We start from the raw sequence: 902870 nt of genomic DNA, 5'->3' as shown, positions 1-902870 counted from the left end.
GAAATAAGTCTGAATTGAGAATAGGGACACCATAGGGGAAGAACTGAAACTGGATTGGAAGAAGTTTTGATGTAGTCCACCTTCCTTTTAATCTAAGGGGAACATCCTTTTCTTAACGAGAAAAGCAGTGTTTTGAATCCAGCTTCACATAAAACAGATAATCTGGGATTGAACTGAACTTTGTTTACTAATGAAAACTATTTAGTACTGTCAGATAACATTCACAAATACGTTTACTGGTTTTACTTCATTAAGGGGTATTTTCTTCCCATTTCTAAGAAACGGATAAAATACAGCAAAATATTGCTCAGTTTTGTTCAAGGATTTCTAAAAAAAATTCCTTTTTTCTGTGCTTTTCCAGGCAATGGAAATAGCTAATCACCACATATTCAGCTACAATAAATTGGCAGAGCTTCTTTGACTTAAACGTAACAATGCTGGTTTAAATCAGCTGAATATCAGGCTATTAACTCCATAACGTATTTCGTGCAGAGTTCACACGCAAACAGTGTTTCCCTTTTTCTTTTTTTAGTGTTCTCCCTCTGCTATGTTGCTGACAGTCAAATGCCTAAAGGGATAATCAGAGGTGTTATTTTGTCTCACCTCTAGTACTTACCACAGTAGGAGAAATCCAGATACCATTTCTCAGTGTTATACAGTCATACAGTCACACATATGCTGTTGCTACCTCTTCTTCAAGTCAGAAATAAATTAAGTCTTCAAATAGGTGGCTGTGTGGGAGCCTAAAAAGCTTCCAAGATCTGGTCACGAAATTTTGCCCTTTCACAAGGTGTAGTCCTTTGATTTTGGGTGAGTTGGAAGACAGTTAAATAATTGTCCTGATAATATCCAAGCTGTTTTATAGTGCTCTTGTCCTTTAAAAATGAGCACATCAGTGAAGAAAAAGAATATTTACAAAATTTACTGCATTCTTCCCAAGAATGAATACGTGTCTCTGGAGTTCAATTGCATTTTCACAATCTTGTACCTTCAAAATGGTTTTCTCTTGTACTGCAAAACTGGAAATCAACCATCACATGGGATTCTGGATCTCATAAACTGAGATCCCTCCGATTTCAAGGAAGGGATGTAGTTAGGAATGACTACGCAGCTGCCTCTGGCAATGAATGTTTGTTTTTCACTGCTTAAATTGGAAAGGAATCTGCGGGTGCTGCCATGATGCGTGTGTGGTATTTGCTTTAATTTGACTTGATTTACACATCACTGTGTTAATCACTTTATTAATATAAAGCTTCTCTTTATTAAAAAGCTAGAAAGAAGGAAGAGATGTGAGACATACGTGTTGTCTGGTTCAGAACTGAACCCATCTAAAGCTGTTTGCCAGGAAGCTATAACCACCATTGGAAAAGGAGGTTTCCATTTTGACATCTGTTCTGACTCCATGGTCCATAGCCCCTTTGGCTCCATTCTCTGCACAGGGGGATCCCATTGTTCTTGTATTATCTTCACTATAAAAAAATGTTTCCTCAGCCCTCCTCATATAACTGTTTTCCTTTCTTTTCTATGCATGCTAGTAATGCTCTTCACCAGGTATAAACCACCCAGAGAACTGCAAGATTGGTGGAGTCAGGCTGGTTTTGCATAGCCTGAGGATCTTGCTGAGGGATATTTTAATGCATCAAAAGTTCCCATCAAACAACAGGCAAATGGACAGTAATGGATTTTTCTTGCTCCTGCACGGCTCATTTTCCAGACACTTGGGAAGTCCCTGCATGCTTCTCTGCAATGAGTACCCCAGAGCTGACATTCAAAAGGTCTTTTTTGATGAGTGACCAAGAGGAACCAGTTACCATTAGCAGAAACCCACCAGCCTCAGCAGCTATCCAGCCTACATGTAAAGGCCAGTGAAGCCATGTTCATGTGAAGATTGATCTGTTGAAAGGGATCACTTAATTGTGCAGGAAGGCAAATGCTCCTTTCCTTCACAGGTTTATAAGATCAAAATCAACAGAAAATAATTTATTTTGTAATTATTTCTTTTTTTTTTTTTTTTTTGTAATACAAAGGCAAGCAGAGAAAAATATCCCCGTTCTTGACTTACATACAAAATATAAAGCTTCTCCTTTTTCAGGTTCATTGAAATAGAGGCTTTTGATGCCTGTTGATATTAATTGGAGTTTTGACCTTGCTTCCCCAAAGATTAAAGCTCAGCCAAAGATGTCTAATGACAATGTGCTGAGGCTAAAGTAGCAGTCAGAATAACTCTTGCAGTGAGTGTGCATGCCTACTCAATAACTGTGGAGAACACTTTCATTAAATTGTCATATAGCTCTGCCGCTTACAGAGTACTGTAAATCCTCAGCCTGGTGAACCTGGAGATTAAAGGCAGCTAGTCATCTCTATGACTAACATGGTCATGATTTCTTTTAGTATCCAAATGACAAGACATAGTTAATCCTTTGACCTACCTAACATTATAGCACTGTATTAAAACATATTTATTTCCCCAAAATATATTAAAATGTATTTAATTGCCAAAAGACAGAGGGAAGGTAAAGTACTTTCAGGGTTCAGGAATGCTGGCACAGCTGCTCATATTTCATGTCAGTGACATTAAACAGTGCCAGATACAGTACTTTTCTTAACTGCTTGTACATTGAGTTTAATGTGGCCTGGTGAAATGCTAAACGCTATTAGCTGGTGAAAAAAAAAACCCTCCAACCAACCTCAGTGCAGTTCCTGCAGGATCAAGTAACCTCCCTACACAGAGGTCTGCATGATACTGCCCAGTGTGATAAAAATACACTGATAAACAGTGACATAGTCGCCTTTTTAAAGCTGACAACCAATCAATTCAATTACTGTATGGTTCTGTTGTGACTGGAATTTGGACCAGACTTGTGAGAAAAGTGCCTGCGATCACATATGCCAAGGACCCATGAAACTTTTGCAACAAGATCTCTTGTTTTAGCATGTCAAGTATTGAAGGGGTGGCCAAGCAAGGGTTGAGGTGGGGACAAGTTATTAAGGTTTAGTTTTTTTCCATTCTCCAGAGCTACAGATAAAAGTCAATTAGCAAGCACCAATTAGCCCTGAGTTAACAAGAAATCATACGGTAGAGGGTGCACTACACTGCCTGCCTTAAAAGGCCTTCATGATGCTCCAGTTTACAGTGAGCAGTGTCACAATGCTAATTTACAAGGTACTCAGGGAAGCAGGCTGGGGAGGAGCCCACTTCAGTGCAATTGCTTCTGTGCTTCAGCTGTTTCACTATTTGTCTGTCTGATAACTACCCTAAACTAACCAAAAGAGCTTCAGAGCACAAGAAGAAATTTGAAGATATGTAACTTGGTAGAGGAATGCATATGTAGCTCTCATCTCTTGCACATCCATTTTAGGAGAAGCTAAAGTTTCACGTTAAAATGTTGCATATAGAAAAGCAGGGTAGTGTGTACATTTCCCTCTGATGCTCTCTTCTCCTGGAGGATTGAGCCTCTGACAAAGGCAAACCTTGTGTTAGAAGCGATAGTTCTCTGATAAATTCTGTAGTCTGAATCTGAAGCCTTTCTCTCTTCCAAAGCCAAAAGTGACGGCTTATAGCTGAAAGATGGAAATACTGATTCAGCAATGCCACTGCAGAGCTTCCTGCTAGTCACAGTTCAAGTATCTCATGCCTGTTTCATCCTCAGGCCAAGTGGCCACGGAACTCCTGTGATATCTCATGTGAATTTGTCATGAGAGCACACTGTTTGCTTAATGGGAAGTGCAATCTAGCCAGAGGAAAATGGGATCATGAAGCACTCACTCTACAAACTATAAATGAGTCACTGGAGCGCTCTTCTTCTGAATTCAGGTTTTCAAGAACAGCATTGTCCAACTGCCTGTACTCCTATCTAGTTGTGCCCGCTCAGTATAACATATCCACTCTACTACATCCTCGGTGCTTTAGGGAATATATTTGATAGGGAACAGCTCAAAATAGAGAAAAGACCTTAGGAATAATCAGGATCGAAGAGAAAACACTGCTTGAGACTTACACTTAGTTACATCTGTGTTGAGAGGAAACTCCAGTATGGTAAGTAAGGCTGATGCATAATCTGCAGCCCTTGTATGCAGCCCAAGCCTCCCCATACCTCTGCAGAACAGCTGTTGCTGTAACAGCAGCAGGCCTGGCAGGAGCTTACATGACCAAACAGAATAGTAGCAGGTATGGGTTGAAAATCAGTATTAACTGACTTAGAGCTGTTGAGTTGTGAGGACCTGCTACTCTCAGTGATGTTAATTTGGTAAGAAATGTTAATTTGTTAACAAGTCTGCATTTATTACTTTTGAAGAGTCTCTCCTGCTTGCTGACTCATTTTGTGTGGTTTTATGAACTTGCCTTCTTCAAATTCTGTCCTAATGGACTGGTTGTCCAATCTCCTTTGCATTTACAATTGTGTTTGTGGAGGTTTAGAGCATGTTTCCAAAGCACTGTACTTCTAACCAAGCAATAGATTCTCCTAAAGCATGAAAACTATTAGAAAACATTAAAGATCTATTTTGTGCCGTAAGCACTGGAGAATTAAAAGCCTAATCCGTTGCCCTTTGAAGGCAATCAAGGGGAATTCGGATTGATTTCAGTGGACTTGGAGTCTGAACCTAAGTCAGCATCATTAATTTTTTTCATGTTTCTGAATATGCCAGGTTGTATCGTTTGCTTATAGACAAACTATCAACATTTTTTATCTCTGGAGATGCTTTAAAATTATTAGACACATTCCAGGTACACAAACCCTCATTTTTTTAACTTCCTATGGGAAAAGCTTTTGTATTTTAATATGCTGTCATACAGAATCCTGGAACAGTTGGGGGTTTTGTTTCTTCAGTAGGGTTAAAAAGTGTATCCTCTCTCTCTTGTCATTGCACTTTAAGTTATAATATGATCTAAAACTTAGGTGCTTCTTAAATGCCCCACAAGGCTTTATACAGTATTTGTGCTCACAGCCATACTATTAGCAATGTTAGTAGGTGATGTTGGTAGAAGACTCATTTACTGAGCTGTGTTTGAAGAAAGGAGAAATCCTAACCTTTTTTGTGAGTAGATAATTGTGAGAAATGTGGACTATTGCCAACCTTAAATACCCAAATAACCAGAATCAGACCCTGAAAGAGTCAGGAGCAGTTTAGAAATTCAGAATAGAGTTCCAAAACAGCATGGTGGAACAGTATACAACGATGAGATTTTAAAGGAAAAGAAGCAGTAGCAAGATTTGTGATAAAGTTGATAGAGCTGGTACATACTTGTCTGTGAAATAAAATGCAGGTCATTGCTGGCTTCCTTGTAGGTCCAGAGTTTGTGGAGCTTGGTTCCCTGGGCTTTAGGGAACTGTTTTTTGGGAGTTTTTTTAGGAATTTGTTGGAAGTGAATTCTGCTGCTGATTTTTTCACTAGCTGGTTGTTGATAGTACTACCTGGGCATTCAATCAACAGCTGAATGCCGGAATCCTGTTGCTGTTACTTGATAAATTGAAATAGATGCTCTTTCACGTTATGCATATGCATTTGAGTGGGTTGGATAGGAACACTTGCAGTGTTGTGAAAATAAGCTTTGTGGTATTGAAAGCTGTCTTAATTGGACTGGTCAAGAGCATTCCCCACCTCTTTCTGCAAATAAAATCAAAGGCAGTTCTTCCAGATCTTCATAGAAGAAGGAGCCAGAAACTAAACTCTTAAGTTAGCATGAAGATCGATCACAGCATTTTTATCGCATGTCGGAATGGTGGAATTTATCATAGCTCTGCTGCCTTCCATAGCTTTTCAGGATATATCCTCATGTGAAGAAGACTGGTTCAGTGTTTGCTGGGCTAACTGAGGGCTATCAGAAAATCTGCATGCCACAGATTTCCTGTTTGTTGTTGAGCAAGTCCCAGTCCCTTCTATTAAGCTGTCTGTATGTAGTTTGGTACTTTCCAATTGGAAGGACAAACTAGAGATTGCAAGCTGACCTGATAGCAGAGGCCATCTCTGTTTAGACAGATGGAATCCATTGTCTGTCTTGCAGAGCCATTGTGTTCATTTAAAAATGCATGTGTTGCAGCATAGCAGAGAAGTTAAATTGTTTTGCAAAGTGAGGACATTCTATTTTTTCCCGTAAAACCAATATGAACAACCGCAGTTTCCCAATCTCCCGCTCCTGAAGCAGAGAGAAGCCTCCCCAAAGGGCTTGTGAAAGACCTCCAGAGATCGTTTGGGTATAAACAGATAATATCTTTATACCTAATGGTTGCTTATGTAAAAAAAACCAGATCACAAACTTTTAGAGTTTGTCCTTTCTGGCAGCAACTGCAAAAAGTTCAGGAAGTTAATCTCGTTTTCTGACTGGGATAGTGACTTCAAGGTTAGGGAGATTAGCTGCAACGTATATTCCCAGGAAGAACTATTGGCAGCACTAGAAGGAGCAGAAAAAAGAAGATGGTTTTTCATGTAAGGTGGAAAAAAGTAAAGAAAGATACAGAGAAAAATCTGTCATATATGCTGCTGCAATTGCTCCTTCTGATAGCTCTGATAGTGATAGACAGCATTAAAGTTGTTGGTGAATGACGACAGCCATGAAAAGGCAGAGAGCAGTGGCAGTAACCGGGTTTCGCACAATGGAGGGATTTCATTTGGGATGCAGGAAAGCCTTAGGCACTCCATGGCTGGTAATCACTGGCATGTGCCTGGTGGTTACCAAGCAGAGGGGTGAAATGACACAGGGGAGGACAGACGTACGGACAGAGTATCAAGCAGGGCTACCTCTGCCACCAGGGCGAGGGGGAACGCAGGGAAAACTGATTGCAAACAGAAGGTCTCCAAATCTTGGAAAATTTACTCAAATAAGCTAGACAATCCTTCAGGATCAGTTCCCTGATCTGGAGGTATGTCTTGATCACTTGGTTAGGAAACTTGCTAGAAGGGTGGACAAGAGGCTTTGCCTTTTGAAAAGCAGAAGGTAGCACTGTGTTCTTTTCCGTATTCCTCACCCTGCAAAGTTTCAAACGAAGGGCCTGATCCCATGCCAAGTGGAGCACATGGAATTACTTCCTTTGCCTTTGATACATTCTCACTCAGCATTTCATTAATAGACTTGATTTTATAAAGAGTTTTTGGTCTTGAACTTTTCACTCCACCTTTCTCAGATAGAAAGATGGGACCCACACTTACGAGTTTCAGATGGTTTTTTTTTGCTTTCAAGGTGTGTGCATGGAGATCTCTGAACTTCCCGGACACAAATGATCATGAAATTTGGCCTACGCTTAAAAGTAGGTCTGAGTGATGCCAAAATGTTTTGAAAGTGAATTTCAGTCTGATTATATTTGTAATGCTCCTATGAATTCCAGGAAATACTGAAATATTTGAACTCGAGAAGAAGGGAAAGCAATGAAAAGTGGCTTGAAATCTTGCACGTTCCGATACAGAATACATTTTAACTGCCCAAGACTTGCTAAGCCTGTCATTCGAGCCTTGCTGATTTGTTACTGAAATCTTCCACAGGGAAAAAAAAAAAAAAAAAAAAAAGAAAGGAAAAAAGAAAGGATTCCATTGGATTTCAGCTAATCCCCAGTTTTGCAGCCTGCTCTCAAACTGAAAAATAAAGAGAAATTGAATTGCATACAGTCATGTCAAACCATACAGTGTAAATGAAAGTCAGCGTGGAACGGCATCAGCTTCCAGAGGAAGAAAACTAGCTGCTCAGACTGTTACCCAGACATCGATGTCAGTAACTCATCTTTCGACCTGCCATGCTGAAATCTTATTTTTTTCAGAAACTGAAATTCTGTGAAAGAGTATTTGGGCTCAGATGTCACTTAGTCTGGATATTACCCTCCGAAAAATGTCCCTGCTTTTACATCTCCAGACTACGCTGCCAATGCAAAGGGTATTTGCTCCAGAGGAGCAGCTGGGTATGGGCACCCCAGCAGTGGATTTGCAGCTTGATTCCTTTAAAAGGAGCCCCAAAACCAAGAATTAAGGCAGAGGTGAGGGGTATTGCTGTTATCCCTCAGCTGCAATGGTTTCCTCCCTTCTCCTGCAAGAAAGGCGGTGATGGGCATTGCAGGAGATATGGGTGCCTGTGCCCATAAAGGGGGGTTAGGAGCCAGCTGGGCTCACGCAGCTTACACCAGACAAGGAAAGAAGTTGGTCTTCAGGGAGGAGTCAATGTGGGGTTAGGCAACCAGATGAAGGAGGGAGGCCTTGTGAGGGATTTGGAAATCAAAAGGTGTTTTGGTCCCTGTTGCTGTATCTTGGAAAGGAAGGCTCTCCTGAAATGCATTCCAATGCAGCTGAGATGCCTTGTAAAGCTATACAGGAGTCAAGGGGTGCTGTGGCGCAGGACAGCTCCTGCTGACTGTTGGACGTATGATTTGGGCCACTCTGTCATGCTGAACCTGCGAGTGCAAGCTGCTCTTACGTATTTTACTCCCAAGCTTGTCAGAAATCCTGTCTTTGGGAAAGTAAAGCCAGCAAAACTTCTAAAGCATTAACAGCACTGCAGGTTTGCAAGTTAAAAAGCCCAAGGTGCAATGATGTGTCTCACCTGAAGCTCATGATCAGAAATTAATGGCAGGTGGTTTGTGTACAAAAGGGTGTCCCCTGAGCTCTCTTTTGACCAGCAGATGAAGGATTTTTCTTGCTTGCCTTTAGTCTCTGGTTTGTGCAGTTGCTTTGCAGTCTCTTTGGACCATGACTGTCTGTTTCTGTGTGTTTGAGCAGCATAATGAGGTACTGATTTTGCTTGGATGTTGTAGTTGTATGACTGACTAGTGTCTTGTTCATCAGCTATAAATTCTGGGAAAACTGGCTAGCTTTCTTGTTGTGCTCTTGGACTATGTCACCAAGAAAGTATCTGATTTCTTCTATCGCTATGGGTTTGGGCTACACTCAAAAGACCTGACTCTTCTTTTATTGCTTTTGTTCCTATTTCAGATGCTTAACCCTTAAAACTGCCTTGCACTTATCTCTTAGATTTCAGACTTTTCCCCCCCCCTTTCTGAATGTTCTTTGTTGTCAGAAGAAGAAATGTGATAATTTGGAAGGTTCACGGAAGGCATGTTTTGTGATTATTGTTCTTGTGATCTGTCCAATGTAAACTGCTTCAGAAAAACTCTGTTCCAGCAACTTTAATTCACTTTTGCAGAATACTGGATTTGCCGTTGGCTGAAGACAAGGGCTTTTCTTTTAATGGGTACTCTGAGAGGAGTGCAGTTTAACTGTTCTGTTTCTGTCCCGGCTTTTAGCTCTGCCTAATGATGCCTGGGGGAGTCCTATGTGGTTAACTTAAGGCTAATCTTCTTTTGCCACTTTTTTATTGCGGATAAGGGGCAAATATGTTCCTTCCAGCGCTTTTGAGCGTGGTGGCCAGTGGCACTGTGCTACTGGGCAGTTTGAGGGTGCCCTAAGACCAGATCCTCATCTCTGATACGGTCTGAAATAGCATCACAGAAACGTGTGTGCCTGCTGCAGCAGGGGAGTGACTCTGCTGCCCATGAAGGCCAGAGAGGGAGATACCCACAGAGCCTCTGCATGCAGTCATGTTGCAATGCCTGCTCAGCCCATAAGGGCCACTGGTACCTGGGAGCACGGCTTCAGTAGGGGAGCTGAAAGCACGAAGCTTGGCTTTCTGTGGTGGGTGGAATGACACCACTTCACACCAGCTGGGAACCCAGCCTGGTTTTGTGTTTTTCTTCACTTTAGAGCCCTTTTACTGGGTGTTTACAAGGTTGCTGATGCCTGCAAAGGCAAAGCTAGGTTCCCACAGCTGACTTTCTCTCCCTGATCCTGCAGAACTGCTGAACAGTCTCTGGGGTGTATGCCAACTTGATAGGAAAGACTTGCCCCGAATCTCTACCTCTTTGTTTACTCTGTTGCTGTGGTCCCCTGGCAGCAATCATTGCAGGAATTAACTTTTCTAAAATAACAGCGCTTTTTCTTTTACTTTTTTTCCCCCTCTAATCCTTTAACTTCTTTAACTCTTGCTAAATCGGAGCAGAGGTGGTGGTGGTGAACTTTACCAAGTTTACCTCTTCAAACTCATCACTCCAGTGACTGGATTTCTGCTTTCCACCTCCTCCACTGGAAACTGCAGAGATCATGCTCACTTAGCACTTCCACTGTGTGGCAGGAACCAGGTGCTTCCATATAGACAGATGATGACTAGAGGGCTGTGGCTAATAGTTGGGTGCGTGTAACGGCAGCACTGACTATAAGGCAGTAATGTCCTGTCTTTTAGTACAGCTTCTTAAATCTTGAAGGATGTAGGCTTAACCTGCCAGTGAAAAACAGGCAGAGGCACGTTGTTTAAGAGCACACTTAGTCTCAAATGCAGTAGAGCCATGAACTGTGGTCTCTCCCACCATCCTTAGCTTTCTGCTGCCATTAGGAAAGTATCCACCCTTGTCAGCATGACAAGGTGGTGTAGCAATTGTGCTACAGTGAAGCTGTCCTATCTCCTTTATTAAAAGAACATGCATTTCTACTTTGAAAAGAGATCCCTGGAAAGTACGTAAAGAGGTGCAGCCATGTCATCTAATGGAGTTAAGTCATGACGCTCTTCCGAGTTTGAATTAGATGACAGAAGCTTTGCCTAAAAAGCAACACCAGTTTTGTTTGGTTGTATACGAGCAAACAGCGATATAACAAGGAGCTCAAACCTTGAAAACCTTTCTAAAAGTTCAGGTTCACGTTACTGTTTCTGATGCATCTGTTAACCTTCAGAAAGCTACGTGAGTGTTTAGAAGAAGAAGGTGCTCTATGTTAAATGCATTCTTTATCTGCTTAAGATAAAGAATGGATTTTTGGCAAGAGCTGCAGAGCAGAGGAAAGTTCTGCAAGCTGAAATAGAGGATTGGTGTTTCCTGATCTTTGCAAAAAGCAGAAGAAAGAGTTGATTTCTTTTTTTCTTTTAAGACTTAATGCATGTGGTGTAGGTCCCTTTTCAAGAAGAAACTAAATCTCTATTTGTGGATTGTGGTGACGCAAAGAAATTCCTTAAAGCAAAATTTAATATCTTGTGGAAAAAGCTGTTTTATAAACGTGTTTCTAAACATGGTATTTTTCTTCTTGTTTTCTTTAGAAAACAGATTCTGATTTGGATGATGTGACTTGATGCAGTCTTTTTTTGTTCTTTATTGTTGTGTTATTAAAACATTCTGGTGCATGCAATTAATCTAGTTCAAGATTAATAATGGAATCTTACTGACTTGAAAATTCTGGAGCACAGGTTGACATTTAAGTTCTCTTCATTGATTGTATAGTAATGTATGAGTAATTAACCCTCAGTTTTTACTCGCATGTGGATTCCATATGTCCATTGATTTTAATTCATGCTTTTTCATGGTCTGTGATGTATCAGATATTCCTTTTATGTAGTATAGGCTTTAGTATTTCCATCAGTAAAAAGCACTGATCAAGGTTCTGCTCCTGTTGCACAGATAACTGACTCCCAGTTCTGTGTGGAACTGAAATATATCTTATGCTAAACTGTGTTTAACTAATATATGTTTGTTTCACTGAAGTGTTCAGAGTATCTGCTTGATTTGTGACTTAGTCTTCTGCCATTAGTGTCCTTGGTGGGATATTTTTATGAAAAAAGGAAAACTTTTGTGGAATAAGGATGCTCTGGGCTGCAAAATGTAAGAGGGAAGTTATGGGCCATACCCAGGCAGTAGATATCTAGAGATCAAGACAGCTTTCTTGTTTCTGCTACAAATAAAAAGCCATTAGGTGAAAACTTAGAGTGCCTGAAGTTGCTGGAGTGCCTGAGGGGTAAGTTAGGTTCTTGCTGTGAATGTATAAAAACCTTATGAATGACTGAATTAATACTTCAAAGCTAGTTCTCTTCCATTTTAATTAAGTAGCACTTAAGCAGCGCTGGTACTTGACATTTAGGTCTTAGTTTGTAACAGCATCTGCTGTTAGCTTTGGGAGCTTCAGAAGTTCTGAGTACTCATCTTGTTACTTTTAGACTGATTCAGAGAGAGAGATATATCTATGCCCACACAAAAATATATACAAAAATGCACATGTGCACACACATACATTTATATGTATTTTTATTTGTGTATTTATATATGTTTCCTATATGTTTATTTTGGTATCTCTAAATATCATCCTTGCTCTAAGTGGCCATCCAGAATTATCAGTTGCTCGCAGGAAAACATGGAGCTGGGTCTGCAGCCCCATCATTCCCTGTCCGCGTGTGCTAGAAACCCCCTGTAAGCAGGCCCCGCAGTTGCTTGTTCTGTCTCCATTTATGCCAGGTATGTAAGCATAAGCCTCATGTTAAGCATGTTTAAGAGATCTTGTTGATTACAATGGGAGTACTCCTACAGCTTATAGCTGTGCAAATGTTTACATACCTGGCTCGGTCTGGGCCTATATAAAGATCTGTCTCTTTTTCCCTTTGAAGCCTTTTCTGTCTGCTGCTTTGAAATTTCCCATGCTTCATGCTTTCCTCTAGCTGGAGGGAGTTTGCCCAGGTCCTTACTAGGAGAAGTCCCAAGGTTTGAAGACAGCAGCTTGCTGGGGGTTTAACGACTGGCTAAAACAACAAGCCATGCCTCAATAAATGAGTGCAGGCTGATAATAAGGTTCATGTTACTGGAGTTTTCACTAGTCTGAAGACTGCCAGGGTGTTCCAGACTTGTTCTTTGTCCCTTGTTTTGCTGCTGTCCTGGACAACAGCTTCACATCGTTACTTAGAAAGTAACTGTTATCCTACGTACCTTAAAAAGAAGAAACAAACTTTGAATGATTGCTCTGGTTCACAGAGAAGACTGGATGTTGGGGCCATGTGTCTTAACAGCCCTACTCTCCATGTAGCTGCATGTGTGTGAAAACAAATACATATTTTATTTATATATGTATAATGTGTATGTGCATGCAAGCAAAGATACCACCTTTTCAAATAGATTTTCCTTCCAGAAGGTAAAATAACAGGAAGACCATAGAAAGAAATAACTCGTTGGTTGTTCCATGCGGTGAATGCATTTACATTGGTGAAAAATAAGCCTGGTTTTCAGTCCTTCACTTTCTCTGTTTGCTTGATGATTACATTGTTGCTCTATAGAAGAAAAAAAAAACTATGAAAGGAGTCTTTTCCGGACTCAAAAGATTTATGCTCTGGTTTGTTGATGTTTTGCACTAGCACTTATGTCAGTCCTGCTCTTAAACCGAGTGTGGTAATGATGCTTTAATATATTTTAAAGGGAATTTTGCTAGCTTAGATTTTTTTTCTTTTAAAAGTAGTACATATGTAATAGTTGTACAGGTTTAAAAACCAACCTGCTGTTTATATGCTGTAATAGAATATACAGTCAGTGTTTACTTTCTATCAGCAAATTCTGTGTGCAATAGACCTTCATAGAACCAAGCCTAATTTTAATGACTGTGAAATTGCCCATGTCTATGATGAAGGCCCTGATTTTGCTAAGTAGTTGGACATATGCTCCCTTTCACCAAAAGGCTCTTTAGTACTTGTCAGGGCTGAAATGCTGGAGTGTGCACTTGGTTATTTTATGCCCCAGAATTAATGGGATGTGGAAGTGGCAGGCGTATCCATGTTTCCAGAGTGCCTCTCAAAATACAGTGTTAAGAATACATCTATTCTGGAAATGCTGGTCATTGTGGCCTGTGATGTGATGGAAAGAAGGTCCTGAGGGAGCTGCCAGATCAGAGCACGCAGCCACAGTGGGCAATCAGGCCTCCCAAAGTGCCGTGGTTACTGTTAAAATGTTTATGGCTTTACCTTGTGCTTAATTAGTGTTCATGTGGTGCTTGTGGGCTTCTTCAAACCCCCAGAGCACTACTGAGGTTCAGTAGCACTGCATTTGCTTAAACAATTCATATCACTGTCAGCTGTCCTAATGGACAGTTTTACCCCTTCTGCTGTATGCAGTAACTACTTTGTGCTCGGAATTTAGCCATGTCTCATCTCATCTTATTGTATTTGTAAAATTACATTGGGTCCATGGATAAAGGAATATTTGTAGGTATTTCTTTAGAGCAATTATTACATTTGCAATGGGAGCTGGGCACCTTGAGTTTAGTAGTAGGAGATTGCTGTGGAGGAGCTACCTTTGAAGCATTACAAATGCTTCTAGCAAATAAGTGTGAGCCAGCTTCACTGGGAGCTTTGAATAGTGCTAACGCTTGGAATAAGCCTGAGGCTGCGCAGAGATAGAGCTGAGAACTGCAAGTCAGCAGGAACATTGCATTGGTGAACCTGCAGTGACAGCCTCAGCTTCTCTTGAGGGCTGTCACCAGTCCTGTTGGTAGACAGCAACAGCAGGATGTGACAGGTCTGAGTTAAAAGTGATATTGCAGCTGTGCTACAGGTGTCCTATGTGACCTTAAGTAAAGCTTCTGAGTCGTTCTGTGACTTAGGTCTGTATTACTATAAGCAAGAAAAATAGTATCTCCTGTATCTCTTCTGTTTATATGGAGAGTGATTTGGGATGGAACGCTCTCACAATACCACTGTGCAGCACATAACACAGGGGAGTCTTAAGCAACTAATATAAATAAGAGATGTTCTTCTTCCAGCTCAAGGGATAAAAGAATGTTTAGAAATCTAGCTTGTTTAAATGAAGCTAAACAGATTGGATTTGGTATGATAACTATTGGTGTTGCAACTGTCACTCTTGCTGCTCAAGCAGTCTTTTATCTGTGTGGAAAGATAAGAAAATAAAGGGTTATTCAGAGTATTGTAAAAGCCTTAGGCTGCTCTTTCAGTATGCTTCTTGTAAACCAGCAGCCATAGCTGTTGCCAGTGTTTGGCCTTCTTGCCCCTTGCATCTGCTAAGGGACAAAGCTTGCTGAGGAACTGAGCCCACTTACAGTAGATCAGACATCCCAGGAATCCTTGGCACCTCCCTTCCCTTCCTGTCTTTGGCTTGCTCCCTGTTAACATTTCTTTCTATTGAGAAAAGGAACAACAATATTGTTTTATGAACTGTTATCAGACATGTAAAAGTACTTTAAAAGTATGGTTTATTTTTCGTGAGCCTGTATTTATCATCTAAGTGCATTTAGTTTCTTTATCATAATGCCTTTTAAAAACAAAAGATGTCATTATAACAAAACATGACTTAGATACATTCTATACAAAACCTGATTATAGAATCATAGAATGGTTTGGCTTAGAAGGGACTGTTAAAGGTCATCTAGTCCAACTCCCTTGCAGTGAGCAGGAACATCTTCAACCGGATCAGGTCGCTCAAAGCCCCATCAAACCTGACCTTTGCTTCCAGGGATGGAGCATCTACCACCTCTCTGGGCAACTCATTCTAGGGTTTCATTGTTCTCATTGCAAGTATTTTTTTTTTTCCCCCTTATATCTAGTCTGAATCTCCCCACCTTTGGTCTAAAACCATCAACCCTTGCCCTATTGCTATAGGGCCTACTAAAAAGTCTGCCTCTATCTTTCTTATAAGCTCCCATGGAGGCCTTCTTTTACAATCTAATGAAGGAAGGATGAGACATATACTCGGACGCAATACAATAGAAAAGCCTAAAATTGATGGCTAATCTTTTATTTTTACTGACCCTAAGGAGATATAAAAGCAAGTAACTATTTCTCCCAGACGGAAATTTATACTTCAAGCCATATTGCAAGTTTCTTTTCCATAAGGTTTCAGTTTGAGGAATAAAGACTTTGCAAGAGATTCTCAGAGTTAATTTATGTTTAGGAAGGATGAATGAAGAAAAGGATACCAATATATAAATTCTAAGTTCTTGCATCTCACAACTTTAATCCTTTGTCATGGTTTTGTGGAAATGGCTCATGCCAGAATGTGAGTTTCCCCATTTTGATGAATATTTATTCAAAGGTTCTTTGGAAGGGAACCGAATGTTCAGATCTGAAGGTGTTTTTGAAATACCCGTTCCCTGAGCGTTTCAAGAATGCTTCAATTCTTGCTGTGGGTGATTGCCAAGTATTTGCCTTGTGTTAGTGAGCGTCTTCAAAGCAACTTCAGCTGCTGCTGGAACAATACAAACAGACATTGATGCGACTGTACTAATGGTTCCACAGATTTACCAAAATCCCAAATACCAAAACAACACCCATACCTAGCTCTGAAAAGCTACAGGGAGCTTTAAATGAAAAAGAAAAAAGTTTGATATGCAGACTGTTTCTGTGGGAAGTTCTTGCAGTGAAGATCATCTCCAGTGGAATAGGGAGTATGAGTTCCATTTTCATCCAAATCTGGAAATTTAACCTTTTCCTGAAAAGTAAAAGTGGAAGCCCACCACATATATTTTTTTATTAGTAAAAGGCTAAATATTCTCAGAACTAGAAATGAAGTTATCTGACCTGAAGGAACATAAACTGGATTCTTTTTAAGAAAGGCATTGTCTTCTATCACTTCAAACCTATTGTCATTAAATTTGTGTTTAAGATTTGTGTTCACTATATTTAAAAATATATGTGTATGAACAGTTGTGCCTAATCACTAAGAGCATATAAAATGTGCCAAACAGTAGTATTTTAGTGCTCATGTTATAACATGGGGAATGTGGCTGCTACCCTCTGTATCCAAACTGCATGCAATGGTTCCGTGTGCTGTGGTGTTGTTAGGAGAGCTACCAGCATGATCTTCTTGCTGGTAGTTTGTTGTTGCTGTTCTCCTGGTTGCTGCTCTTGTAAGTGTTATGTTCATGTGTGTTAGTGGGGCACAAACCACCTTCTAGAGCTGTGGTAATGCAGAGTTCCTGAGAATGTAAGCCCTGCCTGGGATGAGTAGGTGAACCTAGGATGTGAACTTCAAAATGACCTCTACCCATCATGTATTGTTGGTGACTTGGTGATGCAGCAGCAAGCTCTTTTTGATTTCTTGTATAATGGGTTCATGCGTTTCTCTTCTAAGAATAAAAATTGAGGAATTTAATGCTTGCACAACTCTATGATGCATGGGTAAAACATTAAAGAAATGTTGTAAGTGAAAGCTAAATTTACCCTTCAAAGAAGTCCAAGAAAGACAAAACCAAGGCCCATATGATGCCTTTATTTCTACCTTAACCTGATAAAGCAATCTTTGTGCCTTTACACTGTCTATAAATATCTGTTTTGCAGGCCACTGATTGTGCTTTTGGTATCATAGATTTGGGAATGTGAACAAATGAGTGCAAAACCCTGTTTCTAAGCCACTAGAATGTAAGAATACTTCCCAAATATTAAGGAGGGAAAGATGGATTATACTTCTAGGAACTCAACTATATGTGTGAGGATGGTGGAGAGCTTGTACAAAAAATTTGGTGGGGAAACAAGGATTTTGAGCCTGTAAGCCCAGCTTCAGCTGGTGGTATGGTATCAGTTTTTAGGATAATGTGAGGATTGCAGTGTTTGTGAAAGGGAAGGTGCTTCAGGACTTTACAGCTCCTTCTGTTAAGCCTGTACCTGGTAAAATGCAAGGGTAACAAGGGCTTGGTTGTGCCTCTGTATATGTGCATCTGTGGAAATCTTGGGGTGTATGTGCTGCAGAAGCTGTAATGCATAAACTGCTCCCAGGGTAAGTGCCAAAGCAACATATGTGAGTTGAAATTGAGAAAAGGAAAAAGGTAGGCTGCATCAAGTAATGCTGATAAGTATTAACTTACAGTGCCTCATTATTGTGTCTTGTTATCCTGTCTACTGTTAACCTTTTTACCTGGTCTGTTTTCAGAGCCATAGACTGTAAAATAGGCAGGTAGCAGCTGTCCTAATGCCACCTTGTTACCTAATGCATACCATGGTGAACTGCTTAAAGAGCATCTTTAGATGCCACCATAAGGAAAACAACAGTAAGAAGAAACTTCTAGGGGATGCTGTTAATACATTTGTATTCTTAATGCATGTTCTGTAAAGGTTAGTGGCTGAGGATGCTTGGAGTGTCTGTGTTGAAAATGAGACATATTGCACACACGCAAGTGAGTCCCTCTCTGACCTATTAGGGAATTGCAGTGCTGAGGATTGGAATGACCCTTTTCATGCTTAACTAACTGTGCTGCTTCTATGTGTGGCTGAGTCTTGGACTAAACCTTTAAAGTTAACTCTGTCCATCTTATTCTAGCTAGTGATGTGGTGGTGGTGGGACAGTGGTGAAACTGCAGGGAAGCCAAATACCTCCGGTACCTCACTGGTACCCTTGTACAAGATACTAGACAGCTTAATTTAGGATATTGCATACTTTATTTTAAAGTAACTATGTCAAAGTTGAATTAGAGCTAGAACATGTGAAATCTATGGAAAGTCTTGTGGAGGTAGTAAATGTTTGGAAAGCCTATCTTATGGGAAGGGACTGTAAGAGATTGGCTTGTTTAGTTTAGCAAAATAGAGTTGAGAGGGGATTTGACAGCACTCTATAAATACATCCAGGGCTAAATGCCAGAGAGGGGAAAAAACTATTTAAACCCAAGAGCAATATTTGCATAAGAACAAGTGGGCCTAAACTTGGCCCTGAATAGGCTTAAACTGGAAATCAGACGGTTTCTACCCCTCAGTGTAGGGAGATCCTGAAAATGCCTTCCACTAGGAGCAGCTTAGGCACAAAATACTTGCTGTGGGCAATGAGATGGATTATGGTACATAGTTGCCTGTGTGTACAGAGCCCCAGGCTTCATGGCTGCACAGCTTTGTTCTGGCCTGTATTCCTAACTGCATGCATTGGTACAGTGGTGATGGGCATATCCTGCCACTGGTGGTGGCCTTCTGCCATGAAAAGTACCTCTCCTTCTGAAAGTTAAAGTAGTGGTGTTAAATTACAGCTGTATTAATAATGCCCTGTAACGGTCTGGGGAAGTTTCTAGCACCCTTTGTGCCTGTACATGTAACTGTGAATGCCAGAATGCCTACTGGTACCTCTGGGGCTTTCATATTAATAAGGTTCCTCTTGTAAGGAAGAAATGCAGGATTAGGCTTGTAATTGTGTAACCCTAAGGAGGAAAAATAGCTTCCCTGACTGGAAATGGCAGCAGTGTCTCAAAAAAGATGGTACAGAGAAGGACTTTTTCATAATTCTAAGTGAATTTTTTCTTTTGCTGCTAAAAATTCATATGACCTTTAAATTCGATGCTTATGATCAAAACATTTCCTTCTGTACTGCAGTTAGACTAACACTAGGGCATACATTGAACAGGTAAAGGAACCGAAGCGCAGAGTATTTGGGGATGTGCGGGCTAGCATGATGATGCCACAACACTGGTCTGTTTTTCAGCCACATGGTCTGCCTGTTGAACCATCCATCCATGCTGAATGACAGCACCCATGAAACTTTACGGTGTTTGTTTTCACCTGCTGTTTTCTGTTCTTTCTCTCTGAATCTTTGGCCTTTTGAACTGAAACTTTCCAGGCTTGCTTCTTTATTTATCAGTGATATTTTAGGAACCGCTCTCCTCCCTAAAGCTTAAAATGTAAGTGCATGCAAACTTGGTGGTGGTCCTCTCTGTTGCAGAAAGAGCTGAGGAGAAAAAGCTGAAGCAGGCACAGAAATAGCTTCCTGGGAAGCAGATTGACATGTAGTACTTTGGTAGCTTTGATTTGAGTCAGCTGTAACTTGCTGAAATTTGTACTCTGTGTACAAAGGTACTTTCTGTACTGAGAGTTAAACTGGCAAAATGCATAGTTTAAGACAACCTTAAAGATCGTAGTGGTACCCAGTCAGCAGTGTGTCAATTATAGCAATTTCCCCCTGGTTTTGATTGCTTTTTCCTTGCACCTTACATATTCCTTCAAAGTAGGATAGGGAATGTGCCTTACCTTAACATTGTCTGTAGCTTGCTACTGTTTTGTGCCATCAATGGACTGCAGTAAGGAAAAGGTAGTGTGTGTGGCAGTTCTGCTCACACTCTGGAAAACGCTGCCCTGAGAGACTGAAAAGTACCCAGACGTTTCTGGTACTGACCTCCATCATTAACCTCACTTTTCATGCCTTCCTCCACAGCATGGTGTTAAGGAAAAGGGAAGCTGGAGCCAAACATCATGCTCTTGACTGCTCCTTAGGAGACTGGGATGAGGGTTTTCTTATGTATAGAATTGTTTCCCAAAAGTTAGTTTTGGAAGGTTTTAGGACTTCACACACTGGGCTGAATTCCAGTCACGTTTTAATTAAAGGAAGAGAATTAAGTGAGTTTCTTGCAATATGTTTTAAATAAAAAGTGTTACTTGGGAAATGCACAATTCCGTCAAAGTCTTGGAAAAATGTTTTCTGATACTTTGTTTAAAACAAGACTTAAACCCCAAATACACCCCCCAAACCATGGCATACACCTTTGAAATAACCAAAGCAGGTAAATAAATGGAAGCAAGATGAAATTACATTTAGGAGGATGGGTGTCAAACTAATGTGGGAGTTAGTATCAACTGGGGTTTGGGGTAGTTTTGGGTAAGAAAGTCTATTACTCGCCCAGCATCTACTGCTTGATGACTTCAGCTTCTTTCATTTCAGAGCAAACCGTTTTCTTTCTTGAAATAATGCAAAATACATCCATCCTTGCATTTACATTACGGCTGTCACCATGCTTTCTTGGCAGCATCGCATGAAGTGATTTTAGCTACACTGTCTTTGGGTTGGGAGAGGGAGTTTGTTTGTTTACGATTTTAAGTGAAAACTATTTTGGCCTCTGCATTCTCTCTTTTCAGGAAAGAAGTGCCACAAGCCCTTTAATTTCTTTCTGATGATTAAAGACTTGGAAAGCTGTGTCTTGGGAGGGTACAAACATATCTAATACCCCTTTTCATAGTGCCTATGTCTGTTTCACAGTGCATAAATCCTTACAGAATTCTGCTTCCAAGAATAATATTCTATTCATATATATATACATATAAAAATAAAGAGATAAGTTGCAGATTAGCAGATGGCAAATACTTAGCAGCCTGTGTGAACTATTTTTTTTTAATGAGCTCCGTTCCAGGTGGGTAGCTGTCCTCATCCCCAGACCTGCCATAACAAATAGTTGACAAAACTGAGTATGGAATCTTTTCCCACCTACTTTGGGAAGTTGTTCCCAAAGTCAGGGATAAGGTAGATTTTGGAGGGATAGTCTAGGGATGCCCACGTCTTCCTTACTAGTGTTTTCCCTGTCTGTAAGTAAACAGAAGCCTGCAGTCTCCAGGGCTGTCAGTGCAGCACCCTTCACAAGCCTGAAAATTCATCTGGAATAAAAAGCTACTACGTAGGCACACCGAAATTTGCTATAAACGGGTCCTAAGTACATAATTACATGATAGACCCAAATGGCTCCAAAAGAGTTGCTCCAGGCTATTGTGTAAGCAATACTCCTTTGAGAAATGTATAAATACATGTAATTCAGTGCATAATACACATGTTAAAAAACTACCTAATTACATATTTTCCCAGGAGAATGAAAAGGCTCCAAAAGAGCTACTCCAGCCTCTCCAGTACACAATGTGTGTTTTATAACCTTTCATGAATCTCTTCCATTCTTTTTCCTTTAGGAGGGGGAAAAAAACCCAGTAAGGAAATTAAATACAAAACACCTACTGTATATTTAATTTAGAGGACAAAACGCAATGTTGAAATAACATTAAGGGTGTGACGCAAACCAAGGAAAGCCAGGAAATTGAGTGTAAAGGCTGTTACTCCATCCTTAACTCACGTCACTTGTATAAGGTTTCAGGCCACTGTTCTGTAATGGCAGATTTTACATTTCATCACTGAAAGCAGACTTGTGGCCTATATGCACTTACAGGTACTTACAGGGGCTGTACTGCTGGAATACCTGTGTGCTGCTCATGTATTTATTTATATGCCAGAATATACAGTATACACATGTTTTTAGGAATATACACATGCTTTTTTTTTTTTACCATCTTTTGTCTTTCCTAGTGCTGAAATTACCATGGCTTTTTAATTTGCCTGAGAATAGGTTCACATGTATGGACATGATGAAGGGGAAGGAAGAAGCGAGTTTTGCCTTCAGCTCTGATGATGGTGGGATCTGTGGCTGCTCTGAGGCATTTTAGGGGGAGCAGGGGGGATCTACCCTAAAGTCTGGAGCTGTCTCTAGGGGAAATCCTGCTGCCCAGACTTGCTGTGCAGATGCAGAACTGCATGCTGCCTTGGCAAATAGGCAGTCTGATGTGTTCATAGCAACCTGTGTTACTAAGCAGATTATAGTGTTTTCCCTTGCATTTTCCATTTGATGAAAACGTAAGTTGTGCCCTCTCTTTTGCATCATTCCCTGAAAACAAACAAAATGGTGCATACCCTTCATATTATCAGAAGGGCACAGCACATGCAAGTATGTTTCATTGAATTGTATATTAATTTCACCATGGAGCCCAACAGAATATGCTGCCATTTACTTCATCTATGACGGGTTTTGTGAGTGCTGCTTGTAAAAATCATACTGTGGGATAGCTATGTTTATCCCAAATGCTGGCCCAGGCAGAACAACAGGAATACAGAAAGCAGATAACATTTCTGTTCTTATTAGATAGATACAGTCTCTTCACTGGAGTGAACCCAAAACCCCAAAGTCTTTCAAAACTTTTCTTCCTTCCCATCCCCTCTCCCCGAGAACAAGACAGTTCTCCTGCTGTAGGTGTACCAAGGGTGTGAGGTATTCACCTGCAATGCAGGAGACTCGGTGAGTGTTTGATTAGCAAAGCAGAAAGGTTCCCGTAGGAGAAACCCAGACTAGGTAGGAGACCAGAGTAACTACCTTGAGTATGAAGCCTGTCAGTGAGTCTCTGGTCTGAAAGAGGGGAAGCATGGCTTAGGCCAGGTCGCTGGTGTCCTTGTGAGGTGCTGTTTGGGGGCTCTGTAGCGTTAGCTTCTCTTCGAAACCAGGAAGATATCAGCTGAATCCAAAGCTGCCACTTGTTCATGTGTTCTTGCCGATTCAGCAAATCGGCATGGTTGTATCCAGATGCTCCTGAGAAGCTCAACCCTTTACTCAGTTTTTTCTACTGCTACTTGTTTGCTGTGCATGACACCTCACACAGTAAAATAGTTACGGGAAGCCTGGTCTTTCATATTCTTATGGGTTGGGGTTTTTTCTTTAGGGAAAAGTTTTTAAAGTTGCTTGGCTGTGTTTTGTTTTTTTTTTTTTTCCTATTGGATCTGCCAATGGGACTGCCTTTGTGTTCATGACATCCTGTTCCTTTGGATGACAAGGCAAGGTGGTTACAAAAATACAAGGGAAATTTAACTTTCAGGGGTCACCAAATTGGATGGGCTGAGGGGGAGCTGCAGCATTAGACAGGCAAAACAGAAGGTGAGATTAAAGGTCATTAAAATAACCCCCCCTTGCAGAGAGTACTCTTTACATAAGTGTGGCAATCTCAATCTGAAACAAGATTTAACAGTGTTTTCCAGCTGGCTGGTGCTGTTGGTGATTAGCAGCCTTTAGAATTGGAGGTGCCTCTTATATCTAAACAGACCCACAGCATTAACTAGGTTGGTATGTGCTTAATAGCACTACAGATGGCAGCGAGGGAATGACAGATAATGTCTTTACCTTCTGCTTTACCTGACAGATATCTAGTTTTCGTATTGGGTGGTTCTGTTTGATTTGGCATAATACAGGCTTTTAGGTTAGAGGAGCACTTGCTTGCTGTTAGCAGTGGGACTGCCAGTCTTGTACAGGGTCACTTGAAGATGTTTGCAACCAAAGCAGGAGGCTGGAGAATGGTGAAGGCATCTGCTTAATGAAGTGTAGCACACCGGGGGTGTACATTAATGGGGAACTTGCACACTGGGGTGCAAGAAGGTGAGAAGGAGAGAGTCCCATGCCTGGAGAAGAAAGCTGTGTGGAGACCTCATAGCAACCTTACAGTATCTGAAGGGGGCTCCAAGGATGCTGGAGAGGGGCTCTTCATCGGGGCTGTAGCAGTAGGACAAGAGGAAATGTATTTAAACTTAAACAGGAGAGTTTTAGGTTAGATATCAGGAAGGAGTTCTGTGAGGGTAGTGAGGCACTGAAACAGGTTGCGCAAGGAAGCTATGAATGCTTTATCCCTGGCAGTGCTCAATGCCAGGTCAGAGAGAGCCTTGAGCAAACTGGTCTGGGGGAAGGTGTCCCTGCCCATGGCAAGGGGTTGGAACCAGGTGATCTTAAGGTCCTTTCCAACCCAAACCATTCTATGATTTCTGTGATTTTCTTAATATAGACCATAATAACCTAGCACAGGCAGCAGGTATGTTGGCATTGGCTAACTGTGGGTGAATTAGTGGGTGCTGGCTACCCCGCAGCATGCCTCTGCGTAAGGTCTCTTAACCTGCAATACCTTTAACCATTCATTACTGAGCTGCCCTTTGAGTTGCCTCTCATCTGGTGCTGCTGATGAGCAGGGTGAAGACATGCAGTGTGGCCATCCCAGTTCAAGCCTTGCTCCCAACAGGAGGTTTTCTGGTTTGGCATTGAAATGGAGCTGGCCTCAGTTCCTAGATATGTGTACTTTTAAATCTGAATCTAAGCACTGGAGGAACCTGAATCCAAGATACTTACTCTGGCACATATTTTACCTGAGCCAGCAAGGGGACATTAAAGTCTGTTATCATCTACAGCAAACACACTGGGTGATTTTTCATCTTTGGGCTTTGCCTGGCCCTAATTTTAATGATAAATGCATGTGCAAATGAAAACTAGACACTGTGCTGACATCGGGTAATTTATAATTATAGGATTTTACCTTCATTTCCATAGCAACAGCCTGGGATGCAGAAAACAAAATTATGAATTGAATTCTGGTTTCAGTTCTACTTACAGTACTCCAGAATATCCCCATTCATTGGTGCCAGCATCATTATTCTGTTGATAGAATGGCTAACTGGAGCCTTCATCTGGCCTTCCTGCCTTCTTTTGAAAGGCAATAAAGGAAAAGGAGTGCTGTGAGGAAAAAACATCTGGAATTTAGAGCTTAAATGGTACTAGGGAGAGTAGGAAATCAGTTCTTTAGGAAGATTAGCACATAAATAGGTTGTTGTTTGGTGAGTTAGTGCCTTAAATGTATAGCACACTGGTTAATCCTTGATCATTGCTTCTGTGCCTGTTATTTTTGCACAGAAAATTTGAAGTATGTTGCTATTAGTAAAATATGCAGACACCCTTGCAAGGCTCTGTAGGAGAGATGAAATTAGTAAATGGATAAGCAGGAATAATACCTACCTCGCCCTATCTAAAATTATTCTGCCTTTTAGGGTTCCATCAGAAACCTCTGACCCTCTGACTCCTAGGACAGAAGACAGGACTGTATATGCAATCAGGAACATACCTGTTGAATACCAGAATGCTATTTTTACACTCAGAATAAAGCTGCACTTGCAAAGATTGTTTGGCTTTAGGGCTGGAAACCAAATCTGGTGGGACTGCCTTTAATTGAACTCAAGGAGAGGAAGGATGGTTCAATGAATGGGCAGTAGTGACAGAGATTGAAGCTGCCAGACATCAACACAACTCCATGTATGATGGTCCTTGCATTGCTCTTGGACACAAAAATGTTACTAAGTGTGATTTAGGACTACCAGGTTTCTCTGTGCATCGCAGACACAAGGGAATGTGTTCATTATCTAGAAACAAGGTGATATCTGCATTTTTAGGTTCTGTTGTTCATTTGACAAAGAACTGTCTTAGTTTAAGCCGAGCTGGTAACTCAGAATGCTTACAAACATTATAGAAGGTATTTTCATGCAGTCTTTCATGCTCATGCTTTCCTCAGTCTCATTTCTTAGCTTAACCAAATGAAACTCACTTTGCTTGCATTATTCTGAAAGTTAGATGTCTGTGATAAGCATTTCAGTGTCTGTCTACTTGTCCTGTACCCTGAGGGCAATGTTAAGCTTTTTCTTCTGCACACCTTGCCTTTGGATGCCCGGACAGTGTTTGGGGGCTCTCAGAATAGTGCTTTGCTGCTAAGCCTCCCTTTCACTGCTGAACATAGTAGTCTTTTGATTTGTTCTTTGTCCTGCAATCACATACATTGGAAGGTGCTGGATAGTGTTGAACAGGGCTCTGTAGGTGTAGGCCAAGCCCCAGCACGTTGCCATGGATTGTCCCTCTCTAGTATGACCAGGGTGACAACACACCTCATTTAAGTGTTTTACTAGTTTTTCTGGATTCTGCACTTGTTCACTGGTGAAATTCCAAAGCACTGGAGGGGCCCACTGGCCTAGATACTTGCCCATACTGTCCCACACACCCTGCCACTCATGACTGTCCAGCCTCGGGGAAAATCCATCAGTCCTCCTATATCATCGTCTAACCCTAGACAAGTCCCAGACCCGACTCTGCTTAACTTTCGAGATCAGATGAAATGTTCGTGGGTAAAACACCCTGTGTATGCATGCCAACATGCTGATCCCCATCACAATCAGCAGGCAGGTCCCAGGGATACCCAAAGGCCATTCAAAACCTTCAGAACTCTCAAATGGTGCTGTAAATAGTTGGGGTGGGGTGGGGAGTGTAGGGGAATGTCTCCTTCATAGGTTGACCACCCAGGTGGCCTTTGGTAAGTGTGTATCCCAGTGTTTGAAAGTCCCACCACCCATTGCTCTCAATGTAGTTTTTAACAGCCCATTGTACCGTTTGATTTTCCCAGAGGCTGGTGCATGGTATGGGATGTGATATCCCCACTCAATGCCATGCTCTTTGGCCCAAGTGTCTATATGGTTGCTCTGGAAATGAGTCCCATTGCCTGACTCAATTCTCTCTGGGGTGCCGTGTCGCCACAAAATCTGTTTCTCAAGGCCCAGGATAGTGTTCCGGGCAGTGGCGTGGGGCACAGCGTATGTTTCCAGCCATCCGGTGGTTGCTTCCACCATGGTAAGCACATGGTACTTACCTTGGTGGGTTGTGGGACTGTGATGTAGTCAATCTGCCAGGCCTCCCCATATTTATACTTCATCCATCGTCCTCCATACCAAAGAGGCTTTAACCCTTTAGCTTGCTTAATTGCAGCTCCTGTTTCACAGTCATGAATAACCTGGGCAATAGTGTCCATTGTTAAGTCCACCCCTCGGTCACAGGCCCATCTATATGTTGCATCTCTGCCCTCCTGATGGCCTGAAGTGCCATTGGCCCACCGGGCCAAAAATAATTCACCTTTATGTTGCCAATCTAAGTCCATCTGAGCCACTTCAATCTTAGCAGCTTTATCCACTTGTTGGTTGTTCTGGTGTTCCTCAGTGGCCCGACTCTTGGGTACATGTGCATCTACATGGTGTATCTTCACCATCAGGTTCTGCACCTGGGCAGCGATATCTTGCCACAGTGCAGCAGCGCAGATGGGCTTACCTCTGTGTTGCCAGTTGCTCTGCTTCCATTGCTGCAACCACCCCCACAGGGCGTTTGCCACCATCCATGAGTCAGTATAGAGACAGGGTATTTTCAGAGTGGTGTGGCCATAGGCATTAAGCATTAACATGCCACCAAAGAAGTCTTTTGGCTTTTTGGATATTGTCCTCTTGAATCTTACATAGTTCAGAGGATAATGCTGCTATTCTTCCCGAAATAGGAAAATTCGGATCAGTGTTAGAAATAGCTTCCTGAATTTTTGCAAATAAGGATTTCCAGTCTTCCTGAGGATGGTAATAGTCACTAATGTTGGCAGGAGGAGTCGTTTGAGAAGCATCTGATTGCCTAGCATCAATGGACATGTGATTCAATGCAATAGTGGTTCCCAAAAAGCCCTTTATTAAATCTAAATAATGATCCCCCCATGGCACTTGAATGTTTCTTGAGTCATTGTTAGGAAATAGAGTCAAGACAACTTCAACATGTTCAATCGATCGTTCTGTTTCAGGAAAGAAATCATCAGGAAGTTCTTCAATACTAGACAAAGACTGAATAATTACAGGATCCATATGTAAATGAGAAACAATACATATTTCAGTGTCACAGGGTACAGCATATAGCAAGAACAGATACAATCGTAAATATGCCCTGGTTCTGAGCTTGCACAGAGGTGTGAGTAACTTTCTTCACAGTTCTTCAGCATCCCTCTCGCTGGCCCATTTTCATATCACAGTTTAGTTACGGGTGCTAGAAGCTTCAGAAATTACTACCCAGACTCACCCATTTTAAAGATGCTGATGAGTAGCTCCATTAGGGTAGGATCCTTGGAATTGTCCCATCTGGTAGGGGTCTGGCTGGATTGAGCCACTTCTAAAATATCAACTCTGTTCTGTGCAAACATTTGTTCCCTGTCGGCCCCTCCAAATATCCTTTCACCAACTTCATCTTTTTTTCCTGAATTATCACCACCCTTAAATTTTGGCTACAAGAGCTAGAAGTTAAAAGAAAACAGAAAGGTTACTTCCACTCAGGTTGTATTTTGCTTGCTCCTGCTCATCTGCCATGCAGAGGATTCCTCTCTAGGCTACCCCAGTGTGACCCAGCAGGGGAATGGGCCGTGTTCTCAGCTGGAATAGGGTAGTGGTGCTGCATTTGTGTTGGTTACTATAGTGGAGCAGCACTGCTTTATTTCAGCTAAAGATTGAATCCTCCTCAGCACATCAGACTTCACACATCCTTGAATTCAGCTGCATTTTAGCTTTGCCAAATAAATTTTGCTTCGTAAAGTGAGAACACTAATCCCTGCTGTGATAAGAGGAATTTCAGACTCATCCTGCCCTGCACATACTCCTGAGTGAATGTGATATTGTATACGAGATCATACCGAAACTCAGAAGTTTACAACGAATGTTTACTGTGATTTAATTCCCCATTAGTTCTAGTCATGCAATGGCTATTTTTTTGTCCCTTTAGAAACATTCTTCCTCCTGACTGCATTCCAAGGTAGGTGTGAGATAACTCACTAAATCACCATTTAATTTATAACTTTGTCAGTCACTCAGTGAGTCATGACTTTATTATTGCAGGAATGCAACCCACAAACAGATTTTAGGTTGTTTTTTTTTTTTTTTTCCCAGCTTAAAGCTTCAGTTTGTTTGGTCCCAAAGAAAGCTTTGGTGCCACATTGCCCAACAGACATGTACAGAGCATGTTTCTGCCCAGGGCTTCTGCTGATTAACATTATGCCAGATTTCCCCCCCACCCCTCTTGCATCATCTTCCCCTTTTCCCATTGTATGCAAGTAGCTTCTCAGTATTTTTGTGTGTGCTGGTGCTTGCAGGGGCACCTTGGAATTGAACTGGCTCAAACCCACCCCTGAGCTGTGCTTTTTCTTTCAGCCATTGTTTATGAAGTTAGTCAGACAAATAGCATGAGCACTATCAGCTAGAAATTGCTACCTCCTCCTCTCTTCTTACAGTCAAAACCGACAGTATTTGTAACCAGAGACAGCCTTATGCAACACACAAACATCTCAAGTATGGTAAATGATTTCCAATTGTTCCATGTGTCTAAGTAATTCCTGGTCCCCCACTTCTGATATCTTTTGCAATTATTATTTAAACGATTACTTATTCCTGTTGTATTAGTGTCTGGATATTTTGTGTGCACAGTGCCTAGCACACTGCAGATGTTTTCTGTCCTGAAGACTTTGCAGCCTCATTAACTATTTAAAAATAAGAATGCGTGCTAAAATTAGGGATGGGATATATGAAAAGTCACAAAGAAGGAAAGAAATCTACTTGTTCTATACATTTCCAACCAGCAAAACTGAGTGGGGTGTTGTACCGCAACAGGTTTCTGATGGTCATTGTCTTCTGACTAGTGAAAATCTAAAGGGAAGCTCCTCTTCCATTTGGAGCTTTGTTGAGCAATTAGAAATCATGCTGTTGTCATTTCTTTTGAGACATTGGATGAATGTTTTCAGTCTGTCTGGAAGACCTCAGAGCATCTCTGGATGGTCATCTCACTTTATGGGCCAAGATCTGGAGCCAGGTTTTTATAGAACTACCAGGTAATTTTGAAGTCCTTGTTTTGGTCTGTATCTGAGGTACCTGGATTTTGAGTTAAGCATGTATTTTGGGATAGATATTCTTACCTCCCTGTTTAGAAATAAAAATATCAACCAAATAACAAGTAACTACTCCTGCTATTGTTTTTTACAAATTTAATCATATTTCAGTAACACTATTCTTTATCAAAATTAGGTGCATCTTAGCACAATGGCTTCCTCTATTTTTCATCATATCCCCTGTATTGTGGTTTGGTGGGTTTTTTGGCATTGATCACCATAGAAAAGGCCTCTAGGAAAACTAAAAAGGATAGCTTTGGGGTTTTTTTTTTTTTTTCATTTCCTATATAGGATAGTTTCTTGGCGATCTCTTTATTTACTCCTTCAGCTGACTGAAGCTGACTGTTAGGGCTTCTTTTCTGCTAAAACCTGAATTGGGTTTGAATAAATCCTGATGCTTTACACCACAGATGTGATGGCTGTATCACTGTGACATGTTTTGGGATCATGTGCTAATCTCCATGTTTTACTGCTGTGGTTAACCCCGTTGTTCCACACGCAGAACAGTCAATTCATCAATCTTTCTGTCACAGACCACAGGTCTGTTAAAGTTTGGGCTTCAGATGTGTTGCTTAGGATGTTGGTAGGAAAATCTTGCTGGGTCGCTACAGAAAGGCAGGGAAAATAAAAGCCCACTGAGTGTGTGGGTACTGTAATACTTGGAGCCGGTGCGTGTGGAATGAAGGGACCTCTTGCTATGGGAGTACGAATGATAGAGGTATAAGAAAGTTACATACAAATATATGAAGTAAAGCTGCCTGACTGTTTAAAAGTTTTGTTTTCCGAAGCACTGACTGTAGTGCAAGCAAGTGCTGTTTATGACATTATTCTGAAAAAAAACACAATTCTTCAAGCAAAACTTTGCATGGGAGAGTCTGGAAAGCAGAGGATGGAAAATCTTCAGGACAAGGATTATACTTTATGGACCGAATAGGTGTCAGTGATGGATTCCCCAGGCTGCCTCATTGATAAGATACTGAAAAGCCAAGGCATTTTGTGCAGTAATATCAGCATGATGAGTGAAAACACATCACCAAGCCTGCAGATTCTCTGAAATGAGAAAATGCCAAAAGAAACAGAGATTTTTATTTCCTCAGCTGTTATCATGAGATCACAGTCCTGTTGAGCAGTAAAGCAAGGCTGCTTTCTAAAACAAGCCACAAATTAAGTGATCAGAGACAAGACTTCTTCCTTTATTTCGTTCTTTTTTCCCTTTTTCTAAAGCCACTAGCTGACCCTCGGTGCTGTACACTTCTGGTGTTTCTAGTGGGATGTGCATCCACTGAGTCTAGCCCTTTTTCCAGAAGGTGTTGAGCACTTCTGCCCCCTCCTCTGAAAAAATACCTCAGGCTGTGTAAAGGAACAGAAGGTCTGTAGGGATTTCCTCTGAAGCTAATACACAAACAGCAGTCAGAGGGCTTCAGCTCCTTAAAGTATAGAGAACCTTAAATAGATGGGCTGGGATAACTGGGAGGGAGAGAGAGACATCTGTTGAGTTGTTGAAAAGACATATGCTCCTAGCACTTCCTTTGTCATGCGTTGTGGAAATCTTTTCTCTCTGAGTTTATTGCTAATATTTAATTTAGAACCAGATTTGGATTGTTGACAAAATTATAACTTGTAAAAGGACACTTTCCCCCACCTTCCTTCCCAGCCTAATCTGAACAGCTCTTGCTCATCCCAGTTCATGTACCGTGGTTCATACTGGAGAAAGGGGGCCCTCGCCTTGGCCTTACACAAGAGGGCAAAGCTGGCAGGGGAGTGGGGAAGTAATGGTTTGCAGCTCGGTAACACCTCCCTCCTCCTGTCACCCTCCAGGCTAGTAACCACGTCTATATCAGATGGAAAACGTGACTTTATTTGTGTGTGTGTGTTTGTGTATGAGCGCTTAATGACATTTCAAGGCATCCGACAAAAGCCTAATTCCTTGGATAGGTTTCGTCAAATAATAAAATGACTTGACATAAGTATAATTGAAAGCAGATGTGGAAATACGGAATTTTAGCAGTCATTCTGCCCCCCCCCCCCCCCCCCCGCTTTTTCTCTTAACTCTTGGTTCATGCCAGAAATATTTTCATTTTTGTTTCCTACTTCCTCTCCACAGAACAAAGCCTGGGGAGGATGAGTTCTGGGGCAGGGAATCAAAGGGTATTCACTTCACATTTCCATGTCTCCTTGCAAAATTTCCACCTTTTCCCAGTTCATTTTCCATGATGAAGTGAAGCTTTGTGTGCCTGCCCTCCTCTCTCCTGATTCTGAACTCATCCCCTAGATGAACTCTGTTATATAATCGTTCCTGTCCATGATGGCTGTTTGCTGCTGTTGCTTGAGTCTGAAGTTGCAGGTTATGCGCTGGGCTCGGCTGAGCATGCAGCCTATGTTATATCGTTTCGCCTTCCCTGCCTGGCTGGGTTGAGTACGTGTTGGGTGGAAGAAGTTGTAAAGATGCAGAAAAAGAAGCTGTGGAATTTGCATGTATGCAGACACAACTGTGGGCAAAAGGTAGAAAGGTTCTTCCCCGAAGTTTTACACTATAAAATACGTAGGTTTTATGGCTGCTCCTTAGACTGAAAGTAATAGGATAAAAGCGGCAATGATGATAACAAATGTATTATTGGCTACTTAAATGACAACAATGACTTTATGTAACTTACTGTGTCAAACCAAAAAATTGGGGGCTTGGGGCCACAACAGTGGCAGTTTAAAATCAGCACTGATTTTCATGAGTCTTCAGCCTTGCTAGCATCACTGTATCATTGCTCACACTGTTTTGGAAAGAAACAAGACTTATAAAAACTATTACCTGCTTTGATTTTGTTGTCTTTTGAGAAAGATGTTGTGTGCTTCAGGAGAGTCAGATGCTCTGTTCCCATTTCACTGCATAATATCCTGCCAAAATCTAGGTCTGGATTATTAATTGCCGTCCTTTAACCTTGAGATATTTGTGTATGTCAGTCTTCCTTGTGACTTTAGTGCTTTCTGGCCACTGGAAAAAAAAAAAAAAAGGTATAACTGGGAGGGCTGGAAGTCTCTAAGCTGTTTATGGTGACATAAGTTACAGGCACATAGGTGGTCAATTAATGGAAGAAGGAAGGGATGCATTACAGCCGGTACTAATGTAGAGGCTGCCAGTGCACAAGAGGTTGGAGTCTGAACTTGTCCTTTCTTAGAATCCAAAGTCAGCCCCATGTGATCATTGAGTCCATCAGAAATGAGGGTTCAGGCTTTCAGCTGCCTGTGGTGCTGTTGGTTCCCTCCTTCAAAGCTGACATGGCTGGGCTGTGTATGAAGAGGACTCAAGTCTGATTTTTGAATCCTAGACATTAGTCTTAAAGTTTCTTCACCTGGGGTATGGTGGACCTGGTTTCCGAGAGCACTGAGACCGCAGAGCTCAAACTGCAGACACCAGTAACTTAAGGTGTCTTTAGTAATCAGTCTCCATTAACATGATGTGTAGTACTACAATGCCCAGCTTAAAATCAGCAGAGTCTTAAGTAATCTATTCGTTACTGGTAAGATCAGATTTTAATTGTGCAAGGTGAAGCACGCAGGCTGATGTGCTCGAAAAACGCAGGAAGTGCAGGAAACCAGTTGAATATATTCAGAGTTGACAAAAAGAGATGGGGAGTGGAATGCTCTGCAGAGGAGGGCTGGTGAAGCCAGCCAAAATAGGAACTGCATCAGGGGGATAATCTAGTAAAGACAGTTCAGCAGAGGTGTTAGTCCAGCAGAAAAGTGACTAAGAGTCTAAGATAAAGCAGCCTCCTGCTTTGGTGTACACTTGCACCCTGACAGACATACCCACCACTTCCAACAGCATGCTCCTATTTCAGGCAGGACTACAGCGTGGCAGTATTAGACCAACCATACTGAAAGCATTCTTTAGCCCATCTTTTGCTGTCCTGTGAATCTTAGGGCTCCTCCAGGCTGTTAGCCAACCTGAAGTAAGAGTGCTGAGGAGGCATCAGTCTTTCTCTATGTTGGACAGATGTTGTGGTAGGCTTATTGAGCTCAGCCAGGCTAGCGTGCTGCTCCTTGCAACACACTGCGCTGCCAGTGTGATCAGTTTGTACTATGGAGGCAGTGTAGGCTCCACGGTGAGTTGAAATGGAGTATGCTTGGTAAGTGTCATCTGGTACTCAATCTAGTATACTCCTTTTAAGAAAGGAGTTCTTTTAATGAACATTCTGAATATCTTAGAGTATAATGCTATATTAAATGATTGCTTTTTAAAAAATTAGTAAAAGTAACTTCTTAGAAGGTAGAAATCAAAATTTCTGAGCTTGTGACTATTGCTGTCTATTCAGGGTAAGTTTCATACTGCCCTTTCCAACACTGGTAGTGCTAAAGAGGCAGATCTTTCATTTTTTCAGGATAACGTAACAGGATATGTAAATACGTGCAAAGCTAGCAATTATACTTACCTGTATACCACAGTGCATCTTGGGGTTAGCCCAGAGAGAGAAAAGGTTAAAGCCCATGTCTCTGATTCATCTGCCAAACATGTCAGTGAAACCATCCGCTTGTTGTGAAACTGTTGATTGCATGGTTCAGCTTGCACATGCAGTTTCTTCATCTGTGCACACACTTATCAGATTCGTGTGGACAAAACAGAGGCTTGCACAGTATTTATGGAAAGCTCATCTGAGTGTTTGCTTATTGCCATGGTCAAAATGTCGAGATTGTCAGTCAACTTTTCATATGTACAAACTGTTCTAGGGTTTGAAAAACATAATCAGTGAGGGCACGTAGTCATCAGCTCCATCAGGTTGTTTTGTTTTCTGTAGGCTTCTGTGTAGTGTAGACCTTAGGTAAGTTTCCTTCAATGCATCTGTTAAACATGTAGAAGACAAGAATGTGGCTGTGTTTTCTACACTGGGCTAATTTGGCATCCCAGACTAAATGTGCAATGACAAGCTGAATGTTGTCTCCTGTTAGGAGGTAGAACACTGTTGACCACAAGTATCCTTGGTTTGTCTTTGCTGAAGGTGGTATGCTTATGATTGAGAAGAAATTTATTCCGCTGTTGAAGGGGTTCTGCAGCGCCAAAACTTTCTGGATCAGAGCCAAGGCTAAGTGAGTTTTAGCTGGAGTGGCTGTGGGGAAAAAAGCCCCGATGGGGTAGGCCTTCATGTGATGCTCACTTTTTTTTTTTTTAATTAGCATGAAATTATGTGTCCCAAAACTGTTAACACCAGCCCTTGCTTCCAACATTTGAGCGTCAAGTCCCTCAAGCTGTCAGTTTTGACCTGAAGTTCGAAGGAAGCTTTCAGAACGCCTTACAGTGTGTGTTTGGGTCATTTCCATTTGTACCTCCAAGTCAGGAGGCTTCCATCAGAGTCAGTCCTCTCTGCTAATCCTCCATGGTGGGAGGGACACCTTCTGTGTACCTCGTCCTTCTCACTTTCCTTCCCCAGCTTCCCCATCTCATCAGGATCACTAACCATGCTCCCAAAGAGTTACATACTGTGGGTATTTATTCTGCTACCTGTGTCCCACAGCCTCCATTTTCCTGTAAAGGCCTGTATTTGCATCCCTCGCCTTCCCCTTTATTCCTCCCATTATTTGGGAAAATAAGAGATTTGTTGGGAGACAGCACAATAACCCCTATTAGAAAGATGGGATGGGAAGAGATGAGAGAGCGGTACTGTTATTTCAGAAAACATTAATGAATGTTGTCAGCCAAACCTTTGACCGAAAAGGGAGTGGTGGAAGCACAAAGCAGATGATGAAGTCTCTTCGGTTTCCCCATTAATGTTGTGCTCGTTTTCCTTGGCTGTGAGCATCTGGAAGAGTCTCTAAGGTTTTTAATTGAGCAAATGCAGCATTCCCAAGCTGCCATAAGACAGACAGACGTACAAAGAAATGCCATGAATTTGAGTGTGTGGGTTCACAAGCTTAGTCAATTATTCACAACTAGAAAAATAAGGTTATATAATGGTCAAGATTCTTCGAGAGTGACTAACTGTTTTGGATGTCTTCTTCTTTCAATGATCCATTAAAAATACCTTAAAAGGGCTTGTGCTTCAGCATATGGGTTCCCATAACCTTCTGAAAAATTAGGTCTTTACAGATGTTTCATGGTGGACACCAAGAAAACCCAGAAATGATCAAAATCAGGTTTCTTCTGAAAGTGCTAGCTGTAAAGTTATGCTTAGGGGCATTGTTTTCTGGTTTATATCAGTCTGTGAATCCTCCTCACATTTGTATACAGACTCCACAAATGTTAACAGTATGTTTTATAGGTTATGTTGTATGTGGAAGCACTTTGCTAGGAGCAGACACAGTCGTAATGGTCTGAAAGGTTGGGAAGGGAGGCCTAGGAAGAGTTCATCTCTTAGGTCTTGAATATGGAACTGTTTACACAGAGTATTTTAAAAGGGAATGGGGCATTGCAGCGTTGCTCTGCGACATTGCTGGAGTCTGAAGCATGGGAGAAGAACATATAAAAATGTCGTAATATACTGGAAAAGCTGAGTGGTGGCAGGCCCTAGTAGGCCTTCTTAGGGTTGCTATAGAATGAGGGGTTGCTTGAGGTAGGCAGGATTTTGGTGGGCACAGCCACAAACTGATCACTGGGATGAGCCTGGAGAATAGCAGCTGAAAGGTCACACAATCCATCCAACTAAACAGTCCTGGTGGGTGGCAGTCTGAAATAATTCCTGAGCTATTAATTAGGAAGATGCTTCTTCCAGGTTCCGGCCGAAGCCGTAAGACATGCCAAGGCAAGGAGCCAAAAGATCAAAAGGACACTAAATATTTTTCTTAAGCTATTCTGTGGAGAGAGGAAGGACAGAGCTGTCTGGGACTGGTTCACACAAGACATGCTGATGGGGCTTGGCTTCTCTCTGGGATGTGAAGCAGCAGAGTCTGCCTGGACCCACTCTCCTTGGTTTTCATGTAAAGATGACTGTGGGTTCTGTCATTTTAGTTTTACCTTTTGTCTTATCTCCTACAATAAAACTAGTGCTGATGGTATCTTTTGCTGCCAGTGTTAGGGTGGCACAGGATTTTTGTTTGAAAAGGCTGTGTAATGACCTTCTTAACCATTTGATACAAATCCTTGAGAAAGACTATTGCAAGTGTTGATTGCAGGCGAATTTCCTAGTTAACCATAAGTAAGCCCACCACACTGTAGCTTGAGACTCACCTTTAATGGCACATGAAATAATTGAGTTAATCCAAGAAAAGACAAAGAAGTGATACTTAGTACTAAAGAACAGGGGAGAGGGTGTATATCGCTTACATGAAGACAAGGGACAGGTCAAATCCCATGTTTCCTAAAACAAGTAGTTCATGAAGACCACAACCCACAGAGTCCTGTTTCCCACAGACTTCTAGAGAACAGATTTCTCCTCTTGTTCCTGTTGTTTTCATGAGTCTCCTGTTTATATCCTCTGATGTACGGGAAGGGTTTACGCTGCAACCTTTCCCACGTTGGCTCTGCATACCGATTCTCACTCATCCTGCACCCACCATTCTGTCAGACTTGGCTGAAAATGAACAGGGAATTTGAAATTGATTGGGGAGAAACTGGTATGAGAAAATGGCTGGTTGACAGTGTGGTGTCTTAAATCCTTACTTCCAAGGGAACCTGGCTGAGCAGGGTAAGTCTGGGGAACTGAAAGCAGCATGGAGTTGATTATTGCACGAGGAGCCTGATAGGAAGGACACCAAAATATCTAAACTTGCTTTGTGTCCCATGGATTTGTTTCTTTTCTTCCTCACTGCAAAATGCAAGATAGAACTTGAACATTGAAGTTGGTCATTTATAGTGAAAAAGAAAGCCAGAATTTTGCAACCCAAACAGGAAACATGATGGTAGGTCCTGACTGTATAAAATCTTTCTTCTTCTGCCATTCCTCATGTGGTTGCGCAAGGGAAACCCCCTTCTCAGTGGAATGTTTTTGTGGGGTCCTGACTGAGATTCCAGCCTGGACTCTGTTGCAATCTTAAACTTGGAGCAGCTGCCATCCCTCCTTAATGACGTCAGTGACCTTATTTTGATAAAAAAGATCAAGTTCTCACAACTTTGGTGGAACTCACCAAGTCATTTCATGTGAGAATAATCTTTTCTTTAAATGTCATTGCAGAAAGGAGGGGTTAGAACAATAGATCTGCAATATACCACACCTGATTTTTTTGGTGCCTCTTTCTGATTGTGTATGCGTTTCTATGCGTATCTAAAACGACACCCTCTTTGAAAAGATTGTTATTGAAAGGTCCATTATCTCCAGTTCAGTTTTTCTCTCACTTTAAAAGGAAATAGGGAAAAAGACAAACTTACCAATTATTTCATGATGTTTCTGCTAGTGAAAATGCATTTACCTGACACCTGGAAGGAACTAGAGTGTTTACACTTTTCAAAACCACCTGAAGGCCATGGGGAGTGTATGTTGTCTTGTGAATCAGAGTCAGAGAAACAAAATTTGAACTCCTAAATGATTCTGAGACCACCAGTTCATTCTTAAGACAGTTAAGGCAGTTAATTGATAATAGATTCGTATAATGAATGAAATAATTTAAGAATGTGTTAGCTTTCAGTAAACATAAACTTTTACTCAGATTTAAAGGAGTGAGCAGAGTCTTTCCCCTACAGTAAGCAAATGTGTTTAATATTCCCTCTGAACTTACTAGAGCTGTACATGTAAGTGAAGCTGATTATACATCTAATACAGAATTTGTAGAACACCAGAAGTGAAATGTCACAATATCAAGCCATTTATTCTTGTCAGTAATTGACAGATGTGAAGTCACATTTAATCACTGATTTGCAACCACCCGCATCAGAAATATCCTAAAATTCATAAGTTTGTCAATTTAAGATAATCATCGATAAAACTATCTCTGGTGTTTGGTCCAGCCTTTATGCTTTATAACTGTAAGCAACAGTTCTAAGTGATTTCCTTCTGGCTATGATGCTTAGCTGATAATATTTCATTTAGAAAATAATAATGTTCTCATATTGTTGAAGTTTTATTAAAAAAATAAAGAAATTTGTCAAAATCAGACAGGTTTACACCCTTTATTGCACCGAGGGAGAGCATGTTGCTCCTTTTCCATTCTCCATACAAATGCTGCCTTGTAAGATGGTCGAGTGTGAGAAACTTATAGCAGCGCTCTGCATAATGATAAAATTTGGCACTCTACAGGGATTCTGTAGTTCCTGCGATAGCGAAGAGGAGCAGCCCTTCCTTTTCCACTACTCAGACTCCTGAGGGCTGTGCATTTATAACATATTTAAAAAAACAGTTCCCTCCCAAAGCAATAACAAATTGCAGAGTGTCTACCAAAGCTTTAAAGACAGCACTCAAAAAGTGACAAGGAAAAGAAAACACATTCGGAGTGATTCTGTTCCACAGGTGTGGACTCAAGCATATGTTGCCTGCAGTTTCCAGGCACATGTATGGTAGCTTGTTGTAAAGCTTAAACTTGATCCTCATTGACAGCTATAAGACTGAAAAATATGTTGGGGCAGGACGTAAATCCGTGCAAAAAATGGAGATACAGCAATGGAAAAAAGAAATCTTTCCACAGCAGCAATGAGGAGGAAATACATATTTTGAACTAAAAGGTTAACCTTGAGGATAAACTCATTACTTTGTGGTCTTGTTACATAAGGCATTGTCACAAATGAATGCCAACCTGTAATCACTTGGTGATAGATACTATATGGCCTTTGTGGAAACTGCAAATCTAGGTAGCAGAATGAGTAAATGCCAGCCAAAGAGAGTCTGGATAAGTGATGACAACCCAGTACAAACCGAAGCACGCTTGTGACCTAAGGGAAGATTAGGATTCATGAAGGCACAATACAACCTGGAGGGTCAGGTGACTCCTGAAAATCTGTATTCCCATGCACTGGGGCAGATTGTAAGCTTCCAATCTTCTTTAATTTACCTTAAATTGCATCGTGTCCAAAGCACAGTTATGCGAAACTGGGGATCAGCATGGTGCAGGGATTTTCTTGTCACAGTGCTTCTCTTCCAACCTAAGACTGTCATAAAAGTCTTGGGTTGGATCACAGATTACAAGATCAGATCTCTGCCAACTGAGATTCATAACACAGGGCTTGCTCTGCCATGGATTCTTTGCCTGTGTGAATTTTGAAGAACAGTGAAGAACACAATCACCCCATTGGGGTTATATCTATAGCTAAAGGCAACTGTTTTGTTCCTTGTGTTGTCTTCCTCGGCCTGCCATGGGAGGAGGCAGTATTCTTGGGGTTAGGGTAGATTAAGTCACATTACTGCATGATATTTAGCACAGTGACTGATATAGGTGCATTTGAGACTAAATTTTGGTATGCTGTGTGCCAACTTTGCTGCCAAAGCAGTCTGAGCTCTTTAGAGGCTGAGCCTTTGGTGTGAGCTGGGCTGCCCTCTTCCACTGAAGGGGAAGAAAAGCCAGCACAAGATAAAGGGTTACAAAATCACTGGGTCACCTCTTCCAGTTATTTGTAGCCGACTTTTGCACTGTACTCTCCCAGATACAAGAAGGGGAAGAAACCCTGAATATTTAAGGGAGAATGAAAAAAAGTTATTTCCTTGGCACCACTTCTGTCTTTTCCCTTGAACTATAGTTTTTCATATGCCTTGATACCCACCATCTGTTTGCTGGATCTGATTGTGAATCCACACTGGATCTCACATTATGGGTTGTTGTAATCTCTCTGTACATAAATTAGTTCTTACCACTCTGGCTTTGCTGTCAGCTTGTTATGTTGGTGGCCTTTGAGACTTTATTGCACTGTCTGTTGATGAAAGAGAGTTTTGCATTAGAGATTATAACTTCTGGAGCTGGGGGAGGGATGGAGTATGCTTAAACAAGCTATTTCAAGGTCTTTCAAGAGAGAGGACCAGAAGAACAGGTGAACCAGAGCTTCTTCTATCCCGGAGTCCAGTGGCAGTGAGCAGTGTGTATTTTTAAGAGGAGATAAGGAGAGTGCAGTGTTCCTATTACATCCCTCTCGCTTCTGGCAAATTTTAGGAATGAGCTGAAGAATGTTCCCGAACCATTGTGTTTAATAGCTAATGACTTTTGGTTAAAGAAATCTGATCCTCCCTTCGGTCAGTAACATGTACTGAATAATGTCTTCAGATCCCTGCCAGCCATGTTTTCCATGAATCTTTGAAGGTCTGTGGAAATCTGTAGAGCTCATTTTTCAGTTTCTCGTTATTCAGATCAGCAGAACTGCTCCAGCTGAGGCCATCTAAGGATCTGACCTTTGGATTCATGTCTGTGCTAGTGTGCTTTCTGCTGCTGCTATGCTAGCTTTCTGCCACTGTCTTCACTGCAAATAGTTGAGTAACATGAGGATCTGTGTGACTGGTAAAGAGTCTGTCTGACTGGAGAGATTCAAAGAGTAGGAAGAGAAGGCTGTTTCTTCTTTCTGAGCGGCCTTTGGGGTTGAAAAAGCTTTTCGTTAGTTGTTAGGTGTGTATACATATGTCTGTGTATTTGAGGAATAATTTTCCAAAATGTTATGGTCTCATAAACGTGCTGGGTTTCATCTTTTAAAAGCATGGCCCTGGTACATGATAGGAAAAAAGGGCTTTTGTTCTGAAAGAGTTTTCTCAGTCATAAACCATGCATTTTAGCTACTGAACTTGCCCACATTTTGTTACTGTTTTCCCTCCAAGTATACAATACAGTGTCAGATTAGACACTCTACAGTGTATTACAAGTCTTCCTTTCAGTTTCACATAAACAAAACTGATAAATATTGTCAATCAGAGTTGCTATTTTTTAACTGCATATGGTGAAGTTGTGGTCATGAGCGGTGTAAGCCCAGGGAGCTTTTGTAGCTCCCTTTGCTGACACTAAAGGTTTTGTAATTTTCTTTTTAATTTCTTTGAGCTATAAATAGAAGAAATGTACTGCAATGCTTTATTCCCGATGACAGAATATACAACAGTCCATATGCCTGAGTTTTGGCTCAGTATCGGCCAGATAGATGTTTGTAGTTTTTTCATGTGCTATTGATGATTCAAGGGTTAGATAAATTTACTGTAGTGGGAGGTATTGGCAGAAGTAATACTTGAATAAACATGATCCTTTTAGTTATAAAATAAAAACTACCATTAAATCACTCCCAGTTGCACACATCCAGAAGCTCTTTCTCATTCCCTGAGACAAGATTTGGTAAGTCCCTTCTGATCTGAGTGGCTTTCAGAGTATGATTTAAGCTGTAGATAATTCTTTTGCGTTCTGCTAGGAAATGGGTTGGCAAACACAGTACATTTGCATCCTGGTTCTCAGTGTCAAGGAGTGTAATAGAGACCCATTTCGAGGATGTTTGGTTTGGTTTCATACACCAAGGCAGTAAATAGGCCACTTGTTAGTAGCTGATGTGTATGTAGTGTTGTGTATGCCCACGTGCATCCATGCAGAGTTGATAAATCCGTACTTAATAGTTGTCTGCTATTGACACGAAGAATGCTGATTCATTTCCAGATACAGCTTCCTGCCTGGGAGCTTCTAGGCAGTGCAATATACAAGTCTTAATTTCAGTCTCTTTTGGTTGTTTTGTTTTTAATCCACTTGCTCACTGATTTGGAAAATTCCTTCTGTGGCTTGTGCCTACCTGCACTGTTATAGTATCACATTTTCGTGGCAGGGACAGAATCATTGTTTTGGATCTTGAATTCAGATCCAACTGGAACATGAAATGAAAGAAAATCACCTTGTAGGTCACTTGCTGGACTTTCCGACATGCAGTAAGTGCTTGACTTATACCTTCTTTGATGTTATACTGTGAAAACCTTTGTAGGTCCACATGGTAAGGATTCCTCATAGAAGAGGGATGTTCAGTTGACCATTTACATCAGTTTTAAGTCTGTGCATATTTGACAAAAGTAAAAGATTTGGATGTCTGGAATAGGGGATCCTGGGTATTTTGGTGTGCTCACGGTATGTAAATGCGAAGATTTTAATGTGGTTGGTTTGTTTTCTCTGCATTTGAGTAACAAGAAAATGGAGGCATGAAAGATTTCAGGTGCCTCTTGGGTTTTTTTTCCCTTCAAAATTTTAGGGACCTGAGTATTTGGAGCTGTGACAAAACTCAGTCAAAGCTTATTACCTCTTAAAATCAGTCTGTACTTGCTTGAGCTCCTAAATACAGAGCTAGAAGCAAAATTTTAAGAGCTATTTAAAAATATGTATACCTAAATTGTACTTTGTATTATTATAGGTGTCTATGAAGAACATGCAGGCAGTGTTTGTGCGGGTACTTGCATATGTACCGATGTGTATGTATATCCATGTGTATGCATCCATGTACGGTATTTGAAACACAACATGAAGATGCATATAAAATAAGAGAAAATAGCAATGCTTTGATTGAATTCAGGCTACATTTTTATGGTTTCCTGCTGGAAGGCAATAGCATTAGTGAGGCCCTGGGAACATACTTGCTCATTTCTTCAAGGGAGCTTTATCATGCGTCAAATGATTCAACAGATCTGGAGGTCCAACAGTCACAGGATGCATCAGAAGATCTCAGTGTTGAGGTTATGGTTCTTCAGGGTGCTGGTTGCTGTCATCCAAAGCAGCAATTCCAAAGAGTCGGCAGGAATTACTTGGCATTTCACAGCATGGGGTGTTCTGTTCCCGTCGATGTATTTGGGAAAAAGTTCGAGTTGAAAGGCATTGTTTTGTTGGATTGACTTCAAGAAGTATTTATACAGTTACGCGCACAAGCTTTCTCTTTGTGACTCAGGAGTGTGGTTTTTCTAACTATGAAACGTGGTGTTATCTACAGCTCAGAAAGGTTTTTTTTGACAGCTCTGGTAATCCCTTATGAACATCACCAGATTGCAGGTTTGATTTTGCTCTTCATTTCTTTTACCCCCACATCTGGCCACACATACATAGTGTATATGTATACACAATCAAACTGTTCAGTTCTAGTGCTGTGACTTACTAAAGATGACTTTAGGAAGAAACTAAGCAAAGATTATTTGGAGAAGCAGTGGATGGCACTGTTGGATTATAATTATAAGGCAATAAAGCATGCAAATCATAAATTACAATATTTTTTGAAAATACTTAAGATTCATTATACACTCCTAATAGGAATAATTGGGGTTGAGCCTCAGTAGAATGTGATATTCAGATGGGCGTTGTTGCTCTATATGGTATATTATAAAACCCCTTAGAGTTAGATGAAATGGGGCCATAACAGTTTGAGTTCAAACATTTTGTGATGTTTCCCTCATCCCAGAACTGCTCCTTATAAAGGATGTATTTTGCATTGAGGAGTCCAGCTGCTTAGGGGAAAAAAGGGCTGGTGGCAGCATGGAGCTGTGCTGGGATGCTGCAGCAGCAATGCTGCTTCTGCCTCTTCAGGCAGGCTCGCATTTGGTGCCGAGAGGTCCCAGAGGGCACCAGCAGCCTGTAGACGCTTCATGTAAATCAGACTGGTCTTGGCCTATGCTAAGGAAAGTATACATTTTTACATAATTTTGGCTGATTGTGTGTATGGAGGTGAATTTTACACTGCCTTAATGTTCCCCTTTTGGGATGCTTGGTCTTAGCTTTGCTTGGTACAGGCTGTGAAGGGACACTTGGTGGACCTGGCTTTTGCCCTGTGTTATGAACATTTATATTCTTTTTCGCCATGCTGCTTCCATGGATAGATTTGTAGAGGTACAGATTACACAGAACAAACATTTTTAAGTGCTTGTTCCACTGCGATAATAATAATAATAGTAATAACAGTAAATCCCCCAGCCATTATTTATTAGTGACAACAACCAAAGTAAAAAGCTGCAATGGCAACAAGAGATGAACTTGTGTTAAAACACAACCTGGTGAAAAAGCTGCGATCTTTAGCTGCAGAATGTTATGGGATTTTTTTTTCCTCCAGGTCTGGGCTCCTAACTTGGAGCTTGTGCTCTGTCGTGCTTCTACAGACTGTGATGTGTCAGTCTCTGGATGCTGCCTGTTCTCCTCTGTGTCATTCTGTGTGCCTTTCTAGCAGTGAAAATGCCCACTGAGCCTGCTTTGCAATTGCCAGAGGGTGCAGAATGCTGCACAAGGTCTGGGAGCTCAGGGAGATGCCCCTATGGGGGTTTTATCTCTTCTTTTAAGGAGTACCAGGCCACTGCAGTCAGACTTTGCACTTCTGAAGATGACAAAGCAAGCTGAGCTGTGTGGTGGAAGCTGTTTTAACCTGCAACACATAGGCTTCAAGCGTTAAAGGCTTTTATACCAGAGTCAGCCTGTCACGCTTAACTATGTTTTGAAAGGAGGAAGCCAGCTCCTGCTGCCACCTGAGAAAGGGAAAGAAATTAAAGGAGGTTTAGCATTAGATATGGTAGGCTGGAGAAGTACCTCCTGAACCAGCCCTGATGGGAAGCAGCTGCTTCCAGCTAACTGCTCAAGTAGGAGAAAGCATCCTGAAGAGATGGAGGGAGGGAGGGAGAGAGAGGGAGAGAGGGAGAGAGGGAGAGAGGGAGAGAGGGAGAGAGGGAGAGAGGGAGAGGAGAGCAGAGTCTGAGAAGAGGGATGGAGGGTTGTGGGAGCACTGACTGTACCTTCCACTGCATTCCTGCCCTTACTGCAGCTGGGGTGCATCACCTTGGCATTGCTGAAATGGGAACCTGTGCTGTACGGGCATGGGGAGGGGGAGGAGAATAAAACCAGATGTCAGATGGGAGGGGGAAGGGGGAGGTTTATTAGAAATACAAAATACTGTTTGTTTTTTTAAATAAAAAATAGTAGGAAGTGTGATGAAGGAAGCTGAGTGTAGGCAGGGAGGAGTGCAGAAGGAAGAGGAAAGGAAGGGGGGAGGAGAGATCTGAGGAGAGGTGAAAGGGAGATCAGGGCAGTGCTCTCTCCTTTAACTCAGTATACCATTTGAAATGGCTATATATAGTTAAGAAATGCTAACATATGGCACTCATATAGCATATGGCACTCAAAATAGTTAAGAAATACACTTGTCTTGCAGCCAAATGCTGCCTTCAGTTGCATGGGTGTAAGTGAGGATAGGATTTATTTCATGCAAGAATGTTTCTCAGATTGCTCCGACTGTTAAAATAAAGAGATGAAGGGAGCTCCCCTTCTATTTTATCTTGAACCCTCTTTCCTCTGTGTGCAGAAGCTGAATCCTCAGGGCAGTGTGGGATATATGTACCAAAAAGATTCCCCCAACTCTCCCAATCTCCATCTGTCATAAAGGCTCTTGCTGAGGGTTCACAGGAGTCAATGGAGAGACTTAGAGTCATTTCAACAGCCGTTTAGTAGGTTCACAATATCCACATATTTGGGACAGTTTTATAGTTTCCTTTTCATTTTATTAATTGAACTTTGTCAAGAAAACTTTTTTTTTTCCCCATTTGGAGATTAAAGATTATGCATAAACCCATACTGCCAAGGGAGATCTTGCTCCTTTCTTTGGAAAATATATGGATTTGTGGATTAGGCGAGAGTGGAAAATCTTGATTTCTGTTTCTTGTTCTGTCCCTGACTAGCCTTAGTAATCATTTACATCTGCTTAGCAGTTCTTAAACTTCCTGTAGCTTCGTTGCATTTCAAATTGGAGGTGCCATTTGAAATGGGAGACACACTATGAAGGATGTTGCATGCACATGTGGAAAGGAGTAGTCCCTGTTCCATAAGAGTTTATAATATAAATGGACAAGAGACAACGTGGGGGTGAATGGTACAATTATGGTCCCAGGTGAAAAGCTAATTTTTACTGCATGGATGAAACACTTCAATACTTTCCTACTTGAAGAAGTCCCTCCACTGGAACCACAATTTACAGAAGCCATCCAACCCTTTGCACCAGCAAATGAGGAAACTATTTATTCTGTCCAAGGAAGGAGGTGGCTTTTCCTGCTGCTGTTCCTATCTAATGATGGCACCCTGAGAGTCCTCAGCTACTGCTCTCCTATTCAACAGCATGGTCATGATAGGAATTATAGCTCCATGTGCCAGGTCTTCTGATCCCAGGTCCTGAGCTGTGCAGTTTTAAGACCACAGTGGCTTCAGTCAAGCTGATGAACTTTCCTCACTTAGACATGGGGATGAACATCTTTTCCCAGATTCTCAGTCCTGATTTCTGCTGTTCTACGGGGATTGGTTGAAGATATCCTTCAAAACATGCTCATTACTTCCATCCTTCAATAAAAGGAATACTTTAAGTGGGCTTAAAGGTGAAGGAAAAATGCTTATGTGAGTTAGAGACATCATACTTAGTCGTGCTAATTTCATGCTTGGCACAAATCATAGAATCATAGAATAGTTAGGGTTGGAAAGGACCTCAAGATCATTGAGTTCCAACCCCCCTGCCATGGGCAGGGACACCTCACACTAAACCATGTCACCCAAGGCTTCATCCAACCTGGCCTTGAACACCGCCAGGGATGGAGCACTCACAACCTCCCTGGGCAACCGATTCCAGTGCCTCACCACCCTAACAGGAAAGAATTTCCTCCTTAGATCCGATCTAAACTTCCCCTGTTTAAGTTTTAACCCGTTACCCCTTGTCCTGTCACTACAGTCCCTAATGAAGAGTCCCTCCCCAGCACCCCTATAGGCCCCCTTCAGGTACTGGAAGGCTGCTATGAGGTCTCCACGCAGCCTTCTCTTCTCCAGGCTGAACAGCCCCAACTTCCTCAGCCTGTCTTAATTCGGGAGGTGCTCCAGTCCCCTGATCATCCTCGTGGCCTCCTCTGGACTTGTTCCAGCAGTTCCATGTCCTTTTTATGTTGAGGACACCAGAACTGCACACAATACTCCAGGTGAGGTCTCACAAGAGCAGAGTAGAGGGGCAGGATCACCTCTTTCAACCTGCTGGTCACGCTCCTTTTGATGCAGCCCAGGATACGGTTGGCTTTCTGGGCTGTGAGCGCACACTGAAGCTGGCTCATGTTCATTTTCTCATCGACCAGCACCCCCAAGTCCTTCTCTGCAGGGCCGCTCTGAATCTCTTCTTTGCCCAGTCTGTAGCTGTGCCTGGGATTGCTCCGACCCAGGTGTAGGACCTTGCACTTGTCATGGTTGAATGATGAATTCGTGTATTAATAATTGTGGAGGGACAGTGATGATGTATGATAGAATAAGCATAAGTTGCAGGAGGGAACCCACTTTACTCTTTATCCTGAATTTCTCTGGAACTCTCCAGATTCATGACTCGAGTGGCACCTTTGCTACCTCTGCAAGAACTGGAAAGCACGTACCCTCCTCCAACTAGCCAGTGGAATTCTTAAAGTGCTATTCGGAGTGCTGTGTATTGTGGTTTACAAACCGAGGTTCAGGCAATGTTTTGTGCTATTGTGTATCATAAAAGCTAGGTACTGTCCTCTCAAAATAGCTGGGCATATGAAATACAGTTCAAGTAATGGCGATGTCAGGAAAACAATGTCTCCCTTCTAATGCATATTCCTTCACAAAAGTAAGCCAGGAGACAAAGTTGGGAGACTTTTTCTTGTTTCACAGTCAGTCTTGGTTGTAAACACTTGAAATTTTTCATTCCCACGTTCTATATTCTTCACCCCCCTGTTATACTATGTTTAAAGAAATCCTAAACAAAAGGAACCATATGTATTACACATCCCATCAGTAAATACCAGTTTTGGTAAGATGATTGATGAAATGCTGCTAAATTCGTAACTAAAAATATATAGTTTGCTACTGAACTCGTATACATCAGGAGGACAATTTGATTAGTGCAAGATTCACGAATCATGAGCAACAACCTGAAACATGAGCACACCGTGTATTATCTCCCCCAGCTCTGCCATGAGAGAATTCTGAATTTTATTGAAGTTTGCTATCCTTTCAGAGCATGTGAACTTCTTGGCTCACTAGGACAGCAATGTCTCATACAACCCAATTAGAGTTATATCACCATCACTCCCTATCATTCTACTCCTGATCTTTTATTGCTTCCTCCGCCTGCACATCCTTCATTACCTTTGTAGTTTTCGTGGAGGTTTCCGGAGTGGGAGCCTACGCACCACGGGATGACCCAAAAAGCCATGCCACACAAAGTGTTTAGTGATGTGCATGTTAGTCATCTGCCTAACTGAAAGTTACGCTTATGCCAGTGGTTTGCAGATACCCTAGGATGCTCTTTTGCTTACTATAATTTCTCCTTTAGAGCTCTTAGTCACTTCTTAGTCAGACCACCCCCAAGGGAAAAACTCTCCCCCAGACTTCTCATCTTTTTTCTTTTCTTTCTTTTTTTCCTTTTTTTTTCAATGCAACCTCCAGAGTAAGCAGATTTCGTGAATGCACCTTGCAGCTTTGCATTAGTCAGAATGCTGTAATAAAATCACATCATTTTCTCCACTCTCCCCAGCCTTGGAGCAAGTGGGGAGTGTTTCAGCATCTATTTCCAGTGTCGGCTTCTAGACAGTTATTGAATTCTACTGCTATGGAATGAGAAATCAATCTCTTTCCTTTTGTTTATGAAGACTCCGTAGAGAAAGCAGATGAAAATTAATCTGTGATTAACAACTCATTGCTTATTTTGCCATCAAAAACCTACTTTTAAAGCAACTATTTCAATCATATTAACATACCTTCACTTCAAGCCACATAGCTCATCAAGCTCTCAACATCCTTCCCTCTGATCCACAGGCCAGTCCTTTTGCTGCAGGTCACCCTTCCCTTGCTTTGTGTTTAGTGCTCAGGCTTTGTGACTGCTGGCACCCCACTTGCCTCTGGATCTGCCACCAGATTGTTGTGGCCTTATTCCCTGGCTGTCTCAGGAACACTACCACTGCCTCTCTCCTGTTACAGTCCTCCTTGTCTGAGTCTGTTATATCAATCACATTAAAGAAACAGGGAATAAACGTATGTCCACTCTGGAGCCTTAAACCTACAGTCACAGGGAGATTTTTCCTTTCAAGAGGAGGAAAGAATCTGAATAGCCTCTCCCATGAATATCCCACAGTCTTTATGTAACTTTTTCTAAAATTAAATTCATCCATGTTATGTCTATTCCTTTCCAATGTTTTCCTGATTGTACGATGTGATCCTTCTAGTGGAGACAACTGGTTTATATTCCCTTGTGAGCAAAGTGGAAACTTGTTAATGAAAATGTCATCACAGCAAATGCTTTTAATTCTCTCATAACCACAGGCAGCAGTATGTATAACATTCACTTGCCAGCCCCCTGTATGCCTGTCCATTGCAGCTACTTCTTGCTTTGGGGCAACTGTGTGGTTCCCTTTCTACAGATGCTAGTAGAAGTTTTGGTTTTTCAAGGAAATGTTTTAATTTCATTGGAAAAGTTTTGACCTTTGCCAAGTGGTAGCCAGTCAAGTCAGAGCTCCTGGTACTTGGGATTAACTCCTTGCATTTCCACCGGTGCTGTAAAAAATAAATCACCCCTAGCAGTAATGCTTTCCATGCACATATCCTATTAAAATGACTGAAGTATTTGGGTATGTTTCTACCTTTAAGCATTTGGGTCTACTAGAATACTTGCAGATATCAGCATGGCTCATCTCTGAGCCTGAAACCCTGTTCATCAAAACTTAAAACCACACACTTCAAGAAGAAGTTGTGCTTAACTAAGGAGGTGGATTAAAATATAAAGGGTAGACAACAAAGGTGTCACAAGAACAGAATAAATGCATGGTTCCATAGCATGTATAGATGCAATACCTGCCTGGTTTTGTGTGCATGCTTGCTTATTTATGTGTGTAGCCACTTAGTTACTCCTAAGGCAGAAGCCTGCTGGCCAGAAGATGATGCACTGACAAGCTTGGGAAGAGAAAGAAAGTAGAAAGGTTTGAGAGGGTTATTTAGCAAATAAAAGCATCAGGAAGAGCTTCAAGCTGGAAATGGAAATACTATACCAATATTTTTGTGCTCAGTAGGTTGCTGGAGGTGCAGCTACCAGATTTGCACCTCATCATTTAAGTATTCTGCTCAAATCTTTTTCCCAAGGCATGTACCCTGTATTTACCACCAGATTAACCCCTGGCCTCCTGGTATGATATGCTGGCTGTTTTCTGGCAAACACAGTTTGAGTTGCCTTTTTCAGTAGTTCACACCTCATTTTATACCCTCAGATAAATTGGTACCTTTTCAGTCCAGCTACTATTTTTGGTAGAAAATGTTTTCCCTTATGGAGCCAAGGAAATGTGAAACAACAGTATTTACTGAGAAATCCATCTGTCCTTTTTTTCCCTCCTGAATTTTAGGAATTTTTTTCATGTGCCTTAATATGAGCTTCCTAAACGCATACTCCTCCCTCTCAGTGTTCTCTAGTAACTCCTGTATTCAGTGTCTTAGGAGATCTGCTATGGTACACATCATCAGTTCTGTAAAGGTGAGCAAGCAATGCCTTCAATGTGCTTAGGGAAACTGGAGAAGCTACCTTCAGTGGGTGTTGACCAAAGCAAACTGTGCTTTGTATTGCATGGGAGACAGCAACCTGACAGCAGAAGCTGCACAGGATTACAGCGAATTTTATTTTCAGGTAGCTGTGTAGCAGCAGCCCGGTTTAGCACTCTGAGGTATCTCTGTCGTTCACCAAGGACACAAACCTGAAAAGGCTTGTTCCAAAGCAGAAAGTATGTGATGTTTTGAAGTTAAGGATAGACAAGTGCATCAGCACCTCTAAAAGTGCTTTAAATATTCTTAATCATTGTGTTGAAGAAATTCAGTGGCTGAAAAGCTGTGGGGTTTTTTTTGAGACTGTTTTTATTGCGTCAGGTCTAGCTGTTGTTTTGGAAGGAGTTACGTTAACACCAGGTTAAATATTGCTAGCAGTGCTATAACAGGATTTGGGCCAGTAAAGCCTCTATTTACAGATTTTCATGCCTTTCTGACTGGATTAAGATTTAAGGTAAATGTATGTAGTGGTGGTATGTGACAAATAGAAAAGCAAAGATCTACACGCAGTATATGCTACCTATAGACTTCAGTTACTGTGTACATAACCAAGTGCAACCTGAGCACTATGAAAGAGGTTGACTAGGTATGTAGGAAAAGCGCATAAAAGGAGAAATTGTTCTAAATACTTCAAGTGTCTTCAGCTTCCCATTCTTGAGCCAAGCTGCTTGTTTTTGGATCCAGAGAGATCTATTGCTTAGTTTTCCGAGACACAATGTGTTTAGTATGTACATTTACCCTACTTCTCCTCTGGACTTATCTGAGCATCTTCCAGACAATAACAGATTTATCTTGACAATTACTAAGACATTTTTATAAACCTCTTTTTACTGCTTATCACCAGGGATGCTTAAATCCTCATAGCTGCCATGGCTTTAACTATACTTCTGAGTGTGATGAGCTAAAGCCACTAAAGGAATTCTGATTTTTAGGCATCTCGGTACTATAACCTCAACTTTCAGTTAGGCATCAAGGCTGTATGCGCTGTGAGTGGGATGAATCTTCAAAGTGGCATTCACAACAACTATTTCAATGATACAGCATTAAATAAAAAAGGAAGAGATTTATGTGTGTAGTGACTGGAAGTGGGTTGACACTCACATACTTATATGATGGGAGTTGGTAAACTCACTTTGTGTGCATTTGTTCCTAGCTACAAATGCAGCTGGAAACTAACTGGCTGGGGATAACATGGATAAGCATGTGTCCCTCTGCAGACTTAGGGGCTTTAATTCTGGTCTGCAAGAATGTACCCTCTTCCATTGGGTTTGGAGATGTTTGTAGATCTAAGATTACAGCCTCTCATAAAAGGATCTGTTCTCCATTCTTTTATCAAGGTGAAGAGCAAAGTAACTTGGGTCTCCCCTAATGCCAGTAAGTCTCTTATTAGTTTCTGGTGCATAAAAGACAGTATTAGCAGAAAGAGTATTTAAAGATATAAGGGAGTAATCCAAGGCAGGATTCAGGCTTGTAAGGCAAGTACCTATGTCATTTGAAGTCAAACAAGAAACTACTCTTGATCTTTAGCATTTCCCACTGATTAATATGCCAGTGCCTTTTGCTGGCCACAGCACCCCAAAGTGACCAAAGAGCTTTTAAACAAAACCCAAACCAAAATGCAGAAATAAACACAAATTTCATTAAAATCAAAGCCAAGAACTCTTTTTTTTCTTTTTTTTTTTTTTTCAGAGCACTCAAAATCGTGATATCAAACAATAGAAATTTCACAAAGTTAATATACCCACACACACCCCGTATCTTACCAGGTTGGTTGTTGCTTCCAGCCAGCTTGGTGATTTTTTCCCTAGTAGCACCAAGTGTTACCTAGTCACAAGAAGATGCTTCTTCACACTCTGATCCCTGCCTATCTATTTTATCCTAAAGAATCCGATGTCACTTGAGACTTTCTTGCCTGCTACTGGACCTCGAAGGCTCAGTAGCTGTCAAGGTAGGTCTTTATGCTCCCCTTTCTAAAGGCACATACATCATGTAGCTGTTACAGCTGATTTTGGCGGCTTTTCCTTCACCATGTGTGTTATGGTGGAGTCCACTCTGGCATAAATCTCTCCGTCCATGAAACAGGAAATTCAGGCAACTAACCAAGAGCTGCAGTTTGGATTGTGAAGGTCAGATGTCTAAAAATTAGCTGCAGCCATGCTCAGCCCTTGGTTGTGCACTTAGAAATGGGGGGCTAACCTACAGCAGACACAGAACATTACAGTAATTTTTGAGACCAGGAGAGGAGTTTTTCAGCAGTCGGTCTGCCCTCCATTGTGGATTCAGATCAGAATCAAGCATTATTTTTAATGGAGAGGGTTACTAGAAACAGGTGTGCTTTGAAACCAAGTGCATACAAAAATTACAAGCACCAAAAGGTAAGAAAAGTTGCAGATGTTCTACTAAGCCTGCTTTTCTGCAAGAAACAGAGCTGGAGGGAGGCAAGAGAGAAGAGACTATCAGGACCTTTGGATTTTTCTCAGATGTTGGGGGTATAGAGCAGTTTTCCTCCTCAATTCTGATACCACAAGTGCCTCTGATTTTAAAATACAGAAGACTCTGGATTTAGAATAACTCCTTGGAAGCAAAAAATTTAGGTTCTAAAATGTTCAACTACAACAAGGATATTTGATAGACCATGTTTGGACTAGCTGAAAAATACAAGGACTTTCCCATGAGAAGAAACAAACATTTTCTGTCTAATTCAACAATATTTACTGCCTTTTCTTTCCATGTTTCTGGGAACGGAGTTAAAGCAATGATAGAATCATAGAACTATAGAATGATTTGGGTTGGAAGGGACCTTAAAGCTCACACAGTTCCAATCCCCATGGGCAGGGACACCTTCCACTGGAGCAGGTTGCTCCAAGCCTGGTCCAGGGTGGCTTTTGACCACTGCCAGGGATGGAGCATTCACAGCTTCCTTGGGCAGCCAATTCCAGTGCCTCACCACTCTCACAGTAAAGAACTTCCTTATATCTAACTGATGTGTGTGTGTAAGCAGGAGAGGAGGAAGGGCTCCTGCTTCAAAGGGACAGGAAGAATATTTTGGGGTGTGAAGTACAAAAGTGGGTAAAATCCTACTCAACCACTGATGTTGTTATCACACATTTTTCACACTGTGGTTCTGGGGCTACTGCCCTCTTCAAGAGTCAGTGCAAAGGCTGGCATGTGTTGGATTAGAGTTTTGGTGGTCCATGCAGACAAAATGCAAGTAAACGCCCTGGGTTTCCTATGATAATTCTCTAGGTACTTCAACCACCCAGCCACAGCAGATAAATAGGCAGTTAGAGTGTGGGTGTCTAGTTGGCAGCCTAAGGAAGGATTTTAATGAGCAAGAGTGCCCACTCCTCCTCCTCTTCCTCCCATTTCCCCCTGTTTTAGAATGAAATTGCAAACACCTTCATTGGGGGACAGCTGGGGAAAGCAGTTTCTTCATTTATTGGAGTCTTTGCTGCTTCTCCAGTGTTTCCTGTTATCATGTGCTCAAGCTGTGCCCTGGCTTGATTCCCTGCCACAAAGGAGCGCTCCTCTAGGCACGCTGCTGCTGGGACAAGGTGCCTAAGTCCTTCACCTTTCCACCACCAGCCAAACCTTATCTCCCTTTCAGATTACAATACTCCTTTATAACACACAATTGTGTTCTTCCCTCTCCCCACCATGCCTTTCCCATGGAAACATATTCCATAGGTTGGAAAAATCTGCATTAACTGGCCCTCCAGGATCTTGTATCTCCTGTTTCAAGGCAGCATGCTGTAGGAGCTCTGGCCCCACCAAGCATTCCCTTGCGGCAGTAAATGGTACTTTACACTGTAGCTCAGGAAGCTTGCTTTTCCCTGCATAGCTGGGAGTGTTATTGATAAGACTCAGTTCTCTGTTGTCTAAGGACCATCTGTTACTGGAAGAGGCAAATACTTTGCATTTTTGGTGATAATTTGTTCTATGAGAAAAGGCGACTGCTGGAATGAATTGATGGCTTAGTCCTGGAAAAGCGACTTTAATGATCAACTGTGCCACCACATTCGGTATTAAGTGGCATTAAATGCCATTACAGTGAGAGTCACACTGATGAGGTCCAGGACTGAGTAGGCAGGGATCAGGTTTTTTTTAACTGGTTGGTTTTCCCTAGTAGCAAAAGGTCACTGGAGAGCATGCATTTAATGGATTAGAGATGCCTCTTAGGCATCATTCCTGGGTCTTGCCACATTCTTGAGGTGGGTGCCAAAATGATGCCAGTTGACACGCTGCTGTCATTTATTTCTTTATTTTTCTATCCTGCAGTGAGGGCTATGTAGGTCAGAGCTGTAGCACATCTGTGAGGTCTTGTTAGAAAGCTTGTACTACCTGTTCTTGACTTGAACTGGTTTTGGACTCAACTGAGAACTGTGCTTTTCATACAAGCACTGACTTTACCAGGAGCTGTCAAATGGACAGGGAAAAAACTGCCACAGAGTTTAGTAAATATTTAGCTCCAAAGGCAGCTCTTCTTTTTCTATGGGCGCTTGTGCAACATTCAGGCTTGCTGTCAATTCCAGTCATTGATGGAAAAAGCTCACCCTGCAGCCCTGCACAGAGGGAGGGACTGTACCGAGGGAGGAACTGGCAAGTTAAGCAAGTATAGCAAGCGAAGATGACTTGTCTAAGTGAATGTGTCTTTGAACCGAGAGAGGAACTGAGGCTAGGCTCCCAGTCTCTTTAATGTATTTGCTAAACCAGCAATTCCCAAACACAGCCATCAGGGACATTGTGTGCAACCGCCATGTAAAAACTCACTTTTTATTACTCTGTTGTGTGTCTGGCAACTGTGACCACTGTGAGTTTGCTGTGGCTACATGTGCGACCACAGCACAAATTAATCTGAGAGCTCTTGAGTCAAGGGTTGTTTTCCTACTGCTCTCCTTTGGAACTGTTGTGGGCTATCATGTGCAGAAATGATTGCAGGTATTTTAAAATGCTCCTGCTAAACAGCAATATTGTAAAGTTCAGAAATGCATCTAATGATTTCTAATCAGACGATATCATAGCCTGATCCATTGCCCATGGCAGGGGGATTGGAACTAGATGATCTTTAAGGTCCTTTCCAGCCCTAACCATTCTATGATTCTATGTTTAGGATTATACTTTGAAACTGCCTGCAGTAACAGGTGGTTAAAGCTGATATTGTAGGGAGTCATTTTTAGCTGTTGTTCCTAAAGCTTTCTGTTTAGGTAGCTGGCAGTAAAGGTTTTCTGTGAGTAAATGGAGCATTTATACATGCTTTTAGGTTATAGGCTTGAATTTCCATGGCTAGTCCGAAGGAAAATACCAACAGCTGAGCTGTAAGTACTGGAAATATGACATTTATAATAGGCATATTGATGCAGTGTTAGCTGTGGTAAGCAGCAGGGTGGGAGCTGTAATAGCACAGTCTACAGGAATAGGAGCCGATGAGAATTAAACTTTCCTCTTTGCTAATCTTTCAATAAGTGAATTCCTGAAGATTCTATCTTCCGACTTGTATCTAATGCTTGAACAGACGTTCTTTGTGGTAGTGCTGGAAGATAAAACACAGGCATATTCAACATGAAAGGTTCTTTTATTGCTGTGGTCTCCCTTTAAAAGTTAGCTTTTGTGGTAGGTTGAGTATTGTGGTTCAGTGAGGCTTATGGTACATGATAGTTCTCTGGAGGTTCTACAAGTAAGGAGTATTTAAACCTTCTGTTACCATGAACATTTTTTCCTTTTTTGCCAATGGTTTGACCATTTTAGATTTTAACATTTTTAAGAAAAGTGTGATTACTATACAACATGAAGCTGCATCAGCTACATGTCATCTTTGACAGGCACCATGCCCGTGAGAAGATATAAGCCATATAGATAATACCACTTGTAACCAATAAAATAAGGTAGTTTTTGTTAATCCCACCTGAAGTGGGGCCAAGAAGATAATATTCCTGTGTGGAGTGGCTAAAAAGATGGGCTAGGTAGGTGCATACGCACACAAGTATTATTGAATTTCTTTCCACTTGAATCAAAGATGAACTTTTGCTTACTCTAATTTTTTGCTTAACCTCCTATGAAGACAGGCTGAGAGAGTTGGGCTTGTTCAGCCTGGAGAAGAGAAGGCTCCAGGGAGACCTTAGAGCAGCCTTCTAATACCTAAAGGGGGCCTACAAGAAATCTGGAGACGGACTTTCGACAAGGGCATGTAGTGACAGGGTAAGACCATTTCTGCCTGTAGAATGACTGGCATAAAGAGCAGTGCTGTGCCCGCAAGTCGCCGTCTGCAAGTTTACAGCAAGACAAAATGTGGTCTTTCTGACCTGGTAGCACTTTGCCTCATGCTAAATGTAGCAGCAGGCTGGTAGCATGGTTTGATCTGGTGTATGAGCTTTGTGGGGAATCTGCCACTTGTGCTTCTGTCCCTGCTTCCTCCAGTAGGCTTTCAAAAGGTCTTCCACATGCACATGGACAGTGTAGTAGGTCTAAACAAAGGGAACCAACAGCGCTAGAATACCGCTGTCAACATGCTTCTGCTTGTAGATCCCTGCAAGCAGGTCTTGGTGAAGAGCAAAAGGTTTGGCTTTACAAGTGCTGATCACAAGCATTTTACTTTTTTTAGACCTCCTTCTAATGTGTACAGGACATTTGTCAAACTGCGGAGTTCTCCTGTGCAGCATGGACTGGGAGACAATTGCTGATGTAGTCAGGAAGGAGATAAGGCTTGGTATGGGAGAAGGGAGGTCAAGAGGGGCAGGTGTGATGGGAGGTCATGAGAGGAGAGGAGGCCATGAGTGGCTGAGGGAAGATGGTGAGGGGAGAGGAGTGCGGCCATGAGAGGTGAGGGGAGATCATGAGAGGAGAGCAGGGATGGCCGTGGGCTGTGAAGGTTGACCATGATGGGAGATCTTGAGGGGAGATACTGAGAGGAGCGGACTGGTGGTTGTAAGGAATAGGGGTGGGAGCTATACAGAGTAGGCGACTATAGGGGGATAGATGAGGGGTGACTGTGAGTGGAGATCATGAAGGGCAGCCATGAGGGGAGATGTTGGGGGGAGATCAGTTTGCCCTTAGTTATGTGGTTTAGTGGTGGGCTTGGCAGTCCTGGGAGAATGGTTGGACTCGATGATCTTAGAGGCCTTTTCCAACCTAGTTGATTCTATGTTCTGTATAACAAACTGGATTAAAAGTACTGGCAAAGCTTTGAGTAGAAGCAAGCGCAGCATCTGCTTCTACTATGTTGACTTCAGTCAGTGATATCAGATATTTCCCTTCCTCCCTTCCATAAGAACCGAATTTATACACAACACTTAAAATAAAGGTGGTAGGGGAATTTAGAAACATTGTCTCTGGGTATAGCTGGTGTTAATAATCTATAAATTCAACAAGCATCAGATTTAATCCTCTGTCTCCTCGGAAAACAATAAGGGAAAAATTATACGGGAGATTGTCAGCCTACGTTTCAAGTTGGCTTTGAAATGAGTTAGCAGCAGTAGAAAATCCCCCTCATCTCCAAGTGTTTCCAAGAGTTTTGTTATCAAGGATAATAATTTTTTGGGGAAAAATAGAAAAACATATGCCTCATGCAATATGCTCTCAAGATCACTGATCAAAAATACTGTCGCTGTATTATGAAGTCTACTTAATGTATGCTTTACACAATATAGCTACTGTAAACCCCAATGGTATGAATTGGAGAATGTTTTGAGAGTAATCCAGAATATATCATTTGAAATAAAGACTGTAAATGCTTTAATATATTTAATTGCATGCAGTTGACTCCAGTAATAATACTGGGATCTGGCTGAACAATTCCTGGTGAATGATTTATTCAACACGTTTTACTATTACTCCTGCCACAGAGTGGCCCTGACCAAAAGCAAACAAAGCACCTTGTTGGCACTTAGGCAGTGTTTTCCATGCTCAGAGCACTGGAAAAATATTAATTAATTTTCATAACGCTGTTGTTATAGATATGCTACACTAGTACGCACTGGGGCTGGAGGTTTCTTTGTTCCTGGCAACGTACTTTGATGTGCTAAGACCTAGATCAGCTTTTGATCCAAATGAACCAAACAGATAAAGTTCATTGATAAGATTCCTATCACCGCTGGCTTGGAGAACAGCTGCTCTCATCTGCTTTACACAGAGAGTCAAACTAGAGTGAAAAATCAAGTGATTTTCCAGAGGTGGCACAGTCTGTCTAGTGGTAGGTTTATGCTTTGCCACTATCCCTGAATTGGATGAGAGAAAAATGAAGAATTTGGGTGCATAGCTTATTTTTTCAGTAAATTACAATAAGGCATTATTTTACATTTCAGAGAAAATGCTGTTCAGATAATGCATCTGTAATCTGGAAGATGACCTAGCCTGAGAGCAGCCTAATATTTTACATATAGAATATACCTCTTTAGATATGTATGATTTACACAGGCTGTTTCCAGGCTGATATACCACCCAAAAGTAAGATCATTTGGTGCACAGCTAGATAGGATACAGCTCCATGTTGTCAGAAGGAGCTTGAAGGCAGGAACAATGCGTGAAAGTCACCAGAAAGATCTTGGGGATTAATTTTAGGCAAGTGGGCAGGGAACACAAATAAGGGAGAAGAGGGATATAGGCAGAAGTGGAGATTACCATGGAAGCGTGAGAAAATTCCTTTGAGTGCAGAAAAGCCTGCAGAGGGATTTGAGGAGAAGAATGTGATTAGATGGGTGAGGGAGGAGGGTGATTTTTTTAGCAGCATAATTGGTACTATTGAGTGAAAAGGAAGGAAGGCAATAGTAGTTAATCAATTCTAGGCTGGGAAGAACATAATACAAGGAATGGCAGTAGTTTTGAAAGAAAGTCTTTAGAGGAGGTAAGGTTTTTTGGACCTAAACAGTCACCAAAGGAAGAACCCAAAATTTACAGGTGCTCCCACACCTGTAAATTGCTGAGATTTCTTTTAAAACTTACTATACAGAAACAGCAGTTGTAGAAGAGAGTCAGGCTGAAAGTTTTGAGCAGCTTAGTGAACTGTCAGCAGCATCTTTGTGTTCTTTCTCATGGCTGCTGCCATGTATCCAGTGATCAAAATGGGAATTTCGTATGAGTAGTTCAGCTGTCTTTCCTGTGGAAGAATATATTTACCCTTGCTAGTTTCTGAGGACCTCAGAATGATTTGCAGCCAAAATGTTAAGGCTTTGCTAGAAGGAGGTTGTGTTACTCTTGTGTGTTAGACAGCAGCATGTGCAAGAGTCAAACCATGTTATGCTAGTGTATGGGTTCAGCAGTTGCGAACCCAGCTATGCAGCTGGCTCTCCATAACCAGTTAACTTGCCTATGCTTAGAAGGAATGAAAGGGAAACATGGCATTTAAAACATGTAGGCAAAAATACCTGGCAAATTATATTGAGAATATCCATGCTGTGTGTAGATCACTGATCTGCTCCACCTGTACTCGACTGGCGGATGCTGCAGCAATCCAAGTGCAACACAGAGGAACCTTACACCAACACGCACACACCAACATGCACAACTGCGGAACTCTGGTGTCGTGCAGCCTGTAAAGGGATCCCTCAGCAGTCATCACCTGACAGAGGGCTGCAGTTTGAGATTAACAGGGGCACCTGAGTGGGGGGGTTCGAATGGTGCAACAGCCTTGGAACACATTTGTACAGTTAAAACAGCGCCTCGGTGACAATGCACATAAATTTGAATGAGCTCACTTCATCTGGGCAGTGGACAAAGATGATACGCTGGAAGGAGAGTGAGGCAGAGAGGGCAAGGGAGCAAGAGCTCTGTTTGCTGCAATAGATATTGAATTTCAGGTTTTAAGAGGGAAGTGTTGAAACAAAGAAAACATATTCTAAGAAGTCACGGAGGGTATGCCCTGGCAGTAAATCATCCCTAAATGACCAGTGCGCAGGGGGAGGTATTCTTTAATCATGCCTTTAGCAGGTTGGCATCTTCACTAACTCATCTGAGGGTGGGGGGCGGTGGGGGCAGGCCCTGGCTGGTCGCAGCACAGCTGCGTTTTCTCAAGACCTGCGTTGATCCTGAGAACCGGAAAAAGTCCTTTTGAGCCCTGGGCTGATACGCTGTACCATCTTTTGTGCAGCTGTAATTTTGACAGGGGGAGCCAATTTGAACTTCTGTAATCCTCAGCCCCAGACACCTCCAACGCCTGAGACTGTGTGTGTGTTTTTTTTTCCAAAGGTTTTTCAGCTGTGCTCTTGAGAAAGTCACTCCATCCAAAGAAAGGAGGAGGGGGGGAAGAAAAAAACATCTGTCTGACTCCGTCCAGGAGATTGTTTCTATAGCTGTAACATTTTGAAAAGCAGTAAAAAAAAAAAAAAAAAAAAAAAAGAAGTTATTTTTCCAAGCCTGCCTACCCGTATTTTTCATTTTTTATATCCTCTGTGATGGACATCATTTCCTGCCCCTCCTTTCTTTTAACCACTGTTGACAAAAAAGAAAAAGGGAGAAGGGGAAAAATAAACCTAAGAAACTGATTGAAACTTGACTTAGAATTGCACAATGATCTTAAATTTTCCCAAGACTTATATTTTGGGAGGGAGCTGTTTTATGAATGGATATAAGGCTGACACATGAAACGCGTGGGATCTGTCTGAGTGCCTTGTCTGGGTCAGCTGTGACATCTGGCTCTTATGAATCTGGCGTATTGTGACTCACTAATACACAAATAGTAATCCTTGATAGTATCCACTTGTGATGCTTTGAGGGTGTTGTCACAAACAATGTCAAATGCCAGAGAATGGCCTTAATTCTGGCCTGTGCTGCTGTCCCAGGCTGAGGTTGCTAGTGGGGCTCAGCACTGAGTAGGGGTATTGGGGGGTTCTCCCTGCTCCCTCCGCAGCGCAGTGACTCCCCATGGTGCTGCTGGGCACATGACTGATTGCATCTCACCAGTCTGTGGGTTGCTGCTGTTGATGAAGAGGATGCTTTGTGGCATAGGTCCCATCTGATGCTTGTCCCTAAAGCTGTTCATGACAGCAAACCTTTCACCCTCTCAGCTCTCCTCTGCCACCCCGTATCTATGTGCTAGCAAGGTGAGGAGCTTGGTCTGTGGCCCCCATCAGCTGTGATGAAGTTTGATATCAGAGAGAATTTTGTACTGAGACCTTGATACATGGGTAGCATTGGTGCAACAAGTGTCATAGTCATGGTAGGGGAAAGTGCGCAGATAAATGCTACCCTCCTGATACCTGTGATGTTGCCTAGGCTGACTTAAAGAACCTGTTACAGTGTGATAAAGCATCCCATGTTGTGATACAGTCCAGGAAAAAATACAGCTAGAATTACAGGAGGGAGTTAGCAACAGGGGAATTCACCTCATTTAACAGCAGCTTTTCTTCCCTGAAACTCAGGGACTTGTGAATTCAGAGTGGTTCAAAAGGTGAGGCAATAGTATGTATAAAGTCTGGCTTGTGTTTCCTGCACCTCTTCCAGCTGGAGGGGAGGTCTTTAGGATGGCTAGGTGCTAGCCCTTGTCTTACATCTTTGGCTGTTTGGCTGTGGAAAGCTTGATACCTGGCTTTCTGAAGTGCTGCATAATCAGTTAATTACTTTAATCTTTAATTTGCAAACAGACTAACTCCATACAGAGCAGTGACCATGGTGAAGGAAAGGCAATTTGCTGAGGGACTATGCTAACCCTCGCTCATTCTGGATGCCAGGAATTTCATGGGCAAGCTCGTCAGTGTTGAGGCATGACAATTTAAAAACGAGGGTCAGTATTACCTTTACTGTTACACAGGGATGAATTTCAAAAGGTTAAGGTTCAGGAGCAGTAGTGTCAGGTCCTCTCTTCCCGCATCTGCTGTGGCAATAGTATACGCTCTATAAAGGCTGACATCCTAAATTTTGAGAGTATTTTAGTGTTGCTGCTTGTGCCTGCCCATCTGCCACCCTGAACCACCTGAGCTGGTAGAAGATGAGGAATCCTTGCTGGGAACCCACTCTAGAGACTGCATCATTTGGTGGCCACATGTGTAATGACAGATTTGTCGGGGCTCCTCCAGAGTCTGTGTTTTCATTCTGTCCTTGGTGATGGCTTGAACCTGCATAAACACTGAGGCCTGTGGTGTGTGCTGAGCCCCACATAACTGCCTGGAGCCCCCATATCCTCTCCATTCTTCACTCCTCAAGTGCGTGGTAAAGGAGTCAGCTGCATTGCAACAGTGAATATTTTTTTCTGTCTTTTTTTTTATAGCAAGTGAGGATTATTTGGGGATTATGGCTATCTGGGGAAAATTCTGCTCGAAGTCATTCTTGATATGAGCAGGGATAGGCTGTTGTGTTTTTTTGCCTGTGGCTAGAGTTCACACATTGTGTAAAGTTTTAGAGCGGGTGGAAGGCAGTGATTTATTAGTGTTTTTTTATTATAGCAGTACCTAAGATACCTAGTAACAGGTGAAGGCTTCCACTGCCCTGCGTGTTAATTGTGCTAAGCAGCATGCAAACAGATAACAAAACACAGCACTGAAAAACTGACCTTTCAAATGCCAGACAAGAGTCTTGCTGCTTCAAGGGGATGAGTGATAAATTTTGAAACAGGAGAAGAAATGTGTTTCAGAAGTTTTTTTGTTGCTGTTTTGTTTCCTTAAATTTCCCCACACATGAACAAAATCAACCCAGAAGAGCCAAGAAACCTGTAATGGATGAAATGTTTTACACATATGTGATGGAAAACTCTGCTCTGCTAAGTCAAAAAGCAGCTTCTGAAGAACTTAATGTGGCTAGAAAGTCACAGGTGCCTGACCCTTCTGGCCCTGTTACATCACTGCAGCATATGCTTGGACTTCTTTCACCACTTTTTCAAACCTGCCATATGGGGAGATCATATTCTGCTAACCCGAATCTTCCAGAACACTTTGCAGGACCTCGTGCCAGAGAAGATTCCCCACATCTCACCCTTTTATCCTCACACAGGAGCATTAGCAAACTAAATATCTCTCATTTCAACTTCCTCCCAGCCCCACTTTTTTGGCTCGTGGATTATATCTCTTTTCAGCAGCTGTTTTTCAGCTGACATTTAAACTAAGCTCACATCCTTAAGGTTGATTTCTAATGTTTCCTTGGAAAAAAATAAGACACACACACACACACAGGCACAGGCACACACCTTTACCGTATTCCACCAAAAGCCAAGTATTGCTGAGTACAGGGTAAATACCTGCTTTTGGAGACTGATGGTGTCCCAAACTCGCATTTATGGTGGGTTACAGACTATTCACCAGAGAGAGCCATAGCTCAGGGGACCACTAACAGGCTATGCGTAAGGCTTTTGCACCTTACTCAGCTCAGGTCTGTGGTGACTGTAAAAGTTTATTACCATGTGATAGCTATTTGGTGGTCCTTGACCAGCAAACAGGTGTCCGGCTCATAAAAGGGAGCAGAGGAAGAGCGCTGTGGTTAACACACTCGGCTGAAGCACCAGATTTCTTGGTCCCCTTCCCAGGTCTGCCACAGATTGTATAGCCATAGTCAAGTCCTGTGTGAACGGCGATAATATCCATGCTCCTCACGGGAGCGGGGTGAGGATATGTTCATTAATATCTCTGAGATGCTTGAATTCATGGGGAGTGAGGAGCTTGGTAGAACTAGAAAAGCAGCTATTGTGTGTTGGCAACGCCAGGGAGAGGCTGGGAGATGGATGGGTGTAATAAATGGTCTGCAAATGAGCTGTGTGCACATAAATGACCTGTGCACTCTCTGCGCTTGGACTTAACATCTCTAAATGTTGATGAATTACTACCCCTGTGCGACTTGTCCTGTGGATAAACAAATAGGAAACTGATGGTAGAGCTTACGTGCATTTCTTAAAGGGAGGTACAAATGCTTTGAGTTGCCTGGCCAGCTCTAAGCAGAATATATCAGCCTCCAACCCTGTCATTTTGGCATACCTCTGCAAATGATAACAGAGGCTGCTATAAGGAGGAGACTTCAGTGTTGTGGACCATGGGCCATCCTACCCAAAGTGCTGCCTGAGGAAGGTTGTTCTCCATGCTTTGAGGACTAAACCTTTGCTGTCAACTCGGCTCTGGAGAGAGAGAAGCAAGATGGGACCCACCTTCTGGAGTTACATTTCTTCTGCTTCCCACAGGGTGGAGAGAGGGGACAGTATTCACAATTGGCAGAGCACCATTTTCCAGCTGTAAGAGCAGGAGAGGCTAGAAGCTGGTATTGCCTTTCCCTTTACAAACTGGTACTTACCCCTGTGTGTCCAGGCCCCTGTTAGGAGTGCAAGCATGCTGATAGTATAGAGAAGTAAGGAGGGAGGAGGCTCCTGCTGCCCGAGTGCTCTGTAAGTGGAAGAGTTATGCTCCACAGAGGTTGGGGTACTGTGGATGCCCTTACAGCTCAGGGGCTGCAGAAGGTGTTTTTTGAAGCATGAGGTATTTCTGATAGGACTTTAAATCCCAAATTTCTGTTGCTTTGTAATGGCCCATCCCTGCTCACCTCTGAGCACCTGGGCACCAGTCCGTTTGCACTGTTAAAGTTAACAGAGTAAACAGCAAGAGGTAATATGTTTACAGAGTTGGGCTCCAAGTTTGTTCTGCTGCCTCTTGCAGTGGTTTTGAAGCTTTCTTTTATCTTGTTTTATCTTAATCATTTTGCTAAAGCTACATCAAATGGCTGAGAGATATTTTTTTATTGTTGTTCCTGATGGCAACAGAAGCAGAAGAGCAAATGCTGTGGTTTGACATTTGAGAGAGAAAAAAAGAACTAATTATTGTTACCCAAATTAGCTTCGGTCAGGAGTAAACTTAAATCGCGGAGCCACGCGGAGAAGCGTTTCGTTTACATTAGCGAGCAGTTACCCAAGTTGTTCCATTGATTCACCGGGGCGGCTCCAGTGAGTGCCAGCCCATCTGCACCAGCAACCTGATCCTGGAGACTGAAAATCCTCCTGCTATGCCTGCGTTTCAGACAGGCGTGCTGAAGCACTTCTGCTCTCTTCCCAGCTTCTTGGAGTACTTGCTTCACAGTATTTGCAGAGCCTCCAACTGGCACCACTACACCTCTGTAAATAACGTATTTTCCAGTGCGCTGGAGGTCTTGACACCTTGGTGGTTTAAATGAAACAGGTTGGAAAAAAAAGGCATGAAATGGAATATTAATTAATTTTCTGCTACAAAAATAGGTTTTCAATATATTAGGAGAAAACTGATTTTCAGTTAAAAAAAAACCCCAAAACACTGATTTTATAGCTGCCAGGAAAATATTGAAATAGATCTTCAGCCTTCAAGAACTTAAAAAGGGTGGGTTTTTTTAAATGCTTGTGAAAGCGTTTTTAGTAGTGAAACATTTTAATATGGGCAAATCTGCCTTTTTCTCTTGAAAAAGATTTTGCCTGAAGAATGCTGCCTAGCTCTGACTGAATGCAGTCCTCTTATAGCAATGCTTAGTTTCTTTAGGGTGGGGAGTATATTTTGAATTGGAAGTTCAGGACACAGGTTCATGCTCATTGATTAATAGCAAGGTGAAAAGGAAACTGCTGATAGATCCCTAAAAGAAGCAATCTTAGATTAAACCAGTGTGTGATTCAGAGACTCCTGCTTGATCTTTTGGCAAAAGGTTGGACCTGAATGCTCCGTGCTCTTGAGAATATGAGCTCACTATTCCTATTTGACTATTGTGTTGGCTTAACAATGCTTAGTGTCACTGGCGTGAATAAGTAAAAATACTATATGTCATCTTGGATTTCCTTAGCTGTAAAAATTAATCATGGCATTAAGTGTTTTCAGGACTTGAACTTTTAATATTATTTCCAGTGATCAAGCACTTGGGGGGAGGGATGGGAGGAGAGAACTGAAAAATCATATGTTGAAAATTTTATTATTTGGGGGGAAAGTATCAGGTAAAACTGTTGCTAGGAAAGACCTGGTGGAAAAATGTGTTGAGATGTGGGTAAACGCTGCCAACTTCCTGTTCCAAACTCTGCTTCTGCGCTGTGTAGCCTTGGTTTGGCCCTACAAGAGTCTCTGAGATTACACTAGTCTTGCGTTGCATTTCTGGAACAGGGATCTGCCCTTTCACTGTTCACAACCAAGTGTTTCCTTTACCCAATAACCATCATTTTTGTCCCTTTCTGAACTTTGCTGTGTTACAAGATTTGGATTGGGCCATGACAGTCATAAGTGCATATTTCCTGCAAAGTTTGAGATGCTTTGGAAGTAGTCTTTTCATTCAGCCTGTTCACTGAATACAAATTTAGTGTACCTAAAGGACTGGGAATTCTCCTCCTTTCCACAGAAACGTGATAAAATGTTGGTAGAAGGTGGGAGTGATGAAGCAGGAAGGGGGGGGGGGGGGGAAGGGAGGGGGGGGAGGAGGTGAAAGAAAAGCACATTTATTCCTGATGGTTATGGCCTTCACACAGAATTATACTTTAGGGGTTTCAATGATACTGTGTTGTTGTTCCTGATCTGTGTTCTTTCTTGGAATAATTATGTTTATTACTCGACTGCTTCTTTATATAATAAAGCCAATGAAGTCCCTGAGCAGTATCATACAGCCATGACAGTTATGGCTTTGCAGAGTCCCATCCTTTTCTCTTAAACTCAGCTTTGGTCAAGGCGGATCACCCATTGTCCCAAAAGTGACCTCAACACAGTGCCAGCCAGGGAAGGGCTAATACCGCTTGCCCACCATAACGTTATTTATTTTGCTCTATAAAGTTAATGACTTTCCTGGTTCTTTTCTCATCCAAAATATTGAGTATGATCTATGCCAAATATATAGGAAATAAATGAGAGCCAGAAAGCCATCCAAAAGCCATTACTAGACATAACAAAAATCATAGTGGCTCTCCAACTGGCTGGGCTAATGCGGGAAATATATCTGTTTAGAAAGCTGTTTCCATTTATTTTTTTCATCTAAATGGAGGGGATAGCGGGTATGCAGTCATTCTGTGTTATCTTGTCCACTGCCTAATTATAAACTGTTGAAAGCTGTTTATTCACAAAGATAGACTGATTCTGCTCCCAACTTCCACCACTATGGCAAATATACTAGCGGAAGGTAATCACAGTGTGTGTAATGATCATATAATATCTTTGTTGTGGGACCGACTTAAAACTTTGATGACCGATCAGCAAGGTTGCCAGTTCTCCCAGTATTTTAAGTGCTTATTTTTGGCTCATGGGATGATAGGAAACCTCTGAAAAAAAGAACAATATCTCACTTGTAAAGAAAAGGTTGAAAACCTAAATCTTAATCATTAAAATGGCAAATGGTGAAAACTATCAACTCTGTTGTTGATGGAGGTTAGCAAGAGGTTTTTCTGCACCTGCAACATCCAGCAAGGTTGATTGCTTCTCACATGTGGCCATGCTGTTTTCAGGGGTAGAAAATATACAGAAGTAGTGTAGTATTTTTTTAACAGTTTTTCCTCTTAGCCAGGGTATTACAACTACCCTCAGTAACTACTGGCCAAAATCAGAATTCCCCATAAAAAAGATGTAATAGCAGCAGGCGTATATTAGAAAGGTTTCATGATTTTGATGCATGAGGTTGACATTAGTGCTCCTCCCATGCTCAGTTTTGAAGAGTTGAAACATGAAATCAACAGGAAAGTTGCACATGATGATTAATATTAATCTGTGCGCATTGTGAACACTAATTCATTAAGGCTTTAGTTGACTGGTTGACATTTAATTCTGTGAGACAGATAGGAAAACACAGAGTGAAAAATTGAAGTAGAATGTGTGATATTGGGTACAATGAATGTGTGAGAATTAGAATGCAGGAGCTACTTATTACTTTCTTTTCTTTTTTTTCCCCTTTTGTCTGCATGATTCAGTGACCACAAGAATCCCTTCCCAATTTGCCAAAGATCTGGGAGAAATCCTTTGTCTTGAACAGGAATATTGGGCTTGACAAGAGACATTTCTGAAGATGTTTTTAAGTTTTGTTACGTGCAAAATTAGACTGGCTGCTTCTGATTTGAAAATGCACGAATTTTCAGGGGCTCACCAAATGAATACCTTCTTAGAGAATAAGAATAATCTGATTAAAGGAATATTGCTGGCTGAATATGTTTAGAGATACTTGCAATGTTTTCATAAAAGCAGGTCTTGTACAAAAGAAAATGTCCACATATTCTTGGTGGAAGTAATTTTAGTTGTTATGGTGGCCTTATTCAGAACCCGCTGAATTTCTATAGGCGAAAAAAGGGTTCTAAGACAGGTATTTCCGGGAGTTAGAAGCTGTAAATTTGGGTTAATGTTTTCCTCCTTTTATGAGGTTCTTTGAGTAGAAGTACTTTTCTCAGGGAGCTGGTGGTGCAGGTAAGTACTGGAGCAGCAAGGAGACGACGAATGCCTGGTGTTCCTGCCCTGCTCCTACAGGGAACCCTGTGGCCATCCTATATCTCCATTGCCTTTGGCTTTATTAATTTCATCTGGAAACTATTCCAGGCTGTATTTGCCTTCCTGTGCATAATCTGAACGGGCCGTAATCTCAGCTGAGCCTTGTGGATGTTAATACTTTAGCAATTCTGAGGTTTTTGAGGGCAGACAGGTCTATTAGATGGTCTAATCTGACAGTATATTCGCACTGGCCATAGGATTTTGGAATGCCTTCAGGAAATAAACTCTTGGATGCAGAGCAGCTGGCTCAAGTTGAACACAGGCAAGACCAAAGCAACGCTAGTCAGAAAGGCGGAATGCTTTGAAGAGTGGGCCAAGGCACTGTCTCCACCTTCCATTCATTGAAGACATACGGCCTCCATTTATCAAAGTTGTGCAAAGCCTGTGGGTCTTGCCCAGCTTTGATGGAAAGGTAGCATTCTTTCTGAAGATTTCACAGCTAGTTGGGCAATGTCCCTTCCTTTTGCCCAGACAGTGATAACCTAAGGGGAGGAGTACACAGCTCTGGGTTCTTGGAATTCATTTGATCTAGATGTGTTATATCTGGTTGTAAAAATGATGCTCACAGGATGAGGTTGATGCAGCTACCCAATGTGTTATATATCTGTAGATGTTGCTGTTGCCTTTTTCTGTGGTGTATGCTACCCTGGACATAGCAATTCAAGTCCTCTCCTGACGCTTGGTGAGTTTCTGATGTAGCTTTCGGTACTAAGAGTGGTTAGTGAATCAACACCAGCTAATCAAGTCCAAATTTTGATGTGTGAACCACCATGACAATAGTACTCCTACTGACTGAAGGGGAGCAAATCGCCCAGAAGAAAGTATGTGGGAACCGGATACAAGACTTTCTTAATCAGAGAGTGTGGAATTGTCTTGCAGAGATCAGACAAACCCTGAGTCTGACTGATCTTCAGGAAAAAGGCTTTTTTTCCCCCATCTGTCATACTCATGGTTCAAACAGCTTTTTATTACTTAATATTTAACAGTGCTTTATTTGATATTTATTGTGCACCAACTTTTTGCAATTTTACATACAATTTTTCAACAAATATTTTCTTGAAGACCATGAACAATCAAACTGGAATTTGCTACTACTTTAAAACTTTAAATTTTCAAATAATAATGATAGAAATATTAACAACAAAAAGTTATCAAATTATGCTTGATATTAAAAAAATTGTGTATTTTTATTGTTTCAGTGTAGTAAGGGGGAAAATGTCGCTTGTGAAATATCATGACAATTTTAAATGCCTTTGTGAGGGTTGCTGAATACACAAGCAGGTATGAATCTTGGGATTATGCCTTCCCCTAAATCATGGAATCATAGAATAATTTAGGTTGGAAAAGACCTTTAGGATCATCAAGTCCAACTGCAAACCTAACACTGCCAAGTCCACCACTAAGCCATGTCAGTAAGTGCCACATCTACAGGTCTTCGAAATACCTTCAGGGATGATGACTCAACCACTTCCCTGGGCTCAGAGGGCTGGGTACCTGGTATAGTGCTACTACTAAAGACCAAGGCAAAGTAGGCATGAAGTACCTCAGTCTTTTCCTCATCCTGTATCACTTCCCCCCCCCCCCCCCCCCCACATCCAATACAGGATGGGGATTATCCTTAGTTCTCCTTTTGCTGGTAATGTGTTTATAGAATCATCTTTTATTGCCTTTTGCAGCAGCAGCCAGATTAAGTTCTAGCTGGGCTTTGGCCCTTCTAATTTTCTCCCTGCATAACCTCACAACACCCTTGTAGTCCTCCTGAGTGGCCTGCCTCTTCTTCCAAAGATCATAAACTATGTAAAGGAGAATCTGTTTTCCTTCACTTTTAGGCATACATGATGAATTTAAATGAATTGCATTGTATTATGTTAAAAGAGAATATGTGATATATCATAATCAAGATTGTCCAGATTGGAATAGATTTATGAAATTTTTTCATATGCACATTTTTTTCTGTGGGCTGTAGTCATCCTTCACCTATTCTACCTGTTACTCAGATTATTTCTTCAAGGGTCTGTTATGAGAAATCTGGAGTAAGTTGAGTGCAAGTAGAAAGGATTTAGGATTCTTCTGGTGTCTCCAGCATGCCAGGTGGAAAGATGAAAGTGTTAATTCTAAATCTATCTTGATTTCCAAAACTAATTGGAGATGTGGCAGCTGTGAAGTGTTTCAGATTTTACAAGCACGTTGATTATACTCAAGCTAAATTACTCCAAAGCAAATGCAAGACAGAGGCAAGCCTTTCTCCTTTCGTATTTCCTGCAAAAATACCAAGGCGTTATGGCTTTGCCGTATACTTCTTCCAAAGCTACCTTTACTACTTGAGAGAAGACTGTGCAGGTGCTGGAGTAAAGGACATAGCTGGATTAGATCTGAACAACAGTAAGTCTTTCCTCCAACAGCATCCCACAGGGGCAAATGATACAAAGACATACAGAAATTAGACTTATTTTGAATCCTGAATTGGGCAGAGTCATAAATTTCTTCCTCACAGAGAAGGAATAAGTACTCTTTTTTCTGTCTTCATAGCAATCAGAATTATTATTCTGATTGGAATAAAGAATAATTATCTGGGCAGCTATGACAACAGCATTGGAAAGGCATAACAGCAGTGTATAAAAGCCAGCCTTCCTCTTCTGCAACAGTTGTTACTTTGGGCAATTTCCCCAAAGATGCCAAGTATATGGAAGAAAGCTCTGGATGGAGAAGAGCAATCTTACTTCTTTTACCCTAGGAAGCTCTTGAGCTGTGAGAAACAGCTTTTTCTTTAGAAGAAATTTATCCATGAAAGGACAAAATTAAGACTATGTACAAAATAATTGGATCTCCATTGATCTTGGAGTTTCCAGTAGGGTTTAAGGACGTGGAAAGCTGCCTGTCTTCTGGGTGCAGGGACAGCAGGGGGTGCCGTGCTTCTTCAGGACATGGGTGAGGATTTCCTGCCCTAGAGAGAGACGGAAGGGCTTGGTACCTATGGTGAGGCACCACCCTCAGTGACTTGTACTTGTGGGAGAGAATTAATCACCGTAGGCCATGTCCTTAGCTCTTTACTGAGGTTTTGTTCAATCCTCCTCTATCTAAGACAAGGTCCAAGTAAGAAAGTGAGTCAGGGCTGGGTGCTCTGTTGCTCGTATCTGAGTAATACCAGTATGATCGCTCCATTAAAGAGGAGGTGATATTTTGAAAGAGGTATCAGTGAAGTGAAATTATGGGTAGGACCAAATTCCTAGCTTTGCCTCCATCATCAAGGACCAGTCCCCCAGCAAAAGGAGAGGAATTTTGCCTTACACCAGGAAGACAGTCTTTGTGGCTGCATCCCCATGAGACAGGCCTCCATACAGGAGGTGTGTGCGCCAGCATTGGGGACAATACTGCACTTAAGCTGAGGAAATCTCTCCTGTTTTTTAGTGAGGGCACAGAAGTAGAAATAGCCCATGGAGACTGCTTGTTACTCAGGTTATCAAGACCTTGTCAATGTAGCACCACAGCACAAAAAAATAGCCATACAATAACCAGAAAATAATGTACAGTATAGCTATGTAGAATTAGGAAATAATGTATCTTGATTTACAGGTGACCAGAGTAAGGAGCTTGGACTTCATTCAGCTTTGGTGTGGTCACTCACAATACTTGCCCAAGTCCTCCATTTAAGACTCAGTTTACTAAGCTCTGATTAACATGAGGTGCTTCTTAAGGGGGTGAACCAGAGAGTGGTTTAGTGATAGTCCATCCATTGCTGCCTTCCCCTGGCTCACTGCATCCTCTGGAGACTGAGAGGGATGTGGTAATAGATCTGTCAGCCTGCAGCATAGCAGACAGTGCAGCCTCTCAGGTGGTGGAGAAAAACAAGTATGTAAAGGGGTTTTCAGGTTCAGTTGAGTTTCTGGATTGGTGCAGAGGCAATGAAAGCAAGAAAAGTCTATAGCCCACTAAACCAAATTCTCACTTTTGGATTTAGGCATCCAGGGGTACACCTACAAGTTACAGATTCCAGCATCATTTCAGTGTGAGGTAACAGGGCAGGAAGATTTGCTGTGGGAGCAAGGAACAAAGAAAGGAACTTCATGTTGCCATGCAAATCCTGAAGGCCCCCTGAGTATGGAATTTGGCTCATAATGACTCAGCCGCTATACCAAGGGATTAAGAAGTTTCTGTTCTTCCTGAAATCATTACAAATATGAGTGGACATTTGACAAAATAATCTCCTACTAGCTCTCTTAAACATTTGCAGACAAATTTTGCCATAATTGAGAATCCATATTTTGGAACATAAAGGTGCTTTTTCACCAATTTTTCATGTTATGGGTCGCTACATTGTGACTCTCAAGTAGTCCTTGATCTATTCCAAAGTCTAAAAGTGGGAAGGAAAAACATATAAAACATATTGGCTCTTTAAATGAAAAAAAGAAAAAGAGTTCCTATGGTGCAGCTGAGGTCAGGAAGTAGTTGATCATAGCAGGAGACTGGACCTATGCCCTACCATGTCTGAAATAAATCTGGTTAGAGAGAGGGAGAGGATGTTACCTCTGGATTGGACACCTGAACCATATAGGAGGATTTTCATTCTAGTCCAGGGAAGAATATTAGAAAAACAATATCTTCTCAAGAGAGGAACCCAGTGAATTCTTATGCCAAACAGAGCAGTAAAATTTCACACTGAGAGCAGAGCGACAGTTTTGCCAAACTATGGATCTTTGTTCCTGCTATAATACCATTTAGCATGTTCTTCCGCTTAACATATTAAACATAGTGAGAAAAGGAGGAAAAAGCTCAGCAAACTTAACAGATTTCCATTTCCAAGAGACAGAGCAGCCTATGACCTGGCAGGGTGCCATGGTATGATGCAGGGCTTTGTGGAAATCGAGTTGCAACAGTGAACAACTTGAAATGGAGTGCTGAGCTGTCAGATAAGTCACAGTTGGTGAATCTTAACTTCTCTTTGTTATGTTTTGAAGACAAATACCATACCCACGTACCAGACAGGGCAGGGTTAGACTGTGGGGGTGAAGAAGGGAGGAAGGCAGACCAGAGGAAGGAAGATATCTTTTGTAAATAAATAGAAATGTCAGTCTTCCCCGTTTACTTAGGCTGCATTGCTCATGACCCTGTTACACCAGCAGGCAGTGAGGCGAGCTGGTGAAAGACTATTTCTGTCCTCCCAGCTGCCATACAATGTGAGTTGTGTTGAATGAGACTTATATTTTAATGTATTTATTAACAAAACTTAGAGTTACAGTCAATCCCATGCGAAACCCCATGAAAAACCTTTGGCCCTGCCCTGTTGCATGTTCTTTGCAGATATTATGTGTATTTTTAGCTCTGTAAACTGCAATAATTGTGTGTTGCTCTTTTATTGTAGTTATGTTTACATTACAGTGGTGCACAGTGTTTTCAGTCAGAAAACACTCTTTTGTGATTCATACATATAATAAAAAACAGGAACTTTTGGAACGATAATATAGGGTTTCATATATATTTAGGTGCACCAGAAATTCTGTGGTGATTACCATGACATAAATAAAACAAGTATTTGCAGACTTTACACATTTTGTTCAGTACAGCTTGTCAGAGTAATTTTGTCTATCTTTCCAAAGGAAACTAATGTTATTAAGAATGATGTCCGTCCCCCCGCAAACTCTTAAGCACACAAAAGACAAGAGTTTTTAAAATGGTTGAAGAGATGACTAAAAAGAAATAATTAAAAACATATTTGCAGTTAAAAATGAACATTTCTAGGAAAATGCTTCTGTTTTCCTACTTTCACTTTTGTGACTGACTGTGCTAAGGGAAATAGAAGAAAAAGAACAAGTCAGCTCCTCTGTTTTGTTTTTGAAGGTTTTACCTAATAAAGCTTGTATTCCAAATAGGTGTATAATTAAGGCAACACAGGAGTATTTTATAGATGCACTGCTATAGAAGCAAGGCAGAAAGAAACCTTATTTCTAGGCATTGGCTGGCGTAGTCTGTTACAAGCAGTAGCGTACTATAAGCTCTCTGATGCTGTTCCAGAAGGTCCTAATACACCATGTCAGGAACAATGGATACAATTGGGCCAACTGTATTACAGCTCCTTTCTTGTGCCTCTGGCAAGTAACAGGATTTCCTAGGACTTGGATCTGGTTCTAAGCCTTTGCTCTTCCAGCCAACTGACTAAGCAGCTTCTGAACAACTTGAAGCACCTGGCTACAAGTGGGACACTGTGGCATTCAGCAGGACACAGAGCAGTGTCCCCTGCAATTCTGCCAGGTAGAGGTGACCCATCACACGTATGTCAGAGGATCTTCCTGCGTTTTATGCAAGTTAGGTAGACTCAATGTTTCTTGCTCTACCCTGTAACGTATTTTGAGTTCTTCAGCAAAATGGGGTGATTTGTTAGCAAGCAAAATCATATTGCCCTTCCCACCATCGATAGTAGTTGTCTGCCTTACTGTTCCAATCAATAAGCTATGGAAGTGTTTTCACTTCAGGGCTGTATTTGATTATGAGAATGAAAGCTAGCAAATGCATATAAACATGTTACAAAGCATATGTTTATCTTGCCTTGCTCATTCACACTGAGTTGATATTGGATGGTGAAAACTATGGAGGAGTGCACTGGTTTTTGGGCCCTTAAACAGAATCAAGTGCTTCACTTCCAACATCAGCAAACTCTTGCTTGGTACCACTGGGGTCTTTGGTCTTGCGCAGTTAGGACAGCCCTGTGCTCGACTGTATGTTAGAGTATTTGAGTTGTCAGGAGAAGCAAATAGCCTTTCCCTCTTGATTTGACCAGTGTAATGCCTTCCTTCTCTTCCCAAGGGCAGTCACGAACATCTCTTTGCTCACCTCTCCTTTATCCAGCCAACCAAAGGTGGCAGCAACAAGACTTCCTTTTCCCCTTCCCCAGATCCTCCCGTGAGCTATGCTGGTAGTAGGTGTGTATCATTACAATGGTGCTGATAAGGTCTTGTGGGGCGCCTGTTCTAGTTGTTAGTTCTCTGCTCATACACACAGGGCAGTTCACACCTTTCACCACCGCTACTTCAGCCTGTCTGCGGATTTAGTCAGGCGTGTTACAATGGTTACATCTGGTCATGTTTTCAAAGTTTTCTCTTTAATCAGCATAGGCTTGAAGCCCAGGTGCTTTTGTGTGGTTTCATTTGCTCACTTATATTTTTGGTTTTGTTTTAATAGAATTTGAATGTCTGATGTCTTCACATGGCTTTGAGTGTGGGAGCTGTAGGCACACGTTTGGGATTCTTCTATCTCACCCTTATCCTACACATAATTTGACAGTGTGATTTGATGCAATCCATGGTTTCATTTCAGACTGGAGCTGGCAATACAGCATAGAGAGCCATAATCAAAGACAGACTTTGAAGTATCAGAGGGTGTTAAGGTGGCATGGTGCTTTCTACATGTGCTCCATTTACCACCATTCTGTCTGCCACACTTACACCAGCTTAGAGATCACTGTTAATGAATGAACTGCTTGGACATGGTCTACGGTCTCTTGAGCAATTATTTTAGCCTCTGCTGTTGCAGTCTCAATTTGGCTAGAAATAACTATAGCTCTCTGTAAAGTTGGTTCTTGTTCAAGCAGTAGTTGCTCACATAGCCGTGGTATGGCTATTCCCTCCACAGGTTTCGCAAGCATACTCCTATACTGGTATGTATTAAATTCTGTAAGTTAGCATCATTAGCATTGGGTTCTTCCGTTTTCTGAAGATGATGGAATATGTGAAGGAGGAGTTCTTCATATTCAGTTGCAATAACGAGCTAAAAGCAGTAGCAAAAGTCAAAAGCATAGGAAGCGTTCCAACACCAGACTACAATGGGCATTAGTAGACAGATTGGATTCCCTTTAGTAACAGAACTATATTCCTGGTAAATTTAAAATGCACTTTGTAGATAAATCAGTATTTTTAATACTGGCCGTGTTTAGGTTCCTGAATGGTTTCAGAATCCTGTTGTGATAGGGATAGTAGAAATACATGTGAGACACTACATCAAAATGCAAGGCATCAAAAAGGTCCAATTAAGTAGGCTGTAAAAAGAAGATGAAGATACAGAAGCTGTATGAGGTTTTTGCCTAAACAAGCCATGTGCACGATTTATAGGAGTCAGATGGGGTAATTTCTGTAGTCCCACCATTCTCAGCTCACTCAGAGGAAGAAAAGTGAAACAAGTTTTATGGGAGAGAGCCAGCATGTTTGATGGCAAAGACTATGACTGTAATACTGTCTACTTTACTCCAGGGCCTTCTAGATAGCAGCTAAAGATTTATCCCAGAATGCAAAATAAGCATGTTGTGGTGTCAGATAGCAAATGTCCAAGGTAACACTTCACCTAACAGGGTGGGAAGAAACTAGGGACCTTCTGGGAGGGCTGGTTAGAAACAGTGTGCCATGTAGCAGAGACTTTGGAAAAAGTTGTATTAGTGAGTCTCGAATAGTTGATATATTTCAAAAAGGCATCCAGAAATCTGGGTGGTTATCTGAGCTAAACCAAACCTTTAAAGGTTAACCCATCATTAATAAGTTCATTCCCAGGATTAATGGCTATGCAGTACAGTATGTGCGTGTTTAAAGAAGCCACAAATAAATTATGAAGGTTAATAAGTGTTTCTCTGAATGAGGAGAATTATTCCTCAGGGAACCACAAAATATGCTATTAAGACCTTAACAAAATAGGCGGCCTCCACCATTTTGAGATTGTGGCTTGTTTTGTTAAATAAGGCAGTAATTGTTTTTGTTTTAACGGTGTGACTGGCCAGGTATTCCTGCTTGAGCACTCTCTCTGTTTTTCAGGGTGAGAAGGTCAGATCCAACCCTTTAAAATTTGATTTGGAAAATAGAACCTGGGGGTGGGGGTAGAATAGTCAAACAGAATGGGGTTATGTGTGGAGTTACGGGTCTATGGGAACACTTGCTAACCAGAGCCTGTGTGCCCAAGTCAGCAATGATCTTCACCAGGTTGCCAAACTTCTCTGTCCTTCAAATATACTCGAATGCACAAATGATGTGCTGTGGATTTTCCATTTTAATAGATGGGGATGGCCTTTGTGCAGCCACTAGGTACGATGCTGAGCCAGGAGATCTTGTTTGAGATAGCAGAGATGATACTGCAACATGACAGCTTTTGAGCACTATGTCAATGTTATATGAATTGATGAATGGTATCATTGCAATGACAGCACTGTATTTGAGTAGCACTGTGACACAGCGAGAAAGATGGATCAGAGAGAAACACCTGTAAGAAGAGCAGAAATAAGTAGATCCTGCGAGTGACAAGGAAATAAGAAGAACAAGAAATGAGCAAACATTGGTGGTTATTTTGGTGCTTCTGGGAGACTTTGGGCATCAATATTCAGAATATATATCCAGCAGAGAGAAGCTGGCCATCCCAGCCTGGGTTCTGTACCCTCACAGTAAGCTTCACAGTTTCGCTGGTTGTAATTTGAAATGTTTTCTTGAAGGACACATGGGCTCTTTTCCAGCAGACTCTGAAGGGATGGAAATTAAGTGACCACTGATTTTCAGAGATCCAGGAGTCAACATTGACATAAATAATACTCTCTGTCAGTCTGGGCTACAGCTGTCCAGTTAAGAAGAACTTTGTAGAGTTTCTGTTGTCCAATCTCACATGGCATGAAGCTTTTATGACCCCATAGTTTCTTAGAACATGACAGAAAAAACTCAACCCACCAATCTTTGGTTAGTGTAATGAATTTCAGACGAGCTGGTCCAAAAATGGACCCTGTGGTCATCATGTGGAAGTCAGTGCTTTCCAGGGGTGAAGACATTTTGTTATCATAATATTTCCTTAGGGGTTAAAAGAGGAAATAAATGTTCCATCTCAGATACCACTGTATGATAACTGTTGGCATATATTCACCAGTGTAAGTAGTTCCTGATGTTAGCTAATTTGGTCCTGAAACTAGGTGAAAGGAGGTGGCTTTAGCTGAGTTTTGCTGCAAATTTCTGGTTCTAAAGCTAGTAACAAACCTCAAGGCATGAAAATGAAGGCAGAATGACCTCAGCCCGATTCATTTGCCGTGCATGAACATTCTGTGGGCAGAATTTGAAATTTCTCTCTTGATCTGGGTCCAAACGCTGCGGCTAGAATGTACTCCAATCAAACTGAAGAAGAGGCTTGCATAAACGCCTTCAAACAGAACCTGCCAATTTCTGTAGAGCTCTGCTGACAAGCAGTTATTTTTCCTGTGTTAATATCGTTAGAGGAAAGTATTTGAACAAGAAAATAAACAAAAAGGCACATTGACTTGAGGTTGAGTGGAAGAATGAGGATAGCTGAAGTCAGTGGGAGTTTTGCCATGGATCTTACTGGAGCCCAGGACTTCATGCATTCTGTTTCCCTCCAAATGTTTGCAGAGAACTGAGATGCTGAATACTGAAACCAATCTCTGGGTGCCAACTAGTGTCAAGAAAATGTGTATGTGTGTCTGCAAGTGAGTGTGCGTGCACATGCTTGTTATTAAGATATCATTTCATTGTTTCAAGTTTAATTTGGAACTATTTCTTTAACATGGGGACTAGGTCGTGTTAAAGATCCTCACTGACAGGAGCATGGGGCAGACCAATGTGAGCTGCTTCTGAGCTAGTTCCAATGTGCATTCATTCTGACTGGAAACTGCCTTGCCTTCTGCCCCTAGTTTCCTCACAAATATTAGGGGCTGATCATGTCAAATCTCCAGGCATTACTTTGTCTTGTTTGCATGTAGAGATCACCTTCCTGATTTTCCTTCAGTAGAAAAATGTGATGAATTATTTTAGCTAGTGCTGAAAGATTTAATGTCTATATTTACTTCACCCTACAAAGGGAAATTGGCTTGGTTTGGTGTTTTGTTTTTTTTTTTTTTTTAGAGAGGTGATAGCAGCTGTATCAATTTCGACTTCCTTCCTTAGTAAGAAGCAATGAGTGCATGCAATAAGGAGTCAGATACTGCAATGGATAGTAAGTGAAGCTTTTTAAGAAGATAAAAATCAATTGCTCACCCTGTAAAAATTTTTGAGAAAAAAAAAAAAAGGAAGAAGGCACATTGGGGAAAAAGGACAATTTCTGAAAGTGGTGGTTGTTATTAGTGAAAGATCAGAAAAAACGGCTAAAGACTGGTTCTGAAGAGAAGCACTGTGGCATTTCTTAGTGGAGGCCAGCCAAATAGACCAGTGTAATATGAAAAACTTCCAAGGAAGAGTGGGACTCAGTCTTATGAGTTGAGTGAGTAAGGCATGCTGCTTGGTACTTTTCAAGTTTCTACCAATGGGATGAAGTTGCCTATGGGTTGTTATCACACAGTAAGCTGGTAAGGTATATAGGTACTTCCTTTGTAAGGGGAAGAGTGTGGGTATATATCCCAAAGTCAAATTTAAGTGTGGAAGACCGAATTATTTTAGAGAGATGCATGTAATCCTGGTGGGAGGTCCAGGTGATCCTTAGTGCCTAGGAAACATTGTGTAAACTTTTGCAAACATCTTGCAAATTCCTTTCTTGGCTACTGTCAGCTCACCATGCAGCTTCTTGATTTTCCCTCCTCTATCCAAAAGGAATCGCATGCCTGGCTTGGACATCTTAAAACTGTGAGAGTTTCAGTGACTACCAGTGTGTTTCTTCATGCTAACTCGTTGCTTGGTTTGCCTTCAACAAATACCACTGCTTTTGTTTAGAAAAAAGAATGTGGTACTGAACCTATAAACAAACAGTATACATGGGAATAATAGATAATTACTATGTCAAAGTAAACTATGATCTAGTCAGGATGGAAAATCCACTTCTGGCCACTGCTGTAGTGAACGGTGATATTAAGAACAGATAACTCCATAATGGAAACTGCTCAGAATTGCTTTATTTTAAATGGCAAGCACTTGGTTAAACATAACAATGAGCAAACGAAATAATTTGTTGAGACTTGATTCTCTGTTAATTGTATACCATAGAGTAGCAGGTGTCTAAGCGTGTAATGGTTTGTTTAATCTGTATTTCTGAGTTGCTTTGAGGCTGCCAAGAACAAACAGTCAGTACTGGAAATTAAATCTTAAGAGATAATTTGGAAAAAGCAATTAGCTGGTAGGCCAGGCTGACTTATAAAGAGTGATTTGTGAGAATCTTCCTAAGCAAGAAGATACTGGTCTATCAAGAGCTGTGCTGCTGACTTGCTTGTACCTATATACTACAGGCTTGATTTCAGTAAAGCGAAAGAGCTTCATCTTTCCATGGAAAGCAATATATTTTATGAATTTTAAATTTACACCTATTCTTCCATTTTCTCCCAACCCAATGGTTTTAAAAGGTACAAGTGGGGTTTACATAGTCAGAAGGGGAATGTCTAAATTATCTTCCAAGGGAGCTATTCATAACATCATCCAGTGTTCTTATCTGAGAAGGTGTATTTGTGTTTTCTATGAAGTACCTTTTTATTCTCTGCGATACAGCCTTGTAGAGTCTAGGTCACAACTGAATGAAATGTGATAGGAGATAATATAGTTGATAAAGGTGGATTGGTAATGAAGCATTTTCGAAGGTTGCTTTTGTCTCTTGTTTCAGAAAAGGCTTTACTAATGATTTCTAATTCTCCCAGACTTCTTTATTCCTCTGTGATATTCAGTGTCAGTTATTAGTGGGATTGGATAAATATATGAAATCATGTAGATTACCCCAAATGACACAACTTCTGCAGTACACAGAGAAAATGATGAATACATTTAGACTATAATGTTTTCTCTGAGGGATAATTTGCGTAAGTGACATATAAAGCATTTTTAAAGCACTTATTCTAGAAAGATATAATAATAAAAAAAATTACATACCAGTTCAAGAGCACAAAGATCAAATTGTTTTGACGTTGAGTGCAGAAAGTCGCCATCGTTTTCTTTTGGTTGTATTTCAGGTAAACATAAGGGATAATTTTTTGTCAAAAAGTGGAAAATTGAGAGGTTTTTGCATTTGTTATATATTTCAGTTGTATCTTTCTTGAGATGTTTCCTTTCAAATATGCCTTATTGCAGTAGCGATTTGTAAATACATGCTCTTTAGGGAAGATAAAATTATTTCAATAGTGTAGTCAAACCACATCGATCCCAATTTAGCTTTACACAGAGCAGCATCAGAGAAATGAAAGTGCGTCTTATAAATGTAGGAGATAAACCTTTGTCTTCACTTTTGCAAAGCAAGAAGCACATCCTGTGAGGTGCTCAGCATCTGCTGCCCTAATCAATATAGCTGAGAGTTGGCTTTTCTCGATAGGCTTGTTCTTCAAGCCAGCAACTGTCCAGCTATAAGAAAGCATCATTGTTTGGAGTGAGGAGGGAAAAAGAATTATATCTTTTATGGGAAATCTAAATCATCTTGTCATCATATAACTCAAAGATGGCCAAGTATGTTTTCCCTCAAATTTGTTTAAACAAACAAATGTAATTCTTAGGTTTAGGCCTTGGAAGCCAAGTTTCCGTCCAACATGAATTTAGGACATAAAGATTTGTTTGTGATGGAAACAATGCCAGACACTTCTGCATAGCAGCGTAATGGAGCGCCGCTAGAATGTAGCTTATAAAACCGGATTCGGGAAAACAGAGCTACTCTGTCTAATTTGGCCTGCGCCGTGTGATTACAATAGCATAATTGTGCAGCTTGGAAGCCTTTCCCTCTCTGCTGAAACGATGCAGTATTCAAACACGTGTGAGAGCGTTTCTTTCTACAAAAGACCAGGGCTGAAGCCTCTGCATATCCTCCAAGCCCTCCTCCGGGATGGATCTTCTTCGTGCCACCGTGACTTCCCGCGGTGACCGCGTGCTGTCACCTGCACGTGGCTCTCAGGGCATCCCGGTCCCCTGGTACAACCGCACTCTTTTGTAAGGGGAGCATTCTTTTTTCTAGCAGTTTGTAAAGTGAAATTCCCCAGTAGGAGCATTTGCTCTTCTCCTGTGTTAGACAGAGGTGCATTTGTACATTTAACTCGTATTGATACTTGGGAGGTGTACTTACTGAGTGGGAAGCATTTGGATTCTTTTGGAGCCTATGGCAGAGGTTTTTGGAAAGGATTTCTAATATTTGAAAGGAACTGAGGTCTATTTCATAGACAAAGTGTGTGTATGCAGTAATCTTGCTCCAGCAGGAGGTCTATGAAAGAAGGAAAAAGTGTTGCAGTATTTACCCCTTCCTGTTCAGTGCTTCTGAATGTTTCTTCCTTCTGTGATCAGTAGTACAGCATTTTGTGTGCAACAGTCAAAAAAATAAAGGCATACTGCATTTTGGTGGAAAAAAGAGAAATTCAGTGAGTACTTCCTGTAAGAGAGAAGACTACAATATTTCTTCAGCAATATACTACTTGGAACAAAAAGCAATAGTGTTTTTGTTAATAAAGCAAAATTATCTCCTTTATAACACCATATTTTAGGTGTTCAACTTTGAACAAAGCAAGAATATTCATTTGGCTCAAAATATTCCTCTGCTTCATCCCAGAGTAAAGTTTCCTTTCCTTTTTGTTTGGGGAAAATACGAGGAAATTTTATTTATTTATTCTTTAATTAAGGATATGAGAGATGATGGGAAATAAATGTGTTAAAATATATTTGTACATATGGTTATGTGAAAAATGTGCTAGCTGCCACATTTAGAATCCAGCACATAGATATATGCACCTAAACAGAGAAGAGGTAACTTTGGTTTATCTTTGGGCTCTTGGTTTCTGAGGAAACTGAATGAAATGTTGTCAAATGCCTGTGTGGAAGACTTCCCTGAACACTCTTTGAACACTTTTATAACCTCAAGTTGATATTTATACTAAATATATAAAAAGCCAGCAAAAAGAAATTGATGATTTCTATTTTTTTAGAGGAGCTCCATTCCAAGGGCTTGTTCCCTTTTGAAAAACAGAGCTTCCATCTACTTTTAGAATCTTTTGAGAGCAAGCAGTTCAGTAGCTTTTGATCCTGATAGCATCAAGGTCATGGCAGTCAGAGCAAAGGTTTTGGCCTGACTCTGAAATACAGATCTTGCTGCATGTTCAGATATTTTTTTTTTAATTAGAATGATTAATGAAATGTTTAAGCTTTTGCCATTATGGCCTCTGGTCAAGAAAAAAGTCAGAAATACAAAAATTAGGCTAAAATTGGTGGCAACTGGGGAGAGTAGAATTGGTGGCAAAATCTCATTCCCCTTGCCTTGTCAAATTTTGGAGGTCAGAATACAGCTCAATTAGATGAATAGATTTCTGACACCTCATTGACAGACTGCAGTGGGGGCATAAAGTCTGCTCCTCCACTCCAAAGACTCATTCATCATAAAAACAAGAGAAATTTTAACTCTGTGGTATGTAGTTCATTTGTTACTAATGGTGGTGGGAGCTGGAGAGAGACCTTCAAGTTTATTCTCTGTCTTAGTCATTTCTGATCGACCAAATTTAGCATCCATCTCGATGGGAGTTACTTCTGACTCGGTACTGAGTAAGACCTACTGAGCATCCTGCTGATAGACTTGCTCAAGATGTTTTAGAGCCTACATCTTAGATTCTGTACTTGGTAAATCTTTTTGAGCTGCATGGATCATCTTGGCCCTCCCAGCCTGAGGAAAGGCAGACTAAATTTTCCTCTGTGTGTTTGTATTTGTGTCTGTGCACTTGTATTTTCCCATGTCCCATACCTAATGGCACTACTGAGTACTACCGTCAGCAGCAGCAGCTCCTTGCTTTGGGATGGCTTGCACACTGGTGTGATCAATATCACAGTCTGGAAGCTCAGGCATGACTGCAAATCTCTTAGTGATCTGGGCTGTTTTCAAAGACAGAAAGCAGTGAAGGATCAGTTGCTCCAGTGGTGAAGAGCCTTTCTTGTTTAAATGCCTGCATATATTTGTAGTCTAAATTTGTCTCACTTCAGCTTCAACTTTTGGATTGTACTTTCTCCCTTCTTCTCCTGCCTTCTGAATTATTTCTAAAATGAAGTCTGTTGTTATACAAACTATAAAGACAAATTGAGTGATTTTAGGGGAGCAAGGAAAATAAGATCTGAAATAATAGACTAGTCTTGGCATCTCATTTGGCCAGTGCCAAATTAAAATTGGACCACAGGTCTTGGACTATGCTTTTCCTGAAATGAGGTCTGCTCAGATAAACCGTGCTGACTTCAGTGAAGCCAGGGCAGGCGTATGAACCTTCCTGAGCAAAGACCTTTGCAATTTCATAACTGAAGTTAAAACCCACACATTTCAAGGAGTGTCCAAATATGGTAAAATAAGCAGAGAAATGCTTCCTTTTTCATCAACCCAGAGTTGCCATTCACAACACCGACACAAAGCTTTTAGTCAATTCTGGGAAGTTTCTTACTACTTGGAGGAAGGGAAAAATCCAGCACAATAAGGGTTGTATCTGTCTTACGTGGCTGCTGTTTCTACCATGGAGGTAAACAGGAAGAGGATTTGATAAACTTAAAATAACCAAGATGGTTTAAAGGGGGAATGTGTGATCCTTGCTTCCTGTCTGTGAGACAGAGTTAATCACTGCAAGTAGCCTGCAGCATGTGTTTTCTGATGGAGAAACCCCTCTGTGTCATTTCGCAGTATGCACTTCAGTGGCTGTCTTGCTTCAATGACACAAGACGTACTTTCCTTTCTTCATCATCCTAGAATGTTATGGGGTTTTCCTGCCCTCTGAGAAGATTTGTTTGGTTTTCAGTTCCTTTTAGCAAAAATGACTAGGTAATGAGGCCAAACAAGGAGATACCCTGCAGTTACTATGATGACACACCTCCCTGCTGATGACTCACCTGGTGATATAAGACTTTCTGTTGATATTTCTGTCAATGACAAAAATAAACACCTGGCAAGAAAATTACTTCATTGGTTATATGTGATTTATGTGCTGAACTCTGTCAAGAACTCCTAACAGTAGCTAGGAAATAATACACCAGGATTGGAGGTGACCTGCTCTGTGGAGACAGATTACTGTTCACCTGTGGCCTGTGTTAAGTATGAAGATTTTTTGCACTGGGCTAGGTGTGAGCCAGAGTGTTTGAATTCTGCTCTGGATCCATTTCCAGCTCTCAGCAAGCTGGGGAATACATGTTTGCTATACCTAATTCAGCTCTGCCTTGGAAAAGGGTAAAGAAAGAATGCATATCATCAGGAGGGGTAGTTGCTAACAGACCAAAACCTTGGTTTATTGATTTGATTTGTGCTTTAATGCGTCTTCCTAGAGTATCTTTGCCATTATACCTAAGACTCTTGTAAATGAGGGTGGAAACAAGCTTAACAGCACTGTCTTTTAGAGCTCTAATAAAGCAGGCATTAGCTATTGTAAATCAACTGGTAGCATTTGTGTTCTATTTAATGGAAGATACAGTGGAGGAGTGTACATTTGGACTTTTTGAAAATCAGGCCAAGGTAACTGGAAGGATATTATTCTGAATTTGGTAACTTTAAATAAATGTAAATGTAGGTGTTTGCTTGAGAGCCTTTCTTTGTCTTCTCTTCATGTTCTGTTTCGCCAGTGTGCACCACAGTATATCATCTCAGACATCCAGATGACCTAATGTGGCCTTCTCTTTCCCAGGTAACTTCAGTCTCATTATAATTATGAGATAGATGTACCATTGGTAGCTGAGTGTGGAACTGGCCAGTACAGTTGCTGGACATGGGTATTCAGGGGGCAGATTTAGCCACAGATGAAACCAGAGGATATCACTCAGAATTTTCACAGTAAGAATGTGTGCTCCTAAATATGAGTATTACTTAATAAAAATTCTGCTTCCTAGCTGGTGTAAATCTGCCAGTTTGTTTAGCATTGGTCAGTGCTTCTCCACCTGTAGAAATCTTTTCATACTCTTGACTACCTATTGACTCTTTTAACATACTGTACAGAAGGTAACGACAGAGACATACAACATTTGTGTAGACATGATTTGGAAGCTAAGGATGCATGAAAAGGAGCTCCTGTTTCTCCATGTCCTAGGGATTAATGGAATTACATTGCTCTGGACTAAGGATTTATTGGATTTGATGCTCCGCTGAGATGTTAAACATCTGTATAGATTTCTCATGCCATTTCAAGATGCAATAATCTGTTTCTAAATCCAGTAATGGCCAGACTTGTTATTAGGTTGTTGACATTGTGGAAACAGTGAGAACTCATCGCATATCACTTACTGGTGGACTTTGAGATGAGTGAGGCTGGCACACTGGTCAGATGGTACCATGTAGTTGGTATCAGCCAGTGGTGGAACAGATGGCATTGGCTGGCATGTGGGGAAAACCATTGCCAGCCATAAATGGTCAGTTTATCCTCATAATCTATGGACCCTGGTACATGTATGCCTTGCCCACATGCCTAGCTATGCCCATAGTCAACGTAAATGGTCTTGCTATTTAGGCATTATATTCTTGTGACTAGATGGCACATGGTCATGCTCCTTGCTTGTAAGCAGAATGATCAAAATAGTGGAGCAACCTCATAACACTATTGTGCTGACTCTTCTCCATGAGTCTTCTCCAGCACATGGGGCCTGAAGTGTGTATCTCTGCATAAACTGTTCTGGTTTTGTCATTTGGTTGGGAAAAAGTGCTACCAAAATAAAAATCTGCTCTAAATCGTACTTTCACATCTCCAGAGAACTTCTAGATAGCAAACACCAGAGGTTCAATTCCCAACCACATTGTGCTCATAAAGATCAAGGATTTTGAAGGAAAATAAAAAATAAATCACTGACACTCTATCACAGTGTCTGTCATCTGCATGGAAATCCTGGGTTCTCAGATTAAACTCAATAATCAAATTTTCTCCCCCAAAGTAACAGACATGGGATACGGGTGGTCTGTTATTCTTCCATCTCTGCTCCTAGGTCTTGTGATGATTACAGCTAAATTGGCCAGTGTAAGTCTGCAGCTAAGTCTGCAGCTAAGATGTAGATCCATTAACAGAAATGTCAGTTTACTATAAAGAAAGCTCTTGTGAAATTTCCTACTGGATACAGGGAGGTGACAAAAACACAGTGAAACATCCTGAGATTTCCCCTCTATTTTTGCAGTTCCAGGAGGATTGAACAAGCAGCTAGAAACCAAAGCCTTTAACTGAGCCAAAGCAAATAAAACTTTTTGAGGTTCCTCTCATATTAGTTACAAAGACACTTAAAACCTGTGAGAGACAGATGTGCTGCTGCTGGAAAAATAGAAAAGCAAAAGCTGACTTGAAAGTACTGAGTTCTTCTCAGGGTTGGATTCTTTGAGCTACCAGAGTAGGTGGTTTTTCACAAGGTTTAAAAGCGGAAGGTTTGAGATGGGGAATATTAAATTAAGACAAAAGAACAGCAAGTGAATCATGAAAAAGCCAATATTAGCCCAAGATTACAGCCTTGCCTCATTACTTTGTACCGGTCAGCTCCTGTGAGCAAAGCTGCTAACCAAACTCGTAACTAAGAAAGTAAGAAATACTGTTCAGTCATGAGCTGTTATCAAACAGCACATACCAGGATGGTTCACAGTCATGTCACTGGTACTGGACAAAAACACAGGCATGGTAACTTTTCCCGCCTATTGACTATTAGTCCTATCTTGAAATATCTGGAATATTGTTTTAAATATTACAGAAATGTGGTGTTTTGCTCAAATAAGGCAAATCTGTTCCAGCAAAATGTTGTGTTTTGAACATTAAAAAAAGAAAGGAAAAGTTTTCTGGTTTTGAAGAACTCATGTGGACATGGAGATGAGTCAGTTGGTTTGAGTGGTTACTGTATGTGAAGTTATTTTGAATCATGTAAAAATTAAAAATACTTTGAAAGAAATCGCTTTTCTGAAATATTACTTTAATGTTTTTCTTTGCCTTTGTTTTCTTTTTATCATACCATTTTACCAGCCACTCAGCGAGGGAGAAAATAGCAAACTTTTACAACTCAAAGAGATCAGGAGATTACAAATGTAGTCATGTAGTTGTGGGATTCTGAATGGAGAGTACAGATGAAACGTCAGAGGCAACCAAACTCCCCATCGAGTGTTAAGACATGCCAGTTAAAAGTTTAGGTTTTCTGTAAACACTGGGATTATATCTATGACCTTGATAATTTGACAATTCTTCAAATAAGTGGAACTCGGGGGATATTCAAAACCTTATAAAACACAGTATTCCAAGCACTGATATTCCCAAAAGCTGTCTAGAGCAAAAGAGGGGACAACGAAAGCTGAGGGGATATTTAAATCCAAGTTGCTTCTAAGACTTTTGTAAGACTTTCCAGGGAGGTAGGGCTGTATTTATCAATTTGCCTAAACATCTTCACTCCATATGTTTTCACATTTTGCTCCTAAGCTTTTAATGCATTTTACATTAAACAGTCATTGAATTAAAAGAAACTTATCCTGGGGTAATTTCAGGAAGCAGTTTTCCCCTGCCGAGTGGTTTGTGCTGCCCATCAGGCCACAGAGCTGGTGTCTTGCCTGCTGCTGGCCCAGGCAGAGGAGTCCTGTCACCTTGCCCATGCTGCAGCCTACCATTCTGCCTATGGGCAGTGCCCTTCCGGGGGCAGTGTGCTATAGCCCAAGGTTTAGAGCATTCTGGAGCAACAAAAGGGCAAGGGGTTTAGCTGGTTTAGGCTGAGAGAAGGCAATACCTAGGTCTAGGACTTAGAAGAGCTGTACTGGAGCTTTTGGAATCCATGGAGAAGGTGCCTGTCACCGCAGCACAAGCAGAGGAGTCTTAGCATCGTCAGGAGCACATGAAACCTTCAGCTATCCTCAAAGCACAGAGGTTGGATTCACTTTCAGGCACAGCCATCCCTGTACGCTTGAGGTTTCCCTCAGTGTGTATTAGTGTAACTTTATGTGGAGAAACTCTACTTCAACGTCTGTGTTGAAAACAGAAGAATGAAGAATGGTTTTGTGGTTAAAGTTGTGGTGCTCCTGAAGTTACCTGATTGCCTACCCTGGCAGCAAGATCCTCCCTGCCCCTGTAACCTGGGTAAGGTAGTAGTGTAAGAGCATTTCAGAGCACTGAGGTGTTTATCATCAGTGTTATGCTGACTCTGTTATATGTGGGCACCTGTGTTTGCTGAAGGAGCTGGTGCAGTTAACTTTGACGTGCTACAGGAGACAGAAATGTCTTCCTCAGCTGCAAGTGGAAGTTGGAGGAGAAATGTTTGAAGAAGGAAAAAAAAAATCAACCAAAAAACAATGTGCCTGTGCTGTTGATCCCTGCTGCAGTTGTGGATATTCTATGGATCAGAATGGTTGGAACAGTGATCCTCTTGTGGGCTGAAAGTAAAGAAATTAAAATGGAAAAAATGCTCTCTGCCCAGTTCAGATTAATTCTAAAAAGTGTTGGTTTGGCATAAAGCTTACAGACCTCTTCTGGAAACTCAAGTAAGAGGACGCTGCATCTAAGGCCTCTCACAAGGGAACATTCTGACATTAGCCTCTGCCCTCCCTTCACCCCTGGTACCTCCATTGCAGAAAACCTGTTACAAAGCTAAAGTTTTGCCCAGATGCAACAACAATAAAAAAGAGGCCATGTATCCCTGTGGTAGAGAGGAGCAGGAAATGCTGTAGAGAAGCTCCTTATTCCACAGCTGGATGTGAATGCTATCCTCACCTGCACTGGCAATGCTCAAGATTTCTTGCCTGATTTCTCTGCCTGTGTAAAACCAATACGAAAGGCAAAACAACCCCACAATCAAGACAGCTGTGCAGTGGCTGGTGTGAGTATGGTGCTGCTGCAGGTGACTTGATGAGCATCAGCTGGAAAACATGAAAGCCCCTATCAATTGCAGGTTTAGACAATTTAAATGCAGGCAAAAACAGCTGCTGCCTATTACAGCTGATGGCTGGTAGTGCCATTTAGCTTGGGCCCGCTTTGTTTCAGCTCTGGGGTTGTTAGCTGCTTTTTTCAACTGCTCCTGTCTGCACTCTGGGCAGCAGAGAAAGGCAAAACTCAGTGCTAAGCTGGTGAGGCTGAAGTAAGGTATTTTTTTACAGTGTGCTGACTTAAAACTGACCTTCTGAAGTTTTGGAATCTGAAATGTGGTCTGCAGATGTCATGGTAAGATACTGAACACTCTACTTCTGATTAATTCATGAGTACTGTAAAAGTGGTTGGGAAATTCCCTTGTTTAAGAAATGTTGTAAGTTTGAACTGAGAGCTGAAACTTCATGCAAAATGAATAGTCTGAGGGAAAAGTATGCTATCGTTTTCAGAATACTTAAAATATTTTTTTCTAGCATTCAACTTACTCTGTTTTGTGTCTCAAACCTAATTCTGTCTATATATGTAGCATTAACATGAAAGTTAATGCAGCGTTTCCCCTTCAATTTATGGTTTTGGAGTTGATGCAGTCCTATGCAATGGCTTGCTTTAGGTAAAACTGAATTTTTGCTGATGGGGAATAGTTACTAAGGACCCTTTAACCAGCTTTACATAGAGTGCATTTCCTCTTACTGTTTTGATGCTTTTTCTTCTGAAACTGACATAAAACAGAAGCCCCAGAATCACACAAACATGAAAGCAATGCTCAGTTTGTTGATTTGGAAGTACTGTGGTGCTGAAGTCTCACGGTGCCCCTGTTTTATCCTTTTTTCCCTTCTATGGAAGTTGTCGGTGTGCTTGCCTGAAGCGTGATTATGTCATACTGTCATATCCCAGATGATTTTGGGCACCACAGAAAAATCACGGTTAGAGGGAGTATGTGAAATGTCTGGACCTTTGAAAGGTTCAAGCATGCTATGAATGTACTTCATTATCCTAAATGTAGGATGCCTTCTGCATTCATAAAGCAATACTTTTTGCAGTAGATGAGTTATGGAAAAACAGATAATGATTCATGAGAAAAACCCTACTTGCACACAGTTGGATGATCATCTTACTGCTACTTGCTTTTTTTTTTTTCTAAGCACGAGTTTGGGTGTGGGTGCGCAATGGCATGTGGATAGGGGAAGGGGGGACTGTGTGCATGTGAGTTTATATATGGAATTAATATATGGATCGGGATATTCTTTTTAAGCCTGTAAAGTGTGCGTGCTGCTTTTATTCATTAGCACCTACAAAGGACTAATTGCCATCAGGCATGTAGGTGGAATTTTTGGCAGCGAGCAAGAAACGCAATAGGTTTGATGACAACCAATGATCTGCCAAAGCCTTGTCAGAAGAAGAAGCTAGTTTTGCTGTCACTCACCCACCCCTTTAAATTCAAATGCAGATGCTTCCAGGGGGTGTGTGGCACCCGTCCAAGTCAGCGTTTGAAACGGAGGGCTCCTAATACTGTATGTACAGACAGCACTGTGGCTGCTGCCTAATGCTTGAGGTCAGAGGGAAATGGGAAAGCTGAAATGGAGACAGGAGGATACGGGCTGCTCTGCCCTTTCTGCAATGTGACAATAAGGCAACACAGACCCTCCCTAGTGCTGGTGGTGGCTGCCCTGCACTGTCCAGTGGGATGTCTCGCTGGGTAAGCCAAAGAGAATTGGATTTTGGCTTGTACACCCCATGAGAGCTGTCATGGGAAATTTTAGGTTTACAAGGATGACTTTGCTGTGGTATGTCGTGTGACTCTAGCTAGTGTGGTACCCTTGTGGATGAGCAATGGCAGTGTCTCTGGCATTGCTGGTATTAGGTTCGTATCTGCTGCTGAAGGATCTGACACATTAACAACCCAGTAGACCAGAAAGGGCCCATCTGACCTTTGGCCCAGTCTTGAAGGTGGCACTTTTGCCCTCTTCTCCATTAGCTCCTGTTTTTTAGCTGGAAATTAAAGCTCTCGCAGAAATTCTCAGAAAAGGCCATCATAATGAAAGTGCCGTTGCTAGAAACTGCTAGTTCGTTAAGTACTTGTGCTGTTGTGAACAGCATGTCAGCTGTGGCTGAAAACTTGCCTATCTGTGTATCTGTTGTGATATTTGTAGCATGGATATCTGCCATAGAATAAGGTGCTACAGATGTCCATGTAAGGAACATTATGTGAACAATGACGATTTTTATCTTTCCATTGAAATTAAGCAAACTAAACCATTTGAAAGAAAACTAAGAAGAAAATAGTATAATATGTTGCTCTCTGTTGGCCTTTACCTTTGCAGTATTAAGCTCTGTGTCTTTTATTCTGGTGGGAAAATGTGATTATATTCCTTACAATTAGTATGTTTTGATCTGTGGATGAGTTCCAAACTTATGTGATATGTAAGATGGGCCTGCCTTAATGTTGCTTTCAACTTGCATACATCAAAACATCCTCTTATGGCAGGATTCAAAGATATTTGTGTAATGCATGACAAGGAACTGTCTTTACAGCTTTTTAAGGTTATTCTAAGAATAAAAGTAATCCTTTAGCTGGTTTTGTAGAGCAGGTATTAACTGTCTCTGAGAGGGCCTATACTGATGTGACTGAGGCTAATGAGATAGGTCTTTTGAATCAGACTCAAGTTCTCTTTATAACCCGGAGCCAAAGGAATCCTCTGCAGGGCTTCCCGATTGCATACTTCTCTGATTACCTCAGATGACCTCCTTCTTCCCCTTCCCCCCCCCCCCCCCCCCCCCCCCCCCCCCAAAAAAAGAAAGGGAGAGGTGCTAATTCTGCTTGAATATGGCATTTATCACCTGCTGCGTTCCAGGAAGATTAATAGGGTTGCTACTTCATACCTTCTTTGTTTCGATATGGTCTATATTCTTTGATTCATAACCACATCCTTTTGTATAGTTTGGAGTTAGCTATAAGAAATCAGTACAGAAGTATATGAACTCTGCGTAGTTGATCATGTAAAATAAGTAAAAATCCCCCCAAAACAGGGGGTAGGGGGACAGAGGCAGTGAAAAAGACATGACTGCAAGTAGGTTACCTGTTTATAAGAAGTAATTGATATGTTTTACATGAATTCACATATTGGACTAGTTGCTGTAGTGTCAAAGTCTTTCCACAAAATAATATTGTATCTTAAGTGTCTCATGGGGCTGTTATGAGACTAATAAATGCTTGCTAATCGCTTTGACAGCTTCAAAGAAAGTGCTATGAAAGTAATAGTTATTTCTGTTCTGCTTTTTGTATTTTCCACATTACAATTGTGATCAGGAATTGGAACATCTACTTTTATCAAATGGTGGGTGGTATCTACTTCAGTTCTTATGCCTATTTCTCCGAGTCACAAACTGACATTGAAACAACAAATAAAGAAGAAACGTAATTGGGTGTTCCTATGTTTCATTTCTCATAATGTCACAAGAAGAACTCATTCAAATAAAAATAATGTTTCATTTACTGCACATATAATTAGTATGTTTAGGCAGTAAGTTCTACGTATTAGCAAGATGGAGACTTTGGGGCCAAATTCAGTCACACTTTATTACATTGCATGAGACACCTTGCCAAATTATTTAGTACTGACCCTTGTGGTGATAAGTACTACTCATTGTAGCAGAAATTGCATGGTAAATTTATTTATGAAGGGGGAAACCTGTTTTGTTGGGGTCTGATGGTCTGTGGAGCCTACAAAAAGGTACTTCATGCCTTTATATATACCCTTTTCCTTATTTCCATTCTTTGAATTTCATTATAAGACAGCTTTGCAGACACAGAACTGCTTTCTATATATGGCCACTCTGGTATTTCCCACAGAGATTAAATAGTCACTGAAGGGAAAGTGCACTTGTGAATGGGAGAGGAGGTAGCCCATAATCCATTATTATTATTAAGATAAATAGATAAGAAGAACTGAGACTATTTGATTTATAGAAAACTGACAAGAACAGTACCTGAATTTACACTGGCCAAGAAAAAATTAAGCGTGTGATCATCCTTCAAGGATAAGTGCTGATCAGGAGCTGCAGTCAGGAAGAACTTCCTCCCTATGGCAAAGTCATCCCAACTTGGTATACTGTGGGAGTTTTACATCCTCTGGAGAGCTGCATGCTTTCTCATAAGCAAGCTGCTTGTTGAGAGAGGACATGCAGCTAACAGGGACATTGAAGTGCTTTGGTACTGCAGCTTTTCTCCTACTGCTGTACCTAAATACTGCCAGAGTATTTAATGGAACCTGTTTCTTATTTGTTATACAAGTGTTGTGTGTTGTTTTTCAAGTCCAGAGTGACTTCATTATCTTGTGATGCTTCTGAATGTTAAGCCACTGATGCTTGTAGGTGGTATTAAAAGTGCTTTAGTTATAAAGGCAAGGCTTCATCCTGAACATAGTACTGCTCAGAGATGGAGATATGTAACTTTTCCTTTCTTTTGGGGTGGAGTACAGTCCTTCAGACCATATTTTTAATCCATATGTCTATTAATAAATGATCAAATAATGCTTGTAATCAACATATTGGCCAATGATCTTAGGAGTTTGGAACCTTCCATGCAAATGTTCTGTGTTTCCGTGGTAATCTTCTTTTCAGGAACTTGTGTGATGTTGCTGTTGATGAAGTAACCTTGACTACAGCTCCTTTCTCTTGTGTAGTAATTTTGACTAGTGGGTTTGCATGATCAGGCCTTTCCTAGCCCAGTCTTTACTACTTTTTCTCTCTCCAAAGAGAACCTCACTGGAGCAGTAGGATCCATGTAGCTCCTTCTTTAAACTTCAGAAGTTCTTGCCTTTCTCCCCTTTGAGTTGGACATGCAGTAATTAGACCTGAGGTAATCCCTGAAGCTTTCATGATGCATGGTCTGTGGCAGGATATGTTCAACATTAAAAAAAAAAATAGACTATCTCTTGCTTGGTATCAATGTGCCTGGATCATCTTTTAAAACCTTCCAATTAGAGTATTCTACAGTCTCTCCATGTAGCCTTTCCAGTGCTTCATAATGATTATAAATTAGAGGAAAAAAAAATAGCTGTGAATTAAGCCAAATTCTCCCTGAGCTACTCCAAGTGCATGTGGAAAGCATGGATCAGCATTGTCTCCATAACTGCTTCTTACATATTTGAAGGGCTGTCATCACGTCGCTGCTCCCCTGTCTCCTCCACAGTAACCAAGACCAATTTCTTCATCCTTTTTCCATGCTAGATGACTTTCTGGTCTCACAAATTTGCCTTGATTAATCCTATGGCTGAGTGCTGAAAATGCTACTTGGTTCTATGAGTTCTCACCAGAACTGGGCAGAGCAGCACAATTATCTTTAAAAGCCAATATAGTTGAACCATACCTGTTTCTTCAAACATTTTGATGCTGTTGGTTGTATTCCAGTGTAGGCTCAAGTTGACAGTGAGGGCCCATAAAAATATCTTTTTAATTACAGAGGTAACCAAACAATTTAATAGAGGTAATAACATGAATGTTTAATTAAAAGAAATCATGAACCATGGCTACTTTCTGAGGTCAAATGAAACGGGAGGATGGACTGTAATTCTGAAGACAGAATGAGATGTAGGAATGCACTTTCCTGATACGCAAATTTACATTCCTAAAGGAACTGAACTCCAAAAGTTGCTGTGTTCTCTATTTGCCATTTGTTATAAATGGACATTGCAATTTGCCAGACATTGAACATATCTGAGCATACCCACAAGCTAATTTGATGAAACGTCTGTGTGCATATAACAAACCAAGTAGGGGACTTTTACTGTAAAAGATAAGCGCAACCATGTAGATGGCTTTTTATTATCTTTTTTTCAAAGTATTGAAGTGGTTTTGAAAGTAAGAGGCATGTAAGTGAAATGGATGTTTATTTTTTAGGCTGTTTAATTAAAGAGCAAAATTTTCCAGTTGTGCAAAGCACCACTTCATGAAAAGCCTGTCTGTTGATCACCTAATTTAATGTCTGCAGAAAGTCAGCATTAGTTTACAGTATTAGTTAAGAGGAAATGATTTAGAGCCAGGATGTCAGGTTCCTATTCTTTGAAAGTGCAGAGACAACTTTTCAAACTTGAATAACTAAATTTACACTTCTAAATCCAATGTAGAGATATTAAATCTTGAGGGGTGATGGGTTTGGGAGATTTGGGTTTTCAGCTGGATTTTGGTGTGTGTTTGGAGGGGGGGAGGGTGTTGTTTGGGGTTTTGTTTGTGTTGGATTTCTTTGGCAAGCAAAGACTTCCAGTGACTTGAGTGTGGATGTCAGTGGAGGCTGTATGTTCTTTTTATGTTATTACACAAGGCCCCTTTCAAGTGCATGAGAGCGGATTTTGGTCTGCCAGATTTGAAGACTAAGTGCTAAGTTACAAAATAGTAGGGACTATTTATTCATTTGTATTCAATGTATTCATTTAGATGTACAATGTTTGTGCTGGCAAGTTTAGCATCTTCACACTAGCAAAGGGTACAACATAGCATCTCAATCTTAACGTCATCTTAATTCGGGGAAGTGCTGAAGCATGTGCCTACCAGTAGGCAAGTACTTAGACAAGTGTCTCTCCTGGGGAAGCGTGCTGTCCTGAATTCCGGCCTACAAAAATAAGTAAATAAATAACATATGTTTTTGAAAAGAAGTCACCACCATCTTGTATTCTGTTGGTTCTAGTTACATGGAACATAGCACTGCAAGAAGCTGATCCGTTTTACTGGACTTTCTGATAAGTGTGGCGTTAATCAATGTGTGAAGGTGGTCTGATGTTAAAAAGCATCAGTATTTTTGTGACAAGTGGCTTCAGGTGGAACTTGGGGCATTGAAGAAGTGTGTGGGCTTTAGGTTTATTTTCTCACAAGAAAAAAATCTATTTGTGTTACCCACCTTTGCTTCACCTGTTGCTCACTAGTTATCTTAGTGCTTTCATAACTCATGAAGCATTGAGCCCTCATTTTGTGACGGTTGTAAGATTTAAGGGTCTAATGCTGTCACCAGTCTGCGGCCTATCCTGTTCCCCACAGACAGCCAAAAGGGTAGTGTTTGGTACTGATTTCTTCATGTTGAGATCTTTTTGAGGAGCAATGCAGGGTTTCTATTATCTCTTCCCTTCCACCCACCCCAACTTGGAGAAAGAACAGTGAAGCCAAGAGATTTTTGGGATGTTGTGGCTTTATTGAGATTGTGTACGTGCTTCTGATGGAGTGTGACAGGACAAAAAGGGTTTTACTGCTGCATTTATTTTGCAGTCATGGAGAAATCCATATCAGGAATGGAGAAGAGATTTTATGCTTCTCTTGACCTGGTGCAGTTTTAAAAAAGGTGCTACAGAGGTATCAAGCAGATCTCTCTAGTTGCATAAAGAGTCCTGAGAATGAAAAGTATCCTTAGAGAGAAGACCATGGCTGACAGCCCAGTTCTATTCCATACCAAAGAATGTGTATCTGTTGAACAGATTTCTTCTTGTTTTGCATTTGTCCTTAAAAGTTATTATTCCACGTCTCTTTCTATGAATCATTCAGTAATGTTAAACAAATTCCCAAGAATGAGCAAATATTACTTGCCTCTTTCCTGATACAGGTAGCTGTGTGGGTGGACAGGTGGAGGCAGGTTAGACTGTAGACGTTGCAGTATTTTCAGCATATCCTTTTATCTGACGAGGATTTTCCTTCCAATCCCTGGAGCAGATCAACTGCACACAGACTGGGATAGAAGCGTTATCCAGACATTCACCACATGACTCAAAAATAATAATAGGAAGTAAAAAAAACCCAATCAAAATAGGCAACTTTGTTTCTCATTGGGTTGTGCACATTTCACATGGATGACTCGTCTGGGTATAGGCCTGCATGATTACGCTGGATTTCTCGCACCCCACATAATAGGATGAAAGCATCAGAAAGTGAAAAGGCATTTTATTTCCTCCTCTCCCCTCCAAAAGGCAAAGCACACAACCATGCTTGGTTTAGCAAACAATACTAAAATCATTGTGGTTTAGAGGTGTTTATTGTTCAACTAGAAAATATATCATCTTTGACCAAGAAGGAGCCCAGACAGAAATCATTCTTCACTCCTGATGGAACTCTCCTAAAACACAAGACTGCTAATACTTTCATATTATGTCTGTTTTGTCCTCCAGTTGCTCCAGCAAAGTTATTTTCAGCAAACCGAGTCTTGTGGTGTAGGCTTTGTTAGTCAAATTCTCTTCTATACTTAAACTCTTTTTTTGTCCTTTCCTTGCAACTTCTGTTTTGTGTGGTTTTGTGCTATATTTCTCTATTGTAATGCTGGAAAATCTAATTATGATAGCTCAAATAGCTATTTGAATTAAAAGTTTGTGGACTTCTATCATAGAATGGTTTGGGCTGGAAGGAACCATAAAGATCATCTAGTTTGAGCCCCACTGCCGCAAGCCCCACTAGAGCAGGTTGCTCCAAGACACTCAAACCTGGGCTTGAACGCTGCTAGGGATGGGGCAGCCACAGCTTCTCTGGGCACCCTGTGCCAGCGCCTCAGCACCCTCACAGGGAAGAACTTCTTCCTAATGTCTAATCTAAATCTCCCCAACGTCAGTTTAAAGCCATTCCCCTTTGTCCTGTCCCTACAGGGGACAGGAATCCCCTCCCTCAACCCGTGCTCGTGGTCTAGGAATGCAGCCCAGCACGCGGTTGGTTTCTGCGTTCAGGCGCACACTGAATGTGGCTCCTGTTGAGCTTCTCTTCAGCCAATGCCCTCAAGTCCTCCTCAGGGCTGCTCTCAGTCCGGTCTCCTCCCAGTCTGTAATTATCTTTGGGACTGCCCTGACCCAGGTGCAGGGCCTTTCACTTGGCTATTTGCTTTATGAGCCTATCTAACCTAAAGCTAGAATCAGTTTCAACTTGATTGCCTCTTAAGATGTCCTTTCTAGCTTCAGACTTCTTTTTGCACCTAAGATATTAGCAACAAATCTGGTTTTCTGCACTTGCATCAGTTCACACATAACGTGTTAACCCCATATGGGTATAAAGTGTAACTGGCTGAAGGTAATGCAGCCTTCCATTTTAAAATGAATGGGATGATGGTGAAGCTCCGGATTTCTTATAGTTGCACTCCTGATGAGTAAATTGTACATAAAACACATGAGAGTTCTCAGATTATCCGTTTTCACTTCTATAAATGTGTCTGATGTTACATAAATAGTCAGCAATTTATGCTGAATCACTGTGTCAAAACAGTGTCAGCAATGCCAAATTTTGACATATTATTGGAAGACAATGCTTTCTTCCCAAAGGCATTCATATAACTGTCTCTAGAGGAAAGGTTAACTGAGCTGTCCTAAAATTCCTAATTTTTATTGTATTTGAAACTATATATATATGTATGTAAACTACCTTAAATTAATCATAAAGTCATAACTTCAAAATGATTTACAGTTCATTAGGAGATGGGGCAGGGAGAAAAGCATGTAAAAGATGGCTCTTGATTATTCTCCATTTATATACAGCACAGTTCTCAGCAGTAATGAATCTATTAACCAAACAAATGAAACCACGATTACTCTGAAATATTCTGACAGCATACTTCATGAATCCCTCTGTGGGGACAGTAGCCACTCAACCACCAACCAATGGCTAGGTTCAGTTATGTATGAAGATACTGCTAAACCAGTTTTCTTGTGAGGGCTTAGCTTTGTTCTTGTTGCAAGTACATCATTGCTGGTATTAAAATTTAATATCATTTATACAATCTTGTGTAATTATTTTTGAAATGTGGTGCAGCTTCGATTGCTTTTCATGCGGTTTAACATGTTCAGAGAATTATTTTAAGAAGTTTTACCATTTTAATTAAACGCAGACATTTATGACTGTTTCGTGTCTAAAAGTTGCGTTTGGCTGATGCAAGGTCTGAAAAGAAATCAGCCTTTCTATGTCTTATTAATGAACAAAATTTCATATTTATAGAGTTCTGACTTTTTGTGTAAGCTTTTATCACTCAGGGATAGGGAATATGTTCTCGGCAATGCCTGTAGTGACTATAGCTGCCAGCTGTAGCCCACCTCTTCCTGAAGAGTCATGAAATGAGCTGTTGCAGCATGAAAGTTCAGCCTCTCTGCTGGAGAAACCTCCCTGTGAGCTGTTCAGAGTCACTCTCGCTGGCACGTCTGCCTCGGCACTACTGTCTGTGTGGCTCATAGAGGAGCCAGATGGGCTGGCTCTTGCTTTTGGCTGTTAGCCTTATGGAAAGTTGAGGAGAAATCCACAGTTTTTAAGATGTCTTTTATGTACAGCAGAGGCCGGAGGTAGTTTTGCCAGTGTAACCACCACCATGACGCATGAGGAACAGTCTAGAGCGTGTAGAAATAGTGGCAATGGAGGTCACTCCTAGAAGGTTTTGTGATCCTTTGCTGTGAGGTCACTGGAGGATTTTTGTTGTGCTTGCAGTTGGCGGTGAGTTTTAAAACCAGTTCAAGGTTTATTTCCATTCCTGCTCTGGAGGTCTCTGAGTACCCCATGTTGAGATGTGCAGTGTAGACGCTGCTCCAGGGGCACTGCTGTCTTTAAGAGAGGAGGCATCCTGTCTCTCTCTGCTGGTTAGATAAGGAAAAGATGATTTCGTCGCAGCTTAGAGAGGCAGAGTGGTGGTGGGGAAAAGGGTATGCGATGGCTTCTCAGTTTGCCTTTGCAAAGTTCATAACTTTGTAATAGGTAAGTAGAGATATGCCCAAAGCAAGCAGCACTTAGGACCAAGTCCTGAGTTACAACTCCATTAGCTGTTGTTGTTTTGTGGCTTTTCTTGGGTGCCGTGTTGTCCCTAACCCTCCCCAAAGTATTGTCTCATTGACAGTGTTTTCAGTAGTTGATAGGTGATTTTTTTTTTTTCTCTGATTAATTGGGGTAGGGGAACGTTCTGTGAGGAAAACCTTCAGGATTGATTGGAGTTTTCATTGAAAAGGCAGAGAAAACACTTCCACATCCTTTCTTCCCCCCTTTAAATTTTTTATTCTTTCCTGAATGTACTGGGAACTTGCCATGTTTTGGGTCAGGAAAAAGACCACAACCAGTTTATTATTATTTTTCCTTTTAATGAAGCTGATTTCTTTTCCCAGTATGTGCACTTTGCAGTCCACTGGTTTGGACAGGAAAATCTGTCCTTGTTAAGAAAAATACTGAATAAAACAGAGCTGTTAGCCCATATCCAAAAGTATTCTACGTTTTTGTTTTGGGTTCTGCTGGAAATGCTACATTAACTTTGCCTCAGGACAGTAATTAACAAACTGTCCATTAATTGCTGGTAATAAGGAACTTGTCAGCAGTCATTGTTTCCTTAAAGTGCCTAAATTCAAGAGGACAAGCTTAGAAGAAAGTACCTCTCTGCAAAATCCTTGTCTTTCCTCTGGAACAAGAGAAACTCCCACTAAGTGAATGAAAAGGACCTTGAGACTATTTATTGTAGGATACTTTTAGTTTCTGAAGCTACAGGGGTTTGTCTAGAAATGACCAGTAATGTGATGCTAGAATAAGCTGTTTCCTTGATAATGCTTCTTGACTCTGACTGGAAACAAACCTCACTAAAAATAGTCATGAGAGAGACTGATTTCATTCCCAAGGATTGAAGTGGTAGCTATGTATGTGTTTCTTGCCTGTCTTCACTCATCTTGTCCATGTAATAAATGGAATGATGACAGATATGTGTGGTGACATTACAGCCAACAATAACAATTGCTGCCATTTATTCTGCAGGCAAGAACTTGGGCTGAAATTGGAACAGGTATCTTAGGCCCCAGGGCACTTACAGAGAGTGCTCAGAGTTAAGGGTGGAAAAGCATTCCACTAAACAAAGATGATAGTAATGTTCAGGGAATTCACAGACAACTTCTGTCTTCTGTATTCTGGAAAAATATAATGCTTCTATTTTCATAGCTCCTTATTTTCAAAAAGGATGTGGAAAAGGTTACAAACCCAGACAACATTCTTTGATTCAGAAGAGTTAGCAGTGGGCTCTTATGTTTTTTAGGTTATGTGCAGATTTGTTTGTTTTAAAGGGAGAGGTTTTTACTTTAAACGGAAAGAAACCCAGAATTCTGGAGAATCAGAGTGTTGCTCTGCTAGAGTTGTGGTTTTCTTACGCTAAGGAGACCAGTATCTCATTTGATTAACAACCACCCGGATTAGCATTCCTTTTTTTTTTTTTTTTTTGACTCCCTCAGGTTAACCTTTTTTTCTTAGGCTTGTAAAAGATATCTTAAACATCTGCTGTTCAGGGAATTTCATCCTGACAGCCCTGTTAGAAAAGGTAGATTAAGGTGGTCTACTTTAGTATCTTTGTCTTTATAGTAATATTCCATCTTGTTGTGGGAATGTTGAGATTACTGAGATGTATATTGGTGTTTGGATTATAAAACCTTGTAAAGTTAACTGATTATTGCGAAGTGGATCAATGGAGGAATAAGTTTTGCTGCATTTGCATAAATGTGTTGGGAGAGGGGTGTTCCATATCCAAACTGAAAAAGTTTTTTTGGAAATTCACAGATCTTAATTCACAAAATTCGGTCCAAAATTTTTAGTTAGGTGTAACTCCCCTCTTTACTTACCATCTGCTGCTGCACAGCAGTATTTTACCCTTCTTAAATATGTTATTGCAGAGTCACTACCATCACTGATGGCCTTGGCCAGCAGTGGGTCTATCTTATAGCTGGCTGGCGTTTGCTTTATTGGGCATAAGGGAAGCTGTAGCCCCACCTTGCTACTGAAACCTTGCCGTGCAAACCCAATATAATGTGCAATGAGAAACAACAGTCACACATGAAAGCCTGATTCATGTATTTTAGTAACTGCAGCAACAAAGGGAGGATACAGTGACATTTCCCTATGTTATTTGTGAAAATCAAGCCTACCTAATCCAGTAAGATTTTAAGCTTGCTGAGGAGGCGCGGCACAAGATGAAAACGTGGTTGGGTTAAACGCTAAAGAAAAAACTGTCTGGAAAATCATAATTTGAAAGAAACCATGAAGGTTCTCTGTCAAATTTGGTATTTCTATCAGTGATTGGGAGAACACCACAGAATGTGCCTCTTTAAATTTGCAGATGATGCTAAATTGGGAAGGGCGGGGAGCTTATATTGGAGAACTTGATTTCAGAATGATGAAAAGCTGTTGTAGTGATTGTTGTAACTTACAAGCTAAGCACGATTCAAATATACATTGCTGTTGTGGGGGCAGAAGGGAAAGTGTATCTTGGAAGAGGTATCAAGAAATCTTGTACTATGCTGCACATGTTGTGGCAAGACTCAGTCTGGAGGATGGTACTGAGTTTTTGAGTGTACCTTCTCAGAATGGTAGGATCCAGTGGGCAACAGTCAGATGACTTGAGACATTCCCAGTGATGGACTTAATTTAGAGAAGACTGAGTAAGGGCATGATGATAGTCTTCAAACATTTGCAAGACTGCTGCAAAATGCAAAGAAATATTCTGGTTTTAATATGCCCACATGGGGGAATAAGGAGCTTATCCTCCACAGAAAAATATGAAGGTGGGACATTAGGAAAACTTCTCTAACAGCAGGGATGCAGCTGAGTTGCCATAGAATGGTGGAAACTTTATATTGTCCATAGTCACTTTGGATGTGTTTTTACAGCCATGTTGGATGAGCATCTGTCAATAAAGGCATAAGCATTGTTGCCTTCTGGAGTTACTGTGGGTTCATGGATCTACTGTGGACTGCACCAGGGGACTGGGGAAGCTCTTAGGATCTCTTCCAACCCTATGCTGATTCTGTGTAGTTAAACAACTTGCTGAGTTCAGTAAACTGAGAGGAAAATTATTTCTCTGTCAAAATTGGAGCTTTTAAAGCAAAATAAGTGCCTGTTGGCGAGATGAGGAGTCCATGGGCACACACTTCTAAATACAGAAAAGGAAGGTAACTGAGATTTAGTAATAGTGGCATCAGTCATTGTATTATAATAGGGCAGTAACCTGGGGAAGACCAAGTAAGTTTTATGTTGCAGGAGTAATCTTGTGCCCGTTTCTAGAGTTGGGATTCTAGTAGGGATTGTATCAAGATATAGCAAAGGGCTGATTGTGCCTTGAACTTTAAAACCTAGATGAATGACAAGAAGCAACATGTGGATGAAGCAAATTAGTAGAGGTAGATGGTAGAAGGGTGAGCTCATTTACAGAAGAATAGCTGTCACCCAATGCATCTCTTTTTGGCTGCATGTTACTGGCTGGCAGCATTTAGTAGGCCTTGTGACAGAAGCAAGTTTAAGGTGGGATGAAATCCAAATGAAATAGCTATTTATTTTGAGCTAAACATATATTCTTACTAAATGTTCAGGGGAATCTTGTGGAATTTCGGAGGGACAGGTGAGGGAGCGGTGGGTTAAGGCTCAGTAGCTGGATGAGCTACTGCTCCCTTTTCTATTGCAGAAAAGGGAGTAAGAGGTGGGGAGTGAATTCCTCCTTGTGCTTGCAGGAATGGCACCACCTTTGGCATTGGTCAGTAAGTGGCTTAGACGTGCCCATGCAGTGCACATCCTCCTTGAGTGTGCTGTTTGTTTAGAGAGGGAAGCTTGGGTGTTTGCTGGTTAAGGTTAATCCACCTCCCTTCTCATGCACAAGTAAACCAATGACTTGAATGCTGAGATAACCCTCAGCACCCTTTGATTTCAGAGCTTGTTCTTGCTGATTCCAAGTTCAGACTTGGGAAAGTAGTCTGCCTCCTTTTTTTTTAATCTTTATAAAATAGTATTTGTGTACTTTTTAAGGAAGGATTTTGAAGATTGGTTGAATTGTCTGTAGGGTTTTGAAAAGAAATGCTAGTCATTGTTGTCAATGAAACTATGAAAACCTGTACCGAAGTATTATATAAATAACAAACCTTAATTTGATGAAGCATTTCAGGAATATATGGAGGGAACAGTATTTTTCTTTCTACTTTTAGAATTTCCTTTATTTGCATTTCATTTTATTTGTGTTTTTCTTTGGGCTATTTAAAAATCTTTGGGAGTTAAACATGACAGGTTGTACGTGAAAAGAAGAATTGCATTGCAATGCGACTTACCACATTTTTCCCATGCCATGGGTATATGAATTCCTGCTTACATAAGAAAATATTTGAACATAAAAAGCAATACTTTGGAATCAGATTGTGCAGGATGAATCATGAGACAAAATCTCATTAGAGATCCAAAAAAATATTCTGGCTTTCCTGCCAGGGTGTTTTCATAAAACATTTTTTTCTGAAAAGGAATTACTCAGAAGGTAATAATTTTATTTCTTTATTTATTTTAAGAAAGGGCAACCAGCAGTGATAGCTTGTGTACTGTTGCAAGGAAAAGTGCATATATTATATGGAAAAAATAAATGAAAACGCAGTATCTGTTTACCTTTTCTGTGACATAGCTCACTCTTTCAAGGCCCTTTCTATTCCATAATTAAAGAAAAAAATACTATCATGGAGTCCTGCCTTTGTTGTTTACTTGCTATAAATGGAATTAATGCTAGTGGATTCAAGTAATCTGCAGTCTTCATGTTAACTTTTTTTTCCTTTCCTTTAAATCCAAAGCTATCCAAATTCCCGGATCCTTCATGTTTAGTGTGGACATCATAGGGTGCAAATTATCAGCTTGTTTTCTCTCTCTTGTTGTGCTCCTATGCTGAAAGTATCACCCTGTCTTCACCTTCCAGCCATCTCCCGTGGGAAATCTTGCTACTCCTAGGTTACTCTCAGCAGGAGCTCATAGGAGGCAGAGGACAGTGACTCTATCCTGTGCCTCCAGGAAAACACTGCAGAAGAGTCCCCTCATATGTCTCTGACGGAGCTTTTGCTAAAACCGAAGTATGACAAAAATGAATGTGGCAGTTTTTCTGAGAAAAGGTAATATGTTTTTCTTATCCTTTCAGCATGAGAAAAGAAATGTGAGATTTAAAATGTCTGGTATGCAAAACACACAAAAATGGTTGCTGCTTTAGAAACTGCGCAACATAAAAATATAAATTAGTGACTCTGTGGCACTTTTGAGCTGAGTTCTTACTTTAATGTGATAGAAATGACACCTCCAAATCTTCATGGGATTTGCCTTTGAAGTTTTTTAAAAGGGTTGTTCCCTGCAACTGGAAATATCCTAAAGCCCCAGCTTAGCTGTAAGATTTGGCAGATCTTCCAGTTAAAACCAAATATTTTAAAGGAAATTTTCAAAGCATTCAACTTTACGTTTAAAATCAGTTTTGTACAATTGAAGCCATTACCCATGGGGCAACTTTGGACAATTCATTTTTTTTAAAGAAAAAATAATCTCAAAGTTGACTTTTTTAAAAAAAATTATTACATTTTGATAGTCCCAGTTGAACCACATGGGGTGTTTTTTTGTTTGGTTTTTTTTTTTTTATGGGGGAAAGGGCTGATACTTCATTTTTTCAGCACAACTTAGAGATCAGAAGTGTTCTAGAAGCACAGGAAATCTGGTTTCCACTCCTATGTGCAGAGGCACAAACCTGTGGCCATACAACACACAATCCTTTTGAAGAAAGGCACTGCATTAGTATAGTATTGTTTTACCAATGTGTGTACAAAAAGCTAACTGAAATTAGGGATTTAACTGTTAGTATGTTAGAGCTGTGATTTAAGAAGAAAGCTACTGTCCTCTTAGTAAACACCCTGGGTTGTGAACTTAACAGGCAGTATAGTTCACCTTTCTATAGGGGGCCACCTATGGAGAACATTAGGAAGTTGCTAAACCTAAGTACACTTAAAGGTCCTTCCATTTCCTTTTGTGTGGTTGGTTTGTGGGTTGTTTTTTTTTAGGGGGAGCTTGGGGACGAGCTGGTACTGGTGATGCACATGGAGCATATTGATCTTGCTTTTTAATTTTTGTTGCTCTGTGCATGAACATCCCCTAGTGTATTCCCCCAAATAACTTTTGGATCCACTGGCTTACTTCAGACAAGACTAATAGAGGGGTTAAGGCAGTGCGAAGAGCAGAGACCCTTCCTTATCCCTCAGTGTCCCCATGAGGGGTAAGGAAGACGCATGAGGTTTCCCGTACTACGCAGCAGAAAACTTGCAAGGCACAGAAGCCAATCAGAAACACTGAAATTGCAGGGAGAATAAAAAAAGGAATCAGAGTTTACATCTTCCTAAGCAGCTATTTGAACTTTCCACAAGAAAGAAATGAGTAGGAAATGAGGCTTCATTATCTCTTGTGCTCATAAACTACTTGTTTCAACCCTTCACCTCCTCCCCCCAGATCTCCTGTAAGTGTAATAAAACCTGTCTGCAAGCAAGCCAATTCCAAAGCAGAATATTCCAGAGTGACCTGGCAGGAATGGGGATGCAATATAGGGAATATAGTGGCAAGACTGTGGTGTAGCAAGGTGTCTGTGTGATGGGAAGATTCATCCCACACTGCAGACTGCCCCAGGACAGCAAGCTGGCTATGAATGCATTCATGCCAGCAGGCAGCCTAGAGCTGAGTAAGTGGCCTGGGAATGGCTGTATCCGCTTTTATGTAAGTTTTCTTCATCTGAGAGATTGCATTATGAAGCCAGAGGGAGTGCTTCAGGCAGAATATATAAATTAACTGGTTACTGAACTGTGTAGGAGGGACTGAAGCGCTGGATAGAGAAGCTCACAATAAAACCTCTGTCTGTGTGCTGCAGAAAGGCATTTGAGCTGCCCAGATCAAACCTCACGCACTATTTCCAGCAGACGAAGGTGGTGGCCTAGAACAGCTCTGGAGGTTGAACTGCTGAAAATAGAAATCTGGCTCACAACGCTGTTTTTCAACAATTACGTTAATGTAAGATTTCCAGCTGACACGGGTGGAAGATTCGGGACGTGAATCCAAAGATGCTCTCAAACCATCCCACAGTTTGGAAGTGGAGTTTGGTTACAAGTCTGTTATAAAAAAAGGAAGTTTATAGAACTCAAATCCAGTTCAAGCTATCAAGTGTTCTCCGAAATTGAGAGCTATTTGGATCAAGCATTTTGGTTATGGTCCATCTCTAATTTTCACCAAATGTTCTGAACTTCTAAATTGCCTTTTGATCTTACTTTTCTTTCCTGACTTGTCTGTTTCAAAATGTCAGTCAGGGTTTTACCAGGGAGTTTTATTACTTTGGAATACTCTTAGTTTTGTCATCTGCTCCTGTTCCCCTGCCCCAATCTGTTTGACAAATTTATTTTGTTCTACAATTGCTGTTCTAAGCAGTAAGCAGCAGCAGCTTTTAGTCACCTGTACAGTCCATTACACTATCTGCTCAAAACTAGGCACAGTAAAAATACTGTTTGTGCTCTACACTATGGAGTTCTTTGTGGGTTCTTTGATTTCAGAATATCCAGGTGCATTCATGTAGAAGTTGGAGTCGTCTTGGACTGTTTCTCTTGGGAATTTTGTTGCTACAATGACAATGTGGATGGATGATATGAAAACTATTCTGACCAAAATAGTCTGAAGCAGAATCCGTGGCAAGCGGCATTTTCAGCAGTACTTAGTAGCTTGCCTTTGTGTGTGTGAAACGTGTTTATAATGAGCTTAGTTCATCAATTGATAGTTTTATTACATATAAAAGCCATGAATCGCCTCAGATAGAGGGTTAGAAAATGCTAGTCTCTTTAATCCAGTATATAGTTTTTATTAGCAGTTTAAGCACTGTGAAGATACAGGTCACTGTGGTGAAGATAATAGGGATTTCAGATGATGCATTGCTCTAGCTTTTACACAATGGCTCTGAATAAAAAAGCAGTAGAGAAACATGTATATTCTCTCAGACTTTCCTTCAGGAACCAAAAAGGGTGTCTGAACAATTCCGACTTCATGGGCACAACTGGAGATGTTGTGTATTTACTATAGAAGTAAAAATAGGTTGAGTCTGGTTTTATTCAGCTATGCAACAATGTCAAATTGAGCATTAATATATGAGTGTGTATCTGTATATGAAGTGGGCTCTCTCCTGGCACTGGGCAAAACACCTGCAATACTTTTCATCAAGATGTTGTGCTAGACCTTTTATTTATTTTATTTTTAATTTAAGTATACCATTTTAACTGTAGAGGGCAGAAAAAGTTGAAAGCCTGTTCTTTGTCACAAATGAAGTGGTGACTTAAATGTGAAGCAATAAGTTTAAAATGTTAGAAGTGGTGAAGAAGATAAATAGGTATCTTTGTGGTCTTAATATCACTTTTTGCTTATAATAATGCTTATTAGTACAGTGCTTTATTAGTGTAGAGGTTTTGGTTTTTTGCACAGTGCTTAGCATAGTCATCCAAATTTGCTTGGAGTCTTCAAGTTTAGCAGTGTAATGTATGTGCTGAAACCTTTCCTCTGCTTTCAGAGGATATTAAGAAGTTCGTACAGTCAAGTACTCAGATGGTAGGAAGTGCCATTCTGCAAGGCTGTCAGCATGAACTTGGCTCATTCCCTTGTGTATCTGTATTGATAAAGGCTTAATCGCACCATGCTTCTCTTTTTTTTCTGCATAATCTTTGCATTATTCATACTAGAGGACGGATAATATTCTTGCTGTTTCCAGTCAATTGCAATTTTGTTTTGTTTTGGTTTTGTTCAGAGTCATTTCCTGCATTCAGGCTGGTCTTCAAATGTTGAATTGTTAATTTCCTCAAAAGTGTTTTGGGGATTTTTTTCTTAAATCTTATCAGTGCATTTTCAAATTGTTTCAAGAACTCTTTTCTCACCATATGAGTTAAACAAAGGAAGCGTTATCTCTGGTTTGCACCTTGGAAACTGATGTGCAGAGAGATTAAGCTAAATGTATCCATTCATTTTAGGGAAATCTGAGATGCCCAGGACCTGATTTCTTTTCCAAGTACTATGAATTAGTTTGATCTATGCAGCACAGGATAGCTGCAGTCATATGTGACCAGCAGTTACGTAACTCAAAAATCAGCATTCAAGTTAGGCATCCAGAAAATGAGTTAAACAGAACTTTTAACTGTCCCTGACAAGCTCCATGTGAAAGGCTTACCTGATATTTCAAAGGCCATAGTTAGAATGGCTTTTCCTGAGTATTACAAAAGGCATATCCTTGGAGCTATAGCAAGAAAGGCTACTAAACTTGTATCTTTTGTCAAACATGACCTAAACAGCCTTTCTACTTCCCTCCTAAAACTTGCACTCTTAGAAATAGCCAGTCCCATTTTATTGAAACGCGAAATAGTATATCATTCAGCCCACAAAAGAAAATAGTAAACAATTCAAGCAATTGTTAATTCTCAGTCAAAAGCAAAGAAAAACAGGATTGTGCAAGAGGCTGCAGTGAACAGATCTTAATAGAAGGGGATCTGATTGCAATGCCTGCAATAATAATCTTCTAAATTGCCCATCTTAGTAGCAATAATGAGAGTAAAAAGATAGATTATACTGCAAATACAGAGATAGACGTGATGGCTACGCCTCTCTCTGATCCCTGTGTTCAGACAGGAAAGGGTAGATTGACCACTAAGCCAGCTTCTGCATTTTTGTGTAGGCCTGCGAAACCTCTTCACCAGTTGATAATTGATCTGCTCGCAGGGATTAAAGCATTATGCACGGGGCCATTTGGGGATGCCAGGTCAGCAAGTTAATTCCTTGAAGGCTACCAAAACTAAAAATTTGCTTTAAGTCTGGGAGGTTTCCTAGGAGAAAAATAACATGGGAAAATACCACATTTATTTGCTCCCTGTTACTTTCACATCACATAGTCTCCATTCCCAAATATAATTGCATTGAGCTGTGAGTGTTGGCAAATAGAAAGAAACAAAATGCCAAAACCCAAACAAAGCTGGATTGTTTCCTCTTCGTGTCTCACCTGGCATGACAGGAGTCCCCCAGACTGACTTGTACTGAGCCTGTGCTTGAGAGGATGCACAAGTGCATGTCATTGAAATGTGGGAAGCAAATCCAGTTGTGGGCAGTGAGATTGAAATCTGAATTATCCTTCTTCCTGCTTAGAAATTCAGGAAGGCAAAAGCAATGTTAACTCGGGCTTACTTCTTCAACCTCCAGACCCAAAACTCATCTCTGAAGTGGACCTGACGCCGTTTTAATTCTTGGGTTTAAGTCATATAATTGACTATGATAAGAAGCTGGAAGGAGGTATTCCTGTTGCCTTGACTCCTGTTCCAGGGGGGAAGTGGATCTGATTAACTTCTTGGATTCCTCCTTCACATTCCTCTGCAGACATTCAGACAGCAAGCGCACAGTTTTTCTGCTTCAGCAGTGTTCTCTGTGTCTCTTTGTGCATGTAGTTACAAACTTAGCCGAAAACCTCTTGTCAACAGTGTTTTACCATTGAGCACTGGATTTCAACAGGAAGGCAGTTTTGACAGAAAAGACACGTTTTTCTATTGACAAGCTATCCTTTTGGCAGAAGAAGTTAGATTCTAAAAGTCTGAGATTTGAGAACAGTGGCATCTTTAGAAAAGGCTGTCTAGCTACAAGTTAATCTGAGGTCTTAATCCAAAGGGGAAAAAATACGTAATTGAAAAGTTGTTTGAAGAAAATACAGTGTTGGCTTGCTGAGGAGAGGAATCTAAGAATCCAAATTCTTCATTTAAAAGATTTAGCTTGAAGCTAGAATTGCTCTTGTTGTCTAAAGTCCCAAACTAGAAAGCCTTTAACAATATGAAGAACTTCCAACGTGTAATGTCAGGGTTTTGATTCCCTCTTCCAAATCAAGCAAAGTTCACCAGGCAAATAAATAATAAACAAAGCAAGTCCCACAAAATAAAATATTTTTACTCTTTTTGGGGTTTTCTTTTAATTCAGTTATGCTATCGTGACTTTGCTATTGTTTAGGAATTGTAAAAGGAGTTTCCTAGAGGTTTCACAAATCATCAGAGCCTTGGGTGACACAGTCTGTTCTGGGGCACCCTTGCCCATGGCAGAGGAGTTGGAACTAGATGATCTTGACATCCTTTCCAACCCAAACTATTCTATTATCATGCCATAGTATTGTCAGAATTGTCGGGAGCTGCTTAAATTCCTCAGCTCCCTAATTATTTTAAATATATGCTTAATGTAAGATGAGGCACAAGAAGAGCACCCTGTTCAAGGTACTGAAGACAGAACAATAGTCCTCTGCTACAGGTAGCTCATAAGTAGCACCATGTTGTTATGCGGTGACAACTTGAAATAACACACCTGAGAGTTGTGTTACTAAATGGTCTGTTATGTGGCATATTTTCTACATCTTATAGTTACTGAGATGGTCCCTTCAGGCTTGGTGTTACTATCCACAGTTTGGTTTTGTGGTACTCGATGTCAGTTTGTTAGTGCCTTTCAGAAAATGAGGAAGTTATTTGATGCAGTTTAAATTCACAGGGTCATCCTTGGATATTTCTGGGCTTATGCTTTCTGGAGTGTGATGTCTGCCGGGATTTTCTCAACAGCGGCTAACATATCCTCCCACCAAAGTAGGCCAGTATTGCTTTTACCTCCTCCAAAGAGGGCTGGATCTCAGCTTCTATAAAGACCTAAAACTGTTGCTGAGTTGGGATATTTTCACATACCCTGGCCCCCATTTTGTCCAGGTTTGAGGTTCAGCTGCATATCAGGGTGGAGGATGTATGTTGCAAGAGTGTCTCACTTTGGAATGTCTTAATTTGGAATGGACCCCAAGATAACATTTATTTTACTTTAAATGTATATGCTCTTCATACAGAGCAGATGCAACAAGCTATGATTAACGAGCAGCTTTTCACAAGAATTAATATAATTCCAAAGTTCTAACCATTAAGTATAATCATTAAGGAATGTCTGAATACATAAACAAATAAAGCCAGCTTTATTCTGCTTCTGCAACATCTCCGATTCTAAATGCGTGACTCTACATGTTTTCAGTGGATTTTGGCAGGTGTAGGGTTACCTCTGGTCAGGATGCATGGTGATTAAAAGAGCAAAGTAATGCAAAAGAAGTAGGGCATGTGGGCACCTTGTCATCTGTATTTAAAGCTCTTGGGAAAGAGAAAGGTATGGCAAGCTTTTGGGGACTTTGTCAAAGCTCTTGTCAGGTGTGGCATGCAACATAGGAAATCAAATGCAGGGGGGAAACCCACAGTATGGGAGGTTTAAGAGCTATACCACAAAGGCTCAAGCTAAAAATGCGTAGTCAACCTTAACTCTGAAGTTTTCTTCTCAGTGCTTGCTTTTGTGTTAAAGATGTTACTCGTTAGGTATATTCTGCTTCTGCTTTTTAATACACAGTCACAATAAGTGGCTGCTACACACCTCGTCCTTCTATGTGTGCTCCAAAATGTATTTATTTACTAATGTAAGCAAACCCAGTGAAGCTGACAAGGCACTGATTTATGGTAGTGGTCAGCTTGATATTTTCATTCCCCTTGCACATGAGGAGGCACTTCCAGCACATCAGCTGCTTGCAAGTTAATTCCCGCCTGCATCCCTTTGCCAAGGGCAAAACTGCCCCTTCTACCCTACTCCGTCCCAAAACAAGATTTCTTGTAAGGCGGGCTCATGCTGTGATTCACTTTGCGGTGGGATGGCAGTGTGACTCATGCTTTTCCAGTCCCACTGTGGTCATTTCAGACCAGAGAGCGAGGGAACACGTGTGGTTAGAGAAGCCAAGAGGTCAGTCTGCTCTAACAGTGGATGAGCTGTGTGAGCTTCTGGAAAAGTTGTCACCACGCAGTGCTTCACGGAGCTTGAGGGGAGAGTGAATGCGCAACATTTAAAATCCATACGCTGAACCTGGGTTGGGCTGTGTTGGATAAGAAGGTTGTACAGAAGTGGCAAAGTACAGTTATTTTCCCTTTGGAAACCTTTTATACTTGGAATAGAAGGTTGTTGGGCGTATTAGCAAAACCCAAGTTTACACTTACAGGGTGCTGTTCTAGCAGTAGATGCTTGTAATCTCTGACTGGTGGTTTGAGTATAAAAGTTGGTTTAAATGGAAACTCCAGAAGATGTCACTGGCAAAACAGTGCCAGGTTTGCATATGTCCTTAGGGTTGTTGCCTGCTCATTTTGGGATGTATCTGATTCACCACGAGTGCTAGAAGAACATGTAACAAGGGTTCAGGTTTCCTCAATACTCCTGTAAATGGATGATTACTGTGGTGGTCACAGGCTGTATCAAGACATAAGAAGTAGCTCCTCATGACAGAGATAAAGAAGAAAAAAAAACCTAATCAATTCCTCCTATTCATAACTTTTCCCTTGAACTTTTGATGATGCAGTTAAAGTGAGACCCTATATTCAGCAACTCCAAGTTCAAGGTCAGCAAGTAAAGGCACACAGTCTCTTTCACTCATTCTTGGCCTGTTTTGCTGTTCCGTACTTTAAGTCTCTGTAAGAAATGATTTGGTTTCCATTCCTACTCTATCATAACTCACAGTTCAAGGTTTTTAAAAGTAGTTCCCCTGGCCAAGTGCAGATTGCTAGCTCTTACGTAATGCTCCACTGACGTAGTAGTGAGATTTTTCCAGCATTGCTGAATGGGTCATTGTTAACATTTCGGGGAGGATTTGCATTTTGACTGCTGAATGGCTGGGTTATAATATTAGCAGTAGTACCTCAATATGCCATCGTGATATTTCACGAGTTTAACTTTTATTTTTCAAGTTGGATGTCTACTCTAGCTGGGTTATAAGTTTCTCTTTCATAATTTTCATTCCATGAATCACTGAAACGAGCCCCAACTTGGTATGAATGATCTACCCACCGCTTGCTTATAAAGACATCACTGGCACTGTTTCAGCAGTTATGCTCAAGGGTTTAGCTGGAACATTTCACCACACTCCAAAAAACCCTGGCTGCCAGGGGTTTGACACTTGTTAGCCAGTATTTTTGGAAGGCCCTGAGTAACTAAGAACGATCTAGTCTCATTACAGCCTCTAATGATTCCTTGATCTGCCAGCTATGACAGTCTGTATTTCTGGGCTTTCCACAGTTCTCTTTATGAAAATTTTCCTCTTAAGTGGAGGTCTCCTCAGCTTGACTTCATAAAAATCTCTGAGGTTCAAGTAAGCTTTATTCTTCCTGTCATAACCGATCTCTCAGTTTTCAACTTGAAGTCTGCCTCAGAAGATCTTTAACTCATTGTTCTTCTTCTCGTTATTTTCACTTCTCTTTGGTGGGTATTTTTCCAAATGAAGTGTCAGTAAAATTTCTCACTTCAAATCCTGCAAGAGACTTAGCTACCTACAGACTTACCTTTTACACTCAAAGAAATCAAATGTAAGATGAGCGAAAAGCCACACCACTCATAGATGTGAAAATCTCAGCAGCCAAAGTCAAGCCAAATTACTACTTTAACTTGTCTGGACAACCATGGTTTGCCTGCACTTGGCTACTTTTCTTTTTTTTCACTTATTGCCTTCAATTACCTAAATGCTAATTTACTCAAGGCAATTAACACATCTCTAAAGGCTAATCTCGGTAGATTATTTCAGGATGAGGATTTTTGTGTTCCAAGTAAGTGAGGTCCAAGAAAAAGAAGCTTGAATGTCTTGGAATATCTAGTCTAGCTTAAAAATAAAGTAGTTTTTATTTGAGAAAAAAAAAGGAGGTGATTGGCAGTAAGTTTAAACTTGCATGAAGAAAAGTAGGTTAAACCCTCTGCCATTACTCAGCCCCTCTAACATGTCTCATACTAGACAAAGGGTTCATAGTTGGAGCAGGGGGGGTGAGCAAGCTCAAAATTAATGAAAGTCACTGAAAAGTCACTGTAGCTAGATATAAAAACCTGGTTATAGTCAGTATAGCATTGTATAGGCCTACTGGGCTATGATTGGTGCATGCAAAGGTCCTTGACATCAATTCCGTGGTTTAGAGACGCTGTTTGCTGGTGCTAGATGATATCCTGTGCAGTGCAAGCTTAAGACAACGTGTGAAGCAGGGCAAGAGATATTAATACTTTTTATTAAAAGACAAAAACTAGATTTTTCTTTAAATACAGTTGGCAAGACAAGATTATTCTGGAGAGGAGGAACAGTTTCATGTTTAGAGAAGCTGGGGAGCTCTGCTGCTTTTGTGTTAGAAAACTTGAAAATGCTGGTGAGAGCTTGGAAAGCAGAAAGGACCAAGAGGAGAAACAGGCACAAAAATATGGTTAAGAGATCACAAATTATGCCCACTTCACTGACCTTTTGTTTCCCTACAGTTTTCTGAAGTCAAAACAGACTGAGAAAAGTATGTGGGCATCCGTGTGGCTTCAGCTGCATAATCTTCACTGTCAACAGTGGGAGAGAGTAGAAAAAAATGAGCAATAAATCCAAGCCCTAAAGGAGAGGTTGATGATCATATGGTAACTTATGCCAAGTTTATCCTACATTAGCACCCTAAACTGACCATTCCCTTGATGAGACAAGAAGTGAGGGTTCAACTGTTTTGGTTTGGGGTCCATTATTACTATTGGATGTCAAATTTCACAAATGGAAGTGCTTTTTGAGGACTTGAAAACATCATTCGTGTGTCAGGGTCAAGCATTTCATCCTTAGCCACTGAGGTTAGTCCCTAAGTCCCTGATAGGGAGCTAGGTCTTCTAAAGTGCTTGTCAGCCTTCGTTCATGAAGCTGGAACTTGAAGTCCATTTTCTTGTAATAACAAGCATAGGTAATCCGTATTTAAAAATCTGAGTTTTGAAATTAAGCTAAAAACTTTAAAAGCACTGCCTCTGTGCAGTATTAGAATTCTGGGGGAATAATGTCACACTATCTACCCCGAGAAGGCACCCTAAAATATCATTGGCATCTTCAGCCTAAATTTGGGGTGATATTCTGGCACTTCTCGTAACTGCTGTGGGTGGGTATCACAGTCACTTTCCAACCGCAAGATGCTATATCTTCTGGCCAGGCCTCGTTTGCACCAGCAGAGCAGTGTGGTGAGCTTGTTTTGCTCATGTCTGCCCTGTACTTGGCACGTGGGTTATGCAGAGGGCAGCTGCCTCCAAGTCTTCTTACTCCCTTTGTTAACTGACTACTGAATCCAATATAATGCGGAGGATGAGGTGGGATTTGAGTGCTAGCTGAGAGAACTGTGAGAAGCAGCAGCCCTCCAAAACCAATTCTGGTTTCATCATGTTTTTTCATAGTGACGAGGCTGCAGTTTGTCCATTTAGTTTGCATTCAGGGAAGGATATTCAGCAAAGAACCTTTCCTTCTGTTATTGACACCCATGACAATCTAAGGCTGAGCTATGGAACTGAACTTTCCTTTACAAAAACAGATTAAAAACAGCAAACAGCTTAGTCAGCAAACCACAGTTACTTGTTCCACAAAGAGGAGTAGAGTACAATTTGAGCAAGCTAACCGCAGCCTTGGACACCTGATCGTATGAGTCTAGGAAATGTAAAAAAATCAGTGTTCCAAAACAGAAGAATCGAGCTGGAATCAATGGAGCACTGTTCGAACTTTGGCTCATCTAGCCCTGAAAACCCTATCTGAAAAAAAAACTCTTATGTTTTTGAATGGAGAAACTGAAGATGTACTGTAGAAGAGAGGTTTGTGGGCAGTTTCTATGTCCTTTAGAGGAAATATACCTGCAATGGCTTTGCTCTGTATACCAGTTAACACAAACTACAGGTTCCATCCATGTTGTCTGTCTCAGAGGGTTTTTTTGGATTTGGCGTTCTTTGATGGGATTCTTTATGATACATTTGTGTAATTTGTTAGTTTAGGGGGCTTTTTTGAGCTATGGATGTTTTCTTCATATCATTAAATCAAGCAATCAGTAGGTGGGTTTGTCAGAAGGATGTCACAACACTTCCATTAAGCACAGCACGAGGCAGTCCAGACTTCATTAATATCTGTTCTTTGGTCAATTTTGGTATTTAATTCTGGCTTTAGCAAAGTAGATCTTGTGCCAGGTCCCTTGTACCTGTTCTTGTAATGACAGGGGTAGCTTTTCTTGTTGAGCTGTTAGTGAATATCCTGCTCTGAATCTGCAGCATAAAAAAAGGAAGCCAAAGTTGTATTAAAGCTGATTCCTCCTCCCCCCCCCCCCCCATCTTTTTCCCCTTACGGAAAGGAAGCATCCTTCTGTTGCTTGATTGACGTTGCTGTTCTGGAGGGCAGCCCACACTGCTTGAACATGATCCTCGCAGTGCGGGGATGCACGCTAGATTTCTTCCCAGTTATGCAACACACTGGTTATGTGCCAGAGCAGAATAATCATCATTCATAGGGACATAGAGGAAAACTCTGAGTGCTAACCTGGGGAACACAGGGAGGCTAATTCAGACTGGACACTAGGTCTCTTTGGAACATGCAGAAGATGCTCAGGTGGGCTGACAGAGACACCGGCTGAACCCAGCCTTTCTGGTTTCCTTCTCTTTCTCTCCTCCTCTCCTTGAAATGAGTGAAAATGACTTTACAGGTTAGGTGCCAAAGGCCATTTGTCCTGCCTTTTGTTGTATTCTCTACAACCTCTTCAGGCCACTGCAACGTGCTGCTGGTAGGGTGTTTTTGTTTGTTTCTTGGGTTATTTACTAACAGCATTTTAGGTATCAACATTTAAGAACTATAAATACTTCAGTAAAGTGAGCAACACATTTTAGGGCCCCAATCATTGAAATGCAACCTGTGAAAAGATTAAATGATTCCCCACTCTCATCAGTCCTGTGATAATGGAGCCTGATTGAAAGCTCACTGAAGCCAAAAGCAGCTGTCTTCTCAGGGGTTTGGGATAGTCCCTCTGGATCAGGCAGGGCGGTATAAGCAGCAGATTGCTCTTGATCTGAAGAACATACTAGTGGTGGTCATTCAGAAACCACTTAGAGGCATCCTGCTTAGAAATCATTTATACTAATGAGGCTAAAGTTCTACTACAGATCTGGGCCTTTTGCTGTAGCCAACGGAAGAAAAAAGGGGCTGGAAAACAGCTGCAAACAGCAGCCACATCACAGAAAATCTCCCTGCTGGCGCAAGCATGTTCGATCCCAGCACTGCACCTCCTGCCTCCCTTTTCCTACCGCACATCACCAGGGTTGTTTGGGGGTCTGTGGAGGCAGGTGAAGGCCAGGGAATAGACGAGTACTGCTTCACCCATTCAAAATCAGGTGCAGACTCCCATGCCAAGCAAATTATAATTGCATCCCTGCTGCTAACTTCCCTTCTCTGTTCACGGGTCTTCATGCTCATTCTTGTTTTTTTTTCTTTCTTAACTGTTTTTATCCTAGCCCAGGATCCACTGGCTTCAAGGTTGTCCTGATGATTGGAACAAGGGTGAAAGAGATGAAAATCGAGCCTTGCTGGCTCTCTTTGTCATGTTGAGAATTGTGTAAGGTGAAGTCTCCCAGCACTTGCAGTGGCCTGGGAGCATTTTCCTGATGAAAGGGATTTAGAGAAATCAGTCTGTAAGGGAATGAGCAGGTTGCTCTCAGGAAACTCATCAGCTTCCAAGAAGTTTTCTGTTATTTATGTCACAGGTTGGAAAAGTGCTCTAGAAGAATAATAAGGATAAAGGCGTCATAAAACCAGATATTTTTTTACTTTCTATATATGTAACATAGCAAGACAGATAGAAGAATACTTATGGGAAATCCAGAAAAGCCAAAGAAAAACTAACCTTTCGAACAAAGGGTCAAATTAAGTTCTTAAAAGGCTTTTTGTAGCTGGAGAAAATGTTGTGTTTGATCATTCCAGGTGAGATTTTGTGTGGGTCATTTTTTTTTTCTGAAAAAGGAAGAGGTGAAGGAAGGCTCTGTTAATAGCCAAATGTCAAAAAGCCAGGAAGACCTGTTAATAGCCAAATGAAAGGGGCACATTAAATGCTTATGTTATAGTGTTGACTTTCTTATGCCCAGATCGTGTCAGTGATACCACCATTAAGCTTTGCATCTGGTGATTTTATGTTGGGAGGTCTCAAATGTCTGCATTATTTTGTTGTTAAACGCCATGGGATAAGGAAGACTGATGTAAGCTGACAGATTTGAGTCACATTTTTACTGATACTCTCTGATTACAACATGATTTGTGGTGTGTGTTCTCTACCTTCAGACAAAAATCCTTTTAAACACACAGGAAAAAAGGGAACTCCATTTTAATTACAACATTGCAACCAGTACTGTCATGATGAGTAAGGCCCCAGGGTGTTTCTCTATGAAACCAAGGTTAAAAATAGTTACCTCCTTTCCAGTATTCATTTAGGTTAGTCTTCATACTGCCACAGATCCACGCAGCTGAGTTTTCTTGACCTTGATGTGAAAGATAAGCATGGATTTACCTGGGAGAAGCTCACAAAACCCCTACCTACCAGGCCGTTGGCAAGTTTTGTTATCACAACTGCTCTTTTATACTGTAGCTCGCTCTAGCTCCCCTAGTGCCATATAACAACGTCCTGTTGGGGGTTTGTCCTCATCCACACTGGGGATTACATCCCTCAGAAAAGACAAGTATTGTCAGCTCCTTTCTTTTTATGAGAGTGTCTCCGAAGTTTATGCTGTCAGCTTGGTCACTTTTCCTTTTGTGGGGCATGTTCTTTAAAGGGCAGGATGACATAATTCCATTGTAGAAATAAAAATATCTTATGTTTGCGTGGTTTCATGGGGGGGGGGGTGTCTTTTATTTTCATATTTGCTTATTATTGGTTTAGAAATCAGAGTATTTTAAATATCATCATTCCATATCCTACTTGTTGTGCCTTTAATGCTGAGGAGGTGGGAAGCTTTTATTTCCTACTGATCTCTCTTAGGAAAATGTCTTCCTTCATCTTCTGTTTTTCCTAATGAGATGGTGGAAAAAATTAGTTATTTTTGGTCATTGAAGGCTTGGAGATAATAGAAATACACTTTCTGTTTCAGAAATAGAATTCAGTACCTGTATACAGATATACCCTTCTTGCTTATCTAACCTGCCCAAAGATAGATGTTTTGGACTTTCTACTGCTTTTCCAGGATTTGTCATATTGCTAAGGAGGATGAGGCTTACCCAAGGTGGCCTGCAGGATTAGGGAAGTTTACGTTCTTTTCCCACAAAGCTACCAGAGGGAAATCAGACAGGAAGATGGAAACATTCAGACATTTGTGAAACCGCAAACCATTTATTTCCCATAGAAAGGGAAATTTCAGAGCAACTATCCCTGAGTTCTTGCTGCCTGTATTTCTATTCAACTTTGGTCTGAGGCAAAGAGCTTATTTTTGTTCCACTGATGCTATCCAGATATGGATGTTATCAAGCATGATGAAAGCTGTTGATGTACATTTCACGGCAGTTTCTTCCTGAAGATACATTGCTGTTTCTGCTTTGTTAAGAAGGTAGTGCTGCTTTCCCAGCTCTTGCACACTTGCTGGTACAGACTGGACAGTAGCCGAAGGAAAAAATATTTTGCTGTCAATATTCAATACAAGGATATAACCCTGCCTTTTACTCTCATAGTTATTGTCAGGAGTAGAGGGAGGTTGTCATGACCAGTTGAATTCAGCTCATACACAGTGGTCTTCTGTACCCTGACAGCATGAGGGATTCACTGTGCCTTAGCAGTAACCAGTTCCAATAAATGAAAGTTATACTTGCTGGTTTTGTGTCCAACCTTGTCCAATTGTATTCTTTCTCCTGGAACTTCAGTGGTATTGTTCTATCCGTCATCTTTTGCGCATTTGACAGCTTTGTGGAGCTGGAAGATAGCACTGTTCAGATTGGAAGGAGCCATCATTTAATTCCTGCATTTCTAGGGGAAAAGAAAAATAGCCCATTCTGGCAGAGAGGTACAGGGGATTGGCACAGCAAGAGCACATTCAGTCAGTTCCCCAACTCAGCTGGAGGCAACCCCAGTAATACAAACTTTCTGGGATGCACAAACACCCTCCTTGCTCTACAGTAACCCTTCATCTTACATTCCTATCTTTTTACACCATCTGGCTTTCCTACACAACTCCTGAATTCCTAATTTATTTCTTCTGTGTCACTCAGTTTTTAAAATCTTTTTTTTCTTCATGTTCTTTCCTCCTTACTTGTTCTCAGAGTCCCATTTGTGGCAATGGGAGCCTGCACACACTCCATTCTTTTCTCTCTGCTGAACTGCCTGGTGTCTTCTGGTGAGTGAAAGATGAGCTTTGTTTCCTGAGCTTTATGCTGATGGATTGATGCCACAGCACAGAACTGGAATGCCATTTCTGCTGTTTCTGCTCTTTCTTCTAAATTTAGGTAGTATGCATTTATTACTTCACTTTCTAATGGAAAGTCATTTCCTGGCAAAGTGAATGAGGAATTCTTGTTCACGCTCCTTGCTTGCTTCATGCAGGGAGTAGAGAAGCTCTCGCTTTGTTTCTCTCCTCATAACCTCAAGTTGCATTGGAAGATTTTACTTATGGTTCAAGTATCTTCCTTTCTTACTCAGACTGTGATGAAAAACTCCATGTATTGTATGGGTTATGATTGCTTTTGCTTAGGGAAATGAAGTGGCTAAGGATTTGTGATTGATTTCTTTTGAACTCGAATGAAATAAAATGTTGTTTTTTCTTGAACTATAACGAAAACTCTTCCTTAGTTCTTATTTCACATTCCTTTTATGCATAACTCAATGCTCTCTCATTTTTATCAGGAGGCCCACGGCAATTACAAGTACAAGGAGTCCTCCCTACTTTGCTATCTTACTGGTTTTTCTCATGCATGATACAGTTTCTTCTCTGGAAACCCACACCATTTAACAGAAAGTGGAAAGTAGGAATCTTTCTCATAGAACTCGAGGATTCACATCTTCCTCTTCTTACCACTGTTGCCATAAGCATTCACAATAGTTGAAAAGGGTGGGGCTTGTGTTATTTGAGATATCTTACTGTGCATAGTGTTTGCTTTGCCAGGGACACTGTAATATTCCGGTTTTGACATTCAAGTGTCCGTTTGAGCTGCTGTTTCTGATGCTTTAGGTACACGCAGAAAAAACTTGACCATTTAGGTTTGTCTTTGTAGAGCAGCAGCCACTGCAAATGTGGGGTGTGGTGTGGTTGGATTTGTTTTTTTGTTTTGTTTTTGGTTTGAGGTTTTTTAGAGTAGAATTTGCTTATATGGGGAAAAGCAAATTGCCAGTAAGACAGAGAAACACCACTGTGGTCATGTATCTGTACCTAGCTTGGCAGAAACAAGTAATACCTCGTGCAGGTATTGTTGTGACACTGGGACAAGTCTATTCAGAACATAATTTAAATTGTTCTGGGGAGCATTGAAGCAGCTGGCAAAATAGCTGAAGTTCGTCTCTTGCATTATGAAATACCTGCTCTGTTAAACTAAGTCTTTGGATAATGTTAAACATTTTTCATTGGGAAATGAGAGGCTGAATTTCAAAGCAAGTGGGTGAGGAATTAAAAAAACATAATGCCTTTTATTACATTCATCAGTATGTTTATATGAACTACTCAAATGGCAATGGCTGAAACAAATGCTTCTCACTTTTCAAAATCCACTTGGAATTGATTATTGTTCTCTTCCTGAGCAAGGAAATGAAGATTATATTGGAAAAGATAGAGAAAAGCAGATCTCTTTGTTCGTTTTTTCCTGAATCTATTGAAAGTATTAATATTTGCTGACCCAAGCACTTCTTCTCTATCTGTACACATGAATCCTATCAGAGATGATAGTTTCAGTAAAGTGAAAGAGTAAAGTTATTAAAATATACTTGCTTGGTATATTTTCTGTCATGTCAACTTTACATTTATGATGGTATTCCTTTCTTACCAAGCAGTGTTACTAGGTAGATTTGATGATAACTCCCACTTCCTCAGCCTTCTTGAGATAAGTTGCTCCTAAGCTGCTTTGGCCAACTTCCAGTTTTCACATATTTTAAGGACTGGAGTAGAACACCCAGCAGCAATTTAGATTCATATCAGGTTTTATGCAGACTAACCTATTGCTTCAGAGACACTTTGTTATTCTCCACCCAAATACAAAATTCAGGTAAGTCCTGTCTCAACCTCCAACTTTTTTATTTTGATAGAAAGCTAACATTACTGTTCCAGGTAGCTACTCAGCTGTGAAGCAGATCAGATTTTCTATGAGGATTTTGTGGGAGACAGTATCAAAAGCTCTTCTGATGTCAGGGTAGAGAGTATCTACTGCTCTCTTCTCATCTACCAAGCTACACAATTCATTGCAGATTATCAGGTTAGTCAAATATGAATTCTTTGTGAATCCATGCTGACTACTCCCAGTTGCCTTCTTGTCCACGTGCCTGCATCAGTTTCCAGCATCAGTTGTTCCATGACCTTATCAGGGATTAAGGTGAGGCTGAATAGCCTGTAGCTCCTTGAGTCATCCTCCTTATGCTTTTTGAAAACATGAGAAAACTTTGCCTTCCTCCCGTTATCAGGCACTTGTCCCATTGGCTATGATTGTTCAAAGATAATCTAAAGGTCCTTGGAATGACATCTGCCAACTCCCTCAGCACTTGTGGGTGCACCACATTAGGGCCCATGGATTTAAGTCCAATTTGCTTAAGCATTCTCTGACCTGATCCAGCATGAGTGCATCTTTCTTGCTTCAGACTTTCTGTCTAGTCTCTGAGACCTGGCATCCCTGACTATAAAGTCTTTGGCAAAGAAGGCATTCAGTTCGTCAACTTTTTCCAAGTCCTGTGTCTGCAGGGTCACTGCCCTGTTCAGCAGCAGGCCCACATTTCCCCTAGTCTTTCTTTTGCTTCTTGTGACTTACAGAAGTCATGCTTGTTGCCTTTGACATCCCTTGCATTATTCCACTTTAGGTTGGCTTTGGCTTTCCTAACACCATCTCTGCGTTCTTGGACACTGTTTCTATATTCTCAAGGTTGCTTGTCCCCACTTCCACCTTTTGTATGCTTCCTTTTTATGTCCAAGCTTTGCTGAGAACATCTTGTTCATCTGTGTAGGCCTTCTGGCATTTGTCAGGTTTGCTGCTGGTTGGAATGGACCACTTTGAGCTTGGAGAAGGAGATCTCTGAATATCAATAAGTATTCTTGGATCCATCTTCCCAGATCCCATAGGACTCTTTAAAGCAGATCACTGAAGAGGCTGAAATCTACTCTTCTGTTGACCTACCACGTAATCACTAAGCCAGGTTATATGCAAGTGATCAGTCTCAGGGCTGGCTATTTTGTCTGTGTCAGGCTAACGCAGCCTGCCTTGAAGCAAGGATTTAGGACTCCAACATGCTGCTCCACCTTTCTGCCTTGAAACGAAGGACATGATCAATCATAAGGTTGTCACACTTGCTGTCTTTTCTGATGCTGCTCAGGTCACATAGGGACATGGGGTCAAACAGGGACATTAGCTAGAATAGATCCATGCCTCCATGAATTAACCAGTTGTCTGAGCTGACCTGTATGTGCTGGATGAAGGAAAAGGGAAAGGGGGGAAAAATGAATAGTAATCCCTTATGCAGGTATTGGCAATCCCAATGTCAAATGAAATACAACTGATACCTTGAAGTTGGAGACCTTGGCTCTTTTCCACACATGTTCATTTACAAATACCACCTCTTTTTCTGAATCGCATCTTTAATTGCCATAAGGCTGCCTGGACCTCCCTCACGAATTAAAATCAAACCTTTTTTCTTTTCATTTTTTTCCAAGTCTCTTCTGAACCAGAAGTAATGTAAGTCATCCTATGTGGTCTGTTTTCCTGGCAATTTAACAGAGGAACAGAAATACTGGAAATCTGAGAAGAATCTCTTCATAAGTACTTGCTCAGATACAGAGGTACTTACGTAGTTTGTCTGTTAGAAAATATATTAAGCAAAGGTACTAGGATTTCTGCTAACCTTACTCTTTTGCTTTCTAGTAACTACTTTCAATGACGGGATTCATATTTTAGATCTAAAAGTGGAGGTTAGCTCAAAGTGCTAGCTTCAGAGCAAAGAGTACCATTTGAAAATTTCAGAGAGAACTCTGTCTTCTATCTTCATTTGAGATTCAAAAGATTTGGTTGATCTGAATAATATTGCTATTCTCATCCAAATGCTTGTGGGCTCACCTGAGTCTAACATCTGTTCCTTAAAAGTTCATCGTTCATAGCAGAGCTGGGATGTAATGTCTCTTTTTACTGGAAGTCTCTACAATATTATCAACAGCATAAGGTTATGATTAAGAAAATCAATTCAGTATTAAATCTGGATTTCTTGGTTTCAGTGGTTTAAGACGCACACAAAAATTATTTCTGATTCAGACAGACAATTTTCATTGATCTAAATTAAATGACCCAGGGAATTAATTTTCAGAGAAAAGAACAGGGCTTTATTGGTGTGAGACCTTCCAGTGCTTTGAAAATGTGGGTGAAAATTTTATTTCAGCTTGGCACTGTACCTGAAGCTGGATTCTAAGTGCTTTCTGCAGTACATTCAAAGCCATAGGGTAGTGATTAAATGAACTGTAACTGATTTTCTGGGATAGGTACTAAAAACCCAGCTTCCTACTCTATAGAGCGGGAACTGTTCCAGAAAGCTCTGTCGTTAATAGCTAATAGCAGAAAGGCTGGAAGTGCTGAATTCAGGCCTCTTCCAAGACGGCACTGAATTTCAGTTGCTCTGAACCATCTTGCCTTGGCTTGGCCAAATCTAGGCTTTCTGCAACTGAAGACTGCTGCAAGAAAGTAGAGCTGAAGTTTTCTCCTTTGGCCTACTGTCCTTTAACAACCTATGAGAGCAGACACTGTCTAACTCAATTATTTGTGACCTGGGACTGATTTAATTCAATTCCACAATGGCAAAGAACCAAGAGTTGGAGACCAACGAACCATTATTTCCACTGAAAAAATACCCTTGTGTGGTATTATTATTTGAGGAGGGACAGTGCCTGATTTTGTTCCGTGTAGCAAAGAGTCTGGCATGAATTTGGTCTGGATTCATTCAGTCAGTGACGTTGGCAAGCTACAGAAGTTGTTGCCATTTGAGCATTATGAAATGTAAAGGGCAGTTAGTTTCGTATACTAGATTCAAAATCAGGTTAGTTCTCTTTAAAGGATCCATGTGAGTTCTTTCAGGGTAAGAAGGATCTTGTCCTGAGATTGGTACATATACATATGTATATCATGTATTGATTGTGGATAAACAGTAGCAGCTGTAAAAATTGAATGGATGTTGAGTACCCTGTGATCTGGCTGTGGGAGAAATTTTCTACCAAATGTGAATGAAATTGCATTAGAAAGAAGTAACACTGAACATGTTAACCATAATAAGTTTGCCATTGATTATTACAGCATGTTTCACTTTAAATAAGAAGTGGCATGGGAGATGTGAAACAAACCAGCAGGAACACATCTAAGCCATTAAATGTTGTGTTACTTTTTCTTTTTCATCCTGTCAAATTCATACAAAATGCTTGATGATCAAAATTAGGTGGGTTTGCATCATTAAATTAAAAATTCTAGTCGTACTCGTGCAAGTTATTATCACCCACTTAACAAATGAAATTCAATGGATGTTTTTCTGTTTTTTTTAAAGTGTTTGTACTTTACTGTTTTTACGTATTTTTGGTGAAAGAATTTGAACAGCTTCTTGATGCTGTTTGTTTGAAGTTGGGAACTGAAGCAGACTTAAGCAGCAGAGACTGCTAGTCTTGGAGGCTCCTTTAGCTCAGGAGAAAGTGAAAAGTATATGTGAAACATGTCAGGCCTCCCTGGGGGCACATTGTTGTGCACAAGGCTCCCAGTTCTACAGTTTAACAGTCTGAACCCAATCCTAGATCTGTCCATTCAGAAAAGTGTTTTAAGCATGTATTAAATTGTCATTGACTTTATATATGCAACTGGATGCTGTGCCAAGTAGAAGCAGGCTGTTTGAAGAAGAGCTAAGGATTTGAACCTTCTGAATTCATTAGTGCAGAAGATGGTTCTAAAAAACGCATTAACAAGGAAATGGGGTGGTTTTTTCATGCTATTTCTGCAAAGTGCTTCTCCAAGATGAAATTAGCCTTTTTATATGTGAGCTTAAACGAGTGCATACCCTCAATATATGCACACTAAAATGTGAGTTGTAAAGGGCTGATAAATGAGAGTTTCATCATTATTTGCTTTGCACTTTCTCTTTGTGTAACACTTTGAGGGCTTTCTTAACTATCAAATGGCATGTGCTTTGGCTGTGTATGACCACCCAGCTACTGTGATATGGTAGCTGCAATGAGAATTTGGTGGAACTTGTAGAACACCGGTGAAAAGTAGATCAAGTATTAGTGACATCCGCTTAAGAAACAATGCAATTAATTTGTGAATTATTTTCACCATTACAAAGAAATAATAATAATAGTAACAAACTTTAGAAATCTTAGATTCTTAAGTAACCCAATCCCACTGCATTGGGCAGTGTGAGTTAGTGATTATGTGGTTTGACCCTCATATGGTACATCAATCATGGTAATGTTCTTTCCCTTTGCATCCAAGTAAAACCACTACTTCCCACGCAACATGTCATTACCATCACAATAGGATCTGCTTGGTAATAGCATTTGGAAGGGATCCTTCACTTTAAAGCAGTGTTTGAAATCAAAGCTCCCTTCCTGTTGCAACTTAGCTTTAAAACAGACTTCTAGTGATCCTGGCAAATACGATGCTCTTTTTCTTTACCCTCTTCAGTTCTGATTCCATTCACTGCCTTTTGGCTACTTTTTTTTCTTTTCCTTTTTTTTTTTTTAATGGAAAACCAGAAAAGAGGTTTTCCAGATCTTGCAATAATATTAAATTCTAAATTTCAGAGGGGAAAAAAAGAAGTTTCCAATTTGCCTGTGTGATTTTGAAACTTCCATAGCATGTCCTTTAATTGGAACCATCCAACGAACTGCCACAACCTCCAACCTTTGTTCAAATGACTAACTCAAAAAAGGATTACCCCATAAAAAGCTACTTTTATAAAGTAGCATTATAAAGATTTGACAGAAGTAAGCTGAAAAACAGGAAGAATTCAGAAAACACACTAACTCCACCTGTTGTGGTAAACAGTAGCAAATGGTATTCACTTACAGTCTTCACTGTTTGCCAACAAATTGGGCAAGGATTCCATTTCTTTCCTTTAATTTTAAATACTGAGTCATTAATTGCTAAGATTTGTACCCTCTCACATATTCAAAGGCTAACATTGCAAAAGAAGATAGTTTACTCTTATGTTTTGATCTTTTAGTATACATTGCTGCTGGATTATGGCTATTATCTAACCAAGAGTATTAGAAGTGCGCCCAACACTATGTTACGTGGGAGGTCCGCGTAACATAATGGAAATAGTTATCTTTCTTAATTAAAAAGGATAAATATTTCTTTCCTTTCTCATGTGACAGCTGTTCTCCTAAGAAGAATAAAATCCCCATTGGGCTTTTGGGCCAACCTAGCTGGAGGGAATAATTTGTCCATTAGGAGGGAGAGGGCCTGCCTGAGGACGTGCAAGTTGTGTCATTATTTTAAGCTGTGTCAGCCTCATTTCCAGCTGGAGTGGTTGCTGCAGGTCAGGGCCCTCTTCTGGGAACATCCAACCATTGTGCATTCACATGAAGCCTCCCCACCAAATGATCTGCAGGAGCAGAGCGGGGAAAGATGGCTTAAGATAGTAGAAGCCTCTGTTAATTTTCACAGCTATGTTAGAACTGTGTAATCGGCTTATAAATGGAATGTGGATTGGTCTGGTCACCTGTCACTGGCCTGTCTTCTCCACTTAGAGGGTATGACTTTTAATGCTGATTTGTGTGTGTGGGGGGGGTTGTCTTGGACTCCTTCCCAGCATTACCCAGGTTACTGGGTGCTACAGTAGCCTGTTTGGGGTTCGTAAAAGCACGAACCTCTATACCTAGTGCCATAACTGAAAAAGGTTGTGCACCATGACAAGATGTACCTCCAGACTAAAAAGGATTGGAGCACAAAAGATGTATCAGTTTGTGTTTATAGCTGGACAGTCAGTGCTTTTTGCTGCTTATCTCCTTTGTTTCCAAATGAATACATAAATGTGTATTCATGGGCCTGTCTCCATGATGGAATAAGTTGGTTTTCCTTCTATTTTTTCCCCTTATTATTATCGGGTCATTCTGGACAGTAGAACATGTGTCTGCATGTGACAGAAATCAGGAGAAGGCAACAGCACTGTCTTTAGAACTGTTTGTTATAGTTCTGCCAGCTATGCTGATTTCTTTCTTTAGTTCTAAGCTGGTGCTTTCTATAACCAAACAATCCTGAACAGAACTGCTACATTTCTGCATCAAAGAATAACTTTCTATGGTTTCTAATAAGGGAGAGTGCTATACATGCCATGATTATTATCCAGAATTACTTGGACCCTTTGAGGTAATTTAGTTCCTCTAAAGAAGAAAGGAAAAGGGAGCTTAATCAGCAATTTGTTGTTAGCCCTCAGATGAACTGGTGTGAGGGATTACCCCTAAAGAGATTTAGGAGCAAAGCTGTGGCAGGGACATAACACCCAAGAAAAGAGGATGTGCTGTTAGGGGCATGAGTTGAATCTGCCCATTCATTGCAGTCTTGGATATGAAATGGTGAGTTCTGCAGCTGAACAAGGAGCTGTTTCAGTAGTTTTAGTACAGAGGCTATTGCTGGCATGTTCTGGGGAAAAGATAGTATTGCCTATGGGATTGTTTAGGTTTTCCTAATCCATTTCCAAAATGTTTTTCTCCTCTTCCAGTACACTTCTCTTTATTTAAAACCATTTGTTTGACTTAGGGCTTATAAGTGGGGAAGTATGGCTCATTGAGTACCTCGGCAATATAATTTGATTGCCAGACTGCTGGATAATGGCTTGAGTGTTTTATTTTGAACCTTTGAAAACTGTTGCTATTGTCACAGCCCTGCTGCGTGCTAATCAGTGTCTGGCAGAAAGGTTAGGTTTGTGAAAAGACAGTTCAGTAGTGGAGGGTGAGTTGGGTAGGTTGCACCTCTCACCGTGTTTCATGAAAGTTGCCTTGTATGAGCAGATTGGCAGGGAAAAATTAGCTGACCCAGAAATGGGGGTAGAGCAGGGAGGTGATATTCTGCTGATAGTGCTAGGTTAATTGGGATATTCAGGGCAAAGTCATTGCAGGAGGATCCAGCAAGAATGAATGGCTGATCAGTGAATGGCAGATTAAATTCACTATGGACAGAAACAAAGTGATACACAAAGCAGAGAAAAAGTAATCCTATCTTTAATTAAAGGACGCTAGGCTACTCAGACCTTTGGTTCAGCTAGGTCTTGGACATCTTTGTTTCACTTTTCCTGGTGATAGTAGTTCTGCAAAAGCTGTCCCTTTATACTATATAAATCATGGGAATCCACAGCTATTTAAAAGAAAGAAAGAGCTAAAGAAAGAGGAAAAGAGAGAAAGAGAAAGAAATTCTGTCTGCTTCTCGGTCCATAAAAAGTCCTCCAGCTTTCAGTACAACTTCACAGAAAAAGTTGTGCAACTCAATCTCACCTTGCAGAACCCATTCTTGGTCGCTTCTGTGTGAGTATCTTTGTGAGAGAGAAGTGAGACAGGGAGTTGCTTTTCCATGTCATATGTCTCAGCATCTGTCTCTAGGAATTAAACAATTCTTCTTTCCCCTTCATTCTGAGGAGAGGATAGAGAGATTGGTGTTTAAACCAATTGAAACACTGCGGGGTACAAGCTACCTAGCTGTCTTCAGGCCTTTCAAAGCAAGAGTACTTCTATACAACTGAAGTAGGGACAGAGTCATGTCTATATGAAAAGGCAAAGCAAAGGCCAAAAGTCAGTCAACAAGCCATGTAGTCCTCTTCATTTATAAGCTGAGAGTCAGAGTATGTTGGCTAACCCAGAGAGTAGCGTTTACACTGGCTTGTCTGGCCTGCTCAAAGAGCAGTTTGTACAATCCGTGTTCCTCTGTGCTTATGTTTTAGGATTCTCAGTTTAGTCTGGGTTGGAAAGTATGGGCTAGACTCTGCACTCTTAAAAAGAGCACTTCAAACGTTTCTAAAGTCCAATCTTGAGTGCCATTTCCTTTCTCTAGGGAATGTTGTTTTCCAAGATACAAAGGTTAGCACAAGCATCAATGTGGCAGATGACTAAGGTGATCGTATCTTTTGTCTTTTAAATGAATATTTGATAGTGCTCTGAACAGCAGCAGTTATGTCTAGAGGATAGAATGCTTCATGATTTATCTCAGTCAAGGGGTGCACACATACACACATGGGACCAAGTGCACCTTCAGTCAGTTTGCAGATGACACCAAATGTGGAAGGAGCGTTGATCTGCTTGAGGGTGGGATGATTCTACGGAGGGATCTGGATAGGCTGGATTAATGGGATGAGGCCAGTTTTATAAGGTTCAACAAGGCTTAGCGCCAGGTCCTGCACTTGGGCCATAACAACCCCATGCACCATTTCAGGTTTGGGGGAGAGAGGCTGGAAAGATGCCCACCAAGAAAAGGACCTGGTTGTGCTGGGTTTCAGTTGGCTAAACATGAGACAGCTTGTGTCCAGGCGGCTAAGAAGGCCAAGACCATTCCAGCTTTTATCAGACATAGTGTGGTCAGCAGAACCAGGGCAGTAATCATGCCCCTGTACTTGGCACTGGTGAGGCTGCACCTCAAATCCTGTGTTCAGTTCTGGGCCACTCACTGAAAGAGTGAATAATTTGCTGGAGCAGGTCCAGAAGAATCTGATGTATGGCCTGGAGAACAAGTCTTATGAGGAATACCTAAGGGGACAGAGGTGGTTTAGTCTGGAGAAAAGGAAGCTGCAGGGAGATGTTTTGGTCCCTACAATTAGCTGAAAGGAGGTTGTAGCAAGTTCGGTGTTGGTTGCTTTTTCCCAAGTACAAAGTAATAGGACAAGAGGTAACAGCCTCAAGCTCCTCCAGAGGAGGTTTAGACTGCATATTGGGAAACTCAGTTCCACTGAAATGGATGTCAAGCATTGAAACAGGCTGCCCAGGGAAGTGGTGGAGTCACCATCCCACATTTAAAGTTGTGTAGATGTAGTGCTTAGAGACCTGGTTTATTTGATGGGCTTGGCAGTGCTAGGTTAATCGTTGGACTTGATGATCCTAAAGGTCTTTTCCAATCTAAACAATTCTACGACTCTAACCTTATATGTGACAGAATTTTCCAGCCCCTTTGGAGTAGTTGGCTCCTATGTCTTATTATATACATTAGTGGGATATGGCAGATTGCTTCATTGTTCCCTTAAATAGTTACGATTTATTTTTAAGCTCACCTGCTGTTTCTGCTTTGAAGGGAGTGATGGGAATTTCAGTATGTGGTGAACCAACATTAATTTAGCATTTAATCTAAAGTAATAACTGATCCTTTGTAACGTAAGCTTTCATTGATGCCTTCATAATAGATATAATAGATAAGCAATTTGTATCTGATGTAGGCAAACAGAAAAATTGATGACAAGTGGAAATGTGTTTCTAATTGTAGTGAGAGTTTGAATTGGCTTCAAGTTCCAATGTTTATGCAATATAAATTGCTAGAGAGGCTAAGGCATTGCCAGTAGTTGAATTTTCTCTTATTGGATGGATACTTATCTATAGCGCACAGTGAGTTGAATCTTTTCTGTGTCTGTGTGCAAACATACCCACAGAACTACTGGGGTAAAGTAGACTCTTCACTTAGGAAGTTAGTCTAGATACAATTAATGAGATGTTGGAGTAAGAGATGTCTGAGAAGTTCACACTTCTCATGGCTCATTTCCACCTCTTCCAGGGAAGGACTCTCCCTCTCATGTTGCACCAGTACATATGTTTGTAGGACTAGCCTGCATATGGATCACCAAAAGTTTTCAGGTTAAAAGCCATTCTCCCCCATTTCACTGAGCTTTGGATGTAGGACAGGATAAAGTATTAGTCGAGTAAATTACTTTTGTGGTGTATCACAGGCAATTAAACTTTGCACACATTTCTCCTGGATTGAGTACCATGACAACAAGAAAATCCTGGCGCTGAATCACACGTGAATGTTAAACTACATTCCAAGCAATTTGGTACACCATCAAAATGTTTCAGGCAGGGAAAGGACAGTTTTGTAGGCAGAGTGTAAGGGGTCTATGCTCCGAACATCAGTGGGAATTCAGTGTTACCCTGAAGAGTGTGTCTGCTTTCTGCCTGAAAATCAGAGATGGGGATGTTCATCTCAGAGATGTTGTGAGGTCTAGTTGTTATACTCTGCAGAATCCTCTCTTGTTTGTGGCAGAAGATATACTAGGTAGGAAGCTAATTGGTTTTGAAATGTATAACCTCTGCCCCAAGTCACAAATCCAGCTCTTTACAGATATGGGCTTCTCAAAGACTTGAGCCTGATCAAAGAGACAATAAACCAAGATTTTTCTCCAAGGGTTTTCATTGATGGATTTGAAGAATAGTTAGTTTTTTAAAGTTCTAATTAACAGCTGAACAATTTCTATTTGTGCTTACTTGTTCTTATTTTCTATTGTCTTTTTAAGATTGCAACTCTTTGTTACTGCTTCTGAGCAGGCACTGAATTTTGGAAGGGTTTCTCTAGCAAAACAGAGAAATACTGTCTGTATTTAAGCATTGTTTGTTGTAAGGGCTTATAGTTCAGAAGTAATGCTGTTGGTGAAGAATAATTCCAATATAGCAACCTTAACAGAACTTCCTATGCTGGGAGATCTTTTCCCAACACTGTTAAGTGTGTGTGTTTGTGTGTGTGTGTGTGTGTTTGTGTTTGTGTGTGTGTGTGTGTGTGTGTGTGTATAGGTACATATACACCCATATCTGTAATTGCCCAGCTCTGCAGTGCTCACTGTGTACTGCTCAGTTTAACCTGGCTTGCTCTTGTTGTGAGTGGGGGCAATATACTCTTGTATCCAAGTCTGGCTAAACCCTTTCCATTTGAAAGGATCAGAGTTAATCAATTCATTGCTATGCTGAAAGTTTATTAGGAATTCTTCTGTGTTGAGCACAGATAATACCTAAAAACCTAGTTTCTCATACTTGCACATAATCACAAACAAGAATTTTTAACCCTTAATGGTAATTTACTAGCCATAGGAAGTATAGAGGCAATACAAATTTTTTTGTTGCTGTTTCAAAATAAGGAGTGCAGGTAATACAGAATGTGAAAAACAATTAAACCCCTGAAACTACAGCAGTGAATGCTGTTACACTTCCATGTGTGTGTTTAGTGATATCAACAGAGTTGAAAATATACATTTGTGTGAGCTGTTTTAAAGATGGATGCATTGAGAAAGTACTTCTAGGATTGACTATTTGGATTTCAATGCATTTCCCATAAAAATGTGCTTTTGTTTTTACTGCTGCCAATCTAAAATTGGGTAACCATGTGCAAATCAGTATATCGCTTGGAGCCTGAGATCTCCATTTTGCCAATGGAGATAACATTGTCTTATTCCCAGCTTCCTTCTATTTTATTTTGTTTTTTTTTTTTCTTATGCTTTGGTTTTGCTAGGCTCTTATGGGACATAATCTCCTCTTGCAGTGTAACTATGTAGGACTTGCGCAGAGATTATAATGAAGATTGGCACTGCTGGGTATTAATACAGTGTAAAAAATAAGCACTAAGTATTTGGATCTTTCTTACCCCATTTCTACTTCAGTGGATCTTTTCTTTAGTAGGCTTGTTTGCAATTTACAGGGCTAAGTAATGTAACAGAGTTTTCCCTTCTGAAATTTAGTTTGGTTTTCTGTTTCTTGCAGTGGTAGTGTTAAGGGATCTGGTCAAGAGAAGGTACAACACAGCAGTAGTTATTTGTACTTAGATATAAGACTTCCAGGAAGCTATTCAGGCCCCTCTGAATTCAGTAAGGAATCAGTAGCATTGTTGTCTCTGTTTTAGTGAGAACTTAATTCTTCTTCCTGTTTTTACAGAAATTTTCTTGGATTCCAGAAAAAAAGCTTTAAGTGTTTCAGTGGCGTTTCTCTCAATCCAGCAACACTCAAAACCTTGCCTTTTCAGTCTGGTGTGAGGCCAGAAAAGTAAATGCCCAGAAAAGAATCAAAATTTGACCTTCTAGTTCATTTGTGACAAAGCCATTTGAAAAATCATTTGGGAGCAAGGCGGAATCTCTGATTAATCAGAGATGTACTTTTTCTTAGTTTATAGCTACAACTACAAATATCTTTTTAAGAACATTTAGTAAGAACATGTGCAATTTTGGCTGGATGTTCAGAGATAATTCCCTGAGATGACTTCCTGCTGTGTTTTGTAGCAAGATCATTGCTCATAAAACAGAGGATTAATATGAATTATCTAGCCAAAATCAAGCTTTTATATATGGTATTTACTTGTTTGAAGGTGGTGTGGGTGGGAAGCCCTGCCTCTGTAGCATTTCCAGAGTAGTTTGCTTTTCTGTAACAGTTCTTTGACAGTTTCCCTGTTACAGGAGGCAGCAGGAATTATTAACCACATTTAGCCAAAAGCCTACTGGTTCTTCTCGTGTTCTTCACAACTGTGGTAAATATCAGTCATTAAATAGATCTCCAGAGAATAAGAGGATCATCTGAAAAGATCTTGGTTTTGTTTTCTTTTTACTCAGAGTAACCCAAGGATTCTTCTGCCTCCATACTTGATTTGCCACTTACTACAGCCAAGGCATGAACTGGAACCTTTTGTAGGATGTATAAAGAGGTCAGTATGTCCTTTGGGCTAAAAATAGGTGTATTGTTGTCAGAATACCTGACATAGGGTTATATCCTATAGGTACATACGTGTGTATATTAATACATAAATGAAAGATAAATCCCCAGTAGTCATGGATACCTTTGCTATCTCTTTATTGTGTATGCATCTAGTTTTAATAACGCAAACAGTTGATACCAAGTTTTCAAAAGGATAATTTTCTATCAAAGTGGTGAAGGGGGAGTTGTGGGGTGCGGAACTTTGTTCCTAATGGCAAGTTACAGCTAAATTCAGATCTGAATTCAGCTTCAAGCTTAGAAAAACAGTAGAGAAGCAAGGATGTTTTCATGCGTGTCAGACCTTTAAGCTAAGGTCTCCTACACTTGCTTTATGCAAGTACTAAATAACTCTATATTTTATAAATTAAGTAGGTGGACATGATGATAAGAAATTATTAACTTGGCAGGTGTACCTAAAAAAGATGGAGAAGTGCAGTCAATATAAGTCTTCTGCTGAATTTCACAACTCAAGTATGTAGGTGTGCACATGGACAAAATTAGTCATAAAGTAGAAAAGTAGTAAGATAATATAATGTTATAAAATGTGTTGACAATTTAACTTGCTTCCCATTCCTTTTTATTCTGTGTGTTGCAAAGCAAAATTGTGCCTACCCTTTAAGATGCTTATGATCAATGAATGACACAAACGAAAGTGAGACAAGGGCAAAAGTGCAGTTAAGATTTTTCAGTACTTAATCAATTACGTTCTACTTGATGGGATAATTTGTGGTGACAAAACACGAGTAACACTTAAACTTTCAGACAGCTGGAGGACAATGTGAGGTAGTGCCCTTCTTTCAGGGCAACTACCATGGGAATTAAAAGAGATGCGAGAGAAATATGAATGTGTGTGCAGAGTTTTGCCTGCTGTCTTTCTGTCTCTTGTGTGTGTGTTATATGGGAATATTCAGCCATAAAAGTGGTTCTAGATTCTCCAGACATCTATATCCAGGCAAAAAAATGATATTTTTGAATATAAGCTGTAGCGAAGGTATAGTTTTGGTTGAGATTCCCCCCCCCCCCCCCCCCCCGCCCAAATACTTACAGAGTACAGTAAGAAGGAAGTAAGCTTTCTCTTCACATTACTAGCAGGACTTTTTTTGCATTGTATTTGATGCAGTGCTGATTTGGGTTTGTTTGTTTTGTTGTTTGGTTGTTTTTTTTTTTCTGAAGTAGAGAGGTGTTTTCATTCAAATTGACTGGGGTGGATTTGTTGGGTTTTTTTTTTTCTTTTGGTAACCAGGGGGATGGGGAGTAGGGAGCAAGCAAATTTTTTTATTTTCTCAAGCCTTTAAAATCTTTTTAATTGAATGCTGGCAGTTTTATAAACAAAGATGTCACTTCAAAGTGAAAACAGATGAGTTCATTGCAAAAAAAGAAAAAAAAGTTTAAGCTCTTCTAAAATAAAATCCACAATTTTACTGTATTTGCCATAAAACTGGGCTAATAATAAAACTCCCTCTCTTTTATTTTTTCTTAGCCCTTTTAGCACACATATAATAAAGTCCTCAAAAACTGCTCTATTTGTGTTTTAGTTTCAACTCCCGGCTGACACCTTGTCTTTTTTGCTAATCTCAGTGTTGTTTAAGTTCTTTCGCCCTTTCATTTTTCCCTTTTTACCTTCCTCTTTTCTTTTTCCCCATGCTATTCTTATAAATACAAGGTCTCAAAGAGTAATCAATGAAGGTATTGCAGCAGCCACAGAAAGTCTGTCAACACTCCAGAGCAGCACAACAGACATGGTTCTGTGTTAGGTTCCTCTTTCAGTTCGACCTGATAGTGAGCTGCAGTGAGAAGAAGATATAGTGACTCAGAAGGGACTCCTGGAAGGTCACTTGCAGGGTAAATCAAAGGGGCAAGTTAGGGAGCAAGTTAGTGAGCAAGCAATAACTTTCTTGAAGTGGTCTCTATCACGTTGTTTCCATTGTATTCAGCAGAGGACTGGCATCTTTGTCTTCTGTACAATATCACATTGTCCTTTCCCACCATATCAAGTTTACACCCTGCCAGGCAGCACAGAGCTGTCATGCATCCTCTTCCTTCAGAAGCAGAGGAGGGTGGAGGTACATTTTTCTGGTTTCTGTTTGGAAAGGTTTCTATGCGACAGTACATATCTGTTCTTTTGAGAAAATCCAAAGAGCTGGTTCTAAGAGATGACCTCTCATAAAAGTCTGTTTCCCCTATGTTTCCTCTTGAACTGCACTACCCTGTAGCTCAGGACTTTCCTGGACTACGGTCCTAATCCTGGTTAGACCTGAATCTAGCAAAGGATTCCTGTGATATTCCTCATTGTATAAGGCTTGATGTCTGCAAGAAGCAACTTCAGTACAAAGGCAAAGCAGCAGACTTGACTTGACGTTTTCCTCACTCCCTTGGTACAATGTCCTAATTCAGATGGGAACAGGGCTGTAGATAGTTCATAAAGTATAGGAATTGCACCCCTCATTTCCTGTATCTTATGGATTTCCTACAAAGTAGAAAAATTATAACATCACGTCTATGAAAAATATAAAGATGCTTTCAATATTAAAGGAAATATAACAAAAACTCAAGGCAAAATTAAGGATTTTTTTAATGGTAAACATAATATAAAATTGGGATGCAAGATTATTTGTTTCCTTTAAGAATTCAGCATAACCCACTCATCAAGTTCTTTTGAGTTTCTGAATTTCTATTGAATTTTTGAATTTCTATTGAATACTGATGTATTTTTCAGTTTTGAACCTCCTAGCTGTCCAAATGGAGTTTCAGGAGCCTAATGCTTAAGCTTCTGTTTATTAATAGCTTTGTCTTAATTTACAGTAGTATTGGATTGTTGCAGTCAAAAACTCCGTTGTTTTGATTAAGATAGATGTGGGGATCAAAAAGCAGCCTTAGGAGAGAAACTAGAGAGCTTGTTTGGCCTCGTAAAGTGAAGGCTGGAGGGAAATGTGTAAAAGATCTGTATAAATGCGTAGCAGAGATGAATGCTAGGGTCAGAAAAGAGGTGGTTAAGCTAAAGGACACTGCTGGCCCAGAGAAAAGGATATTAACTGACTAAATTTAGGCTGGATAAATGCTTCTCTAATGGGAAGAATATTCTTCTAATAGTGTTCTGGAGTTGCCTTTTAATGTCAGCAGCAAGACTCAAACTAAGTCCAATTCAGAGGTAAAGTCTGAATGACTTTCTGAATGGGTTTATATAATCAACTTCCATTAGCAGAGGTCTGCTTTGGAGGCACTTTCTTTTCCTATGTTTAATTTCTTTTTTTTCTTTTTTTTTTTTTTTTATTCTTTTGTCTGGGTTTTTTGTGTTTTTTTTTTTTTTTTTTTACTAAAAGTAAAAGTTTGGAAATGGGGAACTTGAAACATTTTTCTTTAGGACATATTATTTGGAGATGTATGTATGAATTATGTGAATGAAAAGCTTTGCTGAAAGAGTGCATTATTGTTTGGAGTTTATTTCTGGCATCAGGTAAAATGAGTCCTGATTGTATGATGTGCTGTGCTTTGCTACATTCTTGTGTGATACCTCCAGATATAACTGGTAAGGTAACTGAAGGACATACTTACAGAATACAAAGGACATTTATGTCCCTTCCAATACCTGTGTACTTTATTCAAAAAATAGGCTCTTGTTATGACGCAATCTCCTAGATGTGTTGTAATCATATGTGGTTTGTGGTCATAGTTTAGTAGCTTTGGATTGCTGCCTGAGGTGCAATGAAACAATTCAGGTGTCACAAATACTACCCTGTTTCCAAACAATGATTGGCTTCCTGGGCTTCTTACCTTGAAATGTTTGGAGATGTGACTGTACCTGTTTCAGGTGATGATTTTCCTGGCAAAACACATAATTTAATGTAAGACTTGCTTTTTGCTTTTAAGTAGTGAAGTATATGTATAAATGCTTCATGCATTGCCTAACAGTCCATTATTCCTGAGTCAGACATTTGAGTTTCTCTGGACTTGGCTGCACTGCCTTTTTTTTCCAGCTTCTGATATGTAATGATTCGTGTTCAGAGGTCCTTATTGTATGCAGAACTTGATTAACCTGCACAAGATTTTCATTCTTATTGTCTTTTGCTGCTCCATTAGCTCCACTGAAGTTGCAATGTTTTATGTAAGCTATAAGATGTGGCCTGTAAAAGTCCTTGAATGTATGTTGCAAGTCAGGTTCTCTGAATTTAGAAGAAATAATGAGGATTTGGTACTCTTGACTGCGCAAAGCTGTTAGAAGTGTACGTAGAAATTTATGCCTGGGTCGAGAGAATTTAAACCATGTACAGATGGTAGCTATAGAAACAATATCCGAGTTTGTCTAGATGGTCATGAGGAAGGTAAATAATGAACAAACTGTACCAATAAATGTACAAGCTGTGCTCAATTGAGGTAAACCAAATTCACTAAGATAGATGCAGAACTAGAGGTTTACTGGCAGCTCTGTTCTTGCGTCTGTTCAGTGTATGTACAGTGAATATTATCTTAGCCAAGGGTTGGGTTGTACATCTGCCTTGACCCAAATGCTACTGGCTCCAATATAAATGTTTAAAAAACCCTAAAAAAAAAAATCTATTTCTTGACTTCCAGCATAGCACACAAAGCCCATTGCTCTTTGGTTTTGTAAGTGCAACTGCCCTTGCTTACGATGCTTTTAGCTTTCAGTTTTCCCTGGCTCAGCTTGGCTGTGGCAGTTAGCAGTGATTCTGTATGTGTGAGTTTAGGTAAATGGAGCTGGATTGAAATATTTTAGGCTGTCCCCTCTTTCTCTATTTATCTGCTTCATGCTACCTTCACAAAAAGACATCAGCTGAGAAATGCCATTGCAAACCTTGCCTCATGCTGCCAGCAGAGCTTTATGTGAGGTGTTCAGATTTGATGACTTTCAGGGGCTAAGGCAACACAAGAATAAAGAAAGAGGTGAAATTAACAACTCAGTCTTTAAACTTCTCAGTTTAGCTTTGATGGAAGAAATTAACTCTGTTTCAGTAGTAAGCTTTTTGCTATTTATTTTTTTATCTGCTTTTTCGATTATTGCATATTCAGATGGGGGGAGGAATGATCAATAGGGTTCTGCAAATAATTTCTTTGCCATACCTTACTTGATCAACTATTTGATTGAAATACTTGCTAAACTGCTTCAAAGGCTTTAATTTGGAGTGGGGTAGTATTTGTCTCACTGAGTCAGAAAACTAAGGCAAATGTTTAACTAGTGTTAATAAGAATATGCTGTTTGTAGAAAGAAGCATTTTATTGTCACATCTGTAAAATATTCAAATAAATTGAGATACAGAAAATGCCAATTTCTTTTGATAAAAAAATAGCTTTCTGCTGGGAATTGGGATAAATTACCTAGGAAGCGGCATCATGTGAGCTATTGTGTCTGATTTGGTATTTATTTCATAATTACATATTTCTGCAATGCGCAGAAGAATGAATAAGGAAGATTGAAAGCCCCATGCAACCATTAGGTGTTCCAGGATAGCTGTCCTGGAACCTGAGAGTTCATGTGACCTTCAGCAAACAAAGCCTGTCTGTATTTCGTTGTAGGGGACTGCCTAAAGCTACTTCTGTCCATTTACAAGCCATTGGATTAAAAACAGGTTGTCGTCCATAGTTTTTTTTTGTGTGGCAAGGGTGGATGAGTAGGGTTGACCAGCCAGGAACAGCCATAAAGATGAATTTAAAGCTGTATCTGAACAAATTGCCTTTGCAAGTTTGGATTGAATTTGAGAAAGCTTCAAGCTGAAGCTACATTTCATGGAAATTTTGTGGTTTATGAATAAGTTTTGCCCAGCTCTCTTTTGTGCAGATCAAAGCACACCCTGATGTTCGTTCAGTTGTCATCTCAAACATGTAAGTATAGAGAATTGTCTTTTTATATATGTGGCCAGATCAGACTACTAAAAATGTTCTCTGTGCAGTTATTCTCTAACAGTAATATTTCTTGGGTTATCTCTGACAAAGTAGGCACACGTGAAAAGAAAATTTTATAGTTCACGGTAATCATAATAGCAGAGCTCTTGTTCCAAGAATGGGGGCTAATTACCTTCTGAAATTCCAAAAAATCAGCCTGCTATAGTATATTTTACATCATGTGCTAAAGTTATTTTAAGATATGAGCAATTTCAATCGTTTTTAATAAAAGCTTTTTGCATGGCACTTTAGGAAATCTGTATATAAGTGGGTTCACAGAATCACTTACTTTGTTGGCATTTATTCAGCGGGATGCAAATCCTGTTAACTGGCAGCTATATATAGATGCCAGAAATGCACAGCCATAATTAACTTTATTTTTCTTTTTAGAAACATCGTCAAAGTGAAATAAAATTCTGTGCATCTTCTTTGTGGTAATTTTAAATAAGGTTAACTGAGAAGCCCTGGGCAAAGGCCTCTTATAGCAGTCTTTAAAGTTTCATCCATTTGAAATATTGTTCAAATAATTCAACTATTAAATCAATTTAAAAAACATACATCCTTAATTTTTGTTGTTTTCACTCATAAAAGGATTGAGAAATGATTAACAGAATCCAGTGGTAGTGGTGGAGGCAATTAAAGAAAGTCGTAATAAAGTATTGAATATTGTGACAAGTTTCAGTGCTTTCAGTGCTTCAAAAACAACCAATCTCTCAAGGGTCTGATGCTGGTCCCATTCAAGCTGATGGAAGTTCTTCAATTAATGAAATGAAAACCAGCACAGACACAAGTTAAAATGAACTTGGTAGCTGGAGTGCTGCTTTATGTTCTGCCTCAGCAGAGATTAAACATGTTGCCTACTAAAGGAAATGCTTTTCAGTTGCTTACTAAATTATAATTGCAAAGACTGTGAAAAGGAGTTTTTTTAAGTTCTAGTGAGAAGCATCCCTGTCCTGTGTTTACTTGCATTCAATCTTTGTATGCCTCTGCCACTGTGGGAGGTATACTCACAGGTTTCTTGTATGTAAGTCAATCTCTTAGCTATTTACCTGTGAGTTGTTGGTGATTTCTAAGCCTTGGATGACCAGGCTGTGCTGGCTTGTCTAAGTTCACTGTTTCAGTCATACAATCTAAACTGCATGTTATATGATTACCTTGGCTTTAATACTCTAGTATTCAGTACATCTTTGAAAATCGAGCTATTAAGTGTTTTATGTTATAATGACTAAGTGTTAAAATGGTTTTAAGATGATATTAGGTAATGCAAGTACATAGCACTTTCTCATTGTGATGGGTTGAGCTGAAGAGTCAAGATAAAGACAGGAAGATCACTTACAAAGGGGTGCAGGAGGATGAGGCATGATGGCTTGTGCTCAACCCAGAATTGATTTGTGTCAAAACTGACATGGGAAAACATTGTTTTTTATAGGTATTTGCAATCTGTAAATGGTCCAGAGATTTTTAATAATTCTAACAATTACCGTGAGGACAAGCTAAGCAAATTCTGTCAGTTGGAAAAATAAACCTGTGAGTGAAGTTTGACTTTTGAAGAGTTTAAGGAAGCTGGTTTACCTGCTTCACCTTGGCCTAGGCATTTTGATGGAAATCTGCTGATGCTTCATGAGGTGTGGCATAGGAGTAATATTTTGGGTGGGTGGGGGTGGTGGTGGCACAGGGTGCTAAGGAGCCATAGAAACTTTATGTATTAAAACACCCCCCTGGTACAGAGGCAGGCTAGCAGTGATAAGGATATGGATTTGCAATTAGCTGACGCTTGTTTTGGTGAAGGAAACTTTATATATTTCAGTATTTTTGTGGAATTTACCAAAGGTTTCTGATGGCAGATCTGTGCACATGGTTGTGTACAATGCTGACTACGCTGCAAGGATTGGGGCCCAAAAAATTCAGATGATAAGAAGTTGGACAAAAGCTTTGAAAGTGATCGCTATCATTATATCACTCTTCACGTTTAGAGGGTAAACTAGACTTTCCCATTTCCTTTGCTGTCTGAGGTCAGGAGGAAACTTGCCCATGTTGGGGCAGCTCATCCTATGGGCACCTACTGAGTAGATTTTGCTGCTTCTTTTACTGAATCAGCTGCGCACTGTTGAAGAAAGGGTATCAGGATGTATAAACTATTGGTCTCATCTAGCATGGGAGCTCTTTTTTCCACAAAGTATAAGCCAGGGAGTCTTGAAGTTTGGGGAGCTCAGGTTGAGGTAAGGACAAGGGCTGGAACTGAAGAGGCATTCTTCCATAACATTAAATTTAGCTTCTGGACTGAAAACTTATGCTAACATGTTTGGGTTTCTTCATGTTGTATATGGGAATCAGGCTTTTTTTTTTTTTTCTTTGGTTTTTGTCTGTTTGGAGGGTTTTTTTTCCTGATCTTGTTCTGTATGTTACTGTCTCACTGCTGCATGTCTTTATTTCGTTGTTGTTGTTAATAAACATTTTATTTGTCATTTGCTGAGCCAGCTATAGAACTTTAGTATGCCTTCACGATAAGGCCATGATAATGTCCAATGTAAATCAGATACAGCTGTTTCCTAAATACAGTCATTCTTGCCTTGTTTTCTAGTAATTACCTCATCTACAAGAAATACTGTATTCCTGTATTGTGCCCCTGAGTATACTAACTGTTTCTATTAGTTTGCCTGCTGCTGAGATGTCTTAGATTTTTGTTTTGGTTTAAACATCTTTCTTTCATCTAATTAATTAATATGGGGGTTGGGCTTACTTTACTTTGCGCCATCAATATTCCCACTGGTTTAAGACAGTTTTAGGTATATATACTCGTCTCTCTTGATGTCTGCATATGAAGGTTTGAGATCAGGGATTGCTTGTACACTCCTGCTAGTTACAAGCTGAGGTGCCTGAAGTTAGCTTTCTGGCTGATAGTAATTTTTCCATGTCTTTTCCTTTTGCTTCTGGGGGATGTATATCTGTTTCTGCCATTTAATCCCTGTTTTGTTTTTTTTTTTTTTTTGAGCAATTAGTCAAAGAATTATTGTAACGTCTATAAATTACCGCAAACTCTGTCAGAGGCCTTCTTGTGTCCAACTGCAAAATAGAGGTTCCAGAGGTTGGGGTTTTTTTTGGTTTTGTTTTTTTTCATCTCCTCCATCTCTGAAAAGGTGGGGTATAATTTATATATTTGTTCTGCATCACTTAAGCCTGTTATTATAACATCATTTGTAAGGTCATCATGTCCTATTTCTGGCCCTCATAAAATGAAACACTGAATCACATCTTTATCTTCAGGCAACTAAATATTCCTATTGTCTCTGGTATTATCTTAATATATATATTTTATTATTCTATTTTTATTATTTATTATCTTATATTTTTATTATATAGATTATACTCATGAAAATATATATACTTCCTGGATAAAAGCTGGTTTATTTGGCAGATCTGAGGATATGTGCCTTCCCCTTGCAAATATAGAGGCTCCGTCATGATTTATGGAAAGCACAGAGTAAAATACCTTTTTTAAAATACAAATTCATTTCCACATGGTCTGGTTTCTTCTCTGAGTAGAACAGAAAAGTGAGTCAAATGATGCAAAAATCAGATTGGAAGTCTGATGGGGAAATATATCTGCTTGCAGTAGTAACCTCATGTCCCATCAGCCACTTTGTTCTTTCACACAGGTTGCACTCTATGTCTTCTGTTCATTCAATGTTTTTGGTTTTGTTTGGTTTTGTTTTTTCCTTTTTTTCTTGTAAACCTTTCATTTCAAGGATAACATTGGCATCACACTGAAAGTGAGACATACTGTGCAATTTCAGATGTGTGACCTTCACCGAAGTTTTCCACGGTTCATGTCATAGCTTTCCCTTGAGTTTACTCATATGGTACAGTCTGTCCTATGTAAGAGGTTTTGAACATAAAAGAAATATTTCTGAATGTATTCATCACTCTTTCCTGTGCCTTTTTGGGTGTAATGGTTGCTGCTTTCCATACTGTGGGGATGGGAAAGCAGTTCCTGTGTTCTGTCCTCAACTTTTTCTCCATTGCAAAGATAGACACCCACCCCCCCAAGTATTGTAAGATTAGTTTAAAAAGCTTAATAGCCTCTGTATCACTTACATATTAGCTTTTCACCAAGCATGTCATAGTTCAAAGAAGTTTATGCAATGTCTCTCTATCCTATCTTCCTAAAATGGTAAAGCATGAAACAAATCCATTCTGCATGAAGGTGGATGACGAAATACCATTTGCATTTATAACATAATTATTTTTAGGATTTCCTATTAGCTTATGGGCTTTAATTTACCTTTACAGGCCAGTGAAAGAAACATTACTGCTACATTATTTTTCAGATAAGCAAAGGCATGAAGAGGCATATGCTGAGATTTTTCAAACCTAAGGATGGGATTGCTATGGATGTTTAGAGCAAGGTTGACTTGTACTCCTTAGTATAACTGTGTGTTTAGTTTTGACATTCAACTCTGGCAGCGCTGCAGGTAGCTGTTCCGAAGCTGTAAAAATCTATGGAGAAGGCAAGGGAAGAAGAAACTGGCCACAGAAGGCGAAGAAAAGAATGCATCAATTCTTTTTTTTTTCATGATATTACACTGGTTTGAGTAATGGTGTTACTTCATTGAAGTATTTGAAATTTAGAAGTTCATTACAAGAAATATATGTTTTGATAATAGAGCTTTATATGTCCTGTTGACATAATGATTACTACCAATCACTACTACCAAACTACTAATAAGCAGTGATTTGTTTATAACATGTATTGACACTTTAAAAAACTTTTGAAAGTGGGTAAATGGGATACCAGCTGTATTTGTGAACCTTTCAGAAAAATTGCCATCACCCTACAGTATATGCAGCTGCCACCATGGCACTTGAACACATCTCAGAGGTTCTAGTTATAGATCACAAATAAAAGTCTTCCATACTGATTCATGCATGTTTCTAGAATCTCATTCCAGAACAGTGTCTTGCAGGACAGTGCAAGAATGTTGAGTCACTTGGAATGATGAAGAATGCCAACTGTATTTTCTGAGAGCCCTCCCTGCCAGGCTGCGAGTAATGGGTTGTTGTGCATTCTGCATTTTGTGTTCCAAAGTCCACATTCTGTGTTCATTGTTCCAAGTCATAAAATCTGGACATGATGTGGGCAAAATAAATTTTGCATACTTTTATACCCCTTGGTGATTCTCAGCTAAAAGAACAAGTTAATCTAGATGAAACACACAACCAGTTCAGTACAATTAAAAAGGAAGCTGTGCTTTTCCTCACCTGTGCCACAATTCAAGCTTTTGTTTCTGGTACAGGATGAAGGTGAGCCTTTAACAGCTTTGCATGAGTATTAGTGCAAAGCTTAGCATAAAACCTGTCTGATAAGACATCATCTGGCCTTCAGTAAACATAAAAGTGTGAGTAACAGAAATTAATGTTTGAAATTTTTGAACTAATTTCCTTCATCCTCTTGTTAAATAACTTGGCTGTGGATGGTCCGTCAGTTTAAATGGTAGAACAAAGGGTCATACAGCTACAAAACAAACTATTTTGGCTTGCTTCTTGGGTGGTTGCTTATTGTTTCACAAGACAATGGGAATTGTCATAGTGCTTTGGACTATTTTCATAAATTTATTGAATATTTATTGTCACGATTACTGCAGTTTTGTATTTTGAAGCTTGCTACTACTTAAATTTTAAAGAAATCCTCTGGTACTTATCCAGTTTTCCATGACTTTTCCCAACTGCTCGCTTTCAAAATCCTTTTAATTTTTATTTGTGAACTGAGTAAACAATCTGGAAGTCATTGATAGACAATAAAAATGGCACCCCACGATGCTATTTATAAAAAAAGGGGGGAAGGGAGAGCGACAGACACTATTACCATGTCTACGTTTGACATACTTTCCTAAAATTTCCCACAATTACTGGCTTAATTTCAGCTCTACTGGTGGTAGAAAATGAGAAAATGTAGAAATGCTAGTAGACGCAGGGCACTGATGCGAGCTGGTGTTTCAGATCATCCATTGTTATTTATTGCTATTTATTACTTTTGTATTAGAGCTTTTAGGAGCCAGAGTCACGGACCACTACCCTTTTGAGCTGGGCAGCAGGCCAGCTTTACACAGCAAGACTGTCCCTGCCACACTGAGTTAAAACACAATAGTTCAAATTCTGGTGAGACATCAACATGAAAATAGCTCTTTGGTTAGCAGAAACAGGGAAGGAGAACCAATACAGCTCCCAGAATACTCACATATTCAGACAGTAGGTTGGGCTTTTAAAACAGCTCACCCATCATGGAATCCCAGACTGGTTTGGGTTGGAAGGGATGTTGAAGCTCATACAGTTCCAGCCCCGTGTCATGGGCAAGAACACCTTCCACTAGAGCAGGTTGCTTCAAGCCCTGTCCAACCTGGCCTTGAAAACCGCCAGGGAATCGGGCAGCCGCAACTGCTTCACCACCCTCACAGGGAAGAATTTCGTCTTCATATCTCACCTAAATCTACCCTCTCTCAGTATGTGGCAGTTATGCTTTGATGACTTAAGATCAAGTCACTTATTATGTTTGATTCTACTAACTACTACAATATAACTACTTTAGAAAGAAATATAAAAACTTTTGTGCAGAAAGAAGGAATGGACATTCATCATGCAAGACTTAGCGCAGTATGTAGCCTTTTCTTCCTGCCAGCAGATATAGAAATACCTTGTCCTTCCTTTATCAGCTTGTAGGCTATTGGAGAGCAGGAGAGAATAAGTTGCAAGTAGGTTTTATTTTCTGTGTGAATATTTCTCATATACAAATATATTGCTATGTATATATATATTATTGCCATAATCTAGAATTTGGCAGGGCAACTTCACACCTAAGAAGAGGTGAATAGATGCAGTAGATACATAACAGGTAAGGAACTCTGGAAGTACTTTGTTGAACAGTAAATTTTGTTAGCAGTAGCACAGAATCTGCTATCTCTGGAGGACTGGAAATCTTCTGGTTGATCTGAGATCAAGCTGTAGCCTTAAAACCTATTTGTTGCTCTCATTGGTTTTGACCAGAGGAGGATATCCCAATGTATTTGTTCAACTGAGCCCTTGTTTCAGAAGGTGGTTGGTTGCCCTTTTAGAACAGGCACACATAACAGAAAAAACATGCTTTTACCTCTGGGTTGGTTGGGTTGTTTTGTTTTTTTTCCCATGGAGAAAAGGCAGTGTCTTTCCTGTGTTTTTAAAAATAAATGAGGTTTCAGTAACTGTAAGAAGACAATAACTGGTGGCCATCTTGAAGTACTGGTTTTTCTAAAAGCTTAGCTGGTAAGAAACCAGAGTAGCGTGCTGACTGTAGTTAGTAAAGTATAAAATATTAGCCTAGAGCATCTTTACTGATGCCGAATTGCGTTAGTTCTTGATAATGCTTTGTTTCTTCAGCACCAAATGCAGCATTGCTGGGAAGACCGTGTTGTGTAATAGGATTAACATTTGTTTATGGATCTCATTCATCAGTACTGAAGTAATTTCCTAAAGGCATTTTTTGAATGCTTTATTATTATTGTATCAACTTTCCATTGTATCATTATGATATTTTTGGTAGGGAGGTGGCAAGTATGCAGGCATTTAAAAAGTAAAAAAAGGCATGAACTTGGAGCCCAACGGGTAGGCTTTAATTTGTCTGGTTTTTACATTGCCAGTCTGCCTTAGGTATTAATATTTCTTGGTATCAATTATAAATGGATAAACTGCTTAAATTTAATTTCCAATTGTTACCTAGCAAGTTTAGATAAAAGAGGGGAAAGGCTCTTGCTGGGTGTTTTAAGAGTAGCAAATGACTGGGGTGTTCAAATGATCTTTATAAGAAGTGAGAGCTGGAAATTCTGAGCTGGTAGAGGTTACAAGGAGGTACTTGCCCCTTCTCAAAGTCCTTTGAGGATCTTACAGATTTAGGCAAGCTCCCCGCTGTCTTTTTGTAAGACACATGATCCCCTTTTGTTTTCTCTTGCACCACCCAGAACTTACCCATTTTTCTTTCTTTTCTTTAACGGCTCTGGAGTTTTTATTCTATTACAACATGGTTGCCTGGGACAACACCTATGGAGAGATGAAACTTCTGCTTTCACTTCCTTAGAAAGCCCTTAAATTCCGTATTTCTATTGTGTAGCTTATTTAGCATGTTTCTGGCTGCAGATTTTCTTTGTTACAGCCTTCTGAAAGTATCATGGATAAAACCTCATGCATCATACTGTGAGAAACATTGATTTCATAGTAATCTTACAGAGTCATAGAACAGTTTGAGTTGGAAGGGACTTTCAGAGGTCATCTAGTCCAACCCCTCTGCCATGAGCCTGGCCTTGAATGTGTCCGAGACATCTTAGTGGGATTATATCTGGTTTTGCTAAAAGATCATTGGGTACAGGCTATTGTTATAGATGCTAAAATTAGAACTGAGACCACTAGGAGAAAACCTACTTTGCTCACTATCAAATCCAGCTGGGTGAAGGTGCACTGCTACCTAGTCCTCATGATAATTCTTTCTGCTCACAACTTTGTAGTCGGTAGGTTGTATGGCAGGAAAACAACTGTGCAGCTGCATGCCCCATCTTGTCCACATGATGAATGTAAGAAGAGATGACAGAAATAAACCCTAGCTCAATCAAATGACATTACATTAGGAATTGCAAATAAAAGACTTAAGAGGTTAGTAATCCATTAATGGGAGTGTTCAACATTTCTTGGCTAGAAATGAGGCTTTATTTAGAGCTATGAGGAGGGAGCATTAACTCTACTTTAAAACAGGTATAGGAAAAAAACCTGATATGAAAACTTCTTGAAACAGATCCAGGAAGCCAGGTATCATTATGGTTGTCTTTAGTGATGATGCTTTTTAGAGACAGGTCAAATTCCTTCCTAGAGTAAATTGCATTAGTGGCCACAAAACATCTGGAAAAATATAGTATGTCTAGAAACACTCCAAATAGCCTGTTTTCAGAAGGCTTGTCTGTATGTTTTTCTCTGTGTGTGGCTTTGTTGTTGGTTGGTTGGTTTTCCAAAGGAGAATGTGGGCTAAGAGAGGAAATATAAAAGAGTATTTGAAAGAGTATGTATATGCATAGCATTGATTATCAGTCAAAAAAAAACCAACCCAGTTTTGAATGGAGAAGTGAAGTCTTATGTGATTGCAGGTAATATATAATGACAGGGCATATAGTGTAGATAGGTCAAAGAAAAGGAATTCTGAAGATCTGTATTGTGGTATCTACTTTGATTTACATTTTGCAGATGGACCATAAGTAGATCAATTTGGAAGGGTTTTTTAGTCTGGGAAATTCTTGTTCACAATTCATGAATCAATTTGTTTAGTTTCCCTTAGGGAGAATATGACTGAAGTCTTTTAAAAATTGTAATGGAATACTTGATTTAGTTTTGTTAGAGAAATCAACTCAAAACATTGTTATTTGGGTCAGAAAGAGTGGAACATGTATTATTTTACATAACAACTCCTGTTTTGCATTCTTCTTTTATTAGAATATTGGAGCTAAAGTCCTGCACCTGAAATTACCTTTATTACATTTTTCAGTGAAAATGACTTTATGATGTTGATTTGTCATAGCTAAAGTTGTGCATCAGAAATGCAGCATTTATACTGGCTTACTGTTGTGTTTTCATGGGGCATTTGGTGAGAAAAGGGGCAAGAGTTTGGCTGCTGTAGCAAAACTGTGAGTTGTCCAAGAGTTAGTTAGACACTAGGAAGTCAAAGATTTCCAAGTGCAGCTTTGAAAGAGGGTACCAGCTTTGTGCAAGGATTGACGTGCTTGCATGTTGAACATAATATTCAGTGTGGGCTCACAGTCTCCTCCCCTGCTCGACAGGTTGTCTCAGACTTACTTACTTATTTTTGACATGATACTAAGTGGTAGAAAGAATAGATTTACATTTGTCCCTCTATGCTGCAGCAGTTCCAAGTGGCAAATGCCCAGGGTAGAGTTTAGCATTTAACCAGCTCTTTTCAAACCATTATTCTGAATTGGAGTGCAACTTCCTTTTTCATATTGAGATACAGCCTTTTCCTCTGCTACACTGGGTCAGATAAATGGAATGTTTAAAAAGTGTGCCGAGTGCTGTAGGATCAGTAATGTTTGATTATTGTTGCTTTCAGAGTAACGGAACTGTTAGGAGAAGAGGCTTCAGTTTAAAATGTCCAGATATGTCTCTGGCAAACATGGTCAGGACTCCTGTTAGAACTGTCTGCCTCTTGTTAGATTTGTACCTCTGCAAGTCCAAGGAGAAAGAACAAAAGTGGCATATAAAAATAGTGTCGAAGTGTATGTAGATGAGAAATTATTCGTTCTTGGAAACGGTGCATTTGGATAGCCATTGCACCTTTTAAGGCACTTCAGGGCATAGAGCAGGTACAAGGTCAGAGGCAAGCTGAGGAATGTGTTTTAGCCAATGTAATGCTTAATTTTTGAAGTATTTCTTCACATGTAATGTTTCTGTGTAAGTATGAAATGTTTTAGAAACATGATAGTCTAAAAGAATAGTCATGGATCACATGCTGTAATCAAGAGCCTACTGGTGTCAAATGGTTCCTTTAGCCTGAGTGGATGATTTGTTTGATTTAACTACTATTGAAATGTCTTTGCTTTGCAACTATTAAATAATAGTTTCAAATCCTTAAGGCTATAATCCGAGTCTTACAGGAGCAAGAAATACCTGTCTGTTTTGTGTTGAATTCCCCTTTTGTTGCATTCATTTTGTTGTATTACTTTTATTAGTTTCTTTGCAAATAGGCGTAGCTCAGGATGCATTCTATTGCCACTTGAGATGGAAACAGAAACCACAGCGCCATCCTCACTGTAAGCAAAACTCGTTTCATATCTATCAAGTGTCTGAACAGACAAAAGAGCTTTGATCACTTTCAGTCTCTTTTAACAGGGGACTTGTTTTAATTCTAGAATGCTTTAGCTATTACTACACATTTGCCTGGCACAGTTGGCATATGACATCATTTTGCAAAAGCTTGGGTTTCTTTAGAGCATTCCAGCCTTAGGCTGCTGTTCTTAGAACTAAAGAAGGAGCATTATCTTTCCACCAACTGAAGAAGGTGTCTTTAAATTAGAGCCAATAAAAATAAGATGATAATCCAGAACCATTCCCATGTAATAACCACAAAGCAGCAGTCACCTAATGAAGACTTATTCATATTCACCGCTGCAGTATTTCCGGTGACCTCGTGACAATACCCAGAATTTTCCCATTCCCTCATGCAAGAAAAAATAGGATAGAATTTCTGGTAATCCCCGCACCAGTTTTAGTGTTGTGAAATTGTATTGTTCTTTAGAAAAAAAAAACCTGAGGAGTATTTTTCTTGTGTTGTATATATTGTATGCAGTGTATATTGTAGATGAAATGCCACATAAGGTCAGTATAATGCAAGAAGAAACTGTCAGATCTGTCAGTTAATACTGAAAACAGCATATAATATTTAATGTGAGTTTGACATTGCATATTAATAGAATACTAATACTTGGTGCTGCTGATGTCTGTCAGCATTTTCTTTATTTCTTGAAGTGGAGTAAGGCATGATGAAATAGGTCTTTGTAATTACATTTTAATGATTCTCTGGTAGAGCAGAATAGGAAGACTCTTCTCAAAGTCACTTTTGTAAATTCTGTATCTATCCCAGCATTTGGGCTTGTTTGCTCTTGTCTCCATTCAGCTTTAAGACTTAAGTCAGGATTATTTTTTTCCTCTAATGAGATGTAAACCATTCATTTTTTCACATAGCACAGCATGTTTAAAACTTAGCATAATGTAGGTACAATATTATGACAGTGGCTGTCTGAAGTTAAAGTTTTATAAAAAACCTCTCAAGTTCATTCAATGATGTCTTGAAAATAAAGACTGCTGAAGTAAAATTTTGCAGCTTGTTGCTTGTCCAGTCTCAGTCGTTGCCTGTATTCTGGGGGAGTCAGTTTGGTTTTGGATGTTTCAGCATCGTCAGTGTAGAGTCCTGCTTATAGTCAAAACAAATAAATATACAAGTCCCTCACTGAATCTTGGTATTTCTGCACTCCTGTAGGTCTCAGTTCTGATTTGATTGACTACAGGAGTGCAGGATCAGCCAGGGAGAATTAGTAACAGGCATAGGATTTCTTGAACATAATTTTAGATATATCATATTTTTGTATAAAATCAAATTTCTTACTTTCCCAGTTACACACCTGAAGGAATTTTATTTAGCATTAGTTTGTATTTTCAGCAGTGTAAATCCTAGTTCAGAATGTGATGTCTCGCATGTGTGCATCACTACCCAGCAGTTCTCGGTGATCTGTAAGATAAGCTTATCTTTTTACTAACTTCAGTGTAAGTAGGGCCATATTTGCAATGTGTGGCAAATCCAGTAAGGATTAGTATGCTTGGGGTATATTTATGTATTTTATTTAGAAAGCTTGTCAGTTTACCATCTGGTGATTTTTCTCATGGTAAGTTTCAGCGATTATTTAGCTTAGTAGTTAGTATTACTAAACATTTGACATAAGAAATCTTATTTTCTCAGGACCATTAACAAACACTCTGATCTGACTTTAATAAATTTCTAAAATCTTTATATATCAAGTTAAATATGCTTTATTGTGATGGCTTTTGAGCCAGTCTTTAGCACACGTGACTCTGCTTACTGGAGTAAACAAGTATTTGTGTTACTGTGTTTTTAACGTACATAATTCAAAAAAGCTACAACTTGTTTCCTATACCAAACATGTTACAGAAGTTACATCCTATGCTTTAGAAAATCAGTGCATAGGTTGTGTATTACCACCCCAGGCACTAGAGCTGGCATCAAGAGTCTAAAACCTCATTAAGTTGGATGAGTGTGAATGCTATTCAATACCATTTTACATTTGGCAGTTTTAGCCTTCTGTTTTTACAAGGTTGAATAACATTTTGTTTTCTTAAGCTTTGGATTTGCATGCTTTCAGAAGGAGAACCTCATTTTCTATTTTAGAAAAATTATCTCCCTGCAGTGTCTACAGGGAGCATCTACATGACAGAATTAAACAGTGGAACTGTAGTCATCTTTATCACACTAATCCTTCCCCAGAGATTAGCCTGTATTTATTCTAGTGTCTGAAGTCTTTCAGCATATTTAACATGAGTAGATTCATATTATCTTTAATTACGCTATTTAAACCCTGTTCAGCTTAATGCTCAGATAAGTCATGTTCTCCAGGAGCCATTTATATGTCCAGGGCGAGAAGTTCGGAGGATAACGTCATTGACAGTCATAGTATCTCTGATTTAGCTCTATTAGCGTGACATATTGAAACCTCATTAAATTTCTGTGTTATCCAGGGATGCCAGCCTTGTCAGTTGGTGAAAGTTGCACACTGTAACCAGCTGTGTTTTCAGTTTAGGAGGCCTTAGCCCAGGCAAATGTGAGCCTTCCCTCTTTGTGTTCACATCATAGCACAGAGCAGTTGGTGTAGGGTTAATATGATGACATTTTGGGAGGGCTACCTGCATCTCAGGACACTGCTCCTTGTAATTCTAAGGTGTAGGTTGGTCTTTACTCATGCAGCAAACCTGAAACGGTGCTGGAGCCCAGCTGCTGCGTTTTTCATACAGATAAGCAGCCTTTTAAAATATGTTTGCAAAATATAATTCAGAAAGTAACTGTGCGCTCTAAGTAGCATTATTAATGCATAGGTAGCATTTGTAAACATGAAATATTTGATTACATAGATCAAAAGTAAGCTTTGTGTCCAATATCATTTTATTCTGCTGATTCTGGAATGGCACAGGATCACTGCAAGAATTAGTCCAGTGTTAACCACTTGCCATATTTCCTCTGAGAAGCATTTGTGCAGGCCTAGAGGGGAATGAGAAGGAAGAGAAATTATATGGGGACTTTCTAGGGTAGGTTTGCAGGGGTTCTGGGCTAATCCAAATGGACACTAATTGGCCTGCAATCTTCTGTTGCGTTCTCTTCATGCAGTTTTACAAGCAATAAACTTGGAGGGGAGAGGGCTGGAGAGGGAAGAGAAGACAAGGCAGAAAAACTACAAACCACATTTCTGTGTTTCTCTTGAGTTCCCTGCAGTTCCTTTGGATTGGCACAGGTCCTCTTTCTCTCTCACTCGTTGTAACTGCTCCTCTTCCTGGAGGAAGAGGAGCCAGAGTAGGCTTTGCTGCTTTTCATTAGCACCCGCCCTGGAATGCCTTTGAACACTGTCTGGGCATTTTTACTGGGGGCATTGTAAGGAAGAGGGGCAGCAGGGCTGCCAGTCTGGTCTAGCACTTGAGAAATTCCAAAGCGCACCCTTCTCCCAACTGTTATCTTTATTTTACATGGAAAGGGAACAAAACCGGAGATTTTGTGAAATGTGACAAAACCCTGTCTAGTGCAAGGTGTTCCTGCCCATGGCAGGGGGTTGGAACTGGATGATCTCTAAGGACCTTCCAACCCATACCATTCTGTGATTCATTCTAAATATTTATGTGCAAAACTGACTTAAAAATGCTGGGGTTTTTTTGTTTTTTTTTTTTAAAGCTACTCTTTGTGAGGGCATCACAAGTTTTGATCTGAGAGAAATAGCTAGTTGAATAGAGAGGTAGCTGGTGCAACGTAAGAGGTAAGAGTCTAGAATATGGGAAGTTCATATCTCACCTCTGTGAGATATCAGCCGAGTCCCTGCACTGTTATGCCCTTGGCTTTCCTTGGGTGGAAGTATTCCACTTCACAGAAAAGAAACCCCAACATTTTTTAATGGAAACTTAATTCTGGGTCTGGCACAGGACTTTGCTAGGTCATTCCGTAATTCCAGTACTATTTACTGATGATCTGAAGTTCTACCTGTATAACAAGGTTGAAAAACACTTACCTGGGAATAACAAACCTGATGTTCTTACTTTAGCAGAATTGAGAGTAGAGAGAATCCTGACCCAGCACTGGTTTAGCCTGGTGTACCCACAGAAGTGGTGTGATGCCACTCACAACCACCACCTCAAGTTTCCCTCCTGGTTAGCTGGTGCGATGCAGTCTCTGCAGTGAAAAAACGTGCTTCTCGGCCCAGGGCAACGCAATTGCATGGCTTCTAGTTACAGTTCTCATGTGGTTTGTGGCACAGCCTTTGCACAGTGGTACTTCACACAGTGAAGATCTGCCCTTAAAGAACTGGGTCTCATCAGATGTAGCATGCGCCCCCCTCCTTTTTGGTCTTCCACACTTCCTAAAGATGTTTCCTTACCTCTAATTAGATTTTAGCCTCTGTAATAAGGAAAATGAGGTTTAGAGGGCGACTGTCTTCCTCTCTTTTTCTGCCTGAGGAACTTAGGAGTCTACTTGCATGCACAAGAACCCTGAAAGCATAATAATAGCAGATCTTTCTACTTTCAGGTTGAAGAATGCAAATATGTGTTGAAACTCTTGCTTTTCTTTGCAGTATTATTAAAAAAATTACCGTCTTCATCCAGTGGTAGACCACTGCTTTTTTTATCACTCTCTTTGGCTTGCTGGCAAGCCAGGATGTTCTCAGGTTCTTACTGTGGAATTGTGGGCTTTTTGCTAATAATTATAGAATTTTAGGGTTAAAAGGGAGTGCAAGAGATCATCTAGTTCATCACCCTGCCCCAAGGCAGCATGAGCTAATCCTGACAGATGTTTGTCTAACCTGTTCCAAAAATTTACAGTTATTCTTTAAGGCCCCCAGGCAATCTATTACTGAGCTTCACTGCCCTTACTCTTGGGTATTTTTTGCTAATGTTTAAAACACTTATTTTTTTGCTGGTAAGCCTGTCATTTCTTGTCACTATGGATATGGGAAGCAGATTGCTAGCTTGCCCTTTGCAGTAGTCTTTTTCTTGTAACTTAAAAATCATATCATGTCTCTGTTTTATTTTGCTTGATAAAGCTCCAGCTCCTTCAGTCTTCCCTTGTGGTTTGTGTTTTCTATAGACCCTGGATACTGCTATTCTGTGTACCTGTGAACTCTTTTTAGGCAACTCCTGTGTCTCCTTTTTTGTTAGCTCATACTATATGCTACCAATCAGTTTGATCGTGTTCTTCTGTACTAGAAAATCAGTTCTTCTAAAACTCCTGTTCGTTTGTGGTCTACATTGCAAAGATGGATAGCAACAATACAGAGTAGCTTCTGTTAACTTATTTTGTGAAGCGATTACCACTGGAGGCTGTGAGGGTTATCATACCTACTTAGTTGCCACTCATTTTTCAACATTTGCTGAAGACCGTTGCTGGAGACCAGACACTGAACTAGAAGATGTTACTAAGAATGGCTGTATGCTCTAATAATCCATGTTTCTCAGTGATGTTTTACTGCTGAGTATATGAAACTCCTAGAGTGTTTCTCTAAGGCTTTAAAAATCAGTGCAAGAATTGGGCACATTAAAAGACCTATTGAATGTCCATTTTATACTAAGCTTATAAACAGAAATCTCTACTGTTGGCTGTCTCGCTGATGGTCAAGTATCATTTTCTATGCAGCAGAAGAGCCAGCAAATGCTGTGGGTCAGGGGGAATCCCTGGCAGACAACCTCTGTGGAAATAATTTTGTCCCATATTAAAATGGAGGAATTTGTATCCATTGCATATTCATCCATGGAAGCTAGGCATTTATAGATATCAGAGGGACTGTGAATAACTTGTGATCTTTGGTAAAATCTTTAACAAGCATTAGCCCTAGCCATAGTCTTAAATTTCCATGACTGTCTATCCAAAAAGAAAAAAATCTATCTCTTGGGGAAAATAGTGTTTTGGTTTTGATTCTTAAATTCAGAGTGAAGAGTTCTGTTATTTGTGTAAGGCTGTTATTAAGTCATCATGTTTTAACAGTTAAATGATTTAAAGCACTTTGCTATAGCAGAATTTTTCTTTGCACCAACCCTGTCTTCCTTGAAAACAGAAACATTCAGGGTGGGAATCCAGCTTCTGAGCAAATGTTCCCCAATACAGGAAATGATTATTTTTTTCTATTACTGCACATTAAAAAAAAAAAAAAGTTTTTTGGTTTTCCTGTTTTCTTTTGGAGAATTCAGATTTCACCATATTCAGGTCTCTGTCACCATTCCCACTTATTTCTTGAATGCTGTGTTCGAAGATATGTGCACCTTGTCTAAAAAGCCAGCTGGGATGCCACAAATAGTGTCTGTTCTATTTATGACTGCAAAGTAATTACAATGGAATTTAAAGACTTGGTTTATAGATCCAAGACGAGGATCTTCTGTGTACACTAAAAGGATGAATCCTTTCCAGACCACTTCTTATTTGGCTGAAGATGAACTTGAGGAAGCATTTTGGAGTGTCAGCCAAGGCTGCTTTTAGAAAGACCTGGGTGGGATTCATACTGTTGATATCCAAATAAAAAGAGGCCCTGATTTTAATCTCTGCATGGTTATTTTATTGTAGTTATGAAACCATGAATTAACTTTAAAGCTTTCAGGGATGAAAGGAGACATACAAGCAAGTGCCTGTTATCTTTTTTAGATTCATGGGAAAATATTTTTATCCAGGGTCCTAGTGGCTTTCTCTTGTGGACTTGACTTTTGTTTATTCTGTTTCTGTGTGGTATGCATTTTAGTCTCTTTCCTATGAGAGCAAGAGACTGTGTGTGAGAGAAATGTGTTACGGGAACGGGAAAAGAAGATGGGCACTGGTCTGGGGAGGAGAGAGGGGCTAATATGTTAAATGAAAGTGTAGTAGGCTTTTTCTGCTCAAGGTGAAACTGAATACAGCTTTTCCTAGTAAGCATCACTGAAAGTTGGTGGGTTTTAGCCTTTCTCAGCTGAAGAATTGTGTTCAGAGTACAGTAAGGAACAAAAATATTGAATGATCAAGAACGTAGTTGTGAAGAATATAATCATTATGAGGAGTACAGTTTAGGTTATCTAGAAAACTTTTAGATTTGAAATACTTTTCTCTCCCCAGTTTCTTTAGACATCTCAGCACCTTCCTCACCCACCCATATATTAAATGGATGTTAAAGCATAATTTTTAGGAAAAATATACTTATTCTGCACACAGTTTTAACGTTTAAATGTGAAAGAAGGTATCTTTGGGATAGGAAAGAATACATGTAAAGTGTCTGTGACAGAGAAAAAAAGTGCATTCTCTGAGCACTAATTTAAATTATTTTGAGGTAAAGAGGTCTTTTTGCCTTCAAACTAGGACATATTTGTCATCAAAAGGCATTTGGCTGCATAACTGTGTCCCCAAGGTTAATATTTGGTATCTAAAGAGTAAAATATGCTGATATTCTCAAGCACATAGTGAGAGTCTCTTTCTGGTTTGCTTCTTGTGATAGAGTCAAATGGACTTCACAGGCCTAACTGTAAGGCAAAGCTGGACCCATCTAGTGATAATGGCATTACTTAAGGAGTCATGGCCAATAGTGTACAGGCAGTAAAGAAAAGAGCCATGAGACCACTTTGAATATAGCCCCTGAGTGAATGTGTAGTGAAAACCAGGCTTGCTGCTTCTTACAAGTGTGGAAAATCAGATGCTTCGAAGTCCATTCTGCATTCTTTTCATTACGAAGTTACAATTCTTGAGCAGACCTGCATGGTAATGACGTTATTAAAAATGCCTTCTGCAAATGAAATTCTTTGCTTAATTTAGCTCTCTTCATGGATGAAGCATGAACGACATTTTCTTCTTTCTTCCATCTGCTGTACCCTGTGCTTCGTCTTTCCTTTTTTCCCTACAATGTCATTTTACAGCTGTAATGAATTTGTTAGGGTTCCTATATATAGTTAAACTTGTGCTCTTAGCACAGTCACAGACAGCGGCAAATATGAAATTAAAACAAGGTTGGTGTTCCAAAAAGGTGGACTAAAGGGAGTGATGCTGTTGTCCTTGGCAGTCTGCTGAGCATATACTGTCAGTGTCACTTGGTGGGAGGAGAGAGGGCAGGGATGAACAAAAAAAGACCACCTACTGCATGTTTTGTCGCATTGGGTTTATATAGTTATTCTAGTCTCTGTGCCAAAAGTGACAGACCTTAAACATGTGTGGCTTTTTTAGTGGTTACCTATAGCTGCAGTGCATGTTGGCAAATGGAACCAACACAGTCTTTGCCAGGAAGCAAACAATTGTTCGCATATTTAGTCTAAGTCTAGCAAGTACTTGTGTTCATCCTGACCATCTCTGTGCTCTCAGCTTACACCCTTTTGCCTTGTTCCCCCCTTCTCGAAGAGGAAAAAGAACAACCAGACTCCAGAAACTTTAGTGAGCCTCTACAAATATTATTGCAACTGTGTTGGCAGGAGTGAGAACTGCTCTTTAGGTCAAAGGCTGCTAGTTGAACAAATAGTTATGCCAGTCAGGCTGTCTATCAGTTATTGGAGCACTGTCATTTTTCTCTTTTTTTTTCGGGCAGGGGGTGGGGGGAGAGATGGGAAGGGATAAAGACACAACAAATCTAATAGATCCAAAGACTGGAAGCTATTTCTAAGTTTATAGGACCTAAAAATTTCTGGAATAAAGCCCACTTGTGTATCTGTGCCATGTGAAACTTGTTCCTGTCCACACATTAGCGGGAATTTAAGAGTTTCCAAACTAGCTATACCTTTTCCTCCTCCTAAATCTATATGGCAGGACTCAGCTCCAATATCCTGCTCTTTCAGCATGGGCAAAATGCCTAGTGAAATCAGCAAACTCATAAACTGGACTTTTAAAGTGTAACAAGATCTGAATATAGGAAGTTCAGCCATCATCCCTAGTTGAGAGGAAAAAGAATTTGCCCTTAAAAGCTTAGCTGAGTCTAAATCATCATTCAGTTAATTCAGTTGACATTATTTAATGTTGGCAGCAGCATGTGTGTATGTACCACTGCCGTCCTAGTCAATGGAAGATGTCATAACCGTTCAAGTGATTTATCAGTTTATAATTGTTATGCTCTGTAGTAGCTGGAGGCCAAGAGGAAGATAGTGGAGATTCTGCTTTAGCTCAAATTTTCCCTGTGGAAACATCCTAAAGAATGGTAGTAATGAAATCAGTGCTTTACTATGGAAACCTAATAGGATTATCTCATCCGAAAGCCTATATAATTTACTGGCCATAATTATAATGCTTTGCTCTGTACACTTTAACACAGAATTGCTCTTACTATGGGATGATTGAGAAAAACAGACTACAGTATTTTTAGCTGAGGGTATCATTCTCCATTAAATGCAACAGTATTCTTCCAAAATGATCCAAATAAATATCATCCAAAATTAGCACAAGCGTCAAGACGAGGTTTCACAAAGGCAACTGTCCTGTTGAAATCTGTTTCTACCAAAGAAAAGATTAAGCAAAAGAATAGGACTAATCTAAACCAATCTCTGCTCAATCTGCCAAGCCATGTGCACAAAACCCCAGGATTAGGTGGGTTTACTCCCTGGCCAAGATGTTTCTGCATGCTTTCCTTTTTATTCCTGACTTGCTGCAGAAGGCTGAAAGGCTGCACTAATTTAAATCTCCAAAGTCCACCTGTATTTCCTTGTGTTGTAAATAATACCTTCCAGCTACAACCAGTGTTAAGGGACTGAGGTCTCCTTGAGCCTGAATTAGATCTTGAAGCTGCTTCCTTCCTGACACTTTGGAAAAATGATGATGCACATCATTGTTCCTACTATTAGATATTTCCATAATTGCCCTTTCAGCAATATTGGTTTGCGTATTAAAATTATGGAATCATAGAACGGTTTAGGTTGGAAAGGACCTTAAAGCTCATCCAGTTCCAGTCCCCTGCCATGGACAGGGACACCTTCCACTGTACCAGGTTGATCAAGGCCCCGTCGTCATTACGAGTGCGAAAAGCTCTGCACTGCTGCCATCTGGTCACACATATCCTTAGCCCCCTCAACTTTTGCATGTTCTTAAAACAAAAATCTGCATTGTGCATTTAGATTTTTTTTTTCCCTTTTGAATTTTCTTTAGTAGAAATAGATGTGAAGAATTCTGTTGGAGCAAGTCCAGGGGAGACCACGAGGATGATCAGGGGGCTGGAGCACCTCCCATGTGAAGACAGGCTGAGAAAGTTGGGGCTGTTCAGGAGATGGGAAGCTGTGTGGAGACCTCATAAAAGCCTTCCAGTATCTGAAGGGGGCCTATGAGCATCCTGAAGAGTGACTTTTCACCAGGGACTGCAGTATTAGGACAAGGGAGAGCGGGTTTAACCTTGAACAGGGGAAGTTCAGGTTAGATATAAGGAGGAAGCTCTTTAGTGTGAGGGTGGTGAGGTGCTGGAACAGGTTGCCCAAAGACGTGGTAAATGCTCTATCCCTGGTGGTGTTCGAGTCCAGGTTGGACAGAGCCTTGGGCAGCATGGTCTAGTGTGAGGCATCCCTACCCCTGCAAGGGTTGGAACTGCATGATCCTTTCCAACCCAAGCCTTTCTTTGGTTCTATGCTTATGGTTAATGGAGTTGTCCTTACAAAATTAGTACTGACTGAAAGTTTGACTTGTTTGGAGGTTATTTTAACATTTCCAGGAAACTTGTACAGAATTTAGTGAAGGCTGCATTGTCATAAGAGTATTTTCTGGCTTTTTTTTTTTTTTTTTTCTTAACAAGCCTATGAGGCTGTTTAGAGGGTAAATGTTATAAAAGAAACTGTGGGGACACTGGGGACAAGTTACTTGGAAACTTGAGCCCAGCAGGTAGCAAATTGAGCTTCATGAGGAATAAAATAGAAAAATAATCTGGGTTTTCAAGTAAATGTGTACATGCATATGATTCCAGTAGTTAGAAAAATAATGTTCAGTATTAATATTTGGCTCAGCATTTTTCTGTTTATCATAACATGCTGTATAATTGTCCCTCTCTGGCTCTGAGGCGAATCAGGGTATAGTATGTTGCTTGTACTGTACCTTTTTTTTTTGTACCGGATATACCTTCTGCAAGGTGCATGTGCAACTTCTGCGCTGTTAGGAAATCTGTGTTTTTAACAAAACTAGTAAACTGGTTTCCAAAACACAGCTTGAAATACGGATGGTTCCACTCATGTCTCAGGCTGGAGCTCTGTGGCAGAGGGTTTAATATGGTCTCAGGTCATTTTGTTACACAGTCTGATGCCCTGCTTTAACTCAGCTGTAGTTGGACAGGAAACAGAAGGGACGAGTAGCTCTAAGCTAGTTTTGAACCCCTCTGATGTCTGGAGCTGTCCTCAGATGTACCCAGTTCCCACAGGAAAGCGGAGGAACCTCACGACTATACTGGCCATTGCTGTGAATGGAGTGCATGTCCTGTGTGTGTAGCTTTATACAAATGATCTAAAGTTACCACTGTTACTTTTATGATTTTTTTTTTGTTTTTGTTTTTTTTTTTTGTTTTATTTTTAAGATCTTGAGCAATTCTTTTTGGGCAGACAGGCTATATTTTAAGTTTTCCTTCTGCTGCTCGTGGATTGTAAAAAGGCTAGAACATTCAAACCAACACATAGTGGGACCATTATACATACTTCCATGCATAAGACAGGAGATCCTCCTGACAGTAGAAGTCTAGATTGGAAAGGAATAGATTTCCTTACACATATGCATAGACTATATTTAAACCATGTATCTATTTTTGCTGTATGGATTTGACAGCCTATGTTCCATCACTTTTATTTAAATGCCAGTATAGGAATTGCAATATGGGAGGCCACCAGATTCATGTAAGCAGCAAAGAGTTAAGAAAGTAAGACAGTCAAAACATGGAGGAAGATGTAAAGACATGTTGCAGTCTGATGAAGGTTACCAGACCACCACAAAAAAAGCCCCAAAGCTTCCATCAAACCTCAAGAAAAAGTGCACCAAAAAGTTACTATGGGAACAACCAATTTAAAGAACCAATAAAAACAGAGAGCTATCTGCACCTTAACCAAATTATACAAACAAACAGTAAAAACCAGAATCATAAATCAGCTGAAGTCTGTTACAATTCAGGATGTGGAAAACCTAAAATACTAAACACAGGAATAAAGGGGAGGACACACTCAATAATCCAACACTAACTAAGATGCAAACCGGAAAACAAAAATGCTGTATAGAAAACAAAATTGAACATGCCCAAAAACTTTAATGTAAAGCTAAGTAAATGCTTCTATCTAGATAAATGTTAGCACTTGTTTGGTTGGGTTTTTTTTGTGGTTTCTACTAATTTCTTTACTGTATCATCAGTGGATTTTTCAATGTCATACACGAGCAGCCTGTTTCACCCACTGTACTGAAATCAGTATGTTCTGCTGAGTTCATAAGAACAGCTTTTGTCCAACATACTGGTAATAATAAAGAGTATGTTGGATATTGATACCCAGCCTGCTCTCTGAAAATAGAGAAGATGGAGGTTTTTGATAAAGGGCTGTCAGTCTTTGTCTCCTTAGGCATTCAGGTCCCTTTAGACTCAAATTTCTCCATTATTTGCCTACTTAATATCAAGCTATGAGAAACTGCAAAGTGATATTACAAGGTGATATTTATTTGGCAAAGTATATTTAACTTAAAAGGAATTTGGTATCTGTTACTGCTAGTAAGGCCTAGTTTTTCAGGGGGGGTAGAAAGACCAGTTCATGAGGAGGAAAGGCTCTTAACCTGTACCTGGAGTAATTTTTATGGAGGAATTCAGATGTGATAAAAAGACAGCTGAGACTAGGCCCCCTAATATTAATTTGTACATTGAAAGTATCTTGGAAGAGTTCTGTCTTCCTCAATGAAACATTTTCATTCCTGTAAGGTTTATGAATATGATGTCAATAAAAAATTATACTGTAAAAAAGAAAAAAAAAAAAAAAAACAAAGCACACCCAAAAACTTATCATACTTCAGTGTGTTGGAAGCATTCTTCTTTCTATTTGACTTATGAGATAAAATGTAATTTCTCAAATTACTGGAGTCCATTAAGGAAGAACAGGACTGTGTGGTCCGAAATCTCAAAGGGATTCTGTTTTATGTTCGGGAAGCAGTTTGTTCATGTTCTCCCAGACAAATATTTGTTACTTAGCCATTAAATCAAAGACAGGTCCATGCTGCCAAATAGATTTGAATTCAGACTGTTAGAGAATTTTAAGTTGTTTCCTTCCAGAGCTTTGATTTGTACCCATATCTTAATGTGAGGCTTTTAAACTTCCAATTGCTTTACTAGCATTAGTTAAGAGATGAAACTGTGTGAAGGGGGCAGTGGTGGTTGAAATGGTGCATTTTTGTTTGAAAGTTTCTGTTAATTGTCTTTGGCCAGACCTTGAGTTTGCCTTTTTCCAGTTATTGGCAAAGTCATGATTCTCACAAATATTTGAAAAAGTGGTTGAATTTGCATATGAGAGAACTTATGGAAGTGGGTGTTTTTATGTTCTTTTGACTCAGTGCTAAAGACAAGTAATTAACCACAGCGCACATTGTACACGGTACTAACAGAAGAGAACTGTCTGCACTTGAAAGAGTCAAACACCTCTGTTAAGTGAACCTGAGCAGCTGAACTTGTTCCTTATCATTGCTCTTGCAGAGGACGGAAACATGTTCTTCAGATAAATATTTAATTAAAAATAGGTTTTCATTCTTTTTGATATCTGTCTTGAAAATGGGAAACCACACCCCTTGCTGGTGAAAAGCAAAATCCTTTGCTTGTTTGAAGGCAGTCACTAATTTAAAATCTACCTGGTCAAGTCAGAGAAGTTACTTGCTTCAGACACCAATTAGTGTCTGTGCCACAGTTGCATATCTTGGGACCCCATCCTATGATAACATTCAGAGTTATTCCAAGCAAATCAGGGCCTCCCAGAATATCCATTAAACATAGGAATCTGTGCAAAAGGCTTAGCAGCAAACTGAGTAAATTATAACAATGCTGTAGCTTTAGCAGCTTGAAGCAAATGAATCATGTTTCCATTAGTGACATATTACTATAGAGGTTGATCATAAGATAGAGCATTGATTAAAAAAAAAAAATGCCTCCTTACCCTGACCACTTGAGGTTTTTTGAGATTTCTAGCAGACATAACACATATTTTAAGTGTCTCGGTCATGGTTCCTTGTTTTTGTTATGTGCTCCTTCCCACTGATGCACCGTCTCGGTCTGGAGACTGCCCATGCATGGAGCTCCCAAATTCTGGCACGCTGAGGTGGGCTGCATGCCTGGGTTGCATGCCTAGGTTGCATGTGAGTTAGGGAAGGTCACAGAAGAAGTGTTCTGTGTTTCCAGTCATCTCTTTGTAAAGTGTCTAAGCCAAGTGATTTTATCACTGTTTACTGTATCTCCTTATATAATCAAGCATCATTTTCCTGAGGACAGCCCAAGTTGGTTTCCTTTGAGACAGTTGTTTCTCCATCAAACAAGCCTGATGTTCTAGTGTCTAGTTTGTTGGTTGTCTTTCTACTCTATCTGCCATCAGCTGTAAATCCTACTTCCCATGCCCTTCTTTTACCCCTCTAACATCTGTAACCTACTGATGCAGCACCATGGTGATCCTGGCACATCTTTCAACAGAAATTGAATAGAATCAAATTAAAGGAGAGTTGTCTGGAATTGTGGAAGAGGGTTTTTTCTCATATGCTATGAGGCTACCTCTCTGTGCAAAGTAAGTGGCTTTTTGCCAGGACATAAGTGACTTAGTCTTTCCCAATATGCTGCCGGTATTTCAGTTTAAAATGTGGCATAATCAATAGATAAAAGCATAAGGGTGGTCAGTGAAGATCTGTTTGGTTTACTGCTTACTGCGCAGTTGCTAAGGAATGGCTTGGAAGATGAGGGCCAGGTTTGTGAAATTAAACTTCTTTATCCATTACAGATTTTGTTCCCTGTGTGAGTCTGCGTCAGTAGCACTTAGTGAAACTCAAAGTTATTCTAGTCTCCCTCATTACATGCATGCTGACTGCTACTGAAAAACTTGCATGATTTTAAAAACACATGCTAAACTATAGAATCTCAAAAATTAATGCAATTGTTTGGAGAATCTTTAGTTTTTTGATGGAGAAAAACCCCAAACCAAACAACCCAAGCCAAACACCCTGGATTTGTTCCTTTTTATTTGTTTACAAGGATATGATTGTGAAACGTTACTAATAAACTTTTATTAACAATAATGGACGACAGCTGTGGGTAACATGGACAAAAAGCCTGTTCAAAGATTCATTCCTAGGTTGCATGTCATGTTTAAAGCTATAAAGTATAATGACCTTTTCAGAGATCAAAGTCCCTTTTTTTTTCTCCACTCAAAGAGATGTTTGAGGTTGTGTGTGAACTGAACACATTGAGTGAAGTTTCAGTTTCTACCAGCAGTTAATTAACAGAGAAGCTGAGAAGGACAGTGCCGCTGGGGGATAAGGGACAAGCCAGGTGGATGGGCAGGTGACCACATGAATTTTTCCTCATGCATCATCTAGTAGATTAGCTGGCTTCTACTGCAGCCTGCCCCTTCCGCAAGACTATGTAATGAACCTGCCATAGGTGGATTTCCTTGTGTGTGTTGTGGTGGATGTGTGGCTGACACAGAGCAAGACTGCTGTTAGCCAGCTTGCCGTGCTTTGTCAGAACAGTGTGCTCTCTCATGCCTGCGCAGAAGCATGGTTAATGTGACAGCTTTGATGCTGACTCCATTCAGCTAGTGTAAGCCTGCCAAAGGGATAGCCTCCTCATCATCTGGATGCACATTCCTGTATTTCCATCACTTTTCCCACAGGCCTTGATAATACTCCCTATCAATAAAAAAGTAGTATGTGTCATGCAAAAGGCATGTAGTACTTTGCTTTCCTTTAAACCGGTGGTCATTCAGAAAGTTACTGAAGAATTGACTGGCCTCTCCTTGTCCTCAGATCTGTCTTGAAGTTCCTTAAGTATAAAGTGGCTAACCCATCTGTGAAGGAGAAATGATGTTTGGAATGGGCTACCAGAGCACAAATACAGAAACGTATATTCTATTTGGTTACCTCTGGCATGGTGTCCTGTCTGGAGAGGGTGCGCAGTCTTCCTACAACTCCAGCTTGTGTCCGAAGCTTGCAGGTTGTCTTCTCCTCTGCTGTAACATAGAACAAGTAGCATGGACCATATAACACTATGTTTCTTACCGCTACTTGCTGTTGGAAGAATTGCATCTGATTTTTACAGGGTTTCTTCTGTTGTGTGATAGACTATGGACTCTCTTATGGGTTGTTTTAACCATAAGGTTCCAAATCCCAGATGAACTCATTTTATGAATGTCTGCTGAGAAATAAGTGAAAACTATGATAAAAGCAAAATACTTTTTCTCAGACTTTTACCTGAAAACTATTTCATGTTTCCTGGGGAGATTGCTCTGGTCTTTGCAAAACTTCCTTTTCTGCAGATTCCAAAACTGGTTGAATAGAATCCATAACTGAAGAAAGATCATTCTTGTCAGGTTTTATCAACCTGGTGCAGTAAGATTTCCCCCTCTGCTGCCTTTCTTGAATGTAACAGCATCACTGGTTTTGTCTGTAACTGGAAGCTCATCCTAAGTGAAGATAGGCTTCTCAAGGAATGTATTCAAACCCCATGCTGTTGACAGCTGCGCTGACACTGAGCAGATGTTAAAAAGGCTAGTTCCAGTGCTGACTTGTACTCTCACAGTCTTTGGTCAGTATTTTTGCAATTTATGTTTTTAGCCAGCGTTGTCCTGTCCTACATTGGTTCATAAACAGCCTTTAGCTGAGCAGACAACCAGCGCAAGTGTGGTTCATCATCAAAAGTACCTGGTATTTTACCCCCTGTCTTTCATTCAGCATTATTTGGACTCCCTGGCTAAAACTTTCCATGAGCCAGCATCCCAGCAGTTCATTCTCAGGTTGCTCAACATGATGTCAATGCAATCAACATCCAATTTCTGTTTGTGCTGAAATTGATTGCCCCCCTTATGGCCACAATTCCTGTACTGGCGTTGCTGTATGTATTGAGTCGCTGGTTTGCTTACAAGTGTTGTAGAGAACCACAGAGAGTTTGATCTTCTCTGCTTAGGTTGGCATCATCAAGTGTTTCAGCAGTGATATCTTAGCAGCCATGTTTGGAGGGCTGCAGCTCAGAATGAGGGTAGGAGCTATTTTGAGTGGTATTACTTCATTGCAGACGCAGAGACTGTGGATAAGAACGTACATTAATAAGGGCTGAATTTTGGAAGACACCAGATACTGCAGTGATGAGTGCCATACAAGTACCTTGATAAACTGTTTTCTGGGAGCCTGCCAATATAGCATCAAATGAAGTATGAAGTTAACACCTTGTGTTGCATGGTGGCCATGAACATTTTACCCCAAAGAGGAGAAATTGGTAACATTGTGCTATCAGCAGCTTTAAGTTTTACTGTAGCGTTATGGAAAACCAAGTCAGCATAAGGATGGTATCTGGCTACCAGAAAAATTGAGATGGCATTTAACAGAGTGAGATTAAGAGAGGAGTCAATAATGAGTACAAATTAATCACTCAATAGAGAGAACAGCACACATTTAGATACAGTGATACATTGTCTGTACGGAAGCATCTTTCCATCAATAGCAGTCTTTGCCATTGAGTTTGGATTGGACTAATAAAGCATGGCAGTGCATATATAAGCAAACAGATGGGTACATAAGTAAGTTTTCAGAATCATTAAAGAAATTAAGCTAAGTGGTCTATCTTTGGTACAGAGATAAAATGACAATGCAGCATCATCATCTCTAGGTTTAGTCATGGTATTGTGCATATAGATTTGTGGTTCCTTTCTCTGCATCTTTCTCTTTCTCTCTCTTTGGTAACACTGTCCAGATCTTCTCTCCCGCCTGTGGGGCCTCGCATTAGGGTATCATATTTTTTCCTATCTGGTGGCCTGTGTTTTGTCTGTTCCTCTATCACTTGAGTGTTTCTATTTTGGTGCCAACTTATAACATCCCAGACTTCAGATCAAGGGTTTCTAACAGAGAAATTGTGCTATGGACCTGCTTCCTTCACATTTGTGATCATAAAACCCACCCTTTTTGTTCGCACAAGGACCCTGTGACAACTGTGGTAATTGTTACCTGGAAATTCCCTCAAGGAAACTATTCTAGTGGGTTTCAATTCCTGCAATTAATACAATAAACACTTTATTCCTCACCTGATCTTCTCGCTTCTTCCTATTTCTTATGGCTGAAGATAAGGAGGGCTTAAACCATATGAGTAGTCAATGCTCTGAGGGCACCATAAAATGCTGCACAAACTAGCATGTGATATTTCTTTGAAGTGCTGCAGAAACTAAGTAAAGGCATGGTGAGCCCTGATTCACAGGCCTGAGAACATGTTGCAATACACATCACATGAAGGGTTTCCTGCTGATGGAGGTGTGTGTTACAAAATGAAAACATGAGGTGATGAGGTCCTGGGATGTGGACAAGTAAGTTCAAAAACAATAAGAAGTTAATGTTGCTAGGTGACAATAGACTTAGCATTGTATGTTATAAAAATCAAACTTCAAAGAAAATGGAAGCATAAAGGCAGCATAACCTATGCAATACACATCTCCTGACAAGAGCAAAAGAAACACTGTTCAGAATTCTCTCTATATGCCTGTATAACCTTTTACTTAGTGGCTTGGCTGTTACTGTAATTTTGTTAATGCAGGGAATGGGTGAGAGCAAGAAGAAGGGTGCAAAAATGACGGAGCAGGGTCAGATAGTGTTGTCATACTGGTTTAATTGTTTTTTCTCTGCTGTTCTATGCACCTACTGTGCTTCTGTCAAACAGAGAGTGAGTGCCTCTGCTGTGCAAGCCTGTTGTGAATTTGAATTGTCCCTTGGGGCATTACTGTTATCTGACATGAAAGTGATCACCCAGGGATTAAGGGAAACCTGCAGGGCTTGAGCGCAGTTGTAGAGGGAACAAGGTGGGGGATTTACCTCTGAAATAAAGTTCATGGTGGAGCAGATGAAGACCCCTCTGCACATTGCCAACAGGGACCCATTCTTTTGGTCTGAGATATGCTATGAGCTGGTGATTTGCCCTAGAACCTCCACATTTGCAAGAAGAGAGGAAATGCTGACATGATGGAATATCATTTTCATTTATTAGCCATTTAGCTCTGGCAGGCCTGTTGATTGTGAGAAAATGTAACCGGATTTTCTCTCCTTTTGTCTTGAGGCTGGCATCTATCTTGTCTTTGGCAGCAGTGCCCATACTCACATGCAAGTTCTCCAGCTAAGTGGTGCATACGAATTGCATTCACACTGCTGAAGCTTCAGGAGCCCTGTGGAGTACAGCAGTCACATCCATACTGCCCACAGAAGTATCTGAGCATCATTCTGTGTGCTCAAGTTCCATTGTCATGGGAAGATTTTATTTAACACAACTTACATGCAAAAAAATTTAAAGTTTTAAATAAAGAAAACTAGAATTAAAACTCCAATTTCTCCAGACTCTTGTGAAGAATAACATCTTTTGGTCTGACTATGAAAGATCTGAAATTTATGGTGACCTTAGTTTTTAATTTCTGTGATTTTATGTGTTTGGATTTTGTATTGGATTTTGTAAATGTGACAGGTAACTGTCTAGCAACTCTAACAGGTTTTGGAAACAAACCTTTTCAGTTTTGTGACACATATCCAATTCATCAGAATCCTCTTGAGTAATTTTTGGATAAATATGACACCTACATATTCAGATCTGCATTGTGTGTTGTGGTACTACAAAGAATTGTAAAGTGTTTCATTAGGTACTATTTACCAACTGCAACATGTAGTTTGACTGTCACTGTATGACCATCATGGCTCTAGCTTATTTGGATTGTTCTTGATTATACTATTTACATTGGTGATTGTACCCAGGCATCTACACAGCATTTCTCCATCTCTGTCTTTAGCAGGAGACCTGATCACCCCTCATCATTATGCATGTAGTAAGTGAGGAGGAAAAGCTTACACATATTTCAGATGATCATGTTGGCCGGTGCTGCTGCAGTTCTGGGGTCCAAGGTGAGAATGCAGGAAAGGAGAAGAAAAAAATGCTTCACAGCCCCTCGGGGAAGATACTCACCTCACACTGCTCAGGGAATCAAGGCCTGCCCTAACAAGGCAGCCAGAATTTCTCCTAGTGGAAATGGAATAAATCCAATGGAGTCATCTATATACTCCACACTTTCCTCACCCAGGCGTGTAGGAGTTATGTCTGGGCAGACTGGGTACAGTTTCATTCTGTTCCAGAATTAGGAGAGCAGATGGGTGACTTAGAGTCATATTTCCCTCCCATCCCTGATCCTGTACTGAATCCAGATCAACATCTCTGTTTTCCATCTCATCATCCTCATTCCTTCTTCTAGCCAAGCTAATTCTTTTCTCTCCTTCCCAGCCTCTTCAGGAAGATGTTGTCTTTATTTAGACAAGTTACCCCATATTACCAAAAGTTTCTTCTAGGCATTGTGATAAAGGATGAGTCTTGGTCAAAACATAGGAGGAGGTTTGGAGTATCTCCCCTCCCCCCACCCCCCATTCATACTCCATTCAAGTTGAATGAAAGTAAGCTTGTGCTAAAAGCATAATCTATTTGTTTGTAATCTATTTTAAAGGGTGGAGAGATAGCTTGTTAGAGTAAATTTGTACGCCGGGGGTAACAATTACCTTAACAGGGGAAGAGATGTTCATTTGAGCAGGGGAATTGTGCCTTCTTTGCACCTGCATTATTTTCTTGAGTCCCCTCACAACTGTTGCTAGTGTTGCTTTCCTGAACTCCTCTGAAGTGCGGGCAGGTTTGTGGCTGTAATGGCTTTGATTCCAGATTACTCTTCATGAGTAACCCAAAAATATTTTGGTGTTTATGTGGCTTTCTTTGTCCATTTCCACCTTTCCAGAATACATTTTTCACCTTTTTGATACTAAAGTGCTATAGGGAGAGCTGGGGTTTTTATTCTTGTCTGTAGCTCTTTATTTCATAAAGCACATGGAAAACCTAATGGGAAAAGTAAAAATACAGTGTCTACCAGTTAGCTATGCTTTATCTGTGAAGACTGTTCCATGCATGCTTCTATTGAGCGCTTGTTTTTGTCTAAGTTTACCTGGGTTGTTGTTTTGTTGGTTTGGTTTTTTTTAATGTAAATCACTCTTGTTAATATACTGTCTAATCTCCCATCAAATCTATTTAAATCAGGTGCACTACAGGGCAACTCTTTACTTGGAACGGCTCTAGAAATGAAATCTATTAAGATCTAGGTTAACTTTAATATTATAGTTATGACTAAACAATTTAGCAAGCAAGGAAATGTTAGTGAGACTCCTCATAGGTGCTATAGCATTCACTAACTTCTTTTGCTTGCAATCTCTGCTGTGTAAGAAGCACTCTATAAATACAACTTCAATTTAAGGATAATGCAATGCATAAAAGTGTGTAGTAATACTATCAAAACTGGCTTTTACAGCCTTAATCACTGTCCTTAAAAGTAAGGTTAAGCAAGATAATGCTATCTGTGACATTGATGCTGCTGTTTTCCTCTGGATGCGAAGTAGTATCTTACCACTTAGATTTCATTCCTCTATCAGCCTCACTATGCGATAGTTTATTGTTTCTAAGATGTGTTGTGTCTTACATGCTTTGATGATGCATGACCACTACTCTGAACTTCCCTTTTAAGGATACTAGTGTCAGGAGTGTATCAAACCGTGCCTTGTGTCACAGGGGGATGCCACACTGTATGAAGTAGAGTCAACAGAGTGTAGAAAGGGTCCCACTGACAGAAATCAGGGCTCTTTCTCCGTTCCACACCCCCCTACACACACACTTATTTAGTTGTTCAGAATATAAGAGCATATGCACAGACAAACTGGCGTCCCATTGCATTCCTCCAGGGTAAATAATTTATCAGGACTGATGCTGGTTAAGCATAAATGCTGAGAGTCTCAGGAGTCCAGGTGACACAGTGGTGTGCACTGGGTTTTGCCTCAAAGGAGTGCAGGTCACGTTTCACCCTTTACAGCCACATCCTCTTTTGTGGAATGTTTGTGGTGCCTGTGTGCTTTTGTTTTGGGTTTATTTGGGGTTGTTTTAGAATAAAACAAAATGTATTCACTCAGGCAACAGTGTCACAGCACACATTTAGTCCTAGAGCATGTATTCATTAGGAGATAATTACATTTCGTTGCATCTTCAAACCACTGATTTTATCTAAGCCTCTTAATAAAGCCTTCTGTTTCAGTCCTCCTTCCTGAATCCATTTTATTCCTGAATTTATATGTCTGCTTAAAAAACATTCCAGTTTATTTCTGCTTTAAGCCCATAGGCCTTAAGCAACTTAAAGGTTGTGTACCTGTACCTCTCATCAGATGTCAATCCTTACTGCACTATATAGGTGTAATACAGGCACTGGGGGCAGGCCTGTAGCTCTCAGGACATCCAAACCCCAGATTTTGTAACATCCGAGGTCATGATGTGGATGTAGTCAAAGTATCCAAACTGCTTCTCAAAATGGATCGCAGCCGAATGATTCATTTGGCTTTTGCTCTGCTGAGGTGGGAAATGCCAACTGCTCTTTGCAATTCCAGGCCTAAAGCACTGCGCACTGGTGCAGAACATGCCCGAGCTCTGCTGATAGCAGCTACTTAGGAGAGCTTTGTCAAGTATACAGTTTAATTAGAGTGAAAGTGTATCCCCTACAGAGAGGGCAGAAAGTCAGGGTGGGATGTTGGAGGAGTGCTCTCTACAGGGAGCACAAACTACAACAGCAGAAGCTTGAGCTAGTAGAGGGTGTCCAGAGAGATGAGAGTTTTGACTGCATGTGAATCAGCGGGGACTGCAGCTGGAATGCACAGCTGGGGAGACGGGTGGGAAGAAGGCTAAACCTCTTTTTAGAGCTCTGCTGATCAAGGAGCTTTAACCTAGTGCTGCCAGGCTCACTTCTGAAACGCTTCATGATGTGGCTTGGATCATCCTCCTGTGGGCAGGAAGGAAAGTGTCTCTAATGCACTGGAGTATTCTAGTATTCTCTGCTGTATAGGGGATGGAGGAGAACACAGTGATATTTGATAGGTGTCATGCTAGATGTCATGCAAAAAAATACTTAAAACTCAGAGGACCTGGCCCTTTATAAAAACAAGAAAACTAACCGTAGAAAACACATGAGATCTAGTATGGAACAACTGAAAAGTACATCAAAGAATCCCCCATCACAATATTTTTGTGTCTACCAAAAAATTACTACCTGGGCTCTCAGTTGTAAATTGCATCCCCAGATCAGATATCAAAGCCAGTTCATCATTTTCTTACATAGACATCTCTTTCCTTTTGCTCACAGTCCAGGGAAGCTCAAAATACATGCCTCTTAGAGTCCAAGACAGTTATCGTTTGAGTTACCTTCCTCTGTTTCCCATACAGCTGGTTATAAGTGCATTAGCAAGAAATCCAGTGGAATGTGCAGAAGTACCTTCCAGACTCATGGAAGAGAAGACAAACCATCGTCTTGTGGCATGGAATATCTAGAGGAAGGCAAAACAAAGTCTTTAACTGAATGTCTAACAATTTTTAGTAATAAAAAAAAAAGGGGGGGTAGAAGGGGGGAGAACAAGCCACATTAGCTAGCTAATATACTACTAGTCATTGTAAAATAGAAACATGTGGCTCTTGCACTGGACTGATTGGATTGACTAATATTTTTAATCGGACTGTATCTGGTCTGCTCCATTTTTTTGCTGTGTTAAACTGTGTTGACAGCTATGCTAGGGAAAGTATTCCAATGCACTCAATAGATGGGGAAAGAAATAAAAGCTTCCCAAAGAATAATAGGGAAGAAAACCTTTAAATAAATATAGAAATGAGCTTAAAACCACAAAAATCTGTTGGTGCTAGTATTGACTTTCCCCAAATATTAAGCATGTTTGAATCGAAAGTCCTGATCCTTCTCTGTTTGGCAGAATGGAATTAGGGGGCAGGGAGGGAAACATCCGAGAAGTTTAAAATTTTCAAAATCTTCTGATGAAAACATTTTTGTTTTTCTAGTTTTGTTTTAATTTAACTTTTCCACTCAAATAGAATCTCACTTGGGTTTCTTTAAATCGGAATGCCAAAACAGTATTTTATGTAAACACTTTTGTTTTAAATTTGTGCAGTAAGCATTATTTTTTTGGTCTGGACTTTTCTTCCCCATGAAAAGTGTTGGTGCCATGCAAGCTGTTTTTCCTTTCTGCTGAACAGTCTTATAATGCTAATAATTTTGTCCAGCCTCTGAATTACACAGCTGCTGGGCTTTACTGTCAGTCCCCCTAATTCAGGTTTTTTCGCTTCATGCAATTTGATTAATCCAAATCGTTATTTGAAGTTTATTGTGAAATGTCTATTAAGCCTGGCAAGAACTGTAGCCTAAGTGAAGGGTAACGCTATCTAAACTTAGGATAGAACACCGTAAGAAATAACATCTTCGTGAAGGAAAAAATAGACTCAGAACTTGCTTCTGAAATATTTCTTCATTTTTGTGTTTATATATAGCAGTCATGTTCATCACAGACAATTTAGAGCATGGGGAGAACACTGGCTCCGCTGCACATGTCTTCTTGACAAGGTGAATAAGAGCGTGTCATTTCAGGCTAGTTGCGAAGAGAGTGTGGAGCCCACTTGGAAGTGGTACAAGGAAAGTCTGCATGCTGCACAGGAGTCAGTCTTCTTTGGAGACCTTTTATTAGTACCAAGCAATAAACTAACCAGCGTGTGTTCAACATCATGAGCTTGAGTGTTCCTCCCCCTACTCAGAGTCTTGCCAGTAAGAGTAACAATTTTAAGAAGTAGATGGCTGTGGAGCCGTTTGGGCTTGGTCCGGCAAGGTCTGCTGTTGAACATGGCCTGTTATTCATCTCACCTAACGTACAGTGTAAGTCGCTTCAGGTTGATGCAGCTGACTTACCTAATTTACCCTTTCTGTGAGTGGGAGAAGTGAGCAATGAGAACCTTATGCAGCAACTTTCCTGCATTCCTGAGCATTTAGCTATAGCGTGTAGCTGGCTAAATCAGCCTCTGTCAATAGTCGCCTGACAATGGTATATGCTATTGGCATTCTCTCAGAAGCCAATTCAGAGGCCTGCTCCTTAGGAAAGACTTGTAATGCAAAACCAGAGCTGTGTTGAATTCAGTATTTGAGTGGATTTGGAATGTTTTGGGGGGGGGGTGGGGGGGGGTGGAGAGAAAACCATGACTCATTCTAAGACAGCCACAAAATACAGCAGTGCCAGAATCATACTGTTGTCCATGAATGTATCACCCATCTATTAGAGACAGACTTCTGCCAGCAGCTCTGCCAATAAGAGATAGACTTTTGCCAATAAGTTTTTAAGGTGGAACATGCTGGTATTTATCACAAAAGTAAAGTTTGCCACTGGAAGGACAGCATGCCATTGTTTCAGATTATTTCCTCCAACTTTCTCAGTAACCCTAGATACTGTGCTGTGAAGCAGTAGCCTTATGTGTGCTCAGGAGCAGTAAGGGAAACACAGGCAACAGAAATTCCAAAGCTTCCAGAGGTCAGCACTAAAATAGGACCACTAGCAAAGGTGCAGCATAAAAAATAAAGCCATGCTTCAGAAAATGGCAAATCTTGACATCCCTCATGTGGGAACATGGAATCATAGAATGGTTTGGGCTGGAGGGGACCTTAAAGCTCACCCAATTCCAACCCCCTGCCATGGGTAGGGACACCTTCCACTAGAGCAGCTTGCTCCAAGCCCCGTCCAACCTGGCCTTGAACACTGCCAGGGATGGGGCAGCCACAGCTTCTCTGGGCACCCTGTGCCAGAGCCTCAGCACCCTCATAATGAAGGATTTCTAATATCTCATCTAAATCTCCCTTCTGTCAGTTTAAAGCCATTCCCCCTTGTCCTGTCACTACATGCCTTATCTCTGGATTTCTTGTAGGTCCCCTTTAGGCACTGGAGCTGCTCTAAAGTCTCCCCTTAAGGAGCCTTCTCTTCTCCAGGCTGAACCAGCCCAGCTCTCTCAGCCTGGCTCCAGAGCAGAGCTGCTCCAGCCCTTGCAGCATCATTGTGGCTTCCTCTGGACTCGCTCAGACAGCTCCTCTTGTGTTGGGGGCCCCAGAGCTGAAAGCAGTACTCAACATAAGAGGGACATGGGCCTGCTTGTTGATGGGTGTAGTAGTTGGTGGATGTTCTGATAAACCCAGAAAAATAATCTCATCACTTAGCTCTTCCTGCTACTGCCTGAAAATCAGTCGATTCATAGAACCAGATCGCTAGCTGAATCACCCTAGCTGCAAGCAGCAACCTGTATTTTTCTGAGATGGGTATAAAATATCACCAGTTAAGGACTGAACTGGATAGGTTGTTTTAAGGGGTGTTATGTGTGTTCACACACAAGAAAGGTTAAAAATACCCATCCTCTTCCTTGGGGTGTGCTGGGGAATGAAGACTGTCATCATTTAGAGCCGCTTAAACTCAATCGTATTTTCATAGTGCCTGTGTTGGTTATCATAGGCTTAGAAAATATGGTAATGCTGAGAATAACAAGTGATAACTGTAGGAGGGATGGAAAAGCAAGTCTGGGAGCTGATGTAAAGATTCCCAGCTTCTTAACTTTACAGATGACATAATTGCTGTCACCACAATCCATCGATGCAAAGAGGCTGGAAGCAAGCTGGCAGAAATACAAATTTTTCAGTGACTTGACTGGTGGAGTCATTTATTTAACTGTCCTTTTGAGCAATGTTAGGACTCATATAGGCTTCACATAGAGCACATACTGTATATCCTCCCTATAAAATATGATGAAGCGCAGATCTTTCTGAGCACATTAGCAACCAGATCCAAAACAAGAGGGCTATAATTTTACAGTTACTGAGTGTGATCCATTCCCCCCCCACTTCCTATCCCTTTTTTGGCTGTTACTTTTTAAAGCATGAAATATATCCTATAGTGCAACTCTTCCTGAAAGAATATATTATCAGTGCTTCTGTGTAGTGGATGGAGCTGTCTAAAGATTTCTGTTATGTTTCTTATTTTCCAAGTCTTTTGCAAATTGTTTTGAGAACAAGACAAATCAAAATCACTTGATTTGAGAAATGGAAAAGGAGGAGCCAGAATTGAGAGCGTTGTATAATAAGATTTAAGTGACTATTAGGACTTTCAGTAGCTTAAGAAATTCTAACTGGATGCTGGCTACAGTGCTTTTGATGCAAGGAAATAGAAGACTGTCAATACTTTAGTTGCCAAAGCCAAGCTTCTTCACTGGTGTTGACTGTGATTGAGGACCACCAAAGGAAACTGAAAGTGGAAGTTATGATGACTGGTGTCTCCTCAAGTGCATAATGAGGGAAACACTGAATGAGATGTGGTACTATCTTCTTGTTCTATCACCACTGACATGCCTTAGGAAATTTGCATGCTCTAACACAGGGAGATATTTTTTTACCACATCTGTGGGACTGGCAGGGCAGTGAAACAGACTTCTTTTAAGTTCTTTTTTACACATTTATTTGGGGAGGGGGAAGAGAAAGGGGAAATAAGCTGAAGCAGATAGGCAAGAGAAATATCAAAGGGAAAAGGTTACCTCTCTCTTGCACTGTGTAGGAGCGCGTATGCTCCTGTGAGCAGCCCAAGAAAGCGGGAAGAACTGCTTTGCTGTGGGATCTCCAGAGACTGCCAGTTCCATTTGTACTCCTAACAGACATTTCCAGTGGTCATAAGTGAATCAATGGGTTTTTAAGTAAGCAAGTATTAAAAGAGTTTTGTCTGAAGCTTGCTGCCTTAGACAGAACCTGTCTCCTTTGGCTGGGATTGTGATTCCATTTTCTTGGCAGCACGTATGCAGACTGCGGAGCTTGTGGAACATAGGGAAACTACTGCCTTACTCCAAAACAAGCTGCAGAGATGGTATGGCAAAGCTATAACTTCTCATGTCCCTTAGAGAAGCTGACTGTTGAACAGACCTGACATTGATGCGTCTGGGAAAGGAGTCTGACGGGGGGCCCACATAAAAATATGTAGTATTTGATGTTTGAAATGACAGGCGGCCATCTGACTGAAGCCGCTCCTTGTCACAGGCCATGGGGACAATGTCTTGCACACTTCAGTAGTTAAAATTTCAAAAACAAGCCATGTGGTTCTAGTCAGGAGATACTCCGATCTGTTGAGTGAATTACAAAGAACCATCCAGTAGGAATTGGCCTGAAATTCGCTCATCTATCATTCAATATGTAACATGTTTTTTGCATTATGATTCATGCTGTCATTGCAATTGCTGTAACTATCAACTGATAACTGACAGTAGGAGCCAACATAAACCTCAGGGTAAACAGGGAGGGTAAACATTACTTTCAGAGGAGCTGTGCCTGCTCCACTCCATCAATTAATTTAATTATCTTCGTGAAATGACACACGCCATTCTTTGTTATGTTGCTGAGGGGAGATGGGGTTTTAAAAGGATGTGTCTTTCCTCCTGCTACATTACAAAAGTCAACAAGTCTTGTGCTATGGGGGGGGGGGGAAATGGGCTCCTAGAGTGAAATCATGGTCAGTGCTAGGAGCTCTGCTTCAATAAGGGAAATCTCACTCCCTGACTTTCAGAAATAGCAGCCAAAGTATGAACAAACTTAAAAGTTGACAGGAAGAATAGGCAGTAAAAGATACTGAGTCTTTGCATTTCTGTAGAACAAACTGAGATGATTGCTGTAGTGGAAAAGGTCAGATAACTCTTCTCAAATATCTACTGTTTGAACATCACCACTGTATGATGGTGCTTACTATCTTTTCTTACTGTGCTGCCTTCTTGCACACAAAAGACCCTTTTGCCGTGGGAAGAATTTCTGAAAGCCCAAAGAATGCAGGATCAGGTAGAATTTAGGCATGGACGTACTGGCTGTGTTTTCAGAACTTGATATACCATTCCCTTGCTAGTTTCTTAGAATTCCTGGCTCAGAGAGTACACTTTATTCAGAGAAAGCAGTGTAGCTGGTCTGTGTCGTCGGGACATAGCCCAGATGTGTGTCAGGGACATGCAGCGTGCAGCACTCTGCTATTTGTTTTCTGAGTGCTTGTATGTCATGAAACTGCCCATACATAATTCAGATGTAAGTGAAAGCCACTTTCCTGAGCCCCCTTGTTGATTCATGGAGTCTTTTTAACTTTGTAGAAGCTTGCAGTGACAAAGGGCAAAGGTAGTTAGAAATGCCCTTGTCTTTCCTCCAGGTTGCATTTGTTTAAATTCCAGTTCCTAATCTGACACAGTTTTCTCAGAGCTGTATCTTTTAAAACTTTCCAGTAACATAAAAAACAGGCACTAAGGCTAACCTGTGTTCATTTTACAGAGCAAAGGTTTTTCTTAGCTGAGCTTTCAAGTATATACAGCACCATTTTGTATTACTTATCACTGTAGCGTATCTGTTGTATAAGAAGGATGTCTCTTCATTCCTGCCACTGCTACCTTTCATTCTTCGCCAATCTACGTAATGATTTTGGAGGCTGAATGAAGAAGCTCTCTCTGGGGTCTTAATGAAAGCTTCCTTTTTATCTTATCTTCCACCCTCAAAGTAACTTTTTGATAAGTTTGTTTCTTAGAAAGGGTAAACTGTTTGCTTTAGCTCTGGTTTAATTATAATACTAAACTATAAAAAAATTTTGTGGAAAAGGATGCTTGGTCAGTGCCAGAGCTGGAAAAATATTCCTGCATTTCTACAGTCACTTAAAACTTGCAATTGACTTTGCCCTTTGGGATAGTTTTGTACATAGAATTTAGGAAAAAGTTTATTGGCAGAATAATTTGCAAAAATTGGCAGAATTTGCAAAAGAGCAAAGTCTGGACTTGAAATCATAGAATCATAGAATAGTTAGGGTTGGAAAGGACCTCAAGATCATCTAGTTCCAACCCCCCTGCCATGGGCAGGGACACCTCACACTAAACCATCCCACACAAGGCTTCATCCAACCTGGCCTTGAACACTGCCAGGGATGGAGCATTCACAACCTGCCTGGGCAACCGATTCCAGAAATGATTCCTCTCAGTTCAGGTTTTAAATAGCTAATCTTATTTAGGGTTTTCTGCTTTTGAGGAGTTAGGGCATAAGAAATCAGGTCACAAAAGAGGCGTCTCATGCTTTGCGCATATATGATGGTCCCTGCCACTGCAAGTCTGAATTTAAACCTACCATCTTTCTGAATGTCTCTGTGTACAATCCCGGAAGTCTTGTTGAAATGGGAAGACTATAGATATCTATCCAAGGTGTCTGAATGTCCCATGTGCAATGGGTGTGATCAGTCCATGGGGCATGTGGAGAATGCAGGCAGGTACAGCCTATACAGTAAGCATTTATCCAGTAAACTGGGGCTCAAATCACTGATACAGTGCATCAATTATAGGTATTTAGGAGGTGTTCTGCATGCACCGCTAAGTGCAAAAACAACCATTCCAATCTATGGAGTTGAAGTCTTGGGGCCACAGTTTAAGACACCATGGTAACACCTGATGCACAGTATGATTTGCACCAAGGAGTTCAGAAAGAATCTGCATTTAGCCAAATGGTGAAATTTATTCATGAGCTGAGAGACAGTACAGTGCCAGGAGACTTAGTTGAACCCTATTCAGAGGATTGAAGTGATGCATATGCCTTATGCTGGTCCTCCACAGAGGAATGAAATTCATCCAGTGTGAATAGTTTTGAATAGAGAATGAATATTTAAACCACATGGAGACAACTGATGAATAGAAAAAGAGGATAAATTATCAAATTAATTAATATTAGTAGTGAGTGCTTACAAATACTGCTCATCAAGGACTAGACCTTTTGTTGCTCTGACTGGGTGGGCCCTTGCTGTTTTGAATTATCTTTGCAAGAAAACAATCATCAAAGAAGGCAAAACGTATTTTAAGAAACCCTTTTAATACAGCATAACTCAAAACAAAATATACTATTGTTTAATACAGCTATCATAGGCACAAATCTGAATATATAAAAGTTAGTTTCTTGGCCAGAAAACAGAACAATGTCCTCTTCCAATATATTTCTTCTACTTATTATGAGGATTTTAGTCAAATATAATCTATTTGTTTGTAACAACCTGGAACAGAGCTGGCCCATAAAAGTGGAACACAGAGCAGCAAGCCAAACACTAATGGCTGAATTTTGTGAAGTACTGAATAACATATTTCTTTGGTTTTTATCAGTACTATAAAATATAAAATTAACTCTTAAATGTAAACCAAACAGAAAACACTGTAATCCAGAAGATTTTGGTGCTGCCATGACTACTTTTTTGGGATATTCTGCAACCCACCCAGTTTTTATCACTTTCAACTTTTGATGTATGATAGTCTCACTTTTAAATGTTGAAATTTTGTGTAACACCTGAAGCCAATAAAGAAGAGGATTTAGGGTTTTCTAAAATAATTTCTTAATATTTTCATTTTTTTTAATATAGAAACCTCAGAGCTGTTTGTACTTTAAGAACAGAGCATACATTATTTTTTAGTCATAACCAGGTATGTCTGCAGTGCAGTACCCAGCCATTCACTTTAATGATTTTGATTTCAAGAACTACGTTTCATTGGAATGAATTTTTGCTCTTGCCACTTGTGAATTTTTACATCTTAGCAAAGATTTTTGAATTATTTAAGTGCCCTCAGATCATTAGAACACTGGATAAAAAGGAAGCTTCAATTTTGGTTTTATGAACCGCACCCAAAAAATGATTTCCAGATGGAACTATTATATTTAGTTGACTTAATTTTTTCACCAAATAAGTTATTCACCCCCTGTCCCTGTCTCCTCTCTAGGTTTCCCAGCATTAGTTGTGGTCTGTCTTCCTTAGCTGACACCTTGTAGAGTGTAATTTTATTTCAACACAGTGTTTAACTGATACTTAAATGTTTTGTACTAACATCAGAGTTTTCACTGATGTCTGTTGCTGGCTCAGTTTTATTCCTGTTGAAGTCACTATATTATCCCTTGCCCTTGTCCCCTGAGTTCATAGTAGTAGTTAGGGCATTATCAGATGAGCTCTGACGATTTGATGTCTCTCTTAACTGTACACTGTCAGAATAGTGGTTCTGTCCTTGGTATATCCAAAAGCAGTCATATTTGTGTTTAGGATAAATTAAAACTCTGTGTATCCACTTAGGCTTTCTTCCCAGCCTCAGGCCAGTTGGCTGAGAAGAGATCTTGCTCTAGCCTCTTAATAGCTTTATTTTTCCAAACCAATTTCCTTTCCGCTAGATTTGTGTTTTAATAGAAGCCTTTGGTTTCAATGTACAACAGTGTTGTCATGTTAGCTATTGGCATCGTTAGCACTTAGGGTTTCTTTGTAGCAGCCTTGCAATCTATACAAAACATATCCTTTAAATCGCAGAAGAGACTCTGACCTGTGAACTGGGAAAAAGTCCATGTGCTGTGGTCTAGAGGATAGAGATTACAAATATTGCAAATAAATGGCTCAGAGATAAGAAATGTGCTCTGAAGCAGCTGTAGCCCCTCCAGTGGTCTGGAAGGTGAAGCAAGACTGAAGAGGCTGGAAATGTTTGCAAGAACAAGCGAGCGAGGGAAAGTTGTTTAACCTTCTCAGGGAAGGAAGCATGGGTTCAAGGGGGAATTAATAACTAGTATGTGGATCCAAAAGTCCTGAAGAGACCAGAGTGCATAAGAGCAGGAACAAGAGCCAACAGTGGAAGGAAAGGTTAGAGTACTCCACTTCCCTACCATTGGCTGTCAGGAACCCTACCCCCTCGGCTCACTGCAGCCTCCTGAATCCCAGCTCCAGGCTGTGGCTGCACTTGGGCTCTCTTCGAGGGATAGAATAGGTCCTTCACCTCACATGGCTCTTTTCTTTCACCTGCTCCTGTTTTGTTCTTTTTCATCTTAGTTACTGACTTAATTCTTCAGAAATTATTTGTAATTATTTGTAATTTGTTCCCCATTATATTGCGTTTAACTTCTGCATGTCTTAAGTCACGTGCTTTTCTTGGCTCTTCTTCCTTTTTTGGAAAAGGCAGCATTGCAAAGCAGGTCTCTGATAAGCTGATAGCCGCCTGCCCTGAATCAGCGATGCGATATAAATCAATCTGTGTTATGCAATGATTATGTGTATCAGTACAGCATGAGTCACTCTTCCACAAATCCTGCAGACTTTCACCTAGTTGTTACCTTAGAGCTTTCTGTCGTTTTATTTTCTTGTTTGGGTTTTTGGTTGCTTCTCATTTTGACATTATAATGTGAGACTTCATCGCATATACCTTTTAATTTGCTTCCTAATTACACTGTTCCTTGGGAAAGCAAAAAATAGCAGCTTAAACAGCTGAACTTCCAAATGCCTGTGATGCAAAAGATAAAACTCTCTCAAATAGTTGTAGAATAGCCTTTTCTTGTAAATTGCATCACGACTGCTTTGAAATCCAGTGGAAATAATTAAAAAGTGGTGAGAGCATTTGTTGCAAGCCCATCTTTAACATATTAAAATCACTCCTGAAACAATACTGGCTATGGACAAAAGGTAGTGTTTCAAGAAGAAAATACAGAAGAAAATGAAAGAGTTGGCCTGCCACTCCCAACACATGCATGCACAGGCTGCCAGAACATTTTTGTAGGTTGTCCCATGATGGAATCACCAGAATGCAAAATAGACACTTGTTTTATTTTTAGTGTTTGAAGTTAGCTAGGTGATGTTGGTGACCCCCTTGTTAAAAATGACTCTCTTCTAATGCGAAGTGGGCTCCACAAAAAAGTGAATGCAACTTTGGGCATCACTAATTCATCAACCAATCTACTGCTGATGAATATGGGGAGATACAGTACCCCTAGCTTTTTCTGTGGAGTTTGCAGTTAACATAGGAAAGTGTGTAGGAACGTGTGAGCGGCAAGAAGGCTTTTCTCATGTGTGTAGAGCAGACACACTTTCCCAATGCAGTGTGCTGCAATCCTTGCTCAGAGGTGTAGGACTCCCATAGATAGATTTATCACTGGAAGACAGTCTATGGGCAATGAAATACATAAGAGGAAAAAGAAAAAAAATTCCTTCCAGTGTAACAGCAAATCTGTTCTTAATGATTTTTCTATTGGTATCAGTGGCTAGCGAGGTCTCTTCGTGGCCTGACTTAACTAACTCCTCATGAGGTTCTGGTGAAGTGGGGAAAATATTTGTAGATCTGGAATACTAACTGTGGGCAACAGTTTAAGATCTAATTCTCAACAGCAGAGGTATAAAGGTCTATAACTCACAAGTGGTGAAGTCAGAAGTACTGTAAATTACAAAAATCCTGTTCCTCACATCTGAGTGGGAATGTCATTTATTAGCAGCTCCCATAAATTTCTGGACTTCATCTCTTATTGCTTTAAATACTTGAATTATTTTTTACTCTTCTGTTTGTGGTTTTGTGTACTTGGCTACTGGTGAAGACAATGTAAGGAAAAGAAACTATGCCATGATGAGGCACATCACTCTGTGTGTTAGGGCTTGGCTTTCTGTATGTTTTGCAGAAGAGATTACCTGTTTTCTCCATGTTCTTATCTCATGCTGTGTTGTTGGGGTTTCCTTGTTTGTGGAGTTGTTTTTTTGCTTTTTCACCTCTGGGGACATGAGATCATAGATATCCAATCCACACTAAGGAACTTAACTCCTTACATAAGGAGATTTTTCCACTGACTGCTAACAGGAATCTGCAGATTAAGAAAACCCTTGAGTTACCTGAGGAGAAAGACATTTTTGTCTTAATACAGCCACCTAGTCTCTAACTGGGCCTTTATCTCTTGACACAGCTCTGTTGTGAAGACACGAACAAGATCTGTAATCATTATCCTGCTGTTGCCTTCAGGAGCTATAGAGGCACTTGCAGGCCTGGATGGGGTGGCTGCTCCCCAGAGGTGCAGACTTGGTGTGTTTCCAGAAGTATAATTCAAAGTTAATTTGGTTCCAGGTGTGGGATGAAGTTTGCACTTGTCTTCTCTAACAGTACTTTAACCCATATTTGCATCTGCAGATTCATATAATATGTTTGATGCTTTAAAGCTGGGGTTTTTGTTAGTTAAGATGAAAAAATAAAGGGGGTGGGGGAGACAAAAGATCATGCTGAAGAATTAGGCTTTGTGTTTAAACATCCCTTTCTTTCCCTCTCTTTCCCCCTCTCCTTGGTCAATAGTTTTGGATCCTACATAAGTGAAAGAGAAATGACTGATTTAGACAGGAAAAAATGCGGACTGCTTGCTCTGTAATTTACTTTAAAACAAAAATCAAGTGCCAAAAATAATAGTATAATGCCCAAGATGATTACCTTTTCAAAGGGATATACTTTCACAGTAATTACTGCATGTGTAAATACAAAAGGGATTTTTTACAGAACAAACTGGCTGATAGCTTAACTTATCCCACACATAATGACTCCTCTGAAATCTGAAAGAATACAGTATAAGTCACATTATAGCGCTGAAAACGTGTGTGAACTTTGCTGAGGTAGTTATGGAGAGCCCATCTCATCTCACAGTTTTGAGTTATGTTAGTGATTCTGACTGTAAATGCTCATATATTACTGCAAATACGATTATAATTTGACATGCTGCTCATTGTAACCACACCCAACTGCAAACAAAGTAAGTTACCTGTCAGGTACACAGTGGAATATATTACAGTTTCTAGAATAGATTCCTGTAACTAATGTAAGAGTTCTATAAGTTGCTTATGACTGTCTTTTATATACTGCCATGGTAATCCCCCAGTAATGGGATAAGCACAGATAGGATCTTGTAGCCATGAAATATGGCTCTCCAATAAACATTTAAGGAAAATGAGTCACCTTAGCAGACAGTACCATATTTTATTATCTACTACATGTATTCAGTTGGGTAGAATCTAGATGGAAACTTTAGAATGCTAATAAAACTAACCAGCCAACAACAACCCCCCCCACCAAACCTTAAAAACCAATAAAATCCCCAAAATCATAAAATAGGGTTGGAAAGGACCTTAGGATCATCTAGTTCCAAATTCCAAACAAACAAACCAAATCAAAAGAACAAGGCCCAAAATTAATGCAGGAAGAAATTATACTCACTTCTCAGATCACTACTGACATAAGAGGACTTCACAAGTCCACAAGATGAGATAGACTGTAGCTATCAATAGCTGCATTATAGAAAATCAGGGCTTATTTTCTCTTAGAGGATATAACTTGATTAGAGATTATAATACGTAATGAATACATTAAGATGGACTGAGACAGACTCCATTATTTTTGCTGCCATGCAGAAAAATAAATTCAAATCTGATGGAGACAGGAGAGTGGGATGGAAAACCTGAGCAAGGCAACGCTGTGGAAGGATAGCAAGTTGGGTAAATGGTACCTTCAGTGGAGTACATGTTGACCATTACCTTTCAACCTGAAGGAATTTTATATCAGCAGCAATGATGTCAAAGGATTGTTGTCATTGTGGGCAGTGTTAGATGTAATCCTGTGCTGTGTAAATCAGATGTGGTTCCAGATTTGAGTTTAGATCTGTATCCACATTTTCCTAAAACAGGAGAGGGGGTAACTGAGTTCCAAATGACACCGTCTCAGGGTTTCAGATCTTTCTCACCTGTGGAGGGTTTGTGCCACCATTCTCCATGGGCACTAGCATGCAACCAAAATCAATGCCAATTGTTTTCAGCATTATCTTTTAAAATATTTCATTTTATATGCTAAACATGTGGTACCCTTAGTTTCCTCCAGTAAGGTGACTGGACATCTGCTGCTATTTCAGCCGATTGTACCTCATAATTTCAGGATGAAGCATGTGAGAACCTCAGTGTTATTTTGAACCAAATCAAAAACTTACTAGTTCAGTGTTTTATAGGAATTAAGCTCTAAAGAAAACAGTATTTTTCATTTAGAGTCAAAGTAGGTAAGGTTGTTTTACCATAAAAGCTTTGTTAAAACTAGCGAGACGTAAGAAGTACCTTTCTAATTATCATCAGATCTCCTCTGCCTTGCCTTTCTAAATCCTTTATTTAATAAAGGAAATGTACTTAGTAGATTCATAGATCTGTATTTGTTGTTTTTGTCTTCATTGTCCTCATGTCAGGAAGTAAGTAAAATACTAAAGGTAACTGTTGCTGAGAGCATTGTTAGTGGCAGAACCTGTCTTTGGATGCCCTTTTGTGGGCCTTTTGCATTGCTAAATGTTGGTTCCTGATTAAATGTTCAGCTAAAACAGAGGCACCTTTTTAGATATTTCATACTGTGTGGTTGTTTTGCTTCTTAAAGTATGTGTGAATTAAAGAAAAGGCAAAATCAGTGGTGGTGGCACTAAGCTGCCGTAACCTTCCCCCCAAAAGATGGTGCATATGAGAACTGCAAAATTGGCTTTATTTCATTATTTGTTCTTCTTTATTCTTTAAATTCCATGTTTCTACAAAGTATATCTATTTTTCAAGAAGGCATAAAAATTATACAGTGCAGGTAAATAAACAGAGGCTTGGTTGAACCTCTTTAATTCCCCATGTATTTGACAATTGCTTAATAACTTTCTTATTTGGTTTCCACTGGTGCTTGAGATTTTTGACTGCTGAACAGTATCTGGGAACATTTTTTTCCTCAGGAATAAGCAACTGTCACAAGAATAAATATATTCATAACCTTATTCAAGGAACTGGTGGGCTATTTTCTGTAACTATTTTTACTGTGATATTTTCTTCTATAATAAGTTTGCTGACAAGTTATTTTTCCCCACAGGAGTAGTAGACTCAGGGAAATTAGAGATGGAAAGGACCTATTAGGTCATCTTGTCAATTTTCCTGCCAGCACACGATTGCTCCTTGCAAAGAGCTTTTTCAGTGTTTCTGTCTGCTGAGCCAAATGAAAGGAGTCAGAGTATACATTTTCTGATGTAATAGCAGCAGTGAGCAAGGAGAAGATGAAATTTAAATTATTTTTAGGGGCAAGGGTGGTCAGAACAAGCTGGAAAGAAATCAAGGCAGTTCTTCACAAAGCAAAGAATATTTAATGGTGAGGTGGGAGTAAGGAGAGGGCTTTTATGACTTTATCACAAATTAACCACTTTGGGTAATGATGTTTGATTATTTTTGTTTGCAAAACGTGCTTGTTGCAAGGTTCTGGCTGCACATACAAAATATAAACATTGGGTCCCATTCCTCTGGCCACTGCTCACAAAAACCATCCTTACTTAGGAATGTAGTACCACAGATTGCATAGAGGCTAGTCATTTGAGTAGGAACTGTTTGTACAAGTAATAGTTTTCAGCAGTGATTGTATTAGCTGTGGAAAAAAAAGTAATATTGAGAGCTGGGTAGCAACTGTATTTTCTGTTCTGGGAAACTTTTAATGTAATCAAAAATGTTCCTGTTGCATGGGGTGGGGGACACACACACAACAACTTCAGAAGTTTTCCATCTTGCAAAGAGAGTGTGGGTGTACTCGTGCACGAGCACAAACACGCAGACAAGCCAACACCCCTGGGCTTGGGGCGCATATCCAGCTCTGTGCTATCTTACAGCAGCCTTATGGAGGCTCTTCCAGGGCAGATCTCTCCCTGGCTCCTCTATGCAGCTGTGGGAGCTCTTCCATAGCACTTGATTTGTTTCAATGTGAAAGGGGGCAGCTGCAGTGAGAGTGAGTGCCCCCAGTATGGCCCGATTTTAAGCCTTATACAGGATGTGAGCAGCTATCTGAACAAGAGCTCTGAAGCCAGGTCTCGCATCCCCAGTAAGCACCATAACCACCTGTGATCTGTTGGCTGTCCTAGATGGTCACAGTTTCACACTGAGACTCCAAGGCTGATTTTCCTTAGGAAATCTCAAGATAACTGGTATGTTCCCACAGTGTGTTTTAATGAACTTCCTCCAATTTTTCCATTCCATTTTTCAGTTACACTGAAACTTTTGTCACTAGCTCAATTTCTCCAGACTGCCAACCCATAATGTCTTATGCTAATAGTACCAAAAAAGGGTTTTCTAAACCCAGAAGCAACCTACATAATACTGTCTTGAATACGGAAACACAGAAACTCTGGCCAGTGCAAAAAGGCAAATTCTACAATACTAAGAGACATCAAAAATACCAAGCAGGTCTTTCCTGGCCCTGTCCCTTTCCTCAGGTGGTATTTCTGGGTACTACAGTATGTCACTTTACATGATTTATTAGGAGAAAAAGGAATATTAGCTTTGCAGTGACTAGATGTGCTCTCCTTGCGAGAAATAATGAAACAATCGGTGTGGCTGCTGCAGATATAGTTATCTCTGAATGGAATCCAATAGCAATGTTAGAGCTAAACACAATGTAAGAGACTTTTTTTCCTCATATACTTAATATTATATGATACTTTGGAAACAGACTATGGCAAAACATATATCAGACTGAAATCAATTACTTCACTTCTTCACTATTGTAGCCCCATTCCTGAATGTAAAAGACTCTGGTTACGTCCTGCTTACCACCCGCTGCATAACTGGTGTACTGTTTTAATTTGCTGACTTTATTTACTAAGACCAATGCAATATGACATAATTCACATTATCATTTTTTCAACTCCTTTTAAGAAAATACTCAATTCTTTTTGTGACTGGTTATATTTATTAGTATTAACTTCTATGGCTTGCAGTGGACTTTCCATCATAGTCTACGGTGTGATATTGAAATATGTGTGTCATAATTCCTTTTGTTCGTCAGGAGGTGGCTTAGTTTTGCTTTTATGATTTGTAAGTGTAACACAAGATTTATGATAACATAAAATTCAGAAGGAAGTTGTGTCCAAGTTCCAGATGAATAAGTATCAGAAGGCACAGTATGTGAAAGATGACATAAGCTTCATCTAAAAGTAGTGACTGGCTTGGTATGTAAAAAATTCAGGAAACAGTGCAAATATTTAACATGTTACTTCTTCAGTATAGCATGTCTCAGGGTTGATACCTTATAAAGAAAACTGTTGAAAAGCAAGAATTGCTAATTTTTGCCTGTGACTTTAACAATAAGGTCTGAGTTCAGGGGGTTTCTTTTGGCTTTTATTCAGGGCTTTTAGACACTTGGTATTTTGAAAGAAGTTTAAAATTCTTGTTCTTGTCTTGCAATGCTGCTTTATCAACAGATAAGCATTGTCTGCCCCTGACTGCATATATATTATTCAGTTGCTTTACCTCTGGGATCTCTTAAAAAGCTGTCTGAAGAAATCCAGCCCTAAAAGTAGCCTCTTCGCTTGTTTCAGTGGTTGGTTTTTAATGCTGTTCACCTGCAGGGTCATTTTGAATTCAGTGGGAATTTCTTACGCTTTAATGGAGAAGTAGAAGCTGGTTTCTTCTAAGTATCAGTGCCTGAACACACGGATGCACATACTCTGGATATAACTGCTTTGCCTTCAGCAGCCCAGAGTACTTTTCAGCCAGTCCTCCCTCACTGTGTGTAGGGTTCTGTTTTTTTCTCTTCCCAGATGCAGGACTTCTCAGCATTTTCTCAAAACTGCATAAGATTCCTCTCAGCTCATTTCTCAGCTCGTTGAGGTCCTTTTGAGAATCACAGCACAACCAGTCACCTGCTGCGTCAGCCACTCCTTCCAGTTTTGTATCATCTGTGAATCTGTTGAGGGTGCACTCTGTCCCAGTTGTTACTGAAGATGTTGAGCAGTATCAACCCCATTACCAATGCCTGGGATGCATCACTAGTGACTTACCTCCACGTGGACTTTGTGACACTACTCCTAACCCTCTGGGCCTAACCACTGAGACAGTTTTTAATCCACCTCACTGTCCACTTATCTAACCTGCATTTTATCAGCTTTACTATGGAGAGAGCATCAAAGGCTTAACTGAGTCTTGGTAGACAACATCCACTGCTCCCCACTCACCCACCAAGCTGGGCACCTCATTATAGAAGGCTAAGAGGTTGATCAAGCATGATTTCTCCTTGAAGAAAAAACAACAAAACCAGGCTGTCTACTTCTGATCACTTTCTTGTCTTTTATGTGTTTGGAAATGCTTTCAAGAAGGATGTTCTCCATCACTTTTCCAGGGACTGAGGTGAGGCTGAGCAAGTCTTTCGTTCCCTGAATCTTCCTTGCTCTTCTTGGAGATGAGAGTGACTCTCTTCCAGTCTTCAGGAGCCTCTCCATTATCCAAGACTATTGAAATATATTTGAGTGGTCTTGCAGTGGTATAGGCCAGCTCCCTTAGCACTCATGGGTGCAGCCTTTCAGGCGCCATGGACTGATGTATGCCCAGTTTTAGTGCTCCCTAACCTGATCCTCCTCCACTGAGGGTACATCTTCCTTGCTCCAGGCATTCCCTCTGGTCTCAGAGGCAGAGAAGGGAGAAACATCAATCTTGCAGCACTGTCTCCATCACCTTCGCTGGATTTTGCAGGAGGCCCCCACCAGAGCTGGTACTTACCAGGTGGTGGGGAAAGGTGTGGTACTAAAGCTGGAGCTTGATAAATATATATTTTCCTTTCTTTTCTGTCAAAGAATGTTATTACACCCACTTAAAGCTGATTAAGATGTGTTGTCTTCCCCGTTCACTCAAAGTGGTACCTAGAGTAACAGTGAGAAAAGCAAAGCAGGTGTGGTGATAGTATGTAAAGGATGTGCCTGGGAGGTAGAAAAGATGTACCAGATGGAACATCTGTGCAAGTGGAACAGGCCAGGGGAACTCCATCAAGGGACATTTCAGAGCTACTTGTTAAACATGTATATTACTTCCGGGCTTCACATAAAATCTATCTCTTTCAAATCTGACCCACATATATGTTTATGTAAAATGAAAAGATTATTGGAGCTGTTTTATATTTCAGAACACAGTTTTGGATATTGTATGTGGATGTTGTGATTCTTGATCTTACATTGTTTCAGGCTTGGCAGTGTTATTAGCAGTAGACCTTTACGTGTCTGACAGTCATTTGTCATATTTATGATGTATACCTCAAAGCTCTATACTTAACTTAGTGGGACTCCAATTCAAAGCTTCAATTGGAAAGAAGAAATAAAATAAAGTGGGTTTTTTGCAACAGTTCTGCCCCCAAAAAAGTTCTGAAGCATGTAAAATGTTGTTGTCTAGTTGTGTTGAAAAAGAAGCTGTCTAGTAGTGATATTGCTGCGGTCCAGACATTTCCAAGATGTAGAACAGCCTCTGTTGAAACAACACAGCAGTAGTGCCGAACTTGAATCACACGTAGAATGTAGGTTGTCACGATGGAGTTTAGTTGAGTCATTCAGGACCAAATCCTGCTTCTCCTTCTAATGCAGATGGTTCCTTGTGACTTCATGTGATAGAGGTGAATTTAAAAACTTGTCTTTTGACGAGAATTCTTTCCTCAACAAGCTTCCAAGAGGTACTGTGAAAAAAGAAACTAACAACAAAAACCTGGTAGATGTTAGCCCATCACTTTAGTTATATTTGTGAAGTGCTGTTGACACTGTATTTGTGAAAGTTGCAAACCCGCATGAGCTGGGTTTGATTACTACAATTTGCTTCAAAAGCAGCTCCTTTCTTTTCAGGGGATTGGCAGATTCAGGTCTGGTGACCAAGAGCTTACTTGACTAGTTAACTAAAATACAGGCATGCACTGCAAACGTACAGCATTGTAGTATTTTGCTTTTTAGTGGAAGCGCCTTTCAGCATCACCCATTTCATACTGAGCTCCACAAGAAAGCTTTCCTAAGGTGCTGTTGCAAAGTTGGGTCAAGTATTTACTTTCCAGAAAACCTCTGTCTTCTGAGAGGAAGACCTGCTGATAACTTACCCAAACAGGCTGGATAGGTATTCCCTTACCATTATCCTAGTAAGTGTATTTACAAGGTCAGGTTTCTAGCAGAGAAAAGGAAGTTTATCTGGTGTTGATAGTACAGTAGGTTTTTACAGGGAGGTATTGGATTTCAGTATTCCCCTTTCCACCTGCATTATCTTTTACAGATACCAAATGACAATTGTTTGCTGACATTTTGCTGAAGACTGGGTGAAAGAGTAAACAGTTGAGGGGAAAATCCTTGCCTAGAGCGGCCAAAGTGGAAAGAAAAAAAAAACCCAGCTCCCTTGGAGGGGGGGGAGGTGCTGAAAAACAAACATGAAAATCATTTCTGCAATTGACTGTTTTCCCTGATACTTAAAAAATGCAAACCATTGCCATCTTACCTCATAGCTCATCATCTGACCCCGATCTGCTGTTCTTTCGCTTGTTTTGTTTGGTGTTCTGTTTGCTGTGATTGTTTCTTTAAAACCTGCGATTTGCAGCCTTGTCATATCTCAGGGTCTTATGAGACAGTGTTTTCTTGACTGTGCAGAGGTCTTTCTAGCCTGACAAGGCTGGTTTAAAAGGCCCTGAAATACAAAGGCATTGTCGAGGGTGCAAAATGCTTCCAGAAGATAAACTTTTAAACTCTGGTTTTGTTTTGTAGTGCTACTTTACTTTACCATGGCAAGATGCCTGGGCAATTTTGCTAAATGTGCAAGTAAAGCTAACTTGGCATTTGCAGGCTCGCTTTAGTTTTGGGCTAGACACCTTACCAGGGTCATGCACTGAGAGACAGAGTGGAGCTACAAATGCTGGCTGCAGAGGGGAAGCATTTATCCCATCACAACAGCCCTTCGTTTTCCTGCGTTTGGACCTGTTGTCTGGTTAAATGTCTGGGTGCACTGGCTATGGACACATGACTTTCTCAAGGACAAAGCATGGTGAAATGCAGAGGTGTGTTTAAAGCTCTGGATTGATGCAATAGCAAAGCTTTGGCTGGCTGCTGCTAGTTAAACCTGTGAAATCCATAGACTGTGAATTACTGTCACCCCACAAAGCTGAATCTCAAATCAGCAGAGGCAATGGCAGTGTCCTACTCCCAGCAGATGCTAGTTTTCCACTTCACTTTCCTGGGAAACAATGAGATTTATGTGCAGGAATGTGGAGGGGACGTTATTGCAAGCTGCTGGGTTATGCAGTTAGGCAGTGCTGCGGAGGCAGTGATCCATGATTCTGGGGCTGAGGGGACATGAGTTTCCTGAGCATTGCAGCCTTCAGGCAGGTATTGTACAGCCACGCTAGGCAGTGGAGCCTGCTCCATCCTTTTACATGTGATGCTGTTACAGGGCACAGCATCTCTCTTCTTCTGGGTTTAAGTTTTTGCCTTATCGCTGTCTGCTGTTACTTGAGGTGATGCCCAGGATGGCAGGAAGGAATGCTTCCCTGAACATAATGTCTGCTATTGATTCTGATGTTGTATTATCTTCCTTTCCCACCATTCCTCCTGCTCATATGAAGATGTTTGTTGGGGGACAACAGGGTAAGAGGATAATTTGTTCCATAAACTGTGGCACTAAGGACACCTATGTGTTGCCCTAGCTGCCAACAATGATAACCTGGATCCCTTCGCCTGTGATCCTGATGGGATCTCCCACAGTATATCCTGTTTCCTTTGCACACACCCCAGAGCTGCCCTGTGTATATCCTTTTCTTTTGCCATCTCTTCAGCATCCTTGTGTTGGGTGTGAGGCATCGGGTGCTGTGCTGCAGGGTCCTCTAATTTATGACTCATGGATGCAGAAGGGCATGCAAGAAAGAGCCATTGGGAGCTGCTGTGGGTGTCTCTGCTATGGAGGCATGACCAGACTCTCTTCCTGCTCTTCTGTCATCCTCAGCTTTCTGGACTTTTATGGAAACCTGTGCTCTGGAGCCAGGCTGAGAGCTGGGCTGGTTCAGCCTGAAGAAGAGAAGGCTCCTTAAGGGGAGACCTTAGAGCAGCTCCCGGTGCCTGTCGTGACAGGATAAGAGGGAATGCTTTTAAACTGGCAGAAGGGAAATTGAGAGCAGACATTGCGAAGAAATCCTGGGTGCTGAGGCGCTGGCACAGGGTGCCCAGAGAAGCTGTGGCTGCCCCATCCCTGGCAGTGTTCAAGGCCAGGTTGGACAGGGTTTGGAGCAAGCTGCTCTAGTGGAAGGTGTCCCTGCCCATGTCAGGGGATTGGAACTGGATGAGCTTTAAGGTCCCTTCCAACCCAAACCATTGTGTGATTGCTTGATTCTATGATTTTTGTGAGTTCTACCTTCTTCCACCCCTGTCAAACATACTTCAGACTAAAGGTTCAAAACTGGGGGGAAAGGCAGATGGAGAGAGAGAGCATTATCATTGAAGCTTATTCCTCCACAGAATTTAAGCTTGCAATGCCAAATTAGCAAAGTAGCTGGTGTTAATGTTTGTGGGTAAGGGGTTATGTTAACCATTAACAGGGAAAGGGGGTTCATATTCTTCCACCAGTTATTTTGCTCAGCTGCGCATGTTATTTCTGCCTCTTACGGCCTCTTCTCAGCTGATGGCAGGCAGCAGCACTGTGCAGACCCCTTTGCCCTTGGAAAGAGCATGTGGGGCTGCACTTAGGGTTCCCACTGGCACCTTTCCAGTGTTGTTTCTGCAAAGCTGGGCACCTCTGAAATTTCCATTACATCAATATAGGAGTTGTTGCAGCAAAGCACAGATTATTCAGCAGTGTTACAGAGCTTGTGTTTGCGCTGCCTTCTCTTTCTTTCTTTCCTTTTTTTTTTTTCCCCTTTCGGTTGAAAAAATAAGCAAGCTGCATGGAAAGGGTGAACATATACCCAGGAAATAGTTTGCTGATAACATAGGAGCCTTCATGTCTGCTGGGTGGTGCCCTAAGTTTTCTTAACAAAGAAGTGAGTGTTAGTTCTTCAAATAAAAGTTACTTTTTGCACTCACGTAACTGAGGGTGAGAATTTCCAAGATGAAAAACTTGGCTTTTTATTTATTTTTAGGTTGTTGGGTTTTTTGTTTAAATGGGGCATAATTTGAGTGGGATCTCCTCTCCCTCCCGCAAACCCCTACCCCCCACATTGCCCTCCCCACCTTATGAGGATTACAGTATCCCAAAAACTCTTTAGCACTGTGAGCAAAGGAAACAGAAATGGCTTTGCATTATGAACTGAACAAAGATTAAGTTATTGGCGGCCTTGAAATAGCTCTTTCTCAACTTCCATTCCCATGAGGTTATCCACATAAAGTTGCTGTTTAGTACAGGGTCAGCGTGATGAAATTTATTTGTTGAGTCTCTTTGGTGCCAAAGCTTTTGCCAACAATCTGATCTACCTGATAGTGGTACTATTTCAGAAATGTCCAGTCAGGAAAAGAAATGCAGTGTCTGTGGAGTTTCAGAGACAGCAGTAATAAGCGCGGAGCACAGGAATCAAAACCAAAATGCCTCTCCTTTTTAATAAAATATATACATATCATAACTGCTTAGGCCTTTTTACAAGCTATGGAAAAGTAGACAACGTTACTTTTTCATTTCACATGCCGCCCCTGCCCCTAAGCATGTGCAATCTTTTTTATATGTCTCCATAAGTGTACTGTATTGGATGTGCTTCTGTCAACTGCCATTAAAAAATCAACTGTTTGCTGGCTCTTTCAGATAATAATTGGCAGCCACAGATTAAATTGCAGGGGGGAGGGTACGGGACCAAAGGGTTAAGTGTGGACTATGGATTTTGCACGTGGTGTCCCTTTTGTTTCCTTTTGTTTTACTAGATTTGAAGACCTCTCTGCCCAGCCATTAGCTATACCAAAAAACCCACAGTACACTATATCTACATAAATTATATATGAAATAAAGGCTTAGGAGATGAAGTCTTGCTGGCTTAAGTATATATGTTGTAAAACTATATATGCTTTTACTTTGTCTCCAGACTGCAAGGGAGGGTTGTCTTTCATTTTATTTTTCAAAACCTTTAATTACCAACATCAAATGAAATCATGATAATCTCCTCTTTGTTTAGTCATCTGTGAAATGAGTTTATGGTGATGGTTTCCTCTGTCAGTACCACATCAAAACCCTAGTGTGTATGGGAGTACTGAGGCTGTGTTAACTGCAGGCCATTCCGTTTCCCATTTTGCATTTTCTAAGGAATACTTACACAGGTATAGGGATACCAGGAGAAGCTTTCCGCTCACCCAGCCTGCCTTTATTTTTCTGCAGATTAACATGAAACCTCTGGAAGTGTTCATCATGCATACCTGTGCCCCTTCCTGCATCTTGGCACGGATCACCTCGAGACAACTGAACAACCCCCCTTTGCAGTAGCCTCGCTGCTCTGACCTGCACTCTCCTACAGCAGCTCTAAGGTAAAGCGATTTGACCATCATGCTTGTCATTTTCTTTGCAATGCAAAGGCCTGTTTTCATTTGTTGTATTGCAAAACAAATGTCTGGCAGGAAGCAAAGTTAGCTCTCTGTGGTTTCAAATCCCTACGTGTTGTGTGTGGTACACCTGCTGATAACATTGACAGCTTCTTGGCCCCCTCAGCTGGTCAGTGTGCTCTAACCTATACAAAGGGAGTGTTTTACCCGTTGGACCACCTCTGCACCGTGGGCTGCTTATTCACGGCTGCCTGTTGCAGCCAGGCTGCTGCAGCAATCCCGCAATACAGAGGCAGTGTCCTGTGGGAATCTTGCAGCAGTAGCAGCGAACATAATTGCACTGACTGAAGCTTAGAGTTGCCCTTTGCTTGGCGAGCATGGGTCCTGCCTGGAAGACATGTGTTCCCCTTTTATTCTGTTCCTCTGGCTCTGACTACAGGGGATTTTCTTACATTTGAAGGTCTCAATGGTTTTGGAGGCTTTTTGCTCTGAGATGGTATTCACTAAATGTAACACAAACCACATTCAAGTGCCAGTACTTGATGCCTCAGTTCTTAGAAAGAACAACTACATGGTAGGACTTCAGGCTCAAGCAAGGTAGTCACGAATTTAAGGAAAGCACTCCTGAAGGCAGCAAGAACGTGGTGAGTTGCTTCCTGTCCTTACTGAATGGGGTAGGTCTGTGCAAGAGAGTCAGCCGCCTGCTCTTGGTCTTGGGAAGCCGTGTGTCCCAGCTGCTGCTGACTCCAGGTCTAGCTGGTTCCTTGAGGTATTTCTGCCCTGAGTCTTTCTTCACCCAAAGGATGGCAAAATTTGGTGTTGCCTACATGGCTGTGAAGCTTGCAGCTGCCCTTTTGTAAGGCTACACATGTTCAGGCAGCAGATTTGGAAAATAAGGTGGAGAATGTGTGTTAAGTGCCTGCAAGGTGTACTGTAACTTTGTTTAAGACATGTTAGGTTCAAAGGTGGGCCTCATAGTCATGGTTCATGCCAGGACTGTTTGTCATAATAGCAGTGCAAGGAACAAGTACAGTGTTGTCAGTAGTATTTTAGGAATTTAATCAAGGGCCATATGCTGACTCAGTCACAAGTGGATGATATGGATCGCTCTTCAGTTCTACTCTCACAGGAATTGTTCTCACTCCCTCTCTCCACCTGTTTTACCCTACATTCCTTTTAGGAAAAGCACAGCTATCCACTGTGCTTTTGTGCTTTGATTTACTTCAAATGATTTTTTTTTTTCCCTGTCCTTCCATGATGTCTTCATTGTCCCATTTTTTTTTTATGCTCTTTTGATTGTAGTTAGAAACCAGTAACATTTTATTCAAACTAGTGGTGTCAGAGGGTTTGAAAAATGTGCATGATGAATTAACTCGCATATCCCTTATTAAAAGAAGGAGATATTGAGTGCCAAAAATAAAACAGGATTTCAGGCAATTTCAGGATTTCAGATTTCTGTATTCAGTCAATGTCTGAGTAAGATAGCAATGAATGATTATAAAGCTTCTGTTAGTCTCAGGATGGACACTGGCAGTTCAAATACATGTTGTCCAACACTTCACCCCTTTGTCTAAATGATAGACTGCTTGGTATTTTCTCCTAAAGCTTTATTTAACCTATTGTGTGTTAGGTTTCCTGTGCCAAATCCTCTAGGCCTATTTTCATAATTTACATGATAAGATAAACAGTGTTTTGTATGCTGAGGAAGGTTAAATTGCTGCCATTTGCTTTATCTGTTGCTTCAAATGAGATAGGGGCAGACTCAGCAGATAAATAATATCAGAAATTTATTTTTGTGGAATGCATATTGCTGGAGTTGTAAAACAAATAAACACTAAATAGTTGAGTGAAGGCTATTGACTTTAACTGTATAATTCTCCGACTTGTACCATCCTTCTTGTTAAGGTCTCTGCAAAAGGGAGCACTTGGCCCAGCATTGTGACTGCTCTGGCTTGTTAGATTCCTCCAAGAGCAGCCACAGTCTCGATATAGGGAACGGGGTCTAAGCAGCGCCAGTGTCACCTTAGAGAGCTGGACAGAGAGATGCAGGGTGAACCTGAGAGCCTGAAAAATGGGCTGAGGCTGATGTCAGTCAGATGGATCATTGGTGAATCTGCCTGTGTTCATATTCTGTAGAGGTGGAAAGGCAGAGACAGCGTATACCGCTACATGGATAAACACTAATATTAAACAATAGCTATTACAGCTCGTGTATGTTTCTCAGCAGAGGTATAAACTCTGTGGAGCAGCAGCCCTCCAAGGGGGTGATTTATTTCATACTTGAGTGCACTTTGATGGGCAGCAAACCAGTGTGGAGAACTGTGCCACTAATATGGCAAAAGTGCAAATGAGCTGGAAAACCAGCTGTAGGTAATTCTTAACTGTATGTGCTTTCCCCACCATGCTCATGCACCTCTGCAGAGTGATATTTGATTTTAAAAAGGTTCATTGAATACTTCAAGTCCAGGTATTACAGTGTGGTGATGTTTCTCCTTGGAACAAGCAAAAAAGTTTTGTATCCAGTACAAAACACACATTGAATTTTGTATTCACAGGGCGGTATATAACACTCTTTGGTTTTCTCCATCTTCATAAAACTGGTATACAGGATTAGTTCAGGAGGGTATTGCACGCTTTCCCCATTGAAAGCTTGACATAAGTGCTAGAGGGAAGAGAAAATCGGACAATGGGACAGGTTGAGAACTTGGAAATCTGAAAGTAAAGTGTTTCGGTTGTTCAAGTCGGAACCGAGCAAATGGTGATTACCAGCTCCAAGTCCAGGAATGAAGGGCTAAATTTCATTAAAAACAAAACAAACAAAAGCCACTTCCATGCAGCTGTCTGTTGATAATTGATCATTTCAAGACTGCAGTTTCAAAATATTTAAGCAAGCTTTGCCCTTGTCCTGGCAAAAATCAGGCTTTCACTTTGTTAGTATATATCTCGCACTGATTTGTTACATTATAATTGCTGTAGGTTGGCCTGTATGAAGCGGAAGGCCATGTTTAGAGTTACAGTGTTTAAATGTTTCTGGTTTAATTGATTTTGTGTTAAAATCATTTAGGGTTAGTTGGCCTTGGATGTCTTTGCAAAAGAAGACTTCATTTGTCCGTGTGATATTTCCTGGTAAAAGAATGGTTAGATAGATAAATAAAACAACAACAACAAGGCCAAACCCCAGCCAAGTTTTCATACTGGCGTGCCTAAGTCCTCATCATCTTGAGATGTTCCCTCAGGCCCTGCCATGGTACTGTTGAGCTTGTATTATGAGAACAAGACAAGCACCTGGAGGTGCTGTAGATACTATAGCTTGATTAAGGTACCCTGCAAATTGTGGCGGTAATTCCCATTTAAAGTTTTTTAATTACTACATGGTTCGTGCCAAGAAACTGTTGCAAAATGGGGATAGTTTGATTTGTTGCATGTCTCCAGGGTGTGTTGTAAAATGGGATTCTGGGATTATTGCCTTTAAAAATATGAGTAACTGTTGCAGTTAGTCTAACCCAGGGTATTAGCAGTGTATTCTGCTAAGCCAAGAAAGTGGCTGGTAGGTCTCTTGTATTTTTAGCACATAGAGGGACTTTCTTCTCATGCCAGTTGCCTTCACCTGTAGAAGCCTGTTTGGAATATTTGCTAGCCTGTTTGGAATATTTGCTATAGCAAGATGCAGCCATCTTCCGAGGTGTTCCATGTTTCACTGCCTCCCTTCGTAAGAAAAACATAATACATAACGCTTTAAAGGAGAGGTAGTTTCAACCCTGAACCAAAGACTGAAGAAACATGCATATCAGCAGGGAGGCAGCTGAGATTTCCCGGAAACCAAACCCTGTATATTGTCTCCTCCTCCACTGTATTGTGGTGGGCAAATACAGCTGGAAAGCTGAGGTATTTTCTAAATTGCATCTTTAAAACTTTTATTGTTCAAAACAGGACTTCGTGGAGACATCTGCCTCTCTTTCCATTCAGTGAGTCATGGCTCTGTGTTGCTGGTTGGTTTTGGGTTTGTTTTTTTCAGTGTGAGAATTTTGATTTATCAAGATTTTTGACCCTGTCAGAGAACATTAAAAATGCCAGGGATGTAAATTTAAGTAGTATTTTGTCAGGCTTTTGTCATTTGGCTGTAGGTTGGGTCCTGTTAAAAGGTTTTAAATGGTTCACATCTGCCGTGCCACAGCAGAGGAAAACAGAACCATGTCTGGAGTATAAAGTGCGGTTATGGTCAGAAAAGTGACTATGTGAAAATGGCATGTTCTTAGTCAACAGATCTGTTCCCTATGTGTATTACCACTTTCGTATGCATGTTTCGCTTGCGAGAGTAAGTCTGTCATTACTTTTCAATCTTTTGCCAGTGGAGCACCAGCAGGGCTCTGGGGAGCAAACTGTATGCTGTCCTGTCTCTCACATCGTAAATGGAGTTCTTAGTGAAATCTAACAACTAAATCTTTGTTACCAGTGATGGGGAGGATGCATGAGCCAGCCGAACTTCCAGAGACATGGCTGACAGTGTAGTACTGGTTAACCTTGCTTCCGTCTCCATTCCCCCACCCCCTGCCTAAAACAAAACAAAACAAACCCCAGCCCAAAACCAAGCACACGTACCATCTTTTTGGTTTCAAACCGAATACATTTGATCTGGAAGTCATTGAGAAACAGTAAACATGAAACCCTACTGTGACATATTTACGGAGTGATATATTCGGAGGATGACCGCACTTAAATAAAATAAGTTCAAAGACCAGTAATCAAAAACAAATATGGTCAGTCCATTTTCCAAAAAAAAAAAAAAGAAAGATACTTGAAACTAGTTTTCCTTTGGTTGGATGGGTACTGGTATGTGAATGGTAGCAAACAGATGATAAGCTGGTGTGACTGATTATGAAGTGAAAAAAATAGCATTAGAACAAGAAGCCCGAAGCAAGATTTATCTGTTGGCTTTCAATTGTTCATGTTATTACTGTCCTAGGAAAATTAAGCAGAGAGCTCTCCTCTCTTCTGCTCTTCGGGCTGCTTTAAGAGTTTGCAGCACAGTAGTGGACAAATCATAGTGCCATAATTCAACCCTAGTGCTTTTCCACCGCTGCAAATGGCCAGCCCAGCTGAGGTTGCAAACTCGTTTTTCATAAGGCATTTTTCCCATGCTTCTGAACCGCTCTGTCTCCCTGGGTAGGGTGAGTGGGTACAGATTTCTGCAATCCCAAAGGTAAGTAGATGTGCTCTGTTTTGGGCTGTCTGCAATTATCTGTATCAGGTAAGGATTTAGTCCCTTGCATTCTTGCAGACTATGAGCTGTATCAGAGGTGACGTGTAGGAGGGTGAAAATTATGTCTCAGGAACTTTCCAAGTGAATTTCCATGTGTGGGAAGGCTGGAAGAAGCTGTAAATTGGAGAAACTTACATTCTCTTAAGCCCTTTTAAACTTTCTTCTAAATCCATTTTGAATATCCTATTAGATGATAAAGTTTGAAAGCCTGTTTCCTATGCTGACATGCTGCTAGTTTATCAACCAGTGTATTCTAAAGTGGGTGGGGAAGGAGGAAGAGGCTAACTAGCAATTTTACTTAATAACTTTCATCTTTCTTGCTTTAGAAATTATTACTCTTCAGCTGCCATGTGTTCTTTCCTACAATATTTCACTTGCACTTGTTCTGTTTTCTTCCTGGGATGGGAGTCTCAGTGGAAAGTACTATGTCATGTAAATAATATACACATGGCAGTCTATTATTTTGTGTGGTTATTAATCCCTATGGAGTTGAGAGCTTTCTGGTTTGCCTTAATGTAAAATCCATAAGCATGTTTCCCATACAGAAAAACTTTCAGACTTGTATTTCATAAAGCTTAGGGAAAAAAAAAAAATCTTCCCTGGGATTGTCTGTGAAATTTTAAGAATCTTAAAAACCTGCTGATAAACTTTGGGATGCAGATTAGGATTCACACAGGGTTAACCTTTTAGTTCTGTATACAGTACTCACAGATATTTAACAAATACTTAAACCCCTGCTGTTCTTAAGTTTGCTGTCTGTTAATGAAGGCTTGAAGAAAACAGTTTTAATTGGAGATGGCACCAAAACAGTTGTCCCTCTCAGGAATAGGGAAATATCAAGGTAGGGAATTGGAATCAAGCCATCATGGAGTACAAAAGAGTTGTTCCCAAGGCCTGGTATCTGCACATAAGTAATGCCCAAGTCCTGCCTCCTTTACCATGTATCCCTCCCAAATTCTTCAGAAAGCTGCTAAGTTAGACAGGTACGTGTGTGTGTACAGTCAGGGTTTGTCTGCACGTGGGTTTTTGCAAAGGTCTAAGTCACACCTATTTTACTGTACAAGACAGGATTTTTAAAGCATTGTAACTAGGCAAAATCAAAATAAAATGGCAGTGATGAAAGCACTTTGCTAGGGACTGTTTCCATCCCAGGTTTCTACTTCATAGCTGCTTCCAGAAAATTTTGCTGTTCTAAAATGGAAAAGAGATGCTTTTTTTTTTTTTTTTTTTTTTTTAAACTAGGGTGGAATTTTCCTCTTTCCCTTCTACTTCCTCTCCCTTTATTTCTGTAATGACTTGAACTGTTCAGGCTAAATATAATTATATAAAAATCAAAAGTATTCACCTGCAACCAGAGGCTCAGAAAATGCAGTCCTAAATGATAGCTGTCTGAGGAAATCTATCATTGTCTGAAAGCAAGAGATGTGCTCCTGACTTCTGTTGTCATTCTTGAAGTGGTTCCACTTTTGCAGGATTTATAATTTAAGAATCACAAAGTTTGTAACAACCATTATTAGATAAGCTTGACAGTAGCTCCCTGAAAGAAAGAATTTGGGAGAAGTGAAATAAGAAGTCTTGTAAAGCAGAAAACTAAACCAGCCCACTTAATGGTCACTCAAAACCCCAAAATGACTTGCTAAGGTTGAACAGGGAGAACTAGTAAATATACAGGTTTGAAACATTTTTATCTCAAATACATGTCATGTCCCATGACATCTTAATAGTTCTTTTGCAAGCAAATAGGTGCTTGTCAGGAGGCCTGGGATTCCCCTGTGTTTCTCCTGTCCCATGCAGCCCCAAGCCTTACATTCCCTGCAGCTACGGAGGAGTGGGCAAAGCGGTGCAAAAACTGGGGTGGTCCCTGTGATGCTCAGCAGCCTCATTCCCTTAACCCCAAAGATGCAGCTAATTTAGTGAAATAAGCATCAGAGATTCACAACACCTCTCCTGTTCCCTGCAGGCTACCCCTGAGGTAGTGGCAATATCTCTTGCCGTGTTCTCCTGCGTCCAACTCACAGGTAAACCAGCTCAGGGCTATTGTGGTGTTAAGACTTGACAGGCAGCCCCGAACACATTTAGCAATCTCTTCAATAACAGATCTACACCATACTGAATCCCACTCAAGAAAATAAGCTGGGAAGCTGAGCACCAAACACAGGCATCCCAGAAATAACAGTGAGAAAGCCATGCCCAAGCTGCTGGCAGTGTTCTTTGTGAACACTGGTCTTTGCATCCATGGGTTTCACAAAGATCACACAGTAGCCAACAGCACAGTTAATCTTAAAGGCCAAATTAAATGTGTGGTTTACCTCCCAAGGTCTCTCCCCTAGTCTTATTATCACCAACAATGGGGCCAGTGTTATAAAAAACAGTCAGAGTTGGCTAAGCCACTTGAATGCCATTAAGAAAAATGTCTCCCTCCCTGGATTACAACCTAAAAGGTTTGGAGGATTTGACTATTTATTTATTTTTATTGAAATGGTGGTAAAATTATAAATGGCCCTTACTGTAGCTCCTATGTGATAATGTGTAAGCCATTAGCTGTGAACAAACAAAACCAAGATTAAATAAATTGTAGAAGAGTATGGTCTGTTCTTGTCAGTCAGGATTTTAAATGCTTTGGTGTTTTGGGTTGTTTTTTGCTTTACACTTTAACCTCTGTGACAAGGAGGAAGATGGTGTTGAAAATACTGGCATGCCCTGCCCATGGAGATGTATTCACATTTCTACTGGCAGAAACAGTACGAATTCTGCACTGACCTTCTGGAATTTTTCAATTTTCTTCTTTGCAGCAGCATGAGATCTTCAGGAAAGCCCCGCTGGGGAATGTTTTTCCCTGTTCTCCCCTCCTTCTTCTCCTTCTGACACCATCTGGTAAATTGGATTTTGGTATATTTGAATAGCCACTCCTCTCATACTCACTTCATGCACTCAATTTTTTCATTCCAACATTCCTGTACTTGATGCTCTCTAATGCTCATGCAAGCAGACTGGAATTATTCTTTTTTTATTGGGTTCCTAAGCACACCACTGAGGATGTTTACTAAGGAAGGAAAGCCTGACATGAACCTAATAGATGAATAGAGAACTGGTCCCAGATTTTTTAAGAGAGTCTGGAGGGGTTTATATTCCAGCATTTCATCTCTGGTGAACAATGCACTGAGCTTTAATTGATTCCTGCACAGCGTTTTTAACTGATGAAAGGGACACTTCCCAAAGAGAAGCAGCCATTGAAAGTTTCACATATGTATGTGCAAACGGCCTTGGGACAATTGCAGCGAGAATTCAGATCCTGCCCTAATTCCATGTTGAACTCCAATTAACTGTTTTACCAAATCCCATCTCTCATGTTAATCATGACATCAGTCAGCTACACCCTGATTAATATTTCTTACCTCAAGCTGTATCTGAAACAGGTTTCCAGTAATACAGGGGAAAAACCCAGTCTCATTCTCAAGCAACAGTGAAGCCCTTTATTACTAAGTTAAAACACATTCATGGAAAGCTAACTCCAAGGGTTGCAGTGGATACATTCTTACTGGACTGGATAGAAAGGAATTACCCGTTATTCACACATTTTTTTACATGAAATACAAAGGCTTAATAAATGTGTTTCATTTCTGCTGTGTTACAGCTAGGTACCCATAAGGCTGTAGACTGAGTAACATGTATGACAGCATCTTCTGATCCACCCCCTCAGTGGTTTAGATTTCTAATTTTTATTTTAATTGCTTATCTGTATATGGAGAAAAGGATTAAGTAACTGGTCTGTCCGTACCCGTCATTCTTCAGAGCTCTCTGCTTCCTGCTCTCCCCCATCCTTCGCCCTACCTGCCACGCTTCTGGTTATTTAACTCTTGGCTGTGTCCAGCCAGGCTTACAGGGAAATAAACACCTCAAACATGGGGCTGTTTGTGCAGATGCTCAAGTGTGATCAGCTGAGTTGGGTAGTGAGCCCTGAAGGAAGGTGGAGTGAGGAGAAAGCAAGAGGAGCGGGTGTTGTGGCCTCTGTCTTGGCAAGGCTTTCAGACCCTGGTACCACTCTGTACAAGTGACAGGACTTGTCATGTCTGGTGGTTGACAGACACCATCTAGGGTGGCAGTGACAAAGTGGGAGAGAAATCGGCTAATGCAAGAGGAGAATCTTGAGGGGACAAAAGGGACACGCATCTGAAGGACAGAGTTTCATGTGTGAGAATAACTTCAGAGTGTCCCTCCAATTGACATGGGTCCTAGGTAGTTGGTCCTAGAGATTCAGTTGCTGGTTTTGTCTTTGTACACAGATACATTTCTATTAATTGTTTTTTCTTTATCCATATGAAGATTTTTAGTATGATCAGGTGCTTTTGCTCAGTAGTTCCATCCCAGATGCATGTATTTTGCCGTCTGCGAGGGAAACAGTAGAACTCAAAACAGGTCAAGTTATTTAGTATTACCTTTTTAAAAAGATAAGATGTTTTGATTTGAAGAATGCAACACACATGTCAAAATGTCATTTTAAAAGTAGCTAGTGTAAGGTTTGGGAAACAGGTCAGGTTGATAGCTTGGGAAAATAGCCTAAGCTAGAAACAAGCAGTTTTCACCATCTTGATGTATCAGTGCTTCTCAATGAGTGGAAATCCAGGAGGTAGCACATCCACTGCAATTCATTCAAACCTTTTCCTTTCTAGTAAGATTGCCAAGAAGAAATAAAAACAAATCATGTAACACAGTTAGCCTTGTGATGTCAGGAATGTCGTCTTAGGAACAGTGTGATTGTGTATCTTCATAGCAGCTTGTCAGCAATTACCACTTGGCTGTTACTTTTGGTCACTAAAACTGATCCAAACTCATTCCCAACAGACAGAAGTCTTTACAACAATTTCAGTTAATACTTTGTTAATTTGTCTATGTCTTTATTCTTCAAACCTACAGTAAAATGGAAAGATTTTCATCCAGGACAAATTTTCATGCTGCCATTATAAAGTTAATGATTTTACACCCCAAATGTGAGACAGTTATTGTCAGCTGTGAACCTGTATCTTATACTGAGCGCTTACACACACAGCTTTAGTTGCCAGAAGGTACTGATTTTAAGATTCAGTTCAGACTACACCTAAAAATCATAGTGTTCCAAATGGCTACCAGAAAGCAGCCTATTTTAAAAAGAGACTAGTTATGTAAAGATGGGTCATACTTGGGGTAGCCAATTCAAAGCAGGGTTTTTAGAAGGTATTGTCCCTTAGAAATGTTCTGTCCTCTTCAAATCAAGCATAAGACAGTAGCTGCTTTTGAAAATTAAACCAATGTTTCCAGTTGCAGATAGAAACAGACTTCCCTAAAAGTTGACAAAGAGCTGGTACTTGTAACATTTTTTTTGCTGGTTGCTGCAGGATCAGGATGTTCTATCTCCTTATAAGCGTCTGAATTTGGGGACTTTTTTCCAAAGTAAGTTATGAATTCCAAGGTTTTTAGTTCTTTTTTTAATTATTCTTTAGTTTTTAAATCTTTGTGTAAGGTGATTGAGAGACTATATTCCTTACGATTACTTTGAGTAGGTATGTTACCCTTATTGCTGAAGCCCTATTTTAATGTAGTGGAGCGCTGTTTTATTCCATGCAGCGCGATTGTATGGTGTTTATTCAGTCCCCATGTCCCTGAGTCCACATCAGTTTGACACTAATCAGCTGTAATTGCATAATTTACAGATGATTGCTGAGAAATCCTCTACTGGTCTAGCAAAGACCATTCTGCATTGCTGGGCTCTGTCGTTTCAGGCCATCATTCTTGTGGTCCTCAGACTTACACAATCCCATCAGTTTGGCAAATGCCCAAAACTTATTTAGTCATGAATGCATTACTGATACAACAGGCAACACAGTGCATGAAACACCATGTTGCCCACAGCGTTCCTAAATAATATGTTCTGGAATGCTCATCTTAAATTCCATCTTGTTATTACTTTGGCACATTTAAATAAGTGGACTTGTCAACAAATAACAATCAAATGCAACAGGCAACGTTTCATTCACGTTATGTCACTGCCCTCCGGATTTCATCGTCCATATGTGACAAGCATTCCGTTCTTGGGAAGTAAGAAACATGGGGAAAAAATTAGTGCATTTTTATTATGATTTGACAGCAATTAATGTGTGCCAAAGGAGACAGCGATACCAATCTAAGACAGCAGCATTATTGTAGCCAAGACCAGTAGCTTCTACCCAGTGCATCACCAGTGAGTCACTGCCTGATCTTATCAAAATTGCCGCTTGCCACAAAGAGAATTCTTTGACCCCAATTTGTGTGCAAAACCAGCAAGAAGTGACCATCCAGAACTTCAGAGGCAGAAATTAAGAAGCTGTCATAAAAAGTATGTTTATGATGTCTCTGTAACATCCTTCTGTATCCTTCCATAAAGTATAGGAAACAATCTTTACTTACGTAAGCATTTTGGAACCTGCTTTGTTCATTGCAAGTTACTGAAATTGCATGTCTGTAATAAAGACCAATGTGCTCTTCAGAAATGATGCTAAATGACTACTGAAGGAGGGCTAATTTTCTTTGTGTGTGAAAAGCAGCAGAAATGTATATTGCAAACTGTGATCATGACATTTTTATATGGTTTAGAGATTTAAAGATTTTGGTGAGATTAACGGTCTGAGATGTAAAGCAAGCCTTCACAATATTTCATGCTTTAGGAAGCAGCTATTCTAGTCATAGGATCTCTGTGTGTGGGAAGAATGTGGGAAGGGGTGTGTGCATAACTGAGGGCCTTCTGAAAAGAGCAAGAAGAGCTCTTTCTTGGTTTACACTTGTTTTAGAGAATAGTGTGGTTTTAGTCTTTTGTTTTTAAATCTGTATAAGAATTCCTACCCTGGGCACTGGGAAAGGCACATGGAGGAGTTAAATATGACACTGTACATTGTATGGTGAAAGAGAAGGCATGAGTGAGTAGCAGATAAGGCAGAGGCAATACTGCTGATTGTGTGTGGTACGCAGTGTCATCAGTTATAAGATAAATAAAGTGAAGGGGCACTCTGCGAGCTATCCCTCTTTTTCTGTCACTAGGAGTTATCTCCAAATGCAAAAATATTAGAAGCAGGAGCTATTCTACTTTACCCAAATAGGTGCTGTATCCTGATACATCCAAATACACAAATAGTGTGGTTAAATATTTTATTGTTAGCATGGTGCTTTGCTGATCAAAATGGGCAATCCAATTTTGTCTTGGATTTTAAGTGTTCCTGCATTGCTGTAGTTCCCTTATTTGAGACTTTGCTTCCAAGTGATACCAGTTTTGCTGCACTGAATCTCTATTTATGGCCAGTCCACTGCTGAAAGGAAGATTGACATTTTCAGCTATGCTGGGTATTTCCCATTGTAACAGCCTACTGTTTCCATAGAAATCCTTCAAAGTGTTGTAATAGAATGCGAGTAAAAAAGGAGTTTTGTTGACACATTTATTCTGCCAGGTTTTTAACAATATGATTAATGTCTCCTCAATATTCACTTCTTTAAAAAAAAAAAAAAAAAAAACAAAAACAAAAGTCAGAAAACATACATGCTGTTTCCACAACACTTTCACCGTCCATTTCCAGGACCTTTGAATTCATTTCTCCTTTCTCTTTTCCTTACCACCACCCCTTACCCTACCATCATTCTGTCCCTGAAAGCCCTTTTTTACATAAATTAGCACTAAGCAAATCCACGGTGGTGACAGAAAGCCCTTAAATCAGACACTGAACCTTTTATGATTCATCAGAAACTCTCCATGCCTCTGAATCAAGTTACTTACTAAATGGTGGCTGCGTTACGGGCAGAGCAAGACGTGAGTAACCCGTGCCACGCATTGTCAGAACTTTTGGAGCCCACTGGAGATACCCACGTTGAGCTGAATACATTTTGTTTTAAGGGGGTGTTGATTTAAATGTTGGATGATTCACTGCCTCCTGCTGTCTCTTGCAGTGTGGGCATAGTACTCGTACATTTGAATGCAGTGCTTTTTAATCACTTCCATTTAATGTCCATCCTCCTCCTCTGCCACCGCACGATACCAGTTACCTTGTGAAATGTTCCAGCTACTCTGTTTCATACTCACTCCTTATCAGGCTCTAAAGTTGTACTCCAGCCTTCCTAGGAGTCATAATTCTAGCTTTCAGCATCTTTGTTATTCCTGTAAGATATTATTACATATAGCCGTGTGAATCCTTCTCATGCCTTGCCTGCGTTTGCTCAGTTCACACAGAAAAAGGATCAGTCAGCTTTGTTAAGTACAAACAGAAATAGATAATGTTGGCAATGACACATTTTAACTTGTTTTATGATTTTTTTTTCTGACATCTGGAAATAAGGTTTTGGCGAGTCTGATGATGATCAGTAGGTTCTTTTAAAGCAATTAATCATCTGAGCTATTTGTTCACAACAGCAATAAAACTATTATGAGTGACTTTAAAACGTTTGTTCAAAAGCCTGAAAGATAATTTGAGTTCTTCTAGTACAGTGTGAGTGGGCTCTCATTTTGGGGTCTTTGGGGTGTTTTGTTTTTTTTTTTTTTTTTTGCACCTATTATGTAATTTGAAAGATTTCAAGCTAGTAACCTGCTAACAGAAATGTCTTGATCTGCCAGGCCCTATGCCCCTAGCCAGTAAAGCAGGAGGAGGTTCCTTAACTAAGCATGCATCTGTTTATCATTAAGCAAAATGCTTTTCTCATTTCTGACTGCCTCCAATCATGATCTTGAGGTCCTTTCCAACCCTAATTATTCTATGATTCTATGATTGTGCATTTTACACATCCGAAGATACGTTTCTGGGTGTCTCAGTGTAGGCATTTGGAATCTGTTTAGATGTGATGTCTCCTGCAAGTCCTAGGTCACATCCCCCAGGATTTTGCAATGTCTCATACAACAGATTGCACCTAAAATGACAGTAGATGCCTTATTTAAGCACCTGAGTCCCATGCCTTATTACTTTTTAGCTAATATGATGCTTTCTTCATAGAACACTTTATAAATAGGATAAATACAAGGCTCCTTCGTTGTATCTTCAAATGACTTGTGGTATGAAGCTGCCCCTGGATTCCATTTCCACTGGATTGAATAAGACTCTTTTTATAGCATGCATATCACTGTATCACAAATGCTTTAACTATCCTGTATTATTTTCAATGTTATCAGAATTAATTGGTGTATTTAGAACATAAGCCCTTCTGGCTGCAGAGATTGGCTTCTGCCTATCAGTTGCTAAATTCTGTTTGGTGTATGTCAGAGACCAAAACTGCAGCTGACACCCAGCGATGAGGAGTGCTCTGTGTGTGTCCCTGGATAGACAAGATTTTAATATCATTTGAGCTATTGCCAGGGGACCTCCACAAGAGTAACAAGTCTATGAGACCTAATGTTCCCTGGGAAGGCCCTACACAGTTGTCTAAATATCACTTTCAAGGCACTCATTTGGAGTTTTTTCCATATGGCTTGCTCTAGGGGCTCAGCGGTAGGAGGTAAATGTATGGACTGCTTTTTAGTTGCAGGTAAACTAAAAAGATTTATGGAGAAACTAAGTAAGAAACAGCACAAGGTAGCAAAACCTAAAAAAACTTGGAGGAAAATTGAGAGTATAAAGTCAGCAGAGGAGACTGACAGCAGATGCAGTTCTGGGGAAGGACAACAGTGGCCCTTTAGCAAGCCACTCAGCAAACCAATGCAGCCATTGGGTTGAGAAACCTGGAGAACAAATTAGTAGGTGAAAGATAGATAGTGCATCTCTGTTCCTGTTAAAGTAATTGTTGCCCATTTAAATACTAAACAACTCACGGTCTTGTACATGAACCTAAGCATGCAGGTTTTAAAGCTCCGATACCACAAAAAACGCTCAATGAATAGCAGCAAGTGAATGGTATAGTACAGTATGGGTGGTTATGAGAGCTTTCAGAAACCCATTTAGGGTCTTCTGAGTTCTCTTACAGTTATTCTGCTGCTAAAATTCTTTGCTTAGGGGATAGAAACATCTCATTAAATTAAATGCAGCATCTTCAAGATGTGACAGAACATAATGAAGTTAATAGTGATTTGGATTAAAGAAATTTTGATACTGATATTTTTGCTCTGACTGTTGGCATATATTGAATGACTGGATAATTTCTGTGCAATGAATAATGGATCATTTTGTCTAGCATACTGTAACATTATGCAAATTCATCACGCACAGCAGCAGTACAAACTTTGCTATTCCCTCTTGTTACATCTGGCCTGTGCTGAAATGGGGAATGTTGAATTTAGAGAAGAGGGAAGAGGGCTGTCCACGGTTACAGGTTTTTCTAACAGCTTTGCCATGAAGAGTGTATCCAGACACAGGAGTTGTATGATTTTGGTCAGATTTGCTGCGTTCAGTCAGATCAGCATGGGGTGCAAGTTTTGCCTGCGTTTTGTGGGTTAACCAACACTAAGTTCATGTTTATCATCAATGTGCAAAGATGGTTCAGCTGAACTACAAGCACAATGGTAGTTACACAAGTCTGATGCCTCCTGTGAATTTGGACGTGCCATGAATTTTGTTATGTCTCTGTTCCTATTACCGCGGAACTTATGCTATAAAGCTTACCAGTGGCAGAATTACTGAAAGTGGGTTTATATTCTTAAGCAAAAACACACAATAGCGACATGGAAGATTGCCGAATTGTACAAAAAGACTGGGAGAGGAGAGAGCATATTGATTTATCTGCGTGGCCCGGGGACGTATGATTTTGCACAATTTCAAGTGGTCTATCCAGCAATGAATAGAAAGAAAGAAAGCCTGTCCCCAAAAAGCTTGCAGATGAAAGCTGTAATTTAGAAGCTCTGAGGAATGGCAGTAGTGAGTATACTGTGAAAGTGCAAAATCTTCAGGCCTCTTCTCTCCCATTCACAGTGTGGGAACTCATGCTCAGTGGAAGCTATTCCCCACAGAAAGTGAGAAGAATGGATCCATCTGCTAACTGGGATAATTAGATTCCTACCTACACTATTTGATTGACTTACACATTTGACTGACCACATAAATAAGTTTTGCCAAATAGGAAAAGGTTACTTTGCCTGTGAATTTGATGGTTAGCTAAACCATGCTGGCTTTAAGCCAAAAGCAGCATATATGTTTTCATATATGGAGCATCACTAAGTTCTTTGAGAGTCTTGCATGGAACAACTGCTATCTTGAGTGCACAGCACCTTGCCACGAAAGTCCAGGTATGCACTGGAGGTGCAGCAACTTCAAACAAGTGTATCATTTCTGTATGATTGAGAATGCTGATGCTACAGCTCTTTAAGCTGAGTTCAGGACTCAGCACCTAGGAGGAATACAGGAAAAAAATAGGGAAGGAAGAACAAAAGAGAGAGTAATAAGAATATAGGATCTGGGTGATTGCGCTGTTTTCTGAAGGAAAGGATACATGTGTTTGATCAGAACAGGTAGATAGTTGATTTGCAAATTCGACATTCTCTGGTTTCTTCTCAAACAGCACAGTAAGAGCTCAGTTACATATCAACTACATATTCACAGATGTAAGTTTACTGGAAAAGATGGAGAGAAGTGCAGGAGATTTCTGTTCCTAAGAAACCATAGCTATAAAGAGGTACCCATCCCTGCAGTGCTTTCTGCAGGGAGTGACAAGTACTGCCAGGGGCTTGCTGGATGGTCAGGAACCAAGGCCCAAGGCTCTTGCTGCTAGGAGCTAAGTAGAAGGAAAGAGTTTGGGAACTGGCCAGTAATCTTTGTTCTTGAAATAACACTTAAATGAGAGCTGTTGATTGAAATGCAGGCTCTCCCATCTCTCTGGGAATTATGGGAGTCTCTTCCTACACTGGGCAGTGCTAGAAAGGCTTCTAGGGAGGAGGAGAAAGCTGTCTCTTCAAAGCGTCGTCATACGTTCCCAAAGGGCATTACCTATTCAGAGACGCTACCTGGAAGTATTCCTTAAGAGATTTATTGCTTTCAGATGGTGTTGCTCACACAATGCATTTAACTCCACTCTTCAGCACAGCTCTGCTCCTTGCTAGATAGGATTAAGTCCATATCACGTTTTGTGTACTACAACGGGCCAAGACTATTTTAGGAACCTTTTCCCTTGTGTTGAATCCCAGGCTGTACACAAGCCTCAGTCTAGGCAAAGGAACTGCTTGTCTGTGGCCTTTTCTGACTGCAAGCCAGATTCGTACTCTTAACACTTGTTATTGTCTCTTTTCCCTTCTGAGATCTCTATAACCTAATACTAAACATTGCTGCAAGCAGTTCTATTAAATAGATCTGGCATAAAGAGTAGCACAAGCTAGAGCAAATTATACTCTCCACATTTATCGTATTTTGCTGTATATACATTAGCTTTCCGCTGTTAGTACCAAATACATATATGTGTTACTTGTACCTCCTTTTTTGCTTTGCTTGCCCTGGAGCATCTGATTTATGTGTTTTTAAATAGTTGGTGTAAACAAATGCAGTACATGAGACCTTTTGCAGTACTTGTGAAAACCCTCCCAAGTCCATCTGTCCTAAGCAATTGTTCCAAGCCACAGAAAGGGGTGTGTGCATGTGCTTTTGTGTGTGGATAGAATTATATATATAGCTTAATAATAATAATGCCTAATCTTTTTCCATTAAGTTGTTCTGGAAACATCTCAGTTTTAAATAAGTCACAGTTTCAATACAAGATTTTTATTTTTTTACCACCTTTTCATTAAAAAATAAAAGAAAAAAATGATACCATGCAGAGTTGCGCAGTTTGCTAAGAAATGTGAAGTGTATGTCATAAGGGAATGCCCTGCTTCTTGAACTGAGTTAACTTGTGAGAAGGGTAGGAAAATAAACAAGGACTGAATGGAGCAGCACCTTCTTTTTATTTTGCAGTAACTCATTATGCCAGTATACCACAACAAATTTCTTCTTAATGCCCCAATCTTCACCTCTTCCCCCTCCAGTTATGTGCCTTCCACCCCAGCAATAACATATAAAGGGAAGTTTTTAGGTATGTATAATCCAGCAAGTGAGCAAACCTCTCCATAGTGTGAAAGCTGGACTTGTTTGGGAAATGGGAAGACTTCATTCAGATCTTTCCTGGTTCCTTTCTGAAATTCATAATTTAAATACAATATTTCAAGTATTTGAATCAGAGAGTTGATGAAATGCTTATTGAAAACGTGTGCCTTTTTCCCACTGAAATTTTTCTGCTGATGGAAAGCACTGCCATTTTTTTCATTAGATATAATGCCATTTTTATTTCAAATGAAATAGCAAATTCATGACTACTTGATGGAATGTTAAACATTATGTAGCAGGTTCTCTCAGCTGATTGGGATCTTGAAGGGGCTTTTTTTTCCTTGTGCTTATGCGTGTTTTCAGCACAATGATTATAACCCCCTGTTTAGGCACACTCTAATACAACTAGTGGCATTTTGGGGATAAGATCTGGGCACCATTTAAATTAATACACATTTTGTCATTTCTGTGGATGAGGCAGCGTGCCTAAATAAATTCTTCCACAAGTAAGTTAAACTGTTCCAAAGGTGTTCTATTGTCCCTGTGTGATGCTACAATATTATTGTTTCTTTACCACCTAAGGAGTGCCATTTCAGTACTTCTACATTAATTCATTTACAGTTTTATTTCCTGTATGTTCAAAGATGTGATGTGCAAGGCCTATCTATTAAGCAACTCCAGTGAAAGATTCTAGTGTGATTGTGGAGAGAGTTTCTTGACATTTCTTTCATGTCTAAATAACATACAACGAACTACAGTCACTTTTCCCTCAAGATAAATGATTGAAGTGTAAATAACAATGTCGGGGTTTGTTTTAATCAGGCATTTATATCAATACTCGTTGTTTAGTTTTCCTCACGTAACACTCTATTTAAATGAAGCTTGGAAATGTAAAGGGAGCATTATAAGAATTACATAAATAACTAAAGAGGTGAAGAGAGAAGGAAAGAGCACCTTAAAGTCTCCAAAGGGGGGAAAGAAGTCCATGTTCAGTTTGATTTTTAGGGTGAGGTATTAATCTGTTCTCAATTTACCCACACTGATACAACCTTCCCTATTCAGCTCATCATGGCCTGATGAATAATACATGAATAAATATTGCTACTTATATACTTGGTGAGCATAAAAGGGGGTTTATAATTCCCCAGAAAGGTTGTATTAATAGTACAGTGTTAACCACCTTGGTTTGAGTAATAATTAATTGTTACTGTATGTTTGTGAAACCCAAGGGAATGAAGATAAGAGGAGGCAGAAGACTGGGTTGGGGGGGGGGGGGGAGGGAACAAAACACCCTGGAGTTAATTGCATTAAAAGAATACATTCTTTTTAGTCTGAACGGGAAGCTGGTAATACTTGTTAATGTAGTCATTCTTTAAAATAGTCTTCAGATGATTCAGTCAGAAATCTTCCTTGCGCTCTAGATATTAACAGAAACCACCTGAATTTCTGGATTAAGTCCAGTGGAAAGAGAGTTATAATACTCAGAAGTCTTTGTAATGGCATTCTGAGTTTTCAATTGATTGGTTTCAACCCTCATATTCCCTTTTCATTTTAAAAAATGTAGTATTAAGGAGGGGTTGAGGGGTGGGCAAGTTTGACATCTTAACCCATTTGTTGCTTCACAGCCTATTAAAGAGAAATATATCAGTTTAAAAAGAATAAATCTAATTAGTAAGATGAAGTTGTGTGATACAGACCCCATCAACCTTGTGCTCCTCACTGCTTCCAAAAAAGCTTGCATAGAAAGGTGGCACAGCGGATCACTAGCACAACCAGGAGTGAAACCTGAATATGCAAAACATCACTTGAAGTATCTGTGTTCCTTCATCAGTGTGCAAACTTTATGGATGATAAAATCCAGGGGAGCCCTAGCAGCAAAGCAGAGGGAATTCTCTGAGTCTAAACTGCATGGATTGGGCAGGGGAAAAATCCTGATAAATAGTGGAAAGCACCAGTAAATAAATACAAATGTAATGCTCTGAACTCCTCTGAACTCTGACAGTGGCAAATCATTCCCAAAGAATACCTATTTGTCATTCCACCCACTGCTGTGCTATAGCCGACACTGAAAACATATTAGGAAAGTGTATGTAATGTTCAAGGCATCTTCAGGCTCTTTCAGATGTAGGAAAATCCAGACTGGGTTGCTCAACCACCTTTTCTACCAAAACACCAGCTGGAGAGTTGCTCCTAATTATTTGGAACTCAGTGTGCTAGTATGAGCTTGAACAGATGAAGACTACACTGAGCCAAATTGCCCTTTCACACCACCTTTATGCTGGTATAACATCACTGACTTAAACACCACTAAGTGATGGATAAGTGGGTCTGCATATCCGCATCTAGTGTGCAGGGGGAAATGAAACCTTTCTCTTTAAAGTGATCAGTAGGAACTGTTGTGGGCAGGGGAAGGAAGAGGAAACACAAAACACAAGGTGGTCAAAAAAGCGAAAGCAAGCAGTTCACAGGGGAGGAGGAAGGCGGCTCATGAGGGGGACAGAGCTCCCATGTTGAGAAACCTCTGTGAGTGATGTGCTTTTACTGTCATGCTTGTACTATGGAGCAAACAGAAAAATGCTGTCAGTATTTGTGATTGGTGATTTCTCATTCCTGTACTGTGCTATGTCCAGGTTAAGCTGCATGAGCACTGAACGTGCATAACGTAAGTAATAATCGTTCGGTATTCAGGAAAGCTGCAGAGTTTTTGGCAGCTGCTTCAAAATCAGCACAGATACTTGGAGGTTTAAAGGGTATGGGCTCACTTTGTTTTCTCTGAGAACAACACTCTACCCTGTTATCTCTTGATGTGAACTGATTCTTGTGAGAATTTTAAAGGAATCTATTTCAGGAAATAGGAATTTAGGAAATGAATCTTTCATGAATTGTGATGCTGCTGGTTTCACTTTTCCTTTAGTCCACTCTAGCATGGAACTGACTGGACTGTGCTACTTCACTGTTCAGATTTATATAGCTCTAGGCAGAATCTCAGGCAGAGAATATGTGTATCATCTCCAAAGCCACTGATAATAATGTTGTTAACATGACTTATCAGTCTTTATTTTTTCAGCAAGAAAAGCTAACAGTCAGACCACTTCATTAGCAGAACAGAACTGTGAGCCTCTGAACTGTAATTAAATCTCTCCTTGCTGCTTTTATCTGGCTCTCTAAGCTACAGAGGGAGTGTTATCAAACCGTTTCTTTACACTGCAGAGTAGCATTACCCTTTGGAAGATCTCCAGCAGATGCTGAACTAAGTCCTCTGGGGAGGCTGTCTGCAGCTCTTGCTGCTTTCCTCTTAGTGACATGGAAAGGGGACTGCAAATAGGCAAATTTTGGTTTGCCTCGATGCAAAAACCTTTAAGCTCCCCAAAAAGTCTTCTCTCCTCTAAGATGTCTGAGAATGAAAGCCCTACTTCAGTTAAGCTGCTTGTTAAATTCCTATCCTATCAGTGGGAAGCTAATGGGCAGTGAGCAGTAGACTGTTGTTTTTTTCAGGCACTGTAAACAAGTAAAGAAAAAATCATCAGTCTGTAATGTAGAATATAAACTCAGAGCTATAACCCCACCAACATCATTCAGTATACTTGTTGATTTACATAGATCAGTATAGACATTGCATTGAATACGCTATTCAGGGCTTAAATTTTCACATGTGGAGAGTTTACAGCCCAGTGTATGCCACCCCATGTGCTCTCCTCTTGTGAGTACCCCCCTGCAGTCCTGTGTTCAGCTCTGAGGCCCTCAAAACGAGAGGGGTATGGAGCTGTTGGAGCCAGTCCAGAGGAGGCTATGGAGATGCTGCGAGGGCTGGAGCAGCTCTGCTCTGGAGCCAGGCTGAGAGAGCTGTGCTGGTTCAGCCTGGAGAAGAGAAGGCTCCTTAAGGGGAGACCTTAGAGCAGCTCCAGTGCCTAAAAGGGCTACAAGAAACCTGGAGAGGGGCTTTGGACAAGGGCCTGTAGGGACAGGACAAGGGGAATGGCTTTAACCTGACAGAGGGGAGACTGAGATGAGACATTAGGCAGAAGTTCTTCCCTGTGAGGGTGCTGAGGCGCTGGCACAGGGTGCCCAGAGAAGCTGTGGCTGCCCCATCCCTGGCAGTGTTCAAGGTCAGGCTGCACACAGGGGCTTGGAGCAACCTGGTCTGGTGGAAGGTGTCCCTGCCTATGGCAGGGGGTTGGAACTGGATGAACTTTAAGGTCCCTTCTAACCCCAACCAGTCTGGGATTCTACGATACATATGGCTGATAGGAAGCTTGCATTATCAAATAGGCAATAGCATGCCATGCATTTCAGTTTATAAACCCTGCATTTTTAATAAAAGATGTCAGTTTAATTTAGAACTTAAGCAAAGAACATAGGGAAATATTTTCCAATTCATTAGGCCACAGGCCCAAAGCATGGAAATAAATTCTTTCGATGAGTCCTGTCACCACATTGTAATCCCACTGCCATTTTCTGAAATTAAGCAGACCCATGCCACTCTTCGCTCTACTAATGTAGCTCCAAATGCTTCCCGAGAGTTTCCCAGGGCTGGTTGTTAAGCTGCATCATAGTCAGAGCCATCATGCAGGAGGCATATGGGGAACACAAGGGATGTTTTGCCCCGAGTAGCTGGTTTGAGATAAGTTATGAGCTCATGAATCAGGAAAACAAGCTATTTTCAGTCCAGGCTCTCTGCCAGGTTCTCTTCTTGATGCCCACTCAAACAAACAATTATTCTGCATTTATAGCACTGGAGCAAGAGCATGGTTTGAAAATCTGAAGATAAGGTGCAGAAACTGCCTCAACTGTAAGGATGGGGAAAGAAGAAAGTCACAAAGTAAGTGCTGCAGCTTCTGTGTGTTTAGGAGGGAGGAGCTCTATCGTGCTGCCTTTTGGAGGGGTTTCCCTTCTTTATTGTGCCAACTGGCAAACCTCTGACTGAAACTTCTGTGTCAGTTTTCAATATTACTACCAAAAATCAGTTGGCTGTTGTAATCCCTTTGTTTAGATAATTGCAATCCACTGTAGAACAAAAGATTTGCGTCATCTGCGGAAGGATGCCAGTTTGTGGAAAGTGCATGGAGTTTGATTTTCTTGTTATTGTTGACACTTTCCTTTAGCCATTCATATTTATAAAGGAGCAAAATCTCTTGGTGCAGCTTGCCTGGTGATTGCCTTCAGCTTAGACAGAAATAAATTCTGTCCATCTATAGCACTGTTGCTAATGGTAGATGAAGGTTGTCCTGTGGCATGAACTGGTGACAGGGGTGGGCGTTTTTCCTCTGTTTTCATGAAACAATACATTGTGAATTGGAGAACGCTTTGTTTAGTATAAATTGTGCAACAAATGGCTCGCCTAAGTGAAATGGAGCACACAAAAAAGCCACAAAGATTAAAAATATTTTTTTCTCTCTTCAGATCTGGCTACTAATTACACAGTGAATGGTGTCTTTGTTTTGGCCTCGCATAGGTATAATGTCTGCATGCAGGCATTTGGGAATATACATCTGCTCTCCTGAGCCCCACCTGGAGTACTGCACCCAGCTGTGGGGTCCCCAGCACAAGGCATACATGGACCTTGTAGTATGAGTCCAGAGGAGGGCCATGAAAGTGATCAGAGGGGCTGGGACACCTCTTCTATGAGTAGAGGCCTGGAGAGGTGACGTTGTTCAACCTAGAGAAGAGAATGACCTTAATATGGGGCATTTTCAATATATAAAGAGGGCTTATAAGAGAGACAGAGAATTTTTAGCACGGCTTTTAGTGATAGAAGAAGGGGCAATGGCTTTAAACTGATTGAGGGAAGATTTAGATTAGACATTAGGAAGAAATTCTTTCCTATGAGGGTGATGGGACACTGGCACAGGTTGCCCAGAGAAGCTGTGGCTGCCCCATTCCTGGCAGTGTTCAAGGCCAGGTTGGACAGGGCTTGGAGCAAGCTGCCCTAGTGGGAGGTGTCCCTGCCTGTGACAGGGGCTTGGAACTGGATGAGCTTTAAGGTCCCTTCCAACCCAAACCAGTCTGGGATTTTGTGAAAATTAGACTTTTCTTTCATTTATTTCTGCTGAGGTACTGGGTTCAAAGGGAAAACCATGTGATTTTGGGGCACATTTGGCCTCCCTTCTGCTGCCTTGGCCTTGGTGTGAGCTCAGTCCTTTTCTAGGAATGTTGATAGAAATGGTCTTCATTTCATATTAAGAGAGAACTTTAATAATGTGGAAATGAGAAATTATGATGCAACAATGGAAGTGTCTTGGAGAGTAAATTTGAAATTTATCTTGCACTGGGTTTATACTGTGTCCATAAAAAAACAGCACCATATACACAAGATTTTCAGTTAGTGTGCTTTAGCAACTCATGCTATAAGGAGTTTTTGCAAAAATCGGAAAATCTAGTGTGTGTTTCATGTAGTTCTCTCCTACGCTTAGGAAATGAAAGTAGTAAGCTCATGAGAGCAAGTATTGTTTCCCACTATCTTTTGATGAAAACAATGCGGATCTGGTTGCTGATCAAAATTTTCACCTCAACACTGCAAAGTCCTAAGCTCATACTTACTCATAAAGTGCCAGGAGTTCTTTCTTTATTTCACTTAAGGGAGACTTTTCCCTAAGTGTTTGTCACAACAGTTTTTTAATTTGCTCCATGTTTTCAGTGCCTCAATAATGAAAACATAAGGAACTTGGCTCTGGTTCCAGTAGTTACCAGTGCTATGTTAAATGATACTGTTATCATAGAATCATAGAATAGTTAGGGTTGGAAAGGACCATAAGATCATTTAGCTTCAACCCCCCTGCCATGGGCAGGGACACCTCACACTAAACCATGTCACCCATGGCTTTGTCCAGCCTGGCCTTGGAACACCACCAGGGATGGAGCATTCACAACTTCCTTGGGCAACCCATTCCAGTGCCTCACCACCCTAACAGGAAAGAACTTCCTCCTTATATCCAATCTAAACTTCCCCTGTTGAAGTTTTAACCCGTCATCCTCATTAAGTATTTTAAATTCTCTTCTGGCATAGATTTAGGTGCTATACCCCCAAGTCCTTCAGAAAGCATTAAAAATGCAATAAATAGGATTATGTTAGCTAACCCACAATAGAATAGTTACTGAATTTTACACTACTCAGTCTAATATTATTGTTATTAACCTGTTGATACAGAAGCAATTCAGTATGGCACCTGGTTAGCAGTATTCTCATGTGGATGTCTAATGTTTGTCCATTAAAAAAAAAATTAAAGTATACAAATTCAAAAAGCTCTATAATTTGAAATATTACCCTGAGCCAGACTTACACACCTTAAAGCAGTGGAAGTATTTTCACTGACACTAGTAAGTACTGAATAGGAATACTATTTACAACAGTAACCATATTTTTCCCATAAGTGGTCTGTAGGGGACCCATACTTGTCTTAACCACGTGTATGTGAACTCAGTGTGCCTCTGTTTTTCTTGTTCTATTCAACTCTTTTGAGAAAGAGTTGGTGTAGCTGTGCTAATATATTTTTTGTGGGAACAGTTTCAAGGAAGGAGATCTTCTTTAATTGTTCCCTCTTAGAGCAGTAAATAGGTACTTCCATCTTGGAGTAAGGAATGTCTGGTTTCCTTTGGTTTTATTTTTCTATCCCTCGGCCAACATACAACCTCAAATATGCATATGCATTATGTATACTGATTAGGGTTTACTTAGTAGAAAGCACGAGTTATATATTCAGTTTTGCCACAAAATAGAAGTCCTTTCTTCCCAAAGAATGTCTGCATTTCCGCTGTGCTGATCTGGTTAAAGGGCACATGATTTCCTGTAATTTACGTGTTTGTTGTGTTTTTTTTCTTTCATCTTTTTTGATAGTTTGCAAAGAAGCATTTCTATTTTCTAATTTTAAATACTTCCTGGAATAAGCTAATGGGATGCAAGGAGGAAGTTGGTCTTATTCAGCAGCCAAAAATAAACATAATTGGAAGTTTGTGGAAGGACATCTTACTGGTCTGGGTCTGGATCCAGATTTGTAGTTGTTGATGTGGTGGTGCCTTCAGTAGCGTAAGGCAAGTAGGTGGAATGGGGCAGGTGGTGTAGCTAATTGCCTTAGTGTTTATCATGTCTTGCATGAGGTTTTTTATATCAAGACAGAGGATGAATGGATCATTAGGAGTTTGGCAAGAGTGTTTTGTGGGAAGAGTAGCCTAGAAGGAATACCACTGTAATAAGCACAGCATAAAATCTAAAGATAAGCAGAAGAGAGCTTACAGTGGCAAAACACACTATTTGTATCAGCTTAAACTTCCGAACTCATAGTTTGGAGAACGGAGAGCAATAGTTATTATCTGTCTGGGATCTGCTTGGGCCACTGAAATTTTGTGCCCACAGTCTGTGAGCAGACAGAATTGTCATTGCTTTTCATCTAATAGCCAGCAGAATGGAAATTTTAGGCCACCATCATTTAGCTTGCTTGTGTTAACTGAGGTGATTTCCCAATATGTGAAGTGGTTGGTCATTTCAGATCTTTTTTTAACCTCCTCTCACTCCCGCTAACAATGAAGAGATGATTCGGTCATTTTGAGGACTTTATCTTCAAAACATTTTGCATATTTTGAAGTAATTTCTCAGCCCTATTTTTATCTCTTTAGTTGAGCAGTATAGAGGGACCCAACACAGACGTCTGCTAGAAATCATATATGCATGTTGCAGGCGCATTTGGGAATCCCCAGCACAGCAGGATCTGGCAGAACTCAACTGCAGAGCCTCCCTCCCTTTCTTCTTCCCTCCCTCCCTCCCTCCCTCCTCTAGGTACCATGCGCGTGCATCCCGTCAGCCTTCACTAAACATCTGCTTGTGCCACAGTTTGGCAGCACATATTCATCCCACAATTTCTGCTAGCAATGTACTGTTTAAGCATACTTCTAACGGGTGTCTTCTGGCATTTTTATGTAAGTGGCTGTATGTGATTCTAAAGAAGGGCATTGCTTAGATTGGACTTATTTTTCTCAGAAGAACATTCCTGATAAATTCTGGTTAGAAGCTTCACTAGCAATTCCTTCCTTACTCAGGAAATGTCACATTCTGCTGGCATGAGTGTTGCTTTGTTAGAGTTTGGGGGTTTTGGGAGTGGTTGGGGGGAGTGGGGGAATTAAACTTTGTAGTTACCTATTAGTTATGGTGAGCGTTCTGCTCTGTTACTACACACAGTACTGTTGACAGCAGTGAAGATGACCAGTCCCAATATTTATTAAACTCTGCTTCTCAACTACTTGCTGATTCAGTTTTAAGGTTACATGGGTAGAACATGAAGTATCATACACTTGGTCTGGATAACATAGCCACTGAACTACTGGTTATTCTAAATAGTTAGGAAGTACCTGTCTGTGTGATCTCTACATCTCTCCTCCTTCTCCCTCTTCTCTCTCTCTACAGGCATCAGCTTGCCTCTCGTAGTTTTGTTTTTCATTAATCATTTCTCTAAGACCTAAGTTTGGACTCCCCTATTATACTTTTTTTTTTAATTAATCTTAGCTTTTGTGCTTTTGACACACATATTCTGTTTATAGCCATCTACTTAATTTCATGTTATTTTAATGAATCCCATCTTGCACAACTACAGAGGAGTATCCAGCATTTCTGACAGTTTGACTTACTGAGAGCATGAGCAGTTACAGAGGTAGCAGAAGAATCATGGCCCCAATGAAAACAACTGGAAATAGGAGTGAAAATGTGCAACGAACTGAACAACTGACCGTCCCCCCCATCCCCTGCCCCTGACCTGAGCATCAGGAGATGCAGAGCTGATTCAAAACTGCAGTTGAGCAAATAATCTGTGGAAGATAAAAAGCAGCCCTTTGAAGTTATAAAATGTAACTTATGTTCTCTTGTTTTCCTTTTCTGGCTGTCTTGGAGGCAATTCTCAGTGCATTGGAAATGGCTAGTCTGCATTTTTTGGTATATAAATTATTGGCAACTATGTCTTGCATAGTTTCTTTTCTGTAGAAAAAGGTTAGCTGAGTAATTGAATGTAATAACATTCTCCAATGATAGTAAACACAGTGGTCCTAGGCCCAAGCTAAGAGGAAGAATTGACCTTAGAAAGCAGTTTTACAGTGTGGGCATCAAAGTTTGGTTTAGCAAACTGGCTGGGATCTGCTTCTTAGTTCAGAGGAGGCGAAACAATGAAGCATCGTGTTATCTAGTATGAAAATACTATAATCTAATTTCACTTTGAATATCATGATCCTAGTGAACAGAAGTCAGGTCAGATCAATTTGAGACCAAAATATGTTTCACAAGCCCACCTCAAAATGTTAAAGCTGCCTTTGCCCTCACAAGGGTATTTTGAGGATTAATGTGCTGTCAGCACTTTGAAAATGTAAAGTGCTAAGTATATATTATTATAACCCTTTCCATTTATTACTTTAATTGATGGTCTCGTGGTTTCCATGACGCTATGTTGATTTGCACGGGATTTTCCTGCAGTGTGCATTTCATCTCATGAAGAGTAAAAAAAAACAAATAGTTCTTTTTAGGCCTTGTGCCTTGTTGGATATTCTCCAGTTACTGGGGGACTTGTTTATGACCCACTATCTCTGTGCTGTGAAAGCCTTACTGCAATACATTATGCAGCTGTTTGTTTTCAACTTTGTTTTCTCAACTGTATAAGCCTCTGCTGCTACTGAAACCAGTGCGCTGCTCCTGACTGACTCCTGAGTGGTGCCTGAGTGAAAAGCAGACTCTTACCACCCACTGAACACCCCGTGTTGTGTTTTTTACAGTAGGTGCCTTTTTCCGATAGCTGCTTCAGTTATGTTCAAGGAGAGGGGCTGAAGCCAAGCTTGTCAATCACTGGCAATCAGGGAATATCTTGCTTGCTGAAGCTCAGTCCAGTTTTTTCTGCCTCGTCTGGCACTGGCATTGCAGCCAGACCTCCTGGTGGCCGAGCTTTTCTGAGGAAAATTCCAAACTTTATTTCAAAATTTTAGATTTACAGTTTGGCTCAGTAACATGTCTGTCTAATTCCCAGCCAAGTCCCCAGGCGGCATTTACTTTTGGAGCAGTTTGCCTCCTCAGCTCTGCTTTCCTGCAGACTTCAGGGATCAAGTTAATCCAAGAAAAGCCAAAGGCATATGAAACCACGTGTGCCTTTTGCTTCCTCCTCTGTTGAGAGTCTCAGTAGGGAGGTTGGCCCTGAACTGTCAACAGCGTTCCTTCTGCCGACAGCCTCAGCCAGGTGGGTTTTCCTTGGCCCCCATTTCCCCTTCAGAAAAGACATAAAGAGGGTTGGAAGGGGCAGCCAGCTCCCCTCTTACACAGATGGCCATGTGGCAGGGCATAAGCACAGCAGGTTGTGCCCAAATGCGTGGATGAATTGCCACACAGTGCAGATACCAAATCTATCAAAGTCTGTGGTGCTGTCAGACCTCTGACATCTTTATGGCCTGCATCAGCTGCCATGCCTGTAACTATACTTCTTCCCCGTATTTCACCCCAGGTGTCCAGGGTGCATAGGGATGGACAAATTCAAAATGTGCAAAAAGGGTCTTGGAGCTACCACCTCTTGTAAGCTTTCTTGTCCCTTGCTGAATCATGTTGCAGACTGACACCTCTAGGGAAAACACAGGTTTGCCTTTCTTCTGTGAAATACTGGGGGGTTTGTATCGCCTTGAGCAGCACACTAATGTAGGTTGGAAGGGACATCAAAGGGTCATCTAGCCTTTTCTCTTGCTGAAATCTAAGCTAGGTCTGGTTGTTCAAGGCTGTCACCAGGTGAGTTTTGAATACCCCAAAGGTGGGGAGGATTCTCCTGCCTCTCTGGGTACCTGCTCCTTGCCACACCACCTCATGGTGAAGAATTCTTTTCTTATATCCAGGCCAGATTTCTGTGGTTGGATTGTGCAGCTGTTGTCTCTTCTCCTTTTGCTCTGCATGTCTGAGAAGCATCTGACTGAATCTTCTCTATAACCACCCATTAGTTAGTATGCAGCCCTGAAGAGCATGCAGTAGGGGGTCTTTGCCTAATATCTATCCTCAACATTTTTCCAGAGCATTTTATTAGCTTTGCTTTCTCTCTTATTCAACCTAATGATAGAGTGCAGAAAAAAGAGGGGGGGGGGGGGGGGAAGTTAATGATGCATTCAACAGTATTTTGTTTAGCACCTTTGTGGAATTCTGAAACAGCAAGACTGCAGTAGAATGATTCCTGTAGACAAACAGCTCTCCAGTTCCACCAAAGCAATTCTTTCTCTTCTCTTGGTGGGAGAAAGTCCAGTTGTCCAAACTGGAGTAAAATATTCTAGCTTCATAAAATGCTGATAAAAACATCAAATAGCCAAATACTTGAACTTTATGCATCTCAGCTTAGAAGCCTGTAGCTCTTTGTTCTTTATGGGAAAGAAGAGCAGGGTTTTTCTGACACACCTAAAAGATTAAATTTATCTAGTTTATGTGCTTAGAAGCTGCTGTGTGCCTTCTCATGCTGGTACTCCAGACCACTATGGATTTGTGCCCGCATTATTGGTCCCAGCTTGCTGCCATATCTACTTACAATAACTTGTCCCCCTCCTACTGTGACCACTCTATATGGCTATGATTTGGAGAGGGACAGAAGTTCAGGCACTGGGAAAAAATACAGGCAAAAAGGAGCCTCTCTGGAAGAGCATTTTTGGTATGAATAGGAGAGGAAAGTCAGTAGGGCAGTGACTGCTCAGGACACAATCCATTAAGGTCTTTGGGCACTGCCCCTTCCACAGACATCGAGTGTCTCATTGCAGTGCTCAGAGTCTCTGACATGGTTTTCATCCATGTCAGACAACCACAATCAGCTTTATCTCCAAGAGGAACTGTCCTGCTCCTGATGGAGAATGTGTCCTACCTCTGTGTACACTGTCTGCTGAGAGAGAAGGTAAACACCAAGACATACACAGAAGAGTTGCATGCAGAGGCAGCTTTCTTGCATAGCTTCGTGGGCTGGCAACTGACCTCTTTGGCTACCAGGATAGTTAACAAGAATCATCATGCAACCTGTCTGTACCTTGTGACCTCAGATGTGAGTTATTGAATGATACAAAGTTCAGAAAGTTTCTTGGTCTGTGTGTCCATAATCCATGTTTTCCCTTGATCCTCATAATGCTGAAATAGGAAAGTAACCCAGAAGACGTACTGTTTATGCCATGATGTCTCTGGGGCTGTGACTCTCGGGCAGATTTAAAACTGATGTGTAAATGAAGTAATTATTTCTCTATGGTTCCCAATAGAAAAATTAAAAAAGAAGCAGAAGTTGTGGAGTTAAGGGCTTTTTGTTTTGTTTTGTTTTCTGGATGATTCTAAAGTCATTGTTTAACTAATATATTGGGGAAATCATGCCAGTGGGATGAATTCTCCATGAACAAGTGGCTCAAGTCTCTTTTAAGAAAAGGAAATTATCTACAACTTACATCATTAAAGCTGATATCCTTAGGATATAGTTCATGTGTATTAAATCCTGCAATGTCACAGAAAACAGTATTAAACCTTCCTTACAACCTAGAGTCAGTCTCACAGCAGGTAACACTATGTCATGTACTGTAAGAACACCACCTCTAATAAGACTCTGCCATGTACTTTTAATTTTGGTACCTAACCGTCAGAATTGTTATGGCATTCATTCATAAACCATAGGAGAAATATTTCTTGAACTTACCTAAGTATCCATGTTCATTTTTTTCAGTGTTTCACAGTATCAAGGATTTTGAGACATACGGTACTAAAGCCGTAACCTATGGTACTAAAGCACAACTTGGGATGTGCTAGCTAGTCAGCTAGACATCAACATATTGAATAGTTGTAACACCACAAGATGGTCAAGACCATTTCTCTCTTTTTTTCATTCTTTCTTCCTGGTTTGTTTTTATATTTCTCCCCACCACTCCCCTCCTAGGTTTTCATATAATCTACTTTGCTTGGATATCCACATATAAAAACTCTTTTCCACCCTTCCACATCTTGACATGAGCAAGAATCTGATTATTAAGAATTGTGCATCCTAGCGTGAAGGAGAATAAGGATATTTATCCATGCACATTTTAGCATTTTGTTCTTTTAAGAAATAAGATACTCAGATCTTACTTTTCACTGGAAACAGCTATAATCCTAAACAGAAATGAACATTGATGTCCAAGATTGAAGTTTGTTCTGGAGCAGAAGCAGCTCTTTGTGCTTTTTCCTCATGTTACTGAAGTATAGTTAACATGATTCATGGTCTGGGAAAATACATTTGAGTTAGCCTGACTGTGCAGATTACATCAATTAGAGGGAACGTCAGGAGGCAGGGGATCCTCTGGTGTTAACATCTTAAAAAGGTCAAATTTTGTGCATGTGCATCTATCAGGTTGAAAAAAACCTAACATGGAATGGACTTTTATGTTGTGTTACTTCAGTGCAGTAAGTTTCAGCTGACCAAAGATTAATTTTCCTGTATTCTTGATTTGCAGAAAGGCTGAGGTCTCATTTATGTGCTCCAAATCACTCAGTAATTGTCATTGCTAACCATCTAAACCCTCTGAATTTATTTCTGTAAAATATGGCTTTGTTAATAAAAGTATATGGTCTTTGAAAAAGTTCATCCACGCTTCGGACTTTAAATGAAATATGAGGCTTTGAACAGGCCCAATTTCTGTGTATTCCCAGGTTGTTGCAGTACCAGAGGAATTGCCTGTAGGTTTCTGCCCTACCCTTTAAGCATAGGATAAAACAAAGCAGTAAATGGAAATCAGACCTTCTGCTTTGTGAACTATGTAAAAGCCTTGTATACAGAGAATGAGAACGATGTATGACAAATGTGAGGAAGATTACAAAATCATCATATGCAATGCAACTTAGTTTGCTGTTTCTTTCTCAAGGGAATCCAGGCACTGCAACAAGACTGTCAAATCTGGATTATAAAATAAATGGCATTAAAGAAGAGGGTAACACTTGCCATTATTTCTGCTTTCACAATATTTGTCCAGTCTCTGGAGAATGATCAAATCTCCTTCCAAATAGTAAAATCTTTCAAACAAAATAGCTTCAATATATGAGCCTGTGTATGCCAAGATAGATCAAGAGCTTTATGAAAGAGATGCAGAACTTCAATGTATCTTTCCTTTTGGAACGGCCCCAAGTTACAGGATCATAGAAATGGAAAAGACCTATTAAATTATGTGTTTCCTTGCCAGTGAAAGTGTACTCTCAGTATATAGTATTTTCCATCTCAGGCTATTAGGCATCTATCCCTTCACTTGAGTACTCTATTCCATAGCACAATAAAATCAGTGTTGGGAATTTTCCTTACTGCTTAGCCTAAAAACCCATTTGTTCATTTGTATGCCTTACACCTGTAAACCACCCCTTTCTGCCCTTCCTCCCTGAGAGTTCAACCGCCAAACTCTAGTAAATCGTCACCATATATACTCCGACCTGTGTAAAGTCAACCAAGTTCAAAAGGAAAGTAGGAAATCTGTTTCTACCCTGCTCTTGCAGGGGGGTTGGACTAGATGATCTTTTTAGGTCCCTTCCAACCCTTGGGATTCTGTGATTCTGTGATTCTGTGATTCTAAGCTGAACTTACGGACAAACTTTCACATTTACTATAGGTGAAATATTTTTGCTGTCTTTCCTTCATAAAATTTTCGTTTGTACCAGTTCATAGCTCTTTGGCCCAATTGTCTTTCTCATTGTCCTCCCAAACTCAGAGATGACTCAGAGATGAGAAGGGCAATTTCACCAGTACAGTTCTACATGTGAATTTCTTTTAATAGGATTGCATATTTGACTTTAGAAGTTACTCAAGAGGTGTGTTTCTTTCATGGAAGTGTGCTACCTCATTTAACATCAACTCCACTTCTTCCGTTCATGGAAATGGAAGTCACTTAGCAAGCAGTGATCATGTTCTGTGCTGAGCTGGAAGAATCCCTCCACAACTCCTTACAGCATATGTAGTTCCATGGGCTTTATAGCTTGTCTGTCAAATGGTGCCTTCAATCATTGTCTTATTCTTTTCATACTCAAATGTATCTGAATCTTTCCCTTAGGAAAGGTAGGCAAAATGGGCTGTATTCAAACGGTTAAAAAAGACATTTGAAAGGTGCAGAGAAGATAGAGGCAAACACTCTAAATCACCTTGTTGAAGAAGGGCTGTGCAGTTATTTAAAAAATAGAGGAAGCCACCATTGGTTTGCATGAGAATTTGTGGGATGGCTGCCCATTGCTAAATTAAGTTCATCCATTCATTTCCAAGTATTTTCACCACACTACTTGCTCTACTTTTTGCAGTGGATACCAGCCAGGTTAAGGATTTACAGCCTTCTATCCAACTTCTATCTAACTTTTGCCAACACATAGATCTTGCAATGGTGTTCAGTGTGTATAAAAGAGCTTCAAAATACAGTTTGTTTGCCGTAGGTATTCGCTGCTCTCTGTCTTCTCTCCTTTCTCTGTCTGCCCCTCCACCACCTTAATTTGTCTATGGACTTGGCTACTTTGTTCTTTCATGACTAATATTACCATCTGTGACATTACATATCAAGATAGCAATGCAACATATTAAGCACAGGAAAACCCGGAATGTTTGAGCTCATCCAAGCATTTGTTGCTTAAAGCTCCAGCTTTACTTGTAGCCACCTGAAGCATCCCAAAGTTTCTAAAAACACATCGCAATAAATCAGCAGGTTTCTGTGTTGTTATTGAAATTGAGATATAAGTCCTTACTGGAGCTTCCTTCTGGAAAACTATCTCAGCAATTTACTCACAGGTTTAGTTCTTGCTAAGGGCTCATAAAAAGAGCTTTCACTTTTATGGTATTAACCTAACTACCACCTAGGGCAGTTCACTTTGGGAACTCCCAACTCACTTTTCTTGAGATCTCATATACTACAAGGGAAGCACCACTCCCAGATCAGGCCTGTGACCACAGCATGTGTGAACTCTGCCCTGGTGCAGCAGAGGCCCAGCAACCAGGCAAGACTGTAAACAAGAGCTTACCTCTGCCAACCTCTGCTCTTCCAAGGTTGGGGAAGGGGCAGCAGGTGTGGAAAGAAACGTATCAAGTACAAAATATCTTGAAATGGACACGTCCCAAGATGTAAGATCCAAATCAGAATGGAGGTCTCTCCTCCTTCTGCTTCTTGTATCGTTCTAGACAGATTTAAATCTGATTTACCTAATAGGGATTGCAGTAACCACCAAGATCTGATATTCTGAGAGACAGTTCCTTCCCTGCCCTTGCTGATTCTTCAGACAATGGGTTGCTTCACCGTTTATCTCAAAGCCTGCACTCATCTGCAGACCTCAGCCTATCTAGCTTTTCTCTGCATTAATAATTTTCCTCTTCAGGTTCTAGTTCCCTGCATTTAGAATTGAATATTGAATAATTGTATGCTTGACACTGTATCTTATTTGCTTTATTGCATGCTACTTTTTAAAAGGCTATATCTATAGCACAATAATATTATAACAGTGAATAACTAAGATTTGTGGCAAGGTTAGGAGTGTTTCTGCATGTCCATATTTGAAGTCTGCTACCTTCTTTCTAGTCTGTCCAAATTGCACACTAGCACAGGTGAGGTGGGAGCAAGCTTCCTCCCTTCATCTGCTCCGCGTGTAGCAACCACAGCTCCTGAGGGCTGAGGAGTTTTTGAATCTGCTTCTCACAGTGCTGTGCAGTTGGGTTGAGCTTATGCAGAAGTGGTGGTGGGAGAGGGAACAACCATCACCTATAATTAAGGTGAGTTCAAAGATATACAAAAATGTGTGGGCATGTGTATTATAATGTAATAGTTCTTTAATATTTTTAATTCTCCTATGTCTGGACACTTAGAAGTCTCTCCTGTCTACATGACAAATGTTCTACTAGTTTCCTGTTGAAAAAAAAAAAAGCAAATAAATATACTTTTTGTGTAAGCTGAGAAACAAAAGAAATATTACACAAGACAGATATGAAAAGAACTATGATAGTGGTACTCTTAAGATTCATTAATTTGGTTAGGCATGATGGTAGACTTAGAAAAGCATGTAATAGTTGTATTATTCAGAGGAAGGAAAAGGTGAGCTGGAGAAAGGAGGAAACTGGAAGAAAAGGACAAAAAAGGAAAGAATAAACACCAGGGAAAGGGAAAGCATCTGGTTCAACGGGATTCTCCTCAGCTTTTGCCCTGAACCTGCAGTCAACATTGCAGGGCTAAAATGTTTGCTAGTGGTGATGCCACTGGCCTGTGTTTTGTGTGGTTACTGGGTCATTTATGACCACTGTGTTGACATGTTTTGTGGTACATGATTTATCACTACTGTAAATGATCTTCCTCTAGATAGGAATTAAGGGATGGATAATCCATGTTCACACTAGACAAACATGAGTGCAGGCTCACACGTGTGCTCAGAGTGCCCTCACAACACTACATATGAAAATCTGCCTGTATAGGAATTGACAAGAGGTGTAGGTGTTGACCCAATGTGGGGTTATAGACAACCATTACATGTGGTTGTGTATTGCATGCACATGTATTGAAATATGCATGTACCTTATTGCAGTTCTCTGTAAGAGAGACAGGTTGATATAGAAAGAGTATTGAATTTTCAGTTTGTTTGTTATTCAGATCCTATCTATTTCTTGTAGTTGATGGCTTTAAACATTTGGTGCAATGAAAATACTGATGATTTAGATATGAATGGCTGAAAAAGACACATGGTTAACTCCTGGTGTCCACCTGTGTGACCCAAAGCCGCCTTTGAGCACAGCCTGTGGTGAAAGATTTCTTCAGCTTCTGTTTCTGTGCTGTCTTTTGGGTCGGAGCCCATGGGACCTCAGCAGCCAAGATCTTCCCCGATTACGTGGGGCTGGGCGCTTTGCTCAGTGGGGCCGTAGGAAAACCTGCAGCAATGAACCACTTTGCTGCACCACACCTCAGATGTCTTCCACCCCACTGCTCCCCCTCCCTGTGGACTCGTGAGCAGTACAGATGAGGCACGGGAGGCTTTCCCCTAACTGCGGTCGCTCCTGGCCCCAGGCGCCAGTGGAGCAGCACATCCCCTATGGAGATGGGGCTGGGGAAGGCAGGTGCTGTTCCCACGACCAGAGCATAGCTCCCAGGGGTGGAAAGCGGGGGTCAGGAAGTTAGCAAAGGTTGGCCAAGTCCTGCTGGCTCTTCCTAATCCTCTTTTCCACCCACAGCTCCTTGAAACTCCCCTGGTTCCTCCCAGTGCAGTGTCTGGGGGAGTTGCTCTGCTGCTGCAGGATTGAATTTACTTTGCTCGCTTCCAAAGTATGCTTCTGCAGAGTCTCAAGTCGGCTTTGTTTCAGCTGGTGTCAAGCAACACACAGGAGAGATGCGGCTCTATTACACTGGTTTGTTTTTCTTTTCCTTTCTTTTTTTTTTTTAACCTTTCTTTGTTTTTACTATTTTGACAGGAAATCTCGCTCCTTTTTCTCTTGCATAAGTATGAAGTAACCCTGTGAAAACAAATACGGTAACTTGTTTACATGTGTAAAACTGAAAGGACAGTTTTGCTGATCGAGTTAGTTCTTGCTAATCTGAAGACCAGAGCTGTATAAAGCATTTATTTATTTGTATTTGTACCCTGGCCAAACCAAACAATCAACAACAATAAAAACATTTCTTTTGGTCCACCCAGAATTAAAATTTGTCAGTTTTCTTGCCAAACAGCAACACACAAATCTGAAAGAAATGTCATTTCAGGTCAGGAGGCATTTCATTTAGGCTTATAAACATTCATTAAAACTAAATATAGGTAAATTTCAAAAGAAACCCCTATTCCAAAAGGAGAAGTAGGAAGTTTCTGGTTTGAAAACATCAATATGACCCTTTCTGGCATTTCAGAATGTTTCTTTTGACCCGAGAATTTAATTCTGCCTTACTACAGATTGTTCCACATAATGAAATTAGAACAAGCTTTTTGATACTGATGATGCTTCCTTACAGAAGACTGGAAAGGTTAAAAAGCGGTTAACTAGCAATCTTCTTAGCTATAGCTGGAGGATGTACTTTTTGGGGTTGGCTTTATGCAAAGCATCCAGGCAATAAACCAAATTAAATTGTATAGATTATAGTATCGAGGGAAAGTTTTATCCAAACAAAATTTAAATAAATTCATGCATTTCGCTAGGTTAAAAAAAAAAACTCAAATAAATAATTTTGCACATATGTAATGGTCTCAACATTTTGTCATTTCTCTTCTGCTTTTAAAACAATAAGACCCAAATGTGGATAAAATCATGTTACTCTTCCCACTTGATGTGAACAACTTTTTCCAAGTTCTTATGCTGAAAATATGTGTTTCTTAGGAATTAATGAGTAAAACTATATAGAATAAATGTTTTAGTGCTCTAGTTAAGGAAAAATAAACAACTGCATTAGCTAATCTGAGTTCAAATAAACAGATGCATAAGCTCCGCTATTTCAAAGCAATGCAGAACTGAACAGAGACCATTAACACTCAAAACACTTCATAAGGTTCAGAGATGGTTAACCTCTTCAAACCAAAATGTGCCTAGATCTTGTATGGCTGCACTGAAGGAGTGAGGAATGACACTCCCCTGTAGTAGCAAGCTGTAGCTGCAGATCGGCCGTGCACGTATGCTGGTACAGAAGGCAGCTCACATGAACTTAATTTTAAAGATGAAGAGAACAAAAAATATGGTCTTATTTATTGCTCAGCCCAGCCAGCAAAGCTGACCAGACATAGCAGTGTCCAATGCTCTTTTGAGTCATAGCAAAAAGTCTAAACTGCCAGGAGCTTTAGCTCCCATGTGCCAGAGAAAGCCCATTTCTGATGTTGCCCAATGTTGGGACGTGGTATTGACCCTTGCTTATTTGGTGCTGTGTTTAAATGATTTGTGGCTCCTGATCAAACTTTCATGTTTTGTAGGAAAATCTTGGCTACCTGCGCAGCCTGGTAACGGGTGGGAAGCACAGAATCTGTGCTTTGGTGCATTGTGGATTTTAAAACTGATCTCTCCAGATTGTCCCAAGTCTGTGGACTGTTTCCACAACAAACAGCAGCCACAAAAAATGAGGCTCATACTCCAGTGAATTTGCTTTGAAATGCGTATGTTAAATACAGAACCATCTGAGTGAGCAAAGGACTGAAAGAGTTGTACATTGGAACTAGCAAAGGACTGAAAGAGTTGTATACAGGTCTTGAAACATGCAAGGAATCAAAAGGACTCACTAGGTGCTATAGTGCTAATATGCAGATAGGGAACAGAGGACCTGCCAAAGTCTTCATTCAAGCATTGTTTTGCGAATGTTTTGAACCAGCACGGATTACTATGTGTGAATTTTTGTGTCAATCAGCTTTCTTCATAGCTATAACATAATTCACAATAATTGTCCAACTTTTAAACTTTCATTTACTGAGGGAAAGGGGGAGACATTTAACACCTTCTGTAAAGGAACCGAGCAAGAATTTGTTCCTCAGGACTCCACCCCGGTTTTTACACAGACTTCAGTACATGCCAGGAGAGGATTTTGGTGTGTTTTCCAGCGCTATGTGATTACGCGTAGGAGTGCACACCTGATCAGTAAGGTTTCTAGTTAGAGAGGTCACTATTGAGACCTTTACAATTGCCATTTACACGTGATTAGCATTATCACGTGTTTCCAGGATTCCTCACACTATCAATGCTACTGTAAAGTTCATTAGGTAAAAGTAAGAATTGTAGAGATTTTAATTTGTGTATTCCTTAGTATGGCATCTCAGTGCTGTCATTTAAAGAACTCCCAATAGCTGCAGAAGCAGCAGGTGGCTTTGCATGGGAAGGAAGAATAATAATATTTCTTCTAAGTGCTCCTTAAAACTTTGTCCCACTTACAAAACCCTCTACAGACTGTACTGTTATAGCCTTAACACTCTAGACTAGAACTCCAAATTTACATATTGTAGTTGCTTACTTTTTGCTCTTATAGAAACATCTGTTTCTTCTGTTAGGAGAATTCCACTTGGAAATTTCAATTTCAGGATTCAGTCAAAATAACAGTAAGGATTCCTGATGTTTTTGAGATCAGAGCTTTTCAACAGGTTTTCAGATTTGCCAGGTTTTTACAGCCCATTTTAAAAATATGTGCTAATGTCCGAGAAGCCGAACCACACTGAAAGGATAAACGTGACTAGGGATGCTTCAGACTGTGGATAACCTCTTCAAAACACAGAAGGACTGACTTTTCAGGCAAGGGTAGAGCAGCACTTCTGGCACCCAAGGGACTTCACGCATTGTTCTAGGTAGGTACTCACCTGCTGCCAAAATGTGGGCCGAGGAAATGTCCTCACTATACAAGGAAGCCATGAGCTGCCTCAGCGGAGATGTGGCGTCTCTGCAACACCCCACAGCCTGCAGTGTAGACAAGTCCTGAGTGTGTCTGAGCTGTATAAACATAGCCATAAGCTAAACAGTTCCATTGCTCAATACAGATTTCCATTGTGCTTGCAAACTGAATTATAAATGCCTTTTCATAAAAGCATCCTAAGGGATGATAATGGATGCCTAAAATACATCATCTCTGTTATCAAGGAGTAGGTTATCCCAGCTGAATACACAGTATCAGTTTCCTGATTTGTATATAATCTACATTCTTAATGTTTCCTGGAGTGCTATTAGCTTGGGTTAGTAGGACTTACTGTACTCTCAGTGTGGAAAGATGAATAGGCCTACCAAACAAACAGCCTAATAAATTTGATAGGCTGTGCATGTCATGCTCCACCTCTCCCTCATTCTTCATTGTGTATAACGTAGCCTAATGCACTATGACAGCTGTTAGCAGAAAAATGGTGCAGCAGCCATAAAAAAGTGATTTATGTCTTATTACTGGAGCAGCTAAAATTAAGAAGCTGGTGTCTGGAAGGGCAGCAAACAAGTGAAATGTGAAACACAGCATATATATATATATTATATATATATTCATTCATGAAACATAGGAAGCTGTGAAATGCTTAGACTGACAGTGAAATTCTCCCTGGGCATCCACCACAAGGTCGGACTAATAAAGGGGGTAATTGGTGGTGATGGTTGTGGATGTTCAGAATTGCCTACATGTCACAGCTGCTTATGCTGGAGTATCAGAAGCATGTTAAATGCATCTCCTGACATGAACCCAAAGATCCTTACCACCAAACGACATAAGAAAGCCTAATTTATGGTGGCAGCTGGCAGAAAGAACAACACATCAAGCAGGAAAGTTGTTCTTAGCAGCCACAGTGTAGAGGAAATAGTGGGATGGGAGAAATAATGTGGCCTCATTCCCTGCTTCATTTTGCTGCTGGTGTAAAACTGCCACTTTAAGGCTACAGTCATGGATTAGGGATTTCTCCCTGGATGCTGAAACTATGAGCATCAGAGAAAATTCTGTATTTGGTTTACAACATACCTAATGTGACTAAATGTGATCGTTTAACATCTTGTCAGTTTTGCTACTGAACCATGTAACACATTAATCTAAGACACAGTGAATTGTAACTACCACGTCAGATCACTCCTTGGTGTCTGTTCAACATACACTGTGTATATATGCTATAAACACACATATGTCTATGTACGTATATACTCAGACTGCTGCTAAGTGTGATGTTTTTGGTTCAGTGGGTGGCACTCTTTCTTCTGAGTCAGTACTAAACCAGTTCTTCCCCACATGGTGTTTAATGAATGGTGGAATATGGTCAGGTCAGAGAGGTTAATAGCCCTACTTTTGTGAAAAGTGCCAGGGGATCTTTCTTAGCAAGCAGTGAGAACCTCACATTAAATACCATCTGAAAGGCAGCCTGGGACCTGCTCAGAGTCTCAGACTGGGGTGTTACTGTAATGCAGAAATAGGGGGAACTCTGTGCTATGTATTTAGAGTGACTAAGCTGCCCTGCCCCTATAGATATTTACCAGATGTAATTAAACTTTTCTTATATGGAGTTACAAAATAATAACCATGGGTAGTATGGCTGGCAAATACTAGAGCTTCTCTTTGGCGTTTTGATTGAAATAAGTATCAGAGAAGAAGCTTTCATCTGGTAGTGTGTAGTCAGGTTGTAAATAATTATGGATGGGGATTTCTCAGACTCTTTGCTGTTTTACCGTGGGTGCAATAAGTACTGAATGAGTTGCAGCAAGTGATGGCTGTTGCAAAAATGGCCACATTTTGTGCCATTGCTTGGACAACTACCAATGTTGCTTTGCCTTGAATGACAATTTCAGTTCTTTCAGGGAAGGGCTATGGAAGTCCTGGTATCTATGCGTTAGATGTCCTGACTGACTTTCTAGCTGCTGGGTAACCATGATGGAGATTATCTTAACAGGGTATTTTATGTTTGGATCATATTCATGGCAAAGTGAAACAGCAGTACTCTGTTTTCTGAAGCCCTGTTGAACTTCTGCCATTTGCAACTCAGTGTGGCTAGAAGGTGTACGCTGGCAGCTGTAAGGGCTCCTGTGAGATGGCTTGGGAGTGATACTGTCTCACTGAGGAAAGGGGCTGGAAGTGACGAGAAACTTGTACCTTGCTCAGTGGGAATTCTTAGGAAAAAGATTTAGCAAGGACAGCAGGATTCATCCCACTACCTCAGTGGGAATGAGATGCCTGATAATTGTATCTCTTGGCCATAATTGTTTTCGCAAGCTGCGTGATTGAATTCTATTATGCCATTAGTTTACCATATTATTAAACATAATTCTTTTCATCAGCCTTTCTGCAATCTCGCTGTTACAGGATCCTTTACATCCATACAAGATATCTTTACATTTCTGGTAAAAAATAAACATTCATAAATCCTTCTGTGAGTCAATATTGAAACAATTTAAACCCTGTTTGCACACTAGTTGTCTCCTGATAAGTGTGATTGTTTCAGATGTCCAAACTAGATATTCAGACTAATTCAAAGTACACAGCAGTTTGTCATTTAACAAGTTTTTATATTGGTATGGCCTGTTACCTGAATAGATTCCAGAAACTAAGCAGAAACCATGTTAGAAATCACTGCAGCTGTCACTGCTTAGTGGTATTCAAGGTGAAATGAGGCAACTTTTAAATAGCGCCAAGTAAGATTGTGTAATAATTTAGGTCAAAATGTGAGTAACATGCCACATAACCGAGATGTTCGAGGAGAGGGATATACTGAGTATATGTAGAAAAGCAAATACCATGCATTGTTATCATCCTAGATCCTTTTAGACAAACGGTTTCTTGCAGTTCAAGTAAAGAAAAATGTTAGCTTCTAGAAAGAGTTTCTGCAAAGACAAAGTTTGAAGGCAAAGGATGCTTTGTTTAGAACGTGTTTAGAGATACACGGTACATGGAGTGTACACATATTGGAAAGCTGAAGAACTTACGCTGTCATGAAGTGTAACAGCTTTAATAACTGTGATAGAAAGAACCGATTCCTGCCCATTACAGAAAGATTGTTTTTCCCTGAAAGGGCATGTGATACCAGAAATTGAGGCAGTGCAGACAAATTAAACCTGTCTGTACTTCTTTCTTTGCCTTTCTGTTTTGGAATAACTGTGCAGTACACATGGGTCAAAGCAGAGGGTCGTGTGTATGGCTACGATCTCTACCATTTCTTCCTTTATGCCAAATCACACAAAAGTGTTTCAAAATCAGGCAAATTTTGCCAAATACTCCTAATCCTAAGGAATTATTATTAGGGAAACTTGTTATTCTGTATAATGGTTTTACTGAGCCATCTTTTTTATTATTGTTTTGAGTAATATGTTATATATCAGCTTGGCAAAGTATGTTGCTGAAAGAGAGTATGTTTCCCTGTTTTGTATCTTTCAGTGACAACTTATGCTCTGGTTCCAGCTTTGCTCAAATCAGTAAAGCACCAAATCCTCTACTTTTCAACAACTATGTTAGGAGATGTGAGGTTTCCTTTGAGGGAAGCACCATAACCACCTTGTTTACAAAGCCAAGGCACAGAGCCACATGTAATTTTGCATCTGAACAAATAAATAAGTTTATATGCAACTTCAGTTACAGATCAGAATTTTTATGCTGGTCTTCAAAACCTGTCTTACTCTGCTTGCTAAGTCTAAACAATACTCCTATGACCTCCTGCCTCTTGACTCTCTTGCCTGATCAGCATTACTAGGATGAGCCTGAGAAGAAGGTTTATGTGCTCCTTCTGCCCCTGGGTTTTCTTCAGTAACACCCTGAACATACTTGCAGCAACCAAAATTAGGCAATTTCTTCAACAGACAGAACTGAGTTCTAGTGCTTCTATTCTGTGCTAGCTGAAAATGCCTGTGCTTGGGTCCAGACACCAGAAAGCTTTGTGGGGAGTGCTGTGCCCGTGCTTATACCTTTCTGCTTTATGTATCTTTTTCTTTTGTGACTGTCTTCGAGTGCCCCATAATGCAGGATGTTTCTGCCTTTCTTCATTCCAGAGTTTTCTGGATCCTAATATCAGTTATTCTTACCTACATCAGAAATAATCTTCATGCAGTAACTCCAAATCTTCTCTGGTGTCCCTGAGATCAGGTCTGACTCACTTCTATACCTAGTCTTTAAAATCAAATCTGTTCTTTTTCTCTTTAAAACTGTCATTATGTTCTACTGTAAAGTGTAGTATTACTTTGAAAAAAAAAAAAAGAGCATAAAAATGACATTTCAGGGTTCTATATTTGTCTGACAGTTGTTTCTGTTGCAGAAGTGCTCATTGTATAAGTTAAAAAGCTGTCTTTCCTAGCCCTGCAAAATGCACATCGTGTTATGATTCGAGCTATTGGCACACCATCATCAGATCCTGCAGCCAGGGCAGGCCATCTTATATCATAAAGCCTCTGCTTCTTGTACCACCTTGTGTTCTTCAAGTCCCTTGGTGACACTGCCAGGCCTTTTGCATTCCATGAGCGTGTCACGTGTCTAAAGGATCATGTTATTCAAGGAAAAGGTACTTTGCAGAATAAAATACAGCTCAGGGTTTGTGTTAGAATGGTAGGAATGACAAGTATTAGTAACAGTAAAGCTTCACTTCTCTTACTAGGTACAAATATAGACCCACTTGAGGTCATTTGGGGGCCAGGTTTGAGGAACAGCTCTTTTAGCCCAAAGACGTGGTCACCATTCTGGTAAATGCACTGTGGAAACCTTAATTTGATCTCAAAGGAACATCAAATAAATTTCAAACAGCACCTCTGTGTTTCACAGGGCTGGTGATCTGTTCAGCTGCCTTGGCAGGAAATGTGTTGCTAAGGATGCATAGGCAGCAGCTGGCCAGGGAAGGGGTTAACTGAAAATGGTGGATGTAGCACATTATAGCACCAAGCAAACTTCCACATCTCCTTGAAGTCAAAGGTCTGTCTTTCATTTTCTTTTATAAAATGTATCAAACAATTTGGCATTAAAAGTACAACTTTTGTCATATTGAGAATAACAACGTGTTATAAGACAAAGGAACAAAGGCTGGAAGTTGAGGGAAATTAAAAAAAGGGAAGAAGCAAAGAAAAAATGAAGATGTGAAACACTTGTGTTTAGTTTGGAGAGAAAAAAAAAATCCAATTTTCATCTTTCCCCTCCCTCCTTGCCTTTTTTTTTTTTTTTTTTAATATACTTGAAAATGCAACATTTGGAAAAATCTACATGTGTCTAAATTTAGCGTCTGTGTTACTTTACTCTGCATTTCTTTATCACACTTTAGTCATCCATATATCATTTTGTAGAAAGCGTATGTGGCAGGCTGATGCATGTCTTATTTTATAAATATTTATTACCCACTGGTGTGTTCCTGTCTTTGAAGTTACATCCACTTCTCCTTTGCAATGTATGTTCCCTCCTTTTCCCTATTTGTTTGTGCAGAAATACTATGAAGACTAGTTTAAGTTTGGCTTTAGCCCCATCTTTGATTTAGCTTGCCTTGCTTCCCGCCGTCTCATTTTTGTTTTAGACAGTGTAGTCCAAGGATAATAATAATGTAAATAACCTGTTCTCTTGCTGTTGCATGAATGCAGCAAGGCAAATCTGGCCATTCATAAGCTGGTTTGCCCATTGGCCTGTCTCCCCAGGGATGCATATGGCTTGTGCTATTGAAACGGCTCAGAAGACTTGAACTTGAGCTTAAAGGAAATAGCGACTGGCTTTTGAAGAAAGCTCAGAGATAATCAGCACAGGCTGTAGCTGCTCAACAATGAGGATAATACAGTTTTGTGATTTAACAGGAAAGGATCTTAAAAACATGTATTTGAAAGAAAAAAACGAAACAACTGCCTGCATCAGAAGGATAACCAAGCTGTCTGTTTTGCTGCAGAATAACTGTATTTTTCTCTTGTAGTGTTGAGTGAATTCTGTCTATATACACTGAATCAGTGTCTGCTCATAACCCATCAGGTTGTGAATTAGGAGGAGGTTATCAGATTATGAAGAGGTTATCCTCTGTGTTGTTCTACCAGAGAGAGTGAGGTATTATACTGAGGGAGAGAAAGTGACATAACTAATGGAGAATCAGCAGTGAGCTTCTCCAGTCAGGAACATGACGACATAAAATTATGGGGTTTTTTTCTTCCCTTCATCTGTCCCGCTAAAGAAATTGTATGAGAGGAGTTTGAGTGACCTGCACTTTCTCAGCCTGGTGGAGAGAAAGCAAAAGGGGGTGCTAATTGCCATCTTCAGCTACCTAATGGGAGTTTCTGGTTTACCCTGAAGTCTGTCATTCTCTTTTGTTACCTAAAACCGTGTCTGCATTTTCCAGCTATACAGCCCATCTAATAAGGAAAAAAAAAAAGCAAACCCACATCTTGCCTAGTAATCCCTAATGTTCAGTTTATTTTCTTACTGATGGGGAGCATTTAGCTGACACTGTTTGTTATAATACTCAAGTCCCTTTCCCAAGGGGCAGCTCACTTCTATTCATGTGGAGTCGGGACTGTTTTCTCCAACATGTGTCCTGTGTTATCTCTGTTACTTTACAGTTATTGAGACTGATTTTCAGCTGCTCTTTCATTATTTTGTGAAGTTCTTCTGCAATTCCATCCCACCAGCCAATGCCTTTGCTATTTTGATTAACTTAGTATTGTCAGGAGACTTTGTAATCTGACTTTTCATCCACTTTTCAGATTTTCATGCTCATAGCACAGACCCTAATGCAGAGCCAGACACTAATGACATCTCCCCATTTCTTTAATCTCTTCTAGTTAAAACTATTAGTTATGAGTATGCTGCCTTCTTTATCCGCTGATAGGTTGGTTTCTTTAGGAAAAGTTAGAGGGGGTCTTTATAAATTCCTCCTGGAAAATCCAAGCTGACTATATCAGCATGTTTTCTTTTCCATGAACCTGTTGATTCCTTCAAAGAAATGAAGCAGGTTTTCCACCTGCAGGGCACACACTGACTCTTACTGCATTTATCTTATGTGTTTAACTCATTCTTTAGCTCATTCATTTTTAGTTTCTTGAAGTTTTCATAGTTTTTTTGCAGTTTCTGATAACACACTCTGCTGTAGTGGAGGTATGAGACAGAAAGACAAGTAAGAATTACCTTCTTGCTGTAACAAACCTAAGTTTTGTGGTGTAGTTACCTGTTCCAGAACAATATTTTGATAATAGATCCTTAAGCTAGGTTCTGCATAGCAGTTTACCATTGCTCTTGGGGATTCCCTACCTAGCTTCTCACTAAAGAGGTCATTTGTTGACAGCCAAAAACTTAATCTCTGCATCATGACCTGATGTGACAGTTACTGCAAGGGAGTAATTGAAAACACCTCCCTGCTGCTGCATTCCCTCTGCTCTTCCTCGGATACTGCAGACCCTCTCAGTTGCCTGGGCTGTGTCACTGCAGGGTAGGTCTCATACTGGGCTTCTCCTGTTTGGACATGGAGTTTCTATTTGTAGAGAATGTCTCTCATTTGTTGACATAATTAACTTATTTATCTGATCTCCCTCCTTTCTGCCCAGACATGTGGGGGTGGGATAAAGCTCCTGTGCCTCCTGAGCATTTTCTTAGGCCTTGGACATAGGAATGGAGAAGCAAAGCCTAAACCTAGAGCCAATTTCACCACAACAACTGTGTACAAATGACCATGCTGTCCACTGAAAGCGTGAGAAAGGAGTAGGATTTGCATGAGAAGGTATGCATTTTGAAAGCATGACAAATTTAAACCTGATTCATACTAAGGTAATTTGCTGGTGCTGAGACAGGCCTGAATTGCTTCTGAGGGTTGTGTCATGAGCTAGAAATTTCAAAGAAATTAATAGTGTGATTTGTCACTTATTAACCAATCTGTCTGTCCAGTCTTTAGATAAATCTGTGGCCTCTCTACACAGTTAGGGTGGCAAAACCAGTGAGTGTCTGATGTCTGAAAGTGATGCTGTGTCTTCTTCCTGCATTGCACCATTTCTGAGGCTGGCATGACCCTTGAAAGGGCAATGAAGTATAGCTGAAAACTAAGATTTAGGCCTTTCAATGGGCTTCTTATGTATAAAGACCCTGTGAAACTGCATTCCATAACTGGAGATTTTTCTACCTCTACCCTGATTTCGGCGATCTTCACATTTTTCAAAGGCATTCAACTGATCATTCTCATGTGCGGCTTATTAAAGTGCCCATGTTATCTACCATCTTACTCTTTGCCTTTTTATACTCAGTTATCTTTCTCAAAAAACAGGACTTCATCTTACTTTCAGTTAGGTCATCCAGGTCTGTAATACCCTGCTAAATGTTAAAATCAAGCCCAGGTCTATAAATTGCATCCTAATGCAGCCATAAGAGGCATTTTGTGTGTGCCTAAGTTGTGGAAGAGCAGTCTACTCAAGACCCCCTGTAGGGACCTCTGCTACTATCTCTTGCCAGCTCTCCTCTGAATGTTCTTGTTTGAGCAGAGCTGCAGCGTTGGTTTTGACTGCTGTTAGATGGAATTCTAGAGGCCATAGCTCTGGTGATACACATTTCTATCTCCTTAGAAACTGAGTAACTTTCTCATGCAATAGACTGTATGAGTCAGGTATATTAAATAATTGTTATGCTGATTCCTGATGTGCTGTTGTAATGTGTACACTGAATTTGCCACTGTGTCCATAAGCTGTGGTGTCACTGTTCAAAGACAAAATAAACCCATTCACTCTCATGGCCATTGTAAGACAAAGATACATAAATAGGGTCTCCTCATATGGACCTTTCTCCCAACCCTTCCACTTTCAGTGGCTGATCAAATGGTGACAATGTGTGATACAGCTCTTTTGAAACCATGAAATGCCCACAGGTCATGGAAGCTGGGCAGCAGGTATTTGCAAGCCGTGGACTTGATCAGTGTTGAAGAAGTGTTATGTTTCTATCAGCAGTGTGAGGGAGGTCAGTCACTCTGAGCCCTAGGCAGTACTTGAAATCAGTCTGTGGTTGTATTTCAGGGAGACAGACAAACTTAAGTAAGAAAGGGATCACTGAGGGCATTGAGACTACCAAAACATAGCCTCTGCTAGCCATGGAAGGAATCATGATAGACGCTGAAACTAGTCCAGTGACTCAATAACCCAAGAAGCAGCATGAAGATGTCCCTCCAAGGAAGGAAATCCACACTGGGTAGACACTATCTGTATATCTGTTTCGCAAAATAATTTGGTGTTATCTGCCTTTGTCTATGTATTATTAGCCTGATCTAATTAGTTTAGGACAGGGTTGTTTTTTTTCTTTTACATTTTCAGGAGACCGTTCTGCTCATGCAAAAGGCAGCTATTAGTTATCCACTGTTCTTTTCAGATGGGGCATTTCAACAATCCTGTACAATAGCAACAGTTCTCAGTAGCATTCATAAAATAAAATCAAATGGCTGGAGAAAATGGAAAAAAAATAATCTGGATTATACCATCCAGTACTGCACTTTAGGTCTTGCCAGAGAAAGGATTTACATTTACATCTGAAATGTAAGCTTCATGTATACCAGGTCAATAAAATTGCAGTTGAAATCATATAGCCCTTATGATTTTATTCTCTTAGACCAACTTCTCAATCCAGCTGGATTTATCCTTGCTGGCAAGAATAATCATGGAATCGTAGAATTGTTCAGGTTGGAAAAGACCTTTAAGATCCTTGAGTCCAACTGTCTGAATAGTGATCATAACAAAGAAAAGAAAGCAAATGTTCAATCATGTCTTAAGTATCTGAAACAAAGTCTTTCCCTAGCTCTTATTGCATTGATTTGTTAAAAACTTATCCTCAGTAAGAGGAAAGCAATTCGCTTCTCCAGCCTTTGTATAAAGGCTTCCAGTGCCTGATTATTAAAAGGCCTGCTTATAGCTGCAGTGGCCTAAGCTTGTGCACCGTGCAAATAATCCATTTAAAGATCAACCTCAAAATTCTTGTTCCCTGATTCTCACCCCACTGGAATGTAGCAGGAGTCCATTTATCACAGTAGGAATGCAATGAGTGGTGAAAGACCCTTCATAAGTTCACTTTACTTTCAAATATGAGGGTGTTCAGGTAATTTCTCACCAGACCAGGGATCAGCTGCCTGTAATCAGGCTTCTTTGATCACTTCATCTGACTACTAATCCATTTATAAACCAGTGCATGTGAACTGTCAGTCTTGCAATTTTGTCTTGGTAATACAGATTCTCTTATCTGTGTAAGCATCTAATTCTGGATTGTTCAAGAGAATTGTGGTGATGGTAGCTGAAGACCTAATAGCCTGCAAGCAAAGGGAGGTTGCAGTTGGCTTTAGCTGTTGTACTCTGTGTTTCACAAGCAGAAGTGAACAACCTAAAATTCCATTACATGTAGGGCCATGAATTTCAATGTCCATCTAGCATAGTCACACCAAAGAGAATCACAGTGTTCAACCCAAAGAGGCACCCACATGTTTCACCTCGAAGGTTAATTTGTCTGTTATTTCCCCAGCTCCTGTGAATTTCCCAACCAGGAATGCATATTAAGGGACGATTACACAATGCTTGGTGAAACTCCCTTTATTTATTTCACTTGTGTTGTTGCTGCTGTTGTATAAGAAAGAGCAAAATAATAAAAAGAACAAAGTAAAATAAAATAGTAGCTGACCCAAACATTTTTAACTTTCCAAATGCAAAGACTCTTTCTTTCTTTCTCTCTCTCTTTTCTTTCTGCCTTTTCTTTGCATTGATTTGCAGAAGCATTTTCTCGGTGAGCCAAATACATCTCTGGTATAACTTCACTGAAGTCACTGGACTTACACCAGAGGTGGTTTTGGTCATCTGTCCTGGGTAAATACAGTAGGAATAAATTGGTCACGCAGGCAGAGTGGCTGGCAATAAGTGCACTGAGTGGTCCTGGCAAACCAATAGGAAAGATCTAAAATAAAAATCCCAAACAGGTCTTTTATTTAACATAGGGCCTAAAAATCTTCCGGGAGCTACTGAATACTGCCCACTAACTGTACAAAGTATAGGTAGCATGCCTTCCAAATATCAAAATACCAGACGGAATGCCGTGAAAATAAATAACTTCTAATATAAACAAATGAGAACATATCAAACTGTTACCTCTTTAAACATAATGTAAATAAAAAAAATACCAGTCCTTCTACACAATAAATATTAAGAAACCATTGACATAGTTGAAATGTACTCATATAAATTAACAACTTTAATTACATTAGCCGAACAGACATTGGTTAAAGCACTGCATGTAGTATGCAAAATAATAATAATAACAATAATAATAATAATATCAACAACAAAACACAAAATGATAAAAACAAAATAGGCTTCATAATATCTTGGCTTTCATAATTTATATATATGTATATACATATATATATAGTTGTGTATGTATATATATACTGTAGATATATATATAATATGTATATATACATACATATATATATCTTCAACCCATCGTCAATGTATTGTTTTTGAAAGTATTTAAATACAAAGAAACCCATTGAGAATTAACACAGATTCACTATATCTCAAAAAATAAATAGCTATATAACCCAGAAGTGCTGTTTGTTTCTGCCCATGAAAACGTTGCTTATAGTTGTTCACAAAAGGTCAAATTACAATTTTATTTACTCTTACTGAAAACCCTTTTACTCCACATGTCCTGCAGTGAGAGCAGATGGGGAGTAAAGCTTTTTTCAGTGTAAGGAAAGTGATTAGCATCTGATTCTTATACTGATGCACACTATTGACATGAGGTTTAACTTAAAGAACTTAATCATTTCCATCACATCTCTTCTACCTACACTCCAGAAATAGATTTTGCTCACTTTATTGATGCTGACTGGTAACTTTCTAGGAAAGGAGACCCTCTGAAATCAACAGCATTGCTTGCAGAGTAAGGCACTATTCCGCATGAGTAACTACAGTCCATAAAAATTTTCATTTTGCACATAGACATTTCAGATGCCTGCACTTCTCTACCTCAGAGAAATTGCTGCTGGCCTCTACGTGGCCTTGTGGTGCCGTAGTTAAATGAACTTGATGGCTTAAATCTCAACTAAATATGAAAAAAGGAGATACAAATAACATGGTCTTACTTTGCAATGATTTGGTAGATGAGTTTTTCTATTAGAGTCAATGACAAAACTCCCATTTCATTTAGTTCTACAGTTTGGGGCCCTAGATCAGTATTCTGCTGTGACATATGAGTGCAGAATAATTATAAGCATCTGTAAGCATTTCCTTTTGCTAAACCCCAAGAATACAAATACGTTCAGCCCTCCCAAAAAAACATCTTAACATGCACTTCTGCCAGTTTCTTAGGTCTTATATCCAGTGTGCATCTGACTTGGAGAGGGGGGAAAGAACCAAATGTGGTCAATTGTGAAGCAGGAAGATTGTGGAGGTACTAAACAAATACATTTCTGTGATTAAACATATACTGAAAATACATTTCCAATATAAACAGGAAGTAGGTTATATGGAAAGGAATGTGTTAGTAGTTAAAAGCTTCTTTTATTTTTTAGGTTTTTGGTATCGTCATACCTGAAAGGAGAAGTAATTTTTGAGACTGCATGCCCTTGAACAACTGTTTAAATATGGTAACAATTTCTAATGCTATTTTAGATACATGCAGATTTAATTAAATCAAATTATCAGGGATGGGGTGTTTTGCTGGAATCAGTCAGTCTTGATTAACATCCCGATTTCTTATTTTATTTTATCATATAGTTTTTCATTTCCCTTTCTTTAAATAACTCTGACCACAAATCAAAACCCCATGACTGAATCTAGAGATTGGAGGGATAAACCTTTAAAATTTGTGACTAGCACACACACACAAATGAAAGCTAAAAAGCAGGGCTTAGGAACAGTTACTTCTTGATTTTTCTGGTTTTGGTGTATCTAGTATGAAACATGCTCACCATATCTGAAGTCTTACTTTCTTTCCTCGCTTAGAAGTTGTCTCAGGCTAGTTTCATCTTTTCCCCATTCACCACAGAAAACCTGCTATCAAACTCAGCATCGCACTTATTTTTAAAGAAAACAAGTATGATGCTTTGGCCAGGGAAATTGGGAGCTTAAACTTACTCTGATTGCAGCCAATGGGAGTTTTGCCATTGTTGTTTTAGGGGTAGGTGCTGGGATTTCAGGTCTCTAATGTTCTCTAACTGCTCACACTTGAGAACAGATTTTTACCATTGTAAGCCATCTCACCTGCCCCCCTTGCCACTATGTTCAGAGACCAACCATCATGCAAGCAGCCTGGTTTAAATAATTGAATTAAACAACGTTGGACATGGTGCCATTCATTCAAAATCCTTTCTCTCCCTTCACACTGCCCACAGCAAAAAGAACCTGTGATTCACCCTGGGTTACCTTTACTCATGTAAGTAGTTTTACTACTCTTGTAAGGAGACCAGTAGACATCAAAAAGTTGACATGAGTAAGGGTTTTGGGACAATACGCATCCAATATTAAGGCCAACTCTAACGCCCTAAAGTGAAATAAAAGGTACTCTCCTCAACAACTGTCACAGACTGTCCCTGCTACTGCTGTTCTAGAGCCTGGCTCTACTGCTAGAAAAATCAACAGCAATTCTGCCACTTGCTTCAAATGAAGCAGGGTCAGGAACTTGGTTTAAGTTATAAAGATAAATTAGTTGTGCATCTTTTTTGTCTTTTTTGCTATTTTTTTAGTTTTCCTACCAGCGTTTGGTATCCCTCCCATTCCCCAGGAAGAAAGCACAAAAAACCCCGAGCAAACTTCTGCAAATAATTTAAATCAGAAAGCCTTGATATTTTACAGAATACCTTTAGTGACAAATTTAGTGTTTACCCAATTCTTACCAGTTTTTAATGTGGTTTTTTGTTTGTTTTTTTTTTTTTTTTTTGCAAATTGCAAACAAGTCTGTAAAAAAAAATGCATTGTATAAAAAGTACATAAATGTATAACCCATTAGCTGTACTATGCAAACTAAATACTGTGGAATAAATTAGATAGAAAACTTAGCTATAAGCAGGTATGTTGATATCTATTCAACAGAGGAAAGGGCTTTTTTTTCTTTTTTTTTTTTTTCCTTTTTTTTTTCTTTTTTTTTGTTTTTAAATCTCTATCAATACATACAAATACGGACATGGGCCCATGCACACACGCATATGCACACACAGAGTACACTCACGCACACATGCACACACAAACAGTTTTGGCTGACGAAAAATGAAGGCCCTGATTACACTGTTAAACATGGTTCTCGCCATGAAGGTGCTAACACGCTATCCCTAGCCAATGTGACTGGGTTAAATTGTGCTATCTTTTTTTTCTTTTTCTTTTTTTTTCTTTTATTTGTATTTTTTTATATTTTTTACAGACCGTTTTCTCAACAAGGTGGGGAGCTGTTAGTGCTTCTTTCCATGAGAGGCATTTTGAAGCCTGACCCGTCAGAAGGCAGCCAACAGGGGCTTGGTCCTGCAAACCTGTGAGAGTCTGAAACTTCAGGCTCAGGGTTATCAAACTCAGTGTAAACAGGGCCTAATGGTTTCTCCCATTCCCTCTTATGATCTCCCCCTACCCAAAGACAAATGTAACTTTAACATTCTTTTAAATATGACAACGATAGAATTCTTTTAACAAAACAAAAAAACCTATCTATCTACCTATGCCCTATGGGTTGGACCCTTCAGGTTAGGTGTTGACACTGAAAATTAGGTCTTGCAGGCGACACGCAAACCCATTAAGAATTGTCATGTTAGAGGGTGGTGGTTGAGCCAGCCAGTCTTTCACAGAAGACTGCATTTCAAACAGCAATCCTACCACAACTGCCATTCTCTGTATATTTGCAGGGGCGATGGTGGGCAAGGCCCAAAGCTGCTTGCAATTTCACATCAAGACTTTCTAAGTGTACACCAGCACTTGAGGTTTCTCTCACACGAATGCCATTTTGAACACGTAGCCTCCCATTTGGTAGTAACAAACAATCTTTTAACATACTGTGCTTTGCACACAAACATTCATTGTTTTAAGAACATTAAAGTGAAGCCAGAAGTGCTTATACTTTGTGTATACATACATATATACATACAGAAATATATACATATATATATGTATATCCCTTGTATGAAGTTGTTTCCCAGCAATGCACAGTTGCTGTGCATCAGGGACAAGTCTTAGTGTTGTACATGCAAAAGAGTACAATAATGCTTAGATGGGCCTCGGATCCGAGCACCTTGGATCCAAATCCCAGGGCTTTTCTGGGCTTACTTCAAATGGCAATTTTCTGTTGAGGGTACTATTTGAATTTAAATGGTTAACAGATATTCTAGCCTGAATGTAATCAACCCACTGACCCTTAATTCAAACCCTAACTTGTTACGGGTGAATGGTACCAACCACAAAGAGACTTTTTAGAGGCTTGCACAAATGTCTTTGGTGTATGTGTCTATTCGTTTTAAGGTACAAAATAATAATAATTATTATAATAATAAAAATAGCTATTTTGTGTGCTGTAGCAGTTCTTGTATAGCTCACAATAAGTGCAGCTCTCAACCCCTCCCACACCCAACCACCCTCCCTTGCAAATATTTGTTAAATAAGGATTAGACAGGTCAGACACCATTGTAGTGCAAATAGTAAACGATTAAAAATTTCTTTTTTTACAAAATATAGAAATGTTTGGCTCCAGTAACTGGACAAACATGTTCCTTTCAAGTATCTCTCACTGAAGAATTTTTGTTTTTTAAAACAAGTTACTTCCATTAAAAAAAAAAAAAGTCTCTCTGGTTTGTCTTTTTTTGTTCATTTTTTTTTCTTTTTTTCTTTCTCTCGCAGGTAAACAGTTTCAAACCAACTAGGTTGCATAGTTCTAATGTTGTAAGCACCTTTACAAAATGTAACTTTAATTCTTTCATTCGTTCTCTTTTTTTTTATTCTGTTTTTTCTTCCATTTTTCTTTTTTTCCTTTTTTCTTTCTTTTTTTTTTTTCTTTTCTATAAATGTAGTGCAGAAGATGAAGGTGTGTACACCTGCACAATATTGTCCCTTTACCAATGTTAAGTATATGCATGTGTATAGTGTCTGTACGTATAGAGATATGTATCTAAATACATAGCCATATGTATATACACACAAACACTACACACCTACTCAGTTCCTCGGTAAATTTGGGGGGAAAGTGCCAGTGAATGTAGTGTTCATACACATGGCTTTTCAAGGAATTTAGTTGGACTTAGTCCAAATTGCTGCAGGTTAGATGAGCTGCTACCACGGCTTGAACTGATGGATAACTAAGGGAGGGAACAGAACTCCCTTAGTAATAGCTAATGTTTAGTATACTATGTAATAAGATAAGGAGCATACTGAAAGGAAGGGGAAACCCCCAACCCATACCGCCATTCAGACGTTATCTCATTCAAGCCCAGGTTCATGAAGCTTTCTTCCTTTTTATAGCTGAAGTCTCTTCTGATCCTCCACAAGTCCTTTTTTTTTTTTTCTTTTCTCTCTCTGTTTTTGCTTTTATTTCCAATTATAGTTTCATTCAAAAAAGGTTTCACCATGTCTTTCCTCTTCTTGGGCTTTTGATACATTTTATTCTCAACTTAATGAGAAGGGTCTTGCACACATGCGCATCTATGAGCAGCCACACTCCTCCACGATCATATTCTGTATGTCTTTCTTAATGATGTTCTGACCATCGTCGTAGTAGAGCATGGACATGGGCCGCAGCTTGGTGGGCACACAACATGACTTGAGGTTGGCAAAGGGGCTGTGGCCCCGCATGCGGTAATGGTTGATGACAGTGGAGTGGAAAGATAATGATGAACCAGATGTGCCTGCTATATGGCTGGGGCAATCTCCTTCACAGTAGTTGGCATGATAACCTGTAGGTGCAATGATCCAGTCACTCCATCCTATGTCTTTGAAGCTGACAAAGAACTGCTTCTTGCAGCAGATGTTGACTTTGCCATCACACTCCAGGCCTCGTCTCCGCCTCCTGTGCTGGCGGTCCTCTGAGTGCCGGGCAAGCATCATCAGGAAGGGACGATGTGATTGCTCCTTCTCCTCTTCTCCTGTGAATTCTCCAGCTTCCTTTTCTTTCCCTTCCCCATCATCTTCCTTTTTCTTCTTCTTGCCCAATAGCACCAGGCTGGCTCCAGTCTCTTGGCACAGGTCACAGGCAATCCGCACATCCAAAGAGTTCTTGCCTTGGTCCAGGAGTCTCTGGACACTGCTGGAGACAGGGAAAATGTGCCAAGTGCTCTTACGGGTGTCCACTGCCTTCTCCGAAATCAAAGTCTCACTCTTTTCACCTTTCAGCCCCCCATCCTCCATATCTTCTGCTTCTTCAGGGTTCCCTTTTGGCTGCCGCTGCTGTTGAAACAGGCGGATGGTGACTTTTGTCTTGCTTCGGTTGGCCTTGGAGACCTTCAGGAAGAGCCACACTTCAGCATGTTCCACCACCGATAATTCACTGCCTTCCTTGGAAATCTCAAAGTGCAACATTTTCTTGGCTGAGCCTGATTTGTTAAATGGAAATAGACAGGAAGAACTTGTTAGTATGTCTGCTTTCATGCTGTAAAAGACAATTCTCTTACTTGTCACCACAGGCATGAAGTTCCCGAGGTTTCCTACTTGGCTTGTTAAATTTTTAACACTCTTCTGTTCTAACCTTCCTTCACCTCATCCTCTCCTCATTTTGTCTTTTGTGAAAATGCTCTCTTTAGAAAAGTGTTTATTTGCCTGTTGTTTTCCAGTATCTTATTTTAACCAAATCATATTTTTTATGGTGATGATATAGCCATTTATGTAAAGCATCTCATGGCAAATCAGCATCAGTAGCTACTAAGTGTGCATTTGCCTACGCTGTCTTTGTGATCCCTGTTAGCTGAAAGGTAGCAATGTGTTTATGACAACATGTATCTGTTGGCATGTATAGTCATGGTGCATGACTATATGTACCATGCACACACAAATCTGTGCCTAATAGCTCAAGTTAAGGAGTGAGTTCCAGTCCTGATGATTCTTTGCAAATGATGTAGGAATGGGGTCTGCCCTTTCTCCCTCTGTGAAATGCCATTCTTCATATGCATCTTAAAATGAATTGTAAATCTCAATTGTTTCAAAAGCAAAGAAATACTAAAATATGAGCCTCAGCTTTGAGAGGTTTGCAGAGTTATATTGTAAAGAATTGCAGAATTGCAGCAGGCAGACTCTTCATCCTGTGAGATGTCAGCTGTAGATCCTGTTCTTAATTTAACACACTGTACTCGCTGTGATTATAGTAATGGTGAATACACTGAGAAATGAGCTAAAGAAGTGTATAATTATAGGGATGGTTCTCTGGCATAATTGTATCAACTTGCTGAGATGTCATGATGATGATTATGATGGTGAGGAGGTGTTTCTCTGATACAGAGCTCATATCCCTGGCAGAAGTTGGAATGAATAATGAGGGCTGTTTAATGATTTGATCACTAGAGCATGAAAAAGTTAAGAGAATGAATTAGCTGGCAGGTGGTGGTGGTATTTTATTTTTCTCTCTAAGAGAGGTACTTTTCTATTTTCTTGACAAAAGAAAAAGCCATGTTGGCATCTTTTGTTCTTTCTCAGCATGGAGGCCAGGATGAACTGGGGTCACAGATTTGAAATTTACAGGTATCTGACCCTGGTGAGACAGAAACAGTATTCATAATTATCAATCTGTCATTGATACTATCCATGAGCTACCCACGGTTGTTGATCTGATTCTCTGGCGCAGTGGTTCTGCTTGTCAGGAAACCAGAACTTTGCATGCAAAAAAGGGCAAATGGTGATCAAAAATGAAGTGGCTGGATGTGCACAAGAAAAATGGCTCTCGCGGCAGCAAGGTTCTCCTCCTTGCTTTCCCATTGCCACTAACCACTAGTACAGGCTCCCTGACCATCCTCCTGCTCCCCCACTTTCAGGTGAGACAGAAGTGGGTCAAAATGACAAGAGACATCTGTCCCGTGTTCACTTGCAAATTAAAGAGTTCCTGGTTTCTAAAGGCAGTAGGCAGTGCTGCCCTTGAGCTACCTGTTGCTTTCCTTCTCTGTGAAGTCCTGGCACTGACACTTTCAGCTTTCCCTGGTGGCATTCCCAGGTCAAAGAGACAGACGTCTTTGAATTACAGTGGCCAAAGGGCACAGCGTTTTGTTTTTGTTTTCCCTCTAAGTGAGAGTGTGAAATTGTAGACTGTAACTGTCACTGAGATAGGGGAAACACATGGTTTGTGTTAACTGCTTCTCACAGGCTTTGCTGATGCCAGTCTCCAAAATGAGTTACATTCATTTCTCAGGGAGCTATATGAACCAGTGGGACTGTGCCTTAGAAAATGAAATGGCATATAGGAAAGGAAGTGGCTTATAGAAAAGACAGAGCAAGCTGACCAGTCCTGTGAGGCACAGTGGAGTTACTGGTTTTCTATTATTTTTTAAAATAAGATTAATTCAGTAGTGACTGAAAGTTCATTGGTCAGCTCTTACCAGCTAACATTTCCATTCTGGAAATGAAACCATGGCAAAGCTGCCAGCTGTGTTGGAGCAGAGGGCAGGTAATAAGCATTAATCCCACTCCAGCCCAGGTTTCAGAGCAGGAGCAGATGTACCATGACATCCCTCCGGTCCAAAGGAAGTCTGGTCCAAGAGGCTGGTTGCCCTGTACATACGGGTATTATAAAAAACATACAGATGTTCTCTTTGAGAATGGATACTTCTAAAGGCCTGCAAGGATCATCCATACAGCCAGTGGCTTCATTCCCCCAAACTCTCCGTTCTAAAGCAAGCTTCTAATTTTAGATTATCCCTTTCTTTGGCACAGACCAAATAAACCCTTTCTGAGCGGGACCTAGGCTTCAAGGGAACCTGAAGGCAGGTCACCTGCCAGGACTGGGTTGCTACCTTCAAGACTCTCCATCCAACCCCTTCTGCTTGCTGTCCCTACCTAAGAAAACCTTGAAGAGGGGAGAAAGATGGTTTAGACCAAGCTTCAGAAAGTGTTTTCTAGCACCAGCAGCCTCTTCCCAGCTGCCGTCTTTCCCCAGAGCTCACAGGCTGGTGCAGGGCACAAGCCTATATGGCTGGGAAGTCCAGAACTAACCCTGTGTTCCTGAGGTGCCAAGCTGGGCACAGACAGCAGTTCTGGCACTAGGAAGGATCCTGTGCATGAGCAGTTCCACTGTGCTGGGCATGGACATGGAAAACTGGCCCAGTTGTGCTCAGGAGAAAGCAGGTCAGGTGTGCAGACTTGGGCAAGAAGTTATAAGGCCCATCTTACGGAAAGCAAAGCCAGACAGCTCTGCATTACATAATAACCTAATGCTGTTAAGTGGTAATGCATGAGATACCGTGTTCTGTCATTTCCATGCTAATGGGAGTGGAAAATAGTTACGAAGTGACCTATCTCCAACAGATATGCACTGGACAGGTAGTATAAAGCATGTCCTTATACAGGGATAACAGGTTCCCTGTAGGTTGTTAGCTACAGTAACAGCCTCTCTGGATGTGGTTTAGCTATATCTTCACTCACGAGTGGTTGATTCAGATTCTAAAGAAAAAAAAGATGCAGGAAGCTTATATAAGCCTAATATTTCTGGACACAACAAAAGCCTGAGTCCTCAAACCTGCATAGCTAATAAAAGGGTTTATAGCAATTAAAAAAACCTTTCCCTTTCACAGATCTTTTTAGAAGGAGACTGGAAATGGTGCAAAGTTTGGGATAAAAAGCATGCTTTCACATCAGGAAAAAAACCGAAGCTTTTCTGAATTCTCTCCACATTCACAACTAGTTTGTTACGATCACACAGCACAAATGGTATGAATCCTGCAGTCTTTACGAGGTCACTATGCTCAGACAAGCTTGTTTTGAAATCAGAGCTTGGCCTGTGCTAAAGCTGAATTGAGATCTCTGGATCTGGCTTATTTTGACTACACATTCGCTTTATAACAGGATCTTTATTTCCAAAAGGTTCGGTGCTACAATAAAATAAATTCTTCAAGTGTTCTGAGACAAAAATAAAAAAAAAAAAATTAAAAAATCACTGTATTTAATTTTCTCCAAATATTGCTTAGGAATTTAGCAGTCTTTCCTTTTTGGTCTGAGTTAATGACCAGGTTCAAAGCTTTGGAAATATATACTGTTCATCTAACTGAAAGTAAAGAGGAGACCTTCCTGAAAGTCAGGGATGGTATTGCTTCCATAATTACACTTTGTTTATCCTCTTGTCCTGCCTTTTCATCTGCCACAGCTGATTTGCAAGGGTCTTTTTCCATTTCTAATCATCCTGCTCCTCCTGCCTGACTCCTGTGGAAAGACCCACAGCCCAACAGTGGTAATGCCTTCATCACTTCCATGCTCATATAAACGGCAATGTCAACAGCTTGTATTGTTATCATAGCAGAAAGCAGCTGAAAAAGGAGATGAGGGATTACTTTGGGCCCCCTTTGATTGCTTTTCCTCATCTCCCCTTCCCAAAGCCTTGGAGAGGGCACCTCTCTGCTTTATTGCCGAGCAAAGTCCCTTCCAGCAACAGGGCTGTGACGCCAGGGGAGCAGTCTAGCAGCGCGAGTGACACCAGCAAATGCTGTGAGAAATGGTTAAAAATACAAGCCCTAAGAAGTAATGCATATATGGTAAAAGGTTTAATGGAAGGAGTTACTGAATGGAAAGAAAGTGTAGCATCATATATATAGCATGAGAGTTTGCTCGTATCTGCTTTTCTCTTCAGTGGTGCTCGCACACCTTTTTAGGAGAGAAACCTGAATATGGAAGCAGAGGGGAGCCTGCACAGGTACCTCCTCTCTGCCTCTGGAAGGGGCTGCTCAGGGCTGCCAAGTGGCAGTTGATGATGGGCATGGAGGGACTGGCAGGGCCCTTGCAGAACACTGGGAGCAGCTGGTGTGCAGCAGCTCATGATGGGCTCACATAGCTTGTGCTGGGCTGCAATTTGCAGCAAGATTCAAGATTGAGCCCTGCTAGTTCAAGCTGTATTCATAGAATAGGTAGGGTCTAGACTGTACAATTAAGATCTTTGGGGGGGGGGGGTGTAAAATGCTAAGATACTTAAAATTACTTTTTTTAACCATATGCTGTTAAATGATTAAGGCTGTTTTTTTCATAATGAAAGTGATTATCCTTTCTGACATTATAGCATGACTTATTCTTAATTTCTCTTAATAGACAGTATTTAAATTTTCCTTTGAAAAATGCTCTCTGTGTAAGAAGGTGCTGTTACTTTAAATTTCCATGCTTCACTAGTGCTCAATTTTAAACCGTTTTTACATTATACTGTAAGTGAACTGTTTTTCCATACAAAGCAAGCTTTTTTTTCCCCTTTTTTAGTTGCTAACTTTACTACTGCCTATGTTTAGATTTGGGGGAATTTGTACTGCATGCCAATCTGTAATTACATTCAAAAGCATCCTTCTCTTCACTTCTCATTTCCGTTCCCCAGGAGACAGAAAAAAATAGGTTACTAGAAAGGTTCCTCTAAAGAGAGTGAAGAGAAGAGCATGGTTATTGAGAGATAATTGCTCAAAATGTTTACTAATGAGTGACCACTAGAGTTAGATGAATTGTTCATGGCGTAGAATTTATTCAGTGAATTTAGCACTGTTATCGTCTGGCAATTATCCCCTAGGCAGACTGATTATTACCAATGAGTTATTACCATGATTAGACAGTGGCCATATCTGTGAATGCATTTCAGCCTATGGATAGCTGGCAAGAGATTTCTTCTAACTATTCATCACCCCTCATATGTGACTGGTCATCCAGGTTATGTGCTTTCGTTCCTGCTCCCTGACTGGTGCCTCTTACAATGGGAGGAGCAATTATGACACAAATTCCAAACACCTTATCTTTATATTCACATGGCCTTTGCTGCCAGCAAAAGGAGATTTTTGTTGCAAGAAAAAATAAACCAAAAAAGAAAACCAGGAAAAAGAACTACTCCCCAAGCATTCGCAGGGGGGGAAAGCAGCAACAACCTCATTTAAATACCTCTTCTTGAAAAGTTAACCCAAAGGGGCATTGACAAGGTCATTCAGAATGTGAAATAATTCAGTTCTGGTGAACCTTGACTCTCCTCTGCTATTTTGTTAGGAGGGAAGCACTTTACATCCCCAGCCTTGACTTCTTTCCAAATTGAAAGCCCTTCCCCCACAAGGCTTTAAATATTTAGAAACAGAAAAGGTGTTTGTTTGGTTGAAGTTTTTTGTTACCTGATTTTTGCATTTACATCTAAGATAGCGCAAGCAAAATTTAAGGTCACTTTCACCGATAATATATTTCAAGGTAAAGACAATATCAAGACTTTGTCTTTCATGAAAGACAGCATAATTTTTTCTTGTATATACTTGTAATAATTTGTTGTAAATCCTAAAATTAAGTGGATCAGAAGCTGCCAGTCTGTTTTCATCAAAATATTCAATTTCTGTGCACTAAGGCCCAAATCCCAAGCCCAGTGAAATGAATAACAAAACTTTTAATTGCTTCCAGTAGACTTCAGTTTCAGTACTAAATTAGTCTGACAAAGCTCTGTGGCATTAAATAAGATTGCCTTTTCATACCCATATAGACATATCTAGGTATAAGAACTCCTCAGCAGGAATCATGTACACATAAGCAGTGTAGAGAAATCCTGCACACAGGAGAGCACATGAATGCACACACTTATCTGCAGGAATCTATTCATATTACATTGGTACAGGTACAGCTACATGGGTATACAAGCATGTCTTGGCATAGGTACACTTGTGCTTATCCCTTCCCAAATCTTTGTTCGTGAAGTCAAACCATCATCAACTTGTGCTTATACACACATGCAGGCAAATCCATATTCATATTCCCAACTGCATGTGCATACAAAACTGTGTGCACGACTACACAGAGAGATGGACACATACAGTATTTTCTGTCTCTCAGGTATCTTTTTCTAGACTGGTTCCCATCTTCTCAGACTCCTCTGTGTGCTCTCAAGTTATTCTCAAACCAACCAACCTCCCTCATCACATTTTGGTACAATGAAACAGATTAATACAGATGGCTTTCTTCTTCTGGAAGTAACTTGCTTTCATTTGCTAAACTTAAAATCTTTGATATAGTATGCCAAAGGGGAAAAAAAATCGAGGGGAAATAGGCTTGTTTTCTGAAAGCCAAGGAGACTGCATTAGAAAAAGATGTGAAAAAATCAGCTCAGATGATGATTCACGGTCACATTTCTCAGTATCTTGTAAAAAAATAATAATGATCATTCCTGATCTCTCTAGGTTTCCAGAACTTGTAGCATCTATCAGTTTATCTTTTTCCTTTTTCCCTTTGCCTGTTTGCTTCCTGCGTTGTTTTACTTGCAGTCTCCCACTCTAGTGAATCTTTGCCCTTTAAATAAACTAGAAGAGAGAAACGAGCTCCACTCGGAGAAGCTAGATAAGCATAAGGATCTCTGGGATTCAGGATCTTATTAGGTAAAATAGGAGCTTGCAGGAAGGTTGCCTTGTGTGGAGCAAAAAGCCTTTGGAGTGTGCCCTCTTGTGGCCATTCTTTATTCAGCACGAATACCTGTACCATTACATACGTACATTTTCAGCTGCAAATTGATTAGATTTAAATGGGCATAAGCAAACCATCCTTTTTTTCCTTCCTGAACTGCCATCCTAGAGGAGGTACCTTCCTGGGAAAGGAGTGGGTGTGTGTATGTATCTGAACGTGAAGGTAGGCATCTCATCATCAAGTCAGCTCACCCTGAGTTCGGTATGAAGTGATACAGAAAGGTAGAATCGGACTAAGTAGCAGACTTGTCTTTTTTCTCCCTGACAGTTCTCCTAATGGTAAGCCTTTGGATTTCAGTATTTCCATCCAGTAATTCCTATCACCTTCTCGGGGGCTGATGTTAGCAACCCATTTCATTGGTAGTTTAGTTGCCAGGATCAAATTCACTTGGCAAAATCCCAGGTCTGCCTGATAAGCTATCTATTTAACATAAGGAAAGAGTTAGTAGCCAACCATATTTTATGATCATTTGCTATCTCCGTTATAGAACCTGTTGGATTTGCTTGTCACAAAATTATATTGACCCCTCTTCTCAAAGGACTATTTTTAAGACCTTGAAGTAACCCACAGAGCTCTGGCACAGCTACCCACATAGCAGAACTAATAGAGGTTAGTAATCTTAGTCTGATATGCAAGTAGAAAATAATTCCCATGTTTTACTTGTAAGAGTGCCAAAGGACAGTAGGGTGCCTTTGTAAACTTTTGCCCAATACTCGTGGTCATTAGTTTTGCAAAGATCTGCCCGGATTTGTTAGCTGTGAAAACTACCTGCCAACTCTTTTTCTGGTTTCCTGGATGTAACTACACCTGTGCTTCACTGCAGGTAGTTCACCCTCTAATCGTCTGAAGCCTGTGTTCCTTTGAATTTTGGTCTGTTTTAGAAAACAGCAGTCTCAAGCCAGAGCCACGTGCACAGGGCACTGTTTGTTCATTCACTCAATTTCATTGTATGTCTGAGGATACAGCTGATGAAAGATGGAAATACTACTTTTTTATGAAGGCAAGTAGTAAATGTGGCTTCTGAAGGGTAGGGAGAATGGCTGGTTTATGTCAAATCATACCCAAAGGAACAAAAAGCCTAACGTCTTATTTCTCTTTCCACAGACCTTTATTTGATACAATGTGAGATGTTTCCATTCATTTTCACTGATTTCTTATTGCCCTCTTTCGAGGCAGAGTGAGTTTCACATTAAAAGCAGGAAGAACATTGACCTGACTGGGAGAGGAGCACGTTTATCCTCCTGTTTGGTCTTTTAAACTTATCCATACTCTTCCCAGTTCCCACACAGGAAAAATGGGGACTGTCCATGTGGCTATATTTTATTCCTATCTTCAACTCACACTTCCTATATGTCATGTCACTTTCCTGCTTTTTGCCTCACTTTCCTCAACAGGAAAGTAATACTGCTTTAATATTTTACATGTAATACTGCTAGTGCATGAGTGGGAGAGATCCCAGGTAGAGCATACTTAAGTTGCTGTATTATTGGCACCTGGAAAGCGTGGTAGATCCTCTGATGTTAGCAGGACACTGGATGCAAATGGCTATGGATGAAAAATATGTTTTAGCAGTCCGAAGTTACTCCCGAGAGAGGAGTTATCTTTTCGATCGTAAGCCCAAACCCCAGAGCTCAGTTTCTAGGTGCTAGTTGCTCCTCCCTCCTCTCAGATCAAAGTCTAGCAGGTTTAGGAAAAAGGGCTAGAGCAGCCCTCTTGCCTTGGCTTCCAGAATGGGCTTAGTGAGAAGGTGGAGAACAGCAGCAGGGAAGAAAAGGCATGGGAACACAGCAGATGCCCCTGTCCTTCAACTCCATAGCATCAGTCTCCTTAAATTAACCTGGCAGGCAGTGGCAGGACAACCCTATGTAAATCAAACTAAGTGACGTGTTAGTGTTGGGTAGCTTTTGGCGGGGGGGATCGGCGGATGGACTATTGGCCAGCGTGTGGGCAATGGCACGATTTTCACTGCTCACGTGGTCCTGAGAGCCAATGGCTTCAGGAGCCGCCGTTGGAGGGTGTCGTACTGAGTAGGCATATATCAAATTCCAAATTCCTTTGTGTCAGAGCTCAGGAGAGACAATAATGTGTTTACAAATGATTGGGACTCACACAGGGAAGAGAAACCACTGCTTATGCCATATGTGTTTCACTGTGCTCAGAGCAAGCTGCTGAAAACCAGGTGGGGAATCCGACTCATAGATAGCTTAGAGATTTCCTTGCTTTTAAAATCTCGCTTCTAAACTAACACTGAGCCACCCTTGCTTCTAACGACCTCTGGCATTGACACCTCCTGCCTGCTTTCTGAAGTGGAGGGGATGGAAAAACTGAAAAGCCTGAGCTTTCATACTGAAGGAACTGAAAATGTGTATATTGACAAGGACTCCAAAGGCAAGGGCTCCTTGTACAGCTGGAAATCGGACAGCTAGCAGGAATGTCTGCTCTTAAAAGCATGCACACTTCTTGTGCATGGCTTCCCTGCAAACAGAACATCTGAGTCAACAGGTTTTCAGGACTGGAAACTCTGAGTGTTGTCTTAATTGTTTATACTGCTGCAGCAAACTTTTAAACAAAAATGCTTGGAGTTCCTTTGCATACTTTGCCTACCATATGCTGTACCAAACAAAACAATGACATTCTTTTAAAACCGTCTTGGCAACAGGAAAAATGCTTTGGCTAGACAGCATCATAAAAAGTTGCTGTTAGTTAGATGATAGAGTTATTGCGAGATCCTGCTATTGATGCATGTATAAACATATTCACATATACTAACAGATATATGTGCACATACATATACATTGAATTCAAATGGGTTCTGGTCCTATTCATGTAGGAACAAGACAGTAAAGTACAACTTTAGAGCTGTTTCCTATAGGCAGTTGATGTGAGCCTGAAGCCATTACTTAGTAAATAGCTATATTCTGAGCTCTTACTGTATAAGAGTCAGGGAAAACAGAACTGTGAAAGACTAGAAAATACACCCTACCAAGGTTGCATTTTTTTGGCAGGAGCGTTTTAGGAACAGAATCTTTTTTCCAGTATGCAGAAGTCTGCATTACAAGTTGGATCAGCTACAGCAACTTGTCCGGTTCTATTGAAGTCATCTGACAGTCCCTGCAACTCTTTACTGCCGAAGATGCTGTGTTAAATTACAAAAAAGAAGAAAAAACCCACACAAAAAACCCTCTCACTTCTAAAAGTTAAAGCTGTTTCATCTGATTTTATAATTTCCACTGTATTTTTTACATGAAAGGGTTGTTTCCCAAGTAGTTTGCAGCTCACTTTCTATCTTGATAAACTCCCCAAAAGGCTTCAGCCCTTTTCCTTTCACCATCAGCTCTGCAATCCAGTACTTTGCTGCAAGTACTCTGGTTGCACAGGCACAGTTTGGAGGACCCCGCTGCAGCCTGACTTTCTGCTCAAGATTGGTTAGAGAGCTTCCTCCCTGTGTGGCTGACTATGCTTAGCAAGTGTAATCTGTAGCCAAGACTAAGAAAAATCAAATTCCTTCAGAGTCCTACCCCCCCCCCCCATCCTATTCCTCCTTCTCCCTTCCCCCAAGTCTCATCCTATAACCTTGCAGAAAACATTATTCCTGAGGAGAAGGAAAGAAGTTAATTGCAGTTCTGGCACAAAGGATATTTTACAGTTTTGTTTTTCAAGCACTCACCTGATTCCGCAAAGGTGATGATTTCTGAGGTTTGCTCCACAACTTCATTCATTTCAGCTCTTCTTCCAACATCATCCTCTATTTCCACATAACCATCCTCTCCCACCTTTCCCACATGGAGTTTTTTGATGGCATTTAAAAGTGCTGCCTTGGGCACCGGCTGGGTGATATTAGGTCTGTCCCTCAAGTGCAACATGTTCAGTATGTGCTTCTTTACTGCTTCCACCATCTCAGGCTGTGAGCTGGGCACATCCTTTGAGAGCGTGGCGAGGGCACATGATGGACAGTCAGTGACTGAACTGTGCCCCTCGGATCCTGGGGTTGGGGAACTCCTCACTATAATCCAGCAAAGCACCAACAAAAATCCTCTCTTCCAAAGCAAAGGCATCCTGGCAGCAAAAGTTGTTGTGATTCCCTTTTTAAAAGGCCCTGCTTTTCCTCCCCCTTCACGCACAGTTTTTTTGGGGCTGGTTTGGGTTGTTTGTTTGTTTGTTTGTTTTTCCTTCTCTTCAGCAAATTCTCTGGAACAAGAACCAAAAGTTTTCTGTGAAGTTTTGTTTGCAGGTTCCCTCTCTGAATGCAATAAGTGCTGTAGATGTTTGTGGCTGTCAGGGAGAAGAGTTCTGACTCTGTCTCAGAGTAGGAGAGAGACACAGAGAGAGGGAGAGAGAGAGAGAGGACGGATTGGCCTAAAGTGAGTGAGTGAATGAGAGAGGGAGGGAGTTTTGTCTGTGAGTAAAGGCTATGATTAGGAAGGGGGAGGAACAGGCAGGCTGGCTTCCTTATGCTCATTGCTCCCCTAACACACACCTCTCTTCAAATATCACTACTCGTGGTTTCTGCCCTCCCCCCTTTCTAAAATCTCTTTTCATTCCTGCAAATCTAATCTTTTTTTTTTTCCCCTGGGTTCCCCCCCCCCCCCCCCGGTTGACCCTCCTGGCTCCCCCCTGCCTGTCACACACACACCCCCCACGCACCTCCCCCCCCCCCCCATCCCCTTTTTTTCCCATTCCTTCCCTTTTTCTGTTGTTTAGGTTTGGTTGGTTTGTTTTATTCCTGCAACAGTATCACTGGCTTTAACTAAATAGAGGGAACATGAATGAATGAAAAAAGTGAAACCTTTTATTAAGGAGCACCTTGCTCTTGGTCCTGCCTGGTATAAGCAGGGATGTTAAATAGCTTGTGAATGAGATGGAAATGAGAGCAGGGGCTCTGAATATTTGGGGCAGAATCAGGAGAAGAGAAAAGATCTTTTCTGCTCACTTCTAAATGCTGGAGGTTATCAACACTGGCAAGAGATCTGAGGGGAGCAAAATAACACTGTTTGGAGGGCTATATAATACATGATACACTCTCCAGCTGCAATATGCAGTCAGGCACTGAAAGCCTAAGCAGGAGCTGGTGCAGCACTTTATCTGTGACATGCTAAGGTAGTGCCCGCGGAGCAGAAATATCCCTACTTCTCTGCTAGCCTGTGCCTAGAAATTCTCAGGCAGATATATTTAGGTTTGGGGTTAATCAAGTAATGTCTGAAAAATGCTTTGAAGGTGAAAAGTGTTACATGTCATCTGGCCAAATCATACTTGCTCCTGACTCAGGCAAACCCCTCATCGATGCCAATAATAATTCTCTCTGAGGGAAGGCTGAGTAAGATCTACATTTGGCCCATTGTTATTAGGAGGCACTTTTTTGTTTCATTCATTTAAACCACACGGAGCAATCATAACATTAGAATAAGACATCGGGAATGAAAAGCAAGCTAAAACACTGTGAGGAGCCTGAGTTTCCACCCGTGTTGGTAGACCCTTGCCAGTTCGTGCCCGTGTGGGTCTTGCTGTGCAGTGAAAAGGCATTCCCAGTGTCACTGCCATGACTTAATGTTGCCTGTGCATTCTGTAGCCCCTCTATTCTGTTCCTTACCTAGCAAGGGTGAAGTTAACAAACTCCCTCCCGCTGGAGCTTGGTAATGGAAAATGAGAACACTACAGCTGATAGACTCTAACTTCTGGGGTTCTTTCCCTGCAGACTTTAACTTGTACAGATTTTCTTAGAAGAGCTTCTGCTCTTTTAGTATTTACCCTCTTTCTTGTTTTCTTTTCATTTTCTCACACCTTTGTCTTCTCAGATGTGCTTACTTCCTACCCAGCAAATATTCCGCTTTCTCTATATTACCATCAACCACTGTATTTTAGTGGAAAGGAGTAATTTCTAAATATAAGCATTGTAAGGTCTCTGATTTCCATGAGATGACTACAGGCACATGGGCTGAGAGACAGGTAAGGAATTATAGTTAGAGTAAATGAAACACACAGAAGTAATTGAACAATCAACCAAAGTTTTACAAATGTTATATATTGCGAGTCCTTTTCAATTAAGCTCTTTTATAAGTCTTTCACTGTTATAAGGCATCCACAGTATACCGTCATCTGTGTTTTACTGACCTCAGTTGCTATACTGTTATATACTGTTACACTTATGGGTCTGTCAGCATTATAAACCCTGCAGCCATTCTTATAAACACATCTTTGTAACACAAACCTCGCTATAATACATCTAAATTTCTTGGATCTTGTGAACAGCCCAAAGTCTGTTGTAATTATATGAAGTCTGAAAGTCAGCTTGAAATAGAACTGAAAGTTTAATTGGACGAAAAAATAATTTCAGATGAAAATATGCAGTCATGATTAGATGTACTAACAGATGACATAATTAAAGGGGTTATTTATAGTTCTAATATAGCACCTATCCCAACAGTGTCTGATGAAAAGTAAGGGATAGGCATAAATCAATATAAAACACAGATAAGTATATTTGGGTTCTTGCTGTGGGGTATACATTGCTTGCCATATAGAACAGTTACACTTATCACAGACAATCTCTATTACATATAGGTATAGCATATTTTACTTGCATGCCATGATGATGACAGATTTAACATTAAAGCAGAACTTTCTAAACCCCACTGTTTTCTAAGCGAGTCTGCTGATACCGCTGGTATCTACTGCATTTGTACTTAACATACATAGATATATAGGTACAAAAATACAGAGTGTTCCAATAAATAGAGAAATAGTGGTTCAGACTGTTTCTATAAAATCACCTGAGCTGCAAAGCTCTGTATATGCATTCATTCAATAGACCCCTAACAGCATGCACAGGAATTAAAAGTTTCAATTTTAAAAGAAAAAAAAAACTGATGTAAAGTTTTACCTCTCTAGTCCTGACTCTCAGAAGGAGACTGCTGTATTGTGCATTAAGAACTGCTGAAGTTCCTCTTTGTGGTATTTATAATGCGAAGCTTTATACTGTACTTCTCATGTGTACACTCACATATAATGTCTGTCAAAAGTAAGTGGGCCGGATCACTGTGCTGGATTGGTTAATCCTGTTACATCAGCAATTGACTGTTTTTCCTGTATGAGACATACTTCTGGTAATTATCTAATGGAAACTCCTAATTGTCTAGCATGACAAAATATCGTGGATTCAACTTGTAGTGGTGATCTCTGTATCCATTTAAAGACTAGAACTTAAAATCAGACTGAAAGCAAACACTATGAGTCAGGAAGACACACTCCAACTTGTTTTATTGCATAGCTAGATATAGATATTATTAGATGTAGATATCACTGATTTAGTTCAAATACAGTATTTGCCAGATACTTAATTGCTAGTTTGCAAATTGTTTTCTTCTTCTTTCATACTTAAGAATATACCAGATAATCTATTTGCAAATTTGGATTCGTTTCAACTTCAGAAAAATGCATTTGATTAAGAATCCTTTTGCTGTGGATGAATTCTGTTTTAAATCAATCTTTGTATAAATACGTCCTTCTGTTAACTTAGGGATCCCTTTAAAGCTCTTAAAAATGAATCATATTGCTCTTGTCCAAGTCTCCTGGCTTCTTGACGTGTGGATTGCATCACACTATTAAAAACTGTTTAGATGTCTAAAAATAAGTTACGATGAATGACAGGTCACATTTTTTTGCAAGTGTGATATTAACACATGTGGAATCAAATAAAATGTAATTTTCATTCCAGTTTACATTTCATGAGGATCAGAAATCACTGTGCCAATTAGGCAGTACGAAAGTAATATATATAAGGTCAAAAGTAAATTCAAAATCCATCTCCTTTCTTGAACACACATAATAGCTGGCTTTTTGTGGTACCGTTTATGACAAATGGCATGATCATGCAGTCTTTACTCATTCAAAACACCCACTGATTACCAGAAAATCCCCATCCTTCAGATTTTTTTTTTGGCCTGAATCGTACTTATGATTGTATTTTTATGTCCTGTTGGTAATGTAACTTTAATCTGTCTTGGAATATGGCTGATCTGGATCAGGGAAGGAAGATTTTAAATTGTCAATTTACAGTGATACCAGGGAGCCCTTGTAGCAGTGTGGATTCCAACTGGTGTGTGTGTGTGCTGTGTTCACATGACAGCTTTGGTAGAATGAGCAAAAAATCAGGAGTTAATGGGAAACATATGACCACATAGGTTGTTTTGTTCCCCAGGTTTAATATGCATGTAACAAGTTTCCAGGCTGTAACATGCTGTGGATTGAAGCCTCTTGAAACAGGTTTCAGTAGCTTTCCTGTGATCTGACTTTGGGGGTTCCAGTTATTACAAAGAACAGCTTCTTCCCCCCCCCCATTTCACACACCCCCCCTTCAGGGATAGTGAGAGACAAATAATGGGCATGCACATACCTAGTTATTTGCAGGGCTATATTTTTAATGGGGAGCCTAAACCCCAGTTTTGGCAAAGGACTTTTCCAGCAGGATGGAATCCTGTTTTTCTCAGGACCAGACTGAATTTGGTTTTAACTGGCACCCTGAAACTCTTTGAAATTAGTTACATACTGGTAGTGCAGTGGCTGTTGTAATTTGGCAGCAGACATATGCTCAGCAAGAGATCTTGTATTGCACTGGTTTTACAGAGAATGGAAAAATAGCCCTGAAAGTAACAGAGTTATCTTCTCCGTGGCCTTGGAGTCGTGTGGGACTCCATCCGCAGCAGCTGGGGTGACGGCATCACCCCCCTGCTGATGCAGCACCCAGCCGGTCCATAGCTTCTCCCACAGCGGCAGCGGGTCAGAGAATTCCCGGTGTGAAAGTGTGTGGTCTGTGCCAGGAGAAGCCTACCTAGGGAAGCACGGCAAACGTACGTGATTTATAGTGCAGGATAACTTTTGAAAGGAGATTAGGAGAAGTGAAAAGCATTATTCATTTCGGAGCATGCTCCTTATTGCCTCGGGGAGCTTGTGTATAGCTGTACCAAAGGCCTAATGAAAGCTTTACTCAGTGACTAATTTTTTTTTTCACACCTATTTCTCTCTTTATAAATATTTTTCTCCCCACCCCTCCACTTCTTCTCATTTGGTTGAACACAGCAACACCTGCTGGCAGTGGTCCGGGAGTACTGCTGGAAAGACCCACTGATCTAACTCTTCAGACCAGCTGCCATTAAGCACTGCCAAGCCATATTAATGAGCTGCCTCTATTTTTACCCCTTCCTGCCAGAAAGGGCAATTGCTCTTGGGAAAGACTGTAGCTGTTTTTTTGTTGTTGATTTGTTGGGGTTTTTTTTCTTTCTCTCTTTTTTTTTTTTTTTTTTTTTTTTCTGGCAGCTTCAGAATCCAGATAATCCCTGTTCATTTCGTGAAGTTGGGATTTCTAACTTTCTTGATAGCACTGATTGAGACCACATAAAGCATCAGGGTGATGCTGAGCCTACCTTGCTGGCTCACAGGCATATTTTAGTTCTCTGCTGGATCAGAAATAATTAAAGGAATGGGAATAGAAGAGAGAGGTTATTCCAGCAACCTGTCTCTTTATTTCCTAATTGTGGATTTTCTCTTACCATTAAAAAAAGATGGACCAATGCCACTTCATTATTCACCTAGTGGAGATTGTGTGATTTTTTCTGGCTATTTTGGAATCTCAAATTGCAGACAACAGTATTTGTGCATCTCCGTTCCTGCTTTGAAGAGCAGTCACCAGAAAACACATTGGCAGAGATTTCTGTGCAAATCAGCTGGAATCTCACTCTGTTGTACCTTATTTTACTGTAATAGCAAGAAAAGATATGCCAGAAACTTATATTTAGAAGTTTGATGTTTCTACTTTTATGTAAGTCGGCCAATTAAGACCAGTCTTGCTGTTGCTGCTAACTTTAATGCTCATGTGCTGTTTAGAGGGGCCAGTGATTTCAATCATAATTAGTGTGCTGGTCAAAAAATAAAGTTCATCTGAGGATAAGAACTCGGTCTGGAGGGTTGGGTAAAGAATAGCTTTCAAGTTCTTGCCTTTTTTTTAACATTAATGGAAGACACTTTTTGCAGGGGGGCAGGATAAGTATGAATGTTCTGTTTTAAGAGAATCTTATATAAAAGTCAATCTGACTAACAGAAGGAAGTATGTTAATTTTCTTTCTAAACTATACCTATGTCTTCCCTCATGTCATTCATTGATCTTTTTTCTTGCCAACTCATGGAACAGTGAGCTGTTTCTTAAACAGAGATATTTTTATGTGCACGTTATTTTTATGTGTTGCCATTTTACACTTAAAAATAAAAGCCAGGAGATATGAATACATAAGCCAGGTGACACAGATGATGGTATTAGTGCGATGTGATATGACACAGATGTCTTCTATAATCAGAGCTTGCTCAAAGCTTTGCTTTTGGGGGAAAACCTATTTACAAAGTGGAATTTCTTGAATTTCTAGAGAGTGTGGAGTTAAATTATAAGAGTAAAGGGTAGTCCAAAGACCTGGAGTTCACACAGGTTGTTCACTTGACAGGTGATTTTTCAGTATATTGCTAGAAAGGTCCTTTTTTTACCCTGAGAAACAGCTCTGTAATGTGTAAAATGTCTCGAGTGTTGCTGTCTTCAAAGATATTTCCAGAGGTTATGATTAGAGTCACATCAGTGATTTAAACCGCACAGGGAGGCAGCCCCAGATGACAGATCCTATTTGGTTCCAAGTAGGGTGAAAAATTTACGGCTAAACTTGGAGCAGCATTTAACATCTATAAGTGAATTAAAGCTATTATTGAAAGGTAGATTCCACTAAATTAATTTACATGCTTTTGAAGACTTTGCTACACAAACTAATTCTGTTGTAATTGTACTTCGATCAGAGTTTTATTAAGGATATTATTGGGCCAACTGCAAAATAGTGGGAAATGGTTTTGTTTCCCTGACAAACCATGAATTCTCTGTTCTGTCTTTCTTTTACTACAGTTAGTCAAACACGGTGCACACAACAGTGTAAGTACAGGCTCTTGTTATCTTTTAGCTTTTAGGGCCAATTCTCGATGCCACTGAAGTTAGCGCTGGCTCGGGGAGCAGAAGTCAGTTGAACCAAGCTTTGACTCTGAAGGTTAATATTAACCATTGGTGGCTGGGAAGAGGAACAAGAAATTGGGTCGTAGATAAAAGCTGTTCAGATGATTATTCACTGATGTACTTCCCAAAGTAATACTGCCTGTGGATTTTAGAAAGATTTACAACTCTGTAAGAGGAGGGCTGGACCCTGAGTTAATGTAAATTGAGGGAACACTCCTGACTTCAGAGACTGGGTTATGTCAGTAGAAGATTATTTTATTTTATTTTATTTTATTTTATTTTATTTTATTTTATTTTATTTTATTTTATTATTTTATTTTATTTTTATTTTTATTTTGTTTTAAATTTAACTTCTATGTATTAATATCTGGGGTTTGGTTTTTTCATTTTAAAAACAGATTCCAGCTTTCATATTGTAAGAAAAATAAGAAAGGTCCAATTTCATCTTGGTTTAGCTCCTTCGATGATGGGGATACATTTTGCCTGTTATGTTTTGATTAGTTTAAATCTGCTGATGTGTGGGAGGGAATTGAATGAAGCTCATAATCTTGCCACTTTCGTTGAGCTGAAATCAACAAGAGGTTACGCTGGCAAATCTTCCAAGGTAGTCATCATGCACAGGCCATTGGGAAAAGCTGTGGTGTCACACATGGACAGATATTCCGTCTCTGTGAGAGTGGCTAGCACAGAATTGGCATCCTGAGGACACCAGCAAGTGGCTTTAATAGGGTATGTTGATCATGTGCATCGTTGCTGCTTTGCCTGTTGTGAATCCCCTGTGGAGCAAGTCACTGTGGAAAAGTAAATATATCCTGCAGTGAAAATGGGGAGGGGAAGCCTGACTGCTTACAACTGTTTACTAAGAGAGTATTAAATGGGGACCCAGGAAATCTGGATTCTCTGTCTCTGCTCTTGACTGCTGAAGACAAGCACCTCAACTCCCCATCTGTAAAATGGAATCATGATCTGTTCTGAGATCTGTGTGTCAGAAATGACAAAAAAAGCCCATGCTGCTTTTTGGTTTCTCATGACCCTTTGGGATCTGAATGAAGGATGCCACAAGGGTGTGCAGGTGAGGGCACAGGCACCATCTGAACTTGTCTGACATCAAGCCACGTGTTGGTGCTCCCGTGCTTTCTGCTTTTCTTTGGCACCACCTTTCCTTGGTGACTTTCAGTGCTGCTTTCTGAGGCACCAGAGAGCTTCTAGGAGAAGCAGTTTCTAGCCCTGCATCACACAGGAGGACCTGCTGGGGCCCTCGCAGGAGCAAGCTTGAACAAATATCTGTGTCTTCACTGAAAATCTCAATCCAGCATCTTGCCATTAGCCACCCAATTCAGAAGTTCCTTAACTTGACAGGATGTCCAGTTAAAGCACATAATGTGTGGTGAGCAACGCCATGCTGTATTCTCAGCACTGGTTTTCATGTTGGTTATTTAAAACAACGTTTGGACTCAAGTCCAACACAGATATAGGTTACCTCTAAGGGACGGATTGGGGCTTAGTGATTATTTTCAGGGAAACATGGGAAATTCCTGAGAGCATTTCACATATGGGGAGGTGAGGGGAGTAAAATAAAGTCATCATTTGTCGGTGTGATGGAGCTGCCCCCATTCCCTCCACACACAGACTCACATTTTAACAAGCACGAGAGATGACCTTGAGTTTCCAGGTTCAAATGTGAACCTACCTAAAGTTTTGAGAATTTATCCCCAAATTTTCCTCAAATCTGGGGTTATAACACTTGAGATTTGACTTGGTAGCACTGAGGTTAAACGTTTGGAACGGATATGGGATCCTCAAATCTGGATCTAATTCACTAATCCACTTCCATTAATTTTTCTCATGTGACTTCACATTTTATGGTGGAAATTTTATACTTGCAGTTCAGTGCAGGTGGGAGGTATAACACATAGACAGTTAAATACCTGCTTGCCTGGTGGCTGCCTACAGACTACAATGCTCGTGAACAATAAGGTTTAAGCCTGTTTATCAGTGAGCACAAAATTGTACCTGCCAAGCTTAGTGGTCCTGTAGAAGTGTTTTTAAAGTGAGTTTTATGACACCCAGTAACAGTTGGGGGGACAGAGGGTTGATAGGCAGCAGCGATGGCCAGTTGCCTAGAATATCAGTTCCTCTTCAATAACTTTTGTGTGCCAACTATGAACTTATAAACAGTTATTTTCTTTATTCATTGTCTGCTTATTGGTGTCATGCCCTCATGGTGACTCCTGCTAAAAGGGGTGACATAAGGTAGCTCAGAATAAAGTTTTTGTGTGCAAACAGGGCTCATCTGTGTGTCTATGCACACATTTTTTAATTGCTCCTTTGAAGCTGCCCATTCAGGGACAGTAACCAAGCATCTCGGAAGTATAAAACCAACAAAGAAGTGTTCAGATGTTTCTCAGGAAGCAGATTCCTTTTTCTTTTCTTTTTTTTTTTTTTGGGGGGGGGGTGGGGGTGTTAATTCTGATTCTTTTTTCTCCCCCCTTGAACTGAATTTAGCTCATGTGATCAGAGATGAACGACAGTTCTGAACAACAATGTAATCTGCTTGCTCACAGAAGAGGTGCAGCAGGGACAGCCGTAGCACAACATTCCTCACCCACGTTCTTGAGTTCACACAGGCTAGTTTATGCCCTTGGTCCAGCAAGTTCTTGGGATGCTCAGCTGAGCTGCCTGCTGTAGTGTCTTGCTTTGAGTGGTAGCTGAACTGAAAGAAGTGGACCCTTTCATACAAATCAGCAAATAGCCCATCTGGAAGTGACATTCAGGGAAGTATTCCCAAAGGGTTTCTGCAGCCTAGGGAGAGAGGGGTCTTGGAGGTATCATTTGGAGGTGACCAAACTTATAAATTTAATGAGCAGTGGCAGTCAAAAAAGCCAAGATATGTTGGGTGTTGTGAGGAAGAGTGTGAGAGCAAGACAGAGGGCACCATTTTGTCATGATATTAAGCACTAGAGCACACAGAAGGTGGGTGTTGCATACAGTTCTGGTCTCTGCATCTCAAGAAGGATGTAGTAGAGTTAGAGAAGAGCCACTAAAATGATTAAGGTTGTGGAGCAGCTGCTTCGTAAGAAGAAATTGAAAGGCAGCTGGGAGAAACGAAGGCTGTGAGAAGATGTGCTTGAGATTTAGGAGTGGATTTAGAAAATCATGAAGATGGCAGATAAGGTGAATGCCAAACTGTTATCCACCAAATCCTGCAGTACTAGGGGGAACTCGTTGAAACTAGTAGGAGAAGATTTAAAACAGATACAGTGCTTACACAATGAAGACTGAGCTTCTGGGATTTGTTGCCACAGGAGGCTGTGGAGGCAGACAGTATCAGAAGACTCAGAAAGGTTCATAAAAAACTACCAGAGGGAATAGGCAGGGACGTATCCTTTAACATCCCTAATACAAAAATTGCGATGCTGGGGAGTTTGAAGGGATAGGCCTGCGGAAAGCGGCCAGGCTCACATTCTCTCTCCAAATAACATCTACTGTTGCCACTGTTGGGATGAGAAAATGGGGTTAGATGGACCACCAGCGGGACCGCAGGGAGTTTCTCATGTCCTTACGTGGTTGTGAGGCACTCCTATCTCCGTGCCATGGAAAGAAGAAGAAAGCTCCTGAAGGTGATTCAGAGCGAGACCTAACTGTTCCTGCCCTGAATCACCCTCAGAAAAGCCTCTCTCTTGCCACCAATTTCAAAGGAAATCTACCCTAGACAAAAGTTAGTCTTGTGAATAACCACGTTAACCACAATTGACACAGGTTGGGTTTCAACTTCTGAGCTAGAACTGCAAAAAGGATCATATATGAAAACTCAACCCAGACCCCTCACAGTCATTTTGCTGAGTGTTTTTAAGAGCAAAAACACTGTATCAGATTATTGGTTAACTTTGATCACAGGCAATTGGAAACATTTCCTCAGCCAGTGGTGTTGAAGCAGTGCGTCAAGCTCTGGTTAAGATGAAAAGTTAAGAAAACATCTTTTGTATACGTTAAGACTGCTTTCTCATAGTCTCAAAGCTGAATCACTGGGAAAGACTGCCTCTGCTGTCTAGCTGCAAAGCTGTTCGGAATTGCCCAGGTATGGCCGGATGTCCTAACATTTATGGGAAGCCTGCTGCATGTCACCATCTGGAAGTGGAAACAGGCTGTGAGGCTTCAATTGCAGGACAACATCCGACTCAGAAAGCAGGGAGAAAGTCAGGAGGTGATTCTTTTGTGTACAGCTGCCCCAGCAGCTTCCTTGGAGCACTCCAACTCATAGAAATGAAGTAAATTCTTAAGTGACACTGGTACTTGATTACCTGATCTCTACATACAGCGAGCTATTTAGACATGCAAATATAGATATTTTTGGACATACGTGACTAGAGTTACAGATGTTGGGAGACATTTTTAGGTCTTTGCTGGAAATCTGGTCATTCCAGAAAAAAATAATACAAATTGTTCTCAAGCATATTCTGAAATTCAAGAACAGGTTAAAATAGAGTAAGAACTGCATAGAAACTGAACTTGCCTTTTAAATGTGCTATATAAAGTTAAGTATAAGGGATAAAATAACTGATCACTGATAGCATGAATATTTGGTATTCAGAGAGTATGTAGATCTTTTCAGAAATCAACTGATTAATCACCACTATATCCTTGAAATAGGTATGTGCCTTTTCTAACTCAGAATATTCAAGGTGGGAGCTTGCTCACAGTGCTTAATTCGCTGTCCAGGGCTACCAAAGTTGTCTGTGGTCAGGATGGAAAGGGGAACCTGCCATGGCTCCCAAGCTTTTCTGGCTACTTGCTAAAATACATTGCTACCAACTTATGAACTGTTAGACCATTCTAAGCTGCACAAAGCTGACAACAGAAAATGTTTAGGATACAGTTAACTGGTCTGTGGTTGAACATTTCAGTATCTGTAGTACTCCTCAGCTCATCTTCTGGCTGACTTTCCAGATATTAGCACTGGGACCATTACTCACTGATTCAGTTTAGAAAATTCTTTTTGTTTCCCTCACAAGATGTCTTTGTGAAAATGAGAAGCACAGTGTTATTAGTGTTTGGACAAGTAAATGGTTAGCTTGCACACTCTATCTTTTTTTTAATTAGTGCTCAAAAAGGGCATTCAAATTGTTTCGGCTCAAAGAGGATTTTAGTAATGTAATGTCAAACCTCTGCAATCCCCATTTGGAACTGCTTTCTTAGTCCTTGTGGGACAGAGAAGTCGAGAGTAGTCTCATATGCCCTTTTTATTATCAGTGCAAATGCTGTCCACCTAACTTGAAAAAGTTAACTTGATAGAAAGAGTCCAAAGTATCTGACCTTCTCTTGGGGCACCTCATAGTTATACTCAGGGCCACACAATGCAAGGGCTGTTACTCTACAGGGGTAAGAATTCAATTTACACTGGCAGTGCTTTCACAAGAGCATTTCAGTTCAGTTGGTAAATATTTCCAGGTGGCCAAGTCTAATTTTAGGGAGGGCAAATTTGCAAAGGTTAAATAGCAAGCAGGATTGCTATAAGTCTCTATCAAATTGAAAGAAAGAAAATGTAATTAAACACAGCATTCTTCCAGAGATTAACCAGAGGCTCAGCATTCTATATTCCGTGTCTAACTTTTCTGTGTTGTTGCTGTGAAAATCCATGCCCCAAAGATGCAGAAATTCTTTTTGCAACGATATTCTGGAATTAGCAATGAGGAAAAAAGTTATTATAGTACCAGCAGATAAGGCAGAAAATGGGGATTGTGCAGCTTTGTGTTGGAAAGGCAGTTGGGGTAGGTTTTGATCAGTTTTGGGTTTGCATATGCATGCATTTAACGAATAGAGAAAGTCAAAAGGTTGCTATAGGCCAACTGAAACATCTTGCAACTGTAAAAGGAAGAGTTAAAATGGTGGCTCCTATTCAAAAGTTCCACCAGAAGCGTCCTTCCAATTTCAAGGGCCCTTTGTGCCGTCAGATGCTGTTAGCCCCTTGTTAGTCATTGCTACAGAAAAAAAATCCTCCACAACACACAACTAAGTCTGGTCAGTTTGCTCAGCTGCTGTTGATGTCACCCCTTGCCCACTAAGAGTAAGTTACTGTAATAATCCTTCCCTTTTATTAATCATAACTTTGCAGAAAGCAAGACCTGGGTGACATCACTGTTGAAGGAAGAGGACTGGCAAACTCATGCTCAGCTTTAGTCAGCTTTGCTATAACATCTCTTGCATGTCATATGAAAATAATTACCAGCTCTCACTTTCCATGTCTGACCAATCATCCCCTTTTTTCCACTTTATGAGGCCACAGGCCTTTGCCTATTTCAAACACCTGCTGAAGGTGTAATCTATTTAGAGATGAAAGAGAATATCTTTAACTGGAAGCTGGGGCATTCCAGGGGATCCTCATAGGATGAAGTCACCTGCCATAATAAAACATTAGCAGTATTTATTATAGTGAAAACATTATCTTCCATAGTATAACATGTTAAAGTACTTCAGATATAGGCTGTCATCATGCTCTGAATGTGAGTTCAGTATTAGCACATTCCGCTATGTGTTTTCTGCTCTGCTTTTGTTTTGGATAACAAAAAATATTTGTCTGCTTGTATCTATCTACATAAAAAGGCAAATAAGCCGAATTCCAAGGGCATTTTTTTAATTGTTGATTTTTTTGAAGGATATTTAATTAGTTATTTGCTAAGAAGCCAATGTCTTTCTAGTCTTGCTGACCTATTGCATAAGACCAAGGAAGAGACCTTGTCTTTTAACTCTGTATTTCAGTAATATTGACGTCAAAAGATACCTTCTTAGTTCAAGAGAAGTACAGTTGAGATGAGAAATTTAGACAATAAGTGAGGGTCATTTCATTAAAGCAAGTGACTTATTCACATCAGGGAGGACTTCGAGTTAGACAGCCTTCATCTCTTCAGGGCCTTCGTCTGCTTTGGGGGGGGGGGGGGAAATGGGAGGGGCTCCATGTTATCTGTTAAATGCGTACATTTCTTTTTGTACAGAATAGATTATTGGAGAGATTGGTCACAAATATATACCTTTTTCTCTAAATATCTAATTTCTATTGCGATCAATAGGAAAACTCTCTTTTGACTTCAGCTAAACTGGAGTAAGTCTTGGGTTGTGCTTGCTACAGTCAGTAGTCATTTCTAGCTTTTCAGTTTTGTGGTGTTTAAATAATTGTGATGGTCTCTCTCCCTTTCCAAATAGGCTGGGTAGTTCCTCAAGAAAACATCACAACGTGATGTAACTGCAGAATAATAGATTTAACATCTTATGATCCAACGTCACCTCACCACAAGATAAAAGATGTAGAATTTCACTCACCGATACCTGCATTCACATCTCTCCGATGTGACCAAGTGCTGATATTCACTCTTCATGTGTCCACTCTTGATAACAAAGATCCTAAGGACCAGGTTCAACAGCATTAAAAGTTCCTACATTCTCATCAAAATAATCAGTTGAATCTGAATAAAACAGAAAATGTGATGGATTTCTTGGTAAATTACTTGTGTGAATAACTGCCATTAGTAGTAGGCAAATGCACTTTAGTTCCAGTTTAAATTTAGCTAGTATCAGTTATCCAGCTACTCTACACAGTCATGTGTTTGTATGCTAGTTAGAGATGCTTCTACTGTCTGATACCTTCTGTTACTGTAGGGATTTGGAAACTGTCATTAAAATTACATGTTAACATTCTCTTTGGAAGGTTAACTCTTTGAGCTTCGTAAGTTTATCAACACTCTTCCCAGGTTAACCGTAAGTTGCTACAATATTTAAATATCATTCCTTCTCAAGGCTGTTTCATATTTAATATCATGTTATTTGTCATATATAACATTTTGCCTAATTTTGTACTCCAGCCTACCTTTAAATATGCTATAATCTTTCAAAAGTACTTGTCCATGTCAAGATTAGACAGTGTTATTCGAAGAATGCAAGGAACTTGCACTGCTACTATATGTAATGTACTTTGTTCTGTGCAGAAAGGGGATTTTGGTGTCCAGGCCATTAATCTGGCACCTTTTATGAACCTTAAATTTAAAGCCAAAAATATTTAGCCTAGGAAATAAAGAATTCTGTATCCATTTCAAATCTCAAGGAAAATACAGGCAATCAGAAGTTAATTGCCCAGTTTTGAATTTGGCTGGAATTCCTTAACATGCTTATTCATAAAATTCACTGTGCTTAGATTTGATAACTTGCCCCTGTATGACCACACTGCAGTGTTTGCATTTTTACATGATAATATACTTGAATGTGTATTAGTATCATGCTCCCCATATAATGCACCACCAAGCAACTTTATATATCTTAAGTTGTAAGAAATCTTAATTTCTGCAATATTTGCTTGATTGAGTTTCTGTATGCTCATATATGATTACATCTACGTACATGTATATACTTGAACAGATGAGTATGGGCGGGTTTTGTTGTGTGAAGCCAAGTGCTTTACCAGCCAAAAGTTAGGAAGTAACAGAAAAGAGGTGAACTTCTCAGGCGTGTCTACGTGGATTGTCCTGTGGGTTGGGGATGGCAAGACAATTTATGCGTATTAAACACAGTTTCTTTGGCCCGTATATGTACCACAAAAGCCATATCTCATTCCCTCAGACCAAATAGCAAGGGCAGAGTTAGTGCCCAATAGCAGACTTCCTAATGGTTGTGATAGTAGGGCAGAGCAGTAAAACATATTGCATTATAGCATTCAAGTAGATAAGGCCCACTATTGATTTCTTAATTTCATTTAGTCATCTTATATAGTTACAGATGACTGAGACTGCCTTTTTCATATTAAGGTGTACCAGGCAAGTATGGCAGCCATCAGATGTATGGTGTCTTGCTAAATGTTTTCTCATTACTTTTCTTGTGCAAGCCCCCCTTCTCAAGGGCTTCGCATCATCTTCCACTTTCAGCCTCTGACATTCATTGAAGAGTATTTGTTGAGGGAGTGGCCCTTGTGGATTGCCTTCTCCTGAGATTCTTCTTTGAAAACAGGTGTCTGCTCTTCTTGAAACTAGTCTCTGCACTACAAGTCAGAGATTGCACAGTAAGAAGGTCATGCTTCTTAGAGCTCGCAGGGTGATCCAGGCTGTTACAACTCATGGGACCTCGGGCAGAAAAGTGCACAGACCACTGGAAATACTAAACACTCGTCACCATCCCTCTTGGCAGTCAAGGAAGGGGTCAAGGGTTTATCACAGGCATTGATTCTAAGCATGCCTGTCAGCATGGGTCCATGAGATCCATCAGCTGTGGTCACATACCACTTATTTCCATTTCAGTGGTTGTGTGCTCAGCGCCATCAAATGTGGCATGTTCAGTACTGTATAATAGATAGACAACTCCTCCAACTGCTAAACTGACCATCTCAGTCCATCTCTTTCAAAGCAGAGTTCTTTAACTCTCATGCATTTGCAATGCTTGCCAAGCTGGGTATCATTCCTGACTGTCATCTTTGTTCTTGGATACTTCTTTGTATCTATGATTTAAAGGCTTCTTTGATGACAGCTCAGATTGCCAGTAATATAAATATCATTGTAACCATTATCTCTGGCCTTTTTAGCTGCCTTTCAACATTCAGTTTTGTTTTGGGGTGGTTTTTTGTTTGTTGTTTTGTTGTATTTTTTCTAGCAGTCCTTTGTTTTAATCCTAACTATTCACAGATCCCATTTTCAACATTCATTGCATCATATTATCCTGGAGTTCCTAAAGACTTTAATTAAAATGTCATATCTTCCAGACTTTGTTCCTGAGAAATCACTGGGAAAGAAGTTCTACTCATCATAGAGGGGAAGATTTGGAAGTACGGAAAGTTCTCCATACTCTGTTCTGGGACATGACTGATCTTTAAAACATGATTCCTCTTAAAGTTCCTAGTAATTTCTGTTGTAGCACCGTACCAAATGCTTTACTGAAATACAAACTGTCTTACATTTCTAGGAAATTTCTGTTAATATCAAAGGAAGATATGGATGTTCTGGCACAAAGTAGCTCTAATGAAGCCCTGTCCACTTTTTACCTGTTCATTTCTCACCTGCATGTAGCTGCCTGCTCTCAATTCTTCTTTCCTTTAAAGTACTCCTGAGATCAGGCAAATGCCCTTTTTTGTCTGGATCACACTTCCCTCTGTTATCTCTGGGTGCCACGTTCAAAATTTGCCAGTAATACAGTACTCCTGCAGCTTGACAGCTTTACTAACAGATTGTTACCAGGCTTACTGTTTAACAGGCCAATTTAAAAAATAAAGTAAAAATGGGGTGAGAGTTACCTTGTGATTTCAGCTAAGCAGTTTCAGTTTGGTTTTTGCTTTGTGTGTGCCCATTACAAATTTGCATGTGCATTCGCTCTGTAACCTTGCCCTTTACGCTCAACAGCAACTGAGGCAACATACACAGCTCATTTTTGAAGCTGTATCTTGCGTCCTATCCCACCCTTTCTGCACAACAAATAATTCTTGTTATTTTATTATTGGTATTGAACAAAGGATCTTTTCCTATTTGCTTTGAGAAAAGTCAGGAAATCCATGAAGTTCATGTGACTCAATGCAACTCAATGCAGTAAATGGCAATTTTTGCTCTTCTTAGTCTCCAAACTGCAGTCTTATTCGTGCACACTTAGTTCCTTTTCTATAAAAGTGTCTCTACATAATCCTAGTTTTCTCATGGTATCTTTGTCCACTCAGGTCTGGAGCCTTTGTCGTTTGTCTTTTACAGAATGCAGGTCCATGGTTAACGAAAAGTAAATTTTGTGTCTATTAAAGTCCTCGGGATTGGCAGGGAAGCACAAGGCGTGAAAGCTGTGAGAATTTTTGAAGATTTCCCAAGCTGCAACAGAATAAAAATCAAACTGAAAGTTCAAAAAAAAAAAATGAAGCTGTGGATAAAACAGTCACTTTGTGGCATTTCCTACTTCAACAATTAATTTTTCCCCCAAATGTTCATGCTATTATTATTTGACAATGTCATTTGAAAAGTCTTTCAAACCCCATTTGTCAATTGTTGAATGATTGGCACTTCTTCTAGGACAGAAATTGCAGGTACTTTTCTCATCTTTGTTTCCCAGTACAGATATTCAGGAAAACTGCCCTTTTCTACTAAGCTTCAGTTTAGACAAATCAACATTCTTGTCTGAAAAAACTTGCATATGATCAAAAATTTTCCATCCAAATAATTTCATCTGAGTTTTATTCTCCAGAGCTGCATTACAATGCAGTGTCATATTAAGCCTCTACCTTCTGTCACTTGGCTGTCCTTAATTGACAAGATGCAAGTTCATTATATGCTGTAGTATTCTGACTCTGAGGACTTAATCACACAAGCTAAGGTATAAAAAAGTGTAGCAATTTGCCTCCTGGCAGTCTCCCTGTTCTGTATTGTATTCAGTTAAAGTGATATGGATTATTTATTTTTATATATATTTATATATATTTTATAATTTTATAATATTATGATATTTCATCAGCATTAGATGAAAGGTGTTTGTGTGAATGGAGGAGGCTGATGAATACAGGGTTCTTTATCTTGCCAGAATATGTACCAGTATGTCAGAAGCTGAAAGGATTAATACTGGGGTAGAGATAATGTGTTTGGGAAATAAGCATGACCAAATTTCTGGCCAGATGCTGTTATTAAGGTTCCCAGCTTAAATGTGCTTTCTAAAAATGACCCTCTTTAGTCTTTGACCAGTTCTTACTTGACAGTCGCAACCCACTGATCCAACTTTCAGTCACAGTTCTTACCTGCATGGCATCCTTCCCAAGGCCTTTCTGCAGAGCAAAGGTGTGATGTTTAGAAGTTGTCACCCTTCACTTCTGAGATAATGGTACCCAACTAGTGGGAAAAAGATTGTACCATCAGTGAAGTGCATAATGCTGTCTCATTTGTGATGGTAGAAACATCAGGTGGCTTCAAAACTGTCTGAATAACTTCCACAAGTCTGAATGGTTTACTAACACTTGTCTGCTTAGTTCCACCTTTTCCTCTGTAGACAAAAAGGTATGTGTACCTCCGTGAAATCTAAAATGTGTCCGTTCTTTGCATGTTCCATAGGTAGTGATGAACACAGTGCAGAAGTTCTTGCCTAGTGTAGAATCAGCATGCCTTACTGGTTGTGAACTATGTTGTGCAGTATACAAGGTTCTTCTTCCCAGACCTTCCAGTGGAAGTTGGAAGTCTCCTGAGAACAGCAGCTTAGCAGATAGAGTCCCCTTCTTTTTACTGTTGTTCAACTCCTAAATAAAATTCATTTATAGCTCTTGTTTCTTTCCAAGTAATTTGTATCTTGAAACCTAGGACCGCTAACTCATAATTTGCACATTTCTGGTCAGGAAAGTCTTAAATATGAACTCTCGCAGAGGCTGAATTATCTCTAGCCTCTTGAAAAACAGTCCCCCCCCCACCCTGGTCACTGTTGAGGTCATTATTAGAGTGTTTTCTAAAGGCTTGTTGGTATTTGGAGCTTATTGTTTGCTTATTCTTGGGGGATTTAACCCTGCAAACTGCTGGGCAATTCTGATAGATACTGAGCACCATCAGCTTTCATTTGGATTAAGATAAAATTGAGGACACTACTCAATCTGTCTTGAAAATGTTCAGTATTTTGTAAGATTGAACCTTGACCGCATTTTTTTGTTTCTCCCTCTTTACAGTCCCTGAAGAATCTTGACTTTAATTACAAAAATTCTGCTGAAGTTCAGGCAGAATGAACCCTAGTATATGCCAGTGGTATTTAAAACTGTCCGTCAATGGAGTATTGAATTGCTGAATCTGGGGTTTTAATAGCTCTTTCTAGATCAGTACAAAAATATTATTTAAATCTCATGTAATGTAAATGTAATTAAAATTTACTTCTAATGCAAGACAGTGCACGCAGAAATTGTTGGATATCTCTCCTGTACTTAGAGGGGGGAAAAAAAGACATTGGGCTTAGGAGCTCTTTTTAAAGTCTAGTGAGGGCTTAACATTTCTCTATACACTCCTTGAAATCAGAGATAACCAAATGATGAGATAAGTGGATAGCTCTTTTTTTTTTTGTTGTTTTTAATTCAGTGAAGGCCTCCCAGTGCATATTCCTGTTGGAGTTGATGAATAGCTCCTTTGGGATACTGTAAGCTCCACTCAGTGTATTTATGGAATACCTTCCATTTACACAGACCACATTTTTCTTGATCAGCCCATAAGGATCAGGGGACAGAAAAAGAAGCAGTAGGCTCTTTTTTCCTTTTTCACTTCTAGACAGTTGGTTTATACTCTGTTTTATGATTGTGGCAAAACTGAAGCTGCTGGGATTCATCCTGACCTTAACCCTGAAAGATAACATCCTCCCAAACCCTAAAGCCATCCAGTTAAAGGGTCCATTAGCCATTACTTTTCCTTTTTAGATGAAACAGTCACACTGTGTAAAGAAGACTTACTGGGAATTAATAGAAAGAAAGGCCTTCTTTCACGCAGCTCAAAAAACAGCAGCACAAATTTTGATGCAGTCTTTTTCAGCTACACCTCTAACATAGTCTCAAATGCTTCTCATATTTTCTTTACAAGGCCACCAGCAGCAGATCAGTGTGCTGCAATGACACCCTTTAATCTTTGTAATACATACTGAGGTTGTGTGAGTTGACCTAGGGTTGCACTTCTCTCGCATGAGTTTCTCTAGCTTTTCAGACCTGCTTGATGGCTGAAATAACAGTGGCTGTGGTACTATTGATGAGAGGGGGGAATTACAAGGAGGTGAATTATAGGTAGTAACACATGATTCCATAATGAACTCCTCTCCTGTAAGCAGTGGGAGGTGAATCTGATTCATACACTCAAAGCTAAATAGATTGCAAGTTTTGAGGTAAAGATGAAATCTTCATCTGGGTCACATTAGTGGATGATGGGATTTTTTTTGTTTTGCTTTCTTGCAGCAAAACTCATTCTTTAAGTCTTAAAACTGTTGTACCCTAAAATGATGATTGCCCCCAGGACTCAGATGCTGATGATGCTTGATGCTGTGTTCCATCTATGGCATATTACAGTTCTGGATGCTCATTATTATTCATCATCATTCTTAATGGTATTACATAGGAACTGTTTCATGGCCTGTGACATGTGGAGTAGATGTTCTATGCACTGTTTGCAATTAAACATCTAATTCATAGTAGCCTGCAGTGCAAGGAACGGCTCACAGATGGTTCCAGATGGTCCTTTCCAGTTCTGTATTCTCACGTTTCTATTACAGTGGAAGGGTAGCAGCAGCAAAAGGTAACTGGCAATCTCTGTACCTTCTCTGCCTTGGATTTGCAATGCTTTTTTATCTCCATTTCCTTTGAAAGAAGGAAAATTGTTACTAGAAATCGAATGCAAAAATGAAGATTGAAAATCAGGGTTAAAAGAAATAGTATGAGAAAACATTTTGCCATAGTTGGTGAGAAGGTTCTCACTGCTGTATATATATCATTTTGCTTTGCATAGCACTGCTTTGCTCCAGCTACCAAACCAAGAGCTCACCAAATGTTTTCATTCTTCAAACAGCATGTAAGATTAACGTATTGCTTCTTCTCTGGCACTGGTAGATTTAAATTGCATTGCAGGAAAGTATCAGGATTTTTCCAAAACTGTACACGTGTGTCTGTATCTATGTCTTTATCTGTACCTATACCTTGCTAATAACTTGCATATGAAATGCTCCATATCTTGCAAAACAGACATATGACACTTTAGCTGCTGCGTAAATACTCCACACTGACGTTCCCACATGCTTTACGTAACCTACACACATGCTCTGATGCAGAGGAATGAAGCAACCTGGTAGGGAGAACCCTCAGACCAAAGTGGGGCACTGAAATGCAGAAGTGGGAGAACAACAGAACTGTGACAGGAAAGGTCCCAGACCTTCTCTGCAGCAAGTAACCGGTGCACAATTACCACAGTAATCCATCAGCTGAGTGTACAGCTTGTCCATGTCTGACAGGCACACACAAAATATATCCTAGTTAGCAAGGCCAGGGTAGTACTGAAGAGCTCACTTTCCACGAACTGCATAACATTGAGTTTCATGCTCCTTTAGTCATTAGTTACAGGGATAAGGATCCAATTAAGTCCATCTATGTTTGGAAGCTCCCACTTTGTGAAGTTTTTATGTCTATGTTTCTGGGACTGCGCCTGTAGTTGTGACTCTTTGTATTAGAGCTGGGGCTGAACAAAACTCTAAATCCAGAATTAGGGAGACATGGGGTGGAATCTTGTAGCTCAGGCCCATCTCTGCTGTAAGAGGTTGTATGGCTGTGGATGAATGGTGGTGCTTATTGGTGTCCACACAAGCGATGGTGTACCTAAGATTTTGAAACAAGAGTGATGAGGTGGCAATAGGACCAGTCTTGTGCTTCTGCTGCATCAGAATTCCCTTTTGCTTTAAAGGCTCTACTAGTGTCACTCCAGCATATTTTAAAATGAGAATATCCTGTGTGCCAGTACTTCAAAGGAAAATCTCTAGCCAGGGGGTTAAATGCCAGCCAACCTTGTAATTTACCTGTTTCAACTACGCCAGCATCTCAGAGCTGAGAAAGAGAGGGTTTACTCCTGAGGGTTTACTACTGAGAAAGAGATGAGACAGTTTACTCCAGCAATGAATGGCAAATGAGGGGCTGTAGCAGTACTTTCAAGATTAACTGTTTTTTCCCTGAAGAATGAATATTCTTGACCAAATCAGTGCCCCAGACCTGTTCCTCAAGGCATTTTAGAAAAGGTAAATTTGACTTGCTAATGTATAATCTCATTTTCAGTGTTTCAGCTTGCAGGAGGATTCAGCTGGAGATAAAAACAATCATAATTTTTTCTCAATTTGAATAAGTAATGGAGAAAGAAGCTCTAATCTCACATCTTTTTTCTGTCCTGGATTTCATACACTGGATTTTTTTGTTTTCTCCTGTCTGTCGAGGTCTCAAAAGTAACCTTGACAAGTGATTTCTCTCACTTCTTCCGAGTGTGAATAATCCCAGTTATTTCTGTGCTGATGGTTTGTTTCTATTGTGGATTTCCTTGAGCCTAAGAAACTTGAAATGGCAGCTTTTATCTTAAAGTGTTTAAACTTGATTGAGTCACAATAAGGCTGTAGCTGTCTGGATATATAGATACATATCTGTTCTTGGCACCTATATGGCCTTCGCTGATGCAGTCCTCAAGCATCCTGCAATCCTAGCAGGGTTTTACTCCCACTGCCCCTGCCAGGCAGGGAAGTACTAGCTGTATTTTGCAGACAGGAAGCCAAAGTGTGGCACAGAGTGAGTGGCCTGTCCAGGAACTCCTGCAAAGCCCAAGTGCACAGCAGTACCCACTAGGTCAAGCTTACCCACTCACCATATTATCAGAGCAGTTGCAGGAACAAAGTAAAAGCAACCTTGTTTATTATAAATTAACTGACCTTTGAGTTAAATTTAGCCCTTTATAAAATTGATAATAGTTTTAAAATAAGTTGAAGTGTGGAAAATGTTATTCTTAAAAGTACACCTGTACAATCAAATCAATTTGATAGCTAAGAGCAAGTTCTCTTATCGGGCTGTAATAAAAGCAGGCTGATTAAGCCTCAGGGGCTTCAATAAACCAATTCAGGATTTATGGTAGTGGAACTTAAAGGAGGGAGTGAGTGTGCTGGGAGATGTACACCAGTAAGTAGCTGCAATGACAAAAAGTGACAATCCTTTGCCTGCTCTCACTGAGAGAAACTTATTTCAAATGAAACATTTTACTAGCTGGCCCATCAGTGAATGCCGTATTTTCCTACAGGATAGATATACAGCATCAGTTAAGTTGTTGATGTTTGTATGTACAATGAATCCAGGAGTGTAGCCCCTGTAGAATCTAATGTAACCCATCCTACCTCCTGTTTACAGAGCCTGCAAAAGGAACGTTAACAGGATAGTGAAGGGAGGAAGGCAGTGATTTGCTGGGGCTATCAGTTGACAGGTTCTGTTATAGCTGGCTCTACCTGAAACTTTCCTAGTCCCTGTGTTATGTGGTCAAAATTTACTTATCCACCTATACCTTTTGCTTCTGCAGTGTGAAATAGGAATAAGGATGTTTTATGTGTACTTACCCAGCACTGAGAATCATGGAACCATTTGGTTTGGAAAAGACTTTTGGGGGTCACTGCCCAATCTCCTTTTGAGGTTGGCTTCACAGTTTGACCAGGTGGCCTAAGGATGTCACCACTTCTGGCTGGTGATACATCACGCATCAGGTCATATGTTAGGGGAGGGAGCCCCTGGTAAAGGCATCTGAGGGATGCTTCTGGCATCCTGGGTGCCATAGGAAGCTGGGGCATTACACTGCAGGTGGGATGTGTGCTCTGCACTCAGAAGCCCTTTGGCCGTCTCCTCGCTGTGCAGGGGACAGGAGCCAGCACACCGTTACTCCTGCAGGAACACCTGTGGCTTCCCAGTGTGTCCATCCCCTGCACACTGGGAAAGGGGAAACTCGCAGGGATAAAGCAGGGTGTGAAACAGCCTTATTGCTCCCCTGCCTGCGCCACGTTCTTCAGTTCCTGCCTTGGGGAAGACAGACCTTTCCCTCCGGCAAGGACCGTGGCCTGCAGGAGGAGAAGCTTCTGCAAGCGAGCAGCATCCTCCGCAGCGCGCCGCGCCTGCAAGCTGCGCCCCGGGCACCCCGCTGCTGCCAGAGCCGGCCCCGCCGCCAGCCGTAATTAGCCCGAGTGCTCATTAAGGCCGCTACCGCGCTTGGTTGGTGTCCGAGCGCCCTCTACTGGCGCGGGCCGCCGGTTTGGGCGGAGGGGGGGAACCCGCGGTGGGAGAGCAGGGGAAGGAGGGGGAGAGGAAAAAGAAAGGGAAGGGAAGGGAGGAGAGGAAAAGGAGAGGGAGAGGGGAAAGAAGGGGAATGGAAGTGAGAGGAGAAGGAGAAGTGGGGAAAATGAGAGGGAAGGGAAAGAAGAGGAAGGGGGAAGGGAAAAGACAGGGGGAGGAAAAGGAAGGGGAAAGAAAAGGACAGAGAGCAAAAGGGGGGGGGGGGGGGGGGAAGGAAGGGAGGGAGAAAGGAAGGGAGAGGGAAGGGAAATGGAAGGGAGAAGGAAAGGGAAGGGAAGTGGGACTGCCTTTACCCTACGCATTGGTGTATGTGGGTAGAATCCCGTACTGTGTGTAGGATGTTGCTGAGCACTCAAAACGTGGTCAAGTTTCCAAGAATCCCTCCTACCCCCTTCCCTACTCATTGTAAATCTTCCCTTTTTTTTAGCTATGTTATTTAATGTCCAGGTTGAATTATCTTACATCCTTTCTATTGCCACCTTCTTTGATGGTGCATGGAGACAGGTCTGTCCCTGTGAAGGAAGCAATATTTTGAGCTATCATTTCTCATCTCCCAAGCACCTGATTCTAACAGTGTTGCTGCAGAGATGCCCCAGACCAGTTAATCTGAGGAATTTAATGCTGGTTATATATTGGCATATATGGAGATTCTTCAGGAGCAGCTTTATAATTGCTTTCTTGGCTGAGAAGAAATAATGTATGTGTCACACTGTATTTACACCATGACCATTATTAGAGGATGCATAACTTATAAAGGCCCAGTAGGTAGAGTAATGATCTGGCAGTGAAAGTAATGATGTTGCAGAACAGTCTGAGTATAAGCGTAATTCTTATTCATTTAAATACCTTCTGCTGTGTTCAATGAGCTGTAATCCAGTGAAGGCTTTCTTTTTTCCCCCTTCAACCAGTTCCACAAGGGATTCTACAGCAAGAATTCCAGCAAGAGAGGAACTGGGTGAAGAACCACAGTAATTTGCCGCAGGGACCAGCAAAGACTGAGAGCACCAGGGGAAGGAACAACTTCTACGTAGCTGTGAAAAAGTACCTGGGTGGCCAGAAAAGGGAATTACTCTGCTCTTGGCTGTCACACATGCAGGAGATCCAAGGAAGCTGAGCTGAATGAGGCAGGAGGGTTCTTCAGAGTCAGAGCAGCCTTTGCCCTTGTTCAGCTCTCAGGCCAAACATTTAACATACTGATCGCTACTATGTGGAGTCTGCTCCCAACTTTGTTTCACTCACCCAAAGATCCTGGGAGAAGTCAGTAGTTGTGTAAGGCTGGAGATGCCGTGTGGTATGCAAGGGAGTGGGGAAAAAAGCAAACCTTTGGCTTATGGGCCACAGAGTTGACACAGACTGAGGTTGTGGGCCAGCCACAATTGTCTTGGGACTGCTGTTCTCTTCTGCTGGCACGTCATCTGCCTGCAACAATGTGCTGACTGAGCCTGCTTGTCTATTGTAGCGCCCATCCTACCACTTCTTTGCCCTGTAGAGCATTTCTTTATTTCAGTTGTGGATCATAGCAGCTAGTCTTGTTTCTGTCCCTCTTCCCTCTAGGCAGGAACAGAAGGCAACAGGTTTTTTCACAAGCACAGATACCACCTTAGGGTGTGGAAATGTGCTCTTCAGGATCCTTGCTGCTGAGACCTGTGAGTCTCTCTTTAGTATTCATGGAGTTCATGTCAGCATGTTACTTAAGCTTTGGTTGTGGTATTTAGTAGCACAGAGGAGGCTCATTCAGATAGCCCTCCTCTCCCAACCTCCAGACTACACGGTGTGTGTTGCAGTGCTGTTGTAGTACCCCACATACTGTAGAAACTCGCAAAAGGTAGTAGTATGTCTTCCTAGGAAAGATGGTAGGGAGAAGTTAGAGATGAGTGTGTTTTAGTCAGTGAGCTCTCTGCAAACAGAGACTCGGTAACGATGAAAAAGAAGCTTTCTTTGAGAAGGGTTTCAAAGCACTTGTGGGACTGGCAAGTGCAGCTAGCAACCAAGATGCCTATGGGTAAAAATGTGTATCAAAAGAAAAATAAAAAGAATAGCTTTAAAGAATTAAAGCTTTGGCTTCTCTTCCTGTCCTTCCTTAGGAAAGGATATAAACTAGCAGCAAAATGTTCTCAGCATCAGCAAAAGCTCTGGTGCTGTCAGAAAGATCAGAGATGTGTTAAACTTCTGCAGATGCGAATTGAAGTCGTATCAGATCTGATCACTGAAGGAGCTGCATGCCCTGAAATTCCCTATGAAGCCATGCCCAGCAGCTCCCAGAATGCCCATTGGGATACAAGGTCCTACTTACGGTCCGAAACACGGGGCGACTTGTAAGCATTCATCTTTCAGAAGTAATTTTCTTGCCATTGTTATGAATATGAGCAGTCTTATACTGACAGCATGGGATAAAGAAGCGTAGCAGTGCATGTGGCCCCTTGAAGGACCCTTGGGAATAGCTGGTGCCGCTGCATAACAAAACAGTACCCAAATGCTGGAAATTAGCTGAGAGCTACAATCCCCAGCTGACAGCCCCAAAGGAACCGAGAGGACCAGAGGCACCTCTTTTGGAGGGATAGGCTTTCAGAAGGGCCGAGGGACCAAGAGACTGTTGCTAAGTGAAAGAGTTTTTATTCCCCCCTAGATTAACTTTAAAGGGCATTTCTGTTCAGCTTGTTCAAAAAACGTTTAGCACACAGCTATGGCTTTTGTTGTCCTTGGCTAACAGAAAGCAAAACCAACCTCAGCTGTGTATTCAGAAAGAAAATTGTGCTTAACACACATTTTCCCTCATGATCTCTCTGCTGTTCTTCTAACCTGCTTTGGAGGAGGATTATCTGGGGGCAACCTCAGGTAATGTCATTGTGTACTAGATACTTGCCCTCCCTACCAGGCTTATCAAGATTGATAGTGGTTGCAATGGTGCTTTTTGTGGTGATTTCTGTGCTGCAGGAACAGGACTGCAATAACTGAATTCATTTTACTCAGGTCAGGACACAGAAAGTAAATGGCAACAACTGCAAGTCATTAGTGTAATATTTGACACTGCATATTTTTTTTTTCTAATTCACTGTCATAGCTGTTGCTTATTGCAGCACCTGAGACTGATTTTTCATCAAAGAGAAACTTGGAAGAGTGAACAGATTTTACCTGGAAAAGCCCTAAAAAGAGCTACATCACAGTGAGCGAGCCCGATCCTCCTGGCATTTTGCCACTTCTGCGTGGAGAGCGGAGAATTTAAATCAAAACTTACTGAAATAAATGGCAGTGAGGGTTCTGATCTCAGCATTTCTCTCTCTTTGGTAAAGATGTGAAAGGGACTTATTTGTATGAGCTGTTTCCTCCATTGCTAGTAAAACCCTAGTCTCTTGACAGTTGCCAGCATCTCTTGAGACTCAGCAGGGTGTGAGAGACAGGTATGGGCATGAGAACACAAATGTGTCCATGGTGCCCTTCTCACACCCTCTTACCCGTCAGAGCTGTTATTACCTGTTTTATAACAGCAAATCTAGATCTCAGCAAAGCTCAGTGTTGCATGATGTGTCTGCAAAAATAGGGATGAACGTCTTCCTTCTGAACAGCAAGACCCATATTCATTCAGTGGCATCAATGCTGAAGAAGCCAGTTCTGTTTGGTGGTGCACTGTGAAGATCCAGTTGGATCCAGTCACATGTCTTTGCTGGCCTTGTGCTATGTTTGAGGGAGTGAAGCTGCTAAGGACATTCTCAGCCGTCTCGTTGCCCTGTGAATGTTTTGAGCAACTGATATACCTCACAGGGTGTTCACTCAATAACTTGAACTGCTGATACTCTTTGCCTTGCACATCATGATTTGATATGTATAAACATCGACACTGTACTAATTGTTTATTGGTTTTGGCTTCTCTTTGAATTTTAGACTAGGAATCATAGTCTAAGAAATAGGTTTTTAGGTCAAATTCTCTCTTGCTTTTCCCATAGTATGTCATTTCATGAACTTGAATCAGGGTGTTTTTTCATTTGTGTTCTTTGGAACTATCGTGTCTTTTATCTAAGCATATATCCCATGCTCTAACAAAACTTGTCTTTGCCAGCTGTTTTCAGTACCTGTGATACACTGGCTTCTCTGAACTGCTGAAATCAGCATATTTTTCTTTCTGTCACTGTAAGGTTCTGTTCATTTTTTTCTTCCTAAACGCTGAAAATGTGGGGATTTAAATGCTCTTTGCTATTCTGCCCTTATAAAACAGTGGATTTCAGTTAATGCAAAGCTAGAGGGGAGAAATATCTCTCTGTGATAGTTTTCTGACTCTGTGGAATGAAAAGGAATGTACTTTATTTTTTAGTTGGTGTAGATTGATTTGTTGCCTTACTAAGCATATGAACTGTCCTGAAATCTTATTGTCTTCCTTATCTGTGTTCTAGTTGCAGCTAAAGGCAAAAAAAGTTTGCAAAATACATTTTCAGTTAGCAAGCTGTTAATTTATATAAGTAAAGTATTATGCTCCATCAATAAAACTTGAAACAGCTTGCCAAAATTCTCTGTATCACTACAGACATAGTATTCGTATTCGATTTAGGAGGAAACGGTGGCTGTGGTGTTGTTGGGAGATTTTTGTGTAAATAAATCACTGCCCTTCTTGCCCTAAGTACGTGTTCCTTTGATAGGTACATAAACAGGAAAGTAGCTTGGTCAAAAAATAATACTTTTAAAATAAATGAACAGAATTCTTTGTGACTAAAATGTTTATGTATCTCTGTCCTTCTTACAGGAATATCTTCAGTAAGGCGCAGAACACTGCTGCATAACTTACCTCAGCTGAAGTCACCCACATAGGTTGGTAAGAATTGCTATCATTCTTGAAGTGGTGTATTTGTTTCAGCACTTCTCCTAATCATACCAGAGAGCACTACGTGTTGCAGGGCAAAGAGTACCAGTCAATGACTCGTGAGCATTTCAGGCATGGATTGCATGAGTGACCTCATTCACATGCCAGGATGTGAACACAGGCCAGGGAACAGAGAACTGGCAACTGTGGCTGTGGGAGAAAATACCCCAGCAGCGGCTGTTGAGGCTGGAGTCAGCATACTGTTAGAGGAATGAGCTATGGGCATGCTATGGAGTGTGCTGAAACAAGGAGATGCCTGAACTAGTAAAAAGAATTGCCGCTGTAAATCAACTCTTTCTCCTTGGGTTTGATTCCCGGGTAGGTGGTGTCTATTTAAGTTTAGCGTATGTCTCTCTATTATACAAAGAAATTGTCTTTCAATGTGATCAAACCTCTTTTGTAAACTAAATCGTCAGCCATTATAAATCCATCACTTCCTTAATTCCTCAGGGATCTCTGGTACTGATTTTTGAAAGTGACTTAGGGAAAGATTAATATTGACTTAACTCAGCAGACTTTATTTTAAATGCCTTACAATTTCCTGGAATTTAGATAATTTTTTTTCCTGCAGGAAGTTCATCAATGAGTTTTTAAAATGCATCTGCAGCAGGTCAATCGGTATATACGAATGTTCTGTTTGACGCTGGGCAGATGGCACATGTATGTTCCTCCTCTGCAGTAAGTGCAACAAGTATTGCTCTGTTATCGCCTGGTCTGCAAGAAGAGGTTTATGAATCTGCAAATATTTTTGGTGTTAGGCTTCATCCACATTATCAAACTGATTTTTTATATTAGTGTTTAGCCAATGGAATTTCTTTTGGCAGATGGATCATTAGAATTCTTGATTCATGCCTCTGCGTGGCACTTTTGTTCAGATCACATGGATCCAAGGATTGTGCTGGTTAACCTCTCTGTATCTGATCTATGACATCCATACCCAGAATCTTTTCAACTCTTTTCAAAGCTGAGTGAATATTAATCCTAACATCAGAGATACAGCTGTATTTCTGACCTAGAGGACCATTGTTTCATTTGGTCTGATTAACTACAGCATTATTCCAGTTTTGCTCTGGTGTGGATTTATATCAGAGTGCAACTTCAGTAATGTGATAAATTAAAACCAGTGCGCCAAAACCTGATTCAGCTGAAGTCAGTGGCAGCAGTATTGTTGACCTCACGTAGCAGAATGACCTGTTTGAAAGCAGTTGCAATGTCCTCGTATCTCAACTTCCTCGTGGTTTTTTGTGACTGAAAGTGGAAAAAAGCCAGAATTCTTGTTTCGTTCGATATTTTTATTGTTGTTGTTGATGTTGGTTGGTTGCTTGCCTTTTCCTTTTTTTTTTTTTTTCATTCTAGCTTTCTGTTTGCTCTCAGCATTGTGCTGTTGTGCTGCTTTTCCAAAACACAGTATATATCTGTTACAGTGTCCGGTTCAAAGGATGCAGCTCTGCTGCCAGTGTCTGTTTTGTTATTGTCTGCCTGCATTCTCTAGGCCTGCAAAAAAATCTGATTTACTGCCTTACTGTTGCCCAACCGTGGGACATTCTTGTGGCTTTAACTGTATGACATACCCGTAAGAATGGTTTTAATTTGATTTTTAAAGCATAATTGATCAAAAGAAGGGAAGTTTACTGGCCCATATGCTTGACCCTTGTTTAATGAATAGGAGCTTTTCCTGCTCTGTAAGCCATTTGTTCTTGTTGAGTTTGCTAGCTGGCTTTTCATACTTGAAAGTATTTTTTGAGTGATGTAACATGGACTGTCCCATTTGATAGTGGGGATTTAACACCATTTACCTCAGTGCAGCTCTGACAGTTTTACCAGCTGAGGATTTTGCCCTGATCTCTGCTGCTTTAATTTCACACAGGCACTCTTCCAGCAGCTCTGGTCAAGGTTAAATCAGCTTTTCACAGCAGTCAGAGAAAACATCATTGGTTCATTCTGTATTCTACATATGAGCCTTTATTTTATTACTGTCTGTTTAGAGATGTCTGTGTGAAGTGCCAAGCAGCTATCTAAACACTGAATATCTCCTTGTAATATAGTTACACAGTTCCCTTAAAATCATGTTTGAATTCCATGTTTTAAGGCAGTAAGATGAGCCAGCCATACCACAGTGGCCATGGTGGCAAATGAAAGTGGCAGACATGTGACATAGTTTCTGAGATTACCTCTTATGTGTGTAGCAACCTCACTCATGCAGTCTTTACCCTTTTATTTTGTGAAGGTGCTGTGCATGTACCAGAAGGGCCATCACATGTAGAGGTGTCATTATACACATGTGAGGAGCCTTCTCTGTGTATATAAACTGTCATGGTAAATTATTCATATTTTCCTGCTTTAGTTCTTTCCAGCTGAAGTGGGCTTTTACTAGATTGGTAGCTCCAGCTTTGAAGGATTAAAATATCTGCCCCCTCAAAAAAGTCAGGAGTGCTGTGTCTCAGCACATGTATCCCTTAAATACATCATATGTATTTAGGGAATAAGCAGTCAGCTTAAAGATATTCTGCCTAGCTTCTGGGAATCTGCAGCTTATGCTGCGAACTCTTATTAACTCACTCTGAAACTTCTGTCATTGATTTAATAGCATAGCAATTCCCATTCTAGTATCATGGTACCTATAGTTACAGTGTTCACACCATGTATTATACATCATCTTCAGAGGCATCCACTGAATATGGGAAACTCAGATTAATTCCAGCTGTTGTTATTGCTTTTAACCCAGTGAGCTTTTGGGATTTATTCCCACTGTCTCTTATGTTGTGATAGTGCACTGGATAGTCTTGCATGGCATCTCGATTTTACTAGAATGAATATGGAGTCCGTAATGTAGCAAAAGAAAGTTTGGATCTGACATATGGAAGACTAAGAGAAAGAATAGGAGTGGAGAGAGAATGTTAAAACTTTTAGAGATTTTGAGAGTCTTTGGCAGTGGTGGTTATAGACCTGTTCTACTCAGATCAACCTCGCATGAAAATGAGATTGGCCGTGTGCTTACCCTAGCTTGCCTTGACTGAAATGGATCTCCAGCTAACTCCCATTGGTACATCCACAACAGGGAAATAGTTGGATATCCTGCTAAACCGTTTTTGTGACCACAGCCTGCGCCAAGATCTGGACTTACTTTTCCAGTTTTGCATATGGGAAACTTTATAGTATGTGAAATATAGAGGGGACACCTGCTTCTATACAAGTTATGTTAAAAGTTCTGCTGGGCTTATGTGAAAAACAAAATGTTCACTACTTCTTCCAGGATCAGTTGAGAGGTCGTGCTTTCGTGTCCTATTGCACAGTAGGAGTGATAATCCAAGCACATCATTTTTGATTGCTGTTGCTTCATTTTCCACCTGCCTTAAATCTGCTTTGCTACATACCAGTGTCTCAGCAAATGTCAATTCCCAGGAGCCACATCTGCCAGTTTCCTGCCATAACCACCAAACCACACACGAAGGATTCCTCTCAGTACATGGTGTACTCATTTGGCCTTGGAATCACAGTCCTGTTGCATTTTAGACAGTCACTCAAGTCAGTAAGAGTCAAGGAGAAGTTCGTCATGAAGAAAAGTGTATGGTGTCCCTCTGTTTAAATGTAGACCAGGGATATCATCCCTATGCACAGCAGCAAGGCAAGAAACATTTTCTTTGCTGTTGCAAATGGAGAAATCACAATAACGGAAGGACAAGGGGGGGAAACCCTCAGATAAGACTCTTTTTAAACATCTTTAGCTTGCAGTTTTGGTTTGTTGTTTTTTTTCTTCCCTTACCAACCTGTTATTTTCTACTTTGACAAATTCCATCTCAGACGGATCACAGTGGCTTCCAAACGCTGTATTCGTACCTCTGCACCGGCACCTAGCCTTTAAAGGGGGAAGCTACAGTATATGGCCTCCAGCTTTCCCAGGTTACACGTTTCAGACAGGCTCCGTGAGGCTGAGGAGCCATAGCCGATCCTGAAGGAAGAGAATCATCAGCAGGAAAGATTCTGTATGCCCAGTGTAGAACTGGGCAGTCCATCTACAGGGAGGAACTCTACAGAGTATAGCACAATAGTATGTTGCTATACAGAGTATTAGGGGTATCTGATAGATTAAATATTTTGCACTGACAGTAATTTCCTTCTTTTTGTCCTAATAGCAATGTTCAGCCTGCAACTGTTTCCACTGTAGAATGCCTACATTAAACCCACTTAATCTGGAACAACCACTAGAAATCTGAATAATGAAAATCACTGGGGCCTCTGTAAGGAAAAATAATTTTGGGGTATCTTCACATGTTCGATGTATTTACTGCTTTATGTTTCATTTCCATATCAAATCTCTGTTTGAGATTTCCAAGCAAAGCATGAGGCAGATTTGTTCTGTGAATTCGAATCTGCTCAGTTCACAAATTCTTGAACTTTAGTTGCTAGGAGTGTCAAAGTTTAAGCCAAGCTGAATGGCAGCCCAGTTTTGTCATGGTCAGAGCAAAGCCTTTGATCTCAAACATCTTTATTTATCCAAGATCCAAACCCCGGCCAAAGCTTCACATCTTTAGCCCATGTCTCAGTGACATTGAACATTCTTTTACCTAGAGGGTGCCACCAAGAAACCACATATGTCCTTAATCCCAAGATGTGTTTTTAACTGTAATAGAATTTTAGTGTTGCCAGAGGTAAATAGAAGATATTAGAAGGAATACTGTGGTAGGCTGCATTGTGGTTTTGCTGGACTCATCCTTGAGGCTCAGCTCCAGGCAGAGGTTGTATGGCTGGCCCATAGCAAAGAAGGGATGTGCTGCGCCAGCTTGCTGCTGAGCAAAGAATGTGGTTAACGTTGCCTATGTCTGTACTTCTGTCTCTGTGCAGCCTGCTCGTCGTTGAACTGGACAGCTATCATGGAAAGACCACTGATTTTCTTCCCATGTTCTTTAACTGTAGTCACATGTGGCCAAGCTAAACCCCCGCAGTGCAACTGTTTTTTCCTATTTACACATGTTACTAAGAAACATCAGCTAAGGATATGTTATTACAAGTTTGGGAATGACCCCATTCTTGGCACAGGGCCAAGCCAAACATTTTATTTCATTTAGAAAAGCAAAAAGTGATAGAGTCAGTAGTTGTAATTATGATTGGCAAGCTGAGGTGGAGTGCTACTATGAAACAGGAAGACGGGAAATTCCAATAATCCTAATTAATAAGTATAGTCATTAATTCCATCAGCGGGGTTGTAAAACACAAATGTCATTCTGTCTTAAGAGCAGTTTGGCCAGGAAAGGGCACGGGAGACAAACTGTAAAGAAAAAGGCTGATTCATTGATGTAGGCACCTTGATATGATAAAGTTGTCAACAGTGAGGTTTTTTAAAAGCTTGGTTTTGTTAGATTCATTAAGCTTCATGTCTATAATAAAAATGAAAAGGTAATTAAAAAACAGAAATATGATTTAAGTAGCAATAAAACAGACCTAGAGGGGGGAAAAAAATGATGAGACAGTCTTATGAAATAGGCAAAGAAGAATCTAAAAAACATTTAATTGTCTCTAAGCACAACACAGAATGCTTTCTCTTTGTCACACCAGTACTGTTGTAACCAATTTCTTAGTCCTTCACTTCGCCTCTTTACATATACAAGAGGGAATATGTTGCTTTCTCTTTGACTGTCTCTTGTTAGAACATATGAACCACAACATTCTAGTAACTAAATTGCCATGGGTTTGTGGTTATTTTCTGAAGAGGGACAGTAATTCAGAAATGACTGTTTTCCTCACTTTGTACTGGTTATTTCATTGTGGACTCTGAATGCTGGCATGAAACACACTGACTGCACTAGAGTAGATTTCGGAGGGGATGTTACTGGCGCACCCACTTGCACCGTTCATCTTGAGAGTTTGTCAGTGTTTCAGTTGCAGACCACTCCTTGTAGGGATTTATAACTAGGTCATAAAAGTTCCCTCCCAGCTAAAATTTGCACTTCTTTTAAAGTTTCATGGCACAAGCACAAAATAGAAGTCTGATTTTTTCATGGGATATATTTCCTCATAATGCATAAAGATTTACACACTTATATCCCGTTCTTATTTGGGAATTACACATCAGACTCCATACATATGCATCAGCATAGGGATATAAAAGCAAATCATCACCCGATTGTCCCTAACCTCAGTGAAGGCCACAGAGCAACTCCAATTTACACTAGCCAGTCTGGCTTATAGTCAGTCTCCTTCATTTGCTGGCTGTGGTCAAATTGGTTTTGTCAGCCCTTTGACTGATATTTCAGTATACTTCCTAAACTAAGGGTAGAGAAGAAGGACAATAGATTTCAATGTACCTTATAAAGTTGGAGTCAGAATAGCACATAGCAGTTATTAGAGTCTGAAATACTCTCTTTATTTTTCTCTGTCAAAACTAGCAGCCTGAATCTAAACAGCTGGAAAAGTGTGGAGTCCACAGTATTCGCAGCCCCCTTTCACAGGATGATCCCCACTGTTATGCCATGTACAAGGTTTATTATGCACACTGAGAAATTCACATTTCATTTGTTTAGGAGTCATGCATCATGTCAGACATAAGGATTGATGCACTTTTTGCCTGTCTGTTACTCTTTGTGGATAAAAGCTGGGCTTCAGTTCATGAACACCATTTACAAACGTTGTATTAGGGCTGGCTGTAAGAGAAGCATATGAGCCATTGTGTCAAAGGTCCACTTCCTTCCTAAAGCCTTAGCAGACCCAACAGAGATTTATGTGTCTTTCCAAAGAGTACTGACTGTTCTTCCGCAGTTACCCTGGACTCTTGGAAGATCTTTCCATTCAGCCAGAAGCCAGATCTTCAGGTAGTTGTGGTGAAAGCTGTGGGCTAGACAATTAAAGGATAGTGCAGTTGAAACAGTGCCAAATCCATCCTAAGCGCAGGCTTTTTTGCAAAAACACTACAAAAATACTTAGGCTGCCATTGCACATTACACTTTTTCTAATAACACTGCTATTTTACCAATCCAGTTTTCAGGGATTTAGTCCTCTTTTGTAGCCACAGCCACACTGTATTTCCTTAGCCAATAACTAGGACCATGTGAAATACTCTCTTGTCAAATCCCAAACCACCAAACACCGGCCAGGTTTCAGTTTTCATTATGAACTCAAAATTCAGACCAGGATGGTCTGTTGAGGAAATGGTTTGTTAAGGTTCACAAACCTTGCAAACAAACTTTGGCCCTACTTTGATTAACCTCATTTCTAATGGGTGGAGGCACGTTTGAAAACCAGGTTGAAGATGGTTCCTTCTGATGCATTTCCCAGGTCTTTGGCTAAGTCAGCCAGACAAACCCAGCCTCCCCTTAGCCACTGCTTCTGAACAAAATTTGTAGCAGGGTCTGGCGCTCTTTACCTCTCAGGTGGTTAACCTATGTTTGAGCACAGCACTGAAAGAGCCATTTCAAATGATTTTGAAACATGCCTTATTCTCAGTACATGCATGGAACTAGCTAATCAGAGATGCATGGATATAGTGTTCAGGCTTCTTGGTCTCCATCCAAGGGTACTCAGAGCTCAGGGTTTTAAGTTACTGCTTTGTTAGTTATATATCCAGAACAGAATGACAATTTTAACTTCTGAATGCTTCTAAATAAGCTGATTAGAAAACTCCCCTTGCCTTCAGTTTGACTGCTCTGAAACAACTCTCAGCATTACAGCATTCGGTATGAGGTGGCGGGGGGGGGGGGGGGGGGGAGCAGTAGGGGAGTGTATGCATGATGGAGATACTTTTGCTTTTGTGTTTTGTCTCTCCTGGTGTTGTATTCCTGAGACATTGTTTATCACCAGATGAAAGCCTTGGCAGTGAAATATTGCTGTGTGGCTTACATTAGTGATAGTAACAGTCTGTTCCAGGATTACCCACCCAAGATGCCTTTGAATTTGTTTGATTGAATTGACCCATTGAAGCCTCAGACATGGCTAATCTTTGTTCTCTGGCAGACTGTCTTCATTAGGACATGGCAGGATCCTGCAGAAGCAGCATTTTGCTGGGATAGTGTCGTTTCGCAGTATGCAGAGCTTACAGTCAGTAGGTTTGTTACCTGGCAGCACAGTGCATATTTAGATGCATACTACATGGGAAGCCAAAATAGGCAGACTGGATATGAAGGGAAACTCTTAAGTTAGGAGAGGCACTAAATCCAATATTGGTTGTGGCACTGTTGAAGCAAATTCTGGCTGGCAAATACGAATGAGACTGAGTAATGCTGCAGTCTATCACCTCTCACCCTAGTTATTGTGACAGCACTTGCAAGGCATCCCGTGTAAAAACATACCTTTAAAAGTGTTAGAAACTGGCATGAGATGGCTTATTTGATTTGAAACACCAAGTTATCAAAGAAACCAGGTGTCCTTCAGTTCAGCTATATCCATGCAGCAGGAGTCACTTCTAAGAGTGCTGTGGGTTTGTAAACTGTCCATGCAAAATATTTTCCTCTCTTTCTCTCCCAATACCTTAGTTTATCTATATACTCAGAAGATGTCCAACTTTCTGTTCTTGATGTTCTGTTCAAGTTTATTTCACTGTAATGAGTCACGTAAGAGAAGTTAATTTTTTTCCTGTGTGACTGAGCTGTTTCCATCTTAGTGAAAGGGGGGAGAAAGGATGGGAAAATATACTTTAGAGGGAAGTAGAGGGTTCGATGCACATACATCTACCGCCAAGTATCAGAATATTGTCTGTAGATTAGGACATATACTGAGCATGAAAGAAAACATCTACATTTGATTAAAAGAAATGTTTTGATCCTGAATATATCCATTGATCTGTCATAATCACCACCACAACATGTTCATGAGATTGAGAAGAAAATCTCAAACTGTCTGGGAAAGGGGACAGTGTGTCAGGTGGAGGAATGAGGAGAGAGCAGGAACCACCAGGAGAAAGAAGGGAATTGATAGCGGATGAGAAGAACGCTAGTGCTGGCTGGGAAATGAAAGCACGATTAGAACATAACTGGGCAGGGGGAAGGAAGAGGTGTGCTAAAGAGGAGCCTAGATCGGGAAGCAGGGAAAAACTGGAACTAACTGGGTGGGTAAAGATTCAAAAGCAAACAGCTGATGAGAAGGTAGGTACAGACTGTATAGCCTATGTGTTGGAACATGTGAAAGGGAGATGTGCAAGGAAGGGTAGATGGTCAGGGAATGTTGTCATAGAGTGGCAAGAATGAATACATGAGGAACTACAATGTAAAATGGGAATTGAGGCTGTCCGGACAATAAGACTAGAGCTGGGAGAAGAAAAGGGACTGTGCATAAGCATCTAGAGGACTCAGATTTGTTAAGCAAGGGGAGAGACATGCTGGGAGCAGCGGGTGGAGTCTCATGAGAAAGATGAAACTTGGATCCTGAGGCAGCAGCAAGGAGGAGATTGAAGGCAAAGCTGTGTCAGAGAAGGTGAGACAGGAGGGGCAGTGCTGACAGGGGATAGACAAATAGCTGAGGAACATGGAATAATGCATCCGATGTTTAGGTCCTCTCAGAGTTTCTCTGCTGTCAGCAAAAGTCTGTTTAAATGCTAGCAGAGTGTGTGTCATCCCAGCTTCGGTGTTGCCAATAAAGAGGTCAACCACCTATTGCTATAAGCTACTCCATTGAATTAAATTACTTAGACCTGTGTGGAAAATTCATATGGTTGACAGTGCAGTGCTTACAAGTAGTTACACAATGGAACTTCTGTTTTTTCACTTTGCTTTCAAAAAACATAAAAAACCAAGCCAAATTGCACAGAAAAATACATTTTGGGAGTACTATTAAAGTTTCGTTTAAGCACCTGGAAGTTTTAAAATTTCCAAAGTACTCTGAACTTTGATATCATGATTACATTTCCCTGCCCTACCCCATAGATTTGCTTTCTGATACCATCTTTAATTGCAGGTATACTGAGGGTTTTTTGTTTGGTTTTGGGGTATTTTTTCTCCATAGGCCATTTACTCACTGACCTGCCTTGGAAGTAAATCAAGAATGAGTCCTGGGGCAAGGTATTGTCTTTAGTACTCTTTCTTCATTTGTGACAAAAACCTGTGAGATGTTTGGTGATGGAACAAGGCAGCTGTAGGAAGAAAAAGAACAGGTCATACGGCTGCGATAGTTGAATACTGGCTCACATAGTTGGATTCTCTCCCTTTCCCTTTACCATTCAGTCCCTGTGCCTTGCCAGGCATCACACTTTTCCACAGGTGGTCACTAATTGTGTGTTCCTCATTTCTGGGGTCCTGAACAGGAGACTCTAGGGTCTGGTTTGCAGAAGTGCTGAGCATTCACAGCTGCAACTGAAGTTAGTGGTACTTGTGTTTTAAACACATAAAGGACTATGTAACACTATATACTCTGAAATATCCATATGATAAGTTTTAAGGGAACTGGTTCATGAAGTCAACTGGCATGAAAAATACAGGGATTTGAATGTGGAGGAAGTTTGGAATTTCTCAAGTCAAATGTACAAAACTATCTGTAATCTGGATCCCAACAAGGTGGGTGGAAAAGATTTACCAAAAGGGTCCCAGCCCTAACTGGCTGAATAGCTATCTCAAAAGAGCTATTAAGAGTAAGCAGGGAGTTTTTAAGTGATGGAAAAAAGGGTTGACCCACAAAGAAAGCTATGTCTTGGATGTCAGGAAATATACAGAAAGTAAGAACTGCCAGGAATCAGAATGAGTTGAACCTTGAAAAGAAAATTAAAGCAAGCAGCAAGAAGTTCTTTGGTTATAGAAATAAAAAGAGAACAAGAGAAGAAAGGAGATGAAATTTGAAATGCTACATGAACGAAGGATGTGGCAGGGATTTGATTCTCAAAATATAACCCAAAAAAGTGAGTAAATACTTTACCTCAGTTTTCAAATAAGTTTTCCTGCCTGATGGTGGGCAGGATGACAAACAGGAATGAGGATCTGGAGAAACCAAAATGAGGTGAAGCAAAATTCAAAGCGCTTACTGTGATCAAGTAAGGTGAGTGGATAACTTCCACTTCCGAATACTGAAAGAACTGGCACATGAAATTGCCGGTCAAAGGTAAAGTAATTTAGTAAATCCGTAAAAGTGCTGTTGCCAGGTAGCTAACAAAGGTAAATGACACATTATTATGAAATTATATTTAGTATTTCTAGTAAATTGAAAGCACAAGTTTAGTGCTGCTGAAAGGGAGGAAGTCTGATTTGGGGAATTTACTTGCCTTCTAGGCTCACTTCCCTAATATGCAGCATTTTAGATTATATTTTAGAGGTAAGGAAAATTAGAAATGGTGGGGAAAAATAACTAAATTGCATCTGAGGTGTATCCAACTGTCATGCCAGGACAGCCTGATATTCACGCTTGATATTGTGTGGATTTTGTCTATGTGTACTTCACTGAAAAATTCTTGTAGATTATGTATGGGTAATAAGTTATGAGGCAACAGGCAGGGTTTAACACTAAAGCTTCAAGATGTATAAAAGTGGCTGGTACTCATAGGTGAAGGACAACTGGCAAAAGAACACAAGCAGATGTTTGCAGAAATGTTTTTTTTCCTTAATGACTCAAATATTTTCATTAATGTTGCTGGCTCAGAATTAAAACTGTATGCTAATAAAACTTCAGGATAGGAAGAGAGATCCAAATATCACATACAGAGAATTGACATGTATGACACTGAGGACTGGACTGTTTGTGAGGTCATGCACATAAAGAGCTAAAGCCAGAAGTTTCTGTTCTAGGATGAGAGCTGATTGATTTTCCTATGCATGAGGAGGGGAAAGGCCTAGGGGTTTGGGTTACATTTTGACAACAAATGTTCATGTCATTTGAAGGAGCCCAGAAAGTAGCAAATGAAACCTTTAAACTTTGTCAAAGATAACTTCAGTAAAGATAGGGAAGAATTAATACTATTTTACAAGGCAAAAGTGAGATCTACGTACAGCTCTGGCCCTGTATGGTGAAAAGTGATGAATATAGACTAGAACCTGTGTCTATCTTATGGGATAGCATAAAACCAGCTTTGCCTGCTTTGTCTAGTAGATAAAAAGAGACTGAGGCACGAAATTGTTAATCTCTATAAACACATGTGGAGAGGTAAAGCTGGTTTGAAGGTATGGGGGCAGTGACAAGGGGAATAGTCAATACTGGATTTCAGGAAGAGTTCTCTAATTTAAAGAAAATTAAGGGCAAAAGATTGCACAGATATGCATTACACATCAGCCTATGAACTGGGGTGAGCTTTGTGAGTTTCAGAAGGCTACTGAAAAGCTTCTAGTAGAAGAGAGATGAGCAAAAATGCTGTACCTCAGCTGCAGCTAGCATCCCTTTAGTGCATACTGACTCTCCTTGCTGCTTTCTCTCCCTCTGACCGGCAGCTGCCTGGATTCCTTCCTTCAAGCTCCATGTGGATTGCTACATGTTCCCTTTTAAATATATTTGTTGTTGCCATGTCCTTTGTGCCAGTACTTGCTGATTTTCTAAGGCCAGACATTACAAGCACATAAGTCACAGAAGAGACAAGGAATCCTGTCTTGCCAGCCCATTACAGCCTCATAAGTCTCACAGATGTTCAACTATATTGGTTTGAAATGAAACTCCCACTATGTGGTTGAATTATTGCTGCTAGTGAAGGACCTGCCTCCACCCTATCTGGCTTCCCTTTGTTGTTCGGTAGTGCTTTCATGGTTGTTTGCGTGACTGGCGTATCTTATTTCCAGTGATGGCTGAAGCTCAGTGTTTCCAAATTCGGGGCTTGGTTCCATTTATCATGACACATGGACTTTCTGCACTTATTCCATAGGAATACTCCTGGTTTTCTCTACCTCTGTCTTTCGTTTGCCCACAGTAGTGGGCTGGGTTAAGCTTGAAGGTTCGTCCCTAACCCAGTGTCTCATTTCTGAGGATGGTCAGGGCTAGATGATAGAAGAAGGCTGCGGGAAGGAGGCAAATGTAGTGAGACTTCCTCAAAATACTCTTCAGGCTCCAGGAATTTGTGGCTTGGGTAATTCCTGAGCCAGAGATGGGGCCTTTGTTTATAATAGCTATGATGGATTTTTCTTCTGTGAATTCGTTCATGAATTTTTAAATGCAAGTTAACTTGTGGTATCCCACACATCCTTTGGCAAGGGGTTAGCTGGCTTTACTGTGAGTTAAGGAAGGGAAAAGCTACCTTTTTATTTGATTGAAAAATGCTTCCTGCTTTTCATTTGATGCCCTCTGGCTTGTATACCAGAAGAAATAGTGTGCAGTTGTTTCCTATTTACCACGCTTATACCACTTGTGATTCCACCGACATCTATCATGTTGTTTCTTAGGCTGAAGAGTCTTAGTCTATTTAATCATTCTTTAGATGGAAAGCAGTCCCTAACTTCTATTAGCCTTGGTATCCTGCTCTATAATATTTACCAGATTTACTGACTGGTTGGGTGTAGTGGTCAGTCGTTTCCTCCTGTGGCAGTGTGTACTGGGATTTCATACCCGGCTGTACTGAGATGTGAACTGATAGCACCTTTGAATTCCCAGGAGCTCAGTCAGGTTGTTTTGATTTTGAGCCTTCAGTGTGGCTCTGTCTGGTGCTTGAAGCAGTGCTCTGAGCTTCCAGATCTGCAGACTTCTTTGAGGTGCTTAACATTGTCCCCGTTCCTCCCTTACTTCTTTCTGCCACTCCATTTTCCTTTTCAGTCCCTTTCCCTGTGTGCATACATACTCTCTGGTCTTCTGCAGACCCTTTCACCCCATCTCAAGTGCCCCCCCCCTTCCAAATATAATAAACAGAGCTCTAAAAAATAAATCTCTTCCTAACAGCGAGCCTTACAACTTCAGAAGCTAGCAGTTCAGAGCCTGTCTAATCTACTTCTCCCCCCCATTCCCAGCCTTTGCTTGTCAGGTCCTGGTCCATCATCCTTTCCTACCTGTTTCTCTATGTTTCAAATGTCTGTCAGAGAAGGGGAGAAAGCTTCCACGAAGCAGGAAAAGGAAAGACAAAGTTGCCTCCTTCCCTCCTCTTCCTTGCAATTGTCTTGCGACCACACAAGTGAGATACCCCCATCTGAGAGCAGCTGCCTTCTCTGTCCCACAGATAGAGTCATTTTAGGATACTCTTACCTCTCCCAAGTCCATATGGGACCACCCCTGTGTGGCATCATGCATCATGTCTTAATTTTCTAAGGCAAAGCTAGGAAGAAGTCAAACCCAGAAAACAAAAGGGCCATGCATGTAAATCAGAGGATTTCCCCTTTTTTCTCCTGACCTAGGCATCGCATATGTCTCTCTCCTTCTCAGATCTGACCCAAAGATCAAAAGATGTCTGGCTTCATCTCGTCTGTATTCGGATACATTATACTCTTAGTACTTGCTTGGGAATTGTTTGTGATTGTTATCACCTGATTAACTGGATAGGCTGTTCCTGTTACCTTTGGCTACTGCAACAGTACTGCGGTGAACTTGGCGCTTCTGAGTCCATCTAGATAGTGACAGGTTTAGTTCTTATCAGAAAACTTGGATAGCTAGATTTGTGTCAATAATATTGAGAAAAAATGACAAATGCCAAACATGATGGCAAAGTCAGGTGATGGGCAATAGGTCAAGTACTGCAAGCCACTGCTGACATCAGGAACACTGAGCACTTTTGCCCAAAGCAGTTTTTGTTTTTGGTAGTACCTCCCCACCTTCCTGAGGGGTGGAGGTCTTCTCCACATTCTGCTATGTAGCACCCTTCACCTTGCTTTGAAGGCTTTCTCTTGATTAGTAGACCGCTGGTTTAGTTTGTGCTGGTTTTTGGGTGTAATGGTTACTGTCATTTGTAGACCTACTGTTAGTGACTCTGTCATGGCTAGATTTTGAGCTGCATACAGCAAGTAATTTCTGGTTTCAGCATGTCTTGTAAGTGTCTTCTTGAAATGTGGTTTCATGTACTGGAGAATACTGAACAGATTATTCTTGTTCCTGTCTCATACTGTAGAAAATAATTCCGATTAGTGGCATGATTTGTGCTGACTTGCTCTTAGTAGGTTTGCCTGTCAGTGACACCAAACATTGCACTTTAATACATTTTTTTGTATATTGATGTGTTTTGCACTGAAATTTGCACTAAACAAGAATTAGTGAACTGATAAATTAATCCAGTCTTATATCCCCTGCTTAACAGTGTTGTGTTTCCAGCTGATTGGAAGTAAGCTTGGTAAATTTGTTAATCTAATATATTCACAGATACCTTTTTTGGTGGTAGGTCTATTAAATGTTAAAGGCACTTTAACTTATTGTTTGCTCGCTACCAGTCTAAATCTTTGCTAAGTCCAAAATTGGCATCTGTGCGAACCGTTTGCTACATTATTCCCATGGCCTAGTCATCCCTAACTGCCCTAAACCACAAATCATTTGCTCATTCCTGTTCAAGCCATCAGTCTAGCCCTCTGGGCTTTGCAGAATCCAGTAATAAATCTAGCTCTGATGACCCAGATCTTCTGAACCCTAACCTTAAAATTAAGGTTAATAGTCCAGAGACCCCTAACAGCAAGAGAATTAATCACAAGCCATTTGTCTCTGATAGTCTAGCTTCTAGTCCTACAGGTCATGCAGTACCCAACAATGAAATTATCTCTTTAGTCCTTGCTGTCTTGAAAGTAGCCTGAACCCTAACCGTAACTTTTAACCTAACCTGAAAACCAATATCTTAACCTGAATTAACCACGAATCTTTAGTCTGTGGTACAATGAAGAGATAACATATGTTAGCCTCAGTGCTGATGACATCAGAAACTGAAAAGTAATGGCTTACGGTTACCTGCTTCAAATTCCTGTGTTAGCTCGTGGACTCATGACAGCAAGTCTGAATGAGTAAATATAATTTCTGCTGTTATTACGGTTAAAAATGCAACCGAAACTAGAAATGTTTAGTTTTGTGGCTGTGATTAATTTGGCAGGTTATAATCAGGAATAGTTCTGGGTATAAAAAATGAGGAACTGATATATTAACTTTACAACCGGATCATTTCCTTTTCCATGAGGCAAAAAAACGGTTTGGAGCCAGAATCTTCTAGTGCTGGGAACAAAGAAGCATGGGCAGATGCTGCCATATTCTTCAGATCTGAAAATACTGACTTGGAAAATCTAATCTTAAATACCTAATGCTGACCTGATTGTTATTCCAGCATCTACATAGAAAACAATCTTCTACATAGAAACAATCATCTACATAGAAACAATGTTCTCCACCCTTATAAGCTATAGACACATACAGTTAGTCTTCAAAACCCCAGTCCTGATGTACCTTACCCCCAGGTGGCCAAGGATACTAAAATGCATGCTCTTCCTGAGCTGTCCATCACCCTTTGCTTGGAGGACTTGCAAGGAATAAAGAAAAATAGTGTCCCATAGTGTATCCTGCTAGAAATCTTTCCCTATTCCAAATGCTACTGTTGTCTTAATCCTGGTATAGAGGCCGAGAACAGACAAAGACTCTTCTAAAACCTTCTCTAGTGCTTGGTCTTTGAACATGGCAAACCTTCAGTCCTGTAGGTAATTAGTAGTTATATCCTGTAGTTATTACCTGCTAGGTAATAACAGCCTACAATACTCTGAATGCTAAACCTCACCCAGCAGTTTCCTTATGCTGGCAAGGGGAAAAGGGTGCCTTCTGATTTGTGTTTGAATATGATTTGTTCCAAATATTAGACTTTAGTTCAAGTTTACAGATAGCTTCAGAAAGTGAGAAATTCTGTGTCTTGCTCTCCAGAGAAATCCTGCTTGCCCAAATCACGCAAGCCCCAAAGGATTATTAAGGTTGCAGAGAAACAGCTTATAATTTGTTTAAGCTTGTTATAAGTAGGAGCTCTTTCTTTAGGTTTGGGCAAGGCTTAGGACTGAGGAATCCTAGCTTTAAAGTTCTTACTGAAGCTCACAGTTTCTAGTGATGAAGGATGATGGATGTAGCTAGCAGAAACAAAGGTCTTAAAAGGAGTTTGATTCCTGCGGTGGGTTTCAGGCCTCTCCTTCAGGGTAGGGTTTAGGCAGTGAAAACTGTGAAGCTAGATTTGTTCCTGAATCTTACAGCCGCTGAGAGGGTAAGATGTGGGATGGAGTCAGGAGGGGAAAAGAAGCTATGATTAATTTCTTATCCCTCATCAGACGCGACTAGATTAAAATAGGCTAGGACTAAACAACCTGCAACTCATGGGAACCGTAAAATTAGTCATAAAGTATTTGACTTGCAGGCTACTTACCTCATGTTGGTCATGTTGGCAAGTTCCCAGAATAAGAAAAGTCCCTGAAGTTCTAGACTTCCTCTCCCCCATCTTACCTCTGCCCCAAAAGACAGGTTCTTGAAGTGCTGAAATTACTCATCAGTTATTTTTCCCGCTAGCTGTGTCCTTCATCTTACCTGTTATGACTTGCAAGGTACAAGCATAAAGCTGTTCAGAGACTTCCTCCTCCTCAGCTTCAACCCTGAGAGGGAGGTTTGCCTCTTTAGAGAAACAAAAGCTCAATCATTTCTGTCAAATGAACGCATGACTCTGGCACAACTTGTAAGATTCTTATTTCTTCTTTTCTGAAAGAAGTTTTACCAGTACACCCAGCCATATTCCCAACCATGATCTGATACTGAAATCGCAAACCATTTAAACCAACAAATTGCGAACTAATTCTTCCTGCTAATAACATTGCTCCATCTTTAGCATAGCAAGACTTGCACGGCTCAGAAATAAACCTTATTTTTAATTTCTTTTCTTCCTGACCTACAAACCGTAAGAATCTGAAAGAGATGCTTAGAAGTCAAGAGAAGTTAGGTGGAATTCCAAGTTTTTATAATAGAACTAGCTCTACCTGCTGAAGTTGTCATGGGAGACTCTTTTTACATGCTATGGCAATTTAACTCCTCCAAGGCACATCTCCTTATTCTCTTTACTGTACATAAGATGCCCAAACACATCCATATTTCTGCTGTCCCCTGGTAGCACGAAATGTGGAAACTCAATGGGCACTCCCCAGAGTTCTGACCTTGAGTTCCAGGCCTGTGAAGTACGACATGGCCAAGGGCCAGGAAGGACTTTGTACTGCAGGTCTTGGGGTGGTGTAAGGGGTGCCCAGAGGCTGTCCACACTGGGGTATCCACTGCCACCTCCTCCCAGCTGATCGTGCTGCTGGGAGCCCTGGCAGAAGAAGCATGTCAAGATGTGTGCGGAGCAGTGGGAGTGTTTCCTGTAATGTCCTAGCTATCAAAGTGTGTCCTAAAGTTGTTTATGTAGCTCTAAAGATAAAAATAATCTCTAGAAATTTCTTCTGGAGCTGAAGGCATTGGTGGTATAGGTTCCTCTACATCCCAGTTCTCTTTGTGACCCTTCAAGCTGGATGCATCAGAAATCCTACCTCTCCTGTTTCTGGTTTCTAAACTCCAAACCAAACCCAGGCCAGTCCCAAGAGCAGTCATGAACCACATCTGATTCTGCCCATGCAGACAGACCTTTCAGGCAAAAAAAAAAAAGACAGCTCTTTCAGAACCACCCTTCAAAACCTAGATTTAACCACAGCTTAGCAGCTCCCAGATGCTACAGACGCTGTGTTGAGCCTCATAGGATCTGGCAATACCATGTTACCTTCTTATTCCAAAGTAAACCCAACCTAACTCTTCCTTTCTTTTTGGAAAGCTGCAGAGCTCTAACCTAATTTGATATTGAATATTGGTTTATGGATAAAAATGTAATAGAACTGGGCTATACAAGAGCCATATAAGTTAGGCATTTCTGTTCTAGAAATCAGAACATACAGGGAGAGTGTGGTACAGGTTTATAAAATCTTTGGCAGAATGGACAGGATCAATGGTGATCATTTATTCACTCTCTTTCAATACAATTCTATGGTAATCAAATGAAATCAGAAAGAGGCATGTTTCAAAATGCTGAGGAAGTTGATTCTTTTCAGATCTTATAATAAAGGCACAGAATCCTTTGCTGGGTGACCTGTGGATACATTTTATATGTGCTTGAGGTGGCACTAGAAAAGATCATGACATTCATGGGTGAATGTTGGGGGTGTATTATTAGGCTTACTCATTTTATACTCTAGGCACCTCCCTATGATTGTTCTCACATCTCAGATGCTTTTTTTCATCTCCACTTTTCACATCTCTAATACCAACACTCTCCCAAAGCTATACTGTAACTTTTTCACCCCTTATCTCCCAAGCCATAAGCCTTTTGCCAGTGCAGCAGTGTAAGTGTTCAACTAGCAATGTGAGTGTTGCAGGATCTGGTAATGAAATGGAGCTCTTCCTTTTCAAACCCTAATGCTGTGACCAATCTTAATACTAGTTTCCTTAATCTTTCAATGAATTCTGATACCTCCAGTGCTCTTCCAATCTCTTAATTTGCTGAAAGCTGTCCTTCCTTCTCAGCTGGCTGTATGCTGGGACAGATTTCTTGCACTCTTTGCACTTGTACTCAGTGGCTGAGAATGTTGATTTCTGCCTCTCATGTTCTTCCCACAGTATGTACACTGAGCCATGATTTTCAGTCTGGCAGTGTCCTGAGTCATTGGCTTCTTTATCTTGCATCTATGTACTTGTTCTGCACACTAATGGCTGTCACTGTTTTGATTTTTCCCTTGGACAGCTCCTGCGCTGTTGACATTTGTACGCGTTTCCCCAGGGTTGCAGATATTTCTCTAGATATTTTCTCCTGGAAACTGAAATCACATGCCTCACAAACGATGCTGTTTCTGATTAGAGAATCCTTTTTGTCTCCGGAGTTCCGTATGGATTTCAGAGCTCTCCATTGTGTAACTCATGTATCTAAGTTGCCTTCTTCCTCATTTCAGGTAAAAACAAAATACATTCCCCACCTCCATCCCAGCCCCAATACCTGTCCACAGTATCTTTCTGCCTCAAATCATGTACAATTTTCTATTATTCCTGTATTTCCCAGCCAAAGCATGGGGTATAAGGTAGAGGCAAATCTTTGCCTTATTAATCCTTATGGTCAGTTCTGTATTCTGGATCTATTTTTCCTTTGTACTGTTCCATTGATTATACAATACTGTTTGTCTCGAAATCTGGTTTTCCTGTGGAGCAAGTCATGCTGCTCCTCTCCATAAATGTTGCCATGTTCTCTTCTTGAATACACACCTTTCTTCAGTGTCAGCATCAATCCCCCATCCCTTCTATCCCAGGTAATAAAATGGCAGGATTTCGTTATCCTTTAGTTAAAGAGTCTCTTTATTAAGAGAAGCCTGTTCACAGATGCTGCAAGTCAGCTCCAGCTAGCACTATGACTACATAATGCAAACAGACTGGTGCCTCCTCCAGACTTTCTTCCCCTCTAGCTCACAGTCCATGCTGCATCTCTAAGGAAAGACTGAAGCAATCTAGGTTTGCACCCTTTACAGATGGTTTTAAGACCTCAGACAGGAGAATTTTGCCTACAGATTCCTTGTTTGTTGTTTGGCTTACACATCTATGTTCCCATGGTTAACTCAGCTCAGCAGAAACCATTTTCAGCTAGTTTTTACAGTGACAAGATATCATTCAGCTTGGGGGCAAGGGGGAAGAAAACAAAATAGGGTGGAGGTGGTAGAGAGTTTATTTATAGACTCTAGTCCTGACTCAGATTTCATTTCTGCTGATGTCCATTGATTCAAACACCGCTACACCTAATTTGTACCAGTTCAAGTAGAATTCAGACTGGCAGGCTCCAGCAAATACTCTCTGATAAATGTATTGATTGCATCTTTCAGTTCCTTTGACAGCAGCAATACTGTAATGATGTATTTGGCCTGATGTTTCTCTCAGGGGATTATGCTCAGTTCTGGTCCCTGAGCTTCATTGTTTAAAAGAGAGGGGTTTGTTTCATGCAATCTGTGTGGAGTTCATGCAGTGTGCCCTCTGATCGCTCCTTCCTCCAATCAGTTCCAGTAATTTGGCATTACTAAGAAGAGGTGGACATATTTTGTTTCATTTCAAACCCACTCACACACTTTTGAAATGAGGAACAGAACTCCAAAAGGATTAGATTTGTTTTCCTTTTAAAAGGGGCAAAATGCCAATTTGGGCTGCTGTGAAGAGAAGGAAGTCCTGAATTAACAATGTATGAGTTCCTAGCCGTGGCCACTCTTCCCCCTGGCTGAGTAACAAAGAGGGGAAAAATCCCATATTATCAGTGGATCCCAATTCTTACAGCTGTACCCCACAATTTCTGGAAAGCTCTCCCATTCTTCCCATTCTCCCAGGAAGTATCTCTGCTGTGGGCATAAACTCTAGCCCTTGCATTTATTCAGTTCTGTGTGGGAGAAGTAATGGCAGCTTGAACTCGCTACAGCAAAGCAGTTGCTGCATTTGTCTGCTTTGAGAGGTCTGTTTTCAAGAGTCACTAGCTCCTACTCATTTCCTTCCCAGGCTGGTGGAACCTGAAGCAGAGCAAAGGCAGTGCAAATGGGAGAAGTTGGGTAAAAAGCCCTGTCTGCTACTGCTGCCGCTGGTGCCCGGGAATTTAAGCTGCATAGAGGGTAAATGGAGAACCTTTACAGATGAAAGGAGTATGGGTGCCAAAATGCTCAGCTGCAGCTCCAGGCAAAATGTTTCTGGCCATGCCAGCAGTATGAAACTTTCTTGTTAGGCATTTTGGGAAAGCAGCGTCCTTCAAAAACAGGGCTTAGTTGTGTCGGAGCAAAGCCAGTCTGTGTTTTTTTATGGTAGCATGTAGCTGAAGTTTTTGTCTGTTTACTGTTGCTGGATTTCAGAATGGGTGGCAGTCTTGCATGCAGCAGAGCAAGCCTGGTTTTCTTTCATTTCCTTCTCTCTGAACAGATAAAGAATAAAACATCCACTTGCAGAACCAGGCTGCATTTTATCACAGCAGATGAAGAGATGTTGGAAGGAGGAAGGCCCATGTGACAACTTATGTGACTTAATTTTTGCAGTTGTCCAAATTGCCTCTAAAAATTCTGCATGTTTGCAATAACTGTACACACCATTTGGCCCTCCACTTTGTCTTAAGGTCATTGCCACTGTGCAGTGAAGCTGGGGCAATAGCAGTGGGGTTTGCAGCTGTGGCCCCAGATTAGCAGGGGTGAAGCTAGGAAAACAGTGGGTGAGGGCAAAGCAGCTGGCACAGTGGAGCTCTTTGCTGAGACAGATGGGTATCTGGAGAGCAACTCCCTGCTCCCAGCTGCTGCTGCCAGCACAACTTCTGTGCTTCTGCTCCTGTGCTTTTCCTTTCTCTGCTTGGGGCTCAGAAGGCTGAGCAGCGGCTCAGACACTGCTTTGCTGATGGGTTTATAGGTAGCATCATAGTTTCTTGCGGATGTGTGGCACAATCAGTAATGCAAACCTCTCAAGTGGAGAAGTCACCACTTGTGACAGCTTCTTTCAGAAGTCGTGGCACCTAGATTTTGTTTTAGTTTCTTCATATTTTCTTTTTTTGTCCTAAAAGGATGCAAAGATTCCTAGGTAATAAGCCAGTTGCAGCAGCCAAGACCTTGAGAAAGAAACACCAACTATCTTTATGGGTGCAATAAAAACTCAGAGGCTTGAAAACCTCAGTGTTTGCTGGCCATTCTGCCTGCTCAGATGAGGGAAAAACACTCCCCTCTGAGCTGCTTGGGTGTGTGAGAGGCAGTGTGTTAGCCTCAGTGTGCTGCAAGGGAACCAAGATTTAGAGGTTGGAGAGGGACACCAAAATTTTCCTTCTCCTTCTTGTGGGACCTACATGACCATTGCCATTATTCCAACAGAAGCAGCGGAGTAGGAAAAGAAAAAGGAGAGTTATGGGTTTTCCAACTCTCTCCAGCTTTTTTTTTTTTTTTTTCCTAAGCCTGGGATTTTATAAAACTCTAACTCCAAAACACATTAAAAGCCTGAGCTGCTTACAAAACCTCCAACTCCACAGGGTTTGCTTATCCCTAGTAATTATCACTTAATATTTGGCCCGGCACAGCTATCTTTCAGTCTTATAAGGATAAATGTATTTGTTTCACTGCTATCTGAGCTCTTTTTCACCATCAGACTGAAACCTATAGTTTATTATTCCTGGACAGAGGCCTACACACACTATGTGTTACTTCTGTAGTTCCCCCAGTCAGTGGGAAATGTTTTAGTATTATTATCATTAAATATTTTGCCAGACGCTGTGGTCTTCCAGCTTTCACATAGATAGGGAGGGAAGGGATGTGTGGCTAAAGTGCAGGCTTAAGAGATGGGAGACAGGAGGGTTTTTTCCTTATCTGTGCCAAACTGCTTAGAGAGAAAATTCCTCTGGTAACAAGAAAGGCTACGAGGTCCTTAACTAGCTAGTATCTCCCTGTAATCAGGCTTCTCAACCCAACAAATGAAACGAAGCATTTCATGACTACAGGTGTGTTTAGCAATAAAGCTCAGGCTTAAATAACTTGTACAGTACTTCTTAGCATCATTGGGTTTTGGTACGCGTAGAACGCTATAGACTTAGTTCATATTTTTTAAAGGAGAAATTAAAGGATCCTCATTACAAAGTTCAGGATTACGTGGGTTTAGTACCTTCCCAACCGTTGTGCTTTATTTTTTGTTTATGTGTATTCATTCTAAAGGGTTAATCTGGAGCTGTAGAAAATGGAGTTTAGAAGCAATAAGAGACCAACACCAATTTATTTAAGAATGATGCAAAAATACAAATTAACAAATAAATTTTAAGCTCACATCTCTCAAGGTTTTAAGTCCCTAGTTCAGTGTGGAAATGATAAGCACTGTGTGTTTTAATGCCTATGAAGCCTTTAATTTATGCTACATTTACGATTCTAATTTGTCACAAGACCCTCAAGCTTGTAATACTGTTTATGAAAGTTCCCTTACCCACTGCCTGAAAACAACATGTGCCAGTTATCTCGTTTGGACGGATACATCTGTAGTTTCACTGGGTATTCCCACTGTTCAAAAAGGGAGGCATACAGGCAGCACCAGTGGTGTCATATGGGCAGAAAGGGGAGAGGAAGCATTAGCAAAGAGCTTGCTCCACAGGTAATCAAGGATCCCTAATTCCTATAGCAGTGGTCTTACTGGGAAAGGGGAAGGATTGAACCCATGCACCTCACTCAGAGACTCGCATCTCAGACTTTTTGCTTTCAGTCCCCTGACCTCAGCCAGAGTTGCTCAACTTTGAAAATCAGGCCCCTTTAGGTACAATTGGAGCATATTGATTTCAGAGCTGAACTTGAGGAAATTCCAGCCTACTCTATTACCCGTCCACCTGCACTTTGGGAGATGTAACTGGACCAGGAAAAAACTAGGGCTTGTAGTTTGGCAGAACGACTGGATGCAGGTGGATGTGGAAGCACCACGTTGCCAAATGCAATAGGACGCTGATTCCTTCCACCCACCCCAGGAGCCACTGGCTTTTCCCCCAGCAGCAGAGGCCATAAGGACCAGAAATTCACCCGGTGGCGAGCAAGTTAATAGTTCTCCTAATGGTCTACATGCGCCACATGCATCAAATGAAATGAGTATGAAAATGGTTCATTACCTGCCTGAGATCCAAGGTCAGGTTTTTCAAAGGAATTTGGGTACATAAAGCTGCAGCTGGACAGCTAGTCGTGTTTACAAAAGCACTCCTGTGCCAGATTCCCATGGATTTCAGTATGGGTTAGACGCATGGAGATGGAGTGTCTTTAGGCATCCAAGTCCTTTGAGAGGTGAAGTATTTTGCATTTACTGCAGTGTCCTGCAGGGTGCATAAGGATTATTACTATAGAGCAGCTTGTGTGCTGTCAGTCCAACATACTGGCTTACCCTGCCGTGACTTGTTCATCTTCCCATATCCAGTGGAACAAAATCTGTTGCATACATCCCACATATCCACCAACCAGGGAACAATGCCTATTTGTGTTCTGGAAGCCTTTTCTTTGGTTTACTTTTCTTATTAAGAAGGAAAAATGACTGGGGAGGAGAGGGGGGTGAGAGGGGTTGTGGAGAGAGGGAGAGGCATCAGTGTCCAGCACACAGCGCATTACCAGCTACACTGCCAATTAACGTGCCAGGATTCCCTTGCTCACACATGTTATGTTGTTTTGATGTAGCTAAATGACAGTTGCATTCAGCTGCTTCTTTCTATGGCAAAAACATCTTCAAAAGAGCAGATGAGCGTGACCCCATTTCTCATTTTGTTTCCCATTACTTTAATTGTATATATATTGAATATATCATCTATCGTGGAAAATTGCTTTCGTCTCTGTAACATCTGCAGGACACTACTATGGCAAAGACTAGTGCATCTGCTGACGCAGCTTTTGCTCTCCCCGTTTGTCATTCCATTCCATATCCACAAATTTCAAATCTGTGTTCCTATAGCTAGCCGGCTGAACCCACTGGTTTCACTGAGAAGCGCAGGTGCTCGGCGACACAGCAAGTCAGGCCATTTTTGTTTAGGTGTCTAAATATGCCTTTACTAGCTTAGACATTTGGACTCAGTGTTTTTGCTCTGGGAGCATGAATCTTGCATCTCAAGTGTACACTAAATTCCAGTTTGCTTCCTCCGTCTCAGTCTGTTAAAAATTTGGTTCCATGTTTTTATTAATACCATTCAGCAGAGTGTGTTTTTTTTTTCCTTTGCTTCAATCATACTGTCAACCCACTGCTTGCTCATTGGTGATCCCAGAATGATCTACAAGCTATGTCCTGCATATACATACAGCATTTATTATTAGAAGATGAACATAACCCTGATGCTGAGGCCAGTACTTTGAATGTTTTTGCATGCCATCCTCTACATCCTTGTAAACCATGAGAGACTCTGGTCTGACAGCAGGACTGGAAGGTTTATGTGATTAATACTGAGCCTAATTTGTTCTGTGAGCGGCTCTGCTTAATCTCGTGACTGTCTGTGTGCAGCGCATGCATATCTTCCCCAAATGCCTTGGTACACGTGTTAACAATGGGAAAAGGACTTGGTGGAAGAATGTAACTTTCTAACTCAGCTGCTGCAGTTGGCAGAGGCTGTTCCTCCGTTAGTCCACAATTTGTCTTACTTGATCTTGTGACTGCCTGTGGAAATGCCCCAAATTGTTTTTCTTGTGTTTTCACCTGCATGACTCTAGAGACAGGAAAAGCATTTCAGCAGTACTGAAATATGTTTTGCTAATTGTATGTTTTGCTTTTTCTATCTGCATTTCTCAAGGCATTTGTTTAAAAATCAAAATACACTAGATGGGAAAAAGAAGGGGGTAGGAAATTGCAGAGATCCACATGCTAAGTTCTTTCAAATCCTGTTTTTAGCAAAGTAAAAGACAGTTTGTTTCCCTTCAAACAAGCTGTAAGTTTACTGTCCAAAGCGAGTGGAAGTCTTTCTGAGAGCCATTGAGATCCTGGGATATCTCCCAGGAGCAAAGACATTCATGACAAGGTTCAGTACCTAGTCTTAATTTCTTGTCTTTTTCTTCTTGCTCTTGGTAGCTTCACCACACCACAAAGGGTGAATGCACCTTGTGAACTCAGAGCCAAGATTAATATTTGGGACTGGGTTTTCAAGCCACTTTTACCCACTCCTCCAAGTACAAGCAGTTTTTTCTCAGACCCCATTAGTAACAGAACCTGCCCAATGAAAAAGCCGTGCAAGATTATGCTTTAGAAACATCAGTGTGTGTGTCCTGGGCAAAGCAGGGAGACAATCTGGGGGTTTTGCTTCTCATATTGTGCCACTGCAGAAGGGACCCCAGCTGTCTGTGAGTGCTTTTCAATCAGCTTATGTCAGTTCAACTGCTGAAGACCAGTTTTTTGGGTTAGTATAAGTATTATGTATATATATGTAAAACACATTATACATACTTAACAAAATTAAATGTGATCTATCCCGGTTTGCTTAAATCACAAAAGTCCCTGGGCAAAGCAGAATCCAGGTTAGAGATAGTGAGACCATTTCCAGAAGCACTAAGCACTGTCCTGCAGCTCCCATCCAAAAGATGCGATTGTACCCACCCTCTGAGGCACCATCTCCATCTGTGCGTCTGTAAATCCTGAGAGCATTTTGAATCTCTTCTATATTGTAACTTTGATCAGATTAATTGAGTTCCTTGAAAAAATGAATGCCTTTAACATTTTAATATCTTGGGCAAGTCATAATTATCAGGGAATATATTGAGGACTAAATCAGGTTTTGGAAAGGAGTGAATCTGGGTCATAAGTAAAGCTCATAGCTGATATATTTTTTAAACTGAATAGTTAATTTTGTTCAAATGTCTAAACAATCACATGTAACATAGTCAGAAGACTGAGCCCTTTTCCAAGAGTATGCAAGTTCCTGAGTTTCTGGGACTTTCCATGTGAATTAGGCATGCTACGTATTTTAAGAACAAAAAGTAAAAAACAACCAAAAAATGATGCTTCAAAGTCACTTCTGGTCATTGGAAATGTCACACTGCAGTAACCTCAGCGTCTGTTTTAAGCTCAAAACCTTGTATTTTCAGCAGAAAACTGGTGTTCTGCTCTTTTGGGGAAGTGTAACTAGATTTGCTGGTCTCTTCCTTCCTTAATAGAACTGGCTTCCTTTTCTTTTTTCAGGTTACAAGCAGAATAGCCTTATAGTGGCCAGTAACACACCTCTTGGTAAAATAAACCAACACACAAGTATTGTAAATTCACCACAAGCCACAGATAAGAGGGGAGAGGCTTACATTAGAGCAAACATAAACACGGATTTAGTGTTCGCATGTATTTAAGCCATTTACACATTTACGCCTCGTTCCTGTGTGCAGACTAGGAGAATGATAACATGTGCGGAAAGCTGCGGAAATGGAATTGGAAGAGTCCTTGCAGATTTATTAAAACAACCCCGCCACTTCTCATAAGCTTTTCCATCTCTGGCTCTAATACATCTGCCGGGTCAATCTTCTGTTGAAGTCAATAGGAGTTTGCCACCGATTTCAATGGAAATAGGTTTTGCTTCTCCTGTAAATCCCCTGTTAAGAGAATCCTACTGATCAGTAATGACTCATTCAGAAACGGAACTCGTGAGCTATTTGAAAAGCCCTTTTCTGTATTTAGTACTGCTTAAAATGTATTATTTAAAAAAACATATAACGAATAAGCTTAGAAAAGTTCCCTTTTTACCTTAAACCCAGCCTCTTCCTCTCTCTACTCAGCTCCTCCCTCCTCAGAAAAAGTGAAGTACACAATAATGCCAGTAATTATGTGTTACGTGATTTTTATTGCTTTGCAATTTATTACAAATGTTTTTGTGGGTGGTACAAAGTATTTGAACAGGTTTTCAAACTAGTCAGAAATTTATTAAATATTGGTGATTGTTATTACAGGTTGTGTTTTATGATCTAAGGTTGATTTACGTGTACGAAAACCAAAAGGCAACGCAGTGTAACTCTTTCAGCATTCTTCTTGTGGTAACGCTTCACAGCACATAGGGAGCCTCTCTGAGCTGAAGGGGCTTCACATAAGCTGAAGAACAAGAAGTGACCGTTACTGAAGCAGGAACAAAAGCAAAAGTATTCTGCATGCCCTACTGCTTCCACTGACTCGGGTAGGGTTTGGGGACAGTCAGCATTTCCACGGGTTTTTGTGAACTGCAGGAAACCTGAACTTTAGATGTTGGATTTGGAATGTTTTGCTAAACTGAATATTGAAAATCACTTGAAATGCACGTATAGAATTATCTTCCAAAGGAGGAGTCAAATAATTGCTGTTATGATGGACATCTGATTAAAAATTATAGATTCAAGGAAAGGCACAGGCACATCGTGTAACAGCTAGAGCATAAGGTTACCCCGATTATTTCACGACACACACATTTTAAACTGTGCCATAACAAGTAATAATCAGAAAAGGACACATGGATGTATTTGTCCTGCAGACCCCAGGCTATCTAGCTGATTTCCTCAGAAGTGCTGGTAGACCCTCCATATCCTATCCCATTTCAAATACAGATCATAACATCAACCACACCATGCAAGGATTCACCATACAACTTCTCTCCTCATTTGTTTTATTTGCCCTATTGGTCACCCATCAGAAATTATTCCCATCCTGACTGGTTTGAGAACAGATAATAATGAACAGCAACTAACCACAGAAAATCTTAAATTTGAACAGGATGTTTTCAGATAAATAGGAAACATGCTTCTTCCTGAAAAAAAAAAAAGGAATTTCAGACGCAATGGCATTTATGTGCATATAGATTTTCCTGACCTTTCTTTTTCCTTAGCCGATAGAAAACTGTAGATTGCTGATAAATTTAGACTTGGATATTTGTTCCACCCAACTTTGTAACAGAAAAGCTGGAGGGAAAAGGGCATGGCTGTTGCATGCACTGAGGTGGCATCACCTTTTCTGCACAAGCCTGGCGTGGCTGAGCTTAGAGACAACTAACTTGCTGGCCCGGAGACTGAGCGCTAATTTGTCTTCAGCTGCCAGAGGTAGCGGTGGTTGGGAAGTGAGTCACATCTCCCTCTGCTTCTGTTGTTGAAGCAGAGGGATTACCAAACTAATGAGCTGCAAGACTGTCAAAGTTTCTCAGATTGTAAGGACCCCAAGAAAAAATAAATAAATAAATGCATGGCTTGGGCTTTGGGCCATCTCTATGTACTTGCATTGCAGCCAGCAGCAAAAGGTTTCTGCTTCATTTCAGGCTCCAAAACCCATGGGATTTTCTTCCTTACATCCCCAAAAGCAATGTAAAAAGATTGGTATTCCTAAGGATAGAAGGAAGTGGTCCAAGTGACCCGCTGGACTGACAGGAGAGGGAAAAAATTCCAACAAGACAAATCCATGGTGGGCTGCTGAAGAACGGTCTAGATTTTGATCCAAGTTTCATTCTGGCCTCGGAAGCAAATCTTGTCTAAACTAAGTAAGGATCCTCATGGACATTTTCTCTTCAGCCTTTTCCCTTCACCATGCTGTGCCCATCAGTATAATCCCAAACCTTCCCTAAATTAAAACATGACACTGCACAAGCAGCTCTCCCTCAGGTAGCAAATGAGATATATCCATTATCTTAAGCCACCTTTGGGAAGTCTAAAAGCTTTAGCTTTAGACTGATGAAAAAAGAAGTATCATGCTGAACAACTATCGAGGCTTTTATTTGTTCATGGCTTGTTGAGATTTTGGTTGAAAAATTCTGTAAGCTCTAAATCTTTGGCGCAAGTTTTAAGTCTCTGCTGAATCCATTAAAATGCAAGGCTGTAGCAAAGAGGCACATCACTCCTCCTTTAGGCACTTAACTCCCATTTACATCAATAAGAATCAGATAATTTACACATCTGGTCTTTCGTCTAACATTTCCAACTGTGTCCTTGGAGTGCTGAACTTGAGACACTAAAAAGGGCCTATTTTTAATGCTAAGCAAGACACCTTCGGAAGTCTAGGTGCTGCTACAGTGAATAAAATTTGGCACTCTGAAGTGGAGGCATCTAAAGTTCCTAATTATTTTTAATCTGTCTTGTATCTTCATTTGTCTGTAAATGCAGCCAAAACTGTATGATTGATTGATTGATGGCTTGGCTTCGCGAGCGAAGGTTTGGGAAGGGCTTTAACCACGCTTACTGCAAGCACGATGACCAAGGGCACGTGGGATATGCAAATCTGGTTGGAAAAGGGTGCTTAGGTAATCAGGGAGTGTCCGACCAGGACTGTCATCTCCTGAGTAATCTCGAGCTACCCATGTGCTGGTCCGCCCGCATGCAAGGTTGGATCTGCAGCTTCCCATGTACAGCTTCTCTATCTGTATTTGTATCTTCCATCTTTCATTTCAGATTTAGGGTACATTGATAACTATTCATTTTCTTAACTTTGAGGAAAGGTTGATTTACTCCAGTACTCCTTGATCGATCCTAAATGTCCCTTTTCATCTTTGCTATTTTCGCTTTTTAAATTCATTACTAAAAATGCATGCACACACATGTAAACTCATAATTATTGTTTACGTGATTGCCCAAAAGGAATGGCATTTTGCTTGATATGGTAAAAACACACATGTTAAAATATAGGTTTATTCTGTAGCATTTTTAATGTCCACTTTGGCATCATTATCGTTATGTAATATATGCCTTTTGGTATTTTTAAATTAAACACACCTTAGAAGACAGATGGTTACTTTTCTGTAAGGAACATATTCTTCTGTGGGTAGGTGAGACACTTGCTTTTAATTTATCATAAATTATTCTTTTGAGTCTCTTGCTAGTTTCATTGTTTTTTGTCTAGATCACTTCCAGGCAGTTAAACAGTTTCAGAAGTAAATACAATTTTCAGATGATGTCAAAACCAGCATGAAAATCCACATGCTGATCTTACAAAGCACTAAGAAAACCCATTTATCTGTAGGCACACCCTTGTATCGTTTGTAGCCCGTGATTGAAGCTTTCAAATCAGCAAAATGAAAGTCAGACCTTCCTTTGAGCTCTGTAATGTTAGGGCTTCACCCTGCCAATCTTTAATCAATGCCTTGTGGGCGCATTGCCGTACAGCTTGGAAGAGGGATCCTTATCTACAGTGACTTCCTGCTCTGTGACATGGCAGTGCCACACCAGGAAACCTTCTCCTAGAGCACTAAGTGTGTATTTGGGTAACATGGTATTGCTTTGGTTTGTATCTTCCTGGACATATACCTAGGCATCCCCTAGGTGTCATCTAGGCAGCTTGCTGGGTTGGCTCTGCCTCAGAAATATACTTGGTGTCCTTTCTAGGCACTAACTGTAAGAAGCCACCATGATGCTAAATTAAGACTAAGTATGCTGATCATTTTCTAAGTACTGGTCTTTCCCAGGGCCATCTTGCCTTCTTTATACAGAAAAGTGGAGACAAAAGGGCCTGGTGGGGACACCGCAAAGGACAGCAGCTGAACATGGGCGAGTCCTGTGTGAGAGTGTGTGGAAAGCAAGAACGTGCTCATCCCAGCCCTTGCATTGACAGAAGGGGTGACTGTGCCAGGACTTTGCCCTTTTTCAGAAGTCTCTGATTTTCAATTCCTTTTAAGAGTACCATGTCTGCGGTTTAGACATTCTTCTGCTTAAACTTTGCTCCTCGCCTTCTCATCACGTTGTCCTGGTGAGGATGGAGGAGATTAAACTGGAAGTGTGGAAGTGCTCCCCTGAAGCTCCAAATATGTTTTCCAGAAGTGTGCATGAGCCCTGGGCACCATGGGGGGAGCCTGGCTGCCCTGGAGGGTTTCACCTCTCTGCAAAGGGGTTGGAGGAGTTCTGTGGCCTCAGGGAGTGTAAGGAAAGGACATTTGCCTCCCAAATGACTGGGTTTCAAGCAGGTGGGACCCCATGGATTGAGCCCACTCACAGCAGACTGGTGACCTTACACAATGGGACTGAGCCAGGTTGTGACAGATGGTATCCCTGGATCTGAGACTGGGTCCTGGCTCTAACTGTTTAGTTAATTAATTGGGAGGAGCATACGAATTAGCTTGGTAAATTGTGAATACAGTATAAAACCCTCTGGTTTTGTAGATAGCTTGAATCCTATGCTGGAGTAAAATGACAAGTATAATCTAAGTTGCTGGTAGATATTAGTGGTTTTTTTCCTGGCCCTTGTCTCTTTATTTACAGAAGCAATTCTGGAAGGGCACTGCTGAAAGACCTATGAGCTGGTGAGTTTTGTGGGACAGACAGGAGTGATAGGATAGACATGTTTCTGGCGCAAATATGTACCTCAGTAGTGTTTGTCTTCAGCAAGTTCTCGTAGTAAAACTGACTTGGTGAAGTGTATTTTTCCCCAGAAAACCTAATTACCGAAGTGATGTATCTTACACCAGGTAGACTGGAAGTCCAATTTCTGAGGCTGCTGCATGCGATTTTTACGTAGTCAAGGAAGAAAGAAAGAAAGAGATTCAGAGTGAGAGAAATGGGTGGATTGGGTTCGTTGCTGTGCTTTGGGCTCCAGATTGCCACTTGGGGAAAGGCTGTGCCTACCAGATACAAACCAGCATTTTGTGGATCCACAACAGCACAAGGAACTAGGGATGTCAGGGCAAGGGTGAGCACTGTCCATGAAGCCTTTTCTTCCAGGCTCACCCTCCATGCCAGCAGCTCGCAGGGAGTCAATTGTCCCAGCTGAACCTCCAGAGGAATGTCCTCCTCTTTGGTGAGCTTCCAGATAATACACACACTTTAAAGCATTTTTCTATCCCAGCAGTGGAACAAAAGGAGCTGCCAGTCTCAGGGCAAGAGCCCTATCCTCCTCAGTGAATTCTTTTGAGATGTGGGTGATGCCTCTGTGCCAAGATAGTCCATTTACCTCCAAAGTGGCTTTTTCCAGCAGGTTTCCAGGAATGAGAAGAACAGCTGGAGAAACTGAATGTTATGCTTCACTGGTGGGGGGAAATTCTCTGTACTGCAATATTAGTACTCACTGCCTGTTGTGGTCACCAAGCACTGTCATCAAGAAGGTTTCAAGGGGCTGGTAAGGAAGTGGGATGTACTGAAGCTCTCACGCTTGAGCAATTCAAGTCCTGAAGGGTAATGCAGGGAGTATGTTTATCATGTAAACAGTGAACTGGCTATGAATAGGGAAGTTTTATACAGTGATGGGGATGTGGAGATGAGAAACCACAAATTAATGAGCAACCGAGGTTAAAGTACTTCACTGATTAATTTTGATTTCACTTTGTTTGGTCAGAGTGGAAGGGGGAGGAGACATAGCATTGCATGATAAATCATGGTATGGGTTTGAGATTATTCATAATGGAGACTAAACCACATCACTACCAATACCTTATCCTGTACCATTCTACCAGCCATTTTGGATGTGCCATCTGAACAGTTTTCTCAGACAAATTTTTTGAAAGCTTATTGGAAATCATCTCTTCTCTGTTTACCTGTAAAGCTCCAGTAGTGCTCTCTGGTATTCAGTCTTTAGGGGGTTTTTGGAGAAATTAATACATCACTAAAAATACCAGTGCGGTCATATTCTGACTAGAAGCAACACAACTTTCCAGTCAGACTTCTTGGGACCTTCCAATTATAGTTACAGGGTTGTGTAAAAGAGCAGGAATCTCCCTTTTCTATTTTGGCTGTGCATCGTCCTCAAGGTCATAGAGAAAATTACTTCCCTCCAGTATCAGTATTTAATCTCATTTCTCCTTTTAGCCAAGTCAGTATTTTGGGGGACTATTTCTCCAGTTTGAGGAAATGCTGGGAATGGTGGGATGGCAGAGGATAGCTTCATTTTTAGGAACAGAGATAAGGCACAATTCTCAAAAGTTGATTTGGGTTTGGTTTTTTATTTAGTGAACCTTCTGGAAATGCACAGGTGATTGCAATTTATGACAAAATGCCCATCACTGATTATACAGATATCAGAGTAGCAACTTGTAGCCCAGAACAGTGCCATTTGAGATGAGGAAGAGGTTTTGGGGCTTTTTTACCAGGATAAGAAACTTCTTTTGCAGCAGAGTTCTCAGGTGTTTATTAAACATCTGCCTGTTTGGAAAGTGCGCAGAAGATTAGCTGTGACACTGGTGGTGGCAGAGAGAGCAAAGCTCAGTGCCTCAAAAGCACAGAGGTATACTCGACTCCAAAGCGTATTGCCTTGCCCTCTGCCATATTATACCCCAACATGTGGGAACACTTCCTACATTCCAGAGCTGGCACCAGTTTTCAGATCATTTAAAAAGCAAAAGAAGAACAAAGAAAACCTGACACAAAATTGTTTCCTTTTTACTTCTCAAATGTAAAACTGCAACAAAGGCTATGTTAAAGGCTAGATTAGTTACAAGATGAAGATCCGTGATCTTATGAATCATCTAGCAAGAAATGGGTGCTTTATACCAAGGAAGAGAAACCAGGAACTTCCCCACTGCAGTTTGCAATCAGAAGCAGCATTGCGCTCTAATTCTGGCAGACTGCAGCATGCCAGACTGTCACCATACTAATGCTGTTTGAGCAGCGCTTGAGCAAACTGGCCTTCCTTCGTTGCATTTTATGAAGAAGGGGTTTAGAAAATCACAAGCTTTAATCTTGAATTTGCCAAGAGAAATCAGTTGTTTTTCTAGATACCCTAAGATATTGTATGAACAATTTCAAATATTAGGGACTAGAATCTCATAAGCTGCTGCACCTACATTTGGTACGCAGTTTCATATTAACTTATTTCCGTCTCCTTTACTTGCCATGTTTTCTTATTTCTTTCTCATCCTGCCTGACCCCCTTTCTTACTCACTATAAGAGCAGGATCATTAAGTAAAAGCTTTCTAGGATATCATCTCTATATTTACATAAGCATACAGTATTGAGCACTGTGGCTCTGAAGCATGAACTTCCATGGTCACGGCAGACAACCTGATGCACTAATAAAATTCAAACAGAAGAGAAACTTCTAGCTACAGATGATGAGCTACAGGACAAAGGAAAATTGGGAAAGAAACTTTCTTAGGAGCTTTCTTAGGATAAGGCATCCTGCTTTGGCGAGAGGTAGGAATGTTTTCACATGGAAAACAGGAAAGCGCAAAAACAATCAACAGTCCCAACTCTTCCAGTTTTCTATAGATGAAGAGAGTTAACAACCAGCACTCTAATGTATAAGAAGCATAGAGTCATGAAGACAACATGCGATTTCACACCAGATTTGGCATGCCGCTGGTCATTTTAAGGCCTTCTGACTGCACTGTATTTTAGACACTCCTTATATAATTCTAGAGTATGCTAAGTTGAAACTGAATCTGGCTGCTTCCAAAGGCAAATTCTTTATTTAAATGCATGGCTTTCAAGGTGAGAGCAAGGCTAAATTTTCATATGCGCATGTACATTTATTTGCTCTCTTTATTCTAAAGCTGTCTGGACATGAAGAATTCAGGGCATATTTAGCTCACACATAATTGCTACGCATCCATTGCTTCTAGTGTGCAGCTGGCTTGCGTTTGACCAGCTGAACACATGGGAAAAAGAAAAGTTGCTTGTTGCATGTGTCCCTTTGGACTTGGCTCAGTTGCTTTTGCTTGTAGCAATGTAAGGTAATTTATGCAGTATTACTGTAAAAGCAAGGTTTCAAGAAGTAAGAAAACTTTGGGTTACTTCAGGAATGTTATTCCTGTAGTGTGGTCATGTTGCCCTTCTACTTTATGACAAAACTGTTAATTCCTTGAAGTTACAATATCACTATGATCTGAACGTACAATGTTAATTTATTAATAAGGTAAAAGCATGTGAGAAAGAGACAATGTTCCCCTCCAGATTGCATCATATGAGAAAAAAATAATAGCCATTTTGGAAATAATTCTCTCCTGCACACAAGTAACATTGGGGAATTTTAAAACTGAAGTGTCTACTCAGATAGAAAGCAAAACTTCTAAATTATTCAGAACTCTAGCAGAGGAGAGACGCCTACAATGCTGACAACCCCTACCGAGCTGTAATTCCAAATATGTTTAGCTTTCCAGGTGATACAGATGCATGGCTCTATTTCAGAGCACCAGAGTTCACAGTGTTTCATGTCTAACAGTACACTTCTGACTTTCTGTGTATAAGCCAAGAGAATAATTTCTGGATGTAAATCCAGCTTAGGTCAAGGTCAGGTCTGAGTTCAAAGAAGTCTAAAGTTTCAGTTCAGATTTGTTTACTGTGAAATCTTGCCAGACCTCCATTGTCCGTTGTGTTCTCCATGTCTTTTAACACAGCAGTTCAGTGATGGTGATTAGTTCACAGGAGCCCACAAGGAGCCTCTTGATCACGTTTTACCACCTAATTGAAAATAAAGTTGAGAGACTTCTTCTCATGATGCTGATGGAGAAGTGGTATTCCTGGGACTCATAAAAATATTCCTACCTGCTCTGCATTTCATAACAATAAAACTTTTATGGAGAAAACCCATCTCCACATTCCAGCTCCGCCTGCTAATGATACCTATTATGCAATGCTGTGATTATAGTTACTGGGGTTTATTAACCTAAAAGCTCTGATAATACTCATAATTCCTGGCTGAGGAAAAGATAGATACTTCTCAAGATTTCTGAAAAGAAGCTCAAAAGACATAAGTGAAACATTTGGATCCATGAAAATATAGAAACATTTTTTCATAAGACATGTCTTTTGTAGGCCACTTGGGAAATGACTGGCAGGTCAGCAATGCAATGGCTGCAATACTAAAGCTACGCTTCTAGTGATATTTCTACTGTCAGGTCAAGGTATCTCAATATTTCACCTGATATCAAACGGGAAGCAGACTCCGTTTCCATTAAAGGCTGTCACAGAACTGAAAATTCACAGTGCCTGAATCCAACAGCCCCCCCGACTCACCTACAGCATTTCCCTCATACACAATGCTCGTGGGTTTGTATTCAGTTATCCCCTTGAGATCCAGTGTGCAAAAGCACACTGAGGGGTCCTGTATGGGTGGATGTGTCTTCCGTAGTACCATTCATATAGTAGTTCTCAGCCTGAGCAATCTGTCAGCGTGAGGGTCCTTTGCTCTAGTTCAAACGTTCCTGAAATCCAGACGGGGGTTTGATTTCATGGGTCTGGTAGAGGTTTCTCACAAAAATAGAGGTATTTTCAGGATATCCAGAACCACAAATCAAGCCCCCATTGAATTTCAGTTTCCCTTACAGGTCATTATTGTTTTCACCACTTTATGGCAGTACTGGCCAAAATCAATCTTTCACAACTCCACTTCCTAGTCGTACTAGAAGAAAAAGGTTTGGGCATTTCATTAGAGCTATTTATATTTTCAAAATGAGGAAGACATTCTGAAAAAGAGATTGTTTCTGCAGCCAATTTGGGGACCTTCTGTCTACAAAATCTACTCTAGACACTTTCCCACCACAACTTTCTTTCCATTATTAGGAACTTACACCAAGTTGTATTTAGCTTGGTATTTTGCCAAAAAATGTTCTTTAGGTCTCTATAGTACAAAATCTGACAGAAAGCATAACACAAGGAAAAAAAAAGAAAAGGTATTTTTAAGTCCCTACTTTTTTCCATTTTCCCATCAGAAAAATTTAAAAAAAAAAATTAGTAATATAAATCCCTCTCTGTTCCAGTTTTTGCTCTGGTTATTTATACCCTTTAAATATGATCCATGTAGAGAAGTCCAAAGTTATTAAATCCGTTCAGATAGTCCTTCAATCTATTCAGGAGCTGAGTGTACCTGGCACAACACTGAGTATTTCCTTTTGGTTTCTGAGCTAGAAGCAAGACTTGAAGTAAATTATTTTCTGCTATGATAATGATGATACTACCAGACGTCCTGAGTGGAAAAGACCAGGGAGGTTCCGATCCTGACTCACGTTCTGATATTGTCTCTTTCTTTTTTACCCTAGGAAAACTCAGCTCAGATTCCGTCTGTGGTTTTCAGTAGAATAGTGCTTTTCCCTTCTTCCCGCACAATTTTCCAGCCAGATTGACTGAACTACAGAAAGGTCAAATGACTTACTTGCAGGGTAAGCCATGAGTCAGTAGCACAGCTAGCACTGAATCAAATCCTTTCCTGTCTTCCAGTCCAACCACTAGACAACACACAATTGCTGTCATTGACCAGAGAGCTTTAATGAAGTCAGCATTAGCTGTGGTATATGCTAGCATCAGTCTCTGAACAGTGTTAGTATGCATTAGTATGAGTCTGTGAAAATCAGTCACCTTCTAAGAGCAATTCATTTGGTATGTGGCAGACAACAGACCTTGGGTCCCTCTGTTTGCATGCTTTGTGCCCTCACTGTGCATATTGCTATCTGCACACTTAAGTCACACAGCTGTGCTCCTGTCTGCACGGGGACTTTGTGTGTATAGTTCTATTCAGGGCTGAACTGCAGCCTTCATTCTCAATCTTCAGGTCCTGGGACCTCCAACAGGATTTCAGCTGCCCTTCCTTTATGGTCAAGAAGAGGGGAAAGGGTCCATTATTCTGTTCTGTAGTATATGAGATCATGGTTTGGAAAATGTTCAGAAACACTGGACAAGATAAACTCCACAATCTATTTTGACCTTAGACTCTACCGATGTTTGGATTTGGCTGACCTATATGCATCTGCACATATTTTGGCTGATAGATGTCTGGAAATTTTGCAGAGAGTGATTGAAGGCACTGTAAAAAAACCCCACAAAAAATATGGCTGAAAAAAAGCTTAAACAGGCATCTACTCTGTCTTCATCTAGAGCGGGATGGGCTTTATCTACACCATTTCTAGCAGGCGACAACTTCAGTGCTCTGCCTCCTTGGGCAATCTGAGCTATCACTTCACAACTCAGATTATTAGGTTAGACATTAAGGGAACTTTTATTGGTTGCCTTCCCTTGTTGAAATGAGAGTGTGTCACTTGTGTATATGATGTAAAGCAGTCAAAAAAATAGAGCTCATACAATAGGGAATGGTATGTCTTACAAAGTTAATGGTACTGAAGTAAAATGTGCCTTCAGCATGAATTCCCTTTCTCTTATGGTACCTTTCGCAGTACAAAGAGCCTTTCCCCCCTCACCCCCTCTCTTTACTGAATAATGCCTTTCTCCTAATAAGACTATTTACGAACATTTTCCAAATGTTATTCTACATAACTGCCTGTGTATGTGAAGAAAAGGTAATAGGAAAAATAAATTGTTTTCAAATGACTCTGAAGATTTGACTTTTCAAAGCCAGGAAATTAATATTGAATCATCTGACTGAATTTGCTGTGCTGTGCTGCAGTGTTTTAGCTCATACAGCACACAAGATAACCACTGTTCAGAGACCCTGCAGTAACTCAGCAGAATAGGATGAATGGAGGATGACGTCTCTGCTATAAATCATCAGGTCTATTGTGTATATATGTAATAGACAGGACTTGGGAAGCAGGGAAATACGGGACTGTTATGGAATACCAGAAGGAACTTTTTAGTATGTTTCTGTCACTGATGACTGGTTGGCAGCTCAAAAAAACCCCCTCTAATATAAAGTCAGCATATAAATTAGAAATGGAAAGAGCTACTATTAAATCATCTTTTCCATTCTCCTGTCACTGTGGAATTGTTCCCTACAGTGTGTTCTTGAGTGTTTTGTCCAGTCTTCTCTGAAATAACTTCAGCAACAGGGTTTCCATTGCTTCTCCTTGGAATCCTACCCCACACTAGTAGATTGCATTAATAGGAAATGTTACTCTAAAGCATAAATTTTCCTGCTCTCCGTTTCATATCATTAATTCCACTTATACTCCCTTCTCTGGTCCTAATCAATTCCTTTGCCTCCTAAGTGTTTATATCCTCCTAAGACTTATGGGGAATTATCATATCCCAATTAGATATTTAGCCAAGATATGTGCAAAGCCCATTCCCTTCATTTTCCTTCAGCCCACATCTAAGCCTTGGGTAATTTTTTCCCCTCTCTGAAGTCCCTTCAGTTTGTCATTGAGTTGCCCTTAATTTAAGTGGAAGCCAGTTCTGGTCCCTACACTGCAGCTGGAGATGCAGTGATTCGGTTTCCAGAGCACCAGCAATTCCCAACTCACCACAAAGTCATATGGAGAAGAGTGGCCACGGAGACCACTCAGGGAGAAGAAAATAGAGGAGAGTGGCAGTTTTCTGGGAAAAAGCAGCATAAAATGCCAGCAAAGCAGCATAAGCAGTGGCCCCGGGGGAAGAAGAGCCAGAGCAAACCCTTGCAGGACTGCTGGGAGCTGCGCATGTGGGGTATGGCACCACGCTGGCTAACAGACCCAAGTGCTGCCGGTGGGGTAGAAATGCACCCCCCAGATCACTCTGCACCCACCCCACATCAGTTGTGCCCGTCACCTTTTTGCTGGCATTGCCCACCATTTCTCAGTGTCCCACGCCATGACCTCACGAGCGGCAGCAACCTGGGTGAGCATGTGCTTCTCAGATGGACAAAGCCCGCTCTGTGCAGAGTTTTTTTTCCTTGTGGCTGTAAAATTAAGGAGTGGGAGAGAAACCTGGGCTGTGTATCATGGTGTCCTGGTGGTCCACCCCCTCTGCCGAGCCCTGCAGACTGTCCAAAACGTTGTCATTTTACCCCAAAAGGCAAGCAGGCCTGGGGTCGATCCAGCATGGATTACAACATAATCCAATTCACAGGGAGGGGTGTTTTTGAAAGAGGATTATACTATTATTTTTTTTAATTCTGGCTGGCTGCCAAAAAATAAATAAATGCTGTAAGTATAATGTAATGTTTTTAGAGGGCATGGTGATGGAAAGAGAAGGCTCATTTCCATATCCATGTTAGAGAGCGGGAGGGGGCAATGTGATTTCTGCTCTGGTGTGCAAAGCACTCTCAGGATACGTAAGGTGTAAGTGCTGGTGTTTCACAGTGGAATTTCAAAACCACTATCAGTCTGAAGAAAGCAGTGCTTCATTTCTGATCAGAACAATATAGTATGGGTGTTCGGTCTGCATTTTAGCATCAAAAAACCTCTGCCTGAACCTTTTGTGACCTTCGGAGAGTTTTGCATAATTAGCTTGATTAAAGACACAGCACAATTTTAGCACCAGGGACCAAAACCCACAAATTACTGCAGATCACATGTTTTGCAAAATAATACCATTCATGTGATTATTTGTTTTGCTCTAATCATTTTTGAAATATTACTCCATTGCTTCAACTTGAATTGCTGCTTGTAACAGATAGCCAGTTCCCAAATAAAATGTGAGTCTCTACAAAAATGTTTCCATGGCATGAGAAACTGTTATTGGATTTCTCTAATGCCATAGGGCCAAGTTTGATGTTTGTGTTAGAGATAGGACTGAAAAAGGCCCCTAGTACAAAGACTTTTCAGGTGTGTATGCTGTCGTTTCACTGGGCCTTCCTCAGACTTTGATTCTACCATTTTGATTTCTGTGTGTTAACCTCAAATTTTCAGTGTGGCAAATCCAATAAAAACCAGACCCAGAATGTATGGTAAAACATAGGTAGACTTTCACATCCAGGGAGCATCAGGTCATCTTACAGAGTGCAATCTGGGAACTGCTTTCATCAAGGAATCCAGAAGATCTACGTGGGGACTTGTCACAGAGAGAAGTTCTGCCCTAATGCTCCTTGGACCATTCAGGGTAGAAATTGAGTACACTGTGCACCCCCAAAGCATTGCCAGATTGGAGATACCTGTGGCAAGGCAACCCACCAACCTCCTGCCTGCTAAAATGGATGCTGCTTAGTTGTTTTCTCTCCACTCACACAAGAGGTAGTAATTTCCCACTGCCTGAGGGTGGTGGAAAGAAAAATGCTCAGAATGTCCCAAGCATCCCAGGCCCAGACGGAGAGCTCTTTTATAGGATCCTCATCCTCTGCCAAACACCATTTTTCCTCACCGCTTTGGTGCAGAGTGGCTGTGGATCCCTGCCCATGTGCTTGCTTGCCTGTTAGAAAACAGGTTTCCTGACACACTCGCTGTCCCTCAAACAATGAAATAAAGGAATCAGGCAAGTGCAGTTGGGTCCACACAATCTGTATTCACACGCCTATATAGCTGTATAAGGCCAAGCTTACATCCTGCTCCAGTCTGATTTCCAGTAGCTTCCAGACTGAAGAAAATGGTCAGCTACATTACAGATCTTGAGATCTATTTCAAGTAACCCTGCCCTCATCCACACGGTACCTACAGCCTTCACAGCCCACTGGCCTGCTGCACAGATTTATGCAACCCTCTGCTGTTAGCACACCCTCATTGCTGCAAAAGATCTCAGCTCGAGACCTTCATGTGTTAAAAGAAATTAAGGAAGTTGCAAAATCTGTTGGTACAATAATAACAGTGGGTGTTCTTACAGAAACCAGTATAAGCTGGTTGAGTGGCACATCTGGGATGGTTTTAAGAAGAAACTTGATTAATACCACAGATGACTGCTATTTAAAGCCATCCGTTTTGATGCGTAGTTTGGGGGAGGTTCTGCTTACCCCTAAGGAAAAAGCAGGAGTTAATACAGACAGCGAGCGTCCATGCTCCACTGGATGGTATTGATCACTGGCAGTTTCATTTGATATTTTAAAAATGGGGAACTCGATGAGAATAAATATGAGGAAATTCCAGTGGGGCAAAAAGTGCAAGGAAAACAGTAGCAAACCCCTCTCCTCTTTAGATCAGAAATTTAACCTGATGATTAGGTGATTTGAAAAGTAAAGTGAACGAGAAATAAAAGGTCATTTATGACGTTTAAGGTCCCTTCCAACCCCAACTGTTCTATGATTCTATGTGTAGTTAAAGAGGAATCTGCTGGCAGCTCACTCTGCAAGACAAACAAGCAAACCACTTAAGGAAGGTGAGGTTTAAATGAGAAAGGAACTGGCCCATGACAGTAGATAAAGGTAGGAGAGGATATGAGGATAAGTCCACAATGATAAATGCTGCTTGTTGGGTACCACGTATGACAGTTGAGTGCTAGTGAAAGATGATTTTGAAGCAGATAAATACATTGGTGTGTTGGTCCTTTGTTGTTCAAAGATTCCTGTTTCCAATATTACTTGCAGTGGTGTACGGTATGATCAGGGTTGAAGCCTCTCAGGTTGGGGAACTTGGAAGAAACTCATATTCAGTAAAGTAATGGCATACCAAAGTGCTCATCCAAAGGAAGTGAAGTGTGAAATAATAGATTGGACACTGACAAAGATATACTTTCTAAGTAATTAGATATAGCTGTTATTAACCAGCACTAGATGGTCCACACAGTGACTATCTGTAATAGATCAGAGGAAGAAGCTTGAAAGCTTTTACTTCAAAGGAGTAAGCCTCACATGAATCCTCAGGAGTTAGCAATGGAGTGAAGGACCATGTTTGCAGTGTGCAGTTTAAAAAGGGCCAAGGCCACATAGAATCCACTAAGGAAATTCAGCTCTGCTCTTTGCCAGAGATGTGAGTATCTTGTGTTCAGAACTAGGTGAGGGTGGGTGTGAATCCTCCGTAACACACTGGAACCTTTAAACAGCCCTGGACAATATCTGTCCCTGCAGGTCAGGGGGGAGTTTCTTCTCTTGGTATAAAAGACTTAAGATCAATGCAGCTTTTAGGATGAATAGATTTTAGGCAGCATTCCCTTCAGCATACGGACTAGTTGCAGCACCATATGGAAAGTGATGATATTATAGCAATAAATGTAATGGATCTGATTGTGATCTGGCTTGCACCAGTTCTAGGCAGATGAAACTCCTTCAGTTTTAATGGACTTACCACAGCTTCACACCAAATGAAGTGAAATGAGTTTTGGGTACAATGCATCTACATTAAGCAATAAAAGACTTGTAATTTGTATGATATATCTTTCTTAATTTCTCCTCATTTTTTTTCTTTTTATTCCTTAACTAAAGTGCTAGCATGTTGTGTAGGGAGACATTTTTTATTCTCATTAGCAGTAGGCATTCTGTTTGTTGTAAGCTGTGTGTGGGTTACTGTGCAAGACAAAGGCATGGCACTGCTCTGGCTGGGGAGCTTTGTGCCAGCTCTTCACTGAGGAACTTCACAGCAGTTTTGGACACATTTTTCTTCATTGGGAGTGGAGGGAAGAAAACAGAGCATGTGTGCACAGCAAAGGCAGACTTTCCAAACCTGGTTAATCTCACCATACCCTTGCTGTGCAAACTCTGGCTGCTGTAAATGAAATGGAGCCATGGGAAGCAAAAGCATGAGGAATAGAAGAAAGGAGACAAAGGAGAGAAGCAGTGGAGAAGATGGAGGAGGTAACAAGCTAGGGAGAGAGAAGCACCAAGCGGCAGACAGGCTGTGTAATAGCAGCACTGTTCTTACAAAAGAATAAAGAAGAGGGAAATACTTCTTTGCAGATAAAAAAGACTTAGAGATTTGGAACTGTGCTACCTTTCCTCTGTGTGAGAAATTGCTTCCTGACAATCCATTTCCCAACACTAGTCATCAGCTTCTGCTGAGAATGGGTGGCTGGAGTCAGTGGGAAAATCCTTAGAAGAGCTCCCAGCTTGGTCTAATACATATATGCAATTACCCTTCACTTCCTGATCAGCACTCAGCTCTTCCTGTAGCTGGGTAAATTGATACTGAGCAGCAGGTCCCTTCCCCCCAGGGATCAACCCTGCATTTGGAAGGACATGAAGGACAATGGGGGAAGGTGAACAGGGTAGAGAAGATGGGAAGCAGCATAGAAATCCAGGGCTGAAGAAAACAGCAAGAAACTCATTCCATGGCCCTCCTCCTCTTCTAGCCTCCTGCTTGGCTGTGGCTGGAGCACATCTGATGTGTAGGCAGCACTCAGAGCCCAGGAATTTGTATGGCCCTGACATTCACAAGAATATGCCTTCTACAATTGTTAGAGATGCTTTTGTCTTGTCAACATGGGAAACGGCCTGGTTAAGCCCAGGCCTGGGAGGCAGTTGCAGATTAGGGAAATTATCTTTGGAGTGGTCTGTATTGGCCAATGTGAATTTGAAAAGGACAGTTTGCTCTTATTTTACCTTCTTTTTGGCCCCAGCTAAATAAAGAAAATATGTTGTAAATATTAGAGGTATCTACTTTCAGCTTTGAAGGCTTAAAAATTGATGATTTTTGATGATCTGGATAAAAAAAAAAAATTTGGGATTTCAATTTCGTGTAGGCTCCTTTGATGAAACATGAATAAAAACTGCTTTCTAAATGTTGTCCTTTGTGCAGAAAGACATTCCTGATTCTTTCAGCTGATCTGCATCGTTTGCAATTGCTAGCTGGTTGTCAAATAGAAGTCAGTAGGATGATGCTCTGCAACAGCATGGTGCAGGGGATGCCCTGAGGATGATAGCACACAATACACACCTACCTCCACAGCAGCTCTCTGTTCCGTGATAGTGGTACAGAGCAAGAGTAGTTCCACTGAATCACACTAGTGTAAGGCCAAGGCTTCAGCTGCACAGATAGGAAGTTTGAGGAGAGACGTGATGTGACCGCAGGGAGTGGAGCAAGATGCACTGTGAGAGCAACTGCTCCACCACTCTGGCTCTTCCTTCCATGCACAGTCACTCTGCCAGACTCTGGCCAGCCAGAGGAAATGGCCCTGCGTCATTTCTCTTTCATGAGTATCTGCTGGACCACATGATGTGTCAGAAAAGGCAGAAAAAGAGAAACTTGTTGACAGTGCATCAAAATGGGAATACGGTTGTTGAACCAGTGAAGTGGAAGTGTAGCACAAGGCACATCATGTGAGTGCATTAGCCATACTTGCAGTCATTTGGGCTCCCAAGCAGCTGTGCAATGCCAGGGGCCAGGGCACACACCTCTGCAGAGTTGCAGAAGGGGAAATACAACATTTGTTCTGCTTTTAACTACAGCTGATGTCAATAGAGTCACAATCAACACATGTGAAAGGAAAAGCTTTTTCGGTTTGGTTTTTGAATGTTCTAATCTCTTCCGTAGCTCTTTCACCAATGACCTGCCTTTGAATGTAGCATTCTGCTTACCCCAGAGCAATCCTTAATAATGTAATTTTTTCTATTATGTCAAGTGTTGCTAGAAATCTACTCCTCAGTAAGGACGAGCTGTGTGGAAGGCTTCAGCTCTTAGAGTTCAGCTGGTTTTAATTACCCACACAGATAAGTGTAGCCATTTATTTTCTTTGAACTGGAAAAGGTTGCTTTTCTATATTTAACCCCTAAAGATGGCCAAGTAATTCAAACGAAAGTCCTCACTCCAGAAAGAACCTATGAGGAGCAACCCCAGTTTCTCACGAGACAGGCTTTAACTCATACATACCTACTCAGTTCAGTCTGATTATATTAAGGTCAGGTTTTCATACCTCGGTAATAGCCATAATATCTGAGACTCATCCAGGAGGGCATTGAGCAACATGTCTTGCATTTGTCTTTTAAGATCACAGCAATGCTCGCACAGAGAGACACTAGTTAGTAGAATTCCTCACTGAGTAAGATGCTACTTGACATGTATAAGGGTGACAAGATCTGGTCCAAAACAAACATGTATGACCAATTTTCCGAAAGAGCTCAGCATGTTGCTATTAATGTCACAATGGGGAGAGGCTGCGTGCTAAGCACTTACAAAAATCTGGCCCTTGTTTGGATGTGAATGGGGGCTTAAGCTCTTTAGAAAATGTGGCTGCAATTGCGGGTGCTGAGTACTTAGGAAGCAGTGGTGGTCCTGAACCATGGCTGCCATTACTCTCTGATTTACACCCTTGTCAGCTATTGATTTTCAGCAGTTGCACCCTTCTGGAACTGGAGCAGCACAGTCAGGCTGCCGTCATTGATGAATTGGGTCACATATAGATAACTTTTTTATTTTATTTTAATTTTTTTAAGGAAATGTTTTTGAAATATTACCCTGTTTCCTGAATCCAGGCTGCTCCTGACCTCCTGCCAGCTCCCAGATTAAATGTAAGTCATTACGGAATGTTTTCCTCACATGGGAAAGACTGGAGTGGCTCGGTGTTAGTTTTGCCCTCCAACATTAATTCTAATTACCTCAAAATGCAAACATGTTTGAGTTTCCAGCAGATGACATTATTTTCTCTTTGACATCAGACATCAAAGAAAGAAAAATAAACATGGGACAGTGACAGCATTAGGCCTCTAGTCATTTTTCAGAAGGTTTTTCATGTTCTGTTCCAGACTGGTTCTTCTTTAAGGCTTGTCTCGGATATTAGGGAGGGGAAAGGTTTACAGACTCAGAGACTGATGAAGTCTTTTCCCTTCCAGCTCTCTTTAAATAAGAGGGGGGTGAGGGAAAGGAGTGGGACAGTCTGGTTTAGATCAGGGATGGAGTCTTGGTTTTTAGAGACACACAGACACCCCAATACTTGGGTTATTTTCTTGAAATTGTTTTAGCTTTTCTTGTGGATGTTCATGTCTGATACTGCTGCATTTAAAACTTGCAATAATTCAAAGAGAACAGAAGTTTGACAAATGTAGAATACTTTGCCTGTGCGTAGCAAACACAAGAACCTCAGAATTTTGCAGATATTTAGTATTTTTGAGACATCATTGTTCGGTCAGGTGTCACTGCTGACGAAAAATGATTTTGCCAGATATTCCCTCTACAGAGCACTGACCTTGCAGGTGTTGCAAGTCCATAAGGTTTGAAAATGGACCAACCGAGAGAGCTGCCTCTCCTTTTACTTGTCAGGGTTTGGGATGTGCTAGCCCATGGCTTTTGTGAAGTCCTGGCACTGACAGCTCCAGGTCAACCTTCATGCGTCCTGACACAATGCCAGGATCCTCTTGCCTGCACCCAGGCAAGTGGCCTGCTCCCACTTCTTCCCAGTTTTGTCCATGTTCCTGCGGTGACCCTGGAGCTCATGCTGGAGTTTTTCTCTGCATCTGAAAAATGGAACTAATACCACTGCTCATTCTGACTGAGACGATGGAGACAAGTAAAGGCTCTATGGCTAGAGACGTTGACTATAGAAAAGTCTATATAAGAAATCAAATCATGGGAAAATTACAAAAGTCTCTTCCCAGGGACTGGGATAGCAAGGTTATTGCAGGACATGGCTGAGATGCACTGTGCTGGCAGAGCTGTGCAGGAAAGCTTGGACAACACGTCTGTGCTACTTGCTCCTCACTTTCTTGGGCACTAACACTGACTCCTGAGTTTTAAAAAAAGGTCAGCTTGTGTTGGACACAGCAGCAGGAGCTGGTGCTGTGCAGTGCCCCTGTTCAGCGTGCTCCTTTCTTTCCCCAATGGAAAAATAGCTCCTTCAAATGCACAGGGCAAGGAGTACTTTTTTATAAGGCACACACGCACTTTAAAAGTGTATAAACAGATTCATTTTCAGTTAATAAATAACAATAAATAAATAAATGAGCACTGTGCTCTGCAGTTGTTGCCTGCGGTGTGAGCTCAAGCGTTTTGAAGTGTTCTCATTGGGACCACCACAAATGTTTGTAATAAAGCTGACTGGCAAAATCTTGGGCTGGAGCCTCTGGGATGCTCAGCCAGCTTCACACCCATCCTCCTGACCCATTTTCCCTTGATGCATGCCCAGGGCAGGCAGCAGATCCCCAGGGGCCCTGCAAGGGCTGTTGTTTGGGGTGGCTGGAATGGTGGGTATCAGCCAGCCCACCTCAGGCTGCCCATTCATCCTCACACTGAGACAGAAAGATGCAGTAAAATCATTTTTGCATCTCTCCTCTGTTCTTGCAGTAGTAGCATAGAGCCTGATGCTGTCGGACTGAAAATTTCCCAAGAGATTTTATTAGTCCTTCTGAGCAATACCCGGAAACTTCACTGGGACAATCCTTCTGCCAGAAAGTATTGCAAGAGGGACCATGGATTCCTTCGCAAAAGGTAGAGAGGAAATGACTGAGGAAGATGCTTTACCTTTCCAAAATCACCTACAGTGAGTCTGCTCACAGGAGACAACCTGAAGGGCTCTTTTGAACAAGAGAGCACTGAGAACCTGCCCTACAGAAGTCAGTGTTTCCATTTGGGCACTCAGAAATGAATGTGCTTAAAATCGAGCTTTGTACGGAAATTTGAACCAGCCTGAACGCTAATATTGGCAACAGCTCTGCATGTTAGCAGAGCAAACCAGCCTTCTTTGGGCAGTGCATCATTTGGGGATACGTTTTAAAATTAGATAACACAAATATTCATACAAATGGATTTGATTACTTTCTGTCTGTACAAGACCAGGTTTCTGTAAGGGAATGGACAGCTGCCTGAGGAGAAATGGAGGTGGAGTATGTGAGTATCCTTTTTTGCACACATCAGTGCATATTTGGTATATGAGGTGGTGCTTACACAGTTTTCCCTTGCCTGTTCAGGCAGACAGTTTTTAAAATGTGGCCTGTGGTGTTTCTGTTTCTTTGATGTTTTCAAATGAGATCTAGTTATTTTAACATGTCCATTATATCTAATTCTCTGCTAAGGCCATCTCAAGGCTTCAGAGGAAATATGGATCAGGTTTTGTTTTGTCCAGCCTATTTCACTCATCTCTAATTTAAAAGGGAGCCGTATCCTCTGGTAAAATGGCATTCACAACTTCATGTTTATGATGTGAGAGATCCTCTTGCTTCAGAAATGTACAGTCGTTTCTCTCCAGTTAGCAGAGAGTGTCCTAGCTGCTAGAAACAACATGCCAATGAAGTGTGGATGAGTTGTTCTTGTCTCTTCTGGATGCTGAGTGATGGATAATAGTGTTACATACACGCATTTAGAGTCATCCTGGTGCTTCACCCAAGATCATAAAATGAGACCAGTGGTACTAGAACAGGATTATACCTTCAGTGAAGTCTGAACCAGGCACTGCTGGGAGTCCACCAGTGGGAGCAAGCCTTACCCAAATCAGTTTGTGTTCAAGCTGTTGCTGTAAACAAGCTGCATGTTTTGCAGGATGTAAATCAATGGTGTACAGCACAGACTTGCTCCTAAGAGGTACCAGGCACCCCCAGCTCTTTGCTGGGTTCATTGCATGTACAGAGATTGCTCAATCATTCTTTAGGTCAAGTCCTCACTAAATTGTATCTGTAGCAACAAATTAAATGTACAAGGCTGTACAAAATGACGTACGTGTGTGATAAGTAGCAATGTGCCCATTAATATTGCGTGACTTGGTGGAAGAGAGGTTTTTCTAGTACAACTTCAGAAGTGCTTAGGACAACAAGATATTCTCTGTGGGAGCCGTCTACTTTCCACGTGGAAAATGCATGATGGGGTTTTGGGTAGAATTGGATATATTTTGCTGCTTTGAATTACTGTCTGGATGAGTCAAGCTATTTTTCGTCATGTCTGATCTCTGCGGTGCTGGCGAATGGTTGTTTCTGGGTGGACGGTACATTAAAGTTCCCGTTAACAGTCAGGTTCTCCTCAGCTGCAGATATTCGTCTTTTAGAATGAAAATAAGTATTTTTAAACTAATGCCTCTGTTATCAGTACCTGTTTGGCAGTTTCACTCTTTCTGGAGCATATGTCTGGATGGGAGTCAGAGCTTGTTTTGGAAGAGATGGCCTATTGCCATACCCCCTTGCTGTTTCTTTTAAAGCTGTCTGTAGTGCATCTTTCAGCTTTGTGGAGGGTTTTTTTTTTTTTTCCTCTCTCTGTTTCATGCCTAGCAGTGGTGCTTTATACATTCACTAAGGATATCTAGAAATAAAGATAAGGAATTGGGGAAACTGTAAATATCCTTATCTCTGTTGCTGGTGTAGGTAGAATGGGTACCCTGGAGAAAAATACTGTTTTGTATGAGGTAACAGCTGCCGTTGCTGTAGGTACTGAGTGAGGCTGTGCTGCAGTCATTAATCTTGTACTCCTGTAGCCTTTCACTAATGAGAAATAAAAGCAAGAACGTCCCTGGTCAGGGATTAGAAATGGAGACTGTGCCATTCAGGAGGGAAGATCCAAATCCACTAGTGATAGTAGCTGAGCTTGGTCTTGTCAGCTAACGCCGCTTAACAAGTAGTATCTCTTGCAGAGAAATAGTGTCTAGGTGTTTTCAGTAGTTGTGTTTTGGACAGGAAATGACCTTCACATGCATGTTCATATTAACCTGGGGGGCCGGGGGGAGTGCACTGTACAAAACAACCATCCCTTGCTGAATCTACTAGCACCCGGAACCTTATCTCAACTGTATGAATGCCAGTAGAGAGCTCCCGTCACAAGCTGGTTTATTACCCTGTCCATTATCACAGTGCAGGTAGTACACCAAGGAATGACTGCAATGGGAAAAATATTATTTAGGTATTTTCAAACATGATGTTGTATACTTGCTTGAAAGTTTAAGATCTACTGGAAAGAAAAACATACCTTCAAGCCCAAATATATATGAGACACATGAACGATGTGCTCTGTACTACCAATGTTCATATAGCGGTTGCTTGTTCGTGTCTGCCAAAGATTAAGCTGGCAAGATGTCTACAGGGACACCTAAAGAAGGCCTTCATAGCATGTTCAGTTCAAGATTAGCTCTTTGGGAAATGCCATGTAAGAAAGACAACAGGCAGTTTGGATCCTTGAGGTCCCTTCCAACCCAAAGCATTCTATGATTCTACGTGCAGCCTACTTGGTGACCCTGACATGGTAGTTTATACTCCAGCTTCCTACATTATGGCCAAGAGGAAAGCAGCATGGTTAGCAGTCGTGACAGTTGCTTACTTATTTAAACCTTTAAACTGGTATTCGGAAAAGGAAAGTGAGGCCAAGGTTTGCTAGACTGGATAAATTAAGGCTTCTACAGCTATGCTGTTAGGGGTTTCTAATTCTTTGATTTCAAATGCTTGTGAAAAACAAGAGTCTACTTCCATCTAGTTTTCAAATGTGATGAGCACTAAATAGCCCAGGTGAAACTGAGACCTCTCCTTCAGGCTGTTTATGTAAAACATCAACAGAAAGCTTCCTTGGTACATGTAAGGTTCCTTATGTTTGTCACTCTAGTCCTTCTCATAGCCTTTATTCCCACACATATTCCACATGTTTTTCAGTGCAAAGTGAATGCATGGACTTGATGATCTTAAATGTCTTTTCTAACCTAGTTGATTCTATGATTCTACCTGGTTATTGGGAGAGTGGGCAGCGTTTCATGGGAGAGGCATGTTATAATGAGAAGTTCAAGTGATTCACTGTGATTCAACAGCTGGTTCAATCAAACCAGCTGAAACTGCCTTCAGTACCATCCTGGACCAGATTTTTCAGAAGAATTCAGCAGCTTGGTAGCTAAGCCCTTTTGCAAAACATCTTGCCACTTATTGTCACAATAGAAGCTGCTGGATGCTGACCACTTCAGAGAAGCTGGACCAAACGCGAGATGCCAAGCACTTGAAACTCTGGCATTGAGCTCTGTGGAGAATTTGATCCATTATGTGCTGCTCCACTTCAAAGTGGGTAGCAGCTTGTGACAAGCGTACAGCATCACAGCAAATGTCACTTTTTGTGCAAACATTTAACCAACAGAAAGCAGCTTTTTAGCGTGATAGTAAATTTCACCCAAATTTCAGTTTGCTTTGATTTTTTTTCAAATTTTTTTAGGATTTTCACTGAATGGAAAAGACATACTGGGTTTGGGCCTTTCTGATGAAAATATTTACAAACTTTGACAGGGTAGCTTGGGGTGCGGGAATGGCAGAGGAAAGTGTTTCCTCACCAAGTCTTGTTTACTGTTTTCCTATAAAACAAAAAAGAACGTTATTAGGACAAGTTTAAAACCAGAAAGAGAGACAGATCCTATTTTTCTGAGATTTTTCTGTCGTTTTCTACACAGATTCATGTTTTAACTTTGGGAGAAGAGAATAGACATGCAGCTTCTCAAAGGAGAGAGGAAGAGAGTTTAGCACAGGCTAAGAGCTGCAGTTCAACTCTGCAGTCTGGGTTCAGACCCATCTCCAGCTTTCAGTATAATCTTTCTTTGGATACTCTTTTTTTTCTAAATCAAAACCAGGAATTATACAGCTGTTGAGATAAGAATAATTAAGAACAATGCATTTCCTTTTAAAGCTCCTCAAAGGATAACCTTTAATAAGATGAATTGAGCGTCTCATTCAGGCCACACACAAATGATGGCTCATATTTAGTAACAACATTTTTGGGGGCAAAGATAAGCAAATTTTGCTTAAGAACAGAGGGTGGTCTTTAAGCCTTGCATTTGTCAAAGAAACAAGCACTTTTTTATCTATTGAGTATAATCTTCCACAGCTCAAGAGGAATAATGTAGGAGGAGAGAAATTCAGGCAATGTATTTATGTTGGAGCACAAGCCTGAGCATTTGAACAGAGCATAAAGTTAAAAAGACAAAGGGCTATATTGTGGAAACCTCACTTGCACTTAGACACATGTGTGCTGACGCTCTTCCTTCTGTAGGTACTCAGCCTTGCAAATAAGTGCTGGGTGATCTGGGTGCCACAGAGCTAATCAGGATTCATAAGGAGACAGAAAATCAGTTTCTTACAGCTAACATTTCTGTTGCTTTTCTTGATGCCCTTTTCTTTCACTGCTGATCTGCATGGAGCATCAGCAACATCTCCACAGTGGAACTGAGCCTGCAGGATGCCGGGTGATCCCTGTGGTCTTCTGTTCTACCCCCAAACCTGCTGGGATCTGTGCCCTGTGGGTGCTTAGCACTGGATCCGGAAAGGCACAGTCAGACAAGGAAATAGGACCTACTCCTAGTACGTGGTCCCTCTTTTTGTGAACACCCGCTAAGTGAATAGCTTAGTTTGCTCTCATGCACACTAACTAGTGGGAATCCATAGCAAAGCAGTGAGGCTGCTCCTCAGCAGCCTTTGTGCAGGGTGATGGAGGGCAGAGCACAATCCAGTGCCGGTTCTCCATGCTCATGAAGCCGGCCCCATTTGGAAGAGTTCATGGGGGAAAGCCTTAATATGGAGAAGAGGCAAGACATAGTGCAAAACATGCTATTGACAGGTTCTCCTCCCCTCAAGACGTTTCACCTGAAAAAAGAGAAGTACCAGCTGGAGTTATAAATGATTCCAGCTCCTAATTGCCAAATGCTTCCCCTCTCCCCTTTGTATCTGTTACAGATGCATCATCCACATATGAACGTTTCCTGGAATTTGGTTCCAGAGATTTGAGCCTGTGAAGTTTTGGGGCCAGACTTACTCAAATGGAACTCCCAGGGAGCAGAAATTGCTTCTCTGTTTAAATCAAGAGGCTTATCAGGGAATGCTGAATGGTTTTTTTTACAGCTGAAAGTCAAAAGATCTGACCAGTCTTCTCCTTGCTATTTGCTGCATAGCTTTCGAATTAAAAATATAAAAAAATACCCAAAACCAACAAAAAACCCACTCTTTCCAGTCCCCCAGGAAGAGACAGCCAAGTCTGTTCCTGTCACCACCCTTCTAATTACTGGAAAGACCCCACTTGGCTGGAAAGATCAATGCAGGATTGTTTTACACCAGCCCAGATATTTTGCCTGCTTAAGCAGAATCTAAAAGAGTAATAGAGTGATCCATTAGCCAATCAAAGAACATTCAATCAAGCAGTGCTCTGCATTTATCCAGCATTTTTTTATGAGCAGCAATTAAGCATTCATTGATTACAAGCATTAATTAGGTCTAATCACATGCCTGCAAATGAGGTGTTATGAAAACATGAAAACGAACCCTGTGTTTTAAAATGGGGTTTGGTGGTGAAGAAGGAGATAGGCATCTCATGGGATTCTCAGGAGCCGCTCACGCACAAAATCCATAAAGAGAAGGTACTCATCACCCGGCAAGAATCAGGCACCGCTGCTCCATTCCAGGCAGGGCTGTCAGACATTAAAGCCTCTGAGTTTGTTTTTTTGCTTAATTCCCGACCACTACTCCCTATTACTCCATTATATTGAAAGAGAGCGCAACAGGGGAGAACAGGCAAGTGAGCCGGAGGCCTGGCAGCACTGAGATCAGTGGCGCAGCCGCCCCAGCCAAGGACCACACACTGAACGGGGAAGTGTCGGTCAGGAGTAACTCAAAGCCCTTATAGAGTTTGCCAGGCTCTGTAGGGTTACCTGATGTGATTTTCCTGTCATTTTTAATCCAAGGGTTGGGTTTTTCCCACCTTTTTTTTTTTTTTTCCCCTAAGGTAATTCAATTTACACGTGTGCTTAAATTTATTTAATAGCTTTTAGCTAAAGGCGAGGTCACTGGGTTGTGCCTTAGGATGAGTAGTAGTTTACAAAAGCTCTGCTAGCAATTCTACCTGCCTGTTCTTTCTGTACCTACTGGGTTGGTATTTGATGTAAACGTAGCACAAATATAAGACAATATCAAAACACATAAAAGAGTTTTTCTCTCCCAAGCCTGGTCCGGCTTTTCACAACCTCAACCTTCTTGTTTTTCACACTCCTCCATTACACTCTAATTTCCATTGTTTTATCTTACCCAGCTCTTTCTGTCCCTTCCCTCAGCAGGACACACAGAAAAAAAAAAGCAACAGGCAAAGCCTTCATTTTGCAGTGTTGCAAAATTGGGTGGGTTCATAGGAAAACATCAAAAAAAATAAACCCCAAAAAGGAAACTCAATCCTTTCTCCCAGCACCCGTGGCTTGATTCCAGGGCTGAGAGAAGATTGCAAGATTGCATTCGCAAGGACTAGCATGAACACCTGGCTGCAGGGCTGCAGGGCTGCCAGATTGCTCCCAGGGAAGAGCATCAATCATGAGTGGAGCCTGGATCCTCCACACATCATGCACACACACAGCTTTATGCACTTGGACAGTGTCATTGGTGTCCCTACGCCTATTCTTCCGCTCATTAGAAGGGCGAGCAGGTGGGGATACCCAACGTGGTTGCATGAGTAAAATCAGTAGGCATGTAAACCCAGCAACAGCACAGTACGGATCACATTCCTGTCCCAGTCCAGCCTGCTCCAGCCTCCTTCCATGGATGGGGGTGGAAAGTCGATGGTCCAACTGACACTTGCTCAAAGGCATTCAAAATGGTTTGCGCCCAGCATAATTTACATGCCTCCCTTCCTTTGCATGATACAGCAATCCTTTCGGCACGCAGATGGGAAAGCTCACAGCCCTAATGTCACTGCTTGCTGCATATTCCAAAAGGCCTACTTAAAAGAATATTGCTTTGGCCTTGACTTTTTCCTTGCCAGCATAAATGAGGAGGAAGGTCGGGGGTGTACCACCACTGTAGACCAGAACGTACAGCCCAGTATGCGGTGGGAAGGCAATCCCTCAACAGGGGTGATAATGATTATGATGGGGTATATCGCAATTAGGATACCGGAAACAGAGCCTTTCAGCAGAGACAGTGCTGCATTAGCTCCAGCATTAAAGTGGTTGCAGTATATGACAGTAATTTAAGAGGGAAGGGAAATCTGGGCACCAAATGGTACGGCAAAGGACCTTTTAAAGCCTGTGAGCTGTGATGATGTGCAAATGGCAGAACACAGATGCTGACATCCTTGTAATGTTGCAAGGAGGCTCAGGCCAGAATAGGTCCAGATACACAGCTGACCTCTTACTCCTGGAGGTGGTCCCACCCTGGACTCATGGGTAAGGCGATGGGCAAAGCAGATCACAGAAGACCTTGCCAGTGCTGCTACTATTGCTCAATGGATGAAATGTTTGGGAAATGCATGCTGTTTCTTGGCATGGTAAGTAGGGTGGCAGCATCTGAGTCTCCGCTTTCTTCTGTCAGTGTTTAATGACTCCACAGGTCTCAGTGGAGTTGCCTCCATGTAAAACTGGCACATCAGCAAGCCAAAGCAGGCCTCAACATCTGTAAAGCTGGATAGGTTCACAAGGATTTAATTCCCTCTAAAGTATGTACAAATCACATGGGATGACACTGCCTAATTCCCCACATTTCTACATAGCACGGTATTGTCACTATTCACTGGGAAAGAATTTCATATTTGCATTTTCCCTAGTGCAGTAATACTGACATTGCTCATCTTCTCCTAACACACATTACGCTAACTTTGGCAAAGAAGGCCCAGGTTTTCCTTATAGCATTGTACTTTTTATGAGGCTCCTAGCCCTGGTTCTGTCACCTCAGTGGAGAGTAATTGCACCTAACCATATGCACTTGAAAATCTGAAATAAAAGCAAACAGGGTTTTGCCTATGGAAATCATAAAGCTGCAGGCCAGACTGAAGTTATACATGCAAATGCCTATTGGTAAAATGCCACCAAGTAAAACATGCATTTGAGAGCAGATCAGCATCATGCAGTGGATGCCTGGGTTACTGACTCCACCACCAGCTCCAAAGCCTGGAGTAACTCAGAACCACTGGGGACCAGGACTTCTTGTACTGGGTGCAGTACTGGTAATCTGGCTTTTCTTTCAAGAGTCACACTAGTCTTACCATACTGATCCATGCTGAGCAGAGGTACCCCCTCAGTTGTCTGCACCATGTGCCACTAAGGGCGTTAAGTCTTGCTCTGAGGGTACAAGTCTGGTTTTTCCTGAAGAGACAAGTACATTTTTAGTGTTTAACTTAGGAAGGTGTGTGTCCAGGCAGCCTCAGGAGAGGAGGGGTTGTGCAGGAAGTGGGATAAACTTTGCTTTTTACTTAGGTGACAGATTAGCTCAAACACAAGAGCAGTGTCGCATTTTAAATGCCCCAGGGTGTCCTTCTAAGTGCCAGCAGAGGGCATATCCCAGCCCCGAGGCTGAGGTTCTGCCAGGTACCCCAGAAGTGCCACAAGCCCATGCTAAGGCAGCTAAATCTACTTACATGGATTTCACCCTGCAAAGGCATTACTTAGGTGTTGAAGAAACAAGTGGGTTACGTGTACTACAATCAGGTCATTTCCGGGCAGGTACATCTGTGATTGAAGGACCTGACCCTGCACTATTGGGTCCTTTATCAGTTCTCTATCCCCTAACCAGGCTTCTCCCACCCAGTAGGGCTGGTCTCAGCATTTAACCTGAAGAAGAACTTCAGGTTTCTTCTCAGCACAGAGCCTTCAACCTGTTGGCATGGGCAGTGGCAGAGTCGTCTCCTCCTGTCTGGAAACCCAGTGAGGGGGCATAATGACATGTGGAGGCACAGGATGGCATATGCTATCCTGTCAGATAGCATATGTGCAATGCTATCAACCCAGCCTGTATAAGGGCTACATCTACAGCAAAACATTCTGTACAAACATGCTTGTGTAAGAAACCACACCTCCAGGCCCATGTTTGCCACAGCGACCTGGGGCCATTGTTTCATTTCACTCAGGAGTAAAAGGCTGTTTTGGTCTGGAGCAGGGTCATTCCCAACCATCAAGAGCAGTAGAGGTGGGAAAGTTGACTGCGGTTTCTGCTCTGGGTCTAGCTCCCAGGGGCTGTGCAGATCCTGTACCATTAAACAAAGCTAAGCTTATGAGCTACACTTGTGTTGCTATTGTCTTTGCTGCTGTTTTTGTTGTTAATACCTTGGCTGCTGCTATTATGTCTGGTGTTTTTAGTGTGGGAGCCAAGAAAACAGCATTAACTGAACAACCTCAAGACAGCAGAAGTTGCCAGGTTGAGAAACCCTCTGATGCTGGGAAATAAAGCAAGCGTCTCTCCACACTTCAAGGCTGTGAAACCCACACAGCCCTGTGGCTGAGGGAGGACCACGGTAAGTACAGGTGTTAACAGTGGGTACTCGGGTTGGATTATACCGTTTTGTGAACAGCACCTGCTGAAGGTGAGGGCATAGGCATTGGGCAAGCACACTACTGGAAAATACATAGCCACTGGGACAGGGGGAAAACAGTCAGTGTATTGGGGATTTTGTTCATTGCCCTGAATTATTCGCAGTATCAGTGGTTTCCTGTGACATCAAGCTTCTGAACACTGCCTGATTGCCATCAACTGCGGTCCGTCCAAATTTCCATTCCCGGCTACGCCCAAGCCACAGCTCATCTGAAAAGCTGCTTCTGCAGAAGACATGTACCAGCTGGCAGCCAAGTAACTGATAGATGGGGGTGACACAGAGGCACCTGGTACAGGGCACTCAGCACTGGCATGGATGGGTTCATGTGACTTCTTCCATTGAATTTCAAGAGAAATGATGGTAAAACAGCTAATGAGTCAAAGAGAGGAAGTGAGAGCAGAGGCTAACTAAGAGTGTGTGAAAGAGAGAGCTCTGTGGACTGCTCTGCCTGTGCCAAGAGCTGGGGAGAGTTTCTGTCAGCTGGTTGGGAAAGTCGAGCAGCTGGAGAGTAAACTACTGTCTTCCCTGTGTGCCTGTGTGTCCGCAAGCACCACTGCCCTCTTTTGGGTGGAATTAGACCTGTGCATCTGCTTCATCCACCAGCATACGCTCCTGCATCTCCTGAGTGAGTACATGAAAGAGGGACCACTCCTGCAGGAAGTGATCCTCCAGTGATCCTCCAGTGTGGAGAGGTGACAAGTGTGATGCCAGTGGAGGGAGGCTGTTCTCAGCAGTGGTGCTGGTTAACAGCACTGCAGCCATGGCATTGCAGATGTGGCACGCTCTGTGCCAGCTGTGGCAGGCTCCTCAGACAGGCTCTAGATCCTTGGGTGAGCCGTGCCACTGAAGCCACCATTCCATCAGGCAAAGCTTTTCCTTATCTCTGGCACTGCTCTGTCCCATCATCTGCTGTACAAGAGAAACAGAAGAATAGCTGAGCAGCCTTTGGCTCCAGCATCGCTGCAGGCAGGTAATTATTTCAGGTGTCGCACACCGGTGCCAAGTCCTGCTGAAAACAGTACATCTGAGACCTTCACCATGAAGGTGTTGAAACTTGTTACACTGGGGCAAGGAGCACCTTGAGCTGAGCTTTCCTCCTTTCTCCAAGCGCTTTGCTGGAGGGCTCCTCCGCAGCTGCAGGGGCTGTTGATAGCAGAGGTATAGACTCAGGATATGGGTCGACCTACTGGTTCAACATATTTGGTGGCCTGTGTCCAGCAACAGTCAGATACTGGAGGAAACGTAGTGATGCTGTTTCTCTCAAACAAGAGAACACATCCCTTTGAGAGCCAGCTTATGCCCCCAGACGTATCTGATTACACTTAATTCAGCTTCCACATCTACAGAACTTTATTGTGCCCAGTCACAGTCTGACAAAGTCCTTACAGTGACCTAGCCATAAAATTTGACTTGATGAGTGACACTTTTTATAAGACCAACTGTTTCATTATGAAACTTTTGAGGTTGGAAAAAAAAAGTCCCAAACAAATAAGAACATGCCACTATTAATAAGGCCGTTGGTGCATTTTTATGTATCCTTGTAGCAATTGTGGCTGCGTGTAAAAGGCAAGCATGCCTTGTGATCGTGAGAGAGTGGCTAAAAACCATGAGTCACACAGTCGAACCTTGTGACTTGGTAGAGCTAAGGAGGTCTCCTTAAAGCAATTTGTGGAAGAATTGGAGAGAAATGCAATTTTTCAAGGTCAGCCAAAGGCTAATGAGCGCTCTTTCATAGTGTGATTGTATTGCCTGAATTTCTGTATTTCAAAGCCAGTCTAACTACTTTATTGCTGAAGCACTGTAACTGAAGAGGCTGCAATAATATTGACAAGTAATCCTGCCAGAATCTGAGATGGTATTCAGCATAATGTGAAACATTTTCTCCTTGCCTGGATGAGTACGGAACAAAGAGTTAAACAAATGTGTGGTTCCCCCGAGTACCACTTATCTTTCTTCCCAAAGGGCATGTGTACAGATGCTCTGTAAGTTGGGTTGTCAACAGCTGAGGCTTGTGGCCAGATTCACATGTTCTCCACCTTTTTGCTTGTGAGCTGCAGGAGACTCATCTCCAGAGGGACAGTTTTTCATAACTTAATTAGATTGGCGCCATTTGCACAGCTACAGTTTCAGGTTGGCTCAGCTTTACTTCTGCTCCAGCTCTCCAGTTCAGGGGATTACAGTAGCACTGAAATTGGTTCTGAACTAAATGTTTGGCAACTACCTCGGGTCAAAGAGGCAATTTCTATTACTGCTGTTGCTAAATTAGAAAGAAATAAATAATCAATGTGCGGCCTTTAATGAGGGACTAAGAATGAGAGACAAAATGTTTTTGCAGCTCTCCGCTCGGTGTGTACATAGGAATACACTGCTTTTTTTCCCCCCCCATGAATGAACATTTCTAGTCCAGTAAACCACTTTAGTGGAAGGAGAGCAATCTCCAATTGCAATCTCTTAGCGTGGATTTACACCATGCTTATTTCAGTGTAACTCTAATTGGCTGGGAATCTAGACGGGCTAAGCAAAAATCAGCCAAAGAAGAAGCGTTCCCGCTGGAGTTTTCTCTGGTTTAGCTCAACCAGTATAGAAATGGATCAGAGTGAAATCAGTGAGATTTTAGCATGGAGACAAAGCCCTTCACCTTTAGCTGCATACTTCATACTAGTAAAGTGCAACTCAAGAATAAGGAGATTTACAAGCAGTGAGGGTAGACTAGAGGAAAGGAAAGAGCCGGGCCACCTTTCCAAGCACTACACGTAAAACGGGCGCCTCCTGCCTGCGATGTGCAGGTGTTCATTACAGAAAACAATCTACAACTTGGAGTATCTGGGCTCACTTCCACTCTGTGTGAGCCACAGACGCGCACAACGCACCCCTCTCCAAGCTCCTCAGTGCGGCTCATACTGTATGTGGCCTGCTAACGTTTTCAGGCTTCACCTGGGCAGTCAGTAGCTGGGAAGCTGCCCTCTTGTGACTTCTTCACCAGCCTCAGTGATGGGTTGCAAATCCCTAGCAAGCAGTTTTGAAGACGCCACCTGGTAAATGGCACTTTAACAGGAGGAATAAATTAAAAGGCATCTGGCAAACAATCTGTAAAGGAAGAAATACAGGTGTTTGCAGAGGTGGACAAAAATGACCATTCCTGGTGGAGAGCTAGTAAGAGAAAAAAATAACATGTATTTTTGCATCACTTCTGAAAGCAAAAGAAAACACAGACAAACCCACAGTCCAGATTTTTGACCTGTGTACAAGTACATGCAAGTAGACCTTGCTGTGTTCAACTTGAGGTTTTTGGTGCAAAAATTCTTTCTGCTATGGTGATTACAAGACCTTTACTGTGGGTACTGGTAGCTTTATGACTTTTCACTTTATCCATGACATGAGCCATTCGTGAGCTGTAAGGAAACTCTGGGGGTTGGTTAGTTTTGTTGCCTGTCAGTAATACTGAACAAGTACTTTATAAGTGTATTCAACCCTGTGCTTTTTTGTCACCTGTGTGGGGCAAGTGCTCTATTCAGGGTCTGAATTTTATAGGTCATTGCTGGATCTGCACATATGCATCATTTGCACCAGTGCCCGACTCCTAACCCTAAGAGAGAACCTATTGCACTGATTAGTCCATAGGGGATAGGTAGGACTTTTGCGCTACCCAATCCCTTACCTGCCACACACCTTGTCTCCCCGGAATTCCTCTGTAATGGTGGCAGGGGAAGAGTGGGAGAGATGGGCACTTTCGGAAGGCAATTCAAAGCAGATGCTTAATTTAGGTGCACTGAATCATCCCCTGCAGAAGTTTTTATCTTTGTCCATGGACCAGGGAGAGGTTAAAGAGACTGGCTGAGTGACTCAGCTGACTGCAGTTGGTGGTGAGAAATCTCTCCTCACCCAAGCCAATGAAAACATCAGGAAACAGAACCATCCACGACCTCTCTAAGTGATTTATTCACCCTCACTCTTAACACTTTTTGCCAGCTCTCTCATTCGGTCTGGTTTGAATTCTCCTCCTTGAACTCTTGTGATGGCTTTCTCTGCTAGCTGGAGAAATATTTAGTAGGCTCTGTTTCCGTCCTTCACACAGAAATCAAGGTACCTCTGAATCTCCTTTGTGACGACAGGAATAAACTCCTCTCCAAAAGTTTCTCGCTCAGATGCAGTTTTGCCATTTACTGTGTGGCTTTTTGGCAGATTTTTAACTCTCCTTTGGCAGTCACAGCTTGCAGCCACAGCCAGCGGTCCAGGGCCAGAGATCAAGGCCGCAGTGCCCCGTTTTCCCTCCACTTCCCTTCTCCTCCATCCCACATCCCGCTCCCAGCCAAGGTCAGAGGGATATCACCCTGGGGTTTTCTGCTTACCGACAGGCCAACCATGCATTACAGACCGGTATTGCTCTTTGTAGGATGCCTTGGCACAGCTCTCAGGCAGAAGACGACTGCTGAATTTAAGAAGCTATCTGTTTCCTAATGCACTGGAAGATAGCTTGCCGCCTTATCTAAAATAAGTTTCTTGCCACTCCTCTCCTCCTTGCAGAATTAACAGGTAACTATTTCAGCCTTTTCTGCTTCAACATTACTACCAGCTTTGCAATTTCTGTCTGTCATCGCTGGCATTATTTTTTGCCTTTAATCCATTTTTTTAACTCCTTGTTCTTCCTAAATGTGGGGAGTCTAAATATTTTCCCCACTGAAGGACTGTTTCCATCAAGGCCTTCCTTCTACATTTCTGCATTTCAAAATGCCATCAATATCCTTTGCTTTTTCCTCCTTTCTTTGTTACCTATTTAGTTAGTAATTTCCAGTTGATGCTGAATTTGGATAAGGTTTTAGCTTAAGCTCCAAGCTTGATTGTGGAGGGAGGGGGCTTGACTAACTATTTGTCTTTTATTTTTATCATGCCTACACAATTTGCATTCAAATTTCTTGCATTCAGATTCTGCATCCTAACTAATTTGGCTTGTAGTTTTCAGAAACTTTGGGAAGTTTCTTTGATACAACCATTGGGTTTATTAATTACTACTTGCAAATCTCCTCTCTTGGCCCATACAGCATGTAATCACACCACAATGAACAGCCCCAGTGAAAGCAGCTACTTCCATCTCAAGAATCAATCAGCTGTTATCTGCCTTCTGAGGTCCATAGTAAGGTCGTCTCCTTCTGTGTACAGTTGCTGTGTAAGTATTATCTGCTAGATTTAGAAACTCTAGACTGTTCACCACTGTATTAATGGGACCTCATAAATGTTTCTCTCAAATACAAATCACCTATAACAACCAACACACTTTTTCCTCTTTTCTGTGTAAAATATAACTGCTTAAGGAATAAATCAGCCTTTTCTTTTCCACAGCCAAGTGATCCTGAGAGTTCCCTGTATTTTCTCTTGGGGTTTCTCTGTGAGAGCAGTCACCCAATTCAAGATTCTCTGCTGTCAGTGAGGCCTTGGAAGGCAATGGCTCAGAGAACACATTCGCCTTACTGCTGCTTCTGTTCCTGATGAGACTATCACATCCTGCTGTTGGAGGTTTTTCAGCCAGGCTAATGCCATTTTATAATCTCATTTCCCTTTCCCAGTTGCCCCAACATCAATGTGTGAGCATCTGAAAAAAAATTGTTAATTCTCTGAGTTAGTTCTCAGATCAGCTTAATTCATTTTGTCGTGCCGAATTTGAGCTTTCTCTCTACTTGCCTTTTGTCGCTAATGTAAAATCATCCAGAAAATACAACCAGGAATCTCCAAGCCGCTTGCTCTGAAATACAGGGTACCCCACTGAATCCTTGTGCTGCAACATGTGTTCAGCAACACAATCACCATCAGCTTCATGCCAGCCAACACAGACCCACTATTTTCTGCCACCTTTAGTGTCAAAAATCTCTGTTGCTTGAGTATTTTTCTTCTTCGTCCCCATTATGGCATTCCTGCACACTTCTATGTGAAGAGGGTACCTTTGACATAAGTTTCAATGCTTTGATTATAAAACAAACAAGTAAACACCACAGATTGATTTCACTTTCTCAAGCTTTTGTCCCGATGTTTTAACCTAGTTTCAGACTAGGATTCTTCCTAGCATGGTGATGCACATGCTGCTGCAATACACATGAATAACTAAGCCAGCTGTAGAATTAAGATTTTGCCTTTTAACAAATATTTCTAGCTAAATAAGACTATAACTGAATTGTGTGAGCTTCTGAGTGAAAGAAAAACACAAGTTTTGCTTAAAACTAGCATTACAAAGTGTTCTACTGATTTTTAGATCTACATAGGCATTTCTGTTGTTATTTGTGCTTTACAATCACAACAGAAATTGTTGATTTCTTCTTTTACTAGTTAGCAGTTCCCTGCAGTTGTTTCCATGCAAATGATGCTTGATGTGAAGTGGAAAATCCAACTTTAAAACTGTCTGGAAAGGGGAACAAGAAACTATGTTTTTTGTGGAGTCTGATTCAGTGAAAGTTTCACCAGCCATTTCTCAAAAATGCATATTTCTAGTGAGGCCTTCATTTATTTGTAAGTAATGTTTTCTCATGTCTCCATTTTGTGCACTCGGGTTTGTGTGTGATAAAGAACCTGTTTTTCTGAAGGCAATTAACCATCTAGCTTCTTGCACTTGAGTTGCTTTGAAGTCCCATAGAGCTGAAGCAATCAATAACTATTAGTCATTCCATTGGGTCTTTTGTTTTTAATCAGGCCCTCGTTAGGAGCATGTGAACTTCTTTGTATTTCATTCTCGTTTGAAATGAAGCCAGATATGAAAATCTGGGAGTCCTTTGCAACATAGGGCTTCCACTGTTCTGTAGTTCATAGGGCTTCCACTGCAGTTCTCTGGTTACTTTACTGCAAGTGCCCAAGATGAAGCCATGAAAAGAAGACGAAAGTATAAATGCTGGAAAACAACTTGTGCTTTTTACCATTCTTGTGGTGTTTTAACCATTGAGAAGTTATGCCTATAGGTAGTAGATTTATAGTGATTTACCTTTAGCCTGGCTTTGTCCCCCTTTACCATAGTACCTGGCGATTGCCTGAGCACCTGGGCTCTTGAATGAATCATCTGCACTGGCTTCGGAAGGAAACCTTCTCGGTGCAATAGCAGCAATATCCGGACTGGCCATCAGTTTCTATTCCGTTCAGCCTCAGCTGATATATTTCATATGTTTTTGTAGCTGAAGCTGGGCCAGGACTTCTCTAGCTTTGACAGGAGGGCTAAATGAGAGCAGGGAATTTTATGTTCCTCTTCCCACAGCATTCCAGTAACCATGCAGGAAGTCATTGATCAATGGGATTTAGGCAGCGTGCACAAGAAAGGTACGTGTGTGTGGCCTGGTGGCCTTTGCAGCATGTGCTATGACGACACCACCCTCTGATTCAATAAACGGAGGGATAAGAGACGAGGTGGTAAGCCACACACACCACTATTATATGATGCATCTCTGTAGCCAAGCGAATGCAGTGTGGTCTGCTTTTAAAGCCCGCTCTATAAGGCTGCATGGTTCTTACTAAAGCTATGGTTTAGATGTGGTCGTAGGAAAGAGATTTTCCTGGAAAGTTGCTTAACGTGCCGTCACCGAGGGCAAGTTCTCTGACCCAGTGGCTCATCCTACCCCGGGAGCAAGAAAAGGATCTGACCTTTCACAGGTCACTTAAGTTTGTTTTACTGTCCTGATTTGTGCCATAACCCAGCAGAACATCTCAAAAGCCATGTCATCTCCTCAGGAGGCTGCTATGCATTCAGGCCATGCAGCACAGGGAGGGTGGAAGACCTGGTATGCCTGCACACTTGAGGCAGAGTTGTTAGCAGGAATGGATTTGCTGGGTAGCTCTGCCCTAAATGAAGTCAAACTCATTCCTGGGATGAGTTCACTGACCTTACTGGAGCTGCATGGGAAGAGTATTTGTCATATTTAATACGCTGTGGATATAGAGAGCGAGCCAAAAAGAGAGAAGTATTTATCCAATAAATGTGCATCATTTGTCTGTAGTTGCTTTAGGGCATTAAAATTGCCCTGGAGAGCTCTTCCAGACCTCTACCTGCCTACATTGTACCAGGAGCTGTTACGCTGCAACGAAAACTTCACCTCAGCAGTTCGTGTGCATTATGGAAGGTGTCAGTTTGACTTTTCATCTTTCCTGTGCCCCAGTTTCCCCATTTGGCCACAGGACGAGGCTCGGGGTAGGACGCAGCTGTGGTGAGGCAGACAGGGAAGGGGTTGATGTCAGTTCAGCAGCTCTGTCATTGCATGACTCGAAGCATAAACTAATGAAGTAAATCTGTTTTCCTTCTCTCTCTCTTTCTTATCTGTGATTTTCCACATACAGAGGAAATGGAGAGGGGGAGGCAGCAGGAGGCTGTTATCATGCAGCGATGAGACAGGCTGTGGAGAAAAAGATGCTACTCCTTGAGCACTCCCAAATGTGCTCCCAAATCTCAGAAGAGCTGAATATTTTAGCTGAAAGAGTCAGCCATGAAATAATCTTTTCCCTGGACACCGGAATAGTTATCATTATTGTACAGCATCAACAGTCCATTGAACTGAACAGGGCAGCCTGTGCAGAGCTAGTGTTTCAGTCTGTCCACCTGCAGCACAGTAAATAATGGCGAGGATAGTTTACTGTTACAGAGGGATCGGAATTGCTGGCTGAATGGTCACAATCCAAGAAAATGTGTTTTAATTTAGCTAAATGAAAAGTAATACATCTGGGAACAAAGCGTTCACGCAGTACCTACAGGACAGGAGATTCTGCCTTGGAAAAACAGGATTATGGGGTCATTATGGTAACTACCTCCACAATAGCTGCTGGTTCAATGGGGCTGAGAGGGCTCAGCTGACTCCAGGAACCTAGAAGCAAATAATGAGACTTGGGGGTGGCAGAAGCATGGGCAGGAGCATCCCTGGGCTGCAGCATGAGGTGGTGGTCTCACCGGGTGTCCAGATCTTAGCGAGAACATAGAAATGCTGGGGAGGACCACTGACACGGTGCCTGGGAAAATAAAAGCCTTTTTGTCCTGAAAGGGTTAAAGTGCCACCCAGTCAGCTTTTGAAAGGCAAGGTTGGGTAAGTCTTTGTAACACTGGATCCTCATTGCAGTGAGGAGACACTGAAGTGGATGATCAGGGGACTGCAGCACCTCCCGAATGAAGACAGGCTGAGGAAGTTGGGGCTGTTCAGCCTGGAGAAGAGAAGCTGCGTGGAGACCTCATAGCAGCCTTCCAGTACCTGAAGGGGGCCTATAGGGATGCTGGGGAGGGGCTCTTCATCAGGGACTGTAGTGACAGGACAAGGGGTAACAGGTTAAAACTTAAACAGGGGAAGTTTACATCAGATATACAGAAGAAGTTCTTTACTGTAAGGGTGGTGAAGCACTGGAATGGGTTGCCCAGGGAGGTTGTGAATGCTCCATCCCTGGTGGTGTTCAAGGCCAGACTGGATGAAGCCTTGTGTGGGATGGTTTAGTGTGAGGTGTCCCTGCCCATGGCAGGAGGGTTGGAACTAGATGATCTTGAGGTCCTTTCCAACCCTAACTATTCTGTGATTCTAAGTTATTCTAAGTCAGCAGTATCATGAGACCTTACTTCCTACCGGTGGGTTACGCTGACCAGGCAGGAGATGGTAAAATCACCTCAGGGGGTTACCTTAACAGACATGCCTGAATCCACCATAGGAGAGAAACTGTCCGTCATGAGCATGTAAAGTTTGATTGGGATTATAATCTCTGAATTCTCATTCCTGTGCCTTTCTGGTATGGTGGTGGAAACCAAGAAATCTGCTTTTCCCTCAGTCTGCTCATTGCTGCAGCTCTGCACAGAGACAGTGACAGTGCCCAGCTGTCAGCTTTAAGATTTTGGGCCACGACAGGCCAGAGACTTTTCTTGCCCAATACAAAACAAGCAGTGTGTTGTAGGGTATCACTGTATTTTCTTCACCTTCTTCTGCAAAACTGGAAATAGATGGGGTAAATGCTTTGGAAGGTCTCTGCCCTTTGGACTTGCCTGTGGTTGCCACCTCCTTGAGGGCTTGAATCACCTGCCAGAATTACTTGTGCACATTGCATTAGCCAGTTTGCTGCTTTGGTGTCTTCTGGTCTGTACCCGTGGCACAGAACAGCTTCCCTTTCAGAGGACTGTGCTGCCTTAGTCTAGCTGAAGCCTTCGTGCTCAACACTGGCTCTGCTTGACGGGCCTATGCAGCACAGCAGCTCTGTCAGTTGGTCGTAACAGGCTCGTCTTCAACCCTGGGAGGTCAAAACATGAGTTTGAAGAAAGCATCCGGTCATATCAAACAACAGGCCCAAAAATGTGGTTTTCTCTGCAAGTGAAGGACACGAGACCTTAAAATGCGCAAAGGGATTAAGGCCACCTAGGCAATATCCATAGGACAGAGTCCTATACTACTGCTGTTATCTTTGATCTGAGTTCTCTCATTTACTACTTCTGGAAGGCAAGGCAGCACCTGGCTTTCCCAGCCTTCCTTAATGACTTTCCCATCAAGCGTGAAGAAAGATATTTCATGCTGTGGCAGAATGTAAGCCTTTGCACTTTGCTTCATCCCACCACAACCGCAGACCGGCCTCACCTCCAGAATCTGCACTTCTGCTTACACTTGGACTTCTCCATCTTTGCACCTTGGGTTTTGGATCCGCGCTTTAGCAAGAGGAAGGCCAGCTGAGATGAAGGGGTCTGACTCCCAGCGCAGACCTTCCCAAACCGTGGGAGTGCTCCTCTTGCGCAGCTCTGACCTGGGCCCATCTCTAAATATAACCATAACTCAATAAAATGCAGAAAAGGAACCAAGACATGACTGCAGCCTTCCATCCAACAGTGGTTGAGTTATTACCGCAGTTACATCACAGCTGAAACAGGTGCAAGGAAATAAGCCTCCCAAAAGTTTCTATTCAGGAGGGAAATGACTGAAGAAAGCAGAGGGAAAGGAGGAAGGCGGAGGTAAGGGTAGGAGCCAGGGGACAGAGCGGAAGTTGTTTCTCTTGGGATGTGGCCAACTTAGTAGCTGTCCAAACCCAGGAGATGTCTTGGATGCTCCTTCTGTTACTGTCTTTGCTTTTTCCCATTTTCAGGCTGCCTGCTATCAGAGAGCATGGTAACTTCAGCATCGCGTTGCCCTCTGAATACCCTATTGCCTGGGACCTCTGCAGTCCGCTGAACCACGTTTAGGCCTGATGCAAGCAGACACACATCCTTCCGAGCAGATTTTGTGCAATTTTCAAGGAATCCTTCAAGGACTCATCAGCTCAAGTAATTCTCTCTGCCCCAAAACTATGGGGAAGGGAAGCGATTATGGGAAAGCTCATGTTCCTCCAGCAGCTGCAGTCGCGTTGGGTGGGATTCATCTGACTAAACATAGATGTCTCCATCTGAGCTAGTCACGCTAGGCTCCCTTTATGGAGGAGAATATGGGGAAATATAGGCACAGCTATGAGTCATCCCCTCCCCAGGTCAGTGTGTAAACCAGGTCAGGCAAATCTTGCCCATTTCTCTTCTTTTCTTGTAAAAGGAGGTGCAATGGATAGGCCAAGTATAGGTCTGTAAAGTTATGCGGTGCCCATCCTCTATCTGGTGTCCAAACCAAATGATTTGAGCTGGGACTGAAGGGCCAAACTGTGGTGAGGGCATTGCCAGCAAATGCTGAGTAACCACAGCCCAGTGGGGTAAATTGGCTCAGATGGAGCTTATTTCACTGTGGGATAGGAGGCAAGGAGTGCAATGCGAGAGAGGAAATGGCCTAAGAAAAATGCCTATAAAAGTCACTGTGGGATGTCACCCTAGTGCCAAGACTATGTTTGTTTTGAATCAGAGCAGGTAGCTCTGCTTTTCTGTTTGCAGGCTAGAGTTACTGCCTTCCTGACACCACTTCAATTCACTACGTGACCAGTTACTTCCCCACTCCCGGCCTCTCTTTGCTTTCCACCTCTCCAGACTGCAACACACTGGGCCCATCTTCACATCCCTGCGGAGCATCAGGGTGCTGCTGAGTGCTCACACCCCCAGGCAGGCCTGGAGCAAAGGATGTTTGCCACTGATGGTGGGGCTCTGAGTCCAGTGCACTTCCAAGTGCCACAAACACTTGGGCATCTTCCAGCAGGACGCTGGCTGTCTGCACCCTGCACTGTGGCTCCTGATGCCCAGCTCTGCCTATGTCCCCTTCCCAGCTGCCTGGCCTAGCACTGAACTGGGTGTTGAAACAGAGGAGCATTTCCCATGCTACGTGTACGTCAGGGATGCGTGGGGAAAGGAAGTGCAGCAATTGCCAGAAGCAGCAGTGAAGTTACTGTATGGTGTTATCATCTGATGAGAAAGTAATGAAGCAAAAATGCCTTGAGCGTGCCGTGAGCCAGCTCCTCTGTCAAGGGATTACTGCTGGGGACCCTCAAGACCTTATGTGCACCCATGACTGTAACCCATGAGTAAGAGCATAAAGCATGCACACAAGGTAAATAAATGGTTAGAGGGAGCCGCTCCAAGTCAAATTCCTCCCCCCAGACTTTTTTGTTTTCCTTTCTCACCATTGAGACACAAACAAAAGCTCAAGTGATGTCATGGGGCAATGCATTTGGCAAGTTTCTCTCTGCTGTGTCCTGGTGTGCAACAAGCCCGTTTACGGGCGCTGTCTTTACATTTGCCAGAGGTGGCACATGCAGAAGATACAGCAGAGCCTGGCAGGGTGCAGAGGAGAGATGAGACTTTCCACATCTACTGCAACTGGTTCCGCTCAGTGCTAACCTGGAGCTAAACCATTGGGCCAAGAGCCAAATTCCATCTCCCTGCTGTAGGTCGGTGACTGACAGCGTGGGGGCTGGTGCTGTAGGGGCGTTTCGTTTCCCTCCCAGAAAAGTGAGTTAATTTGCTTAAAACCAGACAAACAACCCCGTGTGTGTGTATGTGTGCGTTTGCACGTGCACATGACGTACTTTGGAAAGACCTGAGGAGTGCAAGTGCTCGGAAGCTGATGTGGGAATTTAGGACCAATCCTGAACTCAAGACTTGGGTTCCTCAGCCTCAGCAGCACACTGATGGACAGTTTTGTGCTGGGACTTTTCAGAGATCCCCTTTATCTAGTTGCTAGGCAGAATGGAGGTTCTGGTGCCTTTAACCCTACCAGAGGATTTGGTATCAAGGCAACTTCTCGCTTTGTGCTTGGATATTTCTGGGAAAGCCAGCTGGGAGGTAAGGAGAGGTATGTTCATTAAGTGCCTTCACTTGGAGTTAAAGGGCCAAGCACGCTCCTGCTTCTTCACCCTGCTACAAGCAGCTCACTGAGATGAACAAAATGGTTAAAGGTGCATAATGAGACATCAGCCTGGTAATTGCATTACCCCCAGGGAGGGGTGGCTGCCGGTCACAGGTATCGAGGTACAGCCCTGGGTGAATGCTGGCTCTTGTTTTCTTGTTCCCTTCCTCCGGCCACGGTTCCTCTCCGGAAAATAACATCTTGCTCCTCATTCATTAATGCCCTGGCTGTGAGATTTGTGTGTTGGAGCCAAGTGGCACAATCTGAGCTGCCCTGTACAATCAAAACAAGCTGTCCCAAATAGTCACCTCCCTGGCTGGAAGTGGAAGCACCTGGGGTGGGATTCCCAGTGACCCCACGTGCCTGTACCCCATGAATGGGTTGGTACCAAAGCCTATTAATAGAAGGAGGGGAAGGGAAGGGGAGGAAATAACAGCTCTTTCCTGACAGTGCCTAGCTGTGCTTGGGCAGAAAGCCTGTCCTGTGCTGCTGGCACACTGCAGTGCATCACCCCAGTCATTGTTCAGCTTTCTGTCATCTATACCTGTATATGGGGGCATACAGAGACCTAATTGTAAACCCCGCACAGCTGAGCCCTCTGTGTCACCCGAGCAGTGTGTTGGCCTCACACCGAGGTGACCAGCCTGTATACAGATTTGCCCCAAGGTGCATCCTCTTTGTCCCTTGCTTTCAGCAGCTTGGCTAAGAAGCCTGAAGCTCCCCTGAAAGTGACAAGGGGCAACAGCTGAAAGCCTGGATCTGCTTCCTCCACTGAGAAATACATCCAGAAACGTTTCGCTATTTCAGCCCACTGGAAGAGAGCCGGCCTGGGCCCCGCACAGCTCTGGGCTTGCAGCACTCCGAGAGCTGAGCAGGCATGGAGGCACTCTCGCTTTAAGAACTGATTTCCTAAGCGAACTGTCAACTCCCGGTGGCTAGAAAAATCTGCAAACAATTTCTAGCCACTGAACAAAGCAAATCTTTGTCCTGTGCTGTAATAGTTCATTATTAAATAAAGGACCCTTTGTTAGGCCATAAGAAACGGCGTGCACTCCACCGCTCTTCGCAGCGCGCCTTGGTGTGGCTTTGCGATGCGCGTAAAATTGTGCGTTTCATGTCCTGTGAAAAGAGACAGAGCAGGTTAGTTTAATTTCTGTAGGAAAAGCGCAGGGTGAAGCAAAGATCACGGCTCGGATGATAGAACTTTACTGCTGATGCATTTGGTTCATGATCCTATGAGGAGACCCTGAGACTGGACTTTCCTTTGTAGCAGGGTGAATCAGGAACAACATGGGTGAAATTATGAGGAGAGAGAGGGGTAACTTTAGCAGCTGGAATTCCTACAAGTTGTGTTGCTTACTGGGCCATCCTTTTGCAGTTCTAGGCTTAAATGAGTCAAAATGGAATCAAAGGGCATCGGTGTTTACCCATCCAGGAAGGCAGATGTGTTTCCAGCTCCCTCCTTCCTTTTGCTCTTCACTCAGCAAGCTGCCAGTCATCTGCCAGTATCTGCCCTACAGCTGCAGAGCCCCAGTACCCGGCTCAGCATCTGCTTGTGTTGACTCTTAGTGTCACAGGCATGGCAGCCATAAACCCTTTGCCTGTGTGAGAGAGGCAAGGGGATCAGACCTTGTTTCACACAGAACTGGATCCACATGGTCCAAAATGCTTCCCCTGCTGCAGCTTCGAGGCATGGGATCCTCCTCTCTCTGCCAGCACACAGGCCCTTAGGCTTGAACTCTGCTAAACTCAGTGTTCAAACACATTCTGCCAGGCTGTGACCTGTCACCAAACCGAATCCCAGACTGGTTTGTGTTGGAAGGGACCTTAAAGCTCATCCAGTTCCAACCCCTGCCACGGGCAGGGACACCTTCCACTAGAGCAGGTTGTGCCAAGCCCCTGTGTGCAACCTGGCCTTGAACAGTGCCAGGGATGGGGCAGCCACAGCTTCTCTGGGCACCCTGTGCCAGCGCCTCAGCACCCTCACAGGAAGAACTTCTGCCTAATGTCTCATCTCAGTCTCCCCTCTGTCAGGTTAAAGCCATTCCCCTTGTCCTGTCCCTACAGGCCCTTGTCCAAAGCCCCTCTCCAGGTTTCCTGTAACCCCTTTAGGCACTGGAGCTGCTCTAAGGTCTCCCCTTAAGGAGCCTTCTCTTCTCCAGGCTGAACCAGCCCAGCTCTCTCAGCCTGGCTCCAGAGCAGAGCTGCTCCAGCCCTCGCAGCATCTCCGTGGCCTCCTCTGAGCTCACTCAGCAGTTCCAGACAGACCATCATACAAGCTTGCATGCCTCATAGTTTCTTCTCTTGTGAAGTTTTGCACAGGGTTGGCAGCGCATGAGCAGGGCTGTAGTTTTTGTGCTCCTTCCTTCCTGCTACTTTACATAAAGCAGTTGCTATCAATTACCTGCTCTGCTGGCCAGCAGCCAGCTCAGGTAGTTGCACTCAGCCCTTCCAGAGCAGAACCATGTTTTTCCTTACTTACCACCTCCAAATGCTGTTTAGAGCATCTGCAAGAAGCTTCTACATATCTTCCAGATTCATCTTGGTGGCAGAGCCACTGCTACTGCAAGGTAGTGGGAGGTTTGCTAAGGATGCCCCGTTCACTTGTTTGGATGCTCCCAGGGACAAAAGGGAGGCTAAAGGCACTCATGTCCCCAGCCAGACCCCAGCACCACTTTCCCCTGTGCTCCTGTTGGTTTTACCCTTGCCGGTGTTTGGCCATCTGTAAAGACAGGCAGGAAGCTGGCAGTGGAGGCTGGAGAGGTCTCACCCCCAGGAACGTGTGGCTGAAGCCTTGCTAGGCGATGGGTCTACATCTTGGGTGCAGCGCAGCAGTGATGCCAGCGAGGGCATGAGAAGCCCATCACTACCGTGCCTTACAGCCGAGTCAGCTAACAGGGGCGCTCACCTCAGAGCCGTCCGCAGCAGAGCCCGTGGGGAGCGGGATGCCTGGTCCCTCAGCCGGGACGGCACTGCACAGTGAGCCGGGTCTCCCACAGCGTGGCAGCACTGAACTGCTCATACACCTCAGGGTCCCCGAGATGGCTCTTTCCCCGCTGCTTCCAGCCCTGCGAGCTTCCCTGTGGCCCGGGGGAACAGCGCAGGTCTAGGGGAGACAGGCTCAGTGCTGAGCCCTCGGAGGCGAATACTGGCACGTTAATTAGGAGCCAGAAAGCCAACGTGTGGTGGAGCTGAAGAGACGTGCGTGACACTGAGCAGCACCGCCACCGTGCAAACCAGGCGCCCGGCCTCGCTCCCGAGTGCAAGGATGAAGACAAGGCAAACCCCTTCCCTCCTGCCATCAGACTCCGGCTGCAAGCAAGGCTGCTCGCACCAAACCCCCTGCACGGGCACCCGGACCACCATGGACTTCAACTGGGGATGGAGGCTGGCCGGGCTGTGCGGGACGTGTGCTCCGTGTCGCTGCCATGTCCCCAGCTCTCCCAGCTTCCCGGCACTCCCGGGGTTGGGATTGCATTGCCACACATCCCACACGGCACCCGGGGGATTTTCCTGGGAGGCAGCTAGCTCATCGTTCCGCTTTTGCTGTTTATTTACCTTTCAGGACGTTTTCGCTTTCGCTCCTCCACTGATGTAAGCTGGAGCTGGGATTTTCCAGCCATGGGAGCAGGGTGGCACGGGTGTCTACTCCCTGCTTTGGCCACCCTACCTAGACCCAAGAGCCAGGAGCCGAGGTCCAGCTCACTGGCAGCAGCAGTAGTAAGGCAGCTGTGGTGCTCACGGCCCAAAGGCCTCAGATGTGCTTTTTGGAGCCCTCCTGCACTGCAAATATCAGGAGAAGGTCCCTGGAGAGACCTTACTTAAAAACGGGGAGACCCAAAACCTGGAATGCATCCCCAGTTTGAAGTTGTTGCTGGCCCCATTGCTGCTGCTTGCATGCGGTGGCTCTACAATGACCAAGTGCTGTCTTTCTGGTTTGTTTTTCTTCCCCCTAAGTCTGATGTTTTCATTGCAGTGGACCAGCACTTACCAGCAGAAAGCCTTTGACCAAATAATCCTGCCCAGCAAACACACCACAGTGGCACCAGCAAATCTGAGCAGTGCCACCATCTAGGGTACACTGGGAACGGTGTTTGGGGTTTTGAGGTACTCTGGTTTGAAGTAAGTTTAGAGCAAGGCCAGCCAGGCATGGGCTGACTTTCCTGTGTCCATTTGGGTCTCTTAAAGCAAGGAAATTTGCATCCAAAACTGATGATGATGTCCTGAAACCCAAAAGTTTTCAGGAGAATATTGACATAAAACTCATCACTTGGTGCAGGGCAGAAGAAAAACAAAGCCTCTGCAGCCTGCTCTCCTGAGGGAAAACACTTCTTTTGAGAACATGCACAAAGAAAGGATGGTCTACATTTAACTGGATGATCTATATTTAACTGGATAAATCAAAGCCTTTATGTTTGCTTCAGGACTGTTCGTGACTGGCAGCTCCCCCACAGTGAAAAATCCAAGGGGATTCTATGATGTCCTGGGCTTTATGCACAATGGGGCCCTTTGCACCAGTGCTTCTAAGTGGAGCTTGGCAGGGGTTTGCACACAAGGGGCTAAAACTATGGGAGCTGCTACAGGCAGAACCGAGCCTGCAGCAGGAGACCCCAGACCCAGCCATAGTTCAAACAGAAGAGGCAAAGATGGCAATCACAGATCCCAGTCAAAGAGGGCATCTCACATCTCAGAAGAGGCCCTGGCTCCAGCACCTGCAGGGAGGTTACTGGGCGAGGAGGATCCCAATCTCATTTTGCTGGCTGATGCTCCAGCCCTTTCTTTCTCTGCTGATGCTCCAGCTAAGCTGGAGCCAGGCACTTTCCGGCTGCTTGTGCCAAGCAGAGCTCAGGTGGAGAGCTGAGTGAAACTCAAGCTGTTTCAGGGCATGATGGCAAGCAAGAAGGGCTATAGTGGTTGAAGACTGCACTCCACAGAGCTGAGAAAGGCATTGCTGCCTCCCTGATTGTGTGGCCAGCTTTTGCACAGCTTCTAGCATTTTCTGTAACTGGGAGAACCCAGCAGCAGCCTCCAAGGGACCAAAGAGAGGAAAAAATAGCATGCAATAGTTATGTTATTTTCCCCTGTGCCACAGCCCAGCCTTGAGAAGAGGAGGAATGGGCAGGGAGAGGCATCCAAGGCAAGGAAAGGTCTGGGCATGGTGCAGCTATAGGAGCTTGTGCTGTGCCAGCCTGCAGCGAGGCCATGTGGTGGGCAGGGGCCGGGACTTCAAAGTGACACCAGTTCCTTGAGTTTAGCCATAAGGGAAATAGGCATGCATGGAATGTCGCCAGGACTGGTGCCCAAGGAGAGCATTTGCCAGCTGGTCAGCAGCGAGCGCTTGCCTGCTCCAAGGGTGATGTGGAGAGAACAGCACTGGGGGACCGGCCATGCTGCTTCTTGTGCGGCTGCAAAGGAGAGTGAGACATTTATGATTTACTGTTGCTGGAAGGGAACCAACCCTGATCCCCACACGTGCTGCAGCACATTTTACCAGGTACTGTGGCCCTGCAGACCTCCAGCCTCTGCCCCAGCCTCACAGTGGGCACTGGGACCTCCTCACGATCACACCCTCATCACTGGGTAGTGGTGAATGCGAGGGACAGGAGGCTTCCGCCTCAGGCAAGCAAGAGCCCGATGTGCAGCCGCATCATCTGGGGAGCTTCCGAGAGGCCCCTGTTTGCCACTGAGCTCAGCTCTGAGGGTTCACTGCCTGACGACTGCTTTCACAGAAGGTATGAGCTGGTCTTTTTAGCCCTTGTTTACCTCTGTAACCCTCAGGTGAGAGCTCAAGTTCAGTTTCTGCAGCAGGACAGTGGATGGGGATGGGGGATGCTGCTGACCATTTGGTTTCCCTTTGAAGCTCCATCCAAAAAGCCATATTATGGCAATGCCATGGTGTGGGGTCCCACAGCCAAAGCTGGAGTTTACTGAAAGCAGTGGACAGGGGACTGAAATAGTCAGCAATGCCAGGAATGAGACACATCTGCCCTTTCCCAGCAAAAGCCTTCTAGGCAGATAAAGAATGTGGCTAGTACAAATATTGCCATGACCCTCTGGCACTACGGGATGTGCTTAGGTCTTCAAAGCCAAACTGCCCCAAGGCAGGCTAGGCAAATGGAGTTTTCACTATGGCTTGGGAGGGCTGGCTGCTCACGTAATCCAAATGGGGTATGTGTCTCCCAGCAGCAAAGGTCCATGCTCAGGGGAGGGAACTACACATTTTCCATGGTCTTCCCTTGGGAGATGCTGCTTGGAGCCACAGCCCTTCCTCTGCCCAGCCCTACACATGGCTCTGCTTTGGGGTTTTCACTAAGGGTTGCTATAGGAACTTCTCTACATCCAGGTGTGAGCAGCTCTCACCCCCCTTTCCTAAAATAGGGCTGGCAGCGCCAGAGCTCTGAGGACAGTGAGGGATGCTCAGGTACAGCAGGAGTGGAGTCGTACAGCTCAGCTAATTAGCACTAGTATTTCTGACTCTGGCCTTTTCTCAGCTCACATCCATCTGGGGCTCTTTTCAGTCATTATAGCGCGTTCCACTCGCTTGTGTTTTGTTTCCTCTCCCCTCCTCTGTCTCCCAGATTTCTGCCACTGTTTCACATCGCAGTCCAAGTTATTTGTCTCTTCTGTCTTGCTCCGGTCGTGGGAACATTAGTAATGTTTTTCTGCGGAGCAGGGTGGCTCAGAGACCGCCTCGCAGACCTGACAGCCACCCTGGTGCTGCTGGCAAAGGCTGGAGCAGCTCAGCCAGCCCCTGCGAAATGATCCTGTTTACTTGGTTCATCACCATCTGATCTACCCACCGCTTCTCGCTCCCGCCTGGGCCCAACTGTGCTGCCACCGGGCCGTGCCGATCCGGTGGGACATGCAGTCAGTCCAGCCTGCGAAGGGAAGTGTGACTCACATGGGCCTCCCACCCATGAGTAACAGTGCTGGTCTATCACGTCTCAGACAGCCGGGGCAGCTTGGAGGCAGGGAGGCTGCTTCCCTGGAGAGGAATGGAATAGGTCACCCAGGACACGAGTGATGAAAGGGACAACGAGCGCGAGGCATGGCAGCTATGAGGAGCCTCACATCAGATGCAGGGGCTGTACCCCGAGGTACAGCCAAGGAGGTACAAGTGCAAGCGGACATGGGGTGCAGGGATTCCCATGTAACACTGCCCAGTTCTGGGCTCCTCAGCACAACAAAGACAAGGAGCTACTGCAGAGGGTCCAGCAGACCCTCTGGAGCATCTCCCTTATGAGGGAGATTGCAGGAGCTGGGCCTGTTTAGCCTACAGAAGACTGAGAAGGGATCTCATTAATACAGATCAGTCTCAAAGGTGGGTGTCAGGAGGATGGTGCCCGATTCTTTAGAGTGGTGCACAGTGACAGGATGAGGAGCAATGGCCACAAACGAAACACAAGAAGTCTCACCTCAGCATGGGGAAGAACTTTACACTGGGGGTGGCAGAGCACTGGAATAGGCTGCCCATGGGGACTGTGGAGTCTCCTTCTCTGCCTGGACACTATCCTGTGCAATCTGCCCTGGGTGGCCCTGCCTTGGCAGAGGGCTGGCCTGGATGATGCCCAGAGGTCCCTTCCAACCCAAGCCATTCCGTGATTCTTCCTTCTTCCTTGCTCAAACCCACTCCTCTTTTCACAGAATCACAGAATCCCAAGGGTTGGAAAGGACCTCAAAAGATCATCTAGTCCAACCCCCCTGCAAGAGCAGGGTAACCTACAGTACATCACACAGGAACTTGTCCAGGCGGGCCTTGAATATCTCCAGTGTAGGAGACTCCACAACAACTTTTCCTGGGAAATGCATGGTCCCAGTCTGAAGCCAAGCAAGGGAAGACAGGCGGAGACAGCGGGAACACGAGAGGTGGAAACACAAAGCAGTTATGTGCTTCTCGGCATGGAAAGAGGCCCAGGTTATTAAATAACAGGCAATTTCAGCATGAGTTATTAATATTAGTTTGTACTGGGAAGTAGTGCCTAGGGGCTCCCATTGCACTAATCACATAACAAAGCCATGTTCCCAACACAAATAGCTTGTGTTTCAGCCTGCAGAGAACAAGTCGTCTCCTTCCCATTATCCTCTCTTTGAAAAAGCAGGATGAAGATTGCACAGTCGAGCCCACAAAAATTGGGAAAGGGAAAAAAAAGACATTGGTCTGCCTTACAGTGCCATCACCTACACCCATCCATCCAGCCCAGTGACTCCATCAGCGCCTTGGGCCCGCACTGCCTCCTCTTCCCCTGCTGCAGCCCTGACCACAGCACATCTGGCTGCAGCAGTACAGGTGACTTTGGTGTTGCCCTTGTGTTCGGTTGCAGAGATGTCCCATAACCTGTTTAAGGTGGTGGAGGGCTGTGGGGTGGGTTTTTTCCTGCCTCACTGATCACTGCTGTGTATCTATCTCTGCTGGGTTTTTCTCAGGCTTTGCAAACTGCAGCTCCCTCATGTACATGCTCTTCCAAAGCAAGAAACCAGTTTAATGAATGCAATTAATTAATTTGCAGCCTTGGCACTAAAGCACAGACTAAAGGTCAACAGCATCCGCTAATTTTGGATGATACAAACCATGGCTGCCCTGCTATTTTTTGTTTTCCTGAGGACTTGGCATTATTTTGAGTTTCACCACATGGAAACAGGTCCTCCTGCCCCCCACCCCCCCCCCCCCCCCCACCCCGGCTGCAGCTTTCTACCTGCAGCTCTTCACTGGCCCAATCCCAAGTCAGGCTGCAGGACCAGATAAATGCCCTGCAGCCCCAGCCCTTCCCCTGGCAGGGCTCACTTCTGCGGATGCTGTGACCCTGGTGTCTTAGCAGTATAGAATCATGGAATGGTTTGGGTTGGACAGGACCTTAAAGCTCATCCAGTTCCAACCCCCTGCCACAGGCAGGGACACCTTCCACTAGAGCAGGTTGCTCCAAGCCCCATCCAACCTGGCCTTGAACACTGCCAGGGATGGGGCAGCCACAGCTTCTCTGCGCACCCTGTGCCAGGCCTTCAACCACCTTCATAGTGAAGAATTTTCTCCCAGTGTCTCATCTCAATCTCCCCTGTCAGGTTAAAGCCATTCCCCTTGTCCTGTCACTACAGGCCCTTGTCAAAAGCCCCTCTCCAGGTTTCTTGTAGTGTGTTTTGCATCTTCATGCACACCCTTGACACTGCAAACAACCATGGTGACAAACAGGGCAGGGATCCCCACAGCATCTCTTGCCCTCTTGACATCTATCCTGAGGCAGCCCCAGCTCTCCACCGTTTTCCTTCCCCATGGCTTTTACAATGTGAATGCAGTGAAGCAACATTCTGGGAAGCAGAAACAGGAAAGCAAGAGACCACGGGTGGAAGCGCTACACGTGCTGATTGCAAGCAGGCTCTGCAGCTGAATTAAGAAGTAACTCCCTCCCCGGAGGAGCTATTTTAAAAGCTGAAAGCTAAGAACTTAAGTACAAAGGCTTTTGTGTTTTTATTGACATTGTAAGAAAGTTTTTTTCTTTGTTACAAAAGAGCTAAGTGGTTCTGAAAGCAGAAGTACATTCGTATGTACACAGTGCTACAGACCCTTCTGATCAACCTAAGGCTCGAGAAACATCAGATCGTAACTGCAGGTTTATCAAATGAAGACCACTAAGGCCCGTTACAGCCGAACACTATTCCTACAGTACGTAAATGTATGTACACTTTTTTTTCTTTCTTTTTTTTAAAAAAAGGATTACAAGTTTTATTAAAAAAAAAATTAAAAAATTGGGGAAAAAAAAAAAAAGAGAACACATTTTTATCTTACACATCTGCAGGACTGACAACAGTAACTGTTCCATAGGAGACATTCCACCAATCCAAGGACAATAACACGTGAATACCAGAGGTTTACAAGACATTTCAGACACTATCAACAGTGGTATGTGCTATCTATCAGCTGAATGGTAAGTACAGCCTCACTGGGAACATTTGGCAACACATCTTGGTCCCTCTCTTTTTACAGGAGCAACACAAAATAAGGCACATACATTGTGAGAACAGGAACACTGCTGCTGGGAAGGATGAGCCATTGCTCGGCAGGCATGGGAGAGCTGACCGGCCACTTCATCAAGGGCTGGGGGAGCAGTGAGGGGAAGCGAGGGCCCAGCCAGCACCATAATGCATGTACCATGGAGGGCTGATCTCCAAGGAGGGAGTAACGTCATCTGCCATGGGGATGTGCGGGGCCAGCACTCACCAGCAAAACCCCTTGGGAAGCCCACTGGCTCTCTGCAGGAACCCCTTTCCTCCACACGGGTGTACCTGATGGATGAAGTCCCATTGGTGATACCACTTCGTAGGAAGTAAAACTGTCTGGAGCAATAGGGGTGCCTGACGCAGGCCCAGCGAGGCAGATGCGCCCAAGGGCAATGGTAACCAATCTGGAAGACTCCCACAGAGCCATTAGGTGATTTAGACACAGGCTGCAATGCTTTAAAAATAGGATATTCACACTACTTTTTGCCTTTCCTAATACTCTAGCATGAGTGGTGGGTTTCCAGCTGCTATGACAATGGCAACTGATGCAACAGATCAGATACATACACAAAAGCAAGCTTTGGCTCTGTAACTGGTAGAGCAGGAATAGAGGGGTGCCAGTAAACATGTGAGCAGTGATGGTGGGACATACCCCAAACTGCCACATATTGAGGAGGTTGACAAGTGAAAGAAAGATGGTGCCCAGCCTAACAGTGCCACGCTCAGAGAGCCCAGTCCACCCTATGAAATCAAAACCCAAACCGAAGACTGCTGGGCTACGAGGTATTGCTACCCTCACAGGCACCAAAACAGGAAGCTTAAGGCCAGGTTGGACGGGGCTTTGAGCAATCTGGTCTAGTGGAAGGTGTTCCTGCCCATGGCAAGGGGTTAGAATAGGATGAGCTTTAAGGTCGCTTCCAACCCAAACCAGTCTGTGAAAAGCACGAGGAGATACTAAAAGCAGGAAAATGACACACGAACCTAAGTGGCACATACGCTTAATGATAGAAAACGATCAACCATTTGCACAAACTCCCTGGGGACATGGTGGAGCCTCTGGTTCTTCAACCTTCGCAAATCAAAGTGGGATGCCTTTCTGGAGAGTGTGGTTTTGGCCAAGACACACTATTGGCCCAAGACAGGGGTGAGTGACAAAGGCTTGCCAAATCCAGGAAGGCAAATTAATGACTCAAACAGTCCTTTTTAGCCTTGAGCAATATGAATGGCTACTTCTAAGCCCTGATGGATCACATCTGTCAATAGCCTCCCAGCTTCAATTGGACCAGCAAATACAATTATGAACTGGAAATAGAGTTGTAAAAAATAGTTTGAGGGTTTGTTTTTTTTTAATGTATTGGGCTTTATGACAATAAAAGGCTTCTCTCCCAGGTCACCTACTCCCAAGATGGTCATAAGTCTCCCTGATGAAACTGTTTATAAACATGTAATTGATGGCTTAATGAAGAGCCAGCAAATAGTTACGGAGAACCATCTGGAAGACGTCCAGCACAGCCTTCCCTCATGCACAGGCTGCTGTTTCTTCACAAGGCTGTGAGCTGTTATCATGGCACTGCAATGTACAGCATGGCCATGGAAGCATCCCTCCTGGCTGGTGGCATCCTTTCATGATAGGACAAGGGGCAAGGGCTGGTACAAGCAGCAAGGTTTCTACAGGGCTGCCTTTCTGCAAGGAGAGCACAAGGAGCAGCACTGCCACGTTCCAAACCAACTGCTGGCCATGTGAGCTGTGCCTAGCTCCCTGTGCAGCCCAGGGTCCACTGAAGGAGGGCTGTGATAACTGGACATGGGAAGGGAGGTCAGGAGGGAAACTGGCAAAAGGCAAAGAGCAGGATGGGGGAATATGCGTGCATGAGACAGAGGAAGGAAGAAATGCTTGCTAAAGATATGGAGAAAGACAGGAGCTGGGTGATCATAAAAGCTGTAGGATATTTACATTTGTCTTGCTTTCTGACATTCCAGCTCACAGTGCAAATCACTTGGTACGTGCTGTGTTAAGCACAAATACGGCCGCAGCACCAGATTCCTATGATGTTTTCCTACTGATTTACAGCTTCTTCCTCTAAAAGCTGTTAATAGATCAATGTTATCTGACAGCTTCACTGAGATTGTATTCCTACACATTTCCTCAAATGCCATGCCCTGAATCAGTTGGTATTCCAGCTTTTTTTCCAGTCAAAAGAATGAATGCTGTGGCCTCCTAGTCTATAGAAATCACCTTCCGCTTGTTTCTTTGCTATTTTTAATGCAGTTTAAATTTCCTGATTTTGTAAAGCCTGGATACAGAGGAAAAATATTTATCAGTTTGCTTGCCATCACTTTGATTTATTTGGTTAGTTCGAGAACTGGGCCGTTCATTTTCTACTTACTTGCTTTACATGCCATGACCATGTAACTGTGTTTCATCAGTGGGCATTTACTTAGTTTAAAACAACCATCCATGAAGCTGTATGTGCTCAAAGGGATGTACAGGACAGTTCTGCTGGCAAAGGAACTGCTACTGGGAATAAAAAGCATTGGCTCAGCAAATTACCTCAACAATTTGCATTAAATTAAAAATCGCCAGTATGGAATATTGCAATTTTGTTATTTCATTGTATGAAATACTCCGTAAGACCCTGATCGTATCTCCACAAATGTGGTATGGAAGTAGGGGATTCCAGACTACCCAAATCATGCCCATTAATTTTACTATCCAATCATTTGAAAAAGAAGACTGAAAAACAGAATACCAAATAGTGCAGAAGATGAGATCTGGACCAAGAACAGCCTTCTGGTCCTCTCCTTCCTCTGAAATGGATTAAACAAGACAGTCTCAGTATCATGATGCAGGGCAGTGACAGCTATCTGTGTGTTTACAAACCCCTTAAACATTTGCTAGGGATCAAAGGGATGATGGTTTTACATTTCCTATTTGCTTGAACCTCCTCATTTCTTGTGCTCCATGACTCTGAAACTACAGCCTAGGGGTACCATGTCAGTGCATTTCTGAAGGGTTGTCCACCTCAGTGCGATCTATCCAGTGCATCCAGAGAGGATTTCATCACTGTAGGCTCACTTTACATTGTGCCTGGTTATTTTGTGCCTATATGTTTTGGGGGAAAAGTTGCAACAAGTTGTACAAGGCTTAGTTTCTTCTGAGTGACAGAAAAATTGCGAAGTTATTTCATCAGACCTTTCTTAAAATAAAAAAATCCCCGAACAAAACAAAAACATGCACTTCACACGTTTACATTGGTTTACAATTAAAAAAAGGCAAAAGGAAGCATACAGACATTCAAAAGGGGGGGGAGAGAGAGAGAGAGAGAAAAGGGGAGGGAGGAATGGGTGTAGCAATACTGATTCAAAACTGAAATGGAAGACAGTTTCTCCCTAGAACACTTTAGGGTTTTCAGAGTCCTTATTCCATAAAAGGAATATACTTGAAACACATCCCATTTAGGTGAGATGAGATTGCTAAAATACATACACAACTAAAAAATATGAGTCTTTTTCATCTGTTATCTCCTAAGGGTTCTTTTTGTTTTGTTTTGTTCTTTATGTCTATTGCATAACAGCAAGAAACTTGCTTTCTTCTGCAAGTGAGGTCAACAAAGAGCTCATGTCCCCAATAGCCATGTTGGTTGTGCTTACGGGCATAGCTGGGAATGTAAGAGACGCTCGGGGAGTGGTGAGGCGTGAGGAATTGCGGGAGAGATTCTGAATGATACTCGGGCTCAGGGCTCCTGAAATTAAGCTGACGTGGTCCCCATCATCTATGATAGCATCGAAATCAATCTGCACGCCCTCTAGACTGGTGCTGTCAATGCTGTCAACTGTGCTTGACACTTGGTTAGCCCCCGGGGAAAGAAGCTCGGATGAGTTTGCAGTTGCAGTCCCCTGCAGCAGGCAGTTAGCTTCCGAACCAAAGAAAGAACCTGTTTTCATAGCTTGGTGGCTAAAGCCCATGGTTTGGTCATATAACTGACCAGAGTAATTCTCTACGTTAGAGCAGAACTCCTGTGATTGACCTTGCATCTCCATCTTAATGGTGTTTACCCTGTACGCCTGGTTGCCATCACTTATGTGTCCTTGCTGTTGTGCCAGGTTGCTTCTCAACACGTTCTGCCGTCTGTTGCTGCTGTAGTTAGCACATGGCTGGTAACTTTTGGACACCAACAAACCTGAAGGCTGGTTACCAGTGGTGTGAGACACTGGTGGACAACCCTGCGGCCCTTGATACAGGCTGCTTTGTGAGGTAGGACTAACCTGCCCTAGCATCATTTGACTGGATTGATCGACTCCCTGGTAATGAACGCCATCCCCAGCTGGTTGGTTTTGCAAATATTCCTGTTCCATCATATTCCTGTTCTGTATCCCATTTGCCATACTGGTGGTTTGATCGCTGGATACCATGGGGTGGCTGAAATTTTGTGGGTTCCCACTCAGTGGCATGTTGCTACTTCTCAGCTTCTGCCCTTGAACTGCCACGCCACATGAATTGTCCATTGCCCCAGACATCATTGCTTGCCTTCCGATGCTTTCGCTGTAAGGCTTATTGGGCTGCATGCTGAAAGAATTGCCAGCTCCGCTGCCAAGAACCATGTTTTGTTGTAAACCATAGGAACCAGTGTTCTCCATCAGGTTCTGATAGCCGTTCTGCTGGACCATGTTGCTTCTCTCCAGACTCTGCTGCTGAACCATCATATTGTTATACAGTCTGAAGGCCCGAGACTGCTGCACTGCTGAGCGCTGGCCGCATTTCAGTTTCGAAGAAGATAAGTCAGAACTTCCTGAGCTTACTTCATTCCACTGAATGGGCAAGTCGCTTTTGTTTGCCTCGGAACCTGTCTGCTGACTGCTTGGTGGAGGGGCTTGGTCAAAGTTGCTGGGGTTGTTGTTTCCTAACACTGAACTGTGATGCATTTTGTTGCCATCTAGGACATTGTTCAACAAGTGGTCATACATGCTCTGGTTCTGGGAATTCAGATACTGAACCACGTCATCTGGCAGGAGATCCTCATCATTCAGACTGCCACCTGCTTCCATTGTAGCAGCCTCCAGGGCAACGTTCTCACTGATGCTCGGAGGACATGGGGAGCTGAAGCCGCGGAAGACGCCACCCTCAGAACGGGTATAGTTCTGAAGAACAAGGTTGCGTTTTTCCGTGGATGGAGGCAAAGCAGGAGGGTTAAAGCTATTGAGACTGTTGAAACGCTGGACTCTAGGGAGAGAGAGGTTGTCGGAGGCCATTCTTACTGGATCACTGGCTCTTCTTGTCCCGTTCCCATCATGAGACAGAAAATGCCTCCTGCTGTAACCATTTGCCCCACCGTCACTACATCTTCGAGGGGCATTCACTGAAGGCAGTGGAGATACTCCAGACTCCCTGCAGTCACCCAAGAGTGCCATCCTTGTTTTGAGGCTCATCCTCTCCATGTTAGGCAGTGGAGTTGGTGGGGGTCCACCAGTAGCTGCTGCGTATTTAGCTTTCAGCCTGTATTGCTGGGCCGGGGTGAGGCTGAGAAGACTTGGCAGGTCATCACACTGGCTCGCTTCGCTGGAGCGCCGGGAGGCATCCGTCGAGATGGGGTCATAGGAGTCTGCAACACTCACGTTGTGCGGTCTCCCCTCTGCCTGGGAGGCATTGCTGGACCTCCGGCTGGAGAAGCAAGGTGAGATTCCAGAGGACCTGCGGCTGCTCAAGTAGGCTGAACTGATTGTGCTAGTATTGCTGTCCCTCCTGTTCAGCATGTTCAACACAGTGATGTCCGTACTCGAAAGTTCGTTCCTGTTCGGCAGAATAGTCATGGATCCTCCTACACTGCAGCTGCTGTTCGACTGGGTACCTGGAGGTAAAACTCACAGTTAAACATGCATCACCCAGAAACTGGAATGGAAAACACCAAGTAAAGGGGAGTACAGAGGAAAAGTCTGCATCATCACAGAAAATCACAGCAGTGCTCTGTCTTGAACGAACTAGGGATAAAAACTGTGTCCTTAGGTTAAAAGCTAATTCAGAGACTCGAGGGTAGCATTTCAGTGTGAATCCCAGCACATAATTTATAGGCCATAGCCACAAACTGTCATCAGCTGGTATAGCACAGTGCAACTACGCTGACTGATGTGCCAGAAGGACACATTTATAAAGGAGCTTTTTATAGGCAAAATATAATTGAAAAGGCATTTGCACGGGATGGCAAAATGTACAAATTGGAGATCATTCAATGCAATTTCTAAGACCTCTTGAAATATTCTTGACATAACAACTAACATAATAACCTAACAACTGCAAAACCTCTTTGCTGGTTTCCTTGTTTTGTTTAATTTTGGGGTAAACAGAATATACTTCTTAACTTTGCATAGCTTCTTTCAATTGAACAGGCTTTAGGAAACCTGGGCTGTCACTGCTGGGTGGACAGCAGAAACCTGTGGGCACACTGCAGGCAATGTAGAGTTAGGAGGGACAGATATTTTGGCAATGAGCAGCTCCTCGTACAAAACCAACTATGGATCTTCAGAGTTCCATCTCGCCTTGCTCCTATCTATGCATATCTGCCCTCCGTAGCAGTAGTATCTGTACATACAATTACTTCCATGAGTGGGAACTGTTTATTTAAAGGGCAGCCCAACACGAACGTGCAAAGGGTGCCGTCCTAAGGCCTCATCTGAAAGAGTTCCATACAATAAACTGGCAAGTATTTCATCTGCCTTGCCCCAAAACAAGACAGGATTATGATAATCTTGGGTCCAAATCTTTAACTGTAGGGAATATTTAAAACCTGAGGCATGGCTTCCTTGTCCTGCTGCCCCCTGTTCTGCAAAATATGGGTCTATCAGACTTCTCTCAGGGTAGGCAGTAGGACTTGTAATGAGGGGATGAATAGAAAGTGATCAATTTATGAACCATTCTCACAGCAAGACTGAGCAAGCAAGCAATGAATTTAAGGGCAAAAAGTGTTACCACTCCTGTTTTGTGTATCTCACCATTTCCTATGAGAGGCGGCAAGGTCGGGGCTTTGGAAGGTGGAAGGGGGTTCAGTCTTGGAAGCATTCCATTAACTTGTTTCAACCTTTCTAATTTCACTTGCTCCATCCATTTGGTCCCTGTCATATTCCTCCTGGCCTGTAAGCCAAGTGCTGTGGTGGCTGTGGAAATGGTAGAGTCCATGATTGGGGTTTCATCGATGACACTGAGGTCTCCTACACTACCACCACCGGTCAGAGTAAGCTCGATCCCATTGTTGGAATAGTTGCTGATGGGGGACTGTTCGCTGCTGCATGTAGACTGACCACCAGGGCTTGGCTGAGATGTCTGTTGAAGTAAGAAACAAAAGCACGTGAGGATTAAGCAAACAAAGCTAAGAAGAACACTTGCAGCAAATGCAGGTCTAACTGGAGCCATAGAAAACCAAATGTAAAGTTTAGCATTAAATGGTAACAGTGATCATTCATTCAGAGTCTTTCTAGGTAATGATTTTCACTGTAGTGAATGGCACTGCAAAACTAGAGATTAAAATTCACTTTATTATCTTGCTGATACTATACATTATACCTACATGAGACATTTATTCAGTTATTTCCTTAATTACTTCTATCACTTCGTGTCATTTATGTCTTGGATACTCTACTTTGGGTATGCACTGTTCCCAGCTGAAGATGCAGCTCAGTAAACCAAATTAGAATTCAGTTACAGACTTTAATTTACACTGCTAGGGTTGCAACAAGCAAACAAACAAGACTCCAACAACACTGGAATTTGGGGGGTTTTAATTAAGACTTGTGGCTAAAGAATGTAAGTATTTTCCAAGCTTAAGGCTCATTGTTAGGAGCAGCGGTTGGCCTGAAATGTTGGCATGTAATAAAACAGGGACAAAATACCAGTGCAAAACATACGTATCATATTATGAGCATCCTGTGACAATAGCAGCACTAGGGTCTAACTCCTACCTCCTCTTATACCACCTTGCCCTGAACAAAGGTGGTGATAATCTACTGAATCAAATCCTTCATTTCATCAGAATTTAAGACTTCGTATTTAAGAATTTAAGTACCCAGTACAGGCTGCTAATCTACAGGAATATAAATCAACTGCAATAGCTTCTTCTTTCTTAATGCTGTGTTCCCTGCTGCTTGAGCAGAATTCTGGCTGTGGGGAAACAGGGACTTGATTTATTTTTCATAAAGTTCTCGTAAAAGAATGGGAAAACTTTTCTGACAAACTGAAACACTCAGGTAGACTGACAAGACAAAACAGATAGCAATAGGGACAGAAGTCTCTCGATGTAATATGTCATTGTAAGTTGTATCAGTGTGATCACAGATCCTTGGGGAATGCAGTACCATTTTGCTCCCAAGAACAGTTTCACGTAAGTATGTCAAGTCTGGGGCTTCTTCTGTGTGTTTTTAATATTTTTTATATATTTGAATACTCTTAACTATTATTTTCTGTGATTTTTATGCACATTTTACTGACAAATGCTAGCTAGAATTTCTGAGGGAGCACTGGGGGCTTTTGCCATCACTGGATGAAGACACAGATTCATAGCGCTATTGTAGCTTCATATGCCCCTGAGGAGTCCATTAAGATGCAGTAACTATTTTATTATTTCTAACTCGAATGATAATACTTAGAATTTATGAGGCCACACTGAGCAAGTTCATTTACAAATCCTGGCCATGCAAATCTGGTGACAAGAACAGAAGGAACAGTTATTATATGGAAGAGCATTTGTGCTTCTGGACAACAGTTCCATAACATATGGAAGAAGAGCAATAAAGGTCAGAAGCCTGTTCTTGTAACCACTTGTCAAGATCACAGTGAGGTAGGTTACAGAAATAAGAACTGCATTATGGAGAACATACATTCTAGATGTGTAATACAGAAAAAAAATGGATGTTTCATCTAACGGGGAAGGTACACAGGCATTTCTGAAGACACTTCACCAATATGAGCCAGATTTTTCACATGTCAAGTGTTGCAAAATGGTCACAGTACATTACAATTGGCAATGTGTTTGATGGACTGCACATTACTAAATGAAGGAATGATTAGACAATAGGCAGAAGGCTAAAATGAAGACATAAATAATGTTGCAATACGGAAAATGGCAGAAAAGTTAAAATGCCCTCACCTTATTACCCACTGTCCTTAGGAAGTTAGAACAAGACATTTAAGAGCATTAGACAGAAAAGACATTGGATTAGTTGAAAAACAGAAAATATATCTTAATTTATACAAGCAATGAAAAGCAGGAAATACAGAATTGTTTTCAGATGATATATTTCAGTGAGAAATAATTAATACTCTTTAGCAATCAGCATTAATACCCCTCTCCTGCAAATGTTATTCCTGTTAAAACTGCCTATGCTCAACATGCCTCAATAATGCTACAGATTTACCTAGCTAAGCAAGAGGCAATAGGTTTTGTTCCTTTGTAACCCAAGGTAGTTGTTATCACCAAAGACAGCAGAAGATCTCCTTCACACTTCAGCAGGAGTTAACAACTCTGGGCTGCTGGAATTTTCCGAATTCACGATTAAAACTCCACAATTTGGGATAAGCCTTAGGCACAACATAGCAGTAACTCATATTTCAATGAGTAATTGCTTTGAATTGCAGCATGATTAACAAAATGAGCAGAATTTGGAGTGCTCGTATTTGTAGTCCCCAAGGGTTGGGTCCAGATGAGCTACAAACCCAGACATGGAAGAAGATGGAGTAACTGCCTTTGCTAGTTTCAGTCCTTGTGGAGAGTATGGATGGCAAATGGAATGCAGGCAAATGAAAGAAGGACTTTCTTTAAGGTAAGATGTCAAATAATGGAGTAAGGTCCTTTCAGCATACAAGGGTTTACTGTTTTAATGCAGTATGTTAAGGTAAACCAAGAAAAAGACTTGCAGACACTCTTTAATTCAACTCAAATTAGTTAAATTGGAATTAGATTAACTTGGTCAAGTAGTTTCAGATGAACACCACACCAGAGATCGAATGTTATCTAAAGATCTCCTGCTGCTTAAGAAAAGTCAATTTATCCTGCCTCAGTTTGATCCATGATCCAACAATGTCAAGCCCCCAGAATCTGGTTATTTCCCCAGGTTCTTAAAAAATTATCATCATCAAAATCATCATTTTAACCTTTCAGATTTGTTTTTTTCTGCATTCCACCATTGAGCCTGCAGGATTCACATTCTCCAACTTTCTTCTGTAAACAGCAGAGTGGGAGAAAAGCACCTTTTCTTAAAATGAAAACTGATTTTCTCCTAATATGCTGATCCCCAAACAGAAACAACTGTTGTGAGAGTTGCTGCATATTGCACAGCCTAGATGTCATCTTTTTATTTGCTATTTATTAGGCTTAAAAACCTCAACTTAAACAAAAAAAGAAAACATCACAAAACCAAACCTTGTGAGCTACAGTTTATGTGCTTGAACATTTAATAGAGAGATCATTAACTGGTTGCAATAAGAAAAAGGACAAAGGGAGTGGCAGGGTGTATTGCATACCATTGGTTTTTCTGACTTGACCGCTTTCACTTGGAGGCATTCTTCACGCTTTGAGGTAGTGTTGCTGAGGTCCTTCTGCTCACCAATTGCACCCTGAGTCTGATGGCCTGGTGACCGGGTCTGGGAGTGGCTGCCTGGGTCTCTCGGTGGCGGAGGCCTTGGATGGATATCTCCCCGCTGTTTCTTGGTGACATGTGCCTCCGGACCATGCACAGTCTTCACATGTTTCCGGAGAGAACTGGGGTCTGTGTAGCGCTTTGTGCAGCCCGGTATCTTGCAAACATATGGTTTCTGCCAAGACAGGAAAAACACTTATATTAGTTTTAATTCCATGTGGGACTCCTGAATAGCTCCTTGGAGCACAGCTGGTGTTACACTTATACACTTTCACAGTGAATTTGTTAGCTGATTTTATGGCCTCTACAGTGACTGAATCATGGAATGGTTTGGGTTAGAAGGGACCGTGAAGCTCATCCAGTTCCAACCCCCTGCCATGGGCAGGGACACCTTCCACTAGAGCAGGTTGCTCCAATCCCCGTCCAACCTGGCCTTGAACACTGCCAGGGATGGGACAGCCATGGATTCTCTGGGCACCCTGTGCCAGTGCCTCAGCACCCTCACAGGGAAGAACTTCTTTCTTGTATGTAATCTATACCTACCCTCATTCAGTTTAAAGCCATTAACCCTTGTCCCATCAAGTTATGTCTGCACCTAATCAAACCTATTAATTCCTTTTGGTTTTGAAGGTACCCATTAATGCCACATAGTTCACAGAGAGCAGAGCCTCTCATGGCATGAACTGGTACAACTTTGACTTAGAAGAGTCACAAAAGAGTCAACAGAGCTATGGCAATTTATGAAGACTGGCCTTATTTCTATCCTGTGCTTTGCTCTCAGCAGTTTGATACTCTGCTTCTAGTTTACCCAGCGTCTTGACATTCAGACACAAACAAACCCCTTCAAAACATTTGGGACATTTGTTCAGGCAGGATTATCTAAAGAAGCATTTTTTTCCCAGCTCCTTCAGATCACCAGTATAATGTCAAAGCACGGGATACAGTCCATAAGCATTTCCATGTTGCAGCAATAAATGTACTAGTACTATTAGTGCTACTTGCATAGCTAATCACTTTAAAAAGAAACAAACCCTGCTTTCTGTGCATTTCTCTAGTTCACTAATCAATGTCAAATAAAGTAAATTTACTGTCTTGTAATTTAACAAAGACTTTGTTCTTGTATTATGAGAACATTAGAAAGAAGAGTTGAGCTCTTCCTAAACATTTTAATTGCCTCAGAAACAAAGGGTCATTTATTCACTTTTATTACTGATTTTTTTTCCCATATAACTACTATTATAAAGTCTTATTTATTCTAGCCCTCAAGAATCAATAAAAAGAGCCTGCCATGTGGAGTTCCTCAAAGGGGTTCTCTATTTAAGCACATATGGCAGCATGGAGCCTTTGACAAATGTACCTTCGCCATGGCTATTTAAGGCCTGAGCCTCCCTCCACTGACATTAAACTCCTACTGACTTAAAAAGGAGCAAAAATGTTGATCATGAGGAATTTTAAAGTTGATGCTGAGCTACGGAGGCAGGCTTTCCTAAGATGCTATGGAAGCACGAGTCACTTACCTCTCGCCTACATGTATAAGGCACATCTGCACCAAGATATGTCACCTACTTTTAAATCTGTCTATAGGATGCCTACTTACAACCAAAATGGTACTGTAAGGAAGTGCTGAACTGGGTCTGCACGTTCCACAGTATTCATAGCACTCCATCGTTGCCTAAGAATATCAGTCTGTTTCATTGTGAAATAATGGTGTAGGAGATTTCTCAGCTGCCCTTGCTGCTGCACCTACCAGAAATGACACACAGCAGCAAACTTTTCTTGGTGACTTACTGTTAGATGAGAAATCCTGATTTTAAAACACAAGCAGTATGGGTCACGTCTTTAAGTCTGAGAGAATCTGACTCATCAGCTAGGCAACAAACAGAGTGGTTAAGATAGTGAGTGAAAGAAAAGCTCAGTCAGCTACTGGCCACACTTGGTGAACTTCCTTCTTCCTCGGTGACAATCCACAGAACTGCTGCTGGGCTTCAGTGCAGTTGTTAATTTGGGCTGCTGAGAGCAAACCCTGCAGGGACAGAGTGGACTCAGAGATGTGCAACGCTCTCTGCTTCCCTTGTGACTCAAGAGATGCTGCAGGGACCATGGCAGGAAGTTGGAACTTCATAGGAAGGGGCAGCACTACCAGGAAAGACACAGTAATAAACAGTTGTTATACTCAGAGTGTGGGAGATGGCTGTGACTGCCACAGCTGGATTGCTTGAGGAAAGATGAAATTCCCTTCACTGCATCCCTACTCTGTGAGGTCTGTTCAGGATGGAAAGAAAGACTGAAATAGCCCAGAGAAGACAGATGGAAAAAGTGTAACTTAGAACTTAACAGGGCAACCCATACTGTAAAAGCACTGAAGGCTTCTCTCTAGCTTTCTGCAGCAGCCAAGAAGGGTGCTGGAAAAGGCTGTGGGAGCTGTGGCTCAGGAATTGCCAGTGTCTCCACTGACCAAGGGGACACGCTCCAGGCGAGTCCTCGGCTCCAGAGGGAAGAATGATCCCAGCTGTTCAGGGACACCACGATCTGTCCTTGTTTAATATATGTGTTCCCATTACGTCCTTCATTCAAACCTCTCATGCTTAATAAAATGACCCACAGCCCCTCAAGGTCCACAGGACACAGGGATGACTGTGCTGGCAAAAGCCATCAAGAACTGTATCCTTTCAGGTTACTGAGGGTTTCTGTGCCTCTGTAACAAATTCCTGTGACCACCTGGTAAGTTTGTTTGACACCACTGGTTTTGATTCGTTTTTGAAGCTGTGCTTGCTTACCTCATTGGAATGAGTCCTATTTTGGTGCTTGGCCCTGTCAGATGCGTTGGAGAAAGCTTTGTTGCAGCCTTCATGTTCACACACATACGGTTTCTCTCCAGTGTGAGATCTCAAGTGCGTTTTCAAGTTTTCTAGTCTGGAGTAGGCCTTTGTACAACCTTCAAACTGCAGAAGAAGTAAGTCTGGATTAAGTTTCATCTTTGGACATGCATGAACAGTAAAAGCTGACCTATAACAGTTCAGAAACTTTCCAAGCCTTCATAACCTTGCCTAACGTAATTTTGGTTTCATTTGTTGGATTTTAATTTTGCCCAGGCAAACCCCATCATAGCTCAAGTTAAAACGCTTCCAGCATTATATAAATCTGCTCTTACAGGAGAGCACTGCACTTGTGCACTTCTGTCTAAGACAGGAATCTATTGCAAACTCAGCAGGACACTGGTGGCCAGCAATAATGCCCAGCTCTGTGAGAGAAAGTGCTTTTCAATACTTAAGCAAACTGTGCCCTGTGTAAAAATGTCTTCTAGGGCTTCTTTGCACTTTAAACTTGAAGGAGTAGGCCCAATTACCCCTTGAATCCCATCTCCTAAAGCTCTCGTCATCTGCCTGAGCTGGATAATGAAGCAGACATGGAAGTTTTCTAGCAGACTAGGTAACTTCTCTAACAAATGTCCAGTGGGCAAGGGATCAGGGAGTGCAGCATCTGTGCTGCTCTTTTCCCTGCATAGCCCCAGATCCTCCACCCAAGCCTGGAGCTCAGCCCCCTTTACTCACAGTGCATTTGTGTGGCTTTTCCCCTGTATGTCTCCGCATGTGGACCACCAGCATATACTGGGCTTTGAATGGTTTCTGCTCCCGGGAACAGTCCAGCCATCGGCACACAAACTCTTTCTTCTCACCATGGATATGGTCATTGTTTATGTGCTGTTTGGGTAGAAGAGAGATTATGGTTTAACAGAAATGTAACATCATCACCAGCTTTACTGTAACTTTGCAGAGGAACAACACCAGAGGCTCAGGTGTGAATTGGGATCCTGTGGTACTGAAAGAGCAAGAAGATTGTCTGTGCTCCAAAGTGATGACTGCGTTCAAATTATAGATCTCACTGAAAGGCCACTAAGGTGCATGAGTTTGTTTCTACTGATGTCAACAAGCTTTGGATCAGGCCTCAGGGACACAGACTCAAATGGAGCCTCGATAATCTCATAGCATCATTCACATAATTCACATTCAGTAATGCTTTCTTGCATCCCTGGAAACATCTCTGCATTGCATTGCTTATGGCTACTGGCCCTGGCTCCATGGGGGATGAGGATGGTAAGCTCTGCAGTGCTCCTCAAAAAGTCATTCTTATAGGCTATCCAGCTGAAAAGGATATGACAGATGAGCTATGAAGCTGATTTCACCAGGAGCTGGCCTTGAAGCAGAGAACCTCCACCAGCTGCTGCTCTTTCTACCTCAGGGTCCTGTAAGTAACTCCAGCAGCTCCACAAGGACTTCCTTTTGGATGCCTTTGGGCTGCCCTGGGCCACCTCTGCCAGGGGACACAGGAGGCTGCTCCCTTTTATCCTGTCCCAGGGCATTCTGAGTGCTGCATTGCTGGATGGTGGTTTGGAATGGAATGGAGGCATGGAATGGAGAGATGTAGAATGGAACAGAATATAACAGAAATGGAACGGAATGGAATAGAGAGGAATAGAATAGACTTCCCCATTGCTGTACTTCCCACCACAGCTTGCTAGCTGTGCCACTAGATGGCTGCATTTCTCAGCAAATGCGATTATTTCCATTAAGATACTAGATGAAATGCTTCCAGAGTTTGTGTTTGATCACAGCACAGGGATGAAATCTGTATCTACTCCGTAAGTAGCTCACAGAAAAAGCCAGTCATACAGAAACTCAGTAGTTCATAATGGAACACAAAGAAGATAATCCACATCTTTTCTCAAGTCCTGAAAACAATCAGAAAACCATATAAAATCACTTATGTTCAGCATTCTGCAGCATCGCCATGGCAAACAGATGTGCAGTGCCTATAAAAGATGACTGCTCTTTTTCTCTTTCTGAAACTTTATTGCCATTTCTTAAAAGTTGTGATGGGGCACAGAGTGTATGAACAGAGCAGATGTGCTGGACAACGTACAACATGTAATCTGCAGGAGTTTAAGTTTCAAGTGCAGTTTCTCTTGCCCATTTGTACTACACATGCCTGTACCAGAAATGTACAGATGCCCTGCGCTCTAATGGCATAAGAAAAGTACAATGAGATCAACGTGCACTCTTCTATCCTGAAAGAAAAAAGTAATGGGACAAAACTCATTGCATGTGAGTAATTCTTGGTCAAATCCTTGTGTAAACATTACAGACTGAGAGTTATTTGTTAAACCTCCACAGCCACGAAGGAAATGACAACTGAATGTGTGACATAGGTGTTCCACTTGATACAGAAACTTCAGGGCTGGTTCCATCAGCTCGCAACAGAACCTTCCTTTTCCTCCTGCTGTGCGGGCACTCAGGCACTATGGATGCTCTTCCAAGGAATTTCTCCATAGGATGCTTTTTCTTTCTGTCCCTGCAAATGAGCTTGCTCCTGCCTTCCAGGCCTCTAGCCTATACCAGCATGAGCATCCTCTAAAACTGGCCTTTCTCATAGGCGTAAAACTCTGTTCCTTCCTCCCGCCCCAGCCCAGACTCCCTGCAAAGGCTTGACAAAGCTTGCCCAGGATGGTGACTTACCATTCCCCTCTCTCCATCATTCCTTTCTCTGGCTCACTTGTCAAGCATCTCATGATCACCCTCAGGTCACTGCACAACTGCATCCCTCCATACTTATCTGCCCTGCACTCTCATCCCGTCACTCCCTTCCTACTCCCTCTGCTCTTTCTACAATCAAACCCCTCTTTGTGCCATTTTCCCTCATTTCTCTGATGCTCCAAGTGGCCTCTGAGAGCTCACCTGCAAAGCCATCTCATTCTCAGTAGACCCCTCTGAGTATCCTCAGCCTTCAGGTAAAAGCTAGAAGAAACAAGCCCATGGCACCATCTGCTGATCTGGGTAACTTCTTTAGCTCTCAGGTGAACTGCTCATTTGGTTTTTGCAGAGGGGTGATATATTATCAGACCTATAAATATGCCCAAATATTGGAAGGCTGCTCTGGCAGAAGACACTTGCTAGACATTAAATCAACACAAATAAGAAGCCAACAGTAGAAACCAGTGCTCTCAGGCAAGGAGATTCACAGCATTTCTAATCCTGACCACATAGGGCCAGATTCAAACACACTCTGCTGCTCAAACTACGATTTGAAAACTGATCAGTCATCTGCTATGGACACACAGAACTACACCAGTACAAAACAGGAACTAAACCTACATCAGGATTTCTTTATCATCATCAAAATGATAGAATAGCATGCAGTACTCGCAACACATTTAAGGGAAGAGGGAGGTCTCATTGTGCAAACAACGGCAATTAGAGAAGTTCAGAAGTTTGTGAACTCTGGCATTCAGGTTCTTTGACTCAGATAATTACCTTTGGATTTTGCACGGTGTTTTTGGCTCCCTGGTCTCTATTGTGAGAGGGAATGAATAGTTCTGAGCTTGTAAAACAAAGAGCAGTCAGGAATAAGAGTATTATGCAAAGCAGAAGCTTTGGTACAGTACAATAAGGATTTATAGGGTTTCAATTTATAATCTGTTTGTAACCTTATTACACCCACGAAATGTCACATTCCAGGGACTAGATCAGAAGGATTTTTTTTTTCCTGGTGAAATTGAATTTTGATACAGTTTCAGGGTGTGAAAAGGCAAACCTGCAAGTTTTACTTACGTTGGTAATCCTTATTACAGTAAATAGGCGCATGAAAGCCAATGATATTACTCCCCAGTGTCAGGTTTGCTAACATAAGGCTCTGAAGCACCAGCTCTGTATTATTAAGTATTTCTGAGCTGAAAAAAAGCCTCCATTAAAAGCTGTAATTCTACTAGCTATCTCCCATTGCACACAGCTCCAAAAAGCTGCTAAACGGGTCATTTGCAGAATACACTTCCATGCCACTCCAATGCTTACTACCAAACCTCAGTCTGTCCTTGCTCATTTTCTTTAAAAATGTTGCTATTATCATTCAGCTCCAAAATACCCTAAAATGAACAGAGGGAGCTGCCCTAAATACTGATTTTGGTCTTAGAATGCTCTGGCTTTCAAGCAGGAAGCTCTGCAATGGATTTCAATTTTAGAGAACAAATAAAAGCCACCAAATTAATTGAAATCAAGGCTGAAGTTGACCTGTCATCTATATTGGAGAAGCTCAAAAACCAGAGGTAACAAGGAGCACAAACTGCAGCTTCCTGGAAGCATAAATGCTTACATGGTAAGAAATACTACTAATACACTAAATTACAATGGTAAGAAGTACTATTAAAGAAGGGAACATCTTAAATCCTACATGTTCTCATATAATCAACACACATCGCACATGCTACTCCAAATTGTAGCACATGATGCGAGGTGACACTGGAGGCAGGATCTGCAATAATCGCAGTGTTCCATTTCCTTCCTCCACGAGTTTTTAAGAAAGGAGTATCTAAGCATACCCTAGCTGACTGCCTGGTACCCAGTAGCTATTCAATACATAACCAAAGGCCAAATATGCTCCCACAGTAGTCAAACAGCAGGAAGAAAGCCTCTTCATACCAGTGGAATGAATTGGGAACAGCAGAAAAAGAATGACTGTCACCTGCAACTGAAATTGCATCTGAAAGCAAAGTGTTATTTGGTGGATAAAGCAGAAAACATCAGGAAAATCTTCTGACCCTCCTTTCTAGACACACTATCCCTAGTGTATGGTAAGAGAAAACTGGGAAGAGACCATGCTGTATTGGTATAAAGTGATAAGTTAGTGGCACAGCGGAAGGCATATCATCACTGCCAAAAATTGGTTTAATTTCTATTACACAATGACAATTCCAGACTTTTATCTTCTCACAGTTATCTCCCTGTATTTTACAGATTTCAAAAGGAGATGCTAAATAACTTCTCACTAAATCTCACAACTGACACCAAGCAAAAGTAGCATTTAAACCATCTTGTAGCATAAATCTCCTCCTGGACTGTACTGCTACAACAAGTCCCTCAAACCAGCAGAGCCACAGCATTTGCTGCATAGGAGAGGAAGCACGAACAGCAGAGGCACCGCAATGGAACGGCTGCTAAACACAGCTCATCTCCCATCTGCACGAGGGAGTCACAGAGCCCGCGGGCTGCAGAGAGGAAACATGCATAGATTGTGTCTGGCCCTAACAGACTGGATAGCTCTGAGGCTGGTTTGGAAGGGGATTAGCTGTCCCTGACCTGTAAGTCCTGCAGGAAACACTCTTATTTATGTGTTTTCCACAGGGGATGTACATTTGTCCTTAAGCCCACATTCAATTAGAAATAGGAGGAGGGTTCTTGGTCATCAGACCCATCCCTTGCTGTGGCGAGCCTCACTACACATAATCCCAGTCATGAACAGAGCAAGCTTTGTCTTCTAAGTACATTGGTGATCTGCTCCCAGTGGAAGGCTCTTCTAGGAACTCACTCCTCTGCTGGTTAGCAACTAATTTCTAGCTTTGATTTATTCTCAGCCAATTTATATTCATTTGTTCTTCTGCCAATATCCTTCAGCTTAAACAGCTCTGTTTCCCTGCATGGTGTTTATTCGTCTCCCTCCCCAACTAACTGACATGTATCACTCTACTCTGCCTTCATTTGCTGGATTAACCAAACTGGTTCATTCTGGTCTTCTCTGGGATGATCAAGTCCTCATTCCCCCTCTTCCCCTGCTTTGACTTGAGGTGTGCAAGTTCCTGTGTCCTGCCTGTCAGTGGCAGGACAGGTGGTCCTCTCAGCCCTCCTCTTTACATGGTCTACACAATAGTGTGAAGTACACCAGAGCTTGCCAGACTTGGCTTAGCAGAATTCAAACTTCTTAAACTTAGGTGTAAGTACAGATCTCTCCTTCACTTTGGACTTGAGAGCACTACCAGAGCATCTCTCAATAGCTTGTACTCTTCCTAACAACAAACCCTGGGAAACAGTATCTACTACTACAGCCACAGTAGAGACTTAAGGCCCCAGAAAGCTAAAGCCCACATGCACAGAGGTATTTACGTCTCCAATTCCCACTAACGTAGTCACTTGTACGTGAATGGTGTGCATACTTTGAGGTTCTTGACCCACACAGCTTCCTGAGATACGAGTGACTGTAAAAACACTATCAGCATTCAGAGAAGTGAGAGAGCAGCACTTAAGCAAGTACCCATGTTTGCCTGCTCCTCAGTGATGCAATTCACTGGCTCGTCACTGCTCCTCACTACCATATTAGGTAGTCAGGCAACTAAGAGATGACATCAGGCAGGCCTCCCTACCATCTCATTAACATCTCGATAAAGATTAACTCCATGATCCACAGCAAGACAGACAGACAAAAGCCTTGAAAAGAAGTCAGGATATAAAGGAGGTCCTGGTGAGGCAGGAAATATCCTGCAACAATAGAAATCCCATTGTGAAGAGGAAAAAAAACCCCTGCATGTCCATGAAGTGAAATCCCCAGCAGGCTTTTCAGACACATTCCAACCGCTGTAATCAAGTCTCTCTCTAACCTTCTATGACTCTCTGTTAGAACAATGCATGCATTTTAATTTCCTCTTATCTACTGGAAAATAGGTATGGATCCCTTCTGCCCTTTCCCTACTAAAGATAATTTGCAGGCACAACCAGGCTAAACAACCACAAGAGACTGATGTCTCCTCCCTGCTGCACAAGTCAACAGTATGCTTTTGACCTCGTGTCCTTAGGGTGGCATAAGTACTTAAGCCATTTTTAGTTCCTGAGATGGAAGAAGCCCTTAAGCTGCTTTAAACCTTTATGGTAGCATAAATGCTTAAGCTGGTTGCAGTTCCTAAACCAAGTCGAAGCTATACGTAAGAACTCTGCACTGCTGCACAGGCACATGCCTGTGGAGAAGCTCAGATAACTATCTCCACTCCTGCTCCCTTGCCTTTGGATGCATTTACTGTTACTCTGTTCAGAGTTCTTGAGGCTGTCTTGCGTATGTTAGGGAAGAAATGCTGTTGTGCCAGATCTCTGCTAACGCTGATTAGCCACATGACAATCCATACAATCTACTGGTCTCTCCCAAAGCAGGTCAGCACCTTGACAGCCTTGACACCTTTGCTGAAAAGGAATACCCACAGCTAAAACCAGCTGGATCTCAAAACCTAACCATTCTGTGATTCTATGAAAAGCACTGCATGGCAATTTCCTCTGTGTATAATGAATGCACTAAACACTCTGTCTGCACACTGCACTCCTCACCTCTCAGTGTCTGATCTTGTCATTCATTCTCAATACTTTAATTCTCAAGGTTTGCCACTATTAGCGAATGAACACCCCACTCCCCTATATCTGGTTATGACTGTAAAGCTAAATGGGACTAGTGGCATACCACATTTCACTGATCAGGTATTTTGGGGTTACATGTGAAAGAGAGGAGCATGATTTTTTTAATTAATAAACTATGTACTGCAAATGTTGGTAACTACAGTGTGACTAAGTTTTACTTATTAAAAGAAGTCAAATCACTAAATACAGTTTCACTCAAAAAGACTGTTATTTCAAAAAGCAGTGAATTACATGGAAATACAACTTATATTATTTTACAAACATAGCATATGAACTCTGTCCATGACTGTTAACTGTAAGGGAAAACCAAACAGATCTCAGTCAGCACTCCAGCTGAATTCATGCCTGAAACTCATTTATTACTGTGCTGTTCTGGATTCCCACCTCTGTCCCTTGAGAACTGGCAATAGCCGTCAATGAAGAAAGGGAGGCATCAAAATTAGAAGCCCAAGTCAACTGAAAAATAATGACAGCTTGTAACTCAAGACAGCCCACAGAAGTAGATGCACGGAGATGACCGGCACAGGAGAAGGGCAGCACGGAAACCAACGGCTGGAAGAGAGGATGGGAACATTAAGAAGGGTAGAAAGCGGCTGGCGGTGGGGGAGGATCACATCACTTTCTGGCTGCACTCAGACACTGAATGGTTCTGCCCCATAAGGGCTCATGACCTTTTCTTAGTAGAGATATTGCTGTATTTCCAATATTGCTGCCTCAATAGCTCATAAACTGCGTCTTCACCTGTCCTAGTCCAAAGGGTTTGGTCTGGCTGTTCTGACTGCAGCATCTGAGGGCGCATTTCCTTAGGAAGGGCAGACCGAGGGAAACCTCAGAGATGTTGCAACAAACAGCTGGGGTCAACAGCTGTCTTGGACTAGCACAGCTGCCACTGGGAGAAGACTGGACTTACGGTCACATTTAAAGATGTATTTAAGATGAGACATAGGGTCAGTGCACACTGGAAGTGTCACATGGGGCATACAAGCTCCAGAGCACACAAAGACGAAAAGCAGTCCAACTAATACTGATTAATGAACAGTTGCATTTTGTGGAATTTATAACCTGGGCAGGAGTCATCTTTTTGCCCCAAATGTTGTTTAACCAAGCCATGGTGAATCAAATGATCTTTTTATGTACGGGCTTGGAGAAGTCTTGTTCTCTAAATGTGAAGCTGTATCATGAACACACAGGAATACACTAATTCAAAGGACACAAACCAGCAGGACTGTTTTCCTCTCGCCTCCCTGTTCCAGCTGAATATATAGGTCTGATTGTTTCTTTTTCATCTCCCTGCACTAACAACAGCAATAAAAGTTGTTTTCTTTCTGCTTCTCCTTTTGTTCTCTTGCAATAATTTCTGTAGTTGCCTTCGTTGCCTATCAATAGGTTAAACATATCCAACTTGTATGTTTAAATGCTAAAGACAGAGTAGTCCCCAAGGATACGTCAATCATTGGCTCTTGTACAAAGAAAATAGTGTATTTTGCTCAGAAGAGCTTGCTGTGGCAATTTAAACACAGTGAGACAGACACAATATCCTGGAGAGAGGAAAACCTGCCTTATTACATTCCTGACCCTGGAGAAAGGATCTGCCCTTAGGACATAAAAAGAATCAGTGGGGGGAAAAGAAGAGAAAAGTTATCTAATCCTAAAAATAAAGACAGTGGTTCATAATACAGAATGACCTTCTTTTAATCTCTGATATAGTAGCTATACAGCATAGATGTGATATAATACCAACAGGGAAAACACAGCTTGCTCGTCAGGTTGCGAACAGACTCCCTCAGCCTGTATCTATGTTTCCAGCTTTTTGGTAGGCTTTGGGATATTCTATAGAGAGAATGGAACTTACGGGATATTGCGAGGATTCTTTCCTAATAAGATCAAATCTTGTTCTTGTTTCATTTAATATAGATATATTCACATACAGAGTACAGCTAAGTCTGTCAGCAGCAAAATGCAGGGCAATGTTTCACAGCTCTCCCTTGATTTCCTGTGTGAGAGCACGCAGCTGGAAAGCGATGGGCAGAAACTGCATCTTTATTTCCTAAACCTGAAAATCTAATAAATGAATTTCTGCCAGAACATCAACATAAATGTTATGGACATTAATCATTCCACTTTTACAGTGGTAGGAAAGATGCTTTGATGGCTCTCAGCTTTGTTTCTCCTCTGAGGTTCTTTTCCATAACTCTGTCTAAAATCACATGTCATCTCTTTCTTTAAGGTTGCATTCCTGTATTACTAGCTGGGATGTTAATAGGTGGAGCTGATATGTTAGAGGAATTCCAGCTTTCCTCACATTTTTTTTCCACATGTACAGAAATAATCTTTCAGAGCATGCTGCTGTGATAACTGGGCTTTGCCAGTTCCTCCAACTCTGATGCTCTGTATTAGATGCATTTGCCTTAGCTCATTGTGATGATACCAAAAAAAAAACCCTCAAAACTTCCACCTCTCTCTTCAACCACCTAAATCGATGACCTGCCCAAGGACAGGGCTAATTGCATTTGTGTGAGGGACCTGCAGCAGAGAAGTGAAGGAACTGAAAGAGGAAACCATGAACCAGATGCTCAAGTCAACTGTTCTCAACAGGGGTGTTCTGGTTATGTCTGCTATGTCCTGTGCTCCTGAGAACTGCTGAAGCAGGGAAAGATGCTCCTGAAAGACCACAACAGGCCATTTACAAGCTGACCACTCCTGGCATTTCTCCCAGCCACCTTCTACCTGCCTGCTGCCTGCATTACCTCTTGCTCTGGCTGCCATCCTGGGTGCCCCACTGCAGCACACTCCTCCTGCAGTTTGCATTACCTGCTCCACACCACTGTGCAGATGCTGGTAAACTCTCCTCCAATTTCCACTCATTCCAGCATCTTTCTTGGTGCTGTGTGTGTTTGGACAGAGGCTGAGAGCTGCACTGAGCATGTAACTGCTATGCTGACAGCAAGAAAGCCTTTCCAGAGAATCACAGAATGGTTTGGGTTAGAAGAGACCTTAAAGCTCATCCAGTTCCAAACCCCTGCCCTGGGCAGGTACACCTTCCACTAGAGCAGGTTGCTGGAGAGTAATCCCTTTTGGAAAAGGCAACCTGACAGGCAGAATCCCATTACAGCTTTCCACTTCACCATGACTTCTGCAATGCATAGGAATTACTTTCAGAAACATAACCTTACATATCCATGTTTGACTGACTTACTTTGTATTTATTTATGCTCTTCACATTTAGGTGCCCAAATTACACCTAAATTTTAACTGTCTTCTGTGTAAAGATCACATGAGAAAAATTTAGGGCGATCTGGTGTCCGCAGTGTAAACCAAGAGACCCAAGAAAAACTAGCAAGGAGAAAAGAGGGGAAAAGAAGCCAACGGTGATTCTCCAGTGATGGAAAATTGTACCTTGGCTCAAAGGCCAGGGCTGGAAGAAGAGCCTGAAGAAAGGCTCCTTGCTGAAGGGTTTAAGACCCACTGCTAAGTGGTGAAACTGGGATGTTGGCCTTTACAATGCGATAGTGACTGAAGGTGGTCTTCTCCCACATGGTATCCCCTAGCCCTGTGCTGACGATCTTCATCCTGTTCTGCCTGCTTTCCTTCCTCTATTCTCCATCACACATGCACACAAGCTTTCTGAAGCTGGCTAAAGGCAGGAGGGCTACAGATTGAGATGCAGGAAGGATTCTTGCCTTCAGGAAACAGCACTATGGCATGACTGCAAGGAGGTGCAATGCCTGTTTCTGCCATAAGCTTACAAGAGGGCAGATCCTCATTGCAAAGGGTTCCACATCCCCCATAAATCTGTTACACATTCCTCTCTCAACCTGGTGAAAGCAGTACTCCAAAAACAAGGGCAGAGCTTTTCCTGCAGTTGGATGTGGAAGAGGGTAAAGACTGGCCTGAAACCAAACATCTGCCCTTCACTAGGTCTAAGATCGCCTCTGAATGCTGCCTAGGAAATGCACTGTCTGATACCTTCTAGGAGTGACTGAGTATGGAAGGGGAGAAAACCACCTGAGGCTCAACTTCAAAATTTTCTGCTTCATGATCTTTGCATTTAGGGATAAAAATTGATTTTACATGCAACTGTTACAGAATTTCCAGGAAAACCAAGTTAAAACTCCATTAAAACTCCCTCGCAGGCAGTACCCAAAGCAAGCAATGGCTGAATTCCTTCTTTACAAATCTGCACTCACATACAGCTGTGTATGTTTAACAAAAACATGCCTGAAAAAGCAGGCCTTACCTTAAAATAAAACCAACAGCCTGGCACTTAACACTGATACAGATGTTAGTGTAATACGCTTTAAAAGCACATATTCTATTTCTGGATTTTTCTCACTGGCAAGAAAAGGCCACAGAAGACTCCTGCCAGCACACCTGAGAAGGAAGTTATCATAAAGAGGCATTACAATAAGGTATTTCACCTCATTTGCAAATAGGATGAAGAATGAAAATACCATCCTGATCCTCTAAGCAGCACACCAGCACTCACAAGGCAGAAGAAGTAAAAACTCCGGATGTTTTCCCCACATTGCTGCAGAAGACAAAAAGCTATAGGCCTCCTTCCTGCCACCATAACTCATCTAACTTCAATGGAAATCAGACCTGCTGTATATATTAAACCTGAAATTAACTGTTCTCCCCCCCATACATCCAGGCTTTGATAAATCCCAGCCACTGCTCGTAGCCAGGATGCACAGCTCTTGGTTCTGCTCACATGGGCTCTTATGGCATCCTGGAGCCCGTTAAATTCGATTGGGTCCAAATGCACTGAGCTCTCTGCAGGAGCGGGGCTTTAGCAGCTCTTCTGGTTTGTTATTGAGCTGTGGGTTCAAATCACACTCAAAGTAATAATATTTTCCTTTAGAACAGGACACGCTCACAAGAAAATAAAACGGGAAGAGATCTCTAATCTTTACATTCCACAGCACAGACTGGTGGAGCTGAGAAATAAATGCTCAACAGTAAAGACGCCTAGAGCAGAACAAAATGCAAGTAAAAAAGTACCCAGCAAAATAACCTAACAACTGTGGTGCACCAGATGAATACTTAAATCCAAGCTGTTTTATGAAAGTTGTGTGGCTGTAATGACAAAAATTTACACTGCCTTTCAGTGCATGGGTTTGGAAATACACTGTGAGCAGGTTACTACCAACAGGCTCTTTGAGTTAAAATGCAACCATATATTACAGCAGCTTTATATCATTTGATAATAGCAGAGACAAACTGCTTAATCCCATGAGCACACTTACAAATCTATTAAAGGATATAGGCAAGACAGGAGAAGGAAAAGCTAAAAGGTATCATTTTAACAAGGTTTTGAAGTCTTCCGAACTCCCAAGACTGGTACAATGGGTCATCTATCTATCTATCTATGCAGAGGATTGGGAAAATACTTGATCCCTTACAAAAGATATGCATTTTACTGAAAATCCTGCACTCCTAATGGGATGAAACAGGAAGGTGAATGTCAGACAATTAAACAGGATCTGCTGTTCAAGGTAAGCACATGGCCACTAACACTAAGCACATAGACAGGACTTGCTGAACAACATGCCCTTCGCTTCGCTCAACCTTGGACCAGATTTTGTGGAACCATGCACTTTCTTCTGCTTTTCACACTGTGTTCATCACTACAGCACAGCTAACACTGATCCACTTGAAAGAAAAGATATTCCTCAGCGGGATCTTCCTGTGTAAATCAATCAGGAAGTTTTCTAATTTTCCCCAAAAAAGTCCCTATACTTACCACATGGACGCATTCGATTGCCTGTCTGACAAAAGTACCAGTGCTTCATCTGCAGAAAGAGACTGCTGAATAAGAAGATAGCAAGGGTTTGGGTTTTTTTTTTTCTGTTGAATAAATGCACTTTTGGTCTCCTTACACATCATCTACAGAAGCTGCAGTTCAGATTAGGAGATAGTGCCTGATCTGCTTTTTACAATGAAATGCACAAAACCCCCTAAGAAAGCTGGGAATGCAGAGACTTAAAAACACACAACACTTTTCAAAGGAACTACAAAGGAAAATGATGGCATTGATAAACATTACCAAAATCTTTACCAGACAATGTACATTTTAACAGCTGTTTCATCCCAGATATTGGTAGCATTAATCAGTGGGTGACAGAGGCAGCAGCGTGTTAAACCCATGACATCATGACTGAACTCTAGAAAGTATTTGGGGTGCTTCCTCCCTAACATCCCTAAGAAACGTGTCTAACAAGCTTCAGCACATCCAACAGTTTACTGCTCCTTGGAGACTTCCCTTCTGGCTTTTTCCAACTGGACATCCGTTTAGGACTTACCTTTCCCATCTGTGCTAGGCTTGGTTGTCCCTGTCACATCCTAGCAAAGTCAGGGTTAGCAAAGGTCTCTGTCGCATCCCTTGATGCTTGAGGGAGCAGCAGCAGAGATACCTTCTTTCATCTCTCTTGCCAGGGGACAACATTTTCTATTCTCTTGTACATAACACAGACAGTTTTGCTAGACTACAGGCATATGTTTTAAACTGTTGGAGTGAAAACTGTGCAGGATCTCTTAGTAGAACACGGGGGTATCACCTAACACACTTAGCAAACAGCCAAGGCTCTTTTTTCTGCCCTGCATTCCACTCTCTAATTGACTTGCAGTGAACTTACAGGTGTTGTGTTTCTGGTAACTAAAAAACAATCCTAAAGAGTCTGGTTTATCTCAAAAAATTCATCTCTTCTCTTATACACCACTGGGGCACCATGTGAACTTGTGCTGTGCTGACAGTCAGCCCCAGAAGTAAACCAAAGGGCAGTTCTGCATTCTGTAACTCTCCCTCATCCAAAAACTGGATCATAGCTGGAGCCAGGTGCCTCCAGAATGTGATGTAAACCTCACTTCTTTGTTCAGGCTTTTCTTACTAACCATAAGCATTGGAATTCCATCAGCAATTAATTTCCTGGCTGGTAATCCCTTGGCTCTGCTCCACAAAGAGAAAGTGGCTGTGCTGGAGGAAGGTGTGCAAGGCACATGCTCTGGATCTGCAAAATGAAGTGGTCTCTTGATTTCAATGATGGTGTTCAAACATGAAAACTTTTTATTTGCCCCACATAATGACTCACAGAACAGTGTGGCTTGGAGGGACCTTCAAGGGTCATCTCATCCAACTCTCCTGAAATAAGCAGGGACATCTTCAACTAGCTTAGGTTGCTCAGAACCACATCCAGCCTGGCCTTGAATATCTCCAGGTACAGCGAATCCACCACCTCTCCAGACAACCTGTGCCATTGTTTTACCACCCTCATTATAAAGAATGTTTTCCTCACGTCTAGCCTGAATCTCCCCTCTTTCAGTTTAAAACCATCAACCCTTGTCCTATTACAACAGGCCCTGCTGAAGAGTCTCTCCTCGCCTTTCTTACAGGCCCCTTCTAAGAACAGGAAGGCCACAATAAGGTCTCACCAGAGCCTTCTCTTCTCCAGGCTGAACAAACCCAATGCTCTCAGCCATTAAGGTCCTTTCCAATCCTAACTATTCTATGACTCTATGATTCCTCATAGGTGATGTGCTCCAGCCCTCGGAGCATTTTTGTGGCCCTTCTCTGGACCCTGTCCAATAGGTCTATGTCTTTGCTATACTGAGGACTCCAGAGCTGGACACAGGACTGCAGGTGGGGGTCTCACTCGAGTAGAGTAGAGAGGGAGAATCACCTCCTTTGACCTGCTGGCCATGCTTTTTTGGATGCAGAAACACACTGTAAACCAAGTGTAATGTGGTATATGATCAAACACTGCGTGTACAGTTTTCTTGGTTATCTGTGGTACTGTTAGGAATAGTTCAGGCACAAGAAAGGTATGCAAAAACTATTGTAATGGTAGTGAGATACAGAAATATACATCATACAATCACTAGCTCTGATAATAAAGGATAAAGCCTTTATTTTACTAACTTTTAGTACACTAACAAACCAAAAAAATCACTGCATACCCATAGTGTGTCAAGCTTCTGTATTTGTACCGAGGTACAAAATTCTTTCAGTAATCCTGCCTGCTGCTGGTAACTGGCAAAACAACCTACAATGAGGTCCAGGGCCACAGGGATGCCTCTCCATAGCAGCCAGGCCAGGTGAGCTTGATCAGTTTTGACATATACATATATATTACATACATATAGATATATATTGCTTAAGGTTTTCTGAGACAAAAGGACAGAGAAGCTGTGTGGGCATAGCTCCTACAGGTGGCCACACTCTGGAAAACATTTTGACTTAGTTTCTTTTTGTTTTAGACAAAGGCTTTCACAGGAGGAAGAAAGTTGGTACCATGCTCACATGTGCTGTGAAGAGTGAGATACTGTCTTTTTAATTAACTCACCCTAAAGTGATTCAGTCTTAACTGAAGAGCTCCAATCCTGGATTCCTCAAATTAGGAAGCACCACAGCTAAATAAAACCAGAAAAGCCACTTGTCCTTCACACTACAGAATGCTACCCCCGTTCCCCCCAAAAAACATACTGGATCTCCCTGGATGCATCTCCTTTTCATATTGTCCTGACACGGAGGGCTTACCCATAAGCGTAACTTAAACTAGATTAACAAATAAAATCAGTGCCAAGGGAATAACAGAAGGAAAAAAGGACAGAGAGCATTTTAGGTGTGGATACTGGTGGAGCAAGCTCTTGCTCTCATTGAAAACACTATGAAAAAGAATTCCAGGGGTGTTGCTCTGCTCTGGCAGAAATCACTGCTGAGGAAAGGTGCTAACTAGAAGCGAAGGACAGACTTAGCTGTGTTGTGCTTCTCTCTGAAAATTTAGTGAGTGCCTACCTGCTGTTGTGCTGCTGCTGCTGTTCTTTCTTTTAGTGCTTTCTTGACACATGTAGGAGAGGATAAAAGCCTAATGGGTGCGAGTGTCAGCACAATATAAATTACTGCAAGGAAAAACTTGATGCATGGCTTGGGATCTGAAAGAGGAATGTCCACCATTGTTTGTGATTATGGATCAACTCACAATCTAATAGCAATTTTTATTTAATCAATAATTTCCATGCTGAACAGACAGCCCTGTTACAGAGAATCGACAAGAAGGTACTGATAGCGACAAGGCTTGTTATTAATCTTTACCCTGCCAACACATCAACCAAACTACTATAAAAAAGCACCACCAAGATGGATTTAAAAGTACGTCTTTCTCTCTCGCTTTCTTTGCTTTTTCTTGCTTGCTTGCTTTCCTTTCTCTCTCTCTCTCATTCTTTCTTTCTCTCTCTCTCTCCTTCTTTCTTTCTCTCTTTGTTTCTGTTTTTGCTTTCTCCTTCCCTTTCTTTTTCTCTTTCTTCCTTTGCCTTTCTTTTCCTTTTAGCTACACAGCCCTATTACCCCTCTCTCTTTCCAGGTATGTAATGTTCATAAAGTTCATATTCGAAATTCATTTGAAAAACCTGGGGCTTGAATTACACAAAAAGGCAATTCATATTAAGCAATTTCACAAATCAGTGGGACCTAGCCCAGTGCTCAGTGTTAGCCATTATAGGCTAATAAATCATACTTTCTCTTTGAGATGTCAATCGCCAAAGTGCTTTGTAAAAATGTTGGCATCTGTAATTCAGCGAAGCCTTTTCATCTTGAAATAAGATGCTCCACACTGATAACAAGAATAATCCTCTCTTGATCAAAAAAAAAATCTGCATTTTACCAATTAAAGCTGCTGCCAGAAGCCAAACGGAGCAGCACTGAGACTCCACTGTAGTTTATCTCTGCTAAACACAAGGAGGGATACAGTTAAAGCTTTGTTTCATTTTCAGCTTGACTACTTTATCTCACAGAGAACTGCAGCATCTCAGCCCTGCGATACACGTAAGAATGGTATGCGCAGACCTCATACCTACAGTGCAAGCCACCAGAGGACCCACTCCTGACAAAACCACCACCCATTCATTTTACAGATTAGGCACCCGACACCTTAAAGAAAAGTCACGCTCACACAAAAGTTTAAGCACTGCAAAACACTAAATTTGTTTCGCCAAGATAAAAGGCTCATCTGCTTTTTTTTCTTTCTATTAAGAGCTTACCCCAACAAATGAGACTGCAAAAGTAAATCCACGCAGCCCAGCCCTCTCGAAACCAAATGCAGAAGCTGTCCTTGCACCTGTATTTAGCTTGCCTGTCCCTGCCTTGGTTTGTGCATGCAGATCTGCCACTTCTGTCTGAGAAAAAGCACTTCCATGTGCAATAGCTGGGCCAGCACAAATAGGTTTCTTCTCTTCCAGGGATCAGGCTTCTACGGGCAAACCTTTTGGGTAGAATATAGGCAGCTACAAGGGAGAATATGGCACTTGTGACAAAGATATGATGATGGGCTGCATTATGGGTAAAATCCTATTAATTGGGAGACCGCAAAATCAGTGCAGAGACACAATACACCGAACAGGGGACCCCAGAAAGTTCAAGGTAGATCTTCCACTGGTTCACTGCAGCAACACAGGCTACATAACAGCAAATCACTTAGCACTACCAAGGCAGGAAAAAACTGCACAGAGACCACAGCTCTGTCCAGGCCAATCTGCTTTGGTAAGGACTGAAAGGAGCCTGGAGTCAATGCATAAGCCCAACCTTCCTTGCAGCTCTGAGGCAAGGCAGGATATCCCTTTTCTCTGCACTCCATGGTATGGCAATAAGAGTTGGGAGCCGAAGAGCAAACTTAGTTTGCAGCTTTACTCTTGCCTATGCTTCTGTTCTTCAGTCAGCACAGGCTCCCCTGGGACTTGACTGGCAGGTTCTTACCCTACACTTCTCAAGTCACCTATGAAACGCCACTAACCTGAAGAGCTCACCAGCAGAACTCTCAGGCAAAGTAAACACTTCAAGTAAGTACGTATATCCACAAACCACCTAAACAGTGCTTTGTGATCAAAAGCACAGACAGAGGTCAAACCCTGCTGCCTGCCATGGCCAGCCCTTTCCTCTGAAGTGCCCACTCGTTACAATTTCAATCTAAATGGCTAGAGTAACTTCTTGGGGCATAGGAGGAGCACTATTCATCCCTACCCACAACTGCGGAAAAGAAGTGCTATTTAAATGACATTTCACAGTTTAGCAACCTCTTTCAGGGACCCCAATTCAAAGACAATGACTTTGGCAACTCCTATGAACAGCAGCCCTAGCAGCAGCACACAAACAAGTTTTCCTAATGCTGTGAAAGAAATGCTAATTAAGAGGAATTAAAAAAAAAAAAAAAAGATTACATTTCTCTCTAAATCCCCTCTTAACACTTCACAGATTAGGGTGGATTTATTTTCGTAAACCTTTCTCTATCAAAACCAGAAATCCCCACTTTATATTTTTCCCCTTCTCCTCTGTGATTGATCAAAAGCCAGACCCTAGGTAGGGGAACTGCCGATGCTGCTCGTGTAGTGGAATGCTTGAGGACCTGAGCCAAAGCACAGCTGGCCTTTGGGTCAAGCCCAGAGTGAGTCAGATCTCTTCACAAGGCAGCAGTGCTGACTCTTAACACTGACTCTTAACTCTGCTATGGCAGAGGCATCGCGGTGGCTGCCGCAGATCACGGATGTGCTGGGAAAGCAAACAGGGGCTGTGCCAGACCCCGAGGGCTGCTAAGGCCAACAGAACAGCACTGAGGTCCGTCTGCCATTACTTAACCTTAAAACCCAACAGCACTTTCTTTTGATGAGGGCTAAAGACTTGCTTCATTTAAACAAGTGTGTGTTATGTACCCAGACGGGAACCAAGAGAGAATGAACATGATCTTAGCAGCGCAGATCTGCTTACTGCCTTTGCTAAGCCATGGAATGACTTGCTGGCCTATAAACAATGCTGCCATTCTGGCACAGCTCAAAACTGCATTCATCAGTCTATAATCCAGCATGGTAAAGTGGTGTCTTAATTATAACTCTGCCTTTAAAGAGGCAGTGAGGAAGACATTTCAAAAAGCAGAAGCTTCTGGGCAGATGTTTCTCATGATTATTTCCTATAACCTCTCCTCCTTCTCTCTCCTTCCATTGTTACCTCGCTGCTACAAAGGTCAAATACACTGAGGGGATGCACAAACTGGAAAAACCCTTTCCATGGCACTAAAACAACTCCCTGCCTTTTCCATGTGGTCCCAACGTTCAGACCAAGCCCTGGGCTTGTCTCATTTCGAGTATGATTTATTTTGTCCACAGCATTGCTTCCCTAAATATGGATCAGGGTTCAGACCCCAGTGAGTGAAAAATAAAATAAGATGAAATAGAATAAAACCACCAGCAAAACCCCCTTTGCTGTGTACGTGAAACATTCTACTTTTGTCAGGAAAAAAATGATTACTGTAATGGATTTCATGTTCTTATCTATTCCTTACTCTTTTCAATTTAAAGGAAACATTTCTGAACCTTTCAGGGCACTAGCTGTCACTGCCATGCACAATGAGCATGAGAACGGGCTGAAGCCTCTCTGTGTTACTGCACTAGAACCAAATAAGACTAGAATAAAAATGCACCAAAAACTGCCTCTGCAAAGAAGAATTAAACATTCAATAAATCCCTGCACATATTCAGAGATGCATGGAATTGGGATGTGTAGTTATGCCCCTCCGGGATTGTGAAGGGTTTGCTTCACATAGCTGGGACTTCAACCAGTTTGCGCACACATCTCTAGCACCCTGAGAGAAGAAATCCCTAATACACAAAGGATAATCTGCCTTTAGGGGCATCTCTAAGTAACTGCCTCCTTCCAGGGGTAGATGCCTACGTGCCCAGCTGTGGGCAGCACCCTGCTGGCTTTGGCAGCTTGGGCTGCTTGATGACAGGGCAGCTTCTCCTCCTACAAGTGGTGGGCAATGTGCAGCTCTCGACAGCATTTACTGCCATTGCAGCTATTAACTCAGGGGAACTGCTTTAATCCGGTTTATTCTCCTACTGCAGTTGGAACTTTTCTTAGAAAAAAGAGGTGAAGCTCTTTCCAGTTCTTACCTACCACTCTGCTACAGGAGAGGAGCTGAGGAAGAAGCCATATGCCAGAGGCAGCAAGGTAACAGCGGGAGCGAGACATTTAAGTTTACTGACTTTTGAGAGTCCTTATTTTTGGACATCCAAAGTGAACAACTCCAAAGAGGTCTAATCTTTTGGAGACTAGTGTGCCATTCACCTCCCAGTCAGGCATGTTAAGTGTTTCAAGGTGTACATCCTTGATTAAGACCCCTTATATCATGATAGATGCTGCAAAACCTTAGCTGAGGCAGGCTGAAGGTCAGAGTTGACCTATATTCTGTAGGAGAGAATGGCAAAAATACTGAGGAAATCAAGTCATGAAACTTCATGCAATGGTTCCGGGTATCCTCAGTGCACCACAATTACCTTGGGAACATGTGGGTACCTGAGAAACACAAGAAACTCTCCTCTGGTGCGATAAGGGAGCCTGATGGAGCATTACAGCAGCTGCCCTGGAGATGGCCGGAGGAGCGCTCCCATCACCAAGGCTTTGCAAACAGGCAGGAAGACCTCAGCAAAAGAAATCCTGACTATAAGCCACTGCTGTCAGTTTAGGGCTTTTTGATCTCATCTAATCAAATGTAACAACAATGAGAGAATTTTATTGCTGTACAATTAAGGAGAAAACAGCGAAAAAAATAGCTGTACTGTTCTTCAAGCATGTTTCTGAATAAAAAATAATTATCATCAAGGCTACACAGCAAGGGGGATGAGAACTAGGCAGCGTTGCATTTTTCTGATTGCCACTGTATTAATATTTAACAATAACTTCAGTCATTTCCTTGAAGGATAATTTTCTTGAACAAACTTTTATCTTTAGTGTCTACCCCTTCTGCAAGATTTTCTTCTTAAACTGATTTCTGGGGGAAAAAAAAAAACAAGACAAACTGCAACAAAAAGCAGATTTATAAAAATATACAATATCTTCTTAGCTTCTGGGCGCTCAAGTGCATTTATCACATATTTAAAACAAACTCGAGCTCAGCTAAGCCCAATTATAATATCTCGCTGGGCAGAGAAATTAATTAAACAGCTGAATGATAAAGACCCCAGCAGCAAACTGAGGTTTTTTTCCCTTTTAAGAAAGGAAAGGAAGAAACCTGTAACACACATGTTCAAACAGTAATGTAAGCAATCTTTTCAGGAGTGCAAATAAGACTACCTGGCAGGCGAACTCGGTGGTGGCTCTAATGTGGCTCTCCAACTTTTTGATTTGCTAATGTGCAGCACACAACAGCCCTTTTGCACCAACTTCAAATAGCCCTGGGATCCCAGCAGTGCAGCTCAGCGACAACCAGAACAAGGGCAGAACTTGTCAGGATTTAAGAGCTTTCAGCAAAACCCTTCAATTGCAGCCAGTACCCTATTCCATAGAAGGATATCAATTATAGATAGTGACTTGCTTTAGCAGGGCAGTCGGCACTGTCAGACGCTAGATAGACAACCATGAAGAATCATGAATCTTTCTATTAACTGTAAGAGAAGGGGGGGAGGGGAGAAAGGATGGATAGGTGCTATAAATAAGGCAGGGTGTCTGAATGCTTTAATACCTTGCCTTTTGGTGTACGTATCATGAAAATTTAACCACGCTGAATTCTAAGCACATATTGCTTGAAAATAAGAACTCTGGCACCAAAATCATTTTGGTGTCAAACCCTTCTGGGTGGGTCAATAACGATTCTTTTATGTAGCTTTTCAGTTATTTATTCATAGCAGCCTTAGTTCTGTTCATAAATTCAGTCAGAAAACACTGTCTCTTGGGGCCTAAGCACATTTTCACAAGCGCCCACATTTACACTAATAACAGGAGGACTTTGCTACCAAAAGTAATGCAGAAAAATGCCATCGCATGTTGACTATTGCGCTCAAGATTGTCATTTCTGCTCTAAAGCTATACCACATATTCAGGCACAGATGATGTTCATATTTACCATTTCATACTGGTGTATCACACATCATTTTGTAATGCAGATATTGCTAGAATCTGATTCACTCTGCTCAACCTGGCACAAATAGAATTCATGCTGAGGTACCTAACACTTTAGGAAACGGAACAGCTAGAAACATACTTTCACCTTTACCCTAAACACTGCAATTCCTCTAAAATCCCAATCCTTTGGGATGCAAGGCTTAGATAAAAGTCTGCTCTGTGCCATTAGATGGTTTGGGTCTGATATTCTACTGTTATTCACAGCTACAAGCAGTAGTTTTATTCCCCTGAAAAACAAAAAAAACCAACCCCACATTCATTAAGAGACTTACTGCTGGTAGCTGTAGATCCTGAAAATTTAGCCTTACCAGGATGTAAAAGGATGCTTTTTAGGTCTTTTTTTCTGAAACTTGGTATTTTACAAATTTCCTCTTCCCAGCTGAAATTCGAAAGCCCAAGGAACTGGTTTAGAGAGCTGTAGAGGCGCAAGAATACTCCAAATACTTCCAAGTCAAATATACATTTTCCTTTCTACAGAGTATATGCTACACACCACATACTTAATTAAGTGCATTACAGGGAAGTAGTTTCTTGCAATACTTTGGGATGGTCTACACAGCCCCTAACTCTTACTTTCACTGTACACCTCACTTTACTGCCCACAGCATGGGCAAGCAGGGATGTGTATACAATATGATGTAGTATCACATGTGTCGTGCTGTAACACCCACCAAAGTTCTGAGCACGTGACTGTAGCTCTCTGCTCACGCTGATCATCCTTTCCGAGTGACAGAGAAAATAGGAAAGTAGGCAGATGTTATCTGGATCAGTCTTGCTAGGGCAATTTAAACCTTTATTGCCTTTATCTATGCAGTCGCCCTTGCCTTGACGATAACTACCCCATGGTAGAATCAACAAAACCAGACAGTTATCTTTACTTTTGATATCCCACATGGCAATCCAGCATCTTACCTCAAAAGCCCCTTCAAGCCTGGCTGGAGCAACTGAGGCTCTGCTGAGTGTGCTTGCAGGCTGGGAATCACCTGAGCAGCAGTGTGCACAGCCAGGACAGGCAACATGGCAGAGCTCTACTGCAAGGCTTGAAGGTTAATAGCGTCCTACCTGTACACAACTGAGCTCAAGTGCCTTCAGACAGTGTTGAAGGGCCTGATGTACATGGCCCCGAAGCTGCAGGGTGAAGACCTCATGCCAATAGCAGGGCCTTTTCTGCCCTGATATGAGCAGCGTCTAGCACCATGGGGCTTTGGGCATGGCAAGGCTTCTAGCTGCTACTGCAGTGTAAATATTACTGAGTAAAGGACGCACTCATGCCACTGAGGCACACACTCTGTGCCTAGTGCAGATGCATGCATGTACACAGCAAGTCAGGAACCCACCCAGTACAATGACACTGAGGTAAGCACAGTTACAGCATTTGCATCTACTTGGATTTACACATCCATATTTGGGTAGGAGGCATACACAAGCCACATCAGTGGGGAGATTTTCAAATACCAAACTGCTGCCTAGGGAATGACTGCTTTCTGCTGGAGTCACACACCTAAGCAAACCCAGAATGCCTTCCTGTGAAGCCCTACCAAGATCTGGGCTTCTTTTCCCTACTTGCTGCAGGTGTACATCAGAGGGCTGTGGCAATCAAGGGCAGACAAAATGTGGGAGAGACACACTGGGGTGAAGGGCCAGACTCTCAAACAGAGTTCGATGTCTAAAGCCCTTTGCAATTCTGGACAGAAATAACTTGCTCAAGTCCCCACAGCAGGGCTCTGTCGGAACAGCAAAAGAAATCACAGACCATGGCCCCATCACCGAGTCACACTGGCTCTTACAGAGTGATTTGTGCTACTTGAATGTGATGGTTGCAATGATGAATTCATTGTCTTCAGGGTATCGAGTCAGAACTTGTACCTTGTAATCTTAAATGCCATCATAACATATCTGAATCCTGAGTCCTGCCAAAAAGAGCTCCTTGGATCACAGAAATATTTTTTATATCCCTTTTTTTATGTCTAGAGAAACCCATTTCAGATGTTGCCGTTGCTCAGAAATATAAGAAATAGACTTTTTTTCAGGAGTCTTGCTGCTGACCCTTATAATAGTCAGATTTGCTATAAAATCACACCAGAAACAACAAAAGCATTTAAAACCCCCTACAACCACCCAAACTATAACACTGTCAATTTAAGTCACTTTAAGCTACAAAACACTAGCTATTAGCTAACAGGCACAGTGGAATTCAATCATATTTTTAATCTGAAACATCACAAAATCCTTTTCCTTTTTCATTACCAAGGACACCATTATTCTGGATTTCTCTTTTACTTCATATATTTTGGTGTAAATTATTTATCATCATCACAGATAATTTCTGAACATTGAGAAAGGTTTGCCAGGCACCATAAAGCTTCAGCCCTACAACTATTAGCAGATACCAAGACTTTGCCTGTGCAGAGCCCCAGATGATGTCAGTTGGTCTGTCTGCATGGAATCAATAGCAGGGCAAACACTTGATCTTGTAAATGTGTCCAAGCCTTTGCAGCAGCCATTCTTACGGCATTTCTTCCCCAAAAGATGTTGTGACACCAAAAGAGTCTCTCCTTACATGTAATTTTCACCTATTAAAATGTTAAGGAATTATTTGTGCAAAATATGTCCAAAGGATTCTTTTAAAATGCCACATTTGTGCCATTACTTTTTTATAGTCTTTCATTTATTATTATTATTGTCGTTACTGTTACTACCATTACCTAATAATAACAAGAAACTAAAAACACATCTTGATGAATAACTGCAACACCAAGCGGCTCTCCCATTCCAGCAAGTGAAAGGTGGCATTGCCTTACTAAAGCCAGCTTTGCAGCATCAGTTTGCCATTTTTCATAGGGTCTGGAAATATACGGTGGGGTTTTTTTAATTTATTTTGTGTGGAAAAGTACATTTTTCAGCAATCCATTTCAGCAGCACTGGCCACATTTTGCAACACGTTTTGCATGATCTCAGGAAATTACTGAACAGTTTTCTACAACAAATATAATTCTGATGCACTGATATTTACTGAAGATGTTCCTCTCTAATCTGTGCTAGTAATTCCTTTTTTTCAGAGTATTTGATATATTCTACAATACCAGTAATTAAAAGAGGTAGCTAAGGAGGTTGGAAATGTGGATGGGATTGTACTTGCCAGGTTATAGTCTAGCTTTTGATTGTTCCTTTTCTAGCTTACAACACTACAAGTCAGTAAAAATAATTTCCTTTAAGAGAGGGGGCAGAAAGGAATAAAAAGCCAGGCAGATACAACTAATATTTGGTTTAGCGTAAAAAAGACCATACAGTTTGCTGTTGCTAAAAACACTGAAATAACTCAGTCTTCATGTATGTAGCCAAATAATCCCCTTCGGTTTACACATAACAGTAAATTGATACCAAACTCTCCCCTTAGGGAAGGGGAAGAATTCCCCTCACCCCATTTCTACTGTTACATTCCCTTTGGGGAGGGAAGAAAAAAATCAAACTTGGCTAAAGGTTAATAATCATTCATGTCCAGCTTACTATTACTCAATAACTATCAAAGTCTCTAACTCAAAATAGCGTTTGCTGGCTTACAGGATCAGAGCCATTACAATCTCTGTTGAAGACTTTATTGAATTTTACACTAAGCTTTAGCTGACTGCACAGGTCAAGCACTGTGGCTCTGGGTTTGCTTTATTCCCAGAAACTCATAAACCCCTCTCCAGTTTGCAGCGCTGTTAGCTAAGAAACTTGACTCAGCACAGGGTCAGAGAACCCGACCCTCATGAAAAAGGTCACGTAGTTTTAAAACCCAGTTCCTGAATACCATTAACTTACATGCACTAGCTGTTCCTGCGTGTCAAACTCCCGGGAACAGCCTTCCCAGTGGCAGTTTGTCTCATAGACCACTTCAGGCTCCTGTTTGCTTTCATCTTTGTCCCCTTCCTCTTTTACCAGGGTCATTCCTTCTGGCTGTTCCTGGAGAGAGTTAAAAAAACAGGGGTGAGGAAAGAGGATATTCTGAAACTGAAAAGGAAGAAAAGTGAATTACTTCAGCATTAGAAGAAAGGTGATGGGGGGTAGGGGGGATTATTTTACTCTGGTTCACAGTTAGTCCATTCTAAGCCCAAAACAGGCCCGATAAGGCAGAAGCTATTTGCAGACTACATGTGTAAAATCAACTTTTGCTCCCCTGAAGTACTCACTGCAGAGAATTTTTTAAAGAAATAATTCCTTTACATTTCAATTAAAATCAAATCATAAAAGCTTGGCTTCCCCCTCCCTATATTTAAACAGCTTGTTACTTGTACACTTGTCCGTTACTATTCAGTGGTGCCACTGATGAAAAAGGCACTATTCATTATAGCTGAATTAATTGGAATTTGACTTTAGTACTAGGGTTGGACACAAACTAGACCACTAGTAATCCACAGCTAATCCAGTGATAGTTTTGCACACTAAAACCTTTCCAAAAGCAGACCAGTAACTTTCAGGCTACTTTTAGTCTGTTCTTGCCCATAATGTGTACATGAAAGGGGTGAGTAGGGAAAGAAAGCACTGAATTTTGGCTTTTGACTTTCCACCGTTAGTTCCTCAAGGTGCCTCATTCTCCCCAGCTTGTTATTTGCTGAGGGCAAGAATCAGATGTTAGCATCAGCGTTTGGTTCAGATTATGCACTCATGCTATTTTTCCATTTCAAACCTGCTGAAGGATTTAGGCAGGCCTCTGCTTTGTTTTCATTTATTCACTCACAAGACCGAGGCTCTGATTCTCATCTCCCCTGGGTCCACCACAAATCAGAAGGCACTCTACTAAAACCAGTGGCATTAACTGGTACAGAAAGTATAGCAAATGAGACCGGAGTCTGACACCAAGGCCTGAGTGCAGCACAGTGCTAAGACCTGGTAAAAGTCAAGGCAGAGTAGGTATTTTTGCTGAACAGAAAATATCCTCAATAAATACCTGAATGTCTCTTTTCCCCGGAAGAGGGTTGAGACTGATCGGAGGCACTTCTCCATCAGCCTCCTTCCTCTCTGCCCTTATTCTGCAACAGACTCTGCACCCCAGCAGCCCTTCACTCCTCACATTTAACCCTTGCTACCCTAAGCTGGGGTGTCTATGTGTGTATGAAGGGCCATACTAATGCAGGAACATGTGCCACAAGAGAGGTGCATTTTCCCCCTGACAGTGAGATGAAAGGCTTCCACCTGTAACGTGATGGCCATACCTGCACGCTTCCTGCTCCTGGGCTGGGGAGGTCCTCGTCGGGCTTTATCTTGGAGCGCTTGTTGTGCATGGGGTCTCCAGTGCTGCTCACTGCAGATTCGCTTGTGGGTTTATTCTGCTGCAGGCAGTTGTTTGGTTGTTTTGGGTTTTTTTTTCCCCAAAAGACAAAATTAGACTGTGATAAATATGTAGCCTCCAACAAAAATATGCAGCATCTGCTCAGCAACTTTATTTGGAAAAGCTACACTGTTAATTATACTGGATATGCAATTACATTGTGCTTCAATTACATAGCATTAACTTGTGGAAGAACTGCATCACTCAACCTTGTAATGGAGCAGGGAGGGAACAGAAAGAGGTGATTCCTTGCTACAAACCAATGCTGGTTTTGTCACGCCAGAGAGGGGTAGGAAGAACTTGATTTTCTACATGATGGCAACTTAAGAAAGGCAGTTCTGAAGAGTAAAATCACTGCGTGCTCAATTCAAATGAACACGATTTATTTTTTCACACTTGGAGGAAAGGTTTTGTACTTAACATCTGCACACAAGAGCTCAGCTCTTTCACTGTGTTTCCCATTATAATGGTGGGATAGGAAACAAATCTGTGAGACTCAGCCAAAAAATCCCAGATGAAGTCCTGGACTCTCCCCAGTCAACAGCAAAACTACTGCTGACAGAAACAGGCCAGAATCTTGTTTTTCTCTTGCTGTGCTAGACTGAACACCATTATCTACACCTGTAAATGGATCTTGTAGGAATCCTGAGATCTTTTAGAGATATCTGAACTTGCACGGACCCCACAAAAAAATCAATACGCTTCCTACAGCAGCATGTTCTGCTTCTACATTTGTAAAAGCTAGCCAGGAGATAAACAGCTCAAAGACTGATAAATAACCTATCCCAAGTCATCTGGAAACAAACAGCACTGGTTAATAACAGGCAAGCCATGAACAGTGATAAACTCCACATTAGGTGCCTGATGCACTGCTTCACATCCCCAGCTTTTGAGAATACATCTTGGTTTACTGAAATTATTAACTCAAAGTCATTAAGTCCAATTTTGCATAAATCAGACAAAAAGCTTTCAAACTTCTGCACTATCTTTGAGTTCCTCCATTGCACCCAGACCGAGTTACTCCAAGTTACTCACATGTGTGTCAGGAGGGCAGAATACAACCCTGTGTCAACCTGATTTGGAGGTGAAGCTGCTAATCTTTAAAATGTTAGTGTTTTGATGTGGTTTCCCCCTTTTTCTTACTCCCCACCTTTATTAAGTTCCTGTGTAAGAGCCATAAGAGACAGTTTTGGAATGAGAAGCTGCTGCATCACACTGCAGTATTTATGAGGACCAAGAACCATGCTACCAATCAGGAACCATGCATACACTTCTGTGATTTATAATTAAGGGACTCCAAATGCTATAGCTGTAAGAAAACTCTTATCAAAGGGTCTCAGTGACAGTGGTGATTAATTGCCATGGAGGCAATGCCATTTATTTCATTTACTTCATTTTTAAGTTAATGGGGTGCAAAGGTTTCTTTTGTTGTCTCTCACCTGTGTGGACTCAGAAGGTCCAGAGCTGACCTGGACAGGGTTCAGGACACTGGGGATGCCAGGGATAGGTCTCTGGGTAGGAAAGGTTGGAGCAGGATGGATGAGTGGAGGGCTGTGTCCAAAGGCTGAACCTAGGGTTTGCTGACGACTTATGATTTGCTGATGCATTTGCTGGAGGGATACCGGTGTAGGAGGGTATGTAAAACTCAAAGCAGGGCTGAATTTGGGAGAAAAAAAAAGGAAGATGGAGGAAAAACATGAGGTTTAGAACAGTACGGAACCATATAGATTAAGCCTTTCAAGTATATTGGATATACTTACATTAACTGAACACAGGTTCCTCCTTCCCTCCCACCTCATACCCTTCTTTGTGCCCCAAAAGATGATAAATCCTTGGTTTAAATCCAGAGTTGGCCTGGATTTACTAGTGAGTGCAAAAATGCTATCATAACAAAACATAACATAGTTTCCTAACATTTACCAGGAAACCACAGAAAGCCAACTGAAATAAAATCCAGAAAAACTGAAATAAAAGGCAAGCAGTTCAATAACAGCTATTTATTGCAATAACAAACTTTATATAAAGAAAAAGAATGGGCGCCTACATGCTTTATAGTACTTTTATTGATAATGCAGTTCCCCTATGTTCGCCTGTAGGAAGCAGTTCCTTTAATCTTGGCTCATGCTATGCTCTTTCATATGTCTCTAGATCTTATTACAAGAGGAGAGAAAATCAATTGGTTAAATGTGTTCTGAACACCATGCTTGTCATATCACTCATTTGTTTGCAAAGATGGAAAGCTCACTTCATCCAGAATGTCACCTAAAGAATTTCCATCAGTGCTGTTTGGTTACAGAAACTGATGGATTAACCTTTCCCCTCTGAAATTGGTGATCAATGAGTTTCAATGTAGAAATATTCCAATGGGAAAGCACTTCTCCTTCTTCCAGTTAAACAACATTAAATGTCTATTAAAGCCCATTATGCATGTTAATACCTGTCATCACTTCATTACTTCACTGTATTTCCCAGACTACAGTGACTTTGGAAGAAATTACACTGCCATCTAAGGACCTATTCTGTGGCTATTGCCAGAGATTTTTTGTGTCACACTTGCGAAATAAATGGTGTGGAACTAAATCTTCACACACAGGAATATGAGGTTCTACTATAAACATTTGCCAATAACTTACAATCATAAAAGAAAAAAAAAAGAAAGAAGAAAAAGTGTATTATTTTTTTTTCTTCAAAAAAAACACCAACCAAACACAGCTGAAAAGAGCCATATGGATTTAAAACATTAGGCCTTAAAAGAAAGGGGTGCGAGCATAATACCTTTTCATAATCAAGGCTTCTTCTGATGTCAAAAGCGTGGATTTAATCCAAATTTACAGTCTGAAGCCTTAATTGCTGTTGCTGTTAAGTGCATTAACTGAAAATACTGTGATAAAAAGAGCTAAAATAATTTCAATCATTTTAAGTAGTAATTCTACAGGAATTCTGTGTTCGTTAATATGACTATACATTTTTGTCTGTTTGACTACAATCCATAAGGAGACAGCTTCAATGTGATTACATTACTATTATTCCTGGTGAGAACTCTGCATGACAACAGTTTGCCCATTTAGGACAGAATATCATTAAGAATACCCTGGGAGAATTTTACTGGTGTTTGAGGAACTCTCTTTTCATTTTGCATTGTATTCTTTTTAATAAAGGGAGGCAGAAACATAGTGAAAACAGTAATTGTTCACAGCAAGAGTTAGGGAGAAATCAGTAATAATATTCAGTTATTGCAGCTCTATAGTCTTTGCTAGTGTTCCTGTAAGCAACCATGAATGATTACAGCACGACTTAGCTAAGGTAGCCACTATGGATGATTAATAGGACATTAATCAAAAGATGCATATCAGGCCCAGAATTTGTTCACAAGCTTTCTTCTAATAGCCGATTTCATGTTCACTGAGCTCTATGCCAGTTTGTTCAATTTATTCTTCAGTGTACAAGCCATTCATCACAGAACATAATGATTTAACATCCCTTTTCCTTTTTAGTGAACAAACATTACTAAGTGTAACTACTGTGGTCTGTTCATTAAAAAACATACAATTACAATGTCATACATGAGGCTGAAACTGCCTCCTTACGATACGCCCACATTTTTTGCCTCTACATATACACTATATACTTCTATATATACACTGTGAGAACATCTCATACGCTTCAAAGTACGGCACCATCCTGAAGATGCTATCAAATCCATAACATGGAAACAATTTGGATGAAGTATTTTATTTCTCTGTGAGTGGTTAATGCCTATGACATCTTCACCCTTCAGCTGAATCAGTTTAATGATAAAATAATGATAAAGATAGAAATAAGGTATCATTGGGTTTTCCAAGCACACAGCACCCTTGCAAATACAGGCTGAGGGTTTTTTTTTCCTTTCTAGTTGTTTCAGCATGCTCAACAAAAGCTAGCTTTGCAAGTCCAGGTTCAAAACTTTGGTAAGGGTCTTCAGATCCTACATGGTAAAACATCAAAATTCAGTCACAAGACATGACTGACTTAAGAGCTTGTCTCAGATCCTGTCCATCACTGCTCTGTGACTACAGTTACATGAGCACCTGCACCTACATTTAATTCTTTAACCTATCCAAAGCAGAAGCACAGGAGATCCCTCCCAGAGAGTTCAGGGGGGAAATGAAGGAATTGCTGTGATTTGCATGCATTTTTATCTCAGCAGGAGGCTGTTACGATGCCACTGACTAGAGACTCTGGAGTTTGGATGCCGAAGAATGCTCAAGAACTTGGATCCTGAAGAAGAAACTTTGGTCCCAAGCAGGAAAGAGACTGTAGGAGCCCCCGGATGTGTATATACAAGCTGCTCTTAATGCAGTGCACTTACATTTACTGCAGTTTGGCAATATTCTCCACTCAGTCCCTCCAAAGACGGGAAAGCACTGCTGTGCCAAAAGGGTACTTTTGGTCAAGAATCCCTCTTCTGAATTCTCTACCACAACACAAGAAGTGATGATGCCTCTTCAATGGCAAAATACCTTTCTAACTAAAGGACAAAAGCAGCTCTGCTTTAACAGATATAGAATCTAGTTTCACTGGCCTGCAGTGACATGCCTTATACCAGTACAGTGTATATCCTTAAACATTAAGTAAGTATACTTGCTATTCCCCTCCTTACATAAATAAAAGCGTCTTCCATCGAAAGGACAGATTTATGTCCTTATCTACATCTGCTTTTACACCATTCTGAGCCTTCAGAAGGAGGATGCTAAGCCAGGCATTGTCAGATTCGGTCCACCTTGCAAGCAACGCAAACTTGTAGGGTATAACAGAGGAGACTGGCATCTTCACTAGGGGATCTTACTGGAAAACAATCTGTCCAGCTGTGCTAAGGAAAGGAGGAATCCGTATTTCTGTAGTATCTTTTGTTTGCCCCATGCTCAGCAGCAAAGGTTGAGTCCGATGTACTTGGATTTTCCTAGGGAGCCTGGCAACCTGCACTTCATTCCCTCTACCTCCAAACTCCAATCATCTCCAACTGCAATGAAAAGGAGATTGTGAGGGAACAGAGGAATAGCCAGGACAGCTATGGGGAGTACTCAGAAATGGTGACAATGATTCAGCCACTAGGGTGTCTTCTTAAATAGCTGATAGCTTCCTTCAAATAATTCTCTCCAACTGTTCCTGGAGAGCTCTTCATAAAGCACAATGACACGGCTGGGTTCAACCCATGCAAGATGCCATCACAGGGCAACCTGGACAATTTTTCTGATCTGAAAAGATCAGAAGGATCTGAAAAGAACAGAAGGTGTCCTCCTCTGCCTTTCAGAAATAATTCAGACTGCTTGACAATGAAGTTGATGTCGTGGGCCAAAAGGAGAAAAAGAAATCAAAGCTCACCACATTGCCAGCACGGTGCGCTCTGTTGGGAAGGGAAGATCTCAATTCCTGCCCTCCTTCCCAAAGTTTTCAATGCATTTTGTTCAGTAAGTAACTCTTGAATACAGGATGTGTGAAGAATCTCTGTAGTATAGTGTCCCCTCAAACCACATGGGATTCTTCTCCCTTGACCAGCAGCCATACTCCCTCTTGCTCGCCCCACCAAGCTCACACTGCTTTCTATCCAGAAGGCCACCACAGAATCAACAAAATGGTTTGGGTTGGAAAGGACCTTAAGATCATCAAGTTCCAACTCCCCTGCCATGGGCAGGGAAGCCTCACTCTAGACCATGTCACCCAAGGTTCTGTCTAACTCAGCCTTGAACACTGCCAGGGATGGAGCATTTACCACTCCACTTCTTCAGGCAACCTCAGCAGCAAGGGTGGGCAGTGGCATCGCCTGGTCTTGCCCAGCTGATACAGCCATGCCTGCTTAGAAAGGTACACCAGGATAGCACCGGTGTTGCTCAGGAACTCTAGAATTCATGCCCAAAGTCTGTAAACAAGATCTGAAAGTAATCATCTGGAGTCCAGAACTACTAAAACCAACCACCAGGTTTTTCAAAAGCCATGAGTTGTTTCAGAGGCCTCAATTAGCAGCATGTTTCTTTCAAGATACCTTAAGGGGGGCTGCATTTCAGACAAGGGGTGCTCAAGACTTCCAATCCAGATGCCAGAAGAACATAAGATGCCTGCTCCAATTGTTCACAATTCCCAAAACACAAGTCACTTCCAAAAAATCTTGGATTCACAGAAGTGTAAGTGAATTATTAATCTTTGTCTTCCATCTACCTACTGAGAAATGAAAATCTACACCACTGGAGGGAATCTGATTTGTATTTCTGTTAGAGACATTTTTTTAAAGACAAAGTAGAAAAGGAAGAAAAAGATGAATGCATGTAAGACCACTAATAAACTACATGCAGGTTATCTTTTTAGTTGTTGAGTTTTATGGGGATAAGGGTTAGAAAAAGCATGTAATACTTCTGCTTAAGCATTCAATAACTCATATACACTGACAGAAAAGCCCATCAGTGGTATCATTTATTTTTCCATACTGTGGGCTTCTGTGTCTGTCAGTCTGTCTCTCTTCTCTTTTTCCCTTCTCCTCCTCTGCGAAGTCTCAAACTCCCATCACCGGAGGTAAAGCAGGGCAGCGAACTACATTGCAATTACATGAGCACATCAAATTTTAAGGAACAGACTTCAAGAAGAAGAAAAACAGACGTTATAATCAAAACCAAACTTTGTGGCTACTTTGTGGCTGTCCTACTAACAAGGTCATCCAGTTTCTGGTCACAGCTGTGGAATTTACCGCAAACCAGCTGCGAATTCAAGTCAGGAAAAATTCCTTCTTTCCTATACATTGCATAGGTGTGCCTGAGGAGACAGGCTGACACAAAACATTGAGAAAAGCACTTTGTTATTCTACACAGCACTCTCCACACACCTTCCCCTTCACGGTAGCTTCCTTTCTTTTCTCTTTTGCATATTCAAAATCATCACCATGCCCTCTCCTCCTGTCCTGTCTTCTCACCTTTAATCTGGACAAAATAGGTCAAGTCTATTTTAACTCATCAATACCATTTTTCAGACCTCTGACTGCTCTCCCTGCTCTTCGCTGTAGTCTCCCCAGCTAACACTTTTCTTGAAATAAAACACACAGGACTGGTTTCAGTACAGGAACATGTCTCACTGTAAGACACATTGGCCCCATCTACACTATAGTGCAGGAGGACCCCTTGGCTTGAAGGGTCTTTGATGTCTGGGTGGTGCACTCACAGCCCAAGTGTTCACTCCAGGAGAAAACCCAGATCACCCTGTAGCCTTCGTCGTTTCCTCTTGGCATCAGCAGCTGACACCAGGCAGACCAAAAGATCCAATTCTCTCCAAAAAGGACCCCAGTTCATGAAGGGAGAGGTGATTTGTAGGTAAACTGGCTTCATGTTCAATAAAGCTGACGATCACATCTTAAGATAACACCATGGCTTCTTGAGCTCATGCTCAAGTAGGTACATGTTACTACTTTGTTTTTCTTACTCTCCCTTAAGAGTTCCATGAAGCTTGTGGGCAAACAAAACTGAGAAATCAGGGTGGAGAAACCCACTAATAAATGTTGGGTGAGTATCTGGACTCACTGCATTCAATGGGGTTTGCATCCTTCCCTTCCAGCAGGCCAGGATTTCACCTTTAGATTTTGACTTGTGTTTCCAAAGTCCTTATTTATTCTTTAGGAATGTGGCTGAGGGGCAACTTTCCCATTTTACAAATGAGAAAGCAACTATTCTTCAGAAAAGCATCCCTAATAACTCTTAAATACTTCTGAAGAGGAACTAACTTCAGCAAGTCCTTACATGCTGTCCTAAAACCTGGGCCCTACAGACACTGCAACCCTACCTGAAGTCATAATACAAGTCATAATTACGTTAACAGTGATCAAACACTGGTTTTCGTATGCTCAGATGCTCTTCTTTTATAAGGAGCAACGTAAGAAACAGCTTAATTCATCCAATGGTAAACTGACATGTAAGAGCCGCTGTCCAAAATGCAGGATGTATGTAAGGGTGGCTGGGAGTTGAGCCATGGGTACTGAGGGGGTCCACATAAGCTGACTCCACACACAGAAGTTTATGCATGTATTTTGACGGAACTATGCACATGTGCAATATGCAGCCATGTCGAAAGCTGTGGACAGTCACCAGGAAAAACTCTTAAGTCTGACCCCAGCAGAGACGTAGAGGAGACAAAACCAATGAGCTCTCCTTGGACTGGACCTGTCTGAGAGGAAGCAGCCAGGAACACCACATAAGAAAACTGTCTCCTGTTGTTCGCGTTGGTGGAACCAGGAATTTGTGTATGTTCTTTGTAAACAATCTGGAGTGAATAAAAGTAAGTTCCCAACTCTGTCATCTTCTTCACCTCCTGATGAAAACAACCTGCAAGAGTGACTGTTGACAAATTGCTCGGGTCACAGGAGTGACTCAGCAGCCTCGCAGCCCTGAAGAGATTTGTGAAATTCTTCCTGCTTCAAGTATTTCAGATGCAAAATGAAAACCAAACGGCGTTACAGGCGTTACCTCACAAATGCACTTCCGTTTGGAGCAAATCATTTTAAGTAATATGAAAGAAGAGTTTTGCTTTAAATCCCATTCTTTTCCCTCTACTTTCCAACCGACAACCCTGAGCTTTGAGTAGACAATGCAGAGAAGTCATCAGCTGCTTTTACAGCTCGTCACTTGTGTACAGGGGAAAACAGTATCAGACTGTGACTGTGAAACCAGACATGTGGCGTGATCTTAAAGACAGGTATGAGACTTGAAATCCTTTGAAATAATTTTTCAGAACTGACTGGGATTCACAAATATCCCTCTGCATTTGCAATGTTGGCACATTGCATTCTAAGTCACTAACTTACGAGACAAGTCATCTAACTATAAAAAGACATAGTATCCTGCATCTACTAAAGAACAGTCTATGTTGTACTGTTTTCCAGTTTTCAGCAGATAACAGTCATCGTCTTACAATTGCCTTTAACTCACATACATCGTTGCCTCTTTCTTGACTTTTCTATTACTGGTTTAAAATTAACAGAGCCTGTGGTCTGTACTTTCTCTTCAGCTTGCCATATTATCTATTCTGTTTTATCTGCTATACTAGGTGAATTTTTTCTTCATGAATACATTGCCATATGCCGGAGTAAAATGGAATAGCTTCACTCAGAGCAACAGAGCCACGCTGATTAACCTTATGCGCTCAGACGGCACTGACAGCTTTGTCCTTCTCACTGGGATATTCCTGTTCAGGAATCCTTAGTATCCTAACTGAGCTTTGTATTAACAGTACCTTGCGTAATTCATCTGTGCTCCCTCCATGCAAGCTCATGACGCTTCTGGCAAACATCATTTTGAATGAAGTTCATGGCTAAGCATTTTTGCATTTCTAAAACTGGTATCATTAATTACATGGAAAGTGCTAATTAATACTTGTTTTTAGGGTCTGAAAATGAAGTGATGAAGTGTTAAACGCCAGCACAGTTCACTTAGCTCCAGATCTTTCCTGGAATTTGCACTGTGCTGTGTCCAATGACTTTAAACTCCTCATATAACACAGAATCAGTCTGAAGCAAATTACTTTAAAGTGACTTTTAATTACAAGACCTGCGACATACACATTCACAGGCATGCATACATAATCACACTTGTATATGTGCATACCTGTACATGTGTATGTGCATGCAACATGTGCCAGCATAGTCTGTATTCTGTGTTGCTTGACTTCTGACATTATACATTTTCTGAAGGCAGAAATCTTGCCATTTGTGTCTATTTGTGATGAAAAATACGCACCACTTTCTAATGCAAGATGCAGGAGATCTCCAAAACAATGAATGTTGCCATCCTATAATCTCTATATGAGCCTTCTATAGGAGGCTAGCTGCAGAATTAAGTTTCGAGAGAGCCTGAATTAGATGCAACTTTCTGTAATACTGATGAATTTCATTTTTATTCACTTTGTAGCACTTCTTTGCCATTCACACTTCTTGAAAGAGGGGTTAAAATGAAGCTATTATGGCATGATAGAGCATTATATTCCCTTCTTTAGATTAACCATGCACAGTAAAAGACCACTGAGAATAAAGCCCTGTGCTGCACATATGTGATGTGTCTTGTTACAATAGGACCTGTTTCATCGGGCTTATACCTGGTCTGTGTCTGAACTGCAACCAAGCTTTCATTTACAACATACTACATACTAGAGACTTTTTAAAGCAAGAAAAGCTTTCATTCAAAGATGTAACTTTGAATCTCAGGCAGATCCCAATAAAAGTAACAATAAATCAGCAAAACACCTGTAACACTCACATAACACACACTTTTTACCCTGTACTTCCTACCATGAGGAGCTTTTTGCAGAATATATGGCGTTCTACTCTAAACACGTTCTTCCTAAGATTCATTTCACTAAGTATTTGGTTGTGTCCTTTTATGCAGATTTAATTACATAAATACACAAACTTAAAACTTGCAGTGTAAAACAGAAACTGAAGATAAGAATTAAGCACTTGGTTTTCAGTAAAAGTTTGATGTTCTAAATGAGCTGAGCCAACTCGCGAGCAGCACTTCCTTGTCTCAATGTAGAATTAAATGGAGGAATGAAAATTTGACCAATGTGAAGCTATGGCGAAACCAAGTTGAGACAAATGGAATGGAAAACCGAACACAGAAAATCAAGGTGCATTGGAATTGCTGATCCTCTTCCAGAATATGATTGCATGTGGTAGAGGGAGACTGTTTCAGACAGTATCGGCAGAAATGACAATGCAAGAACTCTAAAGAGCGGACTGAAAACAACCATTTGCCTCAGAAAGGAGATGAATGAGAGCAGACATAATAAGAATATATTAAATATTGAATAAAGAAAGAAGACTGAGAACATGAGGGCTCCCTGTCTTATAACTATGAGACATTCTGTTAAATTCAAAAACTGGATAATTTAAACCTGATAAAAGGATACTCTTTGCTATGTGCATAATTAGGCTGTTGGGCTCTCTGCTGGAGATACTTTCACTTTTCTCTGTGATAACCGTACACTTTATTTGTATGTCTTAACTGTTTTTATTTTTCTCTTTGCTTTTGCCAAGGGAAATGGGGAAAAAAAATAATACCTGGTCACTTGTCTCTAGATATAAAGCAGTTCAGAGAGGAGGACACTGACTAATTACACAACAGATGTTATATACAAAGAGCTTATATGAGATGAGAAAATAATTGAGTACCCAATACCTGCTTGCAGAAAAGCAGACTCCTGCCTTCCTCGCTGATATTAATCCACTGCTAAGCTCACCCTTCCCAGGGCTCTTTGTGAAAGTACCCTCACTACCGTTTCCTGATGCTCAGCTTCAGATCAGCCCACAGCAAAGTGACAGGAGCCAGAACAGCCAGGATCTGGCTGTAATTAACCACACTATGTTAATTGCTCTTTCCTGTTCTGATGACATCAGGAGAGCAGGGGCAGATCCCGGAGGGTGGAAAAGTGTTGCTGTGCTTTCTCAGTTTCTTTCAAATCTCGGAGGAGATCCCAAAGGGCTCCCGTGCTCACATGAAACTGAATTTTAACAGGCTATAAGGTGGCTACGGTAAATTCACAGTTAAATCTGCCCAGACCCAAAGAATGTCTCTGCTAGTAGCTGGAATTACTCCTGATTTAAACATCTTGTAGCTGACACGGAATTCAGTTCATTCTCTGAAAACTGACTGTAAATTTGGCATTGCAACACTGCTAAGGCAATAGAAAAATACAGAGGTTCCGAGTTTCAGATCATATAGAACATGAAGCCCCAACCTCCTGTGTTTATTACAGACTGGCTAATCTTTTGTAAAGGTTTTGAATCAGTACTCTTAATATTATGGGAAGTGATTACCCCCTTTATATTCACTCTAGGCCATGCTGCCTCTCAAAAAAGAAGTGCTACTGAAGTGCAAAGTCTAATAATTGTCACAGGTAGCAGATACAACATTAAGTACATCCTGACAAAAGATTAATAGCAGGGGTGCTGCACTGCAGGACTGAGGCAGGTAACCAAATGAGTAAATGTCAAATGAAGGATTATCCTCATTTGATGTTATTTCATACACCTCTTTTCTGCATAATCTCTCCCAGCTGAGACCTAAACCAGGTGTTTTCAAATGCATAAAGTAGAAGCTCTACCTGGTGTGCTAAAGGAGATCCACTATTAGCTGTCAGCAGGAGCGACATCTTCTTTTCAAGTACTCAGCCAGTAGTCAGGATACAGCACTACACTGCAGCTGACAATGACAAAGCGCTCGCCAAGTCAAGCTCTATCTGGATTGTGCTAAACTATTGCTATTTATTATTCAAACTGCAGTAGTACCCATGTCAAGGGCCAGAGCCTTTCTGTGCATGCCTCTGTAACAGAGCCCAAAATGTGGCTCCTTTCATTTGATTTCACCCTCAACACAGTGCTCATAAGAGAGTCCTATGCTGAAAAGCCATGTGGCTCACAGTATGTAATCTTTTAGTTAGAGGATGTACCTTTTTCCAGTGCAAACACCAGTGAGGTCCTGGTGATACATATGGGCAGATTTAGTTCTATGTTTGATTTTACAGGCTCAATGCTCTTCTAACCTGTTTTTGCTAAGTTGCTACCTGTTTGTGTACCAGCCCATCAGATTTTAGTTATGTGAGCACACATCCCCTTTCCCCCCTGCAGGATTAGCAACTGCTTCACAAATACCAATGCTTTCAACCTCCCTCTGAGGTGAAGCGGAAGGACTCATTTTGCACAGGAACAGGAGTCACAGAAAGATGAAGGTTAAAAAGTGCCTCTCATTGTGGTTGCCCAATTCCAGACATGAAGACCAGTTCTCCCAGATTAATTAACATGACACAGTCCCTGAAATGTTCAGAACAGGAGTCACAGAATTGCAGAGCAGTTTGGGTTGGAAGGGACCTTAAAGATCACCTGGTTCCAACCTCCCTGCCAGGGATGGGGCAGCTACAACCTCTCTCTGGGCAACCTTTGCCAGTGCCTCACCACCCTCATAGTGAAGTAACTTCAAGCCGTATCTGAGCAACCCAGCAAATCTGACATTAAGAGTAGCCATCCAGACGTTCAGAAGAGAAACTGTATGAGCCTGGTGATCACTTCTAACTAGTTCACTTTGCCCATCATCAGGCTGGGACTGTGTTTCAAGAGCAGGGTCCGTTCTTCAGGCAGCAAACTACCAGGTAAGAGGCTCCCTCCTCTTCTACAGCGAGGCAGGGTCCTGTAGCTCTGACTGATGCAGAGAGGATGGTCAGCCTGAGCACTGAAGCAGGCAGGGGCCATACAAAAAAATTCTGCGCAACCCTGAAATTAAACATGGTATCAAAGCACAATCACAAGAGGGCAGTACCTTCATTCTCCTTAATGACTGGCTTCTGCATGCTTTATTCTGCAGCTTTTTCTCTCTTCTAGTGCAATCCTATGTTGTGTTTTATAAAAGCATTTGGTCCCAGCTTACTTAACCTGGACAGTTCCTGCTCTGACCCCCTGTCTCTCCTGAAGACTGCTTTCTTTTTCACAAGGCTGTTATGGCTGGGCAGGCAGCTTAGCCTCCACATGCATCCCAAAGAGGTACCAGATTAAACAGAGCTGCAGCTGCAAGGAAAGGTCCTCCTTCCTGTTTACGGGCCCTGGACTGGAACATGCTGAATGCTTGGGCTATTTAACACATGCTAATAGAAACCTCCTAAGGGCTTTTATCACTTGGCTGAATGGGACAATTTCTCAAGGACAGCAAAATCATATCTACAACATCAAGGCAACATTCCTGGCAAATTTTAGGTTCTCAGTGAAAAGGTAGCAAGAACTCTTTCAGTCTCTTCTTACCTAACTTTATTCTGATAAATCAGTAACTTTGCTGATGCTTTTTGGAAACAGCATTAGACAGGTATCTGCCATGAAAAGCGCTGCCAAGTGCAAACTATTTGGGCTAGCTTCAAAGTGACTGGACACAAGATCTAAAAGTAGAACTGTGCAATGCTACGTTAATGCTACTGATGTTGCCTAAAATACAAAACTTCCTGTCTCCAATTCCATCTAGTGGGCTGCTGAACTGTACCATTTTCTTGCAGCAACCTCTGTGAGATTTACCTGCAAGCTTCCAGAAGCTGGGATTTTACACTAGGACAAGTGTCTTCTAGACTTTCATCACTGTTGCAGACAAGATATTAAATAGGATGAACCTATGGATTGATGGCAAAGTACAGTACAGCAGTTCTCATGCTGAATGCATTACTTACAGTACAGTGAACTGTAACATACTACGTTTTACTCATAGTCTTGTTGCTATTTAGTCTTGCAATTTATTAAAGCAATGAAATGTGGCTTGGGTTTAATACCTTACGTCACTGTTTATTTTGGTGTAACTCTTTTATAGACAGGTTCACATGGGAGAAGTTACATGGCACCAGAGGCCAGTTGCAAAACTGAAGAAAGAGCTATTGCTCTCTCCCTTTATCTCCTTTCCCCTGGGAAGAATGGAGACGTGCATTTCCAACTCTTCAGGTTGAACACGTATACTCTTATCAAAAAGAAAAAATATTATTAATTCAAAATCGTGTGAAATTTTGGATTATGCATTCCTGGAAAGCATGACCAGGAAGTAATGAAAGCTTCAGCCAGCCACAGGCTCAGGCACACAAGCCTTGCTTTCTTCAGTTCACAAGACTCACTGTTCTACCCCTTAGCATCCTTAATCAGCCTCTTCCTAAAACTCACTCCAGTTCCACAACTACCTTCAACAAACCTATTCATCTAGCTCTGGGTCTACAGGGATGGCTCTTAGGTTTGTGATTCTATGTGTCAAAAACACATACCAACCATTTCCAGCTGAGAGGAAAAGGAGGGAAGACTTACTTCACTGTAGAGATTATGCCAGTTTCCATGCACTGTTTGCTTTACCAAAGTTACAAGCAATGGAAAAGAAGGTTAGCAATTAAAGTGCCATCCCATCTTAATCAAAGGCACAGTACACCTCCACAAAGCACATGTATTTAACAGATGTGGTCCAAAACTGCTGCCAGCTATTGACATAAATCATATTGCACATTATGGAGCTTCATAATTGGGCCTGTGGTTACATAGATTGCAGAGATGTATTGCAGAGCTATGATATCATACCTGTGAAATACTATACAGCTATTCAAGTACATCAGGGCTATGAAGCACTACTATTTAAAAAAAATGCTTAAAAAAACCCAACAGCACTTAAACTAATACCAAATATTTACAGTGCTGTCACTTCCAAAGTTTGGCAGGCTCGTGGTTTCTAACACACCAGTTGTGTGCCCCATTTTCTCCGTAAGTGCAAATCCCCATAGCCGGGTTTTGAAGTTGTGTCATTTTTGCCGGAGAGGTATGTTTGAGCTTGCCAAAAATGGGTCTTTTAGATCTCAAGAAATTGCTGTGGGGACTTGCTCCTTTGCCTCATTGCAAATTGAAGGTGGAGGCTGCTTTTAAGGCAGGGACCAGCAGTACTCTTTGTCTGAGTGCCACAAATGCAAAACCAATATTTTCTGAGACTCTGGGGAGGTGGGGAATTCTTTGTTGAATACCAAAGGAGCTTTTTTCAATTAACATATACACATATGTCACAAATACAAGAATGTTCTGCAGTTGCACTCCTTTCTATTGCTGTTTCTCTTCATTTTCTTTTTTGACATCCTTGCTTTTGTCTTCTCTCCCTGTGCCTTGTTTACTCCCCTTTCCTGTACAACTTCTGCCCAACCTACCCTTGGTATTCTTCTCTTCTACCTCCAGAACAGCCATTTTTAGCTGTTTCCTTGCACATGCAAGTGGAGTGACCAAGTAGAAATCCCAGCATTTCTGATGGTACTGGGTGATAACAGTGCTTCCTTGGTACAGAAAAGAATAGATAATTTAGCCACAGAAAGTCTTATCTTTGGAGATAAATACCCAGAAGGTCTAACCAAACATTTTAACTGAAAAACCACATGTCTGTGCTTTACCCTCTGATGACTGTAATGCAGGAATATTTCACTGTCCATTATGTCTATGGCCATAAGAACCCAAGTGACTCAAGTCACAAAGGCATCCTGGAGAGCTTTCTCTGCAAACAGATCCCTGAGGACACATACACCATTATTGTGATCAGATAGAGCATTACCTGCACTGGACAATAATATGCCCTTGTGGTTACCTTTCTGAGCAAGAAGAAGGAAAGTATTTAGTACTTTAAATTAAGCTACAGTGAACATGTATTATAGAAACTACAAAATACACATACACAAAACACAACAATTGCTTAAAGATGTGAGTATACATTCACCTTTGTGTTTGTGTGTATAATATGTAAATGAGAATATATAACAGAGGTAGAAAATGCTGTTCTTACCTTATTGCACTTGCAGATAAGTGGCCATAAGAACCACTGGCTGAGGAACTGCTACGAGAGTTATTCAGAATCGTGACCAAGGAATTTGGAGATGTCCGTATCATGGTCTGAAGGTCAAAGCTGTGATCAGATAGGGGGGATATGGACAACGTGCGCTTCCGGCTTGGTCTAGCTGACAATCTTGGACTCGGAAACCTGGCGCCTGTTATGTAAACACAAATAATTATCCACCAGGGTACTTAATCGCGTTTATTTGTTATCAGTGATGGGTAAAGGGAATCGCAAGGCACCTACACGCTGTGACAAGCCTACTCTCTCCACTTGTGATATACTGGCTACGATTGAGGAAAATTAGGAAGAAAAATCTGTCTTCCTGTGGCTTACCTCAGGGGAGCTCTGTTTATTAATGTGCAAGCAAAATGATAAATTGCTAAACAAAAGGAAAAGACTTTTATGAGTTATCCCTCTCATTTCTGGTGATTTATGAACCTGATGGCTTCTTAGACATTCACATCATTAATTCAACCATGAGCAATGAGACAGTGGTTCAGATCCGGGCTACCTGCAAACCCAAAGCTGCATCACTTCATACGTACAGCCAAAGCTATAATTGTAAAATACAATGTAGAAATGAAGAGGCAGATTTTCCTCTGCTGACCATAATTCTACCTGGTCAATACTTGATGCATTAGACTGTGAAACAGTAGGCTTTATCTGAATTAGGCCAGGATGCCACTATACTCTTTTGTGTTGGGGTGTACAGGAGCCTACAATTGCCAATTTCTTTAAAACTAGAGATTACACTTTTGAAAGCAGCAAAGAGACGGCAGCCATACAGATTTAAATAAATATATATTGCACTTCTAAATTTTCTGTGCTGCTCCGAGTATCTCCAGCTCTTCTGATCTATTCTACCATGTCACCCCAACTCTCTGCAGTCCTGACGGAAGACACATCACCTTAAATTTCTTCCCTTTATTTAATTATTTTCAATCTCAGTTGAGACCAAGGAGAGAGTTAGCTTCCCCACTGCGTACTGAACCGTTCCCTTCGACTATACTGCTGCTTCTACCCTTTTAATCCCTTCAACCTCTAGTAAAGGACTGAGTCCTAACGCTCCTGACAGCCAGGGTCATTCAGGTCTTGGGTATGATGCTTACTTTACAGTCTCTGACATTCTCTGTAACTTGCTAATAATTTACAGTTGGCCAAAAGCCTCCCATTATAGGTCTGCCTTTCTTAATTCCTGCTCGTATCTTGGTGCCCAGGATGATTTTTTTCAGGAGGGTATTTAAATTTATGTATACCTAATATATTAGCGAGGAGAACAGCCCAAATGACTCTAATTATACTCACTCTGAGGACAGAACTGGATCAGAATCAGCTATTACATTTTCCTTACACACCTGAGTGGGTTGCCCTTCTCTCTGTGCATGTTACCCAAGATTTTCACCTGGTCTTAAAAGCTGCTATTTCATTGCTGCTGTGACTGTGTGATCAGATCTCCATCTACAGCCCTCTTCCTCATCTGTGCTTAGACCGGCCTCAACTAGCCAACATGGGTGTCAAGTCTCTTTTCCATCTGGCTAACACAGGGTTTTTTTTCCCTGTGTGTTCTGTCACTACAATAGGCCTTTGCCCATACTGGTTCAGTCTTTCAATGAATATTCATGCCCTTGATTAATCATTTAAAACTTAGGTGTAGCCATTTATTTCTTCCTAAAAGCTACTACGTGTTATTTTATGTAATCTGTTTTATCTCCTTTTTATGAGCTTGCTATTGTACTGTGTCTGCTTGATATTTTATTAGTGCTGTGCTTTGTCTTTAAAGGCAGAGGCCTTTTAGTTGCACTGAAATAAAAACCAACAACAAAACAGCAGCTCTCAGAAGCTGCAACGTATTTAATAAGGAAATACAAGATACATGTCATGGTAAGAAAATATAGTAATACTTCGCACTTATATCTTTGATCCACAGCTCTCCTCTGCTGACTGTTCAGCCAGCATGAATGAGAACAACACCTCTGAAGTTAGTGGTAATGTAATCTGCCTCGGCTAAGGATACAATTCAAGTGCTTTATAGGTGAATAAACTCAATTATAGTGGTTTTACAAGGGGACAGGCAAGTACCAGTGTTCCTGGTTAAACAGCAAGGGACAGGGAAGACCTGCTAGACATACGCTGACCAGCAAAATGAAGGCACTGCTAGCTATCACAGTACTGTGTGTTGCTACCATCCATCCCAACAGTGTGCTATATACAACAGCACCAGTTTGCAGTCATGTGGACATAATAATGTTTTCCTAAAATGGGTGGGCACAGACCTCATCATGCCAGCGAGAAGCCAGAAGAGATGCTCAGAGAGGACAAGCACAGCACCCTTTCTTTTGATAAGCAAGACCTAGTTAAATATCTGTATTTACAACTGAGACGCCAGGTGCTGCTGATGACCATGTATGAACAGTTTCAAATGTGACTTCCAGCAGAAACGCTTTTGAAAAATTACTTCTTAAGGATCTGAAGTCCATTCCTGAACCTGACACCACAAAGAGATTTCCACTTCTTTCAGAAATCCATTACAAGCCTGCTAAACACGGACTGATGGCTAAGGATGCTAACTAGAGAAAGGGTGCATAGGTTTTATGAAAAGTGGAGCAGTTGTTAAGAATACTAGCACTTGAGTACCTCTCCTTTGAAGCTAGGCTGGGCAATAAAGCTTGAGACAACAGTTGTGTTTTCCTGCTTTTTTGCCATTAGACACCATTTATTTTGCGTGCCAGAACCACCCAAGTAGACTCATCAATACTCCAGCTTGCATCTCAAAGAGGATTGAACAGGCATTACTGATAACTGTTCAAAGCTCTTATGATCCTGGAGAGATGGATCCCTTCCATCTACCTGGGATGGGAACAACATCCTAAGGGCCAAGAGACTCCTGTAAAAAGAGAGTATTTCTGCTTCACAGCAGAAGCCAACACCTGAGGCAGACAGGAGTCTGGCCGCAGGAGAGGGGGACTGGCTTCAAGGGCGGCCACTTTTCAAAACTGAAAATACAATTAAATGGAATTACTGTTTTTTCAGATCTTCATGGTTTAATTAGGTTTCACATGCCTAAAAAGTCTTAAGCACGAGATGACCAGTTGTTACACTGCAGGACATTTGCTAAACCATTAATTTGGCATAATATCAGTCTTACTTAGTATGTTACTATAAAAAGGAATAGGTCATAATTTGTCAGTGCCTCTGAATACCAAACTGAAGTTTTCAGCCTTGCCCAGGCATTTATTTTAAAAACAAACACTTCAGTATTTGTTTAGCAACTTGAGACGTTCATCTGCTCACAGTATTCTCTCACCAAAGCATCACGCTCCCTACTTGATATCGCTTTAAAACCCTCAAAAATGCAGGAGCACTGATTCACTGAAAATCCATTTACCTTTGTGCAAGTGCTGAAAATACACTAAACCATCGGCTTTGGCAAAGCATACGCATGGAAGCCAACAGCGAAGATTTGGTTAAGAATGTCACCTTTCTGGAGTAGATGTTAAAGTAATAGAAAGTCAGCAGTTGATAGCAAAGACCGAGTGTGGCGACAAGAATCCAGCAGGTGACAGAAGAAAAGATCTTACTCCTGGGGTGAAGATCAATTCTAAAATAACAGATATCTATCTCCATCATAAATTTCAAAAATGGAATATGCCATCCAGCAAATTTGCCCATGAATTTGATTTCTGAGTTGAAGTTTTTAGCCTTGCTTAATCATTTATAAGGCAATCTTCAGACACGTATCATTTATCCCATCCTTTCAAATCAAACTTCATCAAACCTTTTTTTATTCCATCCCTTTAAATCAAACTTCTTTGAACCTGTCCCCGGCACTAGTTTTTGTTGAAGGCTATGAACATGGAAAGCTTGATTTTTAAAAGCTTTTCTTTCTTTTTCCTTCTGGTTTCTGCTCACAGATGTGTAAACTTTGTTTTCATTTCATGAAAACACTTCATTTGTCATCAATTTTGCCTTAGCTTTCAAACTGGTAAATCTGTCATCAGTATGAAACGAAAAGGAATGGCTTTGCTACTCCACCCTCATTCTCCAACTGTGCCTGAAAATCAGAAATCAAACCCAGTCCAAAGCTTCTTACATTGGATTAACAATTCAGGCTGGCCAAATTCTTCACATCAACTGGGTTGCTATCAGTGTCTCTAATGCCAAAAGGAGTAGGTCAAGGCTGTTTACCCTTGAAAAAGAAAAAAGCCTCCCATCCTGAGTGAACATAGGCAAAAGTTAATCAGAGTGAGGATGTTAATACTCTCAGGGTGAATCTAGAAACCTCAGGCAACATGCTTACCTTCCACTGAATACAATTTAAAAGCAGAGTAAAAGGTATTCCCGAAGTGAAAATAATGCAGGTATCAAACGCAAAAGGCTGTCATTTTTTTACCATGGTACTGTCCATACCATCCCCATCTACTCCCCTCCTAGTTACTTTAATGTTACACTAAGAGGTATCACATCTGATTCTTTTAGATCAAGCAAGACGATGGAAAGATTGGGTTAGGGATTCTGGTTACCAATACTGTAGAAAAGCTTTATAGCAGCCAAGAAAATTCTGTTCCACTTTTCATGCCACACAGGACAGAATGAGGAAAAATAACAATCAAGCATACACACTATTGGCCTTATTCTTCCACAATATATTAGACAGTTTATGGACAGTGAATTTCACAGCTTCAAGAAGTCTGCTCTTTAGGAAAGATTTTACATTCTGATTAATGCCTGTCCCACTCATCTCCATCTTGAAATCAGTTTCAAGCATCACAGAGCAAAACAAAAGGCCACAAACTGCATGAAACATGCTTTTGAGCCCTGTGCATGCTGCTGTTAGAATTACTATTTGTACTACTAGAGAGGAAAGAGATGCCAAATTACTGTGCTAGATGCTGTATATCCACACAATTAGGAGACAGACTTTCTTCGCACAAGAAGAACAATGTCTTGCTTGTATCTGTTTGGTTGTTGTGTGCAATAAATGAGCAGCAGCCTTTGAGTGAGTTAACTCAACTTGCTGAGAATCTGATAGCAGATAATGAGGGAAACTACCGGTCTCTCTCTTGTTTCCTTTGACAGGACTGGGCAAAGGCAAAAGAGTACTTTAAGATCACTGTACAAACCCATAAGAAGAAAGATGCAACCAAATGGCACTGCTTTGCACTGATCACTGTACTTTGTTGTTAAATGCAAACATGGGCATTGTTTTTTTAGAAGTCTTAATATCAGCTTCCCGCTAATTGTTTTGTTCTTGTTTCTAATCTAGAATTCTGACAAAGAAGAAAGGGGTTTTCTTTAGCATGATGAATGATAGGACATTCAGATTCCTACTTAATGACAATTAATTTACTGTATACCCATGCAAGTTAAGATAGTTTTAATTAGTTTTTACAAAGTAAAAGGGTAACTTCATATTCTATTTAGATAAAAGCAACTATTGCCTGACATTCTCATCAAATACAGAAGGTGAGCTGAGTGACCTTGCTAGGATTCACTCATAGTTTAATTCTCTATTTACTGTTTAAAAATAACCCATTTGCATAATAGTGCTGCACATTTTTTTGTCTTTACCGCTGAAATAAACCCTAATTGAAAAGTTGCTGCTATAATGAATCTCAAATGTGTGATCTCAGTTTTAAAAACCAAACACAAACCAAAGAGCACATCTCAAATATATTGTAGCTAAAGCTGGTGACAGCAAATATCCTTATTAGAGATAGTGTTTAGGTACCTTTTATGAATGGGCTGAAGTTGTGGGCTAAAGTCAAAACATAAGAAGTGATAATGCTCTTGGGATGCGAAAGCTGTAATTCTATGTAGATTACAGCAACACAATCTCTACTAACACATGAAGGTCCTTTGTGCAAATGCCATTAGTTGCATGAGCACTGCAATGTTTCTGTTTTTCTTCAGTTTTCTGGCATACACCTGGGTATTGATCTTCCTATAGACTGAACAGACTCATTCATTCAAGCCTGCATCCAAATACGTGGTTTGGTTCTGCTATTTGTATGCATTCAGAAACTCTTTCCCACCAGGAATCAAAACCACTGAAAGGATGACGTATCCCTGCAGACAGGGGTTGGACTAGATGACCTTTCAAGGTCCCTTCCAACCCAAACTATTATATGATTCTATCATACTTTTACTTCAACGAAGTCATGTCCATTCATACAAGATACGGATTTGTTCTTGCAACTGGAACACTACCCAAACCATGTACAACTTCTGAAAGATCTTATTAACATGCATCAAATGCATTAGCAGTGTACCTCATCTCTCCCTATTCCTCTCGAAATCCACATCAGGAAGTATCATATTCATAAGCTTTCAAGAACTGAAGCCTGCACATTAATTTCTGGTTTAAGTCCAGACTACTTGTGTGGGTTTATCATGTTTCTGAAGCGGGCTCAAGGTATGTCACATTACTGTAAAATCACTGTGCACACTACTAGCGCAGTGAGACTGAAAACAAACTGAATTAGAAAATCCTTCACTATCAAGGTAACAGACTAAAACTACTTTCTCTGCCCAGTTCCACAAATATTTGTCTTGCCTGATTCTCATAAAAATTGTTGGTCAGTCAACTACTTCCCACTCCCAGGCATGTGTTCTGCAGGTGTAGCTACCTATATTCCCATGTATTCCAGAGGTGAACCTCCCAACTCCCACACTCCTTGAGATCAGCAGCTATGGCATGCAGCCAACAGCAAGGGAAGAAGAAAGTAACATGCTAACAAAGGTTTTAAAAAGCTGTGGGACAACAAGGTGGTCTAATGCTATTGTATTGCGTTGTACTACCAAGCAAGAGTCAACAGTCACCACCATTTCTCACCATCTTTTATTTCCCTTTGTTATGATTTAAGCCCAGCTCACTCATTCCCCCCACACACACACACACTACCGGAGGGATGGGGAGGAGAATCGAAAGGATGTAAATCCCACAGGCTGAGATAAGAATTACCAATAATAATAATTATAATTATAATAATAATAATGGGAACAACAAGGGGAGAGAATATAAAACTAAAAGGGGAAAAGGAAAAGAAACCAAGAAACACAAGTGACGCACAATACAATTGCTCACCACCTGCCAATACCCAGCCCAACCCGACCAGCGATCTGGATGCTGCGGTGTGGAATACCCCTTTGGCTGGTTTGGGTCAGGTGTGCTGTCTCTGCTTCCTCCCAGTCACTGCTGAACTCGCCTGGTTTCATCAAAGTTCATACTTTGCTGGGGTGATGATCGAAAGGAAGTCAGGGTCAGTCGATGGTGTCCTGAGGACAGTCCTGCTGCTGCTGCTGGCTTTCCCATGACTTTATTCTCTGCTGATGATCATTACAGTACGTATCTTCTTTTCAAAGCCCAGAGTGGTGGTGAGGGGCATCTAGCTAATGGGCTATAGAAGTGTTACAAAGCAGACAACAGTATATAATAGAGCTAATTGGCTGCTTTCCCCCAAAATTAAATCCCCTTGAGGTACATATCAGACTCTCTCATCTTCCCACATTACCCACCAAGGGCATCCAGGTCCTTGAGCGAAAGCAAACCCATGACTGGGTTTGCCTTTACCTGAAGCAGGAATACCCCAGACTACCTTCACCAGCAATTTCTTTATGTGCACCACAGGAACTTCACCTCTGCATTGCCAGTTGTTCTGCTTCCATTGCTGCAACCACCCCCACAGGGCATTTGCCACCATCCATGAGTCAGTGTAGAGATAAAGTACTGGCCACTGGTCAGCAATGTCCAGGGCCAGCTGGATGGCTTTTACCTCTGCAAACTGACTTGATTCACCCTCTCCTTCAGCAGTTTCTGCAACTTGTCACTGGGGACTCCATATGGCTGCCTTCCATCTCCGATGCTTTCCCACAATATGGCAGGACCCACCAGTAAACAAGGCACACTGCTTTTCACTTTCTGACAGTTTGTTATATGGTGGGGCCTCTTCAGCACGCATCACCTCCTCCTCTGGTGACATTCCAAAATCTTTGCCCTCTGGCCAGTCCATGATGACTTCTAGAATGCCTGGATGACTGGGATTTCCTGTTTGGGCTCGTTGTGTAATTAGTGCAGCCCATTTACTCCATGCAGCATTGGTTGCATGATGTGTAGAGGAGACCCTGCCTTTGAACATCCAGCCCAGCACGGGCAACCGGGATGCCAGGAGGAGCTGTACTTCAGTGCCAATCACCTCTGAAGCAGCTCGAACCCCTTCGCAGGCTGCCAGTATCTATTTCTCAGTCCTGGCCTCAGATCCTTTGTATCCCCGACTCCAAAAGCCGAGGGGTCAACCTCGAGTTTCCCCTGGAGCTTTCTGCCAAAGGCTCCAGGTAGGACCATTCTCCCCAGCTGCGGTGTACAGTACATTTTTTACATCTGGCCTGGTCCGGACTAGTCCAAGGGCTACTGCATGAACTATCTCACGTTTAATTTGCTCAAAGGCTTGTTGCTGCTCAGGGCCCCATTTAAAATCATTCTTCTTCTTGGTCATGTGATAGAGAGGGCTTACAATCGAACTGTAATTTGGGATGTGCATTCTCCAGAACCCCACAGCACCCGAGAAAGCTTGTGTTTCTCTCTTATTAGTTGCTGGAGACATTGCTGTTACCTTGTTGATCACATCTGTAGGGACCTGCCGTTTTATTCCCCAAAATTCAATCTCCTGTGCAGGTCCCTTCACCTTACTGTTTTATGGCAAAACCAGCCTCCAGAAGGATTTGGATTCTTCGCTTTCTCAAAAACTTCTTCCAGTGTATCACGCCCCAAAAAAGGAATCCTTGTCCCTTTGTATTGCTAGGCTACGCTGCAGTGGCTATTCATAGGCACGATCCCGCTACTGACTAGCATGGGAGCTTTGACCAGCTCAGTCTCTGACCTGGGCCTGTTCACACCTCCTTAAACCTTCAACCTCCACATCAATATGGCTCCCCGGGGCTCCCCATATTGATGCCAGCCCTAGAGCAGGCTCAAGCGATCTGGCGGGCTCAGCCTCCAGAGTAGCTGGGACCACAGGCGTGCATCACCACTCTTCTCAGAAGCTTTGGCCACAGAGAATAATACTGGAGGTTATCATTTATGCTCCACCACATCAGTGGAAGGCAACCCACTGGCATCTGCTGAAAGGCTGAACTGCAGATGCTCAGAGAACAGATGGAACAGCACCCATGGACTGCAAAGTATCCCATGGAGAACCATAACCTCAGAGAGGAGAACAAAAACTGGTTTTTGCAGTCAGTTAAGGCTCAAGAAATTGATGCCAAAACAGTAACAGATTTGGAAAAAGCTTTCTCAGAAGCACTGGCCACAGAGAAAAGGAACTGTTACAGCTGAACCCAGGACACCCTTGTTGGAAGGAATGGAGTACATACCCAAAAGCATGTAAGCATCTTACAACTAGAGGGGCGTGCTCTGCATAATCCCTTCTGGCTCATCAAAAGCAGCAGCACTGAGCAGTTTGGAATGGAGTGCTCTCTTTTCCTCCTTCTCCAGAGAAAGGGGGACAGATTAGAGGTTTGAAAGATTTTCATGTAAAGAAGGCACTTAATATTAGGGAAAAATACAGCAGAATCCTTGAGAATTCAGCAAACTGCTTCACCTTGGAAGTGTTCTCGAAGTCTATGATACAAAACTTGCAAGCACGGCTACTGCTATGTAAGAAGGAGGGGAGCATGCTCTCCTAATGGAAACACAGATGTAAACCTTCTATTAACAGAGAGCTCATCAGGGAAATACTCACCCTAACGATGAAAGTGAGTTACTGATTGTGAACAGAAAAGGACATTTTCAAAAGCACTCCAGCCCTGCTGGAAATAAAATTTATAACCTGTTTTCTGGAGCAGTCCAGTTCCTCTCCCTGTTTTCAAAGTTTGCTTTCAGACTTGACATAACCCTTGTATCCTTGGCAATCGATGCTTCGGCCCTCCATCCTCATTACTCTGACTCCCACTTCTCCATCTGCATGGAGGCCTTTTGGGTCAGGCCAGGAACAACCCACGTGGTTCCCTTTGTAGGACTGTCTAGAAAACATCACTTACTATCCATGGCGTGAAGATATTCCATATGAAGAGCACCGGCTCCTGCAGTGGCAGCTGAAGGAATGATGTCTGCGTACGGGCTGCGCTGGCCTGCCAACAGAGCCATCTGATGGTAATATTCAGCTGGGCTGACGCCAGCGTGTGGAGCTAAAAACACAACATAAAAAGCACCGTTAATGACGTAAGATAAACGAGAAGGAAAGTTTTATCACACTGCTGGCTATTAAAACAGCTTGTTTATTTTTTAATGTAATGCAACATCTGCAGTGTGCCACCACCGGTCAATATATTTCAGCCACTGAGACTGCAAAGACACCATTCAAAAAACAGCAAGGCATAAAATATTAATGAGCTTGGTGATCTCATATTTTTATATTTATTATTAAGTGACTTAAAAAGTGACAGGCTGACAGCAATGGAAACCAGCATGATTTATGTAGTGACACAAAAAGGCAGGAGAACCTTCCTAGAGTTCTATTCCCATTTACCTCATCCCTGGCCCAAAGGACTCTGTCTCTAAGGCAACAACGGGCTTGAACTTCCATAAGCACTGAAATTTCTGGAGTCTCTGCTTAGAGGACCAGAAGATTTTTCGCTCACAGTGCCACTTTGTGTATAAGTTGAGGAGAAAACAAGGACAAAGCATGTCTTTAGGACAAATACTACTTGTCCATGAATAACATAGGAGCAGTTTTTTGGGAGGACAGACTAAAGTCAATGAATGTGGGCATCCCATCCTTCAAAGTTCATATATGAAGAGTGCTTGACAAAAGCATGTTTGCAGAGTCAAACAGAGTCTGCAAACATGACCAGATAGGCTCTAAATCCCGTAATTGAGATGATGAGCAATGCAGTCCTCTGATACCGACTTATATTAGCCTTTCTCTCCTTTAAGAATAATATGTGAGCATTCTGTTCCCCTGTAGTTTCCAAGCATGCACTAACTAAGGGACAACTCTGCACAAACACAGATACCCACAAAATTTTAGTATCACCCCATCTCGGCAGGCTTCAAATGCTACAGTAAAGAGAGGGTCATTTCATGAGGTGAGCAGCCCTCCCCTCTGCTCTCTGCTTGTTCCACTTGCAAAACAGTTCAGATTTCCTTATGCTTTGCTCACCAGAAGTTGGTAAGTAAGTTTGCCTAAACCACTTCAAGTGCCTTAGGTTAATGGACTACACCCCAACAGATTATTTCTGTATTCTTTTATGTTATTTAATGAGATTTCTCTTTGATCCCAGGAACTGATTCTTGAATGGAAACAAAATTTCAAGCTGAATTTCTCTGAGCTACCAACTTAACCTCAATATCGTCATTACACAGTATTATTAAAAAAGGTAACTCATGTTAAGGTGACAGAATCGAAGCCTAAATGCAAACATGAGAAGCAAAGAATCAATACTGACATGCAAAGGAGGTAAACATGGCACTGGAGTCTGGAGAAAAGTTTATTCAGCAACAGGTTTCTTAAGTGCACAATAATCTGCCTTTATTTTTACCAAAGAAAATGGCAGAATGCGCTTTTGATGTTACAAGGTTAAACATAACCAATTTCAGGAAAGGTTCAGAAAAATAAAAGCACATCAAAAAGGAATGGGAATGGCTTAAAAAATGAGCTGAGATAAATTAAAGGCTGTTGGCATTTTTTCCACATTACAAATGGATCTCTCAATTAAATATAATCTACTTCAGCCACCACCACTTTCTGTGAAAGGGCAAAAAAAATATTCAGACCGAATTTTAAGAGAGGAGTAACTCACACTGAGTCACTGATGCTAAAAGTTTTATTACAGTAGGTAACCATCGTATCTTTCCAGACACACTGAAAATGCTTCCTGAGCTTTCTGACCTCAGTGTCTGGGTTAACTAACAATAACACTGGCTGCAAACTTTAAAATGAACTGCTGCAGAAAACGCAGCGAGCACATAATTGCATTACTAAGTGTTCCATATGCTGAGAAATGCTCCGGTCCTCTTTAAAGATCATTCCTTACTACCTTCTTCAAACATAAAAAATTAGCCTACTAAATGATGTATTGCATGAAGGGTAAATGAAGGGTAAACGGGAAGGCCCGCAGCCCTGAATTTTTCTCCTGCTTATTCCTGGGTAGCTTCAGCTTTGCCCCTGCTCTTCTTTACAAAAGGGAGGCATTTGCTTCTGCACTGCAGGTGCTGCTGAGCTTCGTTTGAGCACTCTACTCTACATGTACCAACAACGAAATCCTTACCCCTGCCCCATCCCTTTGCGTTACTCGGATGAATCTCCTGCCCCACCGACTCTGCTGGGTAAGGTGAAGTGATGAGACAGAAGACACTCTACCATTAGTGCTGCTGAGGCAGTCATTAATTACAGCTGGCAAGACTTGTAGTGAACATGAAACTGCTCTTCGTTATGTTCCAGATTGTTTTGGCTCCTGGCCATCTCCAGATCTGTGAGTCGACAGACTAAACCCAATAGTACACTGACCTAATTATCTGACTGGCCTAAAGCAGTCAGGGTAGCAAGAGAAATCTTGCTATGAATTTCAGAAGAACAATAACAACTTCCAAGTCTTCACAGTGTGCCTTCACCCCTTTAAATCACAGGGGGATTTATTTGCATTCTCATAGTGCCCAAGCCCTATCTTGGATTATCTGATCCCAGGAACGTACACCTGATAAAAGCATTTAAGTGCACACCTGATGGATCACACAACAAACTATGGATTCCAGAGAACAAATTCATCAGCTTTTCAATGAGCATGTCATTTTACTAAAACATCTCTGATGCCTCAGTGAAGTTACTGTGTTTTCATGAGGTGCTGCACAACACCTGGGCTGTGGTAAGCGATCAAAGGTGAGCTGTGAGCCTGGAGGAAATGTGCAGTAACATGTATTTATTTAAGACACAAAGAAGCTTAAGCTAATATGCTTAACCTGTATTTATGAAAGGCTAAGACTGTGCGTACAGTCTTTGAACAAACAAAGCTCAAGGGATGAGCATTAAGACGGAGCATACTCAACTGTGGTGTCCACACCCCAGTGTTTTGTGCCATCTGAAAGCCCATGGGTACACAAAACACCTACATGAGGCTGGCAGGTAGGAGGCAGACCTTGGAGGAGAGAACTGCCTTTCCAAGGTGGCAGCGGGAGCTGAGACAACGTATTTCACAGACCTAAACACCAAACATTACTATCATAGTTATGATGGAGCTCCAGATCCAGATGTAACATGTGCACTGCCTGCAACTCACTGGACTATAATGGCAAAACAGCACACCAGGATCACAGACAGATTTCTATAGAGACCTAAATTTAGGTGTCAGAATCTGGAACCAAATTCTATCCTGAGACATCTTAGAGCTTCAGAGAGATTACAACTGGTCTGAGGAATAGGGCAAAGCACCTCTAGAAGGTAGCTGCCCTTCTGGAGCGTGACTTGGGTGCTGGGTCAGATACTCCAGCGCATCTCAGAGCACTACATACCTACAAGTGAATTCAGTGTTGTGTACCTGAGACCAAGAATGTACACAGGTTAATGACACATGATTTTGTGATAGGTGGTTTCTTTCCATCCTTTCTTTGTATGTGCAGCTGGAGCATACCTTAAGCATCAACGGAATTCTGCAGGAATGTGATCTGAAGATTATTAAAGGAAAGATAGTGAAGTGTTCTTCATATCAGCTTTTGTGAAAAGCTCAAATGTACGTCACAAAAATCTTCCCAATTTATGCATTACATATAGCTCTATCATGTTTATCCTATATCATAAGCTCCAAAGCTCCACAAGTCAAAACATGTATTTCTGAGATTCAACTTGTTTCTTCAAAATGTAAGTATATGTATTTTTAATACTTTGGCTAAAATAAAAAGGGTAGAATTACCATGGATTCATACAGCACCCCAAGTGCTGCTAGGAAAAGCCCTATGTGCATGCCATATACCTTGACTGACAATAGGTCATTAAAATTTATTCTCATAAGAATATGTGCCCATAACTAATGGATTAACTGTAAAGGTATATGTTCTTACAAGTGAGGATTAATTAGTTATCCATTTGGATAGGGTGCATGGCTCATTTTTCAAATTCAGCTAAAGGCAGTTTAACTCTGTTTGGTAAGTTTCTGCATACACTGGGAAGATCTTTCCCATAGTTCAAATAATAGTTTCGTTATCTTCACTACATATTTGTTTCCAAGTATGTTGTATTTTAGCTCTTCTCAGCAAATGCTACCATTTTGAAATGTCAAACTGCTTGCTCTAGTATTGAAAACCTTACTGCTAACAGATTGAGCCTTTCTGAAACTCTTCATTGCTCACTTCAGCAAAATTCCCATGTAAATGAATAAGCGTGCCAGAGTAACGACAAGAGTGATCACAGGAGTTCACTTCAACCCAAATAACCTGGAAATAGCCATGGTCACACCAAGACACAAAGCATTGATATTTCAAGTCTACTGCCCACCATTTAAGGTGAAGGGGCCAGTCCTGATCATCAATTCTTCTACAACAGCATCATTTCATTTGGCCATATTGTTGGCTGAAATAATTCCACATCATTCTAACAGAACTGTTAACTAAATATAACAAATCAGTGCATGCTTTACATGATAGAAAAATACTACTTTAGTTAATAAGCCTTTTGCACCTCAAGAATTCTATGGCTATACGCTGATGTAACACTTACGAAGAATCTGGCTCAAATCAGTGCAGATACATCAGATTTCTTTGGAGAACAGAATCACAACCCGGGTCAGCCCCACAAACAAAAGATATCACAAGAGATACACCACCCTCCCAGCTTAAATTTTGAATGAGGCAGGGCTTTTTTGTCTTTTCCTTCTCCCTGAACTTTCAACATTTGTGAGATGTACAAATGAGCCATGATCGGCTGATGAAGTATTGAAACATTTATGACATAATGAATATGTCTGACAAATCTGATGAAGCTGCTTTGAACAAGGCGGGGGGGGGAAATGTTGACAAGATTAATATAACTTAAGTTGCTACAATGACAGAAAACAGGAAGCCTGTCTTAACCCACCGTCTGTTGGGCTGAGCCCACGGGCTGCTGAGATCATGGAGAGGGATGGGCTGCTGTGCAGGGACCTGATGTAGTCCATGTAGGGGTTAATGTAAGGGTGAGGGGTGCTGAAGGGAGACTCTGATGTTGCAGCAGGATTTCGGTGAGGGGAAATTCTAAGGAATGGAAGCTCTGAGTATGTTGGGCTACTTGATAAAGCAGAAGGCCTGGAAGAAAAAAGAAAGAAAAACAAACAAAAGACAGCCACATTATTGATACAATAAAGAAGAACACTGCAAAGGTAACACATTCATTTCTTGAAGAACAAGAACTGGGCTGCACATGGAGTAACTTCCACTAGAGTCAACTGCCTAGAAAGAAAAGAGATAGGAAATGAATTCTTCTCTCTACCCATATTAGCAACACTTCTCTAATGAATTTTAACTTGAGTTTATACTTGGTTTAATCTTTACGTCCATCAAAACTCTTTCCCCATGGAGTCCAGCAGAAATTCACTTTAATTAGTGTGAAATACACACTCTGTATACCACATACTAATTCTTACTTTAACATGGAAAACATGCTGAGATGCTGAACCATTTGTACCTTCAAAACCACATAGCTATCGGCATAAGTTTTGAGAGCTACACTGCACCCACTCCCTTCACTTGCCCACTTACTTCTCCTGGAAGTGGAAGATTGCACATTTATATACAAGTAATTTCAGAAAACCCAAATTTTGTAAGCTATTAAGACAGCCGGGTCCTCTGCAGCATGGGATACCCCTTCCCATGAAAGATGCAGAAAACATGGTGGCAAAGGAAGAAAGACTGATGCATATGTTTGGGTTTAGGATGGCACCAGAGACTGATGCCTTTAACAAGACGCCATTAGTTAACCACCTCATTCTTGAGAAGGCAGAGCTCTGGTGGCTTCTCAGGCTACGTTTGTGAAGCTGTGATGAACCAAGGTTGAAAGCTGAGTTCCCACCTGACAAAAGATAACCTGCTGTAACTCTCCCCATCATCCCACCCTGTCAATAGGACAGTGTCCAGGGTCTGTGTGGAGACCTTACTTTTACAGCATCCTGCCTCCAAAGGTCCTGGAAAAAGTCCGAATTTCATCATCTTTGGCAAAAGACAGTGATTAAGCCTGTCATGCATTTGCTGTAGTCCAACTGGTTGACCTGAACTAAATGCCTTTTTGTCCCTGTTTTTCCAATTAAATTAGCATATATACAGCACAGACACAGGCAGCAGCTGTGAGAGCAGTGAGGGCATCCTGTTCCTTTGATGCTGCTGGCTTACAAAGAATAATGAAACAAGAAATACATGTTTTTTTCTTTAACATACACATACTATGATCAATGGAGATAGCTGTCATCACCTAATAGGCCAACAGGACTTAATCTTACATAGGAGCAGATTCTGCCTTCCCATCAGCTTGGAAATGGTAGCATATGAGTGGGACAAAGATCAAAGTTACACATTCCTAAAGTGACACTGGCTTCACTGTCACAAAATCCATGATGGCTCATAAAATCTGGCGAATAAAGATTTTTCCTGTTGGGATTTTCTCCCTCTTTTCCCTTCTCTATTTGACTTTTGTGTGTTTCTTGCCCTCCTACAGCTTTCTTCAAGGTAAGCCTGTTTAGACTTCCCATATGAAATTAATTCCTAGCTCCAAAGTTAGAGTGTGGCATTCGCTGCGTGCTAGCAGCAGGTACTGGCAGTGCAATCACTCCTTTGGCACCCAAGCAAGTGATCCACAGGGAGACCAGACACCCACTGGTACACCTTCACTGTGTTTAAAATGCAGAGAACCCTGAAACCAGAAGCTATTTTCCAGCACTGTGCAAAACGGGCATCTCCCTTCCTCAGAGCACTTTTTCTCCGCATAGCTGAGAAGCACATTTGTTTTACAGTGGAAACGCAGCTCTGCACTTCTTGGTAGTGTTAAACCCCACCAGCCACAAAGCTGTTTCATGGTTCCCCATCAGGCTGAGTGTGGAAGGCAGAAGGCTTAAAACTCACGGTGATGTGAGAAGCAAATATACCACAGCTGGATATCACGTTACAGAGTGAATTCCCCATCCTGGCAGTGAGGAAAACATGGCAGTACAGCAAACTGAACACCTGGGTAACAAAGAAACTAAGTTTGGATGTCATTTTACAAGTCATGTTTTCTAATGTGATCCCATCTCGGAGTTAGGAACCCAAAGAGCACCTGAAGAGCATGCAGGCAGGCAGGAGCCCTGGCCTTATCCAGTGCATATAGAACAGAAAACCATTTAAAAGCTTTTGCAAGATGGCTCAAAGTCTGTATCAGCCTCAGTGATTCACTCTCCCAGCTGGCAAACAGCCAAGCACTGCCGCAAGAGCAAGATTAAGAGACAGGTTGTCAGCTTCTCCCTCTGGATCCAGTGGGAGCCATTCAAGGACACTAGGACTCAACAGCTTTTCCTCAGCCCAGCCTCTTCCTCTCCCTGCTCCTCTGAGCTCCTCAGTTTTCCAAGGATCCTAGAGGAAGGATGCCAAGCTGCGTAACATCAATCGGCAGCAGGCATATAAGCTGTATTCAGAGGCAAAAATAAGGAGTCATCAGATGCCACATAAAATGCCCAGCTCTGGACTCTAGTGTTTACCAATCTCTCTCCAGCATCTGATCTTAACATGCTGCTTACTTCTCCCCTCAATTCCAGTCTGTACTTTTCTCGTTTCTCTGTTTCCGGACCCTCCTTGCCCTACAGTTCAGTTTTCCCTCCTGCCTCCATCTGCTCCCAGTCCCACTGTGTAAGCCCTCCTGATTTACTCCAATAAACATCACATATTCCTCCCTTCACTTCCCTCCACAATTAAACTTCACTATGAACATCTTCCAAAAGCGTTAACTCCCTCTAGCAAGCTAGACCATGACTTTTAGAAAGGGTGCACCCAAACACACTTACTACCAGCTGTTGCTTTGCAACCTCTTTGTGTACCAACGAAGAATGACTTTTGTCCCATAAACAACAAACAGCAGAGCCCAGAAGCAGCCCTTCAGTGACAAGCAACTCAAATCTCCAGATGAGAGTAGCAACCCACTCCCATCATTTTTACTTCACATGCACTGTGTCCCTACCCATAACAAATGGTGTTCTGCCTTGGGTCTGAGGCTGCTTTGTGGGATGCAATGAGGCTTCAGCACAAGAAGAAGGACATTTTCAGTGATGCTGCTTGAGACTTTATGCCTTATCTGTAAACCATGAGAAGGCAGGGGTTTTCCTGTTCCATGACGAACTCAGAGCACTAACGCTTCCTTCAGAGAGAGGGGCGAAGTGGATGCATGTTCTTTTCTGAATCAGGACCTTTGTGTATAGTCCCAAAGACCTGCAAATCTTGAAAGGATCATATGTATTTTAAATCAGCAGAGAGAACGTGGATAGGGGTGCTCACACCATGTACTTCAGGTTGTTTTTCATATCTAGGCATTAGCCAGTCTTACAATGACGAAGATCAGATGTTCTAAATTCAAGTGGAAATCCTACCCCTTTCTGTGACTAGAGGTAAAAGTCCCTAGGCAGGTAAGCAGGCAGAGAGCTTGCTGACTACGCAGCTCTTCAGCCACCCTCTCTTCTCAGTGCCATACTGTCAGCCTTCAGGAGCACAATTTCCAGCCTCTGCCCAGGTCCCTGATGTGGCAGATTGAGGTGCGAGAGGTATCAGAACAGCTCTGCACATTAGGTCAATGAAGGAACAGAGTACTCCCTATGCTGGGTCATTTTCCCCTTCCAACTTTCACCTTTTCTGTGACCTATGTTCCTGAACGGCTCCTATGGCACGAGACAGAAGGAAATCTCAGCTGGGAATATACAACTTCCTTGAATTCTATGCATTCAAAAAAGTAAACTATTTGGTGAATTTGAGCCTCTAAAGAAATGAAGACTGACAGAAATATCAATGGGGTTTTATTTTCCAAGCTAATGGACCTGGAACTGTTGAGAAATTTCATAAGAACAAGAAACTCTAATTTCCCATACTCCTTTTTTCATCCCCTTCCCAACTAAGTCACACAGGTCTAACATTCAAACGACCAGCCTAAAGTACCTTGAAACCACTTTATATGGATTTACGCTTGTAACTGAGTAAGGGAATATCAATGCAGTACTCATTATTCCTGTTGCTGCATCTCTTGCAACTGTGAAAAGTACAGTGGGCCCTGGCGTGCACTGTAACCCCCACTTTGTCAGACAGTGCTCTTCAATAGCAACAATGTAAAGCCACGCAAGGACAGCCAGGAAGGTCTGTAACACAGGAAAACCTGGATGAGAATCTTGAGGTTGGTTTGGTGCTGAAGTGATTTGCCATGAATAGTTTCCAAATAGCTTTAAGATGTGCTTGGGCAAGAACCTCTTTAAAGCACAACCTACCTTAAAAAAATCATAGTGGTTTAATCATTCCCCAATTTTAAAGGAAGCTGTAACTCCAGGACTGGAAATTTTAATGCCAAGTTTTGTCCTGATAAATTTTTAAATGGCTCTTTTATGAATCTGTTGAAAAATACATTTATATTGAAAACAGCAAGTGATCCTTAACTATAACATTGTAAATATGACACTGAGCGGAGGTTACAGATGGAACAATAATCTATCTCACAGAACAAAGCTTGTCAACGAAGTGGGATGAAATATTGTAACATAACCTAATTTATTATTGCCTTTTCATCCATCTTGTTATATTATGAAAGTGTCAAAGTTCAAACCTCGATATTTAATCATTTAACAGGACGTTATTCAATGCTGGAGCAAGCATTGATGGCATAACTCTCATACCAATGATATCCACAGTGTTTCTCTGATACCTGCTCAATTCAACCCTGCCTAGAGAATTGGAAAATGTGAAACTCATTAAACTGCTTCCTGTGATCCTTTTCTTTTTCCCTTTTCTTGGTGAAATAACCTTCTGATGGCTGCCCCCAAAACATTAAACACTTTTGTTTCTAGATCCTGGAAGATGAACAAACAGTAAGGACTTCCTTGTTGCGTAGTGAGAGTCCTGTTTTAAAGCCTTAATTCCTTTGGCAGTATCTCCCATGTTAAATGCATACTGTTTGTTTAATGCCATAGTTGCTTGCACACACCAGCCCTTCAGTCAGCAGTCAACAACTGGCTAGTAAAAGGTTTTTATATTAGGAAAGCTGAGCTCTAAGGCTTGATCCTGAAAATGCAAGTGAGAACAATTCCAATAGTTATGATTAGCCCAAGTGATCAAGTTACTTCTCACTGTTACAAGCACATACATCGTTGTAGGTGATCAATAAATCAGGCTCAGGCAGCTAACTATGCACGTAATTGAGATGAAAAAATTCAGAGTCAAATAATCATCCTGCTTCTCAAAACCTTTACTTGCTATTATAGGGTTCAACCCTATATAAACCGCAAACAATGGGAAACTGTCCACTGATTTAACTGATAAAATCCTTAAGTGATCATAGACATGATCTTTGCAAGCCTGAAGTGCTGACCCAATTCTGCTTTCCTTAAGAGCCACCAGTAAAGCATCCATTGACTTCAGTGCAAGGAAAGTGAGGCCAATGCTGAGTATTTTCAGAATGCAATTCCACTTTCCCTTTTCTTTTTGCATTTCTAATTAAATTTGTAAACAAACTCATATAGTATGGAAAATCGACAATATATTCTTTTAACAGTGATTTTTTTTTTTCCCCCAGAAATGGTATCTTAAAATAGGCAGTCCATTCCCCTACAATCACTCACTGCCTCAAAGCTGCTGTATGGCATTCTGGGACTTAGGAAGCTAAACAAAAGATTTTGAAAATTTAAAGAATTAACTACATACATGGAAATGTCAGAGCACACTTCCTGTAAAAGAGCTCAAGTGTACAAAAAGGTAAGCACTGTTGAATGCATTTTCTTAGTGGTGCAAACAAAATAGAAGGAAAACGAGAACATCCTTTTCTAATTTTTCTAATATGACAAAGAACCTTGACTTCCAATACTCCTTTCCATATTCCAACACCTAGTCAGCATCTTGTTTACTTTCCCTCTAAAATTCACACTGGAACTGCAGTCAGTATGAGGAAGTCAGTCACAGAACCAGATTTGGTAGCAACGTTCCATTCAGTAGACATATGTACAAATAAATCATGAACGGGTCAATGCCTATATAGTTTACATGTAAGGGGAGCCAGATCAGGGTTTAAGGTACACAAGCTCTGGATTGGTTTCCAACACTTATCTGCTGTGCCACCTTGGACAAGGTTTGCCAACTTCCTCATCTGCTGTTTCCCCATCTGTAAAACTGTGCTAAAGCACTCAGAATGTGTTCAGTATCTGCAATGGAAAAGTCATACCAAGAGACGCTGTATTATTAGTGTTTTCTCATCGAGGCACGGACAATGTCTCACAAAATATGCGCAGTTCTGCAATGTAAATTCCTAAAATACACAAATAACCTCACTTTGGGTTAAACAAAATGCTCCTCCATCCACGTTACAAGGTATCATTGCAGAAAAAAAGAAATAAGACACAAATGACTGCACAAGAGATGTTCACGGCATTGGAAATCATGCATGACAATTAGCCAATGCTCCACAGCAAAAGAGTATTCTTCTGATTCCCCTTTCCTTCTTCGGGAAGTGTTAACATCATGTAGTTACAGTTAAAAATTGGCTACATTAATCAAGGCACTAAATCTCTAGTCAGTGACTGTATTCCTATTTTTCAGCTGATGGACTGCCTGAACTCAGATCCAGCTTTTTCGCATACACCCTGTTCTACCTACAACACTTCAAAAATAACCCAACCATATGCTGTAAAAAGCAATGAATATTCAATTCCATTATTTAACATTCTGTTTACATAAGGTCACTTGTAACACTGGTGACTTTCAGCCCCCAGGACACCTGCATTGACTACAGTGAGCTACTGCTGCTTCAGATGCCACTGAGTCAAAGTATGTTCATTTCATTATACAAATCCTGATGCATGTTCCTTAAATACGTACAGATGGAGTTTTGACTGATTTACTTTTCCTTCTTTATGCAAAATGCAAATAAAACCACGTACTGTCTCCCAGTTTTTCTCCAATTCAAGCCCAGGTTTCCTGTTCTCCTCACACAATGGTAACCTCCCCATGACAACCTGCCTCTCCTTTTCCTCTAAAAATAGGAATAATACAGCTAAGATCCCTGGTGACGATCAAGGCCAGGCTGGATGTGGTTCTGAGCAATCTGATCTAGCTGAAGATGTCCCTGCTCATGGCAAGGGGATGGACTAGATGACCTCTGAAGGTCCTTTCCAACCCAAACAATTCTGTGATTCTGTGATTCGTTCCCTCCTGCCACCAACTGCTGTCACAACCTCCTGGTGCTCTTTTGAAACACTGTCCACTTGGCCTTTACACGCAAAGCATCTCAGCTTGCCTCTCCTTCATCCAAATCCTGCTCAGGACAGCTGCAAAGAAACCAGTGACTATAGCAGGATTATGTAGATTTACTTGGAGAGGGACCTTTTACAAGGGCCTGTAGTGACAGGACAAGAGGGAATGGCTTTAACCTGACAGAGGGGAGATTTAGGTTAGAAACAAGAAAGAAATCCTTCCCTATGAGGGTGCTGAGGCGCTGGTACAGGGTACCCAGAGGACCTGTGGCTGCCCCATCCCTGGCAGTGTTCAAGGCCAGGTTGGACGGGGCTTGGAGCAACCTGCTGTAGTGGAAGGTGTCCCTGCCCGTGGCAGGGGTTGGAACTGGATGAGCTTTAAGTTCCCTTCCAACGCAAACCATTCTGTGATGATACTTAGCAATTTCTTTGCTTGTACAAACTAAAGATGCAAACATACAAAAACGTAACTGACCATAACTACTCCCTCCAAACACCACTTGCTTTTTAGGCTTCTAGCACAAGTCCTCTAACATTCTGCAGAAGCTCTGTAAGCTTTCAGTGCCCCCAACTACTCAGCTTCTGCCCCCCCCGAACGGCACTGGCAGCACATCTCTGCCTCTAACCACTTCAATACCCAGTTTCAATAAGCCACAGCCAAGTTTCCAGCCTGCAAATGGGGCAAAAGCTCATGGTCTGACCCTGCTGAGAGACAGAAGGATAATCTTCAGGGCGAGGAAAACAGCTGGGGCTGGTAATCCCTGAGGCCAACTCACCAAAGTTCCTTTGCCAAAGCGGTCCGACCACGAGATCTTTCTGGCAGAGCTCCTTGTATTTGCACAACAGTAGAGCTCTGATCCTGCACAGAGCTGCTGGACATCACAGCAATGTAAACAGTAAATAAAAGTAACGCTCACAAGATTCACTGTGATTTCCATCACTTCTGCTAGAGCCTTTCCAAGGCATTGCCTCTCTTTGCTCAGCTATGCTGACTTCTATGAACTGTAAGTAGGGTAAGTTCCTATTTCAGCACAGCACAGCCCAGTCTCTGTGCCAGTAAGTTTTGCCTCCATCTTCAGCTGATTTCAAGCGTATTGACTTGTGGTCGTTAATATATCGAGGATAATGTATCAATGCCATGTTTGGTGCAGAATTCATCATCACAAATATAAAACATATGCACAGGACAAGCAAATGTTAGTCAAATAAGCCATGGAAAAGTGTTGCTACATATTAGAGGAGGGACTACACCATGGAGCATCACATACCATTTTATCTTCCAACTTCTACAGCACAAAGTGCAGCAGGAAAATATAAAAGATCTACAGCATACTCATTATCTGCTGTTATTAGTAACAGACTGGACAGCAAAATGACCAACTGCATTCCTACAGCAAACTTCTCTGCTCTGCAATTCTCTTTTGATGCTCTAGAGGTGGTCTCATTTGCTATTCAAATTTTAGCCTCCTCTCGGTTACAGGCAGGGCCTGCCATCTCTTGAAGTGTTTAACCACAGCAGCACCATCGTACGACTACGTGGGCACATATAAATCCTGATGGCATTCATGTACCTCTTTCTTCCTTCCCTTTCTCCTTCCTCTCCTCCTCCAAAAGAGTGGGTCAAAGGAGTGTCAAGCAGCTTTCTCACACTTAATGCTGTTAAGTCAGCTAATTGAATAAACATTTGTTTAACATTTGCTCCTATTTCACTAATGCACTGTGAGAATGAGAAGAATTTTATCCCCCTTCTCCCCCATCCTCCCCCTTCCTCAGGAGTGCCACTAGCTGTTATCACAGTGACTAATGTGCTGTATGTGGCCATTATAGTCTTCAACTCTGAAATTACACCCGGGATGAGCGATAGGCTCTGCCTGTATGCTGATTGGAGTTGGATGATGATTGATTAGAAGAAAGTCGGACTACGTAGCCATGCAAAAAGAACTGCACTAAGCCACAAGCTTAAACACGAAAGAGCATTTCACCAGTGGCTTCAGAGCTATGAGATGTTTTCATACAAACATTTCTCACATCCAGGTTTCAGCATTTTATCTTTATTCTTTCAAATCCTGAAATTGCTTGGATAAGAGGGTTTTATATATATATATATTTATACACATTTCTAAGAGTAGCCTGAACTTTTAGGGGAAATTGAAGAGGCTTTGTGTCAAGTACAGCTAAATCCAGCCTTTCTATATCAAACCCCTGCTAGAAAATTACTGTGCAGATGATAAGGCTGAAAGATATAATAAAAAGTGACTCTACTCAATTTACACTGCAATATTGGTATGACTGAATATTTTTCATTCAGGTGACTGATAAAATCACTAAACTGTATTGCAGATAAATAAAGGAGGCTTCTGTCAAGAATAAACACCATTAATCATGAAGTCTCACCCTCTGAGTGGCTGTGCTATGCAACTGCACAAATGCACCATCACAAGTGGCATGTGACCCGGTGCCTCCTTTCTTCCCCCAGCTCCCTGGTGATGCTGTCTTCTTAGGAAACTTTCATGTTTTTCCACTGCCTTTACAACATTTGCAAGTCCTGTAACGCCTTTTCCATTCGAGTTTATGCACAACTGCAACCCAAATCTAAATTTCAGTGATGATACAGTCAGCTGAAAACTGATCCCGTGAGACACAGTGAACCAATGCAGACTGTGGCCGCAGCGCTGTAAATCCAGCATTACAGCGAGAAGTCTGTAATGAAACAGGTGAGGATGAGATCTTTGCAATTCTAAAGCTGAAACAGGCAGGAAAACGTTCTCAGCTCTGCCAAGCCCTCTTCCTCCTTCTTTCTCTCCCAAACCACATTTTCTTACTGGTTTTATTACTTAGATTTGTGATTTCCAAATAGGTGCCGAGTTTCTTTTTGAACCTACAAATGCAAAATTTCTCAGCATTGCAAATCTACCCAAGGAGAATCGATGGGTCACCTTCCAAAAAGCAACTTACATGCTAAACCTAGACATGTGCTGAGAGAAACTGTTATCCAGCAAAAACACAGTCATACAAAACGAAACCCAGACAACTTAGGTAACCTTTTTGTAACCTGTTTTAGTGCAAGTGATGATTCAATAGTGGCCATGCTATTAAGTTGGAATGAAGCAGTGCCCTACACACTAATGAGGTTAAAAAATGTAGTTAGGTCTTCATGTTAAAGGCACTTAGCAAGCAGTTGCTTGGCAAAGACCAACTGTGTGTTGGAGCAGAGGACTAATCACACAGGCAGGAATCAAATCGACTGGAAGAATTAGGAGACTTGCGGCCCCGAGGAATGTAATTCATGCAGAAAAGCAGTTGTCAGAGGCAGGCCAGGGAACTGTGTGGGAAGAAAGCAAAATAAACAGCTCAACAAAGAAAACAAAGACGCTCAAATAGTGGCTTTTCTAATGCTTGAGTACACTAAAACTTCAGTGGGGCACATGACAAAAAGCCCATCAAAGAAGACCTCTATACAAGCAATTCATTGCTGAATGGTGCACCGGTTCAAAAACACTCCCAAAATGCCTGAAGGTCTTTAAAAAATAACCTTGAAGTCATTATGCATGACAGAGAAAGTGCACATACATACAGGTATGTATGACTGGGAGAAGAAGAAAAGCATCCAAATGGGACAAACCCACCAGAGTTTAAATGGTTTCTAGAATTACTTGTGAGTTCGCTCTCTGCTGTTCACAGATCAGCAGGGGATGCAGCCAGCATGCAAAGGGCTCCTGCCTATGTGCAGCAATGCACTCAGTGCAAGAGCACTGCTAATAGGGATCTACTCCTGCAGTACCAGGACCAGATTACTGCATCCATCCAAGGGCATTACCTGACCAGAAAGAAAAGCTTGAGGCTGATCCTGAATCTCAATAATACTCATGTGTATTCAGGGGAAGCTTTTCTTGTGACGGGTATGACTTGTGACAGTAAAATCAAACTTTACCGATACATACATGAATTCCACAAATATCTTCTCTCAAAAACCAGCAATTCCAATTAATGGGGTTTTACTCCCATAATTTAATGGGTTTATATTTTCGGAGAAAGAAGTGTTTGGCACTTTAAGTGCTGAAGTACCCTTCCCATTTCATTCATTCACTGATGGTTTTTCTAAGCTCTCCCTAGCTCTCATTGGAAAACGCCATGCTCACTATTATTTCAGCTGATTTCAGCTTCTCTTCTTTCCTTAACTCCTTCCTCCCACTAAGGCAGGAATTCCTTCTCCCGGCAGAGCAGCCTCAAATGAACATTCTCGTCAACGCCTGTTCTGCGATGCCAAGAAACACTCTTCTAAATCCAAAACCACAGCAAGACAAACCCCCCAGCTTTCATTTCCAGTGCCTACTCTTAAGTCACGTCCCCAATACTACAAAAAGATTTGGGGGAAGAGAGAAAGCTTTTCTAAAGTCATAGGATAACATAAATCTTAGCTGTTAAAAACTAAAGCAAGTTGGCAATAACAGAAGTCAAAATCCAGTGACTGAATGCCTCTCCTATTGTACTTGCTAAATTTGTTTGTGAAGGGACTAAAATTCTCACTTTAAAGGACTACAATTCCGACAGGAACAGTGATGTGAAGGTTCAGCGTTAATCATTTCTGTTGGGGTATGGCTGGATTTCCTTCACATCTCTGCACTAACACTAGCAGAAAGCCCTGATACAAGAATTAGTGACTATTACTCAACAGAGAGAGTAGCAGCTAGAATTTCTCACCTAACACTACTACTTGCAGCAGAAAAAATAAAGCTATACAGATGTATAGAAACTTCTGTATAAAATCGTATGCATATGTATTTCTGCATAAAATACACAGATTATTTTCTGAAATGACACCCCACCTCCCCAGGGCAAACCCATGATTTGGGGAAGAAAAATCTGTTTTTGTAGGTGAGCCACGGATCAGCACCAGCATCCATGAGGGCAGCAGTATTCACAGGTACCTGAAGCACAAGTTATGCCTAAGATAATGCTGCTAAGTTTGGTGAGGGGAAGGAAGTTATTCTGCTAACACCCACTTCTTGTGTTTCCTCTGCCAGCATTGAAGGTCCGCATGTGAGAGCTGGATGGGGGGCAATCAAATCAGAGAGGGAAAACACTCAGTTCTCACGTGGGGCTAAGCCAGGCCACCTTCTTTATTTGACCTTGCAGGCACTGAAAGCCACTGTGGTGCTACTTTATTTGCTCTACAAATTGTTTCTCACAAATGGTGAACATACAATGGCTGTAACACCACACCCGTAAGAAGAAACAAGAGATAAAGGCTTCACATTGTGATTCTTGCTCCATTTGTGCACAAAACTAGTTAAAAATTATTTATTGGGCAAAGCTGTAATTTTAAACAACCTTAAGAGCTAGAAATGAGTGGGGACACCACTCCTAGTGTGACTGTAGGTGAAAACACATGAAAAACATGCACTAAGAATAAAGTGAGTGAATGTTCCAGCTGCACACTTTTTAGAGAAATAGTAAACTCTGGTTTTAAGTCTTTGAGGTAAATGCACTATCCGTAAGCTGCAAGCATTGTTAGTTCTCTCAACAGAGTACGTAGCTAGGCATGCAGATGAAAACCCCAAGAGGAGTAAACTGTCCAACTTGGGACACAACTGCACTACCAGGACAACTTACATATACATTTAATCATGGAGTAACAGGTTGGAAGGGACCTCAAAGATCCTCTGGTCCGACCTTTCTAGGAAAAGCATGACCTAGACTAGACATCCCAGCATCTTGTCCAGCTAAATCTTAAAAGCATCCAAATTTGGTCCCTCAGCACCTCTGCAATTCAGTCTGATCACAAGAGTAGGAACACAGTCCCCAGAAAAGGTGCCAGGGTGGATGTCTGACATCTGAGGAATGCTTATGACAAACCAAGAGAGAGGCAGCTCCGAAAGCTTTCTTGGTACTGGCTTGATGATGTACGGTGACAGTGATCCTCCAGGGTGAAGCAGAGAACACCTGATTGGCCCTGGTCATCCAGCTCCTGCCCTCCCTGCCGAATTTGTCTACAGTGTAGTTAAATGGGGCTATTTCTGTTGGTGGCCTCTATAAAGTGGACTAGACTATCAATCTTTTCTTCCACAGGCCAGTGGAAAAGGCATGATAAATCAAAGCCGACTTCCAACAGGAGATACAGAAAGATGTGTATCTTTAAAGAGACAGCCACTTAAATCTGATATGTTTAGAAATTCTCCCTCATGCCAAATACTCCCTAATTTTCTGCTGATCCTTAACACCCATGGTCACGGCACCTCATAAATAATGCTTTCAGGAGGATAATAGCTCTGTTCCTTCAGAAGCTTTGTATTCCTCGCTCATGGGCTTCAGGATGCTTTGCCTCTGTGTGTAACCTCTGTGGGGTCTCCAGAACATTACCCTATAAAGTTGACTATAAATGTAGTTCTAACCTGCTGTAGGTTCAGACCTACACATTCAGTGCTGGAAGAAACCAAGCACTGTATTCTTGCCTGGTCATTCATGACAACTTCATATGGCCCAGCTTCAGTGAAAAGCTGCTTCTAAAATAAGGTCCTAAGTCCTTCCTTGGTCACATAAAGCACCTAAGAGCAACAAACAGCGTATAATTTTTCTTTACATCATTTCCTCTCCTAATCGATAACATCAGCCACAAATGTTGGCCCAGCCTACCCTGAGGCACACAGATAAAACACCCGTTGAGCACATTCCTTTGGGTGGAATTAGGGCCTTTTTTTTCCTAGCATCATATAATAAAGAATACCCAAGGGACTGCTGGTTAGTATCAGTATCAACATCTCAGCAGCACAGCTGACACCAGCTCAAGACCCTGCTTTTCTGTTACAATAAGCAAACAAATACAGACATATATATATAATACAGTGGGTTGAGTTAGGGGTGACAAAAAGGGACACAAGGCGTTATTTAACTTCTGGGTTTTCTTCCTTTGGGGAAAAAGGTCTGAACTAAATTCAATCCATACTCCAAGATTACAGGACATGATGTTTCTCTTTGGGGGAGGAGAGTCTCTAAGTCAGGGAATGATTGCACGGAAGTATGATGAAGATGCTCTGTGCTCCTACACTGCAGATGTATTCATCGCTCGCATTACTTCCAGTTTATACCTACTCTCACTTTAGGGACCTCCAATTCACAACACAGAAATCTCACCAGTACACTTTTAAAAAAGAAGGCAAAAAAAAAAAAGAAGGCCAAGACTGTAACATTTCAGTTCTCTTTGAAGCAAGACTTAACATGAGTGGAAGAATTGTACTGAAAAGAAAAAGGAGTCTGTCACAGTCCAGTACCTCACAGGCCACTGCAACAAGTTTGACAGCGGCCTCTATAGAGTTGGCTTGCTTCTGGTTCACTGCACGTGAATACCACAGTCAATATCTGCTCACTCGACTAATACTGCTGACTACAGCACAAAGAACACAGGAATTTTGTCCAAGAAACCACAGGCTCAGAGCCTCTGAATGTGCACTATATTTAGAGCCTGCATTCTTTGCAGCTGATAACAGAACGAGATAGTAGAAATTTCAAGCAGCAGAACTCTAGCATTGCAGCTACTCTATGTATTTTTGGTTAGATGTTACATTAAGGTAATAATCCATACATTCTCAATGATTTTGCCCATGAATACTTTTCCTACTTGTTTTGCTCACATCTTCCCCTCTAATTTTCCATCTTTCTCACACTGTGTAGCTCCTTCCATTAGTTTTAACTGTAAAGATCTAGAATGACTCAGTCTGTGACAAATGTAAGCAAAGACAGTCACCCTATTATGTAAAGAGGACGAATGGTCACACAAATACACACACCTGGATGCACATCCGCACACAAGCAGCGTCCTGAAAGCTTGAAGTCATGCTTAGTTACTCCTCAGTCTACAGAAAAGTGTATGTGCAACACGGTGTTCCAAGGCATGACTTTGACGGCCATTCATTTTGCCTCCATCATCTCTTAATGCTGGTGTGAAAGCCCACCTTAAGGAACCGCTTCTGGCAGCCGAAAATTGGCCCAGGCACCACTAACTGCCCAGATGGGGTACACCAGCTAAGTGGCAGTGCTGCTGAATGCTGACAGATACCCCACTGCTGATAAACCTAGAGCTCTTTCTCTGCCACAACATAACCCATACAAACTTCTTCAAGAATCCCTTTCACTGGATTGGGCCCCACAAGACACACCTGTGCCCCTCTGCCTCTTCAGCAGGGCTCAAGAAATCAGTTCCCTTTAGACCAGCAGACAACTGTTCCTGAGGACCACTGAGAGCTTCCTTCTCTTCTTCCTCCCTCCACATCACCCTGGAAAGCTGTCCCATGAGTTGTTGCTCGTACCAAGGGACCGTATCGTGAGAGGTGCAGCTGGTGGAAGCATGCCTTTCTCATTAAGGCTGGGGGGCTGCTGCCTCTCAAGAGCTCTTCTCAACACAAAAAAGAGAGGAAAAATTGGGGGAAGTTTCCACCAAAGGCTTTTTAACAAAACCAACCATTGCATTTTACAAACTTTTCCTTCTGCATTAAAAATCCCACCAAATTTTTCCCCTTACTTCAATCTGCTGTAACTTCCCCAGCCATCCCGAAATCAAGCTGGCTGTCGGAGAAGAACAAAGAGCCTCTGTTAACGCAATATTTATCTGCTGCTATTGTTTCCCCTTTATAAATCTGTAGTTCCTTGGCATTACAATTAGCTACTCCAGAGAAAATGATTATGTCACAAAGTATTATCCGCCACAGAAACAGATGAACGATGTGAACCAAATGTAATCTGGTGCGCTTAGAGGCAAGTCTGTTGACTTTCATATAAATGTGCTTGCTAAATAAAAACGGGCACGATTTTTAGCAGTGAATCCTTATTTGATCTAGAATTTATTTGCCAGCAGAAATGAACTTTCAAATAAGATACTGTTTTCTCAGTATTGCTAGTAAGAAGAGAACAAATCTGTGAGAAATACAGAGGAGCTGAATTGAGCGTGCAGAAATTTCAGACTTCAGCTTACCCAAACAAATCAATGTAATTGAACTCATGTAAAACAGTTGCATTCAAACATAGCTATTTTAATTAACATTTTACCTGTTTTTTCCCCTTTTACATACCTCAAAAAATCTAAGAGATTCACTAAGTTTTCCTCCCCTGCAGTTCAATATATGCCACCCATAATTTGCTTTCTAAAGTTTTCCCAGTTTCAGATAGGTTTAAAAGCAGTCTGTTTCTGAAGCTACTCTACAAGCTGCTTGCAAAGGAGAATTTATGATCTGCAAGTCGCAAGGTAAATATAACTAAACAAGTACCAACAGCTAAACAAAACACTGATTCACTATTTTAAATGATGCAATGCTCTATAGCGAGTGAGTTCTGGTCTAGACTCAGGCTTCCTCTTCCCTGCTCTGTAAAAGGCCTGGCACTGAATGAAAACCATCTGCTGAAGTTTATGTGCAGGCATCTGGCCCTGCTATTTTACTTCTGTGAATTACCATTGCCGCGCTGCTCTGTCGCTAAGAAAGGAGGGATACATGTTGCTTGCAGAGCCTACAACACGCATATCCATGGCATATAACAAACTCTGAATAACCTTAACAAGTCACCAGATCGTGCTGCTCCCTTCTCAGAGACTCGCTATAAAAATCCTCCAAGCTATTAGCAGCTGCTTATTCTGGATATTGCACTTCACTTCCAAGGACAGGTTTCTTGGGGTGCTTCCCATTTTATACAAGATTTCTCCCTGCTTACCTAAAAGGCTTTCATGGATGGTTTTGGAAAGCTGTAGCTAGTCATCTTTTCATGTCCCAGTCTTTCTTCTTCAACGGCTCCTGGCTAAACCATTAAACCCGTTCCAAGTCTTAAAGTAATTAAAGCCAATTCAAGGAGTGATGTTTTTCACACCGGGTGGGGCTCTCCTTCCCACTGTGAAAGGATCAATGAACACTCTGACAAGCCGATGGACTCCTTGCCAAATCTCCAACTTAGAGGTACACTGAGGTAAAGCAGCAGGTAAAAGACTTAGAAGGTTTAAAAAATTCAGGAAAGAGAGCTTAGGAACAGAAGTACAAATGAAAAAGAATCTAAGTACCAGTGATGGGGCTGGGAAAGCCTAAATGTCCTATCGAACGTATGGCAAGCAGTTTCATTATCAAGCAGTTTCATTATTTTGTGGAGCCAAAGCTTTAATCTTCTGGCATTTGGACATGCCTCATTGTACTACATGGTCCAAAATCAGAGGCTGATGAAAGCTGAGAGTCTGGACCTGACTTTCCTTTCCTTTTCACCCTTGTGTAACTGATGACTCCATAAATCAGATATGAAATAACATATCTAAGGATCAGACTCTCTTTTTATCAAGTTGAAGCCAACTGCAAGCAGAACACATGCTTTGCTTTAGGACCCAGTGCATTCACACAGCCCAAAATATCTGTTCAAGGTTTCCATGTTAGGCACATGCACAATTATCTGCACATTCACCATTTCATGATGTAAGACTGCCAAACTCTGATGCCTCTAGCCTCAATCAGGAGTCAGAAAAACGGAGCTTGAAGCAGATTCCTAGGATCAACAATAAAAGACAGCAGCTTTACCTTGCATCCCCTCTGGCCATAAGCATATGGGTAGCATCAGTGCACCTTCTCTTAGATCTACCTGCTCACACTCCATTACTCACAGTCCAGAGGTAACGTAAAATGGGATGGCAACAGAAAGAGAAATGGAGACTAAAAGGATGAATGTTTCAGAACATGCATGCTGTAGCTTCTCATTCAGCCCGAACATTTTAACTTTCTACTAGCTTACATGTGTTAACTGCTTGGAGACATACACAGGCCACCACGCTGGAGTCATTCCTGACATTGCCACCAGTCACCTCTGCAGGAGCATGCTTTCTTCACAGACACATTACTGGTGACTGGAAATATCAGGTTAGATAGCCTCCAAAGGCTGACCAACCCCACTGTGAAATGGAGCAGACTGGGAGCAACCTATTAACACAACTCAGTAAATATGTGGAAGGAACAAAGGAATGTCCACAAATGGTAGCTTTCTAAGTAGTCACAGTTAAATACACCAGCTGGGGAAGGCATCCCACTACTGGACGACCAGCAAATGTCTAGGGTCAAAACATAGTTCAGCTTCAGTTTCTCCTTTAGTAACTTACTTCAGAAATCAATTCTGAAAATTAAGGAAGAGCTAGACAAAAACAACAACAAAGAAGAACAAAGCAAGAAGTGGGATTAGTAAAGCCATGCTTTTGGTATGTTTTAATTGTATGATGTTTAACAAGCAATTTAACTTGCTAGTTCAATCAAAAGTAGCAATAGTTAATTCTAGTTTACTGGGGTTTTTCTTAAAGCTTCATGCCTTAAATTTCTTAAATTAATGCCCTGAATTTGGAAAAGAAAATAATAAAGGAATACACAAGCTCCAGCTCCAATTACACTGTTCATATGTTGCCACCAAAGAATAACTTCAGTTTCATACATCTTCCCTGAAGTATAAACCGAAGATGTGCTGTAGAAATTCAAGGATAACTACACAGTCCTAACAAACAGGTTTTGGTAACACAAAGTGACACATTTCAGTACATATTCATAAGGGTTGGGGGTTATTATTGGGCTGTAATTGCAGTTGTTCTAACACCTAATAAGCCATGGCTGGAAAAACAAAGGCAGGTTAATTTGTGATTTCCTCTACTCATTCAGAGGCAAATTAAGTGTCAAACAGCTAATACAGAACATATTTCATTTTATGAGATTTTAATTTAATTCTGCACCATATCGTTGATGCCTTAATGTAGGGTGGTTTATCTAAGAGGAAGAGCAATTTATAAACCTCTTTCAATTGAAATCTTTAATGATAGGATACGATAGCATAATTACAGCAATGCCTGCTAGTCCTACTATACATAAGGATCTGTCAGCAATTCCATCATAAACATAAACCCTTTTTTAGGGGTTTATAGCTCAAATGACGAAATTTGGCTCCAGGCTGAAACTTGGGATACAACAGTTCTGCCCATCAGCAATTAAAACTACAGGAGATATATACGGAAATATATATACCTCTTTGAGCTGCAAGTATGTAAGAGCCCTGAAACACCTGAAAAATTCCTCCTTTCCCTTTTCTTTTTTACTTGGCCATTGCTCAAAGTTACGTGCACACACTGTGGGTATCACGCGGACAAGGCCCGTTCCATGCTTTTTCTGCACTTGTATTATACCTAAACTAATTCCACTAAGGCTTGACAGGTTCTGGAACACATTTCTAAGAGCCTGGATAACTGGAATGATGTAATTTTTTCCCCCCTTTTTTTTTAATTTATATTACACACACACATTTGAGAGCATCACGAAGCTGAGGAGAAATCCACCATACAACAAAATCATTGATAAAGCTGTGGGTAAACATTCGTATCCCGAGTGGTGTCCTTGCTACTTTATCTCAGAATTCTCAACTAGCTTCCCATACCCAGTTCTTATTCCTTCTTGGATGTTTGTTAGGACAGCAGTTCAAGTAATGGCTCCAAATGATCCCAAATCTAACGCTCCTAAATCATACCCACACCAGGCTCTGTAAAACTTGCAAGAAAACTGCTGGGTGTTTACCTCATACATACACTGAAACATAATCCTGGGAAGTGCAAAAGTGTAACAAAACCAACATCTATGAAGAAGCTGTTGGGAGTCAGTGATCAGCTCCTCATTCCAACGGTGACACAAACCAAACGAGCAGAAGAATCGATGGAAGTTAATGGAAAATTCAATGGCTGGTATCAAGGAAATTTTGACTTTGAAGCTTGGGCTGATATCAGAGTGTATCCTAAAGCAGCTGCCTGCAGTCGTATCACATCACACCAAGATCTCCTCACCTTTAACAAGCCTCTGCAGGACCCGGCTGAATCACGGCTGCCCCGGGGGTATGGCAGGGAGCATGGCGTACAGTGCGTAGCACATTTCCATAGGAGGGGCATTGATTTTGGCATCAGTGGGGACTAACACTGAACACCAAGTGAGGCATTTTCAGCACCTTTTGTGCCTCTCAGGAATTCTGGCACTTTTAGCAGCACAGGCTGCTAGTCCCAGTTTCCCATAAAACGACAGCACAGTTTGGGTTGGAAGGGACCTTCGAAGGTCATCTCGTCCAACCCTCCTGCAATGACACCTTCAACTAGATCAGGTTGCTCAGAACCACATCCAGCCTGGCCCTGAACATTTCCACCATGGGGAGCCTGTGCCAGTGTTTTACCACCCTTGTTGTAAAGAATGTTTTCCTCACATCCAGCCTGAATATCCCCTCTTTTAGTTTAAAACCACCATCCCTCATCCTACCGCAACAAGCCCTGCTAAAATGTCTCTCCTTGCCTTTCTTACAGGCCCCTTCTAAGAACAGAATGGCCACAATAAGGTCTCACCAGAGCCTTCTCCAGGCTGAACAAGCCCAACTTGCTCAGCCTTTCCTCATCCAGCCCTCTGAGCAATTTTGTGGCCCTCCTCTGGACCCTCTCCAACAGGTCCATGTGTTTCCTGTGCTGAAGACTCCAGAGCTGGACACAGGACTGAAGGTGGGGTCTCACCAGAGCAGAGTAGAGGGGTAGAATCCTCTTCCCTGACCTGCTGGCCATGCTCCTTTGGATGCAGCCCAAGATAGGATTCCCTGCTGTCACCCGAAGTGGGGAACAGTGATCTACCCACCCAAAAGCCTTGCCTGCGGGCACAGGGTGCAATGGGATAGGCTGGGTTCATGGGGCTCAGGCTCCAGAGAGGGCTCAAGCACAGCCAAGCCGGGTCCCACATGGCACGGGATCCAGAAGCCTCCATGAAGACTCAGAGGCAGTACCCAGGTTTTGGGGGACAGTCCTTATCTGATGGAGGTTAAAACACCTCCTGGGGCATCCTACCTCATCTGCCTTGCACCAAAGACAAATTCCCCACTAACTTCAGAAGGAAGCAAGATCACCCCCTCCAGCTTCCCAAAGCATCCAGCAGAACATTCACTGCACCACAAAATCTAGGATGGCCATATGCTGACCGTCTGAGCCTGCCACCTTCAGCTTACAACCGCTTTTAGCAGCAAACTGTATTTGAATATATTTTACGATGTGGTTGACTGCGGTGCAAACAGCGATGCATCAGAGGAACTCTTGAGGAATAAATCACAAGTTTCTGTACTCTCTATAAATACCCACTTTTCCTCTAATGCCCGAGAAGACTGCAACACAGATTGATTACTTACCTCAAGGCAAATCTGCTCTGAAATTACAATGCAGTAATAGAAGACTGACCCCAAAAAAATGTGAGTAAAATATTGTGTGTGCACTTGGGCATGTAGTTAGGATTGTTAATATCAATTAATTCTGCTCACAGAGGAGGACTTGTTTTAAAACAACTTCATTTTTCTTCTGCATATATGTAATTACACAGCTGTAACTAATAGCCATAGCAAAGCAATCTGCCATCTAAACAACTAGCATTATTCTTCAAAGTATTACTCGTGCTTTTCTTCTTGTATTTTCTCAGTATGAGAGGTGATTAGTAGATATGATTAAATGTATGTATCAAGCCTTTTAGCAAAGTACCAAGCCCTGCTTTTCGGCTCCATTTTTAACGGTATATAGCAGTTTTCTGGACACAACTGTTTTATTCTGCAATGCTGGTATCCGTCTCCCCACAAAGAATAAGATATTTATTTCTACAGGATTTCACCACTACCACCCTTTTCTAATGCACGTTATCACTGGTATTCATTTCTTTTATCTTTGTGTAAACCATGTGCTCTATCACATTTGCCATTTTGTTTGGGTGACATTCCCATCAATCAACCGATTGCCTGTGTATGCACACAACAGGGACTAGGAAAATTTACCAAAAATTTCATTATGCTTCATAGCAGTCACTGGGAAAACAAAATCGTTGGCATGAGAGGGAATTTTAGCTGTGAAGAATCCCAAGCCTAATACAGACAAAATACATGCTTTGTCTGGCTGTATTTCACAGGGTTCAGCACTTCCTAATTTAGTATTTATACAACAACAGCACACAGAATAAATGTCAGCAAAACACAGAGGTAACACTTGCCAGACACCTATTATAACAGGAATTCCTCAGGAATCCAGCCTGGATTTTGCTTCATGAACAGATAACTTCAATGCTTTCCAGAAGTAAGTCTTGCCCTCCAGGAAGGCTGGCAAAGCACTCCAGGGGAATTGCTCTGAGAACCGCGAAGGCTCATATACTTGCCCGTTCTTCTAGGCTGAAGCAAAGGGAACCACTGAATACTCACACATGCAGAGGAGGAATGGGAGATGGTTCGTAATGGTAGCGTCCCTCATGATGTCTCGCATCAATAGGTACAGGAGGGTGGAATGCTGGGAAGAGGTGAGGCGGATCTGAAAAGACAAGCAAGGTTCCCAGGTCTGAGTATCTCCAACAACTCTTTACAAACAACATTCATAAGGACTACACAGGCATTGAAAAACATGTGTCAGCAGTGCCATGGCTGCCGGGTCGCGTTCTCCTTCCCTGCTGCAGTCAGTCAGATCTGCCCAAGAGGACAGTCTGGCCCACAGTGTTTGCATGGATATGTACTTACTAATTTCAATATTCTCTTTCCATAGCCTAAATGGAAAGGGACATAAAGAAGTCTTCAATAAATAATTATGTGCCCATATGTGAAGTGTCAGATCAAAAGGACCATAAAGCCTTCCATAAGCATTCCTGATTTATTTATTTTTTATTAAAACAAGAAAAAAAGAAATCGTCCCAGGATGAAAAGCCTAAGCAGAGAATACAATACAATAAAAACCCGTTATGTCCTCAGAGATGTACACACAGTCCTGCAACAGAAAAAACTGAAGGGGCATAATGAGGTATTACTATCTGGAGTAAATCAGACAACAGAGTTAAAAGGAAACAGTTGGGAAAGACCTTATTGGAGATGCTTAACTATGTCACACCGATGGCCGCATCCAGAGGAATGTGCCTGAGGACGGGGGGGGGGCATTTCACATACCATTCTTAATGGGAAAGGCGCTTTCTTTATCCCCATCCTGCAGTAAGCTCCCCTGCCCCATCTCCTCCAAGGCTTCCAACAAGACAGTGGGTTTGCAGCTGCCAGGGCTCCTGTTCCCTGCTGTTCTGGGAGAGCCCAAGTAATGAGGATGACAAAAGGGGGAATGTGCCCCTGCTGCCCCACAGGCTCTGCCCCCCCACCCCACAGCAGCCCACCACTTCTGCAGCAAGATTGCCTCCCGGCTTTGGAGGACACAAGGCACATGGACCAGAGCTCTACCTATCAGCACACTGGTGCTACTTGTGTGCCCAAAAGAGGTTAGTGCCTGTTTAGCTGCTCAAAACAAAAGCGATGTTGAGCATCTCCAGGGTCACAAAACAAACTGATCCTGCCCAATTATTACCCAATTGCCACTTTGGATGAAGTCATGTCTTTATCCCACACCAAATATTGAGGCGTACAGATATTAGGTCATGTCACGGATGTATTAAAATGCTTCTAGAAAAAAAGCTTTAGTTATGCCCTAGCAGTAAAACCAAGCTTATTTTGGGTTTTGCCTGCTGAATGCTGATGTTATCTTCTCCGTGTATCTCCTACCTTTTCTATTCAGCAAAAATGCTATCCTCCTTTCAGATTATGTTATCTGCGAAAGCAGCTCCCTCATGCCAGCTAGAGATGATTAAATACAAAAGCATTTTTCCCCTTGATGCTTGTCAAAAGTTGGGTTGGTTGTTTTGAAGTGGGAGAAAGAACAAGAGGAACAAACCTCATGGTCCTGAGGCAGTAAATGGAGGAGATGAAGGTGAAATTGTGTAAATTTTGAGGAAAAATTCCCACTATTTCAGGAAAACCTGGGAACATTTGACACAGCCTGTTCAGTGGCATGGATGGGTTTTGTGAAACATCACCAGCATGTGATCAGCCACAGCACATTTCTGCCATTTACTGACTCAGGGCTTAAGGCTCCGTCAATGAAAAAGAATTGTGGCTTACTGCTAGCTCACAGTAGCTTTAATTCTGGTTCTGCTGCACCAACTGGACCTTGGCATGCAATCTACTGCAAGCTTCTCCAAAAGAAAAGGTGGGTCACAGACGACCAGGTACCCCTGTGAACACACCATCATCATCCGAGCAGAGGATGCTTGCTGCTACCTCCTGAAACACGTCCCTTGCAAGCCACCAAGGAGAAGGAGGGGGAAAAGGGACATGAGAAGTGTGTTTTAGCACACTCCCCTGCCTGCCCTGTTCCATGCTTCACTGGTATGATGAGACCACATATACTGTCACCTCTGTGCATGTCAGACAGTACACACTCCAGCCAGTCAAGGCAAGCAATCCCACTGAGGATGCCAAACCTCCTCACAGGCCCACCCTCACCCAGGCTGAACACCTATCCATTAAAAGCAGTCCCAATACTTATGCAGCAAAACACCATTTAACCCTCCTGAATGTGATTATTTACCTTTCCCTACCTGGGAAATAGAAAATGAGTATTAAAAGGCCCAAAAGGGTATTCCCCTTTGTGGGGCCTATGCAACACAGAGCACTGAAAAGTTGTATTTAACACATGGGATATAAATCTTCAAGAACACCTTTTGGAGTCCTCCCACATTAGGCTCCTTTGTGTATCTTAGCTGCATCTTGTTTGCAGTTTCCATCTGGGAAACAGCCGTACTCCATCACAGCACAGGGAGCTGTCTCTGTCAGCCCTGCACCGACCAGAGCAGAGCTGCATATCAAAACCCAACATAATTATCCATCTCACAGTTTATTATTTACACATGAGCAATACAGCTGGTGAACATCATAACTCAAGTGTATGTGTAATAAGTTACCACACTGTAGCCATCTCCTGTTGCAACCCTTAAGAAAAACCACATGATGACTTTTCCAAAGTCAGGCTAAAACTGCTGAAGCAGAATAAAGTGCCACTAAACCTGGCTACCTCCTATTTATCATATAATTTCCTGACTGATGGTTCCACAAACCAGCTGCTAAGTGCTGTGTACTCCACTGTCAGCAGACTAACATGCTAAATGGGAGACAGGGAGAATAATGTGCAGAACTAGTGGAGTCAATTTTACAGAGGGAATTCAAACTCTGCTGTGTTTGGGTCAGCCCTCAACACAGAGGCAGTAAATTCTACGTGCCTGGGGGTCCAAAACCACTCCACTTTGAAAAACATGGAATATTTATATGGAAAGCCTCTTAGATCAAACAGAGATGTGCCAAAGCAGCCATCAGCCAGGGCTTCACTCGAAACGCTATAAAAATGTAATCGCTTGACATGTATTTATATGGAAATACATAGTAAAAAGTTTGCAAAGCAGTAACTCAGGCTGTAGCTAGTTTCATGCTGCTTGTTCATATCCCACCCAGTAACTATTTCATTAAAGTCACCATCAGAATATTACAGTTACATTCTGCCACTATTATTTATGCTGTAGCAGAGTAAAGAATGAGAGAGAGTGCTCACAGAACAGAATTGAATCTGGACCTACCTGACTCCTGGCTGTGAGAGATGCTCTGTCTATCTAAAAACCCAAGGGGCAAATTAGTGTCAAAGACAGGATACTATATGACATCTTAGGGTTTCTCATTTAAAGTGCAAAGACAAAACTCCCATCCTTAGCAAAGAGGAACTCCATTCACCAAAATGGATCAACAAACTAGCTTCCTATTCTGCTAGAAAAGCTATTTACCACCATTTGTAACTTCTTAAAACTTCTGGCTTAGTTGCAAACCACCACAACGTATGCCAGGCAGTTTTCTTATAGACGTTAAAAGGAAACCATGACTTTCTGGACCAATGCTTCAATTACATCCTTGCGGAGACTCCCTGACCTAAGTACAGGAGTCAAGACAGACAGATGCTGCTTATGTACTTGGAGCCCTCAGTTCCAATTCAGCAGCAGTATCTGATTCTTTGATTAATGTCACTACTTTCAAGAACTTGTAAGGATAAGCCAAGGCACTGGAACTTAAAACACATTCCATGTGCACTGCTGAACTCAGTAGATTGTGCTGCCTTCTGCATTCTCTGCTGCCTACTACTGTAAGCTTCTTTTGGACTCTCTCCTGTCTCCTGCATAGCTAACAGGGCCTCCTCAAAACCAAATGGGAGATGCAACTGCCTGAAATGCTACAAACTCATCAGTTTTAGCACTGTCAGATTTTCTGGGAAATATGACAATTTATGCTGACTTTTTGTTGTGCTAAATGTGCCTCTTTATTTCTTCTTCACAAATCTTTCTTGCCTTCTTAAAGAAAGTGAATAGGATCATCTGTCTCAAATTACAATCATCCCCATACAGGAAGAAAGAAGAGACCTACACTTGTTCCCTGAAAGTCAGCAGCCTAGGGCTCTACTGCAGCATCAAGGGAAAGAAACAGAGAAGTGACAGGTATGGTCCTTGCTGCTGAACAGCAAACCTGAAGTCTGATAAGATGCAGCAGGCAGAAGCAATTCACTGCATGACTTGGTGGAAAGGTAGATGCCAGCAGGCTCAATGGTGCTGTGCAACATGTGGAGACAACAACAAAAGAGGTTGGGCTGCTCCAAAGCTCACTGAAGTTAAGGATAACTTTTCTGTAGTCTCTCAAATAAGCCTTGCTCAGTTAGGGTAAGTCAAATCACTTAGGGGACCACTACATTGGGAAAGTTCACCTGGGAAGGTAAGGCTAGGAAAACACTCTGCCCTCAGCTAACCCACTTGCTCCAGCTCCCTGTGATCCCTGCCAAACCCTTGAGGGAGATGGCTGCTGAAATGACAGGCTGCATTTTTCAGCCATCAAGAAAACATCTGCTACTGCTGAAAATGCCTGCATTGACCTGAACGCGCCTGGTGTGGCCCCAATGCCTGCACCTCTGTCCTGAGAGCAGGGCAGGCAAACACAGGACTCAAGCCCAGCACGGGAAGCCCTTGTCAGATTTGTCCTCAGGACGATCATCTTGCCAATTTCATGTCAGAACTGAGCCAAGAGCAAAACTCTATCTCAGCTGTTACCTCATTTGAGGTGAAATCTCCTTCCCGCCTCAATTCATCGTGGTCTTGATGCCGAACTCGGTGGTACCAAGCTTTCACACCAGATGTAACAATATCAGGCAAAAGATAGCCTCCTGCTAACGTCTTTTCAATACACAGACCAGTTTTGAAGAGTTTGCCAGCAAACTTCTACACTTCCTTTGGTTCGTAAGCTGATCACCAGATGGGAATTTTCTAATATTCAGGTTTGCAGAGTCCCTAAGGGCACCACTGTTTCTTCACATACATTTGCTTCAACTGATCTGAACTTAATGGTATTGAAAGGTTTTATGGCAAGAACCAGGCTCCTTTTTGCCAAGTAAAGATCTTATTTTGGATTCCTCTTTAATTACAGCACGCATTATGGCTCAGTAAGAGCACATGTTGTCTTGGAGGGGGGGTTAGCTCTCTTTCAAAAACGGGTGAGTTATGTTCTCTACGTACGCTCATACAGAGGCTTTAATCAGGAAGAAAAATGACTGAGCCCCAGCCACACATGAATGAATGCACTCAACTTTGTGCGCTTTGAAGAGTCTCCCTATGGTGGCTGGGGTTTTGCTGTTTCAGCGTGGCTGGCTGCCATCTGAAGCACTGCTTATTTGTAAGCTGATCATCCACTGATGTGCTACAGCCAGTTCTTAGGAGGCTTTTTGTGTTTGTGTGTGTCCCCATGTGTCCTTGCATGCACATGCACGCTTCCAATGTGGCAACCGTCGTGTTGACATGGATGTGACTACTCACCACCTGACTTCACAGAGGAGGAGATTTTAAGTAGGATAAAGAAAAAGCGATGTAAAAAAGGAAAAAAAAAAAGGGGGGGGGGGAAGTGAATAAATGGATAAAGCCAAGAAATGGACAGAAGGAGAGAGAGAAAAAGGATTTTTAATTGCAAAGCCCTCTCTGTTTCAGTAACGCTAATGTTGAATGCGATAACATACAGTAGATATAACACTTTCAGACAAAAACACAGTCTTCAATCAGATAACATCCCTTCCATGTGTCTGTGTGCATTAATGACGATCAGACTTCCCCACCCTTTGCTTGTGCTTGCACACAGCCTATATGCTGATCTTAGAAGTGAACCACAGGAGTTCCAGGCCAACCCTCACAAACTAGAGCACAGATCCAGCTCTGTGCCTCTTGTTATGGCTGAAAAATAGTCTCTACCTTTGTAAAACCAAAAATGAAGATTTAGATCCCTGCCATCCATTTTATCACTTTTCAGTTTGTAAACTTAAACACCTTGTGGGAACATGCTTTATTGTTTTTAGTAGTTCCACAACAACCATCGTGCCAAACACATGAAGGAGAAGCAGTTATCAGTGTGCTGGAACAAAAGTGGCTGGAAATGATTTCATCAGCTGGCACTGAGAGGTCTTTAATATGCCAAATTTGCTGCAGGTACTGGCTAAATAACTGCTGGATTGATTTCAGTATGAACGCTCTATTATTCCTCCCAGTCACTGCACCTCTGCTGTCTGAGGAGCAGGACTGCCTTCTGGAATACTAACTCTACTTCCTCAAATCCATTCAACTGACTCCAGAGCTCTCTGTTGTTTGTCCATCCAAAAAAGAGAAACAAAAAAGCTGTAACAGACAGACTCGCAGGGTAATAAATATATTTATTGCATGGACAAAATACCTTGGAGTCTCAGAATCTTTTAAGAACATCATTTGTGATTCATCACAGCCCAGTGACTTAAAAATAACTGTTTCCACTGTGATGGGTTCACTGGTAAGCGAAGAAAGGACTCCTCATGCAGTCATGAACCTGCCCGATGAGTGGGGTGGGCACAGCACTGCCACCCCACATTCCCCCCAGGACACACGCTTTTTAGAGCAGGAAAGCCAAGGCACTCCACCAGCACAGTCTGCACAAGAACAAACAGGAAATTGCTGGAAATGCACCAGGAATATCCCACACCTCAGTAGCTTCTTCCACCCAAACAACACTCACTGCTTCACCCAATAAGCAACCTTAGAAAACCCTCATGGACATGAACAATGGTTGCATACAGCCAGCTCATCAGCCCATGCTTTCAGAAGACAAGACACCTTAACCTCATCCCAGCGTTACTTGGAGGGAAAATTGTTTCCTCTGCCATAGCTGGCTCTTAGTTTGGCACAGCTCCTCTTTTTCATAACCTCTGGACCCCATGCAGCATTTCTTAACAAACTTTATAATGTGGTCTCTGCAAGAAAATGACAAATTGTCCTCTGCCAGGAAGCTGACAAAAGAAATCCCTCCCTCCACTACCTCCAATGGGCTCTGCAGTGAAAAAATAATTCAGCTTCTGCCTTGCAACACACTTGCTATTGCTGTTTTGCTGCTGCTCCCCCTAACTTCTCATGCCACTGCACATCACTGCATCCTCCACTGCTTAAAAAATCCCCCCCTCCAGGAATTATGAAAAACAAAACAAGCATCCATGTGTAACGCTTAACAGCCCCAGACAAGTGGTTTCAACCAGCTGCTGTGGAATGCTTCGGGACTTGATGATTTTAAAGGTCTTTTCCTACCTAGTTGATTCTATGATTCTAACTTTGATTACACATGTGTAAGAAGGATCAAGGCCAGGCTGGATGGGGCTTGGAGCAACCTAATCTAGTGGAAGGTGTCCCTGCCCATGGCAGGGGGTTGGAACTGGATGAGCTTTAAGGTCCCTTCCAACCCTAAATGTTCTATGATTCTATGATCACATCTACAACATCTCCTCCTCTATGAGCAGCAACTAACTGGATCGTAACCACAACATATACACAACTTATCTAAACCTATGTACATGTGCATACCCATTGCTGTAACACACAGCAAATTCCAGGGGCTGGAGGTGAGCTACAAAGTAGAAATTAAATAAATGAAATAATATAAAAGAAAAATCATCCTGATCCATGCTGGAGAGAACTAAAGGAAAAATCTCACAGCAAAGCTCTCCACTCCAAGCTACTCCTTAGCAGAGGTTTAAGGTGGGTTTCCTAACCAGTGGGAACACAGAGCTGCCACACAACAGACTGGTTATTCCCTATGGCTCAGCAGAAGCATTCGAAAGCCCTGCTATCAGCTGCATGCATTAACTCAGCAATGACAAATACCTCTCAGGTGCAGACATAAGTTTGGCTAAGGAGAGGTAACAAAGCTAGAAACTAGAAAAAAAAACCCTAGAAATATCCTTCTATTGATGCTGATTTGATGTAGGAACAAATAAAGACAAATCAGGTCATTCAATGAGCTTTGGTGCTTTGGTGATATTCTTATCAGCACTGTGAGTCAGTCTGCAAACGTTATTTGTTTAAGGGATGCTTTGAAGACTTGTGTACTCTTCTGTTTATCAGAATCATGTTTAAAAGCTATCTGAAAAGTCAAACCTCAGTTAGGTATCAGTACACCATGATGAAGATCACTGTAGCTAAACAGATTTCCAGCAGCTGAAGGTCTGGACGACAGGGTGAAAGACTTGGAAATAGGTTATACTTAGCAGCTTTGATGAGTAATTTATGGCATGATAGGAATTAGAGAGGGAAAAGTATAATTAGATCAATTATGTCTATTTTTAGATATTAAAACAGTTCAGATTCTATGGGATGCCCAATCAGATGAACACTTGGAGAGATTCTTTTTCCCTGCTGTTCAACCTGATTTTTTAAAGTTTCATCCAAATATTTGTAATTATTTAGCTTCTCTCTGCACCATCCTTAGCAATTACTCTCCTTCTGTGGTGTTTACACTCTTCAAGCTCTTGCAGATGAGCAGTTATCACGTGTGCCCTACGGCCACTCAACAGTATACATTTATTGCATCCTTTAATCTCTATGTTCATATTCTAAATTAATCAGTCATTTGCTTTTGCTCCCTGGGTTTCTTCCAGCTTGGGAAAGCTATATCGTTGTCACCCTTGCACTACTGGACATGAGGTTTTCATGTAGGCTGACATGACACTGTTCAGGAAGAGGAAGCCTTAGAAATTTATAATACAAATAACCTATTTCTGCAAATTCCTCTTTCCAGCAGGGGTATGTGTTGCTTACACACAGTCTCAAGTAACAGTACCTTTCATCTTCCCACTACGAGACAGTGCCTTCACCATGTGGCAGTGACCTACCCTACTATTTCTAGTAAATATGGCGCTACTCAAGCCAAGCAAAGGCAACACAAACTGACTCTTGATTATTACTTCTTGACATTGCTCAGTACTTGACTTTAAGATGTTTTCTTCCTCCTTGTTCTCTGATCCTCCCTCAGTTTCTTTGAGAGATTCTTCCCTCAATTTCATTGTTATGCTTTGTGTTTCAGATCATTATGATGATGGAAACTATGATAGGTTCCCTTAATTTGCCCTATTGACATGTGTTCTTAGTGTTCATTCAGCCTATGTTTGAGAATGTCATATTGCCAATATACCGGTCGATCTGAGTTAGCTTGTTCTAGTCACGCTTTGAGGAAAGTATTTCTAACAAAACTTGCCACAGTCAAATTACATTACTTCCCGGTGCCCCAGTGATAACATGGAGATATCCCTGCTGAGACACCAAACCTCTCCAGTGAAAAGTGCCAATAAAGAACTACAACAACAGTATTTTGTCTACTACTTCTTGAAATAGAGTGGTTCAATTGCCTAAAACTGCTCATTCTTTACTCACATCTCCAGGGTTTTGCTTATGACAATTTTTTTTAGGTTTGTTTAGAGAAAACTTCTTTGTTTCCTATTACTCAGAGCATGAGAGCATCAGTTTTAGATACAGCCATGCTTTTTTCAGGTTTTTAGGATTATTGTTAAGATCCCCTCCATTTCCCTTTCCCCACCAAAGGCCTTTTTTCTCTACAGCATATGGGAAGTTCCTCACAAAGTCATACCAACATGTTCACTGTTACCCCCTCTTGTTCTCTGCAGACACAGTTGCAGGATCTGGCCTATCTTTCTCTTGCTCTGGGAACTAAGTGTTGCTTACCAAAAGCAGCCAAGCCCTTACATCACCCACTTACAGCTAGCACCACTGCTATAAGCAGTTGCCCTACTGAAATGGGATGAAGGGCATGCATGTCAGATTACTTGTTTAAAAACACAAGTCAGAAAAATCAGAGTCAACAGCCTCACCTCAATTACTGCTCATGGTCCTTCCGCCCCCTGAAGACAGCCCTGCGTTAGCAGCATGATGTGTCAAAAGCAGACACTACATCAGAGCTGTGGAGTAGGGACACACAACTGCAGAAACGGCATCTCCTGAGCATTCCTGCCCGCACTGCTTCCTGCTTACACAGGACTTGCTGCTGGGACTCTACTGTCACGGACTGATGGGTAGTTCCAGCCTCACCAGGGAGGAAAAACACTCCCATTAATGAGAGAAAAAAAAATGGAAGAACAAGAGTTCTGAACAGGCAGGAGCAGACAAATGCAGTAGCAGACAAAGCAGTCCATGGCATTAGCAAAGATTGGTCTGCATGGCAACAGCACAAAAGCAAACTCTTCAGGGCAGTTTCCATCTTTACCTCAGCTGTCTACAGTGCTTAGCACAATAGGGCCCCAGTCTCGAAGCTTTTTGGCTCTACCATAATTGATTACAACAGCATCACTTTCTCCAGCCTCTGGTCCAGGCAGACCAGAGAAAAGATTACATTACCTGCCTATGCACAGCTATGTTCTTTAGCTTGGTGATTAAGGGATAAAATGGGATAAAACACAGGACTAGGTGGAGCACAACCCCACAAGTATGAGAGAAGAGGGAAAGGTCATCCTTCTGCACCCCTGGGTGGGTGGGGGCAATAAAGAGGAGGTTACTGCTTTTCATTCCTCTCTTTGCATCCTAGAGAAGAAGCCAAGAGTGCTGTGGGGAGACAACAGGAGCCAGAAGAGAGGAAAGATGGCCAAACGAAGATAAGGCACCCACACCACCATTCCCTGCCACACAGAGCTAGACACCAAGAGTTTCAATGGCCTCCAGGGAAAAGTCACAGAAGAGAAATGTAGTAATGATCCAAATGTGTAGAAACCACTTACAGACCAGGAAATTCCTAGACTGAAAGTTTTGGGAAGCTGAGAGACTGCTCGGGGGCAAAAGGAGAGGAGAATCGCTTGCCATGTTCCTACATTAACTCCTGTGCATCTGCTTTTTGTCACTGCTTGGAGAGGATACCAAGCCATACAGACCTGTGCTGTGGGTCAGTGTGGCCCCTCATGCTCTGTGTACTCCTGGCACGTTCCACAAAGCCAAGATATCTGCAAACCCCTTCCCCTGACCTTCAGCCATCACCTCACCACAAGCAGTGCCCAAGCTGCAGAACTTGGGCCCATACAGCTCTGTGGCACAAGCATGAAGACTTTCCAAGCCTGTAAAAGCCTATCTTTCAGCTGTACGCTTGCACAACATGCTGCAAAGGAGACGGTAATAAAAATAACTTAAGGTATCTGTCCCCTGCCTATCAAGACGCAACACTCCCTCCCTTCTGTGTTTTCATGTATAGCTGCAATCTGGCTATAGGAAAATGGGGGACTTCATTTACCCTCTGGCCAAAGAAGAGGAGACAGCTCTCCTCAGTCCCACCCCCGGGCAATCTTGGAGCTTTTCCAACACATTAAGCATCAGTTTCCCACCAGTGAAGTGTTTGATGCTCTACTAAATGCAGTGGCACTCGGAGAGGTATAGTAACCCTCCATATGGAAAAGCCATTCGACACAAAGGTTGGAGGTCAAAAGTTTAAATGCTCAGGACAGAGACGACAGCAGTCCTTTTCTGGTCAATAACATCAAAGGATTTGCCAGCTCTTAATGCTACTATTGTCACTTGTTTGGACCCCATTGAAATTCTAGCATATTTATTGCACTCCAGGAGTATAAGGACTTTTTGTTTGTTTTAATCTCTATGCTGAGCCCAAGGAGTCTCAAGTGTTGCGCCTCTCCTTACTCCCAAGGAGAGGGAGCAAGGAAACAATACCAGAGGATGCAGCACTGTAGTCCTAACCAACTTGGCGCTTCCTTCCCCACCAAAAAATAGAAATGATGGATAGAAACATATGGTCTCTATTGGACAGGGCTGGAAATCTCTGCTTCTGAACTCCCCACATGATGGGTTTTAATTGTCCTATGCTGTGACAGGGGGTGAAAAGCACTCCCTGACATCAAGATCTCCATTTTGCCAGTCATTGTTGAGAAACCCTGTTCCGCAGCTGACTAACGCTCCCATTAGGCACAACAGTGGCGGGGCCGGGAACAGCAGCGAGGTTCTCCAAGACGAATTGTAATGCCATAACCACAAAGAGTATCACTTTGCCCAGCCCTCCTTTGCTCTCTGAACTTCTGCCTGCGGTTAGGCAAAAACTTATTACCAGAGAGCTCTGCAGTGCATGTTCCAAGCATTGTATCAGCCATCGATACCTCGTGCCTTGCCAGGAGCAAGATCCAAGTTCATTTGTTACTACCTTCCTCAGATTCCTGTTCCCCTCTCCACAATAAGGATTAGCAGTTTAAGTTATGTTGCTGACCTCCATCTGGCTAGGCAGAAACAGATGTCTGCGCACTCGGGCACGATCTGATTTCAAAGTGGAGACTCTGGGTTACTAATGACGTTATAAAGGCAAGAGCACATGTTGGCTCTCAACAGTCCATTGTCTAATTGGGATGGTTTTAATCAAATATGAATGTACCCAAGTTTTCACAGTTAATGAATAAATCCCCTTTTTAAATAAGGGCAGTAATTTTGAGCTCTGCATCGAGGCAGCATCCCAAGGAATGCCTACATGAGCAGCAGTCATCACTGAAAGCCCCTAAGAGGCTGCAGCCCAGCTCGTTGTTTAAACAGCTCCTAACTGCCCTTCCCAGAGGTAAGCTGCAGCCAAATTGTTTTCCTTCACTTCACAAACCAGATATGCACGGCTTATGTGAACAGCCCCAGAGTTTACTTTAGTCTCTGTTTAAATACCTTCTACCACATATTTCAAACAAACAGTTCACTTCATTAGAAAGGCAAACAGCGTAGCCGCAGAATACGAGCACTTGAGGAGAATCACTCCGGGCACAGAAATCCTCTGCCCCTGTGTAAACACCGCCTGCTCTGCAGCTCCGGGCAGCATCCGCCTGCCACACCACTTCAAAAGCCCTTCCACAAATACTTCACACGTCTGTTTGTGAGTAAATGATAACCCTGAAGAGATTATCTGCAGAGCTGAGAGCCCCGATGACTATCACTGCGGCTGCACAGGCACAGACAGAAACACCAAAATGTTCACTGCCAGCAGCAGGTGAGTTATAAAACTATAATAAAGTTGGTGGCAATACAGTAACATCAGCTAAACCTGTTAAACTGGACAAGCAGTGCTGTTTGGTAGCCTGCTTTGGCATATTTGGTTCCACAAAGGGAAGTAAGTTCTACCCTTAGCAATTAAAAGGTTTATGCACCTTCATTGTTAACTGATTTGTTAAATTGGCACACAACAGGAAGTTGTACAGAACAGTGAGAAAGCTGCACAGTTGAGACATCATAGAATGGTTTGGGTTGGAAGGGACCTTAAAGCTCATCCAGTTCCAGCCCCCTGCCATGGGCAGGGACACCTTCCCCTAGAGCAGGTTACTCCAAGCCCCATCCAACCTGGCCTTGAACACTGCCAGGGATGGGGCAGCCACAGCTTCTCTGGGCACCCTGTGCCAGTGCCTCAGCACCCTCACAGGGAAGAGCTTCTGCCTAAGAGCTCATCTCAGTCTCCCCTCTGTCAGGTTAAAGCCATTCCCTCTTGTCCTGTCACTACAGGCCCTTGTAAGAAGTCGCTCACCAGTTTTCTTGTAGCCCCTTTAGGTACTGGAAGGCTGCTATCACCAGATAAAGCACTAAGCTCTGTGTTCCTGGACAAATTATACATGCAAATTCAATTGCCTCAGCAGCGCGCGACACTCAAATCCCAGAAACAAGCACGAAAGGAGGAGGAAGACAACTAGACATGGAGAGGAGAGGCAATGGAAGGCACCTAGTGCAGAGAGGCTCCATCCCCTGCTCTCCTCTCCATGTGCCGATGCAGCTCCAGAGAACACTCGCCACCAACCAGGGAACACACCCTTCAAGAGAGAAAAGCACCTCACAGTTTGCTGTCACACCCTGCTGGTTTTACTGCTCTGTGCCAACTGAAAGCTTTAATCAAAATACAGACATTTGCATGCTTGAAGGAAAGGACACTGAGGCAGCTCATTACAAGTAAAGGCAATCTCACCACATCCATCACTACCACTGCCTTTGGAGCTATCACAGGAAGCTGAAGAGACAGCATCTCTTGGCATCAGTCAAAAAGCACAGACCCATGTTATGCCCAGATCTTACCCTTATGATGTATAACCCTAAAAAATAAATTATCAACTATTCATAAGCCCTTAAATCCATTTTCAGGCAAAAATAGAAAAAAAAATAAAAATCTAAAAACCCTTCAGTTTATAAGCAACGACTGACAGCACCCGGCTGTAGGGTGAAGGTTCACAAGCTGTGAGAGTACTGGTGTTATGCCAGCTATCATATAAAGAGGAGAGGAACAGACAACATCTTTATTAGGGGGAACCAAGTATTATCAGTTATGAACCTGAAGGTTAAGACACCTTGGCAACCATAACTTTAAGTCTGCAGTGACTCAAAACATAAGTTTCAGTTATTTTCATTCTTAGGGTGAAATTAAGCCCAGCTAAGTCAACGACTTTTCATCATTCATTTCAGTGGAATCGGTGTAGCCAGCTCTTGGGATTTTATCATGAAACTCGTTTTTCTTTTCAGTGGTATTTTGCTGTTTAACTCCAGTCTTTTCACTTGTGTCATTAAATAAGAATCTCAGCTTTCATCTAAAAAAAAAGTTACAGAAAAAACCCACCAAACAGGACTTCCAAACACCTGCATGTATGACTCCAGTTGTTATGGTTGCAGAGAAAAGCTGGAAAATGAGAAATTCCCAACTTTTATAACCTGTGAGCAAATACAAAGATCCAACAAAACCACACATGAGCAGGTATGTAGGTACATGATCTTTCAATAGTATGTGTTTTGCATGTTCACATACACAAAGTTCCTATTCTGAATACCTTAGGGCATAGCAGGACATCTTTGTTATAAATGGTATCTGCTGGCATTAAAATCTGTAGGGTTTAACGGGGATGATCTTAAAAGTTGCTTAAAGGTTTTGGTCCATACCAGAATTGCACATCACGTATCAATGATTTTTTGACTACTTAATGCTTCCTGGACAATGGGTATTTTTCATCCTCTCTATTAAGAGTTGAGGATTCTTCCACACTCTGCTTTAAGGTCTGTCTGGGTTAATGAAGATTATTTACTAAAACACATGAGGCAGACAGATCCTCTCCAAGCTTTTTAGCAGAAAGACTGAATTTAGGTTTAAAGTGGAAATAAAACCCCTAAATTTCAGCATGAACTAGAGAAAATAACAATCTCAGACAGCTCTTTGAGAGACTACGATAAAACAAGCAATAAATTTACTATTATTATTACAACTGATAACACAAGCTGAGCTAATGGAACTAAAATATCTTCTGAACCAGCTCTTGGAGAGCTGGTAATATTAACCTTTAGGTGCCAGGAGCTGGGGATTTCCCAGCGTACCAAGCTGGTTGACTTACTGACACTAAAAATAGGACTCCAAACCCTGGTGCTCTTGTGGGTTATGCACAAACAATATGATGGGGTTTTTTTTTCCAAGCAACTCTGATCCATTCAGAAGGGCAAAAAAAGAAAAAAAAAAAATCCATTTCTTTCAAGATGCTTCTGGCCCGAGGCTTTTCTAATGCAAAATGGGGAAAAACAATTTATTTTTCATTATGCCATTCACCAATCTTCAACTTGAAACAGACCACTTCTATACAAGCCGTTTTTTACAACATTCCAGTGAATCCTTCGCTGCAGTTTTTTTGTTCCCTAGCACATTCAGCTACCAGCTGGAATGTGCCTGGCCATTGTCCTTAAAGCATCTTTGGTAGGAACAACTGTGAGTAGTACAAGACTTAAGAGACAGCAACTCTGTTTACTCCTTTATTGCACATACTTATTCCATGTATTAACAGCAAAATACAAACGGTTTGCATGTGCACATCCCAGTTGTACCTTCTGTTTGACCACCTGAATGAAAGAGGAGATGCCTGCCTGACCTGGTATTTAAAAGACACCTAAATTTTACTCAGAGTGATCTTGCTCAGCTTCTGCAAGAAGTTATGCTTACCAAACAGCACAGGTGCTGGAGTCAATCTAAGCTCCACCTCAGGCACCAGCCAAGAGACCACAGCTTTCCGTCCAAATGTAGAACACCCTCCTGCCACCAGTGGAAAAGCTCCACAGAATAGCTCAGATATAAGGAAATCGCGCATCCTTTGAGCCACAAACACAGAGAAGAGTCCTAGGAACACAGGACAAGCCACTGTCCCATTTTTTCTCTGCAAGTGTTATTTCTATTCGTTTCTTTACTCAAGCAGTCAGCAATCAGTTTCATTTCATCTACCCATACTGCAGCAGTAAAAACCTCAAGCAAGCTAAAGAGAACAACTTGTGTGAGCATCTTACAGATGTACTTTAAAGAGCAAAAATACATAACACGCATTCACTGAAGAAATGCAGGTCTGTGTTTTAGCTCCACAAGAGATCACCATGGCTTGTCTTTTCCAAGTGTTTAACGTGGGGTGACATCTCTTTGGAAAAAGTGACCTCTCACTTGATGCCCAAGCCCAGGGTCATCCTCAAGAGACTCTCAATCATGCTTGAGCTCAGCAGCCTTCTTGATAGAGGAATGTGAACAAGCGGCATCAACAATAGCCTGGGATCCTAGATTCCTCTTGGTGACATACTCTCATTAGTCAAATATGAGGGGTTTGTCCCTTTCTGATGTGCTTCAAAGCAGCAACAAATACATTTAGCTTTTTCTTCAGTTCACCAAAATGGATCTCCAGAACTGGGTGAAAAATCCCAAATGGCTAGAGCAGGTAGGAGCTTGAGAACTGTTTTTCTTAGGTCTGCAGATTCATTGGTAAGTCGTGGGTAGAATTTGGGGGGAACCAACAACAGAGACAATGAACACAGTGAAGAATCCTGCGATGAGGTACAGTAGTCTGAGACCAAAACAAAGTGCTTCACAACAACTAGCAACTATCCCCTTCTTCAGACACAAAGCTGGTCTGTTCTGGCAGAAACAGAAATGAAGATACTGGGAAAGTCAAAGTAAGGCAGCAACAGCCAGGACCCAACGCAGCTGAGAGCTGGTATTTGAGCACCCAGCCAGCCCTAACAGGTGACTCAGGGAGGGCTGACACATTGTGCCAGGTACATGCAGGGCCTTCTTGGCCAGGTGGGAAAGCAGTTTTCAAGATGAAAAGCTCCCTTTGGCTGCCTTTGCTTCTGGCATTTGTTCCTGTTTGTATCTGATTACAGATCTGGCGTAGAATTTGCTTTTGGGGAAAAAATATTCAAGGGAGAGTCTCTTTTTCAGACACAGGCTTAGGGAGAAAACCAGAGCCTCCTGCTCCCTCCTCTCCCCACTCCCAAGCTGTGCGTAACAGGGTGAGGGTCAGCAGGGCAGCAAACTCTCTGTAAGTAATCCCCAATTAAGTTCATCCTTTAACTGGAACACTTGGCTCACGGGTGGATGCCGTTTCTCCTGCGCACGTGAACCCAGCAGAAAGAAATCCCTGGCTTGAAGCTGTGTGCCTTGAGCAGAAGGAAGCTCCTTGCTCCCTGGCGCTGAGCTAGCAGGTAAGGAGCAGCAAGAAGACCATGCTGAAATGAGACCTATGCTATGGGGACATGAGTAACTCCTGACTGGCACTGATGGCCAGCAGTATGCATGGCAAGACTGAAGTAAGTCTGACTGAGAACCCAGTTCATTCATCTCACACAAACCCTGCGAAGCATGCAGCAGACTCCAAATGTAATGACTTCTGAGGGCCTGACAGGGGGCTAGAAGAAAACTGGACAAGGCTGCTTTGGGCTAGTTAAGTGCTGTGCTGCGTATTCAGCTCTTTAAGAAAAGCATTTCTACCAGGACCAGGGACATTTGGTACACACACACACCCCCCAGCCTGCTGGGGCTTTGCCTGTACGTAAGAGATGCAGCCAGCACATGCAGACAACAGAGTACAGAGCTCTCCCAGAGGCTGGGAGCTGCATCTCCCATGTACGAACCACACAATGATCTGATATACTCCCGCAGAGCCAGTGCCTGAAGTGGGGCATGGCTGTACGAGGCACTCTGACATCTACAGACATATTCACCCTCTTAGAGAGGCTCATACCTTACCAGCCCTTAGCAGACTGGAGGCTAAAACATGCCAGGGAGTTTCCAGCCCATCAAATAAAATATAGAGGTGTCTGCTGGGAAAAGCTTTTCCAGCCAATGTTCTATTTAATATCCCAGTGCCTCGTTGTATGGTGTTAACCGCACCACAGAAAAAGAGGAAAAAAAGGCGGAGGATTAGGGGTGGCAGGACTCTGGACATGCTCCAAAACCCACATTCCCAAAGCAGTTGGGAATCACTATGGGGACAATTCAGTACATACTGGTTTTCATTTGACAGCTTCAGGCTCAAACCCCCAGGCATGTTGAACTGTGTGTTTAAATCCCACCACACTGCTCCAGCCACGCATCTGGAGTGCTTGCAATGGCTGCTGCCTCCGTAACAGGTATCACTTTGCTGCCAAACCAGCTGGCGAAGAGGTATTGGCAAAGTTCTGGCATATGGATGTTTGCAAGTGCTTTTGAACTTCTTCCCCCTGCCCCATCACTTGCTGGCAGGAGCCTATGCCAGTACAGACACTTAGAAACAACAGACAAGAAAAGAGAGAGTTGAAGGAGAAATCAGGAAATAAAGTAACAGCTAAAAAGAAAAGCGTTTCCCAACAAACTGGAGTCCACCATAAACACAGGTTTTCTTCCAGGGAGAAGGATCTGATCATGAGCAATATTAGGGACCTCTGTGAGAAGGCTTCAGAGCTCATTTGTTACTGAAATAGGTACAAATCTGGCAGGCAAAGAGGAGTAAGAGAAGCAGAAAAGAGACCAGAGCTTAGTTCAGGGATGCAGAGAGAGAGGGCAGCTGGCTTCCCGCCAGGGTTTTTGTGAATGGGTGGGTGTGTAGGATCCACTTCCTCCCAGTTCCATGGGGGTAGGGAGAACAAGAGGGTAGGGAAATGCTTCAATTGATCTGTTACTTGGTCATGCTTCAAAAATGTGCAACTACTGTCACATAACTTGATATTTTCCCAGTATTAAGGGGATTTTCTAACAGCCCGACTTCTTAACAAAGGCATTTTTCATTGTGTGCTGAATGTACTCCACTTTTACACACTATGTCTATTCATGAAAAATGCAAACCCTTTAAGTGCAAAAAAACCCTGAATTCGTGAGTATAAGATACTTTAATGTACCTGAACTGTCTTAAATTCTCATGCTGGCTTCTGCTGAGCTAACATTTGCTTCTTCCAGAATAAAGGGACACCAAAGGGCGTTGTTAAAGGTCCAAGAGGCAATTTCACCTTGCAAAAATCATAGTTTCTCCAAAGCACATCTGAAGCATAAATGCTGCACTGCATTGCTGGCAAGACACAGAAGGAAAGAACATCTGATGACAAAAATGAACTAAACACATGAGAAAAATTAGAGCTTTAATATGGTGAGGTTGGGGTGTTGCTGGTTTTTTCTCCCCTGAGCTGTGTGATCAAGTCTTGTCCTTGTCTTTCATTGTTTGGATCTAGTTTTTCATTGCAAATGTAACTTAATTACAAAGCATGTGAATTGTGTGGTAGAGATATTCTAAACTGAAATAATCATGTAATACTGACCAGATTACAGCAATTTGGAAGTCAGCTGCAAAACAAAGGAAGCAAAACTCTTCAGAGTACGTCACAGAACTCAAAGGAGGGACTGAATCCGAGGAAGGAGCATACAGTAATTACAACCAAGACTGGAAGAGCAGGGCCTAAATTTAGGCTTCTCAGCAGAGATTAAAGTACACAAGTCATAGGTTAAGTTATACTTGCCTAAAGTCAACATGCTTAAAGGAGGGGACTAACAGACTTAAAGAAGGGTGAATTTTAACCTTCAACATTCAAATATATATATTACTCTAACACAAATCAAATCCAAACTTCACCATTGTTATTGATCACTAGCTTTCCAAACTTTCTAATACAGGCTTTTAGAACACAAGCTGTTTTCAGTGCCTGGTAAGAACCGTGAAGCTTCCAGTAAGAGATTAAAGAATGGCATTTATCCAAGGTGAACACTGAAATATAACTTAGCCTCGGCCCCCTGATTTGAAGGAGTTTTAGGTTTCCCTTAACCTGCAGGTTGCCCTGTGGGGACCGCAGGAGTTGTTTTACTTTGTACACCACAACTTCATAGCAGAGCTTCTAAATGAACAACCCCTAATAATCACAGGTAAAAGGGAACTCATGATCACCAGCCACAACCCCCAGAGTAAGCCAACCTATTTGAGACTGTTTCTGCGCTACAAAGAGCAAGCAGGGACTAGTGAAAGCAGAAACTAACTCCTCCCCAGCTCAGCTCCACTGTGGGATTTAAGACAGACCTCAAAGCCTGCCTGTAAATAAAGAGCAGGCTCCAGCCTTGCAAACTAGTGCATGCATGAAAAGTGTTTTGAAGATGGAAAGAGGAGGCTGTCACTTAACAGAGCCTAAGTATTAAATAACGATAACCATTTAACATTCCTGCAGAGGCTTTTGAGTCAACAACTTGTCACCCTGCGCTTGGCTGACTGAAGGGTAGAACAGCCACGCAGAGCATGCAAAGTTCTCTTTGTATCTCTTCAATCTCTCTTTCAAGGCTTGAATTTCTTACAATTTATTTTTCTTCCAATATCTCACCTTCAGAACAGGTTATGTATTTTGGTGCTTCTCTGCCACCTTGCCTGAATTCGATTTTCATTCGACTACAGACACAGAAAGGAAAATAGAAGATTATTTAAAAAAAAAAAAATACATATGCAATCCCTGATGGCTACTGGGCATGTTTCTGGCACAGCCTGTTTTGTTTCTTGTGGGGTTTTTTGTTCATATGCATATATTTCTTATCATTACAGATGGATGCGGTAAGCTGTGTACACTTAACTAGGGTACAGTGTATGCGTTGTCCGTCATTCACCAATAAAGAGGTTCTTATTTTCAGCACCACACAAGTCCATTCAAGGAGCAGGATGTGATCACAGAAACACAGATTTTCCATGATGAACAGATATATCGTGGTACATTCTAACAGGTGACATCAATTAGTCTGAGAAGACCCCATGCTTCTAAAGCTAAACGGATACTCTATCGAGATCAGCATCTATAAGGTAGCTAGAACTATGGATACATCTACCACTTTAGGCACATCCCTATAGACTGGTATCTCAGTCAGCGTCCACCAAGCTGTTCCTTACCAAACCAAAAACCTCTGCTCTCAGCTTCAAGTTTAGTGATGGTTTAAAAGGTTTGGGATTGGCTGGGGGGTGGGGTGTGTGTTTTTGTGGGGTGTTTCATTTTGTTGGGTTTTTTTAATACATCTATTTGTTATTCCTCTATAATTTCTATAAATCTTGTCTACCTATATGGACTGGCATGCAATATGCCTTTTACCACATTCTTATCACATCCTCTTAGTCTTCCTTCCTCTTATTCTGTGTTAACGCCTTTAGATAATGTTACCCCTGTGTGGCCGTCTTCATTACTTTGGGAGAATTCATATTACACATCAGCAACACACAAGTAATTTCTTCAGACCTTCCTACAACATGAGGGCCAATTGATGAGCCTTCTGCTTCGAGCTCTTTCTCCTTTATGCCAAGATGTAGTAACAGCCTTCTGCAAAGCTAATTTCCTTTCTGCCTGTTAATAATTACAAACCTATGACTTTTGCATAGGTCATGTCTTGCTACTGCTTACATCAGGTCATTCCTTTTCCTATTGTCTTTTGTTGCTTATTTGTCTTCTGGACACAGACAAGTGTCTAGACACATCAAGAAGTTCTTTTAATTCTCAATATAGAGGACTGGGTTTAACCTTGTTTTTTCACACCTGCTTCTTTGTTCTGTCCATCATTTCTCCCAACACTGTAGCACTGCTACCCTGGAAGCAAAGGTCAGATTCTCCAAGCTAACTTATGGATCATCAACCCTTTCTGCTCTCTATAGAGTTTACTGCGCAGGCTCATTTCCTAAGCGTTGACTAGTAGGCATGCTATAGGCACCAAGACATCTCTCTATGACTGAAATTCACTGTTGCTGGACAGAAGAATTGGGCCTGCTTCACAGCAGACAGTTGCATGAAGAAGTACAAGTATAACCATACTACAGAAACTTAAAGACTACTGAAACCTAAAACTTCTGAGATACATCACTTGTTAAGCTTTCTAAGGGGAAAAGCCTTAAGTAAATTTCTTACTCTTTTGAGACAGATGAGTTAACACACTGGTTTTGAGACCTGTGGATTATTTAATTTGAGATCAGACTACAGCAGGGATCAGAAGCTCTAAAGACACCCTATAATTAATACTTCCAAAAAACAGTGAGAATTTGACATTCTGTCTGCAGACTAGACCAGGCCAGATTTGAATTCAAGTTCTAAAGGGAAAACAAACCAATCACAAAGTACCAAGGGTAACAAGCCTCAGATTTGTTGGGGCGAGCAGAAGCAATCTTCCAAGAAGGAGCTTGCAAAATGCCAGCAGCATAACCTTGCAAGAAGCAGTAGGAATCATGGCTGTATATACAGCAGAAGCAAACACAGCCATAAGAAATGTCCAGCCTGTGGACAGAAACAACAAGGGTTTTAAAAGATACTGGTAAAAACTACAGAGAAAGGACTAAAGAGAGTCTGTGTCCAAATTAACACAGAAAAATGCTTTGTAGAAGCATTTAAACAATACTTAATGAAATGAAGCCCTGAATGTAGATGGATCCCTTTTTACTTACAGGTAAATTAGAAACAAAGTCTCACAAGAAAACTTAGTCAAGTAAAAAGTGAACCATAGACGGGGAGAACAGCTGATATATATATATACACACACACACATATATATACACACACAGTGGGAACCTGACAGTTTGGTGATTTGGTGACAAGATTGCCATCCAGAGTGCTGGCACAATTTCATCCCTAGGATGGCTATTCTGTTTACATGTGTCTCAGGCTAGGCACTTGAATGGGTGACAAGACTAACAGCTAAGTTGTCCTGTCCAAGTTTAGTGCCCAGTCTAGGGTGTTTTTTCTACTCTGCTAGTACCTGCAGGGCCAATTCACTCCATCTTAATGAAGGTGTTCAGAGCAGCCTGTGGCACGTAGGCGTTTCCAGCTCTCATCACCGGCTAATGGAAAATCCAAACCTTCCTCCAGCCACCAAGTTTTACCTCCCTCCCCTCACCATATTCATCCGAGCCCTTAGACTTCACCTTTCAACCATTCAGAAACAACCATAACACAAGCTATGCAATGAAAGCTCTGCAATACAAGGCACATAAATACGTGGAGAGAGCAACAGGAACAGGCAGCAGGGGTACTCCCATAGCAGGAAGCTGGTCCCAACTTCCACATGGAAGTAACTAACCACAGGCAGAGCTACAGAAAGGCATCCTCAGTTCCTTTCACAAAAAGAGGAGGGAGATACCTATGGATTCTGGAGCATGGAAAGTAAAGACAAAACAAAGTGACACATCAAATAAAACCTGTGGGGCACTACAGAGACCCAAGCTGAAAGCAACTGACAACAAAGGAATGTATATTATCAGCTGCATATGCAGCTTTCCCCTATATGGTGGAGTCTGAATATATGAGATTGCTGTTTAAACTTGAATCACCAGAATGAAGTACATGAATTCTTTGCCCTAAATGAGCTGGCTTATTCACCGTTAAAGGAAAGCCTCACTGCAGCCAGGTGTTCTGAGTCAGGGTTCCCATTCATCACTATCTAAGCATGCTGCAGAGACACTGTATGAAAAGAGAGGAAAAAGGTTTGACAGAAAGTACAAAGTGAGCAGAAGCCAAGAAACAATCTGAACAGAAGCAATCCAAGTCAGGAATAGTTGGAAACGAGTGGACATTCCTCACTTCTGCTATCAGAAAGACATTTTCAGCTCTGCTGAAAGAGGCTTTGTATCCTCTTCCCCTGCTTCTAGCTGCTCTGTAACGCAGCTCAGTTACGCAACATGGCATAATTGGTGGGAACCCCTAGCATGCTATAAATCCCAGGTCATGTAGCACCATGGTCCTGCATTTTCTGAGGGTTTTTTCTTTATTACTTAAGAATTCATGCACACAGAGATATTTAATGAATTGATAAGACAAATTCTCCCCTCTCACTTCTTGGACACCTGATCCTGTTTCCAAAAATACAAATCTAGAGAGTTCATCAGAACAGCCCCTGAAGACACACATTAATCCCTGTGCAGATTAATGAGGTTAACCCACACAGATAGGCTGGAAGCCATCAACTGACTGACCTACTGATGGTTTGCAGACCAACACTGACTTCTGTAAAAGACTTCAGTGGGTCATCAGCTCACATGTTGAATCAGGCCATATTTTAAAGGGAAGACAGTTATATTAAACCAGATTTTCTTTCCCTTGCAACTATAATTCTATTTCAGTTTACTAATACTTAATGCTTTCTTCAATGTTAGAAAAAGCACAGAACAAAGGATCTACATTTACATATATTGAGAGATTTAAAAATAGGTATATACATGTATAGGAAAAAAAAATAGAAGAGACTTTGTGATTATTTTTAGCTAACATAAAAGGTTAATTCAGTGCAATAAAGCCTATCAACTTGTGAATGACTACAAAAATCACTTGCATAGTGAAGCTGAAAGAGCCATACTGAATGCATTCCAGTAATTTTTTCCTATCCAGGTATTACTGCCCCACTGCAGTGAGCTCAAGTTAGAGCTCTGAGCTAAGGCAGATCAGACATCACAGCTCACACAACAGAAACTGCATGGAAATGCTGCTTTGTTGCCACGAGATACACAGGTGGCACAAATGGGGTTTTCCTATTTCCTCATCCCTGGGGTTTTCCTATTTCCTCATCCCTATAGGTTAAGATGGACAAGACTGGGTTATGCTGATTGCCCGTTACAGAGGCAAAACAGCATGTCAAGTTTCATCCTCCCCATTCCACCCCAAAACTGAGCAAGTCACCTCTCTTCCTGCTGACAACAAATGGCTGTGACCAAGTCGTTCGCCAGCCCAGCCTCAGTGACGCTTCTGTGATAAACAGCGTGTCATTTTCCATGAGGAAAATAGCACGTCATTTTCCATGAGGAAATGGTTAATTCAAACTAAGCCTTTATATTTATGAGCTTACTTTGGCACCCGGTTTTCATGTCAGCATTATATGAGTATCAATAGGGATGCAAAAGACTATGACAGAATCATCTAGGTGACAGGCAGCTGTAATGTAACAGCATCCATGAACATCAAGCAACTAATGTGCTAGTTTTGAGAAGAAAGCTTCCTTACTGACAAGAAGTCACTCATGCTAATTGAAGTCCCATGCTTGGTTACAGTAAATGACAAATCTCAGGATCTCACACAAGAAAGCTTTCCTTTGATACATCTGCAGGCTTGTCGTGCTTTTCTGACTTATTGCAAAATACACGGGACAGGAGGCTTTTGAGACTCCAAAAACATGAAGAAAAATAATGGAACTCATTACTGAGCAGTTTTGACTTGTTTGAGGTCTGCTTTTGCTAGTGAATGGAACAAATGATGTTACGGGGTGAAAGCTGCCAAGTTTCATTAGAGTACTTCTGTGAAAGTGTATGATCTCAGAGGCTATACATGTCAATTTACAGTAGAGTTTAGATTAAAGTGATGAATGTGTATCTAGTGTACATTTAAATGCAATTTTAAAAGAAAACCAAGCTGGGGCCTTCCTGTTCAACAAGCCACTGCAGATTCTCCAGTGTAAAAGCAGAGTACCTCAAGCTGCTGTTAGTCTCTACTGTGAACAACATTGTATTTAATTAAATGTCCACTATAACTGTAAAGTTCATTTCCTAACCCTGGCTTCAGCTATCAGAATACAAGCCGTTTGAACAGTGTTTCATATCTGCTTGACTGGTAAAAGCTGTCAGAAGGTCCCATCAAACATGAAACAGAGTAAAAGATGAATTTCCCAGTAAACACAGTTGTATTTTTCCTCTCTTTAGCTCAGGATGCTGGTTACCATTTCATTGTTTCCCTTCACTGCGAGCAGCCCAAGCACTCGTTCCTCCTCAAACTATTTCAGTATTTTTCTACTCTTTTTACCCAAAAAGCCATTCACCGAACCAGGCGCATGAAGAAAACAAGATGAGCAAGGGTTCTATACTCTTACCTACGCGTGTGGCAAGTCCATTCTCCACTGAGGATGTATTTAGTTATTTTTATCTCCCCGTTTACAACACACACCCAAACCACAGCTAAACTTACACAACTAGAAACTCCAATTCTGTCATTAATTTAATGGAGTACAGGAGCAAGCTTCCCACTTGCGTCTCACACATTTCCTTTGAAAGGGGTAGGTGGTGCGAGGCCAGCTGTGTGAGGAACTACACATTACTGACAAAGGGTACAATGCTGCAGAGAGCCTCTGGGTCAAAACCTTCCTAACTGATAACTTACCGTCAGTGCAGAGCAGCAGACAGATGATGTTCTGATGCAGAACACCAAGCACACCACAGGCTCAGCTGCTCCCCAGGCTACACTGACACCCTTGGTCTTTAAGCTGGTCCAGGCAGCAGCTGGCTATGTAGTACTCAAGCTGTACTTTATGGCAAGTAGCTGCATGCATTTGGAGGAAACTTCACTTTTTCAAAATCAGGTCACTTTATACTGAAATTGACCACTGTGCTTGTAGAAACAGGACCAACCAGCATCTGCTAGCAGCTGTGCTGATACACGCACAGCTCCTCTTCTGTGTGTGACATAGGAAACCGGGGAAAAGATTCCGCTTTGTTATGTGACTGCAGGTTTGCTGACTTCAGCTCTGGTATCTGGACACAGCAGGCCAAGAACCAGAGGCAGAGATGCAAGCAGACACCAGTCCAAGGAGCAGGAAGGCTGCTTCATGGAAACAGCCTGAAAATCTCTACCTCCCTCCACAAGCTGCAGTAATATCCTTGTGCATTTAGGTGGGAGCAGGACTTTGAACCATCTAATTAGCTGAAGAATGAGGTAATCAGCAGCAAGCTAACGCCTACAAAATAGGTATGTATTTTTAAATGTCGGAGGAGACTTCAGAGGGTAAGACCATAGGTCGTAGATAAGCAGTAAGGCACCAGAATGATACTCAAGTGGTATTCTGTTTTATACTGAGGCCCTTGAGCTAAAAAACAAAGGCCAGCAAAGTAAGTTGTGTTTACTGGGTCCCTAGACTTACCATCTAATACAGCTATTCATCAAAATACTGCATGCTTTTTGCATGACAAGCGTCTTGTTCAATCAATGGAAAACTGCTAAAAATCTCCTAAATATCCTATTCTAAACAACGCTTAGCAGCTACAACCAGAGCCTGATTTTGATTTATTGAATAATTTGACCGGAGAACACCTTAAGTCACAACAACATTAAGTGCAATAACTTTTCATTCCTTTGCTGAACACCATATGAAATTAAACAAAATAAAAATTGACAGCACCAAGTTATCCTGAATCTATTCCAGATGGATTAAGTTCCCTGTACGTATTAAACGGAGGTTTTTAGCTTGGGTTTGACATTGCATTTCACCAGCTCCCAACACCAAATCAAAAATAACCTAGGATGCGTTACCAGTTCCATTTCAAATCCAAATATTTCTGATACTAATTACAGAGCAAGGGGAAAATGTTGAAGACATTTCAACTCGAACAGCCCTGCCATTCTGATTAAAAAATATCAGCTTTACATCTGCAAGAAATTTATAAAGTGGGCTCTTTACAAATTGTTACGGAGCAATTTGTGCACAGTTAGTTCTTTGTTTAATCGAGAAATCTGCCCAAACCCTGATTGTGTGCTTATTTCCCTAAGGCTGGGAGTGAAGGTTATTTCATTATGCCTTTTGGGAGCAGCAATCTATCTAATACGTTTCTGAATTATTCCAGACTGAGCCGAAGCTGAACATGAGAACAAAGCCCTGCTTCCACAGCAGAAAGACCAGCCTAACTCCCAGCTGGGAAGACTTAGGCAGAGATTTATAAGTACAAACACTGAAGAAATTTGTAAGTAATTGCATGTATTTGCTCTCTGTTGTGGTATGCAGTAAACTAATATTTATTAAAACATATCAGCACAGCACTGCTCATTACACCCTTCCCAGTCTCTTCTTGCAAGGTTTTAATGAAGGTTTGGTTTGGGTTTTTTTTTCCTTTATTCTTTCAGAGCAAGAGTGCTAACGAAAGAGGGCAACAGAAATCAGGATCACCGAATGATGCCTGCTTTTTCAGAGGTTAGAATGTACACAAACCCCATCTCTGTAATTACACAGGATATTGTAATTGCTGCCAGTGAGCAGAGAGGAAATACACTACTCCTCCCTGCTCTATTTATCATGAACAAAAATCTTCTGGAGTGTATGTGCCTACACAAACCATCACCTTCGGAAAATAACTGAGATACTCAACTTCACCATCACCTACCTCTTGTGTTTGTTGCTACATATTGAAATACCCATGCATTTCATTAGTGCCTACACACTGTAGGTACACACTCTGCAAGAACATTTAGTTTAGCTGCTGCTGTGGTCTGAAGTGTTGGTTTAGGCAACACTTAGGTAAACCCTTAGTGGTCCCAAGCACTAGTTATGTCAGAGATCACTTCATTCAGTGCCCAGGATATGGCACTAAGGATCACCACATTTAATTGTCATGGTGGGAACCCCATTTAACTGCAGCACAGGTGGGGTTTTTTGAAGAGCAGGGTCTTCTTTCATAGCATTTTCATCTCCAAAAGTTTTGTTCAAGCTTGAGCTAAACTTAAGTCTCTTTAAGTTTAAGCAAATGGAAGCCATTTGCTTTCCAAATGTTTCCTAACAAAGTGGACACCTGGAGAAGTCAGAGCAGTATCTGATACTGGAGAATACCAAGGATACCCAGATTTATTGCATGCAATCATGGTCCAAAACTGCCTATTCCAAATACAATTTGTTTCAAGTCTGTTTAATGTTGCTAGGTGACAGAAGCATACCTAGCTAACACATCACTTCCAAATGCTCAGCAATTTAAAAGTAAAGGAAGAAGTGACTGTGGACATAAATTGGACTCTGTCCTTGTACCCTCACATCAGGTAAGGAAATACATTCCCCTCCTACCAGAACCTTCACTGCAACTTAAACTGGTAAGATTTTACAGTACTATATCACATTAAACTGCTTTAAGAGGGCACAGCCCCTATTTATTTGAAAGCAAATACTCCTCTTTAGCACTTGCAATATCCAAAAAAAGATGTTCCTGCATCATCCTGTACGGAGAGCTCAAAAGGAAACACTGAATAACACAGAGCTTTGGTAAGAATTTAATGTATAGCTAGTCACTTGGAGTTTTTAGGAATGTATCATAAGCACTTAGCATAATACACCAGGTTTATTACTCTTTCATGCAAGATTTGTTCTGGAGTTCTTAGTATTTTGACATTAGAGCTACAAGAGCAGCACTTGGGGTTTTCAAACGTATAGTCAGAATTTAGCCTGCCTCTTTCTACTACAAAGCTAAAATAACTAGTAATTACTTGGAATTGAGTTAATGTAGCTTAAAGCTGGTAAGAATAGTGTGCTTATTTACTATGTGGGCAGTGTACAATTTATGACAACCTTAACTATTAATTTTCACATTTATAAGTGTTGGGATTGTCTAAACTATGAGACAGGTTAACTCCACTGTTTTCACGTAGCAACTGTAACTGGCTATTAAAAGGAGTGTTTTCTTTTCAGAGTTTCCCCATGAGGTCTCTGCACTACTTTCGACATCCAAGTTCCTTTCTTTCTATGAGGATACCTAAAGTTTCAGCCTCGTTGCATGAAGGCACTTTACTGGGGACAACAATTAAGCCGACACTCAACTCTGAGACTTTTCAGTAACAACCTGCAGTTTGTGGAATGCAAGGACACGAGTAAACGCTGCGATATGAAAATGAGCTTAAAGAGTATGGTTTGGTTTTTAAAAAGCCTCTTTCAGTAAGTGTGAAAAAAACCATGAGCCCATCATGCAAAAATGAAGGTGTGAGTAGAGCCGGCCAGACTGATAATTGCTCCCCTGGGACCTACCATGTTCACTGCACACCTGACAACATCTGCACTTTCATTATGAAGCAAAATTAACCAGGTGCATTACAGCACAGCTTATTTTCACCTTGGTTACTGGCAAAATACACACAAGGATGATATCACAGTTCGAAACTAGAAGTTAGGGCCAAGATTTGCAGGAAACCAAGTCAGGCTGTAAGAGTAGGATTCACCTTACTAGGCAATCGGAGTGTAAATCCTATTAATCTGAGACTCCATTAAGTGAAGAGAAAATACTCTCAAAATGACCAAGCACCCAAGAGCTTCCAAAAAAACCCCAAAAACGTTGATGCTCAGTACTTCTGAAAATTCAGCCAGTTATTTTACATTGCTGCCTCAAGCTCTAGTTTAACTCCACATGGTTCCAGAAGCAACTTCACAGCTTAAACAGTAGTTAACTATCTAAATACTGACCCAGCCCCAGTTCTTCAGCTGCTTCCTGTGAAAAAATTCTGGCCAACAAAAACACTTTGAAAGAACAAGTATGAGATGAAGGGTTAAAAAATTACCCATATTGAAAACCAGGCTAGGAGCAAAGATTTGAATCCACTTTGGAAGTCTTTCTAGTTAATTGGTAAGGCATGGGCTTAGCACATTAGACAAAGACTTTTATTTGTGGCTTTGCCACAGACTTCTTTGGAGCTCTCCAACAAATCTCAACCTCTCTGCCTGTCAGTTGCTACAAATGCACAGTGTGTGCATGCTGCTCTGAGAGAAAACTAGCACTCCACACAGAACACACGACATGGGGCCTTTCAATCGAACCCCTGGAATTTTGCTTCATTTTGGGGGAAAAAAACGTATGGGTCGGTAATGAAAACATTCTCCACCGCTAGCTGCTCTATATTGACTTTATTTATGAGCAATCGTGTTTAACAAGTCCCTGACTATCTTAGAAAACTGCTTTCTTGAGCAGATGGAAAGATTTACTTCCCCACATTGCACCTGGTAAAAAAAATAGGGTATGTACCAAGAAACAACAGAACAGACAAGAGACCAAAGTATCAGAGGAATGACTTCTACTCAAGCTGGTTTAGAAGTACTTCACCTGTGTTCTTGCTTTTAGAAGACAAGACCTAACCCTGAACATACTTGCAAGCCTTCAGGTATTTTGGGTGGGGTGGGGAAGGGTTTCATCCCTAACAAGTCGAAAAATGGTTTGTGTGCTTCACAGGATCAGACCCTCTGCTTTGCTGAATGAGCTCTGCCTACCTGCCAAGCCAAGTCTGGACGCCACTGTTCCGTACTGTACCATCCCAGACTTAGGAAAAAACCCATCTGCCACCTTATCAGAGACCTGTATGCTCTTCCAAAGCTGCAGCCAGTGCTCTTATACTGGGCAGTTGAGCTGACACCTACTGAGTGCTCAAAACCTATCGGAGCTGCTTGAATGACATTCTGCTCTGCCACCCAGTATTCAGGTCCTTGCTGGATCTTACAGGCTACACTGATACTGCCTTTCCCAAGACAGAAAGCTTTGCAGCACAAGCAAGCTCAGGACAGGATCTAACAGTACAGAGCCCACAGAAATAACCTATTGGTTTGAAGATTTTAACTTCTTACAGCATGAATGGAAGACGGGTAAGTAAATTCCATGTGGCTCTAGCTTTGGGAGACAGACGCCAGGAAGAAAGTATGCACAGAGGTGAGGAGAATTGATGGTTCTGGGAATATGTTAGCACAGATGAACCTAAGTCTGGAAGGGAGAGTCAAGGTTTCTCCTTGTTTTCCCTGAAAAGTTTGGATGACCTTGATGGAAAGAGAAGACCAAGATGCTGTGCACAAGGAAACACCCTAAAAGGCTCCGAAGAAAGACAATTTGGAAGTCCAGCCAGCTTTTTTGTTTTCCTAATCAAACTCTTTCTTAATGTGATTTGCATCTACAAGAAGTGTTCAACACAACAGCTGGCAACTAAAATCCACTGCAGTAATTTAACTGAGGTGAATTCCTACAGTTCTCACAAATCACATTGTATTTGATAGATTTCTTGAGTAAATGTTACTTCTTGCAGGGCTAGTACCTACAATTTCTGTGGTCACTTCTGAAAGAAATCTGTAATACTGTAATACAGTATTCAGCTGCTCTATGGTATGGATGCAAATACTTCATGCACACACTTCTGTTGAACTGCCTTTTGTTTTCACACTGGGTAATGTTATCTAAATGCCAGTAAAAAGACAATCTGGTGTAAGCATCAGATTTACTTCTAACAAGTCCTTGTCCATTACACACTTGTTAGCCTGAGCGCAGATTGGATTCAACTTTAGTTCCTTCCTAGCAAAAAAAGGTAAGATTCTGCTCCTACTATAAAACACAGAATTTACTACCATAGAAAAAAAAATAGACTAATGAGAGGTATAAAGCCCCAAAGCGGCAATGAAATTTTTAATATATGTAATAGAAATATACACAACCCTATATATTTATACACAGAGAGGTTTGGGTAGCACATGCTGTAGTAGATTTATGTAACAACTTACAAGACCCTATTTTTAGCTGGTAACTTTCTGGAAACTTCTTTTCCAGGAGTTATGTTTTCCATGCTTGTTCTCCTATTGAGCAAACTCAAGTACCTTAGTTTTGTTTTATGTCGCAGCCTAACAGGTTTTCGTTTTCATATATTGTTTTCCTCTCACAATGAAAGAATGGCTGAACTTTACAGTTTGAACTCCCAGGATGGCTGACCCCCACTGATTACAGGGTGCTTTTGTTGATTTAGAAAACACAAATACTAATATTAGTAAATGTTACCATGGTGTATGTACAAACACTGCAATAGCCAGCCACTTCCCTGTCTCCAAGAGACATTATGCCTCACACCCCGGGTAAAGGCAAGCCTAGGAGTCAGCCCAAGGACCCTGAAGGCAACTCTATGCATTGCTTGCCTCGATACAGACTGCACAGCTGAATCACTGGACTACCACATTTGTCAATCACATTCTCATCAAGCTGTCCAAAAGCAGCACTTCCCCTTTGTCCCATCCTGCCCACTTGCCCTTAGGATAGAAAGGGAAGGGAGTCAGGGCTCTTAACAGAACAAGTCCCAATTTGGTTTGGTATAGCCAAGCACATTTTCCACCTTAAACACACTCAACCACTTTGTGCTGAAGCGTTGCTAAACTGCAGCACGGACTTTTGGTTTGAAAAGATGCTTCATAATGGCACCTTACACCCAAATTACACAAACAGCCATTAAATTCAATTAAATACTTAGCACTGGCAGTTATCATGCATTTGTCACGAGGTGGAAAACATCTCACACTCCCTGTATTTTATGAAGTCAGAAATGTAACAGCCACCTTCAAAATAGTTCTATACAAGTCTAAATTGCTGACAATTAGTTCTAATGTGAAATTAAAGATGGGGACATAAATTTAACATCACATTCAAAGTATCTGTATCTTAGAGACAGTATAGATTATTCTGTTTATATATTCAATGTATACAGATCAAGACTGCAGCTACAGCACTTGATTGCATGTGTATAGATAAATCAGGTGTGTCTGTATAAAGTGAGGCTGCCAAGAATTTGCCTCTATTTCTTCAGAAGACAGGTCTTCTTGAAGGCATCTACAACACCTCACATCATGACATATTTTACTACCTTGATTTTAGTTAATCTTTTTTTCCTTAGTTTCCTGCTTCTCCCATTCCCCCCCCCCCCCCCCCCCCACCACTCAGAATTAGCTATGAGGGAAAAAATTTGTATGGGCAAAATTTAACAATCTCCACAAATACGCTAAAAATTGAATATGTGCATTACTCAGACTATGTGCAGTTTGGACATGTGAGAGTGTATGAAGGTCACGGGCATTTTTTATGGTAATAATGGCACCATACAGTTTTATATAGCCACCATTAGCTATAGGGTTTCCTATAATACTTTTTATATATAAAGAAAACTAATCTGCTATATATGCATTACAAGCACTTTTCAACACAGCACGTAACTTCCAAACAGAACACTTGAAAAACATCCCTGAAGGCTTGTGAAGGTGCTGGTTTGCTTGCCTTTTCTTTATAAAGTAAAATCACTACATAACTAATGACCAGGTACCTTGTAGGCAACAACACACAACTCATTATTTCACCCCAAAAGGATCCAACTTACAGCTATTGCTGAGCTTTCTAGGTGGATTTTTTTTCTTTTAAATAAAACACACTATCACCTTCCATAGTTATTTGAATTAAAGCCATCAAGCTGCTTCATACGGGTTCAGAACAGCTGAATTTAAGGACTTCTACTACATGACAGAGATGAGCCCCTTAAGCTGTTTATCACCCTCAGAGCAGTAAAAGTCTACTTTCACCTCACAGGGTCACTGGTGCTGTTTTTACTTAACCAACATGAACCTTTGTCTTACTTTTACCCCAACCACTACCTTAAAGTTACAGCATTAAAATGACTTTGTAACACTTTGTTACAAATACTGAATGACACTGAAGAAAAAATCCAGTTCAGAGTAATGCTCCTTCCTTTGGAATCAAGGCTGCATGCCTGTTTTCCATCTCCAAGATGCAGATCTATGATAGAGTTACACAGAAACAGTACCAGTAACAGAACACACCAAGAAGCTGGAAGGCACTGGCTTCCTACTGCATCGCCTAACGCAGGGTATGATTCCCATGTGCTTCCATGCTGCACTCTGCTTCTATTTCACCAAGAGCAGGCTTTGCCCCTTGAAGAAAGTGGTAAATGTTTTTTCATAAACAAACCCTTTTAAGTTCTTATGCATTTTTTAATAAATTAATGCCGATCATTGACAACATTCCCGTATCCCGAGTGCTCTTCCCTGAGCTGAATGACACAAATGCAAAATCCAGCAGTACAAGAATAAACTACCAATAGGATGACTTCTGACTCTGAAGCCAAACATTATCACTCCCCAGCTTCAAAAAGAAGAAAAAGGGCGGTGGGCACAGGAAAAGAACAGAAAAAGAAGGACTGCCAAACCCAGCAGGCTAAGGAGGGTAACCGGAAGCGTACAATTTACTGCTAATGGTTCAGTGTCTGCAAAGGACTGCTCAAGCTGTGCTCAACAAAAACTCTGTAATAGCCAAAGAGGGGAGCAAAAAAAAGGTAAGATGTTTGGTTTTACTTTCTGTCAAATACTGTTAAATATGAAGCACTTAAAAAATATGAACGAAATAATGCAGTAATGCTTTGTACAGGTGGTACCGAGGTCCCTGGCTGGGCCTTCAGACAAAACCATTCCCATGTAAACCTTAAAGAGGATTAATCCTCAAGGACCACTGTAATGAGACCTTAAAAGGCTGAACAACAGCAGCCTATCACGGAGGGAAGCAGTAGCCTGCTCCCAGAAGTCTTCTCTAGCAGAGTTACATCAAAGCAAACTGGGACCAGATAGCAGGATTCTGCAAGAATCCCTTATCTCGGCTCTAGCGGATGCTTCTCCTCTGATTGTCTTGAACTGCCACCTGTCCCAGGCATCTTTGAAGGCAATGCTAAGCCTGTGATGGATCTGACCTCCTTGAGCTGAGATTCTTTTATGTCTTTCTTCATTTTCTGCTCTGTTACGTTCTTTCCCTGCAACGCACACTACATGAAACAAAGGGAGTTCTCACTCCTTGACTTACTGTCCCCAGCTATTTGAAAGCAAAAAAACCCAACAATGTTAAGGATTATATTCCACCCGCAATATGGAGCTGTCCTCAGGAGACAAGCCTCTTATTTTTGAGAGTTATAACTAGATGGCTTTTACACGAAGGGACTTTACAATGAGGTTCAGCATTGCTGGGAGCCAAGATATGAAAGCTGCATATCGGAGATAGCTTAAAAACCAAAAAGGTTCATAATACACAAGTATATGAAAAAAATCACATTGCAAAAATAACCAGGAAAATAACCAGGAAGCAACAAGCCTCAGAGAAAACAACAAACTACTGCAGGGTATGCATGCATCCCATATTGCACACAAATACCCTAGGATACCAGTGTCCAGCATAGTGTAACAGTGCCGAATACATCCTAGATTAAAACAAAAAGAGTTGGTCAGTTCAAGTAAAATGGCACCAATCGGCTCTCTCTACCTAAGAGACTCTAACAAAGTATGCACCCAGCTCACACAAAGGGTTTTTACCATGGATGTCACATCACGGTGTGTCTGTAAGCAGCAATATGCTGGCAACCATGCTCCCACCATCTTGGTGATACATATTTCTAGTAGACATCAGCCAGAGACAGAGCTGAAGATGGGTTCAAGGGGCTGTCACCAAGTTTTAGTCTGATAGTTACAAGCCACAGTACACAAGTCACCACAGCCCTAAAAAGGCTGGGCTGAGGAGGAATGGTGGTATAGGTCCCACCTCTGGTTTCCCCACTCTAGCACTTACTTCTGGACCAGTTTTTAAGTCCTTGTCTTCTAAGTACATGGCACTGTCAGAAGGACACGAAGCAAAGGCTAGCTAGGCTGAAGAGGACATTGTCTACCAAGAGCACCTCAGTTCCATGCACTGACAAAATATAAGGGTATCATTAGCTGCATTTAGGTGGGACTCATGGAAGTACTATGCTGCAGGACTGGAGCAGGAAAGAGAAAGCACCTTCTGCTTTGGAAGCTGCCCTGGAAGAAACAGCTGGGAGAATTCCATCAGCCATGTAAAAGGCAAGATTCTGCACAAACAGCTGAGCTGGACACTTAAGCTCTCATCATTACACACAGGTAAGGAAAGACTGCAGCAAACCCCCTCTGTACAGACCACCTTTTTGGGTGGCATACACCCAACACTAACATCTATATGAGGACCACCACAGCAGGCTTTGTCCTCAATCTGCCTCTCTGGTTTGTAACATAGAGGATAAAAGCACTACTGAACATAGGATGTGTGTTAATCTGCGATGTACAAGATAACTAACTCCTGTCTTTGAAGATATGTGCATTTCCTCAAAAGAACCCAGAAACACATGCACAGGCCAGCACATTAGATTTCATTCAGTTTTGTGGGTATTTTTTCCATGGGAGCTGACAAAGCCAGATCAGGACTTTGGTCTTCATTTATAAGGGGTTTCCCTCAGCTGGCTTTATCTGCCTACAAGCTTGTTTAAATTTAAATGAAGTTGACAAATCAAGAAAAACTGAAAATCTGAGAGTGAAAATAAGCACAGACCGTGGTCACCGCCAGTCTCAGGCAATGCAGAGGCATACATGAGCAGGCCATACATCAGACCTTCCAAATCAAACACCCCAAGCACTGGGCAGCTCAGTGATTAGCCAGTGATATATGACTAGTGCTGCTCTTCTCCCTTCTAGTTGAAAGAAGAAAAAAATCCCACTCATGTCATAGCAGCAATTTATGTTTTTGATGTCTGGCTCCAATTTATTGTTAAAAGTACTGTAGATCACTGGCCTTGATGCCAACTCAAACACGGTCCAGCATGAAACATGGTTTTGGTGCCAACAGCTTCCTATCACTGTACCATGCTGGTACATCCCGGTAAAGTGAGCAACCACTGTCTATAGAAAACACAGGCCTTGATCCAAAAAACCTTATTCACCCAAGTAACCCAATTTCAGCAACTACACCTAACAGAAGTCACAGCCAAGCTGGAGCCTTTCAGCAGCGATATCAGTAGGCAAGTTGGTGCAAAATCATACAACTCAAATGCAGTACCTTTTCATTCTAAGGAGTTTGACCCACTGGAATGGAACTTATTTCAACACATTCTCCCTCATTAGTTATTTGCTTCAACGCTCGGTATGGTGTTACACCCAGCTGTTATCATAATCAGCCATTTATTGACAAGTATGTCGTATGCCAGTACTTTTGGCTTGCTACCATAAGCTACTTCCACAGGGGACTGTAGATAGAGGAATAACGATGTTCAGCTCTTCATTTGCAAAATGGTAACATGGATCCTTGGGAATTATGATTTACAATTACAACTAGCACAAGGAACAGGTAAGATTAAAGGGTAGAATATAAGGCAGCTGGGGATTATTCCAAAGTTCACTGAAGCCAGCACCTGTTGCTGCACTGAATTCACTGGGTTGTGGATCAGCTCCATTCAGCTGTTGGGAAAAATGATGGCTCAGGGCAGCACTGAAATGTGAAAGGGAAACCAGAATGAGCAGTGGGGCAAGCTCACAGCTCCCTTAGCGTGAAGCTCGCAGCTCCTTCGGTATGAAGCCAAAAACAAGCCTAATTTGGATTAGAAAGTGATTCTGATATCTGAAGAGTTCTGTGCTGAACTCAAAAGTATCAGCAGAACAAATCCTGAAAGACAATACAAAACATTCATTTCCCCTCTCTTACTCATTTTTAAAAGCAAGTACAAAGATAATGTACAAGCTTATGAGCATATGCACTCCCATGCACTTAACTGTCTTTCTGCTGCTGTGTACTGACCACCACCACACATGCCAATGACCACATGTCAATACAACAGTACTCCACAGCTACCAGTACACTGGTGTTTAGCAGTGTACGAGTTACCCACACTGGTGGTTGCTGCCTTAGCTGTAAGTCATACGATCACAGATAGAGGAATCATATGTATGTAACTCCAAAGGGGTGAGTGTTCCTGACATGATCTCCAAACTCAGACATGACCCTCTGGAGCAAGCTCAAGAGCCGAAGTTGCAAGTAATTAGTAAGAGTTTCAAGAGTACTGTGTAAACTGCCCAAAAGCCAGGCTAAGAGGAAGCTAATTGGGTTGCTAGGTGTGAATAAAAGGAAGCAGAGGCTAAGAGGCTCTCCTCCCAAGTACTGCGCTCAATCAGTAGGTATAAAGCTGTATTTGCTAGCGATCCTGAAAATGGTTCAGCAACCAGAGCATTTAAACTGCCTTAAAGGTAAAGGTCTGCTCAATCCTGGACTCCACATGGAGGCTGAAGGTGCTGCTGAGGGACTTCAGTGGGACAATCTTGAAGCTTCACCTTGCCAACAAGAACCATGCTGTCAGTTCAGAACCTCCTTTAGCAAGCCCATGTCATGGGGAGAGCGGGCCCATGGTGCCCCAATGCAGCCATTATCCCCACTACCTGGCCTGAGGCATTCTCTAGGACACAACACGCTCCTTCAGTGTTCACACATTCTGGCTTCCCCCTAGCCCCAAGGGCAGCACAGAGGAAAGGTAGCACACACCTACATCTCAGTGACAGGCACTCAGGATGCAAGGAAATTTACATAAGGGAATCAAAGAACATTTTGGGTTGGAAACGACTTTTAAGCTCATCTAGTTCCAAAACCCCTGCCATGACAGAGGAGCACCCTGTAGACATTACTCACTCTGCAATTCAATTATTGCCACAGATTTCTTCACAAGAGCTGGATGATGGCAGTGGTGATGAGGATAAGAAGAACTGAATTTAAATATTTGTTTTCCACATTTGGACATGGCGATTGAAACATTACAAGACTGAGGAGGATTCAGTCTTATAATGAGAACTTTGATACTTTAGAGGTCTAAGATGGGACTATGTATATCCAAGACGTTCATACAGAGTTGACAGATAGATACAACACAAGATGTACTGAAGACCGGTCTTTCTAGGGTGGCAGACAGACCAGCTAGGATCCTCCCAGGCATGAAAATGGCACTGCTTAGGCAACTGAATTCCTTCTACAGCACTGACCGCATGGAAGGCCACCAGTGCAAGAGAATCATCTCCCTGGTAGTGTAAAGCACTGCCCAAAAGTTAAGTACATGGCTTGTACTCACCATCCCAGGAGAATCTACTTTAATTCTTGACAAAAATCATGATCACTGAACTAGCACCTGGTTCATGTGCTCCCCATACTTGGCCAAAAAGTTGCTGCAGTCACAAAACTCCTTACAGATGGAGGGAGCACATCTGACACCAAAAGCTGCACGAGGCTGAGTTCCGCCTAACCTGTCTCAAAGCCCTAAGCAGCCAAGTCAAAGAGGCTGCTTTTCAAACCCCATCCCTTTGGCCAAGAAATGCTCACAGGGCAAAGCACTCATAAAAAGCTGACTAACAGCAACTTCAGGCATTATGGGTTGCTTCATGATTTGCAACAAATGATGGTTATCTTCCTTTGGCCCCTAGTTCTCTACATACCTGTCATACTTGGCTAACCACTTGCGCTACACAGCCTCAACAGCACAAAGATCACTCTGATAACTAATAAAAAGAAGGAAACTAATGATCTTGCCTGTTGAAATGGTAGTAATGAGCACCACAGTTAAGTCAGGCTGGGGGGTTTTGGTGTACAGCAATGGGAAGTACCACATCTGCATGCCAGCAGATCTCTAGGAGGGAAGAGTAAGTTTATCCAAACTTCTCAACTCAGACTTTTGTGGCTTCTAATTTTATCTTTTTCCCCACCTTCCAGCTGCTGATGCTATGAAAGTTACCATGTAGGGACACAACCATCAATCCAAATCCACTACAGACCTTGTCACAAGGCTCTTAAACACAGAAATGCCCATGTATCAAGGGACACAGCAACTCCTGAAGCAGCTTTTCATTCTCTCCTGATTTAGGGACAGCAGATCTGCCTTGAGGCTAGAAATAGATTACATTATTTCTTGTCTTACCACCTCCACCCTCCCCCCCCCCAAGTTCTTAACTATGATTCTATGGCTCTGAGCAATGTAGTCTGCCTCCTTCCATGAAGGCAGTATTCAACAAACACATACTGTAAAGTATTTAAAGTAGGTTTAAGTGACAAACCAAACCAACATGTGAAAGAGGGGCTTTACATCTATTTTCTCTCTTTTCAGAAATGGGAAAATGAAGATAAAACCTCACCCAACAGCTTACATGCACCTGAACAACCAGAAAAAGCAGAAATTAACAGAATCCATCTGCTTCTCAGAAGGCTCCATACCTGGTAGTACCTGGCAGGTAAATTCTCTTTAGGGGGTTCATTTTCTTTTAATGGGATCCTCAGGACATGGAAATTTTGAAGTCCAGCAGAATTACAGGGCCATAGGAGACATCATAAATACCCTAATTCTGTCCTCCACACAAACACTATCACCTCTTTCCGTATCATTGCCTGTAGTTTCCTGCTGAAATTAATACTACTGATAACAACAAGAAAAAAGTCAATATTCAAAGGTATGTATTCACCTAAACTTAAAACCAAAACAAAATAAAGAACTACTAAAAGATCACCTTTCAGCTTCTCAACCACATCACATATCAAGGCCTTACAGATGCTGGCAGCTCCGCAGCCTGTCTCATACTGACAAAAGAGAAAACCAGGTAGAAGAAAGGTTGTCTCAATGTCCTACTTCTAGGTGTAAATCTATGGGTGCAATTGTTACTTCCAAGTGAGAGATTCACACAGGGGCAGCAACTCCAGGGCTCTCAACAAGACTCTTTATGCCACAGAATTCCTCCAGAGAAACAGGCAGGAATACTCAGAATGAGCAGAACTACCCAAACACAACCCAGGAGGTTTGGGAGGCATCTTGGAGAAGGTTCTGCCATTCATAAGCCGCTAAGCTTACATGGTCTGCAGCACCTTCCTGAATTTCAAACTGAAGTTGCTTCTGAGTCCGATTTTGAGAACAGTAACATCTTTTTGGTTGGAGGCTACTGATACTATTATATTTTAGATTTTTATCCCCAAATCTTTAATGCAAACATGCTGATTTTTCTTCAAGACCACCACTTCAGTTGCTCAGCTGACACCAGTAATCTGACATTCACTTTTATGCTACAGGCTTTTTGATTTTCCTGTGAGCTTTATGAAAAGCTTTAGATTTCCCCTTTTTTCAACTATCCCTCCATGACATTTGGAACCCACCCCATAAATCACTGTCAGTGGAGAGTTTTGTTACTAGAGCACTTAAGCCCTCCCCTGCAAAAGGCTGCGAGAAGAGCTAAGAATTAGGACCCAGATTTTCAGAGGTATTAAGAGGCCAAGCTTGCTTTGAAACAGGAAAGCCCCTAAATGTCTCTAAAGACCCCAGCCTTAAATCTCTACAAGGATTCCTTACTGACACTCTCCTACCGCTCTCCAACAAGGCTGGAGGGAAACCCTCTGCTAAAAGCTGTCCCAGGCTCATGCCGCCCCATGACACTGAGAAGCTATAGGCAAGTTCAATTCCCACTTTGGGACACTCCAGTTGTACCCCCTGGAGTTCCAAAATGTACCAGGGGAGACAAGGAAGGCCACCAGCTCCCCCCTCTACAAAGCAAATGAGGACCCATACCTGTGAGCTCTCACATGGACTGCTCTCATTGTCATAGCTGGCCTTCACAGTTCAAGCGCCACTGCCATGAAAAGCCATTGCTTTCTACTTACTGCATTTTAAGACAGTGTTTCCAGCTACCTGTTTGCTGCCTTAGGAGAACCTAATTTCTCCTGCCTTTCCTCTTCTACGGGGAGATGAAAGAAAGGGGATTCTTGTCGGCAGAAATTAAAGCTCAGTAAATAAACAAGTGCACCTCGTGAACCTGCACTGGATTTTCCTCGCTGTGGTCTTTTGCTCACGTTGCCAATTGATTTTGAGATGACACTAACACTGGGTAATCTAACCCAGGCAGTTACGCGGGGCTTGATCCTTAAAAAGCACAAGTCCAGGGACATTCAGTGGGAAGTGAGGGCAATCAATACCTTAGGAGGGTTAATCCTACGAAACGTGCAATAAGCAGTTCCCACTTCCCAAGACAGAAGCTTCAAAGCCAGCAGAATACCAGCAGCCCTGGTAAGGAGGTAAAAGACAAAAAAGAGGAAAAAAAAGGAGTTCCTGTTTTCAGCTACATTCAGTGCAACCTTCTAGAGATGAAGCAATGTCCCAGAAAGAGAATCCTACCAGGGCCTTTCCCGTATATACAGATTGTTAGATCAGAGCCAACTGAACTGTCACTGCTTTTTACTTAAGATAATTCTTCAGGCTTTACTAATTAGGTACGAACAATTCTTTCAGATGAGCTGTGAAACCCAGGGAAGAATACCAGCAGTATGTTTTAAATCAAAGTGTTTACATCAGGAATGATTCATTTTTTCCATGAGGAATGACTTGCGAGACAGGCAGCCTTAGCACTGCCATAAATCTGCATGAGAATTAAAACTGGGAAAGAGCATAACAAAGAGAAATTGCTATCCCCACCACCCCTGCCTCAGCCCCACCTCTAGAGACAGAATCTACACTAACAAGGGGCTCCAACTACCACTGCAATCAGTGTCTGGGAAACACATGGGTTTAAAGCTATTTAAGAAACACCGTGATTAAGCTCAGTGACCCTGCTCTCTTCAATGAGGAGAAGGCACAACACTTGAAGGCAAACTCCAGCAGTTTTGTCATCTGCCCTAAAGCTTTTAAACAGAAAAAAAGTTTATGAAAAGTTTAAAACAACCCCAAACCCAAGACCTCCACACTTTGTTTAAATGGTGATTAAGAAATATATAACAAAAAAAGACAGAAAACAAAGCTTTCTGGTTCAGGCCTATATGTTTTCCCCTCTTACCCTCGAAGAGAGAGGGCCGTGAGCTGAACACGAGGCCACGCTCTTTTCCTCTGCTGCTAAACGGCTGAGGGGCTCTCTGGCAGTGCAGAAGGGCTGCCAGCTCTATGGCATGTTTCATCCCAGCTGTCTGAAAAGCTGGTCCACTTGAAACACAACCATTATCCCCACCCGCAGCACTCTGCAGGAGAGCAAACTCCCCCTCCATGAGGTATTTATTCCGCATATATGGGAACTATTATTTCCAACTTTTACAACAGTCATTTTAATTAGGGAAGAAAAATGAGAACAAAAAAATCCTGCAATGCACAGAGAGGCACACGTATTTACATGTAGAACTGCAAAGCATTCGGGTTGTTTCTAATAACTGCAGCTCCTGGAGGGGACATGCCTTCCACACACAATTGACTTAAATGCTCTTTTTTGTTTCTTGCCATAAAAATATACAGATGTCTTTCTTCAAAAACATTATTTTCCCTTTTCCTGTCTTACAGGAAGCCTGCCCACACTTTTAAATACAAAGTGGGTATAAATAGAAGCACAAATTAGGCATCTTGAAAAGTCTGTATTTTCCAACCACAGAGAAACTAAGAAGTTACTGTGAGTGTTTACATATCTGACTGTGTTGAATTAAAACAGTGTTTTCGATCCATACGCCCAGCAAAACAGGCAAGAAACTAAGGAAGGGAACAACAGACTTACTGGTTCTTCACCTGTTGCTACAGTGGGACTGGGGTGTGTTTACATTATTCAGCCTTCTTCATATGGACCACTATAACTGTCAGCCTGAATACAGTCACCACTTGGATGAAAGCGTGTCTTACATATATAAATGATACAACCACTATGAAAATTTCAGTGAGCCTGTCTGCTTTCCTATAAATCTAACTAGACATTTATCTCTTTCGTTGTCCTTCCGTACCACATCTATTAAAGGTAAATAAAAGCACGATGGCTCTTTAGATGACATTAATAGCTTGAGGGATTTTTATAAATCACTGAGTAGCAATGTCCAGCTCACAACAGCAGTGGTGAAACAGGTCTGCCCATCTGATGTTTTCTGACTTAGCCTTCTGCTTTAACATCATGTTGCTCATTTAAAATTAACTCATCTCCTGTTTCTCTGCCGTTGTAACCTCTGCTGTTCTCTCAACTTCTGACATCAATGTTTTTCTAGAAGCCCACATATCCCAACCAGCTAGTGTTACTGGTCACTATACAGATGCAGTAGCTTCATTAAATTGAGAACTCTCAAATTCAATGTAACAAAAAAACTAAATGCAAACCACTCAGACTCACTCTGACTGGTCAGCCCTTCTCCAGTCTGAATTTTCAGTAGTATCAATAACATCTTGAGCTAGATTGAAGGGGTGAGCTGGCAGCTGGTCAGATGGTCAAAAGCAGCAGTCGTTACCACTAAATTCAGCATAAGGTTTGCTGCTTATTTGGGAGGTTGTATCTGTCACACATTTCATCTCTCCCCACTTGTACTGCCTACAGAGAAGCTATGTGGCTTCCCTAATAAGGTGTATTTTAAGTCAGATTTGGGGGTTGCATTAACAAACTATAAGCTATAAATGGTGTCTCCGACCCACAAGCTCACACTTCCCTACATGCTGTGGCTCATGAGCGGTCCTTTACTCTACACACCCACTCCTCTCTCTGGCAGAGGAGTCTGCTGCTGGTGCGCTGCAGCACATCCTCCTAGGCAGAGAGATGAGTAACTCCCCCAGAGGGTTTGAGCAGGGCTGTGTGAGAGAGCAGGAGGAGGGTACACAGAAACCAACTGCCTACACTGAAAGAGAGCTCAAAAGCTTAATTGCAAACTTTTCCCCTAAATACTGATCCAAACTACAAAGACAACAAGTGTTCCTTTTCTCATAATACCTCCATCCTTATTAACAATCAGGCTTTTTTTTTTTTTTGTTAAAGGAGGCTGGTGAGACTTAAGGTTGTGCAAGACACACTTTGATCTGCACCCTGATGAGTGAACATTCCCCTTTGCTGCTAGCCCAACTAATGAAGGGATAAAATTAGCTTTTATCCCTGGCACTTTCCTTAGCGAAAAAACATGCACTAATCAGCTGTCCTCACTAATCAGTCATCTGGCTAATGACCTTTTGCCTTAAAACACTCAAATTTCTGAATGATGTGGAAGGCAAAAAAAACCCCAACACAGACTGGCCCCTCTTTGTGGGTCTTAAGCCTATCATCTGGAACTGGAGACTGGGAGGTTAAATGGCAAATCTGTATCCTGACTGGGTGATAAATCTGTAATCAAAAGGCACAAGCCTTGACACCTCAAGATGTACTTCATTACTACACAACTAAATGGGGTGGGTTTGTTTTTTTTTTTCCTTTCTTTTTTTGTAAACTAGAAGCAGATGAAAAAAAAAAATTGCTTAACTCCCTCCTATTTTGCCTGTGGAGAAATCCATTCCACATCTGTGTGCAAGTGTCAGTTAATTTCTTACTTCTTTATTAATGCCTGAGCAGGAATTCAGAAGTTGAAAACATTTGCCTTTTTTCCTGCCCTAAAACTTCGGGGAAGAAAACGGCAAAACCACTCCATGAGCCCACAGAGTCAAACACACACAAATCCCTGAAAAGCCTCTGAAACAAAGCCTCCCAAAACACAGCCACAAGCCTTCCAGTCCCCAACCCCCTGCAACTCCTCATTGCACAAGGCACAGTCCTTCCTCTGAGTACCATACTTGAACATTATTTTAAAAGAGGGATTTTAAGGCCTGTTTCATTTTCCTTCTGTGCTTTCCATAATGAGCCTTCCCCCCCCTCCTCCTTCTTGCATTAAGGAGGTGGGGCAAACGCAACCCTGGATGGCTGAGGAGGATTAGCAACAGATGAGATGTCCCGTGGAAGTTGTTTTGCAGAGGCCTGCGGTGATTTCAAGCTGCAATACTGCACCCTAGTTTCTAACTTCATAGTGAAGACTGTGGTTACCCCAAGCCCGGCCCCCCCAGACAAGGCAGTCCTCCCTGGGGACAATGCAAGGCAACAAACAGAAATCGCATCACATTTGACAGCCTTGAGAGCCTTCCAACTTTGCATCCCCAAATGACCCAGCGCTCGATACTCACGGTAATGAGGGTCCATGTAACCGTTTCGGGGGTCCATGGTAAACAGCGTCCCGCGGTAAGGTACAGAAGGTTCGGGAAGGTGCGATATAGATCCATGGATCTCCTTCTTGATTAATGAGGCCCTTTCCTCACTCGACGTGGAAGGCTCTTCACTGATCTTGCCGAGGCCTTGCCCACCCTGCGGCTGCATTGTGATCGCGTTCCTTCTCTCTCTGTGATAGGTCTGCCCAGGACTTTCATCCTCTGCAAAAAAACGAGGGAGAAGAAAGAAAGAAGGGAAGGGGGAAGAGAGACACGCACTTTTAGCCCATTTATAGCTAACAGAATAAAGAAAAGTTCTTCCCCCTCCCTCCTCCTCATCACCCCCTCCTCACAGTGCAAGTTGGTGACAGTAGGTGCACGTGTGCCTATGAGGGATGCTCCGGAGAAGGCTGCCTGCTCCAAGCGGGAGGCTGCTGGGCAGTAGATCATCGTCACCCATGCACCGATGCTCCTACCGGCAGGGCTATCAATTGTGCGAGGGCAGACACAGGCTTGCTGTTTTCTTGCCTCTGGGACAAGGAGACTGGGAGTCTGGGCTGCCTGATGGGGAGGCACGAAACAATTTGTCACGAAGAGGAGAAGATGAACCCCAACAGCAGAGTCTAAATCAAACCTAGCCACCCACCGCTGCCCTGAGGCCCAGCTCCAGCGCCTGAGGATTGCTCGTGTGAGGGGCTGGAGCCTTGCAGGAAGGTCAGCAGCGATCAGAAGGAAGGTGGGCAACAATAAAATTGCTTAAGATACAGCACCAGCAGCACCAGGCAGGCTCAAGTGAGGCCACCCGCTCTAACAGGGTCACCACATGGACCAGTGTGCCAGCGGGTGGGAGCATGCTCCCCATCCCGCTTTTTCCCCCATATCCACACAAACAAATCCTCAAATTCTTGTTCAAATGAACAAAGGGAAAAGGAGGGGGAATAATCAGCAGGGTCAAACTCAAGCCTGTCTGGAGCAAGCCTATGGTACCACTTGTAGGGGGAATAGGGCCTTGTGAAGACAGTTCTACCAGCCTTCCCTTGCAGACAGCCCCAGGACCAGGAGCTAAACCAACCCTCTGCTCCCCCAGGAATTTTAACGCTGGGGGCCACATGTACCCTTCATAAACCAAGGCAAGCGGTTCTGTTCCTCAAAAGCCAGATGCATGTTCCTGGGTACATTTTACACATGCCAGAGGGGTTTTGTTAGCTCTACTGTAGATGCTCTCCTTAAGTTGCATTATTGCTTTGAAATACAGAGACCTTTCTCTAAACAAAGCATGACTGCTGGCTGTAACCCTTGGCTGATACCACACATGCTCTCACTACAGCCCTGTCCAAGTCAACCATGCCTCACATGTGGGTGCACACCAATACATCTTGAAGTAGTACTGGTACATACGCTCAGCTTCAGAAGTTGCTCGGCAGTTCTAGAAGTACACGAGGAACCTCACGTTATTAAACACCAGGCACAAAAATAGCTAACTAGAAAGGAAATGAAAACACCCTTAGGAAATAAAGCTAAGGTACACCTACTCTACAACACACAGGCAATTCCATCATTGACAGTGGTGCCAAGATTGCACTCAAGTTGTCAGAGATCAGAGGTCAGGGCTAACCTCCCACTTGTACCTTGCCCTGGTGCACTCATTCATGCACCGAAAGCGCCAGCCAGCAATTCACCAGGAGACTACTTTCATCAAGCCTGACACCAGCCTAACTCAACCTATTTGCCTTCATGTGAATTAGATTAGAAGCAGGCTCAGTACTTAGATACCTGGAGCTGAATTTTGGCCATTATATGCATAAACTAGCTACGCCATTCCTTTGAACACAGCGCTCAGTAGGCTTCTCCCTGCCCCCTCTCCTCCCAAGTACCTACAACAAGAAAACCCAGCAGTGTAGCCTATCGAGTGCTTAATTATTTTCCCATCTCCGACTATTACAGCAACCGGGGTCTGCTGACTTATCAGCATCTTCCAGGGACTGAATTCCTTTAACAGCCAGCAGTAATTCTCCACACAGAGCTTTTTCAGGCTTGGGTCTGAGAAGAAAGAGTTAATGGAAATGGACAACACCACCGCAGAGTTTAAACCCTTTGCCCTTTTCTACTTTTTATTAATATGCACAGGCACCGGTCCCTGCTCTGGATTAGCAGGGTTTAAGGTTTCAACTTTTTACACCAAAGCTGGTTTTAGTTAGCGAACTGCAAGAAGGGAGCTTAAAAACTTTTAACAATTATACGAGGTTTTTAGAAAGCTGCTTGTATAACTGAAAAATAAAGAAAATAAAACACCCCAAAGTCGTATTTTCCACCACGTTTCTCCCTAGCCGGAGTCTTTTATGGTAAATTTCAACCTAGAGTGAACTTTCACTGATGAGATGTAAACGCTTGTAAAAATAGGGGATTATACTCCATCTGAAATCCTGACAGACCCTCAAGCAGAGCAAACTAACCTGTGCTACCACAGCACGGAAAGCAGCAAACGCTGGAGTGATCTGTGGGGCTGTATAATCAATCCAAGCATCAGATAGGATTTCAGTTCTTTTACGCTTCCATATAAAGATAATATTTGTTAAAACTGCCATCCTGGGATACAACAAGGAGCTGACGTCTGTCTGCAGGCTCCACTTTTATGCTTTCCTTCTCGAAACATGCATGTGTCATGAATCAAGGTAGCGACTGCTATGGAACAAGCTCATTTTCCAAACTGCCGAATGAAACTCAAAACCTGCTTTCAGTAACTTTGAAACCAAAGGAAAAATGTGGTTTGTTTTAATCAGCTTTTTCTGTTGGTTCCTCCAGGAAAAAAAAAACAAACAAACAAAAACCGAATAAAAAAAGCAGTATTTTTACATCTGCATCACCCAACTCTCTCCCCATTAAGAAATCACCGGTGTGTGATGTTAGAAGTGAAACCGGTTTTGTTTGCCATTTAAAAACTCCCCCAGCAGGCTTTCAGTAAACAGGATTATCTGTGCAATAAGAAGGTGTTTTCAATAGCCAAAACACTTCACTAACTTCATGCTCCGCACCGCTGAGCTGCTTTTGATAGAGAAACTTGACAGCACCCATGCTCTGGGACATGAGCAGGCAAGCGGTTTGCAGGAGCTCCCCAAGTGGGAAACCCCTCCCGCAGTAACTAACGCTGCCGACTCTCCCCAGGGCAGGCGAGCCACTCCAGCGCGCCAAAAGGCACAAGCTGTCTAATCTTGTTCTGTTTCAGCTGAATCACTCAATAGAGTTTTTGGAGTAAGTGAGGGCGAGCCTCGCCAGGCCAAATTATTGACAGAAACATACTGCCCACCATGGCAACAAGTGGGACTCTGCAGCAAAAGCATCAGCAAACAGCCCACTCCTCCAGCAGCATCTGCCAAAAGGGGCTTACAGCCAAATACACAACTGTTACTGCTCTCTGCATGCATTTTAGAAGTGGCCAGCTTTAGGGTCAAAAAGAAACATCCTATTTATTAAAGCCTTGCAGAGAGAAAAATGCCCAAGTTAAAGGGCCTGATCCTCCCTCATATCTCCATTTGCTTCCTGCTGGGGTGATCCCACCAACTCCAGCATAGCTCATTCCACTTCGTGCGGGTGTAAGAGAGGGGTTAAACCAGAAAATAAAAGAATAATCAGGCCCCAAGAGCAATCTGCATAAGCTTCTCTTTCTTCATGTACACCCTATGCTGTGTTAACAAGGCAGTGGCAAGACACACATTACAAGTGCCCAGGCTGGACCGATCGCATTAATCCAAGACGCTCCCGTCCACTAAGAAATACCCAGTTTAGTGCTACTCTTGTGATAAAGAACGCTTCTGATCAGAAGTGCTGAGCACCAAGAAACCCCTCATTTAATCAACACACTTCTTCAGAAAGCTCACACTGGACAGCAAACACTTTTAATTGCTAAGCTAATTTACCTAGAAAATCAAAAGTCGGGACAGACCAAAACCTAACGCAGAAACCCATTAAACTTTCTTTCCTGCTGAATTGGGGTTTGTCTTCTCTTATTGTAGACCAAGACAAAGTAGAAGCTTTTTTACTTTAAACCTTTTAAAGTCAGCAACTGAAAAAGTTGAGATCTATTGATACACCACACAAAACACCCCATCAGTCTCGCCACACTCCAGACAAACCCCGCTTAAGCAAGCCACTGCCTTCCAGTTAAATCTATCCATGTACGAAGTTTCAGCACCGCATTCCTGCGAGCAACTCGGAGAGCATTATTACTGTCTCATGAGCAATCTGCCGATACGCCTCAGCTAGGTAAAAGTCAAGGTACTTACAACTCAGTCCAAGAGACCCTGGCTGATGCTCCCTCCAATCTCTTCTCTCGACCAAGTTTCTCTGGCTACCGGGACGTGGGCATTCCTCCCTCTCCTTCTGGCTGTCTCTCTCCCTTCCCCCCCCAACTCTGAGGCAGTGCTTCTCCCATTAGAGGAATTAAAAGTGGTTGGTGCCATGCTAAATTTAACAAGCTCATTAGTATTCTTCCTGTGTGCTTCCTAGTGAACTCTCCCTATTCAAGCAGCTCTCTCTAGCTGAGGGGTCAGGCGGCTAATCATTAAATCAAACTAATGTCACCCTATCACAATCGGCCTAAGAGAAGGAGGGTTTATTATTTCAGTTTATGCTAAATAAACGGTTTTACAAATGGTCTCCACGCAAGGTCAACAGCAGCTTCAATTACAAGACAAACTTAACAAGAGTTGCTATAAACCAAGTGCTCCATATTGACCTAAGCACAAGCTCGGCTCCACATATTGCCACTAGCAGGATTGTACAGGAATGCATATTGTAAAATAAAGGAAAGGGTAATCTTTTCTTTGCCAGAATTTGTGACTGCACAGAGACTGCTCATTCACCTCTCCCCAACCAGCTTGCTGCTCAGCTCAATTCACCCCACACAAAGGCTGAAGACCAGACCTCAATGGACCGAGTGAAACATGTTCAAAACTAGGCTCTCTATTGTGACTGAATTTCTTAACATCTTTTCAAAAAGCGGAGAATGCCTTGAGGCTAAAGGAAGAAACAGGCTAATGGTGAATTGGGAATACTGAGCAAATTTCAGAGCCCTTTCCTCCTAGCTTTTGAGGTTGAAAGCAAGCTCTTTCCTTTCAAGTTTCAAAGTCCTTTTTCCTCCCGCAGTGTCACAGAAGGATTTGAAAAGAAGGTAATTGTGCTCACAGTCCCCCTGATCAGAGCTTACGTCCTATTTCTGGTATTTCAGAATACTTCTTGCAATAATGGTGCATATAGCTCAATCCCTTCACCGTCCTGCACTCTGCAATTGCTCATTAAATGAACAATTGCTGGTATAAAATGCCTTTTATGTTCAAGGTCTGGATATAAGATAAGCATTCTAGTACTCTAAATTTGGTTTACTAAGGAAACTCTCCATCATTAAATTACAAAACTGAAGTCAGAATATCAGTCTTTCCCAGAAAAGTAGCATTTTAGGTTGCTGTGAGGCAGAAGGAAAGGGGGGAGTGTGTGGAATGTAAAAAAGACTGACTACTTAGATTCTTAATAGAATAGATACCCAAGTAAGAAAGCAATTTCCCTTACTTAGGCTTAAGAAGGTCTAAGTTTGAGACTTGATATTTTCTTCCTCAAAACAACGCAACAGAGCAATTGCCGGGCTCATCTGGACACATGCATCTGTGCCTTCCCTCATACACACACTGATCACTACTCTCTGGCCACCTTAAGAGCAAAGGAGGAGGAAATACATCTGTAGGACTGTGCCTGCCTTTAAAAACAGTGCATCTTGTAACCAAAGGTTTGGTTTGGGTGGGTACAGCAGTTTAAACTGGGCAGTCTTGGTCCCAAGTTTGTTACTTTCCTGCATTTGGAGCAACTGCATATGAAGTACACAGTCTGGGAACACTAAAAGATATGAAGGACAATGCTCGTAACTGGCTTTAAAAATAGACTCCAACCATAGGAGAGGCTACAAAATCTGTTAGATAAGTACAGTACTCACTTTATTTGCAATGCTTAAGCATACCTCATACAAGACTTTTGTGCTTATAAATAGCATACATTATCTGAGCTCACCACTGAAAACATATAGATTTATATTCCCATTTGTAATGGATTTTCAGCTTAGTTATTTTCCCATTACCATATGTATAGTATTTTCCAGGAACTGCTTTGTGACCTTTGGAATATGAATACACAGCTCTTTCCTGGGTTTTTTTGTTTGTTTGAGAAACCTGTTATATTCTTTTGTTTGTCATCTTTAACTTTCACTGGAAGAAAAAGGATTTATCAAGGAGGCAGAAAGCAGACCCAATCCCAACAATACCTACATAATACTCCACACCCGCCCATTATTTTCCACAAATGAGAAGTTCTGTTGCTGCATCTACAGCACAGCTCAATTCAGTCCATTTTTTTTGGAAGTCCAGAGGAAGCCAGAACACAATGCATCAATGCAGCTTCCATGACTTACAAAACAGAGCCTGATCCTGCACTTCTCCAGGTCAATGGCAGAGCTCCCACCGACCTGAAGAAGACAAGATTGGGCCTGTACAGTGCTTGCACTGCTCTAGTGCTAAGTCAGCAATGCATCGCTATCAGCAGAACATGGCTTGCAGCCCTTTCCAGCTGCGCACTTAACTCTTCCAAAACTGCTGGGGAACCTGCTAATGATATGAAGCAGCTTAAAATTCAGGTAGGCTTTTTCAGACACCTACATCAGAGACAGCCTTGTTAGTGGCAATATCTTTACCTCAAATTATTGATCATCCCAATGAATTTACACTGCCTGGTGCCTCCCCAACTGCTCCCAACTAAATGCAAGCGGCTGAATTTGAACGGACTTCAGTGAAGTTCTGTAAAGTAAAACTACCTTTGAAGTCATACCTGCAAAGATCTACTGAACTTAACTGGGAGCCTGCATCTACAAACCCCAGCATCAGCCCTGTAGGTAAATGCTAAAAAACTAACTTAAGGTAAAAAAATAATCCTACTTGGGGAACACAATAGATAACTGAAGACACAGCTACCTACACACAAAGGCACAGGGTGCTGTGGAAACCTCTTTGTCAATTCCAAGACTCTCGTCCTCAGAAGACATAGAAGGAGAGCAGGAGTTAGCACCAGGCTGCCTTGCACCTGATCCTGTATCTCTTTGATCATGCAGGACATGGGGGGAAAGAAACAGCAGTACTATTTGGGTATATGCATGAAGTTACTGACCTGATGCTCCAGCCATCCCACTGACTTCAAGGACAATAGATCAAGCTGTGGAAGCTGCTTGCTGTGAACCAGATTCAATGGTATCCTGTTGGCCAAGTTTGCCTAAAGCTGCCCCGCAGAGCATGAGCCCCGGCAATGCCCAACCCCAGCCCGCAGGGCTGCAGTCCCAGGGAAGCTGATGGAGAGACTGATTTTCAGCAACCACAAGGTCAGGCTCCAAAGAGGTGGGAGCCTCACTTCTGAATGAGCCCTCTCCCAGCCCGTTTCCACACAGGCTTTAAAATAACAAAAACAAACAATTTAAATCAAACCAGCTGAAAGCCCTTTTCTCCCTTCCCAAGTTCACGACTATGTGGTTCTCCCATGGCAGACAGTGGATTACTGCACCGATACTTAACACCGTGCACAAGCGCAGCCCCCAGCACTCTGTTTTAGGTGTTAGTGACGGCATTGACTGCTGCAGGAGAAACACTAAACCCTGCACCTAGGTACCGAGCAGGTCATGACTTTTAAGTTTACCTTCATGGAGCCTGCAAGGCCCAAATCCTGCTTGCTTTACTCATACCATATTCCCAGGGATTCAGAGAAACTACTCCTGAAAGCAGAGCAAGAGGGAGTCGCATCCAGCATCTGAAGCGCTCCAACCCTTGGGCACAAATGGCGTATGCCTGGAAAACGTGCTGGAGCTATTTGTTAGCATGCAGACATGCCGTATCATTAGCTTGATGAGAAAAGGACTCTTAGCACTGGAAGTGCTTTGTAGTTTCAGTGGACAAGAAAAAAAAAAAGCAAGCCTTAATGCAGAGAACATTTGAAGGTAAAATTAATTGGCAAAATGAACATGTAGCATGTGATTTCCCCTTTTAAATTTGCAGAACTACAAGGCAGGCAAAACCATCTCCCTTTCTTGCTACAGTAAATTGTTTTGATTTTGCTACTTGATGATTGGGAAACTCTCAAGAGAAGAAAAATCTCTCTTGCAAGAACAATCTTACTTTCTCACTTCCCCCTTCAAAGTGTTCCACCTTAAAATCCAGCAAAAGACTGCAAGTTACTGCACAACAGCCCCAGCAAACTACAACACTTGAGCCGCATCTGCCGATCAGGGCTAAAACTCAAGCTTCGCACTCTGAGTATCTCCAGCATATTCTCTTCTCCAACATCTAGCCTCTCCAAAGAGCCATGAGGCTCAAACATAACTTAGAAGAAGCCGACTATGGACATCAGGATCCGACTACCAGCAACCATTCCTCAGAAGGGAAAAGCTTCTCAGCCTCTTGCAAAACACTCAAAAGGATCCTGATTTGAAAACATTATGAAGTTCCTTCCATTAGCCAGTTATTAGACTGTTAGTCACTGCTTACTTTGAGCAGGCTAATTAGTTACATCAAAGGCACTACAATAAATTCCCAGGAGGGTTTTGGGGGGGAATGTATTTCTCAACCATCTAATAGTGCATTTATGCCTATCCGAGGGTAACTGCCTCATTTCGCTCAGACACTGGGGGACATATTGTGTGATGCTGCCACTTTCTACCAAGCCAGCAGCAACACTGGGCCTTAGAGCTGTTTTACAAAGCTGTCTGTAGTCTGATATAAATTTGATTAGCCACACTTAGAAGCCACAAGAGCGAAGGAGGTGTTATAAACCCTTCGGTGCACCACATCCCTTTAACATCTACAGCCCGAGCACCTTGGCCTTCACAGAATAAACAAAGTTACTTTAGTGTTGTATGCAGTTTGCATTTCTCCCCTTTTTCTTTCCATATTCAGACTACTAAGCACAATCATTGGCCAATCACTAAGTGGTCTGCAACAACCCAGAGCCATGGCAACCCTTCAGATTAGATGACAGATAATCACCCATTTCACTACAAGATTTATTTATTACCGCATCCTTTTGCACAGTTGCGGCAAGAGTCAGTGTTTCCATCATAGCCCTGTACCTCTGGCCTCCCAAGCATAACAGTTTAAAAATAAGCTATGGGTTACTCTGCCCTGATTTACAGTGGCTGCAATCTCAGCTGTGAACAATGATCTCATCAAGGGCCAAAATCTGAATGGCATATAAAGTTTTTCATCTACAGAGGTATATGTATTTCTCTAAACACAGAAGTATACACGTGGCCACATGCACTCACACATTCAACTCCACCTTACATTCCATGAAATTCAACCAATTGCAAAGGAAGCTCTGTGTGACACACAGATGTCTGTGTGTAAGTGTCCATACAGGGATGCTGGATACCTGAACGCAGAAATGAGACTTTTCACATTCCTCACCTAAATAACTCAGGAGAAGGTGGATGCAAAAAAAATTAGACTTAACAGGAAAGGATGTTTTCAAGCAAAGAAAAACCATCCCCAGAAAACTCTCAAGCCCTATACGCCAAAGGATTTGATGCTCTGAATGAGCTTCTGGACTTAGTGCACTAGTTAGAAACTGCAGAGCCACTAATGCACAGGTATCTTCAAATACTCTGTTTATCAACACTGCTCCTTCAAGAATGTGGTACCCTGAGAACCCCAAACCTGATGCCATCTGTTTAACTACTAAGCAGATGCAGGAAGTGTTGAAGTTCAGAGGCTGTCTTCCCTACCTGGAGACACCTTTAAAAAAAGAGGGAAGTTTCTCCTTAGGCCTCAACGAGTGCCTGACCAACCTAGTTTTAACCCCTCCAACCACTTTCTTCTCAGTTTTTTCCACTAAAGAGGATGCACACGCTCTGGCAGAGATGCACACTGCCCTACCACCTTTGCATTCCCGTCATCAAAAGTACTACTGCCAGCCACAAGCAGTACCTCTCTCCTCCCTTCTTCACTTTCACTGCGCATTTCCGGTCAGGTTTTCCAACCTCTGGCTGAGTCTGTGAGCCTCTCCTGCTGTATTTGAGAAAGGCAAAAAAGCCTGAAGAACATCACCTTTTTCCAGCTTCTCAACACAACCCCACAGCAGAAGGAACTGCACACCAAACACACAGCAGTTTATAGTTCAAACCAAATAATAGCTAATACTTTCTGTTGAGCAAAACTGGCTTTGAGACTTCAATTTGACTACTTCTGCATTTGTCTTTCTAACTTTAATGCTATACAACAGGTTTTAGAAGACACTGGAATACTGCCACAAGCTTTTAACAATCAACCACATGCAGGTACTTAAGTGCTTATAACTGTCTTAAGCAGTATTATAGATTTCCATGGATCATTGCACAATGGGCACCTGAGATAAGACAGACAGCCAAGTTAGAAAAGCACTCACACGTTCAGAAAGAAGGAGTCAGAACAATTTCATTAGAACAGCAGCCTCTCCTCTGCATTACTAGCTGTGGCAGCCCAAAAAGAGCATTCTTACCTTGTTAATCATGTTTTGATGGCTTCGTCCATGCACAGTCTGGCAAAAGGAGATTTCAATGTTTCCTTCTTAGTTTTTCCTTCTTATTTTTGGCTACCTAGATTTTCATGCAGCATTCATTTCATAGGAAAATAAACTAAGCTTCATTCCTCCCCGAACAAAAATGAAATAAGCACAATTTGTATGGGAAGGAGGTTGGGGAAGGAAAAGGGAACCACCTGAAAAGGTCACTTGGCTATATACAAACAAGCAAACTAAAAAAATACATCACTGCACACTGCCCAGGAGTATAATCACTTCTGTGTGCTGAGAAAGAATGCAGAACTGTAGCCAGTAAAGAAGGATCCATTCCAATCCAGAAAGTATTCCAACAACAAAAGAGAATTAGCAAATTTTACTGGAAAAGGAGCCTATTTTTAAAGGCAAAGTAAGGCTCAAACATACTGCTACAAATTCTAAGTGTGCCACAGACTTTTTCCCCATCATGGAAGAACCAAAACTAAAAGCCATTTTCCTCCATTTCTATTAATAAACTGTGTGATAAAAAGGTGCGGCAACACTGCATTGAACAAAAGTGAGGCAAAACCCCCAAAACTGATGTTAGAAAAGGCGCTTCTTGAGAAAGATCTTTTAAAGGAAAGCTCAGCCTCCACGTGCATTACACCCACAACTGTCATGAGGGACTGAACCTCCAAGCTCTTGCACAAATAAAATTGTTACGGGAGAATTCACGGTGGGCTCTGGACTTGAAGATCTTCCTGCTCCTCAGATCTCACCCTGGTCCTCCATAAGCCACTTCTCACAACTTTGTCTTCTTCACTCACTAAGTGGGTAAAATACCAGTAACTGATTTCCTAAAAGCAGCAGCATTTTTATATAGCAAATAAGCACAGCAATGATGGAAGGATTCAAAGTCCATGTGATTTATATACAGAACCATTGTTAGATCTGAAAGCAGAATGTCTTGAACAGCCAACCCAAAGCTGCCCTACAAATCACTCAGTATATTAAATGTTCTAATTCTGCGGAACACAGCGTGCCTGCCATTCTATTACATAAAATAGTTGTCCACAACTTGCACAACTTCTCCACAAATATGCTGACTAATAATAACTGTTTACCTCGTCTCCCAGCAGGGAAGGATAAGGAAAAAACAAAGAAATCAGAAGAAACAAATCAACCTTTACAATGTTACTGCCTCGAATTCATGATGCCCACCCTGTTCTACCCTCCTGCCTATTAGGTCATTAGCAGAGAAATCTCACCCAACACACACTATTTCCTCCTCTTCATCTGTGAAGTACCTTAAGTTCTGAACGATGACTGCCTGAAAAGAACTGAATAATAGCAGTGGATTTGATTTACTAGTGCCCACTGCAGACTGTTAAGTGAAGGAAATAAGCTTCAAGCAGGGGCCATGTTCTTTCTTCCCCAGCGCAGGACAAAAGGTTCATCTCGCACACACCAATAAGAACTCATTTTTTGCCTTTACAGAGAAAGCATAGCCTGAAACTGTAATATAGATCTCTCATCATACTGTCTAAACTTTCATATTAAGAATAATACTTCTGTGCTAATCTCATTTTTTGGACTACCTTTACCATCAGCCTTCTTAAAAACAGCAGAAGATAACCTGTAGCCCAAACACGTTAAGGTACTTCTATAGTTATTCATGACAGTGTTGTCAACTGTGCCACTTGTATTAACATATCCTCCTTACCAGAGAGCATGAGATTTAACACATCTGTTCTATAAAATTCAATTAGCCTTTTTAGATGCACCACAACTGCAACATCAAAACCAGCCAGCTGTAAAGAAGAAATTCCCATCAGAAAATGCTGGAGTTTCATGGCAAAAAGATTGACAGTGCACAGCCTTCTCACAGCAGAATACATATTGGGCTTGCTTGTTGCAACTCCCTTCTAAAGACAAGAAAGGAAATTCTTTCCCAGAGCAGTAAGGTTACCACTGTCAGCTGCACTGAACTACGTACTTCCCTCCTTTTGGGTCTTATCTTCAAAAATCACGGAAACAAAGATGTAAACTTGGACATTAAAGAGTGTTAACATCAAAGTACATGTGCTACTTTTGATATTAACCAAAGCCTGGAACCAGCAATCTAACTGGCACAAATCAAGGGCGTCTATGTAATTTCAGAAACAGCTGAACCAAGCTCTCTGCCATGGCCTGCATTTGCTCATCGACTCTTCAAAGCACAGTGTTGCTGTATGTTTTCACAACTAGCTGCACATCAAGCAAGCAGCAGGAATTCCAAGCTCACTTCTCGGCATCTTCACAATTCATCTCTCCACATTTCTGAACACACGAAGCCTTCTATTTGTTTTTGTTCCTTTAACAATTAGTTTAATTATTAAATGTTAGCATCGCCATCCAGAGCAATTCCCTCACACCGGGGCAAACCATGGCCTGTGTAACATCACTGCCCTTCGGTTTACATGAAAATTACTGCGTACCTCAAGTTAAGTGGAAAAAAGATATATATTATACAAGTGCATGAATAACTTATGTAAACAGATGCATTAATACGCTTGAAGACTATCTCGCCTATGTCCCTCCATCCTCCCCCCATCCCACCACGCATCACCACATGTATCACTCCTGAGTCTGCATGCCCCAACACAGCTTCAGATTTTCCCATCAAAAGCGTCAAGTAAAAAAGAACATTTATTCTCTCCTAACCTTCACCATTTCCAGTTAAAACCTGGGGGTTTGTCAGCATTCCCAGACACCTCCCATTCCTCTTCAAGACAGTTTCAATGCCATCTTCATAACCTGCATTCAGATTTGTCTAGGCCTGAATTTAAAAGTGTGGCTGTACAAAAGGCCAGCTAACATACTCGAGCAAGCATGACTCCTGCAGAAAGGACAGTGCAAAACATGCAGGTAAGTGGCTGGACAACACTTTGATTTTAAAACTTTTCCCTATGCTTTAACTTACCAGCTTAGTTCACAGTGAAGTCTATGCAAGACTCAGAACATGTTGGCTCACAAGATGTTATCCATCTTTAGCCAGGACAACACATTACAGCTTCAACCAGTGTAGCTTATGCACTTTGAGTTATAAATGTAAACTGCAGTGTAAGTGTTTCCAAAGGAAACAAGACTAAATGGCAGCAATCGAGGGAAGGCAAGAAAGTTTGGTATCAACTCTCCACAGCTTTCACACCCACTGATCAGATTAAGCCATTTTTGTCTGAGGCACAAGTTTCTATACCTGTTTCTTACAAACAACAAGCCAAGAAATAAGCAGCCAGGTGGAAGAGATGTTCTATACCAGCCCCTCTAACACCAAGGTTGCAGAATGATTTCTCTTCATCATACACGGAAGTATTTAAGAAGCAAGGTGCAATAAGACCCCACAAGGAGAAAAATCATTCAGAGCCAGCATCTTGTCAGACACCAGAGTCAAGACAAAAAGCTATGCCCTGGTGGGAACTCCCAGGATGGTCCATTCCTGCTCCAAGCAGCTTTGTATTTTGAACAGAGCTGCTGATTAGGGATGTGACTCAGAGCAAGTTTCCAGGCTAAATCTTCTAACTTACAGCTCCAGCATGCAACAGATTCACTGCTGTAGTGTGCAGAACCACAGGTATCTGGGTGATTAAGATGCCCACAGCATTACTGCCCATAGCAAGTTACTGAGTACTCTGAGGACAGCAGGCTGTCTTCCACAGTGCCCCTCAACCACTGAGGAAGAGAATACACAGGAATGTGTCTGTACACCAAACAGGCTTGTCAGCCTCTCCCAAAACTATACAGACATAAAGATGGAGACTGACCACAGAATCTATTTTGCCAGGCTGACCATAAAATCCATCACAAACCATAAACTAAGGGAACTATGCATTCTCTCCTCAACTCCTCCACAAGACAAGACCACTATTCACTTCAGTGGAAGTTACAAGCAGGAAACAATGGCAGGACCAGTCCCAAAGGAAGCTGGAACAAATTGCACCTTAAACCAATAAAATACCTGCAGCCCAGCAAGTTGTCTCATTACTGAGTCACTAATTAAAGTTTTAATGGAACACAAGGAGGTTTCTAAATCATTAGTCAACAGAACATAGTGTCAGCAGTATGGCTGAAGAGAGGGATAGAGAAAAATCAACCAGCACTGCTTAATCACCTAGGACTGTGTCCTACAGCTACTCATCTGAGAAGCACCAACTAGGAAAGTCCATTACATGATTGCTGCTTCCTACTCTGTAGCAGTAGGTCATTAATTTATCCTCCTTCTTCCCAAACTGTAACATTCTACTGGTAAGGACTTGAGAGTAGGCAAACATTTTTGCCACAAGTGTAAAACAAAGCTATCATACACTGTTCATAAAGCATTACATATCTATGCACACATGAAGCTATTACAGTACAAATAATACAAGAGAATAATCTGAGGGTAATGTCAAACCTGTGAATGACAGACATGGGAAAACCAAGACTGCCTGTGCACCAGTCACGGCCTCCCATGTGGACTACTTCAAGACACATACAAGGTCAAGGGAGGGGGTTCCCCCCTCTGCTCTGGTGGGACCCCCCTGCAGTCCTGATCCAGCTTTGGGGGCAACAGCATGTTGTGGTTTAAACACACAGGAGGGACATGGAGCTGTTGGAGCGAGTCCAGAGGAGGCGACAGAGATGGTCCGAGGGCTGGAGCAGCTCTGCTCTGGAGCCAGGCTGAGAGAGCTGGGCTGGGTCAGCCTGGGGAAGAGAAAGCTCCTGAAGGGGAGACCTCAGAGCAGCTCCAGTGCCTAAAGGGGCTACAAGAAACCTGAAAGGAGGTTTGGAGAAGGGCCTGTAGGGACAGGACATGGGGGAATGGCTTTAACCTGACAGAGGGGAGATTTAGGTTAGCTGTAAAGAAGTTCATCCCTATGAGGGTGCTGAGGCACTGGCACAGGGTGCCCAGAGAAGCTGTGGCTGCCCCATCCCTGGCAGTGTTCAAGGCCACATTGGACACAGGGGCTTGGAGCAACCTGGTCTAGCTGAAAGTGTCCCTGCCCATGGCAGGGGGTTGGAACTGGATGAGTTTAAGGTCCCTTCCTACCCAAACCATTCTGTGACTATGACAACACACCACTTCTGCTCTGCCAGACCCCAGCTTCATCCAGTGCACATGGTGTGTTTATTAAGGTGCTTGTCACTACCCGGTTCTCCTCCTGGGAGTTCAGATGTGGCCCCTGTGCTCCATGCAGGGCACTTCAGTGAAGCCCAGCTCTCCAGATAGAGTTATTAATTTCCTCCTGGGCTTTCTGTGGCACTCATCACAGTAACATCCAAACACCTCATTAATACTAACAAAATGTATTTTACAACAGTTCTGCAAGATGAAAAGATAGTTTTATCCACTACCTATGGAGACTACCCATTTAGTGTCCCTTGTTGTAGGTGCCCAGCATAAAGAAGACCCACATTTGGGGGTATTTAGCATCAGATCTACTTTATACAGTTTGCGTTTAAGAGTTATCTATGACTGCATTTGTTGGCATGTACACCTTTTTGAAGACCAGCTGCAAGTCACAAACAAAGAAAACCAGAAACACACCACATATTGGTGGTGGTGGTGACTTGCCCCAAGCAATCAGCATTCTAGGTGTGCTGTAACTAGCGACACCGCAAAAGCTCCCATGTAACTGCATTTTGGCAGTTAATGTGTTCAAAAAGGCAGGAGTTGTGCCTGAAGATATCCTCACTTCTGGAGCGCTTCTACGAAGTCACTCTCCTTAGCAGGTATTTTTTTCCATCTAAAAGGTGATTTAGGCCTGTAACATCTGTTATGGTAGCAGAAGGATACTCTCTTCTACTTGGTTTAAACTCAAACAGGGGAAGTTTAGATTGGATATAAGGAAGAACTTCTTTACTGTGAGGGTGGTGAGGCACCGGAATGGGCTGCCCAGGGAAGCTGTGAATGCTCCATCCCTGGTGGTGTTCAAGGCCAGGTTGGACAGAGCCTTGGGTGGCACGGTTTAGCGTGAGGTGTCCCTGCCTACGGCAGTGGGGTCGGAACTGGATGATCTTAAGGTCTTTTCCTAAAAGACCGTTCTATGATTTTAATGAAAATAACGGGATTTATAGTCAGCAAGACCTCCAGCTCCATGTTAGTGCAGCAACAGTTGGCCAGGGGGGTGATGGGCTATGATAAAAAAAGGATGTGCAGAAAGGGACAGAAATATTACAGTCACATGTCCTGCTTCTTCAGGCCACCACACTAGGAAGGGATAATCGCATATGATCTTCTAATTATAGACTGCATTATAATGCATAGGCAGAGAGAATTCCATGTTGACATTCCTGATATAAACAATATTCCTTGAATTTAATGCCTTGCATGAAGCTTTCATTTAGTACAAAAAAGCAACAAAGAAAAAAGCAGAACGGAAAGCTGAATGCGGCAGCCATAAGAAATGGGTGCTTTTGATTCAACCTGATCCCTCTGAAAAGCTGAGCAAACAGAACACCCTGTAAGCTCTGTAAGTTCTATACCCCCCCTCCCAAGACATCCACAGCTGAACACAACAGACAGCTTGTCAAGGGTCCACAGGCAGTTGGTGTTAACAGCAAGTTCTGCATGTTAAGTCCCACCCCAGGCTTTGAAGAGCAAGGTTGCTGCTGCTTCCACTGAACGGTATGTACTTCTGCTCCATCTTTCACCTTGCTATTTTGAAACGGCTGCATCTTTCCCATTACTACCTCCTTCCAGCCCAATTTGCTAACACCAACCCTGCTCTCCACAGCCCTCTCATCTCCAACCCATTCTCTTCAGCCAATATACAGTAACCATAAAATCTAAGCTCTTCATCCTGTTCCTTGTGGGAAGAATCTCCTTGCTCAGCTGTTCCCATTTTCTCCCTCAGATTTTTTTCTCTTAATCTTCAGTCATGCATGCCAGTCAGTGTGCCCTGCTCCTGATGATTCCCCATCTTTCTCTCCAGTGTTCACATCCAATCTCAGCACACTGTGCTTGGGCTCCTTTCTTCAGCTTCTCTTGATGGACTCTTTTCTCTCTTGCCCCTTTCTCCCTTCTGAGAGGGCTCCCACTCTCCACCACATATTCATTTAAACTTTCCCCCATCATTCTCCGTATCAAATCCTGAACTAGCACAGGAAAAGAGGCAGTGCTGTCTTTCACACGGTATTCAGAACAGTGGGGATCCTGCAGGATCTTCTTCAGTTTCCTCTTGCTTGTCCTTCACATCATTAGCACCGCCTTTTCTTTGGTGCAGCTGGCTCATAACAATGACATAAAGAAACCACATACCCGAGGTCCACCTGCATGCTTTGCAGGAGGAAGGGAGATAATACCCGAGGAGTAATGATCCCTGCAACTTTCACCACCTGCAGTTAAGTCTACGGAAGCTGAGAAATGCCAGTTCATGCCATCAGAGCAATGAAGTCAGATCCATCTCACCTAACTCTAATATAATCTAGTTGCCCAAGCTCTTTATCATTAGCTGAGAAAGACTGAATCACTGTCTGGAGATGTTTAACTCAAAACATTCTTCAGATGGACATCACCATTCAGATGATTAACACCAGTTAGACATCTACTTTTCAGAAAGATAAAGCAGATAAGGTGAATCCACTTCCCAACTTTTAGAAATACAGGGAATGCAAAGAATTCTTTGCCATTCAGTACTAGTATGCGCATCCAATCTTCAATTTACTTCTGCAACTGTCCGGTCCAATTTAATCTTTCCAGAATTAAAGCAGCCAAACTGAAGGTAACAAAAGTCATTCGCTATTTTCCTTACAGCAACCAAATATTGCAGGGAGATTTGAAGAGCAGTGAATAATTATCACTTCAAATGATTCACCTAATCTGTACTGGGAAAACTTAAGTCCCAGTGATATATGCAGTTGCTTGGGACAGACCAGACCGTCTTCTCGCTGGCTAGATAAGGAAGCCAGGCAAACCAATTCCAAAGCTCAAACTGGAACCCTGAAACAGCAACCAAACAGTATCACTCCTCTAAGTGAATAAACAGCCTTATCTCAATTGTTTTAATCAAATATATGGTCTACCATTTTGTAATAAGGTGCCCTCAGCTACAATAAGCTGAAAGGAAAGACAGCACAGCCATATTTTTTTAAAGTCTAAGGAGAACACCAAATATCTTTAACTTTATAATCAGTGAGGCTATAATAGACATTTCAGGACTGGTAGATGCCTCCATTCCCAAAAACATTCCCTGGGTCAGATGTCTTACTTCAGAGACACCTCGCTGTAGACATCTGGGTGCCTGAGATGCAAAGGTATGAATTCAAACAAGACCATTTAGATCAGTGAATCATTCAGAAACTTTCAGTCTCCTCAAACTGGGCATCTGAGAGCCAAGGCCTAAAACAATATGGACTTCAGCATCACTGAGAAATTGCAGCCATGATTTACTGATCCACACTGGCTTTAGCAACTGCATTTCAAACCCCTGTGTGTCCTAGCAAACAACTGACATTAATCTATGCCTGTGCAGAAGACTAGAGACCAAGATCTGAGTGTTGTGCAGCCAGTTACTTACTTCTCTTGACATTTTCTTCATCCATCTGCCTGGTACCAGTTTTGACTGTTCAGGCTATAAGCTCTCCATAGCAGGAACTGCCTGTTATCAGATATACATCCATAACTGAGCAAAGTGATGCCTCCCAGAACAGGTCCTTCAGGGGCACCACAGAAAAATGTTTTTCAGGCTGCACAATTTGAGGCTCTATGAGGTCTACTGGAGAGCTTATATTTAAGCATCAGTTACCCAATGTACGTACAGTCACCTCTGCAAAAAATGGTAAGCTGGCCATTAAGTGTAAACATGGTCAGGTCTCAATCATGGTGGAGTCTCACAAAGGAAATGCAAGAAATTCTCCCTTTCTCATCATGTTTAAAATAATCTCTTGAATGCAACATTCAATATTCACCATTCCCTTCCAATTTTCATTGGATATGCCTTGCCTCACTGCTGCAGAAGCCATCTGCCTGAAAAGCAAAAGGTCGTAGACGTTTAAGTATTTCCCTCTACCTCCATCACTGTTACCTCCAATAGTGAATGCGGAAAATCACTTGAGTTGGGGGTCTGTCTGGTACCACTGGTTTCCTGATTACATGGAGAAGAAAAGCACATGTACCCTATCTGGCTGCAAACTCTTAAATCCAGGATCCACTGAAGACAGATGAACTGTACAATACAATTAACTGTCACTGTTCTCAGTTGAGATACTGAAGCTGTGGAGTAATTAAACCTCATCTCGTCTTTCTTTTTACACAGTTAGAACGATCTCCATGTTAGAGGAACAGAAGTAGAAATAAGAGGTTGGAGAAAAACCCTCTAGAATTCTTTACTTGCAGAGCTTCACTTCAGATGGCTTTGAACAGAGCACACAAAATCATGGAAGCTCTGCTCTACGGGTGGGTGTCTGCAAATAAGACAAAGGGTAACCCTATAATTCATGGAACATTCCCAAGCATTTGTGTGTGTGTATGTAGCTGGTACAGATTTAGATTTCATCTTTTGAATTTTAACTCGCATTGCCAAGACGTTTCCTTTCAAACTTGGAGGAAGCTGTATTTCCCATTGAGGAATAATACATTTTAAAGCAGTTACCATCTCCTAACAGCTAACAAATCTGGAGAGAAAAATCAACCACAGAACAAAATTGGGACAAGGGAATTGTTAAAGAAAAAAATACTTCTCCCTTCAGCTCTACAAAGAGATCACAGAACAGTTCTTTACTCAAACCAGATTGTAGATGCTTCCTTCCGTGCACACTACATATGGCTTGCATCTAGTTTTTCTTTAAAAGAGTTACATTTCTTCCTGTTAGTAAACATATCAAGGCTTCTATGAGAACTAGCAACAACAAAACTTTTCCTGCTTTTAATAACATGGGTATTTCAAATAGGATATAATTTCTCTGACCATATGCATAAACAGAACGGCTTCATAAGAGCTAACAACAGCTAAAAATGCAGCCTTACATAAACTTGTGGAAATCTAGTCATCTTTACATAGCCAGCAGTTGAGGAACTCCATCTAGCACAAAAGTACTTTAACAAAGACTGGCTTTAACTTGACAAGAACACCTGTGTTACCTCTTCACACTTACTTTCCCACCTTTCTCCTTATTCCACTTTTCTCTTTTATTCACCACCCCTTTCTTACTTGCCTTTTTTTCTCCTTATCAAAAAGTCACTGCTGAGTAAAATATAAAAGGCTAGCAAATAATTCCTTCCCACTGCCCTATCACCCCTTCCTCTGCCATCCTGAAGGCAATACAGCCCCTTAGAAAGAAAAGTTGGTAGAGACTTTAAGCAAAGCTAATAAATATGCCAGGTTTTCATGCTTCCGAAGTAATAGGGTACCGTTCACCCGCTCCGACAGCAAGCTCTGAAGGATTTAATTTCCTTCCCAACCTTCTCAGCTTGGTTTTAAATACAACAGTGAATTTGACCTCACATGTAAAAGTCTATGCAAAATTCCAGATTACCAGTAATGCTATTTGTCCATTTTGCACACAGAGGGTGGGGAAAAAAGGCAAGAAATCCGCATAGAAAAATGTGTAAAACTGATTCAGCAGTTACATCTTGCTAATATGAAGGATAAACCCAGCTGGCAGAAACCCAGCAGTGAATGACAGCGTAACAGAGATGTAGACAGATAACAGGATCTGGGGGCAGCTTATGCAAATACAGGCAGAAACATGTTCTGTGCTGTATGAAAACAGCACACTGGGGGTGGGATAACACAGCAGAGAGGAAATCCTCATCATGCCGATATCCAGCTCTGTGCATGGCAGCACTGGCCTTCACCAGCAGCACAAGACAAGGGTGCTGGGGAAGACAAGACGATAAAGAACCTGATATTGAAATGCTCCACAAAAACTATGCACATGAGACAAGTGCCACAGTGATGGCACCCAGGATGATGTTGGTTACAACTGCCTGCAGCACAGTGAGCTTGGAAACAGCCAAGACAACTACAAGTAGTTTTGAACAAAAAGGTCTGATATATCCATCCAACTCTGACAGACAAGTTATTCCATACTGCTAACAGACAGCAAGAGGCTGCACTGTGGGGCTACAGGGAGCAGGCACTTATCTAATCTTAATGTAGACCTTCATTATTGCAGCCTGGCATCAATCCTCTTAAAGCCTCCCACATTCATATTTTCATAGTTGCTACTATATCAATCACAGTGACTGTCTCTGAAGCATCCAATGCACCTAGTAAAAGTCATGTACTAAATAACAAACCTGAAGTGCCCCCATTAACAACCTTTGTCATCTGTCCATTCATCCACCCAAAAATAAAAGCAGGCAGCACGTCGTTCCAACCTTTGCCCATACCTCCTCTTCTTGTGGCCAAGATGCCCAGACATCACTGCACACAAAAGCAACACAACAGCATTGTTTTCACAGGTTCCGTATGACTCTTGGCAGACCTGCAAACCAAATGATGTTCCTTCCCTCTCAGAATAGGTACAAATAAACAAGTTCACTGTCTTACCAGGCTTGTACACAACTGCATACCACAGATGTTAACATCATTGATACTTTACTTCCAGCCTCTAGAGTCAAAGGTCCATATAATAAGTATATTTCTTTCAAAATAGATGACCACCAGCATAATTGACAGTAACAAAAGCAACAGAGCTGTATCCATACATCATCTGGAAGGGCCCTTGTGCTTTTCTTGAACTCCTTTCCAGAAATATCTGGCCAGCTACCCCTGAGGTCTTTAGCAAACGACTGAGCACAAGCAGAGCAGTGACAAAACGCACTGGAATGTCTCACTACAAGAAACTGGGTGAGAGAAGAACTGCCCAAACCAGCACAGAAGGATGGTTACGGCAGCCCATCAAAATAAAGGCATGACCATCCACTAACGGAAAACAGATCTGTGCAGTCCCTAGGCTGCTGGCCTTCATTAGCTCTCAGGATCCAAACCACATTACTGCTTATGAACTTTTATAAGAAGTTGTAACTTAGACAGCAAGAGAAGAGGGAGGCAGGGTTCAACAGAGGACTTCTGTAAAGCCTCTGACAGCTATCCCTCATTAGCAGAAATGAACATTGCTCAGAATCAAAAAGACGAAATTTGAGGCTAAAGGAAGCATACGCTTGGTGTCACAGTATCCATAAGGACACCACTTTGAAGTGTTGCTTCTTTGAAGTATGAGTAGTAGCTGCAGACATGCAAGATTCTTGAGCATCAGGGAAAAAAAATCAAAATCAGAATACTCCTAACATTCCTGAAGCATGCCAATAAGCAAGGAACCACAGCTAGGCTAAATACATTCCCACTTCTGATACTGCAGTATCTGGACCAATATGAGAATGAGACTCAGAGGAAGAGTTTTTACTGGTACTACCCCATAAGCTCCCCCTTTCTACCTTCCCTTCTTTCTCCTTATGTTCTCTCACTACCCAGCATGGAAAGGAAAACAAAACAGCAAGCTAGAGAATATGCTTTTAGTCTGTCTTGTCAGTTTCCAGGACCAGCTTTAAAGGTCAATAAATCACCCACATATGGATACACAAAGTCCACGCACTACTAAAGCTCACTTTAAAGATCCATCCTTTCTACAGCAGTCTCAGCACCAAGAATCCCTCAACCAATAGCACCACATTCGGCCAGACCTCTAGGTTTTCCCAGTAAGTGAGTGATTGTCAGCTCCAGGAATGCCTTTGAAGGACATTAGCAGCATCAGCCTTTCCCCAGAGGCCAGGGTTTGGAGCAGCGCATACCAAGGCAAGCTAAAAAGCCAAAGAAACTTAGGTCCAAGTGCAAAGCCTTTAAAATCAGTGTTTGTGTGACCTCATGTGTTACTCTGACACATACTACCTTGATATACTGGGTCAATATTAGTTCAGAACAATCTACATTTTATACCAACCGCTCTTGCATCAATTTTATAAAGTCAGATGGAGCTGTTGTATCCAAAATCCAAGCATTTTGGTTTTATACCTTTCCTGTACAAATTGTTAAAGGCTTTGCACTGTTAAGCATCTGGCAAAAGTTCATTACGCACCATTAAATCTCTTCTTGCATAGGAGCATAAGTGGGTTCAGGGCAGCTATTAACATATGCCAAGGTAAAACAGCATCATCCAGCAAGATCTCCGTTTGAAAGAGCATCTTAAACATCAGAAAACAGAAAGAAAACACATATCTTTATCTGTTCAATATTATACCTCTTAATTTAACATCTGTGTTGTTACTCTTCCATTTACAGAACTTTCCCACCTTGGGTGAAGACAGAATGTGCAGCCTGATCTTTTAAAAGAGGATGCCTTCAGCAAAGTCCTGTGCTTTGACATAATAAGCACTATCTAGGTGCCAGAGAATGCATATTTGATTTATACAGGCCAAAAGGTTGCCTCAGAGCATTAAAATCCCCACAGAAACACTCCCATCCCCAGAAATAATCCAGGTCAAAAGAAAACACAGCAGCATGACTCAAACTTCTCATGAGGCTGCTCAGAACTTAGCCATTAGATTGGCTTAGGATCCAAGATTCTTAACATAAAATATCCTGACAGCAACTACCAAAGTTACCTATCCAGAAAGAACAACCACATGCATCTTCTAGCTGTGTCTTATGCATTAAAAGGAACTTCAAGCAAGAGAGCAGCTGTCATTATGTGGCCAGTCAGCAGAGCAGTGGTGAGGACACAACCGGTCAGCAGTTGGTGCATCAGTTTTCCCTTGAATAATCCTGTATGGACTAACAAAATATTTCTGGACCTGTCCATTTAAATACAGGATACACTCAAGTTACCACCTACACATAGGTACCGCATTCTCCACACCATTAGACTTTTGTAGAGGACATTGAATAATTCCATATCTTTTACAGACTTCAGCATGGAGAAGTCACCAGCATCTGCATTATAATGAGTACAGACTGACAGCACAGGCAACGCAAACTGCACATAAGATTTTGTCTACATAAGTTAATGAAATGTTATGAAATATTAAGTTAAAGGATTCCAGTGGATTCCACAGAAGTCATGTCTCCAGCTTCCTTGCCTCCCAAAGGCATGCTAACAAGCACAAGTAGCCAAACAGCAAATCCTTACCAGTAAGTCAGTGTTACACAGATGTCATTACTCCCCTTCTTGCAATGAAAGCCAAAGGCTGTCCTTCCCACCCTCACCTCATCCAGGCTGCAAAGGGTAGCAGTGGGAAGAACTTGAAATTTAAAAGGAACTGGTTTCTCCTTCATTTCTGGAATGTATGATCAGTCTCCACAAGCTTGAAAGAGGAAGAACTGTTCTGTCTCTGAAACTGCTCCAAACACTACAGTGCGACCTCTCCAAAAATACTACAATTCCACTCTGGAGAAACTATCTCCATGTTTTGCATGTCAGAGTAAAGGCTGGCCTTCTGCTGTGGACTTGTACCCTTCCTAGACATGTGGGAACACAGAAATCGTAAAGGAGTTTCACTTGCAGCTTTATACCACTGAATAAAACCCATTTAGACTCTTGTACATGTTAGTTAATTATACTGTGTTCATCATCGTGTTCAAGGAATCTGGTGGTAGCAGTTTATGAACCATGACATTTGTTCTGTATCATTTCTGTTTATAAACCACACAGACCCCAACATTGCTACTGGTCCTACACAGAAAGCACTCAGCACCACCAGACCTGTTCCGCAGCATACAGCTCAGTTATTTTAGCTTTCACATAGCTCTTTGCTGTGCCCCTCACCATTGCTATACCTGCAGAAGAGACTGTCACACTAACACATCAATAACTTGAACTCTTCAACAGGTCACATTCCTACCCCAGATCTTCAGAGCTAACAGCTCCCTTGATGACTTAGTCCAAACTAGCCTCTGGGGTAGTGCCAGAATGCGAGGGAAAAGCTGTTCCGCACCTGCATGTGGTCTTAAAGGAAACACTCGTTCCATTTTGGGAATATTTAATATCTCCATTGGCTTTTCCCAATTCCTGTGGGCAAGACACTTTCAGGAAACAAATTAACAACCTCTCTGTCAGTTTCATCTGGAAAATAGCAACGGATTGGCACATCAAAATAAATGACAAGAACAAACAGCAGGCAGAGCATAGGTGAGGGAAATGATGATTACAAAATAATCTTTCATTGTGCCTTTAAATCCATTCTATGCATATGGGAAGTTTTGTAGCATCTTTACTGCATATCCAAGCTCAGCCCCTTCCCAGTTGAGAGCAGTACCTCAGAACTGCTGACCAGTATCTACAGGACTAACCAAAGCCTAACAAGCCCTGGCAGAACTTCATTTAAGAAACCCACTTATCTTAGTAACAACATTTGGCATTGAAGCCAATGTTTATAAAGAGAGAGTTCTATTTGGGCACACACACTATCGATAATCAAACACAAAACACCAACACATACTATTTGCTTATTGCAAACTTCGCAACAATAAAGCCTGTATCGCATCATTTCTTAAGCCAAGTCTGAAGCCACACAATGCCTACAGCTTGTAAACATCACCATCATCTGCCTGTGAAGAACCAGAGTGCCAGTATCTGTAACCATTTATGCAATGTGATTCACAGATTTTGCTGAGTTTTGTGTACATTGGCATATCTTGAGGGCATGCTCAGTCTAGTGTGGTGCCTGGATTTCATTAAATGGGAAGACTTTTTAAAACAATAAATACAGCTTTTCATCAGAGCCCTGAGGCATCCATTCATCACCCTATCTTGTCCCAACCAATTCTGAAACAGAGACATATAATAAAGAAGTTCGCATCTTGCCAGTTGCATAAAGGCTTTATGGATGGTGAATGAACAGAAGGAAAGTCTCATATACATGTTTTCACCTTGTCTTAATGTGCTACCAATGCCACCCATTTTCTTCTCTCTTTCCTGCAAAAGTGACTGGAGTCACTCCATTAATTCAGTGCTCAAGATTCTTACTGAAAAATAAACATCATTATATAAATAGCAGGAAAAGGGAACCTTTAATAGATCTTTTACTGACCTGAAGGAAACTAGAACCGCCATTTCCGTAAGGAAGATTGAGCTGAAAAACAGCTCTAGAAAATAGAAGGTCATAAATTCTGCTCTAACGATATCAAGCAGCAAATAAAGCATCAGATACAGGTACTGCTGAAACCAGCTAGGGTTCTACTGCCAAAGCAGCAACTGGGCTGAGAGATGTAAGGAAAATTGTGCAAGACGACTCCATTGTCCACTGACAGTGGATAGTGGGCAGAGCTGTAGTGAAGATATGAAAGAAGGCAAAGCAGGAATGGGCCTGAAAACTGCAGGGCGGTCTTAAATGGAATAAGCTTAAGAAATGGAAAGAGAAACAAGAGGGAATGGAAAAATGGCAATGAATATATGAGAATACAAAGAAAACCACTAAGAGAGCAAACAACAGTTGGAACCAGGAACCTGCCAAAAAATGCTTAACTAGGAGATCAGGGAGTGATGGACAAAAGTGGCTTGAGAAAACTGAGCAAGGAAGGGATGAAAACTGAAAAGGAGACAAAGACAGGAGGACATAGAAAACGCCAGTCTTCCCACAGCATACACAGAGAACCACAAGTACCAGACCTGATATGAAGGATTACACTGAAATAAGCAGTGAAAGCAGCATGTTTTCTTCAGCATCACATCCACGTTATGCCCCTCAGAAAGTCAGGGCTCCAAATTCTGGCTAATTCAGCAACTCCTCATGCTGTTTATTCCTTCCCTCTCACTTACACAGCCTTATCTCCCCTCCCTGCAGCAGGGCATCGTCCTGCACGAGTAACAGCTCCTGTCATCCTCTGCTGGGCAACTCCACCGGGAACTCTGCCACCAAAAAGCCAACGCCACTTGATTTATACTGTTTTTGCAAGTCTTGCTGTACTTCCATGTTTACCGCTAAGCACTACACCACTCATCACTTGTAGACTTTGGATAATGAGAACCCTAGTGACTCAAAATACTTGCAAACTGAGGTTTCCAGTCATGAGAGTCATCAGTTGGGGCCTGCCTGAAGACTGCCGTAAGAAAAAAGATCCGTGGGAGAAGTTATTCTTGTTTCAGGTTTGTTTGGCTTCCCTAAGGAAAAAAAAATGTACAGGCCACTTCTCATGCATGAGGTTGCTTTAGCAAAGTCTGCATTTCAGCTCAAGCTGTGATCTCACCATCCCCTCCAACTTAACAACACTCAGACAGACTGTTTTTGTAACGCTCACCATCCTAACCAAAACACGTGACATAACTCCTTCTATAGGTGCAAAATGCTGCCTCTTTTCCACACACAGTATTGAATTACTTCATTAATCAGACAAAGAAAGTCTGAGCTTGAGAAGCAGAAAGAGTAGGGCTAGAAGCTGGGATTCAGTATGTTAAACCAAAGGTATATTGTTTTGCCATTACATTGTCTCCCTTCCTCAGACACGGGCCTGCCTCCTGTGTGTTTTTACCTACCTGGGGATTTTCTGTTTCTCTCTAACCTTGGTTCTGTTACTCTGCTTTCATTTCTGTTTTGCTTGTGATTCACCACAGATGTTTTCTCCCCCAAAATGCTCACATGCGCTCATCTTTCTTTTGCTTGTAAGCTTATGTCTGCCTTTCTCCACCCATCTGCTCTCTTTCTCCTGGGTATCTCATCTATCACTTACTTTTAGCTTTCTTTTGCCTGTTTTACCTTCTACCCATCACCATTTAAGAAATTATTTCTCACACCCTTTTTTTTAATGCAGATGTCACTTCCCTCACCCTGGAGGGAAGCCTCCTTATTTCTTCATCTGCCATCTTCCATCACTCCCACTGCATTTTCCAACATCCCACAGCACAGTCCTCCCAGTCCAGGCCTGAACCATGCCTCCACAGACTGCAAAGCACAGGCAGAGGAAGATGCACCAAACTCAGTAGCAAATACAGCCCTGACCCAACCCTCCCAGGTCAGAACCAGGCTGGTGCCATCACCAGCTGGTGGGAGTCCATTCCCTTTCCTAAAACAGGGGAGTAGCTGCCTGGCTGCACAGATACACAAACCTGGGAGCCCTTGATACCTCTGCTTAGAGGAGTGTAGGATCTACCTCCTGCACCACTGTTACTACACAGAAGGTCCTTCCTCATTTTTCTTCCCTTGCCCTAGCAGAAGGAAGATGAGGAAAAGGACTTTGGGGTGCTGGCTGAGAAGCTCAACATGACCCATGTGTGCTTACAGCCCAGAAACCAATAGTGTGCTGGGATGCATCAAAAGGAGCATGAGCAGCAGGTCAGGGAAGGGATTCTCCCACTCTACTCTGGTGAGACCCCCCTGCAGTCCTGATCCAGCTCTAGGGCAACAGGACAAGAGGGACATGGAGCTGTTGGAGCAAGTCCAGAGGAGGCCACGGAGATGCTGCGAGGGCTGGAGCCGCTCTGCTCTGGAGCCAGGCTGAGTCAGCCTGGAGAAGAGAAGGCTCCTTAAGGGGAGACCTTAGAGCAGCTCCAGTGCCTAAAGGGGCTACAGGAAACCTGGAGAGGGGCTTTGGACAAGGGCCTGTAGGGACAGGACAAGGGGAATGGCTTTAACCTGACAGAGGGGAGACTTAGGTTAGATGTAAAGTAGTTCTTCCCTGTGAGGGTGCTGAGGCGCTAGCACAGGGTGCCCAGAGAAGCTGTGGCTGCTCCATCCCTGCCAGTGTTCAAGGCCAGGTTGAACAGGGCTTGGAGCAACCTGCTCTAGTGGAAGGTGTCCCTGCCCGTGGCAGGGGTTGGAACTGGGTGAGCTTTAAGACCCCTTCTAACCTGAACCAGTCTGGGATTCTATGATTCTATGAACATCTACAGTGTCAGCCCTGCCCTGGGCAAGACCAGTTACATCTACACTGCCTCCCTCCTACAGGCAGCTAGTGGAAACCACTACAGATAGTTTTATTGTCCCGACTTCTCTTCTCCTTTTGCCAGGGTAGGTAAGGAAAGCAAGATCTCATTTTTCTAGTGAAGTGAAGCAGTGTGATATCTGCAAAGTCCTCTGGGAAGCAGGACAATGGGCCATAAGTCCCTCAAGGTACCACCTTAAACGTGTATTGTCAAACAATCCTCTGTATTTCAAACTCATCCTAAGCAAAAGGTTGTTAGATACACAGCCCTCTCTTTATAGACAAAAATAACATGCCCAGAAAGAATAAAGACTTGTGTCACATAGCAAGTCAATCACTCAGATTGTAACTGGTTTGGTCCCAGCTCTTGCTCCCTACAGAACAAGGCTGCCTCATTTAAACCGTAAGAGACAGCTTAATATTTAACAGTGATTTCTTAGGAAGATCTGGCTAGTGTAAGAGTTCCTTTTATTGCTCAGAAGCAATTAAGGAACAGCATTAACAGGCTCTGCAAAGCTGTGCTCAATGACTGAAAGGCTGTGTGGAGCTGATTACAGCCAGAGCAAAGCACAATTGCTTCTAAAAAATGCAAGGATCCCACTTCATGCTCAAATAGCCCTGGGGAAGGTCCCAAAGCACTTCCAGTGGGCACACACGCAAAGGTCTATGAGCTAAACACTGAAAACCTGTTTCCACTCTCTAACCCAGTGTAAACCAAGAGGAGCTGTTCATCAAAGCAACACAGATAAACTGACCCAAGGGTCTAAAGGAGCACAGTCCTGGCAGAGTTTTTATGATCAATGAGTGTCATTGTTCTTGTGACTTCAGTGACTCTTATCTCACGAAGCTTCGCAAACAAAAATTACCCTCTATATAACAAAGCCTTCCAAGGGCATGCTATCACTTATACAGGCACCAAGCCAATCCTACCTAGTCTGCCAACACAAGTAGCTCCCTACTGGCATCCAAGCTGACCTTTCCCATGTTCCAGCACAACAGCTCTTACCATACTTTGATGTAACAAGCATTGCCTGCTTAATTTCATCTGCTCTTTGTCTTGTTTTCAGGTCTGAAGTCTGAGACTCCTTGCTATAAAGCTAAGAAAGTATCATTAAAAACGCTTTGTCACTGACAAACAAAGCTGTAGCTGCACTGTAATAAACCAGACAGAAGCTCAGTGCATCATTCCCAGTAAAATCCTCAGTGAAATGGAGCTCCTCACAGAGCTGTGTAGCATGGATTTTTCCAAAACCTCAGTAAGAAATGAAATCTGAAGCAGACAGCAATGGGCTGTTCAGCCTGTTCGTTCCATACAAAAGTGATTCTCTTGGGGGACTTGTTTTTCCTGATGTTCTGGCAATTCCTGCACAACTAGGAGAAACTGGTAAAAAACCCTGAAAATGTTCATACTTGCTTCCTGCTAAATACAAAACTGAAGCACTTGGCGTAACTTTGGTTTTAACTTGCCAGTGCTATACAGCAATACCATGAGATTGACTGAATGTGGCTGGCAGAGTTTTCCAAACTGGAAAACTTTAATACCACCACCCCACAAAAGATACCCTTGAGTGTTTTCGGGCATGTTGCACACAAAGTATAACAATGCAATCTGACTTTCAATTTCACGCGTTCGGCTTGGTTTGCATTTGCACAGTACCATCTGCCTGCAGCAAACAGCTCTGGGCAGCTGGGAAGACAGCACAGCATTTAGGGGAAGAGCCTAACAGGTAAAGTTTGAGAAGGTATCAGTGTTCTTCCCCCCCCCCCCCCCCCGCTGTGTTAAAAAGGAAATAACAATAAACACACGAGTATTTCCAGCGCAGCGGCCAAGTTTGAAGACAAGGCTCATCAGGCTGTGTGCACTGACACAGCTCCGTGCTGTAGAACACTCAGATTTCTGTGGACGCAGAGGTTAGACAACGCAAAGTATAATCCCACACTAAATGCCTGCCAACACACAAACACTGGACAACTTTCCTTGGTTCTCTCACACTCACAGTCCAAATCTGTGCTCTGGACTTGAGTGAAAGGAGAGACTACAACCTTAACGCCACATTGCCATCCTGTGACAGTGACTCCTGGCCTCTTTTATTAGCATGCTCCTTTAAAAACTGAAAAGGATATACAAGAAACACAGCTGAAGTAAAGGCTTACACTGAGGAGGATCATTCCTGTATCATGAAGCCTAAGATTTTGTGGAAATCTTAGTTTAACTGAATCTAATGCTATAATATCCCTATTGTTACGGCTTTTACCAAGTAACACAAAATCCGAGTTGTCAAAATATCCAGAAATATCAAGAAATCAAGGAACATCTGACAAAAGCTAAGAATCATTCACAGAAATCACATTTAATTTCAGGTAACAAGTACGAATCGTGGACCAAACTGACCCACTGCACCAGAAGCAAACAGCTTAGGATCATTATGATGGGACATCAAGAACAAAATTTACTTTCTTACTCAAAAGACACAAACTTGGGAAAAAGAAGTAAATTTAGTAACTAAACCGATTATGTAAGCCTTCAACCTGTGAGCAGTCTATGTATACACTTAGATACCCACTTAAATAACCCAATTCCTAGTGGCAGGCGCATGTGTTTCAGGACACAGGCATTGCCTTGAACGCTACACTATATTGGTTATAGCATTACAAACCAGACCCCAAGGAATCTATGTGACTGTACAATGCAGTTGTATCTACTGGTTGAAAATGATTGTAATCAATGGAAACAGAAGCCCAGATCTCCAATATCACAAGTCTGCTCAGCAAAGACACTTACCTGGAGATAGCCAAAGTTGTTTTCTACTCAGAAACAGGACAAATAGGGAAGGGACCAATCCTGGACATTAACTACATTCAGGCACTCAAGTACTACACTTTGCTACTAGCAGTCTGCTAGAAATGTAACCAAGTCAGGCTATCACTAATGGAAAGCACAGATCAGCTCTTCAAATATTAATTAATATATTTCCTTACACCTCTGATTGTTGGGGGGCAGGGAAGAGGGAAAAGGAGAGAGAAAGAGAGCCTGTGTGTGTGCATAAGGAACGTGGGCTCAATATACAACAGCACTAAATATTTTATCCTCCAACCAAGTAGCTACAAAAGAGTCCTGATTAACATTTCATTGCATAAGATGCTCCACTATCCTAAAGGCCTTAAAAAAAATCTACATTTAAATGGAATACAAAAAGAACATATAAAAAAAGCATTCCCTAAGCATTCCCTTTTAAAAGCAGTAGGTTAAAGGTTTGATTTATACAGACTTTAAAGAGGTTATATATTGCCTTTGTCACATCACAGTTTAACCGGGTAGCTTCACATACATGAAGTGGATGAAGACAACACTATTTCTTAAGTGCAAATCCAGACTTTTTTTTGTATCTTTTTTTTCTCTGGCACATATAAATGCTAACACCCAGCTTTTGAGGTGTTTGTCTTCTTTTTTTACCTATTGCCCTGGAAAACTAACATATTCTACAGGTTTTAATCTTATTTTACAGTGAACAGCACATGAAAGTGCTTGTTGGAATATTTATTAATTCCTCTGTTATCATTGCTTCATGATGTACAAAGAATAAAACGCATTCAATGCTTATGTGAAAGAGAATGCTTGGTGTACCATGGCTGCAATATGGACTGCACCCTATGCTACAAATGAAAAACCCTTGGCTTTCCTACATTTCAGTGTGCTCTTTGCACAAGCAATGTTTGAATTACTTAAACTCTTTGCTGTGTATCACCCATAGTGTAAACTGGAGCATAGGAAGTTCCACGTTAACATCAGGAAGAACTTCTTTACTGTAAGAGTGACAGAGCACTGGAACAGGTTGCCCAGGGGGGTTGTGGAGTCTCCTACACTGGAGATATTCAAGGCCCGCCTGGACAAGTTCCTGTGTGATGTACTGTAGGTTACCCTGCTCTTGCAGGGGGGTTGGACTAGATGATCTTTTGAGGTCCCTTCCAACCCTTGGGATTCTGTGATAGACTAAAAATTCTCACCCCCCTGCAAAATCCACCCAAACTAAATGCAAGCACTGAAAATAAAAAGTCAATACTTCCTAACCAGTTGTTCTACAGCAAAGCCCAGTGTAGAAGGGACTGGTACAGCAGCCAGCCTCCATGGGATACCAAAGCATTCAAACAGGGGGCTCAGCTTCTCATCTAACCCCCAGCTTTTATATAAGGAAGTGCTGAGAGCTACTAAGCAAAGACACCAAGCCACAGGAGAGCAGCCAACACTTAACAAATGCAAAACACATCACAACCTCAGTATGTTAGCCCAAGTGCTAAATGACTCCTAGTTACTTATAAGCTGCAGTCATTAAGAGTCATGCTCTTCTGGATTCCTTCTGTAGAGGAGAAACTAGCGTGAAAAATGGGTTAGCATCCTTTCTGCGGGGCAATTACTGCTGTTCTCCCAGGGACTCAGCCAAAGCCCATTAGAAAGGGACTGACCTCAACAAACTGTGGATCAGACTTCAAACTCCACAGGTATCTCCAGCTTCCAAGAAGGTCACACTCCACATGGCTTTATAGGCAGAAGGAGAAGACTTGGACAGCCTCACACTGCAGCCTCTATCCCAGAAGACTTTCAAGCTTTCCATGAAACAGTCAGAAGTTAAGCATTGCATAACTCCCCACAGGCTCACAAAATGGTGATCACCTTCTACAGAAAGCAAAAAGAGGGAGGAGTAATGCATTTATACATAAACGCAGGGCATCTGTGCCCACTTTGATGTGCCTGCAGCATACATCTGCACCTGCAGATTGCCTGCTCCCACCCTTCGCAGAGAACCTGCCTGCGTAAATGCTGCACAGGTGGGTCCCCTGGGAATGTGATGGTGCTCTCATACCAAAAAAAAGAGCATTTTTACAGTATTCTGTAGCATCCAGACAAAACTGTATTGCAGCCATCTTACACATCCTACCTTCTACCAGACAGACCTTTGTTATCCTCAGTGAAGTCTGCGGCTTTTCTGCTGGAAGGGAGTCCAAATGTAGTCTGTACGTAAAGGTTATTGATTAAAACAGCTCCAGAAGTCATCAACCAAATTCTCTTTCCCATCATCCTCACCCAGCAAAATAACCATGAGTTCAGTGATGCCAACTGACATACACCTTCCTTGAAGGTGCTGAAGATCCGGAAGGAGAAACACTTTACAGGCTGTTTCTGTGAAGCATTAGAGTGCAACGAGTTGTAAATATGTGATCTGAAAAGTTGTACAGGGTGCTGAAAAACACCTTTTGTGTTCCCAGCTACTGACCACAAGCTCCCAACCACAACACTTCTGAAACTCCCAGAATCTGCACCATAGGATACTTGATGACATAGCAAATAACTTCCATGGATGCAGCAGTAGCAGCTTTCAGACACAACTCTGGCATTTACTCCCTGAGAAGTAAATATTGACTTAACAGCAACTCCCAGAGCATATGCAAAAGCCATATGAGCGATTGCTTCCGCCAGTGCAGACTCACGCATTCAGAATGACACCTGCCACTTTATTCTAACTCATTCAACCATGTAAATCGCGCGAGAGAAATCTCCTCTTACAACTGCGCTGAAAAGAAGCCAAGAAATATTCCTCTCATTTCATCCAACCTATAACTCCATTTGTAAACAAGCATTTTACATACAATCCATACAACATCCCAGTCCCGCCAACACACATGATTCCGGCCTGTGTAAGTCACACCCATCAGCATCCAAAGATCACTTTACACTATATGGATCTAAGACATTAAGGTCAGGTTCTTATCTTCAAGCAACCACTGTTTCAGGTTAATTTTACAGTAAAAGGTTGGGTTAGTACCAGCTTGTAAAGTGCTACACAATGAAATGTCCTCCATCCTTAGTGCATTTCAGGCAAGGAACAAAGGGACTTCTCTAGGAAGAGGAACAGACCCCACTGGTTAGGGAGACAAGCAAGGAATTAAGGTGATTGCCATATAACCCACGAGGTGATCTGTGTCACCTCAGCTCAGCGACCACTGTCATTATCTAACCTGCTACCCAGCCCCCTCTTCACGCTGCCCTCAACAGATCTGCTCCACTGCAGGTCTCACTTTGTCAAGAGAGCACCTCTCTGCTCTGCCTGAGAGGACCTTCAAGCTAAATGCCTCTATGGATCATAAATTCCTTAACAGTTTGGGTTTTTTTTACTCTGAAATGTACCATAGCATGTATTATCCCTGTCACTCCAAGCCCCACAGGAGTCCTCAGGGCATTCCAGCTCTCAACAAGCACTGTAAAATGCAAACAACCAGCATCATCCAACTGAGTACCCAATTGCAAGAGTTTATTACGAAGCTGAGAGCAATTCTTGACATAAAATTAGGTCACTTGATAATGAAGCTAGATTGCTACCTACTGGTACAGACTTCTGAGAGCATGACTTCATGGTTCTGCATTAAGTAACCCAAGCAGAAGGGTGCAGTGGTGAACTGAAGCACGTGTAGGTGCACCAAACATGTGCTCATCTGCAGCTTCCGGTAAGGAATTTGAATGAGAGATACAAATTCATAAGAGAAAGGATCTGCCTCCACAAACAGATGCTTTCCAGTGCCCCCACCATGACAATGACAAGAAGATCCAGTTTACAGTGCTTACAGTCATCTCATCTGTCCCAGTGGTGAATTTATAGTGCTGGCCTCAACAGTGTGAAATTCCCAGGTATTTCCTTTTGACATGAACAGCTATCCAGCAGAACTAATGACAAGACCTCAAATCCTATCTCGACTGTGGCACAGCCAAGAGCTGAACATACATCTGTAGAGATTAAACACTGGCACATCAAGAAGCTGGGATGGCTTGTTTCTTGAAAGCCAACAAGGCGGCGGTCTAACAAGGGAGTCACTTACACATCCTTCATTATGCTAGCTCCACAATACACTTAACCATCATCTAGGCAATCCCAAAAACACGGCAATTGAGAAATAATTTATAACTCAACCATTACTACTTACTGAGAGCAATGTAAACTGCACGTTATTTTCAGATGACACCAAAACAGAGAATTGGTTTGGCAAAGGTTCTTAAAGACTGTCTCGCATTAACCCCAGAAAGAGGGGAGAGAGAGGAGACAGCCACCATCCTCATCATCATCATCATCATCACCACCAGCACTTACCTACTTCTGGCATTCCAGAGCTAAAGGGAAGATAGGGATACTCATCTGATACGACACATTACAAAATAGTATTCCCCAGAGGATACAGGCAAGCTTGTATAAGCAGCAGTGAAACTGGGCAGCTTTCCAGTGACTTTATCCAACTGCCTGCAGCCCCCATTCCGACGTAGCTGAAATGCTGAGAGCTGAATAAAGTCATTTGATCCACATCCCATGCATTGTAATAAAGAATGGGAAACAACAGACACCTGTAAGTGTTGGCTAATTTTTACTTCCTAAAACACTGGAATGTAAAACATCCTCCTCCTTTCCCCTTGCCTTCACGGTCTGTTTTAGTTTTAAGTCACTTGCAGGCATCTCCAGCACTGAAACAAGAAGAAGTATGTGCTTATGAACAGAGGCACTCTGAGTGGTTTTCAAACCAAAAATGTTGTACCGGATACTAGCTAAAAAAACAGTATTAAAAAAAAACCCTAAGTGGAATCTCCTTTTCCCTTTCCAGCTCTTTCCAACTCTCCCTTTCAATTCTGTTCCTTGAAATAAACTGGAATCACTGGGACCTCATGGTAGTAACCACAGGAGCCATCTTCACACTCCTTGCTGACCTCTGAAGAGAAAGACTGGACTGGATGGACCTCTCTGGGAGAAGGGAGCAGATGAAGGAGCAACATTACCATGTTGTTTGCAACATCTGTCCACTTTTATGTCTCACTTTTCAGGTTGGAAATTGATTCTGCCTGACCCGCAGCACGAGTGAAAGGGAAGTCTACAGGAGAAAAGGGACAGAAAGCCAGGAAACAGATTTTCAGTGAGATCATTTCATACCTCTTCATGGCTTGCGTTCACTCAGTTAACATCCACCCAACTTCAAGGACCCTCTACATTTTGAAGAAGAATTAACTGCTCCTAAGTTTTGAACACTCTCCCTCTCAACTGCAGCTTGACAGACTGAGATGCACATGCTGCTTCCCTCTGCATCCTCCAGCAGAAACGAGGAAAAGCAATTTCACCGCTCTTTATTGCTAAAACAAGAACATAAGCATGACAAAATGAAGCATTTTCCTTAGATTCCTCTAAATCTCTCATTGCTTAGGTAAGTTCCACATTAAAATAAGTTTAATCCTGCAAGACAGGGGGCTTTCACAATGAGGCTGCCAAGGATTTGGGTTCCACAGAAGCCAAGATTCCTGGAAATCCAGAAGCATGTGTACAAGGCAATACCGCACCAGCTAGACCATGCCAAAGACCTGCAGATACAAGGGATGCCCATCACATCCCTGCTGAGCACATACATGTACAAGAGGCCTGGCCAGTAAGTCTGACTTCTCTGGGACTGCACAAAGCCAGCAGCCAACACTATGCCCACGTCCTTGCGCTGGGCTGAGGCTCTGCCTTCCCTTCCCAAAGGGCCTACAAGTCTCAGAAGGCAAGTGATATAAACCCAGCACAGTATGCCCAGCCAAATACAAAGACAAAAGTAGCAGCCTAAATTACGTTCAGACACTCAAACAAAAAACTCCTGCTGCTTTCCCTCTGTGGCTAACAGTTATGTCTCAAGGCAATGCTGTCCCCCATAATTAAGGAGCCTGATATACAATGTTTTTCTCAGATTCACCTATTATGGACATTCATGTTAAGTTCTGTATCAATGACTCTGCGCCTGCATATAGGCTCTTTCACTTACGCAGGTGAAGTACTGATCCCATGAACAACATCCACCAGTGCTAAAATGCTCATTTTCTGACAGGCTCTCAGTCCAACTATGACAACCAAAAAGTTCACCTGAAATCTGTCTGAAGGAGAGCACCACAGAGCAGCACAGAGCTCGCCCTTTCCACCCTTCCTTCCTGTCTTTTCCTTCCTTTCTTTTCCTTTAGGTCCTGCCTTTCTTCACTTCTTTCACTCTTTTTCTCTCTCTTGTAAATACGTGGTGAAATTTTTGGTATCTTTGATCGAAGTTCTTACTTCATGTCCAGATATAATTATTATTTAACAGTAGGCTTATTTTTAGCATCTATTTTGAGCCTTGAAGATAAATGTAGCAATAAATCACAGTCCCTTGAAATATGTTTATTACTTGAGATGTTTTGGTATCCTTCATACTAAGGTTATTCCTCAGAGAAGAAAAAAAGTAACCCTGTAGTGCCAAAGGAAATGTATGCAAGGCTTTAATCCTGACTTAAGTTAGAAGGCTGAAGAAAAAGGTCTTTGGGACTCTAAACAGCAGAACTCACCTACTTCTCCCTATCCTCTGAACAATCAAAAGGAAGTGTTCAAAGCTGAGAGCAGGACTTTTACATTGTTTCTGCTCTTATATAGGCAACATTAACCTCTATCCTGTCAGCAAACAAAATGGTGTCTTAGAACAAGTATTTTACAGCTGAAGTAGTTCAAACTACAAGGAGTCACTCAAATCATTGTAACTGCACATGAACTAAGACCTTATTCATTTTTCCTTTTTTCTGATCGCACAGAGGAGCCTCCAAATAGAACATTTGTAAATGAAAGCGCATTTCTGGGAGTAGGTCCTGAGATGGCTTGATGAGAACTTACCTCAAGTTTCACAGATGAAGCTTATAATTTAGTGATCAAGGGTGTCAAGATGCCAGATGTCCCACTGAAGAGAACCAATTAAAGGACCATGGCTTGAGTAAGGAGACTGGAAAGCAACATGTAAGATTAAATATTTAAAGCCTGGACTAGTTAAAGTGGCTACAAATCCTTACAGTGTGAGGCCATAAGGATGCTTTGAGGGCTGGAGCAGCTCTGCTCCGGAGCCAGGCTGAGAGAGCTGGGCTGGGTCAGCCTGGAGAAGAGAAGGCTCCTTAAGAGGAGACCTTAGAGCAGCTCCAGTGCCTAAAGGGACTACAGGAAACCTGGAGAGGGGTTTTCGACAAGGGCCTGTAGGGACAGGACAAGGGGAATGGCTTTAACCTGACAGAGGGGAGACTGAGATGAGCTCTTAGGCAGAAGCTCTTCCCTGTGAGGGTGCTGAGGCGCTGGCACAGGGTGCCCAGAGAAGCTGTGGCTGCCCCATCCCTGGCAGTGTTCAAGGCCAGGTTGGACGGGGCTTGGAGCAACCTGCTCTAGTGGCAGGTGTCCCTGCCCACAGCAGGGGGTTGGAACTGGGTGAGTTTAAGGTCCCTTCCTACCCAAACCATTCTGTGACTCTGTGAATGGAGGATGTGCCTGAACAGACGCTTAGAGGCAGATTAGCACTAAGCCCTTTCCAGTCCACTTAAGACACCCCGCAGCCTCCTGGCTGTGAGAAACCGTGCACTTCCAATGGGAAAATCGATGGATTTGAGAGGGAAACACATCACTTGGTGCAGCCACCCCCTGAGCCCACTCCGCTCAGCTACACCTTGCAGTCAGCACTGGAATCAGCCCAGGGTTAAGTGCTTAAACATCAGAGGTGTTGAGCACCCCAGGTGCCTTGAACCACTCACAGGGTCCATCCTCCATCCTCCTCCTCTCCGGCAGAAATACCAGTTTGAAAATGAAAGCAGGAAGGCAGTATATGAGGAGCATTTTATCTGAGTTAAAGTTGGAATGGGCTGTAAACTCCCACGGGACATCCACGTCTGCACACTTCAGATGAAACTGTAACCTGAGTATAAAACACCCATTTTTATCAAATCATGTTTCTCCCAGAGAAGGCTGAGCACCATCTGCTTAATCGGACTCCCTAGGTTTACAAGTGGTAGGAAAGCTGGTTCTATCAGCCGCTCCATCTTTTGAGCTCTACTCAAACGACTCTGGTTTTGTTTTTCTAACACCGCTAAGAAAACCATAGTGCAAACCCCAGTAAATCTGTAATCTGTGGAAAGGCACTCTGAAATCCATCAACCAAGTTGGAGCCATAATTGCTTCCCTGGCTTATCAAAAAAAAGGCTCATTTGCATTATCTGTTATCTTTAGATACCCATCCTGGTCTATAAACAGAGTTATCAATCCCATTCAGAGGCCAGTCCACAAATTGAAGTTTTCTATAAAGGGAATTAGCTATAAACAAGCCGAAGGCAATTTTCTGTGACAGCCAATGGTAAACCATAGGAAGTAACTTCAATAGTGATTTACAGTTCTTCTCTGGTTTCCATCCAACTTTTCCTCCTTGTGCTTCTGTTCCATCCAAACAGGAATTTTTCAGATGTTCTAATTTCCCATTCAAGATGCAATCAATCCCAACTCTAGGTGTGTCTAATCCAATTTTTACGGTATGTTCATGGGCCAGCACCAGAGAAAAAGAACTCTCTTTATTTTCTTTCAATTGCCTCTGCTGCAATCACAAGACTTGTCATCTCCTGGTGTGAAATGCACAACAGCAGAAGAGAGAGTGAAGGAGATCTGAGAGAGAGAGGTGGGGGGGAGAAATGAGCCGACCTACTGAAAAGAAAGGGGGGAAGAGATACATGAAAATACCATTAACATTTGTGAATTATCCTACAGACTGAAAGCTTCCATTTACCACAGTAATTCATTAACTCAAGATTCTTAAAGCCTGTGTTGAGTTTTTAAGTTCCTCACATAAATCACAGTGTGCTGTTAGAAGTGGGTTATTTAGGAATGGATTCCAGCTTCACATACCCTCATCTTCCTCATCTACACCACAGTGAAGTCTGTGCCATTTGTTCACACACACACCACCCTTAAGGACATGAGGAGACCCCACTGCCCAACCTCCCATACCACTAAGAGGACTGCTCCTCCTTTACGAACAGAAGCTCTTTTCTCTTAAAATCTCAACATTCATTCTGAACTTCCAAGAAACATACATTACATATTTAAAGTATTTATTTTTCAGTCCCTAATTATAAAATATCTCTAAGCCACTAACACACACAGTGGATCTTAAAGTGCATCACAAGCACAGAAATAACAAGCAGGAGCATGATTCCTCTCTGGGTGAACTACAGCAAGTGAAGGAAAACCAGCCCAAAATCCACTGATGACACAGACCTATGTGGATCTAAACCAGTGAGAGCAGCTGCAGAAGAACAGAGGACAATTACACCCAAGAGTTTAGCAATTAGTATCACCTGAATCAACACAGACCAATAAAAACTGTTTCTTTTCATGCTAAAGAAAAGTACATTTATAACTCAGACCACGAAGCCTGTACACTTTCCTATTCCCTTTCTCTGTATGCATATACATGAGGGGCTTGTACATATATACGTATATCCGCATATATACACACATGTGCATGGGCTGTTTTCCCCCGATTGAAAGCTACCCTAATGGGAAGGCACTAATGGATTTGAAGTGATAAGGAAAAGGCGGACATGCAAAATGCTCCAGAACTTCTGTTCCTAATCAATCACCAGAGATCAGTGACATCATTGAAGCCTTTGATCAGAGCTCCCCTTTCAAGCTTAAAAAGGGGGACAGATTGACCCACCCCAACAGAGGGACTGAAGGAACACCTAGGATACAATTCACAGTGAAATATGAGAAGTCACCGGCATCCCTCTTCAGAAAAACAATCCCTTCCCACCTTCCTCAAGGAATACAGCACGCATTCCAGAGCAACCAAGCACAAACAACAGATTTATCTCTTTGCCCAATAATTAGAAAGCAGGCAGGGAAACAACACATCACAAAATCCTTTCAGGTTTTATTGTCAAAGCCTGCGCGCACATTTTATCCCGAGCAGGAGGTTTATTACGTTTGCTTGCATTGAGAAATCTTCTCAAGTCCATTACTGTGGAGAAACAACAACCACAAAAAGGGAACTTATTTTTCCAGGGAGCCTGAGCAGCTTTAACAACTAAAGGCTGATGCCCTGCTTTAAAGAAGATTTTCGGGAGAACCAGCATCGCGGCGACGTTCGCTGCACTTAGAGCCAGCCTTTGTCCATGTCGAGGCATTCAGAGAGTTGGGATCACTAATCCCACTTCAGCTAAAATTGAGCTCCATTGTTTCTCAGTTCATCTGAGTTTCCATGGCACTTACTAGGACTTAAGTGTTATTTACTCAGTGCCGTTTGTTAAAAACAAAAAACCACAATAACTAAGCCTTCATGTGAGCATCAGGTTTGCTCTTTCCCCCTCCCTTTTTACTTTCAATACACTCAAGACGCAGTCAGCATTTTACAGACTTCTTCCATCTAAAACATCTTCAAGAAAAGCAAAGTTGAAAATAGACCTTGCCAACGTTCGCTTCATTGTTTTGGCTTGGTTTTCCCCATCTGTATTTTAAAAAAAATCTAATTGAGCTTCCTGAAGAGCAGCAAAACTGTAGTTTATTATCTCCCTCATCAGGTGATCAATGATTTCATTAATAAGACAGATAACAAAACTGTCATATCATCGACACAGTTATGAAAGATGATCCTGGCTTCTTGCTCCATTTTCCAAGGTCTGGGATTCTCTGTGGCAGCTCTGAGTCCATTCAATATTTTCCACAGACAGAGAAAAGTGAAAATCCATTTTGAAACCAATTTCAATTAGGATCCAGAAGCTGTTATCACAGGTGTCGCAGAATGGGCCCGTAAGTGGAAATGTCGCCTATCCATTCTGAAATGAAACCTTATCAGGGGCTACGAAGATGGCTGAGGACAGCCTATCTGTAAATTACTTTTCGTCCTGTGTTAACTCAACCCTAGTTCTGTCATATGGAATTCTTCCCAGCCCCTCGTAATAATCTAATGACTAAGTAGGCACTGCACCAAAACGGCTTTTATTCTGCTCGGGCTTCCCCCGCCGAACAGGGCTACAGATGCAAATAGTGGAGGCGGCCGGGTGAGCCGGCGTATTTAGCAAGATCAGTTAAAGCTCTCATAGTTTATTAAGGGGAAGTAACGGGCTTGCATTCTGAAGCCTGTCTCCACCCATTGCATTCCTGGTGATTTTTCAATTGCAAACTCCAAGGCCCAGTTATTTCATTAATTCAGCACCCAAGTAGTGAGGCTTTTCTCTCACATCTTTCAGTCTCCTTTTAGCAAATTATCCCATGACGGAGGATTTATTCAGTCAAAGACCTCGGACTTTGAGAGGCAACAAAAGAATCAAGAGACTTTCTGGTCCACCTGCCTGGCGAATGATGAGGCAGGGTAAAGCCTCCCCTAGAGAAACCAATCAAACCATTGTGTGGCACAGTCAGACCTTTTCAACTGTCAAGCCAGGAGAGCAGGAAAAGAGATGAAAGAACTCAGGATGAAGCTACCATTTACAGAACCATGTGGGAATGGTCTCCGAAGATTTAATAATTGGGATGGAACTCAACTTTCTGAAAACTAAAAGAAAGAACAAAAAGGGGGGGGGAGGGAAGGAAAGGAAAATAAAAGAAAGAAAAGAGAGGAGACAGAAGGAAAGAAAAGAGAGCAGGAGGAGGGGAAAACACTGCTGGTCAGGCCCAGAAGGAACTTTTCTACAAAATCCTCTGTTGTTACGTATGAGCCACTATGCTGGGAAAGAAGAGAAAAGCAAGCACACAACGGGGACAGAGAGAGCAAGAGAGAGCACACACAGCTCGTAACAATAACTGAAGTTTCAGCGATTTATCATTTCCTCTTAGGAGGATCTCCATCAGTACAAATCTGTTCCATTAAGCAGGAAAAAATATCCCCTTAGCCCTTAGTCTGTGGTATCTGGCTGCATTTTCAAGCTATTGCATGTGTGGGACTTAAGTTTTCACATTTCCACTTGGCTGCATGTGGAACATGCATGCAAAGTCGTGCTAAATGAATGGAAACCAGTGTGGTTTAAGCAGTTGGCATGTGCAAAGAATGCGCACACGCAGCTCCTGTGTAGCAAGACTCCAGCTGACTGCAGGCACAAGATTAGGAACTGCTTTTTGATATAATCTGACCCATAAAGCCTTACAAGCCCAATTTTACAATCATCTGAACAAAACCCAGTATTTCTGTGTGCTTCTCCTTCCCTAAGTGCCTCTGAGCGCCTGAAAGACACATTCATCACTGGGTCCAGATCACACTTACAAGTAAATCAACGTTTTTCTGAACTGCCAGACTTACCAGCAAAAATAGGAGCTGCAAATTAAATAGTGACCACTTGCAAAACGCATCAAAGGCAAAGACTTTTTAATGGGAAATAAGATAATAACACAGCAATAAAACCCAGCTCATTCCCTCTTAGTTTGGATGGCAAAAGAATGTGTCTCCCTCCCCTCCTGACCTCACTCCAAAATAACGAGCTATGGCTTGGAAAGAATACAGAGAGTGTAGTTTTAATACAGTACCTTCTTTACATAATCACAAACCACACCCTAAGCACACTTCTCCCACTTACTGGCATATGTATTTAGTAAGAATTTCTATGTAAGCAGAAGCTGAGGTTTTGTATCTTCTGAGGAAGAGAAAACAAAATAAAGAGGAGAAAAAGCAAACATACAGAGCAGGGATACAACCAAATGCAACACTGATGCCTGATTATTTCCTTTTAACTGGAGACAGATAAGAAATAGAAAACATCTAGAAGAGAAAAGATGAACCCCATCTGAAAACCTGTTAAGTAATTTAATTACTTGAGCTGCCTTGATTTACACAGCTCCAAGAGTAAAGCCCAATGCTGCTCCTGCCAGAGGGCTCGCCTCCTTTTCAGTCCATTAGAAGGACTTTTAAGAATTCCTTTTATTGACTTCAAGAAGAAGATCTACTTCCCACAGCTCCTCCACTTGCAGATTTCCAAGCCCTGTTCTGGAAGGCAAACAGTATCGCTGAAGCTTCAGCTGCCAGCAGCCTTCTTCCTGCTAAAAATCAAACCTCTTGGCTGCTTCCCCCCACCCAGCGCTATGGGCTATAATGCCTGAATTTTCTGAGGTCTGATTGATACTAGACTCCTGCAAAGCACAAGCTACAGAGCATGGTACCATTGCCATACTGCAGAGACCCATTTTAAACCTTGTTATTATTATCACTTCTTACTCCATTTCAGGACCCAGGTACAATTGTAATATGGTTGTTTGGGTGTTTGGGGGATTTTTCGGTTTTGTTTTTCAGGAAAAAAAAAAACCTCCCAAGTGCATAATTCCCTAAATTTCACCTCCACCTTGACCAGGTGGCAAGCTTCTGCTGCTAACTAATGTTTTCTCCTGATTCCACCTTATGTTATCCAGCAGGATGTTAAGTCATTACTTACTGATTACAGTGATTGCAGCGATAAGCCACTCAATCATCTCTTTCTGGAACTTGCAAAGGGATGCAGGAGGATTGACATTTAATATCCCTTATGCTATTAACCACTGCAGGGAGAGGAGAGAAGGGGGAAAAAAGGAGGGAAATCTCAGCAGAATTAATGAAGCAATACCGTATTGCACTTGCAGATCACTGGGTTTAGAGCAGGGTGAGGGTAGGGCTGGCTCGCCCAGGAACACTAGAAAATAGCATCAGGCAGAATGAGTTATTACAGGCTACAATAAATCCTAACTTGACGACTGAAATTTTATTGGCAAGCATAAAAGACCATAGGTGCATTGCTCGGAATGAACATGTATTTAATCAGTTACATCAGATTACAATATCCCAAGACATGCAGTCCCCACTTAACTACAACCTCCAATACTTTTGCTTCCAATACTTCCAAGCATCAGGACAGTCTATCCTCCCCAAGGATGGGTTACCTTCTTGTAGTGTATCCTCTTAGGATCTAACCACAGTTATCAGAAGAGTACACAAAATCTTACACGTTCAGGTCTTTGCCTTTAGTCTTCTGCACTACCAGATGTGACCATTCTACCCTTATTTTTATGCTGCTGTTACAGATAGAGCATTACTTGCTGAAAAACAAAACCCTCAGAAAAACCTATACACTGAAGTCATACCTTCCAATATCTAATACTACACTATGTTGTTTCCTCCTTGACCTGAAAATGAACAGTGAAGAAGGGCCCTCCATTCCCGCTGAATTTAGGAAAGGAGGAGGGCATCTCTTGATCACTTTCTAGAATCAGGTCTCACATAACCAACGCGGCACTCAATTTGCAGGCCACTGAAATAGTACAGGCAGTGTTTCTTGATACCTAACAATCTCTTCAGAACCCTGACGTCTCAATGGGACCCTGAGCACATCACTCCAATGAAGAGGGACAAAAATGGGTATTATGATTAACACCTATTTTATGGTGAGCTTGAAAGCAAGCAGCAGGACAAGCAACCAACTGGAAGTTTAAACAGGAAATGTGATTCTTACGGGCTTGCAGACTGCTGAATACTTCCCTCATGCAACCCTGAGAGAACTAATAGGAAGAAAAAAAACCCAAACAGGAGACCTAGATGAAGCTGGCCCTTCTTCTGAAAGAATCAAAGTAGACGCCTGAACTTCCTCTCATTTATTCATCTATCAAGCTTGGTTTTAAGTTACCTCATTATTAAGATAATAATTTCTGCTTTCTATCGCTTTAAAGTATGTTCCCAATAACTATCTGACCCTGATAAAGTTAGTCAAGTCCACAACCTACATACGTTTATAATTAGCTTATTTTTTTAAGGCAGAGTAATAGGTTAATAAGAAATATCAGATTACACTGGAACAAGCTCCTGAGTCAAAAACTAGACAAAACACATCACACTGAAAATAAGTGCTTGCCTGTCAGGCACTGAAGGAGTCCCTATACAATAACTGCATTGTTTTAGAGCAACATCAAAAACATCAGTTTAGAGCCAAAACGTGCATAAGAGGAAGGCATTTTAGTCACTGACAAAATTCACAAGCCAAACAGTCAATAACCAAGGCTGAACACAGCATTACACTCTCTAATGTTCTCCAAGGAGTGCTGCACAGTGCAGCTTTGCCTTGTAAAAGTATTAATTCAGCCCTCTCAGAAATACCCTGTACTTTCTAGAAAATAAAGCAAAAAATTAATCTATCTATGCTCCACATCCAGTGAAAAAACTAAACTGCCTTTAGCTGAGGGCTGTGTTAGGTTAGCAGGGGGGTTTTGGTCAACACCTCTTAGGAAGTACTCTAACAATAAACTTGATTCACCTATAAAGCAGTGTGGAGTGGAAGCAGGCAGCCTAGTAAAGCATTAAAGTGACTGCCTAATTGTAAGCATGCAAATACCCACATTAGGTGATTCCTGTGCCTACACTGAGGCATTCACTTGAGTACTTGCTGGGCTGGAGTTCAAGGCTCTACTGCAGTGCTGGGACTGGGGAGGTCTGGTGACTCCCGGTGCTGGGGTGCAAGAGGGCAGTGCACCAACAGCAGTCTGGCAGGGCAGGTTTCATGTCCTGCAAAGCCAGGCAAAGGCTCCCCAAGGGGAGCACAGGACTAATTTTAATCAGTTTATCAATGGATTGATGGCAGCCACGGAGAGAAAGGACCTGAGGGTGTCGGTTAAGGAGAAGCTCAACATGAGCCAGATTCAGTGTATGCTTGAGCCCGGAAACCGTGTGCTGGGGTGCATCAAAAGGATTGTGTACAGCAGGTTGAAGGAGGGGATTGTCCTTCTCTGCTCTGCTCTGGGGAGACCCCTCTGCAGTCCTGATCCAGCTCTGGGGCAACAGCACAAGAGGGACATGGAGCTGTGGGAGTGAGTCCAGAGGAGGCCATGGAGATGCTGCGAGGGCTGGAGCAGCTCTGCTCTGGAGCCAGGCTGAGAGAGCTGGGCTGGTTCAGCCTGGGGAAGAGAAGGCTCCTTAAGGGGAGACCATAGAGCAGCTTCCAGAACCTTTGAGCAAGCTGCTCTAGTGGAAGGTGACCCTGGCCACAGCAGAGGGGTTGGAACTGGATGAGCTTTAAGGTCCCTTCCAACCCAAACCAGCCTGGGATTTTATGTTCAATGAATAGATTGGATATAAGGAGGAAATTCTTTCCTGTTAGGGTGGTGAAGCACTGGAATGGGTTGCCCAGGGGGGTTGTGAGTGCTCCATCCCTGGCGGTGTTCAAGGCCAGGTTGGATGAGGCCTTGTGTGGGATGGTTTAGTGTGAGGTGTCCCTGCCTATGACAGGGGTGTTGGAACTAGATGATCTTGAGGTCCTTTCCAACCCTAACTATTCTATGATTCTATTCTATGAATACTTCTGTTCAGAAAGCCATTCCTTGCACAACCTGATAGAAACCTGTGTGCATGCAGCAGCTTTCAGGTTTATCACCTAAACCCACATGCTGACATGGTAGGGAACAGGGTCTTACTGCTTTGATGCAAGAAAACTGGCAGGGATGCATGTGCGAGAAGACAAGAAGACACAGCACCAGGGCAGCAAGGTGGGCTGGGACACTGGCCTCATTACTCCAGTGTCATACCAATAACATGGCCATGATGTAAACACTGTATGTATTTGTAGCCATCTTTACTTTGCCAAAGCAGATCAATCTGAGGCTATCAAATCACACGAGACACAAAAATAAGCTAACTTCATACCTTAGCACAAAATTATTATTCATACAGCCTTTTGTGAGTTAATATATCTGTTAGCAGCTTTCTGTAGCAGCTTTCCCCACCTTGACTATTAGCCTAGCAGTAAATACAGGAGTACAACAGAGGAATAAAAGGAACAATCTGCAGAGAAATGTATCTTAGTGAACTGTGTGCACTTTGGTTGGGATACACAAAACAGAACAAAATCAAAAGTCTGTAAAAATTAACTGAAAACAAAGCCAGAGTGGTCCCAAGTTACAAAGTCCCACTGGGGATCAAACTGCACCAAAGGGTTTTATTACTTACTACAAATCAGGATTCTTCAGTTTGTCTTCCACTTTTTTATCACATGTATTTTAAAACAGGTTTTTATTTGCTCCAGCACCAAGACCTTCCCCACATGTTTCAGCCTGGAGCACGTTTTAAGGGCTTAATTATAAATCCCTGAAATGAGGGGTTTATAATGGAAATGCTGGAGAGAAAACCGTTATCTAACACAGTGCAAGCATCTCAGCAATAGAGTCAGTTTGGTGAGTGCAACAGAAATCTTGTTTGTATGTAAGTAATGGCAGGAACTCGGCAGAACTGCAGCCCATGCTTATTATTTCAGTCTATGGGACAGCTGGTACCTTTCCAAGGGGCACCCTGAAGTCTCGGCCTCATTGACTTGCACTGTGTAGTAAGGGTTAACACACGAGCTGCCCTCCCCAGTCATCTTTCCCACTTTCTTTCCCTTGCACCCACGTTTACATCAGGCTCTTCAATAACCAGCTTGCACATCATATGATTGAAAAGTTTTGCACGCTCAATATTCATCTTAATATAGGTTCTGCTACAGGGTGTGTTTTGGAAGCTGTTGAAACAATGGCAGTTTCTTTGTTTCTTCATGATTAATAGCTTCTCATAGACCCCGTAACTAACAGCTTTCAATCTATTTCTGATCCAAGCTCTGACTCCTCCAGAAGACAGTAGAGCTAACTGAGAAAATACCAGCTTCTACATCACACCTCAGACAGCTGTCACTCAAGCACACATTTCCTGGCAAACTTTGCCAATTAACATGTTGTCCAGATCAAGAGAAGCACTGATATTAGTCATGCTTATGAAGTGACACTGGTATGATAGGCAGATGTTGCTCTGCGATGACAGCAGCCTTCTGACAAAACCAGCAAGGATCATTCTGTCTTTCCGTTATTTTTTAGGGTACCTTACCTTGTTTAACAAGAGCATTCAAATGCAAATCACAACCATTTAACCTTACCGCAGCCCTCAGCACTGAATCAACAAAAGCTGCATGTTTTGTAGGAGTGGTGTCTTGTATCAACTGATGATGCTCCCACAGTAATACTCATTCCAGCATTAAAGAACAAAAGATGCAACTGCCATGAGAGCCCAACTTTCATGCAAATTGGTCCTTGCAACCAAAATTCATTATCATGACAATCACATGGGCAACAGTAAAACTCGGGTTTAAGTTCTGAAGTTTTGGTATTAGTATTTGTTTTGGTACATGCTCCATGGAGGACATTTTTCATATGCAGGAAGGAATGGAATTTTTTAACCCTGTATCTCCAGAAAGTTGGTTGCTTGGTTATACGTGAAGGTAGATTAGAAATACAAACCTTGGTGATCCTGGTGACGTCCCTAAATACAAAGACTAACAAGACCAATCATTACCCACTGAAAACAAAGGTAACTGTCATCACCTTAACCAAAGGAAGCCTCGGGCCCCAGGATGTGTAGTACATTAACATCCTATTCTGTTAATAGAAGACAATTCCAGTGACAAAAACTTCTAGTTATTCATTGCACCTAGTATCATTCCGGTTCTTGGGAGTTTGATGCTTCTAACATACAGTAATACACCACCTAGATGAAGCAGGGCATTAAGAACTAATACTACCATTAAAGCTGATAGGTAGAATAGAGTGAGAAAATTACCTGACCACAGGGTAAATGGACATGTGAATTAACCAAAATACCTTGAAGGCTTTAACTTTAGCCCTATCTAAATATTTAACAATAACGTTAAAACTAGCCCAAGCAGTCAGAGGTATGTGCCAATATCCAGTTTGAGTACACACCCCTCACACATCAAAGAATCCACGTTTATTAAAGCGTGCATCTGTTTGAAAAGTGGGGCCAATGTGGAAAATCCTGTTACCAAAAAAAAAAAATACCATGGGGAGCTCTTCAGCTAATGCAAACCACTGTAATTCTATTGACAGCAACGGATCTGTGCTGACTTACACCAGCTGAGGATCCAGTTTCATATGCCTTAAGAAAACTGATGCAACTTTTTCCATAGCTGCTCAAGAGTTTCTCATGGGGATCAACTCCAACTAGCAGGTCAGCAGGTGCCGAGTTTGCTTTGAATCTGAAGTCCAGTCACACAGAAGGATACTGGGACATGCACCATCTAATTTTTACTGACCCACAGAGATTCCCCTCTAGTATGGCTGAAGGATTCATGTATTTTCTGCTTTAGTCTAGTGGGAGATAAATGTTTCTTCATGAAAGCAGAAACCTCTGTTCAAGATATCAGTGTGAGAACCTGACCTGGACCACAAGCCCAGATGAGTGAGCACGATGGAAGAATAAAGGGTGAGCAGAAAATGTTTTGCCAGGAATACGCTAGGACTCCAAAATATGCATAAAGACATCTTCCATTTTTAGCCACTATTAGATTGCTTTGCAAAAAAACAAGTTTTCTGTTAACAACAGTTATCTGCAGCTATATCCACAATCCACAGGTCTGAACTGCGCCCAACCCTTTTCAAGCAGTTTTCTTTCCTAATGCAAAGGGAATTTCGCATTAGTAGGGACCAGTGCACACAGCCCTCTTACACTGAACAATGAAAGGGCCTGGGCTGGGATTACACACTCTCAAGGAGGCAGAGAATATGTAAAATCATCAAGTGAGGTAATCTCTGGGGAGAATTAAGCAAACTACCCCAGTTTTCAAACCTACAAGCTGTACATTCACAACTTTGAAGTGAATTCACAGGAGGACACACTTTTAGCATGACAGCATGTCCCTGGCCATTAAAGAGCTTGGGGGGGGGGGGGGGGGGGGGGAAGGGAGGGCAGCCCTTTGCAAGGAACAAGTTTATTTGCAAAAGAAGAGAAGAAAAAAACCCCTTGCCATTACTGTTGACAGAGCTACTTCTGTCTCTTTTGTAATAACTAATTATCTAAGTAGTGTAAGAGATTTCAACGGCCAAATGCAAAGCACTCCCAAGCCCTGCCAGGCTAATCAAGACAATTTCCAAAACGCCAAAAACAGGAACTTCCTATAATAAATAACTTAGCACATTTACATCTCAAATTAGAACATCTGGAAGAAAAAGACTATGCCCGATGCCAGAACAGGCCTTATTGTATCCTACCACTTTCCACCACCGCCACCCCCCCTTGTTCATTTTCATCAGCCTTTCCTTAGAACAAACACTGATCCAGGTGCAAATGCTCAATTCACAAGGAATGCAGTGAACATAAAATTACTGTAGGTTTGGCTGCTAGTAAATCCCTGCTGTTACTCACCATTGGAAGTTGTGCTGGAGGCAACAGCTTTCTCACTGACATCTGTTCGACTGGAGCATTTCACGATGGAATTCTCCACTTTTTTCTTCTCCGTTGTGGCAGAGCTATGGGACTGCGCCTCCATGATGACTTCTCATTACTTCAGCTCTCCTTGTACTAATACCTGAATGAAACAAGCGAGTTGTATACTTTAAATACCATCTGAAAGCTTAGCCCAAAAGCCCTCACACCTCTCACCTGCAGAAGAGTCTGCAGCCCAACTGAATTAGCAGTCCACAAACCATTTCTGAATGCCCATCCAATCATGTTTGCATGCATAAATTCCTAATGGATCCAGGGGGAAAAAGCCACTGTTTTGTTCCTATGTCCAGAGCACTTCAGAACAACGCAAAAGGAATCAAGACAGCCCTTCATGTTGACTATAGAAGCCAAATATTTAAATTTCAACATTCACGCTATCTGAACACACTGCAGCAAGAATTATCCTGTCTATCTCTACACCTTGTCCTACTCGTGTAAACATCTCTCTCTTTGTTTGTTCAGAAATCTAACTCAAACAGAAGTGCATTGGAGCAACACCCTGAAAACCACAGGGAAAGGCAAATACTATTGGTAGTGGCAGACAACGAGATCACTTTCTTTTGCATGAAAATGCTGAAAATGGAAAACCCTGCAGAGGTGTGTGCCTGGTTTCTCTGTTTTTCCCTGGCTTTCTCAGTGTCATCTCCAGTGCTCCATTCATTTTATTCCCACAGATCACTTCTCCTTAATCTCAAAGCTTTTACATTCCCAATGTAAGCCCCAGAAGCCCACGAGCTTCCAGACGGGGAACAGTGCATCCACACCAGGCTCCAGGACCGCAGGCTGCAAAGAACAGAGGCATCTCCAAGCACTGGTCTGCAGCTTAACTTGACGCACACCAAGCAAGCGAAGTAAGCTTTACACAAGCCCTAAATATTCAGCACGCACCATGCTTAGGACCAATGTACTTAGGTACTTTGCTAGTTTGAACACGATCCTATGCAACAACATAGGATATTAAATAAATATTCATTTAAGGATATTAAATAAAGAGAATGTTTTCAGCTCCAAGCAGCACTGCAGTCATTAGCTCCAGGGGTCTGGGACGGAAGGAAGTCGCACTGTTTTAGAACAACATTTTAATGAAATAAATAACCAAAGGCTTCAAAACAAGCCACAAAGTAAACTCTACTGAAGCGTAATTACATTAGCAACCTGTTTCCCCAGTTTGGACAGGACGAAACCAAGAAACAACCCAACCAAACAAACCAACCCCAAAACACGCTACAAAGCCAATTCTTCACAAACACAGCTGTCTAGGAAACCTTCCCAATCTCACCTCCCTAGGAAGAGCTCTTTTTAATAGCACAATAAAGCAGTCCAAAGCCTCACTGTTATACAGTAGGGACCAAAGAAGAGCCCAATCACTAGATGAATCACTATTTAACCAGGCGGGTCAGCCACAGAATTGGACTCGATACCAGAGACTCTGCCACTGACCTACCAGTCAGTGAGAGAGGCATTTTTACCTCTCTACCTTTGGAGAGGTATTTTTCTTCCCTTCAGTTTCTTTCTTGCTAAACCCAGCAATAACAAAGCCATGGCAGAGTACTTCTAAGAGTACTTTCAAGACGTGCCTCTGAAAGTGCTACAAACATCACTGTCATCTGTGAAACGACTTCCTAGCAGAACATGAAGGGGAATGTCAGGTGTCTTCAAACAGGAAGCTGGAGAAGTCTAATACTCAGCTTCCTGCAGCACTCATTTGTACCCAGCAATGCACAGACCTCATTGAGAAGTCTCACATGAGCTTTGCAATAAGCAGCACCTTTCCAAATTTCTCAGATGCTCTCTCCCCCTTTTCCCTTGCACGTTGCACGCAAGAGCATCCTCAGTTGTCGCGTGCATCAGGCTTCTCAGCTCCTTGCAACAGCAGAAACTGGGGGGAAGGTGGCACTGCTGCCAAGCTGCTGACCCCATACTGATACCAACATGCTCCGTACAGCCCTGGCCACATAAGCACCAACATCTGCCTCTATCCAGCCTCCAGGCACTGCATGAGTGAGTCCTACAGTGTACTCCTGTGCTCTGATTACCCTCCTTTGAGTTATTTAACATTAAAAGGAGTAACTTTCTGTGCTGTCTCTGAAGGACTTTAAAAAGCTATGCATTTTCAGCTGTGGTTTTTTCTTGTTTTGCCTTCTAAGGCTGCTATACATCAGGCAGCATCTCCACTTACATCAAAGAGTTTGACTTCGAGAGCTTGGAAGAGGAAGCTGCAGAACTTGTCCCCCATCTTCTCCTGCCCTCAGTTCACAAGCCTGTTTCTTCTAGCTGTAAGCCATGAAAAGAAACAATTATGCTCCCTACTCAGCTAGAAATGAAGAAGCCACGTACTCTGTCCCCATTTCACAGGCCACTGGAGTGGCATGAAACTGGATTTCCATGAACTCTGCCATGGATTTGGGCGAAGATCATGCACCTGACAACAGGTATCTACAGCAGCCCCAGGCCTCCTGCCACACAGAGGTCTGTACAGCTATGAGCAAGGACCTCACTTATCTTCACGTCCTTCCCTTTTCCACCGTGGCAGGACACGACCTCCCAGACAATCTGATCCTACCACTGCTCAGAAAAGAAGATAATGAAGGTACTGTAAGGAGCTAACACAGCTTTAATCTGAGATTCAAGAGCTGGCTCAGACTGGCATCCACCCATTCTCTGCTATTTTCTTCTTTCCCCAGCAGGCTACCAATGAGATGTTTCTGGTGCTTTGGGGCTTTTTGTCTTTAATGTAAGGAAAACCAGCAGACATCGTTCCACATTTCCCACCGCTCCCTATCACGTTCCTGGTTTACGCTACCTTGTGTGGACAATGGCACAGACCAGAGACCTAAAGTAGTGCTTAAAGTGAATTTTTGATCATAAAATTGCAGAATTGGCCACGAGCTAATATAAACATCTGCTCTTGGTATCTGCTCTGGTTCATGTCTGCTTAGTTTACACCCAGAAGGCTGCTTTTATTCACAGCAGCATGGAAGAGGGAACACTGCAAGAGTGAACTTTCTTATTCAGCTCTCACCTCACGGCACGAGGCAGCAGCCCTGCAGACGCTTCCTCCTGTGCCTTCCTTCCTCCGCTCCCAACCCACATGCACGTGTGGCAAAGGCGTCTGAGAGAATTCCAGCAGCCCCAGTTACACTCCAGTGCCCTATTTAGACAGATGGTGGTATGCATGGCAAGGAAAGTAAGGAAAGCCAGGAGAGATGGCAGGACTAGTAACCCGAGGTATGTGTTTTGATATGTTTTGCCAAGCATGCTGGATAGGGAAGCAGTCAAATGGTGATCAACATGGTGACCCACAAACGTTTTTCTCTCCTGAAGACAAGTGGAAGCCCAAGTTGAAAACACAAACACAAATCAAACACATCTTCTAGAATCCCAGACTGGTTTCAGTTGGAAGGGACCTTAAAGCTCATCCAATTCCAACCCTGCCACAGGCAGGGACACCTTCCACTGGAGCAGCTTGCTCCAAGCCCCGTCCAACCTGGCCTTGAACACTGCCAGGGATGGAGCAGCCACAGCTTCTCTGGGCACCCTGTGCCAGCGCCTCAGCACCCTCACAGGGAAGAGCTTCTGCCTAATGTCTAATCTCAATCTCCCCTTTGTCAGGTTAAAGCCATTCCCCTTGTCCTGCCACTGCATCCCTTGTAAAAGCCCCTCTCCAGATTTCTTGTATGAAGACTTCTTTCCACCGGCTGCTAATGCCTATCAAAAAGCATTCTGAAAACCAGCCAGCCTGACATCATCTTCACATTAAAACACAAGGTGGTTTGTATTATCGTGTACACGGCTCTGCCCAGCGTGTGGGTCAGTGACTTCCCTGTTCCTGCCCCAGGCCTGAGACAATATGGATCTATTCTGCAGCAGGGAGTTCTGCTTTCAAGAAACCAGAAAGCTAGCTTCTGTTGGCTATCCAGCATCTCCATGTGCGTATGAATGGCAAGAAAATGCTATAACAGTATATGGGCTAAAGCCTGAACCTTCATAGGTAAATAGGGGGATAAACATTCCTTCCTGAAAGCAAACATTCATGGCTTTTTCCCATTCAACCACGCTTGAACCTTTTGTAATTTCCCTAAAGCCTGAACCCACTGCACAATTAATTCCAGATCCCCATTTTAAACCTAATCCCTCTCAAAACAGCAACCTGCCTGCAGGTGTGTCTCTCCTTTTCAAATCATAAATGTAAACTTTTTCCCAATTGCCTATGACATTGGAGGAATTTTAGGAACACGCTACTGGAATGAAGTAGTTAAATGAGGAAAACTGCCTCCTCTGAAAGGAATGTCAACAAATGACAATATGTTAGGGATGTGTTTCAAACAAAAAGAATCTCTCAAGCCATTTTAAATTATGTAATTCCTGGTCCTTATGTATGCTGGTCATAAAATTGTGCTCATGGTAGTAAAAATAATCGTATTCATATACTGAGGAGGGAAAAAAGCCATCTTTTTCTTCATGTACTCACAGTGCCAACTCACTGAGAACAGTGGCGCAACCCTCTCCCTGAAAGAGCAGGAAACGTGACCCTTTCCGTACACTTTGATACCCCAAGAATCTTCAGGTCTGTGCTCCTCCTTTCTGAATTACCAGACTTTTAAAATCAGTGCATTTATATTGCATACATTAGTTTCAAAGACCAGATCACGCAAATCTTTATTCATAGGGAACAGGCTCACTGACTTCAAGAAGACTACTTGCCTAAGTGCTTGGCCAGGAAACACCGCCTCAAACCCTCAATTTGCATGTTAGACTGGTTTATGTTTCCTGCAAACTTGAACCTTTTTCTGCCTTTATTTGGTTTGGTTATTTTGTTGGGTTTGGGGGGTTGGGGTGTGGGGGGGGAGGGTTTGAGGGGATATATTTGAATGTGTTGAATTTAAAAAAAAAACAAACCTAAAAGCCCCTTTCCCTGTTTCATTCGATGCTGCTGTAGTTGTATCCAATTCATTAACAAGTGGTTTGCATCCGCTGAGAAGAGCTGTCTGAAATAGCAGTGTCACAGCATTCATCATCATTACATCAGCAGTAGGGAAGTTCATACTGATTGCTATCAGCAACCAGAGTGCCCCAATCAGCGTGCAAGCAAACATAGCATGTTTAATTTCTCAGAAATTACTCTGGGTAGTTAGGGTGCTCACAGGTACTGCTTTGATCCACACTACTGGAAGCAGTCTTTGGGGATACAATACATCTTGAACAGCACAACTGTATGAAAGTGAAAACCACAAGGGGAGGCATGAAGAACAATCAGGAAATTACAGTCTCTCTCAACCATAAAGGACCCTTTATCAATTTTATCAAAAGCGGTTACACCGTTCCTTGGGATTATTTAAGGATAAAAAAAGGCATCTTGTTCAGATACATTCAAATGCAAAATTTACATGAGACAATCTTACGCTATTATATGGAAGCTATTTCACACTGATTTATACAGACTTGATGCGGGTACATTTAACTTCCAAAACCCACCTAGATTTCAGCATCGCTTCCCATCAAACCTGCTGGCAAAGCCGCACTGACAAAGTTACCCCTGACAGCACACGTTGGAAAATACACATTTTAAGAAGTATCTTCCAGTCGTTACATTAACCTCTTGGTTCATGTCACCAGTTTTAGAACAGTCTAACCTGAACCCTAGACAACTTTTAAGTCGTTCTCTCTTTCCTCAGTTCTTTGTAAGCTAGACCTGATGTCTGCAATCCCCCATTAACAACCCCTGGGCAAATTTTGTTCAGATTCTTCCCTGTTGAGACAGCTGGTCACACTAAGACCCATATAAATAGCACAAATAATCGTCTCATATCCACTATACATAAAACCACAACAAATCACTAATAAGCTGGGGGAAAAAGGTATCTTGTACTTCATGATCCTTCTGTTTAAATTATATGCATGATCTATAAATGCATCAGTGGCTAACTGCATACTTCTTCTAAATCTGTTTTGAAATGCGAAGTAAAATTAGAAAGAAAAGAAGAAACAAAAAATAGCAGCACAAACCCAACAGAATCAGATATGTGGATTTGTTGCTTGAAATTAAAAAATACCCCAAGTTATAGGGCACCACATGTATTAATATAATCTTTCCAAATTCATTACTATCTGCGGTCTTTTCCTGTGTTCCATTCCTTTGATTTCTTCCCCCCACCCCCACAAAGAACGAAAAACAACTAGACCTAAAGCCTGGTTAATGATGATCTGATCTGTTCCTGATAGGTTAAATAGCTTGTGGCAACAATAATGCAGGATCACAAACACAAAGGCAATCAGCTAGGCAAAGCAGTGCTATTAGCATCCTCGTGATTAAGATCCTAAGTGAGAAACTCTTCTATGGCATACACTGAACTACTGATCAAGTGTAACAACCGCGCGGCTCCAGAGGAATTACATTTGCTTACATCTTTCTGCTGCAGATAAATGGGATTACCAAAAGTTCTGAAAATATTTAAAACACACACAGAGAGCAGGATCAGTAAGTGGCACTTGCTACTGAGGCAGCACCTCAGTAGGTTTTAACACACATCACCCACATACTCTTACAAGTAGATTATCTCTACTTTTGTTACGGGATTTAGAAAGCTGTTAAGCATAACCCCAATTAAATGTTTTTACTATTACTTCAACAGATTAAACTCTGTATCTAAATAAAACAGCTTTCCGCCAGGAAAGAAGTGATTCATAGTTCCTTACCCACTAAACAGAGTTTAATGGATAAAAATGCTGAAGGATTCAGGTCAAACCATCCATATCCAACCAGTCCACCCATGACAGAAGTTGGTTGGGTATATGCAACACACTGCTGAGGGATACAAGCCAGAACTTACAACACGTCTTAGTGGCCTTACATTTCAGGTATGATGTCTCCTCTCAGGTAAAAATTCATAATCCATTCATTATCCAAGAGTCTTCACAGAAAGTAATGGAACTTTAAAATAAATTAAGGAGAAAACCCACAACCAACACCAAACAAACAAACCAGGTCATTAACTCTCCTGTCTAAGCATTTGTTATTGTAATCACAGGGGCTTGGGTTTCTTTATTCCTCATTTTGACTCTCTTATAAACTATCTACATACAGACAATGGAAAGAACAAAGATTAGTTCTTAAAAAAAAAAACAGAAAGTGACAAATATTTTTCAAGTCTCCAAATGCTTAAATGTGTTTGGGGAGGGGGGTGGGTTTAAAACCGGTAATGCACTTACCCTTAAGAAATTAGAACTCCTGCCAATTACCCTGCCTAAAATTGCTAGAAAATTCAGAGTAAGCTCTGTTCCTGCTTGTTCTGCAATCCTACATGTCCTTGTGCTTCAAAGTCTGCAGCAGGAAAACTCTAATAATTATGCCAAAGTAAGATTAGCTGTAAAAGCATTAGCATGGGGAGGAGGGAAGGGGGGAATCTCCCATGGACTTTACTGTTTGCAGCACTAGGTTGAAATGAGTGGTGACACTTCAAACTTCCCTACAAGCCTACACTTAGTTTTTGTAACCCGAATTAGTACATTCATACGCTCAAGATCTGAAAGGCCAGGAATACACAGAGAGGACAACCAGCAAGACCTGCTGTGTCGACAACAAAACACTATGACTTCCTCCGTTGACACTCTTATTAGCGCTAGAACACTTCTGGTGATGATACAGGATGTTTTCTTCTTTCCCTCCTTGCCAGTTTGCGGACCAACAGCTTGGTAAAGCAAATTTCAAACACATGGAATGGGTGTGCTTTGCATCACGATTTATTTACTTCATCAAATAAGAAGTCACTACAACCGCCATGGAAAAATGCTGAAATACTCGAATTTAGAGCACCGGAGCTAAACGCGAATTCCAATGGCATGACCACTTTCTGCACACTTTGTGCTTTATCTCATCAGTCCCAAAAGATGAAAGTTTCCTTAGAATCAAAACTACGCCTATATATCAATGTCAATCTATACAGGAACTGAGCTCAAGGAAGAACATCTTTAATATACATCTAGTGCGTAGTGTTTCCAACTTATGATATGCAAATGAAAGAAGAAAAGGCTGTATTCCATTTTTTACAATTAACATTTTAAAACAAGATTAAAGGAATCTAGTAGAATGTTTCTGAAAGTGCCATGTTTTGATCAGCAGTCCCACTCCTGGTTTATCTCCTCAGCATACTCTCAGGTTAAGGGACGCCATCATCCAGAATTTCACGTTCTAACCCAACACAGATGTTTTAACATGTAAAAGAGCTAGGAAAGCTCCATATACCCAGGAAGAATTTCAAGTGTGAAAGGTACTTTATAAAACTTTATCTTCAGCTTTTACAGTTTACTTTAGGTTTTACACCTATCTCGTAGTAGCAGTAAAACTGCATCATGATTCCTTCATGGTTTTGTAACTTGACAAAATACAACAGCACAACCCTGAACTCTGCAGTATAAATTACTTCCCAATCCACTATCCCTGTTCAAACAGGGTAATCACAGAAGTACACAGCTGCCTTCTTTTCCCAGAAAAAAACATCCACAGTGAAGGGAAGAACACCAAACCACGTCCTGTTAGTTAAGAATCGGTAGTGCTAGGATTTCATTTTAATATACACAGTTCAGAGCTGCAGACGTTGTACTGAAGTGACACTAACTTGATCTGTGTTTCTGACTATTCGGTTTCAGGTACTCATACATCTTATCTAATGAAGGCTTCATTCTCTCGGCAGCTGGATGAAGTATTCTTCACACGCAGTTGGTTTTCTTGACATTAACAGATTTGTATGTAAAGAAAACAGAGTATCGCACGAAGCAGCAAATATAGTTGGGGGAGGCTCAGATCTAAAACACCAAAAGGTTAGTTGGGTCTTTCAGGTCTGACCTAAATATCAGGTATCAAAAAATACAGCAACATTTTGAGCATCATTAAAAAAAACCACCCCAGATTGTCTTGGTAATAGGTGCAAAAAATAAGTTGACATTCTTCAGCTAAGGAAATTATTCAAATCAGATCTCTTGGTAGTGGGTTCTGATATTATCAGTTCTGACACCTAGCAACTATTCAGAGACAAACGCATTCTACCCCAATTAGTTTGCCCCTTGTTGCAATCTAAATAATCTTGCAGGCATTTTTAAGATCAATGTATTGTCTTGTTTCTTGTTTTGTTCTTAAAGAGGGAGAAACCAACTCTTCAGATCAGCAGCCAATTTAATACACTTTCAAGGTAATGCAGGTACATTTTATATGTAGAGCGTACACCACAACAAAACCACAGTATGATGCCAGCACAATCTTTTAAGAAAGTTTTTTTCCCCTAAATCTCTGCAGAAAGCAGCCTTGAAAGAAAGCAGGGATTAGAGAGAGCTGGAAGGTAGGGAGGGGACTTACCTCAAACCCAGCCAAGCGGAAATCAGAGCAGTAATTCTACAAGTCGGCAGAGTACACTTTTAGAGCTATAATGGTGTGAAGAAGTGCTGGGCAGCATTGCCTGGAGGCAGCACTAATACACTGCTGACTAATGACTGGGCCATGCAGACAATGAATTTGGGGATTGAAAACTAACAGAAACCTTGCAGTACCTTGACAAATGGGCTTTCAAAATTTCATTCACTGAATAACCTTTAAGCACAAAATTGGCTCAAGTTCTCTCGGGAATACCATGACACATGTTGTTGGACAATAAGCATTTTCCTTTTTAATTAAAACTATTACACCGAATACATAAACACGATTACACTGAATAAACTGTAAGAGTTAACTACTGAGTAGCTAGAAAAGAAGACAGGAGCCAGAATTTGAGGTGCAAACACCACTCCTTCAGAAGGGTCAACAAATCCCAGGGTTAACTACCTGATTCACTGAAATTCACCCTTGGCAGAATAGATTTTCCCTTCTTTGACACTTAAAGGAGAATGAGAACTTCAAAGGTATGTTTAATGAGCTGCTACAAATACAACTGGTTAAAAGAGGCTCAGAAATTATGTACTAAAAGCTGCATTGTGCTTAGAATTACAACTGAAAAAGTCTGGTTTTAAAGAGCCCAGTCAAAGTCAAGCCCCCATAAAACAAATCAAGCCTTGTGTAAACTTTGCAACCTTGTGTACTGACAAACACATTAAAACAACAGAATCCCTCTTTAAAGGAGCTCTTTTTTTTTTTTTTTTTCAATGCACCTCGACTTCCAATTTGAAAATGGCCTTTTTGGCTATTTTTACAGACAGAATGAAATACCTGAAGTGTCTCTAAATTAACAAGTACCACTTGCCATAGACAGCATCGCCTTTAGCAGCTCCTAAAAACTTCAGAAAAGGATCTTAAAACAGGAAGCTTAGTGAGCTCATAAAACTGTTGTTGGAGCCAGGAACACATAGCATATTTAATCTGCAAACTGTGAGAGTCTACAATGATTTCAGCAAGATCTGAGGCATGCCCTCAAGGTTTGCTGGGATCTGGGATTAGGGAGTTGATAAGAACCCTCTACTGCCCATGGACATGTTTTTCTTCTGCAGTTAAACACAAATGCATAGAGACGTTTGACTGCTGCTTGGCGTTACTGCTCAAGTTATATAAAAGCTTTGCAGCTCCTTTTGCTGTCAATATATCAAAGTTTTAAAAAAAATCATCAAAGTGTGAAATTTCATTTAAAGTCTGCCAGTCTACAGCTCTATTTCACAGACCTATCAAATAAAAGTAAAGATGAAAAATGCACTGAAAGAACTTGAGAAGTTTGCAGCAGCACCCATGCCCTATTTTTGTTTATTCTGTCTCATTTTATTTGATTTTAAAGTATAACAAATCAATTCCCTTATAAAAATGACAAAGTCTAAAGGGAGGCCGTCTATAAAACCTACGGTTAAAAGACAACTTGAAATCATTATTACAGCTGAACCTTTTGTTGAATAAAAAGCTTCCTCTGTAGCCATTTTAGCATTTTAATTGCCTAACTGCAAGTTGGCAGAAAATTTCCTGAATCTTCCAAAACAATCGGAATGACTACAGAACGTGAGTGCCAGAAAAACTAAAGCCTTCTTCAAAGTATTCTTCAGCTAGGGATTTACAACAATTGCATAAAGCAGAAAAGCCTGACTTTTAAGGTAATCTACTATAGCCTAAAAGCATTAACATTCCATTACTAAGGTTTTCCTGAGGATTTCATGACTCGTTGATTCACTTTTCCTTCAAGTCTGCTTTTTCTTTGCACATTACTGTCTCCATACAGCTGAGTGCGTGCAACACTGATCATTAAAATGCTTCCTTCCATAACTCCAAATAAATCCTGCTTTAACAACCATCAGATTCCTTATTTATCAGGCAAAGATGAATAACTTTTCACTAACACTCTGCAACACAAAAATACGCAATTCCTTCCCTGGAGCAGGCAGAATGAAATTCAAACATGCTACAGAGTGCAGGTAATGGAACAGCCTTCCCAAAAACGAGGCAGGAAGTGTAACTGGAACTTTTATGGGTCATTATCAAATGCACACATTTATCTCGTTAAAAAATTAAGTCATCTGCAAGATGAACAAATTATGGTATCTCAAAACTTGAGCATTTTGCTTTCTCTAACAGGGATTCCAAAATAAACAGAAATGATTTATAACCATAGATACTTTTAATTTCTTAGTTACAAAATGTTTTTGTCTTTGAAAAGGCACAACACCATCTTTCACAGCTCAAGATTGCTTACAGCAGTAAAGGCTGTCTTGGCCACTGCACGCGTTCTCAAGCCAAAAACGTTACTCCACTCAAGCAGGAAAATGCAGGTGATGTCTTTGTTTCATAGTACTTCCACAGAAATGCTTTGGAAAACAGCATGTCCTACAGAAAACCATGTGCACTTATCAGAATGCAAGAGCGCATTCATTCAGGCACCTTAAGCCATAGTTTTACTACCACTGCTGCTTAAAAGGATATATATACGCTGAGGGAGTCCTCTTCTTACTCATTCTTCTTACTCATTCAAAATCACATAATCCTGCTTTTAAAGAAATAATCCTCCCCCTTAAAATAGCCTTCTCTCATAGTTACTATTATTTATGTTTCTACAATTGGGCTATCCACCAAACGGAAAGTATTTACATACTAGCTAGTTAAACCCAAACCTTCATTATATAAACAAGCTCTCAGGAGGCTGCACACAGTTTACATTGCTGAACTCATTCACCATTACTTTTAATCTATATTTCCTCAGCTGAAACACAGCAGTGCGGACACGGAGCTTTTCACATTTTCATGTTTCTTTACAACACTGCATCCGTCTTCCTTCAAAATAATCATGACATATGTAATTAAGAAACTGTCAGATCATTATTAATTTTTAATAAAGGACCTAAATGAAATAATTATAGGAATCAATCAGTGAGGCACCTTTCCAAATTACAATGCAATCGCACAAATACTCAAACTACTTAAAGCCAGTTCTCGCGGACTTCAATCCCTGATCTCGCTTAACACCACATCAAAAAACAATGTTGCAACACAGCGAAACTTCGTGATTGCTCACTGCCCCACCGACTTAAAACGGTTTCAGAGCGGATCCTTACACCGGGCGCAGAAAGAGGGCCAGGCGCGCCTGCTTAAAAACGCTTGTTGATTCAATCAGCCACGTTATCTCCAGGGCCCTGAAAAATTTCGCTTCCAAGTTTTTCCTGTGGCCCGCACAAAAGGAAAGAAGTCTGCACGCTGGAGCTTAGAAACATCCCATCACGTTTATTGAGCCTTGGAATGAAGCGGGAAGTAGCAGAGGCGCGACGGGGATGGGGGGTTTGCTGGGGGCTGCTACCTAATGCTCCTTTAGTGAAGCAGCCTCTCAAACGTGACCCTGTGTATCAAACGGCCAGCTACCCGTACCTTGGGCTACAAGGCTCTTTGAGATCCGTACAGTCCATCATCCCAAACTGAAGTGGCAGCTGGAAAATGTGGAACAGCTGGCAAGGAGCTGCGAGAAAGCGTTTTACATAAATACATCTGCATACGGACTGGCAGAAGGCCACGGTCACCGTGGCCACAGGACCCGCTCAAAACTAAGCACCACAGGGTTAAAACACACAATTGGGGGGGGTGATGGCGAGGGGGACGGGGCAGGGGGGGCCCCCTTTACCTTTTCTCTCCACGTGGTGCGAGGCTCTGGGAGTGGGCAGCGGCGGAGGGGCGCGGGGCTTGTGTCAGCACCCGGACCTTACGGGGGAACTCAACGGCGGCGGGGCCGCTCCCCTGCGAGCCTTCGAAGTTGCGCGGTGAACGCGGGGCTCCCCCCGGGGGGCCGCCGCCGCCCCCCGCCCCAGCCCGGGCCGGGCTCCGCAGCTTTGAGCCGGTGCCAGCGGCGAGGCGCGGCACACAAAAAGGCGCGGGAAGCCCGCAGCGCAGCCCGGCCGGGACCCGGCTGTGCCCTTCCCCTCCGCGAGCCGCCGCTGCGGCGCGGGGGGCACCACGGCCGCCCCTCAGCCCCGCCACATGTGACAGCGCCTTCTGCCCCGCTCCGCCCGCCTTCCCCCCGGCAAAGTTTGCGGCCGGCCGGCCGCCCCACGGCCGAGCGAGCGCTGCCCGGGACGGGCTGCTCGGAGAACGGGGAACGGTGCGGAGAAGAGCGCGGGCGGCGCGGCCCGGCCCCGGTCCGAGCGCGGGTTGCGCCCGGCGCTGCCCGCACCCTCCGCTCCCGCGCTGCCTGACAGCCATTTTGGGGGTTAGACACCTCGCTCCCCTCACCCCCGCCTCCAAAGTTAGGGAAGCGGGAGGGGGGCCGGGAGCGGGGAAGGAGCGCTCGGGAGAACGACGAGAAAGTGGCCCGGAGCAGAGCCCGGGGAACAAAGAACTTCTCGCCCAAGTGGGTACGTACCTGCCGCCGCTGCCGCCGAGCCCCCGCGCTGCCCATGGGCGACGGCCGCTCCCCCGCCACCGAGGATAGCGGGGCCGGCTCCGGGGAGGGGGCACGGGGAGGGAGGGGGGGTTACGGGACGCACGGTCGGGGCAGGGGCGGCAGACAGGGGGATCGGTGGTGGTTGTTTTCTGCCTGCCCGCGCCTCTGCCTCCGTGTTGGGGGGGTTTGTGTGTGCGAGTGAGTGCGGATCCGACATCAGTTCCAGTGATCTTGTAATCTGATCCCGTCTGACTCACCAGCACTTGACTGACATTTCTGATTTGGTTCCACAAAAAGAGCGGGGGGGAAGGAGGGAAACAACAAGAAGAAGACGGGGAGCAAAGAGAAAAGAACATCCCCAAGTCGCCCGCCTGGCACCGGAGGGAAGGGGGCACCCCTCCGCCCCGTCCCGGCCCCGCCGCCCGGCATTGTTTTGGCTCGGCGCAGGCAGCGAAGGAGGGGAATAAACACATCGCGCCGAGATACTCACGTGTCGGAAAAGTTGTCCCTTCTGCTTCCCTCGCTCCCGCACGCTCCTCTCCGCCGCCTCCTCCAAGTTTTACAGATGTTGCAGGGCTCCTCGTCGCCGCCCCTCCTCCTCCTCCTCCCAGCGCTGCCCTCTGGATCAGAGCAGGGGAAAGGCTCTTTAGGGATAACTCCCGAGTCAAACACCCTCCGCTAAACTTTCCCCCCTCCCTCCCCTTCCTTTAGGCTCCGCTCTCTTTTCCCCACTCCCCCTTCCCTCCGCGCTGTCGGGACGCGGCTGGCTGCTGCGCGGGCCCTGCGGGAAGCGGGGCCGGCTGCCGGGGCAGGGCGGGCTGCGCCCCGGGGTGCGGGTCGGGCCGCGGCCTGGCGGGCTGCGAGGCGCGCTCTCGGCATGACACCCCGCGCCCCCTTCCTCCTCCTCCTCCTCCTCCTCCCCGCCATCCCCCCGGCCCGGCCCGGCCCGAGGGCGGCGACACCCCGCCCACCGCCGGCAGCAGCGCGGGGCCACGGCCGCCCCCCCGGAGCGGCTCGGGGCGCGCTTCCTCCCGCTGCCTCTCCTCCTCCTCCTCCTCCTCGCCCGCTCCATCCTCCAGAGCAGCCCCGCTTTTCCGCGCACCGCTGCGTTGGACCCCGCTTCCCCCCGCCCCCAAAACAAATCGGGGGGGGGGGGGGGGACGGACGTGCCCTCCGAGGGGTTTTCGGTGCGTGCTGCGGCTGCTGCGTTCGCGTTTGCTGTGGCTGACTCCACCGACGGACTTCAAGGAAAGTTTCACCTAAGCCATGTGACGCTGGAAAACAGCGCTTTCGTGGAAAAAAAGGCAAGCACCGGGGCGAGGGGAAGGCTGCCGGCCGTGCCTCCGACGGCTCCTCCCGTCCCAGCCCCCGGACAGCCTCCCCAGCACCCTGCCCGGCTCCTCCGGCCACCACCCTGCACAACCGGGCTCCATCCCTGCTCCTCATCCCCATCCTCCCTTACGAGCGGGGCTCCCGCAGCAGCGCACACCCGTACGGCTCGGAAACAGCAGGAACCAGGATGCCAAAACTTGTTCCAATATGTCCATCCTTCGGGAAGTGATACATCCTGACGAGACACCTTGCCTTTTTTCTAGTCCCGCAGATTGCTCCCCTGATAATAAAAAAGAAGTCTGAGAAACCATAAATGAACGTTACCACAAGCGTTTTCCATCAGGTCAAAATGTGGGGCTGGCTCTTGGGAAAAGGGCAGTATTTAAGTTGTTGCCATCACAATGTCAAGTACTTCACATGCACCTTTGTTCATACCCTGGCTCACCGCAGAACCAAGCAAAGATTTGTTACCCATGTAGATGATTTAGCAAGGTACCTAAGCTCAGGCTACCCTGAGCATTTGAGAAGTCCCACAAAAATCAGTGGTTCTTGAAGAAAGGCATGTCTGCTGATGGAAATGAAAGACTGGCCGTTGATGCTGTGCGTTTTGTAATGCTTCCATTAGTCGTGCCATTGAAAATGTCCATTTTATTACACAACAAAACTGCAGCTGTTTGTGATTTGGGGTAACTCAGTGCGTGAGGGGTTTTAGGCACAAATAGAAGGCAATCTTATCTGACTCAAAGGCCACTTCAACCCAAATTGCCTCAGACTCACTGGTGGTTTTTTTCACCTGGGAATCTTTGAGTGCAAAGTGGTAGCTTTGGAGAGGTGCCTAGACTTTATGGACATCCCAGGCATGCTCTCTCCAAAGCACATTTTACAGCACCAGGTCAGTACACCTTGGCTGTCAGCACAGACACAGTGGTGAGATGCTTTCAAGGTGAGTGACAGGCACACATCATCCAGCATGCCCCGCACACCCTGGCCAGCAGATCCCGGACACCCAACTCTTGTGCCCTGAGGGGAGTTAACGGTGAGTACCGGGATGCAGTGGAAGGGATCACAGCCTGTGACTGATGCCATGGCTCCATAACCAGCAATTTCACTGAGCACGGATGGGCAGATCTGCCCCTGCACAGAATGACTGCCCAACCGATAATGCCAGTGCTACACAGGGAGGAGGCATGTGCAACAGCAGGCTCTGAATAAAGATATCAAGGGCTGATACTCTTTTTCATCTTACATGACTTCTTTTTCCAGTCCCGTTTTCCTAGGACAATGTTAGCTGCTTCATAATATTACGATAATAGTGATGTAGTACCACACACAATTTGGTTTAGATATGCATATGTGCCAGGGGGGTGATGGTGTACAGAATGTTCAGGCAACCTAAACATTCCTTCAGAGGTGCCATCTAAGAGTGATATGATTCCTTCAGAGGTCCCTTCAGAGATGCATTTAAGAGTGATATGACTCCTTCAGCCCACAGCTCCCCTCTCTCCTTTTCTGCCTTTTGCCAATCCCTTCGTATTTTTGCAGTCTTTCTTTCTTAACTTTTCTTTCCTCCTCTTTGCATAAAGCCCTTTAAAGTAACAGGGGAAATGATCCAACACACAAAACATTACTTTCTGAAAGTAATGAATTAATGTGGAAAACCCTGTTTGCCTAACCATTTCTAATTCAGTGTTGCTGATCTTAAGATACTACTTCTAACACCATGTAGAGAAGATGTTCAAATAGGAGCAGGATTTTAAGCTGATTTCAAATCAGAAATTCCTGTTTCCTGAGAGTCTGGACATCTTGCCACATCAGAAAACTGTATTTCATCTTTCTTTCTAATTCTCATTCGCACCAGCTCTGTTCAAGGCACACATTTCTGATTTAAGATAAAAAAGCCACTACACTCAACTCACATCAAAATTAAGACAGACGAGAGATTTTAAAACTGAAGAGCAGATAGAATGCTTTGAGCTCTGCTTATGAGAATGAAAAAAGACTCCTGATGCATTTCTGAGCAGTGAAAGCCTAGAGAGAGGGGACACACAGAAACAACAACCAAGGTTTCTGCCTGTGCCTGTCTGAATGGTGAGGCCGAGCAGAAAATAAAAACCAATGGAGAGTAGGTAACATTTGCCATTTGAAATGTATTGTAAATGTTTCAGCGCCTTGACAATGAAGCACATAACAGAAGCTCGGAGCATCCAAGAACCTTCCGCTAAATGAAATGAAAATGGGCAGCTCTGTTTTGGGAGGTGCCTTTCTTAACATCTTTCATGTCCGCTTCCAAGGAATCGTATCTGAAAGACGCAATAGCAAGACAAAAACTATATATTAATAAAATGTAATGATTTTTCCACACATCTGGATTTCCCTCCAAGAGAAACTGACCTCTGAGACTTGCCTATGACATTTCCCTGCAAATAGGAATTGGCTCTTGCAAAAGACCTGTTGGCCAGTGCCAAAACCCATTTTCCTGACAGAAGATACCACAGCCACAGGACATTTCTGCCGTAAGTTATATCGCACACAATTGTTCTGCATTTCTTCAGCCTACCTTATGTTCCCACTTCTTTTCAGCCTGTGCCTTGAAAATTACAGGCCTCCAGGCTGTGCTTTCCCTCTTTTTTGCTTTTTCCCAGGATATTGCCTTTTTTGCCGCACCCCTTGTTCCAGGAAAGCACAATCAGAAGGAGCAGGCGCCCTGCTGACATCAGCTGCAGTGCAAAAGACCTGATACGAAGTCACACCAAGAGCCAGTCTTCTCACCACTCCCCGTGGCACCACCCTCCACTTTCTCTCCAATCCCAGTGAATACTCCTCTGGATGCAGTCAAGGACCTTAACTGTTGCTGGCTGTCCAGGTGTCACCCACTAGCAGACAAAGCTATCACGATAGCCACATTTTAGCCAACAGGAACCTTACTGGAATAAATTCTACGAAATGGACATATCTGCTGTGCTTTCGCAGGGCAACCTCAGGTGGAGCACTAGAATATGGAGCAATAACACCAATTTCTGGTCATTTATATCTTTTACAAGAGAACTTGGCCAGTGCATCTTGCTCCCACCCATGCATCCCCCTTGTCGCATTGCTGCCAAGTACAACAGAGAGGTCTCAAGAGATAGCTGGTGGAAGAAAAAGAGAGGGATGAGGTGGTACCATGTCAAAATCCTCCAAGTCTGCAGAAGGAGCAGCTGGAGGTACAGAAAGGTGGGATGCAGAACTAGCACGTGGAGGTGACCACATCTGGGAGGGATATCAAGCTCAGGGCAAAGCATTATCTGCAGTACTAACAGGGAATTGATGCAGGGAAGGCAGATACGATGGGGATCAAGTAGGGAAAGAGCTAATTATCTGGAATCATAGAATCATCATAGAACCATAGGATGGTTTGGGTTGGAAGGGACCTTAAAGCTCATCCAGTTTCAAACCCTCTGCCATGGGCAGGACACTTTCCACTAGGCCAGGCTGCTCCACTGCACATTAGTCTAATTTAGGTTTGTAGTGGAAGCCAAATTTCTTTTACTGTCTGTGAGGCAGTGCTGTAGCTGCTGTATTCCTGGAGGAAGACTGGGAGGCAGATTACTGAACTGTAATAAAAACCATTCAATATCACGATTTTTCTTGCAGGCTGCTTGGAATTTTTTACCCTTCTAGATTAATGGCAATATAATGTAACATTGTCATGTTGTGGAGCTTACTTTAACTTACATAAATATCGCAGCCCTGCATTATTAGCCAGGGAAGTTTATTGTTTACTTACTCATAATTCTTTGCATTTCATTTATCTTACACAGTTAAACTCATTTTACGAATTTCACTATCAGCTTCCCTTCCGGAATGTCTCTTGCTGACACAATTCAGTTTCCAGCTCCAGAGAGAATTTTTGTTTTGCTTTAGATTCTTTCATTATTTGGATTTTTGATTGCTGTTAGTGCCATCGGAGGGGAAAAAATGACAGCAAATATAGAGGTTTTTCAAAACAGTAATCCTCACTCAGGAGCCTTTTTTCTAAGGATGCTCACTTAGCCCTTCACAGAGTTTGGCATTCAAATTCTGGTGGTCCTTAGCAAGGACCGTCTGTGTCTTTCTACTTCTAGTAGCATTGGGGGTCTTGCTAGATTTTAGTGGAAGAAGGACTGATCCCTATTGATCAGGATTATTGTTCTACTCCAGCAGATCATCTCTCATCCACCATTCTTCTTCTCTGAATGTCAAATCTAATCTAGCTAACTATTTATACCATACTCATCACTAGGTTTTCTGAATGCTGTACAATAAAATCAAACCGGTCAAGGCCCAGCAATAGGTTTTTTATCTCCTTACATCTTAAATATGCAAGGATTTATTTATCTCTTTCTCTATTAATCTATTTATTTATTTGTTTATTTAAGCTCTGCTCTGATTGCTGAAGGAAAGCTAAGGCAAAGAGCTGGGGTTTACACATGGACAAGAAGAGCATTAGTTTCTGCAGAAACTTCTGTATTTGGGGGCTAGCTAAAATCTGAGCTCTCCACTTTTAAAGATAAACTTTTGTTCAAGATCCTTTTCCCCTTTTTGACTCAGGCGTATGGTTGCATTAAAACACTTCATTTTTAGGAACGTGATTTTCGTAAGAAGGTTTTCTTCTTCCAAGAAATTGAAACTGCTGCTGTTTTGCGTGAGGTATTTTGATACGTGACCATAAACATACCAAACAAGCAAGAGGAGTGAGTTTCCTCTGTTTGCTATTTAAAAGCACCCCATCATGTTAATTGTCACTCTGGGAGCACACAGGGGAAAGCCCGGTCTCTCTAACAGGCTACATTAAATAAAGACGCGAAAATCATCACATTCCACACAGAAGCAGCATAAATAATCTGTTTATCTCCTTTTTGCCATGCTATAATAAGAAATTAAATTGCTAGCAGTGCTGATATTTAGGTTGTTATAATTAGACAGATCATCATTAACATCCCCTTTAAATGATCTGGGATACTTTCAACCTCTCTCTTGGGAATTGTCTCGGCTTTTCTCGTGACTGAGACATCAAACTCCACGTAAAGGGTTCAGCAGTATTTTGCAGGGTGTAGTCACAAGCCCTCCTCCAGGAGATGGAGTTTATATAGACTGTTGTGGCAGAATTTCAACCAGTTCCTTGAACGAAATAATCTTTATCAGAAAAAAGGGTCAGTTTTTCCTAGCATATCCAATCCTACTTTCACATTGCCTAGTACGCTTGAGTCAGTCATGGGTGGGAAATACAACATATGTAAAGGATCCATCAAAATGTCTTTTTTTTCTCTCCAGCTGTTGATGCAGTGAATTGGACACACTTATTCTGAGGTGAAACGTGGCATTCAGACACTCCCTGAAAAATGACCAGGGTTTTCCCTAAGCCTCGAATCTACTAGCCAATATTTTACAGCTCAAGCGTTCTCACATACCATGCAAGGATTGTAGTCTTCCGACTCTTCCTCAGCCTCCTAAATAATTATTTCAACAGCTGGCGGATGCCCATTGTCATAATTCCAATGCACACAGAATCATAGAATCAACCCGGTTGGAAAAGACCTTTAAGCTCATCAAGTCCAACTGTTCCCCAGCACTGCCAAGGCCACCACTAACCCGTGTCACTGAGGGCCTCATCTACACGGATTTTGAACGCTTCCAGGGACGGTTACTCCAGCGCTGCCCTGGGCAGCCTGCTCCAATGCCTGAGCACCCTTTGGGGAAGACATTGTTCCCAGTATCCCATCACACTGACATCTGTAAATTAGGCAGCATCCCATGGGCATTAAGGAGTCCCTGAGGATTGCTAGTTTATCCTCTCGGCCACCTGGGTGCGAACTCCAATGTAGGCAGGAACCCGGCCAGCATCCTGGCCTTCATCTGTCCTTGGTGGATATTTGTCCTTACAGAAAGCTATAGTGCAACAGATATGATGATATCTAGACAGGAGAAATCTGAGATTAGTGAATCTAAAGCATGAATTTCTCATCCCCCAAGACCTCATGTGATATATCTATCTCTATCTACCTCTCTCAATCTTTCAGTCTCACATCTATCTGCCTGTACCAGTTGCCAGCTTAGTCTCGTTTTGAACGGGACACTGAGCTGAGCACACACTAAATGGATCAAATAAGACACCTATAATGCACCAGGTGATCCTTTGAAGAGACTGTCAGTGACTTTGCTCCCACACTTACCCCTGGCATTATGCCCCACTTCAGGCTATGGTTCAGAAAGACACTAAATCTCACTTTATAACTTCTAGCACTGGATCAAAACTTCCACACCAATATAAGCAAGTCTGATGGTAGGAAGTCAGGATATCAGAAAAATACTAATGAGCTTGGGCAGTCAGGATTTATACCAGATGAGGCATTTTCTGTTCCCCTGCAGCCCCAGCATAAAACCAGCACAAACTCTGTCTGGTTACTTTAGGAGAAGGGTGCACAGGTCTCATGGCAGATCCAAGTTATTGCTGGTGTGTGACCCAGCAGCCTGCACAGCTCCCATGAATGACAGAGGACAGCAGCCCCATGTACACCTACACATACAAAAATGCTGTTACAGATTCTTGTTTTCCCTATAGTTATTTTTCCTTGCATGTTGCTTATTTCAGACTATTTGAGTTCTCCCTTTAGCTCTTCGGTAAATACAGACCTTTAGCAAGACAAGCCAAGCAAAGATGAGATCCCATGATTACAACTGATCCCACAGTATGCCCCCCTTTTTCTGTAAAAATCCTTGCACTGAGTTCTTTTGCACTGCTTCTTACATTTCTCAGTCACGAAACTGAGAAAGATAAAATACTGTAAAGCTGACCTTCCTGCATTCACATTTGAGGTTCTGCACACCTAAGCAGATAGTTCTGAAAATTACACCTCCTTAGTTCTACAGAGTAGAAGTTTGGAGAGGAGCCCTATGGACCAAAAGAGCCATCCCCATCCCCAGCCTGGCTGTAATCCCCACCACTAGCAGCCTGAAGTGGAAGACAATGCCAGATGACAGCTAGCAGTAATTGAACTTCTGGCTCTTTTCAATGTCCTTCAGCAAGCCAGGGCATCTGGGGACCTGTAGGTCTTACATAAAAAGATATGTCACCCTTTTACCATTCATATCAAATATGAATGTTGCCTCCCAGTTCAGTTTCAAGGCTCTCAGGTTGCACTGAAGTCAGTAGAACTTGTACCGTAGGCTTTGGTGGGCATGCGGGATGTCATTTCAACAGGAACTTCTGTTGAGTTTGCTGGAGTCACCCACACACTTAAAGTAAATGGTATGTTTTTATGTGTTTGCAGGCTTTCATCCTAATGAAGCTGCTTGGAAAAGAAGGAATAGAGGAGCGTTTTCCTTGTGGAATTCTGACACTTGGACAACATGCCTCAAATTTGTCAACAGTTCGGCAGGATTACCTACAAAAACACGTAACAAATTGGAAGAGCTGCGCGTTATTTTGCTTGAACCTAAAAGGTTTCAGTCCTGCAGTGCTCGAGCAAACAGAAAGCCTGTGAAATTTTACTTGAATAAACACTGCAGGCTGGTGCTAACTTGTTATTGGTACTGAAACAGCTCAGCAATTGGCCAACCAAGAAAGCACCAGACAAGGAAAACAATGTGAGAGGTGCTATAATAGACAGTGCTGCGTTTTGAGCCAGTCAGACAAAACCAAACACAAGCTTTGGGAAAGAAAAGCCTCACTAGAGTTTTTCGGCAGGAAATACCACTTCACGATCTGTACATTTCACATTTACCCAGCGCAGTGAGCGCAATGCTCCATCAAAGGCACTAGAACGTTTAACAAAGGAAACCAATGGTTTCCATAAACCATGGGTTTATGGTTATCGTCATCAGGTCAAGTAACCACCACATGTAGCTACAGAGAAAAAGCAAGCTTGCAGGATATGTGAGAGTGAAAAAATGGGCCATTAAAAATAAGACAAACAAACTAGAAAAAACCCCAAGCCGCTAAAGATTCATTCTAGGTATTCATTTTCCATGCAGAGGGTGAAGCCCAATCCAAAGGAAGAATGCCAAATACCATAAATGCGCATCTATCCTACATGCACTGCAAGCTTCCAACTTTTCCCTTTCCAAAAGCATAGCCGTGGTGCAGATGGATGAGTCCTTTCTCTTTTCCTTGACTTACTATTTTAGCTTCTCAATCTTATTCTGCCCTTGTTTGTTTGACTGTGGGGTTTTTGCTTAGTTTGATGAACTATTAAAGTAGAGTTAGGAATCAGATTTTTCCTCCCTTTCAGAACATTAGTTAATAAGAGCACAGGATATAGAGGACTTTCATTTTTATATAGCTTTCTGAATATGCTGTGTGAATGATGCACATGGTACCAGTGAATTTGGCTCTCACAGGTCATGAGATGTGCTTAAAAGGCAAGATTAAAATCCAACTGAAATACTTCTGAAATCTCCTCAGTTCCTTCTGGTTATTCAGTTACTGAAAAGGATGCTATGAAAGTTGAAGCTGCAATAGACTTGCAAGTTTGGGGTTGCAACTGCGAGGGTAGGGAAGACACAGTTAAAGTAGAATGATCGCTGCTGCTCACATGATTCTGGCATGTAAAGTTTGAAGAGAGATAAATAAGTACCCACAAAACTCCATGGGATACAGCAGCATACCTGAGCTAAGCACTGGGACTCTGAGGACACTATGCAAAGGAATTTAACAAGGCTGATGGGAATCGAGGGAAGGTACTTTTATTTTTCCTAAGTAGATAAAACAAAGGAAATTCCTAAGCAGAAGACAGAAATATGACCAAAAGATGACAGAGAGCTCCACTCATCCTTCACCATATACAGCTTCATGACTACTTATACCATGGCTCAGACTTAGATAAGATCAGCTAATGGATGGAAAACAGGAAAGTAACAAAACAGAAATTATGCTGGTGAGCAGATGAGAGCTTTATGGGGAACCTGCAGCCACAATACTGTCTCCTTCACCTAAACATATACAAAAGCATTAGGTCTGTCCATTCCACTGTTCACAAGAGCTCACTTCTCACTCACACTTGCGAGCAGACATGTCAACTCCACTTTAATGGCTAAAAGCTCATCCTCCAGTTTGAACTTCTCATCTGGAGATCTTTGACAGTCCTTGTGTTGTGATTCACCCCTCCTAACCCAGGTAACTCAGATGGGGTAGATGAATCAGTCTCTGGAAATCCAGGGCCGATCAATCTTGCTGATTACAAGGAAGTCACAGGAGGAGGTTAGGCTCAGGCACCCAGCTGCCCCAGCACTGCCTGGTGAGACAAACCCCACCTGGGCTCTGGCCTCCCAGCTCCCTGAGCAGTGCTTTCTTCTATCGGTGGTTCCTTCTTGGCAGCCAGTGACCTCTCCTCTGACTCCTGCCTTTGCCTTCTTCACCTCTGCCTTACAGAAGTGCCCCATACAATACTACCATTATAATAACAGAAAAAGAGCCTGCTCATGGAGCCTCCTCAACTACTGCAAACAAATCAAGCGTGCCCTTTGTCCTCCACACTGGCTTCCCAAAGAAGATGAGATTCCTCAGCTTACTGTAGCTAAAAAACACGCCTAATGCTTCAAGGTGATAACCACAATAGTAACATCATTCCTCAGACACACTGGAGCCTATCAGTGAACCTTGTTTGTATAGGAAACTGGGGTAAGGCGGCACTGAGAAACAATCTCTGCTGTCTTCTGTTCCAACCGCAAAGCTGCGAGCTCCTACCTGCCATGTCCACACAGGGAAGAGAAGCACAAACAATTGAACACAAACAGGAAACCTCCAGCTGTCAAGGTACACAAAGTCTATGTGCAGTAATAAACCGAACAGGGTTTTCTCAGCTTGGAAAAGGTACAACTATGAGCTATATAGAGAAGAATTGTTCCGGAGTAGAGGGAAGCTTAATTCATAGTTATGCCCCCCAGATCCCATTTAGCAGGCCAATGTGGGATTAATTTGTTCTGCCATGTTGTGTTGTGTAAGAGGATGAGCCGAGCCCTAATATATGAACAGTCTAATACCACTCACTATATCAAACCATTAAAAGCTCCTTCCTCCAGAGCCCAGCCTGTTCAAGGAGGTGACAGACAGCTAGCAATCTACCTTTGGTGTACGATCTTGGGTAGAATTGTATCTGTCTTTGTATCTATTCATAAAAGAACAGAAGCAATGGCCAGAGAACACATACGTTCTTAAAAGAGTTCTTGGATCATACATAAATTCTTTTAGTATTGATATTCTTTATATACCACACAAAGAGCAGCACACCTTTATGGTCTAACCCAGGCAACTTCTATGGAGCAGGGAGAAAATGTGTTGGCTTCGGAGTCACAGATACATTATACATATATGCATACTATTCCAATAAGCTTTTTATAAGCCCAGGTATCAAACTGTGATTGATAGGGATGCTCTGCTCCTTCTGCCTGGGCTAAGGCCAGGGGGCCGTGTTCTGCAGGCCTTATCCAGTTGCCTCTTGGTTTTTTTACTGTCTGAGTCTGGGAGATGTCAGTGAGAAAGCTGCCTTCAGCAAGAACAGCAAATAAAAACTTCAAGAACTGGTCCTGTGCTTGGTCTGCTACCTTTTGAAAGAGCTGTTGAGGCTTGTGGTAACAAAATGCAGCTGTAGATGCTCCAGGCCCTGAGTTTTGAACAGCACTGACCAAAAGAGAGCCAAACACTGGCAACTCTTTGTGTCCCAGAGAGCAAAAAACCAAAACAGGGGCCTGTTCTGCAGAGAAGGACAAGGACTCCTTGCTTCTTCCCAAGTCTGTAAAGAGATGAACTGTGCAATGTGGCCTGCAAGCAGCAAATATGAACCCCTCAAGGCTGGAAGAAGCTCAGGGACTTAACTGAGGTGCCTTCCTCCCCAGAGCTCCATCAGAGGCTCCCTTCTCCTACAGGGAGGGAGTGCCAGCAGGAATGCTGCTCCTGATGCTGAGCTGCCTCTTGGCAGAGGATGAGAGCTGTCCTTGTAGGTTGGGCAGCCTCAGGATGCTGTGGGGCTTTACAAATCAAAGCCAACACCGGCACTGAGTGTTTGGAACAAGGCAGCCCAGCTGCAAGCATTTTGAGACAGCTTCCAAATACACCTGAGATGGGGCCTTGATGGGGGTGAATCTGCAGGATGAGGTGTGAGGAATCGCAGGAATGAGGTCTGCTTTGGAGAGGGCAAAAGTAACCAGAGAGAACTGGGAAGAAAAACGTCCTTCTCAATTAGTCCTGCATTCCAGTTACCCAGCAAGAAATGGAAAGCTAACCGGGACTGGGGACATGAGTAATAAGCGGCAGGTACACACCCTCCCAAAGCAGCAGATATTATCCCTATCCTGCTTTTTTCCCTGCGTTATTAACAGCGACGCGCTCTTATCTGGATGGCACTGCAGCCAGCCGGCCCTCCCCACATGCCAGGGGAGACAACCAACCCTCCTAACCAAACCCATAAAGATGAAAACAGAGGTGTGTTGTACCTGCGAAAGCAAAGCCACACAGCAACCTACGTGTCCTCACTGCCTGCCTGACCTACACGTGAAACAACCTGCTCCCCAAAGGGGGTCTGGCAGCTCCAAGAGTGCAGGGGAAACCCTCTTGAGTTTAGGGTCAGACAGGTAAAGGACCTTAAGGTCCACAGAGAAGCCTATGGTCAGCTGAAGGGCACCACATATGGACTGTGCCTTCAGCATGTTCCCTTGCACTTATTGCCAGGTCAGTTGTAAAGCTGCTTCTACTTAGACTCCATCTCATGGGCTGAGAACCCCCTCCTTTCTCTAGGGGAAATGCATCTCAAAGGTGCCTGAACATGCCCTGGCTTGTACAACAGAACCATAGTGATTTTCCTTCCTGAATAAAGTATACTAAACAAGAGCGTTTTCCTGATAGATGATGTAGAATTACTGGATTCATACAATAAAATCTCAAATCGCTGTTACTTCCAGAGTTCTTTCTTTAGTGTACAACTGCAATTAGAGCACCACACTGCCAGACACAATCCTTGTGAAGCTGAAGCTTTTGCCATTCAGGCTGTTCCAAGGCCAATCTCACTTTGCCTCACCTTTCAAAAGATGAAGATTTCACAGCCTGTTTCTCTGAACTAATAGAAAAAAAACCCCAGATTTCCACCAAGACAACCCTGATGACAACCAAAGTAAAGAAAATAAGCATGTATTTCTCTGAAACGTTATCCTTCCCCTCACAATCATGGAATCATGGAATGATTTGGGTTGGAAGGGACCTTAAAGATCACCTAGTTCAACCTCCCCCCCCCCCCCAACTATAGTTTCAACCCTCAATACTGTCTCTAAGACAAGGGCTGCTTTGAAAGCCTCACCTCCCTCATAATGGTTAAAGATGGGGGGTAGGAAAAAAGCTGACACACAAACAATGTCAGCATGGACAGGGTCCACCTTTTGCTACATTTCAAATGGACTGCCTTTGAGATAGAGGTAGAGTAAACCACCAGACTGACACCCCCCCTTCTCATGTCATTTGCTAAGGTTTTTCTTACCACACAGAAATGTTACATCTGTTACTGAAGATGCAAAGATACAATGGAATAGAGACTCACACTTGCACACACACAGATATACAGTATTTCTAGTCTAATACTAGGAAGACTCCAGATACACTTGTGGCTAGGCCGGAGTGCAAATCTGGGGGGGGGGGGGGGGGGGAAGAAGTGCTTAAAGAGTTGAAATTTTCAAAAACAGAGCATTTAGACAAACAAATCTTGTTAATTTTAGTGCAAGGTGAGTATCTAAATACCTGAGCTGGCTTTGAGAACGTCAGCCTTAATCTCTTCCTGAGTAAGTCTCTAGATTTCCTTTCTCATCTGACTAGAGAAGCCTAAACTCTCCTTTACAGCGGTCCGAACTTTTCCTTGCTGTCATTGTGTTACTGAATGCGAACGAGGAGAACCTCCGTATCGATAGGCTGCTCTCATTTCGCTTTCCAACGTGAGTGACGTAGAAAAGGAAGAGCATCTTTAATTCTCTGAAGTGTTGGCGTTGGGAAGGGATTCTTTAAAACCAACTACACTTGGTTTTCATCACACGAGGGCACATCCAGAGAACTCTGCAGAGCTCACTGAAATTATCTCCATGTAAATCTGGTTTCAGTGAGACAGACTTGAACTAAAACAAACAGGTATTTTTGACCGGTCATTGTTGAGTTGCTGTTTTTCATGAGCAAACTCAAGAAGGACAGGCTTGCAACCAGTTGCAATGTCATCGCATGTGCTTACATTAGTGGTACTTCTGGCTCAGAATCTTTTCAAGTGGTTTATTAGTAAGACAGCAGATCAATAAACAACACAGATAAACAGGATCTTCTTCAGACCTGTGCGCGCATTTCTACAGAGGAAGGAATATGACCATTAGGTTGTTCTTTAAACTGTAAACACATCATTACCCAGATGCTTAATTCCCCTCTTACACTGCACAGTAATAAAGATAAATAAACATTTTAAAACCCCCTGGCTAACATTCCTCAGAGCAACTTTATCAAACTGCTGTTTTTTCAAGGCAAAGAATTTCTATTTGGATTCCTGCTCCTTCATTACCATGCACTTTACATTTTGGGTCATAGGATCCTCCAAAGTTGAGTATCCTCAAGTCCCACAGGAGACAGGGAGCACCACAGAGGGCCAATGACCAAGCTGGCTGCTCATTTAGCATCCTTAGCTCTTTGCAGATTCAACATTCATGCAGTTTATCTATCCAGTGGATGGGTTGTGCACAATTAGAAAGAATGCAGTGATGGGAATTGTCCAACTCTTTTTACATCCTTAAAGGATGTCTTTTGAAAAGATTTCTCCTTAATTATAAATATTTTAATAGGCTCAATGCAATTCTGCCCAAAATACCACACAGGACACTCAGTAGGAATCTGTTCAGTGTTCATAGGAAACACATTTCCATTAAGCAACTGATCTTCATCAGTCCCATGAGTGCTCCCCACAAACAAGTTCACTGTGTCTGTTCACACTGCCTATCTTCCTCTTTCCTTCCTACCGCAATCTGCAGCACCACTGATATACCTGGAGCTTCTGAATCCCTTTATTTTCCACCCTCTGGCTACTGACTGCACTGGCAGGCTTTGCTCTGTCACTTACAGTGGGAAAAGCTCTTAAAACCTTGTGGGGAGTAACACGGGTGCTGGGCCAGGCAAGGAAATTCAGTTCCAAGCACAGAGATAGGGAAGTGACTGGCACTGGGAGGGAGTCTTCAGGCAGTGATGGAAAGTGTTAGGGGTGGAAGAAGAGAAGGGATAGGAGTGGAGGCAGTCAGATATCTGACTGGAAAACTCAGGAAATGTTAAAGAACAAAACAGGGGGGGAGGTTAGATGTACCTTAGCTCATGACTGGCACACTTGCATGAGTTAGTTACAGCAACAGGATGAATCTGGAATGACCCAGGCAGCTAAAATGCATGGAGGCAGCATGTATCTCCTATAAGCAGCAACCACATTTCTGAGCGGTCTGCCACAAAACAACTTTGTGCCACATGAAGAGGCTGCCATGGCACACAGCTGGTACCAGCACTTAGAGAGAGCCCATTTGTTCGGACACACAGGAGTTTAAACTTCATTTTCCTTATCTCTCAGGTCCTGGTTACAGCTTTTCAGGAGGAAAATTGACTTGTGTGAAGGGAAAAAAGGAACGTAACACAGCCAAAGGAAGAGGAATATCAGAAGCAAGAGTTCCTGAAATTTGCAATGGTGGCTCTTACAGAAATGCACGTTTGGAGATTGTCCAAAGAAATCAATTACACTTGAAGGACGTGATATTTGTTGCTTGTTTCAACCTCTTTCCCAGATTCCTGCTGCCGGGCGTTGCCCTTAATTAACAGCATTTTTGTTTGAAATCACATACTTAATGATCCCTGTGTTCTCACTCGCTGGTTTAGGGCTCTCCTATTTCCTCCTTCTGCTGCTTGGTTTGGTTTGTTGTTGTTTCAAAACGTAAGTTTATTTATTTGCAGAGACTATACTGTTTATCCAAGTGAATAGTAGCTTTAAGTGGAAAAAGAAAAGCTGGGCCAATTCGGCTGCTTCTTTCGTGTCTCAGCTTAATAGCTCTGTGGTTTCTGTTTCATTTTTCTTCCCTTCTTTTTCTGTGTGTGTTTCTGATTCCAGCTGTGCAACACACATCAAACCAGTCTGTGGTTCCCCTTCTCGGGAAACTCTGCTACTTAACATTTCATTTACAAAACAATTAGTCTGCTTCCCCCCAAGAAAGCAAAATTAAACTACAATAACCTTCTTTCGGTTATATCCACAGATAGGGGATAATTGATTTCCGCTGTACATTAAAAAAGCATTTTTCTGTTGGGTTGGCAACACCAGATCGTTTTAATTCCAGTTTCAAAAGGTAAACTGGTGCAATTGGGGTAACTTTTCAATGGAAATAGTGAGATGCAGAAGAAAGCGCTGTTCAAAGTTACTTGAAGGGTCTTGTGTGACTTCGCTGTGAGAGGAAAGCAGCCCCCTTTAAATCAGGAGAATGGGGCCTCGTGGAATCACTCTGGAGCTGAGTGACTGTACAAATACCTGATGTACTCTTTAGGGGTGCAAAATCAAGAGAAGTTTTTGCAACAGAGAACTGATGTGCTCAGAGTATAAAATGTTTCGGGCTGCGTTACATCTTGAACACAAATACAATAGGAAGTTTTGTTCCTCAGGGCCTCCTTTGTTGTCAGCGAACAGTAACATGCTGCTGATCTGCCCAGTACCTGCTAGAGACAGCACACACTTGAGGTAACCTACTGCAGCCAGTAACTGGGCACGGCTTTTGCATCCCTCCTTAGCACCGTGCTCTGCAGATGCAGCAGGAAAAGGACTCTGCTGTTGTGTCTGTGTCAGGTGGACAGGGACTTCACATATAGTTAAGCAAGGGCTGCATCCCCGCAGTGTGAACAGCAGGTCTAGGGAGGCATTCTCCCCCTCTGCTCTGGTGAGAGGCCCCCCCTGCAGTCCTGATCCAGCTCTGGGGCAACAGCACAAGAGGGACATGGAGCTGTTGGAGTGAGTCCAGAGGAGGCCATGGAGATGGTCCAAGGGCTGGAGCAGCTCTGCTCTGGAGCCAGGCTGAGAGAGCTGGGCTGGGTCAGCCTGGAGAAGAGAAGGCTCCTTAAGGGGAGACCTCAGAGCAGCTCCAGTGCCTAAAGGGGCTACAGGGAACCTGGAGAGGGGATTTTTACAAGTGTAGGTAGCAACAGGAGAAGAGGGAATGGCTTTAAACTGACAGAGGGGAGACTGAGATTAGACATTAGGAAGAAATCCTTCACTACGAGGGTGCTGAGGCGCTGGCACAGGGTGCCCAGAGAAGCTGTGGCTGCCCCATCCCTGGCAGTGTTCAAGGCCTGGTTGGACACAGGGGCTTGGAGCAACCTGGTCCAGTGGAAGGTGTCCCTGCCCGTGGCAGGGGCTTGGAACTGGATGAGCTTTAAGGTCCCTTCCAACCCAAACCAGTCTGGGATTCTATGGTTCTATGAAGTTGTGACTACAAACCAACCAGCTCAGGCAGCACAAGGTGAGGACTCTGGGGTCTGAAAGAGCCCAGGACTCACACCTACCAGCTTTACAGCCCTGCTCTAACAGATTAGAAAAGCAGCAACACTGATTTATGGGACCCTAAAATCACCCTCTCTTTCTCATTAGGAGTGAGATGCTGTTATCCTGAAACCAGCAATTAACAGTACTTCTACTTGTCACATTCAAAACCAGTCAGCTTTCAAGTACAGGCTTATCCAGTCCCCACTGCAGCCCTAAACCCCAGGAAAACCTGCTCTTCATTAAGGCTTTGGATCATTTGCCATTCATCTGTGTGCATGGGACCCCACTGATACTGGCTGGTGGGACTGACACGCAGGACAAAACCAGTGTGCGGCTCCTGTCAGGCTGCCTTTCTCCAGCGGACGTATTTCAACCTGAAGCAGGTCCTGCCTGTCCCATGATTCATGCACAAACCTCCCACTGATGCCACTGAGGAGGGGCATGTAGGAAAACGCAGGATCTGTGCCTGTTCTCACGAAGGGAGGTTACAGCATCTCCCTCAAAAATAATTTTCTTAATCACCAGGAATGACATCTGCTTTTGGTGAAGACCACTCAAGTCAGCTAAAAGATGATGGGGAAACGACCTCCTGCTTTCGCCTCTGAAGTGCCTAAGTAATCATTTGTCTTTCTTACAAAGCAGGACTCATCTTCCTTTTACGTTTAGATAAGGAAAACGGAATGCATCCAGCAAAAAAACACTAGCCATCCTCCAGCAGAACACAGAAGTCACACAGATGCCAGCACAGGAGGAGGCTCACTGAGATAGACTTGGGAAAGCTACTGGAAAGAGCTTTTCCAGAATCCAACCCCCCAGCTGTGCAATGGGGAATTACAAAGTCCCTGAGAACACGAGCTAGCAGAGCGTGCATGGCTCTCAGAACTGCCTACATAGCAAAACTGAAGGCCTGGGTTTTGCAGAGTGGTCAGCCAGAGAGACTTTGTGTTGGTGAGGTAATATTTGTAACTTGATCATCTGCTTGAGAAATGTGATGAAGAAGAAGTTCCTGGAACTATTTTAAACTGCCTCGAAGCCTGCATGTGGATTTGCAGCTGGACAGTTCAAACAAACCCATGTTAGAAAAACACCCGTATCTTCAGTAGCTGAGCTTGCTGCACAACACGCAGCCTGTCTCCCTTCTCAGGCTCAGCAGTTTGGCTAACAGGCCAGATAGCACTGTTGACAAGACAAATTACTGCCTAATTCCTTTCACACACCTTGATAAGGAGATAAGATAAAACCAGACACACTACAGGTGTTTACACTGGGGTGACACCGTGGTATCCCTGACGGTACCAGGTCCTGCTCTCTGCTCATCTGCCCAAGGACTGACAATACATTTGTATTTAGGAGTCACTGGATGAAGATACTGGGAACAGGAGGGCAGGATGAACATTCCTCACACACAGTAATACTGCTCAGGCTATGAAACAGTGGGAAGTAGAACACTGTTTTCTCCTGGGTGAGGCTGGGCCATGGTGATGAAGGAATATGAGTTGGACAGGGAGAGCAACAAAGCAAAACAAAAGGCTCTCCTCTCTGAGTCAGGAAAATGAGGACTCTTCCTGCTCTTGGCCCTGTCTAGACAATTCAATGCTCCAAATGGAAAACGCTTCATTCATTCTTCGGCCAGGAAGCAGGATTCAATCCTCCTGTGTTGAGGCAAGTCCACTCCAACGAACCCCTTTGCTCTATCAATCCTGCTAAGCAGACTCAAGGGTATGCACTCTAAGAGCAGTTTACAACTTGGTATTGCAAATAATTTTACTCTATCAGCACCTTAATGAATTAGGCAAGTACACAGACACCGTCCTTCCTCCTACCCCCTGCCCCAAATTCCCACTGGGAACAGTTGTTCAAGGCTCCCTGTTCCACCCTCACCACTCCTGTAACATATCTGGCTTTTACATGACCTTCACAGAGTGAGGATAGTCGCAGCTCTGGTAAGAAGATCACGTATTCAATGTGCCTCCTGACATCCCACGCAGAGCTGTACCAGCATGTTTTCAGAAGGTAGAAGGAAGGTGCAAACACAATAGAAATAATAATCAAGCAACCTTAAGCAGTGGGGGAAGGAAATGAGCTAATTTCCAAATGCTCAGTGCCCAGTCATGGAGACCGAGGGCAGGTAAACAGGAAAAGAGAGGAAGGAGGAGGTCATTACACCTTTGGCCAGGGAAGCTTCTAGGGTAGTTGTTTGGAGCAGCCACTGCACTTATCTTTAAGAGGCCAGGCAAGATACAGACTGAAGGACTGTGTGAGGCGGGCTAGTCCTTAACGGGTTATGGAGTCCATAGAACCAGCCATATGTCAGTTGAAACCTTGGGATGACAATAATTACTGTTAGATGTTTATTAAGACTACACATACTGCTGCGAAATGCATTTTTGTTCTTTTAAGTCTCTGTAATTTTACAGTGCTGTAAATCTACAATTTTAATTACTTTCAGTTATAAGTTTATGGGACCCAAAAATCACCTTGGCTAGTGCTAAAGCTGGTTCTTAATAATCTGACTCGCAGTACACATGGAGATGAAGAAACCTCCCCAGTCTCTGCTCCCTTACACCTCGTTCCATTCATTTTCCTTTGAACAGTGGGGGCTGAAACCTGGAATACTGGGTCAGATCTGTTGAACAAGATAGACTCACTCTGGGTTCACAGTGATTTGCAAGAGCAGAAGTCCACAGGCTAAGTGAGAAGGCACCAGAAGAGTCTTGTGTGTCAGGGCACAAAGATAAGATAAGGGGGAATGGGTTCAAACTTAAACAGGGGAGATGCAGGTTTAGACATTAGGAAGAAACTTTTACTATGAGGGTGCTGAGGCGCTGGCACAGGGTGCCCAGAGAAGCTGTGGCTGCCCCATCCCTGGCAGTGTTCAAGGCCAGGCTGGACGGGGCTTGGAGCAACCTGCTCCAGTGGAAGGTGTCCCTGCCCATGGCAGGGGTTGGAGCTGGATGAGCTTTAAGGTCTCTTCCAGCTCAAACCAGTCTGTGATTCTGGGATAGGCTTTTCTCCATACTGAAGGTATCAGGAGTAGCCAGGGGCATATTCCATGAAGAGGTTTGGGGTTTTGGTGCTCAGCCATGCAATGCACAAGCCAGGCAGCCTGCTGAGAGAAGCTTTGTGGGTCATGATCCAGGGCAAAGTTGTCATGCTTCCCTGCAAAGTGTGTCCTAGGGGTGAAAGCAGAGGATGCTTAGGATACTGCAACATCTGTGCAGATTAGCACAGGCCCAGCAACACTTAGGCATCTGAAAAGCCCTTAAGTCTCTTAATGGATCTTCTCTTAAGCCTTAAAAACGCAGGGAGGTAACGCCAGGGAATCTGAGGAATTTGTTGATTAAGTGACTTCCATCAGTGGGATTTTTGCAGGATCCTGGATTCAGCTGTCCTTGTGGGAACTGTGGCAATAGGGCACCAATGGTAATAGGGGCTGTCTTCCCTCACAGTTTAAGAGAGATGCTGGCACAACAAAGTGTAATTTAAATTTCCCTGCTCCTGTTTCAGGGAATCCATGTCTGTATCTGAATTTTCATTTAATTCTCCTTTTTCCTTTGCTGCTTGTATTATTATCTCCTTATCCCAATAATCCAAAAGTGTTATTTTCTCCCTAATTTGTTCCCACAGATGGCAGGGTAGGGAAATGGAAAACAGAAGTCAGAGACCTTGGGAGTACAATGAAAATGAAATCATTTGCCTCCAGATTAAAAAGAGGAAACGTATTAAACCTTTAAAAATACAGATTAATCAATTCTGTATGCAAAAGAGGACACAAGAATTAGTCATGAAAAGCGGAAGGAAATTCAGAAGTATAGTATATGCCTCTGGGATCCTCCTGACTCAAATCCAGCAAAGGGATGTATTTTCCCTCCATGCATGCCCATAAATCCCATGAATGTCAAAGGGACACCGTTAATTTACAATAGGCCCCAAATTTAGGTTTAGAGAAAAGAAAAAGAAAAGAGGTTTCATGAAACATTATCATAACAGCAACAGCTTTAAAACATTTAAGCACGTTTCAGTGACCACTAAGTGGGGGAAGAAGAAGAGGGAATTTAACAACTTCTCTCACATTGTTACAATTCCCACACCAGAGACTGTCATTTACAGACACTGCTATACTCGCTTTCATTATGCATTATACTGGTGGAAGAGGTTTGTGGCACTCCAAAACGGATGCACCGGGAACAATATGGAGAAGCACCCTGGAAACAATGCCTTCTGCTCTTTAGGATAATCTGATGTCTTGGCTTGCCAGTGGTATGGTAAGAAAGAGAGGGATCAAAATGCTGCCACTTGAGTCTAGTGTCTAGTGTTCTGCTGTTGCAGTCCTTGGGAGATACTTGAGTGTTTTCCAGGTAAGATCATAAAAAAGAGAAAAAGAAGAAATAATTATGTGCCTTTTTATGTATGTGTGCTTGGAAGGACAACTTTAATCCTATCAAATTGTCTGGAACTGTAAACTAGTTCTTAAGACTCACATAAAAGTAACTCCTCACCATGCTGATGGTATTCTCCTAGCATTCTTCTGTTATTCTGACCAGGTTTCTAGCACCATGTCTTTCACCATTTAAAGTGAATACCTCCCTGTTGTGTTGTCAAATTACATGCATGTAAAATTAATATCATTTTCTATAGAAAGATAGACTGACAGAGCTCTCCTGGTGAGGTAAGTCCAAATCCTCATTGTCTCAACCAACCAACATTTTAATTAGTATCAAACCAAAACCAATGGGATATTTTCCTTAGGCTCTCTTTCCAAACTTCTGAGAACTTATCCCAGTCTTAGTGTGAAACTGGCTGGGTTACCTGCCTTCAAAAATTCTTGCAGAAGAGCTATTCTAGATCTTCACCACTCTGATGGTTCAAAAGCTTCTGTTTTTAAACACAGGTATGTCCATGGCTAGCTGTATGCCTTTGGTTTTGTATCGACATTGACCTGAATAATGCTAAAATACTGCTTTCCCTACCTGCTCTTTATCCTCCCTACCTCTACAGAATTACATACTTCTCCTCCCAGCCTTTGCTTTGCCACACCATCCTGCTTTCATCTCATCCATCAAACTTGCCACTCCCGGATCATCCTACAGCTCTTTTTTGTATCTGTTCTAGATTCAGTTAATGTTTCCTAATAAGTGAGGACACAACTACAGACAGTAATTCTAGCTGGCTCTTACTCATACCTTACACAACACTATTACAAGTTCTCTCTCTCTGCTGGAAATGCCTCACCAGTGCAATTGGGATGGCATGTTACTGCTGTGGCTGTGTATCCATCATCCTTTTTCCACAGTTGTCAGCAAGCCAAGAGCTCCTACTTAAGGCAGAAATGCTAGTTACTAGACCCCAAATGACCATCTTCTACTGTTAACCATCATCCCACTACTACTGCCTCACTTCTCAATATCATTCGTGCAATTCTCTCTCTAGGGATCCTCACAATTGGCAATGTCTTCCAACTTGGAAGGTCTAGAAAACTTGTTCATACAAATCTAATTGTAGCATTCATTAAGAAAATATTAAATAAGGTCCTACACTGCTGATGAACTCTGCCAGCTAGAAATCACTACAAGTTTTTATACAGTTAAGAGTAAAATAACAGTACTTCTGTTGAAGAGAGAACTGCATTTGTCACAGTCAGTCTTAGAAGTAAAAGATGAAGACTAACAAACAGAAGAGGTGGTTATACTGATGCCAGAGGAGATTTTAGGTCTGGGTTCCTTCCTGTCCCCAAGGAATCTTTAGGTCTGCATAAACTGTAAAAGACAAGTATCTTTTCTTATCAAAGCGTCTTTCTTTCCATAGTGTCAGAACTGTCCACACTAAATAGTTCACATTATATTCCATACAGAAAGCAGCTTAACACTGTTGACATTATGAAAGCTTTTGTGTAAAGCCAAAAATGTGCACATATAATGTAATAAATATTATGACTATGTTCTTCAGGTGTCACTGTGGGTGTCGTGGAATTCCACCAAGATCTCTGTAGAGTCCACATCACTTTGCATCAGATTGGCACTTGCACTTTTGCTATAGCTTACACTGCAGCTTGCAACAACTCCAAAATGCAAATATGCCGGTTTACCTTTGCCCATACACTGTTTGAAGCATCCACCAGTTTTGTTGGTTAGCAGCAACTTCTTAGAAACAAAAGTCTTTAACTCATACTAAAGAAGCAACATTTCTTTGAGATCCCTGGGAACACTGATAGCACAATTTAGTACACAAATTTGCTCAGTACATTTCACTCTCATTTTACTTATGTATTACTAACTTTTCCTTTAACAATATATAGAGGTATATTACTCTTACCATATTTCCCATGAAAAGTGTACCAGCTGATGGGATTTTGGCTCCAGAAAGACCCCTTATTTATTTTCCCATTCCATGTCTGTATTTCCAACTTGATTCCTTCCCTCACTTGGTTTTTTCATCTCTTTTTCACTTCTTTTCTGATTTTCTGAATCCATTTCTAGTCCTATTTGGAGAAATAAAATGAGTCCGTTAATTACACGAAATATACAGGAAAATACAACCTGAAAAGATACAATCAAGCAAACATTATCCCTGTGTGAATGGCTGAGGAAAACACTCTACATTTACATTTCCTGAAGAATCAAATGCTGTGATTTTTGTGAAAGGAAGCAATGTATATTAAGAATATTGTCTGCGCTGCAACTTTGGAAGTTTTGACATTGTGCAAGAAAGGAAAAGGACCTTCATTGCACAGTGGTGTCAACCTGCAGTAAACGCTCTGTTTGTGTAGTTTTGCTATTTTATTTCAATACAAAATAATCATCACACACTATAATAAAAGCTGACAATGTCACAATTATACCCACACATGCCACGCTAAACATCACAGATTTCTAATCATCCAACAAGTACAAGCATTTCCCAATTCCCTTTCCAATTCGTTTCAACATTAAGGAATATATCCCTTCCCAAATATACACACTGACTTTACGAGGCAACTCGAAAAAGATGTTCAGCCATGGCGGAGACTCTCATGAAGGAAGCAAAAGTGAGTATTTGGGGCAAGGTCCTATTACGTTAGGTGCCGACTCATTCCAAGTTGCAGATGGATAATAGGTAGTACACTGTGATTTCCATGCAGCAAATGGGGGTGCTGGGAAGAGATGCTGCATGCTCTCGGTGGTTCTCAAGCTGTTTCCGTCTCCATGATGTTGCCCTTCCAGTGACCTTCTTTCTTCAGGATGTATTTCAAAAACTAAAATAGCCTTTCCAGACTACTTTGAAATTCATTTATTTTAGGATCAGCTTACCTTAAAATAAATAGAATTAATATATATTTGTACATGCTAGTTGTCTGGTCATTCCTCTCTGGTTTCTAAACTAAATGTTACTGTGATCGCTCAGCCTTTTTGATGTATGCATTTATAAGCAATCATACAATATTATGATTTTGTATAGTGTAAGATACCTTTACTATACCAACAGTAGGATGTCGCCCCAAGAGCTTATTCTTACAGCCCACTTTTGTCCTTTGAAATACAGATCGACTTACTAACAGTGGCTGCCACATGAAGCTGTTACTCTGCATTAGAGGACCAACACAGCCGCTTGACCTATCTGTGTTTACAGGATTGATTTCAACCTCTGTTCCTAAAATTCTCCTAATTCACCTATTTCAGTGGAGTTTACTTTGTTGTCAGCAAGCCTTTTCTCCATACCTATCTATACATGCAGTTTAGGCAGAAAGCATTCTATTTAAAATACCATGTGTTGATAAGACTATGTAACAAAATGGGATGAGCAAAGATAAATATTAAGTTGCAATTTTCACAGGGCTGCTTGTCCTGATCAGTTGATTCATCCACAAACCCAACTACAAAACCAAGGAGTCAGATGTCTGTGCCATTCCCTGAAATTATACATTCCCCTCACCCCAAACCGCAGCTAATTTTCATCTGCTCCATATAACACCGGCAACATTTGTTAAGTATCGCAATATAGGCAGTATTCAATGGAAGTTTTAATGTGAAATCAACACATTCATTAATTTACTGAAATTCTCCCCAAAATGCACACATTTGACGATGTGCACAAAAGATCTGTCTCATTTCAGACTGTTTCTTAATGACTGAGAGGCATGTGTTGATTTTTCACTTCTGTGTTTAGCATTTATGCCTTTCAAAAGCTGGTATTTGTGTTCCGCAGCATGTTCACAAGTGCCAAGGCAAAATAATTAATTTCACTTTTGAATAAACATCACAAGTCTCCTAAAGCAGGAAAAGCAACCATTTGAAGGTATTCTAAACAGTCACTTTCAAACCTAAATGAAACTTGGAAGGTCAAACCCGAGTCTCCTGCCTTCCTCTTTCAGCAAAGAATTGCTCTCACAGAGTGAGAGGTCCTGAGACCTGGCTCCCCGAGCAGGCACTTGGGCAAGATGTTTGGAAAACAGGCAAGATTTCATCAGGATGTCATTGGCGCCTTGTCAGAAGGGCTTTGAAATGGGTAGGTTTCTGGAAAACATTCCATTTAAAAAACATTAGCTTTTTCTGATGGAGTTTGAGGAACTTTCTGCTGAAGCAATTCAATGGGGTGTCCCTTTAAGAAAGGATGAGACTGTGTTATGCTTGAGATTTTAAAATCCAAACCATGAAGACGTCTATTAGTGAAAAGCATCGCCATGAACACAATGTGGCCTTCAGTACTACTCTGATGAAAACCAAACCCTCTTATTTCTGGTTCTGTACTCCACGTGCAGAACCATTTTCTGCACCAATGGTCTTCTGCCTTCAAAATAGGCCGATACTAACCCAGATACCCATATGCCTTCAGAACGTCTTTTTTTCCCCCTATAGTATTGCACTGTCCAAAGATGTTGTGTTCTTCTTTACAAATGTCCTGCTTTGGAAACCTGCCCTGAAAACTGAGCTGCCTCAATTAGAATGTCTTATATGTCTGTGTTTCTGTTTCTTGACTGCATGTGCTTAGGTCTTCAAAGCAGATCTTCAGGGCAAATTCTTGTGGATATCTATTCCCAAATGCATTTCCCACAAATAGCCTGTAAGATATATTTAAAAATCAGATATTCTGTTTAGCATTCTTTCTAACTGACCTTTCGCTTGTCACAGTGACCCCATCCTACCCTCTCTTCCAGTCTCAGTGTTTCCTTTTATCTACTCCCTTCCTCTTTCTTTCACCTCTCCTTCTCATTTGGTTCTTTTCTCTCCACACTCTACAAACATGCCTTGTTTCTTCTGCTATCTAAAATCTCCCACCTTTCACCCCACTTTACATCTATAATTTCTTCTTTTCGTCCTAAGTATCTGAAGATGCTCTTTACAATAACTCCCTGGATTCCCCCCTTCTGATTCTACCTTACATTCTCCATGTGCTCCCTTCCCCTTTCACCTTGCAGAAACCATAATAGGAGTTCCATAGCTGAATCTCAGCACTCCTATTCCATTTTCACCATCCTGGACCTGTCACTATCACTAACACCACCAGATCGACTCCCCTTAACCCTCTCTGCTTTCTCAATTCCCAATATTCCCCCTCCCCTTCTCAAAGTATCTTCCCTTCTCCTGCTTTCTGTAGGCATTCTACAAGATTCCCTTCTCTTCCTCTTCTATGACACTGCCTGTAGATAATGTCATAAACCCATGCAAAGAAATCACAATTGCCATAATACAGATTCAGAGTTCTGTATCAGTTTGTCCCAGACATATCTCTTTCTATCCAAATGTGAGTCTTGGCCAATCTCTGGATATCACACTTAAGATGACTAAAAGCACTAAATGTTCTTAAGTCCTTTCCCTTATCTTTATCTTTGCTTGTGGTGAGCAACACTGCTTCCAGCCACAGACGTTCACATGCAGGCACACGAGGTCCTGTCTTCTCGCTGAGTCTCCCATCTGTGTTCTGATTCAGTCCGCATCATGTTTCCACATGCTACCTCTCAACAATGGTCTTAATTGTCTGTACTTACTGCTGAAGTTCTCGTCCTTGCCCTTTTCTCTGGCCTTCACAACGCACTCTTGCCCTGCTCATTTTGGGCCCCGGCTATATAAATCATTTTCCTGGCCTGTTGTTCTGACTATACCCATTATCTTTGAACCCTTTCAATGATTCTTTTTCCTCTGGGACATCAAGCTTATTGTGACTCTCTTAACTTTCAAAGCCCTTCATGGCTTACTCCCAACTTGTCACTTTTTATTCACTATCAAAATATAAATGCCCAGCATCAGTCGGCCCCAGATGCCAGCTTCAATTGATCAATTTGTTAAATTTTCCAACAAGCATCTTTTGTGCTTTCTCCCTTGCTGCCCCTCAGGCTTGAGAAGAGCCTGCATGTGCATTCATAAAACCAACTGTTATCCTCCTTTGAATCCCTTATTAAAATTCTCCTATGCCAAAAACTTGGAAATGGTTAGCTTACAGGCACAGGGAAAGCACCCCCTGGTCTGACCTCGTTATTCCCTTATTTTTATCCATCTGTGGTCACTGATCTTACGGTTTGATTATATTCCTATAAGCCCTTTGGGAGGCAGGCTGGCTGGTTTCTGTGTCTGCAGCACTTAATGCACAGCGGTTCTAGACCACAATTTGGACTGCAAGGTGCTGTGGGAACACAAGTGAGGGAAAAAGGCAGCATGAGGAAAAGCAGAGCCTACTCTGAGGTAGAGTTCTCAGGCTGCCCCTGAGCAGCAAACACACAAGCAGGGCAGAGGGATTTCTGTTAACATTTTGTATGAACATTTGCAAGAAGCTTCCTGCTGGCTTTGCTCGCTGCAGAAAGGAAGACTAGAGTGCCTGTTCTGGCTTGGACAGGCAGGCACAGGAATGGGAGCATGGCAGGCACAGCGCACCCGAGTGAAGACCTTTACATATTCATAGCTATAAGCTAAACACAGACTTTATTTTCTAGAAACATGGCTTTGGAAATGCTCACGGAGCCAGGTCAGTTACAGCACACAGAGCGTCAGACAGTTTCAGTTGCTTTGAGCTGCCAGTGCATAACAAGACACTCCTTTTTTCTCCAGGCTTCTCACCTATTTTCTCTTTTTCCCAACCAGGGCTGGGATTAAGAATTATCTCAAACTAGCCAGTGGTACAACAATGATCTGTTACCTATCCGCTGTTTGCAAGCACCCATCTCACTAGCCGAGCTAAACTGTTCGGTGTTTCCATCTCGAGGCTGTTGAACAAAGTTTTATGCCAAGTCTTTTGAAGGCAGATGTAGGATAGTGAAAAAAATAGCAACTCAAATCCACACTGCAATGCCTGTGTGCCGTCTGGGGCACTGTCCTCAACACTCCCGGCCTTCCTTCATTTTAAAGAGATGGCCGGGAGGAAAAAGTACCCTACACCCTATCCAGGATTTTAAAGTAACCGCAGGGAGCTCTCTTGTAATTAAGCCACTCCCCTCCATTCACTTTCTAAGTTCGCTGTAACCAAAATTGCAGTGTCCACAGTGGAAGAATTCAGGAGCTTTATTCTCTGTCATTATAGCTAGACTTTTGCTACATCGGTGATTCTCAAGAGGACAATTGCTCGTGGTGGTTTTCCCTCTGGCTCAGAATCACAGCACCTATTTCTACTTCTGTACTCGTAACTTGCCTGGGTGCATGTTGCTTACAAGACAGCGTTTCTCCTGCTCTGGGCTGGCTTTACAGGGCATCTCTATGCCTCGTGTATCTTAGCCCTGTGCTTTGCAGGAGCTTCATCTCTTCACCTTTCTGAGGTAAAGCCAAGTGCTGCAGGAATGGAGCCCACTGATTAGAAGCTGAGCGCTAGATGTTTGCCTTTAGCAGCAATCACACTGGAGAAACAAAGGAAAGATGGATTTGTTATAGGAAAAGCTTTGGTTTTGCTTTGACTTAGATTAATTCAATTATGCTTTAAAAAAAAGTTAAGTTTCAAGAAGGAGAAATAAGTACATTTACATAGAGATTAGGTAATAAAAGGTCTGTTGCACTGTATTCTCACTGGATGTCGTAGCTTGCACTCCGAGTCAGAATTACAAAATACCACTTCTAAGGAGATAGAGGTGTCTTAAATTCCTTCCTAATTTATTTTCTTTTAAATTTCACCTAAGAGCTTACCTCCTTCGCCTCTCAACTCAGAGTGTTGCATGCATATAGAATCCTTATTGCTGTGCTTTCAAGCTGCAATGCCCTGCAGGCTCCCCCTCCCTCTGCCTTGTATCCTATTTGAAGACCTTAATGAAAGGGCCTGGTTCCAGAATCACAGCAGCTTGTCTGCACAACCAAATTCCGTCTCCTAATGAGTTCCTCTAAATCTGCCATCAGGTGACTTTATTGACTCTATGATCATAATGAGGTAGCAGCTCACTTTCTGCAGCTTTGCTGGTTTCAAGCCTGAAGTTCTCCTCTGCTCCCAGACTTTAGCTAATATTTAATGATCAGGAATCAAGCAGGGTTTTAATGTCTGCAAGAAATGTCCCTGAAGTGCAAAAAGCCCCAGACAGCAGTCTTGAAACTTTCCAGAGCCATATGACTCTCTAATGGTACACTAACAAACAGGAAATCAGCCCATCAGTAGCTAATTGACATATCTGAAGGTTTAATTGCTTCCCTATTAGGGAAGGTGATGCACTATTCAAGTTGCCATTAAAACAAACACACTCTTTACTACATGAGGATTTACCGGAAACACATAACCCTCAGTTTCCCTATCTACGCTCCACATCCTGTGTGGTTCAGTTTGACACTGTGCATCTCCCAATGCTGTTTCGCTCTTTCATGCCAGGGTAATTGGAAGATTATCCTGTGACATGTGAATAGGTACAAGCTGTGCAAGATAAAATGCAATGCGCAGGGAGGGCTGTGCAGGCAGCCCAGACACACATGGAGCCCCCGTTACCCATTTTAGTTAGCGACAGCATCTTCCTACGTGGCTGTAAAGCATCAGGCACACTTTTGTTCTCAGCTGTCCAATAAGGAAATGAAAGTGTGGAATATGAAAGTGAAGAGGCCACCTGCCTCTGATTGTTGTTGTGTCAGGGTTTTCGTTAACTTTCTCACCTATAATCTTTAAATGGTTTTCATTTGTGCCTTAGCCATTAAAAATGAACGATGCAGCTTTCATTTCATTTGAATTCTGCAGATTCCACTCGGTCCTGAACCCACCCAAAAGTTGAGCAAATCTCACTCAGGGTTTGGAAATGCTTATCTTCACTTCCATTTCTTCTCACCAGTTTTGGTCTTTGTGTGCCCAAGCACACAACATCTGTTCTCCCAGTAGTTTTGTTTCAAGCCCTAGAAGCCACCTCAGAAGTTCTGCAACATCCAAGGTGGTTTTGCAGATTGGATAGAACTTGCAGGAGTCTAACTTTCCTAATCTGCAGACTGAAGAGAACTGAAGCTGAGGTTCAGGTCTTCTCTCCGCTGATTCTGGTTAGAACTAGGAAATGTCAAGTGTCCTTTTGGACATCTGTGGCACTTAGCTAGGGAACCTAAGCCTTTATATGTCTGCTTTAAACTTGAGGAGAGAGATCTTTACTGTTCCATTTTCACTGATCCAGTGGTTTTCACTTTTTCCCCTCCAGACTCGTGGAATTCTCACATTGCTGGAGGGAATATGTATGCATACAAGTGAGTGTGTGTATGTAAATGTATCTTTAGTGTAATACTTCAGATATTAGGTCAGGACTGTTCCCAATAATATCCTCTCATAAATAGCACCTTTTAGCAGAACATCTGGAACTGGTATTAATGCTACTACACTTTCCCTTGTTCAGTCTTTACATTTGTTCCATACCCCTGACAAAAGGAAGAGAAGCTGATAGTAAATATATCACTTCTGGCTCACAAATTTTATCACAATAGTTTAAAAAGCATTCAGTTAGATACTGGTAACTCTCTGTATTTTAATCACATAATAGCATTCGGTGGCTCCTGTAGAATGGGGCCAAAAGGGCCAACATGAAAATACTCAACCTTCCCATCAGTAATGGAAGTGGGGAAAAGAAACAGAAAAGCATGTGAGAAGGAAGATTAGCATCAATTTAAATAACAGCGTCAAGTATTTGAAAAGAGTGCTTTCAAATGGGACTCTCTAAAATAGGATTCGCCAACGGAGATGGCCCTGCAGCCCAGCTCACTCAGATGAGATGTCCTTAGGCATTTGAGTGCCTACCCATGACACCCGCGTTAGCCGCACAGTAAGACTGGAGTCATGCAGGCCATGCCAGAGCTGCTCTTAGTCTGCTTGTGATAAGCCCGGTATTCCCTGTGCCTGCAGCCCCACAGACCGTCTCTGAGCAATCTCCCTGCACACACACACTGGTGTCCATGCAGGAGCGTGGCTGGGTAAGGCAAATCATCCTCATGTCACAGCACTGAACTCATGGAAACCTGAGCAGAAAGTGGAGGCTGCTGATCCCAGCCAGACTCTGTGACTGCTGCCCCAAGCAGCTGCACCACTGCTCAGGGCCCGCATGGCCAAGCTGCTACAGAAATTGCACTGATCTTGACTTACTGATGACCTGGACTGATGGTAGAGGAAACAAACCGTTGAACCCACTGCTCTGATTCCAAACAGAAGCATTAGGAAGAAATCCTCCCCTGTGAGGGTGCTGAGGCGCTGGCACAGGGTGCCCAGGGAAGCTGTGGCTGCCCCATCCCTGGCAGTGTTCAAGGCCAGGTTGAACGGGGCTTGAAGCAACCTGCTCTAGTGGAAGGTGTCCCTGCCTGTGGCAGTGTTGGAACCGGATGAGCTTTAAAGTCCCTTCCAACACAAACTGTTCTGTGATTCCTATGATTCTATTAATACATTATTCTTGTGTTAAAATACTGTAAAGAATGCCATTAAAAAGCCCCAAACCTTATATCCTTTTAGTGTTCTTAAAAGTCTAAAATTGTTATCATATCTACCTATCTGCTTTTTACAAGTACAAAACTTTTCAAACTGGAAGGAAAATGTATATTTTCCCTTGGGCCTTTGGGATTTCAAACCATGTGAGAGCTTGCACCAAACTTGTGTTTTCTGCTGTGATTTGTAGGAAACAAGGGGGCCTGCTTTGTGTCCTGACAGGCCTAGAGAGGATTCCAAGGCAGAATGCAACAAAATGATAGGTGGAAAGGTCAGCTATGCCTTGGCTCGGGCATGGTCAAGAAGAGATCTCCAACTTAGGAGAAACCAAATCCCAACCCAGAGATTGGGGGCACACCTGTGTACAGGTTCTGTCTGGGGCTGATGCTCTCCCCGCTGCTTACAAGCCTTGATGCTTATAGTTCCAAGCCTCTTCCACCCTGCCCCATGAACAGATTTTGAGAGAATTAATCCATGTGGGGCTTTCCCCTGGAGGTGTTACTGGCATTCCCTTACATACCTTCTTCCACCCTGCATCCAGCTAACCAGCAATGGGGCAGGTACAATATGCAGACTGATCATTGAATAGTTTGTTAGAATTAAAAGACAGTTTTCAGCTGTAGCCACCTTTCCTTAAGCAGCTGGTTTTCCTACATCATCATGACAGCAGCTACCATACCCCATTGCAACACCACTCTCTGGCCAGTGTCTTGTCTTCAGATACTCCCTCTGGGCCAGCCTTTTGCTATTACGTGTTTGCGTTCATGAAGGCAGGGAGATGAGGTTTCATCCAGTAGACGGATTTTAGCAGTACCTTGGATACTGCTGCTGCCTGTGAAGGTCCTGAGAGTCCTTCATTTTTATCAGGACAGTTCAGTAGGCAGAGACGCATTTGGAAACAATTAAAAAATAATGGTCCAACCTCACCCCAGTATAACCCCACTGAAGTAAGTCACTCAGCTTAGCCTGGGGAATTAGTTTTATTGCTTCAGTGATAGTTTTGACCTCAAATGGTTTTTCCTTAGTCTGCTTTAGAGTGGGAAAACTGTGCTTAAGGGTTTCTAATTGCCCTCCTGTTCATATCTACACGGTGGTGATTCCACTTCTGTAAATATAAATGTGGTCCACAGCAATCCTGCTGATCATGTAAGGTTTAAATAGGCAGAATGTAAGATTTGGGTGTTTTTTCTTAGGCACAAAGCGAGTCTTTCTATAATTGTTAGGAATAATCATTGTTGTCCTTACTTACAATATTTTTCTAAGGCTGCAGTTGAGCTGGGGCTTCTTTGCCTTTATGTCAGAATAGGGAATCTTTCTCCTCAACAAATATAGGGAAACAGTAGATAGCAGTATCTGTGACAAATAGGTAGGCTTGGTACGTGCTTCAAAGAGCGAAAGCATTCTTTGGTTTTAATTAAGGCTCTCCTTAATCAAGAAGAACATGTGCAGAAAAAGAGAAAAAAGGAGAAGCGTCACCACTGGTCTTCCTATGGCTGGCAAGTTATGTTTGGCCAGGGGCAGCACAAACCTAAGCCTTAAGAGAGGAAGTGAAGAAAGAGAAGTTTCATACTTTCTCGAGAGAGAGAAAACAGGGTAGCATGGGGAAAAGAGCAACATTTCTTAAAGGACAAGGAAGTATGGCAAAGAGAATACTTGATGTCTCCATAGAAGACCACTGAGGGTGCTGCAAAGGAACTTAATGACAAGACTCTGTGCCCAGAAAGATTACCTTCCAACTATCTTCCCTCTATGCTGGGTATCCTTCTGTGATCCCCAGAGGAGGAAAATCATAGAACCATGAATACGAACTTTCTTCTCTCTCACATAACTGCCAGTTGCGTCCCATTCACAGGCAGAAAGCACAACAAGCGCCAAGAAGTTGGCTCGGTTTCAGATCCCAGCTCATGGTTACAGAGCTTGGAGCCGAGGGTGGGCAAAGGTTGTTACACTTTGGCTTTCACTAATTCTAGCAGTGCGGGAGGAATCCAACTTCTCCCTTGAAACCATTTAGATTAAGCCCAGCTGAATTCCCCACACTGCTGATGTGATCACTTGCTGGATAGTGTTATCCCTCAGCGCAAACAAAATTAATTAGATTTGGAGTAATGAAGCTGACTGGTAAATAGAAGCATGAATCCAATGGACATTCATCTCTTGTCTGAGCAGGTCAAGGGATTTGTCCAGTACCTTAGGCATCTCTGGGTTTTGTTGTTCACAGAGATGAATAATTCAAAGCTATAGGGCATGAAGCCTACCACAGACTCTTGGCTACTGGGAACCAGCCACTCAGTGTGCTTTATTAAAATTCTGCTTGAATTATTGGTAGTGCTGCGTTACCAGTAAGAACAAACTGATCTGCATCATACAGGGTCATTTGCTCCTTCCCGCTCCTGCTTACTAATTAATTCTGGCTGCAGCCATGCATTAGGGGAGGTGCTGGAGGCACACAGATGCTGTGATATATTCAAGTCATACATCAAAGGAGGTTACTGAACTATTAGCCTCGAAGAAAGGATCCCTGGCAAGATTATTAACATTCGTGCTCCTTCGCCCTGGATTCCTTCTTTTGTTTGGATGTACACCAAGAGTTTCTTGTGTACACCTAGCTTTTCCTGTGTTGCTGTTTGTGCTGGCAACCTGGCAAACTTCCGTGGGATACAGAGGCGATAAGCACAGTGCTTGCCTTGTGCAATTCTGGGGATGGAAGCTAATGTTTTAGCGCATTAGTCCTACGTGAGCTCTGCGTTATGCTCACACCATGGTCTCTCCAGGGTTATTTGCCTGTTAGCATCACCATGAAAGAAATGTTTGCACTGCTAACACTTCAGAAGTGTATGCTTCATCTTCCCCATTATTCCCCATGCCTAACGTCATTTGCTAGTCTGAGTCTTACTATCGTTTGTGAGCCTAGCTCTCACATATACTCCTTAGCTAGACATAATGCTGCCAAGCCATAACGCTTCCGTCTGGAGGGGAATGTAATTTTGGCCATGATTTGCTTTCCTTATGCTTTGAGTACTACATTTCACACAACTACCCAATCTAAAAAAGATTAGGTTCTAGTTCCTTACATCTCCAAAATCTTTGAGTTGAAGCCACTTAGACATGAATGAATTCAAGCTTAACAGAAATCCAGCTGAAGCCGAGAAGAGGATCTGAAAGAGAAACTATCAATAGGCAGTCTGAAGCCCCAGGGAAGTCTCCTACAGAGAGTATGATCAGCAAAGGTTTGAGGATGAGTACTGCAGAACCAAGAACTGGAGGACAGTCAGACTTCAAAGCCTGGGAACCCAGGTAACGGGGAGATTCGACACACAACTTGACTGAACTGAGAAAGGATGATAAAGAGAGGGAAGAACCAAGGGAAGACTGGAGAAGGTGTAAATTGCATCAATACGAGCAATGTTGTGCCCTGATTGAGCTTCTGGGAGTTATACATTCATTGCTGCTTGAGATGTAGGGGCAAACACAGTTAAAACTGTATTTGTACAATGCTTGCTGTCCTACAAAAGAGAAAGTCTTAGCTTGGAGTTCTACTTGAAAACAGACAAAGAAGTGAAGGTATACATAAAATTCAAGAGAAGGATGTAGTGAAGGATGCAGTATTCACTGTAAACCCTTGCTTTTATTGAGAAAGTCTATGAGAGTGCCAAGAAAAATCCTGAAATCTGGATGAGCTGTCTCTTTACATCTTCAAAAAGTGACCGAAAGAAAGCAGTGGCTAGTGGGAATTTAGGAAACTTCCCGTTAGCAAATGCACATTCATTAACACAAAAATCAATGTTCCATGGGAAAAGATCAGTTCTGAGCATGTCTCATTCTGACAAAATTTGGAGCAAAGTTCTGAAGGTATTGACAGTTTTAAAGCAAACTGCCCTTTTGGTGTGAGATTTTGCTGATTTGAACATTCTGAGTGATCAAATGCAATAGTTGACATTTTTTTATCTCAGTTTGACACTTGTTTTTTCAAAATATCAGAAATTTTCAGCAGATCAGAACATTATTTCCAACCCACCCACAGTGATTGGTATCTATTTCAGCAGCAGTCGACATACTTATCCATCCCATATGGACATTCGTTGATTCGAGCCAACTCCAGCTGCTTGAACAGTCTCCTGAACACCCGATACCATGGACTCACGAGTGAAAATACATCCCCTTTACATTTCTCTCTTCAGTATCATCAGTCATAAGACTTTTGAAGCAGAATCATCCTGTCCCAGAGCTAGACAGCAGACATGGATGAAAAAGGAGCCACCCCTGGGACATCTCCAAACAATACTCAAATAGCGAACCATGAATACATCTCGGTCAGAAGTGTCTGACTTTGCTTTTTTATTAAGCAATAACATAGGGAAGTGGTTTTGACCATATTTAATTGAAAAAGTTCTTAAGCTTTTTAAAATCATCCATGAGCTCCTTGACCTTTTAAAAACCTCCTTAATCAACTGTGATGGTTTATGTATCAGGCATTGCAACAGGCTGCCCAGGGCAGTGATAGAGTCACCGTCCCTGGAAGTGTTCCCACCGTGTAGACGAGGCCCTCAGTGACATGGGTTAGTGGTGGCCTTGGCAGTGCTGGGGAATGGTTGGACTTGATGAGCTTAAAGTTCTTTCCAAGCTGGTTGATTCTATGTGTGCAACCGTGCAAAAATGAGATTATAGTCTGAATGGGTTTTTTGACTTATTTTCTCTTACGCTGTTTGCCTGCTGACTTACATGTGTGAGTATCAGAGAACACTTGTGGCATTCTGGAGGAGATGGGAATTTAAAATGATTTTGTGGCCTATTATCTGATTGCCACTGGTCCATGAAACAAAAGTAACATAAAGTCAGAGGTCAGTGGTAGAGTAAGTAAAACATAAAGACCAGAGAATCTGCAACAGAAAGTAGATATTACTGAGATGTGAAATTCAAGAAATACTGCCTTAATTTTCTTGAGGTTTCACAGCTGACACATACTCAACTCAGCTAAAAAAGTGACTTTTCCCCCTGTTTCATGCAGTTTGCAAAGAGGCAAAAAACAAGCTTGCAGTTGAAACCTAAAATAAGAAAAAAAACACTTACTCTACCTTATTTTTTGTAAGAGGAACAAGGAAAGAACAGGGTAAGAGAGAAAGCCAGCTGGTTATCATTTATGGAAATAACCACTAATCCACAAGAATAGCTTCAGAAATTTTCTCTTAAACTCTAACTTCATGGCAATTTTGGGAAGGTTTGGGGGCTTGAAATAAGGACTGATACTGTGAGATGAAGCAAGGCCTTTGCCACATCCTGAGTTTATGAGGTTGTCAGGGTCCTCCTGATGAGGTGGAGAAGGGCAGGATGAGCTTTTAAAGGTGACTGACACTGGATCCAGGTACGGCGCAGTACCTAGCCCCAAAACCGTGGCTGGTTCTTCCTGGTTTGAGGTCTCAAGCAAAGAACGAGCCCAAGCACTGGGATGTGAGCAGACATGAGGTCTAGAGGACATATAGCAAGATGGATGTCAACTGTGCTTAGCCCAAGAAAAGCAGCAGAGATCTGCTATCTCACGCAGAAGAAAACAGATCTTGAGGCTTCTCTTCAGAGTGTCCACAACTGTTATGAATTAAGGTGAGTTTAACATTTACCTCAAAACTTGCTTAACTCAAAAGTAACAACTGGTCATCAGCAAAACCAGGCTAAAGCTAAACCTGAGCAATTTCTCATTCCCAGCTCTTCAGTCAGTGTTGGTGAGTTATGTGCAATGTAAAGTCAGGTACAACTGATGAGCGCAGCACTGACCATCCTCAAAGTGGCAAGGACTCCTGTCTCCTTTACCATTTAGCATCACAGCATGCACGAGCCAGACAAGGTAATGAAAAAGCTGTGGAGCCTACTGGGAAGTTCAGGCACTCTGAAGCTCCTTCAGGAATAACTCCTCCTGAGTGTGACAGGCAGCAGGAAGCCATATACTTTTATGGATCCATGTTGGAGAGGGACTCTTCATCAGGGACTGCAGTGATAGGACATGAGGTAATGGGTTTAAACTGAAACAGAGAGATGTAGGTCAGACATTAGGCAGAAGTTCTTCCCTGTGAGGGTGCTGAGGCACTTGCACAGGGTGCCCAGAGAAGCTGTGGCTGCCCCATCCCTGGCAGTGTTCAAGGCCAGGCTGGACAGAGCTTGGAGCAACCTGGTCTGGTGGAAGGTGTCCCTGTCCATGGCAGGGGTTGGAACTGGATAGGCTTTAAGGTGTTATGATCTATGATTCTATGATCAAAAGCTTAATTCTGTAATGTACATATGTACACAAATATGCACACACTGGCACAGAATGCACAAAAAGAGGGCTTGCACTTGTGGAATTTCAAAAGAAAGCAGCAGCAGACCTACAGTGCCTTGTTTTGTAGCACTGGGGAGAAACAGGCACTGGTCTGCCTCATGAAGAGAAACAGGCATTGGTCTGCCTCATAAAAGGCATTCAAAGCAAGGCCTGGACTCAAGTGTTTCCGTATTTTTCACTCTTTGGAGCAAAGAAGCAATTACTAAAGCTAGTTATCTAGAAAATATAACAATTATGTGATGAAGCTCACTGAGTGCTCTAACAGGCTCCACAGTTTGATAGTGAAAAGTTACTCAGCACAGGTGGTTTTGCAATGATACGCTGAAAAAAAATCCATGGAGTTTAGTGGCTTTCATATACATCAACCTGTGGAAGCTGTAATGTTCCTGCTTGGGGCTGTAACACAAAACATACTGGGCAGACACCAGGCTTCAGAGGTTCAGACAGGAAGGGCCTGCTGTCTCTAGGATATGTGAATATGAATTGGCATGAGAGCTTTGGTGACGTTTCCATGGGATCAGCATTCTCCTCCTAACCACCACCGTGAACCATCTGAATCCAAGATATGCCTTCTCCAACTAAATGGCTTTCCAGAACACGCCAGCCAGCTCCTCCAGGCTAATTCCTGGGGAATGACTGTTCCTATTGCCCAGACAAGAGCAAGCACAAGCAGCACACAGCCCTGCTCCCAGTAAGCCCCATCTGCATCGGCAGCGTCTGCAGGGAAGGCCCGCAGCCCAGAGACCATTCATCAGCAGCATGAGGGATGCTGACCTACCAAGTTGGTGGGGATGACCCACTGCCTGCCGGCAGGGCCCAGGCAGACAGGCCAGGACAGCCCGCAGTGCTGCTGAGTTCAGCTGTGGTTGAATGACGGCTGCAGCCATCCCCGAGCAGAACCGGCCATGCTGAAGAGCTGCAAACTGCACTTAGGGCTCACCTGTGATGAGCTCCGCTGCGGCACTCATGTAGCACATCCATGTCTGTCAGACAGAGGCAGCAGGGAGGGCTGCTGGGGCACCCTGAATTACCCAGCCCTGGGAACAGATGGGGTTTCAGCTCCAGCAAAGTGAGCTCAGCAACCTGCACCAGCTCTGAACACACCTCAAACCTGCACCAGCTCTGGGTGCACCTGAACAGGCACAAAGATGCTTTCTCCCACAAGTGTTACTTGACGTCCTCAAACTGCAGATTCCCACCCTCGTTCCTGCTTTGAGCTAAGGCCTTATTCATGTGTTTGAAATAACAGCCCTCCACCAAAGCAAAATTTCCCTTTGCCCTATCATTTCCAGCTGCGGATTCCCACCCAGTCCCTGTTTTGAGTTACACTTTAATAAATAAACTTGCAATTGAAATCATCTTTCTTTTTTGTCCTCCCCATGCTACAGATTCCCACACTGACCCCTCCTTCAAGCCACAATTAATACATAATTTATGTCTGAAATAAAAATCACCTCCTCCTCCTCCTGCCTTACCCATTCCAGCTGCAGTTTCCCGTTGCCATCCCTGCTTTGAGCCATGATTAATACATATGTTTAAAATAAAATCATAAAGAAGTAATCTCTAGCCTCTGCTCCCCAGCTGCAGGCTCCCATTCCTGTCTTATCCTCCATTTCCAGCCCACGAGATCTCCCAGTGCTACCTCCCAGTCGATGCAGGAGCCTCCTTCTCACAGCAACAGCCTCTGAGGCACCTCTTCATGGATCACTTCCACCTCCTTCCAAGATCAAACAGAGCAGTGTGTGAGGTGGAGGTGGCCTCAGCCCTTTCTCACATCACTGACACTTTCGGCACCAAAGGAAAAGATGAATAAATGCAGTGAGTTCACAATCACTGGAACAGGGACCTGCCAGTGATGGACACGTCTGCTATGGTCTCGTCTCACCCTATGGGGATTTGCTGTGATGAACTGCAGTGACAACAGTTCAACCCTCACTGTGAGGGTTGCCCAGAGAAGCTGTGGCTGCCCCATCCCTGGCAGTGTTCAAGGCCAGGTTGGATGAGGCTTGAAGCAACCTGCTCTAGTGGAAGGTGTCCCTGCCTGTGGCAGGGGCTGGAACTGGATGAGCTTTAAGGTTCCAACACAAATCAGTATGAGGTTCAGTTCTGCCTCAGCAAAGATTTCCAGCTGAGCTTATACTGAGCCCAAGTGCATAACCTATGTAAGGTTTGGCCTTAATGGGTAGCCCATGGCACTGGTTCCAGGGCCTGGATGATGCTCCCCATGGAGCTGACTGGGACAAGGATCCTGGGCAGTAATCAATTCCTAACCCCTTCTCCCCCATCAAATAAAAATAGATCATCTACCAAAATGCTTCCTGTATCCATTTATTTACCCAAAAATCCTTTCATAGGGAAACTTTTCTAAAGGGTACTGGTAGTGTTGCGCTGAAAAAAACATGTCTGTCTTTGCCCTTCTACTTCAGTGAATGAAGCATCAGCAGCCTTCAGCAGGATAGGAAAGAAGCTGCCACGTGCTGTCAGGAGGAGAGGACAGCTTGGAGTCCTTCACCATCACCCTCAGAGGAGTAGTTGGGAGGGATGACTTCCACAGCACCATTCAGATGGGATCAGGGTTGCTCCTACATCCGGGATAGCCCACTCTCATCACAGTCATTAGCTCTTATTGTTTTTACTGTGGATACTTGACTAACTTAGTTCTACTGCATTAAATGATTTTCATACGATAGTTAGAGAAGTAACAGCTTGTGAGTTGAAAGCAAATGTCCTCCTGAGAGATGAAGCAGTGTGAGCTGGCACACCGGCTGTCAGCTGGGTGACCTGGCCCTGTCTTGCACATGAGGTATCATCTTATGCTCCCTTTACCTCAAATACCTATTTAGCTCAGAAATTCATCAGGGAAGAGCTTACCTCCTTTTGTATACTTGAACTGTGCTTAGAACATTAAGGCCTGCATGAAGTTTAGTACCTATGCCTGAAAAACACAAAGTAACAATTGTTCAAAATCACAGGAATGTGGGATTCTGCTTTGTTTGCTCATTAAAATGAGTACTGAAAAATCTAAATTTGAAATCCATGTATTAACTGGCTCCTCTGCCAAAGAATGTGCTTCTTATGTAAGTAACCGTGAGATGGAAACGGTAGCAGAAAGGACGTGGAAGCAGATTCTACTTCAGATGCATTTCTGACTGCACCTCCTGAGAACAGGGATCAGCTTTTCATTTCTTAAAGCCAAATCCAGAAAAAAATCCCCTGTTCCACTTGCCTCAGTGGACACTGGAGCCCCTTCCAGGCATGGGGGAGTGTCAACAGTCCTGCCCTGTAACACCTGCTCTTCTCCACAAAACCACAGAGAAGAGTGGCAAAGAAGGAAGACTCAGTGCTGGGAGGCATGGACGGGAACCCAGGAGACGTGCACTTTGTGCTGAACTTATTAGTGAAGCCCTTTGAGATGTACTCATGGAAATTCCAGCAGAAAAGGCTGGCATTGTTAATTAAAGCTTTCGTATCTTTCTTACTTGGTAGGAGATGAAATGCAGCTGTCAGTGTTTGGTGTCCTGATAGCTGTAAAGATGTTGAGCCATGACCCTGGTCCAGTACTCATTGCCACCCACCTTGCTTCTCTGTCATGCTCACGTCAGCTTTCATTTCCTTCTTCTGGGCTGAAAAGCTCCAGTGGATCTTGTTTTAAGTAGCATCACCTGCCTGACAGCAGCCAGGGGACGACAGAGGACTGCCCAAGGTGTGCAGACCTGGTGGAGCATAGCCACAACTATGTGACACAGGTCTCTCTGGGTGCTTGTGCCCTGCCTCATTTGCCAAGCAAAGCTGTTGGTGGCCTCCTGCTCCAGCTGGTGTGCACAACCATCCAGAGAGACCCAAGCTCTGCATGTCGGCTGGGGCATCACCAAGGAGCAAGAGAGAAGTGGTGGCCCCACACTGCTGGATCCACACTCAGGGTCTCCCCAGCAGGCACATTTCCCACCTGAGCAAACTCAGCTGGCTTCTCTCTTGGTGGAAGGATGTTAATAATGGGAAGTGTTGGGGGCACGAGGGGCCTGTAAAGCTCCAAGGATTGAGAAATCACAGAATCCCAGACTGGTTTGGGTTGGAAGGGACCTCAAAGCTCATCCAGTTCCAACCCTTCCACCAGACCAGGTTGCTCCAAGCCCTGTCCAGCCTGGCCTTGAACACTGCCAGGGACGGGGCAGCCACAGCTTCTCTGGGCACCCTGTGCCAGCGCCTCAGCACCCTCACAGGAAAGAATTTCTTCCTTACAGCTAACCTAAATCTCCCTTGTTTAAGTTTGAACCCGTTACCCCTTGTTCTATCACTACAGTCCCGGATGAAGAGTCCCTTCCCAGCATCCTTGCAGACCCCCTACAAGGATATTTGAAGGCTGCTATGAGGTCTCCACGCAGCCTTCTCTTCTCCCGGCTGAACAGCCCCAGCTTGCTCAGCTTGTCTTCATACGGGAGGTGCTCCAGGCCCCTGAACATCCTCGTGGCCTCCTCTGGAGTTGTTCCAACAGCTCCATGTCCTTATTATATTGGGGACACCAAATATCATCTGTGGCTCATTCCAAGTGTCTCTACTGCAGTGAGTTTGGTCAACATTCACTCACCAAGAATGACTGCTTCTCTTAAATATTTAAATGTGGATTGTGTACGAAATGAGGGAGGAAGAAAAACCCAAATGTAGTCAGGATTTAATAGCTCTTTTGCAGCTTTTGAGGCGTTTGTGAACACTTTGTGAATGATGGATAGCTCTGCAAATATGACTTTCCCAAGAAAATCAGTCCATTTTGCAGCTGTAATGAATCGTGATATATAGTAGTCCAAACACTGCTTGCCAGCCAGCTACCTTAAGACAAGATGCTAAGGGAATATTTTTCTTGATTAGATAATGGGCTGGTTGAAATTCCTTCAGCTTCCCTGAAACACAAGTTCGCAATTTCAGACATATCAGATGATGCATCAATTTTCTGTAAACAGAAGACTGTGCAACCCACTTTATTGAAAAGCCCTTTATGCTGCGCTAGATTTAATCTCTCAATTTGAGAAGCAGCCCCATGAAATAAGATGTTTGCATGCAAAATCTCCCAGATTTCCAATGGAAATATAAAACAAAGAAGAGCATGTTCCCTTGGGGACTGCACCTATCTTGGATTAGATTTTCTCTGATGTTTTTGCATCGTATTACCAATGGCTTCAGGGAAGTGAAACAGCAGTTTTCTTTCTTGAGAACAAAGGCTTGCAGAGTTAAAAAAAAATGTTAATATATTTAAAGCACTTTTGCCCACTGTTCTTTTTATTAGTAGGAGAATTCAGGGGGGAAAAAAGGTATCTTATTGTATTATTTTATCATCTCTGTTAACGAAATTTGCATTTAAGGCTACAGCCTGAAAATTCTGTAAAGGAAAATGATTTCTAAATGAGCAGTTCTGACTTCCCATGAACAATGCTTTAACTACTAGTAGTGCCTCAATAATAAAGAGCTGGCTCCATAACCCCCCGGAATCATTCTAAGTCTTTTCTTTCTTTTTAATTCCAAGCATTTTGGGAAGGCTCCATTGGTCACACATACAATGGACGTAAACTTTGTGGAAAGTTTTGGAGATCTGAGAGCTGAATTGTGTTCTCCTATTCTAGATCTCAGTTGTAACACCTTCCTTGCAGGAGTATGTTTCCCCTTGTTAGTTACAAGTGTTATTAAATCAGTTGTAAGAGCACTCAGCACTACAAGCTTGAATGCAATGGGGAGGCATCACCAGAGGGAGAAGCATTAAGAACATCCAATAGCTCTTGCTCCTGTTGGGGTCCAGGGGAAGCACTTTGCTTCTGCTTTGCTTAATCAATGCAGCAGATAGTTATTATTAAATTAATTCGTAATTTAAAATTCCTCATGTATTGATAAATAATTTAGGGATGTGGGCTTTGCCTTCTGTGTTTGGACAATGCAAATTAATAAAGGCCTTTGCTAAGAGGGAATTCTTTTTACCACAAATAACAATGAACTAGAGATGTTACATACTTCAGGTAGAAAGACTCATTTTGGTGTTCAAAGGACTGTTTTCCTGAGCAGGCTTTAATCCTATGGAGTGTTATAAAGCTATCAAATAAAAGCTTTAAAACGGCATTTTTAACAGATCATTCCTTTACCTCAACAAGAGATTAGCAAGAGGTGCTGTGATCTAAAAATAGATTAAATAAAAACCATGAGAGTAGCCAGCCTGGGAATTTAGATTCGGCCTTTTTAGAATATGCAGTGAAACAGGGAACAAGCAATGATCTGGAAAAGTGTCAGAAGGAAAACCAACATAGAAACAGCTTTGTTGCAGGAAGCTCATTTGATTGGGGAGCTCTTGGCCTCAGAATGGTAAGAAAGGAAAGCAGAGGAATAAGCAATCTTTTTTGGGGAAAAAACCCCAACATAAATGTTGGCCACTGCTATGAATGGCAAGAGTTCCTGGATTCCCTATTGAGGATATTTAAAGTAAAGCCAGGAGTTTGGGAAGTATGTACCTACAAACAGCTAATTCTTGGCTATGGGTAAACACCCGCAGCACTTAGATCATTCTGCAGGCAACCTCAGAAACATTGACTGCATCTTCTCAGCTGTCCCAGAAAACACTAAATTAATCTTTATACTATATATACCCATACATAATAGTATATGAGCTCTAAAAAACCCCTAATTGTGGGTTTCCATTTTGACGGGTCAACATTCACTCCAGAGGCTTCACCATATTCCCTCAAGTTATTCTGAATCAAACCAACCAGACTGTAACCACAGCACTAGTAACCCCACTGAAAAGATGGTATGAAATACCTTCCTGGAAGCCAAATGGAATCTCCTTAATTTTCTTTAAAAGGCTTCGCAAAGGGGAGAGATGGACTAAATCTTATGTCTAAGCCTGGAGGAGATAAATTGGGAATGAAAAGGAATCAGAAACTGAAGCATAACAGACTTAAAGGTTATCACTCAGATTGGCACGGTGGAAGGTAATGACTGAGGATACAGCTATGTCTATTTCTCCTTAAATTTTACTTACTTGTCACCTAAAAGGTGACAACCACCAAGATTGTTCTTGAGGTATTCCAGTACTGTCATTCCTGCTCCTGGTTCACAGTCTAACCGGCAGTGCAGAGAGAAGCAGGAGGGGGAAGAAAACACTTACTTCCTCACTCTTAAGTTCAGACATGCCACTTTATTTGCTGTATAACAAGAAGCAACACCCGTCCACTGTCCAGTCTGTTCCCTTCTTCTTTATGAATGTATAAACTGTGATCGGAACAACAGATTTACCAATTAGTTACATGAATTCACTCAACCAGCAGCTTGAGTAAGACAAACTAGGTACAGCCCACTCAGCAAGACATTGTGTCAGTTAGTTAGAAAAAAAGAAGGGGGGGGGGGTGTTGGAATAAGTAAGGACCCAAGCCACAGTAGCATGGGTAAAGAAGCAATACCTGCAATTCTATTGCCTGACACTTCAAGGAGATTTGAATTGCACAAAGTCAAGACTGCAATCCAAAAGCAAGTGACATTTGAGCCACCTGGCCCAACGGAAGGTGTCCCTGCCCACGGCAGGGGGTTGGAACTGGATGAGCTTTAAGGTCCCTTCCAAACCAAATCATTCTATGATCCGATAACAGAACAAAATTGATAAGCACTTCCTCTGCTTGTGTTGCTGGAAAAAAAAGACACCACCTTCCTAGACTTCTGGACATGGGGAGGATTTCCATGAGTGTCAATCAAGAAATCAGATAATCTTCGCTGAAGTTGCTCAACTAGTTGTCTACAACCCATGTAGAGTTAATCTGAGTAAAACTTGTGCTGTAAAGTAAATCAAGGAAGGAGGAGCAGAATCAAATTTCATGTCTGACATATAAAAGACATCACCACTAATCATGAGTGCAAATGCACTCAAGATAATTGTACAAAGCAATATAGAAATGTAGCCATCCTATTGCTGCGTAGACATTCCTAGGTTTATATCCAGTGAGTTCCTTCAACCAGCTAGTAATAAAGATCTTTGCAGTGTTTTCCCAAATTGTTAACATGAAACTCTACCTGCTCCTTATAAAATCCTTTTGAAGCACATCTGAGGTTCAATTTAAGAGCAGCATAGCTCTGGTCTGCATTAGTTGCCCTTCATTTTCTCAGAAATGCCTTTATGTTTCAATGTCCATGCATAAAAAGAAGTGTGGATGGCTGCAAAATCTGTGTATGCATGTGTGTAGGCATCTAATAAATACGTGATAAACCAATACATATTTATTATAACAAACTCTGTCTGCAATACAATGCTGCTACCTGTATCTAATGTGATAGCCAGCAAAACTATCCAGAAGGAACTTAGAGTCTTTGTTTTGTCATTGCTAACATTAGGGCCCTGAATCGAAGTTCACCTTAGTTGACCTGGGGCCTCAGCTTTGAGCCACTGGTCCTCACTCACTTCATAGCCCATGGAGAAAAATCCATACCTGTAGTAGTTCTTTCATCTCTTCCTAAGGTGGACACCTTACACAGCCCTCATGATTCGCTCCCTGAAGAGCCTGTCTCTGTCTAAATTGTCCCAACAGGGGTGCCAGAAGTGCTACCAGCTCAAGTAGTCATGGTAGGATTTGACCAACTTAAGGTCAAATAAGGTCCAAACCAAGGCCAGGCATTCAATATTCAAACTTATATAAAGTCACTACGTCCTCTTGAAGCTCACTGTCCCAAAGCAGTAGATGCCTTTGACCAATGGGATGTTTGAAACCAGTCCTTTCCTCATCTGTAAACTGGAGATAACGGTGCCACTGCGCCTCATATTCCAAATATCAGTCTCAACCTAAGACGTTGTTGTAAGATATTCACCCAACTCTTTCAACAGCTCACAAGTGAGCCTACACTGAAATTAATAACGATATGTATTAAATAAGGCCTGGGGCCCCATGTCCCCTGGGGGAATAAAAATAAATAATGGATGCTTCTCTGAATTGCAAAGCATTGCAGAGGATTGACACTAGCTGAAGACTAGAATAACAGGCAGGCGGACTGACCTCTGAAATTCCAGTGTTAAGTACAGTGCACTGCATGTTTTACCACGTATTTGTGCATACCCCCATTTACATGTATTTCCTGTCTTCTTTTACACTATAGAATCATAGAATCACAAAACAGTTTGGATTAGAAGGGACTTTCAAAGGTCGTCTAGTCCAACCCCCCCTGCAATGAGCAGGCACATCTTCAACTAGACCAGGTTGCCCAGAACCACATCCAGTCTGGCCTTGAATGTCTCCATCCAGGGATGGCACATACACCACCTCTCCTATGTCATGGTTTTTAGAATACAGACCAGATAAGAAGAGCTTGAGAGGAACTGTATCTAAGACAGTCCTTGGCTGAACACCAGTGTACAAGTAAATATAGAGAAAAAGTTCTATTTATATAACCTCACCTTCTCCTGATTTCCGGAAAAGCCAACTGATCGCTACCAAGAATAAAATACCACCAATACTCATCCCTCTAAGTACAAGGTGGAGAGAGGTCATTGGAACTGGTCTTATCACTAGGTTTCAGGGTTTCAGCAGTGGTATGGGGATGTACTGCTGTGTTTGGGTGTGTTTACTCACAGCACCCAGCACAGTCCTGTGCTGTAGGACACAGTAACTGTACATATGGAAGCAGCACAGCTGTCTGCCTTGGAATTAAAAAATCATAGAAAGCCAAAGCAAAACTATGGACTCATATGATCAACATTTTCATACGTGCTGGTATGAACCCCCCTTCTCCTGAGTCATCTCTTGAGTTCAAGCTTCGGATAAAGCTGCTTTGCATCCTTATCTTGGGCTCACTGGAATGAAGAGGTTTTGCTCTAACTGAATTTCATCTCTGCTGTGAGGAGTGTGAATCTCACTTCAAACTCAACATGACCCTCTTGAGGCACACTGCAGTGCATACCATCAGGCCTCACTGGGTTATCTGCAGCTCCTCTGTGCTGCTTTTCCCTTTGAAACATACATATAAGATAAAAATGAATGCAACATGTTAGAAGAGGATGCAGCTAAGATGAAGGGACACTAATGTATGAGGTCATGTAGGATTTTTGAAAGGATGACTGAAAGAGAGCTCTTTTCAAGCATCTGGTTGCTGTGATAAAAAGCAAGTTCCCCCTGTCCATTTGCTGTGGATATGATCTCATCTCAGGTGGTTTAAGAAATCATCTCTGAAGTGTAATTAAGTTAGAAAAACATGCACACTCAAATCTGGAGGCTTTGGAAGCTTGAATATCCGGTGAAGTATGGTTGGAAGACACAAAGGCAGTATCACATTCCTTATCTGCTGATGTGGAGGTGTCCCAAGACACAGCAGTGCTGTAAAGGCAGCATGGGACCCAAGTAGCTGTAAGCACCCAGGGGCTGCAGCCCTGCTTGCTGACTGTCAGGATGTGTACTTCAGGGACAGCCTTTGGGCTATCTCCTCAGCTTGTATTTCTAACACACGACATTCCCAAAGTCAGCTGCAAGCAAGAATCACAGTGGTGTTAACGGGACTTGACTCAAATGACAATACCCAAAAAAAACAGAGACCTCCAGAAGTAGACTGCTCTTTTTGGCCAGCCAATTGCTATTGCCTGCATTAGGACTTCAGGGTGCAAGCACAACTATATTTTTTCAAGGGTCAGCACGCTGAAAATCAAGGTTCTTCAGTTTATACATCAAAACACAGAGGGTGCTAGCACCAGTACTTCCACGAGGGTGAATGACTCCTTTGTAAGCTGGAAGCTGTGCTTGGCCTGCTGGCGATAGCAGCCAACACATGTGTGGTAAGAGACAACATACCACTGGGCTTCTTTCTGCAGTTGTCCATCTCACAGAATCACAGAATCCCAAGGGTTGGAAGGGACCTAAAAAGATCATCTAGTCCAACCCCCCTGCAAAAGCAGGGTAACCTACAGTACATCACACAGGAACTTGTCCAGGCGGGCCTTGAATATCTCCAGTGTAGGAGACTCCACAACCCCCCTGGGCAACCTGTCCATCAGTTCTGTAGCCCCATCATAGAAGGCCACAGAATTGGTCAGGCAGGATTTCCCCTTAGTGAAGCCATGCTGGCTGTCACCAAGCACCTTGCTGTTTTTCATGTGCCTTAGCATGCCTTCCAGGAAAATTTGCTCCAAGATTTTGCCAGGCACAGAGGTGAGACTGACTGGTCTGTAATTCCCTGGGTTACCATTTTCCCCTTCTTGAAAATGGGGGTTATATTTCCCTTTTTCCAGTCATGGGGAACATCACCTGACTGCCATGATTTTTCAAATATGATGGACAGTGGCTTAGCAACTTCATTCGCCAGCTCCTTCAGGACCCACGGATGGATTTCATCAGGTGCTATGGACTTGTGTATGTTCAGGTTCTTAAGATGGTCTTGAACCAGATCCTCTCCTAGAGGGGGCCCAATGTCTTCATTCTCACAGTCCCTTTGTCTGTCTTCCAGGACTTGGGTGGTGCGATCAGGGCAGTTGCCAGTGAAGACTGAGGCAAAGAAGTCATTAAGAACCTCAGCCTTCTCCAAATCCAGGGTAGCCAGTTCTCCTGATAGCTTCTGGAGAGGGCTCACATTGTCCCTAGTCTGTCTTTTATTTGCAATGTACCTACAGAATCTCTTCCGGTTATCTTTCACATCCCTAGCCAAGTTTAATTCTAACTGGGCCTTAGCTTTCCTAACCTGGTCCCTAGCTTCCTGGACAACATCCCTGTACTCTTCCCAGGCCTCGTATCCTTGCTTCCACCTTTTATAAGCCTCTTCTTTTCACTCTAAGTTTCCTCAGCAGCTCCTTATCCATCCAAGGAGGTCTCCTGGCCCTCCTGCCGCACTTCCTTCTAGTTGGGATGCAGCACTCCTGAGCTTGTAGCAGGTGATCCTTGAATATCAACCAACAGTCTTGGGCCCCCCTGCCCTCCAGGGCTATATCCCATGGAACCTTACTAAGCAGGTTCCTGAAGAGGCCAAAGTCTGCTCTTTTGAAGTCCAGGGCAGTGAGCTTGCTACACGCTCTTCTCACTGTCCTGAGGATCTCGAGCTTGACCATCTCATGATCACTGTAACCAAGGCTGCCCTGGAGCATCACATTTCCAACCAGCCCTTCCCTGTTGGTGAGCACAAGGTCAAGCATGGCACCTCTCCTTGTCAGCTCCTCTATTACTTGCAGAAGGAAGCTGTCTCCCACACAATCGAGGAACTTCCTGGATTGCTTGTGCCGTGCAGTGCCATCGTTCCAACAGATGTCAGGGTGGTTGAAGTCCCCCATGAGAACAAGCGCCTGCAAGCATGAGGCTGTTCCTATCTCTCTGTAGAGGGCTTCATCCAGAGTCCTCTTGATCAGGTTTTCTGTAACAGATCCCCACAGTAATGTCTCCCATGGCTGTTTTCCCTTTAACCCTGACCCACAAACTCTCTGTAAACTGCTCACCTGTCCCCAGACAGAGTTCCATACTCTCCAGTCTATCCCTAACATAAATAGCAACTTCCCCTGCCCGTCTGCCAGGCCTGTCCTTTCTAAAGAGCCTTACTAGAGATGGTAGCAATTTAAATCTTAAAAATATCACAGAAACTAGAATGTTTTGGGTTGGACAGGTCCTTAGAGATCACTTAGTTCCAACCTGCCCTGACACAGGCAGGGACACTTTCACTTGACCAGATTGCCTCAGTTCCACCCAATTGGTCCTTGAACACTGTGAGGGATGGGGCAGCTACAGCTTCTCTGGGTAGTCTGTTCCAATGTCTCACTACCTTCATAGCAAAGAATTTCTTCCTAATATCTAATCTAGATCTCTCCTTTGTCAGTTTAAAGCCATTCCCCTTTGTTCTGTCACTACATTCCTTGTAAATTGTCCTTCTCCAGATTTCTTGTTGGCCCCCATTAGGTACAGGAAGACTGTTACAATGTTTCCCCAAAGCCTTCCCTTCCCCAGGCTGAACAAGCCCAAATCTCTCAGCCTGTCCTAATAGGAGAGGTGCTTCAGCCCTCTGAGCATCTTCATGGCCTCATCTGGATCTCCTCCAAGCTCCCAGCAGAAAAGGGCTACACAAAAAACTCCCTCCATCCTCCACAGGACTACATTATTCCAGGATATTAGAAAAGTTCTGGAGGTAATGAAGCTAAGAAGAGATATTTTGAATGGGCCTACAAGAAAACTGGAGAGGGACATTTTACAAGGGCAGGAAGGGACAGGACAAGGGGAATGGCTTTAACCTGACAGAGGGGAGACTGAGAGGAGCTCTTAGGCAGAAGCTCTTCCCTGTGAGGGTGCTGAGGCGCTGGCACAGGGTGCCCAGAGAAGCTGTGGCTGCCCCATCCCTGGCAGTGTTCAACGTCAGGTTGGACGGGGCTTGGAGCAACCTGGTCCAGTGGAAGGTGTCCCTGCCCGTGGCAGGGGGTTGGAACCGGATGAGCTTTAAGGTCCCTTCCAACACAAACCACTCTGTGATTCTATGAATATTAACAACACACTACACGTAACTTTGCCATGAGTACACTTGCTAAAGTGACCAGGGTCTTACCGCTGAGACTGAAATGCTGATGGATGCAATCACCTACCCAGAAGGAGTGTGTAAATTAAAAAGCAATGCAGAATGCACAGGAAGAAATTTTAGTTGTCTTTAAAAAACACACAGAAGGAGCCCACCGAGGTTTTTCTCTCTGAGTTTGTCTTCTAACACTCATGCTTGCAAGCAGTGTAAACCACAAAGCTGAATGCTGAGCTGTACAAGGAAGGTTCTTACAGGCACCATTCAATAGCCTGCCAGGTATTTCCCATCTGAAAATAATGACAATTTTCCATACCTTAGGATATGTGTACTTTAGATAAATGTCAAATAACCACTCAGCCTGGCCATAATTGGGCTTTCTCTACATGGGAAAAACCCCATATGTTGATTTGTAGTCACCTCTAGATGAGGGACTTGCAGAAAAGAGATACGAAGTACTGGATCTTTCATTTAGCCACGCATAAAATGTAAGCAGAATTGCTCCTTAAAGAAATGCAGTTTTCAGCTGCATAAACTGAGCTCATCTATGATGACCAGATCCTGTTGCATCTGGGAAAAGATTAATTCTCTGACATTGAACCCTGAATTTCTGTTTTGTTGAACTTATAACTGTTTAAAGATTCTTTCTAGTATAAACTTGAAACTGGCATAGGCGTACTGTGGATTACTGTGTAAAGCCCCAGCTGGAGCAAGTCTCTCTGAATGTATTGTGTAACTGACTCACACAGGAAGAAAAGGAGAACCTGGTAAAATACTTCATTCATTTATAACATGTGAGCTAAACCCTTGTCTCTACCAGTGAGCAGTGAATTCAATACAGTCACACAGGTATAACTGAAAGGAGAATTTGGCCACTTGTAGAAGCAATAAACCTAGAAAGATTCGATTTGATTTTCTCAGCAAGATACAAAGTAAAGAAGCACTGGGTGTTTTACAACTACAGATCTTATTGCCACTGACTTCCAAGAACAAAAAATGTAGGAAACAAGAAAAAGAGCAGAGCCTGCCTGTAAAAAGCTGAATGAAGGTGGCTGCTTTCCCTTTACACTCATTTCTGGGCTCTTAGTCTTTTAACATCATCCGCTTGATTAGACAGAAAAAAGATTGGAGGAAAACTATCAACAAAGGATCAAAGCAGTCAAAATTAAAGACATTTCTGCTATCTGTCCTACTCAAGAGTCGTATGATCCACCAGGTATAGACCAACATAATTCCACTGAGATGAAACAATATGGACAAGTTTCTTTTAGATGGGCAACACTGTGAAGCGTGATACAGACTGCAGAAGTAAAGTTAATAACAGTGGTGATTTTTAGATCTCTAACATACAGCCAGTGTGCGATCAATAAGGCAGTTTAAACAGCATGTCACTAGACTGAGGTTTTCTTGGTCAGTAAATAAACCAAATGAAAACCATAGTGCTTCACAGAACCACAGAATGGCTTGTGCTGGAAGGGATCTTAAAGCTCATCCAGTTCCAACCCCTGCCACAGGCAGGGACACCTTCCACTAGAGCAGGTTGCTCCAAGCCCCATCCAACCTGGCCTTGAACACTGCCAGGGATGGGGCAGCCACAGCTTCTCTGGGCACCCAGTGCCAGCGCCTCAGCACCCTCACAGGGAAAGATTTCTTCCTTAAAAGAAAAAATCTCTTCTTATTAAGAAATGAGATTAAATATCAAGACCTATTGAAGGTACAAGTCAACATGAAAATAAGTTAATGTATTCTCTTCTTGTCATTATATGTTTCAATGGGCTCTTTCAAAGGGTGCTACAGCCAGAAAGTGTCCCTCATATGAACCTGTTATGTTAGCAGCACGGAACTTAGTGGCTGTGCTCCAGGTCCCAGAGATAACTTTTAAGTTATGAAGTAGCTCGCTTGCTGATTCCCCCCATATGAAGACAGACTCCTGAAACACTGGTCTTTTGTGTCAGTCTGATTCAATTAAGTTCTGAAGTATACATGCACATGCACACCCCTACACACAATGCTACATACACATACGTGTGTGCAAAGACACACACATCTCTGCAGATACTTGTAGCAGGTCTGAATTCATACAGTATTTTCATCAGAGACACTCATGCTGCATCCAAAGAACCTCATGATTTCCATGTCACAGTGACAGTGGCATGGAGTTTCTAAGTTTTAGATGATGCTACAGATACTCTAGAGTTCTTGGCATGGGAAGAACTGGGGTTTCCTTGGTACCAAACAGAAAATATTTCAGGAAATGCACAGAGAGGCAGAAGCACAGGCACAGAACACTCTGTTGTCCATTCAGCTCTTATTTAGCTATTTTAAACCTGATATTAATTCAGCAGCTCTTTCAGATATGCTCCTTCTCAGTTCACTCGCCAAAATTAACATCCTTGTGAGCCAACAATACAGCCGTCCCCGTGCCTACAGCGAGCATCACCTCATCCAGATGTTCCCTGACAAGAGCAAGCATAACACATGTGGAATAGGGGGACACATTGTATTTACCTTAATTTAATAATTAGTCTTCTGGATGACAGTGACCCCATCTCAAACATTAATAGCCTCTATTGTGTGATCACCAGTATCAATCACAGCTGTTCCATAATGAATCTCATAAAAATATTCAATCGGTGATGGAGAGGGCCTTGGAGATCCCCAGAATGAGTTTCAGATGTGTGCAGAGCACTCTGAGGTAGGCTGCAGCTCACACAAGGGAAACTCTACCAGGTGTTTGCAGTTTCATGCCTTCTGCATAAGTAATGTAACCCATAAAAAGGAATTCCCCCCCCTCCCTTAGAGCAACTCAGCCAGAGGAAGCAGAACAAATAAGAAGATAAAGAAGCACTTTCAGGAGTGGAAATTTTGACCAATAGGGGTGAAATTCACCGTAATAATGTAGCATTTGATAAGGAAAGGCTAAAAGATGTGGGGTTGTTGGTTTTTTTTTGGGGGGGAAGAAGACTTGAAGTATTTTAGAGGTACAAGAATACATGAATGTAGAGTCTGAATACTGAAAAACATAATGTGTCCCACCTTGTGACTGAAATATTCAGTCTTTCCCCAAGTTTTGTGGACTATTCCCTCTCCTGTCTTGCAGACAATATCTTAAATATAAATAAATACCTCTAAACTTCCATTCTGCTGGCGCTGGATTCTCTAGCTGTGCAGTATACAAAACCCTAGATACTTGATCTGTCCCACTGGGGTCACTGTCTCAGATTTGAAGGAGCAGTAGGGGTATGTGTTGATCCTCTGTATTACTATATAGAGGTAAGTGCTTGTAAGTATCCAGACAGTTTCAGAGCTGGTTTCAGTGATGTTCCTCTCCAGAAATTGGGACCTTGGCAACTGAAAGGAAGCCACCTTGCAGCCCTATGCTCTGATCTCCTGTTGCGGATTGCTTTCGGGCCATATGCCATCACACTTTTCCTTTAGACAAGTGTTCTCTTCCCCAGATACTATTTTTCCCTGTGGCTACTCCATGGCTCTGACAAGGAACTTTACCCCTTTGCCTCAGAACATTTGTTTTAATGTCGGTGTAGAATCCATTCAATCCGTGCTTACCGACATGACAACCACTATAACTTACACACCAGTTACCTTGTTCCTTCTGTCTGCAAAATAAGGCTGTTACACAGCACCTATTTCACAGGTGGAAGCTGCCTATGAGTAAGTAGTTGTCCCATTACTCACAAAGGGAAAAAAACCCAAATCCAACAAAAACCAGAAGGGCCAAACACTGTGAGGGAAATCCCATGAGAGAAAACCATCTTGTTAAAGTTCCCATTGGCAAACCAACACACCTCAAGAACTGTGGTAAGTCAAAATATCTATTTCCAGAGCCAGGTGAGGAGGTCAAACTGGAATAGATTGGGGGGGGGGGGGGTGGCAGGGACAGAAGGTTGGCTAACATTTCTGAGCCTCAAAAGCACTGCTGGGCACTGGACACCTCTGTTGCATCCACATGTGCACATCCTGAGCTAAATACAGAGGCTTCAGCAGAGAGGAGCACAGTCACAGCATCAGTCGGACACTCTCCTTTGATTCCCTGCCCAGCTCTGGTGCAACCTCCAGCAGCCCGAGGCCAAGGGATAGCCTTAATTTGTGGCATCTGGACACAGTCACCAAGGCACCATATGGCAGCTGGAAGAAGCCAAGTCAGGACATTGCCTTCCCTGCCCTGGGATACCCTTTGAAGCAGTGGGAGAGAAGCTCTGGCCCCACAAGACACCTCCCCAGCCCTGTGTAGCTCCAGCCCCTGGGTTCTGCAGGGTGTCTTAAGGGGACTGCAAAGGGCTTAGTGCTTATCTGCCTCCAAACATCTGTTCAGGCACATCCTCCATTCACAGAATCCCAGACTGGTTTGGGGTGGCAGGGACCTTAAAGCTCATTCAGTTCCAATCCCCTGCCAGGGGCAGGGACGAGGGACACCTTCCACTAGAGCAGGTTGCTCCAAGCCCCTGTGTCCAACCTGGCCTTGAACATTGCCAGGGATGGGGCAGCCACAGCTTCTCTGGGCACCCTGTGCCAGTGCCTCAGCACCCACACAGGGAAGGATTTCTGCCTAAGAGCTCATCTCAATCTCCCCTCTGTCAGGTTAAAGCCATTCCCTCTTGTCCTATCGCTACAGGCCCTTGTCCAAAGCTCCTCTCTAGGTTTCCCGTAGCCCCTTTAGGCACTGGAGCTGCTCTAAGGTCTCCCCTTAAGGAGCCTTCTCTTCTCCAGGCTGACCCAGCCCAGCTCTCTCAGCCTGGCTCCAGAGCAGAGCTGCTCCAGCCCTCGCAGCATCTCCGTGGCCTCCTCTGGACTCGCTCCAACAGCTCCATGTCCCTCTTGTGTTGTTGCCCCAGAGCTGTATCAGGACTGCAAGGGGGTTCTCACCAGAGCAGAGGGGGAGAATCCCCTCCCCTGACCTGCTGCTCATGCTCCTTTTGATGCAGCCCAGCACACGGTATCCAGAGAGTACAGGATACAACACTCAGAGACATTGCAGCCCCAGCCTCCTCCTTGGAATCCCCCATGGAGTTAAATGCTCTTAGAAGTTACACCAAAAGCGAGACCTTTACGCCAAGCCCACCATTTCTGCACCACCATGGTAGCAGCCACTGGGACACCCTCCCATGTTGTGCTTTAGGTGACAGCAGCTCTCAAGGGTCACCACTTGGACCAAGCACTGCAGATTTGGCAGCTAAGTGCTGCAGAGGTGTCTGATTTCAGTAAAACCCAAGTCAAGTTTGGTCTGCACAAGTTTCAGGTTCAGCACTGATGTTTTATCTCAGCATCATCTTAGCCTTGCCATACCCTTGCATTAAGTCAAGTAATATTTGTGTGCATGCACTTACAGCTTATGTGGCAATCTTAAAAGACATTAACATAGTATCTTCGTAGATGAGCCAGTAAGACTACTACAGTCATAAATGACAGGGAACAGTAAATCACAACATGACACTTGGAATACCCTTTAGGCTCTTTTGTTTGTACTGCAGGATCCAGAGCTTTTGGTTTGTTTTGGTTTTCAAACAATCTACACGTAACCCAAGACAACACCAGTAAAAGAAAATGGAGAAATGCCTGTCCAAATCTTCCATGTGAAAACAAGTTTTTCTGTATAGTTTAGTCTAAAAAAACCAAGTCAGTCTACCTTCCCGAATGTGCCAGATGTAAAAACAACTACTTGTGGCTTTAGACACATCCAGTTACATTCTGAGTTAGCTTTAACCATTACGCAATGTAAGATTCAAAAACTATTGCCTCTTTCATAAACCCCAGTTTCATAAACCTTCAACTGAATAGTGCATTCACGTATTTCATGGATGCAGAACCCAAGATATAAAAGTTTAATACATTCTCGTATTTAATGACTGGATCAGAACATGTGTCTTCTCCTTAGGAGGTGAGGAGGTAGATGCTCAGACTGAACACAGAACTGTACAGCTATTTTAATCCGTTTCTCACTTTCCTCCTCCAAGCTCATTTGGCTCATGAGCACGATGAGGCACATTAACTTTTAAAGAAGATGTCTGGCTCCTTTTGGGGGTTCACCAGTGTTTAAAATCACATTAAATTTTTGGACCTTCAAATGAGACACCAGAGAGTCTGAGTGACTGCAGGCAAAGGGAGGCACCCCTTCGTTCATCAGGTTTACACTTGCACTTTTGGTCTCTACAAAGCAGGCAGCTTGCCCTCGGAAGACCTTGCTGGCTCCTGGCGGGTTTCCCTTGCAGTGTTTTGCCCCACAGAGCAATGACCAGGGCTCCTTACAGGCATGGAAAGTTCTCCCATTACCTTCAAGATCTTCTGGTGCAAACCTTTACTTTCACAGAGCCTGGCACTCAGTTTGGATGAGACGTGTGACAATGTGAAATAAAAAATACGTATTTGGTGCCAAAGATATTATGCCACTGAAAAGCAGCTGAATCTTTTCCTTTACTACTTGTCAGTCAGTCCGTATCTTATGGTCTGAAGCTGCAAGGGCTACTGCTGAGTCTATAGCTGCAGTGACGGGAAACCTGGGGTGTTACTTAGCACTGAGCTACACCACTGAAAGCTGAGAGCAACGATAGGCACCATAACCAGCTCTAAAAACTGCCATAGTCATTAACTCTTTCTTCCCTCCCCTCTCCTGGCTAGATCCACAAACCCATCAGTTACTCATGAGATTACTCAGCCTCACTCTTACTCCCCACCCCTCCCCAAGTGGACAGGGAGAGGCTGGGACCATCCAGCAGTAGGGAAGAGGTGGGATCAGGAGAAAAAGTTCTGGTAACAAAACAGTGTGGGGCAAGGATGGGCTTGCCTTGGTAGTACAATGAAAGACGCACTGTATATCACTGTAATGAGATTTTGTTGACAGATTAGTTTGGTGATGCTGATCCTCAGGCACTCTCTGCCTCTGTCTCCCATGTATTTTCTTGAGTACCTTCTCCAACCAACCTCCCTTTTCTTTCCAACGCATCCCTTCATTTCCTCCAGCCTCCCTTGGGGGGTGCAGGGAGGATGGGACAGAGGTGCAGGAAGAAGTCAGTCTGCCACATCCACCCTTTCTTAGCAGAAAAGTCATCAGAGGACGGTCTGGGTGCAGGAACACGAGGATGTAGCAGGACTGAACAGCAGTGATCAAGTCATGCACAGGGCACACCGTAACAGAAAAGTCACAGAGGTCCTCTTCAGTTCCAGCACTAGGGCAGATAAAGGGAAGAGCTGTTCCTCTTTGGGAACTGCTGAATCAGACCAGCCAATACACCATCCAGCAGGAAGAATATACACCATGGCAAGAGTCAGGTCCTGCTGCGATGTGTATCAGTACAAACTAGAGCCAGGTAATGGCAAACGAATGGCAGTAGTTTGAATTTATAGTGGTGGACCTTAGGTCAGGATGAGACCCACAGGTCTGAAAAGGGTAGGAAGGGAAAAATACGCACAGAGCAGTAGATGACAGCAGAATGGAGTGTTTCTAAACAAGAAGAGATGATGAGGAAACTTACAGCAGCAACTTCGGAAATACGCAAGTGGAAATGGTTAAACTACATTTTAGTGCACTTTCTGGTCTGCTTGAGTATCATGAATATTATAATCAGGAGATTGATAATCTTAGCAGAACAGAAGTACACAGTCCTCAAAAAAGATTGTATCAGCGTGGAAATCCCACTAACGGGGCATTTCAAAGCTCTCCAGACAGATCCTTAACTGTGGCACTGCTCCCTCCTTCAAGATTATATTTTGTTATTTAAGACTTCTAAAATATCCCTGCTAATAATTAACAGAGGTTTGTATCTGAGAACACAATCTCATCCGCCTGTTAGGTAGGAGGAGATCAAAACTGCGCACAATGACAGTCCCAGGGGACAATGATGGCAGCTCCAATGCTCCACAGTGGCTCATCAAGCTAATTCACAGTGTCACAGGCAGCAGGAACCCACAGGTGCTAAATACAGCTTCCACCAGGAGCCTGTCCTCCTGGACAGCCTTGCCAAGGGAGGGAGTTTACAAACCCAGCATTCGGAATGACTGCTCTTTAACTAAAGTAACTAATGACCAGCCCACTCACTGATCAGGATGACAAAGAGCAAAGGCACCATTAGGCTCCCTGCTTGTCTTATGCTGGAGAACTTACTGCTGTGCCAGAGGTGGGTTTCTTACTGTTGCTGTGAAAAGTATCAGCTACGGGAAGATCTTCAGGATTTCATCCATAAGCACCAATGATCACACCACTACTGAGGAAGAATAAAGTAAGGGAGAAGAAAGCCAGCCCCTCAAACCAGACACTTTCTCCAAGCCACACATGGCGGCTCAGCTTTCCTTTTCACAAGCACTCGGAGTTGAGCCTCCCATGCTGTAGTTGCACATTTCTGCCAAATTTCTGCTGCAAATTTCCCTCAATTTTTAGTCTACCAAAATCATATTCACCTCAGTTGGAGTTTTATTGGCATTGGAAGTGAATGAAAAACCTGAGCAAGGACTTTGGAATGTGGTTGAGATATTATATGTCTTTGCATGTGTGTTTATTCATTTTTAAACGTTATTATTTATACCCTCTGGAAGCAAGAGAGGGAGAAAAAAAGAGGGGATGTACTATAGGTTACTTTTAACAAAACAACGATGATTTGCATTGCTGCTGACAACTGTCTTCACTCTCCAGCACTGAGAAGTGCCAGATGGTGAATTTGGAACAGTTAGCAGCAGAAAATGTGGCCATTCCAGGTTCAGGGAGTCTCTGAAAGGAGGATTTGGAAACTGGAACTGCACATAAGGATACAATCCAGAAGCAGATCTCACTTTTATTGAAGAGGTGGCTGCAGGTAGCGTGCAGTGCATTAGAAGTGCTTCAAGGTCTTTGTTCTATTATTTGCCTCCATTCAGCTTTTGAGCAGAAGGAGGAAAAATCTTTTCTGAATGAATATACGTTGAAGGTTCTGAAGAAGATACTGACAACAGAGCTTAAAATCAGCTTAAAAATAGGAACATGTATCACTGCGAGCTGGAACCTGGAGCAGAGTTCAAATTGAATGTTTTGGGGAAGCACCAGTGAGCGTATTGGTTACAGGCACCGCCAAAATAAGCATTTTCCACTGACTGATGCTACCTGGTGCAATTCCACACCTCCATACTTTAATGGGCAGGAGTGGTCACACATCTGGCCAGCTGGGACAGCTGTGTCAGGGAGGCAGTACTGTAAGAGTGACAGAGCATTGGAACAGGTTGCCCAGGGGGGTTGTGGAGTCTCCTACACTGGAGATATTCAAGGCCCGCCTGGACAAGTTCCTGTGTGATGTACTGTAGGTTACCCTGCTCTTGCAGGGGGGTTGGACTAGATGATCTTTTTAGGTCCCTTCCAACCCTTGGGATTCTGTGATTCTGTGATTCTGTGAGGCTGGCCTGAGGGTCAGATCCTTGTTTCTTTCTCTTTTCTTAACAGATCCAGCATTGATAGAAGACAAAAGCAATGGTGTGTGCTATTCATGTCCCCCCAGCTTTAGGTATGTAGGTAGTAATTCAGGAGTTCTCTATTCTCCCTAACACTGAGAGGCAGACATATGAACTTGGTGAGTCCCTCCTTATGAAGATACATGTCTAAGACACGCTGGGTAAATCGCACCATTTAGACTCCATGTTTTTCTTGACAACACTGAGTGCCTGCACACCTAGCCTATAGGTGAGGCTAGAGTGCCTAAACAGACACATCACATTATTATAGGAACTCTAGGGTGTCCCACCGGGTCTCTTACTGCCTTCCCATAAGGGCACGAGTCTGTTGTAGATCATCTGCTTGTCCTCTGCCTTTTCAAGAAGGATTTTCATTGTATTTGCTGGTCCTGTCCAAATGTCCCGAATACATCTGGGCACATCTACAGTGGTGCCAGGAATGGGAATTGCTCCCCTAGTGGCAGAAGATCCCATGAAAGCAGATGCAGATAGAATATGCCAGCCTAGAAAATACTGTCCTTTTTTCAAGTTCTGGAGAACTGTAAGGAATTATGGTATGGGGTTTCTTTTATCCCATAGTGGGGGAGCAATTACCAGGTTAAACCAAATCCATTTTGTGTTGTCCAAAGATTTTGGTTAGAAGAATGACAGTAAGGCATAACACAGCAGAGCAAAGGTCCATTGAATGCACTGTGTCTTCTCCAACTGAGGTAGTCAAATGGATGCTTAAAGAAAAGAAAGACCAAGACAGGCATATGTGAAACTTCCCATTCGCGATCTCCCACTCTCCAAGTATTTTCAGTTTGGGAGCTCTTCATTAAGATGTGGTGCCTGTGTATTTAATAATCCCCACTGGGCTGTTCTTCCAAGAACGCGCTCGGGCTGCCCTTGAACTCAAACTGACTTTTACCAAAACCAGAAGCAACAAAAGACAAACATCCTGCCTTCCTCAACCACCTCGTACAGAAACGCATTCAGAAACAGAGAAAGCCCTCCAAGACCATGCCATCATTGCTGGCCCAGTGAAACATAAACAGAGTGACAGAGCAGAAGCAATTTCAATGCATTTTCTGCTAATACCGGTGCTGGGACAGGTTACAGGTAAGACTCCTAAACACGCACTGATTCCGAGGTGATCCCAGAAGCAGAAGGCCTAAGACTATGTTAGTCTGGAAAATACTGGCCTCTTGCCATGTTCTGAAGAACTATAAGGAATTATGACAAGGGGGGTGGGGGTGGGGAGGGGTGGGTTATGCACATTAAGCAATGAAAAGTCGTTATTACACTAACTTTATGGAAAATCAGATTCCTTAAACATCCTGTATGCCTCCTTACTAAGCCTTCAGTGGAAAAACACACCTTCAAAGGATTTTTCTATTATTTTAATATCAGCTTCCACAGGAGGTTGATCCCAAATTTAAAATGTCTTCTTCCAAACTTCATCCATGACTATAAATGTTGTAACTATATTTATACCTCCTTCCTGTTTCAGAGGTACAGCTCTTAAATAAATTTACCCTTGAAAAATGGGGAAAAACATCTTCTGTAGAATAAAAATTTGTAAAAACAGCAATGTAAATGCTGAGATAGACAATGATTCTGATGCAGAAATCCACACGGCAAGTCTATTTGAATGAAGGGCAGGAGAACATCTCAGTGGCAGTAAGGCAAAACATATTATGGAGTCATAGCATCACAGACTCCCAGACTGGTTTGGGTTGGAAAGGACCTTAAAGCTCACCCAGTTCCAACCCCTGCCACGGGCAGGGACACCTTCCACTAGAGCAGCTTGCTCCAAGCCCCTGTGTCCAACCTGGCCTTGAACACTGCCAGGGATGGGGCAGCCACAGCTTCTCTGGGCACCCTGTGCCAGCGCCTCAGCACCCTCACAGGGAAGAACTTCTGCCTAAGAGCTCATCTCAGTCTCCCCTCTACCAGGTTAAAGAGATTCCCCTTGTCCTGTCCCTACAGGCCCTTGTCCAAAGCCCCTCTCCAGGTTTCTTGTAGCCCCTTTAGGCACTGGAGCTGCTCTAAGGTCTCCCCTCACGGAGCCTTCTCTTCTCCAGGCTGAACCAGCCCAGCTCTCTCAGCCTGGCTCCAGAGCAGAGCTGCTCCAGCCCTCGGACCATCTCCATGGCCTCCTCTGGACTCACTCCAACAGCTCCATGTCCCTCTTGTGTTGGGATATTGTAGGACTGGTGATTATTTCAAAATCACATATAATAAACTCAGGAAATTCACAGTGGATGTGGGAACAGGCTACAGAAAAATCCAGAGGAAGAGAAATCAAACAGCCTACAGTCATCTAAAGGGACAATGATTTTGCCTCTGGGTATTTTTTTCCTCCTTTTGATGCCACCAAAGGACAGAATTCAAGTTGTCAGGGATGTAAATAATTACAAGAGCGGATTAATTACTTGGACAGAAAAAGTAACACTGGAGTCCTGCTAAGGAACTGATCTTTAGCTATTGCCTTCTGATACAGTTGAAGATGCCCTGAGTAAAGTACTGCACCTCTCCAGAGCCTGCTGCTGCTCATAATATCTGAACTGTTATTTCCAATGTTATCTGGACAGACTTTGAGGTATTAACAGTTGTACAAAGCCAGAATAACCCCTCTGGCACCTCCAGACGTACTGTTTGAACTCCAGGGCTGTGACAAAGATGAGATATGCGCCTGGAGACCTTCCACAGGACCAGGTTTTGTGTCCCTGGTGCCAAGGACATCAGAGGATACTGAACAGAACAGCAGCAGGAACTGGGGAGACTGGTTGATGTTTTCATGAGTTTACTGAGTTCAGGAGTGGTCTCGGAGGAAAAAGGATGACTAATACATAATGCTGTAACTTTAAAAGTGAACCTATAGAGACATAGTAGGAAACTACACACTAGTCGGTTTGACATGAGTTGTGAGCAAAAGCCTTTGAAACTCTTTTAAGAGTCAAAAGGGAGAACATTTGGAAAAGCGCAGATGAACTGAAAATAGCCAGAGTGGCTTCAGGAAGGGGAGGTCACCATGGCTCACTAGCAGAGGGGAATTCTTTGCGGATGTTACTGCTGGGTTACTGCAAGGGGGCTACATCATTGGGGCTGGGGTCTCTCCGAGCAGCCTGACAAGCTCCACCGTGGTAATTAATGGGCAAGGCACAGTGTTCATGGAACTGGAAGAGACTCAGTGCACTTGAATCTGAGTACGGGCTAAAGCAGAGACTACAAAAGATAACCTAAAATGGAAAATTTTCAAGTTGAAAAGAGGGCTACAAAGCACTGCAGGAACTGAAGACTGAATAAAGAAGGAACTAAAAAAGAAAGCAAGAAACAAAGCCTCAAAAATGAGACAGGGAGGCTTGTTATTGCTTCAGCAGATGGTGACCAAGATCACCACATCACTTTCTTTACAACACTCTGCAGTGATACTGGATAGCACCACATTGCCAAAAATTTCAAAGTCCTTGGCAATTAATAAGTCCCCCAGTGCACCATAAGTTAGGTAAGGATTGCTATGGCCTTTTCACACAACAGGGAAAACAGAAGCACTGCAATATTAATGGCTTGCCCACGCTCACACCTCCTACTTCAGCTGCCTGACACATCAGCAGGAGAGAGGCAAAACCTGGGAGTTGAATCCTGGCAGGTAAATAAAGGGGAAAATGTTTTCTCAGTATCTTCTTTGAAATAAACATGCTTCAAATTTGGGGGTGAGGCGAGGATCTTGTGAGATAGAATCATAGAATAGTTAGGGTTGGAAAGGACATCAAGATCACCTAGTTCCAACCCCCCTACCGTGGGCAGGGACACCTCACACTAAACCATCTCACCCAAGGCTTCGTCCAATCTGGACTTGAACACTGCCAGGGATGGAACATTCACAACCTCCCTGGGCAACCCATTCCAGTGCCTCACCACCCTAACAGGAAAGAATTTCCTCCTTATATCCAATCTAAACTTCCCCTGTTTAAGTTTGAAACCGTTACCCCTTGTCCTGTCACTACAGTCCCTGATGAAGAGCCCCTCCCCAGCATCCCCATAGGTCCCCTTCAGATACTGGAAGGCTGCTATGAGGTCTCCACGCAGCCTTCTCTTCTCCAGGCTGAACAGCCCCAACTTCCTCAGCCTAAATGAGGTAAAGAAGATGGTGATTGATCTTCCTTGGGGATCTGTCCATTGAAGCCTACGTTATGCCCTCCTTGGCAAGGACTAGAGAGGTCCCCAGTGCTGGGAACTCTCAGGCATCCAACAAGATTCAGAGTGACTTCTTCCAGAGTCACCCTTGCAGCAAGGTGATCATCTTCCCTTCTCCAGGCTGAACCAGCACAGCTCTCTCAGCCTGTCTCCGGAGCAGAGCTGCTCCAGCCAAGGAGGTGCGATCTACCCGAGATTTCAAAGAGGCAGATGGAAATAATACCACAGTGCAATCGCACCTCACCTAATTGCCAGTCAGGAAGCTCAACAGAAAGCTGCTGACGCCACACAAAAATGTCCTGGAGGAAGGCCCACAAACACATACTGCTGTTATCACCGCACCGCTGACAGCAGTCATAATAAAAACCATTTTTGTTTTATTAGTAACCTTCTTCTTCCACTGAATGCCATGACTCCCCACTGCTGCTGCACTGACTCTGGCTCTGAGAGACATGCTGGGGGGTAGGTGCAGGAGGGAGGCTGCAGCCCCTCCAGTGGTTTGGGGCTTGGTTTGGTTTAAGGGAAGTTTGGGTGCCTAAAGCCCAGGTCCACCCTCTGAGAAAGACTGATCCTGAAGTGCCACCCAACCACCATAAGACCAAGGAGCTCTCTCCCAGGCACTGAGATGCTGGGGCTGCTTACAGCCTCCTGTGCTATGTTAAACCTCCCCTCAAAGTAATGAATCACAGAGCCATGGATTATGCTGTGCAACCTTTTCCAGGCTTCTCCTGCTGTTGATGGGAACTATAAAGGCCCGGACTTTCCTTTGACTGCCTGCGGGTTGCATGTTCTCTCTTTCCTTTCCTTTTCTGGTGCTTCTTTTGCCCTATGTATTCTAATTAGCCTTCCTGGAGGAGTTTTACAAGATGAAGATAAGGAGAAGCTTATCCAAGGCAGTTGTTTGTCTTCACATTTTCCCTCAGAAGAAAAAAAAGAACAGGATTTTCAAGGACTAACTTTCCTATCCGAGCCGCTATTTGAGGGGCTGGAGGACAGAAATGCTCTGCGCAGTCAAGCAGGGAACTTTAAAAGGCATCCATCCGAAATGCAATAAAACAAATATTTGCAGGCATTTCTGAGGAATTCCAGCATAACTCACTCCTCCCTTTTTATTAGCTTCACCCGTGCTTGATGAGGTGGGTACATTCTCCAAGTAACTGACAAAAGCCACTTTTATACCATTATTTAAGAAGCAATTACATGCCTGCACAACCCCACCAGAGATGAGATTTTTGAGCTATGCCTTGAGCCGATACTTTCCTTTACCAATCTCTTTTTTGGAAGATAATTGCTTGCTTTCCTTCAACAACAAGCCTTTGGAGTTAGCCAAGTGTACCTGGGCGACAGCACAGGTACAGTAAATATTAAGTAAACACAGTAAATATTAAGCCACAGGGTGATTTTTCATACAAGATTGTGACATATGTCTCTTGTTTAACAAGTGGCACTTACCAGCTCTGTGTCCTGTGAGAGTGATTTCACAGTCTACAGATTGCCAAGGCGGAATGTGGCATCCCCCCATACACTGACTGCAGTCCCAGCTCTAGTGTCACCACTGAAGCCAAGCTTGCACATCTCACTGAAGTGGCTTTCCATCTTAGGAAAAACTGTGGAACTCCCTCCCTCAGCGTGCTGTAGATACTAAAATATGAAAGGGCTTTAAAGTACAATGAAACAAATTAATGGAAATCCACAAGGGGCTGTTAAACAGGAAGATACAGACATAACCTCTAGTTCAAAAAGAGCCTAGGCTGCAGGCTGCCAGAAAGGAGGTAGAAATATCAGACAACTATCAGGCTATGTCAGATAGCCCAGTTTCATGCTAAGACACCCTTTTTGGTGAAGCAATGACAGAGTATCCACTGAAGAGCTAAGTAGCCTAGCAGATGTTGAATGCAAAGTTGAGCCCCATGAGGAGGAAGCCATTTTTCACAACACTGAGCTACAGCACATATATTTTAGTCTGCACATGTCCCTGTTGTCATCTCTTTTTCTGAGTTCTGTTTTGATATGTGCAACTGGTGTTCAGCTTATAGAAATCACCCCATGAGCAAGAGAAAAAGCAGGCATGGGAACAGACATGAGGAGTACATCTGCCCAGGCAGCGTCTAGGTACACGGCTGCATCATCAGGGAAGTTTTCTATATGAAGAGGAATTGGGAGATCTAGGAGGGGGTTTTAAGATGGATTAGGGATTAGATGGCAGAGAATTTGGAGGTTTGAGGATGTCTAGAAGTGTTTGGCTTGGTGAAAAGAAAGGAGGGTATTTAGTTATTGGGAGGGAGGATAAGGCAGGAACAAGGAGTAATATGGGCCTCCTCTCCCCCTGTCCACACAGGCACTTCTAATCATCGCAATCTTCCTGAAGGGAAGAGAACTAAGGTTCCTTCTTCCCATACTCTCTATCTCACACACACACAAACAAATGCACATGCCCCTGGCTGTCTGATACCTACTCCTCCTTCCCAGTTTTACTACCAGGAACACAGTATCAGATATTCATTCTATTGACAGCGTTTGGGAGAGTAAGAATGTCTTCACTTCCAGTGGTAACCTTCACACACTTCAAAGCATTCCAATTGTTGAGCAGCTTCCCACATGGGAGAATACCAACAGACTATGGCTAGCTCTTCCCCCAGCTCATCCTATCTGCCACCTTAATGAGGGGAATGCGTATGTGACTCTATCACTGCTCCTTCTTAAATAACACATAGTCTTCAGGCCACAAGAAGAGGCTCTTCTTTTTCGGTCCTGAGGTTCCAGACTGAGTATCTAGGAATGTACCCATCAGAGGCTATGTACTGGACACTGCATCTCAGGAGATAATCAACTACTCTGGACTGTGTTGTGCATCCTGGGAGAGAGGCTTGTACTGGTTTTGGGGTAAGTAGCAAAACCACAATTTTTCAAAGACATCACAGGAGAAGAGACTTGCCTAACACACAGCTGACCAGAATAACTGCACATGTTCAAACAACAGCTTACCCAAAGAAGTTGTGGCTGCCCCATCCCTGGCAGTGTTCAAGGCCAGGCTGGACGGGGCTTGGAGCAACCTGGTCTAGTGGAAGGTGTCCTTGCCCCATGGCAGGGGGTTGGAACTGGAGGAGCTTTAAGGTCCCTTTCAACCCAAACCATTGTATGATAAACCAGGTGACAGAATACACAGGCAAACATATATTTTAATATAAAAAATACTAACCTGAGTACTTTCTCTGCATTATTGCAGATTTTGTAAAAGTTGCACATGGTTTTTTGTAGCTCAGGGAAAAATATAGAACATATACTTTTGAATATTTACTATGAATTTAAGGTGACCATCAAATTTTCATTATATACAATCTCTCAATATACACTCTCATCCCTTTTGCTTGTCCTTGTAGTATATGCATTTCTACTAAGTCTACAGCAAAACAAAACCCAAATGCCTTGAAACACAAGAAAAAAGCCAAAGCTGGAAACTATTCCAGACCACACCTCAGCCAAAAATCTACATCCAAACATTCCCTGAAATGCTAGGAACTAAATAGTTTAGGCCTGTTTCCACTGCTATGAAATCTATCCTTCATTATTAACTGCCATACAGGTGCTTTAATTTCTGTCCAAGTCTCCTACGGACAAAGCAGACACCTCATGTGGTATGTTCTGGATCAGACTCTCTCCTTGTTGCTACGCATCTTTCCTGTGGGCTGCTGACATAATGCCATTTAATTAACTGCTGGCTTTTTTCCTTTCTTTCTTCCTTTTTAAGGAAATGGATAGGTGATCAGCATTCCTGGACGAAACGTTTTGAACACATAATATTTTCTCCAGAATCAAAGCAATAGCTTTTCATGGGTTGTGGGTTTGGGGTTTGGCAGGGGCTTTTCTGACTTGGTCAGAAATTGTTCTTCAGCATTACTGTAAGAGGTGAGGGTGTAATTGACCTCTCAATAACTGAGAAGGATTAGGAAGGAATAGAGGGAATCAGTATAGCAATGAATATTCATAATACAGAATGCAGTGCTGGTCTATCTGTCCTTTCTTCTCCTTGGTCCTCCAATCACAAAAGGAGTCAGAGACCAAATGAAGTAAGACGAGGATGGCCAGAAATACAGAGTGGCTTCCAGACAGAGAGAGATTCAACAGACTAGAATTCATCTCTGAGGGGAAATGACTGTGAGAGGCTGCAATGGAAACCCATAAAGTAATGGATAGTGTGTTTATTAACTGCTGTTCTCTGGTTATTGCAGTAAAAGGTAAGAGCCACCCACTGAAACCGGCCAGTGAAATTGGCACCTAATGATAAAATAGATTGAAAGCAAAGCAGGGGAAGTACTTTCTATTTCCCCTGACTTACACCAAGCTCTGGTGCATCCACTGTGCCCCTATTTCCCTCTATCCCTTCACAAATTTTTTTAGTTCATATTCTACATTGTTTTCGACTTTGTGGATATCCATATTCATACGCAGATATTCTACTTTTTGAATATTGAGTCTACTTGAGACTTCTTTCCTCCACTGTGGTTTATGGTCCTTTTATCCTACCTGTGTGTCCCCTTCCTAACTGGACTGTTTCTGGGGCTATTGTCTCGCTTCACATCCTACTTCACACCATGTTCCCACCAAGCCATGCCAGCCACGCTTTACTCAGAAATGCTCTGGGAGTTTCTGACAGACCAGCCCTATGTCTTTCACATTTAGCTCTAGAGGGTCTCTGAGTAATCAAGGTTTGCCACACAGTTGGCCTTGAGCCACAATGACTCTGTTGGGTCATTCTTACACTCTTCTTGTGGTCCTTCCACATCCTCTTTCGTAAATCCTACTATTTACCCAAAACAACCTTGATTTTGTTGCCTCTACAGTTAGAGAGAAGAGATTCCAAACAGAGCTGTTGGGTTTTGCAGTTGGCCACACGTGCATTGGCACTGTAGCAGGCATCAGTCCAGTTAGGACACCAGGATGAGGGAGATTTAGGGGGGAAAGGTGGACAACAAGGAGACAATTCAAGTGCCTACATCAAGCTTTGCACTGCTGACAACTCAGGTAGAAATACCTGTCTGTGGCAGGATTGCACACAGAGCTGGAACAGCACCCATCCATTTTCAACAGAAGCTTTATTCCTGCTTTCACACAGGTGGTAAGAAAGACAGCATTAATGAAACAAAAAAGGAAGGCTCTGGAGGTCTTTGGCATTGTCTCTGTGCTGTGGGTGTTTCAATTCTCTTATGTCCTGCACAGTATTCTTAAAGACCATCCCAATCCATCTGGCTGGTGCAACTTGGAAGTATGGTTGCCAAAAGGCAGAAATAAGTATGTGGATGATAAATATTGGTGGTGCATGAAGTAAGAAAAGAGGCTGTTCCTTCAGAGAGAGAAAAAAGAGAGAATAATACCTACAGTATGGGAGATATTAATGAATACTGTAGTGCTGGCAAGAACATGTCAAGAATTGGTGCACATATGCTATTAATAACATTTTAGATATCATCCTTTTTGCTGCACAAATAGGTTTACAGTATGTTTCTAACTAGCTCAGTAGAGGGATGAAGAAAATGGTGCAGTGTGAGGGAAGGCATATAATTCCAATTCCTCCACTACAAAAGCATAATAATATCCTTAAAACAAGGCATTTCCCATTCCTTTATCCCTAACTTCTCTGTCATAACAAGCCTCTCGTGTTGGCTCAAACTGCTTATGTGCCAAACCCCAAATCCGGAGTTAAGTACTTAATTTTCTGAGTATGGAGGTTTGAATGACTGGTACCTGTCTCTATAACCAAGCAAATTAATGCTAGAGCTCCAAACTCCCTAGTTTGCATTTGACGTTTGAATTCTCCCAAATCCTCATCTTCATTATAGGTACTAGTGGCCTAAGTTATGGTACAGTACACACCAAACCATGAGGTGCACAGCATTCATACACTGTCATTCAATGGCATAGAGATCTGACCTGAGAGACTGGGTGAAAACGGTTAAAGCCAAAACTATGTTTAGAGTGAAGAAACACAGGAAATCTAAAGCAAGTGCCCACATCAAAGTATCTGTGACTATTCTGAATGGCATTTGCACTTTCAGGCTCCCACAGTATTATTTGCTTTAGCATTTGTGGTTGCTCTGCAGGCAGAGCAAGCAGCATGCTCCAGGAGTGCATCTGAGGAGATAATTTGGGAAAACAATCGGCTTTTGCTCTGTTTCCTGAACAGCAGCACCAAAACTTTCTGAAATCAAAAGCAAAAACACAGCAAAGCGCTAAAGGGTCAAGTCCCGGTCAGGCTGGAATCTGGAGAGCGGCCCATGCTGCTCTCCCTCCAGCCAATGCTTTTCACAGAATCACAGAATCCCAAGGGTTGGAAGGGACCTCAAAAGATCATCTGGTCCAACCCCCCCGCAAGAGCAGGGTAACCTACAGTACATCACACAGGAACTTGTCCAGGCGGGCCTTGAATATCTCCAGTGTAGGAGACTCCACAACCCCCCTGGGCAACCTGTTCCAGTGCTCTGTCACTCTTACAGTAAAGAAGTTCTTCCTGATGTTAACGTGGAACTTCCTATGCTCCAGTTTACACCCATTGCCCCTTGTCCTATCACTGGATATCACTGAAAAAAGCCTAGCTCCATCATCCTGACACCTACCCTTTACATATTTGTAAACATTGATGAGGTCACCCCTCAGTCTCCTCTTCTCCAAGCTAAAGAGACCCAGCTCCCTCAGCCTCTCCTCATAAGGGAGATGTTCCACTCCCTTAATCATCTTTGTGGCTCTGCGCTGGACTCCTTCAAGCAATTCCCTGTCCTTCTTGAATTGAGGGGCCCAGAACTGGACACAATATTCCAGATGCGGCCTCACCAAGGCTGAGTAGAGGGGGAGGAGAACCTCTCTTGACCTACTAACCACTCCCTTTCTAATGCACCCTAAGATGCCATTTGCCTTCTTGGCCACAAGAGCACATTGCTGGCTCATGGTCATCCTCCTATCCACCAGGACCCCCAGGTCCCTTTCCCCTTCACTACTTTCCAGCAGGTCAACCCCCAACCTGTACTGGTACATGGGGTTGTTCTTCCCCAGATGCAAGACTCTACACTTGCCCTTGTTAAATTTCATCAAGTTTCTCCCCGCCCAACTCTCCAGCCTGTCCAGGTCTCGCTGAATGGCAGCACAGTCCTCTGGTGTGTCAGCCACTCCTCCCAGTTTTGTGTCATCAGCAAACTTGCTGAGGGTGCACTCAGTTCCCTCATCCAGGTCATTGATGAAAATATTAAACAGCACCGGTCCCAGCACCGACCCCTGAGGAACTCCACTAGTCACAGACCTCCAGCTAGATTCTGCGCCATTGACCACAACTCTCTGCCTTCTTCCTTTCAACCAGTTCTCGATCCACCTCACTACTTGATCGTCAAGCCCACACTTCCTTAGCTTATCTATGAGGATGCTGTGGGAGACAGTATCAAATGCCTTACTGAAATCAAGAAAAACTACATCTACCGCTCTACCATCATCCCTCCACCTAGTCACTTCCTCATAGAAGGCTATAAGGTTGGTCATACATGACTTCCCCCTCATAAAACCATGTTGGCTGTTCTTAATGACCCCCTCATCCTTGATATGCCTAGTGATGGAGTCAAGAATAAGTTGTTCCATCACCTTTCCAGGGATGGAGGTAAGGCTGACCGGTCTATAATTACCCGGGTCCTCCTTCTTGCCCTTCTTATAGATTGGTGTGACCTTTGCCATCCGCCAATCCTCAGGCACCTCGCCCGTTTCCCACGACTTTCCAAAGATGATGGAAAGTGGCCTAGCAATGACCTCCGCCAGCTCCCTCAGCACCCGTGGGTGCATTCCATCCGGACCCATCGATTTACAGATGTCCAGATTGCATAGCTGATCCCTAACCCAATCCTCATCTACCAAAGCAAACTCCTCCTTTGTCCTGACTCCTTCTGGGGCTATAGAAATCCGGGGCCCTCGGGGAGAGTCTGCAGGAGTAAAGACAGAGGCAAAGAAGGCATTCAGCACCTCTGCCTTCTTTATATCCTCTGTCTCCAGGGTACCCACTTCGTTCAGCAGTGGGCCTATATTGCCTCTTGTGTTAGTTTTATTTGCTATGTATTTGAAGAAGCCCTTTCTATTGTCTTTAACCCGACTAGCAAGATTGAGTTCCAAGGAGGCCTTAGCTGTCCTAATTGCCTCCCTACATCCTCTAACAACTGTCCTATATTCCTCCCAAGCGGCCAGCCCCTCCTTCCATAATCCATAGATTCTCCTTTTCCACTTGAGTTTGCCCAGCAGCTCCTTGTTTAACCACGCCGGTCTCCTAGATCCCTTACTTGACTTCCTACTTATTGGGACGCTCCGATCCTGAGCTTGGAAGAAGCGGTCCTTGAATGCTAACCAACTATCTTGAGCCCCTTTACCGCCTAGTACACTTTCCCATGAGACTTCCCTTAGCAGTTGACTGAAGAGGCCAAAGTTGGCCCTTCGGAAATCCAGAACTGTGGCTTTGCTAGGTATTCTATTCCTCCCACACAGGATCCTAAACTCCACCATCTCATGGTCACTGCAGTCAAGGCTGCCATTGACCGTCACCACTTCGACCAAACCCTCCTTGTTGGCGAGTACTAAATCTAGCAGCGCTGCTCCCCTAGTTGGTACGTCCACCATTTGCATTAAGAAATTATCATCAATGCACTCGAGGAACCTCCTAGACTGTGAATGACTGGCTGTGTGAGTCTTCCAGCAAATATCGGGGTAATTAAAGTCCCCCACGACGACTAAGGCATGTAGTCGCGAGGCTACTTCCAGTTGCCTGTAGAAAGCCTCATCAACTCCTTCGTCCTGATCAGGAGGTCTGTAATAGACCCCCACAACTGTATCACCCGTGCCAGTCAGCCCCTTGATTCGTACCCACAGACATTCCACTTGCTCCTCATCCGACCCCGGACAGAACTCAATACATTCTAGTTGCTCTCTCACGTAAAGAGCCACTCCACCACCTCGCTTTGCTGACCTATCTTTCCTAAAAAGGACATAGCCATCCATGACCACATTCCAGTCATGTGAACTGTCCCACCATGTCTCTGTAATCGCCACTAGATCATAACCTTTAGCCCGCACACAGACTTCTAACTCCTCCTGTTTATTCCCCATGCTGCGTGCATTGGTGTACAGGCATTTCAGGGAGCCAGTCCTAGTACCCTTTTTCCCCTGCGGGACAGGGTCTAAAAAGCTATCCTTTCCCACAAGTGAAACAAGAGATTGATAGTCCTCCTTAGCCCGCCATCCTTCAATCCCTAGCATGTTCCTCTTGGGCTTGTCCCCAACAGGCCCAGTTAAATCCCCTCCCCCCTTCATAACTAGTTTAAAGCCCTGTCAATAAGCCCTGCTAACTCCTGCCCCAAAACCCTTTTTCTTCTCTGGGACTGGTGTATCCCGCCTGTCACCAGCAAACCAGGTGTCCCATACAGCAGCCCGTGACTGAAAAACCCAAACCCCTGCCTTTGGCACCAGTCACGTAGCCATACATTAACCTGCAGAGTCTTCTTATATATCCCTTCACCCTCGCTTGCAACAGGTACGGAGGCAAACACCACTTGCGCTCCAGACCCTTTAACCAGCCGTCCCAGGGCCCTGTAGTCTCTCTTCATTGCCCTTACGTTCCTCGTAATAATTTCGTCACTGCCAACCTGAAAAACCAGCAGTGGGTAGTAGTCAGACGGCTGCACCAGTTCAGAGAGCTTCTTTTTAACATCTCTATACCTTTTCTATACCTTCCTCTAATCAGTCACCAGGCAAATCTTTCATGGCCTAAATGAGGTGCTAGAGAAATAGAGATGAAACAATGGAACTGAATTTAGAGAATCAGAAGCTGATTTACAAATTCCAGCTAAGCAACAAAATAGCCCCGTTAAATTCTACCTGCATTTGAGGTGCCCCCGAGGTTCACCTTGTCCTGGCTCTTCTCTGTGGCAGTTCTCAGTGCTGGTTACTTTGGGGTAGGATGTCTGAGTCTCTAGTAAATGTGTCACTAGGTATGTGAAGCACAGCCTCATGCATCTACTTTTAAGATGTGTGCAAAGAATGGAATACATTTGCAAAGTACATAGTATTGCAGTATTAAAGCATAACCCATGTTTTCTATTGGCTATTACCACCACCACCCCCAGATTCTTTTGAACTAAGTCTTGATGAATCTTATTTTAAAGGAAACTTTAGAACTACTTGTCATCCTCAGCCTTTTTCATTACTATACCTGCCCTGGGATACGAAATGGAAATGACTTCCTTCTTAGCTCAGCGCTGAGGATCGCAGGAGCAGTCATTTCACTATACACAGGTACAGCCCCTGGCACACAGAATCCTAAATGAAGGGCACTGCTGACAATCACACATACAACTCACTGCCACAAATGGATCCACGAAGCGTTAAGACCCGAAAGTAATTTTACATCTTTTTTTCACAATGTTTTGTAATGTTCTATGCTTTGTGTTTTTGATCTGGTTTGTTCTTTACTACAAAACGTATCCTTAAGATAGAATAATCTTTTGTAGAACTATTGCTGGTATTAACTGTAGGAAATATTGCTGGAGCCAGCAACACCCTAAACATTGCAGAGAACTTCTGAAGTTTGATCTTCCAGTACCTACACATCACCCTGTGATTTCTCCCCATGCAGAGTGAGTGTAGGCTGCTGCCAGACCAGAACAACAGAAGGCAGCAGCAGGAGCTCCCTGGGGCCACAGCAGAAGCAGAGTCTATGATCTTCTCTGTATTACATGTTCTGAGTCAGAGTCTTCCCTGCTTCACAAAAAAAAGAGAGAAAAAAAGGGGGCTGAGACAAACTGCCCTGCTTTGTCATCACTTTCCATCCTATTTCAGCTCTTCAGGGTACAGAAGAACCAAAACCCCTGTGTACTTAACTACCATATCCAACTTTGAAATGCAGAAGAATCTTCCAAAGGATAATTATTCACTAAGGACTGACTCACTGCTTTTATGTCTCTTGGGTTACATTCTTAACTGGTGTAAGGGACTGAGCCAGACAGCCACTGAACTCAGCTGAGGTCTGTCTACTGCCGAACAACAGGGCTCACAGCTTTCCTCTTGACTTCATGGTCTTCTGCTCTCTATTGCTGAACAAGGACAACCACACCTCTATCTTGTGTATTTACCATACTCTCTTTTTTCCCTCAATGAAACCACCCCTCTGGCTTAGCGGTGGTTCAGAAGCTGAGCCCCCAGCTGGTGGCAAACCTGAAATGGCCTGTGCCAGTGCCCCTCCTGGGGCACTGCTCTTCAGGAAACCCAGCAGCTTCCAGGCAGACTCAGGCACACACATTCATGATGGGGCTAGGGAGAGATGAAGGTCCTTAGCTGTGCCCTTTCCCTTTGGATGACTGGGAGGACCTTACAGAACAACCAGGTTCTGTATTCCCCCCCCGCAGTAGAGCTGCTCTTTCCTCCATATGCTATTAATATTTCCTTGCCCTGACTTTTTCCTGCTTCCACTGGGTTCTGATTGGTTTGCAGTCACCACATATGGGCAGAGCATCCCACATGCTAAGTGAACACATACCACACATTTAATTACATAATGGCCTGCTAATATTTTCCATGTTCCTTTTCCCTCAGTTCCTGAAGCAAAATTATCCCCTGCTCTGGGTTCTGTTTTCTTTTTGAACTACCATTTCATATTTAGTGGATATCATTACTGATGTGCTGACATTAAAGCTATTGATTTTTCCCTAAAAGAATATAACTACATCAAGCACAAAAATACACAGCACTTCTGCAAATAAAGACAGCAAAATATCTAGTAATTACTGAAAATGCCCCCAGACAAGTGATAACTCATTCTTCAATGCAGAAATGAGAACTAACGACAGCCCAAACACAATCAATGAATTGAACTGTATCTTAGATAGAGTGTTGGGCACCTAACTCATGGGATGGTGTATCTGTGGGCTGACTGAGATTCATGAAAAGTTTGTGCCCCAAAGGAATTCCATTCTTGCACCAGCCTCTGAAGTACTTATGAATATTTGTACAACCAAAACTCTTTCCTGACCGATGTGCCTCAATGGCACACAATAAAGGGACAAAGGGGGGCTGAATCAAAATCCATTTTTAAAGTGATAAAAGCCTTTTCTGAAGGAGTTTTATGGTACTCTGTCACTTCTTAACTGGTTCAATAGTCAACAGAGGCTGTTGTACAAAATTATACTTCCTAGGAACATTATTTTGCCCTTAACATTTTGCTGTGAGTTTCAGGACCAGCTGATTGTATGGATGTCTTAATTTTGCTGTATCACAGGCATCTGGAACTTACCAGATAATTCCAGGAGAACAGCGGTGTCCAATCTCCATGGGTTGATGTAGTAAACTCTCCTCTAGGTGAACATGAAAGAACCCCAACAACAGGCAATGGTAGACTGGTCTCTTCATAGGATGTCTTCACAACACTGAATAAATGCTGACTTACAAAAGAGTATCTCTCTTGTATTTTTTATTCCAATGGGAAAACATGGTGGGTTTTCATCTTACCCATAAACTTTTGGAATCACTAAAAAAAACAATCCAATTCCTACAAGCCCTTTGACACCAGTCAGGTATTGGCCAAGCAGAGGAAGTTGCAGTTAGCAATGTGCAGTTAGCTTTGTATTTCACTACATGTTTAGTGGTGCACAATCAGCATACCGCTTCTGAGCATCACATCCTAAGAGAGCTCTCATTCCAGGAAATGTGGTAGGCAGAAGAAAGCAAACTAAAAAGACCCTTATTGGGGAAAACCATAAGAAAGAATGAAAGACAGATGGATCTGACCAGCAGTCCCTTGGGCTTCAACCAGATTGCAATTATCTACCAAAGAGCTCGCTGATGGTGCAACACCAGAGCCCATCTCAGCTTCGTGCAGCAAGGCCATTATTCACAGACATCCCAAACAGCTCACCTCCCAGACTGAGAGGAGCCGGTTTAGGTACATGCTCTTGCATCTTTTGCACATTCCTTCAGGCAAAAAAAAAAGGTCAAAAATTTTTATACAGTTCTAAAAACAAAGCATTTTATAAGGTATGCTTTTATATGCACACATATGTTTAGGTGTTAAATAAGTTTTGCCTTCAGTTATGGAATTCAGTTCCCCTCCCCTTTCTCCATCTCCTTCTTTACACGCTCTAGTTCTCAAAATGAGTTCCTGGAAATGGGTAAGCAATTCCTGTAAAACCCATCTTGTGGATTTGTACGATACTACAGTTAGTTAATCAAAGCACTTGTCAAAAAAAGCATTCTCTTGGATATTTTAGGGGAAAACCCACAAATGTGTGCATTTTGCAGGGAGAATTTGTACTGTTTCAGGCCCAACTAAAAAACAAAGACAGAAAAACCCAAACCCAACAACACCCCCTGCCTACTATGGCAAATAAAACAGAATTAAAAGATCAGTTCTTCCATAGTTCTTCTACCTTCTTATTATTATAGCAAATAATAACCTAGCTCAAAGATGTCAGGAACTCTGGATTTTTAAACTTGAAAAGTTCATGTAGATAAAGTTTGTTGATGGAAAAAATCTTTTTTTTTTTTGGTAATAAGCCTAAAAGTCTTGTGATTTTTACTAATTTGAAGGTTATAAAAGATGAGAGAATCCATAAATCAGACAAAAATATTAGTCATAAATAGTCCAGCGTGTTTTCTCAGAGGCATATGATAAATCCCCTATGCATGCAGGTCCTTCTCATGAGCCATCTTCATGTAGCTTTGTTAAGACTAGCGTGCAGGCCTTTCTGATTAGTTCATTCTTACAGTAACAGCGGTTAAGAGGGAAAGGTGTAACTATGCACACCCAAAATTCATGGGACATACACACTGCCAAGGATGACAAAGAGATCAACAATGGCAGAAGGAACCATCTGGCAGTCAGGATTTGTAAACTGCTAACGGTATGATTTACTTTTATTACCATATATTAATCAAGACTACAGATTATTAGCTACTTGTTTCCTATCAGTGCCATTCTTGGCAGTGGGTAACACGCTAAGTAAAGGGAGTTTCTGTCAAGGAAAGATAGCAGTCTACAAGCCAGATAGGTGAAGGACAAAACACACCAGGAACCTCAAAGATGGGGACTGGCAGCTTTTAAAATACCTGGGTGCTCAAGGCCAGGTTGAACGGGGCTTGGAGCAAGCTGCTCTAGTGGAAGTGTCATTGCCCATGGCAGCGGGTTGGAACTGGATGAGCTTTAAGGACCCTTACAAACCCAAACCATTCTATGATCATGTGATGTTAAAGACAGTAAATCTCTATTTGCATCTATGACTAGACAGGTCTGCATCTAAGGATAGCAAGCATATTGCCAGTTGTAAGGATGAGCCCAGCTGTGATCTCAGCATCCCCATGTAAATCAGCAGTAACTGCATGATATGGAATTTTATAACATGGAATTACTCAAGTACAAAAGGGACAAATGACATAGCACTCCTAAATCTTCCCCTATTTTCTCCCTTTATGTATCTGCCAGCCTCCTTGTGCAAAACTGTAGATCTCCCAGGTTAAGTGCTGAAGCCCTAGGAGCAATTTTGGAGATGTTATTTGACAGCACTAGTTCACCCCCAGCATGATGACAGGGGTGGAGTAATTGCTTGGAGTAATTGCTTTGGACATGCAACATCATTTCTGTGTAAGTTTGAAGCTGGAGTTTGGAGTCTTCTTGTTTTAAACTACTACTCAGTTTACTCAGTTTAAATACTACTCAGTTGTGCACGGAGGATGATGAAGTAGACATTTCCTGCAGAAGTTTAACAAACATTGCTGTGCCATGCTGTAGGAACATGGTTTTCTTTAAGCCCTGACTTACTTCTAGTATTATCCACAATGGGTGAGTCATTGTTCCTGTAAACTCAGAGGGAACGGAATTTGAGGATTTGAAGACAAAGAACACAAATCTTAAGGAAACCAGGCTTCATTACTTACACTGCTTATGGAACAGCTTGTTTCTATATATATCATTTAAGAAACATATATAGCACTGACATTTTATTCTGAGGAACATGATTAGGTGTCAGAGAAACATGTACTTGGTCCATGAAGGTGTATTTTTCCATAGCGTGTGTAAGGATATTTCCATTGGATTTCAACAGGCAGTGTTTTCATGTTTTCCTTCCATAGCTGAAACACTGGACTTGATTGCTGTACCTCAGATGAATGAAAAACGTGAAATAATGTGACTAGAAACCAGAGCCCAGCTGACGTTATCAGCTCACAACGCTCATGTCCCAATCCAATGTTCAACCTGGTTAAACCTCCCTGAATGAGAGTGTTGCTCTTCACACATCACTTTTACTGCCTCAATTTTTAGTGGGCAAGGTATTCATGTAAGAATCAGCACCAACACACAAATACAGGCTAACTCTTTCTCCCATGTGCAATTCTAAACCCTCTTTCCAGCACTAATCCACAACTGCCACATGAAGGAGAAGAAAGCTTTTCATGCTCCTTGGCTATTAAAAAGGTGAGCCATTCTGTTACTTCTGCACTTTGCTGAATAAACGAAAAACAAGCCTTTAAAAAAGGTGCAACTGTAAATTATCAAGCTAAGGAGCTGCAATTAGAAAGGAAATGAAGAAAGTGGACAGTGGGGTGCCTTAATGTGGAATGTGACATTGATAAATCAAAGGAAACCTGGAATTTGAGCAGTAGATATTTCAACTGATTACCAAAAGTAACTTGCACTCTTTGTTAGCACGGTGAATTTTGCATTTGCTCAGAAAGATTAAAAGGACCAGCAGTTGCCACATCATTAGAAACAACACAGTCATGTGAATAAACAGAGTTCCTCTTTAATTCCTGTTAAAGGAGGCAAAGACTCTGTACTGCTACACATCAGGAGTTGTGTGGGACAGGAAACAACGGACTCTTCATGACCGGAACAAAATGTTCATAGTTTCCAGAGTAAAGGTCCTAATTTTTCCATGAAGCAGACCATATTTAGGGGCAAATCACAGGTTAGGAACTGAAATGTGCCATAAGTGAAAACAGAATTGAGAAATTAAGCATATGCTAAGAGCAGTTAACACAGCTCTCAATTTCTTTTGCAGTAATAGAAATCAGTTACCATGTAATGTTTTGTGCCCTAAGTATAACAACTGTATACATTTTCTTTTCATTAACATACCCTTTTATTGACTCACTGTATTTTTCCAACTGCCTGATTTTTTGATTGCAATGCAGCTTAAGGACAAAAGTCAATAGAGTTTGAGGGCCATAATATAGATTCCTTTGCCTAAAACTGCAAATCATGAGTAGCTCTGGTTGTAAAAACTGGCAAAGCCAACCATAAACCTCTTTGAAAAGCATTCCAGTTTGTGGAGAGAGTTTCCATTTTAAGACGTTCACAGTCAGCAGCACTTACCCAACCATGGTGCCTGAGAAGGGAAATTGCCATATGTATTTTCTTCACAGCACCTTCCCCAGTCAACCTTCCCTGTTCTCTGTGGCCACAGGAAAGAGGCTAGATCCCTGCAGTGAACTTAATGTGGAAGCTTCAGAAGACAAATAGTTCTAGGTACCACCAAGTTTCAAAGTGTTCTTAATCTCAAACTACAGCATAACCTTCAAGTGAAACACGGATTTTCTGAAGGGACCTGGTCCTTCTTTTTCTAAACTATCTGATGAAAGGCAGAAATGATCCCGAGGACAAGGCAGTTTTCTGTCATAAGCTCAGCTGGTCTGACAGAGATCAAAAAAACCCCACGTTTACAAGATGTTACCTTCTACAGTCCCTTTTTTGCAGCACGATATAGGTCTCAGACATCACTGCAGAAAAGTTGATTCATAGTGAGTGCAGAACACAGTGAGCCATCCCTACGGGAGGAAAATAAACCATGCAAAATTCAAAAGGAAGTTATGCTTACTGGGACATCCCATTCTGCCACATTTCTGTTAAGCAAAGCATTAGAGGGGATGGGAATGTCTGCTCAGGAGAACAGAAAGCAAGCTCAAAGCAGTTCCCCAGGCCTCCTTCAAAAACGCACAGGAACCCTTTTGCTACTGTTGCTGTGGAGTGTTTTGCTGAAAGGAAGTCACACACAAGGCTTTCTTCACCAGAAGGTCTGTCTGGATATCATTTGTAGTCTTGGCTTCTTTAAGATGCATGGATTTAACTAGAAGGACAAAAATAACTTCCAGCATCATGATGAAGAACGGGGGATGGAGGCCTGGTGATATTCATCGTACCCTCATGTTTGGTAGAAAGCAAGGTAGAAATCATGCCAGTTTCTCAAATCTTCTAAGGCAAAGAAATAAGGCAACACACTTTCAGTGTTGCTTAACTGAAGAGGAAACCCAAAAATGCGCTTGGCTGCTAGGCAGAACAGAGATAGGGAGGATGTACTGAGGCTGCTCTCTGATGTGCAGAGAACGGAGGAAGTAAATATTCACTGGTAGGTTGATACCTTAACATTCCTACAGTGCTGACTTCAACCTACAGCGACAGCCTCACTCATTCTATGGCACGTTATTATTCATGTCCTACTGGCAGGGAGTCAGAAGAAGACATATTTAGTTCTAAAACTGATGGAGCATCCTTATCAGAGTAGATGAAATACCTCTACATCATACTAGCTACAACGTCAAGAGTAGTGTCTTGGCTTTTTCCTGCCCAGTTTCATGCTACTGCTTTGAAAGAAAATATTACTTTCTCTAACCTGAAAAACACTACCAAAGTTGTGTCACATCTGTGAGGAGCAGAGGGGAGCTCACCATCAAGCATCTGCTCTAGTTGCTTTATTTTGACTGGTGAAGACCACACAGTGTTTATCTGTCAAATCACTGGGTTAGCAAACAGGTTGCAGCTAAGGCACACTAAGAAGATCTTTGTTTTCAGAAATACCAGCCATGCAGAAAAAGGATTTATAAATAATACACAAAGCATGGAATGTAAACTTACCCAGAGATCAGCAAAACCAGAATCTGTTTGGGATTCCATAGCGGCCATTCGTAGAATCATAGAATGGTTTTGGTTGGAAGGGACCTTAAAGCTCATCCAGTTTCAATCCCTTGCCACGGGCAGGGACACCTTCCACTGGACCAGGCTGCTCCAAGCCCCTGTGTCCAACCTGGCCTTGAACATTGCCAGGGATGGGGCAGCCACAGCTTCTCTGGGCACCCTGTGCCAGCACCCTCACAGGGAAGAGCTTCTGCCTAATGTCTCACCTCAGTCTCCCCTCTGTCAGGTTAAAGCCATTCCCCTTGTCTTGTTCCTACAGGCCCTTGTCCAAAGCCACTCTCCAGGTTTCCTGTAGCCCCTTTAGGCACTGGAGCTGCTCTAAGGTCTCCCCTTAAGGAGGGTTCTCTTCTCCAGGCTGAACCAGCCCAGCTCTCTCAGCCTGGCTCCAGAGCAGAGCTGCTCCAGCCCTCGGACCATCTCCATGGACTCCTCTGGAATCTTTCCAACAGCTCCATGTCCCTCTTGTGCTGTTGCCCCAGAGCTGAACCCATGACTGCAGGGTGGTCTCACCAGAGCAGAATAGAGGGGCAGGATGAGCTCCCTTGACCTGCTGGACACAGTCCTTTGAATGTAGCCCAGCACACAGCTGGTTTCTGGGAGCTGGCATTGTCTGCAGATGACCTTATTCCTGTTTACCACAGCTTAGAAGTATGCAGACCATTGAGTAGGCACACAAATTGCTTTTAGGAAGTTTTTAGGAACTTAATAACTAAGTTGATAGGCATACAGTTAGAAAATACTTCTGGAGCATAACAGGGATTTTAATGGCAGTGAAGTATCTTCTGCCATAGATAAAATCACAAGGAAGAAACAACAGCTACATTGGTAGAAGAATCAGTCTTACAAGCTTGAGGTATGTACACCAATTGCAATTTTCCTTTGTACACTGACCAACCACAGAGCTTTCAAGCTGTCAGCCACTGTGATGGGGATCCTCTAATGGATACTGTAGGAACACAGGGATTTACATCTCATCGTTATCTTTCTCAGCTGAGACCTACAGACACAACTAAAATGCAAATGATAAATATTAATCACTCTTCCTAAGAGTTAAAGTGATCAGTTCAGACAGTCAAATATTATTGAAGTAGGCCTCTGATGTGCTTGTCCCTGTCCCTCACGTGTTTTTCTGCTGAAGTATAAGCAACGGCCAGTTTGAATGTATGCCACATATTTTCATTGTATGTTCTTCTTTACACATCATAGCTGTTGGTGGATGGACTAAGCTCTCTTCTTAGAGACAGCAAGGTGACTCTAATGTAAATCCCTTGGATTCAGTTGAATTACACTGGTGTATAACTGAGAGGAATTTCCTCTGATGGACATAACTGTCATGCATGATATACACACGTTCCTCACCAGTGATTAAGACCAGATGGCGCTTCACATTTGTACTGTAAGCGTGTGGCTATTGCTTTTCCCTAATACCTCAGGAAGCAGATTACTGTCATTCCCATACATGGACAGTACTCTCCCACACATTCGACAGCTAGTAAGTTACAAACAGTCTCCTGAACAAGTATCTAAAGCAATTTAAAACTGACCAACTTGGCAAGGAATTAGGCAACAGGTGCCTGGTATCCATTTATCCTGGGTTTACAGCTGGAAGAATTACAAGCCACATCTTTCTGAAAAAGGTTTGGAACTCAGTGTCTCCAAAGGAATGCGTGTCAAGGGCTTGATGCCGGAGCGGGGACAGCACCCACAACTGCAAAAGGAAGTGGGGTGTATGGACTGGGGGGTGAATCTGTGCCTATGGATGCATGCGGGGAGATGAGGTTAACTGACATTATTAGACTGGCAATCCTGGTACTTTCCACACATGCTTTGGGAATGGGAAGACTCCAGAAGAGCCAGTCAGGGTCACCAATATTCAGCTTTATAAGAGAAACTCTGAAAAATTTCTGGTTTATATATCGAGATTTAGATATCTCTATATGTTTTAATGTATATGTATATAAACATATTACATTATTTTTTTAATATATGGGTGCATACACACATATATGTGTGTGTGTTTGTCTACATATATGTACATATGCATATTTTTAATGCTCACAATCCTTTACTTGCTACCTCTGAAACTAAAACACCCTGCCCTGGCAGAAACACCTCCACTATAGGAGATAAATAGGAGACTGATAACCACAGTTACCACCTGTGACTCAGTTCAGTTCTCAGCCAAGAACCCACACTGAAGGACTGTGTTTGTGGGGTGGAATATCCCCCAAAGAAATTTGCAGGGGCTACATTAAGTGCCTTACAAACGAATTACACCTTTGCTTTTGTAAGTCAGAACCCTCTAACACTGTCACTCATAAGTAACAGTGTAGTGCAGGATATAGGTTTTATCAGTAATCATGTTTCTGACAAGATCAGTCTCCACTGAACTGTCGCACCTCTGAATATAGGTGAGATATCAGAATTAACTCTGCAAATAAATTCTTCAAGCATTCTAGGCTGAGTGAAAACTGTATTTGAATAGGCCTAGATTTTTAAACATGATCCCTTTTTCCTTCTGATTTCTTTATACATTACAGCCACCCGGACAAGGCCACAGACACATAATTGGATAACAAGTTCTGTGACCTTCATAAGAGTAGAAGTACAGGTTTCTATGAGACTAAGGAAATGGGTGACTGGTCTTTAGTGGGTAATCACTTCTTCTCCATGGACATATACTCAGAGTATGTTCTTGCTATATGCCTGCTTGGTATTTAGCCCTGGGGTGGTTTGGATCTGGACTGCAGTTTTTAAATACATCTGCAGTACAAAATCAGACAAAGCAACAGCCCGCACAGAAGGATGTGTGTGCTTTTCTTCCTGAAACCTTCCAAGGTGTCTGCTGGCTCAGTATGAATATTCTGTTTCAAGTGGATGAAAGTATGGATGAAAGATGGCTGCCCCATCCCTGGCAGTGCTCAAGGCCAGGTTGGACAGGGCTTGGAGCAATCTGGTCTAGTGGAAGGTGTCCCTGCCCATGGCAGGGGGTTGGAGCTGTATGAGCTTTAAAGTCCCTTCCAACCCAAACCAGTCTGGGATCCTACGAAAGTATGGACCAGATTTCAGAAAGTATCAGGATGCATTCTTAAAGGCCAGAATTGCTCTTTGCTAAAATATCCCAAAACTCTCTTCCTCCTCTGCCCATCCCCAGGCACAGGTATCCAGACATGCTCCGAGGGCTTTGCATTGGCGTGGGGAAGCAGAACAACCATCAACAGAAAGATTGTGCCAACGTCCACATCTCACCATCAGCTACTCTCTTATCCTCTTCCAGCTGTCTTGGTGCAACTTCAATGATCACCGAGGTGCACAGTGGCTTGTTTTAGCTGAATCCAGCACGAGAAAGGTTTTGCTAGTAGAGACAAGAAGGCATTTTGAAGACTTTGCCTTTTCAATACTGGCAGTTCTCCTAATTGTAATTAATGTTTGTTTTGCTCAGAGCTCCAGGTTCTGGAGTTGTGAAAATCTCAGCTTTCATTAAAAGAAAAAGTAGGTTTTGTGCCTGCAGAGACAAGCCTGAGAACATGAACTTCAGGCCAGGGGGGAAGGGAGAAAAGAAGGCAAAAAGAAGAAAAAAAAGAAAATAGAAAGTACTATTTTAAAAAAAGTTTATGGCATGAATTTTCAGAGCTTCAAGTATCATATTTTAAATGCACACAGCCAGATATGCTACAACTAACAGCTAAAAAACTCCTTGCAAATGAACCATTTAGCTTCTATGGGGCTCAGAGATGATCAAACAGTGAGAATAGAAAGGAAAGAACAAAGAAGTTCAATCCTTTGACAATCAAATAAATTGGCCACTAAACCACCATTCACCTGCTCAGGCACATTGCTCAGTGCAGCATGTCAGGGTACAGCATCACTAGAAATCATCCAACAGATGGAGAGGAAAGTACTGGACACATCCATATGATTTAGGTGCTGCTATGGTGGTAGAAACAGAGGAGGGCTTTGCTTGTAACTGGGGGATATGTCACAACCTGCCTGCTTCACACTGCCGTTCACCCATGGTCCATTCTGACCTGGCTCTCCAGTGAAGGATATGAGAGTACGTCTCTGGCTAACTCCAGTGCCTCAGAGCATTGACTTTCACAGCAGTAGGAGACCTGAAAGCCAAAACTGCACAGCGTTTCAGCAGAAGCAGCCATGGAGCCCTGTGTTCAGCACGGTACAAAGCAAAGCCTCTCACTTCAGGCAGACACACACACACATGATTCCAATATCCTCACTCCCCATTTGGAAGCCACAGCTTCTACTTTAGACCACAGCAACTGAAAACACCCTGGGGGGGACAAAGCAAGAGGCTGAGATCCTATACGTAGAGCCATGACAGCATTAAGGTCCCATCAGTGCTTCACACATCACTGAATACAAGTACTACAGGTCTAACCTGCAGTTTACTGGGGATGAGTGAAACACATATGGATGAGAACTCCACTCCCTTGGAAAGGAAGGACCAAAAGGACACAATGATCTGAGGGCCTCTGGGATTTCAGCAAGAGTCTAGAGTTAAAGGTAACGGAAAAAGGTGCAGCACTTGTTTTCAAGTAGAGCAGAGAGAAGGTTAGTCTCATTCAATAGGCTCTGGATTACATCAGTAAAATATTAACATAAAAGGACTGATTTTTTTAGACTCAGATTGACAAAAGAGTTTGTGGATTCTATGACTAACATCTTGAAGCTGTAAGAAGTCCATCACCACTTTACAAGAGGATATAACATCCACATCGTACTGCTCCTCCAGTGCACATTGCCTCCACCACTTCCAAATCGTTCCATTTTATCCAAGTTTCCAATCAATAACCTTAATTTTGGCATTTCCCAGCTGTTGCATTCTTGATTTTAGCTCTTTAACATTCTTTAACTGCTTTGTACAGCATAGCTATAAGATGAGTCACTGATGACTAATGCAAATTATTCACTGGGAATACTGACTTCTCACTGAACCAGTATCAATAAATAAATATGGGCATTAATTCACCAGTTTTCATAGGAGCAACTCTTCATAAAACATCCTACGCTGTCCTCCTGCAGAGGACTTAACCTTAGTCTCTGCCAGCACTTGAACCTTTACTTACTAGAGCTGAATTTTTGCTCCCTGTACCTTATTACTTTTATCTGTTCAAATGTTTTCTGCCTGTTGCTGTGTAAAAGATCCACAAACAGATGTATGTAAATCTTCTTGACGTACAGTGTAGATTAACTGCAATACATGAGAAACTTCCTGGCCCTCATCACTTTCCATTACGGTTACCTTATATATTATTTGTTACCCCAGATGGTAAAAAAGAAATTAAATGTAAATTCCTCTTTCTGCTGCCAGTACTCCTGCAACTGAAAGAGATCCATCAGAACAGACCAAAGTGAGTATGACAGAGGCAACAGGTAAAGCAGTTGAAATGCTTTAGGGTAACACACCACTGAGGTGAGCGGAGAAGGACTGCACCCTTCCACATCCAAGCTGCGTCTACCTTTGTGAAGTACACAGACTGGTTTGAGTTGGAAAGGACCTTAAAGCTCATCCAACTCCATCCCCCTGGCACAGGCAGGGACACCTTCCACCAGACCAGGTTGCTCCAAGCCCCTGTGTCCAACCAGGCCTTGAACACTGCCAGGGATGGGGCAGCCACAGCTTCTCTGGGCACCCTGTGCCAGCGCCTCAGCACCCTCACAGGGAAGAACTTCTTTACATCTAACTTAAATCTCCTCTCTGTCAGTTTAAAGCCATTCCCCTCGTTCTGTCACTACCTGCCCTTGTATATGTCCCTCTGCAGATTTCCTGTAGCCCCCTTTAGGCACTGGATGAGTGTTATAAAGTCTCCCCTGAGCCCCTCTTCACGAACAGGCTTTCTTCAAAAGCAACCAACACTTCAGACTGCTTTCCCTGCAGGTTATATATGGATTTCCTCAAACTGGCTTAGCAACCAAACCAATTAAATCAACATGACTCCCCCCACCAGGATGCATTCTTTCATGCCCTGCAGTAAAATAAATGTATAAAGCTTCTCATCTAAAATAATTCAAACATCTCCAACTTTGGATGCTTGAGGAAAGCAGGCAGGTGAGAAGTTCTGGAGACAGAGGTTCATTGTTACCCCAAAACACAGAGAGCATGACCAACGTTGGCATTAACTTCACAGTATCCCACGGTCTGATCTACCCATTTCCATGCCTGCTGTAGAACACCACTATTCCATCCCCCACAAGGAAGCTTTTAGATATAGCCAGAGCCTGTTCCTTGGCTCTGAGTCCAGCTGGCATGGTTTGGCCATGTTTATACTATTAATCTCTTTCATCCTCTAAAACACACTTAAAGGAATTAACAGCATCCGAGTTGCAGCCAGACTGCTTTGGGAACCATTCCTGGCCCATGCTAATTCTTGAAGCATGCTTGGGATTTGTTTGGGAGAGGGCAGGTTGGTGCAGGCCAAAACCATACCCAGAAGCACACTAACAACAGTGCCAATGACTGAGCTCCAGTGCTCAAGCCTTGGCACTGCTGAATTTACAGCTATTCCTGAGCTAAGAAATCCAGGAACTGGTCTGACTGTATTAGTAATCTTTCATCTCAGATCTCAACTATTGCTAATAAGTTCATTCTAGCAGTGACCAGACAGCAAAATCTTCTTTCCTCCTGCAACACAGGCTGTTGCAAGTCATCAGCCTACAGAGCCAAAAGGCTCTGCATGCCCAATCCAGAGCAATTCAAGTCAGTGAAAGTCTGGGAAAATAACAGAAAGCAAAACAGGGAACGTAGTTGTGCCACTGTGCAGTTCCTTCATTCCCCTACCTCCAATGCACTACCCAACTTGAACTGGAAGACGGACTCAGGAATCAGGAATGATCAAAGGCATGACACGGCTTTCATATGAGGGAACGCTGAGTAGTCTCAGACTCTTCTGCCTGGACTTGGTAGGGAGATGATAGATCCAAAGTAGCAATGAGCTACTTTGGATGTGTAATCAGTGTTCACTCCCCCTTCCAATGCAAGAACCAGATGAAGGGCCAGGAAATCCCCTGAGCTGAAAACAGTTAGAGGCTTTAAGAAGAAATTATCACACATGCTTGCCCTGTTCTCACCTTTGCCTCCCTAGGGCTACTTCTGGGAATGGAGCACTGGGCTGGGGTGGTCCAGGGGTCTGAACCACCTCAGCCACTTCTAAATCCTCACTGGTGACAGAGCTGGACTCTATATGAACTATTCTCTCTTCATCACCAGGGCTGAAATGACACTGACAACGTCCCTATGGAAACTGCTCTGTTTTCTGACGGGTTCTGGCCTTGCCCTGCACCAGGAAGAAACCGTCCCTCTTGAGCACCCCATATCACTTGCAGGGTGCCTACGTGTCTAAATCAACTCTACCACATCTAAACAACACTAAATCACAGCACTAACTTCGCCAAAACTTAAGGAACAGGGACACAATCCTGGTGCCTGCACAGTAGGTCATAACCTTGGGTTAACACAGCAAAAAAAATCCCTCAGTGTTGTTTTCGCAGTTGGTTTTTTAATGTCTGTCAGAGGTAGCATGTGGATCCTGGCCAACTGTCAGCACTGAATCCTCCCCGAAACCCTCCCTGATTCACCTTTCTAGTTAGAATTTTGCTTGTGATATTACACAGGATTTGGGAGTGAGGGAATAGGGAAGGGTGAGCTATCACTGCATGTGGGATTTGAAGGCCGTCTCAGTCCGTTTTCTGCCACAGGAAACAGTGATTTATTGGTGATATGCCTAATGCAGCTGGGAAGTTCTGCTGAAGTCTTGAATTTGTGTGAATATTTCCCACATGAGAAAAACCCAGATGGGAAATAGTCACACAATGGGAGGGAGAAACCTGGAAAGCGGTAATGTCAACAGAGATTTAATAGTACTAGTGTGCAGCAAATTGGACATGCAGTGAGGAGTAATACAGTAGTGAAACAGACCAAACCTATTTTGGGGTTGAGTCACCAGAAGCTTCGTTTCAGACGCTGGAATGTAGCCTTAATTTCTGGGCATGTCATTACCTGAAAGACTAACTAACTGGTATGAATCCTGAGAAGGGCAGCAAAACTACCACAGAAGGAAAGACCAGTTGCTAATAGCACATCCTGACTGAGCAACGAATGTGGAGGCACAAGAGAAGAGAGCACAGCTATCTGCAGGATGTGAGCATCAAACTGAGGAGACAGCAGAGAGCATGGTGCTGAGCCATGAAAGACAAAGAAATGTGGCAAAAAAACCCCATGAGATTAGAGTTACAGAGAAGTTTCCTGACAGTGGGGTATGTTAGACTGTGGGATGGCCACCAGAGCAAAGATGCCAATAATGGAGATGCTATGGACTGTATGAGGGAGGTAAAAGCACAGCAGGAATGCTCTACATTAGTGGAAAGATGGGTTGGAAATCGTAGTGCTCCCCCAGCACTGAGCTGTACAGCCTGCAGATTCCTGATCTACTGAGTGAAGATGACACAAACCACTCAAAGGTAGACTGCAACAGCTTCTCAGTTGGTGTGAAATGGCCTGTTCAGATCAACCCATCTCTTATGGCCATGTACACCACAGTTGAACATCTGCCCTTGGCACACTGGGGAAGAAGACAGAGGGAAAGTCACACTTCTGGCTTGAATATGCAGAGCAGATACCACCCAGTTTAAAATAATGCAATACCCTTGAATGGGAATTGCTTCCATAGTCTTCTTTATGACAGATTATGATATCATGTCTACACTCTTGTTTCATTTATAACAAGCTAAGATACAACCTTGGTACAGAAGAAGATTGACCATGCTGACAGCATTCTGATCAATAGAGATCAGAAAAAGAGATCAAAAATCAGAACTTTTCAATAGAGATTTCATACTATTATTTTTTATGAAAATCCAACACCCAGTCTTTAAGATGAAATATTAGGGAGTAGCCAACATCATCACTACAGCCTTGCACCTCAAAGAACAAGAAATCAAAATTAATAGAAACCTCTAATGCACATAAGATTATTGCCCTGAATCTTTGCCATTAACTTTTCCACTGGAGAGACTACCACACATCCTGCAGCAAGCTCAGCCTGGGGGAAAAGAGTTAACAAACATCTCCCACTGCTCCTCAAAATCACTACAGATGTCACTGACCAGAGCAGAAAGCACAGGGGCTGAAGGACAGGGTTAAAGACAGAGTTTGAGCCTTAACACTTAGTTTCTTAGATCTTTATGCCTTCTCAGGCCACTGGAGTTATCTCAGGAGGCTGTGTGTATGTCTGATCCTTAGTCCTAAGCAGAGTTTGCAAGGTAAATCTCAGCAGCGTGGCTTTATGATGATCCCCTTTGGAAGGCTGAATGTGAGTAAAGCTGGAAGTTTAAGAAGTCCGGATAAGCATCAGGCGCTGGTGAACACTGTCAGCATTTCCTACTCCTGTTCAAAGCTGGGATAAGGGTGGCTTGTTATCTCTGAGCTTATTATTCTACAGATCCACAAACAGTTGTACTATGACAAGAGTTACACTTGAAGCTTCAGGAGACATGATTCTGGATGTAGCGAACTTTATGAGGCATGTGGGCAGGCCACTAGGTTTTCCCTTGCATTTCATCCCCATTTAAGGATACATGTCTAGTTTCTTCCAGTAGGCACCAAAGAAGAAGAAAGAAAAAGAAATAAAATGGTTTTGAATTGATATTTAAACAAAAATCAGTCTCTTAAGTATTAAGCACTATTATAGCTCCTCGCTCCTTCAGTGGCATTCAGCTCCTGCATCATCACATCAGCATCTGCTCTTAGAGGTAGGAATAAACCCCTGAGCTTTAGAAAGAACTTTCTGCTGGATATGGGATGCCACTGGCAAAGTGCTGTGGGTCTCCTGCAGGAACCTTAAAAGTTCACCACTTGCCATGTTGTGTTTTATTCACCTATTTCACAGGGGCTCAGTGGGCTGGTGTAATGCAGCAAGTGTGGAGATTACTGTTATCTTTCCTCAGAAGTGCTGCCTCTCCGGGACCGCTGCAGCTCTCCGGGGAGGACTGGAGCCTTGTACAATCTCGCAGATTATTTCTGCTGTGTACTCGACCCCAAATGGGAGAAAACAAAACATAACCATTCTGTGGGCTGTGAAGGGGGGAGAGCAGCCCCGTGCCTCAGGCACAGCCTGGAGGCAGTGACCTGGGTTGGGTGCCAGCTTCCAAGGATCAGATTCAAACCACGGTGCTGTGCACTCACCAGTGAGTTGCAGAACTGCATCTCCTGCCTCTCCTATTCCTCCGGGTGAAACAAAGATGGTATCAGCTGAGAGTCCCTCTGAGGTAAAAAAGCCCCTAAGCCTTACAAATATCATGAGTTGTCATTTTAACGTTTTGCTCCTTCTTCGAGTGTTGTTCTTATAAGGGCAGAAGCATTCTTTTCCTCTGCCCTCCCCTAGACTAAACCAGAAACCCTGATAGCAGCTTTGGTGGTAAATGTGACAGCTACCCACACTCACTGCAGAAAACCCAAACACATCTTTGTTAAGCAGCTAAGCAAGGATTTCTTTCAAGGCTGTGTGGCTTTTGAGCCTTGAAAAATCTTATTAGTCAGATAGGGAGGAAAAAGTGTACATAAGCAACCCGTTCTAGGAATCTAGCGGCTCATAGAAGGAAAGAACACAATTATGCTGAGCTGCACAGCCGAAATTTTAACAGATCAGACCCTATGTGCCCCAACACACTCAGCCTAACTCTGACTTTCTGAGTTGCTTTAAGCTCTCTGTCGAAACAGCATGAGCCTCAGCAACTCATTTCACAAGCACAAGACACCAGTGTAAGGTAAAGCTGATGCAAGCTGGGAGTAGCTGGATCAGTGAGATGCGACTCTCATGTCTAAACAGGGCTTTGGGCTAAGCAGAGCTGGCTTAAAGCAACTTTCTCATCACAAAACTGAATGGATGAACAAAGCAACCAATGCACTTCTCTCACCCTCTGGTCCTTACCTGCAAAGGGGACCAGTACCCTCCACTGTCAACGCAAGGCCCTTTCCATATGTCAGCACAGTCATTGCTGGGAAGTATTAGTGGTAAGATTCCTTAATAAACCAAATTCCTTAAAAACTCCAGAGAATGGAGGCTTCCAAACTCTAAAATCTTATTAGGGAGCTATTTTCTCAAAGACTTCATTTTGAAAATTAACCCCAAAGCTTGGAATAGCTCTAAAACCTCGGTGGCTCTTTTAAAAACTAAGCAGCGCTTTTATTTCCCTGTTTCTTATTTCTTAAACTAACAAACAAAAAAATCCCCATTTCTTAAGAACTTACAATTTAAAATTGAATGATTTTGTCTCATGAAGCAGTTATACAAACAGAAAGAAACACTGTAACACAGCAAGCTTGGGCCCAGTTTTGTTATAGTAGAACTCTTGGGCTAATGCCTTCCATTCAATAGAGTTACAAAGCACTTCTAACAGGTTTTCAGGCCAGAAACCTGCCTGCTCCTTCCCTAGTGAGAACTGCCTTTGAATAGCGGCTGGAAAGCTGCTGCCTGTTTAACAAACATGAGAGAAAGTCAGAGATCTGATTTAGGCTTCGTATCACCACTGAAGAAATCTTTATCTTATTTACCCATCTACAACTTGGAGCCCATTCTCCTCCTGCACTGCAGCAGTCTGGCATCATTGCAGGACAACACACCTGAGCTACCTGGTAACACCAAAGCCATGGCGCACATCCTTTCCTGTCAGCCCCATGGCAGGTTTTTGCCAGTGATGGGAAAAGAAAAGCTAACTCCTGCTTGAAAACCCTCCCTGAAACTTCTCAGCTCTTCGTAAGCCACCCACAGTCCTCTTGTCTCCCTTTTGCAGGACCCTCCTCTCCCCACAGTGTACTTTGCTCTCTGCCCCCTGGTATTCTTTCAGTATAATGATTTCTAAGGAAGAGGGTGGTTGATTTCTCCCTTATGTGCCAGGCTGAGGGCTTGTGGGCTTCTCTGGCTGAGTGCTGCTGATCTCAGCTGGAGATGGGAACCACAGAATCATAGAACGATCTGCTTCCAAACACCTGCCCAGGCACATCCTTCATTCGCAAAATCCCAGACTGGTTTGGGTTGGAAGGGACCTTAAAGCTCATCCAGTTCCAACCCCCTGCCACGGGCAGGGACACCTTCCACTACAGCAGCTTGCTCCAAGCCCCGTTCAACCTGGCCTTGAACACTGCCAGGGATGGGGCAGCCACAGCTTCTCTGGGCATCCTGTGCCAGCGCCTCAGCACCCTCACAGGGAAGAACTTTTTCTTTACGTCTAACCTAAATCTCCCCTCTGTCAGTTTAAAGCCATTCCCTCTTGTCCTGTCACTGCATGTCTCTGTCGACAGTCCCTCTCCAGATGCAGCCCCTTTAGGCACTGGAGCTGCTCTAAGGTCTCCCCTGAGATAAAGCCTCCCCTGAGAGACTTACCCAGTGCTTTTTTGAGAAGACACAGAAAGTCCCCCAGGCAAAGGATCTTATGAAACATGCACTTTTTACCATTGCAAAATGAACCAAAATTAGCCTTTAAAAGCTGTACATTACCACAGTAAGCCAAGGAATTTGCATTTGTAAAGTACACGCCTGAGGTGCAAAACACATTAACAAAATACACAAATAAACAAAGCTGTTCAAAACCAAATGCAATTATACACTCAGGGCAAGGTGCCATGGCAATGCATGTCAGTTGAGCATGTGTGTTTAAGGCAATGGTCTGCCCTGAATCCAAACTATTTCCCCCATAGGGAAAATATACCAAAAATTACTGGTGTTATCATACTATTTACAGGGTAGCAGTAGCTAAGGAAATGAAGAGCTTGAAATACGTTTTGTGCTGGACACGACTAGGATGTAAAGGCACACACATGAGAACTACTTCTTTGCCTGAGAGAAGTGCACACCTCTGTCAGTGCCCATATTAACGGCTGGTACTTATGCAAAGAGGATGCCTGAAGGCACCTTGAGGCAATTTAGGTACTGAACTTCCTATTTCCATGTGAGGCATTCCAGCCCACTCAGGCATTTAGAGTAATGCAATGCATCTGTGCAACCATTAGGAGCAGGCATCACCTAACCTCCCTGTAGCTGGTGGTCCAAGAACATCATAATGATAGAGAGATTCATTTTAGTAATCTTCCTCAGCATTCCAGAGACTGTCCCATGGGTGGAAGTGTGACCCTGGAACAGAAGGAACCAATATATCAAGGGTGGCTCTGATTACAGCTCAGCAACTCACAACGTTCTGCATTGTCTTCATGCCTTTCAAGTAAGGACTGCTGGGCCTTCCTAAAGGTAACAGGGAAATGAAGCTTCACAGCTCCTACACAAAGCATGTTCTCCTGCAACACTGCACCAGCATGTCCTTCTGTGAATCTCATTGCTTTCGGCTTCTGTCATTAGACACCCAGACCCAGCTTTTACTTCCATATGTCCAGCTCTTGTGTTTGGTGTCATTCAATGCAATTCAGTGATTTTTAACAAGTACTTTGCAAGGCCCCTGGAGGGTGGCTTCCACTCTTGTGGACAAGTCCTAGAGGTCTCCAAAAGATAACTCAGGTTTCACCTATGCATAACACATAACACAACAGAAATCTATATGGAACTGTTTCTTTCACTGAGAAACCAAAATAGATGAGACTTACTTAAGGCCCATATGCTCTATCTGGACTTTATCTAGATGACTAAGTTGGCACAGGATCTTGTTAAAACATGGAGCCCAGTTATGCATATTGAGCACTTTATTAGCTGGTACAATGACAGTCGGGTTTGGTGTGTTTTCAGTCGGGCACTGAATGAAGGGAGACAGAACTCATAGATTCTCTTGAAAAGCTTAACCTGAGTGACTTGGTCAAAATCAAGTGAATCAGTAGCTAGGCTGTGAAAAAGATAGGCTGCTGGGTTATAGACTTCTATTTCTAGCTCAAATTGCTCTTTGAATTTGAATTCAAAACTCCTGGCTAGCCTATTTCTCATTTCTACTTAGCTCCTTTACTGCAGAGATGGAGACAGAAGAAACCGGAATTCTGACAACCTAGGAGAGATCCTGTTCTGCTGATGTAAAATTGAATAGGGGTAAAAGCCCAGCTCCAGAATTTTCCAGGAAAAATGTGAAGCTTTAGGAGGTAAAGATAAAGAGCAGACATGTGTTTGTTTATGGGAACTGCAAGTAGTAGAATTTGCTCACCAACAGCAAAAAGGGCCTTACCCCCCATGAAAATAACAGGAAAACACAGCAAAACCTATCACACAAAGTTCAGATTAGATGGGAACAGCAAGTTGCATAGCTCAGATCAGGACTCCCAAACTTCCAAGAACACAGAGGACCTCACTTCAAGGGTGCATGTTCAACCTCTCCTGTGCCACATGATTCAAGGCTATTTGGACCCGGGCCTTTGCAGCAAGGCCACAGAATGTAGAGAGAATACAGCTTCCTGATGGAACTGATACAAACCTGCCTTAGATATGAAGCACAAATACCTTAGTATTTTCCATTTCTCCTAGTATAGCAGGGAGTGAATAAATGTAACAGGTCTCCTCCACCTGGGAACACTGCAGTAAGTTTTCCTTTGATTTTTCCCTTTGCATTATACATGCAGATCCAGGTTGTACCTTGTAAAGACAGTCATGTTGTTTTTATTCCAGGATAGATATAGATGTAGATGACATAGATTCGCAAGGAGTAAATAATCAACTGTGTGATTATATGACTGCATGTTCGTTCTGTGATCATCTTTAGTACATAGCAGAATGAACCCCTATAGAGCTGACGTTTGTGAAACCGCTTTGTAGTCCTCAGATGAAAGACGCTACAGGAGTGCAAGACAGCATTATCATTATTCAAACAGTAAGCCTGAAATAAAGCATAAAACTACTGCCAGGATCACTGTGGGGAGGTGGGAGCAGGGCAGGGGTGCGAGAGAGGGTGAAACAGCAGCTGGCATTCTCATTTGTGGCCATTAGCAAGGATCACATATCTCTATGTGGAGAATCATTTTCTAATTCTACTTTGGGAGGGGAGAGGGGGAAAGAGAAGGGCATTCATTCCATGTCATTCAGAAAAGACCTTAAAGACCTATTTATTATGCTGCTTCCTTCAGGGAGTTCGCTATAGGGTTTTGATTTCAGCTACGATATACTGACTGCTGGAGGAGAAAAAAACTTCCTGAACCAGTGCTCTCCCTTTCCTCCTCCCAATCCTGAATTTCACATCAAGTTATATTGTTCTCCTTCTCCTTTCTGTTTGCAGTGTCAAAACATATATGCTCATACACACACAGAGAGCAAGAAGTTCTCTAAGAGCCATGAATATTCCTGTCTCGAGAACCAGGAGAGTGGAAGATGGCCTTGATCCTGTCTGGAAAGGCCTAAGAGGAATTTGTTTAACTCTCTCAGCTGGGATCCTCATTTATTTAGATCAAAATTCAGTTTGATTTGTTCAGTCCTTTAAAGCTGAACAGCAGAGTTAAAATGGGACATGATTTTCATTTAATAACAGAGTCATCAGAGCTCCTGCTCTTTGACATGCAACTCCTGCTCCTAATTGTAGATGTCCTTCTTTACAACAGGGCAGCAGCTTTAACTGTCAACTCATTGTGTCTACAGCTCTTACCAACACGGGGCTCAGCAACAAATAATTATATTCATATATGGTAAGAGCAAGCAGGAATACTCAGGTTTTAGAGCACCCCCAAAACACTGACAGCAGACAATGGTCTGACCACATGAGAAAGCATCAGAATTCCAGCAGTGTCTGCCTGACCTTCCCTCTTCACTGCACTGGGAGCAGTGCAAGCCAGGGGTCCTTACACATTCATCCACGGATGCAGCCCTCTATGTTTGTATGTTCCCTTTAGGTCTCCAGACACTGCGTAGCCATTGTAAAACCAGGTAATCTGATGGAGTATTTAGGTGGGGGATAATAGAACAGAACTTCACCACAGGCTAAAACCTTACGTGGTTCAAACTGGGGTAGCTTCATTTTAAGTCAATAGAACTGTGCCAATTTACTTCAGTGAAAAGCTGTGCCTATTGCTTCCAAGCACCTTGCAACTGAATGATGCACAACCATAGACCATATCTATATTTAAACATATGATAATATTCAACAGAAGTGGACTGTCCCTGATTGACTGATTCGCCTGTGCTCCTGAATACAAAAGCCTGGACCACTTAATCTGTATCAAAGATGCAGGTAAAAATTCCATGTTGCCATCCTAAATCACCAGTGAGCACACCACCAGGATAAATTCTCCTTACAAGTGTGGCAAATGCGTTCCAGTCAGATATACGTTTGTGAAGTAGGTAAATTCTTCTGCTTTTGACATCCCTCTCATCCCAGTTGTCCCTTCTGGCTTATTCCTGTCCACTGCTAGGCTGCCCCATGTTGTGGGGTTTCACTGCTCTGACGACCACAGGCTGGGCCTCTGACAGTGCTCACAAGAGTTTGTGACACTGGGATTTTACTCCTGTATCTGACAAAGAAAGAAGGAAAGAGCAAGCAAAAGGCTGAGAGATCCCAATTTACTGCTTTATCTTTTGTCCCCCTTCCCTCACTCTATTATTTGTCTTTAAAAGCTGGTTGCAAATCAAAAATGATGTGCTACATCAACAGGATCACAGCCACTGCAAAATGGCTATTTTGCCTCAATCCTCCTTTTTCTGCGTTGTCTCCACTGTCCTGCACCTCTGCATAAGCATAAAACAAGAAATAGAGTTGCCTTTAAAACACTGACAGTAAAGGGAAATGCAACAGAAGTATCAGGAGAAAGTGAAGGGTTTAATGTAATATTTTATGAGATATAAATCAGTTCTACAGGGTTTGCTCTTAAAAGTCCATTATAGTACGTTAATTGTGATTTTATACACTAAGTGACAGGGTGTACTCCTCATCAGTATTGAATTTATGAATAAAAGACCATTGCCAGCCTGCATTAAATGCTGGTGAAGGCGTTTCGCTGAAGCCTTTGGCTACAGAATTCCATTTCTTCGGCTTCTTTCACATTCAAATGTTCACACTGATAACTCAGTTCTCCACAGCCAAGGGAATAAAGGGGACTCTGATGCCTGATTCCACTTTCAATTACGCTGCTGCAACTCCAGAGGAACTCTGAGGAAGTCGAGTTTCACACCAGTAGGAAAATGAGTACAAGAGCAGATGTGGTCCAAAGGCTGCTCTGACAACGCGTCAATCAAAGGTTTTTCTGTCACACTGGATGGGTCTGAGATGACAGTGTAAAAAAAAGCAGTGCCCTGCATGGCACTGCAGGGTCCCATGAATGAAGTGAAACAAACAGGCCTGACCTAGTACTGGAGAAAGTGCAAAGAGCTTTCCTACCCCAAGGGGCTGCAGGCAGCTAAAGGTGACCTGGTGCCTCTGGCAGCAACGGGGTGAGGAGAGGAACAGGAGCTCGGAGGGGAGAGGCACTGGGTCTGCATCACCTCCACCACCCTTTCCCAGGGAGCCAGCACTGGAAACCTCAGTGAAATGCACACAGCTTTGAATCATCCAGTGATCTCACCAACATCAACCCCACAGCAGGCCTGGAATCAATGTCTTCAGCCTCACAGCAAGGGGCCGGAGTGCTGCCTGGAGTTTAGAGCCAGATGTCAGCGTTGTAAGCCGTAAAAATATTCCTGTCCAAGGCTGTTCTCTTGTGCTGTGGCCCTTTTCCAACTCGGGTGTGGAGCTTGAAGACCTCTAAAAGTCTATCTAAAAATTTATAATCTGTTAGCAAAAATTAGGAGACACCATCAACGGAAACCTTCAAGATAGTGTATGTGCTTGAGCTGCCTGGACAGATGTTGTGATTGGTGTAGGGTTTTTCCACTGCCAGGCTTGGTGTGAAAATCCATGCAGATTTCAAGATGACTGAAAAGTGACTTTCTAAACCAGAAACCTAAAGTTTGGATTCACATTGAGACAGTTTGAAAATGGGGCTGTGTGTTAGATGTGTTGATTGCTGAAGAACTTCAGCATTAACAACAATTCACCCTTTCCAGAAAAATCATAGAACCACAGAATGGTTTGGGTTGGAAGGGACCTTAAAGCTCATCCAGTTCCAACCCCCTGCAGGGAGCAGGTTGCTCCAAGCCCCTGTGTCCAACCTGGCCTTGAACACTGGCAGGGATGGGGCAGCCACAGCTTCTCTGGGCAACCTGTGCCAGTGCCTCAGCACCCTCACAGGGAAGAACTTCTGCCTAATGTCTGATCTACATCTTCCCTCCTTCGCCTTAAAGCCTTTAAAGTCTTTGATTGGCTCCAGCCAAGGGAAGGCCGTGTCCCAAATCTGTACACGTGTCTACTCATTAAACTTGATTCCACATGGGGCCAGTCGCTTATTATCAGTTTTAGCATAAACTGTGAAGGATGTTTGTACCCCAGATGCAAGAAACTCCATCAGAGAAGAAAGGCCAAAACAATGAAGTGATTCCCTAGGTTGGTCTGTATCAAAATACCTCCATAAATGATAGTCATACTACTCATAAGGTCTGTTTTCTTAAGGTTTTCCAAGAAAATTACCCCAAGCCACCAAATTCCAAGGAACCAATATTAATCTAAAATGTGATTAAAGTGGAAGTCATGAATTTGGAGACTCATTATACCGTAGCCAGCTTTACTCTACTAAAATGCAGGCTATAAATGCAGCATGATGGATTGTTGTGTCAAATAAGCAAAATCTTTGTTGTGTCAAATAAGCAAAATCTAAATCCATCCAAAATACCTTCTTTTCAGCAGGAATTTCCAGCTAGCTCAGGGTTTGTTCATTTCCCTCCTGTGTAATTAGCTATTACCTTCGTTCAGAGCAGTTAATGCTATTCTATCTGCAGTTATTGCGCACTCAGGATAATCAGACACTATGTATTTAACAATAATACATTGGAAGGGACTGAACACAGGAAAAATTAATCTATAATCAGTGTTGTAGCACACACAAGGGAAAAACAGCCATGCTAGTGGCCTTGCCCTGCACTGGCCAGGAAAACAAAAGCCTCCCAGTTGACTTCAGGGGACTTAAGGTTTCACTGATCAGTTCTACAGAAAGCTTACACAGGAGTTACCATGACAAACAACTAAAACAGAAAAGATTTGTGGGGTTTACATGCCTCTCAGTATGGGGAGCACATATCAAACCAGTGACTATGTCACTGTATTACAAGGCTAAACTTTCAGCCTCTCTATATCTCCAAGCCTAAAGGAGAAAGTGGACAGAGAAGCCCCCATTCTCCTCTGACCACTCACACCTCTTGTAGTGCTCTACCTTGCCTGTATTGCCCTGGCTCTCTCCTTGGCACTCCCAAGCAAAGCAGTAAGGAGAAGCAGAGGCTCTCCCTCCTCTCTTTCCCATCCAGGATGCTGAGAGCAGCCTTGTTCCATATCACAGAATCACAGAATCCCAAGGGTTGGAAGGGACCTAAAAAGATCATCTAGTCCAACCCCCCTGCAAGAGCAGGGTAACCTACAGTACATCACACAGGAACTTGTCCAGGCGGGCCTTGAATATCTCCAGTGTAGGAGACTCCACAACCCCCCTGGGCAACCTGTTCCAGTGCTCTGTCACTCTTACAGTAAAGAAGTTCTTCCTGATGTTAACGTGGAACTTCCTATGTTCCAGTTTACACCCATTGCCCCTTGTCCTATCACTGGATATCACTGAAAAAAGCCTAGCTCCATCATCCTGACACCTACCCTTTACATATTTGTAAACATTGATGAGGTCACCCCTCAGTCTCCTCTTCTCCAAGCTAAAGAGACCCAGCTCCCTCAGCCTCTCCTCATAAGGGAGATGTTCCACTCCCTTAATCATCTTTGTGGCTCTGCGCTGGACTCCTTCAAGCAATTCCCTGTCCTTCTTGAACAGAGGGGCCCAGAACTGGACGCAATATTCCAGATGCGGCCTCACCGAGGCTGAGTAGAGGGGGAGGAGAACCTCTCTTGACCTACTAACCACTCCCTTTCTAATGCACCCTAAGATGCCATTTGCCTTCTTGGCCACAAGAGCACATTGCTGGCTCATGGTCATCCTCCTATCCACCGGGACCCCCAGGTCCCTTTCCCCTTCACTACTTTCCAGCAGGTCAACCCCCAACCTGTACTGGTACATGGGGTTGTTCTTCCCCAGATGCAAGACTCTACACTTGCCCTTGTTAAATTTCATCAAGTTTCTCCCCGCCCAACTCTCCAGCCTGTCCAGGTCTCGCTGAATGGCAGCACAGTCCTCTGGTGTGTCAGCCACTCCTCCCAGTTTTGTGTCATCAGCAAACTTGCTGAGGGTGCACTCAGTTCCCTCATCCAGGTCATTGATGAAAATATTAAACAGCACCGGTCCCAGCACTGACCCCTGAGGAACTCCACTAGTCACAGACCTCCAGCTAGATTCTGCGCCATTGACCACAACTCTCTGCCTTCTTCCTTTCAACCAGTTCTCGATCCACCTCACTACTTGATCGTCAAGCCCACACTTCCTCAGCTTATCTATGAGGGTGCTGTGGGAGACAGTATCAAATGCCTTACTGAAATCAAGAAAAACCACATCTACTGCTCTACCATCATCCCTCCACCTAGTCACTTCCTCATAGAAGGCTATAAGGTTGGTCATACATGACTTCCCCCTCATAAAACCATGTTGGCTGTTCTTAATGACCCCCTCATCCTTGATATGCCTAGTGATGGAGTCAAGAATAAGTTGTTCCATCATCTTTCCAGGGATGGAGGTAAGGCTGACCGGTCTATAATTACCCGGGTCCTCCTTCTTGCCCTTCTTATAGATTGGTGTGACCTTTGCCATCCGCCAATCCTCAGGCACCTCGCCCATTTCCCACGACTTACCAAAGATGATGGAAAGTGGCCTAGCATCCCTCACCCCCTCCTACCTTACAGATTGAGAATAATGGTATCCACAAATGGATGTGGATTCCCTCATGGAGTCTGTGGAGGCTATTAGGGAAAAATGGTCTAATCCAGAGAAATGCTTTCAACTGAAAGAAAGGAGAAATAACCAACCCACCCAAGGATGTAAGGGCAAAACACTACAAAAGGGGGGAAAAAAGAAGAAGGGAGACACCTGAGCAAAACCAAGAGATATCACCATAGGTTGTACAGGGCAACTCACAGTTTTATGCCAGCTCTGATTTTGCTAGCCATAGCAACATGCACAGCACAGACCTCCAAAGGGCTGTACAAGCCACTGCACTCCTTCTGTTCACTTCTGCTGAATTTTGAGTGTCCAGGCCTTCACTGGCACTGTTTCTTGTGCAAACTTGTGAAGTCATCCTCTCACTCTCTGGTAGGTATGTTCGCAGGAGCTTTGCTGATGATTGCGGATGTGTGTACAGATGATTAGTACACACACTGCAGAAGGAAGCAGCACTTAACTTTCCACATATGCAAGTGCACTGTTAAACCAATTTGATTCCAGCTGGAAAGTGGCATCAGCTGCAATGCAATCCTACAGCCATGAAGAAGCAACAGTGGCTGACTGAAGTTAGATAATCATATCTGTCGTGGTTTAAGCCCAGCCGGCAACACAGAACCACGCAGCCCACTCCCCCCACCCCCTTCTTCCCCCCACTCCCAGAGGGATGGGGAAGAGAATCGAAAGATTGTAACTCCCATGGGTTGAGATTAGAACAGCCCAGTAACTAAGGTATAACACAAATCACTGCTGCTACCACCAATGATAATAATGATAAGGGAAATAACAAGGGAAGAGAATACAACCGCTCACCACCCGCTGACCGATACCCAGCCTGACTGAGCAGTGAGCCCACCTTTCTGGTGTAAGCTGCCCCCAGCTTACATCCTGGGCATGACGTGCTGTGGTATGGAATACCTCTTTGGTCAGTTTGGATCAGGTGTCCTGTCTCTGCTTCCTCCCGGCTTCCCCTCCTCCCTGCAGAGCATGAGACTCAGAAAGTCCTTGATCGGAGTAAACATTACTGAGCAGCAACTAAAAACATCAGTGTTATCAGCGTTGTTACCAGGCCAAAAGTCAAAACCACAGCACTGCACCAGCTACTAAGGGGAAAAATGGCTGCTACTGCTGAACCCAAGACAATATCCCAGCCATGTACAGGGAAAACACAGAAAGGCCAGTCCACATTCCGGCTGTTGTGAGAAACCCACCAAGCAGGAGATGTAACCACTGGAGGTATAAAGAAAGAGATGTATGCAGAACAGGCCAAGCCCTGGATAGGGCTGTAGCTTCATGCCAGATATTCTCAGCATGAAAGGGAAGGGAAAACAGTCCCTTGCGCAGCTTTGCTTCTGAAGATACAGACGTACGTCAAGGACAGACACACTGAATCAACTGCCAAAACCAGATCCCTGTTGGCAACTTGAGCCTGTTGAAATATGGAGCTCCATTACCCATGATGGGAGTCTCTAAGGAAAGGGCTGGCAAAGCCACATCTTTATTCCTACTGTAACTTCCAGCCTAGCAGTGACAAGGAAGACTTCAGGTATGCCAGTCTTGCACCATTACACAGTTTGAAAACGCTTGTCATGAGAAATGTACTCCACAGGATCTTTGGGGCAAAGCACTCCCGCTAGAGATGCCAAAAAGTGAACGCAGACATTCTGTGTTAGAACTCTCCTGACAACCTCTACTGTATCTTTTGGCATGAACACAAGTACCTCTGGCATCAGCCCAGGCTGCTGGGTAAACTGAACCATTCATTAGCACAACTCCTAGCTACCAAGGCTGTAACTAATGCCATTGCTAGTATAGAAGGTGCTGACAACAGAGAAGCAATTCAGGATTATGATATCAAAACATCCTGAGAAACCGGAAAGCACTAAGGAAATCACGGAGCTGGGGTTATGAAAGAAAACCTGGGGTATAGAAAGAGGCAACCACCTTTCCAAAGGCTGCACAACAGACAGAAGAGTGAGCCATAGGGCAGTGGTACAGTCAGAGTAGGTGCAGAACCTCCTCCTATGGGAAACGTTAAGCAAAGTAATGAGCAAGCACTGACTTGAAGTGGGTATGCATGGGAAACAACTGCCTGGGGTTTCAGAGGGCTGGAGCAGCTCTGCTCTGGAGCCAGGCTGAGAGAGCTGGGCTGGGTCAGTCTGGAGAAGAGAAGCCTCCTTAAGGGGAGACCTTAGAGCAGCTCCAGTGACTAAAGGGGCTACAAGAAACCTGGAGAGGGGCTTTGGACAAGGGCCTGTAGGGACAGAACAAGGGGAATGGCTTTAACCTGACAGAGGGGAGACTGAGGTGAGACATTAGGCAGAAGTTCTTCCTGTGAGGGTGCTGAGGCGCTGGCACAGAGTGCCCAGAGAAGCTGTGGCCGCCCCATCCCTGGCAGTGTTCAAGGCCAGGTTGGATGGGGCTTGGAGCAACCTGGTCCAGTGGAAGCTGTCCCTGCCCATGGCAGGGGGTTGGAACTAGATGAGCTTTAAGGTCCCTTCCAACCCAAACCAGTCTGGGATTCTATGTATGTGGCCACAACGTATATGGCTGAGAATCCAGCTTTAGCACATGAGATACTAGTATTGCCTAGAAAGATCCCCTCCTGGCTTTCATCACTCCAAACCTTTCTCAGAGCAGCACCAAGGCATTTCTCCACTGGCGGTCAAAGCTGTTATGTGTCACAGCATGAGAGAGTACCAGCATCTTTGCTTCTTTGCTAAAAGACTCCATGGGACACAGTGGAGGTAAATCCCAGGGCTGATCAGCTCACAAGAAGCAACCCCTGCAAGAGGTAACCCTGCATTTCCAGCTGAACTGGGAAAAGTAATGTTGCCTCAGGGACACTGGCAGTCATCCCAGGAGATTGGGAATTATCTCATGAGACTGGTACGTGTTTCACACCTGGGGCTGGAGTCCCACGGGAGGTGACCCAAAACCAGTTTGCAGTATGCTGTTCATGAAAACAGAACTTGGAGGATAAACCCGTATTTTCTAATATTCAGATTCCACAACTTAAAAACCCTCAAACCTAAACCTCGGGAAGTGCTGACAGGCAGCTTTTCACTGTTAGTAACCAGGTCTACATGGTGACAGCATATCGCTGCTCACATCCCCATGAGGAAGGTCTTCTGGGGGGCACAAGGGTAAGAAGCAAGCTCAGGGACATGGTGCTATATTCTGTAGAGGCTCATAACATAACACCCTTTGCTCAGCCAACCACCCACTGTGCCCTGCAGCAGCATTCCTGTAATTCAGTGCCAAAAGGGAATCCGAGTGCAATGCCTCTTCCCTTGGATAGCTGCAAAAGGAACATCAGCACTACAGACAGCCCAGAGACCAATGCCAGAGACTCAGAAGACAGAATTATGCTGCTTATCAGACAGCATGGACCATCACATGCCAACATGAGGCATTTTCCCATGGACTAGGTAGTTAACCAGCATTGAAGGGACAAGGAAAGGTGATAGCTTCCTTTGAAGAGCCCGGAGAAGTAGCAGTGCAAGGCACACAGGGAAAGGAACAGAGTGAGAGCCTGCAGCCTGCTTGTCACAGAAAAGCAAAAGCCCTGGGATCACAGTGCAAATGGATGTTCGCCTTGCTGTCAAACAGCTACATCAAATAAGTGCAAAAGGCAATGTCCAAGTTGCACTGAATACTTATTACACGAAGTAGCTACAGGATGGTGAGACAAAAGGCAACTGCAAATAGAAGACATCCAGCACAGAAGGACAAATAAAACCAAGGCCAGGGGACACGGGATAAGCCTCAGCCTACAACTGTGGATTCAGAAAAATAGGTTTATGTCACGGCACTTCAGACTGGCAAGTCATCATTCCAGAGAGTCAAGTTGTCAACAGGAGGGCAGCAAGTTCCCTGCAGCAGCAATGATGTGAAGTGACGTGAAGCTGCTTCAGCCACCTGAGCATCCATCGGCTGCAGTGGCACATGACACAGGCAGGTCACATCGGTCTTTGCCCCAATAGCTAGGAACAAAACCAACAGAACACAGCTGGAAGAAAGAAGGTTCTAGAAGCTGGAGAAGATGACCACACAGGTTTTCTACCAGGCCTGATTTTCATATTCTGTATAGTAACCTGCGAAGGGTTTCAAGCCTGTTAATATTCTGAGCTTGGAGTGTTCTCCTGTTCAACCAGAATGCAAAATGAGGTGCAATAGCTTAGTTCACTTAAAAGGGTAAGAGGCACTTCCTTTCTGCTAGACCCCGGGAGGAGGTGGTCGTGCACAGGGTCAGTGACCACTCTGCAGCTCACCGCTTGCACAGGCCTGGGACAGCCAAGCAGCACGCATTGCTCAAAGGAGGCTGTAAAGTTCCAGTCCTGCGCACAGTGTTACAGAGTGCTGTGATATGAGGGGTTGTTTTTTGAAGAGGACATTAAAGCAATTTCTTGAACACTTGCTCATTAAAAATTCTACTGCTGTTTTAACAAGAGTCGGATGCTATATCAGGCGCTGTGAGCTTTTATTAGGAAATACGAAATCATGCCAAACATTCCTGCTCCGAGACTCATATCGAGCCTAAAGATCAGTTCCCTTGATGTGTCAGAAGATCCTGGACTTAGCTTTTAAACCCATGTTGCCAGTTCGGATCATTTATATAAATGATCCTTATCTGTTTCAAACCTTACCATGTCTCTGCAGAGAAAAAGCTCCCAAAATGCAATTTGTAATTCCTTTTGCCCTTCACTTCCCAGTTCTACTTCATTTTCTATCCTGCTAAACTCACTTCTGCAGGGTTTTGTGGTTCTTCTCTTTTTGTCCCTTCAATATCCAGTGTACTCAGCCTGGCCCTTCCATGTCCCTGCTGGGAGTGCCTGCAAGCAAGGATGAATACATATTCCCCTACACATCAGGCATGAAGCTACTGCTGAGCTCCTGCTGTTACGGTACCCACTTTTTCACTCTACCCATACAGAGTCTGAGATTACTGGAGCAGGAGAAGGCATGCTCGCTCACATACGTGTACTGCTAGAATGGAGAAGATAGTCAGGAAAGCCCTTGGGAAATCCCAGTGCTTTACTGAAATCAGGACAGATCCCACTTTCAGCAAATCAGCTGGGACCCCAGGAATGCTGTGCATGGCTCAGAGAATCCCAGTAACACAGCACATTTGGTAACCCTATGGAGAAAGTTAAAAAGAAATAAAACTTCCCAGGGAAAAGGTCAGAACTTTGATTAATATCTCCCAGCAAAGCAAAGTGCTTGATGCACTCACAACAGTTTTGCATTACTGTAACTCCATTCATTTCACTGGAGTCACCACAGATTTTCACCCCTGCTAGAGCAGCACTTTCCAGTGGGAAACTTTGGTTCCCTCTTCCTTGCTCCCCCAAATTCCAAGATGTTCACACTCCACAGGTCTGGGAATTTCTCCATGATAGCTGTCAGGAGGTTTGTTAAGTGTATCTGAGTGTGTATATTCCCAGCTGCTCCATATCTCACGTACCTGACTTGCCAACTCTGGCAGGCACAATCCCAGCAGATGGCTATATATGGACAGCTCAATAGATGAGCCTATATTAAATCCCCTATTTATTTATAGACATACAAACACCCGTATTTTTATTTACTCTCATTTATACATTTTGGTTTGGACATGCAGACATTAAAAGAGTTCCTAGTCCAGATCCTAGGCACCCTAGCAGAGTAGTCACATCATGAAGCCAAGATGAGAACAGCAGCAGCAAGCCCGATGGGTTCTCTTTGCAGTAAAACAGTCTAGCTATTCACTTCAAACCTAACCACCCCCTAAATTCCTACAGAAAGCTCATTCCTCCAGCTAAAATATTCACATTCCCAGCTGAAGCTCCCTGAATCCAGACATGATTTCTCCTGCATTCTTCAAAATGCCTGGTCTATGGTGATGAAAGAGCTAACTAAAGAGGGTATATAAGAGCAACATAGCCCTCTGAGCAAGCATGGGTGCTGCAGGGGCAGGCTGCAGGGGCATGCTGCAGGCTTGGACCTAAGGTTCTCTGTGTGCCCCAGAAGTGAGATTCCCACACCACCATGGCAGAATGGTCCCATACCCAACTTAAAAGTATCTATTTGGCTGTGCTGTACTATTAGGGAGGGAATACGCTGCCAAGCTGAGGGTTCTCCCAGGGATGAACACCTCATGAGCAGTTTTCACATGGGTTTTCTTTCCTCAGCTCCACACCCTGGAGCACAAAAGCACTGCGAGCCTGGCTGGTAAGTCTTGTGATAACTCACACCGGGACATTTTGCAGTAGCAGTAAGCAGAAGTTCCAAAGCCAAGCTGGAGAAGGGGAGATCCCACAGCTGGGGTTTCAAGTCGGGACCTCTAGTGCCATCAAAGCCTGACAAACATGCAGCTCCAGGGCTCTGGGTCAGACCCTGGGTGGAAGAGATTGCGGTAGCCAGCCCTGCAGTCGGGTCAGGCTTCTCCCAGGGAAGCTTGATGGCTTTTCTACACCTGCCACATGGGAGTCAAACACAACCCAGAAAGGAGAACAATATTCTCTCCAATTCACAAACTGTGTGTGTTTGTTTTGTTTACTGAACCTCACATTTCCTGCGTGCTGTACATTGAGCAGAGTGATTGCAGCAGCATATGTACCCAAAGAGCAGGAAACAGACTGCCAACGACCTTCTCAGGGTATCAGCAAAATAAACAAACATAACCCGCACCTCAGGTGGTCTGGGATAAAGTGAATATGCAGAGAAAGTGCCATCAGAATTTCCCTTTAAAACACATGGAGCTGTAAAGTCGCTTGGGCGCAGGGAGCAGTCAAAATCAGAGCAGCGTGTGAATGGTTTAAAAGGGGTAGATTAAGTCAGGGGAGCCAGGCAGCTCAGCTGGAGCTGCTGCTCACCTCCATGCCTCCTATGAGCCTGCTTTGCCTTCCCGTGCAGACTTGCCCTGCTGAGAAGGCAAGTGTCCCAGCTAATGGTGCAGGCACAGCACAATGACCTACCAGCCTTTACTCCATAGCTGATGAGGCGGATGCAGAGGGTCTGTCCCAGGTGAGCAGTGAAAGGGACATGCCTACTAAGGGTGTTTTTGACCCATAGCATGAGTGTCAGGTTCTGGTGTCCTCAATATAAGAAGGATATGGAGCAAGTACAGGGGAGGCCACGAGGATGATCAGGGGACTGGAGCAGCTCCCGTATGAAGACAGGCAGAGAAAGTTGGGGCTGTTCAGCCTGGAGAAGAGAAGGCTGCGTGGAGACCTCATAGCAGCCTTCCAGTATCTGAAGGGGGCCTACAAGGATGCTGGAGAGGGACTCTTCATCCAGGACTGTAGTGATATGACAAGGGGTAACGGGTTCAAACTGAAACAGGGGACGTTCAGGTTAGATATACAGAAGAAGTTCTTTACTGTGAGGGTGGTGAGGCACTGGAACAGGCTGCCCAAAGAAGTGGTGAATGCTCCATCCCTGGCAGTGTTCAAGGCGAGGTTGGACAAAGGCTTGGGTGACATGGTCTAGGGCGAGGCATCCCAGCCTATGGCAGGGGTTGGAACTGAATGATCTTAAGGTCTTTTCCAACCCAAACCATTCTATGTTCCCCCTGGTGCTGACCACTCACATCTTCGGGACAAGCACTTCTCAGGGAACTGAACGTGGCTTTGAGTAAGGGACTCCAGAGGAGTAACATATGTACATACGTTTGTGTGTGTGTGTGTAAATATATATGTATATATAAAATGTGTACATATGGCTAGCGGCTTGAAGTGATTGACTTCTGGGAAAGATGAAAAATGTTACTGAACCCTTGTGGAAAAGCCTGAAAGAATTTAATACAAAATTACAGCCTTTCTCAAGAATTTAATATAGAATTATATAGGACAGTTAAAAACAACAATAGAAAGGATATTACTCTCTATTAAACTCTATAGGTTTCAGAGCAATTTAAATAGGGCCTTTTAATGTTTCTGCAAAGATTCCTATTACATCCTGTAGGGCTTTTCCAAATGGATCCTAGCAGCCATCAGGGAAAACCTGGTGCCAGTGAGTTCCTAAGCAAACAAGCCAAGTAATTCTGGTAATCTACATTAGACTGAGCTCTGCAGCTCCTCTGTGAGCCTCTAAGAGATTAGAAATGGCTCTGGGAAAGTGGGGCTTTGGAGAGACTTTATATTCTGGTGCCCCTGCAGTACGTAGTCATCACCACATAAACCAGCCTTTCCCTTTGCATTGCCTTAGAGGGATGTATAGATGTAATATCTAAACACAAAGAATAACCTTCATTTTGGACTGAGATACGATAATAAACCTAGTTCCATGAAGCAGGACAAAGTACCTGGGGATACCAATGGCTGGGACACTCTCTGGAGAGGCATCTCTGAAGCATGTGGGCACTAACCGCTGCCTTCAGATAAGATGCTATCTTCGGCCAAAGCTTTTGGTTCAGATTTCTTTTTCTCACAGGATAATGCATGTCTACTGGCTTAAGCATTTCAAGTGTGTTGAATTAGGTACTTTATGAAAGGTTCCCATGTTCATAGCCCTGTCTTGAGCCATTACAAGAGCAGTGGGCAAACTATTTTGAGTTACAAAACCCCCATAAAACACCATTACACAATATAGTACACATACAGTAAAATAGGTTATTAATTTACCTCTTTTTGCCCATGGAAGATCCATTTTATGTGTTCCATTGCCTTCAGTTTAGTGGTGTTTAAGATTACTAAATACATATTGCACATTTGGCCTTAACAAAGCAAAGCCATCCTAAGTATCCTAAAATCCATCCCTTGTCAGTCCTAGGGACTTCAAGGACTATTGCCCTTCTTCAGTTTGCACAGCCTGACAGTACCTCATAGCTTAAAAGACTCAACGCAAACCCCAGCAGTACTTGTGCTAACATCTGAACACATCAGAGCTTCACACCAAGTCATTCCCTGACCCAGACAGTTCATGGCAAAGTACTGTTCCATATAAAAACTATTCCTGTTAATGAAAGGGAATGATGAGGGTAGGAAGCAAACTAGCTGTGTTTGCTTAATGCATAGTACTGCAGTTTGGTGCTCCTATCATAGCCCAGATAAATGGTCATACTATTGTTTGAACCCTACCAGTCTCCTGAGCATATAAGACTGAGGAATGAACCTCAGTATTATCTGACTGTGAGTTTCATATGCTCAGATGTTGAAAGGCCCTTTGGTTTCATTGAATGTCTGCTGTTCACAATGTTTTAAACTACCAGAATATAACAAAGTTCTAACACTGAACTTCATCGTAAAGTTTTTTATAATCTATTGATATATTTATCTTCCCTATCTAGTTACAGCCCCAAGACAACTCACCTGGTATTCATCTTCTTTAGATGATAAGAATTTGGCTTTCTTAGCACTGGTGTGATTTTTAAAAGATGCTCATCCCTTCAAATTTGAAATTCAGTTATTTTTGAAGGTAAAAATCATTTGGTTATGAAAGTGCAGCAGGATAACAACAGCCAGAATTGGTGCATGGGCCCTAAGTATTTTGTGTAATTCACCCAACTCTACATATACCTACTTGAGAGGTGTCTAAACAGAGGAGCAGGAAGCAAACTATGTACCTGAGCTGTCCTTATACACCAACTGGAGCCAAAGACAAAACGCACCTCTGTGGCAGAGGCTCAAGATGCTGCAAGGATTTACACAGTCACAGAAAATTCTTCATGTGAAGCTGTGTATTTGCATGGGCATGGCTACAAGATGAGGTTCCAAAAGGTAGAGGGAGAGAGTTAAGGACCCAGACAGACTTGTCCCTGAAACACCATTCTCACGACCAGTTTGTGGTAGAGCTCCCAGTATGACTGGCTGGCTAACACTGTAACACCAGCTGAAACATTAGTCGTGTCTGAATCTCATCTTTCTCCGCTTGTCTTTCTTCAAAGTCCTACCAAATTCACATGCTCATTGGAAGCACAGCTGCAAAGGAGGGGAAAATCCCTCTGCCTGGTGAGAGAACCAGAAGCAAGGATCCTTCCAGGGGCAGCCTTATCAGCAAATCCATGGAGACTTATCAGAAGATATACATCCAGAGGTTTTCAAGCTGCCTTTTCGTACTTCTCCTTAGGCCTGAAGTTTGATATCATTATGGGCCATTGCCAAGGCAGCAGCAGCAGCAGCTGCTGTCGCCTAATCTTTTCACAAGATGTAAATCAGTTGCAGTAATTATCATAATAGATGGTTTGCTCATGTTTTCTTGCTGGGAAAAAATACCATGTCTTATAAATTCCTCAGTGCTGTAACATCAAAGCAGCAGGGTCGGCATGCAGATCCAGAGGGGAGGGGAGACTAATTTGATGAGGATGTCTATGTGATAGAGATTTCATTTAAGAGACCATCCTGAATGGTGTATGCCAGACTGAGCCCTGAAATCCTATAACGGGGCATGAGAAGCATGTAGATCAGAGGTGCTCAGCCTTGAAGAGCTGAAGCGATACCCCATAGCCAAACACAGGAAGAGCAAAAACATTTTGAAACAGCACGATAGGGAATTTGAGGGAAGTCGGGGGGAATCTACACTTCTGGCAGCACACAGAGGGAAAGGAGGCTGACTCAAACTGAGCTTCCAAGGGTGAGAAGGGCTCCTTCGGGCCAACAGGGCACAAGGATGACATATCTCTCTTCAAAGTGGTGCTCAGTGAATCTGGCATCCCAGCCCTTCTGTACCTCTGCAGAAGTGGCTCATGGATGTAACACCTGGGCAGCTTCACACCATTTCTTTTTGCTGTCTTCAAATTTTACTCCCCTTGACTCAAAGTGAGAGAATCCAGGAGAGCTGCAGGGATCAGGGCACAGATTCGTCCTTCAGATGGGCAGAGCGCCCTTTCCAACAGAAACAAAATAGCACCACTTCGTTGTTCAGTAAGAACAGCTCTGTGTGTTATACCCCAATGAGCAATAGGTTTCCAGCACAGAGAAATGGTAGGAGCAGAGGAAATGAAATTTAACAGGAGAGGAAAACAAGTAAACATTACATCCTTTTTTTCAAGGGAGTCCATGTGCAAGTGATTAACTTTTGCTATCGAGGGAGGATAAAGAGGGAGCCAAGATCCTCTGCAACCATTACACGAACTGAACACAGCAGCAAATATGGAAAATTTCACCAGTTTGGCAGATGCCATAAAATATTTTTAGCTCCAACACCTTATGTTTGTGGTCCTAACACTGACCCCAGCCTGGCAATCTGTAATCTAAGAACACATTGCATTGGCTTTCACAGAATCTCACTTGTGATCAACTCCCACAGAGCTGCTTGTCTTAAGGAGAATTTACAGCCCCTGAACTGGGAATGTGCCATGGTGAAATGATAAACACTAGCTCGCCTGCAAAGATAGAGTGTTCCCTTTCTCAGCATCCTTGGGACTGAGGGAGATAGGCTGTTGTTGTTGAGCAGCTGAAGAACTCACACTGCTCCAAGCTCAAGAATGTGGAAATGACAAAGCTTTCTTTGTAAGGCCATTAAAAATGACATCTTAACAACATCTGCAATTAAAAATGCTTACAGTTGGAAGAGATCTTCAAAAAAACCCAACATGTGGATCATAGAACTCAGTCTGTTCTTATGACTTAAAAATTTCACAGCATAAGCCTACAAAAATGAGAGAAGTGCCTCTTTCCTGTCAGGTGTTTCAGCAGCTTCAACTCCAAGATGCAGTGAAGGATGGTGCACTGCCGCTATGGTGGCCTCCAGCCCCGGGCAGCAATCCACTGCTACAGATGCTACTGCAGGAGAAGGGCATCACTTCTTGTGTGTCGCACTTCTATATGTCATGAGTACCTTTCCTATCCTGCATACCCAAATACACCTTAAGCTAAAGAATAACACCAAAGAGTTTTAAAAGGGACTGGATAATTCAAGGGTTTGGTAAAGTAGCCACACTTTTCATGTTGTCAGTTTGGCACCAGCCATCAAAAACCAGTGAAATGAGATTTTGACTCTTCTGATCTGGGTCTGAGCAGAGCAGGAGGCTCGTCTCAAGATCTGCAATGGTTATTAGCACTATCAAGATGCATTTGTTAGCGATCTGGGCAAACATAACCTCAATGGGCCATCAGGACACAAAAGCTCAGCTCATGTCTTCCACCCTATGTGAGAGGACCTCCTGCTACCACAGGTTGCTATTTATGTGCCCTGTAACTGAACAGGCACCTTCCTACTCCAAAGCTGGCAGGATGCCACCCTTGTCAGGACTCAAATTCATTCTAAAACTAAAGAAAGCAAAAAAAAATATGGCAAAAAGCAAAGGAAAAGGGAGTCCTTGGTGGGCTTCCTGGGAGCTACCTGGAGAGTAGGTTTAATTGGCAGCTATAAAAGGAACATTCAAATTAAAGAAATGTTGGGATAGGGTTAATACAAGTTTGTTAATTATCTGGTAAGGACCTGCTCAGATGTACTTTGTCTCTGCATGTGCACGCACACAAACACTTGCTTCAGTGCATTGCTTGAATAATAAGGCACAACAGGGCAATCATTGTTGTGCCATAATTGCACTCCTCGGGTGTACGCCAGCCACGAGCCCAAAGGAGGAGTGCCATCAGCAGCCTGAGAAGTGTGATTATGGCCCAACAAGGCATGCCCTGTTGTGACTTATTACAATTAGAAAAGCTATCTACGGTGTTGCAAACACTGAGGTGAGGGCAAGGAGAAATGCTTTTTAAAAGCTTGTGTTATGGTAGTGCATATTGAAGATGCTGTACCTGCTGCTAGGACTCCCCATTAGCCAATCACAGCGCTCAAGTGTCCTTTGAATGACATACTTCATGCCCCATCTCAACTCTGTGCTGAAAGATTAGAGGAATTAGTAACATTTTTCAAGCCTCTCTGAGCTCTCAAGAGACCTGCAAAGCAATAAGTGGTATACAGTGACTGAAAGTACATGCCCCTTGCCAACACCAAAAAGCACTGTCAAATATCTGAGGACAATTAACTGCTTTCCTCCCAAACAGATATTTTTAGCAAGCAGCTCGCAACTCTAGTTATGAGACACTAACTGGAAAGAAGGAATTGCTTTTTTTGCCACATGCTTTCATGGGTGCACGTCTATCCATTCTTCAGCTTCCAAAGAAGGGCCAAATGTGAATGAGGAGCCCTACCTATTTTAGAGAACAGTCGTAAAGATTGATTAGCTCCTGCAATGGTCTCTGAGATGCTCAACTGGCAGACACTGCAGGCATGCAAAAAAAGTATCAGGGAAAGCATAGAAAGGATGGACAACCAGTGAATGGTTTGGGTTGGAAGGGACCTTAAAGCTCATCCAGTTCCAACTCCCTGCCATGGGCAGGGACACCTTCCACTAGAGCAGGTTGCTCAAAGCCCCATCCAACCTGGCCTTGAACACTGCCAGGGATGGGGCAGCCACAGCTTCTCTGGGTACCCTGTGCCAGCGCCTCAGCACCCTCACAGGGAAGAATTTCTTCCTAATGTCTAATCTCAGTCTCCCCTCTGTCAGGTTAAAGCCATTCCCCCTTGTCCTGTCCCTGCAGGCCCTTATAAAAGGTCCCTCTCCAGATTTCTTACAGGCCCCTTTTAAGTATTGGAGGACTGTTACAAGGTGTCCCTGCAGCCTTCTCAGCTCAGGGGAGCAAAACATCCAAGTGGAAAAAATCATTCACCCTAATGTGACAGAAACTGTTAAAACAAAGGCAGGGCCTTTCCTGTGCAGGCTCCCAGGCAGAAGCTTTGTTGGAGAAGTGTATGGTTAGTAATGCTAACACTAACTAGGGACTGTGTCAGGACTAAAACCAGAAACGTGAGGTTCTGCAGCTGATGCAGGAGCAGAACACATCCTGCATGTTCAGAAGGCTCTTTCACCTTGAATGAGAAAGATAGCTTCAAACAAACGAAGTGATTGTGCACAGGTTTTGGTGAAATCTGAGCTTGCCCCAACCCACACTGGGGTATAATAGCTGCCTCAAAACAGCGCTTGTAAGAAAACAGAGCTAGCGCAGACATTACAGCTTCAACCAATTGGGGGAAAAATAATAAAAAGGAGGGGGGGACTGCATACAATATTAAATTCAGAGAGCTTTACAGCCCACATCTGGACATCGGGACAGCTGGAGCAGTGTTGTGTAATGCCTGTGAAGTGCAGAATGAAAAAAAGAGTAAGGAATTGCCCTGTGATACCTCATCATCAGCCAGTCAAAACACGTTGGAGCTAATGTATATTAATCACTGGAAAGCTTAGATAAGTTCAGTAAACATTGCCTATTACAATACGGTGAAAGAAAAAAAGGCTTTGAAACAGCGCTGTGCTCAGGAGTGTGATCCAGAGCTCACTGAAATATGCTGGAATGTCTCCATGCACCTCGGTGAGTTTTGTACATTGAGCTTTTTCAAGCCCAGGCAGCAGTTCAAAACTTACTTCGTAGCCTTATCCCAGTTGGTTGGTTGTGTACGAGCAGCACTGAAGGAGTCCACATGGCCAAGCAGAAGAATAACACTCAGGAATAGTTTCAAATCGCCGTCACCAAAACCACTGACAATATAAAAATGCAACTATTTATGATGTTGTAACACTGGCTTTACTAGGGATGGTGGTGGAGAAGCTGTGCCTAATATAATCAACAAACTAACAACCCCCACAGCTCTCCTGAGGGTTTTAATATACGGAATGGTTAAAATATTAAACAAACCGTACTAGTGAAAATCAGGATATGATTAAAGAGTTTTAACAATCAATGCTAGAAGTTTCCCTGCCAAATCTGGTCAAAGTGATTCCCAGTCAGCTCCCAAGCCGCAGAAAACATGACATCTATTTTAATGTCACTCACTAGGATAAAAATAAAGCTATGCTTGTCCACTCTTGCCTAACTTCGGGTTCACTGAGTTAGACTGAGTCGATCTGAAATGGATCAAGATGTTTAACATCTGCCTCCTGTTATCAGGATATTCTCTTCCTATTTATAAACAAATGCTTTGTTGGGGTTAGGCTGTGGATTCCATTACTCTGTGTTTCCTCAGCAATCTGAACTTCAGGCCACAAGTAAAAGGTACATTATAAGTCTTCTGAAATCTATTAATGAATGCAGGAAGAAAAATAGCTAATTAAGAGCCAGTATAGTCCCTTGGCTGGGTCTGACACTGCCAGCATCTGACCTCATGCTACAAGGGACTGCGTTAATACAAAACCAGTATTTCTCTGTGTTTCAGTTAGAATAAATAATCTTATGTTTGTGTGCATGATCATCACATCTTGTCAAGTCTCCCCTGCTATTCAGGCTCATACATCTCTCCAGCTACTGTTGTATGTGCTTGGAAATTCCAACACTTCCATAAACACGGTAAACATGAAACATCTCCTTTGTTCTCCTAGTTCCTCTCCATTTACTCTCTTTCTGTGGTAACTTATATTAATCTCTCCCTCAGTCTGCTTCTAGTCTGTGTGTTAGTTTGGATTCCTTTCTTCCTTACATTTAGTTTCTTGCTCTAGTCTGGTCTATTCCAGTTAATGTACTGAAACTGGAGCCCTTTCTTCCAACTTTACTAACAGCCTGGTTTGTGTCTCTGTTCTCTCTCACCCTGATGTAACACTATGGCCTTCCAGACTGCATCTCTTCTGCTCTGCCTGTTCTGCAGAAGAGTAATCTTCCTTAGCATGCCCCCTGCAAACCAGAGCCGCTTCCCTCCTCTGAAACTTGCTGCCAGAACAGACTTCTGCCCCTTCCAGCTCTGTTCTGTGCACTGTCTCCATCTTAAGCTGCATTATTCAATACTCAAAAGTACCTGAATGTCTATGATTAATATAGCATTATAGCTCACATTTATAGGTTTTCTGTTTGTATCTGGAGTATCTTCATGGCCAAAATCCTTAAAATACAGGACTTCACAGTATAATCCTGCACAACACGCATGTAAGAATTTCACAGAATCATCATAGAATGGTTTGGGTTGGAGCCCAGCCCTTAAAGCTCATCCAGTTCCTGCCCCCTGCCACGGGCAGGGACACCTTCCACTAGAGCAGGCTGCTCCAAGCCTTGTCCAACCTGGCCTTGAACACTGCCAGCTTCTCTGGGTAACCTGTGCTGGTGTTTCATTCTATCCATTTTTACCGATACATTCCACTCCTACTTCATTACAAAGAATCAGGATCTTAGAAAACAAGGACTTTAAAAAGAGGAACATTTTTCTGAGAACAGGATTTTATGAGATCAACTATTCCAGCTACCAGGATCACCATTAAAGCAGGAACAAGGAATGTCTACATCACCCCTGACATTTTCTAACCTGCTCCTAAAACATGTAATTCTGCCCCCTCCTCTCAAGCTGTAACCAAACTGTCCTTGTCTCTGCATCAGCCCAACACTTCTGTCTCTACGCAGTGAGGACACCGGGAAACGTTCAGTCCAATCCTCTTCTAGAGCAACCTGTAATGTACCGGACAGCTGTGATCGTCTTTCTCTCTGAGTCTTCCCCTCTTCAGGCTAAGCAGACCCGAATCCTTCAGTCTTTCCTCAGGAGGTCATGCTTTCTAGGCCTCTGAATATTCATGATTTCTCTTCTTTGGGCTATCACTAATTAGCCCCATCCCTTCTTAAAGCTGAAACCAAAGCCAACTTAGCAACAAACAGAAATTATCTGAGAGCCGATTTACTCTTTCACGGTAAATGAAAGATACTACCTCAAACAACCAGAATCCTCCACTTGATAACTCAAGTATTACTTGATATAAAGCTAGAGTGAGCACCTTAATATCAAAGGTAACATTACTAAACATGGTAATGCATGTCCAGTAACAAAGCAATAATTCACAGGCAATATTTTTTTTCCTTTTTTTTTCCCAAGATTTTACACTTTTAAAAAGATGATTCATTACCTGAAGTTATCCACCATTAAAATTCCACATGCAGAGAGATTCTGGCTTACAAATTGAATGGGAGTGGTTCTATGTGTTTCATTTATGAAGCTAAACTGCATTTAATTCCCTGATTTTCCATATAAATTATCTTGGTATATCCTTGGACTTTTAAGTCAAATAATTGCAGAGCTTATTTCTTAGCCAATATAAGAAATGTTACTCCACAGCTTGTAGAAGTAAAATCAATATATTCTGATGATCATTTAGCCACATCAAGCTATGGAAAGCTTACAAATCTGGCATTGATTGCCTCATGTCCTAAGCAGGAAGAATATATAACACATTAAGCTAATACATGGCTATAAAGATGACGAATGTATTTTCACAAAGACCCACACAAACTTTATTTTCTGAAGATGACACTTTAATGATATTCGACACACAGTATGGTGCACATGTTGAAAATCTGTTGTGTCTCTTTAAATACCATGATGTATGCACATACATGCATACAGACCCCATGGCATGTATTCACTCACTGAATTAAACTACATACTCAGGAGGGCTGCGTCCACACGTATTCTCACATGCAGAGAGTTCATAGAATCCCAGACTGGTTTGGTTTGGAAGGAACCTTAAAGCTCATCCAGTTCTAATATCCCTGCCACGGGCAGGGACACCTTCCACTAGCCCAGGTTGCTCCAAGCCCCGTCCAACCTGGCCTTGAACACTGCCAGGGATGGGGCAGCCACAGCTTCTCGGGGCACCCTGTGCCAGCGCCTCAGCACTCTCACAGGGAAGAACTTCTGCCTAATGCCTAATCTAAATCTCCCTAGAGAGCAGAAGTACACGTGTGTGGTATCATGGAAGTCTTCTGTGTTCATCCAATTGAGCTGGGTTTCCACATCTCTGGCATCAGTGAGACTGCAAGTCTCAGTCTGAAGCAGGACATGCTCCTCAACCAAACGGCTGCAAATCTTTTTGAGGTGAGCAATACCTGTTCAGTTCCCTGTGGATTTGTTTTTATTTCTTTGCATGCATTTTTAGAAATTCCTGAGTTGTTTCCCTTGGGAAAACCTACTGAGACACAAGAGCCTAAGAAGAACAGTACTGCATTGGAGAGAAGGCCCGTCTGGCCCCGATCTGGTCCCCAGAGTGGCCAAATATCAGTGCCTAAAGGAGAGCCTATGAGCAGCGCTGGCCTACTTCTGACAGGGTTCTGGGGTGCTCAAAGGCTTCAGTGGCTGGGACCTACCTCCTCTGGGACCCTCACCCCACCGCCTCCTGCCAAGGGCCATGGGAACGCATCTCAGCTCAGCCTGGGGCCTTAAGTCCCTGCCTGAGCCATGCTGTAGCTGAGCTTATCCCTGTCTCCTGGATGGGTCTGGGACCTGCACTGCAGAGAGCTGGTCTCCTGGGTGGACCCCTTAGACTTGGGTCACCACTTGCCATGTGGAGTTGTAAGTATCACATAGCATAGCCTATTCCATTTCTAGCCTAGTCTAGTCTAGTTTGATTTAGTTACATTCTATGACTCCCCATTCTGTGACTGACTCCCCACTCCATTCCATTCCGTCCCATTCCATTCTCTACACTCATCATGAGCTGAGTAACAATGGCACTATTATTCCCCTGCAATGCCAGGGGTTTTCAGTCCCCAAACCACTTCTATTTTGGTTTGGTTTCTTATATTTTATGCTATTTTTATGTTATTTTATGTTATAGGGTGTAGTTTGTGGATTTAGTTAGGATTGTGCTGGGCAATGGAGCCAGAGAGTGCCAGGACAAGAGTGGTGCCTTGAAGATGCAAGAGCACCAGGTGAGAGCTGAGCCCAAAGGGAAGCCCTGAGAAGGGGCTGTGCTCCATGGTACAGAGGACAAGCAGCAACCCCCAGAGGCTACCCTGGGAGTCTAGAAAGATTCCTGTCCCTGCATGGCAGCACGAGGGGCCACCTGCGTGGAGCAGGAACAGCAGCCTTTGGGCCCCAACAGCCCAAAGGAGCCCTGTCAAGGGGCTGTGCTCACTGCTACAGAGGAAGGCAAAAACCCCTGGGGACACTCACAAGCCTGCATGGGGGAGAAGAAGCCTTCCTCCCCCAGCTGCAGGACAGAAGACTTTGAAGAGTCTCAGTTAATGCTTTTGTGCCCCTCACTTGAAAGCAGAAATATGCTGAAGTTGGTCAAAGTGATTGTAACCTCTCTTCATGTGTCAGGGAGCACCAGGGGCTATAAAGCTGCACTGTGTGGAAAATCAGTTTGAGCAGGAATTACATGGGTAGAGCAGCAACACCAGGGAGATTAGACACTGAATTCATAGAATCATAGAAAGGTTTGGGTTGGAATGGACCTTAAGCATTTTTGTGTCCTCCTCTGGACTTGTTACAACAGGTCTGTGTCCCACTTGTGTTGCTTCAGTTCATGCATTTCCCTAAGTTTGGTTAATTCCTCAAAGTTTGGGACACTGAGTTCATCACTCCAAGTGGCTTCAGCACAGCTTAGTTTCTAACTGATCTTGTGTGTGTATTCTGTGCTTCTCCTGGTAGAGTCCCTCAAAATGTTTTCATTTTGCCCCTCCATGAAGCAAGCAGTACACTGGCTGCATGGTTCCCTCAAGGCACTGTTGTCCCTGTACTGCTGGCTTGGCCCAAGTTCACATCAAGTTCTGAACACAGTTTTGGGCCACATTCTTTCTCCACGTCATTTAATACAGCAGAAGTGCTGAGCTGTTTTACGTACCAAGGCAGACCAATAGGAAGAAAAGCTGCCAAACATCATTTAACCTCCACCTACTTTAGCTCTACTTATTCCGGCTTGTGAGTTCCAACTCCCTTGGCATCAGTGGGTGATGCTATGATGCAAACCAGAAATACAAAGGTGGTAAAACAAGGACTATTGTCCTTCTTGGCAACATCACACACCATTTGGCTGGGTGAAAATGTCCCCTGTCAGAGTCAGAGTCAAACTCTCACTGAGCCAAGCATGGGCTGCAAGGCTGTTCAGCTTCCATTACTGCCCCACAGGTAAGGAATGACATTTTTTCCCCTAAATCCTTGGATTAAAACGGTAATAAGAGATGTGCATTAGCAACTGGGGATATAACTTATCTTTTCATCTCTGCCTGGCAGTGTAGATTTGCCATAGCTTGAGGGTGCTGGTGCCTGGCAAACTCCTGCCTGCACAGTGGGCAGCTGCTGACTGGAGAAGAGAAAGCTCTGGGGTGTTCTTAGAGCAGCTTCCAGTGCCTTAAGGGGGCCTACAAGAAGTCTGGAGAGTCCTCATCAGATTGCTGTGCTGCCACAACAGGTTAAAGCTGCCTGATTGCCCCTCTCTGCTCTGAACCGGCAGGAAACAAACCCGAATGGGGCTTGGAGGCAATGAGGCCAGTAACTCAGTTGTGCTGTCTGGCTGAGTGGGTGGGTTTTGGCACTCCCAGCCCATTCCTAAAAGACGTATCTTCTCCCAAAAGGGTGGAAAGATCCCTGTCCCAGGAAATAACTTCGGGAGTGAAGCCGGTGCGTGGGGGTATTTCCTGCCTTGGAGAGATAGCAAAGCAAAGCTGCTCCAGAGTATTTCCACCAGTCAGCCCATTTCTCAATGCAGCAGAAACAGGAAGGAGAGCTTCAGTTTACTAGGAAATGGTCTTGTTCAGCCAGTGGCATAAACCATTTGATCTCTTTGTTGTCCAAGTTTACTTGCTTAGGAACTCAATTATCACCTCATCAAACACCACCTGATTCTCTTATTACTTAGATAATGAAGGAGAGCATTTTTCTCCTAAGAAAAGTCTGAAGCAGTGTGAGTTCATGAATAATCTTTTACAAAAACTTCAAGCTTGTTTATGACACAGAAACATTAAAAGCAGGTGGGGGAGTAGAGTAGAACCAGCCAAACCCCACTGATGGCCGAGTGTGTCATGTAAAATCTCTGCAAGAAGAGATGTGTATCACACATGAGACAACTGCAGATGCATAACTGGTGCACTATAAAATAATATATAATGCTGCCCATTTCTAGTCCTAAGTGGGTCTAGAATGTATAACCCAGATTTGGCAAAGAGGAGATGCGAGTGAAGGGTATATATAGAAGTAAAGCAGGGTCCCTCTGCCATCAAAGTACCCAGTCCCAGGAAAACCCACACAAGTATTTGCACAGCTCGTGCTGTAGAGCAAAAAGGGAAGTACGTGAGAGCACCTGAGAAGTGGAAAGTGGTTGAACACTGGAACAGGATTCCCAGCGAAGTTCTGGAGATATTCAAAACCAAACCTGAGCTGTTGATGACCTTTGAGCAGAGGGGTTGGACCAGACCAACCCCCCAGAGGCCCATTCTGACCTCTGTGATTCTGTGAAAGAGAGATCAAAGAACACTGGACTTGTATTCAACACCTGATTTTAAGGGCTGTGTGTGGAAGCAGGTGGAAACGCAAACCATGCAGAGCTTAGCAAAGCAGGGGAAGCATCTCCCCTGCTGATGCTGTGAGCTGCTGGGAAGGACAAGGACGTGAAGGAAGCCTGGCCCAGCATAACCACTGTCTGCAGAGGTGGCAAATAAAGGTGTGTGTTGGACACTCTTCACAAAGGTGTCCCTGGTGCACACAAGTCATTCTAGTGAGGCTGCAAATGGTTGCAGTGGGGGCTGGCACGGCCCAGTGCTGGCTGTCGGGAAGTAATCCCTTTCTGGCAGGCAGAAAGGAGCAGTTTTCCTGCAAGGAATGAGCAGCCAAGAGAAATTGTGCAGCTCTTGGCGAACCTCAATCGTTTCCAAGCTGCTCCCTCCCATCAGCCCAGTCCTGCCTCCCTCTCCCCACTTTCTCCTGTACTTGAGCCACCTGGAGCTGCAGCCCTTCCCTCAGGGTCCTCCTCAGCCTTGGAAGCAACTTGCTGTTTGCCTTGGCGAGGGCAGTTTTACTATCAGCCTCGTTACCAAGAGGGTGTTCACTCCCTAAGTCCTCAAAGCCACAACAGGCTGGGCTGGGGTTCACACAGGACCCCTGCGCAGCACTCAGCCTTGCTCCCTCCCATTGTCCCCACTTCTTCCTCCCACTGCTTCCCACCCCAGCACAGCCATGCTGAACAGACAGCTGCCCCTTACTACTCAGTAGTTGCTTGAATCCCACTAAATGCTTGTCAAAGTGCCCAGAGAGCTGAAAGTGAGCTCTTTAAATTACATTTGTTGAAAGATCCCTGGTGCCTGTTCCTGCTTTTCGTTTTCAGCAGCTCTCTGAAATCACAGTTTGTTTTACAGTGATGTTTTGTTTTTCTTTTCCTGCATCCAACCTATAAGTCATGGATGATGCATATTAAACACATTAAGTGGGTTTCAGTGGGGCTGCGCACCATGTGTGTGTAAGGCTGAGGGCTGGGACAACGGCTTTTTCCTGTTTACTCTCTATGCTGGGAAGTTGCTCCATTATGCACAGCACTGGGGAGACATTTCACCCCATTTTAAACCTAAGAAAGAGGTTACAAAGCCCCTAAGGACACCACCAAGGAGGAGGAGGAGGAAGAACCAGAGTCTGCTTGACGGGTTAAAGCAGAGGCTGGAAGTCAGCACTGCTTGGCTTGATGCCTGACCACAGCTGACAGTGGGCAGGTCTCTTCACTTCTGTGCTTCTGATTCCCCATCTGGGAAATAAGAAGAATAAACAAATTCAGTACCCTTTCCTCAGGGAAGGTATAGAGACTTCAGAAAGTGTTTGGAGCTCCCCACACAGAACCAGTTCTTTGCATGCAAGCAGCTGTTATGTATTTTTAGAAGAGTTTTTAATTAGAAGAAGAGCAGCTCCCTCCCTTTAAGAAAAACTGACATTTTTGTCCTTATTAAACATTTATGAGCATGCACCAGATTATTATTTCTTTTAATCCTGTGCCTTTCCAGTTTTGCTATTAATATGTCATAAGAAAATCAGGGATTGTGTCCAAATTCCAATTCACGGGAATGGAATTAATCTCTCCATTAAAATGAAAAAGGGGGAGTAATGGGGAGAAGTCTCGGAAGCGCTGGCGGGTAATAATGGTTGGACTCAGCTCTCCCATCCCAGTGAGTCAGTATGGGAATGGATAGCGCCTCTGTCGTCTTCAGACATTTAAAGCCTTCCTAACAAGATTTAGCATCAGCTGGGATGTGTGAACAAATAACATTAAGCAACTTGAGATTTCCTAGAACATCTGTCTCTAAGCCGTGTTGGGGCCTGATCCTTTTGGAGGCGGGTGGGAGCTGGAAAGGCTGCACGTCGTTGGGCTCTTTGTTATTAATACCAGCAGTGGGGAATTCTGGTTACAAGTCATCCCTCCCAGATCATGTTTCTGGAGATGTAAGAAGAAAACAAGGTTCAGAAGACAGCACCCTGCCAAAAAGGAGAATATTTTAGGAAGATCTTTCTGAGTCTCTCCAGATTATGTGTAAATTTAAGTTACTAAGAGAAAATGAGAACCATTTGTTTAAAGTTCAGATCCTGTCTGGCCTTTACTAGGCTAAGTTTCAAGCATCCTGTTTTGCCTAATCTTTGCTTCTCAATCCATCACCTTGATGCAACCTCCCCATGAGAGATCTCCAAGGCCCTACCCAAGCAGTTGGATTTGGGAACAGAAACATCCATGTTGGAGCTCTCTCCTGGCAACTTCTGTGTGTTGTCAAGTGTTTGAGCACAAGCAGAGTGTGAGATCCCCCTAAGCTGTGCGGTTTCAAGCATCTCGGGCTCAGTAGGTGTCAGAAAATGAAGTTCAAACCAAACCATTTCCTCAAACTTTACTGACTTTTATCTTCAAGGGAGCCCCATTGGCTGAGTTTGGGCTGCAGAGTCCAAAAAGCTGACGATGCCTCCACTTGCCCTTATAATCTGGCTGTCATGGCTCTGCCACAGTGTAGATTTACAGTATTGCCACCTCAATTGTGTTGAGACAGAAACTGCGAATTCAGGAGTACATGGGATGGGCTGGACACAAGAACTGACTATTCATTTTTAGAAGAAATCCCAGTTTTTCAACAGTTTTTCTCCCAGATCTTGTAAGTAGTTTCCAGAGCTGAATCACATAAAAACAATCCAGAATTTCTATGGAGGTAATAAAATGGCTCTGAAGGTTAGCTGTTGATTGGGAAAACTTGAGGATCCTATAACAAAACAGTAATGAAAGCAGTGTGGTTTCCTGACATTTCCAGCGTGCTGTAATTCATTCAGTGTAATTTATAAGCCCTCAATTTATTTTTCAAAGTTCAAAGTTTCATTGATATATTCCCCACGAAACTCGCCTCAGCATATCTTTGGCTTTTTGATGGGGTGCTCTAAAAGGTTAGCCAACTATGGCAAGTCCATGCTTCTAACAATGCCTATTCCTGCTTTCCAGGGAAAGCCTTGCCTGCCCTTGTTTTTTTGGCCATCAGACCAAACGCGCACTCTGTCCTGCCCACAGACCTCCCGGATGGACCATCACGGAGGAAGCAGACATACCAGCTCCCTTTGTAATTACAAGCAGTAGTACACATTCATTCTTTATCAACAGCTTGTAAGGCAACTTTGGTTGCACATCCATAATGCAGCCATACTCAAAAAGATCAGTTGGCAATCTTCTGGTGCCACGCATGATGACAGGAAGCATGCCAGGCCACCCAGAGAAGTGGGGTCTATGGGAGATACTGAAACAACTCTCATCCATCAGACAACGTCAGAATTAAAAGCGAGATGACTGAAGTACTGCAGTTGCTGTCAGACACAGCTCTGCCATTGCTAATCCCTTCTTTTCACAATCCATGCCTTCTTTCATTTCACAGATATGAAATCAAGCCTATTTCACTGGAGAACACCATCGCTGCAAGCATGCTGTCAGGTTAGACGGTAGCTTGTAGGAGCACTGAATTTTTTACCAGTTATGGAAGATGAGCTGTTGCACCCTCTGATAATCAAACTATCTCATAGTGATGAGAAGATGGGATGATCAGTCAGTGGTTTCCACTATCAATTGCCATACTGAGGGGAGAAATAAGTGTTTCCAGTATAGTTTTACAAACCAGAACATGTAAGGGAAGACACAGTCCACTCTAAACATGGGAGCTCAGGAGTTGTTTAGTAAACTCCAAATCCTGCATCGGGCTGCTGGATGGAAAGTACCTGCTCCCTCCCTCCATACCCAGGCTCTTCTTCAGCCCTTCATGGATAACACAGCACGCCTCACGGAGTATCTGCGGTGCCGATGCTTGGTGACTGGTGTTGCTGTGAACACATCTCCATCCATCACTGAAACACCCCTCACCCACGAAGCAGCAATCATTCATGAACACCCTCATCTCATGCCACCAGACTACAGATGAGGCTGATGGACTTACCTACCCCATGGGCTGCTGAAAGGCTTTTCATGGATTTACGGGACTTTGGGGCCTTGAATGCTACTGACCATTGCTGATGATCACTGAACAAGACAGGTGAGACCTTCCTGAAAGCCCTGGCTCCTGAAGTCACCTGGTTACATGAGGAGCATCTCAGTTTTCATTTCCAAAGAAAGCATTTCCAGCACTGGTGGGCGCAGAAAAGCCCTCAAAGTGTGCTCTCTGAGGGCTCCAAACACAGGATCCAACACAGAGAGACGAAATTTCACACTCTGAAAAATCTTACTCTTTTACAACAGTCTGATGATTCATTTCTGAAACTCCTGAGATTATATACTCAGGAGTGGAAACATCTGCTCCTTGACCTCAGAAAGGCTTGTAATAATGACAAGCTATGTCATTAAGATACAGCAGCCATTGTACTACAGCAGCCACCTCTAAAATCCTTCCAAGTGCCCAAGGTAACTAGTAATGATACTACATTATTCACAGGCTGCTTAAATATTCTCTGTATTAAGTGCAGGGAAGTTTAGATAACATCTAATTGCAAAGAGAAGCTCTGGAAAGTTTTTGAGGGTGGCAACCGCATACCTAAGTGACATTTATTTATTTAGAAGTGCTTCAGACATGCCTTTCACTTACTCTAGGCAGACACAGAGCCCTGAAATCAAACCCCATGCAATATCCCTTGGCTCAGTGCCTACACTTGGAAGAACTTTTTCAGCACACCCAAACTAAGAGACTCCTTTCCCAGTTTCTCTCATTTAATGATCCTTCTGCTGCAGACACCACCCAGAGGGGAAAAAAAAGGGATAAGCAGAGAAATCCTTCCTGAACAAGGCTGCAGATGATTGTGTTAAACATGCTACCAAAATAATAAGACAAAATAGAATTTAATTCCATGAGTTTCATCTGCCATGATTCATTTCAGAGCTTATTATTCCCCAACTCTATAAACTCTGATTGATGATGACATTTATATCTGATGATATAAAACATGTCCGCTGGTGTCCATGTTTCTTGACTGAAACACGGACACTAGCGTAGCAATGGCAGCGAGGCTGAGATGTGACAACATTGATGGCCCAAACTGAGAAATCTTACCAAAACTCTGTGCCCACAAGACACAGCTTCAGAATTAACACTTAGAGAACAGGAAAGCATGTTATGGGCACTGAGCTGAGGGTGACCCACTAAACACAAGCCACAGAATCACTGATTTCTGTGCCTTCACACTCATACAAACAGAGACTGGTTTGGGTTAGAAGGAACCTTAAAGCTCATCTAGTTCCAACGCCCTGCCACAGGCAGGGACACCTTCCACTGGAGCAGGTTGCTTCAAGCCCCGTTCAACCTGGCCTTGAACACTGCCAGGGATGGGGCAGCCACAGCTTCCCTGGGCACCCTGTGCCAGTGTCTCAGCACCTCACGGTGAAGAACTTCCTCCTAATGTCTACTCTCAATCTCCCCTCTTTCAGGTTAAAGCCATTCCCCCTTGTCCTGTCACTCCATGATGAGCTGGATTTGTGCAAGAGTTAACATGCTAACACAGGCAAGACCGTAGCTACAGACCTCTCTATCATCCCACTCGTATTACACAAATAGGTTTGAGGCCTCTTTCAAAAGAGTTCCAACAATGCCCTTTAAAGATGTCTTTCCTTCCCCCAATCCTGGAGCAGTGTATATCAAAAGAAGCTTTTCAACCCTGCAACCCTACCCCTCTCAGAAAGAGGCACTTTGTGTTTCAGATAAGCTGGGCCACATTTGGCATCGCTCCAGACCAATTTGGAATATGCACATTTAGCAGTAGTTTGTTAAGCACAGAAATCTTTACCATTGCTCATTTTCCATAAGGTACCCTTCCAAGGGAAATGAGTTTACAAGGAGCCATGGAGCCCTGTGTTCAGCACAGTACAAAGCAAAGCCTCTCACTCCGGGCAAGCACACACACGTGATTCCAATATCCTCATTCTGAATTTGGAAGCCACAGCTGCTACTTTAGACCACAGCAACTGAAAACACCCCAGGGGGAGAGGAAGCAAGAGGCTGAGATCCTATATGTAGAGCCATGACAGCAGCATGGTTTGGAGCCCTGCTGCAACCAGCAGCTGTGGGTGCAGCACATCAAATCATAGAGACACAGAATCATAGAATCAATCAGGTTGTAAAAGATCATCAAGTCCAACCATTCCCCAGCACTGACAAGGTCACCACTAACCCGTGTCACTGAGGGCCTCATCTACACAGTTTTTGAACACTTCCAGGGATGGTGACTCCACCACAGCTCTGGGCAGCCTGTTCCAATGGTTGGCAACCCTTTTGGTGATAGGATTTTTCCCAGTATTCAATCTAAACTCCCCTGGAGCAGCTTGAGGCTGCTTCCTCCTGTCCTGTCACTTGTTACTTGGGAGCAGAGACCAGCTCCCTCTTGGCTCCATCCTCCTGTCAGGCAGTTGCAGGGAGCCATAAGGTCCCCCCTGAGCCTTTTCTTCTCCAGACTAACCCCCACCAGGTCCCTCAGCCATTCCCTATCACACTTGTGCTCCAGGCCCTGCACCAGCTCTGTTGCCCTTCTCTGGCCCCGCTCCAGCACCTCAATGTCTCTCTTGTAGTGAGGGACCCAGAACTGAACACAGGATTTGAGGTGCAGCCTCACCAGTGCCCAGTGCAGGGGGACAATCACTGCCCTGGCCCTGCTGGCCACACTATTGCTAATACAGACCAGGGTGCTCTTGGCCTTCTTGGCCACCTGGGCACAAGCTGGCTCATGTTCAGCCAGCTGTTGACCAACACTACCAGGTCCTTTTCCACCAAGCAGCTTTCCAGCCACTCCTGCTCAAGCCTGTACCATTTCATGGGATTGTTGTGGTGCTGAGAGAGCTTTCCAAAGCAAGTGGACATGTAACAAGGAAAAAGGAAATCAAAATCCCATTGAGAGGAGCAGTGAGAAACAGCAGTCATGGCAGAGGGCTGCTTTTACCTTGATTCACTCAGGACAGGAAAGAGATACTTCTCTGTAAAGGCAGCAGCGGAGGATGCTTACACTGCTAAGCACTTGCTTCACAGAAGTGCCCCCATAGCACAAAAGAAAACATATAGTCTCAGAATCAGGTGCTTAAGGACAAGTAAGTGTAGCACCAGAGCATCCTTTGCTATTTATAATCATCTCTCCTCCTTATCCAGACCTTACTGACCGACTTCTGCAGAGCCCCTCCTCTGTTCGGCTGTTGTCTCTACTAAACTACTCAGTGATACTGCAGAAGAGTTGTGTTCAGGATGTGAACACAGGCAAGCTTGTTTGGACCAACACTCTGTAAAATGCTAAATATACTGAAAGTCCTTCAAAATAGTTGTGTGCTTTATTCATATCCAAGAGTGTATGGCTTTAATAAATTCTGCTTGGAGAGCTTTTTTGTGTGCTGTGGGTCTAAGAATATCTGTGGCTTGTGGTCACTTGTTTTTCTAATACTTTGGTCAGTGTCCAATCTCCCTGGTGTTGGTGCTCTCTCCCCATCTAATTCCTGCTCAAACTGAGTTTTCCACACACTGCGACTTTATAGCCAATGGTGCTCCCAGACACATGAAGAGAGGTTGCCACCACTCTGACCAACATATGTGTATTTCTGTTTTCAAGCGAGGGGCACAAAAATGTGAATTGAAGCTCTTCAAAGTCCTGTACAAGTGCTTTAGTGGTTTAGTCTTCCCAACAGGAACCAAATTTGACCACCTACTCTTTCAGACACCACATGTTTCCTAAGGTGTGGTGGAGCTCAGAGGGAAAGCCGGGAGGTGACAGTTTACAATCCCATCATACATTTGTTGGACATAAGTACAGGTCACCGCGTGCGTGAAAGCTCCCTGGACACATCTCTCAGGCTCTGCGCTTCATGATTTGATGTTATCAGATGTAGGAAACAAAGTTCACAGCAGTTCATTGCAGAAAAACACTGTTCAAGATATGTATATTTCCTTGTCTATATCATATTCTGGATTTCACAGCACTGATGAGGCAGAAAAAGCTCTGTCTCATGGAATAGTTCGACAGTCTCCATCCTCCCTCCTAGCTGACGCTATGACTAAAAAGATGTCCCCTTCATCAATAAACCCTGCAAAAAGAACAGCAGGGTACAAACAGGCAACACAACATCAAGTGGAGCACCACGCGTTTCTGCTCCAGTTTGGAAACATCAGAGTAGGCATATGCTCCTGGAGACATGAGCAGATCACAGGGTGACTATAAGACATCAATGTGATACAGGCAAACACATTCTTGTGTGTCAGGCAAGGTATTTCCATAGGAAAGACAAGCCTTGTGCAAAGCTCTGGTGAGAACTTACCTGTACCACTATGGACATTTCTCATTCCTCAGGTTCAACAAAGACAAATTCCATCTGTGATGAAGGCAAACCACAACTAAGCAGTTGATTAGGGACATGGAGAGCCTACAAAAGAAGATGAGTATCAGGAGCAAGACAAAGGCTGAGTGGACTACCATCACTTCCAACAAAGTTATCAAGGATGATGGCCAAAGGAGCTATTGAAGTGCATGGAAAAATACAGTAAAGAACACAAAACTATTCAGGACTTCCTTCCAAGAAGACCTCACCCTAAGCAGTGTAGAGCAAATGTCCCTTGGTGCATTTGTGAGGAATGGTGAGGAAATCATGCATACTTTCTATGTCTCTGTAAAGTTCATGCAGGGGGAACCAAATCCCTGTCTTTCACCTCTGGCATCATCACAACAAAATGAGTGCATATGACATAAATCCCATTGTTTACATAGTCTGAATGTACATATGAATTTTGGCAGCAATGTATAGAATGACAAGAACAGCACCTTCCCTACTCTTTCAGTACTTGAAATACCAAATACTAAAGGAAAAAGACATTTGCTAGGGGTTTAGATAAGATCTGAACACCTTCCCACAAAGTGAGGTAGGCAAATAACTCTCAGAAATGTTTAAGTCCCAAATGAGCTGTGAAAGTTTTATACCAGGGCTGAGTGTATTGTGTTGGGTTGACACTGGCTGGCCACCAAGCCACTATCAATCAGCAGAATAGGGGGAAAAAATGCATTGAGATAAGGACAGAGACATCAGTCAGCAACTACCATCACAGGCAAAACGGACTGGACTTGGGGAAATTAATTTCTTGGATAAGGATAAGGAGAAATAAGAACATATCTAAAACCATCTTGCCCCCACCCCTTCCTTCTTCCCAGACTCAGCTTCACTCCCAAATTCTCTACCTCCTCCCCCCGTACAGCACAGGGGATGGGGAATAGGCATTATGGTCAGTTCATCAAGCATTGTCTCTGTTGCTCTTTCCTCCTCACACTCTTCATCTGATCCAGCATGGTGTCCCTCCCATGGAAGACAGTCTTTCATGATTCTCTCTGGTGTGGGTCCTTCCTATAGCTGCATGGGGTGCAGTCCATCTGGAACAGACTGCTTCAGTGTGGGCTCCTCTCCACAGGGCTGCAGCCCCTGCCCAAAGCCTGCTCCAGCACAGGGTCTCCACGGGGTCACAACTTCCCTCCAAGCACATCCACCTTCTCTGACATAAGGTCTCCCCAGGCTGCAGTGGGATATCTGTTCCACCATGGACCTCCATGGGCTGCAGGGGCACAGCCTGCCTCACCATGGGCTGCACAATGGGCTGCAGGGGAATCTCTGCTCTGGCACTTAGATCTTGGTGTCTGCAGGGTTTGTCTGACATTCTCTGTCCTCTGTTCCAGTCACTGTTGTGCACCACTTTTTCATCCTTTCTGACCATCTGCTCACAGGAGGCACTCCCTGCAGTCACTCCCTTACCAAAACTTCGCCATGTAAGCCCAGTACACAGAGCTTCTACTCAATGCCATGTATCTAAGGAGATGCTACTGGCAGCTCCCACTGTGCAGCACACTGGTTAGTGAGTGGTGCTCAGCTGTGGGGACCATGGTAGCTCATGAGGTCCTAGGAGCTCTTACTCCACGACTACTAAACCACTTTGTTGATCCTCACACTTGTGTTCTGTTTCATCCACAACAAACTGCATTTCTTTATAGCAACAGAGGTCCTCTCTGTCTACTTGCAACTGCTTTACTCAACAGAACTTTACACCCAAATATAGCAAATGATAAAGGAGACCCACATTATTTCTGCTGAAACTTTCATATCCCTTCACCTTGCATGTGGCTGGAACAGCTTCAGCCTCTGTATGAATCTGTCCACCTGTGAACAGCTCCTCTAGATCCCTAAATCAAAAAACCTTTCCTGGATGAATACCGAGTTCAGGGCTGTTAAGATGCTCTCAGTCCAAGTGGTTTTAGCTGCTTTATTAAAACATCGGCTTTAGTTATTTGGGCTGGTCTTTTAAACGCCCACAGACCCCCAAGGACTGCATTCCAACACATTAAAATGTATTATCTTATTGCAATATTTGTAGTAGCACTTATTAAAGCTGTGTTCGGGGAGTTGGGATCATAAATCCTCCTGGTCTGCATCCATACCCAAGCTGGCGCACGTTCATGTTTGATAGATGGGCTGTAAAATGAGGGCACATTCTCACATGTGAAGTGTGAATAGTTTCTCCACTTATTTATTGCCGTTGATGTTATGTGGGGCCTGACACAGACTCTTGTGTTCTAGACACAACTGACGGAAGGGGAAATGATAATGACAACAAAGTGTGTTGTCAGAGTGCCTGAATACACATCAAGTAACTCTTCCCATTGATTTCCTTGGACTCTGAATAAAGCAAACAGTTCTAAAAACCATTCCTGATCTCCATGTGTTCAACTACAGTGGCTGCTAGACTAGTGCAGCACCAAAAGCTTCCCAGTGCTGCACACCACTCTGAAGCACTGAAAAGATGAATTAAAATGTGCTCAGTTAAACCCAACCAACATGCCCTGAAAATAGAGCAGGGAGATGTGGAAAAGATTAGGCTTGAACAAATGTACAAAATATACTCTGCTCTCTGTGCTAGAACTTTGCGCTCTAAAGCTACTGTTCTTGTTACAGCTGGAGAACGATACATGTGATGGCTAGAGAGAGCTTTTAATGTCAAAATACTGCCTCTTCTGCAAGGCTGAGCTTTCATTCTTCCACAAGGATCTCTTCAAGGTTCTCTCTGAAGTTAGATAAACCAGCATCTTTCATAAACATTAAATTCCTTCCCTCCCTTTTAAAGCAAAGGAAGACAAACAAGGCAGTAACATGAGATGATGACACCTGTATCAGAAAGGCATTTGAGGAGGATCTCACTCTCTGTGAGTTGCTCACAAACGTGGTGTGTGACCTTAGGAAAATCAAGCACATTGTATTTTGGCTGAAGTAAGCAAGCAGAGAGAGGAGTGAGTAGGATGAAACAAGACTTTATCAAAGCAAATCACACTAAGACAGTGTATTACCTCCTTCAAAGTAAAACACACCACTATTTGAGAATGTTCCCTGCCTTTCACAGACCAAGGTGCAGTAAGCAAGAGCCAGCTGTTTTAGAGTTACAGCTCTTCTCCTTCCGCCAGATTTCAAGGGGCAGACTTTAAATGGGGCTGTCACAAGGCATGGGGCAGGAAAGGTACATGAAATGTAGAGGGAAGCTGATGACAACACAGGAAGGTAGTGTAGGCAAGAGAGGATGGCTTCCAGAACATGACTATGTTTTCTTCACTTCACTTGAAAATCACTAGGGCTTTATGTGTTTCTCTCTTATCTCCTTCTCTAAGCTCCCTCTAATTAAACAGTACGAACATCCTATAGCCTTTAGCTAGTATTAGACAATGATAGCACTACCAAAAAACGTGGATATGAAGGACACGTAAGTACTGCTGCATGCAAGCCTTGGGGTGTAAGGTATGGGAGAGGCAATGCATCTAGTGCACGATATTCGTCTCTCACACATGCTCGTACTTCACCTGTTAGCAGTTACAATGACCAGTAACAGAGAGAACTACTACTTGCAGTAATGTCACAGGGACTTGGAGAACCTGGGTGCAGCACTAGAAGCAGTACTAGCATCAGCTGCAATGCGGGAGGTTGCACACAGTATGTAAGGCATGATACGCACAATGGGCGAGGAAGGCGAATGCACGGAGGGGCAATGGAAACTAAAGTGATTTTATAAAGTCGTGCAACAGGGCCAGCAGCAAGAACTAGGAATAAAAAGCAAGCTGGGGTCCCTTCCACTACTCTATCTGCACGTCCCTGCTGACATGCCCTCAGAAGGTGGTGTGACAGGGCAAGCTGTGCCTGTGTTAAACTGGCAAATCTGCCTCATGTTCTACTGAACACATGTTCAAACATAACAGAAACATAAACCTATTAAATTACGTGCCAGAGAACAAATCTGCCCAGAAAAGCTGCTTGACACTCCGGTAAGCACTATGACTGAGAACCTATTGAGGCAGCAGTCTGTAGCTATCAACTCTGAATGATTAACGCTTCTGAATCCTTTAAAGAAATGGTTTTCCACAGAGGAAATGCCAGTATGACTAGGGAGGAGGCCAGCACTTGTGAAAGCAGTGCTTGGCAGAGACTACTTCAGCATGTATTGCTGCTTTGCTAGTGGGACAAGCAGGAGACAGAAGAGCAAGGTGGCCCCATCTGGCTTCGTAAACTTCAGTCTCACCCAGAAGAAAGATTGGACTGGGAGCTTTCTGGAGCCGTGGACGTCCCAGAGGTGTGTAGCCCTTCAATAGACTAAGAGTATAATGGCTATGGTTAAGAGCTTATTTGGCTACAACAGCACTCCTGCAATAAGCATCCTTCTCATTTAGCACGGCACTGTAAGGCAAGGAGTTCTGTACACCCACAACCTCACACTGCCCTTGGGGTGTTCAGGAGCTCTGAGACTCAGGTGAAAAGCACACAGAAAAAGCCCAGAGAAGCTCTTGTGCCCTAACCAGATATCCTGTACAGTCCGAGCTAGAAATAAGTGTTTCTTTGCAGTCCCATGAGGTCTAGAGGGCCAGATATGCCATGGGATCAGCTTTTAAGAGGGTGGTGCTATGTGCTCAGGGACACCCTGCTAGCCTGTTACAAGTTTGTAACTGTACAACGTCACCTGAAAATGGAAAGACAACTTCTTGCTCATTGCTACGACTGATTTGCTACGATACTGTGTAAGTGGTGTCACTCTGCCCACCACTGTCACAACTGAGGCTGGGCTGAAGATGTGTAATTTCCTCCCTTTTCTTGAAGCTGGGGAGCAGCAAGGGCTGACCTTTAAGAAACTGCCTCACTGGTGTCTGGTAACAGCAAGGAAAGCAAAACAAGCATAAATTTATTTGAATCCCGTGGATGGAAAGCCGCCAGGTACGCACACACGGCTTGGGTTTGCAGAGGGAGAAGGGGGGATGTATACACAGGTGAAGATAAAAAACCTGGAATCTTAAGTGATTACATAAAACGTGAAGTCAGCATTAATTGAACTCTTGATTCAGCTCCCAAAGTTTAGTGTTGTGATAGTACTCTCTGATCAAAGATAAGAGTAGTGAACGTAAAGACAGGCACAGATGGTTTGGGTTAGTGTCAGATTAAACTTTCTTCCTCCAAAATAGCTTCTCACACGTTACATTTAGACCTGAAGTTCCATATTTTTCCTCTTGCTTTCATTTGCTGTATTTACTTAGACCTGGCTATTTCCTCTTGTTGGCAATTTCCTGAAGCAAGGTATAGTAACCCAGTGGCTACTGCTTAAGTAATCTCAAGTTTCATCTATTTCAACAACCAGAAAATGTCCAAGTAAGTTTCCTTATCTTCGAGAGCCATCGTGCTTTCCTGTCCCTGTCATCTCACCATCAACCCAAAATTAGGCAAACACCTTAAATACGTGAAAGGCTCTTGGCTCTTCCCTTTTTCACCTGCATAACTGCCTGTAATGTGCGAGTGTATTTACTGTGTTGTGTTATCTTCATGTTACTCCCTGCATAATACTCAAATCTGACTTCTTCATGTCCATTCACTTATACAAACCTTCAGCAGTTTCTCCCCTGAACAGCCGCAACTTCTTCCTCTCTGACACGGGTGACATCCATGTAAAACAGAATTGGAAACATAACCTTCTTTGCCTGTTACCCTAAATACAATCAGATTCCTTCACTGACTCCCCTTTTTTCATGACATCAGGTTCAACCTTTTAGTCTGCATCTTCAAAGTGATTTACAGCTCTCCCAGTTACCTACACTAGGTTGCCATCTTCTTGTAACCCCTTCCACCCTCAGTCATGGATCTTAAACTGCTGCGTTTTCACATCTAGAAAGTGTGTGTGTGCCTCCCTTCCCAATCCTAGACACCCACAGCTTACTCTGCTAGTCCTGGTCACATATTCCTGAACAGATGCTCCCACAGTTTTAAGCTGAAAGGATGAAAACATGCTTCAAGATCCCTTCTTATTTACTACATTTAAATGATTTTTGCACTGCCTACATTAACACAAATCATATTTTCTTCTTAGAGATGCTGATGAGAAGTTTACCCTTTTGCTGACAAAGCCTTAGGATGTTAGAGTCTGATGTGGCTTCCAGGGCCAGCCTGCCCATACAGGTGACTGCTGTGTACCTCGCTGCTGTTCAGCTCTGACAACTGGTAACACTAAGAACACGCCAGAACTTGCCACTAAGAACTCCCCTGGCAAGTTCTTTGCTTACACAGTGGTTCTGGTCCATTTCTGTGACAGCAGCTAGTTAAGGCCAACGGTTGATGAAACTCAATGTACTGTGATCTGCTTCTTCCTGCTGCTTCTGTTACCCGAGTCTCAGGATAACTCCTGAAATAAACTGATTTTAGGAGTTCTTGCTCTGTATGAGCTTCATGTTACCTTACTTAAGGACAGATTCAGCTTTCTACTGTGTTAAGATGTGCCAGTTAATCACCATTTCTGCGCTGCTTGCCTTTCCCCATCAACAGCCTTCCTCCTTCACTCCTTAATCAATCCCTCATGTACTTTGCTCTGTTCAGAGTGAACCTTCCACTTGCTGTCAAGCCAGAGAACAGACACAGGCTTCGTCACACCAGGGAAAAAGGTATTATGACACCATTTAGGCTTTTTAAGAGCATAGAATGTTCAAAACTGCCCAAGCATGAACCGGTTCACATGACACGGGGCAGGAAATGATTTATAAATGGAGAAACAGAGGCAACAAGGTAACAGTTGTGCAAGGTCTCACAGAGAGATCATGGCAGGGTCAGAAGTCTCCGGACTTCTAATGCCAGACTTTTAACTCTTTGTTAAGAACACGCTGCATTTCATTTTATGTGTTTCATTTCATGCGTTTTGCTCTATACCCCGAATTACTAATTGACCTATGTTTGAACCCACTGTATCTTCCCTTGGCATGCAAAAAGCATACATCAGAGAGCTGAAGCAGCTCTACTCTGGAGCCAGGCTAAGACAGCTGGGCTGGTTCAGACTGGAGAAGAGAAGCCTCCTTAAGGGGAGACCTTAGAGCAGCTCCAGTGCCTGAAGAGGCTACAAGAAATCTGGAGAGGGGCTTTTTACTAGGGCCTGTAGGGACAGGACAAGGGGGAACGGCTTTAACCTGATAGAGGAGAGACTGAGATGAGACATTAGAAGAAGCTCTTCCCTGTGAGGGTGCTGAGGCACTGGCACAGGGTGCCCAGAGAAGCTGTGGCTGCCCCATCCCTGGCAGTGTTCAAGGCCAGCTTGGATAGGGCTTGGAGCAAGCTGCTCTGGCGGAAGGTCTCCCTCCCATGGCAGGGGCTTGGAACTGGATGAACTTTAAGGTCCCTCCCAACCCAAACCAGTCTGGGATTCTATGGTTCTGTGTTGTACAAGCATACACTGTACATTGCTTGGGTAAGGAGAAATTAACTCTTTGCTTCCAGGCAGACCTGCAATGGCCCTAAAGCCCAAGCTGGCATGGGCATGCCACAGTGTTTGTTCCACCAGAGCTGAAGTGCACATCCACGCTGCACAATGAACTGCTACACTCAGACCTTCAAGCCACCCCCAGATGAGCACAGCACAACACACAGCCATGCAGAGACATTAGCAGGGTCCCTACATAAGGGACATGCACCTTACCATGGAGCTTTGTACCCCAAAGCCAGTACTTCTACACTTAGGTCTGGCAAATCCATCCAGGTGGGGATCCCTCCAGCATTCAAATGATTTTTGGAGCCTGGGGCACATTACTGTATCAATTTACCTTCCAAATCCAGAATCTGGCCTTTTACAGACAGAGCAGTATTGCACCAGCTCATGAAATGTTGATTCCTCATGAATTTTATCATTTTCTCTTTTTAATACTTCCTACTAATTTATACGTATGAGCATATAAGCCCATGTTAAAATAAAACCACTTGGAAAAAATCATTTCCTAGACTTAGATACAGCTGGAGTCTTCCAAAGCCTACATACATGCACATATATATGTATATATAGAAAAAAAACAGACTATGTCTACCCACTGCCTCTCCCCAGACCTGAGTCACAGACACACATACGCCCTCTTCACACAGTACATCCGAATAACTATTTTGTTAGCCAATATACTTTTCTGTGTTGGTAGCAGGATTTTCAGAGCATTAATTACTGTTTCTAAGGGGCTGCTGGACCTAGATGTATCCTACATGTTTCTGTTTCATTACATTTTTCCCGAAAGGGCTCTGAAAACTTAATCCAAGAACTCTGGAGAAGAGACTGAAAATGTCATTCTGCAGACTGGAGGAATAAATACTGGAAGTCACACCATGTATTTACAGTCAGGCAGAAAAATGAACTCTTGGGGAAATACTGGTATCAGCATGTCCCCTCACACACTGACCTGTGCTTTCCATATTATTACTGGTTTCAGTAGTCATTTAAAGGAATCTACAGTACCCCTCAGTTATAGCTGCAAATAGAAATACTAACAACTAGAGTAATAACAGACTACTGCTACAAGGCAGACAACAGGCCAATTCCATTCTTACCTGCAAGGGCCCCCAATCTCCTTTTTTCCTCTCCCTGTAGCTCAAAGAAAAGAGGGAACCCAGCCCAATTTCATCATGGAGGTGGTATCCTCCACTGACTTCTCTTGCTCGTGGGTTGAACGCCAATAAGAGCAGAAAGCTACCCCCAGTGAAAACTAGAAAGTCAGGAATATAAGAGCGAGATAAGCACAGTGACTTGACACATATCCTGAGGCAGTGAATTTGAATCCATTCCTTGATCTGAAGTGCCAGACAACTTTCAGGGTTTTGATATGCATATGCTGCAGTAGCTTTCATTGAAACAAAGATGAGAAAGAGAACAAAGGAACAGAAGAAGGAAAGAGTAAGCATCTTGTCCCAGTTGTGGCATATGCAGCTGGAAGATTTAACCTGGGTCCACAAGGCTTAATGCTAAAAATGCAGTAATAGCCCTGCTTCAGACTGTCTGCTGCACTGACTTTCCCTATGGACAACTGTGCCTCTCCACCATGATGTTTTAGGACACTTTTTGTATGCATTAGAAGAGAAGGCATGTCTCGACAGAGGGGTCACCTGGGACAGAAGGGACCACTGATGAATTTAGGAACAGCATTTTAAACCTGACTGGTTTGACATATGTAAATCTCCCTGCCCACTACTGCTGCAAATCCCCAGCTCTGGCTCCTCTGCACCTCCCTGCCCCTTCCCCGCTCAAGTGTTTCTGGCACCAAACCCACTGGTAAACTCAGTGGGGACAGCTCTGCTGAAGCCATGGAAAGAGCTGGGAATTTGGCTTGTTCCAGCTACGGCATCCCTGACCAAGTGCTGATTAATGTCTTCTACCCCCACCCAGTACCTGAGGCTAACAAACAACTGAGTCCTAATTCCCCCAACACGCTCATTCCTGCTTGAGGAGATATTTCCATGTCTCCTCCCAGACTTAAGTTTTCTGCACTGAACCTTGCCTGGCTTTAATCACTTTCCTAGCTCTTACCTTTAAACCTGTCATTCTAGTTGCTCATGCTCTACTATTTTTTCTGCTGTATGTCCTTTTAACAGAATTGTGCTACTCCAAAATGATTAAATCTTTTTTGCAGCCATGGACTATGGAAGACTGCAGCACAAGTGATACCACCATTTATACAACTCAATGTATGGAATTATGGTGCATTGGTAAATTCTGATTGGTTTAATCCAGTCTTGTGTGGAGGACTCAAATCTACCACATTACTTTGTGTAAAAATACTCACTTTTTTCCATTCCAGATGCATAATCTACTCATTTTCTACACATGAGATGTGTCCTGAATCACAAGTAACCATGTAACTGCCCACAAGAACTTAGCAGTCTGCTTTTACACACACCATTATCTAGACAGGTGCCCCCAACACCTACAGGGCAAAACCACTCACGTGCTGGTTCCCTGCAGAAGCAGGAGATCTGTGGGGTGAAAGAGCTTGAATAACACAGGAAACAGTGTCCCATAGTAATAAGGACACCCAAAACACCCCATCACCTCTTCTCCACGTGACTTGGCCAAACTGACCATCTCTGCCCAGTGGGGAGAGTTGTGCAACAAAGAACCTGAAAGGTTTCCCAATATCACCAGCACTGACTTGCCCTTTCCTACCACAGGCTTTGCCCATTCCTCAGAGGAATGTGAAAAGGCTTCACCAAGTTACGCTTTAAGGAGAGAAATGCATCTTTTTGCCACTTGATAAAACCAACTAAAGCAACTGTTAGAGTATCAATATGGTTTGAAAACTCAACAAGCAGGAAGTGCTCAGGTTTCCTTTCAGCATTCTTTGAGGTGTAGCAGCACGTTAAAAAAACATCCAGAATCACTCCACCTCTGTTAAACAATTCCTATCACAGCTTTACTAAGACTGGCAGAAAGACAGTTTTGCTTCCTTGCCCCAGTACCTGCATCAAGAGGCTGTTTGAGGACTTCACTCTTCCAGTGCTTAGGAATCCCCTCAGTTCCACCCTGACACAGGAACTGCTTGAGACCTGTTTGAACTTGTACCACTTAGTTTAATGATTTTGCTTATTACAGCTCTTTTTGCTTAAATCTCTTTGTATTTGCACCATTTCCTGAGAGCACTACATCCATCATACCTTCCCAAGCAAGCCATGCTGCAGCACTGAGCAGCCCTCATGAACACCATCAACAAATCAGAGCACTTTTTCAGCTACTGAGGGCTGAGAATGTGTTTTTTGACCTCTTCTCTCTATTTCAGAGAGACATTCATGGGTACAGATTCTGTCTGCAGATACCTGTCTGCCTGGTAATATTTTGGTCTTTGATGCCAGAAGCACACAGCGACACTAGCAGGTAACACCAGCCTTTCATACGAATGGATGTCATTCGTATTTGTGCAACAGAAGTTACAAGTCATTCTCCCTGTTGCGGACCACTGATTTCACAGCTCACAAAGCTACTACGCATGGAGAACACCCTGAGAAAACAATCTGGGAGGTGTTTCATGGGATTGTGGTGATGACCCATTTGACCCATGGCTCACTGCCATGAAGCCCAGGGACCAGGTGGGCAAAAATGTTTTCACAATGCTGTACTCTAAAATCAAAACCAATAACCAACCCCCTTTTTGGAGTATGCTACAGAGTGCACCCTCACCACTGCCTGAGAGCAGTCAGATACAAAACCAGCAAGGGAAGAAGGTATTTTACCACTGCCAAACTCACTGCACTTTGTGTTGCCCCCATCTCCAAAGCATGCAAAGGTAGCCATGCACAAAGCCAAGCTCTGCTACCAGGTTGACCACAGATGCATTAAGAAAGCGAAGAAACCCAACACATTCTGTTCTCACCAAACAACCTCAACTAACTTTCCCCAAGAACCACTTCTTTTTCAGTCCCAGCATTTCAAACCAGCTGCCATTCGGGAAATTAAATTCAATAGCCATGAAGTGATTTCTGAAAGTGCAGCTTTCCTGCAAAAAGGGAGTTGAAGTATATCCAGGAGCTCTGAAAAATCAGACTATTTAATTGAGGGTCTGTCTGACAGGGACAGGAACCCAACTTCACACACCTGTAATGAAAGCCTTGGGCTTCAATTAATGGCAGGCAAAGGATGCATCATTAATATAACAAGACACCAGGAAATGAATATGTTAAAGTTCCTACTGCAGTTTTGTCACAACATGCAGGTCTTTGTTGGCTTTCTCCATAGAGGTGAATTTCCTGTTTTTCCTGGTTAGATGCATATACCAGAAATTACTCATTATATGTCAGGAAATTCATTTCAACTGAGTTAACCATGTTGCTGGAAAAATCTGGATGGAGCAAATTATTTGGTGTCACTTATTTAATAAGGTATTACCTCCCTTCTCTATTTATAGAATCCCAGACTGGTTTGGGTTGGAAGGGACCTTAAAGCTCATCCAGTTCCAACCCCCTGCCATGGGAAGGGACACCTTCCACCAGACCAGGTTGCTCCAAGCCCCGTCGTCCAACCTGGCCTTGAACACTGCCAGGGATGGGGCAGCCACAGCTTCTCTGGGCACCCTGTACCAGCGCCTCAGCACCCTCACAGGGAAGAATTTCTTCCTAATGTCTAATCTAAATCTCCCCTCTGGCAGGTTAAAGCCATAAGCTGTTCATGAACAGACATGCATTTTTAATACGGATTTTTCTCTTTATTCAAAAGCAGCAAGTGAACGATGTAAGTGATCACATTCACCGAGAAGGTGACATCATTCAGAAGATGCTCTTGACATCAATTTCAGATACTTCCTACTCTCTACCCAGTCCTTGTGTCGAGGTCCAACACAGGGCCCTAGCATCATTTAAATCCTGCTTATACCTTCAAAATACAATATTTAAATGCACAGTACTCAACTTTACCTCTGTGAAATTGAACACAGAATTCATAAGCTCCTGAATACATTCTTTTTAGAGCCAGTGTAAGACTCAGCAATGGCTACCAAGCATGTCAAGTATGACTGTTCAGTCTGTAAGTCACATGTATTTTTGCAAACAGAAAAAGCCAGCAATTTCCTCTAAGTGAAACTTCCTAGGCAGCAGATCTTAAACGAAACCCCAAGATCTGCTGTTTAATTTACAACCCTGTGTTGCTAGTAAGAGCCTCCTGTTTGGATTTCCTTATCTGAATTACTTGGGCCATCTCCTCTTTGAGCTAAGCATATCCCAAAGGATATTAAAGCTCCCAACACCCTCGTGGAAGCTCAGCTGTTGCACATTGCTGTGGAGCTGAGGTACTGGAAGGGGTTCATTAGGCACAGTAAAACTAACTGAAGGTGAGGTGCACAGAAGGTGATTAAAAAAACCAGAAGGAGGGGGCTTTTAATAAAGACCAATTGTGCAACCAGTGAGCAATAAACTCGGGCAAAATTTGGTTTATGGGAGATATATTACTAAATATCCCACAATTTCCGCATATGGGAATATATGCAGAGACGGAAACAAAAAAAGCCCAAAGCCAGCTTGCAGAAATGCTCATGGCGTCACTGATACTCTGCTATACGAACTGTTTATTGGAACTGTGTCCCATGAAAATACTGAGGAAAATAAAGAATGGAAAATAACTTTGGAATTGAATAGAGACCCTGTCACAGTTAAATTTGATACTTGGAGCCCAAGTTAACATTCTGCAGGACAAAAAAAAAAAAAAAAAAAAAAAAAAAGAAAGAAGTATACAAGAAAATCAGGAATAAATCCAACATGGAAAAAGGAATAGTTATATGAGCATCATACGGGAGAGAGAAGTATCAATACTTAGGCAAATACACAATAAGCCTATGAAGTCAATTACTTTTATAACAGTGGGACAGAAAACACAAGACAGTTTTAGGGCTGAACATTTGTAAAGAATTAAGACTGGTTAGAACACACAATGGGTGCTGCACATGATCCAAACAGACAATAAGAAACCAGAAGAATTCAAAGATATTTTTGATTCAGCAAGATACAATAAGAAGAAATAGTTTGGGGTTTTTTTCAACTGGAGGTAACCCTTTCCTCCCCAGTCACTGCTGCACTGTTCCATTCAGCCTCAGCAGGTACTAACATTGACAAAAATGGAGGAGGAAGCGTAACTACCCCCCCCCCCCCCCCATGAAAGCAGCCAAACAAAGCAAACACTATTCCTGTCACAAGTCCTACATTTTCCTGATTTTTCTTCCAAACTAACTTCATTTCACTTTCTGGCTGTGCCTACCTTTGAGCTACCCACACCACGTGTTTGTAAAATGCCTCCTAACAGTTCTCACTGGTGATAAGTTACTCTGTCTTTGATCTGAGCAGATACCTGCTCTTATTTCTGCTGTCTGAGGCCCTAAGTGCAGACAGGCCCCCAGCAGCAGCAAAACACAATGCACTGAATCAGTGATGCCACTCTGGAGTCAGGCTGCACCCAGCCCATGCTCTGTTGGACCAGGGCTATGTTGGGCCTTATTTCTATTCTACCTGAAGGCTTCCTGAAGTGCCTGGACTTGGAGAGCTGCTTGGATTTCAGATACTTACCATGACTATAGTACACTGCATTGGAAGGATCATGGAGTGCTTTGCAACTATTTAGCAGAGCTGCTCCAAGGCCTATGAAACTCGTCAGTATCTTTGTATTAACTTCATGAAAGTCTGGCTTAGGCTGGATTTATCCTCATGGTTAAGGTGTAGCAGTTTCCACATACACAGGTTAGGGCCAGATCCGTGGATGAAACTAAGCACCCACACCAGGTTTACATACGCAGAGACAGTAGGTTGAATCCCCAAGGCCATGTCTTGACCACAGACTTCCCAAGTCTGTAGATGGTGCTATTTTGCCAGCAGAATTTTCTTAGGTGCCTGACACCTTTGCACACACGGGGCACTAGTTCCAGAGCGGTGGGGCTAGGGTACCCTTCCCCCAGGCATCACTCTGCTGATTTCCCATATAAAGCTTCATCCCACAGGTGTAATCAGAGAAACCTCTAAAAGTTAGATCAAAGCCAAAGGGTTTGGTTTTTAGACCTTTTTTATACCAGTCTATCAGAATGGGGAAGTAAGACTGGAGTGCAAGACCCAAACCCAATCCCTTCCTCAGTAATTTCACTATGATCAGTTGCCCATGTCCCACCCACTGAGCTATAGAATCGCACCCACTCTTCCTCCTTATTTTCCCTTTCTCCCTCTCCTTCCCTGTGGATCTGACCCATGTCATGCCCAGCTGGATATCAGCCAGGAGGGCTGGAGAGTGCCCTTCCTGGAACAGCTGATAGCCAAGCACCCAGACTTTCTTGGAAAGTGGGAAATGTTCATGGTGGGAGGCTTTTGGTGGTCTATATGAAGGGGTGAGAGTATGGGACCAGCTGAAGTTCTTGCTCTTTTTAAAACAAACACTTTTATATGTATGTATTTGCCTCCATTTGGGGAACGAACAATACAGATGCTGAACTCCAGAAATAGCTGCAGAGCTGTCAATCCCAATCTAACACAAAACCTCCCATGTCAACCTGTGCCTGATGCACAGAAAGGGAGAAAATTTAAGACACTTCATTTCCCTTGGGCACCTATCGCCCAGGCTGCCGGCATCACAATTAGATCCCACAATTCCAGACTCTCCCAGACTCCAGAAAGTTCAGAAACAAGGTATCAAGCAAAGAAAGACTGGGATTTAAATCCTAAAAAAACCCATAAGCAGCTTTGTGACAGAATCACTGAGCCCAAAACATCATCTCTGTTTTCCCCAGCTTCTAGCCCTACATCCTAGCCGGTGGACAGTCAGTCTTCTAAAAACAGTTAGTGTACATTCATTAGTAATTTGTTACCAGTAGCATTACAAAGGAAATACAGGACTTACTTGTAAGGTTTCATCTTATCACCACCTAAATTCCTGTTTGATGTAATACACTGCAAACACCTCCCGGCAAGATGAAACTTCTACCTCTGAAGTGACACCCAACGTAAGGAAACCACTTTGGAGAAATTAAGATCTTGTTCAACAGAGTGATGTGACTTCCTTGCCATTTGAAATGCAGCTTAACTTTAGGAAAGTATACACATTTCTTAGCTTTTGACAGCTGAATTCCTTAAGTCAGTAAGAAATGAGGCTCACACAGGCACAGAGTAATTGCATCAGGAGCCAGAACAGATAACCCAGGCCACCCCATGTTTCATTTTATTTAGTGCATTTGGCAGAAAGGACAGACAAGCTTTAAAATGCTTAAAAAAAAAAAGGGGGAACACCCCCCAGAAAAAGACCCAACCCCCAAAAGCACCACAAAATAAAGCTGAAAAAACAGAGCTCTGTTTTTTGAGAGAAGCAAGATCAAATTCCTTGAGTACAAAGGCCTGCTTTGAGTGATTCTGACTTACATGCTGCTTTTGCAAGGTCATGCATCCCCATGCTTATCTTTTCTACCCACAAATATAAGTAGTTCCACACCTCTAAAATGAACCTTCCTCCTCAGTTCCATTCAGGAGTATCATGATGCTCACAATTTCAGCTGTAACTCATAGCCTTGTTACAACTGTGGGATCACCTGGTGAGCTCAACAGAACCAGTACTACAGGGCCGCTTAAACTGGGGGATCCTAACACGTCCTATGTACCAAGAGTAACTCCAGCAACTCCAGTGAAGAAGCATCTCTGTAAAAGCCAAATATGTAACAGAATTATACATAAAAGCTTTTGTACAAAGATGCCTGAAAAATGTACTTTTGGGAATTATACTTGGAGTGATGCTCATATTCATACACTCATAGAACAAGTAGAACAGAAGGGGAATCCTCTCCCTCAACCCGCTGGTCACCTCCTTTTGATGCAGCCCAGCGTATGGCTGGTTTCTGGACTGGTGTGCAAGCACACACTGAGCTACTCATGGACCAACACCCCCCAAGTCCTTCTCCTCAGGGCTGCTCTCAGTCCAGTTCCAGCCAGCCTGTATTTGTGCTTGGGACTGCCCTGATCCAGGTGCAGGACCTTGCCCTGGGCCTTGCTGAACTCACAGGATGTATGTGAATAACACCACAGAGCTTACAGTGACCAGCAGCAAATACCGGAGTATTTATTTGGTCTCTTTTCAACCTATTCATCAACGAAACCAGAGAGAAGTTCTTCATTACAAGTTCTGTTGCAGACAGTGACTGTTCTGGTCAATTAAACAAAGTCACTGTACAGTTTCTGAAAGGGGCAAATAAGGCAGCACAGGAATGGCAGTGCAGGGGGTGAGCCAGAGGAGGGACTATTTTACACCACTTAACTCATCAGGGAAGTGTAAATTCAGAGCGTAGGGCTGACCTTTGCTGTCATCTCTTGTACATAGACTAGAACCATAGAAAAGAATTGCTACATACTTTGCAAATTTTTTTTTTCCACTGTCTCTGGAATGAAACTTTTTTCCCTGGAATACTGTCACGCTTTTCCTGCCCCTGCTCTATTCCCAGGACAAGTGACTGCATCAAAAAGAAGAGAAAGTTTTCAAATTCCTTGATATAAAAAACCTGGGAGAGAAATCACCGAAACAATTATGGGAGCATCCTTAATTGTTGCTATTTCAAAAAGGCTACTACTGACAAAGAAATCAAGCATTTCATTAGCTTTCCTCAGGCTGGGGCCTCAATCCCTGAATAACAGTCCACTATAGGTGTCTGTTCCTGTATGCAGGCAAGCTAGGGTTGCCTGGTATTAGTTCAGGGAGATATAGGAGTCAGGATTCTTGGTGCGTATCCCCTGACTACCCACTTATTTGCATTGGACAGATCTCAATCTTTCTGTACCACCATCTATTCCCAATAAGGAAGTGGCAACTTAATTAGGCACTGAAAAGTTATTTTAGTATCCCAAGTGGATGCTGTCATAGAAGGAAAACGTAACTTTGCATTGAGAGAAGGCAAGATAACTCGTGCCAGCTTCTTTCACTCCTCTCCAAGAGGCAGCTGTAGTCCCGCTAACTGGCTGTCAGAGTGGAGGGCTTTGATTTTGGAGAGGGCACCAGCAGGACAGCTGCAGACTGCACAGAAATCCAAAGGATGGTAACTTGGACCTAGTCGGTGGTCATGTTTTCTTTGATTCTGGGAGATTTCATCTGCAGCCATCTTACACAGCCCCATGCAAAGACAAAGGCTTTTCATCATCTGAACGTTGGTCCCTCCAGGAAGAAATTAAATTACCTGACACAAAAAGGGACAGGTTGGAACTGAGAACGTTTCTGTACTTTTCAGGACTGTTGAATATTTGAATTGAAGAGCATGAATAGCAGTTAACTTGGTGGCTGGGTTCCTTGCATCCTTACCTGGCCACATGCAGACTGGTTCCTGTGCAGCACTCCTGCACTGGTACCCAGCTGGCACTGGAGGCAGGACCAGCACCCAGTGGGAGCTGCAGTTGGGCTCCCCTTGCCCTCAGTGCCCTGTGTGGGGCTAACAAGGGAAACCTCCTGTGAGCACTGTGAACTGTGCTTACCAGCAAACCAGAGGCACAGGCTCCGCTCCCAACTTTCAGGTTATGTTGAGGGAGAGCAGGGTGAAGCCCCCATCTGCCTTCTCCCTTTTTGGGACTGGGAAAAGAACAAGAAAAGGGTCCGATATCTTTCTCCCCCTATTCTCCAAACACAAGGAGAAAATGTCCAGTGTCACTTGAGGAGTCTCAAGCCATTTCCCCTTCCTTCCAGAAAAGGGAGAAGGCGCAGAGTGGCGTGAAAGAGCAGCTGCGGCTGGCAGAGAGGAGGTAGCAAGGGTAAGCCCTGGTCCTGTGGACTCCCCAGGCTCTCAGTGTAGGACAACTCGGAGAGCTCTCTGGGCCTAACCTATCTTTGGCCTGCAAACAACAAAAATAATTGCACAAATGACAGCACCCATTTCTCCCAGACTTTGAATCAAAACAAACCAAACTCCAGAGTTTCTGTTCAACCACCTTTGCATCCTCTGTTCTCCCAGTGCCAAACTCTCAGCCAGACTTACTTCCATTCTCCGCTGCAGAATGAACCATTCAAGGTAATCTGCTTTTCTGTTTCTTTTCCTCCCCAAAATATGGAAACATAGAAGGGCAGGGGGAACTCAGTGAGTTTTGCTGCTGGTCATGTTGTTAATTCTGCTAAGTCACAGCTCTGTTTTCTTCCTGATGATGTTTGCAATTACGTGCGTAAAGGCAACAGACCCCCCAGACCCAAGCCCAGGTTCTTGGCTTTTACCATTTGCCACCAAAACATGGAGGTCCCTTCCAGAACTGGCACAGTCACATCCCATCAAACACCCAGTTCTAAAACAAAAGCTGAATAAACGTGAGCTATTTTTGAAAAGGTTAGCTATCTTTTTCACACTTTCCCTTCCCTGGTGGTACCTTATATCTCTGCAACATCAAACCAGCCCCTGGATAAAACAATAAAGCCAACTGAAGAAGTTCTTTACTGTGAGGGTGCTGAGGCACTGGCACAGGGTGCCCAGCGAAGCTGTGGCTGCCCCATCCCTGGCAGCGTTCAAGGCCAGGTTGGACAGAGCCTTGGGCAACATGGTCAAATGCAAGGCACCCCTGCCCACGGCAGGGGTTTGGAACTGGATGATCTTAAGGTCCTTTCCAACCCAAACCTGTCTATGATTCTATGAAGAAAAAACACTGAATGGTTTGCCAAACTAAGGGACAGCTGATGAAATCACTCCTGAGCAGCAAAAATACATGGATATTGTTCAATAGTTCTCCTGTTCTCAACACAAAAAGTACATGGAACTGTTGGAACAAGTCCAGAGAAGGGCCACGAGGATGATCAGGGGACTGGAGCACCTCCCATATGAAGATAGGCTGAGGAAGTTGGGGCTGTTCAGCCTGGAGAAGAGAAGGCTGCGTGGAGACCTCATAGCAGCCTTCCAGTATCTGAAGGGGGCCTACAAGGATGCTGGGAAAGGACTCTTCATCCAGGACTGTAGTGATAGGACAAGGGGTAATGGGTTCAAACCGAAACACGGGACGTTAAGGTTAGATATACAGAAGAAGTTCTTTACTGTAAGGGTGGTGAGGCACTGGAATGGGCTGCCCAAAGAAGTGGCGAATGCTCCATCCCTGGCGGTGTTCAAGGCCAGGCTGGACAGAGCCTTGGGTGACATGGTTTAGTGTGAGATGTCCTTGCCCATGGCAGGGGGGTTGGAACTTGGTGAGCTTAAGGTCCTTTCCAACACTAACTATTCTATGATTCTATAATATGCTTCGGTTACCCAATAGTAGTGATCACCAAAGACTGGCCCCACTCACTCAGCTCTTCTACCCTACAGCTTAGAAATCCAGTGACCTGATGAAAAGGAACTTCTCTTCTACTACCAGATCAAGCACAGAAAAGTGTTCTTTGTCTCATGTGCCTCCTTCCAAGCCATTTGACTCTTCCCTACCCTATCTATCTCCAAGCTGTAAATCTTGGGTATCTTCCCAGTTCAGCTTCCTAATTCCTCTTACTTGCACTGAACTCTTGATATTTGCCCATGTTAGAAGTATCTGCATATTTAATTTGTACACATCCTAATTCATCTAGAAGAATTACAAAGAGCTTAAGGAGGTTCACTATGAACTGAAGAGATGGAAATACGAAGCAAGTTATCTTATCCAAGTTTCAGTATGAAACAAAGTCTAGGAAATAGGTTCTTTCCCTCTCTGTCCTTCAGGTTTTATTACTTTTATTCTTGTGGTAGTGTTTCACTCTTTCCTTAGGAATTTTGTGGTCCAAATCAGACTCACAGTTTCAGTGTAAAGAATAGAAACTAAACCTCCAAAATCACAACTCTAAAAGCCACTTTCCTTTACGATGACAAATCCCACTATCTTATATAAGCCACTTCAAATCTCTCCCCCTTATTTGCAAATTTCTCTTGTTTTGCCTATCATCCATATGTTTCTGTTATCCACTGTTACTCAGTGCAGCAGAGAAAAAAAAATATTAAGATGCTATTAATTTACACTGATTAAGTTGTCCATATATCTATAAAATGAGCAAACTGCCACTTCAGCCTGCCTGTGTTCCTAGTCACCCAGAAGAGTCAGTCAATGCAAATCATCTGCTCTGCCCTGTCTGCTTTCTCCGGTCCCTGAGGAAGCTGAGTATTAGCCCCAGTGGAGATGGTCAAAGGGCAGACGACAGAATTGGTCATTTCCTGTTTCTAATTTTATACTTTGGGCACTTTCCCCTTAGAATTCTATAAAGTTCTTGAATAAACTTTTGGACTATGTCAAATATCAAAATGTAATGTTAGATTAGGAGGACAGAAATCTGGAGAGGAACTTTTTAAAAAGGCATATCATGACAGGACAAAGGGGAATGGCTTTAACCTGACAGAGGGGAGATTGAGATTAGACATTAGGAAGAAATTCTTCCCTGTGAGGGTGCCCAGAGAAGCTGTGGCTGCCCCATCCCTGGCAGTGTTCAAGGCCAGGTTGGACGACGGGGCTTGGAGCAACCTGCTGTAGTGGAAGGTGTCCCTGCCCATGGCAGGGGGTTGGAACTGGATGAGCTTTAAGGTCCCTTCTAACCCAAACCAGTCTGGGATTCTGTGATTCTATGAATATATGTTTGAGTGTTAGGTGGGGGGGGGGGGTGTTCAAAATGATATTCAAGATCTCCACATGGTTTCTGAGCTCACGGAAAATCCCTAGACCCTACCCAGCTTCACAAAAAGCAGAGAGGTACAGCATGGTGGGTGCCCTATTAATTATTTTTACAAGTCCACTAGAGCAGGAACTCATAAAGGGACCTATTTTTATGCACTATGCTATGTCTCACTCTAGAAGTTATGCAGCTCCAGAATGAGCTCTGTTGTGACTGCCGAACACTCAAGTTGGATATTTCAGCACAGGAGCTTGCACACAAAAGCCTGGAATTGTAACAAATCTGTTCCACTAGACCTCTTCTGGTTTGCTGCATCAGGCTGCCAAGTATGAGGACTCAGAACTCCAGTGAGAGGGAAGAGAAGGGACACCACATGTCATCACTCAAAGCATCGTGCTATTCTTACTGTGCAGCCACTTGGGAGCTCGTACTTTTAAAGCAGCAATCTCAGAAAGAATGGCAAGCACGCTGGTGGAGAGAAGCCCAGTGGCAGCTGATCAAACTGGGTAATAAAGCAGCGACAAAAGTGTAGTTCTGGATTTGTGGATGTAGTAACTGGGTCCATGCTCAGTCCCACTTGAAACAGGGCTAAATATGGGAAGCAAAACGATCAGAAAGCCCATTGATGTGTTACCACTTTTGTGGTAACACAAAAATGTTTTCTTTTAAAACAAAAATTCTGCAAAATGCTCTTTCCATGAGAAAGTGTTGATTTTCTCATAAGTTTTTGATTTTCCATCACAAATAGTAAAATTTTTAGCTCCAGGATGTGCTAAAACAAAACAAAAGAAAAAAGTAGTTGTAACAAAAGTCATAGTGTCTCTTTTCAGCCTCATTTTCCAGTCATCTTCTTAGTCCTATTGTCTCATGGGAGCAGTAATTCAAGCGCTGCAAGCCCCCCTTCTCCTTCCTCTTTGGCTCTTGGGCTGGAGCACATTTTCCACAGTGCACCACAGTATTCTTTTTATTTGGACTCCTGCAGTTCACGATGGGAAGAGTCATCTGAATGGGGAGCGCCAGCTCTGGAGGAGAGCAGATCACGAGAACCGCAGCTTCCATGAGTCACCGCGGTGGATGCACAGGGACACGAAGGATCGGGCCAGCCACTTGCAACATTCCCCATTTAAAAACGGCTTTTTGTCCCTGATCGGAAAGAGAACTCTGGATATAAATTCATATTCCTAACCATCTAATCATATTAAAAAGCAGGCTTACTGCCTGGCCTGTTTCCTGGCCTCTTTGAAAGCTCTGAATCTTCAGCCTGATTCCATCAGCCCTGTACCATATGTATCTATGACAAAATTACTGCTTGCTTTGTTTTATGATATACTAGCAGCATAGCATCTGGCAATGTGGTTTGAGTTTTGTTTTCTTTTATTTTGACTGGAAAGAAACCTCCCAACTACTCCAGTCAAATCCAAAAAGACATTAAATCAGCACTTTTTTAACTTATGCACAGAGCAGGAGGGAGGATTTCCTGACTCATCAAGCGAGGACACAGAGCAACTGTACGCCTGCATGCAGGTGGCTGTCACACAGTGACTCCATGGTATGAAGGAATCACAGAATCAATCAGGTTGGAAAAGACCTTTAAGATCATCAAGTCCAACCACTCCCCAGCACTGACAAGGCCACCACTAACCCGTGTCACTGTGTGCGAACACTTCCAAGGACAGTGACTCCACCACTGACCTGGGCAGCCTGTTCCAACGCCTGAGCACTCTCTGGGGAAGACATTTTTCCTAATCTCCATCTAATCCTCCCCTGGTGAAGCTTGAGGCCATTTCCTCTTGTCCTGTCACTTGGGAGCAGAGACCAGCCCCTCACTCCATCCTCCTTTCAGGAACAGGTCTGGGGCAAAGCCACCCAAGATGAGACCCATCCCGATTTTGGGGCAGTTTGGCAGGAGAAAGGGCTCCAGGCCTTCTCTCATGCACAAGTCTTTTTTCATATACATAAGAAGAAAGCTTTGCCATGTGTGCAGGATATGTCCCCTCCTCCTTTTTATCATTCCTTAGTGTGAATGCCCTGTCAATGAAATACACATTTCAACAGTGCGTCTCTCATAGCTCTCCTTATCTTTAATTTCCTTCCACTGTAGTCTATTTCATGGTGCCTTTCCTTTGCTGGCATGTTTTTTTTTTCCCCTTCCTATTTCAGCTGCAATGGCCAGATCAGGATCAAAACTTCTCACAGGTTTAAGGGAGAGTCTGGAGGCAGAAAATGTCAGGCAGGTCAAAGCAGAGATGCAGGTCAGGGCAATAAATGTGTCTGTCCTTCACGTTTAGTTTAGCCAGATCCCTTTGCAGCCTTGTGCTCTGTAACAAAGTCACTTTCTTTTCTTAATTATCCCTTTTAATTCTGCCCCACTAGTAAAAGGCTTAATCCAAAACCAAAAAGATTGGAGTCTTTCTTTCACATTAGGAATAAACAGCAGGACCAGCAGCAATCATCCACTTCATCATCAATTTTCTTAGAAAGTGCCTGTTGGGGAGGAAAGAAAAGCCTCATCCCTGCCTAAAAACATCTTCTTGCAGGCCAGGGTAGAAGCTGTCCCGTGTTTGGGTGCTGCCCTCTTCCCTGGGAGGCCACTAGTTGTACAGAGTCACACAGTGAACCTTCTGTCTCTAGATGGCTCCCATTATGCCCTCCACCTGAGGTGCAGTGGTGAGGATGAAGGAGCAGAAGGAAGAGGAAGGGCAGGACTGCCCAGGCCAGAGCGAGCCTGGGCTGTGTTACAGGGATGGTGGTATTACAGTTTGGCAGGAGGGAAACAGAGCAGAGAAACATTTTAGGGGAAAGAGGCTGAAAACTCAGATCAGCTTTCTCCTCAGTGTGACTGCTGCAGGAGACATCCCTTGCCATGTCTCCAGAGCACATTTTTTCAATTCATAGGAAATTAAAAAAGAAAAGTTTTCAGGCCAATTGGACCAAAGTCAAATTTCTAAAAAAAAAAATAAATAAATAAAATAAATACAAAATCCTCACAAACTGGAAATGCTGTTTTTCAGCCAGCTCTGAAAAACCCTAATCAAACAGTTCGAACAACCCATCATCTGTGCTTTATTTACTCTAGCAGTACCCACGGTTTTCCTATTGGAAACACTTACAAACAGCAAGTACATTCACAGAAACCAAGACTGGTTCATGCATGACTGGGTAAAAAATGGGATGAGAGGGGAGTATCTAGGGGAGACTATTCCAGGAACATTCATTTATGAAAAGCCTGATGCTCTCCTCTGTTCCTGTAACTGAAAAGCTTTCTTATGAACGCCTGCACATTAGCACACATCAGATGAGGTTTGTCATGCAAAGCTTCACTCTCCACTGTTCATGGCAGGTTCTCCTGAGAAGGCAGTGTGTCTCTGATTTCAGGCCATAGGGAGGGTCACCTTGTAACAGCACAGTGTGTAATGGGTTTCATTGCACCTGGGAACCAAAGAATTTGACCTTTGAGCAAAATAACATGAAGTAAAAAATGTGTTTGGCTCAGTTAGGCTGAGCTAACAGTACAGGTGCCGAGAGAGCACTTTGAACATGGGCTGTGCGGCTGCACTGCAGCTCCGCAACTCAGTCCTTTCCCTTTGAAGAAAATGTGGCAGTGTTTGAAATTTAGGGAGGGAAAGAGGAAAATTCATTGAGGGTATTCCCAGCCTAAATATTCCGAAGTCGGGAATCAGATGTTTGAGGAGCTATCTGAAGATCACGAGCCAAAGAAAGAAAGTGAGACTCATGTGTGTTTCTTCTGGGGTTTGTGGCTGTCTTTAGGATGCCCCTGGGTCATATTTTCAAACTTCTTCACAGTCTGAAGAGTAGGAACTGACTTCTATAAAAATGAAAACTGAGATTCTCACCTAATTAAATGTCTCCGGGAAGGGGAAGTTATAGGGAAAAAAACCATTGAGTATCACGAGACTTGCGATAAAAATCACAGGATTTGGCAACCTTGAATTAGTCACACGTTGGGAAGTGACAGCACTTGTTCTAGCCGAGCAGCAGAAAACAAACAGGCAGAAACCTTCTCCCAAAATATTTTGCAGGCATGACTGCCAAACTGCAGTTGGCTGTGAGCAATCCTATTCGTTATTTCAGAATATTCATATAGCCAGAAGGTATTTCTGGAAATCCTTGAGAATCCTGCGTTTTCCAGAATGCCACAATGATTAATTTGTATTGAAAGTTTGTCACTTGCCAGTTATCTATCCACCATTTAAAAATGTGAGTCACACCAGCAGCAGCCAGAAACAATACCGTGCTCTATGTTCAGACATCCAAGATGCAGAACAAATATTCCAAGGAGAAAGTCTGCAACCAAACCGCAGGCTGAAAGTTGAGCACTGAAACTGGTTAGCTAAGAAGTGAGAATAATTACTACCTTCTCAACAAGCCAGACCCATTGCAAGAGAGTATAGAGAACAGAAAGGCAATTCCACTCACAAGTATTATTTAATATTAATATCTGATCATATTAATATGACCACAAGATACGAGTTCTAACTGCAAGCAAACAGTGATGCTCTTCTAGCCAGAATATAAAAAGATGCCTTGCTGGCATTGCAGATTTAAGACCCTCAGTTCAGCTCTGCTTATTCAAATGGATGAGGCAGATGTACTTCTTAGCCAGGATGTTTTGGCCTGTCTGTGCAAACTTCCCAGTAGAGCTGGATCTGCAGCTCAGTGTAAATCCGAGGTAAACAGCACACTGTATGATTTATAGATGGGTTATCATTGCGCTAAAGTCTGACATTTCGTTGATATGCCTGTTATTTAGATGCATTCAGAAGCCTTCCAATGCATATGGGTTTTCCCCTTGCAGTGACTGTATTCTCAGAAGAGATGCAAGAGCCAGATCTTTCCTATTCCCCAAGGTTAAAGGAAAAAGTGAGATGTCCTTTGCTTTTTCAACTCCTTACCCATACAGAATAATTCATCTGCTGATATTCGTAAGGTGACTTCCACCAGCAAATGTAAAAGATGTCAAGAGGAGAATTTTTAAGCACATATGTAATTGTTTATGATTGGTATCTGCTTTTATTTAGCATACTTGCTAGCGCTCTCTTTCTGCTGCTAGTCTGTAAGAATCTCCCTTGACCAAGAAATCTGCTCTTTAGGGAACTATATTTCATGCTCTTTCACTCTTCGCAAGCTCTGCCGTAATAGAATCAATGTATCAAATCAATCCTGCAAACAGGCGAATGGTACAGGTAGGTGACGGAGAGGTTTTCTAACAGAAATTTTGGCAGGAAGGGATTAATGTGTATTTGTCCATTCCCTATGCTTCTCCTTCCTTCCATACACAGCGTGGCAGAAGCAAGACACACGGAAAGTGTCCTGTTTGATCCCTGATAACGTTAATTATTCTTTTTCTCCATTTTACCTACGAAAGTCTCTCTCAACGAGAAAAGCCTTTGAGATCTTTGAAACCACATTCCTGCAGCTAAGCCCCCTTCATTAGTAATTATTTATACATACACAGACATAGATCACATGGTGCCGGCAGAGCACCCCACCCCAGCTCTTTCTCTTGTTGAAGTACAACTCGCAATCCTTGGCACAGGCATATGCCTGCGCAGCCCAGCACTTTCACTGCCCACTTGGATAAAGGGTACATAGAAAAACTTGTCACCCCACCCCAAGTTTGTTACTGATCTCCATTCGCTGCAGGAATAGGGGGGGGCGTGTCTCCCCCCTGTCCTCCCAGAACATCACCCTCTATCCCAGCCCCGGGCACAAGGATGTCTCCGGGATGCCGCTCCCCGCCTGACGCGCGCGGCACGGTGCTGACAAGCGCTCAGCAAGTTGACTATCCAATGTAAGTATGTCTGGGGCACGGTACGGGGTAAAGATGTGAACGGAATGATAAAGCCCATTGCCTGCCCGGCAGTCGGGGCTGTGCCGGCGAAGCCACCCTGTCTCCGCCGGGCCGCCAGCCCCCTCTAGGGGCCCTTGCCATTCACGGCGGGACCGGAGGCTGCGGCCCCGAGCAGGCGGCTGCACTCCGTAGAGCTCCGCGCCCTCGGGCCAGCCCTGCTACCGGGAACCGGAGGGGAAAATCCCAGCTCTACCTGCAGGCCAGAGATAGGGTTACTGAGGGTGACAGTGTGATCCTCCCACTCTGCTCCGCCCTCGGTGGAGAGGGACGTGGAGCTGCTGGAGCAAGTAGGCTGCAAAGGCAGTGCAAGGGCTGAAGCAGTTCTGTTCTGGACCCAGGCTGAGAGAGCTGGGCTGGTTCAGCCTGGGGAAGAGAAGGCTCCTTAAGGGGAGACCTTGGAGCAGCTCCAGTGCCTAAAGGAGCTACAAGAAACCTGGAGAGGGGCTTTTCACAAGGGATGCAGTGACAAGGCGGAATGGCCTTAAACTGACAGGAGGGAGATTGAGATTAGACATTAGGAAGAAATTCTTCACTATAAGGATGCTGAGGCACTGGCACAGGTTGCCCAGAGAAGCTGTGGCTGCCCTATTCCTGGCAGTGTTCAAGGTCAGGTTGGACAGGGCTTGCAGCAACCTGCTCTAGTGGAAGGTGCCCCTACCCATGGCATGGGGCTGGAACCAGGTAGGGCTTTAAGGTCCCTTCCAACCCAAACCAGGCTGGGATTCTAGATAAATAAATAAATAAATAAATAAATAAAATATAACCCTCCTCCATCTCAAGTACAAGAGGGCAAAGGGCAGCCTGCATGGCCTGCATGCCTCGTGCAGCTGTGCAACTGTCCCAGAGCTGCCTGCTTGAGTTATGGCTCATAATTTGCATGGAAAGTTCTCACAGTTCATGACCCAGGGGATCCCAAACACATGATTTAATCTGGTGTTAGTCAACATCAAATTATTCCTTTCCCAATTCATCTTCTGATCTATACCATATTGTCGGCATCTCCCTGCAGCGCAAGGGAGGCACAAGGCACCCTGATGCAGGGTGAAGAAGGGAACTGGGGAAGCAGGGCTTGGACTAGAAGCAGCTGCAGAACCGGACAGATGTGTCCTTTAATGTTCCCACACACTCATCCTCAGCCTGTTGCCCCTACAGCCTATAATGTGGCTGTACTTATGGAAGATGACAAAGGTCTAAGCTACCTCCCAATGAACACATTTCACTAAACTGGCATCACCTTCAAACTCTTTTTACTCCTTTTCTCTTCCAACGAGCAAGCTACTGCTCCCAAACCTGCTCTGCTGCGTACTGGTCTTCCTCATCTGCTTGTACCTGCAACTGAACAAAACTTGTTGAAGAGTAAAGAGTGTAGCTGCGTATTGAGCCATCCTGCTAAGAATAAGACTTTATGCCATTTAGGCCACAAAGCACTGGTCACAAATGCCAAACAACTAACAGACAGAGTGGGTAGTCTGTAAACAAAGCAGAGGTTCAAATCACATTCCTAGCAAAATCTGCTGAAAACAGGATGTCTGTGTGATCTGCAAAGAGAAGAGAAGCCTGAATTACGGAACAAATATTGTAACACTCTAATGAGATCTACCTACTATATAGTGAGGTTCTTGTTTTCCTTCCAGTTGCAAGACTGGATAGGCAACCCCAATTTTAGGCTCAGGCAGAAGACGGTTTTCTAAAGAAAACCCTTTCTCCTCCTTCTCCCCATAGCTGCTCCACACAGACATAAGAGGAAAAGACACAGACAACAGGAAAACTCTCCCAAATAGTAACTTGTACCTCTTACAGTCCTGATACAGTCAGGCAAATCTTGTGAGCAGCCTCAAGTTAGTTCAACACTAATGGATAGCTCAGCCTTTCTCCTTTTCCATTTCTTCACCCAGAACCATGTAATGATGAGAAAGAGATGATCTTACGTTTACGCAGAATAATTCAGTACCAACCAGATAGCTCAGTTCAGGCATTTTCACAATTGTACTTTGTCCATTGGCTAAACAACCATCCAGACACAAACCTGGGAGAAACTCTGGTGGCAGAGAAGAAATGACAGAGTTTAGGGTCCATATGGAATGCAGATGCATATGGGAAGAGGAGAAAAGCAAAGTAAAGGCTGCTTGCTGCTTCTCCTAAAAGAATAAAACTGATGCCAAAACCAACATGCTGCAGCTACGAAAGCTGCTGTGGTCTCATCTGGCACCAAGAAACCAAAAGGTGAAGGTTACAATGGACAGCAACTGTAGATACTGCAGGGCAGATGGCTGTGGCTGTGATGACATACTACTGCTTCTTTCTTTTGTGGTAAAACACACACCTCTTCATTAAATACAGACCTGCCCCTTTTCCTAATGATTCTACCAGGAATGTATAGCCTAGGACTCTACAGCATGCTTTTAGCTTAGGAAACTGAGCATTTATCACAAATCTTTGACGAGGACCTCTTAGCACTGTGAGACCATGTTTACACGTCCTAAATGCTACCCATGATTTCCACTCCCTGGGCTCTAGAGCACCATTTTTAACATGGAGTACTTGGCTAAGCAGTTCTGGCTGAACTTTGACTATTTGGTCTTTAGTGCACTAGTTTTACCCAGCTCTCCCAAAATCACAGTCATCAATACCATGTAACAGCCAAAACATTTCTTTCCAATTCCCTCATCCGAGCCCACCATATTGCTTTTCCTGGCAGAACAATCAGGAACATCATCTACTAATAACAACAGAGGAGGCAGAAAGACGTAACAAGAAAACTGCACCAAACACTTTATTCTGCATGGGATGTAGGAATAAAACTTGACGTAAAAAATAACTGCAATGAGCATATGATTTATTGTTTATACCATGTCATAAGACAAAGCTCTTGGATATTAGTGGCCTAATAAAGTGATATAATGCTTGCTATGTGTTCATCCATGTGGTAAATAGATAGCACAATTGACACCAGAAGCACTGTAAGATGAGCAATGGCTACAAAATGAGAACTGTGAGAGGCAGTGGCAGAATTTATTGCTAATTCCATCTCTCAGGAAATAAGGAAACACATTTCTCTCCAATAAAATTCAAGTATCTGGTGAATTAAAAGATTATTGGTGACAACATTACAATACTGCTTTCCTTTACTCCACCTTCTATAGGAGAGGAGGATGTGCAATAGACAACTCTTAGCCTGACATAAAACTCTTGCAACATCTCAACACAAAGGAGCCTCAAAACTAGAAATTCCATTTTACCAAGAGGATGCAGCTGCGACATTGTTTCTGATGCAGAGTGAAACCTTTCCGAGAGAAAAAGTTCACAATGTAAAGTCCAGCAGTGCCTCTCTGAATTACTGCATCTGCCTGTGCCCCGGTGACCCTAGGAGCTGGCTGCACCACAAGGTGTGACCATCATCAGTTACTTCCCACAGAAGCACCTTAAGAGGAAGACTGCTGCTATTATGAGACGGAAATAGCAGTTACTGATTTGAATGCTACACCCTGGAGCAGGCTAACCTTTTGGACAGAGATATGTGAAGCTATTTGGTAAACGTGAGCATCATCAAAAAAAACATAAATATTCCGACCCTAGTGACTATCCCACTAACAAGCCAAGCCTTGTAGGTAGCAGACAGGTGGCACCAAATGGCTTCTCAAATTCAACACTCAGCTATAAATCTAGGCCACACACACTGCGGTTCACATGGACTGAAGTAATCTGCCTGTCTTCAGTGAGCAAATATTCACCACAGTACTCTCCCCAGTTCTTATTATTGGGTAACTGGTTTGAGATTAAGGTCTACTCTGATCCTACACAAAGGCTGATGCAAACATGAGGCTATCCAGAGATTAAAGCCTACTCTCAGGAAGCAAGAATGGCAATACTGGGGAGTGAGCGCATCAGAGGTGAACAGTGCCTCACCTGGCATCTTGACCCATTTTAGCAAAGAGAAAATCCAGTCAATATGCTCAAGTTTTCCAGAATTCACTCATGAGAGTTGCAGGCCAGACTGCAGAAGTCTTCTGCCTCTCATGGATGATTTGTACAAGAAATCCCCTTGAAACTGAAGGTGCCCCAGTCTAACTCTATTCTTCTTCATAGCCATAAAGCCCTTGAACTCGACTCAAGTGGTAATTTTGCAGACTTTGACTTGCCCTAAGTAACACTTCTTCATGTCATGGGGAGACAGTAATACTTCTTCTCAGCAAGTGCAAATTAGCAAGAGCCTCTCCTACCAAAAGGCACAGCCTGCTTGCTCCTTCAGTAAAATATTTATGTCTCTGTAATAGTTCCTTCAGCTAGGAGCAAAACTCCAGTTAGGCAAAGCACTGGGAAACTGCCACATGCTCCTGCAACTATATGTTGCACATAAAATAATTCAAACACACTATTAGAGTGTGTAATTTAGCTCATATGTAGTTACAATGTGCAGAGTTTGCCAAGTGACTGCATCCAGCTGGAAAATCAATTTATATATGCCAGTTTAATAAAACCTGAAAGTCTTCCGCAATACATGAAGAAATGGCAGACAACGTTGAAATGGTACATTATGTAAAACCAAACGTGGCTGTAAATTACAGGCTGAGTGTGAAGGATCATTCGTTCCCTGCCAAAATTCATATAAGCGGTCGCCAATTTGGGGATGGAGGGGGAAACATACCACAATAAAATGAAACTTTGTACAACGCCAAGTACAAGCTTCCAGGGCCACATTTTGGCAGAAGAAACTTTAAAACAAAATTGACTTCGGCCTCGAGCCATCTCTCAGTGATTTAAATCTGCAGCAGTCAGAGGCTACACTGGTGCAAGTGAAAACAAAACTCAGGTGACTGGGTGGTGCAGAGGGTTTTCTGTGTACTACAGGTGAGCCCAGAGCTCTCAATGCGGACTAACCACATTGTCTCCTGAGTTTCCCATTCACTCTCACTTTAAAAAGCACCATTTTGTCCTCCATGAACTACACACTGTATGGCTACACATGTAGCAGTTCAGCCCAAGTACTAACTAGGCTGTCTATTCTCTGCCTCTCCTTTGCTGACAACCCAGGTGGCTTGGTAGGAAGAACAAGATGCTGCCTTGTGACTGTCAATCATAGACTGGCTTGGGTTGGCAGGGACCTTAAAGCTCATCCAGTTCCAGCCCCCTGCCACAGGCAGGGACACCTTCCACTAGAGAAGCTTGCTCCAAGCCCTGTCCAAGCTGGTCTTGAACACTGCCAGGGATGGGGCAGCCACAGCTTCTCTGGGCACCTTGTGCCAGCACCTCAGCACCTACAGAGGGAAGGATTTCTGCCTAAGAGCTCATCTCAATTTCCCCTCTGTCAGGTTAAAGCCATTCCCCCTTGTCCTATCACTACATGCTCTTGTAAAAAGACCCTCTTCAGATTTCTTGTAAGCCTCCTTTTGGTAATGGAAGACTGTCATAAGTTCTCCCTGGAACCCTCTCTTCTCCAGGCTGAACAAGCCTAGCTCTCTCAGCCTGTCTCCAGAGCAGAGTTGCTCCACTGTGGGGTACAAACACAAAGCAATGTGTGTTACCAGTCCTGTACTGGAGAGACAGACACCAGCACTGCAAACCACACAGTAAAAATGCTGCCAATTACCATGCTTGCTTCTGCTCTGAGAAGAGGAATGAATAGCTAAGGGGCACAGAGACTCCTTGAGTACCACTTTCCTCCTCCCTCTAGTATCTTACTTGAAAGTGAGTTGGGAATGTGTGTGCCCAGGCAGGAGTCAAACACAGGACTTCAGTTTTCGGAGCTATCCATTAACACCAGCAAAAAAACCCTCTTACTAGTACTAGGGAGCACACAAAACTACAGGAGTGAAACAGACTTCATTGCACTGAGTTTGTTACTCTGTTTCCTGGACAAACAATACAAGGCAGGAAAAGTAGCACTCGTATACAAAGCAATGCTAGCCTGACCCTCCTCCCACATGTGGTCCTACCTAAAGTAACTATTCAGAAGATATTTGATCAAACTAACTTTAGTTTAAATTAACTCCTAATCTGCACTTGGACCCAGGCTTGTCTGGAGAGGTTGAGTGCAACAGTTGTTGGGTGCACATTACTTGCACACTGCCTACATCCCCCCACAGCATCTCCCCTCAAAGGTGCCCCTGTGATAAAAGGTGACCAAGAACAGTCAGACAGAAAGTGATTGCAGGGCAGCTAATGTGTGACATGGTGAATCACCCTGACTTTGTTTTGAATGCAAAACAAAGACACAGGCTTGTCATTCATCACTTAATAGCATCTGAGGGATCAGTTCTGTTCATTGTAGCATTACAAAAGCCCCAGGGAAACTGTTTAGATCAATGGGTACATCATCAGTATCCTGGGAACTGAATCTGGCCCAGTTTCTAACAGTTGTATCCTAAAAGCATTTCCAGCTTGTGGAAGCTGGATGGAGAAGTTTGAGATACTCTGGTTGTCAAGGGAATTCCTCAAGGCTTTCAGAATGCATCTTAGTAAACTATTTCCATCAGGGTTGTAGGCATCAACCCTTCCTCACATGAACAAGCTCTTACTCTTGCATCTTAACCTGCTAATCTCCTCCCCAGTCTCCTAATTCACCCTCACACTTTGGGCGTGCTGTTTGTTGGCATGGACTGTTGGCATGCACCTTTGTTTTCACACAAGATAAGGTTTCAGCTTGGCTTAGCACTTGACAATCTCAGTATCAATGCAACCACTCACAGAAGTAAAGGTCACTGATTGAAACCGCAAGTATTTGAGATTACGTTTTTACAATCGCCACTGTCCAACATACAATTAGGCTTTTATGCACACAATGTGTTTCAAGAACTGCCAGTAATTTTCATTCCATATACAGGAGATTTTATGCCAATACATATGCTTTATATCTAATGGCAAGAATATCTGAGAGAGTGGAAGGGCAATCTTTTATAGACAATCCAAAAAACAAAAGCAAATCAGAGAAAGGAATGGAAACATGCGTGCTCAGCAAGAACCCAAACAGAAAAACAGCTTTCTAGGTGATTAAATACAAAAATGAGCATTGTCCAATGGGAAAAACCATTGTGGGGCATGTGTGCACACCAGTCACAGAAGTGTCTGGAATGCAGAGCCATTCAAGCTCAGCTTTTAACAAGGCACTTCTGGACCTGGACACAGGCCAGGTATAAAAGCCCTGGGCCCAGCGTGGGCTAATTTACCCAAGATCTTATGTTGGCAATCTCATCTAACCTGGTTTATTGGCTTGGAAACAAACTAGGAACACTCACGCGGCCAGGACCCATTTTTCAGCTGGGGGGACAGTGGTGATGAGCTCAGCACAAAAAGACTGTTCAGTTAACTTTGCTAAGTTTGTTCCCCAAAACCATTCCTGACTAAGGTCACAGAAAGAGAAATACTAGGCATCCAGTACTGGCAATGCCAGTTTGAAGAGTGTTTACAAACCCACACCTAGCTCTCCTCCCCTTTATCAAAGTTTAACTGTTGATAAAATACAGAGAGCCTGAGATACTTGTATTGACACAGAAGAAAAAACAATTGGTTCCAGTGGGGCCAAATTCATCTTTAGTCCTGTGGAGACCCACAAGTCACTTCTGTCATTAGCCCTGGTAAGAGCCACAGATCATCCCTCAATCCCTCCACATTCCTCCACATCCCTCCATGGATCAGTCACTCAACACATGAGTTCCAGATGAGGCTGAGGGCCTGCCCTTTAAAAGCCAGATCTTCCCTGGTATTTTGAGTTGGGTTCCCAAAAATCTAATCTGAAAAAAACACCAGCCATGATCTGACGGTGTCCAGCAGGACAAGATGGTGAAACAATCCAAGTACCTATGGACAAAGAAAAAGACATGAGATTGTGAAAAGCAGATGATTAATGGAAGAGATACAGTTGAAAAGCAATGGTTTTCCAGTCCTGAAGTAGCTTCCAGGAAGAAAAGAGGTAGGGACTCAAAAGAAGGAATGGAAGAAAACACATCCAGTTCTGCTGTAAATGCATTTTGATGTGAAAGGGGATATGGTCAAGTATCTGTGTATCACTGAGGTTTTCTGATGACTTCCAGGACATGAGCACTTCAGTCATCCTATAGTAATTTTAGTGGAAGCATCTAAAGTTGGCAGCAGCATTTCAGATCCATTTTTATTGCAGATTTGGTTTCTAAACAAGAAATGACAAACACTTCCAGAGTGCTACATGCAGTTGAAAACCCACAGTCATAGAAATTATCTATGTGTATGTGGGAGAAGAGAGGGTGGGAGAAATTTCTGGAGCTTACTTTAACTGAAATAATTTTATTACATAAAGAAAGGAAGAAAGGAAATTTGAAAGCCGTTTGGATTGTGAACATATTGACACTTTTGAAATGGAAAGGGCATACAGGTCCTTAGCCCCAGGTCCATTGGCTGAGGAATCTTGTTGGGCTGCAATAATCTAACTTTAAAGATTTAAAGAAAAGGAGGTAATTCTGAAAAAGGCAATACTATACTCTAAAGAAAGAAAGCAGAGGACATAGAAAGGTGAGAGAGAGTTCGGATTTCCTCCAGCTCTACCCAAAAAGAAAAGAGGAGAGAAGAAAGAAACTGTTGAATTTGAGTCTTTCATGCCAGGAGGGGAAAAAGAAAAAGCAAGACATGAAATTTTGCAACCTACTACCCCCATAATAACAGCAGGAACCATCCCCACCTACAAGAGGCAGCTGAACAGCTTATCAAGGAGATTTTCCTTTCTGCTACGGATTTCACTTTTGTAACAGTCCATAGGCTTTTCCATCTTGCTTGGCCCCATTCCACAGTTTTTACTGAAGATCAGGGCTTAAGAGAGAAAAGAAAGCAAACAGAAAACAAGTACAGGCCCAACATCTTGATGGAAGGTTATATTGTGGGTCTGCCTTGTTGCTTTAAACACAATTGTTTTAGCTCCAGGCATTACAATTTAAAACTGTGATTAGTTTAAACACTTACTGAATGAGATTTTTATGGAGAAGTTAAAGTGTTTTAATTTCTGTGCTTATTTCCAATTCATCACATACCATCCTCAAAAGGAAGACCAGCCCAACACATGTTCATGTTTCTCATTATGAGGAGTCATTTCCAGTCAGCTGTGTAAGTGTGGGGTGTAAATGGGAAGTGGAAGCTGTCCCTGGTCAGGTCAAGTAGCAGATGCATCAGTTTGTACATACTCACTTTCAGTGCTAGGTGGAAAGCTAGAAATGTCAAGAGTTCAATTTTCAGAGTGGCTGAGGTTTTTAGCTCTCATTTATCATCCTGAGTTTGCAGGTGCTCAGCCCCTCTTAAAAGACAGACAGTAAGTTATGAGCTCTTTTTGTGGTGGAGAGATCTGCCCAAATGAAAGCCAGTGCACGGAGACAGCTCCCGGGGTGCCCACATGCTCTCTCCACTGCTCAGAGTATTCTCTAACAGACAAGCAGAAGAAAACCCAAAACCTTGGCATATTGTGTCTCACTTCTGCACTCTGGAACCTCAAATGCCGAAGAAGAGGTTATGTCATGGTTACCCCATGAAAGCAGGTCATAACAGTGGCAATACTTTCCTGGAGTTGGTCTTTGCAGCAGGTAGGGGAAACGTGCACTGCCTGCATGACCCTGCCCCATGCTGCTGCAGAAGCCCAGGCAGAGGTGCCTTCCCTAAGTGGTTCATTCCCCATCCTTCAGGCTCTCACTTTTCTATCAGGGAATGCTGGTGGCAGGGGGTTGGAACTAGATGATCTTAAGGTCCTTTCCAACCCAAACCATTCTATGATTCTACAGTGCAGGGCTGCAGCAACAGCATCCCAGAATACTGAGTTTGGAAAGTCACATATGTGAGAGGACTGGCATCAACTTTCTCCTGAAAAGGGGCACCTCATCCCCGCACCTCCCACCTTTCAGGAGAGCCTACAGAAGCTCTTTCCATCCATCCTACTAAAGCTATTCCCCCTTGCACAGCATCCTGAGTGCTGGGGCTAAGGAGAGCCCTGTCAGGGCAGGCACCTGGAGGGGGCCTCCAGTGGTTTGAGGTCCTTCCTTGTGAACTCTGCATATATTTTAACTGCTGGGTGTGTAGTGTGAAGAGCAGGAAGCAGAAACAGAGACCCGAGTCCCCTGAGGATCCAAGCCTCTGTTTTATGATGTGCATGTATGGCAAGTTATACAGCAGACCTATGGTCTGGTTTTGTGTCTTCAGGCTGCAGTTTAATGATGAATAATTAGGTTCTGGACAGCTCTTGGCAAAGACTGCCACTGAATACTTTATGCTGTAATGGATGTTAATCTGAAAATTGTGTTCGCAGTTCTGTTTGATCATCTATAATGAAAGTGGTCAAATTGTAATTTGGTCTTATTAAAGAAAAAAAAATAATAATAATACCAAAAGTATTTCAAATCAAGATCGAAATCCAACCCTCATCTTACACCAGGGAATATAAGCAAGAATTCCAGTACAGCTACTGATCTTACATGACCACAAAAGACGTAAAAAAGGGTCTCAAAAACAATTTGAAAGGGCCAAGAGTTCATCTGCAGCATCAAACAGCAGGAACTGGGGGCAAGAGCTTTACTCACATAGACAGCTAGAGCCCAAAACCAGTGGTCTATCATTGCAACATAGTAAGCTACACCAAATACGAAAGATAACTTATATTAAATAGTTAAATACTCAAATCTGCCAAGGCACCTTGGTTTGCATTGACTGTGCTGGGAATACCACTGCGAAAAGTTCGCTCAGAAGTAGCATGCTGAAAACCATGACACAACAGACTGGCAATGAACAAATGGTATCTGCATGTCAAAACATTGCTTCCCCAGCTTGCAACTGACTTGAGACACTTGTAGCATTTGCTATGAAATACAGGAACAAATGTATAACTGACTGAAACACTGATCAAAATACACATGCAAGTAATGTCACCTTCTTACATTCCAAACAATCACCTAGGAAAACGTGTGAAATTCAGAATAGTCCCTGAAAACTAGATATAAGCATGGATGAGAAAGGGAACAGGATCATAACCAGACAGTGGGACAGAGCCAACATGGCCCATCAAGTCAATTGAAGAAACACAACTTACACAACATTTGGAAGAAGTTCTTCCCTGTGAGGGTGATGATGCACAGAGAGGATCCCAAGAACGAACTGTTCAAGCACTGCTTGGACAGTGTTCTGACGGAAATCAGTGTGATGCTGGGCCTGCTAGGCTGAAGCAAAGTGGATCACATCCTAAAGTCTGTAAGGAGATACATTTCCACTGATTTCAATGAATATGAGACAGGTTATAGCCAATGGGATCTTAGTCTGGATAAGGACAGAGACACAAATGAATAAAGATTTCAACATTTAGCTTTACCTTTGTAAAGAAATAATAAAAATATATTGCACATGTTGCATGTCAGCTAAATTAATTTTATCTACAACACTTTATTGGTCTCCTGCAGCTCTAGAGAACAATTCCAATCTCACATTACAAAACCACCTAGTTTAAGGCTCCATCAGTACTGAAACCTTCAAACACTGAAATACAGTCTCCAAGTTCCCATTCAAATTGTCATCAAAGCTATACTCCAACATTAAGCCCATGTCAGACTTAGTGGAAGCAGATGAGGACTCCAGCCGCATCTGGTTTGACTTCCCTGTAATAACTACACCCAGTTGTGCCATAGCAAAGAAAATGTAAGTATTTCCTTGGAAAGTAATTATTATTTTTCATTCAGGAAAATAATTGCAAAAATTGTTAATTTACTATTTAATAAGTCTGACTTTAAAATGCAACATCAAAATATCCACTGGACTAGAACAGGCCAAAAATATCAGAGAGTAAGTTACAACAGTCTCCCTTTGAGCAAATTTGTTTCTGTGCAGGAAGAAAAATATTTGAAAGCTTCAGTTTCTGTGACAGAAGATAAATTTAAACTCAAATCTGAGCTCTTCAAAGACTCGCTTAACCTGCAGACGCCTGTACCAAAGAATGACCCTTGCAGGTGCTTCCCAATCTCTGGCCCTTGCTCGCTCTGTGATGCGGACACCTCTGCCTTTACCTGCTGGAAAACTGACTCTTCAACAACATACAGGGTGATGGATTCTGCTGTTACTCTTGACAAAACCCCCATGCAACACTTCCATGCAACTCCAGGCCTTGGAAAACGTATGCTTTCACTCTATGTATTAAATTAACCATATTTTCCACTAGCTTTATTATTTATGTCAGTGACAGGTAATTCAAGCACTTCTCAATTACCTATCTAAGATCATGACTATTGTATAATGTTAGTAATTTTCTTGATCATCCACATTTAGGTTCTTGCTTTTCTCATTGCAAACATGGATGTTTTACTGTCCTAAGTGTAAAACTGGAGAGCCATGGCATACACAAATTAAATCTTGGGTGGATCCTCAATTTTTAGAGTACCATCTTAACCAAAAGGAGACTAGTTTTCACTGAGTACTCGGCTGGCCAATCACTTCCTACATGTCTCTAAAGAGTTCCTCGTTAGACATTCACATGCCAAAAAGAAATGAAGTGCTTCTTTTTGGAGGAGAACTTCTCTCTATAGACAAGCTCTAAAGCAGCCAGGCATGGCTGGAAAGCAAAGACCTGCACCCTGAGATTGCAGTTTACTGCTACAGGTATTATTTATGCTCTTTCCCTTCTTTCAACCCCTTCTCTGAGCTATAGCCACCCGTCAGGCACCCAGCTGGGTGGAGAGAAGTAAATTAAAATTCCACAGTTCTCACAGAGAACAGACACAAATGGAAATCTGAAGGATAGCTACCAACAAAAATTCATCTCCATTTTTTTCTATGACAAAATGTTGAAGTGTTTAAGATCACTCTGGAGGCCAGAAAAGAAAAACTACCATAGTTTTTCTCTACCAACCTAGAGGTTGGCAGGGACCTTAAAGCTCATCCAGTTCCAATCCCCTGCCATGGGCAGGGACACCTTCCACTACAGCAGGTTGCTCCAAGCCCCATCCAAGCTGGTCTTGAACACTGCCAGGGATGGGGCAGCCACAGCTTCTCTGGGCACCCTGTGCCAGCGCCTCAGCACCCTCACAGGGAAGATTTTCTTCCTAGTGTCTAAACTCAATCTCCCCTCTGTCAGTTTAAAGCCATTCCTCTTGTCCTGTCAGGTTAAGCAAGCTCCTTAACACGTAAGATTGTTTCCTCCATCCCAGATGTGGACTAGTGACATTGGGAGAGGCTTTGGAACTGATAACGAGTTTTGTTTCTTTTCTAAACATTGTCATAATCTGCACCAACATCTCACATGAAGCGAAGGAACAAATGCCACTTTTTTAAAGTGAAAATGGTAGATTCATTTAAATAAAATAACAATCAAGATTTCCCATGTAACCACTAATGAGTCTGCTGGATTTTGGGGGTTGGGGGATTGGTTTGGGTTTTTTCTAGCTGTTGGCTTTTCTGGTTGGTTTTAAATGGCCATTTAAACCCAGGGAATACATCATGGTTTTAAATGACCATTTCCAGTTTCAAAACAATTACTTCATAACACAAAAAAATAAAATAAATTCCATGCTGGGATTCCTTTTTTCCACTAAAAAAGCCAGATTTTTTTAAATTAAAAAAAAAAAAAAAGAAAATTTTTGCCAGAACCCTCTATTTTTCCTCCATAAACCCCTTTCCAATTAAAACAGAAATTCAGTAATAAAATTTCTACAAGTTTTCCACTAGTATTTACAAATTGGGAACACTTTTATCTTTCTCACACTGGGGAGAAATAGCTTAAATTTAAACTAAAGCACTGACTATTGCATGAGTCTTTGTGTGAGGAAACTACTGAAGGAAATTCAAAGAGAACAGTACTGCATCGCATTTTAATTCTGAAAGTAATTGGTTTAGTTTGGAGGGGTTTTGCCTCTTACAAGAGAAATGCTATAACCCACCCCAACCTCGCCAGGAATTTACCCCATTAAGTGTTCTCCCTGTCCATGCATACTGATGAGTAGAATTCACACACAGTTTTGATGAGGTTTAACTCCTTAACTTCCCTCAGTCCTGTGTCCAGCTCTGGAGGCAACACCACAAGAGGGATGTGGAGCTGTTGGAGTAAGTCCAGAAGAGGCCACGGATGCTGCAAGGGCTGGAGCAGCTCTGCTCTGGAGCCAGGCTGAGAGAGCTGGGCTGGTTCAGTCTGGAGAAGAGAAGGCTCCTTAAGGGGAGACCTTAGAGCAGCTCCAGTGCCTAAAGGGGCTACGGGAAACCTAGAGAGGAGCTTTGGACAAGGGCCTGTAGGGACAGGACAAGGGGAATGGCTTTAACCTGACAGAGGGGAGACTGAGATTAGACATTAGGAAAAAATTCTTTATTTATGAGGGTGGTGAGACGCTGGCACAGTTTGCCCAGAGAAGTTGTGGCTGCCCCATCCCTGGAATGTGCCCTTGACAAGTTAACAGGATACAGAGACAGGTTTGCTTGGTTTGGACTACTCTAAGGTTTTCCTATATGTGCCATATCACTGCTTGCTAAAAGATGTCCCATTTAATAGTTTATAAGTTCTAGAAACACACAGTTTTCCAAATAGTCGTATCAATCATTCTATAGCAGTGTGTGTTAACAGTGCACTAATTTATGTGAGTAGAGGCAGAACTGGCTGGAACCTGTCCTCAACATTTTTTGGTCATTTGTGAAACAGTTGGATTCATTTTCCCCTGCACAAATCATCAAGATGAATGCCATTTTCCATTGTCATTAGAAAACTGGCCCAAGCACAAACCAGTCTTGATTTCAGGGATGATGGAGGATAAGGGTGTGTTCAAATACTTGAAGTCAAATGTACCTTTGCTTTTTGCTCTGCTTGCAACTTAAGGTAAAATGACAAATGAGAGTCCCAGAAATCCTTTCATGAGTTTCATGCCATCATGTGAGCTAACTTTCTTCCTTCAGCTCCAACCCCGGCACAACCAGGCTCACACTACTTTCGCCTGCTCACCTGCAGCGTTACCAGGAGCCTGGCAGCTATCAGAAGTGTTTGTGCTTCACCCCCACAAAACCAGGATGAGAGAGCAGTGACGCAGGGTCACAAGAAGAATTTGCCTCTTTTTTGCTTGTTTGTTTTTAAGAGACTCTGGCAGGATCCAGTTCATAGCATTTACTTCAAACTCAGGTGGGAGAAATTCCGACAGAGGAATAGAGAGCATGAAATGCCAACACAAATACATGACAATCACAAGCAATATTGCTAATTTAAATTCATACAGGTAAGGTATTTGGGGATCAATGCCATGAATATTACAGGCCTGCACAGCCTGTGTGAGTAGCTGGGACAATTCTGGTAACCCAGGTAGTTTACAAACAGTAAACTTTGAATACACATTAATTAAAAACAAAATGTACATGAAAATCATTGAATCCCAGAGTGGTTTGGGTTGGAAGGGACCTTAAAGCTCATCCAGTTCCAACCCCCTGCCACAGGCAGGGACACCTTCCACTACAGCAGGTTGCTCCAAGCCCCATCCAACCTGGCCTTGAACACTGCTGGGGATGGGGCAGCCACAGCTTCTCTGGGCACCCTGTGCTAGTGCCTCACCATCCTCACAGGAAAGAATCTCTTCCTAATGTCTAATCTAAATCTCCTCTCTATTCCTTCTGTCTATATACTCTGTCAGTATACTGTACTCAGTTAAATCAGAGATGAATGCATCCCTAAGTCTTCTGGTTTCCTTTATAGCATCAGTTCACTGCCATTTTCAATTCTCTCCTGAGCAGCTGATGCAGAGAATTCAGCATTGTTGAAAGGTTCTGCAAAAAAAAAAATGACTGAAATAGTTTATAAATCCTTGGAGGGAGCATAACTGCACAACATTTGTAGGACAAGGAGCATTCTTTACAGCAGTTATTTTATCCTGTGATTTATACTGGTCTCCTCCATCTATCACATGGCTACAGCGTTCAGTTCTGTCTTGTAGGAATTCACTTTTTGGCCTCACACTACACTCTCCCTGCCAGAGCAACACTTTCCTGAGGTTTGTGCAAGCCTTTTGCATCTGTTTTCTGTGTGACCATGTCAACAAATAGCATTAAATTCCATGGATGCATTTGTTCTGTGCCCCTTGGCGATATGACAGGGGTTAATATTATTGCAGTGAGAAACTGAAAGCATCCCATGACGGTCTGCACCCTAATTCAGAGCTTTCAGGTAGAAGTCAAAAGAAAAGTTTGAGTCTATCCTCCTGCAAACTTTACGCAACTGCTCCAGTGAAAAGAGCACCAAGGAGCAGTAAGTATCTGCATACAAAGCCTTAGAAACCACCTTACAAGGTTCAAATCCTGAACATGATTGTCCCTGAGCTTTGAGAACATACGTAGTTCAAATACAGACAAGTCTTTCGAAAGTTATCCACCTTAACATTAAGTAGAATTCAGCTCCTAGCTATTAAGTTCCTATTACACTGTACATTTACCACTGATAGATCTGATTTATTTTTTAAGTTGCTCCTAAATTTAGTTTGTTCGATTTTTAAATACCAGCCTGAAAACTTGATTTTGCCACAATTCCTCGTGTCCTCCTTGCTCTCTGGCCAGAGTCAAAACTGGGTCTTCAAGTACATTTCCCAGCACTGCTTCAAGCAGAACGCTGAGCCAAGGCTCTGTCTTACAGCACAAGCAGGTGGGAGGCATCTCTTGCACCTTCCCTCTAATACAAAAAACCACACACAGGTTTCCCCTAGAACATACTCACAGCAGGCCACTCACTTTTATACTACTATGATCACCTAATTTAATTCTCAAGGTTAATAAATTAGATATTTAAGCTGCAATTTGTACTTTTGATTCTGCAGTTCATGTACCTTCATATATAGTACTTTAAACTTTCCGTGACAGCACTTCCACAGTGCTGTGCACACTCGCTATGTGTTAAGTGCAACAGTCATTTGTTGCCAGTGATGTGCAGACCCAAATTGATTTGGAGTCAAGTCAGGTGGTAAGGGCCCTCAGGAGGTCTCTCATCGCTACTCCTGATGCTCCGTAACCCCTGCCAAAAACGATTTGCAAGTTTAGAACCATTATAACAGCATAGAGAACAGCAGCTCTGAAGGAAGTCAAGAGTTTCCCCTGCAAAAAGGCAGTAAGACAATGTGCCACTTCAGATTGCTGCAGTTACATCAGGAGATGTCTATGCAGAAAGCAGAAGCCTAAGGTAGGCTGCACAGGTTCCTCTACTGCTACTGCAAGCTTGATACAACTACTCCAGGCTAACTTGTAGTCACCTGAGGGTGAACAACTTCTTCAGCCCCTGAAGAAGTCTGATTGCTCAACCTTTCTTCACGAAGCAGCTCAGGACATGAAAACTTAAAGGAATTGCTTAGATGCCAGTGGAAATAAAATCTGATAGCAGCCTTCTTCTTAACCCAAAACCAACAAAAATCACCCTAAGTGTTTCCTCTGCAGGAAGTCCCTTTGGGGATAAAAGAAGTCATACAGGATTTGGATCACTTCCTGGATTTGTGTACATCTATCAAACTACACACAGCAGCAAAGCCAACAGCACCCTATCCCTGCTTCAAAGTACAACCCAAGAGAAAGGAAAGAGAGATTCAGAACTGAAAGATTTGGATTGCCCCCTCCAGTATTCACAAGACAAGAAATTATTTGATATGTAGGCCAGCAAAAGGTCCCCTTTCCTTCGTCTAGAAAGACCCATCCTGCTAACACGAACAAAGGAAGAGACAGAAGTTGTGATGCATATTGAAAGCAACAGAGAATGAGAGACAGACACAGCAGGGAGGGAGCTGATAATGCAGACGGGGTGGGGGGAGGGGAGAAAGAAAAAAGGAAAAAAAAAAAAGAAAACTTCTTAAAATTCTTTCTAAGAAAAACGAATCTTCACTGTACTGTGCTTTTATTAGAATGCCTCATGCTTTTTCTTGCTCTCTCTCCCTGACACAGTAAGTTACATTCAACCTAACTGTGACACTTTGTCAGGGCACCACATTGTTCGTCTCCCAGACAGCTCCCTCCTGATCTTGGCACGTGGCTCAGAGCTCCAGTGGAAAGTGTGACAGCATCTCCGAGGGCTGAGGACACTCACACTCCTGATGGTGATTAAAAATCATCACCTGCACCAGGATTCAGCACACTTGCTTACCCGAAATCAAGGGAAAAGTCACAAGTGTCAAACCTTTTCATGACAAAGCTGTTCTTCCTACTCAAGATACTACTTGGAGGCAAAAGAGGTACCTCTTTTTTGGAGCTTCAAATGCTTTACTTCCTTACAGTGTGCCAAAATTCAGCCACGCAAGTCAAGAGTTCACAGCAACTTAGCCAGAATTTTTTTAGTATGGCTTTTCTAGGTAACTGTGGGACCTGCATTGTTACAGCAGCAATATGAAACCCTGCAATGGCATCATTCACAGGCAGAGAAAACAATCATTCCTGTCCTGTCATACCTTAGTCAGAGATAAGACAAAAGCAGAAGACAAGTACAATCCACATTTTACAGGAGGTACAGGGAAGGCATACTGCAGACTCAATCCATGCCTTACCAATGCAGACCCTCACCAAGGGGCTTACCCTTGGAGAAGCCATGGACTTGGCATGCCCCCAGTGTTGACTGCACCTGATCTTACCAATAGATAATCTTAGTTTGTCTAGAAGAAAAGTCGTAAATCACATGTTCTGCCAAATACTACCCATACGAGGCCTGCCATCAAATGGACAACTGGATTTTTGCTATAGCTTTGATCAAAATCACATGTAATTTTCTTATACTTCTTCCTTTCATTTTCACCAGCCAATGCAATTTTTAAAAGCCCAAGTAATTCTATAGGGAAGCACAAATTCAGTCACAGGGTAAGATTTGCTCTTCAGTTTCTTACAGGCTTCCCGAATCATGTTAACAAGAGGCTAATCAGCCCCTCTTTATTCCAGTTTACTCCTTTGCACGAGGCACAGGATGCACCTAACACTTCTCTTCTTAAAACAGAGTATTACTTACCCTTTCCTCATGATATGGGGATAGGCAGTGTAGTAAGAATACTAATGATCCTAACTATTCTATGATTCTATGATCCTGACTAACACTCTGGAGAAAGTAATATGACTCCCAACTACAAAGCTCAAAATGACAAGCTACAGCCGCCTACTTTAAAGACGGTTCATCATGGTCCAGCAAACTGCACATCCAGAATCTTCTAGAAATACTGCAAAAGGGTGAGGTTTTGAACGACTTTAATGTTTCCAGTCCAGGACAACGTTACTAAATTGATGAGTTCCTTCAGAAATCCGAATCTCAATTGTTAACATCAGGCTGAAATAGTATCTTTTCGTGCACTCACAAGGACATCTTGGCAAATGGAAATACTGGCAAACGTTGCATGTATGGAAAAGAGAACACTTCTGTACTTCAGAGAATTTCCCATTCCAGGGATTCTGAAGTCTAAGGGGTACTACAGTCTCTGAAGAGAGTGGAAAAGACACTGAAGAAAAGCAGGGAAATTGACTTTATCATACCTTGCTTGATGCCTACCACAACCATCTCGTCCATCAAACGAAGATTGAGATTCACCCTCCCTCTGGAAGGACAGAGACCTTCTGTAATGTAAAGACAGTAGATCCCAAAATCTGCAATATTCTGATGAGTTCAGCTGTTGCTCACCCACATTACATGGAAAAGAGTCATATGGAGAACATCTACCAAGAAGGAAGACAATTTAACATGGTACTGAACTATTTGCACACTGTCACTTTAACACATCATTAACCTGCCTCACTTGAGGAAAGATCAGTCTGGAGTAATGCACACACAGTTTATAAACAGATACAGACAGAGCAAAAACCACCCACCTACATTAGCATTCAAAATATTTTAGTAATGGGGTAAAGAAAATAAAAGATAGCCCACTAACACCACCATAATAGAAAGATTGTCCCCAACACAAGTGTTACAAGCCCACAACATCAAAAGATAAAGTTGCATTTAAAAGAAATTCTGGTGTTTTGAAGATGACAGCCACCCATACAGCAATGTTCCTAATTAAAGCCTTCTGCAAAGCCCACTACTGCTGCCTGCAGGTCCTCCATGAAGGAGACCAAAAGCCTTTTGCTGGGAAAGGAGTCACCAAATCTGTACCTGAGCTTCAAGCACCTTGCAGGCTGCTGACCTGCCTCTCAGAGAAGACATAGCGAACAGGCTGACAGCAGTGGTGGGCAGATAAGGAGAACCATCACCTGAGGAGATACATACAAAATGGGCACCAAGAGAATGCTCAGTCCAGAACAAGTGAAAGAGCCAATGGATTCACACTGCTATCACCACCTAGAAATCCCCAGGCAAAAGACAGTGAGTTTCTTACTGCAGGATGCACATAGGGAGATGCTGCCATGTAGCTCAGTGACTGGCCTTCATACTGGGTGTAGATGGTAGCCTAGCCACAGCACTCCAGGCTCAGCTATCCAGCAAGTGATGAAGGGATACCAGCTAACCTCAGCAACAGCCCTCTGCCCAGCTGCGGGGGTAATTCTGTCTACAGAATGGGAATTTCCTTCCACAGAGTCACCTACACAGAGATTTTCATAAGAGGAACATTTTGATCCAAAGATAAGTTTCACTTCAAGAGCATTTTTATGTAGGGCATGTTGCTTTCTGTTAAGAGGTGGCTGAGGCTGCCCTGCTGCCTCACAAAGCAATAGCAGCCCAGCAGCAGTACAAAATGCCTTGCACTGCCCCAGTGATGTCCCTCACATATAGTCTAACGAGGCATGAGCTGAAGGCACTGAAAGGTTCAGTTTGTTCACCGAAATGCTCAACAACACACTCTTAGGTGTATGCTGATAGTAATGTTTTGACATATTTAAGTGTGAAGTAGTTTTCATTACAAAGTCTATGACAACTATCAATTCTACCATTAGTAAATAACTCAAACAGATTATTAATGTAGGGGCAAATCAGTGTAGCTTAACAGATCAGTATCTGCTCAAGACTTACTCTCTTTGGTTTTAAGTTGTTACTCAGGAGAAGTGAAGGTAAAGGCACCAGCACACAACTTCCCAGAGAGAAGTAGTGATCCAGTACATGCAGAATTAGGATAACAGATGTCAAACTGTGGATGTTTCCTGGAAATCTTTCACGTGCCATCTTAGTTTCCTGCTCATTATCTGTTGTGCAGGTTTTGGCTAGGATAGAGTTAGTTTTTTTCATAATAGCCATATGGGGCTGTGTTTTGTATTTGTGCTGGACACATTGTTGATAATCCAAAGATGCTTTTGCTATTGCTGAGCAGCACATACACACACTTGAGGCCCTTTCAGCTTCTCACACACTCCACCAAGTGAGTGGGCTGTGGGTACAAAAGGAGTTGGGAGGGGACACAGCTGGGTCGGCTGATGCCGACTGACCCAAGGGATATCCCAGACCGTAAGATATCACGCTTAGCAATAAAAGGTGCTGGAAGAGGAAAGAAGAGGTGGATGTTTGGGGTGATGGTGTTTTGTCTTCCCAAGTAACAATTACATGTGACAAAGCCCTGATCTCCTGGAGATGGCCAAGCACTTACTGACCATAGGAAGGGGTGAATCAATCCCTTGTTTTGCTTTGCTGGCGTGTGCACCTTTTGCTTTGCCTTTAAACTATCTTTATCTCAACTCATGAGTTTTCTCACAGGTAAGCCTATACCTACTCTATATGAACGTGACTGAAGTAAGGTTTCCCATGCCTTCCTTCAGATTTTTCCTCATAGGAAAATGTTAAAAAAGCTGTAAAAGACTTCCTACTGGAAAGAAACCACTGGAAAAATCTTTAAGCAAAACTGACTTTCCAGTAGTTCTGATGGCCTAATGTGGCAGGATTTTAGCAGCTGTAGTAACTCGGGAAACCTCCTACCTTAACTGATTTCCACAAACTATTTTAGTCAATCGCATTAAAAAAGGGGGCAAAAAAATCCCAACAAGATTTAAAAAAAAAAAAAAAAGGCAGGAAATTCATCATGTTGTGCATAATTTCTCTTTACTTGCCCAAAAGCTAGGCCAAGTTAAAGCATAAAAGGAAATTAAGTACAGATATTTTTAGTACTTGTTTCCTAACCAGTCTTTTCTGGACTCTGCATGAGCAATTGAAGGTAAGAGGTTTATGTGCAGATGTCATGCTCCACTGAGATCATCTGTTAACTGCCATGAGACAGAAAGCAGTTTCAGAAGACAGAAAAAACAGTCATTTGAGAAGGTTTGCCTCTAGCAGAACTATCTTTTTCCTACCCCAGTTACTACTTCCCCTAAGGCAGAACAAGGCAGAAGCGTTGAAACATTTCCAACAAAACATGCAAGTGCAAACATGCAACCACTTGTAATTCAGTTTTATAAATGTGAAAATTATAAATGCCCAACTGGGAAGAATAAGCCTTGCTAACTTAGATTGTATAAGCAGAAAATCCTTGCAGAATGGCTCATTTTGCTCAGGATAGCAATTCTGCTCACAGATCTGAAGGAGATGCAAGCTCAGATATATATATGACACCCAGCTGCAGAGGGTAATTCTGTCCAACCGCACATAAAGATCAGGAGACAAAGTGGTTCACAGCCTGAAGTTGGATAGTGCAAACACTGCTCCTTCTGCAAATGGTCAGGACAGATCTCAGAAACATCTACTAGGCGCATCCCGAGTTTCATTTTTAGCATGTTGCAGGCATAGAATAGAAATCAAAGTGAAATCAACTGCAAAGATGCCCCAGCATTTCTGCCAGTGAGGGGTTAGTTTCTGCCCTGGAAAAGCATCATGCCTCAGCAATAGTTCTGGTCATCACCTATTTTTCAAAGGAAAACCATGAAGAGCAGAAACTGGTGGACTAATTTGCCTGGGTAAAAAGGAGAGAATGAAGTCTTTCAGGCAACAGATAGGGTCTACCTGGATAGATAGGGTCTCTCACAGCACTGCTTATACACAGACATTACACTGCAAGCAGCGGGAAAGAATGAGACTGACGGAACAAACCCATGCTTATGTCCAGCAGTCAAGAGCATCCATTCAGACAGAACAGATGAGCTGTGGAGATACTAAAGTTTTCCCACCAGAAGTCATATAAATCATCATCTCCTCACAGTGAAAGGCTGGGGTTAAATCTAGTCAGAATTTGAGCCCATGACTACAAGTCAAGACTCCAAGAGTCTCTTACTCAAGTATGTTAAGCTAGGAAGATGGAGACACACAATGAATCTGAGAAGAATCTGTGAATATAGCCTGGTTTTACCACACCAGAAATTTAAATGCCCACTGAAGAGACCAAAGCCTTCAATCTGCAAACTGAGAAAAGGGGATCCTGGAAGAGGAGGGTTTGAGGAGTATAACACCAAAACTGTCGTGGGAGCTGGCCTAATGCAGGAGAGAATCTCCTCCACTTTGGCAATTTCAGATCCTAAGGAAATGTGAAAGGACAGAGACAGAAATTTAAACGCAGCACCTCTTTTGCAGATGGGAAATACTAACTGAGCACTGTGAGCTGCCAATACATTCATGTCTACTTACGGAGAACGCGCCAGAGGGGTTTTGATAGTCTCTAAGTCACTGCTCTCATCTCTCATGTGCACAGTGCATATTAATGTATTTCATACATTTTCTTTGGCAAGTTTAATGGAAACAGAGGCTTTCAATGAAAAGGCTGAGCCAAAACTCACAAATACCCAGTTATACTGTCTCTGCACTCCCTTATTTCACTCTGCCCTCTTACCATCCACACCTCCCCAAGAAAAAAAATATATATATATATATAAAAAAAGAGCGCATTTAAGTGCTATTTTTTTTCCTATTTGGCTCACGTGGAAGGTGAGCTGATTTGTACTGAGAAGTTCTATATTGGTTCTTCTTAATTCTTCAGAGACCAAAAAGGGAAGGAATAGAAAACAGCCTCTTCAAATGAAATATGCCCTTGTCAAAACAATTTAACAAATGGAAAAGGCATGCCCATTATGCTAGTTTTCCAGAAGTTCATCAACCTCACTGTTAAATGTTAGCATGTAAGAAACATTACTCTATTTGTTCTTTATGGTTTGTTCCCAAGATCAAAGTGCTGTGGCCTGGAGGGTGTTTGACATCCAAGAAACACTCATTGCTGCAATATTGTCTGTAGTGTCTTTTGTTAGTTTTGTTTCTTTATAAGGCTTTGAAGAACAGCAGTCAACACTTGAAGCACATTGGCATCCCATCAAATGCCAAACTCATCCTTTTAGAGCTCATGGGAGGAGATCATTTTTATAACTCTTATTATGGTTTTCTCCTTTCATTAGGTCCTCTGATAGAAGTCACTGGAAATTGTCTTGCATCCCAATCTCCTTTCACTTGCAAGAGATTTGTCCAACAGTGAAGTCAATGCTATTAATCCTTTATTTCAAAGAGGAGTTAAGAGCCTTATATAGATAAATGCAGCAGTTTGTTTTAGACAAATCTATAAATCATTATAGGCTTTGTTTTGGGTTTGTTTTGTTGGGTTTTTTTTTAATACAGTTTGTTGCCCAACGTAATTTTTTTCAGTAGTTTTTATTTAGCTCCTATCAGATAGCGGATGATACTCAAAGAGATGAAAATGTGTCATAACATAAAACTGCTTTATTTAACCAAACCAGTTTAAGTGACTGAATTAGTTTGCACAACTGCTTCAGTAGAAACATTTCAACACCTATGGCTCAGAGTTTCATTCGAGCTCAGTTACCTGAGCTAATGGGATCTAAAGAGAGAGACCGACCTCTGCAGGTGCTCAGGTCCATAGCCCTAGGATGATCACCTGCTCAGAAAGTCTAATCCCTGGCTCTCTAGAGCAGCCTTGTTACAGACAATCTCTTCTATAAATTTACTTCCATTATATTTTCTGCTCCCACAGACTGTTCCAAGCTCGGCCTCTTTAACAGTTAGGAATTTGTTTCTTACCCCAACCAAAATGTACTCTTGGTCAGTTTATACCCTTCTGTTCCTCTGCCAACACTGCCCTTCAGCTTAAGAAGTTATTTTCTGCCATGATGTTTTCAAAGACAAAAAAAAAGTATACTCTCTCAGGTTTTGCCTTGCTAAGCTAAACAAGGAACCTTTTCTAGCCTCCATCGGTAAAACAAATTCTCCATCCCCGGATCATCCCTATAGCCTTGTCTGTGCAAACTTCACTTTCAAGTCATCTTTCTTGAACGCTATTATTCAAAACCATTTGTTGTCCTCAACATCATCCAGCTCTTTCCATGCACTATCCCAAACTCCTTTTATATTGCTGATGAGTCCCAGCTTCGTGTCACCGATTAAACAGTTTAGGCAGAAGCAGTTCCCCGTGTGAACTGCGCAGAACATGATTAATGAACACACATTCGTAATGAAATATGTTGGCAGATGACAACTGAATCCAAGTAGGTCCAAGGAGCAGGGATATTCTCACCAAGAAGGCGGCATGTTGCCAAAGCAACACATAGGTTAAACAGTATCTTTAATGTTAAGGTCCAAGAGAAAAAGACAAACACTAAATCTGTTAAGAAAGAAACTGAAGAAAATCTGGATTTGCAGGAAGAAAAACTCTTGAGTTGAAGAACTTTTGGGAACAGAAACTTTCAGGGGGAGGGAGAGGACAGGAAACCAATGACATGCTAAAGTAAATAATAATACAATTTCTTCTCACCATCACCAAAAGCAAAATATTTTTTTTCTTCACAGCTAACCTACCTTCTCCTGACTTCTTCCTGTTGTAACAAGGAACTTCTTTACTTGGTAGAAACCATTGCTGGGAACCATATTCCCGCCATACAGTGCCTTATGAAAAGGATGTCAAACACATTACAGTGTGCTGAAATTAACCACTGTTAAATTGACCACTAATCAATTACATTTGAAACACGCTGTCTGCTCACCTACTAAAAAAGCTCTGATCTACTAAATATGCTCGTTATTTTCTTTTAAGCAGGATTCCCAAAACATACTCATGTTTTAAAACTGCTTCCTAGAACAATGACAAGAGAGACTTCCTCGTGAAAGCTAACAGCATCAGAAGCCTACAGCGGTTTCTCAAATAAACTGCAGGCAAACAACCCAGGAGTCTCTTTGCTGTGGGGCCTCAATCTTACACCTGAACACCGGAGAGCTCAGAGCTGCTTCCAAGCTTTTACTGTGGTAGAGCTTGCTATGGTGATGTACTCACACTGACTGCAAAGAGATGGCTCTCGTCTCCCCAAAGAATAACCCATTCCCAGTCAAATAAGTATTAATACTAAGAAAATAGAAGAGAAAAAACATGGCTGCTTTCTCCCTTTTGGGTAACTTGCCTAGTGATTATGAACTTAACATTTCATGCATATGAAGTGCTTTCCAGGTTGTAGTCCTCTACAGTCAAATAAAGACATGACAATAACCTTCCTTTTCTGTTACTAAACGTTAAACTCATCCGGATGGGACAATATCAAGCACACACACAGATGAAACAAATATATGTTTCAGATAATCACGTGCAATATTTGTTTTAAGATACTGACTTATATATTTGAATTCTACATAGCATTTTTCCTATATTCCATAGGAATATAATATTCCATAAAATATAATGTGTAATGTAATATAATGTATACATGTAAATGCTATTTAATTTAATTTTATAATTAACCCAATATTTCTATAGAGGTAAACACTTTTTAGGAGAAATTCATAGTACATTTGGACTGCTCTTTGCACAGTTTTCTGCATTTTTTAAATGTCATTGCAAATAAACAATGAGATGCTGAAAAAATGAATGAAAAAGTTCATACTCCACAGCTCCCCAAGGTGTTAAGTACAGCAGAGTCAGGAAACAACCTAACAAGAGCCCATTCTAACATTTACATTCTAATAATAGCAGCATATAGCATTAAAAACTGCAAGTAAAAAGAACTACAAGAACGTAAGTAACAATTTATCTAGAAAAAGAGAAGAACATGAAGGTTTTAGAATTCATGTTTCATAAAGCATCACATACATGAAACTAACTACCTGCTGGTTTTGAAAATGCTGAGCCAAAAAACAAACCAGGGTAAACTCCCAATGGTTTCTTAGAAGGCAGTATTTTACCTAGAACATATAATAGTCTAGGCAAAACCTCCACTTCCCCTTACAAGACAGAACATTGCTCACTTAGCAGTTTGCTACCTGAAAACCCCTTTTACCTCCATTTTGCAGGTAAACAGCATGAATTCCTTTCCAGTACTGAATGACACTCCTCGTAACTTGGCTGAAATTCAGAAAGTCATCCCATTTTTGCCCAGACAGCACAGCCTGGACTTGCTCATCTTCTGCTGTCCAGCTGCAGCCAAAGAACCCACTGCTCCTGTTTTACACCCCCGCTTTATCTCAAACTGCTTGCTTCAGTCCAACAAAGCCTACTACATCCGCTGCAACACTTTCCCTCAATTTTATCAGTTAATATCAAAGCATTGGACACACCTAAAACACATCTACTGCAGAAAAAGCATCTCAAACACACAGTCCACTGTAATTATTCCAAACACTGCCTGTAAAACATCTCAAGTGCCCACATTTTCATACTGATCTGCCCTCCATCTGTGACAATCCCATTCTCTGACCAGTTCCACATCACCACAAATGGAGGAACAAACCATGGGTACAAAGAAGACTGAGATATTCAAACATAAAACAGCAATTCAATGAGAAATTCCACCAAAATATCATGTAAATATACACAAGAATTATAAAAGGTCAAGTATCAGATTAAGATGAAATAAAATAAATGCTGACATTTGTATAACATTATGCTCACAAAAAGACATTCCAGTAGCATTTTCTTTCAAGTCTCTTTTCTCTTGCAAAGTTCAAACTGTAAAAAACAACCCACGGAAATAAGGTAGAGGGAGAAAATATAATCAAAATTAATCAGTGACCTGAAATAATCTGATTTGATGTCTAGACTTCACCACTGCACTCATCTAGCCTGACTTTCATACACAACACAGACCGCCAGATTCTACCCAATAGCTCCAGAATTTAATCAAAATCTTTAAAGGACTCTGCTGAAAAGCCTTACAGCCTGGAAGGTCTAAGGAACACACCAAACCAAGCCATTCCATTTCCCTGATTGCAATTACAACCAACACCAGTGAATTTTATCTGCAAACAGGCTCTTTAAAACAAAAAAGCAATGCAAAGCTAATGATCTGAATCCCGCTCGCTGACGTATGACTTGCAGTTTCATTCAGAACTTAAAGACTGATCAACAGTCACAAGTTACAAATTTCAGATCTTTGGGTGAATGCCTACCTTTATTCTTTTTTCTTCTTTTTTTGCCTTTTCATGAATCCTTATTCAAAAGTGACACATTTGTTCAGTTCAGGGAGATTCTTCTCTCTGGAGGGGAAATAATTTTTATCAGTAAGACTCCCTGGTGATCAGGTAGACTTGGAACTGCTGTTAATCAGCCTTTTTGACATGGCAGCTTGAATAGCACTTCCCATGATGCTTTGTGTGCCTACCTTAATTCTTTCCTTTTGAACTCACCATGACTTATAGGTGTCTTTTTTTCCCTTTTGTGTGTCTGAAGTTATCCCTCTATTAACTTTAATTGGAAAGGTACCTTTTGTTCCCCTAGAGTAGTCATATACTAACCACTGAACTCCCTAGGCTCAAATTTCTGGGGTAGCAAGAGTTCAGTTTTCTGATAAAAAAAAAAAAAAAGAAAGAAAGAAAATCCCTGCAAAAATATTTGATGTCTTTCTTATTGCTAATAAAATAAGTGATATTTACACTGAAGATGAACTGTTGCATCGATTTATATCTGCAAATACAGAGGCTTCTACTGCAAGCCATGGTGAGTTCAAAAGGAAAGAATTAAGGGCAGATACACAGAACATCACAGAGCTCTGACCCCTGCCATCCACAAACTGCAGTGAAATGCATGCTGCTAAAAAGAAATAAATAAATAGGCATTTTCTGAGTCACTGCTAGGAATTTAAGTTCTTTCACAGAAACAGAAGCAAAACTTTGCTTCCTATGGACTTGTGCCTCCCCCCAAACTCAACTCACCTGCCCCACAGCACCAGTGTTGCCAAGAAGGAGGATACACTCTAACTAACCTGCACCTCACTGCATTCCAGTTAGCCATGCAGGACACCTGCAGGGGGGTAGTTACCAACCACAACATGGAACAGCTGAGTTCCCACCCTTCCTTCAGCATTCGCTCTCATATGGGAGCTCTCCCCTCTTCTCCAGGCTTTTTACATTAAATTTATCAGAGCTCCTGAGACTTCTGCAGCTCTTCAGGTCTAGAAGAAGCTGCACAGAAGCCCTAATCTCTTATGAAGGGACAGGCTGATGTGTGCTTTGGATATGACACATTTCTTTCAGAAAGCTAACCAAAAGTAAGAGATCCTTATGCATTTTGTTGCCCATTGAAGAAAGTTGGTCACATCTGTTTTATAGCCTGATCACAGCCAAATAAAATGCTAAAGAAAGATGTAACACATTGGGCTTCAAATCAGAAGCTATGTTTGAACCTTCCCAGAAAGCTTAGTCTCATCACCTTCATGCTGTTCAGCTGTATGTATCCAGAGAAAGTGACCTAAAATTCATTTCTTCTTGATTTCCTTTATACCAGAAGAGGAACAGACTATCAAGGGATCAGGGTAGCAATACATCCACTTCTCTTGCCCCACACCTCAGGTATAATAGTATGTGAGGTATATGTACATACGTAATATAGGTGAGGTATATATGTATATTTGTAATATGCCTGAGGTATAAGGGCAGCTACCACCCTCTCAGTACTGAGAGATTAAAAGAAAAGCTCCAATAGTGTATCAAGAATTAGCACGTGGTCAATGGCACATCCCTATGGTTTTAGAGATAACCCCTTTTTTTCTGCACAGGGTATCTGAAGCCCTTTTTTGTTTTAAAGCGGTCATCTAATGGCACCTGGGAATAGTATAAATGCTTCAAGTTTTGAGTAAGCTATTGGCCCTGCGTCATACTCCTTTACACCTTTATATATAGGAGAAAATCAAATTCACAGTATTCAGTACAAGCTCTTTTCATACATTTCATGAGTGACAGAGAGAAATCAACGTGCCCTGTACAGGCCACCTCCTTTCTCAACTACAATGAAGTAACTCATTTATCCTGCCCTCCTGATCAACATCTGGCTAAGGTACAGGTAAATGTGACTGAGGTTTCTATGTGCAGTGCTGACCAGATTAAATACATAACCACACTTCTGATCATAGAATGGTTTGGGTTGGAAAGGACCTTAAAGCTCATCCAGTTCCAACCCCCTACCACGGGCATGGACACCTTCCACTAGAACAGGTTGCTCTGAGCCATGTCCAACCCGGCCTTGACTGACCACAGCCTAAAACCCAGGTAAAATTTAAGTAAGTTTTCCAACAGTCTAATGCAGCATATGAAACAACCTGCACTTCTGATTCCTGCCTTATTTTTCCCCCCCTCCCCTTTTAGCATGGGCCATACATTACAAACTCAAGGTGTACCCTCCTAAGTGAGGGTTTATTTACCAGATATTTGACTCACATGTTATCATTTAAGCATTTCAGGCAGAAAGACAGAGAGAGCACTACTATGTGAAGTGCCCTGGTGAAAGGCAATGGGTGAAACGCACTGCAGAGAGAAATTCCTGTTTATTCACCTACATTACAGACCAGGCAGCTGTTTGTTCACCGGGAGCCCAGAAACACCTCAACCCTGACCACAAAGTGACACCCCAGATGGAAAGTGCTGCAGTACCCCTTCCTGAGGGTAAACCTGGCTCGTCCCATGCAGCAGCTCCAGCAGCACATCCCTACCCCAACCATGACACACCAGGCCTATCAACCAGCTGCGTGGGACACAGTGCGGCCGTGGCTTCATTCGCCTGCTGGGAATGTGGTTGGTGAGCACAGTTGGTTGTCAAGCACCCGCCCAACCGCTACCTCAACTCTCCCTCCTCACAGGACAGGGAGAAAATAAGATAGGAAAGCTTGGGGATCCCTATGGGCAAAAGGAGACTTGACTTGGGGAAAATCAATGTAATTTGTTGCCAATTAAAACACATTTGTGATGAGACAATAATTAAAACACCATCTCTCCCCTTCTCACCCCGGGGAAGGGGGCTTCGCCATTTTCTCAAGCTCACCTTCAGTCGCGACTCCTCTATCCCAACCCCGAGGGGCTCAGATAGACGCCAGGCTGTGGTGCTCCCCGCGGCTCCTGCCCTCTCCCGCTACTCCCTCAGGAGCTCTCCACCCACTCCCTCCGGAGGGGAATCTCCGTGGAACCGCTGCAGGGGTCGGGGCGAGCCCCTCCTGCCGCTCTGCCCTCGGGGCTGGCGGGGCCGCTCCTCACCCTTGGCCCCTCAGCGCTCCCCGCGGGCAGCGCCCGCCCCTCCTCAGCCGAGGCCGCAGTGCTCGAGGCGCTCCCCCGCGGCTGAGGGGCTGGGCTGTGCCCGCCGTGGGGCCGATGGGGCCGGACCAGACTCGCCCCCCTCAGAGAGATCGGCCCGCAGCACCCGGGCTCAGGGCAGGGCCAGGCTGAAGGGCAGCCTCGCAGCCAGCACCTGTGTGGAGATGTTGTATGCCCGGCGCCAGCACGAAGCCTGGGGAGCAGGGGGGTCCTGCTGCAGGCACCCGCGGCACGCAGGCTGGCCTGTGTTAGATGTGGTTAGCCCGCTGACAGAACGCAGCGCAGGGACAGCAATTGCGGCGCTTGGAATCAGTGTGTATTTCCCTCCTTTCCTACCCAAAAAGGCAGTACAAACAGAGCTTTCCTTACCATAGAAACAAATTATTTTGGGGGGGGGGAAACAACCCAATGTGTGTCAGGTTTCCCTTGTACGATTTAACCCATCGGGGAAGTTTCTGGAAAAGCAGCCTTGCGAGGATTTTAGAATAGGAAGAAATCCTTCCCTGTGGGGGTGCTGAGGCGCTGGCACAGGGTGCCCAGAGAAGCTGTGGCTGCCCCATCCCTGGCAGTGTTCAAGGCCAGGTTGGACACAGGGGCTTGGAGCAACCTGGTCTGGTGGAAGGTGTCCCTGCCCATGGCAGCGGTTGGAACTGGATGAGCTTTAAGGTCCCTTCCAACACAAACTGGTCTGGGATTCTATGAATTGAAACCAAAGCCAGGCCTGGAAGTCTTTCCTCCAGCCCCAAGAGCAGCCACTTGAGCACAAGCAAGGCCGTGCAGAGGTTGGAAATCATCTTTCCCGTGTGTTCTGCCTGGGTGCCGGGAGAACCCCAGTTCTGCCATTAGGACACAAGAAGAAACAACCCTCTGGCAGAGCTCTCTGCTGTAGGACCTGCACCGTCAAGCCCCCCTGTCGTGGATGTCATAGGCAGCTCTGTGCCGCACCAGCTCCTCAGGTGCTCACTGCCGTGTCCCCTGCCCCACCTTTGTGAGCAACCTGCAAGCCAGCAAAAGCAACTCCCCCAGGGGAATCCTCTCAAGAAGGCACAGGAGGCGTCAAGGGTGCAAAGGGCCCAGCCTGGTGCAACGTGTGGCAGCCCCGTTCCCTGCTTGTCTTTGAAATGGGCTGATGACTGATTATGGGAATCTTCCCCATGCAGTACCCCCCCCACCATGACATCTCAATCATACTCCTGTTTCTTCCTTAAAGTAAAAAATGGCTTTCCCGGCCCAGTATGTTTATCAGAGCCTGAGCCACTTATCTGCACAGGTTTTCGGTATGCAGCCTAGAACCATTAGATTTTTATCACGTCTTATGAAAATCATATGCAGCTTCCTCTTGTAGCTGTATATTACAACGCAAATGTGTATAGAGAGAATGGTTCTCCTTAGATTACTATCTCTGAATTGATGCTGTATGAGGCACAACTGCTTAAAAGGTTATAACTGATGTAATTTTTGCCATTACAGGTAATTTATGGCTCCTGTGTGTCTGACTTGTCAAATCTTCTTAGGGAGATCAAACAGGGTCTGTTTGTCATAAGCATTTATCTAACACTTGTTCCTCTGCAAGCTGCAAAACGCAATAGTTATTCTTTTCTTGGGTGTCAATTTTCTCCTGTATGTCTTGCCTCTTAGTCCTTGTAAATGCCCTCCTAATGCAAAATGCAGGGGTACTTCGGTAGCAAAAATGAGCAATGACTACCTCTCCATGGGCAGTTTTGAAAGAGAGAATTCTTTTCCTAAGCAGGGTTCGAGTGCTTCAGAGATCTGAAGTTAAGCACACAAATGTTTTGCAGCTCCAGCTGTGCCTCAAACATTGCTGCATTATTTACCCCTCAACTTTGCTTAACTCTGAGCTGATCTCTGCTGCTGGCAAAGAAAATCCTTCAGGAAAAGTCCTGGAGAACAAAATACCCTTTCATTGGTAAGGCACATCCCGTATCTGTATCCATCCACCGGCCTGCCTGTACATCAGCCTCCACCAGGCTGAGGAGTTAAGCTCAGCCCTTATGTCATGCCAGGTCTCCATTCAGTTTCCTTGTCTCCCCTCTGTCAGTTTAAAGCTGTTCCCCCTTGTCCTGTCACTACATGCCCTTGTAAAAAGTCCCTCTATAGATTTCTTGTAGGCCCCCTTTAGGTATTGGAAGACTGTTACAAGGTCTCCCCTCATCATCCTTATCATAGCTTCATCCTGTTTTCCCAGGCAAAAATCACCTGGAAATGAAAGGACATGCCTCTGTGTCAGGCACAGGGGTCTCTCGGCTTACAGAGAGGGGAGTTCAGCTGTACTGTGGATTCAGCACCACTCAGCCTCACTACATGAGCACACGGGGTGCTGGTGGGGAAATGAGCCACAAAGGGGCTGAGTAAAAGGAAGGTCCCCACTCTCTACTTCCTTCGCCAGCACAGCAATGCTCCCTACCCAAAGTGGACAGCGTCTGATCTGCTCCATGCGCCCTGCAGCCCTGCTATGTGGTCATGGCCATATGCAGTACACCCAGTGTGAAGTAATGTAACGAGGTAAGGAGCCCAGCAGCATTCAGACACACTCATGTTCCACATTTATGGACCTTTTACCCATTCTACTGCCAAAAAGCTGCATTTCTCAATGGCTATGAAGTGTGAAGTGTCTGGAAACACACAGCATGCTCACTGTCGAGGAAAGATCTTTTACAGAGGAGCTTTGCCAGTTTCACTCTGCATTAAGCTTTACCTTCCCGTCAGGTATGAAATGGCAGGACATGCTTAAGCAGGCATTATGACAGGAATCCTAGAGAGAAATAAATTCAATAAATAAATTCAATAGTAACTAAATTGCTGTCATTTATTTGTTCAGTAATAAATAGAAAATAATAAAATCTTATTTGAACAATAAACAGAAAGAAACAGCATTAGAAGACCTGTGCTTTGCTGAATGTGAAGTCCTTTGAGTAAATGGATTGAATTAGGTATCTTCACTGACACATTTTTAACAGGGCTTACAGTACAGAAGTTTTGTGCAGCAAATAGGAAATATCCTGAAAATATACAAGAAACATTCAAACCATGCATATGCAGTACAGAATTTCAGCTGCAAACACACCCCAAACCCAGGGTTCTTAAGATCCAAGGATCTGCACCAATAACACTGTATGTATTTGAGAAACTCCAGTCTTCGATGCAGAAACATCTAATGCCTGCATAAACTGTTCCTCCTATCAGGGAAAACTTCAGTGTTGCCAGTTGCTTGAGATGGCTTTAATGTGAGGTAGAATTAAAGACTGACAATCAAACATAGCAATAAACTGTAAATTGCATCCATGTGTTATAAATGATTAACATATCTGATCACAGGAACTGCAGAAGTATGTAAGTTGCAAAACATCATTAACAACCTCATAATTAATCTAACTGGCACTCTGTTGGAAACATTGCCTAGCTCTGTGGACTTTCTGCATCCACATCGTTGAATCTTTTTAGACTATTTGAAAGAAACACCAAGTATTTTTACTCAGTATTCATTAAAAGCCTAATAAGTGTTACAATAAATTATTTGCTTCTTCACAGATTCATTTCAGCACTTATTTTACCACACTGATAAAATCTGTCTCCATCTTAAATATTTTTCAAGCTGCCTCAGGATCTGCCACTTCTTTTTTTTCCCCCCCTAAGTTTGTTTCTTTCTTTCTTTTCCTCCAAGCATCTTAGATGAGGATCTCTTTATCTCTGCCCCATGCTTTATGCTATAGCAGTCTTGAATGGCATATTACAGTCTATTTCTGAGTACTGGAACAATGTCTCTGACAATATGCATTCTGGCACTTTCCTCTAGATGAAATTTCTATGTGCTTCAGACAATAGACAGTGTTAGGAGAGTTGGACAGACAATAAAGAGCAGCAGCATTCATCTGATCTTCTTGGAAACCATTTTGGAACTGCAAGCAGAAGACGACAGAAGGCAGAAATACATGAAGTTACTACAAACTGGAAAGGAGCTGTAAGGTTGAAGATTTTATGAAACAGGAAGAGTATTGTACGTCCTCTGGACAGACTGACCCATTCAACTGAACAGCAATGGTAACAAAAAAGAAGAGACCCCAGAATCATGGGTTTAAGCCATACTAATCAAAACATGAAAACATGAAAAGAGTATAAAATGATTTCACTGCCAATATGTGCATGATGCTGGCTTCCACGGTAAAACACAAAAAGGCAAGCAGGTAAGAAGAAGGGGAAGAGCTAAAGATTGTGAGTTACCTGCAATCTTACGGCTGGTGCTGTGCTGGATTGTCTTCAGGATATCATCACCAGAAAGCCTCTCTATTTTAACAGATGTTTTATAGACATCAACCATCCAAAAGTTTGATAGAAAGCCTTAGAAGCATGTGGCATCCATACCATATGGGGTTTTTGACAGCAACGATTTCAGAAGCAGAGCAGTTCCTCTTATTACAAATAATTATGGGGTTTGGTCACCACCAGCATATTTACAGCTTCTCCACAGTCTGTGAGGCCCAAACAACTTACTCCAATCTTTCTACAAGTTACAGAAAGGCTTTGCACACTGTTACTGCCATAAGCCTTTGAAAAGCTGGATATTAATTTAGGTCATAGGTATAGAGAATCTCAGCTGCCCTACTCATTAGTAGTGGCAAGGGCTCATTTTCTCTAAAAACATCTTGATAATTAAATTACTGGGAAAATATACTTCCCTTCCTGTAAAATAACGCCTTTATTAAAAAACATTCCCATTAATTAATCCACTCTGTGAGGGTTAGAGACCTTACTCTGAAGGCGCTTTTGTTTTAAATCAAGGGCTTTCAGTCTGTTCTTGATGGACTTACACTCTATGAGGTCCAAGACAGTTGACTAAAATAAGTTATTTCATGTGCTGCTCAGCAATCTACGTATGAAAGTTTATAATAGGAAACTCTATTTCCCTATTATAGGAAGTCCATAGCAGGGGGTTGGAACTAAACGATCTTTAAGGTCTCTTCCAACCCAAACCATTCTACAGTTCTATGAAACATGTGAATCTGATAACCAGTCAAGTAAAACCTGCCGATTTATGCTATCAACTGGCAGTGTTAGTACAACTTGATCAATGCAATCACTTTAGTCCCTTGCTCATCAGTGATAGTTTACTGGTAAAACAGACAGGGCAGCCTCCATCAAGTCATACCAGAATCAGCATCTTGTGTGTTAATACTATATTAGAACAGGATAACAGGACACAGAAAAGAGACAAAACAGCAATGAAAGGCAGTGTTCCATTGAGGATGTCTTCTCTGACCAAGTCTCAGCTGCTATAAGAACTGGGGAGGAAGGTGGCAAGAGAAATAGAGAAGTAGGAACCATAGCACATGAGGAAGAAGCATTCCCATTTCATCCATTAATTGTGGTCTCTCAACTTTGTCATCTTACTAAAGTGCAGTTATTTTGTTACCTTTGTCCCCTGCTCCCTTCCCTAAGCCCAAGTTTTTGCTGGCTTTGGTCCATGTGTCACAGAGGTTACACAAGGATTGCTCCCGAGAGTGACTCTCCTTTTTCCCCACTGAGCATCTATGCTGTAGAGCATCACAGATCTGCCTGTCTCAAAGGGGATCTACAGGAACAACCCAAAGAGTAGCAATAAATAAAACCACCTTGCTTAAAAGACTCTTTTTCAAAGCCACCCAGATAAACAAAACCAAAGAACTGTATTAGCACAACCTGGGAGAATTTCTGCTAAGGGGAAGAAAGAGAACACCTCTTCTTAGAAGCCCTGCTTGTTATTCACACAGGCACATCAAGGGGATACAGCGTGGTCCTCGCACGAGCTAGTCTGTGCTCACAGCTTCCACAAGCGCATGGCCACGATACCCCAAGATCCAACATGGGCTGTTCCACTCATCTGAACTCAGTAACTATGGTGGGTCTTCCTGCATGCTCCTGATGCTGAAGTACACTGTACTGTGCCAGAACACCCAGGGCACCTCCCCTACCTCACAGGGCAAATTCTGCTCCTGGACCTGAACTGGTAGATCCCAGAATGCTCAGAATTGTGCCAGTGGGGAATTTCAACCTTATTACACTTCTTTACTCCAAATCTCAGTGTGAGAACAATTCCACATTTTCACTACAGAGTGACACACATTCCACACAAACATGTTGCCTCCTTACAGCTATCAAAGCTGGAAGGCACATTATTTACCCCAAACAGACAAGTCTTGGCATTTCATATCCCCTCCATTTCAGTGTGCCTGTTAAAAGCAGCAGCTCCCATTTGGAGCTAGACAGGTTTCTCCCTGCAACTAGGTACTAAACAATGGCACTTCTTCCACTTCAACTCAAAAAACAAAGGTGCTGCAGGGATCACCCAGAAGCAAACTTGTTGGAGTGGATCCAGAGAGGGCAGTGGAGCTGGTGAAGGGCCTGGAGCACAGGTGTGATGAGGAGTGGCTGAGGGAACTCCGGGTCTTAAGAGTCTGTAGAAGGGAAGGCTTAGGGGGGAGTTTATTCCTCTCTGCAACTGCCTGACAGGAGGATGGAGCCAGGAGGCGGATGGTCTCTGCTCCCAAGGAACAAGTGACAGGACAAGAGGAAATGGCCTCAAGCTGCGCCAGGGGAGGTTTAGATGGAGCTGAGGAACAATTCCTTCCCCAGAGAGTGCTCAGGCATTGGAACAGGCTGCCCAGGGCAGGGCTGGAGTCATCATCCCTGGAAGTGTTCACATACCATGTAGACGAGGCCCATAGTGACATGGTTTAGTGGTGGCCTTTAGCTGTACTAGGTAATGGTTGGACTTGATGATCTTAAAGGTCTTTTCTAACCTGGTTGATTCGATGATTCTATGAATTCCAGAAAGTCTGTCCCTGACACCTATTGGATAGGGGACCCAAGGCTCACAAAGGAAATATCGATGATTCAGTCCTGAGTTTTTACACATGTATTTGCATTTGGTATTAACAACTTTTCAAAGAAATTCCCAGTCATTCTGAGGATTGTATTTCTTAAAGAATAAATGGGGGAAAAAAGGGAAGAGAATATAAAATGTGAAGAAATTGTTGGTGTACAGATCAGTACCCTGGGGAGAGCTGCTTCCCCAACAGGATTTCAAATTTAAATACCAGTGTTTCTGTGTATTTGTTGTTTGGATACATGGAGCTCAATAGAAAAGCCACTGAAGTTTGCCCCTTTTGCCTCACAGTGAACAAAAAATATCACTACCTGTCATCTTCCATGTTTGGGTAGTCACAGGCATTCAAGCATCAGGAAATAAACTGCAATAAGTCATGAAGTTAGCTTGAAATCCACTTGATTTCCTAAATTCCAAGCACTATAAAGGGAAGTGGGATTGTCTGGATATTTCTGGTTTCAGTTCTTACTCTTTTGACCTCAAGTGCTAACTTTTTAAGTTGTTCTACACAAGGCTGAGGACTAGCCTTTTCTTTAGTAGATCTGGATGTCTAACAGCCCAGCTTCCTGTGGATGCAAGAGCTGCATTACCACTCAGTTAAGCTGCATACAACTGTTTCTATTTCCAGGGTTGCACATTTTGGCATTAGAGACCTGGGATCCTGCAAAGATTTATTATAACCCCCTTGTTCACTTCGATCGCTCTAAATCATTTGGTTTGAATTTCTCCTTGGGGATTTCTCACATGGCATAAATTCAGTCTCTGCAGGAGCAGTGTCAGGGAGCAGCAGGAGCAGGGCTGTGCCATGACCCACAGGTGACCCAGCACAAGCTGTGCCTTCACTGACAGGGTACAGTCCTGCAGGGTCTGACCACGGGGCAGAGCCAGGTGGTCATAGCAGTGAATCCCATCAACAGCCTCAGATGAGGCAAAGTCATCAGCCAGTTCCAAGGTCCATCCATAAGTCAAGGGCAAGAGCCTAAAGACCACAATACAGGTCCATTCAGAAGGACCTTGACAGCCATGGGCTTCAAGGGAAAGATCAGGAGCAGTTCTGATCCCATGAAAATGAAAGAAAATTGCTGCCATTGACTTCCATGAGGTCAGGATCCACCTGATCTCTTTCTTTTCCAGGTCCTGGGACATGCACCTCAAACACCCTTAGGTCAACTATGAAATAAATAGATAAGAATTATAAAAGTTAACCAAAGCCATACAGCACTCAAAGCACCACACAGTCACTGCTGTTGTGGATATTAGCACTGTATCAACCACTAACAAAATAAAAATGACTGTTGTGTTTCTGGCCAGCACTGGAAGGTTTTGAAGCTTTTTTTCCTAAGGCTAGCTGCTAACAGTGCCATGGGAGTGCTCACACACTGCTGTTTCGTTGCAAGGCTACTATTGAAAAACAGTAAAAATCTGCATTTATAAAGAGCTATGAAGGCCAAGGAAAAGATTCCTCTTGCATTTGGCAGATTTTGGCTCAAGCAGGGGATGCAGTTTTCATACGTGAGAGTGATGTTGCCCTCTGCTGGGTAATCCACAAGCAGAGCAAAGCCTTTGCTCTTGGGAGTCTCCACAGATTCAAGCAGAAGCAGCCCACGGTTCCTGACAGTAGAATCATTGCAAATATCATGTGATTTAGCTTTGCTGCACCCCGAGGAGGAAGGCACACACTGTCAGCCTCTTGTTACAAGTGAAGAGACAGGAGGCACAGGAAGGATGCAGTTTCAGTCTTCATCTCTTTGTAGAATATGGTCCATTGCCTTCCAGTGCAGAATCAGCCCCATCCAGCTCTCTCAAGGTCATGTAGAACATCTGCAGGCAAGTTAAATAAAAAGGAAAAAAAACCAGAAAGAGACTCTGTGTTTCATGACTCTCAAGTTTTAACCACAAGGTTGAGAGAAAAAGACAATCCTTCAAATATTTCCATTTAGTCCTTAAAACCTCTAGACACCAATTACATAGTACAGGCTATGTCAACATTAATTCTCACCTATATTCATTTATTTGGTTTTCCTCCTTTCGTGGAATCAGATTTAATTTCTTCTTAAGTAACAGATAAATTACCAGTGTCTATATTATCAGCACCCTATTAAGAGCAGGAATCCAGCTCGATGCCACTGGGACATTGTAACATTCCTATCTCATCAGCCATCAGACTAGGGTCTAGGGAGTGAAATTTATCAAATGCCATTGTACAGTGTATCTGGAAGGATGATAAACATGATTAAAATTCATTTCACCAACACAATTGCTCATATGTATTTGATGTCCTTTTCCTTGGAATGGTTAGACAAATTGCACAGTTCCCTAAAATGAAATTCACTCTTGGATTTTATACAACGTGCCCTGATAATACAAATCAATATTTTGACAAAACACATTTTTGCCTGAAGATGGAGTATAATGTGTGATGAAATATATTTAAGTGCTTTATAATTTATCCTGAGAGCACAATGCATTTGACCAAATGTCATACATCATTCCATAGAAAACTAGGAGGAATATATAATCCGTACTCCTTTAAGAAGCAACTGCCTTGAGAGAGTCCGCAATTAAACACTTAACATTCAGAAAACATTTCAAATAAAGGATCTGTGTGCATCCTCTGACAGATATTTGTTGTTCTACACAATTTAACTGCAGGATCACAGGGTGTTTTGCTCAAATGCAGTATCATGTTCTCTAATTCCTTTCATTTTTAAGACAGAGTACATTATCTTCTGTGTGTTAACTTACTTTTGCCATGGACTCCATAAAGCTTGTTTACACATACATATAAAGTGAGTACCAGTATAGGAGAAGGGGACCCAAAAAACCCCCAAAAGCTTCTGTGGACTTTTCATGTGCTGTGTGACTCTTACCCAACATCTGTAATGAATGAGATGTTTTCCTCTGGAATTGCCATGTCCTAGACCCATTTGGCTATTCACCCTCCAAGAGCTCTCTCCCTGTGGAGCCCGTAGGGAGCAAAAATTTCACAGGCAGCAGTGGCATAGACAGAAATGTAAAAGCAGGTAGCTTAACACATGCCAGTTCCTAAATCCAGTGCGGCACAAAGGCATCAAGAACATTCAGGAGCCTGACTCTCTTTCATGTCACAGGGGTGAACAACAACCTATGGGTCTTAGTGGGTCATGGCATCAGGTATTATCTGATGGTAAGACAAACACAAGAGTAGGGATTTAGTCTTTGACTGAAATATGAGCCAAACGAGGTAGTACTTAATGGGAAGACTCTGTCACTCACCAGTCAAGACTCACCAATGCATGAAATAAAACAACCCATATATTTCCACAGAACCACAGAATGGTTTGGGTTGGAAGGGACCTTAAAGCTCATCCAGTTCCAGTCCCCACCACAGGCAGGGACACCTTCCACTAGAGCAGCTTGCTCCAAGCCCCTGTGTCCAAGCTGGCCTTGAACACTGCCAGGGATGGGGCAGCCACAGCTTCTCTGGGCACCCTGTGCCAGCGCCTCAGCACCCTCACAGGGAAGAACTGCCTAGGAGCTCATCTCAGTCTCCCCTCTGTCAGGTTAAAGCCATTCCCCTTGTCCTGTCCCTACAGGCCCTTGAGAAAAGTCCCTCTCCAGATTTTTCATTGGCCCCTTTGGGTATTGGAAGACTGTTATAAGTTCTCCCCTTAAGGAGCCTTCTCTTCCCCAGGCTGAACCAGCCCAGCTCTCTCAGCCTGGCTCCAGAGCAGAGCTGCGCGAGCCCTAGCAGCATCTCTGTGGCCTCCTCTGGACTCACTCCAACAGCTCCATGTCCCTCTAGTGTTTTGGGCCCCAGAGCTGGACTTACTTTTTTGCTTATTAAGGTTTGCTCCGTGTAATAACATGCCTTACTGCATTCTCATTTACTGCTCTCTTGACCAAAACAGCCTGGCTTTTAGACTTTACAAGGAGTTTATCAGAATTCAAGACCAAAGTGCCCAGACTGCGATCATTACACATGAATTGTTTTCACCAAGGCCAAGACATGAGCATGTTCAGGCAGTACACAAAGATCTGTTGCTAAAACATTTCCTGCTCGAAATGCAGTTGTTCTCCAGTTAGGAAGTAATCACTGAAAAGCAAAACCCTACAGATGAAACACCGAATTTTATGTTCACAGAAGGTTAATATATTTTCCATCCACAGTGGAACTGTTTGTAATTTACAGGCAAAAATTCAGCCCTGGTGTAAGCAAGTGCAATTCTTATAGATCTCAATAGGAGATGCACTGATTTATAGTGGGGCTGGTTTGTCATCTCATCCATTTAGCACTAGAATGAACAGTATTACAAGGCAGGGCATAGGTGCAGTACACATCGAAAGCTTTTGCATGTGAAGATTAAAATAGCCTGTCTCCATAGTAGCAACTCTTTTGGGATGGAGAACACAACATGTGCCAATATGATTGCATAATGCTTTGCAAGTCTTGGGGTTCGCTACTCTGAATAGTTCCATCCTGAATGGCTGCTTAATATCTCTGTTACAGTTACTGTATAGATCCTCTATCTAGCAGCAGCTGCAGAGCTCTGCTCAATAGATGAGCCCTGTATTCACTCTCAAAAGCACAAGCCTGTAGGAGAGACTGAGGCAGAGCTTCACGTGAAGAGCCCGGTGGCTTACGCTGGTTTGGTTTAAAGAAAAACACGTTTTTTACACATTTGGTTTCCATTTGTTTGAAACAGTTTTGTAGCCTAATAAAAAGACCTATAGTTTCATAAAAGGAAGTTAACTGGTTGTCTTTGGGCAGTAGGAGACTTTTTCATTTATTACTGTGTTACTTTAAGGGCATTAACTACAGAGCCCATGAGCTCTGTTATAGAACTGATTTGATTTAGTTTGCTTTATTTTGGTTTTAATTACACTGTGTTTTATTAAAAAAATAAAAATAAAAATCCCTAAACAAGCAATCCTCAGTGTGAAAATACTGGATCTGGGGCCTTTTGTATTACACTGCTTGTGGCCTGGGTTGTAAACCATCACATTGTCCACTGCCTGTCTGCCTCCTGGCTGGCAGCAAACTTACCCAGCAGGTTCACGGTGCTGGTGTTCCCCGTCAAGCTCTCCTTCCAGCAGCAGGAAGGGATCTAAGTTACCAATACACTTTCACCTTTCAACAGAAAGAAATCTGGCAGCCTGATCTCACCTTCCAGCCCTCAGACCCAAGGGGAAAGCAATCTGTCTCACCCTGTGTTTTGGCAGGGGAACAGGAAGGGAAGTAACCTGTCCGCTTCTGCCTTCCCACCGATAACATACAGACCTCAGGATGGCCATAACTTACCCAGTTAGTCACAGTGCCTGCCAGCCTCAAAATACACTCTAAAGACTTATCTGAACTGGATGATCACAGCATACAGCTCAGGAGTAAAATGCAGGCACAAGGAAACACATGTATATATATGTTTACATTACTGTCTTCTTCAAGACAGCACAAGCAAGCCACTGTGTATAAGCATAAAACACTGGCAGCCATCATTCACCTCATAGGTATGATACAGGATAACAGTTATATTGAAAGCTTAATTTCTGGGAACCTAGCCTATTCCTTACTTTTTCTGATTAGACTTTTCCATATAATGTATACTATCTCAATAAATCCACTTCAAAGTTATGACTAGAGTGACTATTCAATGTTGAGCTGTATTAATTCAACTGTACATCAAGGGACAAATTAAGATGAGGATGTAGTCCAGATAAGTAGAGTAACAGCCCTGGGAAAGTATATGAAAAGCTGAATGCTTTGCTCAAACACATAACCGATAAGAACACAAAGAGACGGAAGAAAGGGCAAAGTCACCCAGGGTCTCTTTAACAGGCAGTTTAGCCACTGAATCCAGTCATGGATCTTTTTGCTCCTGCCTAATACCAAGCATTTTTTGGTGCTGCCTTCTCAAATCCTGTTCCCAGGCAGCATCAGTGTCACATCTTCTCCCAGAAGCATTCAAGGAAGCTAAAGGGATTTAGTTCCTAAGCAAAACTCAGGCCTGTGAATCGCACTGGAGTTGAGTTTGGAGGAGCGCTGTAGTAATGTGGGAGAACTGTACAACTCAGCTATACCTTGATGTTTACAAACCAAAGGCATTTTGAAGACTGGATTTTATCCTGAACTATGGGAGGCAGTGGAAAGGGTCAGAAAGGACAGAAGAGAGACATTTTAAATAAGAAATTGAGGATATGTTTGCCTTAGTTTTGGTTGCCTTTTTCTTTCAGCTGACTAAACAGGCAGAAGGCATATGAAACTCATACCCAAAATCTGAGACCCCATCAAGTAAACAAGCTACTAGAAGGCAGATTATCCTTGATATTTCCATGGGGAAAGGAAGGGACAGAGGATTCTTAGTTGGTTACCAGAGGGATGGACCCCAAACCTACTCTAACTTGTCCAGTATACCCAGGATGATAGAACACGCAGTAAACTCTAGAGATCTGCAAACGAATAGCAGCTGAGCCCCAAAATCTCAGCAGCAGGAAATTTATGCAACTAAGGCAATCAGCTCCTCTGGACATTTGGGGCTGTTATGGGTAGGTTAAAAATTGAGCACCTAAGACATTACAAGGAGCACACACAGTATTTGAAAAGGTCATTTGGCTTCAGGTTGGTCTTGCTCAGAGCAAAGTATTCATCATGTGGATCTGAGGGAAATTCCTGTTATACTAAAGGGTCTGCTCCTTGTCCTATCAAAGACAAGAGCAAACCTCACTGGCTTCAGCCAAGCAAGAGCAAGGTTGATAGCTGCAGGCTTCCTTAAAGCATAGGAAGGTTTTGCTGCGAGCGAAAATCAGGACATGCTGTATGATACACTGAGCATAGGACAAAAAGGGGGTATGCTTTGCAGAGCAATGGAAGACTTTCTTTTATAGAGACCAAGTTCCATATCTGATGTGTCCAGTCAGAGTTTTAAGAAAACTCTCACACATGCATGTCAGCTATTGAATGATATTGTTTAAGAGTAGAAACTGCGAGCTGTTAGTCTTTAAAGACTAGGCAGACAGGCAAGAAATTCCACCCAGTGATTTATAAGCAGGTGGAAGAGAAAGTGGAAACTTCTGTGAATCTTGGTCGTGATCCAGTTCAGAGCCTTATTTTGATGAAGGGCTCCCTCTTCCGGGCTTGAATTGAAGCAGAGTCCCTGAAGTCCAAACCAGTTGGGTTTTTCCAGTGCAATTGAAAAGATGTTTTCAACTAGAAAGCCAACCAGGGAGACAGCCTCTGTGTGCTCTCATGGCCCAGCAGTCACTCCCATGCTGCATATGCTGAGGGATCTGGGCTTTGGGCAGCACATCCAACTGCACCTGCCCCACAGGCCTGCTACAGATGCCACCAAGTTTCTAGTTTGAAATGTGAATATTTAAGTTAATAGATGTTGCAAGCACATTGGTGAGGGTTTGCTCTAGCTCGTGATTCCTTTTCTTTGCTTACTAAATACGAGGTTTGGAGAGTAGCATCAGTAAGAAATAGCCTCAGTGGTGATAATTCCTGGGAACTCTACTTCTGGACAAGAATGCCTTCAAGTTAAGCAGCTCGAGAAGAAAAATATCTATTTGGCTGGAAGTTCTCCAGTGACATGAAAAATAACCTTTTAGTCTCTTATACAAATCAAAATAGACTTACATGAAAAATCCTCCCTAATCTGTGGGGAATTTCCTCCCCCATAGGAATTCCTTCTGCAAACAGACACTTCCTGAACAGCAGGTGGGACTGCTAGAAACTGAAACTGCGGCTCTGAGTCAGTTACATTTTTAAACAAGAACAACCTGCCTCAGTGAAGATCTCCCTTTAATACAGCCAGAGGTTTATACCCCAGAGCAAATGCATCCATAAGGGTATGCTACAGATTGCTGTCGTGGCCAGAGGGGAATTCATTATTTCAGAATAGGCTAGGAATGCAAGCACAAGTCAGAGTTTTGCTGAAAATTAAACAGTGGTAGTAATAATACATAGTGCTTTGTGGCCTGAAAAAGAGTCGCATCTCTCTGGTTTTAGAGAATGGATGCAACTACCTGTTTTGTTTAAATGGAGTAATAATCCAATTTGAAGTAAATAGTTTACATTTAGCAATGAGGATGTGACAAACACTGTGCACCCCTTTAGCAGAGAATCATACACTGCTCTTCCAGATGTAGGCAGGCTTTTGCCTCCTAACCTGCCCACAAAACAGCATTCACCCACTCCAACTATTTCATAGCTTTTTTCCCCCCTGCAGATTAGCAAATAGCAATCATAGAATCAACCGGGTTAGAAAAGACCTTTAAGATCATCAGGTCAAACCTTTACCCCAGCACTGCCAAGGCCACCACTAACCCGTGTCACTGAGGGCCTGGTCTACATGGTGTGTGAACACTTCCAGGGACGGTGACTCCAGCACTGCCCTGGCCAGCCTGTTCCAATGCCTGAGCACCCTTTGGGGAAGACATTTCTCCTAATATCCTAGTCTAAACTTCCCCTACTGCAGCTTGAGGCTGTTTCCTCTTGTCCTATCACTTGTTCTCTGGGAGCAGAGACCATCCCCCTCCTGGCTCCATCCTCCTGTCAGGCAGTTGTAGAGAGCAGTAAGGTCCCCCCTTGAGCCGTCTCTTCTCCAGACTCTAAAGACCTGGAGTTCCCTCAGCATTTGAAGACACGAGGTGTGTAAAAAGCACAAGTTAAAACAAGCAAGCTGCTTAATGCCAAGCAGCAGACTTGATGGGAAGCCCAGAACAGAGCATGGGCTTCTTGGGAACAAGCTCAGTGCTCTCTGCAGAGCCACAACTGTCACAGAAGGGGTCATTAAAAAGCATCCACAGGAACACAGCTACTTCAAGCTTGTGCAGAAATCGATGTTTGGGGTAAGAGGTCCCCACCGTTTCCAGTACTGTGAAAAATACAGCCAAGAACTATAAGCAGAGTTCCTAACTTCCAACTAATGTCATCACTGTTAATACAAATGTTTTTCCCTTCTGCTGAACTGGACAGCTGTAACTTTGGAATGAATTGCCCTGTAGGACTGGGGAGGTTGGGGTAGTACTGTATGATTTTTTAATTGCTATTGTCACAGTAATGTGGAAGGAGAAGAGTTGTGCTGTATTCCAAATTCCTATTACTTAGCTTTGCCAGGAGAAAGATCAGAGCAAATTTGCGCAGTGTTGTAAGAACATGGCTCTTGATTCTGAGAGAATAATTAAACAAACAAATTAAAAGCCCTACTGTTTTCTTACTACTGTGCTGCAAATGAAGAAGTTCCCCACAACTGGCCAGGGCCCCATTCCTGGCAGTGTTCAAGGCCAGGTTGGACAGAGTCTTGGGCAACCTGGTCTAGTGTGAGTTGTCCTTGCCCATGGCAGGGGGTTGGAACCGGACGATCTTAAGGTCCTTTCCAACCCAAACCATTCTGTGATTCTGTGTTGGCTTCACTATTCATTTATTCTACAAATCTGTTGAAAATGTCTGAAGTTTCACATTTCCCCTGGTACTTCAGAGGAAGAAAAAAGGGATTCATCATTTCCCAGCACAGGCAGGATTCACAGGGTTTTAAGCATGTCAAGTAATTGATGCTGTCCAAAAGAAAGGTAGAAATCAGGGAAACACACAAACTACACCCCACCTCTGAGCGCAAGCTACAGCTAGCTACGGTACTTAGCTCCTAATCCTTTGTTGCTAACAAAGCATAACAGATGCAGCCAAGTTTGAACCCAAGTGTCAGCGCTGAGCCATGACACATTGACTCATCGTGTTACCTAAAGTATCATCCGTATAAACAGCTTTAGACTGTCTTTTATGTGCATCTGACCAAGTGTAATGGAGTGTCAGTAGAGCCAATGCAAACAGCACGGTCTTCCATTAAAGCAATCACATACCCAGATGCCAAACCCAGCACTGTGAGACCTTGTGCGAATCTGAGAGTCCCTGGGGACTTGGGGGTTGATGAGAAATACATATAAATATTATAATGTGTGACAGATAGAATCTTGCTTCAATATTTGCCGCTTTATTTAAGAGGAAAGGTACCTATTTTGTTCAGCCCCACAGTCTGCAAGTTACAAGATAAAAGGAGCTCTCAGCGGGAGCAAACTGCAAAACGTATTTGAAAATAAATTCGTAATGACAACTGGCATTAAAGAATTTATTTTCAAATACACTTCGCAGCCTGTTCATGCTGAGGGGTGCTTTTATCTGCTGAACTGGATGCTGCTGGGCTGAGCAGAGAGAAAGAGTTTCCTCTTAACTCTTTCGGTACCACACAAACAGCAGAATCCATCAGGATTTTCTGATCAAGTACTTCTACCTGCGTTAGGCAAACATTGCATTACAGGGGCTCAGTTTCTAGTCCCAGGAAAAGCAGCAGATAAGCACAGCTCTCCTAACCAACCATCTGACACTGACTTTTAAGTCAAACAGTATTTCTTCCTTAATATAGTCTCTTAACACCTTTTCTCCACAGACTGCCGTGCTAACAGTGCCTTTCTGGTTAGCCACAAATTACAACAGCTTCACCTACTGAGTAGCAAGCACACTGTAGGACCAGAGTTTCCCGTCTCCCAGGTGGGAGTCAGCCTCTTGCATTACAAATAGCTCCTTTGTTGACAAGGGAAAGGCAAGCTCTGCTCCCATTTCTGGCATCCATTCTGCTTTGTGTGCCTTGTTCAGTTGCTTTTAAGGTCAGAAGATAAAGCCAGATCGCTGCTGAACAACGTAGTCCATCCTCCACACCTCTGCCTTGCTGCAGTCATTACTATCCTTTCCCTTTGGGCATTCACACAGCTGCACAGTGAGCCAGGATGGAAAACAAATCCAGCAGAAATCAACCTTTTTGTTCTGAATCCTTCTTCAGCAAAGTAGTTCCCCTGGTTTGTCTGACTGCATGGCCAGATAAATGTCAGAGGTAAAAGTTAGAGGGTGGGAACAAGAAGTCGTGCATAGGGATCTGCTGGAGACCTACTCGAAGCATATGAATTTATGCTGGATTTAAAAAGTAAGTGCATAAACACAGACTAAAATATGAGCATAAGAGAAGCTTCAATATCAGATTCTCAGAGCATAAAGACAGTTGGGATGTGGAGGAAAACACATTACCTGGAAGTATGAACCACCTCGAGGCTGCTCCATGGTGCAAACCTGCCCATTATTTTCATTCCTGGCCTCCTGCTGTTCAGTAGGGAAACTAAGGCAACCAGAGAACAAGAAGGGCCCTTCAGAGAGACAAACCTTTTCGATGTCACTGGAGTTGAGATCAGGCTGTAAAACGTAATCCCCTCTCTGTGAAAACTCCATTTCTCTTCCTCTGTGGGCAGAACGAGGATAAAGAGAAATCATCGGAGTACAGGATGTAAGTAATAAAAATTACAGGAGGAAGAAAGTCTACAACATTAATTTTTGCCCAGATGGCTCTGTCTCAGGGAAGAGGACAGGTGGGGGGAAGCCAGAAGAGGTATTTGCATCCAAATTTTTGCTCCCGGTTATCCCCCATCAGATCACATACTCCCTTTCATACGCCTGTTGTGTCTCACCTTAAAAAGCATTTGTTCTTTGTTCACTATTCCCCTCTGAAGGCTCTGCAAAATTGTCTTCCTTTCCTAGTCTAAATGTGCATAAAGCCTTTTGTCCCTGTATCAACACCTAGATCAGCTCTTCAGCCATGGCACTTACCCCCCTGACATGTTCATGAGTGGCAGAACAGGTCACCTCCTGCCTTGAATTTGTTCGGCTGAATAAGCCAGCCTCTTCTAGTTCGTTATCACAAGACAGACTCTTCAAGCCCATGATTTACCTATTGCGTTAGCATGGCCTTTCTGGTAAACATCCCAAAATGATGGTCATCGACTTCTTTACTGAAACATCCCTCCTCCCCCTAAATGAAAAAATCTTTCTTGGAATTCAGTACAAATCAGGACAGTGATCTGAAGATGGATGACCTGCATCTCACCAGAATATCCTGATGAGGTTATTCACTCATGTGCCAATAGTGGCAAAGCAACCCTGTTCTTCCAAGGGGCTCACTATGGATGGACAAGGTTTCACAAAACATGTACTGAATATGTGTGAGCTATCCCTGACTGTTTAAACATCCTTCAAACCCATCCAGTCCTGCATTCACAAAGATAAACAGCCCATACCAAAACTGAGCAGGATCCACGGATATCCAAGTCCACATCTAAAAGAATAATCAAGATACTAAAGAAAGCTCTTGCTTGATCCAACAGCTGCTGTGATAAAGTGCTGTTGATATGGAAAACATGATGTTATCAAGTTGGAGAAAAGGCAATTACCAAAAAGGTATTCAAAAGAACCAAAAATGCTGGATGAACCCAATTTACTGGTGTGATATTTACTTCAAGAGAAGCATACTAGAAGGGGAGAAAGATTACTGCTTTGCTCACCAAGATTAAAAAAGGCAAAAAACAGGAGCTCTCCTCACAGCTGCTCTTACTGAGGTTGATAACACGACTTCCACTAGCTTTAGTAATGCTGATTCCTAAAACAGGGAAAACAATTCATAATAGAGTGTACTTTCGTGATACAAGAAAGATCCTCCTGTACACAAAATCTATGACTTTATTATGCTAGTCACAAGCCATTTTTAAAGCATACAGTGTATTTCTGAGCAACATCTCTGCTTTTCCTCTCATGAGTGGGGCTGCTATTCCTGCAGGCAGCATTGCTGTAGCTGTATTGCCAACACTTTGGGGGGTCACACAAAACCCCCAAAAATATGAAGAGAATCTTGAAACATTTTGAACAACTGACAGAAGAAAACAACATCATTTTGCAGCTTTCACATTTGACTGAGCTGTGTTCTCCATGGCTCCTGCAGAAGAGCTGAAGTGCCCTTGCATAAGCACTCTCCTGTTCTCTCATGACCTGCAGGAACTAGGGTACTACAGTGAACAGCCCTTACAGAGCAGGTGAGCTCTAGTATCTGTGCCACTATGGCATGTGTTTTTCCATAAATCCTTCCCTACACGAAGCACTCCATTTCAGAAAGGCTCCCAAAGCCGATGGGGAAGCCATGACATTATGGGGTCAAATATGCTGCTTGGTAAGCCAGAGATCTCAAGGGTTGAGTAGGGTCAAGTTATCTATGAGTAAGCATTTTGCCCTCTGGCAGAAAGCTGAGAGACTGAAGTTTTACAGATAAGAAAATACTTTTATCCACTCCATCCTGGCAAAGTTCAGGTGAGCTCCTTCCATCCTGAAGGGAGACTAAAGCTGTCTTATGGAACAGTGGCAAACATGCAAACAGTGGCAGGAGAAACAGATACAGAAAGGAAAGACCTAAAGGACATGATGCTGTTGAGAGATGAAAGGACATGGAAGAAGAATACAAAGTGGAGCATGGAGATTATCATGTTGATAAAAGCAGGAAAAATACCTAAGCCTTCATCTCCTACTAAACATGCTACCAAATCCATGCATCAACTAATTCCATTTGCCTGCCTTTCCCCAGCAGAATACCACTACAAACTGCACATCCATTTTCATAGAATAGCAGACTGGTTTGGGTTGGAAGGGACCTTAAAGCTCATCCAGTTCCAACCCCCTGCCATGGGCAGGGACACCTTCCACTACAGCAGGTTGCTCCAAGCCCCATCCAACCTGGCCTTGAACACTGTCAGGGATGGGGCAGCCATAATTTTATATATTACATTGGACTTCAGGGAGGAAAGTCAGGCCTGAATCACAAAACATGATTTCAAACAGTTATATTTAGAGCTTTTGATATGTAACTCAGCCTATCCATAGCTGTATGAAAAACATCCTGGCTGTCTTTTTTCCCATCTTCTCCAGAGAAGGTCAAGATGTGCCTCATTAACAAACCAAACCAACAAAAATCATTCACTCCATGAAGCCAGCTGGAACCTTGAGCACTAAGTACAGTCTACATAACTCTTCTTTCTGTGGAAATTTGACTGTGAAGAAACAGAATCGCTGACTTTTTCTCCCAAGCTAATCCCCATGAAAAGGAAGAAAACTCTTAGCAAAATATAAATAAAGTACCAGAAGGGACACTACCACAAATCCTTTTCCCAGAGCATAAATAGTTATATCTGACATAACATGCCTTAGGGCACCTAGAACCCTCAACTCATAAGAGAAGAATGAAGTAGTGTCAGCACCCTTCACCTTTCCAGAAAATCTGGTCCTTGCTGCTAACAAAAAAGAAATAGCTTGTTTTCCAAACAGGAGTTTCTGTCTTGTGTTGTGCAATCTGATTTCACAGGTCTCCAGTAAATTAAACTATTTCCCAATTGACCTCCTTTGGTAAGACTGCAAAGCTAAAAATTGTTCTGCCTAAAAAGATTCTGCAGCTACATTAAGTTTTAAGTGTTCTGCAGCTATTTCAGATACCCAAATTGGGATCCACAGCTTTCCCTGCTACACTAGTCCAACAAAGGATACTAGTCAATATGTTTAACATAACCCTGTCCAACCAAGGATCCACCTAGCCTAGTGCTGTTTGCAAAGGTGGCCATCAGCTGGTGCCCAGAGAAGTTAGAATTTACAAGTCTTTTATACTATATGCACATAAAACACAAAGAATATGTCAATCTCTAACTAATACTCTCTCACCTTCCATCTATTTATGAAGGTTGCAAAAGCCAGGCTTGACTGTGGTAGCCAGAGGAAGAATGAGAGAGAACAGGCATAAGTTTAAACAAGGGAAGGTTGGACTGAATATAAGGAAACACCTGCTCACCATGAGGACTATCAAGCACAGGAGCAGGTTGTCCGGACAGGTCGTGCAGGCTCTGTCCCTGGAGGCTTTCAAAACCAGACTGAATAAAGCTCTGACTAAACTGATGTGAGTTAAGTGTGATGCTGCTTTCTGTGAGATACTGGACTAGAGACCTCCCGAGATCCATTCCAGGCTGATTTATGCTATGATCCTATGTTTCACCTGAGGATCACACAGGCTGGATGTTGCTTCCATGTATTTAGTTACCATCAGTTTTACCTGCAGTCTTCTCTTGAGCCTGTGTGAACTTCTGACAACTAGTTCCTGCACCACCTGACAACGTCCCTTGCTTTGATCCTAGCTCCACTGAACTTCATTTCATCACCCTTGCTTGCTTTGAGCTGAAAGAAATGTAACAAACATCAGATGGGGAGGAAAGTAAACTTTTAAAACTATTTTAGTATCTTTTATCACAGTATTCTTACTTCATGAAAACACTTAATAAATACCTTGCACTACATGCCCCAACTGGGAGGTGAGGGAGGCTACATATTGCAGCTTGCTTCAGTTACTTGCTATCAAAACCTCTTAGCACTGTGCCTGCTTGCACAGCACGCACGTTTGAAATACTAGCATTGGATTGTTAAAATGCAGAAGCAGCATTCACCTCCAGGCACTGCACAGGCACAGAAGTGTAAGAAGGAAGAACTGCCTGTCTCACACCTAATGGAGTTCCAGGTGAGAGTCTCCATATCAATCAAGGCACCCGGACTAAACGGATACAGAGAAAGAAAGAAGTTGTCCCTTCACAGAGATGTTATAAGAGAGTATCATCACAACCTATCCTACCCCAGGGATTAGCAAACAGTTTCAGTCATGACCAGGCTTCTGTCAGATATCCTCCAAAACTCTAATGCAGTATAGCAGAATTCACTCTTATTCTCCTGATTGAAGATGTTCTGTGGACACTTGCACAGCTTCTGCACACGAGTGAGCTGTACACGGCTTATTGACAGGTTGTACAAATATCTCTGGTGTGCTGCCACCTCCTGCATTTTAATGGTGAGACCAACCATCTTCCACCACCCCACAGAGGAAGTGGTGATCCATCCCCATAGTATTAAAGTCATATTTGCTTCTCCCTAGGAGTCCAATATCAATACATAACCTGGACAACTGAGAGTCAAGAGAACAAAAGGCTAAGAGAAGCCATTTGATAATCATACCTAGAGGTTTTTTAATCCATCAGGTTTTTTAATACCACTCAGCTCCATCATAGTCCACTGATTTCTACCTAAAACATTCTACCTAAATCTACCTAAATCATTTTGTTTCGGCATCAAGCCAGTCTCTGGTTATGCCTCTGCCCATGCCATTAATGACCGCTTTAGGACCTTGCATTCTCCTCCTCCCCCCCCAGTAAAACTACAAACCATAAGTCACTCCTCTTTCCTTCTTTTTAATAAAATACACAAATTTGGCATCTGAAAGGATTTCTCCCTTCATAGAGAGGGATTTTTTCCACCAAAAAACGTTTAGGGTTTATTTCTTTACCCTCTCTAGCTTAGTTATATTCTATAATGGATGTTAACATCTGGACTCAGGGCCACATTCAGGAACTTGGGGAAGAAAAGAGTTGTTTCCCAGGATGCAGCCTCCATTGCTTCAGTATGGCTTTTATTCCTTTAACCTGTACATGTAACTTGCCTTGTTGACTGGGGTCTATTGAAAAGAATGTAGCTAAATGCAATGAAGCTGTAACACACCTCTGTCCTCACCATTACATATTCCTCAGGAATCTTCATTTTTTAGTTCTTTCAGCAATGTTAACTATTTACTTCAGATCACTGAAGATGTTGAATAGTGACAGGGTCTGTACTGATTCTAAACAAAACCAACAGAAAACTAAACCAGAAAATCCAAGCCACACAAAAGCCCAAATAGTGAGAACTCCTACTCAAAATTTGTACCTTCGTTACTGCTCTTTGAGATTTCTCCTGAACAACTCTTAGACAGCAGTGAAAAACAAGTGAATGTAACTCTGTCTCCGGACAAACAGCTAACCTGCAACTCTGCTTTAAAATGCTCAGATTCACTTACATTCGTTAGAAACACGTTAGAAACAATGACACAAACAGAAGAGAGCTGGGAAGAGCAAGATGAGCCACTCTGCCCAGTGAGCCTCGTGAGAAGGGAAGAGAAATACTTCAGACACAAACTTGAGATCCACTGAGGGAGTAACACAACAATTCCTCTCTCCTTGCACAGTAATAACTCAGTGGTCCAGTGTGAGGCATCCCTGCCCATGGAGAGGGGTTGGAACTAGGTATCTTAAGGTCCTTTCCAACCCAAACCATTCTATGATTCTATCTTTGCTCTTTTTTCACAACTGGCAGGCTCACCACCTCATGAAAACAACTGTGTGTTAGAAAAACACTTTCAAGAGTGAAAAACAGGAGTTCTTAGTCTATACTGAGGAATGTTGCTCATTGCAGATAGCTATCTTCAGGTTTCTGACCTGTGCATCATGCCGTTACCTCTTACAAGTGAGTCAGTGGCAAATTCTTCCATTCACATTTGAAAAACAACAGAAAAGATGTTACACATCAACCTTCAATTGAAACCAGTAACACAGGAGAAACCCTCTGCAGCAGCCTCGTATCTGTAGGTGTTTGTGGACATCGGTTTTTCTTTTGCACCTCAAGAAAAAAAGAAACCCCTTCTGTTGCACCATAAAAAGCTTGATTAGAGGAATAATGCCTCAGGCAAACCCTAGAGGTAAAAGCAACTTGAAAGAAACACTGCGCTGAAAAACTAAGTTGATGCAATATTAAACAAGTGAAATCAGGGAAACGGGGGGTGGGGGGAGGAATCCTGAGAGCCAGATTCTGAATTTCTTTACGTTGACTTGACATTAACCCAATTCTGCTAATTATTGCAGGATTGCTACTTATAGCAATTACACCACTCAGTCATATGAATGTAACAAAAAGAACCAGGCCCACAGTTCTGTTTTCATCACAGAGTTGAACACACAGACCTGAGGTCCACTGCCCCCCTGCCAGACCCCAAAACCTAACTAAGCCAGTTACATTTGCCACAACCTGAGAGTCTCTTGCCGTGGCTCAGTTCCCTGGCTAGTGGTGATGGGGAAGGCCATTGGGGGCTGCATCCATGCAAACAGAGCATCTTTTCTGCATCAGAAACGGTCCTTGGAACAAGGATTGTGCTTTGCTGATTAAGCCACACAAAGCAGCTGGCTCCTCTCTGGAGTATTTATCCAGTTCTGTCCAAGCCTTTCAAATGCATCCATCGCTTTGGGGCTGAGATACTGCCTGTCACAGGCTGGATACATGCATGCACAAGCACACAAGTTTCCAACAGTGACAAAGGAAGGCTTCCCAACAAAATGCTCATCTAGCCTTAGACCAAAACATCCCAGCTCTTGCACACTGTTGTTATTTCCTTACAACACAGAAGCCGGCTGCATAGTTTTTAGTCACACCTCACCTTTCACCTGTTACTGCGAGGCATGTTCAGTTTGTCAAGTGTCGTATCAAAGGATTTTTGAAGATCCTGATTCAAAGCCAACAGGATCAATTGCCCTGAGCAACTAGCATTGCCAGAGGCATGCAATGACACTACTATCTATGCTACCATAGTCTGGGGTAGTCTTCCCCACCTCTCTGACCCCAAATGTCCTTTAGTGCTTGCGGTAAAGGTTATCTCACCCTGTAGCAAGGGGCAGGAACTGACTGATTACAGTCCCTGAGAGGTAGGACCTAAATTCATTTTGAGAATGTCATTTGGATGCTGTTTTCGCAACTTATTCTTCTCAGGAAGGTGCACAGAGGTATGAGCTTCCCTTTAAATAGCCAGGGCTTTCTGTCTGCTGTGTACTTCAAGCTTTGCTCCAAACGCTCGTGCTTAACGTGGTGTTTAGGCAGCCATGCTGAAGAAGATGACAATTCTTTCAGCACTGCTGGCACTGATTCTGGTTGATCTGCTAAAGGCACAAGGTGAGTCAAAGCCATACCGGCAAATCAATCTTTGTAACTTGAAATAAGATTCATGTTCTAGAATGTAATTATTCCCAGATTTATTCCCCCCCTCCCTCGAACTCCTGCTTGGTCTCTCTGATCCATAAAAGCAACTATGTATATTCTTAGATAGCCCTTGAAGTAACTTGGCTTTTCAAACCATCCTCCTCATCCGTGAGAATTCCTCCGATTTTATTTGTAGGTACCCCTGTCACGCCTGTGCTTGAGGCAACAAGTGTGGAGCAAAGCAGAGATTCCAGCATACAACCAAGCACAGAGCTGCCCCTGGACTACAGCAGAGACCCATACAAGGAGGAAGGCATGGAGCAAGTTGGGAATAATGGAGTGCAAGAAGGTGAACAGGCCACTTGGGAGCTGAGCGGAGAGCCAAGTACTGAACCTACCCCTGAGCCAAGCGTGGACCCAAGCAAAGAACCAACCCAGGAGTCAACCACCGAAATACCTGGTAAGACACATTTTGGTTTCGATTGTCCTTGTTATTGTTATCTCTATTTTGTTACTCCAGTGCTCCTACCTGTCCTACAAAACACTGCTTTTCACTGTAGTCTGTTTCTGGCAGGGTATGTGGCACGCCAAATATCTACCATCTTCTGCTCCTCTCCTCCTTCCTAAACCATAAATAAATTGCTAGTAACAGAGAGGAAGGTGAGACTCCTTAAGATGAATTGTGCTATTATTGCTGAGTGCATTTGACAGCTATATGTGTGTGAAGAAAGGAGGTTGCACTTCCCCTCTCCATGAAAGAGGTTGCTCTTGTGGATATAGCCAATGCTGGCTTGTAATGTGCATTCCTAATGTAGGGGAAAAGCAATCAACCAAGCAAAACCAAACAGAAACCAAACCCAGATTTATATGGTAGAGTTTCATTTTCATAAAGGCTGTGGTCAGCCTGAGTGACATTTCACTCTGGTGAACCTCATCTCTGTAAAGTCAGAAATGCAGTGACTGCAGATCAGCAGAGAGTCTGTCCTATCATCCATCCATCCATATGTAGTAAGGAGGTTTGTGTGATACATCACCCTTTCTCCCTTAGAGCTATGAGCAACTTCACCACAGCTTACAACAGGACACAGGGGATGGAAGGGGATACACCAAAGGATCCTCACCCACTCCTGACATGCTTTTAGTCTGGCTAGCAAGACAATCTAACACTGACTAAACCTTCCATATTCCTTCGCTCCTGTTCATATCAGCTGCCTCATTTTTTGAGAGCATTTTCCCTTGAACACTTTTCCTTTGAAGAGTTTCTCCCACATGCCTGAACAGCATTTAAGGATGTATCTGTGCTAGGAAAACTGCAAATTATAGTATCATGTCTAGTGTGGTTTCAGAAAGCAGCCCCCAAAATTAACCAGCATTACTACCACCAACATAACTAGGAAGTGCTATGATAGTTTACAGCAAGCCCAGAGAAATCCATCACCTTTACTACTGCTACCACTAGAGCAGTGTTGAGAGCTCAGATGCTTCAGGAAATGGATGCAATGAACCTCAGCAAAAAGACACTATCAAGTACTCATGCTACTCACCCTTCTAGCCCCTTGATTTTGGTACCTACCAAAACTGCTGTGCCCTGTGGCGTTTCTCATCCACAGTGAGCTGCTTTATCATGCACTCAGCCTCATTATCAGGTACTGTTAATTCTTTTGGGTTTCTTTGGTTAGGTTGGGGTTGTTGGTTGTGTTCTTTTGGCTTTTGGGGTTTTTGGTAGATTTTTTTGAGTGAGGAATGTCTTATGTAAGGCATCGTAAGCGAGGATCTTAAAAATGGACAGAAGAAGCTTCTGAACAATGGAGGCTTGAGTGTGTGTGTGTTTAATTCTTTACAACAGTTTCAGTAGGAACAATCTTAATTTCTGTGGTGTTCATAGGGAACCATGTGCACAGCCCCACAGTCACAGTTCCAAGCAGTTCTGTTGTACTGTTACATTCACTTTCTTTGTTTTTACTCTAGAATAAACTACCATATTAAATCTTGGTGGAAAAGAAACAGCCACACATACCTACAGAATTGGTTTCGCCACACAAGAACACACAGGCAGTGCCTGCAGCAAGCTGGATGGTGGAGCAGTTCCTAAAACTACAACTTGCAGGAAAACTTTAACCACAGCCTTCAGGTCAAGAACCCTGTCTAGTTCACGCTTACTGTACAAGGTTAATTATCTAAGAGGTGACCTGTGCTGCTTTGCTTGCAGAATAACCTGAAATAAAGAATGTCATTGCAACTACATGCTTTGTCATTATTGTAAAACCTCCACTTGAACAAAAAAAGACTTTAAGGGTTTTTTTCCTAGGTCTTTTCTCAAACTTATCTCAAACAACCGATGATTGTGGTTTTTTTGGTGTATTACTGTTGTGACCAAGCCCACGTTCAGTTTTCAGGACTTAGGAACTGGGTTGCAGAAGTATTTCCAGACAGGCTCCAGATAACTTCAGCAGACTGCTTTAAGTCTGCTGAAAGCATCATCAGGTAAGGGGGACAAGTTTGAAACACAAACCACTATTTAGCCATTAAGCTACCAAAGAGTAATACTTCTAAACAGCTGTGGTTGCAACACCCAAAACTACCTCTAAACAGCTGTGGTTGCAACACCCAAAACTACCTCTGAGCATCTTCACAGCTTGCAGGTACAATGACAAAGTCATTGATCTGCAAATTTTGTCAGCCAGAACAACAGTAAGTAAAGGATATACACAGCTGTGTCCAGAAATAAGTTTGCCTTTCACAAAAGTGTAGGAGGCAAATTAGAAACATGAATATATTAACAACTTACCTATTTATTTCTCATATAATATCCAAGTACTTTCCACTGCCTGGCATCAACTGCAGCACTCCTGGTTTGGCATTCTTACTGTTGGAGCAAAAACAGCAGGCTGAGTGCTGCACAGAACAGAGATGCTGGCTCCCCTCAAAGACTGTGGGACCATACAGAAATAATACAAAGTACATTAAAAGTGCCAGAAGAACTATTCCTCCAAAACAATTTAGGAATCCACCTTTGCCAAGGACACTGAAAATCCCAAACAAAACCCATAGCAGCAAGTGAGACATCTCTGTATCCTTGAGTGCCTGCTATAGTGTAGACAAAGCAGTGATGTGATACTGGAAGAAAAGATGAGCAGTCTTGGATTTCTATGGTTATCAACTTAATTTCAAACATAATTTGGTATCTTCTAATTACTTATTTCTCAGATCATAAATAAGTGCAACATCTAATCCCCCGATTGTGAAATGAAGTACAATCTAAACACACCAAGCCAGAACAACAGCTGATATATACAGATCACTAATATCTTGGAAGGCAACACAAAGGACACCAAATATTACAATTAAAACACATTACACAGAATTTCTAGAGTTTCATGTTCCTGTAAAATTGCTCATATGATTGGTAAACTGGTAAAATGCATTCAGTAACAAATACTGTGTTGGGCAAAAGAGTGGTAATGAAGAAAATCACCACACGATGGCTCCAGAGACAGAGGCTTTTAAACAGAGCTGAAGTGGAATGAAGCAGCTATCTCCCATTTACTCATGTAAACCCTCATCAGGGTAGGAAGGTTGCAAGCAAATGAAAAGTAACTCAAAGGATTAGTTCTTAAAAGGTCATAATGAATTACCATGCATAACTGCACTGTTACCGTGCATTTAGCTTTGGGTATATCCTGTAAGACTGTAAAACAGATTAACCAGTGACACATAGTAAGCTGTTGGGACCCCAGCTTTTAAAGCTCTGAGTTGCAAACAAAAAGAACCCCTCTCTCAGTTTGTTTGTTTATAAATTATGCACTAGGAATAGTAACATGTACCTTCTTCTAGGACTTTGGTATCAAACAGAAACAGTTTTGAAACACTATGTTCTTTTTTCTTCCCTTCTCCCACACCTGATGCAGAGGAAAGACATCACGGATGTGTCCAGAGTAAGAACTCCCATGGCAGAAAGAAAGGGCACCTTTCCTTCCAGCTCTTTATAGTACTGGGACATGTACGTGAGCATCTGTTTGTGCTCTGGTGAATCCATCATGCCATGATAAAGCATTGTCTCCCTAAGCTCCTGTTTGATGAAGCCTGAACTGTAAGCATTAAGGCAGACAGTCAATACGTTATCTACGTAATTTCATTGCTCGGGTCCTCCTTTCTTTTCAGAACTTCCAGGAAAATTAGTGGATCCAGTGGGGTATGTGTCCTGCCATGAGGTTTTGTTACACCGTGTTAAGACTGTAGGAACAAGCTACGTGTTTTGCTAGAACAACTCACCAAGGGAGAACTGTGAAACTGGATGTTGAAGCAGCAAACAACAAAATCCAGTTGCACTCATCTTAACTAAACCCCATGAACTACCTCAGTGATTAGCAGAAACGAAGCGCAAGTAAAGAGCGGACTGGCCTCTGCATTGTTAGGAGTTACAGGTAAAGATATGCAGCACTTGGATACTGGTGACAACTCCTAACACGTTACTCTAAAGGCATAGTGCTGTCAGAGCAAGAGTCATACTGACAAAAGTACACTGCTGCTCCTTGGAGTCAAGATTACTCAGCTGGAAGAGGTATGCAGAGTGGCTTTGCTGGCATGCCAGTGTCTTTACACCAGTGCTGGAGTATACCAGAGCACTGGAGACAGAAACACGCTTAGACTCTGGCTAAGGGCAGCACTGCAGCTACTCTGTACTAACGGAAGAAATTTAGAGTGTAGTGGCAAGAGGCAAGGGAATGTCCTTTGCCTGAATTATAAGCTGCATAATAATGCTATCTTATTGAACAACAGCCTGGAAAATACTCAGTGAGTATCTCATTCACTGACCTGATAAAATGTATAGATTGGGACCAAGAATCCACTCTGGCATCTCAATATTTTCCGCTAGGAACCTGATGTTATTTCATACCAAAGAGCAACTCCTGTCATTACTGCATACAGAAACACATTAGAAAGACTTCTCAAAATGCAACTCTCTCCTGGAAAAAAAAAAAGTCAAATAAGGAATTGTTTAGGCTACACTTTGAGTAAAACCAGAAAAAAAAAAGTGAAAAAGCGTCTCCCTACTACAGAGCAAACTAGTATTTAACAACACGCCCCAGAAACCTCCTCCTCTGCCACACCTACACTGAAGGACCTCAGTGAGGCTTTGGTTCAAGTAAACCTCAAACAACAAAGTCGAATTTGAGTTCACCATGAGTCCTCAGCAGGGAGCTCATTCGTATTAGAACCCACCTGGGTGCTGGCTCAATTTAGGAGCATTCTGCTATCCCAAAGCCTCAAGCTGAGTTTTGCACCCAGCAAATAGGAGATTATTTATTATTATTAGGAGAAAAGGGAAGTGAATTTGCCTCCTGGATCTGTTACCACTGGATGTCCAGTTCAGTCCAAGAGTCACAACAGGTTAGTGCCAATAAACTCCAATTTCAACTGATTTTTAGAGGAATTTCAAAGCTGCTGCCCAATTCATTCTAACATGATACACATATAGAGGTTCCTTTCAGGAAAGGACGACCTAAGTTGGTTTCTATTCCCAGACACTAGTCATGAATTCATGAGAAACATAACCCAAAAAGGCATAATTCTGTACACAAAGTACCCTGAATCAACAATGAATTCAGCCAGATGAATGAAAGATTTAAGTTCCACAGAAGCCAAGTCTGAAGTCCATCTAAGGTGCTGAATTTAATCACCCTGAAGAGGACAAAATTGACGAGGGCACAACAACTGTGCTTTAACTGAACTTTTTAATAGGGATGGATACAATATACTTTAAACCAGTTAACAATTTTCACTAAAATCTTATTACCTTAGCGAATAAATTAATGGTCAGCTGAACAAAATATCCCCCGAGGGCTGAGTAAAGATACTGCAAATTCCTTGAGGAGCCCTTGCACTGCTACAGTCACTGCTTTCACTGACACACACCCAAAGATGTATTGCTAGAATTCTTGTTTCCCCAAATGCCTCCCCTGCAGCATTCCAGTGACTCATTTAATGACTTATAGTCCATTACCAGGTGGGCAGCTCTTTGGTAAAGGTGTGGCAACAGATTCCTTGCTTTCTGTCAATGCCCGTGGCTGATGGACAAAAACACTGAACCTGACACCTTGATTAGCTGCTGCCCTCACAAAACCACTATTTGCAGTCATGGTGATGGCTTTTAAAGTGTCTCCTGTCCCAAAAATGGTTAGAGAACGGCTGTTGATTTTTGAACTAGCCACTAGTCCTAAGGCACGGTCAGATGGCTGATCTCGCACCACTTGAATTCTTTTCACAAGCATTGCAGCTCGTTCTTTCTCCCCAGGTCCTCCCAGCGTTTCCAAGATGGACTGAAAATCTCGGACAGCAGACTCACAGGCAAAGAGCTCCTTCCCCTCCATGAACTCCTCCAGCTGAGGCAGGACTCTCTCCCTCCTTTCCTGAGCTGCTTGCTCTGTTAGCACTTTCTCTTTGAAGATGAAGTTGCAGCCACCATAGCTCAGAGCAGAGACATAGGTTATTAAGGTAGTGATGTCCAAGTTAACTCTATTGCACACGTTTACTTTAATCTGGGTAGGAAAAGCAACTCTGGCCACTAAATTCTCCCGGTCTACTCTGGTCACCTGTAGAAGTTCAGGGCCTTCTTCATCCGATTCACTGGTGCCAAGGTGCTGGTTTTCTGTGGATGGCTCTGCCAGTGAGTTCACAGCTACAATGTCTCCTCGCACAGATATTCCCATCTCCTTGAGCCGCTCTGCCATAGGACTGGACACGCTGTTGTAGAAGGCAAAGATTATGTGGGGACTGCTGTACTCCACTGGCTGCTGATGACTTGCTTGCAAGAAGTCCTCTGCCTGCTCAATGATGCTTTTGTCACCATACTGGCCTCTCCCCAGCCAGATGTTATGCAGAGCCTCAGCCTTGCGGCCGATGGCCTTCACCCATGTGTGACCTCCGTTTGCAACAACATCCACCACAAGCGTCTGCTTGTCTCCAAACCTGTCCTCATAAGCAAAGACATGGAGGACACTGACAACATCCTCCAGGTTCTCCGCTGACTGGATAACGGCCTGGAGATGGGTAAGGTTTGTACTTTGCAGATGGGATTCTTTAATGGCCACCTTCCCTGCTTCTACCTTGTGTAAGAAGTTTAGCTCAGCCTTCAGTTTGCTGCACAGTTTTGCCCCGCCTTCTATTCTTCCTTTCTGGGACCTGGAAAGGGCTTCTGCTCTCTTGATCAATTCTTTGGCAACAGCAATTCTTTCACAAAGCAGCAACTGCACAGACATGTTGGAAACATTATTCCTATCAAGTGAAAGCAAAAAAGATAGTTATCACATAACCAAGGATAAAGACAATCAGAAGAGGTCTTTCCAACAGTACACACTGAAGCTTTGTAGTAGATTTAGCACAACAGCAACCAGTACCGTAAAGCACAAGCAGCAGGAACCCCAGCACAAGTCTCACCAAAGAGTTTAACTCCTTTCCTTCGCCTTGGGGGATCCAGCCTACAGCTTCAGATGATTTTAGGTCTCAGCATGGGAGAACAGCAGCACTCAAGTTGTCCCCACCACCACCTCACAAGTTGGTGGGATTTCCTGCCCCATGCAAGCCCTTCTCTGAGCTAGTCACTTAAAGCTCATTTGCAATAGTCGCCATTCAGAGCAAAATGAGAACTCCTGCTACTGCCATATGCAAACCTCCCTCTTCATCACAGTTACCATTAAAATGTAAAAGCCACCCACCATGCTTACAGACGTATATAAAACCCATCAAGTCCGGCTCTCAACATGTATTTTAACACAGAGAGGAAGCCCACTGTATTTTACACTCATGAGCTGCACAGCTCTGTCCTCTCCGGCTTCCAACTTACAGTGCACAACTTAGTAAATACCGAACCACCTCCTGGTAAAGTTTTAGCATTACACAGACGGGCTACAAGTTGTAATTCTAGAGCCAGAAGGACCTAGAAATGTCTGTGTCTTGTAGTTCTACTAGAGATTTACTATGCTGCACCTCTTTAAGTTTATTCCTTCACATTCGTAATACATTAGTACATCTCCCCAAGTATGACAGCAGTTATTTAGCTGGCAACAGGATTCAATATCACAGCAAACACCACAGTTTTTTATGGCAGGCAGTAAATACCCACTATAAATAGTGAAATTAATTGATTTGACTCCCAACTATAAGCACATGCTCCTATAATTCTTACTTAAACTGCATGCTGAAGCAATCTGGCATTAAAGAGCAAGAAAAAGACAGCTTTAGGCTGTGCCAGCACAACGGCAGGGCCAGGCTGACAGCAGCCGAAATCACCCTCACGTTATGCCGAAATCACCCTCAAGTTCGAGTACGGCCACAATTAAGTGCGTCTGGCCCAGTCAATATCCAGCATCACCAAACTCTCCCCCTCCCTCTCAGCCAAAAAGCCCACCACCTTCCAACCTGACCCACCGACTCTCTGCAGGGCTAGAGGAGGCCAGTGACACCAGCCCTCCCCACCACAAGCTTATTCTGACACACAAAGCAGTGAGCAAAACCGCACATTTCCACTCTGGCACCTCTCACCACAGCAGCTCCGACAGGCATGGAAAGGCATCGGGATGAAGCTTACTCCCAGCTCTCCAGTGAGTGGCAGCCCGAAACCCATCCACTCTCTCAGCACAGCTGCGAGGCGGCCTCGCAATCGGAACTGGCCTCAAACCGAGCACGGAAAGCCCCAAACCCCTCACAAACGCGCACCGTCACTGACGCGGGCCGTAGCACGCAGCGCAGCCTCCCCGCGCACGCACACACACTGAGGCAGAGCACACTTGTCGCCATCCGCACGCCCGCCGCCCTCAGCAGCCGCGGGGGCACCGCCATGGCGCCGTGCTTTCCGCCGAGCGGCCGCAACCACCGCCCCTCCCGCCCTCTGCGTTTACGTGAGGTGGCGGCGCCATGTTGGATGAGGGCACGCTGCCCTCGGCGCTTGCCCCTAGCGCCTGTCGGCAGCGAGCCTGGCCCGCGGCCCCTTGTTGTGCCCTCAGCCGGCGCCCCGGCCCTCGTGTCACTGCCCCCCACTGACTATGGGTGCACAGCAAGCCCGAGCCCCCTCCCTCTCCGCAGCCCGTACTCACAGCGCGGCAGCCCCGGCCCGAGCCCCGGGTAGCGGCAGGAGGCGGCGTGGCGCGGCCCAGCACCTCCCCCGGGCCGCCGGGCGGGGACAGGCGCCGCGTCCGCCTCGGTGTGCCTCCGGCCCTGAGCGCTTGGCTCTGGTTCCCGGCGTGCCGGCCGTCCTCTGGTAGATGCACGTTTTATCCTGGAAAGCCCTTGTTTGAGGAGCAAAGTCATCGCATGAGGTCAGAGACGTGTCAACCTTGAGGCTTTAAGTGCAGCGGGGAAGAAAGAGCCGTTGCTCGGTGCGTGTCATGTCCGTGAGTTTAAGCTCATTTAAATGGCCTTACTGAACCGTTTGTTGCTAAATGTGAGCAAGGGTCCTCCGTGCTTGCCCCGAGCTGCAGGCTACTTCAGAGCAGTAGTCACCGCCGTGGGCTCCAGCCGCTCTCCGTGCTGCAGCAGTGCTCCGAACGAGCATAAGATTTGCCTTCTCTCCCCCTACCGATCACTGGCTCCTATGATGAATGATGGTTTTTAGTTGTCTAAATGATTTCACAACATCTGCAAAGCAAGAGTGAGCCAAAACAAGTTGTAAACAGCTCACTGCACCTTACTGTGTATCACACTGAAACCTGCTTAAAGTAGGTTCATTGCCTCATGAATTGGTGATAGTCAGATCCTGACCCTAATAGTTAAATTAAGCCAAAGGAAATTCACAACCCCAAGTTCCTTGGAGCTGATCATCTTCCAGAACATGAAGATCAATAACGTTACCTACTTTAAGTGACCACTCTTTTTCTTCTTTCGCATGATTGCATTAGGAACAAGATGAATGAATCAGAAGCATACTTTATAGCTAGCTTAGACAATCAAGCCTGTAATTTGTCATCTCACATATGAGCAGTGTTTGTCCACTTTATTCCCCCTTGATCCCACTTCATGCAGTGAGTCGGTTTTTTGTTAAAATACAAAGCTAGTAACACACACAAAACCCCATGCATTTTGAAAATGACAACCCCCATATAATTTGCTGCTCCATTGCGCTTGTACCTCTCACCCCTGAAATGATTTTGAGAAATATATTCTTCAAATTAAAATTACTATTCCCTTAAATTCCAAGGATTTTGAATGGAAAAAAACATAAATTAGTTCCCTGCAGTTTAAAGGTTCCCTTTAGATACTGGATAAAATTTAATCACTATTCCAGACAGTATGGCAGTGACTTCCTTCAGTGTAGGATAAAGCAGTTTGAAATAAACAGGTTGAAATATAACCTATTTAAGTAAGTTTAATTTTGTTTAGCGGCCATCCTTGTAAAAGACAAATGACCGTAGTTGATGTAGTTCTAGGACCCCATAACCCTGTACAATATTAATTGTAAGCAAAACAGGACATGTAGATGAAGATTATCTAAACTAGCAGATGTTCAGCATGAGTTGTAGCTGAGTTAACTGATAAGTAGGACAGGGAGAAATCATTCAATTACGTCAGTGGTGTTACTAAACCAGTTAAGTTGGCGTAAACATATATCTACTGTGCATGCTGCAAAGACTGCCAGGACAAAAGGCCAAGGAACGGCCAAGCAATGGAGATTGTTGGAAGAAGTAAACGGCCCCCAAAGCCCACTACCACATTTGTGTGCACATGCGGGAGAAACTGCCCGGCGAAATGTAATACCTAAGCTCATGAATATGCATATACGTAATGAATATGTATGAGTAGTGACTACATAAGGATGGCTTGTTTAGCACTTCGAGAGAGACACGCTAGGAGGAGCTATTCCCCGTCTCTCCCGGCACCGCAATAAATACCTGCTTGTCAACTTCGTTGGCGAGTTGCTGGAGAGGTTCTTTAGATCAAGTTACAAAAGGAAACCCCACAATCCAGATCACACCACCTTGCCCCAGAGAACAGCGTAATACCACGGTCCGTCCACCCACCACGAAGAAAATTATCTAATACAATAAATAAAACCTGAACTCAATATATTATGCATATTCTTTCAAATTACACCAAGTCCCACAAACTCTATGTCTCTGTAGGTCTTAAGTATTATCAGGGAGCTTTCGGACTCAGTTCTTAACGGTGCAAAAAAGCAGTTGCTCAACTATCAGTTTGGTGGCTCATCAAAATGAATACACTGGCAACAGACCACATACGACCTACCTGTCCCATTTCTGACAAAACAAATTGCACAAAACAAATACTACCACAGAAATGACAACTGGGGCTCTGAGATCATAGCTCAGAGACAGCCTGAGGACAGCGCTCTCAGGGTAAAGTACTCTCAAAGAAAAGTTACAATTGATAAGCATTTTGAAGCTTTCTGGTCTCTTTTTATGACAAGTACTAATATATGGTGCTACAAAAGCCCAGTCATAGTGTTCTCATCTTTCCCAAGGTACACTTTTGCTTGTTCTCAGAAAAAAACATGCCACCACATAATAATAACCAAACCACACATTGTTTTACCAATTCAAACAGTTTACATTCCTGAAAAGCAGTGACTGAGGCAGCCTGGTACAAGAGGACATTCAGAATACGTCAAATGTACTAACTTCACACTGCCACCATTTACAATGTTGGTCCATAACATGAAGTAAAGCCAGCAACACTTCTGAAATACACACCTCAGTAAACTACTCTGTGTGGTAATGGTTGTCTGTCCTCCTAACAGGGTAGGGAGCAGTGGGCAAAACCCCTCTCAACATCTACACCAGTTGTTAGGTGTCTGAAGGACAGCACTTTCCTTGCTCAGAGCACAATGGTTTTCATACTGTGCACAGGCACAGTTACTACATTTGAATTATTAACCCACAAGAGGGATGATACTGGGTTTTCCACTTCAGACCTATAAAACTAGTAAAATTCTACACAATTCTGTTCATTACCCCCATCCCTCAAACTCTGAAATATTTTGTTTGTCCCACTGTTACCATTTTGGGAATAAGATAGCATGATTTATTTGAAACTTGCTTTGGTTTCAACTACACTTCATACAATGTTCTTTTGTTAATCTAGTAGAGGAGGCAACTAAGCTACTGCAGTTCATGCTAACCATTTTCTGCATTAACCTGCATTTTTTTTTAACATAGAAAACACCTTATAATATTCATACAGCATTAAAAAAATTAGTGTATATAAATATTCCAAATTGAAGATGTAGCAATATTAAGTCTCCAGTTCTGGTTCCTAGCTGTTCATTTCCTCTACAAGAAGAGTCAGAGCATGGATTGGTTTTCAGAGTGAAATACTCAACAAGTGATCTGGAGTAAGTCTTAATGAACCATTTGGACACAGCTTTATTTCTGACATTAGGAAATAGAACTTCAGTTATGGCATGCTTCAGATTTTTTTTCTTTACCTAATGATAACATAAAACATCAGACAACAGACATTGGAAAGGACAAATCAATGAGCTACACACTACTTTCTGCAGATTAACTCATACTTTGTACTTTCTTCATCAGTTAAGTCTGGCTAAGATGTATCCTGTCAGACTGCTTCCATATGTTCTTAGCCTTACATACCAGCTATTGCTCCCAGTTCATTATCGACATTTTTAACAATCAGACTGCTTAAAACCAAATGAAATCTGCACAGCGTCACATAAATGACTGCAGACCAAATGATTTCTGCTGAAAAAAGTACATATATTTTATCCTGTTTCTTCTGCAGTAAGTTTTGTGTTTCTGTATAACCTGAACGACTCTACACACATAACAAATGCACTGATACATACACCTAACACAATAATATTCAAGCATCTAGTTCTGCACCTGTAAAAGTTGTGATGCATAAATTAAGTGATCTTTTCATTACCACACCTTTAGAGTTATCTTGCAAGTTGGAAAATATTTCAGCAGAATTCAAGGGATAAAGTAATTACACCACATATCCTCACTTTGCTTTGCAACTCTTGTTGATTGTTACTGATGCATTTAGCTTCCAGTAAGAGTTATCACTTCTATTATTTCTAAAAGTACTTCAGGGTTGAAAAAGTGCAGTTTCTAGGGCTATGACCCAAGTAATAGAAAACAAGTTCTTGAGACACAAAGACCAAGAGGGTCAAGAGCAGAGATGCTCATGTAGATTACAGTTTACACCTGAAATGGAAGACTCTTCTGGCTATTTGTGAAAGTACATGATCTTACACCAGATAAAAACCATTTCTGGATGTAACTTAATATTACACAATACACCAAAGTGAAAAAAATCACCCTGTCCACTCAAAATTTAAACTCTTTAAAAGAAGGTCTCACATGAGTTCACTGTGGCTGGATGTGGAAAATTCTGTTTCCTTAACAGTAAAGATACTGAAGACTCAGCTTTATGCAGATAAAAAGCTATGATTAAAAAGACACACAGACATCTGCCCCCAAAACAGTGGCCTTCAAATTTTATTCTTTAGCCTTTTTTGAGCTGTCATTGTAACTTTACATTTTGTACAGTGTTTTGTGTACAAAGATTCCATGTATCAAGGGAAAGAATTACCTGTAATAAGATTCCATGTATTACAACATTAGGACTGTTGCCTTTGCACCCATGATATTTAAAAAATCTCTCAGACGAACCATGTAGAAATAAGTATGCAAAAACTGCAAACAAAAACATTTAAGTAGCCAAAATTAAAAAGACCTTTGTGTGAATCACACAGTCTGGCTCGGTTCCTACTAGGCTATTGCAGCCAAGTAGTCCTTAACCTCAGTTGGAGTAAGCCTCCTAAAACCTGCTTCATTACAGATGCCAACTTCGATATTGTCTTCTGTCATCTGCCCTTCAAAGCTCTCCTATTAAAGAAAATACAGTTCAGTGAATCACACCAATGATGCCATAACAGTAAGAAACTCATTTCTTAAATATTTTGCTAACCTTTAGTGTTAAGATAGCTGTATGAATGGCATCTTCAAGCTCCAAATCTTCGTTGTATCTGTAAGCAGAAGTTTGTGTATTTCAACATGGAACAAAGATCTTGCCACATCCTAATAATCCTGGAGTCTCTAAAAACCCAAACACTGCTAAAATCTTCCTGTTTCTCATACAAACATTATTTGTAAGCATTGTGATTATTAATAGCCAAAGTTATTACTTGTAAAAAAAAAAAAAAATTAACTTTTATTACTGACTCTGTAAAGAACAATATTTCGGCAAATATGTTCAATATAACATTTATAGCACTGAAATAATTTTCTGTAAACACAAAAGCTGGATTTCAAATAAAGCAAATTTCCTTGGCATGTGTAAGTAAGTAAACTGGAAGCGTATCTTGAGTACTTTAAAACTTTGCTCTGATAAAACTGTGAATTTTTTATCTACCTTTATATGTCACATGGCACCTGAACAAACCAGATAGCATCCTCTCAGACATGTATCATACATTACCTTTTCTCAAGGAATGTCTTCCCGTTGACGTAATTTTTTCCCATTGCTGTTGCTTTCCATGCAAAGTAAGCTCCCTGTAAAAGCAACAATCTATTGTTTTGTGTACCTTAGTCAGACATTACATATTCAGTTACTTGGGAAAAGGTACAGAAGTCATTATAAGCATAGTGAATGATCTGAGAATACAGCAGACTACTCTGGAGTCCATTCAAACTAATTCAATATGGAAACATATGCTGGGAAAATGTACAAAATATTTGTATAGGGCCCCACCTAATTTTTATCCTCCCATTATTTTGAAAGATGAATTTAGTAAGTCACAGTTTTTATTTGGTATTCCTAAAATAGAGGTAGTATGTTTGCCTTTGAGACTGAATACAGTCACATCTTTCCTGAGGTTCACTCCGTATATTCTTACTGTTCAAGTAATGTAAATAACTTGGTGCAAATCAGCCATCTGATTTATCTCAGCTACTAACAGGATATTTAGCCATCATTATTCTCTCCTCTGGCATGAAGACCCTCAGCAGTTCTATGGATCAATCAAGCTGCCTTACACAAGGCATCTGCAATTTGCCTTCTACATTTGAGCATCAGCCAAAAATTTAAATTTCTGAAGCTCATCAATGATCACTACAGCGACCAAGTTTTAGTTTGATGTAAAGCCTTGTAACTCACACACGCATCAAAAGACAGTTGTTCAGAAGTGCATTGAAAAACACACCAAATAAACTCACTTAAATTAACCACTGTCATGAAATACTAAAGCACACGCATTACATTCCACAATACAACAGATTCTGGTGTAACTTCCATCCAGTTGTGGGAACAACTATTTGAGCAGCATTAGTCGGTTAATCCCTTTTTTTTTTAGTGGTACCTGCTGCAGAATGCTACTTTTGCTGGCACTATGAACTAGGTGGGAATGCATTAAAAGCTCATCTCCCTCAAAAACAGCTGTTCAAGCAGTACAGGAACATGTAGGCACAGAATGATCAGGGCCTGCCCCAAGCACCTACTGAAGTAGCTTATTCTGACCTCTATTGAATGACTGTTCTAGCTCTGCATTCTTCTTCACAGTACATATAAAGTTTTAAATGTTTTATAAAAGCAGTAGGATTTACAAATATAAGATACTTACAGATGGATCTGACTGAAATAAATAGGGCCGCCCTTCATTCCAGCCACATATTAGCAGTGATACACCAAATGGACGAACACCACTAAAAAGTAAACAAACCCACAGCTGATATACAAAATTTATTCAGTGAAAACTAAAGGTGACTGGGTTATTTGGGATGTGTTAACCTTCCCACCAGCCCAGAGCTGTGATCAAGAATGACTAGTCAACCAACAGTACAAAACCAAAAGTATTCTGCTTTGTTTGACATGTTTGTTTGCAAGAAGACCCCATCTCACTACCAGTTAGTGCTCCTCCTGCTGGCCCACTTCCTGTGGACATTCTCCACTGAAAAACTATCTGCCTTTTTGACACACAGAAAACTGCATTACTGGGTAGCTGCTATTACCATGGAGTCATAGAATGTTTGGATTGGAAGGAGCCTTAAAGCTCACCCAGTTCCAATCCCCTGCCACTGGCAGGGACACCTTCCACTAGGCCAGGTTGCTCCAAGCCCCGTCCAGCCTGGCCTTGAACACTGCCAGTCACAATATTATTTATTCCTTACATTTAAATAAAACCTTTCTAAGCAACTTCAAAAATAAAACATACCCAGATTGTGTGTATTCCTGCATCACAGAAGCAATTCTCTGTACTAGCTGAGCTGTTGGGATGGGCTCATGATAAACCAAGTAGTATTGCTGGGCCAGCTTCCGAGCTCTGTGCACAAGTACTCTAAAAACAAAGATAAAATTAGTACGTCAAAGAAATTCCAATTAGTTATTACAACAGAACTGAAAACTCATAATAAATACTGTGCTAAGGAGTTTTATACATCTGCCATAACACCAGTGTAAGAAAACACAGACTCTGATGGGTTCTTTACCAACTCAGTAATCCCTGAAACACTTAAACTGAAACTAAGGTTGAAGTACACTGCTGTTCATTCCCTACCCATTCTTTAAATAGAGGATTATTTGACAAGGTATTGCATGTATTAAGAAAAACAAAATTTCAGATACAGCGCAATACAATATAATATTATACCCTACACTTAGAAAAAAACAGCTTATTGCTATTTGTTTCCATTTCTTACATTTCTTGTGACAAAATGCATCTAAAGAGCAACCAAACTTTTTTATACCTGTAATCTGGACCCATACCACTGTACACTAAACCTATATGTTTGGTAATTGGTTCTACTTTGTGGACACTCCTTTCATCATAAAGGATGGATTTCTGCTTCTTCTCAGTTGCCAACACCACTCCATTTGCAGCTGGAAAGAAACAAGATTTTGGGTTTTTTAATATTAAAGTGGAATTACTGAAAGCTGTCAAAACATTTAAGCTTATTGGATTGTAAAAGAATTCTGGTCCCCCCTTTTTTAAAACCCCTTCAAGTTTACAGTCACATTAAACAGAGATACTTTGATGAATCCACCCAACGCATTGCTTCTCATTTTAAATACTCTTACAGCTCCCATAATCCCATTCTAAAGATTCTGAAGCACATTAATAATTGAGCAGTTCAAGTAACATTGTGATATTTAAATACTGTGGACACACAGCTTGCTTAATTAAGAGACACTCAAACAAACAGATGTCTGCTTCTACCAGCTGAGTGTCTCCAAAATCACCCAAGCAATTTTCTTCTGCCAGCATGAAGCTCTACGCTCCCTTCCTTCTTCAGAAAAAAAGAACAGTTGCAGAAAAAACCATACGAAATATTAAACCCACCAAACCATGTGAAAATCCCCTGAAAGAAAAACAAAGTATGTAATAGAACACAAGATGAAAAAGGCCCAGTACATAGGCCAAAGTACTTTATTTTTTCAAGTAGCACTCACAAATCCTAAATTCTTCACTGGATCAGTTGTTTTCTGAACAAACCTTTAATGCCAACTGATGGAGCTCCTGCAGCCACTGCAGCCAAAGCATATTCAATCTGAACAAGCTTTCCAGAAGGACTACAAAGGAAAATACAAAAGTGAGGCCTAACAGAATTCTGATATGCTCAAACCTTTCCTACAACAGTCTTGATTTGTGAAATGTCTCAGACTGGGAGCAGTGACTGGGATGCAGGTTGAAGGAGAACAAGTTGATTCTCCAGTTTTATACCATTTAAAACAAGTTTTCTACTCAGTGGGGAAAACTCTTCAGAGTGTCATGAGTTTCTATTGAATTGGCATTATACGTCTGGTTTGTAAAAGTTTAAGACACTGATGTTCACTGCTGAAAAGTACAAGCAAAACACAAGCACAACACAGCCACTCCTTTTGACTGACAAGCACACATCAGGTCAATGGCACAAGACAGAAACAGCTCCCATTCCATCCCCAGGTATTCCTGCATTTTAGTGATCCATGTCTTTCTGGTAGTGGATGTAGAATCATCAGAACACAGCAACAGCTGCCAGGCTGACATTCTCCACCCCAAGGAAAAGGGACAGCACAAAGTAAGTCCCACTGGACAAGCGATTCTGCAAGTGGAATCTGTTCTCTGGGCTGTGTTTCAGACTCTGCTGGTTTAATAGATGCACAAATAAAACAGAAAATTATCTGACTTAGGAGTTAAAAAAAACCCCAAAAACCCCAAAACCAAACTAAACCACCCAACAAAGCAAGCAATAATCAGTTAGGGTGGTTAGTTATACACTGAGTCAACAGTGTATAAAGGTAACAAAGTAATAATTCTAGCTTCTCCACTACAAAATGCTAACAAACCAGAACAATAGTTTCCTATGCCAGCAATTAAAATATACAGAATATCAGCAAAATGTTTTAAAAGTAAGCACAAACTAAAATATATAATTCCCAGCACAAGGAACTTCTGTACAGTACAGTAAGTTCTTATACTCCCTTAAGAAACCATTTCCAGTACCTACTAAAGCATTCACTTTTCACTTAGGTAAAGCAGGCATGTTTGGCTGCATTCACCTATTAAGAAGGTTCTTCTACTCATTTTAAATTGTAAACTGTCTCATTTGCTTTACTGCAACAAGCCCTTAGTAACCCGCTTTGCAATTACATAGCTTTACTCTCCCCTGGGATTAAGGGGGCACTTTACCAAAAGCAGCACAAAGATTCCTGCATTCAGTTTTCATGTGTATAATTCTGCATAACTTAACAGCTTCATTAAAAAAAAAAGGCGTAATTTCCTTTTCTCTTAAAGTGTACGTGTTAGAGCAACACTTTAATAGATACCACTCCAACAGCATATTTATTCTGTGCCTGAAATCATCCCGTATCTAGGCTGTGCACAACACAAACTGCAAAGAGAGCACTGCCAGCAGTGTGCAGCAGGAAGGGACAAAAACTATTAAATCTCATCTGAGAGCTTCTTTCATTCCCACATCTGCACAGTTTGTTCTGAAGCAACCTCTCAATATACCGTATCTCAGGTATCACCCCGCATCTCCAGTTAGCTCAAAACTACACAACTACTACTGCCTGCCTAAAGCGTGTGCCTGGGGACCCCAAGTGCGCTAAGCCGCTCCGCCACGCACTCCTGTAAGGCACTACCAGTGACCGGACAGTACTGGGGCTGGCCCCACAGTGCCTCCGACTCACAGCACCGACAGATGATACAAGCACTTGGGCCTGAAGTCAGCGACAGAGCTCGGGTGGGACGCGGAGCTCCCACCTCAGCGCTCGCCTTTCTCCCTGTGCGCCTGCAGCCGGTCAGCCCACAGCAGCTTGCACCCGCTCAGGCGAACACAAAGTCGCCTGGAGCCCACTGCCTTCCCCACGCCCGCCGGGGTCCAGCCACCGCCGCTCGCCGCTCGCAGCTCCCGCAGGCCCGGCTCCGCGGACCCGATGACTCTGCAAACTCCCCACTCCGCCCCGCCCCGCCGCCGGAGAACCGCTCCGCGTAGGCTGCGCGCCGTGCTCCCGCTCTCCCGACAGCCTGCCCGCCGAGAACCCGGGCCCGCAGCCCGGTCCCTCCGAGTACCTGAACGTGGTGAGGGAGAAGCTGTACCCGCGCTCCGCCATGTTGGAGCCCACCACTCCACTCACAAAGCGCAGGCGCTCCTGCCGCTTCCTGCACGAGGACACAACTAGCGCGCTGATTGGCCAATAGCAGAGCATACCGGGAAGCGGCGCCAGGGTAGCGAGGGACGCGATTGGTGAAGAGCACCCTCGGGGGCATGCTGGGAGTTGAAGTCCTCGAGCTGTAGTGCCTGTGGCGCCCTGCGTGGCTCAGCGCACTCGGCTTCCCAGAAGGCTCAGCGACAGGCGCGCTGGGGCACTCCGCCCCTCCCGCCCCGCAGGGCTTGGCGGAGCTGTGTGGGGACATGGCGGCTCTAGTGTTGGTGTTCTCCCCGCTGCCGCGGCTCCGCGGTCTGCTTCAGCGCTGCTGGCGGCGGCTGGAGGGCGGACTCTTGCCGGGCTTCTGTGGCGGACGGAGCCTGCCCTGGGGTAGGTACTGGCTGAAGGAGAGGGCGGAACCGGCGCTTATTCTTAGTGGCGAGTGGCTGAGGGAGGGAAGGGCGGGATAAGGAGGGCGCGGAGCCCTGCGGACGCTCAGGGAACAGGAGGGGAGACGCTGATGGCCGCTGAGGGTGCCAGTAGCGTCTGTGTCGTGTTTGCTCGGCTGCGCGCCAGAGTGGGGCCTAGCTGTAATGACTTACCTTTCCTTTTTCCTTTAGGACCAACGCTAGCTGTTCAGGCTCCAGCATGCCTTCCACAGCCAGGACATGACACCAGTGAAGGTAATGAGGCGCAGAGCCTGTTGGACAGCATATTGTGGATGGCAGCACCGAAGAAAAGGCGCACCATAGAAGTGAACCGCTGCAGGCGAAGAAACCCCAATAAGCTTATAAAAGTCAAGGTAATCACCAGATTTCCATAGGCTTGCCACCTTATTCGCTGAAGTTAGTTCCGTTAATGGCAAACAAGCATGCTAGAGTAAGAGTTATAGCAGTTACTTTTCATTTCACTTGTTTTAGAGAACCATTGTAGTGGATGATATTGACTGGAAAAGCGTTCTGGAATTTGTTTATTTAATAGAATCATAGAATCCCAGACTTGTTTGGGTTGGAAAGGACCTTAAAGCTCACCCGGTTCCACCCCCTGCCACAGGCAGGGACACCTTCCACTACAGCAGGTTGCTCCAACCCCCATCCAACCCAGGCTTGAACACTGCCAGGGATGGGGCAGCCACAGCTTCTCTGGGCACCCTGTGCCAGCGCCTCAGCACCCTCACAGGGAAGAACTTCTTCCTTATATCTAGCCTGCAATTCCTCTATTGAAGTTTAAACCCATTATTCCTTGTCCTATGACTACAATCCCTTAAAAGACTTTTTTGCTTAAAAGACACTATAATCTTAAAAATACTTTTTAATAGATCATTATGTGTGTGGACAGTAGTGGTTAAATAAATGGTGATAGTTTAGGTCCAAGCCAACAAAATATGAATTTTTAGCTAACCAGCTAGTATAAATGGAGAAAGTTCCTGTGCATCTAATTGGGTTGATAGGTCTTTAGCCTTCCAAACATCACTAGGCATAAAGATTTAGGCATTGACCTCATAGGCCTTTTTTAGTTGTAAGCCTTTGACATAGCAGTACATTACAGAAAAAATACTTTCCATAGAAGAATAAATTTTGAAAAGGCAATTTAATTTCTCTGATATTTTTCATTTAACTTTCTGAGTAATTTGTGACTGTGTCCTGTTTCATTTGTTGCTGTTACTCAGTTTGCAAAATTTTCTCTTTTCCAATTTTTTTTTTCAGACAAACATAGACATTTGTCCTGAGTGTGGAAACTTGAAACAGAAACACATCCTTTGTGGCTATTGTTATGCAAAGGTCAAAGCAGAAACTCAACTGATCCGGAAGGAAATGTTTAAACAGGAAGGAGGGCCATTTAATGCTCCAACTGTAGAGACTGTCGTCCTGTATGATGGAGAAAAGCCCACAGAAAAAGATGCAGGCAAGAGGATCATTGAAAGAGCCAGGAAGCGCCCATCTTGGTTTGCTCAAAATTGATGCTAAGGAACTAATGCTGACGAAAGCAGTTACTACAGCAAGAAAGATCATGATTTTCAAGAATGTTTTCCTCGTTTTGTTCACTTAATGTTGATACAGAAAACCTACGGGCTTCTTGGAAGCCTGCTTGAATAGGACATCATGCTGCATGATTTTCCAGTTAGGTGTTGTTTCTAGAGCATACAGTGGAAAATACTCAGTGATGCATCGTAACAGTCAACAGTTAAAGAGCGATCAGGATCTGCCTTGAGTTTGGACATCTGAGTGCGGTACACTGAGTAATTTGTATGCTAATGTTCTATGCTGGTTTTGTAAATAACCAGTTTTTAACAAACATAAAACATTCACAGATGTAAAATAAAGTATGTGGACTTTCCCAGGGAATCTGCTTTCTCGTTTTGGCTGCTGCTCTTGTGGAGGGGGAGGGGAAAATAAATTCAAACCCAGTGTTGGTTAGATAAAAAGGATATTTACAAGGGAAAGATACAGTAATCTGGTTATTTCCATGGGTCTTACAGAATCTGCCTGCATCTCTCCACAGTGATGCTGTTTGAGATACGTGATGGTATTCCTGGTTTTGGGCAAAATAGTGGTTGCCATGTAGTAGTTGCACTTTTTAGTTGCACTTTTTCTGTAGGAGACTGAAGGTTAAGTGTTTCTTGCTGTCAGTATACAAAGTAATTTTCTGTCTTGAAGGGACATGGAAAGCCTTTTTCTATCCTTCAAAATGCACTCAATTTCTTGAGAGAAATAACGGTTTGAAATGCAAAGACTGTGAATCTGTACATCTGGCATGGGTCAGAACTGAGACTTTTGCAGCCTTTGCCTTTAAGTAGCCTGTGTGGTGAATGCGTGCTTGGAAAACGGCAAAGAACAGAGGTGCTTTTAAGGTCTTGAGTGTTCTGCGGAGCGGGGGCAGCTCTGCCCTCTGCTGTCCACTGGAGCTCCTCTCCTCGGTGGTGGAGTTACAGCATCTCGCTGTGGAGTTTCACTTCGGTTTTACCCACACACTAGCACCGTGGCATTTAAGGTTAAGACTTTTCAATTTTAGGTCGGCCTTCCAATATACAAACAGTACTGTCTGACATTATGACTCAGCCAGTCTAATAGCCATTTGCTGCCACAAAATGTGAGCCTGATCCAGCCCTGTCTAGGTTGCCCCTGTGTTTCCTTGGTGTTTAACTTCACCTGTGTTGCCCTCATTTGGGGAGCTGTGCTGACAGAGCTGTTCCTGCCTTTCTACAGGCTTGGTTTTTAGGTGGATACCTCCCTGTAGCTTGACTCGTGTCAGGGTCAGAAAAGTGGCTGTGTGGATGGTAGGAATATGTAAGTGGGGACACCACGCTTTCTGGATTAGCCTTCATTTATAGGTGGCTGAGCCAGTTACGCCTGGTTAAGGAGTGGGCCCGTGTTTGCTGTAATGCCTCACTTCTGCTTTCCTTGCTCTGAATTCATGTTCTGAAACATAACTGTTAGGAACAGATGTTAGTGGAGATGTCACATTTCCTCCATAGTCTAAGGGAATAATGAAAACTGATAAGTGTAAATTGATGCCATTTAGTTGACAGTATCCAAGCAAACAATGTAAGTTCTTTTCAATTTGTCCAAACAGGATTTATTACAGTCATATCTGTTTTTCACTTATTTAGAACTGAAGCCAATAAAAGGTGGCAAGCAGGATGCAGAGTGAAGGCTTATTTTTGACAGAGCTTCATGGGATGAGACACACATATTTGAGGTGAGATTAGCCAAACAATAAGATAGGTACAGATATTTTCCTTGTCCCAAATGAAAGACATACATGTATATTTATATACATATTAGGGAGAGGTGGGGTTCTTTTTTGTTTCTTTGTCCACGTATTATAGGATCAATTACACCTTACTTACTTGCTTTTTTCATGTTCCTATTTTTAACAAAGGTTCTGTTGAGAAATAAGCTAAATTAGCCTGGGATGTTGAGAGTCGTGGGTTCGTTCCTCAGAAACAGAGAGATCTTACTTAAAACACAAACCCAAAACTACTTTAACATGAGAGAGAACGTGTGGGTTCTGCTAATGGAGTAATAATTACAACAGGCTGTATATTGCATTAGTTCACTGAATTCTACAATATTCTTTACAAATAGAGTCCTTCTGACACATGAGGGAAGTTAGGTTGTGTCAACACTGAGCTGCTTTAAGATACTTGACAGGTCATGGTGACATGAGGATTCATTTCACAGCCATACTGCTTATGTTAGTACTGCATTTGTGCAATGCAGACAAGAGGAGATGCTTGGTAATGGTTTGTAGTGGTTTCTGAGTAGTGGGGGCAGAAAAAAGTCATTAAAGTATCTGGTATTCATGGTCTCTAAAAGAAAAAATAGAAACAACAGACAAATATTGAAAATTCATATATGCAATTGGTAGAGGAGAAGTTAAACAAAAATCTGTAGTGAGAGACGAAGAATTCGTCCTTCAAAGAATTACTTCCTTCTTTTGAAGGAAAAGTAATTTAAGCTAAACGTAGCTTTGCTTCATTAACACTGATAATACGAAGCTAAGTTACTTTTTAAAACAACAAAGATGTCCAGAACCTCTAAACCATGTGGCACAGTCAGTTATTTGAAATAAACCCTGTTAATGTGTGATTTTGAAAGAAAGAGAAATTGGAATCCTGCTAATATAGAAATATACGCTTTTCAGAACAAGGCAGGTTAAAACTAACAGAAAACAAGCAGTTTGTAACAATGCTGTCCTCCAGAATCCATTTAAAAACAAAATTACCTGCCTCTGGAATTTTACTTTGATCCATTGGGAACCTGCTAGCGGTGAAAAAAGCCTTCTTTTACATGATGTATTTTATTATGTTTTTCTCCTATATGGATTTTATGTAGAAATTATTTTATTTTACGTTTTGGATCCAGGAGGATGATGTAATGTTCTAAAAAATAAAAGGCTGAGAGTTGCTGAACAATTTTGTATTATAGATAAGATCTGCAGAAATAGAGGTGATCTCTGGCAGTGATCCATTGCAATGTCCGTAGAGGTTAATAAACTAAGTTTCTCTTTAATTTCCCATTTAGCAAGGGAGTTTTAATCAAAGGTTTCTGCACAGACCTCATCTATTCTGTTGAACAGACAATGACTAGTGGCTCTTGCAGGGGGGTTGGACTAGATGATCTTTTGAGGTCCCTTCCAACCCTTGGGATTCTGTGGTTCTGTGATTCTGTGATTCTGTAACCTCTACTTCCTCAAAGCAGTAGGTGGCAGTGGAGTGTAGCTTGCTGATACCTGCAAAACAAAAGCCGAAGGTCATTCTGAGGTATGAAACAGCGCCAGATTCTAGACATTTGCACCTCTGTAAGCAAAAGATCTGCAAAAAGACTAAGTTTGCTAAGTATGATGAAGAATACACTAATTATAAGACATAAACTAGTCTATTGTAATTCATTGTTCTGGCTGAGCTTAATTAGATCTATAGTGAGAACTTACGTGCTGCTTTTTGTGTATGCCTGGGCACTTCTCTTTGCTGGGTGAATTATTTGAAATGGTAGTTCTACCTACAATTTTTCCCTGACAAGATAGTGGAGCTGTTTTTGCACCTCCTAATTACAGATGGCTTTCTATGTTGCTTTGTATGCCTGGTATATTCTGTTAGTCAACATTTTATGTATGCAGCTAGAAAGTCCTGCATATAACAGGTCTAGCAACATTTCAGTGAATCTCAAGGCATAACTGCTTTGTATTTGTAGAGTCATGAGGATCAGTTTGCAAACAGTAGATACAGAGAGGAAAGAAGACCATTGTGCTGTCTAAATGACTAGTAGGTGCACAGAAGAGAGCAGAAAATGGTGTGTTCTGTCAAAGTTTTAGAGTGTTTTGGAAGCACACAAGGGATAAAGGTGCGTTTATCATTAGAACGTACTTGTTAATTAGTATTTAAATGAGATGCCAGCAAAAAAATCCTTTTACCTCATGTGACTACATTGTGTAATTTACAGTGAATGAGGATCTGCAAATGCAAGTTGTTTCCAAATAATTTGTCTAACTCTTAACCTGCCAAAGACTTAAAGAATGGGTCCAAACAGGAGGAAAATCAATGAAAGGAATGAGAAGGTAGTAGTTGGTGCAGCAGGGATGGCTCTAGTTTTGCCTGCTCTAAGTATCTTCCTAGGCAATTCTGTGGAATCGGTGGAATATAGTTCAAGGCAGAATTTAGTCCAATGTACTGAAACCCTGGACATATGGACGTATGCAAGTATATATATGTTTAATGCAGAGCATATACCTGTGAAACTACAGCTGGATACCAACCAGATTGGGTTTACAGCTGAAAGCTAAGATTGCACTTGGTGAGTGTAGTAAATTGAATCTAATCAGTTGATACTTGAATTTCTTTCAAACACCATATATTTTGGTTTCCCCTGGTTGAGGGCAATATACATAATTAGAATAAAAGGTGTAGAATTCCTTTCATGTGGAATGTGCTGGATAAACATATGAATTAAATTGGATATAAGGAGGAAGTTCTTTCCTGTTAGGGTGGTGAGGCACTGGGATAGGTTGCCCAGGGAGGTTGTGAATGCTCCATCCTTGGCAGTGTTCAAGGCCAGGTTGGATGAAGCCTTGGGTGAGATGGTTTAGTGTGAGGTGTCCCTGCCCATGACAGGGGGGTTGGAGCTGAATGATCTTAAGGTCCTTTCCAACCCTAACTATTCTATGATTCTATAAAAGCAAAACAAACTGCTTGGGAGCAGAAGACCCGAAACAACAACTTTTGTGGACCTATCAATATATAGTATTTGGCAGGGATTTCTCTAAAGCCTCACCCCTGGATCATTTGAAAGTTGTTTGTTTGTTTGTTGAAATAAAGGAGGTTTCCTGTTCTGAGGTCAAAGATGAAGCAGCAAAGATTTGGAAAATCAGTAGGCAGAAACCCAACCCTGTGTTACTATTTTCTTAAATGCCATACCCTTTAAACTAATCCTGTCATTTTGAAAGTAAGGGATATCTGTCATTCTAGGGTACTGAAGTGTGTTCTGATCATCCAAATACACAGCATGGGACTGTTACTGTTTCTTGAAAGAGCAGACTCTTCTCTGTGCAAAGTGGCTTTGATGGAGTTGTTCTCACTACAGAAGCATATAGAAATATTCTGTCTGACATGTCTTGGGCATAAGCTTGATTAATCCTTTGCATGCCCTAAATTTTGGGACCATCTCAAGAGGAATAGGCACATTAAATGCAGTGTGTGTCATGGTGTAGGAAGGACAGTCGGTACTTCCACAGCTGACACAGCTTTTACATCCATTCCCAAGGTATACTAATGTTGTTTCTATTCCTGGCCCTGTCACAGGCTCATTGATTTGTCTAGCAATATGGCTTACAGCTCTCTCTTCATTTACAGTGTAGCTCTAGAGTACACTATGTGAAATACTTCCAATGGAACAGGATTTTGGAAGGATTTATGTTTCTTTTTATCATCTGGGATTAATATTAAATACAAAGAATAGAGGTTTTGAAGGGGCTGTATTGAATAGCTTAAGGCTGAAAATTGACAGACCAGTCCTGTAGGAAAGGTTTATTCTAAATGTAGTGGGTTTGGAAGTTCCTACTCATTCATCTTTTGACTGTACTCCCTCATAATCAGATTAAGCAAAGCATCTAAGGTACTTTGAAGAATAACATCATGATTTGGTCCAATTAAAGATAGCTTACATAATTCTGTCACTCTTAAACAGGATAAATGATACCTTGATTTTCAAGAAGATATTGATATCAGTTGGATTTCTTTTAAAGGCAATTGTAAATCCAAGTGACTGAGAGGCAGCTGTAGAGCATCAAGCTCTTGTGTTACAGAGTCACTTAATGAGTTCCTGACAGCATTTTTTGTGTTAAAATCAAGGAAATTAAGCCTGTCCGCTGCCCCCTCGTGATACGTCACTTGAGCTCATGAGGCCAGCTCTGCCATAGTCCTTTGGATTAAGTTATCTGTGAACAAAGAATATAATCTTTTAGGAGTTGAGGGGAATGCTGAGACGTGAATTTCTCTTGCTCCAAATGAATCCTTCTCAGATATTTTTGTCCAGCACAGAGTAGATTACCACAAAGTTACTTTGAAAAAATAATGGAGAAAGGATTGAAGAGCAAGAAGATACAATCATTAGCAAGTATGTAGAAGCAGGAGGCATCCTGTTGCTGTGTGTGTAATACGAGGAGTACAATAGGAGTTACTGCAAGAAAACACCCAGATTGTAAAACTGAGTGAATAGCTGCAAAGTGCTTACGTGCTTGGCACTGCAGAAGTGGATGGCATAGCAAATATCACTCCATCAGGAATTGCTTTCATGTTAATAATTTATACTGGATGCTAAATGGCACAATTCCTGCTTGACAGGTGGCAAACCGAGGTGCAGAAAGAGCAAGTGAATTCCTCACAATTGCTCCCCCCATCAGTGGCGGAGGAAGGAACTGAATCTATTTGCAGATTATCAGCCTGTGGTATTCTCTGGTGTGTCATAGGTTAGGGAACAACAATTGTCACTGTGGTGGCCATTAATCTGGCTGGGTCTGTGTTCAAGTAAACTACTGTGAAGATACCATACCAAGTATTTCGTAGGACATAGGCCCATGAGGGCCTTTATCTGGAGCTTTTCAGATAAGATGGAAATATGGTTTATTATTAAATAATGCTTTTCTCCTTTCACTTGAGAATTGGAGGAAAAACAAGCTGCCAAGAACCTGACTCAATTACTTCTCATCTGCAGAAGAATGTCTTACCCTAAAAGAAAAGCCATTCTATGCAGTGGGGTTATTTGTAAGAGCATGACTCAGCTGGACAACAATGGCAGAGTCTGTCTCCAGGAATGTTTTGATGTCTGAATCTCAAGGTAGGTGTAGTCCTAGAAGTAAAAAATTTCTCCTCCACAGATTAGATTCCTTTGTGCCTTTTTTATCTGCCATATACAAGACATCCTCTCTAATAGGAAAAATCCCCTAACAAAACACAACATCACCACAACCTAAATAATGCAAGCAGTTAAATTGTTTGAAAAAACCTCCAAGAACATAAGATCCAGAGGTCATTCACCAGCAAAAACAGTGGCACCAATGTGCAAAGAATTGGTTTAGATCACTTCTCAAAAAAAACAGTTTTCCTCTGAGTCGCTTCATGCTGAAAAATATGAAGGAAGAGAATTTGTGATAATTTTTCCCTTTTCTTTCCAATTAAAGAGATGTACTTTCCTTTCAAGCCACCAGAGTGTATCTTCTTCATTTTACAGATCTGGTAGATGCTGGGATCCCTGTGTCTGTTGCTTAGGTTATATGAGTATCAGATTCATCAGGCAGCTGATGGAGAACAGATAGTCTTGATCAAAAGTAGTCTAATTCATTCCGTTTTATTGATGTTATAATGACTCAGATTGCAATGACTTTATCTTCCCCAGAGCATAGACACTGGCTTTGTTAATACTATTTTCAAGAATGCTATCTGTATCAGGAGCATAGCACTTGAAGGGGCAAAAAAAAGGGACTCCATATCCTTTGACAGATGTTATAGCCACATTTGGGTCTGAGAAATAAGAAGGAGAATCTGAGACTTTGAGCAAGGTTCCTTTGCTTGGAAAGCCAAAGATAAAGCTGAAGTGAAAAAGTGATGACTGGTGATAAATACGTTTCACTGAGTTCTCCCAGCCTGTGGAGATAAGAAAATAAGAAGATGAAAGTTCCTTGCTGAATTCAAAGCTGTAAAGAATGTTGCCAGGAAGGCTACTTTCTGTGCATACCATAGCTATGTCCTGACAGAATCTCTCTTGCATGTATGCAGTCGGTGTTAATCAGGACCACAAGTAGCTTTCATGAACTGGTTACTGTAAACCATGGTCTTTAGTGGGTATTTTGGCAATAACTGCATAAAATTGTTCCTGTCTTTCTGTGCCTCTCTGTTCTGTCAACAAAATGGGGATAATCCCAATTCATGACACCCCCATGGAGCTCTGTCAAGCTTTCCTATGCCATTTACACTCTGAAGATCACCAGAATCCAGACACGGGTGTATTCAACAGAAAATCCAGGTCTGTACAGAGGCCTGCCTTACTGCTGGAGTGGGCATTGCTTGCAAGGTCTCTTCCAAAATGTTGGTCACGGTGCACTGATGCCAGCTTCAGCTTCTAAGTAAGGGTGGAGGGGTCCTCTCTATAGAAATAACCATGCTCATAATCCATTTCTCAGGTTCTTCATGCTCATGCCACTAGATGCAGTTTGACACCTACAGAAAAGCATCTCTTCCTTCTCTGTAGACTACACAACACAGCATCACTGGCCTGCGCAGAAGCACTAACAGCAGCTTTGCACTGACAGTCTCAGGGGAGTAGTTGTGGAAAGTAATCATTCCCGCTGATTTCTGGGAACAACAAGCAAATATAAAGCCTCATGGAGATGGCACAAATCACATCTTGGTTTGGCTGTATGCAGCCAGCTGCAGCAGGCTTGTTCCTGTGTGTGGTCTGTGTGTTTTCCTGATTGCACCACACTGTGGCTCCTAAATGGTAAGGGACAGATTCTGGTAGTCATAGGAATCATGAACTATTTGACCTGTCTCAAATAGTCAGGAGGCAGGAGGGAGTGGAGGCATTCCATAGCCAAGAGCTGAACCTTGCAGCACTTCTTTCCACCCATCAACCAGCAGCATCTGCAGCAGTCTTGGATTACACATGGCATGAAGATTCTTGGATCTGTGCTGAGATTAGGATGGAGTGCAGCAGGAAGTGATTCTCTCTCACCCACTCTTGCTGCCCTTACTGGAGAGAACACAGAGCTGAGATTTTTAAATTCAGCTATTTGAAGTTTACCATAGTTCTTCCATCAATGAAATACAAGTATAGGGAACGCTTGATAGGCCAGGCACCAACTTTTAATCTTCCAGCTGCAGGAACTGACAGCTATTGTTTTCCATGTACTGCTTGATGCTCAGCTTTTCTGGACTCCATCCACAAGGCAATTCTTGCTGCAGTGCCTGAATACTTAGACTTCTGCGTAATTTGGCCATGGTGGACTCCTCTGTGCTGTTTACCCCTCTGCCAAAATATGCATAGCTTTGGCATGTCTTGTGATTTCCCAACATAATCGCTTCTTTTCGCTGTTTGAAATTGTAAGAAAACACTTAACAGTTGGACACCTGTCTTAAATGAAGATCTTACATTTTACACAGCCAAAGTTTCTTAGTACCTTCCTCTTATTTTCTGTGTATGTCCTTCAGGCTAATTTCACCTTTGGCGAGCTATTGATCTAAGCAGTGTACATGGGGATAAGCATGGTTCCCTATTTCCAACCTACTGCTGGGCTCTGCATTAGTTCCTTTGGGTTTTGCAATCAAAGAATTGATGCAGGGCAGGCGTTAAGCAGTATTGTCAGGCTTCCTCCATGTTAGGTGTGAAATCCTGGGCTGGCACAATTCCTGCTGTCTTCCTCAGTCATTTTCCAGTAAAGCAAAATACTGAGCCACAGCTCAAGCACTGGTGAAGAACTCGGTGCGAATCAGCATTCAGTCCCCAAGATAGTCAATAAACATGGAGGACTCTCTGTGCCTTGTTGACTTCTTCTTCCCAGTTTGTATTTTCCTTTAAAGAAAAGGACATTGTGCTTGTGGGGAATTCAGCTCCTACAAAGGAATGCTTTGTGTCTGCACGGCTCTGCCAGCAGCAATACGTAACACTGATAACAATGAAGAGCTCGTGCTGAGGAGGATCCTCCATTTGCTCACCCACAGATGTGTGTGATCAGCTGGGAAGACAGTCTGATGCATCACTCATTATGCTGAGTCTAATATGGCTTTATATCTTATTTTAGCTATAGAGGAAGTCCCGAGGCCATGGGGGATTATCAGAAAAGCATGGAAATGGAAATGTTTATGGAGGGGGAAGGGGAATGAACAGCTGGAGAGTGCTCAGTGCTGGTACTCTATGGGGAATGCAGAGATCTCATAGTAAGTGCTGGGCTGTCATCGTAAGCACGTTGATCTCATAGGGTTGTGCAAAGAGAACACGGATTGTTAGTTGTGGACCACCACCAGTTGTGGATTTTATATCCCATTATGATAAGCATGGTTTTGATTCACTTGCTATGTAGTGTATCTGGCTGCAATACCTTTCAATTAAATTATGCACTGCTTTTCTCAAAGCCAGCAGAAAGCCACATTTTGTAATTCATTGTGTTTTTAATAGTGTATCATTGCCTTGTTCAGGAATGCTTTTCAAGCGGGTGACCTTGTCGCAAGTTAATAACCAGAAATGTGGATCAATATGGGAAGCATATATGGAAATTTACCATATATGGTGAAAAAGAAAAGCTTCAGTAAGAATAAGAAACACAGCTTCAATAGATAGTTAATTCTATTGCTAAAAATGGCCATTGTTTCCCTCTGCCATTTCATTTATAATCCCATATTCATTCTCCCTCTTGCTTTTCACATTCCATTGTCTCAGTGAAGCTATCAGCTTTGTTTCACTATTCCCACATCTGTTGGATATTCCTTCTTCCCATATTTCCTTCTAAGGATTTTCTTTTTTGTCTTCAGCTGTTGTATGAAACCACCCTGACCTTTATCCACTCTGCAGTTGGAGACTGTGCTCTTCCATTGCTCCTGAAAACAAAGGTTTCCTTCTGAGGTCTCACCTTGAAGTGTGTATGGGACCTGACATTTCCATTCAGCATATATAAAGTCAGTCAGTTTACTGGGGAAGCCACAAGAACACCTAAAAGCTTTGTTCAGGAGAGGTAATGGGAAGGAGAAAACCACAAGGGCAGAGAGGGAGTGAAGCAGGGAGGGGAGAAGGGAAATCCTGTGTGTTCAGGGTTGTGAGATTAGGCTCAGATGGAGAATCACTCCAGGACTCACTCTCTCAGATGCTGTGTGTGTCCACCCTAGCTGCATTCCTAGAGTGCTCTGTCTCACATGCTCACTTGCATTTTTTCCACTCTTCTACTTAATAATTTAACTAGAGAGATTGAGCAGCTACTGACTGAATTATTGAAGGTGTAATTAAACTGGCAAGAGTTGAGGGGAGCATGTAAGCATTTTCCTAGCAAAAAAACCTAATCTGTTTCACTATGAAATGAAATGTCACAGCTAAATTCAGTTACTACCTAGAAGCTTCTCCCACTCTCTCCGTTAAACATCTGATGCATGAGTGCAGTAACTGTGCATGTGGGTAGTGACTCTGCAGCATAACCACCCAGCTATTGGGAAGGTGACTGATTTCTACACTACAGGAAATAAAAAAGCTCTCATCTTCTGCTTTATCTGCTGTAGTAGCAGTGGTGAGCTCTTGTTTAAAGGCAAGGTCATGCCCCTACATACAGCTCTGGGTAAATATTCAGCTATTGTATGAAACGATTTAGCAGCCTCTGTACTGCAAAGATTACTGTAGACAGTGAAACTGCTTCCTGGTGCCTGGGGTCCCTCTAAGGTAGAGATAAGGAGCTCACAATTTAGACCTGTGTGTCACAGAGTTCTTTGGGGTTGTGACAAAGATATAATTCAGCTCAATAAGATTAGGCCTGATAACGAAGCAAACGTTATTTTAGATGGGCTTCCTTTTTGAAAGACTTTGGCTAATCTTGACTGGTTTGTTGTGGCCTAAGAAGGCATAATCCAGCTCTGGAAATCTGGTTTGACAGGATTTCATTTCATCTAGTAAATGCTTGCTTTAATTCTGGGATTTAATCATCCCACAGCTGAGGGTGTTGTTGTGATGAAGTTGTGATGGGTGTCTCTATTACTCAAGTTATCCCAGCTCCTATGGGACAAAACCCTAAACTAAATATGCATCGTTTTCCTGCTTTGTCTCCTTAAATTTATGACTATATTTAACAGGAGATGGCATTCCTAGGGATTATTCCCTGTCCTTCCCCAATCATATTTTGCTGCTTATCTGGTTTTGGTTGGATCTTTTTGGCTTATTCCTCTGGAGAGGAATAAAGATTGTATTAATAAAGTACTGTTGGTATAACTTTCCCTTCACAAAACACTGGGTCAAAGAAACAGAACAAGAACCATCCATTCTGCCTCCACTTGCTGTAGTACAACAGTAGCTTCTCTCTGCCAACATGATTGAATCCGAATCCAAGTAGTATTTGATCCAGTATCATCCTGTGGCTGATCCAAGTCACAGTCTGGCTATTAATAGCCAAAGAAACCCTATGTTGGGCAGAACCCACGGGGAAACCTGCAGTCATGGGAGGAAGGTAGAAGTAAAATGATATGAAGTTGAGAAAACTTGAAAATAACCGAAATGCTTTGGAATTTAAAGAAAACCAATAGCGTTAGCACATTAAAACAAACAGGAACATACCTTCTTTGTGATTGTGTGAGTTAGTAACGAACAGGACTGGTGACATAAGGAGAAGCTAAGCTTTCCCACCCATCCAACCCAAGGTATATAGGGAGAAATATCATATTGTCTGTGCTGGCAAGGGTTCTGGGAACTTCCTTAAACAGAGAATAGAGTGGAAAAATTAAACTTATATGAAGTTTCTTAGGTCAGTTCTGACCAATTGGCAGAGCTAAAATTGCATCTGCAGAGGAAATCCGCCTCACAAAACTCTTGAAAGCAAATATTCTCAGTGCTTCAGGTGATTATACAGGCTTCCCAAATAAGCTATATGATTTCCTCAACTCTCTCTCTTCCAAAAATTTTCCTTCCCTGCTTCTTCTGTGATGAGCTTATGATCTTTACCTCTCCAGCCTGAGATAAAACAGGCAAGCTGCATTTACTCAGGGCAGTGTTCTTTATTGTATCTCACCTAGTTACTGTACTACTGACCTTCCCCTCAAAACTAGACTAAACTTCTTCAGTAAAACCATGTGTGAGTCTGTACTTAGCCAGCTGCCAAATACATTGCAGGTCACAAAGGCTGCCAGACTTGTGATGAAAGCAAGCACTGGGAATAAGAAAACATGTGGTTAATCATGAAGGATGGGTAAGCCAAAAAAAGGATGCTGAATGAAATGAGGAGAATGAACACACACAGTGGAGCTGAAGGCAGATACCGATAGAGGCCCAAGTCACTTCTCAGTGAGCTGAACTCACATGCAGCAGTCTTAATGTTGTGTGATGGCGAAGGCTGGGAGGGTTCTTTTCTACTGTCTTTGAGGCCAGGATACAGCACCTCAGACATGGTTACCGAACTGTGCGCTGGCAGATTTTGCAGGAGACCTGCAGCATTTTGAAGGAGACATTTACAAGAAGCAGCAGCTCCCACTTAGAAACAAAGTTGGCAGAAGCAAGAAGTGCTGTTCTCCACAGGGGCACATCACACCAGCAGCGCATCTCACCCTGAGCCTTTGTCAGCACGCTAATTTGGGAAAGATACGGTCTGCCACACCAGCCTGGCAAGTTGCTGAACCCTTGATGAAACTGTTGCCAGGTGTAATGAGAGAAGCTTTAGAGCTTTTTCCTCTTATCCAGATTGTAACAGTCCCGGAGTCACAGCTCCAGATCACATTGTGCCTCTTTTGATCGCTTGTGCTGTGCTTCTAAGATGGAAAAGTCTATTGCAGTCTGCCAGCAGCCTCTGCTTTCTGTTCTTGCAGACACTCATGCTGACTCTTGCTGGGAGTTCAGCTTTGGTTGTCCTTAGTCTCTTAGCCCAATTGTCCTTTGTTTAGGAAAAGCTAATAATAACTGTACGTGATTTTGCGGGTTATACTGTTTGATGCCAGCTATTGTCTCCATCCCTCCCAGTTCCTCCTCAGTGCTGCTTTTGCATTCTGCACGCCATGGAGTACGATGTGGTGTGGATGACCACCTCAGAATCAAGAGGAGTCCCTTGACTGGCCTTCATGGGTGAGAGAGGTCTGTTCTAGTGACCTGTTAGAAAAACAAGAAAGCATGTTTAGATAAGTGGATACTTTTAACCTGAAGCTACAGACTAATGTCTGAGAGTGTGGGGATACTCTTTCCCTCCCTCAGGGGGAAAAAAGGAAACAGAAACAAATCCCACAGCCAATGAGACTTTTACATCTACTAGAAACCAGTTGCTCATGACAAAGGAAACAGCATCCATTTTAAAGTGATTCTCTCCTTGAATGATATTTCAGATATCCAGGGTGGTCTTTCTGCTGCATCCGTTTTGTGGGCGCTTCCAAAAGTATGCATTTAAACACAAACTTTATATTCCAAAAGGGGGTGATCCAAAAGAAAACATTTGCCTCTTCTACAACTCCTCTTACCCTGCTCAGTGAAGATGTGTAAGAATATAGAACACATCTCTTCATCTCTGCTCCCCTCATTCTTGCAGTAATATTTTCAAGTCTTAGGTCTCCACTGAGGTTTTGTTCTATTTTTAAATAATGGAAAAAGGGGAAAACAAAATGTAGCTTCCAGCCAGCCCTCTTGCAACACACCACGGTGCATCTCTTGTCTCTTATCCAGCTTCAGTGAACTTTTCCCACAGGTGCCATCATCATGAGAACTCAGAAATGCAAAATCAAAACAACTGAGCCAGTTACTTGTACAGCGTGCATGAAAAATTGGCCTTCTTTAGAAGAAGGATGAAGGGATTGGGAAGGAGGAGCTGGGGGACAAAAAAGGCAAAAAACATCTTTGCTCTTAGAAAATTTTGTTCTCAGATTTTCATGGAATGGAAATAACGTGGTTGTCTGAATCCCTGGTTTAATAATTCATTGTGCTGTGTTTTGTACTGGGAAAGCAAAACCCAAAACATTTCTAGGAGGAAAACCAGAATAATATGTGTGTTTCTGTTAATTCTGGGATATAGATGAGGTTTTCCACACTGCTGTTTCCCATGTATCCCAGGAAGGCATACAGTGGTTGGTGCATCCCTCACCGTCTCGATAACAGTCCTCAGCCTGGATTTGAAGCAGTGCCCTGAGGAGTGAGAAGTCAGTTTATCTTCAAGTCCATGCAGGCAGTAGCCTCTGCACTGAGGCAGCCAGCAGAAGAACTAGTTACTGTAATTTGGGTTATAAAAGGTCTGCTTGGAAATAAAGAGAGACCACTGCCTCTTTGCAGCTGAACCCCCTTCAAGCGATCAACTTGTGGCCAAACTGGCTGGATACATTCATGATAACTTTGGCCCATCACTACAAGAGAGATATTGAGGTGCTAGAGTGGGTCCAGAGACGGGCAATGAAGCTGGTGACAGGACAAGGGGAATGGCTTCAAACTGACAGAGGGGAGACTGAGATGAGCTCTTAGGCAGAAGCTCTTCCCTGTGAGGGTGCTGAGGCGCTGGCACAGAGTGCCCAGAGAAGCTGTGGCTGCCCCATCCCTGGCAGTGTTCAAGGCCAGGTTGGACGGGGCTTGGAGCAAGCTGCTCCAGTGGAAGGTGTCCCTGCCTGTGGCAGGGTTGGAACTGAATGGGCTTTAAGGTCCCTTCTCAACCCAAACCAGTCTGGGATTCTGAGATTTTCTCCACCTCATGTGGCACATTTTCCCTCTCCCACTGGGGGTGTTTTCCTGTGCAAATGAATAAAGGAACCTGTGGATAGGTACGTGCTTACTGGAAATATTTGGAAGTCGTGTTTGGAAGGCCCTGTTCTCTGATTCCCAGGCGCTGTTTGCACAGGCCCCCTGATGCTAAAAGAAATGTAAATTTGGTGGGTTGCAGCTGCCTAAGGACTCCTCCAGCTGAGGGGAATCCTCATATCCTCATGTAGTATATGTTACAGCAGCTGTAGCAACTCCTGTGCCAGCTCTGTGCTGGGTTGCTGCATGGAATATGTTCCAAATAGCCTGAAAAAGCTCAGGAAAAATGAGCAGTGAGATTGGGAGAGACATTTACATTCTCTAGGCTTGGTGTAGGGATCTAGGGCTGTGTCATTCACCCCAACAGCCCTGGCTTTGCTGTGATGCTCCCTTGGAGTCCCCAGCCTTCAGCTCTTGAGAGGTGCAGGTGAGGGGACTGCTGGCATGTCAGCTGGCTTTTCTGGAGGACGTTACACCCAGCAGCACCCAACAGAGGACAAGTGCCCCCCCCCGCCAGCCAGAGCTTAGGGCCACCCTGCTGAGCAGTGGCCAGGCCCACAGGGACTGCGTCAGCATCAGGCTCTGGTTTCCACAGCACACAACACAAATAGGAATGATTGCTGCTTGGAAAACTGTCCTGCAGAAAACAATTTACCCAGCCAGTCTTAACATCACCATCTCCAAAGCCAGTCTCTGCTGGAATGAAGAAAGAGGCATTCATTTAATAAATTATGAGGAGCAGCCTGACTCAATGCACAGCTTCTTAATAATACTTGGCAGTGCTACCGCTTGTGATGATACCCTTAATGCATTTGCTACTGAATAAGTAATAGATTTTCCCGATGCGATTGCACACCCTGCTCAGCTCATTTTTAGTGAATATTCAGGCATTCGCCTTCAGATAGTAGGGCTGTTTCACTGGAATGACCAATCTTGTAGCCTATATTTCTTTTTTGATTTCTATTAATTACTGTGGTGTTATTTATTTGCAAGAGGAAAATTTAGTCTCTGATCCCGAGAAGCACTTGTTTAATGTTAAGCACAAGCAAAGTCACATAGATTCTTACAGATACGTGTATATGTTCAAGGTCAATGCTGGATCCGTGCACATTAGCCTCACTAATTTAAGGGGGACCTTTTTTTTGGTTCTTGGAATTGGCTTTTTATGTGGAGCCAGTTGTGCTTGACTGTGTATTACAGAGGAAATTTCAGTCCTTGTACAAATTAGGATTACAGCATCTGTTTTCTTTTGTTTGCTATAAACAGCAAGCTCCACTTGAGCATAAGTGGGTAGTCTTCTCTCTGAGTAAGCTTCACCCCAGGAGCTGGCCAGAGGAGGAATCAGCGCTGCATCCCTTCCTAGTAGCCAACAGGCTGTTAGCTAGTACATGCAGCTGTATAGGAGACCTCACTACAAAACCTTCCTCTGGCTAAAAAACTTGACTTATATGTCCCAAAGCCCAAGACACTGGAGACTTCCAGGCAAACATCCTACTGAGCAGCAGAAGTGGTGATGTCCTCTGTCTGCTTCTTGTTGGTCTTCTGGAGACGCATCATACATTGCTCTGGGAGTCCCCAGACTATGCTGTGCATCTTCCATTTCTAAGCTTACCTTACTTACAGGCAGCTATTATAAACAGCATATGGCATTACTATAGCATCCCATTACACACTAATGGGGTTAGTTGGCATTGAGGGCTGGCTTTGTGAATGTCAGTGACATTTCAGCAGTGTATATAAGCATCTAAAGCACCTTGGAAAGCCACTTTTCCTGTTTTTAAACACCTTTAGTTCATTCTTTCAATATACAGGATAACTCTTCAAATGAGAAATACAGTTATTTGCACTGTGCAAGCCAGAAGTTTAGTGACTGTCAAAGTCAGCTTTAAGAATCAGGAAAGTTTTGATCCCTTGTGTAAAGCTGCAGACAAAACTACACCCTTTGATTCTGTGCTCTTGCACTGCTCTTTTATGTTGGAGCTGACTGATGCCTACAAGGAAATGCATTCAGCTAACTTGGGCTCTGAGAGTCAGCGAGGGAGATGCTCACAGTCTGTATAAATGTGCATGCCGTTTGCCTGCTGATGACTTATGTCTGTGTGCTATTTATGGAAGCTGTCAGCATGCTTTGCTTTGCTGCTTTGACAGGAGAGGCAAAGGAATCTGCGTGATCAACTTAGAGTTAAAATTTATTGTTAATAATCACACAGCACTGGTGTTTTGCTCAGTATTTGGCAGTCCTCGGAGGTACTACCTGTTACTATAAATAAAAGACGTGCTCCCCGGATAACTCTTCTTCTTCATTTGTCTGGCAAAATGAGCCATTTTTTATTTTACTTTTTTAAAGCTGTATTATTAAGGCTTGTGTGTGTATTTGGGCTCTCAGCACAGACAGCTTTTACACTAGGCTCGTGTTGCTGTTCCTCCATGTGGTATTTGTACTCAGAGATGGATTTCACATAGTAATGCTGAAAGCTCCCACGCACCATAGAGAACTGCGGACTGGGCTGCTACTGAGCTGGCAGGCAGAGCTGGTGCTGCCTAGAAGCTGGTGAGCAGAGGAGGGTTAGGAAATGGTTGGTGTGTTATTTCAGTGACTTCAGATCCCTGTGGTTCAGTGCCTCTCTCCTAAGACCCGAAGCCATCATCTGAGACAGGGGCTGGCTTAGGCTTGATGTGGATGACATACCTCTCAAGCACTCCTGCTGCCATGCAGCCACACGACCATGCAGAGGAACAGGTGTGGGTGAAGAACATCCAGAGGAGGGGAAAAATAAGCAGAGATTTCAAAGTGTGCAGGCATTATTGCCAGCACAAGGGCGAGTGCAGTAAAATACAGTAGGGGAGAGAATGAAACCACTTTTGGTGGTGGTGGCAGCCTGCATTAAGCCAGTTTAAAGTGGCTGTGGCACTGACCTACTGAGAGATGACATAGTTGTCTTTTACATTGTCTCCATGCAGCTTAAAAGTGGTCCTGTAGATAAAAGTATGCTTTAAATGTTTTCCTTTATCAATAAAAGCATATATGCCATTAAAAAACAACATCAATAGTTTATCTGTAAATATTTCACGGAGAGAAGAATGCCTATCTCTATATATAGGTATCAATATCTCTGTATCCATATATAGCAATTAATGTGTGCAATAATGATAGTCTTGCCAAAGGATTAGAAAGTGTTTTACAAAGATTAATCAGTCAGTTTCTGGGAGTATTCAGTACCTCAGTTCTACGGAGAGGTCAACTGAGCATGCATAGATAAGAGTCTCACCCAAAGTCAGAGAAAGTTCTTCACTAACTTCCCTGGACTTGCCTGAGGCCAAAAAGTAATTCAGTAGCAGATCAACAGACTGACTGAATTGTCCAGATCTCCTACTTCTGTTTTCTAGTCCCTAGGCAGCTCCCTTCTGTGTGTGCCATTAGTAGAATGGTGGTCATCTTAGCTTCTTAAAAAAGCCCTTTTTTTTTCCTTTTTTGTTTCCAAAAGGCACATTACAATAATATCTTTTCCCTGGGATGAAATTCAGTCTGAGGCTGGTTACAGCAACCTTAAATTAGCACACCCGCTTCTTCCCGCGTTAAAGGATGCCAAAAAAGCACTTTTGCGGTTTCACATTGTGCACTTAGTGCCTCTCTCAAATAACATAAAGTGGCTTTGAAAACGTAACTGATAGCATGAACTCAGCTCTTCTAGTATTGAAATAATGCAGTCTGCAAGTGAATCAAAAAGGAGTATTTCCTTCTGGGAAAACACCCCCATACAAGATGAAGGTGCGCGTGGACTACAATGGGGGGCAATACGGGGATCCAGGCAGCATCACACGACCACTGCAGCATGTTGCAACAGTCTCTGTTCAAACTTTCCATCCTAATTGTGCAATCTGCTGTGCTGGGAATGGTATTTGTGAGCAGTTAGCCCAACAGTTCACGGAAGTCACTGACTTCCACACTTGAGTTTGAAGATAATGAGCACAGGCGTTAGGACTGCAGCATGTGACCAAGGGACAGAGCTATCACAACAGCGTTCAGGGTCACCACGATGCAAAGATCGTTGTGTGTAACACTTCGTGTAACATCTTGTGCAATTGCATATGATGACCTCACCTCAGTGCCAAACTCTGCAGTTTTGGAAACACTTTTTACAGTAAATTCTTACATAGACAGTGTCTCACCTCTTTTATGGGATCCCTTCTCTTAGCCTAGGGAAGAGAATTTGCTTACAAAATAATTCATGTAAAGCCAAAGAGCAGAACAATGTAAACGGGAGGTTTCATTCCCTTAGACACACCAAACTCTTGCTCTGCAGTGATAAGACAAAGAAATGGAAGACGAGACTGTTCAGCTTTTTTCCTGACTCTTTCAGTGACAATTTCTGTGACCTTTAGGGACCCCCCACGCGTTTCCAAACCTGCCTGGAATTTGGTCCAACAGGAGCTGATTCCAGGCTTACTGGTGTGAAAGAAACTGTTCCTATGGATTTCAGCGGGTGGCGGAGCAGCAGATCCGGGATGAGCAGTCAGGTTTCTTTATCCTTATTTCTCATGTGCAAGCTGAAGACAGAAAGCAGGACATTCATTTGCATGCCTACCTGCAGGTGCAGGGACTTAACTTCCATTAGCTATATCCAGCAAAAATATCTCTAAGATTTTATATACTTTTAGTAAATATAGAGAAAAAATATATGGATTACTGGGAGGTAGAGGGATGTGGAATTTAATCTTGTGAATCATAGAATAGTTAGGGCTGGAAAGGACCTTAAGATCATCTAGTTCCAGCCCCCCTGCCATGGGTAGGGACACCTCACACTAAACCATCCCACCCAAGGCTTTGTCCAACCTGGCCTTGAACACCAGAATGCCACTTGCTTGTACGTTAGATCTCATAGAAACTGGTATTGTCTCATATCTTCAGGGGACTTGCTTCTGATGTATACTGGCACAGTACAAAGAGGAGAATTGTCATAGTACATGAAAGGCCCTAATTTAAGGGCTTGGCTTACTGAGAATAAGGGGGCAGAATATGACATCTGGTAATGGGTAACTTCATTTGCACTGTAGCATTTTTCAGTGCTATGGCAGTTTTAAAATGTGTACACCTGATATTCATAGCTATCCTCAATTTCAAGTTTCAGTGTAACTAGGATGACCCTCACGGCTGCTTTTGAGATAGAAATACCAGGATTATTCCTTTTTTAAAACAGTGCTAGGAGATAATTGGTGCCAGAGAAGCTTCTGGGTTTCTTACTTTTGTTTTGCACATCCAAGCAATGAATATATAGAGATATTAAATAAATTAAATAAAGACTTAGGCTTTGTCCTCCTACCTGTCTAGGGTTACAGTTGCATTAGTGAATCAGAGTGGTGAAACTTGGAATAATAAAGTGAGGCAGTGGGGGAAAACCAGGATAAAACATGTGACAGACCCATAACAAAATAAGCTCATAGTCTAGGACAAGTGAATGAATGTATTTGGCATGGAGGATGGTATGGAGGATACATGGAGAGAAGGAATGGGGCAGAGAGGGTGAAGAGGGACCCATACACTGGCCACCCAGTGTTGTATCCTCCCAGTTCTCTTTTGCTCCTCATCACTGATCTGCCTGTATGAAGAGAAGTGAAAATGAAGCTTTCAAGCCCCTTTCACACACTAGATGCACTTTTTGTTTGTGCAGCACAGGTGATAATAAGTATTGAAGAGTGTTCTAACTGCAGAGATTTGTGCACCTAGTTACTTCTACACTGCGCTGTTTGCCCATAGTGTCAGTGCCCCCCCGACCTGTTTTCTAATGAAACCTCATGCTCTTTGTGCACGTTTTTGTGAGCCTCTCCCCCCTCCAACTTTCTCCTCCCCAGATTCTGTTTCAGTCATATAAAACAAGAGCTCAGGAAGCGCAGTGACACCAAGCACATTAAGTACTGACACGCCGTAGCTCTCTAGGGAGCACAGATGGGGGCTTCAGCTGCAGCAGGTGCTGAGAAGACAGAACCCAACTCAGCCAGAGAATTATTGTGCATCATCTGTATGGGGCTATTGTTTAGATGCATCCAGCTCAGTCACACGCTACGCGGGGCAGTGGTGATGCTGAGGGGGGCTAATTCAATTGCTGCTTTTAATTTAGGAAATGAAAAGGATGTTCTCCCATCACTCCCTTCCCAGAACGCAGCACATGCGGTTTTCACGACAGACTTCACAGATAGGCTGTGTTTGCAAGAATGGGGGGGGGGGGGGGGGGGGAGGATGAGCTGATTATTATGCTTATAGATATATTTTCTGTCCTCTTTCTAAGGGAGCCCTGTTCTGTTTGTTTTGGATAAAGAAAAGGGTCAGGCACTAAGGTTAAAACTACTGTTCCACAAGCTGTAATCCAAGCTGCATTTTTGTCTGTGTTAATAAAGCGCTGTGTTGCATGCAGTGCTGGCCAGCCATCGTGTGCTAAGCACAGCAGACAGTAGAGATGGGGTATTTCAGCTGTAACTGACAGAGTTCCTTGGACAACTTGCCTAATAGTCGGCAGCGTGTGTCCTGCAGTCGTCAGGGCGTTTAGGGATGTCGCAGTTATGCTCCTGGCCCTAAGCAAACACCCTGGTTTAAACCAGAGGCTTCCCAATCAGCTTTTTCACTGTCTGTGATGCAGTGTGGTCATGGCCAATTTATATGTAAAATAAGACCAGGAGAATCAACTCATCCATCTCTGGAGATGCGCATGAAATCCATGCTTTGGAGGAGCTTCACAACAGCAGTGCTGTCAGTCCCCTCAGTGGCCAAACACTGGGGGAACAATAGAAAACATGCCTTCTAGACAAAGCTTCAGCTTCCAGACTCTTACTGATGCAGAGGGGAAAAGAAAGCCAAATAGATTATGTTGCCTCATTGTGACCCTTTTTGTGTGAGATGAGGGAAAGGAGGTTAAAAAAACAGGCTTATACTTTATCATATACTTTATGTTCTTTACAGTTTATTATATACTTTATATTCTTTGCTTCTATTTTATCCTACATACTTTAAGTAGTAACAGTTATTAAAAGCCACAGGAGAAAAATAGTACAAATAAAAAGCTTTATACTTTTTACATAAACTACATTACTGTGAATGTGCTGTTTGGGAATGTCTGTCTTCACTTTCCATTCAGGAATGTTAATGATCAAAGTGATAGTTAAGGAAGATGTGTGGTCCGGTTGATATGCTGGAGGGAAGGGATGCCATCCAGAGGGCCTTGACACGCTTGTAAGGTGGGCTGATGCCAACCTTATGAAGTTCAACCACGACAAGTGCAAGGTCCTACACCTGGGTCGGAGCAATCCCAGGCACAGCTACAGACTGGGCAAAGAAGAGATTCAGAGCAGCCCTGCAGAGAAGGACTTGGGGGTGCTGGTTGATGAGAAAATGAACATGAGCCAGCAGTGTGCGCTCGCAGCCCAGAAAGCCAACTGTATCCTGGGCTGCATCAAAAGGAGCGTGACCAGCAGGTCGAAGGAGGTGATCCTGCCCCTCTACTCTGCTCTCGTGAGACCTCACCTGGAGTATTGTGTGCAGTTCTGGTGTCCTCAACATAAAAAGGACATGGAACTGCTGGAACAAGTCCAGAGGAGGCCACGAGGATGATCAGGGGACTGGAGCACCTCCCGTATGAAGACAGGCTGAGAAAGTTGGGGCTGTTCAGCCTGGAGAAGAGAAGGCTGCATGGAGACCTCATAGCAGCCTTCCAGTACCTGAAGGGGGCCTATAGGGATGCTGGGGAGGGACTCTTTGTCAGGGACTGTAGTGACAGGACAAGGGGTAACGGGTTAAAACTTAAACAGGGGAAGTTTAGATTGGATCTAAGGAGGAAATTCTTTCCTGTTAGGGTGGTGAGACACTGGAATGGGTTGCCCAGGGAGGCTGTGAGTGCTCCATCCCTGGCGGTGTTCAAGGCCAGGTTGGATGAAGCCTTGGGTGGGATGGTTTAGTGTGAGGTGTCCCTGCCCATGGCAGGGGGGTTGGAACTAGATGATCTTGAGGTCCTTTCCAGCCCTAACTATTCTATGATTCTATGATTCTAAGATGCAACACAAGTCTTGCTGCATGAGAGGTGAACACTGGGAGAGTGCAGACACTATTACATCACTGCTTCTGTCTTTAACTCAGCTGGCTTGTACTCTAATAAGATATACGGTTGTAGTTAGGCAGTGCCAGAGAACTGTAAACTCCCTGAGTATTAGGCTATTCTGCATAGGTTTTGAGTAGTAGTTTAGAGAATTTACTGAATTTTGTGACTCTTTTTTAACCCTGCTATTCTTTTATGGGTTCATGGCACCAAAGTAATACCACTTGGCCTGTGTTAGGATGGTAAGCCTTCCACTTCCCACTGGCACTGCCCTAATTATAGCTGTTAAAGCATTTGAGGAAGAAAGGGAAGAGGAATGAAAGGGCAAGGATTTACGTGATTTAGCTGAATTTACGCCACAAGCACTTACGGCCCTGCAGTTCTCTCTTAAGCACTGGGGGAGGGAGGTGGGTTGGCTTGAGGTGGGAAAGAGGTTCCCTGCTTCTCTGCTGCTCAGCATCCACATCCTTTCCTCTGCGAGGACACAGACCTTCTGAATTGCACTACGTGTTTGGAGAACAGCAGGAGCCAAAAGAAGCTGTCCTAATGTTGTGTTCACATTCAGGATCACGCTAACACTAGCCAAGAGCCATGGTCCTGGCCTGTGCCCAGCACAGCCAAAGCAGTTGCGCAGTTCCCCTCCTTTCTGCAGCAGCAAAGCTAATGCAGCCGTTCTCTTTCTGACACAGAAGGTACATCGTTCTCTACCCCAGGATTCACAGTCTGTTCACAGACAGCATTCCTGCAGCTTGTCAGCTGCAAGAAGGACTTCTGCTCTTTGCAGGCGACCTTGGTTCCATTGCATTTTTAAGCAAAGTGATCCGGGGTGTTACTTCCAGCACTGCTGCTACCTTTTAGTTGCCTCCTGCAGCTGATGATCACAGTACAGTGTGACTTATGTATTCCCAGTTTAAATACAGTAGTTAAATGTTCTCTCATTTAAACACAGTATCTCCATAAATAGTCAAGTCATGGAAGTTTCAAAATCTAATTCTAATTCAGAAGAAAAATTCCCAATATGTGTTTGCACTGGTCATCTCTATAAATTTCCCTCTTTAAGATGGTACAAAACCTGGACATTGTTTTACGCCGATGGGCCCTAAAGTTGCTGACATTGGAGGTCTGCACTGCAAGTAAACAGAGAGTGGGTCAGATTTTACCTGGGTAAGACCTAAAGAATAACTTCTGGCATGGAAAACCGATTTGCTCCCTTCATTGCTGTGCCACAACTCACGCACAAATTATAATGCAAGAGGAACTAAGCTATATATAAAATATTTCAGGAGTGGGGTGGTCTTTGCAGAGGAGGTGCTCCTGTTTCTAAATCACTAACTTGAATTGCTCTCACCATAGTAGCAACCAGATTGGAGTAAGGCTCCGTGAAATTCAAGGTCAGCCAAAAAAGAAAGAAAAATGAAAAACCTCATTGGTGATTTAAGATAGTTGGTGGATGAGCTTATGGGGCTGGTGCCAACTGCAAAGTCATGGAGATTTTGTGGGAGGATCTGAAAATCATAAAAAAAGAGTAGCATCCTTTGATTTTTTTCCAAAGAAGAGAAAATTTTCCTCTTAATGATCATCTGTCTTTGGTCCCTTATGGATGAAAGGGTAAGGAAGATGTAATGAAAAATACTGGACTTATATGTGTTTATTTTTAACGGATTATGTAAGTGGGTAAACCATGTGCATTATGGAAGTCATAGATATTTTCTCACGGATGGAATGAAACAAAGTGAAACTTATCCTGGTTTACAATTTTTATGCACAAAAAAATGACAACTACAAGGTGGAGGAAGGTGATTAGTGGGATTAGACCCCCATAGTTTTGCAGGAATAACTCGTGCTCTGGTTAATCCCATATAGATAAAGCAATGAGGGTGTTTTAACCATGAGCAAGTGCAGAGGAGACCATGAGGATGATCAGGGGACTGGAGCACCTCCTGTATGAAGACAGGCTGAGGAAGTTGGGGCTGTTCAGCCTGGAGAAGAGAAGGCTGCTTGGAGACCTCATAGCAGCCTTCCGGTATCTGAAGGGGGCCTATAGGGATGCTGGGGAGGGACTCTTCATCAGGGACTGTAGCAACAGGACAAGGGGTAAGGGGTTCAAACTGAAACAAGGGAACTTCAGGTTAGAGATAAGGAAGAAGCCTTGGGTGACATGGTTTAGTGTGAGGTGTCCCTGCCCATGGCAGGGGGTTGGAACTCGATGATCTTAAGGTCCTTTCCAACGTTAACTATTCCATGATTTTTCTGTCAAGCAAAGAGCATTAAGAGTAAGAGAGACAAAAGCTAACATCTCCTGTGTTGTTACCCATGCTGACATGTTATTCACCAGTGCATAAGATTGTAAGGCAGAAGGTTAGTTTCAAATAGCCCATTTAGCTATGCTAATGAAAGTAGAGTATGCGCCCCTGACATAAATGTGCTACTGTATAACACTGCGGTACCACAAAATATTTGGGGTTTGGGTAGCAGTTGTTAGTAATATCCCTCTTGAAAACCTTATGCCTGTAGCACAGGCATAAAGGAGCTAATGAATAGTCTCATTCATGGGTCTGGTGAACTGTCACTTTGATCTGCTTGTACATATTTATAACCAAAACCTCTGAACAGTTTAAGAAAATCCAGACAGAATCTTTGTAATGAGAAATGTGTGTTTCATTGGAGACAACCATAGAATCCCAGACTGATTTGGGTTGGAAGGGACCTTAAAGCTCATCCAGTTCCAACCCCCTGCCATGGGCAGGGACACCTTCCACTAGAGCAGGTTGCTCCAAGCCCCATCCAACCTGGCCTTGACCACTGCCAGGGATGGGGCAGCCACAGCTCCTCTGGGCACCCTGTGCCAGCACCTCAGCACCCTCACAGGGAAGAGCTTCTGCCTAATGTCTCATCTCAATTTCCCCTCTATCAGTTTAAAGCCATTCCCTCTTGCCCTGTTGCTACCTACCCATGTAAAAAAATCCTCTCCAGATTTCTTATAGCCCCTTTAGGCTCTGGGAGCTGCTCTGAGGTCTCCCTTGAGCCTTCTCTTCTCCAAGCTGAGCAAGCCCAGCTCTCTCAGTTTGTCAGGCCTATATACTGTGATGGTACAAATTACGCAGGCACTTGGCCAGGAGGAGGTAAACGTAAGAATTCCTTATGGGACTGAAAGTGACTGTGTGGTAAACCTTTTCTTACAGAGTAAAAGTGACAGAAGCAAAGCCTTGCACACAGCCTGGGCGCCTGTGCCATCTCTCCTAGCTGGGGACTGAAGTTCATCATTATCTGACTTTAGAAACTACCTAAGATCCAAAGTTGTGGTCACATTTAATGGGATTGGGGGGGTGGGGGGGAGGGAAGGAGAGAGATACTTCTTTGCAACAACATGCTGAAGAGCTGCTTTTCAGAGTAAGTGAAAGGTCAGAATAAATTCACAGACCAGTAAATAAATAATCCACTGTCTTTAGTGTGGAAAAATAGCTCATCTACAAATCAGGACAATATTAATGAAGCTATTGAAAGACAAGAGTTCGCAAAGGAAGCACCAGGATAATCTTACTGAATAACTTTGGCTATCTCCTCCTCAGAACTTGATTGCTTGGTTATAAATGATGAATGGCATCAGGAGGATGTGAAAAGACTGATTTTGTTTTTATTTCAGATCATTTTGAGGTATTCATGAAGGATTTAGGCAAACTACTGGTTCTTTTAATGCAATGTTGCTAATGAGAGGCAAGTACCAAAATTAGTTTAAGTACCAAACCCAACAAACCTGAGAAAGACTTCCAACATACCCTGCCTCAGTAAGCCACACATTCAAGTATGGTGTGCATCCTTCCAAGAACGCCTCATTGCAGGCCAGGTGTGTTTTATACTTGCTTGGGAAGAGACAGAGATAACGTTCATTGGCCTGTATTGGAAAACAAGCAATTCTGTCAGCCATGGAGTTCATGCAGCCCAAATTCCAGTGGATCTCAGTCCTTGCCTTCCTCTTCAAGTCCTCCCTTTCCTCTCCTCCCATTCCAGTAATGCCACCCTGTTCCCTGTGCCCCTCCAGGGGCCAGGGGACATCTGCATGCTCTGTTTTGCCCCTGTGCCCCACTCTTGCTTCTGGGCTTTTTTCTCAGCAGGTCACTGATTTTGTTTTTTTGGCCTTATCCTGATGCTGCTCCTTTTTCATGTATTTGTATATTTAATAATTTCATAACCTTGGAAATTCATATTCCTCTGAGCCAATGGTTCAGAGGCTGCTAATGAGGGATGGATACTGACAGCACAACCTGTGTGCCTGCTGGCTGTTGACTGTCACCTAGAAGATAATCTTTGTCTGATGGGGATGCGGAAGGTGTTAAATTTGGCAGAGCATTGTAGCACATGGTGCTGAGCAACACAGGGATGGACCTCTGAGCCCACCTGCTTCTTTGCATCCATTGGAGCATAATCGTATTTATTCTACGTGATCCCTTCTTGGAAAATAAATCAGTGGTGTCTTTTCTTTTAGCTTCCTGGATGGGGAATAGTCTTCTTCAAGTGGAAAAGTTGCCCAAATATATATGGGAACTGTGCTATCAAGCTATTTTCTGAAAAAAAAAAAAAAGTAAATATTGTGTCTTTTTCTGTCTGTGCTGATCATGGAGTGTGGGGTTTTTGTTTTAATCTCTTCTGTCCTTAAAACATTTGTACCCTCAAGCTTCTATCTGATGCATTTTGTTGAAGTATGTCTTTATTAAAACCTCAAATGCTCTGAAGGGAACAAACAGTGACAGGAAGGTCGTATTATGTAAAGTTGTTTGAAGGCAGTACAAAATAGTGTCAAAAGTCCATTGTATGGATGGACTTGGGCCAATATAAACTGCTAGTTAGGTGATCTCAGGGTTTCTAATGTGATGATACGGTGTCTAAAGGTAACTTGTTTGCTTTTTTTCCCATGAAAATATCAGCGTTTTTAGAGATGGAGAAACCAAAGGCACTTGAAACCAAGCTACAGTAAACCGCACTGCACTCCTGGCAGAAGTCATCCTGTGTTGACCATATTACTTCAGATTGTGTGCATGACCACATGTTTTGTCTTTTAAAACTGAGCTCTCTGGCTCTTTCAGCAGTAATCATAACTTGAAGGGTGGGGGTCTTTTCTCCCAGGTAACAAGTGATAGGACAAGAGGCAACAGCTTCGAGCTGCACCCGGGGAGGTTTAGATAGGACATTAGTATAAACCAGAAAATGTTTGGTAGACCTTGAAAATGGAGGAACATAACTGCAGGGTCTTAATATACTTGCAAAGCATTATCTTTTAGGGTCATGCGAAACGTGCTGATAATGTAGCAAAACCAAACCCAAACCATACTCTGTAAGGATGCTGTAGGCATTTCAGCCAGCTGCAGTCAACCTGACTCCTGGTGCAAGGAAAGCAAGATTTGTCAGGGGGTGGCACATCCTTCACTGTCCCTGAAAATTCATCCAGACTCTGTTAAATTATGAGCAACAGAAACCTAGTGACTTATTTGAGTTCTAATCTCTCGTTCTCGTTACCATTAGCCCCAGTGCAGTTTCTGGTTGAACCTCCTTCCCCTTCCTCCACCAAATAACTGCAGCCGCACAGATCTGCTGCACAGCCTAAGCCTGTGTAGCCCTGTACAGTCTGGTTTTCCCTGCTGCTTTGAACCGTGATTTGTCCATCCTAGCCTTCACTGCACTCTTTATTTTAGTGCACTCCTCCACTTCCTACCTGAGCCAGTTTGTTAACCGCTTTTGGACCAGATGGCTTCCTCCTCCCAGCTCCTGGGAAGCTGGCCACCAGCTCCCAAGAGAGCTTTGCTCCACTGCTTGCCTCCGCACTGACGTGGGCTTACGGGAAAGACCAGTTTTGCCTCTGGGAGGATGGCACTCGGGCAGCTTGGCTGTACACTGGGGCACTGCATGCTCAGTCAGGAGTGTAATTTTTAGGAGTGTGAATTTCTGGAATGTTATTTTCTTGCTGTCTGAAACCTGGCCAGGTTCTCTTCTTCGCCTGACTCAGAAGCCAGCTCTGCCAAACTTCAATTTGCTCTTCTAAAATAGCAAGTCACCTCAGCATTTCAAAGTAAAACCAAAACATCCTCTCATGTCCACACCAGTGTTTTTTCTAGCATTTTATTTAGAAACAGTTGAACCATTTTGACTGATGTTTCTTGTTATTAAGGATAATCAGCCTGAGGCAAACGTTCAGCAGAGGCAGTATTACCCCAAATGGATAATGTTTGGCAAAGCCAGAAGCAACTGTGTCCTATAATGCAAAGTGTCAGTCAACCTTTACTGGGCAATGCTGGAAGCTTTTTGTAAAAGAAACATAGATTTCCATGTCATAGAGTTGAGGATTTGAGGGGATTGTACAATAAAGGAAAAACTAAAATTATGCAGTTGAACTGAAAAAATAAATTAAAAGCTGCAAAAACGGTGATGTTTTTTATCTGCTTTGTTCTTCTTTTATAGGGGCAGCTTGAAATTTCAAAGCTATCTTGCCTGTGACTTCTTAAAAGCCTTTTCTTTCCTGAGGCACTTTAGCTGCTGAAACTGAGTATGAGGTGCTGTGAGTGCTCAGGACTTGCAAGAAAAGAAAAAGTTGCCAAGTTTCAGGTTTTAATTGGGTAAATTGCTTTTTCCCCTCTGCTTAGGCACTTGTATGAAAGCCCACATGTTTGGTTAGCAGGTTAATAACACTTCCAGTGTTCACAGCATGATCCTTAATGGTGTGTAGTGGGTTTTGTTATTTCATTCCCTTCTCCCTTCATTTTGTATGAAGCTTTGCAAGAGGAGCAGGCATTTGGCACCACATACCTTTCAGCTGGTTTTCAAAACACAGCTGTGTTTAAGCCCACCTTCCCAGAGCCTGAAATACTCTTCTTACCTGAACCATACTCTGACACACGACCCTTAGGAATTAAGATGATAGAGGCTTTTACAGAATACACATGCAAGAGTGATAATCTAATTAGAGGTTGATGCGTTTTAGTAGATTGGTTTTATGAACAGCTCCTGAACGCACTGCAAAGTCATTATTTGCCTCAATAGACACCCCCCCCCCCGCCATTCCCCAGTGCAACATTTGCTGTTACAGATGCTATTGCCCTTGTAACTGAAGCAAAGAACTTCCACCAATTTAGGCTGTGTCCTTTTAGAGAAATGACTGGATCCTTGGTCATGCAAATCAACAGTCCTGACCAGCTATCCTAGATTTTGCTATTGTGGTGTAAAACTGCAGTCTGTGTGTCACAGCCCTGACCTATTGCTTGATATTAACAGCCCTGGGGACCCTGACAGGGTGGCTGATGCCATGGCCATGCCAGTTGGTGTTCAGAAGTTTACCTGGTGTCAGGGTTTTGTCTGGTACCCCTTGGGCTAATAAAATCTGTGACTTCCTCCTTCATATCCCACCTTCTTTATACCTTTAGACCATCAGTTTCGCCATGGTGGCTGCAATGGCAATCCACATGTTACTACTGCTGCTTTCCCCCATGCTACAGCTTCAAAACACAACTGATGCGGAGAACAAGGTCTAAAAGCATCTTGGCCAATGTTAGTCCCAGAGAATCATAAATGGCTTTCCATCTTCGTGTACTCCCCTCAAAAAGCAGTTTGTTCTGGTTTAGCACTGGCAGTTGAAATCACAGATGGTGTTTCTAAACCACCTGTTTAAATACAGCCCTGGCAAGCTTCCACCTTTTCCTGGAAGCCACGTCATTTTATGTTCAATGCGGTGGCAAGTTCCCTCTCCCCAGCCCTAGTCACATAAACTGCCAGCACTGCTCTCCTGGCTCCTTTTCCCTGGGACCTTAGTTCCAATGTGTGCAAAATTCCCTGTCCCCTTCCTCAAACAGTGAGGCAGAGAAGTAGCATCCTTGTACAGGTGTGGTATTGAGAGGGAGAGCACATAGCTGGTAGAAAATCTACAGATCAAGAACTGTATTAGCCTAAGTCCCAGGCCAGTCACATATTTACAAAGCTGAACTTCCTACCTTTCTGTGAAACTTCAATGACTTCCCTTTAGAGAAATGCAGCACCAGTACTGATATTTTACGATGTTAGATCTGCCTTCACTTTAATCTGCATCCTTATTTTAAAGCCTGACACTATTGGCTTCAACTGGACCTGAAGCACACTTTCCTTCTCTCCCAGCTAGTACTTCTGGACACCTGGTTTCATGGTAATTCTGTTTAATCGTGACAAAGATGCTCTAAAATTAGCATCTTTTCCAGGACGTAATCCAGCAGTCATTTGCTACCAGATGTACTGCTTAATACCTTGACAAGCCTCATTACAGGAAAAAAACCACCACCTGCAAATGTCTCATAGTTCCACCTTTTAGTGGTGACTCAAAGTGGCACTCATCTTCGAGCACACAGTCACTAATAAGAGACAATGTTTTCCTTTTGAAGCACCTGAAATACCCTATTGCTTCATTTCTGGTTGGAAGGTAGGCTGCTGAGAACTACCATCAGCTCTCGTTTGTTAGATTGTCAGACTGGTGAAATGAAGCATAGTTTTGCAAATGCACTTGTACCAAAGGTAACTTGCATGGTGTATTCATAAGGGAAGAGTCAGAGGATCCCTATATGTGGGTATGTATTCATGCCCAATCCATTCCTTCAAGTCCTATACAAAATGAAGGCTATGTTCACAGAATCACACAATGATTTGGGTTGGAAGCGACCTTAAGAACACCCAGTTCCAACCCCCTGCCATGGGCAGGGACACCTTCCACTAGACCAGGTTGCTCAAAGCCCTGTCCAAACTGGCCTTGAACACTGCCAGGGATGGGGCAGCCACAGCTTCTCTGGGGAACCCGTTCCAGTGCCTCACCACCCTCATAGTAAAGAATTTCTTCCTTATATCCTTATATACCTAAATCTCCCCCGTTTGCCAAAACAACCTACCATGAATGCAGAGCATGTGACAGCGGCTAGTTTGGAGAAGTGTGTATGGCCTTTCTGTCTTTTTCTCGACAGTTTTACAGTACATGGATTGCAAGTGCTCAGGAAATAGATATCTCCTTGTACCTGCAATGCTTTTTACGTAAAATAATGCTGCTATCTGTCATACTCTGCACATTACTGTTTTGTTTGTAAACTCTGTATTAGCAGCTTCCCTACTAGTGGGAATTCATGTTTATATAACAAGTAGTGCCAGTGGTTAAGCACATGGATGTAGAGATATAATGTATACTCAGAAAATGAGCTGGGTTCGGGTGGTAGGATTGAGCTGGCTCTAACTCGAGAGTATATATGGTACTACATGTGTCCGCTTAGTGTCAACCCAATACAGGCACGCTTAAGGAAACCACTTGGCCAGTGTATGCAATTCCAAAGCATAAAGCCAGACTCCTCCTCTCCTTTTGCCAGACAAAACCTGTGAGTCACTGTCTGGTAAAGACCAGCAGGGTTTACCAGCAGACACTCAAGCCCGGACACCTCACACTGGCATCTGGAGTTGCCCCAGAGGGACAAACCAACTATCCCAGCCTTCCTCAAAAGCTACAGTGACCTGTGCCAGGGCAGTCTGTGTGTTCAGGTCATAAAGGTGCAGTTTGGCAACTGCATCTCATGGTCTGAACAGCTTTTGTCGCTACCTACAGAAAAATCGGAGCTTTGCTCTCTGAGGCAAATTATTTTCGTCAGCATCATTAAATTTGGGGTTTATTTTCAGTTCCAGTTGTTCCTTGCACAGAAATTAAAATAGTCAAAGCAGTTGTATATATTTAACAGTAATCCCAAGTGAAAGACATCCTTTGCTTTTCCTCCCTGTGCAAGAAATGCATGTGGGGGCACTTCCACATTCTTCATCTCAACCTCTTCTTCTCACCCATGCATTTTTCTTGCCTTTTGCAAGAATCCGCTTTTTGGATTTATCAATGAATTTGGCTCTTGATGCTGTAGTGAAATCTGTGTGGGCAGACCTTGTCCATGCAAGGATTCCCTTTAAAATCAACAAGTCTGGATCTGAAAACAGTAGCACATCTGTGCAGGCTAACATGCAAGGCAAGGACCTTCCTTACTTCCATATCCAACAGATTGGTGGGCAAGATTTCCTGTAATCAGTTGCATGTGCCTGGGTTGCATCTGCTCGTGACAACTTAGTTTTATCAGAAATGGTACAATAGTCCCCTTATTAAAAGGCAAATGGGCTCAGTCTCTCAAGGTATGTTTTCTATGCAGAAGTCAATGGAATGGTGAGGGATAAGAATGAGGATAAGGGTAATCATACATGCTTTGCGTTTCTGCCAGGTTATTTGGTTTGCTGTTAGGTGTTGCACAAGTCTGTGTGCTCCTACCTGAGGACGAGGACGCAAAGAGACCTAGGCGTTGTCAGAACGCAAAGCCAAGACAATTTGATAGGGAAGAAAGGGATGTGTTTAGACAAATAGGGAAGAGGCAGTCAAAAGGCTTGCCTAGTATAATGCAGGAAGCCTTTGTAGCAGAAACTGAGAACAAGTCTCCTGTGTCACAGTTTAAAACCTTTTGAAGAACAGCTCATTTCTACATAAAATAGAAACTAAAATACATTTTCTTTTAGTAGTCTGTAATACCATACAGTTATGAATGCATTAAAGCTTTTGGAAAATTATGAACCATGAAAGGAGAGGCAGAAGGGGAAAAACATTTTCAATTTCTTCATTAAAAGTACCTGAATCTACAAAGTTGAAATTTCTACTTGATGAGCTTTAAATATGGTAATAGAATATAAAACTTGGGGTTTGAGGCTGTCAGTTTGAATGGAGCTCATGATGGTGAGAGTTAAAAGATTTTCAAGTCTGACCAGTGCAGGAGGAAATTAGGTCCATCTGCTCCTTTCAGTGCTGAAATGCTCCACCAAAATGTGCACTGCAAAATCTTGTATGTAGCAGCCTCATAGGACAGGAATTGGAGGGGAATAAAGACAATTATTATGGATAGCCTAGTAAGATTCATGTTTGTGAGACTGATCATGCTGTACTTCATATGAGGTGTAAGTGACAAACCTCTGGTCCCCAAGAATGTCAATATATTGCTTTGTACTGTTATTCATGGGTATTCTGATCATCCCCAGGAAACAGAGATGGGGCAGAACTTGGCATTTGGGTTAAACAATAGTGTGTAATATGAAAGTCCTTGGCATACCTTTTGAGAGAGAGGCTTTCATGCAGCGCTGAACTACAAATAATCCTCATTCATGTGATCCTGCTCAAGCTGCAGCCTCACACCCTTCCTCAGTGCATGGGACCAATTGAGACGCTGTGAGATGTTCACTCTCCATTCACTGCCATTGCTTGCTGTGATATATGAGCTGCTTCATGCTGATGGAAGGAGTGTGAGGGCACTGCTGAATGCGCTTGTCTTTACTCTTGTCACTCAGGCCCTGTGGGGGCTCTTTCTCAGAAGAGTGAAGGCTTAGAGCACAGGCCATGAACTTGTAGGCGGCAGCTCAAAAGCACACAGACACGTTGCAACCACTTGTGCTTCCATGTATTGCTGATGACTGAACCCAAACTCACTCCAGCTTAATTGGAGAGGAAGACAGGAGATACCCCTCTGCTTTTGACAAGGCGTAAAGAAACCACCTGCAGGACTTGGGGAGATCACAACACGCAGCACAGACCCTTCTCTCACACCTTCCTTTCTGGCTGTTTTCCACCTCAGCTTAAAGGCAAATACAGATACATAGCAAGTACGTGTGAATTGATGCAAGCCCCTTTCAAAGTGTATCGGCACTGAGTAAAATGCTTCCTACCCCATGAAACTGTTGTGCTGCTTAAAGGGGGAATGTGAGACTGCTACAGGGTCTTTTATTGAGGGAAATGGCTAATACCCAATGCTTTGGAATTTGTTGATTATGTGTGTTGTTATAATTTTGTATGATTTTTAATAAATAATGAGAACCTAGTTATATTGCAATATACCATTACTCATGACAGGATCTCCAGTATTAAAGACATGTGTTTATACGTGCACACACACATTCTTGTTTTACTGGTGAGCACTGCTGTTCTCACAATCAGTTGCCATGGCACTGCATGCCTATATTAATAATGTAGGTTAATAGGTTGGGGAACATAACTCCACATTCTCACGGTTGCAGATAAAACATTTACACATTGGACTTTAATTACAAACAATAATTTACCATTTCCTGGCCTTTTGTCAGAGAACTTTAAAGCCTCTGTGCTCTTAGGAAGCATTTTAGGTAGAGCACAATAAGCACAGAACAATACATGGAAGATTGCAGTGGCACCTTGTGATAGGAAGGTGCAGGTATGGTTTAGTGGGGTAAGGGATGAAGGCAGTTTAATTTTGGATGTGAAAATAGAAGACAAACGTCTGCCATCCAGGCTATTCCTGAAATGACAGTGCTACTAATGCATCCACAAGCTAGGATGTTGCTGTCTTTAGGTGAAACAGACAGCCCTATAGAAAATGAGGCTTCACTCTTTCACTTGAAGACTGAAGAGAAGTGGGTTCATCTGATAAGTATAAATTCATAGTCTTGTGCTACATATTTCTTTGATCTCTAAGAGCAAAGGGTAAACCTGCAAGTGTTTGTGCTGCATTAACCCAACTGAATTCAAGATAAATTGGTTGGTCCAAAAGAACCTGTTGGACCACAAAGCATCCAGAAATGTCTTATGAGTATATTTGATGTTTAAATCCTGAGGCTTGTTAATGTTTTAGTACTTCCAGGTGCAGTGACAGTACAGCCTTGAAAAGTCCAAAGGAATTACATCATATTTTTTAAGCATTAGGCAAGTATTTACTGGTCATTGGATATCTTTAGACAGCTTGAGAAGTTTGATACTTTCAGGACAATCTTAAGCAGGCTATTTTGGGATCCCTGCACTGAAGTCCAGCTCTAGACCTAGTCATGTTTAAATTAAAAGCATTAAAAATACTACTTTTATTCTATTTTGCTACGAGATACAAACAACAAGACTCAGTTTTGGATCCAAAGTTCTTCACAGCTTTATCCTGACACCCCTCATGGACAGTTTTCATGCCATTTTGCATCCCACAGGCATAAAATTTGCCTTTTTCTAGTTTCTTGAGGCGGCATCTCCTTCACTCCCAACAAACCTACCTAGAAGAAGTACAGATAGGACAGTGGTGATACTGAATGTGCTTAGCATGTCTTAGAAGGTACTTTTTTGCCTTGCATGTTTGTGTTAATAATAAATAGAACAGCAGCCTTGGTTTAAAGAAGCAGTAAAGTCTCTCCGCAGCTCGTGCTGTCTCTGCTCCATTAGTTTTCTCTCCTGATACTGGCCCACAGCATCATTAATTTTATGAAATATCAACAAAATAACAGTAGCTATCAGAAAAGAACAGACCAAGAAAGCATTTCCTCCCCCTTTCATGTTAGAGCAAAAGACTGTTTCGACTAGGCAAGGCTCATTGCATCAGAGGGTTGTATTTCTGACAGCACACTCAGCAAATGAACAACAAATGAACGTAAGCTGTCAGTGAAATAACCACCTGGTTGTTTGTTCAGAGGTAATGTGTTAACAGTTAGTGTCTACTGCTTGGGCACCTGTCACTGAGAACATTAAGCACCCCAGGGATGGAACCACCTTACAGTTTTGCACTAAGTGAAGAGGATGCTCCTGTACTTCTCATTCGCTTCTCTGCACCCATCCTGCAACTCAGCTTCCACACTGAAAGGAACGTGTCTGCAGAAAGAGCAGAGAACAAAGTGGGGGTCTGGGGAGTGTCACTTTGCAGGCTATTTTTTCTCTAGTCTTGGACCTATTTCACAATCCAGCTGAATTAGCTTTACGTGACATATAACTTTGCTCATGGAAGGAAAACTATGTCTTCTTTAAGCCTTTGTCATGATGATATGCGCATAGAAACTGTGCTCATAAGCCCCGTGTACAATCAGGTCTTCAAACATTGCCCTCTCCATTCTTGTAGTGGCTCCTGCTAATGGTGGCTCCCTACAGGATGTGTCTGAAGCCATTTCTCAGCTATTCAGGAATGCTGCCAGCAAAGGGTAGCATTGCTTATGGGACAGTGAAAATAAAACTTACAATGCCTGTCCAAAACTGCCATCTCCGAGAGGAAAACTGCAGTGCAGTCTCTCAGGCAGATGGGTGATAATTTTGTGTGGTTTTGCATTTAAAAGATTTATTTAATTCATCAAAGACATTGTTCCTGATAACAGATGTAAGGATAACAGTGGACATCACATTTGCGTTCTCTTCCCGCTCCTTCTAATACTGCAATTGCTGAACAGAAAAGCAAAATCAAACTTGCAGCAGCAATAGCAGCTACTCTTTTTCAACTAGGAAATGTTGCTTAAACTTCAGACAGTTTATGCAAGAGAAAAACGTAATTTTAAATATCTAAGGCATTTTTGAGCATAAATTCCTTTAAGATATTTTCTATTGGAAGCATCCAGTATGTATAGCGTAGGCCTGGCAAGTAATGTGAAGATCGTATCTGTTTAGATGGGAGATGCTGTATTTGATTAGTATGTGATGTGGTGTAGAACTTGGAAGAATTAAAATCAGTTCATAAAAGATAATGCAGATTGAGATTCTGTAAGATTTCTTCATCCTGAAGTAGCTTTTGAAAGAGAGTAAAGAAGTGCTGCTGTCTGAGCATATGCAGTGTTTAAAATAGCAGCATTGCCAGGACTGGGAAAGTGATGACCAGTAAAGACAGATTTCTATGAGTATTTGTTAAGGAAGTGACCTGCCAGATCATCCTCATTGCAGGAATACGCTGCCTGAGAGCTGGGAGAGCGGGAGCATACTAACCTTCTCTTTCTTCAGCCTTTGATTTCTTGACTGGTTTCATTCTATGTCTCTTCACATCATGAACATCAATTTCCAGCGCATGGGCTGGGTCAGCTGAGAAGCATGGTTATGGGTGATGCTGCAATCCAGCTTTCTGCTCTCCAAGTGTAAGATCTGCTTCCAGCACTTCTTTGCTTGGCTGCTCTCAAGAGATGCAAAAGTGGCATTTTTTTTTGCCTTTGGACTTCTAAAGCATTAGACATGAGTAAAAGAAATACTCCACATACCTAGCAGGTGTCTGTCTGTGTGCCGTGGCTTAGCTGCGGACAGCCAGATCAGTGTGTGTGTGTGTCTGCAGTGCTATTGATAATTTTGGGTAGTGGCTTTCCTAGAGAAGACCCCAGTGACCAGGAGAGCCAACAAAGTCAGGAACTTGGGTGGGAATTTTTTGGGTGGGATTATTTCCTTCGCCACAAGGATGAGCGCTGGGGCAGGGGGCAAAGGGTAACATGGTATTTTGGTGGTGTGTTTGACCACAAAGTGTGGGTTACACGGTTTGAGTTGTAGTCTGCAGTCTGCTTGGAGACTGCGTCCTCAACAGGGCAGGCATTTTGCAACCTGTGGTGAAAAGGAAGTATTTGGGCAGACTGTTTGTGGGACTGAGGAAGAAAACAGGCTGACCCAGGCAAAAGGATGAAAACTCCAAGAAGCCCAAGAGCAAATGAGAGCTGTGGGGGAACGGAGGGATTTGTTCTTTTTCTTGTGCCTACCTTCAAAGACAAGGGAAACCCACAGAGAGATGGTAATCACTCCTAAGATAGCACTGAAGAGACCTTGAGTGCTGCAGGGACACCAGAAATGGCTGGGAGCTGGGGCTGTAGGTGTTTCATTGCTGTTGAAGAGGACTAGCTGTGGATGAATCCACAGCTGGAAAAGGAGACGTGAAAACTTGGAGGCGAGGCCTTGTATGTTCACACTGATGCTCAGAGGAGAGGATGAGCTGCCTACTCAAGCCAAAACTTGTAAATGCCAGTTAGATAACACAGCAATGAGGCTGATCCATGGAAACAGGGATTGAAAGGCAAAGGGAGAGAAAGGTTGATGGGTGAGAGTAAGAGATGTGGAGCAGGCTTTCTCCAGGGTACAGCCTAAAGCCAAACTTAAAGTTTTCAAGTAAGGAGGTATGATGTATGTGTGTATGTATTATATCAAGGGAATTGCATGGCCACCAAGCATCTCTCTTCCCCTGCTGCAGGAAAATTGCTAGTGGGATGGAGATTAATAGCAGCAGTTACTCAGACTAGGGCTATATATAGCAGAGCTCAAAAATGTCTCCTTGCTACACCTCTGCCTGCCAGCCAGACACATCATTTCTACTGAAATGGTGACAATACAGAGGTGGAGTAACACAGTAAGGGGCAAAGATACTTCGGCCTTTAATGAGTACCCTAGTCTGTACCTGCTCTGTCACATCACTGCTGCACCAATGCATCCCTTGCTACCAGACCCACAGTTCTTGCAGTCATCCTGCCAAACATGTTTACTGTAAGGTCCCTCCCAGTCTGAATGGTCTAAAAGACAGATATATCCTATAGTCAGTAAAGGGGAGTGGATGCCCAGGGAAACCATTTTGCCAAAGGTCCTGAGACAAGGTTGTGTAAATCAGAGCTAGCTAGGAGGACAGGTGGAAGGACCTCAAAATGCTATCCAGCTCAGCAATGAAAGACAGGAAATTCAATGCAAAGGAAATGCATACAAGAAGGGTCCTAGATCTTTATTATTCAGGATATCGGTGTGATTTCAATAGACAGCCCTATCAAAATGGCACTTCAGTGCTCAGTAGTGACTAAACCAGCAAAATCCGAACGGTTTTGGATTATTAAAAAGGCTTGGAGAATGAAACATCAAGTAATAATCATGTGCTGTAGAAACCTGTAATATCTCTTGTCTCTAGAATATCATGTGAAGTTCTGCTCTCCTTCCTCCTGAGTTGGAGAGGGCTCAGAGAGCAGAGAGCAGGATAATCACACAGTTTCCATAGGAAGACCAATTAGCTAGACTGGGAGTCTTTAGTATTAGAAGAGATGACTTTAGGTATTAGAAGAGACAACAAAGATCTATACTATAACAAAAGCAAGAGAGACACAGAGAAAGCAAATTAGGACTGATTGTAGATGAGGCCCTGAAGGCACTAATTAGTCTTAATGGCCCACATGTGTCCCACATGAGCTTCCCACAAGCCCTCTGCCCATTGGCCTAGGAGCCCTATTTAAGCCCTGGGGTGAGGCTTTATTTGTCTTTGTGTTGAGGATGGTGTTTTTTGATGGAGTCTTGCTTTCTGTTCCAGGTAGCTTGTCTTGGGTCTTGCCTTTTGTTCTCGCTCCTGGATGTACTGGGGACTTATGTGATAGCTCTGTTACCTGCTGTTCCTAAATGCTGCACTCAGCTCTTTGTTTTGCGCTGTCTTGCTGCTGATGGACCCTGTCACCAGCCTAGCCTTACTCGCTGTGAGGCTTCTGAGCTCCAGACTTGTCTTCCTTCATGGATCAGCCCTGTTCTTATTGCTCACTGTACTTGGAAAACTGTGAGTAGTTTGGAGATACGTGTTTTCTGGTTCTTGGGTTCACCTGCGGCTATGCACACCTGTGTGCTGTTAGTCAGGATGTTGCTTGAAGTGGATGTTTGGTGCAGGCAGCTTGGCAGCCATTTGGCTAAGCAGCCTTGTGGTTTGGAGTTTTTCTAAGCTTTATGTCAGCCTGTATTTAAGGAAATAAATGTGTTTTAGGATGTGTTTCAGTTTGTGTGTTAGTGCAGTGCTGCTATCAGCTGCTTTAAGAATGTGGCTTAATACTTTTTGTAAGAAGGGATTTTCTGAAGCCTTAAGTGACTTCTGACCTTGGTTGTTTTTCCAAGCAGGTAATTTTTTGAGGTGTTTGCTTCATCTCCACTCAGCTCTTCCATTAATACTTAAGAATTTGACCAATGTAATCAGACTTGGCAAATAACTTAAGACAAGTCCCTACAAGCTACCAAACATAGCCAAGTGGCAGGCCAGGCAAAGTGGGATTTGAATGAGCACTAAGTGGGGTGGAACTGGACAAAACAACTCTTGGTTTCTAGTCCTGCTTTGGTCTGCTTCTAAGCATGTGGAAATGATGGTTTATGTAACTTCACTAGAGTTGCTTAGATGCTTGTTAATAGAAATGTATTCTCTATTGCGAGGCTAGAAAAAATTGGGATGGAAGTACCTTAATAACAGTAAGGTACCAAGCTCTAAAGCTTAAGGTGAAGCATTTAACTAACAGTGGATACCTCCTAATTGGTTTTATGCCTTTTAGCTTTTTGCTGTTATGCTTCCGAGATACCTCAGTCACATTTTTTTGTGCCTTTTAATTGAGACTTCCTGCAGAAATAGGTTTTCTCTATCCTCAAGGGAGGAGGGGGGGAAGGAAGGTGTATGTCAATTTAAGTGTTCTTTTTCAATGTAACAAATGGTACAAATGTTCTGTTTTATTCAGAAGTCATACTTCTCTTGAAGTAAAGGCTTTCTTGGTTGTGATAATGAAATGTAATATCAAATCACATGAACAGTTAGTACACCAGTATGGTTATTATATACTAGGACTGGATCACCCGAGCTATTGGCCAGTACCAACAGGTGGAAAGAACAGCTACAGTAATGGTTGCTTGCTTCAGGCTCATTAGGAGAAAAATGGCTTTGTTTTCAGAATGATAATCTACATAAGCATTTCATTTGTGTTGTATAATCTCTATTTTCTGAGCTCTAAGCTGCTTTGGATATTGAGCTTCTACTTAGTAGTGTTCTAATATATTCTACTCTGAAAAGTCTTAAAAGATTTTGAGTGATTGCTTTCCCTTCTTTGAACTTACAGACTGTATTTCCAAGTAGGGGAGTGAAAATGTCATGTGTGGTTTCTTAACTCCCCAATTTAACCCAAATGAAGTGAAAAGCTTGCCTTATCAAAAGGCTGTGGAGTTAGACATTCCCAGAAGAGTGCATGTTTCCTTGTTCTTGGGGTTTTAGTAGTTGAATCCTTGAGGGAGGGAACACTACAGTGAAGTTCCTTTCCCAAGAGACCAAATGCTGCTGTATCTTCTGCATTTTTCTTAAGGTTTTAAAAGTACCAGCTGCTGTCTTCCTATTGCCACTTGAGCTAATCAGTAGTTGAACTGAAGCAATGAATAATTCACACTGTTTTTCAGAAAGCCCATAGTTGTTTCATGAATTTCTGGATTTATTAGTTCCATAGCTGCTTCTGCTACAAGTACTTATTTAAAAGAACTACAATTAAATTGGGATATGGAGCTACCCTACTTTCCTTGGAGTTTAGTTGAGAAACCTGTCATCTTTAAGAACACACTTGGGAAATGGCTGTTGTCAAAGATAATTTAGTGAGTGTTTCAGCATGGTAACACAGTGAAAGGGGATTTAAATTAAATGACTCTAAGAATCAAGCTTAAGCACTTTCAAGAAATCACTTTACCATTTTAAAGGCAGCTTCCACCTATGTCAAAAGCAGGCAACAGTGTCTCCTGCACTGATGTCCATTTCTGAAGACAATACAAGGCACTAAATGTCTGTAGATCTTCCCTCACAAATCAAGCACAAGTTGTACAGTAGTAAACTCCATCATTTGCTGTAAACTGAAATGAAACTTGAAAGCTTTTAATCTTATCTGATGCCTCTGAGGCATGTGGGACCTCTTCTAGAGACCTCACTACAGGCAGGCTTGGCTTACAAGAAGCATTTTTGTTTTACGTAGTTGTTGTGGTCACTTACTTTGTAATCTTCAAGTGATTGCAAGGAGAAAATTGAGCTCCTTCATGGCTGTCTTGTAACAGCTGAACTTTGTCCAGGAGTTACTGAAAGACCAGGTGAAAGATACATGAGAAGTGCAGTGAAAGATGCTTATTAACTTGGAGTACTCTTGAGTGCAGGCTTCTCTCATGGAGTTTAAGCAGACATCTCCTGGGGTTCATCCAGGACTGTTCACTGTTGCTCAATACTTCCTGTGGGTATATGTTCTTATCCTTGCTAGAGAATAGTATGGGTTTAAAATTGAATCTCACTTATGAGCATGCTCAAGCATGGAAACATGTGTGTTGCCTAAGGTCATGCAGAAAGTCTGGCCATGAACAGAGTTCAGATCTCAGTCTTCAGTCCTAAGATCAATAGCTTTTTTTTCTCTGGGGGAACAAAAAGGGATTCTTATCACTGAGGAATAGGAACAAGTCCAGGCTTTTTTTCCCTATCCCTATTTTCCTTTTTTCCTAGCAGCAGTAAAATTGTAGGGTTGCATTTCATTTTTCCTTCTCCAAAACAACATTTGCTGTCTAATCCTGCAGATACTCACTGACATGAGCAGGCCAAAATCATTTAACTACTCTGCCTATAAATAGGAAGGCCTGTATTTGCTTGACTTCTCTAAGTGATTAGTCTGAAACTGTGACTGTAAGTTTAGGCTTCTGTCCTTTGTCAGCAGACCATGGACACCACTGATGTGAAAACAGGAGATGGAGGCATCTAGCTTGCACAGCAGGCATGACTTGGAGAAGTAACTGACAGATTTTGGAGGTGTGATCAGACAGGGCAGGTTAGGCTCAGGAGTGCTGCATCCCAACTAGAAGGAAGTGTGGCAGAAGAGAGTAGAGGAATAGTTTTCTGAGCACCCAGAAGAGCATCTTTCTTCCTTCTTAAACCTCTTGAGGCTTTCCCAGCAAATGGGTTACAGTGTAGGCTTATGTATTATACTATTGTATAATACATAAGAGAGAATTACCTCATTAGTAGTGTTAATTAAGGAAATAAAAAATGTTTGGGTGTGTCTAATGGAACATGTAAGGCTTATTGAAAAAATACAGCTGATCTAGACAGACATGGATACTGTTCTGTTTTTTCTGACTTGTTTAGCCAACATGCATGGCTGTAGACTCAAGTATTCTGATAACACCATATGTTGTAGACCAGGAGAGAATAAATCCTCTGAATGCATCCCAATGGAGTGTTTCTTAATGTTACACATGAGAAGTATGTGATCCAGGTTATGCAGGAAGAGAAAAACAAAAGGGTGTCTTGTACTTGAAATGTCAGTGTCCTGCAGCCCACATTTAAAGGATGCTTACATTGGGCGTGCTTTTATGCCTGTTGCCTGCTATGATGATAGGTCTCCATCTTAAAATAGGCTTTGGGTCTTGGCACAATAAAAGCTTAATACTTTCTGAATTGTATTAAAGCTCACATTTTCAGCAAAGATTTGTACTCCCACCAGTCTAAAGCTTGAGTATACCTTTATGTCTTTCTTTTTACAGCAAAGTTATGAGTTTCATTCACTTTTAATAAATGGTTTGTTTACTGTCTGAACACATGATTGTTACCCCAATGGATGTCTTTGTTTTATCTTTAATTCAACACTTACCTAAATAAGTTATAGGAAGCCCTGGAAGGATGAGCAGGAGGGAAGACTTTGTGTTAAACTGAGGTCTGGGGGAGGGCACTATGGGGACAAGCTGCTGCTGCTGTGCTTAGCTCAGGCTTGATTTCCAGTAACAGTAGCCTGAGGCTAAGTCTTGGATCAAATGCCGCTTGGCAAAACCTGTGTAAGCACTCTGGCAGCTAAGTGGAAGAATTTTATGGCACAGAACTCCTGCATGGTACTGGCAGCTAATATAGCTTGGTTTATCACTTCTCTTGGGTGCCTTTCTCCAAAGACAGGAAGTAGTTTGAAGCTTTGTGCTGCAGTAAAATGTCCTTAGTTTCACTTCACTGTCTGTGTTAAGGAGGATTTCTGGGTGCTTGCAAACTGGAGGTATTTATTTAGGACAATGGATATAAACAGGGTCACTGTTTAACCCACTGCTGGCCAGCACTTTGGGACAAGTTTAGAGCTCTCCAAAACTTGGCTCTGGAAGTTGGAAGGACCAAGGTGAGATCTAAGGAAGCATGACAGACCAAGAAAATTGGGGCTGTTCAGCCTGGAGAAGAGCTGTGTGGAGACCTCAGAGCAGCTTCCTGTATCTGAAGGGTGCCTACAAGGATGCCATCTGGGACTGTAGTGATAGGGCAGGGGGTAATGAGTTTAAAATTAAACAGGGGAAGTTCAGGTTAGATGTAAGGAAGCTCTTTGCTATGAGGGTACTGAGGTGTTGGTGCAGAGAAGCTGTCTGCCCCATCCCTGCCAGTGTTCAAGGCCAGGTTGAAAGGAGCCTTGGGTGACATGGTCTAGGGTGAGGTGTCCCTGCCCATGGCAGGGGATGGAGCTGGATGATCTTAAGGTCCTTTCCAATGCAAACCATGCTATGTGTTAGTGTGGAAGAGGGCTTCTAATCAAGAATATGAATCAACACATCTGTACCATGAAACAGGGGAGGGGTTCTGACTAAGGGTCTCCCTTATAAGTCAAGCAATGATAATTTGACTGTCTGTTCAAAAGTGCTGTTGCACTTTTATCCACAAGGCAGAGATTAGGTGTGTTTTATTTGAAGTTAGAGATGTTTCAGATGCACATATCGCCATTTCAGTGGCAGTACAATTGAAAAATTATATTGTAATGTATGTAACAATTTGTCTTAAAAGCTGCGTTTAGAATGTGATTACTTAGGACTCAAACAGAATAGCACTAAGCAGGCAACTTGTACCTAATATTGTGAAATCTGGGAAACCAATAGTGAACAAGAGTAGAGAAAATTGATTATTTAAAAAAGTGTATGTTTCAATCTACACTTGGCCACTACTCCTATGATTGCTCAGATGGCAGCTTCAGACATATGAACATGGTCAGTTTTACATGCAGGAGAGCTGATAATAGCAACAATTAAAAATCAAAGCCGGCATTAGAAAGTGAAGCACAACAGGGTTAAAAAATGGGGTAGGGGAGATCACTAACATTGATCGCTTTTCAGTACTTGAGGTGGGTGGGTAAAGGCTAAAACTGCCCTGTTAACTCACAGCAACTTCTGTTTTGACTTGGTGTGGAAAACCAGCTAGCTCTTAGCTGTCACCCCGTGTAGGTCTGACTTTATTTCTAATAACTGAATATTCTAAAGGAGCGGATTTGGTCCCTGCTTGTCTTGCCAGTGAAGATGTCCTGGGCCAAGATGGAAGGAAATTGGCAGAAGTATGTTTGAGGGACTTAAAAATGGATAAATAAAAGTTTAAAAGAGGAATCCAACATGCTTTAAGCTTTGGGGTGAGAAAAGACTTCCCTCTTGAGTGGTGTTCTCAGGAATGTGCAGATCCTTATGGATGCAATGTAATTTGAATAGAATGTTACTTGGAAGCACTGGCAGAGATCCCATAACCCTAAAGGATCACTTGAAGCAGTCACCCCTCTATGGGCATCACTGAGTCCTGTTGCATACCTTCTTCGACTTTGGTATCCCTTTATTGCAGGACCATCAAAAACCACACATATATTGGCATATCCATTTATCACAGTAGTCTGGTAAATCCTGTGACAGCAATTGGATTATATTAGTTTGAAGCCATGCTCAGTTTTCTGATTTAAGAATATTAATCTACTTGGAAGAGGAAAATACTGGTCCCCAGGAAGTGAGGAGCATGGGTACCTATTTTATCTAAATGAAAGGCACACACATGCTATAACACTGCACTATTTCTCTGCCCAAGCAGAGGTGAATAGTAAAACTGAGCTCTGACTTGGATTCTTCTTATTTCAGATTCAGAGCTTTTTCAATGTTTAATTCTTCTTCCTTAATGAAGCAATTGTACCAGCGGCCAGAGGTACTGTTCAGATGTGTTAAATCCTGTATGGTAGCTTGTGGAGCAGTAATTTATCAGAGCGGAGCATACCGAGAACTCATGTACAAATGAGAAGTTGGGGTCTTATTTCTCAACTGTATTAAGCAGTGTTGCAGACCAGTTTCAATGGAGCTGCTTCAGGCTGAGCTTGTATGTATTATCCTTGCTCACTTGGGAACCCTCCACAGCTCCAGTGCGGACTAATTCTACTACTGAAGTTGCTGCTTCAATACCTCAAAGGCTTGGGAATGGGGTAGAGCATTCAGTGTTGGTATAGAGGGGGATCCCACAATGTGCCCCTCAAAATCTGCCTTGAGTAATAAGGGCTGACTCAGGGCAGAAAATCTCATTTCCTGCTTGTAGGGAAGCATCTGGAAGTAGACTAAGTTGGCTGTGAAATGCTCCTGCTGATCTTCTTTCCAGCAAGGATGCAGAGGTCAGGGAATTCCAGGAGTAGCCCTGGGGCTGGGTAGGAAAGGGAGATGGCAACTGGGTAGCAACTGTTGGCAACTGGCCTAGCGTTTGTTCTCTAAATGCTTGTGAGGAACTTGCTAATCTTTGGGGGCAGGAAAGCTGTGCTTTGTTCTGATGAAACACAAGTGTGATATCTAGGGCTGAGAAGGAAGGGGAACACTTCCACAAAATCTAAAGCCCTAGAAATCAGAGTTTAAAAATACACTTTTCCCCCTTTTTTGTTTGACTCTGGTTTTCAGACCATAATTTGTGTCCATTTGGCTTGTCCTTTCCTCCTGTGTGAGTATGTGCAAAGAAGATCCCTTAAAACCTGAAAGTTAGTATTTTCATAGTAAGAGCCCCCAGCTGTAAGAAAACCTGCAGATATTGAAGGAGCTGAGAACACACGTATGAATGTCCACCTAAGTTTATGTCTACTACTGCAAGTCTAGAATAGGGAAGCTGTCCAGGTGTGTCAGCATGGGCACAAACTGCATGGTTTGGGGCAGAACTAGTCATTCCTAGACTTGTGTGCCTGCAAAATTCCATGGGAATGTAAAAATTTTACACCAGAGACAGAAAATGTTGGGCTGAAAAGGCAGACTATTTTTTCAACTACCTTTTGAGATACATGATGTGTAGGAGTTGCACTTGGTAAGCTTTTTAAATAGATCTCAAATCTACTTAAAGGCAAGCTGCAGGGAGGCTTAGAAGCTATTTTTAAACCAAGGTTTTCTCTTAGCTGTTTGCCATCTAGTCACATATGCTGCTGGGGTATGGGAGAGGCTTTCTGAGGCTGCTGGCACTCTCTTCATGTCTACCTCTGCTAGGCTATGGCAAACTCTCTGGGTAGAAAGCTAAGCCTCTGGGGCTTCATCTACCTAAATACCTCTGCTGCTTTTCTTTTAGTAGTTCATTCAGTTACTTTCACATTTACACTGTGTTCCAAGGGCCTGGCTTTTATTCTTAGACTTCTGGCTGTCATTTCTGCCTGTTACACTTATAGTTAAGAACTATCCTTAAAACTGATGTGCATGAATAATTTATAATTACCTAAATTTTCAGGGTTAAATTTCTAATTCTCAAATCTTGCCAGTATTTGTGAAAAAGTCACTTACAAATACTTTGATCTTCTATTTTATTTTGATAGGCAATCATCCCTACCATCTTTCTGTGATCCTGTTTAGCTGGTTAAATTTTCTGGCTTTTTTGGATCAAAATAAGCACTTTAATTTCTAAAATGCAGCAAGCTACACAAGGGTATTTTTCCTGTTATCAACCTGGCCTCATGCTGCTAATTAAATAATGGTGCAGTCTGCATGATTGTTCTACAACCACTGCTATGACAACTAGAAGGCTTTGGTTATTATTTTATAAGGCCTTTTTCAGTCTATTTGATGAAGCCTAATATGGTCTTTCACAGAAGAAATAAAACCCTGAGGACATAACCTTGATCTTTAATTCATTTCCCTTTAAAAGGGAAAAGGAACATCTTTCCTCCTCTTGAACACAAAAGCCTTTGCTAGCCTGGTAGACTGGATGGTAAGTTCGAGTGGCAGCCTGAGGTTTGCTATCATTTTGAGCATGAAGATGGACAGTAGGAGGTTGTCCATCTTTCACTTCCAGCATAATTATGCACAATATTGCTTTTCTCTGGCCAGGGAATAAGGATTTATCTCAGGAATGCTCCTGGCTGAACAGGAACATGTGTTGAATGGGCAAAGAGGCAATTGCTTTGGAGTTCATTAGCCTTGCCATTCTGATGGCAAAAGCAAGTATATTCCATGTGCTGGCAGCACATGTACAGTGCACCAAACTCAAGGCTTGAGAAGGCTTCATAACAAGCAGGAGTAAGGAGAAGCAGTTCCCTAGGGCTTCCAGCAAGGTCTTGTCATATTCTTTTGCTCACCTAAGGCAACTGGCATGCATTGTAGGAGGGGAGTCCCAAAATACTGGAGTGTGTTTTCAAGCCCTGCAGTGGGACCTGGAATGTGTCTGGCACAGGGAAGGTTGTGCTGCAAGGAAAAGTTCCTGACTGCCACCATGGTGAGCTGGGACCTACTGAAAATCAATATGCAGTGGTCTGAAGGTACTGGATAGGTATTAGGTGTAAGGCTGAGCTCTGAATCCTGCAGATCAGGTGCCTTCTCATCCTCATTGGTTGACATACTGTAGGTAATCACAGTCACAACTCTGTCTAAAAGCTGCTTTATTCCTCCTTCCCTGTTATGAAAGGTAAGGAGAGGTGCTTGTAGGAGGGAAATACAAGTGAGAAGTCATGACTGATCTCTTGGATATACACCCACGAGGCAGGAAGCTTGGGGTTCCCGTCCTTGCTCCTGGAGCTACCTGTTTTACACTAAAATACTGACTAAAGCTCAGTCCTGGCTGAGACTGGAGCATGGTTCATTGCCTTAAGGTGAGTGCTCCCACTGTTACTGGCCCTTTTTGCTGGCTGTGATTCTGTGCCTCTACTGCGCAGTAAAGCAGCTTCCTTAAGAGGAGCAGGAAGCATCTCCCTGTCCCCTCCTGCCCAATACTGCCAAGCTGAAGCTTGGGGCAAGGAGGCTTGCTTTTTCTTAAGAAGAAAGCCCGAAGGATGTGGATCCCCAGTTTCCAGGGTGAATGCTGTAGCCATCTGGGTATTTTACAAAAGGCAGCTGCTTGCCTGCTGCTGGAATGCATCTGAGGCTTTCCTCATGAGGCCCCAGATCCTTTTGATAGGTGTTAGGCACATTTTTGGGTAAATCTTCCAGAAATGGCCATTTCTAGGATTGGCTGCTAAAACAGTAATGTGCCTTGTTTGCATTGGGTCCTGTGGTTTTCTTTTCTATTGCTAAGAAGCCTCACACTTGACATGACTGAAAATCCATGTTATCACTGTGGAGTTTTTGTCTCCTATTGCTGCTGGTAAAGCAGCATCTAAACTAAGGCATATAAATATAACTCCCCACTGAACTGGAGTGGTGAATGTGAGTCATAGCCAAGCAAGTTGTACTGAGATCTGGCTTTAAAATAGATATCTGTTGTAGGTGTGCATTAAATAAAAATCCCTTTTTGACTTTGACTAGACTTCTGTGATCAGCTCTGACTAAAACATGTAAATAAAGCAGTAGTAAAAGAAAGTACAAATCTGAGGTAGGCCTAGGAGGCACCAGAAGGAATCTGCTGATAGAGAAAAGTTGTAGCAGTACTGGATCATCCTTTTGCACCACTACAGCTACACTTGGTAAATCTCTGTAAAAGGCTCCAGTAACAGGCAGTTACAGAGAGAAATACATGGTGCTCAGCACCAGCGGCACTTGTGTGGCAAACCAGGGTATTGCCCTGGTTTTGGCTGGAATAGAGTTCATTTTCTTCCTAATATCTTGTGCAGTGCTGTGTTTTGGCTTTGGTCTAAGAATGTTGATAATGCACTGTTTCAGTTGTTGCTGAGTAGTGCTCTAAGTCAGGGACTTCTCAGTCTCTCATGTTTTGCCAGTGAGGAAGGGCACAAGAAGCTGGGGGGAAGCACAGCCAGGAGAGCTGACCCAAATTAGCCGAAAGGGTATTCCATACCACAGCAGGTCATGCCCAATATAGGAGCTGGAAGGGGCTGATAGCTGCTCAGTGATGGGCTGGGTATTGGTCAGCAGGTGGTGAGCAGCTGTATTGTGCATCACTTGTTTATTCCGTCCTCTTTATTATTGTCTATTTTAATTTAATTTCAATTATTAAACTGTTCTTACCTCAATTTATGGGGTTTTGCATTTATTTTTTTCCTCCCTATCCCACTGGGGATCTGGGGGAGAGTGAGCGTGGTCCTTAGATGCCAGCTGAAGTTAAACCATGACAGACCTCATGGCTGGACTCCTTATGCTCATGATGACCTCATTTAAGTTTACTATAACAAAAACTCCCTTTTTTTATGTATTTCTCTTTAAAACAGATGGTATTTCTGAACACTTACCAAATGCACTGATTGCCAATAACATAATCCTAGCTTCAGGTTTAGGTCACATCGTAAACTCAGAGCTACTACAAGCTGGTACACTCTTTCCACTCTTTCCCCCAACACTGAAGCACCTTCGGGCTTTGTGTATGCCTAAGGCTAGAGGGAACTTCATGCTGAAACAGCCTGAATTATTCAAGTGCTTCAATATTATTTACATCGCAAATGTAGTAAAATGTGAAGAATATGTGGTTTCCTTACCTTTTTAAAGGGGCCTTGGTAAACGGTAAGACTTGGATTAAAACAAATTGATGACTGAATAATTTTTAGTAGCACTCTTGTGAAGATTGCTCTCCTGTGGTTAATATAACTGCTTTTTGAAGGCTGAAGAGTTGTCCTCAAGAGAACTTTAAAATGCAGTTTAGATCTTTCACTGCATCACTCCAGTGTATACATATTAATTTCTACTTATTGCGTAAAATGTCACTTAAAAATGTGTAAGTTAGTCTTGGAATGAGGAAAATAAAGAGCATGCACAGAGCATTATGGAGTTGAAGTGAATTGTATGGATTTCTTGCTTTACCAAGTTTCTCCTGTGCTTGAAATGCTTTTTTTGGCAGCTCCCTGTCTCTTGCCCGTGTGGCTGGGTCATTTTGGTCACTCCCCATCTCTGCTTTTCTCAAGAACCATTCTTCTGTAAGTCTGCATAATTTTTGTGATGTTTATAACAAATGATGTTCTCAGGAAAGGAAAATGCACTTGGGAGGGTGGAGAAATAAATCTAAAGCTATTTCTTGTAAGGAGCAGTTTATATTCTGGTTGAATTCTGTTGTGGGAAATTAGCTGTCTGTTCCCACCCAAAAAGGGAACTTCTCCTAGCAGCAACTCTGCTTGGTTTTGTGTCCAAGTCCCTCTACATCCTTGGAAAGGACAAGATTTCCTGCACAACTGAGTTCTGAACCAACCTACCCCGTTGCTTAGTTCCTATTCATGACAGCAAATGTCAGAATAAATATCTTTTCCTTTCACATGAAATGACTTCTGGCATAAAAGTTCCAGAAACCAATTGCATAAGTGTCCATGTAAACCTTCTCTTTTTATTAATCAACCTCTTGGACCTAAAAGCTGAATTTGAGTTCCTGAGCTAAAGACAAACCAAAACACCACCACTGGGAAGCTCACAGCTACTGTCATGGCTGTGAAAGCCACTAAAGGTCACAGGCCTGCATAGCCATACTGCTCTTCCAGGAAGCAATGCTTTTGGGGCTGCGTATCTTTAGACATGCCCAAAACCAAAGCATTGTGCTATAGAGGGAAACAAGATTGCAGTAATGAGTGACAAAAAGGTAGTCAAACTAATGTGCTGCTTTAATCTTGTATTTGTATGCTTATTAAACACAACATGTAACTACTGCTATGTGGCTTTAATCAGTGGTGAGTTCCAGGTCTATGAATCTGTCCCAGGTTAATGAAATGTTTTGTTAAAATTCACTGTGCTTGTCCTTAGGTGCTACAAACCTGACACAGGTAATGTGGGTTAGTGCTAGGCTAATGGAGGTGAGAATCTAATTACCTTAACTACACTCACCCAAGCTATTGTATGTGGTGCCAAGGGAGGAACTGTCTAATCCCACCTTTCCATGCAGATAAATTAGTGGAATGACTTTACCAGTTGTATGCTTGCAGAGAGATGTGCAAGGCTTATTACAGGCAATGAAGCAGCATTGTAGACCTACTGGTAATATATAGAAGTAAAGCTGAAAGATAATGAACGTTGTCTGAAGAAGGAAATCACTTGATGTATCATCAGCAAGTGATTAAGATGGTGGGTGGTTCTTTCAGATGACTGCTGTTTCCAGAAGTGTCTGTTTTAGTGCTTCTGTATTTTGTATTCATTGTTGGATGTTGTCACATAGGGTGTTTAAAACAAGCAGTGATGGTTGAAAAGCAGGTTCCTGGCTTGTACTGTGATCTGATAGTATTGTTTAAGAAACAAAAACCCCAGTAGCTCAAGACTTTAAATTATTACAGTGGCCGGATACTGCTCTTCAGGTAGCTTGAGCCATTCAAACCATTGGAATGCCAATTCCATCAAATAAAATTGAGGTGTGATGTCACATCAAGAGACCAGAGCAGGGTTTCTACAAGAATAGTCCAAAAGGTTAGAGCATCACACATTGCTTTTTAGGTCCAGTTCAACAGAATACTTGCCCAGCGTCTAAGTATAGACATATCAAGGGGAGGTGTGGCATCTATTTTAGTGATTGCATATCTTAGTCATGTCGTTGACTATGATGAGGGCTACAGAGACAGTTTCTAAAAGTCATCTTTCCAAAGAGGGATGGGAAACATCCTTTCTTTCAGAAAGGCAGCTAGGGCTGCAGGGGCACTGACTGCTCTGAGAACAGTGTATCCTGGAGTTAATGGTGTGGCTCAAAGGTGTGGGAAGAACTTGTGACTCATTACAGCAGCTCTTGTCAAAACAGATTACTTGTGGCTCTTCTCATGTTGGTGTACCTTCTGTAGGCAGCGAATGGGCAAAATTCACTTGAACTGCTGTACAAGGGAATGATAGACCTTACTGTTAAGGGTGCATCCAGATATACTCGGGCACAAACAAGGGCAGAACTCAATCTCTAGAGCTTTCGAAGGTGTTACCCCATCAGGTCTCTATAAATTCTTTCCATAATGCAGTGGTATGGAGCCCCTAATCCCATCCCCGTGTCAGAGAAGGCCGCATGTGCTTTTATGATCCAGAGGAAGCCTTTTCAATGTGGAAAAGATAGTTTGGTTCCCATACTCTTCAGTCCAGAGAAGGACTTGTGCAGGTGCCTGGCATCTGATGTGGCACTGATAGAGATAAGCTGTGACGTTGCATGAAAAGCTTCTGAGCCCATGGAAGACTTGAAACTTTCAGGCTTACTGCACTCTGAATGTGATGGTAGAACCTTTGTGCCTTCTAGGTATCACTGATATGTCCTTTTTATGCTGCAGGCTTTTGTCTGCACCAGTTCATTTTGAGATGGTATGGGTGAATGGATTCAAGTTTGTCACATTCTCAAGACACTTCTGATGATGGAATAAATAGATCGGAAATGAAAAGCTGTGGAAATGTTTGGCTTCTTCCCTTAAGACTTTGAGAGGGTCTTGGCTCACAAATAACCGTTTTCTTTCAACCCTGTATGTATAGTAGGGCTTGAAGAAAGTAACATAAGCCTACTAGAAACTATTGCCCGGATCTGGGACTGAGCTTGAGGCATAGGTAAAATTTACCTGCTGCACTTACATCAGCCAATGCTGTTACTGAGTAACCTTGTGTCCCAAATATCAGACTCTTATATCTGAATGCAGTCTATGCTTGAGCTGGATTGTACTAGAGGGCAATACTGCTTAGCCCTCTACAGGCAGATTGGGAGCTGCTCTACCTGTGCCCTAAATCATCTGGGCATACTAAAGTAATGCAAAGTCTCTATGCTCCCAAGGGCTCTTTGCAGTGCCTGGCAGAGCAAGGATAGGTCTGGGCTGCCCTGTTCCTCATCTGAGCACCCTGGCAGACTTGGGAAAGGGTGAATCTGACCAGGAGAATCCAGATCTGTGCTCCCTTTTCCACACAAGTACTTTACATGCTGTAGGTTTTCAAAGCAGCTGGTGGCATCTTCACTTGTTTGGCTTGCATATGAAGTACAAGATGTGGGGGCTGTCTCTAACAGTGTCCCCAAACTCTCTAAAGCCAAACTTGTGGTAGACTGTACACTCAAGTATGTTAGTTTGCTTTCTAAAAGAAGAACAACAGAAAAACATGTTCTGCGTTTGTTTCCTGAAGAATTAAGATAAAGGCTGAAGAAGCTGAGATGAAGTGTTTGGGGATGATAGGGAGGGAAACTTGTGCAAAACAGCTTAAAAATACAGCTTGGTTGTTTATTTCTACCTGATCATCACAGAAGCTACTGGAGGTTTATAAAACTGTCTGGTTATCGTATAGGTTATGATAAGCATATTACAAAGTCTTATGAACCATTATTGTGACATGTCAGTACTGTGACTGGCAGAAGGAAATTACATTTCCATCAGAAGGGAAAAATAGCTTGTTGTGCCTTGGCTAACCTAGTGAGACAGCAAGCTAAGGAATACTGATGGGAGCTTGCGATAAACATCTTTCACCAGCAGAGGTAAAGAACTGCGATTATAAACTGGTTCCCATGAACAATACTTAAGACATTGAATTCTTAAAATGCTTATTAATTGTAACCTGAAAACCAAATGCAAACCTGAAAGGTTTTTCCAATAGGTTATCCATTCTCATGGTACTTCCAACTCCCAGCTGCTGTAGCAGTGCTGTTCCTCAGTGTGTCTATACTGGGCTGAATCTCATTTACCTTAATTGCCTCAGCAATACCACTATGTCCACAAAGGCTTTGCTCCACTAAACTGGTATGGGATTTGTTTTGATTTCAACAGTTTTATGACTTCTTGTGAAACTAGACTGGGAGCTAGAATTAAACAACAAATCTCTGAATTCTAAGACAGGACATTCTGAAGGAAGAGAAGGAAGATAAACCGAGTGGCTTTTCTGTGTCAGGACAAGCATAGACAATATCTTCAAATCTTTTCAGCTGTCTGACTTAAAATGCTATTTGAGGAAAATGAAGTCTTTCTTGGGAAAATTAGAACTTCTGGCCTCTCGGTCCAACTTCTCTGCATGACCTTGGCTACAGAGTGTGCCTCAGCACAGTCACTTACAGGAAGGATACTTACACTGAGATGCTAACCAAACTTCACATTACCGTTGTTTGCCCTCACTTCACAGCTAGCCATTATCTCAAAGCTCTGTGGGCTGGCTAGCACATTGCTCTCAATTTCTGCTCCAGCTTATCCAGCTGGAATGAACTTGTACAAACTGGTATCTTTGTATAAAAATGCTCACTTTCTCTGCCCTAAATAGCTACTGAAATATTAATCCTAGCATTGCATTTTGGGGGCATTTATTTTAGGCTAATGTGTATCAAAGGAACAATAGGAAAGCTTAGGACCTAGAGGATATCTGGGCCATGAATTCTGTGAGAGGAAAAGGGTTAAGGACTTAGGAGGACAGTGTTGGGAAGGTCTAAGCGGTTAGAAAAATCTTGCTTCTGCATGTGCACAGGGCAGGCAGTGTGGTGACAATGTTTTACCTGATCTGAAGGGTGGCAGAACATGATGCTGGAGAGAGACTACTTCCTATAGTTAGACCTGTGTGATATGCAGAGCTCAAGCCACCTGCCCATATATTATTCTAATGCCATTCTGGCAGGAAAGCACAGGTTCCTGATTGATTGCTGTCTTAAAGTCCAACCTAACCCCTAAGAGATTAGCTGAAAGGACGAAGATAGGTGTTCCTTACTGCCCTCAACCTGAACCGTCAATCTAATGACCAGGAGATAGGACTATTAAATTCTACAACTGTGTTAGTAGGGCATTTCCCAATTTGGTGGTTCCTGAGGCCTACTTATCCATATTCATTGGAAGCCAACAAATTCTGACAGAATCCCTCTGAGGGCTATCTTCTAATAAACAGATTCAAGAAAATTGTATAAGGATGTGATTTATTTTTTTTCCCTTTGTTTTCCTCATAATACTCTTGCTCTTCCTTTGCTTTTTCCTTGAATCTGTGATACTGAAGATAACATACTTGAAGTGATCCATCACCTTGAAGTTTGAAGATCTGTCTATTCCATCTTCAGAAACATGGAATTGTAGACCAGATCATCTGTGGAGAAGATGTTTTGCACCAGAGAAGGTGCAAACTAATGGGAAAGGGGTTTGCGGGGATTTTTTGTGCGAGTGTTCACCTTGAGGTATTGTAAAAAGAGGGGTTTCTTGCAGAATTTGCACTTAAAGCCAGTAATTTAAGTGTTTTCAGGCAAGCCCATTGAATTGCTGGTTTATTGCAAAAATCCTTACACTTCAGAAGTTCTTAGATGTAAAGGTTTATTTCTGGCATATTTATATTTATCTATGACACAAAGGTAAGGATAAAGGAAACTGGGACAGATACAGAATTTCAACTGCCTGAACATGGAGCTGCTTGTTAATGGTGACACTTGCAACCCCACTATTCTGCCATCCAGTTCCACCTTACCTGTGCTCCTGAAATACTCTGGGTTTTAAAGTATAACTAGCTATTTGTGGGATATAATGTTCCTGTCCCCCCAGACATCAGTTAGGCAATAGCTATTGATTTAGGCAATCTGAACACACCTTGAAGTACCACAGGGTCAGAAAACAGTGTAGTGCACCTGGATTCACTGTAGCTGGTAGCTGTGGGCTCTGCTTTCTATTGCATGTGTGCAGCCAAGTCCAGTTGGTTTGAAAGTTGCCCCTTAGAGAACTCACAGTCACTTAAACTGTGCTTACATCTGAGTATGAACTAGCATGTGCTGTCTGTACTAGATTCCTGGATTGGCTTTGACCAGGATCTCAGCTTCTGCCCCTCTGTTTCACTTGTACGCAGTATTTGAAAGGGTGCGATCTTTCAGTGCTAACAGACCATCCCTGTTTCCCACCTGAGTTCCCGAACTTTTTTGCATTCTAGGACTCTTCTGATCTCTCATTTTCATGTGGTGGTTTTTCTTATGCCACAACAACAAAATGACCAGTTGGGACAATCGGAATGTGTGTGCTGTTATAAGGAAAGGATCCGTGGAGGGAATGCTCAGGAGAAAAGTGGAATAGATGCAGGACTACATGAAAGCTGTTGTTTCACTCAAATGGAGTGTCAGTGACACTCATTCAGTGTTTCATGGCAAACTCATTTAAACCACTAAAATATCAGAGGAAACTCTAGTGCAGGCAGCAATGTGTATCACTGCTGAGTCAGAAGGCTCGGTGACAGTATCCTCCAGTAGGTATTTCGCAGTCTACTTTCATCTTTTGACAGACTGCTTCTTGACCTGACATAAGGTTGCTATAAAGGTACGCTGACTTTCCAGGCAGTGAGCAGGGTCACTTGAACACTTTCTCAGGCAGCCCAAGCAGTGGCTGTTGCTTCTCTGTAGCTATGACTTTCCAAGTCCTTTATCCAAGGCTATGAGCAGTGAATTCCTTTCTAAATAACCTTTGCTTTCTGAAGTAAATTGATTGGCTCTTGAGTGAATCAGTAGTAACAAGGATTGCCTAAAATATGTTCTTGTTTAGCAAAGGGTTGCTCTGAACTTTAAAGAATAACATCCAATTCTTGTTATAATGCTTCTTCTGTTTCCTCAGCTATCCTACTGTCACTGACTTCGCATGTTGGCCCTATCTCAAGGACAGGTCTTGTTGCAAAGAGAGCAACTGCTAGTTTGTTTCGAGTTTTCTAGAATAGCTCAAGTGCAATTATATGGATATGAAAGTAGGAAATGGCAGTGGCATCTTCTGCTGTGATCTGGAATTTCAGTAAATGTCAAGACATTCAGAATTCATGCCTATAGGAACAGATGGAAATTTGAGCTGTGACCATGATGTGAGATGATTGAGGAAATAATGTAAAGAAAAGAGGATCACTCATCAGGAAATATGCATGATCAAGAAGAAGTCAGTTTTGTATTCTGCTTCAAAAGCATATGTTTAGGTGTAGTACTTCTGGCCTGGCTATTTGACTACACTTAAGCTTTTTCAAAACAAAAAGCCATTGAACAAAGAAGCCTATCCCAAAACTAGATACTTTCTTTGGGACCAAAGGAAGTCTTCAAGTTGTTTAAGTATGAAGAAATACTTCTAACTTCCCTACTTTACCACATCACGTCATAACTGATAGTTGTGAACCAAGTGTTGAAGTGATGGCATAATGTAAAATATGCACCATAACCCAAAACAAGACTATTGCCAAGCCATGGGAAAAGTTAGCCTTGTAAAAGCGAGCCCTGAATCTGGAGTTTGTTCACTTCCTTGTCTTTACTTTGTGATATACTTCAAAAAACATTTTGAGAAAGGATTAGAGAAAACATACTTCAAAGAAAACATTTCCAAAGATCTCCTGTGGATTAATCATAAAATAGGACATTTCCTGATTAGGAAAGTATTAGGAGACATAGCAGATTGGGTAGTAATGACAACAATGGATTACACAATGACTGTTTAGGAAGACCATGTACATAGAATAATTCCTGTACAATACATATCTCCAAGTTTTAGATATTTGTAGATGCATTCTGTAATATCCTAAGTAAGACAATACTTTAATCTATATACACAGGCAAACTGGAAAGTCACCCTGTGGGTAAGTGAAGTTTCTATTCAGAATGTGGCACATTAAATGGAGCAGGAGTGTACTGGCCGGGCTTTCTTTCTCTCCTAGAAATAGCTCAGCTGCTATCCCCTGTTTTCATGTTTTCTGACCCCCTAAATCCAAATGATTCCTGGTAGTTTGGGTCTATTAAAACTTTGCTGTAAAGATTTCTCTGCTAGAAATTCTATAGGATCCCATGTCAGAGACAAGAATTTGGCAATGGAAAGACAAGAATGTGGTGGGCTTTAAATATTCTGTTTAGAAATGATTTCTTCTGTACACTTTTAGAGGACTGTCAGGAAAGTGTCCTTGGATATCTTTTGTATGTTCTCCAGGGAATGTTAGAAGAACAACATCTAAAGGAAGAAGGGAATTAGGGTAGCACCCATGTCCATGCAGGAGGGAAGCATATACTCGCAGTAACTGGACTGAAGGATAACAAGCACACCCTCTGTATTGACTTCAGCGTTTTTATGCAAATATAAATGACCTGCAAAATCGCATCACTGGATCATGAAGTGCAACAATCTGTGCTGCACGTGGTATTTATCCTGCTTGCTCTGTTCTTTCACCTATTTGCTCCTGACAGCAGTCAGAAAGCAGATACCTGGCTAGCGGGCCTTTGGTTTGATCTGCTTATTTTTCCATGTGATAATCACAAATAGTGAGAAATAGCAACATTATGACTAAAAAACCCAAATTTGCAAAGGGAGTAAGTGCTCTGCACTGATGTATTTCTTGAGTGGAAGAAGTTGTGCTTCTGAAGGACCCCTATCTGGCTATAATGTAGTAACACATCCAACAGAAGAAAGTAAAATTCCACCATTTAACTTGCTTAGCTTAGGGAGGTTGTGCTAGTTGTCCACTCTGTCCTATATAAAACCACTCCAGAAACTTTCAGAATCAAGATCTCTACATCAGTGACTCCTTGTGTCCAGGTTTGAGGTTTGTTGTAGATCTCTATCAATTTAAAGAGCTCATATACTACAATAAAAGACAGATTGGATAGCTCAACATCTATCCTTCACTTCTCCCTCTAGAATTTCTGTGTACTCCCTGTGCTTGCCCTCAATACAGTTGGGCATATCCAATAAATCAAGGTTTAAGATTATGAAATCAGAATTATCCAGTTAACTGATGAGGGGTCTGCCACCAGAGAACTGAGTACTTCAGTAATGCTTATTTTCCAATTACAGTTATACAGCTTGTGCCTGTCACTTCTTTTCTTCTTCAAGATACTTGGAAATACTGAGAGGTCATCAAGCAATCTTTTTTCTGTGGTATTTCTTAATTTTTTTTTTTTACTTTAAGAAGACTGGAAACTAACAACCTGCAGTATATAATGAACTGTCTGTATTATGTCAACCCTGATTTAATCATGAAGAATTTGGCCTACAGTTTGGCTTCAGTCTGCAAATAACTTGTTCATTTTCAGATCTTGAAAAGCAAGGTTTGCCCCTCAAAACTAATTACACTGTTAACATCTTACTCAAGGTTATTAATAAAGTACATTTCCTGTACTCTTGTGCACTTCAGTCTGTCCAAACACTTCCATGATGATCACTGTCCATAACATGCATCAGACCTGACATCTCACAGTCCTTTCTGGCTTATTGCTTAGTGACATTTCCCTGCATAAAGCAGTGTTTTCCTTTTTACACATAAGGAATAGACACAGCAGGTAGACTGAAGTATTTACCCAAGGCTATAGGGGAAGCCTGACAGAGTCGGGACATGACTCTAGGTATCTGGAGTTGTATCATGGACATGAGACATCTGTTGTGATCTACCTGCAGCATCTTAGAGTGTTTTCCAGCAATGAGTGAAGAGATCACTTTTTCCTATGGGACTGAAACATAGTGCTGTAGAAAGAGAACATTTGGTTGCTACCCAAGATCATTGCAGGATTCTTTTGCAAGAATCCTTCTTTCCCTTTGTGTTCCTGATTGTATTTAGTTTCCTTGTTTTGACCTATATTAAGTGTTATAGTGATTTTATTTGGAAAACTGGAAATTACCAGAAACACTTTGATCAGCTGATCTATTTATCGTATGTGAGAAGTGGTGGCAGTCCTGTGAAGTTCCCGATGACCAGAAAAGGGGAAGTGCATAACTCCTGTTTTTAGAAAGGAAAAGAAAAACCCAGAGAACTGCAGGTCAGTCAGTCTCCCTCTGCAGCAAGATCATGGAGCAGACCCTCCTCCAAACTCTGCTAAGGCGCATGGACAATAAGGGGGTGATTAGGGAGCCAGCATGGCTTCACTAAAAGGAAAATTATGCGTGATAAATTTGGTGCTGCATGCAATGGGGCCGTGGCATTGGTGGGTAAGGGAAGAGTGACTAATGTCATCTGCTTGGTTTGGCCTGGAGAAGAGAAGGCTCCAGGGAGACTGTGTAACAGATTTCCAGTGCCTAAAGGGGCTACAAGAAATCTGGAGAGGGGCTTTTTTCCAGTGCCTGTATAGCGACAGGACAAGGGGAATGGCTTCAAACTGATGGAGGGGAGGCTGAGATTAGACATTAGGAAGAAATTCCTCCCTGTGAGGGTGCTGAGGCGCTGGCACAGGGTGCCCAGAGAAGCTGTGGCTGCCCCATCCCCAGCAGTGTTCAAGGCCAGGTTGGACCGGGCTTGGAGCAACCTGCTCTAGTGGAAGGTGTCCCTGTCCATGGCAGGGGGTTGGAACTGGGTGAGCTTTAAGGTCTCTCCCAGCCCAAACCACTCTATGACTCTGAAATAAGAAATTTGAGAGAATAACTGAATTCACAGTATGTTTTGTATAAAGCATCAGATTTATACAAATCCTGAGTGTGAAGTTTAACTCAATTTTCCTTCCACAGCATGGAACTTGGTGCTGCAGAGGCTGTTTTTAAATAATACAGTTATAAACAGTATGAGTACAGTAAAACTAAAAATATCACCACCCTATTTAAAGTAGCTATATGAAAAAAGAACTCATGTCCTAAGGCTCTTGCACTATTATGCAGAACTGCCTGAGCATGAGGCAGGGTGTCTCAGCTATAAGAGTAAAAGGCATGTTGCATTATGAACCTTATTTTTGGTAGTGTGTTATTTTTGGTAGGAGTGGTTTTCTAAGAGAAATGCTGCAGCTTTCTGTAGGTCAAGCAGATTGAAGATTTGATCAGCTTGGCAGAAAGGAACCAACAATCTGCTGGTGGGATACAACTTACCAGGAGAAGCTATGTTCCTGTCATCTGCCCCATGCTTCCCAGGAGTGGCAGTGTGGACTAGCAGCAAGGAATGGGAGAGTTTGCAAACAGAGGAATGTTTGTGTGTTTGTGTGGAAGAGTAGTGCTCTAGGCCAATGGACTGCAGCTGGAGAACTGTTGTAGGAGAAATTCTTGTTATACTAAACCCCAGCATGTGTGCCATGCTATGCCCTGGAGAGTTTTGATATAGGGCATAGGTGAGTCCTTCACATCCACAGGGAACTCTGGTCTGCAGAGATGTTATCCAGGCAGCTCTGGCTAACTGGTAAAAACTATATTTGCTCTCTCTTCTTTAAATGCTTTGATTATATACACAGCACTAATCCATCTGCGGCCAGATGTGTACAAGCTCTACTGAAAATCATTAGATTATAGTGAAGCCAGATATCCTCCTTTCAGCTACTTCCTTATCTCTGCTCTGAAGTATGAAGCCTGGGAGATACTTATCACAAGGAAATTAATATTTTGTAGACTTTTTAAACAACATTAATAAAATTCAGAAAATATTACAGTTATGTTACAGCTTATCTTGAATATTAAAGCTGAAACCAGCAATAGTTTATTATTTGTGTGCTTATGTAGGAATGGGTCCTAATGTAGGAATTCAGTCTATTCCTCTGTGTGTATCTCAAACAAGGTAATGCTGAGTTTTGATATTTATACTTTTTTTTTTTTTAACAATTAGGGACAGATTCTGGTCTTAGTAATTATTCTGGATAGAGGGCAGTGTGATGTATCTGAATTTGTCCGTACAGGGATAATGCTTGCTTTCAACTGCAGGTAAAAATGCTTTTAGAACTCGAAGATACTGAAGGCAGAAGAACACTTTAATGAATATACTCAAGTACCAGGTGTTTGGTGCCACTTTAATGTTCTTCCTGCTCATGTGTCAGTTGTCCTCTAATATCACTTTGGGACCAAGTCTTCTTTTCCCACCAGATGCCATTTTTACCTTGGATTCAGACCCTGCCCCTGGCACTTACTCTTGTCACTTCTGTAAAAACTCTTAATGTTGGCATGAAAATGCAAGTACTCCATCATTAGTCTTAAAGAAAGAACCACTGCAATGCAATTTCCTTCTTGCACAAAGGTGAGCTATGTTTGGGGAGATGGGACTGCAGTATAGATCATTACTTCCCTTTATGTAACAAAAGGAAGAGGAAAACTACTGGCAAGAGACCCTTGGAACAGCACCTTTTACAACTGCACAGCATGAAAGGCCACTATTGATCCTGCCTGGTGGATCTTCCAAGGTGTCTTAGTAGTTTGTAGAGACAGTGGTACTCTACTCATACTGACTTACAGGGCTCAGAAATCAATCCTAGATGCTTGTTGCCCTGTACACATGGCTCACGGCGGACTTAAGCTGCTGCTGTATATGAATTGTCCATAATTCTGTTCTCATTCAGTTTAAAACTGTGTATGGTTCAGGTCTAGGATGTAACATGTGTGACTGCTATTACTCAATAGAACAGTGTGTAATCAGTCACATCTGCTAACAGTATCAAACCAGATTTTATTGCTTTTTTACTCCTGTTAGCTTTGCAGAGAGAATACAGCTGAATGGCAAGGCTGGTACATTATTAACAGCTCATTTGCTGAACTCCCCATAGAGAATAGTCTCAGCTATTACTGTGCAAGCCAGATGTGCACCCTTGCTGACTCCCTGAGCCTGGGCTGGATGTAAAGCTGCTGGGCAAGGAGTGGCTTCTCTTGAAGTTGTGATCTTGTGTCATGAATGTGGATTTTCTCAGTGCTGTGCTTCAGAGAACAGAGAGGTTTAAAGATGCCCAGCATAAATACAGAAGGAAATTCCAGGTGTGACTCAAGTTGCACAGAACTGCTGAGGCCTAAATTATACTGCTATTTTGGAGGTATCCATGAGAAAACATGATTTGTACTGCATTTATGTACGTGGAGTAGACGTGATGTATCTTATATTGATGTATCTTCCTTTCCAGCCTGAACCAGACTGTGGTCTTTCAGTGGTACATAACATACATGGTTACGTACGTATATAACTCTGGTATGGTTCCTAGTCTTACTGAGACAGCTAATGTCTAGTGGTATTGCCTTTTTAAGACAAACTGCTGAAGGCAAAGGAATGAGTTGTGCTTCTCACTAAGCACTGTGATTTTTTTTTTTTATCAGGCTGACCTTTAAGTTTCAAATTGCTGAGATGTTCATTAGCTCCAGCAAACATCCCTCGGGTAACTCATGCAACTTACAAGAAAAGGGAGCTATGCTTGAAAACTTCAGGGACTTCTCTGCAGCAAGAACTCCTCGTCTATGGATGTGGTTGTTTTAAGCAGAGATCAGAAATTGTGTGAGCATTTAAAGGTAGGAAAAAGTGCTCTGTAAGTTGAGTAGATGCTGAAGAACCCCTGCACAAGTTGGTATATCTAATTGTTGTAAATCTGGCCCTCAGTCTTCCTACCCAAGAGCTGTCATAGTCATGTCCCTTGTAGGTTAAAGCAGAGGTCAGCAAATTATGTATATAGAGTAGTAGTGTCTCAGTATCCAACAGGTACAGGGGTGTGGTGGCATAATTTAGTTTGTCTACACGATTTGAGGTGTTGGTCTGTGGGCTGAGGACTAAAAGGAACTGCTAAGTCTGCAGATACTTTGGTAGGGAGACCTTGGAGCTGAAATGCTGATAGAGCAGCAGCTACAAGCAAAGCTTTCATGGTTAGCGAGAAGAACTGGCAGAGCAAGGGCAAGATGTGCAATAGCAGACCTGGAGGAGCAAGCAGGGCTTAAACAGGGTGCAGGCTTCAACCAGGACAGCAGGTAGCGCTTGTGGCCAGGAGGAGCAGCTAATGCTGCAGGGCCAGCAACAGCTTGGATAAAGCATTGTTATCCTGCTGTTCAAGTGACAAAGCCTCGGGACCTGCTGCCTGCAAACCGAAAAGGGAATGAGAGTGCAGAAGATGGGGAAACAGCCAGATGGCTACACCAGGATGCTAGGAAGGAAGGCTGTAAACGATTACAGTGCAAGTTGGATAGCGGTATTGTATCTTCCTGCTTTTGTCTTCCCCTTGTTCTTTTCTCCCATTTGGTAAAGTAAGAATTCATGAAGAAAACTTTATTTTTAGATGTGGAAAAATTAAGCATTTGAGCACAAGACAGCTTAGTTTAATTTTGCAGGTTTTGGGGTGGGGATTCAAGCTGGTGTTTTATTATTGGCCACTGAAGTTGAAACCTGGTATGGTTGATAGCAAAGGCTGTGGCAGAGGACTGTGTATAAACTCAGGACATCTGTCCTCAGTGATTAAGACATATCATGGTAGGTTCTTTTGGCTGCAGTTGGAAGGGATAAGCTATTTAAATGCATATCCACTTTTGTTTCCCTTTTATTAGTAGGATAGATTGACAGATGAGGGAAGACAGTGGCAACTGAAACCATGCCAGACTTATCTCCACAGTATTTGCATGGGGAGGTGGATATGATATTGCAGAACTACTGAGGGTGGCTCTGGATCTGTGCTTACTATAGCTGTATTCATACTGTGATTATAAATGTTTGTAAAAGCAAAGGTATTCACTGCACACAAAATGCAGTGTATGGTGTTGCCTGCTTGGAGTCTTGGGAAGCATTTCCTGCAAAGAATAGCCACCCTGAAAATCTCAGAACAAAACAGCAGATAGCTCTGGAGCACTGTGACAATCAAACAACAAGAGCAGAAAAAATGTTTAGAAGAGACATATGGCATAACATGCTGGCCCATTTTTGGTTGATCTTTTTCCAATCCTTCTGCTCTCTCATCATAACCTCTCTCTCAGTCCCTCCCTATTCCATATACCCATCTGCCTTCATCTGTTAATTCAGCCCTCTGTTACTATTGAATTGTTTATCAGCCAAATAAATGTGGACAATGTGTTCCTCTATTCCCTCCAACCCAGTTAAAACAGGCCTGCTACTCAGTGGTGGGCCAGTGTTGAGAAAAATGTAAATTACTCATGGTTTGCCTGGAAACCTTTGAGAGGGAGGCCAGAACAACTGAGCATTTGGCATATTCCAAAAAATTTCCCAAGGCCTGAATGCAGTCAGCACCAGTCTCATCCTCACCACCCTCGTGAGCACACCGTGGTTTTTGGCTTGGTATGCTTTCACAAGGTAAGAGGAATACCCCTGTTTGTTTTCGGCTTGATCTCCTTCCAGTTCAGTCTGGGAGAAGTCCAGAAGCCTGGGAGAATCCTCTTCCAGTTCAGTCTTCTCATAAATCTGAACTGATCCAGCAGGGTTAGTTATACCATACAGGAGAAGTCTCAATCCTTCCCCCACTCTTGTTGTCCAGGTGATTTCACTTCTCTCTTATGTACCAGTGGGGGGGTACCTCCCTGTTTCTGTTCTAGCACGATGGTACAGTATGTGTCTAAGCACGTGAATAGTTGTCTGGTCAGTAATACAGCAGTGCTGCCTGTGTGAAAGGTGATCTTACATAGTCTTTATCAGAATTATTCCTGTCAGGGGACTACCTTCAACACCTGTTCTGGTAGCTAGAGATTTTCTCACTTTGCCCTTTCAGAGGCCTTCAGTTGAGACTAAAACTAAATATATGTTAAGCCAAATCAGTCTGGTGCTGAGAGCTTCCAGGGGTCTCCTGTTCTCTCCCGGCTCCTTTGTTGCAGTTATGCTGTAGTGCCCTGACTTTTTTCATAGACAATGAGACAGTTATCCCTTTCTTCTAGCATGGATTCCTAAGAAAATAAGGCTGGCATAATTACTTTGGACCTCTGACTATACTCAATCTAAGTAATCTCTAAACTGGCCGAGACCTCTCATGCGTGTTACATGGGGTAGTCTCAAATGTACCAAGTTCCTAGTAGTTTTGTGACAGGCAGGTAGAGTAGAAGAGACCTTGATCATGAGTATTCCCACCCTGACTTTCCTGTTGTGAGAGGAAAAGTTGTGATGAACTCGCCATTCACTGGACAAATCCAAGGAGCTACAAGGAAAGTCATCTAAACTTCATTGCTGACAGAAGACTTGTTGGAATATGGGCTCAATCTCTGTGTCGTTGAACATGCTTCATTAATTGTTTTTTCTTCTTTAAGTGGAGCCTTAGTTGTGAAAGCAGTTGGTCTCTGAGTAGGTTTGTCGTAGGCTTTATGCAGGAAAAAATATGCAGTATGTTTGCCCATGTAGAATAATGTTTCATAATCCCTGTGTATATCTTCTGACAAGGATGCTAATATTTAACCTCTTTCTATTTTGGAGCTGGTTAGCATTTGCTTCAGAAAGAGAATCAAGGCAGAGGAAAATGAACTGAACAACAGGGACAAACATCAAACCAGTGTATATCTACATGTTAAACAATTAGGTGAAATGGCAAAAATCAGGCCATGCAAATGACTGCAGAGAAGGGGCTGGAATTCTTTTGATCTGGTTGGGTAAATGCTCCAATAATTCAGTACCCATGTAAAGAAATTTCTCTGTACGTCCAGGATGAAACAGGGAGGGAGTCTGGATTGTAGATAGCAAGCTGGCTGCTCCTGCAAGGAAGAGGATTGGTAGCTATAGGTGTTGCGGTCCTGCTAGGGGGGTGACTGAAGATTATAATTGCTGGGGAGTGTCTGTCATGGCCTCCCCAGATACTCAGCTCTGGGCTGCTAGGGGGGAAGGATATAGTGTCTAAGAAAAAGGCAGCTTGTGCCCAAGGACTGTTTAAAGAAAGCACTCCAACAGAGCCTGAAGTCCTAGCACCTACATTAGGCAAGTATCTACTGCTATGCATAAGCAATAGCATCAGCTGAGATATGAGCAATCCCATCTGTGTAAGGCAAAATATAGTAAAAGACATTAGCATCAGCCAAATGCCTTTTTAAAGACAGTCTGTGTATGTCAAAGTCAGTAATGGAGTACTGAGTCCCAACAGAGCAAACAATTCAGAATGAAAAGCCCTGTGAGCCAGGTATGAGAGTATCCCTTGGATGTCAGTGAGTCTAGCATCTAGAAATGCTGTCCTGTATCATCTTAGTAGTGCTTGCTTTATTGGGGAAAAAATTGTGCTTGTTGGTAAAATTTAATGAATACTGTGTTGTGGGGAAGAGAGGTACTTCCATGACATCTAGCTCAGCTGGAGATGAATCCAGCATAGAAACTTATGATATGCCCAAATGTACGTCTCAGCTCTGAAATGGCCCTCACAGTGCAGTGTCTCCTGCCAGTTCTGCTGCAGTGGTGGATTCCATTTATCAGTTATCCCCTCTTTTACTTATATAGTGGCCAGTGGCTGGATGAGGGCTGTGCTCCTATGTTGGACAGATTAAAAGGGCAATATAAAGCTTAGGCAGCTTGAAGTTACTTATGGGTTTTATACAGCTTTAAGGCAGGAGCATGTTTAGTAAAGGATTTGGGGGTGACCATTTTGTCTTTGAGAAAAGCTCTTTTGGGAGAAGCTTCATCTGATTGCACCTGGCCTCCTACAAATGCAAGATACAAGTAAACTCTGCGAGAGCCTTACTCAGCCCTTCCATCCTCACCCAGGTCAGCTCAACTCAAGAGGCTTGCAGAGGAGGACATCGGTGTGTTGGGCTTTTTGTTGGCTGTAACATGACAACCACCATAGCTAGGTTTCCAGATTAAGGTGTACCTGATATTTGTTAAGAATAACTAAAATTTCCCAGTTTTTTACTTAGTTGAGCAAAGCCTTTTTAAAATCACTACAAGCTATTCAAAATACTATACTAAGGAGAAGTTCCTCTGCTATATATCAGGCATGAATAAGCCACCAGAATGACAGATTTCTGGAAATACAATGGAATCTCAAGAGTGTAGGCTTATGTCCCTCAAATATTTGGTAGGGAAAGATACAGTTGCTTGAACTTGCTTTTTCCACCCTCCCCAAGCCAATTTGCTCTTGCTCCCATTTCCTGCTTTTTCAGGACTACTCTCTAGCTCCCAAAATTCCACAAAATTCCCTGTGCAAAACAGACATGCATCTTGGTTGCTGGCTGCCCGAAAACTCTTCACCTGATGCTGTCTGTAGACCTGTCCTGAGGCATGAGTATTCCTTAGCTTATGGTTAGAAAGATACCAGAAGATGTTGACAGGCCTGTGGGACAGGAGAATTTGTTGGTTTGCTTAGTCTGTGGGAGGTTGGGGAGTGTATAATATATAATAGATAGGCATATAAAATTCAGAGGTTTGTTTGTAATATAGATAAGCATCTGAACTGCCAAAGTTTAGTCTAATTTTAAAGCTCCTGATGCATTATGCAACTCCCCTCTTTTTGAGGAAACTGCAGGGTTACAATGGAAACCACTTGATTTCCAATGAATGTAATTTCCTCCTTTTGAGGAACTGGAGGGCAAAATGTCCTCTTCAAAGCCTGGTTTATTTTCTGTATCAGTTGCCACATTCATCTTCTGCTCAATGTTTGAGTGTACTTCTGCTGGAGGTGGGTACGCATTTTTGCCTCTTGATCTTGATCTTCCTAGTTTTACTCGCATTCCAGCAGGGATAATTTTCAACTTCTTTCTCCTATAGGAAAGTCAGGATGTTCTTTTCAGACTGAAAGGGAAAGCAGGGGTGACAGCTAGTGAAGGGGAAAGCACATGTCTAGTGGTTAAACTGTGCGCTGAGGTTCTTCTCCCTCGGTCCACAAAGCATGGCAAGGTCTTGGTGCTTGAAGTCTTGTGGTCCTGAAATGGGGGTTTGGGGCTCCTCCTTGTGCACCCATAATGTTGAGCTGCCTCTACAACTTGGAATCAAGCTTTAGATTTAGACTGGGGTTTGGGGTTTTTTAGAGCTGCACATGCTCTAATAGGAAAAATTTATCAATTTTTCCTATTTTAGCTAACTCGGTGTCTTTAGAATCAATGTGTGCATCCATGTGAAGATAAGACACATGCCTGAGATTAAGACATGACATAGAATTACACCAGTAATACAGTAACCCACAAGCACCAGGAGTTAGGGAAAAGCTCAGAGCAGGGCAATGAATCAAGAATGAGGCAGCTTGGGTCAGCTGTCTGCTCTCTTCCAGCATCTTGCTGTGTGCCCTTTGGGCAAAGTACTTCACCTTTCCATTCCTCTGTCTCCCTGATCTTTATTTTGTTCCTTCTTATTTAGACACTCAAAGCGTGAGGGCAAAAGCACATGCCTCCCATGAGCAGTTTTGGTGTAAGCATTGATATACAGTTTTAAAACAAGGAGGCAAATTTCTGGCTGGAGGCCTCCTGTAGGTATCTGGTAGCATGGTCTACTGTAATCTGTGGTCAGTGGGTGGCTTCGCTGGGTGAGGACATCAACTCAGACATGAACTAAATTCACCAAACATGCAGAAGAGTGCACACAGACACATCCTAAGGTACATGTTAATTTGTGTGGCCTTCACGGGCTGGTGTGTTTCGTGGTCTGCCTCGCTCCTGGGGAAGAGCTGGTGTAATGGGTCCCCCATCTTTCTTCCCACCCTGAATGCACAGGGAACATGCCTGCTCACTGGTTTCGTGTATGGGCAATTCTGGGCAAATTGTAGATGGATTTTTTTTCTTTCACTAATGTAATAAAATACCAAACCATGCTCCACTTGATATTCCTTTTTAGGTTTCTGCTGATAATATGTTCTAATTTCTCCCGTTTCACCTTCTTAAGAAATGAAATGAGATGATCGAGTGGAAATTAGTGGCCACAATGTCTCTGAAAATATTTGAGTGTCGAGTAGAAAATGAGACTAAAAGGTATTTCTTGCACTAGTACCAGCCACAGTAAATCTTTAGTTCCAAAGAAATTTTTGAGTGGATGATGCAAAGATGCTTTTAGAAACAAAGTCAGTGGTGTGTCACTGGGCATATTTGTGGGGGTTTTATCAACGTGTCTCTGATCCAGGATACAATTTGAGATCAGAGCCTCTTGAAATATAGATGTATTTAGTAGCATGGAGAGGAATCCACTCCAAAACCATGGCTTAAAAGTAAAGGATTATTATCTAAAAGCCTCTGGCAGACCTCTGGAACACTGTTTGGTCTCTTCCCTCTTCCAGCTGATGGGAAGAACTTCTTCATCCCTCTCTGCAAGTGGGTGCAGAGATAGCGTGTTGCTGGTGGAAGCTGCTGTTCCCTGCAGCCCCAGCAGCACCCAGGGCTGGTTTTGGTGAGCAGATTTGCCCAAGGACAGGGCAAATACAAGACTTATGGGAGAAATGGGTGTACAGCACCACTGCCCATATCCTGAACTGCATTTTGACACTTGTTCTCTCCCCAGCTGTGGTACCGTGGTTTTCTTTGTCCGGGGCTGCAGTTCATAGAAGAGACAGGGGAGGAGAGGCTGCAGGTCACAGAATCACAGACTCATTAGGGGCCTCTGGACATCATCCAGGCCAATCCCCTGCCAAGGCAGGGCCACCCAGAGCAGGTCACACAGGAGCACAGCCAGGTGCGTTTTGAATGCCTCCCGAGAGGGAGACTCCACAACCCGCCCTGGGCTGCCTGTTCAGTGCTCCGCTACCCCCAACGTAAAGCTCTCCCTCGCGTTAAGGTGGCACTGCTTGTGGTACAGTTTATGGCCGTTGCTCTTCATCCTGTCACTGTGCACCACGACAGTCCGGCACCATCCTCCCGCCACCCACCTTTGAGATATTGATCGGCATTAATGAGAGCCCCTCTCAGCCTCCTCAAAAGAGAGACGCTCCAGACCCCCATCACCCTCACGGCCTCCGCTGGTCCCCCTCCAGGAGCTCCTCTTTCTCGTACTGAGGAGCGCAGACCTGGCCCCAGAGAAGAGGGCGCGGAAGGGTGCGTGCCTCCCGGGGGTGCAGCTGCTGGAGCACCGCCTGTCTCGGTGCGTGTGGAAACGGGCAGAGAGCAAAGCGGGTTAGTTCTGCACCGGCGCGGCCCGCGTACTG

At 42.5% G+C, this 902870-nt stretch overlaps 6 protein-coding genes and 3 long non-coding RNA genes across 29 annotated transcripts; 3 read left to right on the top strand and 6 right to left on the bottom strand.

The window, feature by feature from the left end:
* The first annotated feature begins 91415 nt into the window (after positions 1-91415).
* On the top strand, positions 91416-373504 carry LOC136007667 (uncharacterized). 9 transcript variants are annotated; one of them, XR_010609797.1, is made up of 11 exons: positions 91416-91573; positions 137620-137711; positions 201456-201601; positions 300280-300344; positions 347461-347535; positions 359004-359158; positions 363630-363769; positions 364276-364400; positions 368308-370160; positions 370292-370469; positions 371058-373504. It is a non-coding gene; the product is annotated as an uncharacterized LOC136007667 (long non-coding RNA). The 9 variants fall into 9 exon arrangements; XR_010609795.1 differs by lacking the exon at positions 347461-347535; XR_010609800.1 differs by lacking the exons at positions 91416-91573; positions 137620-137711; positions 201456-201601 and adding exons at positions 222298-222379; positions 254694-254768.
* Positions 253495-273670, bottom strand: INHBA (inhibin subunit beta A). 2 transcript variants are annotated; one of them, XM_065665715.1, is made up of 3 exons: positions 273605-273670; positions 270395-270915; positions 253495-259679 (listed from the first exon to the last, which is right to left on the bottom strand). In XM_065665715.1, exons 2-3 carry the CDS (start codon positions 270780-270782, stop codon positions 258793-258795), a joined length of 1275 nt encoding a protein of 424 aa, XP_065521787.1. In that variant the 5' UTR covers positions 270783-270915; positions 273605-273670; the 3' UTR covers positions 253495-258792. The 2 variants fall into 2 exon arrangements, with proteins under 2 accessions (XP_065521787.1, XP_065521788.1); XM_065665716.1 differs by lacking the exon at positions 273605-273670 and having other exon boundaries at positions 270395-271078.
* A 7692-nt stretch (positions 373505-381196) lies between the features above and the next one.
* Positions 381197-389845, top strand: LOC136007665 (uncharacterized). Of its 2 annotated transcripts, XR_010609794.1 has the most exons (4): positions 381197-382127; positions 382251-382379; positions 386557-387269; positions 387391-389845. It is a non-coding gene; the product is annotated as an uncharacterized LOC136007665 (long non-coding RNA). The 2 variants fall into 2 exon arrangements; XR_010609793.1 differs by having other exon boundaries at positions 386557-389845.
* GLI3 (GLI family zinc finger 3) lies at positions 381899-591368 on the bottom strand. Of its 5 annotated transcripts, XM_065665709.1 has the most exons (16): positions 591321-591368; positions 590840-590969; positions 576449-576611; positions 524061-524303; positions 477556-477661; positions 454971-455176; positions 449947-450093; positions 439861-440062; positions 424981-425197; positions 423426-423542; positions 422035-422175; positions 396624-396773; positions 395850-396014; positions 392957-393247; positions 389437-389764; positions 381899-388298 (listed from the first exon to the last, which is right to left on the bottom strand). In XM_065665709.1, the coding sequence occupies exons 3-16, from the start codon at positions 576570-576572 to the stop codon at positions 386014-386016; spliced, it is 4722 nt and encodes a 1573-aa protein (XP_065521781.1). In that variant the 5' UTR covers positions 576573-576611; positions 590840-590969; positions 591321-591368; the 3' UTR covers positions 381899-386013. The 5 variants fall into 5 exon arrangements, with proteins under 5 accessions (XP_065521781.1, XP_065521780.1, XP_065521782.1 ...); XM_065665708.1 differs by lacking the exon at positions 591321-591368 and having other exon boundaries at positions 590840-591021; XM_065665710.1 differs by lacking the exon at positions 591321-591368 and having other exon boundaries at positions 423426-423539; positions 590840-591021.
* On the bottom strand, positions 588909-590841 carry LOC136007664 (collagen alpha-2(I) chain-like). The gene is made up of 2 exons (XM_065665714.1): positions 589594-590841; positions 588909-589431 (listed from the first exon to the last, which is right to left on the bottom strand). The coding sequence occupies exons 1-2, from the start codon at positions 590820-590822 to the stop codon at positions 589350-589352; spliced, it is 1311 nt and encodes a 436-aa protein (XP_065521786.1). The 5' UTR covers positions 590823-590841; the 3' UTR covers positions 588909-589349.
* Positions 591369-790938: 199570 nt separating the features above from the next.
* Positions 790939-813548, bottom strand: LOC136007662 (uncharacterized). The gene is made up of 3 exons (XR_010609792.1): positions 813363-813548; positions 811336-811413; positions 790939-791671 (listed from the first exon to the last, which is right to left on the bottom strand). It is a non-coding gene; the product is annotated as an uncharacterized LOC136007662 (long non-coding RNA).
* Positions 813549-814263: 715 nt separating this feature from the next.
* C2H7orf25 (chromosome 2 C7orf25 homolog) lies at positions 814264-817864 on the bottom strand. 7 transcript variants are annotated; one of them, XM_065665706.1, is made up of 2 exons: positions 817640-817864; positions 814264-815822 (listed from the first exon to the last, which is right to left on the bottom strand). In XM_065665706.1, the coding sequence occupies exon 2, from the start codon at positions 815804-815806 to the stop codon at positions 814538-814540; it is 1269 nt and encodes a 422-aa protein (XP_065521778.1). In that variant the 5' UTR covers positions 815807-815822; positions 817640-817864; the 3' UTR covers positions 814264-814537. The 7 variants fall into 7 exon arrangements, with proteins under 7 accessions (XP_065521778.1, XP_065521774.1, XP_065521779.1 ...); XM_065665702.1 differs by lacking the exon at positions 817640-817864 and adding an exon at positions 817263-817536; XM_065665707.1 differs by lacking the exon at positions 817640-817864 and adding an exon at positions 817089-817236.
* Positions 817865-821992: 4128 nt separating this feature from the next.
* On the bottom strand, positions 821993-828166 carry PSMA2 (proteasome 20S subunit alpha 2). The gene is made up of 8 exons (XM_065665698.1): positions 828073-828166; positions 826012-826088; positions 825266-825398; positions 824734-824856; positions 824143-824224; positions 823002-823075; positions 822492-822549; positions 821993-822409 (listed from the first exon to the last, which is right to left on the bottom strand). Exons 1-8 carry the CDS (start codon positions 828111-828113, stop codon positions 822293-822295), a joined length of 705 nt encoding a protein of 234 aa, XP_065521770.1. The 5' UTR covers positions 828114-828166; the 3' UTR covers positions 821993-822292.
* A 196-nt stretch (positions 828167-828362) lies between these two features.
* On the top strand, positions 828363-830494 carry MRPL32 (mitochondrial ribosomal protein L32). Its single transcript, XM_065665699.1, has 3 exons — positions 828363-828539; positions 828770-828951; positions 829856-830494. The coding sequence occupies exons 1-3, from the start codon at positions 828416-828418 to the stop codon at positions 830108-830110; spliced, it is 561 nt and encodes a 186-aa protein (XP_065521771.1). The 5' UTR covers positions 828363-828415; the 3' UTR covers positions 830111-830494.
* Positions 830495-902870: the final 72376 nt, after the last annotated feature.

This window comes from Lathamus discolor, chromosome 2, assembly GCF_037157495.1.
Source record: "Lathamus discolor isolate bLatDis1 chromosome 2, bLatDis1.hap1, whole genome shotgun sequence".
Taxonomy (NCBI): Eukaryota; Metazoa; Chordata; class Aves; order Psittaciformes; family Psittacidae; genus Lathamus; species Lathamus discolor.
This window is presented reverse-complemented; position numbering and strand designations above follow the sequence as displayed.

Excerpts from the sequence above, each read along its gene's own strand:
- PSMA2 (XM_065665698.1), bottom strand. The coding sequence starts at position 828,113 with ATGGCGGAGCGCGGGTACAGCTTCTCCCTCACCACGTTCAG. Across the intron at positions 824,857-825,265 it reads GGTATGGGTCCAGATTACAG|AGTACTTGTGCACAGAGCTC; the intron begins GTATAAAAAAGT and ends CTTTGTTTTTAG. Across the intron at positions 824,225-824,733 it reads CAGGAATACACACAATCTGG|TGGTGTTCGTCCATTTGGTG; the intron begins GTATGTTTTATT and ends TTTACTTTTTAG.
- LOC136007664 (XM_065665714.1), bottom strand. The coding sequence starts at position 590,822 with ATGTGTTTATTCCCCTCCTTCGCTGCCTGCGCCGAGCCAAAACAATGC. Across the intron at positions 589,432-589,593 it reads GCACCACGTGGAGAGAAAAG|CTCCTTGCCAGCTGTTCCAC; the intron begins GTAAAGGGGGCC and ends GCTTTCTCGCAG.
- GLI3 (XM_065665709.1), bottom strand. The coding sequence starts at position 576,572 with ATGGAGGCGCAGTCCCATAGCTCTGCCACAACGGAGAAGAAAAAAGTG. Across the intron at positions 396,015-396,623 it reads AAAAGCCACACAAATGCACT|TTTGAAGGTTGTACAAAGGC; the intron begins GTGAGTAAAGGG and ends CTTCTTCTGCAG. Across the intron at positions 389,765-392,956 it reads TCAAGTCAGAAAAACCAATG|ACATCTCAGCCAAGCCCTGG; the intron begins GTATGCAATACA and ends TTACTTCAACAG.
- INHBA (XM_065665715.1), bottom strand. The coding sequence starts at position 270,782 with ATGCCTTTGCTTTGGAAGAGAGGATTTTTGTTGGTGCTTTGCTGGATT. Across the intron at positions 259,680-270,394 it reads CATCACCTTTGCGGAATCAG|GCTCAGCCAAGAAAATGTTG; the intron begins GTGAGTGCTTGA and ends TTAACAAATCAG.
- MRPL32 (XM_065665699.1), top strand. The coding sequence starts at position 828,416 with ATGGCGGCTCTAGTGTTGGTGTTCTCCCCGCTGCCGCGGCTCCGCGGT. Across the intron at positions 828,540-828,769 it reads CGGACGGAGCCTGCCCTGGG|GACCAACGCTAGCTGTTCAG; the intron begins GTAGGTACTGGC and ends TTTTTCCTTTAG. Across the intron at positions 828,952-829,855 it reads ATAAGCTTATAAAAGTCAAG|ACAAACATAGACATTTGTCC; the intron begins GTAATCACCAGA and ends TTTTTTTTTCAG.